Source organism: Balaenoptera physalus, assembly GCF_965194825.1.
Source record: "Balaenoptera physalus genome assembly, chromosome: 3".
NCBI lineage: Eukaryota > Metazoa > Chordata > Mammalia > Artiodactyla > Balaenopteridae > Balaenoptera > Balaenoptera physalus.
Window position 1 is genome coordinate 92,956,789 of NC_138890.1, and position 1,020,505 is coordinate 93,977,293.

Sequence of the window (1,020,505 nt, forward strand, 5' to 3'; positions counted from 1 at the left end):
CAGAAATTTTCTTTCCTAAATATGAAGGGTAACTTGTACCTTAATATTAAGCTAGATTTGTTTTGGAAAATATATGGTTGGGCAGGATTACAGAAGTGAAGTAAACTGTGTTGATAAAAATTTTGACCTAGTTTCACATTTGGGTTATTCCACTTATCATAAGCATAGAAAATTATACAAAAAAACATTTTTGCTACATAAGAATGTTGAGAAGTCTCCAAATAACCACTACTTCATCAAATAATTTCAGCATGTAAGTCACTATTGTATATAATCTAGAAAACCTGTGAGCTCCCCTCTAAAATAAAGTTTTCACAAATATGAGATTTCCTAAGGGCACCTGAAAAAATCTGGTGTGGTCCATGGATAACCCAAAATTATCAAGGCAAGTTAAGCTTGAACTTGCATGGGGAAGCTTTTCCTGTGATAACACCAAAGTGTGGATCACAGAAAAGAGATTAATAAACTAAAGCCATGCAAATTATGTTATCACTTTTCATGCTCTGCAAAAAAAGTACTGAGAGACACATAAATAAGGAAGTCATATTTTGCACACAGTAACTATATTCATAATCCTGTCCTCACCCATCCCACCCTACAATTCATGAAAACTCAGTGGAGTGCAATTCTAGATATGTAGTAGACAAGATTGAATAAATGATTAAAACTGCCATGATAGACCGGATAATTCCCTCCTGGGGGGAAAAACGGGAAAACATTTCCATCGGTGGAATAAATACAGAGATGAACTCCTTAAAGAACTAAAATTTTTACATTTGTTTTAAACTCATATATAACTAAACATTTAGCATGTCTGAATAGCACCTGATTTAACTACTTTTGTTGCTGAGAAGTAATTCATTTTTTTCTTACCTCCAGGAAAATTTTTTATTCCATAATATACGTTTTTCACCTGTAAAATTTCATTTCAAAAATAACTTGATGAATAAGAAACAAGGAAAAAATAACGATTTTTAAATGAAAGTGTTAGGTTCATTTTCTTCCAAATTTGGGGCATGATACTAATCCACTTGCTTGTCGTCAATTTGGAATATAAATAAACTTTTGTCCTCTCTCTTGTGCAAGTCTGTCATAGTAATTCAGATGCCATGCAAAAACACTTTAACCCTTTTATCACACAATGATGGTCTTCAATGTACCGTTGTTATAAACATTTATCTCCTGAAATAAATTTTTGCTATCTGGAATAAATGATTTGGTGCTGGGAGGGGTGAAGACTGTTCGAATAAAAACAAAAGTAATCATGAACTATTGATGGCAACCATAATTTAATAAGATCTTAAAGCACAGATCTTAAATCAAAAAGTGTCTCTTTTTGATTATTATAATAACCAGGATTATATTTATGGACTTTTTTGCTTTACAAACAGCTCTCAATGATATATTTATCTTCTTTCTGCTTATAGTTCAGTAGCATTATTCCCACACTCCAATGAAAAAGTCCAACAAACAGTGAAAAGAAAGGAGCTTTAAACCTATTACAATGCTGAAGACAAAGCACTGGCTGGAACAGTATATATTTGGACAGTCATAACTATGATATTAAAGGAGACAGGCCATGCCTGACCTGCTGTTGATATAACCATAGACTGGCAACACATTCCTCAAGAGCTGTACAACCTTCCATCATTCAAGATTCGTGGAGAACAGATGTTTTCCATCAGAGTGATGGTATTTTTACACTGCTTTCATTAAACTGTCATTTCTTAAACTGCTTCAATTTCAGGTCCCTTTTATCGCTTTGTTAGTTTTAATGCATCTCTCTGTACCTTGCATGACAGGCAGGTAGCCCTGACTTTAATTGTGGGTATACGTGCCAAAGATTGGGCCTTACCCACTCACAGTAGCCCTCTCTGGAATTGTACTTAATTGCGAAGTGAAAGCAATATTGGAACAAGCAGCAGCAGAAAGATCGCTAGTTATTCATGGCGTGGAGACTGAGAAGTATTATGTATGTATTAAAATGCTTTGAAGTGAAACATTTATGCAACTCACTTTGAAAGAATCAATAACTCTAATATATTAGTGCAGTTGAAAATATTGTTCATCTAACACAAAATGGATGTAAGACAAAAATAAAATGGATGTTCAAAACCCAACAGCTATCTGACAAACTCAGAAAACGCCCTCAGTACAGCTGAACTAAATGATCCTTTCTAAACGTTCCTCCTTGATGCAAAAGGTTCAAGGTGTAAATTGAATACCATTTTTATACCAAATAGCAATATTTACTTGAATTTCTTCATCTAGATAGTTATTTATTTTTGTTTTCATGACTTGCGAGGTACAACCATCAGGACCTTAGATCAAAGATAAGCTTAAAAGGGGGAATGTAGTCCTGAACTACAATTATTGGAAAATGGAGGCTGTCACCCATTATGTACAAGAGCCAACCTGTAACACATCAGCTCATCCTAATTTTGTGCTGATTCTCCTCCACACCCTTGTGAGAAAATATTAGGAATAAAAATTTTGAGAAGGCTGTTTTAGAATAAAGTGAAAAATCCCCTGAATTTGTGATCTGGATGTACATATTTTAGAGAATCACAAAAGATCAAAATTAAGAGAAGACAATGTTTAAAGTTCTGCACTTAGAATTCCTGAAATTAATATAAAGGTAATAAATTACACTCCTGATCACTGTGAAGAGTCATTATCCAGGAATTTTTTCTGCTGACGCTCCACTTTTCCTCGCAAATCACACTTTTGGGTTATTATCACAATAATGAGTGTAGTTGTTAATGTGGTCTCTGATCTTTCAGTAATAAATTTGTATTCCATTAAAAAGAACAGACAGTAAATTAGAGCTCAGTTGGATATTATCACAATATGAATCAGGCTCTTTGATGGAAATTCAATTCTAGCTTATGTTTTGGTTGCGTTGACTGTTTGTTTCTGAAAGCAAACAAAATTTCGTGATGCTTGCGTATTTGCTAAGTAGGCACTAAATAATCAAGAAATTATCTCTATGAAAAAAGAAGATGCATTGCCCTCCACACATACTAATGTACATCTCATAATATGAAATTTAATTAGCCAAACTCAATAATTCACAGAGCTGGTAAAAGAATGATAATGGACAATCACAGCCTAAGTACAGGGACACGACATACAGATATATTTCATTAATGGAATTAATTTAGAATTGTAATTAAATAGATTACTTACTAGCCCACACTATAATTTCATTAATCTAATGATAATGCTTCATCACAGAGCATCTATGAAAGAAACCTCTCAATTGTGGCATACATTGTACAGTTTCACACATTTAAAATAGATCAACAAGTTTAAAAAAATTGACCCTTGTTTTAAGTAGGCTCAGGAAGTTTTTATGCAAGACAATTAATACATCTAGAATATATAGTTTCACACAAAGATAATTATTAAAATTGCTCAAAATTTTATAAAACTATTCTACCAGTAAGTATATGAAGATTTTAAAAATTATTATCCTGTGTACTCTAAACTTAAAACCAATTTATGTGTGCATTTGAACACATATAAGACTAGAAAAGCTGATTTCTGATTTCTATATTTGCTTCATTCATTAACAGACATTTACTGAGTGCCTCTTGTGTGTCGAGTCTCACACTAGATTTAATAAAGGGGACTTAATTAGTAATTAGAAGACAGATATAATGCCTGTCCTTATAGATTTTACTATTTAGGATTCTGTAGAAATTTGTGAAGATCACCAAGATTATGTGAAATTTTATGATCATGTAATTATTTTATTTTTCCCTTATATTTAACTTTTTTGCATTTTCACTCATAATTTTATTTTAAATTTTTTATTTTATGCAATTTGCATATATACTTTATGCTCTGGTAGAGAAATTATACCATCATTTGTGTTATAAATGAACCTACTTAAACAGAATATTGTACCTGTTTAGTATCAAAAAATTTATGCAAAAACTGAGTCATTTTGATACAACATAGATTTAAAGTGTAAGTATATACTCTATGTAATATTTTCTAGTTACAAATTAATTTAATTTGGTATTGGTCATTAAGATATGAGGGCCATTTTCTTCAGACATTATTATTTAGAAGTTTTATATTTGATTTAAATAGAGAAGTGTTATATTTTACATGTAAATAGGATTACATGTATTATCCAGGATTAAATGTATTATCCATTAATAATGTAATTAAATGTAATATCCATAAAAAACTAATAATAGAAAATTTCATTTTTCCTTATTTACTTTTACTATTTAGGGATATCATACCTGACTTTTCAAATCAAAATTTAAAAATGCATAAGGATAATATAAAGAAAAAAAATGGGGACTAAAGTGTCCAACGATTAGTTAATTCTCACCCAGGTGTTCTTTTATTTTCATATCCTTTTTTTTGGACAACTATCCACAATTTCACTTTTAAAGCTGTAATATATAGCCTTAGATAAATGAAAGGCTTTCATCACTGAGTTCCCTTCTACTTCAAGTGAATTATAAGAGATTATTTTTCTTGAACAGATTATAAGAAATAAACTGATGGATAAATGCTGACTTCCTTCACATCAAAAATACACATGTGCTAATATTTTACCTTTATTATGCAATCTAATATTTTGATATTGAGTTTTGTAAGTTGTATATAAGTAATTTATCAAAGTGAAGTTTAATCCCATTTTTTCAGTTATAACAACACAGAAACTAAACATTAATTTAAATAATTTTCTTAAAAAACTGTCACTGAATGGTTTACTTTAATTTACCTAATCTTCAACTGTCATATACTGTGTATCTGGCATGATGTAGAATTTTTACTTATGTAAAGAAATTTTTGTTAAACTATTTACAAAATGGAACGTAATCATTCTTTCACTTTATACACACAAAACATGTTCTCATCTATTAATTATATTTAACCATACATTTACACCAGTGACATATAAATACAGATTTTAATGTAGATAAAAAAGTAAATCACACATATCTCATAACTGCAAATCTCTTGAAATTATTGTTAGGAAATATAAAAGAATTTCCATCATTTTTTTCACTAAAAATTAAGTATAGGAGAAGAAACATCTCAAGGCTATCTCCAATAATTTTATTCGAAGAGAGAATGTGACCCTTTTAAAAATATAAGACAAGTAGGCTATGTTAAAATTTACTTTCTGTACAGCAGAAAAATTTCTGCTGTACAGCAAAGTGATTCAGCTACATATATATAGAAAAATATATATATATATTCTTTTTTATATTCTTTTCCATTATGGTTTATCACAGGATATTGAATATAGTTCCCTGTGCTATACAATAGGACCTTGTTTATCCATTCTATATACACTAAATCCAAACTCCCAATACATCCCTCCCCACCTCCCTCCCCCAACTCCCTCCCCCTTGGCAACTACATGTCTATTCTCTATGGATAAGGACCCAATTTTTTTTTTTTTAACTTTTTTTTTTGGCTGCACCCTGGGGCATGTGGAATCTTAGTTCCCCAATCAGGGATCGAACCCGTGCCCCCTGCAGTGGGCGCACAGAGTCTTAACCACTGGACCCTAGGGAAGTCCCAAGGACCCAATTCTTAAGTGCTAAACTCTGCTCCAACCTGAAGAGCAAGTTGGAGAGGGTTGCTGCCGAGGATGGAATGGGGTGGGAAGGATGCTGTAACTCACAAGCCTTGTGCACGTAACTACCTGCCTGTTTAGATCACGTGCACAGATACTTTTAGAGCAGCACTGTCTAAAAGAAATATAATGCAAGCCACAGAGGTAATTTTAAAATTTTTAGAAGCTGCATTTAATAAAAAGGTAAACAGAAATAGGTGAAATTAATTTTAATAATACGTCTTATTTAACCCAATAAATCCATCATATTATCAATAAAAATAAATAAAATAAAATGCACCTGGCATATTTTAGGCTTTCAATAAATGTTAGACCTCTTAAATTATTTGATAAAGTTCATCAGTATGACATTGGCATATGAATTCAGCAGATATCACATAAAAAGTAAGACTTTAACAGAGAACTTCCATAGGCTACAAGTCTTTGTCTCTGTACACCATCTATTTTTGAATTTGTTTGAACAAATACAGCAAACTGAAGAGGACATAATAACAAATATCCATAAATTGATAATTACAAACATTGACATTTTGTGATCTGCCCTCATGTTTCCTAAATAAAATAATTACAATTTAATAAATAACTTTATTCTATTTCCTAGACCTTCCCTCCTTCTTTTCTGAGACATCTACATCATAATTTTGTATTTATCATTCAATATATGGTTTCACATATTCACTACATATATAAGCATCAGATAATGTATAGCATTGCTTTGTCCGTTTTGTTTTACATAAATGCTACTTAATTGTCCATATTTTTCTGTTCATTTATTTTACTGTTGCACAGTAATCATTTTGATAGACGCTAATATTTACTGAACATTTCCAGGTTTCCTAGTAATCTAGGTGTCAATCACTGTGTTAAATATTTCATATACATTAATTCATTGTACCCTCACAACAACCCTGTAGTGGAGGTTTTGTTTTTATATTATATTTTATAACTCATTTTAGATTAAATATTGTATACATTATTTTATAATACTGTTACTTTACAAATGATCTAAAAGAAACACAGAGAAGTTAGGTAACTTGCACAATGCTGCGTAGATAGTACACGGTAGAACTGGCATTTGAACTCAGGATGTCTGGATCCAGAGTCCACATATTAACCACGCTCCCCTGTGCTCAAAATCAAAGAATAGACCACATGTTTGTATTTATTTTCCTATTGATGGACGAATCAGCTATTCCACTTTTTTACCCTTGCAAACAATGTTGCAATAAATGTCCTTGAATATGCCTCCTGGTTTCTATAAAAGAGATTTTTCAGGGCAGAAACTCAGGCGGTTTATTGGGAAGTCTCAGGGTACACCTGTATCCAACAGTAACCAGTCTTGTACTTGCCTTTCTAGATCCACATATGGGGCATTAAGACCAAAAAGCTATAATTGACAATATTTCCTTCTAGTTAAAGACCTCTGGTTTTGGGGTTTTGCTTGATGTGTCTGGTATTCTTTGCTCATCTTGTGTTAATGCATACTTCTACCACAGCAAAAAATCTGTGCCTATTTAAGAGACTTCTAATATCCTAATAAGGAACTGCTAGATAAAATACAGGGTGTTCAGTTAAATTAGAATTTCTGGTAAGCAATAAATATTTACTATATTGCATGGGATATACTGTACTTTATTTTTCATCTGAAATTCAAATTTAACTCAGTGTCCTTATTTTTATTTGTTAAATTTGGCAACCCTACAAATAAGCCATCCACTCACTGGATAGCTAAATAAACAAAAGAACCATCCCTACTTAGTGGTAGGCACACTGAGGGGATGTCATTGATCCAGCACCACATAATCTAGTCCCACAATAAATGGGACCGCAGTCTGTCTTTCAGAACTCATTATGTTTTATTCAAGTGGAAGCAGACAGAAGATGTATATATTTTACCCAACTTTTTCTTATAAAAAGAGTTATCAGAAACCTTCCCACAGTTGTTGTGCATTAAGTGCTGCAGTGCCTCCCTCAACTCAGAATACCTGCCTCATTTTTTTCTTGTCTAGTGACACATTAAAGTACATTTTTACATCATATTCCTGAGAATATAACTAGAAGGATCATTACCATATGCCAACCTTGTCTCTTCTGCCTCTTCAACCCCATGCCCACATTCACTTCCTCTCTGTTCTATGCTGTAAAAATGCACTCTGGCGGTATAAAAGTGGGTAGCAGAACACAAAGGGTGATGTCAGTAAGCTAAACTGACATTACATTAAATAATGAGGAATTTGTAAGTGGGAGAACCCTATGTGATTCACCCAACACCTCATTTTATAATAAAAAAAAAAAGAAGAGGAATTTAATTCAAATTGAATCATCCTCCCTAGAAAATGAGACTCTCTGAATAAGCAGGAACAAAGGACAGCCAGTGGGTCTTAGGTATTGCAGCTGCCAAAGATGAAATTTCTGCTCCAGGGCATATTCATTTCACTAGTTAAGTGCTACTTGAACTAATAGCAATTTCTTAGGTGAAAAGAATTTTGATCCTTTTCTTATTTTTCCATTATGGAGCTTTGGCATTTCATCAATTGGCATATCCTACCACATTGTGCTGAAATGTTTCGAGGGTTTTGCTGAGAATATGGAGGGATGTTTTTGTCTATAAAATACACCATCAGTTCAGACTGGGGTTTTTTTTCCGAAAGAAGTAAAGTTGATTACTTGGCATCAGTCCTTCATCACAGATACTACTGATGAAAAAAGGAGTGTGAAAAGAACCAAAGGACATGAAGCCCGTGGGGAAATAACGAAGTATAAGTGCTGCAGAGAGCAGCCAGAAATGGAATAATATTTCTTCTGTGAGGACCTCAGTAATAACAACCCATGAGTGATGAGACTTACTGCAAACAGCAAGAGTGCTGTGGGAGAAGAATAAGAAAAACCTACACTGTGAAGGATACCGTTTCACATGCCGATCTCCTTCCCTTTCTTCACAGATCACTTGAGTTCTCTTTTTCATTACTCCACTTTCCAAACAACAATAAGTATACACAGAGGGCCAAATGTGTGCCAAGGACTAAAAAGTACAGCTATGAAAAAGACATAATGTCTGATCTTAGAAAGATCCAAATTTGATACAAAAATAAATGATAAGCAACTACAAAGCAAATATAGAAAAACCAATATTGTTGATATGTGGGGGATCCACAAAAAAAGGAGGAAGTAATTGTAACCTTGGAGTTGACTAGGGAAAGACTCACATAGAAAGGGACATTTATGTAGGTTGTAATATAGGAGTAGGGTTTTGTCAGGCTAGAAGTGGGGGAAGGAGATTTCAACTAAATGGGTCAGCCAAAGCAATAAATAACAAATAATCTGATTGTTGAAAGAATTTGCTGTTTGTAATGCTGAAACTGGAAAAATACGCTGTGGCAAGATTCTGTGTAGCCTTATAGACCTTTTAGAGGAGTATGGATGTTATACGAATATTGGGACTAGAAAGCAAATGAGGGTACATAAAAAGGAATGCAAGTGTGTATTTTTAGTGGCATTATGAAGAACGGGTAAGAGGGAAAAGAAAAGTTAGAGGTAGTTATATCAATTAAGAAATTACTATAATTAGCCAGGTGAAAGACATGATGAAAATTCAAATAAGACAGTGACAACATAGAAAATGGAAGGTAGACTCAACTTGGGAAGTAGAACTGATGGATTTGGTGACAGCTTGGGTGAGACAGGCGATGGAGACTAAGATTTTGCCCTTGTATGAATGAGTATATTCTGATTCCTTTAAAAGAGATTTTGGCAGATGGGGGAGCAGATGAATGTTAACTTTTGAATCTAGAAGTGAAGCTTCCAGAATTACATCTATTCTTTATTCAATACATGTTTACCACAAAGTTAGATCCATATCCTTCATAGAAAGAGGAAAAGGAGCTAGAAGTCAATTAATTGGACATATCATAGATATTTTTCTTAAAGTGTTCATAAGTTTAAGTCTAGATAGCCTGAAAATGTTTGAATAGTTTCAGGTCTCATAGTTACTAGACCTATGTAGCTAATTGACAGACTTTAGTGCACTAGCTTATTAGTTCGGAATATAACTCAAAAGAGTGGAACATTTAGGGCACAGAATGGATTCTGTCCTTGAATGACCTGTTGAAGTTTACAAATGACTGAGAACAACATATGCTTATAAAATTTCAAGTCAGTTTCAATTAACCAATTGTTAAGGAAATACGAATTTCATTATGCAAAAAAGAAACCCTAATTCATTTGAATACTTATCCATGCAATTTTATATTCAAATGAGAGTAATAATAATTGAGACTTTGAAATTTGTAATATAAAAAGTGCTTTTACAAACATTATTTATTTTAAAATTATTTAATCTCACATGAACCTGGCAGTACTCTTGTATAATCTCTGTTTTGTAGATAAAGAAATTGAAAATTAAAAATGTTACAGTCTCAGAAGGATGATGGTTTTATCAAAAGTCATACCGCTTTCAGTAATGCACTTAAGACACACCAAATTTTCCTACTCCAATCCACTAAATAAGTCTGTAATAGTAGCCAAAGACAATTCAGAACAACAAATATTTGCTGAATTCCCACGCTGGTTCTTGCCCTTAAAAAAGGGAATCTGATAAGATTTTATAAAAATAATAAGACTATGGAAGACATTCCCAGCAGAAAGAAATAGAATAAAAGAAATAATGATCCTGAAAAGGGAACAGGAAATATGGTTTGGATTTATGATGTACACTTCTATTAATGAGAGACTAAATATAGTCTGTGGTCATACTACAGAAAAAAATTTAATATCAGGTTAAGGTGTGACTAAATTAATAAAAGGGGCCAGAGTTCTGTTTTTTGTTAATGTTTATGAAGATAAATACCATTTTCAAACAAAATCTTATATGGAACCCTATAAAATATATTAAATTAGAGACACCTCAGTGGAAGCTGGAATGTGACTACATTAAAATAGATTTTTTATGCTACAAAAATCCCTACAAAGTACAAATGTTCTATTAAAGTAAGAATATAAAGAATATAAAATATTTGCAGCAAATATTTGTAGCAAATAGAGCTACTTATTTAAAATATAAACATATGAATTTATAAAAGAAAAATAGCAACTACCAAAAACATAAATGAATAAAAGCACACAATAGGAAGTTTTACACAAAACATACATTCATGAAAAAACACTCAACATAATTAATGAGATCAAATTAGAACCATATTAGAATAAAATCTGCCCTATCAGATTAACAACTACTAAAATTATAACGCACAATAAGGACATGAAGAAATAAGCATTGGCATACACCCCAGGTGAGAAAGTAAGTCTCTGGCTTGACAGGGTACTGGGCAATTAATTTAAAAGGCATCTGGCCTTTGACCTAGTCATTTTTCATTAAATGTTTATCACCATATATACTTTTACTCATGCAAAGATACATGTACAAGTTTAATCATTATATCATTGTTTACTATTGTAAACTCCTGGAAACAGCATACCAGGAATCATTTTTGTTTAATTATGTACCACAAAACCATGAAATGCAAGGCTGTCTTTAGAAAACTAAACTTACAAGTGCTTTGTTTTGGAAAATTCTCATTGACATATATAACTGAAAACAGAAAAAAGTAACCATTGTGTATCATATTCTCATATTTGTGTACTTAAAATTGTATAAAAAGTATAAAAAGCTGCTTATTGCGATTGTATTTTTATAATTAGCCATCAGAACACATTGAGTTTTTATCAACTTTATTATGTTGTAAAGAAATAATAACTAGTTTTAAATAAGTAAAAGCAGAGTGAATAAGGACTAAAGAATATCAGCTGTTCTAAATTAAGAAAAAACACCAATTGAAATGCAGGTGAACCTACTTTAGAGCAAAAGCAAAGAGAATGTAGATCTTTACCCAGGCCTCATGATACAGATCAGAATCTAAAGATTTCCTCTACTACAAGTTTCCAGAGCTGGAGGAAAGAGGGGTGGAGAGGAGGGAGGCAGTGCAAAGGAGACAAGCAAGAACCACAAGAAGAAAGTTGAGAGTTTTTTGGTTTCGTTGTTTTGTTTTTCGGTCCCACACAGTGTTATTCTAATAAGTCGCTGAACACGGAAAAAGGCCAGGATTGGCTTATAGGATAGTTCATCATCGTGAATAAATACATAGATTTTAGCATTGGGCCCTTGAAGTCTTCCCAGAAGGTAGAACTGAAATAGTTTCTTTGCCTGTAAATTGATACACATTGTGAAGTACCCTTCAGCCTGCCTAGAATGTTTATTAAGAATTCCGTGTCTTCCAACAATAATTTCCATTCACCAAGGACTTACTAATAACATCATACTTCAGTGAATACCTAAATGTGGCCTCAGGCTGTCTATGTTGGAAAGAAGCTATGAAATTCTTCCTCTCCCTTTAAAATGTTATTGGCCACAAGAAAGCCAGCCAAGAAATTCATTCATTCATTCATAGTCTCTCTCTCTCCCTCCTCACACCGTCCCCCATCTCCCAGTCAGGTTCTTTTTCTGAAGTAGGGGATCCCTATTACCTGCTCCCTGCTGCTGTCCCCGGCTGGTTACACCGGACTCAGTTCCACCCTTGATAGGAGTCATAAAACAATTCTGCGAATCAGGAAACTAATTCAGTTCCCCAGATCTTTTTCTGTTCTGAAGGCCAAGTGGTAAAATGCAAAGAAACAGCAAGGCTTCCTCTTGGTATAGTAAAGGTAAGAAGATCTACTCTTTGTTGCACATACCCACTCATATAAATCAATTGCTGTATGTGAAATCACTTTATAAATATTAAAGCATTGCCAATGTAATGTGGAATTATTTGGTTCAATAATAATAAGATAGGCTGCAATGCACTGAGTGAGCACAGCCTTGTCCTTAGCTTAGCTCTTTACAAACTTTTGCACTATTCTGCCCACATCAGGCCTTGGCTTTATTCCCCCATATATATGACTTTTGTCTTTAACTTTTCCAAACTTCCATCTTTTCTCCAGAAAATGCAATCTGCTCAGAGCAGCTAACTTGGGGAGATTTACGATTAACAAGGGGTGGTTAGCAAGCATCACCGATAGTAGCTGAACTCTCTTGTTTAAGGGCTAATCATTCACATTTATTTTTACAGTTTCTTTACAGTAGATTTGGTGATCTAAAATCTTGCAATGGCTTTATGTTAAGTAAAAATAGTGTTTCTGACAAGTAGTTTCCATTGACATTCTTGTAAGTCAAGGGAGAGGGAAATGTAGATATCTGACTTCAAATATTTGAAGAACCTCAATCTACTACATGTTCCAGAAAGCAGGAGTAGGGTTAATGAGTGAGACCAGCTCATTATACAGGTGCTGAGAATATCAGATAATGGTTTTCATTTAATTGTCAATTTCACCCATTCTGATGTGTTCAAAATTGATTAACACTATCAAAACTTAACCAACACTTGAAATTTCTTGCACAGGTAACATCAAGGCAATTGAATTCCATTTTTTTTAAGAACAAAAGGATAAATACAAAAACTCCCACTTTTTATAGCACCATAGGGACTTAAGCAAAACAATTTTAAGATTTAATTTCATGAAGCTGTGCTGAAGAGTTCCCATGGATTACTAGCTGAACTAATTCCCAGCATGAGATTGCCAAGCCTGGGGAACTATCAAAGATCCCCAGCTCAAAAAAGGAAGCACATTTATTTTTTAAGACAGGAGGTTTGTCTTAAGGATGGTTTTACTCCACATTGTGCTTATTTTGGAACCAGACATGTCAATTTTCATAAAATATTCAAGGAAAATATCATATGAATCCAACTGATTTTGATAAGTCGACACTCCATCTATTACCATGAAAAAAGAAGGATAAATTAGAAAAAAGAAAAAGAAATATAAAGTTCAGCTAGAAAAAGAGAAGTCCCCCCAGATGTCAAAAAAGAAATGAGAAAGCAAAATCAGAGCGCTCAGGTGAAGCTGACTTTTGGGGCCAGTAAAATCTTTGATTGAAAATTGGCATTAAAGTTTGAGTTGAATGCCTATCAGAGAACAAAAATTAGTTTTAGATCTGCATATGTTACGTACAAGCCTTCTTCATAAAGCCCTTAACACTGAAAAGTTTCCTATCTTATGGAAAATCCAGAGACACAACATTAAAGATTAGTCTCTTTGAACATTTTAGTGGAAAAAAGAGCACTCACAGCAGTGAAAAATTTCAACCTTGTGTTCAGTGTGAGGGTATGGTCCACATTCACTCTATCTGCGTGGTCCACATTCACTCTATCTGCGTGGTCCACATTCACTCTATCTGCGTGGTCCAGGAACTGAACTGTGAGATGCTAAATTCATATTAAAATGACTCAGTACCATTAACACAGGAAATTGATTGAAAAAGGATACAAACGAAAACCTAGTCAGTAAAAATAAGTTTTCTAAGATTCTTTTCTTTTCTCATAAAGCATCAAGCCCTAGAGCCATGGCCCAAGTATGTGTCCCCAAGTATTTGTACTTAATCCATCTCAAAGTTTCTTGTCTTTGGAAAGGGCTTAAAATCTCCCAGAATTTAAAATAAATAATTTTTAAAGTCTCTTATAGCCTACCTCTTTATTTGTAACTGTCTTCAGGGTACAAATAAGAGAACGCACTCTGAGTACAATTAAGTACAAAGGAAGTAATATTTTGTAAGTATATAAGAAATCTTCATGAAACTGAAGGGCAGAAATATTACTGTCCCTTAGAAAAGAATATATCTATTAATTTAGGTCTACAAGAAATTCAAGAATTACCCTCTTTGTCCATCCGGCTACTTCTCTGTATCTCTGCTCTATTTACCTTTGATTCTGTATACATTTTTTTCCCTCAAACCAGTTCACATCATAGAAAACCTAGCTATGACAGAGTTTACCAAATTTTATATTACTTCTATCCAAAAAACAAGGCTGGGAGAGTCTAGGTTCTTGGCTATACCGCCCATAACTCACTACAGTCCATAACTCATGCTAATTAAAAGTAAAACTGTGGATAAAATACAAAACTACAAACCAAAATTACTGATAAGGACTCTGAAAAGTAAATAAGACCTGTGGAGGAAAATTAAACGCTGGAGGAGTGACGCACAGGGGGGCAGAAATTCCTATTTTATTTTATTTTATTTTTATTTTATTTTTTTCCTTCCTGTGGCTTTGCCTTGAGTGGAGTCCTAGTCACGGACTATCGTGAAAAAAGAAGCTAAGGCAGATGAAACATTGATAGAAACCCCATCTGTCTGGACACAGGGGTGATGGGGGCCCTGTGGGCTGTAGAACATACACAGTCATAGAGGGGACTTAACCCAGAAAACCATTCCCCTAATTCTGCATATGAACCTTCAGGCCTTAACCACACATGCCCAGGAAAGACCGAAAACAAGGTAGCAAAAGCTGTGCTCTGAATCCTTGTCTGAACCGCTCCCACAAACCTCAGACTAACACCTGACGTATGCGTGAGAAAGACTCACACAAACATAGTAAAGACCTAGAGAATGTAACTAAGATGTGAACCAATGCCTACAGAAGATGAGCTACAACTTAGCTTAACGTTGCTGATTGGTTTCAGTTTAAATTCCTGCTCCAAATCAAAGCGCCTAGAGATCCAGAGTAATCAGACTCCTTTTAAAATAATCCACTCACAGCCCCACACTCCTAACTTCTCCTCAGTCCACACCTCCAGCACCTCCTCCCTCATCCTCACAGTCACCTTAAAGCCTTGCTGCATAAATAACAGAGAAAACCAGAAGAGAAATCCCACAAGCTTCCAGAACGGAATTGCTTCCATACCTTATTTATGTCACATGCAAAGCTCATTAACAATTCCCAGGAAATAAAAATAGAATCTGGGTAATAAAATAAAGTCTAACCTTTTTTCTTTTCCTCCGTGCTTGGTCTGGTTACACTTGCTCGTAGGACGCCACGCGCAGAGGCTTCTCACCCGTGACTTCTGACCAAAGCTCCTGGTGCAAAATGGCTGCGCGGAAGCCTCAGCTCCGAGGGGCGGGGCCGCGTGCAGACGTGCTGCACCTGGGGCTTCAATCTCGGGAGGTGAGCTGAGCAGCTGCGCCAAGATCTCCGCCCCTTCCCCGCCCTGCAGACAAGAACCCCATAGAGCAGCCCCACCTGCAGCCTTTCTGGGAGAGCACGTGCTCTAGAGCCTGAGCAGGGCCTCCCTGTCCTTTGATCAAAGAATAAATCTTTCCTTTGCTTCTGTTGGCTCTAAGGACACCAGCAGAAGGACCCTTACTGTAGACAGACTCAGGAGGGCCAGTAACACTTGCATCTAAGGCCATATACTTTCCCCTTCCCCCTGTTACCAGGAATAAACTGCCTGTTCCTTTAAGTAAAGCCATTCCCTCCCTCTGGGCACTAGGCCCCATCCTTCTCAGGAAAATAATCTAGCAATTCTCTCCTCTTGATTCTTTTATCACACACTTTTTTTCTCTCTCTGTTGGTTCTTTTCCACCCGCATACAACTAAACTTCCATTGCTTCCATCTTAAATAAACCCTTTCTGAACATTACTTTTCTCTTAATTCATTGCCTGTTTTCTATTCTTCCATTTAAAACTAAACTCTTTTTAAAAAGTTTGTTAAATCCGCTGTCTAAAATTCTCCCATTCTTTCTTGAAGCTACTTCAATCAGACTTTCTATACCATACCTTATTCACACTGTGGAAACTGTTCTTACCAAGGTCACTGCACATTTTCACATTGGTAATCAAATGGTAAATTATAGCCACTATATGAAGCATTTGACAGAGCTGAACATGTTCTCTTCCTCAAAGCATTTTCTTCATTTGGCATCCAGGATAAAAACACTTATCTGGTTTACTTCTACATTACTAGATACTTATCAATCTCCCTTTTAGATTCTTCTAAGGTTCTCCTCAACTTCTGTCCTGGGATCTCTTCTTTTGTGTGTCTACTCCATTGGTGACCTTATCCAGTCTCATGAATGCAATTTCATTGAGTACATGCTGAGGACTCCCAAATTTATTATTTCAATCTGAATCTTTCCCTGAATCTTCTCCTTGAATTCATCTCCCTAGTTAGGATATAGAGTTGAATGTCTATTAAGCATCTCAAACTTAAAAAGTCCAAATTGAACTCATGGTCTTCCTCTAAGAAGACGTATCTCCATGGTTGTCCTTATCTCCCTAAACTGTCAATCCACTGTTCTAAATATACAGGAGAAAGACCTTGGAGTCTTCCCTGACTTCTCTCTTTCTCTCAAACCCAATATCCAATCTTTTGGCAAAAATTATTTTTTCTACCTCCCTAATAGTGAATCTGATATCTTCTTTCTACCTTCACAAGTACCAAGTTGGCTCATGTCACTTACATCTCTTATTTCGATAACTTTCTATTTTTTCTCCTGCTCATGCACTTAGATTTTTCATACTAATCTCAAAAAAGCTACCAAAATTAGCCTGGTACAACATAAGTTGGATCATAATACTTCTCTGATCAGAAAACTTTAATGACTTTCTATCTCACTCATGTTAAAAGCCAAAGTCTCCCTGATGGTCCACAAAGCTATGGTAAGATTTTTGACCTTACTTCCTTCTGTTCTGCTCCTTTCTCCTTATTCACAATCATATTGACTTCCTTGATTTTTCTAATATGTGCTAGGCATATTTCTACCTCATGGACTCACCAACTTACACATGGCCCACACTCTCTGTGCATTCTTTTCTCTCCACTGTAGAATGTAAGCTTCATAAGGGAAAGGAATTTTGTTTGCTTCATTAACTGTTGTAATCTAGTATTTGGCATATTGCCTGTTTCATAGTTAGCACTAAATAAGTAAGTAGCTGAATAGGTGAGTCACCTCTTTCTCTGGTGATTTAATCAGCTATGATTATAGGGATGCATTGCAGTGTATTCAGAAGAGCACTGAACCCAGAATCAACGGACTTCAGTCCATTTGTACTCTCAATTTAAGTTACTTATTCTTCCTTAGCCTCAATGTTCTCATGTGCACAATGTTTTTTAGTTTGTTTGGTTTTGGTCTGTGAGTGTGTGTGTGTGCACGTGCAACAATTAATAAAAAATTTATAAAACATCATAAATGTATAAAGTATTATGCACAAGTAAGCTTATCAGTATTTCATCCTGGTACTATGATTCCTGATTGACATTAAACATAAAAATAAGATAATATTGCCATCATTACCTTATATCTAAAAGTCTACCTAAAAGATGTGCTAGATCAATTATTCCATCTACTAAAACATGGGAATTGAGTCTCACAATTATTAAACAACAACCCCAATGTCACAGAGTACTACTGGAGTGCTTAAAGTACTATTTATCGAATGTTATCCTTGGACAACTTGGATCAGATTTCCATTATTATAATGTATGCTCCTGAGCCCCACTCTAGACTGGTATTTGGAATCTCTGAGATTGAAGACAAAGGACACAGACTTTTGAACAAAAACCTTATGTCACTCATATATATTCATGTTTAAGAACAACTGGATTACAGAAAAACAAAACAAAAGCAACACTTTAATAGCAGTATGCCAGCACTTAGGGATGCCAATAATATTGAAAGTGTTTGCACATAGGGAAATTAGGTATTATATTTTACTTATAAATATTAAGTTTCATATGAAGCCTGGAGCAATATGTCTTTCTTTGGTCAGCCTGCTCCCAAAAAAGATACGTTTACCTGACTTGGAGTTCTACATTTTAAAATCTGTATACTTCTAATTAGTATTCTGTTTATAAACCAGCGCTCAGGGAATTTAATCAGTCACCAAAATTTATAAATTGAGGTAAGATATCTCTATTACACTATTTTAGTGATTCTTACTAGACTTTGTATTATTTCCAGGCACTGCAAAATGGCTTAAAATAATGTAAATATTTTTTGCAGGAAGACTTTGAGGACTAGGCATGAGATATGGTAATTTCCCTTTTTAATAATGTTTACAATTATTCTTTGCAAAAATACACAATTTTAGAATAAGCATTATTATATTATGTGTATTTCCCTCTTGGAAATCAAGTCAAATGTAAAATCTTATTAAATTATGTCCCTGAAGTTCAGGCATAGAAAAGAAAAATTAAGAGTTTTTAAGACTGTGTTATGTAATTACCAATAAGTGAATGAACCAGAAGACAATCCTCTCATGTCTAAAAGCAATAGCTGCAGTGTTGGCTTACTAACTTAAACATAAGTTTAGAAAACTGTTCCATGGAGGTCTAAAATTGTGAATTGGAATAGAACGTTTTGTGTTTATTTGATCTGTTACTGGCATACTTTCTACTAAGTATTTAGTTTTCAAGTTCCAATATCCATGGCTTGTATGCCTCTCAGAGATTCTGAAGGCTCTAACTTAAGGTTCATGAGACTCAGAGATTTCAGGCCTAGATCTCCATAGAATTTTCACAATAGACACTCAATTATTTTGTATTAACAATTAAAAACATACAAATAAATGAAAGTACACCTCCATGTCAGATGAACAGGTACTGTACAATAGGATCTTTGTACATCAGAAGTGACACAAATAGTCTCTAATGTTGATTCTTGTATATTGGTAGATTAACCTACTGTGTAGCAATATTGCAAAATACAGGAGCTGAACAGAATGTTTGATTTTATTCTATCATCTATTCTAAAATTCACAGTTGATGTATTCATACTTACGGTATGTTTGAATCATAATTATTTAAATCTAAAAAAAAAGGCCACCTAAAACAACAAATCAATGAAGAAGTGGATTACTCTAATACAGTGTGAAGAAGGGATTATGATGCGTCACATGATTCTGAAGTATTTTGTTCACAAGAGAACATGCAGGTACAGAGCCAGTGAAAAACATTTGGCAGAACTTCTTGTAATTCCCATGGGAGAATTAAAGTTTAAACTGTTAGGACAAAGTCTGACTCTGTGAGGAGAAAACTGAACCTATTGCAGGTTGACAGGGAATGAAGCATCTGAACCAACAGATATCTTCAGGAGATTGTGATCTTGATCCTGGGTAAAAGGGCTAATCCTGCCCTTTCCACATGAATGAAGAAGAAAATCCTTTCACCAACACAACTCGCAGCTCCAGTCATGATCTAAAAGCTGGTATCAGGCTCATTCCCTCAATATAAAGCAACTTAAAAAAAAAACACTATTTTTAAAACTGACTAAATATATAAAGGAACTCTTGGTAGACGTTGAGAAACAACCAATTTAGGGCCACAATCTATGAGAGAAGATAAACTTAGAAGTGTGGCCAACATTTCCAAAGCTTATTAGTCGATAGCAGCAGAACCGGAGATGATTCATATATTGGATGTATCAGGCAAAGATTTCTAAATATTGTGGTTAATACATTAAATAAAATGTAATAAAATATGGACAAAATGGACGGAAAGAGAAATAATTTCAAAATATATTTGGAATCAATAAAAATAAGAATCTAAGTTACATTCTATAAATGCAACATACAATACCTAAAGACTTGATGGATGTGTTCAACAGAAGCCTGTAACCAACAGAAGATAGGAGTAGTGATTTAAAAAAGAGATCAGTAGAAAATATCCAAACTGAAGCTTATAGAAAAAAATGGAAAAAGAGAAAGAACAGAAGATACATGTGAAGCAGCTCAAAATATTTGAAATATATGTAATATATATAAAATAATACAAGAAGGGACAAGAGGAGAATATTAAAAAAGTAATATTGATGAAAAAGGACTAAAAATTTTCTAAATCTGTTGAAAGATACAAAACCATAGGTTCAAGCAGTTCAGTGAACATGAAGCTGGATAACTACAAAAAAATCAAGGATAAGTGCACTATAGTAAAATTGCTAAACACAAATTCAGATAGAAAATATGTAAAAACAGTTGAAGGAATAAAAAGACAAATTACTTTAAAAAATACCATTGAAGCTGGCTTTTCATCAGAAACTACAGGAGGCAGAATACAACAGAATTACAGGTTTAAGGTGTTGAAAGATATAAATGTCAATAAAATATTATTCAAAAACAAAGGCAAAATAGAGTTTTTATAAATAAAGAAAAAGAAAAGCTGAAATAATTTGTCTCCAGCACATCTGAGCTACGAGAAATACAGTAGTTATTTATGCTGAAGGTAAAGCATCCAGATGAAACCATAAAACCACAAGAAAGACCAAAAATTTTCAAAATGATAAATACAATGAATATTTTAACATTTTTATTGAAGTACAGTTGATGTACAATGTTGTGTTTAATTTCTGCTGTACAGCAAAGTGACTCAGTTATACATATATATATATTTTTCATATTCTTTCCCATTATGATTTATCACAGGATATGAATATAGTTCCCTGTGCTGTACAGTAGGACCGTGTTGTTTTTCCATCCTATATATACTAGCTTGCATCTAATCCCAAACTCCCAATCCTTCCCTCCCCCACTCCTACTCCCCTTTGTCAACCACAAGTCTTTTCTCTATATTTGTGAGTCTGTTTTTGTTTTGTAGATATGTTAATTTGTGTCGTATTTTAGATTCCACATATGTGATATCATATGGTATTTGTCTTTTGCTTTCTGACTTACTTTGCTTAGTGTGATCATCTCTAGGTCCGTCCATGTTGCTGCAAATGGCAGTATTTCGTCCTTTTTAATGGCTGAGTAATAGTCCATTGTATATATATGCTGCATCTTCTTTATCCATTCATCTGTCCGTGGACATTTAGGTTTTTCCATGTCTTGGCTATTGTAAATAGTGCTGCTATGAACATAGGGGTGCATGTATCTTTTAGAACTATAGTTTTGTCTGGGTATATGTCCAGGAGTAAGATTGCTGGTTCATATGGCAACTCTATTTTTAGTTTTTTGAGGAACCTCCATACTGTTTTCCATAGTGGATGCACCAATTTACATTCCCACCAGCAGTGTAAGAGGGTTCCCTTTTCTCCACACCCTCTCCAGCATTTACTCATAGACTTTTTAAGGATGGCCATTTTGACTGGTGTGAGGTGGTTCCTCATTGTTGTTCTGATTTGCATTTCTCTAATAATTAGAGATGATGAGCATCTTTTCATAAGCCTGTTGCCCATCTGTATGTCTTCTTTGGAGAAATGTCTATTTAGGTTTCTACCCATTTTTCAATTGGGTTATTTGTTTTTTTGTTATTGAAGATAAATACAATGAATATTGACATTAAAATAATAAGAATTTATTGTAGAATTTATAGCATATATAAAAGTAAAACATAAGATAACAATAGAACAAATGACACATGAAGAGTAAATGGAGTCTATCTGTGGCATCATTTAGAAAGTGGCTCATGCATTGGTTTAATGCAGTTTTAATAAATGAAAAAATGAATATTATAATCTCTAGAGTAACAATTAATAAAACAATAAAAGTAGGTACAACCAAAAGCTAAAAGTTAATAAAATATTGATTTAAAATTTGATTAAATAAAAGAAAAGGATTGACATATTCAGATTGTATAAATTTTATTATATATGTAATATTATAATATAATGTATAATTATAATATGTATTATATATTGATATGTAATACTATATATATATTATATAATCCAACACACACACACACACACACACCACTCTAAAGGAGGGCACAATTTACCTGAAAGCAAATGGATGAAAAAATATTTACCACGTGTACACTGTGGAAACAAAAGTAGCTGTTGCAAATGTCAATATCAGATAAAATAATCCTTAAGGCCAGAAGTTCATGGGATATAAAGAAAATATTTATTTCATAGTGATAAATGGCTTAATTCAACACGAAGACATAAAAATACAATTTTGATATGCACCAGGACATACAGTTTCAAAACACATAAAGAAAACAGGATTTAGAGAGAAAGAAATCAATAATCCTGACTGTAGATTTTAACAAATGCGTATCTCTCAGTACCAGAGATGATGCAAATAAAAATTATCAGTAAAAAAGATTTGAACGATATAACTCACTAACTTACTCTGATGGACCCTTATAAAACATTTCACCTACATTTGTAGAAGAAAGAAAACTTTCTTTTGAAGTACATATAGAACATATACCAAAGTAGATCTTAATTTGAGCCACAAAGAAACTCTCAGCAGTTTAAAAAAAAAATTGTATAATGAAGAACCCACTAGTAGAATAACTACTGTATCTTTCAGCAGGTGTTTGGAAACTAAGGAAACTACTTTTAAGGAACCAAAAAAAGAAAGCAATAGACTTTATTAAGAAATACTTGGAGCTAAAAGATAATGAAAATTCAACATATCAAAACTTGTGTAATGTACCTAGAGCAGTGTTCATATGGACTTTTATAGCTTTAAAAGCATGTATTATAAAAGAAGAATGTTTAAAAATAAATTATCTAACCTTCCAACTCAAGCAGTTAGCAAAAGAACAGAAAATTAAAGCTAAAGTATAAAAGAGGAAAGAATAATTTTTAAAAATGAGGAAATATCAAAGAACAAAAATAGACATATAATAGACAAAATCAGTAGAGCCAAATGGTGGATCTTTGAAAAGAATAATAAAATCGCTAAACACCTAACAGAAGAGATCAAGAATATATGCGAATATACAAATTAGCAGCATCAAGAATGAAAATAGGGACACCACAATATTTATTGTAAATACCAAAAATATAATAACAGGCTATTATATACACCATTTTACCAATAACTTAGAATTTTTAATGAAACAGACAAATTTCTTACAAATTCAATTTACCAATACTGATACAAAATGAATATAAAATCTGAATAATCCTACATCTGTAAGTGAAATTTAACTCATATAAAATCCGTGTTAAAAAAAGAAAAGCACTGGGTCAGATGGCTCCACCTGATAGATTCTTTGAACTATTTAAGGAAGAAATAATATCAAATATTCCCCCCAGTCTTCCATAGATTAGAAAACCAAGCAACACTTTCTAACTCATTCTACGTAACCAGCATAAGGCTGATACTAAAACCAAACAAGGAAAATACATAAAAACGAGATGTCTAGCAAAGCCCCTAGCTTCTCCAGTCACCTGCTATTCCAGCTTTACTCACCATCTGACTGCAATTTCAAGGGAGACCTGTAGCCAGGCTAGGCTGCTAGTGCATTCCCAAATTCCTGACCCACAGATACTGTGAGAAATAATAAAATGACCGTTGTTGCTTTAAGCCCTTAAGTTTTGGAGTCAATTTTTAGTTTCAATTCTCTAGTCAATTTTCTAGTAACAATAACTAGAATAGTACTCCATTTAAAAAAACTCAAAGAAATTTTCCATGTATTTTTATCATATTCAAGCCTTATTTTTGTCTGTATGACATACTAAATGAAAAAAATCAAGAAAAATAGATATAATATAAATCCATATGTATGCAGGTGTGTGTACATGAGTGAAAACTTTCAATGAAATCTCAAACAATAATTTTGACTCTATATGTGCATACATTGATGTTGGGCTGCACCCCGCAGGCCTGCACTTGCCCAGCTTCAAGACTAAAGACAGAGCCCAGAGTAGCAACAGAGCCATCAATGGTTTAATGAATGCAGGAGCTTACACGTTTGAAGCCAGGTCCTGGAGCGACACCCCACCGTGTGCAGCAGAAGGCAGTCAGGACATGGTGGCAGCCTTTGCTCCTGGGGGGAATGGGAGATTACCAGTTATAGGGGAATTGAAGTCAGGTGGGCTCATTAGTTACCAGGGAAACCAGCGGAGGGGTATGCCCTTCACAGCCGGCCCCTTTCATAAGAACAATCACTAGCTGGGCCTGAGGCAAATATGTAGGAAGGTCAGTCAGGTGAGTAGTGTGTAGGTGAAGCAGGCACTGGTCCGGCAAGGGATGCACAGAGAGCAAGAGAACGGCCATCTTGAGTGGCCTGACCATACAACTGTTTAATTTAAAAATTTAAATATATTATTTGCATAATTTTAAATAAACTTATTTTTAATAAGAAAATATGTTGGTGCAAACTACAACATGAAGGTTAAATAGGAACATCTATAGCAATAGAGAAGGCTTTACAAGGAAAAGCTAAAATAATATTTCCATCTTAAAGATATGCTTTCTTGATTGATGGGAATAAAATAACGAATGAGATATTTTACAGTTAAACATTATGATTTTTTCTGCTTATAATCAGTATAAATTAACTAGTTCACATGATTAATTTAGGCTATCACAAATAAAATTTTTTCTCTAATTCTTTCATTGATTCTCAGTTCGTAAGGACATGAGTTAAACATTAAAATGTAAGTCTATTAGTGAAGCTCTATTTTCTTTAGAAATGATCAACAATCTTCAAACTGAAGAAATATTAAAGTATCAGTAGAAGATAAAAATACAGTATATAGTGGATTTTGAAGTGCATACCCCAAGATCCTTTTCCATAAATATTAAATGTAATAAATTATGTAATTCATTATCAGTTTCACATTTAATACATTAATATCAAAGTGCTTTAGCATTGTTTTAATAACATTTACACTTTATGAATATTCTTAAAACACACTTTATAATGTTTCAATAAAATGTCTCTGTTCAGAAACAAACAGAGGGATACTGCCTCCACACGGTGACCAAATTCTGGATATAGTCTTCATCGCCGCTTCTCGCTTTCCTGTAAGGATACAGCAGAGTGGCAGCTTTGGGGTAAGAAGGACTTCTGAGGAAATGAAGAGGTAATCCAACAACGGTTCCTCTGCTATAGAATGTCAATTTTGGGAGGAACAGGACCTGACCAATCAGAAGGAAACAATAATAAAGATAACACTGAAAATATGCAGCTTTGGAAACCTTTCAGGTATGCATCAAAAATAAACGAGATCAGCTGAATAAACTGCCAACGTTAGTCATGGTTTGATATCCTCCTCTTTGTACAGTTCCCAAACTGTACAAATCAAGATAGAAAACAACAAACTGCACTTCAAGTAATTCATGCCCACCTAAATATTTTAATTATTTTATGTCTAACGTGGAATGTCTAAGGGCCCCCCCCACCACTTACAACAGATCATAGATTTACACTCTCTAGGCACAAGTTGTCACAAACTTAAACTCACTGCTTTCCCCTCTCCTTCATTCTATTTCACTGGTGGAGCTGACTCTGAAATAGACTGGACCTTCACTGTACCTGGAAGAGAGAGAAAATTACTTACCGACTGAAGAGAAGTTATCATTAAATGGAAAAAATAATTCCTTTTATTATCCCAAAGGTATTTACATTTAAAAGCAAATAAATGAGCAGATTGTATTATTGTTTGCACATTTCCCTTCTATGAACTACATATTTGTTTTATTAATAAATATTTTATTAATTTGTCAATTAATAGACTTTAAACAAAGTTCTAGAAAAAGATTCTCTCATAATGTTCAACACAGTTCTAAAAAGAAAAGTTTTATTGACAATTAGTAGAAATATATTTTAAAATGTTAATCAGTCCAATTACCTTAAATTACCAAAATCAATTTCTATTCTACTAATAAGAAAAAAAGGAAACAAAGAAAACAGAAGCACTTTTTTACACCTTTGGCTTTATAATAGAACCTGAAAACATCTGGAAACTGAAATAAAACTGATCCCTCTTGATTTTTTTTTAAAGTGTGACTCACCTCCACCCGACTGAGACTTTTCCCTCCCTAACTCCAGTTTTAGTGCTCATGCTTATTTTCTTCTCTCTTATAAGGCATTATCCGAAGTGTCAGAGCTATTAGGACTCAGGACTAGTTTTCAAGACAGGCTTTGCTTTTAAGAAACAGCTGTCAGAAGTGACAGGGTATAATTGTTAAAATGTCTCAAATAAAGCCTAAATAAATGCCTACATATAAAGTAGTATTTTTCTACTATGTCTAAACAAAGCACTTTCTCTCCATTCTCGATGCTGGACTCAGTGTGTCACCTGTCTCATTCTCATTAAAATGAAGTAAAGTGCAATGCTGCACATCATCAGTGAAATCCTGGGGAAATTACCTATACTACTTAAGACACAGCAGAATTACTTTATGATTTTAGTATTGCTAAAGAAATACACAGTGATCATTTTACTAGCTGAACATACTGAGTTTTATCTGGGGTAGTGTACAACTGTATCTTGTCAATGAGTTTTTATTCATATTCAGCATTTAGTTCTCGTTTAGGGATTTAATATAGAAATAATAAAGTTTATATATCCCAGTTTGAAAAGTCTCAGAGGAGTGTAAAACTTAAATATAATTTGAGAAAAGTGGTTGATAAACAGAAAAATTTAAGAACTCAATGGGAACTTCTGCCATTACTGTCAAGTAAACTTGATAGGCACAGTGGTGTGGAAAACATAAAGAAATGCCAAAATAACATAAGAATGAGAAAACAGTTTTTTGTCTTAGAGCCCTAGCCTTAGCAGACTAGGTCCCTGAGAAACATCCCTGTTATTCATGCAAACAATTACAGACAGGGCATCATCACCAAAAAGTTAAATATTTAATAAGTTAAAAACATAAGGCAGATGGACAAACCTACCCATAGTTCTAGACTAGAGAAAGAGACTGTTTCTCAGGGAACACAGCTACCACAGTAGAGACTTAACACCCATGGTTTCCAAGGAGTATCTAGAGCTGGAGACAATGACCCCTTCCATTTGCAATGATGTGAGGGGACGTACCCACCGAGCAGGATCTTCTTGGGATGGAGCAATGGTTCCTTACGTATAGGAAGAAACATATGTAGAAGAAACTGGAGCAACTTCAAGGGTAAGAGGTCCTTGAGAAATTGGATGGAAAGTTCTCACTACCATCTAGTTAACAACCTCATCTTTACCTCGAATCATATCTACACTCGAAGACTGACGAAGTTTGGAGGGATATTCCTTACTAAGGAAACACAGCTACATTACAAGACTAAGTGTCTTTATTTTAAGAAAACTTCTGTCCACTAACTGAATACTGAATACTATTTTATTTTTCCTTTGAATATTACCTTTTCTCCATTCTTCTCATGTACAACTTAATAATTATGCTATAACAAAAATCTTCCATTTTGCCTATTTCAGAAATGGCTATTTTTATTTCCTAATAAGAGGTATAGACATTTGGTTCTTCTATCAATAAATTCAGATAAAAAGACTTTGGAGTACCTTAGCAGTAAAATTAGTAGGAGCTTACCTTGAAAAATGACCACATTTTGATAATGGCACATAACACACTAATTACAGGAGCATACTTTTTAAAGCTGCCCCATGGTGTACTATTCAGTAAAACTGATTTTTAAGATAACTTACACTCATTTATATTTTTTGGAAAACTTGTATTTCCACGCAGAATAGTGCATTAAATTGGAACATACCTATAGCTAAGTATATAAAAGATGGGAACAATGGAAAAAGTACAGAGAAGAGGCTCCTCTTTCTGGGAACATATGTTGGTGCTTTTGCCCCCTGCACCTTCCTACAATATTCCACCTACCATATGAATCTGTGCTTATGATGTTTGTTCTTTAAAAGCTTTCTATGAACAGCTCTTCCTTTTCGTCTTTCATGATAGGACCTTTTACAACCTTTCCAGGAACAGCTAAATAAATGAAAAGTTTTTCATTTCTTCTTTGGTCTACAAAAATAGCTTTTGTTGATGATGAAAAGTGCAACCTCCCAAATTTCTCATTTTTCCATGAAGCAAAGGTTTACTTTCTGAAGGTTTCACAAGTGCTATGAATCACTATATTTATCTTCCCTCTGGATGTAGAAAAATGGGTGTCAATTTAAGCCCAGGCCTGGCATGTTTCTCAAAATATGGAGCAATGACCATGTCCAGATTTACTTATTTTGACCAAGACTTTAATGATATTTTTATCAAAAAAAGCACTCTTAATTGTAGTTACAGCTACATATTCTTGTCAAAAGAAACAGAAGATAGAGTTTAACAAGTCATTCAAATCTAGTCTCCAGATATGAAAAACCTAATAGCTACAACTAAAAATGAGTCTATTTTTAAACATGCTAACTGTACCTCCAATGTATTGAAATACTATCTTTTATGTTTAAGACAGTTGATGTTCAATACTGTATTCTCAACTAGTGATATAATTATATATAACATTGAGGTTTTTCAAATAGATATTTCCTTTTAAAGGTTCAGGAAAATACCACAAAATAGATTTGTGTCCCAATAATTTATCGCAATCTCACTGACATACAATTTTCTGAAATGTCTTCAGAGATACGAGCCTTAAAGAGGGAAAAACAACAATATAAATGTGGCTTTTCATTTTGATATCATAAAAATAAAACTTTAAAAAGTATTTAATATTACTGTCATTTATTATTAGCTCCTAGTATATATCTTTAAAATGACGGGCTGTTGTTTAAGCTATTGAAATTGTTGCTTGTTTGTAATAAGCCCTGTACTTACGGAAAAAAGTTTATAGTTGTTATAAAGTATGCATAAATTCATAAATCCATTTATAATGGCTGTTTTATCACAAGTGCTAAACAAGTATTTTAAAAGCCCATTCTATGCACAAATATGTGTGCCTTCATAAGAATAATTAGCACATTAATTCACTACATTGTTTATACTTCAGTTATTAAGGCAAATAAAAAGCTGTTCATGTTCTGCTTGAATAGATTTGCAGCTCTATGCAAGTACTGTCTGACCTTAGTTTCCTTTTAGGAACTGAGAATATTTAAAACTAAAACATTTTGAAAGGCAATTATAAATTCAATTCATTAAGTGACTAAAGTGAAGAAATTATACATTAGGTAAATTATTTAAAAAGTTAGTGTAAACCAAAAACCTGGATATTAGACCTCCTATGTTTGCTAGTGGAAATGAGTCACAATAAGGTAAACTGTAGTTTACACACAGACAAATACATGGGTCAGTTGTATATACAAATGTGTTAAGATTCGTAATCACACAACTGTTGCTCTATATCAGGCTAAATATACCATGCTATTCATTTTTTAAAAAAATATTTTAAAATTAAAGTTACTGGATAACAAATAGGTTATTCATGAATTCATGAATTCAATAACAAGTTCCACTTTCTTTAGCATTCTACTTAAACAGTTTTGCCCTCAAGGGTCTACTTAAAGAGTGAACATCCATATTTGTTTTAATTCACCATCTTAGCAAAGGTGTCAGGCTCTAGTATTTTAAGGCACATTAAAATAGTTACTGATTTTAATATGATATCCCAATGGAATCAGGCATTATAATATCAGGCTTTCAGGCCTTTGTCGAACACACACACACACACACACACACAACACAAATTAATTTTGCATGATTTTCAGTTCTAGTTAGAGCCTTTGTCCTGAGGGCTTGTTAATCTTGTATCCCATTTCTGCCCTGTTACAATTTAAAGATTGTCACAAGAAGGATAAATTTCATGCCATTTTCTGTTCTCATTACAATCTTCAGATTGTTATGAGAATGGATTAATTTTGCTCAATTTTCTGCCCTCGTTACAGACTGTTATGAGAATGGATTAATTTTATGACATTTTCTTCTTTCATTATAATCTTTGTTATGGGAATGAGAATATGTAATGAGAATGAGAGCATATCAAGCATTAAAAGGTCTGTGAGAGCTCATGACAAAGATTGTAACAAGAAGAGAAAACGGCACCCAATCCATTCTTGTGACAATTTTAAGATTGCCAAGTGAACCCAGAGTGACACTGCATTTATCCACTCTGAAGACAAAGATTGTTGAGAAAATGGGAATGAGAGCAAAATTAATCAGTTCTCCTGACAATCTTGAGATTGTACTTAAGCTCACAGTATTTTTTTCTGTTATACAGTTCTTACATGAAAACATGTGCATTGCCATTAAATGTTATTTATTGGAAAATGTCATTTTCATATTTTATTTTTTCTATCTCTTCCTTTTGTCTTTTACTTTCAATTTCTTTCTCTCTCCTTTCTCATTCTCTCTCCTCTTTCTTCTTTTCCTTCTTCCCTCCCTCCTTCCTCTCTTTTTTAAAATCTTCAATGGATACCAAGTCCTGTATTTTTAAAATATTATTACATTTAAATGGAAATGAATATCTTCTGAAATGTCAATAAAAAGAAAACAATACCAATATAAACCCACAATAAAATTAGAGGCAGGATCTCCATCAGCCACTGTTTCTGAAATTTCAAATTATTTATTTGAATCAATTGTCTCCACATACCCAGAAAGAAATATTAACTTTGCTTTTGTAGAAGTTACCAGTCAACACAATGAAATCATTCTAGGTCTGCAGATGCATACTATTTAACAGTTTTATTTATTAATAAATACTTCACGGCTTTCTAATATGCTTCTCCTAAACTTGCTGGAAGTATAGCTATTGCTGTATATGAATAACATCAATGTTCCCATTTCATGAGGGATAATCCAGTAGTTTGAATGCACCTTTGTTTCCTCTTCATTCTATTAGAAAGCCACCAGTTAAATCTTCCTTTTTAAAAATTTGTTGTTTACAGAATATCCTTATTTGAAAATACCTGCTATTTGAAAAAAACTGCCAATATCTTGAGTATGTAGATGTATATATGTGTATACACACACATTTAAGTATGTATAAATGTATATATATTGAGCATGTATATATGTATTGGGTATGTATGTATATGTATATGTGTATATATGTTTATATAAACACATATGTGTTTGTGTGTTTGTGTGTGTGTATGTGCTGTTGTAACATCTTTTTCAATATTGTATATCAGATAAATGACACGCTGGAAAAAATTAGTTTGGTATAATCAAATCACTGCCACAATGATGCCTGTAGTATTATTGAATATTAATAATGGATAAAATAGTCAAGAATATCACATAATTCACTTTGTCACTATTCCAGGATTGTATACTTAATTTTATATATGCATTTTATGTCCTGACTTTTCTATTAAAACCAGGAGGTAAAGTTCTTACAGAATCCTGAGATCATTAATCCTGAGATCATTAAGCTATGTCTCTTATTGCAAACCACTCTGCATTGTTATATATCACAAACATCACTGGAAACTAATGCATATTGAGTGGCTGAAAAAATAAATGTTTAGCATTGATCAAACTTTGATATCATACTCATGAAAGCTTCCTGACCACATGCTAAAATGCCTTCTCTATGTGTTTTTGATAAATGAGTCTCATTTTCTGTATCAGTGCAACATTAATGATGTCCATTATCGAATCACTTCATCCTAATTCTTTTATTTTATTTTCCCTCAGGACACAAAATCCTTAGCCCCTTTCTTCTCTAGCTAGGACTTTCACTGTTTACAAATTTTATGCTTATTTATGTTTGTGTGCATGTGTAACATGGTTGTGAGCAGTGTTCTCTAGAATACTGAGCAGAGACCAGACTCGTGGGGTGAGGACAATTGGGAGGGGCTGGGGACGGAGAGCCATTAGCAGAAGGCCAACCTGGCTCAAAAGAACCATGAGGAAGGTCAACAGGAGATGGAGGACAAAAGCGCTGTGAAAAAGGCAGCCAAGGGCCCCTTACTGAACTGTAGGTGTGGCCGCTTCCCCCGCCCCCTCCCCCCTGCCCCCTCCCCCCTGCCCCGCGGAGAGCGGACCCCGCGGATGTATTTGCTGTACAAACCAAGTGAACTCGGCCGGCCGACTACGCACATCTAAATATATACAATTAGAGACACAATAAATACTATTTCCCAACCCCCACCCCCGAAAAACAAGAAAAATATGTCTCCCATCTTTCTGGTTTGAAATTCCCTCCTTAAATCAAAAAATACCTTGTTGACATTAGTTCGCATTTTAGCAGATGTTTCCAGATAGGTAACATTCCACTGATTGGCTCTGGTTTTTGCCTCTTCTACATAAACCCCGCTTTTAGCTCCCAAATCTGATTTGTAACCAACCAGCAAAAAATCAAACATTCTCATCTTCTTTTACTCTTAACATCTGCTCCCTGAAAACCAGCTGTGGCTGCAAAGGATTTGATTTCTGTGATAGAGAACACAGAGGAAACCCTCCGCCCTCCGACAGCGTAGTCGTCCTGACCAGGTGAATCAGATTTAAACAGAGCAATACCAATGCATTGAAAGAGTCTGAGAAATGTTTTTAAAAAGCTCAAATTTCTTGCAGTGGCATCACTGAAACCAGTTAATCATAGAGGTGGTTTGAGGTGAAGTAGTAGTAGCACCTGATGGGTAGGAGAGGTCACGGTAAGTGTGCTACGAAAGAAGGGTGTACCTGTACCAGCTCCCTTCAAATAATGGTCCTGGCACACTAGTTTAACCTCTTTATTTGACTCAGTTTCTTGACCTAAATCATCTGCTGCTACAAAGATTAGGGACCCAGCCTAAAAAGGTCTCAGAGACCCTTGTAAATGCATCCATTCCATTGTTGCTAGAATGATCTATTTAAAAGGCAAAGTTTGACTATATCTTATTGCTGCATACTGGCCACCTATCATCCAGAAAACAATGTCAGAACCTCTTAAAAAGGACATTCAAGGCCCTAAGTGACTAGCCTTGTGTATCTCTCCATCTCTCATTCTTTGCATTCTCTGTCTCATGCTTTTAGTTACAGCCTCCGCACTGTGCCATTTCTCACCTCTGTGCATTTGATCATGCTAATAGCCTGTCTTGAACATACTTCCAAGTCAGTGTCCCTGATCCATACACAATCCCTCATCCTCTATGACACAGCTTGTCATTATTACTTGCCTAGGAAGGGCTAGGGGCCCGGGTCAATTTGGGTGTCCTTCCTTGACGTTGCCACAATATCTAATGAAGCTCTCCATTGCTCTCTGTGTGCATCATTCTTCTTTACCCCAACCCAAACTCTTTATTTCTAACTTCTCTTAATTTAGTTTGTAATCTAAGCACCCAGCATATTGCTGACTCATAGTAGGCACCCAAGAAAACATTCATGAATGAGTGAATAAGGTTTAGTTCCTACAGTGAAGTGATATTTATAGATATTAATTCTTGTAAATTATACTTGAACAGCTAGCCTAGCAGTCACTAATATTTACTGTCCTCCTGTTATGTACCATCGGTTCAATAAAGTGATTCACATGCATTTTCTAATTATATCCTCACAACAACCCTGTGAGTTAAGTATTATTATAATCCCAAAGTGCATCAAAGTAATTGAGGATTAACAAGTTTATGTATATTTCCTAAAATCATAAAACTTGAAGGTGAAGCCAGCTACTGAAGCCATATCTGTGTGGATCAAGAATACACAAGCTTGATCACTGTATTATCCTTATTTTTAAAGCACATTATCCTTTTTGTTTTTTGAAAGGCAGTTTTCATGTAAGGAAGAATATATATTTCGATGTAATATAAATATTTTCGGAGGGGCTTACTATAAACTTGTACTTTAACATTTTTTTATTATGGAAATAATCAAAAAAGTAGCTTTAAATTTTTGGAGTTTCTGTTTCCAAAATAATGTTGAAATAATATTGAGACACACATCAAGATAATTTGGCAGCTAAAGTAAAAAATAATTTTGAGGGTCTTTTAGGGGAAAGCTGGGGGATTTTAACTAGTACAGATTAGTTACCTTTACTTATACAATTGGTCAGATATTCACTTGGTTCCACAATTCACATTATATGCATATTCATTGTGTATGTTTGCCAATTAAATTTCAATAAGTGATGACTAATTTGCAGAGGCACCTGTATTAGGGGACAATTTTGTATGAATAAAAATATCATGCATTCAGTATTATAGGTGGACTCATTTAACTTCCTTTTCAGATGTGCAAGGCCATTGAGGAGTATCTTACAGAATTTAGGAGGTTGGTAATTGTGGGAGAGAGAAATCTGCTCCGAAATGGTGGCTGGAGAAGATCTTTGCCAGTTAACTACAAACTTGCTGAGTTTTTAGTCTCATTTGGAGACTACCTAACATCAAAGATGTTTTCCTTTGTTTATAAAAATCAGTTGACTTAAATGAAGTGCTTAGAATTTCTTTGACATGCCTTGAACTATTGATAATAACACACAGGCACACACATACACAGAAAACACATTCTGTTTTGGTGAGGGGTGGCAGGCAGGCATAGTAATAACTACAAAAAAAGCATCTCAACAAGACCCTGGAAAAAAAGATAAAACTTAGTCTGTTTTCTCTTGGTCTGATGTCAGATGTAAAATGAATAGGTCTGTTCTGAGGTCAGAATGAGAAGAAAAAGATCAACGTGACCTCTGGGAAATAAAGGTTATTTGACATTTTTGGGATTATCTGCTAAAGGCATTGACCACGTATCAGAGTAAAGGCTTGACAGGCAGGGTAAGACTTCATTTTCCCTGAAGTTAAATATAAAGCCAGAAGCTAAGCTCACACTTCCCTCAGCTAGAGCAGTTGCTGAAATCAGTAGGCTTGATCGATGATGCATTTTCAAAATCAAAACAAGCATCAGTGTCTCCAATCTAATCACATCTCTAAAGCTGCTGCTTCCTGTGGGAATTTAATTGCTGCGACATTAGACTCCAGACAACAGGCACTTCTCAAGGCTACCCATCAGGGCAGGGACAAAAATCGGTAGGACAGTGTCAAAGCTGTTAGATACAAAACCTGTTAAAGACCCCATGTGTGTAATTTTCCTCCCTCACTTTCAGCAGTAAAACTTAATGGATCCTCTATAACAAGTTTTAAAATGCTCCAGTATTGTACTAACCATGAAAAAGATAAAAAATATTTTTGTCTTGTAAAAACTCAGCCTTATTTTTTCCATGCTCTAAAATGTATTCTGATGCACAAATATTATGGCTTTCTGTTTTTTATGGTGATTTTGTTTTTAATTATCATTTCTATAGGAAGACCTGGAAAGTGAGGTTAGCGTTTTTAATTAAACTTCTCATGATTCGGTATTTCTGCATATTAACCAAAGAGAACAATAAGAAAGAAATTTTCATAAACAACCTCCCACCCCCCACAAAACCAGCTGATTTCAGATCTCATGTTCATAAATACCTTTAATACACAACATTCTCTTTTCCACAATTCTCTCAAAGACCCTTCTGCTAAGGGAATCACTTTTTTCCTGTCATCACAGGAGCTAGAAGCCATGTGTTACCTTCTGAGTTATCCTCTTTACACTACCCTCATAGAGAAAATCAACAACAACAACAACAAAAAAAACCCAGGAAAACTAAGGCAAATTTAATGGTAAAAGCAAAGTAAACTTTGAATCTTTACAATAGTAAAATGAAAGATCCCTAGTGAAATGTAATGGGCAAGAGTCTCATGAGGTATAAAGTAATTATATGGGCTCTCAGTGAACATGAAACGGTATTTCTTGATATTGTGCAAAGTACTTTACTGTACGTGGCAAAGCTAGAAACAGGATTTGTTGCTTTTCTTCCCTATTGGGATAGAAGTCAATAGATTTTACTAATAAACTATCATGGAAACCAGTTGCAGCTTTCACCTCTATCTAAACTGCCCCTCTATAATAAGACTCATATTCTAAACAAGCATATTGTTATATTTAAAGTTTAATAACAGGATAGATCTGTTCATTTATGATTGATATAGTAACACTGTCATGTATTCGTGAAGTACTTTGTGTTTTAAAGATTTTTCATATGTATTATCTTATTTGACAGTTCCCCAAATTTGCAAGGTATTGTAATCTCCAGTTTATTGATAAGGAAATAAAGGTAAATGATTTGTTAAAAATCCCTCAGCTAGCAAATGAGGACCTGGAGCTTAAAATCAGCATAGCATTTGCAAGTCCAATACTTTTTCTACCATACACAGTACTTAATTTTTCAACATTTACTTCTGAGTACTTGCTGACCTTTTGTCACTCATTGTCTCAATTATCTATTGTTGCATAATAAACCGTCCTGAAACTTGGAGAATTAAAGAAACAACCAACATTAATTATCTCTCATGAATCTGTGGGTGGACAAAGCTGCTCTTTTTATTTAATGTGGTGTCATCTGGGGCACAGTAATGGCTGACATTTCCAAAATGGTCTCATTTACAAGACTGTCAATCTAGACTCGCTGCTGGAGGGGCGATCAGCTGAGGCTGTTGGCCTGAGGCCTTTGTTCTCCTCCAAGTGGGCCTCCTAATATGGCTTCTTTGGTATCCTCACACATGGTGACTAGGTCTAAGAAAGAGCGTTCCGATCAGTGAAGACAGAAGTTACGGATCTATTAAAGCCCAGCTTCAGAAGTTACAGATACTTGTGCTGTGTTCCATTGGTTAAAACTTCACAGGGATGGCTAGGGTCACCAACCATCTCTCCTTGCCTGGGACCAAGGTGTTTCCTGGAATGCAGGACTTTCACTGCCAAAACCAGAGCATTCCTGGGCCAATCTGGAAGGCAGGTCAACCTAACAGCCCAAATTCAAGGTTGGGGAAAATAAGTTACACCTTCGATAGGGAAAAAAAAAGGTCACATCATAAAAAAGCAGAGATAGTGAATACTGTTGCCTTTGGAAATACAATATTTGAAAATACAATCTACTATAATCATTGAGCTTTGGGGGAATTTCATTCCTATTAGTTACAATTAGGTCAGTAAATAAATCCATAAACCTCATCAGACTGAATTATATATTTATTGCTTTGTTGTATAAATAGCTTTAAATTTAGAGATTTGCCAGTGAGGGTATATGGTCTCACTCCTTACAAACTTCTGCCAAAAAACCTATAAGCCCCAGAGGGACTTAAGCCCTATTATTGATGGTTAATACAGTTCAATGACTATTAGAGTTATATAGGCTTTGTGGATTAGATTAAGAATCTAACCTACCTCTATAACCTTTGCTTTTGTCTTTGTATAAATTTATTCTAAATTTTCAAGCACCGGAGTAACTTCTCTTAACACATGTTGCTTTTTATTGGAAAACAACCATAAAAATATAACCTAGTTGTTTAGGAATGATCAAAGAGCTTAATACAGGAGTGCTTTCAGCTTAAATCTTTCTATGACAATATTGTCTTATAGAACTTTCTAGAGTGATGGAAATGTTCTATAGTATAGCCTCTAGCCAAATGTGGCTACTGAGCACTTGGAATTTGGCTAGTGTGACTGAGGAACTGAATTTTTAATTGCATCTAATTTTAATTAACTTAAATTTAAAAAGTCAGATGTTGTTAGGGTTTACCATATTGGGTTGTGCAGTCCTGACATCATGATTCTCTTTAGTCAAAAGTAAAAGAAGAAAATGACACATACATAATATTGTTAAATTATGTGTCAGGGTGATCTAAAGCTTGAAGACAAATTTTTTTGGACATGATAGGGTAAAGTCAGTGCTTGGACTACTAACTCAACATTTTCTTTTTGACTAGGACAACGAGGAGTGTTTTGAGGACAGGTGAACATGTATCTCTCTATATATATACCTATATATACGCATATATATATATATTTCAAAATGGAAAAAAATAGATTGCCTCTTCACTAAGTTTATCTGTAAGTATCATGTATTGGCCTCTCCCTGACTTCTTCATTCTTTTTGGTCTATGCTGTATAAAATTTTGAAGGCTCATGTGGTAAACTGAAACTGATAATAAGGAATAATTTAGCATAGCAAACTTAGATCCCCATGGACACTGCCAGAAAAAAATCATTCCCTACTTCCCCCAATAAACTGTGCATTTGTACAATTCTTTCTGTTTGACAGTGCTAAGCATGTTTTTATTCCATATCTCCTTCAGTTCAAAATCTTCACTCTCACAGTAACTAAATTCTTGGAATTGATTTCTCAACAAAATAGTCAATTATCTCCTAGCAAAACAGGTATTTATATTCCTGAACTTTTTGTTTATTTTGAGGAAAATTAAGTACATTTCTACATAATATTCAACCACCAGAAGTGGCTGAATATAAACATTTATCTTACAACTTTCATCTTTTTAAAGGAGATAGAAATCATTTATCTCAGCAAGGGATTTCTCTTGGAGAACAGTGAACAGATTTAGATGAAAATGGTGTCTATTCAAACTGATCCTACCTATTGCCAAAAGCAAGATTGGCTAGAAGGTGAAATAGCTCCCATTTAATTTTATCATAGAATAGGTATTTTTGGTTTCCTAATATATCAATGATAGTTTTAAAATTTCTGGACCACAAAATACCTTTGCCAGTATATTTTTTTGAACAGATAATATACTGAATTTTTTAATTGTCTAAATAAAAATAAGCCTATGGTTGATCAAACCTAGAAAGCCCTATAATTTTTTTTTTCTTTTTAGCCCCAGATTTAAGAGAAAATACACATATGTGCTCTCAGACTGTTTGGCCTAAATGTCAAATGAGTCCAAGGAGAGATGCTAGATAACTGTCATTTCTCACCTACTTTAATTTTTGAACAGTGTTAGCCCAATATGTTGATGAGTTCACTTCTCAACTTTGCTGTTTAGAAAGTAAAGATAAGCAAGGCTTATTTTGCACCCTGGTTACTTCCAAGAAATTAAGTTATATGCACCAGTACAGTTCTCTGTAGGTGCTTACACAGGATCATACATTTACTCTCATTAAAAAATAAATAAATAAATAAACTCACACAGTAACCTAGAGTAACAGCAATTCTTCCTCCAAATCATTGGTTCAAATACTCCTATATGCTATTTTTGACTCAGGAGGACATTTAATTTATTTCTCCACTTCCTCCTGCCTTCACTTCCTTGGCTCTCTAGTTTAGATTCCATGATCCATCTCTTCAAGCACTATTATATGAACAGCCTAAATTCCCCAGCCTCTTGGACAGCAAAATCCTCAGAAATGACTTCTCAATTAAAACAATTACTTCCCTACAAATCAGATATTCAAATCCCTAGATAAATGCTACCCTTCACATCTTGCAGATATATGTTATCATTTTAAGAAGGAAACTGATATCCCCATAGTACCCCTTATTTCTACTTGTCAACTGGACACCTTTACATGGATTTCACATAGGTATCTCAGATTCTTCAGATTCTTCACGTGTAAGCTTATTTCTCCCTAAATCACCACTTTTATCGTAATTCTCTAAGCACCTAGGAATTCTCCTTGATGCCACCATCTCCCACATTCATCACATCTAATCAATAACTAACATCTATCATGTCTCCAATCTAGCTCATAAATATACCCACATTTCTCAAAAAAACCTGCTATCTTATTAGTCTGAAGTACCATTTGATCTCAGCTAGATGACCTTTACAGTGTTTTACATCTCTTCCACCAGATTTGGCCTCTCCAAGCTGTCCTCCACTGAGCAGGCAAAGTGATTTTTCTGAAATGCAAATTGATGATGTAATTACATGAATCTTTTGTTTAGATCATTTCAACCTGTTCTAATCATCTTCACCTAGTAATGGTGAACATTTTTCCTCTATAATCTCTCACATTCAATCCTTCATATTTTCTGTTCTCTCTGTAACCTTGCACCAAAAACACTGCCAAACCTCTTTGTCTGCCAAACTCTTTCATTCATCTATCATTTATTCCATAAGTTTTTTTGACTTCCTACTATATGTCAGGTATGTAGTATACTGGGTGCCAAGACATATTAAGTGAACAAAATAAACATCATCTACTAAATCATAATGGTCATATTCTACTGTATTTTAGGTCTCAGCTGAACACCTCAAATGTCCTGTAGACTAGGTGAGTTACAGCTATGTTTTCTGATAACACTGTATACTTTTTGCCATCATAATACTTATTACCCTTTATGTGTATAGTTAACTTATTCCATGCCTTTCTTAAGAATTAGAAACCAACTCTGTGAGGGCAGAAACCAGAGCTGTATTGTTTATGACTATATACATGGCATCTGGCACAATTTTCTAGCATATAGACAGCATGAGGAAATATTTTTTTTAAATAATGAAATGAAAAGACATATGGATGAAGTTGAATAATGCCAAGATACATCTACAAGTGACCTGTTCATAACATTGCACCTGTCATTACTAACAGCCCTAGAAACACTGAAAATACATTAGAAAAACTTTGTCAAAAATAGAAGAACTTAATGGATGGACCTAGAGATTATCATACTAAGTGACGTAAGTCAGACAGAGAAAGACAAATATCATATGATATCGCTTATATGTGGAATCTTAAAAAATGATACAAATGAACTTATTTACAAAACAAAAACAGAATCACAGATGTAGAAAACAAACTTATGGTTACCAGGGAGGAAAGAGGGGTGAGGGATAAACTGGGAGATTGGGATTGACATATACACACTACTATATATAAAATAGATAACTAATAAAGACCTACTGTGTAGCATAGGGAACTCTACTCAATAGTCTGTAATGACCTATATGGGAAAAGAATCTAAGAAAGAGTGGATATATGTATAACTGATTCACTTGCTGTACAGCAGAAACCAATACAACATTGTAAATCAACCATACTCCAATAAAAATTAAAAAGAAAAACAGAACTTAATAAAATCTAAAGGAATTTGTGTGTATGTGTGTGTGTAATTGCTTAAAACCAGATTGACAACTTAAAAAACAAGCTTAGACGTTTCACATATTCACAGGATATAAAAATAGTATCTAGGATTTAAAAATAAGTCATTCATATATTTAAATACTGTGAAAATGGATAGAACAATTAAACAATTAATGGAAAAAAAATTACATTTTGGAGCTGAAATACTATGCAAATATAAGATGTTCATGTTTTGGTAAACGCAATTTTCACGGCTAAAATGGCACTAGAACATAGACTTGGTTGAGAGGAAAGAAAAACTGTGTCCTAGAAAACCATTCAAAGAGGTTCTCTATATATGTATCTTTCATTTTAAGTAAATTTACATTTTCACACCATGTGTCTCTGATTTTGCTCCATTATGGGAATGAAGTATGAGACTAGACTTACTAGAGTTAGCTTTTTACCATATACTCCCAATAATTTAGATCATACATTCTGGAAATATTTCCAAGGGAGAGACCTGGTGACGCATTCTCTCTTACATCCACCCAGAAACTCACTTAAATCTGAGAGACTATGCTCTTATAGAACAAAGTGGAAAAGCACTTTAGGGAAAGAGAGTGGAAAGAAAGAACATAGGAATCCATTCCTGGATAATGATAGAGCATCAAGGCATAGTGCCATTTTTACTGTACTGTACGTAGTGTTATGAGAAAGCATAAAGGTAATTCACCTTAGTCTATAGGTCACGTGAGTCTTTAGGTCTCACGTTAAGCTGAGACCTAAAATATGCTGGAGTATAACCACTATGATTTAATGCATAATATGTATTATTCAATTTAAAACTCAATTATCCAATTTAAAGATTGGTAAAAATAAGTTCAGTATATATTTTTTGATTTAGGGAAATAACATATTATTTTTGCTCTTAAGAAAGCTCTTTTCCTACTCAATATAATTTTACACTGTAAAAGTGATTCTCATATAATCTTATTATTATATTTTTAAAATTTTCCCACTGTCTAGTCACTATGTAGGAGTAATTTAGGGATAGTATTTTGTTGAGGTATTTAGAGTATCATTAATTTCCTAACATGTTACACTATATTACTATATATTCAGTTTCCTCAGCTTGGTATCAGGGGATAACACTTGCCATAGGAAAATAAAAATTACTATAAAAAGAACAATAGAAATTTGACCAATGAATTTGCTTTTCAAAATGTCTCAATGGATTGAACTCAAGCCTCTCTATAGGGCAATTTATCCCAGAACTAATATTTTAGTTGATTATAAAAATGAAGTTGGTTGGCCAGGTCTTTGAAAGTGTGCTTTAACTTAAACATATTAAACTAGATTGATCTTTTCAACAATTTCTTGAAAGCTTTTAAAACATAAAAATCTTATCATTTAGGTCCTTACCTGTGCTGTTTTTAGAATTCTTGATTATGAATACAGTTCAAACATGGAAATATTGTTATTCATAATAGCTCAATTCACAGATTTAAGGTAAATAAAAATGAAGCAGAGAAATTGTGGATCTATTATGTGAGATGCTAGATCAAATAGACCTTTACAACCCTGAAGACAACTTGTATTGATTGTTTATATCCCTTTTTTCCCCAATCACCTGTGACTATTAATGCAAGGTATATCAAGAACTGCTTTCCTTTCCTACTGATAAAATTTTTATATTGCAGATAAGGAATGCTTCAAGTTACCAAATTCCTATGAAAAGTTTCTTTGTCCAGAAACTATGTTTACAAGCTTTATCATGCTTCTATTAGAGAACAGAGATGCCTGATCATCAGTGTCCCAAAGGAGGTAGCAAAATAGCAATTAGTGGCCACTATTAACACTAACTCCAATGGTATAAGGATGTTCAGACTGTCTATCCCCATGGGCCCATCATTTCCACCCTAAGTGAAGTAATAAAGGAATTCAGAACAACTCCCCCCATTGGAAGTCTCTATGTTACTCATTTGTCCTAGCAATCCAAGATAAACCAAATATTTGGTAACTACTCAGACATTATTCATACATCAGTATTTCCTTAGCACTTACCTTGTACTCTTAACTATTTAAGGGACTAAAGATACACCAGTGAATGGAATAGACAAAATTGCCTGCTTTTAAGAGTTTTGAGTAGATCATGGGGACTCTATGGGCCATTATAAGGATTTTGACACTTAATCTGAGAAAAAATGTGAGGCACTATAAGGTCTTGAACAAAAAGGCATGATCTAACATGTTACAGTTCATGATCTGGATTCCGTGTGGATATTAAACAGTGGAGGAAAAAATGAGAACAGGGAGACTAGTTAAGAGGATATTTTAACAATCCCAGTGAGAGAGAAATAGGAAAATTAGCAGTAAGGAATAATAATCGTATGGGGTATATCTTGAAGACATAGCCAACAGGATTTTCTAAAAGACTACATGAAAGGTGTGTGGAGGGAAAGAGGGAGGGAGGGAGAGAGAAAGAGACAGAGAGAGACAGAGAGAGAGAGAGAGAGAGGTGACGAAAAGTAGTATGGGTAATATTTAAATGTGGCAGAGCATAGAAATAGAGAGAAAATGAAGGGACAGTCAAAATCCTCTGACTAGTCTTTCTCGGGACTTTAAAATTTTGACTTCATTTTGTTTATGAAACTCAAAGCAAGTCCTAGAGCAGAAACAAGGTTGACTCCATATTTGCTCAGTTTTAAAATAAATCATATCCATAATCACCACAGAGAACATGTTTAAATACTGAAAGAGAACTACAAGCAGCTTTTAGACAGAGTAGTCTACTGGCAGCAAAATGAAAATGATTGGGTATTTGATGACTAAGGGAGCTCTTTTGTGTTCTGGCTACCAAATTCTGATGTGGGGTGGTGGGGAGGTTTCCCTGTGCCAACAATCAATTCTCAGGACACCAACTGGGTGTCCTAGAGTTTAGCTCAATTCTAACACTATCTACTCAGAAATAGCATCAGATTCCACAAGTTAAGGTTCATTCCTACTATACTGCCCCCACCTCCCATTTCAGACACCAGTCTCAAGCCCAGGTTGTCACCTGGGCTTTTGACTGACTGGCTATAGATTGGAGGTTCCCATGACACCCTCCTTGGGTTCAATTAATTTGTTAGAGCAGCTCACAGAACTCAGAAAAACATTTTACTTACTAGATCATCAGTTTATTATAAAAAGATATAGAAGACATGCATCTCAGAAATTCCAAGAAAATTATTCTGACACTGCATTTATGTGGCATGTATACTGAATAATGTTTCCCTACTTGTGTTTAAGTATATCAGTCTCTCCATTTCCAGAATCATAAGAATGCACTATGTTACTTTTTGAAATATAGCTTAGCCCTAAAAATCTATCATTATTTCGGTGTATAATTACCCAATTAATAGTCAGTCTGGTCATTTTAACCATATTTTTAAATAAAATCTGGTTACTACTGTAAAATTGTTTACATTGATGGCTCTCATCATTTAAGTAACTCAAAGTGCTTGATACAAGAAGCCAATAAAATCCAAGTATCTTAGCTATGTAGCCTCTAAATAATTTGAGCTAAAATTTGGTTGACTCTGGAGAATGGTGGAACTGAGAGAGGGTTTAGGGAAAGTTTATAATCCTACTTCGTCATGTAATAGATAAGAAAATCAAAACCAAAAGTGGTTTTGGCATGGACCTACGGACACTGAATAGGTAATAAAATCACAATTACTTGAACTCAGATATCTTTCCGTTATGCACTCACTGCTTACTTGGAACAACATTTATAAATGTATATGACTGTCTAACAGAAAAGAAACGTATTACCCTGCACAGTTCCTGAAGATACTATGGAAAATACATGCAGGAGGACCTAGAAAACCATTTCTACTTTTCAGTTTCTCTATTTCTCCCCTCATGCCTCTCACAAACCTCTCATATACCTCTCCTTCCCCCAAGAAATGAAGGTCCTGCTCTGTATCCCTCTTGAATGTGAACAAAGAAAATATTAGTTAGAGTTAATATAATCTCTCTCTTTTGATACTCTGATTTCCTCATTCCTAATCGCTAGGGAGGTACTGTACTAAATACCAATTTGAATTTGAAGTTCTTTTCCTAGCAACTGAGCTTTGATTATGGAGGGACATGTTACCATTACTTCAATTCAATCTTTCCTCCGTTTCAGGTTGATGATAGTAACAGGAAAATCAGACCCTCAAACACACTATGATTAAAGAAGTCCTAATCCCTTTTCAAGTCTGACCACTTGAAAGAAATATTAATGTGACAGATATAAGGCACAATACATTGGCTAGTAATCAAACTGCTGATGTGCCAGGCCTATGAGAAATGAATAAATGAATTAAGAACTATGCCAGAACAGACAAGTCATAAATGTCTGGGGTGAAAGATCTATAGCACAAGCCTATATTCTTTTGAGTGCTGATAGCCACAGGCTCCTAGCTAGTGATACAAAGGCAGAGAGAAGTGGAAGAACACTCCCCATTCCATTAAGTCAGAGTGTGTGATATGCAGTCACTTCTTGGGGTTCCCTCCACTGACATCTCACCTACATGAATGGGTGGCCTTATTCTTTTTCATATTATGGCTATTTAACACCCACCAAGAACCCAGGTATTACTTAGCAAAACGATTTTTACTATCAAGGGAAATCAGAATCTTTTTACTGGTTACACCCCGTTGATACCATTTTATAGGGTACTTTCCGGTCTTAAGATTCAATTTACTTCATATGCAGAGAAATGGTTAGTTGGATTAAAAGAAAAATATGACTGTTATGCAAAACCTACATCATACAGAACCTTGGATAATATGTGACATCAAATAGACTTGAATACAGTGGCTAATAATTCTGTATGCCTGTCATTAGGTCTGTAGCTTAATACTAAAAATAAATATGAAATCTTGTAAAAACAATCCTTTCTTTTTTGGCTCTTGGGTTTAGGAGAAGTGTTTGAATAATTAGTTTTGAAGTTGCATTGGAAGAGCAAACAAAGCCATTTATCCAATATTCAAAAAGTTTCCAGTTTTTGATTTGTTCTAATCATTTTTAAATGACTTTAGAGAATACACCATTATACACAGCAAAATATTTTCTGTAACTCTGAAATATGGGCAAATAATTATTCACATGTATTAGTGTCACTACAAAGCAAATCTAATTACTTTGACCTCTTGGTCATGTGATTGAGTTAAAGAGTTAATAGCTCCATTAGTTAGCTATTTCTGCAATAATGTTGTTTAATAAACAACCCTAAACCCTCAGTGGCTTTATGACAGCAGACGGTTTCTATCCTTGCTCTTGTTTTGTCTGAGGTGCCTCAGCTTCAAGGTACAGATTGGGTTCAGGTCTTCTCTGCATGTCTCTCATTCTGAGACCTGTGACTATCTCTCAAGGTATGTAGCAGAAGCATAACAGGGGTGGTCAAAACCATAAGCTCTTAAGGAAGGAGCGACTAAAATTTCCTGGATAGTAAAAAATATTTCACAAAAGAATAGTACTGATAATATTTAATCTGAATCTTAAAGAATAAATATAATAATATTCCAGAAAGAGAGAAAAAGTATATTAAAAACTTTGAGTATCCGAACTCTCTCATATTATTTCGATAGTTTTTCCTTGATTTTTCAAATAGACATCCAGTTGAAACTTTGAATCATTCATTAATGTATTAATTTAATCAAGAATGATTTATTGACAATTAATTATGTGCCAGGCAGTGTGCTAATGATATGAATTAAATGGAGAAAAATAAATAGACATGGTCCTTTATTACAGACTAGTGAGGGAGATAATCAAATAATCACATCAAGGAATATCCAATTACAGACTCAGATAAGGGTTCTGAAGGAAATTATCACAGCTCTATGAAATCATGCAATGGAGAGTTTGGTGTAGTCTGGGGGCAGCAGGCACAACTTCCCCAAGGGAGTGATACTTCAGGCAAGAATATGAGAGTTAACTGGAGAAGAGGGAGAGTTTAAAGCTGATACAAAATGTGTGCAAAATGTGAGAAATGATTGGAAATGGCACAAGGGAGTAAAGAAAAAGGGGGTTTCTGTTTTATGGTATTTTACATGTTTTTTCCAGGTTTTTTCCCTTTCTTCTCAGTGGTATGCACATGGTCTCTCAAATGAATTGGTCAACACAAGATGAAGAGTTTAGATAAATTATATTCTGAAAAAAGCATGTATTGCCTTTATTTTATAGTTTTCATTAACAACTAATTCTGGAGGATAGCAGAATATAGACTCCTGATTTGTTTAGGGTCTTGAAACATGCAAATATTTAAATTTGTGTTTCTCCTTCTCTATAAGCATCATGATGTGCATGCAAATAATATCTGCAAAGGGGAACATTTATTCTTTTGAGCAAACAGGTGACAGCACTTTTATTTTTTCGTTTCCTGTGCACGATGCTCTTTATTATGTTTCATTTACATGTAATTTAATAAATGAATAAAGATATAGTCCTAGTCTCCTTAATAAACCTAGACCCAGAATTCTAGAATATAGGAAGTCTTATAACCCTAGATCCTTTCTGCTCTAATGAGTCCTGAGAGTTAGAATTAAAATTGCAAAGCCACCAGAAAAGCAGGATGGCACAGTGGCTTTGATATCAGAAAAACGTGAATTAGAATTCCTGCTCTCCTACCTACTATCCTTGAGCTGAGTAAATGTCTTAACTTGTCTGTGTCAATTTCACAACTTTTAAATTGAGTATTGTATTGCCCTGCATAGGAAGTTATTGCAAAGAACACAAACTCTAATGTGTAGAGCATTTAACACAGTGTCTGACATTCAATACATGTTCAATAGCAGTGGCTAATATTATAGAAATAATAAAACAGAAATTCAGGTGTGCCGTAGCGTGGAATAGTTAATCCTCAACCTTAACCCTGAGTACTTTGATTTCTCTAGGGATCTGCTGGCTACTGATGACCCACACATTAGATAAAGTTTATGTGATGGTACAAAGATATTTCAAACACAAATATTCTTACAGATTTTCCTAAGCTATTTCTGCAGTCATGGCTTAACAGCAACTGCTTGATTCTGGCAACTACAATTGTCAGCCTGGTAACTGAGGTCCTTGCCTACAGCCTTGTGGGAGTCTTCTGGCCCTCTGGCACTCCACAGTGCTTGCCTAGGCAGGAAAATACTCTTGCCAGTGGAATCCTGGGCTTTCTGTCATGGCAGATGCTCAACTACTACTCCAACAGAGGCCAAGGCTGTGGCTCCCAAAGCACCATAAACTGGGAGAGTCCTTTGCCAAGAACCCCAGTGTCTAGCAAGGGACATCTTAAAAGGGCTATGTGCTGAAGCCTGGCAGGCAGCCAATCCAAAAGGTTTTTGATACCAGATTGTTTTATTATTCCAGAATTAAAGAAGTATCCACATACTCACAGTTTGAAAATCATTTTATCAGTCATGTTCCTTTTCAAAATACACTTTGTCACATGGGTTTAATGATACAAATATCTGAGGCCTAAATATAGTTTGGTTTTTATAAAGGGAGAAAAAGAAAAGAAAAAAAACACTAACCTAGTTCTAAATTCAGCCTTCTTTGAGAAAGAAAGAAGACTAAGAATAGAGGCAAACTATAATTCCTATCTACAGAAATAGCAGAGAAATACTGACACATTATTGTAGACTGAATCAGGGTTATATACCAGATATTTGGCTTCATGTTTCTTTTAAAATTGCATTCCTGTCCATTCTTGTTAAGTTTGGATTGCTCCCAAGAGTTCCTTTGTGGCTAATTTAACACCTGTGAAGTCATGGTGATATTAAGTATAAATTCATTGTCTACTGCAGGGATAATTTTATTTTACTCCAAAGTTATTGCAATAATTAGTGAAATTTCATAAAAGTTCATATTGGTTTAAATCACATTATTCATTTTTTCCATCAATTAATTAGAGAATAATTTTATGACTTAAAAAAAAGTCTTTGATTTCAAATATTAAAAAGCTAGGTTGGAAACAGAACTGTTCAACCACATAAAAAGCACCTAAAATAATGTCTTGAAAACAATGAGGTCATATTAAAACATTGTGTGAAGTCAAGTTAAAACCTAATGCCTTCTGCCAGTCTTCCTTTTTTACCTTTCAGTTCCTTTTACCTTATCAAATGTATATTGTGAAATATTGTTGGGATGGGTATTGCAAAAATTAGTCTATTAGTTGGATCAACCTATCAGGACACATGACTAAGTGGCAATATGTTGAATTATATAAACTAGATTTTTTTTCCTGTAGGTTATTTTACATATGTAATATTTTGGACTCAGAGTAGAAATCAGCAAGATAGAACCTGGTTATAGCGTAAAAGAGTAAAATAAAGTTGGGAAAAGCTAAATGCAATAGCTGTTGAAAATGCAAGTTATTCTAGTTTATGGAATTTTAAGCACATTCAAAGGTTTTAAAAATTTGCTCTTATTAGAAGCAAACTAGAGTTAGTAACACATCTCTAATGCATATTTAATATGTTGAAGTCTTTAACTGGGAGTAATATTCATATAAATTAGAAATTGTAGTTTAAAATTAAAATATGTCAAGCATTAATCATTGTGCACTATCACATAAGCATTTTTTTGTAAATTAAGCACACATTTCTCTATGCATCTGGAATTCAAGTAGTATTATATTCTATCAAAGTTTACTTTTAAGAAAAATAAATGAAATCAAATGAATGCTATTTACTATTAATATTTCTTTTGTGCCCACTATGTATGTCAGGCCAAATATAAGTATCATCTAAACTGAAATTATTAGATTATAACAAGAATCTCAAACTCAAATACCTACAAGGACCACAGAGCTAATATAAATGAAGGAAGGAGGACTGACATTAAAAAAAAAAATAGGGACTGGTAAGAAGTTGTGAGAGTATGTGTTCATCTGAAAGCATCCAACCTTACAAAAAAAATTATAAACACTGTGTGAGTTAAGACCAACATACTTTGAGGCCGACTTTGGTTAAATAGATAGGAAAGAGCTTCTTTTTAGCATTCAAGAAGGTAAATAATACAGTCATTATTCTTCATTAAGAAAGTAAATACAGTAATTCATGAAAAAGCATTTGTAAGATATGCAGCCAAACTTAGAAATAAAGCAGGGCAAATAGATTCAATCATTCTATGTATTTATTCAAAATACCTTTGAGTTATTTCTGTGGGCTAGACATGGAACAGAAAAGACGGATTTGGTCCTTAACATTTTAAAGGTAATAGTTAATTGACATGGATGCAAAAGCGTGCACGGTATCCTTAAGTAAGGAAATAGTTCCAAATGATTCTCTGCCATTTCCGGGAGGTGGAACCATGGATCTACCATATCCACCAATGATTTCACCTGGGAGGTACCTCAGGCAAGCTTTGGAAATTTGTTAGGGTATTTAGTTATTGCAATGGAAGGATGCTTCTGGTACTTAGTGTATAGAGGCCAGGGAAAGTAAATATTCTTTAATTACACACACTGGAGAATTTTCCACCACAAAATACCGGTGGTGTCCTGTTTGAGAATCACTGTTCCAGGCCTTGTTATCCCTAATAGGAGTACCATATCCAAAATCTTTATTATAATTCTCCCACTTCTAGCCCTCAGCTTCCTCTTTTTGAGATCATTTTAGTGCCCCTATTATATCAAATCTTTGACCACGTCAGTATCTGATGACACCATAATTTTTTCTTTGTCCAGTAAAATGTTCTCATTTCCTCCTTATCGTGATTAATTTTCCTTTCAATGCTTCCTTTACATATACACTTCACTCTCTTACACCTCTCTTCCTCAGTTGCACTCTGCTAGCAAAGACAATTCTGGTTTAACCAGATTTTTCTCTGACTCCCTGCCTACACCATATAGGAGAACATGCAAATACAATGATTATTTTCACTTTATTTTATCCTTCCCAATCTCAAATTGGTCCTCAGCACTAGCTGGCAATACTAGTAGAGTTCCCCTGGAAATGTTGCATCTAACCAAAATATTTTTGAAATGTCTTTTCTTCTGTCATTAAGCTTTCAGTACCCCCTATATACTTGTTCCTCTCAAATGGTAACTTTATTTCCTAATTATCTTAGAAAATAAGGTGATTGAAAGATATCTACCTTATTTTCCTACCAATAAGTGTACATCTACATCCCCCCTTATGTTGAATTTTTCTCTGGTTAAAATTGACCAACAGTCCCCTCTCTTTCCAAGTCGAAACTCTAACTTGTATTCCAGATCTCACTCCAATTAGTCTGTGAACAGAAGATTTTTTTTTCTCCTAAAGTTTACCTTTTCTAACTACTGACAATATTCTTACTCCAATGGATCATTCCTATTAACATATACACATAATACAAGTGCTGTCCCCAGTTGCTACCTCACTTCTCTGTAGCCCTTTACAGCTAAAGCAATATTAATATGTATTACCTTCTCACTCAGTCTCTTCTCTCTTGAACACATTCCAATTAGGTATTTTTCCTCAGGACTCATAAAACCACTCTGCAAGGTCACCAATATTCAATTTGCCAAGTCCAATGATTCCTGGTCCTTGTTTTAAATTTTCAGCAACTTGTCATATTTTATTTCCCTCCTTCTTTTTTTTATTTTTTATTTTTATTTCCCTCCTTCTTAAAACATGTCTCTTATTTGTCTTTCAGCATACCATGATCTCTTGGTTTTTCTCATATTTTAAATATCTGAGTGACCCAGGACTTAGTGTTTGGTCCTCCTCTCTTGTTTGTCCGAAAACTCTGCCTCGTTAATTTTATGCAGTCCCTTTGCTTTAAATAGTATCTATATGCTGATGACTCTTAAATTAATAACTTCAGATCAGAATTCTCCTCTGAGTTCCAGACACATATATTCAATTTCCTACTCAAGGTCTCCTCTCCTATGACAGTTAGGTATCTCAAACTTAATGTCAAATAACTTGCAATCCCTACTTCAACCCCATCTCCCAAACTTGTTCCTCTTTAACTCTACTCATTTCAATTAATAGTCTTACCATTTACTCAATTGCTAGATCCCAAACCCAGGAATTAGCCTGGAGTTCTCTTGTATGTCCATCTTCAATTCATCAGAGAGCTTGGCAACTCTCCTTTAATTTTCACCTCTTCTGTCCTTCATTTAGATCATTTTAAGTATCTCACATACAAATTACTGAAATCTTTGCTCAGAAGTCATCATTTAAAATTTCCATTCATTGTTCTCCCTATCTAATATATTCCCTGCTAGAAGTATTCTCCATTTGAATTGTCTTCTAATATTTAACACTATTTGAAATTATCTTGGTCTTTTTTTTTTATTTACTTGTTTATCTTCACCTCCTCTAGCTTAAAGTTCCATGAAAAAAATAGGAAAGGTCTTATCTTCCGTGTCAATGATATATACCAAGTGTCAATAACAGCACCAGCAATAAATGAGTAAAGACCTGTAAACTATCATAATGGATTGGTTTGTAAAATGACTGTTACATGAATCAGAGATCTTAGCTATTATCAAGCTTTATGAATACTTTCAAGGACATAAGCTATCAAGAGACTCAGTCAAGCAGAGGCCTGGAATATTGATGGTGGCTCCCCAAATTCTCCATCCTTGCATGGAACATGCACTTTCTGGCCCAGTGTAGACAAGGTCACTAAATGAGTTACATAGGTTATTAACCCACATCATGGGGAGAGGTTAGTTTATGAAAAAGCTTCATTTTATACTCGAGCTTATATGACCTTTTCCAGGGAGCATGAGTCCTAAAACCATGGATTCTGAGTGTTTTAATAACTATAAGCAATGTTTAAACAAGGACATCTTTAAGAACATTTCATGGATAAAAACCCTTCTCTTTATAAATATTATTTGACTATTTACCTGGAGGTCCAGTAATCATGCTGACAAGAAGATTAGATTGGTTTGTCTGCCTTCTTTACTTTCCAGTGGCACTGTACCCCAGGGAAGTGTATCACAATCCAACTGCTTTAACTTCCTCCTGAAAATGCATGGCTAGTTCACAGGGAATGAAGATTTAATTAGAGGGTCAAGAGAGGTAAATACCAGATCATGAAGGGCATTGTATAGCAGGCTAAGGAGCTTAACTTTATCCACTAAAAGGTTTTGAATACATAGATGATTTAATCAGATTAGGATTTTTTAGAAAGATAACTCTTAGAGCCTCGCTGTCTGTTTTTTAGCCTTTGATCTCATCCCTCTGTGTAATGTTACCAAGGTCTCCAGGGCATGTTCAATGGAACTGGGGTCTAAGGGCATTCTGGTCTCAATCCTAATCTCAGGGGAAAGATCATAGAGTAAAATGCTGTAAATTTGGTGTAGGTACTCTATCACATTCACAAAATTTTCTTTTACTTCTAGGTTTCTAGGAGCTTTGTTTTATCATAAATGAGTACTGAATATTATGAAATGAATTTTCTGTATCTTAAAAGATCACATGATTTTTCACCTTGATTTTGTAAATGTGAAGAATTAATTTTTCAAATGGTAAATTAATATTGTGTTTCAGTATTACATCCAACTTCATTTGAGGCACTTTCCTTTTTCTATTTGTTGAATTCAAATGGCTATTATTTTCCAAGACTTTTTTGCATTTGTTTCTTGAAAGAGATCAGCCTGTTAGGTTCTTTCTTATATACTATTTTCAAGATTTAGGATTAAGGTTATGATGGCCTTATAAAATTAATTACTAAATGCTTCCTCTTTTTTTTTTCTAAATTAACATTACTCCTTAATTATATGTGAATCCACTGAAAAAGACATAGGGATTTAGGCTTACATGCTGGGAAAACTCCACTGAAAAGCTCATCTTTATTTATGTGAATGTTTTCTATTATGTATTCCAAAGCTTTAATAAGTATACGACTATATAAATTTCCTATTCCTGCTTTTGTCTGTTTTGGGAAGTTGTGTCTAAGAGTTTTCTATTTCATCCAAATGTTAGTTGTTATAAATTTTTTCATAATATCTGTTTTTCTTTTTGATATCTGTGAGCTCTGTACTGATATCCCCTTTGTCATTCTTAGAATTTATCAGTTTTATTAATTTTTTTTAAAAAACAGCTTTAGGCATTATAGATTTTCTACATTGTGCATTTGTTTTCTGTTTCATTCACTTTTACACTTATTTTTAATGCTTCCTTCTATTTTGGAGAAAGGTGGTTTATTATCTTTTTAAAAACTTATTAAGAAATAAACTTAGTCCACTGATTTTCAGCATTTGTTTCCAATAAATCCACTTAACAATGTAAATTTTTTTTGAAGCACGGTGTGAGTTCATTTTACTAATTTTGATGTGTTATAATATGTGAATACTAGGTTAAATATATATGTACATATATATTATTCATATTATTGTACACATTTAGTTCTCATAATTTCTACATTGACTCAGGTTATTTGTAAGTGTACTATTTAATGTCTAAATATCTGTGAATTTTCTACATATCTAGACTTTCTTATGTCTCAGTATTCAATGGTTTTTTAATTTTATTATAAGTAGCATACTGTTTTTTAGAGGGCTAACATATTTGTCTTTTTATTGGCATATTTAGTGCAATTATGTTTGTTCTAGTTACTGATTTTACTGCTATCAGTTTACTATTTGCTTTTTGTTTACCCTAGCTGTTCTGTGTTCTGTTTTCTTCTATCTTGGCTTCATTGAGGTTTTTAAAAAATCTTTTTCATCTATTAGGTTTTAGTTATACACAGTTTATTATTCTTTCAGTGGTTAGCAAAGAGATTAAAAACTATATTCTTGATATATTAACATCTTTTCTAAATTAGAACTTTTACCATTTCTAAAACATTGCAAAAACCTTAGACCTTTTTACACCTATTTACCAGTTGTCTTTTTGCAGGAAATAAATGGACTTGATTGTACATATATTTAAATTTCAAAAGATGTTATTACTACTCTTTCATTCTGCAAATATTTTTATTTAATTAATCTTCCTATTTGCCCTTTGCAAAGCTGTTTATTTCATTCTGCATTTTTGTGCTTCTTTCTAGGAATATCTTCCTTCTTCTTGAAGTGTATTCGTCTGCATCTCTTTTAGTACTAGCTGGTTGTGACAAACTCCCTCAGGTTTTGTTCATCAGAAAATGTTTCTCCTTTACCTCAATTCTGAAAGAATTTTCCACTCAACACAGAATTCTATGCTAGTGGTTATCTTCTTTTAGAACTCTGAACTATATCCCACTTCCTTCTACTTTTACTTTGTGGAAAAGTCATCTAGTCATCTTTTTTTTTCTGTTGCATCTTTAAAGTTAATCTGTGGTTTTTTTCCTTTGGCTGCTTTTATGATTTCCTCTTTACCTTCAGTTTTCAGCCACTTCATTACGATGTACGTAGTTTTTTTTTATTTTTTTTCCTCCCTTTTTTTTTACATTTACCAAGAGTGTTGCACATGTAGGTTGCATGTATGTGTGTGTGTACTTTTGTCCATGCATTCTACATCCTTCCTGTTCTTTTCTCTAGTTTCTTTTTTTCCACCTTGCCCCAGTCTGGATAAGTTTTACTGACATATGTTCCAGTCACTAATCATCTCTTTTCTTCTTTCTCTTCTGTTGTAAAACCCATGCATTACTCACTAAATTTCAGGATTTTCCCAGTTCTCCTGTAAAATATTTCATATTGTCATATATGTTCTTGAATATTTTCAACACATTTATTTCAATGCCGTTATTGTATAATGTGTATCTGTGTATTTCCTATGGATCTGTTTCAAATTTTTATTTTACCCTTTTGTTTTTTCAGTCATGTCTTTCTATCTCCTAATATGTCTGATAATTTTGTTTAAATGTTGGACATTGTGTGTAAAATATTATAGAGGCTCTGGATTATGATACCCTCTTCCAGAAAAGAATTGATCTTATACTGTAAGGAAGTTAGAAGGCAGACCCTGTGATCAATATTATCCAGTTTCTTGCCTAGTGTCATGCTTTACCAACACTTTCAAGGATACAGGCAATCAAGACGCTCAGTGAAACAGAGGTCTGGGATATTGAGGGTAACTCCCCAGACGTTTTATCCCTGCATCGGCACACATTCTCTATTTAAATCAAATTTTTAAAAATTATTGTCCTTTTTCAGAAAGGCTTCTTTTGACCTCTCAGACCTGGAAAAGGTCTTTTCATGAAAAACATAATTTTTATCACAGCACTTACTACAATTCTAATGTAATAAATATTTTTACAGCCATTTGTCTCTTCTGCCAGACCCCAAGCTTCTTTATGGCATGCAGGATTCATTCTTTCTTTAAAGGAGAATTCTACATCTTCAATTAACTTTATATGTAAAACCCATTTGTAAGTAAGATATTCAACTACATTAGCATTTAGAATATAGATATACAACTACTGGTCTGGATGTCAGCACCAATTAAGACTTTTCCCTCGACTGGAAATTACTTTGAAGAGAGAGAGGATGGACAGACATCGGCAGTAAAAATGCTCCTGAATAGAAATTTGTCTAGTGAGCAGAAGGCCAAGAATATAAAAGAGAGTATTTAAATGCATGTTGTCTTCACAAAGCTGAAATGTGGACAGACAGCTTATTGCTGTTTTAATGGCACCTTGCAGAGATGAAATTAACATTTGATTTACATGAGTGTCCTTGGGCAGAGGCAATTGTGACTACTCATATCCACTGATAGGAGCTGAATTAGTTTTAACCTCTCAAAGAAATAATCTAGAATTCATAATGAAAAGCTAAATGAAGATGTCCACTTAATACACAGTGGTACTTCAAGCAGTAAGAAAGAGATAGAAGCATAATAGTATTTTATACCTATTAAGTAGCTGTCCTTTAAGGAGTCAAATGAATTTATAACATTTTCAAAAGTGATAAACTAGTTACAGAATGTGACTTTATTATTCTGAAAGTAATCTATGACTTAGGAATCATGAGACTGTAAGTTAGAAAACTCAAGGGCTGGAAACTCATATGCCTTCAGGGGTCACCAGGTTCTAAATATGAAGCAGTCAATATGACATTTTAGAAAGGGATAAGGACTGTGATTAATTGGAGAGTAAAAATCTTGCATAAAGGAAATCAAATTCATTGTTTTAAATTATTCTGCTGGTCAAATAAGATATGTATATAGATCCAACTGACCCATAGGCTACTCGTTTTACTTTACGTATCAATCATCCAGTCTTTAGACAGGCAGGTGATTTGCCCAAGGTCACACAACAGATTACTAGCAGACTTGAGAATTGTTCTTATTCTAATGATATTATTAAGTTATTGAATATCCTTAGTCAAAATGGTTATAAATTTCTATATTGCATGATCTTATTAAGACCTACTAATATAGAAATTATTATCCTCCGTGTTTATAAATAGAAACATTGATGCTCTAAAATTAAGTGAATTAACTGGAATATCCCAGGATAGAGAATAATATATTTAATTAATTAAGCACCAAATTCCATGTGGATTATGTCATCAATAGTGAAAAAACTCTCTGACAGAAAGCCAGAGTGGGTTGAATAGTGTTCCTTCAAAACTTATGTCCATTCAGAACCTAAGAATGTGATCTTATTTGGAAATAAGATCATTGCAAAAGTAGTCAGTTAAGATGAAGTCATATTGGATTACAGCAGTCCCTAAATCCAAGGACTAGTGTTCTTGTAAGAAGAGGACTGACACGTGGAGATACAAAGAGAGGAAGGCCATGTGACAATGAAGGCAGAGGTTGGAGTGATACAAGCCAACAAACGTCAAGGACTGTCAGTAACCACCAGAAGCTAGGAGAGCATCATGGAACAGATTTTTACTCAGAGCTTCCAGAAGGCACCAACCCTGATGACATATTCATTTCAGACTTATGGTCTCCTGGACCATGATAGAAAAATTTCTGTTGTTCTAAACCACCAGTTTGTGGTACTTTTTGTTATGGTAGTCCAGAGAAACTAATACACTGTAGAGAATCATGCTTTATTTTACTAATAGAAATACTGGATAGAAAATGTTATAGCAATCCCCTTACCTAATTCAGGAATCTCAGGAATACATATCAGAATGTAAAAGCAATATGGATCCAAAGACCACTAATTTACTTTTTCACCATATTAATTTTTTTCTCTATGTTAAAAGGGATATGTTTTACATTGATTTCAAACCATATACATTAGTTTTAAGTTCGAATACTATTTTGGGAGGAATACTGTTTACTAAAATAAAAAAAAATTTTATTTTAAACATCTTAAAAATTCTCACAACCCTACAATCATGGTCTCGCTCCACTAGTGTGCAAGCATTGAAAGGTACCAAAAGCAGAACTACATTTTCCTACATTTTCAAACCCTCAGGAGTTGATCTAGTAGAATAAAAGTCTTAACGTGAATGACAGCTAATACAGTCTCCATCAAGTCAAATAACAGGACCTTTGATTTTTGAAACTCAGGAATCCAAGTTCTGGATGAGCTGGCATTCTTCCTATGTGCATTTCACCTGAAAATGGTAATGTCTGCATGTAAGAACTTAAGTGATTCAGGAAAGGACAACACGTATTTAAAAATATGTGTAAAAACATTTTCAGTGAAAGAGAAAAGGAAAATAGCTAAACTCATACGGTGGTGATTGTATATTGAAATTGAATATAAGAAGGGAGGCTTGATGAATGATCTTATTAATTCTTTCAATTAAAAGGGGAAATACTACCATTCAATATGTGATTATAACAATCTTAAAAGATATAAAGTAAATATTAAATTATTAATTATAGTTAGTAGACAAATAGGCCCATTAGGTTTTTAAATCTACAAACAACTATATAGTATTATTGGCAAAACCCACAAATATAGAAAGTATTTTGATTACCACCTATCCTATGAAATCATGCTCACTCATTTATTAAACTTCAGCCTACATATATATTTTTAAAATAATTTATTTGATTAAAAATAATCTGAATTTGAAAGATTCAGTTCAGTAATGTGGAATTCCTATTTTAGATGCAGATTATCTAGTTTTATGATAAATTTGGATTATAATTTCAGGAATTTCTTGAGAGTGGGCCAGATTTTATATATAAAATAATTGTTATTATTATTAATACTCCAAATATTGAAAGGCTCCACCCCAGGGACAGATTCAAAACACGATTTGTAACTCGCTTAGAACTATAAAGATTATTCGTAAGATCCAACTTAATCCACAATGCAGACAAAATATAGAACACATAATGGTATTAAAACTACTATAATACCACTTCCTTGGGAAAAAATCACCATATGTTTTTAGTTGACAAACTTGTCCCTTGCCCAAAACATTGGGCCATGGTAGGTATTGTCCCTGGAAGACTTCCTTTCCCATTCTCACCTGTGTTAAAGTATCCTCAAGTCTCCTGCTGTGGGCAGGTCTGAGATAAACTAGAATTACGGCAGCTATCAGAGTGGGGAATTTGGGGATTTGCTTAGTAATAATTATTATTACAATGATAATAATAACAGTGACCTTTATTAAACAGATAACTCCCCACACAGATTCTTTTTCAGTAAGTTATAATCTAATATTATCCAAGTATTAACCATCAGGGACATTTATATTTTAGCTCTGGCTTAACGCTAGTACTTTCTATAAGATAAATTTTAATTTTTACATCGTGCATCATTACTAGGTGACACTTGAATAAACATGTTGGTTTGTCTACTTTCAGACATGTCCAGTAATCCATGTACAAGTTCCCTAAATAAGCATGATTTCAATATTTCAAGTCTTAGTGCCATTAACACAGATATGGAAGTGTAAGAAGATAAGTTTAGTTTTTTATGTTCTTAGTGTATGTTAACAGGAGCATGTGAGTAGAATCTCTTGAGATACAACTGGGAATTGAAAAAGCTTAGTTGCAAACACAGAAAATCAGAGCTTAGCTTAGCTGAAAATACAGTAAAATATTAAACACTTGAGGATGGAAGAATGAGCACTATACTAGAAATGAGACAATTGCTCTGGTTGTGTTGGTCACTTTTCATTCTTGAACCACAGTTTGTTTTCAACTAAAAAATAAAATTTATAGACTGTACAATATCTGAGATCTATCCAAGCTTTAAAATTCTATGGCAATGTAGATCTCTATGGCCACGTATGAACAATATTCTATGTTTTGTAGGAATCTTTAAGCTTTTTAACTCAGAGAATTATTTTACTTGGGCTAATGGCATAAATTAGCTTTAATATAATAATAGCATAGGTGTGGTTCACTGCAATTATATCTATGAAATTACTGCTTGGGGGATCAAATATTCAAAAAATTAACCTCTTTGCCAAGAGGGTTATAGAATTCAGCTCAAATTGTTATTGTTGAACCAAAGTCTATAGAGGCATCATCAAAATTAACTTAAAGACAAGAAAAAAGATGGTTGGAACAAGGTTTGAGAAATAAATTACACTTGAATTTTAGTATTTTAAATGGAGAATTATTGATATATTATATTTTGGAAAATACTTCACTCACATTACTTTATCTTTAATGGGTCCAGAGCCTTATAAGAATGTAGTTGCTTTCAAAGAAACTACTAAGGCAAAGAAACTAACCCAAATTTCACATAATTAAAAGACAAATTTGTATCTCATCTCACTATGAAGGGGAAAATTTTTTCATATAACTTTTTCTAATTAAAAAGAAAATTATATTACTGATAGTTATGAAAGCTCAAAAATAGAAATGGGGAACAAATCACTTGAGTCTATGACAGTATTTAATACGCTATAATAATAACAATTAGATAATTCAAACAGAATGCAGATTTAAAGACATTTTATTTGATTTTCGATTTTTAAATTCATTTTGTCATTGATTCTCAAAATGATTATTAATTCATTTAATATTAGAGTTCACATACTTTGTGTAATATTTATACTAAGGTTTGGTACAGAGGTAGAGATTCATTTAAAATAAGTACAAATACTTATAAAATTAAACAATCTGTAGATAATGTTCTCAAATCATTTTAAGCAGATGGTCAGGAATAAGTTTTATTGTATCCTGGTATTGTTACATAGTTGTATAAGGCCTCACATTATTATACATTCATTCACTGACATTTTTGTGAATATAATTTAAAACTCCAGCAAGCAAATTTATATCTAAAGTATAAGCCAGAGTGTACAAAAGGCCAATAGATTTCTAAATGTATTACTGAAAGCCTTTCCTATGTGATTAGGATTATATGATTTACCAAATTGTCTAATTTTTTAATGGTTCTATGCTTTTTTTTTTTGGCTTGTTTTTGTTTTTCTAGTGCACTGCAAGTACAACTGTTAGGAATAAGGAGTCACAGCATCATTGTCACACACACACACACACACACACACACACACACACACACACAAAGGTCAAAAACTCTTCCTTTCCATTTATAATACAAAGAATGGTTTTTATTGCTGCCAGTTTAAACCTACCTTTCATATGTTCTTAAACAAAAACAAATTGATAAACACACCAAAAAAGTCAGAGCATAATTTTCCAAAAGAAACAATTCTAATGAAAAAAAAAGGTACTAACACTCTCAAATTTACATACATATACCCTTGTTTTAATATAACATTAATATATTTACTCATTCAATTCATTCTATGAATATTTACTGAGTGCTCAGGCACTGTGCTTGGCATTGGGAATATGCGATGTTGAATTACAGATGAAACCTGTCTTGTGTAAGGTAAGACAGACAAATGAATTAGAGATTATTGACCATTGTGATAAATAATATGATAAAATCAGGCAAACAATTAATTCAAGGAAGGCTTTTAGGAGAATAGCTTTAAATTCCCATAACTTATTTTGCATTTTCAATTTGGTTTAAACATTTTTACTATTTACTATTTAAGGTCATATATAAAAGCTATAAAACTCATTCATTTTTCTTATTGCAATTTCTTTCTCTTTTTTTGAGGAAACTACTCTCAGGGAAATCTTTAAAAGACTGTCATTGGAATACATTCAACATTGCTAAGTCCCCTCATGCTCATGCTGCTATAATTGTCATGCATCTGTAGGCCACCTAGTTCATCTCAGGAAAGTCACAAAAATGTTTTTAATAATAACTTGATCCCTTATCTGAGGATTATAAAGAAAGAGTTGTAGAAGCTATGAAATGTACACAGAAAAATACAAGAATAGCCACATGTACATCAATTATTTGATCTTATCCATTGTCATTCTGGATAGTCAGTGATGTGACATTGTGACCTCAAAAGCTTATTTCATATTCTTACTGAGGCAGAGTAGCAGGCTTGTTTTGTTTTGTTTTTTGCTTTCTATGACAAATGTATTTATTTTACAGTTTTTTTTTTAAGTAAAGAAGATGAATTATGTATGGCCTTAATGCTCATTTAACACATTGTCTAAAAAAAAAAGGCTGGCTATCTTTTTATTACATCAGATAAGAATATGTCCCCATTATACTTAACTGCACTGATTTAGAATTTATGGTACTTTAGGTAGAATCTGAATTGTAGTTTTATCCTTCATAACTCTTGAAGAAGTAGTAGGTTTGTATTATTTTAGTACATATTAAACAGTTATTTTAAGCACAAAACGTATTTTAATATTTTTTGCTTTCAAAAATTCGGTCAACATAAATTAAGAACTTTGAAATGAAGTCCACTTTATCAAATAATTTCATAATAACTGATATGAAGTAACATGTCCATTTAGAAGTCCTGGCAGAAAGCCTTTACTAACAAAACTTTGCTAATATATTTGATTGAACCATGTGATAGTACTGTTTTTGTAGGCTCAAGATAGTCAAAAATACTAGCTTTTTGCCTAATATATCGGCAAAACTATCTATTATTTGTACTGGATGCTAAAAAACATATATGTGTTTACTCTGTATTACTGTAATAAGGACATATGCTTTTTGATCTTCCAGTATATTCTTTATGTAATTTAAAAGACTTTAATATACTATTGACATCTTAAAAAATAACAAGGGATTAAATGTTTGGAGTCGATGGTCTTTGTTTGGTTTATTAACAGTAACTCCTGCATGTTTATTCATGGGCTATGAAATGTATAAAATCATATATCTCTGGACCAAAAAGTGATCTACCAAAAATTATTTTGACTGTATTGTGAATTACCACAACACAGCTAAACAGCTATTGCCAACAGTTCAAAGACCTCAAAATCTAAGATTAACCACTTAACTGGTCACTAATCTCCAATAGCAAGGACAGCATTTCACATTTTATGTAAGAAAACTTATTTAGAGGTCAGACTACTGAGTACCTCAGGAGCCTGCAGCTGTGCAAAATTTGTATATTCTTTTCAAAAGGACAACCCTCATGCTAACTGCTAACCTGGAGCAACTGCACCTGATGCACAGGTACTATCCATTCCCCTGGCTAAAGGAAAGAGCACATTATTTCTGTTAATAGTGGTGACTTACAGACCTGTTAACGACACAAAAGAAGAAGGTTATTTAGAGGAGTGGAAGCTACATCAAACGATTCTGCATTCTGGGAAAGAAAGCACTCATAAACCCTTAAGTAATGTTTAGGAGAATCACTAGGGGGAATCATAACAAAGTTACTGAGGAGCAGATCCCAGGTCTAAGGACAAATGCTTTAGTAGCATCCCCTTTGTATAACAAATATACAGTAGCTTGATGGCTGCTCCTCGCCATTGCACATGCATCTGCCATCAAACTACAATGATACGTACTTGTTCTTCAGACACATGTCAGACTGTGACTGCTTGATGGTATCCAATTTTGATGAAATGAAGAAATAGCATTTACATCGGATACCTCATGTATTATTGTACATTCACTCCTTTATACCAGTCTTCAACACAGGAGATAAACCCAAGATGGGATAGGTAGAAAATATTAGAATTTCTATTTTTTCCTATCTGTTTATATTTCTGTGCATGATTTATAATATAAAAGTAATTAGCAGAGTTATGCATGCATAAAAATTTCTCAAGTTTAACATACTTAAAATTGAGATGAGGGCTCAACTCTAGGTATCACATTCTTACGAAAAGAGCTTGAAATCATCTGCTGTAGTACTCTAAAATCTAACCATGGTTTAAACTAGGCAGTTGGGTACTTGATATCTGCCCATCACATTATTCTGTTAATGGAGTTTGCTTTTGGATAATATCATTTACTATTATGAAGGAAACTATATATAAGCATAGCATCCCATTTCCTAGTGTGCTAATTGTGTCTCAATTTTTTTTCAGAGTTTACCCTCCCATGATAGATGGGGAATTGGTAGGGCTGTCCTTCAAGTTTTCTTGCCCTCTCCTGGCTAAAGAGCGGGCATATGACCAGTGTTAACCAGAGTCTCTCTCCCTTGTGACTGTAAATCTTGAACAGAAAAATAACAAACCCAAAGAGAGCTGCAGCTGATCCATCCAGATAGCAACCTGTTGAAGAGCTTACCCAGTAGTTCTTTTATTCAATGGATTTGCTCTATACACATGATAAACTCATTTTATCAATATTTGATAATAAAATTATTTCTATCTGACATAAGACAGAAAATCAGAACTTAAATGGATGCCAATAATTGAGAAATATGTATCACTTCTTTCCACTTGGGCTAGGAGGGTGGTTATTTCTCTAAATGAGAAGTGTTGAATTTTCTTAGAGGATGAAAATTTCTCAGAAGTACAGAAATCCATATATTCACCCCATCACTTCTTTGTCAACTGATTAAGAAGACAAATAAAATAATCAATGGGAGTAGGTACAGGGCTCTTTCAAATGACATAAGTATGTACCATCATTTGGTTAATAACAAAACAAGCTGATGTTTATCACATTATTGCTACTTGCCAAACACAAGTTGAAGTTTTATATGTGTATTAATTCAATTGCTTCTTGTAATAAGCCTGCAAATTAGTTATAATAATATCCTTATTTATCACATAATGAAACTGAGGCAACTAGTTATGATACAGTATTTATAAAATGTCATACAGCTAGGAGAATAGTAGAGCGCCTATATAAACCTAGACACTGTATATCCAGGATCTGTCCCCTTTTTCCTTCACATTGTCTCTCATGTACTATTGAAAGTTAAACCTTTTGGATTTTGCTTATTGGTACAAACAATTCCACTAACTTTGGGTGTGATTTCCTTGTTCTTCATCCATCCCTTTCTGGCAACACATCTCAAGCAAAGCAAGATTTACATATGTGTAAGAAAGGACTAATTCAGTAAGCCTGGGTTGTCCAAAACCTGCTCAAAAGAAAGGTTTGGCCCTTGCCCTGTTCCTGGGAGATAACCTTTAGAGCTTGGAATGTCCTATGTAATAACAGTGTCTTTGTTTATCTGAGGCCTTGGGCCATGCCAGGATATTCTATACTAACAATGTGATTTATCATGGGAACCATGGGCTACAAGATATCAATTTGAAGTCTGGTGGGGCTGGGAATTAACAAAAGTCAGCCAGGTGGGTGGTCAGTTGTGTCTACTGAACAATGCCCAGTAAAGAACTTGGACACCAAGGTTTTCAGCTGACAGGTTGACAGTATTGGCTTCCCTTGTTGCCAATACTTTAGGCGTGTTGACACACCCTGTTACTGAAGGATTAAGCGCTGACCGCAAACTCCACAGAAAGATGGTGACAGGAAGCCTCACCTTTTCTCTCCTGGACTCTGCCTTATGTGCCTTTTACCTTTGCTGATCTCAATCTGACCCCTGCACTGAAATAAACCATATCCATGAGTTTAACGGCTTTTCTGAGTTTGGTGAGTCCTTCTCCTAAATCACTGAAACTGAAGGTGGTCTTGGGGACTGCCAAATACGACATGACATATTTTTTTTTGCTTTTAAAAATGACATTCAAAGATGGAAAGAAAAACAAGTACTTTTAAAGGGGATTACGAGGTACCGATAAAAACTTAAAAATGTAGAATTCTCCGAATCCTCTAGATGAGTAAATTAAACCTTGTTTAAGATAATATTTATCTTTCTTATTCTGGTAGTATAAGCTAGACAGTCATGTTGTTCTTTTGGCTGAAAAATGTAGAAAAAAACTGAAAAAAAAGTACGATGAAAACAAAAATCACCCATAATACAGAAAGCATGGAAAAGCACTATTTAAATATGGTATGTGTGCTCCTTTCTTCACCTCTCACTTTATGTACTTTATTTTAGTCTTTAATTAGTACTCATTTTCTACTGGGGATGTCACCTATTCTATCTGGTCATGTGTAATAAAGGAATGTCAAAGAATGTTAGGAGAGGTGTGGTGATGTGTTCTAGGGTGGAGAATCCCAAGGAGACAAAAAAAAATCACTGTTGCTCTTTTTCTCCTGGGACAACTCCACCAGGCAAACACACCAGAGTTTCAAGGTCTTTAAATATTCAAAAAATAGCTCCATTGGAGAAGGCAGCCTGTCGAGGTTGTAATCTACCAACCTTAAGGTTTGGGAGGGGCTGAGATGAAGAAGAGACTGCCCAGGGCAATAGGTCAGTCAGTTAGGTTTTACTGCAGCAGGTGCCTACCTTGTGCTAATGACCTTGTGAGAAGCAGGTGATCATTATCATCAGGAAAAATCAGACCTTAAAATCACTCCTGCAATCAGATGCTCTGGCCAAACTCCACCTCAGGCTTCAGACACTGTCCCCTTCTGGACACACACACATGCACACACACGCGCATACACAAACACACCAGTTCAAGGCAACATTTCGATCTGCAGAGGTTTCTCACAGATTGGTTTGGTTTAGTTTAGTACTTCAAATCAACGTGTTCTATTTCTATATTTTCTCTAACGATGATTATGAGGAAGGTAGTCAGGATTTAAAACTAACATCGGTTCTCAACATTCTCAGAAACCAGAAACAATATATAATTTGTAAACACATTTTAATGTACATATATATTTATGACTAGAACTGTGATAATTTTAGACTTTGCTTTTCCTCCAATTAACAATATGTGAGGGCTTCCCTGGTGGCGCAGTGGTTGAGAATCTGCCTGCTAATGCAGGGGACACGGGTTTGAGCCCTGGTCTGGGAGGATCCCACATGCCGTGGAGCAGCTGGGCCCGTGAGCCACAACTACTGAGCCTGCGCGTCTGGAGCCTGTGCTCCGCAACAAGAGAGGTCACGATAGCGAGAGGCCCGCGCACCGCGATGAAGAGTGGCCCCCGCTTGCCGCAACTAGAGAAAGCCCTAGCACAGAAACGAAGACCCAACATAGTAATCAATCAATCAATCAATTAAAAAATCTTAAAAAAAATGCATATAAGAATTAAAAAAAGAAAAAAATAATTAAAAAAGAAAAACCAATATGTGAAAATTTCTCTATGTCTTTAAATATTCTTTTTTTTTTACTCATTGAAAACAATGTTTATTTATTTATTTTTGTTATCAATTAATTTTTCTCCATCTAGTTTTATTGAGATATAATTCACATACAAGTTTTAAGTTTAAGGTACACAGAATAATTATTTCACTTACATACATCATGGAATTATTGCCAAAGTAAGTTTAGTGAACATCCCATCATCTAAAGTAAAAAAAAAAAAAAAAAAAGAAAAAGAAAAAATGTTTCCTTGTAATGAGAACTCTTAGGATTTACTGTCTTAACACCTTTCATATATAACATACAACAGTGTTAATTATATTACTGGTGTTGTATATTACATCCCTAGTACTTACTTATATTTAAAAAAATTTTTTTAACTTTTTTATACAGCAGGTTTTTATTAGTCATCAACTTTATGCACATCAGTGTATACATGTATATGTCAATCCCAGTTGCCCAATTCATCAAACCACCACTCCCACCCCCCTGCCGCTTTCCCCGCTTGGTGTCCATATGTTTGTGCTCTACATCTGTGTCTCAATTTCTGCCCTGCAAACCAGTTCATCTGTACCATTTTTCTAGGTTCCACATATATGCGTTAATATACGATATTTGTTTTTCTCTTTCTGACTTACTTCATTCTGTATGACAGTCTCTAGATCCATCCACGTCTCAACAAATGACCCAATTTCGTTCCTTTTTATGGCTGAGTAATATTCCATTGTATATATGTACCACATCTTCTTTATCCATTCCTCTGTCGATGGGCATTTAGGTTGCTTCCATGACCTGGCTATTGTAAATAGTGCTGCAATGAACATTGGGGTGCATGTGGCTTTTTGAATTATGGTTTTCTCTGGGTATATGCCCAGTAGTGGGATTGCTGGATCATATGGTAATTCTATTTTTAGTTTTTTGAGGAACCTCCATACTGTTCTCCATAGTGGCTGTATCAATTTACATTCCCACCAACAGTGCAAGAGGGTTCCCTTTTCTCTGCACCCTCTCCAGCATTTGTTGTTTGTAGGTTTTCTGATGATGCCCATTCTAACTGGTGTGAGGTGATACCTCATTGTAGTTTTGATTTGCATTTCTCTAATAATTAGTGATGTTGAGCAGCTTTTCATGTGCTTCTTGGCCATCTGTATTTCTTCTTTGGAGAAATGTCTATTTAGGTCTTCTGCCCATTTTTGGATTGGCTTGTTTGTTTTTTTAATATTGAGCTGCATGAGCTGTTTATATATTTTGGAGATTAATCCTTTGTCCGTTGATTCGTTTGCAAATATTTTCTCCCATTCTGAGGGTTGTCTTTTCGTCTTGTTTATGGTTTCCTTTGCTGTGCCAAAGCTTTGAAGTTTCATTAGGTCCCATTTGTTTATTTTTCTTTTTATTTCCATTACTCTAGGAGGTGGATCAAAAAAGATCTTGCTGTGATTTATGTCAAAGAGTCTTCTTCCTATGTTTTCCTCTAAGAGTTTTATAGTGTCCGGTCTTACATTTAGGTCTCGAATCCATTCTGAGTTCATTTTTGTGTATGGTGTTAGGGAGTGTTCTAATTTCATTCTTTTACATGTTGCTGTCCAGTTTTCCCAGCACCACTTATTGAGGAGACTGTCTTTTCTCCATTGTATATCCTTGCCTCCTTTGTCATAGATTAGTTGACGATAGGTGTGTGGGTCTATCTCTGGGCTTTCTAACTTGTTCCATTGATCTATGTTTCTGTTTTTCTGCCAGAACCACATTGTCTTGATTACTGTAGCTTTATAGTATAGTCTGAAGTCAGGGAGTCTGATTCCTCCAGCTCTGCTTTTTTCCCTCAAGACTGCTTTGGCTATTCGGGGTCTTTTGTGTCTCCATACACATTTTAAGATTTTTTGTTCTAGTTCCGTAAAAAATGCCATTGGTAATTTGATAGGGATTGCATTGAATCTGTAGATTGCTTTGGGTAGTACAGTCATTTTCACAATGTTGATTCTTCCAATCCAAGAACATGGTATATCTCGCCATCTGTTGGTATCATCTTCAATTCCTTTCATCAGTGTCTTACAGTTTTCTGCATACAGGTCTTTTGTCTCCCTAGGTAAGTTTATTCCTAAGTATTTTATTCTTTTTGTCTCAATGGTAAATGGGAGTGTTTCCTTAATTTCTCTTTCAGATTTTTCATCATGAGTGTACAGGAATGCAAGAGATTTCTGTGCATTAATTTTGTATCCTGCAACTTGACCAAATTCATTGATTAGCTCTAGTAGTTTTCTGGTGGCATCTTTAGGATTCTCTATGTATAGTATCATGTCATCTGCAAACAGTGACGGTTTTACTTTTTCTTTTCTGATTTGGATTCCTTTTTCTTCCCTGATTGCCGTGGCTAGGACTTCCAAAACTATGCTGAATAATAGTGAAGAGAGTGGACATCGTTGTCTTTTTCCTGAACTTAGAGGAATTGCTTTCAGTTTTTCACCATTGAGAATGATGTTTACTGTGGGTTTGTCGTATATGGCCTTTATTATGTTGAGGTAGGTTCCTTCTATGCCCACTTTCTGGAGAGTTTTTATCATAAATGGGTGTTGATTTTTGTCAAAAGCTTTTTCTGCATCTATTGAGAAGATCATATGGTTTTTATTCTTCAATTTGTTAATATGGTGTATCACATTGATTGATTTGCATATACTGAAGAATCCTTGCATCCCAGAGATAAATCCCACTTGGTCATGATGTATGATCCTTTTACCGTGTTGTTGGATTCTGTTTGCTAGTATTTTGTTGAGGATTTTTGCATGTATATTCAGCAGTGATATTGGTCTGTAATTTTCTTTTTTTTTTAGTATCTTTGTCTGGTTTTGGTATCAGGGTAATGGTGGCCTCATAGAATGAGTTTGGGAGTGTTCCTTCCTCTGCAAGTTTTTGGAAGAGTTTGAGAAGGATGGGTGTTAGCTCTTCTCTCAATGTTTGATAGAATTCACCTGTGAAGCCATCTGGTCCTGGACTTTTGTTTCTTGGAAGATGTTTAATCACAGTTTCAATTTCATTGCTTGTGATTGGTCTATTCATATTTTCTATTTCTTCCTGGTTCAGTCTTGGAAGGTTATACCTTTCTAAGAATTTGTCCATTTCTTCCAGGTTGTCCATTTTATTGGCATAGAGTTGCTTGTAGAAGTTCCTTAGGATGCTTTGTATTTCTGTGGTGTTTGTTGTAACTTCTCCTTTTTCATTTCTAATTTTATTGATTTGAGTTCTCTCCCTCTTTTCCTTGATGAGTCTGGCTAATGGTTTATCAATTTTGTTTATCTTCTCAAAGAACCAGCTTTTAGTTGTATTGATCTTTGCTATTGTTTTCTTTGTTTCTATTTCATTTATTTCTGCTCTGATCATTATGATTTCTTTCCTTCTGCTAATTTTGGCTTTTGTTTGTTCTTCTTTCTCTAGTTCCTTTAGGTGTAAGGTTAGACTGTTTATTTGAGATTTTTCTTGTTTCTTGAGGTAGGCTTGTATAGCTATAAACTTCCCTCTTAGAACTGCTTTTGCTGCATCCCATAGGTTTTGGATCATCATGTTTTCATTGTCATTTGTCTCTAGGTATTTTTTGATTTCCTCTTTGATTGCTTCAGTGATATCTTGGTTATTTAGTAACGTATTGTTTAGCCTCCATGTGTTTGTATTTTTTATGTATTTTTCCCTGTAATTCATTTCTAATCTCATAGCGTTGTGGTCAGAAAAGATGCTTGATATGATTTTAATTTTCTTAAATTTACTGAGGCTTGATTTGTGACCCAAGATGTGATCCGTGCACACTTAAAAAGAAAGTGTAATCTGCTGTTTTTGGATGGAATGTCCTATAAATATCAATTAAACCTATCTGGTCTATTGTGTCATTTAAAGCTTCTGTTTCCTTATTTATTTTCATTTTGGATTATCTGTCCATTGGTGTAAGTGAGGTGTTAAAGTCCCCCACTACTATTGTGTTACTGTCGATTTCCTCTTTTATAGATGTTAGCAGTTGCCTTATGTATTGAGGTGCTCCTATGTTGGGTGCATATATATTTATAATTGTTATATCTTCTTCTTGGATTGATCCCCTGATCATTATGTAGTGTCCTTCCTTGTCTCTTGTAACATTCTTTATTTTAAAGTCTATTTTATCTGATATGAGTATTGCTACTCCAGCTTTCTTTTGATTTCCATTTGCATGGAATATCTTTTTCCATCCCCTCACTTTCAGTCTGAATGTGTCCCTAGGTCTGAAGTGGGTCTCTTGTAGACAGCATATATATGGGTCTTGTTTTTGTATCCATTCAGCAAGCCTGTGTCTTTTGGTTGGAGCATTTAATCCATTTTCTTTTAGGGTAATTATCGATATGTGTGTTCCTATTGCCATTTTCTTAATTGTTTTGGGTTTGTTGCTGTAGGTCCTTTTCTTCTCTGTGTTTCCCACTTAGAGAAGTTCCTTTAGCATTTGTTGTAGAGTTGGCTTGGTGGTGCTGAATTCTCTTAGCTTTTGCTTGTCTGTAAAGCTTTTGATTTCTCCATAGAATCTGAATGAAATCCTTGCTGGTTAGGGTAATCTTGGTTGTAGGTTCTTCCCGTTCATCACTTTAAGTATATCATGCCACTCCCTTCTGGCTTGTAGAGTTTCTGCTGAGAAATCAGCTGTTAACCTTATGGGAGTTCCCTTGTAGGTTATTTGTCATTTTTCCCTTGCTGCTTTTAATAATTTATCTTTGTGTTTAATTTTTGCCAATTTGATTACTATGTGTCTCGGCATGTTTCTCCTTGGGTTTATCCTGTATGGGACTCTCCGCGCTTCCTGGACTTGGGTGGCTATTTCCTTTCCCATGTTAGGGAAGTTTTAGACTATAATCTCTTCAAATATTTTCTCTGGTCCTTTCTCTCTCTCTTCTCCTTCTGGGAGAATGTTGTTGTGTTTAATGTTTTCCCCAAGGTCTCTTAGGCTGTCTTCAGTTGTCTCCATTCTTTTTTCTTTATTCCGTTCCACAGCAGTGAATTCCACCATTCTGCCTTCCACGTCACTTATCCATTCTTCTGCCTCAGTTATTCTGCTATTGATTCCTTCTAGTGTAGTTTTCATTTCAGTTATTGTATTGTTCATCTCTGTTTGTTCTTTAATTCTTCTAGGTCTTTGTTAAACACTTCTTGCATCTTCTCGATCTACGCCTCCAATCTTTTTCCGAGGTCCAGAATCATCTTCTCTATCATTATTCTGAATTCTTTTTCTGGAAGTTTGCCTATCTCCACTTCATTTAGTTGTTTTTCTGGGGTTTTACCTTGTTCCTTCATCTGGTACATAGCCCTCTGCCTTTTCATCTTGTCTATCTTTCTGTGAATGGGGTTTTTGTTCCACAGGCTGCAGGACTGTAGTTCTTCTTGCTTCTGCTGTCTTCCCTCTGGTGGATCAGGCTATCTAAGAGGCTTATGTAAGTTTCCTGATGGGAGGGACTGGTGGTGGGTAGAGCTGACTGTTGCTCTGGTGGGCGGAGCTCAGTAAAACTTTAATCTGCTTGACTACTGATGGGTGGGGCTGGGTTCCCTCCCTGTTGGTTGTTTGGCCTGAGGCAACCCAACACTGGAGCCTACCTGGGCTCTTTGGTGGGGCTAATGGCGGAGTCTGGGAGGGCTCACGCCAAGGAGTACTTCCCAGAACTTCTGCTGCCAGTGTCCTTGTCCCCACGGTGAGCCACAGCTATTCCCCGCCTCTGCAGGAGACCCTCCAACACTAGCAGGTAGGTCTGGTTCAGTCTCCCCTGGGGTCACTGCTCCTTCCCCTGGGTCCCGATGTGCACACTACTTTGTGTGTGCCCTCCAAGAGTGGAGTCTCTGTTTCCCCCAGTCCTGTTGAAGTCCTGCAATCAAATCCCACTAGCCTTCAAAGTCTGATTCTCTAGGAATTCCTCCTCCCATTGCCGGAGGCCCAGGTTGGGAAGCCTGATGTGGCGCTGAGAATCCTCACTCCAGTGGGTGGACTTCTGTGGTATAAGTGTTCTCCAGTCTGTGAGTCACCCAACCAGCAGTTATGGGATTTGATTTTACTGTTATTGCGCCCCTCCTACCGTCTCATTGTGGCTTCTCCTTTGTCTTTGGATGTGGGGTATCTTTCTTGGCGAGATCCAGTGTCATCCTGTCGATGATTGTCCAGCAGCTAGTTGTGATTCTGGTGTTCTTGCAAGAGGGAGTGAGAGCACGTCCTTCTACTCCGCCATCTTGGTTCCAATCCCCTCTTTAAATATTCTTAATCAAAAATTTCTCATTGACTCCACAGTACTATATGGTATGACTAGGATGAACAATTCCCTGTTTTTGGACATTTTTATATTCCCTCTTTTTAATAGTTACAAAAATGCTCCAATGAGCATTTTTATAATTAAGTATTGATGACATTGTTTGCTTAAATATTTGGAGTAAATTCCTATAATTAGAATTATGATTCAGTGAATATGAATAGTTTGTTCTTTCATCAAATACTTTAAGAAATTCTTAGTAGCTTCAAAATAGCACATTCCACATGTGATTTAACTTCTATAAAAAACACTTTCAGAATAGCATTTTACAAAATCCTTTTGAGTGCATTCATATAACCTAATATAAACAAACTTACACTTAGTAAATTTCTAGAAGTTACATGGTATAAAACCATTTTAAGGTATATGATATATTTTTTCTACTTACTCACCAGAGATGTTGAATTTGCAATCTCACCAACAAAAATTCAATTCATTCTTAAAGTCTAATTGACATAACTCAGAGAATTTACACACTGAAGTTGATAATGATAATAATAATACTTAGTGTGTATTGAGCACTTACTTTTTGATGTCCTGTCACGTTTGATCCCCACAACAATCCTAAGAGATAAGTGCTGTATGATTCCCATTTTAGAGATAAGAAAACTGGTTTAGGGGTATTATTTAAGTGTCTCAAATTCCTAGAGCTAGAAAGTGGAATAAATATAATACGATTGCATTTTGACTTTCAGTTTCTTCTGGAGCCTTCTGAACCACTAACAAGACAATATGAGCATATTTAACAACCTAACATTAACATTGTAGAAAAATAACTTCAAGTCTAAAATTATCTTTGAAATTGTGTGTGTGTGTGTATACATCAAATCTTCCTTGGAATTCATTAAACTAATAAGAAAAGGAGATAAAAATCTATTTTAGAGGTAATATTTATATAGGAAGTTACTACAAATAAATAAGATTATAAAATAATTACAAAATATACCTTCCTATCCAAAAATAAATATAGATTTGATATTTTTTATAACTCCTAATACTATGTGTCTTAGCCTAGCAATTTTGATTAGTCCTGTATTTTTAAAAATTTACACCTTTCATATTTCCCATTTCATTTTTTACAAGAATCTATGTTTTGATGTTAATGTAATGTATTTTCTATCATAAATTATTTTTGCCTTTTGATTGATAAAAGCAGGCTGAGAAATAAAGCAAGGAGACCAAATGTAAAGTGCTTTCATGTGAAGTATTGCTAGTGGGTTCTAGCATGATGAAGTATATTTAAACACAGATATATGCCATTACAAAAACTACAATAAAAAATTGCCCAAAATATCAGATAATAACATTTATTTTATTCTTGTAATGTCACACCATCTTCCTGCTAATACAGAAGAATCTATATATACTTTCTTGAAGTAATACACTTTGAGTTTTACTATGGAAAGAATGGAAAACTAGACAACGAATTCTAGGCTTATTTCTGCTACTTATTACCTGTGTCATACTAGGCAAACAAATTAGCCTCTTTGGTCCTTGTTCCCCCGTACATAAAGCAAAGTGATGGTTACATTACATTATCTAATTCTACATGATCTTTCTAGGTTCAAAATATTATGAATATATTACTCAGCTAGTGATTTGTTTCTTTTAATTTTCACTTGATTTTTCTCACTGAGAGTCATGACAAGCTGTGACAAGCATTAGCCACTTTCACTATAATTTAAACACAAGAATGTGGGGGAATTAACAACCTTTGGAGTTTATGGACTGGAAACCATTACAGAGAATGTTTTGAATCCTCTGCAACCTGCAATTTTACTCAATAGTATATGTCTTCATTGTATCACCTCTTTGTGCCTCCCCAAATGAGCTAATTTAAGACATATTTAAAGATTTAAGCATAATTACCACAGGTTAAAAGGTGGAAGAGAGGTCATATTTTTGTTTTGGAATGTAATCATATAAATATCTATTTTAGAAAATTAGTTTTAGAGGTTACCCAGCATTATAATCCTATTCATCCTGAATGTATTAAAATAATCTCTTAGTACATATATACACTACCAAATGTAAAATAGATAGCTAGTGGGAAGCAGCCGCATAGCACAGGGAGATCAGCTCAGTGCTTTGCGACCACCTAGAGGGGTGGGATAGGGTAGGTGGGAGGGAGATGCAAGAGGGAGGAGATATGGGGGTATATGTATATGTATAGCTGATTCACTTTGTTATAAAGCAGAAACTAGCACACCATTGTAAAGCAATTATACTCCAATAAAGATGTTTAAAAAAAAAAAAGTAGATTCCCCCCCCAAAAAATAAAAAAAATAATAATAATCTTTCTCTTAGTGCCCCTCCATGTTTTGATTTTAGGCCAGATTTTTTTTATTATGATGATAGCTATTTATTAAATGCATATATGAACCAGCCACTGGCCTAAATTCTCTCCATGAAATATTTCATTGCTTTTGTATCAACCCTAAGAGGCATACAATTTTTTCATTCCTATTTCACAGAAAAGATAGCAGAGATTTAGAGATTAGAAAGTCAAAACGACTTGCCCGCAGTCACAAAACTAGTAAAGCATAGGTATCCAGACCCAAGTTAATGGGATCTAAAGCCCATGCTCTGAAACACTACATTTTATTTCTTTTTTAAAGAAGAAAAGAAAACAGGTACCTTAAGAGGCAAAAGCTGACTAATCAGTCTTCTCCAGCTTTTAATCCATGCCATGGTGTCTAGATTCACAGTCATGACCCCCTTAGAAAATAAAAAATAATGTTAAGAACAAAGCAATACTAAGGGTGAGATTTTTCTGAACATAAGCATTAGACTTGAATTACATTCAAGTTATCCTAAATGAAATTCCTGGCAAATGTGTCAGAATTGGGATTCACTGTACCTTCAGAAATGTAATAAAGTATATATAACTATTTACATAATACTTTAATGTTTCATCAGCAAAACTTATGAACATTCACATTAAGTGTGATAAACAAAGATTCTAAATAGCTTGTGTCGGTTCAGGTCTGGATTTATAATAAAATAAATTATGAAAGAGCTTTCTTTTAGAGGTCTATGCAATTTAAAGTTATGGATAAGAAATCATGAACCTATACTTATTTTCTTTCTTTAAATTAAAAAAAAAAACAAGCAATATGATCTTGAATTACTAACACTTATTCTATTTTCATTTAATTCTTTATTTAGTTTTACTTTATTTTGTATGCAGCAACATGTAGGCTCTCCTCTTGACTACATTCCATGTAAGGAGAAAAAAGAGAAGTAAAAGTCAAAAATTTCACTGAAAAAATTATACCAATAAATGTCTTACTTTATATAATTTGGGGCTTGTCTAAAAATTCTGACCTTATATTATTCTGAGTCTAAGTTGTGTCAATCCTTCCACTAATTTAGAGATTCTTCCCTTATTATGGATTCCCAAAGGCCTTAAGCTAATTTAAATTCAGGATTTGTATTTTCTTATAAAGCCTCCTAAAAAAAACCAAAAATGTCTTAAGAAAAGGAAGTATGTTCATTCTTTTATCATGAAAGTCGCCTAAGAATTTTGGGTATTTTGGGATCCCGGTGCAAAATAACTTATCAGGAATTTAAAAGTCTTTAACCTTATGATTGCTTCAGATAATACTAAACTATATATGCAATCACCTTTGTTTTGATGAACTACTTTACAATGTTAGCCAAAAAATCAATTTTTTAAACTTATATTGCTCCATTAATTTGAGTAGCTTAGAATAACTAAAAAGTGAAATCAAATTTGAAGATGTACATTGTCTTCTCCTGAAATTACCTGAATTGTATCTTATTTCTTTGAACTGTGGCCAGAGAATCACATCATTTTTTTAAAATTCCTTTCTAAATATGAACAAAAATTTGAAATTAAATTTTGCCATAAAATCATGGGCTACCACTCATTTACTTGTAGGAAAAAGTTAAGGACATATTGCTTAGCTGAAATAAGGGGGATTTTATGAAAATCCCCAAGTTTCTGGTTAATCATCAAACTCTCCCAACATAAATCATATCCACATGCTGACAAATAATACAAAGACAAATTCTGCTCCAAGAAGGAAACAGAACAAGAGAAAGAGGAAATATACCATTTCAGTGAGCTAAACCACATAATGCTGGTATTTTATGTCAATGGGTCATGCCAGCTCCTTATTAGGACATATCATACCTCAACATTACAAGATGGAAGGAGAGAATAATAGTAGCAAAGCCATATCATGCCATTTTGAGCTATTGAATAGTTTAGGATCTCATTTTTGACATCTTATAGCTAAAGACATATCCTTACTCCCCCTCTCCCAAATTTCATTTATTTCAACAGGTTTGTAATCCAAAATAGCCACTAAAATCTCAAAAAGGCACTAACATTTCTAAAAGCATCAAAGCCTCAAGGTGAAACCTGAGAAATCATTTTCTTTAATATACAAGTTAGGTAATTAAACTAGTCTTGTTTAAGACTGGCAAAGGGGTAAAAAATACCTTTCAAAGATCCAACTATTTTATGGAACTAAAAGACATCATATATTGAAGAGATGCCCCATAAATATACTTAAGGTATCTAAGTGCTACCCATAATATATGAAATATTTAAATATGCAAATAAGAAAAAATTACTTAAGTGCATAAAAACAGGTTTTGTGGGTTGTTTATTTGAAAAAGACTCTATGGAAATAGTAATAGCCACCTTAAATATTTACCATAGACAAAAGAAACAACTGTGGTTTCTCTAAAGAATAAATCTGTATTCCGCAAGGATCTGTTTAAGTATTTTTAAATGGCTTACTGTCAGAGCTCAGTTTAACTAATACAAAAGATATATTTATATATCACCTAAATGTCTCTTAAAAACCTGCAGGATGGTTTTCATAATTGGCATTAAATTTCTTGTAAATAAGAAAGCAATGGTATGAAAATTACAGAAAGAGTCATCAAGTTACATGATCATAAATAATGCTGTTTCACTTAAGAAATAAGCTTCCCATAGCATTGATCCTCTCTCAGCACAAATAACTCATCACAAAATGCTACACACTTGCCAGGCCTGTTTTCATAGCCTTTGGAAATAGAGTGCTTAATAACTAGACTCATTAATGCTAGTGGTAAATCAGTGAGATTAAATATTTCTATAAATCATTTCATTAATAAAACAGAGGGCCCATTAAAAAACTACTGAACTGTTAAGATGCAATATTTCAGAATCAGCATTTTATAAACATTTCAATTAGCATAGGTTGACAACATGCACAAAAGGTACAGCAAGCTAATGCCACCAGATAGAAAAGTGTGCACTAGCCAAGTAACTCATGAAGAATGGAATTTTCTTTAGAATATTGTAATGTAGAACAGCAACGTATATAAATATAATGGATAAGTGATCACTTAAAATATAATGAATTAAAGATATATATACACATAAAAATCTATCTATCTATCTATCTAAATGTATTCTGTATTCTGTCTCATGTAGCTTTCAATAACCCTCTGAAGGATGGTATGCTATGATATTCACTAGCACACTCTATCATTTTACTATTAGCCTTAGATGGATCATGGACAATATGAATGATATTTGAACAGTTGAACAGTTGAGACTAAAGGAGTGAATACTTAAACACAAAAAGAATAATGATAGCTTATGATAGCCCTCAGTAAGAATGTTCAACATATAAAAGAGCTGAAAAATGAGAACAGAGACTATGAATTTCAAATAGTGCCACAAAGGCACAACGTGGGAATGACCACAGACTAAATGGTACATAAAAGTAGAAAGTGTTTAGGTTTTCTAATACATGAAAACCTTACTTTTTATTTAGCTTTATTTCCTTTTAAACTGACAGCCAAATTATATATATACACACACACACACACACACACACACACTCACATACATATATTTACATCTATATATCTATATCTATATACATGTATTTTTTAAGCCTCCAACTGCACATTTTGGTGAACAGGGGAAACTACTCAGTTGTAAGAGTTAATTTTACCCTCAAGCCACAATCTCTGCTTCAGTCCAGAATGCTTCTAATTTGCCAGGAAGTGCATATTAGCTTAGGAGAGGTGGGGAGCCAAAGTGTAAGAAAAACAGCAGAACTCCTGGCAAAGGATTGAGGCAAAAAGGAGCCCAGGATTCAGAGAAGCTGGGTAAATATCTAAATTCAAATCCCTTGTTTACCATAATGTTTTCTGTGTTGGGGAAACAAGTCCATGCAGCTTAGGTTCTGTGTATCAAAGAGAGGAATTCAGGTGACTTTCTGCCAGACTAGTTTGTACCAGCATTTGAGGACTGAGCTTTTTGAAGCTTTCTCATTAGAAAGTGTATGGTGAGCCATATGTTAACCAATGCAGCACTGGTTTGAATTAGATAAAGCAAAACTGAGAAGTAAAAAAAAAATATTTCAAAACAGTCTTTTTAACAATATATATCTCAGATTAAAGACTGCAACAAATCCTTTGACTCTATTCCTTCAAAGTGATAGGGGTCTATTTTTCCCCCTCCCCTTAAATCTGTGCTGGATTCAGACTACTTTGACCAATGAAATGTGGCAGAAGGGACATAATGCCATATCCTGTTTTAGGAATTCAAAGGTACTGGCAGATTTCACCTTGGTATCTGGGGGTCTTGAGCCACACTCTAAGAAATACAAATATCCTGAAATCTCAGGCCTTGTTTGATAAGCCTAAACTATAGGAGGAGCCTTACAAGATAATTTATCTTGTGGAAAATGAGAGAAAAAAACAAAGACCATGGGGAAGCCATACTTGCAAGTTGATTCTCTAGGACCAGACGCCCCAACTGACGTACAACCATCAGAGATTAAGCACCCAGCTAAATCCTTCCCAAGTTTCTGACCCATAAAGTCATTAGCAAAATGAAATAGTTGTTTTAAGTCATGTGGTTTCAGAGTAGTTTGTTACACGGCAATAGACAGCTAAAATATGATGTTATCATGAGAATTCTCAGATTTCCAAAATCTGAACTTATAGAGAAAACTAATGTGTCAAAATGTTTTCTTTTCCTCCTGACTGATGTGTTCTTTTGTTGTTTTTAGGAAAAATCACTATTTGTAGCAAGGCATCCAAAGTCATCCAAATACTTTGGCTTCCAATAAATAAACCATGCAATATTGGCATTTATGCTAGTAAAATATTTCTGGGTGATGAATTTTACCAGCTAGGAAAATAACTTTGTATATACCTGCTCAGCCTTTAAAAAAAAAGTAAGCCTAAAAATTTTTGTCTGTATCTCAGGAAAGACTTTTAATAAAATATAGTTCTTCTTTAGCTCAATTTTTTCTCAATCTTTTACAATGAATCACATTTTTTAATGGAATGGGCTATGTTTAATTGTAACACATATTTTCTGAAGGATTATGTTATATTTCAATATAAGTATGTGTTTCTTTAAGGATGTTGTGAGCACAGTTTCATTAATTTGGAATATTTGTGCTCAATGAAATATTTATTTCAAAGGATTGCCCAATGATTAATTATCAGTTTCCCACCACACTGACTAATTGTGCATATACTGTATTTATAAATGGATTTAAACATTAGGGGAAAGAAATAAACTGTGGAATAGATCAAGAAGTGTTTTTGTTAAGGATTTGCTATCTGAAAATATTCTAGAGCTTTTTCAATTATTGAATGAAAAGAAGATAAAATGTTTTAGTTGGGTAGGGGGACGTTTGTAACATAGTTAAGTAAAATTCAGATGCCAGACGCCATAGGAAGATAAAATCTGTACATTTAATCTTATTTTCAAATCTGCATACCTAAATTAATCCATTCGATAACCACTACTGAGGTTTGCCTAAAGTGCTGCAGCATTTTTTCAACTATTCTTCATTATTCAGGTTTAATTTTATAAGTTTATGATATATACAGTCGTAAAGATAACTAGTAAACATTATTTAAATATTTAATGCAAAAATATGGGTGAACAAAGCTACATTTTCATCAAAACTTAATAATCTGGATTATTTCATTAAAAAGTAAACATATTGATCAATGTAAAGGTGTCATTATTTTAATTATATTTTGTTGGTTAAGATACAAAGTTTTGAAGCCAAGCTTCCTGGGTTCAAAGACTAATTCCACTGCTTCTTAGCTATAAGATTTTGAGGAAGTTACTTTCCTCAAGTGTGCAATAATTTTAATATTACTTCTTCATAGAGTTACTGTGGGGAATAAACAAGTACTTTCAAAGCACTTAAAACAGTTCCTGGAAAATAATAAGACTTCTGTAAATATTACGTCATCATCATCTTCATCATTACTATTATGATTATGTAAATTATAGCCAGGGCCACCCTTACCCATGGGCAGAGTTGCCACTTGTCTTAGAAGCCTACTTGAAGTAGTCCCACAAACTCCTCTGTCTTAATTTACATTCTTGCATGACATTCCTTCAGTAATAGTAATAACAAGATTTTTGAAGGTATATTTTCTGTTATCTCAGAATTTTAGCTATAGCCCCCAAAGCTGAAAACAACAGGTTCCAAGTATATCCTCACAGTTAAAAGATGAAGGGAAGAAAAACATTGCTGCAGGGTTTGGCAAGAGGTGATTCAGCTCACTGTAATGACATCAACAGACCCATCCTATGGTCTGTATCAGCAGATACTTGGAAAACATGAAAAAATGTTAGGACATTCATAGACAGTGAGTCCTTACTGAGGGTTCTCCCTTCCTCCTTTTGAGATCTATGGAAAATACTGACCTGATGGGAAGAAGCATCTACAGGGGGTAGAGTTAAGCACATCATGGGGGAAAAACCTGAGGGAAGGGGAAATCCATGGGAAGCACTTGTAGAAGTTGGGCCTACCTGGTAGGAAAGGAGGCTGGCATCATTGATCTTGTTTTATAGTTAAACTTTGCTGTTATAACCCGTGTTCATATCTGAGCAGGGGCAAGTGAATAAAAGAAAAGTAAACGAGGTTTTAGACTGAAAGAACAATCTGTAGTGGGACAGCCTGTCCTCTCCTTTGGCTCAGCAAGGCTGTCTGATTTCCTGTGGGCCTAGTGGATACTGTAGATCAGCGGTCCCTAACCTTTTCGGCACCAGGGACTGGTTTCATGGAAGACAAGTTTTCGATGGACTGGGTGGGGGGAGATGGTTTCGGGATGATTCAAGCACATTACATTTATTATGCACTTTATTTCTATTATTATTACATTGTAATATATAATGAAATAATTATACAACTCAATATAATGCAGAATCAGTGGGAGCCCTGAGCTTGTTTTCCTGTAACTAGATGGTCCCGTCTGGGGGTGAGGGGGGACAGTGACACACGAGGTGTGTTGCTTATGTCAGTCTACTCCGTAACCTTGTTTTGGTTGCTGTCACTGCAGAAAACCCTGCTTCACAAAGATAGGATGTTGGAAATGGAAGCAGGCTTTTCAATGTTCTTGTGGCAATCTCAGGATATTTCTCCTTGACTTTAATCCAGAACGTATGGAGATTTGAAGTTGTCTCAAACATGCTTTTAAGGCCACCGCCATTTGTGATCTCAAACAGTTGATCCTCTTCTAGCACGGACAAAGTCAACTCACCTGGCTTATTCACAAATGGGTCACGGATCCATTCCTTCTCGGTTCAGGGGTCTTTTGTGGTTGGGAAGTAATGCTCAAATTCTTTTGAAAGCTGAGACAGGTGATCATGCCCCAGCTAGGAGAAAGAAGGCCCTGGCTCAGTCTCTTTCAAAATCTCTGCTAATGTTTGAAACATGTCAAAAATCCCAATGTGCACTCATTGCCCCCATAATTCCAGTTTGGCTTTGAATGCAGCCACTTTATCTGCCGACTTGAACACAGTTGTCATTCTCCCCTGAAGTGACAGATTGAGTTCATTGAGCAGGTTGAATATGTCACACAAGTAAGCAAGTTTTGTGACCCATTCTGTGTCACTGAAATGTGCTGCCAGTGGTGACTGTTTCTCTAAAAGAGATCTCTGGAGCAGCTCTCGTAACTCAAAAACTCTGGCCAGTGATCTACCTTTAGAAAGCCATCTCACTTCTGTGTATAAGAGAAGACGTGTGCTCTGTGTCCATCAGCTCACAGAGCTGCACAAACAGACGTGAATTAAGGGCATGTACTTTAATGTGGTTGATAATTTTAATCACATCCTGCAAAACGTTGTTAAGTTCAGGTGACATTTTTCGGCTAGCCAGCATTTCTCTATGGATGACACTGTGTAGACTCACATTCAGAAACGACCTCTTTGACCTGAATAGTGAAACCAGAAAGCCGTCCAGTCATGGCAGCCGCTCCGTCTGCACACATACCAACACAAAATGACCAATTCAGTTTTCCTAATATGTAATCATCAAAGACTTGAATAGTTCTGCAGCTGTGGTGTTGGTTGGCAACAAAAGTGCACATAACATATCCCCATGCACATCCTCCTGAAAAATATATCTCACAAAAACAAGCATTGTTGCCTTGTCAACATCCGTGAACTCGTCAACCTGGATTGTGTACCACAGTGACTCATTAATCCTCTCAAACAGTTGTGCCTCAATATCCTCTGCTATTTCATCAATTCGTCTAGTTAGGGTGCTAGCTGAAAGAGGAACATGTGCCACCTTTTGAACTGCAGCCTCTCCTAAAAGTTCACGACAAATGTCCTTAGCTGCAGACAGGATCAACTCTTCATCAACAGTAAAGGGCTTCCTAGCTTTAGCAATGCGGTTAGCCACTAAGCATGATGCTCTCAGTGCAGACACATTTGATGAAGTTGTGTCCTTCAATAATTGCTTCTGTTCTTCATCTTTACATTTTTTTCCTTTAAAAAACTCCAAAGGCTTGTCTTTTAATGAGAGTGCTTGGTCTTCATGTGGCGAAGCAGTTTTAAAGGTTTCATGGCTTCGTTGGATAGTTGGTCACCACATATTATACAAAGCGGGCTTGGAGAATGTGAATCACCTGTTGCAATGAACCTGTAATTTAAGTAGGACTCTTGGTATTTTCTTCTAAATGCAGCTTTCTTTTTGTTGGCAGTCTTAGAGTCTTCTGCTGCCTCATCATTGGGTCTTTCCCCCTTTTCAAAGAAGCTCTCCAGCGACGTTTGTTTTTTACTCATTTTGGCTACAGTTAGCTTGTGGGCTTGCCAAAACCATGACTGAGACAAGTGCACAGTGCAGGAAAGAGTCGCAGACGGAAGTGGTTAATAAAATAATGGGCAGGCCACACATGGACTAAAATAACCGGATGCAGCTGTATAACTGAAGTACATCAACTCACTTGCCACTATAAAGCCTGCCACCAGATGCAGCTTAATTGTCACTTGCCACTCACTGATAGGGTTTTGATATGAGTCTGCAAGCAGTTGATTTATTATGGTCTCTGTGCAGTCAAACCTCTCTGCTAATGATAATCTGTATTTGCAGCTGATCCCCAGTACGAGCATCACCATCTCAGCTCCACCTCAGATCATCAGGCATTAGATTCTCCTAAGGAGCGCGCAACCTAGATCCCTCACATGCACAGTTCACGGTAAGGTTTGCGCTCGTACCAGAATCTAATGCCGCTGCTGATCTGACAGGAGGCGGAGCTCAGGCGGTAATGCGAGCGATGGGGAGCGGCTGTAAATACAGAGGAAGCTTCGCTCACTCTCCTGCTGCTCACCTCCTGCTGTGCGGCCCGGTACTGGTCCGGTGGCCCAGGGGTTGGGGACCCCTGCTGTAGATGACCACTAAGGATGGCTTGCCAGTAGCCTGACAACATGGCTACTGAGCTGGCAAGAAGACCCCAGGTGAAGAGGATTTGGGACACCAGCAGAATATGACTGAAGACTTCTAAACTACTCAAAAGTGTGGCACACAATAAAGGTTACTTTTGGATGTCTGAAACTCAAGAAATTTCCTTGATGGAGGGCACAGAAGCAATTAAATAAGGGGTTCATGTTTATTATTTTCTCCTCTATTAAGTTCAGACTGTGAAATAGTTAAATTTTACTTTTTATAAATTGACTGTATATGAAGCACTTTTACAAAGAGTCTCAGAAAATCCTCCAAACAATCTAGAGAATTTATACTCTAATTTGCACAACAAAAAGGAGGGGCTCTATATTTCTTTGAGTAATGAAGGTAATCTAATGTTACAAATGCATCTTTTCTTTAAGCCACGTTCAGTCACTGATACTTACTAGTTTAGCTAATAGTGTAGGCCATGAGGGACTCAGACTTAAGTCAAATAAGTATTGACAAGAACTGCAAAATTGTCACAGGTACAGAGAACCATTTCCTGAAGGATGTGAAACCAAGAGACAAAAGAAGAGCAATGGTCTCCTGAAACATTTATGTAAAGGTGCACTAAATAAGCATGTGATTGTACAACAAAGATAAAATTAATTTTCCTCCATTTTAATTTGCCTGGTCCCAGGGTAGTCCTTACCTGTTCCAATACATGAGATACCTTATTTTTCAATCTCAACTGTCCCACTGCTGAAATTAAGGATGCTAAAAATAATAGCAGTAATTAATGGAGAATTCAAGGAATCATCTATGTCACAAGTAGACCTCTGGTCCACAGTTCTTATTTAACAGTGTAGGAATGACTGTATAGTGCTATTTTACTATAATTACAAAAAAATACATGATAAAGAAATTACATGGTATTCTTTGAGTTCTCTTGGAAAGATGGGCAACTAAATACTCCAAGTTTTTAGTTGTTATTTGAGCAACATAAACTAGCTTTGTAACATAATCTAATATTTTGATTCTGTCTACTATCCTTTTGCATATTAATTTTTAAAGGAAAAAAATAGAATGTTACAAATGTAGCAGGGAAAAATGCAACATCAAATAGCAAACTGACATTAGAATTGATTACTATTTGCTACAAAAGGCCAATCTAAAGCAGAAAAAAAATCACAGAAAAACAAAATACTTTTCTTTAACCTATGTTACATCACGTATCATTTATGGGAGAAAGCAATAAAAGAGAAAATTGCCATAAGATATAGTAAAAATTCTTAAGGATTAGAGAGGGACTAGTGGGAAGGCTTTCAAATTCAGGATCTAGAAAAAGTTAAGTAGCAAAACTAATATAAAATCTAGTTGGTAAAATCATAGGGGTGGGACTTGCCAATATGGAGGCAAAAAATTATTCCTTTGAATTTAAATGTATAAATTCATGTGAACAGATGAAAGCAAGTATTTTCCAGTAAGGCTGCTTTCTCAGGGGAATTATATAAAAGGAAGGTTTGGGCTTCTGGCATCCAAATGACAAATGAAATTGAGAAGATGGCAGTTTCAACTTATAAAATATGTCATTAAACATTCAATATAAAACCATCAAAATGCGTGATGTTATTTAAGAGGAAGAGACTAGTCAATTGCAAGTGAGTGCTGCTATCTCATTCCAAATGTCACATCAGCTGCCACCTGGGTTTCATTCCTTCCCAGATCTGGGTAGTTGTGTATGATACAGTTTTTATCTGCAGATCCAGATCTGCTGACCCACATTTTCTATTCTATCCTTGGGCTCACTGTCTTCAGCCTTCCTTTCTAGTGATTCAATATCCATTAAAATTATCTTTCCAATGCCAACAATATATACCTGCCAACAAAGAGAATGCAGGTGAACAACTCTGAATGGTTAAATATTCATTAACTGAAATGTTCAGGAAATGGGGTACCATGATTTGTTGAATGGCATTGTTAGAATGCTATGGAAAATACTTAAATAGTACTTATCATGTATCAGACATAACTGCAAGGGCTTTACTTTTATTAACTCATTTGATCCTACCAACTACCCTATGAGTTGAGGACAATTATCTATCTCTTGCAGATGAAGAAACTAAGACACAGAGAGGTTAATGACCTATCCAAGGTCATATCCGGTAGAAGGAAGAGGCAGGATGTAAACACAGGCAATCTGGTTGCAGAGGTTGGGCTCCCAAATACACAAATTCCACTGCCTCTCAGTATCACTAAACATCTTTCTCAAGTATTTGTTTATTTACTGCTATAGTGAGTCAATGGACTGTTTAATTCTATTTAGCTACCTTGATAATCATGCAGTATTTTGGGATCATTATGCTGACAATGAATTCTCATTATATAATTCAATAAATGCTGGGAAGAAAATATAGGATATCGAACACACACTTATTCATGTTTGCAGTAAACTTTCAGTTATGTCATATAGGATGATAGGACACAAAATAATAAAAATGTAGTCACTGCCCCCAAAATACATATTTTGTGAAGACAGACATGTAAATATATCACTACAATATTGTGATACAAATGCTGATAGAGGATAAACAAAATATGAGAGAACCAAGAATAAAGCAATGAAATATTAGGGGAATGATGAGGCAAGGTTCCACAGAAAAGGCACATTTGAGCTGACTATAAAATGCTGAATATCTTCAAAAGTTGGCAGAACATACAGGATAATTTAAAATGAAATCCCCATAAGTTAATCAATCAACAGATATCCGTTAAGAGTCTGCTATTGCAAAGATGGCAAAGGATACCAATAAAGAACATAAGTACACTGAAAATATAGTTTCTTATATTACAAATCATATTGCTTATTCAAGAAAAAATTCTGAAAAGCTAAGTAATACTGTAGGTGTTACACTTGTATCTTTTTCTCCTAAAATGTTGACGGTAATTAAACAAATATATATTAAATAACTACTACGACAGCAAAGCATTACTGGTAAATTGTAGATGAAGGAGACATAAAGCCTGCTCCATAAGTGCTCACAACCTCATGAAGACAGTGGGTACATACACAACTGTGATAAAAGGCAGACTCTAATAAGTCCCTTAACAGAGCTTTGGCAAAGCACTGTGTGAGATTAGGTAAGGAAGAAATTAACTCTAAATGGAGTTAACTCCATGTGGTTAATTAGGGTAAGATAATTCTAGGCAGAGGGCATAATAATAGCTAAGATTTATCAAGTGTTGATGTTCTAAGACCTTATTTAATATCCTTAACAATGTTATCATGTCAGTAGTACTAAAGTCTCTATTTTACTGATGAGGAAACTACAACAAAGAGAAGTTTCAGTAACCAACCCAAACTCCACAGGGCATAGGGGAACACAGAAGTTTCCCTACACTGCCTCACTCCTAACTGCTGGCTTTACTACCTCACTAGTGCAATGAAAACAAGATAAGAAAATGCAGCACTTGTATTCAGCAGGAACAAAATGACTAGACTGTATTTGGTATTAATGATCAGAAAAGAAATCTATAATAGAGTACATTATTATAGTACATTAATAAGCAATGGGTACATAAAATACATTTCCTCAGAAAGTTTGCTACTGTATAATAATGTGGGTCTGTGAACTATTCATTATGCTGGTAGAAACAAAGTATGCCAAATCAGAGCATTCTACAGCATTTGGGAAGATATTGGGAGGTACGTGCATAATGAAGAGGAAGAAGCTGTTGACAGTTTTTATTCTTTTTTTTTTTTTTTTTAGGGAATTTGCCCTATCCAAATTTTTATTCTTATGATCAGAAGAATGAGGTGAGCTAAGATCTCAGTTGGAATTCAATAGCCTCATCTTCATGTTAATAAGAACTATATGGAAATGAAGTAACTACTAATTAGGAGTAAACTAGAGCTATATTCATTTCAGGTAACTCTACCTGAGTAGGAATTCTCAAGTAGAATTCCTGAAGGATTTAAGTGGAGGACATCAATAAAATCACGTGAGGAATGATTACATAGTGAATAAAAGGATGAACAGATACCAAACTCTGAGACATCTCAGGTAGTGCAAATATGTTTTAGTTCCTGAAGATATGTGAAAAGAATTTCATAAACCACTCTTTGTTATCTGCTCTACCAGGCAACATGGAAAGAAATCTTAAGAAAGAAGTTAAATTTTTATGAATGTTCGGATTACAGAAAGATTGGCAATTTGCTGTCTTCCTATTTGGCCTGATCTTTCATGCCCTCCAGGAAAACTGTCTCCACCTAAAGGAGTTAAGATATATAGACATGGAGGAATCACCTTCTGAGGCAGTGCCAGGTCTGTTAACATCACTGTGCAAACTGTCAAGAGAACATAGTCGAGGCAGTGTCGTGTGGAAGAGTTGTTTCTCACCCCAATACTGATTATCCCTTTCATTTACAATCATCGACTTTTAGCTTGATCCATGTACACTTGGAAAGAGGACTAAATTTCTAAGTTTCCTATCAGTTAGGCATGTTCTTATGTCTGAGACCTAGCTAAAGGAACAGAAGTATAAATGTCCTGTGACAGCATGTTCTCTTTTCTTCTTCTTTCCTCCTTCCCCCATATTCTACTTAGAATATAGATACCAACACTTGAGCTTCATTTTGGATTATGAGGATGAAGGCCACACTTTAGGGATGGCAAAGCACAGAGCTGGGAAGAGCTCAGGTCCCTAAGGACTTTATGTAGCAAAGCTGCTATACATCACCTGATTACTTGCCTCGAGAACTATACGTGAAAGATAAATAAAATGTAATCTTCTTGCAGTCACTGTTATTTTGTGACTCTTTTTCTTAAATAAAACCTAGCCCTAACTGATACAGTTTGTATATTATGGAAATGTTGGAAAAGTTAATCACTGCCATGTCAGAAAGAGTTTTGATTGTTAAACTTTATTTTCATATTTATGTCCTGGTGAATCATTATTACAAAAACAACCAATGAATGTTTTAGGGTTAATGGTGAGGATCAAGTAGCCAGCTAAGAGGTTATTATAATAGACCAGTGATAATATAATACGCATTTAAACTATGGAAATTAGATATAAAGAATGTTATTTTAAAAATCTCTCTACTCCATATCCACCCCTCTTGAGTCTTGATTTCAGTTTATTTACTTCAATAAATTATTTTCTTAGTCTAAATATCTAAAAATATTTTCTGAAAAGTAACATCCATTTTCTTTTTTGAAGCAGTAGAATTTTCTCCAGATTTCTCTCAGACTTTGACCCTCATCCTTTTTTATCCCCAAAACAACCCTAACTTGCCCAGGATGCTGGACTGAAGAAGAATGGCAAAGACAGCTGTGTATTCGTGTACAGAATTAGTAAATCTTGGGCAAGCTTAACGGCTTAATGTTCTATTTAAAATTCAAGGTTGGTTTGTGTAAGAATAGTTCACAAAGTATAAACAACTAGGGGTTGTTTTTTATTACAACAACATGTTCCAATAGAATTGTATTATTGTTAGTTTATGTTATTTTGAGACCTTGTAAGAGATTCCATTATTTAAGAAATACTTCTCCCTAATTTTTTTCTTTAAGTAAAATTGCTCTATAACAGGAACATTATATTGATTATATTATATTATATTGATTATATTATATTATATATTGATTATATTGATTTCCTAAATAGTTATTAACACATTGTAGATTTTTTTTTTAAATTTAGGGGACTATATAAAATATATTCTAAAAATTTTAAGTGGAAAGAAAACTGTTTTCCAGCTCATAAAGCACACATATTCTGTGATATCATATATTTTAACCAAATGATTTTTTAAATATATTGGAATATTTAATGTTTTATACAATTCTGTGAAAAGTCACATTATTCTTTTTTTATTGGAGTATAGTTATGTACATTATATAAGTTACAGGTGACAATATAGTGATTCACAGTTCTTAAAGGTTATACTCTATTTATAGTTATTATAAAATATTGGCTGTATTCCTGGGTTGTACAATAAATCCTTGTAGCTTATTTTATACATAATAGTTTGTACCTCTTAATCCCTTACCCCTATATTGCCCCTCCCCCTTCCCTCTCCCCACTGGTAACCACTAGTTTGTTCTCTGTATCTGTGAGTCTGTTTCTTTTTTGTGATATTCACAAGTTTACTGTATTTTTTAGATTCCACATATAAGTGACATCATACAGAATTTGTCTTTCTCTGTCTGACTTATTTCACTTAGCATAATACCCTCTAAGTTCATCTGTGTTGTTGCAAATGGCAAAATTTTCACTCTTTTTTATGGCTGAGTAGTATTCCATTGTGTATATATACCACATCCTCTTAATCCAATCATCTGTTGATGGGCACTTAGGTTGTTTTCATATCTTAAGTATTGTAAACAATGCCACTGTGAACATTGGGATGCATGTATCTTTTCAAATTAGTGTTTTTGTTTTTTCCGGATATACATTCAGGAGTGAAACTGCTGGGTCGTATGGCAGCTCTATTTTTAGTTTTTTGATTTTTATACTAAAACTGTTTCTTCATAGTTTTAGATGAGGAAATATCTGTCTTACACACCAAACTTAGTATTTAAATAAGGTACTTATTTGTTTTTTCAGCAAATGCTTACTATGTGCAAGGCCCTGTATTAAGAATCATAAAAAAGGATTACTAAGATGTATCTCCTTCTTTCTAAGGTTTCATAATGTAGAAAGAGATAGATCACATAATGGAAGTAGGCATACTGTGCTGTGTCAAGTCTTAAGAAGGAAGAGAGAGGGATTCTAGGAAAAATTCATAGTTGTTTGCTGGTACCTGAAGCAGAAGTTGTTTTGACAGCAGGAATAGAAAATGAGGCTCAGCATGGCAAGAGTTTTGGCCCAGAGTTTTGAATTGAAAAAGAAAGAGAGAAAGAAAACTCGCTGCAGTGTGGAGAATGAACTGATAGGGGAAGAGCTGAAAAGCAAAGGGTAGAGGCTATTCCAACTATCCATGTGAAAAATTATGATCTCCTGAACAAGGGCAGTAGAACAGTCTGTACTGAGGATGAGACACATAGGAAAGAAATGAAGAAGGTGAAATCAAAAGAACTTAAGCTCAGCTGAATGAATACATTGTACACATCAGGAATTGGAGAAGTAAACAATATTATCAAGATTTCTACCTGTGATAAAAGAATAGATGTCATATCATTAATGAAAATGTAAGGAAAGGAAGCAATTTTGAAGATTAGATGGAGGACGGAAATTAAATGAGACTTTTTTTGGACATGTTGAGTTTGAGGTAGATGCAAAACATCCACATGGACCTATCTGGCAGGCTGGTGGATATACATGGAAGTAAAACTGGAGGAAAAAAAATGTCTGTCCTGGGAATATACACATTATGATAGTCTAAAGATACTATGTTTCTCCTTCCTAGTTTTTCATAAACCCAAGCTCACTAGATTTCATTCTATAGCTTTATCTTCTCAGTTACATACGTTTTTATTCCATGATCTACTTTCTTTAAATATTGGTATGACTTAATATTCTATCCTAAGCTGGACTGGTTCTCTTACCCACGTACTTTCTCTTCAAAAACTGAACTGCATTTATCGTTTTAAAATTATTATCATAGAGATAACATCAGGTTGAACTTGCCAATATTTACTATTTTTGACCTACAAAAATGGCAAATACATATAGTTGATTCTAGTAATACATATTATAGTATTAAGCCAATTGTAAAATACATAAATTAGGCACTAGAATTATTCATATCCCACTGATTCAAGACTTCAATATTAAATGTATGGTGATATATTTCAGGCTTTTGTCGATTAATACACACATTGACAAAAGTAGGATTATACTATACATACTATAGGAACTTGCTTCTCTTACTTAATATATTGTAATCCTCTTCTCTTATTTATACTTACCTTTTAATTTTTGCAAATAACTCCAGTATTTTCTTCCTTCATTATTATAAAAATTTATCAGTGAAAGTTATTTTTTACATTTATATTTCATGCATTTGTCCAATTATTTCTCAGCATAAATTCCATTCTATTAATGAATGTTAGGCAAAGCTATCTGCCTTCAGAGTTTCAACATGCTGAAAACTTGCAGATAGGTACATCTATTCTAGGTATACCTAACACATGAACTATGCTCTAAATACTCCTTTTTTTTTTTTTTTTACTTTTTTTTTACTTGGTGTCTCAAAGTTTCTTCAGTATAAGGTGTCCTAAACAGAACTCTCTTTCCTTCCTTACCCCTCTTTTTCCTTCTCAATTTTGTTGAACACCATCCTCTTTCCAAAACAATTTCTAAACAAAAAACAACCAAAAAGAAAAAAGAAAAAAAACACCTAGGAATCATCCTAGAATACTCTTTTTCCTTTAGCCACCCCATCTCCAAATCATGCCTTTCTTTACCAGTTTCCGTATATAATATATCCTTTGGATTTTCATTAAATGATGCTCCTTATCTACAACCCTGCTGTCTTATAAGTCACTGATCAGAGCCTTCCTGCTTTCTCACTCCCTCCACAGACCTATCTTTCTCAATGCTGTCAAAGTGATTTTTGTATACTTAAAACATTTATTGACACCTCATTTGCTATAGGATAAAACACAACTCTTTCAAATTCTATGTAAGGTCTTACATTCCCTTCCTGGATCCTGCTTATCTTTCCATCCCATTTCTTGCATCATTACTCTTTCCTCTTTACTCTGGCTTATTAGACTATTAGACTTTCCCAAATGCTGGCATTTATTCTCTGTTCAATTTCATTGGAATCCCCATCTCTTCCTGGCCACCTGGCTAACACATGTAATTGCCCCTCAGTAATCAGCATATTTTTTTTAAAAAAATCTATGTATCCTAATGAGCTTATTTACAAAAAAGAAACAGACTAACAGACTTAGAGAACTAACTTATGGTTACTGGGGGGAAGGGATAGTTAGGGAGTTTGGGATTGACATGTACACAGTGCTATATTTAAAATGGATAGCCAACAAGGACCTACTGTATAGCACAGGGAACTCTGCTCAATATTACCTAACAACCTAAATGGGAAAAGAATTTGAAAAAGAATAGATACACATATAACAATCACTTTGCTGTACACCTGAAACTCAACACTGTTAATGAACAATATAAAATAAAAAGTTAAAAAAAAACCTAATTATCCTATCCTTTACCTTCCTGGTAGAATTACTTCCCTCTTAGTGCCCAGCAACCCCCATACACTATTTTATATCAAACAGCTATCATGAATATTTAATTGCCTTTACATGTATATACTTAATTTTTCCACTTCTCTAGGATATGGAAGGAACTACATCTAAATTATATCAATATTCCTAACACCTAACTAAGAGTAGGTTCTGAATGAATCTTGGATGAATGAATGGATGGATGGATGAAAAGATGGGTGGAGGAAGAAAAAATAATTCATGAGAAGTTACCTGAGGATGTAATGTAAGTGAAATATCTATATTTAAGGGTTTGTAGGCAAAAAAGGAAGAGAATTAATTAAGAGGCTTTGTCAGAATAAAAGAAAAAAAGCGCACAAGGGTGGTATATCACAGACAAAGGAAGGAGAAATTTTTCAAAGAGAAAATGGTCAGCAATTTAGATTGCTGTACAGAGGCCAACTAGGATGACAAAAAAAGACAGATTTTTTTTAAATGGTCACTAGAGACTAACGTAGTGAATTAGACATTTGTAGTGTATGTATTTCTATTATGAGTCTTAATGAATATTTTAGTCAATTGGTAAGATTAAAAGACTGTCATAGACATTGTCTCATTTGAGGGAAAAAGGTAATGAAATATTTTATTTTATAAATTTATTTTATTTTTATTTATTTTTATTTATTTCTATTTATTTTTGGCTGCAGCGGGTCTTTGCTGCTGCACATGGACTTTCTCTAGTTGCAGCGAGCGGGGTCTACTCTTCGTCGTAGTGCGCAGGCTTCTCATTGAGGTGGCTTCTCTTGTTGCAGAGCACAGGTTCTAGGCGTGCGGGCTTCAGTAGTCGTGGCACACAGGCTCAGTAGTTGTGGCTCGCAGGCTCTAGAGTGCAGGCTCAGTAGTTGTGGCGCACGGGCCTTGCTGCTCCACGGCATGTGGGATCTTCCCGGACCAGGGCTTGAACCTGTGTCCCCTGCACTAGCAGGCGGATTCTTAACTACTGTGCCACGAGGGAAGCCCGGTAACAAAATACTGATCAATATGTAAATATTTTGTAATTGTTGCTTTAAATATATGTCCACAACATTTTTAGTGTCTATTCTTTAGAAGTAAGGCAATTATTAATTTCAACAATAGAGAATTCTTCTAAATCACAGTATGTATTCTTCTGTATAAAAATAAAATTTTGGCTTTGGAAATTACTGCATTCTTAGGTATAGTAATTTAGTATTTTAAGAAATGTAGTATTTTAAGAATATATATGATATAGATAGATGTAGATATTTACCTATCCACTGGTCAATTTATCTACCTTTATATTCTGTACCCACTCAATCCTCTATTATTTTATCTACCTGTACTTTGAAAAATATTATCATTTTGTCCACATAATTACACTGCTTTTTCAGTCTTCTGGGGGATTCCCCTAAACCTCAGCACTGTGCATTATTAAATATTCTACTGATTCTCAATACCATTCAATTGAGTATGTGCTCTAGGCAAATTTGGCCTTTATATAACAGAAATTCAGGTAGACATTAATTCTCTGTTGATTCCCAACCCTATGCCAGAAAAGATTACATTATTATACAATAACATATTTAAATGATTTAATGTGAAAAATTTTCAATTTATTTAAGTATTTTGCTAAGTAGTTTAAAACTAAATTGAAGACATTATATTATAAATGAAATTCTTCTTCAGATAATTTAAAATATATATTATATATAATATATACATATATTTATATATAACCTATATAAATATATATATATATAAAATTTTGAGCACTAAGTGAAAATTCATAGGACACCATCTTCCATAATACTTTACAGAAAATTATCTGAAAAAGCCAGTACATTATGTACTTCAGAGACTGACTTAGACATTTAAAAATTCATGTTTTGCATTTTATTTTATAACTTGTGTGTGTGTGTGTGCTAAATATGAAATTAGTATCCACACTTTGCACTGGAAAGACTGATTGACAAAGGTCACAAGTATTTTTTTTCCTCTTAGCTCACTGATTTTCAAATATTTAAACTTTCACACTGAACAATTTAAGCACAATAAAATATATCTCCTTTCCTTAAGCAATTTTAGTCATCAACAGAGAGCACTAAAAAAGACATCAAAAGAGAAATCAACACATTTTTTTCATTATTTTCCTTTTTTGGCTTTTCTGGCAATAGGTAAAACTTTTCACATTGAAATTCCTTAACAGCTTCAAATTGGTGATCACGGTCATGCTGAGGGGATAAAGTAATTTTTTCTACACTACTCTCATTTCTGTTTACCCCTTGACTTGGATATCATTGTCATTCTGATCACATCATCTCAGAAAATTTACCTTTGCTGCTTCTTAGTTCCCATTTTCCCCCCTCTCTCATTCATGACATGAATCAATACTGGAAAAAAATGTAAGACTAGTGGTAAGAAAAGGATTGATGTAGGGAGGGAATAAGATCACATTCTCATATATTTTTGCCACCTCCTGGATGTGTGACCTGAGATGTGTGTGTGTATATATATATATATATATATATATATATGTATATATGTATATATATATATGTATATACAGACATACACACACACACACACACACACACACACACATATTCACAAACGTACATCTCTTGAGCTTCAGCATCCAGATCTAAAAATTTAGATGTGGGCTTCCCTGGTGGCTTGCGAGTCCGCCTGCCAGTGCAGGGGACACGGGTTCGAGCCCTGGTCGGGGGCGATCCCGCATGCTGCGGAGCAGCTGGGCGGGTGTGCCACGGCTGCTGGGCCTGCGCTCTGGAGCCCGTCCTCCAAGGCGGGAGGGGCCGCTGCGGTGAGGGGCCTGCAGCGCCGCGGCGGGGAGTGGCCACAGCTCGCAGCGGCGGGAAGGACCCCGCGCGCAGCGGCGAGGACCCAACGCAGGCAAAAATAAAATAAATAATAAAATAAATTAAAAGAAAGATCTGATTCAGATAAACCTTTAAAAAAAAATTTAGATGTAAAGCACCTAGCCATGATAGATAGCCAATAAAAGTTTCCTAAATAACTTTTAAAAATTCAATTTATAGTACTTCTTTAATAGGATTTCCAATAATTACAGACTCTTGTTTTTAGATACCAGGCTCAATAATCCTGAAGTGGAAACCTTGCTTAAATGTATGAATAATATTTAAACTTTCAAAGATACAATGAAAATAAGTTATCAGGAACCACTTTATTTTTTATTCTCTCAACATCAAACATCCTTACTTATTTCTGCTACCATATTTTGATTTAAAAAAAAGAATGTTGCAAAAATGCAAAGCTCAAAAAAATTCTATTTGTTTACAAATTACTTTGTAAACAAGTTATGTCAATCAAATCTAAAACACTGCTGCGATTTCTTAGATCTCTTGGAAACCATGATTGACTCAGGTCCAAAGGCTTGAGAGGCCACTCGTTTGTAGGGGGATGGCTTTTAGGGTTACTGCCTACATTTCTGTAGCATTTTACTACAGCTTAAAGATCTGGTGGGGTACTTTTCTTTTGATTTTAAATATTTCCAAGAGAGCGCTACTTGATGATTGTAGGTATCTTGGTGAAAAGGAAGGAATCGAAGAAAAGGAGAACAGAGGAAGGAAAGAAGAAAGAAAATTAATTTCCATCGTGTCCGTATTTTACATCTGGTAATAACTATGAGGCAAGTAACCTTTGTCTGTATAGGTAAGATTAAAGCTCCTAAAATCTCAAAATGGCAGTCTGCTATCCCATCAAAATTCACATGGCAGGAGACCAGGAACAATCAGATTTCAAACCTAGGTGATTATGAACTAGGTCTTTTAAGTAAACTAAAGAACAAACTCTTTCTTGTAGGACACTGCAGCTATTTCTACGATAAACTTTAAAACCTGCAATCCCTCCATTTTACCATACAGTATAACCCTCTCACTGACCCTGATTTCTAATCTACAAAAGACAGCAATGACTAAAATCAGCACAGAACAACAGCATTAAAGTTTTAAAACTTTTTTCTTACGTGCACTGATCACCACCTCCACTTTGTCCCAGTGTCTCTATTCTCACTTTTACCCTAATGATTTAAAATGAAAAAGGCCAAGTCCTCACCTTCAGCTTTTTGAGCCATATGCTAAGAAACACAAGGTTTCACAAGATTTATTCTTGTGTGAAAATTTTCATTATGTTGTTCTATGGAGGAAATAAGCCTATTAGTTTCTCAAAAAGAAGGTAAGTCATCTCCATTATAATAAAAGCTGCTGCAGCTTTTATTAATTTATTTTGTAAATATTACCTATTATGATAGTTTATGGGCATGTGGCATCACCTTACCCAATCACACTGCAACAGAGAGAATTCAGGAGTCCTTCAAATACTCTTGTCCTTTTGCTTTGTTATATGGAGAATAAATCTTTATAAACAATAGTTTTTCACAGCAGCTGAGTGAAGAACATCCTTTGCCCACTGTACTCTGGGGAAATAACAGAAACTTTCTATTGAACCTAATTAAACTATGCACTAATACGCTACTGACATTCAGGAAGGGGCTATATATATACAGCTCCTTTAATTTGTTTGATTTTTTTCATTTCATTATATAAATAGTTCGGGGAAAATTGTTTTATAAATAGCTATTTAAAACTTGTGTGGCAATTTTTTTAGCTTTTAGTTTCTACACATCAGGCTAATTTACAAACCTTAGGAATAAAACTATGCCATAGTTATTTGGTTTTTATTCCCATAATCCTATCTACTAGGAAAAGTAAGCTATTATTCTAGTATTTTTCTCAGTACTTAGATGTCCAGTAGCACTCTGACAAAAGAGGTAAAATAAAAACAAATAGGAACCAGTACTGAGAAGGGGTATATGTTCCCAAGAGTAACATAAGATACCTGTGGGTATGAACATTTTTATTTATGCAGAAAATATTCTTAATGAAACTCATGGACAGAGATATAGAAACAATTTAAAACTGGATTAAAAATGTATTACATTAAATATGACATTTGTCCTATATTTTTGTTTACCATACATAAAATAAATTATAATAAAGTATACAAAGAATACTTGCAGAGTTATGAAAGATATAAAGGTCATAAAATCACTAGTAAACTAATAAAACCATTAATATGCTGATACAGCTCCTTCTATTATTTATTTCAATACCCATATGTTTGTTAACAATGTTGAAAAATTGAGCTTATGTTACGTGTATTAATTATCCCAAATTATCTTTGAAATTATCCCAAATTATCCTTCAAAAATCACCATTTTAATAACTGCGTAAGAGCCTGTCACATAGATGTGTCATCATTATTTACCCATTCTATTTCTTTTTGGCCATGTATGTTTTACAACTTTCATAATTATAACTCACATAACTAGAAACATATATTTAGGTAAATCTCTGCCTGTGTTTCTCCCTTGTTCAGTTACAGAGTGCTATTTGTGTTTTCACTGTAGAAATTAATAAATTGTTCCTGAGATTTACAAGATTATGAGGTATTATTTCTAGTTTTCAGTGGCACTGAAAATCTCTCTTACATAATTTCATGAATATTTCAATAGGAACATGAGGGAGTACAAATTAGGGGCAGCTAGCCAAGACTTCCACTGGAAATCAGTCTTTGTAATATCAAACAACCTGTACTTACTGACTTTGTTGTGGTACAATATCATCTTTTTCTTGAAGCATATGCCACAAATTCCTACACAGAGAAAGACATTCTTACATATGACTTCCAAAACACTCTCCTGCAGTTTCTAACAGTTGGCAGTCTTTTGATTACAGTAACTTTGACAAATGTGACACTGACAATATTAATGCATTAATATCATTCATATCAATCACATCTAGCTTGAAGGGTCATTTTCAAAGTTAATCGCTGAAGGCAAAGTCACCAACTATTAATGCTCCTAAACAGTATTAATGCTCCTAAACATTCAGAAAATTGTGGACTTATGCTACATTTAATCATATTTCAAGTTGTTTTGGAAAATATTTAATATGACTGTTCCAAAATACTTCCCAAATGAATATTTTCATATGTACTTTATTACTATTAATTATACACATTCCAATTCTGAATGTTAATTTGATTCTTTTAAAAAATGTATTATTACTATGTCCAAATTTCCAAAAATCACCCTCTTTATATGTAATGTACTACAATTTCTGAATAATTATAAATTTTCAAATAGTAAGTAACTGGTAATTTAAACAATTTGATGTAACATATAACCTTGTAGTGCAATGAAAAGCAGTTATATGAAAGATGCATTTTAAAAGAAGAATACAAGGCACCAAAATAAAGTATTCTGTAGACACCATCTATCATTGCAACTTGCATTCTGTGGAATTAAACTAGTTTTAAGTGTTATTGATGGGATTTTATAAACCAGTTTTTACTAAAACTTTTGCATAAGAATTTAAAAGTTAGAAATGCGAATGACGGTTTAAAAAGGAAAGCATGAAAATGTGGAAACCAAATTAAATCTACTTAGAAAAATGTTGAAATCCAAGTAATTTGGATCCCCAAAATAACCAGTGGTTCATATCCTGTTCCAAATGAGAAGTCCTCCTTTCAGCCAATTGCCGCTGTAACATTCAATGAGCTCAGGGTCAGACCAGCTCTGTGTATTTTTGCCGCAACTTAAACAGGTTTAGCTTTCAAGCATAGATTGAGAGAAAAATAATATGGGGAAAAAACATATGAACAACTGCAAAGCATTACAACTCTTGTTTTATAGCATAATGGTAAAAACTGCCTGGGGTGAAATCCTGCACTGCTACTTACTCACTCTGGGATCTTGTGAAAATTACTTAAAACCTCTGGGCCTCAGGTTTTTCATATGTAAAATGGCAATAACAATAATCATTCAGGATTGTTAAGATAATTAAATGGCATAATATACAGGAAGTAAATAGAAGAATTGGTGGCAGAGAGTGAGTGCTGTATCGGTGTTGCATATGATTATTATCACGTGGATGGCTTTCCATTATGCTCCATCTACAATCTACTGCCATGTACCGATTATACCCAGCAAGACAGGAGAAGAAATATGCATACCTGAAGATTATATTATTTATAACAATAATACAATCGATATCAATGGGAGATAAAACAGTTGTGAAAAACTCAAGAGGTTACCTAGCATGGAGGAGAAATTTACCATTTTCTATTCATAATCTCTATTTTACTCCTGATTTACTCCTCTTGTCACTCAATCTTTTGCACCAAGTTCTAGCCAGATAATTGCACATGGTGCTGCTTTCAGAAATGTATATGCTGAGGTGCTCTGTTTTTATTTACTAATTACTTTGGTTTTCATTTGCTCTTTTTCTAGTTTCTTAAGGTGGAGGTTTACATTACTGTTTGGGGACCTTCCTTCTCTTCTTATAAAAGCATTTAATAATACTACAAATTTTACTCTCTGCAGTGCTTCGGCTGCCTTCCACAAATTTTGAAATGATTTCTTTTTTTACTCAGTTCAAAATATTTTTTAAAATTTCTTGAGACTTTTTATTTGACCCATGGGATATTTGCAATTATGTTGTTTAATATCCCAATACTTAGGGATTTTCTAAATATAATTCTGTCACTGGTTTCTAGTTTAATTCTGTTGTAACCTGGAAGCATAATTTGAATGATTTCTATTCCTTGAGGTTTGTTTTGTGGCCTGGAAAAAATATATATATATCTTTATGTGTATTTTAAAATACCATGTATTTATTGTTCTTGAATAGAGTGTTCTATAAACATCAGTTTGGCTTACTTGGTAGATAACATGGGCCAATTCTTCTATGACATTATTGATTTACTGTCTAATTTCTGAGAAAGCAGTATTCAAGTCTCCAACTATCACTTTAGTTTCTTCATTTTTCCTTTCAATTCCATCACATTTTTCTTCATGTATTTTGAAGCTCTGCTGTTAGGACTGGTGTGTCTTCTTGGTAAACTGACCCCTTTTTATCTTCGTGAAATGATCCTTTCTATTACTAGTATTATATTCTGAAATCTAGCTTGTCTGATATTAATATAGACACTCTAACTATGAATTTTGTAGTTGATCCAGATTCTCATTGTTAATTTTGGAGCATTATATCATTGTGAACTTCTGTTACATCTTATGTGGAAACAGAACCTCTGACACTGTTTTTATTGAAGCAAAGATCTGAAATTCCATTTTCTGGAGAATCCTCCCAGATTTGGACAACTATTTGTCTGTAAAGCTTAGTTTCTTTTGATGCTGTGAAGAGTTATCTTTTGTCCTGTGTGTTCACAGGTCTTTTAGTGGATAATGAGGATATGACTTATGAGCTAGTCCATTTTACACCAGCAGCCTGAAAACTAGCTTTAAACTCAGTCTCATTAGGACCTGATTTTGATGACATAGCTTCATTTCATGAAGTGTATTGCCATTTTACATATGGAATAAATGTGAGTCACAAAAAACTGAACATATTAGAGTGACCTTTCACTCTCAGTTGCACATGAGTACAGCCTTAAAAAAATAAAGGTGCCTGGCTTTAGATGCTTATAAATAAAATCATTTAAGAGTCTAATTAAGTCGCAGTATAGCATAAATGAAAGAGCATAGAATAGGAAATGAGAAGACTTATATTTGAGACCTGCTTTCACAACTTACTGATAACCTCAGGGAAGACATTTAGTAGCAAAAAGCCTCAGTTTCTTAGCAATAAAAATGGATACAATAAGACTACCTGACTTAACTACTAAGAGACTTACTATGAGGCACAAATCAAGTATCTAGAGTGAGAACACTATCAAGTGTTACACAATTATTTGCTTTTATTATTAAGTTGATTTAGTTTTAGTTTCTTTGACAAATGCTGTAAAGTATCAATTTCATCCAGTTAGGCACTAGAGTTTTGAAATTGCAATCACATATTGAGGTCCATAATAATATCTTAGTTTTAGTAATGAGAAGTGTTGGCAACCTCTATTTCTGAACGCATGAATTTAGAAACACATTACTTTTTCTTTTCCTTATGGAGATCGTACCAAAATCTAGCGTTGATAGAGATTTTCCCAATATCTTCATTTTAATATTTTGTAATCCCCTTGTCTCCCTTAGGATGTTATAATTTGACATTGATGAGTAGTACTAAGATCAGGAAGTAGCATGGTTAGTTTTCTGGCAGCTTCATGCTGTCAGTGCCATCAGTTAATCTCTGTTCTCACATGTCAGCTTAACACTGCACAGTCATTTGAAAGCTCTATGTAAGAGTCTCCAACCTTCTTTTCTTGTTATAAGGAAGTTCCCTGAGTTTTTTTGTCATTATACATTCTTTAATCTGTTTGAAAGTAACATGACCCGCTGCATGGTTTCCCCTTTATTAATGCAAATGTTCCAGACAGTATCCTTTAACGTCTAGAATTAAACATTTTCTGTCAATTTCAGAAGATGGAGCTCTGTTCAAAAAATGAGAATGCTACAACAATCCTCACATTAATTGCTGCATCATAATCTCCAGACCTGAAAAGCCCTGGAGACCCTGATACATAAAATGCCTTTCAGCTATGCAGGGGTGGAATTCATTACAAGTGTGTTTTAAGTTGGGAATATATCTTGAACTCACTGAAAAAATATCAATGCCCTTGGGGTACTTGATAACTTGAACTATTATTTAAAGTGTAACAATGGTGATACACTAAGAGAGAGCAAAAAATGTAATTATAACTATGAGGACACACATACATGAACACAGCCTTCTAGAGAAATAAGTATTATTATCAGATCTTCTTGCAAAGAGCAGGGAAATAAATGAAATTTCTCTGGAAGACAAAAATCATTATCAGTAAAATAACACTATTTTAACATGGTTGATTAATTGTAAGGATAAAAGTGAAATTTCTACCTAGTATAGTATTAGTAGTCCACTTCATTATACACTTACATTTTAAATAATTTTTAATAGGAAAATATAAATGCTGTCTCATGATATAATCTTGTAAGTGAAATTCCTTTATATATTGAACCTTAAGAAATTTTTACATAAAAATGTAACCTTTGTTTTGAGGTCTCTATGCATTATATTCATAGCTAAATCAACGGCAAATGAATATCCTGCATCCATCAACAGATTACAGAATAAGGTTCACACATTTCATCAATAACAATAGCACAGCAAGTGGTATGGTTTTCTCATTCCATTGAACCACGTGGAAAATAATTTCTGAGGCCAATGCACAGGCAGTCTTAGATTAGTGGATTTTTTTTTTCTCTCTCTCTCTTTTTTTTCCCCTTAGTCACATGTTAAATACTTGTCTTCTAAATCCTGCATGGGTCAGGATTAAAGAAAGAAGAGGGCGCACAATCCAGGTCAGTGAGTATATTAATTGGCCTCTGTGCATTTTTTTTTTTTTTTGATGACTTAATTTAAAACCATTTTTGCTGAGAAATCTTTTGAAAGGGAACATGTGATTTTCAAAGAAAAGTTGTGGGACAAACTGATCAAAGTGCCCATCAGCTGGAATAACATTTAAATGTGGGTGACCTGAAAATCCTCATAATGGAGCTTAATCACATAAAACAGAAAAACAAAATCAACAGCAAGCACGAACATGGTGAGATAGCCCTACGCTGCCAATCAAGCAAACACGGTTTTAATGGTTCAGAGAAAAGACACCAATCAGCGTGCTGATGTGATATCCAACTTGGTACTAGTGTTGACCTCCTTATCTCCTCCATAGAAGAGGTCTGAGAACAAAGTATGACCACTAAAATAACAGTACATACAGTAACACCAAGATTTCCTTAATGCTTACATTTATGTTGACATACAGGGGCACTAAAAATAAAAATATAACATTGAGTATGATTCATAAGTAGAAAGTCGCATAAGTACACATCACCATTTGAAATGCACAAAAATGGTTATCACATTCATTCATTTTTAATTATAGTATTTCTAAGAGTTATTATATAATATTCACAATTGCAAGATCTTATTCCAGGTGTTCTGCCTTTTGCTTTGTGTTTCTATACAGGAAGTTTAAAATTAAAGTTATTCTTTATAGAAAATTATTTTGTTTTCTTCTAAATAATGCACCCAAGTGGAAATTCCCATCACAATCATGAAAAAAAAAAAAATCCATCCACCAAGAGAAGCCCCTAAACTAAGCAAGAGAAGGGATACCCTAGTGTGCTCTCCTTGGTATGTCGCACACATACTTGGAAGGCATTAAATGGCTTCTTTGAGAAAAGTCTATTGGTATTTCTGTGTCTCAATTGCAGAATATTGATGGAAAAAACATAGACACAATACATCTTCCTGACTCAATATACTCTACATAATGGATTAGGCAGAAATTGCATGGATGCTGTCCTTACTTCTTTGCGCAATCAGAACATCTCAAGTTTTTTCATAAACCAAATATACATATGATTATACTATTTGATTTTTATATAAACAATATTACATGGGCAAGTTGGTTTCTGTCTAAAAGTTGGATTTTTTTTTTTTTTTTAATAAAGAGGTTTTTAACATTTTTCCATAGACTTGGATCCATAGGAATCAAGTGACTTGCTCAGTCTCCTGAGCAGTTGCAGATGTCCTGCCAGGTCATTGCTATGTTTTAATCAGAAGGACATGTTACCACCCTGACCCACTTGACATAGTCTAGCAGAGAATCAATTCCATCACAGATATGGAGATTCGGTGGGTATAGATTCTGATTAAATTACTGTATAACAGAACCATAACACAGTAAAGTTAGAAAAGAGAAATACTCTTTTTAATAGTGCCATGGAGATTGAGATTTTCAAATTAAATTAGATTTAGGATAACTGAGTTGTTCATATAGGCAAAATAATCCTCTCAGTATTTATTAATAAATCTTCTTAAATCAAAGAAATATTGTAGGGTAGGACTTGTCTTAATAAAGTTGAAGTAACAATTTGGGATCTCCATACATTTGCAAAATGGATTTGGTTTTGAATATAACCCAAGAAAATATGATCAATAGAAGTAATGTTTAAATGCCCACTCATCACAAGGAAATTTTACTCCTATTCTTTAAGGTAAAAAGAATAAAATCAAAGAAAAATGTATTGATTTGAGGCATCCTCTGGGGGAAAAAAGTGGCATTCTTGTATGTGGTTGAGGGATAGAAAGGTGAAGTTACTAAGCCATGGTGACTTTTTTTAAAGCTGATTTCCTCCTTTATGAAAGAGCCTGTTTCACATTTTATGCTCACAGACTAGAGAAAGCATGCTTGTGGTAAAGCCATAGCAATGTGAAGTAGTTTATGTTCTGTGCTTATGTGGGAATAACAAATCAAAACCAGACATATGTTTGGTTTCAAAAGTACAGTTTTGTTATAAAAGATTTACTTAACATTTGAAATACTGAAGTGCTATTAGCCTGGGGTTTGGATAGTAATAGAGAAAAGTTAACAGGTTATATTTTGCCAAAGTATTGATTTACATTCTGCTGAAAGCCTCTTGCTTGTTTTATATTTTTTCTATATTCATAGAAACAGAAATCTGTGCTCAGTATAAATATCAAGTTATAGTACAAATGATTAATATAGGGTATTGAAAGTCTGAATTTCTAAGAAAAGTTGAATTTACTTCAGTTCTGAGACTAAGATACTTCCAAAATATGTCATACAGGTTCATTCTAGGCATAATTAAAATTAGCAGCATCTAGCTTAAAAGTTCACCCATAACCTTTAGACTAAAATCAAAATGGTTTGGATCCACAGAGTTTCAGAACTGATGTCATTAGTGGCAAAGTAAAGCTAAACTCCAGAATAACATTAATTGCTTTAGTTTAAAAAGTAAGTAAGGCACAATCCATAGAAAGCTTTCTATTATGTCCTCATGATGTTAATACCTGCATTATACATTAGAATTAGTAAACTGCCTCTCTCTTTTGCTTGATATTTTACCTTTGTAAAAAATGATTTCCTAAACAAGTTAAGAATAGCAACATTTTTAAAATTGGTAAGACAAATCTACTACTTTTTTTCTTTCTGGTGTAAATCCTTCATTATATCCCCCATTTTTCATGTATGGTAAACATGTAAGAATCACTTCTCCCTGTATCAGTCACTGGATTGTGTAAGGTGAAATGTGTTGAATATAATATTTGTTTTATCTTGATTCAGTGAGAAATACCATAATCATGTTTTTCCCCTGTGCGAACAACTTCCTGATGTGCACCAGCTTGGTTTCATATTGTTGAATTGAAAAATCTAATTTGGAAATGGTTCTTGTCGATCTCCCATTTACTGTGTTTTTTTCCAATACACTCATCCATCAGTGCTGACTCCTTGTGGTATAACTATTTCCCTTTATATGGATTTCTACAGGGAAGTCACCAGATCTGTTCTTTAAATGTTTCATCATCTGACTTTGAATACTGATGTGACTCAAAGTCATCTAATTTGCAATGCATCTCTTACTGTCATCAGGCAATACTAATAAATTTAACCTAAAGATAATTGAAACATACTGAATTTTCATTCAACAAATCTTTAAAAGAGAAAGTTATTTTAATAATTTACTGAGAAAGGAAAAATCAATTAGATATGAAAATTTTGTGGGAATCAAAACCATTAAGAATGATTAAAATACTTGAAAATATAAGTTTTTCTTTAAAAAAATAAATAAATAAAGTCTTTCTTGTATATACAGGTATAGTATAGTACAAAGACAATTCTTACAGGCTTTTCTCATGTAAAAACCATACAGACAAAGTTACATTAAATGAGAGAAAAAATATGCTGGGTTTGTTGTGTCAATTCAAAAGAATGTTGCTATTCTGAATACTTTTAAGGAAATCATTGGCTAGCAAAATGGATTGACAGTTTATCGATTCTGAATTGGCTAATCTTAATTCAAATATTTCATCAGAATAAATGCTTTTCACTAATAGAGATTTAAATTTTATCTAATAATTTATATGTAAAATGTCCTAAAATGATCTATTGTTGGAATATAAAGTAAAGAATCTTTTATAATATTTTAGCATTTTTCATCCTTTACATTTTCTTACCTCTTTATGGCAGGTTTTATAATCTGGGTGAACCACTACTGAACTGAAAAAATAAAATTATTTCTCGTTGATCTAAAGTTTCAGCAAAAATTTGAAAATAGTGATATAAGTTAGAGTTTCAAATATTATTTATAAAAATTTTGATATGAAGCTTGATACAGCTGTTGCTCTTAACTTTCTTAAGAATTTCCTGTGAAACTTCATATAAAACATGGTTTGTCTGGGTACAGTGTTGTCTTTGAATGCATACTTATAATTTTTAAAAAATAGATGCTATGGCCTGAATGTTTGCATTCATCCCAAAATTCATAGGTTGAAAACCTAATGCCCAAGGTGATAGTGTGATAGTGTTAGGAGGTGGGGCCTATGGAAGGTGATTAGGTCTGAGGGTGTGACCCTCATAACTGAGATAAATGCTTTTATAAAAGAGGCACAAGAAAGTCCCTTGCCCCTTCTGCAATGTCAGCACGTATCAGCAGTCTGCAACCTAAAGAGTGCCTTCACCAAAACCCGATTACACTGGAATCTGGATCTTGAATTCCAGCCTCCAGAACAATGAAAAATAAATTTCTATTGTTTATAAGCTACCCAGTGTGTGTTTTTTGTTGTTGTTGTTATAGTAGCCAAAATGTACTAAGAGTATGAACTAGACATACACCATTTCAAAAGGTAAAAATGTAGTTTCATGTAACTGAAGATTAACAAGTTGACATGCAAAATGGATTTTATTTTAACTTCATAAAATATTTAGATATTTTATATTATGCACATCTCAGATGGTTACATAGTTTTTTGAATGGTTTAAACCCAGAATGTATGTCTCAAATTATTTTACTACTTCTCAAGTATTTAATAATATATGTGATTTTGAAATTCTTACATTTGTAGAGTGGATCTAATCTAAACTTTTACTTAAAGGTCACCTGTTTGTTGAATATTCTGGTTTTCTGAAGATCAGTGGTAGTCCTTTAAGACGGTTAGTTTATGTCAGTCAGATCATCTAGGTTTCTGTGAAAGCATGAATTTACAGTATTCTTTTTCAGATTTCATAGGAGATTGCACATATGGTTGGAAAAGTGGAGCTATTATCCTAAAAATATTACCTTTAGTTAATTTTTCATAGGATACTTTTTATTATCATGAATACTTGAAAAAACCTTGCTGCTTTTTACATATCTACATAGTACTATATTTCTTCGTATCTTTAAATGAGTAAAGTGCCTGTTTGGGGTTTTGTTTGTTAGTTTTACAATAAATATTAGAAAGGCAAAAGTAGCGGTAGCTTATTTTTTAATACAAAATTAATAAGTACACTTGGATATAAATGCTCAGGATAGTTTATATATTACAGTGATTGATATTGTACATATAATCAAGTTGACCTCTGGCTATAGGGGAAACATCATTCGGATTTTAATACTTATACTTGTTTTTTCTAAGCCATGAATATTAAGCAGTGCCAAGAAATATAAAATACAAAATAGATTATACACCTTATTATTATTTTAATATATTTTAAGAAAAAAAGACAAGGGTAAAAATGCTTGAGAAATTAACAGCAGAGGAGAAAGTTTACTCAGCTATAACCCAAGTTTTAATTAAAACCATGATTGATGGCAAATGCCATCTTGCAGTGTGACCTCTAGAAAGATCTACAGTTGTTGAATCAATTGAGAAGATGGTCTCCACTCTTTTCAAAGTAAAACACAAAGTAGATAAATCATATTTAGAATTATCAATCACATGAACATTATATTAATGATTTGGAAATCTGAAGACAGGCAAAAAAGTAGTCCTAAAAAATGAAGTAAAGGAGCTTTGGGGATGCCTTATTCGGGAAGCCATAATTTCCAGATTATTAACCTAATCATTTAAAAAGAACTTTTCACTGCATTAATCCCATTTAAATTTAAGATGGAAACACCGAATAGAGATGAAGCTCTATTAGTTGCACAATGTGAATCAAATGGGACTACAGACAGGACTGGAGAGAAAAAACATGACTGTAAGCAGACTTTCAAAAGACATCATCATCCAATAAATATTTAGCTAGGAGGGTATCTGAATTGGAGAACTTCCTTACCCACCAAGAGTGGTTTTATGCATACTCACATTTGATTAAATCTTTAAAAGAAAGCAAGTGATCAAATGAGACTCACGAAAAGGAAAAAAAAAAGAGAAGATATTCATAATGTTTTGACATTGTTGATGAAGACCACAGGGCAGCTATGGAATTTTTTTTAAAGGGATTTAAACAAAGGACTAGAAAAGCCAGCAAAACCAAGGTCAAACACCCTCTAGAACTCTCTGATCTGAGCCCATTAATACAAAAAAGGAAAAGAACTCTAACGCCAAGAAGAAAAATAAAAGACAACTAATGTTGTTGAAAAATGTGTTTTTAATAAACGTTAAAAACACATGAATTATATAGTTTGAAGAAGAGACATTTTCAGTGTCCATCTTTAAGTAAAGGAAATTCTGTTATTTAGACATCACTATGTGTTCTCAAGAAGCAGAGCAAAAAGCAGCAAGCTTAAATAGCACTGAGTGGGATTTATGCTATAAAAAAGGATGAGATTTCCTGCCCTAGGAGTTGTTAAATCCAGGAATAAGAGACGGAAGGAAGCTGTACTTTCTTTTGAAGGGGTAGAGAATTAAGGTAGCTCCCCATCTGTCAGGAAAGTTTAAGGCAGGGTGAATGGATTAGGTGACCTTTCAAAATTACTTCCATCCCAGGATTTATGATGTCAATATAAACCAGCAGCCCCAGATGGAAACCTGGGCAGGAACCACTGACTCCTGCACTTGTCTGTGCTTCTGCTTGAACACAGGCATAGTCAGGTAACTTGACAGAGGAACTTATAGTCAACAGTGAAAGCTTGGAGCCAGAGAGCTTGGATTCTAAGACTGTGAGTTTCAGCTTCTTCAGCCACAAAAGGTGGGTAACTATTGTACTTGTTTCACTGGATTTTTAAGAAGATTAACAGAGATGATGTACATAAAGCAGATAGTATGAAGTAGGAACACAATAAAAATCAGTGTTCTCATTAAACTCTATTCTGCCACTACATCAACCATTGTGGTACAAAATGATACTACTCCAGTGACAGCTCTACCTTTCTTTCTTGTCTATTTCCCCTCACATCTTCTGTTCCTCCCCACTTCTACTCTCAATAGAAAAGCCCTGTGTCTATCCAGAAAAAGTTTAACTACTAAATTTTATCAGGCAACAGAGACTGCTGATATATGAAAGGGAGATGAAGTGAACAGCTATACAAACATTGCAATATTCGAAAATATGCCAAATATCAGTAAACTATGGTTTCCCTTGAATGAAATTTTACCCATCTATTAAAATACTGTGTAAAAAATACTTAATGACAGGAGAAACTGCTGTAATGTAAGCAGATGAAATAGAATAAGATATAAAAGGAATATGAGACACATAAATCCACATAATAGACTTTGGAAGACAAAGTACTCCAAAATATCACAGCATATATCTTATATACCTCTTTTTTATGCCAGTGATTTGAGTTTTCTCCTATAGTTTATTTTTCCTAGATTGCAGGTTATATTATTAGAAAAAAGTAAAATTTTTGGTTTGTTTTGTTTTATAAAACATGGCTTTTATGCTTCCTCTTGTTTTTATAGTTTTTTCAAAAAGTTATCAGCTATTAGTTCTGATTGTTCTTTTAGGAAGGAACTGGCCCTTACATTTTATTTTTGACATGTAATGAGACTTGACTTGCAGTATACATATTTAATAATTTTTAAATGTTTACAAATGTATCTATTCATACATATGCAAGTATCATTTGCAGATGCTACGACAAGATGCTAGTGGTGAAATAACCATAAATCTGACCTTGATTCTCTTTTATCAGGCTTTTACTACAGCTCAGTATGAAAAATAAATCATTTTCTTCTTCATTTTTCTTTTGGATAAAATCTTAGAATTCATTCAGAATTTTGCAAATCAGTGATATTTTATTAAACTAATCAATAAAATACATGAATATAGATATAAAATCATATATGAATATTCTACAAATAATGTTTTTAAAGTGTGTATATATATGTATGTATGTATTTGGCAATTATCCTGAATAAACTCATTCAACTCGTATTTACATGTACATTGCTCCCAAAGAGTCGACATTTATTTATTTATTGCTCAGTATATAATCTCATTAAGAATACTTTCTTCTCTGTGTCCACTGTTTTTGTTTGTTTGTTTGTTTGTTTTTTTAGAGTATGACCCTTCTACCCGTCTTGTTGTTGTTCCTTCTTTATGTCTTTTGATGTAGAATCCTGGTAGGTTTCACACTTTTTTTTTTTTTTTTTTAAACTTTGGTTTTATTTTATTTATTTATTTATTTAGTTATGGCTGTGTTGGGTCTTCGTTTCTGTGCGAGGGTTTTCTCTAGTTGTGGCAAGCGGGGGCCACTCTTCATCGCGGTGCGCAGGCCTCTCACTATCGCGACCTCTCTTGTTGCGGAGCACAGGCTCCAGACGCACAGGCTCAGCAGTTGTGGCTCATGGGCCTAGTTGCTCCGCGGCATATGGGATCTTCCCAGACCAGGGCTCGAACCCGTGTCCCCTGCATTGGCAGGCAGATTCTCAACCACTGCGCCACCAGGGAAGCCCTGTGTCCACTGTTTTAAAAGTGAGTCACAGAAGTTTCTCTGCTCATTTTCCAATGATATCCAGATACCTCAGAAAAATATTATAATAATCATATTGATAAAATATGAGCTATGATAAGAAAAAGAAAGCAGCAAGCAATATCAAGGGCCTCTCTTTTTTTTTTTCCACCTTGAATACAATACTACTAAATTTATTCACTGCTTCCTTCATTCCAGGCACCATGTTGAGGACACAAAGCTAAATATGATATCTGTATTTCCACAGCACGTTGTACTTTTTTTCACCTTATATTATAGATAATTATATTTCTTCCCCAAAACTGTAAGCTACTGGATGGCAAATGCTAAAAGCACATGAATGACTTTTATCATTTATGACTTTTTATCTTTGTATTTCTAGTGCTTGACAATCATTCAGCTTTTCGAGTTACTGAGTCAATGGATGGGCATTGAACTAAAGGAGTTTATCTACAAGAGAACTGTTCTCTATTTTCATAATAGACGTCAAAAGCCTTGGATAAAAAATATTAAATTTCTTATTACGTATAGGAGTATCAGATGTCATTTTCTTTTAGTCACTGATTCTAACCTTAAAAATTAAGGTAAACATAAATGAGAGGAGCACAGTTACCACTTGCTTAATTTTCATTTACAAGTTAAATGTATCTTTTTGGTATTAAGCAACTTTGGAACAATCATCACATCATTTAAGTTGTCCCTAAATTACTTTGTCCTTTTTGGGTTTTTGTTTGTTCCTGTGTTTGTAGTAAATAAACTCCAAGGAAATACTATTCAACCATGTACCCACATCTCTATTGGTTGTTAATTTGAAAAACCATGTTCTTTAAGAGAGACAGAGACAATTCATCAAGTAAATCTTATAATGTCTGTCTTCTTGTTAATAAGTCCCCCAGTTAACCATATAATTATTGCTGTTTTCACAAGGAGACCTAGCATAGTGGAGGAAAGAAGACACACGAATACAACTAACTGATAACAGAAGAATTGATGGGGAAAAAAACCCATTGTCAGTCACCTTAAGAAATGTCACCCCCAGGAAAATAAAATTGAGCATGTAGCACGAACTGCATATATCTGCTTACATCCCTTGGGCCAAAAAAAAGTCTTATTTATGTCTTTCACAGCTCTGGCTTACTGATATTGTCTGGACCTCCTGACTGTCAATATTTTTGTTTGGGGGGAATATTTTTTCTCTTTCCAAGCTGAAAGAAAAATATGAGCTTGTTTTCTCCTTCCCTCCAGGATATAAAAGAAGAACAACAGCAGTTAAAAAGACACTCTTTTAAAAAGCAACTGCCATAAAAATAGGAAGCAGACACATGGCATGGGAAGAATTCAAATGTTTGCTTATTTCATGAAAAAGTGAATGCCTCAAAAAGTTGACTGCCTTCACCAAACTACTCTTGTTATATTTATCATAAAAATGAATCCTCTCCAATTAAAAAGGTAAGGGAAACCCCAAGATCTTAATATATTGTATTAAATAGAACCACCTCATGTATATGTACGGAACTGAGTCTGATCTTCAGAAAGAGATGGTAGTAATTTTGATGAGGGCTGCCCTAAGGACACCTGTTGACTGGCTAGGTATTATCTCTCTTCTCTCCTCTCCAATCCAAACTAATTAAGGCTGTGGAATCACCAGTATGACATCTTCAGCAACTGTAAATGCATCACCATATTACAGATTCAGATTCCACATACCAATTCACTTCTAGTTCACAAAAAAATGTTATTTTAAAATCTCTATCCATTCTAGATTAACATCTTTTTTGCCTATTGATTGCATCTTTTAACGTTTTGAGATCCTACATAATCAAAAGAATTGAGCCTGTTTACTCTGCTGCCTAAAATCCAACCAACCAACTCATGAAAATATCATTTCTGATCATGTTTTTACTTGACTCCAAATGTCAGAAAGTTGGAAAAAATTCCAAATAAATACATATGAATCTGCTGTGCAAAATAACAGGTGCATCCATGCATTTACTGTTTGAAACTGGCATGCTCTGCTAATCAACCAGAATTCCCTGTGTTACATACTCATATATATATACTTAGACACCACCAGATTCAAAATGTGTTTCTTTCTACTAGTCTCAAAATGTCACAAAGATAGAGAAAAGCTCTGTGATTTGAAACAGAAAAGCTTTTTGAGTGTGCCTCTTCCCTTCATCCACTGTATCATATGGAAGTTTACACATTTCTTACAAGTACCTAAAATGTACAGGTAAAGCCAGTGTGTTTGAGCACAATTCCATCTTATGCACATGTGTACTACTCTGAATTAAAAACAAATCACATACTTTAAATTTGAAAACGTGCTATACTAGGAAAAATTTTTTTTTAATTCTATGGGTTTTTTTAAAATCTCACAGTGTACTGGCTAACAAAAGTTAGCATCTAAATTCTCATGATAGAGAACATGTATGAAGAAGAAAACAAAGAAGGTACAGTGGCATTTTGTTGAATACTTTGGTTTTAATGAAGCAAACACAAATACCCTACATTTAGCTCTCCACATCTATTCAAATATTGATTTAGAAATTTTATGAAAAAGTTCAAATCACAGAGGAACAATTATAACTGAATAAAGTGGGCAAAAGCTGGAGCCCTGTACCTGTCGAAATTATTGTTAGGGTTTAATGGACTGGCAAGATTCATGGTAAAAAACAAACATTTTGGTCAGGAGTTTAATGAGCTCAATGAGATTCTTACTTGCCCAAAAATGCACATAGAACATCTCGCACTGGCAGTTACAATGATAATTCAAGGGTTGTTCTGAATATTATGTAAAAAAGCCAGCAACCTAGTAACATCTACTTAAAAGGATAATTCTAGGAGATATTAGAGGTGTGAAGTGAATATTGTCCCCAATTTAGAGTCCAGATAATATTCATGCTTTCATTTTCTGAAAAAACATATTTCCCCTAAATTCTCCAGTTCAGATGCTCTATTACACACACACACACACACACACACACACACACACACACACACACGGTAGACAAAGCAATCTGACATTTCTTAGCCTCTGGTAGCTTACATTTAAATAGAATAGTCATTGAAATAATCATTTATTTAAAAAATGCCTTTAAGCATGAAATTATAAAGCAAGAAAATAATGGGGAAAACAGACACCATGAACAAAATTAGTAACTATTTACTGGAAACTAGAAAACTCATTTTTAGCACAACTGTAAAATAAACCTGGAGAAGTATTCTATATTTCCAACTACTTAGTTGGAAAATTGAATAAGATAAGGAAAAGTAATGTTTCCTCTTGTCATCAGCCCTATCATTTTTGCTTCTCTGAATTGGCTGCTGGGTTTTCATCTCATGAACCTACCCACACAGAATCACTAGGATTGGAGGGTTAATAGATGCTTCTCTGTTTCACAAGACCTATTAGAGCAGTCAACACATCTTTAATGTGCTGTAACTTTCAATTAATTTTTTAAAGTCAGCCTTTTCCCATTGTAGTCAGCAGGGTTACTGTGTATCAGCTTGTGAGTATATGCCCAGAAGACCTGTGTTCTCAAGTTTGGGAGTGGGCTATAGAGGCCGTGACTATACTTTCCCTTGTTTTTCAACTTGTATTCCCTTGTATTGTACTTTACAATAATAATATATCATATACAGCACTATTATAAATATGTATCAATATAATGTATTTTTCTATCCAGTGCCTCCATTTTTATAGCTTTAAAGATTTAATAGCAACGCAGTAATACTGATTTTGTATAGTAAATTATTTCTTTAATTTTTAGAAAAAAGTAGAGGAAAAATTACTACTGTATTAGACAACTTTCTTAATAGAATGTTTGGTGTATTTTAGTTAATAAGGTTTATTGATGCGCCTTTCTATAAAAGTATGTAATTATAAGAGGCAAAATAACGATGCTGATATCTCATATGTACATGTTTGACTATTCAAGTTGAATAACTTAAAAGACACCTTTTTTAATGGCCAATCTTTGCAAATACAGTGTCAAAATAGTTCTTTCTTGAAAAATAATTATTACAAAAGTATATTTAGAAATCAATCACAATGAATGCATGACACAAAAATATAAAACAATAAACAATATTTACACAATAAAATGTTTTCAAGAAGTTTGTGGTTGTGATCACCTATACAAAAAGTAATATCAAAAGCCAAAATGTGTAATGAGATTCTGAAATACAGCTGATGATTTTATGGTGAACAGTTATTTACCTTATTTACCTGCAAAATAACTAAAATCTTCTCATTAAAACATGTCTTGTGCTAAATGAAAACATGTTTGTGATAAGCCACAGCCAAGGCATTACCTTATGTATATTTATCTATCTATTTTTCCTGTAGCAACACTCAAATTGATTAACAAAATTGGTTTTATACATGTGTGCTCATCACGTATACACTGCATATTTCCAGCAAAAGTTGGGATACTCCTTGTGGAAGTCTTATTATTTTTTGTGGAGATGGGGGTTTCTCATAGCGTTGTTTTTAAAATCTCAGCTAATGTTGTATTTAGTAGATAATGTTAAAAATAAAATGATCAAAATTTTATACAAAACTTGGAAGGTTTTATTTTTGTCCTAAATGTGCAAAAAGTGAAAGTGGTACATTGTAATATCAATAATTCTATGTTCTTTGATAGTAAGCATTTGTAAATCCAAGGATTGCACCATTGTTATTTAAACAGATTGTTATAACTAATCCCTAAAGCATTTATCAAACCTTACATCTAAATAATATTTATGTGGAACGAGCAATACTGTCTGCATAGCTTGAATGAATAGGAAAATCGAGGTGTGTTACTACGATAAATGGGAAACTAAATATTCCAGATGGACATATGTACACAACATAAACAAATTCACTTTGTATTTCACAAGTACAGACTAAGCAGTTCTTTTACTCAATGCGTGAAAATAATTCTATGTTTAAAAGGAGCCCCCTCTTAGGTCAAAATTACATTTTACATGCAAAGTAGTGATTAAAATAGTTTGAAAGTTCCAGGTTTTCTAGGCTTTGAAGAAATGATGACTAAAACAAAACAAAACAAAACCTGCTTTAACTTAAACACTGGCTCTGATTCATGATGATCTTATGTTAATACCACCCCTCACATTCAGAAAATAAAACAAAACAATATTTATAACAATTCCATGGATTGTATGTAATTCCATGGTATCCTCAGTAAACCAGAAATCACGAAGAACCCCTGAAAGATCAAGAGTAGATAGAAGTGGATTATAGAAGGAAGGCTCAGTTCAAACATAAGCAAGGGAACATTTCTGAAATATGGCAGATAATGCAAAGGAGCTCTCTTTTATGTTGATCCAAGGAGCCAAAACCCACCATGTTTAGATCAATCTACAAAAGTATTTTAATATGTATCACTAAAAAAAATCTTGTTCAAACATCCTTGATAGATAGTAGCAAGAGAAAAGGGAGGAGGAAATGGAAGTGAAATTATGCTTTATTAGGGAGGCTCAATACCTTAATTGACACTAGTCATTGACTGAAAAAGTAAATATTGAAAAATAAAATATTGAATATGCGTTCAAATATAATGATGAGATTCAACTTTCTGCAAAGTTGGAGCAGTGGATCAGTAGTTTAGAATAACCATTCCTTAAACACAAATAGAATAACTTTATATCATATATATATCTAAGTGTGTGTGTATACACATACACACATATGTAATGTATATATGTGTGTGTGTGTGTGTGTATATATATATATATATATATATATATATATGGAGGCAATAGACATAATCAAGGCTGTAAGAATTTGTTAGGCAAAGATCTATGAGAGTAAGGATGCATGCATGTGTACCCAGGGTTTGGTACTCCTTTTCCCCAACAGATATTTGGCTACTCATAGCAGGTAGCTGGCAGGTTAATAAGCTGAAAAAAAATTGTGAACAGAACACACAACATTAAGTAGAGGGGAGAACTGAACAAAGCCTTATTCATTCCATAGGTTTTGGCTGGGAAGCTGAAGTGCTAAATCCTAGGAGTAAAGTTAAACAAGAAATAAACCATTCTTCCCAAAAATAAAACTCCAGCTTCAATTTGCCTCAGTTTTTTATTGGACTAGCACGATCTGAGATTTCAGGTGGCCAATCTCAGCCATGTTCAGAGGAGGATAATTGAGAATCTCAAATAACCTTTAAAATTTCAACTTAAAATTCCAACACACAAGGAAACTAAACTGTGACTGTAAATCATAAAACGAATCAGAACATATAAAGAAACTACATGGGTATATATAATGGAGGATTCAGCCTTAAACTTTAAAATAACTATACTACAGGGACTTCCCTGGTGGTCTAGTGGTTAAAACTCTGCGCTTCCATTGTAGAGAGCATGGGTTCAATCCCTGGTCAGGGAACTAAGATCCCAAATGCAGTGAGGTGCGGCCAAAGAACTTAAAAATATATAAATAAATAAATAAATAAAATAACTACACTACATATATTTAAGAAATTAAAGAATTATATTAAGAATTTCATCAGAGTACTATAAAAATAAAAAACAACAAATGAAAAATTATATACTGTGAACATATTAACAAAAGAAAATTTGGTGCCACTACATAAATATTAGGAAAAGTAAACATTATAGCCAAATGCATTATTAGAGAAAAAAAAGGACAAGTTATTGAGAAATACTAAATTAAAAGAAGCATAATTCAAAGGAGAAGAGACAAATACATAACAATGTGGGAGATGTTAGCACGTTATTTTTAGTAATAAGACAACCAGACCAAAAAGATGCATATTCAAGTATGCACAAAATTACCACAATTACCCACATTGTGAGACAAAAAAGATATCTCTCCAAATCCCAAAGGCTTGAATCATAAAATAGCACAGAATAGTTAAGCTATAAATCAGTAGAAAAAACATTACTAGTAAACCATTTCATGCTTGGAAATCAGGAAACCACTGCTTAATTATTCATGGCTCAAAGTATAAATCAAATGAAAATAGAAAATAATTAACCAAATACTAATTGTAATATGATATATCAAAACTTATAAGATGCAGAAACTAATGTATTAAGACAGAAATTGATCCTAAATGTCTTTAATTAGACAAAAAGTTTCCATTAAATTATATAATCATCTACCTTTATGAGATAGAAAAATCGGAGGAAATATAACTCACAGAAATTAGAAGGAAGACCTAATAAATAAATAGAAGCAAAAATTAATAAAACATATTTTTAAAAACTTTTAAAAGAGAGGGTCAACAAAATTTTTTTTTCTTTTTGCTTTTGTGTCTTTGTAAAGATCAGACAAATTGCTAAAACTTTGGTGCGGCTAATTTATTACGAAAAGAATTTGCAATACCAACTTCAAAAGGAAAAAGTAGAAGGGAACATCATTACAAAATGTATGGCTACTAAAAAGAATCTAAGATGATATTATTAAATATTTTAAACCAATCCATTTGAAACTATTAGATGAAATTTTTTAAAACAGCAGAAAAGTTCAATTTCCAAATTGCACAGGAACGAATAGAAAATATAAATAATGTTTCAAAGAACTATAATTTGTAATTAAAATCTTTCCTACAAAGAAACATCTAGTCCAGATAGGCCCAGTAGCAGATTCCACCAGATGTTAAAGGAAAAGTTAAGACAGCTCTGACACAAACTCTTCCAGAGAAAGGAATACATGGAGATACATCTTTGATGGTCTCACAGAATCTCCCCCAATGAGAAATGAATATATATAAATAGATCTACACTGTCCAATAAAGTAGTGTGTAGCTGCAAGTTTAAATTTAAATGAAATTAAAACAACAATTTTTCAGTCACACTAGCCATGTTTCAAATGCTCAATAGCCACATGGAGCTATCAGGTACCATACTGGACATAAAGAATATAGAAATTTCCATCATCACAAAATGTTCTACTGGATAAGGTTGAATTAGAAAAATGAAGTTTTAAATATTTTTCCTATACTTATTATGATCATTCTAGACAAGCAGTCTATTTTTCTCATTTAAAAACACTAACAAAATTTATAAGCATAACAATTTATAGGAAGAATTTAACTCATACCTTCCTCAGAGAATGCTTTGAGGTAGGAATTATCACTGTTATTACTACTACTATTACTATTATCATAAAAATAAAGATATTGAGGATAAATCCACAGAACCAGTGAAAATTTTGGCTGCCCTAGACAGTAAGCTGCATATTGCCATTCTACTTTGCAGACTTTCATACAGTAAAGCAAAGAGATTCATCTACCAAAATTTGATCGTTTCTTTCCAAAATAAACTTCAACAACTTTGTTTTAATTCTGTTGTTCATCAAGCAATATTCTGATGTGTCCTTTGGGAAAGGACTATTCTGTGGAGATATTCACTGGCCTTAGTCAGGCTGAATACTGCTTTCATCTGCCTTCATTATCCCTCCCCTTACTACAAGCTTAAAATATATAACTTAGTTTGCTAATACAAATTTCTCTACAGCAAGGAATTCCTGTAGAGTCTGATAGTCTTTGGTAAATGGAAAAAAGGAGTTTAGATCATCGGGGGGGGGGACAGAAAATCATCGAGGAAACACAGGCCTGAAATGACGCATTAGAACAGGTGAACTAAACCGATATTTATAGAACATTCCATCCAATAGCATGAGTACACATTCTTCCCAGGTGCACATGAACATTCTCCAGGATTGATCACATGCTGGGCTAAAAAGTGAGCCTAAATTTGAGAAAATTGAAATCATATCAAGCATCTTTTCCAAACACAACGATATGAGATTAGAAATCAAATAAAAGAAAAAAAGCTGTAAAAAACACAAACGTGTGGAGGCTAAATAATATGTTACTAAACAACCAATGGATCACTGAAGAAATCAAAGAGGAAATAAAAAAATACCTAGAGAAAAATGACAATGAAAACATGACAATCCAAAACATATGGGACACAGCAAAAGCAGTTTTAAGAGGGAAGTTTATAGCAATACAATCTTACCTCAGGAAACAAGAAAAATCCCAATAAATAACCTAACCTTACATCTAAAGCAACTAGAGAATGAAGAACAAACAAAACCCAAAGTTACTAGAAGGAAAGAAATCATAAAGCTCAGAGCAGAAAAAAATTAAACAGAGACAAAGAAAATGATACAAAAAAATCAATGAAACTCAAAGCTGGTTATTTGAAAAGATAAACAAAACTGATAAAACGCAAGCCAGACTCATCAAGAAAAAAAGGAGAGGGTTGAAATGAATAAAATTAGAAATGAAAACAGAGAAGTTACAACGGACACCACAGAAATATAAAGGATCATAAGAGACTACTACAAGCAGCTATATGCCAACAAAATGGACAATCTAGAAGAAATGGACAAATTCTTAGGTATAACCATCCAAGACTGAACCTGGAAGAAATAGAAAACATGAACAGTCCAATCACAAGTAATGAAATTGAAACTGTGATTAAAAAACTTACAACAAACAAAAGTCCAGGTGAATTCTATCAAACATTTAGAGAAGAGTTAATACCTAACCTTTTAAAAGTCTTCCAAACAACTGCAGAGGAAGGAACACTCCCAAACACATTTTATGAGGCCAGCATCACTCTGATAGCAAAACCAGAAAAAGATATATATATATATTAAAAAAAAAAGAATATTACAGGCCAGTATCACATACATTTTTGCATCATGATGAACATAGATGCAAAAATCCTCAACAAAATACTAGCAAAACAAATCCAACAGCACATTAAAAGGATCATACACCATGATCAAGTGGAATTTATCCCAGGGATGCAAGGATTCTTCAATATCTACAAATCAATCAGTATGATACACCACATTAACAAACTGAAGAATAAAACCATATGATCACCTCAATAGATACATAAAAAGCCTTTGACAAAATTCAACACATACTTATGATAAAAACTCTCAAGAAAGTGGGCATAGAGGGAACCTACCTCCACATAATAAAGGCCATATAGGACAAACCTACAGCTAACATCATGCTCAGTGGTGAAAAGCTGAAAGCATTTCATCTAAGATCAGGACCAAGACAAGGATGTCCACCCTCACCAATTTTTTTCAACATAGTTTTGGAAGTCCTAGCCATGGCAATCAGAGAAGAAAAAGAAATAAAAGGAATCCAAATTGGAAAAGAAGTTGTTAAACTGCTACTGTTCGCAGATGACATGATACTACATGTAGAAAATCCTAAAGATGCTACCAGAAAACTACTAAAGATCATCAGTGAATTTGGTAAAGTTGCAGGATATAAAATGGATACACAGAAATCTCTGGCATCCCTATACACTAACAATGAAAGATCAGAAAAAGAAATTAAGGAAACAACCCCATTTACCATCTCATCCAGAAGCATAAAATGCCTAGAAATAAACCTACCTAAAGAGGTAGAAGATCTGTACTCCAAAAATGGTAAGACACTGATGAAAGAAATAAAAGATGAGACAACAAGAGGGAATGATATACCATGTTCCTGAATTGGAAGAATCAATATTGTCAAAATGACTATACTAACCAAGGCAATCTACAAATTCAATGCAATCCATATCAAATTACCAATTGCATTTTTCACAGAACTAGAACAAAAAATATTAAAATTTGTATGGAAACACAAAAGAGCCCAAATAGCCAAAGCAATTCTGAGAAAAAAAAAAAAAAAAAGAAATGGAACTGGAAGAATCAGGCGCCCTGACTTCAGACTACACTACAAAGGTACAGTAATCAAGACAGCATGGTACTGGCACAAAAACAGAAATATGGATCAATGGAACAGGATAGAAATAAACCAACACACCTATGGTCAATTAATCTATGACAAAGGAGACAAGACTATACAACAGAGAAAAAACAGCCTCTAAAATAAATTGTGCTGGGAAAACTGGAGAGCTACATGTAAAAAAACATGAAATTAGAACATTCTCAAACACCATACACAAAAATAAACTCAAAATGAATTAAAGACCTAAATATAAGGATGGACATTTAAAAACTCGTAGATGCAAACATGGGCAAAACACTCTTTGACATAAATTGCAGCAATATCTTTTTGGATCCACCTCCTACAGTAATGCAAATAAAAACAAATGGGAGCTAATTAAACTCAAAAGCTTTTGCACAGCAAAGGAAACCATAAACAAAACGAAAAGACAAGCCTCAGAATGGGAGAAAATATTTGCAAACTATGCAACCGACAAGGGACTAATCTCCAAAATTTACAAAGAGCACATGCAGCTCTATACCAAAAAAAAAAAAAAAAAAAAACCAACCAAAACATGGGCAGAAAATCTAAACAGACATTTCTCCAAAGAAGACATACAAATGTCCAAAAAAGCACATGAAAAGATGCTCAACATCTCTAATTATAAGAGAAATGCAAATCAAAACTATGAGGTATCACCTCACACCAGTCAGAATGGCCATCATCAAAAAATCTATGAACAGTAAATTCTGGAGAGAGTGTGTTGGAGGGAATATAAATTGGTACAACCACTATGGAGAACAGTTTAGAGGTCCCTTAAAAAACTAAAAATAGAACTAACACATGATCCAGCAATCCCACTCCTGGGCATATACCCAGAGAAAACTGTAATTGGAAAAGATACATATACTCCAATGTTCATTGCAGCACTATTAACAATAGCCAAGACGTGGAAGCAACCTAAATGTCCAGTGACAAAGGAATGGATAAAGAAGATGTGGTACATATATACAATGGAATATTACTCAGCCATAAAAAAAGAATGAAATAATTTCATTTGCAGCAACATGGATGGACCCAGAAATAATCATACTAAGTGAACTAAGTCAGAGAGAGAAAGACAAATATCATACGATATCACTTATATGTGGAATCTAACAAAAATGATAAAATGAACTTGTTTTACAAGACAGAAACAGACTCACAGAACTTCGAAAACAAACTTACGGTTACCAAAGGGGAAAGGGTGGGAGGAGGGATAAATTAGGAGGTTGGGATTAACATATACTCACCACTATATATAAAATAATCAACAAGGCCTACTGTATGGCACTGGGAACTCTACTCAATATTCTGTAATAATCTATATGGGAAAAGAATCTGAAAAAGAATGGATATACATATAACTGAATCACTTTGCTGTACAGCAGAAACTAATGTAACACTGTAAATCAACTATTCTCTAATAAAATTTTTACAGAATTTAAAACAAGGAAATGATATGCTATTAAAAAAAAAACAAAAAAACATGCAAATCCAAGGACTTCATCATGGATGTTGGCAACTCACTTAAAATGGATTAAGTCCCTAAGGCTATTGTGGAAAGAACTGATGATGTGTTCAAAGTCAGTGTGACCAATTCTGAAGTCAAATATTCAAAAGGCATCCAATTAAATATTCCAAGGTATTCTTTTTTTTTTTTTAACATCTTTATTGGAGTATAATTGCTTTACAATGTTGTGTTAGTTTCTGCCGCATAACAAAGTGAATCAGCTATATGTATGCATATATCTGGATAACCCCTCCCTTTTGCCTCTCCCTCCCGCCCTCCCTATCCCACCCATCTAGGTGGTCACAAAGCACTGAGCTGATCTCCCTGTGCTATGCTGCTGCTTCCCAATAGCTATCTAATTTACATTTGGTAGTGTATATATGTCAATGCTACACTCTCACTTCATCCCAGTTTACCCTTCCCCCCCCATGTCCTCAAGTCCATTCTCTACGTCTGCGTCTTCATTCCTGTCCTGCCCCTAGGTTCATCAGAACCTTTTCTTTTTTTTTTTTTTAAGATTCCATATATGTTTGTTAGCATATGGTATTTGTTTTTCACTTTCTGACTTACTTCACTCTGTATGACAGACTCTAGGTTAATCCACCTCACTACAAATAACTCAATTTCTTTTTATGGCTGAGTAATATTCCATTGTATATATGTGCCACATCTTCTTTATCCATTCATCTGTCAATAGACACTTAGGTTGCTTCCATGTCCTGGCTACTGTAAACAGTGCTGCAATTAACATTGTGGTAAATGTCTCTTTTTGAATTATGGCTTTCTCAGGGTATATGCCCAGTAGTGGGATTGCTGGGTCATATGGTAGTTCTATTTTTATTTTTTTAAGGAACCTCCATACTGTTCTCCATAGTGACTGTATCAATTCACATTCCACCAACAGTGCAAGAGGGTCCCCTTTTCTCCACACCCTCTCCAGCATTTACTGTTTGTAAATTTTTTAATGATGGCTATTCTGACCAGTGTGAGGTGGTACCTCATTGTAGTTTTGATTTGCATTTCTCTAATGATTAGTGATGTTGAGCATCCTTTCATGTGTTTGTTGGCAATCTGTATATCTTCTTTGGAGAAATGCCTGTTTAGGTCTTCTGCTCATTTTTGGATTGGGTTGTTTGTTTTTTTGATATTGAGCTGCATGAGTTGTTTGTATATTTTACAGATTAATCCTTTTTCAGTTGCTTCATTTGCAAATATTTTCTCCCATTCTGAGGGGTGTCTTTTCGTCTTCTTTATGATTTCCTTTGGTGCATAAAAGCTTTTAAGTTTCATTAGGTCCCACCTGTTTATTTTTGTTTTTATTTCCATTTCTCTAGGAAGTGGGTCAAAAAAGATCGTGCTGTGATTTATGTCATAGAGTGTTCTGCCTATGTTTTCCTCTAAGAGTTTTACAGTGTCTGGCCTTACATTTAGGTCTTTAATCCATTTGAGTTTATTTTTGTGTATGGTGTTAGGGAGTGTTCTAATTTCATTCTTTTACATGTAGCTGTCCAGTTTTCCAGCACCACTTATTGAAGAGGCTGTCTTTTCTCCACTGTATATTCTTGCCTCCTTTATCAAAGATAAGGTGACCATATGAGTGTGGGTTCATCTCTGGGCTTTCTATCCTGTTCAATTGATATATATTTCTGTTTTTCTGCCAGTACCATACTGTCTTGATTACTGTAGCTTTGTAGTATAGTCTGATGTCAGGGAGTCTGATTCCTCCAGCTCCGTTTTTCTTTCTCAAGATTGCTTTGGCTATTCGGGGTCTTTTGTGTTTCCATACAAATTGTGAAATTTTTGTTCTAGTTCAGTGAAAAATGCCATTGGTAGCTTGATAGGGATTGCATTGAATCTGTAGATTGCTTTGGATAGTATAGTCATTTTCACAATGTTGATTCTTCAAATCCAAGAACATGGTATATCTCTCTATCTGACTGTATGGTCTTTAATTTTTTCATCAGTGTCATCATTTTCTGCATACAGGTCTTTTGTCTCCTTAGGTAGATTTATTCCTGGGTATTTTATTCTTTTTGTTGCAATGGTAAATGGGTGGGTTTCCTTAATTTCTCTTTCAGATTTTTCATCATTAGTGTATAGGAATGCAAGAGATTTCTGTGAATTAATTTTGTATCCTGCTACTTTACCAAATTCATTGCTTAGCTCTACTAGTTTTCTGGTAGCATCTTTAGGATTCTCTATGTATAGTATCATGTCATCTGCAAACAGTGACAGGTTTACTTTTTCTTTTCTGATTTGGATTCCTTTTATTTCTTTTTCTTCTCTGACTTCAGTGGCTAAAACTTCCAAAACTATGTTGAATAAAAGTGGTGAGAGTGGGTAACCTTGTATTGTTCCTGATCTTAGAGAAAATGGTTTCAGTTTTCACCACTAAGAATGTTGTTGGCTGTGGGTCTCTCATATATGGCCTTTATTATGTTGAGGTAGGTTCCCTCTATGACTACTTTCTGGAGAGTTTTTATCATACGTGTGCATTGAATTTTGTCAAAAGCTTTTTCTGCATCTATTGAGATGATCATATGGCTTTTATCCTTCAATTTGTTAATATGGTGTATCACATCGATCTATATATATTGAACAATCCTTGCATTGCTGGGATAAACCCCATTTGATCATGGTGTATGATCCTTTTAATGTGCTATTGAATTCTGTTTGCTAGTATTTTCTTGAGGATTTTGCATCTATGTTCATCAGTGATATTGGCCTGTAGTTTTCTTTTTTTGGGACTTCTTTGTCTGGTTTCGGTATGTGGGTGATGGTGGCCTCATAGAATGAGTTTCGGAGTGTTCCTTCCTGTGCTATATTTTGGAAGAGTTTGAGAAGGATAGGTGTTAGCTCTTCTCTAAATGTTTGATAGAATTCACCTGTGAAGCCATCTGGTCCTGGGCTTTTGTTTGCTGGAAGATTTTTAGTCGCAGTCTCAATTTCAATGCTTGTGACTGGTCTGTTCATATTTTCTATTTCTTCCTGGTTCAGTCTCGGAAGGTATGCTTTTCTAAGAATTTGTCCATTTCTTTCAGGTTGTCCATTTTATTTGTATATAGCTGCTTGTAGTAATCTCATTAACCTTTGTATTTCTGCAGTGTCAGTTGTTACTTCTCCTTTTTCATTTCTAATTCTATTGACTTGAGTCTTCTCCCTTTTTTTCTTGATGAATCTAATGGTTTATCAATTTTGTTTATCTTCTCAAAGAACCAGCTTTTAGTTTTATTGATCTTTGCTATCCTTTCCTTCATTTCTTTTCATTTATTTCTGATCTGATCTTTATGATTTCTTTCCATCTGCTAACTTTGGGTTTTTTTTGGTCTTCTTTCTCTAATTGCTTTAGGTGTAAGGTTAGGTTGTTTATTTGAGATTTTTCTTGCTTCTTGAGGTAGGACTGTATTGCTATAAACTTCCCTCTTAGAACTGCTCTGCTGCATGCCATAGGTTTTGGGTCATTCTGTTTTTCATTGTCATTTGTTTCTAGGTATTTTTTGATTTCCTCTTTGATTTATTCAGTGATCTCTTGGTTATTTAGTAGTGTATTGTTTAGCCTCCAGGTGTTTGTATTTTTTTACAGGTTTTTCCTGCAGTTGATATCTAGTCTCATAGCGTTGTTGTCAGAAAAGATACTTGATACGATTTCAATTTTCTTAAATTTACCAAGGCTTGATTTTTGACACAAGATATGATCTATCCTGGAGAATGTTCCACAAGCACTTGAGAAGAAAATGTATTTTGTTGTTTTTGGATGGAATGTTCTATAAATATCAATTAAGTCCATCTTTTTAAATGTGTCATTTAAAGCTTGTCTTTCCTTATTTATTTTCATTTTAGATGATCTGTCCATTGGTGAATGTGGGGTGTTAAAGTCCCTACTATTATTGTGTTACTGTCGATTTCCTCTTTTATGGTTGTTAGCATTTGCCTTATGTATTGAGGTGCTCCTATGTTGGTTGCATAATTATTTACAATTGTTATATTTTCTACTTGGATTGATCCCTTGATCATTATGTAGTGTCCTTCTTTGTCTCTTGAAATAGTCTTTATTTTAAAGTCTATTTTGTCTGAATTGAGAATTGCTACTACAGCTTTTTGATTTCCATTTGCATGGAATATCTTTTTCCATCCCCTCACTTTCAGTCTCTATGTGTCCCTAGGTCTGAAGTGGGTCTCTTGTAGACAGCATATACACGGGGCTTGTTTTTGTATCCATTCAGCCAGTCTATGTCTTTTGATTGGAGCATTTAATCCATTTACATTTAAGGTAATTATCGATATGTATGTTCCTATTCCCATTTTCTTAATTGTTTTGGGTTTCTTATTGTAGGTCTTTTCTTTCTCTTCTGTTTCCTGTCCAGAGAAGTTCCTTTAGCATTTGTTGGAAAGCTGGTTTGGTGGTGCTGAATTCTCTTAACTTTTGCTTGTCTGTAAAGGTTTTAATTTTTCTGTCTAATCTGAATGAGATCCTTGCTGGGTAGAGTCACCTTGATTGTAGGTTTTTCCCTTTCATCACTTTAAATATGTCCTGTCACTCCCTTCTGGCTTGCAGAGTTTCCACTGAAAGATCAGGATCAGCTGTTAACCTTAGGGGGATTCCCTTGTATGTTATTTGTTGCTTTTCCCTTGCAGCTTTTAATATTTTTTCTTTGTATTTAATTTTTGATAGTTTAATTAATATGTGTCTTGGCATGTTTCTTCTTGGATATATCCTATATGGGACTCTCTGTACTTCCTGGACTTGACTATTTCCTTTCCCATGTTAGTGAAGTTTTCAACTATAATCTCTTCAAATATTTTCTCAGACCCTTTCTTTTTCTTTTCTTCTTCTGGGACCCCTATAATTCGAATGTTGGTGTATACAATGTTGTCCCAGAGGTCTCTGAGACTGTCCTCAATTCTTTTCATTCTTTTTTCTTTATTCTGCTCTGCGGTAGTTACTTCCACTACTTTATCTTCCAGGTCACTTATCTGTTCTGCCTCAGTTATTCTGCTATTGATTCCTTCTCAAGAATTTTTAATTTCATTTATTGTGTTGTTCATCATTGTTTGTTTGCTCTTTAGTTCTTCTAGGTCCTTGTTAAACGTTTCTTATATTTTCTCAATTCTATTTCCAAGATTTTGGACCAACTTTACTATCATTACTCTGAATTCTTTTTCAGGTAGACTGCCTATTGCCTCTTCATTTGTTTGGTCTGGTGGGTTTTTACTTTACTCCTTCATGTGCTGTGTATTTCTCTTTTTTCTCATTTTGCTTAACTTACTGCATTTGGGGTCTCCTATTCACAGGCTGCAGGTTCGTAGTTCCCATTGTTTTTGGTGTCTGCCCCCAGTGGGTGAGCTTGGTTCAGTGGCTTCTGTAGGTTTCCTGGTGGAGAGGACTGGTGCCTGTGTTCTGGTGGATGGGGCTGGATCTTGTCTTTCTGGTGGGCAGGGCTGTGTCTGGTGATGCGTTTTGGGGTGTCTGTGAACTTAGTATGATTTTAGGCAGCCTCTCTGCTAATGGGTGGGGCTGTGTTCCTGTCTTAATAGTTGATTGGCATGGGGCATCCAGCACTGGAGCTTGCTGGCTGTTGGGTTGAGGTGGGTCTTAGCTTTGAGATGGAGATTTCTGGGACAGCTCTCGCTGACTGATATTTCATGGGGTCAGGAGGTCTCTGGTGGTCCAATGTCCTGAGCTCAGCTCTCCCACCTCAGAGGCTGAGGCCTGACACCAGGCCAGAGCACCAAGATCCTGTCAGCCACATGGCTCAGAAGAAAAGGGAGAAAAAAAGAAAGAAAAAATAATAAAAAATAACAAAAAAATTATTAAAATAAAAAAATAATAACAATAGTAAAAAAAAGAGAGCAACCAAACCAATAAACAAATCCACCATTGATAACAAGTACTAAAAACTATACTAAGATAAACATAAAAATCAGAAACAAATCAGTCACACACAGCAAACCCCAAGTCTACAGTTGCTCCCAAAGTCATCTGCCTCAATTTTGGGTGATTCGTTGTCTATTCATGTATTCCACAGATGCAGGGTACATCAAGTTGATTGTGGAGATTTAATCCGTTGCTCCTGAGGCTGCTGGGAGAAATTTCCCTTTCTCTTCTTTGTTCGCACAGCTCCTGGGGTTCAGATTTGGTTGGCCCCACCTCTGCGTGTAGGTCGCCCTCAGGCATATGTTTCCACCCAGACAGGATGGGGTTAAAGCAGCGGTTGATTACGGGTCTCTGGCTGACTCATGCCAGGGGGAGGGAAGGGTACCGTAGTTATAATTGGAATGCGGGGCAAGCCTGCAGTGGCAGAGGCTGGCATCATGTTGCAACAGCCTGAGGTGCACCGTGTGTTCTCCTGGATAACTTGTCCCTGGATCATGGGACCCTGGAGGTGGTGGGCTGCACAGGCTCCCAGGGGGTGTGGATAGTGGCCTGTGCTTGCACACAGGATTCTTGGTGGCTGCAGCAGCAGCGTTAGCATTTCATGCCCGTCTCTGGGGTCCAAGCTGATAGCTGTGGCTCACACCTGTCTCTGGAGCTCGTTTAGGCAGTGCTCTGAATCCCCTCTCCTCACGCACCCAGAAACAATGGTCTCTTGCCTCTTAAGTAGTTCCAGAATTTTTCCTGGACTCCCTCCCAGCTAGCTGTGGTGTACTAGCCCCCTTCAGGCTGTGTTCACGCCGCCAACCCCAGTCCTCTCCCTGGGATCTGACCTCCTAAGCCCAAGCCTCACCTCCCAGTCCCCACCTGTCCCAGCAATGAGCAGACAAGCCTCTCAGGCTAGTGAGTGCTGGTCAGCACTGATCCTCTGTGCAGGTATCTCTCCGCTTTGCCCTCTGCACCCCTGTTGCTGTGCTCTCCTCCGTGGCTCTGAAACTTCCCCCCACCCCCCCACCTCCCCGTCTCCACCAGTGAAGTGGCTCCCTAGTGTGTGGAAACTTTTCCTCCTTCACAGTTCCCTCTCAGAGGTGCAGGTCCCATCCCTATTCTTTTGCCTCTGTTTTTTCTTTTTTCTCTTGCCTTACCCAGGTATGTGGGGAGTTTCTTGCCTTTTGGGAAGTCTGAGTTCTTCTGTCAGCATTCAGTAGGTTTTCTGTAGGAGTTGTTCCACATGTAGATGTATTTTTGATGTATTTGTGGGGAGGAAGGTGATCTCCACGTCTTACTCCTCCGCCATCTTGAAGGTCCTCCACCCAAGGTGTTCTTTTTAATGTTTATTTGAGAGGGTTTTTTTTAATGTTCAAATATTAGAAGTATTTTCATTTTCTCCAACTTAGGAGTTCAAACAAACATCTTTGTTATTTTTATTTTTATATTTGTTTATATGAAGCCTATAAATTCATTTTGAATATTCACCTGGAAGATATGTATGCACAGAGTGTGCAATATGGTTTCTGTATGTATTCCCTAGCTAGCCCTATGAGTACGGTGGTAAAAACTTGTAGCTTCATAGACGCAATGTATGTACATTAATGTGTTAGAAAGAAAATAATCTGTGGGAACTTAGTAAGATACCTCATTCTAGGGAAAAAGTATTGCTTTCAAAAATATTCTTACTCTACCAGAATATTAATATTTAAGATAATGTTTATCATGAAAAAGCAAAATTTGACTAGGATCTTCAGAAAGATAAAAGCTAACTAATCTGTATTTTCCTTCCTTTCAAAGTATTTTAGAAGTAAAGATTAAACCATTTTAAATATAAGAATATTTTTCGAACAATTTGTTTTTGAATATTTTTCCAGACATTGCTATAGGGAAAAATATCTAATTGCTTTGGACACTTGCTATGAAAATCTCAGCTTAAATATACTAAGAACCAAAATAATTTTAAATTATAATTGGTCATTACAGATGATACATTTTCACTGAATGAGTATGACAAATAGAAATATAAGAATTGGAATAATATGTTTTGATTGCAACTTACACTAAGGAAAGTCTAATAAAGCGTGATCATTTCTGAAAAAAGAATTAATAATGTTTACACATTAACTACTAGGCCCAGGATGCTGTTTTCAGATATTAATTTGTCAGTCACAAGAGGAATATTCATGTAATGTCATGAAATGAACAAGAATTCTTTCATATTTATCCCTTGGATCTTTTCCTTTTGAAAGCTAAAATAGTAAAATGCAAAAATTGTTTCAAAATAAGAGAGTACTCAATAACTCTCAGCTATGCTATTCAAAGTGTATAAATGTGTGTTGAAAATATTTTCTCTCTTTTCCTTCTTCATGTATTATTTTATTTAATGGGGGATTCACTATCTTAAAAAAAACTTCTTAAATGGAGAAAATATAAACGGTGAACTGCAAATACACAAAATGATTATTAGATATTAAGACTGTATGATCTTTCTATCATAGAAAACTCTTTTAAATAGAGATTTAAGTCATCTACAAAATAAACAAAAAAATCGAAAGACTTCTTCCTGAGGTTAGCATAAAGGCATTTTAGGTATCTAGGGATAGCAGGTTCAAAGAATAGAAGGTACTACTCTTCCACTTCCCTATCAAAACTGTTCTCCACCTCTGAGGGGAAGCAGGTCCATAAGCACTCTGCAGCTACCCTGAGTTAGTCCACGGTGCTTTTGGTTTTTCATTTTTTTCCAACCTAACGGAATTGATGTTTACTTACAAACTGTTTTTTTTTTTTCCTCCCCTAATATATCTGACTTTTGACTGACAGCAAGTTTATTCAGTATCTGAACTTGAATGGCACTGAACGCTTCAGATATTCTTTTCTCTTGCCAAGTCTCTTCTCGGAAGAAGACAAGACTCTGTTGATTCTGAGGGAAGTGCTTTCTATGCACATGTGATTTTTACTCATTGAAATGCATGACAAATGTTGAATAAATAATATCTACAGATACAATGTGTGCATTTGTTCAATGTATACAACACTCAAACTTCTAACATCGTTATGGTTCTTCAGCATGTTTGTGTACGAATGAAGCATTCTCAGTCAATCTCGGAAAACTGTTTATTTAACCTCAAAAGCTTGACTGCAGCCAATAAAAGCAAGATAATTCACAATAAATAGCGAATCTCCGTTCTGACACTTCTATTCATTCTATGGTATTAAACTTTCCTTTTTCATTTTACTTTTTAAAGTAGAGTTATAGAAAGGTTTGCACATTTAAAATTCCCCATAGACAATAGCTTTAAAATAGTCATAATACAATAAACAGCCAGGAAGTTTAAGCATACTTCCCTAAGTGCAGGTAAGTCAGCAAGTAGAAGATTAACATTTAATGTGACAGATCCATATCCGTTTACTGTGCTTTAGAGCAAAGTTACTTTAAGTTAGGGTTTATTTTTTTCAGCGCAGTTCATGAAGAATATCTCTGAAATTCACATTTTAACAAGAAGTGAAAACAGTAACCTAGGTTAATATGAAACTTTCTGCCAATTTTGTGCATTTCTTAGAGCACACAGCATTGTGAATATTCACAAAGAGCATTTTGTATGCAGCATTCACCAAACTCATGTGAATAAGGAACACCGTTTTAAAGGAGAATCAGTGGAGACTATTATTCATCTGAACATACTTTGGGAAACAGCGGACTAAGAAATAGTGTAAAAGGATTTCACGTTAGTTGTTATATTCTTTGCATGCCTCACTTCTGGATTTTACTGCTACTTCTCTAAGTTTCAACTACTTGACTAGCATCATGGGGATGTATGGGGTAAAAATGTTTCTGATATGCCATGTTTATATTCTTATTTTGTGACTTTTAAGTAGCATCTCATATTTCTGAACAGATGATTACAAAGTATAGTGTGTAAACACTAGTGTTATGGACTGAATTGTGTCCCCCAGATTCCATATGTTGAAACCTTTACCCCCAATGTACCTGTACTTGGAGACAGGGCCATTAAGGAGGTAATTAAGGTTGAATGAGGTCATAAAGGGGGGATCTAATCCAATAGGTCCTTGTACAAAAAGGAAGTTATACCAGAAGTGCACTCTCACAGAGAAAAGGCCATGTGAGGACAAAGCAAGAAGGTGACTGACTGTCTGAAAGCCAAGAAAAGAGGTCTCAAGAGAAACCAACTCTGCCAGCACCTGGATCTTAGAACCTCCAGTATCCAGACTGTGAGAAAATAAATTTCAGTTGTTTAAGCCAAGAAGTCTGTGGTACTTTGTTACGGCAGCCGTAGCTGAGGAATACAACTCCCAAACTGCAGGTAAAGTATATATAAACACTTCCGTTTTTCTGAAGCTGTTTTTAACATTTTCCTATAATTGCTCAATTTCATTTATTCTATGAGCCTAAATGCTAGAGAGTTGTGTCCAAATAATATAGAAATTAAGATGACCTTTCAAATGGGAGAAAGCGAGATAAACATTTTACCCTAGTACACTATTTCCTTTAATTTGCTAGTAATGCCCATCCCCAAATCTCAGAGGTGGTAAAACTGCTTTTTCCTACTTATAAAATAGTTGTTACTTACATAGCTATTAGAGCTTTTAAAACATCTTGAAAAGAAATAAAAATCCTTCACTCAATACCTTTTCCATTTCAGTAACATCTTTAACCTAAATCCATTCTGATAAATTTTACATAATTACTTCATTCAGTTCTTGGTAAAGATAGTGAACAATGGTTCACTAAATTACATTAAGTTAATCAGCTCTCACCAGATGAAACATTTTTACGAACACAAAGCACTATAACCCCTTCTATACACTTCTGTTGCATTTGTTAATGGCCAAGGCCTTGGAGGATGGGGAAGAGATTCCAACTCAATTTGAATTATTTCCAAAGTAGATGTAGTAGCTTTCTATTGATAATTAAGTACTGACTATACATAAAGTTTACTTAATAGTATGTCAAATAGTTATTATTTTCTTATGTTTTCAACTTTAGTTATTTAAAATTAGCATATATTTATTGAATTTCAGATGCACATAGGATATGGGTATGTATAGTGAATAAAAAGTAGTCTCTGCCATTCTGGATTTTAAATATAGTGAGAAAGATAAACAATAATTTAACAGAATATAAACAGATGACTAGCATAAATCAAGGGAGTTAGTTTCAGTGTCAGGATCAGAGATGGGGTAAGGGTGTGCCCTCCCTGATATTTAAAGAGAAATCAACAAGAAGGAGACAGACACCTGAGGAGATGTGAAAACTGAGGGAACGCTGAGGTTTTATGCTTGAAAACCTTAATGCGGGGGACAGCTGGCTCTGTGTGAAGAATAGAAAGGAGGACGTTAGACCTGAGCAGTGGTGGACAAAGGGAAGAGTGCTTAAGATAAAGTAAGAGTGATGAGAAAGGTCTCAGCGTGTGGCTCAAAGACCATAGAAAGAGTCTGGATATTAATGAGAGGACAAACAATGCAAATTCTAGGAGCCACATCATTGTTGAGGGGTGGCGGATGAGGAATCTTTTTCTCTCAGAATGTAATAGTGAGATTGTCAATAAATGAAAGGGTAATAGGGACTTCCCTGGTGGCGTAGTGGTTAAGAATCTGCCTGCCTATGCAGGGGACACGGATTTGAGCCCTGGTCTGGGAAGATCCCACATGCCACGGAGCAACTAAGCCCGTGCGCCATAACTACAGAGCCTACACTCTAGAGCCCACAAGCCACAACTACTGAGCCTGTGCTCTAGAGCTTGCAAGCCACAACTACTGAGCCCATGTGCCACAACTACTGAAGCCCATGCTTCTAGAGGCCGTGCTCCACAAGAGAAGCCACCACAATGGGAAGCCCGTGCACCGCAACGAAGAGTAGCCTCCGCTCGCCGCAACTAGAGAAAGCCCACGCACAGCAACGGAGACCCAACGCAGCCAAAAATAAATAAATAAATAAATTTTATAAAAAGGGTAATAAAGAATATCTGTTACTGTTAGATCTTCTAATATTTTTATTAACAATTGATAGATGATAGAATTATTATAATTTAGTTTCAGTTTTCCCACGTCAATTGTCCATATGATAAAAAGAGGAAGAGGACAGGAGGAGGAAGAAGAGGAGAAAGGAAAATAAATAAAACATTATTTTGTTTCTTAAGTTAACCCCTTACAGAGCATTAAAGCCAGAGATGATCCCACACTTTGTATGGATTTCATTCTAGTAAAAACAGCTTCTTGCTCTACAGCTTCTATACTGTAAAGGACCTCTCTAAAATAAATTGCAATTTTCCTAGGAGAGAAAAAGAAGTCCTAATGCATGTGCACTGTAGCTTAACATAAAGCACACCATCTGGTGCTTGCTTTTTAGTTGGCAATGATCTATAATGACAATATTATAACAGATTTTATCTGTTAATTACTAGGTAGCAAAAGTGATTCTGCTCTCAAATTCAACAGAGCAAAATAAAAGTTACAGTAATGGAAAAAGTGTTCCTTAAGAATTGAAAAATTACTTCAGAATTCATAGTAAGTCTGTTTTGTACAATATTACTATTACTCACTGGTATACAAATTTATAGCAGAGGTTTAGAACATTTCTTACTGCCTGCATTTCCATTTTCTATATCATAGATGTTTGCATGGTGGTGAAGTCCTTACTATGTGTTATGGATAAAACACTAAGATACGTATATAGTGAAAGAACTAAAAGTTGCCTTATTTTTTAAACTGATGTAAATCCAACTGCTTAATTAGGGTGCATCTCTATATTTAGAATATGGACAAAAAACTAAATTTATTTGAAAGTGTATTTTTCACATAGCAAAATGTGAAAGAATGTGAAGAATCAAATTATAAATTGATAACAGGTGATATCAAGACAGATGATCCAAATGGTCACTCCTCAGGAACATCTTTAAAGAATTATTTTGACCAGCTCAACCTCCCAGGGCCCTGGAGGTCTGCTGTTGTATTGGAAATAAAATACAGTTGGAAATATATTTTCTTCACATGAAGCTAGACGGCTAGAGGAACATTTATAGGAACACGGGTCAACATTTTCACTCTTTTAAAAGACATCAGTGACACTGATGGGTACCCTATCTGCTAGAAGTTGTCACTTGCAGGATCAAGGCAAAGTAATTTTGTCCCCTTAAACCTTTACATTTAAAGGATTGAAAGAGAAATCATAAAGTTATATAGACAAGTGGAAGGAGTTTTCAAAGATTATATGTCCAATCAAGCTTAATTTGACACTGGATCTACCTTCTATTGCAATCGTAGACTGTAGAATACAATTTTTAAATCTTCTAGAGCTGAAAGAGATAAGCACTTTCACTGGATTTTGAATCAAACAGCAAGTTTGGTGTAAGATTTTATCCCTTGTTCTGGGATTACACAGATACACTTTTAACCTAATTTAACCGTAGGCTATCAGATGGTACTTCTTTTTAATTTACTTGATCTATTAGATATTTTCTTCTTAGTCACTGAACTCCCAGTTCTCAGTTTGGCACAAAAATGCTTAGAATGAAACCAGCATTGACTATCTTCCCCTGGGAGCTAGGTGTAGCCATGACACTAAGTTCTATTCAATGCAAAGTAAGCCAGTCACCTCAGTTACAGAATAAAAGATCATTTTACTCATATTCAGAATATGTCTTATAATAATGAATATAACACTTTGAATAATTTTTTTCTACAGTGAAATCAGTTGACTAAAGTCAAGATGAAGAGTAACCATCGGGCTTCCCTGGTAGCACAGTGGTTGAGAATCTGCCTGCCAATGCAGGGGACACGGGTTCGAGCCCTGGTCTGGGAAGATCCCACATGCCGCAGAGCGGCTGGGCCTGTGAACCACAACTACTGAGCCTGTGCGTCTGGAGCCTGTGCTCTGCGACAAGAGAGGCCGCGATAGTGAGAGGCCCATGCACCGCGATGAAGAGTGGGCCCCCGCTTGCCGCAACTAGAGAAAGCCCTTGCACAGAAACGAGGACCCAACACAGTCAAAAATAAATAAATAAATAAATTAAAAAAAAAAAGAGTAACCATCATTGCTTTGACATAAACAATATCATAAATACATTTTTTAAAATCTGTTGATTTCCCCTAATCATAAGCAAGAGCAAACTGTGTCTGGAATTGGTGTACTGGTTCATTTTCATTTCACAATAAGCAATCAATTATCAAATATTTTAATCACAGGAAAATAGATATTTTATCCTGTGGAATAAAGCTATTTGGCACACATCCCAATATCAATTCTCCACATACTCCTTTTAGAAATACAACTACCCTTTCAGCTAGGTGTGACCACAACACCAGGCTCCAAGATGTAAGTAGAAATAATGCATCGACTTTCCTAAAAAGAAACTAACTGCCTTTCCATATCCACCTGCCTCTTCCTGCTGCCTGAAAAAGAGTAACAACAGAAGCAGCCATCTTGGAGCCAATATGGAAGCCGCATGTTAAACCTGGCAGAAGCACTTCACTGACCCTTGACCTTCAGCCAGTGGCCTGGCACATAAATCACATTTTTTTCAAGCCATTGCATTGCTTATACCAATTTCTCTGCATTCTTAAAAAAAGAAAAAGAAAAAAGAAAAAGAAAATAGAAAAAATAATTTGAAAAGCCAAATATCTTATTCCTGTAATTTTATAATTTCGATTTTTTTAGTAACTCTGAATAAATGCATTCAGGTTGACTTTAGAATTAATGTCCAGGACTTCTCCAAACTCCCACAGTCCATTTTTTATACCTGTTCTCCACTGCAAAATTCTTAAGCTAACCAAATAAGTAACCATCTGCTAATCTTTAACAGTAAATAATAAATATCAATCAATATTTGAATTAGAGTAATGTGTTAATCTTTTATAAAGGTGACATCTTGTTGAACTATATTTGATATTTAATGAATATATTTGGATGCGATAAAATTACTGCATATTGAAATATTCTGAATTTTTACTACATTTAACTATATACCACAGATGAAAGCAAACAAAATACAAATCTAATTTGAAAGTCATACCCGCCAAGGCATATAAATGTAAATAAAGCAAGAACAAGTAAAACAATCTGTATAGACACTCTATTCATAGTAGTTATTACTAACAATCAGTATTAATTATTCCTAACACTAATTATTAAAAGCAAGTTAAATACCAACTTTTATTTTCTATTTGATTATATGTGTCTTAGGTGTAAGACACCATATCCAGAAAATAAATAGCAATTTTAATTAGGTGCCGCTGAAGAGAAAGCATTTAAAAAATTTTAATGATATATATCACAGTAACATTTTCATTAGTCACTGACAGGATCAGACTCTTCTGATATTTTCCTTCTTTTTCAATGCTTATTTTCTCCTTTTCATTACTAATGTTGTATATTTGTGCTTTCTTGCATGTTGGACTTTATTAACTTACCACTTAGTTTATCTTTTTAACTTTTTTCAAGTAAATAATATTTGATATACAAACTTATTAAACTTTGTATCTATCATCTATCATTAATTTCTGTTTATATCTGATTTCTTAATATTGCTTTTTTCATTTAATTTTGTTTTTTTAGCTTTTTGAATTGAAAATTTATTTTCAATTTAAAAAAATTTTACTGATAAATGGTCTTAGTATTATGAATGTTCCTGTAATCATGGCTTTAAATGTATTCCACAAATTATGATATGTGGTATTTTCGTTATTATTATTTTTTAGAAATTTTTTACTTTGGTCTTGTACTTCCCTGTACACTCAAGAGTTGTTTAAAAGGAGGTATGTAATTTCTAGCTGCAAGATCTTTTGACTGTTTTTTATATTTTTCTATTGTGTTTTGATCAGTGTGTTATTTGAAATATTTCTACTCTATGGTGCTAAATAATATTTTCATTATACCTTACCATATGACCATTTTTTTCTAAATATCCCATATGCATTTGAGAAAAAATTGCTTTCTATATTATCTGCATATGAGGTATATATACACAATGAATTATATTACTACAAACTGTATCTGCTCCATTGTTTTGTTTTTCTTCTTTGTACATTCCTGTTAAAGATGTGATTTTTTTCTTTTCCTGTATTCCATTCTAAGATATTTCTCTCTGACTTTATTTATTTCTTTTACATCATTTGAATTTCCTTGTTTTTTAAATCTTGCTTTTATTCAATAGCCCTTATTTTTAAAAAGAATATTTTTGTTATATAAAAATTATTTACAAATCAATGATGAACATAAAGTTAACTCAACAATCAAACGGACAAAATAGACAATTCATAAAGGAGAAAGGAACTTGAAAACAAATAAAAGTGTCAATGGTTATATATTCTTGAAGTAGTACATCCTATGTAAGACTGCTACTTTACAACCATGTGAAAGAATATTAATTGTTAACAGAAGAGAACTTGTGACTGGTTAAAGATGGTTAAAGAATGATATTCAAGGATTAAAAGCTTTATGGTTAAAATTTTCTGTGGCTTTTACCTCCCTTGATTATGAGTTCTAAAAGACAGTATCTTATGACTTTCTTATGATATGTGTATTTGTATTTGGTAATAGTTTCACATTTCAAATAATTTGGTAATAACTTTGTACTTGGTAATAATTTCAAATTTTCAAAAGGTCACAAAAACAAAAATAGTACAAGTAACAACCATCTACCCTTTACCCATATGCACCTGTTAGTATTTCACCCTTTTCCTTTATTAGTTCCTTTCTTTCTGTTTCATTCTTTCCTTCTTCCTTTTTGTTTCCTTCTTTTCCTCCCTCCCTCCCTTCCTTCCTTCCTTCCTTCCCTCCTTCCACCTGCCTATATATGTATCTATCCACATTATGTTTTATGCTTTCGTTCAGATTTATTCTTCCTTGGTCAGCTTGTAGTTTCATATTCATTTCTGATCAGATTTTATCAGCTCTTTCATTCCTTTCCTTGGTTCAGTCAACTTTGTTTTATTTCTTCCTTTTTTTTAACATTATGTTTTCAATTTTGAAACTATGATTCAAGATGATTTTTGAAATCTACAAATGTTTGCTTTAAGATAAGTAATTCAATTTTGAGTGGCATGTTACAGTGTCCTTCTACTCACACTGTTTTTTGTCTTTTGGGGGTTTTTTGCCATGGAAAATTTTGTACTTGAATTGTATAGCATCACATTTGAATTGAATTGTATAGCATCACATTTTTCATTTAATTTTGTCACAATTTTCAAAAAGGAGTGTTTGATTCTCTGAATCTTTGTGGGCAGGGTTGGCAATCTGTAGCATTTTATAAGAATCTTTGTTCAAGAGCACCCACTTCTATCTCTATAGCAAAGTATGGTTCTTAAGGGGGTGTGAAGAAATGGAAGATATGTATGTCTTTTTTTTTAAATATCTTTTGCCTTGAAATATCCTGATTGTCATACTCATTCTTTTTCCTTTTATCATGCTTCTTCCAAAGAGTGCCTTTCCTTTTCTGCACTGTTCACAACCCCACATACCCCAGCACTCACCCCGGGGATATCTTTGCATGTAACGTGCCTTTATAAATCTCATTAGTTTAATCTCTATTTTAACATATTAAACGATCATTCATTTTTGATGATTTGGGATTAATTTTATTTTTTAATTGAAGTATAGTTGTTAATAATATATTAGTATTAGGTGTATAGCATAGTGATTCAATATTTTTATAGATTATACTCTATTTAAAGTTATTATAAAATAACAGCTATATTTCCCTTTGCTGTACAGTATATCCTTGTTGCTCATTTATTTTATAAATAGTTTAGTTTGTATCTCTTAATCCGATTATCTTACCCTTCCCCATTTCCCTCTTCCCGCTGCTAACCACTACTTTGTTCTCTTCATCAGTGGGTCTGTTTCTGTTTTGTTATATACATTCATATACATTCATGTTATTTTTCAGATTCCAAATGTAGGTGATAACAGAATATTTGTCCTTCTCTGCCTGACTTACTCCACTAAGCATAATACCTTTGAGATCCATCCTCACTGTTGCAAATGACAGAATTTCATTATTCTTTATGGCTGAGTAATATTCCATTGCATATATGTACCACATCTTCTTTATCCATTCATCTGTCTATGGACACTTGGGTTGTCTCCATACCTTGGCTATTATAAATAATGCTGCTATGAACACTGTTTCTTTTCAAAGTTAGTGTCTTCATTTTTTTTTTTGGATACATACCCAAGAGTGGAATTGCTGGATCATATGGTAGTTTTAATTCTATTTTTAGTTTTTTAAGGAATCTTCATACTGTTTTCCACAGTGGCTATACTATGTTTGGGACTACATTAATGTGGGGTTTATTTAGAATCTCTGCTAGCTTCCTTCTCTCTTCCATGCAGTTTATTTTCCTGTTTTTCCCTTGCATTTCACAAAGGTTCACACCAATGACTTTATTTGCTTATTTCTTTGCTTGATTTTTTTCAACCTGTAGGCAATCTGAAATTTGGATCATCTTTTAGGTATGATGAGGGTGTAGATTTTATGTACTTGTCTTTGTTCTTTTTAAAATATTGTGTTTTAATGAGAAGTTAAAATTATTGGGGTACTGAAATTAATAGCCATCATTGCCTCAGCTACTCCTATCATTTGCTAGATGTTGTAGCTGTGTGGGAAGAAAACTGAAAGCTGGACTTGGAAGCCAGGGAGGGTAGAGATAGATTTAATTTTTCTTCTTTGTTTAATTTTTCTTCTCAAATAGTATCTTCTTTTTGAACTCAAGCTCTTAGAGCTAAGGAGATGAATATTCTCAGATTGACACTGGATTGGCTGTACTTTGGTTCTAGATAGGGGTTTTATAATCCAAAAAAATGAAAGAATAAAATAAAAATAAAATAAAAATATCTTCATTGGTATTAAGTTACAGAAATCGAGTTTTACAAATACATATATATGTATGTGTGTATATATTAAATATATGTCAATATAGCTCTCTAAGTCCCCCCCAATAATTAATTGATTTTTTAGAATATCCTCAAAAGAACAGAAGTAATACTTTTCATAACTCATTTCTTAGATTAAATATCAAAACAGCTTACAGAATGACTGTAAGTACCCTAGTAGTGCTTCAAGTCTATAAACAACTTCATTTAGAAGCACATGTCTACTGTCCTTACTCGTATAAATCAGGTACCAGGCAAGAAATATATGGTGCGTTGAAACTGGGTATTTGGAGGAGTTTAAAGAGAGTACTATTTATTCATAGGGAGGTATTAAGGAGACCTACAAAGGATAATATGGTAATCCAGGGGATAAAAAGAACAGAAAGCTTTCACAGTATCTAGGCAAATAAGATAGTTTTACGGGGTGAACTACCTGACACAAACTATGGCTGTTTGTTAGTAGAGGGAAAGAGCAAAAACAAACAAAAAAGAAAAACAAAGAAAAAACAAGAAACAAAAATCAACTATCAGGTAGATAGTTGGTAAATCCAGTCCTCCCTATGGCCCACCTCCTGCTGGTTCTTCTGATTAGTCAAACCAAACAAAAAATTGGAGGGCAAATCAGTCCATTGATGTAGTTCATACAATCAACATCCTGGTGATAAGTAGATCTGGGGAACAAAGGGAAGAGAAACTGTACATCCACACAAGTTTGTATTATAGAAAAGCTTACTGTGAATATCATAACATCAAAGTAAAAACTCTGGTCAGAAGAAAACACTGCAATAAAGTAAGCATTATATTTTCCCATGTTGCATCAATGAATATTGCCATCAGATTTATTTTACATCCTCATTCTTTTCTGATTTGTACAACTTCTATACAATACTCCTTTACATTTACAACTGAAGACAGTGTACTCATTTGCAAGCTAATAGGGCTGCTGATAGGCAATGTATGATTAGAACTGGAAAATGAAACTCTGAAATAACGGTATTCCAAAACCAGTTCAAAATTTCCCATTTTATTTTGAAGAAAGTAACTTCCAAGGCATAAATATATTTTGAATTTTATTTTGCTAGTCACTCAGTGTAAAAAACTCTCATGGGGCTTCCCTGGTGGCGCAGTTGTTGAGAGTCCGCCTGCTAATGCAGGGGACACGGGTTCGGGCCCTGGTCTGGGAAGATCCCACATGCCACGGAGCAACTGGGCCCGTGAGCCACAACTGCTGAGCCTGCGCGTCTGGAGCCTGGGCTCCGCAGCGGGAGAGGCCGCGATAGTGAGAGGCCCGCGCGCCGCGATGAAGAGTGGCCCCCGCTTGCCGCAACTAGAGAGAGCCCTCGCACAGAAACGAAGACCCAACACAGCCAAAAATAAATAAATTAATTAATTAAAAAAAAAAAAAAAAAAAAAAAACTCTCATGATCTCTCAACAATGGAATAGTAACTAACTATATCGTAAAAAGAAAAAATTTTGTCCACTATCTTACTTTTACACTGAAGATGAAGATGAGAACAAGGCATTTTATGGCATATAATACCCATATAAATTCTATGTGATCTGTATCATATGATTTCCAATTACTTAGAGTTATTTTCAATCCATCAATGATTAAGAGAAGAAGACAGAAAAATGATATTAAGGCTAGGGAAGTTGGTGACAGAAAAAATAGTTGTTATAACATAGATTTGGGATATTGTACTTTCCTAATGCATTATCAGTCTTAACAATTAATGCATTTACTATATACTATAATTATATCTTGTTCTACTACTTTTTTTATTTAGTTTAATTTCATCTCTCTAATATTTGCATATGTAAAATTGATTTGGGCCAGACAAGTGTGGACAATTTGTGCTTTGCAAAGCATTCCAAGTTGACAGGCAGATGTTTGACATAGCAAAAATAATCTGACCAACTACGATGAGAATGTGCTAATTCAGGAGTTGATAAATAAGAGATAATGCTTTCCATGAAGGTGGAATACAGAGGATACCTAGCAATGTCTATACAGAGAAGGAAAGACAGATAGCAGGAACATAAAAAAAGAGTACTGTCCCGTCTCCAATCTTTATTGATAAGAAAAAAAAATTTCCCTCCATTACTGTGTTTTTGTGGATAATAGAGGCTGGTCAGAGAGTAATTCTGGTGTGAGCCTAGTTGCTCCTATTCTCAGTTGCTGTTCTATATTACATTCCATTCAGTAAAGAATGTGTTCCTCTTCTATATCACTAAATGAATTGTTCATCTGAAGGATAAATACAAAAGTCATGGATTATAATGAAGAAGCGGAAGTACAGGCTATTATTTATCTAGTGAAACCATTTCAACTGCATCATGTCATGAATAATTGTTACATTATATCAAACAATTGATAAAAGAATTATCCAAGGATAAAAATCTCAGATGTTACTCCATTTAAGTAGTACTTCAAATACACAAATGTTAAGAGACTTTTTTTATTAACAGCATCATACATTCTTTGTTGTTTGTGTGTGTGTGTGTGTGTGTGTGTGTGTGTGTGTGTGTGAAGTGCACTACTCATAAGGATTTATGAACACTTCAATTTTCTTTGGAGACCTTAAGATGCAAAAAAAAAAAGCAACTTACCATTTTACCTTTTGTATTTCACTGCGGATTTTTATATCCTTATTGGTTATATAGAGATGCATCTTGACATAACAAAAGTTTCTCTAAGATTTTTTCATGTTATTTGGCTACATAACCAAAGAGTAGAAAAGATATTTTTCCTATATAAAGACAATTTAAAATATATATATTTTTCTCACACATGCACACATACCCACAGAGATAAGGAGACTGAGCTAATTCATTTTCACTAGTACGAGGAAAATAAATTAAACTTAGTTTTTAGTCAAAAGTCAAAACCAACTCTAGTGACATGACGGATTTCTAAAGCATTGGTCCAATCTTATTTTTATCAAAAAGTGGAAATCTGATCTAGGTGTGGCAGACTTGGCTTGATGGTTGTGGAGGGTGTGTGAGGGGGAAATCCACATCCTTTCCTGCTGGCTATCGTCAGATTTCTAATTTGCAGTTCATTTTGGTGTCCAGCACCTTAGGGATTCTTCTGAATTTCACACACCAAGTCGAACCTTTGATGGGAGGAAAAGTTGCTCACTTCGACTAAGCTGGATGAATGAAACTTGACAGAAAGTGTAAGTGAGACTACAGATGCCCAGTGGATAATCTATGCTACTCCTGCATCCCACCACTGGATGCCTGCTGGTGGTCTCATATCAAGATTTGAATTTGGGAAAAGGAAGAGAAAGGGAAGATAGAATGAATTTCGAAAACCAAATTGGTTTGGCTTATGTTTATAGGACATACAGGGATGTCGTATAAATGAAAATTTGATCTTATCAAAAATGTTTGATGGGGCTTCCCTGGTGGCACAGTGGTTAAGAATCCACCTGCTAATGCAGGGGTCACGGGTTCGATCCCTGGTCCGGGAAGATCCCACATGCCATGAAGCCTAGAAAAAAAAAAAAAAAGCCCGCGCGCAGCAACGAAGACCCAATGCAAGCATAAATAAATAAATTAATTAAAAAAAAATGTTTGATAATTTCCTGGTTGTAAAAGGCTGGCACAGCACCCTATTAGCAGAGAAGGAAGAGTAAATGCTGTTGAGACACAGGAATTTTTGTTGTTGTTGTCGATGGAAGAGAAATGTCAAGTATAAAGAGTAAAAATGCAAGAGGGCCAAAAATGTGTGGCCTCTGGAGTAGTTGTGCTGGGAAGTAAAAGAATACACTACACATTTTGAAAGCACAGGATGAATGAATCCCCCAGGCCAGCTTTGAGGCCTCAGCCAAGGATGCCAGCCTCTGTCTTTCTTTCTCTCTGTAGGAGGGATTCAGAACTCCTTCTCTGTCAATACCTGTGCAAGGTGTTCCAATTGGCATGAAATGTGAGACATCTAAACTTCATCAAGTACCTTCAGGCTTTGAGGCAGGGAACAGAGTGAATGGAGAAGAAAAGGACTACCTCCTGACTTCTCACTGGACACCAGCCCCAGAGAGATCACTGGCCACGCTGAGTTTTTTGAGGTACCCTTAAACTTCAACATCAAGTAGTGTTAATTAGGAATATAAAGAAGTAATTACTGGGTTAGGAACTCCACTTGACCTGGGACATGATCAGTTCAGCGATGCTGACAACACTCAGGAGTCTTGGGCAGTAGAATGAACAGCAGAAAGTATCAGCAGAATTTAACAGCACCAGAGAAATCAAGAAGGACCAAAGAAGATTAAATATACAAACAAATTGAAAGGGGACTTTTTCACAACAAGAAACATTGCAATAACTGTTTGGGGACAGTCCCCAACTAATGGGTTTAGAATTGACGGGTAAAGAGAGTAAGAAAACAGAGTTTAAAATCTTCTAAAGTGGGCTTCCCTGGTGGCGCAGCGGTTGAGAATCTGCCTGCCAATGCAGGGGACACGGGTGCGAGCCCTGGTCTGGGAAGGTCCCACATGCCGCGGAGAAACTAGGCCCGTGAGCCACAATTACTGAGCCTGCGTGTCTGGAGCCTGTGCTCCGCAACAAGAGAGGCCACGATAGTGAGAGGCCCGCGCACCGCGATGAAGAGCGGCCCCCGCTTGCCGCAACTAGAGAAAGCCCTCGCACAGAAACGAAGACCCAACACAGCCATAAATAAATAAATAAATAAACTACATTCCTTAAAAAAAAAAAAAAATCTTCTAAAGTTTGGCTAGATAAAAAGAGAATGATAAAGATTTATCCTTGAGGAGAAATAATTCAAGGAAAAATTAAATGTATTATGTTGCCTTTTAATTGCACTCTGTTATATTTCACTTTAAAGAATTAGTCATGTTGAGCATTTCTGCATGAAGAAATGAAAAATTAACTGAGAGACACTACGGTAAAAGAGAGGGGAGAGATACATCTTAGATGTCAATCTTCTAAATCTTGAATTGCTCATTTAAAATACTTCTTTCTTTCTCACTTTGAGCATATATGTGGACTCAAATTGCTATAATGTTCATACATGTTGATGGTGTAATTCACGCAAAAGAAGAAAAAAGAAAGATGGTGTCAATAATGTAGTGGAATAGGAGGCCCTAGACACTCCCTTCCTCCTGGGAAGACACTGAGGAAATACAACAATACAAGGACCAAGTCCTCTTATCAGAAATCCAGATATCACTTATGAGGCTCCCCACATGAACAAGAAGCCAGTGCACCGCCTCACTGCACCGAGGCAGACAGGAAAACATGGTATATACCATGGAATTTTATTCAGCCATAAAAAGAAGGAAATCCTGTCATACTGCAATATGGTATGATATGGATTACCCTAACGGACATTGCGCTAAGTGAAGTAAGCAGTCACAGAACAAATACTGCATGATTCCACTTATGTGAGGTATGTAATATAGTCAAAATCATCAAAGCTGAAAGTCAAGTGGTGGTTGCTGGGAGATGGGTGGAGGGAAAAATAGTGAGTTGATGTTCAATGATTATAAATGTTCAGACATGAAAGATGAAAAATTTCTAGAAATCTGCTGTACAACATTGTGCTTATAGTTAATAACACCAAATTGCACACTTATAAATGTTAAGTAGGTAGGTTTCATATAACGTGCTTTTTACCACAATATAAAAAAAAAAGGAAAAAAAAACCTGTGTAAATATGGGGCACAGGGTGAGATGAGGATTATCTAGTAAATTCTGAGATTTCTAAGAGTGAGAAGTATTTATTCTGCACCAGAAAATGGAAATCAAGCCTGATATTTCTTAGTCAAGTTCTGAGTCATCAAATTGCCTTTTTACATTTTTCTTATTTCTTGCTCTCTGTGAAACTGCTAAGTTTTGATTTAAATGGTACATCTGGTATTTTACTTTTCCATGGCATTTTTGAAAAAAATGGAAGGATTCTTAGATTTCAAGGCAATGTATCTCAGTCTAAAGGATTACTTACTAATTGTATTCAAAAACACTGGAGATCCAGATGGATTAAAGAATTAAGCGTAAAAAAATGAATAGAACATCTAGATGAATATTTTTATGATCTTGGAGCATGAAATTAATTCTTATATTGGATTAAGCAGTGTCTTGCAAAAATTCATGTCCACCCAGAACCCATGCATGTGACTTTATTTGGAAATAGTATCTTTGCAAATGTACTCAATTTAAGATGAGGTCATACTGTCTTATGATAGGCCCTAAATCCAATATGATTGTTGTTCTTACAAGAAGAGGGAAATTTGGATGAAGATATACATATATACAGGGGAGAAGGCCACGTGAGAAGGAGCCAGACTGGAGTGATACCAAGGAATGCCAAGGATTGCCTGCAGTCAAAAGAAGCTAGAAGAGAAGCATGGAAACAGATTCTCTCTCAGAGCCTCCAGAAGTAACCAATCTGCCAATAACCTGTTTCGGACTTCTACTAGACACCACAATGATGAGTGATACATTTCTGTTATTTTAAGTCACTTGCTTTATGGTGATTTGTTACAGTGGCAACAGACAACTAATATATTTCCTATAAAAAAAGGAAAAGGAAAACTACAAACAAAAAGATTGGCTATTTGACTCAATAAAATATTATAATCATTTGCATATAAAAAGTCAAAAGAACTGAAGGAAATATTTGAAACATTTAGGACAGATACAGAGTTAACATCCTTATGACATAATGAGTGCCTAAAAATAAATAAGAATAAGCAAACACCCATTAGGAAATTGTACTAAGAATATGAATAGACAATTCACCAAAGAAGAAGCAAAAATATGTAATACACATATAAAAATGTGACCCATCTCTCTAAAAATTGAATAAAAGATAAAATGAGAGACTTTTTAGCTGACAGAGTTCCAAATAATAATAGAAAAAATGTGCATGGCATTGTTCTAGATACTTTACATATTACTAACTCATTTAATACAATAACCTACATGGTAATGTGATTATTGTAAGGCAATATTATTATTTTCATTTTATGAATGGGAAAACTGGGGAACAAAATTTGGCAAGAGTATATTAAAATAACCATTCATATGTATCACATATTGGAAGGTAATTTGGCAAAATGTTTCAAGAATTTTGAAAATAATCACATCTTTTGATGCAAGAATTCCACTTTGAGGAATTTATCTTTTAAAAAATGAAACTAGAAATGAAAAGCAAAGAAAAAAGGAATGAGTAATTTCAAACAGAACTACAAAGAATAGGACAGAAAATTAAACAAAATCAAGTACTAGTGACTGTTTAAGCAACAATAATTTTATGAACATATACTCACCAAAAATGGAAAAATATTAGCTGCTGCTTTAAGATGAATAAAAATTACATCTACATAATGCAACACACACACATACATGTATGCACACACACAGAAGGAAAATATCTAATAAATTAGGCTTTGAATTTATTTTTGGAAATATCTAAATCAAATGTCAAAAAGTGCCAGCCTTCTGGTGTAATACATCCCACAGTAGTTTTTTGTTTGGCAAACTTAAAGCTGGAAATGTTTGAAGATTTAAATATAATTAGACTGGGTATGCACTCTCAAATTATTCATGGGCCCTAACATTTTATTTTGTCTTAGAATATACCCAAATTAAACATTGCACCAGCAGGTCACTGCAGACGGTTTAGATACTAATATCTAAGAAAGTATATTATATTTAAAAATAAATTATTAAAAATTAAATAAAGAGTTAAATAATTAGCATAGCAATAGATTAGAAGGATATCTTGTTAATGAGATAAATATATTATTCTATTTATTTCAAAAGAAATATTAAGATATGGGTTTTATTAAGATAAAACTGAAAAGCAAGGGAAGTTAAAAGTTTTCAGAAAGTATGAGTTTGCATATTTCTTTTTCTGAAAATGAATTAGACAATATTAACAGTAGATCATGAAAAGAAACAGAAAATGAATGAATTGTGCTTACTTAAAAACAAACAACTCCACCAACAAATTCTATTATGAGAATATCACCTTCAAAAGTAAAACAAAGATTGAATTCAGCTAGGAATGACACACCTAGCCTTCAAGCAAGTTTTCCATGCCAGTTCTGGTTTAATCCAAGTCACTGCAGTAGCTAAATGTCAAGGGCATGTGACAGCTATTCCAGGATTGATGTGCCATGAGTTGGCTGCCTCACTTCACCAGCTCTTTGCAGACAGGTGTTTAACTCATGAAAACCATATCTAAAATGCCATGCCAATATCACTTAGAGGTAGTATATTCCCTTCTTACCAACCAAATAATAGTATGCATTTAAATTAAGTCAATTATGATTGATTAAGGAGTTTGTACAGCCTTTATAAATGAAGGGAAAAATCTGAACTATGTCCTGGATAAATGAAAAATAAAACCAAGAATAACACTGTAATTCTGTTCAGGGGCTTCGGCTTATCTCTCTTTTACAGATTTGTTTTCCCCAGTACTAACTCAGATTATCTAAACATGGGTCCAACTGTGACTGTCGTTAAACATATTGTCTAACTGGATGTTGGATGCCGGAGTTCAAGACTTTGCCAAGAATATATGAAATGTGTCAGTAACCAGTCCTAATGAGGAATAAAATCAGAGAAATATTAGATATTAGTCAAGAAACTGAACTCAAAATGAGATTTTCTAAAGTAGAATTTCTCTGCAATGATGGCAGATTAGTATATGATTCTGCAATGATATCAAGAAGTAAGAGAACTTTACATGGCCTGTCTAAAAAAGCACTCCCTCCAAATATGGTCCACATGTTTTCTTTGCTTATTTTCTACATTACCAGTAAAGTCACTTATTTATTTGACCTCTTTTTAGGGTTAATATGACTAGACATTTTTTTCTCCTTATCTCTTGAGAGCGTAACTGCATAAAAAAGGAATCTACCTGCAATGTATTGTCATAATGTTACTTGCAGAAGAAACAATTCACACTGAATGCATTTTACTGTAATATTGTGAATATGAACTCGAACTTAAAAATGTAGAGGGAGGATGTGAAATTCAGTGATCCCCTAGCCCAGCTTCTGGTAAGTACCATTATATTCAGGAAAGAATTCAGCACGTAAGTTAGGTTGAAGCTATTCTCTGCAACACTGGCAGTGAAATATAATAGAAAGTTGCAAGCATACTACTTTCAAGCACATGCCAGAGTGTTGAATCCAATATATGTTTGCTCTACAAGAGACACTGTTCCAATGATGCATTTACCTGTTTCAACTCATCACTGCCATGCAGACCCTCAAACCTTCTCCCAGGCTATATACCATTCTTGAAATTATACCTTCCCACCTATTTTTATCCCACCCCCCTTACATAACCTATAATCACAGATTAATGATCTACTGGATGGATTTCCTAAAACCTACACTTTAACCCTGAATCTGCTGAGGTGCTATAGATTAGGTGAAACCTAGAAAGTTCAAAGGTTCAATTATTATCAGCATGCAAAAAGTTCGAGTCACAACCTCTATTTTATTTTATTTTGTTGATTTAGACACTGTAGATGAAAATCAAAAGTATTTTTCAGAAAGAAAAACATACACACACATACAAACACACTATGAAACGAGAAAAAGAAAACCAATTTTCATCTAAACATTGTGCACTAAAAGGAGAAATCTCAAATGACTCAGGAAAACAATGAAATTCAGTCTAGTAGTGGCTGTCTTTGTATTCTGCAGTATGTTAGCAAGGTATTCATGTGACTTACATTCCACAGTCTTGGAGACAGTAAGAGCTATAAGATTTTAATTAATGGGTTTATATAAACTTGGATATTTTATTGAATATTTCAAAAAACAAAGATTTGTATATACAAAACAAAATTAAAATTTTACATTCTAATATAATTATATAATATATTTAGAAGGTACTACGATGCTTAACAAGAGAACTGTGTTTGTCCCCAACACTTATATGCGTTTTCAAATGCAATCTAGACCAAAAACTAGCATCAGAGGTCTATATTTTGGAACATCACGAAGAAATAAAACCAGAAATATATTGTTCTAGAAACTACAGCTGAAGATTTAGCTTTCCTATTTGTGCTGAAACTTGTTTTACATTAGTATTGGAGAAACAAATTAAAAAAGAAACAAACACAAAAAGACTTTGGATTATCTTTAGAGATATTTGACTCCAATTTGCCTAAGAAGTCCTCTCCTTCACTGTTTCTTTACTCTCATTCAGAATTATACCTATTAGAAAAATTCTGTCAGATATAGTAAAATTAAATTCAACCTTTATCCTTTAACTATATAAAGGTACATGTTGCTTATCCCAATTGCTTATAAATAACTATGTTGGTTTCAAGAAGCAAACTTCAGCATTTCCTTCTTTAGGACAAAAAGCTGAGAATCTTGGACCACATGCATGCTGTTTATTCAATTGCAAATACTTATTAAAAACCTACTGTTTGCCAAATACTGTAAGAGTTCTCAACAAATGAAGATTAAAATGACACTCCACCGACAAATTATCCAGATGAGTGGAAATAAAAACATAAGGAATAGTCATTATAATGTATTAAAATCCATAACAAAAGTATAGGAGAAATGACATTGCTTGGTCTGGAGGTTTTCTCCAACAGGAATGCAACTGGCATTTTGGGTGGGATGATTCGTCCTTGTACTCTTTAGACATTGTTCCTTAGACATTGTAGAATTTAGGCTCCCAGTAGCATTCTGCAATCATTATGACACTCATCATAATAACTCACAAAGCCCCCACTCATATTTCCAAATGCCTCCTCAGAGAGTGGGACCACCCTCTTTGAGAACCACTCTTACTAGATAGTGTCTACGGATGCTGTCAAACCTATCAGTATCAGTTCTATGAAAGGCAAGAACCTAGGAATCCATTTAGGTCTATCTAGATTTTCATGTATTCATATAAGGCTATACTGCTTATGAGCATCTTACTTAAAAGGCAAAAAGTATTGTTAACATATCTGTAATTCACTGTAAAATATTTCAGCACAGGCAGCATGATATTATGTATATATATAAATGATTTGCACTTAAATCCTAGGTGCAATCATGTGCATTAATCAAGAATTCATACAAAAAATATTTTTAGTTATTCTTCTTATTAGAAAGTCAGTTACCTTTAGTTCCTATCAACACAAGAGGCTTTGCTGAATTACTAGTCGCCTAAAGAAATGGGTTGTCAGTAGTGCAACTAATGGTGGTCAACATAGTGGACTGGCTGAAATATTTTAGAGACATTTCCCATCCTTGCAAAATAGGAATGATCTCTATAGCAAACTGATCTATGCTAATCAGGTCATGCCTCATGCAGACACTGGAGAACTTTGAAAAGGGCCAAGATTTAGCTATTTTACCATAACTTCCCAACTATGCTGTAATGAAAGCATGTCTCAAAGCAAATTCTGTCACACATACCAACATTTATTAAACAAATCACTCCTCAGCAAGCAGACCCAAACAATTTATATTCTGTCAGGTATATTACTTTTCAGCCTCTATCTTTTTATGTTCTCTGATCAACTCTTTTCATGAAAGATTCTCTAGAGTCAGATATGACAACATTCCAGAGGAAGAATTCTATTATGTTGTATAGGAAGCATCAGGGAGCCAGAAATTCTCCTAACCCAATAGCAGCACAGGCACATTTAGGAATCAAGCTTCAGGTACTAGAATGCTACAGGATGCTTACAACCTGGCCCTATGCGGTGTGGGAGTATCCAATGTACATATCTTGAACACCACTAATTATTCCAATATAGCATGTTAGTTAACAGTTCCACACTCAACATGATTGTTAATAGGCCACTATTTGCAAAAATGAAAATCAATTTCTGACATTCACTCTTTTATTTTAAAAAGCACAAAATGTTGATATAGTTAACAGAGGCTCTGGAAATTCCCTCTTATGAAACATAGTAGCTGATCACGCATGGAATATGGGTTAGGAAAACTGTATCTGGAGATGAAATGGAAACTAAGTAATATATATATGGATATTACACTTGTCTATGTTGAGTTAATTTAAATTATTGAGAGCATAGAAACACTTTAGAATTAATCCCTAATATTCCTGTGCCCACACACACAGGTGAACAATTTAGTTGTCTGATATGAACTTAAAAGAATGCTGATTTTAGAATATTTTTATGTATGTCTTCAATGAACCTTTCATACAAATTGTAATTTAACATCTTAAAAAGCAGAAAACTGAAAATTCAACAAAGTTACTAAAAATTCAGTTTGAATGACTTTTTTGCGTATGTTAAGCTAATAAATATTTATATGTGCAGCAGAATGTGGTCTTGGTCTTAATAACTTGAAAGTAAGATTGTAGAGAAATAGCCAGCATTTATCTACCTCTAATTACTGGCACCATCTGTTATCTAACTAAAAGAACCTAGATATGCTAACAAATTCCTTTAATATTAACCTTCCTATATTGTTGATGTATACTTTCTCTGATTTTCACATCAAAAAAAATTTTTCCCACGTTCTTGGTCTCTACCTTCCTATTGCTTCTCCTAATCCTATAAACAAGATCGAATCTTACTATTGAATAAACACTCTCTAAATCCTGTCCCTATTAAACAATTTATATTATTTATTTTATTAACTTCTAAACTTTGAAAGAGAAGTTTCCATCACTTGACCTCCATTTTTTGCCTTCCCTCACCCCCCCTTCCTATGTGTCTTAAATAAACAATTCTACTGAAATTTCTCCCCAAGTTCTCCTAATTATTAGATTTGATGACCTCCTCTGTGTCTCTATCTAGAAATCTCTCTTCACCTTCCCACACTGTTTACCACTCTAGTCTTGAAATGTTTGTCTTTTTCCCAGTCTTACCTTACACAATCTTGCTAATCTCTTCTACAATTCAGGCTAGTGCTTTTCAGTTTATTTATCTTTTAACTTTGGAATGTGAGAACTCAAACCGTCTCTTGCGTATTTACTTCTTTATGTATTTTTACTGAGGTAACATCGGTTTACAACATTACATAAGTTTCATGCATATAACATTACAGTTCTACTTCTGTAGACATTGCAGAGTGCTCTCCACCAAAAATTCAGTTTCTGTCTCTCACCTGTTTTTCAATTTTTATTTCCCAATTGCTCTTCCTTTTTTCATCTCCAAAATCTTAGCACTCCCAAGTGCTTTTAATCTCATCATGATTCTCTATACTTTATCTTCTCTTATCTTACCAACAACACATCAACTAAAATGGTTTTAACTCTCAACATTATGATAGCTTTTAAAGTATCTCCTGCTTCTTGAATTCCAGACCTGCACTATCTCCACTACCAAGCCTTTAAAACTCACCAAAAAAAAAAGAAAAAAAAGAGTGTATTATTTCTTACCTATGTCTGTTTTAAACGTCAAGCCTGCTCAGCGGTTGCCAGGAAGCCAATCTCCAATCTACAGGGGAAGTCAAATATCACTGTAAACATAACAAGATGGGTAACTGTGTTTCCAGAATTCTATATGATTGGAAGTAATAACTGCATAAAACATTTGGGGATTGAGGCAAGACTGATATTTCAGATGCATTTTCAGTAGTAACTGATATTTGTTAAGTGCCTCCTGAGGTGGATATGTCCAGCTAACTACAAAATTCATTCTATTCACTAGGATGTGCAAGCTAAGGCAGTACCAGAAGGAATCTTCCCTCTTCACTTCCCAAGGCAACACTCAAGGTCTTCTCTAATTAAAAGGTGAAAAAAATGTATTTAAAGGATATCCATCTGAAAGGCTACCACATTAGAATTTTCAGCGTTTTCAGGTCTTGCTCCGCTCTTTCCTCTGCTACAAACCTTCTCTTTAATTTTCTTTGTTAGAGAATGTCATCACCACCCATCAAATCCACCAATATAGGAAATTGCTTTGCCTTCAGCTCTCATTTTCATCATTCCAATGTAATTGTTCACCAGTTTTGTTAATTGTACTTTAAAAAAATTCTAATTCCTCTGCATTTTAATGGGTAATTTCTTAATGTAGATACTCATCATTGTAATAAGCTTACTTAATTCACTGCTCTTCCTTTATACCCCCTCCCATGTCCACTTGTCATATTTTCAGAAATGTTATCTTATTGAAAAAACATGTGGAATACTTTCACTTAAAATGTGCCAATGATTAAAAATTATCTAAAGAATTAAGTTCAAATTTCTTAGCTGTTCTCTGTAGCTCCTAACTCTTTGTGCGCAAATAACACCCTGATGTCATGTCTCAGCTTAAGAAGTACTTCCTCCACACTCTTATTTTCACTCTTATTAGGAAACAATCTCTCCCTCTTTTAAACTCCTCAGAATTTATTTTTACTTTTCTCATCATGCTTTTCACTTTCAATCTTGTATTTAACTATCTATGTGCATATCCTATGTACGTAAGTCAAAATGGTGAGCACCTTCAAGGACTGTTTTAATTTTCTTAATGTACTTAATAATTTGTTGAATGAATAAATCAATGTTTAATTCTGCATTTGGGATATATGTATAAAGGCTCAGAAACATTACAGTGAGAGCAGATTGATAGGCGTACATGATAAGCAGAAAACTGTAGACACAGAACAGTTGGGAGGCTACTAAAATATTTCTGGCAAAGGGTCATGAACAAATATATAAAAAAGTATGAATCTCATCTCATCATCCATATTTTACCGTTCAGCTGCTTAAAAAGAAATACCCTTATCATAAATTGTCTCATAAATTTAAAGAACTGAAATCATTAAGCTTGGAAAGTTGACTCTAGTAAATTACACAGGTCTTGGCTGTCATTTTAAGATAGGTTTAAGTTCTGAGGAAATACCACATTTTCTGATATTATATATCTTAGTAACCAAATGAGGACTGTAGTGGGAAATTATCATCCCTGTCTCAAACTCTGTAACTCTGTGAAGCCTGGCTCATCTTTTTTTCATTGCACAGCAGGTAAGAAAACTGGAAGGCTGGGTTGATGACTGTTATATCACAACCATAAAGAGGAAATAAGGCAAACTGTTCATCAAAGGAATGGCAACAACAAAAAAGAAATTATTGGGTTTCAGAATGTCCAAAACTGATAACCCTAGTAGCACAGTCATTTTCTAGTAGTCTTCGCTTAAAATTTCACATTATAATAAGTAGAAAGGCCAAGCAGATGGCCATTGGACTGGCAAAAAACCATCCTGTAAGTTTCATGAGTGTGACGTTTCTGAGTTGTATATATTATATATCCACATTTTTCATATGGATAGTGTATGATCAAGCCACCCAAGATGGCTGTTCTCTTGCTCTCTGTACATCCCCTGCTCAACCAGTGCCTCCTTCACCTATCTCTTACTCACCTGACTGATCTTTCTACATACTTGCCCCAGGCCCCAGCTAACGATTGGTCTAACTTTAGCAACCATGATACCTTATCAAAGGGGCGGTAAGGGGCATACCCTTCTGCTGGTTTCCCTAGTAACCGATGAGCCAACCTGACATCAATTCCTTTATAACTGGTAACCTCCCCTGGCTCCCCGCCCCCAAGCAAAGATTGCTACCATGTCCTGCCCGCCTTCTGCAGCACACAGTGGGGTGTTGCTCCAGGACCTTGCTTCAGACAGGTAAGCTCCCTCATCCATTAAACCACTGATGTCTCTGTTGTTGACTCCCAGCTCTTTTCTTCGGTCTGGAGGCTAAGCAAGTACAGGCCTTGCAGGCCTGCATGGTGCAGCCCAACAGATAGTATGTGCATTAAATACTTCTGTTATAATACTGAAGGTAGCTGGCTCTATTGAACTAGATACACCATACTTAAAATGTTATACAAGAGCATAGATGCAAATAAAAGCTATATGAGTATTCAAAACAGTAAACTATAATAATAAATTTGCATGGAAATACTTCCTACCAAATATAATGTATTACTGGTCCAGAGCCAAATTTAAAATTCCTCAAGTAGCCATTTTAAAATTATACTGTATTATATAGTAGCTAGTTCTAAGAGATATATCAATTCCCTATACCCACTCTATATTTCTATTTCACTGAAATCAGGGGAAGTGCAGAACTATGACCAGAAAAGAGTGATTTCTCTCTCCCTAATTCCTTTCACAGAAAGGCTCATATCTTCTGGTTTCATAGACAATGCCAGGCTTCCATTAATGCTAAAACAGTGCTATATCATTATCATATATCCCATTTCAGGATCTTTCTTTTCCCCTTTTCCATGATCTTAATGTTCATGGTGGTTTCAACCACCACCCCCAAGAGATATTCTACTCTGAGCCATTCCCTCACTTTGCCTATCAAAATGTAGCTGCTTATGTTTTGCTTCCTTACATACAGTAGGAATCTCTTAAATATACGTAGAAGCTGAATAATGGCTTCTCAAAGGTATCAGGTCCCAATCCCTAGGAAGTGTAAATCTTATACAGAAAAGTGTCATTGCAGATGTGATTAAATGAAAGATCTGGACATAGGGAGATTATTCTAGTTTACCTGAGTGGGCCTTAAAGACCATAGCGAGTGTCCTTATAAGAGAGAAATAGAGGGAGATTCAATGCCACACACAAATGAAGGCAGAATTTAGAGTGACTCAGCTCAGAGAAAGGAACACCAGTAGCCATCATAAGCTGGAAGAGGCAAGGAATGGATTCTCTTACACAGCCTCCAATGGATGCACCCCTGCCAACATCTTAATTTCAGACTTCTGGCCTCCAGAACTGTAAAATGATAAATTTCTGCTGTTTTACACCACCATGTTGGGATAATTTCTTAACAGCAGCCTCAGGAAACTAGTACAATAATCTAATTAATAAATCCCTGCTAAAATGGTCAGTACATAGTGTGGCTTGATATCTTACCCCTGAAAGAAATGATTCAAAATGACAGAGACTCCTAGAGAAAAAGCTTTAACTTAATGGAATATATTTCATATCATTGGGAGTTTGGCTATGTCACTCACCAGTGTAAGAGTGTTTCTGAGTAGGAAGACCTTTCCAGTTTGAAGCAAGTAGGTATCACTTAAACTTCCTAGAATCAAGTCTGGCAATAGCCAATCTCATAATAGCATCTTAAAGTATCTCTAAGCCTTCAAACAGTTTATCTTTTCTTCCCTATTATCTCTTCTTCCAAACTCAAAACAGCTAGAAAACTAAGTTAATAGGCAACTGCTGGAGAAAAGATCCTAAAGAGTTTAAGGCACAAGATCACTCCAGCTGCATTTAAACATTACCCACCAGCTAAATCCTACTAGATATTAATTCAGAGTAGAGGATGCTTTCTCCAATTAGAAGAGTAATCTATCTTGCAGAATGAAATCAAGTTTATTAGAACTATCTGGCTGTCACAAGAGTCAAGGTTTATTAAAAAAAATTAGTTCTAAGGAAGAGAAAGTAAGGAGATAGAAAATATACATTGAGGGTATTTTCTTACAGAAAGCATATTTTTTGAAGAAAGCGTAAGATACTTTCCATGTGCATATTTTTAAATAATAGAGAAACTTTTCTTTAACTCTGCTTTCTCTCCCTGCTATTCATTCTCCTAACTTCTATGCCTTGAATAGTTAGCCTTTAATTCATAATTTTGTAGACCTGTGTACTCTCTGAACAACTTTATTTCTTTTACCTATTCACTTTCAGAAAGACAATAAACCAGAGGGGCAACAGTCATTTCACATGTGCTATTACCAGATTAATAACTTAGTAAGAAGAAAATTAGAAATGTTATAAATCATAATTTTGGTTGCTATTTTATTAACACTTTTTGAAGTATATTGTTCACTCAGAAAGGTGGACCAAAATAAGAATATAGACCATTTATGACCACAAAGCACAGAAATCTGTGTAGCTACCAACTAAGTCAATCAATAAAATTTGATCAGAACCTCAGAAGCTCTCTTCTGCATCTTCCTTATTTCCTTCCTTCTCTGTAAAAGTAATTACTGACTTCTAACACCATAGAGTTGTTTTATCTATTAAAATAGACACTTTATATAAGTGAGACCAGCACAGCATGTACTACTTTGTCTCTAGCTCTTTTGGTTCAACCTTATGTTGGTTATATTAATGCATATTGTTGTAGCAGATATAGTTGTTCAATTTTGGTGTTACATTCATTCCACTGAATGAATTCACCATAATTTACATATCCATTCTATTGTAGACGGAAATTTGGTTTTGATATATTTTATAGTTTATGTCATGAACTTTCTTGTGCATGTATCTTGACATATTGCCTGAAATTTTGTTGTGTGTATGTATACCTTGATAACTTGGTATGGAATTGGTGGGTCATACATATCATTTTAGTAGATAATATCAACTACTATGCCAAAGTGGTTCTAAAATTTATACTCCCATACTAAGTCATATCTCATTTTTCTAATTTTACCTATCATGACAAGTGCTGTTCGCTTATATTGTTAATTTTCATTCTGATGAAAAAGTTGAGAAATTTCTCATGTATTTATAAGCCATTTGGGTATCTCTGTTTGTGATGGTCCTGTTCAAATTGCAAGGCAATAGCTCTCTTGGGTTATCTATATTTTCTGATTGTAGGAATTCTTTATATATTCTTTGTATAAACTCTCTTGGTGACATGTTGCAAATAACCAGTCACTGGTTAGGTATTTACTCTTTTAATAGTGTTTTTTGATAAACAGAGTTCTTATATTTAATGTTGCATAATACTAAGTTTTGCCTTTATATTTAGTGTTTTTGTATCATATTTAAGAAAAGTTTTCTTACCCAGAGATCATGAAGACATTCTTTTATATTATTTTCTAGAAGCATTCTGTTTTTTACCTTCGAAACTACACTTTGCTTGTTTTTTATTTTTATTTTCTGTAGACTATAACTGCAATCTGCATGGCACTTATTTGGGGAATGGCATAAGGAAGGCATTGTTTCTTTTTCTTATTTGCTATATGGGTATCCAATTATCATAATGCATTTGATTGAGCCAACTAAGTTTCATCCATTGCTCTGTAATGCTACCTTGTAAAAACTCAAGCATGAATTATATTTTCAACTCTCAATCGTGTTCCAGTCTTATATTTGTCTGTCCTCAGCCAACAGTACCCTGTCTTAATTATTGTAGCTTTATAATACATCATGATACATGGTAGTGTATATACACTAATTTTATTTTTCTTCTTAAAGAGAGATTTTATATCCTTGCCCTTTGCATTTCCTTCAATTTAGAGTCAGCTTGCCAGTTTATACAAAGCCTCACACTGCTGACATTCTGATTGGATTAAGTTTAATCTGCAGACCAATTCAAAGAAAACTGACCATGTAACCCATGGATATATCAGATCCTTTCATTTATTCTTCTGTATAGTTTTTGCAAACATTTCATTAGACATATTTCCAAGTATTTTATATTATAAATGCTACTGAAAATTATAAAATTTGGAAAAAGTGTATTTCCTATTACATCTGATTACAGATATAAAACTGGTTTTTGTATAATGACTGTAAAATAGCATAGCTGAATTCATATATTATAATTTATCTATAGATTCTTTTGAATTTTCATTATATACAATTATAATAATAATAACTGTGAATAAGGAGACTTGTATTCATTCCTTTTTAATTGTTATATTATTATTTTTATTGTCTTATTATACGATCTAGCTCCTCTAGTAGAATATTTAAGAGAAGCAGTGGCAATGGAAATTCGCTTATTTAGAATATGAGAGAGAGAGCTTTCAAAATTCTACAAACAAGCATAAGGTTTAGCAGCACATTGTTAATTAAGGTTGTTTCTTGATCATTAATTTTTATCAGATTAACTTCTATTTCTACTTTGGTAAATGTCTGTAAAGAGTAAATTTTGATTGTAGAAAATGCTTTATCTGGAACTAGTGATATGATTTAATCAGCTATTCTTTTTTCTGCTACTGTGGTAAAACACATTAATTGATTTTCAAATGTTAAACTAACATTGTATTCCTGAGAAGTAACAAATTGTGACATTACAGTATCTTTTTTATAAATTATTACATTTGATGAGTTAATATTTTGTTTAGGATTTTATATCTGTGTTTCTTAGTGAAATTTCCTTGTGATTTTTCTGAATTGTAATGTCCTCATCAAGCTGGTTTCAAAATTACACTGATCTCATAAAATTAGTTAGAAATTTTCCTACATCTTCTGTTCTGTGGAAGAATTTGTGTAGTATTTTCTTCATTTCTTTCTTCAATGTTTTGTAGAGTATACTTCAGAAGCCATTTTGGTCTCAAATTTTCTTTATTTTAAATCTTTGATAGTTGTAGAATGCTCATATTGTGTCTCTCTTCTTGGGTAAGTTTTGGTAGCTACATTTTTAGAGGAATTTGTCCACTTCATCTAAGTCTTAAAATGGAACATGTTTCTCTCATAAAAAAGATGAAACAGACACTTCTTTTCTCATCCCCAACATATCAATTTTTATAGTTTTGAAAATAAATTTTTGTACATTTTTTACATTTCTGCTAAGTTTGAACTTATGTTTTTATCAATTACTAGGGCTTAGTTTTAAGCTACTGGCCATGATTCTGTCCATCTGGTCTTTTAAAAAATGTAACGGCTTTCCTATTCTTAAATTATTTTCATTAATCTCTGAGAGTTCACTAATAACTTTTCAACACTTTATTTTTGGACAAGTATATGATCATTCTACTTTCTAATTTCTTTTTTTTTTTGGATTAACTTCATCCTTTATTAGGCTTTTTTTCTAATTTCCTATCTACATTGAAGGTTAAACATCTATAAAAGTTGCTCAATTATCTCCAAGGTTTAATAATTGGAATAGAAAATTTGATGCCATTCTTATTTGTGTTTCTAAACAAAAATGCTGTTTTATTTTTTAAGTTTTGCTATTGTTTTCTGGTTTCATTTTGTTTATCTGCTTGTTTGTCTGTATGATTTTGGAGATTTGAATAGCTTACACTTTCTCTTACAGTTGATTTTTGCATGGAAATGATAAAACTAATATTTCCTGTTTTTTGTCCTATTGTTTCCCCTTCCTATTATTCTGTCTCCAACACAGATGTATTACTACTTCTTATATTCACCCAGGGATGTAGAAGAAGAATTACTAATGGTGGACTGAGAACATCATAAAAGATATTATAAAGTTCTTAAGCTCTAAGATAATACAAGAAGAAGGGTATACCTGTTTAATGGTCTTGAACATTACCTGGTCTCTGGCATAGAGACAGGCATAAGAGTCAGATGGATTATGGATTATCTTTTTACTATTCTTCATCCTGACTGGTTTGACCTTACTCAAGACCTGCAAATACTGTGTAAAACCTGTGTTCCACTGTAAGTGGCAGGAAATAGGGGATTAATAGAGTAAAACATATGCTAGTGGCTCTAGTAGCCATTTTCTAGAAGTATGACCATGTAATGTTACTTAACTTCTCCTATAAACTGGGAAAAAATTATTATAAAATTATAAATTTATTATAAAATTATAATTTATAAGTTATAAAATTATTGTCATTCCTGTTATTGTTAGCATCAGCATCAGGACCACTATTTTAAATTTAGGTCCACTGTTGAAGTTAGCGAAGACTTGATCAAAAGGTTGGCTGTCAATCCCAGTTTTTGTTATGAATTATTATGAATTGTTTCCTTTTACTAGTTTGGAGGTTATTTTAGTGCTTAGGCAAGTCATAGTTTCTTAAGACAGAAAGTAGTTAATATAAAGTTTTGTTTCTCCAAATTTTGATTATGTTTTTAATCTCACAATCAGTTATTTAAACAAATTCCTGTGTCTTCTCCCAAAACCATAAAGGTGAGGCTTACCCTCTGTCTCTTCCTCTTAGATTGGATAGAGCCTCATTTTAACTTCAGGAATGATTACATTATTTCCAGAAGTGTCCTGCAATACCATGAAAACATCACTCATAGACTCAACTCTGTAATTTCAAGTGTGGCATAGGATGATTTTTACCTTTCCAATAACCTTCTTCTGGATGAGCAGTGGAAAATTGTCCAAATGATGCTTTCAGCTTCAAGTTTCCCCTCTGGTTTACAAAGCTATTCACCTATCAGCTGCCAACATTCACATCACCATAGTTACCTAATTTCTGAACTATTGTTGTAATATCCAGTCTGGTCTCCCCACTTCCAATGTCACTTTATGCAAAGCATTTTTGTAGTGATACCCCTGTACTTTTTTATAACAATCTAGATTACGACTCCCTATATTCTGCAGAGCAAACAATACCTATCAGGTATATAAAATGTTGCAGATGCCTCACATGTATAATTACCAGGCTTCATGCTAACCTAAGAAGCATTATTGCAATCCTATAGCAGAGCAAACGGAGACAAAAGTAAGTAGGTTATTCACATAGCCAGTGAGAAAAAAAAATCCAAGATGAAATCAAGTTCTAACTTCAAAGACAGCAGTTCTCTCCATGTTAAAAAGTCATCTCCTAGTTCTGTGAAAAATGCCATTGGTAATTTGATAGGGATTGCATTGAATCTGTAGATTTTCTTAGGGAGTATAGTCATTTTGACAATACTGATTATTCCAATCCAGGAACATGGTGTATCTCTCCATCTGTTTGTATCATTTTTATTTCTTTCATCAGCGTCTACAGTTTTTGGAGTACAGGTCTTTTGCCTCCTTAGATAGGTTTATTCCTAGGTATTTTATTCTTTTTGATGCAACGGTTAGTGGGATTGTTTCCTTAATTTCTCTTTCATTGTTAGTGTAGAGAAATGCAACAGATTTCTGTGTATTTGTTTTGTATCCTACAACTTTACTGAATTACAGATGAGCTCTACTAGTTTTCTGGTAGCATCTTTAGGATTTTCTATGTATAGTGTCATGTCATTTGAAAACAGTGACAGTTTTACTTCTTTTCCAATTTGGATTCCCTTTATTTCTGTTTCGTCTCTGATTGCTGTGGCTAAAACTTCTATAACTATGTTGGAACAATAGCGGTGAGAGTGGGCAACCTTGTCTTGTTCCTGATTTTAGAGGAAATGCTTTCAGCTTTTCCTCATGGAGTATGATGTTAGCTGTATGTTGGTCATATATGGCCTTTATTATGTTGAGGAAGGTTCCCTCCATGCCCACTTTCTGGAAAGTTTTTATCATAAATTGGTGTTGAATTTTGTCAAAAGCTTTTTCTGCATCTATTGAGATAATCTTATGGTTTTTATTCTTCAGTTTGTTAATGTGATGTATCACATTGACTGATTCGTGGGTATTGAAGAATCCTTGCATCCCTGGGATAAATCCCACTTGATCACTGTGTATGATCCTTTTAATGTATTGTTGGATTCAGTTTGCTAGTATTTTGTTGAGGATTTTTGCATCTATGTTCATCAGTGATATTGGCCTGTAATTTTCTTTTTTTGTGGTGTCTTTGTCTGGTTTTGGTATCAGAGTGATAGTATGGAGACACAAAAGACTCTGAATTGTCAAAGCAATCTTGAGAAAGAAAAATAGAGCTGGAGGAATCAGGCTCCCTGACTTCAGACTATACTACAGTAATCAAAACAGTATGGTACTGGAACAAAAACAGAAATATAGCTCAATGGAAGAGGATAGAAATAAACCCATGCACATATGGTCAATTCATCTATGACAAAGGGGGCAAGACTATACAATGGAGAAAAGACAGTCTCTTCAATACATGTTGCTAGGAAAACTGGACAGCTGCATGTAAAAAACTGAAATTAGAACAGTCTTTAACACCATACGCAAAAATAAACTCAAAATGGATTAAAGACCTAAATGTAGGACCAGGAAGTATAAAACCCTTAGAGGAAAACATAGCCAGAACACTCTTTGACATAAATCATAGCAATATTTTTTTGGATCCACGTCCTAGAGTAATGGAAATAAAAACAAACAAATAGTACCTAATTAAACTCAAAAGCTTTTGCACAGCAAAGGAAACCATAAACAAAACAAAAAGACAACCCACAGAATGGGAGAAAGTATTTGGAAACGATGCGACCGACCGAGGGATTAATCTCCAAAACTTACAAACAGCTCATGTGGCTCAATATCAAAAAAACAAACAACCCAATCAAAAAATTGGTGGAAGACCTAAATAGACATTTCTCCAAAGAAGACAGATAGATGGCCAAGAGGCATATGAAAAGATGATAAACATAGCTAATTATAAGAGAAATGCAAAGCAAAACTACAATGAGATATCACCTCACACCAGTCAGAATGGCCATCATCAAAAAGTCTACAAACAGTAAATTCTGGAGAGGGTGTAGAGAAAACGGGACTCTCCTACACTGTTGGTGGGAATGTAAATTAGTACAGCCACTATGAAGAACAGTATGGAGGTTTCTTAAGAAACTAAAAATAGAGCTACCATATGATCCAGCAATCCCACTCCTGGGCATGTATCCAGAGAAAAACATAGTTTGAAAGGATACATGCAACCCAAATGTTCATTGCAGCGCTGTTTACAATAGCCAAGACATGGAAGCAACCTAAATGTCCATCGACAGATGAATAGGTAAAGAAGATGTGGTACAGATATACAATGGAATATTATTCAGCTATTTAAAAAGAATGAAATAAAGCCATTTGCTGCAACATTGATGTACCTGTAGATTATCATACCAAGTGAAGTAAGTCAGAGAAAGACAAATACATGATATCGCATATATGAGGAATCTAAAAAAAATGATACAAATTAACTTATTTAGAAAACAGAAACAGACTCAGAGACTTAGAGAATGAACTTATGGTTACTGGGGGGAAGGGTTGGGATGGAAGGTATAGATTGGGAGTCTGGAATTGACATGTACATATTGCTATGTTTAAAACAGATACCAACAAGGACCTACTGCATAGGACAGGGAACTTGGCTCAGTACTCTGTAATAATCTAAATGGGAAAAGAATCTGAAAAAGAATAGATATATGTATATGTATAACTGAACCACTTTGCTATACACATGAAACTAACACAACATTTTTAATCAACTATACTCCAATATAAAATAAAACTTTTTTAAAAGTCATCTCCCACTAAAGTCTATGATAGTGAAAGCCCTGCATGAGTTGACTCCAATTTTATTTTCCAACTTTAGTTTCACTACTTTTTACTTTCTACCTTTAAGTTGAAATGTATCCTAATCTTGAGCATGCTTTGTGACTTCTTCCTCCATTACTGTATAATCATTACTTAATTCAGCTTTTATTGTCCCTCCTCATGATGCCTAACTTTTGGAATCCTTCCCACAAGGGGCATTTCAAATACTGCTTCTTCCTCGAAGGACTGACAGATTTCCTTCTACAAAGTAATGAGCAATTAGTAATTTTTATCATTTCTTAGTACATTGTTTTATAGCAACATATTAGATTCATTTATCTACAATTTCTTTTCCCTAAAACAACTTACATATTCCTCTAGAGATATAAGTTAATTGTATGTGTGTCTAACTTTGGTAAATCAAGTGACTTATACAGAACGGGTGTTCAATAGGTTAAGTTTACTTGAAGTATCCAAAGTAAATTATCACATTAGTGTTCACTGGGACTACAATTCAGGACTTCCCATGGCAGAGTTCCTTCCTTTATATGAGACCTGCCTTGAAAAATTATTACTAAATTTTTATATAAGTTCAATGTGAGCAACTTTAAAAACAATTAGTAAAATTGACAAAAGTTATGAAGTAGATACCACATCATAAAATGTACTTTCCCGCTTCATTATTTAACACAAATACTATTTTCCCTTTTATCTATTTTCAGAAGAGAGACAGTGAGCGCTTGATTATTCAAGAACTGATTATACAGTTTGTAAATTATCCAGGTCGTTGACTTCTCCTCCCTTCTGCTGAATGACTTTTACCCATTTTTCCCTTCATTAGCACAGTGAAATTCAGAGGAAGTAAAAAACATGCAATTCAAGCCATTCAATTTTGCTTCTTGCAGTGGAATAAATAATAGAGGATAAATTTCAATTATTTGTCAAAATAATGCTGGGAATTTTTAATGTTCCATCTCTGTCATTAATAGAGTTAACTGACAGTTGACTCTACATTTGGTATTAAAAAATAAATCAGCATTCTTTATTGCCCCTTCAGTGAAATATTGTTCCTTATGATGAGTGGCTATTTGCAAGACTAATCAACATGCATGTGCCAAAAGCTCTATAAATTACTGTGACATTCTTAACTAATAAAAACTATAAATATGAAAGTTGTGGCCAACCACAGTACCCATCCTCAGTTACAGGGTTTCTTTCACCTTAACAAATGAAGAGGCTATCTTCCCAGGCACATCTCCTAGTAAAATAAATATCACTTAAGGCAACATCTCATTGTATATACAAGTTTGATTAAGTATGCGATGTGAGTTATATCCTAAATATCCCAAAGAGTATGAAATGAGCACTGGTAGAGAATGAGAAAGTTAATCAGGGACAATTCAAAGGGCCCCTTAGGTAAGTATTTTAATGTTCAGCCTATACTTTCAATAATACCTAATGTCAATCCACTATTCACAAAATAAAGAATGAAAGAAAGAAAAAAAGAAAGAAGCTAAAGGATCTGATGTCTAGTATACATGGAGACAACTTCAAAGAAGCACTGCAAGTGATACCAAGTCAACTGCATAAAAAAATAAATAAAATAAATTGAATGATAGACACTTGTCCCTACTATCTCTAGGATCTTTTTCATTTTAATAAAAGTAGCTCCCCCAGAAAAAAGTGGCATTTCTAACCAATGTTAATATCAGACATAGTTAGTGATTTTACTGAAATGCAGGTGATTAATCAACATGCAAAGACCTAAGTAAGATGTGGAGAAATGAGCCATTTCCCAAAATATAAATACCAAAAAATGCAGAAAGAAAGAGCCTATCAGAAAATACGTTTAGAAATAATTTAAACCATCTATAAAAATTATGGTATAAGCTCGATGAAGGAGGGCAAAAAAAAAAAAAAAAAAAAAGGATTTTGAGAAGAAATAAATTTGGGGTAAGATTTAGAACATGCATACACCGGAATACAGCAGCTGTATTTTTCCCTGAACTTCTGCTAACAGTGTCATGTTATTATTGGGCCCTACCCCTCCCTCTGGCAAGGTTGTCGATTAAGGCTTGTCCTTTTTTGCCAAGGAGAAGTCACCTGACCCATTCTGGTAAATCAGAGTACTCAATTTGTGTGACCTAACAGAACCAATCAAAATCCTTTACTTGGAATTGAAAATGCATACATTTTTTCCTAGTTTTATTGAGATATAATTGACACACAACATCGTAGAAGTTTAAGGTGTACAACGTTGATTTAATATACATAATATACATATATCACAAAATGATTACCACCTTAACTTTAGCTGGCTCCTCCCTCACATCACATAGTTACCATTTTTTTTGTGGTGAGGATATTTAAGATCTACTACCTTAGCAACTTTCAAGTATATAATACCACATTATTAGCTATAATCACCATGCTGTACATTAGATCCCCAAAACTTATTCATCTTATAAATGGAAGTTTGTATGACCAACATATCCCCATTTCCCCCACCGCCACCACCACCACCACTGACCCTGGTAACCAGCATTCTAGTCTCTAAATTTTTAGTTTTTTAGATTCCACATATAAGTGATATCACACAGTATTTGTCTTTCTCTGTCTGACTTATTTTACTTAGCGTAATGCCCTCAAGGTCTGTGCATGTTGCCACAAATGGCAAGATTTCCTTCTTTCTCATGGCTGATTAACAGTCCATTGTACCATATCCTTTCACCTGTTGACAGACAGACACTTAGGCTGTCCCCATATCTCATATCTTGGCTATTGTGAATACTGCATCAATGAATATGGGAGTACTGATATCTCTTTGAGATCCTGTTTTCATTTCCTTTGGGTATATACCCAGAAATGGGGCTGCTGGATCACATGGTAGCTCTATTTTTAACTTTTTTATGAACCGCCATACTGTTTTCCGTAGTGGCTGTACCAATTTACATTATGATCAACAAGGAAAACGTGTTCCCTTTTCTCCATATCCTCACCAACATTTTTTTTTTCTTGTAATAGTCATCCTAACACGTGTGATGTGATATCTCATTGTGGTCTTGATTCATATTTCCCTGATGATTAGTGAGGCTGTACAACTTTTCATGTAACCTGTTGGCCATTTGAATATCTTCTTTGGAAAAATGTCTGTTCAGTACCTCTGCCAAGTTTTTAATTGGACTGTTTGCTTCTTTTTCTTGTATTGAGTTGTATGAGTTATTTATATATTTTGTATATTACCCCCTTTGCAGATATATAATTGGAAAATATTTCTCCCATTCCTTAGGTTGCCTTTTAATTTTGTTGATTGTTACTTTTGCTGTGCAGAAGCTTTTCAGTTTGATGTACTCCCACTAACTAATTTTTGCTTTTGTTGCTTTTAGTGTCATATGCAAAAAATCATTGCCAAGACCAACATCAAGGAGCTTTTCCCTATATTTTCTTCCAGCACTTTACAGTTTCAGGTCTTATGTTTCAGCCTTTAATACACTTTAAGTTAACTTTTGTGAGGGGTGTAAGATAGAGGTCCAGATTCATTCTTCTGCTTGTGGTTATCTAGTTTTCTCAACACCATTTACTGAAGAGACTATGCTTTCCCCACTGAGTTTTCTTGGCTCTCCTTTCAAGTATTAGTTGACTGTATACGTGAGAATTTATTTCTGGGCTCTCTTTTCTATTCCGTTGGTCTACTTCTGTTTTTATGCCAGTATCAGTACATACCTTGTAGTATAGCTTGAAATGAAGAATTGTGATGTCTCCAGCTTTATTTTTTCTCAGTATTGCTTTCCTATTTGGGGTCTTTTGTGGTTCCATACAAATTTTAGGATTATATTTTTTCAATTTTGTGAAAAATGCCATTGGAATTTTGATAGAGATTGCACTGAATATATAGATGGCTTTGGGTAGTATGAACATTTCAATATTAATTCTTATCTTTCCATTGTTTATGTCATCTTCAATTTTCTTCATCAAAGTCTTAATAGTTTTTAGTGCACAGATCTTTCACCTCTTTGGTTAAATTTATTCCTAATGTGGCTGTGAATGGGATTATTCTGTTTCTTTTTCAGATATCTCATCGTTAGTGTACAGAAACATAACTGACTTTTATATGTTGACTTTGGATCCTGCAGCTTCACTGAATTTGTTTATTAGTTCTTACAGCTTTTTATGGTGGAGACTAGGATTTTCTATATATAAGATCATATCATATGCAGACAAAGACAATTTTACTTTCCTTTCCTATTTGGATGACTTTTATTCTCTTTATTGGCTGATTGCTCTGGCTAGGATTTCCAGTACTATACTGAATAAGAATGGTGACAGTGGACACCCCTATCTTGTTCCCAATCTTAGAGGAAGAGCTTTCAACATTTCACCTTTGAGTATCATGTTAACTGTAGGCTTGTCATATTGGCCTTTCTTATGTTGAGACATGTTCCTACGATATCCAATTTGTTCAGTGTTTGTATCATGAAAAAATGTATTTTGTCAAATGCTTTTTCTGTATCTATTGAGATTATCATATTTTTAAATATTTCATTCTATTTATATGGTATATCGTATTTATTGATTCACAAATGTTGAACCATTTTGCAGCCATTTATGGGACAAATTCTTCTTGATCATGAGGTAAGCTCTTTGTAATGTGCTACTGAATTTGGTTTGCTAATACTTTGTTGAGAACTTTTGCATCTAATTTCATCAGGAATATTGGTCTGTAGTTTTCTTTTTGTGTAGTGTTCATATGTAGCTTTGGTATCAGGGTAATGTCGGCCTTGTAAAATTATTGTGCAAGTGTTCCCTCCCTTCAAATTCTTGGGAAGAATGTGAGAAGGACTGGTTAATTCATTTTTACATGTTTGGTAGAATTCACCAGTGAAACCATTTGGTCCTGGGTTTTTATTTGCTGGGAGGTTTTTGATTACTGATTCAATCTCCTTACTTGTTATTGGTCTGTTCAGATTTTCTATTTCTTCATAATTCAGCCTTGGTAGGTTGTATGGTTCTAGGATTTTATCCATTCATTCTAGGTTACAAAATTTACTGGCATATAATTGTTGATAGTATTTTCTTTTTTTAAATTATTAGCACCTTTAATTATTATTTATTTATTTATTTGGCTGTGTTGGGTCTTCGTTTCTGTGCGAGGGCTTCCTCTAGTTGCGGCAAGCGGGGGCCACTCTTCATCGTGGCGCGCGGGCCTCCCACTATCGCGGCCTCTCTTGTTGTGGAGCACAGGCTCCAGACGCGCAGGCTCAGTAGTTGTGGCTCACGGGCCTAGTTGCTCCGCGGCATGTGGGATCTTCCCAGACCAGGGCTCGAACCCATGTCCCCTGCATTAGCAGGCAGACTCTCAACCACTGCGCCACCAGGGAAGCCCAGTATTTTCTTATGATCCTTTGTATTTCTGTGGTATCACTTATAATGTTTCCTCCCTCATTTCTGATTTTCCTTTATTTGAACTCTCTCCCTTTTGTCTAGCTAAAGGTTTTTCAATTTTGTTTATCTTTTCAAAAAATCTACTCTTAGTTTTGTTGATCTTTTCTATTTTTTTCTATTCTCTGTTTCATTTTTTTTCTGAAAATGCACACAAGTTTAACAAAACCTCTTCTTTGGATTTTCAGGCATTAAGGCTCATGGAAACCTGAATTTTTAGTGTCATCCTTGCTAGCAAATGCAAGAGACATACCTAGAAATCAGTAGGCATAATTTTCAATGATATTAATCTAAATATACTTCAAGGGGTACAATTTCTGTGCTTAAACTTAGCAACGATGTGAGCCCATCTATTTCCTCATTGATTAACCTGCTTTCATGTGAATTTTGCAATTGTGCACATGCATGCATGAAGAGGAATAGCAAAGGAAGCTAAAGTTGGTAGAATTGTTTATACACATTAGTGGGTGAAAAATGCACAAGTCATGAGCAGAGAATCTAAGGAGAAAAAACTTGAAGAATGAATAAGAAGATTTAGAGAAAATTGTGTAGAAGTTGGTAAATAAACTGAGTAAAAGTACAACAGACTCATACTGTTATATACATTTTTAAAAACATAAACACTTTAAAAAATAAAAACCACCTATAATTTCATTACCTAATGAAACCATTGCTGTCATTCATTTATTTATATCTGTATTTATCCATTCATATAATTAACCATATTCCTATCTTGGAACATTTTTAAAAGTCTTCTGTTTTGCCCTATTAAAATTAGTATTGTAATAAAGGTACTTTAATTTCCTTGAAGTTGATTACTAAAAGATAAATTGTTAAATCAAGTGTCAAATTCTTTTAATTGACAGTTTGAAAGATGAAAATAATAGTGTTATTATGATTTTGTTTTTCTTTATTTTTTATTTTTTCCTCAATGGTAAACTGTAGTTTACTTATACTAAAAAAATATGTACATGCAGATTTATACATGAATATTCTATTATACACAATATTTCTCATTTTAGAATCAGGTAGACAATTGTAGCTTAGCTCATAATGGTACTTTAGGTTGCATTAACTAACTTTGTATTACCTCCTTGTAAAAAAGTAGTAACTTGACAGTAGATACTTCTGAATTTTTAATGATACTGTGTTTATATAGGGAATTTTTGTTCTACCTTCTGTCCTTCAGAAGAATCTCCCATGCTTATATTTGCAGAGATTATGATGAATAACCACCATTCCTATATTTCTCTCCCAGCTAACCTTCTTTTCTTTCATTCACTGATATATCTGTTCATTCAATCAGTAAATATTTCTTGGATTGCCTTAGAACTTAGCAATCATTGCCTATTAAAATAATTGAAGATTCTGAACAAGTTCTGTTTTTCTCTTACTCCTCTGTCACTGTCTTTATTATAAAGTATAAAGTATACTTGACCTTTAATTCAGGGATTCTTTAATTATTAGAAAGGTTAAATATTGTTATATATTTACTGGATTATTATTATTCCCTTTATCATCAGACCTTTTTTTTTCTTCTAGATTGTATCTTTTTTAACTTGTGTGAAAAATCTCTTAATATATTAGGGTCTCTTGGTCTATTATATTTTATATGTTGCAATATTTTCAGTAAGGATTCCTTTGCCTTTTATTTACAATTAGTTTTTACGAAGAAGAATTTTAATTTTTGACTTGTTATATTAGAGTGCATGAGTAAAACTCAGGGCTATAAAGATAAAAATGAAACAATGAACCTGAACAACTAGAAGGGGGAAAAAAAGGAAGATCCTGTAATGCTTAGAGAAGAGAAAGAGAAAAATGACCTGAAATAATGCCAAGTTAGCTTTGGGCACTGGGTATTGCCACGGGCAGTAGTGAGTAACTGAAGAGAGAGAGAAAAAAAATGAAGCAGTAGATGGGAGTCATGACTATTAGGCAGTAAATATGACTTTTTTTAATGTGGAAAGATAGTAATAAGAGAATATAATTGAATTACTCTAGCAGAAGAAAATTTTCTGTTCCTTTTCCCTCTCCCCCAGCCCTCCTTCCTTCTTTCCCTCCTCTACCTCTTCATTTCCCTGACTTCTCCCATTCCTCTCTTCTCCTCCTCCTCCTCTTGCTTCTCCTTTTCCACCTCTCCTCCCTGTTCTTCCAAAGGGCTCTGTATGGTGTATTGTGTATTGCCTTAGCTCTGAGAATAGATGCCGTATATTATGATCTTATGGATATGTTTCCTTTATGGTCTATCATCTATGTATCTTATATCTGAACTCTTTCCTAACTTATGCAATACATGAAGGGGAGAAATGAAAAAACCTGCGTTTTCTTATGCAGGTAGATCTAGGCCCTTGGCAATTTTTCTCTTAATTCACTGCTCCTATTAAAGACTTGGCTGTTCATACACAAATATTCTTACCTTCATTCTATTCCAATACTCACTCTTATTTTCTAGTTGTCCCTAATGTAAATTTTGGCACAAGCCACTCTAGTAGAAACTTTAACAATTTATATATTTATAGAAGTTCATTTTTCTAATGCCTTTTCTATAAAGAAAAACTCATTTAAAGACAATATATTTAATTTGATTCTGACATGATTTTACATGTTGCTCACAGGAGGTGAAAGCTTTGGTATGGCTCCAAAGTAAATGTACTAAATCCCTCCCTGAAAATTTACATTCCCCTCCTTTTGCATGTTTCATTTTATGTCATTTAGAAATGCTCTATGTATTTCATTAGGGATACTAATTGATTTCAACACATTATTTATAGAAGACACCTTTAGCCTACAAAGTTCCATTGTAGTTACTTATTAAGATGTTACTTAGCACCTTAGCTGGTACAAACTAAAATAGATACCTAATTTACTTTTCCCTAAATCTTTTTTAAGGCTCACTTAATTTTTAATTCCTACAAGAGTGTTTTATTCTTCCAGACAGAGATAACTTCCTAGAATATTATATATAGGACTATTATTTTTCTGTTTTTGTAAATGTTGGATTGATAGCATTTCTATCACTACTATTTAAAAATCTTTCAGAGCATAATTGATTTTACATCAAAAATGTTTTTATGGCAATTGACATAAATGTCTCAAGGGTCAAAAGAACTATATACCTTTCAAAAGTCGGAAGGATTTGGCTCTAATCATAAAGACATTTAGATGTAACTTGTCTGATTCATGATGTGACTAAAGAACTTATTTAGTTCTGAGTTTTCATGCCAGTAAAAGTGGGAGAGGTGAAGAATAAGAAGATAATCATTAGGAGGAGTAACAGCGTTAATTAATCCTAAGAATCCATACATGAAGTTTTCATACAATTCTGCCACTTAATGGTTGTATGACTGACAAATTCATTTTGTGATCTAAGCTTAAGTCTCATTTTTTATAAAATAGTAATAGTGCCTCACATGTCTTAAAGGGATATGTTGAATGCTAAGTGGATAAAATCCATAGAGAACTTAGCACAATGTCTGGCATATGGTAAATTTACAATAAATGATAACTATCACTATTATTTTTGTTCTATATCCTTTCACCTATAAAATAAATGTGAAAAAAATACAACCATATCACTGACTACTTTTGTCTGCAGCCCTTTAAAAAGGAATTTATTATTGGATAATTGTTATATAATCCAAGCTGTGAATAAATCTTCAAGAGCTGTTTAATATAACAAATTCTAAGCTGGTAAAACTAGATTATGTTCTAGTATCCCACTTTTCAAGTTCCATGTCACCAACCTAGTAAACAATTATTTTAGTTGATTATTTGCACTTTACAGAAAAGAAGAACACAAATGTTCTTCTTTATGCTGATATGATTTTATTATCCTGACCTAGAGGTAGAGTTAAGCAGCAGACAAAACTTGCTGGCTATAAGAACAATATAGTGATGCTCTGCAACATTTAAAACCAAAAATATCCAGTTATATCCTACAGGGAAGTTCATTCAAACACAGTACTCAAGAGGACATTTTAAAGTTCATTCATTTTGGTGGGGACTTCAGGTTGTACCACTCTTAAAAATCAGATATTTCTCAGCTAAGTATCAAATTTCTCTAAAACCTGTGTTGACTGCTTGTCAATGCTCATCTCTTTCAATCAGCTAGTCTCTTTTGTACTAGACAATGCAGCTTATTGGGGTCTCAACTTTCTAAGTTCAAAAGCTATTATGAAGTCACTACTGGAAGAGAATATTACACTTAACTTTGGGTGATCTTAAGGTCACCTCTTTATAAAAATAAAAAGATGATTTGTCATGGAGGAAAGATGGAAACTGGATTCCTAAACTTGCACAACAAATATTAAGTGGGCCTTTAGTTCACATACAACCTGCTTAATCAACAACAAATTGACTAATATCAGCACATCGGTGCCATTAACTGAATGTAGTCTCACAATCCTGAGCTGTCTGCTTAAAACATTTGGCTCATAGATACAGCTACAAATACGTGACCTATTTCTTCTTCCTTTTTCACTAAGCTCTTTTCCTCTGTTTATAAGATCCTCAGAGGCAATATAAGATCCTCAAAAGAAAGCAACTGAAAAATACATACCATTAAAATACTACTATTTACAAAGTGGCATTATTAATAATGAGGCAGAGAAAGGGCACAACAGTTTTTTAAGTGTCCCCTATAAGTTGTTTCTCTGTTGGGCATTGCTTTAGACTGAATGTTTGCATTCCTCCAAAATTCATATGTTGAAACCTAATCCCCAATGTGATAGTATTTGGAGGTGGGGCCTTTGGGAGGTGATTAGCTCATGAGGGTAGGACCCTTATGAATGGTATTAGTGCTCTTATTACAAAAGGGACCCTTGAGCTTGGCTTCCTCTCCCACTTCCACCCTGTGAGAACAGAGCGAAAAGATGGCCATCCATGAACCAGGAAGCAAGCCCTCATTAGACAAGTTGCTGAATTTGCCAGCACCTTAATCTTGGACTTCCCAGCTCCAGAATTATGAGAAACAAATTTGTCTTTTTATAAGCTATCCAGTCTGTGGTATTTTATTAGAGAAGTCTGAAAGGACTAAGACAGGCACCTTTTGCATAATCTCTCCCTTAGCACGACAGCATCACTATATTCATGTTTCACTGAAATCACTGAGGCAGAGATTAATAACTAGTTCAGGCTGAAGTTCTAGGAACTCAATTCTTTCTTACCCAATGCTGTGATTTTTCTAAATAATATATAATAAGTTAAGAATCCTTCAAAATAGCTCTTATGACTGTCAGTGAGATAGATGTAAATGTGTATAAATGTAGAAAATTAATTTTTCTCTAAGATTTTTTTACATATCCATATATAAGAACTTCTACAACTCTGCAAGTCTCATAGATTGATTCTATATCTCACAGGTATTACAGAGAGATTCTTTATACGAATATTGTGCGTGCCTTTACTACATTTACATACATATGTTTATGAACATTTCAAACATTTTGATCTGGGGAAATATTGTACATATATATAAAGCTTACTGTATCAAATCCAATTCCTAGCAATTAAGACTGAATTGTTTAGTAACCAATTTCTTTTTTTCATTTTTAAGGACTTTCTGTTTACCAGTACTGTTGTTCTCTCTGTTCTCTATCTTCTCCTGCACGCTCGCCATTCATAGCAATTTCTCCACAGTTTGCTTAGACTCCAAGGAATGAAATATCTCCCTTGGCTATTGTTTACTTTCTCTAGGAGGTGACACTTTATAGACTACAATCCCTAGGCCATTCATCTAACTCGGACTGGTTGTAATAGCAGCTGCTAATCAAACACAATGGAATCAACCTGGAATCAGAATGTGCTCTCCTGTGTATACTGTGCCTCTTTACACCAGCTTCTAAAATAATGGAGAAAATCAAAAGGGCTTATTACTTGATAACTATTTCAAAAGCAATTATTTTCCATTTAATCAAACAATTTTGAAAACAGCTTGAATTATATGCTTGCTGTGAATCTGAAAACTACTGCTTCTCCTCAATACATCTGCGTAGAAATCTCAAGTCTGTAAGTATATAACATCTTACTCAAATAAAAATCTCCTACCATATCCAGATAAAAGATATTTTTTAAAAGTTCCTGCATTTCATTGCTACGGGTCTACAAAAGAGCAAGAGCACTGTGATTACTTCTACAAGGAAGGAGGCTTTTTTCACCATCTAGATACACATGTTGGTAATATGTTTATAGAGCCCTTCCTTATTTTGGGTACAAAAGATCTTTCTACTTCCTACAATAGCCAGGAATAGAATGTGAAGAACAGATCCTTTTAATCTGTTAGAGAAACATATTTTCTGAAAATTAACTACAGTAAGTCCCCTACATATGAACCTTAAAGTTGCGAACTTTCAAAGATGCAAACGTGCATTCGTGTGTCCAATTACATAAGTTAGTTCAAGTGTCTGGTGTACACTGTCATGTGCATGTATCCTCTACAAGTGGTTGTGCTTTTGTGTACTTTACTGTACAGTACAATATAGAGTACAGTAGTACAGTATCTTTAGTTCAAGCCCAGGATGTCCGGAAGCAAGCATAAAAGCATAGGTGATGTAGCTCGTACTGCTAAGAAGCGCCAAGCAATAACAATGGAAACAAAAGTGAAAATAATTGAGAGAGTGGAGTGAGGCGAAAAGGTGTTAGACGCTGCTCATTCTTATAACATGAATCGTTCAACTATCGGCACGATTCTAACGAATAAGGACAAGATCACGGAACATGTGAAGTCTACTGTGCCAATGATGTAAACAATAATATCGAAGAAGTGTGGAAAAGTGATGGAGGAGATGGAGAAACTTCTCGGTGTGTGGATGCAGGATCAGCATCAGCGTCAAGTCCCGCTTAGCTTAATGCTGATTCAAGAGAAAACTAAAAGCCTTTATGAAGTCTTGAAGAAGAAATACTGTGAAAAATCAGAGGGCGCATCTTTTAATGCCAGCCATGGCTGGTTTCATCGGCTCAAGACTAGAGCCAACATTCACAACGTAAAAGTGGCGAGGTAGCGAGTGCAGATATGGTAGCTGCCCGGGAATTTCCTGAAATGCTTCGAGAAATTCTTGATGAAGGCTCGTATTTACCCAAGCAGGTTTTTAATGTGGATGAGACAGGACTCTACTGGAGGAGGATGCCAGACTGAAGTTACATCAGTAAAGAGAAAAAGTTGATGCAAGGCTATAAAGCAGCAAAGGATAGGCTAACTCTGTTGTTTGGTGGCAATGCTTCCGGCGATATGAAGCTGAAGCCTCTTAGTTTATCATTTAGAGAACCCAAGAGCCCTTAAAAACATAGCCAAGGGCCCTCTTCCTATTGTGTGGAAGAGTAACCTCAAAGCCTGTGTTACACAGGCCATTTTCCAGGACTGGTTTTTCCACCACTTTATCCCAAAGGTAGAGAAATATCGCTTGGAGAAGGACATCCCATTCAACATTCTTTTGCTGCTTGACAGTGCTCCGGGCCGCCCCCCATTCATGGACCACTTTCATCCCAACATCAAAGTAGTGCATCTGTCACCAAATACAACATTGTTCGTCCAAACTATGGACCAGGGAGTTATAGCAACTTCTAAGAAATATTATTTACATCACACTTTTCGTCAGGCAGTAAAGGCGAGTGACGAATCAGGAACAACCTTGCCACAATTTTAGGACTATAACATCTGCAAGGCCATAAAAAACATTGACTTTGCTTGGCGTGAGGTTACAGCCGTCACCATGAATGGGGTTTGGAAGAACCTTTGCCCACAATTTGTTCACGATTTTCGTGGATTTGAGAAGGTGGATGAGGAGTCCAAAGAGGTCTCCAGCAACTTAATGACCCTCAGCGAGAAGATGGATCTAGATCTGCAAGAGAATGACTTCATCGAACTCTTTGCTGTGCAACACAAGAAGCTTACTAATGAAGACCTGATGGAATTGGAGGCCCAGAGAAAGGATGAAGAGAGACAAGAGGAAGAAGAATTAACTGAAGAACCGAAGAGATTCATGATGCAGGAAATGGAAAGGGGATTTTCTTTACTTGTGGAGACACTGTTAGTTTTTGAGGCACAGGACCGGAACATAGAACGGTACATAAAGGTTGCAGCAGCTATTCAGAATGCAATCCAGTGCTACCGTGTCATCTATGATGAGAAAAAAAGAGCTACTACTCAAACATCACTGGATCATTTTTTCAAGAAGGTAGATAGAATTCAATCCAACAAGGAACCGGAACCTGTGCCATCAACGTTAGGTATGAGTGAAATTGCAGCTTTCCCTCCATCTCCTACTGCTGACGATCCTTCAGCTCTACCATCTTCCACCTCCTCTCCCTCCTCCAGTCAGTAACTCTTCTTGCTTGTTCACTCGATGCCAGCCCCTCTATGCCAGCTGTTGTACTGTACTACTGTACTTTTCAAGATACTTTACTATAAGATTTTAAATGTTTTCTTTATTTTTTGTGTTTGGTTTTTATGTATTATTTGTGTGAAAAGTATTATAAACCTATAACAGTACAGTACTGTATAGCCGATTGTATTAGTTGGGTACCTAGGCTAATTCTGTTGGACTTAGGAACAAACTGGACTTACGAACGCACTCTCAGAATGGAACTCATTCGTATGTAGGGGACTTACTGTAGTTAGGGACATTGTACTATTCAAGAGACCTTGTGGATAATAAATCCTAACATCACCTTTTCTTTGAAAGTTATTCTGGCTCATGAAGGACAGAACAGTGCATGACAATGTAATTTATCATATAGATATCTGAACTGAAAAATTTTATATAGCTTAGGAAGATAGTGCTTAAAATCTCACAGAGTTTTTCACGATAGATTTCAGTTATACAATTTGTCATTAGGTATGAGGGAGCAGAGAAGTATTAAAATTAAGAAGCGCCACCAAGATTATTGGTAGAGAAATAGGCAGAATGACTATCTATCAATAATGACTTTTCTGTCTCCCTGTTCCCAACACTCTCATACAGGTCAGGTTAAATCAAGTGATAGTTCCACTAAGGATTGAGGGGATATCATAAAAGGGCTGCAGTGTTGAGGGACTGTCCTTTTTATTTTGCCTTTATTTTGTGTGATAAATGTAGTTAGATATCCCCCAGTTTTATTGTCCTTGTTGTTAATTGTTGTTCTTCCTTCTAATTAACAAATTTGTATCGAGAGCTTACTGTGAGAAAACCACTACATTAAGTGTTCTCTATATAATGGCAAGCTAAACACATAGGGCTCTTACACTTACGGACATCAGAGGATACTAAGTTTAAAAATAATACTCAAATAATTGCAGTTTACAATAAACATAATAAAGAAGAAAAATGAGCCCAGTAATAGAGAAGGGGAAAGAGACATTAATATCAGGGAGTCTAAGACGGCCTCTCAAGGAGGGCACATTTCAGCTAAGTCCTGACAAATAAGAAGGACCCAGCAAAACCTCTACTGAGCCTCTTCACTGGGACCTGTTCCTAAGAGCAGTATGAGCAGTATGAGGCTCTCCAAGCCTGGATCCCCATTTGTTTTACTCAGTTTGGAGCAGCCAAGCTTAACTATTCAACTGACTTACAATTATCTCCAATGGGTTTCTCTTCCCTTGGAGGATTATATCATAACACCTTCCTCTAAAAGCCTAACTCCTTCTGACTCGGGACTGGGCAGATCTAGTTTCTCAAATAGTGAGAAGATTTAATAAAGACATTCAATATCTAGGTCTCTAGGGTATGTGATGAATTACTGAATGTGCCAGAGAGTCTTGCCATGAGTCTTCCTGTCTTTAGTATTTCAGATTATGTTAATTTACTTGAAACAATACATTCAACCCCACTCCCATCTTCCCTCGCCCTTCTTCCTTCCTTATATTTTATCATATACATAAAGGAATATAAAATTGCTTCCATACTGTTTTTATTTATTCAGGCTTCCTTCTGTCCATGATCATGACTATGAGGATGGTGGCTAATATTTATTGAATGTTGACTATGTCCCAGGCAGAGTTAATACTTAATAAGCATCATCTCAATGTTCCTAATATAAATCCTATGAAGTTGTTCTTATTATACCAATTTAACAGATGAAGAAGTATATTGGGCATTTATCCAGTGTCAGTGTTACCAGGCAAACAGTGTAAGAATAAGACCTGTCCATCTGATTCCAGAGGCTGCACCCAGAAAGGAGAATTATGACATTTATTCAGGAAGCATTTTCTAATGCTGATTTTGAATGGGATTGGGTAGAATTCATATCCTCCCTAAGGTCTTTTATATTACAGAGAAAAATAATATGGTATTGGGAAACTAATGAAAATACCACAACAAAGCCCTCTATGAAGGAAAAAAAAATGTGGAACGTAAGCACTTAAAACTTAATTATATATACATACATATACATATACATACATACATATATATCCTAATAGCCCTTACCAATAAATTTTTTAAAAAAGAAAAACTATCTGACCAGTGGGGCTGCCTTCTTGCAACAAATAGAGATGGCTTGGGCTTCTTAGGGAATTGATAGTTGATGAAGCAAAAAGCTCTGAAACCTTTGCCAAATCTGGCACTGAATTCTGCTTGACAACCATAGAACAGAGGAGCTGCAAGTTCTCTCTTGTTGCAACATTTTGCCAATGTCAAAATAGTTCATTCTTCAGGCCTGCCAATCTTCCACAAAGCTCTCCATTCAATTTAAGGGAAGAACAAAGATGGTAATCAACTGTCTTTGATTCAAACAGCATTATAGCTGACACATGAAAAGATTCAGAAGAAAGGAAAAATAAACTGATTTCACAACTTCCATATTCTTAAACAAGAAAGACTTATCACTTAATAGAATGAGCATTTTCTATGGCCTTGACAGCCAGAATTTTTACACAGCCTATTAATATACAAGTTCTCTTGCATGCAATTAAAAATGTGAATGTAACTTCAGTTTTCTAATATTAATTAATAAAGTGGAAAGTATACCATCATAAAAGACCTCAGCAGACATGAGAAGTCATCCAGAGAGGTTGTTTGGCATCGTGGTTAAGGATGTGGATTGTGGACTCAGAACTCCTGGATTTAAATCCCAGCTGGTTGGTCTTAATCTCCTGGCACTGCTAACTGATGGGTATATTTTTAGTATAATACATATTTTTCCTCTAATGACACCACGTTCTTGACACACAGTCTAATTGAAATGGCGCCATTCTATGACAAAATTCTCCCTTTTTTTTCCTCTGACGAATAAAGGGATCAAGTGGGTTCTGAGGGGAAAAAGTACAATTTAGATAGATAAAATATGATACAGAGGATAAGAATTTGGTGCCAATGTGGAGATATAAAAATAAAGAAACAGAAGCTATTATTAGTATAGACACAATTCTATCCTTTCCTCATGCCTTGTCTCCAGATTTATTTTTGATATATAGGTGAATTTTATGGTGAAAAAAAAAGTTGAACTTACTATGTATTAGCCAAATATATTCTTGTCAATGAACAACTCCCAATAATAAACTTGTTTATGTGTTATAAAATCCTTTTTGTGTACATCAAACCATCTGTGATATGACTTTAACAATTTTTTTAAAAAACCATCATTAAATTACTACTTAAATTTTTATCTTTTCTTATGTGAAGTCCTCAGTGTTGGCTACGGAAAGCTATTTTATCTAACATTACTTGAATAATCCCATTTTAGCTGAACTAATTTAAAATGAGGCCTTCATTTATATCAGCAGAGAAAGAACTGTGCTGAGAATCTAATGTTATTGATCTACGTGAAAATTACACGGTGAGGCTCTCCTTAATTGTATGTCAAAATCTAGTTGGCTACAGAGGATATTTGTTGTCAGCTTCCGCTACAAGATCATGTTTCATTGCCAATATTCGATTCAAGCTAAATACAGAAATACATACCTGTTCCAAAAATAGGCCAATCATATAGAGCAAATATTAAGTTATATTTGAATGAATGCAAATGTAAAAGTTACTTTGACACAGTGTTCAGTTTTGAGGATCTCAGAGACCATTATAATATATCACATCTGCCACAAAATAATGCAGTTTACTATGTAAACTACCATAATATATGAGGAGTAAATATCCCTTTTTATCACAACAAACATTACTGGCTGCTGTATCTAGAGATTCTGTAGTACTTCCTTAAATAAATCCTAACTCATCCTTAAATTATAAATATAATTTAAATATAAATTTATTTAACACATATTATAATTTATATATGGTTCAATTTAAATATAAATTTAGGAAGGTCTCTATATAACAAGTTGCTTTTCTAATTGTTATTACTCTTAATTTTTCTGTTATTGCCTCCAAGTAGGGCAAGCTTTACATCATTGTGAAAACACCCTGAGGTGTTAGCATGACATCACTAAAATGTAATATGTGTTATCTCTCTTCATATGGCACAGTAGTGAGGCTGTTTGAAGAAATGGTAATCAGATAGAGCTGTATTCCTTAAGCAATATTTTTCTTAAAAAAATCAATTACCGAATAAAGGTTTTGAAAAAAGGCATGTACTATTGTATATGTTTCCAAATGATCTTATTTGAAGAGAGCATCTCCATAATGTCAGGTAGGCAACAGATCATATTTCTAAAATAAGTCAGAGACAATCTTTGCTATGGTTTAATTCCTGATGTATGTATGACTTGAAACTCTAAATACATCATTCAGGGATTCTTTATTCTGGCTACCTATTATATGTTGATTTTAAGTCATTATTGCAACAATCATAGACATATTTTAGGGTGCTAGAGGACATGGCAGCAGTATGATACAAAAATATCTAGATTCAGACAGGTTCTCAGTTACTTCCCAAGCTTATTTATTATTGTAATTTATCAGGCATTGGGTATGATTCAGATACATTCTTAAAACTTTAAGTATATATTAGAGATCTCTGAAAGCTACCTTTTATTACAATAAATTATCATATAATTTTACTAATATTTTATTTTATGTATAGAACACAAATCCAATTAATGTTGCACCATCATTCATATTTCAATTGAATTGACATTACTTGAGTATTGATCACAACATCCTATCTGGTTTCCTAATGCACACTATAATTGGCATTTCAACCAAAACCCAACTGGAACAAAAGTTAATTCTAATTGTCTTTGATTGATTTGAGTATTTTAAGTGGGCAATAGCTCCATTATTATGTGACTTTTTCTATCTTCAATTGTTTCTAGGATGGCACTTTTCAGTTCATTAATATATACTTTTATCAATATAGAATTTTATTTGAATATTGTAGAATTAGAAGTAGTAAAATATAGTATATGTTAAAATATAATCACATGATGACAAAAATGTGAAAGTATACTTAATGGCTTTCAAGCCAGCAGCATTTGACCATTAACCTCTTCCAATTTCTCATAAAATAAGCAAGAAAACACAAAAAAGGGATTAAAAACATTAATAACATAAAATTTAATATTGACAGACAAGTCACAATCTTGGAGGAACTGAAAAAAATTTTAAGGCTGAAAAAGTTTAATTGGAGAAAAAACAGCAACAAAACTACTCAGACTTACAGTCCATGAGGCCATGATCTACTCATTTCACAGAACTAAACTAGATTATCTAGAAAAAAAAATGTTGGAAGACATGCCTTCAACCCCCTCACCCGTTCTCTGATTCAGGGAATATATAAATCAGAAATGTGGTCAGCAATTCTTTTCCCTTGGCAACTGAGCTGTATTTCCGTTCCAAGCTACCCCAGCACATGTATGTGCACATCCACACACATATACACATATCATTTTCCTCAAAAGACATTAAATTCCAAATAATAACTTGGTGAAAATAAGAGTGGTAGAGTGTTAGTCATTACATTTTACTCTCTGGGGGTGAATTTTTCATAAAAGTTCAAAGTAGTATAGGAAAAAGGTAGAAATTCTAATTTTTCATGTAACTCTATAACTCAGATCAAGGTATGGGATGAGGAACAGCTAAGAACTCATAAAAAAAAAAAAAAAAAAGTCTGTTTAAAACCTAAACCTGCCTTGGAATCGAATATATCCATTTGCTTTCCAAATATACATTGAGCCATCAACAGTAAGGCCAAAGGCAACCTACTCACTCTTAGCTTTGTCAAATGCTTAGCCTAGTATTATTATCTCCTATTGAATAATGAGTACTGGAGGGGAAAAAACAACATGGAATCAAGAAAATATTGAAGAACAAAATAATATGAAGACTATCAGAGGAACAGTGTATTTCAAAAAATGACCTATTGTGAGATGCAGAAAATACTCAGATTACATTATCCTCTAGGAATTGCAATAAATTATGACCTTCATGTATCAAGGTTTTCAATTTAATAAAGCAAAAAAGGAGGGGAAAGTATCTACATTAAATAAAAAGAATGAGATAAAGCAAAATAGAGAATACTAAAATAGGGTGAAAATTAAGAGGAAAAAAAACCCATAAAATCCTTTTTTTTTTTTTTAAGATTTTTTTTTTTATGTGGACCATTTTTTTTAAAGTCTTTATTGAATTTGTTACAATATCACTTCTGCTCTACATTTTGGTTTTTTGGCCCCGAGGCATGCGGGATCCCAGCTCCCCGACCAGGGATCAAACCCGCACCCACCCCGGCATTGGAAGGGGAAGTCCCAACCACTGGACCACCAGGGAAGTCCCCCCATAAAATCCTTTTGAAAAACTAGTAGAATTGCAAATGAAATATCTAATTCCCAAAACACTAAACAAATTTAAAATCATAAAAGAACATAATCTATGAAGCAAAAGACAGAAAGCAAGGAGATAAAGAGGGGAAATATAAATAAAAGAGAGCAAGCATAATTGAGATAATATTTTAATTTTATGTTTTATTTTCCAGTACTTGTAATTCTTTTATCTTCTTGTCCATTTACCCCTACCTAATCTAAGGAAAGAGCCCAGAGCCAAATAAAAACAAACTGGATTTCTCAGCTTTTGAAAATCAAAATATTCTTTTGAGTGAAATGATAGGAGAAAGGGTTTTATGAAAGTTAATGCCAAACTCTATAAATATTTGGAAGAATAAAAAGAAATATAATAGCCAGTTTTGAAGGGCAGGCTTTCGTGCCTCTGAATGAGAAAGTAGAACCAAAGAGAATCATAGTCTTCATGTGGGGCTTAGAGATGGGTTCCTCTACCCCTTCTACTCTCAGGGCTAGCTTCAAAAGACAAGGGTGAGATATAACTCTCCCTTGGAGAAGTCTGGCAAATCTGGAATTAAATGGAACTTTCACTGTCTGTCCAGAGTACTGGTGAAATATCCTATATCACCAACTATGGGAACAGTAGAGGAGATGGCTAAATTTGGAGCCAGGAGCAAAGAGAGCTGGTGCCATTCCACCTACTGTCTCCTGGCTCTAAACTTCTATGGGACAGCAGCATTATGGAAGAGACTGGAAAACAGATGTGTTAGCTGCAGCTGGCTGAATTGGTAAGATACTATATCAGTAATACTGATCACAAAAGAGAACTGGCCAGTTTGTAAGTGGTAGTGGAAGAGAATAACTGAGTCCTGAAAAGCAGGAGTTTACAGTTCTGAAAGAGGTAATTTCTTCTCAACCCTAACTAGTAAAAGATTAAACTGAGAAGTCCTAAGAAAGACAAAAGGCAGAGGAAAAAAAATAAATCCCAGGTTTCCATAAAGATCAAATCAAGTCTATGTTTACCTATCCCATCTGTGGCAGACAGGCTGTAAGACAGACAAATCATTTCTGCCTCTTGGTACTTATACCCTATTACCTACCTCCATTACCCTGAGTCTGGACAGGGCCTACGATTTGTATCTAAACAATGGCAAAGGTGATGAGGTGTTACTTGAAAGATTAAATTACATCTTGCTTGCAGATGCTCTGTCTCTCGCAGGCTTTAGTGAAGCAAAGTGCCATGTGTGATATGCCCATAAGGCAGGGAACTAAGGGTATCCTCCTCCAGCCAAGAGTCAGCATGGAAATGGGGCCTTCAGTCAAACAGCCCCTGAGAAATTGAATCCTTTCAAAAACCATGAAAACAAGCGTAGAAATGGATTCTTTCCCCAGTCAAGTAGTTGGATGAGACTTCAGTACTGGCTGACAATTTGATTTCAGCCTTTATAAAAGACCCTGAAAAAAGGAACCCAACTGAACCAGATTCCTGGCACACAGAAATTATGAGATAATACATGTGTTGTTTTAATCCACTAAGTTTTAGAGTAATGTGTTATGCAGCTATAGATATCTAATCCAACACCCTCTGTTAAAAATCTGAATGAATAAAGGTGTCTTGGAACATTACTAACTAAGGTTATGTTACCAAGTAAATCATTTCAATTGACAAAATAGCTCATGGAAAAGAGGCTAAAGATGAGAAGTATTAACTCGAGGTAACTGCAACTAAGTGGTAAAAGTGAAAAATGGAGGCAAGAAAGCAAGGAAAAAAGTTAGATAAATCTAAGAATGCTCATTATTACTATTCTTCATTGAACCAACTATAATTAAATGGATATGAAGCATATTATATTTTTAAGAAAGTTATACTTCTAGAGAATGAGCTTAGCCTCAAAAAGTCTGTAATTCTTTAAACACTAAATTGATCCTTGGGTCCCAAGCTTGTACAGGCAGGAATCAAGCTGAGAAAGCTGTTCAGCCCCCAGGGAGGGTCTATTTTCCAATGTGGTCCAAAAAGATAATGAAGGGAAAAATCAAAACAAAACAAAACCCCCCAGAGGTCACAGCTCAGGGACTGGAGATCCCTAGAATGGAGCAAAATTCAGACCCGCTTAAGAAACTTTCCCTTTCCTCAATGTAGGCATTCTTATAATCTCTGCCAGGCAGGATTTCATAATTGTAGGACCAGTGACTGCTGGTGTTTCCCATTCTCTCCCTTCAAAACAAGACTGTTCATTCTGGTTTACCCTGTTCTGCCACCATATTTAGATAGGTGAGGGGGAGAGAAATTGCCTTTTGAGTTCATAAGACTCCGTATCAAGTGGCTCTACATTAAATCTGATGTTGAGACTACTGCATATCACGTAAAGATACTAAATTTTGAGGTGAATGAATGGGATATTTTGGCCTCACAAAGATGAGCGTATTTGCCTATGGAAAGGTCAGCTGAATATGTGCTGACTAGAAGATGAACAGAAGTAGTCATTTATGCTTATGCCAAATAGTTTTTGCTCTCCCCTTTTCAGGAACTGGGTAGGATTGGACATTTTTACCCCCTGTGAAATTATACACGAGCTTCTTTAGTCAAGGAAATGTAAATAAATGGCATGTATTATTTCCTAGATAAAGTTCTAAGAATCAGTGAACTGTTGACCACATCTCTTCCCCCTTCTGTGATGATCATGGAAGACTGTGTAGGAAGAAAGCCTCTATTAGAATGAAGCCTTTATTAGCCTGGAACTCTTTGTAAATATAGAGAACCAAGCTTTCAGGCAACCTATGTGGGCGTATCATGAGCTAATATGTCCAGTCAGTAAGATTACTGTAATATTTATTAACACAGTATAACCTAGCCTATCCTGAAACATGCAGGCATCCTTCATTTATGGATAATAATTTGAAGAATATGATTCCAATTTCTTAACTCTAATGGGAATAGTTTAGAAGAAAGGTTTGGACTTTGTAATTGAACATATCTCAGCTTTAATTCTGGCTCAGTCATACTCTCTAATTTCTAAAAAACTGCTAAAGCTTTCTGAACGTGAATGATCTTTTAAAAAAGTGATATAAAAATATGAAACGAATAAAGTTATTTTAAGGAATAAGTGAGAGAGCTCTGAAAAGGTAGGACCATGAACCATATGTGAACATAGTATGTGCCCCTAACTTTACTTCCGTCCCTCTAATTCCTACTAAACTCACTGCTTGCTCTAAAAATTAAGACTAAATTGAGTTAAGGGACAAAATGACATACGTGTATGTTTGGAAGAAAACTTCTTCAGAGTTTAATATGTGAGCTATATGAAGAGAAGCAGAAAGTTAAATTAGTTTAATTGGATTGAATTTTATTTACCATGATTGAGCCAATTTTGATAGAATGTGGCAGGACCTGATTGATACTAACTCATCAGGATGCCTTTCATTGATTTATTTACAATAAACTTTGAGAGATTATAAATACCAAATTCTATGCACATAAAGCTCATGAACATTTTTATTTCTACTAATTTTTAAATCCTGCAAAATCCATAACTTTAATTTGGATCCTTAAAATAATGAGATCTAAACATTAACTTGAACCCATGAAAATACAAACTTTAATTTATTATATTTAATATCTTGGGTGAAAATTTTCCTATCTATGGCTTTATTAAGAAATCATCTATTTTACTGCTGTGTAGTTTTTTTTTTTTAATTCAGGGTCTAATTTGTTTATCAGATACAGTCCAAACATTACATAACAAACTGGTGAGTTCAATATCATTTAATCGTCTTACAAAAAAAAAAAGAAAAGAAAAAGATGCCCTTTTGGTGCTCTATTTTTGATGCTCTCAAGGTACAAATTAAAGTATTATTAAACTGATAGGACTTGCTGTCATTATGTGTTTTTCTTATCAATTACTACTTATGACTAAACAATTAACTTATACTACATGGGTATTATTAAAAGACAATTTTGAAAAGGCCAGAAACCATGGAACCATTGTGATGGACTAAAGGGCTTGGCCTTGAGAGTCATCATCAAACTTTTTATTTGGCTACCATTCTTTTGGTAACATTGCACAATTCCTGCCAAGTAGGCAATGAAAACCATTTGTTGTTAATGTAGATTACAAATGATTGTGTTGTAGTATAGACAATAAATTATTTCCTTGATTTGATGGATAACCAATTTTACAAAAAAATCACAAAGAAAAAATATAGCCAAATTTGAAATAATTCTAAAATTCTCCATTCAGTGAATGACTTAGGTGTAACTTGTTCCTGACATTACTTTAATTACATCCTCTCTTCAGCACACAGTGTTGACCATTTTCAGGGCTAAAACAGTATTTTAGTTTTGATCTTATTTTATTAGTTTCATCTTGCTTTTTTCCCCCAATTTCATATTATTTTTCCCTAAAGCTTTCTGCTAAGATGAGGTATAATAAGATTTTATAAAAAAGGGAAAATATCGCCAGTTGGTCAGCTTCAAATACAAAGGATGTTCTTAGAATAAAAAAATTTTTAGCTAAATTTGGAAGCAAAAATGTATATATACTTACCATAGAAAATGGATAGTCCTATCTGTATTTGTGTGTTTTCAAAATTAAAGTGTATTTGTCAAAATATTTTGAATTATTCAATACTTCACACAGATGACTTTCTGCCTTCATATTTAAACCCATTTATTTAAAGAATGAACATAGATATATTACTGATTTGTTATTTCTAAATATATATTCCTAAACAGCTAAGGGACTGTATGAATGGATATCATATAACTCCCTAGTGGAAAGATGTGCTTCCTGAGTCTTATTATGAGAGTTTTCTTAAACATGTTGAAAGATGTCCTGTAGGAATAAAGATGATTCTAAGCACTAATGGAAAAATAAACCAGGGTAATATAAATTTTAAGGTGCTGAAACTTTCAAGATGTAAAAATTCCCTAATTTCATAGAAATTATGATCCGTGTCTTTCTGCTTATTTCTTAGGAGATATGTTACATATATGATATGTTACATATAATATAGTGATATATATGACATGTCATATTCAGAATATACATCATCTAAAAGATACATATATATACATATGCATGTGCATACACATAGAAAATATTAGTGAGTTCAGAAATTATGAAAATGAATAGTTAATAAAGAGATCTCATGCTTACTATTTTTCTGTGTTTTATTCCACTGTACAACAGGAATACTCTTACAAAATCTTTGTGGACTGACATAGCATCAAGCCTATGAAACAAAGTCCAACCCAAAAAGGCATAAGTGTTTCATAGAAATCTTTGAAAATACTTTATTTAAAGAACAGCTCTAACCATGTTTTATCTTTTCCTTTCCTGCATATGGATTATATAGGCATTTATATCAAGGTAAATAATGTGATTTTTAAGATTATGCATGTGAGGTTTTTGGATCAGAGACAGATTTTTTATTAGGCTTACAGCAATATCAACATCCAACTAAACACTGCAGTGTTGGTACCCCATGCCCAGAAGCCCAACAGAGCAATGCAATGAGAACCAGATGGAAAAGATGCTCTCTATGAGTTGGAGGTTCACTCGGTAGACAACAGATGGAGAAATATGATTTCCTCCATATAGAGGGCAAAGAGACTATTTTCTCTGCTGCCCTTCTAAGAAAGTCTTCTTGGAGATTGGATGGAAGCATATTTACTATGTTAGGCTGAATAATGGCCTCTCCGAAATATACCCATGACCTAATCTCTGGAACCTGTAAATGTTAACTCATATGCTAAAACGTAATTTTGCAGATGTGATTAAATTAAGAATATTTAGATATTTAGATGGGGGGGAATTAACTGGATTATCTGGGTGGGCTCTAAATGCAATCATAAGGGTACTTATAAGAATGAAACAGAAGATTTGACACAGAGAAAAAGTCATGTGAAGGAAGCAAAGGGAAACGGGGTCATAGAAGATGCTACACCACTGGATTTGAAGATGGAGGAAGAGAACATGAGCCAAAGGATGCTCCTTTACAAGCTGGAAAAGACGAGGAAACACATTGTCCTCTAGACCTTCCAAAGGAAGCACAGCCCTAAGAAAATCTTGGTTTTGGCTCAGTGAAACATTTTGGATTTCTGGCTTCAGGAACCATAAGAGAGTAATGCACATTCTCATTTGCAGTAAAACATAGAGCAAGTCAAGCCTAGATGCACACTCAAAAAAACTGGAGGTTGTAGTTAATGGCAATTCAAAGGAGATTCAAGATATAGGTTAAATGGTAGGCCAGAAGTTTCTAAGAGAGAACTGGAGAACAAGTCAGCTAAGAGGAACCCTGCTGGGACAAAAACAAATATCAAATACTAACCTCAGACACTATTCTTTCAAAAGACCCACGATTTGATTGGAACAGTTTGCAGAGCAGTTTATACTCTAGAGCACTGTTAAAATCCACTGAGCAATAGGCAGCAATTGGTGGTGCTAGCCATATGGGTGTGGTTAGGAAATGAGAGGAAGAGAGCGCTACCAAAATCACTGTCAGCCTAGGATGACTATGAGCAAAACCAAAGCTGTGCCTCCCTAAGGCATGAAAACAGGCTTCACTAAAATAATCCAGCCAGTGACTAAACAAATGAAAAAGAAAATAACAATAACAAACAATAGACTCCATGAAGAAATTCTAAAGACAACCCATAGATTGGAAGGATATATCTGCAAGTCATGAATCTGATAAAGAATTTGTACCCAGAATGTAAACAACTCTTATAACTAACTCACTATTAAAAAGTCAACTAATCCAGTTTAAAATGGGCATGAGATTGACATTTCTTCAAAGAAATATAAATGACCAATAAGCACAAGAACAGATACTCAACACCATTAGTCATTGAGGAAATGCAAATCAAAACTACAATGAGACACAGCTTCACACTCACTAGGATGACTAGAATCAAAAAGTCACAGAATATCAAGTGTTGCTGAGGACACGGAGAAACCTGAACCCTCTTACACTACTGTCGGAATGTAAAATGGTGCAGCCACTTTGGAAAACAGTCTGTCAGTTCCTCAAATGATTAAACATAGAGCTACCATTTGATACAGCAATTCCACTCCTAGGTACATACCCAAGAAAAATGAAAACATATGCCCACACAGAAATTTGTACATGAATATTTATAACAGCATGATTCATATTAGCCAAAAGATAGAAATAACCTAAATGCCTATCAGCTGATGAATGAATAAACAAACTGTGGTATACCCAGACAATGGAATATTATTCACTGAAAGTCAATGAAGTACTGATACATTTTCCAATGTGGATGAAATTTTTAAACATTATGCTAAGGTGAAAAAAGTCAGTCACATAGACTACACAATCATGATTCCATTTATTTGACATATCCAGAAGTTGAAAATCTATAGAAACTAAATGCAGATGAGTGGTAACCTAGGGCTGGGGCTAGGGTGGTAAAATGGGGAGTGACTGTTAATTAATTCTTTTTGGAGTGATGAAAATGTTCTAAGTTTGTCTGTGGTGATAGTTGAACATATCTGTGAATGCGCTGATAACCATTGAATTGTTGACCTTAAAAGGGTGAATTGCATGTTATATGAATTATCAATATACCTATTAAAATATTATAAGAAATTCAAGAAACTGTTTATATATGAACAGGATAAGGATGAATGATGAGGAGGACACACAGGAGGCTTTAGAGTAATTGAGAATGTTATATTTCCAGCATTAGTGGTAGACACATAATTTTTTAAAAAGTATTTGTTTTTACTTTACTCTGTTTCATGTACATATATATTTTTGCATATATCACAGAAAGATAGACGTAGAGATAGATATTTTAAACAGTGACTATCAAGTAATTCAAAATTAATAAAAGAACATATAAACTGGGTATATTAACTTTAATTCCATTCTTACCAATATTTTCATCCTGGTTTCCACTGTACCAGACACTACTTCTAAAGTTGTATGTGCCTGGTTTTGGTTTAAAATCGTAGTTGATAATTCATTAATACAAATTTGACATTGGCTTCTGGTGCAAGCAACATTTCCTCTAACTCAAAATGAAACTATGGTTGATTTTAAATGAAGTTTAGTTATTTAAGTAGTACATATGGCATATTATAAATAAATTGAGCAAAAACGATGTTGTGCCTTAAAATGATTCTCATAATAGTTTTTTTTTTAAAGATTTGTTTCCCTTTTTGTTTTTAATTAATTAATTAATTTTTGGCTGCGTTGGGTCTTCATTGTTGCACGCGGGCTTTCTCTAGCTGAGGTGAGCAGGGGCTACTCTTCGTTGCAGTGCATGGGCTGCTCATTGCAGTGGCTTCTCTTGTTGCAGAGCACAGGCTCTAGGTGTGCGGGCTTCAGTAGTTGTGGCTCACAGGCTTTAGAGCACAGGCTCAGTAGTTGTGGCACATGGGCTTAGTTGCTTCGCAGCATGTGGGATCTTCCCGGACCAGGAATCGAACCCATGTCCGCTGCACTGGCAGGCAGATTCTTAACCACTGCGCCACCAGGGAAGGCTCTCTCATAATAGTTTATATCAACTATTCAAAGTTCCAAATGCAAATGCTTTTTAAAAGCAATTACTTCCCAAGGTTTACAGGCTTTTCTATAGACATCCTTGGAATCAAATCAATGTACTAAACTGTAAGTTAAACCTTCCTAGTTACATTTATTGGCTTGATGTATGCCAATACAACTATGTAACCTAATAATAGATTATATAATAGCCATTCCCTTTGCTTTAGAAATGGGATAAAGTCAGATGGAAAAAAATTAGTAATAGAGACAATCACATCAGTGATTCCATAATGTGAATCTATCTGCATATTCCAACATGGTGGTGATTCACTCTGCAGAATGATGTGAGAGCAGGGCACAGGTGCATTTGCACAACTCTTTTAGTCCCATCAAGAGCACCTTTCAGCAAGCAAAACATGTCTGTTGTCACTGTGGTTGGGGGAGTAACTAAGTAGATTTGGGAACTAGCACCCATGGGTAGTATAAAGGAGCATGGTTCACATTGTCTGAAATTGCTCATGCCCTGGTTCATCCAGCTGGTAATGAAGCAGTCAGCATCCCATCTCTGGAGTGGAATAGGCAATTATTCTAGCTTGAAACTCTGCCCTTGCAAATTGAGTGTGGCAACAATTCACAATGGCTGTTGTTATAAAGTCCCTCAAAACAGGGTAGCTATCGGTATTAGTTCACAAGGAAAAATCAGAGATGCCTAAAAAGTTTACCTTAACTCCAAATAGATTATTGTGCATGGATATTTAAACTGCTTTCTGGGAGACCTTTTTGTTCAGCTTTATTTTTCAATCTTACTCAAAATTGCTCCAAATAAATCTAAAATTCTAGTCACGCAGAATATTTCTGTAGATTCTCATTAAGCAACCTCCTATCTTGCAATTCATTTAGAGAATAAAAACATTTCTCATTCTCCTCCTAGTTACATTTTAATGCTGTTAAAAGAAATCAAAAGAACAAACTCCCCTGGAAATCTGATTCTTGGATGTACAGGTAAAATACTTTGCACTTACAGCTCTCAAATCTACCTCATGTCTGTATCTTCTGGGGAGCTTTCAAAATAATACCTGTGCCTGGGCCCCAGCCAGTACTAATTAAATCAGAATTTCTAGGGGTGGGATCTACAGGTGTTTGGCTTTAAAAGCACCTCAGATGATTCTAGCATGTTCAAGTTAAGCACCACTAAAAATTTAATAGGCATACAACTCACCTACGAAAGTATTTAAACTACAGATTCTAACTCAGGTGTTCTGTGATTGGGACTAAAAATCTAGATTTCTATACATAACGTGGATGTTCCTGGTTTATGTCCTGCATTGTTAAGTAGTCAGAATCTAGATCAGAACTTCCCTAGCTTAATCTTAGAATTTCCTACAGAGTCTTTTAAAATTCCTATGCCGATGACATACTCTGGACTTATTACATCAGAATTTCAATGGGTGTAATTTAGTCATCAGTAGTTTTTAACGTGCCCCAGTGATTTAAATGTGCAGGAAATGTTGAGAACCCCAGTGATCTAGGTGTTCTCATCATCCACTATTACCTGACCATTTCCCCTGCCTGACTTTTCTCCATGATTTAATGACACCAAAAATCTTCCATTAAACAAGTCTTGAAAACTTTGATTTCTCCCTCTGCTGCATCCACATATCAGTTGCTATGTTTTATTCATTCAGTAACTGAAATATCTGCCAACACTCATTTCTCCTTTGCAATATTCAGCACATATTTAAGGTCTTCATTACCCTTTGCCTACAATGGCATACAACATTTGTTTCCAATAATTTCTACCTAACTCAAATTATTTAAAAACCTATTGAATATATTTTACCCAATGTTGCCAAATTAGTGTCTTTAAATCAATACTCAAATAGCATCAGTCCTTTGTTTAGAAACTTCATGTTGCCCTTTGTCTATAAAATCTAAACAAAACCCCTCAATATAACATTCAATATTCTCTGTATTCAGTTCTCTACTTAATTTTCACTTAAATTTTCAGTCTACTCTCTCATTATTCATAGATATCTCATGGGGATCTTATTCACGTTTTTTCCTACCTACAGCTTGTTCCTCAAACATAGCCTTACTTTCTTGTGTATGACTCTCTCTGCTGTTTCTCTAACCCGGAATACTGAACCACATCTTTACATCTTAAAAGCTCATTCAATCTTAAAAGCTACCTCTAAATCTCCTCATAATACACCATACAAAGTAAGAAGCCCCCTGCTTGGGCTTTTGTTACATATTGCTTACAGAAAAATTATGTTAAACTTCTACTCAATGTTTGCCTAATCTCTTTCCCAAATTTCTCTAGACCTTAAGATCCTGGAATATAGAAACAGGGTCTTGAGAATATCCCAGAAAACCCTCCCCCCAATAAATGATCAATTAATATTTCCTGAATTGAAATGTATAAATATTTTTCTTTTTAGTATTATGTGCATATTAGTTTAAAACATGACTTCTCCCCATAAGTTTACAGTATGCAGAGTTTAAATATGTAAAACAAATACCACATAAGGAAATATAGTTAATTCTCCAAGTAATCAATGAGATTCATGGTGAGACTGAATATTTTGAAACTGTAGCAACTGCAACTGGTCCAAAGTACTTGACATAAAATAGGTTCAAAAAATAGATTCTCAGAATTCAAAGAGAAGGATTCTTTTGTCAATATAGGCTTTTCAAGAGAAATCTTGGTATTTGTAAGGTCTGTGAGTGAGAAAAAAAAAACAAAGTACAGTACAGAAAAACAAGTACAGTGAGAAAAGATTAAAAAAAGCATGTTAGATGAGAAAGAAAGTATAAATGCTGAGGGGAGGAAATGCAAATAGCAGGTTGGATGGAGAATGAACAGACAGGTTTGGCTAAGATGGTGTATGGTGGTTACTAAATGTTTTCAGATTGATAATGTCTAATGAACAAGTATTTAGAAAAAAATTAATTAATTAGTCTCATGTTGGAGAAAAAGATAACCAACTAAAAGTATTTAGAACACCATCTAACCAGCAGGAATGACATGGCTGAAAAACAAGTACAGTTTTACTATTTACCTAGAATAATTCAGGACTTGTCTAAAGTGAAACATAATTTGCTTACTAGTTGTAGGATTTCGTGCATGGCTGTTCTAGGGTGAAATGATACAGAAATCTTCTGGTTTTATAATTAAATAAATGTTTAATTTTAATAATAGATTTAGAATTAGTATACAGTTATTTAAAATCATGGGAATTATGCTATTGCTATTATTTCAAAACAAATATAGTGGTGATATATAGATCTCTTAACTACTACCAAAATACATTATACCAGTTTTATAGTTACAAATTTTATAAAACTTTCCAATTCTTTGAGACGTAATTCGCCATCAGTTTGACATTCCTCAATTCCTGTATTATTATGCTGGAATTTGTAAATGCAAAATTTTTCTAGTATCTCTCTTATCAAGTATTTTCTGATTGTTTACTGTGTATTAGATTCTTTGAATTCTTAAATTTTTCTCTCTCGTGGTACTTTCCTTAATCTACTTATTTTCAAATGTTTCCTTTTTATAGTTTCCTAGTGGGAGGTTACCTCAAAGACTCAGATTCTTTGGCCAGGTGTCTCTTCATATCTTTACCAATTTGTAATGAAACAACCTGCTTTACAGTTGTCCAGAAAAGTTGAAAGTAGTTCGAATAGTTTTGGATTTCCATTGCTTTATCTTTAAATTTCACACAAAAATTTAATACATATATCACAAGATATACTGATTTTTAATATAAAATACTGCTCTAAATTATTTATCCTTAGGTAAAATGTGCATTCCAATTAAATATGCCATATTTAAGCCTGATAAACAGTACCACATACTTTTGTAGGGAAAGCTTCTTCATTTAACTTTGAAAGAAATAACTTCAATCCCATCACACCTAATTATGCGTATGCATCACCCTTTTGTTTTTAAATATGTATGCCATAATTGTCCTGAAAAAGCTTGCACCATTCAATACACTGCTTTTTAAATAGAATGCAAATACAACAGACATTTCTGCCTTCAGGAAATCTGAAATTAAAGATATAAGACACAAATGATAGACGCAACATTCCAAAAGCATTTTGTACAACGAATAATATGGCATTTAAGGTGGTATGAGACAAAACTTTAAAATGAGGATAATCAGGAAGAACTTCATAAAGAGATAGCGTTTCAGCTGCACATTACAAATGAATAAGGTTTTGGCACACAGCTTGGAAACAGCAGAGTCTGGAAAGAAGAAAATATCTGAGCAAAGGAAGAAAACAGAAATGTGCAAGGCCCTTTTTGGGAATAAAATAATAGACTGATCTTAATTGTCAGAGAGAACAAATATAATAGGTGGAGCTAAGAAAGGAAAAGTAGACTACAGTCACATTAAAGAAGATCATGGGTTTTAAAAACTGTTCTTTAAAGAGAAAAACAAATACCGTATGCTAACACATATATATGGAATCTAAAAAAAAGAAAAAAAGAAAAAAAAAATGGTCAGAAGAACATAGGGGCAAGATGGGAATAAAGATGCAGACCTACTAGAGAATGGACTTGAGGATACAGGGAGGGGGAAGGGTAAGCTGGGACAAAGTGAGAGAGTGGCATGGACAAATATACACTACCAAACGTAAAATAGATAGCTAGTGGGAAGCAGCCGCATAGCACAGGGAGATCAGCTCGGTGCTTTGTGACCACCTAGAGGTGTGGGATAGGGAGGGTGGGAGGGAGGGAGATGCAAGAGGGAAGAGATGTGGGGACATATGTATATGTATAACTGATTCACTTTGTTATAAAGCAGAAGCTAACACACCATTGTAAAGCAATTATACTCCAATAAAGATGTTAAAAAAAAACAACTGTTCTTTAGAAAGTTATTCTGATGATGAAATGTGGGATGGTAGGAAAGCCACTCAAGAATGTAATAGCTATAACTGATTTATTATGCTTTTGTCAATATAGTATAGCTTAAAAAAATATTGTCCAAAAGAACTGGAAGGATGCATTAAAAAAACTCTTCAGATACATTTTTAACTATAAAATTAGTTTGACTAACACTTCCTTTCTCTAATGTGTCAGGACACACATAAATTCAAAATTAAGAAAGTACAAAGAAAACCAGCATTTCTGCTTCTAGTAATGACTAGGTAATTCCGATGAACCTTTCAACTGTGAACAACTAACAAAGCAAGAAAAAAATTTTTTTTTTAATTTTAAATATATCAACTAATTAACAAGGTAGTGAGGAATTATAGAACCCATTTCCAGAACAAGAATATCCAGCAAAATGAGTTCTGGTATTTAAGGATTCTTTTACTGAAAGATGTCTATGGATTCCATATCATGATAAAGGTGACTAAGCAGCTTAATAAGCTGAGCAGAGCTTTTCAAAGACTTATAAAAGAAAAAACATATGTAGTTTAAGTGCCAAGGACTAAGACCTTGGCAAACCTGCCATGACTTGTGCAGGTTATATCTTAGGATGAAGGGCAAAGTGGAAATAGCCCTTGAAAGAACAGTGGTCCAACTTCGAATCATCCCTGATTGCATAACATGATCCATGATATCTGGGTACTCTTGGCCTTATACAAGAAATGTGTAATCCATTTTGGAAAAAGATAACATGACCTCGTATCTCAAGTCAATTCAATAATTTTTCATGCTGTAAAATATAATTCATGAATTCACATCTGTAATTTGATCAAATATAGTCAGGCATGGGTGGTAACAAGAGCACATGATTCAAAACCATGAAAAAGAAAAGAAGAGAATATAAACAGGTGATGTGGCATTAGATAATGAAGATATCAGACAAAGATTTTACTATTACTATGCCAATAAATGTTTAATTAAAAACAAACATTAACAAATTGGAAAATAAAATAATAATAAACTGGAAAACACAAAGAGAAACATTTTGAAAAAAAATTTACCAGTAAACCTAAACATGAGACACTATAAAAGGAACAAATATGTTAATTTAAAAATAAAAAATGGAAAAATGGGAACACTGGGAAATAAAAGAATGATTTTAAAAATCCTTGGCTGAAAAGTTTCATTAGATTGAAAATGTGAGTAAAATAGATTTTTTAGAAAAACATAAAGTGCCTAAAGTGACTCAAAAAACAATTTATAAGTTTAAAAAAAATGGACTGGTAACCTCCATGATTTTATTGTAGAAATATACCCTTATGTAAACACAAGAAAAGAAAAAGACCTACAAGAACAAACCCAAAACGATTAAGAAAATGGTAATAGGAAGATACATATATATAATTACTTTAAATGTAAATGGATTAAATGCTCCAACCAAAGAAAACAGACTAGATGAATGGATACATAAATAAGACCCATGTATATGCTGTCTACAAGAGATCCACTTCAGACCTAGGGACACACATAGACTGAAAATGAGGGGATGGAAAAAGATATTTCATGAAAATGGGAATCAAAAGAAAGCTGGAGTAGCAATACTCATATCAGACAAGTTAGACTTTAAAATAAAGACTATAACAAGAGACAAGGAAGGACACTACATAAGGATCAAGAGATCAATCCAAGAAGAAGATATAACAATTGTAAATATCTATGCACCCAACACAGGAGCACCTCAATACATAAGGCAAATGCTAACAGCCATAAAAGGGGAAATCGACAGTAACACAATAATAGTGGGGGATTTTAACACCCCACTTACACCAATGGACAGATCATCCAGACAGAAAATAAATAAGGAAACACAAGCTTTAAATGATACAATAGATCAAATAGACTTAATTGGTATTTATAGGACATTCCACCTGAAAGAAGAAGAATACACTTTCTTCTCCAGTGCTCATGGAACATTCTCCAGCATAGACCGTATCTTGGGTCACAAATCAAGCCTCGGTAAATTTAAGAAAGTTGAAATCGTACCAAGCTTCTTTTCTAACCACAGTGCTGTGAGATGAGAAATCAATTACAGGAAAAAACTGTAAAGAAGACGAACATATGGAGGTTAAACAACACACTACTAAATAACCAAGAAATCACTGAAGAAATCAGAGGAAATAAAAAAATACCTAGAAACAAATGACAATGAAAACATGACGACCCAAAACATATGGGATGCAGCAAAAGCAGTTCTAAGAGGGAAGTTTATAGCAATACAATCCAACCTCAAGAAACAAAAATCTCAAATAAACAACCTAAACTTACACCTAAAGCAACAAGAGAAACAAGAACAAACCAAACCCAAAGTTAGTATAAGGAAAGATATCATAAAGATAAAGGCAGAAATAAATGAAATAGAAACGAAGAAAACAATAGCAAAGATCAATAAAACTAAAAGCTGGTTGTTTGAGAAGATAAACAAAATTGATAAACCTTTAGCCAGACTCATCAAGAAAAAAAGGAAGAGGACTCAAATCAATGAAAGTAGAAATGAAAAAGGAGAAGTTACAATTGACACCACAGAAATACAAAGGACCATAAGAGAGCATGCAAGCAACTATATGCCAATAAAATGGGCAAAGTGGAAGAAATGGACAAATTCTTAGAAAAGTACAACCTTCCAAGACTGAACCAGGAAGAAATAGAAAATATGAACAGACCAATCACAAGTAATGAAATTGAAACTGTGATTAAAAATATTACAACAAACAAAAGTCCAGGACCAGATGGCTTCACAGGTGAATTCTATCACACAAGGATAGAGAACAGTTAACACCTACCCTTCTCAAACTCTTCCAAAAAAATGCAGAGGGTGGAACACTCCCAAACTCATTCTATGAGGCCACCATCACCCTGATACCAAAACCAGACAAAGATATCACAAAAAAAGAAAATTACAGGCCGATATCACTGATTAACATAGATGCAAAAATCCTCAACAAAATACCAGCAAACAGAATCCAACAACACATTAAAAAGATCATACACCATGATCAAGTGGGATTTATACCAGGGATGCAAGGATTCTTAAATATATGCAAATCAATCAATGTGATACACCATATTAACAAACTGAAGAATAAAGACCTACCTCAACATAATAAAGGTCATGTACAACAAACCTACAGCAAACATTATTCTCAATGGTGAAAAAATGAAAACATTTCCCCTAAGATCAGGAACAAGACAAGGATGTCCACTCTCGGCACTGTCATTCAACATAGTTTTGGAAGTCCTAGCCATGGCAATCAGAGAAGACAAAGAAATAAAAGGAATCCAGATTGGAAAAGTAGAAGTAAAACTGTCACTGTTTGCAAATGACATGATACTACACATAGAAAATCCTAACCATGCCACCAAAAAACTACTAGATCATATCAATGAATTTAGTAAAGTTGCAGGATACAAAAGTAATACACAGAAATCTCTTGCATTCCTATACACTAATGATGAAAAATCTGAAAGAGAAACTATGGGAACACTCCCATTTACCACTGCAACAAAAAGAATAAAATACCTAGGAGTAAACCTACCTAGGGAGACAAAAGACCTGTATGCAGAAAACTATAAGACACTGATGAAAGAAATCAAAGATGATTCCAACAGATGGAGAGATATACCATGTTCTTGGACTGGAGGAATCAATATTGTGAAAATGACTATACTACCCAAAGCAATCTACAGATTCAATGCAATCCCTATCAAATTACCAATGGCATTTTTTACGGAACTAGAACAAATCATTTTAAAATGTGTATGGAGACACAAAAGACCCTGAATATCCAAAGCGGTCTTCAGAGAAAAAAACGGAGCTGGAGGAATCAGACTCCCTGACTTCAGACTATACTACAAAGCTACAGTAATCAAAATAATATGGTACTGGCACAAAAACAGAAACATAGATCAATGGAACAAGATAGAAAGCCCAGAGATAAACCCACGCACCTATGGTCAACTAATCTATGACAAAGGAGGCAAGGATACACAATGGAGAAAAGACAGTCTCTTCAGTAAGTGGTGCTGGGAAAACTGGACAGCTACATGTAAAAGAATGAAATTAGAACACTCCCTAACACCATACACAAAAATAAACTCAGAATGGATTCAAGACCTAAATGTAAGACCGGACACTATAAAACTCTTAGAGGAAAACATAGGAAGAACACTCTTTGACATAAATCACAGCAAGATCTTTTTTGATCCACCTCCTAGAGTAATGGAAATAAAAACAAAACTAAACAAATGGGACCTAATGAAACTTCAAAGCTATTGCACAGCAAAGGAAACCATAAACAAGATGAAAAGACAACCCTCAGAATGGGGGAAAATATTTGCAAATGAATCAATGGACAAAGGAGTAATCTCCAAAATATATAAACAGCTCATTCAGCTCAATATTAAAAAAACAAACAACCCAATCCAAAAATGGGCTCAAGACCTAAATAGATATTTCTCCAAAGACATACAGATGGCCAAGAAGCACATAAAAAGCTGCTCAACATCACTAATTATTAGAGAAATGCAAATCAAAACTACAATGAGGTATCACCTCACACCAGTTAGAATGGGCATAATCAGAAAACCTACAAACAACAAATGCTGGAGAGGGTGTGGAGAAAAGGGAACCCTCTTGCACTGTTGGTGGGAATGTAAATTGATACAGCCACTATGGAGAACTGTATGGAGGTTCCTTAAAAAACTAAAAATAGATTTACCATATGATCCAGCAATCCCACTACTGGGCATATACCCAGAGAAAACCATAATTCAAAAAGACACATGCACCCCAATGTTCATTGCAGCACTATTTACAATAGTCAGGTCATGGAAGCAACCTAAATGCCCATCGACAGACGAATGGATAAAGAAGATGTGGTACATATATACAGTGGAATATTACTGAGCCATAAGAAGTAATGAAATTGAGTCATTTGTTGACACGTGGATGGATCTAGAGACTGTCATACAGAGTGAAGTAAGTCAGAAAGAGAAAAACAAATATCGTATATTAACGCATGTATGTGGAACCCAGAAAAATGGTACAGATGAGCCGGTTTGCAGGGCAGAAGTTGAGACACAGATGTAGAGAACAGACGTATGGAAACCAAGGGGGGGAAACTGTGGTGGGGTGGGGATGGTGGTGTGCTGAACTGGGCGATTGGGATTGACATGTATACACTGATGTGTATAAAATTGATGACTGATAAGAACCTGCAGTATAAAAAAACAAACAAACAAAACAACTAATACTAAACTTTCATTGGGTTATTTGTATGGAAATATATTAATATAAATGTTTCAGACATTGCATGAAATTTCTAAAAATCTTATATGTCTGGTATAATGTTATAAGTCATAATTCTAGTTATTACTTTAAAATGTATATCTCAGAAATAACTAAATTTCCTTGTCAACTGCATTATTATGAACTTTCATCAAATCTTTAACTGTGGTTATTTTTAAGTCTTTTGTCATTTACAGACAGTTCTGGGTGTACTCTGATGCTTTTGCAAATATGTTCCTATAAAAGGGTTTCATCTTCAAGGAATTCATGGAAAAGACTCTGACAAGTACAGGTTACTGGTAACTGACTGTACTGCTGAACTGAATGAATAAGCATTTTCAGAACTCTAATGGAAAACTGATGAACTCATAAAAGTGCTAACAAAAGATCAAGATAAAAAAAAAATTAATTACATGGGACTGAGTGAACTGATGAGGATGATTATAATTTATGTGACTTTCTGTTTGAATAAAAAAAAAAAAATCTCACAAAGACTCAGAGGCAAAAAATATACAAATCAATTTTCACTGCAAAGTAAAGGAGTTGTTACAGTGGAGGATTACTGGACTGAATGTCAATATTATGACATAGTATGAGTGTGTTTCGTGTTTGGTAATTGCAATCATTGTTGCTTTTGTTGTGGTCATCCATTTACAATGCTTGGTGTCAGTCTATTTATCTCTTGTAAAAATAAAATACAGTATGTGTGTGTGGAAAAAAAAAAAAAACCAATGGCGTTTAGAACAAAACATTTTACAATTTGTATGGAAACACAGAAGACCCTGAATAGCCAAAGCAATCTTGAGAAAGAAAAACAGAGGTGGAGGAATCAGGCTGCCTAACTTCAGACTATACTACAAAGCTACAGTAATCAAGACAATATGGTACTGACATGAAAACAGAAATATACATCAATGGAACAGAATAGAAAGCACAGAAATAAACCCACACACCTATGGTCACCTAATTTTTGACAAAGGAGTCAAAAATATACAGTGGAGAAAAGACAGCCTCTTCAATAAGTGGTGCTGGGAAAACTGGACAGCTTCATGTAGAATAATGAAATTAGAACACTCCCTAACACAATACACAAAAATAAACTCAAAATGGATAAAGACCTAAATGTAAGGCCAGACACTATAAAACTCTTAGAGGAAACATTGGAAAAACACTCTTTGACATAAATCACAGCAAGATCTTTTATGACCCACCTCCTACAATAATGAAAATAAAAAGAAAAATAAACAAATGGGACCTAATTAAACTTAAAAGAGCTTGCACAGCAAAGGAAACCATAAACAAAACGAAAAGACAACCCTCAGAATGCGAGAAAATATTTGCAAACGAAGCAACAGACAAAGGATTAATCTCCTAAATATGCAAGCATCTCAAGCAGCTCAACATCAAAAAAACAAACAACCCAATCAAAAAATGAGCAGAAGACCTAAACAGACATTTCTCCAAAGAAGACATACAGATGGCCAACAAACACATGGAAAGATGCTCAACATACAGATGGCCAACAAAGAAGACATATAGATGGCCAACAAACACATGGAAAGATGCTCAACATCACTAATTACTAGAGAAATGCAAATCAAAACTACAATGAGGTATCAGCTCACACTGGTCTGAATGGCCATCATCAAAAAATCTACAAACAATAAATGCTGGAGAGGGTGTGGAGAAAAGGGAACCCTCTTACACTGTTAGTGGAAATGTAAATTGATAACAGCCACTATGGAAAACAGTATGGATGTTCCTTAAAAAACTAAAAATAAAACTACCATATGACCCTGCAATCCCACTCCTGGTCATATACCCAGAGAAAACCATAATTCAAAAAGACACATGCACCCTAATGTTCATTGCAGCACTATTTACAGTAACCAGGTGATGGAAGCAACCTTAATGGCCATCGACAGATGAATGCATAAAGGAGATGTGGTACCTAAATATAATGGAATATTAGTCAGCCATAAAAAGAAATGAAATTGGATCATTTGTAGAGACGTGGATGGACCTAGAGAGTGTCATACAGAATGAAGTAAGTCAGAAAGATAAAAACAAATATCGTATACTAACACATATATATGGAATCTAGAAAAATGGTATAGATGACCTTAATTACCAAGAAGAAATAGAGACACAGACGTAGAGAACAAATGTATGGATTCCAAGGGGGAAAGGGGTGGGGTGGAAGGAATTGGGAGATTGGGATTGACACATATACACTATTGATACTATGTATAAAATAGACAACTGATGGGAACATACTGCATAGTACAGGGAACTCTACTTAATGCACTGTAGTGTCCTAAACAGAGGGGAGATATGTATATGTATGGCTAATTCATTCTGCTGTGCATCAGAAGCTAACACAACATTGTAAAGCAACTATACTCCAATAAAAATTAATTTTAAAAAAAGGATAACATAAATTGCCTAAAGTGACTCAAAAAACAATTTATAAATTAAAAAAAAATAGACTGGCAACCTCTATGATTTTATCATAGAAATATACCCTTATGGTTTACTCAAAAGATACATGTACAAGGATGAACACTGAAACACAGTATGTAATAGTTAAGGGTCAGAATCAACATAACTATTCATCTATCAGGACTAGGTGTGTGACATTATTATGTATTCATAAAAAAGTATTTTAGTCAGTGGTTAACTATATTTATACGTGTTGAGATCTCCCAGTTACAGTACTGAATACAAAAATCCAAATAAAAAAGTATTTTTAAGGGAGATATACATCCTCTTTGTAATATATTATTTATACCTTTTATGTACTAAGTATGTATAGATTTTTACTACATAGTCCTACAATAATTATAACCATATATGTTTATTTATGTACAGAAACTTTCTGAAAAGGCACAAAATATTACTAATGGCTACTACCACTAGTCAGTAGAGTGGGACAGGCTGTTTACTAATGTAAAATTTCACTTTTCATTGCATCTCTTTCTGTAATATTTTAACTTATGTTATTTGTTTATTTTTATAATAATAAACAAAAAATAAAAAGTCATATTCTCTGCTTGAGATATCATTTAACATGAGGCAACTGAGATTCAGGAAGAAAATTCATTGTACATTTATGTTATATTTTTTTCAGATAAACAATTTCTGGGAAGACAAAAAGAGACAAAACTGAGAGTTTTATAAATTTTTAAGATAATATTTAATTTAAAATTATGTTATATATTAATACCATTAATAAGAATATTTATCTAGTTCATTATGTATGCTGAGTTTTGTGCTAGATATAAAGAGAAAAGCATTTTAAGGTGTCTGTTCTCAGGGTGATTAGGATATAGGATAATGTTTTTAAAACAATTGTACAAGGTAAACTGTAAGTGCCAAATCAATAGATGAAGACTTACCCTAAATATTATACCAGTTTAACTTTATACTCTATTACTTCAAATCCTTCAAACCTACTTCCCCTATTCACCCACCTACCACATGTGATTTTACTAATCAGTCTATTTTCATTTTATTAATTGCATTAAATATCTAGTTAATTTGCATCAAAATATTTTAAAAAATTGTTTCTCCTCAGCCCCACAAGAGAAATTACCCATAAATCCTCACATGGAGTTCCAGAAATAGGAATTGCTTCTTAGAATCTTTACATACATGGAATTATTCCCAGAATGACTTTTGTTATGACAATGAAGACTTGGGTTAGCCAAACCTGAAAATATTTAACTCAAAGATCAAATTCAAATGTTACCAAATAAGTTTTGGCACTCCAAAATGCAGATAATTTAGGCTGATACCTTTATTTCTAAAAAGTGCAAAACTTTTGCGTGGAAATACTTAACCAAAAAATAGAGTACTATTGCTGTTTGGGCTTAAGGTTTTGTGGAAAAGACAAGAGATGGGAGCTTTCACCACACGTCTAAGAGAGATGCCATAATTGAATTCTGATGCCTGGGATGAAGTAACAAACACTGCAGTACAATGAGGCAGATCTCTCACGATAGCCTTCAGTGTTTTTAGTTTTAAGAGCTAATCAGAAGCAGTGTCAAATATATATTTCTTCATCTTAGTCTTAAAAATGATAATAGAGTCAGCTTTTTTAGCTCTAGCCAGATGCTGATTTTATAACCTTAACTATATAGGCTAAGTGCTAACAGCTCAGGATCTGAGACTTTCAAAGTTATTTTTAGGACAAATCAGTTAATGAGCAGGTACAAACTTAAACATAAGTGAGCAGCAGGGCAGAGGCAGCCAAATGTCAGGGAAAGTCTCAGATGGTAGGACAAATTGTAATTATTCAATCCAGTTAGTGGACAGTGGTGAATAAAAATGAACCATTACCAACTGCTATCCAGTCAAAGGTTTAATTTTTTATGCATATAAATAGAAAAAGCACAGAAAACACAAATACACAATGCATGTCAAAGTAACTTATTCCTGCCATCTTTCATGCAAACAGAAAACAGTTTCCTTTCTTTTTCTGGAGCTTCTCTCATATTAGCTGTAATACTTGCATTATGACTGTAATGAATACTACATCTGTGTTCTATACTAGCTTATTTGTAATGACAAGCCTTCGTGTAATCCTTCAACATGTTGTAGAAAGCTCTAAGAAATCAGCACACTCATAATTCACTCCCTCTACTACCATCACACCACCAACCTCAGAGTCTGGCCTCCACCAAGAATTAGTTGTCAGTGTCAGGGAAAAGCTCAAATAAATCAGTTCATCTGCGTGGAGGAAATCACATCGGGTTACCAGCATCTAGAGAATGACTAAATCTGGGAACAGAAAAGGCAATTTCGCCAAAGACATGGCACTGTAGAGCCCTGAAACTCTTAGCAGCTACTCGTTTGGTTTTCAGTGTAGAGTGTAATAACAAGAAGAGGGCCAAAAATCAAGAGACTGGATGAGCTAATTTCATCATTTTTTTCAAGCATGACTTTTTGTACCTTATTGATTATAGATTACTGACCTAGGAAAAGTGATATTGGCCCAAAACTTCTTCCCAAAATATTTTTTCTTAAAGAGCTGTTCTTATCATTAACAAAAAAAGATGTTTATTAAAATTATGTTCCTCAAACACTTCACCTTCATATAACAGAAGCAAACTGGTTATATGCATTTTTGTTTTGGTTTGGTTTCTGGTTACCAAGCAACCACTATCACTGTTCCTAATGGTACTCTATATCTTAGGGAGGAGAAATATTTCTCTCCCATTCTGGGCAATCTGGGGGAATAGTAAACTGCAGTGCTATGCTCTGAGAAGAAAAAACCAAAAAGCAAAAAAAACCTGGAGGCTTCTTCCATCAAAACTAGATCATTCTTTCCACTTCTGAGATACAGTAAATGTGAGTAAATAATCAAACTAAGCTTAGCCAGTCAATCCTCTCTCTCAGAATTTGAATCATGAGGGGAGTGACATGGCAGGAAAAATAACTGGAATTTGTTCATGCATCCTACCAATGCAGAAATTGCCTAGCAATCAATGCCCTTGAGACTTAAAAGCTTCCTCCTTTCCCTATTGTGAGCCTATTTCCCCAGCCCTCCCTTAAATGCTGTGAGATACCTTAATTCCATTCAGTATTTTCAGTTTAGTTTAATTTAGAGTCACCTGGTAGTGCCTGCAATCAAAGGCACAGAGTGTGTGGGGGAAAAAAAGAAAAAATGATTTCTTTTATGGCACTTTCAATCAAAAAGACAGGTGAGAGTTCTGCTATACAAATACTGATTCTGGGGGAAATTTTTTCTTATTGTCTTCATATTAATTTTTTCCAGTTTTATTGAGAAATAATTGACATATGCCACTGTATAGGTTTAAGGTGTCGACCATGATGGTTTGATTTACATACATTGTGAAATGATTTCCTTAATAGGTTCAGCTAACATCTGTCATCTCATATAGATACAATAAAAAACAAAAAATTTCTCTTTGTGATAACTCTTAAGATTTACTCTCTTAACAACTTTGCTATACATCAGACAGCAGTGTTAACCATAGTCATTATGTTGTACTTTACATCCTTAGTACTTATTTATCTTGTAACTGTAAGTTTGTATCTTTCGACCACCTTCCTTTAATTCTTCCTTCCCCTTCCCTCTGCTCTGGTAACCACAAATCTGAGCTCCTTTTCTATGAGTTTAATTTCTGGTTTTGTTTTTGTTTTAGATTCTACATATAAGTGAGATCATACAGTATTTGTCTGTCTCTGTCTGACTTACTTAGCATAAAGCCTTCAAGGTCCATCCATGTTGTCACAAATGGTTAGAATTTCCTCATTTTTTATGGCTGAATAATATTCCACTGTGTGTGTGTATGTGTGTACATGTGTGTGCATGTTTGTGTGTGTAGGTATGTGTATATAGATATAAATATAGATACAGATAGGTAGATAGATGTATCTTACAACTTCTTTATCCATTCATCCCTCGATGAATACTCAGGTTCCATGTCTTGGCTATTGTAAATAATGCTGCTATGAATATGTGGCTGCAGATGTTTCTTCAAGATCCTGTTTTCATTTCCTTTGGATATATTCCCAGAAGTGGAATTGCTGGATCACATGGTGGTTCTATTTTTTATTTTTTTGAGGATCTCCCATACTGTTTTCCATGGTGGGTGTACAATTTACAATCCCATCAACAGTGCACAAGGGTTCCCTTTTCTCTGCATCCACACCAGCATATGTTATCCTATCTTTTTGATGATGGCCATTCTAACAGACATGAGGTAATATCTCATTGTGGTTTTAATTGCCATTTCCCTAACAACTGATGATGTTGAGCATCTTTTCATGTACCTGTTGGCCTTTTGCATATCTTCTTTGGAGAAATGTCTATTCAGGTCTCTTGCCCTTTTAATTGTTTTTGTATTTTTGTGTGTTGTTGTTTTTTGCTACTGAGTTGTATGAGTTCTTCATATATTTTGGATATTAGCCCCTCATCAGCTATATGGTTTGCAATTTTTTTTTCATTCTGTAGGTTGTCTTTTCACTTTGTTGATGGTTTCTTTTGCTGTACAGAAGCTTTTTAGTTTGCTATAGTCCTATTATTTATTTTTTATTTTGGTGCTTGTGCTTTAGGTGTCATATCCAAAAATATTATTACTTAAACCCATGTTAAGAAGCTTTATTCCAATGTTCTCTTCTAGAAGTGTCATGGTTTCAGGTCTTATATTCAAGTCTTTAATCTGTTTTGAGTTAGTTTTTGTGAGTGGTGTAAGAGGGAGTACAGTTTCATTCTTTTACATGTGAATATCCATTATCCCAGCACCAGCTATTGAAGAGACTGTCTTTTCTCCACTGAGTATTCTTGGCTTCCTTGTCAAATATTAGTTGACTTTATATGCATGGGTTTATTTCTGGCTCTTGCTTCTGTTCCACTGGTCTATTTGTCTATTTTTATGCCAGCGCCATACTGTTTTGATGACTATAGCTTTATAGTACAGCCTGAAATCAGGAAGTGTGATGCCTCCTGCTTTGTTCTTTTTTCTCAGGATTTCTTTAGCTATTCGGGGTCTTTTGTGGTTCTGTATAAATTTTAGGAGTGTTTTTTCTACTTCTGTAAAACATGTCTTTGGAATCTTGTTAGGAATTGCATTAATTCTATAGATGACTTTTGGTAGTATGGACATTTTAACAATATGTATTCTTCCAATCCATGAACATGGGCTATCTTTTCATTATTTGTGTCTTCTTTGATTTCTTTCATCCTTGTAGCAGTTTTTGGTTTTTAGGATTTACCATATATAAAATCAAGTTACCTGCAAATAATGTCTATGGTTAACTGACTGATGACAGGTAGGAAAAATTAATCCATTATGCTTATCAATTCAAAGTTTTTATAAACATAAGTGCAGCTGATGATAATGGTGGAGGTGGTCATGGTGATGGCAGCTGATATGTCAAAGGAAACAACTCTTGTAATAAAAATGCAAATTTTTGTCTCCCATTGGCACTTTAAAATTTATCCAGTGGGGCCACTGGATGAAAACTTTAAAAACATCTATTTTTTCCTTCTAGCAGATAATAAACAAGCCTATGTGACCTAGAGTCATAAAACAATCACAATTTAGACTTTAGGATGATCAATATAATGAATCAATCAAAATTCTGAGCATGATTTACTGCTAAGTCTTCTTTCCTTCCCTGGCTAGAGCCAACTTCCAGCAGGCTACTTATTGTTTGGAACGTTGGTATCATGAACTCTCTTTTCCCCAAGTCTGCTAATAATCTTGTTGTCTCAGTCACTAGTGTTGTTTTCCTTCCAATATAGCTTTCCACTTAAATACACATGGTAGAATAACGTTTCTTGTAACTGAGTGAAAGTGTATCTATAGTTCTGGCCAATAAGTTGCAAGTGGGAAGTGGCATGAGTTATTTACATGACAGATTATTTAATGGTTGACGCAAAACTCTCCAAGATGTCTCTTTCCTTCGGATACAATGAAAGGCTACATTTAAGACAGTCACGGTTTCTTCTGAGTAGACACTCCTTTCCCACAAATTAACAAGGAAAATGTAATGGGAGAAATAAATAAACTCTTCTAAACCATTGAGATTTTGGAGTTAATTGTTATACAAGGATAACCTAACCACTTCTGACCAGAACTGAAGTGCTGCAATAACAAAACACACACACACACACACACACACACACACACACACACAAACACACATCTAAAACACTGGTTTAGGGGCTAGGTGACAAGCAATGGAGAAACTGCTACCTACTGTACCCTGGAAAATGGCAATTGAGTTAATGATAACTAGAAAGATATTTACTTAATAAATTTGTAGCTTGAAGGGGAGAGAATGAGAAACAGAACATTATCAGTATGTGTTAGTTGCTGAAGGTTGGATTTGGCAAGTTACTATAAGAAAGATGCTTATCAGGAAAAAAATAGTTGGTTTTCCAAAACAAATGAAAGGAATTAAGAGAGTCCTGAAATTTGAGAACTTTTCATCACCTACTAGTAAAAAATTAAACTAAGAAAGCCTTTAAATAATAAATATTGATTCAAATTTAGCCATGTAGCAAGGATCAAATTGAGAGCATAGTCTACATATGTATTGCTAAAACCTCTGGATAAATTTAATCAGTCTGAGAGCAAATACCCAGTTAAAACCAAGGTGCCCAATTACTATGAACTGGATAACATGGCTCAGGGATATGAAACCAATGATGTGACTTTCCCACAGATGTAGAAAAAGCTCAAAGTACCTGCAATTAATTCTGGAGAGAGAAAGAATCAAGGGTGGGAGAAAGTATAGAAATATAGCAAATCTAAGAGATCTATTTAGAACAGAAGGAAAGATGTGCCTATTGCAACATGGAGATGACTTGAATCAAACAGACTTGAATAAAATAGATTAGATTCTCATCTCCAGAAGTTTCCTAACTTATTTAGGAAAGAACTACTGCCAAAAGAACCTGTTCTAAAAGAAACTGTGAATGTTCAAGACTTAAAATGACCGTGTCCACTTCCCCCCAACACCCTCACCCCCTGCCACCATACAATCAGTAAGAAGCATGCTGAGAAATCTGCTTAATTCCAGTAACACTTTCCAGTGCCCATTTCAGATACTGTCAAAGGTTACTGGAAAAGGAACAGAGAGAAGATCTGAGGGCCACAGCGAACAACAGAAGTACTTGATGAGGGGCAGTGGGGACAGAATCAGGGCCTAATCCGTTTCCCATCATCAGGATAGGAAACCTTTAAAACATTTGCTTTGAAATTTGCCATCGACCATATCTTTTCCAAATGAGATTATTTATTGTGGTTTTTCTATCCCTGTTTTACTTTTGTATTTTAGCTGCGTGGATAGCAAAGAACTTGGCTTTTTAGTTCATTGGTCCCCAAGACAAGAGGAAATACATCAGACCAAACACAGAGACTATCAGTCATCACCCAGGAATCCTAGACTTGGAGTTAAATGCCAAGAATGGATAAGACTTTGAAGTTGTATCTGTTGAGAAGGAGACAGTATATTTTGACTGTGAAACCGAGAACATGTACATTTTTATTTTTAGCTAGAAAGGCGAATTATGGCAGCTATTAGTGTTGTTGGTCAAATATTTCTCACTCTCAATCTTCAATATAATGTGATAGCATTGCTCTTCCTGGCATATTGTGATCAGGTAAGCCACCCAGTCTAGTTCTGCACAAGCTGTGAGTGAAAGTATTGGCACTTAATTGTTGATGTGAGATCCTCCTGAGTTTCTTTCCTGTATAATCTGCAATGTTTGTGGAAGTGCAGCTCCATCAATCTGGGTCCCTGACTGACTACAATAAACAGTGACTTCCTGCCAACTTGCAAAGCACATGTGACATAAATGAGAAATTAAACTTTTTGTTTTAAGCCAATGAGATTGGGATTTGTTTGTTATTGCAACAAACTTACCTATTCTAACTGATACACATGGTTTCTGACTACTTGGAATGGGAAGAGAGAAAGGGAAGAGGAAAAGGAATATGTGAAGTTTTTACTTGACTATTATCAAACAGGATTCTGTATCATCTGGAAATGGCTAGTATTTAAGGCTGAATTTTTCTCTTGGAAGCATTTTAGTAGATTATTAAGACATTCCCCTGATGGACTCCTCTTACCCTAATGCTATGCTTTGGCTAGCTGCTCTTGCACCCCCATAAGCTTCAAGCTTTCTCTAGGTCCATCCTTCACAGACTCTCCCTTTTAGGGATCCTGCACACTCTGGCAGAGGCTATTTTTTTTCAGCCGTGCCACACGGCATGCAGGATCTTAGTTCCCTGACCAGGGATCAAACCCATGCCCCCTGCAGAGGAAGCGCAGAGTCCCAACCACCGGACTGCCAGGGAATTCCCTGACAGAGACCATTTTTAAACAAGATTCCTTCTAACACACACCTACATTCCTACTTGGTGTTGCACAAGTGACCTTGGAGATGTTGCACCTTTATCCACCACTAGCAGGTTGGTCACTTGCTTCTGGATGCAGCAGTAACTCTCTCTACACTGTGGCTTCAGGCTGCACCCACATTTAGAAATCTCATGTGTGTGTCAGACAACCCAACCATTGTACTCCTGTATTTCCTGGGGCGCACACCAAGGTTTCAGAGTTGCCTTCTTGAAATGATTGCAAACAGGACTGAAATTAGAAGAATGCACCTCAAACTAACCCTTAAGGAGGAGTGAGTGAGACTCATAGCACCTCAGCACTATAGCCAAAAAGAATCTCTTCACAAATCTCCCTTCTCTTGGCCCTTTTATCTTGTCCTTGTGAATTTTAGAACTGTCCAAGTATTCCCTTATATACTTGGAAAATGTACATTTCAATCTTGTACTTCCTTATGGGATTTTTATCTATTATAATTTGACATCTAAGTTGAAACTTAAAATTTAACACGCTCTCACATAATAATAGCGTATATCATTTATTGATCACTTGAAATGTGTAATAACTGTACCAAATACTTTATCTTTTTTAAAAAAATAAATTTATTTACTTATTTATTTTTGGCTGCGTTGGTGTTCGTTGCTGCGCACAGGCTTTCTCTAGTTGTGGTGCACGGGCTTCTCATTGCAGTGGCTTCTCTTGCTGCAGAGCACAGGCTCTAAGGCTCTAGGGCGCCCGGGCTTCAGTAGTTGTGGCACGTGGGCTCAGTAGTTGTGGCGCACGGGCTTAGTTGCTCCATGGCATGTGGGATCTTCCTGGACCAGGATTAGAACCCAGGTCCCCTGCATTGGCAGGCGGGTTCTTAACCACTGCGCCAACAAGGAAGTCCCTCAAATACTTTATCTTTCCATTTACTCTCTCTTTTAAGTCTCACAAGATTTTTATGAAGCTGGCTTATTATTCCAATATTTAGATTGAGGCTCTGAGAGGTTTAATATTCAATTGTTGAGTGTTTTGTTTTTTTGGTTTTGTTTAAACCACTATGCTACATTAACTGTCATTAAGTGGTATGTGTATTAGTTACTGGAAAGAAATATAGGAAAATAATTTGCCTCATTTCTATACAGTTTCTTATACATTTTGGCATACTTTGGATATGACTTTATAGAGAAAAAAGATAAGCTTCACTTTAAATTCTCTAAAGTGCTATGCTTATTTTATAAAATTTTAAACATGAATGCTCTACAGGTAGTGATCTATCAGTATATTTCACTTCCCCTTTTTCTTGTAATGCTGCAAAATTGAAGGTATGACATATCCATATTGGGGAATATCTATTTTAAAAGTAAACGTGTCATCTCATTCATAATGTTCCGGCAATAGATTTTTAAGGTATATTCCAGTATTCTTCATGCTTTCTCAATTATAAGAACAGCTTGAAAGCTTCACATTTCAAGAGGGATTTCTCCTCAGTTTTCTCTCTGACACCACCACCCTTCCCTTGCCTTCTGTTGTTCTTTTCAAGCTTGTTCTGTTCCTTCTCTTGTTACAATCCTTTGCTGTTAGTCAAGAGGCTGACTTCTGGCATCTGTCACCCCAAATCACACTTGAGAGCAGCACAATTAGGGATTTCACAGGATTAAAGTTCTCTCTTGAATATCTAAATATGTGCACTTCAGTATTGTTTATTTTGCAGTTAGTATGACTGCAGGCCAGCTGGCCTCCTCGATGAGCTTCTTCATCAAGCACATGCCAACTGACACTTGAAACTGCTCTGAATTTAATAAATGTGTGGCCTTAAGACTTTAGCTGCCACTTAGCCCTGCAATGAGCAAACACACCCATTTCTTCATACATATGGCTTCAGCTGAACCAGGCTGCAGCAGCAAGCATTGCCTTTGAAGCTAAGCAGTAACTGGCAAAGACGAAGAGTAATAAATATCTTCCATGATCCTTCTTCTTAAAGCTGCTCTTTAAAATGAGTTTGGTTGGATCTATTGCCCTTAAATAGGGCTCTTTTGTTTGTTTAGTTTTTTTTAATTGATTTTAAGTGTTTTAAGAAGTGGAGACTTCTCTGTTTTTTTCCTATGTTATACTTATGATCTGTACACTCTAATAACTCACTTTAGATGAACTTAGTGCATTCAAAAAATTTGCCTATATTTACACTGGTGTAAGTAATTTTCATTATAAAAACTTGAGTTCAGTTAAATGACATTTTTTCTGAAAGATCCATGGGTATGCAGCACAAAAATCACAAATCATATTTGCATTTCATTTTTAAATTAGATGTTTCACTTTTTGAAGAGACATTCAAGGTCACAGACCTAGGAAAGGTGTTCAATATGTGATCGTGCTTACATCTGTGCCTTGGAGACCATAGAAAAAGGATCTTATCTCAGACTTCAATTTAAATAACATTCTGAGCACTCCACCCTGTCTTTCCTAAACCAGATACACCTGCCAGCGATGTTGAGGGACAAGTATTTCTCATTTAATTGTAAGTAGATTGCTTTCAAGTTAATAGATGAACTGAAAAAAAAATTAATATAAATCTTAAAAAAAACCACAAGGGTAATGTGCAGAGGGAGTATGCAAAACACATACTTGGAATTTATGGTTTTCTGGAGTGAAAGAAAGCAAGTTTTACAGGGTGTGTAGAGAGAAACAATTCAGAACTGGAGGGGGCTGATGCAGGCTAGTGTCAGGGAAAGAAGAGAAACTTAAGAAGCAAAAACATCAAAACTTCCTTCTCATTCTCAGAGAAGGGTGCCTTGCATAAAACACTGTTATGAACATTATGTTATCAAAGCAGGTTAGCCTAACTTAAGAACATGAGCATTTCATAACCCATTGACCTCATTATGTTGTTAAAAGGAAGCCACTTTTGTCCCAAAAAAGAGCTGATTTTTTTCCCTGTATGTTTATCACATTACCTAGAAGATTTTCTGGATTTCACTAAAAATTTCAAATCTCTGTAAACTTTAAGCCATCAAAAAATTTACTTGAAAGCTATAGATGGTGTTTCCTTTGTGTTTTCTAATTCAGATTCTCTTTCTGTAATAAAGAACACACACACTTGGAAAACCTAAATGTTTGCACAGACATACCGTGAAGAGACTTATAAGGATGTGCATTTTAAAGGCAGTGACTCTAAAACATGACAGTGATTTGTATTAGAATTAAAAAGACAAAAAGCCAATGAGAATACTGGGAGGAAGAAGAAATAGCTAGGATTATTAGTCACAAAATCAGTATAATAATCTGGGGTCCAAAATCCTGGGAATGTATGGGGTATTTAAAACATCAACTCCTACAGGCTTTTAGTAATAACATATTTACCTAGGATCTACTGTATCAGATCTACAAAGAGAACAGCAATAAAAACAGCATTATTTTTTCTTTATGGTTATACACGGAGTTGACAGAGCGATTTGGCGGTACTAGCTGTTTACATTTTCTTCTTCCAAAAGAAACGTGGGCTGAAATGCAATGTTTGTCCCTGACCAAATTTTTCAAAATAGTTTTAAACAAAACAGTAAATACCGTCTGCCGTCATTGCTTACATTTAAGGAACACAGTTTAGTATACATTGGAGAGGGTGGAGTGAAAAAAAACATAAACCAAAGACAAAATGGCTCTCAAACTTAAAAGAATATACAAAATTCCTTTGAAGTTGAATTGTTTATTATTGAGGAATGTTGCAGGCTTACCAGAAAGATACCATATATGGGATTTGTGCATATATTTGGAATTTAAGGATCCTGTGTTCATTATAACAAGTCATTAAGCATCAGCTACAACAAAGCAATCTGTCCCATTGAATCTCTTCATACCAGGAAATTTTGATGGTAGAAATATGTCTTTAAAAAAAAAAACTTGCAGTTACTAGAGAAGGTTAAGTTATAAGATAGAAAGACACAAATTATAAAAATATAAAACATTATCCATTTATTCAACATATATGCATTGGAGTCTACTGCCAGGCACTATTTCTAGGTACTGGGAGTTCAGCAGTGAACAAAGTAGGCAAACATCCTTTCCCTGAAGGGCTTCAGGTTATTGGAGGAGGGAGACAATAAGTAGGATAAGTAAGCAAAATATATAGATTTTAAGATAGTGATAAACACTAAGGAGAAGCGGAATAGGAAATGTATTTGGAGAATAAGGGTTTAACGTGTTGGAGTGGTCTGAGGAGATCTTACTGAGTTAAGACTTGAATAAAGAGAGAATGGAAGTCATGCAGATACCTGCAGAAGAAGCATTCCAGAGAGCAGAAGAGCCAATGTTAAGTGAGGAGGCCAGGGTGGCTGGAACAGAGTGAGCAAAGGAGGAGTACTAGGAGGTGCGGTAAGAGGCAATAGCCAGCCACAGATATATTGCCTTAGAGGTCTTTGTGAGGACTTTTTTATTAGGTATGAGGGTTGTAAGAAGAGGAGTGACACTCTGGCTGCTGTGCTGAGAGAAGGTCGTCGGAGGGGAAAAGAAGATGAAAGGGAGAACTGTATCAGCAGAACTCCTGGAAGAACATGGGAGGAGATCAGAGGGAGGAAAAAGAGTGAGGTCAGGTATGTCTTTGGCTTTATCCTGTGAGTTTGCCTATGGCTGCTTATATTACTCAGTGAAAGGTTGCTATCCTTTCAAGTTTGCAAATTTTTCTTGACTCTAAACTTCTGGGTTCTTCCCATTCTCTTCATTTGTATGAGTTTCCTAGAGCTGCCATAACAAAGTACCATAAACGAGTGGTTTAAATAACAGGCAAGTGGCTTAAATCACAGAATTTGTTATCACACATTTCTGAGGCCAGAGCCTAAAATCATGGTGCTGTGAAGGAAAATCTGTTCCACACTTCTCTCCTCATTTCTGGTACACTCAGGTGTTCCTTGGTTTACAGGTAGTATTGTCCCTGTGTCTTTGCATTGTCTTCCATCTGTACATGTTGACTCTGTGTCCAAATTACCCCTTTTTATCAATATGAGGATGCCAGTCATATTGGAGTACAGCCCACCCTAATAAGCCCATCTTAACTTATTCATCTGCAAAGATCCTATTTCCAAATAAGGTCACATGCATAGGTACCAGTATTAGGACTTCAATATCCTTTGGGGGGACACAATTCAACCCATAACATTATTCTTCCAGGCTCAGGAATGAAAATAACCTACTGTCACTAGCTCCAGTTCTGGTTTTCTTAACACTCATACTTTTGTAAGTTTTCTTTGTAAATAAATTTCTTAATTATCATATTTGAGTATGTCACCTGTTTAATGCTGGGAGCCTAATTATGTAAAAGTCTATACAGTAAGAGAAACAAGAAAACGAATGCTGGCAATAGCAGCAATGGGATGAGGTCACCAATCTGGATATAATTTTAAGAATGAGGCAAAAAGATTTGCTAAAGAATTGAATATGGGGTATGACAGAATGAAATAAGTCCATGTCTTTTGACCTGAGTAACTGGAAGAATGGTGTTCCCATTTACTTAGATGGAGAAGGCTGTGAGAAAAGCAGGTGGAAGGAAGTATGAGATCAGAAACTCAGTTCTGAATATGTGAAGTTTGAGATTCCCATTAGACAAGTAAAAGGGTCTCTTGGATATATGTGTTTGGAGTTTAGAAAGAGGTCTATCAATGTACACTTGGGAATCATTAGTATATAGACAGCAAATTTAAAGCCATCAGGATGACTGAAAATCAGGAAAGGATTAAGTGGAGACAGAAAACAGATCCAAAGGTCTAACTCTTGGAACTCTGAAGTTTAAAGAGAAATGAGTAGCAACCAAAAAAGTTGACTAAGAATGAGCAGCCATAAAAACAAAAGGAAAATCAGGCATTTGGGGATCAGAAGGGAAATGGAAAGATTTTTTAGGGAAGAGAGTATTCAACTATATCAAATACTGCTGCTTGTGGGTCAGGTAAGATGAGTTCTGAGATTGATCACTTGATTAAATTAAAATTTTGGAAAATAAGTCAGAGCTAGAGACTGGACAGCACAGGTGCAGTCTTGTGCACAGCTTGGGGCCAAGTTAGACTAGTGGACAATTCTAGAACTAATGTGAGAAGGGTTAAAACAACTGTGTCACATGCCATTTACAGAGATATGTGTTTTTGTAGAGTTCATTTTATACCATTTTAAAACTTAATTATTAACTTTAACTTAGCAGTGGTTTATCCTAGGAATGGAATTGGCAGGAAGGGAGTTTAATTTTATTACTTTACAAAGGTCTATATCATTGAGATGTTTTATAAGGAACATGTGCTATTTCTGTAATCAAAAATGAAAAGAACACATTCAAAAATAAACGTAGCAGTGATCAACTTCCAGTATGACCATATGAGAAGCTCTGCTGACTCACTCTCCAGTGGCACTGGTGAAAATTATTTTTTGAAAGCATCTAATTAAAGCCTCTGGAAATGGTCCTAAGGACAAACAGAAAATGAAGAAACATCTAATCAAGAAAATCTATGAAAATGTGGAAAGAAAGGCAAGAATCTGGTATTTGAACTAAGACATCTCCCTCCTTCTACTCTCTCAGCACAGTGAGGCAGAGACTCCACTCCAGATGACTGCAGTCAAGAACATAGAGCCTCCACTTTCCCAGCTCCCAGCCCAGGCCTTTTCCCAAGAGAAGCAAGACTTCAACTTTTCTCATCCTACCCCAGATGCCTGCTATTGAGGCTAACTCCTGGGCAACTGGGTTGGAAATAGTATGTTTAAACACATCTTTCTTATGAAAAACAACCAATTTCACTTTAGGACTATGAAAATATACATATTTTTTGGCTCATTTTCCCCAAAGATAGACTGTTGCATTCTGATAATGGAATTCACAAGTATAAAAGGCTCAGCTAGTCAGTTGACTTGAACAAGAACATGTTCTCATGTATGAATAATGTACAGTTAATGTGATTCAGAAGCATATACTTTTTATATGAAAATTTACTATGACTACTTCAGGAATAGTGTAAATGTGAAATTCATGTTTAAAAACACAAAGTACCTTCTCCTCCAGAAAATCAATCTGTATAACAGATTTAAGGCAAAATTCAAACTACATTTCTAAGTCTTTTTTCCCCGTCTCCAAAATATAACCCAGGCTCTCTCTGTAACCCCCCTATCTGTTCCTGATTAGTTTGATCAACATTACAGTATATTAGAAAGGCCTTTCTCTTGGGAATTCTCTTCAACTTTCATTCACATCTTTCCCCACTGCCTATTTCCTCTTATGCACTTTTCAACTTCACTAAAACATGTTTGCTTTTTATTTTCACATTACTCTTTAGAGACATAATTCATCATTCAAATTTTCAATACTTTATAGAAATATAGTTCGACAATCAGCTCTAACTACCCTGATTTATGTAATAAATATACTCCTTAGGGTATTTCAATGTGAAATGGAGATATCAGTATGTACAGACTATAAGACTTAATTAAATATTCCATATTACCTAGAAATATATTATGCCATGGCCTATGAGGTAGATAGAAGGTACTAACTCAACAAATACTTACTGAGCATCTACTGTGCTAGGCTATGGGCATATATATTTGAGTAAGATAGGTGTGGTTCCTACTCTCTTAAATCTTAAAATATTGAAAATATTTGTAATCACTTACACGTATTCAAATGGGAGGATCAGAGAGGATAAGTGTGTCATTTATTCAAGGTACTCCATTATGGTGGAAGAACTTACCCAGTTTAACTCACTTCAAAATTAGTTTTCAAATAATTCTTACATGTTACCCTATTTTACTGAATTATCTCCACCTGCATAGATAGATAAACCAGAACAGTTTGAAATTAAGAACTACTGTTCTTAGGGTATGTTCAAAAAATCAGTTAAGGTTAATTACTCACATGAAGAAAGCAAGGGTTTGGAGTACAAAGAAAAAAAATGTAGTTTGAGTATGTTTCCCCACCAAGAAGCTTTGTGGCACTAAGTTATTTAACCCCTCTCAACTATGTTTCCTCATCTATATAAAATAGGAGGAATAATAAACACTCAATATTAAAAACAAACCAAATGAAGCTTTAAGAAGAGTCAAGAAAGCAAAGAGGCTATGGAAAGCTTAGAGGAGCTACTCCTGGGCAAAAATAATGAGTTTTTTATCTCTTGATCAAAAATTTCTTCCAGCCACCCTCTTACTTTCATTCCACTGTACCTGGGTACAATGGGATTTCACAAATTGAAGGCTTTTATTTAGAGTAAAAGTTCATATTCAGTGATACTCTACTTTAGGCACAGTTGTAAGTGCAGTGACATAGTATATCATTTATTATTCCCAATGAGATAAGGCAGTATGAGGTAGATACCATTATCATTTGATATTTACAGAGGGAGAAATTCAAGCATGGAAGAAAACCTACCCAACATCATGCAACTAGTAAATGACACAACACAGATTCAAGCTAATAGATAACCAGACTAGCGAGATGGCCTTCTCGCACTTAACACTGCACAACTTTAATATAAATCATAACTTGGTGAGAATGAGTGTGTCTAATTGTTTTCTAGATAATAACTAGTAGAATGGGATTTTAGTAAAGGAAAAATGAACACATTTTATGTACAGAGAGTAGGTTAGCTTTGTGTTACTTATAAATTATATGGCTGAGTATACTGAGTATTTGTGAAAAAAGACATTAAGAAGCAGTTAAAAGGGAGGACCTAAAATGAAGGTAGGTATATGTTAAAAATAAACTTTCACTTTCATTTTAAAATTTCCCAAGATTGACCAGGCCCCACAAAAAGGACAGGACACTCTTCTTTTAAATCAAGTCCACCCACTTTCTGGTCTCAAAACCCAAGCCTTTATCACCATTACTGTAGATTAACCACACATTTACTTTTAGAAATTGTGATCTGGTCTAAGACCAAATGATTATTTATAACATTTTTATGAAAAAAAAAATGTATCCCAAGTTCCAAATAGCCAAGTAACAAATGAGCTTTTGAATGACCACTAGTTTAAGGGCTTCAGAGACTGTATGTGGGATAATTGGGCAAGTGGAACAGAACATAAAGCTAATCAGCTAAAAATACTAGTGACTTTGTGCACTTTGAGTTACTTTTATTTTAATTGTTATCTTCTTAGCCACAATCCTCAAATGAAGCTTAATCACTGTGTCTCTACCTTCAGTCTCAAAATTTAGCATACCACCTTGGATACACATTATTGAAATTTTCATACGATATGACTCCTTTCTAGACATTCCATGATGAATCACCTGGTGGAAATCTTTTTAAATTTTATTGAAGTATAGTTGACTTACAATGTTGTGTAAATTCCTGCTGTATAGCAGATATATATATATGTATAATTATCAGTTATACATATATATATATTCTTTTCTATTTTGGTTTATCACAGGATATTGAATATAGCTCCCTCTGCTATACAGTAGGACCTTGTTGTTTATCCATCCTATATATAATAATTTGCATCTGCTAATCCCGACCTCCCAATCCTTCCCTCCCCACCCCCACCCCCATCCCCTGCCTTGGCAACCACAAGTCTGTTCTCTAGGTCTGTGAGTTTGTTTCTGTTTCATAGATATGTTCATCTGTGTTGTATTTTAGATTCCACATATAAGTGATATCATATGGTATTTGTCTGTCTGACTTACTTCACTTAGTATGATAATCTCTAGGTCTGTCAATGTTGCAAATGGCAATATTTCATTCTTTTTAATGGCTGAGGAATATTTCTTTATATATATATATATATATATATATCAATGTATACCACATCTTCTTTATCCATTCATCTGTCGATGGACATTTAGGTTGTTTCCATGCCTTGGCTATTGCAAATAGTGCTGCTATGAACATAGGGGTGCATGTATCTTTTTGAATTATAGTTTTCTCGAGGTATATGCCCAGCAGTGGGACTGCTAGATCATATGGTAACTCTATTTTTAGTTTTTGAGGAAACTCCATACTGTTTTCCATAGTGGCTGCAACTGGTGGAAATTTTTAATTGAACTGTTTAAACTTAAGTTTTCTTTGTAGCACAACAAACGTTCATTACATCTGCTACAATATGCATTTTATAAAAGCCACTTTCTCTTTTGAATTATACCAGCTCTATCTCTAAATTTTCCAGCCAGGTATTCCAGGTTTTCTTTAAATGTCTTTTCTATATCACTGATTTGGATTTCCTTCAAACTATCTACTTAAGATAGCAAGTGATAAATTTTAATTGATAAATATAAAGCAATCATTATCTCTTAGAACTCCACCTATATCTTCAAAAGGATATTTTTACATTTGAACTACGTCCAAGACCACAAGGTAGCAAAGATGTCTGTCATACTTTAAAGTAACATGATAAGTGCACTCCTGTCATATTTCAGAGTATGTACAGCAGTGTACAATCTGGTTTCTAACAATGTCTTAGAGCCCATACTTTCCTAATTGATGCTGATTTTCTAGATTATTTGTATGTGATATCCAATTATAAGTTATTATGAGACTGCTCTCATGTTTCACAGACATTTACTTTGATTCATTTTATCTCATAATGCTGACTGAGCCCTGTTGTAAAGATTGCTAAACCAATTATATTATCAGGAATGATGATAGTTAACAATGATCTGGATCCTGTTTGTGCACGGTCCCTCCTGCTGAAAAAACAGTTTGACTCAAAACATAATTAAAATCTGTTACTGCATCATACAGCAAGAAATAAAGTTACTTTCCAAGTAAATATGTTCTTAAGAGAACTAGATGACATTAGTAAAAATGGCAGCATAAGAACCCCCAAAAATTCTCTTCTACAAATAATTATAAATCTATAAAAAATTGTCAGGGTCAACATTTTCAGAACTCTGGAAATTAGCCAAAATTTGCAGTAGTTCTAGGACTGTTTATTCAAGAAAAACAGCTGAATCTTAGCAAGAACAGTGAACTTTGTGGCATTTTTAACTTGCCCTAATCACAACCCCAACTCTCCATCTTGGTGGTAGCATTTACAGAATTAAAGAATGCAGACTTTACAGAATTAGTTCAGAAAAGTCATGGAAAAACCATCAACAATAATAAACCCTGGCAGCAAGGGGTAATTGAAGGTATAATTTCCAGAGCTGCCACATTATATTATTTAAAATGTCCACTTTTCAACTAAAAATTAAGTCTTGAATAGAAACAAAAAAGATATAGCCATTAGGCAGCAAGAAAAAAGCAATTAATAGAAATTTCCCCTGAGGAAGTCTAGACATTGCACTTACTAGGCAAAGAATTTAAAACAACTACTTTAAATACATTCAAAAAGTAAAATAAGGCATGTCTAAAAAAATAAAAGACAGTATGACAACAATGTTCCACCAAGCAGAAGATATCAGTAAAGAGAAAAAAATTAGAAAAAGGAATCATATAGAAATTCTGGGGTTTAAAAGTAAAATAACTATAATAAAATCTTCACTGGGTGGGGAGTTAAAAAGAAGACTTAAGCAGGTAGAAGAAAAAAAATCAGCAAACTTGAAGACAGGTCAATTTAGATTATCCAGACTGATGAAGAGAAAGAAAAATGAACTGACTCTAAAAGATCTATGAGATACTGTCAAGCATGCCAATATATGCATAAGGGGAGTATCAGAGGAGAGGAAGAAAGGAGAAGCAAGAATATTTGAAAAAATAATGTCACCAAAGTTTCTGAAATTTAATGAAAAACATGAAGCTACACATCCAAAAAATCCAACACATTCCTACTATGAAATCTCAGAGATCCACACCTAGACACATCAGAGACAAACCGTCAAAAGCCAAATGCAAAGAGGGAATCTTGAAAGAAGTAAGAAGAGACTTATCATGTACAAATGGATCCTCAATAAGATTAACAGCTAATTTCTCATCAGAGATGATGGAGACCAGAAGGCAGTGGGAAGACACATTGAAAGTGCTGAAAGAAAAAGAAAAAACTTTCAAACAAGAATTCTGTATCCAGCAGAATAATAATTTAAAACTGAATAGAAAAATTGAAAAATACTAAATATACAAAGATTGAGAAAAATTTTCACTATCAGACTTGCACAACAAGAAATATTAAAGAAAGTCCTTCACACTGAAAAGAAATGACACTAGAGAGTAATTCAAATGAAAATGGACTTCTACCTCCCATTATATACAAAAATTATTAAAAATGGATCAAATACCTAAATGTAATATCTAAAACTATCAAACGCTTACAAGAAAATTAGTGTAAATATTCATGGCCTTGGGTTACTCAATGGTTTCTTAGATATAATATCTAAAACACAAGCAACCAAGTAAAAAGTAAATGAACGTTATCAAAATATAAAACATTTGTGTTCCAAAGACACCATCAAGAAAGTGAAAGGATAATCACAGAAAGGGAGAAAATGTTTATAAATGACATGTATCAGTCGATGTATCTAGACATGATATATCTCAGTGTTATATCTATCTATCTATCTACCTACCTACCTATCTCTAACATCTACCATATATTTAGCAACCAGAATATTTAAAGATCACTTATAAATCAACAATAAAAGAAAAATAACCCAATCAAAATGTGGGCAAAGGATTTGAACAGATGCCCAATACATACTTAAAAAGATAATCAACATTATTGGTCATTAGGTAAATGCAAATCAAAAATGACTAGGCAGGAATACAGATGCAGATGCAGAAAATGGACGTGTGGACACGGGGGTAAAAGTGGGTGGGAAGAATTGGGAGATTAAGAGTGACATATACACACTACCATGTGTAAAACTGATAGCTAGTGTATAGCACAGGGAGCTCAGATCGGTGCTCTGTGATGACCTAGATAGGTGGGATGGGGGGAGGTGGGAGGGAGGTCCAAGAGGGAGGGGATATATGTATACATATAGCTGATTAACTTCGTTTTACAGCAGAAACTAACACAACACTGTAAAGCAACTATACTCCAATAAAAATAAAATCACTAGGCTATAATCAAATAGACAATATCAAGTATTGGCAATGATGTGGACGAATTAGAACCTTCATACATTGCTGGTGGGAATGCAAAATCGTAGAGCTTTTTTGGAAAACAGTTTGTCAGTTCCTCAAGAAGTTAAACATAGAGCTACCATAACACCCAGCCATTCTACTCCTAGGTATATACTCAAGAGAACTGAAACATCATGTTCACACAAAAATGTGTACACAAATGTTAATAGCATTATTATTCAGAGTAGCCCCAAAGTGAAAACAAACTTAATGTCCATCAACTAATGAACAGATAAAACAAAATGTGTAGATGGTTAATTTTATGTGTCAACTTGACCAAGCTAGGGGATGCTTAGATACCTGGTTAAAGAATGTTTCTGGGTGTGTCTGTGTTTCCAAAGAGCTTAGCATTTGAATCGGTGGACTGAATAAAGCAGATGGCCCTCTCCAGTGTGGGTGGGCACCATCCAATCCTGAACAGAAATGATGAAGCAAGGTTGAATTCTCACTCTGCCTGACTAATTCTTATTCTACTTTGCTGGTTGAGCTAGGACATTGATCTTCTGTTGCCCTTGGTGCTCCTGGTTCTTAGGCCTTCAGACTGTAACTGGAATCTATACCATCAGCTTTCTGGCCCTTATGCCTACAAGCTACACCACCAGCTTTACTGAGTCTCCGGCTGGTAGAAAGCAGATCATGGGACTTCTCAGCCTCCATAATCACAAGAAATACCTTACAATAAATCTCTTTTATATATATATTATTTACATATTTATACATATTACACATTATATATATATTTATATACCCATTATAGATAGATACATAGATATATGGATAAGAGATAGATACATAGATAGGTAGGTTAGATATATTGGGATACCTATTGGTTCTGTGGTTCTGGTTCTCTGGAGCACCCTGACTCATACAATGTGGTAAATCCATACAACAGAATATTATTCATCTCCCCCAAAATAAAGTACTGATACATGCTACAACATGTAACAGTAAACCTTGAAAACATTATGCTAAGTGAAACAAACGAGACATAAAAGGCCACATTTTCAGTATGATTAAATTTGATTCAAAGGCTTTATGATTCAAACAATAAAATGTCCAAAATGGGAAAATCCAGAGAGACAGAAAGTAGATTAGTGATTGCCAGGGTTTGTGGAGAGTTGCAAATGCAGAGTGACTTACGATGGCTATAGGTTTTCTTTTTGCAGTGGAAATTTATCTGGAATTAAATAGGGATAATTGTGCACAACCTTGTGGACGTATTAAAAAGTGCTGAATTGTACATTTTAAAGGAATACATTTTATGGTATGTGTATTATATAAAAAAGAGATTATAAATAAGTATTAACAATTTATTTAAAATTAAAAAGAGAGAGAACCTCCTGGATGGATTCATAGTAAACAGTATTATGAACTTAGTTTCAATTGATTCAAGAAGGTCCCTAAAATATCTATGGATTTTAATGAGAAGTAGGAATGCCACAAGCATGCTGTTTTAAATAATGTAGTAGGCCTCAGTGTCTCACAAATTTTTCCTATAAAAACTACCAAAACAGTTCCTGAGAAGCCAGGCTTAAGAAGAGTAAAGATCATTTTATTAAATCATGTCACTTGTACATAATATGTCTCCTAAGTATAAACAAACCAGCCTCTAAAAATATGTTAACAGTGGTCTTCACCTACATATACAAATTAGTAGGAAATCATGCAAATTTCTGTTTCTGTTTCTAGGCCAGGAAGCAAACGGTTGTTTCTAAGCTGCTAACTTTATATACACATACAATAAGACTGATAGCATCTAAGCTGATCTAGATATATCAATTATGACACATTAATGTATAGTTTAAGAGGATTTTTTCATCTTCAAATCCAGAGGGGGGAAACACTATTGACATACAGACTTTAATTTCTTCCTGTCCAGAGTGATTTGTGGCCTGTCATTCTTAAGGCATTTTGGAAGAGAGAAGACTGACATCCCGACAGTCTCCTTATCTCTATTTGAGAAGACACAGCTGGCTGAGGTTTTCTGAACTTATATGTCATTGAGGCTGCAATTACTGAGAAACGAGTGTTTAAAACTGCAAGTAATTATGAACAATATAGAAATAACCTTCTTTGATCAATTATTCCTTAAAGAAAATGGATTCTCCAAAGTGTATCAGATAATTCTTAGATGTTTCCATAGTTGGAACCCATGTGGAATTGATTCCTCTTTCCTTGGACTTCCGTTACATTTTCTGTGTACCTCTGGAAATCAAGTTCTCACTCAGCAAACAAAAAGGGCATCTGTGCTTTTATTTTATCTTGTGTAGAAGATATCTTTATATGTATTATATTTCTTACTAAATTGTAATTTCCTTGAGTGTAGGTAACATGCTATTTTTAACTTTTCCTGTGCATAAGATCTGAAGATAGGCACTCAATAACTATTTGTTAAAAGAATAAATGAGCAAATGGAAGTCCATTCATTGGTCATGTTGAAAGACAACCTAAGCCCCTGAGGATCCAAAAGGGCCTCATATTTTTCTGTTTAATATATATAAACCCAGATTTTTTTTAGTCTGTCATGCAGAACTTAATACAATATGTATAAATTACTTGTCTTGTGAAAATGTCATTAAAATATTACATCTTCTGAAACATGCATTTTAAGTTTTGTATAAGTGATTTCTACTACAGAATTTGATCTTCTGCCAATTTGCTTGAAGAACTTAAATCCCTGCTCAAAGGTTTATGCAATTACGCAGCAGGGCACCTTTACTAAGTTTAGGGAATTGCTGGGAGTTCCTGTGTCTGAGACAGGCAGGTCCTCTCCTCTTCTACAGTAAAAGAGTTGGAGTGGAGCACACGGCTGACCAGCTAGAGATGACATTTCCCCACCTCCCATCAAAGAGCCTGTTTCTGAAAAGCCTCCTCTGTAAACATGTTGTAAGGAGAATGACTTACAAGTTTTCAATCATCTCCAGTGCAAAACGTAGCCCACTTCTGTACTAGTGTTCTCCTTTCCTCTTCTTGTGATTTGAAACAATGATGTGTTCGCAATCAACCTCTGATTATGCAGATGAAGACAGCAACCTTGCAGATTGCCAAGCAAGAGAATGGAAAGATCCAGACCCAGAATGAGCACGCAGAGCTCCTACAGCCTGGACATCTGGTTTGCTACTGTTGGAACTGCCATCTGAGGAAAAACGTACTTGTCTCCTCTATAAGCAATTGTACTTTGGGCTATCTTTGCTATAGCAACTTAGCTCTTACAATGATGAATACATTTCCAAAACAGAAATGAAAGAACAAATTTCTTGCGTTTCATTACATGTAGAGTTCAAGCAAGGGGCCTAGCTCTGCCAATTAGACACACTTAAGTAAGACTTTGAATCAGAAGCTTGTGAAGCAAAGGGCAGAAACTGTATAACATCTTTACTGATGATAGTAATGCATATATATTAAATACTTGATAAACTGATTAACTGTGTGCATAGACAGCTATTTAGAATTAAATTCCAAAGAAATTAAAAAGTGAAACAAAAATACCAAGTCCTATTGTAAAAGCTATCAAAATATAAAGTTACAAAGTGAAAATCTGCTACCATTACATTCAAATGGACAGAGCCAACAACAGTCATTTTCTTTATTGTTATATTTTGATCTAAAGACTTTTTTGTTCCCTAATGAGCCCATTTGATAACCAGAGTAAATGTTACTCTACCCACTCTTCAGCACCTTTAAAATGAGACAGCTCTTATCAAGATATATCTTAGCATTGGTTGAAGCATGAAGAAATTTTGGAATGCAAAACACAGCTATAGTATTCCCCTCTTGAACTGGAGTTCAAGTCCCATACCTGTGAAAATGTGAGATTTCTCCATATGTCTAGATCTTATTATTCTCATATGTGAGTGGCTAGGATTTGTCTACACTGTATAGTTCTGTGATTCTAACTGTGGTTGTGTTGCTTTATAAGTAAAGTAAGAGTAAGAAAGTCAGTTGATTAATAAGACAAACATATTTACTAATCACAGAATGAAGGTATTTAAAGAATATTATAATTCTATTTTAAGTTTGAGAAAGTATAAAAAGAGTGCCAGCAACATTTATGTATTTTTTGATGATATTTAGAATGCTGTAAATAATCAGCCAATTGGCAAACCTCACATATATTTCAGCCAATTGGCAAACCTCACGTATATTTCAGCATTAAGATAACTGGGGTTTCTGTTCGTTTAATTTTACTTTCTGGGTGCTTATAGTAACTATTTATATTGGTAATCAGATTTATTATAGATTGGGAAATGAAACAGATTCAGTTTAATGAAAAATAATCAGATTTCGTTTTATTGGGGCATGTACCTGTTTTGTCAAAAAAAAAAAAAAACATAGATAAGTAGAACAAAACCAAAACTTAAAAAATGTCAAAAAGGACATTTAAAATGTGTAAGTAAATTCATGAAATGCTGAAGTATCTGATACCCCAAATCTGCCCATTGTTCAGGAGCCAAGTTACAACCCAGGCTTGAGGGACTGTGCTAAGGGAGATGCCTGTGTTCAGGAATTCCTAATTATAAAAGGTTGAATTCCATGTTTCAACTTTGAAAGCCTAATAAACTGATTACCATGTGAAGACATTGTACAAGAGACTTCTAATAGAACTGATATCTTTTAGAAAGCAAGAGAAATGCTTTGTTTTAACAAGCATTTTTCTCATATTGGAGGCAAATTTGCAACTTCCACAGGGAATGCAATTCCTTCAAATGTAATCTTTGCCACCTAGTATTATTTTTCATCTTTATAGTCTGATATTTGAAATTTGTGTTTCACTTTGTAAATAACAGGGGAAAAGCAGAATACTACACTGAGTTTTTTTAAAGTCTCTTATGCTTATGAGATGTTTTATATAAAATAAATGTATATTTAAAATTTAGAATAGCAGAGGCCCAATTACTATTGGTTAACTGAATATGCTTTTCATTTGATATATACAAATATGAATGACCAATATTCAAGAATATAGAAGAAAATACAAAATTGCTCTGAAACGTAACTTATTTTCATTATGTTCTGACAAATATGTAAATATATATTCTGAGATAGTCTACAGTCACTGTAAAAATATATTTACTTCATTTTCTTCAAGTGGGTCTTAAATAAAAATATAACCTACCATTACAGTCAGATTCTATGGATGTTACCTGAAATTTTGCTCCTCTTAAAGAAAAGCTTCAGTGACAGGAAATAATAAAAACTGCTTAATTGCTTTTGCAGTTATTGCATTTTCTAACAAAAATTGTAAATTGACTTTTTAAAAGGCAGTATGCAAATACTTAAGGGTTTTTTCTCCCATTTAATACCCACTAGAGAAAAAAATGCTCACATCTGGACTTGTATTTCTTTTGAGGCCATTCTGTGTCTCTACTCAGCTCCTTTCTATCCTCATGATGGACAGGAAAAAAATCTAAGAGGGCTGAATAATCTGGAGGAACATTTTAAAATTTATTTTTTGGTTTGTACAGAAGTGTATAGTTTCATTTGTTGCCTCAAAAAAAAAAAAAAAGGAGAAAAGCAATATTTTCTAGATCTACAGTATGTACACTGCATTAAATACTAAAAGTAACTACATCACCTAACATTTATATTGTATGCTTACCATGTGCCAGGATTGTTCTAACTGGTTTACATGTATTAACTCATTTCAACTTCACAACGACCATATAAGTGAAATATTACTGAAATATTATTTTTCCATTTTTATATCTGCACAGTTCTCTTTTGTGCTATAAAAGCATTTTTCCTCTAGTTATTTCCAAGACTTTTTCCCCAGTGACCTTGGTTTTTTGCACATGAGGTGTAGAAACTGTGGAAAAATGAGGCAGCTAAGTTTTCTGATTATCTCTCTGTCTCTGTCAGTCTCTCTCCTTCTCTCTCTTTCCTGCTTGGTAGAAGAAGCAATGCACTCAGGAATGAGTAAATCCTGAGTATGCCCTAGATCAGCGGTCCGCCATCTTTTTGGCACTGGAGACCGGTTTCATGGAAGACGATTTTTCCATGGACTTGGGGGAAGGGATGGTTTCGGGATGATTCAAGCACATTACATTTATTGTGCACTTTATTCCTATTATTATTATATTGTACTATATAATGAAATAATTATACAACTCACCATAATGCTGACAGGAGGCAGAGCTCAGGCCGTAATGCGAGCGATGGGGAGCAGCTGTAAATACAGATGAAGCTTCGCTCAAGCGCCCACCACTCACCTCCTGCTGTGTGGCCCGGTTCCTAACAGGCCACGGACCGGTACCAGTCCGTGGCCCAAAGGTTGGGGACCCCCTGCCCTAGATTACTGGCCTGTTCACGGCAAGGAAGCCTCCCAAGACAGATATTGGGATTCTTCTTAATAAAAGCAATAACATTTAATAAGTGATTATTAAGAAGTAAGAGAGATGAAGCTACATTTATGCAACAAGCTAGTGTAAATACATTGGTCATTTTAGTTACTTATAAGTGAAGAGTCAATTGAATGAGGGGCCAATCCTCCACATGAAAGATGAACGTGATAGGGACAGAGTAAAGGGACAAGGTAGGTAATTAAATAGTTAATCCCACTAGGGAATTTTAAGTAAAGAAAAAAGTATGGGAGACCCCTGTAAGTTAATGATCACTCAAGAAAGCAGGTTGGCTTAACCACAAAACCAAGCAGGCCTGCTTAGCAGCAAAACCATGCCACAGAAGCAGGAGATGTGCCCCAAAACAATAAAACAATGGTGGCATAAGACCCACATCCTGCCTAGTGAGCTCAGTAAGTTAATGACCCTTAGGACATGCTCTCTGCACACATAAAAAACAATAAATTTATGGAAAGGTGATATTTCAAAGTGAAAGATCCTCATTGTACTGAGACCTAAAATAATTTTTCCACAGTGCCATGACAGTCCTAGCTTGACCACTGTGGGGAAAGAAAACTCCCCTGCCCAACCTGGAGGAGGAGCTGATGATGGAAGCATGACGTCTACTCAAGAATGAGGAAGAAAGGGGTCTTCTCCCCCTCCCCACTTTTCCTTTGATTATAAACCGTAGCCCACTAAGTTCTCTGGGCACAGCACCCTCTCACCCACCCACTTGTAAGCCTCACAAGCGTCCTATTCTAATAAATCACTTCTTATCTACCACTTTGCCTCTCGCTGCATTCTTTCTGAGCTGAGACATAAAGGACTGGTGCTCCTCGGAGCCCCCTCAAAAGGTCACCTAGCAGGTTCAAAAGTAGTTAAAACATAGTATGGTCTTAAAGACACCACTGGAGATCTCATTTATAAAATTAGCTATGAGTAGAATACCAAAGGCTTCAGAAATTCGGTGTTAAAGAGCCATTTCTTTAGACTTAAGCATGGTTAATTAACATATAAATAGCACTTACTGACTGACAATACTACTGTAGTAATCATTTTGGCACTGCTTTCACACTAAGAGAGACCTTCAACTCATCTAACCTAAAGTAATAAATAACATGAAAAGTTTAAGAACCATGGCAGGGCTAGGAGTATGGGATAGAGGAAGTGGTGAAGGATTTTCAGCACTCAAAACTCACACAATTTATGTTCTGTGTCTATTTCCTTTAGTTATAAAGCAGGCATAGCTTTCTGAATGTTTAAACTACAAAACTACAATTTTGTTCTAATCTCTGCTTGTTGGTCCTCATGTATTCCAGCTTAGAGTCTGTAGGTAATATTCCAACTTTCTGATACCTTGTCAACTTCCAATCTCGTCTCTATTTTACTTGCAATCTCCAATAAAGTGATCGAGATCATTCCATGTATGTTTACACATATATCCCCACCCTTATTTGAAACTTACTTTCTTCCTTCCTTCCTTCTTTCCTTCCTTTCTGCTCATCTATCCCTATGATCTCAGAGACGTAAACTCCTTCTCCTCTCTAAAACTTACTCCTCTACTAGAGTGCTTTTTTACATTCTCTTCTAATTGTGAGGAATATTATTTCTACATATCTCTTCTCTAGCACCAAAGCAGCAATTCTGTCTCATCTTCTTCCAATTCTTTCTCATTTCCTTGTATTTCAGATAAGAAAAAGCTTTTTTTCTTAATATTATAAAACACCAGTTATGTCAAAACACGTACATAAACAGACACAATTCTCTGCTGTCATTACTTCATTATTATTTGTCCCTTCTTTCGCAGTTAAAATTCTTGGGTAACAGTATCTAATTATTGCCCCTGACTTTTCATTTACCTCTTCAAACTTCCATCAACCACTCCACTGACACTGTTGTAATGTCAACAAAAATCTCCTTGTCACAAAGTTCACTGATTTGTTTCAGTCCTTGCCTTTCTTTTAGCCCTCCAACAGTTATCACCCTCCTTGACCTCTGCACTATAGTTGTAATCGTTTACGACTTCCTTTTCCTGAATATTGTCTTCTTTGTCTGTCAAGATAGTATTCTTGTATTTCTCCTTTCTTTTCGCATTCCTCCTAGATGCTTTCAGTTTCTTTTACCATATTTCCTTTAAATGTGTTCATCTCTTTTAATTTAGATTAAGGACTTCTAGGGTTGTTTGCTTACAATGACTTTATAGAAATGTCCATTTCTTTATTCTAAAGAGTTAACAAGTCAAGATTTAGCCTCTAATATGAATTCTACCTCTTTATTTCTTCCAGTGACTACTTCAGGAGCCTTTGTCTCTTAAAGTCCCTCTAACTTCCTCAGCCCACAAGGTCCTTCTCTAAATCCTTTTGTATCTATATCTGTATCATATAGGGAAACACCTGATTCAACACCATTCTTTACTCTTGCCTGCTCTTTGTTTTGTTGTACTTCGTGTGGTTTTACTGTGAATTTTTTTTTTTTTGTAAGCACCAATTTTTCTATTTAGATATCCTGTAAAAATACCTAAGAAAACTTTTGAATTTTATTTCACTTAAAGCCTCATCAAAATAATGTGGTATTTTTAGTGTGTTGTATGTTAATAACTCATGAAGAGCCTACAGTAATCTAACAATTCCATTTGCTTAAGAAATCAAAAGAGCATAAAAAATTTCAAATTTGAGAAAATTATTAATTTTTCTTTCAAATCCAACTGGCACATTTAAAAAAAAAATCAGGATTCTTATCCGATTTTTCCTTGAGAAGAAAAATAAAAATCTCTTGACCAAAGCTAAATTTCATCCTAAAACAGGAAAGAGAGAAAATAATTTATTTCAATTCTTTGTGTGAAAGTAATAGTTTTTGTGCCATGAGAAGGCTACCATTTTTCCAGTAAGTAAAGATGCCCTATACCATGAAGGCTTGCCATTTAAAGAACAACCAGGAAGCAATTCAATGAAGAGAAATTGTTAAGGATAGGTTTCTTGCTGCATTCCAATCATGTTCTTTTCAAAACCTGGCTTTATGGATTTTAAAGAAATCCTGAGGGGGTACTCTTTTCCTTTTGTCCCACTGAAATATCATCATTAAACTCCTCTAAAAATGGTTTCTGATATGATTCTGCTTTCCAGCTGAGGCAACATTTTCTATAAGTAATAACAAAACAGCTGAACTGAGTAAAAGCAAACTGGGCAGATAGGAATATCAATCCTGATGGGACCAAAGGGAGCCCTGTGTTAACTTCTGAAGTACATGAACTTTTCTGAACCAGTTGGTTTTGGTTTTGACTGAAATTGGAAATGCTCTTTTACTTCTGAATCCCTGCCAGAGGGGGTTGCTATGGTAGACTTCTCTATTTTTTTTTCTTTTTCAGAGGAATTCAAGACGGGAGATGTCAATGTGTGTGCTTAAGCGTAAAAGTGATCATTTTTTAACCAGTGGTGGGAAAGTAGTTTGCCAGTGGGGAGCTAAGTGTTGAAATCCGGCATTAATCCAGCAGAGTTGGACCAATAGATCACAGATAACTATACAGTATATGACAGTAAGTTCTCTTGCTTAAAATGAAAAAAAAAAAAAGGAAAGTATTGAGAAATGAGACAGGAGATTTTTCAAAAGGTGCACTACACTGCTCTATTGACTTAAGCCAGCCACAAGGAAATTTAAAAACAATTTAGAGAATGGAGTTCAGCTACCTCTATGAAGATCACTCTTCATAACATAGGTGGATAGGGAATATCCTAGCATGAAATATTGTCTGGCATGTGTGTTTACCATAAGGCTTCAGCAGATACTAAATTGCATTCTAAAAGTTTGGTGAATTTAAGCTGAACAGGCTGTTTATGTCACCCAGAAGCAACAATAATGATACCCGCCAAAAGTGAAAATGGAAGTAAATAGCCAAGTGTCTGTCTCTTGAGGGAAAGTTAATAAAAGCAGAAATCCAGTCCTTCCACCAGGATTATGGTGAGCTGGGTTTCTGTATAAGCGTGGCTAAAAGCTCCAACTGTCATGCTCTTCATGTCAGGTCACAAATGCAAGCTGTTTGTTATTTAAAAATGATCATCAAGAAATCTGAATTTAGGAATCACTTTGAAATAAGAAATCTGAAAGGAATTCTGAAATGAAGTTTTCCTCATTTTTTAAAAACATAACAATTACCATGACTGGAAGTGGAATTTAACACCCTACCCATTTCAATTTAGAATAAACTTTCCCACAAAATATATTTAATTAAACAATCTTCAATTAAAATGGGTAAGAAACCAAAAAGTAACACCAAAACTATCCTATATAAAAGATATGTTTCCTATAGGTCTCTTCAAATCAATGGAGTCAGAATTATAATTTTTAAAGTCATATAAAGATGACAGGGACCAAATGTTTTCTCCTTCCTGTCTTCCTTAAGATGAAGTCAGAGTGTACTTATCTATAAACGTTGCTTCTCTTAAGTTTTTATCGTATTTTATTTTGAACCAGGCCCTTCTTTTCAAGTACTGATTCATTCACTCACCATTTGGTGACTATTGTGCATATTGAACCTGGTCCTGAGGCAAAAAACAGTAACTGGATTATTGGTTGTAGTTTGGTTTTCAGAAACCTCGACCATCCAACTATAGGAAATACAAGTATTGTTTAGAGAAGTTGTGGATGTTTTCCAGTCTCTTACTAAGAGTTTGAGTTGAGAATTTAAAACCCTGAGCTTATAATTTTCTTTTTCCAATTTTCCAGTGCATTTAGAAGTGATCAACCACCTCCATTACATCCCTTATTTACTCTAACATTTCTATGGCAGTTACTACTTGGTTACCTAAAACTTTCCTTCTGTAAGCATTTAATTACTATAGGTGACTACATGTGATCATTTAAATTACCACTCTGCCACGGCATGCCATGAGCTAGCAGTGCCACCCTGGCTCAGGATGCCTTTAAATCTAATGAGGTAAGAGGGCTACTTACAAATTCCCATCTTTGAGGCTCTGTTTCCATGGAACAATTTCTAGTACCAATTTCTGTTTTGATTATCTCTGCAAAAGCTACCCCCAGATATAATATCTTAAAACAACTGTTCGACCACCTCTTACCGTTTGTGGGTTGAGTGGGTTCATCTAAATAATTGTGTTGCTCTCACTTTGGGACTCCCATGTAGTTTCAGTGTGATGGCAGCTGAGATTGGAATCATCTGCGTGTTCAACTGAAATACTAGCATAGCTGGGCCCTCTTCCTGTCTATGCAGTCTCAGGGCTTCTCCTATTGGCATGGACTCTCCATGCAGTCTCTCTAGGAGGGTAATCAGCCTTTTCCCACAGTGGCCTATGAAAGTGAGCCTTCCAAGAGCAAAGAAATGGATGTGGCCCAGCCTTTTAAAGGTATGGCCCAGAGCTGGCAGACCATAATTTCTTCCATATTCTATCAGCTAATACAAATGATAGGATTCCCCAGATTCAGAAAGGGAGGGTAATACATGAAAGCATACTGGGAGATATTGTTTATTATGAACAATTTTTGAAGACTAGGTACCAGAGACAGTTTGGAATTTCTGTTTGCAGTAGTCTGGTTAAAGAATTATTATTCTCTGGGTCTATAATATAAAAGCCCATATTTTAATGATAATATTTGAATTGCAGCTGAATTATAGGCTCATTTACTGTGTCAACCTTGATAGTTTTGCCAATTATATATATTTTGTCACTTATTCTAGAAATTGGAATTGATTGAAAATTAGAGGGATAACTGAATATGGTATTTTTGGTTTAAGTAGGTCAGAGATCGAAGCTCTGTGAAGAATGTTTTTATATTGTAGGAAATAAGATAATACTTGGAACAAAGAAGATAAAGTTTGCAAATGTGATAAGTTTATTAGCTACCATAGGGTCTAAAACTTATTTTCAATAATATCTACTGTTGTCATAAGTCTTCGTATACTACTACACAATATCAGAACATACAGATATAAGAAATGCTATGGAAATAGTTTTTTTCTTAATGGACTTGTCTATTCCTGCCTAAACTTTGATAATCAAGAACATGATAGGAATTTAAAATTCTGTATTCATTTTCTTGTTATGCTCTTATAAATGTCCTGTGTAACTATATTGATTATCTTTAACTGCCTCAATTCTAAAGATCTCAAATTTTGTGATTCCTAACTAAAGAGACTGGATTTAAATTTTAGAATTACTGTGACCTTCCATTTCCATGTTTTTGAACAATAGTTCTATTTTTTGACTCACCAGATTTTTTTTTCTGAAATATAAAGTACACACCTATGTCCAAAATTCTGTTCATTCATACTTCCTTCTAATGTTTCCAACACATTCGTATCATCAGGTAAGTCTTTCATTCAAGCAAAATTAAATCCAGACATTTTAATTACTTTCTTTCCCCCTTAAAAGAAAAATGTACTAAACCAAGCAGGCAAAGTAAAGTTTTGCCAAATAAAAATTTCTGCCTTTAGCAAAATAACAGTTCTATCTGGTGATCAAATAGTTAGATGCCTGCTTCCCTCCCTCCCTCCATCTCTCTCTCTCTCTTTCTTTCAAGTTTTCCCCTAAACCTTTTTATTTTTTCTGTTTTACATAATGAAAGGAGAGAAACTGCAAAGCAAATCCACTCTAATTCTTACTGTCATTGAAAATAACCCTTACTTCTCTATGTCTATACTGCGATTAAGGTACACCAGCTATGTTAGGTATCTAAAGTAAAATATTTCCCAAACAAAGTAAATGGTACCCAGAAAAAATTAATTTACTTTACATGCATGAGGCATTAATCCCACAGTTTATTTACTCCAATTATTGGAGTTTCAACTGTTTCAACTGTCTTTCTTATTGGCAAAGAACTTTTTATAATCCTTTTTATTAGTTTTTCTTTACCACAAAATTCTCCAGTGAAAAGTTGGTTTTCCTTCTCCATGTAGATTTTCTTCTACTCTATCTCAGCAAATTCCATTTCTAAATTCATCTCATTAATGAACTGCTAATATTTAAGACCATAATAGGGCTTTGGTTTTGGTTAAATTTGGGAGGAGGAGGACAAGTGGCACAATGGGAAAACCATTTTTCCATAAAATAGACATAATTTTATTGTTGGAAAAGGAAATAAAATGAATACTCAAAATGCATACAATGGCCACAAAAACCAAAGACTCATAATTCCTACAGCCAAGACAAGGAGAAAGGATGAGGAAAATAAGTTGAGCAAGTTTTGAAGAGTATAATTTAGAGGACTGATGATATAAAATAGCTACAATCATTTTCAAAACATGCAGAGACAAACACTGCAGCCAGGGATTGTAGTTAGCGTTGCATTTTTCCAGAAACCACAGGGAGGTAATACAAGGGTGATAATGAATTCTTGTATTAAAAAAATCTATTCCCTGCTGTTTCTCTACAGGGAGAGGGCAAGAGAAACAAAGGCTGGTTTTAAAAGAAAAAGTAAAATATTTTCAATTCAGTAAAGCAATTATTTTTTTTACTTTTGGTAACCAACTGAAAATTATTTTTCAAAGTGTGCTCACCAAATTTAACTCGTTTAAGCATTACTTTTTCTTCCCTAAAGGGTGAACAGACATTCCCAACATAGGAGAAGAAAATAAAGGATTAAGAAAATAAAGTTTTTCTAGAGGACAGAATATTTATAATAAAAGATATTTATCAGCTAAACATAGTTTAGCTGTTTGCAAAAGAACCATTACCTTTCTTTATGTGGAATCCCAAAACAACCAAAATATTTTATTTTATTTAGAACATGTTTTATTGATCAGTGAATTTATTGTTTGGTTGATTTGTGCTAACTACATGTTCAGCCTAAATGCTTCTCTAAATTTGAGCCCTTTCAAGTTCCCCGCAGATATACTACAGGCACTTCAACTTTAACATGTCACAAACTGTCCTTATGATAAATCCATGTTTGTTCATCCTTCTATAGAACCATCAAACCTGCTGTAATCCTCTCTATGGATCTGGGTAAATCTGATCAGCTCCTATCTCTAATAGTGCCTGCAACTCATCGTTGTGTCCTAGTAGCTCGTCTCTTGAATATCTCTTAAATCTTCCCAATTTTTTAATTCTTTGCACCCCCTTTTTTGCCATATCTTAGATATTATTACATCTTCCATAGACTTTAGAAAATCCAAATCACCTCAAATTTCATTACCTATAAATAAACAAGCTTAATATGTTGCTGTATATTTTAAAAGTAACATGTGCATATTAAAAACTCTACAATATAGAATAATTCTGGAGGCTTGATCAGATTTAGGTTGTGTTTGTTTGCTTGCTTGTTTGACAAGAATGCTTTATAGGTGGTACTTTATATCACCTTGAATTCTGAAAGAAGCTAGATAGCAGATAGTACATGGTTCTTCCCTTGAACCAAATCCCCAGAGTGCCAATATTCTGTACAGTACTATAAATGAAGAGCAAGTCAATATCTCACTACCAAAAAGGTAAATGGCACTTTTAGGGTCTTTAGTACCAAGTGAAAACTTAACTGGATCAATAATGCCCATCCCTTTTCAAATACGTTTATGTGGGAATAAAAATGATGTGGTTATCATATTATCACAGTAAAAGCAAGGAATATCTATTGAGTGCTTATAACATGCCAGAGACTGGGCTAAGTGCTTCCAAGATTTATTTCATTTACTTCTTAAGCCAACCTTATAAGATGGGTACAACTGTCATCATCCCTTTTATGGATGAGGAACCTGAGCCCTAGATATGTTAAATTACTTTCTTAAGATGAATCATCTAGTGATATTATACTTAGAACTTAAAGTTTTGTTTTACTGTATACCCCATAGCTTTATCATTGATGGCATTGCCTCCTCCTCATCAAAAACCTGACTTTTGTATAATGCTTATAAGGACAACGTAAAACTTGGATTTTAACAACTTTATGAAGTGGGGCACTCTTTTAATATTCACTCACTCACTTGAAAAATGAAGACAAAATTCTGAATTGCCCTCACTGGGTTAACCAGAAAATAATACAACACTTAAAGCTCACTAAAAAAAAAAAAAAAAAAAAAAAAAAAAGTGATATTATAGTTGTTTCATTCCCAGGATTAATTGTTTCTCTTCTACCATGAGGAATGTATCTGCTCTTTGATGAACTGTTGACAAGTTTGCCACACTGTGGGAGAGCACATATGCTATACTGTGATATTGTAAAATGAAAATGTGAGATGGAATTCTGTTGCCTACAGCTGTTAACTTTTTAAACAGCATTAGGAAATTTTGTCAAATTAAGTCTATACATACTAGAATAAATAACAATTAACAATTTCTTTTGTTTCCATTAAAAAATAAGTACATGACGAAGGAGAGAACAAGTAGGGCACAAAACTGCCATCCTTAAAAAGACTCACGTTAGATTTTCATAGAGCACTTCACTTTGAAGTGGTTTAACAGAATGCAACAGTAAACAAACTTACAATAAATAATTAGGTCAGTAAGATCTTAAGTATCTCTAATTCCTGCTGTAAGAAAAGAATTGAACACTCATTGGACAATTTTTGTTTGCCAGGCAATGGTCCAGAAAATTCAGAAATTCTATTTTATTTAATATGTACTCTCCTAAAGGACACTTAACATCACTATTCCCATTTTATAGATGAGGAAACTAAAACTCATACTTTATGAGCCTCAGAAAATCTAAGGGCTTTTCAGTGCTATAGCAAAGATTCCAAGTCTGGTTTTATGACTCCAAAATCTGTTTTTCCTATCTTAATACACTGTGTTACCAAGTGTAAAATAAACCAAATAGATAAAAATCAAAAAAATTAAAAGAGGTGTTTGATTCACTATTACTATTGCTGTTTATAAGCACTGAAAGCTTAATTTGAAAAAAAAAAAAAAAAGCAGATAAATAAACCTGGCTAGAAGTTCTGGGCATCTGAGGAGAAGATGCAACATTCACCACTTTGAATAATTTTCAAGACAACTGAGTGGCTTTAAAGGTAGAGAGTGAGAGGTACAGTCCTTGAAAATCATCTTGTGGCTTAAAGCTGATATACCTGAAAGAGAACAAGTGGGACACAATCCTGTGGGCAATTACTGTTCAGCTTCTACCTTTACCACACCTGCCATTTGCACCCTCTAACCAACTGTCCCGACCAATGTTCCTTCATGTCAGTAAAGCACTCTCGCTCAGATATTGCAACCTAGTGTGCAGGAACTGTGCTGTCAAACCAGAATTCTTCTTTTTTGTTGTTGTTGTTTTTTGAATTTTGTCAGAATTCCTCTCTTCTGATAAAAATCTCTTCCCAGATCCAAAGCAAACGTGACCTTTTCTGATCTCTCCTTTTCTTTCTATTCATTGCCTAAAAGAACCCACTGACATATCTTGAAAGAAAAGCTCAAGGTAGGAGTTTTCACATGAATTCACTCCTTTGGAATTTCCCAAACAACATTCATAAGTCAAACATCAGTTGACCCTTTGACCCATATCCTCATAAATTCTTTATATCTGTGAAATTTCTTTCACTCACTGATGGCAGTTTGTCTTCTGCTGTTTTGTGAAACCTTTCGGTGGGGGGGCACATGGATAGGCAAATGCAACAACTCCCACTGCTTCATTCAAAACTATCAAGAAGTGTCTAGAAGCTGCATCTTGACTTTCAGAATGGATGGACACTGATCTCTATCCAAAGAGAAAGGTAACTGTAATTCTAGCTTAACCACATTCAATTGTAAGAACAAACCAGTGTCTACAGGGCTAATCATTTGAGATAATATAGCAAATATGTATCAGCCCAGACCTTACAAATTTTGTGACCTCTAAAATCATAATAATTAAGATTTTAGCAAATGTTATTCTTCTTTTGATGAAGTTGATCAAGGAACTCTAATTTATATATTTATTACCTTGGCGAGATACATCTTTTTCAAATAATAACTAGAGTGATAACTGAATTAAATCCAGTGATTAGAATACACTCTCCAGCTTTGGAATTAAATGCTTTGGCTTCCCTTCAATGTTTCTGTTCTCTGACAACACTAACAATGCTTTGGCATTGAAGCTTCTTCGAAGGACCATTCCATTTGCAGGGCTTAACTTCCACTGCTAAAGCCTATACTTTGCCAATCAGATTGTAGAATGATTAATTATGTTGGTAGAAATCTTTATAATATCAACATTTGATTTGAAATTTTAAAAAAATCTTCATGTAGAATCTAAAATATGGCACAGATGAACCTATCTATAAAACAGAAACAGATTCATAGACATAGAGAACAGACTTGTGGTTGCCAAGGCGGGGGGCAGGGAGAGAGGGATGGACTGAGAGTTTGGGGTTGATAGATGCAAACTATTACATTTAGAATGGATAAACAACAAGGAACTATACTCAATATCCTGTGATAAACCACAATGGAAAAGAATAGAAAAAAAAAAAATCTTTAAAGCATGAATCAGGATGTTTTGAGGACTGACTGGGATTATGAGCTTTTTTAAGAAAAAAAAATATTGGTTTTCGAGAATATGCATAGGTGAAAATATCACTTTAACTATCTAAATTTATTAAAAGTAATTACTTTATTAAAAGTAATAACTTAAATGTACCCATTTTTGACCATTCAGAATTTTTGGCATTTCTTAATATGAGAAATATTTACTATCTGGGAGATATTTTGCATTAAAATCTATTAATGACAAAACTGAAGGTATCTAATTGTGTTTGCTCATGTGTATTATTTCTTTTATTCATCATTTCAATCCTAGTAAGGCAGGAAGGAAAGGTATTATAGTCCGTTTTACAAGTGAATGAGTTAAGGTGCTACAAATCTAAGTGACTTTTCCAAATTCATGCAGCTTACAGAAACAGGTTACAGAAATAGGAGGTATTGGGGCCAGACTTGGGCACAGTCTCCTAATTTCAATTCTTCCACTAAACAACATGCCAGAGACCTGGATTCCTTCTCCCACACCTGTTAAAGGCTTCTGGAAAGGCCAGACCAATTACCTAATTTTCATATCTTCTGCTTCTCAACTGGAAAATTTTTAAGTAATTTTATTTATGGAGTGAGAAAGTTACAGTGAAAAGAGGATCAGAGAAAGAAAAGAAAATGTTTATGTTGAAACTGCTAATGGTTTTATGTTTGGTACAACCTTTTCAGAGCTTTGTTTTGTTTAGTTTGCTTTGATCTTTGTTGTTATTGTTCTTCACTGGAAAGTCTATAAGAGTTGAATATGCAATCATATTTAGATAAATATGTAAGTTCCTCTTGACTATAAGCAAGTCTGCATTAGAAACTCTGTTTTCTTTGCTGTGCACCTCAGAGTCCCACACAGAGACTGCAACAGACTAAGTGCTCATTAAATGTCTGTTGAACTGACCTGAACATTTTCTTCCTCTTCTGAACAAAGAATCAAAATGGTAAAAGCTTTCTCAAAAGTCTGACTCAGTCCAGCAATTCTGTCATTATGATGAAGAGGATAAAGTCAGTGAGGTCAATTTATTAACATAAAACTTTATATAAACTCTACATAAATTTGTAAAATTATCATCGTGCACAGGTACTTTGTTCATTGTCTGCTCTTTACCCTGTAAATCCATGGTATGTGTGTAGGTAATTAATTTGTTCATTTTTCATAATGGAATTTTATGGCAAAATATATTATTTCATTCACTTCGGGTATTTTCCCTTAGCTCTGAGACATACATAATTTTCCACATTTTCAAAGCAGGTCAGCACGAACGACAGTTTAAGATATTGTAATAAGTAGTAAACAACTACCCCAAAAGCCACATTTAAAAAATAAGGGTAAATCTGGTGCTGAACATTTACTTCTAAGCGGTCTACATTCTGACAGGGCGAGTTTCTCATATTTTCAAACCCTAAGGGATTCTCTAGGTTTAAAACATAAGCTATAGAGACTATATTCTGGAATCAGCACCACAGAAAAGCATTGCAGTTATCTATGACATTATTAAAACCCCATGGAAATCTTAATTTTTTAGTGTCTGGAGCTTTCAAATTCAGGTTTTTTCTTTTCCTCTCACATTACGATTATTAGTTTTACTAAGGGTAATGAGGTCCTCTGAAACGGGGAAATGAAATTTAACTTGGGAGTATTTTCACTTATTACCTATTAAGAATAGTTACATAATTCTTAAAATATTTGGCTTTGCCTCTCAAACATGAAAAATTGAGAATTGTAGTTAATGACATCTGTTTCACAGGTATCATACTTATGGGAGAAGTAGTTCATGCTTCTGGACATTGTTCTCAGAGTGCCTCTCAATCCTAAATTATAAGCACTATGGACCTTTAGAGGAATAAGAAGGCAATTTATTCTCTTTTACATGCAGCCTAGACTGGCGTTCAAAATCGAGGCTGCCAACCTAGCAACTGTGCGGTGTTTCTTTAATGAGGTTGTCGCTGGACCAGAAACAGCTGAGACATTTAGATTTATTTTATGGCAGTCCTGAGAAACAGTCTACTCCTAATCAGAATAATTTGCCCATAAATGACTTCTGACAGAGCTCCACAAAAAAGCAAATCTAAAAGTCCTAATCTTTTCAAAGCTGTGAATCTCGAGACACATTACCTTTTTCAGTAAGTTTGTAAATAGACACGACTGTTAAGTAGGTTTAAAGATAATACATTATACTAAAACTTCTTCCTAAAATGATAAATAAAACTGTAGTTGGCTTTTAATTTTGATCTCCTAGTATTAGAGATCTTAATTTTAATCAATATCCAGATGTCCAAAAGATGAACATTATTCAATCTCTCCGACTAAATTTAAACTATTTTCTCAGTGCAGAACCCAGGTTACAAAACTGTCCACATGCCATCAAACTGAAAAATAATAGCAAAGTTAATAAAAATAATTTATTTACTCTGAAAACTCCTGGCGGTCTCTTTCTGCTCTTCAAGCATCCCTTTTTATCAAATTAAAGTTAAAGTATTAACTTGTATATCTCAGGAATTCTAGTTTCACATGATTTTGCATCATAGATCAGAAAAACAGGATGGGCAGAGGGGGTCTTATGATTCCAAAATATACAAGAAAAAGAGAAAACTCTTTCCCAGAAGGTATGAATTTGGTGGAAAGTGATGACCAGTGAATTTTATTCAGTAATTTTTAACAGTAAATGTTAGGATAATAATTCTTTACTAGAGTTCTCTAATTAAGTAACTATGGAATTGTTGTTTATGACAGTCTTGTGCCATTTAATAAATTAACTGGGAGTATTCTTTTAAAAATATTCTTTTCATATATTCTATAAATGGCATCTTTTAAATTTGAAAACAAACAGTTTTAAGTGATCTTTCCTTTGCCTTTTTTTACAGTAAGAGAGGACTAATCAACAATTTTAGCACATGACTGGACAATGCGATTTTCAACAGACATCATGAACAATGCTACTTTTTTTTTTTTTTTAAAGCAAGAGTTTTTCCAAGGCAGCACTTCACAATGAACTGACATTTGGCAGTGAAGAACCTTTCTAAAGTTCAGGAACTGCATTAAAAAGAGAATTATAAAGGGCATCATTAAAAATTAGGTAGAAAACTGTTACTGAGCATTTCAATTACAGAGCTACATGACTGTCAGTAAGAAGTAATAGGCACAAATTAGTACTATCGACTGTTTCTTAACATCTATTCAGTTGGCCTGAGGTGTGACTGTCTTGGATACTGTCATAAATTCTGTAATGTTCAAATATCTTACTTATCTGATTATCATTGCTTTCTCACTGTGACCCTTCTAAAGAACTTCTGTTGGTGCAAAAATTATAGACCCAAAACATTCACCTTATTAGCCTGATGGCAGTTCTATTTAGCATTTTCTCCACCTTTCTCTCTGCTGGAGAAATATATCCTTTATTTAAATTTTACACAGTAGTTAGAGGCCAAGAAAATAAGGAATGTTCATTCCATAAAATGTGATACCTCTAATTAGTCTGCTGAGACTTTTGGAATATGCATAAAGCTGTAGATGTGGTATTAAATCACATTTTTATTACCCAGAAATTAACGTTTACCATGTATATGCAAAGGTGTTAAGGATGTGAAGTGTAAATTTAAAGATATTAAGTTATTTGTTTCTACAAAATAGTTCACATGTAAACTTTTTTTTCTTTAAAAAATCTTGTTTTCCCTACTTTCTTTATCATGATTTTTTATTTAATTTTACTCTTTGCTAGACTGTTCAAAGAAATATATACTCTGCTGGTATCTAAATATATATTCCATTTGAGTACACTCTTTCCAGTTTCTTCAGATAGTTTAAATGAGCTGGAAAAAAATAAACTCAAAGAAACAAAGAGGGTGTCATTGAGGCCAAAATTGTGTTTAGCTCACTAACAGAAATATAATTTTATAGATTTAAATAGTATTTGGCTGTCATATTTACTCATAAGAACTGACAAATCTGTAATGGCTGACAGGAATTGATTTATGAGTTTGTGAGAATGGAAGGAAACCAATGAAAATGCCCTTATTAAAATCTGCAATTTTTTACTTGGACCAGGTTGCCGTAATAAACGTGAGAACAGGCTTGATTTCATTCAGAATTAATATAGTTTGAAACTGAAATGAGCCTTACTTCCTGCCTCCAGGAGGTCTGCTGACATTTCTAGGACTGTCTCAGAGTCCACATGAGAAACAGAAAGAATGTGTATATATGTGTATCTATGTATATATTATATCCTCCAAAAGGACAATAATAAGGTCACATTTTGTTCAAAGCAAAGAATATTAATTATAGAGGTAAAAAACATAAAATTTAGAAAATGTCCATTTGGTAAGATTCTGAATAAGTTTAGAATATCAATAGCTATTAGTTCTATCTTAGCTGATGAACTTGGTTAAGAAGAAATTTTTAATAATCAAATTATCTTAGAGTTCTCTCTCTCACTTCTTCCGCACTCTAAATCTGCTTCTCTCAGCAATGATTTTGTTCCTACGTCAGAAACTGCCAATACCTCATTCACACTGCAGAGAAAATCAACTCTATTCCACAATAGGGATCACACAGTTTAACAGAATCAACTCTAGCATTACCAACAATATTATAGTAAGGTTCAAACAACTTTAACTTCACAGAGAGAATTCAAACCAAATGAAAATGTGAAGTTTAGCTTGAAATGATAACCCTCTTCAGGTGGGTTTCATGTGGAAAATAAATGTCACCATGTGATTTTGAGAACCACATCTTTGCTAAAGTGAAATTCCCAGGCATACATTCGAGAAAGCCTAAATCAATCTGAAATGTGGTACTTAAAGTCGTTAAAATCAGCTGTTGTATATAATGTGGCAGTTGAAGTTCTATGCTACTCTCTTGTTTCCCTCCCCAACAGTGTCCACAAGGCTTTTATAAAGGTCATCTGGTTTAAATTCAGTCAAATTTAAACTGATAGTCCATTCCACTGATGGATCTTTCAGCAGAAAAAAATGTAGTCACCAATTCATGTGGTGACAGATTTAATGGCTGAATTCAGGACAACAAGGGTTTATTTTTTGGCTGGCACTAGGTATATGTATGAGATGGATATGGACTGTATCTCTGTTATATCTAGAAAGGTCAAATTTTTATTGCATGAGAGCCCTTTTATTAGCACTGACTACTACGAATACAATAGAAATATGGTATATCTATTTTAATGCATGCCCCAAAATTCTGAACCACCAAAGATAGCTTAAAATAAAGCATTGACACTGTTTATCTTAATACATAAAGGTATACAACGAAATTAAGATAGAATCTGAGGAAGCATAAAATATTGTCAAAAACTAGATATTCTTAAGTTAAAATAACTCTGGTCTCAAAGTGAATTCCAAAGACAATGACATAAAACGAAAAAGAAAAGGAAAAAAGAACAAAGTCATTTTGGATTAATGATGGTGACCTATAAGTGAATGGAAGATAAAGCAGATTATTCAGACAAAATAATAACCAGAAGCAATGATTATCTTTTCATGTGACATATTAAGTAAGGGACTCTCTTGAAGTGAGGTAATTTATGTGACAATTTGGAAGGACATGAAAGAAAGCAAGTGATATTTAATTTAGTAGAACATTGGTCCGTTTCTATCAATTATTTGGCTTCATTATTCAAAACAACTATAATTCAGCAAATAATCTACTTTCAAAAACTACTTTTTTGCCGAGTAGTTTAGAAGAAAACTAATTTGGGACCTTAATTACTTGGGGAAAAAAACCCATTCACAAGCAGTAGCTACATGAGCATTTGATTGAATAACCATTAGAGAGTGTACCCGAAGGACCAGAAATCTTGGGGGCCATCTTAAAATCCTGCCTAACACAGTCTGTCTTTTGGCCCCCAAAGATTCATTTCCTTCCCAAATGCAAAACACATTCACCCCTTCCCGAACTTCCCAAAAAACTCATCCCATTAAAGCACTGGCTCAAGTCTAAAATTTCATCATCGAAATCTAAATCTCATTATCTAAATGATCTAAATAAGAGCTGATCAAATTCCTAGTAATAAGTCATTCTGAGTCACAATTACTTTCCATCTGTGAATGTGTGAAACTAAGTTACATACCCAAGTTACATTCACTCATAAACTATAATGGTGGAATTGGCATAGGATAAAAATTACAGACATTCCATTTCAAAAATGAGGAAAACGCAAGGTAAAAAGGAGTCATTTGGCTTCCAAAATTGGGCCAACACAATTTTGAAATCCAGTCATGAAAAATCGATCCAGAGTTTCTTGATTATGATTCAAGGCCTGGGAATAATTCTCCCTAGCTCTCAGCTCCATCGTCTGGGCTCTTTGTTTCACTTTCTGAGTCATCCTTCCAGCTAAGTGGTTTTTTTTTTTTTTTTGGAATGTTAATACTTGTTCAGCAACTCCTCTTTAAGAGGAGAAAGAAAAATTTTTCTAAGGATTGATTCCCAGCCTTGACTACACATTAGAATCATATGAGGAGCTTTCAAAAACATGGATACCCAAACTCCAACCCTGACTAAACCAGGATCTCTGGTGTTTGAGCCCAGGCAGAAGTTTTTTTTTTAATTTTTTTTATTGGAGTATAATTGCTTTACAATGGTGTGTTAGTTTCTGCTTTATAACAAAGTGAATCAGTTATACATATACATATGTTCCCACATCTCTTCCCTCTTGCATCTCCCTCCCTCCCACCCTCCCTATCCCACCCCTCTAGGTGGTCACAAAGCACAGAGCTGAACTCCCTGTGCTATGTGGTTGCTTCCCACTAGCTATCTATTTTACATTTGGTAGTGTATATATATGTCCATGCCACTCTCTCACTTTGTCACATCTTACCCTTCCCCCTCCCCATATCCTCAAGTCCATTCTCTAGTAAGGTCTGGTTTTATTAGCTTGCTTTCAACAGTAGAATTTGGGGTATATGACAGCCTCTTTTCATTTCATTCTCTCTCTGTCTTCTATAATCCAACCAACCTGGAAATATTCTGTTAATATAATTTTCTCAAGAAACATATTGATCTGTATAGTATTGCATCAGGTTTCACTCCAAGCCTTTTTTTTTTTTTTTTTTTTTTGCTCCTCGGTCATCTCCTGGTGAGATGACTGAGCTTCCTATAGCTACTCTGGTTTGTTTGAGAAGATCTATGAGGCACACCCTTAATCTCTTAAAAGAACCTGCTGTGTGACTAATTTTTTTTATCTTTCTAAGGTTTTAGCAAAAGGTTGTATAGCCACACCCTTGGCCTTTACTCTGTGCAATATTTTGGAAATAGTATCTTAATTTTGTAATATTTTGCCATACAGATAAGCTGATAATTTCCCAAATCAAGTCTTTCTTTTTGTTTAACCATTTTTCCCTAATTTGTCTTTCCCCTCTCACATTTTACTGTAAGCAGCAAGAAGAAATTAGGCAGAACCTTTGGTATTTTGCTTGGAACTTCCTCAGCTACACATCCAAGTTTATTGCTTAAATGTTGTACTTTCCACATAGCTGTAGAATACTATATTGCTAAGCATACTTCTACTACATAACAAGAATCCCCCTCCCTTCAATTTTCAATAACATATGCATCACTTTCTTCTGAGCCCTCACTGTAAAGTTCAGATTTCTACTGACAATCTGTCCAAGGCTAAATTGTTTAGGCTTTCTCTATCACGTTCTTCATTTTCTTCTGAGTCTTCACCATCAGTGTCTTCAACGTCCAAATTTCTCCTAACAGTCTATTCAAGGAAATCTAGGTTTCCTCTACCATACTCCTCAAAATTCTTCAATCCTCTCCCCACTGCCCAGTTCCAAGCGTGTACTCCCCACATTTGTAGGTATTTATTATAGCAGCACATCACTTCTGATGCCAAAATCTGTATTAGTTTTCTATCACCACATAACAAATTACCACAAACTCTTGTGGACTAAAGTACTAAGGCAAAACATCTATTACCTCACAGTTTCTGGGGGTCAGGAGTCTGGGTACAGTTTAGCTGGACCCTCTACTCAGGGTCTCACCAGGCCAAAATCATGGTTTCAGCTGAGGCTGTGATTCCCATATGAGGTTCAGATTCCCAGCTGAGGCTCAGGGAGCTCTTCCAAGCTAACTCACTGTGGACAGAATACATTTCTTTGTAACTATATGAATGAGTTTCACATTTCCTGCTAGTTGTCAACCAGGGGCCACTCCCAGCTACTGGAGACCACCTGCATCCCTTGCCAAATGGCACCCTTCATCATCAAACCAGCAAGGTTGCACTGAATCCTTCTCATGCTTCAAATCTCTGATTTTATCTTTCTCTGCCTCTTGATCCACATTTAACCATCTCATGTGAGTAGGTCAGGTCTATCCGGATAATATCCCTATCTTAAGGTCAACTGATTTGGATCTTAATTACATCTCTTAAATCCTTTTAGAGCAGTGTCCAGATACTACTTGACTAAATAATTGAGAGAACACGTGTAAATACCAGGAGCTGGAATCTTGGGGGTCAACTTAGAATTCTGCCTTCTACAATCCCCATGAGACTCATGAAACTATATCTGAGCACGATTTTCTTTCTTATACAGTTGACCCTTGAACAACGCAGGGGTTAGGGGCGCCAACCTTCCACACAATTGAAAATTGAAAATCTGCATATAACTTACAGTCAGCCCTCAGTACATGCAGTTCCTCTGTATCCTACCTGTGGTTCTGTATCTACAGATTCAACTAATCTCAGATCATGTAGTAACATGTAGCATGTATTCAGAGAAAGAAATATGTTTACACACTACTGTATGTAAAATAGAAAAGTAATAAGAACCTACTGTATAGTACAGGGAACTCTATTCAATACTCTGTAATGACCTATATGGGAACAGAATCCGAAAAAGAGTGGATATGTGTACCTGTATAACTGACTCACTTTGCCATACAGCAGAAACTAACACAACATTGTAAATCAACTATACTCCAATAAAAAAATTAATCAAAAGAAAAAAATACACATATAAGCAGACCCATGCAGTTCAAATCTGTGTTGTTCAAGGGTCAACTTATATTCTTCTCAATGATATCTGAATATATCTAGTTCCAATTCCTGTCTTGGTCACTAGTTAGGTGTGTGACATGGGACAATTTCATTAACATCTGTGATCATTTCCTCTTCTAGAAAGCAAAACTAACCTCATAGATTATTGTAATATTTAAATGAATATTCTGGCACATAGGGGGATATTAAGTAAACCTTTATTCTTTAATACTTTCCCTTGAAAGGCTGGTTCAAAACTACCTCCCTAAGATATCTTCCTTCGACAGAAAAGAACTCATTCTCTTACATTCTGAATGTATTTTTTATAAATGTATTGCACAGTGATTCTCAAACTGATTCACACATCGAAATTATCTTGAGGGTTTGTCAGAACAGATTTCTAGGCCCCACCCTCCACTTTGTGAATTACAGTTGACCCCTGAACAACATGGGTTTGAACTGTGTGGATCCACTTACATGTGACTATTTTTCAATAAATATATTGGAAAATGTTTTGGAAATTTGTGACAGTTTGAAAAAAACTTGCAAACTGTGTAACCTGGAAATATCGAAAAAAAAATAAGAAAAAGTTAGGTATGTCATGAATGCATAAAATATATGTAGATACTAGTCTATTTTATCATTTACTATCATAAAATATATACAAATCTACTACAAAGAGTTAGAAGTATCAAAACTTATGCATAATTACAGACTGTACGTGGAGCCATTTGCAGTTTGGAGAAATATAAAGATGCAGCATTAAATCATAACTGAATAAAATTAACTGCAGTACATACTGTATCACTATAATAATTTCATAGCCACCTCCTGTTACTATTGCAGTGAGCTCAAGTGTTACGAGTATCCGCTTAAATGCCATGTGACATGAATCATCTCTGCATGAGCAGTTCTCTCCAATAAACTGTATATTTCAGTAAAAAGTGATCTTTCATGGTTCTTGTGTATTTCTCATTGTGTTTAGTGCAATACCATAAACTGAATAACACCATGGGACCCACACAAAGTGCCACTAGTGATGCTGGAAGTACCATCAAGAAGCAAAGGCATGACATTACAGCCAAAAGGTGTACTGCTTGATGTGTACTATAGATTGAGGTTTGCAGCTGTGGTTGTCTGCCATTTCAAGATAAATAAATCCAGTATAAAGACCAATGTAAAGAAAGGAAAGTAAATTCATGAAGCTGTCACTGCAGCTGAGCCAGCAGGCAGAAAAACCTTACACTTTTTGGAAATATCTTGTATTGAAAATGCAGCTTTCATGTGAGTGCAGGACTGCCATAAGAAATGCATACCTATAGACTCTAATGTGATTTGAAAAAAAGCAAAGTCATTATGTTACAACTTAAAGCAAAAGAAGAAGGATCTAAAGCTGGAGAAATCTTATCACCAGCAAAGGATGGTTTGATAATTTTAGAAAGAAATTTGGCTTAAAAAATGTTAAGATAACTGAAGAAGCAGCTTCTGCTGACCAGGAGGCAGCAGACAAGTTCCCAGATTAAGAAAATCACTGAGGAGAAAGGGTATCTCCCTGAACAGGTTTTTAATAGAGAAGAAAATGTCCTATTCTAGATCAGGGAGTCATACGGACCTTTAAGGCTCATTACGCACAATATTCTATGAAGAGGATTGTCAATGCTATGGAAGAGAACCCTGACAGAGAGACCATCATGAGAGTTTGGAATGATTACACCATTGAAGATGCCATTGTTGTTAAAGAAGAGCCGTGAAAGCCATAAGCCCAAAATAATAAATTCCTACTGAAGAAAACTGTGTCCAGATGTTGTGCATAACTTCAAAGGTTTAGTACAGAGACAAACAAGGAAATCACAAAAGATATGACAAATAAAGGGTGGGTGGTGAAGGGTTTCAAGATATGAATCTTGGAGAAATTCAAGAGCTAACAGATACCACATTAGAGGAATTAATAAAAGATGACTTGATAGAGATGAGTGCTTCCAAACCAGTGCCAGACGATAACAAAGAAGAGAAACAGTGCCACAAAACAAACTGACATTAGAATCTGGCAGGGGGTTGGAGTCAAGGTGGCAGACTAGAAGGATGCGGAGTTCATGTCTCCGCACAACTAGGGCACCTACCTAGGGGACGGGAGGAACCCCTGAGCGACTGGGTGGGACGTGGGGGGAGAAAGGGGGAAGGAGGAGTGGAGGCGGGATGGGACTGGGGCCCCTGAGGGGCGGCTGGGGCATGGCAAGTGTTCCCACACCCGGAGGGGGAAAGGGGGGGGACCGTTGGGAGGGCAGAGGATCAGAAGGTAGCGTGGCCAGCATTTCCCCTGTCCACTTGGGCCCCAGAGAGGCTGCAGAGATCCTGGGCCTGACCCTCTGCCCACCAAGGCCCCCTCCAGCCTCGTGGGTCCTGAGGGAGAAGGAGGGAAGGAAGGGAGAGCAAAAGTAAAGGCCAGACCAATGGGACTGGTGCCCCTGAGGGGCGGCTGGGGGAGGGGATGGGTTCCCACACCCAGTGGGGCCAACCCATGCTTAGGGGATCAACAGGGACAGGGGAGACCCTCAGGATAGCAGAGGAACAGAAGGGAGCAGGGCCAGCGCTTCTCAGGCCCACTTGGGCACTGGGGAGCCTGTTGGGCTCCTGGGCCTAATCCTCCACCCTCAGAGGCTCCCTCCAGCCATGCTGAGCCTAAGCCTCGCCCCCACACCCCCAACCAGGGACTTACCTCCAAACTCCACACTTCGAGGCCCCCTCAGGCCATGCTGCCTTTCCCCACCTGCCCGAAAAGGTCCTAAGTCTAGGCCCCACCCCCAAGGCTTTTTCCAGCTGTGTCCTGAGCCTAAGACCAGCCCGGCACCCTAGACCCCGCCCCTGCCTAAGCTCCGCCCCCCAGCCAAGGCCTTTTCTGGTGTCTTTTTTTTTTTCTTTTACCTTATGGTTCTGTTTTACCTTCTTGTTGAATCCTTTATATTTTTATTTTTTCTAATAAATTTTTTATTTTTCTAATTTTATTTAATTCTTTATACTTTGTTATTGTTCTGCTCCTTTTGGCTTGTTCGCTTTTTTCTGTTGTGGTTCTGTTTTAACTTGTAGTTGTTTCACTTGTATTTCTATTTTTCCTTATATATTTTTGATCTTTCTAATTTTACTTTTATTTTGTATCCTTTGCAACTGTACTGCTCCTTTTTTTTGCTTTTCTTTTGCTGCGCCCCGTGGCTTGCCGGCTCTTGGTTCCCAGGCCAGGGGTTGGGCCTGAGCTCCTGTGGTGGGAGCGCCAAGTCCAAACCACTGGACTAACAGAGAACCTCAGACCCAAGGAAATATTAATTGGAGTGAGGTCTCCCGGAGGACCTCATCTTGGAACCAAGACCCAGCTCTATACAACTGCCTGCAAATTCCAGTGCTGGACGCCAGAGGCCAAACAACCAGTAAGACAGGAACAAAGCCCCACCCATCAAAAAAAATGAGACAAAAAAAATATGTTACAAATAAAGGAGCAAGGTAAAAAAGCTACAAGACCAAATAAATGAAGAGTAAATAGGCAACCTACCTGAAAAAGAATTCAGAGTAATGATAGTAAAGATGATCCCAAATCTTGAAAATACAATGGAGGCACGGATCAAGAAAATACAAGAAATTTTTAGCAGACAACTAGAAGAACTAAAGAACAAACAAACCATGATGAACAACACAAAAATTGAAATGAAAAATACACTAGAAGGAATCAATAGTAGAATAACTGAGGCAGAAGAGCGAATAAGTGAGCTGGAAGATAGAATGGTGGAAATAACTTCCAAGGAGCAGTTTTTCTTTATTAAAACAAAGAAAAAAGAATGGAAAGAATTGAGGACAGTCTCAGAGACATCTAGGACAACATTAAACACACCAACATTTGAATTATAGGGGTCCCAGAAGAAGAAGAGAAAGAGAAAGGGTCTGAGAAAATATCTGAAGAGATTATAGTTGAAAACTTCCCTAACACGGGAAAGGAAATAGCCACCCAAGTCCAGGAAGCTCAGAGAGTCCAAGACGGATAAACCCTAAGAGAAACACACCAAGACACATATTAATCAAACTATCAAAAATGAAATACAAAGAAAAAATATTAAAAGCAGCGAGAGAAAAGCAACAAATAACATACAACAGAAACGCCATAAGGTTATGAGCTGATTTTTCAGCAGAAACCCTGCAGGCCAGAAGGGATATATTTAAAGTGATGAAAGAGAAAAACCTACAACCAAGATCACTCTACTCAGCAAGGATCTCATTCAGATTCGACAGAGAAATTAAAACCTTTATAGACAAGCAAAAGCTAAGAGAATTCAGCACCACCAAACCAGCTTTACAACAAATGCTAAAGGAACTTCTCTAAGTGGGAAACAGAAGAAAAGACAAAGACCCACAAAAACAAACCCAAAACAATTAAGAAAATGGTAATAGGAACATCCATATCTAAAATCACCTTGAATGTAAATGGATTAAATGCTCCAACCAAAAGACACAGACTGGCTGACTGGATACAAAACCAAACCCATATATATGCTGTCTACAAGAGACCCACTTCAGACCTAGGCACACATACAGACTGAAAGTGAGGGGATGGAAAAAGATATTCCATTCAAATGGAAATCAAAAGAAAGCTGGAGTAGCAATACTCATATCAGACAAAACAGACTTTAAAATAAAGACTGTTACAAGAGATAAGGAAGGACACTACATAATGATCAAGGGATCAACCCAAGAAGAAAACATAACAATTATAAATACTTAGGCACACAACATAGGAGCACCTTAATACATAAAGCAAATGCTAACAGACATAAAAGGGGAAATCGACATTAACACAATAATAGTGGGGGACTTTAACACCCCACTTACACCAATGGACAGATCATCCAGACAGAAAATAAATAAGGAAACACAAACTTTAAATGACACAATTGACCAGATAGACTTAATTGACATTTATAGTACATTCTATCTGAAAGCAGAAGAATATGCTTTCTTCTAAAGTGCACACGGAATGTTCTCCAGAATAGATCACATCTTGGGTTAGAAATCAAGCCTGGGAAAATTTAAGAAAATTGAAATCATATCAAGCATCTTTTCTGACTACAACACTGTGAGATTAGAAATCAATTACACGGAAAAAAGAAAACTATAAAAAACACAAACACGTGGAGGCTAAACAGTGCACTGCTAAATAACCAAGGGATCACCAAAGAAATCAAAGAGGAAATCAGAAAATACCTAGAACAAGTGACAACATAAACACGACAATCGAAAACTTATGGGATGCAGCAAAAGTAGTTCTAAGAGGGAAGTTTATAGCAATTCAAGCTCACCTCAAGAAACAAGAAAAATCTCAAATAAAAAAATCTAACCTTACACTTAAAGCAACTAGAAAAAGAAGAACAAAGAAAACCCAAAGTTAGCAGAAGGAAAGATATCATAAAGATCAGAGCAGCAATAAATAAAATAGAAAGAAAGAAAACAATAGCAAAGATCAATAAAACTAAAAGCTTGTTCTTTGAGAAGATAAACAAAATTGATCAACCTTTAGCCAGACTCATCAAGAAAAAAAGGCAGAGGACTCAAATCAATAAAATTAGAAATGAAAAAGGAGAAATTACAACTGACACTGCAGAAATACAAAGGATCATAAGAGACTAGTACAAGCAACTACGTGCCAATAAAATGGACAACCTGGAAGAAATGGACAAATTCTTGGAAAGGTACAACTTTCCAAGACTGAACCAGAAAGAATTAGAACATATAAACAGACCAACCACAAGTAATGAAATTGAAACTGTAATTAAAAATCTTCCAACAAACAAAATTCCAGGACCAGATGGCTTCACAGGCGAATTCTATCAAACATTTAGAGAAGAGTGAACACCTATCCTTCCCAAACTCTTCCAAAAAGTTGCAGAGGAAAGAACACTCCCAAATTCATTCTACGAGGCCACCATCACCCTGACTCCAAAACCGGACAAAGATACTACAAAAAAAGAAAATTACAGACCAATATCACTGATGAACATAGATGTAAACATCCTCAACAAAATACTAGCAAACAGAATCCGACAACACATTAAAAAGATCATACACCATGAGCAAGTGGGATTTATCCCAGGGATTCAAGGATTCTTCAATATATGCAAAACAATCAATGTGACACACCATATTAAAAAATTAAAGAATAAAAAACCATATGATCATCTCAATTGGTGCAGAAAAAGCTTTTGACAAAATTCAATAGCCACGTATGATAAAAACTCTCCAGAAGGTGGGCATAGAGGGAACCTACCTCAACATAATAAAGGCCATATACGACAAACCCACAGCAAACATCATTCTCAATGGTGAAAAACTGAAAGCATTTCCTCGAAGATCAGGAACAAGACGAGGATGTCCATTCTCACCACTATTATTCAACATAGTATTGGAAGTCCTAGCTACAGCAATCAGAGAAGAAAAAGAAATAAACAGAATACAAATTAGAAAAGAAGAAGTGAAATTGTCACTGTTTGCAGATGACATGATACTATACATAGAAAATCCTAAAGATGCCACCAGAAAGCTACTAGAACTAATCAATGAATTTGGTAAGGTTGCAGGATACAAAATTAATGCACAGAAATCTCTGGCATTCCTATACACTAACAATGAAAAATTAGAAAGAGAAATTAAGGAAACAATCCCATTTACCACTGCAACAAAAAGAAAAAAATACCTAGGAATAAACCTACCTAAGGAGGCAAAAGACTGGTACTCAGAAAACTATAAAACACTGATGAACGAAATCAAAGATGACACAAACAGATGGAGAAATATACTATGCTCCTGGGTTAAAAGAATCAATATTATGAAAATGACTATACTACCCAAAGCAATCTATAGGTTCAATGAAACCCCTATCAAATTACCAATGGCATTCTTCACAGAATTAGAACAAAAATTATACAGTTTGTATGGAAACACAGAAGACCCTGAATAGCCAAAGCAATCTTGAGAAAGAAAAATGGAGCTGGAGGAATCAGGCTCCCTGACTTCAGACTATACTACAAAGCTACAGTAATCAAGACAGTATGGTACTGGCACAAAAACAGAAATATAGATCAATGGTATAGGATAGAAAGCCCAGAGATAAACCCACGCACATATGGGTACCTTATTTTTGATAAAGGAGGCAATAATATACAATGGAGATAAGACAGCCTCTTCAATAAATGGTGCTGGGAAAACTGGACAGCTACATGTAAAAGAATGAAATTAGAACACTCCCTAACACCATACACAAAAATAAACTCAAAATGTTTAAAGACCTAAATGTAAGGCCAGACACTATAAATCTCTTAGAGGAAAACATAGGAAAAACACTCTTTGACATAAATCACAGCAAGATCTTTTATGACCCACCTCCTAAACTAATGAAAATAAAAACAAAAATAAGCGAATGGGACCTAATGAAACTTAAAAGCTTTTGCACAGCAAAGGAAACCATAAACAAGATGAAAAGAAAACCCACAGAATGGGAGAAAATATTTGCAAACAAAGCAACGGACAAAGGATTAATCTCCAAAATATACAAACAGCTCATGTAGCTCAATATCAAAAAAACAAACAACCCAATCCAAAAGTGGGCAGAAGACCTAAATAGACATTTCAGTGAAGAAGAAATACAGATGGCCAAGAGGCACATGAAAAGATGCTCAACAGCACTAATTATAAGAAAAATGCAAATCAAAACTACAATGAGGTATCACCTCACACTGGTTAGAATGGCCATCATCAAAAAATCTACAAACAATAAATGCTGGAGAGGGTGCGGAGAAAAGGGAACCCTCTTGTACTGTTGGTGGGAATGTAAATTGATACAACCACTGTGGAGAACAGTATGGAGGTTCCTTAAAAAACTAAAAATAGAACTACGATATGACCCAGCAATACCACTAGTAGGCATATACCCTGAGGAAACCATAATTCAAAAAGACACATGTACCCCAATATCCACTGCAGCACTATTTACAATAGCCAGGACATGGAAACAACCTAAATGTCCATCAACAGATGAGTGGATAAAGAAGATGTGGTACATATATATAATGGAATATTAGTCAGCCACAAAAAGAAATGAAATTGGGTCATTTGTAGAGATGTGGATGGACCTAGAGTCTGTCATACAGAGTGAAGTAAGTCAGAAAGAGAAAAACAAACATCATATATTAATGCATATATGTGGAATCTAGAAAAATGGTACAGATGAACATATTTGCAGGGCAGGAATAGAAAGGCAGACATAGAGAACGGACGTGTGGACACGGGGGAAGAGGAAGGTGGGATGAATTGGGAGATTAGGTTTGACATAAATACATTACCATTTGTAAAATAGATAGCTAGTGGGAACATGCTGTATAGCACAAGGAACTCAGCTCGGTGCTCTGTGATGACCGAGATGGGTGGGATGGCAGGGGGGAGACAGGTTAAAGAGGGAGTGGATATATGTATACATATAGCTGATTCACTTCACTATAGAGCAGAAACTAACACAATACTGTAAAGCAATTATACTCCAATAAAAAAAAAAAGAATATACACACTGTGGGAAAAAAAAAGAATCTGGCAAAATGGTTCTGATTTTTCAAGACTGCTTTTGACTTCTTTTATGACATGGACCCTTCTATGATACAGGCACTGCAACGAAAGCAAACAGTGGAAGAATTGGTACCATACAGAAATATTTTTAGAGATATGAAAAATCAAAAACGTCAGACAGAAATTATGATGTATTTCCATAACGTTACACTGAGTGTGCCTGCCTCACCTACCGCTCCTTCTAACTCCTCAACCTCTTCCACCCCTCCCGCCCCTGAGACAGCAAGACCAATCCCTCCTCTCCCTCCTCCTCCTCAGCCCACTCAACATGAAGATGAGGATGAATACTTTTATGATGATCCATTTCTACTTAACGAATAGTAAATAATCATGCCATACAGTTAACATGCTCGTCTCTCGTGTGTGTGGTTGTCTTCATGTGAAAATCTAATAACTACAGCAAGAACTGTATGAGATATTTTCGTGTCATCATCATCATCATCATCATCATCTAAGCATTCACTGCTCAGAACATCAAGTGCAAGGTGCAAGGCTTGAACTGAAGTGGATAGTCTATCCTTACGTGGGCATAAAGTGAGTGATATTTAATATGAAATTAATAATGTATTAGTTTTCTTACTATTTTATAACTTTGCTTTCAAAGAATTACATTGCTGCATAGTATGTCTCTCTCTCATAACTGAAAAAACTGCATATCAGCCTATCATCACAGGTAAGTGCTTTTTTAAAAATGTAACAAAGTTTCAATACAGTATTATGAATATGACTATAATACTGTATGCCACAAAATTTTATAATGATTAATTCATTAGTGTATAGGCCAGGCTACTGTGAAGCAATGATATTGATTACACTAGGCTACTGTAAAGCAATCACATTGCTGCTTCTTTGTTATCAATGCATGATGCCTGTAAAAAAATATGAATTTATTTTTTACATTATCTCTTCATTTTTGATTTCCAGTGTTAGTAATATATATAACATACAGTGTTTTGTATCATAGGAGATGACATTGATACAGGTACTGACAGATGATTCATCTTGTAAACACATGATATGAACTTCTGGTATTGATAAAAATAGTACAGTACTATAAATGTTTTTTTTCTTTTCTATGACTTTCTTAATAACATTTTCTTTTCTCTAGCTTACTTTATTGTAAGAATACAGTATATAATGTATATACCATACAAAATATGTGCTAATCAACTGTTCATGTTACAGGTAAGGCTTCTGGTCGACAGTAAGCTATTAGTAGTTGAGTTTTGGGGAAGTCCAAAGCTGTATGTGGATTTTTGACTGAGTGGGGGATTGTTGCCTCTAACCCCGACATTGTTCAAGGATTTGAGGTGCAACCTAACTAAAATGTGCATTTCTAACAAGCTCACAAGTGATGCTGGTGCTGCTGACCCAAGGAATAAAATCTGAGAACCTCTGTACTATAGCACTTAAATTATTTGCCTTTAAATATGCATATCAGTATGCATATATTATTCTCCTTGACCACATTGGATTATAAATTTCTGGAGGGTAGGGTTGACTCTTACCCATCATTTAAATCTCACTATGTCTAGAAAAGGGATTTACATGTAGTAGATGCCCAAATGGTGCTAATCAGAACTGAATTATCATCACTATATTATTTTATGTGGCTCAATTCAAGGGATACAATTCTGCTTTGGCACAATAGAGTTATTTTACATACATTTTGAAATAAGTATGTTTTTGCCAACTGACTTTTCTTATTTCATGAACTTGGTGACTTTCACACAATCTATTTAGCAAAACATATTACTTATTTTTTTGAGGAATATTTGTATAGCCAAAAACTCTCTCATTAAACTTAGTAGAAAATGTGAAATAATGGGTAAGAGGCAAATAATAATAAACATACCATGATTATATAAACCAATATCCAAGGAAAATCTTACAAATCCAAGGTATGGCATAAATGCTTTGGCATCTGATATCAAAGGGCAATGGTGTACTTTGACAAAAGCATCCCCATAATGATGTCTCAGGTGCTGTGCTATGCTCTGCAGACAGCCAAGGGGAAGTTAAAATTTTGATTCACAGGCAGGAATGATTTATTCTATGTTGACTGTATTTGACAGCAGGTGCCTGGTCTGTAATTTAACCATTACACGTATTTTTCCTTGCCTCTGAACAAAGCTTGGTAGCTAAAACCTGGGCATAGCACCTGCTAAAGTAATGACATCAAGAGAATAAAGGTCCCAAATTTTGGATAGCAATAAAATAAAAGGAAGAAATCCACTTAGAATAAAGCCAAAATAGCCAGATAGGTATGATGTTAGTTTTTACAGATCTAAAGAATGAGATATACAGAATATAGTAAAGGTTAAATAGTGACTAATTAAGGAAAAATTTTTAATAAACCATATGGAGAATCCCTTTACTAAAACAAGAATGAGTTTTTAGGATCATGACAAAGTTTTTAACTCTTTACTCAATTTATGCCCTAAATCTTTCTTGTATTACTTTTTTTAAATGCATATACATGAAAATGTTCTTTTCAGAAAACTTTTCACAAACCACATTTTCCTATCTAGAGCTTTAGACTCTTAATAAGATCATTCAAGAATCATTCAGTTTGATCCTTTAAAATTAAACCTAAATAATGATTGAGTGTTAAGTTTTCAGTACACCTGTAGTCAAACTCATGGTTTCTTTTCTAGTTTGTACAATTTCCCATCAGAGGCAAGTCTCTAAGGACTTTCTGTAATTTGAAAGACAGCCTTGAGATTCAAATTTAGATTTTTTCCCGATTCTAAATCCCATCCAAGACCATTCTAATGGTTCCAGCTGTGATAGGATAGTTTTGATTCTAATCACAGACAGCTTGTGCTCATAGTCATAGACAACTGAATCCATTTATGCTGCACATGTAGTATTGCTGTTCTTTTTGATGTCCTGGATCTATGGAAGCTATAACCCTTTACGGTCCACACTCCTTTCCTCTATGCCTTGACTAGTCAAGACTTTTAACAACTTCAAGTGTTTCTACTCGTTCACCCTAGAGATACTGAAAACAGATGTGATCTCTATTATTTACATTATATCTTCCTTTCTTTTATACAATCCAATTTCTAATACCTGTCAAGATCCTATGAGTTAACACTACCTTGCTATTAGCCTTCTGAAAGAAAATCCCCAATTTACTCTATTCCATGCCAAATCTTGATGTTGCATTGATTGGATTTTTTACTCTTTATTAAACCAATATGTCGATTCCTGATATTCCCGGAAGTGTAGCTCTAATAGAGGTGCCAAACTCATGTCTCCCTCTGTGAAGGCTTTAAAAAAATTTGAGAGTTGTAAATTGATTTTGGATAAAGTCCAATCTCCCCAAAATATTTTTTTTTAACCACAGAAATAGCTAAAGCTTAAACCTACGATGAGTATGATGGCTTGTGACTTCCTACTATATCATTTCTAGCCACATGATGTATGTTGGGCTTCTCTCTGCCAATCTCTCCACACACACTCCTGCCATTAAACTTATGTACTTTAGAGTTCATAGGGTGCCACCAAATAAATGCTGCCCAGTCGAGTGATGAACAATGCTGGGAATCAAAATGAATAAATGTCCCAAGTTACGAGCATCGTTTCAACATGCATCTCTAAGCAAGACAATTGCCCTTTTGCAAAGAAGACACATGTCTTTTAGAATCACATAAAACCTAATTCCTATTCCAATAGGTAAGAGACATTTTTAACATTCAATCCAAAGTAAACTTGACTTGTTGCTCAATTTTTATTTTTTCCCATGTAATTTTGCATACCAAAAATTAATAAGTGATTTTGAAAAGCTTTTAAAAAGTATGAGTCTCTAAAAACAAGATGTCAAACTGTATCTAACTCACTGTATTTATAATCCTCTGCAAACCTCACTCACACTGCAAAGTGTGGATTTGCCTAAGATTAAATTAATCCCTGTTTACACATATCAGATAATTCTATCTCTTTCATCCCAAGGGACAACACAGAGAATTTCTGAGGCATGAGTTAGCATACTAATTTTAGACAAAATGAAGTGTAAGGGACTAAAAAATGTTCTGTTATGATAATAGTAAAATATAGAAAGAACTCACTAATTACCTCCCATTCTCAATCTGACATGCAATTCCATTGAGAAACTTGGTTTCAGATGTACAGTCTGAGGTTATTCAACAAGGACATTTTCACCTCATGAGTTCTCAGTTACAAGAAAATATGCCTAAATTTATCAGAATTCATAGCACCCTTTTAAGGAAATAATTTCACTGATGCATGCTAAGTGATAAAATAAGACCCCTTAAAGACTGCACATAAATATAAGAAACTTTTTCTCTAAATTTAAAATAATAATTAAGAAATTATTCAGGGCTTCCTTGGTGGTGCAGTGGTTGAGAGTCTGCCTGCCAATGCAGGGGACACGGGTTCGAGCCCTGGTCTGGGAAGATCCCACATGCCGCAGAGCAGCTGGGCCCGTGAGCCACAGTTACTGAGCCTGCGTGTCTGGAGCCTGCGCTCTGCAACAAGAGAGGCCATGATAGTGAGAGGCCCACGCACCGCGATGAAGAGTGGCCCCCGCTTGCCGCAACTAGAGAAAGCCCTAGCACAGAAACAAAGACCCAACATAGCAATCAATCAATCAATCAATCAATCAATCTTAAAAAAAAAAAAAAAAGAAAGAAATTATTCAGGAACAAATCAGTAAAAGATGGGTGGGTCCTGTATAAGAGGACTAGAAAGGGAAAGGGAAAGAAGAAAATTAGCAGTCTAGAAAGTATATTATATTCTTAACAAATCACATGATATTATTATGCTATCTTTATTACACAGATTAAAAAGTATACATTTATAAAGGTAGATAAATTTCATACATCAAAAAGCTAGAAAGTAATAGTGCCATGATTTAAAACCAGGTTCCTGTGAACCCAATGCTGGGTTTTCTCTTATATTTTCCTCATTGTACTAGACACTCTTGGGAAAATGCCCATGACTGTAAAGATGTCATATATTCTATTGTTTACTGTATCTAATTGTTAAATAACTATAATACCAGTATAGCTTTTCTTGTCATTAAATTAATTGTGAGTGTGAAATAAATAGCAAACTGAGAAACCATTATGTTGGTATACATTCATATAAATACAGGTGAATCTAGCTGCAGATTTTTTGTTTAAGGAAAATATCACTATATTGTCTCACAGGATAAAAGAAAGAAAAATGGTCCTGAGTTATCACTTGAAAATACAACAAAGGACACTAATAGGACTGTACTTGTAGCTTTATTGTGAATGCTTGGAAGATTCCTTCTGTGATGATTATTGATGAACTTATCTACCCTTTACATCTCTTCTCCTTAGTGGATATTTAAGGCATACCTGGAAGTTTTGGAAGGTGGGAGATGTTTGGCTCTAGACTCTCTGTCCATCATATCCCGTAAGATTAACGTTCTAATCCTTATGATGTTTTCATGCATTTCTAGGTATTTGTATAAGCTGTGAGCATTCAGGTAAATTGTCTAACCACAGCTGTTATTCAGGCAGAAAGGAAGAGCTGGCATGTGGCTATTTGATAAGATAAAGTATTTGGGAAAGGAGCTGAAGAGCATACCAAAAATACCTTTTCCTCCTTCCAACCCTATACACAAATCAATACTAGGAACAAAGAAAGAGTAAAGACAACTCGGACTTCCTAACGTGGATGATTTCTGCATGTTTAGCAAATGTGGAAATGGAAAGTTGCATATTCAGAGCAAGTCAGGTTAATGCTACTTTATTGATCAGGGGTATTTTGTACAGTTCAGAGTAATCCTGTAAAGAGTCTGAGGGGAATCAAAATTTTATTCAAAACTCTACATAGTAGAAAAATTTGGAATTCAGCAGAGTAAAACTGTACAACTCTAGCTCCAGTCCCAAGGCTGTAACAGTTAAAGCAAGAAATAAAATTATTAACCAAGGAAATTTAACATATAATTTGATTGCCTTTAGGCTTTCATTCTCATATATACCTATTCAATAGCCTCTACCCTCCTTAAATTGAAGAATTACAGAGAAGACAGAAATCACTTTAAATGCTATAATCATGATTATTTCAGATAGATAGATAGATAGATAAAACAGTTTAGGTCTATAAACCTTTCTCCCCTTTACCATTTTATTTAGCCTTTTCTGAACCATACGTATCATTTTCAAGGAAATTTTGAAGAATAATGTCTACATTTGTAAAATTCTCATTTTAGAAATTAAAAAAAATAAGGCTCAGCATTTAGGTGATTTATCCAAGGCCTATGAGTATAAAGGGACTAACTCATGATCCAGGACCTCTGATTTCTGGTGCAATAAATGTCCCACACCACAATACTGCTTTTCAATCCAAGCTCTATTTTGCATTTATTAAAATGTTTATTTAGAATCATACTTAGTAGTCCAGATTTATACACACTACATTCAGTCTACTACTATATATAATGAAATGCAGTGTCTATTGTTTTTTTGGCCACCTGATACATCTTTATTCAATCTTCTATTCCTGATTGTAAACCTATTCCCCAACCCCCTAGTTTCAGGGTACACATATTGAGACAAGTTGAACATGAATTAGCACATTTCTCCTGAACACAGAGATTGGTATGGGAGCAGGGGGCACTAATCAGAATCCAGGACTGATTTGAACAGACTGGGGAAGGGAAAGTGTCTTTTCTGAGAAAATTACTATCCTGGGAATGGCTAACAATGGTCATCTTCCCAACTATAGGGGGAAACTGCCTGCAAAATAAAGTCGAGAATAGACACATAGAAACAGGAGATGGAAGGGGAAGAGAGTCCTGGTGAGCTTGAGGTTCTAGCGTTACCTTTGATGCCAAGGTTCCTACAGACTTCCCATAGAACTTGAGTTCTTTCATAGTGTTCTTGACTTTTTGCTAAAGCTAATCAAAATTAAAATAACATTATGACAAGGCTTTCCAGGTTTCCCATGTTATTCCTGATGGTAAACGGAATATGATTGACTTTTTTGACTAAAAGAGTACATGAGACTATCTTTAGAAAACAATCTGAGCACAACATTGCAAATCAACTATACTTCAATTAAAAAAAGGAAAAAAAAAAGAAAACAATCTTAAAGAAAAACTCATTTCATTTCTTGTCTTATTAGAAAATCAAATCCACCTTGTAGGGAAAATTAATTGCTTAAAATAATTTATATATAATTATTTTCACTAAAATTAATGTAATTTTCTGTCCATTTAAAAATTTATGATATCCTTATGAAACTGATTTCAATAATTTTCCTTTCTTTTCTTTTTTTTTCCTTTCTTCAAGTTTTTTTTGGTTTATTTCAAACTTAAAGATTTCAATATACAAAGCCTGTTGCATTAGGCCTTACCTAAACATGTATAGCTGCAAAACTCTGATCAAAATCACTGATCTAAGTCACTGCTGAAACTTGCCTAGAAGCCTCCAGGATATAAGACAGATAGATAGGTAGATAGATAGATAGATAAATAATGGTAGATAGATAGATCTTCATTATGTATATATATTTGTATTAGTCGGGGTTCTCTAGAGAAATAGAACCAATAGAACCTATGATATACATTATTACAACACATACATGTATCATAAGGAGTGTAATATTTTAAGTATTTAAAATATCCTATATATTCATTACAAGGAGTTGCTCACAGGACAAGTCCCACCATCAGCCATCTGCAAACCAGAGACCCGGGAAAACACATAGTGTAATTCAAGCTCATGTGTAATTCAGTCTGAGTCCAAAGTACTGAGAACCAAGGGAGCCAATGGTGTAAATCTCAATCCAAAAGCCAAAGAAGATCCATGTTCCAGCTCATCCAATCAGGCAGAAAGGAACAAATTCCGCACCCGCCACTCACTGTTCTATTCAGGCCCTCAAAGGACTGAATGATCCCTACCTACGTTGAGGAGGGCAATCTGCTTCACTGATTCAAATGTTAATCTCATCCACCAACACCCTCATAGACACACCCAGAAATAAATAATGTTTAGTCAAATATCTGTGCACCCCATGATTCAGTCAAGTTGACATGTAAAAAACTATCACAATATTATTCACTAAAGGGGAGATATCTATATCTATAGGGATATATAGGATATATCTATATATGTAGAGGATATATAGATATCTACAGTGAATAACATAAGGTCAACAAGAATAAATTTGGATGAAAGTGAAGGTCTACATTCATGTTAAAGATAACTGCAACTAAATTAAGCAGAGCTTAGGGTATACCAGACAAAATAAGCACTTATGTGAAAAAAAGACTTGTGAAGTTCAAGGAGTTTGGCAAGACAGCAATAAGAAGAGAAGAGAATGAATAAATTTTAACTTGGATTATAAGTACATGAGTAGAATTAGTAGTATTTTATTTTTCACAACTGACATTCTTCAATTCTATATTAATCAAGGGAGTAGAACACCTGAGGGAATATAAAGGGCTGGTCACTCAAAATTGGGAACAAACCTTATATCAAATTAAGAACAAGTATAATTTATTTTTTAATCTTGTAGAGGTGTGCAATTATTCTTTTAAATGCCAAGAATTTCACACTCATTGTGGAGTACTAAAACTGAATAACTTTGTAGACATTATGAATACTAACTGCAAACATTACACGAAGGAATGTATAGATAGCTTTCACACTATTTCTTTTTATTAATATTTTCATTAACGTCCTATTTAATACTTATGAAATCATAACAGCATACATTACTGGTTTCATTTTTTGCTTTCTGTAATAAATGCAACAATCAAGACAAATATATTATTGCCTAGAAGCCTCCAGGATGTAAGATAGATAAATAGATAGATGGATAAATAGTGATTTAGGTGACTTCACCTAAGTAAAGTCACCTAAGTATTTTTTATTCTACCATCCTTGATGGCTAGATAAATCTACACTCTAAATTGACTCTCCATACCATATCCCTAATGATAATGCTTCCTAATGACGTGCTTAAACTCTATAAATATTCTTCAATGAATTTTTCAGATAAGATAAAGACAAATTTCTTAACTACTTCATTTGCTTTAACCTAGTTCTATTAGATTACTCTTTATGGTGCCATTTAAAAGCACCTTTTTTAATTGATCAAAATTACATTTTTAAAATGAGTTGGAGATAGTCTTAAAAATGTTTATGAACTAGTACCATTAACTGAAACATACTTTCCATAAGTTGGGAAATGGCATTTAATGATATGCCACTAAAATGATACCTATTAAATTTGTGGTACATTAAAACTGCACAAAATATGTTTCCATTTATGTTTATAAATTGATTCTGCCATGTGTACCTGCAAAGTAATTAAACTTTTAAATTACATACATGCGTTTATTAATGTCCTCTATCTGAAGGTTGGAAAAAACAAAGGCAGGTCTGTAATGAATGAAAAATGACTAGAAACAAAATTAAGAGTTACTGTTAAAGAAAATTTTGAATAATTGGATTGTTAAAACAATGGACTAGGCCACCCTGAAACATATTTAGCTTTCCATCCCTAAAAGTGCTCATACACAGAGTGGATGCCCTTTGTCAGGAAACTCATGAATGATTTAGGAAGAAGTAATAGATAAACTTGAATTTCCCTTTTATTATCTCAACATTAATATTCTCTGACTTTATTAAGCAAAAAAAGTGATTATGGCATAAGAAAGGATGGATGCTGAAACATCAGCAGCTAAGAAAAACAGCAAAGTTTTGAGTAATAGTGACTTTGCACCTTAATGAACAAGAAACAAGGGTCATGGGGGCTTTTCTAAGACTCTGCTGTGAAGCCCAGAAAGCTTAGCCACCCCTGCCCTTGTCCTTTCACAGCATGTTTCACATTGCATTGTATTTAACTGTTTATGTGTCAGTCTCTCTCACTAGACTATGACATTCTTCAAGTCAGGGCATATATTTACCTTATTTACTTTTGAATACCCAGTGTAGTCACCACTGTTTGAAACAGGTTTCCAATAGTAATTATTAATGCATAAAAAGGTCAAGCCAGTACAAAATGTATACCTCACCCAACCTGTTCTGAAGTCCTAAGTCCTTAATTATTGGGAAGTACTCAGACTGTAGGAAATGAATCAATTGTGCTTGCAAATCAAATTTTAGGTAAACAATATAATAAAAGCTTAAAATTTCAAACAACAAATTTAGGGACTCTCAAGTTTCCCAGATTTTATTCATTTAAAATTTGCTCTTACTCACTCTCATATATTATGCTTATTCCTCTCTTATATAGTAAGTATATTATTCATGTTTCCTACTTTACTTTTTTGATAAACTTATTATTTTAGAACAGATTTAGATATATAGAAAAGTTAGAAAGATAGTACAGATAGCTCCCATATACCCTATTCCTAGTTTCTGTTATCTTACATTAGTATGGTACATTTGTGACATTTAGTGAACCATGATTTTTCAATATTATCAAATAAAACCCATACTTTATTCAAATTTCCTTAGTTTTCACCTAATATCTTTTCTGTTCCAGGATCCTATTCAGGGCACCACAACACAGTTAGTCCTCATGTCTCCTTAGGTGGCTCTAGGCTGTTGACACTTTCTCAGACTTTTCCTTGTTTTTGATGACCTTGACAGTTTTGAAGAGTGACTCGTTGGTGATTATATAGAATGTCCCTTAATTTGGATTAGCCTGATGTTTTTTTCTCACAATTAGACTGGGGTTGTAGGTTTTGGAGAGGATGAATACAGAGGTAAAATGCCATTGTATCACATCATTTCAAGGGTACATTCTATCATCACGAGTTAACACTGTTGATGTCAACCTTGATCACCTGGCTGAAGTAGTGTTTGTCAGGTTTCTCCACTGTGAAGTCATTCTTTTCTCCCTTTCCATACTACATTCTTTGGGAGACAATCACTATGGGCAGCACATACTTAAGGAGAGGGGACTTACGCTCCACCTCTTTGAAACTATTAGAGACTCTGAAATCTAGCTCCTCCCCCTATCATTTCGATTAGCAGTAGCCTCAGATTAGAAAAATCTGATAAATAATGTAGTAGATCTTTTTTGAGTTTATAAAAGGAATCTCTGGGGAATCTCTTTAAACATCTCCCAAAGGACTACATATTAAAGGGAGTGCTCTCTGTACAGACTCTTGAATAAAACTGAACAGGACTGCTATAGGATAGAGACTACAATGACTGCTATGTAAGTCCAGAGCTCACAAGAGTATTAGGTGAGATCGAATTCATATCTGTCTTCAAATTTCCTATTCTTATTGTATTTATACAATAAATCAATCTGTCTGTATCCCATGAATGCTATTTCTAGTGTGAGTGTTTGCATGTTTGTGGTGTGTCTATATCTATAACTGCTGCTCAAATGTGAAGTCTTTCTTTTTCTTCTCTGTATATTTTTCTCCCTTTTCTGACTGGCTGACATATAGAAACAAAGTGTGTGTGTGTTTGTGTGCATCTATAAACTTCTAGACTTAATTACTAGCAATTCAAAATACTGATCTACAAATTTGTTTAAGCAATAATATATACGTACGTATATAGAGGGATACATATATGTGTGTATATATACATACATAAATAATATTTAATATTTTCCACAAAATGGATTTTGGTTTTCTTTTACTAATAAAAATATTTTCATTTACTTTGAATCAGTATATTTAATAAAATATAAGGTTCACAATTTCTGATTCACTTTAAATGTTAACTCATTCACTTAAGAAATATTTATCTAGCCCTACCATATGCTGGACACCGTGCTTGATGTTGGGGATAAAATAATGATGAAAAAAGTTTTGGGTTTTGTTCTCTCCAATACACATACATTAGGCCACTTGTAGTTCTACAGGTCTCTTTGCTCAGCTCCTTTTTTCTTCCTACTACATTTCATTTTGGATAGTTTCTACTACTATGTCTTCAAGATCACTAATATTTTTTCTTCCACATCTAATACACCATTAAACCAAACCAGTGTTTTTCACTCATGTATTTTTTAACTTGTGTCTCTACATAAAATGTCCAATCTTTCCTGTGTCTTTTTGAACATATGGGATAGTTATAACTGCTTTAGTACTTGTATGCTATTTCTAACACCTGTGTTAGTTTTGATTAATTTGCATTAATTTTTTTCCTCTTCATAATCATATATTCCTGGGGTTTTTTATCATGCTGCAAAATTTTTCATTAGATGATACATATTGTGAATTTTACCTCATTGGATTTTGGCTAAGATACATACACCCACACACACATGCCCACACACACACACACACACCCATCTACCTCTCTGCATATAGACAGACAGACAGACAGACAGATAGATAGATAGATAGATAGATAGATAGATAGATAGATAGATAGGGATATAATTTCTACAAATATTCTTAGGCTTTGTTCTAAGACACAATTACTGGGAAATTTGTTAAGTGAGACCACAGTAGTGGTCAGTCTAAGGCTAATTACTGTTAAGAGGCAAGACTGTTCTGAGTATTCTTCAATGCCCTATGAATTATGATGTTCACAGTCAGACTTAAAAACAGGCACTCTTCTTGGCCCCATGTAAGCTCTGAATATTATTCCCTCTATTCTTTTCAGGTGGTCCCTTTCCTGACTTAGCATAGTTTTATCACATGCATTTGTTGATGCATCCACTGACTACTCAACCACTGCAAATTCCACAGCTGTCTTTCTCTATTCTTTCTCCTCTTGGGTACTCTGCTCTGAGGACCTTAGCTGTCTTGTTCTTCCTAGAATGTTTGCTGTCTCCTCAAATAAAGGATTCTGCTGAACTCCATGTGAGTTTCCCCTCCTGGCACTATAGCCTGAAAATTCTTTTAAGGAAGCAAACTGGGCAATCTCAAGTTTACTTCATTAGTTTCCCATCTCTCAAATATCACTGTACATTACTGTCTGATGTCCAAAGGCTTGAGAAACATATTTTCATGTATTTGGTCCAATTGTTTACCTGTTTCAGGAAGGATCTGAAAGCATCATTAACCAGTTTAATAGTTGTAAAACAATGTACCAAACTCAACTATTTATCTATCACTGCATAACAAATTACCCCCAAAACTCACAGGCTTAAAACAGCACATCTTTATTATTTCATAGTTTTAATCTATAGATTTAATGTAATTTCTATCAAAATACCATGATACTTTTACACAGAACTAGAACAAATAATTCTAAAATTTATATGAAACCACAAAAGACCCCAAATTGCCAAAGCAATCTTGAGAAAACAAAAGCTGGAAGTTTCACGCTCCCTGACTTCAGACTATACTACGAAGCCACAGTAATCACAATAGCATGGTATTAGCAGAAAAACAGACACTGATCAATGGAACAGAATAGGGAGCCCAGAAATAAACTCATGTACGCATGGTCAATTAATCTACAACAAAGGAGGCAAGAATATATGATGGAGAAAAGACAGTATCTTCAGTAAGTGGCACTGGGAAAATTGGACAGCTACATGTAAACAAATGAGATTAGAGCATTTCCTCATATTATATTAAAAAATAAACTCAAAATGGATTAAAGACTGAAATGTAAAACCTGAAACCATAAAACTCCTAGAAGAGAACATAGGCAGAACACTTTTTGCATAAATTGTAGCGATATTTTTTAGGATCTGTCTCCCAAGGCAAAAGAAACAAAAGTAAATATAAACAATAGGATCTAATTAAACTTGAAAGCTTTTGCACAGCAAAGAAAACCACTGACAAAACAAAAATACAACCTACTGAATGGGAAAATATATTTGCAAAAGATGTAACTGATAAGGGGTTAACATCCAAAATATATAAACAGCTCATACAACATCCAAAATATATAAACAGCTCATACAACTCAATTTCAAAAAAACAAACAACCCGTTTAAAAAATGAGCAGAAGGCCTGAATAGACATTTTTCCAAAGAAGACATACAGATGGGCAACAGGCACATGAAAAGATGCTCAATATCACTAATCATCAGAGAAATGCAAATCAAAACCACAATGAGGTATCAACTCACACCTGTCAAAATGGTGATCATAAAAAAGTTTACAAATAACAAATGTTGATGAGGATGTGGAGAAAAGGGAAGCCCAGTACATTGTTGCGGGAATGTAAATTGGTGCAGCCACTGTGGAAAACAGTATGGAGGTTCCTTAAAAACTAAAAATAGAACTACCATATAATCCAACAATTCCACTCCTGAGTATATATTCAAAAGAAATGAAAACACTTATTTGAAAAGATATACGCACCCCAATGTTTATATCACATTATTTATAATAGCCAAGATATGGAAGCAACCTAAGTGTCTATCAACAGATGAATGGATAAAGAAGATACGTTACATATCTATACAATGGAATATTACTCAGCCATTAAAAAAAAGAAATTCTGCCATTTGCAACAATGTGGATGGACCTAGAGGCTATTATGCTTAGTGAAATAAGTCAGAGAAAGACAAATACTGTTATCACTTATATGTGGAATCTAAAAAATAAAACAAATGAATGTATATAACAAAATAGAAACAGACTTGCAGATATAGAGAACAAAAGAGTGGTTACCAATGGGGAGAGAGAAGGCTGGAGGGGCATGATGGAGTGGGGGACTAAGAGGTACAAATAACTATGTATATAATAAATAATCAACTAGTATATATTGTACAGCATGGGGAAATATAGCCATTATTTTGTAATAACTTTAAATGGAGTATAATCTATAAAAATATTGAATCATTATGTTGTACATCTGAAACTAGTAGAATACTGTAAATAAACTATACCTCAATTTAAAAGAAGAAAAAAAAAACAAGAGTCACAGGGAACATTTTGGACTAGAGAAAATATAATGATTCGAGTTATTATGCAAAGATACACATATCTAAAATCATTGAGCTGTACATTTAAGATTAGTGCACTTTTATGTTTTCTTATTGTATCTCAATAAAAATTTAAATTACATCAATTAAATTAATAATAAATTAAAATAAAGTTCCCAGGTGAATATTATAGTTGTTCACAAAATTGAGAACCACTACTTTAAATATATGGCTCTCAAGCACAGCTACATATTGGAATTGTCATGGGGAGGTTTTAAAAGCATTTGAGCTTCATACAAATTAATTAAATCAGAATCTCTGGGTATAGAGCCCAGGCATAGGTATTTTATAAACATTCCCATATGATTCTAAGTGAAACCAGGTTGAAAACCATTTCACTAGATATATTATACCCCCCAGTGTCCAAAATTATTCTTGGTTTGTACAGAATAGTACTCATAGGATAAAACTATTTGTTGAAAAAAAAATGGATAAATTAATAAGTCAATAATTAATTGACCTTGGTTACTTTGATTATGCAATCAATAAACAATCTCTTCTTGTATAGTCATTGTTTTGGCAGAAAGCAATATAACCTCTACTTAAATTTCAGAGGTCAGGGTAAGTGTCACAGGCTTGGCAAGATTTAATACTGAATTTGGATTCATTCTAAATAAATTCAGAATGAAACTGAACAAGAGAAACTACATGAAACAAACTGAGGAAAGTATACTACTAGATTTGAATACTGACATATATTAACATATGACTTCAGTTGAATATAAAACTTCTTTATAAAAGTTATCAGTTTTCTACACATTTCTGTCACATTCTCCCAATAAGCAAACATAAAAATAGCAGGTACCATTTATTGAACACCTACATGCCAGACACAGGGATCAGTGTTTTCTAGACATTATCTCATTTAATCTTCACATATACTCCAAAAACCTATAATGTAAAATTAGTATCGAGTTTTTTAGAAATGAGAGAATGGAAGCTTCATAGTGTTTATGACACTTAATCCAGGTAACCACATATAAGGTGTCCAAGATGGGATCATCCAGATCAATCTAACTCTGAAGCCCTGCTTAACTTGGTTAAGCAAGAGCCCTTGGTTCTACTTAAAATCAAATCTCTGCACTCCTGTGATGTTATCATTATGATGCATTTATGTCTTTTAAAAAAGCATCTCTATTAAGTGCCTTTATATTCTTCAAGTTTATCCAAGAAATAAATGAACTTGGTGTGACAGGCGTAGCAATTTTACCAACAGCTAATTTGGAAAATCTCTTTACATGTTAAAATATATAATTGCCATTCCTTATGGCTCACTCCTGTTAACACATCAACACCACTTCCTCTTATAACTTCATGCTCTTTATTTTGCAAAATACCATTTCAATTAAAAATAGTGGCTAGTTGCCAGATTCAAACAGCAGTAATTGCTTGTCTTGCAAATTGAATACACATAACAAGAATGATTTGAAGAGGAGAAACATAACCTCCTTTAATCTTTATTTTATAAGAATAACTTAGCCCCCACCAAAGTGAAATTCAGTGGCTATCATAGTAAAAAATAAATGCCTTTGAAATTCACCAAATTATATGTTGCATTATCTAATAATCAAATCAAATACATAAATTTTTCTTCATTCCATGTCTGTTTTTCCTATTTAATTTAAAAGTTCTAGATGAATATAGAAGTATTATAGTATGTTATATAATTTTTAAACTATGTACTTTTGTAATAGAGAAAACCAAATCTGACTCCATATTGGACTTGTTTTTACTTTAACCTTTGTATTCGATTGCTTTTGTTACAAGTTAATCACTAAAGGAATGTTGCCTACAGCTTATAGTGTATATAATGGCCCATCTCCAGGAACCCTGCCTCTCATGCCTGAGCATTAAGCTCAAATACCTTTATTTAAGCTCACAGGAAACATCCTGACCAGGCCCATCTATGAATGCCCGCAGGAAGGAAGAAATTAACACATCCCCTCCAGAGTCTGGCTGGACCCAGGAAATATTTGCAACAACTTATCACCTTTTTTACTTTATTTCCTCATCTCCCTCTCTTTGCTCTATGGAAGAAAATAGCATCCAAACCGAGGCAAGACGGTTCCTTGGGACACAAGTCCATCATCTTCTGGATTTGCTGGCTTTCTGAATAAAGCTGCTATTCCCTACCCCAACACCTTGTCTCTCAATTGATTGGCCTGTCGTGCGGTGAGCAGCGTGAGTTTGAACTCAGTAACACTTTCAGTACCATTTCCCAGATGAAATCAGTGAGTATATACAATCATAGCCAAACTTATGCAATAGAATAATTGCAATTTGGTAGTGAAGCATAGGAATCAGGGAAAACCGCTAGGTTTTGTTAAGATTGTTAAAAACAGAAGATATTCGGGACTTCCCTGGTGGTCCAGTGGGTAAGACTCCATGCTCCCAATGCAGGGGGAGTGGGTTTGATCCCTGGTTGGGGAACTAGATCCCAACGCATGCCGCAACTAAGAGTCTATATGCCGCAACTAAGAAGAAGTCCACATGCTGCAACTAAGAAGAAGTCTGCACACCACAACTAAGACTGGGAGCAACCTAAATAAATAAATAAATAAATATTTTTTTAAAAATATTTGAGATTGATGATTGAAGGTCTACTCCCCATATTAGGCTTATCTTTGCATCTCAGCACAAAGCTGAGAACATTAGCATGCCCTGTAATTATGATATTAGTTAATTATAATTAATTAATTATGGACAAATGCATGGAGTTACCAGGGGTCAAATCCTCAGCTATACAAGTTGAGAACATCATCAAGGTATTGTTTGCTGTTTCTTTGTTTTAATTTTGTTCTTTTTTTTCTAGTTTTTCAATTCCTAAATGATATTAAATTTCTTGGGAAATGGAACACATAAGAAATCTTTAAAAAGACTTATTTAAGCTAAATTGATAATTTGTTAATAGCTACTATACATTTGTATACAACACTTCCTCCTGGTGTGTAGGTTCATCACAAAAACCAAATTACATAAGAGAAGCTGTCCATTAATCACAGAATAATACTAAGAAATTTTGCTATTGCTTGAAAGATAGTTCCATCAGGCTAGTGTTTTCTCCTTTATATCTTCAGAGACATATATACCTAGAATATAATCAGTATTGGTCATTGGAAGCCTTAAGACGTCTTCCCCCAGCAGTGCTGGAAAAAACATAACATTCTTGGTACTAAGTGGTTCTTTTTCAGTATCTCTAAGTAGGCAACAGGATTTTTTCTCATCACAATATTCTTTTAACAATTGCCATATTATAATTATCTAGACATCAGTTTTTACAGTATTAGTTAGAATTTCAGTTAAGATTTTGGAAACAAGAGGCATACTTACAAATCTTTTCCCAGGATGAAGTACTACAATCTGTCAGTCAGTCATTAATTCAAGAAATATTCTGTAGTGGACATTTGTGATTTCTTCCACAGTAGCAATTCCTGCTTTTCTAATAGTCCTCAGTTTCCATGCTAGGAGCCATATGGTTCCAGAAAACCTTACTACAGTGGTGAAGCATACGAGCTAGGCTAAGTCAATCAGGTAGCCTATCACCTAAGCATATGACCATGTAACCCTCGCCTGACTAACTAGTGAGAATCTCTTTTGCTAGAGTGTGTATTATATGGATAAAATACCTGGAACTCCTGTAGCCATTTTGCTTTCATATAGGAAACTAGTCAGAGGATGGAACCAATACACGAAGGGAGGCAGAGTGAAAAGACAGAGAAAATTGTAGAAAAGTAAAATGAGACCCTGATATTATATACCTCTGGATCAAACAGCACCTAAACCTGAACCACTTCTGGGATTACAACTGCTTCACAGCTGTACAACTGTGCAGCCTCACAGGGTCCCATTCTCAAAAGGGAACCCCACATTTGGTTTAATGCTCTTGTGTTGCCTTCTTGAAATTCTTAATAATTTTATCTTAGGACCTGTGTTTCTAAATGTTCCTATGGAACAATGGAGTGAGTCTACGAGCAAAGAAGATATACGTGGCAACAACTAGTGCATGGGGGGCAGTCCCGGATTCTTGGGACTCTGTGAGTAAAACCCAGTCAGGCCCTGGCTACAGACTGGCAGAAGCAGCAGCCAGGGCAGCAGTGGCTCTGGCCCAGCAGAGAGGAGGGGCTCCTGGTGGGGGCACTGCATGGGGGCTGGCTTGCCTGTCTCTGCACCCATCCCACTGGCGTGTGCACAAATGTTAACTCTGGGAACTGCCAGAACTGTCGACAGTAACTACAAGTAAATAAAACAATATTCGTGGACATTGCAATAAAACATATTATGGAATTATTAAAATCCGTCAAAGAGTTTAGAAGCTCTGGTTTTGAAAAACTGCTGCAACCTACAACATTGCAAAGCAAATATCCACAGGCTTAGGGAAATAGAAATTATATTTAAAGATAATCATGTCACAGTACCGTTAAGTGTCAGGAGATAAGCTTCCACACGGTGGTGAAGAGACCAAGGCTTTTTTCCATCTTGTGCGCCACCATTTCTCCAAGTCCTCTGCTGAATGCTCTGCAACTACATAAGAGCATAGGGAAGAAAAGACTATGGACGATTCCATGAGAGATTTTAGAGGCCGTATCTGGCAGTGCGGCTCATAACTTCTGCTTGAATTTTGCTGATTAGAACTCAGTCATATGGCCCCAACAAAGGCAAGGTAATGGGAAATGTAGGACAAGAGTGTTCCAAGTTAGAAGGGAATTCAGATATTGGTGAGCACCACCACTTTTGACCCATGATGCTTATGCACAATTAAAGTTCTCCCCTTTGGGGGAAGAGTATGGACTGCGGAGCATTACCATCCCCACATTCAGATCTGGTCACTGTCTCCTATTCCCATGTCTTTATACCCTATTCTTATTCATCCCACTGTAATCTGACTTCTATCTCTACTATTTTAATGAATACCTTTTATCAAAGCCACAAACGACGTTTTCTGTTTTTTTTTTTTTTTAACCATCTCTTCTCCCACCCCCTGCCCCGAATTCTCTGGACTCCGGGCTCCTCCTAGGCCCTGGCCGGTGTCCATCCAAACAAAAGCCTCCTCCTCTCATTGCGATACTCTCGATGCCCTCGGGGCCTCCCCGCCTCTCATCTGCTAGGAAGCGCCCCTCAGCCCAAGACCACCGTCCTCCAAACGCCCTCCTGCAACCGCCCGGATGCTCCTGCCCCGGGCTCCTCAGCTCCCTGCCAGCATTTCCCCACGCCGACGCCTTTGACTCGGTTTTGGCCCCTCGGTTTTGCCCCAAGACCTCCGCGCCAAAGTACCCCCCCACGCAGCCTTCGCCCGTCTCCCCTAAACCCCGGCGTCCGGCGCCCGGTCCACTCACCCGGAGAAGCGTCGCGCAGCTGCGGCTGTCCGGCCTCCGGCGGGAGCAAGCGGATTGCCGGGCAGAGAACGAGCGCCGCCTGGTGGCCAAAGCAGCCGGGGTCGCGCTGGGGTCACGCGGCCCCGCGCCTGCGAGGCGGCGCAGCTGCGCTATCACAAATGATCTCTTAATTACAATCCTCCAGGTGCAACTTGCAGCGTTTAATTGAATAGTACATTTTAGCTGACTCTCCCAGTTAGATTCAGTTTCACCTTCATCTATGGTATTTTCATCTTGTACTCATCACCGTTATGGAACTTAACACATTGTATTTTAAATATTTTGTATATATATGTCTTATGTTGACTCCTAAACCTCAAGGACAATTTCTTTTCAATTGTGTAATTTTGATCCCTATTGCATTGTCTGGAACATATCAGCGCCTCAGTAAATACTGGTTCACAAATAGGTGAACCATTAGCCATGTTTTCTGTAAAGTATATACAGGACATCCAGTTAAGGATGTCTAATAGGTTGTTGGTTACATATAAAGGGAATTAATCTAGGAGATATGTCTTCCCTAGTTGATAGCCACAAATATCCGGAAGTTGAAATTCACGTATGTGTGTTTGGGGTTTACTTAGCTCCTAGGATTTGTGAGTTAATAATTTTCATCATATTAGGAACATTTTTGGTGATAATTTCTACAAATAAATTTTCTATTTTCACTCTCTTTTAGGAACTCCAGTTACATATATAACGGGTCACTTGAAGAGTTGTCCCACAGGTGTATATGTTTTTGTTTTTAGGGTTTTTTTCCCCCCCCCAGGTTTTTTCTGGGTTTTTTTGGAGAGTTTTTATAGCTTCAAATTTACTAATATTATCTTCTGCCATATCTAATATCATATTCATTCCTTTCAGTGATTTTCTTTCTCAGACATTGTAGTTTTTATTTCTATAAGTTCCGTTTGCATCTTGTTTATATTTTCCATTTATCTACTCAACACGATCAGTCTCTCTTCCACCTCTTACAATACATGGAATAGAGTTAACATAAGTATTTTAATGTCCCTGTTTTTTAATTCTGACATCTGTATCACTTTTGGGTTGGTTCTGATTTAATGGATTTTCTCCTCTTTATAGGTCATATTCTTCTGCTTCTTAGGATGCCTAACAATTTTTTTTATTATATGCCATACATTGTAAATTTTACCTTGTTGAGTAGTATATATTTTTGTATTACTATAATTATTCTTGAGCTTTGATCTGGGACACAGTTAACTTATTTGTAAGCTGTTAGATCCTTTCAGTCTTCCTCTTGACTTGTTAAGTGGGACCAAAGCAGCATTTACTCTTGGGATAATAATCCCCCACTACTGAGATAAGGCCCTTCTGAGAACTGTACTCAATGTCACACATATTATGAGGCTGTCAGGTCTAGCTGGGGAACAGATACTCTTCCCAGCCCTCCGTGAGCTCTAGCTACTGTTTCTTCTCATCCTTTAGGGTGAGTCTTTTTTCCTACCTCAAATAATTCCCTCAAAAAATCTGCCAATCACTACTCTGCTGAAGACTAGAGGAGCTCTGCAAATCTCCTCAGTTCTTTATGTACCTGTCCTTTCTTCTCAGCTCTATTTCCTCAACTCAGTGAGTCTGCTGAATTCTTCCTGGTTACCCACTTCACTGAACTATGACCTGGAAAATCCTTGAAGTACTCAACTGGGCCAATCAGTGCTCATTTCAGTCACTTCCTCTCTCTCATGGTTCACTGACTTTAATTGCTTGATGTCCAATGTTTAGAAAAACCACTGTTTCATAGGTTTATCCATATTTTTAGTTGTTTAGGCAGGAGGATAAATTCCATTCCTCTTACTCCATTTTAGTTAGAGTCAGGAGTCCAAAACTTACGAGTTTAGATAATTTCACCTAGAAATTGAAGGAAGAAAAGAAAGATAAAGATGATGTCCTGAATTCTGCCATATGGAAACAGAAAAAATAATGAAAAGCCTGTGAAAGGGACAAAGCAGTAGTGGTCATGGAAGGGAGAAGAAAAATCTTAAAAAGACAAAGGTAAATACCGAATGTTTATGGCGGAATCAAGAAGGCAGGGGTAACCAATGATGCCAATCACCTCGGATAAATTACACTGGATAAGAGAATAAAGTGTCTTTAGGACATCTTTGGAGTCCCCAGTTACAGTATGTTTAGAAATGAAGTGGAGGTTAGTGTTTGCTTATAAATGGGATGTGAGCACCTGTGATAGCCAATATAGAATATCCTTTCAAAAACTTTTATTGTGAACTAGAGGTAAAGTAAAATGAAATGGGAAAAATATTTTTTGTTTTCCATATTTCTACAGTGGGGGAAATTAGCAATTGTTTATATGTTAGAGGAAAAGAGACAAGCAGTAAGATACTGCTGAAGATAAAAAAAAGAAGAGACGATTAATGGAGCACATTTCCCAAAGAGAGACCAGGCAATCCTTCTGTTCATGCACAGAATCAGAATGGAGAGAAGGAGTTAGTAGAGATACACATATCTTTGTCGTTTCAAGAGGAAGGGAAAATAAATATGTGTAAATGTTCAGTTTCCAGCTTTTCTGTGAAGTAGGAAAGTAGTTTTCTGAGTCTACTTAGATAGAATCAAGTACATGACGAAAGTGACAAAAATGTGAGTGTACATCCAGGGAATGGCTGAAAAAGCTGGGTGTGGCTATAAACAATAAACGCCAGAGAACAATGAAGGTCCTGCTCAGCTGAAGACTTGTAACTTGTAACTATAAATTTAAACTCAGTCATAGTGTTAGATTTTCTTCCCCTTCATTATGCCACTTATAAGTCATAGAACCAGAGAAGGATGATTTGAATGGAATCAAAGTTGAAATTTTGCAAGTGGCTGTGATAAAAAACAGTAAGATTATGCTGACAGCCCAAGGAGTTGAGAGTGTAAAAGGAAAAAAAGGGCACACGGTAGGGCTTAGAAGCTTCAGGCAGAAAAGGCAAGGTACTGGAAATTGTAATGGGTATGTATGGAAGAGCAAATGTAGTGAAAGCAAGCTGGTGAGAAACCCAAAGAAACTGGAAGCTGTGTAAGAGTGGAACAATGGACTTTCACACCTGAAAGAGCTGTTGTGATGACTAGCTAGCGGTTGATGACAACCCACTAACCTCAGGTGTGGGTTGCTGTTGAAGTGGAATGGAGATGATGCTTTCACCCTGAAAATCAAATGGATATGGGGCTGGATTTATCATGCAAAGAGCCCTTGAGTTTCCCAGTATAACTTGAGAGACCTGAATTAATGAGGAATACCTTGAGTTAGTTGCCAAATTCTCAAAAGAATATATGGAAAGTGTTGGCTAGAGTGGGTGGGATATGACAAAACAACGTCCTGAGCACGCAAGGAGGAGGTCTTTTGGTTAAGAGTGGAAGATGCATTTCTATCCTCCCTCTCAGTGTGAAGTGTGTGGTGGATGAGAGAATAAGCAGATTTCTCTAAAGAGGAAAGTAATAGAAAGAGCACTCTTGAGATCTTTCCACCTGATTTCACATATTTTATGTGTATTCCTAATTGTTTCAATTTCGAAGAGTATTCTCTGACTTTGTCTCTGAATTCCAGGGAGCACCTTATTTAATTAAATCACGCAGAGAACCCTAATAGGCTATCTACAGAAACACGAGGAAAAACATTGTCATATTAGTCAATGAAGGCTATGGGAAAGGCAGTCAGGAAAATCTGTTGCATAATAAACATAAATCTCCCTATGGGTAGATCCCAAAAGCAGTGTTAGACTGGCTGGGAAGCCAGGTCGTTGTCAGGCCAGCATACAGCTTCAAAGAGGGTTTACTCCAAAGAATCCTCATTCAGAGGATATTGCTTGATCTTGATTCATAAATAGTTAAAAAAAAAATAAAAAAGAAGATGTTTTTTAAATTGCAATGAAATATCATCATTCCAACACTTCTTAATGCTCCTGGGAGGCACATCCTAAACACTAGGAATAATCTGCTCAGATACCCAAGAGTACAGGTTGAGCCCCCTGGACCAGTGCTGTCCTCACCAGCTTGCAAGCAGAGCAGCAGCAGAGGGCTCTGCCCGCACCCAGTCCCAGCACTTGGGATTTAACGCGACTTTGGTCGCTGCCTTGAAATTCTTAATAATTTCATCTTTGAATGTGTGATTTGCAAGAACTCATCCCAGAGACTTAGAACCTCTGCTTCTGCTGTACCTATTCTTGGCCTCTCCCTCTTCTCCCCCTCCCAGAGGCAGCTTCTGCCCTCCATCACCAGCCAGGGCCTGATCACCAGTGCCCAGAAGATAAAGGTCAGTCCTGATGAGACTTAGTGGCGATTATTCCTCTACAGACGGGCAGTGAGAGCCTCAACACATCCTGCAGGAGACAAGTAGGGGCAAGCCTCTCACCCACCCTGATCTAGGCAGCTGATGCTTCTCAAGGCAGAGGTCACAATGTCCTTTGCGGTTGTCAGTCCTCCTTGGTTTGCGCCTGCTTGACTTCCTTGCTGTTTACGAGATTCAGCGTGTTGGTCTGGTGTCTGGCAGGAGGTAAGGACCCTGCAGCTGGTGGGCCATGCGAGCACACTCAGTCACAGAGACAAGGCCCCCAGGGGCCTGTGAATGTCTGTACTAGCCCTCCAGATATCCCCACGCTCAAAGGGCAGGACATTAAATAGTAAATTTTAAAAATATATAGTTTAGGTTGTGAAAGAGGGGGAAGGACCACAGAAGAAAGGAATTTTAAGTACCTTTACTAGCACTTGTTTCCTGCTGTTTGAAGAAAGGGGTCCTATATTTTCGTTTTGCACCGAGCCTGGAAAATTAGCTAGCTGATCTCGCTCCCAGCTCTCAACAACAGGAGATGACTGGAAGAGGTAAACCCACCCACATGCATTTGGCAGATTCTGCAGAAGGTTCATAAGAACATTCTGGGTTTCTTCCATAGACTAATGCCCCTTCCCTTCCCATGGATATAGTTCTGTGTCTGTGCCTGTCTATGGCGTCATAAGTGCTGGTGACTGGAAATGACATGAGGTGAAATACTTATGAACAGAATGACTTTTCCTAAGTACCCTAACTTCATAGTTTTCGTAGTTTATTTCACAGTTTGTTTTAAAATCTTATAGAATTAGTCCCAGGAAAATAATTCTCATAGGCACATAAAATCCCCCTTCCTTTAATCTGAGTTTCAAGCCACCAATATAGCCCAATAAACACCACTGTAAATGAGGAGTTCACTACTTCCTTGAAATCTACTATTGATAAGCTAATGTTAAATAAATGTTTATTTCAGATTCTGAGTTCTGATGCATTTCCTTTAGCGATAAACCCCATCTATGGTAGGAATTATCATTGTTCCTATTTTACATATGAGAAAAGTGCCTGAAAAGGGTTATGTAATGTCACCAGCCATGCAGTGGGGTGTAGTTGGGAATTGCATCATGGCTGATACATGGCAAAATAACATATACAGATTGGCATGTTGGGCATGTCCTACGTTACAGAAGATCCTTGATTTGGGAATAATGCCGGAATTTAAAATTCCCATATGATTTTTAGTTCAGAAATGTGATTTCAAAAATAGAAAAATATTGATCTTTAGAAAAACACTTTAACTAGTTTAAATAAGAAGACTTCTCTTGCCACTGCATTATTAATTAATAGAACATATTTTAGTATACTGGAAAGCTTTTACTACTCTTCTGTTGCAATTGTCCACTAACGTTCAAAGAATTCAGATTTTTATGCAAGACATAACAGGATATTGTGACATAAATTGTATTATAAAGGGATTTTTGCTTACAGTAGACTTAAATAATTGCATTTTAGATAGCCTTTCCTCTCATACAGTATTCTGTGTTATATTGAGGAAATTTATCAAATGCAAAATATATTTTAAATAATGAATGTCTTTAAAAATATTTTATTTGAAATTCATTTATTAAATTTAACTAAAATAAATCTTTTTTCAAAACTGAAAAAACAAAGCTGGTCTTTTTATTCACAGATTATCAAAAATTATATTAATTTTTTAATGAATTTAATTTTTCATTGTTGTTGTTTTGGATCTGGGGAATTGTGTGATTGTTTTCTTGATGTTTTCATCAAGAATCCCCAATATTTTATACAGATTATAGACACAGCCATACTGTGTTATCAATAAGTATGAAACAGAAGAAAAACATAAACTTCTCTAGATATGAGGAAAAATAATTCATATATCTTTGAAAGTGTACTTTGTTTCTAGAATTACTATTGGTTCACACTAAAATGTAGGTTCCCAAGTCAATAAATGAGAAAAACTTAAGAGGTAATTGCTGATGCGGAGAGCCCATTTAGATCAAAGAAATATTGTTTAAAGGACTAAAGATAAAATATGTTTTTATTGTAGCTTTTAGCTTGCTTCAAGATCTATTGCTTTAAGGTTGAAAAAACACTCCAAAGGGGGCAATAATGATTCCAGATACAGACATTATACTCTACTGGTAATGTCCTTTCCTATCCTCCTGTAAAGTGGTTTTCTATTACTGATGTATACCAGAGCAAATGTGTACCTTTCCCTATAAATAATGAAAGCAGGCATAAGCACAAGAAATATAAGGGGACTGCTGTAAACAGATACTTCTGTTTCATTACCATTTATTTTATTAACAAATTACTGCCATTAAAGAGATTATGAGGTTGCAAAAAGCAATCCAAAATGAAATAGTCCAGGCCTAACTCTCATTGTGTAATGAATTGAAGAGATTTGCCTGCAGTTGGTTTAGTTCCTTATTGTTTCTGTGACTGCATTAGTCTATTTTGTATTTTGAATTGCGAGTGTGCTCTCCCTAGCTGGGCTTTGTGAATCACCTTTTCTAAGGGAGAAGGATGTTTCCAATAAAGTCAAGATATACACCTCTCGTCTCCTAATGTGAAGAGTAGTGTCTTATATATAATATACCTCACATTAGAACAATATACTCAAAAGCCCCATATCTCTTACTGTAGTTATTCTACAAGTCAATAGTTTCTGATAAAATTCTAAGCTTTTTAAGCCATCATGACTCCAAAACTTACTGTTAGCATATTTTTTTATCTTAAACCAGCACTTCACTTTTGAATACTGAAACTTTAACCTTGAAAATTTCTGGGGAGATCCTTAAAGTGTCCTGTTTTGAACTTTTTTAAGTGAAGGAAACCAAAGGTGGAAAATGGCTCTTGTGTTTCAGAGCCTATAGTTATTTGCGATTATTCAGGTATATACAATCTTCTCTTTAAGAAGGTGAAAAGAGATGTTACTCATATCTGTTTCATTTTTGGAGCTTGAAAAAACAAAATTGTGGCAACATTCTGCCAATACCAACATTGATTTTGAAATGGGCCTAGTCGTTGGAAACTAGAAGTCTGATCATCACAGTTGCTAAAGAAAACTAGTGCTGCAAGATAATGATACATCACTATCCTCAAGCATGCAGACTCAGAAAATAAGGCGAATTAAATTGAATTGGTTTCCTATGTAATGAGTGCTAGATATAAAATTGAATAAATTTTCATTTTATGAAACTCATTTGAGGTTAAAACATCCTCTGTCCCTCAAAATTTCCCACATTTGTACACTATTGTCTTTAAACTTTCTTTATATCATATATTTAATAGACTTCATGAACAAGTTTCTACCAGTCAGTCACATTTTACATGTGAACTTAAAAAACATAATTGAGGAGGAGGACCTCCAAGATGGCGGAGGACTAAGACATGGAGATCACCTTTCTCCCCACAAATACATCAAAAATACACGTACATGTGGAACACCTCCCACAGAACACCTACTAAATGCTGGCAGAAGACCTCAGACCTCCCAAAAGGAAAGAAACTGCCCCACGTACCTGGGAAGGGCAAAAGAAAAAAGAAAAAACAGACACAAAAGAATAGGGACGGGACCTGCACCAGTGGGAGGGAGCTGTGAAGGAGGAAAGGTTTCCACACACTAGGAAGCCCCTTCGTGGGCAGAGACAGGGGGTGGCAGAGGGGGGAAGCTTCGGAGCCATGGAGGTGAGCACAGCCACAGGGGTGCGGAGGGCAAAGCGGAGAGATTCCCGCACAGAGGATCGGTGCCGACCAGCACTCACCAGCCCGAGAGGCTTGTCTGCTCACCTGCCGGGATGGGTGGGGGCTGGGAACTGAGGCTCAGGCTTCGGAGGTCAGATCCCAGGGAGAGGACTGGGGTTGGCTGCGTGAACACAGCCTGAAGGGGGCTAGTGCACCACAGCTAGTCCAGAGGGAGTCCAGGAAAAAGTCTGGACCTGCCTAAGAAGCAAGAAACCATTGTTTTGGGGTGCACGAGGAGAGGGGATTCAGAGCACCTCCTAAACAAGCTCCGGAGATGGGCGCAAGCCATGGCTATCAGCGCAGACACCAGAGATGGGCATGAGACGCTAAGGCTGCTGCTGCAGCCACCAAGAAGCCTGTGTGCAAGCACAGGTCACTATCCACACCTCCCCTCCTGGGAGCCTGTGCAGCCTGCCACTGCCAGGGTCCCGTGATCCAGAGACAACTTCCCCAGGAGAACACATGGCGTGCCTCGGGCTGTTACAACGTCATGCCGGCCTCTGCTGCTGCGGGCTCTCCCTGCACTCCGTACCCCTCCCTCCCCCCGGCCTGAGTGAGCCAGAGCCCCCTAATCAGCTGCTACTTTAACCCCGTCCTGTCTGAGCGGAGAACAGATGCCTTCAGGCAACCTACACGCAGAGGCAGGGCCACATCCAAAGCTGAACCCCAGGAGCTGTGCGAACAAAGAAGAGAAAGGGAAATCTCTCCCAACAGGCTCAGGAGCAGTGGGTTAAATCTCCACAATTAACCTGATGTACCCTGCATCTGTGGAATACCTGAATAGCCAACGAATCATCCCAAAATTGAGGCGGTGGATTTTGGGAGCAACTGTAGACTTGGGGTTTGCTTTCTGCATCTAATTTGTTTCTGGTTTTATGTTTATCTTAGTTTAGTATTTAGAGTTTATTATCATTGGTAGATTTGTTTATTGATTTGGTTGCTGTCTTCCTTTATATATATATATATATATATATATATATATATATATATATATATATATATATATATATATATATATATATAATTTTTTTCCCTTTTTCTGAGTGTGTATGTGTATGCTTCTCTGTGTGATTTTTTCTGTATAGCTTTGCTTTTAGCATTTGTCCTAGGGTTCTGTCTGTACTTTTTTTTTTTTGTACAATTTTTAACACTTGTAATCATTGGTGGATTTGTGTATTCGTTTGTTTGCTCTCTTCTTTCTTTTCTTTTTTATTACTTTTATATTTTTAAATTTTTAATAATATTTTTTAATTTTTTATTTTAATAACTTTATTTTAGTTTAGTTTATGTTTTTTCTTTCTTTCTTTTTGCTCTCCCTTTTCTTCTGAGCCGTGTGGCTGACAGGGTCTTAGTGCACCGGCCAGGTGTCAGGCCTGAGCCTCTTAGATGGGAAAGCCAAGTTCAGCACACTGGTCCACCAGAGACCTCCCAGCCCCACATAATACCAAACGGTGAAAGTTCTCCCAGAGATCTCTATCTCAATGCTAAGACCCAGCTCCACTCAACAACCAGCAAGCTACAGTGCTGGAAACCCCATGCCAAACAACTACCAAGACAGGAACACAACCCCACCCATTAGCAGAGAGGCTGCCTAAAATCATACTAAGTTCACAGACACCCCAAAACACACCACCAGATGTGGTCCTGCCCACCAGAAAGACAGGACCCAGCCTCATCCACCAGAACATAGGCACCAGTCCCATCCACCAAGAAGCCTACACAACCAACTGAACCAACCTTACCCACTGGGGGCAGACACCAAAAACAACAGGAACTACGAACCTGCATCCTGTGAAAAGGAGACCCCAAGCACACTAAGTTGAGCAAAATGAGAAAAAAGAGAAATATACAGCAGATGAAGGAGCAAAGTAAAAACCCACCAGACCAAACAAATGAGGAGGAAATAGGCAGTCTACCTGAAAAAGAATTCAGAGTAATGGTAGTAAATATATCCAAAATCTTGGAAAAAGAATGGAGAAAATATAAGAAACGTTTAACAAGGATCTAGAAGAACTAAAGAGCAAACAAGCAATGATGAACAACACAATAAATGAAATTAAAAATTCTCTAGAAGGAATCAATAGCAGAATAACTGAGGCAGAAGAACGGATAAGTGACCTGAAAGATAAAATAGTGGAAATAACTACTGCAGAGCAGAATAAAGAACAAAGAGTGAAAAGAATTGAGGACACTCTCAGAGACCTCTGGGAAAACATTACATGCACCAACATTCAAATTATAGGGGTCCCAGAAGAAGAAAAGAAAAAGAAAGGGACTGAGAAAATATTTGAAGAGATTATAGTTGAAAACTTCCCTAAAATGGGAAAGGAAATAGTCAGTCAAGTCCAGGAAGCACAGAGAGTCCCACACAGGAAAAATCCAAGGAGAAACACGACAAGACACATATTAATCAAACTATCAAAAATTAAATACAAAGAAAAAATGTTAAAAGCAGCAAAAGAAAAGCAACAAATAACATACAAGGGAATCCCCATAAGGTTAACAGCTGATTTCTCAGCAGAAGTTCTGCAAGCCAGAAGGGTGTGGCAGGACATATTTAAAGTAATGAAAGGGAAAAACTTACAACCAAGATTACTCTACCCAGGAAGGATCTCATTCAGATTCGATGGAGAAATTAAAACCTTCACAGACAAGCAAAAGCTAAGAGATTTCAGCACCACCAAACCAGCTTTACAACAAATGCTAAAGGAACTTCCCTAGACGGGAAACACAAGAGAAGGAAAAGACCTACAATAACAAACCCAAAACAATTAAGAAAATGGTAAAAGAAACATACATATTGATAATTACCTTAAATGTAAATGGATTAAATGCTCCAACCAAAAGACATTGACTGGCTGAATGGATACAAAAACAAGACCTGTATATATACCATCTAAAAGAGACCCATTTCAGACTGAGGAACACAAACAGACTGAAAGTGAGGGGAGAGAAAAAAATATTCCATGCCAATGGAAATCAAAAGAAAGCTGGAGTAGCAATTCTCATAACACACAAAATAGACTTTAAAATAAAGACCATTACAAGAGACAAAGAAGGACACTACATAATGATCAAGGGATCAATCCAAGAAGAAGATATAACAATTGTAAATATTTATGCACCGAACACAGGAGCACCTCAATACATAAGGCAAATGCTAACAGCCATAAAAGGGGAAATCGACAGTAACACAAAAACAGTAGGGGACTTTAACACCCCACTTTCACCAATGGACAGATATTCCAAAATGAAAATAAATAAGGAAACACAAGCTTTAAATGACACATTAAACAAGATGGACTTAATTGATATTTATAGGACATTCCATCCAAAAACAACACAATACACATTCTCCTCAAGTGCTTGTGGAACATTCGCCAGGATAGATCATATCTTGGGTCACAAATCAGCCTAGGGTAAATTTAAGAAAATTGAAATTGTATCAAGTATCTTTTCCGACCACAATGCTATGAGACTAGATATCAACTGCAGGAAAAAATCTGTAAAAAATACAAACACATGGAGGCTAAACAAAACACTACTAAATAACCAAGCGATCACTGAAGAAATCAAAGAGGAAATCAAAAAATACCTAGAAAAAATGACGATGAAAACATGACAAAGGAAAATCTATGGGATGCAGCAAAAGCAGTTCTAAGAGGGAACTTTATAGCAACACAATCCTACCTCAAGAAACAAGAAATATCTCAAATAAACAACCTAACCTTACATCTAAAGCAGTTAGAGAAAGAAGAACAAAAAAAATCCCAAAGTTAGCAGATGGAAAGAAATCATAAAGATCAGATGAAAAAGAAATGAAGGAAACAATAGCAAAGATCAATAAAACTAAAAGCTGGTGCTTTGAGAAGATAAACAAAATTGATAAACCATTAGCCAGACTCCTGAAGAAAAAGAGGGAGAAGACTCAAATCTATAAAATTAGAAATGAAAAAGGAGAAGTAACAACTGACACTGCAGAAATACAAAGGATCAGGAGAGATTACTACAAGCACCTATATGCCAATAAAATGGACAACATGGAAGAAATGGACAAATTCTTAGAAAAACACAACCTTCCAAGACTGAACCAGGAAGAAATAGAAAATATAAACAGACCAATCACAAGCACTGAAATTGAGACCGTGATTAAAAATCTTCCAACAAACAAAAGCCCAGGACCAGATGGCTTCAAAGGCAAATTCTATCAAATATTTAGAGAAGAGCTAACACCTATCCTTCTCAAACTCTTCCAAAACATAGCAGAGGGAGGAACACTCACAAACTCATTCTACGAGGCCACCATCACCTTAATACTGAAATGAGATGAAAATGTCACAAAAAAAGAAAACTACAGGCCAATATCACTGATGAACATAGATGCAAAACTCCTCAACAAAATACTAGCAAACAGAATCCAACAGCACATTAAAAGGATCATACACCATGATCAAGTAGGGTTTATCCTAGGAATGCAAGGATTCTTCAATAAACGCAAATCAATCAATGTGATAAACCATAGTAACAAATTGAATGAGAAAAACCATATGATATTCTCTGTAGATGCAGAAGAATCTTTCAACAAAATTCAACACACATTTATGAAAAAAACCCTCCAGAAAGTAGGCATAGAGGGAACTTACCTCAACATAATAAACAAACATATTAACAAACCCAGAGCCAACATCATTCTCAATGGTGAAAAACTGAAACCATTTCCACTAAGATCAGGAACAACACAAGTTTGTCCACTCTCACCACTATTATTCAACATAGTTTTGGAAGTTTTATCCACAGCAATCAGAGAAGAAAAAGAAATAAAAGAAATCCAAATCGGAAAAGAAGTAGTAAAACTGTCATTGTTTGCAGATGACATGATACTATACATAGAGAAACCTAAAGATGCTACCAGAAAACTACTAGAGCTAATCAATGAATTGGTAAAGTAGCAGGATACAAAATTAATGCACAGAAATCTCTTGCATTCCTATACACTAATGATGAAAAATCTGAAAGAGAAATTAAGGAAACACTCCCATTTACCATTGCAACAAAAAGAATAAAATACCTAGGAATAAACCTACCTAAGGAGACAAAAGACCTGTATGCAGAAAACTATAAGACACTGATGAAAGAAATTAATGATGATACAAACAGATCGAGGGATATACCATGTTCTTGGATTGGAAGAATCAACATTATGAAAATGGCTATAGTACCCAAAGCAACCTACAGATTCAATGCAATCCTTATCAAACTACTAATGGCATTTTTCACAGAACTAGAACAAAAAATTTCACAGTTTGTATGGAAGCACAAAAGACCCCGAATAGCCAAAGCAATCTTGAGAAAGAGAAACGGAGCTGGAGGAATCAGGCTCCCTCACTTCAGACTATGCTACAAAGCTACAGTAATCAAGACAGTATGGTACTGGCACAAAAACAGAAATATAGATCAATGGAACAGGATAGAAAGCCCAGAGGTAAACCCACACACATATGGTCACCTTATCTTTGATAAAGGAGGCAAGAATATACAGTGGAGAAAAGACAGCCTCTTCAATAAGTGGTGCTGGGAAAACTGGACAGCTACATGAAAAAGAATGAAATTAGAACACTCCCTAACGCTATACACAAAAATAAACTCAAATGGATTAAACACCTAAATGTAAGGCCAGACACTATAAAAGTCTTAGAGGAAAACATAGGCAGAGCACTCTATGACATAAATCGCAGCAAGATCCTTTTTGACCCACTTCCTAGAGAAATGGAAATAAAAACAAAAATAAACAAATGGGACATAATGAAACTTAAAAGCTTTTGCACAGCAAAGGAAACCATAAACAAGATGAAAAGACAACCCTCAGAATGGGAGAAAATATTTGCAAATGAAGCATCTGACAAAGGATTAATCTCCAAAATATACAAGTAGCTCATGCAGCTCAATATCAAAAAAACAAATAACCCAATACAAAAATGGGCAGAAGACCTAAATAAACATTTCTGCAAAGAAGAGATACAGATTGCCAACAAACACATGAAAGGTTCCTCAACATCACTAATCATTAGAGAAATGCAAATCAAAACTACAATGAGGTATCACCTCACACTGGTCAGAATGGCCATCATCAAAAAATCTACAAACAATAAATGCTGGAGAGGGAGTGGAGAAAAGGGAACCCCTTGCATTGCTGGTGGGAATGTGAATTGATACCGCCACTATGGAGAACAGTATGGTTCCTTAAAAACCTAAAAATAGAACTACCATACGACCCAGCAATCCCACTACTGGGCATACATCCTGAGAAAACCATAATTCAAAAACAGTCATGTACCACAATGTTCATTGCAGCTCTATTTACAATAGCCAGGACATGGAAGCAACCTAAGTGTTCATCAACAGATGAATGGATAAAGAAGATGTGGCGCATATATACAATGGAATATTACTCAGCCATAAAAAGAAATGAATTTGAGTTACTTGTAGTGAGGTGGGTGGACCTACATACTCTGTCATACAGAGTGAAGTCAGAAAGAGAAAAACAAATACCATACGCTAACACATATATATGGAATCTAAAAAAGAAAAAAAGAAATGGTTCTGAAGAATCTAGGGCAGGACAGGAATAAAGACGCAAATATAGAGAATGGACTTGAGGACACGGGGAGGGGGAAGGGTAAACTGGGACGAAGTGGGAGAGTGAGATGGACATATATTCACTACCAAATATAAAATAGATAGCTAGTGGGAAGCAGCCGTGTAGCACAGGGAGATCAGCTTGGTGCTTTGTGTCCAACTAGAGGAGTGGGATAGAGAGGGTTGGAGGGAGACGCAAGAGGGAGGAGATATGGGGATATATGTATATGTATAGCTGATTCACTTTGTTATACAGCAGAAACTAACACACCATTGTAAAGCAATTATACTCCATTAAAGATGTTAAAAAAACCATAATTGAATATTGGAAAATGCAAATCATTATTTTTTATTTATATGATTGAGGATTTTTTGTGTAGTTCCAAAACAAAGCATTTTCTTTTCTTGGACAATCAAAATAGCAAATATTCAGAAGAATAAATCCGTAAAACAGAGAAAATTATAAAACTAAGAATAAAATAACCATTAAAGCCCTAACAAAAAAATTACTCATTATTTTACAATTATTTTCTAAGCATCTGTTGGTTTTATAAAATGGGAATTTTACTGTTTATATGGTTGTCTATCTTTTTTGCAGAAATGTATCATTTCAAAAGAATTCTAGATAATAAAGCAGGATTATAAAATCTAGATCCCTCAATACTAGATAGAAAGAAAAAAACAGAAATAACCAAACAGAAATCTCAACAGCTACAAGCAAACCATGTTACAAGTAAAATTTCATACCATAATCTTTAAAAAATCTTGACCAAGGAAAGAATTCTGCTACAGCAATGTTTGGGTTATAACACCTGTTAGTCATTTTGAGAAAGAATGTAAATCAAGAAAATCTCCAAAACTCACTAATATCCACCAATTGGAAGACAAATGGATAAACATGACAAGCAGGTTGTCTAGAAAAAACAGGTTCGAACCCTATAGAATAAAGGCCCCTCACCATTTTCAAGTGCTGCATCATGAACAGGAGGGAATGATTTGAGGTACACAAGTCTTCTGCCAAGGGATCATGATATTCCCTCTAGCTAAGTAGTGGGAACCCTGCTTCATACCATTTCACATAAACTAAGTATAAGATATGCCCAGGGTATCCAACAAAGGCTATATATAATTCCAGCAAAGCCCTTTCTCCAAACTGGACCAAAGTGTCATATCTCAAGTTACAAACTATACTTGGAGAGGGGAAGGAAGATAGGTTTCAGATATAGTAGTCATAGAGTCAAGGAGAAATAATTCACGTGATAAAACAACAAATAAAGGGTTTTGGCAGAGCAAGATGAAAAGAAAATACATGGCAAGTAAGCAAGCATACCACAGAAATAGATAAAAGAAATGTACATCACATTTTTTTAAATATCAAAGTGTCCAATCTAAAAGGGAACCCAGTGCAAAAAAAAAGTACAGAAAAAATGAAAACACAACTCTTTGAGAGTGCCTCACAATCAAGAAAATCCAGAAATATTATAGCTAAGGGGACCAAAATTAATTTAAAACATTGTGAAATAGACTAGCCATGCTTAAAAATCATAGTATTGATATAAAAGAGGCTTCCACTGGGAAAGAAGTAGATAATCCAACATATGAAACAAACACTGTAGTAAAAGTAGTATATATGAAGATTAAAATGGCACACTGCATTTAAAAAAATCTGGCATAGAATAAGAGACATATTATTGAAACATATTGTGATTATATCATCGAACTTGGTAAATAAAGAATTCTTCAGGATTCTTGCAGAAAATAAGTCACCAATGGGGGTTAAAGGTGGATCTAAACATATTAGCACCAAATTTTTCCATAACAAATTTTAGACACCAATGAACAAATTGTCTATAGATCAGGGGGGAATATATTGTGAGACAAGAATATTATAAACAGTCATTTTTTGTTGTTGTTTATATGCAATGGCAATAGAAAGATATTCCTGAAAGTTAATAAACTCAAGGAAGAGTTTAGAGATGTGTATAACATATACATACACAAAATATATAATACTCATTTATTTTATATAAATATTACATATATACACATATATGTATGTGTGTGAATATATATATATATATTTCAAGGGAGAGAAACACAGACTAGGAATGATATTTTCCCAAGGTGTTATTTGTGGATGGAGATATACTTTTGTTATTTTTCTTGATTCTTCTGCTTGATTCTTAAAATAATTTTGGATATTATTTTGTATAAAATAATTAAATGATTATTTTTAAAAGTTGAAAACATAATTTTAATGATTTCCTAACATCCATTTAATGTATACACTATAATTTATTGAATTGTAATATTTTATATTTCATTTATTTCTAATTTTACTACTGTCAATCATAATGCAATGGGTATCTTTATCTATAAAACTCTATCACTGATTATTTCTTGGAACTGATTTCTAAGAATTACTACTTTAAAGAACAACAACATTTTTAAGTTTCTTTAGATATTAATAAATTGCTTTTCAGGGAGATTTTGTTCACTTATCCTCCCATCAAAAGTGAATACAGTGTTTATCTGACTACACCCTTTGCTCGACTAAGCACTTACTTTTCATTTTTATTTTCTAGTCGTATTTCTTACGTTAATAATCTTTTCACATCCACTGTTCCTGGAAAGCCTTTTTGTATATTAAAGATATCAGTTTACATTTCCTTTTTTTGAATTTTATATCAAGGTCATCATATTGCATGTGGTCTTTTCACTCAATACTATCATAATGAGGTCATCTATGTTACTGCACAGAGCTATAATTCATTTATTTTTCCTGATGTATAATATTCCATTATGTGATTACAATAAAACTTATTTATCTATTTATCTCATTTAAAGGATTTATGATGTTTCAGGGCTTTTTTCTCTATTACAAAAAATGATTTTCTGAACCTTAATTGTACATGCTTTCTGATGCACTTTTGAAAAGTTTCTCTTGGATAAATACTTAGGAGTTGAACTATTGGATTAGAGGGGAAACAAAAGTTCATCTTAACAAGACAATTTCAAATTGTTTTCCATACTTATTATCCAATTTATTCTCCCGCCAGCATAGTTGACCCCAGTGATGCACAACACCTGTAAAACTCAGTATGGTCGGACTTAACTTCTGCCTAATGAAGGGGTCTAAAATAGTATCTCATAGTTATCTTGATTTGTACTTTTGTGATTACTAATGAAGTTCAGCACATCTTCACACCTTTTTCAGTCATTTGTATTACTTTTCTTGCAAAACACATGTTCATGCCTGAATACTTTTTCAATTCTGTTTACTTATTGATTGTTCTTTAAGGGTTATATATTTGAAAATTAATATTTTGTTGTTTACATATACTGCAAATATCTAATGTCAGTTTGTGTTCTGTCTTTTCACTTTCTCTAAAACACATTTTCACAAGCTAAAGTTCTTAATTTGTATACAGTAAAATTTGACAGTCTTTGACTTGTGATTGTTTCACGGTTTTTTGTTCAGGAAATTTACATTTTCCAAGACCACTTATGTAATAGTCACTCCTTTGCTCAAAACCCTGTGATACCACATCTGTCATAAAGCAAGATTTCTCATAAGTCGGTGTCTTTTTAATAACCCGCCACTCTCTTCTATTGACAATTACTTATCCCTGAATCATCCACACACAGTTGTAATATTTTCATTTAACACTAAGCTCTTCAATATGCTTCACTTTTTTATTTTCGTCTACTGGTAAGGTTTGACTATTCTTGGCCCTTTGTACTTCTATATAAATTTTAGAAACAGTTTATTCATTTAAGAAGAAGCTTTTTGGGCAACACTGAAACTAGATTTAGGTAGTATTGACACATTTAAAGTATAAAGTACTCCTACACATGAACATTAAATATCTTTTCAATTCTGTCTTCATGTAAGAGTTACTCTGCATGATAATTTTTATGAGTGCTAAAGGCTATCATTATTTAAAGTTTTTATTAGTTTACAGTCATTTTTAATGTGTTTAAAGCAAAAACATATATCTGAATTTTGGAATTTATTGATCTTTTATCTATGCCATTTTTGATGATAAGTAGACTTTTTCCTTTAAACTACATATCTATATAGATACCTGTAATATATAATACATAATTTTACATAATATACAATATGTAAATATAACACAACATATAATTAGATACATTAGGTATGAGGAGTCATATATCCAAAGACAAATTATATATAACATATATTATAATACCTATAACATATCTATATAGAGGATAACTATGGGTTGGCCAAAATGTTTGGTCAGGTTTTTCTGTAACCTCTTACGGAAAAGCCCAAATGAACTTTTTGGCCAACCCAACACATAGCTCAAAATTACTTATATTACTCAAGTAGTCAATATCCCTCTTTAATTTTAACTCATTTAATTTTCAAACATTGATAACGTTGTTTCAAAGAATCTTATCAATAGTCTTTGTCTATATTTCATTGTGTTCGTAACATCCTTATGTGTCACAAAGCTATCTTGTTTAGAGGGAAAAACTTATTCTGAACTTTACCAAATATTGTAGTCACTTTTACTGATATAAACATTTTTTGTAACACTTCCTGCTTTGAATTCTTCTTCAAGAATAGTATTGCCACTCTGATTTCCTATTTTGCTTGTGATAACTCTATATCTCTGACTAGTTTTTTATTCTAACTATTTCAGATGTATCTCAGAAAATAGCATGTACTTAGGTTGTTATTAAAGACATACTTTTAAGTTTATATCGTTATTTTCTTGGGAGGAAGAACTGGGCCTTACATGCCTTTATATATGCTCCGAGCAGTCTTCACATCCTTCTGGACATGAGAGAAGCCCTGTAGGAATCTGATCTATTAATTTTGAAATACCATCATCTAGCAATTGTCAATGTGAACAGTTGTAGTTTAAAAATCTGGGGACCCTTTGCCTTAGGTATTGTTTTGCTATCATGATGTCATTTAAGCTCTCTTAACTACTCTTTCTCTAGCTGAAAAAGAAGGGAAATTATGTTTACTCATCAGGAAAACAGAGATGCCCAGAATGAAAGGCTCTCAGAGAAAAGCTTGGTAACATTATTATGTCTTCCAGAAAAATCAGCCCAGGTGCTACTGGTTTTTCACAAAATAAATTCCCAGAGCCTAGACACTACTTATTCACCATAAAGGTCACAATTTAAGCTTCCGCTGAGATGCCATGAAAGCTTCCTATGATTCAAGTCTAGCCAGGAACCAGAGAACTGAACTAATTAGTTAAGTCTGCTCAAGGTGACAAGCTGCCGGCTGGCAGACAAAACATTTAGAAACCAGGCTGAAAATGCTACATCTAATTTCACTTAGGACGTAAGAAGAGATCCAGAAGACTGGTCTGTTTACTGGCAATGAAACATTATCCCCACACTGTTCTCAGATCATCCCAGAGGAGGTACGTGTCCTTGGAGAAAGAAGGCAGCTCATCTCCGTGGGTCTTTACCTAATTATTGTAAAATGTGTTTGTGGCATAACATAAAGTTTGACACAGAGAATGCTCGTATTTTTGTTACAGATGTAAACTGTAACTGTATTTAAAGTCTCTCTTTATCCTAATATAAAAATAAATACAATATAAAAAGAAAGCAAGCAAATTTTTAGCAATCTATAATACAGTACATTTTTAAATTCAATTTCCTAATAGATTCAGAAGGTTCAGAAGTATAATTCTTTCAAGACCCTGTGTGCTGTGGGCACTTACATACATATATTCTGTGTATGTGGGTGTGTGTAAGGAGTGTGCAACATTAGAATATGTTGCAGTTAGAGAAGGAAATAAAAAGTGCACAAGTGTTAATGACTTCCCAAGGGCCATCTAAACTCTTCCAGGAAAAATCTCTGAATTTAAAATCTTGCCATGCAGATAGTGGTAATCCTTCCACTTAGCTTTCTATTTTCTTTTATGCTTTGATTAGTAATCTATGTAATCACTCATTTATTTTTGGAGTTGTGTGGCCTCTAGTGGTGTCTGGAAAAAGCATACAATGAAAATATTGCAATACTGTACACATCTATCTCCCGAGATTGAAAACTCCACAGGATGCTGAGTATTATTCTAACTTAAAACAGTTATATACGCATTACTTTGGCTTAATACAATGCTCTTATTTGACAGTTTTAGATTTTGGTCCCACTTGCTCCAAAGCTGCTATTTCTAGACATAGAGTTATAGGAAAATAATATGGAAATAATTATTCTATTCTTCTTCATGTTGTTTCTTACATTTTCCCCAGAGGTCAGTATGAATATTTAGACTTTATAAGAAAATATTTTCCCCAAATTAATAACAATTTTTTTCAAACGAATATTATCAAATATAAAAATTTTTTGCTTAGGGGTGTTATAGCCATTTTACCTTTAACCCAAAATTAATTTTTAATTAATTTAATTTAAAATGTATATTTTCTAGATTACCTGGGTTTTTACCTAAAATTCTGAAACACACAAACCATAACACTACATCAGGCAGAATAAATAAGCTGAGGGACAGATGTCAAAATGAATGTCACTATACTTTGTTCAGTATGAAACACTGCCATTTGCATCTTGGTCTACAGTCACTGTATGTTGAAAGACCTTAAATGAAAAGAGTGATTAAGCTTATGAACCAATTTACTAATGTGTTCTTCAGGAAATATTGTACCAATTAGTTTACATTTTCAAAATGTAATACTATTTCAAATTCATTCTATATTTTAATCCATTGGATATCTTCACTATTCTGTCAAAGAAAAAACAGTATTGATTTGAAAGGGATCCCAAGAAATAAGAAGAATGTACAACTTGCTGCAACTGGCAATTTGGCATTGGTGTCTTTCTACAGATGGTACTACATGCAGAACAGGGGCTACTTCTGGGATTGCCAGAATTTCTTCTCATACGTTCCTTTTGTTATTTTAAAAACTTACAGATCATAAGCCTAAAAAACTCTGAAAGCAGAAGGTAATATACTCCAAAGTTAAAGTACTTTCAAGTTTATTACAAAGTATTTTCCTGTTGCTGGAATTATTTACTAGACTACAGATTTTAAAGACATTTCCCAATTCATCATGTTTACTAGCACAATTTCCCTCAGATTATAATGAAGGAGTTTATAACTAGAGATTAGAAGATAAAGACAAAGCTGTATGTAGTGAGAAACTGAGTGATAAGAAAATACAAACTAGGTGTCTACTGATGACCTTTGCAAGAGAAGATTACTCTGCAGCTTTAACACATTTACACTTTATAGGATAGCTGAAGAAAATGAAGCATAGGAATATATGAGCTATGTAGTGGCAGTTATTGGAAATGGGTTTTTGATTTAGTTGCTAACTGAGAATTCAGAAACAAAATAAAATCCTTTCATGGCCATCAGAAAATATGACTTTCTAAATAAGAATAATGAATATTGTCTACATAAATGATACCCATGTTAATTCATCCAAAATCTTTCAGAGCCAGAATAGCACTATTTAATAGAATTCTGATGGGGAATGTCTAACATTGAAAAGTCACTTGTATACACACCGAAAACCATATTATATAAAACTCTGTGAGAAATACCATTTCCATGATGAAACTGAAAAGGCAAAAGTGAATAACCTTTGAAAGAGCAAAAATTCTTGACAGTTGCCAATCTTCCTTAATGTTATTTCCAAGGTGTTTAGTGGTGGATGAAATTCAGCTCTGTTTGGTCGGAGTAGCTTCTGGGTCCAAGCAAGTGGTAAGAAGGGTGTGTTTCGAGGAAAGGTTTATGTTTGAGGTATATATTTGGGCTATATTTTGAAGTCAATAGAGTCAGATGGCATGTTTGAGTTTCTATTTAATTTTATTCTTCTGTCAATCAATATCTATTGACCGTGTTAATATTTTGTTTTTTAATGTTTTTTTATGGATAGTTTCAAATATGGGTAAAACATACATAAATTACTATGATACGGGCTTCCCTGGTGGCGCAGTGGTTGAGAGTCTGCCTGCCAATGCAGGGGACACGGGTTCGAGCCCTGGTCTGGGAGGATCCCACATGCCGTGGAGCGACTAGGCCCGTGAGCCACAACTGCTGAGCCTGCGCGTCTGGAGCCTGTGCTCCGCAACAAGAGAGGCCGCGACAGTGAGAGGCCCGTGCACCGCGATGAAGAGTGGCCCCCACTTGCCGCAACTAGAGAAAGCCCTCGCACAGAAACGAAGACCCAACACAGCCATAAATTAATTAATTAATTAATTAATTAAAAATTACTATGATAAATACCCATATATGCAATATCCAGCTTCAGTCATGTTAATGCTTTGTATTCTTTATTTACTAGGATCAAGATGCAAAAAGTTTGATTAAATAGAGACAATATGAGACCAGCATCAGAAATTTTTAAACCTTTTTAGGAGAGTGTTTAGCAGTCAGACTTCTCATTCTCAGCCAAATAAAATTAGATAAAATACTCAAATATTGATCCTTAGCTTTGTTCATTTGGGTGTTTTAAAACTGAAAGGCAGATTAATAATCAATTTACTAAAAATTAGATGCTAGGAACGTTATTCTGATTTGCCTGCTACTGTATGCCTTTTCTTATCCTTCTTTTTTCATATTTGAAAAATGTGTAAAACACAAGTGACATGTATATACACACACATGCTTTGATAAGCTGAATTTATACACATATAAATACCAGCATATATACGTTTATTTATATGGATACAAGTATCAGTTTACTACAGCAGTTGGTAAAATTTTTGAAAATAAAATCTTCTGAATATCAGACAATATGCATTTAAATTTCAAGCACCATTATCTCAGTTTCCAACCAGCCACTATACTCCTGAGAAATCCTGAAACTCACAACCTCTCTCACAGACCTTTAGAAAAGACCACCAATGTTAAGAGGTGAGATAAATGGTGGTTTTAATACAATAAATCGTCTAGGCCAATATCTCCTTAAAGATATTTCTGTGTTTAGTAAATTCAGATAAATTCAATTAGAATTAAAAGTGACTTGAAATGCTTACGAAGTTGGAGGTAATGTCTCTAAGAATTTAGAGATATTTTCTCCAAAATACTATTTTATAAGAGCTCTCCCATGAAGAAAGAGCTCAGGTGTCGTATGTTTCCTCCAAAGAATGAGGAATAACATAAGAAAGAGTAAAGGACAAGACTTTCATTACAAATGGCCAAATCCATCTCTCCCATGGGAAAAATTCAAAGATGAAACTTGGTGATTTTGATACTATGTAGAGCCTTGAAGTAAATTTCTTTTTTTTTTTTTTCCCAGATCTTTCTTCTTTGACAAAGGTTGGCTTGACTTTCTAAATAAGATTAATGCTTATGGTCGACACAGATTATTCTGATGTCAGTCAAGGCAGTGCTCTTTTCTCGGTTACTAAAACAATATTCGTACTGGCAGGTATAAAACACTCTCTCCAACACAGGCAGACAAGTGAGTTCAGTTTGGAATCTGAATCCAAATTAGGTCCCATATTAATTGCAAATGGTAAAAACCTTTGCATTAGTTTCCTAATTAAGATTAATGATAGTGGTTTGAAGAGCTGATACCAAGACCCTGGCATTAACAGCAATCATTTTTCAACTGTGGCAAACATGCTTTTCTTTTGAAGTACTTTCTAGTCCAAAATAAGAGTTGGCAAGAAGGTGGTGTTGAGAGAGGCAGAAGATTCAATAGCAGCATTTCTTAAGACTAAACCAAAAATATATTGAACATATAAAAACCTCAGGAAAAACTTTGTTTCAGACAGCACATACCCTGCCAAAACCTGCTCTCCAGAAAAAGAGCTCAGCTTTATGAAAAACAAGGGGCTCCATGTTCTTGAATGAGACTCTATTGAAAGTTATAAATAACTGGTAAAAATAAATGTTTCCAATTAAAGTGCTTCTGGATGTCTGTTGATTGTGAGTGAGATGATTTACACAGAGTGCACAGCCGGAGCACAGATACACCATCTGGAATTACTAACCGAGAAACGCGTAAATGTATCGATGTATTACGTGACTTACCATCAGGCCTCCGCGGAGTAGGTATCATCAGATTCCAAAGCTTCACATGTAGACCGCTTTAGAACTCGCTTAAGACAGAACATGTTCCATTCAGAAAAAGCCTCCCATTTTGGATTGTGTTGTGTATGCTCTGAAAACACATTCTTCAGAGGGAGATGAAAGAAAATCCAGGGAAATATAGCAACCAGTAAGTTTTTATCTCCCAGCTGTTTTGTCAGTTTTAGACAACCACAGAAATTATGCAGTGGATTTTGTTCCACAATCAGTAATACACGCAATGTCTGAGAATATAGACCTCTTTGGAAGGATGACTGCTTGGTGCCCTTAGGATTTTGAGGTGGGTTTTTAACTTTTTTTACAATGAGATGAACACAAGAGAGCTTTTGTGTGCCAAGACATACATGCTCTTTAAGCAAACAAAAGTGGAAAATTTTAGCACATTCCACATTAATAGAACCAGAATTGAATTTGCCCAAGTTCTGTTTATGAATGGCATTATTTATACAGCTGTGAATTGTATTGAAACATGACAGTGTGGGAAAAAAATCTACATTCAATGAATTATCCAGCTGACTTCTGTCTTTTTATGCATGCTCATCATAAAATCTAAAGCATCAATTTTTAAAAATATTGAATGCCTTTAGAATAAGTTTCAAAATTATTTCTTTTCTGGTATGACTGCTTTTTATTTTATTTATTTATTTATTTATTTATTTTTAATAAATTAATTAATTTATTTATTTTTGGCTCTGTGGGGTCTTTGTTGCTGTGCATGGGCTTTCTCTAGTTGTGGCAAGCGGGGGCTTCTCTTCTTTGTGGTGCACGTGCTTCTCATTGCGGTGACTTCCCTTGTTGCTGAGCTCAGGCTCTAGGCGCGTGGACTTCAGTAGTTGTGGTGCGCGGGCTTAGTTGCTCCGCGGCATGTGGGATCTTCCCGGACCAGGGCTCGAACTTGTGTCCCCTGCATTGGCAGGTGGATTCTTAACCAATGCACCACCAGGGAAGTCCTATAACTTCTTTTTAACTTGAGTTTTGACCCGTTAAAATGAATCACATACATAGATTTATTTTACTAACATATCTTATACTTTCCTTCAAGTTTAAAGACCTTCTTGTTCTCTATCCCTAAATGAGGGAGGCATCCCATTCTCCAACTCTATAATCTCTCCTGAAATTGATTGGCTATAGAGAACCTATGGGTCACTGTCTGAAAACCAATCCCTATAGCATATCAAGATTCTTGTAGTCACTCCTTCTGAAAGGGGCAAAACAAGGTGTCAGAACATTTTATTTCTTCTCAAAAGTAGAAGTAAGTTCATGATAATTTTTGAGAAATCAATATTGAAATGATAGGATCAAAACCAAAATAAATATTAAAACGGTGTGATCAAAATCAAACTCTCCACAATCATTGCCAATGCTAACCTCAGTTTCATTCCTGGAAATGGTATACCAAATGGGCCTGTTCGCCCCTAGCAATGGCAATTAACAAATGTAAACAGGTATGCTATGCAACAGTTAAAAAGAGCACACAGAATTGAGCAGGAGAAAGGACGTTTTGGGCAACTTCAGGTGGCAGCAGTGAGCCTTGCTTAGCTGTAAACTGTAAGTTCCTTCATCTCTTTATCTCCATCACTGTCATATCCTAAAGAAGCCAAAAAAGTGGATATTCTTGAGCGTCTGAATAATACCAAACTTTACATGCGTAAATTATTGACCTTTCATGTAGTTAGTTAATTGGCAGACTGACCATTAACCTACTGACCTCCCTTTTTACAGCTTTTTTTTTTCACCAGGATAGGGTCTTTCTTGTTAGGCATTTGCCCTTATCAACTTTGTTCCAAGGCAGCGGGGATTTTCTGTTGTTATTTTATTTCTTTATCCAAAATTTTCAAGTTTCATGATCTGTAAATACATCTTGGCATAAGTTTTCTATTGCTATTTTAACAAATTTTCACAAACTTTTAAACTTAAAACAACACAAATTTATCATCTATGTTTCCATAAGTCCAATATGGGTCTTTATCAGGTTAAAGTCAAGGTTTCGGCAGGACTGTATCTTCTTCTGCTGACTCTAGGGAAGAATCTGTTTCCTTGCCTTTTCCAACTTCTAGATGCACCCCACATTCCCTGGCTGGTGGTCCTCCTTCTCCAACATCAAAGCCAGAAACCTCACATCTCTCTGACCCTTTCTTTTTTTGTGTCTCATCCCTTCCTCAGACCATAGCCAGGAAAGATTCTCTACTCTTAGAGACCATGTGAATACATTGAGCCCACCAGATAATCCAGGTAATATCCTGATCTCAAGATTCTAAGCTTAAATCACAGCTACAAAGTCCCTTTGCCATGTAAGGTAGCATATTCACAGGTTCTGGGGATTATGGTGTGGACATCTTTGGGGATTATCATTCCTCCTACCATGTCACCTGAATAATTCTCCTGAATCTCATTTGCTATGACTTACCAATCTTGTCCTCAGATCATTACAAAAAGCGGGGATTCAGATTTGGTAGAAGAACTGGAAGATATTTGGGGGAAGATCAGCATATATACCTCTAAAACTCATTACATTTAAGGGACAGAGAAAATCATTGTTTTGATCTGCCAATAAAATTGTTGCTGTATCCTCAATACCCCCATTAGCTTAGCTTAGCTATGTGCTTCCAGTCAGCAGCTCAAATAGTTATGAATACATAAATGTTGTCCCCGTCCCTGCAGTTATTCGGGTAAATGAGGAATAAAGTTATTGTCTTTACTAGCATGTTCCTCCTTTTCATTGATGCCATGTCTGTTTTACTTCATGTTTTGTCCTGATATTTTAATTCTTATTTTCTGATAGTTTCCTAGAACTTTCAGATCTGCTTATTTTCTCTAATCTCTAACTTCTGTTCTCTAAGGAATTGTTCCTCTGCCTAGTTGAGTGTTCTTAACTTTAATATCTGAATATTGCCCTCCAGGCAATATCTGGATGTACCCTCCACTTAATACTGCACATATTGTTACAACCTCCAGCCCTATTGTCATTCTCTAAATTACTGTCCCCAAAAGGAAACAAATGTCATTCTCACATCAGGATAATTTGAAGAGAGTTTAATAAAGAGATTATTTACAAAAGTTTTAGAACACCACAAGTGACTGTGGCATAACGACAGGCTAGTAAGAGCAGAGTTGTCATAAGCCCTAGTGGGCCCAAAGGAACAAGAGAGGGAAATGGTTACCAGAATACATAAGGTGAAGGTCAGCAGAGAAGGTCGCTTGTGAACTTCTGAACAGTGAACTTGTGAGGGATATAGGCAACCCAAGGTAGTCCTGCAAAGAGAAAGTCAGGAGAAGAAATACCCTTCCCATAGGCTGAACCCTACAGGAATCCAGAAAGCCCACTGTTGTGATCCACATGGATGGGACACTGGCTTTGAAAGCAGAGTGAGAAGGAGTAGAGAGCAAACTGGGAGAAGCAAATGGAAACTATCTAACAATCCCTCCCTCCCCACAAATTTGAATTATGACCAATCTATTCTCATCCTGACTAACAACATAAAATGTAGTGACTTACATATCTTAATATATATATCTCCTTTATTTTCTGTTTCCATTAATAATGTGGTAGGCTAAAGACTAAAGGTATTCCAGCCTATGAATCAGGAATAACATATTCATATTTTTCTTATGTTTATACATTAAGATTTAAAGGTTAATATTTATTTACTTAGATCAAGTCTGATGAGAACTCCCATCATACAATTTTGAATTGAGTTGATTTTCTCATGTAAAAATGAAAGAGTAAAATTACAGTGATAATTAGGAACAACTGAGTATGATAAAAGACATTCTTACCTTGCCATCAATATGGAAACATTTAGCTTAAAATAATTAGATTCCAGAAACCTAAAGAGAAGATATGTATTAGTGTACTAATTGCTGTCATTTGCCATAGCAAGAACTACGCTTCATTCACCTTTGTACCCCTAATATCCAGGCTGGTCAGTGTCTGGCATAGAAAATGTCCTATAAATATATTTGTTTACACAATTTTTGTCTTGCTCATGTCACACGTACACATGTAGAAGTTATTTTTTCTATTAGTCATTGATATTGATTTCATATGTCTACTAATGCAGATGTACTTCCATATTTCACCAAACTGATTCATTACATGGTTACCACAATCTATGTTATCTAATTCATGAAATACACTGTCTTCTTATATTAAGTAAAGCTCTGTGATCTGCTCCTCTAACTGGTTTTACCACTCCCATCTTTTCCCATTCCAATTGCTCTAAGGTCTGATTTTACAGCTCCAAACATGGCCCCTTCTCTGCTGAAAAATGCTCTTTGATTAGTTGCACACTGACTCCTGAATTAAGAACAGATCCCTTCTAGAAACATTCAGGATCCTCTGCTGTGTGTGGCCTTAACTTATCTTTCCAGATACTACCCTAGCCTATAGGGCACATTTATACAAATTAGAAAAAGACACCCTCTCTGGGAAGATAGAAGCCTGAAGGTACAAGTTTGGGCTAGAGCTCATGACTGCCTTTGTGAAAAGAAAAGGGTCCCATTCTTTGGATGAGCACACTGTACACATCAGGGCACATGGCTCCTCTGGAAGAGCTTGTCAGGACATCACAAAGTTCAGAACCATACACTTGACATCCCTGTGCCTTCACACTATATGTTCCTGTTAAAATGGATCATTTGCTATTCTCCAGAGTAACACATATGATTCCCTACTTTGGTGCCCTGATTCATGTTCCTCCTCTCCATTTCTACATTTGGACCCTTTCTTAAATTTTCCTAAACTTCTACCGCATTCAGGTAAGCACTCAACCTCTATTTTGTGTATGCCTATGTAGCAGGTCCTGTGACTGGTGTTGGAGGTGCACAATAGATGCAGATTTCTTATTCATTAAATTTCTTCTCATCCCCACAACTCAATATGATTATTCCTTTCCCTAACCACCTCACTACCCAACACACACAATACTTTATCTGCACTTCCCTTTGGGAATTTGCATTTGCTGCTGTCTCTAGTAATGTTTTGATAAACACATCTTTTCTTTGCCATTAAACTCGATACCACAGACTTACAAATCTTGGTACCCAGAACAGTGCCTAGTTCTATAACTTGAGGGAAAGAATTAAATTTAATTGAATTGTTCATCACCTATACTGTAACCATAAATGCCACATTATGATTGTAACTCAGCCCATGTTTAATAGGTCAGTAAAGCTGAGTGCATTTTCTGTTCCATTGCACCTTGAGTTACTTAAAGATTACATCCTTTCACTAGAGTTCTTAATGAGCATTTACTGGTAGCTTTCAGACATGTGGCACTTGTACAGCTGGAGACAGAATGGTAGAATTCTGGTAGAATAGCTTTTTGAATTTTTTCTTTCTTCTTTTTTTGGGGGGGCAGCTTTTCATCTAGTGATGAAGACTATTCTTTACACACTCTAGCTTTCTTCTTCTGCTAAATTCCCCATTAACACATGACCCAGATAGATATAGCTGTCAACATCTTCAACTTCCTCTTTCTATTTATCTTGACAGATCCCTTGGTACAGTACTAATTTTATTCATTTTACCATGGAGGTGATTATTTCGATTCATTTTTATGTTATTTCTGTATATAGATGCTCCATTTAATCCCAGATATGATTGGTCTGTGGAAGTGTAAGTTATACCCATAATGAACATAAAATTGGTCTATTTAGTGGTACCTATTTAAGTAAAGAATTTTAAAATAAAATATTTTTCATACTTAACTAAAATATCTAGGAATTCCAAGAGAAAAGCATTGAACTTTCCCAGTCCAGCTGTAAAATAACTCTACCCTCCATAATTGGTTCAATAAGGACAGAAACCAGATTGGAATTGATTGAAGAGGAAATAAGAAATAAAGACACAGAGATAATAATTTCATCAGTTCTTTTGTTAAGTTTTTCTGGAAAAAAAAAGGAAAATAATGAGTTAGAATGAGATGTGGGTGTAAGATTAAAAAAGGACTTAATGGGAGTCAACAGAGTATGTTTTATGCTGATGAGGATTATTAATAATAATGTGGATAAATGCAGAACAGATTTTGCAAGAAAGTAAGTTGATCGGTGCTTTGTGACCACCTAGAGGGGTGGGATAGGGAGGGTGGGAGGGAGGGAGATGTAAGAGGGAAGAGATATGGGAACATATGTATATGTATAACTGATTTACTTTGTTATAAAGCAGAAACTAACACACCATTGTAAAGCAATTATACTCCAATAAAGATGTTATAAAGAAAAAAAAAAAGAAACAAAGTAAGTTGAGATGAAATTCAAAGAACAATTCTCTGTCCTTACTTTATCTGACCTATCAGGGCATTCCATAGGTTTGACCACTCCTTCATGCCTAAAACACTTCCCTCTTTTGATATTTCTGATACCACATGTTACAAGTTAAGTCCTCTGTTTCAATCATTACATCATTTCTGTCTTCTTTGTTTATTATAATACAACCTTGTACAGTAGAACTTCTTGTAGAAATTCAGATTATAAATCAATAAGTCTGGCAATTCTGCAATTCTAGTAAGATTCCAAATGATACTGATGCTGTAGGTCCATGGAGCGTAGTTTGAGCAACGAAGATTTATAGAATCTTTAAATGCTAGTGTATTTCAGGGCTTAAGTCCTGCATATTCCTCTCTTTTCACCTCTAGATAGTCTCACATAGTCCAGTGGCTTTAAATAAGATATATCTCTAGTACAGTTATCTATTAGGAAATCCTGACTTAATAAAAGACCAACTTGATATTTTTTGGATGTCCAATTTCAAACTTGTGGTCATAACTCCCTAATCTGTTTCTCTTCTAGTCTTTTCCCATCTTAGTAGATGATACTACCATCTATCCATTGCTTAGGGCAAGTGTCTATGGGACATCTGTAACTTTAAACATTTTTCTTAGCCAATCAGCCCACCAGTACTTCCCCAGTTCTACTGATATTCACTTCTTTACATCTCCACCTTTAATGCCACCTTCCTACTGCGGGTCACCATAATGTCACCCAGACTTCTGCAAGAACCTCATACCCTCCGCTATAGTCTTCATACATTCCACTCTTCCCGTAAGACCCAGAGCTAAACTTTATGAAAGTAAATTAGACCGTGTAAATTCACCGTTCTTCCATGGGCCATGCTTTGAGTAGCAAGGCCTAAGTAAGGTTCCTGCCTGTGTATCCAGACTCCTTTTACAGCAGTTCATTCTCTACAGCCATACTCACAATGACATTGACCCCCTTTCTCTTCCTCAAATGTACTACGCCAGCCTCTTTCCCATTTCAGGGCCTTTGCATTGGGGCTGACCCTCACCCACCACCCCACCCTCCACCCTAGGGTGTTCTTCCTCCAATTCTTAACATGTGTAATTCCTTTTTTTATCCCTTTAGATTCAATTCAAATTCTGTGTCCTTTGAGAAACCATCTCAGGCAACCAGACTGAAAAAAGCCATCCACCTCCACCTTTACCCTAGTTACTCCCTAATCCCTAATACACTATGTTATTTTCTTTGTAATGCTTATTATGATATAAAATGACTGTATTGATATTATATATTTATGTTTGTAATGTCTGGTTCTATGTGATTGAATGTAGCCTCCGTGAGGTTAGGGATCCTGACTGCCAGTGAATCTCCACTGCCTAAAACAAAGTAACCAAGAAAATATCCTTAATATTTTAGAGTAATCAAGAAACTATTGGGCTTCCCTGGTGGCGCAGTGGTTGAGAGTCTGTCTGCCAATGCAGGGGACACGGGTTCAAGCCCTGGTCTGGGAAGATCCCACATGCCGCAGAGCAACTAGGCCCGTGAGCCACAATTACTGAGCCTGCGCGTCTGGAGCCTGTGCTCCGCCACAAGAGAGGCCGTGATAGTGAGAGGCCCGCGCACTGCGATGAAGAGTGGTCCCCACTTGCCGCAACTAGAGAAAGCCCTCGCACAGAAACGAAGACCCAACACAGCCATAAATAAATAAATAAAAACAAACAATTTAAAAAAAAAAAAAAAAAGAAAAGAAACTATTTGTAGCATTTTAATAGAACCAAATGTGGTCTGCATAATTCAGTGCATCTTTATTCTTTGGTGTGCAGTAACTATACCCACTTAATCCTTTGTTTACTAGAAAAATGAGTAACTGAAATCTCCTATTTAATTTGTTCTCAGGATGACGACAAACTCCTTTAACTTAATTTTAGAGCGTGCTCTCAAGTGGTTCTCTCAAATTGTTTATACTACTCACTTGAAGCCTAGGTTCTCCACAGGTAAAAAAGCTAAGCCTTTTTACTCTCTTATTCTAAAGTTACTTTCCACAAGTGTCTTACACAGTCCACTGGCACATTACACTCTATCCTTCTGAGAGACTTAGTAAGCTTTTGAAATTGCAGGGGAACACAGTTTTCTCTCTGAACCAGTCATTGCTCCAGTCTTGAGGGTTTCCCTAGGCTCTGATTAAGAGCCACTCAAATGCAGCATTTCATTGCTTCCTTCTTCATTCATCCCATCACTCTTTCATGAAATTTTTACTAGGCACCTACTATATGCCAGACCCTGTGGTATGTACCAGAGATAGAAGTAGAGGTGGAAACTTGACAGATGGTTGCTGTTCTCATGGAGTCTATTGTGGGAGACAGATATTAAAGACATAATTATCCAAATGATTATTTAATCATGTGGAATCTGCATGTGGAGTAAACCTCGATTTAATGAGATCCTGAGAAAATCAAAACATTAAGATAGTAATAATGGTGTCTCTCTCTCTCTCTCTCTCTCTCTAATATATATATATATATATATATATATACATATATATATATATATATATATTAGAGAGAGAGAATACATCCCATATATATTTAATATATATTGTATATAGGTATAAGCACATTATATACATAATATATATTATATATATAATATATATTTTGTGCAGGGAGAGAGCAACCATAAGCAGATGTGGATAAAGATGAAGAGGAGAAAAAAAAATAAAGATGAGAGTTCTGATGTTAAAGATATCATAAATATGAATTCTCAGCCAACTCTTTCCTTAGTCCATCTACAATTTCATTACCAGAGTATAACCAGACCAACTGAACAATAATCCCTCATTAGGAATCTAATGCAATTTTCTTCCTAGTGTCTGCTCTCATTCTTTTTCTTGCAAAAATACCTTAGGGGAGAAGAGACATCCTAATTCTCCAATTGCAAGTCTTTTTGGGAAGTTACTAGGAGAGGAGCTATAAGTAAATCATAGTGACTTAATCCCTCTTTTTTTTTTCAATCACCTTCTTAGCTTAACTACTCCCACAGTGACTTTTCCATATTTAATTGGCTTAAATGAGCCCCGATTCCCTCCACCCATTTCTACTTCCCTACACATCAGTTTTGATCCTTGGTATTATTTATATGGTCTGTAGAAAAGTGCTACATATTGACTTGGGATTGGAGAAAATTATTTAACATCTGTGCTTCATTTTCTACTTCCCCATCTGTAAAACTTGATGTCATAATATTTATCTAATACCACACAGAAGTGATATAAGAATTTATTCATGTTAGTGAGGAACATTGAGATGTAGGGCACAGCAGAAGGATGAAATGCTGTTATTATTCTCTGACAGGCTGGTCAAGCTCTATAAATAATATGGTCAGGACCTGAGAAACATATTATGGTCTATAATGACTTGCAGGTGGGCCACAGTCAGGAGACTTGGAGCTCTCATTCTAAAGTGTCACGTCATTGAGGCTGTGTAAATGTCATCATGCACATTTTGTGGTGGTAGCCTTTCAACTCCATAACTCTAAAAATTAAGATTTTACTTTTCCAATGCCAATGTGAATGTACTGTGGTGAGGATACACACTCCACTTTATAGGTAAGATTTGATTAAGTGGCTTTAGAGGTTACAGTTTAAACTATTTTCTTGTGTGCTATCATTAGAAAAGGAAGACAGCAATCACATAAGAAAGTAACTTTTTAAAAGGGTGAAGTAGGACCACAGTTAGTGAAAATACTCTAGTTAAAATGTGCAAGCCTATGGAGAAAATGAAGAATCAGACTAATGGTCCTGAATAGTTTTAAAGTGAAAGAATGATGTCCAATAAATTTATGGTCACGAAGGAACCCACACTTGCCTCCCTCTCTCTGCATTCCTCTTTATCTTTCTACACATTTATGTGATGGAATACATTTAACTGCTTTCCCTATAGCCTCACGTCTCGATATATACCCCAACCACCTGTCTAGCCTCATCAAACTAAGAACAGCTAAAGCTGATTGACAAGTATAGCAATGCAAATGTTATGCAAAGTATACACCTTTATAAACATTAGGAATGACTGTGCAAATGTGTAACTTGTATTAACTACTAAATCCTTAGGTTTAATAAACTTCACTTGAGTTTAAGAATACCTAAGTCCCTAAATTTGCACAGTCTGGAGACTATTAAATTACACCATTTTCAGTGAATTGATAATTTTACCTACAAAAAATGTTTTTGTCCCATAAAACCAGACTATGCAGACAGAAGACTGGGTTTGTAGGCAGTAGCAAGAAATTTTAATTGAACCCAGAGTACATGGAAACCAGTAGGTGAATTGGAAGAACAAGGAGAAATAAAAAAGGTCATAGTGATTATTTTACATATGTTTACATTGCCTTAGAATGATACTCTGTCTTAGAATGTTGTAGCTTATTAAAATGCATTTAAAACAAAAGAAAAAAATTAGAAAATCAAATAAATAAAATTATAAGTAGCACAGGAAAATGATATCTTTTGAATGATGTTGAATGATATGGAAACTAGAGAGATCACCATAGCTACATTACTGAGAGATATATTGTATACTGGTGGCATCACCTGGGGAAGATGAACCCCTCTTACATTCTCCATTAGTGCCCAAGTTTTGATATGGGCAAGTGTCTTTTCTTCAATTATATGTCAAGATAGAGTTTCATAAAGAGATAACTTCAAGAACCCCTCCAGTGAAATCCCAGGACTCCTCTAATACACAAATGTGCAACTTCTAATGTCTAAAAAAGAAAGATTATTTCTTTGAGTTATTTGTAGTGAGGTGGATGGACCTAGAGTCTGTCATACAGAGTGAAGTAAGTCAGAAAGAGAAAAACAAATACCGTATGCTAACACATATATATGGAATTAAAAATAAAAATGGTTCTGATGAACCTAAGGGCAGGACAGGAATAAAGACACAGACATAGAGAATGTACTTGAGGACATGGGGAGGGGGAAGGGTAAGCTGGGACAAAGTGAGAGAGTAGCATTGACATATATACACTACCAAATGTAAAATAGATAGCTAGTGGGAAGCAGCCGCATAGCACAGGGAGATCAGCTGGGTGCTTTGTGACCACCTAGAGGGGTGGGATAGGGAGGGTGGGAGGGAGACGCAAGAGGGAGGGGATATGGGGATATATGTATACATATAGCTGATTCACTTTGTTATACAGCAGAAACTAATACAACATTGTAAAGCAATTATACTCCAGTAAAGATGTTTAAAAAAAAAGAAAGATTATTTCTAATAAGCACAAAATAATAGATAGAAAGAAATACAATTTCCTGCAAAATAGATGACCATGGTATATTTGGGGAATTATATATCAGAAGAAAAATAGGTAAAAATTACAAAAGATAGTCAAGGAAATCTACCCTTAAATGGTAAAGAAAATTATAATATGTTGAAGTTTAAAGAGAAGTAAATAATAAAAATGTATTAAATAATGTCTGTTTACCACATTGAGTAAAATAAAGAGATATGAGAGACCGTGAAAATTATCAAAAATATCTAGGTCTAAATATAATCACATGGGATCTTAGCCAAGTAGGGATGATTTTTTCACAAACATCTTTTCTCATTTCGCCTTGCTCTAGAAATAAATCTAAATACAGTTTCTTATTCCTTTTTCTCCTTTTCTTCTCTCCTGTTAAAAAACTCCTCTCCTGACCTTTATTTCATCCTAGTGTTTATTCTTTCTTTACCTTCATTCCCATTATGGACACAGACTCTGAGGAAACTAGCTTAAAATGCAGCGTGTGAGGGTTAAGTAAACCAAAGGGAATAATTGCTTTCCAGGTAGATCTACTAAGTATTGAAAGAATTGGGTGGAAATCCTTGAATCTCTTCTCTGGGGATCTCTTTTTCAGAGATGATTTAAAATATTGTACTTACAATGGGAAGATCATCTTTCTATTGTCTCTCTAACAAATGAACCCTCTTTATCCTCCAAATATTTTTTTATAAACTAAAACGTGGACTCTGAGTAGGGCTCTGTTTTGTCCACTGCTACATTTTTGCAATTTAAAATAGTGCACATAGGAAGCACTCAATAAATATTTCTTGAATGAATTAACAAACCTTTAGGATGATGTTTCTCCATTAAGTCCATCTTGAATTTCTTAAACCTTTATGGTATGTTCACCCTCCACTGTTCCTGCCCTGTCAGGCTGAGAGTACCCTCTTCTCCCACAAACCCACGTACACACATACCAGAAAGCAAGAAGCGACATATCAATTCTACTAATTCCACAGCATGTCAGCAACCCTGTTTGCTGATGTATTTGTTTTGGGGTTACCTGTCTGAATTTGGGTCTTGAGTGGTCAATTCCCTCTTTTGTAAGTTTACCCCCTTATGATTATGTACATTTTATAGATATTTTACCCATGCAACAAGCCACTACTGAGTTCTGGCCATGGACCAGAAATTATGCTTGTTTGGTAGACATAAATTTAAATAAATCACAATGTTATTCCAATAGTTGTTTTTATACTTGATAAGAGGAGACACTTAAAGAAATAGTGATAATTCAGTGTGTCACATTCTATAATAAGGTCAAAATGTGTATTTAATTAACTTGGCTGGTAAAGATGTATAGTTTTTAATTATGACTCTCAACATTACTAGTGTTTAATAAACATTTATCAGTCAGAGAAATATTAATAGAACAGTTATTCTAAAATTTATGGACCAATGTATAATAATACAATTCAAACGTCAAAATGAATCATCTCCTTCAAAAATGTTCATAGGTGGCATTTAATTTATATTCTAAGTGAAAAATATAACATTTATCAAATTTGAGCAAAAAGTTTCAAAACTATCAAGTTTTTGAGTTTTTACATATATATTATCTTATTTATTTCTAGTCCTTAATTCTAGGAGATAGATTTATTCTTGAAAACTTTGTTTATAAAACAAAAATATAAAGTAAGGCAAAATTTAACATTTTACTTACATCACACAGTAAGTTCATAATGAATTTATGGTGAGATCTGCATTAATTAAAATTGATTTCTTTGACTAGTTTTCTAGATTTAAAGAAAAAATCATCATTGCTACACATTTAATAACAGGGAGACTACAGAGGTAAAAGTTTTCTTTCTCTATATATTGGTACCAATGACTGCATTATAACTGTAAAGTTACAGGGGAATAATCACAAAATGGAAAGTTATAGAAAATTATGAGGAAAGAAAATTTTGATGACTCATAGAACAGGTTTTTTATTTCTTTTATAAAAAAGTCTTACACTCTTAGTAATTGTCTTGATGACTGAATACTAGTCATTGGGAAGATTTCTACAAACTGCTAAACAAAAACTACCATTAAGTCAGAGAAAATGCACAACACAAAAAAGTATTTCAAATGTGTTTGGTACCTTTCAAGGGGCTAGATTACATACCACACCTTGGGGCTAAGTGAACTAAGTAGCGTAGACCTTCAATATATTCTCAGATGTTTTGACATGTAGTTATTACATCATTTGCCTTCAAGGTGGAAGCAGAGAGGCTTAGGAGGAGCTCTGACTCATGTAATTGTAAGAGTCATGTGCCACTCTGCAGGTCAGCAAAGCAATGTGAAGTATCTCCTACTCTCTAGTAGATCAAAGGTCATTTGGTGTTTTCATAATTTTAGCTAAAAATAAAGCCCCTGCCATTAGAATCAGAGTTTACATTTTTCGATCCAGTAGCAAACAATGGGCTAAAATACGTGAGAACATTTATCAAATTGAGCATGATCCCAGAGTAACCCCTTTAAAGAAGCTTTCTTCAAAGCATTTATAACAAAGGTCATTATCAGATTACCTGTGACTCAGGGTATTATATCAATGTTCAGCTTCTGGAAAATTCTGATAACTTGGGGGCAGAGGCTGTGTCCTCCATGTGCTCATTAAACAAAGTTACAGTGACCTCTCTGATTACCCTCTTGGCACGCAACTGCACCATTTTCCCCTGCCTCTCCTTCAGTGAACTGCAACGAATGCCGTGGTGCTGGAGGGACCAGTGAGCCAAGAATGAACCATCTCACCATGGAAAAATTTAAAAAAACAAAGAAAGGTCCATTGGCTTGCCTATATCAGAATATTTTACTCCAGTGGTTAAACTGTAAAATTGCACGGGTATCTGCATCGCACTTGAGGCTTTGTCTCACAGGGTTGCAAAGCAGCAGTTAAAGAGAGAAAAATAATCTCCTCCTAACAGCTCCCAACAGCTCTCCTCCCACCGACAAACTACACACACACATAAACACACACACATTCGTATGCACACTCTTAACTCCTGCCACTCCCCTATTCTTGAGTGATCTTTTCCTTGCTCCCACTCAAGTTTCATTTCCTCAGCTCTTCCTATAAAAAAAAGGAAAAGTTCTCTGATAAACTAACTCAGAAAAAGGAGATCTTAACAATGTTTAAAGCTATTCATATTTGCATTTTAAAGAGTGTTCAAAAATAGTTAAATATTAATTTTTTTCACAGATGTTAGTTAAAAATATGAATTAGTATCTCAGGTATTGTTTGTTTCTTCAAAAAATTATATTGGATGCTCACTTTGTCCAAATACTGAAAAATACTGAGGACACAACAGTGAGCTAAAAGGCCATGCTGGTTGCCGCCACAGAGTTTACAGTCTAAAATGGGATATGGAAATTTATCACAAAACTATTCACTACAAGTGAAGCAAGAGCTACAAAAGAGAATGTTTATGGTGCTATGGGACTGAATCAGGTAGAATCTGAAAGCTTACCCTAAAATGTGAAGACTGAGATGAAATCTGAAGAAATAATAGGAGGTAAGTGGATTAAAATGCTTGTAGTTCATGGACTTGAAGAAAGCCATTTATGTTGACGTCCAGAGTAAGAAAGAGCTTTGTACATGATGAGACCAGAGATCCAATCATGCAGGACATCCACAGGCAGGGTGGCCATGTAGATTCGTCATGCAAACCAAGGCACTTTTCAAAGGGAAATGGGTTTCTACTAATAACATTAGGCATAGTTGGGTTACCAGTTACCGAGTGACTGGAGACTTATAGTCATCCTATTCATAGGGGATCCTAAAGTATTAGGCTTTATCATAAAGGCAATGAAGAGGCCCTGAAATTTTTTAGCAGAAAGGAAACAGATCTGAACTTGCAAGATACCTTGCCCCAATGTGCAGAATGGGTAAGAGGGGGACTACTGCAGTCACCACATAAGATATGGATAGCTGGTAATAACATTCATTAAATAGGATATAGAAAAGAAGCAGCTTTAGGCTGAAGTCATGGGTGGGAAGAGGGTACCTAGTTCTACTTATGGTCCTATAGAGTTCAGAATACGTTTGAAGGAAGAAATCATGTAAAATGAGTTAAAAATAAAAGTGTTTCACAGATGAGAAATCAGAGTTGGAGATATAAATCTCTGAGTCATTTGCATATCAATGGTAATGAAGGCATGCACATGGATATTGCCTAGAGGGAGTTTAAACTGAGGAAGATAGGAGAGGAAAGACGAAACCTTAAGGTACTTCAGCTTGAGGATGGATGGTTACAGGAGAATGAAACTGCAAAGAAGGCTGAAAAAGAGCTGCCCAAGTGGTACAGGAAAACTAGGAGAGGATGATGCTCTGGAAGCAGAGGGAAGAAAGCAGTTGAGAGAGGAAGTAACAGTGATGACAAATCACACCGATAAAACAAGGTGAGAACCGAAAAAATGTTATTTGATTTATCAAAATGGAGTTGAAGGGCATGGATTTGGTAGCAGATTACCCCAGTTAGAATCCCACCTCCTTCATTTACTAGCTAGGTATACTAGAGGAAGCCACCTAAACTCTTTGCCTCAGTTTTCTCATTTGTAATACAGGCTGTTTTGAACAGTGCTTATCAAAGTGTGCTCTGTGGACACGAGGGGTTTCCAGAGACACTTTGAGGAGATTTGTGAGATCAAAACTGCTTTCATAATAACGTTAAGACATTATTTGCCTTTTTGACTGAGTTGACTTGCAAAAGCCAAAGAGGTAGCACTAAAATGTATTATTACCATTGTATTCTTCTCCATAGTTCACTTGCAGGTAAAAGAAAAAAAGTCAATTTCCTATAAGAATGTTATTGATGAACCAGTAAAAATATTAATTTCAATACATTTTTATCTTTCATATTATATAATGAAATGTGTAAATATTGCCGAGACCTATGTATCTCAGTGAACCAACATTTTCCAAATGCTTAATGCATAATGTTCCAAAATTCTACATAGGTAAAAATAACCATTCGATGTTTCAAAATACTCCAGTGTTCAAATGTAGCAGACTATGAAAAATTTATTGACATGATTTTGAATCCAAAACTGAAATAACCTTTAGGTTATTAAAACAGTCCTCCCTTTTCCAACTAGATATCTCAATGAGGCTGGAATTTCTTCATACGATTCCTATAAAACATCATATCACAACAGATTGAATGCAAAAGAAGATATGAGAGTCTAGCTGCCTTTTATTAAATCAGTTATTAAAAAGATTTGAAAAATATAAAAGAATGCCACTTTTTTCACTACATTGTTTTTGTGTTGGAAAATATTTTTATTTTCATAAAAAATTAGTTATTTTACCTTACAATGGCTTTATTATTGTTGTTAAACTAATTACTAAATAAATATTTCAAGTTGTCTCAATTTTATTTTAGAATATGAAAAATGTCTACATATTAAGCCTACATAAACAATACTCTTTGAGATCTTTAGTAATTTTACGAGTAAAAAGTGATTTTGAGACACAAAGTTTGAGAATCACAGGTTTTGAGAATAAAATAAGGTAACTCTTAAAAAGTATGAGTTAATTCTCGTAAAGTACTTAGAACACTGTCTCAAAATTCTTTATAAGTGTTGATAAATAGAGATAGACAGATAGATGATAGAAAAATATATTAGATAGATAGATAGATAAGTAGACAGACAGATAGGCAGGTAGAGAGACAGATACACAATAATTGGTTAAATTAACTGAAGTGTTTTGGGTAAATACTGATGATGGAAACCGGATTGAAATATATAGGAGAGAGGGAGATATTTTGGAAATAGAAACATCACCCATAGGCAAAGGTATTTTCTGCCTCCTCTCGAATTTGATCCTGTATGAAAATACTGATGTGTTACCCCACTTACTATCCTATAGATGTGACCTGACACCTTTTATAAGGAGAAACAGGAGAAAAAAATCAATGAAAGAAAACTAAAGGCTTGATAGAGCAGTGTGATAGAGACAGAAACTTCAATGAGAATTCCATTAGGCAAGTTAGTGCTTCAGGGAAGGAAAAACACCTGAAAAACAGAACTTAGATACTTAATTTTAAAATAAAGACTCCTAATCTGATTTTCTCTGTGAGAGAAATCTGCTTCTGCTCTTTATCCTAAAAGTCTTTAAATACGCCAGCTGTTTATAGTTAAAAAGAAAGTCACATAGACAAAAAAGCCTCTTTCTCATTTCTACAAGTCAAAGGTTGATCTGAAAATCCATCAGAATATTTTAAAGAAATGTGAAACCCTGTGAAAAGAAGATGGCTCATGGTACATGATAAATGCATTTATGGAGGCAGTAGGTCATATATTAACTATATCTTTGGCAGCCTGGAACTTTAACACATGTCTTTAACATGTCTTCAAGGAGTAGGAGTGAGGAAAAGGAAAAGAACAGCGGTCCTTAATTTTTTTTTTGGAAAGGAGGTCATTTTTCCATTATGGATTCAGTGTTAGATATGGACACTCACCCCAGAGAAACATACATGGACCCAGTCTTCTAACATACAATCAAGGGACTATACACCCTGCCTAAAGACCATCCATGGACTTTCCAAAAGATGATGGATCCCAAATTAGGAAATGCTGGAATCAGGGAAAGTAATTTAGGAGTAAAAATGACACTTCCTAGCACCATTCTCCATCAAGTTGCTCTAGATTTTTAACACACCAAAACCAGTCTTCTGAGTTCCTGGCATATAGATGAGGCTTAATAAAGGAATAAAACTGCATTCATGGAAAGAAACACTCATTTAGCCCAGCTTCCTTACTTCACATAAGTGGAAATTAAAATCTAGAGACATTAAAATTTTTGCTCAGTTACAAAATCAATCAGAGAACTAGCTGAACCTTTCACATTCTAGTCGTTTTTCCCCAGCTCTCTTGGAAACAAAGAGTTACATCTGCTCAACATTATAGAAGATTAGTGTCCATACACTGTTGGATTCCAAATCTAGAGATATACATTATCAAAATTGGAAGACTACATAGTAAGGTAAGGGAGATGTTTTACTTCGGGAAACTAAGAACACAATTGTAGAATAAAAGTTGATGAGACACAATTAAACAGCATCAGTTGCATCCACAAAGTGTAGAAAACATCTTAGGAATGCATCATACATGGTAAAAGCGCATATGGGTTGAATCGGTTATGAATACAGTTCAATATATCGGTTGGGAATACAGTTATTCACAACTGTAATCATATGATTACAAAACGCCCTTGTATCTGCCAAAGTCACAGAAGGAAAGATATTATAACAAAAGGGGTAAGGGAGGAGCACCTACCTAAGGGACTATTTATAGACTCTGGATAGTGTTAAGGTAAACCAGGAAGAGATGATGCACAATGCCAGGGCTGGCAATGTGGAAAGTCATTACACTCTTTAGGACTGAAAGAGAAGCTGCTATAAAGGAAGGCAGTAGAGGGGGAGCTGTGGGAATAAATGCCCCTGCCTCACTCTCCTTTCACCCTCAAATCTCCTACCAATGACTTACTTGGCCAAATCAGAAGCCAGAGGTCAAGGGTACCCATTCATGCAGTTGAAAATGATAACCTCTCAGGCCACAGAACTAGGTGAGAATGATGGATCTGGAGGGATAAATAGAGAATATCTGGAAAATCCCTAGAACATATGGTTGGCTTCTCACAAGCTGTAGGAAACTCAGAGCTGTTCCTTGAGCACCCACAAAGTTCTGTGCATAAGACCACATATTTCTAGATCTCATATCTCTAAGGGGAGCCACTGAACAGAGGGAGCAATTGTCTCCCATATTCAATTTACACTAATGCAGCCAATATTAGAAATCACCTTAAACTAACGGGCTATGGAAGAAATACAAGGATCTCATTCTGTGTTTCAAAATCTAACTTCACTAGGCAAGGGGAAGAGATCAAAAAATGCTTCCTAAAGAGATGTTACCTGAAGGAATCATGTTCAGCAACGTAGTGCGCATGAGGAACTCTGGATGGTAAAACTAAAGTAATCAATTGATGAGGGAGGGGAAGAATCAACCCCCCAAGATTATCGTTTGCTACTTCTCAAAAGGGGTCACACAGTTATTGGCCAGTAGCCCCTTGGAATAGCTTTCTGCTAAGGATGCTGGGAGTTCAAGACTAATAAGGGAAAGCCTTTGGAAGCAGCTAACAGAGCTATAATACTCGGCTCTAACATTGAGGGAAAAGTTTGCCTAAAATGTACCCAAAGCGTAAGGCAGCCAATAATGCCTGGAATAAAAGATGTAATGCAAGGAGGCATCTGATTCTGTGCTGGGGATAAGAAAGGCTTTAAGCCCACAGGGTACTGTGCACGTTCCTATCCCTCCTACCCCTTGCCCATTCTTGGGGTACACAATAATTTGTAATAGGAATGTAACCTTTACTGTTTGAATATCTCCAGCAAGAGGACAAATGCTACCCAAAAGTCTCTTTGAACAAAGAGGAAAAATATTAGCCTCTCAGTGATTCAGAAACCCACAGGGACACTGAAGTCAATCTTCAGATTGTCAGTAGTAAGAGGTGCATGAAAGAGGTCTATATTTCACTTCACTTTATAATCCTGACCTTAGTCAAAATAAATTTTGATATTCAAACTGAAGCATAATCCCTCATTGCTATTCTTACTTTAAACTTGAATAACCTCAGTAAATTGTGCAGACAGGTGCTTAATGAAGCCTATATTTATAAAACAATATTTTTCTTCACAGGACTATGGACTCTAATACATCTCTTCTAATTGGAATCAAGTTTCCTGATCAGAGCTCCTCTGGCCTTCCTTAAACCATATGTTCAGAGTATATGGAATCAAGCCACTGTGCCAGCTGTGTTCTCATTATTTAAAATGCACTATAGTTTGGATAGCATGGTTGACACAGATTACTCCGTTTTGACAGAGTATGCCAACAAACATGTGTGCGTAAACACATGAGGTGAAACTGAAGACTGGGAAAGCAGGCCTAGAGTGGGGCTATTCAAATAAGTGAATTTTCAGAACACAGATTATTTCTCATTGTAAATACAGTTACTCCCCAAAAATGTATTGGGTTGGCCAAAAGGTTCGTTCGTTTTTTTCCATAAGATGGCTCTAGTAGCACTTAGTTGTCTTCAACTTCATTAAAAACAATTTTGTTAGATTGTATGTGACAGCTGTCATATCAGCATGCGTTTAAAAAAAGACATCAAAATTGGTGAATTTTTGTGTAGCCATTTTAATATTGAAGATGGAAGAAAAAAAGCAACATTTTAGGCATATTATGCTTTATTATTTCAAGAAAGGTAAAAATGGAACCGAAATGCAAAAAAAGATTTGTGCAGTGTATGGAGAAAGTGCTGTGACTGATCAAACGTGTCAAAAGTGGTTTGCGAAGCTTCGTGCTGGAGATTTCTCGCTGAACGATGCTCCACGGTCAAGTAGACCAGTTGAAGCTGACAGCGATCAAGTCAAGACATTCACTGAGAACAATCAACATTATACGACGTGGGAGATAGCTGACAGACACAAAATATCTAAATCAAGCGTTGAAAATCATTTGCACCAGCTTGGTTATGTTCATCGCTTTGATGTTTGGGTTCCACATAAGTTAAGCAAAAAAAACCTTCTTGACCATATTTTCCCATGCGATTTTCTACTGAAACGTAATGAAAATGTTCCGTTTTTAAAACAAATTGTGACAGGCGATGAAAAGTGGATACTGTACAATAATATGGAACGGAAGAGATCGTGGGGCAAGCAAAATGAACCACCACCAATCACACCAAAGGCCAGTCTTCATCCAAAGAAGGTAATGTTGTGTATATGGTGAGATTGGAAGGGAGTCCTCTATTATGAGCTCCTTCCGGAAAACCAAACGATTAATTCCAAAAAGTACTGCTCCCAGTTAGACCAACTGAAAGCAGCACTTGACGAAAAGCATCCCGAATTAGTCAACAGAAAACACATAATCTTCCATCAGGATACCGTAAGACCGCATGTTTCTTTGATGATCAGGCAAAAACTGTTACAGCTTGTCTGGGAAGTTCTGATTCATCCGCCGTATTCACCAGACATTGCACCTCTGGATTTCCATTTATTTCAGTCTTTACAAAATTCTCTTAATGGAAAAAATTTCAATTCCCTGGAAGATTGTAAAAGGCACCTGGAGCAGTTCTTTGCTCAAAAAGATAAAAAGTTTTGGGTAGATGGAATTATGAAGTTGCCTGGAAAATGGCAGAAGGTAGTGGAACAAAAGGGTGGATATGTTGTTCAATAAAGTTCTTGGTGAAAATGAAAAATGTGTCTTTTATTTTTACTTAAAAACTGAAGGCACTTTTTGGCCAACCCAGTAGCAGGGAATATTGTTTTTGACTGATTTGACCATCAATGGAAAGCACTGGTAATCCTGGAAAGTTATGTAAGTGTGTATGTAGCACAACACAGACTTCTTAGCTATGTTTAAGATACAGCAAAAACCAAGGGAAAATATTCTCATATTCCTTTGAGATAGAAACAATTTTTTAAAATTCTGTAAGTCAAATTTTAAAAGATAATTTAAGTATATCTTATTAATGTTTAAAATTATTCCTTCACCTCCCTTCAAAATTATTAGGCACTCCGCCCCCACTACCATCGGGTTGTGACGTGTGTCTCCTGTTTCCTTCCTTGCCTTGTTGAACTCAGGCATGGACACAGTGATTTATTTAGGTCCATGAAGTGTCATTTCTAAACAAAAGTTTTAAGAACCAGCATGTGAGTTGTCTACTCTCTTTCCTCTCTCTGGAACAATCAGTGGTAGTGTTCTACATAGAGACTGATCCACCAGCCTGTATCCTAGAGTAAATAGGTTAGAACAGAACAGTAACTGATGAGTGATGGATGTATTGCACAAGGTAGAAATAAGTTTTGTTGTAAACCACTTACATTTTTCAGGTTGTTAACTCAGCATAATCTAACCTGTCCTGACAGATGTAATAATACATTGAAAAAAAAATTCATGTTAATAACCCCAACTTTTTAATCTTTTTCCCCTTGTTGATGAGATTTTAAATAGCGTGTGTTCTTTATTGTGCTTCCAAACTGGAGGATGAATCCAATCAAAAAGTCTAAAAGAAATTACACTCTCACACTAAAGACATTTAAAATAATTCACCCAGGGAAAACTACATTATACTGGTTATGATTTTTGTTGTTTATGTTCCTTATACTTCCACGCAATTTGTTATGAAGCAGCTACAAACTGTTTACAAAATACCTAAGTGTAAGAATAAGATGCCAGTCATCCTTAGTGTCACTTAGCACCAGAATTCTAAAGATTACATAAAAGTCAAAGTCAAATAAATGCTAAGGAGCCAACAGATTTAAATTCAGCTTTGAATTTTGGCTGGTGATTAGACTCCATTTTTGAGAAGAACTGAGCTATCCAAAGTTGGGGAGGATTATTTACTCTACTGTAGTGGAACTAAAATATCCAAAGCAAATTCAGATAGAAAAAAGCAAGTTTCTAATCAATAGGAATCCATTCAGAACTGAAGATGTAATCACACTAATATGATTACAGTAGTCCCCACTTATATTCAGGGAATATGATCCAAGACACCCAGTGGATGCCTGAAGCCTCTGACAATACCAAACCCTATATATAGCATGTTGTTTTTCCTATATCTAGGCATATCATAAGTATCTATGATAAAATTTAATTTATAAATTAGGCATAATAAGAGATTAACAAGAACTAATAATAAAATAGAACAGTTATAACAATATACTGTAATAAAAGTTATACAAATGTGGTTTATCTTTCTTTCTCAAAATATCTTATTGGGCTTCCCTGGTGGCGCAGTGGTTGAGAGTCTGCCTGCCAATGCAGGGGACACGGGTTCGAGCCCTGGTCTGGGAAGATCCCACATGCCGCGGAGCGAATGGGCCCGTGAGCCACAATTGCTGAGCCTGCGCGTCTGGAGCCTGTGCTCCGCAACAAGAGAGGCCGCGATAGCGAGAGGCCGCGATAGTGAGAGGCCCGCGCACCGCGATGAAGAGTGGCCCCCACTTGCGGCAACTAGAGAAGGCCCTCACACAGAAACGAGGACCCAACACAGCCATAAATAAATAAAATAAAATAAAAATTAAAAAAAAAATCTTATTATGCTATATTCACCCTTCTTCTTGTGATGATATGACAAAATGCCTACGTGATGAGATGAAGTTAGGTAAATGATGTAGGTATTGTGATGTAGCATTAGGCTACTAGTCTCCTTCTTACATCTATTTCAGGTGGTCCTGAATCATATAGCCATAATGAGGTCAATGGTTAGATATCAGCAGCAGAAGACGTTGATGGTTGGGGATCCTGGGCAGGAAGTAATGGGACAGCACAAGATTTCATTACGCTACTTGGAATAGCACATAATTTTAAATTTATGAATTGTTTATTTCTGCAATTTTCCATTTAATATTTTCAGACTACAGTTGACTGCAGGTAACTGAAATGGCAAAAGTGAAACCTCAGAGACAGGGGGACTACTGTACATATATCATTCAAGGTCTTCTCTCAGACATGTCAAAGTCACGTGGAAAATATAAAGAATATGAACAATGAAGTCAGCTATAAAAGGGCCTAAATGCCATCCTGACCTCTTACAAACCACATGACCTGAAACAAGTTATTTAATCTATTTCCTCTTCAATGAAATGGGAATTAGGCTACTCATAGATTTGGTGTAAATATGACATAGTGTGAAATGCAGCTATGAAAAAAATGAATACAGTATTACATGAGTTCACTTTATATTGATTTATATTTTAGTTATGTACCTACAACTATATTTGTATTAATAAGAAAAAGGATATACTGTGTTAGGTGGTAAGAAATGCCATGAGAAAAGAAATAGAGCAAGGTTGGAGAATAAAGACGGGGTGTGGTACCTGTTGTGAATTTAAATAGGATGGTCAGGTAGGCCTCACTGAGAAGATGACCTTTAAGCCAAAATTTTAAAAGATAATAGGTAAACAGAGTAATAACATATCTTCTAGAACAAGGGCTCAATACAGTGCATTACTTAGCATTTGTAGGAGGCTACATATTGATTCACGGATAGAATGAAGAACATGTGTTCATCTAGTCTCAAAATTTTTCTTTCATAGGGGTAAGCTGCAAAAATACTGAGCAGCAGTCTGTAGACTTACTTCACGGCAGCCTAGAGAGAGGAAATGATATGCTCAGTTAATCTTTAATATATAATTTCCTTACTGCAGGGAGACAGCAGAATGTAGTAAATAGCCCCAGAGAAGTACACTCTGGAGCATAATGTCCTTTTTGGAAGATGCATGGTGTCAGTTTATCTGAGGTAATATACGAAAAAGAAGCAATTGTGCAACTGTGGAGGGGAAACTCCTATATTTCTAACATTATGAATCTAAAAATCCCTAAAACAACACACATATGAGGGAAAAAGTAAAAGTAAACATGGGTCTGAACTTCATTAGGCAGCTTTCCTTCATCCTTCAGTAGTCAGTCATGTTAAACCACAGTGGGTCCCAGGTTGAATTTTAAACTTTCTGTATACCAGAAGCTGATCTAGACCCAAGGGGGTAAAGTCACTAAGCGTATCCTAACGAAGGTTCCCAAACACTCCACAGCCCACCTTATACCTCACACTTCTCTTAGTGTTGAAATAGCCAACTACTTTGTTCCACCCATTTCATCCCTTTCACCACTTGAAAAAATGAAATGGCTGAAGGATTTGGTGACCCCTGGGTGAGGCAGAAATTCACAGGCTGTATATCTGCATTCTTTCATCCTGAATATCTGGCTCAACGTAAGCATGGAGAAGTCAGTTAAGGTAGTACTTCAGAGGCTAAAAGGAACAGACAGTGTAACACTCAAAATTGATTTGCCCCCTGGGGATCTAACTCTTCTGCAGTGCTCATTAAAACTTAACTTAAATTTTTAAAAGGTTTAGAAAACCCTTTTAAAAACGTTTTCCAGTGTGACCTCACTCCAACTGACTGTCCTGCTTGGTTAAGCTTACAGTAGAAGGAATGGAATTTTTCTGCTGGGTTGCAAATGATTGTATAGACAAAGGGAATAGTTAAAATGCTTTTACTTGTGATAAAATTGATTGAACTAGCATAGAGGTTCCAAATCTCCCTAATTAAGCTCTGAAATGGCTTCTGCATTCTTTTTTGAAACCAGGGGGAATTCTGTTGAAATGAACAAATATTTCATACTGTTAAGTATTCATTAAAATGAGCAATAGGGAATGAGCACAGTATCCAATACCAAGAGGAAAACTGTAAAATGGAAAAGGATAGATAAATAAATTAATAACCTAGGATTTTGGTACCCTGACCAAATCATCACCTGTTGCTCCTGTTTTTCTAATTATTCTTCCTTGAGAATTATAGCTGCGTCTATAATTATCAAGTATGTACAAAGTTAATACAAGGAGTGAAAGTTGTTAAGGTCAGGCTGTTTATTTTACTTACAACCATTTGAATAAAAGATAATACACATTTCTTTTTTATAAGAAATTTCAAAGAATAAGAGACTTAGCACTTTCTAAAAATAAAAAAGTAAATACCCATGCAACTGATTTGTACATTATGTAGGGTACCATTTAGTATTTTGCTGTCTTGTTTTTCCAGATACAAAAGTGTTGAATTCAGTATAGTAATTCAATTTAAATTCCAGGAATTATTTGCTGATATTAACTTGTAGTCTTTAAAAAAAGATGCTTAAAGCAAATTAAAACAAAGCTTTGTCTAACTGAAAGTGTTATAGACAATTTGCTCTAAATGGACATTTACTTATTATTATTCACCTAATTTACACTCAAACATAAAGTTATTTTGCAATGTAAAACTTAGATATAAATAGCCATTAAATACTGAAAAAAAATTAAATACTAAGCCATTTCCAGTATCATATCAATTGAAGTATCCTGTACACTGCATTTCCTCATCAAACACAACACACAGACACAGACACACACATACACACACATTCACACATAGACTTTGCATGGGTGTGACCATTAAAACAATAACCCTGTGGCACAGTGGTATTGCATAAGGAACAATTCAATTCAAATTTCACTGCCAGCCAGATATGGAACTTTTCAGTGTGAGCAGTAGTGTTTTAACCCAGATGCTTATATTTTGTCTTAATTTTGAGAATATATAATGATAAGTGGCAAAAATTGTCTTTAGTGATGCCCTCTTGATAAGGTAGCATCTGGAAGATCTTCCCACTCCTATCAGATAGCAAATAAATATTTCAATGGACTAAAACTTATGCCATTATGTTAAAAGATATGGACGACCTTAAATACATATTACTGAATGAAAGAAGCCAATCTGAAAAGGCTCCATACTGTATGATTCCAACTATTTTACATTCTAGAAAAGGCAAAATATGGAGATTGTCAAAAGATCAGTGATTGCAGGGAGGCTGGAGAGAGATTAATAGGTAGAGCGCAGAATGATTTTTGAGAGTGAAAATACTATGTGTGATATTTTAATGATGGATGCATGTCATTATACATTGGTCCAAACCCACAGAATGTACAACACCAAGAGTGAACCCTAAGGTAAACTATGGACATTGGGTGATGTGATGTGTCAGTGTAGGTTCATCCTTGGTAACATATGTACCATTCTGGTGAGTGATGTTGATAATGGGGGAGGCTCTCTATGCCTATGTGGGAGCAGGGGGTATATGGGAAATCTCTGTACCTCCTTCTCAAATTTGGGTTGTAAGCCTAAAACTTCCACAAAACAAAGTCTTATGGAAAGAAATGTAATTACAGAGGTAAATATAAAGGACTATATAAAAAAAAAAAATACTTATGCCAAAATGGAAAGATGTGTTACATTTTGCTGTCTCTGAAATAAGGAAGTTAAAGACACAAGTTCATACAAAAGAAAGATCATATTTAATAAGCATTGTTTACTCTCAGTGAAAATAGAGGCATCCTATTTAAATCCGATCATATGTTCCAGGACCAAAATCACCTAAACCACAAACTATAGCAACCCCTTTGGGAAGAAATGTTCTTATTTGGTATACACCATGCTCTTAGCATTCTATTTTTTTTCATAATTTTCTATATTCTATTTCACCAAGTTTGTTCTCAGGAGTCTTGGTCACACCTCACGGCAGTCATTAACTAACCAATAATTTAGAAGTCAAGAGGTTGAAGGAAAGTTTTTCCTTTAGGGGTACAACTTTCAACAAGACGGGCAGACACAGAGACTGAAACAAATTTTGAAAGTTGTATATACAACAAAGAACACATTAGTTTTGAAAATTTCTGTCATGACACCTGTTGGAAGCAAAACTACATCTAGTTCCAGTTCTCTCAGAGTATAAAGAAGATAAAGACCTATATCAAATAAAGTGGCTTGTCCAGCAGGAAGTGTTTGAACTGTGACAAAGCTATATTCTTAGCAATTTTCTCTTGGTTGTATATTTTAAAGAGACACAAAATATCACCTCTAGAAAGAAAAGACCACATTTCAATTCCTCATATAATTAAGCAAAAAAGACCTGTATAAACTGGCTTCAAAAGCATAATTGTTTTTCTAGCTTTTGTACCTCTAGAGGTACATAGAATAAGGAGCAATTTAATTTCAATTTATTTGAACTTCTTGACAAATATAGAATACTTGAACTTCAGCAGTTATTTGTTTAACCCAGATATATGATGTTGAAATGTGTTAAATCAGAAGACAAATGAATCTGGAAACCTGCAATAATCAGGAAGATTTGACCGCCAGGCAGCCCTGTAACAGTATAAATACACTTTTAGTGTCGTCTTTTGTCCCATGAGTTAGGGCACTAATTTTATATGCAGGTTATGTGGCAGAGACTATTTCTGGATAGGGACTAAGGACTACCAATATTTGCTGGGTCAGTGAGAAGAGTGTCAGCACTACTGTTGCCACTCCCAGAGAAAATTAATGTATGGAAATTAGAGAAGTTGGTTTGTCTGAGTACTGGGTTAGAATGCCAATGGATGAAAAAAAGAATGGCCTTCAAACACAGAAGGGGAGAGCTTAAACAAAGACAGCAAGGCAGTGGGAGCAGGGAAATAATTATTCACAATTATTTGCAATTCACACAAAAAAAATACTAAAATGAAATCATCTTTAGATAGAAATACAAAGAGAACTTCTATATTCAATTTTAGCTTTCCTTTTGTTGTAAGGAAACACGAATGTTGTGTTTCTCAACATATAGTTTGACAAAGACCTCAGTCAATTATATCTAAAAAAATATTACTGAAATAGCTTTGGACTCTATATTCTATTCATCTTTTTCTTATTAAGTATCATGGATGGAGTTTTAAACTTTTTAAATCAAGGTTAATGATACTCTATTATTATTTTTTCTTCTTCCTATTTTTGGGATGACTCACAAATAAGATATAAATATAATTGATAATAGAGAAATGTTAAAGACACAACATAATTATTTCCATACAATATATCAGAGAAATGTAAGTGCCACACTAGTAATTCACTTTCTGCCATGTTTTGTGTGATATTCATCCACAGTACAGAAAACATGCAACATAAGACAAGTAAAACAATAAACAAAAGCCCTTATGTAAAAGAATTGAAGTGCATCATAAAAATGCTTTGTTTCAACATAAGGCATAATTGGGTGCTAATGTGCATATTAAAATCAAATGTGTGTAAGCAATTTTCTCTCTAGTGCCCTTAGTTAAATATAGCCTTGGTTATTCTACTAGTTCTACTTTGGAAGGAGTACCTGGCAGTCACAGAATGGCTTGCCTCACCCTGCATTTCAAAAAAAGTTACAGATAGTAACTAGGGAATTGTGTTAATAAATTAAAATTTGCTACCACTAGTTGTATTTTTCTCCTTTACTTAAGAATTAAGGGATTGTGAGGGAAAGAATGAAGGCACGGATAGTTTAAAATTAGACCTGAAAAAAAGAAAATTGTACGTTACCATAGCACCCCTGATTCTCAGGCTTGATTTTCTTTACACTTGGAGAATAAATGTTCCATTATCAAATATATGTTCCTCTGCTGACATTTGTGAGTATTCTTTCTGTCCAATTCAGAAATATCATTACTAGGCATAATCCTCTCTGGGTGCCAGGGCATTCTGCTTACTTGGAATTTTTCAATTAAGCATCTTAATTGGACCTACAAGGGCACTGGAATTTAGAATATGAAAGCAATGAACCATTTGGGAATAAAAATCTCAAAGTAACATTTTACTTAATTATTATCCATATTTCATTCTGAAAGTTACATTTGGGGTACTGCTGCATCAATCTGCATGGTTTACGAAAACACACTTTAGAGGTGCCTACAAGGTTCTTTATCCTTTAAAGTGTCAGTTCAGGGTTTTCCATTTCCCTGGACATAATAGATGCCAAACCAATGTCCTTAAAAAAATGCACAGGAAACGATCCCTTTTTTACATGAGGTCATGGGTGAATCCAAATGTCATAAGCTGATTTCCCCATTGATCAATTAAGGTGTTGTACTTGACCCATTTAAAAAATATATATGCATAATGTTAACTTTACAATAGAATTTACATAATAAATACATTGTTATATTTTAATTTCTCTCTACTTTTAACATTCTGTATCAATGACATTGCTGAACAGTCTGCTTCAGAGCAAATATTTGCTGGAATATTTGTCAGGCTAATGTACTTTCATTTGTGAGTGATTCCTATCCATATGCTTATGTATCAATGTATTCTTGCTCAAATGTATATTTTACAACTCATTAAACTCTACTTTTTCACCAAAATTAATAAAAGATGAATGTTTAATGTAATAAGTTCTGATTCATATTTTTTAGTCTGATAAAAAATCGTAATTTAAAGCCCTTTAAATTTTCAGCATTTCTTATTTTATTCTTGACATTGATAGAAAAAGCACAAATTTAAAGGAGGAAAAAATTCCCCTTAACCTTCTTAGATCCCCTGGCTGTGTTCAAAAATTAAACTGACAAGGGCAAGTTGACAGAAGAAAAGCATACAAATGTATTTAATGTAAGTTTTATGTGACATGGGACCCTTCATAAGAACATGGAGACCCAAGAAACTTACCTGAGTATTTTTATGTTACATTTGATGAAGAGTAGACAGTCATGGAGAAATATGATAGGTCAAGGAGTATGACGCAAGTGTACTAAACTGGAGGAAACTAAGGAAGGCCTGTTTGTTAGGATTTTTCTCAGCGTTTTTTTGTCTTTGGACATAAGGATACTCCATTTCTCCTGGATTAGGAAGGACACCTCTCATAGGAGGGTTTTCTGACATGTTTCAGGGGAGAAGAGTAGGAGAAAGGTCAAAATGACCTTCCTGCTTCTTCCCGTTTTCTCAAACTCCTTCAGTTTAAAATACTCAATATGCCAAGGTACCATATTTTGTGGGTATGTGTCCTGAACTCCACCACAGATCACAACTCAGATTATAATTGCATAAGATTCATTTCATACAGGGTAGAATTCTAAAATCAACTAGAATTTTTGAACTAGTTATGCATACAGGTATGAACTAGACTGACCATACAATTTATTTTCTAACCCAGGCTATTTTAGAGTGAAAATGGGTGCTAATAATAGTTACACAGCTAGCAAAGTTATAAAACAGGAAGGAAATATGGTCACTCTGGGATAAGCAAATGTTGATTGTGAAGCAAAATATTTGTTTGGTATGTGCAGAAACATTTCAAGTGGGATCAGCATTTCAAGGGAACTTATGAATTGAGAAAAACTAAAAAGTGACAAATTACTGCTTTTTCCAGCTTTTAGGATTTATGACAGAGACATAAAATTAGGATGCTGCATAACATGATATAGGCAATGATACCATCTCTCATCACTTAGTCAGTGCAAAATATATTCTCATTTTGAAACTATTTTAAGGTAAGAAAGAAATCTTCACCCAATTGTTTCACTCTCTCATTTTTGCAATTGTATGGGTGACACCGAGGGATATATGAATTCATCATACACATTTTGATTCCATAATGTAACTTCTAACTGTTCATTCACAGATATTATGTACAGATAATGAAAGATGATCTTCTTGGGAATCATAATTGCCATAATATAAATTAATTAATAATTATCTTTAACTTTAAACCATCCTTTGCTCAAGGAAGAGTCATAATTAGTAGAAAAGTGTCATTGTGTCCAAAGCAAATAACAAAAGTTCATAATAATTTACCTTATCTCTTTAAGCTGAATAGACCACATAAAGCAGTGCCCAGAACATTGTAAATAAAATTATTTGCTTTAAAAAGCATACTAGGTGGGAGTCAAGAGGGCAGTGTAGGAAAGACGCAGAGTTAGTGTCTCCCCACAGCTAGGGCACCTGCCGGCCACTGGTGGGGGACTCTGACGCCCAAGGAGACGGGAGGAATCCCAAAGTGAACCGATAGGTCATAGGGGGACAGAGGTGGGAAGAGAAGTGGAGGCCAGACAGGATCGGCGCCCCTGAGGCCGGGAAGATCAGGAAAGGCAGGCGGGAGGGACTCTCTGGAAAGAGTGGGAGAGGAGCGGAAGGCGATTGCCCTGCCCACTCGGGCACAGGGGAGCCTGCTGAGCTCCCAGTCCAGTTCCCGGCCCTCCAAACACCCCTCCAGGCCATTTGGGTCCTTGGGGGCATAGAAGGGAGGCCAGAGAAATCAGGAGAGGCAGGTGGGAGGGGCCTTCCAGGAGGAGCAGGAGAGGAGTGGAGGGTGATTGCCCCGCCCACTCGGGCACTGGGAGCCTGCTGAGCTCCCAGGCCAGTTCCCTGTCCTCTAAGGCCCCCTCCAGGCCATGTGGGTCTTTGGGGGCATAGGAGGGAGGCCGGGGAGATCAGGAGAAGCAGGTGAGAGGGGTCCTCCCAGACCGGAGGAGCAGGAGAGGAGAGGAGGGTGTTTGCCCCACCCACTCGAGCCCAGGAAGCCTGCTGGGCTCCCAGGTGAGGTCTCCCGCCCTCTGAGACCAGGGGTGGAGGGCATGCCTGGGCCCCTCCTGTTCCTTGAGCCTAAGCCCCACGCCCCACAGCCCCCAGGGCCTTTTACAGACTGTGGGTCCTGAGCACTGGCCCCTCCCACTGCCCAAACCTCGCCCTTGCTTAGGCCTCACCCTCCACAGCCAAGACTTCCTTCCATCTTTTTTTTTCATTTTCCTCCTCCTCCTTTTTACTACTGTGGTACTGATGTACCTTACAGTTGTTGATTCATCTATACTTTTATTTTTATATTCTTCCTAATATATCTGTTAGTTTCCTAGTCTAATTTTATTTTTTAATTTGTTATTGTTTGTTTTTTTTTGTTTTTGAGGGTTTTTTTTTGCCACCCCAGGCAGCTTGCGGGATCTTGATTCACGAGCCTAGGGTTGGGCCAAAGCTCCTGCGGTGGGAGCTCCAAGTCCGGACCACTGGACTAACAGAGAACCTCAGATCCCAGGGAATATTCATTGGAGTGAGGTCTCACGGAGTTCCTCATCTCAGCACCAAGACCCAGCTCTACCCAATAGCCTGCAAACCCCAGTGTTGGATGCCTCAGGCCAAACAACCAGTAAGCCAGGAACACAATCCGCTCATTAAAAAAAAAAAAAAATGAGATGGCAAAAAAATATGTCACAGATGAAGGAGCAAGGTAAAAACCTACAAGACCAAATAAATGAAGAGGAAATAGGCAACCTACCTGAAAAAGAATTCAGAGTAATGATAGTAAAGATGATCCAGAATCTCAGAAATAGAATGGAGGAATGGATTGAGAAAATACAAGAAATGCTTAACAAAGATCTAGAAGAACTAAATAACAAACAAACAGAGATGAAAAACACAATAAATGAAATGAAAAATACACTAGAAGGAATCAATAACAGAATAACTGAGGCAGAAGAACGAATAAGTGAGCTGGAAGACAAAAATGGTGGAAATAACTGCCGAGGAGCAGAATAAAGAAAAAAGAATGTAAAGAATTGAAGACAATCTCAGAGACCTCTGGAACAACACTAAAAGCATCAACATTTGAATTACAGGGGTCCCAGAAGAAGAAGAGAAAAAGAAAGGGTCTAGAAAATATTTGAAGAGATTATAGTTGAAAACTTCCCTAATGTGAGAAAGGAAATATTCACCCAAGTCCAGGAAGTACAGACAGTCCCAAACAGGATAAATCCTAGGAAAAACACACCAAGACACATATTAATCAAAATAACAAAAATTAAATTCAAAGAAAAAATATTAAAAGCAGCAAGGGAAGAACAAAAAATAACATACAAAGGAATCCCCATAAGGTTATCAGCTGATTTTTCAGTGGAAGCTCTGCAGGCCAGAAGGGAGTGGCAGGATATACTTAAAGTGATGAAAGAGAAAAACCTACAGCCAAGATTACTCTACCCGGCAAGGATCTCACTCAGATTCGATGGAGAAGTCAAAAGCTTTTCAGACAAGCAAAAGCTAAGAGAATTCAGCACCAACAAACCAGCTTTACAACAAATGCTAAAGAAACTTCTCTAGGCAGGAAACACAAGAGAAGAAAAAGACCCACAAAAACAAGCCCAAAACAATTAAGAAAATGGTAATAGGGACATACATATCAATAATGACCTCAAATGTAAATGGATTAAATGCCCCAACCAAAAGACACAGACTGGCCGAATGGATATAAAAACAAGACCCATACATATGCTGTCTACAAGAGACCCAATTCAGACCTAGAGACACATACAGACTGCAAGTGAAGGGATGGAAAAAAGATATTCCATGCAAATGGAAATCAAAAGAGAGCTGGAGTAGCAATACTCGTACCAGATAAAATAGACTTTAAAATAAAAACTGTTATAAGAGATAAGGAGGGACAGTACACAATGATTAAGGGATCAATCCAAGAAGAAAACATAACAATTATAAATACTTATGCGCCCAACATAGGAGAACCTCAATACATAAGGCAAATGCTAACAACCATGAAAGGAGAAATCGACAGTAACACAATAATAGTAGGGGACTTTAACACCCCACTTACACCAATGGACAGATCATCCAAACAGAAAATAAATAAGGAAACACAAACTTTAAATGACACAATAGCAGATAGATCTATTGATATTTATAGAACATTCTACCCAAAGTGGCAGAATACACTTTCTTCTCAAGTGCACATGGAACATTCTCCAGGGTAGATGACATCTTGGGTCATAAATCAAGCCTCGGAAAATTTAACAAAATTGAAATCGAATCAAGCATCTTTTCTGACAACAACGCTATGAGATTAGATAGAAATCAATTACAGGAAAAAAACTGTAGAAAACACAAATACATGGAGGCTAAACAGTGCGCTACTAAATAACCAAGAGATCACTGAAGAACTCAAAGAAGAAATTAAAAAATACCTAGAAACAAATGACAACAAAAACATGATGACCCAAAACCTATGGGATGCAGCAAAAGCAGTTCTAAGAGGGAAGTTTAGAGCAATACAATCTCACCTCAAGAAACAAGAAAAATCTCAAATAAACAATCTAACCCTACACTTAAAACAACTAGAGAAAGAAAATCAAAGAAAACCCAAAGTCAGTAGAAGGAAAGAAATCATAAAGATCAGAGCAGAAATAAATGAAATAGAAATGAAGAAAACAATAGCAAAGATTAGTAAAACTAAAAGATGGTTCTTTGAGAAGATAAAAAAAATTGATAAACCCTTAGCCAGACTCATCAATAAAAAAGGGGAGAGGACGCAAATCAATAAAATTAGAAATGAAAGAGGAGAAATCACAATGGACACTGCAGAAATACAAAGGATTATAAGAGACTAGTACAAACAACTAAATGCCAATAAAATGGACAACCACGAAGAAATGAACAAATTCTTGGAAAGGTACAATTTTCCAAGACTGAACCAGGAAGAATTGGAAAATATAAATAGACCTATCACAAGTAATGAAATTGAAACCGTATTTAAAAATCTTCCACCAAACAGAAGTCCAGGACCAGATGGCTTCACAGGCAAATTCTATCAAACATTTAGAGAAGAGCTAACACCAATCCTTCTCAAACTCTTCCAAAAAATTGCAGAGGGAGAAACATCCCAAATTCATTCTACAAAGCCACCATCACCCTGATACTACAATCAGAAAAAGATATCATAAAAATAGAAAATTATAGACCCATATCACTGATGAACATAGATGCAAAAAACCTCAACAAAATACTAGCAAACAGAATCCAACAGCACATCAAAAGGATCATACACCATGAGCAAGTGGGATTTATCCCAGGGATGCAAGGATTCTTCAATGTATGCAAATCAATCAATGTGATACACCACATTAAGAAATTAAGGAATAAAAACCATATGATCATCTCAATAGATGCAGAAAAAGCTTTTGACAAAATTCAACACCCATTCACGACAAAAACTCTCCAGAAAACGGGCATAGAGGGAACCTATCCCAACATAATAAAGGCCAAATATGACAAATCCACAGCAAGCATCATACTCAATGGTGAAAAACTGAAAGCATTTCCTCTAAGATCAGGAACAAGACAAGGATGTCTACTCTCGCCACTCTTATTCAACATAGTTTTGGAAGTCCTAGCCACAGCAATCAGACAAGAAAAAGAAATAAAAGGAATACAAATTGGAAAAGAAGAAGTAAAACTGTCACTGTTTTCCTATGACATGATACTATACATAGAAAATCCTAAGGATGCCACCAGAAAACTACTAGAACTCATCAATGAATTTGGTAAGGTTGCAGGATACAAAATTAATGCACAGAAATCTCTGGCATTCCTATACACTAATGATGAAGTAGCTGAAAGAGAAATTAAGGAAACACTCCCATTTACCATTGCAACAAAAAGAAAAAAATACCTAGGAATAAACCTGCCTAAGGAGGCGAAAGACCTGTACTCAGAAAACTATAAAACACTGATGAAAGAAATCAAAGATGACATAAACAGATGGAGAAATATACCACGTTCTTGGATTGGAATAATCAATATTGTGAAAATGACTATACTACCCAAAGCAATCTACAGATTCAGTGCAATCCCTATCAAACTACCAATGGCATTCTTCACAGATTTAGAACAAAAAATTTTACAATTCATATGGAAACACAAAAGACCCCAAATAGCTAAAGCAATCTTGAGAAAGAAAGACAGAGCTGGAGGAATCAGGCTCCCCGACTTCAAAGTATACTACAAAGCTACAGTAATCAAGACAGTATAGTACTGACACAAAAACAGAAATATAGATCAATGGTACAAGATAGAATGCCCAGAGATAAACCCACGCATATATGGACACCTAATTTACGACAAAGGACCAAGAACATACAACAGAGAAAAGACACCCTCTTCAATAAGTGGTGTTGGGAAAACTGGACAGCTACATGTAAAAGAATGAAATTAGAACACTACCTAAACACCATACACAAAAATAAACTCCAAATGGATTAAAGACTTAAATGTAAGACCAGACACTATAAAACTCTAGAAGAAAACATAGGAAAAACACTCTTTGACATAAACCACAGCAAGATCTTTTTTGACCCACCTCATAGAGTAACAGAAATAAAAACAAAAATAAACAAATGGGACTTAATTAAACTTAAAAGTTTTTGTACAGCAAAGGAAACCATAAACAAGACAAAAATGACAACCCTCAGAATGGGAGAAGATATTTGCAAATGAAACAACAGACAAAGGATTAATCTCCAAAATATACAAACAGCTTATGGAGCTCAATATCAAAAAAACAAACAATCCAGTTAAAAAATGGGCGGAAGACCTAAATAGACATTTCACCAAGGAAGACATACAGATGGCCAAGAGGCACATGAAAAGATGCTCAACAGCACTAATTATTAGAGAAATGCAAATCAAAACTACAATGAGGTATCACCTCATGCCAGTCAGAATGGCCATTATGAAAAAATCTAGAAACAGTAAATGCTGGAAAGGGTGTGGTGAAAAGGGAACCCTCCTGCACTGTTGGTGGGAATGTAAATTGATACAACCACTATGGAAAACAGTATGGAGGCCTTAAAAAAGTAAAAATAGAACTACCATACGACCCAGCAATCCCAGTACTGGGCATATACCCTGAGAAAACCATAACTCAAAAAGAGACATGTACCACAGCGTTCATTGCAGCACTATTTACAACAGCCAGGACATGGAACCAACGACATGTCCATCGACAGATGAATGGACAAAGAAGATGTGGCACATATACACAATGGAATATTACTCAGCCATAAAAAGAAATGAAATTGAGTTATCTGTAGTGAGGTGGATGGACCTAGAGTCTGTCATACAGAGTGAAGTAAGTCAGAAAGAGAAAAACAAATACTGTATGCTAACGCATATATATGGAATCTAAAAAAAAAAAAAGGTACTGATGAACCTAGTTGCAGGGCAGGAATAAAGGGGTAGACATAGAAAATGGACTTGAGGACACGGGGTGGGAGGGCGAAGCTGCGGCGAAGTGAGAGTAGCATCGACATATATACACTACCGAATGTAAAACAGTTGGCTGGTAGGAAGCAGCAGCATGGCACAGGGAGATCGGCTTGGTGCTTTGCGATGACCTAGAGGGGTGGGATAGGGAGGATGGGAGGGATGCTCCAGAGGGAGGGGATATGGGGACATGTGTATGCATATTGCTGATTCGCTTTGTTGTGCAACAGAAACTAACACAGTATTGTGAAGCAATTATACTCCAATAAAGATCTATTAAAAAATAAAAATAAAAAGCATACTAGAAAATCCTTTACACATCAAATACAATTTGCAAACACTGAATTTCCTAAAAATTCAGTTATCTTTTGGTAAAGACTTCTGTTTCTGCCTATTCATGAACATCTAAAAACTAAGTATAATCTTTAATTTAAAATATTATAGACAACTAGGGGTCTTCAGTATTTTACTGAAAAAGGATTTCACTAAATCTTGTCATGTTATGTAAAAAACCAGCATATTATGTGTTAATGCATAAAACCTATAGAAATAACTGGCTGTGAAATAATACAATGGTATAACCTTGCAAGTCATCCCATGATTATCAGCGGCAGCAAGGCTCTGCCATGCAACGCAACAGACATTTTGTCAGGTACATGCTTTAGTCACAATCTGATTCCTCTCCCCTGCAGGCTGTTGAATGAAAATGCAAACTTGTAATTTCTATTGCAAAGAACAGAGATCAACAGGGGGATCAGGGTTTCACACCTCTCAAATTGTCCCCTCTGTTACAAGCATTGATGACTCATGGTGAAGTGAAACTAAAGGAAAACTAGCTTTAGAAGTACTCTGCTTAACTTACTCAAATGCAATAATGTAACTCTAGCAGATGAAGTAGTTCTCACAAGCACAGTGTACTGCAGATGCTACACATTTATGATTCTAACCCCATAAATTCATAATGATTTCCTCTGGCTATCTAAAGGCCAAAATATGACTTTTGACAAATTATATATTTTGGAGTTCTTACTTTGAATAGTTAATTTTAAGAGCAGTTATTTCTGAAGAAAAATACATCTAATAACCACTAGGGCATGGTTTTCCCAAAGCATATAGTTATGCTTGCTTGAAGGAAATCAGTCATGCAATACCAATAGAAGTTAGCACTCGTGTTGTGCCTGATGCTATTCCCATTTGTGGCATTTTCTAGGTTTTATGATTATACCACCTTTTTTTAAAAAAAGTCAGGGATTCCCTTTCTTGGGAAGTTTATCTTCCTTATATCTATAGGAAAAAATTCACAATGCACATGGTGCCTTTTGTTGAACTAAATCTAATCAATTTTAAAAGAAAAATACAGTGCTTCTCTGCAACAAGTTTCATGTCCTAAGCATCAATGAAAACACAGGTAAGTATTTTCCACGTTATGAAAACACAAGAGTGGTTTGTGAAAGATAAAGCAGAGAGATAGTGCAGTGTCTATATTTTCTAAATATATTCCGGTCTGTCTACTGAAGTGGGTACTTCAGGGTACATCCTGACTATAATTTAATCACTTTTGGTAAATGAGTACCACTTTCTGTAAATCTGATCATACTCTGCTCTCTCTGCTCTGAAGGATTTATGCCATCTTTTTATTTGCTGTCAGTTCCTTTTGACAATAAATTTTTGCGCTATAGTCTTACCCTTAAAGTCACAACGATGCTTTGCAGGGTTCTTTGTGAAAGAAAATATAAGCTAATTCAAATATGTGAATTGGCAGCTCATTATATCAATATAAAACCATAAGCATTTGAAACCTTTTGGCTTACTTCTATGTAGTAACTAATTTCATATGTTGTTATAATTCACACAATTTTTTCAAAAGATTGAAGAAATTGCCACTAATTATTCTTTTACTTTTTTTACTGTTAATTTTTTTAAAAATTTCAATATACACAAAGAGATAAAAAATAGAATAAACTTGCATATCTCTATGCAGGTTTGACTGCATAATAATTGACATATTGTCAATTATTTTCAATCCATGGCCAATCTGACATTTTCTATACCCTCATCCACTTGTCCCATCCAATATTATTTTGAAGGAAATCCTGTACATCATATAATTTTAAAAAATTGTTTTTCTTGTGTTAGGATCCAAATGAAATCCACACATTGTTACTGGTTGATACGTGTTTAAGTCTCTCTCTCCTTTTTTTAAAGTATATTAATGCTAATTTCTACTGGTGGCTTAACTTTACTAAACCTACTTTTTTTTTAAAACCACTTTGTTGAGGTATGATTGACTTACAAAAAGCTGTATATATTTAATGTATACAACTTGATGAGTTTGGAGATAAGTATATATCAGTGAAACCATCACTACAATCGATGTCACAAATACATCCATCACCACCAAAAGTTTCCTCCTGCCCTATTTATTTATATTTATTTATTTGTGTGTGTGTGATAACACAAGATCTCTTAGCAGATTTTAGATTTTTAGTACAATACTGTTTTAATACAATACAGTACTGTTAACTATAGGCTCTATGCTGTACAGCAGATCTCTTGGATTTATTCATTTTGTATAACTGAAACTTTGTACCCTTTTACCTTCCTGTTTCCCCCTGCTCCTAGCCCCTGGCAACAACCAATCTACTCTCTGTTTATATGAGTTTGACTACTTTAGATTCCTCAAATAAGTAGTATCATGTTGTATTTTTCCTTCTGTGTCTGGCTTATCTCACTGAGCATAATGTTCTCCAGGCTCATCTACATTGTTGCAAATAGCAGAATTTCCTGTCATACTTTAAAGGCCAAATAATATTCCACTGTATGTATATACTGCATTTACTTTATCTGTTCATCAAATGATAGACATTTAGGTAGTTTCTGCCTCTTGGCTATTGTGAACAATGCTGCAATGAACATGGGAGTGCATCTTTTAAGTCCTCTTAAATTTATAGGTTTCCACTCCTTTGGCATGCACATTCTCTCTCTCTTCCTTGCAATTTATTTGTGAAAGAAACTAGATTCCTTGTACTATCCAGTTTCCCACAGCCTGGATTTTGCTGACAGCATCTCTGTGTTTCCTTAACACTTTTCTCTACATTCTGTGTTTCGTATAAATTGGAAATTGGATCTAGAGGATTAATCAAATTCATGTTTAATATTTTTGGCAAGAATACTCCATAAGTGCTATTGTGAAGTATTCTTTAATAGTATAAATATTCACATTTTGACAGTGGAAGAGTTGTGGTTAAAAGCACGGGCTCTGGAGAACTGAATATGTGGAAACTAATCCTGGTTTTGTCTCGTTGCCATGGTGAAACCTTGGGCGAATGAATTAATCAGTACCTCACTTCCTCCACCTGTGAAATGGGAATAATAAACATACCTGACAAGATTTCTGTCAAGACTACGTAAATTAATTCAGATTAAGCACTTCAAATAATTCTTGGTACATAGGAAGTATTCAATATATTCTAGCTATTATTACCAAATACTGGACTTAATTATAAGGAGGAACATGCAGAAAATATTTGCAACAGTTTTTATCCATATAGCACCTGAACTGACAAGTCTAGTAGGGATGGCTTTTCAATACCTAATATAAAAGTTGAAATGTGAGTAGACTAAAAGATCCAAATATCACAGGGAAATAGTGATGAAAAGATGCAGCCTTTTACTGGTAGGTCAATGACTGAACACCCCACAGGTTACTAGTGATTGAAAGAAATTACTGCTCTCCAGTTCTGTTGTGTCCTTCCATATATACCATTCTTGACTCAACCTCAGAAAATCACCCACAAGCATGATCAATTCACATTTTATTCTTTCTTAAAGATACTTTGACAGCATCAAGCTAAGCAAAATAATTTTCTTAGCTAGGCAGAAGAAATGAGCTCATGTCTTGCTATCCAGAGCAATAGTTTGTGGATGAAGTTTTTACTCTTTTAGATATAGGGCATAAATGTTTCACACATTCAATCAGTAGTTTATAGAATTTCTAAGGGAGCAAAATCATTTAATATGCATTTTTAAAAAAATCACAATCTTGAGAATAGCTATTAACTAAAGATTTAGCAAACATTAAGTTATAAAATCCATTAGGTTGGAAAATTATGAAGATTTAAAGTCAGATGAGCAATGGAAAATTTAGGCTAGGTATTTAAGAAAACTGCCTATTAGCAAGAACTATTAGATAATGGAATGGTACTTTTCTTAACTTCCATAAATTCCAAAAGTAAATTGGAAAACATACTGGAAGAAAATGTTCCACCTTTCCAAGGGAATACATGAAATGGTCTTTTCATCTCATGTTTCTATAAGCTGGTCTGCAAATTAGATGTATAAAATTTACCTATCCAAACTATGAACACGACAAGTCCAATATTAGGCTTACTCCGAGTTTCACTGGGAAAAAAAGCTCCATTTCCAGATCCTCAGCCAAAAGATGAATAACACCAATATGGAAATTTGGAGCAAAATCAATTGTTAAAGTCAGATTATGAGATTTTAACTGCCATTCTAAAACTACTTATACAGCCTTTCTATGTTACTTCCACTTGCCAGATCAACACCCAAGAGTCATTCTGACATTTAAAAAAAAAACCCAATTACACATCCAACTGCTGATTTACAAAGCAAAAGGCAACCTGTGATTTTGGCTTTAAAACCCCATTTGCCTTAGGGCTAGACGGATGAAAGAAATTTTAGCCTACTGTTTAAGGGCTAATATTCCCACATTTCCATATCCCATTTAGGGCAGGCAGATTTTAGCACTTCAGCTTAAGTGGTATCACCTTATATAAGGTGCTTGAGTGGAGCAGGCAGCAAGCAGGAATGGGAAAATAAATGGCAGAGAAGCAAAGAGGCTGCTGCTGCAGGTAGCCTGCTATGCCAAATGCCCAAGGAAAACAGTTGTGAAAAGCACACATTTTCTTCCATGAGCAGGGGATGAGAATTTAATAGCAGAAGAGTAAATTGAGTGTCTGTCTTTTTACCTCTTACTAGAATTTCTTTGTTGTCCTTTGCATGGGGAAGGTTAACAGTTTACCCTAATTCTTCACTCCACGGAACTTTACTGGCTGTCATTTGGTTAAGGGCTGATGGGCCTTCTGGGACTTGATAGCTGAACACTGAGCCCACTGGAGCAGACTGCTCACAGAGGGCCTGGAAAAGAATGTTTGAGTTGGAGAGAGGGTGCTGCTCCAACTGCTTTTCCACCTGCAAAAACAGAACCTTTGGGGACAGTAGCACTGCAGTTAACAGGGGATCCCAGGAATGAGAAACGTGTTAAAAGTAGCCAGTTCTTCTGTTTTGCCAAGGATTTTCCGACTTTGCTGTTTTTGGCAAAATTTTGAAATATCCCACTTCTCTCATCCTGAGCCTTTTCCTTCCCATTTCTCAGGGATGGTTTTAAGGACTGGGATGACTAGTCCAAACAGAGAGACAGAATTTTAAGAGGATGTGAGAGTCACACTCCTGGGTTCCCCACACACCTCTAACTCTCCACTCAGCGGTGGTGAGTTGCTGCGGGCTTGGAGGGAGGGGCTGCGGGGAGCAGGCAGCAAACAGCAAGAAAAGGATCAAGTTGCCAGCCACCTCGAACTCCACCCCACACTGGAGAGGGACACTCCTAAGCCCCTTGCTGACTAAATCACATGGACAATTTCAAAACATTACAATTCAAAATGCCACGGATTTCACTCAGTGGACTCTGAAAATCAAGTTCATATTTAACCATGTTGAATTGAGTACAACATTCCTTATGAGAGCACCTTACGAATTCTTTATTTTCTAAAACTTCCAATGAAAAACCTCAATCATCTGCACTGTCCCAAACCTATCAACTCAAAAGTGTTCCCTTTGATTATAAAACATACAGTTTAATTTTTTATGTTTCCTTTTAATTTTTTTACTGTAATAAAATATGTAGGACATAAAATATCACCATTTTAACTATTTTTAAGTGTCCAAATCAGTGGCATTAATTGAACTCACAACATTGTGCAAACATCATCACTATTTCCAAAACCTTTTCATCACTCCAAAAAAACCTCTGTAAAAAAGCAATGTTTTTAAAGAATGGTTTTTGCTAGCATGACTGCCATAAGCTGTGGTCAACACAACCTCAAAATAATTAAGATTAGCAGTTATGTATGTATTTTCTAAAAGGAAATGAATGAGCTTAAAATAATTATTGGGAAAGTGTAAAACCACTGCCAACTGATCACTAAACATGTATGATCCATACTGTAGCTTTGATTAATTTCATCTAACTGATCAGGCATTTTTGTATAATACAAAATTTCAATGATCAAGATTGATGACCTAGATAATCATACTAATGATTGAAAAAATTGCTTAAATAATAAAAATAAACAAACAAGAGCAGATGTGATGTCAAAGGCTAAAAATGTGAAACCACAAAGATGAGTTAGTAAGGCCAGAAGAATCAAAGCATGATTAAAATCTAGAACTCTAATATATTATCTTAGAAAAAAACATTTCCAAATTAATAATTAGAGTTCAAGGCAAATTTAGATGAGATTTTCAGATAGCTTTAGGTAAGGATCCAGAATATAAGTTTAGCAGGCTCATATATAATGTTATCTCAGCCACTGATCAAATAAATTGTCCTGTCTTTCAAAAGGTAAAAGTAAAATATGAAATATAGATTTACCAGTTTTAGGCACAGCTTCTCATTTCAGTCAATTCTTGCTCATTGATTAGTAAATCCAATCAATGGCAATGACAATTTGAGAAGTAAATCCCTCCATCAAATTTTAAATCTTGCACATTGCATCGTTGAAGTTCACCCTTTCCTTTCATCACCATGAATTTCAATGCCAGGTGAGGTAAGTGCATCATTTATTTTAATCCTGTTGAAATGAATGGAAAAACTTAAATAGCAATGCAAGCCTTTTTTCCATACAGTGCTGTAATTCACTTTGAAGTGATAGTACTTTTAGGATTACTGTGTATACTTTTTGGTTCTTTGACTAGTTGTCCTTTCTTTGTGTACTATATTAAGAAGAATTTAAAGCAAGTCTAAGTCACATCTGCCTCCTAATACAAGTCTTAGAGTCTTAAACAAATTTCTACAAGAGCAGCCACCCAGATGAAAAACTATTTTGAAGAGAATAAAACTATCATTTTTATGGTTTTCTATTTAATCACTTGTGTTAGAGTGACTATTGATAAAAACAGTCTTGAAAATGTTTTCATCTATTACCACATTGCCAGCATTAAAATGAAAGAAGCTTGAAATACTATTACAGAAGAAATGAATAACTATTTAATTCTTAACTTGATGCTTACTGCATGAAGCAATGAATTCATCCAACATTTAAAACAATTTTATGACATGTTCAAAATAGATATTGTCAAAAATATATTTATAAGAGGAAATATGCTAGTTATTTATTTAAAAGATATGGTAAGTAACAATGTAATACAGCTTTCTGAAACTATTTCTAGAAATAGTTACACACAAAACTATATTATGCAATATTTAGATATTAACATGTTGACTTATTTTAGATAAAATTTAACTGTTAATGGTTTCTATTATAGAAATTGTTGAAAAGAAAATGTCAAAAGAAGGAAGTCTTCTAATATGTCACCACCTAAAGATAATCATCCTTAATATTTTAGAATATTTCTTCCCATATTTTCCTTCTATAATGTTATTTATTTTTCCTAATTCAAAAATAGTAAATACCAGGTTATGAAAACTTGTAACAATTCACTGACACAACTTAAAATAATAATAGTAATAATAATAAAAAAAGTTTTTAAAACTCACATATTTCAACAAATTGGCATATGTCCTTTGAGTTCATTTTTGAGTGTTTATTTTTATATTTTTTTCTCCAAACATATTTTAACATTACTAGTTTTGTTTTCCCCTAATTAAAAAATTACTAAGTGCTTAATGCAAAAAAAAAAAAAAAAAAAAAATGGCTGAGGGAGAGAAAAAAGGATGTAATAAAATCATCCATCTATAATCTTAGCCAACAGAAATGTACTGATAATTTTATACATAATACTATCAATATACTTTGAATCCTACATACTTCCATTATCCACAAGTAGATGCTAATCTTTTTATTATTCTTCTGAATATCTCAAAGCAGTATCTAAGGGTTAACTTAAGGAAGAAAAATCAGAAATATTCTCTGCTATTATCAGGGTAAGCCATGGTAAATGGTGACTCTCATTTTTAGCTATCAAGGCCCTCCAGTGTCCTAGTACCCTTTCTGACAAACCACTTCCTACCCTCCCCTTCTACCCATCTCTTAGCAAGTCTGCTCCCTTATTGTCCTTTATTTCCTCTCTGCTGGTTTCACTGATGCTATTCCCTATTCTTGTAATACTGCCTTTCTTGTTGCCATTGATGTTGTGGTTTCGCTGTTACTGTGTGTGTGTTTAACAAATCCAGTGTCTAGTCTTCCTAGAGGCCTGAGTCAAAGCTTCCCTAAGTGGTATGTCCTTTATTCCAGCTCTGAGACTATATTGCCTGAAAGATACTCAAGGCAGGGACGCAGACATAGGAAAACAAGAAAGGGACTTAGTTATTAGAATAGGCCAGGCGATGGCAAGAAACAGGGGAAAGGTACACAATTCCTGGAACCTAACTACCATACAAGATCAGAAAAGGATCCATAACATCGCTAACTTTTGCAGACAGAATGAGCTACTGCTTTTAAGCTTTGGCTGGGAACAGGACTAATTTCTAACTGGGCCTGATGTTTATCTAAGTGATGGCTAAATATCCCTAGCAGTAAAAATGAAATATGCTGGAAGACGAATCCAGGCAAGGCAATACTCTGAACGACTTGAGTGGAATAATGTGATAATAAGGGGTGGATCCAGATTTTGTGAGACATGAAGTTTGTATAATTCATGGGGTTCTCTAAGAAGAAAAAGAATACAAAATTACAAAGTCAGATATGAAAGTGATCATTGCTTTAGAATGAGAAAAGAAATGCCAACAAAACATTGAAGACATGGAGATTCATGTACGTCTATATTTTCAGATCTCTTTAGAAAATTTACAAATATGATTACATATGCTTCCTAATAGCAATCTGCCTCCATTCTCTACCTAGAACATCCTACAACTCCCAGAACTCACAGGGGCCCGTTCAAGTAGAGGGCACTGAAGCTGAAACTCTGTTAGCTTCATTCACCTCTGGTTTTAATTGTAAAACTTCAAGCAATATGAGCCAGATGGTGAGATCACTTTAGCAGGCAAGCAGTCCTTCCTAATTTCCTTGAAAGTATACCAAATAGAATTCTCACTAAGTGCTATAAAGGTATAAACAAAGTACAGTACTATGAAAGTACTATGGTTTTGCAGAGGAAGGAGCCTAAATGGAGTCTGAGTGAGAGGTATGGGGGGTTGGGGAGGTTCCTGGAGCTGGGCCCTTAACAGTGTCTTGGATTTCAACACAGAGGCAGAAAGCATTCAAGACAGGAACAAAAACAAGCATGAGAGAACAGAGCAGCCCAAGGAAAAGCAAGAGTTTCAAGTGGAGTTTGACTTATGATATGTGGGGATTTGGAGAAAGAAAAATGAGTGTAAGCATAGACTGCCTCAGGATGTCAGAGGGTCTTGAGTTCTGTGTGAAGGAGTGTGCACTGAATTCAGATGGCAATTAGAACAACACAATAAAAACGAGGTTCTTCTGTTTGTTTTTTGTAAGGAAAATCTTTAACAATATGCTTAGGTCATCCAGCACAACATCAACGGAGAAACCAGAAAGTTGCCAGAGTTTTATTATTATAACACCTTAGATCGGTAGAGAAAATTTTATATGGGTGAGGGTGGAGATGAGAATACAGGTTAAAGAAGAGGAAAATCAATAGGTTTCTTCCCATAGGGAAAAGTCCTCTAAACTCACAATGCATGTAAACTGAAGACATTTGCTGATGATTAATCTAAGGAGTTAACAGAAGAGTTCTACTCAGAGTAGTTAAGAAGGCAAGTCCGAGAGTTAGGCTTTCTGAAGTTTGAATCTTGGCTCCGTCATTTACAGTGAAATTTTAGCTATGTTGCTCCATGCTGTGCCTCAGTTTTACCGTAAATAGAATGGAGTTTATAACATCTACCTCATGTTGCTGTGTTGAGAATTTACAGGTGGTAGGTTAGGAGAGCAATTAGCAGCACCTGGTTTAGTTAATGTCGGCTATGCTGTTAGCTGCAGTTCTCATTATTCCTATTTCTGGTTCTACTGTCACTTGGAATACTGAGACAATGTCCTTTCTTCAACTCAAAATTGGATCACCTAGGTTGAATCCTGTTCTTCTCAATTCAATCTCTAAACCACAGTCAGTGAACTTCCTAAAGTTCTAATTTGGTCATATATCTGCCACAAACTCAGGTCAAAGCCCACATTTCTTATGTGGCCTGGTTTCTGTCTTTCAAGTCATTTTCTATCACTCTCCACCTAACATTTTAAGATCCAGTCCTCCTAAACTCCAGACCATTCAATTTCTGGGCTCCAGGGTTCAGTAGAAGTGGTTACCTTGTGGTTCCCCTGTAATTCCTCTACCTGGCTAATTTTTCCCCATCTTTTCGCTCTTGGTTTAGTCATCCCTCCCACTGGGATGCCTTACCCAATGTTTGTGCTGGATTTAGCTGCCCTTCCTAGGAGCTCCCAGAGTGTTCCCTTCTTGATCATAGCCTTCAGCACTCAGCATTAACATTTCCTGCTTATAGATCTAGATTTTCCACAATAAATTTCTTGGAGGCAGGGACGAGGTTGTTCACTTCTAGCAACCAGCACAGCAGCTAACACGAAAAAGTCTCACTGAATAAATAATTAAGAGTAAGAGTGGTGGTTACCTCTGGGGAGGGGTTGAGTATTGACTAGAAAGGAGCAGGAGGAAACCTTCAGGCATGATAGAAATCTATGGTTACCCAAGTATATATATGTGTAAACATTTATTGAGCTGAACTCTTAAAATTTCTGTATTTCTTTTGCTTCACTGAAAATACTTCAATCCTTAATTTTTAAAAAATGAAAAAAAAAAAACAGTGCAAAAAAAGGCAAAACTCATCTATACTATTAGAAGTCAGGATACCGGTTACCCCTGTGGTGAGCTTGTGACTGGAAGGGTACAAGAGTACGCATCTAGAAAGTAATCTTTTTTTACTTAATTTAAGTCCTAGTTACCTCGGTATTTTCTGTCTGTGAAAATCTATCAAGCTGTACACTTATGATATATGCACATTTATGTAGGCATATTATACTTGACATGTTAAAAGAGTGAGAATGAGTGAATAACAAATGTATATATACATGTATGTATGTGTGTGTGTGTGTATGACAGAAGACCTCCCTATTTGTGATGAAGAAGCAAATCAGTTCCTTCAAACTATCCTCCCTAGTCCCACATAAGAATCAGCTGAAATAAGATTGTAAACCCACTTTCTCTTTCTACAATATGGCCCATTTGTGTAGATGAATGTTTATAAGGACAGCCTTGTATTATGTATACCTGGTAATAGTACATTTAACAGTAACTTTTGCACAATAGTGAATTGCAAATCTCTGCAACACAACTCTTTCAGATGTTATTTTTAACACATGAGCTTTAAGAACAATGAGCTAGAATTGCTTTTGGTGTAAAGTGTTTTTTCAATTATTTTCTTTCATAGATTTTCTCAGAGTTACAAAAATCTTTACACATTTTTCTTCCTTCAGATGAACTATTATTTAAAACATGACTTAAATAGAAATGTAATTTAGATGCTTCTACTAAAGATGTTCTTAAAACATTCCTAGGGCTTAAGAAAACAAAAAACAGTTTCACAGACTTTGCCCAATTCCCCGGTAGAGCAGTTATGCATGATTTGGACTCTATTTGCTATACCTATGTCAACAGCAGGAATTCTTAATATAGGTGTACATTTAGCAGCTACATTGTGAACAGCATGAATAAAGGAATAAACATGACCTCAAATCAAAATATCAGCACAATGCCCTTAGCACCCAAAAGTGAGGAGGGAGCCTTCAGCTCCAGGGTCCATGGATGGTACTCAACAAAATTTCAGTTAATTAATTGCAGTCAAGTCTGTGTTGAAGAGCAAACCCACGGATAAACAGGTACCAGACCACAAGGCAGAAGCAAGAAGCTAGGACTCAATCCACCCTACCTTAGTCCACATCATTTCAATGCAGGGGTCCCCAAACCCCAGGCCACCGACCACGGGCCACACAGCAGGAGGTGAGTGGCAGGCGAGCAAGAGAAGCTTCATCTGCCACTCCCCATCGCTCTCCATCACCGGTATTACCACCTGAACCATCCCCCACCCCCATTCCCACCTCCATGGAAAAATGGTCTTCCACGAGACTGGTCCCTGGTGCCAAAAAGGTTGGGGACCGCTGTTTCAATGAACAATCTAAACTGTAGTACTTTTAAACAGAATAACATTTATCAGAAACCTTTTTATATTACTGTAGACTTCAAAGTGCCAAGAATGCATTTTATTTAACTAGAAAACCTTATCATTATATTTTTCTAAATTCTCTTTTCCATGTATAACTGATTTTCAAAATACATATTTCAACAACGCAGAAAGTACTATGTTTGGAGAGGGGTTTGGGTGCAGCTTTCCTCTTCTGCAGAAGGCAAGATCTAGAAATACATCAGTCATTCATGCCAATTTGTGGCAGTTCAAATTGCCAAAGGTATTTGTAAACTTTAGTCACTGTCACAACTCTAAAGGTTACTGAGCAGATCCAACACAGATTAATTACCGCAGCATTGCACAAATGTGAATGGGTGTGTGAGTGAATGCATGTGTGTGTGACCTTAACTGTTAAATCTTCTGGTATATCAGCCTTAGGTTCAGCTACATATAACAATAACAACAGCAATAACAATAACAGCACCAACAAAAGATGATGAACAAGATGAACATTTATTCTCATTTAGTAACAGATTTAGGCAGCCCAGGGCTGTTTTGTAGAGTCCTGATAAAGCTTCCATCTTTAGTGTGCTGCCTCATTTCACAAAATGGATGCTTGTGCTCTAGTCATCATGATCACATCCCAGGAAAAATTAGAGGGAATAAGTATGGAAATCTTATTCCCTTTGAGGATATTTCCTGAAAGTTGCACATAACACTTAGTTTTCATTGGTCAAAATTTATTTATAAGGCCACTACCAATGAGAGGAAGAATCAGTTTTGAGCTGGGCAGCAAGGTAGTCAGCTAAAATTTGGGGTTCCTATTAATAAGAAAAGGAGGAGAATTGATATTTAGAGTGTACAGAACTTTTTCTCTTATTTTAAAAACACTAACACGGACCCCTAGCCTCCTAGGAGAAAAAAAAAACCCTACTAGATGATTCAATCAAATGATTAAAATGAAAATATTCAGACTGTTATTTACCACAATGTAAAAAAAAACTTAAGTTTTAATTTTAAACTGAATATTTCACTGACTTTCAGAAATATAAGTAAAGAAATATTTCCATATATCAGCCACATACAAAACTTTTAGTATAATTATAGTTTATTAGTGGGGGAGTAGAAGAGGGGGCTGATTAATTTCTTTTAAAAGAGAAAAGTTAACTTAGAAATAATTTCATCCCACTTCTAAATCAGAATTAATGCTCTGAGTTGGGAGTTATGCTGTCATATTTGAGAACCACTGATTTGAACATACTATTTCTGGAAATGATTTAGTAATTACTAACAGTTTATGAAAAAATCTGCAATTTTATTTTTCCAAGTGTTCAAGTAATCTTAACTCATCAAAATGCTAAAATCTTTTATATCAAAGTTGTCTAAGACTTACTCATGTAAATAGCCTGCCTGTTCCCTGACAGCTGGAACCTCTTAGTACAGATCTGCTGCCTCAGCCCCACCCTAAGCACTGGGGCTCATCTGGCCTCTAAGCAGGAATCCAGAGCTCACTGTCCAACTTGCAGCTCTACTCTGACTTGGCAACCAGGCTTTGGTAGCAGAGCCTCTGCACTTTGCACACTGCCAGGCTTTTCTTATATCAGGCTCTCCAAGAATCCTTCCACAGCATACCAGACAGTGCCTGTTAAGACTGTGAATAAAACTTCCAGGAATGGGAACCCACTGCCTCATAAAGTATACCGTTTGTTTGAACACCCATTCATGTAAATATTTAGTAAACCAACACTGAAAGCTGACTACAAATCAGGCATGCTGCAAGACACTGGTAATAAAAAGAACAAAGGCAAAGTCACCTGCCCTCTAGTAGGAGAGACAGTTAAGGTTAAAATGATCTTCCTAGCAAAGAGTTAGATTTGGTCTCCTAGGAATTTTTATCCACTGTTCTTAAGTCTGAAGTATAGAGTCACATGGAATAGATTCCATTCAGACTTCCACAAATCCACCCTCCAATCTGGAACATTTCGAATAGTATTATATTCCTTTTAACTTCCATCCCTAAACCCTCATTGCACTCTCTGTGTCCTACAAATAAACTTTATTCAATATCATACACACATTCTTTTCTCCTCCAAGCTCTTAAAACCCTGTTACTGTAACTCTTTAATGAAAGGGTTTTTAGTTTCTTCACTCTCTTTTGGGATAAGTTCCAATTTGAAAATATTCTTCTTAAAATGCAGCATTGAGAAATGAATACACTACAAGAAAACACCCTAGTATGTCTTAATTCTATTTAACAAAACTTAGTTATTTCATCGAGAATAGCATGTCATAATTCGTGGCTGAAAAAAAAAGCTGCAAACAAATTTAAGGACATTTTCAGATCACTTTTGAGTTGATGGTGATCTTAAGTTCTCAAAGTTCTGGTTCTCTTATCCGTGGAGCCTTCCTTTAGTTGGTTCCCTCTATGATGCAGACTGGCATCATGGTTACTCTAGTGTCAGAACTGGGTACACATACTGTTCCTCACTTACTCGCTACATGAACTTGAGAAAATTTAAGATTCTGAACCTCAGTTATTGTAAAATCATGAAAATAAGGTTACTTTCTCCTCAAGATTTGTGAAAGTGATATCAGCCAGTATATATAAAGAACATTGACTTTAACAGATTAAGGGCTTGACGTATGTGAAAGACCAGAATTAACTGTAACTTTCCTAGTTATGAGGGATTTACATGTAGCTTAGAAATCAGTCACCAAAAATAGACTTTAAGTAATCTTAAAGTTATCTAGTACAGCCCTGTCATTCAATTTAAGTCTTTCATTAACCACCCAATATGTGTCACGTATTGTGCAAGGTTTTGGTGATCCAAAAATGAATTAAGTTGTCTTAACCTCAAGAAGCCCAATGTGGGACTTGCCTGGAGGTCCAGCAGTTAAGACTTCGCCTTCCAATGCCGGGGGTGCGGGTTCGATCCCTGGTCAGGGAGCTAAGATCCCACCTGCCTCACGGCCAAAAAATCAAAACATAAAACAGAAGCAATATTGTAACAAATTCAATAAAGACTTTAAAAATGGTCCACATAAAAAAAAAATCTCTAAAAAAAAAAAGAAGCCCAATGTTTAGTGGAAAAGCTGACATGTATAGAAAGAGTTATTCCACTACCACACAGATAGGGCTTGACAGGGCAATACTCCTGCCATCCCACTGTACCACATTCCATTCTAGAACATAATGCTCCTCAAAGCATGCAGTGAGCACTCAATAAATGTTGATTAAAGTTCTATACTCAAATATTTCAGAAGAATAGTAATGCTGACCTGTTCACAAAATTCTTTGGTTTGTATCTTTATAAATTAACTTCTTTTCATCTTGGAGTAGAGTTACACACACTGGTATTTCCTATTTCTTGGGATTTAAGGGATGGTGAAAGACACTGCTACCATCTCCCAGAAGAAATATCTAGGAGGTTGATGACATGAGGCTTAATATGTATTTATGTAATATTATGCAAACTTTTAAAAGTATCTGGGGTGGAAAAAATGCTTTGAAAGATACACACTAAAATATTAAAAAATGAATATCTCTGGGTGGTGGGACCATGAGAGATTTTGTTAATATCCTTACACTTTTAAATGTTTCAAATTCTTCTTAATGAGTGTGCATATAAAAGATATATATATATATATACACAAAGAACTCTAATAGGAGAAAGGAAACAGATGAGGGAAGGGGGCCCAGGAATATGGATGGTAAGAAATTAAGAAGCAGTATAAGGGTCCTAGGTATTTGAGGGTTACAAGTTGAAGAATAAGATCAACAGTAGAAGGGATTAGAATGATATAAAATGTAGTTTTACTACTATTATAGTATCTAGTTCCATTTATATTTTGGGCAAGTCATATCTCCCATTTTGTTACTGAGAAAGTTCACTGGCCAATGTAATGATTGAAGTATCCACATAATGATTTTAGCCTATCTGCCCAAAAATATGGGAATTAATCTTGTTGCAATTTTTTACAAAATATGGGTGGATTGTCCTTAAATGTACTAATTTCACAACAGAAAAAAGTAAATTAATCTGTGAACTATACATACACAGCCTTGATTTACTAATGAAGTAATGCATTTTCTAAATCCAAGACCTTTGTTTTTAAATATAAGAATCAGGATAAATACTTGTAGAATTAATGAACCAAATTAATCTTTTTTTATTGCAGTTGTTACCTTAAATCCTTCTCTCCAAAGAAAAATTTAGTAGATGATAGATAGATAGATAATTGGCAGAACTATATCACCTTAAAATATTCCTTGAGTTCCCCTAATGGATGCAAAGTTCCTTCCTCTGAATTCCCAAAATATCAAATCAGTATCTTAATCATGTAACTTTCACATTCTCTTCTGTAATATAGATATTTACTTAGACATTTTATTATACTTCTCAGACTGTTAGTTCTGTGAGTTCATTATTTGTGTCTTACTCATTTTATATCCCTTAAGAGCAGAATTAAATTATTTTTAAGACTGGCATTATAAAAATATAATAAGTAAAAGTGTTCCCCCAAATATTCTGAAAATATTTTGTGGACTCAATCAACATTTATTACTTCAATAAAAAAATATTTTGCACTTTGTGAAACTAGATTGTGGAAACCAGCCAAACACATTTCAAAGTTACTTCTCATATGAGTGGCTGTCAATCTTTTATCTATTCTCAATCTTTCCTTATGATTATTATGCCTTTTATCCCTGTGCAATTGATTTCTTTTATCATCCCTCTGCACATTCAGGATGGGGGCGAGGAGAAGCTTCATGGAGAGGGTCTCCTTTTTCTGAACATTCACCACACTGATAAGTTCTACACTGAAGACTCTTTCTTAGATTTTGTTGAGTTGTAGTTTTCTTTTTAATAATGATACAGCCAATCCATCAAAATAATGTTACACCAAATCTGATTTCATATATATTTTTTTCTGCTTAAGTAGAAAACTCTCAAGTTGCTTAGTGAAGTGCTAAATGCTTTATATTGACAGACTACCGCTGTTCAGCAATCTATATTTGCAGCCTGCCAAAACGAAAGCCGTGGTTGGATCTTCTTTGTTGTTCACAGTATTTTAAATTACAAATGATGTTGATTTTAATCATCTTTGCTCAATTCACTCACAAAGCTGGGTGCTGCACAAGTCAGCTCTCAGATTCAATATAAAATACTTTTTATTGGGCTTAGCACTTGCATAGCACTTTATGCCTTCAAAATACTTTGTAAACATTAACGAGTCAATCCTCACCAAGATAGAAAAAAGAAAAAAGAACTTGATGTACTGATAGGTATGTGTAAAACAGGTCTTAGGAAAAGAGCTTTCCTATAGATTAAATTTGAAGTCAAGATGTTTATCTAGCTGTTTATTTTCAGCCAATAGAGTATATAGAGTATATTTCAGGAAGTAATGCTCAGTTCTTCACTTGCCATTGTAACAAAGCACATAATTTCAATTTTAGTAATCATGTGAATTACAGAAGTATTAATATTGTTAACGACCAATAGAATTTATGCCACATGAGGAAGTCTTCACATATTGATCGCTGTTTTGCACACTATACACTGCAAATGTTCTGTTGTAAGTCGATAAGACTCAACTAGTCTCAGAGAAGTAAAATATATAAGTTACTGCTTCTCCTTCCTCTCCTATACGTAGCAGCTACTTCACTTGGTAGAGATACAGGTAAGACTAACTTGGTCCAAATATAAATGAGTCCCCAAGTTCACATTAAATATATGAAAATCTATAGTACAGCAGGAGTCAAACTAATATTTTATTTAAAGAGTACACTATAAATTTAGTTCCTTGTTTTCTAAGTAAAATATAACTTCTGTCTTCATTTGCTCTGCTTTTCTCCCATTCTTCCTTTAAGATTCTCTCATTTTAACCTATGCTTTTAAAGGGAAAAGTCTGTATATTCCTCTTGGAAAATGATACAATTACTCTGATCATAAAAAAAAACTCAATGAAGAGCCTAAGATGTTATTAATATTATATGCTGTATTGGATGTTAATTAAGGATTTTTAAATCACACCATGATACAAAGGCAAGCATTTGTCACTACTGCTTTTTATGGATTTAGAAACTGAAAACAGAAGGAAAAGGATCATATTAAGAAAAAACTTTACGGCCAAGAGTGATAGATGATTTGATATCCATTTAAGCTATGACCATAGCTCCGAAACTGAAAGTTGTACATGAAATTAGGTTAAAGAAGGCCTGCACTATATTTTCAACAATTAAACAATCAAATGCAACATACTATAGTCTCAATTAAAAGCTAAATGCCTAAAACTTTAGATTTCAATTAGGAAATACTGCAAATTTACTGATTTATTGAGAATCACATTTCTAAATTCTTTGACAATTCTTCATCCAGGACGGACAAGTTAGAGACTGAAACTTAAAATAAACTAGTGAGAATTTCAATTTAAAAGCAATGGATAAACCAAATTGATCTCATGATCTTCAATCTCCTTTCTTCTATGTAAGAACCATAAGATTTACTTGTGATAAACCGATGGAAATATGCACATCCATCAAAGTTTGACATATCTAGGACAATCTTTAAAAATGCAAAGCAAATCTCTTAATTATATGATAATGTAGCAGAATTTTTATAATGAATTTTATATCTAATTGAAACTTTCAATATCATTAGCAACATCTTAATCTTGTTCAGGTACCATTGCAAAAACATTGATTTCAAAGGTGGGGTTTTTGATCAGGCAAAGATTCAGGAGACTGATGTTCCAACTCTAAAAAGTAGATCTAAAAAAATTTCAATATTACAATTCAAGAGAAGAACATTAGCATTCTGGAAACTAATGTGTTTCGATGAATTCATTATATGACCTCTAAAGGCAAATATTTAGAAGTTCCTTTAAACAATATTTCATGTATACATTTCAATTCCTAAATAACTATTTTCATCTTTCCCTCCAGAAAGTCAACCCATATCATATGCCAACTCTTTACCATGTACTCCAGAAAGAGGTTAAACAGGTCTGGTAATAAATTTAGAAATAAGAAGAAAACAAATGACCACTTAGGATGTGGTTCCTGTAGCCCCAAGAAGGACTCTCTGCCTTAAAAAGTAGATAAATAAGATACCCTTCCCCTGTTCTCAAGTGCCTGAAATTCTATAATTTGAGATTTCTGGATTAACTATTTGATTAAGTAAACATTCTCAGGAACAAAAACAAAAAAACAAAAAATTCTTTAAGCTGTAAAATTCGTAAGCAACCAAACAGCATCATTTACTTGACAAATTTTGTCTGGTATCAGCCTAGTGATTATCTAGACTATATATAAAAATTGACCACTAATGAAGGCTGTGTACTGAGAGCCTGGCCATGTCTCATACAACTGGTTATAGTTACTGCATGACTTCTATTTTATACTTTCCACATATACCTTGATGGAAGATTGGCTTTGACATAATAAAATGTGAAACAGCAGGAAAATATAAGGCAAAGAAGTAAACTATTTTAACAACTCACTCTCAGGAAAATTTTCCTCACATTAAACCTAAATCTCTCCTTTAACAGCTAAGTACATTTAAGGCCATTCTCAGTTGTTCTAGAGTTTGACTGATTTCCTTTTTCTTAAGCTTAGGACTTTATATTTTCAAAGTGCTTTCCAACCACATTTACTAATTTTTCCTCACAAATATGCCTGAAGTTTAATACGTTTCATCCATTTTTTTAAACAGATCCTGATACTGAAGCACAGAGATATTAAGAGGCATGTTCAAGGTTACAAAGCAAATTAAAAACCCAGCAGGGGATGGGTTACAGACCACCTGAGTTTCCAGACTGCTGCTTCACCAACTGACCCATCGGGACTCTATTGGCACAATGAATTAAGCAAGAGAAAGAAAGTTAAACTAGAAAATAAAATAATGGAAAAAAAATTAAAATTGCAGTTTCTTTTTTCACAGATAGATTATAAATACCCCATGATGTAATATTTGCCATCAAGCTTCTAGGTACCTTTACAGACTGATTAATCTACTCCTGTCTGTCTTCATATTTTCACACTCATTTATATCAGGACATAAAACATTAAGAAGTAGATCCTATATCTGATGGTTGAAATGAGCATGTTCTGTTGCCTAATCTCTGAGGGCCGGAAATGTGGAATTTTTCAGACGAATGTTTGAGCTCCTATGCTCAACTTCTTTTTCCTGGCTCTGTCCTTCCCATTAATCCTTAAGATGGACATCAGGGAAAGAGAAAAAAGATTAAAGACTTGAAATTTGAGTTTTGAAGGTTAGAGCAATGAACTTGGAGATCAAGAGCTCTTGAACTTGCACCTAAATACTAATCTGGAATGGAAGTTTTGGGATAGGAAATATGATGAGATAGTAAAATAGGAAACAGAGATCTCAGTAACTCCCACATAAAGATGGAAGAGATTATAGCCGAAAACTTCCCTAACATGGGAAAGGAAACAGTCACCCAAGTCCAGGAAGCACAGAGAGTTCCATACAGGATAAAGCCAAGAAGGAACATGCTGAGACACACATTCAACAAACTGATAAAAGTTAAATGCAAAGAAAAAATATTAAAAGCACCAAGGGAAAAGCAACAAATAACATATAAGGGAATCCCCATACGGTTATCAGCTGATTTTTCAGAAGAAACTTTGCAGGCCAGAAGAGAGTGGCACGATATATTTAACATGATGAAAGGGAAGAACCTACAACCAAGAATACTCTACACAGCAAGGCTCTCATTCAGATTCCACAATGGAGAAATCAAAAGCTTTACAGACAAGCAAAAGCTAAGAGAATTCAGCACCACCAAAACCAGCCTTACAACAAATGCTAAAGGAACTTCTCTAGGCAGGAAAAAAAGAGTCCACAACTAGAAACAAGAAAATCACAAATGGAAAAGCTCACCAGTACAGGCAAACATAAAGTAAAGGTAGGAAATCATCCACACACAAATATGATATCAAAACCAGCAACCACAAGAAGAGGAGAGTACAAATGCAGGAAATGGGAACTGCATTTGAACTTAAGAGACCAGCAACTTACAACAACCTTGTACATATATAGAGTGCAATATCAAAACCACAGGCGAGCTACAAACCAAAAATCTACAATAGATACACATACAAAAAGGAAACACAATCCAAACACAACACTAAAGATAGTCATCAAACTACAAGAGAAGAGAAAAAAATAAGGGGAAAAGAAGATCGACAAAAACAAATCCAAAACAATTAAGAAAATGGCAATAGGAACATACATATCGATAATTACCTTAAATGTAAGTGGATTAAACGCTCCAACCAAAAGACATAGACTGGCTGAATGGATACAAAAAGAAGACCCATATATATGCTGTCTACAAGAGACCCACTTCAGACCTAGGGACACATAACAGACTGAAAGTGAGGGGATACAAAAAAGAAATTCCATGCAAATGTAAATCAAAAGAAAGCTGGAGTAGCAATACTCATATCAGACAAAACAGACTTTAAAATAAACTGTTACAAGAGACAAGGAAGGACACTACATAATGATCAAGGGATCAATCCAAGAAAAAGATATAACAATTGTAAATATATATGCACCCAACATAGGAGCACCTCAATACATAAGGCAACTGCTAACAGCTATAAAAGAGGAAATCGACAGTAACACAATAATAGTGGGGGACTTTAGCACCCCACTTACACCAATGGACAGATCAACCAGACAGAAAATCAATAAGGAAACACAAGCCTTAAATGACACATTAGACCAGATGGATTTAAAAGATATTTATAGGGCATTCCATCCAAAAGCAGCAGAATACACTTTCTTCTCAAGTGCACATGGAACATTCTCCAGGATAGATCACATCTTGGGCCACAAATCAAGGCTTGGTAAATTTAAGAAAATTGAAATCATACCAAGCATCTTTTCCGACCACAATGCTATAAAACTAGAAATCAATTACAGGAAAAAAAAAACTGTACAAAACACAAACACGTGGAGGCTAAACAATATGCTACTAAATAACCAAGAGATCACTGAAGAAATCAAAGAGGAAATCAAAAAATAACTAGAGACAAATGCCAATGAAAACACGATGATCCAAAACCTAAGCAATGCAACAAAAGCAGTTCTAAGAGGGAAGTTTATAGCAGTACAATCTTACCTCAGGAAAAAAGAAAAATCTCAAGTAAACAACCTAACCTTACACCTAAAGCCACTAGAGAAAGAAGAACAAACAAAACCAAAGTTAGTAGAAGGCAAGAAATCATAAAGATCAGAGCCAAAATAAATGAAATAGAGACAAAGAAAACAATAGAAAAGATCAGTGAAACTAAAACCTGTTCTTTGAAGAGATAAACAAAATTGATAAACTTTAGCTAGACTCATCAGGAAAAAAAGGGAGAGGGCTCAAATCAATAAAATTAGCAATGAAAAAGGAGAAATTACAATAGACACCACAGAAATACAAAGGATCATAAGAGACTTCTACAAGTAACTATATGCCAATAAAATGGACAACCTGGAAGAAGTGGGCAAATTCTTAGAAAGGAACAGCTTCCCAAGACTGAACCAGGAAGAAATAGAAAATATGAACAGACCAATCACAAGTAATGAAATTGAAAATGTGATTAAAAATCTTCCAACAAGGGCTTCCCGGGTGGCGCAGTGGTTGAGAATCCGCCTGCCAATGCAGGGGACATGGGTTCGATCCCTAGTCTGGGAAGTTCCCACATGCCATGAAGCAACTAAGCCCATGCGCCACAACTACTGAGCCTGTGCTCTAGGGCCCACAAGCCACAACTACTGAGCCTGCGTGCTGCAACTACTGAAGCCTACGCACCTAGAGCCAGTGCTCCACAACGAGAAGCCACCACAGTGAGAAGGCCGCACACGGCAATGAAGAGTAGCCCCCACTTGCCGCAACTAGAGAAAGTTCACGTGCAGCAATGAAGACCCAACGCAGCCAAAAATAAACAAATTTATATATATTAAAAAAAAAAATCTACCAACAAACAAAGTCCAGGACCAGATGGCTTCACAGGTGAATTCTATCAAACATTTAGAGAAGAGCTAACACCCATCCTTCTCAAACTCTTCCAAAAAATTGCAGAGGAAGGAACACTCCCAAACTCATTCTATGAGGTCAACATCACCCTGATACCAAAACCAGACAAAGATATCACAAAAAAAGAAATTACAAGCCAATATCACTGATGAACATAGATGCAAAAATCCTCAACAAAATACTAGAAAACCAAATCCAACAATACATTAAAAGGATCATACACCATGATCAAGTGGGATTTATCCCAGGGATGCAAGGATTCTTCAATACCCACGAATCAGTCAATGTGATACAGCATATTAACAAATTGAAGAATAAAAACCATATGATCATCTCAATAGATGCAGAAAAAGCTTTTGACAAAATTCAACACCAATTTATGATAAAAACTTTCCAGAAAGTGGGCATGGAGGGAACCTACCTCAACATAACAAAGGCCATATTCGACAAACCCACAGCTAACATCATTCTCAACGGTGAAAAACTGAAAGCATTTCCTCTAAGATCAGGAACAAGATAAGGATGTCCACTCTCACCACTTTTATTCAATATAGTTTTGGAATTTCTAGACATGGCAATCAGAGAAGAAAAAGAAATAAAAGGAATCCAAATTCAAGCTGAGAGTTCAAAGATGAGTAAGAGTTAGCCAGACGGAAGAGATTGGGGAGAAGAGCTTTCAGGCATGGGAAGCAGTAACACATGAAGAGCCCAAGGTAGTAAAGGGCTGGAGACACCGAAGGAACCACAACAGGTCAATAAAGGTGCAGAAGGAGACAAAGAGACACCAAGTGAAGTTTGAGATGTAGGCAGGGACCAGAGCATGCCAGGCCTTGAAGGTACAGGTGACTATTTCCCCCCCTTTATTCCAATTGCCACAAGAAGACTTAATATGTTTTAAGAGAAAAATTTGCATTTTTTAAAGATCACCCAGGCCTCTGCATGTATTTACCTGTTATCCATATTCTTTCCATGTCCACTTGCAGGTATTTTAGCTCTTTTTGTATATAAATCTTCCTTCATGAAGAAGATGTGGCTGTTGGCAAAGTCAAGTAATTGAATGATGTTAATTTCCTTGAGTTTCCATAAGTTACTGTAAGTTTAGCTTCCAACTGAAATAAACCAACTGGTATGCTTGTGAAACTCAAAATTATGCTATCATCAGCTAAACTGAATGAAAAGAAATTAGAAATGGAAGTAATAGGCAGCCATTTTAAAATGGTATCATTTATAGAAAAATCATTATATGGGACAATTAAAAAGGAGATTTATTTGAATACACATTTTTAAAACACAGTTCAACAAAAGCAAAACTCCAGCAAAAGTACAAAATAACCCTTTTAAACAGTTAAAAGACTACACTCAGAACATGAGATTAAAATCTAAATAATAAACCATGAGATAAAATTCAGAAATATAAAGCTTAGTTAGTATCCAATTGATAGTCAAACCTATTAAAATACTAAGACTAATAAAATACTACTTTAAATAACTTATCAACAAATTTATACATTATTTTATATCATGCCTTCTTAGTTATATCACAGTAATCACATCTAAGTAGGCATTAAATATTTAATTACAAGTAACTGGTAACTCCTTTCAGGCCAGTGTATGTGCCAGGTTATGTTGTTGTTATTGTTGTTGTTTATTTCAGTTTCACTTAAATTCTAAACCTTTTAAATTAATACCAAATATGTCAAACCCTTAATTTAATTTTGTGTAGATTGTATTATAACATTTACCAGGACGAAATAAAATTTCCCTACCTTGAGAAAGGTTTCTTTTAAGCAAAAATGGTGAAATAGCAATTCCCTGTGAAAAAATGATTTATGTTTACAACTCAACATTTTTTTCATAGTAATAAGTATCCAAGCAAGATGATGATAATTTATTTTAAAAGCCAGTTAACGGCAATATAACGGCCAGAATTAACTTCTGATGCTTATCTCCTAAATTTAGACCAAAATTGTATCATTATTGTAATGATTTCCTAAATGATTCTAATCAGAAATAGCCATTAATCAGAAAAGTCTAAAAAACATTAAGGTCGTTTGCAAATGATGTGACCAACAAGGGGTTAACATCCAAAACATACAAACAGCTCATACAGCTCAATATCAAAAAACCAGACAACCCAGTCAAAAAATGGGCATAAGACCTAAATAGACAGTTCTCCAAAGAAGACATACAGATGGCTAACAAGCACATGAATAAATGCTCAACATAGCTAATTATTAGAGAAATGAGATATCACTCCATACCTGTTAGAATGGCTATCATCAAAAAGTCTACAAATAACAAATGTTGGAAAGGATGTGGAGAAATGAGAACCCTCCTACACTGTTGGTGGGAATGTAAATTGGTGCAGCCACTACGGAAAAGAGTATGGAGGTTCCTTAAAAAAAACTAAAAATAGAACTACCATATGATCTAGCAATTCCACTCCTGGGTATACCACACATGCAGAAAAAATGAATACACTAATTCAAAAAGATACATGCACCCCAGTGTTCATAGCAGCATTATTTACAATAGCCGAGACATGAAAGCAAGCCAGGTGTCCATCAAAAGACAACTGGTTTAAGAAGATATGGTATATATACAGTGGAATATTACTCAGTAATAAAAAAAATGAAATATTGCCATTTGCAGCAGCGTGGATGGACCTAGAGAATACTGTGCTTAGTGAAATAAGACAGAGAAAGACAAATGCTGTATCATATCACTTATGTATGGAATCCAAAAAACAATACAAACAAATGTATATGCAAAACAGAAACACTTACAGATATGGAAAACAAACTTGTGGTTACCAAAGGGGAGAGGAGAGTGGGGAGAGACAAACTGGGGGTATGGAATTAGCAGACACAAACTACTATATATAAAATAGATCATCAGCAAGGATATACTATATAGGACAAGGAATTACACTCATTATCTTGTAATAACCTATAATGGAGTATAATCTGCAAAACTACTGAATCACTTTGCTGTACACCTGAAACTAACATAATATTGTATACCAGCTATAGCTCAATTTAAAAAAAACAGATAAAAATGTTAAGGTTTACATAGATTTTCAGGTACTAGACTTTTCTAAAATTTTGAAAAAGAAAGAACAGAGATTTTAATTCCAGACATTTGGAATGTGCTAATTTCAGCAGGTTCCAATTTTGAAGACCCTATTTTAGAAGCATGGGTAAAATAAAATGTTTCTCTATCACTTACTGCTGCTGATATGCATTTGGAATAAAAGAATATGCTTTGAAAAGTATAAAATGATATGTAAATAAAAGACATTAAAATCACATTCAATAAACTCAGTTGATCAAGAAATTATTAACTCTTCTATAACAATCAAAAATGATCTATTTTTCCATAGAATAACTCAACTTTTCTCTTTTGAACTCACACTCCTCTTTGTGGTAGAACTTAATCCTAGCCGATCACCATCATCTCTCCATTTCCCCACTCACCACCCCTGGTATGTATTCACAGATTAGAAGAACTAAGTGATGGAGTGAAGGTGCACTTTGCCTGGGTCATTAGCTGTCCCCTGACCATCCACTGAAGTACCTCTGTTCACATCTGGCCTTCAATTTTAGCTCACACAAATCACACCAAACCATTCTCTACCAAAATATTAAGTCAAGTCCAGCTTTTTCTACTATAGCAGTATCCTTTTTGAGTTCACAGGTCCATTCTTTCTCTAGAAAAGAATTCCCATTAAAGAAAGTTTTCCGTTCAACCCTGTGAAGCTAAGGTTCTGTCTATTCCCCTGTCACTTATGTATGCATCTTCTGTCCCTCCAGTGAGACTCCAGGTACCCAGAAAACCTGCCAAGTTTTTTTAAGACCTCTCCACCCAGGGCCTGTTTCCTGATGTCATGCTTGCAGTTTCCTGAGCGTTACGCTAAAAGTGAGGAAAAAATAGGTCCTAGGAGTACTTGTATACTCATCCTACTTGGGGTTTCTGGCACAGTTCCCTCAGGGTCTCTTAAAAAGTACAGAGCAGATTTTGCCTCGCCATGTTGTTAAGAAATCTGCTTTAGTCCCAGGGAATGGAAACCTTGCTCCTGTAGCAGGTAAAAACAATCTGCTAATTCTATATTATCAAAAAACATCTACTTATTAATCCCCATTCCACTCAGGAAGAGGCATATTTTGAATCAATTTAGCCTCTTCCTATTATATCCAGGGTTCTATTAGGTTTAAGGGTCTTATATTCTGCCAGGGCTGGGATAGAACCATCTAAGCAGGCACTGAATCCATACTTAGCTCCATCGGGTCTGCAAACGTCCATACATATAGGCTGTTAAACCATCCCTTTTCCCAAGTACAGAGCCTCTTTAGAAACTCCTCTTTACTCATTTACTAATGCAACTTGGCCAGAGGCATGTGAGTTCATTCAGTTACTTGGGAACATCACTGGAGAGCATGATACTTCTTGACTCAATCTGTTTCTCTCTGACTACAGAAACTTCACAGCCACTTCCTCTCTGGATTCTGATGCTATCTAAACTTTGTACAGAAAGGGAAGGGCAGATCATCTTTCCCCTCAAATTGCCCCCAAACATCAGTGCTTTACCCAGGCCCATTACTGGCAAGCAGTGATTTTGAATGCCCTTTCTTCAGGGATCCACCCTATCTATGTATCCACCTATTTATTTATTCTTTTATGACACAATTATTTCTCCTCCAATTCTGTTTTTCTTGTTGGATTATAGGATGTAAACAGGAACCATAATTCTTGGCTCTTAATTTGAATTGGCAATCTTAATACCAAAACTCAAGAATTCACGTGCTTTGTTTTCTCTGCTTTCTGTGGTCTCATCCCTTTCCCGAAGCAAAATCACTGAGGGCTTAGCTGTCTGAATAAAAAAACTTTATTAGGAGAAAGAAATTAAAAATATATAGAGAGAGAAAAATTCAAAAATATGCCATCACATCACTATTCTCCTCATCATTCCATGTGAGTTTTATGTTCCCCCATTCAAAAAAATTTATTACCTATTTGAATTGATTAGTCTTTTTATTTTCTTTATGGTTTCTAGCCTTGGAGTTTTTCATGGGAATCAATAATCTGGTTTACAGAAAACAGTATGAAATACTGTTGGGGAATACTAGAGTACATTAGATAATCTGCCTTACTTTTAGTCCTTAAATACAAACAATAAAGGCCCTACTAAGTGGATGGTGAATGAGAAAGTTTTTATAAATTTTAAGGTCTTACATAAATATTATAATCTGAGCTCCTAAAAGGAAGACACCCTCAATCATCTGAAAGGTAGTGTTATTGTCAGCTGAAAAGGGATATGAAACATTTACCAGTTTGGAGAAAATGGAAAAAAAAGTTATATATTAAAACACCACCTTTTTTCTTCATGTCAACAACGATAAGGACTTCAAAAGTGTTCTGAATCTCTACCTCTGTTACAGAATGTATCAATATAAGAAAACGTCCTATTTTTCTCAGTATTCAGCACATAACAAAAGTTATGTGTCATTATTTTTAGCTACTGCTGCTCTTTCAACTTCATGATAAAATATGTGGGACCAGCTATGGTGTACCTTTTGTATTGACACTGTTACCCTGTGCACCAGTCACACAGAATGTCATTCCAATTGTACTCTTTAACATTTGGGAAAGCACAGTGACAGTAGAATTGGAGCCCAGGGCCCTGAGCAAGCAGAGGTTTTCACCTACATCTCCAGCACTGCACCTGAATTAAGGACTTGACTCATTACTTGCTATTTCAGGCTTGAGTCTTTCTTGGTTATACTGATAAAGTTCAAAACACTGGAAGCAGACATATCAGGCTTTTGATACAAGCCTAACCCTGTAAAAAACAGCAGCTTTTTAAGTGCAAAGTGCACTTAACTTCCCATGGGTATCATTTATCTACCAGTCAATTGCTAATCCTCAGTAAATGAAGGGAAATTGGGATGGGCTTAGCATAAATTCTCCTCTTTCACAAGACCTAACTAGCAAAACTCACCAGGCAACTAACTGCTTTTTGAAGTGACAGTAGTCAAATTACACTGAGATATATGGAAATGGCAACATTTTTATGAGATATATATCTTCATCAGATTGATAAAAAAGATTAATACTGTGATCTAAGCTTCATAAAAATCTATCCATATTATGTAAGAATATATTTGAATTTCACCCCGACTCTGTGTTTTGTTCATTTTTTAGGTTACCATATTTTTTATAGAAAAATGAAGACTCAAACTTTCTCTTTTTTCTTTTTAGGAGGTTAAGACATCAAAATTTAACCCAAAGCTGTTGTTCTTATGGAAGACCAGTAAACTCATCCTTATAGCTAAAACAAGCAACCCGGCCCTCAAAGACTGTTTTAAAGCACTTAAATGAGTGCTTTTCAGCACATGTCAAAAAGAAGAGAAGATTATTTTGAGAGCTTCTAAGGTATAAATAATTTTTCAGAAACACTAGAATTATGCCGGGATGACTTCTACCTTTGGAAAAGATAATTGCAATTCGCTGTTGTGATACAGCTTAAACAAGTATTTCTCATTGTATTTAATATTTAATGTCATTTTTCATCACTATAAACCAACAGTTCTTTCTGTAGCAAAATTATCCTATTTGACACTCTCTTTTCTTCACCTCCTGGCATACCCTCACATGTGCAGGATTAGCTAAACAACTGTTTACACCAAAATGTACAAAGAGTTAGCCTGTAATGAAAACACTGAAAATATATTTTCAATAGATTTTAAAATTCCAAGCAAGCCTCAACATATTCAGTAAAATGTCAGAAACAGAAAAACTTTAAATCTTTCAATTTGTTCATTCTTATTCGCACATATAGAAAAAGAAAAAAGCTACTCTAAGCCTAACACATATGGAATATGTTTGTTTCCTGATGTTGATGGTCAGTCATGATCAGGCACTTGGTTATGTTACTGTGCTACATATCTGGCAATACTGTGCACTGTCAAATGAGCTTTAGGTCTGATGGTAATTTTATTCTCAGGTTCAGTCATATGATGCTTCCCTATAGGAATAGGTTCTATCACAGGAGCAAATTATTCAAATCTAATTTAACAGACTCAACAGTTCTCCTCAGTTCTATCTTGGGCATTTTGTATTCCTTTCCCTACACCTAGTGGCTATGTAACAATTCAATTACCAAAGTTCTTCATCCAGAAAGTGCAGTTGAATTCCGGTAATTCTTATTCTGTTTGATTTCTTTTTTTCTCCTAGTTTAACACATGCCAGTTGGTGTTGACTGAGTTAAAAATCTTGAAATAAGCCCTGGCACTGTGTCAGTATGTAGCTTAATAAATGAGAAAAAAATTTAATAAAATACACACTAGAAATGGAAAACAAGATTAGTGGTGACATGTCATGAGGGCATTTTTCGTCTACGCACACACAAAAAAACGAGCTCAATGCAGCTGAAGAAAAGAGGAATGAGAGAGATGATATAAATTGAAAGATGAAAAGGCAGAGGGTGAGTGTAAAGAAGCATGTTGAGAGCACACAGAGTCAGCTGGCAAGAAAAGGCAGCTCTAAGAACCCTAGAGGTAAAACCCCAATAAGCAGATCAAGGGGGTAAGAAGCAAGTTTTAGAATAAAAAAGCAGTAAGATAAGCAACTTCAAGGATCATTAAAAGAGCAAGGTGATAAAAGTATGCAAGAGTCATTGGAGGTTATTAAGAATTTTAGGGAATTACAATAATAAGAAAGTTGTAAGGGAAAAAAAGTCTTTACATAGTCTTTCATAAAAGAAAAATCACCTGTCAAAATCTGTCTGCCTGGACACTAGAATTAGACTCCTGTTCTTCAAAAACAACGTATGTCTTCTGATCAGATTTGGCTTCATCTTTCTTCATTTCTCTAAATAATCTTTCTCTGTTTGAAGAAATATGCAAATAGACTTATATACCTATACGTAAACAATGGAACTGAAAATTCAAAGAGAGTCAAAGAAAATAGACTTAATGTTGGAATTTCATGAAATTAAATTTGAAATGAATTTCCATAAATCTCATAAGTATATTAGTTATATCTACAAATAATAAATTCATTAGAGATCAGCAAGTATCTGATTAAATTATTAATACAAGAAGTGAATTCAATTGAATCAGATAGATAGATACTTGGAGAGGGGACCTGAGCAAACTCTCTTTGTCAGTATTGATTAAATGAATCAGAAAATGAGTTTCTACTTAATATCTGACAAGTACCCACAGACCCTCTTAAAGATTCCCTTTAGGGATCTGCAAGTTAGGTAACAGAAATACATATAATTAACATCTTGGGAACTTGTCTACCCTAGTTTGTACTCTTGTGCTCCATAAAGAGTCTTAATAGACTTCTTTAGAAAGAACACTGTAGATTCAGATACATAGTCATAGAAAGTTAATAAAAACAACTAACAACTATTCAGCCTTTACTATGAGAAATGTGCCTTACTGTCCCTATTTTGCAGATGACAGAACATGGGACTGGGAAGTTACCTCACTCTTCTGTCTTCTTTATGTTTAGATTTCAACTAGATTATACAAAGTACTTCTACGTATCAATAAGAAAGAAGCTTTATAGAAAAATGGTCAAAGCATAGGGATAGGCAATTCCCGGGGAAAAAATAAATATTTGAAAAGCTGATCATCACTATTAGTAATCAAAGAAATGGATATTAAAATAATAATGTGATAACTTATAGAAAATAATTATAATTGACTATATCTGACTTGGCACTGGTGGAGACAAATGATCACTTACATGTTGTTCATAGGGAGGCACTGTGGCAGGATGTATCAAACTCAAAGTGAGCATGACAGAGAACCATTAATTCTGTTTCTAGAAATATCTGTAAGAAATACTCACTTGTGTATGGAGGCATACAAAAAAAGAACCAAATGAGCACAATTTAACAGCAAAAATATGGACGAATTGCTCAACAATGAGGGAACTGTTAATAAATTGTATCATATTGCTATTATGCAAAACTCTGAAGTAATTAAAGAGAACAAGATGAATCATATGAAAAGAACTCCAAGACACATTTTAAGAAAAGAAAAAAATTAAGCAGTAGTAAATAGATAAGGAAATTGCATTGTTACATCAGCAGAAGGAAATAGAATCTGCTGCTGAGAATGTAAAAGTAGGCTATCCTAGTCTTGATTCCATATACTCTGGGTTTTGAAATAATTTATAAAATGTTTCTGTATTACTCATGTGATTAAAAAAACACAAATATGAAACTCTTTATGGGTTCTATATTTCTCTCAATGACTTATTGGACTCAATTTTACATATAAAATTGTCTGAATTTTTATACCCTACTTTGTAGATGTGTTTAAAAATGGCTCAATGAAATTAAAGATTCTCAAAAAATATAATAAACCCCACTATACTGGAAAGAAGTGCACATTTAGAATCATAGAACTTTGCACTTACTCTTCACACAAACTTTTATAAAAATCTCTTGAAGTCTGAACCTCAGTTTTCCTTATTCAACGTCATATCTTTCCTGCTTGACTTCTCATCTCCATAATCACATCCACCCTAATTCAACTTCCAGAGCTACTGTCAAATGCAAAAGAATTCTATAAAATTCACTTTGCAAACAGCACAGCATTTTATACATTGATAGATGCAGATGTAGATATTTAGTTAAGCTGAGACTATTAGAGAAAAATATATAACAACTATTTTTTTAATGCAACTTACTAAGCAGTTATAGTAGAATCTAGAGAGAAAACTCAAGATTCAGCTGCTTATACTTAATCTTTTACATCTCAAAAATAATATTATCATCAAAAAATGTTTATAAACTGGAAAAAAGCCATTGGAATTGTTTCAGAAGTTTTATTATAAGCCTACAATCAAAAAAGGCTTTGTAATACTAAAAAGAACATTCAAAAGTTTTTCTCAGCAAAACATTCAGAGTTTGTTAGCAGTTTGTTGTAATTATTGTATGAGTGTTCAGAAACAAATTAATTATAATAAACAGGAATACCTGTGTTACTTTGAAAAAATCTATTAGAATCATTCATAAAACTGAGTAAATATTTTAACTTAAAATTACTTAGGTTAAAAAATCTTATGTTAAATAATTAAGATAGATATATTATAGATAGAAATGTAATAGATGTATACATGCAATCAAAGAAAGATGCAAGTTCATAAATTACATTAAATTCAACAAAAATAAGCCATTTGCACTCCTTTCTCTAACATTTACCCAGAATTTTTAATAAAAAATAACCTAATAAGTAATAACTAATAAGTAACTTCATGGCTTAGAAGTTAATGTACACAAATAGTTTTGATAGTGGAATATGAAACGTTTACTTTAGAAAGTGATGGTTAGCTCACAAAGGAGAAAAAAGAAAAAGAAAAGAGAAAGGGAAGACACAGTAAGAAAATGATTTAGATTGAAGGTTATAGCAGCTGTACAAATAAAGAAAATGGTGCAATCAACAGTTCACATCCTTTTGATGGATCACTGAAAAAGCTCTATGTAAATAGTTTTGACATTTAAGCTCCTGTAGAAAATAATACAGTAAAAAACATGCAAGCAAGAAGCTATAAAGCATAAAGAATCTGGCAGTCACTTTTCCCTCAGCAGATACAGGCCACTGATCAGCTGATTTATATATTAAAAAAAAAAAACAACTCTCAGGACAAAGAACTGCAACCTTTGGTGGAAAACTTAGTAAAGTTTGTAAGGGCAATATGTTCTGTAGGCTCATGGGTACTCAACAAATGACAACATGATGGCCCAGACTTCAGTCTCAATGCTAACTCAAGTCTCCAAATGGAGAAATTTCTCTCACCTTAAGATTTTTTAATAAAATAAAGTAACAAAAGTTAATGGCCTGCCAGATGTTCACCACAGGGAGTTTGCTTCAAGGAAATTGAAGGAGGAACTTAATTTTGAATTTATGGGAACATTTCCCCCCCATTTTTCCTTGTTTGTCCCATGTTGCTTTTCAGCTTTGTTTGACCAATGCCAGAAGTGCCACACTGGGACTCTTTCAGTGCTATTCATCTCTGCATTAGAACAAGATGTGTTTAACTCCCCCCAACCTTTTTTTTTCTCACCAGGGTACAGATAGAGGTAGCAGAAAAATTATCCTAAAACTAACAATTGCTCTGACAATTTTTGATCAGCTCAACAGAAAATGAATCACATGAATCAATGAAAATATCTTAAAGCACAGTCAGATATTCAAGCTGTAGCATTCTGTGAAACAAGGCACTTTATTTTTCAGCTTCCATATTTAGGGCCTGTGAGTGTGTTTTGTTCACTTCTTAAGCATTTTTGAAAATGATATGAAATCAAAACATTACACTTGGGTGATCTCCAAGATTATATAAAGATATAACAGTGGAGGAGTCATCTTTTTCAAAGTAGTCTTAGGTTTAAAAGTTGGAAACCTACATGTGTTTGCTTTAGGAGGGGGTTGAAGCAAAAGGGAGAAAGGAGAAGCAAAGGAGGGGAGTTGAGGATGAAAGAAGAAAAGAGAAATCCACTATTCCTCAAATTATAGGCCCATATTTATTAATAATTTAAGGAGTGTGTTTTACATCCATTCACATGTGGAATTCTGCACAAACTCTTGACTCAGTCCCTACTCTCTTCTTGAGTGGCTCCCAATCTTTGAAGTACAAACAGAAATCACCTAAAAACTTGTTAAAAGTGTGGACTACCGGGCCCCACTCCTAGAGAACTTACATTTTGGAAGGTATCTCAGGAGACTTTTCTTTAGAAGGTTCAGTACCCACAACTTGAAAAATACTGCTTTAGATTCCTTTATGACAAAAAAAGCCCAAATCCAAGATAATTTTACCTAATAATTGTGGGTAACTCTCTTTTCCTTGATATTAACAAAAATCAAGCAAGCAATTTTAAAAAAATGAATATTATAATAAGTATTTTATAGTTAACTGAAAGAGATGATAGAAACCTAATAAATATTTGTTGGATGTACAACAAATGTACAAATGGAAGAATAAATGTGTAAGCAGGTTTACCCAACACATGCTCTCTGGATACTCAAAATTTCTAAACTGGAATAAGAACCCTATGTAAAACTGATTAACTTTCTTCACAATGTACAATTTAAAATCAATTCTTGTGTTACTTAAATCATAAGAAATATATTAGCAGGCAGTACATACAAAGTTGCTTATGTTTTGTCAATTGGAAGATATTAATCTAATGCACTCTCACTCTTGTTCATTGGTGGTGAAAGCAACAAAATGCTCAGTCATCACTGAAATAAGACAAACAGAATGAAAAATATATAATTCACCTAATTTTTCACTTTAAAGGCAGTGTTTCCCAAAGTTCATTTACTTGTATAATATTTTCATAATTTTGGCCATATCCTTGTAAGATATGTATGTCAATGTATCATGAAAAAGAAAGGTATTTGCTGAGACACTACCTATTTTGTTTCAAATATTTCACACTAACTCTAGTTATCTTCTGAAATCTCTGGTATATTTTGTTAGCTGTATTTCCCGACCCCACATTTAAACAGAAAACCTCAGCTACTAAAGTGAAAAAGTATTTGTTCTTCTATCACCTAAAATTAGCTCATGACCTAGCAGTGGCTTATTCACAGCATTCTGAGAAACTATGCTCAGGGTCCCAATCCCAGAAGCCCCTCAGATATTCTCACACTCACCTATGAATGAAGGACTGTTCCAAATGATTCCATGTATAGAAAAGTCTTAAAATGTTTAAAATACTTTAACCTTAAAGAATCAAACATCTTTTCCCAGTGATCTTTGACAAGGAGAAATGTTAAGTGGTGACTTTAAATGTCTTTGTTCCCACCTCTGCCACACTTACAAAATTAAGGTTAAGTTGAAGAAGGAGTCCCCAGAAAATCTCTAGGATCACTCTCCATGTTATAGAGGGGAAAAATTTAAATCTACAAGATTCAATTTGCTGAGATAACTCAGACTAAAATGAGGTGGACATTATTTCTAAATTACTGAAAAAACCATCTCTACCCACGGATTTGCATAAGGAGAATTGTCCTTAGTACAATGGGTCACATTTCCTAATTTGTTTTAAAAGTCTACCTTGTTTGTGGTTTGTTTTATTGTCTTAAGTCTTACCTAAGTTATTTATACTTCATGTCTGGTTTGGAGCTTAGAAGAAAACAGATAACTGGCTTAAGTGTCATCAAGTATATAAGAAGGCTATGTATGTTTCTATTTTATATCACAAAAAAACTCAGGAGTAAGGAAAAAAGAATTGCCCTCAACCTTCAGAGTATTTCTGAAATTTATCTTTCGATTGAAAATACTACCTGCATCTGTAGACATTTGAGGAGCAAAGTTTAATAGGGCATCATTTTTATTTCAAACTAATTTGTATCTAATCTCAAAATAATAAATCAGGTCCACTGAGGAAACTGAATAGTATTTCAATTATCAACGTTTGCCAATGAACTAATATGGTGAATTGCACCATGATCTATTTGAAATGTTTGCATTTTTTATTCACTTAAAATGGGAATTTTTAATCTCATAAGATTAAAGAGATTAAGACCTTCCATTTGTCTTTTCAGAATTACCCACTGTTCTGCTCATATACCATGAAATAGAGGTATTTGTGTAATCTAGCTCTATATTCTCAATAAAACTTATTACATTGATGTGACTAAACCTAAATATAAATAACTTTACCAAGTTAATAAAGTATTTCAGTTTTCTACCAAGATGGAAATACACAAATTAAATTAGTGATTAACAATATTTTACTCAACACTGCTAATTATTAGAGAAATGCAAATCAAAACTACAATGAGGTAACAGCTCACATCGATCAGAATAGCCACCATCAAAAAGTCTACAAATAATAAATGCTGGAGAAGGTGTGGAGAAAAAGGAATTCTCCTACACTGTTGGCGGGAATGTAAACCGGTACTGCCACCATATGATTCTGCAATCCCACTCCTGGGCATATATCCGGAGAAAACTATAATTTGAAAAAATACATGCACCTCACTGTTCATTGCAGCTCTATTTACAATAGCCAGGACATGGAAGCAACCTACATGTCCATCGACAGATGAATGGATAAAGAAGATGTGGCACATACATACTATGGAATATTACTCAGCCATAAAAAGAAACAAAATTGAGTTACTTGTAGTGAGGTGGACGGACCTAGAGACTATCATACAGAGTGAAGTAAGTCAGAAAAAGAAAAACAAATACCATATGGTAACACATATATATGGAATCTAAGAAAAAAAAAAAAAAAAGGTTCTTAAGAACCTAGGGGCAGGACAGGAATAAAGACACAGACATAGAGAATGGACTTGAGGACATGGGGAGGGGGAAGGGTAAATGTTTATTTTAATGCTAAACCTTTGGAAACTCTCCAAAAAAATCGGAGTAACAGTTTCATGCTTTCCATGAAGATGGTGACATTTATCCTCTGGCTTTATGTGCCTCTATGACACCTCCACAGTTTGAGAATGTCAGCTAAATGATATATAAGAATTACAAAACCACATATTATAAAAGAAAATAAAGTTTTCAATAAAGATGAGTAATTCAAAACAGGAAAATAAAGGTGGAAAATATCTGAAATCATGAATGAATGCACTTAGTACAGTAATGTCTTATCATCTGTGGCTTTGGCAATCGTGTTTTTATTTTTCTATAGAATGGAAAAATATATATTATTTTATATTATGCAGTTATATATATCTGCATAAAATTTTTAAACTGCATGCATATATTTCTACATAGAATATTTCCAATCCCCATGAGCAAATAGTCTACTGGAATGATTACTTCCCCACTTTTCTGGGCCACTTAAATGAGTCTAGGGGATATTGCAGGTATAAGGCATCTGTTTAAACCACATGTTCTCAATACGTAGATAGAAAAGCATAAATACATGTCCTTCAGGATCTTCATAATTTGTGAACGTGCCAAGCAGTTATACAAGCATTTGGCTGAGACTTACTAAAAAGGCAAAAAAGAATTTAAGTGTAAGATACATTAAATTTCAAGTCAGTAAGGGTTGGTTTGAAAACTTTAAAAAGAAATCACTTTGCATAATATAAAACTTCTAGGAGAATCTGCCTCATCAGATTACACCACTTCAGCAATATTTCCTGAACAACTAAAAGTGATTCCAGAGAAAAGTTACCTCTAGTGTGTGTGTATATGTGTGTGTGTTTAACTAGTGGTTTGGTTTCAATGGGATGAATAAATTTAAAGCAAATTTCTAACTCAGATTGACCTTGTTTATTGTGGAAGTGGATTTTTACTATAATTTTTATTTCCTGAGGTTTAATTTTTTAAAATATATTAAATGCAATTTTTTTCTGCGTTCTTGGTCTAGTCAACTTTAGTTTTGCCACACACTGTACTTTTCAGTAATGTAAAACCTATGGTTGGCAATGGATCACTGTGCAAAAAATAGATGCCAGGATGACGCAGTCCGCTAAGTAGATGTGGATCCCAAATCCACTTGGGATTTGGACCCAAGATTTTAGAAATGCAATTGATTACATGATTCACAGCATCCAGGAGGTAATAATAAACCAGTGACAGTCAGGACATTCTTGATTTCTCATCTCAGGCTCAAAGTTTCTGGAGTCATCTCTGACGTCTCCCTAACTTCAGGTCCCATATTTAATAATCAAGTCCCGAAGTTCCACTGTCATGGATCTTTCAAATCAATTTCTTTCTTTCTATTCTCTTTGCCAACACCATATTTCAGACTTGCATTATCACAATCTGTTCCGTCACAATACAGACTTCACGCTAATCAATCCTGAAAATGCCATCAGGTTAATCTTCATAAAACGCAATTCCGGACATGTCACTCACCTGCTCAAAAATTATCAGCAGCTCCCCAGTGCCTAGAGAATAAAGTCTCTACTTCTTAGCTTAAAATTCAAACTGTCCCCTGTATTATAATTATTGTTGGATATTTAGTTTCTTCTTAGGTGGTGGAACCAGTTTTTCCTTTTTACATAGAAAGTAACTGGCACAGAAATTTACACATGAATTCATTCTTATAGATTCTATCATGACTCACATGTCTATCTTTCTCAATTCTAACATTTAATTATCATAGGATTATGCTCTCTTATTTTTAATTTCCTCTGGACAATAATATTCATCACTCCAGAAATTTTTCTACTATGGTTTTTCAGAATTAAGTATCAGAGACAGTTTCTCAAAATAGCATTCACTATTTTTTCTATATTATTGATATGAGACAAAGAAGAAAAGACATTCCATTACTTATCTGTGGAGCATAAAATCCTTGAGGTCAGAGATTGACCCTAATCTTCAGTCCTCCTCAATCTACCTTTACTTCCTTCTTCACCTTCTCAGCAACCTTGTATGAGTCCAACAAATGTGCTCACTAACTTCTGAATGCCCAGCCATGGAGAAATCAGGTAAGAGAAGAAAGTATCAAATGATATTTTCAAAGGCCATATTTGTCTAACCACTTTATTCTGCATTAACAGTCCACCTGCTCTGGGTTGTTTATCAGTGCTGTCTCTCTCTGCACGGAGAATGATTACAGGTGAATCTCCACATGGATAATTTGGAAGGTCTAAGATCTAAGGTCTAAGATCACTTAGACCACTTGTGCTCAATTCAGAACTAAAAATACTATTGGTGCCCCATAAATGTTAAATAGCACTAAGAATAATAATAACTAACCTCTTCTTAGTAGATGTGCTCCTGGGTACACCCACTTGAACTTTTCCAATTACAATTCAAGAACATTTCAGTTCCCTTTATTCAGAACCATTATTCAGGCTCTTCTGGAAATGTTTTATTCAGTTTGTGCATCTCTTCTCCAGTCTTTGATTTAGAATTCAGCTCTCTAATAATGAGGGGAAATTGGGGTCTGAAAGAGAAAAACACCATTTTCTTAAATAATGAATGCTGCAGGCACACATTGTCTTAAATTACAATACAACTACATTTTAAAAATATCCATGATCACATCTCTGACATTACAGCATAATGACACGAGTAACATCAAAAACTGGTTTGAAAGGATTTTAGTGGTATTCTCTACACAAATGTGTGACCTGACTAGACAGGCATTGTGGGTATAAGTAAAAAATAGAAAATATCTTTTTCTTTTGGTGGTGGTGGTTGCTCTTATTGTTGTTGCCGTTGATAATAAAGAAAAAGGTCTGATCCCTCTGGAAAGCTGTGCTCAACCCTTTCCCTGGGCTGTAGTTTACTCTGTTATTCACACCAGAGGACATTGGGGCAGCATCTTAGGCACTGTAATGAGACCAGAGCAAAAACAGCTTTCAAAATACCAATAAATCAGCCCCGTTTATCCCCAGCTCAGAGAGTTGGGACAACTCATTGTGAGACTTCCCTGTTTTTAACTGCAGAGCAGGCTGTTTTTCTTTGACTCCTTCATAAACCCAAGTGTAACACATATCTACTTGGCCATTCTTGGGAAAAAAAGAAATAAAAAGAGTCAGTCCTGGAGCATCTGAGTACTATAAGTTTGGAGAGCTTTAAGGGTCCAGCTGAGGCAACAGGGAACTCACAGCTGAATGACTGCTTGCTAATGGAGGAATGAAAGGACATGATGGACACAGAAGCAATGTCGGACAAGTGTCTCGGTGGGGAAATCTGCCAACCTGACAATGCCTTGCCCAGGAAATAGGGATGCATTTAGAATCACACTATTTTTAAATGACCACCATGACAAGAGCTGTTAAGTATTAAACAGGTGTGTGCTATCCGTGATTGCATTTGGATCTCGCAACTTAGTGGTGTCAGTAGAACTAATGACTGAGACGGATAAAGTGGCATACTTCCCTCATGGATTAAGATTCTGTATGAAAGCCAAAATAAAGTGCTGCACACCTGCCACATTTGAGAAAACACAGTCATAATTCCTAAGATGCTTATCTAAACTTTCTGGTCTTAAATTCTCAAATGGATCAGCTGAAAAGATTTCAGAAATTTGTAAGTTAGAGAAAATCACAAAAACTTCTTTGGGCATATATCAGTTCCAAATCTCTTACTCAGGCTAGCTTCAAAATTACATTTACTATGACTCCTGCACGTGTGATCTAATAAAATCACTGACATATATTAATTACTATAAGATGAAACAAAACAATGATTTAGAAGAAAACAGTAGTTTAAAAAAATCCTCAGTTCCAATGCTTTACACTTGAATTTGTTAAATTTTTAAATATATACATAAACACTATTTGGCAGGTGAAATAAAAACTTGCAAAATATCTTGGAAATGTCCCCGCAGAATTTTAAGCTACTTTATAAACATTATCTTTCTTTCCTTTTTTCTTCAATATAAGTAAGACTATAATTGAGTTTTTTCTGAAAATAGCTCAGTAATTCAAAAACTCTTTGCTCTATTCAAGATGTTTTGCTATGAATTATACAGTGTAAACTAATAAATAACACATTAGTCCACATCATCAAAAAACTTATTCTGTGAGTGGAAATTACATCTTCAGAAAAGCACAAAAGTAATATATGAAGATTTAATTGCCATAATAGAGATACAAAATAATTAGAGCAATAAAAAATTTTAAATAAAAATTATGCTTTCAAAATTTGAAGATAATATTGAGACACATCTCAGACAAATGGAAGAATTTCAACAGAGATAAAAGGTAAAAGGTAAGGCCTTTTTGGGAAAAGAGAATATTTTAAGTAATATTAAAATAGATATAATAAAATTATCTTCATAGAAGATATGCAAATCAATCAATGTGATACACCACATCAACAAAAGAAAAGACAAGACCACATGATCATCTCAACAGATGCAGAAAGAGCATTTGACAAAATTCAACATCCATTCGTGATTAAAAAAAAAAAAAACTCTTACCAATGTAGGTATAGAGGGAGCGTATCTCAACTTAATAAAAGCTATTTATGACAAGACCACAACCAATATAATACTCAATGTAAAAACCTGAAAGCCTTCTTGCTAAAATCTGGAATAAAACAAGGATGCTCATTCTCATGACTTCTCTTCAACATAGTATTGGAAGTCCTAGCCACAGCAATCAGACAAGAAAAAGAAATAAAAGGTATCCAAATTGGAAGGGAAAAGGTAAAATTGTCATTATATGCACATGACATGATACTATATATAGAAAACCCTAAAGGCTCCACACAAAAACTACTAGAACTGATAAATGAATTCAGCAAAGTAGCAGGATACAAGATTAACACACAGAAAGCAGTTGCATTTCGTTACACTAACAACGAAATATTAGAAGGGGAATGTAGGGCTTCCCTGGTGGCACAGTGGTTGAGAATCTGCCTGCCAATGCAGGGGACACGGGTTCGAGCCCTGGTCTGGGAGGATCCCACATGCCGTGGAGCAACTAGGCCCGTGAGCCACAACTACTGAGCCTGCGCATCTGGAGCCTGTGCTCCGCAACAAGAGAAGCCGCAATAGTGAGAGGCCCGCGCACCTCGATGAAGAGCGGCCCCCGCTAGCCCCAACTAGAGAAAGCCCTCGCACAGAAACGAAGACCCAACACAGCCAAAAATTTAAAAAATAATAAATAAATTAATTAATTAAAAAAAGGGAATGTAAAAAAAAAATAGCTTTTAAAATCACACACAAAAAATTAATAAAATAAAATACTTACAAATAAACCTGACCAAAGAGGTGAAAGACTTATATGCTGAGAACTACAAAACATTATTGCCCAGGGGATTTTTGCAGAAACTAATGCCTGTGGCCAGCGATTTTTATTTTGGCCAGCCAGAAATTAATTCTGTTATTTCACTAACACTTTGTTGGTTATTACATTCAATAGTTACACCTGACACACCTGTAAAGTCTTCTAATTTTTGTGAAATGTTGTCTTCAATCCACTCTTCTGTAGAAGCAAAGGAGCATTCTCCAGCACTGTGAGTTTCATTTTCACTTTCCATATCAGAATCAATGACTAAAGTTTTTGTTTTTTTATTGGTCTAACAGTCACATCGTCTGAATCAGAACTATATTCTGAAGAACTATCATCTTCTGAGACACTAGTATATACGTCGCTCAGAGAATCAGAGAAAGTATTTGCATAAAATTCACTGAAAAATTCTTCTTCACTCAAAATTTCGCGATGTGTCATTTTTGAAAATTTTACGTTTATAACATACACAAGGTTGGAACAAAAACCTAATGGAGCAGAATGTGAATGATAATGACAATCATAAGTTATATAATGAACACTTGATCAACTGTAAGCTCTAACAACTTCGCACAGTGATGTCAATTGTAGCACTCTCTAAAAACGTATTGATAACATCTCCAGTCAATAACGTTTGGGTAACAAAAGATATACTAATATGTTTCCAGTCAATAATGTGTTAATAAAGGAAATTAAAGATGATTCAAAGAAATGGAAAGGTAACCCATACTCTTGGATTGGAAGACTTAATATTGTTAAAATGGCCATACTTCCCAAAGGAATATACAGATTTAATGTGACCCCTATCAAATTACCCATGACATTTTTCACAGAACTAGAATAAATAATACTAACATTTATATGGAACCATAAAAGACCCAGAACTGCCAAAGCAATTCTGAGGAAAAAGAACAAAGCAGGAGGCCTAACCCGTCCAGACTTCAGACAATACTACAAAGCTACAGTAATCAAAGCAGTGTGGTATTGGCACAAAAAACAGATATATGGATCAATGGAACAGAATAGAGAGCCCAGAAATAAACCAACATACCTATGGTCAATTAATCTTCGACAAAGGAGGCAATATAAAATGGGAAAAAGACAGTCTCTTCAGCAAGTGGTGCTGGAAAAGTTGGACAGCTGCATGTAAATCAATGAAGTTAAAACACACCCTCACACCATGTACAAAGGTAAATTCAAAATGGCTTAAAGAATTAAATATAAGACACCATAAAACTCCTAGAAGAGAACATAGGCAACACATTCTCTGATATAAATCGTATCAATGTTTTCTTAGGTCAGTCTCCCAAGGCAACAGAAATAAAAACAAAAATCAACAAATGGGACCTAATCAAACTTACAAGCTTTTGTATAGCAAAGGAAGCCAGAAACAAAATGATAAGACAACCTATGGAACAGGAGAAAATATTTGCATATGATGTGACCAACAAGGGTTTAATTTCCAAAGTATACAAACAGCTTATACAACTCAACAACAACAACAAAAAACCCAATCAAAAAATGTGCAGAGGACCTAAATAGACATTTCTCCAAAGAAGACATACAGATGACCAATAGGTACATGAAAAGGTGCTCAACATCACTAATTATTAGAGAAATGCAAATCAAAACTACAGTGAGGTACCACCTTACACAAGTCAGAATAGCCATCATTAAAAAGTCTACGAATAACAAATGCTGGAGAGGGTATGGAGAAAGGGAACCCTCCTATGCTACTGGTGGGAATGTAAGTTGGTGCAGCCATTATGGAAAACAGCATGGAGATTCCTCAGAAAACTAAAAATAAAATTACCATATGATCCAGCAATTATCTGGGCAAAACCGTAATTCAAAAATATACATGCACCCCTATGTTCATAGCAGCACTATTCACAATGGCCAAGACATGGAAACAACCTAAATGTTCATTGACAAATGAATGATAAAGAAGATGTGTACATATATACAATGGAATACTACTCAGCCATAAAAAAGAACAAAATAATGCCATTTGCAGCAATATGGATGCAACTAGAGATTATCATACTAAGTGAAGCAAGTCAGAAAGAGAAAGACAAATACCATATGATATCACTTATATGTGGAATCTAAAATATGACACATATGAACCTATCTATGAAGCAGAAACAGACTCACAGACATTGAGAACAGACTTGCAGTTGCCAAGGGGGAGGGGTGGTGAGGGAGGGATGGATTGGGAGTTTGTGGTTAGTAGATGCAAGCTATTACATATAGAATGGATGGACAACAAGGTGCTACTGTATAGCACAGGGAACTGCATTCAGTGTACTGGGATAAACCATAATGGAAAAGAATAAACAAGAATGTGTGTGTGTATATATATATGTATAACTGAGTCACTTTGCTGTACAGAAGAAATTAAACACAACATTGTAAATAAACTATACTTCAATAAAAATAAATAAATAAAAGGATTCAAATTCCAATGCAAAAAAAAACAAAAACAAAAATAACATTTTCCCCATGTGCTTCCCTGAATACTTAGGAAATCCTGTCCAGAATTGACTGACGTAAGAGAAATCTGACGCTCTCTTCTATATTATCCCTAAAAGCTGATGAGTCCAAAAACCACAATTTGGTTTCTTTTATTTCTAAACAACTTACTAATACCCATAACTTATTTCTTTTTTAATATAAATACATTGGCCAAATCTTTTAATGGACTGTAGCTAGAAAAAGAGACCGTAGCTGCTTACTGGTAAGATTTACACCTATAGTTTAAAATTCATTGTGGGTGAACACTGGGACCTAATAAACACCTCCATATACCCATTAAACAGAAATTTTAGCAGGGGTCTAGTACAGGTTCTTGAAGGAGCCATTAACAGTAGTACCCTCAGGTCTCACATTAATGGTAAGTAAAATAATTCCCGGGTGAGAAATGATGCTATTAAAACTAGGTCGGGGGGCTTCCCTGGTGGCGCAGTGGTTGAGAATCTGCCTGCCAATGCAGGGGACACGGGTTCGAGCCCTGGTCTGGGAAGATGCCACATGCCGTGGAGCAACTAGGCCCGTGAGCCACAATTACTGAGCCTGTGCATCTGGAGCCTGTGCTCCACAACAAGAGAGGCCGCGATAGTGAGAGGCCCGTGCACCACGATGAAGAGTGGCCCCCACTTGCCACAACTAGAGAAAGCCCTCGCACAGAAACAAAGACCCAACACAGCCATAAATAAATAAATAAATAATAATATTAAAAAAAAAAAACTAGGTTGGGAAAATGGAGGCACAAGTAATTGGTTAGCCATTTCCTTCTTCTCCTTTTTTTTTCGTAACATCTTAATTATAAGGTCTTCTTTTTTCCTACCCAATGTCTTGGTGTTAAGGACTTTCAAATTGTATTAAAACTCGTAGCTGATTTAGGAAGAGCTAGAATTTCTATGCTTAAATTACTGATTCTAATCCAGAAGTCATATTGCAGCAGGGGAACATAACACAGTTACCTGGGAACTTTTCAAACTAAATACAGTCCCCAACACATACCTCATGCAATGGAAATCTTCCTATATCTCCCATTTGCCATTAAAACCACTACAAAGTAAGCCATTGCTTCTGATGGTAGTGGATCAAATTTCTAAGGTGTGAGAATAACTTATGTATTAACTAAGAGATTGAGATACACCTTTGCATCAACTAAGAGTTTAATTATGCAGTAATTCAATAAACATTTTTTGAGCAACTACTACCTGCCCAGCACCTAGCCTCTAGGAATACAACAGTGTGGAAAATAGACACAGTATTAAATAAGACAAGTTCAGCATGGAGAGAACTATGATAGGTATAAAACAGAGCATTATGGGGCTATGCAGAAAGAATACTAACCCAGTCTTCGTGAGTCAAGGGAAAATGTCCAGTAGAATTGGAATCTGTGTTGAAACATAAATGATGAAATGACTTAGGCAAAAAGGAAGAGAATAAAGTCCCCAAAAGAGGCAACAGTCCATATTAATGCCCAGTGGTGGGAAATTATATCATGTTTCAAGAACTAAAGAAATCCAGAATGACCACAGTATAGAATTAAAGTGGAAGAAAGGGAAAGGAGATTGAGCAGTACAGAGATAAAAGATGAGGCTAGAGAAGTAAAGAGGGGTCAGATCAAGGGTGCATTAAGCCATGTAAACATGTTTGAATTCTACCAAGAGAACACAGAAGAACAGATGAATATTTTAAGCAGGAGAGAGACCTAAGTTTTTCCTTGAGAAAGAAAACTGACTGCAATGTGCAGAACATAAGAGGGGGGGGAGGGTCTAGAATCATGGAAATAGGTTAATATTCAAACTTGTTTTGTGTTTACTTCTGAATAAAAGTTCAACTAAGTATTAAACAATCATAACTCTCTGGCTAACCACTGATTACTCTGAATTATCTAGTTAAAACACAGTGTCTTAACGATTATACTTAATAATTGCACTGTTTATAGTCTAAGTTGTTTACTATCTGAGGTTTAACACTCAGAGAGTCGATTAAATTGGGTAACTCCTCTCTTGGATGGAAGCAGTAACCTTCAGTGGAATGCTAACTACCTCTGAGAATTATGCTTAACTCAGAATTTCTTTGCCATAGGAGTAATTGATTTTAGGCTGGGTGAACTGTTTCTTAATATATATGCCCACAGGGAGAATGTCATTTTAATAAGATGCTTCTATAAGCCACACCCTACTTAAAACAGAAGGTTTCCCCTTTGTCTTCAAAAGCAAAAACTGAAGGAACCCTGTTTGTCCTTAAGTAAACAACTGGGAGGTAATGTAATACTGAGTCGGTGGTCTGCAAAGTATCTCTTTGCCAATTCAGCTATCCATGTTTTGCTTTTGTTTTTAACTATAGCTTTCCTAGAAAATACATCTATGTTTAACCTTACTGAATACCACTAATTTGACCTAAATCTGCTTGTACTGGTCTTTCAGCTGTTCTCTTGATTTCACGATCCACTGTTTTGCTCTGCTACCACTATGACACAACTAAAATAAAAGTATCCAAATAATTGGAAATTGTGGAGGGGAGGTAATAAAATAAACAATGTCATCTCAAAGATCAAGGTAAAAGATGGAGTCTTTAAAAAATATAAAATCATTGATTCATCTAAGCAGTCAAATTCTGATGCTGAGTCACAGACTTGACCCAATGGAGTATAAGCACTAAGGATTGCTCAAGACTATCAACTGAATTGTGGGGAAAACTGCTTATAAATCTATTTCTATTCATGTTTATAAAACCGTCCTTTAAAAATTTTAATTTTAGTGTATGTTTGCTAACTCAGAAAATTATATTAATATCATATATTATGTTAAATTTATTTATAAATACATAAGTGTTCATCTATTTGGGACTAAACTGCCTATATAATACTGTTAATGTTATATAATCAAATTTACCATTCATTGTTCTTACTATGTGGCATCTACTTTACAAAACCCCACAGACAGTCTATTTTAGGGGAATTTACATTCAATTCAAAAATAGTTGCTTTAAACTTATCTAGTCGTGGCTGGTATTATGGTCCTTTAAAGCTAACTTCCAGAAACTTTAATCTCTCTCAAACTGCTGATGATAACCTGGCTTACTTTATATGGTACAAAAATAAACATTTTGTGCATTTATTTTAATGGAAGCTGGAAATATAGAGCTAGCACACAAACTAGCACACAAATCAATGGACAATCACATGCTGGGCACAAGGACTTGGCTGCCATCCCCCTGGACAAGGCCATCTTGGACATCGGGCGGCCTAACCTCACAATCTACAAGCCCCACTTTACCTTCCCTCATGGAACACGTGGAACTGCCCAGAAGCCAGGAGCTCACTGTCACTCAAATCTACACCCCCCTACCATCTCCATCACCCTGGAGGTGTGGGCAGAGAGCTGGTCTCCTGGAACCATCTCTCAGATTTTAGCCCCAAGAACCAGCCTCTACCATTTCCATCATCCCAAGACCACCTGCCCAGATTCCAACACCTACAAGAAGTTACTCATCTACAAACAGAGAGAGTTCATGGGAGGCAGTCCTCAGAGCAAGCCTTTCATTGAGGAACTCATCACTGAGTCACCCAAGTCCCCTGTATCCCAGCCTCCTGACTCCAACCAGATGGCCAAGATCGAAACTGACTACTGGTCTGCCTCCCATGACTCTTCATTGTGGAGACAGAATGGAGGAAGCAGAAGGCATCTCAGGGACTTCCCTAGTGGCGCAGTGGTTAAGAATCCGCCTGCCAATGCAGGGGACGCGGGTTCTATCCCTGGTCCGGGAAGATCCCACATGCCGTGGAGCAACTAAGCCTGTGCGCCACAATTACTGATACTGCACTCTAGAGCCTGTGAGCCACAACTACTGAAGCCCACGTGCCTAGAGCCTGTGCTCCACAAGAGAAGCCACTGCAAAGAGAAGCACGCACACCACAACGAAGAGTAGCGCCCACACACCCCAACTAGAGAAAGTCTGTGCAGCAACAAAGACCCAATGCAGCCAAAAATAAATAAATTTTTAAAAATTAATAAATAAATAAAAAGTGTTGTTTTTTTTTTTAAAAAAAGGCATCTCACAGGGAGGCAGACGAAGAGAAGGAAGAGGAGGGCGATGGTGACTCTGGAGAAGAAATGGCACTCAAGGAAGTGTCAGAGAGAGAAACTCAGTGAGGTGATGTCCAACTTGGGAAAGATGGTCTTGAAAGAAGAGATGGAAAAGTCATTGCCTATCCAGAGAGAACCAGTCCCTACTGGACTGGACACCCTTTCATACCTCCTTACACCATGGACAGTCTAATTGTTCTCTTTCTGCCTATGGCAGGACCACCCTGAGCTTACTATACTTCTCAGACTTCAGCCCATGGGGAGTGAGAATGGAAGCCCACACCTTGCTGATCTGTCCCTATGAAATGCTGGTGGTGACCAGTAAGGGGCAAACGAAGTTGCCTCCAGGCTTGACAGGCATTTGTCAGCCAAGGACTTCTCAAGGGTATTTTCCATGTCTTCTGCAGCCCTGGGGTTGTGGGACATGGACTTCCTTCCCCACAATGAGGGAGCAGTCCTCTTTTTCTCATCCCTGGTCCTCACTGGATGGGGCAAACCCAGTCTGGACTCAAGCACACACAGGGTTAATGTTTGTGACCTCTCCCTGCCTCCATCCCCACATGAAGGTTCCCAGAAGAAATTAAAGAAAAATAAATATGGCACTTAAGAGGTAAGACCTGTCAGCTGTCTTGACCAATGGGTGGGTAGAACCCCCAGCCCTGGAAGGAGGAGGGTGAGAGTGGGAAGCAGCCAGGGAGGCAGGGAAAGCTCCAGGATCCCGTGTGTACCCAAGCACTCCTCCTCACTTCACCTTTTACAGCTCCCCCATCACCCTGACCTCCAGCCTCTTTGACTCTAGCAAAAGCAGGCTGCAGCTCAGGGAGATCTCAAACAGGGAGGCCGCCCTGCCCTCTGTCTAGTTCACCTTGTCCTCTACTTGTGACCCCCAAGCTTCAAAGACTCTTGCTCCAAACCTGTGGCTTCCCCTAAAACCTTGGCTTAGAGTGGAGATGTCACCAAAACAAAATCCTTGCCCACCATCAGCCTCCAGGCAAAGTCAGCTAGAACTCTACCTTCTAGTACCAGCCCAAATCCTGGGCAGAACCCAGGCCTTCAAACTCCCTTGGATGGAATCAAGAGGCCAGGCTACAGGAGCATTTCTGAATGTCCTGGCTACCAGGTCCTGCTCATACCCATACCTAAAGAATGTAATTTATTGGAGCATCACCCCCTCACACTGCATTTCTCACCTAACTCTCTGCCCTACCTTAATCGTACTCCCAGCTTTTCCTCTTTACAAATACATATTTGTATATAATTTTTATATATAGATGTAAATAGGTATAGATATATCTATCTCTGGGTCTGGGTTTTATTGCCCAGAGCCTGGGCACGATGCATGTGATAATGCTGGGGAGGGGGGACTCTACTTGGAATTAAAGGTTCCATTGGGTCCCCCCCCAAAAAAAGATACATGTATATAAATATCATTATGTGAACATTCTATTATTGCCAGTATTTAAGTGAAAGTAAAATAAGACACATTGAGAAAGGGTGGATTTGAAATGTGTGTGTGTGTGTGTGTGTGTGTGTGTGTGTGCGCGTGGGTGTGTGTGTGTAAAGAGAGAGAGACAGAGACAGAGATAGGGAATCCAAGTATAAGTGATACACAGAAAAGGCAAAAATATGAAGGTAGTTTTTTTCCTGCCTTCAGACTTTAACTGAAACATCAACTTGTCCTAAGTCTTGAGCCTGCTGGCCTTTGGACTGGAACTATATATTCTCAGCTCTCCTGGGTCTCCAGCTTGCCGAATCACACTGCAGATCTTGGGACTCGCTAGCCTCCATAATCGTGAGCCCATTCCTCAATTCTTTATAATAAACATCTTTCTAGAAAGATAGATAAACAAAAATGTCAGAAACAGATGTTGTATTGTGTCATTATGCATGAATGCACATGCGAGCGTGCACACACACACACACACACACACATTCTGTTTCTCTACAGTACCCCAAATGAGACACTGTTATATAAGAGGTCTGAGGACAATATCTCCATTCTAACATGAGGACCAAGAGATCAGTTCATGCTTCATGTTATCCAGTGATGGAAACAACATAAAAAGAATAGTTATCTCCCAGCATAACGATGCATTTGATAACACCTGCACATTTTTATAAAATGCTTACCTGAAAAAAAATATTATTATTAAGGTTAGCCAAAAGTTAAGTGAGTCTCATTAATAATTGTATTTTTAATTTTCTCCTCACCAAATGATTTATTTTCATGTGCTTCTAATCGTGAGAGTGCACTTTGTAAAGCTATAGAGTGTAGCCCTGAAGAGATGGCCCATTTACCATTGTGCAGTAATATAAAATCAATGGCAGCTAGTCATACAGGTGTTTTCAATTTCCATCGTACATGGTATACAGCCCTTGGCTCAGTGGATAATCCAACTGTAAACAGTGACTCATTGTTAACAACTCTGGGAAATAGGATTAACAATTTCTAATTTCAAAGTAAACCTATTTCATTTTTGTCCTGCAAATAAAAACAATGTGTTCAGAGATTTAGCTTTTTAGATTTCAGAGCTTCCCAGAAACAAAAATGTTGGAAACAAATTTTTTACTGTACCGATGCCATTATTGGAAACCACTGAGTATATGTTCTTAATAGCTTTTTAACAGTTTGGTACCAAAATGATGATGATGATGACGATGATGATGATGATGACGACGACAACGACAACGACGATAGTAATAATAATAAAAATAAATTGAAGTTCAATCAGATGAAACTTAAAATTTGAATTGAAAGAAATTTAATTGAATCTCTGAAAACTAAAAATCTTGTAAGTATCTACTACTCAATGTAATCAGGAGAAAAATAAAAAGCTTACTTAATATTAGAAAGCTTTGTTTCCAAGATGAAAGTTTTAGGTGAAATTTTAGGAATCCGGTGTGCCTTAGAACACAGTTAAATGGAATCAATAATCTTGTAATTTTTGTGACTTGTTTATTATACCACTCTAAAACCTATTTTCCTCTACCTTATCTTTGAATTCCTTTAGTAGAATATTGCCTCAATTGAAATCTATTCCTCTACACTGAGTTATAGACTCTTCTCAACTCCCTATTCCAAAGAATAGAGGATGGTGGCTTTATTTTGCTTTTAGAATACAAAAGTGTCACTGTGTAAGGCCATAGGGTCTCTGTCAATAACACTCATGCCTGGCTTTTAAAAAATGTTCATGCTTGAACCCTACACTCAGGGATTTCTCTAATTGGTTTGAAACTGCTAATCTGTGTTTCTTAAACTCTCCAGATATTTACATATTATACAGCTATAGTGGGAAACACTAACCTGGATTAACCAAGGAAGGGTTACTCCAAAAGGAAGCATGAGGCTTTGTAACTGGGAATTAGACCCACAATATTTATTGTCTAAATTTGTAGCAAGAAAATTGTACTGAATCCAAAGGGCGAATAAGATCAATCAAGAGATAGAATAAAGTTAGTGGACAGGAAAGTCAATATTGCAGACTGGAGGAGTTTTGTGGAACAGTTTTTATGACTTGTGATCATTAGCAGAAAGTAGGTTCAGGAGATATCTTGAATAACCCGTTCCAAGCTGAAAAAACTAAGACTAAATATCTTCCTAGCTCCTTCTGTGTGAAACTTGACTACCTGTCTAGCCAAAGAAATTATACTACCCTAACAGTGCAAGTTACAGTTTTTCCATTGAAGTCATTAATCATCGACCAACTTGTTCACATCATTCTGAGATGGGTAAATAACTCTCTAATGTGAGATTAGAGAAGGTCTGTGTCATTTATAAGTTTATGGTAGAGAGAAGTTAAAAATCAGAGCTCCATGTCCATGACTGACTAATTCTACTCACCTTTAAAATCCCACTCACCTTACAAATTTGTAAAGTATTTTTATAGATCTGTACTCTCGATGGATTTTGGAAGCCACTAGAATTCATTCATTTATCAGTCTTTTATTCTGTATTAGCTATATTTGGTAGGTACTACGCAAGGCACTCGACACTCAGAAAAAGATATAATCCTTGTCCTCAGAGATCTGACATTCTCATAGACTAGATAAAAGTTCTGCAGCTATTAAAATATATTTACAATACTGCATAATTAGTGATATGTTGGAAGATAAGACCAAGGTGCGCAGAGGACAGGCACAAAAGAATTTAACAACTGTGGTTGAGAGTGGATTCCTGAAGACCATCAAAATGCTTTTGAAAGGAGATTATATTTATAGTAATTCTTGAAGCAAAGAAGAAGAGGGTTAAGTCCCTATAATGCAAAGCCACAGAAAACTCAAAGAACATCATTATGGTATGGTCCAAACACGAGCTGCGTGTAGGGAATGACGTGGGGAAAATAGGACAAGACTAAAAGATGGCCTTTTCTTTTATACCCAAAATAGTTTGAATTCTATCTGGAAGGTAATGGAAAACAATTTGAAGATATCACACAAGAGTGTGAACAATCAGATATTTAAGAATTAAAAGAAGCTAAATGAGAGGCAGAAACATTAGCTATAAGACTATTAAAATAATAACAGGTGAAAATTATGCTGGACAGAACTAAGATAGCTAAGATAGAGTCTGTAAGTGCAGAAAGAACAGAATTCATTGAAGAGGTATTTAGGAATTGACAGGATTTAGTGAACAGTAGGAAAGAGGAGGGCTGGAACAATATAGAATGACTCCCAATTTTTAGCTTATGAAACCAAGTCAAACTGAAGTGCCACTTATTAATGGGATAAAATGAAACAACTGATTTAGGACACAGAAAGCTGAGGTGCCACTGGGCAGCCAACAGGAGCTGTCTTAGAACTGTTGGAGATATGCCATGATGCCTGCAAGTGAGTTGTGCTTCAAATCAGGATTGTGGAGTTATCAATTTAAACTATTTCTTTGTTATAGCCATAGGTCTTCTCAGAAACACAGTTCCCAGTTTCTCCTTTCTGATACAGGGGAGACCATAGAAGCAGCTGATGTCAATATTGAGGTGACAGAAAATCTGGCAGAATTCACACATTTGTCACCCAATATGTTTTTAAGATAGTAGGGCTTTGGATAAAACCATGAAAAACACTGAAACATGGAGTATGGTGGAGGATATAGGTACAAAAAGGAGGCTAAGAAAGCTCAGAAAAATAGAAGGAAAACAAAGAAGCCAAGAAAGGAAAGCATTTCAATGAGAAGAAAAATTAAATAGTCAATCCTACTATCTAATACCACTCAGAAATTAATTATATGAGAACCATAAATAACTCATTCAATTTTGCAATTCGAAGTTTTGGGCAACTTTGGCAAAAGTAGTTTTGTTGATTTCCAGGCGTGGTGTTCTAATTACAGTAAGCTACATATAAGAGGCATGCATATGAAGTAGAGATATTCTTTCTCTACTTCTTTGGTTGTTACTGGACAGAACGATATGATGTAATGCCTGCAATAATATACGAGACTGAGTTCTGGATTTATTAACTGTTTGGTTGCAGAGATGAAAGTTTGCTGAAAGGAGTCAGTATAGTAAGAAACATTCAAGTTATGAGATTCAATCATGAGACTTGGTGAAGTGCCTAAGGAAATGGGGATGATGTGGGACCCATGGCAAAGTAGGAAGGATATTTTTTAAGAAAAAAATGACTGCTTCTTATGAGAAGAGAGGAAAAAAGGCTGGAGTATATACAGATATTTTGCAGGTGAAAGGCTGAGAAACTAGAAGAATCCTCCTAGTCTAATCTACTCTGTTTTCACCATTAATTCCAAGGCACAGTCTACTTCTGGGAGTCAAAGAATAGGAGTAGCTTAGGGAATTTGAGAAGGGTTGTGGGAGCTTAGAATAATAATGCATGGAAGAGAGACTGATGAAAAGCTTAAAAGATTTCCAGGAAGATTTAAGTACCCAATTGAAGCTAGAAGCTGTAAATCTGCTTTCTCCAATACCCCCATAGTTATGTGATTTCCTGTACCAGTGCTCAGTTGCCTGGACATAGTAAACAGATAATCCAGGTTGACAACTGTGCCTCAAAGTGCAGCTAGAGAGAAAGACGTGGAGACAAAGCTGTTGAAGTTATCGGAGGAAGAAGGACTAAGAGAAAGTTTCAAGATTAAATGAAGAGGAAAATGAAATCAGGATGGAGAAATAGAAAGCTGAAGAATCAAGGAACTAAAAGTTATCTTAAATTTAATGCACGGATATAATGAAGAAAAGGGATTGAAAGTTGGACAGGTATATTCAGTAAGTAGACTGTTGTAACTTACTGTTGCATAATACAGCAATTATTTTGTTTTGTACCTTCATCTTCTACTACATCTACTACCATGCCTGGCACTCAGTAAATGTTTGTCAAATTAAACTTATTCTGAGAAAAATAGAAAAAAAAACATAAAAAAAAAATTGAGATAAACCATACTGTGTTCTATGTTGTAAAATACTTTCCTCATATAGACAGAACATAAAGGTCCTATATCCAAGTTAGTAAACTACTCAAAAGCAGTAGCAAGCACTAAGCCTTCAATTTCAAGTTAAAACTCGGAGGATGTGACTCAAATACCCTGACCTTAGATTAGTAAGTTCTAATTTTAAAACTAGATGAGTCATCCTGTTTATAGGATATTTTAAGTAAAGACTGCATCCCATGGAGAAGAGAACCTCTATTAGAGCCTAAAACTAACACAGAGCAAATACAGCAAATTATACACAATTTTTGTTGTTGGCTTTTTTCCACAGAAAAGTAAATCAGTTACCGGAATTTGACTTCACTCTGCTGAAGAAACTGATCCTAGGGATATATATATTGACAATCACTTGTAAGAATTTCTACTATTCTCATTTTAGAGGAAAAAAGTCCTTAGATATCGCTAACCCAAGCGCTTCATTATACAGCACAAAGAGCAAGTCCTGTAAAGGTTATGTGTTTTCAACAGCATATGGAGGGTAAGCAGCTGCCCCGTAACCAGGATCAAACTCTTCCACTATAGTGAAAACCACTGGAATAGTAAAGACTCTCCCTAGCTCATCTATGTAAGTATGTATATCAGGGAAACTGAGTAAAAGGGCTGATTTCAAAAAAAGGGATTTCTTTCCGTCTACCCTTTACAAAAGTACTGTGGGCTACAAATCCTTCTCGTACATTCTTTGTGTGTGTGGCAAATGAGCAACAGAAAAGTTCAAATAGGCCATAATACACACACACGTGTATGCACACATATACAAACAGATACAGAGACAGCGAGACAAAACAGAGAAGAGTGACAAAGAGAGGAAGAAGATATGATGATAATGTATCACTCAGAAATGGAAGTTTCTCTCCTTGGATAATTACAGACAGGCCATATTCACCTACTTTTTTTTAAAAATCCCTTATGTGTTTTACTAAAATGGTAATTAGCTGTATTTTCCATTTTGGTTGAGACATATTGTATATTAGTTGCAGTGTAGTTCTGGTCTCAAGAGGGAAATAGATAATCAGGAGAATATGTTTCAATGTCTCCTCTCTGTAAAGATTTACTGAGTTGTCTCTAATATACACTGCATTAAAATTAGAGGAAAGTAGACATCGATATTGTCAAGTTAAAAAAAAAAAAAAAAACTCTCTCCTTTCATTTTCATTCTACTAAAATAAATCAGGTCCATATCTTTTAATATTTTATTAGAATTGTTCATTTCTGAAGGTCAAGAGCAAAAAGACTTTTCAAAGTTTAAAAGAGATTCAAAACCGGTGGCTGCTAATTGATAGTCTCCAGACACCAACAGAAGGCTGGGCTCGCAGCTTAAAAGCCATATTAATTTCCTTGCTGAAGCTGCTGCTGTTACTTACCAATGTAACTTAACTTCGGTATATCCTATATTAGAGTTATTTGTTTGCAAACAACAGAAACCTACTCTAGACAACTTAAATAAAAAGAAATTTATTAGAAGGATATCAGGGTGTTACTAAATGCATGGAGTTCTAATCCTGGAAAAACCAGGATTAGAAACAAAGTAAGAACCCACTGGAATTGCTCTGCTGAAAGGGAAAAACTGCTGAAATAATTGAGCTCTAGCTATTTCTTCCAGCCTGTTTCATTCCACTGGAGATTTAAAATTCTAGAAGAGAGAATCTATTTGGATAAATTTAGGTTTCACACGTACCCCTTGATTGTACCTGAGTAGTGAGATGCGGGGACCCCTTCAGCTTCAGCAAGTCAGAAAGACTACATACAACAGAAGAGAGATCAGTTTTCATGAGAAAATCAGGGTATTGATAAGAAATAGAAATTGATGCTGGGCAGTCAAAATATAAAAACTGCCCACCTCAAGCCAACGTTCTTAGTGTTGATTTTGAAGTTAACAAAAAATAATTATTACTATTATTGTTGTTGTAGTTGTTATTGTTACTATTATAATTCTAAGTGCTACATTTCACAAATATGCCTGTTAACATATAAGAAAATGTCCCAGTATCTAGACAGCATAGGATACACTGAAAATCTGGGACAAGTGCCCCCCTCAAGTGATAGTGTTTATGAATATCTTTGTTTACCAGCAGCAGTCTGAGTGCCTGTGGGACCAACAGTCTGTTTATTTTTTCTAGAGTCACAAACTAAGCTTTATTTTTATAGTCACCGTAAGTATAAAGTGGAGAGAGCCATTCGGTCTTGCCCCAAGGAAGAGAAAAGGAATCACCTCAGAAATTATTTAATTCATGCTTCAAACTAGGATATATACCCTGAAAATCATTTCTGACTGCATGAACACATGAGAGAAATTTGCATCAGATAGTTCTGATCTGACAATCATAAACACTAAACCCTAATAACACGTAATGCTGCAGAAGTTTCACATATCTGCATTCATAAAGCACTATCTGTTCGGAGCAAAAATAAGCCACCAAAAGAAGATTCAAATGGCTTCAATTTAATGTGATGACTAATAAAACAATGCTTAACACTAAGTAAAACTCTAACTTCTGTATCAGTGGTTCCAACAACTTCTATATTTCCTGAATTAATAATTACCTAAATGCAAAGAAATCTTATATGAGCATTTTCTTTTATGTGTATTGTGTGTTGTTTAAGAAATATATTCTTATACAGTGAAAAATCAATGAACAAGTTTAAATAATTCCAAAAAATTTTTAGTCATTTTATGTATGAACTGAGATGATATTTTAATACAATATCTAAAGCATGTTACATAGTTATGAGACATACGTCTTAGAAGGTAATTGAGAAGCATTTTAGTCCAAACTTTATTTCATGAGATTATCAATGCTCTAATAATGCATATTGCATAATTAAGACAACTCAACACAGTAAACAGGATTGGGTCTGGACAATATCTAGCACGCTCCTGAATATCAGAAATATATGGCTCAAAAAAATGATATGAAAGCTAATACACTGTCTACCTTTGACATTTAACTTCTTCGGGGCCAGAAAAAAAAAATTTGTCACCTTGAACATTAACTCTTGCCCTTATTTTCCATAGTCTCTAATTTTCAAACCTTTAATGGAAAACGTACTGCTGTATATTGGGTCTCAAATACCTTACTGACAGTCCTCTTCTTCCTTCCTCAGTATTACCAGAGGTCTTCATGGAGAGCAAACAAGTGGCTCAGCACTAGAATATATCAAATGGTTTCCCAAAGAAATTATGGCAACATATTCTCACAAACTGGCGTTGCTGTATGAGAGGTTTTCATAAAGCATTATCTTAAAATAGATAAATTTATATAGAGCAAATCATGTTTATATTCTATTTTCTTGACAAAACACACCCCCTCCACACACACACACAGAATCAGACTTTCAGGATTAGAAGAAAGTGAGCAGATAAAATAGAATGTTGTTTCCTAAATACAGAAAGATTATTTTATGTAGGGGAATATTAATTTTTAATGCACATATTATTTATGTATCAAAAAAGTATTACTGGAACATCAACTGCCTTATTTCCCAGATATGTGCATTACAAAGAAGTTAAAGGTTTATTGTTGTTTGGTTTGGTTTGGTTTGGTTTGAATTTTGGTTTTGGTTTTGGTTTTGGTTTGTTTTGTTTTTTCAAAAGCCTATTTTAGAATGCTAATAATTTTTGAATATAGGTGAAGGTAACATATGTATTCATTATACTACTCCTGGAATATTTCTATGTATGAGAAAACTTATAGCATTAGTTACTTCATGCCTCTACGCATTTTGCATGCATTGTCCTTCCCTACCTGCTCCACCCATCTAATTCTAATCAGCTTCAAGCTCAAACATCACTTCCTCAGCCAGGTGACCTGTCCACACAAAGCCAGGCACTCTCCCAACTGTAATTGCACTATATATGGTACCCAGACAATGATATTTGTTGTATTCTTCTATACTTGTTGTCAAGGCCAAATCTTCCACTTTTCAAGGGTACCAACTGCAAATATGCATTAAAATAACATGGAGAAAATTATTTTAAGGTGCTGATGTAATCCCCTGCCAAGACTTACTGAGGGAAAAGAATCTGTATTTTTTAAAAGTCCTTGAGCCCAGTGTTCATCTATAGTTAAGAGTAACTGCACTAAACTGGAAACTCCTCAATGTCAAAGAGCTTTTCTTACTTATTTGCTTACAACTTGTGGTTGATTCAAACACATGGTGGACACAGAGCAATGTTTAGGGAAGCATATAATGTACTCATAAATATCAATCAATGATGATGATGAAGACAGAAATATATAGAGAAGTACAGGTTGAGCTGGAAGATCAGTCAGGATTCAATCAGCAATGCATGGAGGCCTGTATTCACCTGATCTTCACATAAGGCTTGGCTGAAGAGACAAGAATAATGGGAGGATCATCAGTTCTAGCAGCACAGACTGCTTCCTGTATTCAGGCATAAATCTATATTAACAAAGAGGAAATACTTCCTGCAGAGGGGATCACAGCATCTAGTTAAGTCATTCCTATTAGAGCAAAAGCTTCTAATGCTCCAACGTAACTGTAAACTTTCTATTAATAAAGAACTCGGTTGCATTTAAATATTTTCAGGTGCTTGTGAGAATATTTTCATGAGATTTTTTAAACTGAACTAATTTTATTACATGTCATTTTATTATTATTATTAAGTCCCATATCCCTTTCCTCTGTAAAACCATATAATTCTGTCTCCTTTAAAGTAGTTTCTTCAACCATAAACAAGACGAAAAGACAACCCTCAGAATGGGAGAAAATACTTGCAAATGAAGCAACTGACAAAGGATTAATCTCCAAAATATACAAGCAGCTCATGCAGCTCAATATCAAAAAAAAAAATAACCCAATACAAAAATGGGGAGAAGACCTAAATAGACATTTCTCCAAAGATATACAGATTGCCAACAAACACATGAAAGGATGCTCAATATCACTAATCATTAGAGAAATGCAAATCAAAACTACAATGAGGTATCACCTCATACCAGTCAGAATGGCCATCATCAAAAAATCTACAAACAATAAATGCTGGAGAGGGTGTGGAGACAAGGGAACTCTCTTGCACTGTTGGTGGGAATGTAAGTTGATACAGCCACTATGGAGAACAGTATGGAGGTTCCTTAAAAAAAAAAAAATAGAACTACCATACAACTCAGCAATCCCACTACTGGGCATATACCCTGAGAAAACCATAATTCAAAAAGAGTCATGTACCACAATGTTCATTGCAGCTCTATTTACAATAGCCAGGACATGGAAGCAACCTAAGGGTCCATCGACAGATGAATGGATAAAGAAGATATGGCACATATATAGAATGGAATATTACTCAGCTATAAAAAGATATGAAATTGAGTTATTTGTAGTGAGGTGGATGGACCTAGAGTCTTACAGAGTGAAGTAAGTCAGAAAGAGAAAGACAAATACCATATGCTAACACATATATATGGAATCTAAAAAAATAAAAAATAAAAAATAAAATGGTTCTGAAAAGCCTTGGGCAGGACAGGAATAAAGACACAGACACAGAGAATGGACTTGAGGACACGGGGAGCGGGAGGGGTAAGCTGGGACGAAGTGAGAGTGGCATGGACATATATACACTACCAAATGTAAAACAGATAGCTAGTGGGAAGCAGCCGCATAGCACAGGGACATCAGCTCGGTGCTTTGTGACCACCTAGAGGGGTGGGATAGGGAGGGTGGGAGGGAGATGCAAGAGGGAGGGGATATGGGGATATACGTATACGTATAGCTGATTCACTTTGTTATACAGCAGAAACTAACACAACATTGTAAAGCAATTATACTCCAATAAAGATGTTAAAAAAAATAAAATAGTTTCTTCAAACCAAGCATTCTGAATACTATAAAGAAATGGTTTACTCCACAGAATTCAGAGAAATATATCAGGTATGCGGGAAGCCTTTGGTTTACTGAGTAATGAGTCACTATCTGAACTAAAATATAAGAAAAGTGTCCCTGCACCCAGGACAGCCCATTCATGATGAATGAAGCGTGATTGAGTGCCTCAGCATCACTGCCTCCTGAGGACATTCTCCCTTCCTTTCATCTACCATTATTCATACATAAAACTACTCCTTCTCTCCTAACATTCCCTTGCTTTTATGAGTAAGAAATTGTACGATTTCACCAGGTAAGAGAAACTCAAGTGTTCAGAGTCTATTTCAATATATAATACTAATAACATATTAAATTGGTATTAAAAAGTTAGCACTATAAAGTCATGGACATTGTTGTCATCACGTCTGTATCCCCAACTTCTGGAACAATGTCTGGTCTAGAACAATAGGCACATGACAAATATTTGTTAAATAAATCAATGAATTAATAATATTAGATCTACTCTTCTTTAGAATAAACAAATAGAGTGAGGTAAAGCAAATGTAGGTTAGTCTTCCTGTGTTATAAAACACATATTTTTTCACTCAAAAACTTAGACTTCAGAGAATCCAGAGTAGCATATCTCTGCAAGCTCAAAAGTTGCAGTCAACCACAGTGGTAAGACTATCAGTTGACACTCTTCCTATCTCACTAAATCCTGAGTTAGAGTGCCCTTGAACAATATTCCAGAGTGAAAGAGGATGCAGAAGCATGTGAAGTTTCTATCCAGTAAGCCATGAACAGTTTTGGAAATAAGGAAAATCACAAGACCACCCAGAAATGGAAATAGTACATTTTAGTAGGTAGAAGAAAATGCATTCTCTTCTACTATTGATACATTTATAAAATGTGGGATTCGGTTTCCTACCAACAAAGACCCAGACAACTGAAAATTTATCTCCCAACTTAATCATAGTTTAGAAAAAAATCTCATGTCTGATATTGTAGAATCTCTAATCTGGTGCCTTTTAAAAAATTTTGTTGGGTACAAGATTATTAACAGAGAAATACACCTAGACTAACATGTCATACAGAGGTCTCTCTGCTTTTAATGTTGCTATTAATAGCCAGGGAAATTCAGAGCCTCTTACTTATTCTCTCATTGTTTGCACCTGATGTCAACTTAGAATGATTTGCTTAAACTACGTAATTCAGTAGGCACCTCAAGAAGTAATATGGAATGTATAAACCTGGCCTGCCCAATTTCAAGTGAAATACAAGACAGAAATGCATATTAATGTAAAATGACTATAAATGAAAAGCTATTTCATTTTCTAAGGTAGTGTAAAAGCCAAACCTGTTTGAAACCATAACTCATCTGTCATAATCTCTTAGATATACCATTGACCTTCCTTAGAAGCTTCTGTCACATAGAAGTGAATAGATCAGGAGGAGCAACATTAAATCATATGGCATTACTGAGAGCCGGGTATTTGAAAGTAATTTAGCCCACTTGAGCAAGTCCTTAACCACAAGTCCCACTTTCCTAGATACCGATTCCTTGTGCTGCACATGTACATACACTGACATAAAATGCATTCACTGTGTAGACTCTACAATGAGATTCATTGTGTATTCCATGCCAGTGCTTACAGATTTTTTTCAATCAATATTGAACTTGATGATCCAGTGTTTTCAAGAAACAACTGAAAGATTTTGTGTTGTAATTCCTGAAGCCACATTGTCTGATTAACTTAAGAATGTATATTTTCTCTTGGTATTTTATATTTATTATTAATAAATAGCAGTAGCTAACATGATTGCTTGGCTGCCTACCTCCCTAAAATGAATTATTCTATTAAAATTGTGACTTTCAATGTTAAGCCTGAGGTAGGAAATGGGCTTGAATCTAAAATCATGTTATTCACCAATGTAGGGACTGGTGCTAGGGATTTTTAAAAAAAGCTTTTTGAAATAAGGGTTAAAGAACAATCTGCCTTTGGAACTTATGGGACTTTTAAACTGGAAGGAAATAAACGATGTTTCTTAGGCTCCACTTGCAATTTGTTACTGGACTTCCAGTGCAAAGCTGGTGTTGTTTCTATGCACAATAATTACTTTATCATTACCTCCCCCCAAAGGTATGAGAAGATAAAATTGTTTCTTTAAAAGCTTTTTAACTCTGTCAGAATTTCTTATGATTGTGGATGGAATGAAGGGTAAGATGTGGAGTATAGAGACCCCTGCTCAGAGCTTCAAACAATTATTAGGAACTGTACTACAAGTTCTTGTCTTGTGGATCCATGTTCCACCCACAAGACTTTCTCTTAATGAGTATCTGCTGATCTCTAAGAGTTTTTAAGAGATAAGGAGAACTCTGGAGAAATAAAAAAAAAGAAAAAAAGAGAGAGATAAGCAGAAGAAAACAGTTCATCTTACAGTTGAGGAATAATTGATTCTGTAAAGGTAAGCTTTCTCTATCCACAAGAAAACATTTTAATAATCATTTCTACTATCTAATGCAAAGACTGAGAGTATGAAGTGCTTGGTTCTATTTAAAACTCAACTGATAATTTTCTGGGTGACTTACTCTGTACCTCAATTTTTTACTTATAAAATGTGCAAGTTAAATAATTAAAAACTAAAAATGAATACCTGGCATACAGTAAGTGCTGAGTTTCTACCAAAAAAAAAACATACATTAAAGCATGATTTCAAATTATTTGTGTAATTACTAAATGAATGATCAACATATATTTTTTATGTGTACAGGGCACTGTGATACATGAATAGTATGAATAGTATTTTTTAAAAGAATGCATAGTCCCTGACTTCACAAGTGTTACAATTTATATGGTAAAGCCAAGTTTTCAATGGTTTCATTCATGTTTCCAGAGTCATTTACAGATTGACCACAAACAATTTTCTAACAGCCTTATAGCCATCCCTCACACCAGGTGAACAGAAGCCTGCCACAAGAGGCCGGGTCACTTTTAAGGAATCTCAGCCTAACTTGACATAGTTTCTTGAGAAAAATAATACTAGGCAGATAGTTTCCTAATCACATCCCTAACCCTCAAGCTCTTTTAAGATCTTACATAGAAATAGGTTTCAGTTAACTCAAAGTTATAAGAAAACAATTACTCTGTCATTTAAAATCTGGAAATATTTCTTCTGGTAACAAAAATCAGTCAATTTAGTATCCCCACCTCATGTTCCTGTCCTGAGCCTCCTAAGACCGCCGTAGTGCACCTTGTTGCCCGGGATGAAAATAACACACTAGTGATCCCTGGCCCCCACCAGTTCCTCAGACACATGCCCTGCTTTTATGAGCATCATCACTTCTCACACATCTGAGAACTCCTCTCATATTTACTCTAAAGAAGAAAAAAAATTAAGCCATCCCCAAAACAACTACTGCAGAGAGTTGGCACTAAACTCTACCTTATAGGACTCATTCACAAAATTTGGCTCTGTCTCTGACTGGTGGGCAGATGTTTGACTTCCCTATGATTACAAATGATGGCAAATTAGAGGCCAGCTACACAGCAAAAGAGAAAAAAAAAAAAAAGCAAACATTTATCTGGCATCTTAAACTCTTTCTCCTGAGAAAAACATTTAGGTGTATGTGTAGGTCATTTAAAAATGTAAAGAAGAATAATTAGAAAGAATGAAAATGGGAGGTGTTAGGAAAATACTTAGATGAGTATAACTTTTTTCAAGAGCATTTATATAAGACTGCAAAGAATGTACGATAAGTATCCTTTACTTCTGGGAACTACTTAATTATCAATCACCAAATCTTGTAAGGTTCCAGAGGTACCTAAGTAACCTAAGCCATGAGATTGAAGATGATTTGTAAGTTATGAAATAAAATATAAGAATTGTTACATCTCAATGAAGGGACTGCATTCCTGGTGAGGAAAAGATTGAAGGAGTGAAGTGCAGGGAAGGTGACTACAAAGACAAATATTTCATGTTCTCATTGATGAATAAAGGAAATTTATATCAGGAGCAACAGTAGCTGCAGAGAAGAATGATAGGGTATTTTCTTTAATCAAGAACTGAATTACAGGATGAACATCTCATTCACTCTCATTGTTTCAAAGACTACTTATATTTTGTAGACCTCCCAAAGTTCTATTGGGTTGGCCAAATAGCTCGTTTGGGTTTTTTTCTGTAAGATATTATGGAAAAACCTGAATGAACTTTTTGGCCAACCCCATATTTCTATATCAGAGACTTCACCTGAACTCGGTATCTTTATCTCTAAAGTGTAATGGACATCCCAAAGGAATACAAAAAGGCAACTCACACTAGGCCGGTCCAAACACTGACCTTATTTATTTTACTACTGGCCCATTCTTACTCATTTAGGCAGTCAATCAGTCAGTCACTCAATTATTTAACCAATATTTACTCAGTAGCCACTATGTGCTTGGCATTGTTCTAGAAGTTGGGGATACAATAGAGAAAAAACTTTCACAAATGTCTTACACAAGAAGTTTATATTCTAGTGGGTATGTACAAACTAGGAAAAAATAAAATGTAACAGATAATGATAAATTCTAAAAACAAAGAAAGCAGGAAATGGGGAGGAGTTTTAGAGAGTGGAGTCACCTCATAGAATTTGATCCTCTTCCTGTGTTTTTTATCTCAGAATGTCACCAAAACACACTCAATTGACAATCCAAAGACAACTGTTGATTTTCGATGCTGCAATTATTCTATATCCATAATGACTCTCCAATTCAATTATTTCCTTCCCACTGCTATGACATTAGGTCAACCTGACGTTATCTTCTGCCAAAATAATTACAACAGACCTCTAAAAGGTCTCCCTACTCTAGTCTTGCACAGCTTGAATCCATTTTTCATACTGTAGCCAGAGAGATCTTACTAACGCATAATCATTAGGGCTGCTTAGGTTCCCCCTGGATAAAGTCCAAATGAGCTATTTTCCTCTCTCACTCCTTCTCCATCACATCACTCTCTATTTCACATTGTACTTTCAAGCCATATACTGACCTACTGACAATCCCCTTACCTCCTCATACTTTTCTTGTTTCTACACGTGCTATTTCCTTTCTCTAGAGTACTTCTCATTCTCTCCCTTCCTCCCTCTTCTCTCCCCCCATCTTTTATTTTCAACTGGATAAATTCTACTAATTTTTCAGTTTAGACACCAACTTTTTCAGGGACTCCTGAGACTCCCTGGAACTTATTCCTAGGGCTTCCCAGAGCGTACTGTGCCTACACATATGAGAAACCTTACAACATTATATTGAAAACCCAATCACTTATATGATAGAATGATACTTTATGATATTAACTTGTATTTTCTTCTCCCTCTCTTTTATTCATACAGGTAGTTAGTGATGTAAATGTTGCTTCAGGAAGTGATGCATGAGAGTAGAAAGGAAAAACATCCCATGAATCCTCCTGCTTCCAAAGGGTGGAGAGGATTTCTAGGTGTAGGCAAAATGACTAGGTTTGCATCATGAAGGAAGACGGATATCCCTGCTATTAGAAAGAAACTGTTCTGTCATGGGGGCAGGGAGGGGGTAGAGAACAGAGATCTGTGGGTCCAAGGGCAAAGAGGACCTGGGCTTGGCTCCCAGAGCAGAGTCCAGGGGGGAGAATAACTCTGTGGTACATTACTGCAGTTTTCAAAGACAACCTTACCCCAAAAAGTAACACGTAAGAAGTAGAGTGCCAACAGACCTGAAACAGCCATGTGGAGCAGGGTGGCAGGTGACTCAGTGATATTCTGGCCACTGGGGACTGAGGACTTTGTGCCTTGGCAGCGCACGTGAGTCCAGATTTTTTGGTACAAATGAGGTGATGAGATCCGCAAAAGGACCAAGGGTCAGTGTGGAAGATGTGTCTGGCTGCCTACTCAGTATTGATCTACTCTTCACCTTATTAACAAGAACCAATTTTTTTCAGGGTGTCAATGTACCCAACAAAAAAACCCTATGATTTCCAGCCTTCCTAATAGCTCAGAGAGCCCAACAAGATGTAAGCCCAACAAGATGTAAGCCCAAGTCCTTGGAGGGACTTCTTAGAAAGCTCTTGAAATGTGCAAACCCAATTGGCATGTAGACTTTACCCTTTGCCTTTCTCAATTTCTTGCCTCTATGTTAAGTGGTGACATTGAAGACTGCCTTTGTCATTGTAACATTCCCAACAAAGTACTGCATAGTGATCATTTAATAACTATTATTCAAAGAGTTAATAAATACATAGGGGAACGTTGCTTTCTGTAAATACAAATGATAATAAAATAATAGAAGAGCATTTAGGTCACATTCCTCGAGAGTAAGGACCTATGTATTATCCATATTTGACACATTAGTTACACAGAGCCTGATGTCATTTTTTAAAATAATTACCTCTAAAGCATCAAAAAATAATAAATGACATTTTTAAAAAAACTACTCTGAATCACCTTTTATTCTAACAGTATGAGGACTTTCCTTTAGCCCTCAGGCTAATAATCCCCTAAAATTGTCTGCCCGTGCTGGTTTTCCCATGAAAAGTCAGGTACAAGCCAGGATAGGCTAGTTTAAGCACTAGTATTAAATAGCCTTCAAGTCTCAGGGATTTATCACTGACAACATTTTTCTCCAGCTCATGCTAGATCTACTGCCACTGCAGGTGGTTCTCCAGAGGGGCTCTCCTCCCAGAGCTGGCCCAGTATCCCAGTCTGCTTTAATCTTTGGCACCTTTATGTCAACATGTGCTTCCATGGTCACAATAGCAGGAAAGCAGAGTTCTTAAGAATCTCTTATCAGCCATCAAATGTTCTGACAGACAGTGACACGTGTCATTGCCACCCACAACACATTGCTAGAACCAACAACATAGGTTTGCTCTATCATAGACCTACGAGGATGTATACTCCTCCCATGCTTCCAAAAGGAGAAGAGAAATGGGCATGATGATCGTTTACAGTCTCTGTCATACACAGACAATTTTTAGAAGAAACATTCTCATATCCCTAAAGACAGAGGTTCTCAAACTTTTCAGTTTCAGGATCTCTCTATACGCTTATAAATTATAGAGGGCCCTAAGATCTATTTTTGATGTTGATTTTGTCTATTAACGTTTTAAATTAAACCTGAGAATTTAAAAATGTATTTATTAATTCATTTTAAGAGAAAAGTAATAAACCCATCATATGTTAACATAAATAATGGTTTTTAGTGAAAAATAACTATATTTCCAAATAAAACAAAAAAATAGAAGAGTGGCATTATTTTATATTTTTGGAAATCTCTTTAGTATCTTTATTAAACAGAAGACAGCTACATTCACATATCTACTTCTGCATTCAATTGGTTATGATATCACAATTTAAGTAGCATCTGGAAATGTTTTATTGTGTACCCATGAGAGAACTTTTAGTAGTAAAAGAAAATAACACCTTAGTATTATTACAAAAAAGTTTGACCCCACAGAACCCCTAAAAGGACACTTTGAGAGGCACCGCCTTAAGATGGCTAATGTGATTGCTCACTGACACTGCCAACTGTACAAAGGTAAAATGCCTACTGCCTATAATGTCTCCCATTTTTCTTTACTTTTGCTCTGAAAAGTTTTATTAGGTCAACTCATTGTGCTTTGATTGAAACGTATTCAGTGCCTCAATCAGGGGATAAACATGCCTGCTGGTTTTTCCAGAAACGATCTGTGAAGAATGTCCCCAGTATCTTAAATAATAGTATTGTTTTCTTCTTCTGGTGTGCCTTTTCAGCTTCCTCAGTGAATCCATCTGTCATTTTCTGATCAGCAGCTGAATAGCCACATTTGCTTTCATATCCCCTTAAATCCACTTTCTCCATCTGTCAGGACCCTAAATCTCATAGTCTGAGGGGCCTTATCCTTAACTCTTTCTTCCTAACTGTGGGGTTTATTATCTGACCCTGTTTTTTGGATAGCCCTTCAGTTTAAATCCTTTTATCAAGAGAACTCATGGATTCCCTAAAATAGTATGAAGATACTTCTCCCCATTTTCTTTCTAATTAAAATATCCACATCGACAAATATTCATTGAATACCTACTATATACAAAAGACTCCTAGTACATATAAAAGATTCTACATTTGCTCAAATAAATGTAGTTTAAACTATAGACTCTCGGTGGTGATTTTAAGGTTATCAAAACAAACAATATATCGGAGTAGAAAATAAGATATAAAAAGTCAAAGGACAAAAATAAAATTGTTTTGAGTCCCTTCCCCGCTTTTGAAACTCACTTTCCGAATCTGTAAAATAGGACTAAACAGAGAGGTATGAGGCGTTTGAGAATTCTTTTCTCAGTCGGCCAGGAAGTGTACCCACTCCTCTTGCTTCTTTGGACCTCAAGAAAGCTGCAATGTCACAGGTGTCCTGGGGTCAATCTCTTGGAGCTAGGGGGACAATGCAGGATGCATGCCCAGCCCCAGGCTGCTGACCAAGGACTTCAGGGTCCACTTCTCTTGCCCATGACAGGACATTCTCAATACTGTAGGGACCAGAGTCCAAAGGGCACAAATGGAGACCCACCAGGAGTAGAGGCCCCGGGCGGGCCTGCAAAGTCTACCCTCTTCCATACCCTCTGCAGGCTGTGGTCTTCAGCCACTTCGCCCCTGCCATGGGGTTCCCTGTCCTCCTTGTCCTCGTACCCACTGTCACAACATCTAGCTGTCATAGGGGGCCAGTGCCCTGATGTTGTACATGATGTCAGCTGGCAGCCAGTGGCCGGTTTTGGTATTGGATGGCTGAGCTGTGCCATAGGAGTGTGCTTGGCTTGGAGCTCATGTTGGTTTTGATGCAACTGAAACTGTAGGTAAGGATGCCACCCTCCAAACACAGATGCCCTCCAGGAAGGCCTCCAAGCGGCCAATGTCTTCCCAGTTGAAGGGCCTCCATATTTATCAACTTCCCCTCCCACAGAAGGATCTCCCTCTCTAGAGATCTGAATTCAAATCCCTGCTTTTCCACTCCTGGCTGTGTGGCCCTGTGTAAGTCCCTTAATTCTCTGAACATGAGAGAACATGACATATTACTGTGCACAGAGTAAGTGCCCAATAAATGTTAGCTTATGATTACTATTACTGTTTTTATATTTCCATTTATTAACTGTGTCACCTTCATCTAATAACTTCTCTAAGCCCCATTCTCCTCACCTATAAACTTGATTAATTGCACCTGTTCTCCCAATAGGGCTGTGAGAATTAAACAGCAAGGTGCTTGGCGTACACTAAATGTGCCGTAAATGTTAGTTCTTTTTACTTCCATCCCTATTTACTAGCCATGTGACTTCCACGTTTCTTCACTTCTCTGAGCCTCAATTTCCTCATCTGCAAATAGCATCAACCTCCTAGAACTATGAGCATTCGATGATGCTTAGTGCACTGTAACTGACAAAATGTGTTAGTAGATTAGTATTATTATTCCTGTTGTTATTATTATTATACCAGCTATGTGACCTTGAACAAGGCTCAGCTTTCTCATGAGGTAAGATGGTAAAAAATCAATCCCTTTCCTAGCTTTGCTGTGAAGAAGAAATGGCTACATCAGTATTCTGTTCTTATCAGCTCTGTTTCCTGGCTCTGTGACTGCAAGCAAGTCCCTTCCCTTCTCTGTACCTCAGTCTCCTCATATTCCCCATGAATCTCACAATCTCTCACGTGAACCCGTAGAATAGGAGGAAACACTCTGAGCCATGCGCCTGACTAGGAATGGCATGGACCATGTAGGGGCCTTGGCCGACCCCTAGGAGAAGAAAGGGACCCACCAAGGAGGAGAAACTTGCACCTGTCTGCATAGAGCTTCAGCAAGCAGGCACAATGGTCCTGAGCCGGCAGTCCCAGGCAGTAATTCCACAGAAGCAGCACAAACTACTGGATAGGGTTGGAGAGGGGGGCTGTATGTGCCAAGGCTGCTTACTCTACAACTATGGGGGACACCATGCAAGTTCAGTCCCAGGGGGTAACTCTTACCCAAGCTCTGCCTAAAAGACCCAGAGCCCTCTGGAAGGACATGTATGAACTAGGCCTCCTCCTCTGTGGCCTACTTGGGAGACATCCAGAACCCTTGGACTGCATGACAGGATAGGATACAGAATCAAACAGCCTGAGTTCAAATCATGGCCCCTTCCCTGATCAGCTCTGTGAAGAAACAGGTTTTTGACTGGGCTCTGCTATCAATTAATTATTCCTTTAGACTTCATTCTCCTCAACCAAAAGAAGAATATTTTACTGTTCATACTCATTGACCTCTAACATTCTATGAGATGAGTCAGTGTCTGAACAATCCATCTATATATTAGCAAATATCTTGACATATGTTCCTTTTCCACCATCTTTACTATATATCTTGTGGAAACTCTACAAATATTAATTATTATTTCATTGTCAATCATTATCTGAAATTCAGAACAAACTCTAGCCAGTATCATAACATGGCTCCCTGAGAAAAAAAGTGAAGTAACCAGGACATCCCACAAGATAGCTGTTCATAGTTACTCCTTACAAGTGGTAGAAGTAAACCGAACAGTTAAATAGTTAGTAAAATATTTAAAATATTAATAACCATGTAAAATATGTCTGTAACTTGAGAACCCGAGGTTCTCTAATTGCTCTCTCCAAATACAATGGCCTGTTAAGAGATAGTTTCATGGATAAAAAACAAGGTCTTTACGTATAGCACAGGGAACTATATTCAATATCCTGGGATAAACCATAATGGAAAAGAATATAAAAAAAGAATGTATATATGTGTATAACTGAGTCACTTTGCTATACAGCAGAAGTTAACACAGCACTGTAAATCAACTATACCTCAATAAAAAAAAAAAAAAGAGAGATAGTTTCTTGTGATGGGGGCAATGCTTGAATTTTGAAATTCATGAATGTTGAGTCTCTTATCTTAAATTTTCAGTTTCAACTAAACTATTTCTCTCATTAAATCATTTAAAAATGCAGTTGAAGAGAAAAGAAACCCTATCCAAGAATCTGAAAGAACCTCTTTTTTTAGCATTATAGGTAAGAAAAGCAAACATGAAAGAAACTAATCCAATAATGCAGTGGATCACCATCTTTGGAACCAGAAAGACTCAGATTTGCCGCCCACTCTGTCATTTTTAGAGGCGTAACACTAGGCAAGTTATTCAACCTTGCTGAGCATCAATGTCCTCATGTGTATGGAGTCCTCCACATCTGTATGATTGAAATGACATAGTGCTTGTACCTGGCATATTTTAGGAATTCAAAATAATTGCTGGACAACATCATCCTTTTGATTAAATTATAAGGTTCATATGAATTTGAGGTCTAAATTATATGAATAGGCAATTTAAAAATACCCAAACTTTCTCAAACATACACTTACCTCGGCATATTCATTTTCAAGTGATTCACGGTGATCACTATAGGGAAAGGTGGATCACTCAAATAAGAAGAAATCTAAAAAAGAGAGTCAAAGCTCTGACTTTTACTTTGCTGATTGAACTGGTTTCATATAAAGGAAAAGGGACCTTGAAACATCCTTTCACTAAAGTATTAACCACAAGATTTAGAAACATGATTTTTAAAGGATAAAGCTAATGTAAACTAAATATAATTTTTAAACAGCTTTACCAATTAAGTTGTTAAGAAAAAAATCACAACTAAATGTCTGTAATATTAATATCAATAGTAATAATAATATCTTTGCATATAAAGATATTTACTGATAGTCTCAACAAAACAATACTCTTTTACAGTCTTAAGTTCATGTTATAGAGCAAAGTGTACTGTTAATAATAATTCAAGACTGAAAGGAAGGATTGGGTATGCAAATGAGAATGCAGTGCCTTTTGAGCCTTTTAGAAAGATAAAAATGAATAAGGAACTGACAGCTTTCATCAAAATGACTGAAAATGATTTCAGAGGAATTGAAGTAAAAGGTACAACTATCTACAGCTTACTAAAATGGTTCATATGGGCAGGGGGTAAGTGTGTATAAGGCCAGCATGACCAGAAGGAACGTCTTCAGCTGAGTTGTCAAAATGCTCAAGGTGTAGCTTTACACTGGAAACAATCTCATCTTTGAATGGAAAATAAATCCAAAGGAATAAACTTACTAAGTGGTTCAAAAAACAAACCTAATCTTTCAAATGTGTGAAAACTTAGAGAAGTCTGCACAAAAAGAACAACAGGAAGTTTTCATATAAAAATATATTTGAATATTCCCCTGCACATAATTAATTCTACCTAATAAAATTCAATAACCAGTAAGTCTTACTTTACCCACCCCACCCCACACATACAGTTACAATAAAATCCTCACGGTGATAATTTCCCTGATTAAATATTTCTGTAATCACAACTATAACATTTCTCTAAGTCTTCATTTATGGATATACAGCTATAGAATTATTCTGGTAATATCTCTATTTGGTAATATGTATATGCTATTTTCAAACTGTCACATAGGACTTGTGTCTAAACACTTCCACATTCACATTTATGGGAGTAGAAATTACTATCTGTATTTGGTAAATATTCCTATGTCATTTTCCAGGTTTAAATATATCTTGCAAATGAAACAATCCCCAGGAAAGCTTTTCTGAACTTACTGCATTATGTCCATGAAGGGGGCCCCTCCCTGAAAAAAGTCATTTGGGAAGTGGTGACAAGGTGTGACTGTGTTCGTTGTTTGACTTAAATCAAATCATTTCCGACACAGTTCAAATCCTTAGGAACCTATCTATGGCCAATTCAAACAAATAAACACTCGAATAAGAAAAGTAGAATGAAGTCCTGCTGTCATACATTTCACTTAATAGTTGCTTTCCTGATGTATCCAAGAGGGGTGTTTGATAGGACAGTATGCATTTTCCTGTGATGTCAAAATGTCAGTTCAAAATCCATCTGTTTTAGCAGAAAAATAATACTTTGTCATAAATATGAACTAACAGCCAGTATTTCTACCTGGCACCCAGAGGAGATTGAGAAAATCCTCTATTGCCCTAGCACAGTATTAGTTATTATTTATAAGGCCTTATGGAAAAAATAGTTGTCTGACATTCATATAGTTTTCTTAGGAGAAATATTCTCTTTCCTCAAACAATGTTTAAAACATACCTGGGCAGTCAGAGCTATGGTTATTTACCTTGATATTGAATTATTTTTCTAAAGCTTGTCATTTTAAAGAAGAGATGCTAAATATTGATAAGGTTTCGTTGGTTCCACTGCTTCCACACTAAGAAGCATAGAGAAAACCAGGAATAAAATAATACTTTTCTCCCACTGTGCTGTAAATACGTTTCATTCAAACCTGGTGTGAGTGCCCCTCAAGTCTACAGTCTGTAGAATTTTAAGACTCAAAGCATATCAAAGACAAGATTGCCAGATCAGTACCAATTTAGTGCAATTTAAAATTGTGTAATCTTGTATAAGAGAATACAAGCTGGGACTCATTTATCTAGTGACATTTTTGGCTGCCTCATTGTTCTTTACTGCTTCACTCTTCCAGGTATAGCAAATATCTTTTCAAAATATCATATGGCTTTCTGGTTAACATGGGGGAAAAACACCTATGGAGGCCAATCGTTGGTCTGGTGGGTATTCATCTTTTAAAAAAGCCACAAAACTTAATAAGCGAGCCAAAGAGACCAATTTTCTTTTAATAAATAAAACAGTGTGACATTCTAACCATAACATTTTATCTGAAATACAATAAAAGTACAACCAATGATTCTTTTAAGAGCAGGTTTCACAAATAAACATAATACATAACAAAAAAGATTGGAACAGTAGGGGATGGGGTAATTAATGATTTCTTAAACTAAACAATATTCTTAATTGTGTTTTTAGTATCTTTGAATTTTTCTCCCATCCTCTCCCCAAGGTATAATAAAACAACTTTGATTACAGTTAAGCAACTAGAAAACTCAGTCTCATCAGACCCTATATCTTCTTTTTTCTTTTTAATTGGGGTATAGTTGTTTTACAATGTTGTGTTAGTTTCTACTGTACAGCAAAGTGGAGTTCCCTGTGCTATACAGCAGGTGCTCATTAGTTATCTATTTTATACATATTAGTTAGTGTATATATGTCAACCCCAGTCTCCCAGTTCATCCCACCCCCCCGTCCCCCCTTGGTGTCCATACATTTGTTCTCTACGTCTGTGTCTCTATTTCTGCCTTGCAAACAGGTTTATCTGTACCATTTTTCTAGATTCCACATGTATGTGTTAATATATGATATTTCTTTCTCTCTTTCTGACTTACTTCACTCTGTATGATAGTCTCTAGATGCATCCACGTCTCTACAAGTGACCCAATTTCATTCCTTTTTATGGCTGAGTAATATTCCGTTGTATATATGTACTACATCAGATACTATATCTTCTTAAGTAAAATGAGAGTATCAGATCAAACCATTCATTCACTCATTTTGCGTGTTCCCCAAATATTAATGACTATAACACGTCAGGCCTGTGCTATACACTGGGGCTACATCAGCAAATAAGACAGACATGGTCTCTGCACTACTGAAGCCTAGAGCCTATGAGAAAGACTGACATTCTCCACAACAACAACAAAAATCTATTTCAATTGTGATAAATACTATAAAGAAGCAGTACAGAGTGATATGGAAGCATTTGACAAGGAAACTTGACCTACGGTTGTAAAGGAAACTCTTTCAAGCAGAGAGAATAACATCTGAAAATGCCTTGAGGTGGGAAAAGTGTAGGTCAAGTTTAAGAAACCAAAATCAATGTCTGGTTGGAACAGAAAGACAGTGAGGGGCAAACAGAACGAGGTGGGGCCGCAGAGCTGGCAAGCAGCAAGACATAGTGGGTCTCTAAGGCCATGTGAAGGGTTTAGGACTTTATTCTGAGAACAAGGAGAAGTGTTCAAAGATTATGAGAAAGGGGATGACATGACTTAGTTATCCTAAAGTTAATACCTACTCTAAAAATTCTATAGGAATTTTTTTCCCCATTTAAAATTGAAGTAAGCAGGGCTGGCATTATTAGTATCATCATCTTACTATGGAGATTACGAATAGACATAGGCACAGAACTCAGACTGATAAATTGTAACTTTATTATTACATTTGAGAACTAAAATATTGTCTGCCATATCAGTAAACAAAGGCTGTTGCAGCCATCAAGCCACCACATTACAGCTGCCCCAACAGTGAGCCCTGAGGGAACTCAGGATGGAAACAAAGAATGCCTGCCATCTAGCAGTCAACTGCTGCAGTCACCCCTACGGTGTACCTTGCGAAGACTCAGGATGAGAAAACACAGGATGCTGGCCCCAGATAGCTGAGGTGCATATCAAAGTAATGATTTCAGTGAGCCCAGACTCTTGCATATTCCCATACATAGAAAAGCACTAAATTCCTTACCTTGAGATATCTGGTTTTCTTTTAGAAATAGTCATCTTTTCATGTTACAACCACCTGGTTTTGTTGCAAAAACTCCTATATATCCTAGCTCTCCCCCACCTCCTCTTTGGAGAAGTCTCTCAGAATTATCTGAGATGCTGTGTCCTTGGCTTAAGTCCTCAGATTTGTCCACCGAATAAAACATAACTTTCACCTTTTAAGTTGTGCACTTCTTTTCAGCCAACACACTGTTAAACTGAATTTACCTCATGAGCTTCAATTCCTCTATTCCCAACAATGAAAGGATAACTCAGTCTTTGCAATTCAAGTTAACCAGCGTCATTTCTACATTAAACCTTGATCTCTGTTTAATACAACTCAGTCAATTGCAGTCACTCCTTAGGATTCTTCCACCACGCCCATCCCCATCTGACTTCCCTTTCCTTTCTTACTGGAGGTAATCTATGTTCTGAAGGGCTGTTTGTATTGTTGGACATCTTGCCCAGGACTCTTAACTCTCCACGTTGTATGTAACTCATCTCATCTAGTCTCCTTCATAAGATATTGATATTTTCTGCTGATGGCCTCAATAGTACTTTTACCCAGTCCAAGCATGTATCTATTCCTCACCCTGACCCAGGCTGTAAGATCTCCTTCCCCAACTTAATAGGACAGCACTTTGAGAGAGTCCACCGGGCCAAGTGTCCAAGGCATTCCTCTCAGCCTCTGCTGCTCTGTTCTTCCAACAACACACTAGATACCAGTGTTCCAGAGAGGTCTGTAGCCTCACCAACTATACTTGGTAAGGGAGGGCATGTGACTCTTCTACTCCCACATTCCCCTAAACATACCTGTGTTTTATATAGTCTTCAGCCCCACTATCTACCGCTACACCCAGACCATGATTCCAGGCAGCCTCTGAGTTTTAGTCACAGTCCCTCTGATCTTCTTCTCTCAACCACTGATCAAAACAAAGCTGGCTCCATTTGAGTGGGCACAATGCTTTCATGTCATTCATATAGTCTTCCCTAGTCTGTGGTTTATTGTGTAAACCCTGTGCCCTGAGTCCTCCAGGTTTTGCTCTTGATATTCAGAGCCCATCTTTTGGAATTCAAACAAAACAAAACAAAACTGTTCTCTCTGAATAAATTCTACCCATTCCAACTCAAAAGAGCTTTGACTTTCAGACTATTGACTTGGCAGTAGATTTTTAAAAGTCTACCTGGGAGCTCAAAAAAAGCCAAGAATTTGACTCTTCATTCCCTTTAGATTATTTCTGCGCTTCTTTCAATGGGCAATATGCCTCGGCTTCTCAAACTAGTTCTATTGGGAGAAATGTTTCAGGATGCAAAGAAAAAAGAAATATATAAAAGGTAAACTATATCTGATACTCTTTTAAAATTTTAACCCAATACATAATAAATGAAGCACTAAAATAAGACAATAGGTTGTAAGATCCAAGATTGAAAACACAGTCTTCTATGTTAAATTGCAAAGGAATAGAAATAAACATTTCAGATTTTGTTTACAGAATGTGGCTTCCTTTCCGATAAGCTATCCTCATAAATTTACAACAAAAACAAAAATGTGGCTTCACTATTGACATAGGTTAGGAAATCTGAAAGAACTCTTACATAAAACAAGGAGTATCCTGGAATATAAAATTTGCTGTCACAGGTTCATAGAAGATGATTAGAATGTCTTTCCTCATAGTTCTGGAACTCAAAGCAACCAAATTCCAATAATAACCAAGGCACATTTTCCCCTAGATTTCAGGTATTTCCATTTAAAATGAAGTTATGTGAGCCAATGTGTTAGCTCAGGCTTTGCTACTGAAAACGTGGTGCGTGAACTACATGCAAAAGCATCAACAGGAAGTTTTTAGAAATGCAAATTTTTCAGGTTCCTCCCCAAACCTAATGAATCTGCATTTTAACAGAATGAATCCCTGCGACTGCGTCTACAAAATCTGCGGAGCCCCCTGGTCTAGGGTATTTCTCTGCTAGTTTCTCTTCTACAAAAGAAAAAATGAGACATTTTGTTAAAGATAGATGTAACCATATAGTAATTAAGAGCTCCTTCCTGAAAATAAAAGATAATTTTAATGTCATTTGCATAGCATTCAATGCTGAAATATATAGTTACTTAACAAGGTACACTAATGTTGTTAATGAGCCAAACACAATATATGAGTGAGCCCACACTTTCCATTCTTAATCCGTTCTTGCCAGGCTAACATGAATTATATCAAGTCCACTGGCAAGATAGAGTTTAGAGTCTTGGTGCAAATGGATAACTCATTAGTTCTCACTCTATCTGCTCTAAAGCATCCTGCTGTAGCTTAAAATAAAGTTTGAATCTTTAAACATTTTTCTGTGAGAAGTCCCTTTGTGTGTGGTTTCACTCTGTGTGTGTGTGTGTGTGTGTGTGTGTGTGTACGACTGGTTGTAAAGCTCTCACAAAACTGAATAGTATAAAATGATAAAAGAAAAAGCATCAAAGACAGTGTTGTTTACAAGGCTTTTAAAAATTTCACTGGGGCCTTCCCTGGTGGCGCAGTGCTAAAAAATCTGCCTGCCAATACAGGGGACACGGGTTCGAGCCCTGGTCCGGGAAGATCCCACATGCCGCGGAGCAACTAAGCCCGTGCACCACAACCACTGATCCTGTGCTCTAGAGCCCGTGCTCCATCACAAGAGAAGCCACCACAATGAGAAGCCCGCACACTGCAACCAAGAGTAGCCCCTGCTTGCCGCAACGAGAGAAAGCCCGCGCGCAGCAACGAAGACCCAAAGCAGGCAAAAATAAAATAAATTTATAAAAAAAAAATTTCATTGGAACAACTTATACATTAAATAAAGTCTTATTGATGAATATGACATATTTGAACATATCGTATTTTTAGTTGCTTCACCAAAAATTGGAAACCATGTGTGGCATGCTTTTCAGTAGTCATGATAAAATCTTACTGTGATCATTTCCCATCATGAACACTCCCTTATGCATCAATGCATGACCATGTCTCCAGAACCAAAAGGAAACTTGGAGTTAAGCAATCATTCAGTAATTTCTAGTGCCAGGTATGGTCTTGGTCCTGGTGGATGCTTATAAATGTTTATTGATGATGATGTCTTATAAAGTTGCCACTATTTGCTATGAATTACCCAGATTGCCTTCTGGAATGGTGAATGTTCTCTAAATAACTCTATGCCTCATTTTTATTCTTCAATCCTGGCACGTATGTCTATCTTGAATAAATTCTTCCAAACTGCCCTGGAATAACAAATTTTGAAAGCTTAATGTGCCGTTCCTCTTTAGGCCTTCTAATTCTGTCTATTAAATGGTAGAGTATTGATGAACTGTGAAGACTAAACCTCAAAATTCATTTTAAATTATTTCTCAGGCAGAGGGAATGGTTTGTTCCAGGCCATCTATAATCTCTTTGCTCTTTTGGCCCACGGCACATAATGGTGAGGCAGTTGGTTGGGTTGGAAATATAATAGAAGGCAGTTCTACCACCATCACCACCCCTTTCATGAAGTTCACTGACCTAGAAAGAATGACAATAATGTCTGCTGGTTATTCATGGTTCAGTGCATTTCAAGTAACATATAGGTGCTTTTCACTCTTTATCTCATTTAATTTTAAAAATATCCTATGAGGTAGGTGTTATTATCATCATTATTCACATTTTACAAGTAAAGAAACTAGGGACTAAAGCCAAATAGCGAGCAAGTACTGTAAGCAGGATTCAAAGCCAAGCTGTCTTGCTCCAAAGCCCTACTCTCCTCTGTCTTTCATTACTATGGCATTCACCAAATATAGTTCTCTGACCTAGGCTATCCCACACAATATCCCACTTGAATAACACTGTTCAGGTGAATAGAATTAAACTTTATATTCTTAAAATAGAAACCTACAAACACATATATACTCAGAAATACAGGCTTAAAATGGAGTTGTTTCTGAGTCATAAGTGCTACACATGAAGTGACACACACCTGGTACAAAACTATAAAATGTAAATGAAATAAGAATTACTATGCCATTCCTATTGGATAATATCTAATCTCACAGACATCAAAGCAAATAACTAAATGTACATGAAAGTGACAATTTGTATTCTCTAGATAGACCATACATGTGAATTCCAATCTCCACATACAAATGGACCTACACATATAGACCTCCACTGTTAAGACACACAAACAAAGGAGCATTTTTATGTAAGAAAAACCCGGAGGACCCATTGAATTCAGAAGTCCACTTCAGAAATTTGTTCATTCCATGTGCACTGACATCATTACAGGCTGAAAGCTTATTAACTGTAATCAAGAAGGTCCTTTTGGAATTATTATCTTCCTTACTCTACTTCCAAGGGAAATCATTCACAGGTTTCTTCAGAGCAATGGTTATCAACCAAGTGCTCAGGCTCATCTTCAAATGTTCCAGACCAAATTTACTGTAATAATGATAACTGCTCTTTCAGTATCCTGATCTTTTTAACTGCTGTGCATCTTTTCAACTATTTCCATTTCCCTTAGGTAGAGTGCAGACTAAGAAATCATCAGACCCATTTTTCAATACTATACATCATCAGAAACAATTTTGATAATCATATTATTAGTGTGCGTAACCCCATCCTTCAGAACTCTGCTAAAAGAGTTGCCTAAATATCCTGCTCTTATTCACATGCTCTATTTATATCTACAAATGTCAAAAATTCTAAATGAAGTGTATGAGCCTTGATTGACAAAGAGAGATGGCTCCCTTTTGTGGCAAGTAAAAAAATAGTTAATAAAATCCTAGCACCTGCTTAAAATTGATCTTTAAGTTTCTTTAAAATTGTACTTTAGTTAATTCAGATGATGCACATTTGTACCCTGGTTCTGGAATAGTTTTTTAATGCATGATTATTTGGGAGAGAATATTAGATTTATTACTTTTGCTAATGAACACTTAGAAAAAAGTGGTATTCTCAAGATAAGTATTCTCAAGAGGTGAACTCCGATTACCATATATTAATTTTCATTTGAGTTCAGAATTACATAAAGAGTGAACCCAGTAGCTTTACATATAGAAAATGGGACCTCTCCAAAGTACACTCTGCCATAATTCTCAAACATCCCTTGTCACTTTTCTAATGTCACATATCAGTAGAACCAGAATTCATCGTCATGGAAGTAATTTCAGAGGTTTAAAAAAGCAGTGGATTGGGACTTCCCTGGTAGCCCAGTGGTTAAGAATCCGCCTGCCAATGCAGGGGACACGGGTTCGAGCCCTGGTCCGGGAAGATCCCATGTGCTGCGGAGCAACTAAGCCCGTGCACCACAACTACTGAGCCTGCGCACGACAGCTGGTTCATCTGTACCATTTTTCTAGGTTCCACATACATGCGTTAATATACCATATTTGTTTTTCTCTTTCTGACTTACTTCATTCTGTATGACAGTCTCTAGATCCATCCACATCTCAACAAATGACCCAATTCTGTTCCTTTTTATGTCTGAGTAATATTCCATTGTATATATGTACCACATCTTCTTTATCCATTCCTCTGTCGATGGGCATTTAGGTTGCTTCCATAACCTGGCTATTGTAAATAGTGCTGCAATGAACATTGGGGTGCATGTGGCTTATGGAATTATGGTTTTCTCTGGGTATATGACCAGCAGTGGGATTGCTGGGTCATATGGTAATTCTATTTTTAGTTTTTTAAGGAACCTCCATATTGTTCTCCATAGTGGCTGTATCAATTTACATTCCCACCAACAGTGCAAGAGGGTTCCCTTTTCTCCACACCCTCTCCAGCATTTGTTGTTTGTAGATTTTCTGATGATGCCCATTCTCACTGGTGTGAGGTGATACCTCATTGAAGTTTTGATTTGCATTTCTCTGATAATTAGTGATGTTGAGCAGCTTTTCATGTGCCTCTTGGCCATCTGTATGTCTTCTTTGGAGAAATGTCTATTTAGGTCTTCTGCCCATTTTTGGACTGGGTTGTTTGTTTTCTTAATATTGAGTGCATGAGCTGTTTATACATTTTGGAGATTAATCCTTTGTCCGTTGATTCGTCTGCCTATATTTTCTCCCATTCTGAGGGTTGTCTTTTCGTCTTGTTTATGGTTTCCTTTGCTGTGCAAAAGCTTTGACGTTTCATTAGGTCCCATTTGTTTATTTTTGTTTTTATTTCCATTACTCTAGGAGGTGGATCAAAAAAGATCTTGCTGTGATTTATGTCAAAGAGTGTTCTGAGTTTTATAGTGTCTGGTCTTACATTTAGGTCTCCAATCCATTTTGAGTTTATTTTTGTGTATGGTGTTAGGGAGTGTTCTAATTTCATTCTTTTACGTGTACCTGTCCAGTTTTCCCATCACCACTTATTGAGGAGACTGTCTTTTCTCCATTGTATATCCTTGCCTCCTTTGTCATAGATTAGTTGACCATAGGTGTGTGGGTTTATCTCGGGGCTTTCTATCTTGTTCCATTGATCTACGTTTCTGTTTTTGTGCCAGTACCATATTGTCTTGATTACTGTAGCTTTGTAGTATAGTCTGAACTCAGGGAGTCTGATTCCTCCAGCTCCATTTTTTCCCCTCAAGACTGCTTTGGCTATTTGGGGGCTTTTGTGTCTCCATACAAATTTTAAGATTTTTTGTTCTAGTTCCGTAAAATGCCATTGGTAATTTGATAGGAATTGCACTGAATCTTTAGATTGCTTTGGGTAGCATAGTCATTTTCACAATATTGATTCTTCCAATCCAAGAACATGGTATATCTCTCCATCTGTTGGTATCATCTTTAATTTCTTTCATCAGTGTCTTATAGTTTTCTACATACAGGTCTTTTGTCTCCCTAGGTAGGTTTATTCCTAGGTATTTTATTATTCTTGTTGCAATGGTAAATGGGATTGTTTCCTTACTTTCTCTTTCTGATTTTTCATCATTAGTGTATAGGATTGCAAGAGATTTCTCTGCATTTATTTTGTATCATGCAACTTTACCAAATTCATTGCTTAGCTCTAGTAGTTTTCTGGTGGCATCTTTAGGATTCTCGATGTATAGTATCATGCCAACTGCAAACAGTGACAGTTTTACTTCTTCTTTTCCAATTTGTATTCCTTTTATTTCTTTTTCTTCTCTGATTGCCATGGCTAGGACTTCCAAAACTATGTTGAATAATAGTGGTGAGAGTGGACATCCTTGTCTCGTTCCTGATCTTAGAGGAAATGCTTTCAGTTTTTCACGATTGAGAATGATGTTTGCTGTGGGTTTGTCATATATGGCCTTTATTATGTTGAGGTAGGTTCCCTCTATGCCCACTTTCTGGAGAGTTTTTATCATAAATGGGTGTTGAATTTTGTCAAAAGCTTTTTCTGCATCTATTGAGATGATCATATGGTTTTTATTCTTCAATTTGTTAATAAGGTGTATCACACTGATTTGCGTATATTGAAGAATCCTTGCATCCCTGGGCTAAATCCCACTTGACCATGGTGCATGATCCTTTTAATGTGTTGTTGGATTCTGTTTGCTAGTATTTTGTTGAGGATTTCTGCATCTATATTCATCAGTGATATTGGTCTGTAATTTTCTTTTTTTGTAGTATCTTTTTCTGGCATTGCTATCAGGGTGATGGTGGCCTCATAGAATGAGTTTGGGAGTGTTCCTTCCTCTGCAATTTTTTGGAAGAGTTTGAGAAGGATGGGTGTTAGCTTTTCTCTAAATGTTTCATAGAATTCACCTGTGAAGCCATCTGGTCCTGGGCTTTTGTTTGTTGGAAGATTTTTAATCACAGTTTCAATTTCATTACTTGTGATTGGTCTGGACATATTTTCTATTTCTTCCTGGTTCAGTCTTGGAAGGTTATAACTTTCTAAGAATTTGTCCATTTCTTCCAGGTTGTCCATTTTATTGGCATAGAGTTGCTTGTAGTAGTCTCTTAGGATGCTTTGTATTTCTGCGGTGTCTGTTGTAACTTCTCCTTTTTCATTTCTAATTTTATTGATTTGAGTCCTCTCCCTCTTTTTCTTGATGAGTCTGGCTAATGGTTTATCAATTTTGTTTATCTTCCCAAAGAAACAGCTGTTAGTTTTATTGATCTTTGCTATTGTTTTCTTTGTTTCTACTTCATTTATTTCTGCTCTGATCTTTATGATCTCTTTCCTTCTGCTAACGTTGGGTTTTGTTTGTTCTTCTTTCTCTAGCTCCTTTAGGTGTAAGGTTAGATTGTTTATTTGAGATTTTTCTTGTTTCTTGAGGTACGCTTGTATAGCTATAAACTTCCCTCAGAACTGCTTTTGCTGCATCCCATAGGTTTTGGATCGTCGTGTTTTCATTGTCGTTTGTCTCTAGGTATATTTTGATTTCCTCTTTGATTTCTTCAGTGATCTCTTGGTTATTTAGTAACGTAGTGTTTAGCCTCCATGTGTTTGTGTTTTTTACGTTTTTTTCCCTGTAATTCATTTCTAATCTCATAGCGTTGTAGTCAGAAAAGATGCTTGATATGATTTCAATTTTCTTAAATTTACTGAGGCTTGATTTGTGACCCAAGATATGATCTATCCTGGAGAATGTTCTGTGCGCACTTGAGAAGAAAGTGTAATTTGCTGTTTTTGGATGGAATGTCCTTAAATGTCAAATAAATCTATCTGGTCTATTGTGTCATTTAAAGCTTGTGTTTCCTTATTAATTTTCATTTTGGATGATCTGTCCATTGGTGTAAGTGAGGTTTTTAAAGTCCCCCACTATTACTGTGTTACTGTCGATTTTGTCTTTTATAGCTGTTAGCAGTTGCCTTATGTATTGAGGTGCTCCTATGTTGGCTGCATATATACTTATAATTGTTATACCTTATTCTTGGATTGATCCCTTAATCATTATGTAGTGTCCTTCCTTGCCTCTTGTAACATTCTTTATTTTAAAGTCTATTTTGTCTGATATGAGTATTGCTACTTCAGCTTTCTTTTGATTTCCATTTGCATGGAATATCTTTTTCCATCCCCTCACTTTCAGTCTGTATGTGTCCCTAGGTCTGAAGTGGGTCTCTTTTAGACAGCATATAGATAGGTCTTGTTTTTGTATCCATTCAGGAAGCCTGTGTCTTTTGGTTGGAGCATTAAATCCATTCACGTTTAAGGTAATTATTGATATGTATGTTCCTATGACCATTTTCTTAATTGTTTTGGGTTTGTTTTTGTAGGTCCTTTTCTTCTCTTGTGTTTCCCACTTAGAGAAGTTCCTTTAGCATTTGTTGTAGAGATGGTTTGGTGGTGCTGAATTCTCTTAGCTTTTGCTTGTCTGTAAAGCTTTTGATTTCTCCATCGAATCTGAATGAGATCCTTGCTGGGTAGAGTAATCTTGGTTGTAGGTTCTTCCCTTTCATCACTTTAAGTATATCATGCCACCCCCTTCTGGTTTTTAGAGTTTCTGCTGAGAAATCAGTTGTTAACCTTATGGGAGTTCTCTTGTATATTATTTGTCGTTTTTCCCTTGCTGCTTTCAATAATTTTTCTTTGTCTTTAATTTTTGCCAATTTGATTACTATGTGTCTCGGCGTGTTTCTCCTTGGGTTTATCCTGTATGGGACTCGCTGCGCTTCCTGGACTTGGGTGGCTATTTCCTTTCCCATGTTAGGGAAGTTTTCGACTATAATCTCTTCAAATATTTTCTCTGGTCCTTTCTCTCTCTCTTCTCCTTCTGGGACCCCTATAATGCAAATGTTGTTGCATTTAATGTTGTCCCAGAGGTCTCTCAGGCTGTCTTCATTTCTTTTCATTCTTTTTTCTTTATTTTGTTCTGCAGCAGTGAATTCCACCATTCTGTCTTCCAGGTCACTTATCCGTTCTTCTGCCTCAGTGTTTCTGCTATTGATTCCTTCTAGTGTAGTTTCCATTTCAGTTATTGTATTGTTCATCTCTGTTTGTTTGTTCTTTAATTCTTCTAGGTCTTTGTTAAACATTTCTTGCATATTCTCAATCTTTGCCTCCATTCTTTTTCTGAGGTCCTGGATCATCTTCACTATCATTATTCTGAATTCTTTTCCTCGAAGGCTGCCTATCTCCACTTCATTTAGTTGTTTTTCTGGGGTTTTATCTTGTTCCCTCATCTGGTACATAGCCCTCTGCCTTTTCAGCTTGTCTATCTTTCTGTGAATGTGGTTTTTGTTTCACAGGCTGCAGGAGTGTAGTTCTTCTTGCTTCTTCTGTCTCCCCTCCAGTGGATGAGGCTATCTAAGAGGCTTGTGCAAGTTTTCTCTCTTCCCATATATTCTACACCCAAGAGAGTCTCTTACTTATCTGCTCATTTTTCATAGCAGCATTTAACACAGAGACAAATGTAATGGAAAATGCAACTCTTTAGTAAATCCAAGGTGCATCTGCATCTCCAATATTTGAGACAATGCCACAACCACTTAGTACCAAATAGTGTCTCTAGGGCCACAGAACTCATATTCTCTGCAGGATCTGTGCTTGTCCTGACGCATCTTGGGCAAACATATATCATGAATCCAGCATAACTACAATTTTAAGGAGAATTATTTAATCTTCTAACTAACTGGAATTGAGCAAGAAAAAAATTTACTGCCTTCATGAATTCTAAGAACTAGAGGTGCCCTGAACCATCATATATTGTGATAATTTATGCTAGGATATTTGGTGTTCTGGTGGACCTAGGAAATATCAACTTATTGTGCAATATTTGCTTCAACAGAGAAATGGCACATCTACATGATTAATTAGCCTGTTTACACTTAACAATATATTTTTTATCCTGTGTATCTTTTTTAAAGTATCTCTTCAAATGGCTAACTGTTTTAGTGAAAGATGATCAAAATTAGCACTAAGCATTTTAACTCTTTTATAGTAATATAACACACATACAGAAAATTCACAAAAGTGTAGAGCACAGGGAATTTTCACAAAGGAAACACACCAATGTAAGCAATAGTCAATCAAGAAATAGAGTATCTTCCAAGTCCCTCAAGTCTCTCATTCTATGTTCCCTCCCAGTAACTACCTCCTCCCTTCTCTCCAAAGGTATTACAGATTTAAAATATGTCTGTGAATTCTTTGATCATCCTACCTTCAAAAGGTAGAGCCCAATTCCCTTCACCTTAAGAGTGGACTGAACTAAAATGCTTAATGCTTTTAATAAATTTGTAATCATTCTAAAAGATTAAGTGTTCCCAAAATAATAAGAAAGAAAAATATGACATAAAACTTTTTTCCTAAATCCTGTATTAATTTGTTTATATAATAAGATAATTTCATAGCACCAGGCTTGAAAGAGATAATGTCATGTTTTAACCATGCTTTGGAATCTATATAGTTAATGGCATACATGCAAGTTCTTATTCTAATGGTAGATGAAAGAATCCCCAAATCTGGACTTTGCCTGCAGTTAATTATCCTTTATCAAGTTTCGACAGATGAGGCCCAATAAAGTACTGGTATATTATAACATAACAAATAAATGATGTATAATAAGGCCTTTTAAAAATGCTTTCCCACACATGCATTTCTGTCTCAAAGGCACATTACAAAGTCCCACAGAAGAGAACATGTTTAACATTATAGCAAATAGGAAAGGTGAAATAGCTGAAGTACAAAATGCATTAGCCCACTATTTCTTACATAAAAACATAGGTATCCAGCAAAAATAATGTATTAACATGATTGTGAACTCCAGGACTTCAACACCTACAACTTGAGCAGACTCTATCTCTGCTCAGTAAATATTAAATACTTCACCAAAAGAAAAAAAGTATTCATCTTTAACAGAAGAATGGATGATTAATTAATCATTACAAATAGTCTCCCAAATACATAATTTCTTATTTTCTTCTACTCATTGGTGGTTCTTATGGACCCACTAAAGAAAAAGAGCTAAAGGCAAGCCACACACACACACACACACACACACACACATACACACGTACACACACACAAAGAAAAGAATAGAAAAAAGGAAGAATGAATAGCAGCACCCAGAATGGGTAACAAACCTTTTAGTTATCATACCAGGAAAATAAATGTTAGAAAATAATTTTAAGGCACTGCTATTTCAAATTGCAGCCCATACTAGAATTTAGTTTGAAAACTGCCATTATAGACTTTTATTCACTATATATTATATATATATTGAGCATTCATTATATTCCAACCAGTGTTCTATGTACTGTGGATACAGAAGTGAATGAAACAAAGTTCCTGCATTCATGGAGGTTGCATGCAAGTGTGATAAATGATGATAGGATAGGATAGGATGGGATGGGATAGGATATAGGATATATATGCATACATATAACATTAGGTAGCACTTTGAAAAAAAATTGAAAAATTATTTTTAAAAATAAAGCAGGGTAAGGGGATAGTTAAAAATGATGAGAGGGAGGCAATTTTAGGTGGCAATGGGGGTGTCAGAAAAGTTTTCTTTGAAAAAGTAGAATCTGAGTTGTGACATGGGAAAAAAAAATGAGGAATTAAGCTGAATTATGACAAGACCTTAGGGAAGAGCATTTCAGGCAGAGGGAAGAGCAAGTGAAGAAGCTTAGAACAGTAAAAGTACTTATTGCTCTTGAGGAACTGCCAGAAAGGCATGTGACCGGAGCAGAGATTATAAATGGGGAAACAATGAAGGTGGTGAGACATCCAAGGGTCAGATTATGAAGGACCTTTTATGTCATATTAAGAAATTTGGAAATTATTCTCAGTGTGATGGAATGACACTAGGCTTTCTCACAAAATCTGACTAATGTTTTTAAGACATAATTGTTTATAGATAATAGAATAGAATAGGATAGAATAGAATAGAATGAGGGGGTGAGAGCTGAAGCCCCAAGAAGAGTCATGAGCTTATTATAGAAATGAGATGATGGTAGCTTTATGAGAGCAGTAGTGGCAGTGGAGGGCGGGTGGGTGGAGTCAGGATACATAATGAATATGGAGCCAAACAGATCTGAAGTGGGAGGAAAAAGTATCAAGAATGACTCCAAAATGTTTGTACTGAGCAGCTGGGTAAATTTTTACTGATAGGAAAGAACAGAAGAGGAAAGTAGTGCACAGGGTATGGAAATCAAGAGTTTGATATCAGACATGCTAAATTGTAGGGGCCTATTAGATGTCAAAGTAGAAGTGTTGAGTAGGAGGCTGGATGCAGAAAAAAAATGGAAGAGGAGTGTCCCACACTGGAGAGATATATATATACACATATATGCATACATACATATACATACACACAATGGAAATACATGTACGAATATATATACACATATACACACACATATATATATATATATATGTATATATATAACTGACTGCTTATTACGTATTATGTAACATATTTGTAAAATATAATTACTAGCGTTTTATTAAATTTAAAGTCCCAGGACTAAGTGAAATCCCCCAGAGACTGAGTGTAGCAGGCAGATTCCTTTTAGTGAATCACATCTCCTTCATCTTAGGCCATGCATTTGGGGTGGTATTGAGCCCAAACTGAAATACCTTGGCTTAAGCAAATCAGAAATTTCATTTGCTTGGCTAACAATGACTTCAGATTTGGGCCAGGTTCAATTATGGCTATGAAAAAAGATGAGTTTCGGGGCAAAAGTTTTTCCTGATTTCCCATGAAAGCTATCAAAAAAAAGAAGTAATCTTTAAAGGGAAGTCTGAATTACAAAGTTGACCCTGCAGAAGGTACGTACAGAAGTGGAAAGAAACCAGGTACTCAGGGTGTCTTTGATCAACTATCAGCTGAAGCCAGAATACCTCTGAACTTTCAATTTAAGAAAACCGATAAGCATCTTAACTCAAGCAGATGTTTTGGTAGTTTTTGTGGATTTTAATAAGCATCTGAGACCAAAAATAGAAATAAAGGTAAAAAAGAAGCAAGGGAGAGAGGGAGTAAAGTGAAACAAAAGGAGGAGAATAAGGAACAACATGGAAGGAGGAAGAAAGAAGAAAGGGAGGGAGGGAAAAAAGGAGAACATACTTCAGTTTGAGCAGTAAAAAAGAAAAATGAACCAGAGAAATTTATTCTTTCATTCCCTAAAGGAGCTTTTCCAACTATTTTCTTGAAAAATCTACAAATATCACCAAATTTAGAGGAGGACCAGTCCTCTCAAGTAGTTAAGATACCTGCCAGAAAGGACCTTAAAACCTCTCTGTTTTACAAATGGAAATTGATGCCAGTGAAAGTTGGGTGAAATGTTACATTACCATTCTGCTATCAGGTACCACAATGTTAAAAAGATATTACTCTTGCTCCTGAAATTTGCTTCCTCAGTGCACTCTCAAAAGAGTGACCAAGGAATCCTGATGCTTCATCATCACTGGGTTCTAAAATTTCAACGGATAAGATGAGGGTTTCATTGTATTTGTTTTTTAGGGCAGTGTACTCAGCTGTTATTTACAAGAGATCAATAACAACATCATTTAAAATATTTTAAAAATCCATTTCAACTAAAACATAACAACAGACATTGTTTTTAACATCTTTATTGGAGTATAATTGCTTTACAATGGTGTGTTAGTTTCTGCTGTATAACAAAGTGAATCAGCTATACATATACATATATCCCCATATCTCCTCCCTCTTGCATCTCCCTCCCACCCACCCCTCTAGGTGGACACAAAGCACCGAGCTGATCTTCCTGTGCTATGCAGCTGCTTCCCACTAGCTATCTATTTTATATTTGGTAGTGTGTATATGTCCATGCCACTCTCTCACTTCGTCCCTGCTTATCCTTCCCCTTCCCCATGCAGACATTTCTTAGTGCCTGAATTTTCAAGAAATAGTCTGAACAAAATGAAACCATTTCAATTAACATGGCATTAATCGTGCTTTCAAGGAATGGTGAAGGGATTACAGGCTTTCTTTCCCCTCAACTCTCTGTGCTATTCACCTGAACTTGGCCTGGGTGCTTGGCAAATGCAAGGAGAGTAATTAAGGATTATATTTATCCTTTCTGTTGACATCTGGAAAAAACCCCAAGCAAAAGTCAGCAGCTGTTAATTCAAGTAAGTATAGTTCCTTTAACAATGCAATTGAACATCTTTCTCTTTTAAAGATGTAAAGTCTCTTTCTAATCCATCATATTTTTACCACATCTAAGCTTTGCCACATAACTTACATGTTGGGAAGTTGTTCAAACAACATTGTAAGTACTTCCTGAATTTCTAATAAAGATGTAGTTATAAAAGAATAATATTTTCCAACAGCCCGATTTTGGGTAACTTCACACATACCAGAAACACCTGCCAGCTGCCTCTACAGAGACCTTCTTTCCTAACACTGTATACCTTAAATACTCATATGTATTATTCATAATGTACTCCTAATTGATATTTGTTATTCAGATGAAATGCAAAGCTGTGGATCTTACGTTCCTTAAAAAGCATATAATCTGGTTTATATGAGATTAGAATCAAATTCAAATATTTTTCTTTTTCTCTTTTTCTTTTTCTTTCTTTCTTAATTAGTTAGTTAGTTAGTTTTGGCAAGTAAGTTCATTTGTATTTGTCACTGGCAACTTACAGCTTCTGTCGCCTAAAAGGGTTCCTTTCCCCCTTAACTCTGTGTTATTCACCTGTCTCCTAAAAAAGCCAAAAAAATTCTGGCCACCAAGGTTGTCAGAATCATATTCAAAGTTCTTTTGACAAAGTTCTTGCAACTCAGCTGCCAGCTGTGTGAAAGAGCAGAGTACTAACAGCACATGAGGCAGGAGGTGAGTAAAATACAGGTAAAAGAATTACCACAGCAGCCACGTAACTGCATTTGAGTAGTTACATTTTTCCAGAACTATGCAAAACACTATTTCAAGTCATAATTCCTTTGTCTTCAGACTTTATATTCCAGTCATTTTTAATAAAAATATCGTGTTTTTCATCTTCTACCTTTTTTTTTTTTTTTTTTTTGGTAAAACACACACTGCTTCCATGGTATGGCTATTGCTGAGAAACGTGATCATCCATCTTCATGGCAACATTTCAATGTACAGCAAAATGGCTGCATGCTCCTAGCACACTGGTGAAGTCTCAGATGGCATAATTAAATGCCTTGACCAAGATTCCTTGAGAAGCTCCAAGTTGGTAAACCCAGTCCCACAGAAAAATATTTCCTACAGCTCCATCACTAAATCCCAAATCACAATTGAGAAGACTATTCTCAGCTTTCTCGATTGCTTCATTCACTGCTCTAAGTGTAAATATTGATATTTACTCATTGTATGCTTTATATATAGATAGATAGATATATGACTTATTCCTAATTACTGAATTTTAAAAAGTTATCTTGAAATGTTCCTATATAGATACATACACAAGGGACTAAATCAACCTGCTTTCTCATTTTCTCTTCATTGTTGTTTTTTCATAGCTGGGTACCTTTCTATTTTAAAGTAGGTTTTTTTAAAAAGACGTCAATACCCAGTAGTCTATCCCATCACATCAAAGTCATTTTTTCATAAATAGAGAGGAAAATGCCTTGAAGGGGTAAAAACAGCGCCATATTATAATCATGGTTTGACAGTGATTCTGTTGAATTTATATAATCACCGAACCTTATTGTTAGGAGTCCTCGGTTACCTAAAGCGGCCTCATTAACCTGCATGATCAGATAGGCAAACATAGTAGCAAACAATATAATTTAGCCTTTTGCCATGTTCTTCTTGTCATTGCTAAAGGAACTACATCCTGACACGGAATAAAAGAAAACAAAATGGAATCTGACTTTCAAGTGAAGACAAATAATAAAATATTATGATAATAAGGCTTCACTTACAAAGTTCACATGAACAAAACTAATCGCCCTGTATTAATTTAAAAGGAAATTCATATTAGGAGGGATGATATTTAATTTTAGGCTACACACTGAAGTGATAAAAGACATTTTTTTCAGAAGAGTTGTTATGAAAAAATGTACTTAAAGGACATTGATGCTCAAGCACTATGGAGAATTTAGCAAATTGGCCCGATTTATTTTTGTCTTATTCCTTCAAAAATGTTGACATTATATTTTATGCTGTATTTAAAATACAGTTAATACCTATTTTTTTAAATGATACATCTTTGATTTCTCTGTCCCATGAAGGTTATTATTTTTCTAGAAGATTCGGACAACATAGCTATAGATTTAGATTTGCCAGATATAAAGGATGTTGTATTTACTTCCTAGAGGGAACTGCCTTGTGATGAACAGGACAGGGAATATTAAACCTACTCCCAGATCCAACTTTGGTGCTGGCAAGACCTGTATGGAATAACGTATTTTCCTTTAGTGGTTTCCTCTGTCTCAGGTAAAACCAGAATAACCATTTACTTTACAGCTGAACTTAATGCTTTGTTATTTTTTAAATGGGGAAATAATTTAAAAGAAAAGGTGTATTACACACACAAACACACAAATGTGGCAAACAAGTGAATCTATATTTAGGGCTAATTTTTACATCACTCACTGTCATCCACAAAAAAACTTGAGAATGCTTATAATATTAACATATACAAAACCAGATGCATATACAAATTTCTCACACTGCCTAAGTTCAAATCCCATCTCTGACAATTATTGTATAGTGACCTTGGGCAAATTACTTAACTTTTCTTCACCTTCACTTCCTTAAATGAGAAAAATCTATCTGCCTTATAACTTGTTTTGATGATAAGTATTGTCATAATATATTTGAAAGTACTTAGAACAGTGTCCAGCTTGTAGTAAACACTAGGCAGAAATTCCATCTATGATTATCATTGTACAAATGCATATGGAACAAGTTGGTTACACCACTAGAATATAAACCCACACAATCAGCCAATCAAAATGAAAAATGGAAATTTAAAAAGTGAAAAAATATGATTTTATGTTTACCTTTACTCAGTAGAAGAAACCAGTATGCAAATTTCTATTTATTATTTTTATTAGACTTAAATATTCTATAAATGCTCTAAAACATCAAATTGTACCACTCCGTGCATTCCTAACAATTTTGCTGCAAACAAGATCCTTCCCCTCAATAAAAAAATAATAAGGAAGGCCACTTCGCCATTTTCTTGGTCACCCTCCTGGGCCTGGAAATTTCTTGAAGTCCAAAATCCCGAAGTTTCCAGATTTCTCAACAACTCTTAAGATCCCAGTTTCCCACCTTCCCAGAAGCAGAGGTTTAAGAACACAGAATTGGTCTGGTAAATGGAGAAGAAGGGGAGAAGATCACTCCTCTTTTAGCTTTGTTGCTTTTTGTTGTCATTGTTGGGTATACTTTGCGGGTCCTTTCTATCCTTCTCTTATATCTTCACAAGTCTCTATATCTTTCAAAGAAACCAGAAAATGAATAAATCCCAGCCGAGTAGCTGACAGGGTCTTGGTGCTCCAGCCGGCTGTCAGGCCTGTGCCTCTGAGGTGGGAGAGCTGAATGCAGGACATTGGTCCACTAGAGACCTCATGGCTCCACGTAATATCAAACAGCGAAAGCTCTCCCAGAGATCTCCATCTCAATGCAAAGACCCAACTCCACTCAACAACCAGCAAGCTACAGTGCTGGACACCCTATGCCAAACAACTAGCAAGACAGGAACACAACCCCATCCATTAGCACAGAGGCTGCCTAAAATCATAATAAGGTCACAGACACCCCAAAACACACCACCAGACCAGGTCCTGCCCCCCAGAAAGACAAGATCCAGCCTCATCCACCAGAACACAGGCACCAGTACCCTCCACCAACAAGCCTACACAACCCACTGAACCAACCATAGCCACTGGGGGCAGACACCAAAAACAACAGGAACTACGAACCTGCAGCCTGCAAAAAGGAGACCCCAAAAACAGTAAGTGAAGCAAAATGAGAAGAGAGAGAAACACACAGCAGATGAAGGAGCAAGCTAAAAACCCACCAGACCAAACAAATGAAGAGGGAATAGGCAGTCTACATGAAAAAGAATTCAGAGTAATGATACTAAACATGATCCAAAATCTTGAAAATAGAATGGAGAAAATACTAGAAACGTTTAACAAGGACCTAGAAGAACTAAAGAGCAAACAAACAATGATGAACAACACAATAAATGAAATTAAAAATTCTCAAGAAGGAATCAATAGCAGAATAACTGAGGCAGAAGAACGGATAAGTGACCGGGAAGATAAAATAGTGGAACTAACTACTGCAGAGCAGAATAAAGAAAAAAGAATGAAAAGAATTGAGGACAGTATTAGAGACCTCTGGGACAACATTAAACACACCAACATTTGAATTATAGCGGTCCCCGAAGAAAAAGAGAAAAAGAAAGGGACTGAGAAAATATTTCAAGAGATAATAGTTGAACACTTCCCTAATATGGGAAAGGAAATAGTCAGTCAAGTCCAGAAAGCAGAGAGAGTCCCATACAGGATAAATCCAAGGAGAAACACACAAAGACACATAATAAACAAACTATCAAAAATTAAATACAAAGAAAAAATATTAAAAGCAGCAAGGGAAACACAACAAATAACATACAAGGGAATCCCCATAAGATTAACAGCCGATCTTTCAACATAAACTCTGCAAGCCAGGAGGGAGTGGCAGGACATATTTAAAGTGATGAAAGGGGAAAACCTACAACCAAGATTACTCTACCCAGCAAGGATCTCATTCAGATTCGATGGAGAAATTAAAACCTTTACAGACAAGCAAAAGCTAAGATTACTCAGCACCACCAAACCAGCTTTACAACAAATGCTAAAGGAATGTCTCTAGGCAGGAAACACAAGAGAAGGAAAAGGCCTACAATAACAAACCCAAAACAATTAAGAAAATGCTAATGGGAACATACATATCCTTAATTACCTTAAATGTAAATGGATTAAAGGCTCCAACCAAAAGACATAGACTGGCTGAATGGATCCAAAAACAAGACCCGTATATATGCTGTCTACAAGAGACCCACTTCAGACCTAGGGACACATACAGACTGAAAGTGAGGGGATGGAAAAAGTTATTCCATGCAAATGGAAATCAAAAGAAAGCTGGAGTAGCAATTCTCATATCAGACAAAATAGACTTTAAAATAAAGGTTATTACAAGAGACAAAGAAAGACACTACATAATGATCATGGGATCAATCCAAGAAGAAGATATAACAATTTTAACATTTATGCACCCAACATAGGAGCAACTCAATACATAAGGTAAATGCTAAAAGCCATAAAAGGGGAAATCGAAGGTAACACAATCATAGTAGGGGACTTTAACACCCCACTTTCACCAATGGACAGATCATCCAAAATGAAAATAAATAAGGAAACAAAAGCTTGAAATGATAGTTTAAAAAGATGGACTTAATTGATATTTATAGGACATTCCATCCAAAAGCAACAGAATAACTTTCTTCTCAAGTGCTCAGGGAACATTCTCCAGGATAGATCATATCTTGGGTCACAAATCAAGCCTCAGTAAATTTAAGAAAATTGAAATCGTATCAAGTATCTTTTCGGAAAACAATGCTGTGAGACTAGATATCAATTTCAGGAAAAAATCTGTAAAAAATACAAACACATGGAGGCTAAACAATACATTACTTAATAACCAAGCGATCACTGAAGAAATCAAAGAGGAAATCAAGAAATACCTAGAAACAAATGACAATGAAAACATGACGATCCAAAACCTATGGGATGCAGCAAAAGCAGTTCTAAAAGGGAAGTTTATAGCAATACAATCCTACCTCAAGAAACAAGAAACGTCTCAAATAAACGACCTAACCTTACACCTAAAGCAGTAAGAGAAAGAAGAACAAAAAACCCCCGAAGTTAGCAGAAGGAAAGAAATAATAAAGATCAGCTCAGAAATAAATGAAAAGGAAATGAAGGAAACAATAGCAAAGATCAATAAAACTAAAAGCTGGTTCTTTGAGAAGATACACAAAATTGATAAACCATTAGCCAGACTCATCAAGGAAAAAAGGGAGAAGACTCAAATCAATAGAATTAGAAATGAAAAAGGAGAAGTAACAACTGACACTGCAGAAATACAAAGGATCATGAGAGATTACTACAAGTAACTCTATGCCAATAAAATGGACAACATGGAAGAAATGGACAAATTCTTAGAAAAACACAACCTTCTGAGACTGAACCAGGAAAAAATAGAAAATATAAACAGACCAATCACAAGCACTGAAATTGAGACCACAATTAAAAATCTTCCAACAAACAAAAGCCCACGACCAGATGGCTTCCCAGGCGAATTCTATCAAACATTTAGAGAAGAGCTAACACCTATCCTTCTCAAACTCTTCTAAAATATAGCAGAGTGAGGAACACTCCCCAACTCATTCTATGAGGCCACCATCACCCTGATACCAAAACCAGACAGAGATGTCACAAAGAAAGAAAACTAGAGGCCAATATCACTGATGAACATAGATGCAAAATCCTCAACACAATACTAGCAAAAACAATCCAACAGCATATTAAAAGGATCGTACACCATGATCAAGTGGGGTTTATCCCAGGAATGCAAGGATTCTTCAATATACGCAAATCAATCAATGTGATAAACCATATTAACAAATTGAAGGAGAAAAACCATATGATCATTTCAATAGATGCAGAAATAAACTTTTGACAAAATTCAACACCCATTTATGATAAAAACCTTCTGGAAAGTAGGCATAGAGGGAACTTACCTCAATATAATAAAGGCCACATATGACAAACCCACAGCCAACATCATTCTCAATGGTGAAAAACTGAAACCATTTCCTCTAAGATCAGGAACAAGACAAGGTTGTCCACTCTCACCACTATTATTCAACATAGTTTTGGAAGTTTTATCCACAGCAATCAGAGAAGAAAAAGGAATAAAAGGAATCCAAATCAGAAAAGAAGAAGTAAAGCTGTCACTGTTTGCAGTTGAAATGATACTATACATAGAGAATCCTAAAGATGCTACCTGAAAACTACTAGACCTAATCAATGAATCTGGTAAAGTAGCCAGATACAAAGTTAATGCACAGAAATCTCTGGCATTCCTATACACTAATGATGAAAAATCTGAAAGAGAAATTAAAGAAACACTCCCATTTACCATTGCAACAAAAAGAATAAAATACCTAGGAATAAACCTACCTAAGGAGACGACAGACCTCTATGCAGAAAACTATAAGACACTGATGAAAGAAATTAAGGATGATACAAACAGATCGAGGGATATACCATGTTCTTGGATTGGAAGAATCAACATTGTGAAAATGACTAAACTACCCAAAGCAATCTACAGATTCAGTGCAATCCCTGTCAAACTACCAATGGCATTTTTCACAGAACTAGAACAAAAAATTTCACAATTTGTGTGGAGACACAAAGGACCCTGAATACCCAAAGCAATCTTGAGAAAGAAAAACGGAGCTGGAGGAATCAGGCTCCCTCAGTTCAGACTATACTACAAAGCTACAGTAACCAAGACAGTATGGTACTGGCACAAAAACAGAAATACAGATCAATGGAACAGGATAGAAAGCCCAGAGATAAACCCATGCACATATGGTCACCTTATTTTTATAAAGGAGGCAAGAATATACAGTGGAGAAAAGACAGCCTCTTCAATAAGTGGTGCTGGGAAAACTGGACGGCTACATGTAAAAGAATGAAATTAGAACACTCCCTAACACCACACACAAAAACAAACTCAAAATGGATTAATGACCTAAATGTAAGGCCGGACACTATAAAACTCTTAGAGGAAAACATAGGCAGAACACTCTATGACATAAATCACAGCAAGATCCTTTTTGACCCACCTTCTAGAGAAAGGGAAATAAAAACAAAAATAAACAAATAGGACCTCATGAAACTTAAAAGCTTTTGAACATGGAAGAAAACCATAAACAATACAAAAAGACAACCCTTGGAATGGGAGAAAATATTTGCAAATGAAGCAACTGACAAAGCATTAATATCCAAAATTTACAAGCAGCTCATGCAGCTCAATATCAAAAAAAAAACCCAATCCAAAAATGGGCAGAAGACCTAAATAGACATTTCTCCAAAGAAGATATACAGATTGCCAACAAACACATGAAAGAATGCTCAGCATCACTAATCATTAGAGAAATGCAAATCAAAACTACAATGAGATATCACCTCACACCAGTCAAAATGGCCATCATCAAAAAATCTACAAACAATAAATGCTGGAGAGGCTGTGGAGAAAAGGGGACCCTCTTGCACTGTTGGTGGGAATGTAAATTGATACAGCCACTATGGAGAACAGTATGGAGTTTCCTTAAAAAACTAAAAATAGAAGTACCATATGACCCAGCAATCCCACTACTGCGCATATACCCTGAGAAAACCATAATTCAAAGAGTCATGTACCACAATGTTCATTGCAGCTCTATTTACAATAGTCAGGACATGGAAGCAACCTAAGTGTCCATCGACAGATGAATGGATAAAGAAGATGTGGCGCATATATACAATGAAATATTACTCAGCCATAAAAAGAAGCAAAATTGAGTTATTTATATTGAGGTGGATGAACATAGAGTCTGTCATACAGAGTGAAGTAAGTCAGAAAGAGAAAAAAAATGTTGTACACTAATACGTATATATGGAATCTAAAAGAAAAAAAATGGTTCTGAAGAACCTAGGGGCAGGACAGGAGTAAAGACGCACACATAGAGAATGGACTTGAGGACACGGGGAGGGGGAAGGATAAGCTGGGAGGAAGTGAGAGAGTAGCACTGACATATATACAATACCAAATGTAAAATAGATAGCTAGTGGGAAGCAGCTGCATAGCAAGGGGAGATCAGCTTGGTGTTTTGTGATTACCTGGAGGGTTGGGTTAGGGAGGGTGGGAGGGAGACGCAAGAGGGAGGAGATATAGGGATATATGTATATGTATAGCTGATTCACTTTATTATAAAGCAGAAAGTAACACACCATTGTAAAGCAATTATACTCCAATAAAGATGTTAAAAATAATAACAATAATAATAAATTTTTTTAGAAAGTTAAAAAAATATTATGGAAAATGAATTGCTAAGAAGCTTAATCATTATTATCTAAATGGTTTCTTTGTCTGAGAACAGTTGACAAGGGGAGACCAAGGACAATTAAACCATCTCATGCTTAGCACTACAAAATTTAGAGTAAATTCACCTGCTTTAAATCCAGTCCCATAAAAAGCATATTTAGATCTTTCAAATTTGACTTCGAGTGCCTTTGAGAGTTTTACTTTATATTCTAATCACAGTGCTATACATGTGCTTATTGGTTTATTAGGACTTCTCCAGGAAGCTCTTCTCAGCATGCTTATGAATTTTATTATTTGGGACCAAAGCCTAGATCTGCAAGCAGCATGAAAAGGTAAGACCAATATTTTTTTTTCCTAAATGAAGTTAAGAAAACTTATTTCAGAGATTTTCCAAGCATCGTAGCATTTAGCTTTAAATTCAAATTGGATTCATACTGGAATTAGAACATTCAGTTATTTATTTACTTGACTTTAAAAGTCAGAAATTTATTAGCCCATTTATTATTTCCTTAGTTATATAAATTGTCTTTTTAACCTTTTCTAACAAAGATGTTTGCCACATCTAAAAAGAGTACAGCTGTTTATTTTTCTTAATAAATTTTATTTACATTCATCACTACCATGTATATTTTCACTAATCACTCAGTACCAAGAAAATATATATCCACAGCTTTCTACTCCCATTTAATTTGCTCCAAAGGGATGTATCGTATGTTGAAAATTCACCTGGTATTGTGGAGACCAAATTTCCCTAAAAGACACAATGCCAAATGTACAGCAATATGATCTCTACAATATAAGCTATCAATGAATGTCAAATTCAAATGCTCTGGAATCATAAACAGAAGCTTGACTTTACTGACAAAATTATACTTTTTAATTATACTAGCTATCCCCTCCATGATAGAATTCAACTCCAACATCATTTTCCAGTCCAGAGTCACAATAATAAATACCAAAAAACTTAGATTAATATCCAGCCTTTAATTAAGTAGCTCAAAAAATGCCTACATTTATAACTATTTCATGTCTTTATAAATTTTATTCTGGAGAAACTATTTTCCTTAAAGACAATGTAGTAAACAGGATACTCTTAAACTTAAATGTATACTGCTTATAACTTTTCCTTGTCTTTGTCATACTTTTTAATCTGTATATTCACCATAAGCTAGTCAGATATTTTTTAAAATTCTCATATAAAAAGGTAATTATGAAAATAAAAACATATTTACACACAAAAAGTTGGAAAGGAATGTTCATAGCAGTATTATTCATAATAGCCAAACAGTAGAAACAACCCAAACATGCATCAACTGATGAATGAACAAATGTGGCATATCTGTACAAAAAGGAAAAAGTACTGATACATGCTACAGCATGGATGAACATTGAAAACATTTTGCTAGGTGAAAGAAGCCAGTCACAAAAGACCATATGTTGTAGGATTCCATTTATACGAAATGTCCAAAATAAGCAAAACAATAAAAAGTTAATGGTGGTTACCGAGGGATGGCATTAAAGGGGAGGACTGCTGGAAAATGGGGGGTGTTCTAAAACTGATCGTGGGGATGGTTGCATAAGTCTGTGACCATACTAAAAAACATCAAATTATAAAATTTAAGTTGGTAAATTATATGACATATGGATTATATTTTAACAAAGCTGTATTTAAAAAAGTAATAGCAAACTTCAGCAGTACTTCTGCTATGTTTACAAACTGCCTTCCCTCTATTTGGAGGACATTCTTTCAGTACGAAGCTTTCTAACCAAATATTTGAAGTTAATGATCCTCCTGCTCTTCCCCCTTAGAGATGACTCAAAGGGATGAAGGGACTTGCTCATCATTATACAGCTAGGTGGTAACAACTAGAAAACAAATATTCTCTACTCTTATCAGGCCTTTGTCAATACCAGGAAAGTTTCTTATTTGCTTCTTGTGAAATGGATTTGCACCTACTGTAAGAATTCTCTGACAATCCTTTTGTTATACTGTGACGAGCTTCTTTCTAAAATATGTATTACTTATTTTTAAAATACTTTATCTCAATATGTAAATTGACTATCTTCTTCCTTGACCTTTTTCTTTTTAAATGGAATAGCCTCACTCTCTATGTGGTAGTTAGGTCTTGCACATTTGAATTCCAACCATTTTTAAATTTAGATAACTTTAAAATGTTTAATATCTCTATAACAAAGGATGTCTAGAAATGATTTAATTTATAAATATATGTAATATTTTATCTTTCTTTCTTTGTTTGCTTAAAAGTAGTCCTTTAGATAATTGCTGCTTTAAAATTTTTTTCCAGGTATCAGTTTGAAAGTAATAATTCATGTCACTTTGACTAAAGCTATGGTTTTTACATTTGGTATCTGAATCACTGAAAACTCCAGGGTCATCCTCTTGACTTTATGATCAAGGCTGTAAAACATAATACCCATGTGGGAATTGCAGATATTTTATTGGTGATATCCTGATCGACTGTCCATTGAAAGATGGGATCTGTCCTCCACCCCTAAGAAACTCTAAGTTTTCACTTTCCTCTTTAATTCTTCTGAGAACAGCTTTTTTTCTGCCCTCTTCCTCTGTCTATTCTACCCCTTTGTTTTAATCATCTTACTTCTCTTATTTCCCTCCCACCCATTTCCTGAACAATCTCCCCAGGTAGGCTTTCTTCCCATGTGAACAATTCATATTAGCTTTTACCTAGAAGGTGTCACAATTTTCTCTCTGAGATATTGAGGAATAACTGTATCCCACAATTAGAAATAAAATAACTGAGACACAAAGATCATTAACAACATTATCATGATAAGTTAACGATAAGTCTAAACATAGAGACCAGTTCTTACTTGAGATCTACTATGGACATTCAAGTTACATTGATTAATACAAATTTAAGAAACCAGGCTCAGATTTCACCAAATCAGACAGAAACACTGAAAAGCAACTGAATACAGCTGCCAGTCTTTAAAACCTATTACAATAGTGTGTGCTATATACAATATTTTTTCTCATTAAGCTACTTGTAATTAGGATGCATGCATTTTAAATATTTATTGAAGGGTTGTCCACTAACCCTGCTATATTCTGCAAAACCGTCTCAGGTAGAAAATATGTCTTCTTCCTTTGACACCGAAGTATGTTACCTATCACAGAACCTAGCATTTTTTCTGCCTCACATTCTATGTATGTTTTGTCTCTTCTACTAAAAAAAAATTTCTTGAGAGTAGAATCCACATCTGAGTCATATTTCTCCAACCAATGATACTAGGCAATTCATTTTCACCCAATAAATCTCAGTATTTGCTGCAGGAGGATATGTTCCTATCCTCTTCATAGCCCATGGAGTTGTTGCAGAGCTATGAAAATATGTTTCAAAGCTGTCATTATTTTTTGAACTATGAGAACCTGAATTATTTTCCCTCTTAACTAAACAAGAATAACTGTTATTGTCAGAATTAGGGGAAAAACCCTCTCTTTGCAATCTTTAGAGAAAACCCAAGTATTACAGAGGGTACATTTTAAAAATCCATAAATATTACTACATCCAAACATTTTTCAATGCTTTCCATATCAAACTTGTCCTTTAGAGACCACATTGAACAAAATGGATCCATGCATTTCCCCAAAATGATAGACAGCAAGCATCACAAGTGAAAGGTGGACAATCTGTCTGATAGAAGCTCTACCACTCATTTAAATGAAATTCAAACCCCTGAGGAACTTAGAAATCCAAAGAGAAAAAATAATTTTGCCAACATAATACTAACCTTTCTTTAAACACAGATTTTTGCTTTAGGAACTTCATAGACATTTCATATCAAGTAGTTCCAATGAAAATGTATGAGAGGAGACTTATGTAAGAGCCTGACCCAACATGGAAAGAATAAATATATATTTAAAGCAAATAATTCAACAAAGCTCATTTTTCATAGAAATATATTTAAATAAAGGGTTATTAGCTATTCTAATTCTTCCAAACAAATTTGATCAATAAAGTAGAATAAGGGGTATATATTACATTAATAGACTGAACTCTGATATCAAACCTGCATTTGAATTCATGCCCCACTACTTAACAACCATGAGACACTGGGCAAGTTAGGCAACCTCTCTCTGCTGTATTTTCTCATCTGAAAAATGAAGTAAATAATCGTTCACACCTAATAAGGTTATGTGGCTTAAAAGAGATACTGCTTATAAAGGGTTTAGTAGAGTACAGGTACATAATTAAAAGTACAGGTACATTTTAAATGAGAAGTATCATACAATAGTATGGATAATTGAAGTTTTGAAGTTATCTTTATTTCAATTTCTTTTTGAAGTTTCAAAAACAAAAATACATTATTAACTGAAATAATCTCAGAATGTTACTATTTTAGAAAAAATATCTCATTATAAGCAACACACTAAAGTTTTAATTTTTAGGAAACATGACTCACTCAAATAAGATTCAAAATTTTAATGTTATCCTAAGAAAGGGGGCTACTTCTATAACCTTGGGCAAAGAACAATCCCCTATATCTAGGAACATTATCTTCATCTATTTTTTCTGTTAAATAGGTTGGTGGAGGGAATGGGGTAAGGAATCGTTACAGAAAAAAAAGGACACCCTCCCAGGTAGCCAGATTAACACATGAAACGCTTGTATTGGTTTGGACACCAAAGTGAAGCCATATTGCCCTTCCATCTGTACTAACTTTGAATATGTGCATAGAACATGTATTTTAACCACCAGGAGATTCAGATGATTATCAGCAAGTGGAAGGCAGAGCAATTTCTCAAAAGGTGGCAGGTTGTCAAAATCAAGTTGAGAAGTTGTCAAAATCAAGTTGAGAAGTAAAATTCTAGTTTTTCGGGGGTAAAGGAAAAGGGGAGAATGAAAACTGCCAAGAATCCAACTCTTCAGGGGCACTGCATGAGGTCCAAGGCAGAAATGCAGGCATGGAGGAAACAAAGAATTAGGGTAAGGACTAGGTCTTAGGATAATACCCTAAAAGATCATTTGATGGCCTCGAAAACTGAACCTTCTCAAATTTCTCCTGCCCAAGATAAGAAATAGTCTGAAGATAGCAACCAAGCTATTCCTAGGGGTGGAAACCAAGTACCTCCAGTTTGAGAAGACAGACTTCAATGTCTGATGGCTCTCACCCTGCGAGGGAAGACTTCTTTGCAGAATACTGAGCAATAAAAAGAATACTAGCAGCATCTAATGGCCTACCGAAGTAAGTGCCCCTAGACCTAGGTCCTAAGATAGAAAAAGTGAGATCCTAAATAAACATGCCGAACTACTGATGGACTTTAATGGATTTCTTATTTCTGGGAGAATAACAATGGAAAGAGGGCAACTGTCTAGACTACCACCTTCAAAGCATCGTGGGGAACATAAAGAAGCATAAGATGTCCAAAGAGTTTAGTATAACAGTATTCTTCCTGCACAGTTTACCCAGTTAGATTAAAATCAGTAAAGCATGGTTGAATATATTGATCTTTTCATATTCTTGATCAATCAATATATAGAGTATTAAAGTAATGAAGAATTAATTTCGAGAGAGTAACATATGACACATTTTCTGCTCTCAAACTAGATACAGTTATAGAGCCTACTTAGATTCTATTTCTATATCTACACCTGGCATTTTTAACCATGTTCTTACAGGAACAGTTCAATAGTGTAACATTAAATGGAAGGAGAATTTTTCCCTGTTTGCTATTTACCCACCCGTCTAAATCATTTACCCTATGTCTATGGTGCTCAACCTTAGTTTATTCTAAATAGTTCTAAAGAGCAGTTGAAATAAATCATTTGGAAGAATTATTATATCACAGAGACAAGTCTATTAGCAATATTGCCAAATATTTGTGCATAAAAGGGCATCAGTATATTTTTTAAAGGAATTTTTTTGAATTGTCAAAATGACCTTAAAGGGATAGAAGACGCTTCTAGAAAAAGCAGTGTCTGATAACTGGGGGAAAAAAATTAATTAAGCTCCCCTTTAAAGGTAGAAAAGAAATGGACATTACCTGAATTCTCATTCACTTGGCTGCTTTTAAAATATTAAGGAGTTAGTTCAATCTTGCCTCTAACTGCTATATTAGAATTTAGCTTTGATAACTAAGAATCATTCCTTTTCTGAACGCAGCATAGTTGCAAGTTTCCCTTTAAAGCCTTTTTAGAAGGCATTTCTTTTTATTCACAACTCACTTCTCTTCTTTTCTTAATTAGTAGCTTGAATGTGATTTTCCTTTTTTTTTAATTGAGCAGGCTGTGTAGCTAAATGGTGTTTTTGACATTCCTGCACTGGGGACAGATTCAAAACCAAGGCACAAGACAATAGAGATTGACTACATACTTCAAGGCCCCAAATGGAGGGAAATGCTGGTAATTATAGGAATTCGGCAACACTTTGTCTCTTGGCATCTGTACTTGGGAAAACAATGAAATAATCATGCACAAATATGATGTGAGATGTGTTTATGGAGCAGCATGTTTTATTAACACTGAGCACAGCAGAGATAAGCACCACTTGCTAATTTTAAAATTTCTAAGAACTGTGGCAATTAAGCCTAATAACTATTTAAAGACTATAACAAAAATGAGTCCATTTTGTAGTGCATTTTAGAGAAAAAAATAAATAGGATGCTAAAGTTCAGTTTGGATGATGTACCACCAGCACAATTTTGTACTTTTCCTACCTGGTGTGATTTGAAACTAGAAACATCTCCTAACATATTAGTCTCAAACTTAGGGATTTCCTCAATTCATATTTTGCTTCTTTGCTAATTTTTTCTTGTTTTTGTTGTTGTGGAAACTATTTCTTGGGGGTCTTTGTGCCTTAGATGTTAGTTTTATACAGTGTTACTACATACCATGGGTGGCCGTCAGGAAACAGTAGGTCTAATTGAATAAAGTACTGAATATATTAATTGTTCCTTCGAGAATAGTCATTTTTCCCATTACAGATTCTTCTCAATAACAACAAAACAGCCACTGATTTTCTTTAGTCCTTTGATGGAAAACTAGCGAAGGGAGGTTTGTCAGAGTCCCGGGCAGAGCAAAACCACCGCCTTAGCCCAATGAAAACAGGCTCAGACTGGATACCAAAACCACCAGAAATTGCACTGAGGATTAAAAACACGAACAGACAAGACATTGAATTATTGACCATTAATAAAGGTGTATGTCAAGGAAAAATTTAATATATTTTATTTAGCTTGTTCCCTATGGTGGAAATAAGACATTTCAATTAATTAATAGAAAATAGTGTATCCTCTATTTTCTCTCCTCCATGTTCTTGAGCTATCTTTTGCAATTCATTGTCAATTCTTGAGTAATTTTAAAAGATAAACACGTATTTTACTTTGTAGGGAGAGGATGAAAACACAATGAATAGCTCTGAGTATAAACCAGGGAACGCCAAGCTTTATTCATCTTTGTTCTTTCCTCACAGAACAAGTTTATTATGGCATTTATACGGAAAAAAAAAATTCATTGTATTTGATATAGAAAAGGGAGGTTGTCAATAATTATTTCTGAGCCAGAGTCCTGTCAGCAGGAATGGAACACAATTGCCTCCCCAACCCACAACAAAAAACTCAGATTAGTTGACTTGCAACACTCTGTCCATTGCTTGTATTCTTCCTGCATTCTCAGCAAGATTATTCCAAAATGTTGGTACATATTCCACAGTTGCAGAGACAATTTCTCATTAGACCTGTAACTTGACAGAGGACCATATTACAAAGGAATATGGAAAAGCAGATTGTGCCAACAGCATATTTTCAATGCCTCTCTTTTTTATTTGCATCCACATAGTTGAAGAGGAACAAAGCTGGCCCTGGGCAAAAAGATGAAGTGGGAAATCTAAGCTGAGCTTCTTTCTGTGGTCTCTAATCCTCCTGAGTTATGAATTCTCCCCAGCTTCCAAAACCCCACCCAAAGCTCACACATACATATACACATACCTCAAACTCTCTTTCCTCTTGGTTTCAGGTCAAAGGCTGACAGCAATTTTTGATTCCCAGCATAAATGATTCTAAGCCAAAAAACTGACTTTCTCTGAGATATCTGCATTTTAATCTAAACTTCTGTTTGTGAGATAAAAATACCTTCTCCAGTTAGACAGGGGTAAAGGTAAAAGACAGTGTTCAAGGAAAAAAGGTAAAACTGAGAGGGGGAACGAGACAAATTTTTGGAAGAAGGTCAAGTGGGTCCTTTTGTTTTGCCAAAAAATTGTACCAGTCACCTCTCAGAATCAGTTTTGAAGGCAAGCGTGTTCAGTTGTATCAGAAAAATGAAAGGAAACTGTGTATAGAAGTAATCAACATGAGGAAGGTCCACACACTTATTCTCACAATTCTACAAGCCTTATTCAACTGCTTCCATTTAAAAAGAAAAGAGGAGAGACCTTCAAGATGGCAGAGTAGTGAGATGTGGAGATTGCCTTCCTCCCCACAAATACATCAGAACTACATCTATGCATGGAACAACTCCTACAGAACACCTACTGAACGCTGGCAGAAGACCTCAGACTTCCCAAAAGGCAAGAAACTCCTCACATACCTAGATAGAGCAAAAGAAAAAAGAAAAAACAGAGACAAAGGAATAGGGATGGGACCTGCACCTCTGGGAGGGAGCTGTGAAGGAGGAAAAGTTTCCACACACTAGGAAGCCCCTTCACTGGTGGAGACAGGGGGTGATGGGGGGAAGCTTCAGAGCCACGGAGGAGAGTGCAGCAACAGGGGTGCAGAGGGCAAAGCAGAGAGATTCCCGCAAGGGGGATAAGTGCCGACCAGCACTCACCAGCCCGAGAGGTTTGTCTGCTCACCTGCCAGGGTGGGCTGCGGTTGGGAGCTGAAGCTGCAGCTTTGGAGGTCAGATCCCAGGGAGAGGACTGGGGTTGGCTGCGTGAACACAGCCTGAAGGGGGCTAGTGCACCATAGCTAGCCGGGAGGGAGTCTGGGAAAGAGTCTGGACCTGCCTAAGAGGCAAGAGACCATTGTTTCGGGGTGCACGAGGACAGGGGATTCAGAGCATCGCCTAAACGAGCTCCAGAGACAGACGTGAGCCGCAGCTATCAGCGCAGACACCAGAGACGGGTATGAAACGCTAAGGCTGCTGCTGCAGCCACCAAGAAGCCTGTGTGCAAGCACAAGTCACTATCCACACCTCCCCTCCCGGGAGCCTGTGCAGCCTGCCACTACCAGGGTCCTGTAATCCAGGGACAACTTCCCCAGGAGAACACACGGCACGCCTCAAGCTGTTGCAACATCACACTGGCCTCTGCCGCCGTGGGCTGGCCCCCCATTCTGTACCCCACCCTCCCCCAGGCCTGAGTGAGCCAGAGCCCCCTAATCACCTGCTCCTTTAACTGTGTCCTGTCTGAGCAAAGAACAGATGCCCTCAGGCAACCTACTCGCAAAGGAGGGGCCAAATCCAAAGCTGAACCCCAGGAGCTGTGCGAACAAAGAAGAGAAAGGGAAATCTCTCCCAGCATCCTCAGGAGAAGCGGATTAAATCTCCACAATCAACTTATGCACCCTGCATCAATGGAATACCTGAATAGACAATGAATCATCCCAAAATTGAGGCAGTGGACTTTGGGAGCAACAATATATATATTTTTTTCCTTTTTCTCTTTTTGTGAGTGTGTTTGTATATGCTGCTTGGTGTGATTTTGTCTGTATAACTTTGCTTTTACCATTTGTCCTAGGGTTTTGTCTGCCCATTTTTTTTTTTTTTCTGTATAGTTTTTAGCACTTGTTATCATTGGTGGATTTGTTTTTTGGTTGGGTTGCTCTCTTCTTTCTTTATTTTTTTCTTTTTCCTTTTTTTATTACTTTTTAGTTTTTTAATTTATTATTTTTTATTTTAATAACTCTATTTTATTTTATTTATTTATTTTCTTTCTTTCTTTCTCTCGCCCTTTTCTTCTGAGCCGTGTAGCTGACAGGGTCTTGGTGCTCCAGCTGGGTGTCAGGCCTGTGCCTATGAGGTGGGAGAGCCGAGTTCAGGACATCGGAGCACCAGAAACCTCCTGGCTCCACGTAATATTAAACAGTGAAAGCTCTCCCAGAGATCTCCATCTCAACGTAAGACCCAGCTCCACTCAACGACCAGCAAGCTACAGTGTTGTACACCCTATGCCAAACAACTAGCAAGACAGGACCACGACCCCAACCATTAGCAGAGAGGCTGCCTGAAATCATAATAAGGTCACAGACACCCCAAAACACACCACCAGACCAGGTCCTGCCCACCAGAAAGACAAGATCCAGCCTCATCCACCAGAACACAGGCACCAGTCCCCTCCACCAAGAAGCCTACACAACCCACTGAACCAACCATAGCCACTGGGGGCAGACACGAAAAACAACAGGAACTATGAACCTGCAGCCTGTGAAAAGGAGACCCCAAAAACAGTAAGTGAAGCAAAATGAGAAGAGAGAGAAACACACAGCAGATGAAGGAGCAAGCTAAAAACCCACCAGACCAAACAAATGAAGAGGAAATAGGTAGTCTACCTGAAAAAGAATTCAGAGTAATGATACTAAACATAATCCAAAATCTTGAAAATAGAATGGAGAAAATACAAGAAACGTTTAACAAGGACCTAAAAGAACTAAAGAACAAACAAATAATGATGAACAACACAAAAAATGAAATTAAAAATTCTCGAGAAGGAATCAACAGCAGCATAACTGAGGCAGACGAACAGATAAGTGACCTGGAAGATAAAATAGTGGAACTAACTACTGCAGAGCAGAATAAAGAAAAAAGAATGAAAAGAATTGAGGACAGTATGAGAGACCTCTGGGACAACATTAAACACACCAACATTTGAATTATAGCGGTCCCAGAAGAAGAAGAGAAAAAGAAAGCGACTGAGAAAATATTTCAAGAGATTAGAGTTGAAAACTTCCCTAATATGGCAAAGGAAATAGTTAATCAACTGCAGGAAGCGCAGAGAATCCCATACAGGATAAATCCAAGGAGAAACACGCCAAGACACCTCATTAATTAAACTATCAAAAATTAAATACAAAGAAAAAATATTAAAAGCAGCAAGGGAAAAACAACAAATAACATACAAGGGAATCCCCATAAGGTTAACAGCAGATCTTTCAGCAGAAACTCTGCAAGTGAGAAGGGAGTGGCAGGACATATTTAAAGTGATGAAAGGGAAAAACGTACAACCAAGATTACTCTACGCAGCAAGGATCTCATTCAGATTCAACGAAGAAATGAAAACCTTTACAGACAAGCAAAAGCTAAGAGAATTCAGCACCACCAAACCAACTTTACAACAAATGCTAATGGAACTTCTCTGGCAGGAAACACAAGAGAAGGAAAAGACCTACAATAACAAACCCAAAACAGTTAAGGAAATGGTAATAGGAACATACATGTCCATAATTACCTTAAATATAAATGGATTAAATGCTCCAACCAAAACATATAGACTGGCTGAATGGATACAAAAACAAGGCCTGTATATATGCTGTGTACAAGAGACCCACTTCAGACCTAGGGACACATACAAACTGAAAGTGAAAGGATGGAAAAAGATATTCCATGCAAATGGAAATCAAAAAAAAAGCTGGAGTAGCAATTCTCATATCAGACAAAATAGACTTTAAAATAAAGGCTATTACAAGGGACAAAGAAGGACAGTACATAATGATCAAGGGATCAAACCAAGAAGAAGACATAACAATTGTAAATATTTATGCACCCAATATAGGAGCACCTCAATACATAAGGCAAATGCTAACTAACAGCCATAAAAGGGGAAATCGACAGTAACACAATCATAGTAGGAGACTTTAACACCCCACTTTCACCAATGGACAGATCATCCAAAATGAAGATAAATAAGGAAACACAAGCTTGAAATGACACATTAGACCAGATGGACTTAATTAATATTTATAGGACATTTCGTCCAAAAACAACAGAATACACTTTCTTCTCAAGTGGTCATGGAACATCCTCCAGGATAGATCATATCTTGGGTCACAAATCAAGCCTTGGTAAATTTAAGAAAATTGAAATCGTATCAAGTATCATTTCCAACCACAACGCTATGAGACTACATATCACTTACAGAACAAATCTGTAAAAATTACAAACACATGAGGCTTAACAATACACTACTTAATAACCAAGAGATCACTGAAGAAATCAAAGAGGAAATCAAAAATACCTAGAAACAAATGACAATGAAAACACGACAACCCAAAACCTATGGGATGCAGCAAAAGCACTTCTAAGAGGGAAGTTGAGAGCAATAAAATCCTACCTCAAGAAACAAGAAACATCTCAAATAAACAACCTAACCTTACACCCAAAGCAATTATAGAAAGAAGAACAAAAAAACCCCCAAAGTTAGCAGAAGGAAAGAAATCATAAAGATCAGGTCAGAAAAAATGGAAAAGAAATGAAGGAAACAATAGCAAAGATCAATAAAACTAAAAGCTGGTGCTTTGAGAAGGTAAAGAAAATTGATAAACCATTAGCCAGACTCCTCAAGAAAAAAAGGGAGAAGACTCAAATCAATAGAATTAGAAATGAAAAAGGAGAAGTAACAACTGACACTGCAGAAATACAAAGGATCATGAGAGATTACTACAAGCAATTATATGCCAATAAAATGGACAACCTGGAAGAAATGGACACATTCTTAGAAAAACACAACCTTCCAAGATTGAACTAGGAAGAAACAGAAAATATAAACTGACCAATCACAAGCACTGAAATTCAGACTGTGTTTAAAAATCTTCCAATAAACAAAAGCCCAGGACCAGATGGCTTCACAGGCGAATTCTACCAAACATTTAGGGAAGAGCTAACACCTATCCTTCTCAAACTCTTCCAAAATATAGCAGAGGGAGGAACACTCCCCAACTCATTCTATGAGGCCACCATCACCCTGATACCAAAACCAGACAAAGATGTCACAAAGAAAGAAAACTACAGGCCAATATCACTGATGAACATAGATGCAAAAATCCTCAACAAAATACTAGCAAACAGGATCCAACAGCACATTAAAAGGATTATACACCATGATCACGTGGGGTTTATTCCAGGAATGCAAGGATTCTTCAATATACGCAAATCAATCAACGTGATACACCATATTAACAAATTGAAGGAGAAAAACCATATGATCATCTCAATAGATGCAGAGAAAGCTTTCGACAAAATTCAACACCCATTTATGATAAAAGCCCTGCAGAAAGTAGGCATAGAGGGAACTTTCCTCAACATAATAAAGGCCATATATGACAAACCCACAGCCAACATTGTCCTCAATGGTGAAAAATTGAAACCATTTCCACTAAGATCAGGAACAAGACAAAGTTGCCCACTCTCACCACTATTATTCAACATAGTTTTGGAAGTGTTAGCCACGGCAATCAGAGAAGAAAAAGAAATAAAAGGAATCCAAATTGGAAAAGAGGGAGTAAAGCTGTCACTGTTTGCAGATGACATGATACTATACATATAGAATCCTAAAGATGCTACCTGAAAACTACTAGAGCTAAGCAATGAATCTGGTAAAGTAGCAGGATACAAAATTAATGCACAGAAATCTCTTGCATTCCTATACACTAATGATGAAAAATCTGAAAGAGAAATTAAGGAAACACTCCTATTTACCACTGCAACAAAAAGAATAAAATACCTAGGAATAAACCTACCTAAGGAGACAAAAGACCTGTATGCAGAAAACTATAAGACACTGATGAAAGAAATTAAAGATGATACAAACAGATCGAGAGATATACCATGTTCTTGGATTGGAAGAATCAAACTGTGAAAATAACTATACTACCCAAAGCAATCTACAGATTCAATGCAATCCCTATCAAACTACCAATGGCATTTTTCACAGAACTAGAACAAAAAATCTTCAAATGTGTATGGAGACACAAAAGACCCCAAATAGCCAAAGCAACCTTGAGAAAGAAAAATGGAGCTGGAGGAATCAGGCTCCCTCACTTCAGACTATACTACAAATCTACAGTAATCAAGACAGTATGGTACTGGCACAAAAACAGAAATACAGATCAATGGAACAGAATAGAAAGCCCAGAGATAAACCCACGCACGTATGGCCATCTTATTTTTGATAAAGGAGGCAAGAATATACAGTGGAGAAGAGACAGCCTCTTCAATAAGTGTTGCTGGGAAAACTGGACAGCTACAGGTAAAAGAATGAAATTAGAACACTCCTTAACACCATACACAACAATAAACTCAAAATGGATTAAAGACCTAAATGTAAGGCCAGACACTCTAAAACTCTTAGAGGAAAACATGGGCAGAACATGACGTAAATCACAGCAAGATCCTCTTTGAACCATCTCCTAGAGAAATGGAAATAAAAGCAAAAATAAACAAATGGGACTTAATGAAATTTAAAGCTTTGGCACAGCAAAGGAAACCATAAACAGGACGAAAAGACAACCCTCAGAATGGGAGAAAATATTTGCAAATGAAGCAACTGACAAAGGATTAATATCCAAAATATACAGGCAGCTCATGCAGCTCAATATCAGAAAAACAAACAACAAATCTAAAAATGGGCAGAAGACCTAAATAGATATTTTTCCAAAGAGGATACACAGATAGCCAACAAACACATGAAAGAATGCTCAGCATCACTAATCAATAGAGAAATGCATATCAAAACTACAATGAGGTATCACCTGACACCAATCAGAATGGCCATCATCAAAAAATCTACAAACAATAAATGCTGGAGAGGGTGTGAAGAAAATGGAACTTTCTTGCACTGTTGGTGGGAAAGTAAGTTGATACAGCCACTATGGAGAACAGTATGGAGGTTCCTTAAAAAACTAAAAATAGAACTACCATACAACCTAGCAATCCCACTACTGGGCATATACCCTGAGAAAACCATAATTCAAAGAGTCATGTACCACAATGTTCATTGCAGCTCTATTTACAATAGCCAGGACATGGAAGCAACCTAAGTGTCCATCGACAGATGAATGGATAAAGAAGATGTGGCACATATATAAAATGGAACATTACTCAGCCACAAAAAGCATCGAAATTGAGTTATTTGTAGTGAGGTGGATGGACCTAGAGTTTTTCATACAGAGTGAAGTAAGCCAGAAAGAGTAAAACAAATACTGTATGCTAACACATATATATGGAACCTAAAAAAAAAAAGAAATGGTTCTGATGAACCTAGGGGTAGGACAGGAATAAAGACGCAGACATAGAGAATGGAGTTGAGGACATGGGGAGGGGGAAGGGTAAGCTGGGAGGAAGTGAGAGAGTGGCATGGACATATATACACTACCAAATGTAAAATAGATAGCTAGTGGGAAGCAGCCGCATAGGACAGGGAGATCAGCTCGGTGCTTTGTGACCACCTAGAGGGGTGGGATAGGGAGGGTGGGAGGGAGGGAGATGCAAGAGGGAGGAGATATGGGGACATATGTATATGTATAGCTGATTCAGTTTGTTATAAAGCAGAAACTAACACACTATTGTAAAGCAATTATACTCCAATAAAGATGTTTTAAAAAAATAGAAGAAAAAGAAAAGAAAAGGAAGGAAGGAATAGCGAGAGGGAAGGAGGGAAGGAGAGAAAAAGTATTCCCCACAAGGGCCTTTGGCCCTAAGGAAGCAACATACAAGCATAATTTGTTTCTTCTAATCCTAGTGGACTCTAATTCCCACGTCTTACTTAGAATTTGGGTTCTGAAGTCTGTTTATATGGTGAAAATCACATACAATCAACCATCAAGAATTTTGCTCAGTGATATCATTTCACTGAGTTCAACACTGACCCAGGGTTTTCTTGTTCCCTGCAGTTGTGGAGGCAGGTTACTGCCCACTGTGTGAGGCATGCAGCAACTGATTCTGAGAGAAAGTAGAATTCCGTCTCAGATTATGCTGTGTGCAACATTACTGGGTGGAGTAACTGGTACAATTGTTCACTTTTATGGCCAAGGAACCTGGAAGCTTCCCGGCTAAGAATTGGTTTGTGAGCCCCAAACTAGCATGATGATTTAACTATTACCCTAACAGGAGCACCCATCGGTTCTTGACTCAGAGACTGCTTCTTAAGTCAGCTCCAAATCTCAGTCCTTAAGACTGGAACTTCTGGGAAAGGAGCCCCTGGTTATGATCTTAAAGAACCTCTGAAGTGAAAAGCAGCATGGCAGGGAATAAATGAAATGGCAGGAAGAGAGGGGCATAAAGCTCTGGCATTAGGTTTCAGCTAAAGCACTGAAGACGGATCTGGAGTACAGCGATGGCCAAATGTAGAATTTTTTCTTTTAAAATGTGTTCACATCTCTGAGTGTGAATATATGATCATTAGATAGTGAGTGGTAATAGGAGGAACTGTAAACATTAACATAGTTTTAAGACACCAGTGAAGTGATAGAGAAAAGAAGAAACTACAAATTTGATTTCACAATGAAAAAGAAATGCTAGTTACAGAAATTCCCATAAATTTCATAGCATTGATGGCCGTTGCTGTGTAGAATAAAAGGTATTATACTTATTAAAAGTATGCTAAATTACTGCTGCTTTGTTTGATTTCATGCGTTCTTGCATACTTAGTATATGCTCTTTTGCATGCTCTGCTCACTGTTGTTTTTAGTCCAAATGACTTGAAATGTAATTTGTTTTGTTCACCATCACAAAATATTATTTAGGAGGAATGCAAATTTATATTTCAGCATTACTGACAGTATTAATATGAGTGCTTTATCAAATAATATCATATAATTATAAGAAGCCTCTTCAAAATAAATATTTATGCCAAGGTGAATTTTCTTTTTTATAAGAAAATATCTATGCACATATATATTATGGTTCAGAGATTGACAGTTCATTACATTTATTGTGAAAAATAGTGCAAATATCATTTGGAATCATACTAGCATACCCCCAAATGCCATTAGCTTATGATGATGGAAATTTCTCATTCACTTTGCAATTCAATGCTGATATTCCTGTGCAAAGAATTGCTTTCTTCCATGTAGTGATTCAGGGACCCAGGATCCACCTACTTTGTAGGTCTTCTACCCCCCAGGGCTTCATGGTCCTCTGCGCCCAGCCAGTAGAAAAAGAAAGAATATGGAAAGAGCATATCTATTTTTTAAAAGGTTTGCCTTAGAAGTGACACATTATTTCCACCATTTTCCCACTGCATTTTGCTTGACTACTACCACCTAAGGATTTGCTGCCATCACTCTTTCTCCCAGGTCTCCTAGTTCATAAAAGTTATTCTTTTGTCCCACTTCCCATTAGGAAATTAAGAACACAGGCACTGAGGACTGAGCAGGACAGTGAGGAAAAGGTAAGTGGAGGTCACTTATTGATCCTAGGAATCAGGTCATTGATGATCTAACATCAGTACAATTGCAGGGAAAAGGTTGAGCTGGGAGCCACTGGTCCTACATCATTATCCCATTGGCATCTCTTCCCTTAACTTGCTGGGTAAACTTGGAAAAACAGTTGTGCTCTTTGAGCCAGTATTTTTGTAGTTACAAAATAAGGGAACTGTACTAGGGACAACCTCATAAACCATAATTTGAGATTAAATTACTACTTAAGGTTGCATTAAGTAATAACCTCATGGTCCTGCCAATGGTAAATAAATGTATGCTTTCACTTATTGTTCTCGAAATATTAAAAACAACTCAGAGACTTTATTATTAGTGGTACTACTACCACTACAACTATTACTGCAATTTGAATTAAAATGGCTCTATTGAGCACTTACTATATTCCATACATTCAGCTAAGTGAAATGTATATCAAGCTCAATCAGCATAAGTAGCACAACTGAGAGACATCCCGAGCCAACTCTGAAACCGTAACTCCTCATGGCTGGATTATACTAGACTCACAGACCACTGTAGGGAACCAATGGATAAGAAGAATTATCATTAGGTGGTTCTACCATATCTGTGTATCTGTGAACTCAGACCAAAGAGTAAAAAATCACTCTGGCCCATGATTCCACCTGCTTCAGTTTGAATACTTAGTCTCAGTTTCCTCATTTAAAAAATAAAATTTATATAACTTACCCTACCTCCTTCAAATGCCTTAAGTACCAATTAAGCCACTGCTCCAAAGCAGTAAGAGCCCAACTTTTGAGAATTAACTGTATGAACATAAGGTAATGCAGCCAACTCAGTTATCCATGGTAAGAGATGACAAGGAACAGTAAGGCTAAATTAAATATACAGGTGTCTCCAAACCACATTTTTGCCATTCACCTAAGCTCTTAACCAGTGCTAATAAGCTGCAAAATAAATAGATTTGAATTTTGTCATTTTACCTCTCCACCGCCTACTCTTGTCTGTTTTAAGTGCTAATGGGCAGTCAGCCACCCTTTAAAAGGCAGGAAAAGCAGAGGCTGGACTGTGCAATCAATAGACTGGATAATTAGCCCCTGAGTAATTGAGAGTTAACTGTCTTATATTAACTTCACCCCATTACTCTCAGAATATGAACAAGCCAGAGCAAGCTGAACTTGAATATGAGAGAGCAAAAGAAAAAAGAAGGGTAGTAAAGGAACACAGTCCTTTACCTTGGGGTTATCATATGATGTGAACTCTAATGACACAAAAGCAAATGACAACAGCAGCCTTGCAAGGTAACTCCAAACATGACAAGATGGCCCACGAGAACTGTAAGGGAGTTGTTTCCCCTCAGCACCAAATTATTTTTCTCTTTTCTTCCTACAACAAAAGACTCACTCCAGGCTTTGGCTGTGTTCCCAAAAGACTGGGTAATTAAGCAGGTAAGATTCCCAAGGAGAAATAAATATTTTCCAGTTACTAGACACTGTCATTGGGCTTTGATTCAAATGTGTATAATTTCCGAACAGAAAACATAATGAAAGGAATGTTTCACAAATTAATATAAAGCCCAAAGGCATACCTGGCAGTCTTTTACATGAAATCATTGTCTTTCATAAGCCAGGAATGTTGACGGAGTACCCATCTTGGAAAATGTTTTTCTCCTTGTAGTATTAGCACTGGTTTTACAGAAGGAAAACTCAACTTGAAGAAAAATACTTATAAAATACAACCTAAGCCTATTTTTTCTAGGTGTGAAGGCATTTTAAAAAATAATATTGGTTTCAGCATTATCAGTGAAAATGGTGGCTCTTATTCGGAGATTGAGAAGATAAAGAGAAGGCTTAAATGAAATGCATAATTTCATAGAGTGACTAATTCAAATTAGAGGTTTGGATATAGATGCTGGGCTCTAGGACCAGAACTCCAAACTACTATTCTCTAAAAATAACGTGAAACTCTGAAAAGTAAACTGGCCTAAGAAGCTGAGGAAATTCCCCCAAGATACAATTTTAACTATGCAATGACAATGAGTCAAGCCCAGGTTGAACGAACAATTGTAGGATGTTGGAAAGTGACTGAGTCATCACTGGGAAGAATGAACAAACTTTTTCCCTTACAGTGGAGACAGGTTTAGGGTGATCATCCTACACTCTCTTGTCTGTTCTCGCTATAGCAAAAAAGAAGATAATGGTTTAACCAGGCAATGGGGATATACTTAGTGTGATTACAGTTTATATGAACTTGACTTAGGAAATTTGAAATAATGTGATAAAAAATATATTTATAAATCTCATTTCATGCAAAATAGAAAATAACATGAATATCAAAGAATTAAACACATCAAGAATTGCTTAATTTCTAAGACAGTGGTGAGCCGGCTGAATTTTAAATTCATCTGAATCAGTAAATACTCTTATTATGTGAGCAACACATTTTTATGTTTTGCATATAATTCAGGGTGCATATTATGTCATCATTTTAATGTTCACCGTCAGCCTGATTTAAAATCTTTTTATAGTCTTTATTTTGCAAATGATTAAGTGGCCATAATGGTGCTTAGTGCCAGAGGAAAAAAAATCCTGAAATCAATAATTTGGTAGTAAAATTTTGAGGCAATAAAATATTGAGATAAAGGCTGTGCCTGTTATCAACTTACTGTCTGTTGGATTCAAATACATCCTTCATTGCCTGCTCAATGAAAAACAGAAGGACCCTTTAAGTATTTTTTCCTTTGCTAGTTGGCATGATGTTAAGCTTTGTCAAGAGGGTGCAGGAAGGACACTGCATGAGAAAAGGGCTTTCCTTCTGGGTTCTGGTGTGCTCCTAGGCAGGCCCCTGCAACGCAGGCAGCTTCTCCTGTAGCACATACTTACACTGGCAGCACAGAAGCTTCCCTAGCACCTGGCTCCTGTCATGTATATGTGTGGTAGTAGCTGCACCCAGAGGCCAGAAGTTTCCCCAGTCATCTGCCTCAGGCAGTTTTGTAACCGTGGACATCGTGGTGAGCACCTTCCCCGGCACTGTCAGAGGCAGATTTCTGACAAGTTCTAAAGAGCAGATTTCTAGCAGATTCTACCAGAGCAGCAACACAATGATTTATCTGCCATCCAGCAAGCTACATCGGTGCCATCTCTTTCAAGTTCTGCATCTCAGGCTTGGACAGGCAATTCTTCCTTGGGTCCTTTATCTTATCCCTAGGGATAGGGGTTATTCTTTGTATCAACTGATTCTACATTCTTCAGAATTTGCTATTATTAGCCAACTCTAGAAACTATAATCCCCTTTATAGCTAATAATTCTTTATTATAACTTGTTCAAATCACTTCGTGGATTCTGTCTTCCAAATGGACTCTGACTGATACAAACTATGACAGAACCACTGTGATTCTGCGTAATGTTAATATTAAAGAGATCACTGTAAATATCAGAGAAAATTCTGAGAAAAGAAAAACAGTTTTTAAATTATGCTAGAAATGTGAATATTTGTGCATTTGAAGTAGGCATCCACTGTTTATATTTATTCTTCTAAGAAATTCTCTTGAATTAGGATAATTTTAAATTATGCTAGGTCTTCAGGAACCCATCCCTTATATGTGACTGTTCCATACACGCACAAAAGCTTTCTAAAATGTTGATGTCTTACGCAAGACACGATCTCACTAAGTGTTGAGTCTACAATTTATGCATAAATATAATGTTTTATAACTGCAAATATGAAACCACACACGGACCAAAATTACAGAATGTTTAAAAATATTTTGAAATTGCAATGAGGTATGACTTTGTTCTCAAAGCAACATTCTTTTATGCATCTCTTACCAGAACCTGCATCATGCTGACCCTGTCTGTTCAGTCACGTATCTTTTTCCTTGCACTGAAAAGGAGTCACGGGGGGAAAAAACTACTAGGCAGAATGGATTAGCATCCAGCTTGCAGACCACTGTGAATATTTATAGAGCATTTGAGTAGCATTAGCTGAGTCTTTTTCTCAAAGCACTGTTTTTTTTTAATATGTGATCAGAATAATACCTGAGAAAAGAAAAGTCTGTGTGTGTACACGGACATATATGTACATGTGCTCACATCTGTGTAACTTGCCCACTGGCATTTTTCCTATGGTATTCTCAGTCTCCTTCTTAGGCCCAGTTCTGTCTTTCATCTCTCATTTTAGGTATCTTACAAAGTCTAGAACTAGACCTTTTTCTTGAGACCTGAGAAATGGAAGCAGAGTTCACTTTATGAAAACAAGACAGGCTCCTTCAAGAGAAATCAAGAAATACAGATAAGCAGTGCTTGCTTCGGCAGCACCTATACTAAAATTGGAGCGATACAAAGATTAGCATGGCCCCTGTGCAAAGAAATACAGATAAGCAGAAGTTTATAACTAATACCCATAATTCCTCTAACTTATCCAGAGCCAATTTCTGTTACCACCTTGTATACACATACACATGTATGCACATTCACATATGTAAATCACATTCTCCAGGATATTTTTCTTAATATGAAATATTTGCATTTACTGTTTTGGAACAGATTTTTCCAATTAGTCCACTTGTATTATATTTTATATTCAGTACCACAACACTTCAGTATCGAAAAGAGTACAAGGTAATATTAAATAACTAAAAGAGGAATATGAAATACAAAAGAATTATTATTTTTTAAGTCTGAAAAAACCCTCGAACTAGGAATATTTATTTTCTAACAAAGCATTGTGTTGACCAAACAAATTGCTTTTGGCTAAGTCCCCTTCTTTTGGAGGAAAACAGCACTGTTTTTAATAATTAGAATTATTGAAATGCAACTAAAAGTGCATGAAGTATGTCCAGATACATCAGAAATAGTGGTCAGATCAAAAGTTTAAGGTTCAAAAGACTGAGATCTAGAATAGGAAACATCGAAGCAGATCAGGCCAGTTGGTTCTCACTAAATTTTATATTTTATTTCCATGCTCAAAAAGAAAAAGTTGATAAGCTGTCTCAAAGTCAGTTATAAAAAATCACTCTCTCTTTCACACAGGTTGGTCAAAACGAACTTCACAAATCAAGTAACTTAGTGAATTAAAAGTTTGCCACAGGATCAACACATACTTTCCCAGGCAGTGTGTGTGTGCACACGTGTCTGTATCTTAATTGTAGGAAAAGAGCACTGTCTAAAATACCTCAAATAGGGACTTCCCTGGTGGTGCAGTGGTTAAGAATCTGCCTGCCAATGTAGGGGACAAGGGTTCAGTCCCTGGTCTGGCATAAAATATCTCAAGTAAAGGCTGTTCTTTGTTATACAATCATATCTCAGAAAAGTAACTTCACTAAAGTGTAAATTCCAGAATAGATTTTTTTCCTCTGCCAAGAAAACTAAAAGGATCAGATTTGTGTCACCATTATCTAAGAATAAGATGACATCCTACGTTATTTCAACCTGAGGGGATAAAGAATTTCCTAATATGTAATGATTTATTTTTGATGTTGAACAAGCCACTTGTGGAAATATGTAAGTCCATTTAATATATGTTTCAAAACATTATGTTGCTATTAGTAAACAGAATCCCCTATCAAAATTAAAGACTTAACAGCAGTAAATAAACTTACTTTATTGAAACATTAGACAGAAATAGAAAACACAACATTTTTCATACTTTTCACTTAAAAGAAATTACAATATGATTCCTAAAGGATTTCAATATAAAAGAATTTTCGTCCTATTTTTTAGTATTAATATACTGCTAATTTCCAACACAAGAAGATAACCCACAGAATCACATATTGGGACGTTCAATTCTTTCAAGACGAATCTGGAAAACTTCCTGGATAATATATCTTCATAATAAATTACAGACAACTCAGAGGTTTAGACTGATCAAAGAAGCAAAGAAGGATCAGTAATTACATTTATACTCGATGGACAGATTGTTCACCTAGGGAAATCTCTACACAGGGTTACCACCATCTGGCTGCTTTAGAAGGCATGACGTCATTACAATTAAACTCATAATATCCTGACATTTAAACTCTGCAATTCCAAATACCCTACCCAAATACCCGTATCATGATTTAGTAAGCCTTCAGAATCACTAGAGAAGTGGCGATTCACTTTGGCAATTGAATGCCTACTACATTAAAAATCCCTGTTTTAAGAGGTATTGAAACATGCACAAAATAAGATCTCTACCCTCTAGGAATTAAAATATAATTAGGAGAGGACATAAATGTGAAAATCACAAATATTAGCTTGTTTTAAGAGACAGCATTCAAACAGTAAACCTTTACCCATGTATATTAAGTAAACTATGGTTTCAACCCTAGCCATAAATGTATTCCTAAATTACAGTACCCAAAATTCTTCATAATTTTTGAAACTTATGGGTATTCAAGTAAAATATTTTGCTGGCTTAAGTAGAAAAAGATCATCAGTAATTTCAGACTGCTTTCCTCTTATAAAATGCTGACTGTGAGAAAACCAAAACCTCAGCGACAATATCGCCTCAAACTACATTATAAACTATTGTTGGGATGAAAGTATTAAACGGTAGGAAGACTATGGATCATCAAACACTTAATTAAGAATAAATGAAATCCTGAATCCTGTAAACAAATGTGAAAACTTGGGCAATGAGGTTGTCAGGGCAGGAGAAATTTCCCTCTACCACCTTGAGCTCTTGTGGCTGGAGTAATAATAAAACTGATACAAGACAGATTAACAGGAGATAAAGAAACAAATTTTAATTCATACACACAAAGATCTCATAGAAACAGAATATAAGATGTGGCCAGAGCAGGCAGCTTTTATACTTTTTAGACAAAGAAACAATAAATTTATGAGCAACTGACATGACAAAAAAAACTTAGGTTTTAGGTGAAATTCATTAATTAATTAATAATTAGTGAAGAATCTAAACAGAGTTTGGGCTTTGGGTAGTAAATTAAAGAAGTAACAAGGTTTGTTTATACAGACTTCACAGTCCGAATTCCCACTCTCTGGCCATAAGGGCATCCTTCTACCACGTGCAGGGAGGGCACCTTTCATATAAGGGATTTATTTCCTGCTTTCAGGGAAACAGAGAGGAGGATCGAAAGTGTTCCTCTTGCACCAACTGTTTCTTAAGTAATTTTAATTCAAAATAATCAATATCCCACTGAGAAATACTTTGGGTTTGCCTGCCCTGGACCCCAACAAGGTTAAATCTCTGATGTATATAAACTCGAGAGGAGAGTCTCAGTAAATAATTACCGAGTATATTCAGAATTATTAAGTGTATAAAGAATAGAGGACTTATATATTATTATAAAACCCCTCATCAAATTCTCTGGGGTTGGGACACATAATTTTTCGAGGCAGAAGCCCGGTGTGTCCCCCTTTGCCTGGCAAAGCAATAAAGCTATTCTTTTCTACTTCAAAAAAAAAAAAGGAATAGAGGACTTATAAATCTTCCAGAGATATTTTGGATGGTGGGGAGATAGATAACCTCATTTTTATATTTCACAAAAACACACACACAAATAACCATAAGAGTCACAATGATCTCAAAAGGCCCACTGATGATAAAAAATCACAGCTGATTTAGGGTTAAATATTGTTTTCTCCAACATGCAATAACAATCGTTTTTCTGGGTAGACAACTACTGATGAAAAGAAGTTACACACTAACATTCACTCTAAAAGGTGGAGACAACAGTTTAGAAGTATCCTCAAATTTTGTTTTATAATTATAAAAAGTTGGATTCCAAACTTTCCTGATTTGGGGGAAATTGCTATTTGATTCTTAAGTGTCCTGAGAGTGTACCTTCACTGCTTCTCAAAGAAAAGTACCAGAATTATCCCCCTTCAGAAGTCTGACTTCCCCATGATACATTTTGAATTGAACCATGGTTGACAGTTTTATTACAAATATGTTGCACTTGTAATTGTTACACCAAGGAAAGTGATTGAAAAAATTTGCAAAGTTATAAAATTGGACTTTAGTTTTATGGAGAATGAAGAAATAAATGTTAGCTTTAAAAATAGTATCCTCAGAGATGTATATATCAAGACAAAAAGATTCAAATTTGATTTATTATTCACTTTAGGTAGAGCACTTTCTGATCTGGAAAAAAAAAAAACTGTCTAAAATTATTCCACTTTACATAAGTGGTGACAAATCACTACTTATAGATTTCTTTCCAAAAGTCTCACTGTCGGTGACATAAAAATTGCTTGAAAGGGTTCTGTGTGTTGCTATTTTAACATCTCTCACCACACTATACAAATGCCAGTCTGACCATTCTGCCTTTAGGGCTTTCACAAAGCAGCTTTCTTTAAAGGTTACAGGTGAAGTTATGTCTTCTAAGAATGTCAGCTCTCTTGACAGTTCTTCATGATGTCAACATGGTTGATACTAAAATTTAAGTAAGCATTTAATTTGGGAGAGGATTCTATTCACATTTGTTAATTGTTTAATATATTAGTTTTATTTTTAACAAAAGCCATCCTGCTTCATTTGCATAGCTTTTAGCTTTAATTCTTTTATACTTTTCATCAGTTAAAATGACACCTTTAGACCTTTGGACCATTAGGCACTAGAGGGCAGATGTTTTATTTAGAAATAGTATTCAGTCCAACCTGGGTAAAGGAGACTTAGTCACACTCTTCATTAGAAATCCTCATCAACAAAAGAGCAAACTGTAAAATTTTGATAACTCACTTGTGGTTAGAAGGGATTGAATCTTGTAACGTTTAGAAAACTATTTTTGTATTATTTCACTTTTAAAAAGCTGAAAAATAAATTATAAGCTTTTTTGTATTTTTACACAACTCAAAAATGGAGTCACATAAGAAAAATAAGTGTGGCAAGCATTACATCATCAGCTGGGCAAATTATTATGCATTTTTGAATTAAAAGAAAAGTTGCACAGAAATTCAGTTTGTAATAAAATGAATTCTAATGCAAATATGCAACATTTTATTCTATCCTGGTGTTTGGAAAGGTTTACTTTCAATACCTGAGTAACAGCCCACAGACTAAGCTAATTAGTGTTCTAAATTGTATTAAAATATTCAATTACAAATTAGGTATTTTTAAACGTTTTCTATTAAAAAAACTGACTTGTTACTGCCTTGGGTGTTTTTGTTTTTTGCTGGGTTTTTTTTTAGTAACAATTGGGTTGGCAGTTTGGTAATGCTTTTGACAATGATTTAATGTCAACCAAAATATACCTTAAAAACTTAAAATGTATCTGACAAAGATGCAGAGAAAATATATAATTTAAAATGTAGCCAGTCACAGCAAAGGGGATAAAGAACACAGCCTCACAACTAGCTGCTGGACAATCATCAACAGGAAGACACTGGAACTCACCAAAAAAGATACCGCACATCCAAAGACAAAGGAGAAGGCACAGTGAGACGGTAGGAGGGGCACAATCACAGTAAAATCAAATCCCATAACTCCTGGGTGGGTGACTCACAGATTGGAGAACACTTATACCACAGAAGTCCACCCACTGGAGTGAAGGTTCTGAGCCCCACGTCAGGCTTCCCAACCTGGGGGTCTGGCAACGGGAGGAGGAATTCCCAGAGAATCAGACTTTGAAGGCTACAGGGATTTGATTGGAGGACTTTGACAGGACTGGGGGAAACAGAGACTCCACACTTGGAGGGCACACACAAAGTAGTGTGTGCATCGGGACCCAGGAGAAGGAGCAGTGACCCCAGGGTAGACTGAACCAGACCTACCTGCTTGTGTTAGAGGGTCTCCTGCAGAGGTGGGGGGGGTGGCTGTGGCTCACCATGGGGACAAGGACACTGGCAGCAGAAGTTCTGGGAAGTACTCCTTGGGGTGAGCCCTCCCAAAATCTGCCATTAGCCCCACCAAAGAGCCCAGGTAGGCTGCAGGGTTGGGTTGCCTCAGGCCAAACAACCAAAAGGGAGGGAACCCAGCCCCATCCATCAGCAGTCAAGTGGATTAAAGTTTTACTGAGCTCTGCCCACCAGAGCAACAGTCAGCTGTACCCACCACCAGTCCCTCCCATCAGGAAACTTGCACAAGCCTCTTAGATAGCCTCATCCACCAGAGGGCAGACAGCAGAAGCAAGAAGAACTACAATCCTACAGCCTGTGGAACAAACACCACATTCACAGAAAGATAGACAAGCTGAAAAGGCAGAGGGCTATGTACCAGATGAAGGAACAAGATAAAACCCCAGAAAAACAACTAAATGAAGTGGAGATAGGCAACCTTCCAGAAAAACAATTCAGAATAATGATAGTGAAGATGATCCAGGACCTCGGAAAAAGAATGGAGGCAAAGATCGAGAAGATGCAAGAAATGTTTAACAACGACTTAAAAGAAGTAAAGAACAAACAGAGATGAACAATACAATAACTGAAATGAAACTACACTAGAAGGAATCAATAGCAGAATAAATGAGGCAGAAGAACGGATAAGTGATCTGGAAGACAGAATGGTGGAATTCACTGCTGCGGAACATAATAAAGAAAAAAGAATGAAAAGAAATGAAGACAGCCTAAGAGACCTCTGGAACAACATTAAACGCAACAACATTCTCATTATAGGGGTCCCAGAAGGTGAAGAGAGAGAGAAAGGACCAGAGAAAATATTTGAAGAGATTATATTCGAAAACTTCTCTAACATGGGAAAGGAAATAGCCACCTAAGTCAAGGAAGCGCAGCGAGCCCATACAGGATAAACCCAAGGAGAAACACGCCGAGACACATAGTAATCAAATTGGCAAAAATTAAAGACAAAGAAAAATTATTGAAAGCAGCAAGGGAAAAACGACAAATAACATAAAAGGAAACTCCCATAAGGTTAACAGCTGACTTCTCAGCAGAAACTCTACAAGCCAGAAGGGAGTGGCATGATATACTTAAAGTGATGAAGGAAAGAACCTACAACCAAGATTACTCTACCCCGCAAGGATCTCATTCAGATTTGATGGAAAAATCAAAAGCTTTACAGACAAGCAAAAGGTAAGAGAATTCAGCACCACCGAACCAGCTCTACAACAAATGCTAAAGGAACTTCTCTACGTGGGAAACACAAAGAAGAAAAGGACGTACAAAAACAAACCCAAAACAATTAAGAGTATTGTCATAGGAACATACATATCAACAATTACCTTAAACGTGAATGGATTAAATGCTCCAACCAAAAGACACAGGCTCGCTGAATGGATACAAAAACAAGACTCATATATATGCTGTCTACAAGAGACCCACTTTAGACCTAGGGACACATACAGACTGAAAGTGAGGGGATGGAAAAAGATATTCCATGCAAATGAAAATGAAAAGAAAGCTGGAGTAGCAACACTCATATAAGATAAGATAGACTTTAAAATAAAGACTGTTACAAGAGACAAGGAAGGACACTACATAATGATCAATTCAAGAAGAAGATATAACAATTATAAATATATATGCATCCAACATAGGAGCACCACAATACGTAAGGCAACCACTAACAGCTAAAAAAGAGGAAATCGACAGTAACACAGTAATAGTGGGGGACTTTAACACCTCATGTACACCAATGGACAGATCATCCAAAATGAAAATAAACAAGAAAACAGAGGCTTTAAATGACACAATAGACCAGAGAGATTTAATTGATATTTATAGGACATTTCATAGAAAAACAGCAGATTACACTTTCTTCTCAAGTGCGCATGGAACATTCTCCAGGATAGATCACATCTTGGGTCACAAATCAAGCCACAGTAAATTTAAGAAAATTGAAATCATATGAAGCATCTTTTCTGACCACAACGCTATGAGATTAGAAATGAATTACAGGGAAAAAAATGTAAAACACACAAACACATGGAGGCTAAACAATACATTACTAAATAACCAAGAGATCACTGAGGAAAGGAAAGAGGAAATCAAAAAATACCTAAAGACAAATGACAATGAAAACACGACAATCCAAAATATATGGGATGCAGCAAAAGCAGTTCTAAGAGGGAAGTTTACAGCTATACAAGCCTATCTCAAGAAACAAGAAACATCTCAAATTAACAATCTAACCTTTCACCTAAAGGAACTAGAGAAAGAAGAACAAACAAAACCCAAAGTTAGTAGAAGGAAAGAAATCATAAAGGTCAGAGCAGAAATAAATGAATTAGAAACAAAGAAAACAATAGCAAATATCAATAAAACTAAAAGCTGGTTCTTTGAGAAGATAAACAAAATTGATAAACCATTAGCTAGACTCATCAAGAAAAAGAGGGAGAGGACTCAAATCAATAAAATTAGAAATGAAAAAGAAGTTACAACAGACCCCGCAGAAATACAAAGCATCCTAAGAGACTACTACAAGCAACTCTATGCCAATAAAATGGACAACCTGGAAGAAACGAACAAATTCTTAGAAAGTTATAACCTTCCAAGACTGAACCAGGAAGAAATAGAAAATATGAACAGACCAATCACAAGTAATGAAATTGAAACTGTGATTAAAAATCTTCCAACAAACAAAAGTCCAGGACCAGATGGCTTCACAGGTGAATTCTATGAAACATTTAGAGAAGAGTTAACACCCATCCTTCGCAAACTCTTCCAAAAAATTGTGGAGGAAGGAACACTCCCAAACTCATTCTACGAGGCCACCATCACCCTGATAGCAAAACCAGACAAAGATACTACAAAAAAAGAAAATTACAGACCAATATCACTGATGAATATAGATGCAAAAAACCTCAACAAAATACTGGCAAACAGAATCCAACAACACATTAAAAGGATCATACAGAATGATCAAGTGGGATTTAGCCCAGGGATGCAAGGATTCTTCAATATACACAAATCAATCAATGTGATACACTATATTAACAAATTGAAGAATAAAAACCATATGATCATCTCAGTAGATGCGGAAAAAGCTTTTGACAAAATTCAACACCCATTTATGATAAAAACTCTCCAGAAAGTGGGCATAGAGGGAACCTACCTCAACATAATAAAGGCCATATATGACAAACCCACAGCAAACATCATTCTCAATGGTGAAAAACTGAAAGCATTTCCTCTAAGATCAGGAACGAGACAAGGATGTCCACTCTCACCACTATTATTCAACATAGTTTTGGAAGTCCTAGCCATGGTAATCAGAGAAGAAAAAGAAATAAAAGGAATACAAATTGGAAAAGAAGTAAAACTGTCACTGTTGGCAGATGACATGATATTATACATAGAGAATCCTAAAGATGCCACCAGAAAACTACTAGAGCTAATCAATGAATTTGGTAAAGTTGCAGGACACAAAATTAATGCACACAAATCTCTTGCATTCCTATACACTAATGATGAAAAATCTGAAAGAGAAATTAAGGAAACAATCCCATTTACCATTGCAACAAAAAGAATAAAATACCTAGGAATAAACCTACCTAGGGAGACAAAAGACCTGTATGCAGAAAACTATAAGACACTGATGAAAGAAATTAAAGATGGTACCAACAGATGGAGAGATATACCATGTTCTTGGATTGGAAGAAACAATATTGTGAAATGACTATACGACCCAAAGCAATCTACAGATCCAATGCAATCCCTATCAAATTACCAATGGCATTTTTTACGGAACCAGAACAAAAAATCTTCAAATGTGTATGGAGACACAAAAGATCCCGAATAGCCAAAGCAGTCTTGAGGGAAAAGCTGGAGGAATCAGACTCCCTGACTTCAAACTATACTACAAAGCTACAGTAATCAAGACAATATAGTACTGGCACAAAAACAGAAACATAGATCAATGGAACAGGATAGAAAGCCCAGAGATAAACCATGCACCTATGGTCAACTAATCTATGACAAAGGAGGCAAGGATATACAATGGAGAAAAGACAGTCTCTTCAATAAGTGGTGATGGGGAAAACTGGACAGCTACGGTAAAAGAATGAAATTAGAACACTCCTTAACACCATACACAAAAATAAACTCAAAATGGATTAGAGGCCTAAATGTAAGGCCAGACACTATAAAACTCTTAGAGGAAAACGTAGGAAGAACACTCTTTGACAAAAATCACAGCAAGATCTTTTTTGATCCACCTCCTAGAGTAATGGAAATAAAAAGAAAAATAAACAAATGAGACCTAATGAAACTTAAAGCTTTTGCACAGCAAAGGAAACCATAAACAAGATGAAAAGACAACCCTCAGAATGGGAGAAAATATTTGCAGATGAATCAACAGACAAAGGTGTAATCTCCAAAATATATAAACAGCTCATGCAGCTCAATATTAAAAAAACAAACAACCCAATCCAAAAATGGGCAGAAGACCTAAATAGACATTTCTCCAAAGAAGACATACAGATGGCCAAGAAGCACATGAAAAGCTGCTCAACATCACTAATTATTAGAGAAATGCAAATCAAAACTACAATGAGGTATCACCTCACACCAGTGAGAATGGGCATCATCAGAAAATCTACAAACAACAAATGCTGGAGAGGGTGTGGAGAAAAGGGAACCCTCTTGCACTGTTGGTGGGAATGTAAATTGATACAGCCACTATGGAGAACAGTATGGAGGGTCCTTAAAAAAGTAAAAGTAGAATTACCATATGATCCAGCAATCCCACTACTGGGCATATACCCAGAGAAAACCATAATTCCATAAGATACATGCACCCCAATGTTCATTGCAGCACTATTTACAATAGCCAGGTCATGGAAGCAACCTAAATGCCCATCGACAGACGAATGGATAAAGAAGATGTGGTACATATATACAATGGAATATTACTCAGCCATAAAAAGGAACAAAATTGGGTCATTTGTAGAGACATGGGTGGATCTATAGACTGTCATACAGAGTGAAGTAAGTCAGAAAGAGAAAAACAAATATTGTATATGAATGCATATATGTGGAACCTAGAAAAATTGTACAGATGAACTGTTTTGCAGGGCAGAAGTTGAGACACAGATGTAGAGAACAAACATATCAACACCAAGGGGGGAAAGCCGTGGCGGGGTGCGGATGGTGGTGTGATGAACTAGGTGATTGGGATTGACATGTATACACTGATGTGTATAAAATTGATGACTAATAAGAACCTACTGTATAAAAAAATAAATAAAATAAAATTCAAAAAATAAATAAACAAAATAAATAAAATAAAAGTTAACAATGTTGTGCAAAATATATATCTAAGCATAAGTAGTATTAACATTACAAAAGAAAAAAGAAAAATCAATTGATCCTATGCCAATGTTCACCCAGGGAAAATTGCAGGCAAAGCAATAATATATCAAGGTTTTGAAGATTCATAAGGCCACAACTGAAATAAAAGCATCATTTAGGTTTATTACACCATCACATGAACTCCATGCCCAATCACCCATCTGGTTCATAAGAATCAGGAAATAAAGTCTGATTCCTCCTGTCCGACACTGACTGTAGGACAGTTACTTCACTGCCTACCCTACATTGTGGGATTACCACTCTCCCTCATGCTGGAGAATTCTTAAAACATTTTTGAAGCATTCCAGGAAATCATTCATCTCTACTATTGGGCAAAGTTTAAGAACTAGCCTGGGTTCTCAGAGTTGCTTTTTACATAATAGCTTATGTTAGTATAGGACTGTCATCAAACCACTTCCCCAGTAGTTATGACCTTCCATCTTTAAATTGGTGCAGACAGCTCTGCTAACCTCCCTCAGATGTGAGGTATGATAACCATGGCACACTGCCATCTCACATGTTACCATCAACTCTAAGTTTATCATCAATATATAAGAGTCTCTAAATTGTGCATTTCCAATTAGGGATTTGTTCTGTCTTCCACTCCTGAGTACCAGGATTCCATCTTCGTTTATGTGGAACCCATCTTTATTGTAGGTGTATATCTAGTTCGCAGCCATATAGTGACTTTTTCCACCCTCAGATCCCCACCTCCAGCTGTCTATGACCAAGCGCCTAATCATGTTGCTATTTTTATTGGTTCACCAAACCTGTAGCAGCTTCAATAAGAGTTTATAAACTTAGGTGTTTAAATTTTAATGTTAAAGGTAGTGTATATCCGTGTTGCAGATATATACCATCCCAACAGTCCTACATGCTGAAAGAAACAAAGGAAGACAGAAGGGAGGGAAAATGATAAGGAGGAAGGAAAACAGGGAAGGAAGGAGGGAGGCAGGGAGAGAGAAAGGGAAGGCAGGAATGAAGAAAGGAGGGAAGGAGGGAAGGCAGGAAGTAAGGAAGGAAAATTTCTGCCTTTAACTAGCTGGTTGATTATGGGGAGAAAACTTGCCTGCCTGGGTGTCAATTTTTTTTCAGTTTTAACATGTAAATCCTTGTTTTGTACAATTTTATTTTTGCAACCACACATTTAATTGAATCTGAGGCCAAGTCCAATATATTAAACAAAGGCTTGGCTGTTCAGTTCTCTGATCTCTGGCTCCCTCAGAATACAGCATGACAATCCCTGGGATAAGAAAATAATAACTACATTTAATGAGACCTTACCATATGTCAGGCATTCTGCTATGACAGTCACATACATTGTTCATTTTTCTAGCAAAACTAGCTATTAATATGTACAGGGAGCAGTATGGAGTGCTGGTTTAGTAGTTAAGATGCAGAGTCAGTCTGCCGGGGTAGGAATGTCAAGGCTAATCCTTGCTTAACTATATCATTTGAACAAGTTACTTAATTTGTCTGTGACTCGGTTTCTTCATCTGTAAGAAAGAAATAATATTACTTTCCTTATGGGCATAGTGGTGTGGGGTTTAAATCAGAAAAAGTAATCCAAGCACATAATAAATACTCAATGCACATGAACCATTCTTATTAGATCCAATTTATAGGTTAGAAAAGTGGGGCTCAGAGAATTTAAGTAAAAGTCCTAAATCACATAGCAATGAAAGGTCATAGCTAAAGATCAACCCTGCCTGCAATCCCTAAGTCATGCTCCTATCCACTATATTAGATGATTTCTTAGATCCTCACCTTGAGATCACCCATAATTTTGTGATATATTCACCCAAACTTATGTCATCAAAATGTTCTTATCTTTTTAATTGGCTTATGTTTCTGACAAACTGATTCTTAATAATTTTAAAATACAGAATCTAGCTACTTTGGTATTGCTGTTTGTAAACTATTGTCATGCACATATGAAAATAAAAACCTTTTAAACAGGTTCATAGTATTATATCATATGATATCCCATAATCACTTTCACTGATTCTTGGTCATTATATTTTTTTTCCAGATTTTAGGGAGAAGGATTTTTTGTTTTATTTTGTTACTAAAACCATATTGAAATAAATATTCACTTATAAAAATCTCTGTGCACTGGCATGACTCTATAGGAATATCTAACATTGATGACATTAATACCACTGTTAAAAAGGTATGTGCTTCTTATACCATGCTACATACTGCCATATCTCCCTTCAAAAAGTTACACCAATTCACATGCTCATGTGAGTCTATTTCCCCTCTCTCTTGACATTTTTTAAAATAACAACATAATTTAAGAAAAGAAAATTCTTTTTTTTCTGAATTTTTGAATTTTATTTTATTTATTTTTTTATACAGCAGGTTCTTATTAGATATCCATTTTATACATATTAGTGTATATTCTGTCAATCCCAGTCTCCCAATTCATCACACCACCACCCCCTCCCCCACCACTTTCTCCCCTTGGTGTCCATACGTTTGTTCTCTACATCTGTGTCTCTATTTCTGCCCTGCAAACCAGTTCATCTGTACCATTTTTCTAGGTTCCACATACATGCGTTAATGTACGATATTTGTTTTTCTCTTTCTGACTTACTTCACTCTGTATGACAGTCTCTAGATCCATCCATGTCTCTACAAATGACCCAATTTTGTTCCTTTTTATGGCTGAGTAATATTCCATTGTACTTATGTACCAAATCTTCTTATCTGCAAGTACATTATGCTGGTTGGCTTTTTATTTATTATTTGTTGATATTCTACTATATTTTTTAAAAGACTTGAGGTAGTTGATAACTTCAACATACATATAAATGTGACTGTTCAATTTAAAATATAAACAGTAATACATACCAATAAAAAGAAGGGCAAATACATCAGAAAATTCAGAAGGATTTACTCCTGAATGCCTGGCACTTCTAGGCAACAGAGATATGGTAAAAAGTAAGACAGATAAGTCCCTGGTCCCATATAGCTTATATTTTAGTAGAATAAATATATTAAAATATGAATAAATGTTATTTCAGTTAGCGAAGAAGGCTATCAATAAAGTAAAACAGTGTAACAATGGGCAGAGTTATTTTAAATAGATTAATTTAAACAGAGAGATAATATGACTACATTTCTATACTAAAGAACAATTCAAGTGGAAGCAATCAGTAAGGTTTTAATCACCAGTAGGAAGACAGAAAAGCTCTACTGTAAGAGAGATGAGCTGCTTGGTGGATCCATGCCTTAGATAATAAGGGAAAACAGGCAGCTTATGGCAAATCAAACGTTAAACAAAATGTTCTCACTTCCAGATGATATGTTTGTCCTCTCATTTTCAACAATTCATGGAAATCACTGATTCCTAATCATTTACCGTATGCAGTGGGGAGACAGAGGGAATTAAATCTCATATCCAATAACGGTCAATATAAAGAAAGCCAAAAGAGTAGAAAACAACCAGACATGCTTCACTTCCATAACTGGCTAATACAAAGAATCCCCCCATCTTTCTATGAAACTGTTTTCATGCTCCTCAGAAGACCTCCAAGTTTTCATTCCAAAGTAAAGATATGAAAGTTAAGTATGATTTCCTGAAACTCAGGGATGAGGTGAGACAACCAGAGTATTTATGAGTCTCTTATACTGTCATTCCAGAAACTGTAGAATGTTAAGCAGACTACTGATTCACTAGAGAAATCCTCCTAGTCATCTCAGGTTTGTTTATAACAACAGACAAAGGAGAGACCTAGCTCATAGATCAGCATGTCATAAAATGGAGACAGCTCACTGCCAAGGGCAAATTTAGAACTCTGAATGAAGAAAAGATATGTGCCCACACTGCACCCAGACAAAGAAATCCAAGTGAGATGATAAGGGTGTCAAAATTATAACTGCCATATATAGCACAAGAAAGTTCATAAAAAGAACTTAATTCTAATGTTGTAATTAGAAATTAATGGAAAAATCTCAACAAAACCTTCAGAGTGAAAACACAGCCCAGGGGGATCCATCTGAAATGATTTGCCAAATTAATGATTAACTGTCAAAGGACCTATACAAGCAAAAACAGAGAAGATTTTTTAATTATGTATGTACAATTCTATGATGATAAATTTGAAAGCATCAGTGAGATGTACTCCTTTCTGGGGAAATAGTTATGTTTAGTTCAAATAGAAGGACAAAACCTTCTAGGAAAAAAAAAAAAAAAGAACTGTGGAAAAATAAATCACAAAATATCTAGTAGGAGAGGGGAATTTCCCCCTCTTTTCCCTCTTAGCTCTTTTGGCTGGCAATTAAAATGACATAAAGCAGATTAACAAGAGAAAAACAAATTTATTTTGTGCATATGGAGAATCTATATAAGCATGAAGAATCTCAAAGAGAATAAGGCAAGATGAGGTATATATATTGTTCTGGACTAAGAAGAAGAAGGTAGGGGTCTGGGACTTCAAAGGAAAGTAAAGTAATTCACAGGAAGATGAAAATAACTAATTTTTGGTAAACAAATGTTTGCTGCGCCACCTAGAGACAACAGGACAGAGAGGACTTTGATCAAATGAGCCTTGCTAGGTGCCTTCCTGTTTACAACACTTAGTTCAATACTTTACTATAGTTATCTATGGTGATAACTCCTTCCTGGAACAAGCTTTCTATCTTAAATTTTTTAGGCAGTAAGCGTGAAGTTCAAAGGTTCTTCCTGAGTCTTTTGGGTCTTGCTTCTTTTCAGCTCTAAATAATCCACATGCCAGAGTGGCACATCTTGGAGCGGCTTGCCCTGAACCGCCCCCATCAGTCTCAAAAGAAAGTTTTACCAGAAACTTCTTACACATTCTCAAGGAAGAGATAATTGGTATAAACACCATTAAAGAATACAGGAAAGAGCAACTTTGGATGGAAGACTCTTAATAGAGTTTATTGTTGGCCTGATGTAACTTCCTCATAAAAATCAGTGTCCTCATCCAAACCCATTTGTGAAGGAACACCTTTCCTTAAGACTTTGTTAGCAGCAATATTGCCTTTTTCCTGGTTCCCTCTTGAAACCAAGCAGGACCTTGTGGGTCTCCTGGACACAGAGCCTCTCTGTGTCCCCTGTTTCTTGTTTGTAGGAAATAGGGAAAGTCATGGAGGCTGAAACCTAAGTTCCAAAGGGCAGGTTCAAACAGTTGTTGATCAGGGAAAGGAAGTGATGCAGAGACAAGGGAGGAGCAGTCAAAAAATTATAGTGCAGCCTTGGGGCAGGGTCCTGGTTCTGTCTCAAGGGATACACATAATAATATCTTTGAGCTCTCCTACAAAACTAAAACCCCCAACAAATGGAAGATGTTAACTACTTGATGAAGCAATCTTCATTCCAGAGAAGGTCACAGTTTGATAACCTCTGAGAACCAGAGAAGCTCATCAGGAGACCACCTTAGGCCAGATTAAAGGAGTGTAGGCCCTGCACACACCCTGATCCTTATCAGCAACACCGCCCTTGAACCATTGCTATAAAACTCCTCACCAAACCCCTGGGTTGGGACACACAGTTTTTGAGGGCACAAGCCCACTATGTCCCCCTTTGCCTGGCAAAGCAATAAAGATATTCTTTTCTACTTCACCCAAAACTCATCTCCAAGATTCAATTTGGCACTGGTGCACAGAGGCCAAGTTTTTGGCATCACTCTCAATTCCTTTCTAATCAGAATAGACATTAACCAAAGGGGTGGTGGGAAGAAAAGTTTCTGATGTTGTGTTTCTTAGGAGTCTTTGGTCTTGTTCTTTGATGTTCCAGCATGTATACCAATAGTATCAAGTCCCTGATTCTAACTTTGAAGAGCCTTATTTACCTTAATGTTACCAGTGGGAGGAATTTGGGAAGAAAACTTTCTAAAGCAATTAGTTTGATACAATTCAAAGAACAAAGGAACAACAGGAAAGACATTATGCAAATGTGTGGCTTTTCAAAACTATACTGTCTTGAGAAAAGCATGGTCAGATGCCTAGCAGAAAATGGCACAAGGAGAAGATTGAAATGTTCTGCTGTTCTACACTAACTTACAGCTCTGTTTTAATATTTAGCTTCAATTTGATTAATATTATACATTCGACACATAAAAATAGGCTTAGAGGAAATTCACATATGAATAAAGATATGAATATTTCTAAATAAGATATAAGCAAATTAAACTCAACAGTACATCTACCATGACCAAGTTGGTTTTAATTTAGGAATACAAAGATTTTATAATCATAGGAAATCTCTTTTAACAGAAATGTGTTCAGGTAAGAGAACACTTTTGACAATCTCAATAGACTCCAAAAGGACATGTGATAATATTCAATACTTAATCCTGACACATATTTTAAGAAATGAGCAATTCACCATTATGTATCTTTTTTTTTTTTTTAAAGGAATTCCTTTATTTTTATTATTTATTTATTTTTAGCTGTGTTGGGTCTTTGTTTCTGTGCAAGGGCTTTCTCTAGTTGCGGCAAGCGGGGGCCGCTCTTCATCGCGGTGCGCGGGCCTCTCTCTATCGCGGTCTCTGTTGTTGCGGAGCACAGGCTCCAGACGCGCAGAGCTCAGTAGTTGTGGCTCACGGATCTAGTTGCTCCGTGGCATGTGGGATCTTCCCAGAGCAGGGCCCGAACCCGCATCCTCTGCATTGGCAAGCTGACGCTCAACCACTGCGCCACCAGGGAAGCCCACCATTATGTATCTTAAAACAGTATTTTGGACAATTAAATTCTAAAGGTTTTAGTAAGGAGACTAGAATACTACTTTCCCAATATTATTTAATATTGATAACACCCCCAAAAATGTAGTGTAAAATTAACTATAATTAATAATTAAGTAGGGTAGCCTTATAAGAAAAAAGTAATAAAAGCAAATGACTAAAATTAGGTACCATTGTCAGGGAGAAAACAATCTTCCTCTGCTCTTCTAGCTTCTCCTGGTTGGTCTAAGAATTAAACTGATGTGAGACAAATTAACAAGAGAAAATCAAACAAAAATTTAATAACAAGTATACATGGGAAAGATCCAGGAAAACTGAGTAACTCACCAAAATGACCAAAGCCCTCAACTTAAATACCATCCTCAGCTAAAGACAAAAGAGGATGTTGAGGGTGGAGAGATTCAGTTATGGGAGGTTACCAGGAAAAGTACAGTAAACAAGGGTGACTGTGAGTTACACAGATTTAAGTCACTGCCATCTCCACTGATGTTTCTAGAGATTTGGTCATCCTCCTCTTCTAGGTAAAGAGAAGGAAACGCCCTTACAAATGGAAATCTCCCATACCAATGTAAGCGTTTCTTACAAAAGGGCAACTCCTAGTTGTTTTTAGAGCCCTTCCATGTCTGCTGTTTCTCAGAAAATTACCAGCTTAAAACAATATGCCAAAGTGACATATTTCAGGGTGGCAAATTCTTCTCCCCTAAACTATAAGCTACAATTAAAAAATTCCAGTCATATAGCAAGCACAATCTAAGTATTTCATATATTTATGAGAAACATCTAAAATATTAAGATTTGAGTAAATCATGAGCCAGTCCATTTTTATAAATCAGAAAACTGATTTATGTAAAAGTATAGATTCTTCCAAACTAATATCTAGAGTTAATGCCACTGCCAACAAGATTCAGATGAATTGTTTCTGAAGTTAGCAGAATGACTCTCAAGCTTATACACAGGAGTTAACACATCTAACAGGTAATACATTTTTGACAAAGAAAAATAATAGAGGAAAATTTTTTGTGCTAAATACTAAAAAATATTATGTCGAGGAGGAAGAAATGTTCCTCTATCCTTCGAAGTTCATCTGGTTAGTCTAAGGGTTAACTTGATGTGAGACAAATTAACAGGAGAAAAACAAAAATCTAATAATACATATACATGGGCGACACCAAGGAAAACTGAGTAACTCGCTCAAATGACAGAAGCCCTCACCTTAAATATCGTCCTCAGCTAAATACAAAAGGGGAAAGTCAGTTATGGTGGGTTACCAGGAAAAGCACAGTGAATAAGGGTAAGATTGTTATGCATATTTAAGTCACTGTCTTCTCCAGTGATAAGAGTAACTAGAGATTTGGTCATCCTCCTCTTCCTAGTTCAAAGAAGGAGACACCTTAACAAATGGAAATTTCCCTTATAAATGTAAATACCTCTTACAAAAGGGTAACTTCTACTTGGTTTTCAGAGTTTCCCCCAGCCTGCTGTTTCTTAGAAAATAATCAGCTTAAAATAATTAATATGCCAGTGACATATTTTAGGGGGGCAAATCATCCTCCCTTTCAATTACAAATCTACAATTATAATACAATGTGATATTGGCAGGAAATTTAAAGATATAAAAAAATCATAAGGATATTCCTGAAATAGACCTTCATATAAAAAGAATTTAATATGTGATATAAAGGACAATGGAGACCAATAACAAAGGGATGAATTATTCAAGAGAAGGTGGGAAAAAATTAATTATTAAAAAAAATCTTATTTACACTATATAGCATACTGCAATACAAATCTCAGATGAATTTGAGTTAAAGGAAAAAAAAGCATATCAGAAAAATAAAGACTTATATAATCGATTTCAGAAAGTGCAAAACTTAAAGATTAAGTAGTAAATAACTCAGAAAGGAAAAGAAATACATTTATGTGTATGTATTTGTGCAGTTGTACAAAATTTTTAACAGCATGCATATCAAAAAATAAAAGGAAATTAAAAAGCAAAATAAAATTTGGAAAAATTTGTCACACCTAGTAACCTTGAATGATTTAGAGACATCAAACCTGTGTCATTGTAACAGGGCTCTTTATGTCCAAGGAAGAGAACAAAATCACAAGTGAGTTTTTTTTGCCATTGTGAGCAGATAGGGTAAGGGGTCCCCAATGAAAGAGAACCAGACATAACTTTCTTAACATAAGAGGAGCCATTTTAGGCCTAAGACCTTCTGTGATCTAAACCTGGCCACAATGCTTGCCCTTGCAGAAGAATAGGTACCAGTGTTTAATGATTTGAAGGAAACAAAAGAAGGTAGAAGGAAACAAAAGAAGGTAAAAACAAACATCTATTAGCAGGCCAGGAAGATAACTTAATAATAGCAAAGATAATAAATTACTTATAAAGACTTTCAGTTCTGTTTCAGTGGTAAACCTTTAGGCTGAAGGACATTCTTGAGCTATTTCACAGAATTCAAACTCCCTGGAGCACTCAACCACCAAATTAACTGGAACCTAGGAATCATAATGTTGACCTTTTCTGATTCTTGTGACTTTAACTAGAGCCTGAACTCTGTCAACCTTTGCCCCAATTCTACCACTGAATTCTCCTCTGCTCAAGCCCCTTAATGAATATTCATGTACCCTTAGCTTAAAACTTCCCCAATTTTGCTGTTTGGGGAGACACTGCTTGAGGAAAGACCCATGGTGTTCTCCTTACTTGCTGCAAGTAATAAACTGTTCCTTCTCCTGTTCTTTGACTTCGTTGTGTCTTTTGGCTCCAAACCCACCAAGAGGCAAACCCAGTTTTAGGGTAACACGATTATGCTTAGAAGCATAAGAAACAAGCCAGAAATAAGAAACACATGATCATTAGGCTGAACTATGAGACTCCTTTTGTGACCCATTTCATATTTACATGCCTCCTGTGCACAAACCATTTTTCAGAGGAGCACTTAAAGAGGCAATAAATAAGCAAAATGAAGGGCAGTAAAAAATGAAAACAGGGCTTCCCTGGTGGCGCAGTGGTTAAGAATCTGCCTGCCAATGCAGGGGACATGGGTTCGAGCCCTGGTCTGGGAAGATCCCACATACCACGGAGCAACTAAGCCCGTGAGCCGCAACTACTGAGCCTGCGCGTCTGGAGCCTGTGCTGCGCAACGGGAGAGGCCGAGACAGTGAGAGGCCCGCGCACCGCGATGAAGAGTGGCCCCCACTCGCCGCAACTGGAGAAAGCCCTCGCACAGAAACGAAGACCAAACACAGCCAAAAATAAATAAATTAAAAAAAAAAAAAGGAAAACAAAAGGGATTATTTTTATTGATGATGTTATTTTGGTTATTATTGTGTTTTCAAGCTAAGTAAGGAAAGCAAGGCAATGAGGTGATGAAAGGAAGGAAGGAAGGGAAGGAGAGAGGATGGGATGGAGGAAGGGAAGGACAGATAACCTGTGAATTTTGAATGCAGTGAATGAAAAATATATTCATGAAGAGGGAAAATTATTTTTCCTCTACCCTTCGAGATTCTCGGTTGAAAACCCCTTGTAATAGAAGATTAACAGGAGAAAAACAAATGGACATTTAATAACATGTATACCTCCTATACACATGGGAGATATCCAGGAAAACTGAGTAACTCCTCCAAATGGCCCAAGCCACCATCTTAAATACCATCTAAAGCTAAAGACAAAAGTGATGTTGTGAGGTGGGGGAGTCTGTTATAGGAAGCTATAAAGAAAAGCACAGTAGACCAGAGGGCAGACAGCAAAAGCAAGAACTACAATTCTGCAGCCTGTGGAAGGAAAACCACATTCACAGAAAGATAGACAAAATGAAAAGGCAAAGGACTTTGTACCAGATAAAGGAACAAGATAAAACCACAGAAAAACAACTGAATGAAGTGGAAATGGGCAAACTTCCAGAAAAAAAATTCAGAATAATGATAGCGAAGATGATCCAGGACCTCGGAAAAAGGATGGCGGCAAAGATCGAGAAGATGCAAGAAATGTTTAACAAAGACCTAGAAGAATTAAAGAACAAACAAACAGAGATGAACAATAGAATAACTGAAATGAAAAACACACTAGAAGGAATCAATAGCAGAATAACTGAGGCAGAAGAACGGATAAGTGACCTGGAAGACAGAATGGTGGAATTCACTGCCATAGAACAGAATAAAGCAAAAAAAAAGAAAAGAAATGAAGACAACCTAAGAGACCTCTGGGACAACATTAAACAAAACAACATTGGCATTATAGGGGTCCCAGAAGGAGAAGAAAGAGAGAAAGGACCCAAGAAAATATTTGAAGAGATTATAGTTGAAAACTTCCCTAACATGGGAAAGGAAATAGCCACCCAAGTCCAGGAAGCACAGAGAGTCCCAAGCAGGAGAAACTCAAGGAGAAACATGCCAAGACACACAGCAAACAAACTGACAAAAATTAAAGACAAAGAAAAATTATTAAAAGCAACATGGGAAGAACGACAAATAACATACAAGGGAACCCTCATAAAGTTAACAGCTGATTTCTCAGCAGAAACTCCACAAGCCAGAAGGGAGTGGTACAATATATTTAAAGTGATGAAAGGGAAGAACCTACAACCAAGATTACTCTACCCAGCAAGGATCTCATTCAGATTCGACGGAGAAATCAAAAGCTTTACAGACAAGCAAAAGCTAAGAGAATTCAGCACCACCAAACCAGCTCTACAACAAATGCTAAAGGAACTTCTCTAAGTGGGAAACACAAGAGAAGAAAAGGCCCTACAAAAACAAACCTATAACAATTAAGAAAATGGTAATAGGAACATACATATCAATAATTACCTTAAACGTGAATGGATTAACTGCTCCAACAAAAAGACACAGGCTCACTCAATGGATACAAAAGCAAAACCCACAAATATGCTGTCTACAACACACCCACTTCAGACCTAGGGACACATATGGAAAAAGATATTCCATGCAAATGGAAATGTAAAGAAAGCTGGAGTAGCAATACTCATATCAGATAAAACAGACTTTAAAATAAAGAATGCTACAAGAGACAAGGAAGGACACTATATAATGATCAAGGGATCAAACCAAGAGAAGATATAACAATTATAAGTATATATGCACCCAATATAGGGGCACCTCAATACATGAGGAAACTGCTAACAGCTATAAAAGAGGAAATCGACAGTAACACAATAATAGTGGGGAACTTTAACACCACATTTACACCAATGGACAGATCATCCAGATAGAAAATGAATAAGGAAACACAAGCTTTAAATGACACAATAGACCAGATAGATTTAATTGATATTTATGGGACATTCCATCCAAAAACAGCAGATTACACTTTCATCTCAAGTGCACATGGAACATTCTCCAGGATAGATCACATCTTGGGTCACAAATAAAGCCACAGTAAATTTAAGAAAATTGAAATCATATCATGCATCTTTTCCAACCACCATGCTATGAGATTAGAAATCAATTACAGGGGAAAAAACGTAAAAAACACAAACACATGGAGGTTAAACAACATGTTACTGAATAACCAAGAGATCACTGAAGCAAGGAAAGAGGAAATCAAAAAATACCTAAAGACAAATGACAAATGACAAATGAAGAGTGGCCCCCACTTGCTGCAACTATTGAAAGCCCTCGTGCAGAAACGAAGACCCAAAACAGCCATAAATATAAATAAATAAATAATAATAAATAAAAAATAATTTAAAAATTAAAAAAAAATAAGAGAATTAAAAAACAAAACAACCTAGAGACAAATTACAATGAAAACACGACAATCCAAAACCTATGCGATGCAGCAAAAGCAATTCTAAGAGGGAAGTTTATAGCAATACAAGCCTACCTCAAGAAACAAGAAACATCTCAAATAAACAATCTAACCTTACACCTAAAGGAACTAGAGAAAGAAGAACAAACAAAACCCAAAGTTAGTAGAAGGAAAGAAATCATAAAGATCAGAGCAGAAATAAATGAAATAGAGACAAAGAAAACAATAGCAAAGATCAATAAAACTAAAAGCTGGTTCATTGAGAAGATAAACAAAATTGATAAACCTTTAGCCAGACTCATCAAGAAAACGAGGGAGAGGACTCAAATCAATAAAATTAGAAATGAAAAAGGAGAAGTTACAATGGACACTGCAGAAATACAAAGCATCCTAAGAGACTACTACAAGCAACTCTATGCCAATAAAATGGACAACCTGGAAGAAATGGCCAAATTCTTAGAAAGGTATAACCTTCCAAGACTGGACCAGGAAGAAATAGAAAATATGAACAGACCAATCACAAGTAATGAAATTGAAACTGTGAATAAAAATCTTCCAACAAACAAAACTCCAGGAGCAGATGCCTTCACAGGTGAATTCTCTCAAACGTTTGTAGAAGAGCTAACACCCATCCTTCTCAAACTCTTCCAAAGACTTGCAGAGGAAGGATCACTCCCAAACTCATTATATGAGGCCACCATCACCCTGATACCAAAAACCAGACAAAGATACTACAAAAAAAGAAAATTACAGACCAATACCACTGATGAATATAGACGCAAAAATCCTCAACAAAACACTAGCAAACAGAATCCAACAACACATTAAAAGGATCATACACCATGATCAAGTGGGATTTATCCCAGGGTTGCAAGGATTCTTCAATATACGCAAACCAATCAATGTGATACACTATATTAACAAAGTGAAGAATAAAAACCATATGATCATCACAATAGATGCAGAAAAAGCTTCTGACAAAATTCAACACCGATTTATGACAGAAACTCTGCAGAAAGTGGGCATAGAGGGAACCTACCTCAACATAATAAAGGCCATATATGACAAACCCACAGCAAACATCATTCTCAATGGTGAAAAACTGAAAGCATTTCCTCTAAGACTGAGAACAAGACAAGGATGTCGACTGTCGCCACTATTATTCAACATAATTTTGGAAGTCCTAGCCATGGCAATCAGGGAAGAAAAAGAAATAAAAGGAATACAAATTGGAAAAGAAGAAGTAAAGCTGTCACTGTTTGCATATGACATGATACTATACATAGAGAATCCTAAAGATGCCACCAGAAAACTACTAGAGCCAATCAATGAATTTGGTAAAGTTACAGGATACAAAATTAATTCACAAAAATCTCTTGCGTTCCTATACACTAACAATGAAAGATCAGAAAGAGAAATTAAGGAAACACTCCCATTTACCACTGCAACAAGAATAATAAAATACCTAGGAATAAACCTACCTAGGGAGACAAAAGACCTGTATGCAGAAAACTATAAGATACTGATGAAAGAAATTAAAGATGATACCAACAGATGGAGAGATACACAATGTTCTCGGATTGGAAGAATCAATATTGTGAAAATGACTATATGACCCAAAGCAATCTACAGATTCAATGCAATCCCTATCAAATTACCAATGGCATTTTTTATGGAACTAGAACAAAAAAATCTTAAAATGTGTATGGAGACACAAAAGACCCCAAATAGCCAAAGGAGTCTTGAGGGAAAAAAAACGGAGCTGGAGGAATCAGACTCCCTGACTTCAGACTATACTACAAAGCTACAGTAATCAAGACAATATGGTACTGGCACAAAAACAGAAATATAGATCAATGGAACAGGATAGAACGCCCAGAGATAAACCCATGCACCTACGGTCAACTAATCTATCACAAAGGAAGCAAGGATATACAGTGGAGGAAAGACAGTCTCTTCAATAAGTGGTGTAGGGAAAACTGGACAGCTACATGTAAAAGAATGAAATTAGGGGACTTCCCTGGTGGTGCAGTGGTTAAGAATCCACCTGCCAATGCAGGGGACACAGGTTCGATCCCTGGTCCGGGAAGATCCCACATGCCGCGGAGCAACTAAGCCCGTGTGCCACAACTACTGAGCCTGTGCTCTAGAGCCCGTAAGCCACAACTACTGAGCCCACGTGCCACAACTACTGAAGCCCACGTGCCTAGAGCCCGTGCTCTGCAACAAGAGAAGCCACCGCAGTGAGAAGCCTGCGCACTGCAAGGAAGAGTAGCCCCCGCTCGCTGTAACTAGAGAAAGCCCGCGCGCAGCAATGAAGACCCAACGCAGCAAAAAATAAATAAATTAAAAAAAAAATGAATGAAATTAGAACATTCCCTAACACCATACACAAAAATAAAGTCAAAATGGATTAGAGACCTAAATGTAAGACCAGACACTATAAAACTCTTAGAGGAAAACATAGGAAGAACATTCTTTGACATAAATCACAGAAAGATCTTTTTTGATCCACCTCCTAGAGTAATGGAAATAAAAACAAAAATAAACAAATGGGACCTAATGAAACTTCAAAGTTTTGCACAGCAAAGGAAACCATAAAGAAGACGAAAAGACAGCCCTCAGAATGGGAGAAAATATTCGCAAATGAATCAACGGACAAAGGAGTAATCTCCAAAATATATAAACAGCTCATGCAGCTCAATATTAAAAAAACAAACAACCCATTCAAAAAATCCGCAGAAGATCTAAATAGACATTTCTCCAAAGAAGACATACAGATGGCCAAGAAGCATATGAAAAGCTGCTCAACATCACTAATTATTAGAGAAATGCAAATCAAAGCTACAGTGAGGTATCACCTCAAACCAGTTAGAATGGGCATCATCAGAAAATCTACAAAAAACAAATGCTGGAGAGGGTGTGGAGAAAAGGGAACCCTCTTGCACTGTTGGTGGGAATGTAAATTGATACAGCCACTATGGAGAACAGTATGGAGGTTCCTTAAAAAACTAAAAGTAGAATTATCATATGAGCCAGCAATCCCACTACTGGGCATATACCCTGAGAAAACCATAATTCCATAAGACACATGCACCCCAATGTTCATTGCAGCACCATTTACAATAGCCAGGTCATGGAAGCAACCTAAATGCCCATCGACAGATGAATGGATAAAGAAGATGTGGTACATATATACAATGGAATATTGCTTAGCCATAAAAAGGAACGAAATTGGGTCATTTGTAGAGCCATGGATGGATCTAGAGACTGTCATACAGAGTGAAGTAAGTCAGAAAGAGAAAAACATATATTGTATATTATCACATATATGTGGAACCTAGAAAAATGGTACAGATGAACCAGTTTGCAGGGCAGAAATTGAGACACAGATGTAGAGAACAAATGTATGGATACCAAGGGGGAAAGCATCAGGGGATGGGGGTGGTGGTGTGATGAATTGGGAGATTGGGATTGACATGTATACACTGATGTGTATAAAATGGATGACTAATAAGAACCTGCTGTATAAAAAAATAAATTAAATTAAATTTTAAAATTCAATAAAAGAAACAAAAACTTAACAACAAAAAACCAAACAACCTGATTGAAAATGAGCAAAAGACTTGAATAGATATTTCTCCAAAGAAGAGACACAAATGCCCAATAAGCACATGAAAAGATGTTCAACATCACCAATTATTAGGGAAATGCAAATCAAAACTGCAACAAGATAGCACCTTACACCCATTAGGATGGCTACTATCAAAAAAATAGAATATGAGTGTTTGCAAGGACATGGAGAAATTGGGACCCTGCTGTACTACTGGTGGAAATTGGTACAGTCACTACAGAAAACAGTATGGTGTTTCCTCAAGTAATTAAAGATAGAATTACTATATGAACCAGCATACTATATACTTCTGCACATATACCCCAAAGAAATCAAAGTAGGATTTCAAAGAGATATTTGTACACCCAAGTTCATAGCAGCATTATTCGTAATAACTAAACCATGGAAGCCACTCAAGTGTCCATCAGTGGATGAATGGCTAAGCAAAATGTGGATATACATGCAATGGAATATTGTTCAGTCTTAAAAAGGAAGGAAATTCTGCAGTATGTTTACAACATGGATGAACCTTGGGGACATTATGCTAAATGAAATTAGCCAGTCAGGAAAGGATACATACTGTATGATCCCACTTATATGAGGTACTCAGAATAGTCAAAATCATAAAGACAGAAAGTAGACTGGTGGTTACCAGGGGCTGGAGGCAAGGAGTAACAGGGAGTTATTGTTTAATGGGTATAGAGCTTCAGTTTCACAAGATGAAAACAGTTATGAGGATGGACAGAGGTGATTTTTGCACAACGATGTGAACGTATTTGATATCGCTGAACTGTACACTTAAACCCAGGCACTAATCTAATCAACTAATCTATGACAAAGGAGGCAAGGATATACAATGGAGAAAAGACAGTCTCTTCAATAAGTGGTGTGGGGAAAACTGGACAGCTACATGTAAAAGAATGAAATTAGAACACTCCCTAACACCATACACAAAAATAAACTCAAAATGGATTAGAGACCTAAATGTAAGACCAGACACTATAAAACTCTTAGAGGAAAACATAGGAAGAACACTTTGACATAAATCACAGAAAGATCTTTTTTGATCCACCTCCTAGAGTAATGGAAATAAAAACAAAAATAAACAAATGGGACCTAATTAAACTTAAAAGCTTTTGCAAAGCAAAGGAAACTACAATCAAGAAGAAAAGACAGCCCTCAGAATGGGAGAAAATATTTTTATTAGAAAATAACTAATAAGAACCTGCTGTATAAAAAATAAGTAAAATAAATTTCAAAAAAAGGAAAAAAGAAAAGCACAGTAAAAAGGGTATGGTTGTTATGCAGATTTAAGTTAGTTGCCTTCTCCATTAATAAGAGTTTCTAGAGGTTTGCCTATCCTCCTCTTCCCAGGACAGCAAGAGAGACACCCTTACAAATAGACATTCCTCATAAATGTAAATTTCTCTTACAAAAGGGTAACTTCCACTCAGCTTTCAGAACTTCCCCTGTGTCTGCAGTTTCTTAAAAATAACGAGCTCAAGATTATCTTTATTACAAAGAGACCTATTTTGGGACAGCAAATTCTGCTCCCCTTCAATATGAAAGATATATGATGTAGATGACCTGTGTGAGTCTACTTACACACAGATTTTTTTCAATAAACACATACTAAAGTACTACACAACCAACAATTGATTGAATTCTCAGATGCGGAACTATGAATATGGGGGATGAACTGTAAATTTAAATGGGGATTTTTTACTTTTCAGAGGGTCAGTGCCCCTAAACCCTGTGTTGTTCAAGGGTAAACTATACTCAGTTTTTCTGGGTCTCTCCCATGTAAACATGTTATAAACATGTTTGATTTTCCCCTGTTAATCTGTCTCATGTCAATATAATTCTTAGACCAGCCAGAAGAACCTAGGAGGGCAGAGGAAAATTTCTTCCTCCCTGACAATGCCTAACAACAGAAGAGATTATTTAAGTCTACATATAAGTTTTAAGAGTTGAGTTTCCTGAATTCCATTCCCACCTCCCATGATGTCATCTCTCAGGTCATAAAAGCACTACCCCCAAGCTAAGATGCACTCCAGTTACCATTCTCTTCTCTTCTTTCTTTTATCAATGCATTGTCTCCTGCCTCTTACACAAGTACTTGCTCATAACTGGCTACCTTATATAATAAACTAATTTCCCCCTAAAGTGCAATTAGGCACAATAGGGCTCCCTACCCCACTTCAGAGAATAAAACCTAACAGTGACTTTACCACCTGCATACCCTGAAAATGTGGTCACCAAAATTACCTTCAAAAATAAACATTCTCTTAAACATATGTGTGTGGATGTGTGTGGCTGTGGACATGCGCATTTTAAGTTGTTTCTGGACACATATGAAAGGGAGCAGAATTTATCACCCCACAATATGCCTCTTTGGCATAAGGATCATTTTAGGGCTGATTATTTTTAAGAAACAGCAGACACAGAAGAAGTTCTGAAAATGGAGTAGAAGTAGAACCAAGCAGGACCCTGTGAGGCGCTCCCAGGTACAAATCCTTTCCAGGTCCCCCATTTCTTGTTTGTAGGAAATCAACTTCATTCAGCTTCCTTGACCTTCCCTGAGTTCCAAAGGGCAGATTCAAACAGGGAAGGGAGGGAAATGCAGAAACAAAGGAGGAGCAATCAAGATACAATAGTCCTGGTTACTCCTTGAGGGATATACATAACAATATCTTTGAGTTCTTCTGCAAGAACTAAGGCCCCCACCCAGGTGAAGGATGGTAACTTCAGGCTGAGCACAAGATTCCTGGAACACCACTCTGTTACCTCACCACCAACCAATCAGAAGAAAGTTTGCACACAGTGTAAGATAATGAAGACTCTGACCCCTTCCCCAAATGATTAACTTCCCTTTCTCCAAAACATTCATGGTCGAGCAGAACCTTTGGAGTTGGTTTTTGGACATGAGTCCACCTTCTTCCCAGGCTGCCAGCCACCTGAATAAAGCAACATTTTCTTTCCAACCAATACTTGTCTCTTGAGTATTTGCTTTCCAGCAGTGAGCAGCAGAACCTGAGCTGGGTAACATTTCCACTTCCATTGGTTTTTCCTTTTATGATCCACCCAAAAATATCCATTTGGACCCATTTACTGTGACTTGTGTCTTTCTACTTAGAATGTACTAGCAAGCTCCTCATTCTTTATCACATGCTCAAGGACATCATCAATATTTCTCTTTTTACTACATCATCCCTATCAGCCAAACCTGAGTTTGGTAACAGAAGATACCCTTTGGTAAAAGAAATTTGCATTTACAAGGAAAATCTCCATTTGTAAGGGTTTTTACCTCTCTATACCAGGAAGAGGAGGATGAATAAATTTCTAGAAACTCTTCAGTGGAGAAGGCGACAACTTAAATCTTCATAATAACCCCATACCTTGTTTACTGTGCTTTTCCCAGTTAATCTTCCATTAACTGGCTTCCAGCCCCCAGCACCCACTCTCTGAGTCCCACATCTTCTTTTGTCTTTAGCTGGAGATAGTATTTAAGCTGGTGCCTTGGGCCATTTTGGGGAGTTACTCAGTTTTCCTGGGTATCTCCCAAGTATACAGGAGATATGCATGTTATTAAACATTTCTTTATTTTTCTCCTATTAATCTGTCTTTTATTATGGGGGTTGGGGGGGTCAGGGTGGCTCTCAGCCAAGAACCTAAAAGGGTATAGAGAAAATTATTTTTCCCCTCCAACACATAATGTGAAATAATTCATTTTGGATAATGTATACCACAGTCATAGACAACTTTAAATTTCTGTGGTTGAATGAAGTTTCAAAAACTCTGTCCAAGTCTGATCTAAAGGGCTTACTGATCTAGGTCCTTTGAGAAGTAAAACTTTTCAAAAATACAAAGTAGGAAATTGTGATCACTAAGCCACCGTTACCACTGTGATGTTCCCTGTGTATGGCTTATTCAGAGCCTTACAAAAAAAGAACACAAAGTAAGCTGGGGTCCTCTGAAGCTTCAACCCCATGCTTCTTCAAGGTTGCAATCCTGTGAGCTATTCTTGCAATGGCCTTTGATGTAAAGTAGTGAAAACATTGGATTATCCTAAGAATATCATTTTAAAAGGAGGAATTTCTGGGATTTCTCTTTTTCTACTGCTGACACAGAAAGACCTACCAATCCATGGGCCAGCAAACTGAGAGTGTGACAAGACCATCAGAGATTGCTCAGTTACAGTGAAGGACCTAGAGCCACCATGTTCCACAGCAGGGATAAATCACAGTTCCTATTTCCATAAAGCAGTGATCCATCAGGAAAGGGGAGTTGGACATGGGAAAAATTCTAGAGTCAATTCACTATTCCAACACTCCTGGGTTACTTTTTCACTAATGAACAAGGAAAGAATTCTTTCTACCACCAATATCTGATAAGCACCCATAAAAGATGTAATTGTCCATAAATACCATTTTTGAAATATAGATGTTCTGATCAAAGATGTTTTGGCCTACATTTGCTCAATTAATTTACACTTGTGCTCTCTTCTAGCACTGTGGGCAATGTAAAGCCTTAGTCACTGCCCCTGAAAATTTTCCAATTTAATCTCACTCAGTTACAATCACTGCCTTGGTTACTCATTCTATTGTACTTTGCATTCAGTCCATAATGCTCCCAGTCACCTGGTCCCCACTCACTCATAATATGCCAGTTTCACTACTCCAACAATCATCTCCTAGACTTTTCTTTATTAGTCACTGCAAGCAATGTGGGAACTGAGTTTTGCATTCTGTCTGCCCTTGGGATGTGACCGCAGAATGCTCCTCCACATCTCTAAGAGACAACCAACTAGCCAGAACTGATTTTTTAAGTCAGCCCTTTGCCCCATGTGGTCTCTTTTGATTCTATCAGCTCATGCCGAGGACGTAGTATACATGCCCTTGAGTGAACACCCAATGCCAATTTGAGTCCATTCTTCTCCCCTGTTTTAGCCAAGTGTGGCTCCTGCCTCTAAACTCTTATTGCCTTTCCTTCTGCCACCACAGCTGGCTGCTGTCCTAGAGTTTTATCTTCCCCACTGACTAAAGTACAGGATTGATTTCTGCACCGGGAGGAAAGAATTTAATTGGTGAACAACAGTCACTTTTGTTCCCTTGCATTCAGTGAATTTACACGCTATCTCAGTATTTAAAAAAATGGGGCCTTCAGGCAGGAGTAGCATTTGAATCTGAGCATCAGCCATCTATCCACTGCAAGCACTCAGTGCCCAGTGAAGTTAGGTTGTTACTTAGAAAGCCATAATAGGCACCATGGGACCCTAACACATTCTATGTCACACACACATAGACAGTCTGTCAACTTCCTAAAGAACAAAGACCCTAAACAGTAGCTCTCCTGCTCACTTAATTTTTGTGAATCCCAAATTAAATTATTTAAGGTATTTTCCCTACTAAAATTACAACTTAACTAATATTACAGAAAACAGAAATATTTGTCAATCTTTCTCAGAAATAGAGTTAAATTAAATATCAATACTTTTATAAGAATAACTGCTGTGTGGCAAGATTCAAATAGCAAGCCCAGCGCCTACACTAAGGGGAAGAGAGTGCACCCCTAAAGGACTTGCCTCCCTGCAAGAATACCCACAAGTTGTGTACCAGGTCATTCTAAGTGTCTGCCTCAGCCACAGGGCCACTTCAGTTCTATGCTAGAGAGCCAACCTATATCTAACTACCCTGCATCCTGGTATTGAACAACGCCAGTAACATATGGAAATAAATATAATGTCGTAGGACAAGGATCCATTGAATAAAGTAACAGAAGGATTTATTTTGTTTGTAGGTAGAGGGAGAAAACCCACACTGAAAATCTAACAGGAGAGAAAGTGAGTAGTATGACTGTGAGATAAACTAAATGGACATCTGTGAATCCATGACTGGAAATCAGGGAGAAGTTAGTATTTTTAGAAACCTAAAAGATCTCATTCCCAACCCTCACTTCTACCCTCATTCGCATACATATGTAATTCACCAATAATTATAAATTTGGTATGAAGAATTATCTAGAGATGGATTTTTTCCCATAATGGCTACTTTTACTATTTTTCAAAGTTTCAATTAATAATTTTTCTCTAAAATATTCTTCTGCTGGTGTGTGCAAAGTACATGCTAAAAATGCCAATAAGCTATTTGCTATTTCCACACCAATAGAAACATAATTAAATGAGTATGTGAGCATAAGAAGGAAGTCACACAGAACTGGCAATGTGTATTTAGGTTCATCAGCACTTTTTCTTTTTGAAATGTTGTTAAGGATCAAGCAGTAAGCGAGTCATCCCCCCTACCCCCAACCTTTGGAGGATACTAGGGCTATTCTTAAAAGACAGATAAGAGATTTTTGTAAATAACTAATAATTAAACAACTGTAACTTACAAGTGTGCTTTAAGAGCCAGGCAAAGTGTTACAGGAGAACAGAAATAGATTGTTGCTGCATTTGGGGAAGGAGGAAAAGTATTAGGGAAACTTTGGAAACAAGGCTGTGTTTGAACTAGGTCTTCAGTGTTGAGTGGGATTTTGACAATTGAATGGTGAGAGTGGGAGGACAGGGCCAGTGTAAATGCAAACAGGATTAGTAAAGGCAGAGGGTGGAGAAAGCAGGAAACACATAGGCTACACCTGTTTGCTATCAATGTTAAAGCAATAATTAAATTCCCTTTTTTTTTTTTGCTATGTCATAAACTTCTGAGCAGTAATTTATTCTTCTGAAAGGACTTTTTCAGTATAGACTAGCCAGTGAGGCAAAGACGTAGATGATTGTTTCTAATAGAGACGACAAAACTGAACCAAATGAAAACCATAATAGCACTGAGCAACTTCAAACATCCTGACACAAGCTCAAGCCTTTTTCTACTTACAATGGAACTTCTTAAAATTTGGCCAGACTTACATATAATTTAAATTAAAATTACATATAATTTTATCTCTTGTTAAGCAGAAGCCACAACAAAAATTATAGTTCTAAATTTCATGACTTAATTCTGACCAACAGAACTGACAGAACAGTATGGAAAAAACAGACTTTTTATGAAGAAGATGTGGTTTGGAGTCTTCCAGTTAAAAAACACTTTGTGAAGCAAAGTTTTACTATACATATAATAAAACAAAAATGATCTATTTTTCATATATATAGCAGTATTTCAGGTTCAGAGTAGATATTTAATATATTGTTGACATTATTATTACTATTGAATATAAAAAGTTATTAAGCCACCTAAAGTTCATAATAAACAACTAAAGGTTTGATATAGCCTACACTTCAGAAAAACATTTCAAAACATTCAGAGAAAAGATGCCTATGTCTTCAGAGCCATAGATTCTGAAAGGAAATAAACATTAAGAGAAACAGAAGCTTGCAAAAAAAATTAAAATTCAACTCTACAATATTGACTCAGTTTGGTCCATATGCCCATGCTATTTCCTTCAGGTGAAATTTCCTTTTCCACATACCCAAATTACATTATTTAACAAGTCAGACAGGAATTGCTTCCGTATGTCTCATCTAATTTTTGCTCTCTTGCCTCACATGTGACTGTATTTCTTTTATTCACTCTTGCATTATCCCTCTTTCTTTTTTTTCCCCCTTTTTATTACTAGGAACACTCATGGTTAGCTGAATCATTAGAGAAAGCACAGAATGCTGGCAACTAATATGGTACCCTGTCCCTTATTACACCTCATTACAGATGTCACTGGGCCACAGAAAGATGGATGAGGGTAAGAAGAATGCATCATAAATGACCTCATTTGAGTTTCTCCACTCCAACTAATGCCAACACCAAGACCTACAATTCACGAAGCTACATCATCAGCACTCTCATCTTGCTGAGAACAAGGACCAAAATATCCATTTGCACTTTAGCTCTCTTAACCTATCTAAAGAGAAATACATAAAGAGTTATACAGGTACTCTGCTTTTCTGAACAGCACCTTATGCATGAATTATCTCAGAGCAAAAATATAGTAAGTTAAATCAAAATCAAAAAAACAACTATAGTGGATAATAAAACGGCACCTAAAGTATAAGCTTAAGCTATCAATCTATCAGTAAAGTCTATTAAAAATGTGGTGTATCATTATGTCCTAAAGGTTAGATTATGACATATTCTAGAAGCATGACTACTCTAGAAACGTAAAGTTGCACAGCAAAGTATGTATTCTCTGCTTTCATTTCTGTAAAGTATAAATTTAGAGTGGGTTAACAGAAATATACCAACTGATTGCAATATTCATAATGATACAAAAGAATCATTTTCTAAAAGAGGGTCCATACCATAAAGATTATTCTTTCTTAAAATTAATGTGTGTGTGAGTGTGCATGTGTGCATGTGTGTGTGTTTAAGGGGTATTACTGTGAAAGAGAAAATGAATATGCAGAGGGGAATAAAGCAGAACAACAATAAGCAAATGTTGAGGTTTGTAGAACAGATCTGTATTTGAAAAGAGGAAAAGGTTCTGTTCTTAGAAAACCATTGACCCCTTTACCCTCCCACATATGCTCTGATTAGCTCAATAGCAGTCTTTATCTCATCCAAAGCCTTCAACCTTGAAAAAGCATTCATCTCTATGCAAAGCAATTAGGAAAAAAATGTGCCCTGCACAAAGGAGGTTCTCAATAATGATGCTTTGGCCATCCAGAACAACATGGAAAGGGGACAGGCATTAATGAGTCAGGTCTGTTGGAAGTAGAACACATTTTAGAAATAAAAAGCTTTGCTAAAAAGGGCATAATTCCATCTCTGAAGGTCATGAAGTCCTCCATGTTCACATCATTTCTGGATATTGTATGCTGAAATTAGAATAGTCCTCCTAAGCTTGGTTAGCATCTGCTGAAGCAGGTCAGCGAAATGAAACCAATTTACACAATTCGAAATTCTAATTATTTCAAAATGGTCATTACTTCTCCGGAAACTACTGCAGGAGCATATACTTGTTTAAATATGTCCATTTAATTTTGTTTTTGCTTTCAAGTCTATTTGATGGGACAACTTACCAAGAAAAACTAAAAAATCCCAGTTCCTTCAAAAAATAACAATAAAGCTAGAACAGGAGTATCTGAAATAGACTTAGACTCTCAACCCTAGACTTAGTACTGTAATTTATGTTAAGTTTTATAATCCTAAAACAGAGTTTAAGTTGAAATTTCAAGACATGCACTGCAGTATTTTCCAAAAATAGCCATGCTAAGATTTCTGGTCCCACATACTTTCCCAGATCCTTGCCTCTCTCCCACCAAAAGGTGTGGTCTATTACCCTCCTACTGAAATTGAGTAGGACACTGTGATTACCTCGACAAACAATACAAGAAGAGATGCTGTGTGACTTCTGAGACTAGGTCAAAAGAGGTAATTCAGCTTTCACTGGCTTTCCCTCTCTTTTTCTGGGCATGAGCCTTGGGAGCACTCTGCCAATTTGTAATACATCCAGCCTCCCTGAAGTCTTGCCACAAATCTGGCAAGTTCACACAGGGAGACTACAGAGACAGAGAGAGATGCCCAAAGAAAGAGTCAAATAATTCCAGCCACAGACTTCAAATCTTCTAGCTGAGGCCATAGATATTGTGAAGCAGGGACAAGCCCACAGAATCTGTGAATATAATAAATGATGTTTTGTGCTACTAAGTTTGGGGATGTTTTATTCAATATTATACAACTATAGTAACTGAAACACTCACATTCAACAAGTACAGACTGAACTTATAGAAAATGTTCCATTTAGTGAATCTGACTCTTCCCTTCCTTTTTATCGTCTTTTAGCAATGGTGTAACACTTCCATATTAGATTAGATTCTTTAATGAAATAAAAGAACTTCATGTCCCACCAAATACATAAACGATATAATGGCTATTAAATACTTTGAACTGTCAGTAAGATCAAACGAAGTGGACTTCCCTGGTGGAGCAGTGGTTAAGAATCCACCATCCAATGCAGAGGACACAGGTTCGATCCCTGGTCTGGGAAGATCCCACATTCCACAGAGCAACTAAGCCCGTGGACCACAACTACTGAGCCCGTGCACTCTAGGGCCCACATGCTGCAACTACTGATCCTGCGTGCTGCAACTACTGAAGCCTGTGCATCTAGAGCCCGTGCTCCACAACAAGAGAAGTCACCACAGTGAGAAGCCCGCACACTGCAACAAAGAGTAGGCCCCGCTCGCCACAACTAGAGAAAGTGTGTGTGCAGCAACGAACACCCAACGTAGCCAAAAATAAATTAAGAAAAAAAACCAATCAAATGAAGTGTAACATTTTCCCAAATGAGTTCTAAAGATCTGTCCTTTGCCCACTTTTCCTGGGACACCCTCATTCCCACCCCCCGCAAACACATACACGTTCTCTCTAATACGGCCAAGGGATAAAACAAATAACAAGCTAGATATGTTTCTCTCTTAGTCTTCATCTCTTACTTCCAACATTCCAGCATCTTGTTCCTGAGAGTCAAAGTCCAAGCAAGAGAAATCACTAACTTGAGGGGATTGTCAGAGGAAATTGATAACCTTCAATGAAAAATCTCTACACAGAGAGAAAGAGTAGTTTTTAATGAAATATTTGCTTAGTATCTAACTGTCAATAAAAAATGAAGGTTGACATCTAATTAAACGTGCACATTTCTGCTATTTGTACATACTTGCCACCATCATCATAGTAACAGTTTTTTTTTTTTAAGATCTATTAAGCACAAAAACTTCTTAAAAGGAATTCAGGGAATAAAAAAAAAAAATTCTCTTTCAAAAAGAGAAATTAAGAAAACAATCCCATCTACTATAGCATCAAAAAGAGTAAAATACTTAGGAATAAATTTAACCAAGGAAGTGAAAGATCTATACACTGAAAAGTAAAAGACATTGATGAAAGAAATTGAAGAAGACATAAATAAATGGACAGACATTTCATGCTCATGGATTAAAATAATCAATATTGTTAAAATGTTCATATTATCCAAAGTAATCTACAGATTCAATGAAATCCCTATCAAAATCCTAATGACATTTTTCACAGAAATAGACAAAACAATCCTAAAATTTGTAAGGAACCAAAAAGGACCCTAAGAGCCAAAGCAACCTTGAGACAGAAGAACAAAGCTGGAGACATCACACTGCTTGACTTCAAACTATATTACAAAGCTATAGTAATCAAAACTATGGTACTGGCATAAAAACAGACATGTAGACCAATGGAACAGAATACAAGCCCAGAAACAAACCCACATATTTATGGTCAATTAATTTACGACAAAGCCAAGAATATACAGTGTGGAAAGGATAGTCTTTTAAATAAATGATGATGGGAAAATTGGATTGCCACGTACAAAAGAATGAAACTGAACCACTATCTTACACTATACACAAAAATCAAGTCAAAATAGATTAAAAACTTGAATGTAAGACCTGAAACCATAAAACTCCTAGAAGAAAACTTAGGGGTTAGCTCCTTGGGCATTGGTCTTGGCAATGATTTTTTGTTGTTGTTTGACACCAAAAACAAAGGGAACAAAAGCAAAAATAAGCAAGTTGGACTAAATCAAAATTTAAAAGCTTCTTCTCAGCAAAGGAAACCATTGACAAAATGAAAAGGCTACCTATGAAATGGGAGAATTTTTTGCAAACCACGTATCTGATAAGAGGTTAATACACAAGACACACAAGAAACTCATACAACTCAACAGCAAAGAAGCAAATAACCCAATTAATACATGGGCAAAGGACCTGAATAGACATTTTTCCAAAGAAGACATACAAATGGCAACATGTATATGAAAAGGTGTTCAGCATCACTAATCATCAGGGAAACACAAGTTAAAACCACAGTAAGATATCACCTCATACCTGTTGGGATAGCTATTATAAAAATATAAGAGATAAATGTTGGCAAGGATGTAGAGAAAAGGGAACCCTGGTACACTGTTGGTGGGAATGCAAACTAGTACAGTCACTATGGAAAATAGTACAGAGATTCCTCAAAAAATTAAAAATAGAACTACCACAAGATCCAGCAATCCCACTTCTGGGTATATACCCAAAGGGAATTGAAAAATTATTTTGCACAGATATCTGTATTTCCATGTTCACTGCAGCATTACTCAAATAGCCAAGGTACGGAAACCAACTAAGTTTCTGTCAAAAGCTGAATAGATCAAGAAAATGTTCATACACACACACACACACAATGCACACTGGAATATTATTCAGCCTTTTAAAAAAAGGAAATCCTATCATTTATGACAATATAGATAAAAATGGAGGGCATTATGCTAAATGAAATAAGCCAGACAGAGAAAGACAAATACTGCATGGTATCACTTGTATGTAGAATCTTAAAAAAAAAAAGTCAAACTCATAGAAACAGAGTAGAAGAGTAATTGCCAGGGGTTGGGGATGGGGGAAATAGGGGAAGGTTGCTAGAAGGGTACTGCTACAGGGGTACAAACTTCCAGTTAAAGATGACAGGGCCAGGGGTTGAGGATGGGGGGAACAGGGGGATGTTGCTAGAGAGGTACAAACTTTCAGTTATAACATAAGGTCTAAGGATCTAATGTATAACATGGTGACTATAGTTGATAGCACTGTATTATACAACCGAAATTTGATAAGATAATAGAACTTAAAATTTCTCTCACACATTAAAAAAGGGTAAATATGTGATGTGATGGATGTGTTAATGAACTCAATGGGGGGAATCTTCACAAAGTAAATGTATATGCACATCAAATCATCATATTGTACACATTAAATATCTTACAATTTTCTTTGTCAATTATACCTCAGTGAAGCTGAAAAAAGATTTTTTAAAAGAAAAACAATAGGCTTTTTAAAAAATAGTTATTCAAGTATTTATAGAGCAGATAGAATGTGCAATGAGAAGTTCTAGGCATTTGGAGATATGAAGAATCCCTTCAGGAATGTATAGTACAGGAAATAAGGCCTGCCCATAAATAAGGTAGAAAGTGATGAAATAAAGAAAAACAGATATCGTTTTTCAGATATAAGAGAGATTGCTTCCATATGTAGAAGAATGATGTCATGAAAGAGCTCATGAATGAACAGTAATTTGAATATTTGGGGAAAGAAATTCTACGTAGAGGAATTAATGTGTAAAAGCTTAGAATTTGGAAAACATCATTGGAATCAAGAGAGCATGAGAGAGAGAGGAGGGAAATAGGATCAGAAAGGTAAGTAAGGACTATATTAAGGTGGGAGGTTAGAGTCCTTGAATTATAGGAAAAGTTTGAATTGATTATTTAAGTAATAGGGAATCACTGAAGATTTTTTTGAGTAAGGGAATGACATAATATGGGCTGTCCTTCAGGAATAATGCTGCCTTTTATATATACTTATATAGCACTTTATCATTAAAAAGCACCTCACTGTATCTTATCTCATGCCCCCATTACAAAACACTGTGAGGCATGTAGAGGAGAGATTATTAGCAAAATAATTCACCCAAAATCATAATGTTATTTGGTGGCATAAACCAGACAGAGAGCCAAGCCTTTACCAAAGTGCAGCAGGCTTTCTACTGAAATGCACAGTGAGCTAGGTGGTGGTGTATGAGAACGAAGATGAAGAGACAAGTCAGGGAGGTTCTGAATTAATCCCAGAGAAAAATGATGAGAGTGGAAACAAGATGAGACATGTCTTATCGATACAGAAAGCAAAATTATCCAGGTGGAGATGGATGTTAAACCATATTTCTCACTGAGAAGTAGAGATTATTAAACCTTTAGATGTTGTTCCACATGTATTGTCCTCAGTAAATCAACCTATAATTTTCCATTTTATAAAAGGAGAATTTATGGGCCTCTTAGTAACTAAATTATCAGCATAGAAAATTAAGTGGAAAATACATACATTCCTTCTAAAACAACATAAAATTTTAACCTTTTTCTTATTTCATCAAGTTTATTTTAACACTGGATAACGAAAAGGTCATGATCTAACAGAGTGGAATGGCATCAAAGCCCAGTATTACAAAGAGGTTTAAAAATACTCAAAATATCTTCGCAATAAACATTCCCCTTGTATTCACCTCAATCTCCATAAAGAAAATAACTACCAAATAAAAGGATAAAGTGCTTCTTCCTTTTTCTTTCTCCTAAATCTTAAAACAAGTCATAAAAGTTCCATCAACACTTTAGACTTGTATATACAGACCTAATTTAAAAAGCCCAGAAGTGCATGCTAAGCTAAGCCTCAAGCATTTTAAATTGCTAAAAATCAATAAGAAATTAACATGGTAAATTATAATTGGTCTCTTTTCTTTTTTTTAACTATAGTTGGTCTTGAAGATCTTTGCAAATTCACAAAATGCTTCCAAATTATGGCAGTTTGTCCCAGTGCTCCAAGGAAACAAGATAGTTTACTCATATTTCTGTTTCCCCTTCTTATTCTCCCTTCTTCCCTAGTAACTGGTCCTGTGCCTTACTACAAAGGGAAAAAAACAGTAACTTATAAACATAAAATCACAGCAAAGAGAAACAGGGTCAAATGAATATAACAGAGGCCCAAGAACTCCCAGGGCAGAATAAATGCCCAAGATTTCTACACAGAAGACTCATGGGCAAAGTTTCAAGAGCTCCATGAGTGGGAAATAAACTAAAACAATGAAAATATTGCTGCATTTTAAATGACACAGAATCACCTTCTCTCCTTCTTAACAACTCCACCAAAGCTACCAGCATAAGCAAGTGTCAGGAGGCACATTTCATAGTTAAGTCGACAATCAAACAAGAACAGCTGCATGTGTCTGGCACACTGGAGAGTCTAAGATCATTTACCAAACAGACAACCTAGAAACAGGGTTTGAGAAGTAAGGACAGAACCCACGTAGATGTTCATGAGAAGATATTCTATCAAAGTCCAGGGAGAAAGGGAAAAGACTGTTTACTCCCAGGAATAAACGTGTTCACACTGGTACTAATATCTAATACTGGAGATGCTGAGTGGGTGCTTCTGCCTGTAACAAGACCACCAACTGTATTGAAGGAAGTGCTGCAAATAATGAGGGAGAGAAGTGCCATCAGCTTTTCTTCCCGTATTGCAACAGGAGCATAGTCACTTCATCATTCAGATATCATTTTTTTAAAAAAACCTCATTGAACACTGCTGAAAATACTCTTCTGCCTACAGAAAAGTTTGCTGATTGGAACTCAAGTGGCTTAATCTTTTTAGTGTTTTGATCTTAAGGGTCTTTATTCATCTCAGCCTTTCCCATCAGGAAAGATACTGTATGATCTTTCATCAGCTAATTTGCTTGACTTGAAAGTCACTAAATCTCTGTGAAAGTTCTTCTATTTTCAAGATGTTAAAGGGATTATAAAATCTATGATACAGACTGCTGAAAAAAATGTTTTAAAAACTTCATTTTTAAGATTGTGGGTCATATACATTTTATTTTTTTAATTCCCGTTAACTTTCAATGTATTCATCACATTCTTCCCAAAGTGCATATCAAATATCGATCTAAGCTCCGTGTGCTCACACTCAAGAAAGAACTACCACTTTCCTCCTGAATCTCCTGTGCGGGATGTTGGGTGTTTTCACTGATAACTTGGCCTTGATATACTGTCTTGACACCCTAATAATAAACATGATCTTTTCAAAAAGAAATGAATTTGAGGGCAACATGCCGACAACTTTGAATAGCAAGGCACCTGTAGTGTTTATATCCCACTTAGCTGTCCCATGTTGGCAGGACACAGACATCTGTCAATATTGATGTTGTATCACATTCCCCAGTGCTCTGAAGGAGTGTTTCCATATAGTAGTGAATGGTATAGCTTCAACCCCAGATTTCCTAACCACACCCCTCTCCTGTCTCCCTTCACCTATTTTCATAGTTAGAAGGTTGATGGTAGCTGGCCTCAGAAGCAATTCCTAATTATGAATATCAAACATTAGGAAGAAAAAATCAAGGTGGTATAGGTAAGTCAGATCTTATGACTTCCAGCTGAAAATACTCTAGTGGATTTCCGTAGATTGTAGAGTAAAATCTCAGATCCCTCTAATGGCTCACAAGCCTTGAGTGGTCTGACTCCAATGCCCCTCTTTGACCTCACCTTTATCTATACAGTAGTCCCCCCTTATCCACAGGGGATATGTTCTAAGACCCCCAGTGGATGCCTGAAACCACAGATAGTGGCAAACCCTATATATATACACATACACACACATATACACGATATACATATACATATATATATACACACACAAATATATATATACATACACTATGTTTTTTCTTATAATAACAGGCAGGTGGCATATAGTGTGGACACACTGAACAAAGGGATGATTCCCAGTCCGGGTGGGACAGAATGGGACAATGTGAGATTTCATCACACCACTCAGAACCTCTCCAAATTTAAAACTTATGAATCATATATTTCTGGGATTTTCCATTTAATATTTTCAGACCAAGGTTGACTGTGGGTAACTGAAACCCCAGAAAACAAAACTGAGCATAAAGGGGGATGACTGTACTCCTAGTTTCTCATGATGCTTTGGCCACACCAGCCTTTCCTCCTGCACCTCCAGCAGCCAGCAGCATGTAGTGCATTAAACATAGACTGTTTTGCGTATATTGAAGAATCCTTGTATCCCTGGGATAAATCCCACTTGATCATGGTGTATGATCTTTGTAATGTGTTGTTGGAGTTTGTTTGCTAGTATTTTGTTGAGGATTTTTGCGTCTATGTTCATCAGTGATATTGGTCTGTAGTTTTCTTTTTTTGTGACATCTTTATCTGGTTTTGGGATCAGGGTGATGGTAGCCTCATAGACAAAGTTTGGCAGTGTTCCTCCTTCAGCAATTTTTTGGAAAAGTTTGAGAAGGATAGGTGTTAACTCTCCTCTAAATGTTTGATAGAATTCGCCCGTGAAGCCATCTGGTCCTGGATTTTTGTTTGTTGGAAGATTTTTAATTACAGTTTCAATTTCATTACCTGTGATTGGTCTGTTTCATTTTCTAATTCTTCCAGAAAGTCCATAGTTTACTTTAGGGTTCACTCTTGGTATTGTACATTTTACTAGTTGGGACAAATGTATAATGACATATATCTGTTATTATAGTATCATACACAGTAGTTTCACTGTCCTAAAAATTCTCTGTGCTCTGCCTGTTCATCCTTCCTTCCTCCATGCCACACCCCCTGCCCAAACCCCTGGCAACCTGGGTTTACTGTCTCCACAGTTTTGCCTTTTCCAGAATACCATATAATTGGAATCATACAGTATGTACCCTTTTCAAATTGGCTTCTTTCACTTAAGAGTATTCATTTAAGATTTTTCCAAATCTTTTCATGGCCTGATAGCTCACTTCTTTTTAGTGCTGAATAATTTTCCATTGTCTGAATGTACCATAGTTTGTTTATCCACTCACCTACTGAAGGACTCATGGTTGCTTGCATATTTTGGCAATTATGAATAAAGCTGCTAAAAACATTTGTGTGCATGTTTTAGTGTGAACGTAAGTTTTCAGCTCTTTTGGTGAAATACCAAGGAGTGCAATTGCTGAATCACATGGAAAGTGTATGATTAGTTTTGTAAGAACTGCCAAACTGTCTTCCAAAGTGGCTGAACCATTCAGAATTCCCGTCAGCAATGAATGAGAGTTCCTGTTGCCCCACATCCTCTCCAGCATTTGGTGTTATCAATGTTCTGAATTTTGGGCATTCTAATAGGTGTGTAGTGGTACCGTTGTTGTTTTAATTTGCATTTTCTGATGACATATGATGTGAAGCATCTTTTCATATGCTTCTTTGCCATCTGTCCTTTTCTCTTTACCTTCTCATATCTTCTCTTTTCTGTGTAAACTACATTTGAAAAGACCATTACCTTCAAGTTTCTCCCTGTAATTGATGTTCACATGTAAATAATTTGATGACAGTGATTGCTTACCTAATTTGGACAATCTTTATAACACTTGGCATTGTGGTGATTTAACACAATTCACTTTAGGGCCTCAGTCTCTGCTTCTGTGAAATGAGTAGAATCAGACAATCCTTTTCAAACCCTGTTATTTGCTGAATCTAAAATGATTTTCATCAAAGAGAAAATTAAAAAACACCTAGAGACAAATGAAAATGAAAACACAACAATCCAAAACCTCTGGGATGCAGCAAAAGCATTTCTAAGAGGAAACTTTATAGCAATACAAGCTTACCTCAGGAAACAAGAAAAATCTCAAATAAACAACCTAACCTTACACCTAAAGCAACTAGAGAAAGAAGAACAAACAAAACCCAAAGTTAGTAGAAGGAAAGAACTCATAATGATCAGAGCCGAAATAAATGAAATAGAGACAAAAACAAAAAAAAAAACAATAGAAAAGATCAATGAAAGAAAAAGCTGGTTCTTTGAAAAGATAAACCTTTAACCAGACTGATCAAGAAAAAAGGGAAAGGGCTCAAATCAATATAATCAGAAATGAAGGAGAAGGTACAACCAACACCACAGAAATACAAAGGATCATAAGAGACTACTGCAAGCAACAATACAGCAACAAAATGAACAACCTAGAATAAATAGACAAATTCTTAGAAAGGTACAATCTCCCAAGACTGAACCAGGAAGAAATAGAAAATATGAACAGACCAATTACCAGTACTGAAATTGAAAGAGTAATTTCAAAAACTGTTTTAAAACAGTTTTTAAAACTGTTTTAAAAACTCCCAACAAACAAAAAAAGTCCAGGACCAGATGGCTTCACAGGTGAATTCTACCAAACATTTACAGAAGAGTTAACATCTATCCTTCTGAAACTACTCCAAAATACCACAAAGGAAAGAACACTCCTGAACTCATTCTATGAGGCTACCATCATCCTGATACCAAAATCAGACAAAGATGTCACAAAAAAAGAAAATTACAGGCCAATATCACTGATGAACACATATGCAAAAATCATCAACAAAATACTAGTAAACCAAATCCAACAATGCATTAAATGGATCATATGCCATGATTAAGTGGGATTTATCCCAGTGATTCAAGGATTTTTCAATATCTGTAAATCAATCAATATAATACACCACGTTAACAAATTGAAGAATAAAAACCATATGATCATCTCAATAGATGCAGAAAAAGCTTTTGACAGAATTCAACATCCATTTATAATAATAAAAAAAAATTCTCCAGCAACTGGGCATAGAGGGAACACCTCAACATAATAAAGGCCATATATGACAAACCCACAGCCAACATCATCAACAGTGAAAAGCTGAAAGCATTCCCTATAAGATCAGGAACAAGACGAGGATGCCCAGTTTTTTATATATATATACAGAAAAGTGATTCAGTTATATATATATATAAATATGTATACATATATGTATATAACTGAATCACTTTTCTGTATACCTGAAACTAATACAACATTGTAAATCAACCATACTTCAATTAAAAAAACTCATGTAAGAAAAAATAAAAAAAAATGCTTTTCAGAGGCTTTCTTTATATCTTAATACTGCATCTACAATCCTTTTGGATGTTTAAGGGAATATATCCCTCTATCCAGAATATGCAATATAATTGTGCCACATAATTTTTAAAAGTTTGAAATGCATAGGTTTTTATAATTTTCCTTCCATCATCACTACTGTACTGACACTATATTTACCAACAACTTACTTAAACCTCTGTGGGATAAATTCAGCTCTGAATGACACATGGCGAAACCAATTTTAGATACCCAATGTCAAAATTAAATCAACATTTATTTAGCAGGAAATTACAACACTGCTTTAAATTTCCAAAGATTATTTTAGTTTTGTTGCTCTTCTTAGAAGTTATCAGTCCTATGAAAATAGTATATTAGTGAGGAAATTTTTCCTGGGTACATTTACATTTATTTATCTCATACCTTTGCCTGTGGGTCTCCCTAGTTCCTGAACTTTTGTGCTCAGAATATCTCTAAATTCAGAACTGCTAAAGCATCTGCTTTCAGTAGATACATTTGGAATTTCCAGACACAGAGATACTCATACAAATCAAACCAGAGGTGAGTATCACAGTAAATCAGATTTATATTTCACTCAATGACTGATTTTCATTTGATCAACTGCCTCATTTCTTTATCATCCTCTTGTAGGTGGGTCACTGTTAAGCATCATGGTTGCTTTATGTCAAAACAAAGTGAAAATTTGATATCATCCCTCTATAGACATAAATTCAAATTTAGTAAGAATTTGCTTGCGAATCTATGATAAAATCATCTTTGCTTTTCAAATAACTAATCAGTGCAGTTGGAACACAATGAACGCCCTCCATGTTTCATTTGGTTTTCCATTTTGCTACCATTTGATAGTGGCTGTCTTGGCAGCAGATGAGTACACCAGAAAGTTATCTTTTAGAAACAAAAATTCTGGGTTAAGCTTTCTTCAAATCAATGTAATATAAGAATTTTAAAGGAACAAAGAGTTCCAAAAGAAGCAAACACTTGATGCTGAACCACAGTAGAAAATAACATTTAAAGAGTCTCAAAATGACTCAATTCCTTTTTTTTCTAAATAATTCTAACTGATGTTTTAGATTACAAGGATATTTTCCAAAATATCCTAATAATTACCTATGCTTATTCATTATGATTCAGCAAAGAAGTTTAGCATTTATTGAACACATATATTGTCTCATTTATTCCTCACAAGGGAAGAGTTATTTCCATTTTATAAATAAGAAAACTAAAGATTGGAGTGCCTAAGTAGAATTTATCCAAGGACATATAACAGAAAAGTTAGAGCCAGATTAGAAATTAGTTCTGTTTAAATCAAATCCTATACTTTTTTCCTCATACTACACTGCCTCTGGCATTAAAAGAATGTTCAGGAAAAGAGAAGCAATGTTAAAAAGAAAACAGCCAATCTTGATGATACATGTGCTCTGTCCTTCAGTCCCTGCAAAATAGGAGGACTAAAGTAAAAAGCATAGGTTTGATTTAGACCCTTTGCTGTAGTGTTTCATTAGACAGGGGACCTATGAAGCAGTACATTACATGGTTTCTCAGAAAAACGATTTGAGGACTTGATAATGGAAGTAATTTTGCTCTAAAACATTTTGCAATGGATTAAAGATAGTGAGAAATAGTGAGAAATCAAACATCTCCATGCAAACATAATGGGTAGCACATATTCCTGGCATAATTTTTTCTTAGAGATTTGCAAAGCTATAACTAGAATTCAAGGCTAGAGATAATTCTTCAATTACATATGGCATACAAATTTCTTTCTGGCCACATTTATGAAATGTAATTGTCACTTTGTCCATACCCTTAGAAGAAAGACCTTCTGTATTACTGGGTTGCTTTTCTTAAAGCAATGTTCTAAGTTTATTGCTCCCAAGTTCAATGACCTTAAAGAGAAATTCTGCCTGAAATTAGTGAAAATTGGAATATGATGTTGTTACCTTAGGTCTCTTTCCGTATTTCAGGACTCACTTCCTACAGCTCTATCACATGGACTCTGGTCCAGCAAATGGAGGTTAATAGCTATCCTCTAAACCCAGCCCATCCTTGAATTTGTTCATGCTGTTCTCCCTGCCTGAAATGTTCATTTCTAACTCCAACACTGCTACCAGTACCACCTAAGGAATCCCAAAATTATCTTTTATTGCTTGCAAGTAACAGAAAATCCACCTAACAGTGAGCTAAACAATTAAGACCTTAAATATTCCAAAATTCTATAAATGCAGAGGAACCCAGTTTCATGTTTTGGTTAATTTTCTGTCACAAAAATTTTCAAGGAGCTAGTGTTCTCCTTCTTTCAATTGTATCATCACCAATTTGTTGGGGTTCATTACATAGCATAATAGTCAAGACTATATCTACTGGAATTAGACTGAGTTCAAAATCTACTTCTGTTTTATGACCTTCAGAATGTACATAAGTTCTCTGAGCTTTAGTTTTTTCATCTATAACATAGAGATAAAAATAGTATCTAGGATTTAATGACAATATATATAAAGTGGAGATTTAATATTCCAATATGAAAAACTGTAAAAATCTTAACACAGTACCTGGCAAATAGCATTACATAAATATTTTCTATTATTTTTGTGCTCATGGGGAAAACTAGTTTCTTTCTCTCTCCCTCCCTCCCTCCTTCTCCTTCCTCTCTGATAATCAGGAAGGAAAGATCTCCTAGAAGCCACCCTACAGCTCATTGGCCAGGATTATATCACATGTCTATGCCCAGCTGCAAGGAAAGTTGGGGAAGCGAGCTCCTGGTCTGGAGTCAGGTTTCTGACTCCTAGAAGTGGGGAAGGGTTAGAGTGGGGAGAGGAGTGACTGTTCAACAAAAGGTGGCTACCAAAATCACTCTCTGTATCCATCAAGGAATCACTAGTTCTTCAAGGGTCCCCCACTAGTTCTTCAAGTTCTTCAAACACTCCCTCTTCCATGAGGTCTTTCCTGACTTCCAAACCAGGAGTTATTTTTTCCTTTTTCAGAATATTCTATACAGGTGTGGAAATAGATTGTCAAAATAGATCATGTGTTATAAATTAAAAATGTTCAAGATCAGAGAATTTAAGGCTGAATGGGGCTATAAACATCACCTTGCCAACCAGCCTTGTGATGATTATTGATACTTCTACAACAAAAAATTAATTAAAATAACAAAAAATAGTTAGCATCTGAGTGTTTATCCTGTGTCAGGTGTGATAATAGGTGATTCACCTAAGTATTTATTTACCCTGCACAACAGTCCTATAACACTGAAGTTGCAATTCAACTTGCTTCAGAACATATTCCCCACAAACCTCCTCTCCCTCAACCCCTTAAAAAAAAATGTAGCTATTCCAATATTCACTTAATTCTCACAATAAATGCAAATCTATAAGCACAAACATATAATTAAAAAGACTTAATATGAAGAAAATCCTTGAAGCAACCAGAACCTTTAATAATTCTCTACCTAAGCAGCCGCATAGCACAGGGAGATCAGCTCGATGCTTTGTGACCACCTAGAGGGGTGGGATAGGGAGGGTGGGAGGGAGAAGCAAGAGGGAGGAGATATGGGGATATATGTATATGTATAGCTGATTCACTTTGCTATAAAGCAGAAAGTAACACACTATTGTAAAGCAATTATACTCCAATAAAGATGTTAAAAAAAAAATTCTCTACCTAACTTCCTATTTTTTACTGGGGATTGATAGTCATCTAAAAAAATCAAATGGTTGAATGCCCAGACATTTGCTTACAGACTTTCTTTTAATTCTTTCATTTAGTCCAGTTTAGTGACTGTTAAATTTTAGTGTGTAAGAGGTACTGTGTATATATATACACACACACACACAAAATTGTGGGTGCAGTATTTCATAAGTGATGGGATATTTTTATGCATAATATTGATTACATGGGATTACCACCCCACCTTTTACTTTAGAAAGTAACTCAGTGTAACATGCAGATCCATGGTATTATTACCATTTTACAGATCAGAAAATGGTCTCAAAGAGAACAAGTTACTTGCCCAAGTACATAAAGCTAGTAATTAGTTTAAGTGGGGAATTGTAACCCCTATTGGTCTGACCTAAAAGTCAAAGTGGCAAATAGCTACACTGCCTGCTTTTTCACCTCCCACCTAAGGTGTTAATTCCTTCAGTGCAGAAATTATCTCTTTATGTTGCCCTGAGCACTTACTTAGCCCAGTGTTTTATGAATAGGTGATGATCAATGCATATTTGTTGTAATGAGAGCTCTGAAAAAAACTCTGAGAATCATCATTCTCATTTTCTGATTCTCAGAAAAAAGAACCAAAGTTGACTAGAATTAGCAATAAGAGAGACCTCCACACACCCTTATTCTGTCAGCACAAATAATAGAGATATTACCTGTGCCTTTGTAGGTGGGTATTTTCTCATAAAATTAAAACCTAACTTGTAAACCAGTCTTACCATCTTTGGCATTCTGCATCATGTTTAACACTTAGTCCACAAACTTGAGTATGGAAAATGAATCACATTTCCTTATTTTCTTTGAATCAACTTAAAGCAAACTCTAAGCCTTCATCTTTCCAGGCAGCTGATAAATGTAATCTTGGTTTTTATCTCCAAGGCTCTATCCATACCCTCAAGAAGGGTTATGACAAGACTTGTGCAGCCGCAAGGTCAAGGCGTGTTCCTCTGATCATTATCATCTGTCTCCACCTATTACTGCTGAGATTCTTATGCATGGCATACATGGTCTCTTCAAGGCTGTGTTATGTATCAATAGAATTCAACTTCCCTAAGTATGATGCTTAATTTTATGTGTCAGCTTGGCTAGGCCAGCGTACACAGATACTTGGTCAAATACATCTGGATGGTTCTGTGAAGGTATTTTTTTAAAGGAGATCAGCATTTAAATCAGTAGACTTTGAGTAAAGCAGATTATCCTTTTTAATGTGCATGGGCCTCATCCAATCAGTTGAAGGCCATGAAACAAAGACTGACCTTTCCTGAGTAAGAGGGAATTCTGCCTGCGGTTTACCTTTAGACTTAAAGCTACAACAACCATTCTTCCCTGAGTTTCCAGCCTGGAGCCTGCTTAGCCTGCAGATTTGAACCTGCCAGTCTCCACAACTGTGTAAACCAATTTTTTAAAATAAATCAATCTCTTTCTCTCCATATCTCTCTATATATGAATATGACTGAATATGAATATGAATATGAATATAAATATAAATATATATCCTATTGACTCTGCTTCTCTAGAGAACCCTGACTAGTAGGTATACTACACACTACACACCACACTACTCTGCGAGCAATCCTTGATACTTGATGATAGCACAAAAACCTTCCTCTCCTTTTGATTTCCCAGGAGACTCAGCCCTCAACTGGTCAAATGACTATAAGCTAAGACTCCATTACTTATGTTCTTGTTCCTACAGAGGGCTTTTGAAATAAGTAACCACTTCCAATGTTTACTTTCAATACTCTATCCTTCCCTTCCTTTATTCACTTAACATGCACTTTTAATTAATTCAATTTGAAGAGATATGGGTAGACTTCATCATTTCTTCCCCAAATTATTACAAGAGTGACTTTACTAATTTCTTTGCTTTAAATTTTCCATTTTCCATAAAGCAGTCAACATGATCTTTTAAAAACATAAATCAGTTCATGTTTTTCCTCTGCTTAAAATCTTCCAATGTTTTTTCTGCATTTATGGTAAAATCTAAACGCACTGTCATCATGGCCTATGAGGCCCCATCTAACCTGGCCTCTGAGACCTCTTCAAATTCATCTCATACACCAGCCACACTAGCCACATTTCTGTTGTTCAGTCAAGCTAAACTTTATAAGCAAACTTTATAAGCAAAGTTTATAAACTTTATAAGCAAACAGCAACTTACACCTTTGGTAATTGCTAGAAAAAAAGGCTTGGGATGCTCTTCCCCCAGATTTTCTCTTACTTTCCCATAGGGGGCACAGTGAAGCAGTCCCTTCCACAGACAGAACATCTCTGCCTGCCTAGTCTAAGTCCAACCACCATACTACCCCTCGCTATCTTCTCACACTGCTTTATTTTCTTCACAACACTTTTTATTATCTGAAATTATCTTATTTGTTTACTTATATGTTGCCTATTTCTTCCCATAGAATCTAAGTTATAAGAGAGTTAAAACTGTCTGCCTTGATGATCCTGAATTTCTAGGGCATGGCATAATAATCATTTAATAAATATTTGTTGAATGAAAAGAAATCCTAAACAAGGTACTGTCCATTATTTATGGACACAGAAATTAGAATTTCCTATAATTTTTAAAACATTTTGAGATAATTGTAGATTCACTTAAGTTGTAAGCAATAAGAGAGGTCCAACAGACTCTTTACCCTATTTCCCCTATGGTTATACCTTATGAAACTCTAGCCTAGCATAATACAACAACCAGGATATTGATATTGATATAGTCAAGATACAGAACATTTCCATCACTACAGAGAACGCCCTGTTGTCCTTTTATAGCCACACCCACTTTTCACATATACCCCCATTCTTAACTCCTAGCAACCACTAATTTATTCTCCATTTCTATAATTTTATCATTTCAAGAATGTTATATAAATGAAATCATACAACTTTGGGTATTAGCTCTCTTTATTCAGCATAATTTTCTGCATATTCATCCAAGTTTTGCATGTATCACATTTGTTCCTTTTTATTGCTCAGTGGTATTCCATGGTATAGACATTATTCTATAGTTTTCTTTCTTTTCTTCTTTTTAACTGCCTTTGATTTTGGTATCCAGGTACTACTAGCTTCATAAATTGAGTTAGGAAATGTTCCTCCTCTTCTATTTTCTGAAAGAGACTGCATTAAAATGGCATTAATTTTTTTAACTTTTAGTAGAATTCTCCAGTGAAAATATCTGGGCCTGGATATTTTATTTCAGAGGTTTTTAAGTCAAAAATTTAATTTCCTTAATATTTATAGAGCTATTCAAATGTTCTATTTCATACCAGGTGAATTGACAAAATTGTGCTTTTTGAGGAATTTAAATCATCTAAGTTGTCAAATTCCTGTGTAGACACAAGACTGTAGTATTCCTTCATTATCTTTTTGACATCTGAAGTGTCTATAGTGATAGCCCCTATTTTATTCCTGATAGTGGTAATGTTTTGTCTTCTCTCTTTTTCTTTTGTCAGTCTTGCTAGAGGTATGTCAATTTTATTGATCTTCTCAAAGGGCTAGCTTTTTGTTTCATCTATGCTCTCTACTGTTTTTCTGTTTTCAATTTTCTTGATTTCTGTGCTTACCTTTATTATTTCCTGTCTTCATGCTTTGGGTTTAGTTTGGTCTTTTTATTCTAGGTGCTTGACAAGAGATCTTAGATTATTGATTTGAGACTTTTCTGCTTATCTAATGTAAGCATTAGTGTTATAAATGTCTTTCTCAGAGCTGCTGTGTGTCCCACAAATTTGTTAGTTGTGTTTTAATATTCATTTAATTCAATGTTTTATTTCTTAATTTCCCTTGAGACTTTCTCCTTGACCTATAAATTATCTAGAAGTATGTTGTTTAGAACTGTGTATGTTTCCAAGTGTTTAAAGATTTTCCTGTTATCTTTCTGTTACTGATATCTAGTTTCATTCTATTGTGGTAAAAGAACAAATTCTATATGATTTCAATCCTTCTAAATTTGTTGGGGCTTGCTTTATACCTAGAAGGTGGTCTATCTTGGTACATGTTCTGTGGACATTTGAAAGGAATGTGTATTCTGCTGTTGTTTGGTGTAATGCTCTATATATGTTGATTATACCTTGTCGGTTGATGGTGTTGTTGAGTTATTTCATCCTTGCCAATTTTCTATTTGCTCTGTCAGTTGCTGTTACAAGAGTTGTAATGGGTTAAATGGCAGCCTCAAAAAAGATATCTTCACCCTAGAAGTGGTAAATGTGACCTTATTTTTAAAAAAGAAGGCTGCAGGGGGTGGGGGTGGGGCTATGAAGATGCAATTAAGTTAAGGATCTTGAGATGAGATCATCCTGAATTTAGGATGGATCCTAAAATCAATGATAGGGGTCCTTATTAGAGAAAGGCACAGAGAGATATTTGACACACAGAGACACAGAGCAGAAGGCTATGTAAAAATGGGAACAGAGACTGCAGTGTCTGTAAGTCAAGGAATGCCAAGAATTCATGGCAACCACCAGAAGCTAGATGAGAAGCATGGAACAGATTCCTCCTTAGAGTCTCCAGAAGAAAACAATTCTGCCATCAACTTGATTTCAGACTTCTGGATTCCAAAACTGAGAGAGAATAGATTTCTTTTGTTTTAAGCTGCCAAGTTTGCGACTTTTTTTATGGAATCCTTAGGAAACTAATACAAGGGTGTTGAAATCTCCAATTATAATCATGGATATGTCTATTTCTTCTTTAAGTTCAATCACTTTTTGCTTCACATAGTTTGTAGCTCTATTGTTTGGTTCATACCACTTAGGACTGTAACATATCTGATATTAATATACTAATGTTTGCATAATCTATAAAGATTAACCTAACTTTTTTGTTATATTTGAAGTGAGTTTTTGTGGACAACATAAAAGCAGGCCCACGTTTTTGGTTTTTGTTTTTGTTTTTTTTAATTCACTGTACAAGTCTCTGTCTTTTAATTGGTATATTTAGACCATGTACATTAGTGTAATTATTGCTATGTTACAGCTTAAGTCTGACATTTTATTTTTTGGTTTCTGTTTGTTCATCCTTTTTCCTGTCTTACTAAGGGTTACTTGAACATTCTTTTAAAATTCCATTTTGATTTTCCTACAGTGTTTTTCAGTATGCTCATTGTATTGGTTTTTTTTTTTTATCTTAAGTAATAGTTCTATGTATTACATTATATATAAATAACTCCTCACAGTCTACTGGTGTTAACATTTTACCAGTCTGAGTAAAATGTAGGAACTTTATCTCCCTTTCATCTCTCTACTTTCCCTCATTTATAATATAATTACCTTAAATATTTCCTATACATACCTATAGAAACATGCAATACTATAATCTTAGCTTTAACCGTCAAACATAATTTAGAAACCTCAAAAGGAGAAGGAAAATTTACAGTATTCACCCATAATTCTGTTCTTGTCACACATGTTGTTTATTCCTTCTTCTTTTTTTTTCTTTCCCTTTGGCTGAGCTCTGCAGCTTGCAGTATCTTAGTACCTCGACCAGGGATTAAATCTGGGCCACAGCAGTGAAAAAGCTGAGTCACTGGACTGCCAGGGAAGTCCCATGGTTATTCCTTCTTAATGTTTCAATATTTCCTTCTTTTATCATTTATTTTCTATTTAGAGAGTTTTCTTTAGCCATTCTTTCAGAGTAGGTCTGTTATGACAAATTATTCTCATTATCTTTCATCTGAGAATATCTTGATTTCCCTTTCATTTCTGAAGAATATTTTCACCAGATATAGAATTCTAGTTTGATAGTCCTTTTCTTTTAGGATTTGAAAAATATGCACTATTTTGTTCTGGCCTCCATGGTTTCTGATAAGAAATATACTGTTATTTGAATTGTTTGTTCCTATTATTAAGGAGTCACTTTGCTCTCATTGTTTTCAAGATTTTTCTTTTTCTTTAATTTTCAGAGGTTTGACTATAATGTGTCAGCATGGATTTTGGGGGGGTTTGGGGTTAGAACAACTTCTTGACTGACTTTTAACATATTTAAAATAGGAAGCTTTCAGTCATTATCTCTTTGACTGCTTTTCTAGGCCCACCATCTTTCTCCTCTCCTTCTGAAGGGACTCCAATGACATAAATGTTAGATCTTTGGTTGTCCCCCCATGTCCTTGAGGCTCTGTTTATTTATTCTTTTCAGTCAATTTTACCTCTATTTTTCAGACTGGGTAATTTTTATTGTTCTATCTTCAAGTTCCCTGATACTTTCCTCTGACCCTTCTATTCTGTTAGAGTCCTCCCATTGAGTTATTTATGTCAGTTATTCTGTTTTTTCAGTCCTAACATTTGCATTTGGTTCTTCTTTATATCTTCTATTTCTTTGCTGAATATTTATGTTTCATTTTAGACTTTCTATATTTTCATTTGTTTCAACTGTGTTTGTAATTGCTGAAAGCATTTTTATGATGACTCCTTTAAAGTCTTTGTCAGATAATTCTAAAATTTTTGTCATCTTGATGTTGATATCTATTGATTGCCTTTTTTTAATTCAAATTTTGGAAACTAGACATTTTCAGTATTACATTATGAGATACTGGATATTATTTTAACCTTCTATTTTTAGTTAGATTTTTCCTGACACAACTCCAGCAAAGGAAGTGGGGTACACCACCTCATTACTGTGAGGTGAGGGTAGAAGTACAGGTTCTCCACTTGAAGACCACTAACACTTGACGGCAGGAGGGGCTCCTTGATACTGCTGGCAGGGGTGGGAGTTCTGGCTCTCCACTAGGCCTCCACTAATACTACCTTGGCTGGGAGGAGTAGGAGTGCATGGGACACCATGAGATGGTGAGGGGTGGCCTCATTACACCTGGGTACTGGTGAAAGTCCCAAATATCCACTAAGCCTCCTCTGACATCAGCCCAGTGGGGAGGAGGGCTGCCTTATTACTACTGAATAAGGGTCCAGGATTCCCATATGGTTGCCAAAGATGGTCGGGGGATGGAAGTGGGGACCCACTACCTTCAAGCAGGGATGAAAGTCCTAGCTCCCTACTCAGCCTTCTCTGACATCACCCAAGCCGGAAAGTTGGGGTGCCTTATTACAGCCTCTAAGAGTTCCCTACTTGGCCTTTGCTGGCAGGATTGGAAGTTGGACTACAGTTTTTTCTGTGATGTTTGGCTACAGTACACTAGTTATTGTCTAAAACTTTTCTTTCCTGCTAGGCTGCCCCTGTCCTGGCTAGAGAGATCAGGCTTTTGTTGCTGTTGTTGTTGCTGATGTTGTCATTGTCACCTAACCATTGACATTTCCAGGCTTCTGGCTTCTTCACCTCTGAGTGTAGGCTATATGAGGCAAAAAGAAAATTGAAGGAACTCATGACAGTGTTATTTCTTGGGTACGAAGGACTTTAGTCTGCCTTTTTCACTCTAATTTTCAGGGTCTTTTTGTTTGTTTTTTACGTAATGTTTTTAGATATACTTAGTAGAAGGAATACCCAAAAGTTCATCTACTCCCTCATCCTGGAAGTAAAAGACTCCAAATTCTGTATAATTTTTATGTCATGAAATATTACTCATCTTTTCATTTTTTTCTATCATTAAAAAGTATAAAACTGTTCTTACTAGTCAGGCCAAAGAAAAACAGGTGTGAACTGGATTTGGCTCATGACCATCATTTGCCAATCCCTGAAATAGATCAAGATTTCAGAACTATGATTCCTTTTGCTGCCTAGACACAACAGCCATCCCAAAAAAGGGAGATAGGCAAGACAGACATTGGAAAGGTAAAAATAGCTTTTCTCTTTTTTAATATCTGGGAATTTGGGAAGAAGAGGAAATACTGCTTGGGAGAATGCATGAGCAGGATCAGATTAAAATTATAAAAGATCCTAACTGTCACAAGAGACTTCATGGTACCCTTCAGATATAATTCCGAATAAAAACAACACTAAGTCATAAAATAAGTATAAGAAATGCCAACAAAATTTTGAGTTTTCTAACCATGACTACTTTTTGGTTTAACTGTGAAACATTTATGACTTCAAATAAAATTTTGAATGATTTCCCTTCTTTGTTTTTTCTCTAAGCATATCTCTCATCTGCTTGTGGAATAATCCGACTTGACAAATTAATACATAAACACAGTAAGTTCCCCTTATATGCAGATATTAGTTGTATTAAAGAGGTAGCAGAACACATTCAAGCAATCACAGTCCAAATAGTAAAACATATAAAAGAAAGTCATAAATAGGAGAGATAGCTTGAAAGTAGCTAATAATAACTGTTAAGACAAAATGAAAAAAATACTAAATACCTAGGAAGCTAAAAAATATCAGGGAAAATAACTGTTTCAAGAACCCAAGATTAAAAAAAAAAAAAAAAGAACCCAAGATAAAACTGACAGAGGAGAAATTCAGACACAGTCTGACAATGGAAAAGTCACACAGCTGCAAAGCATTTTCAGTGTAGGCTGGGCAGGGGGTGGGGTGGAGGAAGACAATGTTGAACTCATATGGCAAATGAATGCACTGCCACATCCTATTGTTTAGCTGAGCCAGCCTGAAAATTCATGCAATGTGCAGAGTTAGTATACATAATTTTACTCTAAAGCTTTCTTCCTTGAATTGCTATTAAATTTTAAATAAACTGAAACATGAGCATTTACTAAAGTCATTATGATTCCATTACCCATGGCATGCAGATCTGTACCCATCAAGCCAGACACTCTTTGCACTGAATTCTGTTCACAGTTTCTCTTCTGACTTTTTATTTATTTAGTTTGCAGATCTTCAGTAAGAAACCTTCAGTGTCATCTGAAAGGACATATACTGAAAAAAACTAATTTCCTCCCTTACTGGAAGTACGTGATGTGTGACTTCCCATTGACAACTGCCAACAAGGCACAGGCGTGCACCGCATGAGGAGGTGAAATTGTGATTATAGGAAGAGAAATGTTGTGATTCTTTCCATATATCCATAATGTAATCAACCCCAAAAGAGTTCCTGCTTTTCTTTCTCATAGTAAACACCAAGCCTGGGAAGCAAGAAAACCAAAAACTTTGCCATATCCAGATTCATAACTATTGTAACTGGATTTAGAACTAAGAAGAAAAGCTTTTTTCCCCCCCTTCATTGATTCTTTGGTTTACTATAGAAAATTGTCCTGGAAATCTCTTGTGTTCTAATTTTTTTCATACTATACTAGTTTAAGTGGTAAAATCCAACATCAAATGGGTTTTCCTTATTCTTTTTTTTTTTTAATTAATTTATTTTATTTAGTTATTTTTGGCTGTGTTGGGTCTCCATTGCTGCACACCGGGTTTCTCTAGTTGCAGTGAGCAGGGGCTACTCTTTGTTGTGGTGCACGGGCTTCTCATTGCGGTGGCTTCTCTTGTTGCGGAGCACAGGCTCTAGGTGCGTGGGCTTCAAAAGTTGTGGCACTCAGGCTCAGTAGTTGTGTCTCATGGGCTCTAGAGCGCAGGCTCAGTAGTTGTGGCTCAAGGTCTTAGTTGCGCCGCGGCATGTGGGATCTTCCCAGACCAGGGATCGAACCCGTGTCCCCTGCATTGGTAGGCAGATTCTCAACCACTGCACCACCAGGGAAGCCCCTCCTTATTCTTAAATTTAACTAAATCAACCATTTAACACTTCATTCTTTAAAAGGTAGTTCAGAAAACGTATAACTTCCTTTTTTTTTAGTGACAAAAAAAATTGTTTTAACTGGAAATGCTTACAAATTTGACTCAGTAAAAAGAAAATCAAACTTATCTAAACTAAATAAGGCAAGACATCAAATAAAATATTATTCATATTCATTCAACAGCTACTTATTTCAACTCAGATGGGTGAAAACAACTTACATACATGGTTATTCAACATAGGGTTATTTGCACTAGCATGTTTAGAAAAACCCTTAATACCCATCAATAGGGGATTAGTTAAATAAACTGTGGTATATTTATACATTACATCCATAGTAAAAGGATAACCAAGATCTTTTTTGTACTAATATGAAATAGTGATCTCTGATACATATGACTCTAATATTCTACACTTTGTTTTTAAAAGATAAACAAGGATGTGTGTGTATTTATGTGCTTGTCTATATATGCATATAATATTTCTGTAAGGATACGAACAAAGGGACAACTTTGGTTGCCTATATGGAGAAAAATTAGATGGCTGAGAAACATTGGCTTAAAGGAAACTTTCACTGCTCTCATTTTACAGTTTTTGAATGTTTGAGCCATATAAATGATTTCCTATTCAAAATGCATTAAATTTTAAATTTTAAAATTTTAGAAATAGTTATTGAGTTTCTAGTATGTTAAAACATGATAAATGCAATCAATAACTATATTGTACTCCATAGACAGATTATCACTAATTTTGGATTGAATGCATAATGCATCCTACTTATATCAAACCAATTAAAATCTCATGAGATAAACATGATCAGGTTCAGTTAACCCAGATGAGCCCCTAACACTGAAGTCTGCTCAACAGAACTGATTTTACTTGTGAGAAAAATAGGCAGATATAGATGGGTTATGATGTGGGAGACATGATATATAACAGTATGACCAAATTTACCTCTTCTACCACTAAGTCATGCCTTCTGAAATTCTCCCTATTGGTAAGATAGAGGAAGAACTCTTTGGAGTGAAATTTACAATATCTTGGCTAGCTTACACATTAACATAAATTAGATCACATAATTTAACACAATCTACTATAACTAGGTTCAAGGAACCAAAGGAATATAACACAGGCAAGTTTTACTCTTGCAGAAAGGAAAATTTTGGAACCATGTAGAGTCTTTGCCAGATCTACTGGATACAAGAGATGAACACTCCTAGTACCTGGTTACTAAGCTGATAAACATCCAAAAGGAATGATTTAAATAGAGGCTAGAAGCCTTAAAGAAAACTTGGTTTAATTTTAAATTTTGAATAAGACTAGCTCTCAGCAATGGAAATATAAGTTTTATTAAATATAGGCAAGTACCCATTTACAGCAAGGAATTAAGAAATTAAAAGAAATCTCTGACTATAAGTCTCTGATTGAATAGTTGTTTGTACAATTAAAAATCACAAGATCCTAAAAGTGCTTTACTTCTTAGAAAACATTTCCTTAAATTGGTACCAAAAGAAGCCAAATGAAAAAAATAATCAATAACGGCAAGGGCAAAGAGTAATTAAAATCCACCACACAGTAATTAAAATAATAAACATAAAGTAAGATTAGGGCTACTGACTAGCTTTATATTTAAATCTTTCTTGGGTATGCCCTCTTTCAAATGTTTTCCTTTCCATTAGAGCTTGCTGGTACAGAAAGCAGATCCCCAAGTACTTTAAGTTGGGATTTTACAATTAATCTTAAGTATATACATTAAGTCTGAGGGAAGGATGCCCGTTTCAGATGGCAATATTTTTTTTAAGTACCAAGTAAGAAAGTAATAAAAAGGGGCTTGCTTTAGGCAAAATTATTCCAAACTTTTGGCCCAAAAAAGGTGACTACAGGTGCAACTAAAATTTTAATGCTGGAAATATTTTTTAATTTATCTGGTCATTAGGTATTCTGAAAATGCATCTTCTTCCTAAAGAAAAAAAAAAATGGCCCAGAGAGAAAAATTAGGTCATGGGATCAATAATAAACACAAATTTGTTTATATGAATATGAGAAAAGTTTAGAAATAAGTGTTATGGTCAACGTTAGAAAAAGTTCAGTAATTAGAAACACTGTTTCTAAATTAACCAAGGTTATTTTAGGGTCCCAAAAGTATAGGGCTTTCTCTCTTATACTAAAGTAGTTAATATAAAAGTCAACCAAGTAAATTTTTCTCAAGAAACATGGTATTAAACATATTGCTGAAAACTGAAATAAAGCTAGGCTAATCCTATCCATACTTTCTAGTGTACAAAACTTTTCAATTCTGGAGTGATCAAATGAAAAGAGAAAACAATGAAAGATATTAAAACATAATTAAAAAGACAAAGCAACATTGGTCCATAATAAGAGAAAAATGCAATTCCTTCACATTTTAATTTTATTTAAAAAAAACAGTGAGGGAAGTATCACAGACAGCACATTCCGATTCTGGTAACATTTTATTTGTGTATCATGAAATTTTATTCAAAAATTAATTTAAATTGGCCTCCATTAAAATATAATATATAGTAAAAACCATTCTGAGGGCTACTAAAAAAAGGAAATAATAATGAAAATAGAGACCACTGAGGAAGCAATTAAAGGACTGAAAATGAATATATCTCATTTAACACCATCAGTAATGGTTTGGAAGAAAAATTTCATGGTTTATGAAATTTTCAGTTCATGATAAATCTGATGGTGTTGCAAATTCTAGTAAAGACAGAGAAGCTAGACAAATGGACCTAAGTGAAAAGAAATATGGGGTAGAAATAAAATTAGATTCAGTTTAGAAAAATTAAATTTAACATTGTACATTATCAGAAATGTAAATCATCAGTGAGAAATGTAAGAAAGAAATGTCAAGTTGAACCACAAGAATTAGATAAAAATTTGAGATGATAGCATGATGTGCCCAATAAGAACCAAGTACAGTTTCAAACTCACAATCCTGAGTTTCTGCAGAATATACTTTTTCAATCAAAATAATTTATGTGCATACTGACTGCTGTTTGTTAAACTAAAGGAAGGAATGAAGTGATGAAATACCATTTTTTTGGTCTGAGATATCATAAAATTGAATTACACTTGTATACTTATAGCCCCTTTATAAACTACTATATTAAAGTCTTTTTAAAAGAAAATATTATTTATTTATTTGGCTGCGCTGGGTCTTAGTTGCGACATACGGGACCTTTATTGCCACGTGCAGGATCTTCGTTGCCCCGTGTGGGATCTTTAGCTGCGGCATGCGAACTCTTAGTCGCAGCATGTGGGATCTAGTTCCCTGACCAGGGATCGAACCCGGGCCCCCTGCGTCAGGAGCGTGGAGTCTTAACTGCTGGACCACCAGGGAAGTCCCTATATTAAAGTCTTTAAATGCTTTTTACCTCTGGATTATAAGTGTTATGCTTTTTGAAAGGCAGGCAAGAAAGAATGAAGGAAAGAAGGAAGAAAGAGAAGGGAGAGGGAAAGAAAAATTAGGAAACTGGAAAGAAAAACATTTAATATCCCCTAATTGACCATTTATTTGACTACAGGTTTCTTTTTATCTTCCACTTTCTCAAACACCTCCAGAAAGCACTTACTGATCAGACAGAAAATTCTCATTTAGAATCTCCATACAAGTTTACATAACGCAAACAAATAATTAGGGTCATCTCAAAGTCAAATGAGTAAAATAACGATGCGAAGAAGAGACAGTACATGGTTGAGTACATTCTATATGACAGGTGGCATACATTATCAAGTTTAATTTTCACAATGACACTAAAAGGTATATCATTTTAAAGAGGTCACTGAAAAATAAAGAGAAGAAACTAGCCAAAGGTCAAAGAACTAGTAGGTGGCAGAAAATTAATTAAAAGCCAAGTCTGTCTGACTCCAAACCTTTCAGCTGTACCATATGTTTCTCAAACTGTATTAAGCACCTTAAAATAGAAAACATATTGAACTCTATCACTGGATCAGCAGTCAAATGAAATAGAAGAAGAATAAAAAGAAAGAAAAAGAGAAGAAGGAAGCATAAATCAACTATACTTCAATTTAAAAATTAAAATAAAATAAAAAAGAGGAGAAGGAAGAGAAGACAAAAAAGGAGGAAGAAAAGGCGCTCCCTAATTACTTAAAATCCTATTGAGCAATGAGATAACTACCGTTTAGAGGTCTGATATGTAAATAAGTCTCCCAGATTTTATAGAAGAGATTTCTCAGTATAAATTCTGACACAGAAGATTTCCTGGAGAAGAAAACCCCCAGTATGGGTAGATTTGAATAAGAAAATCAAGGAGGGAAGAATTCCAAGCAGAGGAAACAACACAATTTCTAGAAGGAAATGATGAGCAGCATAGAGGAAGGAAGAATCAAGTCCAGATATTTTCTGGAATGTCACATCTGCTCGTATCCTGAAGTGAACTTTCATTTTTTAACATCTTTTTATATTCTAACCAGCTTAGTTTTCCTTTTTTTTTTTTTCTTTTTTTTTGGTTTATTTACTAGACTTTAAAATTCACAGGGGTTTGCAATATTTAACTTTTGAGATGAAATCATGTCTCATAATCTAAAATCGTTCAAGTGAGGCTGAATGTTCCATTTGACCAATTATTCCTAAACAGCTGACGTTATTTGTTGCATTTTAAATTCCCATCCTTAAATTCACCCTGATTGAGCAATGATCTCCCTTTCGTGGTGATAGTTCTTTCTGATAAGTGATCATGTTATTTATTTCCAACAGAAAGACTGCACGGGGCCCACCAACAGGAGTTAGTTTCTACTGGGACTTATGGTGAAAAAACTGCTAAGTTTTCCAAATATTACATTATCAAGGACTTAAGCCATTGATATGTTGTGCTTAAACAATATTTGCACTGTTGGGCAAGAGAAGTGAATAGCTTAGTTCAGCACCAGGAATAAGGCAAAGCTATTACTCCTACTCACTTATGTTACATAACATTACTCTCCAAAAGGACAACATCTTTCTCCTTAGAAACAAGTTTTCATCTTCCACTTTTTCTTGTTTCTTTGGAAGACAGACAGTATCTATTTATACAGAGCTAAATTATCAGAATGGGAGAATGGGTACAAACATGAAACTGTTCAGCTAAAATAATTATAAGATAAAATTTTTATAAATCTCAAGAATGCAGTTTGGTCTCCCATTTTTATATCTGCCTCAAAGACCTATGAATCACAGTTGAGGGAAAACTCACTGTCAATGAATATTCCTAAGAGCAGAGATGAGACTGTGATGAGGCTCGTAACCCTCAAAGCTCTGCCCTTTATGCATTTAGTCAGTCACTCAACTAGTATTTATTTAGCACTCATATCAGGTCATGTTCTAAGCACAAAAGAAACTGCAGTAAACAAAATCTCTTCTCTAAAGGAGCTCAGGTGGAAGGAAACCAACATAAACAAATATACAGTTAGATATATAGTATGTCAGGTGAGAAGTGCTATGGAGGAAATCAAAGCATTGTAACACACTAGGGAATGCTGGAGGCAGTGGACAGAGAGGTTGCCAATCTATATAGGATGATCATCGTGGTAGTATTGTGGACACCCCAGAGGAAAGTGAGGCTCATTCTGAGTGTAAAGAAATAGTATGGATACAGAGGCAAGATGTAAACACTAAGACCATGCCTGGATAGTAAGGTCACTAGCGTGGCATCAAGGAACTCTAAGCTGGTAGCCATCCAAACCCAGAGTGCCAAGGGATTAACTAAATTGTGAAGAAGTTGCTGAAGAAGACCTAGAACTAAATGTGGTACTGGAAGTGTAAACAGTAGCTATATTACATGATGCCTAAAAGGAAAGCGAATTCAGGGCTTGTGATTGACCTTATGGTCCTGACCCTTTATCACAGGAGCTTTGGTGACTTGGCCCCTATTTCTCAGAGGAAATGGAGATTACATGATCTTTCTACCAATAACAAACCCTCAATGCCTAAAATTGTATAATGGAGAGGCCTGGTAGATATGGAGTTATAAGACAGCTGAATGAAAGCCTTGGATCCCCCAAATTTTATCATAACCTGGGCCCTAGATTTCTCAGAGAAAGATCTGATACATATACCAAGTGCTCACGTATCATCAGATAAATTAAGGTGGAAATTATGAGATAGATTATAAAGTATAAATATAGGTTAAATCATGGAATAATAATATACAGACAGGAAGAGAACAACAAGGCACTTGTAATCTTTCTTTCCAATGGTCAAGAATGACTTATAATATGTAACTTTTGGGAAAATGTTAATATGTCCACATCATACCTCTTCCTACCCTCCTATGATCATCTAATCTAGAACTTCCATTAATGTCCTTTTTCTTTTAACATCTTTACTGAGGTATAATTGCTTTACATTGTTGTGTTAGTTGCTGCTATATAATAAAGTGAATCAGCTATACGTATATATATATCTCCATATCCCCTTCCTCTTGCGTCTCCCTCCCACCCTCTCCATTAACATCCTTTTAAGGTAACTGTCTATATACTTTCTCTATGATTAAAAAAAAAAAAAGCAAAAAACAAAAGGAAAAAATTTCCCTTAAATTGAACTCTAATCTCTTGCATCAGTAGTCCATAGATTGCTACACAAAATATCCACAGTCTGATTAATATACAGTGTTTAATAAAGATTCCTTAAACTATTTGTCATCATAACATAAAACTTTGGACATATTTAAGTTTCAGTCATAGGCACAAAATTGGGGGTTTTGGTTGGCTAAATTCTAGACATTGAAGAAGTCATCCAAGTATATTCTTCAGGTCGAGTTCCACCAGGAAAAGCGAGCCACTGAGAGTCCATGGCAATGCTCCAAACCATGATGAACCCAGGCAATTTCATTTTTGTTGACCACTGCTTCAGGTCCTTGTAGTTTAATGAGTAGTAATCTTATTTAAAAATATGTTGCAGGCAGCAAGGTGCCTGTTGGGAGAAAGTGGCTATGCATGAACAGATCAATATGCATTGTGTGCTTACAACCATTCAATAATCAATTCACCCTTGTTATAAGAAAATAAATGTCAAAGTCCCCAAAGTTAATTTCTGAAGAAAGCATTTACAAGGCTATCACATTATTAAAAGTGTCCATGGGTTATCTTCTGTTTGTTTATTTGTTATTGAAATCTCTGTGCTATGTTTCACAATATCCCATTCAAAAACTATATGGGAATCCTACAAGTAAATTCCAGCAAGAAGATTGGCTGCATTTCTTTACCAACACCAAAGTGTTAAAGGCTTATTTGGACTAAAACATTTTACAGACTCATCTCTTTCTTTCCCCCTCTAGTAATACTTTTAAATATACCAGCTGCATTTAACAAACTATCAAATAAGGCTTTCAGCAGGCTTAACTATAAGATGTCAGATCTGCTTCACGTGTTATTCAGTAATTTTCAATTTCTAAAAATTTGTGCATTAAAAGAAGATAACATATTCTTTAGACTAGTCAGAATTTTCAAAAGTCTTAGTTATATGCTATGGGCTTTCAACATTTCCCTGTTGCCATAGAAATGGGTTTATGAAATACTGAATCTGTGCAGCATAATCACAAACATTAAATTGGCATATAAAAGCATTCCAACCTAGCATCTCTGCTGTCTATACTAGTGGTTTTGCTGCTTTTATAGCAGTATCTTACCCAGCTGTAATTCATTCAGGAAGCCTTAAACACTATCTTTCATTGAACTGGATTTCAGAGGAGTGTCTTACACATTGTGTATCATTTTTCTCTTAGCTAGCTGAACTCTCAGCACATCATATTGCCACATCAATGAGTTCTCTGGATAAAAAATCAAACTAGAGAACTATACACACCAGAGCACCAAAAGCAGTGCATGAGTCTTACTCATTTGACTTCAATTAGTAGGATGAGTGGTAAACGAGATTCATTTCCTTGGATTCCAATCTCACTGTATTTTTTAAAAAATTGATTAAAAGTTCACTTCAGTGAGTAAATATACTTGGTTATCTAAGTTACTAAACTTGGTTTCCTCATATCTTTTTCTCTCTAAGAAGTTTACTCATAATTTTAAATGACACAGCATTTATACATAAAGCTGAACATGTTTAGGGTTTTACTAACAAACCCACTCTGCCATTAAACCAGTCTAAAAAAACTCAAGCAAGTCATCTATGTAGCTTTGGAAAAGTAATAGTCTTGCACTTGTTCATCTGCTATAAAGTTCAGTCAGGATTCCCAACCCTTCTATTTTAATGGCTCAAACCTTTGATTTTAATTCCCTGTAGAACAAGAAAGCAGATGTTCTCTTCTGCCATCTACCTAAACTGAAGTCAATTAAATTCTTTCTTGTAACTAAAACAAGAAAGAATCTGAAATTAACAGCTACTTTAATTCTTCTGTGTGTCATCTTTCAATGTAATCTGCTTTTGGAATGGGCACTGTTCAGCAACTTCTCACTTGATTATAGAGAACTAGTTTCATTTGAGCTGATGTCAGTAGTGTTACTTTTATTTTTACAAAGGTCAAGTCACTTCAATAATCCTCTAAGGAAACACTAAACTCAACTTACCCTAACCATGCAAAGAGAGTGCTCGGTGCCATTTGCCAAAATAATAAAGTGTGACCATCTTCCTCACACTTTGGTTGTAAAGCAAGTTCAAGAAAAATAAGACCTAGTATTATTTGTTGGCTTTGTAGCCTAGTATCTATCCCTACTTCTTGTGATAATGATGTCCCCTTTCTTACTCTATTTGGATCTAGTGAGGCTGAATCTATACCCACAAATGAAATGCACAACGTATACTTAAGATTTTCCACTGTTCAACAACAGGATTGGTTTGGGGAGGGCGCAAGATCCACATTAAACCAGTTATGGCAACAGATCTCAAACCTAGAAAGCAGGCTCTTTCTCCCGAAACTGATTTTGTGATGTTATCAATTTGATGTTCTTGGAGGAATAAACACCAACACAGTAGGAAGCAGAACTAAAAGATGGGAGAAACTCGAATTCTGATAATGGTTTCAGACTATGAATTCAGCTGTACACTAGGACTTTTCAGTAAGGTGAGTCAGTTTGCTTCAAGCCAGATTGGGTCAGATTCTCTGTTATTGAAAGGAAAGAGACATTTTGGGCTTCACAACTGGAAAACAAAGATTCTTGAAATCTACTCTATAGCAAGATAGATCTACTCTATCTAAAGATAGAGACATCACCTATCAAATGCAAAACATCACTTTTAATACAAGAAAGAAAGAAAATATCACAATATTCAATTAAAAGAAAAGAAAGAGGACAAATAGATGTCTATCAGGGCAAGTTGACTGCCTTTTTTAGTTTTCAATCAATTCTCTTTTTTCCCCAGAATCTAAATACTTTCTAAAGTACCAGTTATAAGTAACTCAAACTTTACCTGATCACTGCCATAAAAAAATTGACAGAAACCGTAATTAAATGGAGTCAGGAGACCAGAAGGAGAGCTCTCATGCTCTGCAACAATAGCAGAGCCCACAAGAAGCCCTCCCAACTTCCTCTTCCCCTTTATTAAAGTATTCTCCTTCCTTTGCCATGGTTGCAGACCTTGAATTGCAATTTTCCACTGATCCTGAATAAATGCATCTTTGCTGGAGAAATAATCTGGTCGTCTATTCGGTTTGGGTCAACACTGCATACACTTATTTGTCATAAATTGTGGGTCCACTATGTTCTCTGTCTGGAAATAAAGAGTTGATGAGACATGTCCCCAGTACTCAAGGGGATTATACTCAAATAGGAGATCAGGCAAAGAATAAAATAGAAGACATTCTATTCATGGTTTCTGATTGTTTTAAAATAAACTTGAATGGAATAACACAAAGTAAAAAAACAGTATCAGAGACTTTTAGAATTAACTAGTAGAGCAGATTCTACCACATTTTTTGTTCCATTAGAAAGCCCTGGTAATATAGTTAAGGTTGGGCAAATGTAAGTTTTATTTCATTTGGGACAATATGATGGCTACTCCTATGAACTACTTAAAGCATTCATCAATTTCTGTTCTAGCAATATTTCATCCAGGGTCATGTTCGTGACTCATATTTTTAACAGGATGAAAAGTACAATCAACATAAGTTAAGGTCACAACTTGAATTAACATCAAATTTTCCTTTTAAATGTATAACAAAATGCCAACATTAGCATGAAGCAAGAAAAGTCACAACTTTGAACCTATGTAAAATATCTCTCTTTTAGCTCTAGCATACCAGAAAACATGTAAAATACCTCTTTTAAAACACCTACCCAGGTTATAATGTTATAAATGATACAAGCAAACTTTTCTTAACCCAGAGTTCTCCCTTTATCTTCTTTAACCTGCCTACCCTTGAGAACAGTTTATCCCTCCCCCCTAAAAAGCATACTTACTTGTTTTAACTATGTGCATATCACATGTCAGCTATTTGCACTAATGAAAATAAAGTATAATATGATACTTAAGAACTTTTAAATTCAGGTAGATCTATTTCACTTTTCAAAGATAGGCAAATTGATTCATTTCTCTGAGGCTCAGTCTCTTTATCCATGAAGAGAGTATAGTAATAACTGATCAAATTGGTTGGGGAAGAAATAGAGTGAAATACGTAAAGCACTTACTAGCACTCACATGTAGTAAGCCCCAACAAAATGGTGGCTAAAAGGTAAAATACCAAGCCAACACACTATCTTAGAAGAGAGAAACTTTAGCCTAAGAATTGAAAATCTTTTGTGTTACATGAATTATATGTCTGCATTGGTATCCTATTATTGCTATAGAAATTTACAGAAACATAGTGGTTTAAAACAACACACATTTATTATCTTTAAGTTCTGAGCGTTAGAAGTCCAAAAAGGGTCTCACTGGGCTAAAATCAAGATACTGACAGGGCTGCATTCCTTCAGGAGGCTCTAGGGGAGAACCATCTCTTTTCGTTTTCTAGCTTTTATAGGCTGCCTTCATTCCTTGACTACAGCCTAGCAGAAGCATAGCATCTTTAAATCTGACTCTGACTCCTCTTCTGCTTCCTTCTTATATCTAAAGGACTTCTGTGATTACACTGGATCCACTGGATAATCCAAGGTAATCTCTAAGGTTAACTGATGATCAACCTTAATTCCATCTGTATTCTTAATCCCCGCTTGCCATGTAGCATAATATATATTCATAGGTTCCATGTATTAGGACATAGGCATCACTGGGGAGCCATTATTCTGTCTACCACAACAACTATCTTTAAACTTATCTTTGAACTGCAAAATGACAATTCCTAGAATTCACCTCAAGCCACTATACTATTCATACTTCTCATTAACCCAGAAAACACCCTCACCCTGGACTCCTACAGTAATTAAGTTCAAAGATCTAAATTATTCATTATTCATAACTTTACCTTCATAGATAGTTTGAGAATATAAAATCATGCTGTAGAACACCAGGACTGCCAAATAATCTAATCACTTATGAAGTACAATTTGATTCAATGGTCTAAGATGCCATGGATCACAGATAATAGATTTGGAAGGAACCTTAAACTTCTTATACTTGAAATGTATTGTATGGTTAACTTCTTTAATTTTGACTAGATTTTTGTAAGCTTTGGTTTCATGTATTAGTTCCCTGATTCCCTGCATAAAGCAGACTTAAAAAATATTTGGAATATAAAACTGGAAAGTCTAACAACAGACTTGTAGGTAATAATAGCCTGTACGTGTGGGGATGTGAGGGGTAAGGGTGAGAGAAGAGATATTCTCAAAGAGAATGTGAATTTATGACCCCTGCTAGTATTTTAGAAACTTGACTCAAATTATAGTTTTAAATGATTTGAATAGTTTTGGTAATTTTGGTGAACTAAATCATGCCTTTTTCTTTTAAATCATCTGGTTAGGTAAACTTAATACATGATGAATGGTTTTGGTCTTCTGCAGTAAATTTAATTTAGGAGTCCAGGGTTGAGGCATTGTTGGGTCAGAGAGCAAAAATCCCTATTTATGTTTCATATAATGGATACTTTGGTCTTACCCAAGTTACTCAGGTGTGGACAATGGTGAGAACCTTCACACCAGAGAAGAGTAGGGCTGCTAAATACAACATATCATACCAGTTAAATTTGAATTTCAGATAAATCAAAAACTTTTAGTATACATATGTTCAAAATATAATGAAAAGTATTTATTGTTTTTGACTGTCATAAGAAATTTGAATTTAGCTGAGCTTTCTGTATTTTTTAAATTAATTAATTTATTTTTATTGAAGTATAGTTGATTAACAATGTTGTATTAGTTTCAGGTGTACAGCAAAGTAATTCAGTTATACATACATATATATCTATTTTTTTTCAGATTCTTTTCCATTATAGGTTATTACAAAATACTGAGTATAGTTCCCTGTGCTATACAGTAGGTCATTGTTGGATATATATTTTATATAGTGTGTATATGTTAATCCCCAAATCCCAATTTATTCCTTCCCCACCCTTTCCCTTTGGTAATCACAAGTTTGTTTTCTACGTCTGTGGATCTGTTTCTGTTTTGTATATAAATTCATTTGTATCATTTTTAATAGATTCCACATATAAGTGATATCATTTTTGTCATTCTCTGTCTTGCTCACTTCACTTAGAGGATAATCTCTAGATCCATCCATGTTGCCACAAATGACATTATTTCATTCTTTTTTATGGCTGAATAATATTCTACTGTACAAATATACCACATCTTCTTTATCCATTCATCTGTTGATGAACATTTAAGGTTGCTTCCATGTCTTGGCTATTGTAAACAGTGCTGCTATGAATACTGGGGTGCATGTATGAATACTGGGGTGCATGTATCTTTTTGAATTACGGTTTTCTCCAGATATATGCCCAGGATTAGGATTGCAGGATCATATGGTAGCAGGATCATATTTTTAGTTTTTTATCTCTTGTAAAAATAAAATACAGTGTGTGTGTGTGAAAAAAAAAAAAAAAAAAAAAAAAGAAAGCACATACAGGCATAATCACAATCTGTGGCTGCAGTATGTGAGACGTGCCATAGGTGCCTTTAAGGTGCTCTAGAAGTTCACAGAGAGATGAATTCTTCCTGAGAAGTGCTTGTCTGAAATGTAGTGATGTTTCCTTGGTGATAACCTTGTTGTAACACACGTGGTATAAAATATTCATTAGAAAGTAGAGATAGGTTCAGGGAACCTTTGATGTGCTCTCCAGCTTTATAGTTCTTTATTGCTTTCACAATGTACTTGGCCCTTCCAAGATCTAAGAATTGCCAGAAACGCCCCAATTTCAGTTTAGGAAACTGAAAAGTAACATTTACCAAAAAAAGCATGAAGAATGGAAGTATTTGGTAATATGTGAACCATGTAGGAATTAAAAAGAGTAGTACCTCTGTTTAAATATTTCCATTCAGCCAGTATAAATCTACATTCCCTCCTTGTCTCTTTCATACAGTGATATAGCCATTTTGCTTCCATTCTGAGAACCCCCAAAGCCCCATCCCTCCTTGTGGAACCAAAGAATTGTGACGTGGTCTTAAGTCATTGCCACGTGTGTAGTCTTCAGTAGAAAGGTAGTTGATGATGAAGATACTTTCTATAAAGTTCAGAACAGGAAATACTCTTAGGAGCACAATTAAAATATCTTGAGTTTAAGTCTTACTCAGAAGTCACAGTAAGCCAAATATTTATTATATTGATCTTCCTTATCTGTGCAGCAGTTGGCATTCTGTTCTGAGTCATCAGAATTGATATATATTTAAGAGTTTTGAAAGCCTAGTCATTATGCGGTTGGAATTTGGGGTCGAACCGAAGTATAAGAATGAAATAGATTTTTTGTGTTTGGTTCCTGGATTTCTATTGAAGATAGCTGCAGAAGATGATTTCTGGAACAGTTTGAACTACTTATAACAGGAATAATTAGATTAAGTGTATAGCTCCCCAAAGCGGACACTGTAGGAAGTGTTTATTTGAATGTCTAAATTTGACTTGGAACTTTCATTCATGTGAGATATACAGTAGTCCCCCCTTATCCGTGGGGCGTGTGTTCCCAGACCCCTGTAGACGCCTGAAACCTTGGATAGTGCCAAATCCTATATAGACTCTGTTTTTTCATACACATACATACCTGTGAAAAAGTTTAATTTATGAATTAGGCACAGTAAGGGATTAACAACAACAATGATAAAATGGAACAGTTATAACTATACTGTAATAAAAGTTATGTGAATGTGAAAAAAAAAAAAAAAAAAAAAAGAAACCTCCATTCTGTTCTCCATAGTGGCTGTACCAACTTACCTTCCCACCAAGAGTGCGGGAAGGTTCCTTTTTCTCCACACCCTCTTCAGTATTTATTATTTGCAGACTTTTTGATGATGGCCATTCTGACCAGTGTGAGGTGATAACTCATTGTAGTTTTGATTTGCATTTCTCTAATATTAGCAGTGTTGAGCATCTTTTCTTGTGCTTCTTGGCCATCTGTATGTCTTCTTTGGAGAAATGTCTATTTAGATCTTCTGCCCATTTTTTGAGTAGTTTTTTTTTTTTATATTGAGCTGTTTGAGCTGTTTATATATTTTGGAGATTAATCCCTTGTCAGTCACATCATTTGCAAATATTTTCTCCCATTCTGTAGGTTGACTTTTCATTTTGTTTGAGATTTCCTTTGCTGTGCAAAATTTTAAGTTTAATCAGGTCTCATTTGGTTTTGTTGTTGTTGTTTTTCTGTTTTTTTGCTTTTATATCCATTACTCTAGGAGATGGATCCAAAAAGATACTGCTGAGATTTATGTCGAACGTTCTACCTATGTTTTCCTCTAGCAGTTTTATCGTACCCAGTCTTACATTTAAGTCTTTATCCATTTTGAGTTTATTTTTGTGTGTGGTGTTAGAGAATGTTCTAATTTCATTCATTTACATGTAGCTGTCCAGTTTCTCCCAGCACCACTTACTGAAGAGACTGTCTTTTCTCCATTGTATGTTCTTACCTCCTTTGTCATAGATTAATTGACCATAACTGTGTGGCTCTATTTCTGGGCTTTCTATCCTGTTCCATTGATCTATATTTCTGTTTTCGAGCCGGTACCATACTGTTTTGATGACTGTAGCTTTGAAATATAGTCTGAAGTCAGGGAGTGTGTTTCCTCTACCTCCATTTTTCTTTCTCAAGATTGCTTTGGCTACTTAGGATCTTTTGTGTTTCCATACAAATTTTAATTTTTTTGTTCTAGTTCTGTGAAAAATGCCATTGGTAATTTGATAGGGATTGTGTAGAACCTGTAGGTTGCCTTGGGTAGTATAGTCATTTTGACAATATTGATTCTTCCAATCCACGAACATGGTATATCTTTCCATCTGTTTGTGTCATCTTCAATTTCTTTCATCAGTGTCTTACAGTTTTTGGAGTACAGGTCTTTTGCCTCCTTAGGTAGGTTTATTCCTAGGTATTTTATTCTTTTTGCTGCGATAGTAAATGGGATTGTTTCCTTAATATCTCTTTCTGATATTTCATTGTTACTGTATAGAAATGCAAGAGATTTCTGTGTATTAATTTTGTATCCTGTGACTTTACCAAATTCACTGATGAGCTCTAGTAGTTTCGTGGTAGCATCTTTAACCTTTCCGTATTTTTATTTGCTAAATCTGACAACACAGGAGAGGAATAAAACTCTCTCCAACTATTTCTTCTTTCCAAGGATGCTTCCCTAGATCTAGGTATGGTACACAAGCTATCACATATAGCTGCTCTTAATTTAGAATTCTCAGAGGGTATGACCTTACCATAACCCTCGTGCAAAACTGAGGGAAATGGATGTATTTCCTAGACTATCATTCATAGATACACCTTTTAAAAAAAAAATCAAATTCTGCATAAGACGGAGAATGAGATAAATGTATTGAGTCTGAAAGCCAAGGGCCAGAGGAAGAGCCAAGACAAGTGCCAAAAATATTAGAATTGGGGGAGCAGATAGATTAAAGCCCCATCTCTTGCTCTCCTGAGTATGTGTGTACATATTTTAGCACAGATTACAATTAATTTGGGGGGCCATGCACCCATTTTTCAGACTGATAAAACTCTATATGATATCTGTAAACACAATGTTGCACTTTTGCAATTTTCAAGGGATTCAAGGACCCACTAAAATCCATAAAATTTTGGTTGCAATCTTTTGTCAAATGTTAAAAAAAATTCTCTGAATATCAACATTTTGAAATAGATATACTTAGCAAAATTTCCCCTTATGTTTGTTTTTTAAATTAATTAATCAATTATTTATTTATTTTTGGCTGCGCCGGGTCTTAGTTGCAGCACAAAGGACCTTTGTTGTGGCATGAGGGCTTCTTCTTAGTTGCAGCATGTGGACTCTTAGTTGCAGCATGCGTGTGGGATCTAGTTCCCCAACCAGGGATCGAACCCAGGCTCCCTGCATTAGGAGCGTGGAGTCTTACTCACTGGACCATGAGGGAAGTCCCATGTTTGATGTTTTTAATGTTTTATTTAAGAAATATTTTCCTACAAAAGAGTATAAAAAGATCCTCCCATAATCTAATTGCTTTAAATTTTATGTTTTACATTAGTTCTATAACTTACATTATTTATTTTTGTATAGGGTAGTAATGTTTCTTTTTCACATGAAAGGCAATTGTATTAACAATATTTATTGGATAATCTGCCTTTCCTCCTCTACTACACATCAAGTACATCAAGTTTCCATTTAAGAATGAATTTGCTTCTGAGTTCCTAGTCTGTTAAATCAACCAATTTTCATATTATTACATTTTCTTACTGAACTATTATTGGACCATTACCCTTCCACATGAATTTTAAAATCAGTTGGTAAATTTCTACCAAAAAACAATTATTTGGGGATTGTAATTGGAACTGCATTGAAAGTATAGAGTGATTTGAAGGAAAAATGTCACCTTCATAAAATTCACAGTCTCATCAATAAACATAATAAATTTCTCCATTTTTCAAGTTTTCTTTTATGCCTTTTTATAAGTTTCTTCCACTTTTTTCAAATGTCAGTAATATACCCAGCAACTTTGTGGAACTCTCTTAAAGCTTCTGACACTTTACATACTTTTCTTGATTTGGCATTTAGATAATTATATTATCTGAAAATAAGAAATGACCTTTGTCACTTTTTTCAGTTCCTTAAACTAAACTTCATTTATTTTTGATGACTTAGTGCACTGTCCAGGTTCTCCAATACAATACTGAATAGTGGGTGTAACGTGGGAATAACAGTCTTATTCCTGGCTTCAGTAAAAAGTACTAAGAGATAACTTTATCTCTCACTCCTCACATTTCCAGAGACTTCAAGTTTACAACACTATGTGACTACTGTCACTACTTTATCAAACTGATAAGTTTAGAAGGAACTGAGCATGCTCTAATCACCCCCTTTTGGGCCACTCTTCCTCAAAACCACTTTCTTTTTGCAATACTGGGTTCGATGGTCATCTATGTAGTACTTCCATTGAGACAGGGAGAGGAAGGCCCCCAATTAGGCAGCAAGTTCAATACAGGAGGAAAAAATTAGAAAGCCAATGTGGCTGCACATACAAATCATGTCCTCTAAGAATCTTTGTCAGTAATAAAGCTACTATATTTTATTTCTATCTTTTGGCTTCTTGTGCCAACTTATCGTTTGTTTTCAAAACTAGGAAGAAATAAAAGGGCTGCTTTCAGGTCCCCAAGTAACACTGTACTACTCACCATTAGTTATTATTTTAAATGTTTTTTTTAATTGAGATTCTTTAAATTCTATACAAATCTCTACAATTTTCAAAAGTTTCACATGCAAGATTTCATACAATCCCATATTAACACCCCTTTCCCCCCCACCCCCTTCTTGCCCCTCTCCCCACTGGGAACCACTAGTTTGTTTCTCTCTATCTGTGAGTCTGCTTCTTTTTTGTTTTATTCACTAATTTGTTGTATTTTATATGTCTTTAATGCATGCCTTTATCAGATTAAGAATGTTCCCTTCTATCCCTAATCTGTTAAATTTTTATTATGAACAAACGTTGAATTTTATCAAATGATTTCCTACACTGATTGAAGTGTCCATTTGTTTGTTATATCTTACTCTGTGTAGGAAATAACATTGATATATTTAATTATTCTTGCATTCCTGGTATTAAATCCTGCATAAAAGCACATGGTCAACTGCAGGAATAATTTTTCTAAAATAAGATTTATTGTTCTTCAAGTTTCTGATTAAAATTATCTGTAAAACTGTTTGGGCCTGGTATCCTTTCCAGATGGTTGATTCTTACTACTAATTTAGTATAAACTGGAGCCATTGATTATACAGTTATATCTAGGAAACCTTACATTTCATGTCAATTTTTGATATACAAAGCTTTGTTGTATTTCTTTTTAAACATGCCATCTTTACTTATATCTATGTTTTATTTAAAACGTATATAAAATTTTTTCTTTGTCTTGCCAAAATTGCAGCTATTTTACTAGTCTTTCAAGGAACACACTCTGGTTGTGTTGGCTCATTTTTTTATTTGCTTGACTGTCTTCTGTATTATTAAATCTTGAAAACTCATAATTCTTCAGCCAGAGGAAGACTTTACATTTATACTAGATATACAGAAGTTTAAAGAATAAAATTTCCTTCAAATCACTCATTATATTCAATGCAATTTCAATTCCAATTCCAAAAGGATTTTTCTGTAGAACAAAATCTAAAGTTTATAACAGAATAATAAAATGACATGAATACTAACAAGGCTCATGTTAGAAGTGATTAAGAATCAGTCAAGTGATGATCTAGACAATAGTCTGTCCCTCAATTAAGATAAGAAGTAAAGGGATTAAAATTAACACTGCATATTCAAAATGAATAAATAAAATAGGAAATAATCAATCATTTAGAATAACATACATATAGAACTTAACTTGAAGCCAATCTTTCCCTACCCACATCTCCATCAAAAAGATATGTGGCCCTTTTGGTTCCCAAGTCTGGGTGGTGACATGAAAAGCTCCCACTCCCAGCCGAGCGCCTGGAGGCGGTGTTCGACTGTGAGTGCGGGGCAGGGCTGGGCAAGTGGGGGCGTCCAAGGAGGGAGCTGGGGATGCAGGCGCTGCCACCGCGCACCCCAGCCTGTCCCGCAGCCTGCAACGAGCATCTGGCCGACGGGGTATCGGGCACACTGGGACCACCCGGAAATACTGCTGCCACTGCCATCGCCACTTCTGTAGGGAGCGCCTGAGCCTGCTGCGGAGAGAGGCTGAACAAATCTCAGGCTCAGTTGTGCTTCCTGCTTATCAGCCTCTTGCCTCCCAAATGCATACCATTTCCACTTGGTGTCATCACGCAGAAGGGGGTAAAAGGAACTCGGTGACAGATTCAGACATGTGGCTGACAAGGTCTTGGTGCTCTGGCCGGGTGTCAGGCCTGTGCCTCTGAGGTGGGAGAGCTGAGTTCAGGACATTGGTCCACGAGAGACCTCCCGCCTCCACGTAATATCAAACGGCAAGAGCTCTCCCAGAAATCTCCATCTCAATGCTAAGACCCAGCTCCACTCAACGACCAGCAAGCCACAGTGCTGGACACCCTATGCCAAACAACTAGAAAGACAGGAACACAACCCCACCCATTAGCAGAGAAGCTGCCTAAAATCATAACAAGGTCACAGACAAAACAAAACACACCACCGGACATGGTCCTGCCCACCAGAAAGACAAGATCCATACTTATCCACCAGAACACAGGCACTAGTCCCCTGCACCAGGAAGCTTACACAACCCACTGAACCAACCTTACCCACTGGGGGCAGACACCAAAAGCAACGGGAACTACGAACCTGCAGCCTGCGAAAAGGAGACCCCAGAAACAGTAAGTTAAGCAAAATGTAAAGACAGAGAAACACACAGCAGATGAAGGAGCAAGGTAAAAAACCCACCAGACCAAACAAATGAAGAGTAAATAGGCAGTCTACCTGAAAAACAATTAAGAGTAATGAGAGTAAAGATGATCCAAAATCTTGACAATGGAATGGAGAAAATACAAGAACTTTTAACAAGGACGTAGAAGAACTAAAGGGCAAACAAACAATGATAAACAACACAATAAATGAAATTAAAAATTCTCTAGAAGGAATCAATAGCAGAATAACTGAGGCAGAAGAACGGATAAGTGACCTGGAAGATAAAATAGTGGAAATAACTACTGCAGAGCAGAATAAAGAAAAAAGAATGAAAAGAATTAAGGACAGTCTTAGAGACCTCTGGGGCAACATTAAATGCACCAACATATGAATTATAGGGGTCCCAGAAGAAGAAGAGATAAAGAAAGGAACTGAGAAAATGTTTGAAGAGATTATAGTTGAAAACTTCCCTAATATGGGAAAGGAAATAGTTGATCAAGTCCAGGAAGTGCAGAGAGTCCCATACAGGATAAATCCAAGGAGAAACATGCCAAGACACTTAATAATCAAACTATCAAAAATTCAATACAAAGAAAAAATATTAAAAGCAGCAAGGAAAAAACAACAAATAACATACAAGGGAATCCCAATAAGGTTAACAGCTGATCTTTCAGCAGAAACTCTGCAAGCCAGGAGGGAGTGGCAGGACATATTTAAAGTGATGAAAGGGAAAAACCTACAACCAAGATTACTCTACACAGCAAGAATCTCATTCAGATTTGACGGAGAAATTAAAACCTTTAAAAACAAGCAAAAGCAAAGAGAATTCAGCACCACAAAACCAGCTTTACAACAAATGCTAAAGGAACTTGTCTAGGCAGGAAAAACGAGAGAAGAAAAAGACCTACAACAACAAACCCAAAACAATTAAGAAAATGGTAATAGGAACATACATATCAATAATTACCTTAAATGTAAATGGATTAAATGCTCCAACCAAATGACACAGACTGGCTGAATGGATACAAAAACAACACCGTATATATGCTGTCTGTAAGAGACCCACTTCAGACCTAGGGACATGTACAGACTGAAAGTGAGGGGATGGAAAAAGATATTCCATGCAAATGGAAATCAAAAGAAAGCTGGAGTAGCAATTCTCATATCAGACAAAATAGACTAAAATAAAGACTATTACAAGAGACAAGGAAGGACACTACATAATGATCAAGGGATCAATCCAAGAAGAAGATATAACAATTATAAATATTTATGCACCCAACATAGGAGCACCTCAATACATAAGGCAAATGCTAACAGCCATAAAAGGGGAAATCGACAGTAACACAATCATAGTAGGGGACTTTAACACCCCACTTTCACCAAGGGACAGATCATCCAAAATGAAACTAAATAAGGAAACACAAGCTTTAAATGATACATTAAACAAGACGGCCTTAATTGATATTTATAGGACATTCCATCCAAAACAACAGAAAAAACTTTCTTCTCAAGTGCTCATGGAACATTCTCCAGGATAGATCGTATCTTGGGTCACAAATCAAGCCTCAGTAAATTTAAGAAAATTGAAATTGTATCAAATATCATTTCTGACCACACTATGAGACTAGATATCAGTTACAGGAAAAAATCTGTAAAAAATACAAGCACATGGAGGCTAAACAATACACGACTTGATAACCAAGAGATCTTTGAAGAAACCAAAGAGGAAATCAAAAAAAACCTAGAAACAAATGACAATGAAAACACAAGGACCCAAAAACTTATGGGATGCATCAAAAGCAGTTCTAAGAGGGAACTTTAGAGCAATACAAGCCTACCTCAAGAAACAAGAAACACCTCAAATAAACGACCTAACCTTAAACCTGAAGCAATTTGAGAAAGAAGAACAAAACCCCTCTAAAGTTAGCAGAAGGAAAGAAATTATAAAGATCAGATCAGAAAAAAATGAAAAAGAAATGAAGAAAACAATAGCAAAGATCAATAAAACTAAAAGCTGGTTCTGTGAGAAGATAAACAAAATTGATAAACCATTAGCCAGATGCATCAACAAAAAAAGGCAGAAGACTCAAATCAATAGAATCAGAAATGAAAAAGGAGAAGTAACAACTGACACTGCAGAAATACAAAGGACCATAATAGATTACTACAAGCATCTATATGCCAATAAAATGGACAACCTGGAAGAAATGGATAAATTCTTAGAAAAGCACAACCTTCTGAGAGTGAACCAGGAAGAAATAGAAAGTATAAACTGACCAGTCACAAGCACTGAAATTGAGACTGTGATTAAAAATCTTCCAACAAACAAAAGCCCAGGACCCGCTGGCTTCCCAGGTGAATTCTATCAAACATTTAGAGAAGAGCTAACACCTATCCTTCTCAAACTCTTCCAAAATATAGCAGAGGGAGGAACACACCCCAACTCATTCTATGAGGCCACCATCACTCTGATACCAACCCCAGACAAACATGTCCCAGAAAAGAAAACTACAGGCCAATATCACTGATGAAGATAGATGCAAAAATCTTCAACAAAATACTAGCAAACAGATTCCAACAGCACATAAAAAGGATCATACACCATGATCAAGTGGGGTTTATCTCAGGATGCAGGGATTCTTCAATGTACGCAAATCAATCAATGTGATAAACCACATTAACAAATTGAAGGAGAAAATCCATATGATCATCTCAATAGATGCAGAAAAAGCTTTTGACAAAATTCAACAACAATTTATGATAAAAACCCTTCAGAAAATAGGCATAGAGGGAAGTTACCTCAACATAATAAAGGCCATATATGGCAAACCCACAGCCAACATCATTCTCAATGGTGAAAAACTGAAACCATTTCCTCTAAGATCAGGAACAAGACAAGGTTGTCCACTTTAACCACTATTATTCAACATAGTTTTGGAAGTTTTAGCCACAGCAATTAGAGAAGAAAATGAAATAAAAGGAATCCAAATTGGAAAAGAAGTACTAAAACTGTCAATGTTTGCAGATGACATGATACAATACATAGAGAATCCTAAAGATGCTACCAGAAAACTACTACAGCTAATCAATGAATTTGGTAAAGTAGCAGGATATGAAATTAATGCACAGAAATCGCTTGCATTCCTATACACTAATGATGAAAAATCTGAAAGAGAAATTAAGGAAACACTCCCATTTACCACTGCAACAAAAAGAATCAAATACCTAGGATTAAACCTACCTAAGGAGACAAAAGACCTCTATGCAGAAAACTATAAGACACTGATGAAAGAAATTAAAGATGATACAAACAGATGGAGAGATATACCATGTTCTTGGACTGGAAGAATCAACATTGTGAAAATGACTGTACTACCCAAAGCAATCTACAGATTCAATGCAATCCCTATCAAACTACCAATGGCATTTTTCACAGAACTAGAACAAAAAATTTCACAATTCGTTTGGAGACACAAAAGACCCCAAATACCCAAAGCAATTTTGAGAAAGAAAAACGGAGCTGGAGGAATCAGGCTCCCGGACTTCAGATTATACTACAAAGCTACGGTAACCAAGACAGTATGGTACTGGCACAAAAACAGAAATGTAGATCACTGGAACAGGATAGAAAGCCCACAGATAACCCCACGCACATATGGTCACCTTATTTTTGATAAAGGAGGCAAGAATATACAGTGGAGAAAAGACAGCCTCTTCAGTAAGTGGTGCTGGGAAAACTGGACAGCTACATGTAAAAGAATGAAATTAGAACACTTCCTAACACCATACACAAAAATAAACTCCAAATGGATTAAACACCTAAATGTAAGGCCAGACACTATAAAACTCTTAGAGGAAAACATAGGCAGAACACTCTATGACATAAATCACAGCAAGATCCTTTTTGACCCACCTCCTCGAGAAATGGAAATAAAAGCAAAAATAATCAATTGGGACCTCATGAAACTTAAAAGCTTTTGCATAGCAAAGGAAACCATAAACAAGACGAAAAGACAACCCTCAGAATGGGAGAAAATATTTGCAAATGGAGCAACCGACAAAGGATTAATCTCCAAAATTTACAAGCAGCTCATGCAGCTCAATATCAAAAAAACAAACAACCCAATCCAAAAATGGGCAGAAGACCTAAATAGACATTTCTCCAAAGAAGATGTATAGATCGCCAACAAACACATGAACGAATGCTCAACATCACTAATCATTAGAGAAATGCAAATCAAACCTGCAATGAGGTATCATCTCACAACAGTGAGAATGGCCGTCATCAAAAAATCTACAAACAATAAATGCTGGAGAGAGTGTGGAGAAAAGGGAACCCTCTTGCACTGTTGGTGGGAATGTAAATTGATACAGCCACTATGGAGAAGAGTATGGAGTTTCCTTAAAAAACTAAAAACAGAAGTACCATATGACCCAGCAATCCCACTACTGGGCATATACCCTGAGAAAAACCATAATTCAAAAAGAGTCATGTACCACAATGTTCATTGAAGCTCTATTTACAATAGCCAGGACATGGAAGCAACCTAAGTGTCCATCGACAGATGAATGGATAAAGAAGATGTGGCACATATAAACAATGGAACATTACTCAGCCACAAAAATAATCGAAATTGAGTTATTAGTAGTGAGGTGGATGGACCTAGAGTCTGTCATACAGAGTGAAGTAAGTCAGAAAGAGAAAAACAGATACCGTATGCTAACACATATACATGGAATCTTAAAAAAAATGGGTCTGAAGAACCTAGGGGCAGGACAGGAATAAAGACGCAGACGTAGAGAATGGACTTCAGGACGTAGGGAGGGGGAAGGGTAAGCTGGGACGAAGTGAGAGAGTGGTATGGACATATATACCCTACCAAATGTAAAATAAATAGCTAGTGGGAAGCAGCCGCATAGCACAGGGAGCTCAGCTCGGTGCTCTGTGACCACCTAGAGGGGTGGGATAGGGAGGGTGGGAGGGAGACGCAAGAAGGAGGAGATATGTGGATATATTTATATGTATAGCTTATTCAATTTGTTATAAAGCAGAAACTAACACACCATTGTAGAGCAATTATACTCCAATAAAGATGTAAAAAAAAACAAGAGATGTGGTCTACCAATATGATTGAAGGATGCATCAGACTTGATTATTGTGTTCATAGATTGACATTCGTGTTTGAAAGACAAGGGTTTGGAAATAAAAGACGAGGACTGTTAATTGGCCTTGGAATTTTAACTTAAATTTTAAGTTAAATTTTTTTTCCTACTATATACATAGCATTTCTCTATTGATTGGATTAACCACAATGAACATGGGACTACTTTATCATCAAAAGCAATAATACATTTCATCTATGAGCTATTACCCCTTGTTTTTTGTTTGTTTTTGACCTTCTCCCCCAGACTTAAAATAATGTTCTTTCAATCCAAATTACATATGTGTGCAATATTTTCAGTCCATGTTGCAAGCAGAATATTGCCTCCCCCAATGATATCCATATCCTAATCCCCGAAAACTGGCACTATGTTACCTTACATTATGACAGGGATTTTCAAAATGTGATCAAGTTAAGGTCTTGAATTAGGGAGATTATTCTGGATTGTCCAGATATAACCAATGTAATCACAAGAGTTCTTATCAGGGAAAGAGGGAGACAAGAAAGTCAGAAAAGGGGATATGACAACAGAAGATCAGAGAAAAGAGACAGAAAGAGAAAGGTGTGGGGCACTAAGATGGAAAGAAATTTCAAGATACTACCCTTCTGGCTTTGAAGATGAAGAAAGAGACTAAGAAGTGAGGAATGCAGGCCACCTCTATAAGCTAAAAAGACAAGGAAACAGATTCTCCCCTAGAGCCTCCAGAAGGAGCGCAACCCTGCTGACACCTTGATTTTAGGATTTCTGACCTCATAACTATAAGATAATAGGTTTGTGTTGTTTTAAGCACCAAGTTTCTCGTAGTTTTTTACAGCAATAACAGGACACTAACACAGTTCACAATATAGATGCATAAAGATTATCTAATTTCTTCACATTCTTTAAATCAAATTAATTTTGACTATGCGTCTATCACTGAGCTAGGTCGTCATGAAAGTCAACATCTGTCATTCTTGTTCTCTCTGGCATCCCTCCACACAATGGTTCATGGTGCCCTATTAGAACACTGACAACACCAAATGCTAGTGGGGATATGGAGAAACAGAAATTATCATACATTGCTGGTGAGAATGCAAAATGGTAAAGCCACTTTGGAAGAGAGTTTGGCAGTTTCTTACAAAACTAATCATACACTTACCATATAATCCATCAGTCACACTCCTTAATATTTCACCAAAGAAGTTGGAAACTTATGTCCACACAAAATGTGTACACAGATGTTTATAGCAGCTTTATTCACAATTACCAAAACTTAGAAGCAGCTAAGACGTCCTTCATTAGGTGACTGAATAGATAAACTCCATACATCCAGACAATGGAAAATTATTCAGTGCTAAAAAGAAATGAGCTATCAAGCCATGGAAAGACATGGAGGAACCTCAAATGCATATTACTAAGTGAAAAAAAACTAATCTATATGATTCCAATTGTATGATATAGAAAAGGAGACAGTAAAAAGATCAATAGTTGCCAAGAGTTTGGATGGGAAGGGATGAATAGAAGGAGCACAGAGGATTTTTAGGGCAGTTAAAATACTCCGTATATAAACAAATAGATATTTTCAATAGGGTAATTTCTTTGATACATTACATTCTATTAGAGAATTTCCTGTTCAAAATGGCAGATTTTACATATATTTATGTTTACCTCCTTACAAAAATGATGATAACAAGATAACAAAGAGTTTTAAACCACAAGGAAAATCAAATGAGGCAACAAAAGTGGGCAATATATGTCAACAAATGTTAGGATATGGAAAGGAAGTGAATGAGTTGTAACATATTTAAATGTGTGGGAAAACTAAAATGTCAGCATATGCAGTGGGGCATATAGCTAGCTATCCCACGAGTGAGATAAAGCTAGCTTTTGCTGAAGAATTCTGGATAGCCTCAGGAAAGCCTCTGCAAGTGGAGAATCTGGTGAGTGGTAGGCTAAAAGCAGAAGTACTATCAGAACAACCCTCCCCTCAGACAAACCTTCTCCTCAGGCCCAGGCACCCTACTCCAGACAACCAAGCAACTACTCCCTTTGGAAAAAGATGGAGAGCTTTAGTCTTTAAAGAAATTGACTACAGAGGATAAAAACACAGGGCAGGCAGGGTTGAGGAGAATAAAGTTAAATTCTATGCATTGAACAATGAGTTTCCAGCCCTCTCTCCCACCTAAACTCTCATTATGCTAGCAGTCAGATACTCTAGCAATAGAGTGAATTAATCTCTGGAGAAAAGGATCAGAGAAAAGGCCAACAAGACATTGAAGGGCCCCAGAATGAATCTTCTGAATCTCTGTTAGACCCACTCTGTATAAAAAAAACCTACTCCACACACACCATAAATTTCCCCATCAGTTTTTTAGTCCTCACTCCTAAACTTGAATGGTTGCCAAGAACCAAAAGAGACTTGAAAAAAGCCTTCAACATGAAAAAGAGGCAGCAGATTAAAGGAACTTGGCAAAATAGAGAAAAACATTATCTGAGATATAAAAGAAGTTATTTCATCTTCAAAACAAAAAAAGGGTGCAGTTTTTTTAATGGGGTATACAGAGTAGGAAGAGAACATGAAAATGTTAGAATAGCTGAAATATAAGTTTTAACAGAAAGTTTGGAAAGAGTCTACCTTGTAGAAAGAGAAATTTTTTAAAAAATCAAGAAAAGAGAGTGGGAAAATAGGAAGAAAAGATAAGAAAACTAGAAAATCAGAGCAAGAAGTCAAATATTTACTTAGCAAGTGTTCTAAGTTTAAAGAAAAATAGGAAATACTATTAAAGAAATAATATTTCCCACAACTGAAGGTTAGTTAACACATTGAAAGGGACTACTGAATACCAAGCACAATGAATTGAAAAAGACCCACACTAAGGCACATTACCAAAAAGTTCTAAAACACTGGGGATAAAAAGCTTCTACAGAAAAAATTAAAAGAATATACACAAAGGATCAGGATACAATATGACATAGCAATTTTCAGCAACAGGGAGAAATGCCATAAAAGTGTGAGGAAAACATTTCAGATTATAATTTTATAACCAACCAAACTATCAAGCAAGTCTGAAAGTAGAATAAAAATATTGTTAAACATGCAAGCGTTACATTCTTTGTGTGCTTTCCTAAAATGTCCACTAAAATGAGGCAGATAACCAAGAAGGAGGAAAGCCTAAAATTCAGGAAACAGGAAACCAACAGAGATAAAGGGAATATTCACAATAATGGTAAAGAGAAGACCCAGGACAAGTTGTGCATCAGGCCTGAAGAACAACTAGTGAAATCTGGAACAAGTAATAAGGTATACAAGGGGGTTGAGGGTTACTGAATTGTCCAACCTGGTTGGAGTGGAGGTAGGGGCTACCATTTACATCATAGTCTGTGTAAACGCACACCTGGAGGTATGTAGCACAAGTCACCTTGTGCATACAGTAAGCCTGGGAGGGCTCCAAGTAAGATGTCTCCTGGTTAAAAAAAGAAAGAAAAAGAACCTGATAAGATTATCTGGTATGTTTTACCATGTAGAAAAAGAGTACCCAGAGGTGTTTCACAGTTCCATGGAAGAGTCTGTAAGGAATTAGTGATACTTAGAGAGAAGGTTTTCAAAGTGAGGCAATTTTCAACTCTAGGAAAACTAAAAAAATCTACATTAATAGAAAGGTGAGCTACTTGACGTATCGGTTAACAGTATTTATATAATCATTAATACAAAGACTGAATATTAGTTTAATCAAATATTATGATATAACCTTGTTGGGACAATATTAAAAGAAAAAGAACATACATGTACAAACCCATTTAATTTAGAAATATGGGGGGACTATTAGGAATAAAAAAGCTGAAAGAATTGAATGTAGTTTCTCTAAAAACAAGATCTGGCATGTGGTACAGGAGAAAGCTCATTCTAAACTTTATTCTATAAACCCATTTAACTTTTTTTAGCAAGTAGATATTATTATTACTTAGATTTTAAAAATACACTTGGAAAACATGAGTGTCAGACATTAAATGCCAACTGTTCCTGTTTTGATTGCAGATTGTGCGAGTATTATTTTAATCTGTTTATATTGCTTTCATGATGTGATCTGTGACATGGTACAAATTTGATCTAGTAGAGATTCATGATGAGGAAGCTATTTTTCTCAAATTCTAAATGTCTCTTTTATTTTGTCTTTGTCAGTTTCTTTTAGAAAAAAAATCAAAAATAAGTAGGGCTGATTACAGTTTATTAAGAACAGATGGATAATGTTCCCATTAGGAAGTGGATCAAATGGACATAATTTTTTTCTCCCTTTTTATGTCCATCATCTGGAATAGACACTATAACAGGCAAATATGTATATTCATAATACATAGATTGAAAAAGCAAACATTCCTAGACTACAGGTTCAAAATTGTTAAGAAGGAATTTTATTTTCCTTCCAGGGACAATAGACAAATGACAAAGTAATCTTCATAGTTCTTAATGAGATCCCAAGGTAATCATGGTGTCAAAAGTGAAATAGTTGAATATATGAATTTACACTAAATGTTTTTCCTAGAACCTTCTAGTTGTTTTTAACAAAGAGTGTTGCATACAGAATACTGGACAACAGAGGAATAATGCATTTTTGCATTCTTGGGAACATTAAGATTTATTATCAAGAGTTCAGCACTGATTAATGATATCACAGTGAATACCAAAAGGAAGCAAGGAGAGATTTGTCACTAATTATAAAGTGTAGTCACATTTGTTTTAGTTTCTTGCTCAGTGTCCAAGGAACCAAAGTCATTACTTTATGAATGAAATATTGTATGCCATATATTAATAATAGGGCATCTGGAGCTCCCCAGTTCCCCTGGATTATCATCTATGCATACAATTTTGGAAGAGAATTGAGTGAATTGTTTAGGGCCTTGGAATACTTGAGAGTGATAGCATTGCCCAGGGCAAGACACTGGCCCTTCCAGGCCACAAGGTAATTGTGTAACTGGCAAATTCCCTCAGCTCTAACTTGAATTCCTCTCAATCCCAGAATTATTTTGCTCCCTGCCATCAATGAGCCAAGGGATAATTTCATTATGAATATGTATTAATTTCTGTCTTCCATGTGACTCATTTTTTGGTGCATTAAATCATATACCTAAATACCATCAATTAATTTTATCTACCAGAGTGTTTCACTCTCTAATTCAAGGACATTGAATCACTCACAGCTAACTGCAGGTTACAGACATTGCTAAACTTGAGAAGGATGGTTACATGCCTTCATCCAACAGCTGGTGCTAACGTCAGTTTTCGTTTTAAGTGTCTGATATATGTATCTTTGTTAGACAAGAACTTGAAATGAAATGCAATTTTGTGGGGTTAAAAGATATAACTGTGCTTCTAGCTCACATACCCTCAACTGGGTTTTTTATAAAGTTTTGAAAGTGTTCCTGTTTCACTTTATAGATGGTTGATCTACTACATTTTGTTTCTTTTTATACCTCTCTCACACACACACACACACACACACACATACACACTCACACACAATTTGTGATGACAGCATTATACAGATTTCCAGGAAGCTACTTCAAAATGTGTATTTTCAGGCTTCCCTGGTGGTGCAGTGGTTGAGAATCCACCTGCCAATGCAGGGGACACGGGTTCGAGCCCTGGTCTGGGAAGATCCCACATGCCGCGGAGCAACTGGGCCCGTGAGCCACAACTACTGAGCCTGCGTGTCTGGAGCCTGTGCTCCGCAACAGGAGAGGCGTGATAGTGAGAGGCCTGTGCACCGCGATGAAGAGTGGCGTCCGCTCGCCGCAACTAGAGAAAGCCCTCGCACAGAAACAAAGACCCAACACAGCCAAAAATAATAAATAAATTAATTAATTTTTAAAAAATGTGTATTTTCTAGCCCCACGAAGGGTAAAATTTCAGAGCCCTGCATAAACTAATTTAGTAACTTTGTTTCTGTAAATATAACAGAAAGGCATATGGGTAAATTACCACTTTTTGTGCTAAAATCTTAAACCAAATCTCTCCCAATGAAATAGCTTTAGAGAAATAAACTTATTAGCCACATATAATCACACAAAAAACAAGATTTCGGAGTTTTAAACCACGTGCGGTATAATATAATTATATGGCATGTCCTTAGGAAATAATCAGCAAAGAAATGAAATGATCACCCACTGACCAGAACTAGCAGAATTCTCTATAGGGTATCGTGACATTGAGTATTGGTTGTTATAAATATTGGGACCTAGGTAATTTCCATGATCTCAGTAGTCCTACTGGGGACACCAATAAAAAAAAAGCTGCTACTCTTTGCTAGTAAGGAAATCTCTGAGTTTGTGACAGTACTTGTGACAGAAATTGACATTCACCTTGAGTTCTTAATATTCTGCTGTCCCCATCCCCACCTAGTCCTAGAGAACTGCTCACCCTATGTCAAATCTGTTGCTGCCAACTTTTGTGCTCAGGCACAACTGGGATAGATGCATTGGATCGTCTTCACCCCAGTCCATCTGAATACATTTGACAGTAGGATGTGACCCAGTACTTGAATCTGTCTCTACTTTCTCCCTGCTACTTCCTTTATACATAGAGAAGTACACTGCCCTTTCTGTTTCAACTAGATTATGGCTGCAGAGGAGGAAACACACGCACACACACAGTTTTATCATTCTGCTAATCTCAGACAGTAGAGAGTACTATGTGCAAATATATAAGCAAGCCCTGCCATCTGCCCAGCCAACTTCCCATTCTGCAGAGTCCATCCCATTGGCTGTGGATTTAAGAGGTAGGTAGAATGGTAAGTGGGCACTTAACCCACTTGCTCTTGTTTATCACTAATGAGATGATGAAAGAGAGGCTCCATAAGAGAGTCATGGTTACCGAGTAGAATAGATGACAGCCCATATGGCGGAATGTGAAGGGCACCATAATTTGTGAGGGAACTAATACCTGCTGAAAGATAACTCACAGAATATCAGGGCAAGAGGGAACCTTAAATTTAATCCAGTCAAACCCACCATCTGATAGTTTAATTCCTTCTGGAATTCCCTGTCAGTAGTTGTTTACAATTTTCTTAAAAATCTCCCATAAATTTGTAGGGGCTGAAATTGAAATACAGCATGTTTAAGATTAATGAGAGGTATAGAAGTTGAGACGATAAATTCTATGGTAAAAGGAAAAAGAGAAAAGGTAATTTAAGGTAGAAAGACCAAGGAGTTCACTAGCTTCTGAGGGAAGCCTTATTCTCTGAAGATTCTAGTTGTTAGTTCAATTTGATACAAATTCGATCTCTTTGTTACTTCATTCTACACACATTACCAAATACCTAGTATTTGCTTGGATTTGGGGATACAGAAACAATCAATACATGGTTTCTTTCCCCTTTAAGGAGCTTAGACTCTGGCTGAGACAAATGCTGCATAAAAAATCATCTTGCAGTGTGAGTGATAAGTGCTAAAACAAAGTACTTTCTTTTACAGGACTAAAACTAAGGGAGTTCCCGGCAGGGATGATTACACAGAGGAGGTGAATATATGAGCTGGAATATTTGAAAAGAACTTTGCTAGTGGACAAAGCAGATGGATCAGGTGGGTGACAGCCTGATGGAATCCCAAACAGTGTGATCAGAGGCAAAAAGTCTACGACATGATTAGTAAATAGTCAGCAGTCAGATGTGGCTGTAGCTTCAGATGTATGGGGAAAAGGTGGGGGAAGATGCTGGGAAGGTAGCAGAAGCTCCATTCAGAAGGAAGCTCCATTACACTAAGGAAATTCAACTTGATCAAGCGAAAAATCTGCTTCCCACTGTGGGGATCTGGGGATTCCAATGTTAAATAAGCAGTAAAACACAGTTACCTGGACCAAAGCATTTACAGTAGATAGGGTCTTATGTTAGTTACCTAGAACAGTGATTGGTCAGATAATTGAAAAAGTAGGAAATCAAGGAAAATACACATAATATCTTAAATATTTCACTTTATGTGACAAATAAAACACAATAATTATCTAATACTTTTGATGTAGGACAAGGTCTTTTCTTAAGAAAGTATGGATCTGATTGTAATTCCCCATCTTCCTTCTTTCACTAGCCATACATATAAATCATAATATATAATTTCTTAGTGTCTTTCAAGCAAGAATTTTTAAATGCTATCAAAAAACTCTACATTTAATAACTTTCACTCCAATTGTTTATATTTGGCTTGCTCACACCTAATTTGACAGCAGACACAGTATTTTTAGCAATTCACCTTTATCAACCCTTTCCAGAGCATTCTAATTAGTTATCATGGAAACAACTTTTTTCACACTCACACTACATTAATTCATAGATTATCAAGTAGATTACATAATTATAATAATAATCAACACAATTGGTTTGGGAATACACTGTGGTAAGCATATAAGCCAACTGGTAGTAGAACTGTACAAACATACCAGGCAAGTAGAGCAGGTTAGCAGCCGGTTAGCCCTCCACGTTCAGCAGGTCCTGGGCAGAGGATGGCATGTTCTGTGAACAGAATGGTGAGTGTTAGCTATTTTTATGAACTGGTTAAGTGCACAAGGAAGAAAACAGAATCTTCCTTGAAAATCATTTTCTTATCCCCCCTCCATATATATTTAGATATTTCAAAGACTGGACCAGCCTTTTTAATCATGTATTCACATTATGTTCCTGTCAGGAGAAATAATAATTTCAAAGATGTTATACTCTAGGAATTTTTCAGACATACTAGAAACGCCTCATTAGATCCCTAAACATACAAGAAATGGCATCAGGGTTTAGGTCAGAGGACTTGTTGTCCAAAGGAGTTCAAGGGAAAGTGACTGTCAGTTAAAACTTTTAAAAAAGTATTTATGTAGGATGCAAGGCAGGCAATCAGATTTCTAGTGAGGCAGAGACACCTACATAAAGACTTTGCCTCACTCCTGTGCCAAGCTATCTTTGAAATCAAATTTACACCCCAAAGGACCACAGACTCCTAAGGGAGGCTTAAGTATTGAAACCTTACACTTGATAAAGGCTAAAAAGTTTGCATGTGTTCCAAATCCAACCCCAACCACAATGAAAACTCTTCAAAATCTTAAAATGAACATAGTGGAAGATTTCTGTGGCAGATATGACTTCATTATCCCCACAAATATTCTCACTAGGTAGGGCATAACGAGTCCCAACTATGAAGAAGCTCTGTGACTTGTACGTTGGCGCACATCACTCTCAAAATAGTATGAAATAAGAAGAAGCCATATTTCAGATTCTTTAGGATCCATAATGTAACTCTTCAAGCTTTGTTTATTTCTGAGTTATTATGGAAAGTGTTTCAATAGAGTGTTATAAAATAATGAAGGTTTTTAAGCTCTTCTATGGGAAGACATAGTTCATTTAAAACTAACCTCGACAATTTTTAAAGAGTAATATAAGAGAAAGCAAATTATATACACATATATACTTAAATATATAATATATAAAAGAGGTATTTTCACACCCCCATGCAAAGAATGCATGAAAATTTAGGACAGCTAGTTTGTTGTATATAAAATACGATTTTATCAAAAATAGCATTTTAAATCATTTGAAGCTATCAGATAAATTAATAATAATTCTTCACAAAGAAGTGTAGCTGAATTACAAGGGGAAAAAATTAGATTTGTCTCACTATTCACTGTAGTTCTTTTAGTGATGGTTGTAAACTATACAATATATGGAGAACTCATAAATAACAGTGCATACACATTTTAAACTGAGGTATACAAGCCCTGGCATTTACAACAAATGTTCAGTGCCTGGTGCACACAGAGTGAGTGTTCCTGTTCTCCAGGAATATGATGCCCTGATGTAATATTACATATTTAACCTACCATAACACCTGAAACCAACAATAATCTATTAAAGATATAGAAATAGTATAACTGTGTATTTGGGTAAACATGCTTCATTTGAAGGATCCTATATTTGTTTGTATTTTCATCAGGCAATAGAGTAATATGTAACTAACATATTTTCTTTACAGCATACATGATTCTTTTATTGAAAACCTTCAAATAGGAATGGATATGATTTTGATTAAGTTAGTAAGTCATAAAGTAATTATAAACTCACTAACGTGGATTTTTCCATATTCTAGAATTGGATAAGGGGCAATACATCATGGAAAATAAATTTCACATGCTGAGCCAAAAGGGTCACTGATTTTGGTTAAGCTTGCCATGATTTTAAGAATACTAATAAAACATCTACTTAGCTTCCATGAGTAGGAGTATTTTAATTTAAAAAAAAAAATATTCAAACTAGTTAACAGTTTTCAGATATGAGCTGAACCTAGGCTTAATGCCCTAATGCATAGGCTAGCTGTGAGATCCTTTTGAGCAGAGACTGTTTTTTCATTAAGGCAATGCTTAAGCCTAGCTCAGTTCTGACACACTTTAGATATTCAATAGCACAGACCAATATGTTGGTTATATCTCATCTAGAAGTTAATGAATATCACCTTTCCCCCTTCAAAGGCAGGAAATCTTTCAAAGCAAGAAGGAGTGAGTTAATATTTCTATTTATCACAGATGCTTGGAAATTTTAGCAAAAGCTTTGTGGTAGCTTCTAAGAGTATCTTTTCCCAGTCATAGAAATTTTAGATAATGAAAAGGAATTCTAACCATGGAACTATTTTAGCAAAGTGAGCAAATTAGTTGGAGGGAGCACAGGATCCCTGTCAGCGAATTAAGGAAAGGGTTTCAGTGGACTCAAGATAGCGAAGCTAAATAAACAGTGGCTTAGAGTACATAATTATGAAGAGACAATGGTTGTTAATTCTGAATCCAAAATTTTGGCAATGGTGAAAGGGAGGTGAGACCTTTGTACATTTGCAGTTATAGGGAAAAGTTTGGAGGTGGAAAGACTGAAGATGCTATAGATGAAGAGTGAGCAGGGTGTTCGAGGAGCAAATGGATTGTCGTTAGCCCTAAAAAGAAGACAGCGCACATCTTCCTCAAACAGAAAAGGAAGCAAGGAAGAAAGATGAATATCAATAAAGGGTACTTGTGAGTAGTAAAGACAGTAGATGGGCCAAGTTGTGACTAAAGTGGTGACCTTTATCCTTTTCGTGAAACGGTGGGTAAGACTATCTGACAGGACTGAGGCTGGTGAGATGAGATTAAAGGATTGAAGCAATAGAAACTGATAAAAACTATTACTAGGAAACTGATACATGAATAAAAAGTCTTGGTATTCACAATGAGTTAAAAAGTAAATTAGAGGTCACAGCAAGTCAAATCAACACATCTATTTGATAGCCTGTGAGCATAAAAAATGATAAATTGGCCAGGGGTTGATCCAGACACAGCAGATCTGGCTATAGGTTTAAGGTACAAGGTAAGCTAGGGTATTAGGACTATATAAAGGTGACTGATGAAAATTCTAACCTGAGTCAAGATTCAAGTGCAGGCAGAATGAATAGTGACTGAGGGAAATGAGAAGCTGGGCCATTAGAGGTCTACATAGGACAGAACCCAGTCAATGAGCGTGGGAGAGTATCTGAAATACAGATTGCAGCAATATTACAATGTAAAGGTATGGCCGCCTTTTCTTAATAATCTCCTCAGAGTCTCATAAACTTTAAAAAATGAATGAAATAATACAGGAACTTGTACTGAAAGATAAACAATTGCTTACCACCATTTGGAGTCTCACTGTTTAGCTCTTAGTGCATTTGTTGGGAGACCTAACCTCACTAAAAAGAGAGACATGTCTGCTACTACCTTCCAAACAGCAGTGAGTAATTAACAGGTATCAAAATTAACTATATGTTGAAGGTAAGATTATTAACTCACTTCTCTCCTTGTCTAATCTGCTTTCTTCTGCACATAAATCAGGCAGCTTTGAAGCAGCAATAATCTTCTTAGAACTCTACAATGCTATATTAATAAGGTAAGTTTATATTAATTCAGTAACATTTATTGAATGCGTACTGTGTGCTAAGACACGATACCAGGAAATTCAAAGATATCTAGTCCACAAAACTCCTTTCATACATGTATGTCCTGAAGATGCTTTAAGATTGGTGGAGGGAAAAAGAAAAGGGAGGAAGAGGATCAGCAAAGGAGCAGCTGGGACAAAGGGGTGAGTTAAGGGTTAGTAGTGAGGGACATAGTAGCTATGAGAAAGGAAAGGGAGCTATAAGTCAAAAAACACATCAAAAACATAAACCCAGTTGTAGAAACAGAGAGAGAATATAGAATAGAATATTCAAGCCACAGTTACAACATGAATTAAGAGGAGAAACATAAAGTGAGCACAAAAGAACAGTGTCAGCTTCAATGATAAAGAGGTTACAGGTAAACAGGATAATAAGTTAACTACACTGGTTTAAGAGGACATGATTGTTAATATCCAATCTGAAGAACGTAATTGTTTGTACTCCGAGTATAATTTATATTATGGTTATTGAATATGTAATCAGTATTCATGGTGCTAGGGAGTTTGTGGTAAGAGAGGTAACGAGCTGGAGGAAAATTATATTGCATTTTATATACATATGACAGATAAGTAAAGAATTAATTAGTGGAATGTGCATATTCCCACAAGTCATTTCTGTATTAGGATGTTTTTGCTTGCAATGGAAAGAAAGCCAACTCAATTCACTAAAGCAAAGAAAAAAAGTGGGGAGGCATTAATTTGCAATTTTCTATGACTGAAAATTTCAGAGTAAATGTTAGCTTCAGGCATGGTTGGACCCAGGGGCTCAAATGATATGATCAGTAGTTCATCATTTGCCTCTCTTGGCTCAGCTTTGCTTTGAACCAGCTATAATTTAAGCATGACCTCTCTATACTGTGAGTACTGACACTTCCAGCCTTGCATTATCCTAACAGAAAGCAATCCCACAAAAACAAACAAATAAATGAAAAGAGCTTCTTCATTCTAGTTCATGCCAAAGTTCTTCCTGGAATTGAATCTTGTACACCTACTTTCTTCATGTACCAGTCTCTGAACTGAAACTAGGAATAAAAAAATCCATATGAGCCACTCCCAACTCCCTAGGTTAGATTCGAATCAGCTCAACTAAACTGCATGAACTAAAAGAAGGGAAGGTGGTTCCCAAAAGAAAAAATGAGTCACTGTTTTCAGAGTCACATTTTAAATTAGTATTTCACAAGATAGGTTGCAGAAGTGCAGCAGAATCTGGAGGATCAGAGGAAGAATTATATTATTATAAATAGGGAACATGGACAAAAAGGGGAAGCATGGATTGAATGAAATTGAGGACTACAACTCTAAATATATTATTGTCTATGATAAGGATATAATCCATATTATTTCTAAATCCACATGTGCAATGTGTATGTTCTAAATCCAACATATATATGTTGCTTTCAGATCTAACTTTACCAAAAATAATAGGAACCTTTTGATGCACCATCAACATACTTCCTCCTAAAAATTCCTCCAAAAAAAAAAAAAAGAAACTGTCCCCCTAATTATTCCCTATTCTATCTAGCTTTTATTAGCGCTGCACATGATAAACACGCCCAGTACAAATAAATCATCTGTCATAAAATAAGTAGCATGAGACAGTGGGATCTGTGTACCAGTGTGTGTGTAAATATTTTGTTTTATGACTTCAACAACTCCCAAACTTCAAGTACCTGTTTTCAAACTCTGGATACTATTTGGGATATCATTAAGTATGTCTAAATTTCTCTCAAAAATAATATCTCAAGTCCATTTACCACAAAATAAATTCCAGGCTTAAGACATTTAGAACCAAACTAAATTTAGATTTTAATAAATCTTTATTGCATTGTTTTACACAAAAGACTCTATAGCACACAAGAATCACTGTTTATGCATTAATTTACTTAAGATATAACTATATAATGTCATATGTTATTTAGAAAATGTATTAAATCGTGCCTTTATGACTTTGGCCTATTTATGAACATAAATCACCACAATTCAACCTGAGAACATTAAAAAAACAATAGTCTCTACAACAACATAGCATATAAAGTGAAAGTACATTGCAAAGCAGTGAGGAAAAGGTGTAAAATATGAAAGAAAGGTTGTAAATTAATCCTACAACATGTTAAAAAAAAATGGAACATGCAATTACCTTGAATAGCTGACTTTAAGTTTTCTATATTCCATTCTGGAGCACTAACTCATTTTTAAAAATCATTTAAATTACGGTCATGAAAAAGATGCATAGTAAACTTTTTAAAAATGTTTGAGGAAGTGTGACTACTTGGGAATTTAACACAGTTCTTTAACACAGTTCTTTTGTGTGTTCTAATTCAGCTACTATTTTGATATTTATTTGAATATTTGAGTGGGGACTTTTTTCAATTCTGGTTTAACTTCATCAATGAAACCATCAGAAATAGAACTAAATTAACTTTTAATAATGGCTGTTATAAATTCATGTATGTATTTAAGGTTTAGGTTTGGGATTCTTATTTCTCTTTACAGTCCTCTGTCAGGTAATCTCCAGCCACATTTCTTCCAAGCCAGGCTTTTTCCAATCATATACACATTGTTAATTTTTGGTCATTAATATATTTGCAAGTAGCCACTTCCCATTGACTTAATTTTAGCTTTTGTTGGCTATCTTTCTAATTTTTTATGATCTGTTCAATTTAACACATTTGTCATCCGAGTTAACAGTCGTGTGCTTCTTGATTCACTAGCACCAAGTTTCATCTAATAAATCACTGATTATTTTTTTAAACTGATAAAAATCAATTATGTCAAAGATCAGCCCTACTTTTGAGGTTGAGATAGCATGACTTGTTTATGTGGTTTTTCTCGTCATAAGCAGACCCACCCACACTATGGAGACTGACACTTGATAAGGCACATTGACTAATTTTTTCTTTAATTACCTAAGACAGTACTCACTCATAGGAGAAAAAAATGGTGTCATTGTCTGTACCCAGAGGTAGGGTACTTTGTTCAAGTACCTTTGATTTTTACTCTAATTCATCTATGCTTACAAGATTGTTTTTCCTTTTACAAACAAACTTTGCCTTGGACAGTTTTGAAAGACTTCACTATCCTCAAATAAATCCTCAATATCAGCCCCTAATGGCTTTGTAGTAATATCTACCCTGTCTCAGGCTTCCCAAATGTCATTCATCAGACCCCTCTGATTTGACTAAAGCCTGTAATGAATGCACATTTCCCATTTCCTCCTTATCCTCAAGAAGTTTGTCGCTGGGCCTTGTTTAGTTGTCTCTCACATACACTTGCATTTATATAAAAGAGAATAAGTTTTCTTCTAGAAAACTGACACTTATCCCTCTAATCAAGCTACAGTTCTCTCCATCTTCTTAACCAAAAATGCTGAACACAATTTAACATTTTCTTGATGACTCAGAGTCATCAAATGCAAGTTATTCAGTAGAGCATAACATATCTGTAGGAGTGCATATTCTGCTTCTCCCTCATTTAACTGTGTGACCTTATGCAAATGACTTAACTTCTCTGTGCCTCTGTTACATCATTTATAAAATGGGGGCAACAGTAATACATATTCCATAGGTTTATCATAAAGATCAGGTATGAAAGTTCACATAAAGCAAATCCTGACTCATAGAAACTACTCAGGAAATTAAAGCCATTACAATGACTACCATTTTCATCATTGCCATGATTATTTTATCATCACCATGATTATTTTATCATCATCACCATTTTTATTGTTATCAGCACCATCATTATTCTGAATTGTGCAGTGCTACCCTCAGGGATCACAGAGGTTTATCAGCCTGTATCCTCCCTCACCTGCAGACTGTCAGTGTCCTTTCAGCTGACCTGCATGTAGCTATCTGCCCTTCCCCTTCTTTTAAAATATTTTTGAAATAGTAGAAGTGGAAATCAGAAAAGAACCTATTGGATTTTTAATAATCCAATAATAGAAACTTAAACAATTGCTATAAAAGAATCTAAGAACCTTTCCCACAAATACCATTCATGAGCTTTAGTACATATAGAACATGTATGTTGGCAATGCACAAGCCTTATTTTTTCACCTCTTGGCTCTCAATTGTGATCCACATAGAGGAGGTGCAAAGATCATTTACCTCCTTGATAAATGAGGGAATAATTGCTTGTCTGCTTTGGTCCCCACTATGCTCCAAATATTGTACATCAAACCTTCTCTGTAGTTCTAACTGAATTCCATCCATGCATAAAAAGTCATTACTAAATAGAAAAACTTCGAAAAAAAGTGAAATCTAGCTCTTCCCATACTGGGATTGTCTTAAGCAGAACTGTTGCTCTAGTTAACTCATATCAATCCATTTGTATCAACAAAGAAGTATTTTGTTCCCTTGAACCAGGTAGATGTAGGATAAAGCCATGGAGAACCAAACTTAGAGAGTGATTATTTTTCTGTGTAGATATACTGACTCAGAAGTCTAAAATGCTGAAAGTAATTCTTGAAAAACATCAGTATCAGGAGTTTTCAGGCTATTTTAACATCAATTCATGAAAGTTTTTTCCTTTTATGTCTTTGAACAGTCTCTAATCTCTCAAGTATCACTAATTCCCACATACACATTGCACACAAAAACTAGCTATTTAATAAGAGCAGCCATAACAGAGAAACATCTTGCAAACAAAACAGAAAATGTTTTGTTTTAACCACTCACAAGTTTCCCTCCAAAGTAACCAAACAGACAATAACTTTAGGCAGCATTTTATAATGTTTTACATGCATTTAGTGATAACAAGAAGAATGCCTTTTTTGAACAATTTAATACTTTAAAGGTGTGTGTACATTTCTTTTTTTTTCCTTTTAAATACTCAGTGCAATTCTACTTAGTGTACATCATAATTTATAACATTGGCAGCTGTTCTAATGCCTGCAAAATCTTTTTAAAGCCACAAATTAAGAAGAAAAAAATATTTATTCAAATGGATGAAACATCTTTCAATGAAATATAGGGATTAAATTCTTGTTGACATTCATTAAATAAAATCTCATTTCAAAAATAATATGTTATTACTGATTTGTGTATACTATGGGTGTTATTTATGCCAGGATGTTTAAGATCTAAACTATTTTTTTCCTCTTGAGTTGTTGGCAATTGTCACTTCAGCATACTTGTTTCTCTATGCTAGAAGAATTATGCTAGATTTCTTAGCATTGTCAGAGCTGTCTTGAAACCAACTCACCTTGCCTTTTAATGATACTCCAAACAATACAGTAGATCAAAACATGTAAAACAAATATATCCAGGGGGCTTCCCTGGTGGCGCAGTGGTTGAGAATCTGCCTGCCAATGCAGGGGACACGGGTTCGAGCCCTGGTCTGGGAAGATTCCACATGCCGTGGAGCAACTAGGCCTGTGAGCCACAACTATTGAGCCTGCACGTCTGGAGCCTGTGCTCCGCGACAAGAGAGGCTGCGACAGTGAGAGGCCCGCGCACCGGGATGAAGAGTGGCCCCCGCTCGCCACAACTAGAGAAAGCCCTCGCACAGAAACGAAGACCCAGCACAGCCAAAAATAAAAATTAATTAATTAATTAATTAATTTAAAAATATATATATATATCCAGAGTAAAGTTTGAGGTTAGGTGAATATCGCATAACCAGAGTTATATAAAGGGCAGCTGCATTTGTAAATGTTGTGAGTTTTTTTCCCCTTATTGTCCAGTGTGAGAGGGAATGTTTACATTAATATTCTGGGAACAATATATCAAATACAGGAAAAATTGAGAGAATACCCAAATTTATACCATAATATTTTGGGAGCATGGATGAATGGAAACGTGTATGTGTAGTAGGTGAAAGAGAACTAAATCCTTACCTTTACTAATGAAAATTCATTAAATAATGTCTTAACATGAAGTATAATATACAGATGTTCTTTAAAGATATGGAGGCAGATACTAAAGGAATCAGCTTGAGTCATTTCAAACTGAACGAGAACTTTGTGAGAATGTGAATTAATGGTCAGTGTTGGTCTGACAGGGAAAAAATCTAGTTAGATGATCTAAGTTTTTTCCTGTACCTATTAATAAACAAACAAACAAAAGCCACTTTACAATAGGTTAGCAATCCAAATCACCAATATAAATAAGTGTTTTGCAGGCAAACTTGACTTTTCCACTGGGTTCATAACACTCACCATTAGAAGTTCTTTGCAAGTGAAATGTAGCACTTCTTGCTTAATTTGGCTAAATAAAAGACATTTTTTTGTCAAATTCAAAGTAGCAATTCATACCACTCAGTAATTTTGTTGCATTTCACACCACAGGCATAATTTCACAAAGGGTTAAGCTCTCATTTGCCACTTAGATACTGGACAGGTGAGCCAGTAGTCATAGATGGGTCAAAAGTGTATGATCATATGTGAGTCACATGAGAAATAATCTATGCATCATGTGATATTCACCCTGGGCACACTAAGGACAGCATTAATGTAGGTACAAGACCAGTAAGTACTGACTGAACATTCCTTTTCTTCTTTCCTTCATTTCAAATGCTTCACCAATATCCTCAGAGTATATTTTCTTCCAGGGTTCACCAATATTATTTCTCATCTTCCATAAGGCCTACTCTCCACCTCCCCCTAGCTTTCTGTTCCCACTTAAGTGTTATCTTCCACTACCTCCAACACTTCATGCTCATTCATAACCTAGAATCACATCTTTCATGAGACTTCCTCTACACATCTATAACCAGTCTATTTTTACTTCTCTGAAACCCTTTAGACTTTTTCACTTTTTCAGTCCCTTTTCTAAAAACCAAGCCACCTCCTTTGAGCTCCACAGCCTGCTAGAGGTTAGGGTCTACAGACCATTGAGGCTTTAGGGCATGGGAGGGCTAAGTGAGAGCCTTGTAAATGGAGAAAGCCCATTCAGAATCTAGATGAAGTCTTTAAGAAACTAGGAGGAAAGAGGGGAAGGTGAGAGAAAGAAGGTCTAAGTCATAACTGTGATAATAGAGAGAGAAAAGTTGGAATATTTACTGATGTTCTCTACATTGATTTCAGAATGGACTTTTATATCCATCTAAAAATGGCTATATTTTCCTCACATTTTTTACTTTTATTAAGAATGTTAAGTGTGTGACCTACATATTCATTGGTAGTCATGTGATTTCTATTTGTGAGGAAAGTTTCTGACCTTGCAAGAATTAGAACTTTATAATCTGAGTTTATTTTGTCCTCTAGCAGGAAAAGGAACACATTACCACAACAGACCTCTTGAGTCTCATTTTCAAACTAATGCATTCAATTTCTAACAAAGAGCAAAGGATAAACAATTAAACATTACATGTAACAGAACTCTTATCCACCTGCCAACAATTAAACCCAGTAATTAAAAATTGTAGGAGAATACACATAAGCATATCCTCAGCAGCAGTCACACCACAGTCAAAGAGGGGGAAAAAAATCTTTCCTAATATGTTCCTTTCCTATATCCGAGGCTGCTTTTCTTGACATTAAACAGACAGCAGACTCTGTCAACTGTTTCACTTTTTTTAAAAAGAGGGAAACCCCATTCTGTATCCCCTGGGAGGACTATTATATACAGATGAATGTATTTTGTTATTTAGTTTAATAAATGCAGTGTTCAGAACAGATGTTAAAGCTTGAAATTGTCCAGAAAAAGGAACAGCTCAGGTGGCAATAATGCAGCCTTCCTGCCTGCTGTGCTTTCTTCTTTGTCTTTGGAACAGCTACTTTCACAGGTGAAAAAGTATTACAGTATTTATAACCACTCAAGTCCTTACCACTGGACTGAAGCTGACAAACAGGGTGCTAATTAGTACCAGGAGTGGAGGTGGTGATGGTGGTTTTATGACACAGTCATCTGACCAGTAAATTGGACAAAGAGAAACAGCACATTTACAGAAGCACTGCAAATCCAGCCATGCAACGCGTGAGGGGTGACTGTGAGGACCTGTTTTAAAAAAAAAAAAAAAAGGATGGATTTTTCTCAAAACCAGCCTATTTGGCTTTTCCATGGCTATGCTCTTTTCCATGGCTATGTGAATTTTCTGATGCACTAGCTACTTATATCACGATAATCCAAAAGGATTTCTTTAGAGTACAACTGTGAATAATAGTATGCACGGGATAGAGGAAAGATATTATTTGGTCAGAGTGAATATTTGTCCTCTGAGTAGTATAGTTTATAAAACAACAAATCTCAGTGCAAACAATAGTCAAGCTATTGTTCTGCAAACTAAGGAGCAGTAAGACAGTAAAATCTTATCAAATAATTATTTTTAGTATCATTAATAAAATTCATTATACAAGGCATTATTGTATAAATTTTATAATGCTTTATTTATTTTAACTAAAACAAAGCTACAATTTATAAATGTGGCCAGTACATCTATATTGTCTTCATTGATTTGGGGTCTATAGTGGCTGTGATAAAAAGAAAGTATGATATGATGGGGAAAATTAATTCATTATTAGGAAAGTTGCATTCAAGCTCCAGAGCATGTTAGTGTGCTTAAGAACAAGAACTTTCAACTCCAATGGACTTGAAGCCAATCTCATACACTTATTGTGACACTTGGTCTTCAATTAATTACTAAGGTACCTGCTCTGAGCCTCAGTTCCCCCATTCATAATACCTACTTTAAGGGGTTGCTGTGAGATGAAATGAGATATTATTTAAAGCAATCAGCAGAGCTCCTGAGGCATTACCATTTTTTATTAAATGATAGAAATTATTAAAACTATGAACTGCTGTAAGAAAGTTGCAATGCTTTCTCCACTGTTTAATCTTTCAAATGTAAAGTTTTAAGTTTATCCCTGGTTATTTGAAGATTAAATATATTAAACATGATAGAATATGCAAAATCACTTAAAAATTATAAAAAGCTACATATATTCTACTGCTAAAGTTTTCTGTTGAAAAACTAGTTTTTAAAGGCAAGCTTTCCAAAAATAATTTTTATTGTCACTCTCATTCACTGCACACACATTTAATTCTCCCAAGCCATCTTTCACAAAAGGTAAAATGTTCTTCCAGAGTAACACATATGCATTCTGGCACCCGAAAATGTAAGTGCAAAATGACTCACTGTGTTGTGAGGAGCAGGATGGTGATGATTTTAAGGAATTTGTCCAGTTCATGAATATAAACCAATTAACATATCAAGTTCAATGCTTAAAACTACTTCTCTGAGAGGTGTTGTCATGTGCGGTAGCAAAGGGAACAGAGTAAGGGACTCATTTCTCAGTGGGTACGTCTCTTCATGCTCCAAAAAGTACTGATGGTCACAGCAGGTATTAAAAGAAAAAAAACCTGCTATAATAAAACATGTCATGCATTTCTATCAGGCCAAAAGAAGTAGAGTAACAGAGTAAAAACTGGGTAGATCTGGGGGTTTAATCATTCAATGGATATTAACATCCAAACATGTGCCAAACACTGTGCTGATGCTGGAGGTAAAGACAAATAGGGAGCTAACTAAACATAACTAGAGTCAGAGTTGTGAGCAGAACATAGCAACTATCCTCAAGGACTACAGCTGAAAGTAAGATTAATGTAACAGATTATTCATTCTGAGATTTTAAACCTTGAAATTACCAAATACCCTATGCAAGATTATAAAATCCAATAGATTCTAAACAGAAAGTTCAAATTATCACAAGAATGCAATCATTTACAACCTTATTTTGAATCATGAAGTCTATGAAATCGAACATGAGGAAAAAAACAATGAAATGTTAATCAGTTTGTCAAAATTAGAATTGAAATGCAGCTCAGAATTGATTTACTAGATTTCCTGTAAGAGCAGAGCTTTTCCAAGGAATTACTCTAACCCAAGCTATGGAAACAGAGAGGTTCCCTGTTACGACTTCCTTATTTCCTTCAGCCTGGCTTTGAAGCTCTGTTCAAAATTCCTACCCATGACAGAGCTTGTTTACTGTATACTAGATACTACATTAATTCCTAGTCTATGCTTTAGGTAAAAAGAAAACTGCCAAGTGACTACTGCTATTTTTCCCAACAAAACTTCAGCATATATGATTACTGTTAAACCTAAGAGTACATTAAAATGAACAATGGAGATTTTTAACTTTACATATCTCTGTTCCCTACCTCTAGGTTTTCTAACTTATTAAGTCTAGGATGGAACCTTGGCATCTGGATTTTTTAAAGCCCAATAGATAATTCTGATGCACATCCGGAATTAAGAATCTCTATAAAACAACCAAAGGAAAAATTTTTTTAAAGTTTTCTTCCCTCCCACTACTTTCCCTGGAAAAACAGCCTGTATGTAAAAAGTTGCACAGCCTACCTTGGACAGTAATACCCATTTATATACTAAAGAGATATGTAGTTTTAAGCACTGAACTGGGCTGACAGAGGTAAACTGAAGCCAAATTACCTGACAGAATCTTCTGTGGACTGTCACATCCATCATATCCTGCCTTCACAGATAGCTGGATGATTCATTACTTTCCATAAAACAGAATATTCCAATGTTATCATTAAATAGTAATGTTCATAATAAGAAAGAATAGCACACACACATATATGAATTCAGATAATTCAATTATTTACTTTTCCTGAGAGTCAATCCAAGAATCACAGTCTTTAAAAGTCTAAGAACTGAATACTTTGAATAATTCCTGAATTTATAAAAGAGAATCAATTCCATGTCTTGGTACATTCCACTTCTCAGCATAGAAACTTGCATATTGCTTTGCTTATCATATACAATGAAAACAGCTATAGAACTGTATCATGAAGGAAAGTACATGATTTTCTGAGCATATTATTGGCCATATAGAGTAAGTGCTGCCACAGTGATTGATAACACAATCATCTGAGATCCACTTAATGGAGAACAAGGCTGAAAAGAGAAAACAAAAGGCAAATTCTCAGTAAAACTGGAGTGAGCTGGGAAGTTTGACCTGTGACTCTACCACAATTAAGTGTTTTACTGTCATTAAGCAACTGACCTTAAAGGGGAATATCGAAGTCAGACAAGTCATTTGGCCTGACCCTACGGGAATATGGATAAATTCTTTGAAAATCAGGTGCTTGAAAGCCAGGTGTTTGATAAATGATTGGTTTAAAGCTTAATTCATAAAAAGGGGGCACTTTTTAAATACTGTAACACCCATAAGAAAGAGGTTGGTGGTCTCATATCATCTGTTAGTCAAATATTTTTAAAAAAACAATGTCAGTGTATCTTTTGGCAGATACTATACCAGTTCTGTTATGAGATAATTAGAAAAACAACAACAGGGGTGGGGGGAGGGATAAATTAGGAATTTGGGATTAACATGTATACACTACTGTATGTAAAATAGATAAACAACAAGGACCTACTGTATAGCACAGAGAACTATATTCAATATCTTGTAATAACCTATAATGTAAAAGAATCTGAAAAAGAATATATATACATACACATACACACATATATGTATAACTGAATCACTCTGCTTTATACCTGAAACTAACACAACACTGTAAATCAACTATACTTCAATTTAAAAAAAAACAAATAAACTACATTGAACACTTATGTATCAAGCACTGTGCTAAACAATTTACATGAAATTACATCACTTAATCATCACAACCATATGACACGTGCACTATTATTAGCCCCATTTTACAGAGGAGGAAATTGAGACTTAGACTATCAATGTGTCCAAGGTCACAAAACCAAGTGGTGAGGTTGGGATTTGAACACAGGTGTGCAGAGCTGGAGTCTGTAAACTGCATTTTACCTAGGAATGTAACTCAAGGATGATGAATGTACCACAGAGACTGACTTCTATATAGCAAGGGAAAAATGGAAAACATATCAAAAATAGCCACAAACAAAGGCACAGAAAATTGTCATTTTTATAAATTAAAAATTAGCTTTCAAAGTACAGTGAAGTAAACATCAAAGCTATGATTGTTTGATACCCATAATTCTAGCACAAGGTGTAGGCAGATTCAATTCTTCCTAATAAGGACTTGGATGTGTTTCTTTATAAGGAGAATATTTTTTCACACATATGTGTAAAGAGCAAGTTAAAAGTCAAATTGGACTCAATTATAACATTCATGAACATGGAATGCCCTTGTGGTGATTTTAAAATATGCCTACACATCAACACACCTCCCCTTAAAAGGTGGAGACTTATATTCAATATCCTGTAATAACCTATAATGGAAAATAATCTGAAATATAATATATATATAAAAAACCAAATCACATTGCTGTACATCTGAAACTGACACAATATTATAAATCAACTATACTTCAATTAATAAAAATGGTAGAGACTAATTGCTCTGCCCTTGAATATGAGCTGGACTTAGTGACTGACTTCTAACAAGCGAAATGAAATAACATATTAACAAAGAAATATGACAGAAGTGACAGAGTATGACTTCCAAGTCTAGGATATAAAAGGTCTTTCTCTCTCCTTCTCCCTCTCCTGCTCCCTCTCCCTCTCCCCTTCCAATCATTCTCTCTGGAAGCCAACTACCATGTAAGGAGGAAACAACTCAGGCAGCTCTGTGGAAAGGTCCATATGGCAAAGAACTGAGGCCTCTTGCCAGGAGCCAGAACAACCTTGCCAGGCATGTGAGTAATCCACCTAGGATGCAAATTCATCACTCCCAGTCAAGCCTTCAGGTGACTGTAGACCAAGCCTACACCATAACTGCAGACCAAGCCTACACCATAACTGCAATTTGATGCAAAACCCTTAGCCAGAACCCCCTAGCTAAGTTGCTCCCAAATCTCTGACCAACAGAAACTGTGTAAGATTTTTACTGATTTTAGCTGCTTTGTTATGAAGTAACATATAACCAGTACAATAATATTGTCTACATAATCAGTGTAGTATAGTATTATAGCAGGAGGAAGTTACTGTCTCTCTCTCTGTACATCAGTGTTTCACATTGCACCTCAGTTCCCTGAACTGTAAAATGAAGAAAATATATATACCCCCTGGTGTTGTTGTGACTATTCAATGAGATAGTTCATAAATACTTATTAGAGAACTTTCCAACAGAGTTAGCCATAAATAAAACTTAGTCATTATTACTATTGTTTTGGGTTTTTAAAAATTTTATCTGCACTTAATATGTTTTTTTTGAATTTCTGAACTTTATTTATTTTTTTATACAGCAGGTTCTTATTAGTTATCCATTTTATACATATTAGTGTAGATATGTCAAACCCAATCTCCCAATTCATCACACCACCACCACCGACCCCCCGGCACCTTCCCCACTCAGTGTCCATACATTTGTTCTCTACATCTGTGTCTCTATTTCTGCAAACTGGTTCATCTGTACCATTATTTTTATTGTTTTTTTGGTGTTTTTTTTAATAACATCTTTATTGGAGTATAATTGCTTTACAATGGTGTGTTAGTTTCTGCTTTATAACGTGAATCAGCTATACATATACATATATCCCCATATCTCCTCCCTCTTGCGTCTTCCTCCCACCCTCCCTATCCCACCACTCTAGGTGGTCAAAAAGCACCGAGCTGATCTCCCTGTGCTATGCGGCTGCTTCCCACTAGCTATCTATTTTACATTTGGTAGTGTACATATGTCCATGCCACTCTCTCATGTCGTCCCAGCTTACCCTTCCTCCTCCCCGTGTCCTCAAGTTCATTCTCTACATCTGCCTCTTTATTCCTGTTTTGCCCCTAGGTTCTTCAGAACCATTTGTTTGTTTGTTTTTTATTTTAGATTCCATATATATGTGTTAGCATACAGTATTTGTTTTTCTCTTTCTGACTTACTTCACTCTGTATGACAGACTCCAGGTCCATCCACCTCACTACAAATAACTCAATTTCACTTCTTTTTATGGCTGAGTAATACTCCATTGTATATATGTGCCACATCCTCTTTATCCATTCATCTGTCGATGGACACTTAGGTTGCTTCCATATCCTGGCTATTGTAAATAGAGCTGCAATGAACATTGTGGTACATGACTCTTTTTGAATTATGGTTTTCTCAGGGTATACACCCAGTAGTGGGATTGCTGGGTCGTATGGTAGTTCTATTTTTAGTTTTTTAAGGAACCTCCATACTGTTCTCCATAGTGGCTGTATCAACTTACATTCCCACCAACAGTGCAAGAGGGTTCCCTTTTCTCCACACTCTCTCCAGCATTTACTGTTTGCAGATTTCTTGATGATGGCCATTCTGACTGGTGTGAGATGATACCTCATTGCAGGTTTGATTTGCATTTCTCTAATGATTAGTGATGTTGAGCATTCTTTCATGTGTTTGTTGGCAATCTGTATATCTTCTTTGGAGAAATGTCTGTTTAGGTCTTCTGCCCATTTTTGGATTGGATTGTTTGTTTTCTTGATATTGAGCTGCATGAGCTGCTTGTAAATATTGGAGATTAATCCTTTGTCGGTTGCTTCATTTGCAAATATATTCTCCCATTCTGAGGGTTGTTTTTTCGTCTTGTTTATGGTTTCCTTTGCTGTGCAAAAGATTTTAAGTTTCATGAGGTCCCATTTGTTTATTTTTGTTTTTATTTCCATTTCTCTAGGAGGTGGGTCAAAAAGGATCTTGCTGTGATTTATGTCATAGAGTGTTCTGCCTATTTTTTCCTCTAAGAGTTTTATAGTGTCTGGCCTTACATTTAGGTGTTTAATCCATTTTGAGTTTATTTTTGTGTATGGTGTTAGGGAGTGTTCTAATTTCATTCTTTTACATGTAGCTGTCCAGTTTTCCCAGCACCATTTATTGAAGAGGCTGTCTTTTCCCCATTGTATATTCTTGCCTCCTTTATCAAAAATAAGGTGACCATATGTGCGTGGGTTTATCTCTGGGCTTTCTATCCTGTTCCATTGACCTATATTTCTGTTTTTGTGCCAGTACTGTACTGTCTTGATTACTGTAGCTTTGTAGTATAGTCTGAAGTGAGGGAGCCTGATTCCTCCAGCTCTGTTTTTCTTTCTCAAGATTGTTTTGGTTATTCGGGGTCTTTTGTGTTTCCATACAAATTGTGAATTTTTTTGTTCTAGTTCTGTGAAAAATGCCAGTGGTAGTTTGATAGGGATTGCATTGAATCTGTAGATTGCTTTGGGTAGTACAGTCATTTTCACAATGTTGATTCTTCCAATCTAAGAACATGGTGTACCTTTCCATCTGTTTGCATCATCTTTAATTTCTTTCACCAGTGTCTTATAGTTTTCTGCATACAGGTCTTTTGTCTCCTTAGATAGGTTTATTCCTAGGTATTTGATTCTTTTTGTTGCAGTGGTAAATGGGAGTGTTTCCTTAATTTCTCTTTCAGATTTTTCATCATTAGTGTATAGGTATACACGAGATTTCTGTGCATTAATTTCATATCCTGCTACTTTACCAAATTCATTGATTAGCTATAGTAGTTTTCTACTAGAAAACGTCTTTAAGATCCTCTATGTATAGTATCATGTCATCTGCAAACAGTGACAGCTTTACTTCTTCTTTTCCGATTTGGACTCCATTTATTTCTTTTCCTTCTCTGATTGCTGTGGATAAAACTTCCAAAACTATGTTGAATAACAGTGGTGAGAGTGGGCAACCTTGTCTTGATCCTGATCTTCATGGAAATGGTTTCAGTTTTTCACCATTGAGAACGATGTTGGCTGTGGGTTTGTCATATGTGGCTTTTATTATGTTGAGGTAAATTCCCTCTATGCCTACTTTCTGGAGGGTTTTTATCATAAATGGGGATTGAATTTTGTCAAAAGCTTTTTCTGCACCTATTGAGATGATCATATGGTCTTTATAATTCAGTTTGTTAATATGTTGTATCAAATTGATTGATTTACATATATTGAAGAATACTTGCATTCCTGGGATAAAACCCCACTTGATCATGGTGTATGATCCTTTTAATTTGCTGTTGGATTCTGTTTGCTAGAATTTTCTTGAGGATATTTGCATCTATGTTCATCAGTGAAATTGGCCTGTAGTTTTATTTGTGACATCTGTGTCTGGTTTAAGTATCAGGGAGATGGTGGCCTCGTAGAATGAGTAGGGGAGTGTTCCTTCCTCTGCTATATTGTGTAAGGTTTTGAGAAGGACAGGTGTTACCTCTTCTCTAAATGTTTGATAGAATTCGCCTGTGAAGCCATCGGGTCCTGGGCTTTTGTTTGTTGGAAGATGTTTAATCACAGTCTCAATTTCAGTACTTGTGATTGGTCGGTTTATATTTTCTATTTCTTCCTGGTTCAATCTCGGAAGAGACTGTGCTTTTCTAACAATTTGTCCATTTCTTCCAGGTTGTCCATTTTATTGGGATATAGTTGCTTGTAGTAATCTCTCACGATCCTTTGTATTTCTGCAGTGTCAGTAGTTACTTCTCCTTTTTCATTTCTAATTCTATTGATTTGAGTCTTCTCAGTTTTTTTTCTTGATGAGTCTAGCTAATGGTTTATCAATTTTGTTTATCTTCTCAAAGAACCAGCTTTTAGGTTTATTGATCTTTGCTATTGTTTCATTCATTTCTTTTTCATTTATTTCTGATCTGATCTTTATGATTTCTTTCCTTCTGCTAACTTTGGGGTGTTTTTGTTCTTCTTTCTCTAATTGCTTTAGGTGTAAGGTTAGGTTGTTTGAGTTGTTTTCTGTTTCTTGAGGTAGCATTGTATTGCTAAAAACTTCCCTCTTACTACTGCTTTTGCTGCATCCCATAGGTTTTGGGTCGTCGTGTTTTCATTGTCATTTGTTTCTAGGTATTTTTTGATTTCCTCTTTGATTTCTTCAGTGATCTCCTGGTTATTAAGTAGTGTATTGTTTAGCCTCCATGTGTTTGCATTTTTTACAGATTTTTTTCCTGTAATTGATATCTAGTCTCATAGCTTTGTGGTTGGAAACAATACTTGATACGATTTCAATTTTCTTAAATTTACTAAGGCTTGATTTGTGACCCAAGATATGATCTATCCTGGAGAACGTTCCATGAGCACTTGAGAAGAAAGTGCATTCTGATGTTTTTGGATGGAATTTCCTATAAATATCAATTAATTCCATCTTGTTTAATGTATCATTTAAAGCTTGTGTTTCCTTATTTAGTTTCATTTTGGATGGTCTGTCCATTGGTGAAAGTGTGGTATTAAAGTCCCCTGCTATGGTTGTGTTACTGTCAATTTCCCCTTTTCTGGCTCTTAGCATTTGCCTTATGTATTGAGGTGCTCCTATGTTGGGTGCATAAATATTTACAATTGTTATATCTTCTTCTTGGATTGATCCCTTGATCATTATGTAGTGTCCTTCCTTGTCTCTTGTAATAGTCTTTATTTTAGTCTATTTTGTCTGATATGAGAATTGCTACTCCAGCTTTCTTTTGATTTCCATTTGCATGGAATACCATTTTCCATCCCCTCACTTTCAGTCTGTATGTGTCCCTAGGTCTGAAGTGGGTCTCTCATAGACAGCATATATACAGGTTTTGTTTTTGTATCCATTCATACAGGTCTTGTTTTTGTATCCATGTCTTTTGGCTGGAGTATTGAATCCCTTTACATTTAAGGTAATTATGGATATTTATGTTCCTATTATGATTTTCTTAATTGTTTTGGGTTTGTTATTGTAGGCCTTTTCCTTCTCTTGTGTGTCCTGCCTAGAGAAGTTCCTTTAGCATTTGTTGTAAAGCTGGTTTGGTGGTGCTGAATTCTCTTAGCTTTTGCTTCTCTGTAAAGGTTTTCATTTCTCCGTCGAATCTGAATGAGATCCTTGCTGGGTAATCATGGTTGTAGGTTTTTCCCTTCGTCACTTTAAATATGTCCTGCCACTCCCTTCTGGGTTGCAGAGTTTCTGCTGAAAGATCAGCTGTTAACCTTATGGGGATTCCCTGGTATGTTATTTGTTGTTTTCCCCTTGCTGCCTTTAATATTTTTTCTTTGTATTGAAGTTTTGATAGTTTGATTAATATGTGTCTTGGCGTGTTTCTCCTTGGATTTATCCTGTATGGGACTCTCTGCACTTCCTGGACTTGATTAACTATTTCCTTTCCCATATAAGGGAAGTTTTCAACTATAATCTCTTCAAACATTTTCTCAGTCCCTTTCTTTTTCTCTTCCTCTTCTGGGACCCCTATAATTCAAATGTTGGTGTGTTTAGTGTTATCCCAGAGGTCTCTGAGACTGTCCTCAATTCTTTTCATTCTTTTTTCTTTATTCTGGTCTGCAGTAGTTATTTCCACTATTTTATCTTCCAGGTCACTTATCCGCTCTTCTGCCTCAGTTATTCTGCTATTGATTCCTTCTATAGAATTTTAAATTTCATTTATTGTGTTGTTCATCATTGTTTGCTCTTAGTTCTTCTAGGTCCTTGTTAAACGTTTCTCGTATTTTCTCCATTCTATTTCCAAGATTTTGGATCATCTTCACTATCATTACTCTGAATTCTTTTTCAGGTAGACTGCCTATTTCCTGTTCATTTGTTTGGTATGGTGGGTTTTTACCTTGCTCCTTCATCTGCTGGGTGTTTCTCTGTCTTCGCATTTTGCTTAACTTACTGTGTTTGGGGTCTCCTTCTCACAGGCTGTAGGTTCGCAGTTCCCGTTGTTTTTGGTGTGTTCCCTCAGAGGCTAAGGTTGGTTCAGTGGGTTGTGTAGGTTTCCTGGTGCAGGGGACTGGTGCCTGTGTTCTGGAGGATGAGGTTGGATCTTGCCTTTCTGGTGGGCAGGACTGCGTCTAGTGGTGTGTTTTGGGGTGTCTGTCACCTTATTATGATTTTAGGCAGCCTCTCTGCTAATGGGTGGGGTTGTGTTCCTGTCTTGCTAGTTGTTTGGCATAGGGTGTCCAGCACTGTAGCTTGCTGGTTGTTGAGTGGAGCTGGGTCTTAGCATTGAGATGGAGATTTCTGGGAGAGCTTTTGCCATTTGATATTATGTGGAGGTGGGAGATTTCTCTGGGACCAATATTCTGAACTCGGCTCTCCCACCTAAGAGGCTCAGGCCTGACACCTGGCCGGAGCACCATGACTCTGTCAGCCACATGGCGCAGAAGAAAAGGGAGAAAAGAAAGAAAGGAAAGAAAGGAAGGAAAGAGAGGAAGGAAGGCCGGAAGGAAGGAAGGAAGGAAGAAAGAAAGAAAAAGATAAAATAAAGTTACTAAAGTAAAAAATAATTATTAAAAATTATTTAAAAATTAAAAAGTAATAAAAAAAAGAAAACAGTGAGCAACCAAACCAAAAAACAAATCCACCAATGATAACAAGCACTAAAAATTATACTAAAAAAAAAAAAATGGACGGGCAGACAGAACCCTAGGACAAATGGTAAAAGCAAAGCTATAGACAAAATCACACAAAGAAGAATACACATACACACTCACAAAAAGAGAAAAAGGAAAAACATATATATATATTGTTGCTCCCAAAGTCCACCGCCTCAATTTTGGGATGATTCGTTGTCTATTCAGGTATTTCACAGATGCAGGGTACATCAAGTTGATTCTGGAGATTTAATCTGCTGCTCCTGAGGCTGCTGGGAGAGATTTCCATTTCTCGTCTTTGTTCGCACATCTCCTGGGGTTCAGCTTTGGATGTGGCCCCGCCTCTGCGTGTAGGACGCCTGAGAGCATCTATTCTTCGCTCAGACAGGACGGGGTTAAAGTAGCAGCTGATTCGGGGGCTCTGGCTCACTCAGGCTGGGTGGAGGGAGGGGTACGGAATGCAGGACGAGCCTGCGGCGACAGAGGCCAGCATGACGTTGCAACAGCCTGAGGTGCACCGTGTGTTCTCCCGGGGAAGTTGTCCCTGGATCATGGGACGCAGGCAGTGGCAGGCTGCACAGGCTCCCAGGAGGGGAGGTGTGGATAGTGCTCTGTGCTTGCACACAGGCTTCTTGGTGGCTGCAGCAGCAGCCTTAGCATCTCATGCCCATCTCTGGTGTATGCGCTGATAGCCATGGCTTGCGCCCATCTCTGGAGCTTGTTTAGGTGGTGCTCTCAATCCCCTCTCCTCACGCACCCGAAACAATGGTCTCTTGCCTCTTAGGTAGGTCCAGACTTTCTCCCGGACTTCCTCCCAGCTAACTGTGGCGCACAAGTCCCCTTCAGGCTGTGTTCATGCAGCCAACCCCAGTCCTCTCCCTGGGATCTGACCTCCGAAGCCCAAGCCTCAGCTCCCAGCCCCCACCCGCCCTGGCGGGTGAGCAGACAAGACTCTCGGGCTGGTGAGTGCTGGTCAGCACCGATCCTCTGTGTGGGAATCTCTCCACTTTGCCCTCTGCACCCCTGTTGCTGCCTTCTCCTCTGTGGTTCTGAAGCTTCCCCCCCCCACCCCCATCTCCACCAGTGAAGGGGCTTCCTAGTGTGTGGAAACTTTTCCTCCTTCACAGATCCCTCCCAGAAAGAGGGAAGAATAGGTTCCCGTCCTATTCTTTTGTCTCTGTTTTTTCTTTTTTCTTTTGCCCTACCCAGGTTTGTGGGGAGTTTCTTGCCTTTTGGGAAGTCTGAGGTCTTCTGCCAGCATTCAGTAGGTGTTCTGTAGGAGTTGTTCCACATGCACATGTATTTCTGATGTATTTGTGGGGAGGAAGGTGATCTCCATGCCTTACTCTTCCGCCATCTTGAAGGTCTTCTCTACTATTGTTGATATAACATTTCTCTCCTGTCCTGGGAGTCTGAATGGGACAATGGCATCATGGAAGAAGGGAAAGCTGAACTCTCTACCTACTGGTCTTGGCTTTACTTCCTTTTTTAAAATAAATTTATTTATTTTTGGTTGCGTTGGGTCTTCATTGCTGTGCGCAGGCTTTCTCTAGTTGTGGCGAGCGGGGGCTAATCTTTACTGTGGTGCGCAGGCTTCTCATTGCAGTGGCTTCTCTTGTTGCAGGGCATGGGCTCTAGGCGCACGGGCTTCAGTAGTTGTGGCACCTGGGCTTAGTAGTTGTGGCTCGTGGGCTCTAGAGCACAGGCATCGTAGTTGTGGCGCACAGACTTAGTTGCTCCACGGCATGTGGGATCTTCCCGGACCAGGGCTCGAACCCGTGTCCCCTGCATTGGCAGGTGGATTCTTAACCACTGCACCACCGGGGAAGCCCCTTGGCTCTGCTTCTTGACTTCACTCCCTTCTCTCATCTCCACAGCTCTCATTTCTCATCTTTACTTGAGAGGTGGTAAAAGAATACTAAGTGATTGACATTTCTTCTATTTCATGTTACTTTTTAAAACTCTTCCCACTTGGGCAGCTAAACACTTGGCATATATGCAAAGTTTGGGAGAGCAGAAGAACATACAATCAGGTTTGAAGTGTCAAAAATATAAGGTGTAGGAGGCTTCAAGGATATAAAGAATATAGAAGGTAAAAGTAAACCTTTCTATTTTCATTAAGAGGAGAAGCAAAGATAGCTTAGACATTGATGTGTCCCTAAGAAAGTTGCCTGTGCACTAACCATGCCCTTTAATTTGGACCAGATAGATAGAATGGGAAAAAAAACAATTCCAAAGAGTTGTGAGGAAGTCCAGATTACAGAGAAACTACGTCACTTCCCAGTAGAGCCCAGAGAGGTGGAAAGACCTCAGAATTTCCCTGCATACTAGACATGACACAAGAGCAGAGGCTGCACTGTGGGTTTAGGACAATCGACCTCAGACAATCTTGTAGTTTCTGCTGCTCACCAGAATGATTCAGGAAGAGAAAAAACATAGAATGGGGACTCAGCAGACCCCAAGAGGCCTATAATCTAAAATCAAGACATGGCACAGGCACAGCAATGATCTGGGGAAAAAAATGCAAAGATCAAGGACCCAATGAGATGATGTACAGCTCAGCAGATGTCAAGCACTAAAGTGTGCTCCAATCTCAATACATTGCCTGGACTCTTCAGACGTCCCCTAGCACTCAGACTCACTTCAGGGAGGAGATGAAAACTGTGCATTGCCTTAGATTTTCTATTACCCAGTAAAAAAGGAGGCTTGGAGTAGGTTAAAATAAGTAATAAAAAGCAAAGTTACATTTCCAGCACACCTGATTTCATAGACTGAGATTTACATCTCTACAGAGTAGATGGCATAAAATGATTTCTAATCTCCATTTAAACACTTCTATCATCTCACACATCTCAGAATATACGTGAAGTTGGCCACTCTTTTGTTAGTCTTTATCCTAACTACTTAAAGTTCAAATTCCCTCAAATTCCCTGAAATTACACAATATACTCAGTCTTCTCTCCAGTTAAACCTCCTCCTCAACAAGACTTTTTTTACATACTGATTTAAATAGCCTTTCTGCTACTACTGCTGCAACATAATACTCACGTTTCTTTTTAGTAAAAGTCTGGTGTGTTATTGGCAGGGACCGGGAACACCATTTGTATGGAGCATAGAGGATTATTACAGGAAAAGAGACTAGGTTTTATATTTCCACTTGTCCCCAAGGGACCTAGCATGGTGCCAGGCTCTACCACTTACTAACTGTGTAATTTAAGGCAAATTAGTAACCTCTCTGAGCTTCAGTTATTTCCTCTGTAAAATGAGGGCAATGAATTGGTTCTTGTGACAGTCCAATGAGATGATGTATGTAAAATTATTGTATGCTGTCCAATTTAGTTATTTAATAAATGAAAACTATTTTTGAACTGACCCAACTTGATTAGTTGTCAAATCAAGACTCGCACAAATCAGAGATCTCACCCAGAATCAACAGGCAAAGGCAAAGCAGGGAGAGCTCTGGGATATACCATGTGGTTCTATAAGCCCTTCCTTTCTATATCCCACGAACTTTCTGGCTCACAGTAACACTTGAGATCCCAGAGAGGTTGTCCCATAAATCCACAGAGTCTATATTTGTTTGCCTTCAGTAATCCTAAAACAAGGCTATTGAACTACTAGCATTCCACAGATAAGGATTCTCCTGCTAAGCAATACCATGAGGATGGTTAGCAGCATGTTTACAGGGATGTTGAAGTTGGTCACCTGTTGCCTTTCACTGGAAGGGAATCAACTGGTCTGGTACTCTGGTAATTATTTATCAGAAGAGAAATGGGTTACAGGCCACTTGTTTTAATCCTTCCTGTTTTGTACTATCTTGTCCAAACATTACTGAATCAATATTGAATTAATGTTTAAACTTTATGAAATCATAAACTGATCTGTGACTAGAGCCCATGACTATTCGCTCCAAATGAATCCTTCTTCATATCTGGAGTCCTTCTCTCCTTCCTTTTCTGTAAATTATTACACAGGTTTGGGATTTTTTTCTCTGAAAATACGTTTAGGAAAATATTTATAGCAATCACACACACACACACACACACACAATGATTTTCCATCTGAGCAGTTAATGATATATGTTCATGTATATTAATCAATATCCACTCTTTATTGTGTCATATCTAAATCTGGTTTTGCAGAATAAATACAGAAAACTACTAATTTATGAAAGTATAGAGTTACTACTTACTTAGGGTGAAAGAATGAAAGTGGAGTGGGGGGAAACCATGTAAAGAAACTCAGGGGAGACACAAACTTTGAAATTCTGTTTTATGCTAATAAAGCATAAAAATATCTGATTTTTAACAAAATTGTCCTTAGAGAGACTTGTTCACTTTATTCAGCTCAAGTCTGTTCCCCTTGGTGGTTTGAGTGGCTCTGATGGTCCTTTAGTGTTCATATAATGATGCCAGAGAGGCGCCTATGTCTGAAAATGTGCACATTTCCACCCAAGGACTTTTAAAGTACCTTTTTTAAAAAATACTTTTTAAAGTACTTTTTTAAAAGTTTCAATGAATTTTCATTAAAGATTTGTTTGCCCTTGGAATAGTCTTTTTTTTTAAAGTGTGCTAATTTCTCTTCCCTAAATGAAGTCACCCAATTATGTAGTTAAGTATTTGTCCAAAAAAAAAAAAAAAAATCCTGGGTAAACAAAAATAAGAATTAACCCAAAGAAAAATTTAATGCCTCCAAATTTAGCATTTATTTTAATTCTCTGTACTCCCCCCCATTTCATCTCTCCCTGCTTCCACTTTAAATTATTTCTTTCTAAGAAGCTGAGGACACACTTCTGGATTGCCTTTTTTTTTTTTTTTTTTTTTAAAGAATTGATTCTCAATTATCCAGCGAGGCTGGAACACTTTCTCCACATCTGTACAAATTTTTGTGTTCCAGCACAGTGTGTGCTTCTCTTGTCTTTTATCAAGGTGTATATTTCCCCTAACTTTTTAGGCTCTGAAACCAGTTAGGTAGATAGAAAGACACAACATGAAAACAATTACAGGTAAATGCATCCCAAGCGTTCTTTATCAGTCTTAGCTCTATGTCATCTACTAAAAGAATAAAAGCAATGTATAATAAATCTATGTTGCTTATCCAGATTATCTTTGACTATAACAGCTAACATAAATTACAATTTTTAAAACATTTGTTTAAAACTCTGTGCTTGTACAATTTGAGGGTACAGAAGTATAAGGAATGAAATCTAGCTACAGTATGAGAATAATGAACGGGAAAACAAGAAGGTCTGTAGAAAAATCTAGAGGAAAATAATAGAAGTATATAGAAGTAAAGGAAAAAATAATTTTCCAGGGTATTTAAACAAATTTAAAATAGTTTATGTGTTATCTTCACAAAAACTTCAAAAAATCTAACTGTTGACAAGATACCTTATTTGGTCCAACAGTTTTTTTGTGTTTTTTTTTTAACAGTCCTTCTCAACAATTGGTGAGCTCAGAACACCTTTTTTTTCTTATTGGAGTACAATTCCTTTACAATATTGTGTTAGTTTCTGCTGTACAATGAAATGAATCAGCTATATGTACACCTACATCCCCTCCCTCTTGGACCTCCCTCCCATCCCCACCCCCCATCCCACCCATCTAGGTTGTCACAGAGCACTGAACCAACCTTCCTGTGCTTTATAGCATGTTCCCACTAGCTATCTATTTTAGGCATGGTAGTGTATATATGTCAATCCTAATCTCCCAGTTCGTCCCACCCTCCCCTTCCCCCCACATCCACATGTCCATTCTCTACGTCTACATCTCTATTGCTGCCCTGCAAATAGGTTCATCTGTACCATTTTTCTAAACAACAGTTTTTATTAGACTTTCTTATTCTCCCTAGTATAATAGTAGTGTGCCTAATGGTAATCATATTAGTAGGACAAAATACAGCTTCAATAGTGATGGGCTAACTTTTGATTTTTAGTAAAGTTATTTATTTATTTTTCCATGTATTGTTTAATTTTAGGTCAGAAAAATTTTCTTCCTAAATCTAGATTTCTGGGTCCCTTTTAGTCAGGAAAAATTTATTAAATAAATGAATGCATTAAATGTATCATATATTTCACATTTAATGGGTAACTTAAATTAGAGATAAGGCACTATTTTTATTATATGTTTGTGTGTGTATTTTTTTCTTCCTTTGATACTCAACTGTTAATCTTGAGAAATGCACTTCTTATGGTAATGTACTGAAAACATTTCCCAAAAGTGAATTTTGACAAGAGATTTGGAAAAGAACAGGTGGCCTTCTTGCCAGACTGCAGATGCAAGGAAGAAGAAGGGACAAAGTCAGAGTCAAGGGAACTAGGAGGCAGGTGTGAGAGAGAGAAGAGCAGCAAAAAGTTCACTAGAAGGAAATGGATAGATACGGGAATGAAGAAAAGAAGCAGGTGATAAGAGAAAGCAGTCAGTAAAAGAGAGTCCCTGCTAGGAGACATCTGCAGAAAACATCTGTAGACACTTCTCTGTGACTGCCAGGAAGGAGGATACCTGCCACAGAGACATACAAAAAGGCTTAACTACCTGTGGTATTTGGTTGAAGGGTATACACAATGCTCAGTGCACCAGCCTCTAATTACTCCATGACAGCCCCAGTTCCACCCTCCCAGGGGAAAACATATGTTAAAGCACTTAGTATTGATTGAAACATAAGGAAATTCTTTGATTCATCTCTTCCCCCACAAGCCTGCCTTATTTCATCCTCATTTGTCTGAGAAAAAAAGAAAAAAATTTCCTTCCAAAGGGAGATAGGAAATTGTTCTGATCCATTTATCACAAACTGTTTGCTTTGCTTTCGTACCTGAGGTTAGAAAAATTCTGCCAACACTGCCCTGTCAGACTGGCACTGAATGCAACACTAGGTATGACAAAGGTACTAGCAGCTGGAATGGTACTGTCTAAAGTGTTAGAATTGATCACTGTGCCAGCCATCTGGAAGACTGAACAGTCATTAGACGATCAACTGTGAAAAAGATACCCCTCCCTGCCTTGTCCCCCCTTGAACATCATGTCCTTCCTGTGCTCTACATTATCCCATTTACAGTTCATTCAGGGCTGATGTAGCAGAGAGGAAATGTGGAGAAGTCAGAGACAGAAAGAGAAACCTTGCAAATGAAAAAAATACTCTTTATCCTGACAAGTGGAGCTCACATTTTTGAAAAAGAAAAATATGCCATAGATTTCTGTATACACATTAGTACCCCTGGCCCATTCAAGTCATTCAATAAGATAAAAATTGCCCCTCACAGAGTGAGTGCATTTTGTGAGTCAATCACAGGCATGTCTATGTGGAGGGGCTACTATATAGAGCCAGGGTCTCCAGGTCAATGATGAGCCAGATGCTGCCAATGGTGCCACTACCAGGTTACTGCTTCTGAGAGCTGGTGCTTTTGAAGTGAGGTCAGCTGAAAGAAACAAGCAACCACAGAAAATAAAATGGAGCCCGTAAGAGGCCCCGGCAAAAAAAAATGCACATACACAATTGCCTGACTGTTAGGCTTTACATCCAACTTTCGTTAGTCTGCATTATCTTGATAGTGACTTGCTGGGCTGTGCTGGAAAGTCACTAAACTTTCTATGCTTCTCAGTCTTTCAATCTATAAAATAAGCCAATAAAAGCAATTTGATATAGAATAGTGTTCCCTATAAGCAGGTGTCCTTGAAATCATTCACTTTATTTAAGCGATCAAATAGATTAGCTTCCTATTGACAGCCTCACATGCTATCACAGAAAGTATCTATGAAGGACAACAGTCAAATGCCTAGGGCATTCATAAAACCAAAATTTAAAATCAGTTGAAATTTGAGGAGGCCTCTTCTTTTCCCTCGCTCAGGCCCTCAGATTACAAAAAATCAAGGATTCTAAGCCCTTAGATTAGCAAAAGAATCAAATTCCCCTTTCCACACACAGGCACAAAGGTGGATGGATACACTGTGACTAAGAATTGAGTCAAGAATGGGGACCAACAGAAAAGAAAAAACTAAAATGCTGACCCATAAGCAATTCAACCATATACTTCCTCCACTCAAACCACTTTGGTCTCAATATCTGGGAAATATAAGAAAAGAAGAAAGATTTTTTTAAAAAAGAAAGGAGAAACAAGCCCAAGAAGAAAGGGTAGAAAAAGGAATGAAGAATAGTTTATGGAACACAAATATTCACTCTCACTTCTTCCCCCTCCCCACCCCCAGTCATATCCATCAAACTACTACACTCATAAGGACAAAAACCATTATTATTTCTTATGAACATCCCCCCATCCAAACCACCATCTTCTCACTCCCACTTAACTTTTATGAAGTATTGTGCACTCACTATAGATGGTTCATAAATGTTATCTGACCAATAAGTCCAGTCATATGAATGCAATAATTACTCTTGGAAACAAATACCACTTTTCCATACTTTAGTTTTATATAATTTGGCAGAAGAAGAGATTGAGAGAAGTATAGCTCCCGGAACATAGAGAAGCATAGCAATTTACAACTGCGTTTGTATCTATTCATGGATGAGATTTTAAAAAATCTTTTTCAAAACTTGTTTCATACTTCTGTACAAATAATTTTATAGGGTGAAATTTCATTTGCACATAGATTTATACAACTAATGTAAACTCTATCACCTTTATCAGTAGGTAAATTTCTTCAAAGTAAAGACTTATATTGTATTTTACCTCCAATTCCCAATAAATGCTGACTGATAAAGAGATAGATATTTCAGAGCCAGTCTGTTAAAGTAGTTCATCTCTTGCCATCGCTGATTTTATAGTCCTGTTTTTAGTCTTTTGTTTACTTGCTTTTGTTAATATGAACCATCTGTGCCTCTCATCCTGTGTTTTTAAATAAGCTGCCTAATGGTAGGATTTAAAATTTTTATATTTTACCCTCAAGCCTGCTGTTGATCACTTTTGTCAAAATTGAATGTCTGCCCTTTAAAAGGTCATTTCTGAGATTTAAACCTGTTGGTTTATGTTATTACAGCAAATCTCACCCCAGAATGTTTGGTGTTGTACAATAACAACCTGTCCACTGCTGCGTGGTATGAATAACTAAGTCAAAAGCCACTATTTCCTCTTACTTGTAAAGATCAACTTTTAAACACATACACATTTGGTGGTTTGCCTTTTCACATCTTTCAAGCATCTAGCAAGTAATATTCCAAAGAAAGTTTACCAAGGCAATCCCTTTTAGGCAACTTTTTGAAAGGGAGCATTGCTACATGGTAAGACAATGATAAATTTCACCAATACACTCAATAAATTTTTTCTCTAGTCATACTTTTCTTTGGCCTCATAGATTCAACAACTAAATTATCCTTTATTTTTATTTAACACAATATAGTTCTATATTATTCAGTGGAAAGAGAATATATATGCTTTCTAAAGAGAACTGGAGAGGGTCTAAATTACAAACATATTACCAAAAAATGTACAGGTGAGTACAAAACAATAAAAATAGATTTCAGAAGAGATATAATAAGACTTTTAAAGATGAAAAAGCACTTTTTTTTCCCAAGAATAGGGATTAGTTGTAAGAAATGTTTACTAAATTTGATCATAGGTTTCTAGAAAGCCAGTGGTAAAGGGCTGTCAGGGGGAACTACTGTGTTTTCTAATTCCCACTTAATCATTTATGAGACACATACCATCATCTTTTTCTTGATAACTGCAGAGTTAACAGGGATCCCAAAAATGAATATTGGAATTGTCTTTTGATGTTGATAACCACGACCTAATGGGATCAAATGCTTTAGCATTCAAGAAATGAAGGAAGGAGTCCAATAGCCCTATTTACTGGTCCAAAAATGTCTCTAATTTTGGAAACTAGTAGAAATATTAATACTATTAATGTTAGAAATAACAAGTAACTAGTATGTTGGTCTATATATTGTAAGAACATTGAATACATAATTAAGGATCCTGAAAAACAACCATCTCAAGATGACAGTCAGGTACTTCAGTCACCATAACTATTTTTAGTATATACTCTAAAGAGTGCAACTAAAAAATAAATATTTGTTTCATTTTTGATACTCTAGAAACTACAAGTATATAAGTGTGCTGTTGTTCTCTTAAATTAGTTATCTTACACAGTTTAAAATGTGGACAGTGCTCCAAATATTAATAGAGCATTAATAGGAATTGCCTTTAGAACTAGTTTACAAGAACACAGGCCTTATATTTTACTAAATGTACGGTATTCCATAGTCATCTTTCTGATTTTTATTAAAGAGATGTAACAGCAGCAGTATGAATTTGGAAGCCACACAAATCTGGTTTTTGAAACCTAAGTCCACTACACATTGCCTGACTCAGGTCACATTACTTAACCACTTGTCACCTCTGGTTCGTAGTCTGCACAACGAAGGTAATAACACAGACCTTGAAGACTTTTGTGAGGGTAAAATTTATGTATAAAGCGCTATTCACAGTCTCTTACACAGAGTTGCTGCTTAAGAAATATTTGTCCATAAACAAACTCTACACAATTATATAAAATGCAACAGCTGAATCATTTCTGAGTTTAATTCTGGAGATTATTTTACTAATATTGCTAGTGATAAAGGCAATACTAGTGGCAAGAGGAAGTTTTTTTTTTTATTACCACTATCAATGAAATTCTATTTTATTTTATAATTTCCTTGGTTCCTCTCTACTTCACTTTTAGCTTCCTCCAATTACACATAATCTCCATGCTTTTGCCACAGCACAATTATTAATGAGGGGAGGTAGAAAGAAAGGTAAACTAGTATGTCTCTTGGTATCAACAAAAGCATGCACTCCTAAAAGAAAATTCAGCCACAAGTTAAACCAAATACTTTCAGCAAATCAATATATTTTGAAGCTGTGGCATTTGATGACACCTCAAAAAGTAACCTTTTAACTTTCTAATCATATTATTAAATAACTCCCAACAAACACTATAAACATAACCTTTACCTTCTAAGACATGGTGAAAGTAAAACATAAAGTGAATGTAAGAAATATCTTTGTATTCAGTTTTAAATATCTTTGTATTCTACCTTTACACATCAAAACAAGCCTCATCAATTTATCCTGCTTTATTCAGCAAAAACATACAGCTCCCCTTCTAAAAGTATCTGATTTAAAAAAAAAACTTTTGCTGTTAGGATGCTAGCAGATAAAAGACCACTCTGTGAACAACATAAATAGGGTTAATAGCATGTAATAATGGTGTCAGTTAATGGTTCTTATGGACATTTTTTATATTAGAGGAATACAAAGCATTATGCATTACCAGTAATAACTTCAATTGTGTTTATGGTAATTTAAATATTTAAAACATAAATATAAATTCCTTACCTAAATATAAAAGCAAAAACATACAAATTAAATATGATCAAAGCTATAAAAGCAATAAGTTAAAATTAATATTCATTTAATGTAATGTCTGATGATGCTTTGCCTTAGTCAAATTACCAGATCCAACATTACTGGCTGCTAGAACATAGTTTCACTTGCGTTCAGTTTAACTACACAACTGCTTTGTGTAATGACTTCATTTTCCCACTACTTTCTGAGATGCCTATTAGCCACACAAAGGGCATGATTGGTAGGCAACTGGACAGAGGAGTCCAGAGTTCAAGGAAGCGATTTAGGCTGAAGATGCCAAGCTTATAGTTGAACACAAATTTTGTGATATTTTGTGAGATCATGGGAGGAATGAAAGTAGTTTGAGAAGAAGAGGTCTCATAGCAAAAGAATCATGATAGGAATAATAAAATAATTATATTTATCATGATAAAATAATGATTCAAACTCAAGAGAAATAAATGCCTCTGTGTGTCTAGGTCCCCATGCTCCTTTCACCACTTGTTTATGGGTTTACCTGTATCTTTACTTCAAATTAGTGAAGTTTAAACTACAGGAAGAGGTAATTAGAATCTGCAGGTGACAGTGCAGAATTGGGAGAACTAAGGGAAGAGTGACAGGCACTTTAGCTCACTACCATTGCCTCAAGTATACAGGACTTCATTTGCTTTAAAATATAAGGAAGCTAAAAAATATTTCACTTAAAGAATTGGTTCTGCTGTTAGAAAAAAAATAATTCTCATTGTATGTCAAGAAAGAGAGACAAACTTGAGTTACATAACAGGAAGTGTGCTGTGAGGATACACGGACATGGCTACAGAAACCCAGGACAAGCTGGTGCCCAGAGAATAAAAACCCTGTAACATGGCAGAATCTTTACACCGGTGTTCTGGCTTTACCTTAACTAGGCTACCTATCTCCATTCATACAACTAGAGACAGATTTGCTATCCTTTCTCTTCTTGGTAACTTCTGTTTACTCACAGTTCTGCCTCCTCAGAACTTTGGCTTGTGATCACTTAGGGTTCTAATTTTATCCCATGACATCTTTCAATTTTTGCTCCCCTTATTAACCACTAATTATTTCCCTATTTCCCAATCAGTCAAATCAAGGGGGCAGAATTCCATCATCTTCACAAGTCAGATTCTTCAGCAATGGCTGTGGAAAGGTAAGATTGACCTAGGAAGGACCATAGTTTGTCATGAACCAAGATTGACATCTATAACATAACAATAAGCATAATTTACTCAACATATACCTTCAATGAGAATGAAGGCAAAAGTTTATATTTTAAATAATTTACCAAAGGACAACTACTCATGGCACAGTAAGAGAATAGCTGTGACAATAACTACTAGCAAAATGTATTAATTTTATCCAAACATAACCTGATCTCAGTGAAGTTTGTATGTGTCATGCTGCCCACTATAATTTGAGAAGCAATTTATAAAAATCAATATAGTATACAGGCGACTTCTTAATGAGGCCTGGTATATTTCCTACCTCAGCTGGAAGGTATTTAAGGACCTCAGATCATGATCATATGGGATCACTAAGTCATATCCAAATAACCAGAGAAATCACAGCTGCCAAAAAAATAAAGTGAATGCACTATACGAATTTATCACAATAACACGTCATATTCATTCCTTTTCATAAGAACGGTTGAGTACGAACAAAAATAAATCAACTTTTGGCCATGGTAAAAATCAATTTTTAACAAACATAAATGCTCTAATTTAGAAATGCCAGCTGAGGAATCAAGTGTGGAAGGTTTTTTTTTGGAGGGGGGGTGGCTGCATTGGGTCTTCTTTGCTGCATGCGGGCTTTCTCTAGCTGCAGTGAGTGAGGGCTACTCTTCGCTGCAGTGCGAAGGCTTCTCATTGCAGTGGCTTCTCTTGTTGCGGAGCACAGGCTCTAGGCGTGCGGGCTTCAGTACTTGCAGCATGGGGGCTCTAGAATGCAGGCTCAGCAGTTGTGGTGCACGGGCTCAGTTGCTCCACGGCATGTGGGATCTTCCCAGACTAGGGATCAAACCCGCGTCCCCTGTACTGGCAGGCAGATTCTTAACCACTCCGCTGCCACCAGGGAAGTCCCAAGTGTGGGAGCTTTTAACTTAGATATAATAAACACAAAAACTTCCATCCTTACTGCTTCCAGGAACTCTAAAAATCTCCTAATCCTGTATATAGCAAAAAAAGTAACTCCAGAAAAGGATACAATTTTTAAATATTTCAATCTCAAAATAAACCAATTTGGGGCAGTGTTTTCCTTAAAATTCTATTTTACATGAGTGGTCATTAAACACGTAGAATGTACAGTAGAGGGCATCAAAGTCTCTACATAATAAAAAATCTTCTCAAGCAGGTGAGAACTCTATCTTTTGAAAATGAGATTATTTCAATTTATTGTGAACACTGAGGCTCAGTGTTGGAAGTATTTCGATCTCATTCTCCTTCCCTAAGAAGTTAGGTCATATTTGTTAGTCATTGAATTCTGTGTATACATTCAATAAGAAACTTCTATTTAACATATATTTGGGAGTAGGGGCAAGATGGCGGAAGAGTAAGACGCGGAGATCACCTTCCTTCCCACAGATACAGTAGAAATATATCTACACGTGGAACTGCTCCTACAGAACACCCACTGAACGCTGGCAGAAGACGTCAGACCTCCCAAAAGCTTTATTTTATTTTATTTTATCCTCTTTCTTTCTTTCTTTCTATTTTTTTCTCCCTTATATTCTGAGCTGTGTGGATGAAAGGCTCTTGGTGCTCCAGCCAGGCATCAGGGCTGTGCCTCTGAGGTGGGAGAGCCAACTTCAGGACACTGGTCCGCAAGAGACCTCCCAGCTCCACGTAATACCAAATGGCGAAAACCTCTCAGAGATCTCCATCTCAACATCAAGACCCAGCTTCACTCAACGACCAGCAAGCTACAGTGCTGGACACCCTATGCCAAACAACTAGCAAGACAGGAACACAGCCCCATCCATTAGCAGAGAGGCTGCCTAAAATCATAATAAGGCCACAGACACCCCAAAACACACCACCAGACGTGGACGTGCCCACCAGAAAGACAAGATCCAACCTCATCCACCAGAACACAGGCACTAGTCCTCTCCACCAGGAAGCCTACACAACCCACTGAACCAACCTTAGCCACTGGGGACAGATACCAAAAACAACGGGAACTACGAACCTGCAGCCTGTGAAAAGGAGACCCCAAACACAGTAAGATAAGCAAAATGAGAAGACAAAAAAACACTCAGCAGGTGAAGGAGCAGGGTCAAAACACACCAGACCTAATAAATGAAGAGGAAATAGGCAGTCTACCTGAAAAAGAATTCAGAATAATGATAGTAAAGATGATCCAAAATCTTGGAAATAGAATAGACAAAATGCAAGAAACATTTAACAAGGATGTAGAAGAACTAAAGAGGAACCAAGCAATGATGAAAAACACAATAAATGAAATTAAAAATACTCTAGATGGGATCAATAACAGAATAACTGAGGCAGAAGAACGGATAAGTGACCTGGAAGATAAAATGGTGGAAATAACTACTGCAGAGCAGGATAAAGAAAAAAGAATGAAAAGAACTGAGGACAGTCTCAGAGACCTCTGGGACAACATTAAACGCACCAACATTCGAATTATAGGGGTCCCAGAAGAAGAAGAGAAAAAGAAAGGGACTGAGAAAATATTTGAAGAGATTATAGCTGAAAACTTCCCTAATATGGGAAAGGAAATAGGTAATCAAGTCCTGGAAGCACAGAGAGTCCCATACAGGATAAATCCAAGGAGAAACACGCCAAGACACATATTAATCAAACTGTCAAAAATTAAATATAAAGAAAACATATTAAAAGCAGCAAGGGAAAAACAACACATAACGCACAAGGGAATCCCCATAAGGTTAACAGCTGATCTATCAGCAGAAACTCTGCAAGCCAGAAGGGAGTGGCAGGATATACTTAAAGTCATGAAGGAGAAAAACCTACAACCAAGGTTACTCTACCCAGCAAGGATCTCATTCAGATTTGATGGAGAAATTAAAACCTTTACAGACAAGCAAAAGCTGAGAGAGTTCAGCACCACCAAACCAGCTATACAGCAAATGCTAAAGGAACTTCTCCAGGCAAGAAACACAAGAGAAGGAAAACACCTACAATAACAAACCCAAAACATTTAAGAAAATGGGAATAGGAACATACATATCAATAATTACCTTAAATGTAAATGGATTAAATGCTCCCACCAAAAGACACAGACTGGCTGAATGGATACAAAAACAAGACCCATATATATGCTGTCTACAAGAGACCCACTTCAGACCTGGAGACACATACAGACTGAAAGTGAGGGGATGGAAAAAGATAGTCCATGCAAATGGAAATCAAAAGAAAGCTGGAGTAGCAATTCTCATATCAGACAAAATAGACTAAAATAAAGACTATTACAAGAGACAAAGAAGGACACTATATAATTATCAAGGGATCGATCCAAGAGGAAGGTATAACAATTGTAAATATTTATGCACCCAACATAGGAGCACCTCAATACATAAGGCAAATACTAACAGCCATAAAAGGGGAAATCGACAGTAACACAATGATAGTAGGGGACTTTAACACCCCACTTTCACCAATGGACAGATCATCCAAAATGAAAATAAATAAGGAAACACAAGCTTTAAATGATACATTAAACAAGATGGACTTAATTGATATTTATAGGACATTCCACCCAAAAACAACAGAATACACATTGTTCTCAAGTGCTCATGGAACATTCTCCAGGATAGATCATATCTTGGGTCACAAATCAAGCCTTGGTAAATTTAAGAAAATTGAAATCATATCAAGTATCTTTTCCGACCACAACGCTATGAGACTAGATATCAATTACAGGAAAATATCTGTAAAAAATACAAACACATGGAAGCTACACAATACACTACTTAATAACGAAGTGATCACTGAAGAAATCAAAGGGGAAATCAAAAAATACCTAGAAACAAATGACAATGGAGACACGACGACCCAAAACCGATGGGATGCAGCAAAAGCAGTGCTAAGAGGGAAGTTTATAGCAATACAAGCCTACATCAAGAAACAGGAAACATCTCGAATAAACAACCTAACCTTGCACCTAAAGCAATTAGAGAAAGAAGAGCAAAAAACCCCCAAAGCTAGCAGAAGGAAAGAAATCATAAAGATCAGATCAGAAATAAATGAAAAAGAAATGAAGGAAACAATAGCAAAAATCAATGAAACTAAAAGCTGGTTCTTCGAGAAGATAAACAAAATTGATAAACCATTAGCCAGACTCATCAAGAGAAAAAGGGAGAAGACTCAAATCAATAGAATTAGAAATGAAAAAGGAGAAGTAACCACTGACACTGCAGAAATACAAACGATCATGAGAGATTACTACAAGCAACTCTATGCCAATAAAATGGACAACTTGGAAGAAATGGACAGAATCGTAGAAATGCACAACCTACCGAGACTGAACCAGGAAGAAATAGAAAATATGAACAGACCAATCACAAGCACTGAAATTGAAACTGTGATTAAAAATCTTCCAACAAACAAAAGCCCAGGACCAGATGGCTTCACTGGCGAATTCTATCAAACATTTAGAGAAGAGCTAACACCTATCCTTCTCAAACTCTTCCGAAATATTGCAGAGGGAGGAAAACTCCCCAACTCATTCTACGAGGCCACCATCACCCTGATACCAAAACCAGACAAAGATGTCACAAAGAAAGAAAACTACAGGCCAATATCACTGATGAACATAGATGCAAAAATCCTCAACAAAATACTAGCAAACAGGATCCAACAGCACATTAAAAGGATTATACACCATGATCACGTGGGGTTTATTCCAGGAATGCAAGGATTCTTCAATATACGCAAATCAATCAACGTGATACACCATATTAACAAATTGAAGGAGAAAAACCATATGATCATCTCAATAGATGCAGAGAAAGCTTTCGACAAAATTCAACACCCATTTATGATAAAAGCCCTGCAGAAAGTAGGCATAGAAGGAACTTTCCTCAACATAATAAAGGCCATATATGACAAACCCACAGCCAACATTGTCCTCAATGGTGAAAAATTGAAACCATTTCCACTAAGATCAGGAACAAGACAAGGTTGCCCACTCTCACCACTATTATTCAACATAGTTTTGGAAGTGTTAGCCACAGCAATCAGAGAAGAAAAAGAAATAAAAGGAATCCAAATTGGAAAAGAAGAAGTAAAGCTGTCACTGTTTGCAGATGACATGATACTATACATAGAGAATCCTAAAACTGCCACCAGAAAACTACTAGAGCTAATCAATGAATTTGGTAAAGTAGCAGGATACAAAATTAATACACAGAAATCTCTTGCATTCCTATATGCTAATGATGAAAAATCTGAAAGTGAAATTAAGAAAACACTCCCGTTTACCATTGCAACAAAAAGAATAAAATACCTAGGAATAAACCTACCTAAGGAGACAAAAGACCTCTATGCAGAAAATTATAAGACACTGATGAAAGAAATTAAAGATGATACAAATAGATGGAGAGATATACCATGTTCTTGGATTGGAAGAATCAACATTGTGAAAATGACTCTACTACCCAAAGCAATCTACAGATTCAATGCAATCCCTATCAAACTACCACAGGCATTTTTCACAGAACTAGAACAAAAAATTTCACAATTTGTATGGAGACACAAAAGACCCTGAATAGCCAAAGCAATCTTGAGAATGAAAAATGGAGCTGGAGGAATCAGGCTCCCTGACTTCAGACTATATTATAAAGCTACAGTAATCAAGACAGTTTGGTACTGGCACAAAAACAGAAATATAGATCAATGGAACAGGATAGAAAGCCCAGAGATAAACCCACGCACATATGGTCACTTTATCTTTGATAAAGGAGGCAAGCATATACAGTGGAGAAAAGACAGTCTCTTCAATAAGTGGTGCTGGGAAAATTGGACAGGTACATGTAAAAGTATGAAATTAGAACACTCTCTGACACCATACACAAAAATAAACTCAAAATGGATTAAAGACCTAAGTGTAAAGCCAGACACTATCAAACTCTTAGAGGAAAACATAGGCAGAATACTCTATGACATAAATCACAGCAAGATCCTTTTTGACCCAGCTCCTAGAGAAATGGAAATAAACACACAAATAAACAAATGGGACCTAATGAAACTTAAAAGCTTTTGCACAGCAAAGGAAACCATAAACAAGACCAAAAGACAACCCTCAGAATGGGAGAAAATATTTGCAAATGAAGCAACTGACAAAGGATTAATCTCGAAGATTTACAAGCAGCTCATGCAGCTCAATAACAAAAAAACAAACAACCCAATCCAAAAATGGGCAGAAGACCTAAATAGACATTTCTCCAAAGAAGATATACAGATGGCCAACAGACACATGAAAGAATGCTCAACATCCTTAATCATTAGAGAAATGCAAATCAAAACTACAATGAGGTATCATCTCACACCAGTCAGAATGGCCATCATCAAGAAATCTACAAACAATAAATGCTGGAGAGGGTGTGGAGAAAAGGGAACACTCTTGCACTGTTGGTGGGAATGTAAATTGATACAGCCACTATGGAGAACAGTATGGAGCTTCCTTAAAAAACTAAAAATAGAACTACCATACGACCCAGCAATCCCACTACTGGGCATATACCCTGAGAAAACCATAATTCAAACACAGTCATGTACCAAAATGTTCATTGCAGCTCTATTTACAATAGCCAGGACATGGAAGCAACCAAAGTGTCCATCATTGGATGAATGGATAAAGAAGATGTGGCACATATATACAATGGAATATTACTCAGCCACAAAAAGAAATGAAATGGAGGTATTTGTAATGAGGTGGATGGAGTTAGAGTCTGTCATACAGAGTGAAGTAAGTCAGAAAGAGAAAAACAAATACAGTATGCTAACACATATATATGGAATCTAAGGAAAAAAAAAAAAAAAGGTCATGAAGAACCTAGTGGCAAGATGGGAATAAAGACACAGACCTTCTAAAGAATGGACTTGAGGATATGGGGAGGGGAAGGGGTGAGATGTGACAGGGTGAGAGAGTGTCATGGACATATATACACTACCAAATGTAAAATAGATAGCTAGTGAGAAGCAGCCGCATAGCACAGGGAGATCAGCTCGGTGCTTTGTGACCACCTAGAGGGGTGGGATAGGGAGGGTGGGAGGGAGATGCAAGAGGGAAGAGATATGGGAACATATGTATATGTATAACTGATTCACTTTGTTTTAAAGCAGAAACTAACACACCATTTTAAAGCAATTATACTTCAATAAAGATGTTAAAAAAAAAACAAAAACAAAACAAAACAAAAAAAACATATATTTGTTCTGTTCACATAGAAGATTGGTATATAACATTTGGCATAATTAGCCAAGAGCCTGAAAAGAGAAACAAGCAAATCAAAAGGAAAAATCAGAATGCCTTTGGAGTGTGCTTGAGGAACTTGTTACCTTGAGAAAGCACAGCTCATTTTTTTGATAAATACCATCACGCTGGTGTGATGTTATTGCTGCTATTTTTTCATTACTGCAGTGTATAACAGCAATATCACTACCTCCATTTCACTTAACCTTTATATGTTTAATGAGTTTTTTTTAATTATGCAAAGAAATTATGAATGGGTGTCATAGTCCCACCCATGAGTTATGTAAATATTTTTATGTTTGTGGTTCATTTTTAAAATCCATATTTGGGAACAAATAAAAGAAGTACTTCATCACCTGTTGATAACTGAACACATGGAACTCATTATCCTCAAAACGTTATTCAACTTGGAACTCTGAAAAAGTTTGAGTTTAGGTGGATTCACAGATTGACTCCATTACAAGTTATTTAAAAGATAATATTCTTGGCACAGTGTTCAAGATGGCAGAGTAGAAGGACGTACACTCACTCCCTCTTGCGAGAGCACTGGAATCACAACTAACTGCTGAACAATCATCAACAGGGAGACATTGGAACTCACCAAAATAGATACCCCAAATCCAAAGACAAAGGGGAAGCCGCAATGAGATGGCAGGAGGGGCGCAATCACAATAAAACCAAAGTCCATAACTGCTGGGTGACTCACAAACTGAAGAACACATACCACAGGAGTCCACCACTGGAGTGAACATTCTGAGCCCCACATGAGGCTTCCCAACCTGGGGGTATGGCAACGGGAGGAGGAATTCCCAGAGAATCAGACTTTGAAGGCTACCAGGATTTGATTGCAGGACTTCAACAGGACTGAGGGAAACAGAGACTCCACTGTGGGAGGGCGCACACAAAGTAGTGTGTGCATCAGGACCCAGGGGGAAGGAGCAGTGACCCCATAGGAGACTGAACCAGACCTACTTGCTAGTGTTGGAGGCTCTCCTGCAGGGGCGTGGGGGGGGAGGTGGCTGCGGCTCACCGCAGGGACAAAGACACTGGCAGCAGAAGTTCTGGGAAGTACTCCTTGGCATAAGCCCTCCCGTAGTCTGCCATTAGCCCCACCAAAGAGCCTATAGCCTCTAGTGTTGGGTAGCCTCAGGCCAAACAACCAACAGGAAGGGAACTCAGTCCCATCCATCAGCAGACAAGAGGATTAAACTTATACTGAGCTCTGCCCACCAGAGCAACACTCAGCTCTACTCATGACCGGTCCCTCCCATCAGGAAGCTGGCACAAGCCTCTTAGATAGCCTCATCCACCAGAGGGCACACAGCAGAAGCAAGAAGACCTACAATCCTGCAGCCTGTGGAATGAAAACCAGATTCACAGAAAGATAAACAAAATGAAAACGCAGAGGACTATGTACCAGTTGAAGGAACAATATAAAACCCCAGGAAAACAATTAAATGAAGTGGAGATAGACAACCTTCCAGAAAAAGAATTCAGAATAATGATAGTGAAGATGATGCAGGACCTCTGAAAAAGAATGGAGGCAAAGACAAAGAAGATGCAAGAAATGTTTAACAAAGACCTAAAAGAACTGAAGAACAAACAAACAGAGATGAACAAACAGACAGAGATGAACAATACAATGACTGAAATGAAAAATACACCAGAAGGAATCAATAGCAGAAACACTGAGGCAGAAGAACGGATAAGTCACCTGGAAGACAGAATGGTGGGATGCACTGCCACGGAACTGAAAAAAGAAAAAAGAATGAAAAGAAATGAACACAGCCTGAGACCTCTGGGACAACACTAAGCACACCAACATTTGCATTATAGGGGTCCCAGAAGGAGAAGAAAGAGAGAAAGGACCTGAGAAAATATGTGAAGAGATTATAGTCAAAAACTTCCCTAACATGGGAAAGGAAATAGCCACCCAAGTCCAGGAAGCACAGAGCGTCCCAGGAAGCAAAAACTCAAGGAGAAACATGACGAGGCATATAGCAAACAAAGTGAAAAAAATTAAAGACAAAGAAAAATTATTAAACGCAAGAAGAGAAGAACAACAAATAACATACAAGGGAACTCTCATAAGGTTAACAGCTGATTTCTCAGCAGAAACTCTACAGGCCATAAGGGAGTGGCACGATATATTGAAAGTGATGAAAGGGAAGAACCTACAACCAAGACTACTCTATCCAGCAAGGATCTCATTCAGATTCGACAGAGAAATCAGAAGTTTTACAGACATGCAAAAGCTAAGAGAATTCAGCACCACCAAACCAGCTCTAAAATAAACGCTAAAGGAAATTTTCTGAGTGGGAAACACAAGAGAAGGAAAGGACCTACAAAAACAAACACAAAACAATTACGAAAATGGTAATCGAAAAATACATATCAATAATTCCCTTAAATATGAATGGATTAAATGCTGCAACCAAAAGACACAAGCTTGCTGAATGGATACAGAAACAAGACCCATCTATATGCTGTCTACAAAAGACCCATTGCAGACCTAAGGACACATACAGACTGAAAGTGAGGGGATGGAAAAAGATCTTCCATGCAAATGGAAATCAAAAGAAATTTGCAGTGGCAGTACTCATATCAGACAAAATAGACTTTAAAATAAAGAATGTTACAAGAGACAAGGAAGGACACTACATAATGATCAAGGGATCAATCCAAGAAGAAGAAAAAAAAATTATACATATATATGCACCCAACATAGGGGAACCTCAGTATATAAGGCAAATGCTAACATCTATAAAAGAGGAAATCAACAGTAACACAAAAACAGTGGGGGACTTTAACACCTCACTTACACCAATGGACAGATCATCCAGACAGAAAATTAATAAGTAAACACAAGCTTTAAATGACAAAATAAACCAAACAGATTTAATTGATATTGATCGGACATTCCATCTGAAAACACCAGATTACACTTTCTTCTCAAATGCACACAGAACATTCTCCATGATAGATCATATCTTGGGTCAAAAATCAAGCCTCTGCAAATTTAAGACAATTGAAATCATATCAAGCACCTTTTCTGACCACAACGCTATGAGATTAGAAATCAATTACAGGGAAAAAAATGTAAAAAACACAAACACATGGAAGCTAAACAATATGCTACTAAATAACAGAGAGATCACTGAAGAAATCAATGAGGAAATCAAAAAATACCTAGAGACAAATGACAACAAAAACATGATGATTAAAAACCTAGGAGATGCAGCAAAAGCAGTTCTAAGAGGGAAGTTCATAGCAATACAATCCTACCACAAGAAACAAGAAAAACCTCAAATAAACAATCTAACCTTACACCTAAAGGAACTAGAGAGAGAAGAGCAAACAAAACCCAAAATTAGTAGAAGGAAATAAATCATAAAGATCAGAGCAGAAATAAATGAAATAGAAACAAAGAAAACAATAGCAAAGATCAATAAAACTAAAATAAGATTAAAAAAACCTGATAAACCTCTAGTCAGACTCATGAAGAAAAAGAGGGAGAGGATTCAAATCAAAAAAATTAGAAATGAAAAGGGAGAATTTACAATGGACAGTGCAGAAATACAAAGCATCAGAAGAGACTACTACAAGCAATGCCAATAAAATGGACAACCTGGAAAAAATGGACAAATTCGTAGAAAGGTATAACCTTCCAAGACTGAACCAGGAAGAAATAGAAAATATGAACAGACAAAACATAAGCACTGAGATTAAAACTGTGATTAAAAATCTTCCAACAAACAGAAGTCCAGGACCAGATGGCTTCATAGGTCAATTCTATCAAACATTTAGAGAAGAGCTAACACCCATCCTTCTCAAACTCTTCCAAAAACTTGCAGAGGGAAAAACAAACAACCCAATCCAAAAATGGGCAGAAGACCTAAATAGACATTTCTCCAAAGAAGATATACAGATTGCCAACAAACACATGAAAGAATGTTCAACATCATTAATCATTAGAGAAATGCAAATCAAAACTACAATGAGGTATCACCTCACACCAGTCAGAATGGCCATCATCAAGAAATCTACAAACAATAAATGCTGGAGAGGGTGTGGAGAAAAGGGAACACTCTTGCACTGTTGGTGGGAATGTAAATTGATGCAGCCACTATGGAGAACAGTATGGAGGTTCCTTAAAAAACTAAAAATAGAACTACCATACGACCCAGCAATCCCACTACTGGGCATATACCCTGAGAAAACCATAATTCAAACACAGTCATGTAAAATGTTCATTGCAGCTCTATTTACAATAGCCAGGACATGGAAGCAACCTAAATGTCCATCATCGGATGAATGGATAAAGAAGATGTGGCACATATATACAATGGAATATTACTCAGCCGTAAAAAGAAACGAAATGGAGGTATTTGTAGTGAGGTGAATGGAGTTAGAGTCTGTCATACAGAGCGAAGTAAGTCAGAAAGAGAAAAACAAATACAGTATGCTAACACATATATATGGAATCTAAGGGAAAAAAAAAAGGTCATGAAGAACCTAGTGACAAGATGGGAATAAAGACACAGACCTACTAGAGAATGGACTTGAGGATATGGGGAGGGGGAAGGTTAATATGTGACAAAGTGAGAGAGTGGCATGGACATATATACACTACCAAATGTAAAATAGATAGCTAGTGGGAAGCAGCCACATAGCACAGGGAGATCAGCTCGGTGCTTTGTGACCACCTAGAGGGGTGGGATAGGGAGGGTGGGAGGGAGGGAGATGCAAGAGGGAAGAGATATGGGAACATATGTATACGTATAACTGATTCACTTTGTTATAAAGCAGAAATTAACACACCACTGTAAAGCAATTATACTCCAATAAAAAAAAAAAAAACTTGCAGAGGAAGGAACACTCCCAAACTCATTCTGTGAGGCCACCATCACCCTGATACCAAAATCAGACAAAGATACTACAAGAAAAGAAAATTACAGACCAATATCACTGATGAATATAGATGCAAAAATCGTCAACAAAATACTACCAAACAGAATCCAACAACACATTAAAAGGATCATACACCATGATCAAATGGGATTTATCCCAGGGATGCAAGGATTCTTCAATATATGCAAATCAATCAATGTGATACACCATATTAACAAACTGAAGAATAAAAACCATATGATCATCTCAACAGAGGCAGAAAAAGCGTCTGAGAAAATTCAAAACCCATTTATGATGAAAACTCTCCAGAAAGTGGGCATAGAGGGAACTGACCTCAACGTAATAAAGGTCAGATACGACAACCCCACAGCAAACATCATTCTCAATGGTGAAAAAATGAAAGCATATCCTCTAAGATCAGGAACAAGGATGTCCACTCTCGCCACTATTATTCAACATAGGTTTGGAAGTCCTACCCATGGCAATCAGAGATGTACAAGAAATAAAAGGAATACAAATTGGAAAAGAAAAAGTAAAACTGTCACTGTTGGCAGATGACATGATACTATACATAGAAAATCCTAAAGATACCACCAGGAAACTATGAGAATTAATCAATGAACTTGGTGAAGTTGCAGGATATAGAATTAATGCACAGAAATCTCTTGCATTCTTATATACTAACAAGGAAAGATCACAAAGAGAAATTAAGGAAACAATCACATTCACCATTGTAACAAAAAGAATAAAATACCTAGGAATAAACCTACCTAAGGAGGTAAAAGACCTGTACTCAGAAAACTGTAAGACACTGATGAAAGAAATCAAAGATGACACAAACAGATGAAGAAATATACCATGTTCTTGGATTGGAAGAATCAATATTGTGAAAATGGCTATACTACCCAAAGCAATGGACAGATTCAATGCAATACCTATCAAATTACCAATGGCATTTTTTACAGAACTAGAACAAAAAATCTTAAAATTTGTATGGAGACACAAAAGACCCCAAATAGCCAAAGCAATCTTGAGGGAAAAAAACGGAGCTGGAAGAATCAGACACCCTGACTTCAGACTATATAAATCAATGGAACAGGATAGAAACCCAGAGATAAACTCACACACCTATGGTCAACTAATTTAGGACAAAGGAGGCAACGATATAGAGTAGAGAAAAGAAAGTCTCTTCAGTAAGCGGTGATGGGAAAACTGGACAGCTTTATATAAAAGAATACTCCCTAATATCATACACAAAAATAAACTCAAAATGGATTAAAGACCTAAATGTAAGACCAGACACTATAAAACTCTTAGAGGAAAACATAGGAAGAACACTCTTTCACATAACTCACAGCAAGATCTTTTTTGATCCACCTCTTAGACTAATGGAAATAAAACCAAAAATAAACAAATGAGACCTAATGAAACTTAAAAGCTTTTGCACAGCAAAGGAAACCATAAACAAGATGAAAAGATAACCCTCAGAACTGGAGAAAATATTTGCAAATGAAGCAACTAACAAAGGATTAATATCCAAAATGTATAAACAGCTCATGGAGATCAATATTAAAAAAACAAACAACCCAATCCAAAAATGGGGAGAAGACCTAAATAGACATTTCTCCAAAGAAGTCATAAAGATGGCCAAGAGGCACATGAAAAGCTGCTCAACATCACTAATTATTAGAGCAATGCAAATCAAAACTACAATGAGGTATCATCTCACGCAAGTTAGAATGGGCATCATCAGAAAATCTACAAACAACAAATGCTGGAGAGGGTGGGGAGAAAAGGGAATCCTCTTGCACTGTTGGTGGGAATATAAACTGATACAGCCACTATGGAGAACAATATGGAGGTTCCTTAAAAAACTAAAAATAGAATTACCATATGACTCAGCAATCCCACTACTGGGTATATACCCTGAGAAAACCATAATTCAAAAAGACACATGCACCCCAATGTTCACTGCAGCACTATTTACAATAGCTAGGTCATGGAAGCAACCTAAGTGCCCATGGATTGATGAATAGATAAAGAAATGTGGTGCATATATACAATGGAATATTACTCGGCATAAATAGGAATGAAATTGGGTCATTTGCAGAGACGTGGATGGACCTAGAGACTGTCATGCAGAGTGAAGTAAGTCAGAAGGAGAAAAACAAGTATCGTATATTAACGCACACATATGGAATCTAGAAAAATGGTACAGATGAACCTGTTGGCAAGGCTGAAATAGAGACACGGACGCAGAGAACAAAGGTATGGACATTAAGCAGGGAAACCAGGCTGGGGGATGTTGAGTGAATTGGGAGATTGGGATTGACATATACACACTAATATGTATAAAATACAAAACTAATAAGAACTTGCTGTATAAAAAAATAAATAAAATAAAATTGAAAAAACTAATAAAAGATAACATTCTTGAGCTACAGAAAAATGTTACAAAGACAGTACAGTATCATCAGCTCTTCCCAAAATGTAGTTTGTGTGCTATTGCTATAAACCAAGAATCATTATATGCTAATGTTGAAAAGAATGTTACTGATTTTCATTCTTAATTTTCTTTTTTTTTTAACATCTTTATTGGAGTATAATTGCTTTACAATGTTGTGTTAGTTTCTGCTGTATAACAAAGTGAATCAGGTATATGTATACATATATCTCCAACACCCTTCCCTCTTGCATCTCCCTCCCACCCTCCCTAACCCACCCCTCTAGGTGGTCACAAAGCACCAAGCTGATCTCCCTGTGCTATGCAGCTGCTTCCCACTAGCTATCTGTTTTACATTTGTTAGTGTATGTTATGTCGATGCTACTCTCTCACTTCATCCCAGCTTAACTTTCCTCCTCCCTGTGTCAAGTTCATTATGAACCTCTGCATCTTTATTCCTGTCCTGCCTCTAGGTTCATCAGAACCACTTTTTTTTTAAGATTCCATATATATCTGTTAGCATACAGTATTTGTTTTTCTCTTTCAGACTTACTTCACTCTGTATGACAGTCTCTAGCTCCATCCACCTCACTACAGATTGCCGAGTAATATTCCATTGTGTATATGTGTGCAACATCTTCTTTATCCATTCATCTGTTAATGGACATTTAAGTTGATTCCATGTCCTGGCTATTGTAAATAGTGCTGCAATGAACATTGCGGTACATGTCTCTTTTTGAATTATGGTTTTTTCAGGGTATATACCCAGTAGTGGGATTGCTGAGTCATATGGTAGTTCTATTTTTAGTTTTTTAAGGAACTTCCATACTGTTCTCCATAGTAGCTATATCAGTTTACATTCCCATCAACAGTGCAAGAGGGTTTCCTTTTCTCCCCACCCTCTCCAGCATTTATTGTTTGTAGATTTTCTGATGATGCCCATTCTCACCAGTGTGAGGTGATACCTCATTGTGCTTTTGATTTGCATTTCTCTAATGATTAGTGACGTTGAGCAACCTTCCATGTGTTTATTGGCAATCTGTATATCTTCTTTGGAGAAATGTCTGTTTAGGTCTTCTCCCAATTTTTGGATTGGGTTATTTGTTTTTTTGATATTGAGTTGTTTATATATTTTTGAGATTAATCCTTTGTCAGTTGCTTCGTTTGCAAATATTTTCTCCCATTCTGAAGGTTGTTTTTTCATCTTGTTTATGGTTTCCTTTGCTCTGCAAAAGCTTTTAAGTTTCATTAGGTCCCATTTGTTTATTTTTGTTTTTATTTCCATTTCTCTAGGAGGTCTGTCAAAAAGGATCTTGCTGTTATTTATGTCATAGAGTGTTCTGCCTATATTTTCCTCTAAGAGTTTGATAGTGTCTGGCCTTACATTTAGGTCTTTAATGCATTTGGAGTTTATTTTTGTGTATGGTGTTATGGAGTGTTCTAACTGCATTCTTTTACATGTAGCTGTCCAGTTTTCACAGCACCACTTATTGAAGAGGCTGTCTTTTCTCCATTGTATATTCTTGCCTCCTTTCTCAAAAATAAGGTGACCATGTGTGCGTGGGATTATCTCTGGGCTTTCTATCCTGTTCCATTGATCTACATTTCTGTTTCATGCCAGTACCATACTGTCTTAATTACTGTAGCTTTGTAGTATAGCCTGAAGTCAGGGAGCCTGATTCCTCCAGCTCCATTTTTCTTCCTCAAGATTGCTTTGGCTACTCAGGGTCTTTTGTGTTTCCCTACAAACTGTAAAATTTTTTGTTGCGATTCTGTGAAAAATCCTATTGGTAGCTTGATAGGGATTGCATTGAATCTGTAGATTGCTGTGGGTAGTACAGTTATTTTTACAATGTTGAAAATGGTATATCGCTCCATCTGTTTGTATCGTCTTTAATTTTTTCACCAGTGTCTTATAGTTTTCTGCATATAGGTCTTTTGTCTCCTTAGGAAGGTTTAGTCCAAGGTATTTTATTCTTTTTGTTGCAATGGTAAAAGGGATTATTTCCTTAATTTCTCTTTCTGATCTTTCGTTGTAAGTGTATAGGAATGCAAGAGATCTCTGTGCATTAATTTTGTATCCTGCTACTTTACCAAATTCATCGGTTAGCTGTAGTAGTTTTCTGGTAGCATCTTTAGGATTCTCTACGTATAGTATCATGTCATCTGCAAGCAGTGACAGTTTTACTTCTTTTCTGATTTGGATTGCTTTTATTTCCTTTTCTTCTCTGATTGCTGTGGTTAAAACTTCCTAAGCTATGTTGAATAACAGCGGTGAGAGTGGGCAACCTTGTGTTGTTGCTGATCTTAGAGTAAATGCTTTCATTTTTTCACCATTGAGAACTAGGTTGGCTGTGGGTTTGTCATATATGGCCTTTATTATGTTGAGGTAGGTTCCCTCTATGCCCATTATCTGGAGAATTTTTATTGTAAATGGGTGTTGAACTTTGTCAAAAGCTTTTTCTGCACCTATTGAGATCATCATATGGTTTTTATTCTTCAGTTTGTTAACATGGTGTATCAAATTGACTGATTTACATATATTGAAGAATCCTTGCATTCCTGGGATAAACCCCACTTGATCATGGTGTATGATCCTTTTAATGTGCTGTTGGATTCTGTTTGCTAGTATTTTGTTGAGGATTTTTGCATTTATGTTCATCAGTGATATTGGTCTGTAATTTTCATTTTTTGTGACATCTTTGTTTGGTTTTGGTATCAGGGTGATGGTGGTCTCGCAGAATGAGTTTGGCAGTGTTCCTCCCTCTGCTATATTTTGGAGGAGTTTGAGAAGATAGGTATTAGCTCTTCTCTAAATGTTTGATAGAATTCACCTGGGAAGCCATCTGGTCCTGGGCTTTTCTTTGTGGGAAGATTTTTAATCACAGTCTCAATTTCAGTGCTTGTGACTGGTCTGTTCATATTTTGTATTTCTTCCTGGTTCAGTCTCAGAAGGTTGTGCTTTTCTAAGAATTTGTCCATTTCTTCCAGGTTGTCCATTTTATTGGCATAGAGTTGCTTGTATTGTAGTAATCTCTCATGATCCTTTGTCTTTCTGCAGTGTCAGTTGTTACTTCTCCTTTTTCATTTCTAATTCTATTGATTTGAGTCTTCTCCCTTTTTTTCTTGATGAATCTGGCTAATGGTTTATCAACTTTATCTTCTCGAAGAACCAGCTTTAGTTTTATTGATCTTTGCTATTGTTTCCTTCATTTCTTTTTCATTTTTTTCTGATCTGATCTTTATGATTTCTTTCCTTCTGCTAACTTTGGGGCTTTTTTGTTCTTCTTTCTCTAATTGCTTTAGGTGCAAGGTTAGGTCATTTATTTGAGATGTTTCTTGTTTCTTGAGGTAGGATTGTATTGCTCTAAACTTCCCTCTTAGAACTGCTTTTGCTGCATTCCATAGGTTTTGGGTCATCGTGTGTTCATTGTCAATTGTTTCTAGGTATTTTTTGATTTCCTCTTTGATTTCTTCAGTGATCTCTTGGTTATTTAGTAGTATACTGTTTAGCCTCCATGTGTTCGCACTTTTTACAGTTTTTTTCTCTAATTGATATCTAGTCTCATAGTGTTGTGATTGGAAATGATACTTGATATGATTTCAATTTTCTTAAATTTACCAAGGCTTGATTTGTGACCCAAGATATGATCTATCCTGGAGAATGTTCCATGAGCACTTGAGAAGAAAGTGTATTCTGTTGTTTTTGGATGGAATGTCCTATAAATATCAATTAAGTCCATCTTGCTTAATGTATCATTTAAAGCTTGTGTTTCCTTATTTATTTTCATTTTGGATGATCTGTCCATTGGTGAAAGAGGGGTGTTAAAGTACCCTATTATTATTGTGTTACTGCCAATTTCCTCTTTTATGGCTGTTAGCATTTGCCTTATGTATTGAGGTGCTCCTATGTTGTGTGCATAAATATTTACAATTGTTGTATCTTCTTCTTGGATTGATCCCTTGATCATTATGTAGTTTCCTTCTTTGTCTCTTGTAATAGCTTTTATTTTAAAGTCTATTTTGTCTGATATGAGAATTGCTACTCCAGCTTTCTTTTGATTTCCACTTGCATGGAATATCTTTTTCCATCACCTCACTTTCAGTCTGCATATGTCCCTAGGTCAAGTGGGTCTCTTGTAGACAGCACATATATGGGTCTTGTTTTTGTATCCATTCAGCCACTCTGTGTCTTTTGGTTGGAGCAGTTAATCCATTTATACTTAAGGTAATTATTGATATGTATGTTCCTATTACCATTTTCGTAATTGTTTTGGTTTGTTGTTGTAGGTCTTTTCCTCTCTTGTGTTTCCTGCCTAGAGAAGTTCCTTGAGCATTTGTTGTAAAACTGATTTGGTGGTGCTGAATTCTCTTAACTTTTGCTTTTCTGTAAAGGTTTTAATTTCTGTTGAATCTGAATGAGATCCTTGCTGGGCAGAGTAATCTTGGTTGTAGGTTTTTCTCTTTCATCACTTTAAATATGTCTTACCATCCCTTCTGCCTTGCAGAGTTTCTGCTGAAAGATCAGCTGTTAACCTTATGAGGTTTCCTTGTATGTTATTTGTTGCTTTTCCCTTGCTGCTTTTAAGTTTTTTTCTTTGAATTTAATTTTTGATAGTTTGATTAATATGTGTCTTGGCGTGTTTCTCCTTGGATTTATCCTGTATGGGACTCTCTGTGCTTCCTGTACTTGACTGCCTATTTCCTTTCCCATGTTAAGGAAGTTTTCAGCTATAATCTCTTCAAATATTTTCTAAGCCTCTTTCTTTTTCTCTTCTTCTTTTGGGACCCCTATAATTCAAATGTTGGTGCATTTAATGTTGTCCCAGAGGTCTCTGAGACTGTCCTCAATTCTTTTCATTCTTTTTCCCTTATTCTGCTCTTCAGTAGTTATTTCCACTCTTTTATCTTCCAGATCTCTTATCAGTTCTTCTGCCTCAGTTATTCTGCTATTGATTCCTTGTAGAGAATTTTTAATTTCATTTATTGTGTTGTCCATCATTGTTTGTTTGCTCTTTAGTTCTTCTAGGTACTTGTTCAACGTTTCTTGTATTTTCTCCATTCTATTTCCAAGATTTTGGATCATCTTTACTATCATTACTCTGAATTCTTTTTCAGGTAGGCTGCCTATTTCCTCTTCATTTGTTTGGTCTGGTGGGTTTTTACCTTGCTCCTTCATCTGCTGTGTATTTCTCTGTCTTCTCATTTTGTTTAACTTTCTGTGTTTGGGGTCTCCTTTTCACAGGCTGCAGGTTCGTAGTTCCCATTTTTTTTTGGTGTCTGCCCCCAGTGGGTGAGGTTGGTTCAGTGGCTTGTGTAGGCTTCCTAATGGAGGGGACTGGTGCCTGTGTTCTGGTGTGTGGGGTTGGATCTTGTCCTTTGGTGGGCAGGGCCACATCCAGTGGTGTGTTCTGGCATGTCTGTGAACTTAGTATGACTTTAGGCAGCCTCTCCGCTAATGGGTGGTGTTGTGTTTCTGTCTTGCTAGTTGTTTGGTATGGGACGTCCAGCACTGGAGCTTGCTGGCCATTGGGTGGAGCTGGGTCTTAGTGCTGAGACAGAGATCTCTGGGAGAGCTCTCGTTGATTGATATTATGTGGGGCCAAGAGGTTTCTGGTAGTCCAATATTCTGGAGTCGGCCCTCCCACCTCAGAGGCTCAGGTACGACACCCGGCCGGAGCACCAAGACCCTGCCAGGCACATGGCTCAGAAGAAAAAGAAGAGAGAAAAGAAACAAGAACAAAAAAAAAAAAAAAAAAATGAACAGACAAAACCCTAGGTCAAATGGTAAAAGCAAACCTATACAGACAAAATCACACAAAGAAGCATACTTACACACACTCAAAAAAAGAGAAAAAGGAAAAAATATATATAATATTAAAAAAAAATGAAGACTGCAACCAAACCAATAAACGAATCCACCAATGATAATAAGCAGTAAATCGTATACTACGATAAACATAAAACCAGAAACAAATTAGATGCAGAAAGCAAACCCCAAATCTACAGTTGCTCCCAAAGACCACCACCTCAATTTTGTGAACATTCATTGTCTATTCAGGTATTCTTCAGATGCAGGGTTTATCAAGTTGATTGTGGGGATTTAATCTGATGCTCCTGAGGCTGCACAGAGTAATTTCCCTTTCTCTTCTTTGTTCACACAGCTCCTGAGGTTCAGCTTTGGTTTTGGCCCCGCTTCTGCGTGGGCCGCCCTCCGGAGTCTGTTCCCCATCCAGACAGGAGGAGGTTAAAGCAGCAGCTGTTTAGGGCTCTCTTGCTCATTCCGGCCAGGGGGAGGGAGGGTTATGGTAGTCATAATTGGAATGCAGGGCGAGCCTGAGGCAGCCAAGGCTGGTGTGACATTGCAACAGCCTGAGGTGTGCCGTGTGTTCTCTTGGGGAACTTGTCCCTGAATTTCAGAACTGTGTCAGTGGCATGCTGCACAGGCTCCCCAGGGGTGTGTACAGTGACCTGCGCTGGCACATAGGATTCTTGGTGGCAGCAGCAGCAGCCTTAGTGGTTCATGCCCGTCTCTGGGGTCAGAGCTGATAGCTGCGTCTTATGACCATCTCTGGAGCTCGCTTAGGTGGTGCTCTGCCTTCTGTGGGCACACTGGGAAGGAATCCCCTCTCCTCATGCACCCTGAAACAAAGGTCTCTTGCCTCTATGGCAGGTCCAGACTTTTTCCCAGACTCCGTCCTGGCTAGCTGTGCGCAATAGCCTTCTTCAGGCTGTCTTCACGCAGCCAACCCCAGTCCTCTCCCTGGAGTCTGACCTCCTAAGCCCGAGCCTCAGCTCCCAGCCCCCACCTGCCCTGGCAGATGAGCAGACAAGCCTCTCAGGCTGGTGAGTGCTGGTCGGCACTGATCCCTTGTGCAGGAATCTCTCTGCTTTGCCCTCTGCACCCCTGTTGCTGTGCTTTTCTTCATGGCTCCAAAGCTTTCCCCCCATCCACTACCAGTCCCTGCCAGTGAAGGGGCTCCCTAGTGTGTGGAAACTTTTCCTCCTTCACAGCTCCCTCACAGAGGTACAGGTCCCGTCCCTATTCTTTTGACTCTGTTTTTTCTTTTTTTTTTTTTGGCCCTACCCAGGTACGTGGGGATTTCCTTGCCTTTTGAGAAGTCTGAGGTCTTCTGCCAGCGTTCAATAGGTGTTCTGTAGGGGTTGTTCCACATGTAGATGTATTTTTGATGTAGTTATGGGAAGGAAGGTGATCTCCACGTCTTACTCCTCTGCCATCTTGAATGTCTCCCCGTCTTAATTTTCATACTTCACTGATGGGAAAAAATAGCTTTTAAAAGCTTAAATAATTTTCCCAGTGTCAAATAAGTGGTGGTGGAGTCTGCCCAGGAATTCTTGAGTATCCATCTGATTAGAATTTAAAATCTAGATGGACTAATTCAGCAAGCATGTTTCAAAACAAAATGAAAATAAGAAATCCTAGATAATTTCTGTAGAGGAAATGGTGTCTTGATGAGTGGATATCAATTTAAGTGACGGTAAAAAAAAAAAGGGTTCTACATTCCTTCTGCCTTTTAAACTTTATATCATAACTGTTTCATAATGCTTTATATTAAAGCAAATGGGAAGATAAGCATTCTTCTGTACTCAAGTAATGTGGTGTTATTATCACTATCCAGAAACTGCCTTAAGAGATCATTAGTCCTGCTACTTATGTAGTACAAGGAAAAAGAGGTAATAAATACTTAACATAACATAAAATGAAACAAGAAATTATATTTGGCATAAATTCACCACGTTTTATGTCAGAAATTGCAAACTAGAACCTTTCAAGTGGACTCTGGCCTTCAACCTTGATTGTCTGACCCACTCGTGTTTTACTTCTTATAAACAATTAATTATAAACATTCAAAAATTGGAAGGTTTTAAAGAAAAATACAGATTTTTTCCAATTCCAATTCAAAAAAAACTGACAGTACTTAGATTGCATTTTCATGGTAACAATTCGTAGGAGCTGAGTAGCTGCCCTGTAAGGGCAGCTCTTCAGGTACCCCACAGGTACCCCACAGTCCCCACTACACCTTATTGTTCACTCAAATATATTAACTGTCTGGACCTTGTATTCTTATGAGGTTGTAACTGATTTGGTAATCAGTATCTAATAATTACACATGTCAGGTCACTTTGTTCAACTCCCCAGAGACATATGCAATGGTTAACAACATCCATTAGTATATTTTCACCAGCAAGTAAAATTAATACCCAATTAGAATTGATTAAACAATATAGATATTTATTATCTTGCATGTAAAGGAGTTTTAAACTCAGGGTTCTTATGTTGGCTAATTCAGCAGCTCAACAGTATCTCAAGCAACTAGAATGTCTCAGTTTCCTGCTTTGCCATCCTGAGTATATAGCCTTGGTTTCTGTGGCTATCTCCTCCCCTCATTCCAAGTTAACCAGCACTGGTCCTGGTGTCACACCAGCCAATGAAGTCCAGAGTGATAAAAGAAAGGATCTCCTGTCTTGTATCTCCTTTTACAATTGAGGAAACATTTCTCAAAATGTTCCCAGTAGAATTCCTCTAACATTTCCTTTTCACCTCTTGACTAAAAGGAAGACCAACCTCCCCTGAAGCACATGGATACTGTATTAGTCAGGGTTCTCCAGAGAAACAGTACCATTAAAACAGATTTACTTTAAGGAATTGGATCACATGATTATGGAGGCTGGCAATTCCAAAATCTGCAGAGTGGTCTGGAAAGCCAGAGATCTAGGAAGAGCTGGTGCTGAAGTTCAAGTCAAAAGCTGTCTGCTAGCAGAATTCTTTCTCGATGGAGTGAGGTAAAATTTTTGTGCTTTTCAGGAACAATGTTAATCTCATCCAAAAAACCCTTACAGGAATACAGAATAATGTTTGATCACATATCTGGTCACCATAGCCCAGCCAAGATGACACATAAAATTAACCATCACACTATACAAAACTTCAACAATCAAGAAGGAAAGGTGGAGATGGATGATGGCTACAGGAGGCCAAAGGTGATTCATCCTGAAAGGCTGATGCATCAGTTGGTTGTGTTGCTTAAACTAGAAGTTTCAAGGAGAATAATCAAAGTGGAAAAAAATGCAAAGGCTACCTTTTAAAATAAAATTCAGATTAATCAAAATTGGTGCCGAAATGAGCTTCCTGATGAGGAGATGATATGGGCTACTTCCCCAAATCGAAAGCTGAAGGTGGCTTCAAAAACAACTCTGTGAATCTCCTTTTATTATATGGAGGCTGATTCACAGCTACTTCATAAATGCATTCTTAACACAATTAAAATTAAATACTTAGCACATTTCATCCTCTGCAGTACCACCAGGAAACTTAGACTCAGCTTTACATACAATTGCATCCATTCTAATAGTTGTCTTCTCCTACTAACAGCATTTAAGAGGCAGGATAGCACAGTAGTTAAAAGTACAGATTCTGAAACCAGAATACTTGGAATTGGATTCCAGTTTGCACTTTAAATGTGTGTCCTTGAGAAAGTTATTTAACCTCTCTGTTTCAATTTTTTTCTGAAAAAGTTTTTATTAATGTAAAATAAGTTAACATGTAAGCACTTAGAATAGAGCCTGATACATAATAAATATAATCTGTGTTTTCTATTTTATCTCCTTTATAAAATTTTTTGTAATACTTATACTTTGTAAATTGTGCTATGCTTATTTTTTAAAGCAGCATCAAAATCTTTCAGAAAGAGAAAAACAATCTGTAGTCTCTCCAGAGATTGAATGCTCACTTTTCTTTGGGTGTAGAGAAGAGAACCATCTTAAGAGGGAAAATGGGACTTCCCTGGTGTCACAGTTGTTAAGAATCCACCTGCCAATGCAGGGGACACGGGTTCGATCCCTGGTCCAGGAAGATCCCACATGCCGCGGAGCAACTAAACCCATGCACCACAACTACTAAGCCTGCACTCTAGAGCCTATGAGCCACAATTACCAAGCCTGCGTGCCACAAATAGTGAAGCCTGTGCGCCTAGAGCCCGTGCTCCACAACACGAGAAGCCACTGTGAGAAGCCTGTGCACCACAACAAGAGTGGCCCCTGCTCGCTGCAACTAGACAAAGCCTGCACGCAGCAACAAAAACCCAATGCAGCCAAAAATAAATAAATAAGTTTATTTAAAAAAAAAAAAAGAGAGGGAAAAGGGAGAAGACATAGGGATATGTAATAACTGTCTTTGAAACCAAAGGAAACATATTTATAAGAGGAGGTGGAGATGCAGGCAATTTGATGTGGAGAAAAAAATTCTTGGGTCCCAAAGATAAATTAAAAATAAAGAACACTTTTAGGACCCAAACAGCAGAGGAACTGAAAAAGAGTTCTTCTTATATTTACCCATTAGTTATCTATTGCTGCACAACAATATTACTACAAATTTAGTGCTTTTAACAGGACACATTTATTGTCTCACAATTTCAGTGGGTCAGGAGTCCAGGAACGATTTATCTAGCTCTTCTGTTTCAGGGTCTCATAGAGCTTCAATACAGGTGTCAGCCATGGCTGCAGTCTTAACTGAGGCTCAAGTGGGAAATGATCCACTCATGTCCTTGTTGGCAGCATTCAATTCCTTGTGCTGCTAGATTCGGAAGCTTAGTTTCTTGCTGGCAGTTTGCTGGAGGCTACTTTCCCCCTCCACTGGCTTTCTCCTTATGGCAGCTCACAGTATGGCATCTTGCTTCTTCAAAGCCAGCAAAGGAGAGAATTTGAGAGCCCTAGCAAGAGGGGTGGTATAATCTTCTGTACGGTAATCACTTACTCACTGATAATCATGCATGTCCTGTCACCTTTGTCATACTCTTCTTAGTCAGAAGTTATAGATCCTGACCATACTCAAGGGGAAGAGTCTGCACTAGGAACATGAATACCAGGAGGCAGGAATCATGAGGGCCACCACAGAGTCTGTCTGCCTCAAATTACTAATACTTTCTTCTTTCCAACAATTCTAATCACATAAGAATCATATTGCTCTTTCTTTTTGGCCACTAGAAGACCCAAAGCCAAAATTTTGACTCAGCTTTAGTAACTCTGTAAGGCTAAATAGTCTATGTATCTGCAGTGTAAATATCTATCCCCCTTATATTGATCTTCCCTATAAAGAAATGTTTACTGCTGCCATTAATTTATACTTCTTTCATCCCTTTATTTTTTTAACACGTTCCTATAATTTCTGCAAATCCTCTGTAGAATGAGACATGGAATCAATAATTACACCATAAGGACATTGTTAAAAAGAGTAGCTCAGCTTTGAAAAGTTGTGAAGTCACAATGCTACATCAGCTTCTCTAGTTTTCTCCATTGGTACTGCAAACATCCCATAGGCAAAAAACATGTTCTACACCTCTCTTGATGCCACTTCTGATCTCCCTAATTATAGCATAAGTCATTCAATTCAGTTGCTATACTCAGTACAACTTTCACTTAATTAACAGAAATGTCCTTTTCCATTTGACTTGTGTAAGCTCTCTCCTAAAACCTACACTAAGAAAAATAATGCAAGAAACATAATCACATCAAGGATTAGAATTAGCAAGGAAAGTGCTTCAGTTTATAATATGCCTTCTATAAATACGTGTACAAGTGAGAGCAGCAGGGGCGGGGGCGAGGGTTGACATTGTTTTAGAAAAGCATTACTTTGAATTGACTTCCATGATACATGAAACATTTTAGAAGACTTTCCCTTAATTTTGATTAATATGAGTATACGATTTTTAAAAGCATTTTTGTGTTAACTTTATTAAGCATATTTTTATCTCATGTTCTTCATGTTTCTTATTCAAATGATAGGGCTAAAATATCATAAGAATTAGCATATTTTTATCTCATGTTCTTCATGTTTTTTATTCAAATGATAGGGCTAAAATATCATAAGAATTAGTATCTTTGAAATCACCTATATTTAATGCCAGCTCCTTTCAGCAGTTTTTGTTTCCTAATGAATAATAATTTCATGCAATGAGAAAATGAGAAAAATTTTAAAGTATGCTTTCATCTTGTATTTTTCTCACTTTTCTAAAAAAATAAGTGCACTAATTCTTTTCTGGTTATAACTTTACTCACTCACAGAATTAAATGATACTCCTATATCAAATAGCTATGTTTGATAATGGTGATTACAATCTTCTCTGAGGAGATTATTCAGTTGTAGAAGCTGTTTCACCTCACTTTACACAGAGGCAGATTACAAAGGATTTAAACTTTCTTCTTTTTGGTAAACTACAGTTTCTTAATCACCAACAGCTAAGTTCCTATCACCATAGCTTCCCAATGTGATGTAAGCATCCTGAGTTATAATAAGGTAAGTCTGGTCCAGCACTCAGCAAAACTCACAGAATGTTCTTTAGAGTGTCCCTATGATTTTAAGAGGTAAGAGTTATGTGCATGCTAAATCTAGATGTCTTATTTTTTATTTTTATTTTTCTTTGGCTGCGTCAGGTCTTAGTTGCAGCACGCAGGATCTTCGTTGAGGCACGCGAGCTGTTCATTGTGGTGCACGGGCTTCTCTCTAGATGTGGCATGCAGGTTTTTCTCTCTCTAGTTGTGGCGTGCAGGCTCCAGAACACGTGGGCTCTGTAGTTTGCGGCACACGTACTCTAGTTGAGGCGCACAAGCTCAGTAGTTGTGGCGCTTGGGCTTAGTTGCCCTGCGGCATGTGGGATCTTAGTTGCCTGACCAGGGATCGAACCCGCATACCCTGCATTGAAAGGCAGATTCTTTACCACTGGACTACCAGGGAAGTCCCATAAATCTAGATGTCTTTTAAAGAGGAAAAAGCACACCACAAACTGCCTCAGATGGCCAGGGTAGTGTGGAGGGAAGGAAAGGTGATCTACTATAAACCCAGACATGCCTGCTTTGGAAAGTTAATCTTGCTGCCTGTACTTCACATGGGACTATTTGTCAGTAGCTTGCTCTCTGTTCATTATAACTCTCATATTCAAGAAGAAGGAGAACTGGCCAAACCAGTAATATAAATGCATTGTATGCTCTACCCTCCCTCTTTATGATTAATTCTACCAGTGGTACAAATTTGCATGAATGAATGTCAGTGTGTTTTCTGCCCTGAACATTTCCTGCTGGCTTCAGTTCAGCCCTGCTGACATTTATTACAAATAATAGCTAAATATTCCTGATTTAATGGCTGCAGTGGCCCCACATCTGAAGGTGATGTCTATAATAAAAGCAGACAAGATGAGCTTATAACAAATAGTAATCAGATTGTGTTTGCCCACATAATGGATAAGCCTCACAGATACACTCAAAAAATGTAATCGTTGTTTTTTAAATGCAGCTGCTAGAAGTCACAGTTCAAGAACATATCGTTCGTTTTCTTTTTTCATTTCTCTTCTTCCTCCATCTCCTTAAAGTACCAAAGGCCTCTGTGCACAATCAAGATTGAATATTATCCCCTTTTTTATCTGGAAAAATGGGACACTGAACACAGAAGACTGGCTGTGTCCTTTTGTTCATCTTTTGTTACTCCTTCTAAACAAAGGGCATTGTCCCCTGATAAATTCCATTTTCTGCCTCTTATTCAAAGGTAGTTTACACACTAGCTAGGGCGATTCTCACACAATGCAGTGACTGGCAAAGATACAAATAACTTTCAAAGTTCTTTCAACCTGTTGACCCAGGTGTCCCTTCTGAAAGATACAAACTAGCATTCCACACCTCTCACAATTGATAAAGGAGACTATAAAACCTGAGATTACAAAGAGAAGACACAGAGTGCCTACTAAAGGCAGGTTTTAAAAACCTTTGGGAATAAAAGGTACTTTTCTCTTTATCCTACCCAAACTTCACAAGCTTCCATATGAAAACTGAAGAAGGTCAAGTTAGTATTGTCTTTTACTTAGCATTTAAACACTTAGGAATTTTACTCACTTGGCATTAATTGTGAATAATTTTCTGAAAATACATCTTTTTTTCTATTTTTGTAGCATTCTTTCCAGAGTAGACGTTGTAGAAAATTGTAATGAGAGGTAATTACAGCCACCAGAATTTTAAAATATATCCCATTGAGATATACTACTTGATTGGCAGACATTCCGTGCAGTGCATAAACTATGTGACACTTGGAAGCCAAAGTCTTAAACGATCTTCCACAATGATGAACACCAAAAATATACAACCTGAAGTTTAAGCATCATGGACCCAGGCACAAGCTAGCAGTAGAGCATTTTTGTTGAAGGCCCAACATCATGTCCTATTCTACAAAGCTACCTGCGGATGTCCCCAGTCATAACTTCTAACTCCCACCCTCCTCTGACTCCTCCAGCAGTCCAGTGGTCAAAAAGGCAGTGAACATGGTCTTGGGTCCACTGGTGCTGCTTCTCAAACTCTGCACCTCTACCACTACTGCCTGAGTGTCCAGCAATGGTTCCATTTGCATCAACATGTAGAATGTAGATTCAACAAAATTTTTACTATCTTGATATTCAGAAAGAAATTTAAATTTCCCACCTCACCATATTGGTTGGCACAGTCTCCCAAACTGAAATTTGTTTGTTCACTGTGATCCTCAAAAGACCTAGAAAATTAGGCAAAATGTATCCACATTGGCCAGGAATACAGACTGTCCTCATTTTACAGACGAGGACACTGAAGCCCAGAAAGCTATAGTGACTTGCCAAGAGTCACACAGTGAATTAGGAGAGAATTGTATCGTTGTCCCTGTCTTTAAGCCCTGAGTCAGTGCTTCCTCCATTATACTAGTCTCCATTCTCACCTCCATTCATTACACTAGTCTCCTATCTCACCTGTTCTCTCCTGGTTAATGAGAATCAATCACTTTACTTGTTTCATCTGTCCTGAGCTGCAAAGTTTGATCAGTGGGTTTTCTGGATTCTCAATTTATTAGATCCATTTGGCCAAACATATGACCAATGTATTATTTTGTCTATGAGCTATGTGGCTGCTGACAATCACTTGATGGTGCCACTGATTTCTAATACACATATCCTTTTCCCCTCTGGATGAGAAATCTTGCTTAGACTGACAAAGATGACTTCATGTGCATTCCTTTACTGCTAAGTGTGACCTTTTCATGGCCAGCCTTCAGCAGGCAGGCATTCAGGCACAAAGTTGCCTTTCTCCCTACAGCACTTCTCCCTACAGCACTATTTTTCTCCCATTTCTGTCACTAACAATTGTGCTCCTTCCAGAAATCCAGTTCACATGCTTAGCACATTGTGATCAGATTCCTCTGTCTCCCACCACTTGCCTTCACACATATTCAGCTTCACCTGAATGTCCATTATAATTCTGGGTACATCTTAAATAAATCTGTTTTAGCATCTGTGCCCTTGCTATGTTCTGGGCTGGGAATACTATTTCCCTATCCCATTTAGGTTCTGTTCAGATACTGCCTCTTCTTTGAGCCTTTTCCTGAATATCAGCCAGATGTGACTTCTCTCTACTCTGAGCACTTAATGCCCTTGTCACTTCTATTTTCATAGCACTTATACACTGGCCTACCTGTATTACAGTTATATGCACTAGGTGCTCTAAACCATGTAGTTTATAATTCATCCTTATACTGCACAGCACACAGCATAGGTACTTACTCTTCATTGGAAATAAATTTACATATATATACATATATACAAAATATTTATTCCAAAAGCCAGGGACTTCACGCTCCCAATGCAGGGGGCCCAGGTTCGATCCCTGGTCAGGGAACTAGATCCCACATGCTGCAGCTAAGAGTTTGCATGCTGCAGCTAAGAGTTCGCATACCGCAACTAAAAGATCCTGCATGCCGCAACTAAAAAAGATCCCGTGTGCCGCAACTAAGACCCGGCACAGCCAAATAAACAAATAAATATTTTTTTTAAAACATCATAGCCATATATTTTAACCCTAGCATAAAAAAAAAGATCTCTTCTATCATACAAACAATACATCTTTGCAACTCTATGTCAAAACTAAAATGAAGCATATGCTACTTCAATGTTCTGAAAGCTATATGAAAACTGAAGAGAAAGCAAAATGAATTTTATAGTTTAGCATCCTGTACCTGGCAGAAGCTGTGTGCTGAGACCTGAAGCAGGAATTACAGGCAGGTAATCAAAGAACTGACGCACCTGGGGTGGGAGGGAAGAGGATGGTTCTAAGAGTATAAAACCCAATCTGAATCCAAAAGCCCAGGAACCAGAAGCTGACGTCTAATGTCCAAGGGTAGGAAAGGATGGATGTCTCAGCTCAAAAAGAGAAAGCTAATTCACCCTTCCTCTGCCTTTCTGTTTTATTGGGGCCCTCAACAGATGGGACGATGCCTGCCCACACTGGGGAGGGCCATCTGCTTTACTCAATATTCTGATTCAAATGCTAATCTCTTCCAGAAGTACACCCTCAGACACACCCAGAAATAATACTTTACCAGCTATCTGAGCAACCCTTAGTTCAGTCCAGTTGACACATAAAATTAACCATCACAAAATGGCAAGTATTCAGATGTTTCAGTCCAGTATCTATAGCCAAGGTCAGAATTCTAGGAAAAATTCTAAAGAGCTGAGAATATGCCAACAAAGAAAGAAACAAACACACAAACAAAATTCCACAGAGGTGATTTCTAATGTCTAGTAAAGAAAACTGTAATCTGGAACCAGAGATCAAATTTTCATAGGCAAACAGCAAAGAAAGAGGAAAGAACACTGCCATTAGACAAAGAGAAAAGTTGTATCAACAGGGCCTAGATGCAAGTGTTGGGCATGGAGTCTGGCTCCACTCTCAGCATTTAATTCCCTTAGTTGCTACATTGCGAGAAGTCAGGAGCTCTGAAATAACCTAGGCAGAGTCTGTTGTTATCCTTATATTTGGCCCAGGAAACACTACTGATTTGGGCCTAAAAAAATGAGCATGAATTTTTAAGAGACAACACACCTTAGTAGGACAATCACCCAAAGCCTGTCCTCAAATTTTGATGTGCATATAAATCACATGGGGATCTCATTAAATTGCAGATTGTGATTCTGTGGGTCAGGAATGGATCTGAAATTCTGCATTTCTAACAAGCATTCATGCTGCATACTGCCTCCAAGCTCAAACTTTCTGTAAGAAAAACTTAAACAACAGCTAAATCAGAGCCCAAAATATAGTATAGGCATATTTTAAAATCGCAACCTAATGCTTAAATTAAGTAATGTACATACATAACTTACACACAGACTGTATAATTTGTTATATTATCTGTAATAACATGTTACATTATTTCAGACCTCAGAATACATGTTGTTACATTCCCTTGCCAACACATAACAAAAATTTTGAAGCACTTGTTTTCCATATTTATCTCTCGCCTCTGTCTGCTTACATTCTTTTTAATAGGTTCCAAATGAGAAATGTTCACTTCACAGGTTTTAATTACCTGAAATCCTTTTTTCTTTATTGATTACCAAGAGCAAAGCAGCTTTTTGTGTTAACCTTTCAAAATGTCCAATTTAACTTATGAATACAATATTTTTTCAGCTCAGCGTGTATAGATGATGCATACTGTTTCATACTGCCGTTATAAAAAGACTGTTTTAATTACCCACGAAAATGTTCTTGGGATGCAGAATTGTGAGAGTTCATGAACAGAACGGCCCAACAATTTATTGGAAGAGCACCCAGTATCAACCAAGCAACTGTATCTGTGGTAGATAAAGCATTCTCTCAACTACTGAGGAAATTTGTTTTGACACCACATTAGGATTAAATCAGTTATGCAATATACCATAATGGCTGCCTTTATTTTGTATTTTCAAAAACAAAAGCCTGATTTTCTGGATTCCTGCTAACGGACTAAACATTGGCATAAAGCCTGGAGACATATCAGGAGGAGGAAGGGGGCTGCTGGTGATGAGGTCATCCTGAGGCATTTGAATTCAGGGCTTCCATTATTCCAAGTGTTGTAGCTATTCTGGGAAGCTTCAAGGTCACAAAACCAACACTGCTTGATTGCAGTCACTTCTCTGATTCCTTGAGCAAGTGTTTGCTCCTTTTTACATTGTCTGAGCTTTGAAATTCACATAGCAACTTTATTCCCCCAACCCAATCAGAAGGCTTTCATGCAAGCCATTCTGCGAAACACAAAATCAGGGGGGAAAGAAGCTAAATCAAAACTCAAATAAAAAGCAGTGATAGAAGGCTTCAACAAAGTCCACACAGGGAATCAAACCTGCTTTTAAACAAAAATATTGACATAGCAATTTAAAATAAATACCAGCCTCATATGCTGAACACTTTATTATTGGCTCACAGGACTGCAAATGTAAGAAACACATTCTTCTCTGAAACACTGCCAAAGGCAAACCTCTTAAAAACCAAACATTGTGACATGTTCTTAAGTAGCTTGCCATCATGTCGATTGTTGCATTTGGTATAACATAACGGCTGCATGTTCATTAAGCCCACATTTTGCAATTAAGGTACATATGTTTTGCTTCTCCAAATGTCTGAAAGCCAGGTGGAACAAGTCAATCGCTCTGGTGACATTGAGCATTTTTACAATGCTGAATTCTAGCTCAGTATTTTGCATAGTATGCCTATTATATAGAAAACGGAATTGCCAATATGTCCTTTTGTGTAAAGCTGTAAAAGCTCAGAACATCTTAGCAAATACTGGCTATGCTGCTGCTAAGGTAACATGGAGCAGATGTCTGCAATTATCCTGTTAAAAAGTTTCATTGTAAAAGACCCTCCAAATAAAGCACTGATGCCAGTAATTGTACATTAATTGGCTTCGTTCCTCTGTGAAGGTATACCACAGCACTGACCACCCTCTGATTTGCTGCCTTCCAAAGCACACTGTATGCTAAAAATATTGAGAGGTCCTTGTTCTTTCATTGCCTTTTAATCTTTAAGTAATGTGCCCATAAAAATAAACCCAGTGATTCTGTCCTGACATTCAACATTTCTTCAAATTTTTAAAAAGCAAAATAAAAATGATTTCATTATGACTTGAGACTCGTAATACCTAAAGATAAGAGGCAGAAACAGAGTAAAGAGGCTGACCTAAAGTTAAAATGGTTAAGTTGCAGTTCATTGGAACCTTGAAATTGTGAGCACTTGGGCAACTGAAATGTTAGGTGTCAAATAGCTAAACAAAATATGGTTTTTACAAATAAATCCCAGCAAGGCTAGAGTTGTGTGACCTTCCCCAATCTACCGCTCTAGGTAGAGCACAGTATAACTCTCATTGAAATGTCAGGAAGACCTAATTAGCTGAAAGCCTCAACAGGGGTGAAAGGGCAATGGGAAGGCAAACCAAGGATTGCTTCAAAATTGCTCTCACTGTGCATCTACCGGAGAGGAGTTTGGGAAGATTGCATAAAGTGCAAAAGCTCTTTCTGGTATTTTTGACAGTTAAAGTACCCTAAATTGAAATGCATTCCTATATAACAGAAAAAGGAAGAAAACAATTTCTAGGGAGTGTTGATGGTTATGAGATGGTTAGTCTGCTGTAAAAGCCCATGCAACTTGGTGAAGTTTTTTAAAAACTGCAAATATTAGATAAATGTGATGTATGAAATCTTCCATGTTTAATCACTCACCACTCACCCTTACCCAGTCTCCCACACCCAGCTCAGCAGCATCTTTCAGTGTTTCTCTTTTCATTGTTTCAGGGAAAGGTTTAGAGAGATCTGGTCACTTCTGATTTACCCTAGACAAAAGAAAGAGCAGGAATAGAGATGGAAAGGTGTGAAAATCTGAGCAACTTATGATTTACCTCCCAGGACAGTTAAGTTGAAACAGCACTGGAATAGGAGTCTGAGGATCCTTCAGTCACTAACCAGTGTGCATCTTGGACAACTCAGTCTTTCTTTGATATCATTTCCTCATATGTAAAACAAAGAGACATGTCTACATCCAGTTTTGAATCCCTTTGGTGTTACAAGATTCCCACTTCTGCATTTTCTTCAATGTTCTTTTTTTTTTTTTCTGTGAATGTAAAATTAGACTTTTTTTTTCTAATTGGGGTATAGTTGTTTTACAATGTTGTGTTACTTTCTACTGTACAGCGAAGTGGAGTTCCCTGTGCTACACAGCAGGTTCTTATTAGTTATCTATTTTATACATATTAGTGCATATATGTCAATCCCAATCTCCCAGTTCATCCCACCACCACCACCCACCCCCCTCCTTCTATGTTCTTAAATACAGAATTCTCTTCCCTTTATTCAAAAATTTTCATCTATAAGCTTATGAGTAATACTCAATGAAAAAACAACTTTGGAGTTTCAGTAAATCTAGAAAATGAAAAGGAAATGAATAGGGTATTTGTAACTATTGAAAGCATCTCAGATTCCAGAAGGAGATCCCATAACAAGGTCTTCAAAGATGGTCAAAGTTTGGGAAGACTTTGAAAGAGCTGAGAAGATCCAAAGTTGTTCAGATAAGATTCCAGAGGAATTCATATCAGAATCACATAGGTGAGGTCCTAATTCATGGTAAAACCTCTTAACCTATATCTCAAGTAAAAGAATACCTAGAGATTTAAAAAACAAATATTGAGAGCCTGCTGGGTAGAAAGCACTGTCCAAGTGCTCAAAGAAGAAACGAACACAACGTGGACCGTGCCAGCAGGACGTGACTGCTTTGTAAATAAAAATAACAAAAAAACAAAAACCTCGAGCCCTTGAGCTGCTTGCACACCACAGACACCTTGAGGCCATTAGTTAGAGATTACATCGATGCAGGCAAAATAAACACAGTTAATCAAATCAGCTTACTAAAAGGACAAAATCGGATTGTCTGAGTGGAAAACCATCAACCCAGTCCAGACTAAAATCAGACAATTTGGTCAGGGTGTGAAAGCAAACCACTGTTCGCTTAATTTAACAGACATTTCACTTTGAACCAGGTGTTCGGCTGACCCTAAGCTTCCTCTAGAAAGTGGAATCTGACTTATTTCATTGTATTTGTTCTAAAATAATAAGACCAGACCAAACAAATGGGAAAACAAAAATAAAAGCACATGACCAAGATGAACATAGAAATCACAAAAAATATAAAGTAAAAGAAAGGAAAGGAAAATGAGAGGATTGAGTTAGATGATTTCTAAATGCCCTTTTCAGTTCTTAAAAAAAACCCTTTGATTATATCGAAGATCAGAAATTAGAGAAAATGAGTTCAGATAATCCAAACACCACAAATAACTCCAGGATTATATATGAAATAATGCATTTCAAAGTACATTTATCCAAAGTACTATTTAAATTATTTCTATTCAAAAAATTGACACTTAAGAACTTAAGTGTCAAATTCAGTGCCAGGTGTGAAGATGAGTAAGACATATTTAACAGTTACATGAAGAACACATGCTTACTTCCACAAACTGACATTTCTTTCTTGTGATCACTTAGGTTATTGCACTAAAAATACCCCAAACATAATGATGTTTTTCAGCCAGTTACATAATTGTATCATATTTTGATACTTTCTTGAAAAATAGATGAAATTATATCAGATCCATATACTCGACCTAAAATTTCCAATTTCTTTTATATGGCATGTTACAGGTGGTGGGCAAGGAAGAACTGCTCTAAGAAATAAAAACTGGAGCAGACTACGTCTGCATCATAATTAAGGTTCCACGTTTAAAGTTGAATTATCTCTAAAGATCTCTAGATATTCTCCCTTACATCTCACCCTTATATTTATTTTAACTAAGACAGCATCACTCAATTCTAGAAGTTTCTATAGTAATTTGGAAAGATTGCAGTTGAAATGCTTCATTTCCTGGACGCCAAAATAGCACCTCCTATAGGCTTATCATAAGACAACACCAGTGGGTAAAACTGCAAGATTGTTTTAAATTAAACTAAAACTTGATTTAGGTGAATTATATTAATTGATGCTGACTTGAGTTTTCTATGGCAAAATATCACTACTATTTCAATATGCTGCTTGTATACACTTATCATGTTGCACTTCACACACAGTGTAAAAATATTCTGAGTAATATATAAATCCCAGAACCTTTAGAAGAAAATGTTACGAAAGATATTCAGATTTTCCAAAAGCATACACTAAAACGAATGTTTTATTATCTTACATATAAAATCTTATCATTGCCTTTACTGCAAAAACTGTATATAACATACTAGGCACTCCAATCATTGAATTTTAGAACTGAAAAATATCTTAGAGACTGTAAAGTCCAGGAAAGCAAAGAAACAACACACACACGCTGCCATTCATCTTTCCTAAACCCAAGGCAGACAGCACCAATCAATTTCAGGTTTCATTTTTGCTAAGCCTAGGTGTGGTCTCCAGTGCCTATCCACACAGCACTCTAGGGTGCCCTTACCAATCATTCACAGCTGGCACAGAAGATGAAATACATTTGCTAACTCAACTCCAGTCCAGAATCCTCAATGTACAAATAAAGAAACTGAAGAAATCCCCCATTTTGCTATTCCATTAGTTTTGTAATAGAGCTAAGATTTAAACAGATTTCAAGCTTTTATAGCTATATCTTGTTGCCTTGGAGAACTTTTTTAATAGTAAGAGACAGGAGGTTTGAAATTAGAATATTTTTAACTTAAAAATCTCATTGTCTTATTTTCATTGCATTGCAGCTGCTGACTTTCATATACATAATGTGTTATTTTTTATGCTGCCTCTCTTTGTAAGCCAAAAATGCTTCTTAAGAAAAGAATATTAGGGAGTTCTCTGGTGGCGCAATGGTTAAGAATCCGCCTGCCAGTGCAGGGGACACAGGTTTGAGCCCTGGTCTGGGAAGATCCCACATGCCGCGGAGCAACTAAGCCTGTGTGTCACAACTACTGAGCCTGTGCTCTAGAGCCCGCATGCCACAACTACTGAAGCCCACGTGCCTAGAGCCCGTGATCCGCAACAAGAGAAGCCACCGCAATGAGAAACCCAAGCACCGCAACGAAGAGTGGCCCCTGCTCGCCTCAACTAGAGAAAGACCACGAGCAGCAACGAAGACCCAATGCAGCCAAAAATAAAATAAATAAATTAAAAAAGAAAAAAAAGAAAAGAATATTAGTCCTTATCTTAAAAATATATACGTATTATTAAAGAAGTTACAGTTTGTGACAAATTGACTTCAAGAATTCATGGGGCCAGTCAGTCCTGGAAATAGTTTCTCCTACTTAGCATATCTCAGGTTTGCTTTACTAATGACCAAATAATTCTGGAGTTGTCCAACTTCACATGAGGATATCTTAATTGGTTACTCTGATGCCTAACAAAGTCTATCAACCATCTTTATGCTATATGAATCACTACATCATCACTCAGAGGCAGAATCCCCTTCCAAGGATTTTGATTTGGTGCCAAACAGGTGATACTTGGGCTCTGGCCCCATTCTCTTCCCACACATATATCCTTTTCTCCCTTCCCACTGTGCCATCCAAACATGACACAAATTCAGCCCTTAGAACTTTAAAACAAATAAGAAACGCTTGTTTCCCTTACCATCCAGTTATCGATGCACTGAATAAACATTTACTCTGTATCCATTATGGGACAGGTGTTGTTCTAGGTGCTAGGACTCAGCAGTCAACAAAGTAAAAATCCTGACTCAGTGAGTTTACATTCTCATTTAAATTTTAATAAGTAAATATACAGCATGTCAGTTGCTGATGAGGGCTGAGGAAAAAAAATAAAGGGAGAACGGGGGTATAGAGAGTGATGGGGGAGGCTCTTTTATATAAGCTGGTCAGGGAAGACTTCACAGAAAACCCATTTAGCCACATAAAAGTCAGGTATACTTCATGAGAGCTGTTTCAAGGTCATCAAGTGGGCTCAAAGACAAATAGGGACAAAGGATATACAGTATGTATTAGAACAGCCCTTTCTAGGAGTTTTACTCTAAGAAGAGCAAAAAATGGAATAAAAAAATTTTTTGGAGTTTTGCTATTGTTGTTATCTGTTTTTAAGACAGGAAAAAGCTTATGTGTTTGTTCATTGGAATGATTTGACAAAAAGCAAAAAATCATGAAGCAAGAGAAAAAAGATTTGCTAGAGCAATGTCCTTGATTAGGACAGAGGAGATAGGGTCTTAAGAGCAAATGGCAGGAATATCGGGTGGGGGAGGAGAGGTGGAGGGTGTTGCCATAGCAAGAAACACATTTCATCCATAGTGAAGGATGAAAGGTAGAATGCATATGTATAGATAAGATGTAGGGGGTTGCATAGGGTGAGGAGAGAAAGATAGAGGAATTTCTCTTCTGATTACTTCTGTGAAATAATACTTCTCTTCTGTGAGATAAGAAACAAACTTATAGCTTAAAATAAGAAGGAAGGAAGAAATGTTGAAGGTTTGAGGAGAAAGGAGACTCTCTCTTTCTCCTCTACCTGCTAAACAACCTGAACCAACCACTCCCTTGCCCATGTTAATAGAAAAGCATAGGAAACTATCTACTCTTTGCTAATCATCCACACCACTGTCTCCGTACATAATCAAGAGTTGACTGTTCCAGAAAGACTGGCAAATGGTTGGCTTATTACTTTCACCTTGAAAATAGTTTTCAAAAATCACTTAGCCCACATATATGTTATATACGCTCCCCCTCCCCATCCCCAACCATTTCCTAATTATAACCACATCATTTTAGTGTCTTCTCTGACTTCACTCAGGACATAAGCATCTTTCTAAAACAAAGTTCTTCAGAAATGCATTCACTGGGGAATCAAAAGAGAGGAAAATTACTCACTGTCCTTTAGTCCTTCCAACCAATTTTCTTTAAACCTCATCTTTATCTCTTTAGTCCCTTAATCCTTACGCACTTTAAGTTGCAGTCTGATAAATATGCCATAGAGCTTTTTTTTTTTTTTTTTTTTTTTTATTTATCTATGGCTGTGTTGGGTCTTAGCCTCTGTGCGAGGGCCCTCCCCAGGCGCGGCAAGTGGGGGCCACCCCTCATCGCGGTGCGCGGGCCTCCCACCACCGTGGCCTCTCTTGCTGCGGAGCACAGGCTCCAGACGCGCAGGCTCAGCAATTGTGGCTCACGGGCCCAGTCGCTCCGCGGCATGCGGGATCCTCCCAGACCAGGGCTCGAACTCGCGTCCCCTGCACCGGCAGGCAGACTCTCAACCACTGCGCCACCAGGGAAGCCCTGCCATAGAGCTTTAAAGACTGGAAATACATTAGAAAATGTAAATGATACCATAACATAAAATCTGCTCTACTGAAATGAGTAACTGTTATTCTCATGGTATCATACTGAGACATAAACGTAAAGCAGTTCGCATCTGTGATTATTTCTAACACACAAACTAAGCACGTTTCTGTTTATCTGGAGAAGAGGAGTGGAAAAACAAGGAGGATTGAGGGAGCTGTACTGGGATGTTTCTGGAACCTTTAAACTTACCTTTTCCAACAGATAAAATATTTGGCCTAAATATTATGGAAAACCTCTTCTGACCAGTGTATCCCCGGGATAGAAATCTGTTGTAGTAGCAAGTCACACTTTGCTTAGGGCAAGACAGTCCCCATATAGGGAAGAATATAAAAGTAATCCTGCTGACTTCAGCTGCAGACTGAAAGCTAGGGCTGGAAAGATCTTAGACAATCAGAGGGTTCTCTTTCCCTAGGCTTTCTTAGGAAGAGCCTAAAATATCTTTGATTTATTTGGCATTCATTACTGTGAATGACAACTTGATTTCCTAAAATCTAGCTGACTGTTACGCAAAGGGTGGAAGAGAGCATTCAGAGGATGCAGAGTGGAAAGCAAAGGACACCGTAGGGCAGAGTTGGCAGGGTTTGTGATCTCTGGTGGCAGAATTTGAGGGAATATAAAGGTGCAAAGAAGAAAAGTCAAAAACAAGTAGAAAGAAACATAAAGAAAAAGGATAAGGGAAGCTACAAGAAGAGAAAATGAGGGCTTCCCTAGTGGCGCAGTGGTTGAGAATCTGCCTGCCAATGCAGGGGACACGGGTTCGAGCCCTGGTCTGGGAAGATCCCACATGCCGCAGAGCAATTGGGCCCGTGAGCCACAGTTACTGAGCCTGCGCGTCTGGAGCCTGTTCTCTGCAACAAGAGAGGCCGCGACAGTGAGAGGCCCGCGCACCGCAATGAAGAGTGGCCCCCGCTTGCTGCAACTAGAGAAAGCCGTCGCACAGAAACGAAGACCCAACACAGCCAAAAATAAATAAGTAAAATAAAATTTAAAAAAGATAGCATCATGTAATGGCAATTCTATAAAAAAAAAAAGAGAGAAAATGAGAAAAGTTAAAAAAGGAAGGTGGTATTGTAATAACAGAAAAAAATTAGCTTAGATCTCTTCCCCTCACATTAAAAGGCAAAATGTCTGATAGATAATTAAATGCCAAAAAACTTAGAAAAAAATAGTATATTTTTAATATCTCTATGGGGCACCACATTTTAAATGTAAAAGGATAAGAAATCACCCCAAAAGACTGACCGGTTTACTTAAAGAAAATGTAAAGTTTCTAACATCAGAACACACCATGAAATAAAAAGACAAATAGTTTCTCTTCTATATCCTTCTCTCCTTCCCTTCCTTTCCTGCAAAATTCTGTCCCAAACTGACAGATAAGGCCAAGCAAGGTAGTGTCAGAATGGGGTTATAGGTATTCTGTTGAGCCAGTGAGAAGCCAGAACATTTGTGGGTGAGAAGGGCTTGGTCTAGGAAGCAGGAAGGGAATGGGAGCAGATGGGCAGCCTAGCAAAGCTGCCTGAGCTCAAGCGGGAAGAGAAGGTCATGTCCAAGTAAGGGAGCAGCCTGGCACACGTTACTGAAGGCTCAGTAGAGTTAAGAAGACATCTAGAGGGGTGGGAGGGGAAGGTGGTAAGATGGGAGACAGGTTATGGAGAGACTGATCAAATAAGTAAATACATGGTTGATAAAAGGAGTCAGGTTTCTCACTGTGGAGAAAGGGCTAACAAATATAGGAAAAAAGACAAGTGGAATGAACCTTGATGTGGGACTGGAATTAAATATAACAGGGTGAACTTACTGATTTCATAATATACAGACACTTGTAGAAATAAATGTAGATGTACATTTATTTATTTATCAGGCGTCCCTGAGGACGCCTGAGGGCAGTGACACCACCAATACCCATGAGTACAGTACACTGAGCACCCAGGTCTTGTTTTCTGACGTGACTAGAAGATGCAAGCTAAGATATCTACAGTGACTGTTCAGGATGTTAAAATGATGGACACTTTTTTGTACTTTGCTCTTGTTCTTTGCTGTCTTTCTTCAACAAGTCTCTAATACTTTTATAATGACAAATGAAATGTGTAAGAGAAAAGGGAGGGAGATGAAGGCTCTGTGGTCTATTCTGCAGACTACACCCCTTTCACAGGCCTCCTTGTTCTTGCCTTCCTTACTGTCACAGCTAAAAAACAAAACAGTCCCATTTTCCAGCTTACTTTGGAGCCAGGTGTGGACATATATCAGAGTTCAGGCCATAAGAAATAGGCAGAAATCCCCAGAGATTTTGTACATGAATTAAAGCCTGTTAGCCTACTAGTTCTTTTGCTCTCTTGCTTCCTCCTGCCTGGAAGACATATCCTCTCCCAGTAGGTTCAGCAGCCATCTTGTGACCCTGAGTCGATAAGCATGAGGACAAAGGCCTACACACTAAAGAGAACAGAGTTGGAAGATGGAAAGCAACCAGGTCCCCAATGACCTCCTTGAGCTTCTGTGCCAGCCCTAGACTCCTCACCCATGAATTTCTTGTTTCACTAAATCACTAAGCCTCACGTGTTTAAACTGCTATTTATAGTAGAATGCATCCCTAACTGATACATATATTTAAATAAAGAGTGAAGAAGAAAAACAGAAAAAGTACTTAGACTGTATACAAAGAGAAGGCTTCAGCTAAGGTATCACATGACCTTCATGGCTGGGCTCTGCATAACAATATTGATGTTGTCATTCCAGAATTACAAACATGTCATGTGCCTACAAACAAAAAGGGCACAGTTTTCTAAAAACCCCTTCTTCCTTTGAGTGAGAACTACCTGTCTCCTAAAATATGGCATTTAATTCAATTATACATGCCACTCATCTCTTACAAACACTAATCAGTTTTCTGATATCTATTAGATGTAACTCTTTATCCTAAATTCTATAACATTCCTGAGACTACGAAGTGCATTAGCAAACATTAAGGATCTAGCCTTGTTCATTGCTTCTTGAATCTTCCTGGTTTTAACTTCAAGGATAGGGCACTTGAGACCAGGACAGGGCTGGGGAATATGGCACCTGTATCCTTAAGTGATAGTGGAGCAAATACATAAGTAAACTTTCATCCTTTGGGGCACAGCCCAAAGTGACCTCTTGTGAGCAAAACTGAATTCAAGTCTTATGCTTATGTATTAGCTAAAAATGTGTATATTCAATACAAGGTGTAAGAGAAGATATTTGCAATACAGATATTTGGCAAAAGGCTAGTACCCAAAATATACAGTGAACTTCTACAAATCAATAAGAAAAAAATGAAACCAGAAAACCCAGTAAAAAGGTGGACAAAAAATGAACACTTAACCAAAGAGAGTATCTAAATTACAAGAAAAATATTTAAAAATATGAAAATATTTCATTTAGGAAATGCAATTAAAATTAAAATCAAGTATCACTGCATACCCACTAGAATGACTAAAATTAAAAAAATGGAAAATTCTGTCAAGAACCTGAAGCAACTAAAACTCTAATACACTGCTAGTATGAGTATAAATTGTACAACTACTTTGAAAAACTGTATCTTTTAAAGCTAAACATATATAAACCTATGACCCAGCAACTTAGCTCTTAGAAATGCATACATATTTTTATGTCATATGAAAGCCATCTGTAATAGTCAAAATCTATAAATTGCCCAAATGCCCCTCAAGAGCAGAATGTATAAACAAAATGTAGTATATTCACACAATGAACATGATACAAGGAGAATGAACAGTCTACAGCTACACACAGAAAATATTGTTGACTCTCCCAAACACAATGTTGAGGGAAAGAAGCCAGCCACAAAAGAGTACTGCTCTATGGTTCCATGTCTATAAAGTTCAGAAACAGGTGGAACTAATCTGTGCTGTTAGAAGTCAGGAAAGTGCTCACTCTTGGTGGAAAGAGGTAGAGACTGGAAAAGTGCACAGTGGGGTTTGAGGGTGCTGCTAATGTTCTATTTCTTGATACACTATTAGCTGTCATCAGTGAAAATTTACCACCTCTACACTTATGTTCACTTTTCTCTATGTATATTTCAATAAATAGATATAAAAGTTTAAAAATGCACATACACTCTGCATGCTTCTTTGTAATTTATCTATGTTTAGTATTTTTAATTTATTTATTTGTTTTTATTTTTGGCTGTATTGGGTCTTCATTGCTGTGCGCAGGCTTTCTCTAGTTGTGGCGAGCGGGGGCTACTCTTCATTGCGGTGCGCGGGCTTCTCATTGTCGTGGCTTCTCTTGTTGTAGAGCACGGGCTCTAGGTGCGAGGGCTTCAGTAGTTGTGGCTCGTGGGCTCTAGAGTACAGGCTCAGCAGTTGTGGCTCACGGCCTTAGTTGCTCTGTGGCATGTGGGATCTTCCTGGACCAGGGCTCGAACACGTGTCCTCTACATTGGCAGGCGGATTCTTAACAACTGCGCCACTAGGAAAGCCCCTATGCTTAGTATTTTTAAATTTAGGGTTTTTTTTCTTCCGGGTAGTCAATAAAAAGTTGATATTATAGAGAGGATAGATTTATATATCAGCCTCTGTACCACTTAAAAACAACCACATATTCCCTAAGATATCTATCTGTTCTCCAGTTTGAAGGACATGGAAAGAAGTTCCCATTCTTTGCCATGAGATCAAAAGCCATTTGGCAAAGCACACATTCTATTCTCTTCAGCCTGATTTTCAGATACACTTACAGTTAATATTCTATCCATATCAAACATGTGCTATTTGCTATGCTGCCCCATTGTGTCATTCCCCCAAATCTTTACTTATCTCCATTATCTAGAGCCTAAGACATAATGAATGCTCAATATTTATTAAAATAATAAAAAGTTGGCATTCAAGTTGATTTTCAGCATTGATAGCTACTCTGTATAATGATCCCTCACTCATCACAGAAGTTTCTGGTGGCCACTCCCCTTGGGGATCTGGCATACCACAAACTCCAGACATTTTTCTGTAACAAACAGAAAGTATGAACCATGCCCTATGGTATTACATGCTCAGATGTCAGCAGTTAGTGTGATATTTTAAAAAAAACTAAGACAAACACAGCTTAGTGTGTTACTCTCTAGTCATTACCCACACATTCTGCACAACCCCAAACCTTCAATCCCCACCACCACACACACACCAAATGTACTGGTTTATGTTAAAAAAGTGACTCAGCAGATAAGAAACGGCAGAATAGCTTACTTATAAAGTGTGCACTTTGGGGTCAGACAAATCTGAGATCACCTACTGATTCTGCTTTTCTACTCTCAGAATATAAGTTCTTTGACTTAGCAGTTTTTGTCTTCTGATTCACTGTTGTATTGTCAGCACCTAGGCTAAATTATGGCACATGACTGGCACTTAATGATTATTTGTTGAGTGAATATATAAGATTGGCAGCATCAAAAACAGACCGTCACACTTCTTTTCCACACACAGAGCATCTGACATCCCCAGACCAGTAATGCTAAAGTTGCTATGCAATTCAGACTCCTTATGAAGAGAGAACATGTGACAAAAAATATAGCTCTGTGTCACAACAAAATAGAATGCAAATAGTGACTACAAGCTTTTATACACTGTACAACTTCCAGATTAAAAAATGAAGAAATATGCAATAAATTATGTGATCTGGTTTTCAGAATAACCATTCCAAATTTACTAAAACTAAAAACAACAAGGATTACATTTTTCTTTACCAGAAACCTTCTCACTTTGGAGAGAATAACAAATAAAGTGAAATTAATTAAAATATTTATCTAGTAATACACATGCAGAGAGGTGACAAGAGTGTTGGGCTTGGAGTCAGATGGACCTAAATTTTAATTCAGCTCCGGCACTTATTAATAGTATGAATGACCATGGAAAAGTTTCACCTGCAAAAAGAAGATAATTATATACCTCATGCGGTATGTAATTTATGAGGAGTAAAAAAGATAATACATTAAGGTTTTAGTACATAATCTGGCAAAAACCAAGTTCTTAATAAATGTTAGATCTTGTTATTAGAGTGTCTTCTTGATAAATATTATGTTGGATATTTCACTTGGTTTTAATTTCTAAAAATATTTTTAGAGGAAATTCAGCAGCATCCACACTTTCAGGAGTTTCTGAACCCGCTGATATAAAAAAAATCAGAAGCTTATTTCACTCATGGGGTCAAACTTGCATATGAGATCATCAACCAATCTTCCTCTATTATGTTGAGCAAAATTATTTTCCCAAAGTGATCCACCTTTAATCCAGTCATAAAGAGTTGCGGTTCCCAATTTTAATTGACAAATCTAATTACTGTAATGAATTTATTTATAGTCACTATTCAATATCTATTGATAGTTTCTTGACCTTGAAGAATATCATCCAATTAACATGGCAATATGTGTTAATGGATTTTTAAATTACTTCACACTGGATAAACGGTAAAAGGAAAAAAGAGAAATTCATTTTCAGAAAGAAGAATCACAATTGATGAAAACGAGCCTTATACATGGCACTGAATCTGGAACACTAAGGGTTTCCTTCCATTCATTTGATATTATGATGTGAGGGGGCCAGTTATTTTACAGACGGGGTGGTACATGTTTGGGGAATTCTTTCAGAGACTCAGGGCCTAAATTCAGGCAACAAAATGTCTGCTCAACTCCAAGAACAAGATAGCTTTTTTGTTTTAAGAATTTGTTAAATTTTAGTTAATTTTTCAGAATATAAAAAGTTGATGAGTGACTGATTAATAAAAACCACCAACTCCCTGAAATAATGAGAGACAAGAAACCTTTCTTAGAAAATTAAAGGGGAATGACTACATTCATACCAGTGACCCCTAGAGAAGGAGCAGTGACCCTTCAGTTGGTACTTTCCTCACTGCCTGGTCATGTCCCTTCCCATTCTCCATATTTATTTCACCCTGTATTTCAGGCCTAATTTTAGACACAGAGTTGGAATCACAGATCATCAGAGCTGTAAGGAATCCTAGAAATTATTTACCCAATCCATCATTTACAGGAAAAATGCTAAGAAGTTGAGAGGTGAAGTGACTCATCCTTGATCAAGTGATTAATACTTTTGTTTCCTTCTTAATCTCTTATTATACCATAATCCTCTCCAAAAGAGGGATCTTACATTAGGGTGTGAGACGGACTGAATTTTGGTCCCCCCCAAATTCATATGTTGAAGTCCTAACCCCCAGTACCTTAAGATATGACTGTATGGAGACAGAGCCTTTAAGAGGTAGTTAAGATTAAATGATGGGAAAAGAATTTGAAAAAGAATAGATGCATGTATGTGTATAACTGAATCACTTTGCTGTACACCTGAAACTAACACAACACAGTTAACCAACTATGCTTCAATATAAAATTTTAAAAATTTTTATTTACTTCAGAAAAAAAAAGATTATATGAGGTGGTAAGTTTGGGGACCTAATTAATTATGAATGATGTCCTTGTAGGAAGAGGAAGAGACACCAGGGACAAATTCCACAGAGGAAGACCAAGTGAGGACACAGTAAAAAGACAGCCAAGGAGAAAAGCTTCAGTAGAAACCAAACTGGCCAACACCTTGATATTGGACTCTAACCTCCAGAACTATGAGAAAATAAATTTTTGTTGTTAAAATAACCCAGTCTGTGATATTTTGTTATGACAGCCCTAGCAGGCTAATACAGGGAGTTGTGTTCCAGCACCTGGTACAGTAACTAGCACAGAGTAAGTGTTCATTTTATAAAGAAAGGAAGGGATAGATGAAGTAAGGAAGGAAACAGGTAGGAGGAAAAAAGGGAGTCCTTACAGATGGAAATTAGTGTCCACAGGACCCAAACCCAAAATGTCTAGGCCTTTTCCACTACAGCAAATGCTGTGACACGTTTCAATTCTAAAGCCTGGTAGGCACTTGGTTCGTATGTGCCTTGCATAAACTTTCAACCTTTTATGTTTATTTACCATTATGCACCTGCAGGACAGTAATTTCATCATTCATGGGTCCCAAATCTACATGTTTGAAATCAGTAGTTGTATCTAAAGAGAGAAAAATAGACTTAATAACTGTGAAATTCCTATTTTGCTTCAAGCAGTTTATTAAGAAATATTTTATGTATTGAACGGAAGTGGGTTAGCCAGGCTACATCTTAAGAATTTTCACAGTTACCACAAATTATTTTACCCTGATATCTAATCTTTTAAAGATAGGGATGGGGTAGAGTGAGGGGGAGATTTAAATATTTGCTTTTTGTTTCGAAGTGACATTTTCTTTCAAGACAGAGTACATAAAGAAAGGAAATTGTGCCTCTGGAGTTCAGGAAATACTCGTTTTCTTGGCGTAAGATAAATTGGAATGGAATATTACAGTGAGAACTATCGCTAGTACAGTGAAGTGTAGCGAACTGATGCTCAGTGAGGCTCACGTTACATGAAGACGTTTCAGTCAAATGCACTCAAGTACCGTTTTAGAATGGTTCTTTACTATTCTGAAAGAAGCGGGTAATAACCTATTTAAAACCATATCTATCTTTTAATACTTTATTTTTTCCATCTGCAACAAGGGTTGGAGGAGGCAGCACAACTAATGTAGATAAGATGACAACAGACCTTCCCAGTTAATTTGGAAAGCCAGGCCTTGACTGGCTGGCAATCACATGGACATGGTCATCTGTTGATTTTATTTGTAAGGCATCCATGGTTCATGGCTTAGTCCCTACCGATTCTGTGACCCTGTGGATTCCATAAGAGCCTGCCTGAAGGAAAATAATATCTCTAATTCTGTTACCTGAATCTTTTGACAATTATGGCCTAGTAATTCATTTACTTTGGCAGTTTTATCAACATTATTTCTCATCCTATTGTCTAAAGTCACTGAACAATTCAAAGGGACAAACAGTAATATATACACGTGTATGTATGTATGTGTATGCATGTATGTATGCATATTTGTGTAGGAGTGTGTGTGTATATATCTGAGTATATGTGTGTGCATGTGACTGTCTGTCTTAGAGACAAGAGGCAAAGAGAAAGAGAAGGCATGACTGATACTTCCATTGAAACATTCTCAGATTTGTTTATGCATTCCATTCATTTCAGCCTCAGAAGTCACCAAACCCGTCACAAATTACACTAGTCAAAAAGTGAGTAAAGCTTGTTTTGCTACTGAATCTATTTTTTATACAAATTGCATTTTAATGTTTACACACTTAACCTTCCTACCTTCCCTAACATACTTGGATCTACCTACAAAAATCCTAAACACTCTTTAGACCTAAGTAAAATCCTTTTTTATTTTTATCAGAGTTTACCTATCCAAGTGAGCCCTGTGTTACAGTCTACATAACTTACAATCTCAAGTATACAAACTTGTCAGGTAACATGAGTGAGTAAATAAGTGTAAATATTTGGTATCTGTGTATGTTTCTCATTTTGCTCACCTAATATAGACACAAGTACAAGAAATAATTTTCCTCCTAATTCCACCACAAGGATAAAAATCTGGAAGCAGAATGATATATGGCAGCTGACACGTAACATTTATGTGGGAAATAAAAGGGAGTAGTGGGGACTATGGCAAATTGAAGAGTGATGCCACTTCTAAAGTGAGCAGCGGCTACTCAGCTACAGACAATGCTTCCTCGTAAGAATGTAGGCAGAGGATATCCAAATCTTCTGAATTATCAAGAGAAGCCAAAATCTGAATATTTATGTAAAATCTCTCAGTTTTTAAGTACTGGCAATTAATTTAAAATTCTTTTAAATACACAAAAAATTTTCTAAACAATATGCAGGCGAAAGAATGTGGTCCAAACACCTAAGAGACAAGTTTAGCCCAAGCCAAGGTGTATATTTGCCCCCTCTGGAATATACATTCATTAACACATACTGCCTTAAGTCATCTCTTTTACTGTCTAAAACAGTAGGATTGTGTAGCATACACACTCTGAAGCCTAGCTGTCTGGGTTTGAATTCTGTTCCACCATTAACTTGCTGTGTTGCCTTGGGCAAAGTCCCTAACCTCTCTGTGCCTCAGTTTCCTTCTTTGTAAAATGCAGATAATAATAGGGTTTTTATAAAGATTAAATGAAGTCCTATTAGTACAGAGATTAGGATAGTTTAAGGCACAGGGTAATTATTTACTATAAGATGGTTGTTATTAAATCTCATATTGAATTTTAATTTGCTGTATTTCTTTGACACCTTCTCCCCCACTAAACTGTAAATGCCTTGAAGGTATCCTTTTATACAACATGACGTTTAACATAGTTTCTTTTTAGAGAAGGATCTCAGTATTCTTTAAGCCCAAAATATAGTAGAAATCTTAAAAAGACGTTTAAAGAAATTGACTGGAAATCAAGGTCATGCTACTACTTGCCCTCGCCTTTGTTCTATATATTTAAATCTACTGTAAGGCCAGCACATTGCACTAGTCCATGTCAATTTGTTCTATGATCAGTTATAATGATTGTTTTCCAAGTCCCAGACATATAATTTCCTCTTTGATATATTCTATCCAGTCCACAGTACAACAGACAGGAACTATTCATGTCCTTTTCTTTTCTCCTTTTGAAAAGACTAGGAGAGAGTTAAGGTTAGATAGAACAGTAGGTACATGTAGGGCAGCCTTGTGTGACTGGAGCCCCTGGGTCTTTCTCACCTGCCTTTACTTAAATTGACAGAGGTTACATCACAAAAACCTGACAGGGGGCTTGTAAAAATGGAGCCATTATTATCCTCATTCTTTTCTTCCACTATAATCCTTGTTCTCTTTGAAAATAAAGAGTAGGTTCTAGAAAGGGAGTGTTACAAAACGGAACCCCCATATTTCGCAGCATGAAATTCCGAATTCTCAGACAGGTAACACAAATAGAGTTTTACACTACAGACTAGGATAATGACTGTACCTCAGAACTTTGGGAGATAGGCTCTAAGCATATAAAGTTAAAGGCACGTCTAAGTCCAATCTAAACTTCTCTCTTCCCCAAATTATATTTTAAAATGTTGAATACAACCAACACAAATCATGTGTCACTAAGCAATCAAAAACCTTCTCCTAAGTCTTAGTGGATTGAAAGTAACACAATGGAATGGGGCCAGAGAAAGTAAAAATACAAGGTGGTTTAAAATGTGCTGATATTAATACTAAGGTTTTTCAGAGGAGATGTTTAATGTTAAAGCAATAGTCATGAATCTTGGACCACCTTGCTGTGTAGTGCACATACGTTACATGTGGGTTTATGTGGAAGGGGTGCGTAGAGAGAGAGAATGTGGAAAGGATGGAGTTAAAAAGGAAATGGGAGTTTTGGAAGAAACCAAATAAATCATGAAAGCTTAATGAAGAATTACATAAATCATGTAGAGAAACTTCTCTTGAAAAGTTGACTTAAGCAAAGGTAAAATGTGAGGGAAATTAACCATACCAGAATTTACCGTACTCATTAGTTTCTTCAAATATTCACTGATTGCTTACTCTGTTCCAGGCACTGGGCTTGATTGTGTACAGAACAATGCAAATGAGACACGGCATCTGCCCTTGAGGAACCACTGATTCTAATATGTGTGTACCTGTGTATTGGGAGTAAGCTTACAAAAAATGGAGGGAGCATGGGGGGGAGGGGGAGAGGGAGGAGAAGGGGAAGGAGGAGGAGGAAAGAAGAAAGAGAGAAGGGAAGGAGGAAGGAAGGGAGGAATGGAGGAAGGAAGGAAGGAAGGGAGGAAGGGAGGGAGGGAGGGAGGAAGGAAGGGAGGGAGGGAAGGGAAAGGGAGAGAGAGGTAAAATAAATTAATAAAGAAGAATGTAAAGTCAAGTCAAAGGAGAGATTGGTCAGTTAGGAAACGGAGAAGGAGTGGAGAGAGTAGAAAGGCTTCATGTGACTTAACTCTCTAACTGATCAGGTATTGCTAGGCAGATGGCAGCTGAAGGGTATCACTTCACAAAATTAATCTCTTGAAATGCTTATTTTGCTTCTTTTCGTAAGTTCCAAAGCCCATGCCTGTTAAGTTATGGGAAAACTCATTTATGCTCTTGCACACTGCCAGGTACGTTACAGCAAACATATCCTTTATATCCTAAAACTCACACTTAGTTTGTAAGGAAACAATGGACAGTACTTTGAAAAACATATCCAAAAGTAATACTATCCAGCTCTCTGATAAACCGTATAGACCCCAAACCCAGAAAACAGAAATCAAACACAGAAGAAAACAGGCCTAAAATGATTCAAAAGGCTGTAGATTGGAACCTACAAGAAAAGAACCAACCCTAGATGATCTAAATAGAAAGAGATTTATTAAAAGAATATTAGATTGATCTCAGACTCACTGGAAAAGTTGGGGAAGCAGAGGTGTGGATATGCAGCCAAGAATAATGCCCAGAATTAGCCCACTGAACTTGATGAACTGGAACACCATGGCTGCCATTTCATGGCCACTGAATTTTGCTGCTTGCACTACTGGCATTGCTGGTCCTTAGCAATGGACACAGGCACGGGCAGCACTGTTCAGGCTACCACTGAGATTCAACCCAGCAATGCAACTTCCACTGCTGACGAGAGAGAACTCCTCAAAGTGCCCCCCTACTCTGGGATGGGCACATCTGACTTTATGGTGCTTAGGTCACATGTCTTTGTCTTGGCTGCAAGGGGGGCTAGGAAAGTATCTAATATTTACACTTTCTATAATGGGAGGTGGATATTCCCTTCTGAGACTCATAAGAAAAGGCAACTCCCATATTTGGGAATACGTTTCAATGCTGGACAACCAAGAGGAATGGCAAGCTAAGAGGTACTTTTCTCTAGCAGAAAGAATAAAGAATTTGAAGTTAGCCAAATCTCAACTTGAATAACTCCTCTGCCTTTTATTAGGTATGCAACAACTTCTCCGAGACTCAGTTTCCACATCAGTAAAGCCAGGAAAACAATGTCTGCATTTCTGATTTGTGGGAAGGAAAACACACACACACACACACACACACACACATATATATAGTTTGGAACTGATTAGCCTAGGCATTTTCTCTCTTGGCATCTTTTATAATAGGAGAGACATTTCATTTAGCATGAAATATTCATATGTTATTTTGCCTAATTAAAAAGAATGAATAAAAACAACTTGTAAAAATCATTCCTAAAAGATTCAGATCCACTCAAGGATTGTTATAAGGATGTGAAGTAGAGGAGTCTCTCTGCTGATTACCTGGCATTAGGAGTTTTCAATGGAACAAAAATTTTGCCAAAAAAAAGAAAGAAAAAAGGGCTTCCCTGGTGGTGCAGTGGTTAAGAATCCGCCTACCAATGCAGGGAACACGGGTTCGAGCCCCAGTCTGGGAAGATCCCACATGCCGCAGAGCAACTAAGCCCGTGCACCACAACTACTGAGCCAGCACTCTAGAGCCCACGAACCACAACTACTGAAGCCCGCGTGCCTAGAGCCCGTGCTCCGCAACAAGAGAAGCCACCGCAAAGAGAAGCCCGCGCACCGCAACGAAGAGTAGCCCCCGCTCGCCACAACAGGAGAAAGCCCGCGAGCAGCAACGAAGACCCAACACAGCCAAAAATAAATAAATAAATATTTTAAATTTTACCAAAAAAAAAAAAAAAAAAAAGCCTAGTTGGAGAAGAGAAGGGCATTCATGGAGAAAAAAATAGAAGGGGAGAATTTGTAGAGTGCTGGCACTTTCTCCTTTCCCTTCTCTCCTTTGTGTGAGTAAGCGGATATCTCAAAGAAGCTCATTATATAGCTGACTGTTTGCTGATCACCAGGACCTGCAAACATTTGGGAATAAGGCAAAGATTGCTCTTTTCAATTTCTCCCTTAGCTAAGGATGCATGGCAGGGGCTCTGAGGCTTTGTAAGGGCCTAGAGAAGCCTGCAGAAATAATCTCAGGCAAGGCTAGGTGGTCACTGCGGGAACCCACCCAGAGGGGTTTTGAGGAAAAAGAGGTGTCACTGTTCTCCACAGAATCTCTGAAGTTAGGGGGCTGCACAGAGAATGCCCCCGAGGTACCAAAACCCATCTCAAGTGTCACACCAGAGACCCAGCATTAGAGACCAGCTGTACCAAATGTTACCACGCAGCCGATGTTAGATGGAGAGAAGGCAATGGCTAATCACAGAGGTGCCACAAATTCCTCACAAAGAGCATTCTGTCCCTCACATGAGCAGTAGGTCCTTACCTATACCCCAGGCTTCAGCAAACACAGGTGAAAGAGAATGCAGAACACTACCCCTCCACTTAAAGACACTGATCATAATAAATACTGAATGTGACCTGAAAAAAGTATCTGCATGTACTCAGATACTTCTACTGTAAAGATCAAGCTTCACTCCCCAGCCTTATCAGTGGGTAGTGGAAGAGAAAATAATGCTAACAAGATACTGGAAAAAACTGAACACTACATGTTTGTATGTTTCTGACTTCAGTGTACGGCTTTTATAATTATATATAATTATTTCATTGTCCTGTGTGAAGGAGCCTAGGAGAGAGGGTGTATGAAGGGAGCAGAATAAAAAACTGAAGCCAGTCAGCCATCACTGAACTGAGTAAATTTCATCTAACAGAACAGATTCTATCTGGTACTTAGGCACCTTCCAACAACAACAACAAAAAAAAACCCAAGAAAATGTTTCTATGGATCCTAATTCAATATATTGTTCAATGCTTTTTCTAGAAAAATATTTATTATACCTGAGCCCTGTATCTATTCCAGTAGAACCCTTGTAATATTTAAGCTGAACTCGGTTGATTTTCAGCTAAAGGCTACTCAAATCTTGACTGTCAGTGTTGTTTATCCTAATGTACTGCTAATAATTACTTTAATGATAGCAATAACTTCCAGTACACATGTCTTTTCCTCTGAGAAACTCAAAACAACTTCACATTTACTATGTTCCTTGTTCACAGGCATCCCTCGAAGGGTATCAATTGTGCTATATAGAAAAAGACCCACTGAGGTTAAGTATTAGACCAAGGTCTGTGGCAGACCCATGATAGATATCACTAAAGGTAACTACATAAACCAGAGATGAGCTAAACCCAGTTGTAACAGATTTGACTAAGGCCCACATCTCTGCAACAGATGAACTGGACCTCCTCACTGGAGTCACGAAGTCTCTACCCTGGGTGGACCTCAATCCCTCTTTCTAAAGAGAGATTTAAATCAGCCCATCAGCCCCCATGTCCTTTTACTTTCTTCAAGTTGTTAGGGTTGTGGTGCCTTTCTGGTCTGCATTAGGCTAGATATTTTGGCCAAGACAATGGGCAATTTTGCTCCCCAGGAGTCTGACTGCAAGGAGTTGCCTGACAACGAAGTATTTCTTCAATTGAAGGAAATTCCTTCTTACCACAACATTTGAAGATCACAAAGTTCCCCTAATGTGTGATCACTGTAAAATTACTGTTAATACTATTTTAATAAAAAAGATACTATCAAGTTGACATCTGATTGGCTAATATTTTTGCCTTTTTTATTTGACCCTACTTGCCCTCATAACTCTATGCACACTTCCTACTTCGACATTTGTCTTAGGCTAATGTTGCTGGTGACTTGGTGCTATTACCAAGATCTCCTTCAATATGTCTTTGATTCTAGTTTTTGTCCATTATTTACCAAAATCTATACTTTCAACTCAATCATTCTGCCACTGCCTCATTCTTATTTTATCATTAAATATGGAAAATTTTGGCCAAGAGCTAAATTTTCTAAAACACAGAACAGATGATTTGAATACAGATTTTAGCAAGAATTTGAGTATGTTGACAAGCCAGTGGAATGGATTTTTGTCCTAATTACAATGGATTTTTGAAAAAATTATCTTAGCTCTACTAAAAGAACAAATTCTTTTAAATCCTTGCCAAGACACTCAAAGGATTTCCTCTATTAAAAAAATGAAGTAGTTTCCCAAGTTTTCCTGAGAGTTTATAAAGCCACTCTCTACTAACATCTGTCCTCCCTCCGTGGTGGCATCAGTGTAGATTAAGGGGAGAACTGAAGTCCATGAAGCACCCCCATCTCACATGGACTCAAAAGTAGGGGCCAGCAAAAAAGCCATGTGCTATATTTATGAGTTGCAATAATCAGGAATTTCATTATCTGTAGTGAGCTTATCAACCAAGTCATATTTGGTAATGTTAAGAAATCAAGGGACAGTGTCACATTCTAGTTTATCTCCTTATATATTATTCCTTATGAAATTTCCTCAACCTATTCTTCTTCCGAATTGTATGCAGAGAAGCAGCATATAGGGAAGATTACAGAGTTCCATGTTCTAGTTCTGGTTCAACCATCACTCACTGAGAATTGGATTCCTTATTCATACACTGGAGGCATTTAATACCCACCCTATCTCTCTAGGAAAGCTTTAAGAATAAAATAAAATAATGCAAAAGTGCTTGGTATACCATAAAGAACCACTGAAACAATCGCACATATAACATTGATTTTTTTCAACAAACTAGGAGTAGATGTACTGCCTTTTCTCAAAGAGTGAACAGCACTTTTCAAACCCTAATAAATGTCAAGGTTATAAAGGTACAATACCATTTGTAAAGTTCAGCTTAAAGGTAAACAGGGTAGCTTATTAGCATCCACAAGAACTGCAAGTTAATTTTAACCTAATAAATATTCCTGAAAATACCCATAAGAAGACAGTCCATCACGCCAAAAAAAAATCCTTTAAATTAATGTCATACTCTACTGGTTTCTTGGGCATGCTGCTAGCTTGCTCTTTTTGCAGAGTTTTATGATGCCCCTATCTTCAGCGATAGAGTCTTATCTGGTACACAAGTGAGCTTGGAAGTCAGACAGCCTACATTCAAATCCCTTCTCCCCATATAGTTGTTCTGTGACTTTGGGCAAAGTACATAACCTCTCCATGCCTCAATTTCTTTAACTGTAAGATAGAGAAAACGTCAAGGCCTGCTTCATAAAAGTGTTATGAAGATTAAATGAAATAATGAACATGAAACACTTGGCACAGTATCTGATACACAGTAACATGATGCAAATGCTAGCTATTAATATTGTTAATAATGATCATTATAGTGGCTAATAATTATGATATATCATTAGAACATATTTGTACATTAGGAATCTTCATAATCACTTTAATATTGAATGACCTAATATATAAGCATCAGCTGTTCTGGAAGGGAGCAAGATGTTTCAGGGCAGGGAAATGTAAACAGGACAATTTCTTACCACCAGTTTGCTTTGAATAGACATAAGTTAGTTATAATCATTTCCTACGTGTCCTTTTTTTTTCTCTCAGTTGTCAATTAAATTGTCCAGTGTGGCAGAATTCTCAGAAACTTCCATGCTTTAAAGTAGGATTTTGAGGTGCTCTACATAAATAATAAAGGTATAAGGTATATACAATAAAGTTTAAGAGAGCCAGGAGTTGGAAACACATTAACAATCATATATGACAAGTCACACAAGGCTTTTGAGCATAATGCCTGCGTTCTAAGCTACAAGTGACAACAGTCACAATGCAGGCAAAAGAAGACATCCATTTTTCATGATTTACAGATTCATGTGAAAACATGGTATCTCCTCCTAGGGGCAATACTCCCACACATATTAACATACATGGGGTGGAGATAAGAAACAAACAAACAAACCAGTATGTATGGAGATTAGTATCCTGCCCCTTCTTCAAAAAACAAAAAGGAACAAAACTTGTTTCATAAATGTCCAAGTCCAGAAAAAGTACTTATTTGAGAAAAATAACTTTGTATGTTTATCACTGGAATAACCACAGAAAAGTTCGTAGGAGGCATACTTCAACAACTCGGAACTTCTCTCAGTCCCTGAAAAATTATTTCCTCTTTTAATTTGGAGCCTTCCCACTTGCTGCTCCCTCTACCTGCAACATTTGTCCATCCTCACCCAACTCCTATTTTTACTGGGTTAACTTCTCTTCTCTCTTGACTTCTCAGTTTAAATGTCACTTCTACTGGCAAAACTTCTCAGAAAACCCATGTCTAGATAAGTAAAGATGCCTTTGCTAAGTACTCACATGCCTTGTATTTCACCTCAGATGCTCATTTTCGCACTATATCTTACTTACCCACTTACTTATCTATATCCCCCACTAGACAGTAAGCTCAATGAAGGCAGGAGTCATGTGCACACTATTATTGCAGCCTAAGCACTTAATACGTGTCTGACACTTGGTAGGTTCCTGTTTAATATTTGTTGAAAAAACTTTTAAATGCTCTCAATTTTAACATCACTTCCAAATTGCATCTAAGCAAATACAGTTATAATGTGCTTTGTAAATAACTTCATTGTTTGCTTTTTCAAATAAATATATAATATGCCATGTTGTGTGGTATGGTCTTCATTATGGTTTTATATTTTTCAGTGCCAACAACCGAGAATCCATTTGGTAAATACTTAAAAATAAGCAATGAGACTTAGCTTCATTTTTCTCTTTGCCAGGGAAATAAGCTCAAACGACTTCCAAGAGCACTTCAGCCATTTTTGCATTCTCAGATACCAAGGGAGCCACTTACTCTAGGTTTTAGTCAGAAAATGCATGATGTAAAGGAAGGATAAATGGACCAAGAGGCAGACAAAAGTCCTGACCTGGCTTTCCAGTCTTAGCAAACTAGGTAAACAGCAAGTTGCCTAACTTCTCCAGCTGTCTCATGTGTAGAATGATAAGCCTCAGTCAGGCAGTTTCCAAAAGGGAAAAGTTTATATGTCATTAAAACAGAAAGAATACAGTCAACTACTCAAAAAGTTTTTCAAAAACCTGGTTGTTGGAATCTGGATAAAAACAGGGAAACTGAGGACAAAACAATATACTGAGGAGGAAGAGGTCTGACCAGTGGGATCTCAAGCATAACAGGATGTGGAAGTTCACTTTGGTCCTCACCAGAGTGATGCACTAACTGAGGGACAGGAGACCCCAATGGTGAGATCTGCCTACAGAGGTACTTACAACCCTGGGTGGTCATTCTCATTCCCTATTTATCTGATACTGTCGAAGTCCTCTTCCATTCACTCGGGTCAAGTGTTAAAAGATTATGTTTGATTTGTTAAATTTAATCAAGGTTTAATAGATAAAAATTTGGACTCTAGAAAATACACACACACACACACACACACTAATTAATAAGTTAGTTAACTGTACTATTGTTAATAACTGCTTCAGGTCCCTACGGTTCTCCTGGACCGATTATTTCTTTCAGTGCACAAAGATGAATTCTGCAACAAACCAGTAGATCTCAGCTTATAATGTTAGTATGCCAAGATTCTTTCCTCACTTTAGTTTGATTTTTTTGACGGGTTATTATGTTGCAAAACAAAAAGGAACACAAAGAGCAGATCTTTCTTGTTGATTGCTTTGGACCAGCTTTCCCAGCAACCATTAACATTGATCTTTTCCTGTTCCGTGATATTCCATGATAAATGTGAGGATTGTCATGTGTAGATGGGGGTAGTGAAGTGAGTTAGGAGACAAAAATGAAGCATCTGGTCCTCTCCTCAGAGAGCCATCAGCTCTCTTGGAGTACTCTAAGAGCCCAAAGCAATTTACTTATTTGGAGGCAATTTTGGAAGGAATGAAACTATAGGAAGTTAGGGAATGTGATTTGGGAGGACACCTGAAAAATGCCCCCTCATCAAAAATCTGATCTGCAAGCCTGCCACAGGGACTAAAATCTCACCATAATAGAGCAGATCTTTGAGTTCAAGGACTTAATTTCTAGTGAAATTTCACAGTCTGATAACATTTAAATAGTAGTGGAACATATTTTAGCCATTTCTAGCCATTAATATAACAATATAAACAAGTATATCAGATAAAGAGTCATTCATTTAGCAAGATTCTATTGATTAGGGCACTAAAAAATTAAATTTAGAATGATAGGGAGATGGAAAGAGGGGAAAAAATAGCTCCAGGATAGAGCTGCCTACTGAGAAGACAAAATCAAGGTAGGAATATCTGAAAGGTGTTAAGAGTTAATGCAGATAATGAGTACTGAAAAGGGGAAATGTCTACTTCCTAATTTGGGTAATGTTTGAAGAAACAGTCCTGGCCTTAAAGTAACGTTCAGGGCATTCATTCACTTAACAATTTATTAAGTACCGAATATGCACCAGGCACTGTTTTAGGCACTTAGAATACCCAGCACTCACAAGAAACTCTTAATATGGAAGCAGTCTACAACTGCGAGAACAGAAGCACATGCAAAATATCCAGAGGAGATTATGGCCAAACTTATATAGAGCTTGAGTGAGATGGCAGGGAAAGTCTTTTTGAAAGAAGTGACATCTTATCTGAGTAATTAGAAACAAGACAAAACCAAGCCCATGTATAAGAGCCCTCCAGAACTTTCTCTCAATTAAGATTGGATTGGAATTGATCGTCTACTGACCTCCACATGTGTTTTTAGAAGCCTACTGTCTACAGAGATGAGAGTGAGTGTGTATGGGCAGGAAAGACACTAGAATCTTGAAAGGATATGAGTTCTCTGAGCCTTTAAAAGAGAAAGAAAATAAATTAAAAACAAAATCCAATGAAGTTTTATGAATCCAAGTTACTGGAGTCCTAATGTTATCTTTGACGATAATATTCTTTGGTTTTATGGGCTTTTGGTTGTGTAAAGATTGAGCAAAATTATATTCTGGTATGTCCAATTTAATAAGAATAAAGAGACATATAATAGGATGATAATGAAGTAAGTTCTTCCTGAGAGTATTTGGTAGTGTTCCCTGAAAAATGTACCTTTGACTCCAAAGTCTCCAAACATTTACCTATTTTTCTTTTTTTCAAGACACTTTCCTCTAAATCAGTTGATGACTGTAGACCCTAATTTATAAAAAAGATAAAGCAACATTTCAATAATATAGTAGCCTGAATTTAAGCACAAATGCTTTTTGATTATTTATTATGGTATGATTTGGCTAGTGATTTGATTTGAGATTATTAGTTTATTTTGTACCTGAATCTCCTAGCCCTTGAAAAATGAGCCCTAGTCTCTCTCAAAAAGAGCCCTAATTATGTCCAGTTAGAATCACAAAACGATACCTGCTCTGGTCCTCTCTCCAGGGCAGCATGAGATAACAAAATATGGACTCACTTCTATTCTGTGGATGTTGTTCCTGGTGAAACCTAATGATGGAACTGCTTCCTTCCCAACGACCGCACTACTCTCTTGCCAGGGCAATGGCTTCTTCCCTCCTATCACCTGCATGTGGAGTGATGAAAGTTTTGCCCTTCCTAGTCCCTATTCTCCCTTTTTAGGTCTAAGGGTATATGTGGTGAGGAAGGGAAGGAGAAAAAAAAATTTCTTTTACTTTACTAGTTCTCTCTGAATGACCCAGTCATAAAAAGAGAATGTGCTCTTGATTTTACTTTTGAAACTAATAAATTTTTTTTGCCCAAAATAAACTTTTGAGAAAAAAATAATAATAGTGTTACATCAACTGATTTTTTGTTTGTCTCCTTTGTCTTAGCTGTCAACCTCACTTGGAGGCCCTGGAACATGGTGGGGCAACTGGGCAGGGGCATATGAAACAGCTAAATCCATCTGATGCAACACAGCAGCAGAACAGGCTGAAATGAGATGACCAATGGGCAACCCTCTGAAGGCAGTAGTTAATGGATCCGATACAGTCCTATCTCATACTAAGTTATAAGTTAGGACCTAGTGTCACCTATATAATAAGGTGAGAATGTTTTCTCCCTACTCCTTACATTTTCTTCTGTGATGTGGGAGATCAAATGGCATGACACTTCTGGCCTTTTGCTGTGTCTCTACTCATAGACACACATAAAGTAACTTCTCTGAAATCATTAAATTTGCACAGAATAAACCAGAATGCTTAGCGTCGCTCCTCCTTCTCCACTGACAAACTTCTTCAGGACCAAAGTTTGACGTGGTCAAGCTCCTATGGGGGTGGGGGACCAGGCCTGATTTAATTTTATCTGTGACTAGGTGGGACATTCTGGTTAACTCTAGGGTTCTGTTAACAGGCCCATGTCCTCCACCTTAACCTTTATTATTGCTTCCATCTGAGACTCCTTTGTCTCATCTCTCAGTTTGTTTAGAACTTGAGTAGGGAATAAGGTACTATTTCTTGGGCCCCCTCAAAGACCCAAGTCTCCAGTGAAGTCTGCCAAATACAACAGTCTTGAGTAAACTGTGCCTTAGGAAGGAAATGTCTCTGTTTTGGAAGAGAAGCGGTCCAGAGAAAGCTGTAGAAACACAGACAACGGATATAAAATTACCTAAGGTGATCTCTGTAGAGAACCAAAGCAACAGTTCAGTAGACTAGTAACAGGGAAAATAATAAACTCTCCAAAGGAATTGTCTGAAGTACCTGGGGAGGAAACTGGAGTTTTAAAATAGAAGCCTATTGTTTTTTTTTTTTTTAATTTTATTTATTATTTTTGGCTGTGTTGGGTCTTCGTTTCTGTGCGAGGGCTCCCTCTAGTTGCGGCAAGTAGGGGCCACTCTTCATCGCGGTGCGCGGCCTCTCACTATCGCGGCCTCTCTTGTTGCGGAGCACAGGCTCCAGACGCGCAGGCTCAGGAGTTGTGGCTCACGGGCCCAGCTGCTCCGTGGCATGTGGTATCCTCCCAGACCAGGGCTTGAACCCGTGTCCCCTGCATTGGCAGGCAGATTCTCAACCACTGCGCCACCAGGGAAGCCCGAAACTGGAGTTTTAAAACATGGGTTCGGATATTATAAGGAAGGTGAACCTATAAAACTGTAGAATTTGGGATTGACCTGGGTTAAAGGTGTGGGGGACAAATGAGTGTGTGCCAATTATTAATCTATCGCCTCTTAGCTCCAAACCCACCCTTCCTTCTCTACTTTAAGGTACTGAATCCAGGACTTTACAATGGTTCTCTTTTGCCAGCTGGTCAAAAAGGGGTGCTTAGAGGCCTGCAACTCTGTAATAAGAAGCAGCAACTGACTGTTCTGCATTTTTGTTTTCTGTTTACAACTGGCAGAGAGAAGATTGAGGTAACATGGAGCCACAGTGTTCCCCACGGCCTTCTCTGAAGCATTTACCACCTCCAGGCCAGTCTCAGGGTTCTGTGAGGAGGCCCCAGAGTTCTTCACCCCAGTAGCGTACAGTGTATTGTTGTGGACAGTCATGCTCTCCAGTCTGAGGTCATAATCTCAGCCTTATGGAGGTCTTTCTCTAAATTCCTAAATTCCTTCCTGATTCACTTACTTACAATCATAGAGATGGTAGCTATCTTCTGCAGTTGCTACCTCTATTACACCTTCAAATTTTCTTTTATCCATTTTACCTACTTAATAATCATTATATTTTCCCTGTTCAAAATATTAATGTGGATTTTGCCTTCTCTTTTTTTTCATTTTTTTCAAAATCGATTTTATTGCAGCCAAAACAGTGGAATTAACTGTAATAAACTATTATATATATATAAGTTATAGGGAAGTTATAGGGAATAAAGTTTATTTTGGCAGAGAATGTTAAAAAAAATTAAAGTTGCATACATTAGTAACACAACTCAACATCCTTAATTTGGTGTAAGTGTGACACATTTTCTTGCTTTCCTGTGTTCTGTTAAATCACCATAACCTAAACTGCTTTATAAAATTGATACGCTGAAATTTAATCTTACTGTTTTCGCTTATGCTCTGATTCCTTGTGTCTTGACTGATACAAGGTCACATTTATAGTAAGAGTCCCAATTTCCTAGTAGCTTTTCTCCATCTATTAATTCAGAGTGTCCAATTCCTACAATGTCCAACATCAACACCACAGCTAGGTATTTCTGAGATCCCACGAAGTGTCTTATACAGACTTAACGAAAAAGTATACTCATAGTTACATCTTTTTGGCATCAACAGATGCAGAGAGTATCAAACCACAGGGAACCACAATTCCCTAGGGGCCACCACTGGACCTTCATATAATCAAAGCTTTAGGGAATTCTATGGCAAATCACAGTAGGAGTTCTGTTTTGTTCCATTCAGGGAAAAGACTGACAAAGCAATGATCCTGGAGTCCTAATGTTTTACACAGATTTTAGGGAAACTGTGCTTTATGATGTTTTTTTACATCTCTCTCCTACTCAGTCTCCACAGGATTTAGACATGTGCCCAACAGGAAGCTGAACAAGTGATGGACAACATGTTGAACCTGAGGTTGGCTTTGTCCTTCTGTGGCCAAGGTGCACTTTTTACAGCATACTCATCCTTCTTTTTCCCTCAGAATGAGTTCTTCTAAAAGTTCTCTCAATGCACAGGAAAAGTGCCCACCCCAACAGTTTTCCAGACAAATTACATTATGTTTTCATCTTACTTAGAACCCTTCCGTACTTGTAAAAATGTACAGAGATGTAGAATAGTACGGCTTAACAGTTCAGTATAATTAGAATATAATATGATAGAGGATAGAGAAGGGAGGAAGAGGCAGGATATAAAGTCATTTAACTAAAAAGGATTTGTTTATGAGTTATACAACTCACACTCACATTGAAGACAACAAGAAGCAATTTATATAATTTATAAACAGATTTGAATTCAGAGGATAGACTGGGATGGGGCAAAAGGGGAGATTAAAGGAAGAGAACCCCTTATCTCCTACCTGTCTTTCTAAAGGACAGAGACTATCAACAGAATTTGGGCAAATATTGATAAAATACATTAAATTCCTCTTAGAAAAAATGTCCTCTAACACAAAATAAGATAGAGAAAGCCGTCCTTTTCATTTAATCTGATTTTTAAAATATAACACTGAACATAATCCCTGTTCTGGCAAAGAACAATGAGTCTGATTTTCAATGGATACAATTCATGACTTTCTCATCAATTTTTAAGAAAAATGACTATACCTTCCAAAGATGAAATATGAGAATTCAATATACAAAAACATCAAAATAGGAAGCTATTGTTAAATATAAATAGTTGAATTACTTTCTGGGATGAAACTGAAATAATCTTTCTATGTATGTTAGTTCAGTATATTTCCTAAGGTGCATTTACATGACTGATACCTTTTTTCTAACAGTCACATAACTTTAATTCTTAAGTTTAGATCACTGCCCCTATTTAATGAAAAAAAAAACTCATTCATCTATTAGTTTATGAGTATTTACATCTTATGTATATTTACATTAAAACTTTTGTACAACTAAAGAAGCAAAAACATATTCTAGTTAGTTTGCTTAAGTGAATATTTTTTAAAAATATGTTGTTAAAGAACAACAACAACAAAAAGATCTTTATGTACTCAGGTAAATGGTAGTGTTAATAGATTGCACCCAGGACAAATAAGAAAATTCACAATCTCCTATTGTAATGATACACTTTTAAGCCCGTATGTAAGAAAAATATGGATTTTAGGTGATTATTCATATGGCAAAAACATAGTTTACCTTCTGGTGGAGCTGAAGAGTTTCAAAAGATTTTAACTACCTCTTCTTAATTTCTCACGTGACTTTGGTACCAGAACTGCCATTGTGATCCTTGCCTATTTTCTAATCCACAACCAAAGGGTTAATAAACTCTATCCTTTAACCATCCCCCCAAACAGATAGAAAATGATAAATGGCAATACCAGAAAGAATGCTACAGGAAGAGGGAAAAAACATGTGCCTGAATTGTCTATTTCATGAATACAGTCCACCCTCCATTACCCTTGGATTCCGCATCCTTGGATTCCAACAACTGCAGATTCAACCAACTGCAGATGAAAAATATTAACGAAAAAAATTCAGAAAGCAAGACTTGAATTAGCATTTACACTGTATTTACAACTATTTACATTGTATTAAGTTATCTAGAGGTGATTTAAAGTATCATCTCTAGATAGCTTAAGTTAAAAAAAGTATCACCATTTTATATAAGGAACTTGAGCATCGGCAGATTTTGGTATCCGCGGAGGTCATAGAACTAATCCCTCTTGAATGCTGAGAGACAACTGCATAAATTTCTGATTTTGCTTTGTCTTCCATTTTTTTTTTCAGTTTCTCCCTCTTAGCCCCCACTGCCACCTCTTTCCCCTAATTTCTGGTCATTTGTTTTTGCTACTATAGAATGTGCATTGCTGATAACATAAGAAAAGTTTGTGATAAAATGAGAGTGTATTAGTTTTCTGCTTGCTGCTGTGACAAATGACCACAAACTGGATAACTTTAAACACCACAAGTGTATTCTCTCACAGTTCTGGGGGCTAAAAGTCCAGAATCAAAGTGTCAGCATCGCCACTCTCTTTCTGAAGGCTCTAGGGAAGACTCTATTCTTTGCCTCTTCCAACTTTTGGTGGCTACTGGCATTCCCTGACATGTGTACCTATCATTCCTCCTCCATGGTCTGTCCCCCACAGTCTGCCTCCAAGGTCACATGGCCTCCTTTGCTTTTGTCAGTCTTCTCTGTGTGTCCCTTGTCATTGGATTTAGGGCCTACCTGGAAAACTGAGGATGACCTCCTTACCTCAAGATTCTCAATTTCATTATAGTTGTAAAAACCCATTTTCCAAATAAGATTCGGAAACTTCACAAGTTTCAGGATGTGTGGACTTATCTTTTTGGAGGTCATCATTCAACCCAGGACAAATGGCAGGATAAGTAAGTGAAAATAACTGACAGAAATGATGTATTTGCGTGAGACAAATATTAGTAGATAAAGTCATTATTACTTATATAGTCAATGGGAATTTAATGGATCTAGAGGAGAATAAAATAAACATGTACTAAATAGCTGCTATGTACCAGGCAGAGGGTGAATCCAGGTTTTGTATAGCCTGAGGACCTGTTTTTTTAGAAAGTAATATAAAATTCTGCATACAAAAGTAGATTTGAAAGTGAGTATATATTTAGAATAAGGAAAGGATTCATAACAAATTAAAAAGTTTTAAAAAGCTGACAAATACCATGAACATAATAAAATCTAGGAAAACAACCCAGCACTTTTACCATTATTATTAATTACCACTTTTATAATACCTCTGTAATACTTTTTCCCTATATTTTTAGGTTCATTCTCTCTGAGGGAGAGAATAGCATTTGTTCAGATTTTCTTCTTAGGAGTCACAGGTAGGATCCACATGAACAATGAGATCTACCAGGGTCAGGTTTTCACCAGGGACGTGGGTAGACATGCAGATGCTGATGACCCAGAACCACCCACAGTCCCAGGACCACCACCTACAACATGATCTGTGCTTCTTCTCCACATCCTGAAAGTAGAACACGCTGAGATTGAAAGTGACCTATGCAAGCGAGGGCCCTGACACTTAAGCTTTGTGGGTTTCATCTTAAATTCACTTTTGGAATCAGGTCTTACATATATTTTATTTTAAGAATTACTTTAAAAGTTTAAAATGGTTGTTTAGTTTGAGACGTAGGATTATAAACTCCAATAAGATATTATAAATATTACTTCCAAGTTAGAGCTTTGTAAAATTTGAATCACACATGTTGAGTCTAAGAAGATATGATTAGATTTGGCATTAACCTGTGAAACTTACCAGAGAAATAATTAAGATCACTTCCCTTACTAATAAATAATCAAGGACAATGTTTATACCTCAACATATATGTATATGCATATATGCTTTAAATATAGCACTAGTTTTATTTAACACTGAATAAATATCAATCAGAATGCTTGAGTACCAAATAGGGAAATGCCCATTTTCATAAAATCTTTTCACTTTTTCAAAAAAAAAATTACCTATGTATCATAAATGTGATCACACAGTAAGAAAATAAGGACTGAGAATAACAAAACAGCATTTAAAGTACTGTCTTACAATAGTTCACTTAAGCATGTAAGGTGCACAATGCAGCTCCTAAGAATAAACTAGGAGAGTAATCTGCTTTATGCAAAAAAAAAAAAAAAAAGAGGAAATGGCATTCTAAGATACAGCTGCATAGACTATATGATGAATATTCAACATATGAGAAACTGAACAAATTTATCTTCACTCCATCATTAAGCATTTTTGTGACAAGCTGGGTATTCATCCCATTAGGGGTATTTTTTGTGTGAATTCTTTCTGTTTAATGCTTGCTCATGCCCTTTCCTGACATCCTGCAAGACTAGCCTTTTCTTTTCTTTTCCAAATTTCTGATTACTCACATTTTTAGAAACTCATACTCAGAGAACTCTTTTCAATGATAGGAAGACAAAACCTTGGTCAAAACTCTTTACTCCATCACCAAAAGCTTGATCTAATAGTTTTTCCCCTCAGCCAACCTAAAAAAAGGGTGTCAGAAAAAAATGTAAGTTTTTCATTGGCAAATATATATTCTTAATTATTTTTGCTCACTAGAATATCACTTCCCTTATACTTTCACATTACCCCTAGTTCAAAGAAAGATGACTCCTTATTTTATACCAAAGCCTACCACTTCAAAGATTTCAACTTCTCAAAGTATATTATTCTTTTCATACATCTTTTACTCTGTATACAAGACAGAGCATTTGACTGGGGAGGGGGGGAGGGTACCTCATCCAGTTTTAGATCAATCATTTTAAATCAATCATTTAAATCAATCATTTTAAATGACATTCATCTAATAGTTCATTGAAATCAATGTCCAAAATGGATTCCTAGTGTTAAGTTGGGAAACAACACAGGTAACAGGACTAAACTTTGATCTCTAGAATCCCTAGTATGCCACACTCACTGAGAAGCTTGCTATGAGACTTTTCTGTAAACTGTTGAAGTTTAACAAAGCTGTGCACTAGAAGATTTCACAGTTCCTTTCCAAAATCTAACAAAAAAGAACATTGTCCATGTAAAAAGAAAATCTATATGAAACTACATCATCAGTGTAACATCAGAGTTGTGGCTCCTTCACTTATTATGTATTCAGTGCCTTCTTTATGTATTTCACTGCCCCTGAGTTCACAACCAAACATCAATACATGTTAACACATTTTCAATATTTATAAGCTAAGAGATTAGATCCAAGTGTTACCAATAACAGTCCTGCTACTCCCTTCATACTCCCCAGCATCTCAATTATACCACCTACCAAGAGGTATCCTTAGGAATTTATGCAGGCTAACAGTTTTTAAAAATCTAATTTAAGTCTGCTTTAGGGTTAGGATCGCCAAAGGTCTCACTCCCTTGAAATACTTTTTCTAGAAAAGGTTTTCTTGGACACATGACAGAATGTGTAAACAGGGGGCCAAGCTCAAAACTATATTTGCATAGTGTTCATACCAAAGTTAAATAGGAAATTGCACTGTCTACCAATATAAATAGCACTGACCAGTAAATAAAATAGATAAATGTCAGAAATGCATGTTTGTCTAAACAAAGATGAGTGTGAAATGGCACATATTTATAATAAATATCCAGCAACAGAACAGCCTGTTTCACTGAACACCAAATAGAATCTACTTACTTTGTTAAAACAAATGTGATGGTCTAAGTAAAATGGTTTTTCAAGTGACATTGATTTCCCATTAATAATGTACAAGCATGAAAGAAGAATCATATAAAAATCCTTCTATTTATATAAAAAATGCATATCAGACACATTTTTGTAAGTATGTCTAATCAGAATTTGATTTGTAAGAATTTAATGGATACACACTGGCCTACTGTCCTGAAGGAGGAAAGATTTCTCCCTTAATATTACTGTTACAATAAACATTCAATTAATAATACTCGGGCTTCCCTGGTGGCGCAGGGATTGAGAATTCGCCTGCCAATGCAGGGGACACGGGTTCGATCCCTGGTCCGGGAAGATCCCACGTGCCACGGAGCAACAGAGCCCATGCGCCACAACTACTGAGCCTGTACTCTAGAGCCCGCGCGCCACAACTACCGAGCTTGTGTGCTGCAACTAGTGAAGCCCGTGTGCCTAGAGCCCGTGCTCTGCAACAAGAGAAGCCACCACAGTGAGAAGCCCATGCACAGCAACGAAGAGTGGCCCCCGCTCGCCGCAAGTAGAGAAAGCTCACAAGAGCAGCAATGAAGACCCAAAGCAGCCAAAAATAAATAAATAAAATAAATAAATTTATATAAAAAAAAAAAAACAACAATACTCTACCAGAAATGGAAGGATAAACCCTGGCTACCTGAGACTTTCCTAGAAAGCATTTTTTTAAAAAATATTGACTTGTTATCAAACAATATTTTTTACATATTAGGCTATTTTATTTTATCATTATAGAGTAAAAATTATTTTACTATTGAAATCTATCTGATTTATGTTCCTAATGTACTGACTTCTAATTAATTAAAGTTTTACTGACTGAAGTCTAAAACGGGCACTTGAATTGCAGTATGTGTTTATGCCCCAATTGGAAGAGCTACTCTACTTGAAAGTGTGGTTTTAACTATTCAATAATAAGATATTGCCATGATAACAGGTTATCATCAGCAAGCATCTGCCAAATAATTTTTTTAGTGTTCTAGAAATTTAATTGAATACTGGAATCAGAAGAATCACAGCTCCAACTAGATGTTTTTATGCTTTATTTCACCTTACCTTCATCCACATATACACAACCTAGTACCTCTTCCAAACTAAATATATTCTCTAAATAAAAGAAAGGTAGGGAATGTGCCCTAAACAAAACAAAGATGAAGGTGAGATTGCTGTTTGCCTGACAATAGTGCTGAAAATTGTGATTCAGGTTAGTGAAATGTGCTAGAAATGGGTACCAATCAAGTTTTAAGCCACCTCTTTTGGCCAATTCTTTCCTAGGAAGATGGTTTCTTTCTCTCTCTCTCTCACACACACACACACACACACACACACTCTGTGACTATCATGTATCAAATGCTTGAATATAGGATGCATTCAATCCTCAATATTTTGATAGTTGACCTACTATTAATATGGGCATTGCTTAGAAATAGTCAAATACGTCAACATCGCACTTCCCCAACAACTTCAAATCTCTGTAATCCTAGTAAGAATCAGGAAATGAAGTGTTTTATTAAAGAGCTCAAGGAAGCAAAACTAGAGGTCAAAAGCTGTGTACAAACTCTGTGTTTTTAAATATCACCCAGTAACTACTTATTCCAACTTCAGATAGAATTCTGTTAAGTATAGATATGATTTTTCTAGTCCACAGTAGATTAAAAGCACAAATTTAGAAAAGAAAAGCACATGTTTAAGACACAGAAAAGTCAGCTGATTAAAGACAAATATATATATATAATGTGATATCAAAAATCACTATATGTGTAAGTCAAATGAAATAACACAGAATCTCAGTGGTCATTTAGTCTAAGGAGATAATGACCCAATGGTCCCCAAAACTAGTAACAGTACCTATTATACAGTATATACGGATGATGTTCCATCTCCTACAAGTGATTTAATTTGGTTCATTATACTTGCTGTAGGTAGATAAATGCGTGCTTTTTAATGAAAATTTTCTGTAGAAAATGGTTTAAAAATATACTCTGATAATAAAGTCAAATTTTTGTTGTTATAAAATTTATTTATGAAGAATATTGTACTCGTTGATAATAAGTACTCATTAATTGCTGTATCAACTTAATGTTTTTAACATCACATACTTTAATACACAAGCATATACAATCTCATGTACCTACTTTGCTTCACGGACTATTCTCTGAAAACTAAGAAAACAAAGGGATATATTAATACCTTTGGGCCTATCTAGAATAACAGGAAATGAATTCATGTCAAGCAAATAACCAGTCTGATTAATGAGCCCCAAACCAATGAGGTTGCATTGTTTCTGAAGTAAAAATTAGAGCATAAAGGAAAAACAAATGAAAAAAGGAGGAAAAAAAGGATGGAATAACTTGCCTCAAAGTGTGGCCAAAAAAAGGCAATAACATATTACAGAAAAACAAGATCCATATTACATGAAATTCGTATTACATAAAAGAAGATAACAGAAGGAAGAGTGGGAAGAAGGGAGTAAGGTCCAATACCTTAGGATGGAAGGAAACAATCCAGAATCAGGCCCTTCTTAAATGGAAGGCTCCAGGGCTCTAGGAAATCTGACCTATGAAGAAAGGACTGTTAGCACTGTGACCAAAGGTATTAATATATCCTTTTGTCAGCCTTCAGACCTCCTCTGAGAAATAGAAAATTACTACCAATGAATACTCTAGCAAAAAAACCAAAAAAAAACAAAAAAACACTTTCTGCATTTCTATTGCAAAGTACACAACAATAAGTCTTGCTACTTTGGCTTTAGGAACAATAAAAAAAAATTCAGCTATTGAATTGAATTGATGAACTCATAAAAAACCTTGTCCTAAGTATTAGAAATCGCCCTGTAAAACTGGAAGATGATTAAAGTATCCTCCTTAATCTTTTTCCCAGCTCTAATAATTTCTTTCCTTTCCTTTTGCCGTTTGTGTGGAGGACAAAGCCTGTCAAGATTCATGCCTGCAACACAAACACAACCATCTTCCCTCCAGCTCCCAACCGAACTGTAAATCCATCATTTCAAATGACAATTCCATAGGAAATCAATATCTTGAAAGGAAGATTGCTTCAACTACTGCAGCGTGGACCGTGGGTACACGCAGTGAATTCAAGAAGGCAGACCCATTTGCAGCTGCTGCTCGTTCTAGCAGGATTGATTGCAGGTAACTTCCTCAAAGAGGAGGTAGAGGAGCTATTCATTTCTTCTTCTTTTTTCAACTTGTTCCTCTATTTTGGATCTAATAACAGTCCTAAATTATAAACAGCAGCAGGAGATAAACAAAGACCCTGGCCCACTCAAAATGTTAAATAATAACTCCACCTGTTGTTTAAAGGTAGATGTGTTTCCATTCAATGTCTCATTTTTTCATATTGCACATTACTAACAGTGACTGTGAGTCACTGATGTTACATCTCAGGATACTCCATCCAAAAAACTGCTAACATCCCAACTCATGAAGCTTCTTTGAACACTGTAATCAAACACAACCTAAAAACCTTAAAAGCTTAAAACCTGAGATTTTTCCTGCTTCCAATATTTTAAAATGATATTACATATTTGTGAAATATTTTACTTTTAAATTTTTTATTTTTTCTGAGTATGTATAATACATGATAATTGAAGACTCAGAAGGGAAAAAGAAAAATGGTTAAATGTAAGCCATGTCCGAGAGATAATCATTATTATATCTTGATTTATTTCCTTCTAATCTTTTTCTATACAATTGTTTTTAGTTAATCTCATACTGAGGATGCAATCTTATGTCTTTTATAAAACCTTTCAAAACACAAACATTCTCCATAATCATGGACACATCATCAATATATTTCAGGATTGTATAAGCATGTATTCTGCACAGTATTTTATATAATAACTTTTTATTTTAAAATGTATTCATTACTATACTTAATCATCTCACTGCTGATATTTAAGTTGTATCTAATATAGAATTTTGTTATTAGACATAACCTCTGAGATAAACACTGGAACGTATTTCAAAGATCTTTGACACATATTGATAAATCACTTTCTAAAAGGGTTGCCGGTATGTTTTTAGGTCCATATTTTTTTAAATACCTCTTTTTGCTGATCCCTGATGTAGATCATCAGAACTGCCCAGATATCTTTAGGTCAGTGTATGAAATATGTTTTCTCTAAGAAGAGTTGAAACGGAGGATGGTTCTATATTACTGACTAAAGCCAAAGAGCAAAGTGACAATCAGTTTAATCCTCCAAAATTTGTCTTACGCTCACTAATACCACAGCTTAATAGTGACCCCATGAAAGTATAGGCAGTATTCTCCACTCTTCCCTCAAGAGCACCCTCAGTATGAAGGAAAAGAAAGAAGAGAGAGAGAATATAGAAAATTAGGAACCGCATCAGACACAATGAATACTTAACCTCAGACTCACGAAGGTCAGGAAGAGAAAAAAGAACTAACAATCATTAAGTACATGGTGAGAATGAGTTCCCACTCCGTGTTAGTATTTCATATGTACTTTCATTTGATCAATTTTCTAACTTTAAGAAGAGGCTGAATAGTGTTCAATGGAAAGAATGGTGACATGACAGCCAAGCTAGGGGTTTGAGAGTTGGCTCTAACAAGCTCTGTGGCTATAGACAAGCCAGATGATCCTCCTGATTATTAGTGTCTTTTAGAACTGCTCGGTTGGGAAAATTAATGTCTCTTAAGTTTCTGCAGCGTTTCAAAATTCTGTGGTTCTCTGTTCTAATTTATACGTATCAGGATAAAACCTGTAGATTTTTTTCTCTCATTTTTCATACTGTTCTCTGCTCATATACTCAAAGATATTCATTGCCAAAGGTGGCGAATGGGATATAGACCAAAACAAATAATTCAAATGGATTTTTTAAGCACATTGCGTAGATGTAGGTCTGAAGGTCAAAGCTCTTTCCGTTTGTGAGACTCAGCCACTTGAAAAGGGATGATGTCTACTAGAATTTTAAAACTCTGGCTTGGCTTTGCTTATCAGGAGCAAAGAGTGACTCAGAGTAAAGTTTTATAGCATTGCTTTTCAAACTGCTGGTCAAGGCCCACAAGAAGGTCATGAAATCATTTTCCTGAGTCTACACTAGTATTATCTTTTTTTTGTTCATTTTTGTTTTTGTCTTTTTTCCCCCTAATGAAATGGAATAGATACATTGCAATTCACAAGAGTAAGGTTAAGTGTGTGATATCTGGGGTTGATAAGAAAATGTATTTCTCACAAAGAGTTTCTATCAAAAAATTTTGAAAAATACAAATTTAAATTATAAACTACATTGGGATGGGAGGAGCAACATGTTTATGTATTGTCCAGAACCTTTGTATGTGCCTGTGTGGAATGGGAAAGAGAGTTTGGAGAAGCTTGGGGAACAACAGCTACATGCAATTGTTAAACTGCTGTCCATGGCTCTTCCTTTTCTCAATGAAGGCTTGAAACCCAGAGAAATGGAGTCTATAGAGACCACCAAACTTTTATGAGAATATGAAGGCAGAAAAAGATCCACGTCTTGTCTGGATTTTGGAGAGAGGCAGCCTAGCAGTGTGATGCTTAACATGGAGCTGCTGCTTTTGAGTATAAATTACAGCAGGGCATGTCCAGACAGAGGAATATCTTGAAATTCATGCCCACTCCATCACCCTTTCTTGAATTCTGTGGGATATGGAGAGAATCCAAGAAGACTCTCCTGCCCAAGTAAGGCACAGAAATAAGGTAAAAATTAAGATATGGCATCCCTGAAAGTTAAGAGGATGATGATTGGGTTGGGGCGGGAAGAGGGAGGACTTACAGCACAGAATAAGCTTTCCAGAATAATCACTGCATTTTGCAGACACTGACAGAACAGATGGCAAGTTATTACAGCAGTGAACACAACAGATAGGAACCTCAGACCACATTCTCTCCCTCCAATGTCAGGAAGATATATGGAAGCACCCAAGAACCTAGATCATCCTAGGGAAGAGGAGTAGGAAAGGAGCCTTGAAGTTGCCTGCATTGATCCAGAAGATACTATTTAAACTGGAAGCTACCTTGATTTGGCAAGAATGTTTTCCATCATAATGGAAATGAGGGCTTGGAATACATGTTAAGATCATTTAAACAGAAATAACAAATCTGAGTTTGTAACATTTTTTTTTTTTGTTACATATCCCTCTTATGTTAGATTTTAAACACTTTTAAAAGCATAAAATGTCTGGTTGTTTGTTTTTAAATCACTTTTAGTTCTTAGGCCAATATCTTCCATGTAATTGCTGCTCAATAAATGCTGCTTTCTGGGTTTCCCAACCATTTTATTGGCATGGCATACATAAAAATTGGTATTTATATTGTATGCTCAGTAAAGGGGAAGAGGCTGACCTGCCCAAAGTCTGGGTCCACCACATGCCCCACTGATGTATCTGAAGATTGAGGGAATCAACCAATGATTGCACAGCTGTGACAAAGCATGTGGTCTACTGCATTACTAAATACAATTTGCATAGTGGATTAAACTTGTGTGATACTTAACATGGTACCACATATATATAATACCACATTTACTAAAGCACACACAAATATTGCTAATAAATGTCTGTGGTGTCTTAAGGCAATCAAATCTTTCAATATCTTATAAACATTTAGAAAACTTCTGTTCACATGTTTCTATAGTGATCCGTGTGTATCAGCACATCAGGCTGATAATGCTGTATAGCATGCAAGTACTTAAGAGATTAATTCAGAATTTATGCCAAGTATGAACCATTATTTTTCTTGAATGTTTCATAAATAATCATCAACATTCCCTGCTTAGCAACAGCTTCATGAACAAGCCCCTGAACAAGTACATAGAAATGTCAGAGGTCCTGTTGTAATCAATTACAAATAGGTTATATATTATTTTTTCTATTGCTTCTAAATGCCATGATGATTTTTCCTGTTTTGAAGTGTGCTTTTGTTACTCTAAAAAGCCATTTGAGTTATTTTTAAATTTAAAAGTATATTTTACTGAGTAACCACATTGATTCTTTTGCTCTCTGGTGAATAAACAATGTTCATTTTTAATGATCTATTACTTTTCCAGGAGATAATGAAAATATTAAAATAACTGTCTTGCTGGAACTCAGGTCAATCAACTATAAAGATACAATACAGAATTTTGGCTAAACATAATAATAATATTCCATAATGAATTAGATAATAGAAAAATTTTCTTCTAGAAGTTGCCTTTTCCAAGTGCAACGGCAGGAGATGGGATCAAAGAGGGCATGATTTTCTTATAATAATTAGTCAAGAATCCAGCCATATGGATTTACTGATTTCAACTAAATGTTCAAAACACTGTGAAAAAGAAATTTAATTACTTTTTTGAAGGTGAATCTTTTACCTGAACCATAGTTTAGTACCTTACAAGCATATTACTTTAATAAAGGTATTCCTGTTAGTGTCAATGGTCTCTGGAAACAAATAACTTACAAGGCCCCATTCCAGTACCACCTTCTCCGCAAAGCCTTCCCTGATTCTCCAACTCAGAAACTGACCTGTCCCTCTTCTCAACTCCAGCAGCGCATAGCATCTGGACCACTCATATAGCACCTATGATATGTGTCTTTACAAAATGATTCAAGAAAAGAGAGCATTAATCCCAAAATGGAAGGATATCAGAATATCTTAAATTATTCAACAAAGGTCATGGCCCATATTTAGAGATTCTTTAGATCATTTGTATTTTAAACATCTGTTCCAAAGGAAACCAGAAAGCTGAATATTGTTAGATCTAACAGAAATAACAAAGTGCTTTAGCCATCATGGTTTTAAGTTTCTCATTTTAAGGCTTCAGTTCATGAATATTTTATATATTAATATATACACCAAAGAAGTAATCTACATATGCATGTGTGAATTCATAGCAATGTGGCTTGTTCTTTTGTGCAAAGTAGACTTGTACTTTACTTGCCAACATTAAAATGCCTGTACTAAATAATAAAGTCATTTGTAATGAAAAGTGTATTTCTCCAAAACAAAAAATGCATTAGCAATGCTTGACAGCATGTTTATGACCCTTTAGTAAACACATTAATTCCACATAAGGTTTCTTATTTTCACTTCCTCTCTCTTTTTTCATAACAACGAGTTAAATTTTCATTGCAACCAATGTATAAGGCTGGATAATCCCAGTGAATACATTATAAAATGCATGTTAAGGGTTTAGCACAGTGGTTAGCTCCCCCTAAGTGCTCAGTAAAGGGTTGCTCTAATACAAGTCTTACTTTGGCTGCACATGTCAGAAATCTACTTAGAACTGCCTAAAGGGACAAAAATAGATCTTCCAAATGACATTAGTTTGTTTTATGAAATCCAAAGAATAATTGGACAACCAAGTTATGGGAAAAACAAAGAAGCATCTGGATCTTAGGGAAAAAAATGAGACTAAGAACTTAACACCATTAGATTACTCAGTTCTTCCTCTCTCCTCACACCAGTTTCATTCCTTCTGGTTACACATGCCTTTCTCAACATACACTACCATATCAACCAGCAATTCCACTCCTGCATATTTACTCAAGTGAAATAAAAACTTAGATTACACAAAAACCTCATACACAAATTATTATAGCAAGTTTATACATAATTACCTAAAACCAGAAACAACACAAATGTCTTCAACCAAAGAATGAAGAAGCAAACTATGGTACTGGTACATCCACATGCTGGAACATTACTCAGCAATTAGCAATAAAAGAACAAACTATGATAAATGCAACAACATGTATGCATCTTAAATGTATTTCATTAAGTGAAAGAACTCAGACTCAAAAGACATACTATATGACTCCATTTATATGACATTTTTGTAAATACAAAACTATAGAGACAGAAGATAAATCAGTGGTTGCCAGGGATTGGTGTGGGGGAAATTTTCAACTACAAAGGAGTACAGAGGAATTTGGGGGATGGGAGTGCTAGAACTATTTCCATATCTTGATTGTGGTGACATTTACAAGATATATGCATTGCTGAAAATCCACAGGACTGTACACTAAAATGGGTAAATTTTACTTTATGTAAATTACACCTTAGAAATTTTTGAAAAAGAAAAGATAAGAATGGCTTAGAAAAAAGGAAAGATAAAAAAAAAAAAAAAAAGGAAAGATAAATATTGAAGAGAGAAAATACTGAAGATGTTGTCCTGGAAAGCCAATCCAAGATACAGACCACAGGAATCCCTAAAATAAAAAATCGAAGCAAGAGAACAGAACAAATACTAAAACTAATATTCAAGAAAACTTTCCTGAAATACAGATTTGAAACTGCATATTAAAAGAGCACACGTGTACTTAACAATTTAGACTGAGAACTACTATATCAAAGGTACACTCTAGTAAAATTACCAAACTTTAAACGGAAAAAAATCTTGGGCTTTTTTTTTAAAAAAGGAAAACATTTAAAAAAAAAAAAAAAAAAAGGAAAACATTTATTTTACAAGGAAAATAAAATTAGATTATCACCAGACTTTGATGGCAATGCTTTATGCCAGAAGAAAATGGAATAATATATTTGAGAATCTCCATGACAGAATCCATTTCATATCCAGCAAAACTGTCTTTCAAATATAAAGGGCATAAGACAAACTATTATCAACATTCAAGAATTCAGGAATGTTCTCATGAGCACTTCCTTAGGAATCTACCAGGGAAAGAATTCTGACAACCAAAATGAGAAATATCAACATAAGCACTGATAGTGAGCATTATGTTTATAATTACATTTATAACCAAAAGTAAATGAATTAAGTTTAAAGGAAAAAATATAGTATGTAATTGTTATATACTCAGACCTTACAGGTATAGTTCAACTACTAAAAAATGAGCAAGGAATGAGGATAGCATATGTAAAAATCACATATAACTGTGTTCCATAATCATATTGATAGTCATCATATTAGTACTGTCATTCTAAGACTGTTGTATGTATAATTTAGGATAAAGAAAATTAGAAGTTATAGCACAATTCTAATGCTATCATCCCCTATGTCCTTGAGGAAAGGTTAAGTAAAAACCCTGTAGTACTTAAATTAATTTGAAAATATCAAGATAAACCCATGAGATATATTATCTTTGGATAGGTATATAATATATTTCTGGGTGTTTCTCATCTCTGCCTACATAATTAACTTTATTAAAATGCCTAGAAACAATGACCAGCCCAAGATAAATAAGCATCCCTAACATCCAGACTTCAATCTTGAAATTCAACTTTCCACTAAACAATCCAGTTTGATTTCTCAGAAAAAGTCTGATTCTAGGACTTAGATAGGAAATATATAAGATAAGCCCAGAAAATCTTGTCAAGCCAGATAGTACAATAGAAAGTAAGCAATCAAAAACTAGTAGAGTCCTGTCAGAAAATGCCAAATGGAAGAGGCTCCCACTGGTCAAAAATGAGACAACTGAGCTTCAAGAAGATGATAATGCCAGGCTTCCCTGGTGGCCAGTGGTTAAGAATCCGCCTGCCAATGCAGGGGACACGGGCTCGAGCCCTGGTCCAGGAAGATCCCACATGTCGCGGAGCAACTAAGCCCATGCACCACAACTACTGAGCCTGCGCTCTAGAGCCCGCAAGCCACAACTACTGAGCCTGCGTGCCACAACTACTGAGCCCACGTGCCACAACTACTGAAGCCCACACACCTAGAGCCCGTGCTCCACAATGAGAGAAGCCACCGCAATGAGAAGACCGCACACCACAACGAAGAGTTGCCCCTGCTCACTGCAACTAGAGAAAGCCTGTGCACAGCAACGAAGACCCAATGTAGCCAAAAATAAATTAAATAAATAAATTTATAAAAAAAAAAAAAGAAGATGATAATGCCAACAGACTGAAACACATCAAAATACATTTAAAACTATGAGTCTATAAAGATGGAGGAAAAAAGACAGTGGGTCTCTAGAAGATGATTGGAAATCAATTCACTATCCTGGAAACTGGTAAATTAAGAAAAGTAAGTAAGCATCTATACTGCCTTCCTTATATGAATTGTACCATTGGGTAATTACCTTAACAGATGAGGAACAGCAACTCTTCATAAAATTATTCCATCTGATAAATGAAAATAAAACACTAACATTAGAATATCACCATGTCCCAGGGCATTAGCATGAATGGTTGCTAGCATTATAACACAAGAGTTACAGAGAGGGAGAAAGTCTGGCAGTGGGGGGAGGTGGGGGGGGGGGAGGTGGGGGGGGAGGCGGGGGAGGTGGCGGGGACTGAGAGAAAACCAGACATTATGTGTCTCCTAATAAAAAACCACCGCCACCAATAGGTTTGCGAAGGGATCCAACCCATCAAGGCTTCGGAACCATCTGCCAATATGCAAGAAGTCAGAGGGCAGAGGAATGTGATGAATAGCAAAGTACTAAGTATGAAATTACCAATCCAGACTGGGAAATTCTGTAGGTTAAAATGAACTAAGTTCTTCAACAAATGAATTCCAAAGAAGAAATAGATATAGAGAGAAACTATGTGCTAAAAGACATAAAAGGCACAGACAATATGCAAACGAGGTGTAAGACTATAGTTTAGGGATGCACACTTGGGTAATAAATTGATAAAGAAACTCAAGGGAGTGATTAATATAAAAATCAAGGTAGTGAAATTGATCCTATATTATTCTTCTTTTCCAAACTTATCTTTGCTGATTTTTTCAAGCTAGATTTTGGATTTCTTTAAGTACTGCTGGTACAGTATGAATTAGATATTATCCTGTTTGTTGCTGTACTTAATAAATATTCATTAATTAGGTGAATGAATACGTTCAGCCTCTGGATCCCTGTTACTATGCTCTAATTTTTTCCTCATAGTAATTTTCACCTCCAAGCATACTATGTAATATACTCATTTATTATATTTATTGTTTAATGTCCATCTTCCTCTGATAAAACAAGCTCCTTGGGCTTCCCTGGTGGCGCAGTGGTTGAGAATCTGCCTGCCAATGCAGGGGACACGGGTTTGAGCCCTGGTCTGGGAAGATCCCACGTGCCGCGGAGCAACTGGGCCCATGAGGCACAACTGCTGAGCCTGCGCGTCTGGAGCCCATGCTCCGCAATAGGAAAGGCCGCGATAGTGAGAGGCCCGCGCACCGCCATGAAGAGTGGCCCCCGCTCGCCGCAACTAGAGGGAGCCCTCGCACAGAAACGAAGACCCAACACAGCCAAAAATAAATTAAAAAAAAAACAAAAAACAAAAAACAAGCTCCTCAGGAGCTGGAATCTCTATTTTGTTCATTGATATTTCCTAGTGCCTAGAACATTGGTACTTAATAGGCACTCAGTACATAATTGTGAAATGAATGAATGAATGACCATAAGAAATATTCACTGAATATAATAGTTAGAACTTTAAAATACTTTTTCCTCAAAAAATATTTTGCAAAGTATTTATTATAAAAATATATATGCTTCCTCTGACAGATATTATTAATTCCTACAATCATGTATACATCCAAGCTGACTAAACAACAGCCTACTACAAAGAGGAAACCAACACAAGATTCCTTCTTGAAATATGTTCAGGAAGTCTAAGATCAGTGGAAACAAGAGAATATGTGCTCATCTATAATTGGCTTTTGAGTAAGGACACTGTCTTAAAGAAAGGCTCCAACTTAGTCATAATCAGTTTATCAAGCATATTAGTTGTTCTGGAAGAAAGAACAAAATAACATTAACTTGGATAAATTAAATATCATTTGTCATTTTAATACACCAAATAACAAACAATATAATTTTAAATGAACTTGACTTAATATATACTAATAAGACAGTCTCCTACTTTTATGATGGTCTTAAAAACAGTACCTCCATACAGCACTTTGTAGTTTTCATTGGAGCCTTACCACAACCCTAAGAGCTACGTAGAATAAATATGACACTCATTTCAAGGATCAGGAAAACTGAATTCTAGAAAATTTAAGTGACTAACAGTACTTGAATACATGGTTTTGAACTCATTTCTTTCTGAAGAAGCAAGAAATTAAACAAAAAGCAAATATTCGGAGTCAGAAGTAGATTTCTACCCTGACCCTGTAATTACTTACTGTGGAAACATCAGCCAATGAAATATCTACTCTAGGCCTCAATTCAACATCTTTTTATTTGTCACTATGCAGAAAAGGATAAAGAAACAGCCATGCATCAAAGGAAATCTATTATCCAATTATCTATATATTGAAAATATACTATGGTTTGTTATTTATATTGATTCATGGGGGTTTCTCTGGAACTTGACATTGTTCTCTATTTTTCCTTCTGTTAGCAAGATGCCTCTAGATCTAAGAATTCACTAGTGTATAATTTATCCCTCTGCTGCCACCCAACTGGACTGCTGAAGCTGGGCCAGTCACTTGACACTGTGCTGTGAAACTGCTAAGATAGTAAGGCTCTATTGTTCTACCTCTCTTATCTTTCCTCTCTTCAGATGCATCTGTGGCCAATGATAGAACTTTCATGTCAATCCTATTCCACCCATATGCCCCACCTCCAGTGCCTAAGCCCTCAATTTTTTGGAGTTGTATAAAAATTAACCTTGGTAAAGAACCAGCTAGGTCACAAAGTTCCTGTCTTCCTATTTTTCCTCTCTTGTGCCCTTTTTGGCTAGTAGCCTCCTTAACATTCTGTCATTCCCTAAGGAACACTGGCTCTGATCAATTTAACAAACATTTCTTGAGTGGCTTCTGCACTGGCAATACTAATGTGCTAGGAATACAAAGATATGTAGAGCACAATCTGTATCCTTAAGGAAATTTTGTTTATTAGGGGAGAAAGATAATTAAAGGGATCATATTGCTATAATTCAATACATACAGTGGTTAAAAGTAAGCTCAAGGTTTTATGAAAACAGAGAGGAGAAATAATTAACCACTGTAAGGGTAGGAATCACATTAATAAAGGCTACAGGAGAAATGAAATCTACTCTTGCAGCACAAGTAGGAATTAGCAGGTGAAGAAGAGTATTACAGGTGTGAAAGTTACATGAGTAACTGCATAGATGCATGATGCCAAAGGTTTTGTTCAGGTTATAAGCAGTTGGGTATTTCTGGAGCATAAAATGTGCTTGAGTTTTGGACATGTGCATTCAAGGTGCCTTTGGGATGATTAAATAGAAATGTTTATTGGAAAGTTTACAAGAAAAGTCAAGATTAAATATTTGGTAGCCACCAATAGTATAGCAAGATGAAAATAAGCGCAATGAAGAAAAATCAAATAAGGTAAGGAGGAGACCGAGCATTGTTATTTTATATAGCATAGTCAAGAAGTGCCTCACTTTTCAGGTGATTTTTGAGCAGAGATCTAAAGTAAGAAGGTGAGTTACATGAATGTCTCAGGATAGAGCTTTCCAGGATTAAGAAACAGTAAATGCAAAGGCCTTGAGTTAAGAGTGTGCTTGGATTATTTGAAGAACAATGGGTTAGATCAAATAGAATCTTAATGGCCAATATACAGACTTCGCTACATGGAATCTTACTCTGAATAATACTGAAATCCAGTAGAAGTTTAGATTGGAAAAGTAATATGATTTATGTTTTAACAAATTTACTCTGGCTATTGCCTATGGAATCTACTATGGGGCAAGGGGCAAAAGCAGAGGGTTTTTTTTGTTTTGTTTTTGTTTTAGGAAGCTATACCATTAATTCATGAAAGAATGATGGTAGTTTAGAATGGTAATAAGAAATGGTAGGATTCTGGGTACCTTCTGAAAGTAGAGCTGCCAGGATCTTCTGAGTTTGAGTATGTGAGAAAGGATAAAATTAAGGTTCAAAACATAATGAAAAGTCTCAAATAACAAAGACCAGTCAGTGAAAAAGGAAAACAAGGTAAGAATGATGACACAGCAGTTCTAAGAGGAAAGATTATAGTGATACTGGATTTAGTCCCTGATATTGAGAAACTAATGAATAAAATAATTTAATAATATTTCCCATTTTTTCTAGTACTTTAAAGTTTTCAAACATTTTCACATAAAAGATTTCACTGTATAGCACCTCACATTGACCAAGTGACCTGTTCAAGTTGAATCTTAATAATTATAAAACTGAGGGTCAGAGAATGAGTGAATTCAGAGATTGTCCAAGGCCAAACTATTTGACTGCAGGTCTCTTTACAGTGTTCTTTACGTTTTCATACATGAATATATTTGTAAACACATATGTATATATATAGAACAATGTGAATACTGAACAGTTGAGGGGAAAACACTACAGAGTATAGGGATTAGTCAATGACATAAAAACATACAGTAAGTACCTAGTGAAGTTTAAAACCAAGGAAGGAACAGAAATATAAGGAAAGAATGAAGAAGAAGCTTGCATTCAGGAGTCAAATTGGCTCTCCGTACCACATGAAGTATTTAAACAATACCATCCTCAAACAACACAGGGCAAAATAAACTTTAGCACATGATTATAGGCATTTTTCTCTCAGACTTAGGTGCTGGGAAGATCTTTCACTAAGGAAAAAGGACTATAAGCCCTAGGAGAGATGCAGAGGTAAATACATATAGTCAGTATCTTTATATCAGAGCTAATTCTGGTAAAGCCTGGAAGATTTTCTAAACCTGTAGAATATTCCCATTCATGTTACTTTCCTTTTCTTCTCTGTTGCATCTATGAATTAAAGTAAAACTTTAAACCAAAGTTTAAAAAAAAAAAAAAAAAGAATGATGACACAGAGCAAAGGAAGTATACTTGTTTAAGGAAAGTTTATAGAAGGAGAATATAACAATATTACCTAAAACAGTAGAAGAAAAAAAAGGATAAAAATATCTGTTGGACTTAACAATTTTGAAGTTGCTATCCTTTGCCAAAGCAGTTTCATTGAAGTGGCAAGGGAGAAATCAGATTGCAATGGGTTGGAGGGTGAATGGAGCCCAAGGAATGAGAGATAGCATTCCAAGGAATGAGAGATAGCATAAATGTTACCATTTCAAAACTCAACAAAGAGGAAAGAAGAGGGTTTTAGTTGTTGAATATTTGGAGTAAAAAGATTTAATCAGTCATGTGATGCGATTTAGAACCAGAAAAGATCCAGGGTAATCTCTTTTAATCCAGAGTTTCAACGATGCCCCAGTGAAATGCGTCATTTCCTTTTCCAGTCATCAAGATTTAAATGTCAGTGTTCCCTGGAACCTGAGTCAAGGAGAGAACTCCAGAAGAACAACTCAACTATTCAGCAATTATCCAAACAGAAGCATAATGGATCCAAAGAGTCACCAAAGCATTACCTAAACTGTCTTTTGGGAAAATGATACATCCATTAAATTTGTATGACATGGGTCCAGTGGTTGGGACTTCGCCTTCCAATGCAGGGGGCGCGGGTTCAATCCCTGGTTGGGGAGCTGGGATCCCACATGCTTTGTGGCCAAAAGACCAAAAAAACACAAAACAGAAGCAATGCTGTAACAAATTCAATAAGACTTTTTAAAAAATGGTTCACATGAAAAAAATCTTTAAAAAAAAAAATTTGTATGACATTATGTTCTGTTGTACTAATACCTACTTTAGTAGCTTCGCCTGATAAATCATCTGTTCAGCTTCAGCTTTTGCTAAGCAGATAAAAACGTTAAATTCCATAAAATAAGCATGCATCTTACTTTCATTTATTTAAATGAGATTTACACAGATATTTAATTATAGTGGTCTCAATAAGACCTTAATATTTTTCAACTTTTAATCAAGTACAATCTAACATAGATAGATTATGCAATACCCCCCTAAATGTTCATATATTAACTTGTGTTTTTACATTATCCTCCCATTAAGAACAAACAGAATAAGTCATAAAAATTTTTAAATGCAAGGAATTTTAGAGACATCATATCCAAACACGGTGGATTCTTAACCACTGTGCCACCAGGGAAGTCCTCAAGGCATTTTCTTTTAATGCCCATGGTGCAGAGGTTAAAAAGCATGCAGTAAATAAATCAGCTGTGCAAAATCTCTCTTAATATATCAAAGAATCTTTACAGAAAGTTATTAGAGTCCTCAAAGTCTCCATAAAATAATCCATTTACATTCACTGTCCACTTAAGTGGCAACCTCTAGATTTATGAGTTAGCTGCTTGCTGAAATATCATATAATTTGCTGAGTGTTAATTTCTTAGATGACCCTGGTCCTCTAAGAAAAGTGCAAGCAAGAGTCAAAGAAACTAATACATCCCATTTCTGGACTCTTAGATACCAACCCAGACCACTCAAGAATCACTGCGTCCTCAATGGTGTTTTTTGACAAATGTTTATACTATGATATATTGAAGATTAGAGAACACACCTATAATTATTCTTTACGACCCTATATTTTAGCTATATTTTTCTTCAACTAATTGTTACCAAATATGTTTTATTTATTTATTTATTTATTTATTTTTGGTAGTTCGTTTTTAAGTATTTTTCATTGAAGCATAATTGACATATAAATTTATATTAGTTTCAGGTATACAATATAATGATCCAATATCTGCATATGTTATAAAATGATCACTGCAGTTAACTTCTGTCACCATACCTAGTTAGAAATTTTCTTTCTTGTAATTAGAACTTTAAAGACCTACTCTCTCAGCAGCTTTCAAAATATGTAATACAGTATTATTAATTACAGACATTTACCATGCTGTACATTACAGCCCCATGACTTACTTGTTTTTGTTTTTTTTTTTAAGATTTTTAGATATTTCATGTATTGTCTGAAACATTTATATTAACATATTACCATACATATTTCCATACAAATACAAATATAAGATTTTTAGAAATTTCATGTAATATCTGAAACATTTATATTAACATATTTCCATACAAATAACCCAATGAAAGTTTAGTATTAGTTGTTTTGTTTGTTTTTTTATACTGCAGGTTCTTATTAGGCATCAATTTTATACACATCAGTGTATACATGTCAATCCCAATCACCCAAGTCAGCACACCACCATCCCCACCTCACTGCAGTTTTCCCCCCTTGGTGTCCATATGTCTATTCTCTACATCTGTGTCTCAACTTCTGACCTGCAAACTGGCTCATCTGTACCATTTTTCTAGGTTCCACATACATGCATTAATATACGATATTTGTTTTTCTCTTTCTGACTTACTTCACTCTGTATGACAGTCTCTAGATCCATCCACGTCTCAACAAATGACTCAATTTCGTTCCTTTTTATGGCTGAGTAATATTCCATTGTATATATGTACCACAACTTCTTTATCCATTCGTCTGTTGATGGGCATTTAGGTTGCTTCCATGACCTGGCTATTGTAAATAGTGCTGCAATGAACATTCGGGTGCATGTGTCTTTTTGAATTACAGTTTTCTCTGGGTATATGCCCAGTAGTGGGATTGCTGGGTCATACAGTAATTCTATTTTTAGTTTTTTAAGAAACCTCCATATTGTTCTCCATAGTGGCTGTTATCAATTTACATTCCCACCAACAGTGCAAGAGGTTTCCCTTTTCTCCACAACCTCTCCAGCATTTGTTGTTTGTAGATTTTCTGATGATGCCCATTCTAACAGGAGTGAGGTGATACCTCATTGTAGTTTTGATTTGCATTTCTCTAATAATTAGTGATGTTGAGCATCTTTTCATGTGCTTCGTGGCCGTCTGTATGTCTTCTTTGGAGAAATGTCTATTTAGGTCTTCTGCCCATTTTTGGATTGGGGTGTTTGTTTCTTTGATATTGAGCTGAATGAGCTGTTTATATATTTTGGAGATTAATCCTTAGTCCGTTGATTCATTTGCAAATATTTTCTCCCATTCTGAGGGTTGTCTTTTCGTCTTGTTTATGGTTTCCTTTGCTGTGCAAAAGCTTTGAAGTTTCATTAGGTCCCACTTGTTTATTTTTGTTTTTATTTCCATTACTCTAGGAGGTGGATCAAAAAAGATCTTGCTGTGATTTATGTCAAAGAGTGTTCTTCCTATGTTTTCCTCTAAGAGTTTTATAGTGTCCAGTCTTATATTTAGGTCTCTAATCCACTTTGAGTTTATTTTTCTGTATGGTGTTAGGGAGTATTCTAATTTCATTCTTTTACATGTAGCTGTCCAGTTTTCCCAGCACCACTTATTGAAGACACTGTCTTTTCTCCATTGTATATCTTTGCCTCCTTTGTCATAGATTAGTTGACCATAGGTGCGTGGGTTAACCTCTGGGCTTTCTATCTTGTTCCATTGATCTATGTTTCTGTTTTTGCGCCAGTACCATATTGTCTTGATTACTGTAGCTTTGTAGTATAGTCTGAGGTCAGGGAGTCTGATTCCTCCAGCTCCATTTTTTTGCCTCAAGACTGCTTTGGCTATTCGGGGTCTTTTGTGTCTCCATACAAATTTTAAGATGATTTGTTCTAGCTCCGTAAAAAATGCCATTGGTAATTTGATAGGGATTGCATTGAATCTGTAGATTGCTTTGGGTAGTATACTCATTTTCACAATGTTGATTCTTCCAATCCAAGAACATGGTATATCTCTCCATCTGTTGGTATCATCTTTAATTTCTTTCATCAGTGTCTTATAGTTTTCTGCATACAGGTCCTTTGTCTCCCTAGGTAGGTTTATTCCTAGGTATTTTATTCTTTTTGTTGCAATGGTAAATGGGAGTGTTTCCTTCATTTCTCTTTCAGATTTTTCATCATTAGTGTATAGGAATGCAAGAGATTTCTGTGCATTAATTTTGTATCCTGCAACTTTACCATATTCATTAATTAGCTCTACCAGTTTTCTGGTGGCAGTTTTAGGATTCTCTATGTATAGTATCATGTCATCCGCAAACAGTGACAGTTTTACTTCTTCTTTTCCAATTTGTATTCCTTTTATTTCTTTTTCTTCTCTGATTGCCGTGGCTAGGACTTCCAGAACTATGTTGAATAATAGTGGTGAGAGTGGACATCCTTGTCTCGTTCCTGATCTTAGAGGAAATGCTTTCAGGTTTTCACCATTGAGAATGATGTTTGCTGTGGGTTTGTCATATATGGCCTTTATTATATTGAGGTAGGTTCCCTCTATGCCCACTTTCTGGAGAGTTTTTATCATAAATGGGTGTTGAATTTTGTCAAAATCTTTTTCTGCATCTATTGAGATGATCATATGGTTTTTCTTCTTCAATTTGTTAATATGGTGTATCACATTGATTGATTTGCGTATATTGAAGAATCCTTGCATCCCTGGGATAAATCCCACTTGATCGTGGTGTATGATCCTTTTAATGTGTTGTTGGATTCTGTTTGCTAGTATTTTGTTGAGGATTTCTGCATCTATATTCATCAGTGATATTGGTCTGTAATTTTCTTTTTTTGTAGTGTCTTTGTCTGGTTTTGGTATCAGGGTGAGGGTGGCCTCATAGAATGAGTTTGGGAGTGTTCCTTCCTCTGCAATTTTTTGGAAGAGTTTGAGAAGGATGAGTGTTAGTTCTTCTCTAAATGTTTGATAGAATTCACCTGTGAAGCCATCTGGTCCTGGACTTTTGTTTGTTGGAAGATTTTTAATCACAGTTTCAATTTCATTACTTGTGATTGGTCTGTTCATATTTTCTGTTTCTTCCTGATTCAGTCTTGGAAGGTTATACCTTTCTAAGAATTTGTCCATTTCTTCCAGGTTGTCCATTTTATTGGCATAAAGTTGCTTGTAGTAGTCTCTTAGGATGCTTTGTATTTCTGCGGTGTCTGTTGTAACTTCTCCTTTTTCATTTCTGATTTTATTGATTTGAGTCCTCTCCCTCTTTTTCTTGATGAGTCTGGCTAATGGTTTATCAATTTTGTTTATCTTCTCAAAGAACCAGCTTTTAGTTGTATTGATCTTTGCTATTGTTTTCTTTGTTTCTATTTCATTTATTTCTGCTCTGATCTTTATGATTTCTTTCCTTCTGCTAACTTTGGGTTTTGTTTGTTCTTCTTTCTCTAGTTTCTTTAGGTGTAAGGTTAGATTGTTTACTTGAGATTTTTCTTGTTTCTTTAGGTAGGCTTGTATAGCTATAAACTTCCCTCTTAGAACCGCTTTTGCTGCATCCCATAGGTTTTGGGTCATCGTGTTTTCATTATCATTTGTCTCTAGGTATTTTTTGATTTCCTCTTTGATTTCTTCAGTGATCTCTTGGTTATTTAGTAACGTATTGTTTAGCCTCCATGTGTTTGTCTTTTTTACGTTTTTTTCCCTGTAATTCATTTCTAATCTCATAGCGTTGTGGTCAGAAAAGATGCTTGATATGATTTCAATTTTCTTAAATTTACTGAGGCTTGATTTGTGACCCAAGATGTGATCTATCCTGGAGAATGTTCCGTGCACACTTGAGAAGAACGTGTAATCTGCTGTTTTTGGATGGAATGTCCTATATATATCAATTAAATCTATCTGGTCTATTGTGTCATTTAAAGCTTCTGTTTCCTTATTTATTTTCATTTTGGATGATCTGTCCATTGGTGTAAGTGAGGTGTTAAAGTCCCCCACTATTATTGTGTTACTGTCGATTTCCTCTTTTATAGCTGTTAGCAGTTGCCTTATGTATTGAGGTGCTCCTATGTTGGGTGCATATATATTTATAATTGTTATATCTTCTTCTTGGATTGATCCCTGGATCATTATGTAGTGTCCTTCCTTGTCTCTTGTAACATTCTTTGTTTTAAAGTCTATTTTATCTGATATGAGTATAGCTACTCCAGCTTTCTTTTGATTTCCATTTGCATGGAATATCTTTTTCCATCCCCTCACTTTCAGCCTGTATGTGTCCCTAGGTCTAATGTGGGTCTCTTGTAGACAGCATATAGATGGGTCTTGTTTTTGTATCCATTCAGCCAGTCTATGTCTTTTGGTTGGGGCATTTAATCCATTCACGTTTAAGGTAATTATTGATATGTATGTTCCTATGACCATTTTCTTAATTGTTTTGGGTTTGTTTTTGTAGGTCCTTTTCTTCTCTTGTGTTTCCCACTTAGAGAAGTTCCTTTAGCATTTGTTGTAGAGCTGGTTTGGTGGTGCTGAATTCTCTTAGCTTTTGCTTGTCTGTAAAGCTTTTGATTTCTCCATCAAATCTAAATGAGATCCTTGCCGGGTAGAGTAATCTTGGTTGTAGGTTCTTCCCTTTCATCACTTTAAGTATATCATGCCACTCCCTTCTGGCTTGCAGAGTTTCTGCTGAGAAATCAGCTGTTAACCTTATGGGAGTTCCCTTGTATGTTATTTGTCGTTTTTCCCTTGCTGCTTTCAATAATTTTTCTTTGTCTTTAATTTTTGCCACTTTGATTACTATGTGTCTCGGCGTGTTTCTCCTTGGGTTTATTCTGTATGGGACTCTCTGCGCTTCCTGGACTTGGGTGGCTATTTCCTTTCCCATGTTAGGGAAGTTTTCGACTATAATCTCTTCAAATATTTTCTCTGGTCCTTTCTCTCTCTTTTCTCCTTCTGGGACCCCTATAATGCGAATGTTGTTGCGTTTAATGTTGTCCCAGAGGTCTCTTAGGCTGTCTTCATTTCTTTTCATTCTTTTTTCTTTAGTCTGTTCCGCAGCAGTGAATTCCACCATTCTGTCTTCCAGGTCACTTATCCGTTCTTCTGCCTCAGTTATTCTGCTATTGATTCCTTCTAGTGTAGTTTTCATTTCAGTTATTGTATTGGTCATCTCTGTTTGTTTGTTCTTTAATTCTTCTAGGTCTTTGTTAATCATTTCTTGCATCTTCTCAATCTTTGCCTCCATTCTTATTCCGAGGTCCTGGATCATCTTCACTATCATTATTCTGAATTCTTTTTCTGGAAGGTTGCCTATCTCCACTTCATTTAGTTGTTTTTCTGGGGTTTTTTCTTGTTCCTTCATCTGGTACATAGCCCTCTGCCTTTTCATCTTCTCTATCTTTCTGTAACTGTGGTTTTTGGTCCACAGGCTGCAGGATTGTAGTTTTTCTTGCTTCTGTTGTCTGCCCTCTGGTGGTTGAGGCTATCTAACCAAATATGTTTTATTTTTAAATACCAACTTGCAAAATAAACTACATACGTTAAAAAAAAAGTCAATAGAAAAGCCATTGTTTTCTCCATTTTCTTACTATAAACATTACTGTTGCAAGCAAATTCATACTAAGTATGAGTGTGTGGAGGTGAAAATAGTATTGTTTCCTTTTTATTTCAAGAGTGGTCTATCCAAGCCTCCACTTCAACTATTTGATTGTTTTCCCCAGCGTTGAACAAGGGGAGCTCTGCATCCCTTCCCAGTGTACAGAGTTCTGACCCCTAAGAAGGTGGAAGTACAAGGGAAAGCTTTAGCATATGCTGCTTGGCCAAACATCTCCAGAGTCTCTCATAAATAAGAGAGGGCTTGAAGCATCTCTCTACACCAATGTTGGCCAAACTACCCTCATTTGCATACTGAGGTCCTGACTTGTATCTTATCTCTGTAACACCTAGACTCATATACTTAGTATTTTAATTTAAATGGTATCATTAATTTTACTTAAATAAATTCACTTTAAAAAACTTTCTACCATTATTGTAAATGAAAAATCAATATCATGTGTCATTAAAAATGTCATAAACATCTTGCTAGATGCAGCTGCTTGCCAAGGCCTGCTTCCCAATTACTAAATAGGGAGATAGCAAGTGTTAGTGAACTATTTAAGACACATTAAACCACATTGAGGTCTGGACACACACCACATTGAGGTCTGGTTGTTTTTTGTTTTTGTTTTTTTTCTCATTCTAATTAGGAAGAATATTGCAAAGAAAGTGCTTCTCTTTCTAAAATCTGGCTCAGTGTTTTTAAATGTTGTGCCCATGTACCTTCTAAAATCATCTCAAGTTCCTCCAGGCATCCAGGTAGCACTCTGAGAACACTGCTGTAAATTATTCAGATTTTCATAAGCCCAAACCCTGCCACTTCTAATTCATCCATAATTCAGTAGCACTGGTGTCATCTACAGTCTTATCTGAGCTCTCCCTTCTGTCTCCCCACCCACTCTGTCTTTACTGTGCTCTTCTCAAAGCAGGATTAGTCTTGTTGTTTGGACACTCCTTCCCACCGCGTTCCACGGGCAGGTAGCAGTCACCATTACCTAGCAAATTTCTAGCTCAATCCCAATTTCAAAAAAATAATGGTGGGTCCCATATCTATCTGCTCATACTGCCTCTAGATTTACTTTTTCATTTCAATGTTCTACTTTCAAAGGTTTAGACGTTTCTCATAAATGATGAGATGCCTAAAAAGCCTGTCTTCCTTAACATGAACTATTTTCCTTCATTCTACTTGTTAATAACTCTATGTTCCACTTGGAAGCAAAGTTCATATTCTCAGCTCTGGAATAACTATATTGCTCATTCTCATTTTTACAAACTCTAACTTTGGATATGAGATTTTTCTTATCCATAATATTCTTAAAATATAAATTTCCACATGGTATATTTTCTACTAGAAAATAGTCAAATAATGCCAGCACAATACATATTTTCTTTTTGAAACTACAGGTAGAGCTGTGTGACCTGATAAAGAAATGTTGGCAGTCAAATGAAGATGTTGTGTACTATCTTTATTGTAATCTCCTTCCCAATTATCCTAGTTTTTAAAAAAATCAAATTTAACATTGTTGAAAACTCAGCATCGATAAAAAATAATGAGTCAGTGGCCAGGATTAGTTGTAGTATATGCACTTGTCATTTTTTCACACAACCAAACTTCTGCCAGGGTATTTCCTAAACATTACATGTGATCAAATGGCTTTTCACTCATTTTATGGGCTTTTAAAGGCTCACCACAATTTCATTTACAGCTATTATTTCTAATACAGTTGGGCATTGACCTGATGCCCCATCAGATCATCCAGAATACAAAATAAAGGACACATACTGGTCAACTGCTAGCTGGCAAATCCCTCAGTGACCAGGTCATGAGTGACCTAAACGCGCTCAGCAAGTATACAGGAAAAGATTAATGGAAGAGGAAGAAAATCTTCAGCTAATGCCACAGTAAAACTAGCTATTCTACAGAGACATTAAACTCAAAATTCAGCCACATTGGCACAGAGCTCTATACTGGGGCATTAACCACTTTCAGACAACTTAAATATTCCTTCTCTAATTAATAAACGGTGCCTACATTTAACAGTCAATGATTTGAGCTGAAAATAAAATACATATTGTATTGAGATGACCCGAATATCAATAATTCATTAAAATGATCTCAAAATGAGGGGTTTTTTTTCACTAGGGGAAAAATTGCAAGAAAGAGGCAATTAGATGATAGATATGGTATTCCTGTGGTGAGCTATTGCAGCAGCTCATCATATTTACCCAGGTATCTCTTTAAGGTCTTATTTGTGAAAGGTTGTGATAAAACGGAATAGAACTTTAAATTCATTTGTCTTTTGAGATTATCACTCTATTTAACCTTGAAAGCTTTTTTCATTTTCTCATGCCTTTGTTTGCTTTCAGGAATTTATCTTCATTTTAACTTTAATCTGTCTTATATCTCCTGCCTCATCTTTGATCCACAAAGTTCAACCTTTTTTTTTTTTTTTAATCTGCAGTGTCTACAGTGTAGGTGGGGGTAGGGAGGGCTTCTATCTCCTTTTTATAAAGTTATATAATATGGTCATGTTAAAAAGTTACACATTCATGAGTTTGTGTGTGCGCCTGTGAAGTTAACCAAGGATCATTTTATTCATTATGTTGAAAAACTGGCATCCAAGTAAAACTTATTCCATATTAAGTAGCAGTTTCACCTGGGATTTACAACACTGATTCTGTCAGTTACACTATCCTCAAGGTAACAGCATTTTGTCTCAAGAAGCCCAAGCATTTCAACATTCTTCTTACAAAAGTGGAAGCAAACACTTATCAAAGTTGCCATAAGAACCGTGAAACTAGCTTTGCAATGGGTATCCTAGACCTCTGTGCAGAATTGCAATAGTTTAGACCAGATTTTCACAAACCAGGACATTTTTTACATCAGCTGTTGCAAACACAAAACCTAAGATCTGTTAGTTTTCCAAGCCTCCCCCACAAATTATATACACTGGCTCCAAAAATTTTAAATATATATATATTCAAATAATGTCCACAAAAGAAATACTTTATTCTTTTAAAATAAAATTATCTTAAAATCTTAAATTAAAAATATCAGTTTAATGTGATGCATTCAAATGAGTGCATTAGAACTAGAATTTGATATAATAAGGAATGGGGTCTGCCAAAGTAAGCATGCCTAGGACATATTCTGTGATCACTATAGATCTTCATTCATATGTCAGCAAGGCAGTAATTACAGATTGTGAAACACTGAGAATTTCATAAGGCAATGAAAAATCTGTATTAGAATTGTCTAGAAAGTACTTTCTCATAGACATTAAATCAGATAAAATGGGATTTCCCTAAAATCTTACCCAGTGAAAAGAAAATCCCGGGAGACTTCAGTCTTCTTATTATAATTGGTCTTATTCTTATCTCATTTCTGAAAACAATATGAGTAGAACAGCTATATTCCAAGATAATTACAGTTTATAGTGTCCCAAAGTTATCATGATTATCAATGCATCTATGATAGTTTTCTTTCTTTTTTTACCAACAATTTAAACATGCCAAAGATATACCATAGCAGAGATGCTCAGGAAATGTTCCCCTACAGTAGTAATTGTTTCATATTTATTTTATTTAACAACTCAGAATATCTAACAATGACCCTCATACATTTCTTACCTGAGAAAAATCAGAGAAGAGAATTCTCAGTAGAATGTCATGGTTTTTTAAGGATCAGACTTATAAACTACCTTATATCAAACCACCACATCCTATTAGAGTTCCACACCTTGGTGAAGGCCCAATATAAACCTGGACTTGAAATCAAGCACCCCAGTGTTACAAAAGCTAGCCTGTTTTTTTCACAATACCAATTCCATGGAGAGAAACTGCTCTCACTTTCTAACAGGTCTGAGACTCTGAAATGTGACTTCTTCTCTTCAGTAATTTTCCAATACATGTACAAGATATATCTTGACAATGAAATAATGTTTCTTATTTACCTCTTCAAGACTGAAAATATTCCTTCTATATAACAGGCATTCATTTTTACTTAAATAAAACCAGGATTGATCTCTGTGGCTTCGTTTCTTTTTCCAAATATTTCCTCATAAAAAAACATTGACTCATAGGACTTGATGGGGAAATTTCTTTTTAACATGCTACCTGTATCTGAAAGTGAAATACGGACCTACCATTGTTACAACATGCTGTTTGAGTTATATCAAGGCAGTCACATTTAGTGGCTAGCTTACTTGGTGACCATTGATCTAGTTGCTGAGAATACAAGTTGCAATAATGGACACAGTTTAAAGCCATGAACTGAGAATATGGATTAGCAAGTCCATGCATATGACGCCTGCTGGGGACTGAAAGTTTTTAAGTAAAGTAAAACATTTCCAGTAGTAGAAATGGAAATGAATAATTTTGAAAATTTATATCATAGTGATGAATTATCACAAAGTTTCAGAACTGTGGCTACCAACATCCCCACCAGAGGATTTACTATGTTGCATTATGAATGGGAAGCCCAACCCACTTATAAATCAATCAAAAGCAGTATTAAGGATGAAGTTCAAACTGAACTGCAAGTCCTTGTATAGGAATTTATCTCTGTCAAACAACCAGTGGTTCTATTCTCCCCAGCTGCACTACCATAGTGGGTTGGATGATAAATAATAAGTAAGGCATTTAATCTTTAAGGCTTCCACATAATAAACTTCAGTTAACTATAAATGACACTAATGGCCTGAAATCTTCCAAAATTTCCTGGGAAAAGGGTAAAAAAGAATATATAAGGTTTATCAAGGTTTATGTACAAAAAAGAAGAATCTAGATTTTACCATGCACAGGATAAATTTCACTACTTAGAGCCAGGTAAAAAGAAGTATCATCTGAAAGACTGAAAGATCATAATTATTCTGTTTATATATAAAGAAATGTTAATACTTTCAAACTACAAAGGTCCTGGACGTGAGAGTAACATGACAGGCTGGCACTTAGGAACCATGAGATCCCAGCTCTCTCGCTTATGTCAGTTACTTAAACTTGCTGTACCTCAGGTTCCTTGTCTATAAAATGGGACAGATTAAAGGAGAAAACAGTTATAAAGAATTTTGCACAGTGCATTCTGAAACATTGTGAGTGCTCATAAACATTAACTTTACATCCCATAATAATTATACAAGATTAACAAAATATTGCCAATAACTATCTGGCAATTCTGCTTCAATAACATAAAGCATAATGTTATATAACATAAACTTGTTTTGCTTTGGTGGTGTCAGGTCTATGTGACTAAACACTTCCAGAGGTCTAGAAAATTGCTTGCTGTCTAAGTAGGTTAAGTAGATTTTTCTCTCTGGTAACTGATTTAAACTTTTCATCTAGTTAGCAGAACCACAAACAAAACAAATAAATGAAAGTCTTCATTTTTATCAAAATTTTCAAATTCAGCATGGCATAGTAAAAAAGAATGGGCTTTGGAGTTAGAAATAGCTGTGTTTAAATCCTAGTTTTACACTATAAACATGTTTATGTCACTTAAGAGGTCTGAGCTTCAGTTTTCTCATCTGTCTGGAGTAATACTGCTTTGCAAAGTGGAAAGAACTAAATAAAAATCATGTCTGTGTGTATATGTGTGCGTGTATAATTATACATATTTAAGTTAAAAATATACATATAAATCTGGCAAGGTGTCTCACATATAATAACTCAAGCTTATTTTTTAAATTAAGAATTTGTGATTAATGATGACTGGATTAATAAATATTTCTATATTGCACTTTAATTCCTGGTCAGTACCAGTGCTGTAATTCATCTATATAAACCACAATACCTACATCTGGACTTTTGTACCTTAAAAGCTTCTCATCTATAAGGGTATGTTCAGAACTTACGTGGGACAAGATGATATTTCTGCTCCTCACCTAACTGCCAAAGAGTGCAAAGGAAAAACTGTAAATCTGACAACTGCTACTAGGATTATTAATTTTCAGGATGACTACTAGAAAGTACCAAGTGGTCTTTATTCTTCCTTGGGTTATTATGTAGTCTAGAGCTTTAGAAGATTTTCTAAGCAGTGCCCTCACTTGTCACTGAATTTTTTTCTTCTAGCAAATAAAAAGGGCATAAATGTAAGAACAATATTAATCATTTATTTGTCTTTTTACAATTGAGAAATTGTCTCTGTTTTCAGAATTAAGGGACACATTTTAGAAAGATAGCTGTAGGGCCATCAAGTAAGACTCGTTTAATGGCTCATGAACCTTTGTTAAAGATGGCTTACATGGACATCTCTACAGAGTCAACATGGGGAAATGGCCAACAGGTTTCTTTCTGTGCATAGCCTTGTTCCTTCTACCCAGTTGTGGATTTGCTAAGTTTGGTTCTCTGTGCTTGGAACATTCAGACCCCCAGATTTTCACATGCCACTGTCCTTGTCATTCAGTTTTTAAATGTCCCCTCCTCAGAGAGGCTTTCCCTGACCAATCCACCTAAGTTACCACCTGACTCTGACCAACCACATCACTTTTTATCCCATCACTTTGTCTTGTTTTCTTTTAGCAATTATCATTATCTTATTCATGTACTGAATTACTTGTTTAATAAACTTGTTAAGCTTGGAATCCTGGCAGCTTCTTCACCACTGTACTGCTAACACCTAAACTACTACCTGGCCTATAACTATAACAAAGACTCACTAATTATGAACTGAAAGGATGAATCCTGGTGTCCATTACATATAGTGGAAAAGATAAGCTCTTTCAAAAGCAAACTGCCTATCTAGACTTTCTTTATCAAGGTATAATGCCACCTTCTTTATAAAATGTACTTGCCCCTAAAGAACACAAGTCTAATGTGGTACTATCTTTGGCCCAATCCACCTCAGGCCATAAGTGAAAGTAAAGGGAGCCACTTATCCAGAAAGATAATAACAAAAGTGGGTTCCTGTTAGGACTGAAAATACATGGAGCCTCATAAAGTGAAAGCCTGAAAGAAAAATGCCAGACAGTAGATCTATGTTTTAGCAAAGCTGACAGAGATTTCTTCACTAGGAAAAAAAAAACCAAAAAAACTGCATGACAAGCCTCTGTTAGATGATACAAGCAGACAATATCATCATGTAGTTCTTAGTGATCCACCATGATGTATAGCTGTACAGTATCTACCCCCTCCTGAATTAATTACTAAAAAAGAGACAGAAAGAATTTTGACACTGAAGTACAGTTTGCACTTCAGGAATTGCTTTCTTTATGTAGATAAATAACTTTTTATTCATTATGTATCCAAATATCCATAACATCTCCCAATATTTGTTTAGTTATTTCTGAGTTGTCCATCTGTCACAGCCTCTTTATATGCACCTAGAATATCGCCTGTGAATATTTCCTGGAGGTACACAGAAACCTGGGCAAGGCCATACAATTCTGATATCCAGAATTAACCTCCAGTTTTCTCCCCTTTTCTACCATCTTGTTTTTCTAGTTTTCTAACTCCTAGTTGGCTACTTAAACTTGCTTCAGGCCCTCCCTTCACTTGCAATCTGTACTTTCTTTGGAAACCATTTTAATTTCCCATATTTAGTGTGTCTGGTTCCCTCCCACAAAAGACAGACTCTCCTGGTTTCTAACACACCGGAAGAGAAGGAGAGTTCATACTTCTTCAATAGGCATCAAAAGAATATTGTAAATCACACAGTGGGGTTTGGGTATCAGGTCTGTTATAGTGCATTCTTTATTCTTTGGCCATTGATAGCCTTTTCATGGGGACTGTAATAATTCTCAGTTAACTTGAAATTTTCCTTTTGTGATGGTATTCTGCTTTGTTTTGTCCCACTTCCCACATTACCAGTTCTTTGAGGACAAGGACCATGTTTTCACTCAGTGTGAAAGCCTCTGCAACACTTAACACGTAGTACTTCTAAAAGGTTGTCAAATTAACCGAATGGAATTAAATTCTAGACAAATGGGCATTTTTTTGTAAAACTTTAATGTCAAGTTTTAATTTTAACACTCCTATTTTATAGATGCTTTGTTTTGATTATACATGATGATATTGTCTGCTTTTTACCATCTAACAGAGGCTTGTCATGCAGTTTTTTTTTATAATTCATTTTATAATTGCTGCCTACCCAGGAAAACCAAACTTGGACACAAATATATGCAAAACAGCATATAAAATGTTTCAGACAAGTTGATCCTGGTGGTGCATGTTAGAATCAGGAAGATTAGAAAAGGAGATAGGGCTTAATCTCAGACCTACTTCCTGAATTAGTATCCCGACTGTCTCGGACATATATCCCTATAAAGAACTACTGATAGAAGTACAGGCAATTACAAAGGAGTTCAGGAAATGAAGATACTTTATAGAGACACTGTGAAAGTCAAATGAACTTTGTTTTCAGAAAGAGCATCACAGGCTGGAAAGTGCTAATATGTTAATGACCAGTCTCATCAGCATCATCACTTCCGCTGGGAATTTCCTGGTAGCTACTTGGGGAGAAAGTTTCTGAGCTCAGCTTTCAGAGATGCACTGTATCTGAGACAGACCATGTTTTAAAAAAAATATCCCATGAATCTTCACTTCCTCACTCTAATCTATTTTCAATTGTTTACCAATTTTTTTCAACTCAATTCAACTTTTAAAAATCACCACTCAAACTGATTTATGAAATTTTCATCTTTAAATCTTACTCCAATTTTAGATACATCCAATTATTTCTACCTTGGTGAATTATTCTTGTTAGTTCTTAAAAATTCATAAAAAGGGGACGTATTTGTCTATTAGAATATCCAAACTGTACACTACTATGTGGTCTTGGTGTGATCCAAACCCTTGGAGTGTATTAAACAGTATCACTCACAACTTGATCTGAAAATATGAAAATGTTTATTATATTCAAAATATTTTGATAATTGGTTGTTTTGTTCCAATATGAAACTTCACCAGATTCTATCTGGCCTTATGCCATACTTCTTAATTAATACTCTTAGGTTCCACAACATGGTTCAAAAACAATGGTAAATCATTCCGTTACAGACAGTGATTTCTGAATTAATTTCTAAGCACCAGCAGCAATTCTACTATTACGAGCTGCATTTAGATCATAAATTATTCTGTGGGCCCTGCTGCCGATGCCAAACAAATATGATGTTGCTAATGTGTGTGAAGACGGCAATGTGGCAAAATAACATTTAGAGCACAAAGAGCAAAATTATTACCTCCTCTTGGTCAGGACCCTCTTGTAGCTAAAATGATGAAAAACTAGCCAAAGAGTCCCTGAAACACATTTGTTGAAAATCTGCTTCATCTTCAGCAAACACCTGAGAAGAAACTAGTCAGCAGCTTGACAGATTCAAGACAGAGAGAAGCAACATCTTTCCCTGGCACTATTTTAAATTGCTACATGGGAGGGTGAATCAGTGAAACCGGGGTCAGTGGAAAAGAAAAAAAAAAGGAATAACTGCTTGTTAGAAAAGAAGAGGAGGGCAATAGAGAATGCTGAAGGAAATGTTATACTTCCAAAATATATATTAACAACAAACCTGTAATAACTTCATGTACTTAAGGAAATAACTTCAATTAGGAAAAAATTGCATCTAAGAAATAAAATATGTGCCTAGAAATCAAAATAAAGCATGATTTTTAAAAGTGCTGTTAAGCCTCAGGAGTACGTTCAAGACTTAGCTTAATCCACAACTCAAGATACTACAAGAGTTTTAATAGGGTCACAGGAAACAGGAAAATATTTTCTGACTATCAGCTTGATGTAAAATAGCCATACCTAAAGTAGATATTGTGACAGCAACTCTGCAGTACAGAGGTCAGCAAACACTTTTTGTAAAGGGCCAGATAGCAAATATTTTAAGACTTGTGGGCCATAAAGTCTATCACAACCACTTAATTCTGCCACTGGTAGTGCAAAAGCAGCCATAGACAATATGTGAACAAATGGACGTGGCTGTATTCCAATTAAATTTATTTATAAAAAACAAGGAGCCTATTAGAATTGTGGCCAATATCCACAACACTGACCAAATGCTGGTAAGGATGTGGAACAACAGGAACTCTCATTCATTGCTGATGGGAATGTAAAATGATAAAGCCATTATGGAAGACAGTTTGGCAGGTTCTTACAAAACTAACCATATTCTTACCATACACTCCAGCAATCATGCTCCTTGCTATTTACCCAAAGGAGTTGAAAACTTATGTCTACACAGAAACTTGCACATAGATGTTTACAGCAGATTTATTCATAATTGTCAGAATTTGGAAGCAATAAGATGTTCCTCAGTAGTGAATGGATAAATAAACTGTGGTACATCCCAACAATGGAATAGTATCCAGTGCTAAAAAGAGTTAGGCTGTCAAACCATGAAAAGACACGGAAGCATCTTAAATGCATACTACTAAGTAAAAGAAACCAATTTCAAAAAGCTACATACTGTATGATTCCAACTATATCACATTCTGGAAAAGGCAAAACTATGGAGACAGTAAAATGATCAGTGGTTGCCAGGGGTTATGGGATGGAGGGATGAACAGGAAGAGCACAAAAGATTTTTAGGCCATTGTATGACACTACAATGGTGGCTGTATGTCATTACGCATTTGACAAAACCTGCGGAATGTACAACACCAAGAATGAACCCTAATGTAAACTACGGGCTCTGGCTGATGATATGTCAGTGTAGGCTAATCGACTGTAACAAATATAGGTCTCCGGTGGGGGATGCTGATAAAGGAAGAGACATGAGTGTGTGGGGGCAGGTATATGGGAAGTCTCTGTACCTTATGTTCAATGTTGTTATGGACCCAAAACTGCTCTAAAAAATAAAGTCTATTACAAAACAAAAACAGGCAGTCCACAAGGTCTGAGAGAATTGAAGGAGTTCCCATCTATCAAGTGTTTAGTAAAGTCTCTCACACACAGAAGATATTTAATAAATTTAAGCTATTATTTTTATATTTATGCTGTTCCATAAACCTTCTCTGAGCAAAGGAAGCATCTACTCTTTTACCTGCACTAAAGAAAAATGAAAAAAAAATACTGAACACAAGAAGAGAAATATATTAAAAAACTCAAAAGATTATCCTGTCACACAGAGTTGACCCAATATGGCACTGACTGGGATAGTAACTAGAATGTGATCTCCTTAAGATACTTGCTTTGACTCGTAACATAAGGTCAAAAACACACCAAAGCAATTCATCAAAACTCTCACATGTGCCTATGGACTGAGAGAGGGCAATATGGAGACAGTACATAGAAACTTGATAATAAAGAAGTAATACCAGCCACAACATCTTTAGGGAGCAGGCTGAGTATCAACACAAATTTCCAGGTCACCACCCGGAGAACACAGCTGGATACAACAAAGCAAAGGCAAGTGAATATAACTCTATCACCCACTCCAGCTAATAAAGAGCCAATACAGCTGGGCACTGAATCCCACCCAAAGAGGCTGTGGGTAATGAGTCCTTCTTGAAACAAATGTCTATTCCAATACAAAATTAGCAGGTATTTAATCCTGACTTTTCCTATTTGATCAAATGAGAAGCAAATCCTTATTTCCTAAGCTAGGAAATCAAGTATATGGGGTTTCATATTAAAATTCTTGTCTTCTGCATTTTGAAGAAACTCATCATGTGGATTTTGAAAATATTGACACTCGGGTCACCTTATGCACACTCAGTGTTGGCAGGTCTGGGCACAAATGGATAGTACATATTATGTCTCTTAAACAAACACTATCTTGACTTTTTAAAATTTGTTTAAGTTACTATTAATTACATGACTTGAATTACAACTAACATACCAATAAAATACTTACTTTGTATCCCAAGATGTCTTTAAGTGTATAGTTCATATCCAAAAAGTGGCCCTTTATAAACTTAAGAGCAAGTAGAAATTATGAAAATAAAATTCATGTTCAGCTTATTACCAAGATATAACCAAATATATTTTAGCACCCTAAATAACTTAAGATTGTTTTAGTTAATCATCTTTTAAATACCCAAATTAAACCTTTCTACCTATTCATTCATGTGTTTTATTAACAAAGCATTTTGGGGGTACTTACTGGGTAACAATGGTGAAAATATTTGCTCTCTCCCTTCCCAGCATCACTCAAATTTTCAGTATTTGGAACACTAAATTTTCAACTATAAGTTGTCTTACATCAGATGCCTGAACCAATTTTGTACCATAAACTCATAAGCCCAAAGTTTATCATCAAATCAGCCTACAGATGGCTGTTCATAGTAGCACCTACACTCTTTTCTTATTACCTCAATATCTACAGTAATTGGTTTCTTGAATCCCAAATATAATAATTGGTTCTTTATCTTTGGCTCAGACACCTAAAGGGTCTTGATTCCCTTCCAGGAATCTTTTTCTCCTATCCTGTCCACCTCACTATCTAAGATTTCTGTTTTTTCTGGAACTCAGCTTCATGCCTGCCACTAAGATCTTTTTCACCTGTTCAGGACTGCAGAGGTTTCTCTTCTCCTGGCCCTACCATATTTGACATATTCTGCTCCCCTCTAAGCCGCAGTTCTAACAAGCTGCAAGATACAAGTCAGACGTTAGCGTAAGTCACAGCTATGCAAATTTCCACAGCCAGGATAACAAGGCTTGTATTAATTAGGGGTTTGTTTTAAACTTACATTGTCAGGAATAAATGTTGAAGTAAATATTGAAAGAATGAAAATACCTTCGACTTTTCTCAAATTTGCGAGTTAAGATATAAACTTTCACATAAACCAGCCCAAATTATAGTCAATTCTCAATGACCCTGAATGCATATGATCTTTAATTCATCTAAGGAAACTGTCAAAAACGCTGATGACACCTACAGTATCCATATTATTTTATTTGTTGATATTTCCTTCTGTTAATAGCCATCACTTACTCCACTCAGTTTCAAGTGATATGCACTGATCCATTTATGTTCCCAGCGTGATATTCAAAATGTTCTAAAATAACACATGCACTAACAAATTAGAACAAAGGTTGCACATAACTTTGAGATACAACAGAAATTTCCTTCCTTCTCACACATAATCTGAGTGTTCTAAGGACATCCTTCTACACTATGATACAGAAAGCACCTTCCTTTTAGTGGAGCTAAAGCTCCACTAAAGGAGCTTTAGGAGCTAAATCTCCTTCCTTTCTCTTGATCACCTGTATCCATCTAGGAGATCAAGAAAGAAAGCAAAAACATGAGAAAGGAATGCCTGCTCTTAACCACCTTGCTCTGGAGGTGATACACATTACTTGCACACACATTTCATTAGCAAGAATAAGTTATATATCCCACCAAAATTCGAGAAGCCTAAGAGGTATAGCCTAAAAGTATACTCGGTGAGTACAAACCACTGTCTCATCACATATAAAATATATTAGAAGGTAAAAGAAAAAAGCAATGGGCATTTGGAGTGCTGGGAGATGGGTCACAAATTTAAACAACTTACTCCAGAGTAGGCTTCGCTGAAGAGGTAACAACTGAGCAAAGGCTTGCAGGGAAATACGGGTAGATCCATACATATATCTGGGAGAACAGCATTTCAGGAAGAGTGAACAGTCAGTGCAAAGGGCATGATGTGTATGGTGCCTGGTAAGCTCAAGAAAAAGTAAGAAGGCTATTGTGGTTAGAGCAGAGTATTGCAGGGGAGGTCTGAGAGCTAAAAGGGGCCAGTACTTTTTATAAGCTATTACAGACTGAATGTTTGTGTCCCCTCAAAATTCATATGTTAAAGCCATAACCCCCAATCTGATGATACTTGGAGGTGGGGCCTTTGGGAGGTGACTAGGTTTAGATGAGGTCATGAAGGTAGAGCCCCCATGACAGAACTAGTGCCCTTATAAGAGGAAAAGACACCGGAGCTGCTTCTCTCTGCCATGAGAGGATACAGCAAAAAGGTAGCTGTCTGCAACTAGGAAGAGGGCCCTCATCAAGAAGTGAATCTGCCAGCACCTTAATCTTAGACTTCTGGGCCTTCAGAACTGTGAGAAATAAATCTGTTGTTTAAAGACATTGGTATTTTGTTATAGTAGCCGAACTAATACACATTACGTTGTAAGGCCTTTTGCTTTGACTCTGAAAAGAACAGAAGGCCCTTGGTAGGTTTTGAGTTGAAGGGTGATATGATCTGGGTTACATGTTAACAAGACCATTCAGACTCTTATTTGAGAACACACTGAAGTGGGGCAGATACATAATATTAGAGGCAGTTAGGAAACTATTACATACAACAATCCCAATGAGGGATGTTGGTAGGTTGGACCCAGTTAGTAGCAAAGGAGATTGTGAGCTGTGGCAAAATTCTGGATTTATTTTTAAGGTAGAGTCAATACATGTGCTGACAGATTGGCTATATTCCATGAGTGAATGAAAAGAGTCAAAAATGACTCAAAGGTTTTGGGGCTGAGCAATTAGAAAGTGGGAGTTGTCAATAATTGATATGAGGGAGACTGTGAGTGAAGCAAATCTGGGGGAGGACAAGAGTAGGAATCCTTTTTTAGACATGCTAATTTTGAAATATCTATTCGACATCTGAATGGAGCTGTCAAGTAGTCAGCTGGATATATGATTCTGGAATCAGGGACCGATCTGGGCCAAAGATATAAATCTGTCAACACATGGATGAGATTTAAGCCATGAGGCAGATGACATCACCAACTTAACAAGGAGAGAAAGAGAACAGGTCCAAGGTCTGAGCCCTGAGCCAAAGTAACACTAAAAGGTCAAGATAAACAAGACACAGCAAACAGGAGATAGAAAAGACATAGTAGTATTGTAGAAAGTAATCCAGGAGAGTGTGGTATATTGGGAGCTAAGTGAAGAAAGACTTTTCAGGAAAAAAAGGAATTATCAACAACTGTGTAAAATGCTGCTAATAGGTCAAGTTAGATGAGTACTGAGAATTAAATTTAGTAGCCTGAGAGTCTTTGTTGACTTTGGTGAGAGCAATTTTGGTGGGATGTAAAGTGTCAAAAGCCTGAGAGAAGTGAGTGTAAGAGAGATATGAAGAGAGGAATCAGGGACTGGAGGTGCAGGTAACTCTTAAGGACTTTTTCTGCAAAGAGAAAGAAACGAGGTTGGAGAGGAGTTTTGTTAAGAGAGAGATTTCTGTTTTAAGATGAACTAATACCACGTTGTTTCCAATACATATCAATGGTAAGATGCTTGAAATTCAAATATAATAACAGACATAGTCCACTTTTCACATTTCTTTAGATGCTAGTGAAAGTGTCACAATTTTCAGTTCTATTTTTGGTCAAAATATAATTATTTTGGTTTCTCCTCAATGATTAACATAGAAATATGCTTATTTGGCCCTGCTCACAATTTATTACTTTTTAAACATATTCTATCAACTAACACCTTCTCCCAATTCAACTTAAAGTTAGCATAATTACCATGTTGGGAAAAATGTGGATGGTGTATACTTATTCTTCTTTCCCTTCCTGCCAAAATATGATACACACTAGTGCCTTTCTCTTTTTAGTCTGAGTCATCAAATTGTTTCTCTCCTCTAGTCTCTTTGCTTAAAAGCAAGAAAAGATGTACCTTCCAAAATCAGAAGAAATATACACAATGTATGTCTACAGGAGATGAATCTAAATCTAAAATCTCAGATCCCCCTTCACACATGATATCACTCTCACCATCAGCATCTCTACCTGCAGACTTAACGCAACAGAGGACCAGTTGCTTTTTTAGGAGCAAGGTGCTCCTCAAAAAAGTCTGGCTGTTCCACAGTCTTCCACCCTTAACAAAAGTCCATGTGGCAATACCGCAGTGTACCACTGACAAGTTTCCACTGAACAGCATACGGCTGAAGCGTTTAAGAACTGATATTAGAAGGACCAGGGGAAGCAACCTAAGTGTCCATCATCGGATGAATGGATAAAGAAGATGTGGCACATATCTACAATGGAATATTACTCAGCCATAAAAAGAAATGAAATGGAGGTATTTGTAGTGAGGTGGATGGAGTTAGAGTCTGTCATACAGAGTGAAGTAAGTCAGAAAGAGAAAAACAAATACAGTATGCTAACACATATATATGGAATCTAAGGGAAAAAAAAAGGTCATGAAGAACCTAGTGGCAAGACGGGAATAAAGACACAGACCTACTAGAGAATGGACTTGAGGATATGGGGAGGGGGAGGGGTGAGATGTGACAGGGTGAGAGAGTGGCATGGACATACATACACTACCAAATGTAAAATAGATAGCTAGTGGGAAGCAGCCGCATAGCACAGGGAGATCAGCTCGGTGCTTTGTGACCACCTAGAGGGGTGGGATAGGGAGGGTGGGAGGGAGGGAGATGCAAGAGGGAAGAGATATGGGAACATATGTATATGTATAACTGATTCACTTTGTTATAAAGCAGAAACTAACACACCATTGTAAAGCAATTATACTCCAATAAAGATGTTTAAAAAAAAAAAAAAAAAAAGAAGGACCAGGGGAAAAGGCTAAAGTCCATTAATATTACCTGTTTCCCCACAGTAAGCAAAGTTTAACTTTCTGAGTCATCTTTCAGATCTAATTGAGCAAAAATATTTAGAGACTGGAAGTATACAAAGTAAATTTTTAAAAATCCCTTTAAATAAACATTAAACACATAAAATAACTGTTCTAGTAAGAAAAAGCAGTGAGGTGCTACTCAATACTATTTTTTATTATTTCAGTAAGTGGTTACAAGTAAAATCAATTGAAACAAAACAAGAGGTAATTCAGTGCTTTCAACTGATCAAACATTTAATTAGAGCCTATAATGTGCCAGGCTCTGTGCTAGGAATAGGAGGATGAAAAAAGACATTTTTCTTGCCTTTGAAGAGCTCACATTCCACAGGAAAGAGAAGAATTTAAACAATGAAAATATAATGTGGAAAGTGCTCTAATAAAATATTAGAGATAGGTACAGAAAGAAATAGAAGCACAGAGTAATTAATTCCACTATTTTCAGTGGGGAAAATTAGAGAGGAGTTAGTATTTGAAGGATGAAACTGTCATTCTAGAGTTTGGAAAGGGTTGGGGGAGGCCAGAAAGACAGGTCAAACAATTTAAAGCTGGGGTATCTTAGTCTACTCAAGACCTCTATAACAAAAATACCATAGACTGAGTGACTCAACAACAAATATTTACTTCTCACACTTCTGGAGGCTGAGAAGTCCAAGATCAAGGTGCCAACAGATTTTGTGTCTGGTGAGAGCATGCTCCCTGGTTCATAGATGACCATCTAAATTGTTGTGTCCTCAAATGGCAGGAGGGTCCAGGGAGCTCTCTGAGCTCTCTTTTATAAGGGCACCAATCCCATTCATGAGGGTGCAGGCTTCATGACCTAATCACATCTCAAAGGTCTCATCTCCAAATACTATCATATTGGGTGTTAGGATTTAACATACAAATTTTGGGTAGACACTTTCAATCACACAGGGGTAACAGCAAGAACAAAGGCAGGTAAATATAACATTGTTTCCAAAATGGAAACATAAAGTCATTAAAATTCTGGTAGGCCTGCTTCTCATAAACAAGGCAGTCAGAGCAAAAGATGGACTTTTCTTTCCAGAGAGTGTCTCTGAAGAAAGTACCTGAAGGGGGTTCCATTACTAAACATGACAGAAGGCAGACATGGAAGAAGAAAAGGAAAACTACCACCTTATAAGGAGACTGCTTAAAAAAGGAAATTTATCATCCTTGATTCCTCTCTTTTCCTCACTACAACCTTCCCTAGCATTATTTCAATTATCAGCAAGTCCTGCAGTTGCATTTTCAAAATATACCTTATTTATACTACTTCTCACCATCTCCAATAGCCCATTAATTCAAGCCACCATGATCTTTCTCCTGGATTACTACAATAGTTAACCTGTCTCCCTGCCTCTTTTCTTGCTCCTTGAGTCTTATGTCCCAAAAATCCAGAGTGACTATTTTAAATCATGAATCAGATTATATTGTTCTCTTACTTAAAATTCTCCATCAGAATACTATTGCAATCGGAATAAAATTCAAAGTGTCGGATTATTATCTATAAGGCCATATATGATTAGGCTCCTACATACCCTCCACCTTTATTTATTTATTTATTTATTTATTTATTTATTTAGCCTGGAATTCTCTTTCCCATGACGTTTACATAGCCAACTCTCTCACCATTCAGTTTTTAGCTCAAATGCCACCCATGGAGGCCTTTTCTGATCACACTATCTGAAGTGGTTCCTTCTTTCCACTCTCTATTCATTACCCTATTATGTTTTCTGCATAGCACTTAGCACTGTTTTCAATCATCTTATTTATCTTGTTTACTTGTGTACTGTCTGTTCTCTCCCTCAATTCTAATAAACTCCAAATACTCAATAAATTTTTCTGTTTTGTTTAATACTGTTTCCTAGCACCTAGCATTGTGTCTGGAACTGAATGACTACTTAATAAATAATAGTTAAGTGTATGAGAAAGTTTAGGTGGAGAGATGTATTCAGAGAACTTTTGGAAGTTTTCTCAGTGATACACTATGTAAAATTTCTCCGTATCTCCTTCAGAAACTTATTATAAAACCTATATTCTTCAAAACTTGCAGAGACAAATGGAAGTCTTGATATCTAATACCATGCAGACTTGGGCTTCAAGGCAAGTGAAAACAGGTCCCACTATAAATGGGATAGAAGTACAAGCCTATCTGAAGACACACCACCCCCAAATAGTTAATTCCTGTGCAATGAAAACGTTTATATACTCATTTGTCTTTATGAGGTAATATATGTTTACATGTAATAGTCAAAGGCAGTAAGAGCTACATGGAAACTATAAGTCAAGGAGGGTTCTGATGAGGACCTTCCAAGAAAAACTAAAAAATAGGAGAAATTAAATTTTATTTTGAAAAAGTTATGATAAATAATAGAACTGGAAATGTGGAGGTTTCGGAGGTAAAACTGGCTCTATGATGTGTCCAGCACATTCCACGGGAAAGAGAACTACATTTAAGGGACATGAACAGTTACCAGAGAGATGTCCTCCACTGTACAAGATATTCCTATGGCTTTATCAGGGGCTGAATAAAGTCTCTCCTTCCCCATGTTCTCATTCCTTGTTTCCCACACGACCTTCTAAGTACAATACAGTTTCCTTGGTACCTTGATGCTAGGAAAACAGCTGAGCCAGAACAAGCATTCCAGTCACCAGAAAGGGTTGGATTGTCTGAAGTCCTTGTTGAGACTGAATCACAGCCCAGTTTCTCCCTCTGCCCAGTCAGCTTCCTTCACAGTTCTTCCCCAGGTGTTGATCCCAATATACTTTACTTCTCATATGTTAATCTCTAGCTCACAGTTTTCATCCCTGGAAACCCAACCTCCAACCTATCTTTAAGCACAGTAAAATCCAGGTGTTCAAATGATGCCAGCAATCTGTCTCTATCTCTCAGCTCTGCATTAAAATCCTTTTTAACAAGTTACTCCTCTGTGGTATAAAGAGAATTTTATGTCATTTCACCAAAATTTTTTTCCAAAATCAGTTCTATAAGGATAAACTTATCTAATGACAATTGTGTAAAAAAATTGTAAGAAGTAAAGTAAGCTATTTGTCATCTACGGAGTTGGTACAAGAAAGCTGAAAATGCCTAAAAAGTAGAGAGAATGTGACCTAAATAATCATCCAAAAGAAATGAAAAGTTACTCTGGTTTCTCACAATAAACTATTAGATATATGAACTTAGAAAAAATTTGCTAAGAGATTTGACTTAGAAAAATAAAATTATTCAAAGCAATTATAGCAAAATTAGGATGAACAGAGGCAATTACTATTATTACTGTAATATACTATATGATTACTATGTCATATTTGTCATAAATGAGACAAAAATAGAAAAATTTGAAGAATCAGAATAGAAATTGGATATCAAAAAAACCAAACAACCTAATCAAAAAATGGGCAGAAGGTCTAGACATTTCTCCAAAGAAGACATATACAGATGGCCAAAAGGCACATGAAAAGATGCTCAACATTGCTAATTATTAGAAAAATGCAAATCAAAACTACAGTGAGGTATCACCTCACACCGGTCAGAATGGCCATCATCAAACAGTCTACAAATAATAAATGCTGGAGAGGGTGTGGAGAAAAAGGAACCCTCCTACACTGTTGGTGGGAATGTAAATTGGTATAGCCACTATGGAGAACAGTATGGAGGTTCCTTAAAAAACTAAAAATACAGCTACCCTGCAATCCCACTCCTTGGCATATATCTGAAGAAAACCATAATTTGAACCAATGTTCATAACAGCACCACTTACAATAGCCAAGACATGGAGGCAACCTAAATGTCCATTGACAGGTGAATGGATAAAGGAGATGTGATACACACACACACACACACACACACACACACACTGAAATATTACTCAGCCATAAAAAAGAATGAAATAATGCCATTTACAGCAACATGGATGGACCTAGAGATTATCATACTAAGTGAACTAAGCCAGACAAAGACAAATATATGATATCGCTTACACATGGAATCTAAAAAAAAATATATGATACTAATGAACTTATTTACAAAACAGAAATGGACTCACAGACATAGTAAACAAACTTATGGTTACCAAAGGGGAAGGCGGGTAGGGATAAACTAGGAGTTTGTGATTAAAATATACACACTACTATATATAAAATGGATAACTGACAAGGACCTACTGTATAGCACAGGGAACTATATTCAATATCTTGTAATAACCTATAATGGAAGAGAATGTAAAAAAAGAATATATATATATGTATAACTGAATCACTGTGCTGTACAGCTGAAACTAACGCAACATTGTGAAATCAACTATATTTCAATAAATTTTTTTAAAAAATAGAAATTGGCTAAAAATCCTAAAAATGATACAATTAAAGTATAAAATTAACTAGAAAGCAAGAGGAAAATCACACCAAATATTATTTTACTATCATTTTTTAGAAATAAGCTAAGGTTTAAATGCCACATGGAAAATTGGCAGAAAAATCTTAACAGTGCTAAAATGTTGATACAAAAAGTAACATTAAAAACATGTTAAAAAAAAAAAAATGTTAAGTAAACAGAAATTGAAAAAATTCACATGAAATGCTATTGGGTTTTGATGATAAAATATTGTTTTCTAAATATGAATATATATATATATTTTACAAAAAACGAATCACCCTATGATCCTCAGAATTCACCAACTATAACATTTAAAATGTTCATATAAAGAAAAATAAAAACGAAGAATCTTCAAAAGCTTTTAAAAGCATTCCCAAGTATAAATCGTAGTAATCTTTGTAAGTAGTTAAAAGATATAAGATTTTGATAAATTGGTAGATTTGTCATACAGTGAATTTTCATTTGGGAAATTTAATTTCAGAAAATTAGTTTTTGTAGAATTGATTTTCATTGAGTTAACCTGCCTCTAGCAAGAAAGCCACTCGCAGCCACAGCTTTATATTCTACCAAGCCGATCAACCCCAGCTAAAATGCATACTTTGTTCCAAGAGTTCCAACTGAAGTCCTAGCATTAATACTGACCAAGTCAGCTTGGGTTATGAGCTCATCCCTGAACCAGTGACTGTAGCCAGGGATATGAAATATACCAATCATTCAAGCTCGATGCTTGTGACACCTTCTGAAGCTGGAAGAGCAATCAGGCCCTTCTGAATCACATGGACTGCAAGTAGGAGAGGGAAAACTCTTGAAAGAAAAACCTGAGTCTATTATCAGGAAAGAGGGATAGAGATATGTGTTACACAGCTTCAAATAAACTTTTTTTCTTATTTAGCAGCATTTCTCTAACCATTGCTAATGGAACCAAGTTTCATCATGGCTTTCCTATCATGCTTTAACTTTTTCGATCCACTTGAACTCAGAATGCAAATGAAAATTTTTTTCAAACAAAAATTTGTTTGTTCCCCAGTAACATGCTGTAAAGAAGAAATGTTACCCTTTTCTCTATTTTATGATTTCTTTAACCATTCTGCTTTTTTGCTTGGGTTCCAAATTTCTACTGTACACTTCTGATTGACAAGAAGGAAAAATGTTCCCAAGTAGATACAATTTGATACCTGTTTGATGTATATGATAGATGTAAGTTATTACATGCTTCCATTGAAAATAGACTCTTTCTGATAAACGGAAGTTTTTTTGCTATATGCCAGAATTTTTAATTATTTTAATTTTTTAACATATGAACTATTATTACTTTTTACCATGTTTAATCTCCAAGTCAATTAACTCTACCCTGGATAACTGAGAGTTGGCATATTTGTAATAAAGCAAAATAAAATTACAAGTGTCTAAACTGAATCTTCATATGATACTTAAAATGTTCTTACATCCTTTCCTTTAATAATCATTCAATAAAAATACACTGTGAGCCAAGCACTGCTGTTCCCAGCACTGGGAACATAGCTTAAACAAATGGCTTACCGTCATTTAGAAGACGAAACAGAGAGCAAATAAATAAATACATTATATCAGGCATTGGTAATGATTATGAAGAAAACAAAGCAGGGCAAAGAAACAGAGTGAAAGGGGGCTACTTTTGGTATGATGGTCAGAGTTTGGGGGCACTCAGTAAATAATACGCTCAAGTTCTACTTCACTTGAGAAAAAAGATAAGGAAAAGGCAAATAAGAAACCAAATGTCACCCTTTTCTTGTTGATAACACTGAATTTGGAAAATGTGTCTGATATCTGTGGGAAAGAGGACTACCTAATATCAAAATCTACAGTTAGGTAGACCTGCCAGGCCAGTTATAGTCAGTGTTGGGAAACTGCAGGATCCCCCACAGCGTCAGACCCCTCTCACGGCAGCATAGCACAGAGCACAGGGAACTCATACTTCCTGCAGGCAGCCAGAGGACAAGGTATATGCTCCCAATTTGCCTTTTCAATCACCCAAGTAAAGTCACATCTCCTTTAGCTCAGAGTGAATGAGAGGATAGAGACAGGACAGGTATGTTATTAAAGCCCCTCTACGTGGAAGGAAACAGAAGGATAGGAATAAGAAAGATCTTCCTGAACATTTGTTTTTCTCCAGTCACATTCTGCTGCTCAGGTGCAGTTGCAAAGTAGGTAGGCAGAGAGTTGGTTGGGTTTAACCAGGGACAGAGCCTGATGAATACTACAGAGAGCAGGGGTGGGGAAGGAGGATGGGAGGAGAAGTGTTGAGAGTGTCTGGAAGGGATTAATAGTAAAAAAAAAAAAAAAAAAAAAAAGGATCATAGAATATAAATTGGATAAGGAGAAAACTGAGTCCATTGAGACAGTTATAGGCAATGAATAAGTAGTACAGTAAATGGATTAGATCCAAATGTAATCAAATAATGTTTGAGACAGGGAATCAGTAAGTGACTTAGAAATATAAGATAGTTGACTTAGTAGAGAACAATGGCCCATTAAAGATGTCCACATCCTAATCCCCTGAACCTGTGAATATGTTATCTCATATGGCAAAAGGGACTTTGTAGATGTGATTAAGTTAAAGATCTTAAAGTGGGGATCACAAGGGCCCTTATAAGGGGAAGGCAGAAGAATCAGAGACAGAGAAAGGAGACGTGATGATAGAAACAGACGGTCAAAGTCAGAAAGAGATATGAAGATGCTATGTTTCTGGCTCTGAAGAGGAAGGAAGGAAAGTAGGTGGCCTCTAGAAGCTGAAAGAGATGAGAAAACATATTCTCCCCTAGAGCCTCCATAAGGAATACTGTTCTGCTGATACCTTGGTTTTAGCCTGTAAGACCCACTTTAGACCTCTTATCTCCAGAACTATAAGATAAAATAAATGTGTTGTTTAAACCACTAAGATCATTATGGCAGCAAAAGAAAACTGATACAGCTGTTCAAAGAGTGGAACGCATGAAGTCATTGGTAATGACAAAGACTAGAATAGGACATGGATTATAGTGTGGTCAGGGAAAGTGAGGTCAAGGAGCTCAGAGGTGTTGCGTGTGATCACCCACATGGATGCTGAAGTCACCAAGAACGAAGAAGATGATCTGGATGCTCATATCCTCAATGAATGAGGGGGGAGGTTTGTACATTACCAAGAAGGGATGTATTTCAGAGGGTCTCGTACTTTGGAGGAAAGAAGGAGATAGAGCAGTCTAGAAGGGACAATGAAACAGAATGAGGACACCTATCTCATCCCCAAGCTCCATTACATGTGGAATATGAGATATAAAAATAGCCACCAGTAGAGAGAACTAGAAGAGAATCAATATCCTCATAGATGACCAGGATTCAGTTAAAGAAAAAGAGTGAAGTGAAGGTAATGATGAGGAGAGAGTTGAAGATACCAAGGATTTTATATTTTGATTATAAACTGTAAGGGCACAATGAAAGAGTGTAGAATATGGGGTGGGAGCAAATGATGTGGTCAAATTAGGCGATTTTTCAGGCTATGGAGCACAAGCCTGATGATAACCTATGAACTGAGATTCTGGGGCTTCTGAAGGTGACTTTGATAAACAGGAGTGTAAAGCATAATGTAACTTGTCCTGATGCTTTTTTCCAGAAGGGTAAGCAGTTCTAAATATAGCATTTTAGGGAGATTACTGTCTTGGGTAGTTGAAGTGATGAGGTGCATCGAAGAGTAATTGTCTTACCAGCAAGGAACCTGAGCTCCCTGGGCTTCCTTCTCTTAAGCCTGTCTGGGGGGATTGACTCATCAGCAACACACAGAACTAGGAGGCTATGCCAAAATCCATAAGTCCATGGAGCCCTCAGGCCTCCTTTGCAAATTCCAGAAAGTGGACCATAGCTATGGGAGGGGCAGTGGAACTGTAGACCTCTCACCAATCTGCTGTGGAGCTAGGTGGGGTCATGGTGAGGAGAGAGGCAAGCAAGAGAAGAAATTAGCATTATCACAGAAGGGTTTTCTTAGGTCCACAGTCCTATTATTTCCATGAATTCAGGTATCTAAGTAGTAAATATTATTCTTTTTAGAAACATAATCTCATATTCAGAGAAGAAATAATTTATAAGAAAAACTGAAAAGGTTAAAGGAATTAGAACAGTGAGACTGAAAAAGATTTAAAAAACTGTAAATGAGAAACAGCACAGATTGAAATGGCTTTCACAAACACAGAATGAGAACTACTTTTTACAACCTATGAGCGTTTGGGCAATCTTAAAATCTCAAACCTCTAGTAGAAAAATCCCAATACATTAGAGAAAAAACACATTCATCAAATTTGTTCTAAAAGTGAATTCTGTTTTTTGCAACCATTTTCCCCAGACAGGAGGATGGTATAAATTTTTAGGTTTTGCACAAATTTTAGTTAATATTGAAAGAAATGTAGTTAGTACTTTTTTCCATGTGGTACAAACAACTACACAGAAATTGTTCTCTCTTTAGGACAGCAGTCCTTAGCATAGCTTCAGAGTGCCCATAAACCAGTGAAATTTTATTTATGTGACAGGGTAGATGGCAGTGAATATAAGGTGAGAGTCCTTAGTTTTCTTCAAATCCTCAAAATGGTTTCATCTTTTAAAAAAAGAAAAAAACACCAACTCTCTAGGAGTTTATAATAAAAACAAATTAATTCTGATATTAATAGTATAAATTATAAAACACTGTGTTAAAATATTAGACTTTCATTCTCAGATTAGTATAGGGAAGGATGTGAGATCAGTGGTTGCCAGAGGGTAAGGGAAGAGAGGGATAAATCAGCATAGTAGAGAGGATTTTTAGGGCAGTGAAACTATTCTGTATGATACACTAATGGTGGATACATGTCTTTGTACATTGGTAAAAACCAATGAAAGTACAAAACAAAGAGTGAACCCTAATATGAACTATGGATTTTAGTTAACAATAATGTATCAATTATGGCTCATCGATTATAACAAGTATAGCACAAGAAAGCAGGATGTCAATAATAGGGGAAACTGTTGGGGCCAGCAAACTGTATGGGAACTCTCTGTAATTTCCACTCAATTTTTTTATAAACCTAAAAGTGCTTTAAAAAATAAACCCATCAATTAAAAAAAAAAAAAAGATGCTGCTGACCACTGTGAATTAAATGGAGTAGAGCTAGAGTGGAAGTAGGGATCCAGTTAGGAGAATTCTGCAATCATCAAGTCAAGAGACAGTGGCAGATTGGACTAGGGTAGATATGAATTAAAAGGTCAGAATCAATATATATTTAAAAATTGGTATGAGAATTGGTGATGATTTGAATATGTGTAAAAAGGGAGGGGGATTTGCCAATAAATGACTTATAAATTTTGGGCTGTGTAATGGAAAATAGGCAAAATTCCAAAGTACAAATTTTGAGGGATGGATACTTTTTGAAGCTAACAGGATGGGTCCAAAGCAGGAAGAGATTTATTAAACATAGCTAGAAGGTTCAACAGTTCATTGCATAAAGAAGGTAATGGAGTCATATTTTACATCTTAGAATCATTTTGATATTCCCATCCTGTCTTAGTCAACTCAGGTTACTATAACAAAATACCATAAATTGGGTGGCTTAAATAACAGACATTTATTTCTTAAAGTTCTGGAGGCTGAGAAGTCAAAAATCAAGTTTCTGACAAATTTGATTCCTGGTGAGAGCTCTCTTTCTGGCTTGTAGAAGGCTGCCTTCTCACTGAGTTCTCACATGGCAAAGACAGAGAAAGAGCTCTGGTCTCTCTTCCTCTTATAGGACACTAATGCCATCATGAGGACCCCACCCTCATGACCTCATCTAAACATAATTACTTCCCAAAGGCCCCACCTCCAAATACAGTCATATTCAGAGCTAGGGCATCAACACATGAATTTTGAGGGGACACAAACATTTAATCTATAACACACCTCTAGCGCTAAGCCAGAATTGTATTATTTTATAACATAAAATTAACTTAAGTGTACATGTAAGATTTGTACATTTGTACGTTTATAAGATTATACATGCAAAACAATATTTGGGATTTAAAAGCAATCGGTTATTTTAAATAATTTAAATATTTAAGATTTTGAAATAAAACTTCCTTTCTCAAGGGAAGTCCAATATCAATAGATGTTGTTTACAGTATTTTTAAGTTCACCCTGTCCCTTCCTCCACCAAAAAAGATAATTTCCAAAGCAAGGATTCATGCATCTAAAACAAGTTTTATTCTCCAATTCTCATCAATGTAGTCTGAAAACCTTCAGCAAGAATGCCCAGAAGTCTAAATTATTATGTATCACATTAGGGGAGAATAAAGTAACCAAGATCCAAGTAATTTTGGACTTTATAGTCTGTAGTCAACATCTTAAATTTCATCTGGAATTGGACCAGATCACAGAACACTGATGCAATATCCAATGGAAACATTATCACAGCTTGATTATGTAGTAATATGACGCATTTCTCATGCTACTTTCATTAAAATAGCATCACATCCACAAAACTTTTGAATAGACCATCTCTGGAGAGAACAGTCCAAAATTATCATCTTATTAAAATATAACTTCTGCTTTGGTTACTTCTTCTTGTTTTCTTTAAAGTTCTAAACTATGGTGTGTGGCCAGGGGAACATAGACTATCCCTGAGATCAAACAGAACTGGCCCTTAATGTTACACACAGGGCCAGGAGTATATTTTCTATGCTTCTTCTTCAAAATAGAAACTCTTCACCCACTACTTGTCCATCCTGACACCAGGGCATCAGCTTCCAAGTTAGGGTTGAGATAAACACTTCAGATTTTAGGCCTATGCAGCCTCATTCACTTTGTCAGCTTTTTTTTTTTATTAATCTTCTCCTGTCTGTCACAGAGTCTCAGAGAGTTCTGCACCCGAATGTCATGACTTGTCATGACCTAAGCTTGTGTTCATGGACAGGAGCTTGTGAGAAAATGAGCTGGGAGAAACAGATGTAACCAGAGGAAAGTCAAAATGAAAGCTATGAATTTTTTTAAAAAAAAGTGGAAGAAGTAGAGAATATTCAGGAGTTTCCCTCAACCTCTCGTTTTCCCAAAATTACACACACTGCCTGACAGCTATTCTTGATCTCCTTTCATTCAACATTCACAGGATCAAGATGATTTCAGAACACAGAGCAAAGTTAAGGCTGTGAGAGGTCACTCATCTTCTCCATAAGAAAAGAAATGTGCACTCCCCTCATTCTCAGAGTAACCCACTGTAAATGATGAATTTTATGTCAAACTGGAATTTTCTTCATCCTTTCTTGTACAAATGTACGAATGTTTCTACACACTAAGATGCATCATCAAGGTAGCATATAGATTTTCCTTCCCTTGAGACCTTTAAAGAAGATAAATATTAAACTGTCTTTGAAGGATGGCATAGAGTCCTTACCTAACGTTGAGGAATGAATTAAAAAACCTTTGCTGTCCCTAGTGCATTATGAGTGAGGAATAAAAACAAAACAAAAAAACATTAGCTATACTAATAATATATTGATAAAACAATTCCTTTTAAACACTCTTTATTTCCAATGTGGTAATTTCTCTTTTTTAAACATAACTCTCTGCCACCCTGACATTAAATGTCAAAGTAGCACCAATTCTGTCCAGTTGAGCTACAAAATTAATTGACTACTATGAAGAATAGCAATTTAGCATAATGAAGCACAGAAGACCCAATATCAACAATAAATTAGAAGACATAACTGCCTTTCATAACTGAGTTATACCCAAGCCTGTAGTGTCCAGAAATTACTGCAAGGTGATTAGAATGTTTATTAAAAGTACTAGGATATCTGATGTCTTCTGAGTAAACAAAGAATCTAAGGGAAAGATACGTTCTCTTTAGAATTCCAGGTACTAAGAACCGATAGGTCTTAAAATAGCAACAAGATAACCAACGCCTGGTACATAGTAACTGGATGTTGAATAAATGCACTACAGCTAAAATCTTGTTTCCTCTACACTTTTGGTCTTTTTGAAATGACTAGTTACTGCCCCTTACAGTATGCTCAGACCTCTCTCTCCTTCAGGTATGAAATCTGGATTAACATATCTTTGTTTTCTTTTTTATTCATGGTATAATTGCCTGTGTCTATAATCCTCCTGGCTTATTTTATTTATACAGTTGAGGTTTATTTATCTTTTGTTAATTCTTTTTTTTTTTTTTTAATTAATTAATTTATTTATTTTTGGCTGTGTTGGGTCTTCGTTTCTGTGCGACGGCTTTCTCTAGTTGCGGCAAGCGGGGGCCACTCTTCATCGCGGTGCGCGGGCCTCTCACTATCGTGGCCTCTCTTGTTGCCGAGCACAGGCTCCAGACGCGCAGGCTCAGTAGTTGTGGCTCACAGGCTTAGTTGCTCCGCGGCATGTGGGATCTTCCCAGACCAGGGCTCGAACCCGCGTCCCCTGCATTGGCAGGCGGATTCTCAACCACTGCGCCACCAGGGAAGCCCTGTTAATTCTTGAGATTGGTATAAATCTTAATAGATCTTCCCAATCACTGTTGAAATGCAGTTTTTAGAGTTCAGCAAGAGTATTAATTTTCTTCTTTTAAATTACCACCTTCCCCATCTCAACTAGAAACTAGAAGGCTGGAGTATGAGCTGGATTATGCCCAGAATCTCAATGATAATTTCTAAACATTCATACATAAATCTATGATATTCAGTGATTGTTACTTTATCACCCCAAGAATTCTTTATAACAATTTGCCTGTAATAAAAATTTTCAGAGGTATAAACAGAAATATTGCTTCTATTAGATATGTAGGGCTATAATCTAGATACCTACTTAGATGAGCAAATTCCAAGAACCTGTTTCCTAAATACACAGCAATGTAAAGAACCATATTACTAGACTTTCCCTTAATTCAGCTCTTGTGGAAGATGGTCACTGAAAAGACAGGAAAAGGGCAAATTTTAGGGGCTTCCTGTGGCTCTAAGCTTCTTATGCTGAAAAAATGAGGAATTCTGTGAGCTTTGGGGCATCTGTTAGTAAATGACATCCTACAACAAAAAATATTTCCACTGACTCAACATCTCCTCTGAGATTTCATTTCAAAAGTTGATTTTATTTTGAAAAGCTAACATGAAATCACCAAAGAGATTACTTCTAAAGCAGTTCTTTCAGATATAGCCTTAAAACTAAATGTCCAAATCATTTATTTTTATTTCTTCTCACTTACAATTAATAGGGAATACAGTTCTCAATTTCTTCTAAGGCTGTCACAAAATAAAAGACTATTTTGAAAAAATTTTGATCTCATCTAAATGTCCAACTAAGACCATGCAAGGAAACTTTATGAAAACAACTGCTCTGTAAGAGGCACCTTCCTTGTTCCTCTGTCAATTAATCTATTAATATTTAAAGTTACTTTTAGGTAAGTTGTTTTGTTTCATTGAGTTTATTTCTTAAAATGTGCAAAGGACCAGGGACTTCCCTGGTGGTCCAGTGGTAAAGAATCCACCTTCGAATGCAGGGGACGCAGGTTCGATCCCTGGTCGGGGAACTAAGATCCCACATGCTGCAGGGCAACTAAACCCACACGCCACTACTGAGCTCACGCGCCTCAACTAAAGGGCCCACGTGCTGCAAACTACAGAGCCCACATGCTCTGGGGTCTGCACGCCACAACCAGAGAAGAGAAAACTCACACGCCACAACTAGAGAGAAGCCCCAATACCGCAACAAAAAGATCCCACATGGCTCAACAAAGATCCCGCATGCCACAACTAAGACCCGACGCAGCCATAAAAATAAATAAATAAGTAAATAAATAAATACATAATATTAAAAGAAAAAAGTATGCAAAAGACCAAATGATTCATTAGAGTCTGCCTACAGATGTTTCCTGAAATTACATCATCTAAAACAAAATAATTCTAAGACCCAAATTAATAAACAGAAACTTTGTGTTTTGTATTTAGAAGACATTTAATGGCATTTTTGTCTTTCTTTCTCAAATTTTTCCAAAGCCTCTTATTCTACCAATTAATTTCCTCTCTCCAATCAGAAGTCCATCTTTACAGATAAAGTATAAAACTTAGGATCTAGATTTGTCTAAAATGGTAATTTATGACTTAAAAAACCCTAGATTCAGTTTAAACAGCAGCAACTGTAATTACATCCCACTTTTAACACTGCTTTACTGATTTGATCCTATTTAAGTTTTTCAAGAACCAACATAGTGACAACTTGTTCATTCAGAAGAAATCAAGAAAAGATTATATTCAAATGAACATAAACTCATGTCATGTTCATTGAAATGCTCTCGAAGCTTTGGATGTTTTCTGAAACGTTACATATTTTGTGGTCACAAAGATACACTTCTCTCAGTGGCTTCTCATTCTAGGAACTGGGTTTGTTCATTTCTACAATGCCTTTGCACCCTCTTATGGTCATTTGGGGATTTACTTTATTGGGAGCAATTTATTCAAGGCTATTCAATGGTTTCTTTATCTTGTAAATTTGAATTTTTATTAGAATAATGACATTTACACACTTTCCACCTTTAAATCTGTAATTTCGTAATCCCAAATATTAATTGAAGCTCACATTTCTTCACACTGTTGAGAAAACAGAAGTATATAGAGTTGAGGTTACTAGGATAATAATTAGAAACACTCCATACTTTCCAATTATGTCTGACATAGTAGCAAGCTAATAAGAATTTAAGATTCTGCCTCCTAGGCACAAAACAATTCAATAGTAATGCCATCATTAGGTATCACAGTTCTTATTTTCTGATACTGACATGATGAACTCAACTTAGAATCTGTTTGGGCCTGTTTATATAAAGCATGGATATGACTTCTAACTTAGTACAATATCCTAAAAGTAACAGCATAAATGTGGCTGTCCTTCATTAAGGAGTTGCAATAGCAAGATAAACACACGTAACACACACATACACACACACATAAACACACAACACACACGCACACACATACACTTTATAACTCAATTGGCTCGTGTTGTCTTGGAAACATTAAATTCCTTTAACCTAGAGATCTTTAAAAAATACCTAAGGATCAAATGTTACCATTCTATTATATTTAATTTAATAACCATAATAAAAACAAAGACTGCTTGTTCCTTTCCTGACTTAAAATCTCCTTCCTTCTGTTAGTTATAGTTTCATGTTTAGAAAACATTTAGGAAAAATGTGTAAAGCTTTAATGGCAAGCTTTATTTCTGAATTCATGCTGCTGCCAATGATAAAGATACCTGCTTTATGGTTAAAAAAAAGAAACAACTGTTCAAACTGTACATATGGCAGAGGAACTACTCTTTAAAGTGTTTATGAGAAGAACTGTTGCATTACCATATATTTTTTTCTTTCCAGGGTGACAGCTACACATTTTAAGATACTTTCAACTTGAATTATAACTTGAGTACTATAGGTTTTAAATTCCTAACTTATAATATATTCATATTTTTGGCAGAAAAATACATCAGAACCTATACATGTATCTATAAATCAATAATTTTGGTTTCAAAATACAACTACTGTCATTAAGGGCACAGAAGATTACTAACCCAAAGTGCAAGAAATCCCATAACTGAATAACAGTTGAGGGGACAGAAAATACAATTTCACTAAGCTAAAGTCAGATATCATATAGGATGATGCTCCAAATATTTAAAGCTTCTATCAATTCCCAAATTACAAATGAAGTTTAAAAATAAAATTTTGGGTGGTCCATCTGAAAAATGCACTTATCTTTCACAGTAAATAATAGCACTTACAAAGATCACCAGTGCCTGCAAGATATCAATCTGTAGGTTTCCTATGTAATTCAATCACTGTATCAGATGTGCTGACAGCAAATATATACTTCAGAACATTAAAGTTATTGCCAGCTGTAAAAATATTCTTTATCTACAAATATACTTTCAACGAATCTAAAAACCCACATCATCTCTCTGACAATGAAACCATGTATGTTGTCTAAAATATACTGTCCATATTTCATAAACATTGCAAAATATGAAATTGCCAAGTGAACACTACCAACACCTCCTCTTGTATGCACTCTTTCATAATGACAGTCATTGACAATTGGAATCTACTTTACAGGTATGTCTATCTTTTTAAAAAAACAGTATGCTTTGTTGGACTTCGCTGGTGGCACAGTGGTTAAGAATCCGCCTGCCAGTGCAGGGGACAGGGGTTTGAGCCCTGCTCCGGGAAGATCCCACATGCCGCGGAGCAACTAAGCCCGTGTGCCACAACTACTGAGCCTGCGCTCTAGACCCCGAGAGCCACAACTACTGAGCCTGAGTGCCACAACTACTGAAGCCCGCACACCTAGAGCCCGTGCTCCGCAACAAGAGAAGCCACTGCAATGAGAAGCCCGCACACCGCAACGAAGAGTAGCCCCTGCTCGCCGCAACAAGAGAAAGCCCGTGCGCAGCAATGAAAACCCAATGCAGCCAAAAATAAATAAATAGATTTTTTTTTTAATTTTTAAAAATAAAAAAATTAAAAAACAATATGCTTTGTTAATGGGTATTGCAAATACTTGTGTTCAAATGTATCCTGTCCTACAAAAGTCTGATAATTTAATTGTATATTCAAAGATATAAAACAATTAAATCCACTAGCATCAACAACCATTTAGGAAACCAATAATAAGGGCTGTTTGAAAGCAGAGTAACCCAGATGTCCTAAACTACTTAACATAAAATTCCAGGTCCTTCAAAATCAGCCACAGGACACTACTCTTCTTCAGCCTTATACCTTTTCACATTTCAGTGATTACACATTTAGCTCCCTTTATCAGAAATAATTCCCTCTCTTAAAATTCTAATTCGAAAAGATACACACACCCTAATGTTCATAGCAGCAATATTTACAACAGCCAAGACATGAAAGCAACCTAAATGTGCATCAACAGATGAATGAATAAAGAAGATGTGGTACATATATACAATGGAATATATCAGCCTCAAAAAAAGAATGAAACAATGCCACTTACAGCAAAATGGATGGGCCTAGAGATTAGCACACCAAGTGAAGTTAAGTCAGAGACAGAATGACAAATATCATATGGTATCGCTTATATGTGGAATCTAAATATGATACTAATGAACTTATTTACAAAACAGAAATAGACGCACAGACATAGAAAACAAACTTATGGTTATCAAACGGCAAAAGGAGGGGAGGGATAAATTAGGAGTTTGGAATTTGCAGATAAAAACTACTATATACAAAATAGATAAACAACAAGGTCCTACTGTATAGCACAGGGAACTATATTCAATATCTTGTAATAGCCTATAATGGAAAAGAATATGAAAAAGAATATACATATGTAACTGAATCACTTTGCCGTACACCTGAAACTAATAACATTGTAAGTCAACTATATTTCAATAAAATAAATAAGAAATAATTCCCTCTCTTACTGTAGAACATCATTATACATTGGGATATATCATATGGTAATATAAAATATTTGTTTGAATGGCTCTCTCTCTCAACTGACCACCATATGAATTCCTTGAAGGCAGGAACTGACTTGATTCATTTTTTTTTCTTTTTTTTTTGGCCACACCTTGCAGCCTGTGGGATCCTAGTTCCCCGACCAGGGACTGAACCCAGGCCCTTGGCAGGGAAAGCACAGAGTCCCAACTGGACCACCAGGCAATTCCCTTCATTCATTTTTACATCCCCAGTACCTGAAAAATAGTAGGTGCTGAAGCAACATGATGCTTTTGGAGTCCAAAACATCATTATGGAAAACTGTATTTTAATCATAGGCTCAATCACTTAACTTTGCAGTTTCCTTTTATGTAAATGAGGGATAAACACCTTGCAGGATTGTTGGGAAACTGAAAGATACCCATAAAGTGACTAACCCAGTGCCTGGCACATAGAAGGCACTATATAATATGTGCTCAGTAAATGTTAGCTGAATTGATCTTTCCCTACAGCTCTTTCCACTTATATATTTACTCAAAATATTTCCAGACTTCTCAAAATTTAAACCACTACCTTGTTCCTTTTTACTCTTTCCTATATACCAGAATTTAAATATAACCATAGCTATAAAAATAAAGGATTTTACTGTGTATTCAGGCAATTAATGCATTTGAGGGCAGTAAGTTCAATTTTTTTTCCAGAAATAAAATATCCTAAGGAATGGAACTGAAGTACAGGGCATTCAGCTTTATTGTCTCTTCTATTTCTCACCAAAAGACAAAAATAAAAAAGCTTCAATATTTATAAGACTAAGAGGGGATGTGCATAATTTTGCCTTAAAATACATTTCTGCGGGCCGCGAGGCTGGCCGGGCGGCGAGGCTGGGCGAGCGCGCAGTTGGCACCCGGGCTCGCCGCCCCCGCCTCGCCGCACCTCCGGCTTGCTGCCGCGCGGGGGCCTGCGCCGCCCCTGTCTCCCGTTCCGGGCCAGGGTGCAACCCCAGGGCGCGTCCGTCCCCCACTCCATGGCCGCCTCGGCACCGCCCCCACCGGACAAGCTGGAGGGAGGTGGCGGCCCCGCACCGCCCCCTGAGCCACCCAGCGCCGGGAGGAAGCAGAGCAAGGCCGGCCTGCAAATAAATAGCCCAGAAAAGAAGCGAAGGAAGGCAAATACTCAGGGCCCCGCATACTCACATCTGACGGTTTTCGGTTTTCGCCACCCCCGACTCCCATGGTGGATCACCTGGTTGCATCCGACCCTTTTGAGGATGACTTCGGAGCTCCTAAGGTGGGGGGCACAGCCCCTCTATTCCTGGGCAGTCCTGTCCCCTTTGGGGGCTTCCGTGTACCAGGGTGCATGGCAGGCCAGGTACCCCCAGGCTGTGGCACTGGGGGTGGAGGAGGCCCCCAGCTTCTTCGTCAACAGTGCCCCCTCCCTTTCCCTCCCAACTCCATGGGCCCTGCTTTCAACATGCCCCCCCCAGGCAACCCTCCCTCAGGCAACATGAACTTTCCCAGCCAACCCTTCAACCAGCCTCTGGGTCAAAACTTCAGCCCACCTGGTGGGCAGATGATGCCAGGCCCCATGGGGGGATGTGGCCCCACAATCTCACCCACCATGGGACAGCCTCCCAGAGGGAAGCTGGGCCCCCCTTCTCTCCCCCAACGCTTTGCCCAGCCAGGGGCACCTTTTGGCCCTTCTCCTCTCCAGAGACCTGGTCAGGGGCTCCCCAGCTTGCCCCCCAACACAGGTCCCTTCCCTGGTCCGGACCCTGGCTTTCCTGGCCCTGGCGGTGAGGATGGGGGGAAGCCCTTAAATGCACCTGCTCCCACTGCTTTTCCCCAGGAGCCCCATTCAGGCTCCCCAGCTGCTGCTGTTAATGGAAATCAGCCCAGTTTTCCCCCAAACAGCAGTGGGCGGGGTGGGGGCACCCCGGATGCCAATAGCCTGGCACCCCCTGGCAAGACAAGTGCGGGCTCAGGGCCCCAGCCTCCCCCAGGCCTGGTATATCCACGTGGTGCCTGTCGGAGTGAGGTGAACGACGACCAAGATGCCGTTCTGTGTGAGGCTTCCTGCCAGAAGTGGTTCCAGCGCGAGTGCACGGGCATGACTGAGAGCGCCTATGGGCTGCTGACCACTGAGGCCCCTGCTGTCTGGGCCTGCGATCTCTGCCTCAAGACCAAGGAGATCCAGCCTGTCTACATGCGCGAGGGCATGGGGCAGCTGGTGGCTGCTAACGATGGGTGATGCTGGCAAGGTGCCCAGGAAGTGCCTACGTTCCTCCCTGCTCTTCCAGGGTGTTTTCCTGTCTGGCTCTTGGTCCTTGTTTCCACTGGCTTCCCATCCCCATGGGGCAGAAACACAATGGCTCCTGGGGGCAGAAAAGGAACTGAGACGGGCGGGCAGAAGAGCCTGGATTGCTCACTTTTCTGGAAACTTACATGCTGAGATCTACAGAGGTCCAGGAAACCAAAGCCCTGCCAAGCAGAGCCATTTTTGGTGGCTGTCTCTGGAGGCCTAGGGGTGTGGCTGCAAGAGAAAAGAGGCTGGAGGAAGATCTGAAGGGCAGGGGTGCCCCTCTACAGATGATGGATGCCCCCAACACCTGTGCCTAACACTCCTATCTAGCCCCCCAGCCCCAGCCTTAGTTTTTGGAGTCCAGTATTAAAGGTTTCTGGCCAGAGGAGTTGGGGGTCTCTTCCCATCTCTGCAGTAGCCCTTTCATGGGTGCTGGGAGACAGCTTTAGGGAATAAATGGAGATTTTCCCCTTTTCTTACCTTCCCCTTGCCTCCTCCAAGACCTACCCAACTCCTCCCCCCTCGGAGAACCAAATAGCTTGAAGAAGCAGGAGAGTGTGTGGCTATGGCCACGTGGCTTGGTGATTCGGGGCTTCAAGACAGTAGGTAAGAGATGCTGTCAGGACGTATCTCCCTCATACCAAAGTCACTGGTCCTTTCTCAGACTCTCTTGTGCTTTTTCCCTAATGACAATATTTTTGCTAAAAATTGGGATATGTGGTCTGACAGAGCAGAATATTTGATGTTTGGACTGTCCTGGAAGCCTGGACTCTGGCTGTGCACGCCCCCCCATCTGTTGCACATTAGTCGCAGCGCTGGTCTTCAACTTTTGGCGCCCTTACTCCCCTGCTTCCCTGGCTTTATTGAAGGAAAGCTTGAAGAGGCACAGAGCCCTTATACCTCATTTTTTCTCCTGATGAAAGGATCCCTGTCTCAGCCTGTGGGTGGGGAGGCGGCAGGACCCTTATTGCCATGGTACCAAAATGCAATCCAGAGCCTGGATGTTTTTTGTTTCTCTCTTTCCCTGCTATTCTTTATATCTTCTCCGGCCTGGTGATCTAGCTGTTCTCATTCCTCTCAGCCAGGGTCCTGCACTGGGCTTTGTTTCTATTTTATTTTGTAAGCACTGCCTGCCAGAGATGGGTCAGCGGCCTGATCAGGAGCCCCTCACAGCTGCTGTCTCTTCCTTACAGCTTGTGCACACATTCCTCAGTGGGGTGGGGAAGGCAGGCTTGGGGTGTGGCCCTGAGAGGAGCTGGTGGTCTGCCCCCACTTCTCCTGGGACCCTAGCGTGTGAAGAGAAGACAAAGGTATACTGCAGAACTCTTTCGCCTGCCCAGGTGCACCATGCAGCCTTTGAGGCTGTGAGAAAGAAGGGAGCGGCCTCTGGGCCCCTCTCCTCCAGTGTTCCCTGCCGTGGAACAGCAGAGATGGCAGCCTCCCCCCCGCACCCCGCCTGCTGAGCTCTGTGTTGTGTTTGTGGTTCTGTGTGCCCCTCTCTTATCTGTTGCTATTTCTGTGGTCTCCCCCATCTCTGCATTTGGTAAGATGGCTCTTGCAGGGGGGCGTGTCTGCTCAGTCCCTCTCTCTCTCTCGCTCCACTGCTTTTTGGAAGGAAGTGGGGGTGGCAGAGATGTGGTGGGGAAAGTTTTGTACGGTTGGATTAATAAAATTACTTGGAAAATCAAAAAAAAAAAAAACCCATACATTTCTGCCTTTTAAGCCCAGTTTAAACTTGATGAAAGGCCTAGAACACAGACTATTCATTAAAAAAAAAAAAGATGCTTTAACTGCAGTACACATTCAGTAGATAAAATCCAAAGAAAGCAGTCCTGCCTGAAACATTTACAAATCAATTCATTATACTGATTTGGAATGAGATGTGCTGTAATTTAAAACATAGATTACCACAGGCCAAACTTGATAAAGTTCCATTTTTAAGGCACTTTCCCTTGGCTATGTACTTGACCGCAGATTTTACAAGAAACAACAATTTGCCTAACCTTAAAAAAAAAGCCATTGCACTATTTACAGCAGCCAGGACATGGAAGCAACCTAAGTGTCCACTGACAGATGAATGGATAAAGAAGATGTGGCACATATATACAATGGAATATTACTCAGCCATAAAAAGAAACGAAATTGAGTTATTTGTAGTGAGGTGGATGGACCTAGAGTCTGTCATACAGAGTGAAGTAAGTCAGAAAGAGAAAAACAAATACCGTATGCTAACACATATATATAGAATCTTAAAAAAAAAAAAAAAAAGGTTCTGATGAACCTAGGGGCAAAACAGGAATAAAGACACACACATAGAGAATGGACTTGAGGACACGGGGAGGGGGAAGCGTAAGCTGGGACGAAGTGAGAGAGTGGCATGGACATATATACACTACCAAATGTAAAACAGATAGCTAGTGGGAAGCAGCCGCATAGCACAGGGAGATCAGCTCGGTGCTTTGTGATCACCTAGAGGGGTGGGATAGGGAGGGCGGGAGGGAGACGCAAGAGGGAGGGGATATGGGGATATATGTATACATATAGCTGATTCACTTTGTTATACAGCAGGAATTAACACAAGACTGTAAAGCAATTATACTCCAATAAAGATGTTAAAAAAAGAAAAGCTACTGTATGTAAATACTAGTTTTTAAAGGGGTAATGCTTAAGAATTTAATCATAATGAAATTTCAAAAGTACAAAAAATTATGTTTGAATTAACTAATAACTTCAATAAATCATTAATATTTTATTGAGAACAGGCAATGTGTTTCCATTTCAAAATGATTTATCCCATATATAATGTCTTGAATGTTTCCATCTCATCTCCTAGTTCTAATGTAATGCTGGAAGAAAAATTTTAAGTTTGGTTCTTTTTTTTTTTTCATAGAAAAAGCTGCTCCTTGGGAAACCAGTGATTATGCTTAAGAGTCTTTTTGTCCTACTCAAATCTCCTGAAGACTTACTCTTTATCTTAATGCAACTTAAATATTTTGTTTTTTTTTTTTTCTCCTTACCTGTCTTAAAATGCAGTGATAATAACAGTTGTCACTATACAGGGTGTAACTCAAAAAGCACTGAAACTAAGTTTCAGAAAGACTCATCTAATTACACTCGTCTAATTATACATTACACTCATCTAATTACACATCAAGCAAATGGGGGCATGAAGTCGACTATTCAGTTAATTAAGGGGCTAAAATAAGTGCTTCTTGGAGGGAATAGAATATTTGTTAAAATCATTTTCTTCACAATAAAATATAGGACCTAGTGAATCTCTCTCTCTCATACACACACACACACACACACACACACACACACACACACACACACGCCCCTGCAAAAAAAAAAAAAACTACAGGAATCTGGAGGACATATTCCGGAGTCTGCCTAAGAAGCAAAAACCAATGTAACAAAGTCTTTGCATACCCTTAAGCCTCCTTCAATGAATCTCTCTTGGGCCTCAGTTTCTTCATCTGAGCAATGATTCCATTCAACCACATGATTTCTCAATTCTATTCTAATTTTAAGTGTTCTAAGTTCTTACTAAGTTAGATTAACAGAAATCAACGAAATTGCTGTTAGCTAATGTCTAGATGACACACGTACATATAAAGACATGAACGTTTAAATAAGCAACATGTAAGTTATTCAAACACATGTTACAGATCTTTTAAAATCCAAGAAACAGTAAACAGTTTTTGATATATCATCCTCAAAAGTCTTCTTTGTTTCTAGTATTATAACACAAAAACTGTGAAAAACCAAACAGGATACTTCAGTGAAAACAAATTATTTTCTTTTCCAGGTTCCTTTTCTTTAAAATGAAAGAAGAGAAATGAAACAAAATTATGGTCTATGAAAAAAACCACAACTAAAGAGGATATTTTAAATTATTTCCACAGGACTTCCCTGGTGGCACAGTGGTTAAGAATCTGCCTGCCAAAGGAGGGGACACGGGTTCGAGCTCTGGTCCGGGAAGATCCCACATTCTGCGGAGCAACTAAGCCCGTGCGCCACAACTACTGAGCCTGCGCTCTAGAACCAACAAGCCACAACTACTGAGCCCACATGCCTCAAATACTGAAGCCCGGGCGCCTAGAGCCCGTGCTCTGCACCAAGAGAAGCCACTGCAATGAGAAGACTGCACACCACAATGAAGAGTAGCCCACACTCGCCGCAACTAGAGAAAGCCTGAGCGCAGCAATGAAGACCCAATGCAGCCAAAAATTAATTAATTAAATAATTTAAAAATAAATAAATTATTTCCACAAATGCCCAAAGCAATTTGGTCCTTCTAAAATTTGTTACCCTGTTGAACCAGAGTACTTTAGCTTTATAAAAAGCTTTCTTGAAGTTTGCCACAAAATTTCAAAATAACTACCTTTTCTTCAACAGAAATAAGTGATGTTGCTGTGACATTTTTCCTGAAAACTTTAACAGGATTCAGACTACCTAATCTTTCTATTGTAACTATTTTGTTTTGTTTTTTTTTCTTGTTTCTATAAGCAAAAAATCAAGGAAAAAATAAGCTAGATTTTCTGACTTATTTGGTCCCACGATTAAAACAAAATGTAGTTTCTAAACCATTCTTTTTAAACATATTCATCTTACAATTTTTAACTGATGCCTAAAATAATTCTTGAAATAAAATTAATTGGCAATAAATTTAAGTCTCTATTTAAAGTTTCCTTACTAACTGTATTACTCATGTAGATTTGAAAGATACATTCCTTTCCAAGCTGATCATATACCAAAAAGTCACAACCTTTGCTAGTACTGCCACCTGCTGTTGACTCTAAATCATTTTCCAACATATATAAATTGAAATAAAAATAAATAGAATAGCATGGACAAATTGGTCTGGAAAACAAGCATCGAAACAGATTTTAAGGACAATTTGTGTGCAATCCACCGATAAAGTTTTTTCTGACAATAAAGTTATATCTACACTGTAATAAGCCTCTTACTATGAAAGAGGAACATAGTATATGACTGAAAAGACCCTTGAGCCTTTTTAGTCACATTTGATTGAGGTATATTTTTAAATCTTTTTATTGAAGTATACTTGTCATACAATATAATGTTAGTTTCAGGTGTACAACATCGTGATTCGACATTTATATACACTACAAACTGATCACCATGGTAAGTCTAGTAATCATCTGTCAGACAGAAGTATATTTTTTACAAGAGCATTAATTATGTGACAAAAAAGAGGGGATGCAGTACCAAAAAATGTGAAAGTATTAAAGTTTTTCCAGGAAGAATTAAGTGATTTTTTAATTGAGTAGATATGTCTAATAAATGAAGAAATAAGCATACATGTACAAAGATATAAGCAAAAATTGGTGAATCCAGTTGAAGGATATATGGGATATCATTTTTCTATCCTTTCTACCTTTCTTAGGTTTACAAACTTTCTAAATAAAAAGTTGGAGAAAAAAATATAATGCATTGATATTCTTAATCTGCCTTACCAGTGCAGCTAAATTTCATGGAATTTAAGAGAACACTGAACTTATATTAGACAAATTTAATACATATTTTAAAGTCTGAGAAAGGCGGATACTTTTTTTTAAAGAATATTGAGGCTTTCTTTTTTTTCCCTCATTCTAGAGAAACATGATTTAGAGCAACCTTGGTCTTGTGGGAGATGGCTAGTCATACAGCTGGAGCAGTGACCTAACACAGCCTCTTGGGTAAAACAGGAACAAAGTGTGTAAAACATAAGTATACCCAATACTTTTTTCTTTCACAATTTAACAGCTTCAAAACTGTTACTTTAAAGCTTTATCAGTGTGCTTCCATTTTCCCTATTAAACATTAAAAAAACCAAAACTGAGAACTTCTTTAAAACATATGCATGAGGATTTTATTATTAAAACTAAAGAAAATTCATTTAAAGTTGCTTATTTTTTACCAAGAAATCTAACATTTGCATAATAGACAGCTTTTGGGTTGTCTGTTGAACTCTCTTTCTCTGAATTTCCCCACTCAATTCCCTCATCCATAGAATTTTTAAATCCATGATCCTAGACGGTCATAGCCTATAGGAGAGTGCTTTTCTCTTCTTGAAGTTCAGAAGTGGGATTCAGAAAGGATAGTTCAGTCTCTGATGTTTTGTAACGTGGCAACATGTAAATTTAACAGCTATGAGGCTGCCATTGAGTACAAAATGCATGGAAAAGCAGAGAGAAATGCCCATGTGCAAAGAGAAAATAAGAAAAGGCAAGTGCAGATTTTTAAAAGGGGGGGGGGGAAGAAAACACAGAAAGAGAGAAAGGGAGTAATGCCTGACAGCTTTCTAGTCCCACATGAGCCCAGCAGTGCTTCCTGCCTATAGGTTCCGTGACCTCTCCTGTACCCATATAACCCCCTTCCCCCACTGAACTCACACTAGTTTGCTATGGGATTCTGTTTCTTGAAGCCAAAAGCCTTGACTCCAACAAGTCGTTAATACAGAAGATTCTTGGATATTTTTGATACAACAACAACAAAAATTAGAACCCAGCCAAAAATTTTAAAAACTGAAAGATGTAGATGCTGCCCATGAAATACAATTTTAGAGGTAAGCACTCTCTATAGCAAACTGTAATATTGATATTTACCTTGAGCAGAGTCCACACATAGGAATTACAATGCTTCCTGTGGTCCACTGTATTATTTATTCAAAATATTCACTCCTCCTTATAAGTTCCCTCTCTTATGACTCTACTTAGGTAAGAAATATAATTCCTGCCACCACAATCTCAGGCTTGGCCATGGAACTTGCTTTGGCCAATCCAAAGTAAGCCCAAGGAACTTATGCCATTGCCAAGCAGAAACTTGAATGCCATCTTGCAGTTTCAAGCTTTCCTTTCTCTCTGACCAAACAGGAAAAAACAACAATGTGAGGCTGTATTACAATAATGTGAGGATGTGCTACATGTCAACCTGCAATAGACATGTAACACAAACAAGAAATAAACCTATACTGTTGCTAGCCACTGAAATTTAGGAGTTGATTGGTACCACAATATAACCTGGCAAAAGCTGCTGGTGCACGTCTCAAACAGATTCTCATTATAAATAAAGCCAATGGGTAAGAAGGTAAATATTTAATTCTGAAGTTCATTTAAATATTGCTAAAAGATCGTATTTAAAATAAGTCCTTTTAGTTTTCAAGCTATCAAAGTGTTGATGATTTTAAGGCTCTTTATACATAATACTTACCAAAGAATAGATTTATTACTTTATCCATGTTTCTAAGAATTGCCAACAGCTTTATCAAAAAGATATATTTCTTCTTAAAATATATTTCAGAGATATTCTAATTTTAGCATATATACTTTACTAAAAACTGTGAATATCCTAAGACTTTTCAAAACAATGTATCATTTGAGAAAAAGTTTTAACAAAATTTTATATTCTCCTTCTATAATTATGAAACCTTGATTCCAAGGATTCTGATTCTTCCAAAGAGTACAAACCAAAAGCATTGTTAATACCACTCTTATTTTATTGGTCATTTTATAATACCTTAAGTCTTATATGATCCAGGTATTAATTCTGCTTTAAGTATCTTTTTCTGAAAAAAAGTATACCTTATTCAATATAGTTTTGATAACTGGAAATAGTTATCAAATAAATATAAAATTAAATATGAAGCTAATTCTATACATTCTGCCACTAAGATTAGCTGTGTGACCTTAGGGAAGTCATTCAACCCCTCTAAGCCAGTAGAAAGGCTTAGAAAAACAAGGAGAATAATCTATGCAAACTGCATAGAGTAGGAACCAAATGATGCTGTAACTCTTTGCTTAAACTAAAAGAAAGGCCACATGGTCACAATAAAAGAAGCAGAATAGTTACATGTAGTTTCCATAAACCTTAGTATGAAGATTAAATTGTTGAAGAATCAAGTAGTGTTGGAGACTCCTTCTACTTCTCCACTAACCCCACCATTTAACCACAATAAGCTGTATTAATGAGAGAGGTTTCTCATACAATTCACTTTTTTATTCTAGGTGATCATTTGATAAACACTCTCCATTCCAAATACAAAAATACTGTAATGTCTTAACAAAAAAGAGATTAAGGAATAACTCCAATGTGTTTTAAGTTACATATGCCAATATTTCTTAAGCTTTTTCACATTTACTCATTTAATCCTTATAACAATTTTATGAGGAAGTTACTATTAATCAATCCATTATTCAGATCAGGTAACTGAGGCACAGATTAAGCAACTGGCCCAAAGTCACAGCTCAAAGTAAAAGAGTCAGGTTTTGAACCTAGGCAGGTAGTATTAAATTAACCTCCACTTCAACCAAGTATTATCATACTTTTACAAGTGAAGTAAAAAGAATTTGGGAAAGAAATGAACTGTAGTAGTGCCAAGAAAATAATAAACTATTATTTCATTAGTACACATTAGGAATGTCATTTAAATAATCCCATTCACTTGAATTATTGAAGCTTTGTACTGGCAGAAATCATGTGATTCATCAACTAATATAAATGTGTTCATCTAAATCCATTACTTCCATTGCTACAATTTATTTCTTCCATCATTACTAATGAATCAACTTGGAAAAATCCACTTTTGTTTCATTAATGGGGCTGAGAAATTTTAACCTGTGAACTAGATTGTGTCCTTGGTAATGGAAAGGTAAACTGGAAAAGTTAAGATCAAGAACAAATAAATGTATGGTAGCTGTAACACTAAAAATAATAGCTATTGCATCTAGAACAGATCTTTGATACAGCACAGTAGTCCACAAGAATACACCCCAAATTGTATATATAGCATACATTTATTGTATCTTTTTGAGAATGAATCTGTAAAGATGACAATGTAAAAGAAAAAGTCCCATGGAATGACCTGTGTAAATGTATACCAACTCTGTAAATACCAGTGAAAGAAACACACCATAGATTGAGATTCGAATGCTAATGACAATTTCTTGCAAGCTATTACTTGTATAAAGGAGATATGGCATTTAAACAGAGAAATTTGAACTCGTGATTTGAGAAATCATTCACTAGCTGCAAGAAACTGTTTTTCCAAATTTTAAATTATATTCGAAACCTTCAAGTAAGAATCATAAGATTCAGTTTAATTTAAATAACTCAGATTTGACATATTCAAATAACTCAGAGCCTTTAAATTTAAAGAATTTAAAAACATAACCCTGTCCCCAATATCAGAGAAAGGTGACAAAAATCCATTACTTTCAGGAGAAAAGAGTCAACCATTTCCAAGGAGACTATTTGACTCTTTAGAAGAACTAATTTGCCTAAAATGAGACAGAATTTTTATGCTTGGTCCATTATGAAAAAGATCTTATGCATTTTATTCCAATTTTTCAAATGAGAAAATTCAGACAGATTAAATATAAAAGAAGAACCCCTATATTTTTACATCTAAATTTGCTCAAAGACAAGTTATCAACAGAATAGAAATTTGGTTTTATCAATATGTCACAGAAAAATGATTACTCAAAACAACTTTCCTTGGTACTGTAAACTTCATAAAACATACACCAACTGGGAAATTACTACATTTTAGCTTTCAAGAAGGCTGCTCAGGATCATATACCTTCTTTTTCCAGAATATATCTGTTGCTTTTCTAACAATATCAATAAGCCCAAGAGGGCATCTACACACATTTCCAAGTTTCAATAATAGTCAAAGTATTAAATAACTAATCCAGTATAACGCACTATCCCAAATAGTCTTTGGCCAATATACCTCTTCAAAGAGATATTGTAACTGCTTCACTCTGCTTTCAATGAACCATCTATAATGAAAGTTGCTTTTTAGGCTTAACCTAGAGCTGTGCCCTGTAGGAAATGATGGGTCTTTGTAAAATGTGTTACAGTTTACTAATAAGGATGCTGAAGAAGCACAACTGATGAACCAGCAAATCTGCTCTGACTTATTTGGTCTTTGCTGAATGAATTTGAATATCATCAAAATACATTATCCTTATCCATAACCTGTTTCCTATGATCCGCTCTATCCCCACACTCATTTCAAAAGGAGCTTTAAGCACTTCAATATTTTACATACCTGAGCTAGTCCTATGGCATTATATAAAACAGGACATTTTTTTTAAAGGATAAAAACGAAGCTTTCAGTAGAAAAAAGTTACCAGGTGACTATTTTGGACCTAGAGAAAAGTGAGAGCATTTACATAGCAATATTTAAATATAATAAACAGAATTTCTCACCTTAAGTAATGCAAAATTACCTTCCCTAAATATTTACCAATGACCATCAGGAAACAATGAAGAAATCGGTTAAAATTCTCCTTTTACCAGTAACAGATTGCTTTATCTCGAACACACCTGTTAATTCTTCCCTCCCTCCCTCCTGCCCTCTCTCTCTCTCTCTCTGTCTCTTCGTTCCTTTCTTCTTTCCTTCCTTCCTGGTTCATTCATGAATTCATTTAACTTCGTGCCAGGCATTACGGGTATAACACGTGCCAGACATTACGGTTGCCTCTAAGGATGAAAAGATGGACAAGACAGTTGTTCCCCAAAGGAGCCCCTAATCTTCTGAATGTTAGAATATTATGAAAAAGGTTTATTCAGAGTGCTCTGGAACCAGACAAGGGGATATAATTTGGTTGCCATCAGATAGTGACACATGAACTTAGTTCTGAAAATCAAGTAGTAACTTCTCAAGAACAGGCTGTATGAGTGAGGAGGTAGAGTGAGGCAGGTGTTTCTAACAGAAGAAATAGAAGGAGGTGACATGCCACAGCTCCTGTAATTATTTACTTATGGATCTAGGGTAGGTAGAAAGTAAGGGAGTAGTGGAGTTCTCCAAAGTTGGGTACACAAGACAAATACAAGAGTACAAGAAGAAAAAATGAGAACTTCTTTTACAATTATTCTTATCACCTCCTTTTTCCAAAATTCTGTTTCTGTACATATTATATACTGTATACAATATTTTAGAATGTTAAACCTTGTACATGTGTATAATTTATAAACATATTCTAGATATATGTCCTCCAAAAAATGTAATTGATGGTATTGCAATTAAATAAAAAGAAAGAACCTCATAATCTATATTGTCCTGAAGGTGATGCATAGTAATAAAGTACTTTAAGCAAATGAACAACCGCATTTAAAAGATCACTATTTTCGCTGTATTCTAGGAGATAAATTAGAAGAAGAGATATGAGACAAGAAAAGTAGTTGTGAAGCCTCTGTAGTAATCCCAGTGAGAAGATCTTACACAATGATGGTGGCACAGTGGGAATACCAAGGAGGAGGCAGAGGCTGCTTACAAGAAAAAAGATTGTAAAGTATAAATCAGATTGACTTACATCATTCATTACATTTTGGTGCTACACAATTCCATAAAGACAATTTATACATTCTTCTAAAAGCAGGCTTACAAATCAAGGTATAATGTACTATTATCCTATTTGAGGTCATTAAAACTCAAAGATGAAATTATATTCTGATTTCAGGACTAGGACCAATATTTGAAAAGCAATATAATCACTGTCCTAGTTATTTCACTACAGTTTTTTCTCATGTATGCTAAATTAAAATCTTGATTACAGAAGATGGGAGAGAGGGGAGGAAGGAGGGGGTGGCAAAGGTGAGGGTGAAAGATACTGCCCTATATTAAACTAAGATGTTAAGATCAGTATCTGATTATCCCATGCCATCCCATAGTGATGGAACAAAGATAGTATTGTGTTTCCGTTTTCCCTTTCAGCTTTACCAGATTCCATAGGCCAGGGACTTTTAAATAAATCTGCATCCAAATATATCACAGATTTCGTTTGCTAAGAAATCCAGAAACCATGCAAAAGAGAATGAATGATGAGATACAACTTAAATAAGTTAAGCTTTATCCATTGGGGGTTTAAAGTTGGATTTAACAAAATTAGCTACATTTTGCATAATTGATCTTCATTAAGTACTATTCTCCATCAACATTTTAAGAACTCCTTATTTTTGAACGAATGAGTTAATGTTCAAATTTTATTTCAGATCAAAGTGCCTGGTCTTACCTAAGATGTATCTCATTGATGGTCCTGTCACCAGTAAAGTTCCCTGTGATTTAAATTGGAGATATTTTCACCCATAGCAGATAACTTTTTAACTAGGACAAAAATGGGATATTATAAGAGCTATCCCTAGTGGCATTTTGTAATAGTTTCTTATCCTGCTTTCTAAGTATTTCACATGGCCTTCAGTGGCATAGCTTCTCTCTTAAATTACTGTAGCTTTCCCACAATTCTGTTGGTCATATTTATATTGGAACTGGTTAGACTGTATAGTGGCAATAAGTGGATTCTCAAGGATTTTTCACAAGAACTTAAAATACAGAATGTATTTTTTTTTTTAATAAATTTATTTATTTATTTATTTTTGGCTGTGTTGGGTCCTCGCCTCTGTGCGAAGGCTTCCTCCAGCTGCGGCAAGCGGGGGCCACTCTTCATCGCGGTGCGCGGGCCTCCTACTATCACGGCCTCTCTTGTTGCGGAGCACAGCCTCCAGACGCTCAGGCTCAGCAGTTGTGGCTCACGGGCCTAGTTGCTCTGCGGCATGTGGGATCTTCCCAGATCAGGGATCGAACCCGCGTCCCCTGCATTAGCAGGCAGACTCTCAACCACTGCGCCACCAGGGAAGCCCCAGAATGTATTTTTAACATTAATGTGTTAAGCATTAATGTTAAAATTACCAATATTGAAAATCAGTTTTCTATCCTAAAAATGTATAAACTCTGGAAATTTACTGGATTAAGGCTGACAGTTCAGTTCAGAGAATAAAAACAAAATGCCATCCCACAGATTCAAAAAGTATTCATTAATCATTTTAAATTTCATTCCTCTTTTTAACGTATTCCGAGAATATTGAAGCAATCAGCATTGTATTATTGTTGTAATGATAGCTTAGGAGGCAACAGAAATCCTCTTTGAGAGATTGAAATCAGACACAGAGACAGCGGACAGAGCACTGCTGGGCACTTTGTTTAGCAATAACGGGATAGGTGCCCTCTAATCATAGTAAAATTATCCCAGTTTTTCATTCCAAAACTCCAGATTTACTTCTGAACTAACCCTATATGGGGCTCAAAAAAAAAAAGAATATATTCACCTCCAGCAATAAATTAACTGACATGTGAGCACATAACACGTGGCTTTAAATATAGCACTAAATTACCCATCTTCCATAAAGATAGAATGGACTCTGATTCATAGAGCAGGTAACAAGCCTAAGGCTCTCAATCATGGCTGAAGGAATTTACGTGCACTGCAGACATTCACTCTCCGTAGAAGGTCATCGTTTCACAGCCTGGGAAATAATCCCTGCCAGCCGATTTGCAAAGTGCCTGAGGCATCGCTCCTTAGAGGCATAACTCCTCTTCTTTCAAGGCTAGAGGTCAGAGCCATGATCACAACTCAGTCAAATTTAAAGGGAAAAGTATCTGGGGTCAAAAATATCCTAAGGAAAAATAGAAGACTAAAACGAAAAAAATATATTGTGTTCCTCTGGGCTTTAGTATGATGATGGAAAAAATCTGTTGCAGAATATTAAATTTAGATTTATTTTCATCTGATAGCTTCAAAATAGCTAAACTAAAACTGAATACAGAATCTGATGAATGTCATGCTGCAATCAGTTTTGAGGACATTTTTAAATGCTACAAATCCATTTAAATCCTCATCAGCCTAGACATTCTAAAAAAATAAAATAAAATCAAGTGTAAGTAACTTAAACATGAAATGTGAGCAGTGGCTCAATGATTAAATTACTGTATCAATTAACTTGAGTACACAGAAAAGAAGGCTGCTCTTTCAAGTAATGTTAATTCTGCCTCTGATCAGACAAGACTCTTTCTCACATCATGGTTGTTGCTTCATAAAACACAACTCATACAGCAAAAAGGGAGAGACCATTTGTAAATAAGAACAAACTGCTGTTTAAGAATTCTTTATAAAATACATAAACTAAATTGATGTTTGTGTAAAAAATAGTCATTTCCATATACTTCTAACAGTGAAAAACTCTGAAAATTGTTTTTGAAAATCGTTAAGACAGATGAAATTACCATTAAACTCAACAAGAGTGACTTGGTACCCATAAAAATCATAAATGAGCACATTTAAAGATTAAAAGCATTTCTTTGCGATGTACACATTACAAAGGGTAAAGTGTTTTATTTTGGTCATCTCTGTCAACTGCTATTACATGCTGTCATTCTCAGTAAGAAGAAATGCATTTGCAAAAGCAGAGTGAACACAACAGGCCTTAAATCGGACAAGTTGGGGACTGCTGACAGGGCGCTGTCCACAATCTGCCTACCAAGGCCCTAGAATATCAGGATTTTATGGTGTGTTTTTCTGACATATCTGACACTTAGTGGACTCTAATACTTCCTTAAAATCTGGACTACTAACCAACTTTTATCTCTAAGTTTGCTCCTACTCTTTTAAGAGTTCAGGTTCTACCCAGGCAAGGAGGAAAGGAAGAATCCCTGACATACAGATTCTGTTCTTTCATTTCCTGGCCCTTCAAAACTCAGTTCAGAGGTTACCTCCTCACTGTTTTCTGTATTACTCAGAATAGACTTGTTATAGCCAGGTAGCAACTTAACCCTGAAATTTCAGAGGCTCACACCACAAAAATTTATTTCTTACTTATGCAAAGTCCACTGCAAGTCTGGCAGCTCTCCAAAGTAGCTCCCTCCCTAGGGTAAATGCCAGTCCTATCTCCTTGTGACTTGGTCATCTTAACATGCCACACCCAGATTACCATAATAGGGTAAAAAAGATCTGGAGCACAATGTACCGTTTCGTAACTACTTTGGCCCAGAAGAGCACCACTTCTATCCACAGTGCATTGGCTATAACTAATCACAAGGCCATGACTAGCTTTAAGGAACACGGGCCATGTCCTCTTCCCAGAAGATCTGGAAGAAGAGAAGAATAAGACATGGGTAAGAACTTTAGGTCTCCAGTGTACCTTTTCTAACCCTGCCATGTAAGTGTAGATTGGGTACCCATAAGGTGCTCTCTACTTTGTCTTCACTTTATCATAGAATATATAATAGTTTATCATCTGTTTTACTTCATTAGGCAATGAGCTCCTTGTAAGGAACAACCAGATATTATTTTCCTGACTAAATTCCATAAACACACAAACATAACCACAGAAAGTCAGATGCATGCCATTTGAGAAGTTCTAATTTCCAAGGTATGGTAGCAACATCAAAAATACATTTGACTTAATAAGAGAGCAACCATTTATTTAACATCAACAAATATTAACTGAGTGTTTCCTATATGCCAATCAAAATTACAGGTCCTGGGAAAACAGAAGTAAATGAGATAAATGAGGACCTTCTCATGTAGTAGTTTACATTCTTAGAGGGACAAACAATAAATAAAGAACAGAAACAAGAAATATCAAAAACAAGAATACCAGAAACAAGAAAATATCAGTGGGAGAGCTACTGTAAACTAGGTCATCAGGGAAGCCCTCTACAAAGGTGACATTTGAACAACCCATGAATAGCAAAAAGGAGCCTACAATTAGAAAATCTAAGAGAGGAGTATTTTTAAAAGAGGGACCAGCTATCCCAAAGTCCAGAGCAAACTTGGTGTATTCAAGAATGTAGAATATGTGTATGATGTATGTAAATTAGATCCCTATCTGTAATTACATGTGACATTATTTTATATCAAAGACCTTATGTAGAGTTCAAGGTACCTTCACTTTTTTTGAATTCACCTCTAAATTGTGTAGAGTTAAAAGCACAGTTCCCAGCATATCTCATTATCAACCACCAACTTTTATTAAGTGGCCTTATACGTGAAAGAAAAGCAGCTATCACTGTAGAAAATATTTTAAAAATCAGACTCTTTTCACTTAAAAAATAAAATCTATTAGAGAAAAAGGCAAAAATATATGAAGTATTAATACAAAAATTTAAAAGCAATATGTGGCAAGAATGAGACATATCTGCAGGTAATATAAGATTAATCACCAAGTAAAATTACCTACATAAACATTTATTTATATGTTGTCCATAAAATAAAGTTTCTATCTAGTTGAAGGAAAATTGACTAGACAGATTTTCACTAAATTTGCAGGAAACGGCTGGCATATTTCTGTCTTAAGAAATAGTCTATGGGGCTTCCCTGGTGGTGCAGTGGTTGAGAGTCTGCCTTCCAATGCAGAGGACTCGGGTTCGAGCCCTGGTCTGGGAAGATCCCACATGCCGCGGAGCAGCTCGGCCCGTGAGCCACAGTTGCTGAGCCTGCGCGTCTGGAGCCTGTGCGCGGCAGCGAGAGGCCGCGATGGTGAGAGGCCCACGCACCGCGATGAGGAGTGGCCCCCGCTTGCCACAACTAGGGAAAGCCCTCGCACAGAAACGAAGACCCAACACAACCATACATACATACATACGTACATACATACATAAAAAGAATGTAAGCAGACAAGAATATCATTAAAAAAAAAAAATTAAAAAAAAAAAAAAAAAAAAAAAGAAATAGTCTATGTATTACACACAACATTCACTAGCAGGGTACCAAAACTAAACTAAAAAGTTTAAGCAGCTAAAAGCAGCTAAAACTAAAAAGTGCAACAAAGGGTCCATGAGGTCTTAGAGGTCTGGTAATAGGGAGGGATAAACCATTTTGGAAATTGATGCAATGGATGAGCAGAGAGAAAACAGTGATTTCAAATTTGAACTCCAAACTATTTGACTCAAAGGCAATCAATCCAAATTCCATGCATTGATTTGCAATAACACTGACTCTAATATACAAAACAAAAAAGAATGTGTTCCAGGATGAGTGGTAATAGTGATTTGTTTATTTAATGATGGTCAATCATTCTCTCAAGTTATGCAGAGGAAGCTAACTACTATATAATAGAGGTTATGAATTCAAAGAAGGAAAAATCCTTGTCTTAGTTTAGTTTTGCCCAGAATCAAATCCTGAGACAAGGATTCACATGCAATTGATTAACTAGGAGGAAACAATAGTAAGGGAGGGAGGAAGTGAGACAGGGAAGGGAAAGCGAGCAATAAAGGGTTGGTTATTAATCAAGTGTCCACTGTAGATAAAAAGAATCTAATCCCACTGGGGGAATCTGGTAGCCAGTCTAGAACCAATAAAGGGTTGGTTATTAATCAAGTGTCCACTGTAGATAAAACGAACCTAATCCCACTGGGGGAATCTGGTAGCCAGTCTAGAACAGCGCAGCCAGTGCAGTGAAAGAGTGAGAAAGGCTGAGGAATATATATACTCACTCACGTCAGTCATCAGCTTAGGGCTGCTCCCAGGCAGTATTACTTATCTGGCATTGCTGATCTACTGAGCAGGAAGACAAAGTGGGCTTTGGTGACAAGAAAAGGCCCTCAGGCCAAAAAATAATAATAATACCGTTGCTGGCAGCTGGAAGAAAGGCTAGCATACACTGAAGTGGCAAGAGAAAGGGAATGCTGGTAGTAAACTGATAATCATATGGTCAGGAATGATCTAGAAGAACAAAGAGAAGAGGGACTTGAGATGGGCTTTGAGAAATGGGTTGGATTTAGTTAAGGGAAAACATTTAAGTTAGGAAAAGTGGCCTGAGCAAAAGTATTGAGGAAAGGAAGAATAAGACGTATCCTAGGTCAGTTATAAGCCAGTTTGGCAGGATCAGAGGGACAATTTATACAGAATATTCTTGGGAAAATATAGCTAAAAATATATACTGGGTCCATATTAAGGAAGGTACCTAGTGCTAAGCTAAAGAATTTCAACTTTTTATCCTAGGTACTGAGGAACCTTTAAGTTTCTAAATGGGAAAGTAATAAAATGAAAACATTATGGCATTAATATCTATGTTGGTAGCATTACTGCCCCTGGAATATAAACTCCTACTGGATAGGATCTGTATCTATTCAACTTCCCTAAAAGAGGATTACATGCAGAGAAGTATTTAGTACCCCATTAGCAATGAGCACCCCAAGTACAAAGGCTGTGGTATCTAAATACCATTTCTTACTAAAAGGAACCAATGCTCCTTGGAGAAAGGGCTGAATCCAGGGATGTGCAGAATATTTACAAAATCAGTCTAAAACATTTTGTTATGCCAGAAAGGAAGTAAACTATCAAACACTACAGTGGCCTGGTCAAAAGAATTCAGGAGCCCACTTGAGGGAGTTCCCACTGGCCAAAGAAGAAACAATTTGAGCATTAAAGTAATAAATATTATAGAAATATATTAAAATTTTTAACATCCATGAGTTCATAAATATACTTAAAAACCTGAAGATGACAAGGGAACTAACTCATGCTGAAAACTAGGAAATAAAGGAGAAAAATCACACATTTATCTTACTCTTCCTATAAAAACTGTACAAATACTTAAAAATGTAAAGTTCTTTATTATAAAAGAATTTCTGTTAGTAAAGGTAGAATTAATGATCAAATAAGAATATTGCCATTTTGCACCTCCTAATGAAATCATGGACATAGCAATCATCAATGGCTGCTAAAACTATTAGCTAAAAAGGCGAAGGAGAATTTATGCTGTTTATCATAAAACTTTATCAGGTTGACAACATCTGAACCCAATAACCAACCATAACATGACACAAAGATAACCAGATAGCATATGTCTCTTAAAGTAATGCAATAAGAAGTAAACAGTAACACCTATGCAGTCTTTTCAGGGGAAAAACAAAAAACCCTCAATCTGAATAATCCTGTAGATTTAACTACCAGTTTAAAAAAAGACAGGAAAAAGGACATCATAGGTATCCATACAATTTGCAAAATTCAGAATGGGCGAAATTCTACAGGATCATTATTTTTTAACAAATAGATTGCAATAAAAAAATTAAACGGGAACCTATAGATTGAAATACATCAAAAGTAATGTGGAGACTCTGTTAGGTCTTGATTTCAGTAAATCAATTGTAAAATATGGAATAAAATTTAAGACAATTAAATTTGACATTGAATGTCTCTTTTATGATATTACAGTACTGTTAAAATTTTAAGTGTACTAATCATATTGCAGTTATGTTCTTTTTAAAAGCCCTTTTATATTTTAGATATATATTCATAATCCAGAAAGCTTAATCTTATATACTTATCAATAAAATAATATGATGTCTGGAATTTACTTCAAAAGAATCCAAAGGACTGGGAAGAGGGCTATATATTAATCATTGTTTAGCTGATTTATATAGGTGCGTTCGTCAACCAACTTATTTAAGATATGTTTGAATACAGAGATTGGGTATTTCAAGTGAGTTAACTGAAAGTATTTCTGACCTCCTGCCTCATTACTGAAATCATTAAAGACTGAAGCCAACTACTCACAGAAAGAAACATAGAACAAAGTTAGAAAAAAGTAGTTATGGAAGTACAATGTCGGCGAGCATGTAAAAACTTCACTGAGAAAAGAAAGAACTTCCAATGCCTAAAATCGGGGTAGGAAGCAATGGTCAACCTTGAGACTCCTTAACTGTTACTGAATGCCAAGGGGGCAATTTAGTAAAGGAAAAATACCTGATCTGGGAGTTAGACGACTAACAACGCCGAGCTTTGTAATTTCGAACTCACTTAACTCGTGTAGGTTTTGCGAGTACGAAAACACGGGAAATTAAATAAAAAATAACAGTAACAATAATAATTGCGTTGTGTGTACATATGTTATTCTATTTAAACTTCACAACAACCCAAGGAGGTGTTGTGGACGATTGACATAAACTTTTTAGAGGACTACTGAATGAGGTAGGCCTCAACACATGGTCCCATTTCTCATATGAGGTGATTGAGGTTCGAGGCCAATAACCTGTTTAAGGTCATATACTGGAACGACTTGGTCCAACCAATAATTCCAGGTTTATCTAACAAGAAAGAATGCTTTGAACACTCCAACGCACTGAACTGTATCCGAGAGAAGCTTGTGGGGGCTAGATGTGAAATTCTGGAGAACTTAAAACCTTTTCCACAGACCTACAATTTTTCATCGCTCTACACATCTCGGTCTCACCGGGAAAAAAACCAAACCAAACCAAACAGCCCTTCACTCACCGTTAGGAAGCCGGTCCTCTCAGCTGGGACCTCCTGCCCCAGCTCCCCAAAGCCTCTACGCGCCAAGCCCCGGGCCTTCTCGAATCTCTCAGTCCGTGACCTTCAAACTACATCTCCCATAAAGCCGTGCGAGGACACCGGCCCTTCGCCGGAAGTTTGAGAGGCTCCATCCGGCGCCGGGAAGAGCGAGCGTGGGGATTTCCTGGTTCTTCGACTACAACCTGCTTTCTTCTATCCTGGTCACCTGTGGGTTAGTAGCAGCAGCGGCGAGTTAGTCGGCCCAGTGCCGCTTCTGGAGCTGGTAACCAGTTCTCTGTGCTCTCGGGTCTGCGCGCTGTCGGGCCCTGCCCTGCTGGGTGGTGTGGCGCAGCCTCGCGCTTGGACTTGCAGCCCGGGCGCCGGGGACGGGGCTGGGGACTCAGCCGATCCAGCGCAGTCTTTGAGGTGGGGAAAAGGAAGTGCTGCTTCATGTGTGCTTTCACGTTTTTAAATAAAAGTAACCTCACAGTACTGCCAAGGGAATAAACTCTCAAGGTATTTGACTGTTTGGAGACACTGGAGAGACCGTGCAATGGGTGGCGCTTGGTCGGTTAGATGGCCCTCTTGAACGCCCAAGAAGTAATGGTCGGTGACTTAAGTGACAAAGCTGTATTTGAGGTCTGCCCTGTGACTTAAGTGACAAAGCTGTATTTGAGGTCTGCCCTGTCTCTTGAGCCATGTGACCTTGGACCAGTCAGGGGCACCGGGGTACACATCCGTAAAAGTGGATGTTGGTTTGACTAAATCTAAGACTCTTTAAACTCAAGATTCTTTAAAATGACTTCTCAGGATAGTCCGTGTTCTTGGACAGCAAGGGCAGCATTTAGCTAACTGAATCACCTCATCCTGCCTTCAAATCCTTACCTTCAGGAGAACCTGACAATGAGAAATGAAAAAGTAAATCAAACAGTAGAGGTGGACTTTAGACTTTGTGTGCTCTTCTGGAATGAGTAATGGTTCTATTTCTAGATGACTTTTCTGCTGAGAAAGCTAAGGGAGAAAGTGTGCATTTTCCACTTCTTTTTACCTGAGAATACTGTATGCATAAGCATTCGCTGGGGGTAGTGAATGGTACTATATTTTTGGAGGCCAGTTTTGCAGTCAACCTGCAGTGAGTGGGCTGTGGAGAAGGTAAGGAAGTGACCATGACTTAAATATTGCCTGAAGTAAACCTAACTGAAGAACCTGTATGATATGATTTTAAGGAAAAGGCAACTTTAAAGGGGGACCATACATGAGTCAGTATACAGCAGTGCAAAATAAAGTCCTGAAAAGTTGTAGCTTTCGTTATTCATAATATTTTAAAAGCATTGAGGAATCTTAATATGAAGAGAATGGTGAAGTAAATTCTAGAGTAAATCAAAAGAAATAAAAAATTGTTTTCTAATCTAGAAGTCACTCCTACTTTAAGTTGTATAAAGAATTTCAGTATTTTGCTTCTATTCCTGTGAGTAGTTTTGACCTATTTATAGGTAGCAGAAATATATAAACAGGTAAGGTGAATAGTCACAACGCCCACTTTTTTCTTTTAATATTGTCATGCTATTCCTACTACACAACTGATCAACAAAATTGCAGTGTCAGAACCCTAGAGACAACTGCTGTCAAAAATTATGGATTATAACCTTTATTTCTCTTCAGCCTCAATATCTTATGCTCAGAATGGTAGAAACCTAGTTAGAATCCCAAATCTTTTCTTAATAGAATTTCATAGAAAAAAAAAAAATCATACCTTAAAAAAAGTACTTTGAGACGTTTATAGACAACTGAAATATGAACCATTTCCACACACACACACACAAAAGCTCAGTTTGTGCCCTACCACATTCAGTCCACGATTAGGCAACATTTATTAAAAGGTATGGAACAATTATTTTCTTTCTTACTGAAATAACAGAGTAACAAAGCAGACAAAGTTAATAGTTTTAAAAGCTTCTGTGATTCAAGGATAGACAAAGTGACCAATAGAACAGTGTCCAATAATAGATCCAAAATATATGGTCGTCTCATTTGTGACAAGGATAATACTGCAATGTAATGGGACAAAGATAGTGAATTCAAGAATGATGCTGAGTCAAATGGATTATCTATTGGGATAAGATGTATCATGACCCCTACCTCACACCATGAGCAAAAATCCTTCCCTGATGGATTAGCAGAATTAACTATGCAAGGTAAAGCAATAAATTTTTTTCATGTGAAACGTAGCTTTTTGAATAGGATCATAATTTCCCTGAGAGGACAGATCTGTTTCTAGTACCACAGAATCTAAGAATACTACTTGGCATCTGCTGAAAACATCTGTCTTTATTTCTGTCTGCTTGCTTTAACTCCCCTCATGCCCTGATCCATATTGAAGTCCCTCTGGTTTGCCTGAAATACACTTTCCTCTTTGTAATGTCTGTTACCTTATTCCCCCTCCCAATGATGTCACCCCCTTCAACTGTATTCCACCAAAGTTCTTTATACATTATTTTATACATCCCCCATGCTGAATTATATTTAAAATTCTCAACTGATAACAGTTTTGAAATGTATGCTGTGATGACAGTTGATTACCAGTTACCTTTTTAAGAGTATATTGTTTTAGAAACCGTAACTACTATTATAATTATATCAGCACCCTGATAATGTTCAATCATTGATACAAGAAAGCAGTTGCAAATGAGTTTTTTTTCCTATTTTCCTATTTTAAGGAAGAAATGTCTTCTGTAAAAAGAAGTCCAAACCAAGAAATTATATCCCAATTTCACTATTCAGCTGCAGAAGGAGATATTGCCAGGTTAACAGTAATGCTCAGTCATTCTCCATCTCTTCTCAATGAAACTTCTGAAAATGGCTGGACTGCTTTAATGTATGCTGCAAGGAATGGGCACCCAGATGTTGTCCAGTTTCTACTTGAGAAAGGGTAAACATTTTAGGCTGTACCACCTGAAGGAGTGTCTGGTTTAATTTCTGGATTACGCATTTTCTTTTAAATTTTTCTTACAGCCATATTTATAACATTGGGCTTGTAAATAACTCATTGAACAGTCTTGTTATATAATAGCATAATTTCTAATTAAAAACTTTTAACTTTTTTTAATTGGGAAATTAACTCTTCATACTTAACAGCAAAGAAATTGAGTTAAATTAATTTTTTTCTCCCAAATAGAATGTGTAAATCTACCCACTATGACTACAGAAAACTCCTTGTAAAAATTTAATATCTAATTATAGCACATAAAACGTATGCTTTTTTTTTTTAATTTATTTATTTTATTTTTGGCTGCATTGGGTCTTCATTGCTGCGTGCAGGCTTTCTTTAGTTGCAGCGAGCGGGAGCTGCTCTTTGTTGCGGTACGCGGGCTTCTAACTGCGGTGGCTTCTCTTGTTGCGGAGTACGGGCTCTAGGCATGCGGGCTTCAGTAGTTGTGGCTCACGGACTCTAGAGCGCAGGCTCAGTAGTCGTGGCGCACAGGCTTAGCTGCTCCACGGCATGTGGGATCTTCCCGGACCAGGGCTAGAACCCGTGTCACCTGCCTTGGTAGGCGGATTCTTAACCACTGCGCCACCAGGGAAGCCCTGCTTTTTTTATTTTATAAATAATCTTCCAGAAATTTTAAATATCTGTTGTCTCTAACTTTTAATCATTTATGATTATTTCTTTTACCTTTCCATTAGTATATTATGTGCTAAAACAAAAAGAAATATATGCAATTATTAAATAGAGGGACTATCACGTACATCTGGAAATATTTTATTGTAATAAATACTGAAGAAAATGTTTCTTTACTATTTTATTTTTTGCTTCCATCCATAGGTGCGACAGATCCATTATCAATAAATCAAGGCAGACTGCACTGGATATTGCTGAATTTTGGGGTTATAAGCATATAGCTAACTTACTAGCTAATGCTAAAGGTGGGAAGAAGCCTTGGTTCCTAACCAGTGAAATAGAAGAATGTGAAAATTATTTTAGCAAGACACTACTGGACCGGAAAAGTGAAAAAAGAAATAATTCTGACTGGCTGTTAGCAAAAGAAAGCCATCCAGCCACGGTTTATATCCTTTTCTCAGATTTAAATCCCTTGGTTACTCTAGGTGGCAATAAAGAAAGTTTCCAACAGCCGGAAGTCAGGCTTTGTCAGCTGAACTACACAGATATAAAGGATTATTTGGCTCAGCCTGAGAAGATCACCTTGATTTTCCTTGGAGTAGAACTTGAAATGAAAAAAGAGTTATTTAATTATGCTGGGGAAGTCTCACAAGAAAAAGATGCGTTGGTTGCCTGGTTTGCTTTAGGTATAGATCCTGTTGCTGCTGAAGAATTTAAGCAAAGACATGAAAATTGCTATTTTCTTCATCCTCCAATGCCAGCTCTTCTGCAATTGAAAGAAAAAGAAGCTGGTAAGAAGTGAACACTGTTTACTTGTATTGGTAATAATCTGATTTTTGGTACTGGATTGAAATTGCATGTATCCACAATTTCTAGGAAGCACACTCTTTCCAGGAAGCAATGAAATTAGGCTGTCTTCATTAGAAACTTCCTAAAGTTCTCACCATAGAGGACTACTCTCCTGGGTGGTTACAGCAGTTTTAATCAGCCAGGCTTAGTTTCCCCAGAATTAACCCTAATGCATACTGGTTTCACTTGATTTTTTAGTGAATGATTATTGAGTGCCTGCTGTACAGTGAGCATAATGGCAAAGACCTTGACTGTTTTGCTTTGCTGTCTGTTGCTTGCTGTGCCAGTTCATGTGGGGTCATATATATCATGGTAAGAATGAGGGATTTTATTCTAAATTCCATTTAAATGTTATAACCTGGCCTAGGTTTAAAAAAAAAAAAAAACCTCACTCTGGCTGCTTTGTAGATCATGAACTGTAGATAATTAAGTGTGGAAGTCAGGAGTCCTATTAAGAGGGGACTGGAGATTACAGTAGCCCAGGTAAGAGATTGCAGTTGCTTGGATTAGTGGAGTAGAGAGAAAAGGGGAGTTTGCGATATTCAGGAGGTAGAACTGATAGGGCTTGAACAGTAGGTTGAGACTTATAAGTGAGAAGGAGATGCTGGTAACCTAGACTACGTCTGAGTTGTTAAGATGATAATAGGGGAGATGGTGGAATAGTGGTACATTCAAGATATGTTTTGGAGAGCAAATCAGCAGTACTTGCTAATGGAGTGAGTATGGGGTATATAATAATGAAAGAAGATCAAGAATGACTGCTAAGTTTGAGACTTTAGTAATTTGATAGATAGTAATACTCTTTCTTGATAAAATAATATGGAATGATGGGTAGAGCGAGGGAAGCAGGACAGACTTGAAGTAAATCAAGATTTTCGCTTTGGGCATGTTAACTTTCAGAGAAGGGAAATAGAATCTGGAACTAAGGAGAGGAACTGGAATATACCTGTATGGCAGTCATCAACACAAAGGTGGTATTTAAATCCCAGGAAATTTCTGAGATTGCTTAGAGAGTTGAGAGCAAGCAAAAAAAAGAACCTGAATCCCCCTAAATTTAGAGGTCAGATAGAAGGAGAGGAGCCATCAAAGATGATGTTGACAGTGCGGACATAAGGTAAGAAGAAAACAGGAGAATGTGCTCATGGAAACCAAGAGAGCAAAGTATTTCTTGGCGTTAGTAGTCAAATATATTGAATGCTGCTGAGAATTTGAGTAAGATGACAAAGATTTTTTTTTTAAAGAATCTTTGGTTTGATAATATGAAGCTGTTGATGAATTTGACGAGAGGAGTGTCAGTGGAATAGAAAGTATATTACAGTAGACTGAAGAGTTAATGGGAGGTGAGGAAGGGGTCACTTCTCAATGTCCACATTCTCTTAGGCGATCTGGTAGGCTCTTCCAGAGACTTCTTAGCACTCATCCCAAAATCTGGGGTGGTACGTTTTATTCCCCACATCTGTGGAAAAAACACAACACTTTTAAAAAGAAAATATCCTTTCTTTGAAGCTTTATATATAATTTTAAGATCAAAAGGATCTTTAAAAAAAAAAACTAGCAAGGAAACTGAGGCTGTTTTACTCAGCTGCTGTGTAACCTTACATAGATACTTAACCTCTGTCTGCCTCAGTTTCCTCCTCCCAAAAATGAGGATAATAATAGTACCTACATTATAGTGTTGCTCTAAACATTAAATAAGATAATGTATGTAAAGATCTTTGCCAGGTGCTTGACACATAGTAAGTACTCAATAAATGTTAGCTTTTGGTATTGTGATGATACTGAAATAATGGCGATACCTTGAGATAAATTACATAATACACAGTAACAGAGCAGGCAGGTATTTAATGTGGTCTATGGTTCACTGAATTTCATTGTTACATTTGTTTTTATTTATGGTTTATTAGTTTCATTTTTCCTAGTTTAAAATGTTGTTATTGCTGTTTCTGATTATTTTGTTTTTTCCAAAATCCTTAGACCGAATAATCTATTTTAGGAGAGAGAGGTTTTGTCAGGCATTTGGAATGTAGCATTTCTACTCTTATTGCCCCAATTCTAGTATTTTTGGTCAGGCCACATTATTTCTTTTTTGAAGTATCAGGGTAAAGGCTGTAGACAAAGTGTACATATTCTAAGATTTATTCTATTAGGCATTTTTGTCATAAACAAAGTTAATCACAAAAGTTGTAAACACAATATTTTTAAAAATTATTCTATGTAGTTTCTAGTTGTAAACAGAATATGTTCCACAGTGACGCAGACCAGTATTGTCTTAGTCCCAAGGAAAGTAGAGATGGGTTCCTACAGTTTCCTAGTAATATTGTCTTTATGGCCCAAATCTAAGTTAAGAACTGTCTTTGTAGTGTATTTTTATAAAAGTCACTATTATAAAGTCACTATTTGTAAAGTCACTATACACTATAGAGTCATGCATATCCAAAATTTACAAATCACCTATAGTAAATGCCGAAACTAATACAGTGTATACAGATGTTAGTACATCTATCTTTTTTTTAAAATAAATTTATTTATTTTATTTACTTATTTTTGGCTGCATTGGGTCTTCGTTGCAGCGCTCGGGCTTTCTCTAGTTGCGGCAAGCGGGGGCTACTGTTCATTGCGGTGCACGTGATTCTTACTGCAGTGGCTTTTCTTGTTGCAGAGCATGGGCTCTAGGTGCGCGAGTTGCAGTAGTTGTGGCATGCGGGCTCAGTAGTTGTGGCTTGCGGGCTCTAGAGCGCAGGCTTAGTAGTTGTGGTGCACAGGCTTAGTTGCTCTGCGGCATGTGGGATCTTCCTGGACCAGGGATCGAACCCATGTCCCCTGCATTGGCAGGCGGATTCTTAACAACTGAGCCACCAGGGAAGTCCCAGTATATCTATCTTATATGAGAGTTATATGAGAGACAATATTTTATTAGTCCAAATTAAAGGTAAATCTAATTTTCATTTGTCATCTGTAGAATTAAATCTTTTACTTTAAAAGAAAGATACAGATCATAAAAATAGGAATAATAAAACCCTTGATCACACAGCTATTCAGAAAATACAGTGTACATCTTTATTATGACCTAAGAACATTTTACTTCTATATTAATTTGTTTACAGTTTGTCACAGAAGTAAAACTTCTTTTGCTTCTCTCGTAGGGGTTGTAGCTCAAGCAAGATCTGTCCTCGCCTGGCACAGTCGATATAAGTTCTGCCCAACCTGTGGAAGTGCAACTAAAATTGAAGAAGGTGGCTATAAAAGAGTATGCTTAAAAGAAGACTGTCCTAGCCTCCATGGTGTTCACAATACATCATACCCAAGAGTTGGTAAGCCTTTTCTTTTACAGTGAAACCTCAGCCATCTGGAAATCTTAGGGAATAAGGCATTCTGGAAAGACAAGATTTTGAGTTGCTGAGGGGCTTACCTTTTTATTGAAAGCATGTTTAGTTTAACTATTAAGACTATAAGTATTAAAGTATTACGTACTTTGATGACTTTTACTACCCTTCTTAACCCTGGGTTAATCAGCATGAATTTGATGTGTTGAGATACATGATTTCAAAAACCCACCATCTGGGTCCACTTAGTGTAGAGGAAAAAAAAGCCCTAATAGTCAAGTACCTGCTTATGGCATCACCAAAGCGGTAGAGCCTGGAGCTAGCTTCTCATTACTGCTGGTGTCTGCCTGTACTTTCTCTCCTAATTGGTGCTTTGAGTTGGCTGTAGATTTAGAAATCTGATAACCCAGCGCTTTAAAGTTGTGTGAAAAAAGGATAGACTCAGCAACACCTGAGGAGGTCTCCTGGGAGTAAAGTGCATGGCTTAGTGACATATGTGTTTGCTGCTCAGGAGCCTTTTACATTTGATTACCGGTTCTCAGTTGTGATCTAGTGAGGCGAATTTACTGAATTAGTGACTTCTGGAGAGATGAACTATTATTTAAAATAATTTTTTTTAATGGATTAAACTCAATCATAGAGCCACATTAGCTTTTAAAAACATTTTGTTAAGGACCGCAATGGAAAGAATAGGGAAATGCACTACATTTGCTATGGTAAAATTTGAATTTTTTCCATGCCATGTATTACCTACTCAAACTTCTTTCTAATTAAAAAATAAAAATAAGCCTAGCATACCATAAATACACAATGAATGTTGCTATTAAGATGAGAAAGAAGACAAAAATGATCTTTCTTTAGCTTACTGACAATATTCTATGCAATTTTCCTGAAATACTCTGTCTCCCGGCAGAAAGAAATAGTCTCTTGTAACTAGACAAAAGTCTTGTTCTTACAGGAGATACATGTTTTTATTATCCTACTAGACAGTGACTTTACACAATGAGTCTAAATTATTTTTTCCTGTCATTCATACATCTGATTTTTTTTTTTTTTTTTTAAAACAGATCCAGTAGTAATCATGCAAGTTATTCATCCAGATGGGACCAAATGTCTTTTAGGCAGGCAGAAAAGATTTCCTCCAGGCATGTTTACCTGCCTTGCTGGATTTATTGAACCTGGTAAGCCTTTTCTTAATAATTTTTATAGTAATTTTCATTTAACTTATAATTTCTAAATGAAAAGTTTGGACGGCATTTGAGAAATAATCTTTGATAAATTATCATGTTATAAAACTGGGATATTTTAAAATATTTTCTGTGTATTTTAGATGATATAATTTTTATTTTTACCAGTGGAATAGTTTTGTGTTTTAAAAATTCATTATTTGCTCTTTCATATATCTTTCATATATTGCCCTTACCCAAGGTATCTGCATGATTCACACCTCACTTCCTTCTGTACTAGGCTCAATTGTCACCGTTTCAGAGAGGCCTTCCCTGATAGCCCTAAATACATTAGTTAGCCCTATACCCTGCATTTACAATCCCTGTCATCCAGTCTGGTTTTTCCCTACAGCACTCATCAGCACCTAACATGGTATATATGTATGTATTTATCTACCTATTTATTTGTTTATTATTTGCTAGTACCAGAATGTAAGTTCCATAAAGGCAAGGACTTTGGTTTATTTATTGCTCTATCCTAAACCCTTAGAGCATATGCCTGATATGTTATAGGAGTTCAGTAAATATTTATGGAATAAATGAATTAATATATCTAATTAACACGTTTAATCTCAACTTCCAATATTAATCTACATTGATAGATAATAATAGTACTAAACATATGTAGTGCCACACTTTCCCGGAGGCTTTGTTTGTATTAAATCATGTGATCCTCATACAAGCTTATAAAGTAGGTGGTATTTCAGCAGTTTTACAGATGGGGCACTAAGGCACAGGGGCTGAATAACTTGCCCAGGATCAAACAGCTAGTAAGTGACAGGGCGGGGATTCAAGCCTGGGCAGTTTGGCTCTGAGTCCATGCTGTTAATTTCTGTGCTGCCTCTAAGTAGCTCTAGGTCATTTTTTTTTAACTGCTGTGTAGCCTTCCATTTATGAATATTCTGCAATTCATTTATCCATTCTGCTGTTGGACATTTAGTTTATTTCAAAGCTTTTACTATTACAAACAACACTGCAGTGAATATTCTTGAACCACTCCTTGTACACATTTGTAAGGAGTGGTACAAGCCTCCATAGGGTGTATATCTGAGAGTAGAATTGCTAGCTCATAGAATATGAGCATCTTAATCTTTTCCACATATTGCCAAGTTGTTTTCTGAAGTGTTCCTACCAACTTACACTCCCTCTGGAAGTACATGAAATGTCTATTATTCCTCATCTTCACCAAGTTAGGAATATCAAGATTTTTATTTGCCATTCTGATGGTTATGAAATGGTGTGTCATTGTCGTTTTAATTTTTATTTCCCTGCTGATGGAGCATCTTTTTCAGATATGTATTAGGCATCCAGTTTCTTTTTCCCTGAATTTTACATTTTTATATTCTTTGCCTATTTTTGTTTTGGTTGTTGATCTTTTTTTCTTATTGATTTTAGGGATTTTTAAATATGTATTGTATGCTAATCTTTATTTAGTTTGGTCTTACAAATATCTTATGCTAGTCTATGAGTTATCTTTTCACTATTTTTATGAATATAAATTAATTTTAATATAGGAAATTTACCAATCTATTTGAAATAGAAAGCTGTATTTAAATAGCAAAATAGTTATAAACTTTCAGATAAATTTAACTTAGAAACTATTCCCTTTATTCTAATTCTCAGTTTCAACAAATCAGAAATATAAATTACATTTATAGGCATTACTTTATTATAGCTGGGTCAACAATTATATAGAGAAAAATAATCATTTGGTAAGAGAAAAATAATGAGTTTCATTGTATGCTGTTTTTAAAATTTTAGTTTTTAACTCTTTGGAAAAGAGTTATCTGCAATAATTGTTTGACAACATAAGAAAAAAATGTTTCGAGATTTTAGTGAGGAAGAGGTTAGATACATAAACAAGATAATATATAAAGTGTTTGCATAGTGTTTAGCCAACAGTAAGTAGGTGCTGGATAGTCGTAAATGTTATAATTTTTAAAATATAACAAATTTAGACCTTTAAGAAATGAAAAGTTTTTTGGCATTTTGATTCTGTAGGTAGTCATATACTTTAAGAAATAATGTTTCTTGAATTCCAATCTCATTTTAGGCTTCTGCTTTCTGATTCTTTGAATTCTTTGGACTTTCTGTCCAAAGTGTTTTCCAAATGTTTGAACTATTTGGAGCACAAAATGTCCAGGGTATGTTAATCAGCTGCTTGTTCTTTTGCCCCATTTGATTAGGGGAGACAATAGAAGATGCTGTTCGGAGAGAAGTAGAAGAAGAGAGTGGAGTCAGAGTTGGCCATGTTCAGTATGTCTCTTGTCAACCATGGCCTATGCCCTCCTCCTTAATGATTGGTTGCTTAGCTGTGGCAGTGTCTACAGAAATTAAAGTTGACAAGAATGAAATAGAGGATGCCCGCTGGTTCACTAGAGAACAGGTGAAGTTCAATTTAATTTCCTTCTATTGATTCTCTGACTGTATTGGTTTGGGCATGTAGCAAGGATACATGTTTTCAACAAGTTGAATGAATGGCTATGGCCCCCTCATCATTCATGGATTACAATGTAATTGATGTGTCCACTGTTAACTCATTCTGTGAGATTCTTCTAGTAATGATGATTCTGTGCCATTTTCTCATTTCACATGCCGTTCCTTGAGAGTAATGATACCTTTCAGTGGCCTTAAAATGGGTGAACATTATTTCAGAGATGAGAAGCAGGAATATTATTATTAAACATATTTTAGTTTGTAGCATTAAAGCAAGTAACTCAAAAAATATCAGTAAAAATGCATATAAGTTTTGAAAAGTTCTTGTTCATTTTAAATGTACTTGACAAGACTGACGAAACTGTGTAACAAAGATACACTCACAGAACTTTTTAAAACTCATCCTTAAGTAATACAATGAAAGATAAATTACTTGTCTGTGTTTTGTATAACCCAATGTCTTTGTATAGAAAACAGATGGATACTCTACAGTAGTGAAGACCTGAAATCCTTGGTGACTTTGCTTACACAAAATTAATTTTATTTTATGCTCAACCTCAAAAAAAGTAGAAATTAGATTTTTTTTTCAGAATTTTATAAAAGGATAAAAGGGAATTTTTTCCAAAAGTTGATTTTCACTTTGAAAATAAATGTGTAGCATATACTTTTTCATAACCTTACTTTCATCAGGAAAAATGTCTTTCTGGAATATTTTAAAAATTGAATCACTGACTCAATGAAGCAACTAAAAATAGTGTACTAAATTTTGCATGTTGAATATGGATGTTATTACTTTCTCCTGTTGTTATTCACTGTAAAAGTCATTACATTTTAGTTGAATTGTATAAGCATAGAAATAGTATTTAAGTATGACAGTTTTAAAATCCTAATACATTTTATTGTGGTGTATTTTAGGTTGTGGATGTTCTGACCAAAGGGAAGCAGCAGGCATTCTTTGTGCCACCAAGCCGAGCTATTGCACATCAACTAATCAAACACTGGATTGGAATGAACCCCAATCTCTAAATCAAATAACTAAACTTTGACTATGTCTAATTGATTTCTTTTTTTTTTTTTAAAGTCAGAATTAAATTTTATTTCACACTGATAGAAACCGTGAAAAAGATTTACATTTTCCCACATTACAGCACAACATTTCAACGGAATATTTCTTGCCATAAATTAGATCTTGCTGATATGTGTGAAACAACAGTTTATATTCTTCAAGATAAAAGCAAAATGACTTAATAAATGATTGTTTAAAAACTGTAAATCCAGACATAAACATATGGCTTCATTATTAACATCCTATACTGTCCATACGAAATTGTTTCCATCATCAAGTAGCACCCATTTATAAAGCATTCCTAACGGTGTTCTAGTCAGTTGGGATACAGCAGAAAAATTAACAATGGTTCAGAAATATCAAGTGTACATTTTTGCTACATATTAACCTGGGTGGTGACTACACCATAAAAATCTATTTAAAATCATTTTATGTTTGCACAAAAACTAACTTAAAAAGATCCTCTCTGACTACAGTGAAAATTTCAAGTAAGTCCATTGGCAGATAAAAGTAAAGCAGATTCTTTGAATGGATTGTTCATTTCCTACAGCAGTCGGTTTCAAACCTATGTGCAAAATAAGTAAACTAAAACTCTATGCTACGAGGAGAATCATCTTAGAGCAGATAATCTTAGAAATTACAGTTTGTAAGATCAGTCTTAAATATTACAGAACATACTAGAATATGACCTAATTATTCTTCCAGATAATTACAGAAAAATACAACCACAGATTTATTCTCGTTACCTGGACTGAAGAGTCTAGTAACTCTGCAGGCCTAAACTGCAGACAAAGGTCCAGTTTAAGTAGTAGTGCAGAAACTTTGAAGGGATGTCTGGTTTCTTTCTACAAGTATAAATACATTTTCAATGCCATCATGTCTGTGATTCAGAATGTCAAATTTACAGCATGTAGTGACAGCAGATGTTTATGGCAAGTAGGCAATATTTGGTCTGTTACGAAGGATAAAGAAGAAAGAACGTATTTCATTTCTAGAGAGGAAAAAGAATATTAAATAGAAATTATATTCAGGAAAGAAAAACATGGTCCCCAAAATAAAAGGGCCATTAATTGAAGACAGCAATATTACTCTTTACTGACACTTAGAAGCGTTATCCCTATAATTAGGAATAATGTAATAACACATTCTTACTATGTATTGTAATCATTAAGCACATATGAACACATATATAAAAATGCAGATATTGCATGGTGACTAATTTGGGAATAAGTCCAGAGTCTTAAGTCACAGCATGCATTAAGCATGCTGAGTCTAATAAGCAGAGTCTTAACTGCTCATTTATACCTGAATAAGTTTTCATTAAGCATACTAATAATTTTCAAGTGATGTAATAAAAAATCTGGTTGCAGTATTTTATTATTTTGCTGAATTACATTTGGGAGAAATAAGCTAGCTGCTTCACCTATTTTAATGCTAGTATATTCTGGATCATATTATACATAGAAACTTAACAGATCATAAATTTCCCATGAGATTCATTTAGTCTGTGTCATTGGTGTGTATCTGCAAAACATTTTAACACCGCGAACATCAGGTTTCAAGATCGGGCACAGGAAAAAGTTTATACTCTACGACGATGATGCTGGTGTGCACTTCTCCACAAGCCCTCTTAGTGACGTCAATCAATGGGAGGTAGGAGTTTATCAATGAACTGCTTGATATCCATCGTTTCCTGTTGACATGAACTGTGCATCATGCCTCCAGAGGTTCTGAAGGTTACATTGGCTGGATTTAGCAAGGTTTTCAGCCTTTCAGCAGTGGAGAACCAAACACTAGGGGAACTAAAGGATCCAAATCTCCATGGCACTGAAGAACTGAAATGTCTCTATTCACGCCACTGATAGGACCCTGTGGAAAGGAAGCTCGCAGCGGCAGCCAGCAGCTGAGAGCGGTGACGCAGGCCAGCTTCTGCTGTGTGGTCAGTGCCCTGTACAGAGATAAAGCTCCTCCTTGAGAAAATCCTCCCAAAATAATTGTTAGGAGGAATGCCATTCTTCACCTCTTGCTCTATCAAAGATTTTACACTTTCTGCTGCTTAATTCCAGTTTCATCTTCCTCTGAATCTGGTGAAAGCCCAATAATGTCAAACTAAGTAGGCATGGCCATGTTCATATTTAATGTTACAGGCATAACCGGTCCTGTCTCTCCCAGTCCATGAAGGAAAATCACCGCAGCGGTGGCCTTCCGGACGGCGGGCACGATGGCTGGCAGCGGGGCCGACGTGTTATTGCCGCACGTACACCAGCTGGACCCACCGTGCGTCCGAAGCGGAAGGCGGTGCGAGCGCCGAGTCCCGCCCGCGCACGGGCGCGCGCTCAGGCGCGTGCGCGCCCACGCGGCGCCGCACCGCCCTCCGACCCCGCCCTAATTGATTTCTAATCCCATTTATTCCTGAAGTGAGATTAGAAATGTTTAATGCGCTTTAGAACGTCACAACACAAATATCATACTGGGTTTTGGAAATATTTTCGAAATGTACCTTCCATCTTAACGCTAAAATTCATATTTTTAAAAATTGTAACATCGCCTCAGATTTTGTTAAATCTGAGTCAGCGTTCTCTGAACTTTCTCGGGGGGGGGGGCGGGGGGGGAGTTGTGCTCCACAGTTTTATCTCACAAAACCGTATTTCTAATAAGAGAAATGTTGTAAAGAAGTATGTTATGAAAATGTAAATAAACCTAAATTTCAGCACCTCTTGTAAGCATTAGACCATTCACTAAAGTTCTTTTTTGAGAAATGAGACAAAATATTTTTAATGAATTTTGAGCTTGATTTTTAATACTTTCGTTATCATGAAGGTCCTTTTGGTTGTCAGTAGCTGATTTTTGCTCATCTTCCCATTATAGTCCACTTTTTCTCCTGGTTCCATTGTTCTAACAGTGGCACTGTTAACAGTGTTACTACTAGTCTGTTTTGATCAGTGTTAAGAATTTTCTATTTTAACAACTCTATTAGTGAGCACTATACCACGCCCTCAGGGAAGGAGAACTTAAGTGAGAGAATACCATTGTGTCTGGGACCCCCTTCTTAAACATAAAATTAATTAACATATCTATTTGTTAGCTCTACTCAAAGTTGTTCTTAAGACAAATCAGGAGTCTCTGCTTTTTCAGTGAAATCAAACATATCTGCAAGGAATTCTTTTCAAGGTCAAATATTAAATAAAATCCCAGATAAATTTACATATTTAATAAAAACACTGGCTTATGTCATTTTGTGATAAGGGAATGTATCTTCATTAGGGGAAAATTATATAATCATTACTAATAATGTTTATTAAACTCAAATACATCTTGGTTTTGGCCTTATTTCAACACATTCTAAGAAACGTTTATTTAATAAGCATATCTTAGAACTGAATCAGTAAGATTTTAGAGAAAGTAAACTAGCATTTCACAATTTTGCAACATAAAACTCATATTTTATAAGGATGTTTTGAAATTGTTTTAAAAGGTACTTTATAAATGTATAAATTTATATAATTTGGCTCTTTACTATTCTATGTTGGAACTGGAAGAGAACTTAAAGACAATATTTGTAGTTCACTGCCCTTTTTTTATAGGTAAGGAAAAGGAAATCCTGAAAGGTGAATTTAATTAATTTATCCATTAAAGGTGAATCGATTAATTAATTGGTGAAAGTCACACAATTACAACCACTTACAATTGTTAATACAATTAATTATCATTATAATTAACTTAATTACAACAGTCTGTACTGTATAACCCAGTGCAGGATTCTCCCTCTAATAGGAAGTAAAAACTATTACTCAAAGCATATGTGGGGTGATAAGAATAAATTTAATTGACCAAATCCTGTTAATTAAAATTTAGGTATTAAAATTCATTTAAATAATACCTTTCTTAAACAAAACTTTATTTTACTAATGAACAATGATTTTCTTAGTAATTGATGAAAATATTGATATCAGGACTTTAGACAAAATTAAGACTTACATAAGACATTTAGATACATAATAAAATTTGACTGCGGAGTAACTAAGCCTGTGCGCCACAACTACTGAGCCTGCACTCTAGAGCCCGCGAGCCACAACTATTGAGCCCACATGCCACAACTACTGAAGCCCACGTGCCTAGAGCCCATGCTCTGCAACAAGAGAAGCCACCACAATGAGAAGCCTGCGCAGCGCAACAGAGTAGCCCCCGCTCGCCACAACTAGAGAAAGCCCATGCACAACAATGAAGACCCAACGCAGCCAAAAATTAAAAAAAAAAAAAGATCTGAATGGACAAAAGGCCTTAAGGAGGAAAACAGAAAGGCTTCTGGGAGAAACATGACTGAAGTTCAGATCATTAGGTATGTAAACCAGAAAAACATACATATCAGACAGTAAATAGGATTGCTGCAAATAGAAGAATTTTTGGCATTCCAATTTAGATCTAGAATTTCGCCATATTCATCTTTTGGTTGTATTATTTAAATATCTTCTGAGTGCACTTTTGAGACTAAAGTATTGAAATACCAGAAAATATTTAGCATGAAGAATATAAAGTCTTAGTTTTAATTCAGGAAGCATTATCCCAGATATAGGTAATCTGAAAGTTCCTTACATTGAAATTTTAGGGAAGAGTTAATACACATTTCTTGGATATATGGAACCATTAACGGAAAGGAAATAGTCTAATGCCCTTCAAAGGTTTCTGAACTACAACTGGTGGTTATACTGAACGAGGTCTGATCTTTTATAGCTCAAAGACAGCCTGTGATAGGAACAATCTTAGACATATGGTATATTAACATGTGATAGCTAAATTTCTTTGCACCTGAATTTTCTATGTAATTTGTACTTTGACACAGGGACCTACTGCATAGCACAGGGAACTCTGCTCAATATCATGTAACAACCTAAATGGGAAAAGAATTTGAAAAATAGATACATGTATATGTATAACTGAATCACTTTGCTGTACACCTGAAACTATACAACATTGTTAATCAACTATACTCCTATATAAAAAAAGTTAAAAAAATAAAGTAATTATTCAACAGTTAAAAAAAAAAAATTGAACTACATAAGTATACAGAAAATGATGTCCCTTGATTATTACAAAGTATAATGACTCGAGGTTCAGTTTTACACCAAATGTACTTTTAATACTTACAGATTCTAAGATTACATCATAAAATTCCAGGTTTTCATAGTGTTAGGATAGCCAAGTAAAACATAAAGTATCAACAGAATGTGATTATAAATTTAGTTTTGGATATTTAATCCTGTACTCAGGGAAAATCAGCATCTAAGTAAATTATTGTTTTAATAATTATTAAACTGCTAACCTCTGAGAGGTGGATAACCACTCGCAGATAGAAGGAATAGCCAAGAAATGTTAGAGGTTCAAGTGCAATGATTGTATTCTAGTGAAAATGAAGGTAACAATACATTAAAATATTTATTTGTTTATTTTCTGCTTTGTGTGTTATGTGTGGTTTTTTAATATGTTTTGATAAATGTTTTCTGAAAAATGGAAAAAGCCAAATTTCAGTCATCCTCCTGTTTAGAATTAAGGATGTGGAAACAAAAAATACAAAAACCTATTTAAAAGTTGCCATATTTGGAAGCCTTAAATTTTTTATTTAAATCTTTTTAATCTTTCTAATCTTATAGTTTGGGGTCACATATATTTGTGTACATACATACACACACATATATGTTTTATATATATACACACACACAGACTTAATATATACACAAACATATATAATATAGTTCAATAATTTTTTATCTTCAGATTTAAAGTTATATATCTAGCCTAACATCTATTTTTATTACTTGTCTAATATTACCAGTCTTTGCATTTTTAATTTTTCATTTTGTTGGAAAAATGATTAAGTAACTTTTTCAAAGATAAGGTTAGGGACATAGATGAAGACAGAAAAGAATGGAGCAACAGAGGGTGAGACCATGAGATAGAAGGAGAAAAGATGTTTGTTAATAAGCCAAATAAACTTGATTAAATCTCGTAAACAACAGTAGACATCTAGTCCTAGAACTGTGTTACTAATGTGAATATAGCAAAATACTAGGTGAGACTGTTCTATAAAACAAATCTATTAATTATTTACAATAAAATGTCTACAATGCAAATTTTATTAGGGGTGAGAACCAGTTACTAGGTTCTGAGTGTGTGTGTGTGTGTGTGTGTGCACGCACGTGCGAGCTCGTGAACTGGGAGTGATGGGTGATGAGTAAAATTTATGTGCTGCACTTAAAAGGGCCAATTTTCTCTTAGCAGAAAAATGTCTAGGACAAAGTAATCCAAAGTGCAAAATTAGGAATGTCTGTCTACAAATGTAAAAGATCTGGGTCTTGAGGCAAACCAGAAGCACTTGCAAAGGGGTTAGAAAGGGAAGGCAGAAGATGTTGACTTCAGTGCAGATGAGAGGGGTGCTTGATAAGGGGGCCAAATGCTTGGGAGCTCTGACACCACAGGGATGGAGGAGAGGCACAGAGACGTGGTGTATTTTGAGGAGACAGGAATAATACTGTTGCCAAGAGCCTGCATCTTCAAAAAGAATCTCATCGGTCAGGAGAGAACTGGAAAGGACTTGCTTGTGAAAATAAACTTAGTACTGAAAATGATTTTTTTTCCTACGCTATACCTTGTCCTTTTTCTCCCCAGGACACTTAGTTAGAATTCAAAACAGCTTCTGAAAGGGGGTGTGCAGTTTATCGTTATATACAATAGATTTTTCAAATAATTCCATTTATTTGCCCAAAGTAGAAATGGTCAAAAGGAAAGTTATTTGAGTAATAAGATGGCATGAGAAAAATGGGTAATCAGCAGCCTGAATTCTTTTATATGGGAAAATCTTTTCAACTGTAAAATAAACACTTGGTAATGTTGATTGGGCTAACAGGCAAATACTATTTTCACTGAAGGATATCCACATATAATTGTACTAATTGGTGGAAGTAGCACTTTTAACTTACCTTTATTCCTTCAAGGATACATTTCTTTTATTGCTAAGCAGACAGCATCATACACTGGACAACAGATAATTTCTCCTTTTCACAATTCCCATTATAATGATGCTCTACAGAATAGTGGGGTGGCTTTGGAATTTTAAAACAGACCTTAAGTTTTTCCTAATGGATACATTTTTCTTCCTAACTAGAAGTCTGATAAGAGACAAACTGCAGTATAAAGAATGAAAAAATATCCTGGCTTTCCATTCCTGGGCTCTTGGGAACTATACCAGACCAATTCCTTGTCTCACCCCTGATGGATTAAGAACATTCTTCTAACCACTTAACTTGTGAGGTAGTTTCATTTTTAGTAATGTGGAAGTTTCACCCAGCAGTAGAAATTGAAAATGGTACTCATATCTATTTTAGAACAGAGTAAGTGGACAAGTGATCTAGTCTGAAGTTTATTTTTGTTTACTTTTTATCCTGCCCATTTTACTCTAGCCCAAAACTGTACTGTTTGGAGGAGTGTGATATTTTGAACACCTCAGTACAAGTACCTTATAAATATTTATTACTGCTTTCAGACAGCAGTGAGCTGAAGTCATCTCCATCAGTGGGGGTAAAAATGTTTTAAAATGCCGTTTATCCAACAGCTTTGCTGCTAAGAGTTACTTTGCTTTTTTGCTGGGTTTACTTGTGTTTATGAAACAAGTTTGAATACTCTAGTGCCAAATAGTTTGGAGGATTTGGAACTCCAAAGAAAAGATGCCCCAGCAATGTGTGCAAATTCAAATCTCCGGGGCTGTGTTGGTGCTGACCATCATCTGCTCTGCATTGTTATAGTGAGGGCTTCAGTGGGAATCTAGCCATGAGCGGGAAGCCAGTAGGAACTCCGTGTGTTCTGGGATGACAGGAGAAAATACAGACATATCTGTGTGAATCTCAAAGTTTTCATGGCCGTAGAGCTATCTAATAATGATTATTTTTGGAAAATACTCATATTATACAAATTACTGAGTTTGTCATACTGACCTTTTTCTTTATTTCCCAGCCATTTTACACATCTTCATGAGTAATAAGCATATTTTTTCATTCTATTATGATGATATATTTATCACATAAATGCTTTGTTTTGTTTTACACCATGAAAAGGGCACATGATTCTCCTTGTTCAGTATATCTAACACCAATACTAACAAATTATAAATTCAATTTAAATTAAGTTTTCTGGACTTTGTAAAAGTTATTTTTTGCCTGTTCTTTCCAATGTATTTCTAATAACTATGGATCCCTATTTACAACAAGTTCCTAAGAAAACAACTCTAGTTAGCTTATTCTCATAATACTAATAATGTTTACACAGGACTTTATATATAGAATATTAGCAATTATTATTTCATTTTATCCTTAACCCTATGAAATGCATATTAATATCATTATCCCCATTTTACAGTTGGCTAAAAGGGATTAAATTTCTCAAAGTCACATTGTGAATAATTAGAGGAGCCCAAGTAGAAGAGCCCAAGTTTGAATCCAAGTATTTCACTCCAAACCTTTCATTTTTCCACTTACTATAGCTATCTTACAGAATTTTCTTAATAATGCTGCATTGACAAAAGCACATCTAGTCTTAGTTTCTTCCTTCAATCCTTTAAAATTCGGTCAAATTCAGGTTGGGTCTTCTACTCTTGTTACTTTGCACATTTCTGCAGGATCTTCACTACTTACTTGGTTCCCAAATTGTATCTCCAACTGTCTATCAGACATGCCTACCTGGATATCTCAGAGCCTCCCAAATACTACATGTATAAAATTATCTTTTCTTCCAAGCATATCCCTGCTTCTGTATCCCTATTTTAATAGTCTTGCAATTACTCAGCATGGAACTTTGGGTATTGTTATGCTTAATTTGTCTAATTTATCTCTCACCCTACCCTACCCCACAGCCAAACAATCTCCAAACCCTATCCCTTTTTCTTCTCTTCCTCCTTCAGATTTTATTCCCAATCTACTCTTCACACTATAGCCAAAGGAAATCTTAAGGGGCAATCTTTTCTAGTCTTTCCTCACTTAAAATTCTTGAAAAAAGACTCCTTTTTGGACAAAGGATAAAGTCTTATTTTCTTAGCAGAGCAATTTACCTCTGCAGTTTCAACTCTCATCACTTCCCTTTCTTCCAGCCCCTTATGTACCATAATTGATATTCTTGCAAAGAGCCACAAGACAAACATTCTAAATTTTTATTAGGCATTAATAACATTCATTAAGGATCACCTGAATAATTATGATCAATACCATGTGCTACTAGTTTAAATAGAAATGTTTCATTTATTTAAAGATTCTAAACTATGTTTTCATTGATATATTCATAGGACTTCAAAAATTCTAAATCAGGGCCTGTATTATTTATCCCAGTTTTACAAAAGAGTACGGTTTTACAAATGAGTCTAGGAGAAGTCAGATGACTTCCCCAAGGTCAACATAGGATATGAAAATGGGACTCACATTTAAATCTTCTTAATCAAAGTCTACAACCTCTACCATACCGTACACCATACTGCTTCTGCCCCTGAATCTACCATACAAAGATAAATGAATGACTTTATAATTAATCCCATCCATGTAAAGAGCCCAACTAGAGCATTTAAGTTTTCATTTTTGTCTGGGTTTCTTCCACTTCATTTGCACCACGTGAACATCATAGCTGTGTTTCTTGTATGCCCCATCCAAGCACTTAAGCCACAAAAGCACACAGTGCAGCACTGTTCACTAAAAGTGTATCTGAAAATAAGCAGACTGTTAGGAATGGTTAAGACAGATAATAATAGAATGATTAAAGGATGGTAGCTCATTCCTGACACTGCATAAGATTAAGTATGCTAATCAGATTTTGGATTTAGAAAACCCGATAAATCCCAAGTAGAACAGGACAAGGTACTCAAACCTTTACTTCATTTGCTTGCCTTTCAAAATACATATTTGCATTTTATCCATGTCTTCTTTAGAGCTGAAGAACTTATGAAGGCTTTACCCAGGTGAGCTGATTATATGTTCCTTGTACTTTTTACTTTTTTTTTTTTTTTTTGCCATTTTGAATGAAATATTCCCTGTGTTAATTCTTGCTATCCTAAATTAGTTGCTTAGCAAAGGATAAAAGCAAAGGGAAAATTATTTGAATGTTATATATGAAGATAATTTAACAACATATTTCTTTCCAGTCATAAAAAATCTAACAGCTGTTTGTAACTTGCTTTGTTACCAAATAGGATGGATACACCCGCCCCCCCCAAAAAAATTCTAAATAGTCAGTATGCTTAAGCCTCTTTGATTTATGCTAAAAAAGACATCATATGCACATTTGAATAGCCACCATCCATATCCTAGTTTGGTTATTTGAGATAAATTGTACATTTGGAAAGCAAGGAAAATGTAATTGAGAAGCTAGGCTGCTAAACATAATTGAAATTCATTCTGAATTCACTGAGGGTCAGTTTCACTTCAAAGTAGCAGTCCTTGTTTTGAATTCCTATATTCTGCTTTGTTTCATCTACAGCATTAAATTTACTAATCACCAAAATGATTTTCTCTTCTGGTTTGGTTAGAAGAATTTTTCTTAATTTTATACTTAAATTTTCTATTGTATAAATGTTTATTTAATTGTTTTAAAATATATTAATTACCCAAAACATTGTGATCTGATCTCAAGAAAGGAGACATTAAGGATTAAAATTTGTTCTGTAACAACAACTGCATCTACTCTTAGATTTTGACCAATTTCATAGGCAAAATATTCTGGCTGATATCTTTTGTGTAAATAATCCCAAATCAAACTTTGCAAAATAATGTATTTGCAACTTCACTGTCAGTTGATCTTTAAATAATATGTTCCAAGATTTTGATGGCAATGTATATTTACAATCAAAGATTCCTCTGTGGATCAAGAATTCAGCCAGTCCTTCTTACCTTCCTTACTCTCACTCAGAATTTAAGTATTAGTTTTTCATCTCTTTTTCTTCTCCCAGAATTTAAACATTAGTTCTTTCATTCTAGTGTCAGATTACCATAATGTTGACTAAGTATCCTAAAACTATTTATTTGGAAAGTAAACTAAAAAATAAATCTCTGTTGTCTACTTTTTAAAAAAAGATACTGGATTCCCTGAGTTGCTAGCAATTCATGTTTTTTCTTAAATGTTATGTGAAGCCATTTAACTTTTCAAAGAAATCTGTAGTAACCATGTGATAAAATTACAGTCAGGATGTTCATAGAATAGTCTTGGTGTCTTCTCTTCAGGGGGAAAATCATCCAATAACCAAGTTTTCAAATAAGTCATTAAAATGACACACCAGGAATTTTAACTGTGATGGGTCAAATTCTCAACTGTCTCATCACCTATGATGCCTCTTTCATAGACTGTTACTGATTATTTTTGCAAAAAGCAGAATAAAAATTCTGAATGTGACCAGACTTGTGAAGATAAAAACTTACTACACAAAATGCACTGATATGTTACTCTTACCTCATGAGACTGCCCAGACCTCAGTGAATTTGAGAGATGGGATGGAATGTTAGCACTGATTATCTGCCCAATATGAACCCAATCATAAAGTGATTAAATTAACTTGGCAGGTTAATTCTAAACATAATTTCTCATTCCTTCATCATTGGCCAGACTGCAATTTAAACACATTTTAATGACAGTGGACAAAACTACAGCTTAGTCAGTAGATCAAACTATGTAAAAGGAAGGTCAGCAAAAAAATATCAAGCATAGAACATTTTAAATAAATGCCGTGGGACTTCCCTGGTGGCGCAGTGGTTGAGAATCCGCCTGCCAATACCGGGGACACGGGTTAGAGCCCTGGTCCGGGAAGGAGCAACTAAGCCCGTGCGCCACAACTACCGAGCCTGCACTCTAGAGGCCACGAGCCACAACTACTGAAGCTCGCGGGACCAGAGCCTGTGCTCTGCAACAAGAGAAGCCACCGTAATGAGAAGCCCGCGCACCGCAACGAAGAGTAGCTCCTGCTCGCCACAACTAGAGAAAGTCCGCACACAGCAACGAAGACCCAATGCAGCCAAAAATAAATTAATTAATTTAAAAAAATAGGGACTTCCCTGGTGGCGCAGTGGTTAAGAATCCGCCTGCCAGTGCAGGGGACACGGGTTCAAGCCCTGGTCAGGGAAGATCCCACATGCCACGGAGCAGCAAGGCCCAGGCGCCACAACTACTGAGCCTGTGCTCTAGAGCCCGTGAGCCACAACTACTGAGCCTGCGTGCATGCCACAACTACTGAAGCCCGCGCGCCTAGAGCCTGTGCTCCGCAACAAGAGAAGCCACCGCAACGAGAAGCCCGTGCACCACAACGAAGAGTAGCCCCCGCTCGCCACAACTAGAGAAAGCCCGCGCACAGCAACAAAGACCCAGTGCAGACAAAATAAGTAAATAACATAAATAAATTTTAAAAAATAAATAAAAAATAAAATAATATAAAATAAATGCTTTTTTACTGCTTTCAAAAACTTGCACTAGTTTGGATTAAGCTACAGAAATGTATTTACTTTAGTGAATAAATAAAGTGAGCATAGAAAATATTTTTAAATGTTGATTCTAAAATTATTGGAGAAGGTATAGCCTCTATATATTTTGAATAAAACCTCTTTGAAGTCCTTATATCTTATTTAGAGTGATATTCTTATCAAATTATTTTTTTAGAGGTAACACAAGTAATTCCAAGGTAATTCAAGTTATCTTGAATTATAAATTCTAAACCGATAATGAGGTTTACCATTGCCCAATGTACCCTAAATATTGCTAAAAATAAAAAGTTGGCTCTTCATAAGTAGCTGATAATAACATTTCCAATGAAACATTTGAAGAACATTGTTCATTATTTTCTTCTGAGTGACTTGAAGTAGAATTAACCTGCAGCCATTTTTAATTTAAATATTTACTTGAAATTATTCTTACTCTTTAGAATTTAACAGTGTGGTTATATATGGGTTTTCCTTGGTTCTAGGCTGGAAAGGAATGAAGATGTTACACATTTTCTACTTTGAGCAATCAAAAACTCCAGTGTCACAGACTTGATGAGACTTGCCCCTGAGGAGTAAGACACAACCCTCATTGAAAGAATCACAGGGATTTCATGTTTGGGAGGAACTACATACTGAGGTTTCTGTATGGAGACCAAGACACAGTATATTCAAACGCTACTTCAAACAGAGTTTTAAGGATGAATGCTTCAAAATTAAGAGGGTGTCACTTAAACCCATCAAGAGTTGGTAATTCAGCAATTATTAAGTCTTCAGAGAAGCATAGCTCTTTTGGAACATAGTTATTGAAGTAGTGTGGCTCCACTTCAATAAGTGAAAAAGGAGACAGCATTCCTCTTTAGAAAACTCAGAGGCATTCTTCATTAAATTAATAGGTGCGGGAAAGTCTTCAGCAGAAAAAAAGTAGTCCCTGAGATTTATTCAATTAGCCTTTGGTGCCTATTCTTTTGCTAACTATTACCAAGTATCTAATGACATATTTAAGTGCACATATGTGCTTTATTTTTCCTTTTTCTTCATCTTAATGGAAACACACCTGTTTAGTAAACTTTTTATTGTTTGAAATATGTAAGTGTTGAAATGAAATTGTCACCTCTGGTCTAGTTGCAGACAGTATAATTAGCCAAAAAGGAATAATGTGAAGTGTCACATAGGACTGAGTATATGGAAATGGATAGATTCTTAAGATAGATTCTGAAAAGTCCCTGTGCTGGTCAAGGTCAGAGTAGGAGAAAACCATAATTACAGATTTCCCAGATCTAGCAATTGAAAAAAAATTTAGAGTAGGTAGGGTTCTAATTGTAGTTGAATAGGATGATTCCTCTTTGTGCAGTGGTATTTAATTCATGCATCACTCTGCATGTGGGATTAGCTAAACTTGCACTCTAATAGTCATTCCAAAGCCAAAGAGGAAATGAAGAAAAGCAAAATAACTTCCAGGGATTTCTAGTTTAATATTGTCATGATAAGAGCACACAGAATATGACTACACCGTCTAAAGTGAGAGACACATACCATTGCTGATATGCAAAATGGCTTCAGGTGGTACAAGATGAAAATATTTTCTTTTTATTGGTTATTTGTTTTTGTTTTAATGTGTATTAGTTACAACCCAGAATTTCACATATATTGTTGTCTTACATGAAGCTAAAATTAAAAATTTAGTGAATCAAAAATTATTAAGCAAATAACAGCACAAATGTCATGGCAGTAGTAAAAATCATAAAGGTAATACACAAATTACTGAAGTTGGGAAACAGTAGAGCAAGTTGTACTCATTCATTCATCCAACAAGATTTACTAACTATGATGTTTTTCCACACATATGGAATAGGAGCACATTAAAGTATAAGATGGATAAGATCACTGCTCTTGTGGAGCCTACATTTTGGCCCACATCTCTAGTGATTCCTCAGGAGACTGGGGTAATCTAAGGCTGTCTACACTGGGGTGTTTTATCTACCTTTGCTGGGCCCAAAAGTAAATTTCCTCTGAAGCTCTGTTGGCTCAAGTCAGGTTAAATATGGAGCAGCCAGGGGTCTGGTTCAGTCCTAGGAAGATATTCTCACTAGTGGTGCTTCATGAAGAACCATGCCCTACAAATACTGAGCTCTGAGAAAGATGAACTTCTGGGTGCACCCTCATAAATAGGAAAATCAAGGTTTAGGTGCCTCATTCACCCTGCCAAGTACCCTCCTTCTGAATACTTCCACTTTACCATAATCCCCCATGTACTTGCCAATCATTTCAGTTCTTACAAGCAAAGTCAAACCCAAAATATGGAAACCTTTGACTCTGAGAAACCAAATGTGAACACAGGGGAGACAAGTAAGTAAAAGCACAACATGGTATCTTCTTACACTGGTAGCCCTGGCCTGCTAAGCTGACTTGCTAGATTTTTATCACAAGTCATGGTTAGCACAAGATGAAAGAAGGATATTGGGGAGTTAACACCTAGGATTGATCTAGGGCACAATTTGGGCAGAGACTCTTTACACTGGGCTGAGAAAAATTAAAAAGTGATCTCTCAAGGAGTTTTCTTCCTAGAAGCTTGCTGATATAGAAAGAAAGAAAAAGAACCTGCGCTTAAACCAAAACAAAAGAAATTAAAAATTAAGTCTTAGTGTGTACCAATTGGGAAAGGAGGAAAATGAGGTGAAATGAAATGAAACTGAATTCATTGCAAGCTTCCTCAGGACTGCCTTAGTTTAAAATCTTAAGGTTGTTAAAGATTTTCTGAATCAGGTTCCATTCTACCTATCCAATTGTATCTGCTTCAGTGGGGTTTCTGAATCAGAATCACTTGGTGTGTTTGTGAGGGGGTAGGAGGTTTGGTGAGTGCTTATTAAAAATGCATATTCCCAGGCCCCACCTCAGAATCCAAATCTCTAAAGAGGCCCCAAATCAACATTTTTAGCAAGTTGCTCAGTGATTCTTCCGCACTGTTAAGTTTGAGAATTCTTGTGCTAAACCATAAACTCCTTGAAGTTTACATTATATTTACATTTTTACATTAAGTCCAGCTCAGAACCTTGAGCTCATAGCACAGAGTGCCAAATTCTTCAGTCTACCTCTGTGGGAAGTACACTAAGTTTTCCCACTTGTAATCCATCTCCTTTTGCCAGAATCATTCTGTAAGGAAGTGAGAGAGGGAGGAGAGAGTTCCTGAAGCATGTCAAGAAGAGCCTCTGCATTTAACATAGTACGGCAATAAAAATCTTTCAAAAATCTCAAGTAAAAAAAATTCTTCACTTTCAGAGTCTTGCCCTGGTGAAAAAGAAGAGAAGCAGCATCTCAACACTATGTTTCCTTGGGCAATTCACTGCATCTCTCCGTTTCCTCTAGGGAGAAACAAGGAAGTTGAGAAGATGATCTCACACCTACTTAACCTCAGTCAAAGGGTAGACACTTTTGAAAGTGTAAGGGATTTTCATTTTTAGTTCATCCTTCCTTTCCTTTACTGCCATTACTTAATGTAGCAACCTTTATTAAATACTGAGCTTAATTTCCTTTTGGTTCACTAATATAAATTTTTCTTTACCCAGTTTTTAAAACATTAATAATAATAATAACAATAACAATAATAAATTACACACTTGACAATGAATGCTCTTTTCTATCTGCAGTTCATTTCTGCAGAGATTCTGATTTAACTTGTATAGAGTAAGCTTCTCGTTCTCCAAGGATTACCCTCATCCACTAAGTTATGTTTGATCAATTATGGGTCAAATAGGGTGATGGCATTCCAACAAACTTATGTTTAAAGATAATTATTTTAATATTGAGGTTTTTTAATATCTATTCTTCTGAATTCAAGACCTTAACAGCTTTATGCTCCAATGATCACCAAGAGTCTCTTTTGCAGATAGAGCTTCAACAACCTACTCAATGTATGGTGCTTGGGGAAAGGAAAAGTCGGTTTCATTGGATGTGAGATTTGGATGTTTCTATTTAAAAAATTTAACCTAATAGGTTCTAATATTTTATCCATATTAATATATATAAATATAGATATGAATACATTTACTCATCAATGCTTTTGGCAGTGAGAAGGAAGTAAATGTGTGAAGAGCAACTATTACTCAGTAATAGCACTGAGACACACCCTTAAATGATTTTAACTAAAGCTGTTTAGTTTCAGGATACTAGGAAACTTACATTATTTATTAAGAATAACTGCCCAGCAACCAAGTTTGTAAAGTTTCATTCTTACAGACCCATAGAAGTTGAGGGCAAGTCTGAATTGATATATGGGCATTACTGAAACAGCTGCTTTCCAGTATAACTCTTCTTATGCTCATACATAATTTTTAAAAATTTAAGGACAAAAGAATAAAGTTTAAAATTCAGGCTATTCAAAATCAGAAATGACAGTAGAAGACAAGTTTGCGTACTTTCAACATACTTTCAAACGTAAATGGAAATTTAAAAACTTTTTTTCTTTAAATATTTTAACTTGAACTTTTCATAATTTGTTTTACATATATAAATTTCCTTTAAACTTTTCGTACAGAGAACATAGGCTTTGTGTTAAAACCAAGAAAATGAAGTTATACGAAATACACTAAGATTTCTTTCAAATTCTACAGGAAACGGGAGCCAATGGGCATTAAAAAGAGGACTTGATAGTATGCTACACTGGAAGTTAAGCATTTAACCTTCTGAATTTATTTCATAGTCTCCTTCTAGAATTTTAATACCTATCATTATATACCTTTTTATGAATCGTTCTCTTATTATTGGCAATAGAACATTCCTTTTGAATGTTACAAGGAAAACGTTTCAGCTTTAGCAACACAATAGAGAATTTTTAAGTAATTTGTCCAAAAAGTGGCACCAGTAAAACTTTCTAACAATACCTTTTAAAAAAATCTTTACCATCTAGCAATATTCTGAGAATAATGGTGTTACTTTGTAATTCTGCAGTAGAAAGATATTGTTTGTATTTCCTGTTTACATTTTTCCTCATTCTTCTGTGAATTATAGTAATGAGTCAAAGCTCAGTTTAAAAAAAAATCTATAAAACCCAATATAAAGGCCTCAAATATGATAGGGTTTGGCTGATATATAAAAGCAATCATGGTAACTTTCCTGAGCTTTATTGCCAATTTTGCACAGAAGAAATAAACATTTATGAAAAATATAAATCCAGGAAATCTGTAGTGGAGTGGATACCTTAATGTAAATATCAAGGTCTAGTGGTGATATATTTTACTTGTGGATAAAATTATACTTCATGCATATGTGTAAAAAAAACTAAAGTACTTAGAATTTTTTCAAAGTCCAATAAGAGGCCATTAGAGTGTATTAAACAGGGGAGATGACATGATTTAATTTATATATTTTAAAATCTGGCTACTATGTAAATTCAAAGAACATAAATACAGAAGTAAGAAAATCAGTTAGAAAGCTATTGCAATTGTCCAGATTTTTAAAATATATATTTTATATATATTCATAATATATATTATAAACACTTTAAATCTGGACTATATACACACACACATATATATATAATAGAATATATAGATAATAGAAACCTTATTAACTATCAACAAATTAATACAGAGTAAAAGGAAAGAATACATTTAGAAATAAAGGAGGGTACATTATTAAAAACATAATTAGATACAGATTGGGGCTGTCCATCTAATTCATTTCTTCTTGCATATTTATTAGGTACCCATTATGTGTCAGGTACTGTGCTAGATAGTAGGCACATATCCAACAGTTTTTTCACTTTCCTTAAACAAAGTTGTATTATTTCGGAGCTAAAATGCAAACTGATTATAATATGTGCTCTACATATATATACAATGGAATATTACAATGGAATATTACAAAGAAACGAAATTGAGTTATTTGTAGTGAGGTGGATGGACCTAGAGTCTGTCATACAGAGTGAAGTAAGTCAGAAAGAGAAAAACAAATACAGTACGCTAACACATATATATATGGAATCTAAAAAAAAAAGGTTCTGAAGAACCTGGGGCAGGACAGGAATAAAGACGCAGACGTAAAGAATGGACTTGAGGACACAGGGAAGGGGAAGGGTAAGCTGGGACGAAGTGAGAGAGTGGCATGGACATATATACACTACCAAATGTAAAATAGATAGCTAGTGGGAAGCAGCCGCAGAGCACAGGGAGATCAGTTCCGTGCTGTGTGACCACCTAGAGGGGTGGGATAGGGAGGGTGGGAGGGAGATGCAAGAGGGAGGAGATATGGGGATATATGTATATGTATAGCTGATTCACTTTGTTATAAAGCAGAAACTAACACAGCATTGTAAAGCAATTATACTCTAATAAAGATGTTTTTTAAAACTAAATAAATAAAATATGCTCTATAGATCAGAAATAATTTCAGGGCATCTATACTGTGTGTTGCTCAAAGAGTTGCCAAATTCCTAACAGCCTGGGTTCTAGTCCTGAATTTGCCACTATTATTGCAATGCAGGAAGCAAGGACTCTCTGGGTATGTTTTCTCCTATAAAATTAGAACTTAGTAAGATAATCTTGAAAACTTCTAGATCTTCTAGCTCTAAAAGAGTTTATGGTTTGATCAGCTTTGTCTAAGCACTCACTTACAGCTCTGGTGTGATGGATCGTCTCCCAATGTCAGGCACTGTTCAACTCTAATTATGTGTGTATCCTAATAGTTGTGTATTTATATTCGAATACAAGGTTAAGAATAATAGATGCCATTTACTGGAAACATTTATAACATATTTTCAGTTGTGTTTCTTCAAAACAACTCTGCAAGGTGAAATTTGTTATCATTTTCAACTTAGGGGTGAAGGAAACTCGGCCTCACGGAGATTACATGACCTGCTGAGTAAGTGGCAGAGTCAGACCACAGCCCAGATCTTCCACTAAACAGAATGCAGCAGACTACATTTTGCTGTTCAAACTAATGGGATCCTAGAGAAATAATCAATAACCTAGTCAATGCTTTTGAAGCATTTTTTTAAATTAGAAAATCCAATATGTGTAAGACAGGGGTTAAAAAAAGATTTTAATTATGTGTTTGTAATCCTCTCCCCAACCCCACCCCATATTGGCCTTCTAAGAAGAAAGGATTATTGCTTGCTTAGTCAGCCATAGGAACTTAATTGTGTCTATTGGGGAGAGAATAGAAAGGATAATTGGAAGACACCAAATGAGTGTTCATTGCTCTATATAAGAAAGGCAGCCTAAGGAAAATCAATTATCATAAAGTTATGAAACTTTGAGATTTTATGGAAGAAAAATGATTTGAAATCAACACATACTATGACGTAAGGGATTTTGAGGAGAGAAATTATTTAAGAAGAATTTAAATAAATTTTTGCCAAAACTGGCCACAAAACAGCCCCATTTAATTTGAGTTACAGGTAAAACAAATAAAAGATAAGCTTCTCAGCTGAGATGTCCAAAGGCACAGCCCTCCCAAATACACTCATAACAAACTGCTTCAGTGGGAAGCTATTTCTCTTTGCATCTTTTCAGACAGTTTAATCCTCTAAAAGTAAAGCAATTGAAATGGGTTTAGCTCTAAGCACAGGCAGGTATTTACCTGGTTAGTTAGCAGGCTGCCTTCCCCCAGATATCTCCCCAATACTTTCTATTATTTAAGATATCAACAGGGAAAATAATCCTTTATTTCACAATAAAGGTAAAGAATTAATTTGATCTTCTACAAACAGTTGATCCTTCTACAAAGAATATATAGTATATACTAAATCTTATAATATTTACATATAGTGTATGTGATGATAATGTAATGAAGGCAAACCACCTCTCTACCCCACTTAATTTAGCACGGCTAGAAATTTGATGATATTCAATTAAGGCCAACTTCACAAAAAAAATTAGATATTTCTATTAGGCTAAGAAAATTGGAATATAAAAATGATCAATTAAACAGAATATGACTTTATAACTTGCATCCTAAATGTCTACACATATGAAAAGAATATATGTTAGAGTGTTCACATAGTATATAGTAATGTACTAAGTAGTTGGGGTGGAATTAAACAGGAAAGGAGAATATAATTATGATAATAAAATGATTCAAAGAATGATATTATGCTATCCAGTTGGCAAATGAGTTGAGTTAGTAATTTTACTAAACCTATATTCTGAGTGGAAAATAATTTCAAATTTGATGCTTTCAAAGGACAGTGAAAGCTGAAGATCCTCAGCTCCCCAACATGAGGAAGAAAAGAAGAAAAGCCTATAAAAAATGGAAAATCTTGAATCCCACAGTATGTAAGTCCAAGTCATTGGTTTTATAAGTACATATAAAATGAACTACCTGGCTTATGTATTTTGTTCTTTGTCACAGGAATATCTATAAAAGTAGGAAGATAAATGCATATAGATATTATAAAATGATTTAGAAATCTGGTCAATTGTCATTATGTATATACTTCTGCATTAATAATTATATGAATTACAAGTGATAAAAACTTAAATATAAATATTTACATATTCAAACAAAGGCTATTAAAACCCCTATTCTTAGAATCTGTTATCAGTGTATTATTATGTAACTGTCTCAAATCTATCTTCCTACTTGTAGAAATTGTAGTATATAGTCCATTGAAGGAGGCTATAAGCTGTAAAATTATAAAATTGAAAGTGGCTGTAAACTGAACTGTTCTTGGCAAGAGGGTGTTATTTTAAGAATAAATTGTAATCTACAATTCTGGAAGGCAGGCTATCAGTCTATAAACCACTGTAAATGGGCTTTAGAGAGCCATGTCTCCATGTCTTTTCTCCCACAACTTCCACATGACAGTTCTCAGACTGTCACCAGGCCCACTGGAAACCGTTTCAGGACTTGTAAGAAAAGCCATTCCCTCAGACTAGAAGAGAGACAAATGGGAATGGTTAGACGCTCCAAGGCACTTCAGTATGCTTGAGAACCTATAGGTCAAATCAGAAGTCTGCATATCTCTCCTCAATTGGAAAGTAATAATTCCTAAACGTATGATTCTTTATTTGGTTCTGAAACAGCAATTATTTTTCTGCACCACTTACTTCCATGCCACCTCTAGCTAAATTTTGATAGGATGTTTTCCTTTTTCTGATTGAAGAGAATTTATTTATTTACTCTTTATATAAGTATTTATGTAAGTATTTTTATTAAAAATATGTTATATAAAAATCATATTTAAATTAAGGATATTTTAAATAATTGTAAGTAATACTTTTCCAATTTTTAGCTTAATCAACTTATTAAAAGTATCCTTGTGGACCCCTGGTTGATAGATTTCCATGACATCATTATTTATTTGTTGCTCATTCTTCTTTCTTTTCCTTTCAAAATATTCTCTTTCAGATGTTGTTTAAAACATAATTTGAAATCTTCGTATTTTGTCCACTGTTTTTTACACAAGATCTAGTACCTCATGGTCAGGTTCACAAATTTCTCAAGCAAAATATTCTAACATTATAAAGCAGAGGAGTAAAAGTCACAAGGTGGCAGTTCTTGGGCCAAATACCTGACCATGGCAACTTGCTCTTTATCAAGAAGTCTCTTAAAATTTATTTGCATAAATAATTTGCTCTGAAATTTTTATTTCACCTGTTTCAGAAGTCTCTGTTTTAGAGACTTAATTAGATTCTTACCTCCTAAAACAATGAAGTGATATTCTTCATTCTAAGATTATTGATTTAAAATGAGATATTAGAAATGAATTTTTATAGAAAATACCTTGACATACTAGAAATGAATGAAAAATGTTACTCAAAAAACTTACAAAGGGTATGCATTGAATTTCATCCTAGAATTTGGAACATCTGCTCTCTAAATGGACACAGAAAACTTTTTCTTTTTTTTTTTTTTGCTTCTTCTTTAGGTGAACCTCAGCCTGCTAATCAAGCATGCCAAAAAAATATAAAAGATCTTGAAAAGGAAGTCAAAGGAGACACCTCGGAAGCTTTGCTTCATCAGACTGGGACATTAGGGAAATCTAAGGAAAATGGAGATGTGCATATATCCGCTTCTATGAATAGAAAGCAGAAGTCCCCTTTTCTCCCTAAAGATAAGAAACAACCTCCATCTGACAGCAGAATAATTAGAGAGAAGGAAAATGATGGTCCTCCTTCATGCATTTCTTATCAACTAGAGAAAGTCTTACCAGTGGTCATGTTTGATGACTGTGAAGAATCATTATCAGGAAAAATTACACTGCAGAATTTCCCAAACACATTAGAAGCCTTTAAACCAGCAAAAGGCAAAATTATTACAGAATTGAAATGTGGGGCTATCAATGTACAAGTAGAAATCAAGAATAGATTTTTCTGTAAAACAGGAATACGGTTTCCAACAAAAAAGAGACGTTCGAAATGTCACCAGCATTATTCTGTCAGATACTTTCAGAGATGCTACACTTCTAGAAGCTGCTGTTCTAAATTCAAGAATATATCAATAGAACTAAAACCTGAGGCACCATCTAAATCTGAAGGAAAAATTGCCAGAACTGAGAGCCCCGCACTGAAAGTCAGCATTGTAGGAAAAGGAATTAAAGTTAAATACATGAGTAAGAAACAGAATATATTAATAAATATAACTCATCCTAAAAGAAGTAGAAAAAGAGCTAAATACAGAAACATTTCCTCCAATCACACAACTAAAGAATGTTCCAAGTCTCCTGCACAGTCTAATATTAGGCACCCTGAAAAGTGGCAGCTTGAAAACAAGCATCAGAGTTCAGATTGTTTTCATGTCTCTCCTCCTGTTGTGTTTGCTGTCCAGAAGGAGGAGAATTTTGGTACAGTTGTGGTTTCTCTGTGCTCAAGCCCTGAGAAGAAGAATAAGCCTGACACACCATCTTCAGTCTTAGATGACTGTGAGGTAGATTCTGCCATCTTTCAGCAGAAGAACTTTATAATTAGTAAGAATACCCCCAAAAAGAAACATTTTTCCGAGGCTGAGACTCTTCTCAAAAACATTCTTCCTACTTCACGTGATACCCTAAAGACCACAAGTTTAAGTAATACAGGCTTAAGTGAAATGCATTTTGAGGACCCCAAAGATGTGAATAGAGAGAGAAAAATCATCTTTGATAAACCAGAAAATATCACATCAGACTCATATATACAGTGCAGCACAGAAGGAATAAATTATTTGCCAAGTACCATTACTGACATCTTTCCAGTTCAAGACGGCATAGACTCTGACTTTTGTTCTTCATCTTCTCTGAGTGTGCAGCTTGTAGGAGAAAAGGCATCCAACATTTATTGCAAAGGCAGCAAAATTCCACCTGCAGATTGCTATGAGAACTCAAATTCTTTATCTTTCCCTTCTATTCAAAATGCTCTGAAGTCTTCCACTTCTTTCAGGCCATCACACTGGGCCACCGGACACTCAGAACCTAAAGAAACCCCTGGGGATACATTTTCCTTTAATCACTGTGCTGAATTTTTGAAAGACTATGAGGAAGGGCTTACTGATATAACTGACAGAGACTTTAACAAAACCACTTTACATAGTGACTCTCATACAAAAGTACAGCAACTACTGGAAACGAAGAGTACACAGTGTGCAACTCTCAGCCCTTCATTCTCTGGCAGCCTCTCTGCTGGCAGCCCACTCAACAGTAATAGCCACAGCACTGCAGAATGGGGTCAGACAGAATCCCAGGCAAGTCATCCAGACACAGAAGTCCTCAGCAAAACAAAAGCACCAGTTATGACCTTAATAACTGATGAGTTAGACCAGAGATTAATTATTCAAAGTGATAAGGAAGACACAGTTTATTCTAATTATCCCATGGGAATGAAAAAGCCTAAAGAGTCACCCAGCTCTCTGGGAAACGTTGAAAAAGACAAATTCCAGATAATTATGCCTGTGGTAAACAATGCATGCTACAGAGATTTTGAAGACCTACCAAACAAGACTCATGATGAAGTTTGTTTTCAAAAGAATTTTCCAGACAGTGCTGAGTTCAACTGTGAAGTGTGTGCTACAGATAATCTGTTTCTTATTGAGAAAAGACTGACCAGTGATGCAGACCAATATGGTAACCAAGATGAAAAAAGCCTTGAACTAACCAGTTTTAAACAGGAGGCAGCAGAGGGCCAAAGGATTGCATCGACAAAGCCAAATTCTGAAGAAAATAAAAATGACCCAAAGGAAACTTACTATCACCAAATAGACATGTTGTTCTCCCCTCAGAAGCAGAAAGCTTTGCAAGGTACAATGGACTATATAGAATCTTTAACTTTCATTATTTTTACATGTTTGAGCTTTGGGAAGTCTTTTTTATTGCTTGGGGTTTTTTCTTTATTGCTGAAGATATATTGAGTATTTTAGAGTTAGATGAATACGGGCAAGCATATATCAGCCTGCTTCTTTCCATTATCACCTACCCAACCCATAAATAGTGCATAACAAAATCACCAAGGCTGCAGTGTAATATAAAGTAAAAAAAAAAAAAAATCAATTTCTCTTTAAAAGGTTGATGTATTGCCAAACCAATTTTGTAGGAAACGTTAGCCTTTTGCCACTCTTAAATAATCTGCCATTTCTTTCCTTCTTGCAAGCTAAGCATGTTCAGAAGAATAGGAAGAATATGTCTGCGATAAAATGTGTTTTTAAACCTTGCTGTGTTGTTGCAGGAGCACGGCATACATGTTTCAGGAGGCCATGTGGAATAGTAATTAAAGCAAAGGACAAAAAACAGAAACAGCCATGGCTAATCCTGATTGATCCGTCCATGGGGACGCCGACCTCAAGCAGACCTCTGACCTCCCTTGTGGATTGGTTGGCCCTTCTCAAACCATTGATAGAACCCAGAAGCTCTCCAGACCTGCAGAGGGCTAGGATAGAAGCTCCTTCCTAAGTACATAATACTGCCTGTCTGCTTTCAATCTAGGATCCACATTATATCATTTGGGGCATTTCATAGAAGTCCCTTCTTGTTTTTCTTCAATAAGCCCCAAATATTTTATATTTAAGGTTAGCATTATTCTACATTGTATATTAAAATACACCTTGAACAAGTAAAAACTTCCTTCCAAACTGCCAGTAACATTCCTAATGGGTCCACAGATGATATTTGGAATGATGAAATTTAGTCAAGAAGCTACCTTTTCTTTGTTGTCATTCTATCCCTAATTTTTTAATAGAATAAAATTTAGAAGTAGAAATAAAACACAGAAGCACAGAAGTATTGGCATGAAATATGAAATTTACTTCATAGAGAATTAAATACCCTAAAACAACACAAAAGCTATGCAGTCACCTGCTTAATATGAACATCCTAAGGCAAAGATCCATCAGTCATAGTGACTGCTTCCCAGTGCCAACGTACCCCTAGATACCAGGATCGATGGCATTAATCCTTACGTTTGCTTCAGCCCACAATTATTTAAGTCTGCAAGAGGCAGACCTGCAATAAGAGCGCTGTGTCTTCCAGAGCAGATGCGTGCTCTCCTGGATGAATATCCCTCCCAGGCTGACTCTTCCCCCGGGGATATGCTCCTCCCTGGACTGCCTCTCCCAGCAAGGCATATTTCCTTAAGAAAATCAATAATTCAAGTCAGAATCTTCCCAAAGCTGATACTGTACTTCATTCGACTTTGAAACTGTCCCATTTGGTGAACAGTTCCAGTTACCGATTCCCTGTGTTACTGTGTTTCATCAAAAGGCTGTTCCTACAACTCTCCCCCTTGCCCCTTCAGTCCTCTTCCCCCAGATCACTCTGTTGCTACCACATTGACTTCCTTGAGTTGCTGGAACCTGCCAAGCAAGTGCCCACATCAGTCCTTTGCTTGGGCTACTCCCACTACCTGGACTGCTCTTCCCACAAATGTCCACATGGTTCACATTCCTCCTTCAAATTTCTGCTCATGTGGTACCATCTCAGTGAGACCTTCTCGGGCCACTCAATTTAAAATTGCAAACTGAGCTCTGTCCATTCCAGCCTAGGCATACTATATTCCTTTTCCATGAATTACTGTTATACATAACATCTTCACCTGCTAATGTGCTGTATATTTTACTAGTTTATTTATTCTGTCTTCTCCCACTAGAATGTAGTCGTGAGGGCATGTATTTTTCTGTTTTGATCATTGCTGTATCCAGAGCACCTGAAGAGTGCCTGCCTGTACAGTAGGCACTCAATGAATATTTGTTGAAGGAAAGAATGAGTTCAGGGAAGTTATATCAGGTTTCTTCGTGGAAAACTCTATGTTCACAAACAAAAACAAAAAAACAGGAAAACAGTTCAGAAATCAAAATGTTTATATTAGAAGATATTTGAATCTATAAATGTTTGCATGGATTTTACTCTCCTAGAGCTATGAGTTTTTTTATACTTTATTCAATACCATTGTTATTATACTATTGATACCTCAGGCCAGGATTTTGTCATTTTTCAGGGTACAGATTGCTTTGAAGGGCTTGGGCATCTTTGTACTGTTTCTCCAGAAAATTTTATATTTAATATAGGCACAAAAGTATGCCTCTATTTGCAGAGGGAGCCTCCAAATTCTCAAAGTCTGTCCACGTACCTCAGATTAAGAATCCCTGACATGAGTGCTGTACTTATGTAGTTCCTTCCACTTAGGAATTAATTAGATTAGAGGTCACAATCTCGAGGGGCCAGGCAGGTAATATAAATGAGTAAAGCAGGCTGCATGTGAGAAATAATGGAGTGTTGGTGGGCTAGAGGGAACGCTGTCCTGAGGGAATGAGAATTCAGGCCCTGCCTATATAGACAGGCCTTCTAGTTTTTCAAGGAGCTAGAGGTGTGGCGGTTTTATCTGTATGAATCTCTAGATTACATGACATTTAAAGACACAGTACAGGCTAAACAATCGACCACCTCTGAACTAGATAAACCAGAGGTGGTAGGGATTGGCATATGACAAGAGTTAAAGAGACAGTGCTATAAAGGAAAGCATACCAGTCTGAACCTCTTAAGACTAAATTCTGGGTTTTGGTCTGCACATTCTTAGGTAAAGAGGTTTATCAGGGCCTCAGTTCTTCCGCTGTAAATTGCCTGAAATGTATCTTTAAGATCTCTGCCAAAGGACCAGAAATTCTCTGTCGTAAAACATTTTAATGAGGAAATCAAACCTAGGCTACTCTGAGAGAATGACAGATAATGAGAAGGATTAAATGATACTTTACATGGCATAGAAATATTTATAATTAAAGAGCCCTATATATGTAACATGGTACAAAACTTACATGTAATGTGTGAGATATTTTATTTCCCTGTGCCCCTAAGGAAGGAGTGATTCTGAAAGCCCGCACCAAGGCAAAAGGTGTACAGGATTGTAGCTCTGACAAAGTTTGTAGTCCTAAGATCTACACCAAGCACTAGGGATAAAAAGATACATAAAACAGTTATTCTTTTTCTTATAGAAGAATACAACTCTTGGGATAATTTCCAACAAGCTGACTTCTTACGAAATTGGGCACTTTCCACACTTACAGCCATTTCAGTGTTTCTCAGTAGATGAGCAAGTCCAGGGTCCAGGGTCCAGCTGCAGTGCCCAGCTTTCTTCCAGCAGGGCTCCACCCAGATCTGCATCTTCCTCTCCTTGGTCTATAACTCATTTCCCAGGCCCCTCCTTCTGGCTTTCATGGTGGTAGCTTTCTACTTTCACACTCACGTTTGATAAAACATTAGTGTGTTTTTTGATGTATTAACATACTGTCCCTACAAAAGGACAGTATGTATTTTAACAGAGTCCTTCAAGATCCTTGAGTGTCTTCATTTCAGCACCAAGCAAATTGTCTGATTCCTAGAAAGGCTCAATAAACCTCTATTGGGTAGTCATGGAATGAGGGAGAGGCTTACATGTGAACAAAGGTTACCGAGACATAGGTTAAATTCACCATGTAAAAACTCTCTATCACCTTGAAGTATTCAAGGATTATGCTGATTCAGGTAGTAAATTTGAGTCTGGGAAGTGTTTGAGCTTAGATTGAATGACTCCTTGGTAGAAATCCTGTAGAATTGCTTTAAGCATATAGAGGGTGGTTGGACAAAATCACCTTGTATATTTTTGCAAATCTGAGAGTCTACAAATACCAGGCAGGACAATGGGAGTGATGCTTTGCTCTCAGTGCACATTACAGTGGTTCTCAAATCACACTTCAAAACATACTGTAGGGCACATATTCTCCTCATTTCAGTATTTAAGATTCTAAAGGAAAACTTTTCTCACAATGTCACAGAGTCATATTTCCATTACACACACTTTCCTAGATTCATAAGACTTCTTTTTTTTCCGAGCAATTTCAGAAAAGAATTGCTTTAAATGTAAAATATTTGACATTAGAAAATTCTCCTTCTTGTGGATGCCTTCAGAGTCAGCCTGGACTCCCAATTTCAACAAATAGTGGAACTAGAGTGAACATTGAAGAAAATGGTTAGAGGCCAGCTCTGTAGCATTTTTAAAAGCTTCACCACTCTGTAAAATTCCAGAGGGCAAAAAAAGTCATCTTGTTCATAGCTGTAGTCCTAGTAACCAGCACAGTAGAAATTAGTTTTTATATATATATATATATACACACACACATACATACCTATATATTAGTATAGAAAGGAACAGTAATATTATAGAATGAATGTCATTTTTCTGTCACCCTCTTAAGCCCTAGAGAGGAGGTAGGAGTCAACATCAGAATTATGGAAAATAAGAGGAATTGAATAATGACTCCTCCCTTCCCATGTCTTTGGCCCTGCCAAGTGAAGTTTAAATTGTTATGTAAATGGATTAGTAATAACTATCTATAAAAATAAAGAAGATAATTTATTCATGGATATACCCCATTTATTATTTAAATAGTTCTGAGAACAAATTTTGACACTGATAAATTCGTTTTTAATTTACAAAGATGAAATTTTAAAAATTCATTTGCTCCTGGGAATAGAATAAAAATAAAGGTTAAAATTTGGTTTCTTTTTAATTGATGTTGCTTGCCTTTTGTATAGTATCAAACAGTGAAAGCAAGAAAAATCCTAACCAATTCTAGCCTATCAAATTATTTTCTAGGTATTACATACTCTGCTATTTGAGGTTTTATTTTTTTCACTTTGACAATTATTTTCTTAAAGTTTGCTTGTATTGCGATTAGTTTATCTGAAATTTTCTTACTTCTAACTGACATACAGCCTTATAGCTTGTGATGACAGAAAGCAGCAGTTTGGAAGTATATAAAGTATTTCAAGTTGTTATTTATTCAAATATAAAGTTATCAAAGCCTTCATGTAATTTGGCTTTTTTTTTTTCCTTTTCTTCATTTTGAACCAACACATGCAGCAAGAAAAGTATCATGAAATTTGTAGTCTTGTGATGAATAGAGGTCAAACCATAAAGGACTTGAGTTCAATAGTAAACTTGTTTTCAAAGACTGTAATTTAACTAATTCAGGTAATCATATCTTGTCTTATTGAAATTTCAGTGGACATAACTAACAATTTATTTGCACTGTGATCCTCCAAAACAACTAATAGACTAGTACAATGTATCAGGCATACTGCTGGTGCCCAAGGAATATCTACTGAATTGAATCCAACTGAGGAAATGCATGGTGATTCCCTCTTTTCCAATATGTCTATTTTCAATCTATACAGCTCTTTCTTCTTCTCCTTCTTCTTCTCCTTCTCCTCCTCCTCCTCCTTTTCCTCCTCCCCTTCCCCCTCCCCCTCCTCCTCCTTCTTCTTCTTCTTTTTGAGTAATACAAATTTAGAAAGTGAATCATGAAGGAGTTGAATGAAATCATTCTAGTTCTAGTCTTCTGTGATTCTGTTTCAAAGACTGGAATATTTGAAATTCTACCTTGAAATGCTGTCTCACTTTCATACTTAATGTGGTTTAATCTAGATTGGAATTTGGAAATAAACAGCCACCAAAATTTATCCCAGGAAATGGCACCAAAAGATACGAGGGCCAGTGATGGTTCACAGGAAGAAGCAGTAGACCAGTGGGCCAGGAGGAGGGAGCAATTCAGAGATGGTAAAAGATGCAGCTCAGCTGGAAGAAGTTCGTTTGCCAGCAACATCACTGAAGGATCCAGTGAGTAGACTAATGCCTTCTTTTCCAAAACCAGAGCAAAGGCAACAACCTACTGAAGCTTAACCAGATCTCCTCCCTCTTATCTTCAGAATATAAACCCTGTTGCTTGACCATGGCAATGTGGTAATTATGTGCTTTCATATGAAAGATATTTTTAGAATAATCAACTCTTTATTACACACTGAGGAATCCGAACTTGGTAAATTACCTCCTTCAAAACACACAACTGCCTACTAAGACTACTGTTCTCTTCAGAAACTGAAATAACTAACTATAGGGTTCTTTGCTGAATGAAATGTGTGTCCTATTTCAAAGAATTTGAGTTGGCTTACAAAAGTACCTGTAGTGCAAAAAGATAAGATTAATATGTTTGATTATAAGAAACAATTATTTTTTCTTTTAACGTTTTAACATTTCTGAAATGAGAAAGTGTCTTTAAGTAGATGTGTACTTTAGTGAGATAATGCTTTTTCTCTTGCTATTGAAAAGATGTTATTAAATCAGCATCATACTACTGTCAAGGAGGAAAAAGACCTTCCTCAATCCTTCTATGTTCTTTTGGCTGGCGTAAGAATTAAATTGACATGAGACAAATTAACAGGAGAAAATCAAACTTAATTTCATAGGTGTGGGAACCCCACATACATGAGAGGGTCAGAGACCACACATACCTGGGGGTCAGAGATGTCTTTGAATCTCTTTGAGAGATTCAAAGACAGAAATGTAAGGGACTTCCCTGGTGGTCCAGTGGTTAAGACTCCACCCTTCCACTGTAGGGGGTGTGGGTTTGATCCCCCGTCAGGTAACTAAGAATCGCATGCCTCTCAGTGCGGCCAAAAAACTTTAAAAAAAAGGTGGAAATGTAAAATGAGGTATATATGCCATCCTGAGCTAAGAAATGGGATAGGTGCCTGGGGCTTTCAAGGACAGGAGGGTCATTCATGGGATGATAAGAAGAGCAGAGGTTTGATAATTAGATGTTTGCCCTGCCATAAAGAGGGGGCCACTTAGATAAAACTTATCTCTGGCAATAGCTTTTTCTCTGGGAAAAATCCCCAATTTAAGTTCTTCTAGGTAGTTAAGGGAGGGGCAGTATTCTCTTGAGCTCAGAGGGTTCCACTGCCTTTAGCTGAAAGAAATCCACATGCCAAAGTGGTGCATCTTGGGGAGGACTCTTCTGAATCCCTACATCTCAGTCCCACAATCAATGGCAAACTGAGAAAGGAAAGTAAATAAGTCATCAATGAGGAAATTTAACTGAAGGAAATACGGGTTTAAAAAATGGAGGGGGGGCACTAATGAATACCACATTAAAAAAAATTTCTTTTTAATTTATTTTTGGCCACACTGCATGGCATGTGGGATCTTAGTTCCCCGACCAGGGATCGAACCTGTGGCCCCTGCAGTGGAAGCACAGAGTCTTAACCACTGAACCACCAGGGAAATCCCATATACCACATTTAGTATGTCAACTGCAATTTTTAAAATGCACAAAGTTAGAGCTGTGAGTTTCAGTTTTATTTGGGGACCTTACTGAGGACTATAGCCTTGAAGACAGCCTCTTAGATAGCTCTGAGGAACTGCTTCAAAGAGGTAGGGGAGGAGCCAGTATATATATGAATTTTTTTGGCTGGGAAACACATGTAGTCAAGCATACATCTTGGTAATCACAAAAAAACCCAGATATCTCAAGTTAATGATTTTAGTGCTTATCTATATGAAGACTCAAGAATCTGGGATCATTGAAATTATTCCTTAGATGTGCATCTTAACTATCTAGGGGTCCATATATCCAAAACACAGAATGCTTCATCCTGTTTTTCATCCTGAATTCCTTTCAGAGTATAACTAAAAGTCAGCTACTGCAGTGGCCAATAACTTGTTCCTTATAGAACTAGATGGTGGGCAACATGTTTTATTTTACAGCTACCTACCACCATTAATCTGGCCCTAAACTTCTAACAACTAAAATTGTTACCCAATTACTAGAGATTTTGTCATTTGCATATTACTTAAAACAACAAAGTGTTGATTCACGAAAAACACTGATACTGAAACCTGGTCAAACTTCATTAAAAAAGAAAATGACAGTATTGTCAAGATATAGTGATAAGAAATATATGTTCGGTCATTCAGAAGATCAAAATACATTTCTCATATATATTTGGTCATCTTCACTGGTTCCTGGCTTACAGCTCCTAAAACCCTTGGAATTTCCTGTGACATGAACGAAAAAGGTGTCTTTTGTTATATTAATTAGGTGACTTTTAGAAGGTCTCTAGGTAACCCAGGGTGGGGCTGATTGCCAAGGGAACCAACCACATGATTAGAGGGTTGGAATTTTTAGCCTCACCAGCATCCTCAAAGCCCCAATCTGGAGAGGGAGAGGGGCTGGAGGTTGAAACAATTGCCAACGGCTAAAGATTTAATCAATCATGCCTATGTAATGAAGCCTCTGTAAAAATCTTGAAAGGATGGGGTTCAGAGAGCTTCTGGGTTGGTAAATATGTGGGGATTTTGGGGGAGTGGCACAACCGGAGAGGGCATGGAACTCCATACCATTTCCCATACCTTGCCCTATGCATGTCATCCATCTGGCTCTTCCTGAGTTGTATCCTTTAATAATAAACTGGTGATCTAGTAAGTAAAATGCCTCTCTGAGTTATGTGAGCTGCTCTAAAATATTAATTCACATGGAGGTCGTTGGAACCTAGCTGGTGGGTCAGAAGTACAGGCAACAACCTGGACTTGCGATTGGCAGCTAAAGTGGGGGGTGGGGGGGTGGGGGAGGCAGTCTTTTAAGACTGAACGCTTAACCTTTGTATTTGGTAGGTAGTGTCAGAATTGAGTTGAACTGTAGTACACCCATGCGGTTTCTAAGAATTGCTTCTTGTTGATGTGGGGAAACCACCGCCACCCCCCCCCCACACACACACATACGTTGGAATTAGGTCCAGGAACCCAAAAGAGTTGTGACACAGAGAACGGTGTCTCTATGATAGAGACAATAGTGAGCGTGTGAGTGTCCTAGGTTATGTCCTATGGACAAGCTCCCGGAATGACCCAAGTACAGTTCAGGAAGACAGTGGTATAACTTATCCAGAGTGAGTTAGAGAGCTGGCACAGGTTAGAGATTGAATGTAGCTATAAATGTGTGGCAAAATTATAAGTAATTTAAATAATTAAACACTGTACTGTATTATCCCACCACAGTGTTCTTACATTCATGTGAACAGTGAAGAATACAATGTAAATGTTCCATTTTGTCCTGAGAATTTTGTTCTTGTCTCTTGATCAGTGTCTAATCCCTCTAGTTGCTTCTTCCTATTTGGCAGCAAGGACTCAAGATCTGGAATCTTTTTTTTTTTTTAATTGAAATTTTAAGGTAATTCTATATTCACATGCAGTTGTAAGAAAGAATAGAGAGAGCCCAGTTTCCCCCAATGGTATTTTTGTTTGTTTTTTTGTTGAAATGTAGTTGACATACTATATTATGTTAGTTTCATGTGTACTACATAATTATCTGACATTTGCATACATTATGAAAGGATCACCATGATAAGTCTAGTAACCATCTGTCTCCATATAAAGTTATTACAATATTATTGACCATATTCCTTATGCTGTATATTGCATCCCTCTGACTTATGTATTTTATAACTAAAGTTTTGTACTTCTTAATCCCCTTCACCTATTTCTTAAATTTTTATTCTTACGTATACTACTGTACAGGGTTGTTTTATTATCACTCTATTATTCACGGACTCTTGAAATACCTCCCTGGAGAATACTTTTCTTATATCAGATTTCCAATAATATATTTCCACTGCTACACATTTTGTTGTAATGTTCATTTTATTCCACTCTCACTTCCCCTTATCAATTTCTGGATTGATATATTCTAGAATTTGATTTAGATTTTTTTTTTAATTGTTACTTTTAATAATCAATACTTAATATAGTTCATTAATGTTTCTTCATCACTGCTTTTTGTACCAATTACTTCCAACAGGATTTTCTTTCTTTCTCTTCTTACTATAGTTATCCTCTAATAATTTTTTCAGAGAGACTCTTTGGGAGGTAAACTCAGACCTTATATATCTGAAAATGTATTCACTTCCTTCTTAATTCTGAATGACAGTTTGGTAGACAATTCTAGGTTCAGATTATTTAAGAAACTGGTTCACTGTCTTCCAGTAACCAGCAGTGCTGATGAGAAGTCTGAATCCAATCTCATTCTCACAGCTTCGGTCATTAATCCAATTTTTGTCTCTTTTACCTCTTAGGGTTTTCTCTTTATTCTTGGTATTCTAAAATTTTTCTGGTATGTATTTCAGTATGTGTATTTTAAATATATTTTCATGTTTGGCATCACATAAGCTATTACATGCTGATGATTCATATCTTTCTTCAAGTCTCATAAATTCGCAGATACGAGTTCTCTCCATTTTCTCCTGCTGTCACCCCTTTTAGAGAGACATCTAAACTTTTAGATCTATCCTCCAGATAGCTTAACCTTCCTTCTGTACTTTGCATCTCTTCATCAATTTGTGCTACATTCTGAGAGAATTCCTTAGCCCTATCTTTCAGCTTAACAACTCACCTTGCATCCAAATCCTTCCTTCTCTTTAGCCTTTTTTTTAAACGTTTTTATTTCAACAACTCTTTCTTAATTTCAAAGGATCTTTAGATGTTTCTTTTTATTGATCTATTTTTATTTTTTAATATATTTTTACCTCTGAGAACATTAAATGAGTTATATGAAGTTTTAATCTAATTGCTCTGTCAACTATTTCCTCAGTACATATTTCACATTTGCTGAGTTATCTTTATTTCATAGTGCTGGCTTTTCCCAAACGGCTTTGTGATTTTTACTGGATGCTTACTTTTTGGTTCAAATTTCCTATTTATGTAATGTCTCCTACTGAGCACCTGGGCAGGTAGCGAATGCTCCACTATGATTTTTGCTGTACTCTGTGTAAGTAAGAATGCTTCAGGTTACAATAAATGACTTACCCCTGCACAGGATATTCTGTATCCCATCTGGGTGTCCTCTGTCCTCAATCTTTAACTTTTTTAAACATTCATTTTTTCTCGGCTAGAGGCAGATACAATCACTGCTGCTACTTGACTCATGGTGGAGTTTCTAAGTGAGGGATGCACAGACATCAAACTACCTGCTGTTTCTGTCATGATGCTCCAGTTGATTGCCCTGTTGTTTGTACCTGGGGCCTCTCTAGCTCCTGGGTTCTCACTCTTGTCATACTCCCACCATTCTGCATCAAAACTTCCTCACAGATAAGTCAGACAGAGAAAGACAAGTACTGTATGATATCACTTATATGTGGAATCTTAAAAAGCCAAACTCGTAAAAACAGAGAGTAAAATGGTGGTTACCAGGGGATGGGGGTGGGGGGATAGGATAGATGTTGTTTAAGGGTACAAACTTGCAAAGAGTAGTAAATAAATCTTAGAGGTAAAATGCGCAGTATAGTGAATATAGATAATAATACTGTATTATAATCATCAAATTTGCTCGGAGACTAGAACTTAATTATTCCAACCACTAAAAAGAAAGGATAATTATGTTAATGTGATAGAGGTGCTAATTGTCACTACAATGGCAATCATATTATAATGTATAAATGTATCAAATTAATATGTGTACACCTGAAATTTACACAGTGTTATATGTCAAATATATTTCAACAGGAAAACAAAAAAAAAAACACAAAAAAACACACCTCTCACATATATCCTCTGCTGTGATTTCATTCCATGGCTTATAGTTTGATTCTGGATTTCAGGTTTTTCCCAGTTATTAGGTAGTACTGAGAATTCCCTTCTTTCTTCCAAACATATCTATAGATCTTAAAACAGTTACCATACTATAGGCACACACACATTCTCTATTTCCTTCCTAATTTTCCTGTGGACTTTGAAATACCTCGCTCCTTCATTATGCAGAAAAATTCAGCTGCAACCCCTGTTTCTACATAAGTGCAATTGAATTTATCACAGTGTTCATAAAATAAAAGACCTTGCGGGAATTAGGACCTATCCAAAAACATGTTTTCTAGCATTCCTATCAAAATGGGATACTGGGTCTGTGCTTACTCCACAATCTTGAATCCATGTCTGCGAATAGCTTCCATTTGCCCCTCTAGCTTCCTTTTGCACCCTTCTCCACCTTACTGTCTGCCCCAGGAGTCTCACCACTAGGGACTATATCAAGGAGTGTATTTGCCCCCTGGCTTCCTATGGGTCTGGCCAGTAGGGAAGATCAGCAGAAGCCTGGAGGGAGAGTGAGATTCTGGTATTATTGCCCCAGATCTCTCCCTGTGGTGTACCAAAGGCTGCTTGTGTCCTTAAAGTCATGCTCCTATAAAGCAGTCCTCTCCACACTGCCTTCTATGGCTCTGGGGTCTGGTAACGAGTACCTGCTTCCCCCCTCACTGTTTTAGTCTTAGATGGACTGGTCTATCACACCCAATTTCCTTAAGTTCTGTCCACAGTTTGTAAATAGTGTTTTTATTAAACTTTCCTCAAATTACTCATTTGAGTGTGTTACCTATTTCATGCCACAACCTTATGACATACCAGTGCTCTGTTCTCATATTATAGCAATGATCAAATATCACCTACATTACATATTGACAAGAGAGAGCTGTCCATTGCTTACAGAGATAAAGGAGGATACCCCCTTGACAGAGGTTTGGTAGTGCCTCAGAGGGGGAAAGGCAAAGTCCGATTTTATAGAGAATTAGAAATTTGATGTAAGGCAGGTCTTTCAATGTGAGAGCTTGATTGGAACTGGGTAAGGATTGTGATTTAAAAGATTAGGACTTAGGGAAATGGCAAGGTGAGGATTCTGAGTGTTTCAAAGAGACTAAGGAAATAAACTATCTATTGGTGCATTCTGTTGAAGAGTTGATGGTGCGGACAGAAGTTCCTGTAATGAATGATAAAGGTATTTGCCTGGTCAAGAGTCTTCTGGAGTGTAAAATGTGTTGATAATGTGAAATAAGGTCATGTAATTCAGACAGTAAGATGTGTGGGAGTAGGTGGTTTTGGTCCTCAGTATCCAAGCTGTAAAAAAGAATAGAGGTTTTGTTCTCAGTGTACTCGAATCTTCCCTAGTCTTAAGGTAAATAAACAGACAAAATTTCACTAAGGTGGATTCCCCCAAACTGGATTTCCTAGACAGCATTATTCTTGAACTGTCATTCATGTTTTCCTTGGCCTTTTGTTTGATTAACTTGCAGTCTTTGAAAATTTTCTTCCTTTTCACCTAAGAATATAAATCTTGTGTTATGCATGTAAAGCAGATACAATTGCCATTGGCCCTACTCTTCCAGGTCCCCCAAAGAATATACCCACACAAAAGCAATATAATTGGCCCTCTGAATCCATAAGGGATTGTTTCCAGGACCCCATCCCTGTGGATAACAAATCCCTGGATGCTCAAGTCCCTTACACAAAAGGGCTTCTATTACACACTCCACAGCAAACAACTTGAAATCCTTTGTTTTATGGACAAATTCTCTACTACCAATGCTCTTTCATGTTCATGTCTGCTCTGCAGAAAAAGGAACAACTATAGGTGTGTTGGAATCAACTCACAGTGGTTCACCATAGCCAACTGTGCACTTTTTTCCCCTTAACACTGCAATTCAGTAACATCAGTTTGGTAGCTTGAAATTGGCCATGATGGGAGTATCTATTCAATGGAAACTGGCAAACACTACAAATCAGGGTTTGTTTTTTATCCCTTTTGGAGAGTCACTTGTTAAACATTTACCAGTACTCACTTGAAACAACAGGGGAATCAGCTGTATAACTTATACAAATTCAAATTCAAGCCAAAGTAACATAGTCATTTTAATTAAAACAATGATTGTTTCCTTTGGGGTGAATTCTGTTTTGAATGAAAACTTATACTAACAATTTGTTTCAGATTAGACATGAGGGAATTGAACTGCCATTTTATTTTTCAGTTTATCCAAGGCAAAGACACTCAGAAGGCATATTGTATTTCCTCAGAAACTTTTCAGTAGAGACTGCAATTCACTAAGAGCTGCTGGAACTAGTATTGTTTAATGTATGGTTTAAATTTTATCTCATTTATAGAGTCAGGATATGCTACTAATCCATGAATTCAAATCTGACAGCTTTATCGAGCATCATTACAGCTGGTGTTTCTCAGTCTGTTAATCTCACTCATCTCTGACTTCCTACATAATAACTGGAAAAGACATTAGGAATGACATATTTATGTCTGTGGACACAGTTGATCAATCCATCTAGGCTGTGGGGAATGCTGACTAAGGCACACCAGGTAAATAACTTGAAGGCTGTAAACGGAAGTCAGAAGGGTCCGCAAAATGGAGCTCTGATATTTATAATCTCGAATGGTTCCTGTATTACAAACAGATGTGGCAAGAATTTGGGTCTAATTGTGTGAGGATACTTGATAGCATTTCCCTTATTTCATTCAGCAATAAGAATTTTTATGGAACTGTATTTACACAATAAAAGAACTTCCATTTCTAATAATAAGAGCTAACAATTACATTGTGCTTGCTATGTCAGTCTTTACAATATAAATTAGTTAAGTGCTGTATTTTCATCCTGACTTTACCAAGTGGGGAATCTGCATCATGGAGAGAATAAGTGACTTGCCCAATGTCACTTTGCTATAATTAGTGGTGAGGCTGGGTTTCAAACCAGACCTTCTGACCAGGAGTCCACCCTCTTGAACAAAACAACTCACTGCCTCTGGTTGGATCATTCATAACTGACCCGGTCTCTCTCTGGAAATGTCCAAATAGGGTCTCACTTCATTAGATACCACTTTTTTCTTACCGTCAAGTAATACAGTAGAATGAAAGAGATATGAGAATGCCTAAAGACACCTGGAAGTGAGCTGAGTATTTTATCTTTTTGATTCTCAAGTCCCAAAAAGGAAGTATTTAAATTTTTCAAGAGCAAAGAAGTGCACATGCAATTTCTGTCATACTGAGCATATTTAAGAGCTCATTCTGTGTACATGTCATGTACACACTGCTATATTTAAAAGAGATAACCAACAAGGACCTACTGTAAAAAAAAATTTAAAAATTTAAAAAAAGAGGGACTTCCCTGGTGGTCCAGTGGTTGGGAATCCGCCTTCCAATGCACGGGACGTGGGTTCCATCCCTGGTCGGGGAACTGGGATCCCACATGCTGTGGGGCAGCTAAGCCCATGCGCTCTGGAGTCCACACGCTACAATTGTAGAGAGGCCCGCGCACCGCAATGAAGATCCCGCATGCTGCGACTAAGACCTGATGCAGCCAAATAAATAAATATATATATATTAAAAAAATTAAAAACTTAAAAAAAAGAGCTCATTCTGTTTTAAAGTTTCATTTATTAAAAGGCTCATCTAGCAAGCCAAATTTAGATGACCAAATTTTGGTGACAGAAACATTTGGATTTGTTTTCTCTTTGGCTCAAAGTTCCAAAAGGTCAGTTGAGAAATCCAGCAGCTCAAAGCTGCAGCAGGTGTGTGGCGTGCTGCTTCATTGGATTTTAACACGCATGTTATGTTTCAGTTTATGTAAGAATATGTTGATTAGCTCTGTCCTGGTAACTGAAGGAACAGAGAACTGCTCATCCACGTAATCAGATCTGTTTATAAGTAAGGGAGCTGTTTTTACAGTCTCATGCAGGCTGACAAAAACAAAGATGACTATAATTGAAAGGCCCACCCTCAGACCTTCACATGATAGGGGGATGATTACCTGTCCAACGTGGACAGCTCCTGCTCAGAAAAAAAAAATAAAGATAAATCCTTTCCCAGGAATCTACATATGTTATATTCATAAATATTAAAATATAACTGAATATTTAAGGCCAAGGATATAGGAAATAAATCAAATAATGGATGACACTTTAAAAGCCTTTAGGGCTTCTGTAACTTTAGCAAGTATGTGGGAAGCAGCTTTGATTTAGGCTTAAAGCTCAGAAAGATAGGTCAATGAATTATTACAACTTTTTGGTTTACTCTTCCTACCATTTAAAGTCAAATTCACACTCAGATTTATTCAAAACATGAGTGCAAACATACTTAAGGGATTTTGAAATATGATATGTGGAAGGTGTTCTATATCCTGAGTTAAAGTATTCTATTTGAAAGTTATCACTTTTATTTCAATAAACAAGATGTCTCATAACATTCTCATATCATTTACATTTCAACTTTATCATTACATTATATTACTATATAACATCCCCTTTATTTTCACACACCAAAATTCTATTTATTCAATCAACATGGTCTATCTTTCCAGTACCTACTGCCCTACTGTGGGTCACCTGTCCATATCATGTTTACCTACCAATCCATAACCCCATCATCCTGTAGAAATTTTGCCCACTCCTTCCTTTAATCCTTCCCTTCCCTACAGCCACAATTACTCTCCTTCCTCTGAACTCTCTTACTGCATCCTGAGTCCTATATCTTACTCATCTTTCTATCCCCATTATGCCTAAAATTGTACCTTGCTCATGATAGAGGAACAATTATTTTAAATTAATTCAACTCAATACATGAGTAATAAATGAATAAATATATCTAAAACCATTTAAACCATTGTGAATTAATATCAAGTGATTAATGAAATTGTATTTGGTATATAAAATAAAAACTATAAGAATAAGCATTAAAAACATTTGGGATTTATTTGTTTGTTTTTTAAATTTTATTTATTTATTTACTTATTTTTGGCTGTGTTGGGTCTTTGTTGTTGCATGCGGGCTTTCTCTAGTCGCGGCGAATGGGGGTACTCTTTGTTGTGGTGCGTGGGCTTCTCATTATGGTGGCTTCTCTTGTTGCGGAGCACAGGCTCTAGGAGCACAGGCTTCAGTAGTTGTGGCTCGTGGGCTCTAGAGCGCAGGCTCAGTAGTTGTGGCTCACGGGCTTAGTTGCTCCGCGGCATGTGGGATCTTCCCAGGCCAGGGATCGAACCCATGTCCCCTGCATTGGCAGGTGGATTCTTAACCACTGCGCCACCAGGGAAGTCCTGGGGTTTGTTCTTGACTGTCTGCAAGAGACTATGCTGTAGCATGCTTTGTCAGTATACCACCCCTGACCATTTCCACACAAGTTAAACAAATATTTGAGCTAGAAACTTATTGTTGCATTTATCTATGTATCAGGACAACTAACATTTACACCCTTCAGTCCAGTACTAGGAGAGCAGAGGTGGAAATGTTGGGCCAAGGGCAAGAACCATTAGTAATGAGTCTCCAGAGAAAATCAGTGACAGCAAAAGAACCTTTCTGGGGTTTATATAACTGACCTTCAGCAAAAGTCCAGCTGATTACTGCTGGACACCTTGAGGGGAGTAAGTAAAAGGTTTTACCTATAATTTTTAAGATAAACACATGGGAGCAACTATAGTATGTGAGAAGACATTAAAAGAGAAGTGTTTTGTTGTTGTTGTTTAAGAATCATTCTGTGATCTACAAACCCTACTCTCTTCATGATCATTAAGAAATGTAAGTAAAGGACCTGTGTTTTTCTTGAAAGTATGTTTTGGTTATAAAATAGTGCTTCTCAATTTTGTATCCCTGAAAGACTGAAAGGCTTGGGGCATGACTTTATTCAGGTTTCAATTACCTAAACAGGACCACAAAGAAATACTTGGAAGATAAAATAGAAATGCACTCTCGTTTCCTTAACTGGCATAGCCTTCTATACAATCCAAGAAACTCCCAAATACACGGAAAACTGTAAACTGCTATGACTGAAACTGTCAGATGAAACTTTACTTGCCTCCCTATATGCTTCATTCTACATGTAAGAGCACAGAGTTTTCTAGGAATGTATGTTTTTGCAGCACCTTCTTTGAAGCACAGAGAAGCAATAGTGATTTTTTTTCCCCTGTGCCTGGAATTTTGAAAGGGATTCTAAAGCTAATTCTCAGTCTTATGTGGCTTCCTCTTGACCCCTAGATACTAATATATAAGTCTCAAAAGCACACTTCTCCTCAGCAAAAGGATTTGTAGTGCTGTCTTTAGTACACTGACTCCCACACAATAGGCCCTCAAGCAATGCCTATTTTATTTATGCTATTTTAGGACTATACAAGTTCTTCCCAAGAGAATTGTCTAAAAAACTTAGTTACTTGTTTTCCAGGATGACACTGCCTTTAGTATAGACTTCGCCCCTGCACACATTCGGGAGCTTTCTTACCTTGGCCATCAGTGCGTGCACATCTTTCTTCCCAGACCATAATTCATGTTATCACCTTTTCTGCTCCTCAGTCACCTCAGAAGATGGCTGTTCTGTGGATCCTGGCTTTCGAGTTGGTATTGAAGCAAAAGGATTCTACACAGAGAATTTCCATTCAGCAGCATGGGTTTTCCGAGGGGATGATGGGAATCCTGATGACAGCCCCAGATGTCTTAGTAAAAAACCTCGACCAATAGCTGGTAAGGAGCCTACAATTATGGTAAAATGAATATGTCCTAGAGAACCTGTAACCAGGCAAGTCTCTAAAGTCGGCAAACTTGCACACTGGGTGGAGCATTTGGAGAGAAGTGTGGGTATGTGTGTATGTATATGTGTATGTGTGTGTGTGTATATATATAGAACTTCTTAATATTGTGAAAGAATCTGAAGCTATTAAAATACAAACTGTCTTAAGCACTCACTCAAAAATAGAATAATAATTCCAAAGTTGGAGTTAAAGATTAATGTAAGAAGAGTCAAGAGTCTTTTTCATTCTATGAGTAAAAATTGCTTACTATTTTTATTTTTTTTTTACCATGATTTAAGATTTATTTATTTTTTTAAACATCTTTATTGGAGTATAATTGCTTTACAATGGTGTGTTAGTTTCTGCTGTATAACAAAGTGAATCAGCTATACATAGACATATATCCTCATATCCCCTCCTTCTTGCGTCTCCCTCCCAGCCCTCCCTACCCCACCCCTCTAGGTGGTCACAAAGCACCGAGCTGATCTCCCTGTGCTATGCGGCTGCTTCCCACTAGCTATCTATTTTACATTTGGTAGTGTATATATGTCCATGACACTCTCTCACTTCGTCTCAGCTTACCCTTCCTCCTCCCTGTGTCAAGTCCATTCTCTACATCTGCGTCTTTATTCCTGTCCTGTCCCTAGTTTCTTCAGAACCATTAAAAAAATGCTTACTATTTTAAAAAAATGTACTGGAAAGTATAAACAAGTAACAAATCATTTATTGTTCCAGCACTGGAATATGACCATTTTATTGTTTCTGCATTCTTTTTATTATACATAGGTCTAGTCCTGTTTTTAAATGCATATGAAATATGCATTTCATATTATCATGTATATAGTTTGATATATAAGAAAAAACCCCTACCAGTAGCTGGTAAGGACCCTACAATTATTAAATTATTAAATTAAATTATATAGCCTGATTTATATTTAATAATATAATTATATAATAATTATACCTTCACTTAATAAAATATTTTCATGTGTTTTTGCAGATGTCATTATATTCTAATAGTTTCATGATGTTTTTTAAGAGATTAAAATTTAGTTTACTAAAACTATTGATATTTCCCTAATGCAATAACAGCATAATGATTTTTTTTAAAACTTATACCTGAATAACAACTTTCAGCATGTGAAATTATTACTTCAGTCCAATCTTTGCTGCAAAATTTAAGCTGTAGAGCTTTTATAAACTTCTGTTTTATTGGTATAAATAAATGACTTTGATAAATAGTAAACAATTTAACTCAAGCAAGCAAAGATTCAGATTAAAAATAATGTTTTAAATTAATTATACAATCATTGGCATTCAACAAATACCATGCCTACTATGGTCCAGGCACTGGGGGAAGTTGCTAAAAATACACAGAAGTGACAGGTATGAGTATGATAGATTCTATTGCATAAAGAGGTACTTAAATTTTCAGTACAGGCATCAAAATGTGCTTAGTTTTATCTTAATCCCATTTATGGAGACAAGATTAATTGTTGTTACATATAAGATCATCATTTGTTTTATGTGTAGAGTAAAATAGAGCCTTTCTTAATTTTTTCTTATGAATATGAAATTCAGCATTGGAGGATTTTAATGAGGAAAAGTTGTAACTCTGAGTTCCTATGCACATGCATAAGACAATGCAAGATTTGTATATTGCATATTTAGAATATTTATTTATACTCATTTCATAATACGAATTAATTGAGATTAACCATTCATTGAAAAGCAAGCATGAGACTTTGATTCTAAAACTTAAGGAATTTAGAGTGGAATTTTTGAAAATTAAATTAGAAGCTCATGAACTGCATGTAAATCAATGAAGTTAGGACACTTCCTCATATCATACACAAAAATAAACTCAAAATGGCTAAAGACTTGACTATAAGACATGACACCATAAAACTCCTAGAAGAGAACATCAGCAAAACATTCTCTGGCATAAATTGTAGCCGTGTTTTCTTAGGTCAGTCAGTCTCCAAAGGCAAAAAAAATAAAAGCAAAAACAAATAAATGGGACCTAATCAAACTTATAAGCTTTTGCACAACAAAGGAAACCATAAATAAAATGAAAAGACAACTTACAGACTTGGAGACAATATTTGTGAACGATGCAACTGGCAAGGGATTAATTTCCAAAATATACAAACAGCTTATACAGCTCAATAACAACAACAACAACAAAACAAGCCAATCAAAAAATAGGCAGAAGACCTAAATAGACATTTCTCCAAAGAAGACATGCAGATGGCCAACAGCCACATGAAAAGATGCTCAACATCGCTAATTATTAGAGATATGCAAATCAAAACTACAATGAGGCATTATATCACACCAGTCAGAATGGCCATCATCAAAAAGACTACAAATAATGGATGCTGCAGAGGGTATGGAGAAAAGGGAATCCTCCCAACTGTTGGTGGGAATGTAAATTGGTACAGCCACTATGGAGAACAGTATGGAGGTTCCTTAAAAAACTAAAAATAGAGTTGTCATATGATCCAGCAATCCCACTCCTAGGCATATACCCAGAGAAAACTCTAATTTGAAAAAATACATGCACCCCAATGTTCATTGTAGCACTGTTTACAATAGCCAAGACATGGACACAAGGTAAATGTCCATTGACAGATGAATGGATAAAGGAGATGTGGTACATGAATACAATGGACTATTACTCAGCCATTAAAAAAGAATGAAATAATGCCATTTGCAGCAACATGGATGGACCTAGAGATTATCATCACACTAAGTGAAGTTAGCCAGACAGAGAAAGACAAGTATCATGTGATATTGCTTATATGTGGAATCTAAAAAAATAATACAAATGAACTTATTTACAAAACAGAAACATACTCACAGACATAGAAAACAAACTTATGGTTAACAAAGGGGAAGTGGTGGGAGAGATAAATTAGGAGTTTGGGATTATCAGACAAAAATTACTATATATAAAATAGATGAACAACAAGATCCTACTGGGAATTATATTCAATATCTTGTAATGAACTGTAATGGAAAAGAATCTGAAAAAGAATATATATTGTATATATAGGTATGTATTTATATATATGTGTGTATATATATATCTGTGTTTGTGTGTGTGTGGTGTGTGTGTATAACTGAATCACTTTGCTGTATGCTAGAAACTAACACAACATTGTAAATCAACTATAAAAAAAATAGATGCTGAGAATTAGGAATAAACTTTTTAAAAAAGAAACAAAATTTTCTATAGCTAACTTTTATTTGAGTATTGGATGGCATAGGAAAAAACCACCAGGCCAAAAATAGGATTTTCAGGGTTAGGATCTCTATTTGTTCATTGATGTATTCTAAGCACCAAGGACTGTGTCTGCTTCATTATAGGAAGCCAATATATATTTGTTGAATGAATGAATAAAAAGTAATTTACCAGCTATGTGACCTTAGAAAAGTCACTTATTTACTGTTATTATCTCTCTGCCTATCATACAGTGTTATAAAAATATAAAGTGAGACTATATATGTGAAAATTATAATGCACTATTTTTATCTATCTTGACTATTTCTATCTGCTATCCTTATTTTTCTTAATTTTTATGAGAGTTTTAACTAAATATTAAATACATATACATGTCTGTGTACATATATATATATTTTATATAAATTGTAAACAATTGCTATTTCATAATATACTAACTAAATTGACCAATATGTATTGACTGTTTGTGGCAGGGAGCTGAAAAAATAAGTTGGGTAAAATACAATTCCTCCCTCACAGTATCTTGGCTAACACCTGATGTAAGAAAGTACAATTATCACCATTTCTACAACTGTTTGTGGTCACCAATGAACAAGCATTTGGTTGATTCACTGTTATTTGCTTTAGCGAAAAAAGAAAAGAAAATCTGTTTAATTTTGCCAAAAAATTCATGTGTGTGTGTGTATACACACACACACATATGCACACACACACATACACACAACTAAAGAAAATGTTTAAATGTGGTGAGTTTTATACTATTCATTGGACTGAACCTCAGTTCAAGAATGTGCTAGTTTTTCTTTCTTACTGTTACTAAGACATATACCAGATACATGTTTTTAACTATGTGATTTTGAGACATCAATAGAAGAAGATGGAGATTGGGAGGAAACGTGAGTTGGAGGCAAATGAATAGCTTTAAGACTGAAAGATATCTTTATTAGCCTAATGGCATTTTAAAAATATTGTAATACTAATTTATATCTACCAGTATGTATTCTGTGAAAATAAATTTTACACTTAAAAAAATTCAATCCTGAATCTTCTAGAAAGTGTCCTTCTATAATTTGGAGAAATAGATAAAGGTTTGCATCATTACAAAAGTATATTGCTGGAGCTAAAAGAAAATTTAGGGTATTTTCAATATATGAGTCGTATTGTATTTATGGAAATATGTACCCTTCATTTGAACTTTTACATCTAACAAGATGATTCCAAGGAAGTGTTATTTGGGGGGATAAATTACTTGATGATGTGCCCACACAGTCTCTGAAAAGACAATGACATTCATCTGTGGCTTTTCAGCAGCTGTGCACTCATAGATTATTCACCAGACAGTAGCAAGGGAATCCAGGACTATAAATCTTAAAATATGAGAAAATTGTCTTCAGAGTGGGAGGGGAACATGTCGCAAAACATCTTGATTGTATCTTCTCCCACAGGAGAGCACTACAGTTGAGCTTACCATTTAAAGACTTTATTGAATTGTTTATACTGTCACACATTGTTGACATTCGATTTGCCTGATTGAAAAAAACCACCACCACCACTACAACCTTGAAAGCAATAGCTATCTTACAGTCTCATGTAATACGAAAACAAACAAAAAAACATGATTTGATTTGAATCAACACAGTAAAAATACTCCATTAAACAAATATCTATTGGGTAATCAATTTGTCAAAAGCAGAAGATAGTATCAAGACGTTAACCTATAGGGAGCAAGAAGTTTTGACAAGTAGGGTTGTTAGAAATGATTTCTACCAAGGTCAGAAATAGGATTTCTGATTTTCTTTTTGCCTTGATTAGCTACCAGCTTGTTGCAGACTGCTAAAATATTCATTTCTGTGTCCCTGAATTTCCCAGTTCTGTCCCTTAAATTATGCTGAGATCCAGTAAGTGGCAGTCCAAACAGTCATGTAAAATAATTGCCAAAAGGGAATTATATTAACAAATGATAAGAGATCTTCCCAGGAGCATAGAATAGAGCAGAGCACAGCATTTTAGGGCTGGAATACACTAATACCTGCACAGCAGCTTTGGTTTCCTTTTCCAGTAGAAAAACAGTGTATTTTGTTCAAACATTTTGTAATAACAAACCTTCCTTCAGGAATCCATATGAAGGGAATTTATTCTTTCTCTCTTTGAATGTTTGCCAATTTTGGTAGCCAGTGTCTAGGATGTAAACTCCGTGAGAAAAAGTCTCTTCTCTGTCTTCACCACTACAGTCCTAATACATAGGAAAACAACTGGGCAACAACTAAGTAGATACTTAGTAAATGTTTGTGAACGAATTACTTCTGATATTAGGCTACAGTGGATTATTAGAGACAAAGATGCTTGTTTCCTTGTTTTTATCAGATATTTTTGTTCCTGAGCTGACCAAGGAGATGATCACATCTAAGAACATTTGGAGAGATTACCTAACCTTTTACTATCTTTGTCACTTTTTAATAAGAAACTTAATTTTTAAAAAAAGATTTACCTCAGAATATCTGGAAGGAAATTTAATAAAATAATGGCAAATCTTTTTACAAACTCTGCAAAATATAAGGTACATTTATAATAATAATATCTCTCCAAAGATCAGGGACTCGCCCACCCAGACCATCTGTCAGTGATGGCAAAGAAAGAGATTCCTCATCAAAGGGGAAGTTGGACTAAGGTCCTTTCCCACTCAAAATGCAGTTGTTAAGAGTTCCTTTGAACTCTTGATTGTTTCTAATTTTATCTAAATTTTGCCTGCACTAGACATTTTTTTTAGTATGAACCTTTGAATATGAATCTAGAGGATGCAACCCTTCAAAGAAGAAATGTCCTTGATCTCCAACCTGGAGGAATATCTAAATATTTCTGAGAAATGAGAAGTGAAATGAGGAAATATAAAAATACAAAAGAATGGTTGAAAAGAAGCTACAAAATATATTACCCATACATTTTAATGTATTCCCATTTTTTAATGGAAGGGAATTCTATTAAATTACAATTTTAAGGTGTGAATTTGCCTTGCCCTTATTAATAGATGAGCATTCTTATTTTATAATTAATTACCTTTTTCCCAGAGACCTAATAATACCTTTTTCCCAGAGGCCTATTACTAATAATTCACTTCTGCAGCTCAGGAAGTTTATCATTATACTTTATTATGATTTATTCTTTATCATTTTAAGATATTCATTAACAAATAGGAAAAACTCAACTAATCAAGTACGCCAGTCTAATCGTTGGGGGCAGATTAATTCTCCCACTATTGCATTAATACTTCTCTCTGATGAAGTTGTCCTTAAATACAACCAAATACTCAATATTTTGAAGACTTTTGTTGTAATTCTTCATTGGATAACATTGTCAGCATTTAAAATAGAATTCTTCTGAGATCACTTAAGCCCTTCAAATGTTTTATTTCAGTTTTGTACTCCAGCATGATTCAGGCATGATTTTTTTTTTTCTAAATAAAAAACAAGGTGTAAATATACTGTAAAAGACAAAACACCTCCCATGGCCACATCTCCCTTTATGGAAATTGCCCTTGCACAAAAGGAACAGTCTTGCAGAGACATGTTTTCTGCCGTGGAATCCTGCTCTTTCCTCATCTCTGAAGAGCAATAGCTCAAGAGTTATGAGTTTCATCCTGTGAGATTCCCTCTTTCAGGAATTCAGCCTGGGAAAATGCTCTTGGAAAGTCTTGAGGTAGAGAAAAGTCAAGAGGGCCCAGGAGTTAGTCGAAGTTATGAACTTGTCAGCAAGCAGAAGCCTTGAGGAAGAAATACACATACACACACACACACACACACACACACACACACACACCCCCGTACATACACATACAGAAAAGACGGTATAAAGGTAGCAGAAGGAAAAGGGAGAAGACACATGGAAAAGCAGACTGAGAAACAGCTGGGCCACATTAATTAAAGATTATTAGACTAACGTAAAAATTCTTGAATTTTTACTGTGAAGTCTCTGGAACTCTCCACTTTCAATGCAGCATAACCTTACAGTTACAATTTCGGCCAAGGCCCAGCTCTTCCCATTGTTTCTGAGAAGCTCAGTTGTTCAGGATTTCCTGGGTTCCTGTAAGAGCTAAATGTACGGCTGAGTATTCTGTTTTCTTTTTTAAAAATTATTTGTTTATTTATTTATTTATTTTTGGCTGTGTTGGGTCTTCGTTTCTGTGCGAGGGCTTTCTCCAGTTGCGGCGAGCGGGGGCCACTCTTCATCGCGGTGCGCGGGCCTCTCACTATCGCGGCCTCTCTTGTTGTGGAGCACAGGCTCCAGACGCGCAGGCTCAGTAGTTGTGGCACACGGGCCTAGTTGCTCCGCGGCATGTGGGATCTTCCCGGACCAGGGCTCGAACCCGTGTTCCCTGCATTGGCAGGCAGACTCTCAACCACTGCGCCACCAGGGAAGCCCCTGAGCATTCTGTTTTCTTGTTTCCATGTGTATTATAACTTTGTAATGAATGTTCCACTGTTTATGGATCTGAGTGCCTCAGACCTGTAAGGCTCAGCTGCCTTTTGGGAGTTGTGCTGCCTCGGAGAAGGAAGCACTGCCCCTTACTCATTATGTGACTCAGATGAGCTGTTAACCTCTTTGTGCCTCAGTTTCCTCCTCTCCAAAAAAGGAATATTAATTACAGGCCGATGTTAAGATTAAATTAGATGATACTTGTAAAGTACTCAGAATGTTTTTATTACCCCTGGCATGTAATAAATAAGCAATAAATACTAGCTGCATTTATAATCATATCTGTAGTATCTAAAGAATAACTCAAAAGAATGCCCTTTTTGTTTCCTCTTTAGTTCGTGAGCGAACCGTGAAACTAGTCAAAGGAACTGGCGATTATCCCTGGGGATTCCGAATTCAATTCTCCAAACCAATTGTGGTAACTGAAGTGGATGCTAGTAAGTTATCTCACTATAGCAACTTTAATTCAGACAGGAACAACTATCTCAAGCCTCGCGCAATATATTATACTAAAGAGCCTCCAATATTATAGTCTTGTAAAACACATATATGCAATAGAAGCAATTTCTAAATCTCAGTCTATAAAAACTCATGATGATTGGCAAGTGCCCACATCATGATCAATTATTTTTTAAAAGACCATGTTTTCCTGATGGAATGGACACCTCTGGTATACACAGGGCCACCCCACTAAAGAAGAGTCCTACCTGCACCTACGGAAACAGGGCTCAAGCTCTGGAGATGGAAGGGTCTTATGAGTAGGCAGCTGCCTATTTATTAGTATTTAATAGTTTCCAGGAGCAGCTCCATTCCCCCTAAATTATTTCCCTTATGGCTTCTCAGATTTATTTCCTAACAAGCAAATTAGGAATTAGTAGATGCCTAATGAAAGATAGATCCTTTGCTCCCTGATCTGTTAGATATGAAGATAAGATAAATATACCCATACCCAGCATGGTGCATTAGGGGAGGCCCAATGAGGTTATCACAGAGGGATGCCCAAGGCCACTAGGGGTTTCACAGTCCCCATCTGGACTGAGTTTTCCAAGGTCAGAAACTGTATCCTATCCATTATTTTAATCCTCAATACTTTGTGCAGTGTCCCAAAGGCAGCAAAGCAGATGCCCCCAGCAATACTTGTGGAGTGACTACGAGAGCCCTAGGTACCTGAAGGCTGGGGCAGTGTGGATAGAGGGGAAGGGAGGCATACCGTCCAGGAAGATTACAACACTTCTGGCTTGCCCTGGTACCCAGGTGCCCTTATCACCCAGGGTCACATTTTGTTTTTCTTTGCTTATCAGCATTCGTATGTTTCCTCTGCGTACTCTCTGTGATTCCTTTGGGAATATGTTCTCCTATCTGTAAAGAAGTAGATGACTACTCAGCTCTGGGAAAGGCCAGAGGGGTGACAGCTGCATTAGATGAAATTGTTGCCTTCAAGCCCAGCCTTTCACAGTCATAGGTGACATCAGTGGGTAGGAAACACTGTGCACAGAGAACCACCTATTTTTTATATGAATGGAGTATCTAGATAGAATGTGAGATATTCCTGGTGCAGCATGGAAGTTAAGTTTTACAGTTTTAGGACCCATCTTAAGGAAACAACTTCTCACAGGTTATCACTTATGCCAGGTGATCAATGGCACAGATTTTGTATAATGTAGAGGCTTAGTCTCCTTTAAATGAAGCATAGGGGGAATGCCTAAGTACTTAGTAACCTAGATATCTATGTCACACTCACTGATATTTGTAAGGAAAGAAATTTACTTACTTATTTATAATATCAAAGTAGAAATTAAATTTACTTTAAATATAAAAGCCATGTGATGTTGCAGAGAGGAAAGACGCTCACATTCACTGGACACCTAGTATGAGCAGGGCATTTTATATATGTACTTCCATATAATCTATACAACAGAACTTGAAACTTGGTATTATTACTTCCATTTAACAGATGAATATATTAAGGCTCAAACTGGTTGAACAACTCACCTTATGTTATATAGCTTTATCATGGCAACTCCAGGATTCATATCTCAGAATTTCTACCTCTAGAACCAGAGTTTTTGCCCTATGACTTATATCAGTTAGGACTCTCTGTCTCAACTAGTAAGAAATTTGACTCAAAATAGAAGGGGATTGATTGACTCAAAAAACTTGAAGGTTCTGAGATAGCACAGGTGTTAGATTTGTTTCATGGCTCAGTTATTTAATCAAAGGCATAACTTCTTTCAGCCCCTTGATCCAGACTTCCTTAGTGTTACAAGCCTCTCATCTGGATTCAAAACAATCTTAGCAGTTCTAGTTTTCCCATCGCACATCAGAGTCATAAAGAGAGAGGGGACTCAGCTTGGTGCTCTGTGGTGACCTAGATGGATGGGATGGAGGGGGCAAGGGAGGTCCAAGGGAAGGAGATGTATGTATACATATAGCTGATTCATTTCATTGTACAACAGAAACTAACACAACATTGTAAAGCAACTATACCCCAATTTTTAAAAAAGAGATAGAGAGAGAGGGGACTGGCTTCAGTCCTCAAATGTCCTCTTATTTCCATGTCCCTGGGAACCACTGTGAGCTGTTTCACTTAAGCCAAATGCAAGGGGAATGTCGTTGTCCTGGTTGAGTTTCTAGAAAACCAGGGTCCACCCTGGATCTACAGGTGGAATAATGCTTCTTCACATTCCCAAAAGTACCAATAATAATGGAAAAGAGATGGAGAAGATATGAGAAGACCTCAAGGAACTCTACCACCTCTCAGCCTCAAATCATACTGACACAGTGACTGACACTCTGCACCCAATGAGTGATAAACAACAGTCACACGAACAAAGGAAACATCACCTAGTGTACACAAAAGTGGTGTTTTGTCTCTTCTTGATGTAATATTACTTCCATCTTATCCCACTTTTTAAAAATCCTATTATTCTTATCAAAGAATTGCCTTTGAATTTTTCATGACTTGAGTTAACCTACTTTATTCTCAGCTGTTAAGAAAAATATTCAATACATTAAAAAATCACACTAACTCTTCTTAGCTATACAGTTGAACTGACATTGTCCCAAATGTCTGACCATTTATGAGCAGGATTCAGTCAGTGCACTACATAAAATAACTTTTTCATAATACTCTCCATTAAGCTTACCTTGCAGACCTATTCATTCCTGCTCTGGGTGAGTTCTGGGGTGGATTCTAATTTTTTGTAGTCTCAGACAATAAGAACTTAATTGTTTTGTAATTAAACGTTCAGTGTAGTCTAATAATCATAGAACTACAGGTAAGTCTAATGTAATAATCAAAATTTCTGAATTCTTTTCTAATCTTAAGTTTCTCTCCTCTCCCAGCTTCAGCCTCAGGCTTGCAAGAATGGATTATCTTCTTTACTAGTTCTCACCTCTATTTTCTGTTCATTAGAAATCCCACCTCTATACCTTCAAATGCACTTGAATTTTTACCTTTTTCTCCTTTTCTCCTTCTCCAATTGAAAGCCAATACTTCTACCTTCTCGTGACTTACAAAAATATTAGTAAATTAGGAACAGATGTAAATTTCTTTAAGGTAATAAAAGAAATTCCTTTTTCTCCATTTCTGTAGTCTGAGAAATAGACACCAATGCAAAAGCAGATGTGCAAAAGATTGGAGGAAATCACTATGCCAGACAAAAGAGAGCATAAGTAGGCAGAAGAGCCTTTAGACAACAATGCAGGTCTGGCCCCTGTGAAAGGAGAGGGAGAAGGAAGCAGGATTGTGTAGGAAGAACCTCAAACTGCACTGTAGCTCTGAGAAATTCTGAGACAGCCCCAGAGTAAAAAGTGCCCATGAGACAAGTCCCACATTGGCCAGAAACAGCCTTGCTCCAGTACCCCCTCCAAACTCAGTCACTGGCTGGAAGTAGTGACTTAGTGGGAGGAATGTAGCCTTAGTGTGAGGCAGGATGACCAGAAAGTGTAGCAGTTGAAGGCTTTCACTCAATCATAATCCTCACAGTAGTTTCTCTTGAACGGATATCTAGGCAGTGTAGACCTAAGAACTCTATGTAGAGTATGGGATATAAAGCCTTCAGGAAGGGAAAAAAAAAAAAGGCAAATTGAAAGAAATAATTCTCATAAAGGTGTGCCAAATATTACTTTGAAAATAAAAAAATACAGAAAGAAATTAAAGAACACTTAAATTAACGGCAGGAAAAGTGTGTATGGTTTGGAAATCTTAATGTTTAAAGATGTCAGTTCTTCCTTAAATTGACCTATAGATATAATCCCAATTAAAATTCTAGTAGAGTGGCTGTTTTTGTCTTCGCTTTTGTTTTTCTTGGTAAAACATTTTCAATTAGATTCTAAAATATTTATAGAAAAGCAAAGGGCCAAGTTATTAACTTTGATGTGAATGAATTTCAATTAAAGTTTAATCAGCTAATCAAATATACAAGTGACTATTAAGCAGATAATTCTCTTAATGATTGGGGAAGGGGGGGAGTTTACCCAAATGTTGGTGGGACTTGGGGGTGGTAAGGGTGAACCCCAGACGAATGAGGAGAGAGTAGAAGAGGAACACGGCAATAGAACTCAGGCAACAAAACATAAACATTACAAATTTTGTCCAGGGTCAACCTTACTCTGCCTCTTCGTGCCCTTCAAATTAACAAGAACAAAAACCAATTATGGCTTTAATTATTTCTATATAGACAAAAACGGTCAACTGTTTATCATCAAGTGGCTTCTGATTTCTTACAATGTTTTAAAGGACATCTGGCTTTAAGAAAATAAATGTTCATTCATGGGGAATGTGCTCAGACGTTCCTCATCTTCCCACTCCACTTAACTCCTCCCCCCCTTCCTCCTCACTCCATTTTCTCTCTCTTCTGTCCTCTTTCCCTTCTCCCTACTCTCCTCTTTACACCTCTGACTTTGCAAGATTAGCCTTAAACAGAGAAATAAAATAATTCTTAAGGAAAATAAAAATGACTACCCTTTCAAATTCAAACATAAGTTTAGCAAATTTTTGCAAAATATCAGAACCCTTGACATACTTTTCATGCCTGCCTTCTAGATAAAATAACTAAATGCAGTTTAATAAAATGTTATGATTTCTTTAATGTTTGATACCTGTCCAACTGAGACAGTTAACTGTATCTCATTCATTCAGATGTGAAACAAATCAAAATATTTGCATTGTAAATGATGTTGTATTTAGGAGGCACTGAGGTTTTGTAATAGGAGAAGCTGAAGCATCTCTACTGTAGCAAAAATGGTACAATACACAGTTAACCTAGGATTTTATTCAACATCAGAAAGTGCTGCCATGGCAGGGATTTATGTATGCTGAGTCTACTTCTCTTTTTTTAAATGTATTCCTCAATGCTGAAAAGCAACCCCTGAAATCCATTGTCTAGTCAAATCTACTAAATGAAGGGTTGAGGGACTTTAAAATTACATGTATATTAGCATTTCTGAGAATCTCATTCACACCACAGAACACTGTTCTGGATGCACCAGAGAGGCTTAATTACACACTGACGATAAAAAGATAAAGCAGGAAGACCTGTAGGTGCGATAGAAATTATTATCCTTAAGTATACAGAGAGGGAGCTTGCTCGTAGCTTACATAACTAATTGCCCACACCCAGCTGGCATTTGCATGAACATTTTCTATGAAAGCCTAAATGCTTGTGAGATCTGTTGGCATAAACAAAAGAAACAGATGTTCCAACTTTGATACAAAGCAAACTTGAAAAGAAAACTATACATTTAGGGATGGGCAGACCATAGAGGAAATTATGGACAGGGCCATCTTTCTGGAAGCTCTAGAATTTAAAATGCTACTGTTATAGTAAAATTTTTTTAAATGAAAAGGACAAGCCTGCTTTTTAATTTTAAGGTTTTCAGATTCTGCACTATATGTAAATATGCATGAAAGGATGAAGTAGCTCGGCATTTAACTCTTTATAATAAATACAGAAATATGTAGTCAGGTATCCTATTGGGGAAACAAACTTAGAAAAGCATGGTTTTGTTTTCTTACCACCTTGATCATTCCTTTGCAATGTAGGATGTATACTTCCATCTGCTCCCAAGAGTAGACTCAAGTAGGGCAACCGTCTATGTGGCATATTACAGAGTCACCTTGAAATACCTCCCTCCCCTAAGAAATCCTAATGCCACAAACTGTCACCATAATTAGTAGATAAAGGGAACATTTGTAAGTTGCATTCAGATTAGAGGAACACAGTCAATACCCTCTATAATTAAAGCTAAAAGCAATCAAATAAACTATCAAGAAGCATTACACCACAGATGTAATTCCTTGACAAACAAGAATAATTTTCACTCATAACTCAATAATACAAAGATAAATAACACAGTTTTTAAATGAGCAAAGGATTTGAATAGACATTTCTCCAAAGAAGATAAACAAATAGCCAATAAGCACATAAAAAAATATTCCACATCAGTAGTCATCAAGGAAAGCAAATGAAAACCACTCCATACCCACTAGGATGGCTATAATCAAAAAGTCAAAAATAAGAAATATTGGCAAGAAAGTGGAGAAATTCAGAACACTTATACAATGGTGATGAGAATGTAAAATGGTATAGCCACTTTGGAAAACAGTCTGACCATTCCTCAAAACGTTAAATAAACATAGAGTTACCATTTGACCCAACAATTTCACTCCTAGGTATATACCTAAGACAAATGAAAACATAAGTCCACAAAAAAATTTGTACACAAATTTTCATAGCAGTATTATTCATCAAAAATAATGGAAAACAACACAAATTATCATCCACTGATGAATGAATAAACAAAATGTGCTGTACCTTTACAATAAAATATTCATTCAGCAATTGAAAAGAATGCAGTGCATACTACAACGTGGATGACTCTTGAAAATATTTTGCTGAGTGAATGACACTGAACACAAAAGACCACATATTATATTATTTCACTTATACAAAATGTCCACAATAGGCAAGTCCATAGAGACATAAAATAGATTAGTGGTTGCCTAGGGCTGAGAGGTTGGGGGAAAGAGAGAGTGACTACTCTTGGTTATTTAGTTTTTTTCTGGGGTAACAGAAATGTTCTAAAATTATATTGTGATGATGGTTGCAGAACTCTGTGAATATATTTAAAAACATTTAATTATATACTTTAAATGGGTGAAATTATATGGTATGTTAGTTTTGACTCAATAAAGGTGTTAAAAAAATTATTTCCATATTGCTGGATCCTTTAAGTCATAAATTGTTGTTTAAAGCAAAGTTTACTTGGGAGAGAAGATCTGTTATCAAACACTCGTACCTTTGATTATATAGTAGTTTATGACTTCATCTATTCAGTCATTTAGCATATACTGATCAGCACAAATAGCTCAAAAGTTTGTCTTTCACTTCCATCATACTCCTTAAAATTCTTTAGTTATCATTTACTTTTCTTACTCCAGATTTAATCACTTTTCCTCCATCTTTGTTCTTCTTGACTTTGTGAATAGAAAAGGATTTAGAATACCATTATTATGGTTACTTCTGTGGTATCACTGTAGAACTGTTGACCATTTTCTCCATCTTGAAATTCTTCCTTTGCCTTCACTGATGTTATACTCTTGCTTCCATGCTCTCTAGGACCTATCTGCTCCTTTATGTTCCTCTTTGGCTACCCATTTCCTCTCTGTCCTTAAAGGGAATTATGATTATTCTTCAAGATTTTGTCCTCAGTGCTCTGTACTTCTCTCCTTACGTTTGTCCCTTTGGTTATAAATTCTGAATCCATTTCTCAGGCCAACATCATGTCCTAGGTTTCAAAGATATTTTTATACCTGGCCCAATGAACATTTTCAGTTTTTCTCTTCCGTGGTTATCTCAGTATATTTAGCCAACCTTTTTAATACCCCTACCATGTTCCAGAGATTATACTTGCCACGAGAAATACCTAAAGAAATAAATAAGAAATTTTACTTGCTCATGAGATGCTTATATTCTATTAGGGGTAGAAAGGCATCTGCCCCTACTCGTGCAAATGAGTGCAATGAGGTATTTTAGGTCCTATGACAGCATTTTATACCTTCTATTCATTTCCAGTTCCTGTTTCCAGAGCCTGTATTGCAGGCCTGTATTGATTCTGATAATAATATCTTTGCTGAGATGCTTAACTTAATCTCTCCCTATTCTAAATTAATCTTCTGAAAACCACTGTATATCTATTTTCTGCTCACTAACTTTTAATGGCTCTCTATTATTGAAGGATCAAGTACAAATTCATCATCTTCACATCCAAGACCCTTTACACACTGGCTGTCTTTCAAACCTTATCCTCCAGGCTCACTGTATCCACCCACAACCTCTGCTCCAATTGATCTGAGTCACTAACTTTTGGCATGTCTTTAAAACATTCTGCTTGTGCACCTTTGCTCAGAAGATTTTCTTTCTTGGCTTGCTTGCTGATTGTTTGAGGTTATGCTAACTTTGGTAATAAAGTATACATTAATGGTTTAAGACAATAAAAGCTCATTAGTCACTCATGATGATAGTCCCATGTGGATGTTCTTGGTTGGAAGATGGCTGCTTCCCACATAATGGTTTGAGATCCAGGTTTATTTTTTCTTTAGTGTATCATGCCATAGGATCTTGAAGTCATCTGCATCTGGCAGACAGATGGGTAAAGAATAGGAAGAGTGGTCCATGGGACGCTTTTATGCACCAGGCCTGAATGTGGTATACATCACTTCTATCCCATTCCAATGGCTAGAACTCAATCATATTGCCAAACTGCAAGAGAGTCGGAGAAAAGCTGTCCAAATGTGAGCCCAGATAGAAGAGAAATTTGGCTTGTGAACACCCAGCAGTCTTTCTCACCCTGCCTTCCTCATTACTCCCCACTATGGAGAGTCTACTTATTCATCAAGGTCAAACCAAATTCCACTTCTCTGGAAAGCATTTCTTAGCCACTCCAAATGGGAGTGAGAATTCCCTTTTCTGAAGTTTCACAATACCTATTATCTTTGTGTTTTTACACTTGCTGCTCAGAGTATCGCACTATTTCTTTTTGATTATGCATGTCTTTTCTTCTCCAATAGAATTCTAATCTCCTTGAAGGTATAGTTTTTAGGTCATTCATTCGTTCAACATGTATTCTTTGGAAGACTACTGTATAAAGACATAATATGTAGTAGCATATGGAATACAAAAATTGATAAGTTGTGTTTGGATCTATATCATCATTTTGGAATTTGATTCAGAAAGCATTGCCATAATCAAGGTCTTTAAAGCAATGGAGGAAATTTTTTCAAATGATCAGCCATACCATGAGACTTTCATTCACCACAAGGATGATATTATGCAAATGAATGGATATATCAAATATTACTCTTCACTTAACCTTCCTACATTGATTGACCATTTCCTATCCAAGCAGAGATCTTCCCTACTATTATAAACAGACTTAGACAAACTACAGTCATTACTAAAAATATTCAAAGTCATGTTACCTCACCAAAAGTGTCATGCTTTAAGATTAAAAGTATTTGAGGAGGTTTATGACATTCTAGATAATGACAGCCTAATATGGCTGCATAATTACTCTGCAAGTCCATAAACACTCACCCAGCACTAAGATCTAAGAAGAGGAAATGGGTTTAAACTGAAGTGAAAAAGAAAAAATAGATTTAAACTGTTGCAGAAAGAATCTTGTTCAAATATATGGGAGACCTTATTTAAAATGAATTAACCTTGAAATGATTTATTATATCCTTTTTTACCCCTAGAGAATATTAGGTATGTTACAGTAAATGCAGATGCCCAAAAACCCAGGGATAAAATAAATAGCCTCTGGAGAGGTCCTCCCCACCTTCCAAAACTTAAATCTTAAGGCCTAAGGCTATTTTGGGTTGCCTTTCTGAGATGGCTTAGAAAGGAGCCTATATACAATGAAAAGTAAAAGCAGCTCTGTATTTCTTTTTTCTCTGACTACTCCAAGGTCTGTTTTTGCCAAAACTTCTTAAGTATTTCAATTACTTGTTCCCTCAACAATACTGCTGAGAAGCTCTGCCCCCCACCTCCCTTTTTATAGATGAAGATATTGAGGTTAAGTGATTTTCTCAGGGTTACAAAGAGACCTAGCAGCAATGAAGGAATGAGAACTAGCAGCTCAACCTTCTGGTAGATGAATAGATAGAGTTTCTGAGCAGCCTTGCTATTATATTGCAAAGAGGCCATGCAGATGCCTGGATGAATGTGTAAAGAAACCATGTCCTGGGAATGAAAGGAGGCTGCAAGGACAGTATTTTCCTTCTTATTAACGACATCGGCAATTGTCTACAGTTGGAAAGAAAGGCCCTTTACAGAAAGAGCCTTTTAAAAAGGGGACAAACAGCAGGGCAATCAATTTGGGACCCCTCCTCAATGAGACCCTTGTTGTCTGTCTACTTACAGACAGTGCTGCGGAGGAAGCTGGGCTCCAGATCGGAGATGTGGTGCTGGCTGTCAACGGCACTGAGGTCACCAGCGTGGAGCATGCAGAAGCTGTGCACCTTGCAAGGAAAGGTAGGTGGTCTACAGAGTCCAGCGTTGATCTGAAGAAGCAGAGAGCTGAAACACAGCAGGGAATGAGAACATGAGGAGGAGGCAGCCACAGAATGGGTATAACTTCACTTCTCTCCCGAGGCTACCATTAATGCCTTGTCATCAACATGATTTCTCATAGGAATTAAATCACATTTCTGCCCCTTGTTCCTTCTGTATTGATGGCCAGCCACAAAAGTGAAACCAGAAAGTGGCAGTAAGCAAAATGTGCTCTATTTATTACCAATATATTTCCTTAAACACCTTGCCATGAAAGTATCATTACAAGAATTCATTTAGTATGTCTCTTTTCCCCTTCCTCCCTTCCTTTGCCTCTCCCTCTCATTCTTGCATCCTCCTTCCTTCCTCCCTTCCTTTCTTCCTTCCTTTATTCTTTTCTTTCTTTCCATCAGTTTTTAGAATTAAGAGCCTCAGGGTTTTAAATGTTATAAAAGAGAGAGAAGGACATAAAGAAATCACAAACCTAAAGCTTCTACGGCTTCTCCTAGGGCCACTTGAGGCCTGCCCTTATAGCAATCTGACACAGATGGGACCACCAAGACAACAACGATAACACATGCCCTGTACCCTTGTATCCACTCACATTAAAATATTGGAAGGGTTAATCCCACCTTCCTTCCTCTCTGCAAAACAAAGTTACTTTCTTTGGCATCATGTTACAAATCCTCATCTCCCCACAGACCTAAAAATAAACAGCTGGTAATTGCTGTGTTCCATCATGGGACTATTTGGTGAGGTGTCCTATTTCTGGCTTCCCAAAGGCTGCATGCATACATCTGTGGCCCTGAAATATATTATCAGGCAATGAGGGATTAAAATGTGTGCATTTGGGATAGGCCACATGTGCCATAAGTATAACCTGCTGAACAGTATGTATCGCTCACTATTTCTCAGGATGCCATCATGCTTGTGGGTTAGCAACAGCAAGAGACTTCTCTAGTGCAGACCAGCACAAGAAAATCATTAACAAATGTTGTGTCCTGATAAGCATTCTGGAGCTTTTGAGGTAGAATTTAGCTTAGTATTTGGCTGCTTGTCATGTACTTGGTGCACCAGGAATCCAGGGACACTGTCGACAGGTGCAGCAACTACTTCTAAGTCCTACATAAATATTTATCCTTATGCAGTACAGATTAAAAATTGAGATAATATGGTAATGATTATACTAATGAATTGGTAGTATCACATTCAATGAGGGAATACTACCCCTTGCTACTGGATCTAGCTGTTCCTAGGTTCTTTCTCACAAATTAATTTTCCAATTTTTGAGTTAAATAAAATCTAATTTTAGTAATATTTCCCCTCTTAGTACTTCTTTTATTTTTCCCCAAGAAGCTTAATGTTCTTTATAGCACTGAAGCATTCAGCCTCAGTTAATGGAAGATAAAACTTGAATGGAGGGTTTTCGGATTTCTAAAAGCTGATGAACTAACACTGATACTGGGAGAAGAGCTAAATTCAGCAGCCAGCTTGTGCTGTCCCTGGCAGTTATCTGTAGGATGGTTTTATATGCTGCTATTATCTGAGTTCCACCACTCCTTGTTTGCCAGCGTGGACTTCCTATCCCAAGACCCTGACCCTCAGGGAACCTCCCCGTGTCTTTGTCAGTCCTTCTCAAACCCAACAGTAGAGACGCCTCAGAAGCAGGAAGGTGAATTATAGATCTGAGATGTTAAAGTAAGGACAGTAAGAGACTTTTAGGGAAACAAGGCCATTTGGTACCTGTGTATGTTTGGAGGGGTGGGAACTACAGCCAATAGCTAAAGAGAGCTGAACATCTCATATAGGGAATGGCTGAGGGACTGTTTCTTAGTGTTTTTCTCCCCATTATAGCCCTGGTGGCCAATTCCCCACCACACTCCACTGAAAGCCGGACAGATGGCACCACCTGTTATGGACAGTCAGTGAGAAACATCAGAGTAGCCCTTGAAACACAGCTGGATTAGGGAGCTGATCATTCCTTCCTCAGGCTTAATCTTCTGCACATTTCTAAGGCTACCAGCTTTTAACTGAGAAATAATAAAAATTTAAAAGATGCAAATAAAATGGAGAGTAAAAAGAGGAAATAATAAAAAAGGAAAAACAAAGTTTTAAAAATAATAAAATACTATTTGAACACTGCATAACAATAAATTTGAAAATTAGATAAATAAGAACATTTTCCACAAGCGTTTAAGGAGCCAAAATTAGTGCAAGAATAGTTAGAAAATTTGTATAGACTATAATAAAATATTTATAGAATAAACAAAGAGACCACCTTGCCTCTCCTGCATTTCCATTCCCCCACCCCATTCCTCACTCAAAAGCCCAGGATACCAGTCACTTTTATAGATGAAACTTATCCAACTTTCATAGAACAAATAATCCCTATTCCATAGAGTTTTTTCAGAAAATAACAAAGAGTGAATACTTCTCAGCTCATTTTATAAATCTACTATAACTTTGATTTCAGAACCAGGTTAGTGTAGTATGAAAAACTAAATCATATGTTAATTTTACTTATGAGTGTATAGATGCACAGATCCTAAGAAAAAATAGTAAATACCTGAAGCAAACGGTTTATTAAAATTACACATAATACATCATAATCAAGTAGGGTTTATTCCTAAATAAAGACAGCTTATAAGAAAATATTGTAACACAATTCATCACATTAATGAATTGAAGAAAAAGATCACATGACTATATAAAGAAGAAAAAATCATGTATCAAGTTATATATATATATATATATATATATATACATATATGTATAATATATATACATATAATTCTCTAAATAGTAGGAATAGAAGTTTCTTTTCATAACTTGATAAAGTCTATCTACCAAAATTCTAACCATGAAAAGAGAAAAATAAATAAAAGTGTATACACAACAACAATAAAACATTTAATAGAGAAACTTTTGGACACATTCTTTTGAGATTGAGAAGAATAATGCCAATTTTAACAACCTCTGTTTATATAACATCAAAGGTCCTGACTTGTCCAATACACAAGAAAGACAAATAAAGGTATATGGTCTGGAAGAAAAGAGATAAAACCATTATTATTTGTAGATTATATGATTATTACAAAATCAATAGACTGATGCTTAGAAGTAGTTAGAGAAAGATTGACCAAACTAAGATCTCCTTATAAAAATCAGGAGTGTTCTCCTTCACCTGGAATAACCAAAAAGAGAATAAAAGGAGACTAATATATGATTAACAATAGCAACAAAACTACAAGGTAGAAAAGAATTAATCTAACAAAGAATGCACAAGGACTTCATGAAAAAATGTTTACAACTTGACCAAAGTACATAAAAGGAGACCTAAATATAACTGGAGATACATAGAATCTTTATGGGTAGAAAAGCTTTGTAAAGATCTTAATTCTCCCAAAATTAATCTAAAAATTCAATAAATTTTCAATAAAATTGTATTTTAAATGTTTGAGTAGCTTGTCAAACTTATGCTCAAATATATGTAGAAGAATAAATGTCTACAAATAGCTACATCATTTATGAATAGGGCAAACAATGGCAGAGGAACTTTTTATATCAGATATTAATATATATTATGAAACCATAATAATAATAAATAAAAAATGTAGTACTGTCACAGAAATAGACCAGTGGAATGGAATGGGTTAGAAAGTTCATAAATGGACTGAAGAAATGATTAAAGCTTGACATACGATAAACACCCCACAAAACAATGGGAAAAGGACAAACATTTTAGTACATTATTTTTATGGAGAATTATAATTTGGATGGATTCATACCTTCATGTATTATGCCTTATTCTTTATACCATATACCAAGGTTGACCTCAGATGTATTAATGACCTCAACTTTTAAGTTAACAGCATAATGTCAATAAAAGAAATTATAGTAGAATAACTTTGTTAGTGATCAGAGAAATGCAAATTAATAAGGTGACATTTTAGATCCACCAGGTTAGGGGAAAAAAGTGGAAATTAGATTATAGCCAGCTTTGGTAAGGATATGAGGAAGTGAGAATCTTCATGCAGTCTTGCTGGGCTCTAGGCATCTCAGAGAGCACAGGCAACATCTAGTGGAGTACCTATAGATCCTTTGTCCTACCAATTGCACTTCTGGGCATTTAAGCCCAAAGAAGCTGCTGAGAAGACATATACAAGGACGTTCATTGCAGTGTTCTGTGTGGTGGGGAGTAGTTAGAGGCAGTCTGGGTGACTATCACTAGAGGAATGGATAAGCAGACCAATAATGGGTGCATACTCTGAACTTCTATGCCTTCTTTGAAACAATATACGAAATGCACATTTAGCTAGCACCATGGATAGATCCTTGAAAACATGGTTTTGAGTTAAGAAAAAGACAGAAATAGAATGAGATGTTAGCAAAATACCATTTATGTAAAATAAAAAGACATGCACAAAAGAGTGTATTCACAGTCCTATATCAAACATGTTTTGTGAGTGCCTATTGTGGGGAGCAGAATGTTTGAGGAGAATCAGGAATGGAAGGAAAAAATAAAGTAAAACAAAAAACAAAAGGGGTCTGTACTCTAAACACAATTGCGTGCAATGACCTGAGTGTTATGATGGGCTCAGTTGTCTATAGTTGAGTTCAAGAGCAACAGACAAATGCCTCCTGAATGGGGACCCACTCATACACAATTTTAGCTCTATCCAAGTTCTAAAATGTATAGGTGGTAGTCGTGAAGGAAGGCAAAACAAAAAACAAACAAACAAACAAAAAGCACAGCATTACTGAGAGGCTTGGGTCTATGAGAAGAATATACATGACTGTGAAACTAAAAAAAGAAGAGGAGAAAGAGGAAGAAATAATAGGAATAATTTGATTTTTATGTAATGCTTTACATGTTCCATTTTGTTAGCAAGCCTATACATTGGTCAAGGTATTTCTGGAGTATATAGAATTTGAAACAAGCTTTTGGAGGTTCTCTTTGGGAGAGGAAGTCACCAACTTGAAGAAAGTAAAAATTGTGAAACAAATGATAGAGCTTTTTGTTAAATTCATATGAAACATAGAATTCTTGAAATATATCTTTACCAGGTACCTATTAAGAGTGTGTTTAAAAATCTGAATGTTCGTTTCCACCTGACTCTTGTGTCTGTTTGCATAAACTTCTTAAAAGTCCATCGGGGGAAAAAAAAAAAAAAAAAAGTCCATCGGATATCTTTTTGACTGCTATATATCTCTGCACAATTTCACTCCCATGCATGTGAAACTTTGGTAAAATCCTATTATATTACTGATTGCTACACTGCTGATTTAGATATAGAAACGTCAAGTAACTTTTCTCAAAACATTAAATCTTAAATCGAACTGTATGCCAGAATCACCTGAGAAACTCTTCAATACAGAATTCATGGTGGGTGGTGGCCTGCACATTTGTAATTTTCATCAAGTCTCCCTGGTGGTTCTTTCACAGCCTGCCCAGAATCAGTACACAGCCCAGCATCTCGGAGGCATGGCCGAAAGGTTACAGGCATAAGATTAAAAATCAATTTTGCTAGCTTCCAGTGCAGGTGTTATCATATCTTCCTAGACCAGCATTAGAAAGGGGATCCACTGTATGTTACAAGGTCAAGTTTTCAATAATTCTATTGAAATAATAATTCCATTCAATAATAATAGAATAACATGTTAGTATGTGTTATATATTATATAATAGAAAATAATATAAAATAAAACATAATCAAATAACAATTCTATTCAAAAATACTAATCACACACACCTAAACAAATTACCTCAATTTTGCTGATGGAAATACCAAAACAGATTTAAGAAAGCGTTCAGTATCACACTGGGAATGACAAGAGCTCCATGTGAATTTTTATTTAATTAGGTCCCTCATACTTTCTGGTGTGAGCTTTTATAGGGCTTGGTTACTTGCAGAGTCAAATAGAAGATTTAATCATTAAGGAAAAGTGCTGAAAAGAAAGAGAGGAAAGGGAAACAATGAAGCTTAATCAACCTGGAAGTCCTTTGGATTCATTAGGGCTCCTTTGTTTCCCTAACATCAGGCTGTACTAAAAACAAGCACAGAAGTGCCTCTGGAGCCTAGGACCTTGCAGCTGAACGCAGTACCAGCCCACTGCGCCAGCCCTCAGGGACAGCACTCATCTTGCACGTTGCTCATCCACGCCTGCGAGGGTGGTGGAGTTTGTCTGACAGCAGAGGTGCGACTCTGACACAGTTTAAGATTGGTGGCATAATAAAAGACAGTGATCCAAGGAGAAAGTGTGAATTAGAAAAAGAAATCATTTTTCTCTCTCCTGTAGCTGTAAATAACCTCACCCACAACTCCTTACTTCCAAAACTACAGGCCAAAGCGCTAGGGAAGAAGAGTTTGCTGGAGAGCTTTTCTTTTTAAGGACGTCGTCACCAAAGAGCTGTATTTGCTAAAGAAATGGATTTTCAAACTCTTTCATCTCATGAAACAAACAGTTCTCTTAACTCTTTCACATCAGGCCATTCATCCTACCGCATCCTTCCTCCCACTCACACCCAAAAAGCAGGAAAGATTTCTGGGGTGTCCAGTAGAGGAAGGCAATGATTATGTGTTTCATTTCTCCAGGGTGGGGAGATATCTAGAGAAAGAAGTAATGGTGGCACTGGGATAGGGCATGGAACTAATGATTTTGTTGTTGCAAAATATTGGGGATGAATATGAAAGCATACAGGGGAGACTAAATCAGAGCCAAGGAAAGAAAGAAGTATGGTGGTTGGTGACAAAGACTGTGCTGGTGAGCAGAGCCTCTCAGCAACTGACAGTTGCCTGGGGACTTGCCACTTAAATTGTGGTCCAACATTACCTGAAAGCTCCTTACAAATAAGAAATCTCAGGCCTCATCCCAGACCTACGGAATGAGGATTTGCATTTAACAAACCCACTGGGTGATTTGCATCTACATTTAGTTTGAGAAGCACTGAGCTAGGATATTGGCATATTTTTAGGCTCCCAGTAAATTAACAGATAAATAATAACAGAACCAGAAGGGTTTAATTGTTTGTACTTAACATTTAGTTCTTTTAAAACACACACACACACATACTACAATGACTATATAAATAATCTAATGTGGAGATAACATCAAAAGTCTAAAGGCTCTGTAAATGTCAGGCCCAGGTCCTCCTGGCCCCGGATAGGACCTGCAAAGAATATAAAACCACCACCCAACAGCTGTTTGGAACTCAGCAACTCCCCATGCATCAGGATCATGTCCTAACTGTGAACATGAAGAACTTTCCTTTCAATATGAATGCACCAACTTTCCTTTCAATATGAATATAGGACCATCCATATCCCTGTCCCAGAGAGAATTTTTTGGTGTACCAAGTTATGTTTATGGCCGGCTGAAACTCAAGTTTAGCTTGATCAGTATCAGAGAAACCCATATGCAGTCTTTGTAAGCAAGAGAAAAATGACCTCCAGGGGCAGCCCACTGCAGCAGTACATAAATAAGTTGACAGATGTGTCAACTATGCATATTAGTCCAGGAGTGCAGTTCTTTGGGGACTGAAGTCCAAAGACAAAGACATTTGTGGGTTGCCGGTCAATCTGGAGCATTTCTTCTAATTATTCTGGATGTGTTTTTGACAGGAGCTTAAGGGCAGTTCAATAAATTAAAATGTATTTACATGGCAATGAAGAATCATCTCAACACGCAGAGTTATTTAATTACCAAGGTGCTTTGCGTGCTGCTAAAGTTAAGACTGTGTCAGCCTTTCTGGGACAAATCTTTATTTTCAGGGCCATGTGGCTCAGCCAGAAATGAGCCCCTGGGTTGGAACTTGTCACTTATATAAGAGGAGTCTCCTCACTGACCCCCATTTCCATGGACAGCTCTAAACAGATTGGTAATCTCAATGTCAGACATCATGATGAAGTCAGTGTTGCCAAGGCCAAATGTCCCCCTTCAGGAATGTGGCCTCCATCTCAGAGGAATTGTAAATGAAGTCACACCCCATTTGCAGTTTTCAACGCATGTCAGGGTTGCTGTCTGTCTGAGTGACATTCAGAGAATTTTCTTGAGGCATCAAGAGGTAGGTATATGATGAAAGTCTATGTTCATGCTGGCAGCATCAAAGCACAGCTGGTAAAACAGTGACCTCATATTATCAGGGACAGGGACAATTTTTCTCAAGCTCTTCACCATACTGATTCTACAGGAAAGGGGGCACCACTGAAGTCCAGGCACTCCAGAAGGAGAAGACAGGCACTTGGAAGCTCAGGGTCAGATCCTCAGCAATGAGTTGGGTAGGCAAGAAAAAAGGATAAAAAACATTTGTACCTCAAGTCTCCTAAAATTTCTGTCTACTTCGAGTTCAAAGGTTAGTAATTGATTTTGATCAGAGATAATATTGGCAACATATACTAGCAGTGGTTTAGATCCTCCCTTTAGCTAACACAGGTCAAGGAAGCTAATTATCTTGAATAAAAGTGAGATAGAAGAGTCAAACATCACCTATGTTCCTTCTTTGGATGTAAATCAAAATATGTTAAATATTTAGCTTGCTGTTACTATAGACAGAATGAGCAGACCTGAGTCGTCCATAATCAGACCCAACTAGTCCATGTGGTTGAATAGAAAGAGTTCTGTCTTACATCAGGAAACCTGGGTCTCACATTTGATTCAACCCCTTATGAGCTATGGGTCCTCTAAGAAGTCCCTTTACCTCCCCAGTTTTCATTTTCCTCTTCAACATGAGGGGTTGAATTACTAAAGAACTCTCTGATTCATTCCAGTTGTAGAATTCTATTTCACTGATTCCATTTATGGTAACTATACCTCTTTTTCATCCATTCCTTCTGAAAAGCAACAATCCTTCCAGTTGATTGTAAGAGTTTCAGCCACTGAACTATCTCACATTCATCCCTCTAGGTCCAGACATCCTGACTCTGGTGGTGGCATCTGACATCAGCTGCTGTCCCAATACGCCTTGGCCCACCTGCCGCGGCTACCTATATAAGAGGACTCACTCCGGGTTCATGAAGGGTTGGAGGAAACGGTGGTTCGTGCTGAAGCATGATGGCTGCATCCACTATTACAGACATAAGAAGGTAAACTGAGGGGAAGGGAAAGGGTTGGAGTGAGCAAGAACAAGAAACGCTGGGAAGTACAGGAAGTCTATTACCAAAGTATTATCTTGCAAGGTACCATGTATGTGGTAGGATTCTAGAAACAGTGTTCTCTCCAGTGACTTTTAAAGAACTTTTCCTTCTTCAGAAGTTCAGAGAACTGTAATTTATTTTCTCTGCTGCTGCATAAATCAAGGCTGGCATACATTTCTATCTGATTTATTCCTACTTTCAGATCCTCTGTGAAAACTTTCTTATCAAAGCCAATAAAATAAGAACCAAACTATACACCTAGCACCCTAGAGAAATCAAGGTGGGCTAAGGCAAAGCACAGCTAACATCTCACTAGACCGCTGCGCCTGGGCACTGTTCCTTAGGCTACAGGGACTGATGTTAGCAAGGCTTCTGAAGCAGAGCACCTACTGAGCCACCTGAAATACTTTGTTTCATTTCCCAGATTTCCTTAGAGCAGTGATTTCTAACCATAGGTGAGGGTTGAAATCTTCTAGGGAATGTTCTCAAAATATGAGATCCAGTCCTCAACCCAGTTGTTTCTCACTCAGCAAGTCTGGGATGAGGCCTGGGCTTGTGGGTGTGGGGAAAGCACTTCAGGTGATGCTGGCCTGCAGTTCAAACAACCAACCGGCAGGTCAGGTCTTGTCAGCAGAATTGTTTTCTTTGCCCTATGCAATACGATGTTTAATTTTTTTAATCAAAAGCAAGCATCATAAATTTTAGAGGTTTCACACAGAAATTCCAATTTCCAATTTCTCTTGAAAAATTCTCTAGTCACAGCTGGTGGGAACTGTGTAGTGACTCCCTCCTCTAGGGAGGGTGAGAGGTGCCCAGTTCAATAGAGGGCTCACTGCTTCCTATGTCCGCTGCCTGGCTGGCTTCACTCTGAACCACCTGTGTGACCCACTGCTAATAAGCGTGAAAAACAGGAGCTTGGGTTATTTACCTTATCCATGACACAATTTTATTTTTTCTGCCTTTATTTCATATTGCCCTAGTTTCTTAATTTTAAGCTTTTTTTGGTATTTTATATATTTTTTAAATGACCTTAATTCCTTTCTGGAACAAGGAGTATCTATCTGTCTGTCTATCTATCTGTCTATCTGTCTATGTATCTATCTATCTATAAAGAAATCAGTACATTTAAAAAAAATGAGTAGTAGCTTTGCATATTGAATCATTGCGAAGACTCCTCGTTCCTAGACTGTGAATCATTTACTTGTGCCATGGAGCAGGAGGTGTCTGCCTTTCGGGGTAATGCGAGCCGTACAGCTACTTTGCAAAAACTTTGTCTCCCTCCAGTGCAGGCAAACGGGATTCTCTGTAAGCAGGATGAGAAATGATGGTCTAGCCTTGTTTTCTGTATTCTGAGTATTAAAGTGGAACAGACCAGAAGGTTCCAACCTGGGTATGCTTCAGAAGCCCCTGAAGAGTTTTCCAAAGTACACATGCAAACTATCTCCTTCCCCCTTCCCTCCTGAGTGGGGCCCTGGAAACTGTATGTTCTTTTGTAAGCTTTCAAGGCCATTCTGAGAGAACTGATTTGTAGCCTGGATAAGTCCCACAGCGAAGTTTATTCCCATCTATAGTCAGAAGACAAAAATAAAACCATAATGCAAGCTTGCTAATTTTTCTTTCATGGAATAGATGGTTCTTCTTCCTGAGATTGTGTCCCTCCTACCTCTCGGTGATGATAATTTTTGTTTCTTCTTGTGAAACAGTGACAATAGTAGATGCTAGCTTTTCTTTAATGGCTTCTTCAGCAAAACAAATACATAAAGCAACCCTATGTCAAGCATCCCATAGTTTAAGATTCCTGGTTCTTGAGATAAAGAATGATTCCTGGAGCAGTGTCTGGGCTTGCCAGGGGGCAATCATGGGGCCAGTGGTGCCTGCAGATGTTATATTTGGCTTGCACAAAGTTTTCATAAATTTTTTAATGAAATGCATTCAGGTGAAGCATGTACTATCCAGTTTGCCATAATCCCTACTACTCCTCATTTCCTTACACTGAGCCCAGTCATTTAAATTACTCACTAGGCCCTGCAGGAATTTGAGTGTATGAGTGAGTCCTGAGGTAGAATTTATGTGAAAAATTAAAAGTGTGGTGGTAGACAGGTTAGAATTAAAATAGATTTTTTTAAAAACTGCTTCTGGGGGCTTCCCTGGTGGCACAGTGGTTAAGAATCCGCCTGCCAGTGCAGGGGACATAAGTTCAAGCCCTGGTCCGGGAAGATCCCACATGCCGCGGAGCAACTAAGCCCGTGCGCCACAACTACTGAGCCTGCACTCTAGAGCCTGAGAGCCGCAACTACTGAGCCTGTGTGCCACAACTACTGAAGCCCGTGTGCCTAGAGCCCATGTTCCGAAACACGAGAAGCCACCGCAAGGAGAAGCACGTGCACCGCAACAAAGACCCAACACAGCCGAAGATTAAATAAATAAATAAATTTATTTAAAAAAAAACAAAACTGCTTCTAGCCCTGTTTGGAAAAGACGTGTACATCTTATAGTAAGTTTGGACACAGCTAAGAAAAAAACATCTTGATTAACTGCCGCTGTGAGCATCCCCACCACAATAGGTCTAACATGGAGATGGCAGAATATAAAAATACAGCTTTATTTTGTTTATAAAGAGCCAAAATCAGATCCCTTGTAATGCTACAAATTCCAGAATACATTATGTCTAATCTTTAGAGTAGATAGCAATGACTGAGAAGAGTTAAGGGGGGCATAATAAGAACACAACAGATTAAATTAGCAGAAAATGAACTCAGCTATACAGTATTCATTCATGCAACAAATATTTATTGAGTGCTTTTTAAGAGCCAGGCATTATGCTAAGCACTGGGAATACCAAAAAAAAAAAAACCAAAACCAAAAACAAAACAAAACAAAACAAACAAACAAAAAAACAGACATGGTGCCTGCCCTGGTTGTACTTATAGTTCCATAGAAGAGACTGATATTGAGAAATAGACTTACAAATAAATATGCAATTGTGATTGGTACAATAAGAAAAATTATGGGATGGGAGAAGAGAATTGTAGCAGTCTGAATCCAAATAAGAGATACAATCACACAGTGATTTAAACAAGTTTAATATAAATAATTATTAAACTATGATAAAAGAATTACTATAGGCTATAAGAAAAATCTATATGCTACCAAGGGAAAGTACCCAAGGAAGAACACACTTAGAAAGGGTACCCCTCTCCAAGGCTGGGGATTCACATCTCCTTGGGAAATGTATTTGAATCCACTGGATATCAGAGCAGCTCACTAGTTCGCTGAGACAGAGGTAGTTATTCTGCAGTCAAAGGGCAAACAGGAAGCAACCCTTTGGAGCACAGATGGGGCAGGTAAACTGAAGCTGGTAGCTGGTGCATGGGAGCATAAGAGGAGTTGGGGATGCCACTGTGGCAGGAAGCCTGGAGCATGGGATATCCCTGTTGGGAAGGATGTCTGGAGTGTGGTAGTGCAGGGAGGACTGCAGGAGACAAACCTATAGGAGAGGGGAAGTGAGCAGAGGGAATCAGGGCACCAGGGTAGGCAGGAGATGTCCATATGGAGAGGGTCACAGGAAGGTTATCACTAGGTCACACTAGGGCTGCAAGGTTTCCAGGGACAGTGTGTTCTGGGTGAATAGCTAAGATAGAGCGCCCCCAGATGTCCACACACTCACACTGCAGACCCACCCTAAGCCGCTGAAAAGAGCGGGAGGGCCCCTTCCTCTTGCAATGTTCCTCTAGCGCCCTCTACTGAGAAAACAATGCGCTTACTGTTAAAAAAAAACAAAAAACAAAAAACTATGGAAAGGAATTCCATCCATTATTGCAGAGCATAGATTGAGGAGTGAATTTGGAGCTGAGAAGCAATAAGTTGTAACTGGCACAAGAGTGAAATGGAGGGTTTAGTATAGATTAGAAGACATGGGAGTATGTAACGAATTCCTTCTTGAGGATGTAATATTTTAGCTTAGGCCTGAGGACTGAAATAAAGCTAGCCGGACAGATGGTTGGGATGAGGGTTCTCTAGGTAGGAAAAACAACACGTATGAAGTCCCTGAGCTGGAAAAAAGCTTCGCAAGTTTGAGGAACTCTGAGAAAGCCCAGTGCGGTTACACCAGCGTGCAAGGAAGAGGGCAGGGAAGGCAGGAGGTCAGGCTAAAGAGGTAGGCAGGAGGCTGTCAACTCAGGGTCCTGAGTCAATGATAAGGATTTTTGGATGTTCTTCTAACTACAATAGAAAGCCACCAAAATTCTCTTGGGCAAGGAAATTTCAAAAGATCATTTTGACTGTTATGTGGAGAATACATTGGAGGGGGATAAGAGTGGAATGGAAATAACAGTTAGAACGCTAGTACCATAGTCTAGGCAAGAGGAGAGCCTAGGTAAGCAGTCTTGATCAGAGTGGAAATAAGGAAGCTAAGTGGACAGATCTCTAGAAATATTTAAAAGCCAAAATCAAAAGGATTTGGTGATGGATTAAATGTGGTAGAGAAAGGGGAAATAAAGGACAGCCAAGGATGACTTTGAAGTTTCTGATCAAAGTAACTGGTTGGATAAGATATCACTTACTGAAAAAGGAGCAGGTTACAAGGGTATAGGGTAAGCTGAGATCAATAGTTCAATTTGAACTAAATTTAGAATATTATACATACTGTATAGTTATAGTATAGCAAATATATATATATATGTAGTATTTAAAGCCATGGAAATTGATGAGATTGCTAAGGGAGAGAATATAAAGTGAGATGAAAAGAGAACTCTCAAACCCTGAGAGTGGACAAAGTAGGAGGAAATAGGAAGGGTGATTGAGAGGGGTGGCCAGAGAGATAGAAACAAAACCCAGGAAAACATGTGTCATGGAGCCAAGATAAAAAAAAAAAAAGTTTCGAGAAGGAAGGTAATAGTGTTTCCTGGCATTGCTGAAAGGTCATACTGTGATGAGTATTAGGAAGCATCTGCTGGGTTTGGCATTATGCAAAGTCCTTGGAAACTTTGGCAAGAAAAGTCTGGGTTATATAGATTGAGTTGAGAAAGAAACAATTTATTACACGAATTGGAAAAGTATAAACAGCATTTGCAGAGCAGTCTTTTGAAAATCTTGCCTATGAAAGAGACTAGAGAAATAGTGTGAGAACTGAAGAGTATTTAGTCCATTTACAGTTAATTTAATTACTGATATAATTGGGTTTACATCTACTATTGTTATTTTTGCTTTCAATTTGTCTTTCTATTCTGTTTCTATTCCTCACCTTTCTTGCCTCCTTTCAATTAAGTTAATAGTTTTATGATCCCATTTAACTTGTAGTTATTAAGTCTTTTACTGTTCTTTTAGTGATTACCAAAAATATTACACCATGCATTTAGATTACTAGAGTCAAACATAAATTAGTACTTATACTATTTTATGGACATCACAGCATCTAATTTAGCCATGCCTTAAATAATATGTTTGTGTTGTCATATATTTAAATTCTATACAGATTGCAAATCCTCTGAGAAATTATTATTTTATACAATCAATATTCGTTTGTATTTACCCATATCTACCTTTTGCATTGGTATTCATCTGTTCCTGCATCTTTAAACAGTTAACCTGCAACATTTTCCATCTTCCAAAAGAATGGTATTTAGTTGGAGGTCTGCTGAGGGTGAATTTTTCAGCTATCTTGGGCAAATATCTTTATTCCCCCCTTAATACTTTAAGAATACTTTTACTGGATATAGAATTCTAGATTGGGTAGTTGTTTTCTTTCAGATCATTGAATATGTCTTTTCACTTTCTTTTGGCTTTCACTGTAACAATAAGACTATTAGATAACTTCTCAGTATAAGTTGTTTCTTTGTGCTTTATTCTGCCTATATTCTTCTGAAATTCTTCTGTCTAGTTTAATAGCAGATAAACTCCAGTAAGTTCTTATTTCAGCAATTATATTTTCAGTTCCAGAGTCCATTTGATTATTTGTTTATATTTTCCTGTTTATGCTGAAATGCTTGAACTTGTCTTTTATTTTTTTGATCATATTAATCATAGTCATGCTAAAGTCCATCCTTTATCAGGATCCTCTATAGGTGCGTTTCTTTCATCTGCCATTTCTGCAATTTTGTCTGTGTTAGAAAGATAAAGGCACTAATCCTAGGTCATCTTAATCTATTCAGTACTAAAATAATTGTAAGACAACCTTCAGTCATTGTGAAGGTTGGTCTTTTTGTCATTCATTCTAATTCCCAAGGTTATTCTTCAAGATTCTAACTCAGAGCATGATTTATAAGGACCTCCTCCTTGATGGGGTCTGAACTCCATGAGTATGTTGAAATCTCTGCTCAACTTCTTAGCCCCTTCAGGTGGAAGTGACCCCAATGTTGGGCTCATCTTCTGCTGGATTTTAGCCCCATTATTCTTCACTGTCTTATAGGCTCTCTGATGTATTCAAAGAGGCATTTATATATACTTCAGCTCTTCTAGTTTTCTCAGTAATAGAGTTGATACTAATGAACTAGTCTGCCATTACCAAAAGGACAATTCCAAGCTGTCAAGCTTCCTTGACAGCTGAAAAGGAAGGATATATGAGGGCAGAGTTGTTTTTGTTATTATTTTTAAGGTGTAATAAGATACCAGTTTAAGTGTGAATGCTGCTGAGAGTAGAGTCAAGCAAGGAGAAAAAAGCTGAAGATACAGAAAAAGAGGAATTACTGGTGGATACATTTACCTTACAATCCACCTATCCTAAAATTGGGTATATCTAGCTCATAGGCACCAGCAGAGAAACTGAACTTTATGAAGGATAAGACTGAATGTTCAACCAGGTTTTTCAGAAAAAGGAAGCATTCTCTGTACATTGCAGCAGAACAAGCCAGTTTTTGTTCTGTTCTGGGAATCTATGTATGCAAGAACCCAAACGTGGGTGTACGTGGGGGAAAAAGGACTGGGAGACACTTCACAGACTGGGCTTTACAGATCTCAAAGAAGAAAGCAGTGTTATGCTTTAAATACTTGTCTCTATTTCAGGAATTGTGATTGTCACAGCGTATTTACTTTGCTATGTTGGAGGAGGAGTGCAAGGGACTGAGTAGCACATAATAGTGTGAAAGACTTCATTATGAACAAAGAGTAAAATTTGGGGCATGAAATAAGATTAAATAGTTTTGTCATGTGTCTTGAATTTCTTTTGTAAATGAGACCTGTTAATCTTTGATTTCCTTTTACGAAAGGAAAGTGAATGATATTCCCTTCCAAAACTGCCACGATGTTAACAATGCACTTTTAAAGGCAGTTAAGCTCTAAAACTAGAGGCGGGGTGACGTAGAATAGAGTACGGGCCTTGAAGGTCAGTCTAGCTCTACAGCCCACAATCTCGGAATAATTTTATACTATGACTTTTCGTAAAGTAAGAGTTATCGGAAAAGGGATTTGCCCTAGAATTGACCTAAGAAGCAGAGGAAAACCAGGCCCACAGAACGGGCTTGAACAGACAGTAGAAGGAAACAATACAGTTGATTCCTGATGGCACCTTATGGTCCTGCTTATTACCAAAATGGTTCTTTGCCTGCAGCTATCCAGGAGACCTTATGGAAGAGACGGAATGGTGGAGCTCTGAGGAGAGATCTGTCAAGAGATTCAGCTATGTTATAAAATCATTTGCATATGGAGTTGGCACTACATGTCATGAGGTTGCATAGGAAGAATGTAGATGACAAGAGAAGAGAGCTGAGGTCAAAGACATTGGGACGAGGACAGAGCCAGTCAGAAGTCTGGCATGGGCAGGAGGATCCAGCATTAGAGGCTGAATAGGAACAGCCAACGAGGCAAAAAGAAAACCAAAAGGAGTTTTATGTTTCCAGAGCCCAGACATGAATGCGTTTCAAAAGGGTAGGAGCAGTCAGTGGAGTTAAATGCTGCTGTGAAGTAACTGCCTGCCAGATACAAGCCTCTTAAGTGGGAGAGTGGACCTCCTTTGCTATGACTGGCCTTCTCTGGCCTTGCCTTGCCTCTATCTTTGAATTCACTTTTTCCCAATCTAAAGGCCTATTTGTTTATTATATCCTGAGGGAGGGGAGAGAAAACCCTCTTGAAGACACATTTATTGTGACTAACTTTCTATCTCTCATCTCCTTTTCTAAGGCAAATTCTTGGGAAGAGTTGTCTAACCCTACCTTCCTTCATTTTCTTTCCTAACCCACTGCAATCAGGTGTCTGTTTCTGCTATACATGTGGACATTGAAATTATGATCATATCTAGATTATCCAGGAAGAGAGTATAGGATGAGAAAAGCAGTGGGCCACCAACATTTAATGGGACATGATAATGTCTACCTGATAAAGCTCTTATGTGGATTAAATTAAGTATCATATATAAATCAATAATTACAGGGCCTGGCACATAGTTTCAACTACTACATTCCATCCCCTCGACCCATTTTACCTTAATCTAAGTAATTTGTCTGTGGTCATGTAGCTCATATGTGAGTACAGATTCAAACTCGTGTCTTCTTGGCTAAAAAGCATATTTCTATCTTTCCACTACTCCAAACTTCCTTCCCAGGGCTTCAGTCCCCAGTTTTGTGCCTAACTGCAAACTACCTGCCCCCTGGAAACCACAGTCCCTGATGCATTTCCCAGGTTCACACCTCAAACCTCATCCAGCTAATCTAAAAGAGAGGTGAACATAAGAACTATTAAGTAAGATTCGTGAGCGTCGTTTGCTGATTTCACAGGAATGGAACAAATAAATACCTCATCAATGGAAGAATGCTTGTGGCATTCAGAAAGCAGGGAATGAGTCCATATATGTGGTCAATATAACAGAGGATTTCCAAGTTTCCAATAAAGTCTTGAGTAAGTTCAGCTCCAAATTACAGTACCTCATTGGAACCTTACTTTGTAATTTAAGTGATTCCCAGTAGGTGGCGTAGCTTACTCACAAATGGTTTCTCAGAGCCCACCTGGGAGAGCAATTTGAATCATAAAATTCTTGTTAATGCAGGAAGAGACAAATAATTTAGACCAACTTCCTCCTTTTCCAAAATATGAAAATGAGGATTAAAGATTATATAATTTATAAGAGAAGACCCAGCATTTAAACCAGGTCGTTGATATTCACCTGGAATCCTCCTATTTATACTAGTTACCAGTCTCAAACTTTGGGTAACGTCCCCTAGGAAGGCCATGCAATGGCAGTAAGCAGCTAGCTCTGGGTTAGGAAAGTATAAGGCTACATAGAGAAAGTTGTCTGCCATGATATGACCACAGTCTTAGGATGATATCCTGTTGGGCCCATTTATCCAGTATTAAGAAATCTCAATACAAAAGGACATTTAAAATGGGAAGAAATCCACCCCTTCCCTTTCACCTTCCTGATCTTCTCCTACCACTTTCTGCTCTTTCTCCTACAGCAAAATCCCACTTGCCAGGTATATGTTCAGATTATAAATTAGAAGAAAGCCAGCTTCCCAAAGCGGCTTCCTTCCCAGGCTGCCCCAGTATCTGGAATTCCCAGGGACAAAGACAAGGCCATCATGCCATGTCCACTTCTAAAAGATATTCCTGGGGGAAGTTCATATCCATTCTGTTATTGGCAAAACAGTTATTGAAAACTTACTATATGTCAGAGACAGAGCTGTAAAAATAATAGACCAGGCCAACAGCTCTCATGGAGTTTCGCTTTACTGTGGGAAGAGACAGAAAATAAACAAGATAATTTCAGATACTAATAAGTACCTGGATTTGAGAGTGGCTGGGAGGAGGGGTAGGGTTGGGAGGCTATTTTTAAGTAATCGTCAAGGAAGCTTGTCTGGGAAGATGACATTTAAGATAAAACAAAGATCTGGAGGAATGATTTCAGTAGAGGAAACAGCTAGTACAAAGGACCTGAGGAGGGAGCACCAAGCTGTTTTCAATCATTATAATCTCAATAAGCATTAGGTAGTTTATCCCGTTGGTTCTTAAGTGCTTGCTACCTGGTATAAAGAAAAACACTGAAGGCACTGAGGTTTAATTGAGGGAAAGGAGAGGGATCATCCTGGAACATGTCAGGCGTGCCTCCTTTCCCTAGTGTGGAGGTCGTGGGGACAGTTGAGTCCAGCAGTGTGGCCCTGGTCTGGGGGGAAGTGCCAGGACAGGAGGCGGGCATCACAAGGAGCAGAAGGGACTCACTAAAGGGATAAACGGAGGGCACCAAATCCGAACTGCAAGTACTTAGAAGAGATTTTAAAATAGCCTGCTTATCTCCACCTCAGGGTTTCCCGAAATGTGGTCTGGGAACCACAAATTAGAATCACCCACGCACTTATCAGATACCCCTGGGCATCATATCTGGTCTTCCAAATCTGAATTTATGGGATAGGGCTCAGGAATATGGCTTATAATAAGTACACACACACACACACACACACACACACACACACACACACACACACACACACACACACACACACACACACACACACACAGTAAATGTTATATACACTAAAGTTGAGAACTGATCCTCTAGAGAATTTGCATTTTCCCAGTGCTTCAGCACTTCAAATAGTATGGCCTTCAACTTTCTCCTAGCACAGGCTCAGTTCTTCAAAGTAGGAAGAGGCTAAAACACCTCTGAGAGAAAAAGGGAAGATTAATGCATGACCCAAAACCCTGTGAAACATTAGGGAGTTTCAAAGAGATCTTGAATAGTCCCCTTTATTAACAAGACATAGGTCTTTGATAATTTGTGTTTTTTAAATCTATAATATATAAAGGAGCACTTTTCTTTATGGATTTGAGTAAACAAAAGCTTTCTTCAAGGGTTTAGTATTAGTTTTCCTGTGGATGGTATAATTTTGTGGGTAATAATGTGCTCTCTCTAAATCTCAGGAGCATTGAACTCTCACCTCATCCTGTTCTCAGGGACACAGTGGGAAGAAAGTTCCTTTAGTGAAACTGTGGGCTGGAAGGATGTGATTTCAACTCCTGCAGCACACAACAATGAGGACACAGCAAGTGCATTTGGAATGGTGAAGAAATGGATATGTTCCTCATGTCCACTGGTATCTTTGTATTCGATTTACAAAACTATGGCCAAAAAAGCAAGAGTAAATTTGGACTTCTTACCCACCCACCTCCCATCTGCCATTAGGTATTGAGGTTTTTTGTTTGTTTGTTCATTTGTTTGTTTTTACTAATCCTTCCACCGACCTAACCCCAATAAACCGCAAAAAGCAGGATTATCTGGTTGCCTGATTCAGCCCAATACATTTAATGCTTGATTTCTTTTTTATTTTTCATCATCAAAAATTTGAAGAGAAAGCACATGACTTCTCTCTTCCACAGATTTTTCTAGCAGGCCATAATGCCTAACAGTAGCAGCAGCAGCAGTAGTTGTAGCAGCGGGGCCTTTGGGAAGATCTTTCAGAAGCCCAACAACCCTTGCTTAAAGACAGTTCAACCACTATTCACACTCTTCAAATGTTTTAACCAAAATGTCAGAGGCTTCATCAGGGTGGAAATTATTTGATGGCTCCATAATACATTATTTTCCCTTGACATACACTTATCTCCTTATTCCAGTAAAATGTGCTAAATTGGCAAAAGGAGAATCAGTCAAAGTTGGTGTTTTTGTTCTTCACAAGGAATTTTGGGGGTATAAGAATAGACAAGACAAATTATTCATGAAGTACATATGCCATTTGCATTTCTCCCTTTGGCATACATTCGTCAGCGTCATTTACATGGAAGGCATTTGCTTACAGATCTGCCCTTTCACCTCAGAACTAAGGTAATGTTTCCATTTAAACTGAGTCATCCTTGTCCTAAATATTGCACAGTGGCACAGACCTGCCATCTCCTGTCTCCTTGGGCCAAACACGATGACAAAGCAAACTAGACTATGGTCCCCAAATCTCTTTGTCCTCACTGCCATTTTGTGTGGTGGTCAGAAGTATTTGTTACATTGCAAGGAATTGTAACAGTGAATGAGTTGCACAAAATTCTACCCAAGGAATTCTAAAATAAAAAGCTTGCAAATGAATGCCTGCTCTAGCTATGAAAAATGTGTTCTGAAAGCACAGAAGGAACATTTGCAACTTGAAACTTTTCATCAGAAATTGAGAGAACTCAAGGTCAGTTTAATATTAATACTCTCCCAGCTCTTTCATCTAACAGATATCAAGTTGCATTTGAATCTGGTAAAGAGATATGAATTTAGGTCAGTTTAGCCTTCAAAGGACAAATTTCTTGAGAAATATTCTGTATCCATCTATTTAGTTTTGAGTATCATTATGTTATTTTAAGGTGAAAATGACCAAAACTTGCCTTTTTTATAGAATGGGAAATTCATTTCTGGTAAGCTGAAATTGCTTTTGAATAATTTATAGGGAACAGAGAATTCATCAGATCTGATATCAGCAGCCATGAGATTGCCTTGTTCTGTAATGGGTGCTAGGGGAGCTGGAAAGCTGGAGTTGGTTAGCATGAGAATTCCCATCCAGAATCTCATACAGGTTGAAGGCAGGCAACATTTAAGAAATGGAAAGCTGCGGTCAAAACTATGTAAGAAGGAACCTTTAAAAAAATACCCTGTAAAGGATACTCTCTAGACCTCCCACCCCGATGCTGATATTCATTCCACCATAGTTGCCAGTCAATAAGCAGGACCTCATCTCATAGCACCATCCTCTCCTCTTTTTCATTGGTGGGGAGATGATGATAACAGAAACAAGATAAAGTACTAAAGCCAAATAAAATGAAAACAGATTAATCCAAATAACGTGAGATAAAACCTTCAATTGATAACTGATCAATTCCCTATTTCTTACACTCAGATATTAGAATTTTTTCTCCCACTCTTTTAGACCGGCTCCTGAATCACTTTACTTTGAATCCCATCTGAAATTTTAAAATCTATAATCTTGGACTTCCCCAGTGTCCCATGTTTAGTCTCCTGTCCTTTAATTTTAAATGCTCTTATGAATCATCTTTTTGTGTGCAAGGGATATAGCTAATCATTAGTCTAGAAACCAAGTTGAATAAGACAAAGTTCCTACTCTTATAGTGGGTGGTGATTGAACTTAAGCTTTTAGCATGGGTAATAGTTCTGCACATATAATGTGGGAAAGAAAATTCGAGGTGGAAGCAACAGCCTGAGGAAAAGCTGTATAGGAATATGTTGAGATCCAACTAAGGAACCATAGTGGATCAATTTGATTGCATCATGGGGTATATGGACAAGACTAATGGAGACTTAGACTGTAAAGATAGACCAAAGCCAAATACTAACAAACCTTAAATTCACAGTAGAGAGCTGTCCCCTATGCAGGTGGCAATGAAGAACCACTGAGTGATTCTGAACCCCAGAAGCATAACTGAAAGATAAATGAAGCTATTCCTTAGGACTGTGGGGAGGTGCTGGGAGGTTGGGTTGTAAGGTGAGCTAGGAAGCCTTGCTTTAATTAAGGCAAGAGATAGGAGGCTGAATTTGGCTGATGGCACTAAGAATCAGGGAAAGAAAATGGATTTCAAAAATATCTTAGATATTTGACTAGTATTCCAAATTTTTCCTGTTACCCTACACTGTTTTCACCAGTCTTATATCCTCTATCCTACTATACACCTTCCTTTACTGTTCCTTGACCAACCTCCCCAGCCCCTAGCTATGGAAGTTCTTAACATGGAGTTCAAGGACTCCCAAGAATATAATATTAAAAGGTTCTTGGACTTGGATGGGAAAATAGTTACATCTTTATTTTCACTAACCTCTAACTGAAACTTAAAATTTTCCTCAATTATAAAATAGGGAAGAAACCACCATAAAATTGACAGTTCTGTCAATTTTTTTAATGACAGAAGTTATAGATATTTTGTGTCATATTATAGCTATTGTTCATATATTAAAATATAGTTTGTATTCATCACTATTTCAAAATTAAGGTAGCAATTAGTCCCATTACCAGATTCTATTGTTTAACATGTTATTTAAAAAGCAGGTGCTATCATATCACACATTTTTCTTTAATATTTTGATAATGGTATTTCAGTATACTTGGTTTTCTTTGTAATCCTAAGTATTTTGATTTATGCATGTAAAAATGTTATTCTAAAAAAAAGATACACAAGCTTCTCCGGACTGCCAAACATCAAGAAGCTTTGTAGAGATCTGGGTCATCATTTGAGGTCGTGGCCTGACACAATTTTCTGACCATCTCCAAGGTCTAGCTCTATACCCTTGAGAGGAAATATTCCATCTCTCACTCTTTCTAAAGGCAGCCTTGCCTTTGCTCATCACCTACAGACAAGGGAAGGAAAGATGTCCCCTCACTTGTCACCTCATTGCTGGTTTCACCTCTTCCCCCCCATTTTGTTTTCACTTTTTCTTCTATTTTATGAGCCTTCTTTGTACACCTTCAGAATGCCAGTGCTTTTGTAACCAAGTGTAATTTCAATCTCCATTTTGTCCTTTTTTTTCCTGGAGAATTCTTTCTATACTAAATAAAAATGCTGTTCTCTGCTGGATCTAGTCAGTTTGTTGTTGCTGCATACCAGAAGCCAACAACTTTTAAAGGTGAATGCCAAGTCTCCATTGATTCACTTCTTTATAAGAGAGAGCAGGAGGTGAGAGACGAATTTCCTGCTGGGAAATTAATGCTGTGTGTGAGGCACCTCAACAAGCCTGTGGACCATACAGTGATGTGGGGAGAGAGGACAGGAAGGGAACTGTTGACTAACGAATGGAGAGAGGGTATTTTTAAGGGACACGGAGTGCACCAAACATGAATTTCATCCAGGGTTGACCCTGACTGCTCCCACTGAATGACCTTGTGTGTTGAGAGTCTTGGCACATGTGAGTAAGTTGATAACCTCTGTTATGTAACATCTCAAAGGGCACATGCTTAGGCCACACACTAAAAATGAAAGCATGATAAATATTTTCTTTGTTGACATCGTGACTAATCTAGAATAATTTTAACAGATTTTGTTTTCATGAAACTTTCTTTCAATTTACCTCATTTCCTATGACTAAGAGATGGCACTGGTGATAGAAAATACTATGCGTTTTGTAGAACTTTGTGGATATTTTAGTATGATTTTGTTTTGTTGGGTCTTTTTTTCTTTTAACATACACATCAAATGACTAATGAAAAAATAATTAGTTGGAAAATTATACACAGAATTTTCATTTAATATTCTCTCCCAGTATTGGAAGTAAATAATGAGGTTTCAGGGGTTGTTTCTGAAAATCTGTAACTTGACATTTTCAATAAAAATCAAGAAAAGAGGAACAGAAAGTCTGATCAATGAAATTGGAGCCACAGATACAAGGATGTCTAGTATCACAAAACGTAAGCTTAGAATTCAAATGAGTTTTATAATTTGAAGAAGTAGTTGGTGGGTAGGGACAAATATATACTGAGGGAAGAGGAGCCAAATGTATGTTTCTGTGAAACTAAAAATGTCACAGGGTTAGAGCGGGCTATAATCATCCAGAAATCAAAACTAGAATGGAAAATGAAAAAATGCTCACTCCCTGGCCACTGTGAAGTCATTGTTTTAGTAAGGACAGCACAAGGGGTGACAGGAAGACATGAAGAAGGAGGATAACTGTCACAGGAAAGGTCAAAATTCATAGAGTATGAAAAAAAGGAATTTAGAAAAAGTACAAGGTACATGACGTATTACATTTGGAGAAAAGAAAATTGTGAGAATTAGGGTGTTTGGGTGTGTAGACCAGTACTGCTCCATGGTGGTATTCAGAGCCCACAGGAAAAAACAAAAAAAATTTTTTTTTTGGTTGCATCAGGCCGCTTGTGGGATCTCAGTTCCCCAGCCAGGACTGAACCCAGGCCATGGCAGTGAGAGCCCGGAATCCTAACCACTAGGCCACCAGGGAACTCCCTTAAAGGACAATGTATTAAGTTGTTCATAAGTAAATTTTTTTCCAATTTAATGGTCTATCCTTTCTTCTGCAAGTACATACCTCCTAATTTTCTAGTATCAAATTGTCTTTTATTTTTTTTTAATACAAATAATAGATGTTAGATTTTTCTTAAACACTCCTCTTTGGGAAAAATTTTTTTTTAAAAAAGAAGTGAGGGCTTCCCTGGTGGTGCAGTGGCTGGGAGTCTGCCTGCCAATGCAGGGGACACGGGTTCGGGCCCTGGTCTGGGAAGATCCCACATGCCGTGGAGCGGCTGGGCCCGTGAGCCACAACTGCTGAGCCTGCGCGTCTGGAGCCTGTGCTCCGCAACGGGAGAGGCCGCGACGGTGAGAGGCCCACGCACCGCGATGAAGAGTGGCCCCCGCTTGCCGCAGCTGGGGAGGGCCCTCGCACAGAAACGAAGACCCAGTGCAGCCAAAAATACATCAATTAATTAATTAAAAAAAAAAAAGAAGTGAAAAGTATATCCAATCTCTCTAATTTATTTTCATTTTCTACTCTTTGAATAGTTAGTTCAGACTAGTGATCCTGAACTTGTCTATTACATAAATCTTTCAGAAAAATTTTAACACACATCCTTAGTGTATGGGATTATTTTATAAATCACATTCATATGCTGCTCTGATAATATACTGATATCATTAAATTTACACAAAATATAAATTTAAAAGGGTGAGATGAAAAATAAACATTAAAATTTATTTTACTTGTTAAAGATTCAAATGACCCATTATGTTTTCTCTCATCTTAAAATGTTATTGAGACCACCTTATTTTAATATACCTCATTTTTTTAAAATCTTGGTTTAACATTTTATGAGACAGGAATTTGAAGGCCTAGCTCAGAATTCTGTTTATTTTCATTCATAGTTTTAGTGACTGTCATAACTTAAATGTACACTTTACAAAGATAGAAGAGATCTAAATGGAAGAAGTGCCTTATTGGCTGTACTACCTAAATCATGGGGCTCATTTTTCAATCCCACCCACCAATTATGCAAAAATTTTTCCTTTAAATTTGGCCAGTAAATTTCCATCTTCCCTGATATCAGTGACTCATCCATGCAAACTAACTGGGTAGTGTTGCTGTTTACTATTTTTAACAAATGGACTCAGAAGATCTTACTTGGAAGATTTTAAAATTCCAAGTTCCTTAAATGTGGAGATATGAGTTTTTACAGGTGAAACACACTGTTTATGGCAACTAAATCATTAATGAGAGAAACATTCCTGAAATGCTTTTTTCATAACATGAGTTTCTTTCCAAAGCATTTCCTTTCTCATCCATTATTAAAAAGTGACCTTTACCTTGAAGGAGCAAATCAAGTTTGCTTATTTTTTCAAATATCTGCTAGATCACACACTACTGGTAGCTACTTGTCATCACAAAAAAAGGTCAGCAAACCTGGCAAGTGAGGAGTTTTGGGGTTTTTTCTTTTAATAAAGAAAACAATGTACAATTAATCTTAAATTTGACATGTTAACTTTCTGTAACACAACCAGCAAACCTCTGTGTTGTGCAAAAGGTTTTCAAGTTCACTGCTCCACATCATTAGAAAGTATTGTAAGAATTTTTAAAATAGAAGGTAATATAATTTCTGAATCCCCTTCCTCACATACTAACTTAACACTGCAGCATGCTGGAAGTGAACACACAGCTGCGGTGTGCAGCCAGTTCCTCTGAGTGTGGAACTCACACTCTTGCCCTGGGGAGGTAGAGCCTTGGGTAGAGGTTCCTAACCTGTAACCACCTGAAATACAGTCTATGTGATGATGCCAGGGACAAGCTATGTATTCAACATTCATAAAGCTTAATTTATTATATTTTTAGCTAAAAGTCTACAAATAGAAGTTCTAGTATTTTCTTCTTGCATCTCCGTCTCTGAGCTGTACATACCATGGATACTAAAGTCTTAATTGATTTGAATAATGTGTTTTTTATTTTTCTAATTGACTGTGAAAGGCCAATAGTTTAAATGGCAAAGTTTATTACTTAACATTTCGATTGTCTTTATGAACATAGTGGGCTATTATATAGAGCGTGGTGTCCACAAATTCTTTACATTTTCCAAGAACAATTAAAAGTAAAAGAACATAAACCCTAGAAAATAACTAAGGATAAATTAAAATAAAAAATTTATCTTCAAGGAACATTGTTAAAATAAAAACAAATTCTGAAAACAAAAAAAACTTTTCTCTACAGACCTTTTCTAAAATATTAAACTATCTGAGATGAAAGGCAATCTATATTACAACATGGTATTGGAGCCAGACTTCCTGCTGATCTATGAACACACAGCCCTTGGACTTTCATGTCTGAGTTTTCACAAGAAGAACCTAGGCACAGCCTTTCCTGGTTCACTAAGAATGTCATTCTCCCTACAGTTAAAAGATGCATTTGATTTCTATTAATACCACAGTGATCATGTTATCTTGTGATCATTACTCAAAAAGCTCAACCAATTGAAATTAAATACAAACAAAAATGTAATTGAAGACTACTGAGACTTATAAATAGTCTGAAATGAGCATCCAAGAAATAAAATACTGAAAACACTAGTTTTTGACATTTTGTTTTAGTTGATTTTTCACAAAATTGATATATAAAATTAGAAGACTATAACAAAGGGCTATAAAAGCAAAAGCAAATGAAATTATTACAATTGGGCCATATGAAACTACCAAGAACTAACAAGTTGCCAGAAATTTTAAACAATATTTATATATTTGCAAGGATACATATTCTTATAGTTTGTGCTTACTGAGTAAACAACTAATACCACCTATTATATTCATTGTTATAAGGACAAATTTCAAAAATACTGTCAATTCTTATTAGTCTCAGTAGTTATGTTCTATGAATTCACTGCAAACATTGAATTAGTGAATACTGAACCGTTGCTCCTAGGGAAACACAGGGTTAGGTTCCTGCAGGCCTCTGGTCACAACATTTTCATCACTCATTCAATACATAACCTTGTTTTATGTGGGTTTCTGTTTAAATATATCTCATTTAACATATATATAGGTGATTCATTAACATTGAATTCACGGCCTACAGCCCTACAACTTATGCTTGAAAGAAACTTAACTGACACAGATACAGGCATGCCTCACAGATACTGAGGATTCAGTTCCAAACTACTGCAATAAAGTGAATATCCCAATAAAGAGAGTCACATGAATTTTTTGGTTTCCCAGGGCCTATAAAAGTTATGTTTACACTATCCTGTAGTCTATTAGGTGCACAATAGCATTATGTCTAAAAATATGTACATACTTTAATTTAAAAATACTTTACTGCTAAAAATTGCTAAACATCATCTGAGCCTTTAGTGAGTCATAATCTGTTTGCTGGTGAAGGGTTTTGCCTATACGTTGACGGCTGCTGACTGATCAGGGTGGTGGTTGCTGAGGTTGAGTGGCTGTGGCAGTTTCCTAAAATAAGACAACAATGAAATTTGCTGCATCAATTGACTGTTTCTTTAATGAACGATTTCTCTGTAGCATGCAGTGCTGTTTGATAGCATTCTACCCACAGTAGAACTTCTTTCAAAATTGGAATCAGGGGCTTCCCTGATGGCGCAGTGGTTGAGAATCTGCCTGCCAATGCAGGGGACATGGGTTCGAGCCCTGGTCTGGGAGGATCCCACATGCCGCGGAGCGGCTGGGCCCGTGAGCCACAACTACTGAGCCTGCGCGTCTGGAGCCTGTGCTCCGCAACAAGAGAGGCCGCGATAGTGAGAGGCCCACACACCGCGATGAAGAGTGGCCCCCGCTTGCCGCAACTAGAGAAAGCCCTCGCACAGAAACGAAGACCCAACACAGCTAAAAATAAATAATTTTAAAAAAAAAAGAATGAAATAAAAATATACCTTTAAAAAAAAAATTGGAATCAATCATCTCAAACTCCACCACTATTTTATCAACGAAGTTTATGTAATATTCTAAATCCTCTGCTACGTCAACAATCTTCACAGCATCTTCACCAGGAGTAGATTCCACTTCAAGAAACCACTTTCTTAGCTCATTCATAAGAAGCAACCCCTCATCAGTGAAAATTTTATCGTGAGATTGCAGCAATTCAGTCACATCTTCAAGTTCCACTTCTAATTCTAGTGTTCTTGCTGTTTCCACCACATCTGCAGTTACTTCCTCTACTAAAGTCTTGAACCCCTCAGGTCATCTGTGGGGGTTGGAATCAACTTTTTTCCAAACTCCTGTTAATGTTGATATTTTGACCTTTTCCCGTGAATCGCAAAAGTTTTTAATGGTATTTAGAATGGAGAATCCTTTCCAGAAGGTTTTCAATGTACTTTGCCCAGATCCATCAGAGAAATTACTATCTATGCTAGTTATAGCCTTATGAAATGTATTTCTTAAAAAATAAGACTTGAAAGTCTAAATTACTCTTTGATTCATGGACTGCAGAATGGATGTTGTGTTAGCAGGCATGAAAACAACATCAGTCTCATTGTACATCTCCATCAGCACTCTTGGGTAACCAGGTGCATTGTCAATGAGCAGTAAATATTTTGAAAGGAATCTTTCTTTCTGAGCAGTAGGTCTCAACAGTGGGCTTAAAATATTCAGTAAACCATGTTGTCAACAGATATGCTGTCATCCAGGCTTTGTTATTCCATTTATAGAGCACAGGCTGAGTAGATTTAGCATAATTCTTAAGGGCCCTAGAATTTTCAGAATGGTAAATGAGCATTGACTTCAAGTCACCAGCTTTACTAGCCCCTAACAAGAGAGTCAGCTTGTCCTTTGAAGCTGGAAGCCAGACATTGAGTTCTCCTCTCTAGCTATGAAAGCCCTAGATGACATCTTCTTCCAAAAGATGGCTGTTTCATCTACACTGAAAATCTACTGTTTAATGTAGCCACCATCATTAATGATCTTAGGTAGATCTTCTGGATAACTTGTTGCAACTTCTACAACAGCACTTGCTACTTCACCTTGCACTTTTATGTTATGGAGATGGCTTCTTTCCTTAAACCTCATGAACCCAATCTCATGAACTGACCTCTGCTAGCTCCAGACTTTTCTTCTGTAGCTTCTTCACTTCTCTCAGCCTTCACAGAATTAAGGGAAGGTAGGGCCTTGCTCTGGATTAGGCTTTGGCTTAAGGGAATGTTGTGTCTGGTTTGATCTTCTATTCAGACCACTAAAACTTTCTCCCTATCAGCATAAGGCTGTTTCATTTTCTTTTCATTCATGTATTCACTGCAGTAGCGCTTTTGATTTCCTTCAAGAACTTTTCCTTTGCATTCACAACTTGGCTAACTTTTTGGCGCAAGAGGCCTCGCTTTTGGCCTATCTTGGCTTTCAACATGCCTTCCTCATTAAGCTTAATCATTTCTAGCTTTTGATTTAAAGCGAGAGATGTGTGACTCTTCCTTTCACTTGAACACTTAGAAGCCATTGTAGGATTGTTAATTGGCCTAATTTCAATATTATTGTGTCTCAGGGAATAGGGAGGCCCAAGGAGAGGGAGAGAGACGGGGGAATGGGGAGAACAGCTGATGGTGAAGCAGTCAGAACACACATAATATTTATCCATTAAGTTTGCCGTCTTATATGGACACAGTTCACGGAGTCCCAAAATAATTACAGTAGTAATAGCAAAGATCCCTGATCACAGATCACCACAACAAACATGGTAATAATGAAAAAGTTTGAAATATCATGAGAATTAACAAAATGTGACACAGAGACAGGAAGTGAGCAAATGCTGTTGGAAAATGGCGCTGACAGACTTGGCAACTCAATGCAGGGTTGCCACAAATCTTCAACTTGTAAGAAATGCAGTATCTGCAAGACATAATAAAGTGAAATGCAATAAAACGAGATATGCAAATATTTTCTCCATGGGGCACATCACCCCCATCACCTCCATGGGGCACATCTTAAATGCCTTCCTACATTTAAGAATACTAGCCAGAAATTCAACACTGCCATTGGAGGCCATTTAAAGAACAAAATCACCAACCAAAAAACCCATAAAAATGTAAAAACACAGCACTAAACAGACCATGAAAAGTATACTTGTTTACAGAATAAGAGCTGAAACAAGAAGATAGAGCATTGCTTTGTTCAGCCTCAGCTGGGGACATGGGCTAGACAACTCAAATATTTTGCAACTTTAAGCACATCCATGAATGATCGTGAAAGTGCTATGAGTATTGATTTGGGTTTTATGAATCAATTTTAGCAAGTAGGTGAATTTGCAAATATGGAATTTATGAACAATGAGAATCAGCTATTGCTTGTAAAACTTAAAATACTAAATTAAGAGAATAGGAAAGTGAAATGTGAAAGATGATTCTTTTTTTGTTGTCAAGTTTTATTAAAAATGGGAAGAAAGTATTACAGTAAAAATGGCAGATATTTATTAAGAATTTATTATGAACAAAATGGGATTCTGTTAAGCACTTAGCAGGGTTTTAATTTCAATAACTCACTGAGGTGGTTTATATTATTATGCCCATTTAAAGATGAGAAAACTGAGGTTTAGAAGAGAAATCATATTTTCCAAGCTCATTCAGCTGCTAATTGGCTGAGCTAGAACTCAGTGTACACTCAAAAGATCAGAGCGCTCCTGCAACTCCATGAAATATGACCTTCCTAAATTTAATCCTGGTCACTAATTTTGAAATAGATTGATAAATTTACCATAATGTCACTTTTTTGGCCAGAACGCAGCTGCATTTTTCAAACAGTTTTTCCTTTGTTCAGGTTCTTGTAAACTTTTCATCTAAATTATTAATCTTAACCATGCACAAATATTCTGCTGACATTCTTGTAAACTCTGGAATATAAAAGAACAACATGTAGCCCTTCAGATAACACAGTCCTTTTTTCTTATGTTTGTGCAGGAACACACTCTTTTGAGTTTACAGTAATTTCTCAAAAAGAAATTGGGAAATGTGTTCTTCCAGGAACACAGATGGTATATAAACACTTTTTGCACCTTAAACATGCAGCTAACTCTTCTTTATATTTTATTATAAGTAATGGGAGATTTTGTCACTTCTCTGTTCAAAAAAGTCTCAGCAATTCCTTATTATCCATAGAGCAAGGTCAAACTCCTCAGCCTGGTATTAAGAGTCTCTACAATAGGAGTCCAACTTCCAGACTTACCCCCCATAGACCATAGTATTCCTTAATGCTTACTCGGCACCATTCAGCCCCTTCCACTTGCTGCTACCCCAGAACACCCTTTCCCTTCAACTCCTAGACCACTTCTCACACCATTTCTTCTGCTTGCCTCTCTTACCCTCCAGTGTCTACAGATGTCAAAATATAGCCTCCTTCCAAAGACCCTCTCAGTATCTCCAGGTCATAATTAATTTATTCCATCTCGATACTCCTATATGTCCTTGTCTTTAAGAAACTGCCTACACATTGTAAGTGCCCTACAAATGTTAGTTAACTGAAATGAAAGGAAAGAGTCATAAATATCTGGGACTTAGGCATATCTCTTAGGACATCTTCTAAACAGGAAAGCTGAGATATCATTGCTGACTCTTGTTGAAAAATGACTGAACTCTTCTTGGAGATAGACTAGCTATTTGGTAATCAATCAGTAACTTGATACTTTAAATACAGGTTTTGAAGCTCTTTGTTTTTGCTGGCACTCTCTACACAATCCTAGCTGCCTGTAAAGATATTTACTACCCATAGATTTGGTAAATCTAAATCTTGGGCTGATGAGATCTAAACCACATTAGGAACTATCTTCTGATCTGTAAAGCATGCAGATTTCATTTATGGTGCTCTTATGAACAAAAACATGCCTATGTCCTTGCACTTAACTCCCAGTATGAGAGTGAAGGGTGACTAACAGCACCTTCTCCATGAACTGGAGGGTGTATTGAGGCAGTAGTAAATGGAATGGGGAATAGTGCCAAGAAATGGAGCTTTCAAAGGTAGGTTGGGATGAGATGGTAGAGAGACTTATTGAACAGTGAAAGATGTTTGGGCTTCATTCCGAAAGGACTCATTGGAGGCTTTAAGCAAGGATATGACATACTCATATTAACATTTTTTTAAAAACAGATTTGTCTTTTAAACATGGCAACATGAAGCACTGCCTGGAAAAGAAATTGTTAGCAGGAGAGCTTAAGTTATATACTTTATTAACCCTCCTGGTGCGATAGGAAAAGCGTAGCTTTCCAAAAATATTCCACTAGGGAGGCAATCTTAGGAGGAAGGAAAGCTGCTGGGTCTCAGGACATTTTCTCTAACCCACTTGGAAGATTGTTTCATTCTTCAGCTTCCAATGTCCTAAATGAGCTATTGCCCCAAAGAACAGCATTTCACCACTGATAAATTTTTACTCTTTCCTGAAGATTTTGAGTGAGTTACAAAATATTCATTATTGATGGGGAAACCTGTTTTGGTGAATTTGAGCTTGAGGACATTTGTGAGAGGAAGAAGTGATGATGAAAATATAGCTATTGACCAGGAGCATTTCTTTCACGTTTCTTACTCAAGCTTCTTTTAAACTAGAGGGAAACAAAGAAGCAAAACTGCTTCTAAGAAGAATTTAGAGTCGAAGATTTCTAATAATACTATTTTAGATCTCCCATGTGTTAAGCATTTACTTTCCTTATAGGTATTGGTGCTAGATACTTGGCATATCTTATTTCATTTACTCTTATAACAATGATATGAGATACTAATGCAATGCCTATACAGTTTCTGCATGGAAAATGGTTTGGAGAGGAGCAAGGGTAGGACTGGGAGGCCAGTTGAGGTGCTATTACAGCAATCCAGACAAAGTAGATCTGTACAAAAGTAATGGAGGCTGCATAGACCTGAGATAAGGAAACATACTAGAGGTAAATTTTGAAGGTAGGGCTGATAGGACTTGCCAAATGCCCTCAGCTCCTAAACCATTCTTTGTTTTGGCAGGAGCTGGAACCCCTGGGTACTACTGGCACACTAGAGCCATCAGTCTTAGAAAGCAAGTGCTGCTTTCCTGGGTGACTGATTTGACAAATAAATAATTTACTTACTAACCAGAAACATCTAGCCAATGGAAGAAGAAACAACTCAGAGTCCAGACTGAACAAGTCAAAAACCACACTCTGGTTCTATACTGTCATAAAGAATGGAAAAGCAAGGTCAAAGATAGGAGCAGGCACCAAAGTGGATGCCTTTGAGGGGATGAGTGTACCTGTGGTCTAATTTCAGGCTCCACAGAATTTCCTCCTTCCAGGAAGTAAGAAGAATGATTTTCTCCATAGTGGAAAAGAGAAGGAAAGAAATAGCTTTTTCACCCCAGCACCATTTGTCAGACCTGTCTGAGTACCATCCTCCACTCCTTCATACAGCCTGCAGGCCAGGGCCCCACTTGGCTGGTTACAGTGAGGCATTCCTATACAGTAGACAAGACTTCAGGCTGTGGCCTCTGCCCACAGCCCTCTCACTGCAGAGTTGTCTAAAATGCCAACTTGGGGACTGAAGACCCAGAGAAGGGGAAAATCCCACAGGAGACCAACAGTGCTGCCCTGTCACACAAGAGGTATTTCCTTCCCACGGAGAAGACTAAAATAAGCCTTCGCTCCACCAAGCCTTCCAGGACCTTGCCTGCAGGATTTCCCTAAAATCACCTCCCCAACCCCAGCTCCACCACCCCACACAGTTACACCTTTCTCCATCAGTACCAAGAGCCAATCTCAGCTTCCTCAGGAGGGATCTGACCCCAGCAGGCAGGTCTTGGGGCTACAGTATGATTCCCATTTATCCCACAGTTTGCATAGTTATGTTTTTCTTTGTGTGCCACACACTACCCCTCCCCTCTAAGAAACCCTCTGTGAGTTCCTAATTCTCCCCAGGAATGAAACGACGTGTCCTCTCGTCACAGAAGCTCCCCATCACAGGGGTTCTGCACAATTGAGGGAGGCCATCCTCATTTTTACCATTAGCAGTGGGAGTGCCCGTGGGGAGCTCTGAGGCTCAGCATTTACCAGCGAGAATCTCTTCTGAGGGCTAAGGGAAGAGGAAGTTGTATAAATGAGTTTTAGAACATTGCACATCCTCTCTTTCTGCCTGGCCTCTAAATCCCTTGGCCTTGTGCATAACTGCTCTGTTTTCCAGTGCCCGGTGGTCTTTTGCAGCTCCAGACTTTTCTCACAGAGCTTAAGAAGCCTCATCTCAACCTAGCTGAGCTGGTCAGCAGGCCTCATGTTCTCCTTGCCCAGAACAATCAGAACAGATCACTCTTCTGCTTTTTTATGTACACCATTTTGATTTAATGGTCCCATTTCTGCCCCAAACCTGTCACTCTCTAGATTAATGCTGCATCTTACCTTCTTCACACCCCCTGGATCCCACAAATAATTTGTGGTGAGCACCTCCATTTTTATTGACAATGGAAAACAAAGTCCTTTGCTAAAAGAATAGCACAGAGTCCTGATGCTGGTAAAGAAGGTGCCCTCTAGCTCTGAGTCCCTCCCATCAGAGCTAGACCTCACCCCTGGTCTCTATTTTGGGAAGCTTTTCATCCCATAGGCCACAGAGGCAACCAATTGCCTGAAGAGAATGGCACTATGATGAACATAGAGGTCACTCTGGGTACTGTGTGCTGTTAGCTGATTACACACTTTCCCAAGGCTGTCCTTGGTACATATGCAGTGAATGCTAAATGGCATGTACTCCTCGTTCCAGCAATTAGTTTTGATCGCTCTGGCTTAATGCTGTGTCCAGTTGTTCCGTAAGAGAAAAGACACGCTCTGCCTCTGCACCATTTATTTTTATATAAGCATTCAATGAAGACTTACTGAAGCCTAGGTCTCTCCTAGGCATTGTGAGGGATAAGAATGAATCATTCCCTACCCTCAAGAAGCTAACAGCATAGAAGAGGAGAGAAAACATGTAAACAAAATACAATGTACAATATGTTCCAGTGTTTGGAAGAGGGAGAAGAACCCTTCCTTCATTCAACAAATATATGCTAAGCAAGGTTTAAGGCATGAAGATGCAGAGTGAAAAAGGCAAAAGAGGTACCCACTCTTGTGGGGAGAGATGATCATTACACTAGTAAAAAATTAAGTATACAAAGTTAATTTTAAAAGTGGTCAATGCAATTAACAGAACAGGAATAGGATGGGGTGAAGGTTAACTTAGAGCAGGTATTCAGGTAGACCCCTCTAGAGAGGTGACCTCTCTGAATGACGAGATGGCTGTAACTGTACAAGACCTAGAGGAAGAACAATATGGGCAGAGGAGACAAGTGCAAAGGCTGTGAGGTAGACACAGGGTGGGAGCTTTAGGAGACAAGTGATAGTTCAACTTCAAAGACTGAGGAAAATGACATTTCTGAAAAATAAAATGGCATAAGAAAAGGCACTGAACTGGGAAAGCATGAACTGCATTGAGTTGGAAGCAAGCATGAATTTGAGTCAAGGTCTAGTAAAACCTGAAATTCAAAAGATAAGATGAGGTAGAATATTTACGGAGAGCCCAGGACCGGGCTATGGCTGTGGATTGTATCCTACGAGCACGGAGCACTGCAGGGTTTAGAGCAGTCTCTGACTTGATAAGAGTGTGCTTTAGGAAGATTTCTCTGGCATTAGCGGGAACCATTTTTGCCTTTGACAAGCAAATAGTCCTCTGTGCTTCAGTCAAAGCTTCCTATTTCCTGATACATATTCATGCCTTGGTTTTTCGTAAGAGGCTGGGCTATAAAATACTTTTAAGTAGGGCTAGCCATATAATTTGTGGGGCCCGGTGCAAAATGAAAATGTCAGGCCCTTTGTTCAAAATGCAGTTTAAAAGCTTTTTCCTTTCTTCAGCTGTCTCTGTCGTGACTTGTCATGGTGCTTTGTATTTGTTATTTAGTACAAAATAACTCCTAAAGCACCAGGATACTTGCCAGACAAGTACAGACCCTCACAGGTACCAGATGTCTTCCCCCGACCCGACACCCCAGCACCCACGCCCAGCACCCCGCGGTGGGGAAGGCAGCGGTGGTCTCTGGGTGGGAGCAGGGGAGGAGGATGCCAGAACCCCATCCCACAGAGACCGGGAGGTGGACTGACACATGAGCCGAGGCTCCCAGCCCCTGGTGCACGCTCCGTGGCTTCTTCAACTTCACTTACAAAACATAAATTCAAAGATACAATCATTAAGGATTTCAAGATGCTGATTGCATCCTTCTGCTGTGGGGCTTTGTGCAAAGGCACAGGTGGAACGCCCATGAAACCTGCTCTGGCTGAGACCTGAGGAGAAGGCCTCAATATAGAGTTTTTCCTCGGAACTTAAACTCAGTGAGTTACTGTCCTTCAAAACCACATGTGCTACTACTGTTTTATAAGACGACACCATTGGGGGGAACTGAGGGAAGGGTACATAGGGCCTGTCTTTATTATTTTTTTTCAACTTCCTATGAATCTACAATTATTTGAAAATAAAAGGTTATATACCAGAAGCCCTCACGCATATGCTATTTTTCTGAAGAAAGGAAGGGGTGGAGGGTGCCGGGAAGGAAACCAAGAGCAAGATTGGGAGGATGAAATTAAAGTCACTTAGTGGTATTCAGCTGGACATCACAAGTTGTCTTGCAACCTCAGCTGGAAATGCAAAAGGAGAGTGGTCAGGCTCGCATTCCAAAGGTGAAGGGCTGATCTGCTTGTTTCTGACCACACTCCCCTGTTCAAATCCACTAAATGATCATTTTCTGATTGCTCCCTATATACAAGGAATGCACTGCACTGCCCTATGCTCTCTGAGATTACAATACAAGTGCATTTTATGCAAGGAATGCATTCCCAAGAGTTGATGAAACCCAAGACTAATCTTGACAAAGAACTTCTAGTTGCCAGCTAAAGAAGTACTACCTCATGGCAATAGAGTGAACAGGGTTTTCTTGGCCCATGTGTGTTGAAAGTCTCCATTTTTAATGTAATTTGAGAGTATTCACCTTATTTCTGACTTTGTGCCTGATGTTTACATAATACTATTCCAAATTTGCACAGTTCAGATTGGCATAAAAAGATCTACACAGATTTTACAGGGATATTGCTGGAAGTAAATAAACTAACATATATAAACCATCTAGCATAATCCTTGGAACAAAACAGGCAGAAAATTAATGGTAGGCATTCTTATTGCTATTATATTCAGTAATATTTCCAATAGATCACAGTCTTCGATCCCAAAGAAAAGGATCTCCAAACTACAAAGCTGGGAGAGTTCCATTTTTCTAAAAAAAAAAATCTGTGTGAACAGAATAAAAATAGAGCTCATAGAGTTAAAAACAGTTTCTACAAAAATACCATTTAGCATTGAAGTTCTAAGTGTTTTTCCAATGAAGGGAAAATTAATACCCAGTCAATTCTACTGCTTCTGTGCAAATGTGGAACAGAGTAACAAATTAAAACTACACACCATCCCAAAGCTTTGTTCTAGTCAGTGATTAGAATACCTCTTCTCTTATGTTATTTTTCTTTGCTCACATCATGGGGGAAGGACTAGGAATCAGTGAGATTTCTGAATTAAAAGCAAACACTGTAGAGGCACTCTGCATGGTCATTCCCTGAATGGATATAAGTAGCTTATCATGTTCTTCCACTCCTGGGTAATAGCTCGTGAATGAAGGACGTTTAAGCAACAGAGCAGGACCAGGGCACCAGGGTTCAGAGCACCCAGCACCATCTTCATACAGTCTAAAGACAAGCTTCCCTTTGGATCTGGCCATTGTCATCATCGTCATCTGTCCTGAATAGCATGTCCTCCAGAGCCAGGCTTATACTGTGGTGGGGCCTCAAGAACTGAAAGAAGGCCAAAGCTGCCTGACAAGTGCACACATTCCAGGGAGAGGGAAATTTTTCTGAAAACAGAAGTAGGGAGACTTGTCTCTGGAGAGGTTATGTCATAGCTGTGAAGAAACAACAGAACACCAGAAACTTACTGCAGAAGAAACTATAGTGCTGGATACCAGGACCACAGGCTCCTTAACAGTTGTCCACCGGATCATTTGGTGTTTAGTTGAGAACTTCCTCTGGATCCAGCACTATCTTACCTACTATCTGTGAAAAACACACACTGTCTGCTCACATGGAGCTGGTATCTACCTTGGTCCATAACACCCAAGTGAAATAGTTCATCTCACGACAGACGAAGAGCACCAGCTTCAGATTCAGGCCTCAATGCTGCTAACTTTCTGCCTAAGTGGAACTGGGCAATTCGGTGAGCTTTCCCAAGCCTTAGTCCTGAACTATAAAATGGGGATAATAACATCCCCGTTCTCCCAAGGTGAATGTGAACACGGCAGGTAGGAAATCTGGCCTTTATGAAGTACATCTCGTTTCACGGAGACAGTCCCATGTTGTGGTTATGTAAACCATGGTTCACGTCCTGGCTTTACTACCTATTAGCTGCATTTCCTTGGTCAAATTACTTAACCTCACTTGCCCCCATTTCCTTGTTTGTAGAATGCAGATAATATAGCCATCATAGTGAGATGGTTTTACAACCTTGCCCAACTCAACAAAGAGTGTTAAGGCAAATCTTTCTAGATGTGAAGAGTCAGGGTCAGTTTACCACCATTTAATTTTCACTCCAGGCAAGACCAAATGGCATTCAGAAATCACGTACACTATTTTTTCAGCAATATGCTCGAAATTTCTTTTCCCTTTATCAAAGGTCTAAGCCATCCAGAAGATTTCTTGAGGTTGAACAGAAAGGGGTTTGCTAGAAACTCTCAGTCAACTCTGTGGACATAACAAAGCAACTATTGCAAAGAGCAGGTGGTATTCTGACCCTTTTTATTACCTCCCTGGGGTTTCACAGTGGGTCATAGGATAGGTTATCTCACTGGAGGTAGGTTCAACGGGAAGGCTCCTGTCTATTATTTACTAGATATACTAATCTAGTATAATCTAGGCCACCATAATTTCCAGATGCACAGAGAGAATTCTCACAGGAATGTGGCACATGTTACATGTTCTCTCCCCCTGTTTATAAACTTGTTGTTTATCTTCTGAAAAGGGGGACCTTATTCTGACCTTATTCTGACCTGACATCTTACTTAAGAACAATAGACCATAGTCCTAATTTGCTAATTTCATTTGGTTCCCCAGAGAAAGAAGAAAAATTTTAAATTATATCGTGACTCTTAGGGGAGCACATCGGCCCATACATAGAGTATCTGATGGAGAATCTTCAAGATGAGATGATCAAATGACTAAAAGTGCACAGCACAGTTCCTGGTGTGTGAAAAGAACTCAATCTCAATAAATATTCGCCACAAACAAAAGAACCACAAGAGGCACTATATAATTCATCACTCAATTATATGGCACAAGCATGCTTTGTAAGAAGAGAAAGAATGGTGATGGCTATAAGAAGAAAAACATGACTTCACAAAGGAAGAGGAATTTGAACTGGACCTTGAAGGATGGCTAGGATATGAATGAGAGGAAAAGAGATGGGAGGGCATGAATGGTGAGGGAAAGTTGAGTGCAGACAGAGAAAGAATGAGTGGTATGTTCCTGGGACACTGAGGACTACTAACAAAATTGGGTAGAATTGCTGGGGTCTGTTTATAGAGGGGATTGGGAATCAGCAGGAGAACCCTGATTGGATATTTTGGTGGGTTCATGAGTCTATCAACCTGGGTCCATTCAGGAGATGGAAATCCCACAGTCAGGGTACTGCTCCCTGGTGTCTGCACTGGAATATCCACAGAAACACATGTCCATACTGTTGGTGAGCTGAAGCTGACGCTTGGGCACACAGAGGGACCTGGGTACACAGATAGTGCTGGGGTGCTACCGTGTGTGCTGCTGGAACTGGGGTCTGGAGAGGCCTTCCTGTGTAAGGACCTAAGGTACTTTTGGGTACCTCAGGCCAAGGGGTCCAGAGTTCCCTACATGTCCAGCCTCATAGGGCTGAGGCGAAGGTGTGCAGGCAGAAACGTGGGCTAAAGCACAGGTTTCATTGTCTGGGGCTCCCCACTATGCCACTGCTGTCCAAACTGGGAGCGGAGGACCCCTGGGGAGGTTGCATCCTGCAAGCTCTTAGCACCGGCAGAAACCTCGAGGGCTGAGTAGTGGAGAAAAATAAAGCACTCTCTAGTTCCTGTGGAACTATCCACAGGAACCAGGAAGAAGAACCCTTCTTCCTGTGATATCTCTCCAGTGCTCTATACTGGCGGAGTTGAACTTCATGCCAGCTGGCAGAGGAAAATATTTAAAGGTTCAAGATCCATTTTCAGGAATCAGGCAGTGAAGGATACGTTAGGAGCTAAGAGGCAATAAATTGGCAACTGTCACCATGGGCAGCGCAATGGAAGCAGATCTTCGGGGGTGATATCGGGCAGTTTGGATTACATTGTCAAGATTGTACTGACGACAGAGAAACTCAGCCAGGAGGCTGCTATAGTGACATAGGCATGAGATACCAAGGCCTTGGACCGAAGTGATGTCAGTAGGAAGGAAATAGAGGGGTTGGGTAAGATACTTTGAAGGCAAAGGATCATGAGTAATAATGGACACGCTGGGTTTGGAAAATTCCAGAGTCTAAGAACATGGCCAGAAAGGGGCTAAGGAATTGTCAAGAATGAGAGAGGCTGAAGACTAGGAAATCCACCTAAGGTTAAAGCCCATGTAGGTCCTTAGTGCCTAGCACAACGTCCAGCAGAAGGTACAGACACACTCAGTAAACTGGTGGAAGGGAGGGAGGGAGCTTAGGTGGTAAAGAGAGAGAAATCCTTTAAAAGGTAAAATCTTAATCCAGGAGGGGCAGGGGTTGGCAAAGGTCCCCAAAGCAGGCTCTCAGGATGTGATCCCAGAGGGAGGGAGGGCCAGGAGTAAGGGCCTGGCTCTTGGCAGCAGTCAGCCTCTACCTGTGGGCTATGGGAGATTCCCAGTCCAAGTGTAACCAGAAGCAGGGACTGAGTCCTCCAAATCCCTGAGTAAGGGGCAGAGAACATTCAATGAACTTTGTCACCTAAATGACAAGAATCCAGGCACAGGAGCCAACCACTCAGATCATCACAACTCTCTTCCAAGATAGGACAGTGAAGTCACCCAGGCTCTCTCCCTCTCTGCCCGCTCCCTCCTCCCAGTAATACCACCAGTGGTTCTGGAGCGGGGGCTTTTCTTGCACAGCTTCCCTGAGCCCTAGGGATATAACAGTGATGCTTCATTTGTACTTAAACTGAAAGTGGATCCCAGATGTGGGAAAGAACGAACCTTCATTGAACAGCTGTTATGCACCTCACAGAGAAAGGTACTCTTACCCCCATTTTACAGACGAGGACACAGATTCTCACAGATTCTGAGAGAGTAAGTCTTTCCCCTTGTTCATGCAGTATGTAATTCTTGGAGGAAAGAAAAGACATATATAGGAACTTACTTTAAATAAAGTTACCCTGTCATCCGTATTAAAGCTTCTTGGTTGACTAATTTTTTAGGTTCTTACTCTTCACTTTCATCAAATTCTACATAATAATGAAAGCTAACATGTACAGATCACTTACAAAGTGCCTCAACACTACATATATATTAACACAATCCTTATAACTACTCTATTTTACAGATGAGGAAACTGAAGCCCAGAGAGGTTAAGTAACTTGACCAAGGTCACATAAGTGACCTAATAAGTGGTACAGTGAGGATTCAAACCCAGCTGGTCTGGCTCTAGAATCCATCCACAAAACGGCACACTGAGTTCAGAGAGAAACCTCGTAGGACAAACAACCAATTGCAGAGCGTAAGATGTAGAATGTCTTGATTTTACAGTTAACCTGGTGGTAACTTTTTGACAATTTTGAACAGGGTCATGACTACTCAGATTCACTACTTCATAGTTTTTCTGTTGTAGTAAAACTATAGAGCTGTAGTTGTTATATTCTAAGGGATAGTTTAGGAGCCAAGTAAAATGTTGACAAATGAGACATGTGATTGAGGCCAGAAGTGTATTCAAGTCTGTCAAGCCCAGGCAGCCAGGACCCCAACATCATTAGCATCCCTCCACTTGGCTAGCTTTCCAGCAGGAAGGCTGTCTGTCTGGGTGCAGCATAATGTGTTGGTGGAGATGAACTCCCTCAGCCCCCAAAGCCGCCCATGTTTTCTGGAGCCCAGTCTCCCTAGTGCCAGGAAACAACATGGTGTTGCCAGCATGTATTTATCACTCCGAAAAAAATGGTTCACCACTCCAGGCAAACTGAAAAGAAAAGCACAAAATTCTGTGTTTGGAGCCAGTTACCTCTGCTGATGTCACAAATAAGCTAGGCTGCATTATAAAAGCAGGGAAAGAACAGTAACCATACTTTTATCCAGTCTAGAGAGTTGCTGCAACTGTGGGGTGCAATGAAATTGTCATCACCTCAAGTTCTTGATAAAAGCAAAAAGAGAAATAGTAAATTCACAAAGCTTTGACAAGGCACCCAGTACCACCTACAAACAAGGGCCTGACCTACATGCTTGCTTTACTTTCTGCTCTGTTCTTCATCCATCCTTCCTTGCCTGCCCGGAGGGAAAGAGGAAAACATAAATAAATAAACAAATACACACATGCATATATGTATGTATATAATAATCTTGAGTTGTGTAGTGAGGGGCTTGAGCCTTTAAATAGAGTCAAGACTTCTATTTAATCCCAGGACAAAGATAGCAAAGATCGCTACAGTGAAAGCACTCTTACGTCTTTCCTTCTTGCCTTTGCAGGGTTTGCTGCTCTCCTGATCCTATCAGGTCACACGTGAACAGAGGCCATCATCTCATAGCTATCAAGGAGTGATGGTTTTCAGTCACCAGTGGGCAGGGCATGCCTCCCAACTGCTGCCTAGAGATAAAGGGTTCTCAGAATCATTAATAAGACTCCGAGAGACTCTCCATCTTCAATTTTGCTTCAATCTGCTAGCTTTAAATACAGCACTTGAGATGTGTATTTCATGCACCCTTTCATGTGGTGCATTGCTTTAGGACATGCTTTCTTTCCCTCTAAATTTATCTTGGCTCTGTTTTCCCGACCAAGAATCAGCTCTTTCTCATGGCTAAAGATGCCTTTTTCCTCCTCCTTAGTCTGTGGATTTTCATGGCTGTGCCTTCAGATAAAATGAACCATGTTGGTATAATGTCCCAACCTTTTCCCTTCTCTTAGACAAAGAGGCCTAGCAACAACAATAAAAAATTTCTAACATGTTCAAACCAAAATTCTGACCAACACAAATAACCCAGAAATATCTGTAGGTAATTTTATTTTACCAGAGAGCCCAAGTTGCAGACAGACACAAATGCCCTTGTCTGTATTTTTCTTTATAGAAATAATTGAATTTAGAAGTGAATTCACTCTGGGTTGGGTTTTTGTCATTATTATTATTTACTATTTCCCTCTTCTGAGCACTCTGACCTTTGGGATTATTGCTGTAGAAATCTTATTTCCATGATTGACAATGTCAACATTATCTAAGGCCATATGGCATAAACAGCCCAAGTTCTTTTATTCTCAATCGATAGCTTCTGGACCTCACTAAACAATTCCTTGGTAAATCCCTTCAGCATCCCTGCTATTTTAATCAATCCTGCACACATGAAGCAGCTGGATCTCTGCTTCATGATTTGTCTCAGGAATAGAAAAATGGAGCTAGAGACTTTCCATGCCTTGGAAAGAAGAATATAAAGTTGCGGGGAAGCCAAAGTCTTAAAGAAATCTTCATTGTTTCTAGTCCTGACTTAAGTGAGACTTCTGACAGAGCTAGAGGGAAGGAATCAGACAGAACCTATTTAAGAATTATTGCCAAACTGAAGGATTGAGTTTTGCTTAAGGGGTGAGTTAAAGACCCCAGGGCATGGCAATAAGATAGAAAAGAGATTTCAGTTGTCCTTTATCTCTAGAAAACATTTGATTGGGGAATATAGAACGACAGTCCAAGCAGCATTAGGATTAGACTGAATGGAGAACCTTTTCCAACCCTTGTATCTCCATGAGGGTGGAGCTTAAAGGTGCTTGGGCTGGTGAAACCAAGAGAAAAAGAGTAAGATGAGTAAGCACAGCTGCAAGAGCACCTGCACCTGCTACACAGGCTCTGTGTCCATGGTTTTACTGCAGCTGCTCCTAGGGCCACAGTGGGCTCGTAATCACGGGCAATGAGGCAACAGCTTAGATTAGTAAAAATGGAATCTGGGCCATGATGGAGACCACGTAAGAAAATAGTAGCCCTCATTTTTGATCTACTCCATTCACCATTCATTCTCCTCACACAGATGAAACTTGAGCAGAGGCAAAGAGACTCATATGTGACTTCAGATACTATTCTTGGTTGTGTGTCATATGTCATAGGAGTGTATTCCTTTGCACTGTCCCACAGCAAAGGATGAGGGAGAATACTGGTAGTTTCAGAATTACCTAATAGTGCTGATACAGAGAGACAAACATATTATAGCATCTTCTCTGCCTAATGGGTCCAAAGGAAAGCAGATCCACTGAGTACTTGCTCTTAGCAAATGAGCACATCTGTCACTTATTAATAGAATAAAATCTCCAGGCTTTATTTATGTTTCCCCATTTCTTTTTGCAGTTTAAGATGCTCCTGAAAGATAATATAAATAATTAGCTACTCTTTATAGGCATGCAAATTCTTTATCCTTATTAAAGCAAATGAAAATATATTCTTCTGGTTTCTAATGTCATTATTATTGGCCATTTACAATTATTATAAGATGTGCCACCTTCTTTATATTTACTAAAACAGAGCAAAATTTTAGATCTCTGTCTATATTCCAGGAAAGCTCATGGCTTCAGGAAATATTCTGTCTCCTAAAACGTAAATACTACAGCTTTCAACTGCTGACTCTAACAGCCATGGCCCAAGAAGCCAGACATGTGAGAGATGTAGTGTGGAAGACAGAGCCAGAAAACCAGTGCTTAAGTTCTGTTGCTGTCTGTGTAACCTTGGGTCATCTTATTGAAACTCAGTTTCTTCTTCTAGAAAATGGGGATAACATTAGCTTCCTGCTTTACAGAGTAGTTGTGAAGAGTAAAAAAGACAGGGTCCACGAAAATGTTTTATAAAGTGCCATACAACTATAAGATATTACTTTTAGTGGAGCATGTATTTGTATATATCCACCTGTGAGTTGCAAGAAATTTTTTTATATGTGTATAAATTCACACATACACATTTATGTTTTTTGGTGGGGGGGGGGGCGTCCATAAGTTTTCATCAGCATCTCAAAGGAAGTCATCACCTAAAATTGATTAAGAACCTCTGGGCTAGTTGGTGTTCCACATCAACAGTCATTAGAAATATGCAACTTAAAACCACTAGGAGATACCACTATACACCCAGTAGGATGGCTATTATCAAAAAGACAAGCAATACAGAGTATTGGTGAGGGTGTGGAAAATCTGGAACATTCATACACTGCTGGTGGAAATGTAAAATGGTACAGCCACTTTGGAAAACAGTTTGGCAGTTTCTTACAAAGTTAAACTTACCATACGGCCCAGCAATTTCACTCTTAGTAATCTACCAAATAGAATGAAAACATATGTCCACACAAAGACCTGTACACAAATTTTCATAGCAGCATTATTTGAAATAGCCCAAAACTGGAAAGAAAACTCTCCATCAACTTGTGAATGGATAAACTAAATAAGGCATATGTATATAGTAGAATATAGCTCAGCAATGAAAAGGAATGACATACTAATAAGAACTACAACATGGAGGAAACTTGAGAACATTACACTAAATGAAAGAAGACCCTATAGTGTATGATTCTACTTATACAAAATGTCTAGAAATGGCAACTTTATAGGGACAGAAAATAGATTTGTGATTGCCTGTAATTGGAGGGGCAAGGGTGGCAATTGATTGCAAATAGACTCAAAGGAAATTTGGAGGTTGATGGAAGAGTTCTAAAACTAGATCGTAGCAATGGTTTCACAACTCTGTAAATGCACTAAAAGTCACTAAGTTGTACACGTACAATAAGTGACTTTATGGTATGTAAATTTTACCTCATTACAGCTGTTTTTAGAAAAGACATGAATAATGGACAGGATATTTTGACATATAATTGTAAAATAAATACAAATAGCAAAAATTTACCTATAAACTGATTTTAGTTTTACATACATGTTTCAAACTACTGTCATTTATAGAAAAGTGTTCTTTATTCTCTCTATGCTGCAGTTTCCTGACTTGTAAAAAAAAAAAAAAAAGATAATAAAAGTAACTACCTCATAAGCATTTGTGAAGATAAATCAATTAATAGATGTAAAGAAATTAGAAGAGGGCCTGACACACAATAAGTATGGAATCATGTTAATTATAGCCACTAACTAGAGATCTCATGCCACTACCAAACACATATATTTTGTACATCAGTTTCTTTTGATGTTCTTTTCTCTGATGGGAAAAATGGGCATGAATGATTAATGATACTCTCCCAAGTTGACAGAAATAAATGCATATTAATAGAGGCTATTCAAAAGGGATGTGGAAAATTTGGAGTTTGATGTACTGTATCATAGAGAGCATAATCTACAAAAACTCATTTTGGCTTTATTTTCATTTCAGAACAAAACAAACAATCAATTCAGAAAAATAACTTTAGTCCTCCTTTCCTCCCTCATTTTCTCCCTTATCTGCTTAGTTGCAGTGCCCATTCTGAACCTCTTCTTATCAATTACAGGATGAAGGAAAATGCCCACCTCTAGAGGTAATAAAATTAGAAGGTGCAGAAATTGGCATTGATAGCAGCTTGGGAAAACCATTTGTGTTTAACTGTGTGCCTCAGTCTGGAAATAGAACTTTCTACCTCTGCGCAACCTCAAACCAAGAAATGAAAAGGTAATTGATTTTTTTTTATCTTACTAGTTTCACTTTGGGTGGGGGAATGCTTCTTCAATAGCAATCTGACAGATTCTTGGGACTGCAAGTAGGGAAGGGAACAGCAAATTCACAGCATGAGTCAATAAACTGTCTTTTTCTTATGTATGAGAAGTTTGGTTTTTCATGTTTCTGCCAAGTGTTTTCCTAACAGAATTTCCAAAGAACAGAAGCATCTTCTCCTAACTCATTTACCTTAGATCTCTATATTTTCTAAAAAAGCTCACTACTGCCACAGTTCACATCTAGCTTCCCCAAAAGTTGCCAGATTCATCTATTTTAAGCTAATTGGACGGATAGCCAGAGGAATAAAAATAGTGTAGCTGGGTTACAATTTAACACACTACAGTGAAATGAGCAAAATTAATAATAATAATATAGCTTCGTGGGGAATTAATGCAGTTGACAGTCTGTAAGCGTACAACCCAGTCTGAGGGTAGAAGTGTGAAGGCATTCTAAGAGGGTAGCCTACAAACTCTAAGCATTCAGCAACTTATGATCATTATTCAGTGTGTCACCCTGAGGGAATGGAGATCATTGGTCAATCCAGTGAGTCAAGTCAGAACTGCTGTGTAAGTACTGCTACTTTAGGGTGATGGGTGGGATAGAATGGGGGAGAGGGAGACAATGACAAAAAAATGGGTCAGCAGTGTTTAGAAGAATGCCATATCTCTTTAAGAGAATTTGGACTCCAATTTTAAAGAGAGCCCTAGGTCTGAAACCTCTTAGGCAAACAATATACTGTCTCTATTTGTGGAACATTGTGTATTCAAATGCATGTTTCTTTATAGGACAAACAGGGAAACATGCTGATAGCAACTTAATTGTATTTCAATTCACGGACAAAATATTTATTGGATAGCTAATATGTCCAAGACACTGTTTGAAAATCTCTGAGGACTATTAGTGTGATTAGGCACCAATCCTTGCCTTCAAAAAAGCTCTGAACCAAGAAGGTAGGATTTTTAATGCAAAATAGAAATCGAGACGTGCTATAGGAAAAGACAAAGTGGCGTAGGAATTGAGGGTGGGGAGAGAAGGTCTCTGGACTTGTGGGTGAGGGAGGAGTTTACGAAGGGTGTGGTATAGCATCAGATATGCATACAAAAGAAGAAATGGAACACAGAAGTGCAGAGGGATTAAATCAAGCTTTGGGGAGAAAAGCATGCAGGATGGTTTGATTGGAAGTTATGGGGTTTAAAAGAAACTTGGAAAAGATTGGCAAGATGGGGTGGGGTAGATAGGCTAGTACCTGGCTAAGGAGACAAGACTAACAAAGTTCAGTCCTCAAGTAGGGACACTAACAGTGCACTAAAGGTGGCCACCTTGTGCAAGGAACACTTGGGGAGGGGGCTTAGAACAGTGGTTATTTACCAGTCTTTCCATATATTAATAGCCAGAGCCTCACAGTTATCCGCCCTGCTGGTGTTAAATTCACATACCTCAGTAAAATAATGAATAAATTTTCCCTTAGGCACTAATTAAACTATAGTAAAGGAGAAGAATAAAACTAAATTTATTTTAAATACCCCTGGTGGGTGTGGGATTTTGCCACCTAGTAACACCAATTTTATAAGAATGTGTTGCTCTTCAACCATAAATTTAGAGCCATGAGATATACCTGAGGCTCAGGACTCTTCTGTCTGAACAATGGGAGAAAAACAAGGCTCTCTGAATGACACTTATCAAGCCTCGCAAGGAAAGCACCTCTCGTCTTTCTGTCTTTCAGGTGGCTTGAAGCAATGGACAAAGCGGCCTATCCTGTCCACCAGGTAAGGTGTCCTTGATGTTTTTCTGTGCCTTCATTCTGCTTTTCTTCTCCGAGGGGGAAAGGGTCAAGTTAGATGTCATGCAATCCACCCTGGGTCTTCTCAGATCTGCTCTAAAAGCTGGGATTTGCAGTCAACAGGGTTTTCCACTCAGATTTTATGGAGGTGCTTGCATTCCTGCTGTTCTCTTTGTTTTCAGCGGTTTGTGTGACATTCCTCTTGGTGAGCTCAATGGGTAGTTCCAACTGGGGTGGAATTTCTCCTTGACACAGAACAGCCCAGTGGTTCCCCATGAGGTTAAACAACTGCTACTGTTTTTTTCTCACTCCCTAAGAACGAGGGCTCAGGGATATCTTGGGATAGTGCTGTTGGCCAAGCAGCTTATTAGAAAATGATTCCTAGCCTTGAAGTAATATAATTTTTAATTTAGATTTGACCTATAAACCGATAGATAACTTTGTAACATCAACAGGTGAATCATCACGTCAGCCCCTAAGTCATTTGATACCCTTCTTTCTGAGCTATGACCTGGTCAAGAGGGAAGAAACTGCTTCAATATTCAATTGTTTCATGTTTATGCTGTAGATATGATTTCTAATAAGGTTATAGAGTTCCTTTAAATATGCTCATTTCCTCACAAAATGGCATACAAGAAAAAGGTATTTACTGTCAATTATCTTCTCTACATATTTTGGCTCTTGTACATTCAGGAAAATTTGGGTTGCTTGAGCTTAAATGTACCACCCCCGTGCCCTGTAACTGTACTTTCAGAATAATCACCAGCATTATCATATGATAAACAGCAGGACTTGTGTTTCACTTTGCCTGGAACACGATGCTCAATACACTCATCCGTGTCTCCAGTGCATCATCGTAATGAGCCTCGATAATTTTAAGAGGGATCTATTCTGCTCATGCACTCAGGGTGTCTGCAGCAGAGTGAAAAATGAATACCCAAACTCCCAGCAGGCTCCCACTACACAGCAAAGAATTCAGCCAGCTCTGCATTCTGAAATCTTTTGCACTGCTGTGTTAAAACTAAAGAGCAAAAATGAAACCAAATAAAGAAGAGAAACTGGCCAGTGCCCGACAAGGCATTCTGATAAAGGGATGAAGCACCATGTCCCCTGCCTCAGGTCAAGTTCCCAGGAAAAGCCTGCCACTCTCTCAGGACTATGGACCGAGGGCTGACCTCCAAGGTAGAGGATCTTGATTTATCATGGGCCTTTCACATCACGGACCATATGAGCCTAAGGCCTGATCTGGCCTGGGGCATTTAACTTGTTCCTTTGCACAAAAGGGAGTGCTAGATAAAGTAACTCATGAACCAGGGGCTGCAATTAGTCACAGTGGACACACCAGGAACAGGGCTAGAAGGACAATCCCAATGGTGAGTAAAATAACACATTGGGGCCAGCACTTATAGACAGGGCCTTTAAACAATAGCCTTTGCTGAGCTGCCCATTTCCATTTCCTTTCTATACATCACTGATAATCCTTTTGATTTCCTCACAATAGAAAAGAAGCCAAAGAGAAGGGATGTCAATGGACATGAAAAGGGAGAAATTCTCTATGGCCAATGGATAAATTCAGATCGTCTGGCTTGTTGCTCAAGTATTCAGATTTCCTTAGCAATAGAATCACTTAGGACAGAAGCTTCTCTGAAGTCAGTCTTGGTACTGACGTCATTGGCTCTGGGAGTCAATGACCATTGGCGCAGGATGGCCACTCAGCTGATCCCTTTGTGTCACATCTGCAGAAGCATGTCTGGGAAGACGTTACTCTGCACAACAGGAGCCTCCCGCCCCTGGCTATCAGGGACCCAGAGTGCCTGGGCCTTCTGCACCAACTTGACAGAAGCACAGACATGTGGATCCAGCACTATTGCATTCTGAAGGATGGCTGCTTGTACTTCTACGCTAGCATTCGCTCCACCCAGGCCTCAGGTATGGACTCAACTTTCACCTGAAATAATAGTAATTACCTTCATAATAGTAATGACATCTTAGCTTTACAGAGACTTTACCAAACTTTATGCTGTGTAAATTAGTTCAGTTATCATCTGGAGAAGGGATACTATTATTATTCACATTTTACAGATAGGAAAACTGACTGGAAAGTCTACACAACTTGACAAGATCTCATGCAGTAAGCAATGAAGCTGAGATCTAAATGCAGCCAACCTAACTCCAGAGCCTGCACCTCTAACCCCATGATTTTACTGCCTGGAAAAACAAAAACTAAACCCCTTCATTTTTTTAATCACTGATGACATTCAGAGTCAATGCCAGTAGTTTTCTTGGCTAATGACTCTACCCTTTTCTGATAGTATCCCTAATCTTGGACAAGTGAGTAATGAAAAGAACATTAATTGTCAATTTTCCTTAGGCAAGTTACTTAACCTCCTAAAACTTAGTTTCCTCATTTATAAAATGGAAACAGCTATCTATTTCACAGGACTATTGCGAAGATTGAATGAAGTGATTGCCATTTAGAGTTACTTAAGTTCTACATACAAAGTACTCGACACAAAAAGCTTTCTCTCTATAAAATGTAGATATATTTATTAAATTATATATAAATATTATACATAATATATATTTTAATATGCTAAAAGCTATATATATAAGATAAGTATGTAAACAATATAATATAGTAATAAAATAATTGTGCATGATTTCTACAAGAAAGATTATTTACCTTCTTGTAATTTTTGACAAAATAGATTACAGATGTTTTATTTGCAGTTGAACTTTTTCCCAAACGAATAAGCCTTAAATAAATTTCAGTAATGAAGATCCTGGAATCTTAGTCATTTAATTTCCTTTTTTAGCATAAATGCCTTTCTTTAATTAAGCTAGATAGCCATGCCAAATGGGAAGGAGGTATCTGGTGACCATTTTGACCTTCTTGGAAGGGTATGAAAGAGGTACAAACTGATCATCACACTGTGGTCCTTTTCTCATCACTCAGGATGAGCAATACAATGATTCTCTTTTACTTACTCATCCTTCCACTTTGAGAGTATTAAAACATGACCCAGAATATTATTCAACTATTAGGAAATAGCCAGCATCTCTAAGCACTTACAGAACAGACTGTTCCTATGCAATCCAAATCCACAGCTTTAAGCACCTGACTCCAGGATGAGAATGAAGATAAACAAAACAAACCTCTAAAGTAGTCACTGACTGGGGCTTTTATTATAAAATATCACTGCAAAAGTCTGAACCATTATAACTAACAAATCAATGAAGTTCATTTTCAAGAGAATGTTTCCATAGGTAGAAAGTGAATGTTTAGGATTGAATACTCAGATTACTCCAAACTTAAATATTAACCAAGTGCTTCCAAACCCCTGAGGCCCAGGGACTGCTACTGATTCCAAGAGTTTAAAATGGTAATGACAGCCACTAAGTGGCTTCCCTTATTCTGAAAGGTCCGAGGAGGCCCTATTTAGAAAAGTCCTAGTTGGAGAGCTGGGAAACAGCTACTAATAAATGGCCTAAAAATAATAACAGTAAAAGCAGATAACAAAGTTATCTTTTAGTGGGTAAAGATTTTGTACTGGTCACTCTAGTAAGTGTTTTTACTTATTATTTCATTTAATTTCTACAACAATCCTATAAATAGGTTATTAGCCCACCTACAAGTTTGGAAACTGATGCTTAGCAAGGTTAAATCATTTGCCCAAGTTCCCTTAACTAGTAAATGGTGAAGATAGAATTTGAACCTAGGCAGCCTAAGTTACACTAACCAAAAGGACAAATAGACAAGGGGTAAAATGTGAAAGCTTTCTTTATATTCAGTTCTTATTATTTCACACATCTTTCCAGAAACTTCCATGGTCCTTTGTTGCATCCAGAGCACTCTAGGGCCTTCTACTTTGTCCCCAAACCCTTCTTTCTGGCTTTCTCTTCCACTCCTGTGTTAAAGCACCCTGTACTCTACATGCACACATGGTCACATTCTATTTGCTTAGCACACCCCACCTCTTGGACTTTCCTCTGACCCCATGTCTTTGCTTATGTTAATTCCTTCCCCTGAAACATTCTCTACCTACTGATTCCCCAACACAAGTTGTCCAGATTCTACCTGCCCTTCAAATGCTTATTCAAATGCTGGCCATCTCTGCTAGAAAGCAATCCCAGATGGTCCTAGGTAAACAAAGCATCTCACTTTTCCGAACTTCCACACTCACCCATCTTGCGACACTTATCACCCTCTACTTTGTATTTTATCTCTAGTTGGCCATTTATCTCTTCTAAGGGATTATGTCCTCAGAGATGACTCTATATTATATATGTTTAATAAATGAATGAATGAACAACCAAATTGACTCAGTTGGCCACTATTCCCATGAAGTGTGGGTACTGTAGTTTGTCATACCCTCATTTAACAGTGGAGAAAGATTAGAAGATTGCAAAGCCAATTCAAAGGCAAAACCAGAACTCAGGCCACCAGATACCTGGGCTTTTGGCCATATTACACTCTTTCCATCTGTAAGAAGTTATCTAATTTCTATCTATTTTAAAATTTTTCTCTTGAAAATATATTATTTTGTGGCTAATAAAAATAAATGCAAAGCCATTCATTCTTTCCCAGCCTTACTTCTTTTTTTTTTTTTTTTTTTAGTTTATTTAATTTATTTATTTATTTTTGGCTGTATTGGGTCTTTGTTGCTGTGCACGAGCTTTCTCTAGATGCAGTGAGCGGGGGCTACTCTTCGTTGCGGTGCGCAGGCTTCTCATTGCAGTGGCTTCTCTTGTTGCAGAGCATGGGCTCTAGCAGCGCAGGCTTCAGTAGTTGTGGCACACAGGCTCAGCAGTTGTGGTGCACGGGCTTAATTGCTCCGCGGCATGTGGGATCTTCCCAGACCAGGGCTCGAACTCGTGTCCCCTGCGTTGCGGATTCTTAATCACTGCACCACCAAGGAAGCCCCCAGCCTTACTTCTTGAATATCCTGTCTTCATAGGTCCTTAATTTCTAGCCCAAATTATTTCAAATATGAATTAAAAGAACATGTTCCTTACTGAAATTCCAACAGAATTTTTATATCTAGGCCAGGTTCTAAAATAGAGGCCTGTGATTTCTGTTTTTACATGACTCTACTCTTCCTTGAATAAAAGATGCCTGAGCATGCACCTTGTTCCAGAAGGTGTACTTTATTGCCACCGCCTCCCCACCCACTGCCACCCTGACAGCTGCTGGGTCCAGCAGGAAGCTCTCCCAGGGTTAATCCGCTGCTAACCCTTCTTTAGCACTAAGGTGGCCGTGCAGGGATTCTTCTGAAGTTCTTTACCCTTCCCTAGACTTGAATTTTAAATTGAGGTTTACATCCTTTTTCTAAGAGTCCTTTTCAATCTTCTTATACATCTTAACTCGGATCATGACCTGAGCTCACAGCCAGTGGTCCTGCATAATGAAACTCAAGATAGGATCGAGGCAAATCCAAATTCCCTGTGGAAAATTCCCCAAATAAATATGCCCCTCTCCACTGTCCACAAAAAGTCACTGCCCTGGTGAAGCACATTTTTTTTTTCCAGAGGACTGTATCATACTGCTCAAGTGTACTGGAATGGGAAAGTTAGCATGTGCTATTGAATGCTTCCTGTGTGTCCAGGACTTGGATAAGCACTTCATGTTCTTTATCTAAAACTAATATTTGCAAAACATCCACAGTTAGTGTCCCATTATAAGTGAGAAACTAAAGCTTGGAGAAGTAAACTAGCACACCACTGGTCAACCAGCTATTAAGTGACAGAGACAAACTCTGAACAAATGCTATCGAAATCCTATGCCCAAACTCTTAGTCACCATGCTCTGTGTAGCACTCCCTGACAGAAATTAGTCTTCTAAAAGCAGTACTCGGTCAGTAATGTTGTGTGTCTGGTCTCTGCACTCTGGACATCAGCACACTGACTGCAATAGCCAGGGTCCACTCAGTCCAGCAACCACAGGAGTTGTGAGGACAGCAAAGAAATTTAGTGAGAATGGCTGAAACCACACTGTCCCATGAACACTACACGCACTAATATGTTTAGTTTAACTTAATCATTTTATATGCATGGAATATGAATCATTATTATATTAATAAAGATTATACAGGGTTCTGATGCTCATTTTCTTCTAGTTGACACTAAGTAAATGACCTTTGTGCTGGTTTGATCTATAGTTCATTCTTTACTTATATTGTTCAAGCTCTGCTTGGCTCTCGCACATCCCACCTTGGTTTGGTTCCTAGTTCTCCGGCCCTGTGAAGGTCATAACCTTGAAGCAGGCCTTGATTACCATTTATAGCAGTATTTATCAGACTGCAGGTTTTGACCCTGCTACTGTGTCACACAAGCAATGTAGTCAATTGTGACCAGTATTTAAAAAACAATAGCATAGGATTTAGTTGAATAAAAAATATCATGATACATCACAATATTTCACAAAACTTTTAGTTTAATTGTATTAAAACATGTAGAGGTCTGTATTTATTACATCTTTATATCACAGCCAAAAAAGGTGGAAAAATACTAAAGTACAAAAACCCCATCTCTGCATATATCCTGGTTCACACAGTTTTCTTTCAGAATATTTAAAGAAGGTTCTTTCCTTTCTATTATCTTTGTAATATGCCTGTCATATTATTTGCTTTGTTATTAAGACTCAGCCTTCTACGTTCACCACTTCAGAGACATGGTCCCCTGGCTGCAGCATCCCGATTACTTTACTGTTTTATTTTCATTTATTTTATTTTATTATTCATTTTACTACATTGATTTATGTTCTTTATTAGAGACCTGGGACACATCATATGATATTTCTTATTTCTGAAGGTATCTGTAGTATTTGGGGCATGACTTAGTGCTTGTGACAGTCACAAGAACTGAGTCAATTTGGTTGTTCACTCATTCATTTATTAAACATATATAATATAGAGTCATCTCTGACTCTGTGATGCTGAGAGAATAGTGAGGAAAACAAAGAGGAGGCAGGGAAAGATAACAGTGAAAGGAGGCGGAAGAGCAAAAGCCATGAGAAGCAACACAGCCCTGATTTCCTGTAAAAACCCTATGAGATGCTAGTCCCACATTTTACTTTCCACTAAATATGCCTCAAATATATATTTTGGGAGTCGGAGAAATAGCCCCAGTCAGTTAGGTCCCTGAAGTCTTTTCTCACCATTACGGAAGGTGCTAGTACTTTAACAATATGTATTACTGGCTGGCCTATGCCTGCTAATATTAAAAAGCCACTGTGATTATTCCAGAAGCCTTTCAAGTGCCTCTTCATAGGCCTGAAGCCCCTTGTCATTCACAGTATACTTGAAATTTTTTTCCTTTTATCTCTCTCCAGCAAGAGCTGGAAGTAACAAATCGTGATTGTTAACTATTATTCTTAAACAAATCACATCAAGGTCTGTACGTGCTTCTCAGATATATTTTACATTATTGCAACAAATGGATAGTTCTTGTGAGAAATCTCTGTCCAAACACTGTGCCAGCTTGCTGTTTATTGCTGCCACCTAATGACAGACAGAGACCAGCCCAATGAGGTCACTTGAAATGAGGTAATGGGGTTATAATTGGATGACTTTACTGCTAATCATTTCTACCCTATAATTGGTTAGGAGAGGTGTCAGAAACTTTCCGGTTTGTAGCAGACACTTTTTGGACATAACTTTCTATCTATTCTCAAAATGGGTAGGAATGGAGGAAGGTATTCTTATCTGTTCAGACATATGAGAAAAGGAAATTCGCAAGGAGGAAGAAGTCAAAAACCAGTACATAATATAAATGGTGTATACTGTTGTTTGGAGCAGAGAATTATGACAGCAAAATAACCCTCAGATAAGTCCTTAGGTATCCTTTAGTCCTGAAACATCTAACACGTTGCTTATTCTACATCTAGTATATGCCCCCCAAACATACACCTATGCAAAAACTTGCACACGAATATCGCAACGTTATTCATGATAGCCAAAAAATTGAAGAAAACTCAAATGTCCAAACTAACGAATGGATAAATCAAATATGCTATATCCATACAATGAAATTTCAGCAATAAAAATAAATGAAGTACTAGTACATGATACAACATGAATGAACCCTGAAAACTTTATGCTAAGTGAAACAAGCCAGTCACAAAAGATCACATATTGTATAATTCCACTTATATTAAGTGTCCCAGGAAAAACAAATCTATAGAGACAGAAATTTGGTTAGGATTGCCTAGGCTTAGGATGGGGAAGCAGATGGGCAGTGGCTGCTAATGGGTATGGAGTTTCTTTCTGAGACGATGAAAATGTTCCAAAGGTAGATGATGGTGGTGGTTGCACAACTTTATAAACAAACTAAGAATCAGTGATTGTACACTTTAAATGGATGAATATTATGCTGCGTAAATATTATCTGAAAAAAAGTTGTTTTATATCTGTCTAGCTCAAAGAAAGAAGTCACTCTCTGATTTTGGTAAACACCATTTTACTGGAGCCTACCAAAAGAAAAAATTCTAACCATTTCTAAAATGAATGCTTTCCTAGAAGTTAGTTCTAAAATGGACTCTTTTTAAATGAAAATTTTTAAAGAATTTAATAGTGCAACTAAACCCCCTCTATAGAGTAAAGAATTTTTAAAGTCCAAAAGCCACTCATTCTGTCTAAAAAGAAAAATTTATGACTTCCTGACAGTGTATATTGTTATCAAGTGTAGCCAAAGAAAAACAAAAATGAGCCAAATTTTCCTTTCACAGTCCCTTATTACCATACCAGTATAGGATATTTATCCCATAGAGTAGCAAAAATCCCAGTCGTATTTTGGCATTTTCTTTGTTAGTATAGTGCAGCAAAGTGGCTCCTGGGGTGGGGACAGTGGGAGGTTGGGGAGGGAGAATAATAAGAGTTAGCAAGCACAAGAAACAGATCTAAAAATCTAATCATCACTATTGATGATGTTACCTAGAGTATCTGCATGAGATTCAGGTTACCTGAGAGCACCAAGACACCATAAGGAACAAACAAGTGTTTTGATTTTTCGGCACCTTCTCCTAGACTGACGTCTTCTCCCCGCACCCCAACCCCTAAACAATGTAAACAGAATTCTGGCCAAGCAATATATAACCACTAACATAGATTCAAAGGGCCATGGGGAAGAAATTATCTTTTAAAACCAGTCATTTATTCTCATTTTAATTCAAGTCGGCTCCCTCATATCATCCTGTGGGTTCATATTTTAAATGTGCTTTGCATATGCACAAAGAAGGTGAGAATCTATGTTGGTTGTAGAAACCTCTGGCCATCTTCATAACTCCTCAGGATGTCTTAATGGTTCTGCCCAAACAAATACTATTTAATTTTTCCTCTAATGTAATATTGTAGGTGTCAATATTTGATACCGAAAAATGTATTTCAAAATGTGTCCTCCAGGAACACACTAAAAGAAGTAGCCTAAAGAAGCTACTTTAGGCCCACAGTAATAAAAAGCTAAATATTGAACATGTCATGAGAACACTGTAGAAATGAAAAACAGGAAATCCAAACTTTGTTACCAGTCTTGCCATTAATTATTAGTGGATGACCTTAAGTTATCAATATATAGTCTTTTGGAGCCTCATTTCTTCATCTGTAAAACAAGACACCTGGACTACAGGTTCCTTCAGATACAAAATTTTCTTGACACCTTTTCAGACTTTTTCTCCATCTTACTCTTTCCCTATTCTCCTCACTTGCTTTTTTCCTTTCACCCTCTGTAGGTGGCCTTTATCTACAAGGTTATACGGTGAATGAGCAGACCCTTAGCTTCACGCAATCAGTAATTGAACTCAAACCTCCATCTGAAGAATTCAAGACTTTCTATTTCTGTGCAGAAAATAAGACAGAAAACCAACGGTAAGTCAAGGTCTACGTATTTCTTCTTCTTTATCAGTCCTGACAGGAGCCTTCTAAGCAAACACTTATCCTTATTTTCCAACTTCAGCTCCACACCTTCAATTAAATATCTCCCTTTCTTTGCATAGTCCCTATAGTTAATATTCCCCAGGATTTTTTTTTTCTTCCAATGCATAGAAGATGACTCTTCTAGAAGTTTTTTTTTTCAAATGAAAAAGGAGTCCATAGTTCTTCCCAAGGTAGTGGCTGACTCAGGTTTCAACATAAAAAATCCACTAACACTATAACCCGTAAATATTGTAATTTATTAATTCACAGGTTTGTTGTTTCACCACCTTTCACATAACTCTTATTGATATGTCCATCTGGTCAGTTGTTTGGTTTTGTTATAAGCCATCGAAGGGCATAGGACTTATCCATCTAAATTGTATGTTTAGTATCCAACTTAGCATGTACAAATGGGTACTGGTTTCATAAAGATTCTGAAAAAAACCCAGCAGTAAAGTTAACAGAGACAAAACCATGAAACAGAGGAAGTACCTAGAGTATCCTCCTTTATCTCTCAAGTCTCCCTGACCTAAATCCAATCCCCAGGACATTCAGTGTCCTACATCTCCCATTCCTACCCTCAACTGCTTGGTGATCATCCAGACATTTTCTTCCAACTATCTGGATAAAAAGGATCTAATAAAGAAATTTACAGTGATTTATTAAAACAAAGGACATGGTAAAACTTCCAGGGCCATTTGCAAGAATCAAATTCACTGTTTCAACCCAAAGAAATAGAACTCCAAAAGTAGAATTTCAGTAATCTCCAGCAAGTGACCATTTGCAGAAGGGAAAAGGATTTCCTAGGCCTTCCCTCATTATGTAACCTTCCTTGCTCCACTCACTCCTAAGCATGGGCTAGAGTGGGAGGATAATGAATATAGAATTGCTAGATACTTGCCAAGATCTTCCTCAGACTGTGCTGTATAATCTGGTGGCAGATAAAGATGGTCCCTTGAAGGTAAGGCTCCAGCTGGCATATTATTGTAGAAAAGGGGTCACTGAAAGAAAGTTAACTCCTATTTGATCAAATTTACTGGCTTCTCTAAGAGAGGAAGCTGAATAGTTGGATCTCACTGCCAAATCCATGAGTGGATACTATCAAGAGGAAACAATATTAAGTCATTAGAGAAATATTTAAAAGAGCAAGAGTTTCACAAATTGTGGTTTATGGAACTCTGGTTCCACAAGATAGCCCACTCCCCAAAAGTAGTGAAATAAGTTTAGGAAATGATACAAATCATATTCCCCTCTCAGAGAATCACAAAGTATATTAACTCAATGTTTCTGAGACACACTGCTGGAAGGAATCCTGGTTAACTCCCCTTAACTCCCACTACCTAAGCTTATCTGACCTAAACTACTTTAAAAAAATAACACCTATTAACCACCCTTAGAATAAACATTATATGGGCACATTTTATAAAACATCATCCAAGAAAACAAGAGGAACAGAGAGGAACAGAGAGGAGAGTTAACTGGAGTGTTTGCTGTGGTTTCAAGAATGTGACAAAGAAGTATTTGGCCCTAATGGCAATATTTGATTACTATACATTTGATCAACTAAACTTTAAATAGAAACAGAAAAATACTAGTAATAATTTTAAAATCCCATAACTGCGTTAATCACTATTTACTAACATTGTTCCCTCTTCTGGCCCTATTATTTACATTAACATCGTTTTACATCATAGCTACCATTGCATATTTCTCTTTTGGTGTTTTACCTTTTTGTTCAATCCAAAACCTAAGGATCATGGTTTACTACATTAATTTTGAACTAAATAACAAAGAGAAACATTTACAAGATAAATTAAAAGATCTTGTAACATTTCTTCTCCCTAGAGTCCAACAAATTTTTAATGACCTGTCCTGTGCTGTTATTTCTGCAGCTGGATTACAGCTCTGAAAATATCTATCAAAAAATGGCTTCCTTTGCATCAGGCTATTCAAGACTTCATGAATCAACCTCTAGAGGAGACCAGAATGTGACGGAAATCCTAATCTTAAGAGAAAGGATCCACAAAATCACCACCAGCTAGTTGTGGGAAGAAACAAAAACATTTATCACTATATAGCTTTTCAAATGAATGTTCCTCCAATATATTAAAATTTTGTGATAAGATTATAATTTTGATTCTGAACCAAAACACCAAAATCTCATGTGACACTCAAAAAACTTATATCAACATCATTAAGACCTCTATATTTTTTCCCCCATGGGCTGTACATGTTAGTATCAAAATACAGTATGCCCCATATCCCTGGCTTTTTGAAAGGATATATACAAGAAAAGTTAATTTATTTTATTCTTTCTTTTATATTCTTTGCTAAATGTTCCACTCTGTTCTTTGGCTGTAGGCTTCCTAGAATGTCTCTAGGTCATGATGTGGGAAGCTGATATTTGGGAAATTTAAGATCATGGAAATTAAGTGGCTTAAATGATGAGTAATAATTCAGCTAAACAAAGGTCATCTTAAAATCAACTGGCCCAAGTGCCTCCCAAAACTTCCCAGATGAAAGAAAGTAATAACAATTATTGTTATAAAAATAAAATGAGGAAATAATTAGACTGAATTTAGGGGAGAAAACTCAGAGGCATGGGTCTTATTATTAACTGAATTATTGTCTGAATACCTATCACACTGAAAAGGGAAAACAAAATAAATCAAGAATGTTCTGTTCTTAATCCTGAAAGTAAAATTCAGAGAAATTCAAAAGTGAATTCCAAGCATTGACTTCATTTCTCAGTGGAACGATCCCAATGTGCATCCAAGACGTTGTGATGCACTCAGAAGTCCCATGCCCTCACTAACGGAACATGGAACACAACTTTCAGAGCACAGACTCAAGTGCTCTGGAGCAACTTATGACAATAATAAAAACTTGAAAATTTGTCTTTTCATAAAATATTTTGGAACTCACAAGGACCTTACAGCTTAACCTCTCTTCTTTGTGGCTGAGGCTCAGAGAGGTAATTGCCTCTTGAAGATCACAAAGGTTGAACTGGAGCTGAAGCCTGGAGCTGAATTCAGATCTTCATCCCTCTATCCAGCATTGTTTCCACTCATCCTACAGCCCCTCATTGTGCCCAAGGACGTGGTGGGGTTTAACAGAGATAATGCAGCTACTCACTCCCCAAACTTGTTGAATACTTCTAGTCTTTCGCTGAGAACTGAAAAACATTGATTCCAGCAGTAAATCATGTTTATATTTCTACAGTCTCATGGAAGGCCTTCATGTTAATTCAAATCATAGCCTTTTCCAGAGAATCTTAAATATAAAAAAGATATAAAAATTCATGCCAGGGCTTCCCTGGTGGCGCAGTGGTTGAGAGTCTGCCTGCCAATGCAGGGGACACGGGTTCGAGCCCTGGTCTGGGAAGATCCCACATGCCGTGGAGCAACTAGGCCCGTGAGCCACAATTACTGAGCCTGCGCGTCTGGAGCCTGTGCTCCCAACAAGAGAGGCCGCGATAGTGAGAGGCCCGCGCACCGCGATGAAGAGTGGCCCCCACTTGCCGCAACTGGAGAAAGCCCTCACACAGAAACGAAGACCCAACACAGCCATAAATAAATAAATAAATTAATTAATTAATTAAAAAAAAAAAAAAGACTGACTTAATTCCATAAAAAAAAAAAAAAATTCATGCCATTTTTCCTACACTCTTCACCTCCATCCCCCACCCAAAAGACTGACCTCTTTAACTAGAAGGTTACACTTTGCAGCTGTCCTTCACCACAACTCAGATAAAGGAGGCTTGTGAGTGTGTAAGCATGTGCAACTTAGTTCCCATATTAAGAGAAGCTGCCTAAATGAACTCATGCCCTAAAAGGCATGCTGTAGTACTCTGACCAACTTAATACCATAATCAAAAATATTCAATTAACAATAACAGATAGCCCTCTGTTCTGACAATGGTCCCTTTGTTCTCCAGTATTTGTCATGATAATAATGAGGACTTTCAGCAGGGGCATTACTGATAGTAATGTTCATGTCAGAAACCTGGAGCTCACACATCTGCTCCCCAGCGGAGCACTCCGCCTTTCTGGAGCCCCATCAAAGAATGTGCAAACTGCGCTGTTACCAGGCAGCCAGCTAGTGACCACAGCCAACTGTAACACTGGCATGGAGCTTTCCCCTGATGGAGAAAAACAAAAGTGACTACCTCAGTAAAAGGTGAATACAGTTTTTCCTGAATTAAGCACTCATGTAACTCACTTGAAAGTGAAAGGTATCAACATTCCAAGTTCAGAGCCACTCCTCAAAAACTACTGTAGTTATTCCTGGAAGGTTCTAGAGATCTAAACAATCCCAGACATATTAAATAAAAAATTTCGTGTGAGCATTTTCATGTGGAGAGGATTCTGAGCTTTTATATGATTTTTAAGGGATATATGACCCCAAAAGAACTTTTTAGTTCTAAGATTAAAAACATCTCCCAAGATCCACAAGATTTCCATCCCCAGTAGGAATACTAGGGAGGGAAAAGTACAGGGCCAGCCTTCTACATAAACACTATCTGACTGCACATTTTAGGGTTAGCCCACCTTTTGGCAAATCAAGGAGAGCTCCCCAGGAGCCCAACAGTCAGTTAGTCAGTCAGTCAATAAGTGTTCATTGAGCACCTACTATGGGTGAAGCGCTAGTTGTCAGCAGTGTGCTACCATTCAGGAGAGGCAGAAAACATTGTTCAAAGCATGCATTCTGTAGCCAGATGGCCTGAGTTCAAATTCTTACCCTGTCACTTCCTGGCTGTGACCTTGGGCATGTTACTTTAACCCTCCCTGCTTTAGTTTCCTCATCTATAAATGGAGATAATTACAGTGTGTGTCACATGTCTATGAGAATTAAATGAACAATGTATGAAAAGCACTGTAACAGTGAGCAGCCCAGTGAACTCTCAACATGATCATCAATATCATTAGCAAGCATTGCCAGCTAGTTATATACAGACTTCCCATCTCTGTGGACAGCTTCAGAAGAAATATATCTTGTCTCCTTCACCTCACTACCTGAAGGTGGAGAGGATGGAGGAGAGCTCCATCAAGGTTTCCTTCTTATGTGGCTTTAAAAGAGAGGACCAAATATAGTTTCAGGCGTTCTGGGTTATATGCAGCATAATATTGCCTATTTAGAACCCCAAAGACTGGCCTGCAGTTGTCAAAACTCTCTTAGCCCAACTTCTTAGTAAACTTGGACGATTTCCCATCAGCATTCCTAGAAGCCCTAAGCTAGGCCCAAATTATTCTCAGAAGGTCCCTGCAGGGCCTAAGTCGGGCTGATCTAACTCCAATTCTTATTCAGCCTCATCTGTTGACTTAATGTGCATACTCTAAGGAAAACCCCTAGAACTGTTCTGTACTTGGGAATTACATTTAGTGAAGTTAAATTAATAAATATCAAAGAACACAATGATTATTCCCTTAAGAAGGGAACACTAGAAGCAATCATTCTATTTCCTTTATTTGCCTCACCCACTCAGCCTAAGAAAATAATCTCAGTGATCCCTTGCCTCCAAATAATCTCTCAAGCTTCTTCCTGGGTTTGGAATAATCTTCCCACACACATACACTTTTGAGAGAAAAATAATTTTTCCATAGAGGTTTTGCTAACAAAGTAGAATTCTGTTTTCCATTCTAGTCCACCCAACAATCATGCAAAACCCATTGCAAAGGCATGTTCATAGCAGGATATAAAAGATAATGAAATTATAAAGCATACTTTTAAAAAAATAACCACTCTCTTCTAATAGTACCTTACATCTTATACTATTACCTATGTATATTTTGGGTTTAAAAAATATCCCTTCACATGTTTCCAAATCTGTCTTTTAAGAATGGAACCCATTCTTAAGCAGAGAATTTTCATATCAGTGCCTCTTCACATGCTATGAATACCTAGAATGCGTAAACAGTGTTCTGAATATACTACTAGATTATTTGATCAATCATCTGAGGCAGAATGGGGAGGATCTCACATCTGTAATTATTGGTTTGATGACTTCAGGGAGGTAGGAATATGTCTGTCTTACTTACCATCTTCCCTGAAGCTAGCACAATGTCCAACATACTTTAAACATTCAATATTCATATAGTAAAAGCATAAATAAATGAATTCCCATTTATTGATCTGATCACAGATGAAAATTAAATCTGCAAATTTTGAGTTTAGATTCTGAGTTGCATTAGGACTTTACAGAAAGATTTTGGAGAGAACTTAAGCATAAAGATATTATAATTATGAAGAAATTGTGGCATCTTATAGAATCTAAAGGCAAAAATGCACCTCAGAGTCAGTCTCAATGGGGATTGAAGCATAAGAAGAAACCCAAGGTATCTTCTCTCTCCGCTCTACTGCTCGTTATGCCACTTCATTCTTCTTTCTACCTGCAAGTTGACTTTAATTGATATAGAGAATGAATGTGTGAATTTTAAGTCAAAATCCCAATGACAGTCCTAGCCTCTTAACAGGATCCACATATGGAGATTACCTCACCTTTGTATTCATAAAGTCTGTGGCCAGAGGATGGGGTAGAAAAGCCTTTGAAACAATCAGAGCTAGTGTCAACATGTTAGGGTGAGGTACCCTGCATGTCACCAGTAATAGCAAGGGCCTAAACAGCAACACTTACAGAAGAACCAAACTCAAAAAGGGAACCTCCTTCTTATCTAAGATGAAATATAGGAAGGAGCCTTCCTAGTTTAAAGCCACTTGCTCCCACGCAGAGGTAAATGCTGTGCCTTCACTCTCTGAATGCTTTAAAGTTGTGTCTCTCACCTTGAATGATGGGACCCAGAATGATATCTAGGCATTTGCTGTTCAAGTTAAATGTCTATCTTTGCCATCAGAGTCTTGAGCGATTAGGGTGACCATACAATTTAGCTTCCAAATCAGGACATTTTGAGAGAAGATACTATCAATAATTATCCTGAGCAACAGATGTAAGCAGGGAATGTCTCAGGCAAAGTGAGACATGTCATCTTATGAATAATGTACAAACTGGTATTCTCTGCTTCCTCACCCACATGGAGGAATGTGATTTTAGCTGACAGCTTCAAGTTTGTATGTTCTCAGTCCAGTTCCTCTGAGAGAATAATTCCTATCTTTCGATACCAGTTCCAACAAATTGAAAGGAACCAATTACTCATGACCAAGGAGGTGGGGTCACATTATAAGAGAGCAGATTCTGGTAGCTCTGCAGTCCTAACTCTGTGTTTGTATGGAATGGGGTAAAGAGAGGAAGCATTGCATTTCCAGAAAAATGGAGACTCGAGGAAGCCAAGTGTTGGGATTTTATCCTACTTAAAAGGTTTAATGGTGTGCACGAGTCCTGGAAACCAAAGAATTCCCATCAAAATGACTATACAATGAGTTTGCCTGCCACAGTGCCATGGATGCTTGCAAAAGACATGCGATTCCTGTGTCAGAGACAAAGGACTTTATTACTCATGGCAAAAGTAGCCACTGCCCACCACTGTTAAGCTGTGGCCTATGACACTGATTCCTGCATCACCAACCGGCCATACTGCCTACAATAAGTCATTTGGCTTTTCAGATATTTAGTCTCCTCACCTTTATTTTTGTGCTGTGCAGACCCTAAAATAGGTTTTAAACTAGTTTACTTAAGTGACAGTTGAGAAATTATTGTTTTTCCTGAGCTCATAAGAGAATAGTGGAATCAATTACCCCATACTTTTAGAAGGTTACTATGTTATACAATAAATCACTCTATAGCTTGAGATTATGAGGAAGGTATAGTTATCTGTAATTAAAATTATAAATATAGAACAAGAGACTCCTTTTGGAGGACTGTTCAAATAACACTGGAATCAAACTTGACCATTTATAGAGCTCCACTACTGTGTTGATTTAGCAGCAAGCAATGAAGTGTTAGGTTGTGAATGTGAGTTTGAAACAGGAACTCTCTTGGGTGAATGCCTTTGAACCACACCAAATCCTTTATTTGGCTAAACCCCCCCTCAGACTTTCCAACTGATTATACATATTTGTCCTTTATGCTTCATCAGTTTCTCAACTTGTAGATTAAAATAAAATGTTTTGCTCAGTGAATCTGTTCAATTGTAGTCCCTGTAATTATGACTTTATTTTTAAATGATCCATGCTGTATTTTTTATGCTGTAAAATAAATTAGAATGTTGTTTTTGGGAATTTCAATCTATTCTTTGTGGCAACATAAGGTAATAATTTTGCTCTACTTTCAAATCAGACTTTTCATTGCAGCTTCTCTCGCTGTCCTCTGGAGTGTTAACTACATGTGAAATCTGATACTAATTAGACGAATAGTTATACATAGCCCTACTTCTTTCAATTATTATATTTACTATGAATTATTTAATTATAGATTTCCACAAAAATATACTGATGATGGTGTTTTCAGGGTTTTCTCCCCCTTATTCTCATCAGAACATCTTCCTGATCTTTTGAAAGGAATTTGTGTGTGTTTATCATCGTTTTTTTAAAAATCGTTTTTAGGAATTTCTAAGCCATGAAGTAATACAGACTTTTTAATTTTGTGACAGGGTTTTTAATTGAACAAAATGTCCCCTGAAATGCAGTAGCGAAAAAGGAGGTTGTCCTTCCGCTACAGTCATGGAAAGAGAAGTATTAAAAACTGGAGGTTTTTCTTTTCTCCTACGGCATCCATTTTTCTGTTCATAACTGTGATGATTTTACTTCAGAAACAGCTTATAGCTGGTTCCAAATGCAGGTGTAGCTTAGAATTGTGTGCACATCAGTTTTAGCTAAAGAAATTTTAGGTGCTTATCCGTGCATTACTAGAGAGGTAAAATTTCCAGATTTTTACTAAGAATGTACAAACAAACCATGTCAAATCATTGCTCCATCATGTCCTGCTACAAAATCTTAATGCTTCAGAAACCAAGTAAATTAAATGTGGCCACCTAACAAACCTGTATGGAATCTGTTTATTTTCTCAGGCACATTTGTAAAAGCAGCAATAAGCCATGATCCAATTGATAAATACTCAATTTACCAGGTAAAAAATTATGACCATAACATCAATATATTTAGTCAAAAGATAAAATTAATTTTTTAAGTGTATTCAAATTTTTAGCCTCTGTGATGATTCATTTATTGTGAATGAATGATAATATTCATTCATTCATTCTCAATATTTTCCAGACCCTGAAGAATATTTGGCTGGTGGACAAAGTCTCTGCCCTAATTGAAGAGCTGACCTTCTAGTGCAGGAGTCTAGCAGTAAACTAGCAATAAAATAAATCAAGGAATTAAATAAGTATAAAAGGTGATGAGTGCAAGGAAGAAAATAACCAGCTTATTCTGAGAGAGAATAAAAATGATGATGTCAGACAGATAAGATGGGCAGGAAATGTCTCTCTATTAAACTGAGACCCAGAAGATGAGAAATAGTTGTAGTTCTTGTAATTCTGCTAGAGCAAGGAAAACAAGTGAACTATCAGAAAAGAGGTTGTTGATTAAGAGAGTTTGCTGATCATGGAACAGAAGATCTGGGACAAAAGTGGCCAAGGAAGAGTGAGTCAGATAGGCAAATATACAGAGCCCAGTATGGAGAGGAGGTAATAACAGATAGCTGGGGGCTTGGGCTTCATATCATCACTGAGGTGAACCGGGAAGAGAGGCATAATTGAATTAATTGTAATAAATTCTTAGTTAAAAGTAAGCATTATTCCAGCATTGAGGTCTCAGATATCAATATTTTGCTAGGTGGTGTGGCATCCTAAACCAAGTGACTAGCTATTAAAGCATGACTGCTCAAATTTGTGATGACATAAATTTTTCATCATTATTTTCAACTAATTATAACAGTTTAAAAATAAAACATGATAAATTTGCATGACGTATTTTTGACACTACCTAATCCCTATACTTCTTAGTAGGCTGACATTCAGTGAGAGTAGAACTAGGTACTAATGGATTTTGACTCCCTACCACTCCTGGAACTTTTACCTCGATAAACACACTGTCATATGATGGTTTTAGGATAACGAAGTATTGTGTGCTAAATCACTTTTTCTTTACTATGAAAAGCTGGTTATTGCAAAGTTGGCTCAGTTGATTATTGCCAATGCTTATGGTTAATAACTGAGTTAGCTTTGCTCTCTTCCAAGTCCTCATGTTGCACCACTAAAACAACCAGTTTTCACAAAAGATCGTATTTGTTGTTGTCGTTGTTAAATTACCTGCCATTACAAAAATAACTCAAAGCACAATTTCTAAAATCACAGGTAAATGTGTCATATTTAAAGGATGTTCAGTACATTCTTTCGTCATATGGTAAAATTCTTGCTTCATACTGAAGTAGAGATATAAAAAATGTATGTGACTTGCTGAAATCATAAAGAAAAACTATGGTGGAAAAGAGAAGTGAATACCCAGCCTTGACAGAAAGAATAATAAGACTCCAATTACCTTAAGAATAACCCCTATTATATGATCACTAACATGACCCAGAAAGAACTGCCTAGCCATATACAGGCAAATGTGGTAGAACAGGAGGAGAAAGTTTCAGGTTAACCAATCACTTGAAGTTTCCATTTCCTTAAAAAATAAGAGTGAAAAGAATGGGTTTTTTAATCCTCATTGTCAAGATAGAGAAACAGAAGTCTGTTAGAAGCTGAAAAATCTGGTTGTCTGGAGGTTACCTAAGAATAATGGAATTAGAAACACCAGCTCCTATAAACATAGAAGTCATAGTCTGAGAGGCAGAGAGTTACTTAGAGCAGTGGTCCCCAACCTTTTTGGCACCAGGGACAGGTTTCGTGGAAGACAATTTTTCCATGGACCTGAGAGTGGTGGGGGAAGGTTCAGGCGGTAATGCGAGCGATGGGGATTGACAGGGAGTAGCAGATGAAGCTTTGCTTGCTCACCTCCTGCTGTGCGGCCTGGGGGTTGGGGACCCCTGACTTAGAGAACCCAATGACATAGCAAGGAACTCCAGTAAAATGTAGAAAAGATTTTAAAAATGGTGACCTCCAGAGAAATACATTAGATTATCTTTTCTTCTCTCCTAAAGAATTGAAGTCAGTTCATTGACATAGAACCACAGGGTGAACCTTGGCAAACTGAGAGCACAGTCATAACATGGTGAGTTCTTCATGTGTCTAAACGACACGTATCCCGAAGGGCATTATGACTTGGCCACCAGAAGCAATGGCTATATTACTTCATATGACAAGGTATCCAAATGTTTTCCCCCAAATCCAAAGGCCACTGACCTTTGAGAGCTTTCCATAATGACACCAAGAAGTGAGAGCAAGAAAACACTCTGAATTTGGTGTAGAATAGACTCTCCTGGCCCCAAATGACAAGCTCATTTTGCTTGCATAAGACATGACTGACAGGAAATGTTACACGTTCAGGCAGCAGAGCTGAAAAATGTGATAAGTAGTAAATGTGTAGTTCTAGAGAACACTGACCTTCTGGTCCATGAAGGAAAAGCAAAAGATTGTGAATTACTATTTTGGTTAGGAAGAAAGAGCAAATCCAGGCTGACTGCATCAAGGATGCAGTCTCTCCATTTCACTACAAGAGTAATAGGAAAGAAGTACTTTCCATGTTACAGTTTCCGTGTCAAAATCCAATCCAACTAAGGATGTCTTCAAACGAAATAAGGTCCCCAGGGTGGTTGGTACTAAGAAATCTAGACTAAACCCTATCAGTCACAAAGTTATCTTCAACTAGAACTTTTCAGCCATACATGGTTAAAGAGGCTAAAGATACTTAGGTCAGAAGGCATAATGGTGCCACCAGCTTCCTGCTACATGTTCATATCACTGAAAGAAGTGATGTTAACAGATTAATTCCCCTTCATGTGTCTCTGAGTTACAGTGATACAAAAGAATGAGTACCAAAATACATGAGGGGGGCGGAGTCAAGATGGCAGCGTGGGAAGTTACAGAGTTTGCATCTCCCCACAACTAGGGTGCCTGCTGGACGCTGGTGGGGGACCAATGCCCAAGGAGATGGGAGGAACCCCTGAGCGACTGGGTAGGATGTGGGGGAATGAGGGGGGAGGAGAAGTGGAGGCCAGACAGGAACAGTGCCCCTGAGGGCTAGCTGGGAGGGGGGAGGGGTTCCCATACCTGGAGGGACCCTCGGGGGCTCAGAGGAACAGGGGGGAGTGGGTCTAGTGTTTCCCCTGCCCAGTCAGGCCCGGGAAGACTGAGGGGCTCCTGGGCTGGGTCCTCTGCCCTCTGAGGCCTCCTCCGAGCTGCATTGGTCCTAGGGGTATAAGAGAGAGGGGGGTGGGGGAGAAGAGGAGAGGCAGGTGGGAGGGGCACTCTGGGATCAGAGGATCAGGGGAGGCATGGAGGGCGTTTCTCTAATCCACTCAGCCCTGGGAGCCTGTTGGGCTTCTGGGTCTGGTCCCCTGCCTTCTGGGGCCCCCTCCAGCCATGTGGCTCCTAGGGGCATAGGAGGGAGGGAGGTGGGGGAAGAAGAAGAGAGGCCAACGGAGAGGGGCCCTCCAGGATCAGAGGATGGGGGGAACTTGCCTAGCGTTTCTCCCGCTCACTTGGGCCCAGTGAGCCTGTCGGGGCTCTGGACCTGGTCCTCTGACCTCCAAGGCCAGAGGCACTCCTGGGGCCCTCCTCCCTTGAGCCTAAGCCACGCCCCCCACAGCCAAGTCCTTTTCTGTTGTTTTTTTTTCTTTCTCCTCTTTTTTTACTACTGTGGTCTGTTTTACCTTCCGGTTGTTTTTTCATCAATATATATTCTACAATCTGTTAGTTTTCTAATCTTATTTTATTTTTTATGCTTTGTATTGTTCTGCTCCTTTTTTCTTTCTTCCTTTTTTTTTTTTTTTGTCGCCGCCCTGTGCGGGTTGTAGTATCTTGATTCACAAGCCAGGGGTTGGGCCAGAGCTCCTGTGGTGGGAGCTCTGAGTCTGAAACACTGGACTAACAGAGAACCTCAGTCCCCAAGGAATATTCTTCGGAGTGAGGTCTCCCAGAGGTCCTCATCTTGGCACCAAGACCCAGATCTACCCAACAGCCTACAAACTCCAGTGCTGGAAGCCTCAGGCCAAACAATCAGTAAGACAGGAACACAATCCCACCCATCAAAAAAAAAAAAAAAATGAGATGACAAAAAATATGTCACAGATGAAGGAGCAAGGTAAAAATCTACAAGACCAAATAAATGAAGAGGAAATAGGCAACCTACCTGAAAAAGAATGCAGAGTAATGATAGTAAAGATGATTCAGAATCTTGGAAATAGAATGGAGGCACACATTGAGAAAATACAAGAAATGTTTAACAAATATCTAGAAGAACTAAAGAACAAACAAACAGAGAGGAACAACACAATAACTGAAATGAAAAATATACTAGAAGGATTCAATAACAGAATAACTGAGGCAGAAGAACGAATAAGTGAGCTGGAAGACAGAATGGTGGAAATAACTGATGAGGGACAGAATAAAGATGAAAGAATGAAAAGAATTGAAGACAGTCTCAGAGACCTCTGGGACAACACTAAATGCACCAACATTCAAATTATAGGGGTCCCAGAAAAAGAAGAGAAAAAGAAAGTGTTTGAGAAAATATTCAAAGAGATTATAGTGGAAAACTTCCCTAACATGGGGAAGGAAATAGTCAATCAAGTCCAGGAAATGCAGAGAGTCCCACACAGGATAAACCCTAGGAGAAACACACCAAGACACATATTAATCAAACTAACAAAAATTAAACTCAAAGAAAAAATATTAAAAGCAGCAAGGGAAAAGCAAAAAATAAATACAAAGAAATCCCCATAAGATTATCAGCTGATTTTTCAGCAGAAACTCTGCAGGCCTGATTTTTCAGCAGAAACTCTGTGAAGGGAGTGGCAGGATATACTTAAAGTGATGAAAGAGAAAAACCTACAACCAAGATTACTCTACCAGCAAGAATCTCATTCAGATTCAGTGGAGAAATCAAAAGCTTTACAGACAAGCCAAAGCTAAGAGAATTCAGCACCACCAAACCAGTTTTACAACAAATGCTAAAGGAACTTCCCTAGACAGGAAACACAAGAGAAGGAAAAGACCTACAATAACAAACCCAAAACAATTAAGAAAACGGTAAAAGAAACATACATATTGATAATTACCTTAAATGTAAATGGATTAAATGCTCCAACCAAAAGACACAGATTGGCTGAATGGACACAAAAATAAGACCCATATATATGCTGTCTACAAGAGACCCACTTCAGGCCTAGGGACACATACAGACTGAAAGTGAGGGGATGGAAAAAGATATTCCATGTACATGGAAATCAAAATAAAGCTGGAGTAGCAATACTTGTATCAGATAAAATAGACCTTAAAATAAAGACTGTTACAAGAAATAAGGAAGGACACTACATAATGAACAAGGGCTCAATCCAAGAAGAAGATATAACAATTATAAATATTTATGCACCCAACATAGGAGCACCTCAATACATAAGGCAAATGCTAACAACCATAAAAAGGGAAATTGACAGTAACTCAATAATAGTAGGTGACTTTAACAGCCCCCTTACACCAATGGACAGATCATCTAAACAGAAAATAAATAAGGAAACACAAGCTTTAAATGACACAATAAACCAGATAGAATCAATTGATATTTATAGGACATTCTACCCGAAAGTGGCAGAATACACTTTCTTTTCAAGTGCACATGGAATATTCTCCAGTATAGATCACATCTTGGGTCACAAATAAAGCCTCAGAAAATTTAAGAAAACTGAAATCATATCAAGCACATTTTCTGACCACAACACTATGAGATTGGAAATCAATTACAGGAAAAAAACTGTAAAAAACACACATACATGGAGGCTAAACAGTGTGCTACTAAATAACCAAGAGATCACTGAAGAAATCAAAGAAGAAATTAAAAAATACATAGAAACAAATGACAATGAAAACACAATGACCCAAAACCCATGGGATGCAGCAAAAGCAGTTCTAAGAAGGAAGTTTATAGCAATTCAATCTCACCTCAAGAAACAAGAAAAATCTCGAATAAACAATATAACCTTACACCTAAAGCAACTAGAGAAATAAGAACAATGAAAACCCAAAGTCAGTAGAAGGAAAGAAATCATAAAGATCAGAGCAGAAATAAGTGAAATAGAAATGAAGAAAACAATAGCAAAGATCAATAAAACTAACAGATGGTTCTTTGAGAAGATAAACAAAATTGATAAACCTTTAGCCAGACTCATCGAGAAGAAAAAGGGAGAGGATGCAAAGCAATAAAATTAGAAATGAAAAAGAAGAAACCACAACTGACACCACAGAAATACAAAGGATTATAAGAGACTGCTACAAACAACTATATGCCAAAAAAATGGACAACCACAAAGAAATGGACAAACTCTGGGAAAGATACAATTTTCCTGAACCAGGAAGAATTAGAAAATATAAACAGACCTATCACAAGTAATGAAATTGAAACTGTAATAAAAATCTTCCAACAAACAAAAGTCCAGGACCAGATGGCTTCACAGGTGAATTCTATCAAACATTTAGACAAGAGCTAAAACCTATCCTTCTCAAACTCTTCCAAAAAATTGCAGAGCGAGGAACACTCCCAACTTCATTCTATGAAGCCACCACCACCCTGATACCAAAACCAGACAAAGATATCAAAAAAAAAAAAATTATAGGCCAATATCACTGAAGAACATAGATGCAAAAATCCTGAACAAAATACTAGCAAACAGAATCCAACAACATATTAAAAGGATCATACACCATGATCTAGTGGGATTTATCCCAGGAATGCAAGGATTCTTCAATATATGCAAATCAATCAATATGATACACCATATTAACAAATTACAGAATAAAAACCATATAATCATCTCAATAGATGCAGAAAAAGCTTCTGACAAAATCCAACACCCATTTATGATAAAAACTCTCCAGAAAATGGGCATAGAGGGAACCTACCTCAACATAATAAAGGCCATATATGACAAACCCGCAGAAAACATCATACTCAATGGTGAAAAACTGAAAGCATTTCCACAAAGATCAGGAACAAGACAAGGATGTCCACTCTCGCCACTCTTATTCGAAATAGTTTTGGAAGTCCTAGCCATGGCAATCAGAGAAGAAAAAGAAATAAAAGGAATACAAATTGGAAAAGAAGAAGAAAACTGTCACTGTTTACAGATGACATGATACTACACATAGAAAATCCTAAAGATGCCACTAGAAAACCACTAGAACTCATCAATGAATTTGCTAAGGTTGCAGGATACAAAATTACTGCACAGAAATCTCTGGCATTCCTATACACTAACAACAAAATATCATAAATAGATATTAAGGAAACAATCCCATTTATCATCGTAATAAAAGGAATAAAATACCCAGGAATAAACCTACCTAAGGAGGCGAAAGACTTGTACTCAGAAAACTATAAAACACTGATGAAAGAAATCAAAGATGACATAAACAGATGGAGAAATATACCATGTTCTTGGATTGGAAGAATCAATATTGTGAAAATGATTACAATCTACAGATTCAATTCAATCCCTATCAAACTACCAATGGCATTCTTCACAGAATTAGAACAAAAAATTTTACAATTTGTATGGAAATACAAAATACTCTGAATAGCCAAAACAATCTTAAGAAAGAAAAACAGAGCTGGGGGAATCAGGCTTCCTGACTTCAAACTATACTACAAAGCTATAGTGATCAAGACAGTATGGTACTGGCACAAAAACAGAAATATAGATCAATGGTACAGGACAGAAAGCCCACGCACCTATGGTCAACTAATCTATGACAAAGGAGGCAAGAATATACAATGGCAACAAGACAGAATCTTCAATAACTGCTGCTGGGAAAATTGGACAGCTACATGTAAAAGAATGAAATTAGAACACTACATAACATCATACACAAAAGTAAACTCCAAATAGATTAAAGACCTAAATGTAAGACCAGATACTATAAAACTCTTAGAGGAAAACATAGGAAAAACACTCTTTGACATAAACCACAGCAAGATCTTTTTTGACCCACCTCCTAGAGTAATGGAAATAAAAACAAAAATAAACAAATGGGACCTAATGAAACTTAAAAGCTTTTGCACAGCAAAGGAAACCATAAACAAGATGAAAAGACAACCCTCAGAATGGGAGAAAATATTTGTAATTGAAGCAATGGACAAAGGATTAATCTCCAAAACATACAAACAGCTCATGGAGCTCAATATAAAAAAAATCAACCCAACTAAAAAATGGGCAGAAGACCTAAATTGACATTTCACCAAAGAAGACATACAGACGGCCAAGAGACACATGAAAAGATGCTCAACAGCACTAATTATTAGAGAAATGTAAATCAAAACTACAATGAGGTATCACCTCACACTAGTCAGAATGGCCATCATTAAAAAATCTACAAATGAAAAATGCTGGAGAGGGTGTGTGGAGAAAAGAGAACCCTTTTGCACTGTTGGTGGGAATGTAAATTGATACAGCCACTATGGAGAACAGTGGAGGTTCCTCCACTATGCAGGTTCCTTAAAAAACTAAAAATAGAACTACCATATGACCCAGCAATCCCACTACTGGGCATATACCCTGAGAAAACCATAATTCAAAAGAACACATGTACCCCAGTGTTCATTGCGGCACTATTTACAATTGCCGGGACATGGAAACAACCTAAATGTCCAATGATAGATGAATGGATAAAGAAGATGTGGCACATATATACAATGGAATATTACTCAGCCATAAAAAGGAATGAAATTGGGTCATTTGTAGACGTGTGGATGGACTTAGAGTCTGTCATACAGAGTGAAGTAAGCCAGAAAGAGAAAAACAAATATCGTATATTAACGCATATATGTGGAATCTAGAAAAATAGTACAGATGAACCTATTTGTAGGGCAAAAATAGAGATGTAAATGTAGAGAACGGACATGTGGACACAGGGGGGGAAGGGAAGGGTGGGACGAATTGGGAGATTAGGTTTGCGATAAATACACTACCATGTGTAAAATAGATAGCTAGTGGGAACCTGCTGTATTGCACAGGGAGCTCAGCTCAGTGCTCTGTGACAACCTAGATGGGTGGGATGGGGGGAGTTGGAAGGAGGTCCAGGAGGGAGGGGATATAGGAATACATAAAGTTGATTCACTTCATTGTACAGCAGAAACTAACACAACATTTTAAAGCAATTTTATTCCAGTCAAAAAAAAAAGACATAAGACCATCACATTGTGAACCAAAGTAAGCAGTTCTCTCTCTAGTCGTAATAGCATTATCCAGTAGGTAGCCTCAGCTGCAAGTGGCTATTGAATACTTGAAATGTGGCTGGTGATGTGTTGTTAGTACAAAATATGAACTAGATTTAGAAGACCTAGTACCAAAAAATGTAAAATAGTTTATTAATAATCTTTACATTTACTACATGTCAAAATTATAGTCTATTAGAGATATTGGGTTAAATAAAATATATTATTAAAATAATTTTACCTGTTTCTTTTTAATTTTAATGTAACTACTAGAAAATTTTAAATTGCCTATGTGTCTCACAATATATTTCTATTAGACAGTGCTGAGTTACACTTGCCATCTGGTCCTGATTAAAAAAACAAAACAAAACAAAACAAAACAAAAAACAGCAGTGGAGACAGGAGTTTCCTCTTCCAGGAAGTCTTGGCTGGAAACTAAGCCCTACCACACAGTCTTTGTATCACTAAGAAGCTGATAAGAAAGGCTGTACTTTTCCAAGGTGACTAAGAATCTAGGAAATCTGTGATTCTACAAAAATTAAGCCAGAGAGCTATGCAATAAACTGTTGGAAACTGTAAGGGCCTTTAAAAGAACAAGAGAAAAGGGGCTCAAAGAATCATGGGAATAGACCTCACTCAGACAGATGTACTAAAGATAATCAATGTGAGAATTGTGTGAATTCAGATGTAGAAATTAAAGTGGGACATACTCCAGAATGTATATGTAATCTTGCTGTAGGCATACTTCCAAATAAACCAATCCCAACAGTGAGGCTTTCGTTGTGACATACTGAGAATTTGCTTGTTCTACATCTAACCTGATGCCCTTCTTGTATTCCCTCCTATGCTACAAAGCTAGAAAGCTGAAGAGTACATATCCTAGACTCCATAACAGCTTGGCTTCTAGATGTGAGTTTGGTTATATCAATCAGATTCAAAACACAAGACTTGAGTTTGGAACTGAGTACATGGTAAAGAGCAGAGCAGGAGCATTGATGTTGCAAGCTTGATTCTCAAACTGATAGCTGGAAGGGTAAAGCTTCATTTGGATAGGCAGCTCCCTGACAGTGGCCAGGAGCAGCTCCTTGGCAGCCCAGTTTTTCCATGAAGATTTGGGAGTTACTCCTAGAAGCTCAGTCTAATATCTGTCTCTTCAGCTATAAAATGTACACAAAAAGGGTACCTATCTTATAGGCTTTTTGTGAGGAGTAATGAACAAATGCATAAAAATGATTAGCACAATGATTGGCACCTAGAAAGCAATTAATAACTATTAGCTATTATTAGAATTTTAACGTTAGCTATTAGGATTTTTTTTCTGTTCAGTAGGGAATCACAAATGTCAGTATCCATTAAAACTGCAATAGGGATAATTAATTTTTTAATTCGGAGACCCGTTAGTTTTCACCATTACTGTTGTAGTTTACCTATGGCTGTTGATCATCTATAAATATTACCACTGAAACAACAACAGCATAATATGCAACTTCAAGGTTTTAGTTTGATTTTTTTCTCCCTTAGATAAGAAGCATAGAACCACAAATTCACTGACATTTTCTTGCTTATTTTTCTTTTTTTTTAAACTTTTAATTTTATATTGGAGTATAGTTGGTTAACAATGTGTTTGTTTCAGGTGTACAGCAAAGTGATTCAGTTATATATATACATGCATCTATTCTTTTCAAATTCTTTTCCCATTTAGGTTGTTATATAATATTGAGCAGAGTTCCCTGTGCTATACAGTAGGTCCTTGTTGGTTATCCGTGATGAGGGGAAAGGACAGTTAGGGAGTTTGGGATTGACATGTACACACTGCTATTAGAATTTGAATTCAGGGCTGATCGTGGAGGAGGTTTGCATAGCAAGTGAGATTTTGGCCAGAGGTAAAACTGATTAAGCTTTCTTCCCATGAAGAACCAAGATAAATTCCTTAATCTGGAGATGAAGAGGAGTTGGAGAAGTAACTCTCTTAAGCAGGTAAGAATAAGAGATCTGAACGACAAGAACTTGCCACACAGCAATATTCCAGGAAGTTAATTACCTGGGACTGTTCAGGAAAATGTGTACAGACAGAGGGGCCATAAATAGAAACCCTCATTCAAAATTATAACAAAAAATTATTTAATGCTTAGTTCTCATACTAATGGAGAACGTTAAATGAAGGTTGGATTATTTTCTAAGACTCTATTGCTGACTTCATTTCCAGAGGGCACCATTAATTCATTCTTTAAATGCATATTGGGCCTCCCAGGTGCCAGGCACTGGGAATAAAATGTCAGAAAGCAAGTCCATGGCCGGTAGTTGAAATGGTGAGGGTTGACAGGAGCCAAAATGAGAAAGGAATGGAGTTTGAATGGAAAGTAATCAATCTTGGGAGATAGTTCTCAGGCTGGGTAGGAGTCAATGGCATAATATTCCCCATAAATGTTTTTTTCCTTCACTTTGCACTCTACATCAGCCTTCTTCCATATCCCCTTTGCCCAAGATAGGATCAGCAATGAATATAGAAGCAATGCTATGAGCTGCTTGGCCAAAAACAGGGGAGCAACTTTAATGTTTTTAAACAATCTCAAATATACAAAGAAGTTATGAGTATTGTGCAAAGAGATTTATTCTTGAATCACCTGAGAATAAGTCGCTGACATGATATACCATCACACTCACGCAGCTGATGTGCATTTCCTACAAACAGGACATTCTTTTTTTTTTTTTTTTAAACATCTTTATTGGAGTATAATTGCTTTACAATGGTGTGTTAGTTTCTGCTTTATAACAAAGTGAATCAGTTATACATATACAATATGTTCCCATATCTCTTCCCTCTTGCATCTCCCTCCCTCCCACCCTCCCCATCCCACCCCTCTAGGTGGTCACAAAGCACCGAGCTGATCTCCCTGTGCTATGCGGCTGCTTCCCACTAGCTATCTATTTTACATTTGGTAGTGTATATATGTCCATGACACTCTCTCACCCTGTCACATCTCACCCCTCCGCCTCCCCATATCCTCAAGTCCATTCTCTAGTAGGTCTGTGTCTTTATTCCCGTCTTGCCACTAGGTTCTTCATGACCTTTTTTTTTTTTTTTTCCTTAGATTCCATATATATGTGTTAGCAAACAGGACATTCTGCTATGCATCCACAACACAATCATGAAAAAAAGTTAACACTGATATATTACCACCAGCTAGTCCTCAGACCTTACTGGAGTTTCACTGATTGTTACAATAATGTCCTTTATAGAATCCACTTCAGAGTCGTGCATTGCATCTAGTTGTCACATCTCTTTAGTCTCCTCCCTCTGGAACAGTTCCCTGACTTTCATGAAGTGGGCATTTTTGAGGTTTATAGGTCATTTATTTTGTAGCATTATCCTCAATTTTGGTTACTCCGATATTTTCTCATGATCAGATTAAAAATGACACAGATGAGAAGCTATATTCTTCTCATTTCATCCTATCAAGTGGCAAGCAATCTATTCCCACCATCACTACTAATTTCACTTTGATCACTTGATTAAAGTGGTTTTGCCAGGTTTCTCCACTGAAACCTTATTCTTTAACACTCTGTACTTAATAAGTAGTTGTGGAGATGCATTTTTAAACTATGTAAATATCCCTTCCCTCATCAAATTTTTAATGTATTCACTTATCTATTTATATCAGTATGGATTCATGGTGTCTGATTTTATTCAATAGGTTATAATCCATTATTCTCATTACTTTTTTTGATGTTTGAATTGCCTCAGATTTGGTCAGTGGGAGCTCCTTCAAACTGGCTCTGTGTCAGGTTGATATTGTCCACATCATTCTTAGATCACTTTCTTACTTTCTAGCACAAAAAGATGTTCCAGATTTATACTGTACTTTCCCTGCCTCAGCCTGGAATTAGCCATTTCTCCAGGAGACTCTGATTCCTTTTGGTTGAAAGTAAGAGTACTGTCAGCTGTCACCCACTTCAGGGAGTGCCTTAGCTACAGATAGCCACCTTGCCCAAAATCACACTCTTCCCTGGGAAGCCAAGTGAGGCAGGTATGAAAGTCTGGAAAACCCAAACTGCAGCTGCAACCCAGATCTAGTCACTAGCTGTATTCACTGACATTGGGATGTTGCTTTCCCCAGGCCCTCTCAGTGGGCAGAGGTATTGTGTGTGTGTGAACATGAACACATTTACAAGAGTATTTATTTATTCATATATCTGTGGTGGGCTTAGCTATGGCCCCCCAAAAGATATCTACATCCTAATCCTGGAAGCTGTGAATGTTTCCTTCTACAGCTGGGGGGGAATAAAAGAAGAAGGAGAGCCTTTGTAGATATAATTAAATTAAAAATCTTGAGATGAGGAAGTTATCCTGGATAACTGGGAATGCAATCGAATGGGTCCTTATAAGAGAACAGCAGGAGCATCAGAATCAAAGAGATACGATGATGGAAGCAAAGGCCAGGGTGATACAGGGCCACAAGGTCACAAGCCAAGGACTGCTGGCAGCTTGTAGAAGCTAGAAAAAGCAAGAAAATGGGTTCTCCCCTATAGCTTCCAGAAGGAATATAGCCCTGACAAAACCTTGATTTCAGCCCAGTAAAACTGATTCTGCATTTCTAGCCTCCAGAACTGTGAGAAAATAAATTTCTGTTGTAAGCAACCAAGTTTTTGGCAATTTGTTATAGTAGCCATAGGAAATTAATCCAAAATCTATCACCACATGGAAGCCTTCCTCACCCAGCTCAGACCCTGATACCCCACATTAGGCCACCACCCTCCTCCCCATGCTGGGCTCCATCCTGTGGCAAAAAGCCTACTGAGAGAATGACCTTCTCACCCTGCTCAAACTGGGAGACCTCATTCATGCTGGGCCACACTCTGTACAGATGCTCTCCACATCCTCCCAAGGTTATAACTCTGCAGGCCCCACACCGGGCTGCCTTTCTGTGCATATGTCCTCCTCCCTTTCTTACACCCTTATAAGCATTCCAATCTGCCCCTCCATGGGTACATCTTTTTCCCACTGTTTGCAACGAAGTAAGCATCTTCTCTCTTCCCATCATAGGAGGCCAGACATTTGTTCTCCAAGAAATTAAACCAGGGAGTCTCCAGACTGGAGAATACCAGGCACCTGGGGGATTAAAGGAGTTTCTTCTGCCTTTCTCCAAGAAGGCTGTCGATCAACCCTGCACTCAACCAGAGAGGAGATTAAGGGAATCTTCTCTGGAGAAAGTGAGTAGCCTTAAAGAGGAGACCTATAGATACTGGTATTTGGAGGCACTCTCCCAACAAACAGGCTATTCCACTGTTTATAAGTCAACAAGTTCCACTCAGGCACACAGGTTCTGATAAGGGTCTTCATACATAACACTTGATTTATTGGACAGCAAAGTATCACCTGATTATTCAGGGAAATCCAAAATGAGAGGTCTTTTAAAAAATCAAGAAGACAAAAGAACTAAGAAAAAAATAGTGCAGGGAATAGCAGAACAAATTTTAAAAGACATATCCTCAGAAAGATAAAAGAAAAATAGAATTATATAAAAGACAAATAGACAGCAAGAAAGAGCTCTTAGAAATTAAAATAAAATTGATTAAATTGTTAAACTCAGGAAAAAATGGTAACTATGCAAAATTATGGATGTGTTAATTGACCTGATTGTGGTAATCATTTCACAAAGTAAAGATATATCAAATCAACATGTACATTTTAAGTATATATAATTTTGTCAATTATACCTCAATAAAGCTGGAGAAAACATTTTAAATAAATAAAAATTCAGTAGAAGAGTTGAACTTTAAAATTGAGGCTTCCTTCCACAAAGTAGAACAGAAAGACAAAGGAAATATAAAATCAGAAAGAAAAAGTGAGGAAAGACCCACCTCCTAGAGTAATGGAAATAAAAACAAAAATAAACAGATAGGACCTAATGAAACTTAAAACCTTTTGCACAGCAAAGGAAGCTATAAACAAGACGAAAAGACAACCCTCAGAATGGGAGAAAATATTTACAAACGAATCCAAGGACAAAGGATTAATCTCCAAAATATATAAATAGCTCATGCAGCTCAATATTAAAAAAACAAACAACCCAATCAAAAAATGGGCAGATGATCTAAATAGATATCTCTCCAAAGAAGATATACAGATGGCCAAGAGGCACATGAAAAGCTACTCAACATCATTAATTATTAGAGAAACGCAAGTCAAAACTACCATGAGTTATCACCTCACACCGGTTAGAATGGGCATCATCAGAAAATCTACAAACAATAAATGCTGGAGAGGGTGTGGAGAAAAGGGAACCCTCTTACACTGTTGGTGGGAATGTAAATTGATACAGCCACTATGGAGGACAGTATGGAGGTTCCTTAAAAATCTAAAAATAGAATTACTGTATGACCCAGCAATCCCACTACTGGGCATATACCCACAGAAAACCATAATTCAAAAAGACACATGCACCCCAATGTTCATTGCAGCACTATTTACAATAGCCAGGTCATGGAAGCAACCTAAATGCCCATCGACAGACAAATGGATAAAGAAGTTGTGGTACACATATACAATGGAATATTACTCAGCCATAAAAAGGAACGATATTGGGTCATTTGTAGAGATGTGGATGGACCTAGAGACTGTCATACAGAGTGAAGTAAGCCAGAAAGAGAAAAACAAATATCGTATATTAACACATATATATGGAATCTAGAAACATGGTACAGATGAACCAGTTTGCAAGGCAGAAATAGAGACAGATGTAGAGAACAAACATATGGACACCAAGGGGGGAAAGCAGGGGGTGGAGGGCGGGTGGTGGGATGAATTGGGAGATTGAGATTGACCTATATACACTAATATGTATAAAATAGGTAGCTAATAAGAACCTGCCGTATAAAAAAAATAAATTAATTAAATTTTTTGTAAAAGTGAGGAAAAAGAATATCATTCCAGGCTATATAGCATCCAACTAATAGGAATTATAGAAAGAAAAATAGGGAAAACTATCAAAGATGTAATGCAAAATTTATCAGAGACGAATGGCATAAACCTCAAGATTGACCCTCAATAAATAAAAGTAAAAAAAGACTCACATCAAGACACATCATAATGAAATCTCTAAACACCAGGGATAAGTAGAAGACCCTAAAAGCTTCCAGGGAAAAGTTAGGTTGCATACAAACAGATAGGATTAGAATATAAAAAAATTTTTCTATAATCTAGAATTCTATATTCAGCTACCCTATTAATCAAATGGGAGGGTGGAATAACAATGTTTTCAGATCAGAATGGCTCAAAGATATATTTCCCATGAACCCTTTTGTATCAGTCAGGAGAGGCCAGATTACAAGCAATGCCAAAATCTCAGTTGCTTAATACAGCAAAGGTTTCTTTATTGGTGTACTTGGAATTTATGTGAGTACAGGAGATTCTCCAGGTCAACCATCTTCCATGGCAATTTAGCAATCCAGGCTTAGTTTTGGTCTTATGACCATCTCTATACAAGGCGTGGTATCTTCTCCCATGGGTAAAGAGTATGCTTTTGCACGAACTGGTATGTGTCACTTCTACTCACAGACCACTGGCCAGAACAAGATAATGACCTATGTAGCTGCAAGGAGGCAATGAAGTGTCACCCTCCCATTTGTCCAGGAAGAGAGGAAAACTGATCATAGAGAAGTATTATAAGTGTCTACCAAATTTATTTTAAGAGGCCACTGTTGGATGTGTTAGACCCAAGCAAAGAAGTTATCCAAGAAAAGGGAAAATATGAGATCCAGAAAATAAGGATTCCACATCATCAGGCCTGGAAAGCAATCAGTCCAGATTAAAGCAGGAGAATCCAGGGCTCTGGGAAAGAGGTCATGAAAGGAGGGGAAAAAAATGGAATTGACGGACTGTCTTACATGTGTGAGGATTTAGAAAAAATGATTATAGTTAGTTATAATGGAAAATATTAGAAAAGTTCTTAGAAAACAATGGAAGTAAAAACTTGTGGTAATTAGGGAAAATGAAAGTTGTATAAGAAAGAAAATGTAATTATATTCACTACTTGGCTTAGCAATAACATAATTTAACACAATAATGCAAACATTGACTATTACCTTCAAACAAAAACTATTATATAACTATATTGGAGTGGGAATGAAAGAAAGGGGGTGTAAGAGAGAGTTAAATACTCATCAGCCCATATTAAGAAGTCAATATTTAATGTCTAAAATTGGTATATCAAGGAATAAACATAGTCTATGTATTATACAACCACTCACATTGCCCCTACTGTCTCCTTTCTGAAGGTGCTGTATTCCACGTGCTCAGCCTGGCCTGTATTCCAGGCTGAGCCACCACCCCACCTCCATCACTTTTGCCAAGCTTCCCAGCTGGCTGGAGTTAAGGTGAAGTCCAGCACCTGGATGGCCCTTACACCCTGCATGCTGAGACTGTCCATGCCAAGTCACCCTTCCACTCCTGGACTTCAATGGAATGCAACACCACAGGGTGTGGGAGAAGCTTCTAGGAGGCCACCAAGGGCCAGATGGCATGATCCTGAACTACAGAAGACTTAGCTCCCCATGGAGTGAACTCTGACCAAGGGGAAAAGGGAGATCAAAGCAAGCCAAGCAGATGAATTTCCATCCACGCAGTATTTGGGGATGGGGTTACTCATCACAATCCATGGGGACAAATCCATATGCTGAGTTGACATGCCTGCTAAGTACCCATCATGTAATGTATTACATGGCACTGCTTTGTAGCTTTCCTTGCCTCACTTCCCTTTTTTCTTACCTTCATCTACCTGGGCTTATACCACCCAAAGTATCAAAACATTAAACCCTTAGTTAATCTGTTTTTAGAGAATCTAGGCTAAGACAGCATATTATTTTTATTTTTTATTTTTATTTACTTATCTTTTTAAACATCTTTATTGGAGTATAATGGCTTTACAATGGTGTGTTAGTTCCTGCTTTATAACAAAGTGAATCATCTATACATATACATATATCCCCATATCTCCTCCCTCTTGCATCTCTCTCCCACCCTCCCTATCCCACCCCTCTAGGTGGTCAAAAAGCACCGAGCTGATCTCCCTGTGCTATGTGCTATGAGGCTGCTTCCCACTAGCTATCTATTTTACATTTGATAGTGTATATATGTCCATGCTGCTCTCTCACTTCGTCTCAGCTTACCCTTCCCCCTCCCCGTGTCCTCAAGTCCATTCTCTACATCTGCATCTTTATTCCTGTCCTGCCCCTAGATTCTTCAGAACCTTTCTTTTTTTTTTTTAGATTCCATATGTATGTGTTAGCATACAGTATTTTTTTTCTCTTTCTGACTTACTTGACTCTGTATGACAGACTCTAGGTCCATCCACCTCACTACAAATAACTCAATTTCGTTTCTTTTTATGGCTAAGTAATATTATTTTTAAATACAGAGATATATACTGTCTCTGGGGAGTATGATTACAGTATCGGGAGGGTGAGATGAAAGATTATTAATTTCTTTTATATATTTTCTGATATTACTGATTTTAAAAACTATCTCCATATATTACTTTCATAAATAAAAATTAATTTAGAAAGAAAATGTATGATGATTACCATTCCATGAATTTAAAATTGCTCACATACTTCTTATAAGTTTTCCCCGTAGACCAGAGAAACAAGCTAACAATTATTTTAGTAGTAGTATAATAATGTTGTGACTTAAATCTCTGTAGTCATACACATATTATAGATTTTTCTAAAAAAAAAAGCCTTTTATGAAAAGTGAAGGAAGATGTCACCTTAAGATCAATACTTCCTTGTATCCTGCTTAAAGTACTATATTCTTGAAATGGCGGCAAGTGCTTTATGGCAGAGTAGCAATAAGTCAATCTATAAACTCATCCTAATGAATTATAGAGGAAAGAGGAGCAGCTAAAAAAAGAAACCGTTTTATTTTTACATTGACTGTCTTTTGAAAAATGGAACTGAGGGTGGAATTAATGATTTAATTAAACCACTTAATGTATTTTTAAAGTCAATATGGCCTAGTGTTTCTGTGTAACTGTCAGCTTATCAATAAAACCTCATATTTGTTTTTGCCAAAGGATTCATAATTTTTATTAGATGTGCCTGTATTACAGAGCCTCTAATTGTTTTCAGGAAGTCATATATACCCTTATTTTATAAAACCTTTCCATTAGAGGATCACAAAATTCTACTGAAAAAAAAAATCAGGTCAGGTTCTGAAGGCATGATTTATTCAGCTTTGTTTACTACTCAACATGAGGAGCTCTATTTCTGCTCTATTCAGCAGAATATCTGTTCAGCTTTTACAGCAAAGGAGGGACTCAAGGTCACCAGAGCAAAACCCACCTGAGGCTGATGTACTCAGCAAGAAGCACTGAAGCACCAAAGATAATTTTCTCACTAGAACCTGTTAGTTCTTCCCCTTTCTTTGGAGTATGTCTCTACTCAACCCAAACTCCCCCATTTCTATAGCCAACATAAATTACTGAAAGTAAATGGCCAGTTAAGGAAAGAGGAAAATGGGCAAGAGAGGCCTCCAAGATAATTTACAAATGCGAACCCATTTATTTCATTTGAAGCATGGAAATTAGATGGGAACAATTCTGGCAGAGAGGAAAAGCGTGGAAATGCAAATCCAAAGAATAAAATGTGACACAACATGTATGCATTCCCTGCCACCCTGACTTTCCACTTACGCGGCTTCACTTACACATCTTCACTTATAAGACCTAGGACACTGTGAGACTGTAGATCAATAATCAGACAGAGGCCATGTCCTCATGCCCACACCATCCTATTAGTATTTTTGCTTTGGTCTATGTATTGCTAGAGGGGAACTTTCCAGACAAAAGCTGCCTTTTAACTAGAAGTGGGTATCTGTCCCTGCAATGCTGACTTCTATGTTCACAGATCAAAGCCTCTGTGGGCGGGTCATGTTCCCACACTCTCTTAGGACAAGTGTCTTCTCAGGCCCCTCATTTAACAGAAAACACAGACATACAGAAGAACACTTCAGGTCCACTCAATGTCACAGACTCATTTTCTCCACATTTTAGCCTAATGGATTTTTATGACACTTATGGCTCAAATTAAAAATTTTTTAAAATTCACATGTTTCACATTTTTTGTTTCACAAGATATTGACCAACTGGCATGACTGACTCTATAATGTAATGGACTTGCTTTGTAATGTATATATATATTTTGGGCTGTACCACAATACTCTGTTTATATTCTTGTCCACTCCATCTCCTCCACCATTTGTCCCTTATATGTTTTCACTCACCTTCAATCCTCTGCCTTAAGTGTTTCCATCTTCTTATTCTTGTCCTGATTATGGAATATGAAATAGGAATTGGATTCTTTTTCTCATTCTTTTCTTCTCCTGGTTGCTGCTGAGGAATACCTGATAGGGAAAAAGAAGGTCAGTGTTAATACTGGCATTTTAATACACTGAAATGACATAGATATCTTCAGTAAATGTTCTTTTTTCCCCCTACAACACAGAATAAAACAACAACACATATTCCTACCATCCATTTACAAAATAATCAACTTTCAATATTGAATTGCTCCAATATTTTTTCTGTGTAGATAATTTTAAATAAAACTGCACAAGCAATTCACACTTGCATTCTTTTAGGGAAAGAAGGGATGGAGGGAAGGAGGGAGGGGAAGGAGGGACTAAAGTTCTCTTTGACAACCATCAAACTCCTTTCTCACTTCTCCTCTTTATTCTCTGCCCCAGAGACAACTCTCCCACACCAGGCAACCAGTAGCACAATATACATAATTAAAAAAATTTTTTTTCATGCTTATATATATATCCAGAAATAACACACTGTACATATCTTCTGTCACTTGCTTTTTCACTCAACATTAAGTTTTTGAGCTCTATCCCTGATGATTTATATAGATCTAGGGCACTGTCATTTATAGCTTTGTCAAAAGTCCCCTCACTACTTGCTAAGGAAGTAGCATTATTTGCTAAGTATATAGGGACAAGCTCAGCCCTTACTCACATTAAGTCCTCTCATAAATGCAATATATTCACCATCACTGAAAAGTGGCGGTTATTTTGGCAAATTCATAGAAGGACAAATTTACAGTAAAGTCCAGATTTAAAACCAAAATGAAAACTTTCCTTTGGAAAGTTTAATTTTATACTTGAAAAAAGCATTTCTCCAGCTGTCTAAATTAAGGCACTACTAAAGTTCAATCCAAGAATACTCCTTGGCTTTGAATCAGTTGCCTTTTCTTGTGGTTGGAAAGCAGATACATTTTTTTTCCCCAAAGCTCTTGCCAACATATTCTTTCCTCTAAAAGAGTTAAATAAATGTCAATAGGCAAGCCAGCTCCCTTATTATTTCCTTCACTCAGATGATCTATTTTGGTTGAAGTTTTGCATATAGAGATGCACTCACTCTTCTTGACACATTTCCAGAAAATATGCAAATAAAGCTCATAATCTTCCAAAGCCTTTTGCTCCCCTGATGTTCAATATGTAACATTCCTTCCCTTCACTGCCCTGAAGCCTTACTGGCTCTTTATTTTGATGCTCTCAGAAAAGGGAAGATGCTTTTAAGAAGTTCTTCCTTTTCATCCCTTGGCCTCATCCTACTAGTGACTGCTTTAGGAACTGTTTTCAGATAGTATCTACCTGGTTTTCCATTTATTTTGCTTCTGTAAACTCTTTCTGGACCCCATGGGTCCTTACCCTTTAGAATTTTGATGAAAGTGCCCAAGAAAGGCACACGTATGCACAACGACTCCAACATTATGCACATGTGTATCAAAAGGATGGGGGCTCTCTAGATAGCCACCTAGACCCCAGCCTTTGCCAATGAACACTTCCCTATCTGCTGCCATTTCTGAGACTTTTCCACTGGTACAGGCGTCACTGTCCCTTCTCTTTTTCCTCCCACTTTCCCAAGCTCTTGCAGTCTCAGTCTATACACACAAGGTTGCTTGGCGATGTCATTTTAGGAACCATAAAACCTGTCTTGTATGCCCGAATGGAAATTAATGCTGCCTTTAGCTATCCATAGGATTAAAATTAGCATTTGTTGATGAGAAAAAGAAGCACAGTGAATGAAAACAGGGCAAATGCACCAAATATTGAAAAGTACACCATTTCTATACAGTTAGACACGCTGGTTGATCCATTTCCCCCCAAATATTTCCTGTCCTTCTGCTATTCATTCTCTACTCCAAAATATTTCTTTCTGTCTATTCTCCACTATGAACTTGAGTGACCTAAAGGTTAAGGTCTGCAGGTGTGAAAAGAAGAATTGCTGGACCAGCTCACTCCAGATACTCTGGAGAATTCAATACTGAAAACAAAGAAACATGAGCTTTTGGTTTGGGGATATCTCTTCTCCTGTGTGTTTTTTCCAGTTTTGCCAGGAATTCATTGGTGAAAGCAGGTGACGACTGAGGTAATACCCAGACAGACTCACCTTAAGCCCATCAATGACTCATCTTTGTTTCTACCATCTGTACAATAGGAATAAAAATATAGTGATTTCTTAATCATCTCCATGTATGTTATTCTTCTGCAAAATTGATATTTAAGCTGATTTCCCTTCAACATGTTTCTGAAGGAAATTCCCCAGTCTCCAACTGACTCATACTGAGATAATACAAACCTATTTTAATATCAGCCTGAGTAAAACACACTGTAGAAGATACATATATCACCTAGAATTCTAGATGTATGCTTTTGTCAAAGGTACATAATTTAGAACTTAAAAATTTATTTTGGATGATCTGCACTTACATTACAACATATCTGGGTAGGTAATAACCCTATCTTATTGCTTGTCTCACAGAGTTTCTAGAATGAGCGTTTTTAGTACCAGAAGTGAAAACAGATGTATACTCTAGAGTCCTGCTCCATGTAATCCTGCCTCTGTGTCAGAGACAGTAAGCTGTGGTAAGTCTTTGATGGCCCCAATTATGCAGCTTCACACTAGGGTGAGAACACTAAACCCAACCTGCTCACAATGAACTCATCACCTTTCAAACACAATATCTCATGTAACCCACTACCTTCTCTTGTACCCCATAAATCTGCCAGCAAATCTGATCAGATTCTCCTAAACTCTTTAATTGATGTCCACATCTTTCCTGTTCTTATTATCATTGCCCTCATCTAGAACCTTATAGTTTTATTTTCTGTTAGATTAGCGTCCTCCTTCACTGTCTCCCCGGCCCTATCCATTCTCTACCTGACTGCTGAGAAATCTTCCTAAAATGCCACTTTTATCATGTCAGGACCCTTTCCTGAAACCTCTGCTCCCCAGCAGTGGTAGGCAGTACAGTGTCTCCCAAAGCTGTCCATATCAGATATCCCTGACATGTCATGTTATATGAGAAAAGAGACTTTGCATACATAATTAAGGCTACTGGTCTTAAAATAAGGAGATTATCCTGGTAGGCCCAATTTAATTACATGAGCCCTTAAAAACAGAAATGTCTTGGGCTGGAAGCAGAAGATATGTAGCAGAAGGGAAAGTCAGAGAGATTCAAAACATGAGGACTCAACTCATCATTGCTGGTTCAAAGATGAAGGGAAGGATAACAAGGAATGTAAGTGGCCTGAAGGAGCTAAGGGAGGATTCCAGCTGACAGCCAGCAAGGATGTGTCCTCAGCACTATGACCACAAGAACCTGAATTCTGCCATCAACCTGAATGAGCATGGGAACAGATTCTCCCCCAGGGTCTCTGGCTAACAGCCCAGCCCATCCAACACCTTAATTTCAGCTCTGGGAGACCCAGAACAGAGGAACCAGATTTCTGATCTACAGAACCATGAGATAGTAAATTTGTGCTGTTTTAAGCCACAAAGTGTGCGGTCATTTATTATGACAGCAAGAGAAAACTGTTGCGTCAGATAATTAATCTAAACTCTCCTTCTACTCCAAGACCCATCAAAGTCTAGGCCTACTTGACTAAGCCCGACTAATTTCCCCCTGCTCACAAACACTGGCTTTTGATTTCCACCAGGCCAGTCTCAGCTTTGTCCACAGAGCTTTTATTTTTTGGAGTAGAAAAAAAATCAGTAGAGAAATGACTGAACAGTATGAATTCAGAGAGTGTGTGGTAGATGCAGAGCTGTGCTGTCCCAATCTCCCTCAAGGAAGGACTTTCTGTCCAGCTGCAGCAGTATAGTCAGCAGGCAGCCCCAGCTGTCAACTCTTTGAGGATCCACTTGAGCTGTAGAAAGTCACCTTTCTCAAAGCCATACTCTTCCCAAGGAAGTTTGCATCTGCAACTAACTGGGGTTGTGGGGATAGAGAGGTTCAGCCGTTTGGGCTCAACATGGGCCACTCTGACAGGCTCTACATGAGGCGGGCTGAGGCTCTATCAGGCCCACGTTGCAGTTTGACTTCATCCTGTGCCCAATCCTGCTCCTCACTTTCTTCACAGGTTAATTCCTAATAAACAACTTGAACCCCAAACCTCATCGCAGCATCTGCTTCTGTGACAGAATAATAAGTACTAATAAGAAAATAAGGCTGGTTAAAAAAGATGGTATCTGAGATAACAACCCAGAGGAATGAGCATAAAAATCATCATGCTACAAAGACTCAGAAAAGTCATACAAAAAAAAAAAACTTAAAAAATTTATGTATGACTTTATATGAAAGTAAGAGATATCCCAAAATGCAAGAAACAAAGGCTAAACTGAAAATCAGAATAGTGAAAGTGCAAGCTGACATGGAATGCTGTACAGGAAGTAACTGGACCTGGAAATAGGACTTGATGGCCAGAAGCTTTTTTTTTTTTAATTTAAGTATGGTTGATTTACAATATTGTGTTAGTTCCAGGTGTACAGAATAGTGATTTTTTTTCCTGATTATATTCCATTATAGGTTATTATAAGATACTGGGTATAATTCCCTGTGCTATACAGTAAATCCTTGTTGCTTATCTATTTTACATGGAATATAAAAAATAATACAAATGAATCTATATACAAAGCAAAAACAGACTCACAGACATAGAAAACAAACTTATGGTTAACAAAGAGGGGGACGGGAGGGACAAATCAGGGGTATGTGATTAACAGATACAAACTACTATACAGAATTTTTGGTTTTAATTCACACAGGAGCAGGAAAATAGAATTTAGGCCCATGTGAAACAGAAATTGGAGCTGAGACTCTGCATAAACATGGGACGTGAAAAGAGCTGCATCCTCAGTAGAAGAAAGAGTGGAAAAACTCAACCCATCTGCCAATGAAAAGTATAAGGAAGCTTGTTCTGCCATGGCTCTGCCATGAGTAGGAAAAAGAAATATCCCATAAGAAACCAAATGGCCAAGATTGTACCACACATGTGTTTGGAGCTCTACTTGGGTGGAATAAGAATTCCCAAGCTGATAATTAAGGTAAGTATAACATGGGCCCAAAATATCTCTAAAACCAGGCAGCAGCAAATCAGTCTACCCTATATTCCCTCAGAAAAGAACAAAACCAGCAGAAGATGAACTCATAAGTTAGGACACATATCAGGGAACTAACCAGGATGAGTGAGAGGCAGGCAGAATAGATTACAAAATAAGCATAAATAAAATAATATAAGAGATAAAAAGGTATAGAAACTATAGGAAAAGAGTAAGACACTAAAAAGAAAAAAGAAAACTAGACAGATTGAGAAAAAACAAATAGAACCCTTAAAAGTAAAAATTTTTTATCAGTTGAAAGTAAAAATTCAGTAGTTAGGTTAAACAGCAGATCAAATAGAACTGAAGAGAGAATTAGCAAAGTAGAAAATGAATCTGGGAACATTTGTCCAAGGCTGTGGAGGCCATAGAGGTATGCCATTTAGATCTCTCTTTAACATATTCTGTTGAAGAGAGCATAGTTGACCAATAGCCCCAGCTACTGAAACTTTGGATTCACCGCTTTGTTCACTTTGAGGCCTAGTCTCAGGGGTCCTAGAGCCAAGCATTCCTGCTCAACATGAAATTCTTCTGATGGGTACTTTTTTGTTGTTTTTTCATGTCCTTTTTTTTTTTCCAGAAACTTCCCATCACCCTGACATAAACTTCTCCAGAACTACACTGCAGTCTAAGGTTCTACTTACCAAATCCTCCTTTCCATCTCTCCTTTCACAGTTGTCAACCATGCATGATGGTCTGCAGGCTCTCCCTGTCTATTCCTGCTCCTTCCCTCTCTATCTTTAATGTCTTTCAAAAACTTTCTTGCATATGTAATCCTGCATTGGCTTCTGTTTCTTAGAGAATCCAAACTTAAACAAAAATAGAACTAAAATAGTCAAGAAACATTAGCATTGAATATAGGTGTGTGTAATCAACATTAGGACATTAAACAGTCCATTTATTTTATGAAGCCAAAGAGTTTGCCAGAGAGTTTGATTAGATTTATATTTTTTAAGAATGAATGTTTAAAATGTGGGGACAAACTTTTAAAGATTGCAAATAGAGTGCATTATTGCAAATGCAGAAGAGAGGAGTTAAGAAAACTTTATTAATCTAATAAAAGTATAAAAGAAGAAAAGCAAAGCAAGAAAAAGGTGAGATAACTAAAAAGTACAATTCATGATGGCAGAAAAATCCAAGTAACCACAATAAATTTTTCATTTAAACTGAAAATATTATATGAGCTTATTAAAAATCAAGCTGCATATAATAACAAGAGAAACACCTAACCTCAATGATCCCCCAAAATAGAAACTAAAATTATGAAGAAAGATGTTCTAAGAAAAGAATTTCTAAAAGTGGGATTGCATTTTTAACATCAGAAAAAGGTGATTTTAAGATTTAAAAAAAATTATAGGGAAAAGAGGGAATATTTTATAATGATAAATTCACTGGAAATATAATAATCTTAAAACTGTAAGCACTTAATAACATAGCTTGAAAATACATAAACAAATATATGAGGGAAAAATTTTCAAGAGATATGAAAGGATACATAATCATAATGAGAGAATTTGATACACCTCTCTCAGGCACTTAGAAGTCAAGTGGAAAAAATTATTAAGAATATAGAAGATTTGAATATCACAATTAACAAGAGCAACCTAATAAATATATATATGAAATCCAACATTATTTGAGAATATATATTCTTTTTAACTATACCATAATGCAATAAAACTAGAAATCAGCAACAAAGTAAACCCAAAATTCCATACATTTGAAAATCTTTTTTAAAAATGTTATACAAACAATGTGGCCAATAAGGGCTTAATTTCCAAAATATACAAAGAGCTCATATGACTCAATAGCAAAAAAAAAAAAAACACAACCCAATCGAAAAATGGGCAGAAGATCTAAGTAAGCTTTTCTCTGAAGAAGACATCCAAATGGCCAACAGACACATGAAAGGATGCTCAATGTCTCTAATTATTAGAGAAATGCAAGTTAAAACTATAATGAGGTATCACCTCACACTGGTCAGAATGGCCATGATCAAAAAGTCTACAAATAATAAATGCTGGAGAGAGTATGGAGAAAAGGGAACCCTCCTACACTGTTGGTGGGAATGTAAATTGGTAAAGCTACTGTGGAGAATAGTATGGAGGTTCCTTTAAAAACTAAAAATAAAGTTATCATATGATCCTGCAACCCCACTCCTGGGCATATATCTGGAGAAAACTCGAATTTGAAAAGATACATGCACCACAATGTTCATAGCAGCACTATTTACAATAGCCAAGTCATGGAAGCAACTCAAATATCCATGGACAGATGAGTGGATAAAGAAGATGTGGTACATATATACAATGGAATATTACTCAGCCATAAAAAAAGAATGAAATAATGCCGTTTGTAGCAACATGGATGGACCTAGAGATTATAAATGGAGTAAGTCAGACAGAGAAAGAAAAATATCATATGATATTACTTATAAGTGGAATCTAAAATATGATACAAATGAACTTATTTACAAAACAGAGACTTACAGACATAGAAAACAAACTTATGGTTACCAAAGGGGAAAGGGGGATGGGAGGGATAAATTAGGATTTTGATATTAGCAGATATAAACTACTATATATAAATAGATAAACAACAAGGTCCTACTGTATAGCATAGGGAACTATATTCAATATCTTGTAATAAACTGTAATGGAAAAGAATAAAAAATGTTAAATAATCTGTAGTTCAAAAATTAAATCATCATGAAAATTTGAAAAAAATTAGAATTGAACAGTAATTCAAAAAAAGTAAAAACTATGTATCAGAACTAATGGTATATAGCTGTTATCATACTTGAGAGTAATTCACAACCTTAAATTCATGTATCAGAGGAAAACTGAAAAATAATGAGTTAAGCATCCAACTCAAAAAGTCAGTGTAAAATATAAAGTGTAATCCTGAATAAACCAAAAGTAAATAATTGAGAAACGGTATTAAATGGGTACAAAGGAATTAGGTATTTATTTTAGACAAGATGGTAAGAAATGGTCTCTCTAAAGTGATAAATTTGGGCAGAAATATGCAAAAGGAAGATTTAAAATATTAATAACATATTGTTTGAAAATAACAATATGCACATTTTGCTTTCTCCTCGGCCATGAATAAAGACAGAAAATTGGCTTTCCCAGTCTGCAGTTCGTAGCAGGTGTATATATAGAGTGGAAAAATCAAGCATCTCTTGGCTCATGAATCCTTCCTCAGGGATAAAGCCATAGATGCAGCAAGTGCTATGAGAATAGATCCCTTAGGGTCAGGATGATGACAGAATATGTTAAGGGAATTGATACACCTGAAAATTGGAAAGTCTCTCAGTCCTGTCATCCAGTTGCCCCAGTGAAAGTCAGCATTTTAACCTTGTGTCCCAGCCACACAACACTGCACCTCTTATGGGAAGAGGTTCACCCTGGCCTCTTACCAGTAATTGAGTCTCAGCTTGTAACACCACAGGACTGCGGTGTCACTCAGAGGCTTGTGCTCCCAATCCTAAAATACCTTTCGCTTATCCTCATTTCCCTTCATAGCCTGTTGATCACCCCATCCAGATTAAGTTGATTACTCATGTTCTCCCAGGAGATGATTCCCTCATCATAGTCACATCGCTGTCACCAATGCAGGTCATCTATCATCACTGACGCTTTCATCCCCCACTCTTCTGTAACTCCACTAGTTGGATCCAAATTCCACACCTGCCAGCCTTCAGAAAATCCACCAAAGAACTCCCTATCATATCATCCTACTTTACTCCTCTAGAGAGCACGTATCATCTGATCATGTTCTTGCTTATTTATTTGATTGTTTCTTTTATGTCTCCCCTGCCCCAACCACCATGAGAATGTAATCTGCATGAAACAGGGACCTTCACTACCACATACTAGCTCCCGGCAGTGCCTAGCACATTGTGGGAACTTAATAAATATTTTTGAAAAGATGAATTAAGTACTGAATGAATTTCTCCACATATATCCAGGGAATCTCCTCTCCATATGAAGGCAAGAGGGAAGAACATTAGCACGAACATCCATTCTTTAGTATAATGCTGCCATTTTAGAGTTTGCAAGCAACTCTAGAGATAATGTTTTACAGCCCCCTCATGTCCATCTTTCTCTGCCGCATGAGAATTATGCTCCTGCTATGGTGGCCCCATGCCCAGATTCAAAGGACTATACTACATCGATTTTAGCTGGGGCAAGATGCCAGCCAAGGACCATTTGGGAAGAATTTCCCACAGTAGGCAGAAAGTGACACCTCAGCTGCAAGCTTAAACTGCTCTCAGCAGCAAGTGATGCTAAACAGGCTTCATTTGAGACTGCGCTGTGGGAGAGCACACCTGGGCATTCTGGAACATGATATCAGCAGCCAAAACTGCTTCATGTTTAAACTCCAACCCCGGCAACCCTAGGAAATCCACTCACAAAGCAAGAAACATATTGAACCTTGTTAATGGCGAACAGTTTGCAACCCATAATTAATCCCTGCCTCCTTAAAGGGTTTTCTCTTTGGCATTTGCTTACTGCAAAGTTGCCTAAAAGTTCAACAATTAGCAACACTCAGGTCATATTCACATTATTTTTTTTCAGCAAAGGTGTGTGTAGAGCCAAAAATAAAATGTCAGTTGGGAAAAAGATGGCCATAGAATGGGAATGTTATCTTAATCAACCAACAATTTCCCTGCCAAATATTCATACCATGGCAGAGAACTAATTCTAACACTTAACAAGTAGATTTGGTAGAAATTGCTAAAGACTAAATTTTAACAGGTAAAATTGTCAGAATTGCAACCAATTCAGCTAATTTTTATTGAGTACCACAACACCAATCATAGTAAGGTATAACTGGCTACACTCCAGGCTTTCCAAACCACCTTAAATTTTGCTTCTTCCATTAAGAAGAATCTTCTCTGACCCTTCCAAAACTAAGTGTCCATGCTATTTGTTCTTATGGAATCTTTTATTGACTCCTGCTAGTTTTCATGAACTCTTGTTTCCTCAATAAAATATAAGCTCCTTAGAGATGAGGATCATGTCTTGCATTCCCATTGTGTCTCTAGCGTTTAGCACATGACCTGGGATAGAATGGGTGCCAATTAAGTGCATTTGGTTGAATAGATGGATGACTAGATGGATGGACAAATGGACCAGAATGAGCATTTTAGCAGACTATTTAAGTACCCTGTATCACAGTCCCCTCTGATTCTAGGACAGCTGCAGTGGACAGTACATGAAAGCTCAGACTAAACCATCTCACTGCTTTCCATTTCAAATGTAATCTGCATGTCTTTCTGCTTTCTGCTCAGGGTCTTTTCTGACACTGCAGGTACCTATTCAGCCCACGCACAGGCACAGTCTGGTCCACAAGCACAGGGGAGTTAACACTCTCAGGGAAATCCTTACCAGTGAGGTGCAAGGGCCAGTGGATGGATGTCCCAGTCTCTAACCCTTCAGGCAGACAAGTCTCAGAGGCATTCTGTACATGTCTCATCGAGTCTCAGCAGAATCAAGCCCCTATTGCCTACAGCAATGCCCTAAACACTACATCCTTATCCTGGCTTTCACTCTGTTAACTCCTTCACGTCTGCTTCCTGGGATCATCCCCCAGATAAAATGCCTGCACCCAAGTCCCTGTCTCAGGCTTTACTTTCATGGAAACCCAAAGAAATGTGTCATAATGAATTTAATGTGAGACACTCAACCTGAGAAAAATGTCCACGGACCTAAATAATCTAAGACAGGACAGCCTCAGAAAACATATGTGAGAAAATATCACATCACATATGGCCCACCATTAACAAAATAATGAAAGACAAAGCAATTACACAGTCCCTAAAAATAGCAAAAGTGTGGTAAATTGTTCCTTCTTCTTTCCTGGTTACTTCCCATCCTTTGTGCATTGCTTCTTCTGCAGGCTATGTGGGAACCCCATCAAAGACATCAACATCTAAGGTACTCCCACCACCATCAGCCAGACATTAGCCTCTATTGGCCTCTGGCTTTCCATATGCCTCTTCAGTTCCCTGTTATTAATAAACCTATATGGGATGATACATATTGCCACTTAAAAACAACAGAATTTTTCTTTAAATTATCAGCAGCTTCACTTCAGAATGCCTTTGTGGAATAATAATAAAGTAGTAATAAAGGCTCTAAGCCTTTGTGAAGGTTGATATAAAATGGCTATATGCAACCACCTTCACAGAAACTATAATAAACCTACCTAAGCCATTGAGACTCAAACCCTCACGAATTTGAATTTTGAACAGAAATGCACAGAGGTAAAGGAAGTCATAGCTGAACCATTTGGATGGCCATACCAGACCTAAAGAGACTGCACGTGTACTCCCTCTACCAACATTCTGTGAGTTGCCCTGGTTTCTGCACATCCCAATGCCTGAGTGCTCATCCTCTCCAGTTCCATGAGTCATCTATCCAGAATTCATTTTTTAAATTTCTCCCTTCTATTGGCTTAAGCTACTGAGTCAGTTTTCATTTTCTTATAAATACAAATTGCTAACTGATAAAATTTCATTACTAGAAATCGTGTCCTCATTCCAGTAAAAGTGTGGAGAACTTCCTAGAGTAGCATCCCTGGTCACTCTCTATCTCCTGCTAGATCGTCCTCCTAGAGTAACTCACTTGACTGGTGAGTCTTTGAGAAGGAATTAGCATGCCCAGTTCAGACCTTCTTTGCCCCTCTTTCCTTCAGCCAGATAATCTAGAGTAAGCCCTATCTAAAAGAAAATGGATTTGTCCCACTCTACCACTGACTGTTTCTTAATCTCTCTAATTCAGCATCAGCAAGCACATGTGGTATCGGCAAACAAATCTGATTCTTTGATCTTCATCTCTCTGTCTGTCTGTCTGTCTGTATGATTTCTCTGTCTCTCTCTGTCTGTCTCTGTCTCTGTGCCTCTCTGTGTCTCTCTCTCCCTTGGTTTGGACTTAGATGGAAGAAGCAGCATTGTTTATTAGGTCTCATCAAACCCAAACAGAGAGCACTGACCATTTTTAACATCTAAAAGAATTTGGGGAATGAGTAGAAAACGTCAGAAATGAATAATGATGGATTGGGAAGTATACTTAATATGTTCACATACTGATCCTAAATTCGGTGGTTAGGGATCCGGGCAGGAAAAATATGAGAAGTGGAGGATCATCTCCAACTGTAAGTTAATATATTTGTTTTGTGGCTGTGAGCATGTTATGGTGGTAATATTTCATTTCTTCCTCTGTTCTCTGCTTACCATAAGGAAGAGTAGGTATAAGAACTCAGAAGACTTGATAGAATGTGTTCTTAGAAGAATTATAACTGTGACAGCTAAAAGGACCAACTAGTTACTAAGTTGCTTATGAGACCTGCTAATAGATTTTGATGAATTCTAAATTGTGATACCCTTTTGTATAAATGTCTCAGAAGGTTTCTTATTCTGAAATCTGAGGCTCTTGGTGAGTAACTATTTTAACACAGAAATCAAAAGAAGTAGTGACCAATAAAAGTTGTAAGAGTTGATGTTTAGTGTAAAAAATACAAATTATACTCTAGGGTTGGTATTTAGATCTTCCACTTTTACAGAAAGTATTTATTGATTAATTAATACTATTGGTTGACTAAATGAACAAAATCAATAACAATGTTACAAGTACTGGAGTATAGCCTGTGCTTTCAGTCATCCTTGCCTATACAAAGCTTAGTCGCTTATTCCATAAAGTTAAATGTAGATGTAGTTCCCAGGAGAGGCACATATAGACACGCCTTATAAATTGGAATTTGCAAAATGAGTGTAGACATAGCAACTTCTCCCAGATTACATTTTCATTTTAGTGATTTTACCCAAAGATGTGAGACATCTTAGAGTTTCAATCACTAAGGGTAAACAGATGAAGAGGTTTGAAAGACAAAGTGACCTCAAGACAAATCACACAGGTATTCCACCTAAATGCAGGATCTAACCTTATTCCCTGACCCTTGGAAATGCCAACAGTGCCTTTCATTAAAAAAACAAACAAACAAAAAAACCACTATAATATTACTGTCTCTTCAACACCCTTGGATTACTCAAGCATCCAAACTTAAAGTGAGCAAACGTCACAGATCCTGCAAACATACTGTATCTTAGGAAAGAAATCACAGCACGTGCATAACTCTGATATCACATTTGCAATTCTCAACCACTTTTTCAAACACCTTGTTTCTGCAAAGAGAAAAATCATTCCAAGTCTAGGAATTAGTGGTGAGTGAAGTTGGCAACATTTGAATTCTTCACATGTCTAATCTTCACACTATATTTTAAACAAATTCAACTTAAAACAGAAACCCTAAATATATCTTGGACAGAATTTATCTAAGTCGTGGCTAAAATGAATTACAGTCCCACCTCTGTCTCTATCAATACACTCAAAGCCCCCAGTAAACACACTGGTTAAGTAATAAAATTGGCCTTGCTATACAAAAGCAGCTTTAAGAGGGGCCCTGTATTTTCATGAGCTTCAAAGTCATCCCCAATAAGTATGCAATCTGGGTGAAAACAGTGGGCTGGCTATGCAAACATAACATCAAAAGGAACTCTAGTTTTTCCTTCCAACCTGATTGTTATCCTAAGCCGGCTTACATAGACACTCTGGGCCCATTATTTATCACTTAATTTTCTAAATTTTATAAGTGATCTGAGAAGAATAATAACAATACTTAGCCAATGATATATTTAGTGATATTACTTTTGGTACTTTATTTTCTATTATCATTACATGAAAGTCTCCAAGAAGCTCTTTGACCCTTTACAGAACATTTGTTTTAATTCAAACATGGAAAGAATTCTGTTGTCAAAACTAACAATTTAATACCATCAAATTTGATGAGAGATTCAAAACAATTTTGTCAAATGGACTTTCCAGTCTGTTAAATATATGCTCTGATCAATTTCAGGATGCATATTTTTACAGCTTCAGTGTTGGTTTTCCTACTCCATCAAGGACATAAAAAAGAAAGTAAAATGAAGATTTTCATCTGTGTTGGGTTCTCTGCTAGCCCAACACCCATTGAGGACTAAACCTGTTTCTGTCTTCCAATTTACAAACGAGGAGCCTTAGGGTCAGAGTTGTTTAATAGCATGCTCAAGATCACAGTGACAAAGGCAAAACACAGACAAGAGAGGTTGAAAATCACTTGCTAATACTTGCTACTGCTGTTACAGAAGAGAGTGAATTGGATCAAACTATATGTCTCAGTCTCTGTCTCTCTGTCTCTCTCATCTCATTGGAATTCTAGGAAGAAGATGCTAGGACTCTGTGTCTAGTGTGTACTACTTCTTGTTAGAAGGTGCTCTGGGGGTTCAATAGAAAACTTTGAAACCAGGAGCTAGAAATTATTAAAACTACTAAGAAATCAGATCGTTGCCCAAACAAGGAATAACAAGATCTAGGCGTGGAAACAGACATGCAGAATTTGTATTACTATAACCTTTGGCAGAAAATAGTAAAGCGTTCAGCTAAAAGCAGGAACAGAGGGTCTGTGTGTGGATAACGGTAAAGTGGGAGTTCAGAAGCTATGTCTTGCCAGATGATTGTTCAGCTCAAGCCTGTCAGTGAGTTTCAAACAATAAACTAGGGAAGAAGAGAAGTGAAAACTATCTTCCCTGTAAATTCTTACATAATGCACATTTAGCACAAATCATAATGCAGAGGCTAAAATGAAGTCTGGGTTTGAAAAGTAGAAATAAGCTTAGTTACTCTGATAGTTGTTTCAAGGAACAGCTACTCCAAGAAGCAAACTTCCATTAACAATCAAGGGCAACAACTGCAACCAGTGGTCACTTCTCTTCAAGGTCAAAAGAAACATGAAGGGCGCTATGAGGAGTATTCATGAGCAAGAGTCGGAAGTCTTCTCAGGTGACACACCTTCATGGACTCATGGCAAAATCAATGCCAAGAGAGAGCAAAGGAATGGCACCAGGAAAGGGATGTTTATGTCCTGTTTCTGTTGGCTTTGTGAGTCTTGCCACTTGAGAAAAATTAATTATCTGGAAAAACCAAAGTACTTAAGTAGCCTGAGGACAAGGTTAAATGAAACCGAGTTTCTTCCTGGGGTTGCAGGGAATGGGGAGTGGATAAGATGCAAAATCCTTCTTCCTCAAGGCTGAAATATTAACAACAAAAAGCAACCCAAAACACAGGCACACACCCACTGAAATGAAGAGGAATGAAATCCTACATTTGTTGTAAACAAGCTGCATCTTAGAGATTAATATTCCTCAGCCTCTTCAGCCTGCCAGTCTCTTTCACCCAGGAGTTTAATTTTAGCTCTGCATTAATTATACATTACAGTTACACATAGACATGGGCACACACACACACACACACACACTGTAATGATTATGCTGCCATCGTGGACTCGCTCTGGAACTTATTCAGGTCACCTCAGTCCCTATGGGATACAATGTTGTTTACCATCTAGTACCTCACACTCGATTTTCCCTGGAGATGGCTGCCTGGAAATAAGATTCCTCAAAAATGGAAACTCTTTGCCAAGGCTTTTCAGAGGGAAGAGATAATAGATCTCTGTATCAGATGCCATGCAATGACAGAATGTATACATGGTGACAAAATCAAAATTTTCCAACCATACATCTCAGGCAAGAGTGGCTTGATATGCTTGGAGGGCCACACATGTGGCAATGCCTCACACAGGCAATCCGATTCAGAAATGTGGTTTTTGGGTTGCACGGGAAATGGATGTTGAAGGGTTTTCCTGTCGTCGCTGCAGTTCTGGTGATTGCAAGATGGGCTGGGGAGCAAAGGCTCAGCAGAAATATCTCTGCACTTCCCCCAAGCCCAGCTGCTTGCCCTTGACATCTTGAAACTGGCACTTCAATGAGCTCTTAGCCTCTGAGAGCGATGCATGAAATGTAAGACCAGAAGCATCTATTTATTAAGCTTGGTCACTAAATTAATCTTTCCCCATGGCCAACTATAAAGTGGAATTAATGAGGATGAAGCAGAAGCTGAGCTAGGACATATTTAGCCAAGGGCTGTAGCTCAAGGCTTCACTCCCTGGCAAAAGAATCAGGACAGCTCCCTCCTGACATCAAAAGGGCATGAAGCGGACATACGGGCAGAGAATTCAGGCAACTTTCACTCCTCACACCCTCCCTTATCTATTACTGAAAGCCTAGCTGTGTGGTTTGTCCAATACAACGTTTGCCTGACAGGACTGCAGCCTTCTCACAAGAGTTAGAGATCTTCATTTGCAGATGGGTCACACGTGTGTTGTGACCCTCCCGCGTGTGAGCACTGTGCTATGTGCTGAAGATACAGCTGTGAACACAGCAAAGTCCCCTCTCATGGGCACCTCACGGTGCAGTGGGAGTAACCAGCAATGACTCGGACAAATACACCCATGTTTCATGGTTGTGACAATGCCTTCATGGCAGCTGTGGCGTGGTTGAATAACAGTCTCAGATAGTGTGGTCAGGGAAAGCTGCTCTCAGGAAGCGTCATGTCAGCTGAGCCCTGCCAAGCCCCAGGGTGGATGCCCAAGCACACCCTCCAAAGAACATGAAGGAGGCGAGATGCCCAGAGAGTTAAATACATCTCTGCTTCGATAAATGCTCTTGCATTTTATCTCCCCAATAACCTAATGCAAAGTATTTATTATTGGGGACATGGCTGTGTAATGGATTCAACGGTTTGGGCACTGAAACCCCAAGGAGGCCACATGATATACAAAGAGACATATACAGGTCCAAATCCCCAGCACCCTGAGGACTGTGTAACATTGAGCATGCTATTTAACTTCTATGACCCTCAGTTTTCTCATTGGGAAGGATGGGTTGATAAAGGGATTAAATTACAGAACACGCCAAAGTTCTCTGGCATTTCTTGGCACACAGTAGGTGCTCAAGGAGTGTTCATCAGAGTCAGTAATTGTATGTGTGCCAGGCATGAAGTTAAGCTCTTTGCAGACTTTTAAATATGTAATTCTCCCAGTAAAACAGATACTATTGTTATCACCATTTTAAACATGAAGAAACAGGAGTCCAGAGGACCTAAGTAAATTGCTCCATTTGTAAAGCTGGTCAGTGGGAGAACCGGTACTCAACCCTGGTTTAGCTCCAGGGCCAAACGATTAACTCACTTCCCTAGCACATCACAGGCATTCGGGGAGTTTTAACTCTATGCCAAGTTGCACTCCTCAGGTGGAATCAGAAATCACCCACCTTAACAGTCCACTGCCATCTCATCTTCCTTTGAGAGGATCAAAAAGGAAAAAGGGTTCCATTCCATTTTGACCTTCTCTTTCTGGTTTCTTCTCAGCTAAAATGGCACAAAGCTGAAAGCTCTTTTGCTTAACTCTATTTATTAAGAAAATAGGCTGGAGTGGGCCTAGCTGGGGTGAGATTCCTGCTCTGTGCAGTGAATGGTTTATCACACACAAACACACTGTGACAGATTAGGTCCGGTGATAGAAATGGCCTGTGAGCAGCATACCACTTCGCCACTATCGCCAAAGAAAAGCTGTCTCTGTAAGGATGATAAAAACTTTGTCTGACAAATCAACAAAGTACAAAACAGCAAAAGTTCAATGAGACTGTCCGTGAAAAAAATCCTTCCATTATCCTATATTCCTTTGAGAATTTACAAGGAATTAGACAGTCGGCTACATACAAACAAAAGGGGGGGATAAACCAAGAATTCGTTATTTTAATAATAATGACGATGATGTCTATATTCTAGGAGAGTAGTAAGAATATAAAAAAAGTATATGAAAAAGTATTTTGAAAATTATAAGATTTTTCACTCATTTGGTCCACAAAATCTATTAAGAGCATATTAATAAATATACTCAGCACTGTTCTAAACACTGGGGATACAGCAGTAAACAAAGCAAACAGAAAGACATACCACCAAAGCAATATTAACAATAAATACCTATCATCATGGAACTTACTCTATTTGTGTAAATACTGATCACACAAATATTAATCATTTTTGTTTCCTTAGCTGTGAGGTTGACTCCTATTTAAATATAAATGTCTGACAATACACTCCCTCAATTAGTTATCTGTCAAGTGAGCCTTACCCCTTCACCAGTTTCCAAATAGTTCACTTTGATAAGAGAAGGAGTAAATAAAAAGGAACACGTGATATGAAGGCGGGAAGAGTCTGTGCCAGTGGAGGTTGAGGGGCAGAGGAAGAAAGAGAATGGTACCTCTCACAGCTTTGCCTACCCCAGACACAGGCGATACAAGAGCAATTTCACTATCATTCTAAGTAAACCACCTACTGCTTTCAAAAGGAAAAAAAATATCACACAACACATTTCAAAGTCAGAAACAATGTGTATGGTCTGAATTACTATTCCCTCCATTAGCATGGATAATCAAGAGCTTATTGTGTGTGTTCAATCCCAGCTAGCCCCAAGCAAGTCCTAAAATATAACAAGTACATGGTTTCCTCCCACTCCTGCCCTGCATAATGGATCCTGAAGGAGAAAGGGTGTTCAAACAGGCTGAAGCATAATTCTTAGTATGTGGGTAAATCTGTAAAAAGTGCAGCATTTAAAAATAGGTAGGAGAAAGGAGCATGGGTGTGTCCTTCCCTGAAACACCAAGAACAGTCCCATTTTGGAGGAAAGAAGATAAGGCCAGAGTGACAAAATGAGATCTGATTGGTTGGTTACTCTTTACTTCTAAAAGAAGATTCCAGGAGACTGAGACCAGAGGCCAATCCAAAACAGCAGTTAGCTAAAAGAGAACAAGTGAGTGAGAGAGAGAGAGTTGAGCAGGCTCTGTGGATTGTCAGATCTGTGATAAGGAACGGCACCATTATGCTTGCATGTTCAGAAGTGTCCCTCCTCTTATCCTGGTTTCAAAAGAAGCCCCTCTATTCACCTTCTCATTAAAACAGCCTCTCCAGAAAAAAATGCTGAGACCACACAAAGCAGGACATTCATCACTAGGGCAACCCGTGTACTCAATGAAAGCTGGCAAGCACAAAAGGGCTTGCTTAAGGCTTTGCAGAGAAGCTGGTTCTCTTTGCCTCAGACCATATTTCAGATTTAACACTGGATTCAAACAGGAAACAAATTCTATTTTTTGGTTTTTGCACTAGGAGTACTTATGAAGAATGAAATCATCCTTTTAATTTAATTTTTTTAAAGCAGGGAAGTTCTTGGCTGCTATTAAGCACCAAATTTTCATTTATCATGACATTAACACCAGCTACATTCCATCCCTTTTTATACTATCCCATTTATACCATTTAAAGTCAGTGTGGCTAATTGTCTCCCAGGATGTCCTGGACACCTAATGTGCAAGGACCATTCAGATACACTTCTTCCCAGCTTTGTCCCTTCCTGCTCCCCATCCCCAACTGCCTTTCACTCATCTTCCCTGTCAAAGACCACACACGCACACGCACACGCACACACACACACTCACATGTCTAGGGCCGGGAGAAGCTCACCCAGCTATAGCCCAAATATAATGTGTAAAATGATGCAAGAATCTGGCTACAACACTATCCACACATATAACAGAATTTACTGCAAGTCATTTTTTGTCTTATAAATTCTTTTAAGGGCTTTGAGATATTATAGTTACAAAAAATGCAAAACAAACAAAAAAATCTCCATTCAGTGGAGGCAAGGGGGACAAAGTATCTTATAGCAAAACTATGTTTACCTTTCAGTTAGTGGGCTTACCTGATCAACCATACTTAATTCCTGGGCATCTTTATATGCCACTTTCTTTTCCTGAAGATGGAATAAAACCACTACATTTGGCTAGAATAATAGTATTTTATCTTAGCTTTATTTTAATCTGCTATTGACAAAGCTTTTTCTCAGTCACTTTTCAGAGAAATAACATCTCCTGAGAAATCATCTTTAGCATATTAGAATCTCAAGCAGAAGATCCATTGTGGACACCTGGGGCAGTTTTCTCAGATATAGGACAGACTTCAGCTGGAGTGTGAAATTGGATCTTTGTTTTCCTGTTTTGTCTTTTTCGTGTATTCCAAGGAGTGGGGTGAATTGGTTTAGTACTCCTGTTTCATAAACTATTGTTGCATTTTGTTTAAAATCTATACAAAGCACCTAAAAAAAAGAAGGAACTTAAAAAGAAATGCAGCTGAAATACTTGCTGACTCTTTCACACTTACCAACAAAGAATAAGTGAGATCAGAGACATAAGACAGAGTTAATAATAACCAAAAAGAGTACCAAGTTCTGAGTCAGTCACCAGGATTCCAAGATTAAGTGGACATAAATTCTGCTCTTGTGATATTTACTCTAGGTAAAAATAAAGAGGACAGAGTATTTATCCATCTAAAAAGAACAGTTAAGCATCTAAGAATAGGTAATACCTTGCAGCCAGCCACCTAAACAAGAGCTGTTTGTGTTCTTCTCAATAATTCAATCATTTTCAAGAGTGCTGAGATCAAAATGTTTGAAAATTGCTATTCTAGCAGAGTGAGTAGGAAGTGAGGAGACAGAGACAGAGAGTAGAAACAATGCTTTCAGGAAGTTTGGCTATGAGAAAGAAAGATATAACATTATTTAGAAGGGAACTTTGGGGTCAAAGGTGGGGTGTACGTGTGTGTGTTTTAAGATAGATAATATTTAAACTTGAGCATGTTTAAATACTAAGGATAAGGGTCTGTTAAAGAGAGGGATGTTGTATAGGTGGGAGATGGGGTAAAGAGAATAAAATCCCTAAGAAGAAATAGAGGATTAGTCTTAGATTGGAGAAGGGACAGCTTAGTCCTTTCAACAAGAGAAAATTAGGAAAGGATTGATTCTGATGTTGAGAAAACTTTAGTGTTTGTAGCAGGAAGTTGAGGGAGCTCTCATCTTATGGCTGCTATATGCCCTGTGAATTAGGAGGTAAGGTTATGTGCTGAAGAAGAGGAGAAAGGTTGGGAGCAGGAGAAGAGTAGGAGACTGGAGAGACGAGAATGTTTGAAAGCATTTCTATGGAGAATGTGAGGGACATGACTATGGAAACCACAGGATTGCAAGGAAGCATTGAAATATTGTTGACTAAAGTTGAAGACCATAAACTTATAGTGGACCAAATTTTGGATTAATTTTTTTTAACTTTACTGTAAAATATAACATACATACAGAAAAGTACATTCAAAATTTATTTTTAAACCACACAAATATTTCTAAAGTTAATCAATACCTTTCCCCTACCAGATAAAAAGACTATCAAATGCTTTCACTGAATTTACTCACCCACCATGTGTTATTATTACCATGTATTTTAATACTGTGTTTTGACTTTATAATACATTATTATCATTTTATATAGTAAGTGTCCATTTATATTTACCTGTGTATTTATCATTTTCTTTACTCTCCATTCCTTCTTTCAATTTAGGCCTTTCATTTGGGCTTACCTTCCATTAGAATTTCCTTTAGTGATGGTATACTGGCACAAACACTCCTTATTTTTGTTTGTTTGAGAATGATCTTATTTCACCTTTATTTTTATATATTTATTTTTTATAAATTTATTTATTTATTTTTGGCTGTGTTGGGTCTTCGTTTCTGTGCGAGGGCTCTCTCTAATTGCGGTGAGCAGGGGCCACTGTTCATCGTGGTGCGCGGGCCTCTCACTGTCGCGGCCTCTTCTTGTTGCGGAGCACAGGCTCCAGACGCGCAGGCTCAGTCGCTGTGGCTCACAGACCTAGTTGCTCTGCGGCACGTGGGATCTTCCCAGACCAGGGCTCGAACCCGTGTCCCCTGCATTGGCAGGAAGATTCTCTACCACTGTGCCACCAGGGAAGCCCCTCACCTTTATTTTTTAAAGATTTTTCTCAGGGTATAGAACTCTAACTTAGCATGTATTTTCTTTCAGCAGTTTGGAGATATCATTCCACTGACGTCTGGGATTTCACTGCTAGGATTGAGAAGTCAACAGTCAGCCTAACACTTCCTCCTTTTAAAGTATTCTAACATTTTTCTCTGGCTGCTTTGAATATTTTCTTTTTTTTTCTTTTTTTTTTTTTGGTGTTATGCAGTTTCATTGTAAAATATCTAGATATGAAGTCATATTTACTCTGCTTAAGATTTTATTAGTTTTTGAATCTTTGGATTGGTATATTTCATCAGTTCTGCAAAATTCTCAGTCATCATTTCTTCAACTATGGCCTCTGCTCCTATTCTCTATCTCCTCAAATTAAATGCATACTTCCCTCTATGACTGTTAACCCTATTTTTATACTCTTGTCTCTTTATAATTTATTCTGTATATTTTTTCTCATCTATATTTCTATTCACCTTCCCATTAGTTCTGTGGGTAATTTTCTATTAAATCCAGACATTGAGTTTAATTGGGGTTACATTTTGTTTTTCATTTCTAGAAGTCTTACTTGGCTCTTTTTCATCTGTTAGGTCAAATTCTAGAATTTCCTGGGTTTGCCACTTATTTCTTTATAGAGTAGGCAAAAACATTTACAATTTATGTCCAGTGAATCCAAATTGTGAAGTCTCTGTAGACCTGTTTCTTCAATCTGCTATTCCTAATTTTCCCTCTTCATGATATTCTGTTGCATTGTGTGATTGATTTTATTTTTGATTATATAATTTTCATTTTCCCTGAAAATTATTTGTGGGGATTCCTTGAAGCTTAGCATCAAGTTATCTACCTCCAAAGGGATCTGAATTTACTTCTGCCTGGAAACCAAGGGCACTACCAGTCTAGAACCAACTTAAAACAATTTTTGTCTTGAGGTTTCCTTGGATCCCTTCAGGATATGTGAACTTAGTCTGCAAATCTGCACACAGTTTGGCCTGTGGCCACAACTTTTCAAAAAGCAGTTTTTCTTTCCTTTTTCCCTCTTCTGTGCATAGTTCCCAAATAACCTTTCCAGAAGTTTCTTTCTCATTCACCCTGAGAGCCTATCCCTTTGTGATTATGGCTTACCTTGAGGAGAATCTCTTATTAGATCGCCCATCTACATTGGCCCTAGGCCTTAAATTATGATTCCTTACCCTATGAGGCTACCAAAAACAAGCGCAATTTTTCCAGTGTTAGATAATGCTTCTGGGCCAACTGGCTTCAATGTTCAGGTTACTTCTTTGAGTCTCCAGTTTTTCTTAAATTTCAGTCTGGTAATTCCTTAATATCTTAAAAATTCTTCAATGTTTTAAAAAAGACATTTTAAATATTATATTAGCATTTCAAAATATTTTCAGCAGGAGAAATTAGTCCAAATAATCTAGTCAATCATTACCAAAGTGAAAATTATGATATTTCTTCAAGAATACTCATCAGCTCAGGTATGGCATAGAGAAAATGGACATTTTGTTTCATCCAGGACAGGAATTTTACCAAGTAAGAATAGGAAGAGTATATGGCAAGTCAGCTAAGGGAATTAGTAAAGCAGTATTTGAAGTCTTGAATTATAAAATATGATCTGTATGAGAAAAAATAGGAAATATTTGAAACACTGAAAGTAGATGATAAACAGAGTAGATGTCTCATTGAGGTCAAAGAATTGATATATTAGGAACAACTTAATAAAGTGTAGATTTCATGAACAAGGTGAAATAGGAGATGGTATACCAAATGTCATTTGCTCTAGAGAGCAGGGTAATTTTCACGGAAGTAGAGTTAATGACAGGCAGGTTTGAAAAACAACCAAACAGGACTTCAAGATATGAAATGGTTCTTAGTTTGTATCATATCACTGTGGATCCCAGTGAGAAATTAAGATTCACTTTACTCTCTTCAAGGATCAAATCAAAAGCAAGAAGAGAGTCCAGGAAATGGTAGGCAATTTAACATCAAAGAATTACCTTTATTAATGGTCCAGGCAAGTGCTTAACAACCTGCAACATTTGGAAATCTCTGGTATAGCTGGTATGGATAAAATGGCTTAGAAAACCTCTCCGGCAGGATGGTATGTTATATATTCTGAACAACAAATAAGAATGCTTGAAGAATTTCCACAGAAAAGATCCAAGAAACCTGAGCTCAACATTAGAAACAATCACAAAACTCACAAGTAAACAACAGCTTGCAAGCCAGTGAGAATAAAACAGCAGGGACTTCCCTGGTGGTGCAGTGGTTAAGAATTCGCCTGCCAATGCAGGGGACATGGGTTCGAACCCTGGTCCTGGAAGATCCCACATGCCGCAGAGCAACTAAGCCCGTGTGCCACAACTACTGAACCTGCGCTCTAGAGCCCACGAGCTACAACTACTGAGCCCACGTGCCACAACTACTGAAGCCCGCGTGCCTAGAGCCCATGCTCCGCAACAAGAGAAGCCACTGCAATGAGAAGCCTGCGCACCGCAATGAAGAGTAGACCCTGCTCACCGCAACTAGAGGAAGCCCGCATTCAGCAATGAAGACCCAACTCAGCCAAAAATAAATTAAAAACAAAAAAAAAACAAAAAACCCAGCAGAATCAGACCTACAGTATCTTCATACACTAGAATTAGCAGCAGAGAATTTAAACTAAGTATGCTTGATATATTTAAAGAAATAAAAGAGGAGATATAAAATATGAATAAGATGTCTGGGCATATTTGAAAAAGAAGTAAATGAGACTTTTAAATCTTAAAAAAAAAAATGAAATTAAAAACCCAATGATAGGTTTAACAGCTGATTAGACACAACTGCCGAATTAATGAATCAGAGATCTGGAGAATTATCCAGAATACAGCATGAAGATCTAAGAGGTGGAAAATATGAGAGTTAAAATAAATGAAGAAAAGAATGAGAAATTCTAACATAAATTTAATCAGATTTTCAAGGGCAGAGAAGAGATGGGGAGGGACAATTTCCAAAGAGTTTACGGCTAAGAATTGGTTAAAGTACCACAAATCTAAAGCAGGAAAAATAATTCACACCTAAACTCATTTTAGCAACTACACAACACCAAAGAGCAGATAACCTGCAAAGAATATAGCAGAATTAAGCAAATATTTTTTCTGTATCAGACCAAATAGCAAATATCTTAGGCTTCACAGGTCTCACAGTCTCTGCTTCAATTATTCAACTCTGCTGTTTTCGTGCAAAAACATCCACAGACAACGTGTAAATAAATGACCATGGCTGTGTTCCAGTAAACTTTATTTATAAAAACAGGCAGCAGGACATATTTTGTTCATGAGTCATAGTTCTCCAGTCCTGGAACTACAGAATGTCCCCCTGACTTCTCAACAGTAACAAAAGCATCCAAAGAAAAAGGCTTAAACTGATATCAAGTAGGTGTCTCCCACTCCCTCCCCAAGGCTCTCATTGCCCACCCAACCTAATTAACCCCCTTCAGCCTGAGAAACTGGAACTAAGAGTGGCCCTACTTAGTTGATTGAATTCTGCCAATCAGAAAACTACTCCCCACATCCCCAATAATATTCCCCAAAGCCATCCAATATGACCAATGTAAACAAAGGGAGCTCACAGGAGGTTATCTAGAATTTGCTTTTAATATCCCCCAGTCCTTACACTCCTCCCATCCCCAGGCCAAAGAGGGCAAGGCCCATAGACACAAAGGTATTGGCCCATCATTTTCACAGTGGGTACCAATATTACATCCAAGAAGCTAAACAACAGACCAGTTTATGGAAGAATGATTATGGCCACATTTTCTGTGACTATCCAAAAACAGTAATGACAGAAGGGTGAATATACCTTTGGAAGTACTACTGTGGATAGTGTGTGAGATGACCAAGTGGTGAAAAAATTGTTTCTAAGGATGTCCTTTTATATCAGTGCTCAAAAACAGGGCCAATAGAGACTGACAAGGACCTTGACCAAAACTGCATCAGGCTGCAGCAGCAAAACAAAAAGCAAAGTTGCAACCACCAACCCACCCTGAAGAGTACATTTCAGCAGCATTCCCAGAAGTTTAGGTTAGCATTCATCATTGCTCCTAATTGCTGTCAGTTAACTCTCCTGAGCCCTTCCAGGCCAAGCCATCATGCCATGAAACACGTTGTCTTTCCTTATAATGCATTTTCTGTCTTGCCAGTAACAGAATCTGTGGCTTTGGTGTTCCTTTACAAGAACACTGATCGAATTACCCTAAGACCTTTTTGTGTGTTCTGAGTTACTGGGCAGAATTCCAGAAACAAATGCTTACGTTATCCTCAAATAGAATACCTAACTTTCCAAGACTGCACAGAAGTAGATGTTTCTCAGTCATTTCCGGCTTGGCCACTGATAAAGGCACAGTGTACTTGACATCCTACTCTCTGTCCACTAGGTTACACAGGCCACACGTAATCTCATAAACTCTAAAACAGTTCCAGTGAAGGCCCTTTATTGCCACAGCATCCTATGTTTTCCACTGAAAATGCAAACAGGCCAAGTTTCTTTTAGTCTAGTCCCTGAACATTTCAGGCTCGTTTCCCAGCCTTATAAGTCTCATTGTGATTTCCATTCCATTAAATCCATCACTTAGGAAACTGCTGCCTATTCTATTATTTAAGTGCTCAGGAAAAAAACAAACAAACAAACAAACAAAAAAACCTCACATCCTTTTCCCCCAGTATGTTTCAATATTTTGCAACATTTTGGACGTTCTTTCTAATGGTATCCAGAAAACGTATCACTTAAAATAGGAATAAGAGTAAAGACTATGACAGTTATGTAGTTCATTCTCCTGACAGTTGGGGAAACTGACACCTACAGTTTAAATGACTTGTCCAAGATCAACAGTGTCAGAATCAAGTACAATATTCATTCGAGTGATTCATTTCCTACCATGTGATGCATATCTTAAAATTTGAACTTTTTATTTGCCCTATGATTCCAGGATTCCTAACTTCCTTTTCCCAAAAACATTGCTGAGTATATTTATATATGTCTATATATATATATGTATATATATATATATATGTATATATATATATATATATATACACATATATATATATATATAAAAATGCATAGGACTAACAGAAGTTGATAACTGAATATTCAGCATGTCAATTTGACTTTCATTTGACCTTCAAGTGTCAGTGTTACTTAAAGTGAAGATATCAAGACGATAGCACAGCAGATGCTGCCAAATGAAAATTTTGCTGCCATGAGCTTTTTATGAAATATTGAGGCTAAGCAGAGAACCAGTTCCTCTGACAAAAATACTCATTCTCCTCGCTAAATCGCAGTGTGGAGGCTGCAGGCACTCTGGGTTTTCTACTGCCATCCTGAATGTGCTGAGCTGGGAAACATCCAAGATCAAGAGATGACCTTTTTATTGCAGATTGTGAGATCATCTTTATTCCCATAGCTTTCCATTCAAAACAAAGGTTTTGTTTTTGTGGGTTTTTAAAATTCCATATAAATTCTCATTTGGATGAAGGTAAAAAATATCTCACACTGAGCAGGAAAGGAAATGGCAAACCCTCCACCTGCAGCAGCATGAGAGGCAGTCAGATCTGGGAAGCACACTGAGTTCTCTTACGTCTATGGCAGTGCTACTGACCCTCATCCTCCCCTCATGTGGAAAACCTAACATCACACACTTAAACAGGAACACAGCTTATTATTTAGTTGACACCTTTGACCTACCACTCAGTGACGTCAGCCTCAGTTTAGAGGAAGAAAAGGAAGTCATAATTGGAAGTGGGACAAGGAGGGTGTGCTGTGCATAAGGGGCATGATGGTGAAGACCAGCTGAGGTGTTTTCAGATTTCGTTGTGTCACCTGGCTGGGGCACTCCATATCAGATGACGTTTACTGAGCACCCAGGAGGGGCTGAGATCACATTCACTGTTCTGCTTGACACTGTTACTCAAGGCTAAGTAACTTTCTCAGGGATAGGTTTAGGAGATAAGGGGTATGCTGCATTCCTCTGTGGATACAGAGAGCCCTCAGCTTCTCCATTCAGTGACACAGAGCAGTGGCCAGGGTGGAATGAGGCATATGGTCCAGCTACAGTTCAAGAACACTCCCTGACGACACCATGGTAACCTTTAGTTTCACTGAGTGCAATGGCCCCACTGTTCTATTCCTGGCACAATGCTTGGTGCTGGCCAGGATTCATTTCTCTCTATTCAGCTCAAGTTGTAGTCACATAATAAAATGCACAGTGACAAGATTTCCTGAGGCTTTCAGGTGCATCCAGCCTAGCAGGATGTGGGTTGCTACATTTCTAAGTTCAGCGATGAAATGAAGGCCCCTATTGCTTCCAGACTCCAGTCAGAATCCAACAGATACTATCTAGAATTAGTTATTCAGGAGGCAGTTAAGGGTCATTTGAGTCATTTATGCAACTAACTATTTTTACGGTACCAACTATGTCCTAGGCATATGCTCTGCCCTGGTTGATACAGATATAAATAAGACACAGCAAGGAGGAGCTCACAGGTAAGTAATAGAGAGAATTACACATGCAGTACAATATGGTGAGTACAAGTTAGAGATAAGTGCAGGGTCCTCAGAAGAACAGAATCTAACCCACTTCAAAATGGATGAGAAGACTTTCTTAAGAAAGTCTGACAAAAAAAAAGGAGGGGAGGTGAACTAAAGGGTGGGTATTACAAGCAAAAAATATAAGTATAAGCAAAGGTAAAGGAGCTGGAAGCAGAACGCTGCGTGCATGCAGTTTGCTATTGCCAGAATATATAATGTGTGTGCATCACAGGGATGGTGGCTTGTCAGTAGTTAGGAACCCAGGTAGACGTCAGGTTAAGGAAACATTTATGTCCCATGTAAGGAACTTTATTCTACAGGAACTGGGCTTTGAGCAGGGGAGGGACACAGTCAGTCTGCATTCCTGAAACATCACTCTGGCAACATTGTAGAGGAGAGAGCTCAGGGGATGAGAATGAAGAAAAGAAGAACAGTAAGGAATTTATTTCAAAAGCTGGGATAAGTACTAGTGAGGTCCTGTCTCCTATAGTTGACCACCAATTCTGGAAACCCCAAGCATCCCCATTTATGCACAGTGCAAAACCAACATTGAACTCACTGCAACAAACCTACTGTGTGAAGTGTACCAGACATAAAATTGGAATTCCTCCTAAAGCAGATAGAAACCAGGGGAGAAAAGGTTGAGAAATTCCATTCATATCCCATACCCCGCCCATCTCTCCCCCAGCTGCCAGGCAGAGCCACGCTGGGCCAGAGAAGCAAGCCAGGTACAGCCAGGTATGGGTTGGTCTGGGCCCCCATGCTTCTGACCCTGTTCCATGAGGGCCCAGACCAACTCATACCTGGTTGTACCTGGCTTGCTTCTCTGGCCCAGAGTATGACCACCGCTCATTTTCCTTGCCTCTGCTAACTTCTGAGGACTTGCTTCTCATCTGTTCTATAATCATTGTCATTTCTGTCTCCTTCTAAATAAACCTACAGAGTTGGCCCCTCCTTGACAGCTCAATACTGTGGTTGCTCAAATTCAATGCAATATAATGCTTGATGGGGGTAAAGAGTAAATCCCAGTTCATTACATAGGGAAGTGCACTGTTTCCTTCCTCCTAGTGAGATAACATCAGGCATTGCAGCCCCACAGGGAGACTGTCTTCCAGTCTTGAGCATTAACAGGCCAATCTAGTCTCCTTTGTAGTCCTCCAAGACAAGGAATCATCCTCTCTTCACACCTTAAGGGGTTCTGTCATTCAAACTTCTCAGACAGCGAAAGCTACTCAGTCTTCAGTCACCCCTGTGCTGCCGAGCAGAGCCTGTGCCAAGGCTCTCGGCTCCCTGCCTGGACTGGCCGAGCAGAAGGTCTTCCTGGGCTGCAAACTCCCCCTTGCTAGGTGACAGTCATTGTCCTGCTGTGAGCCCCAGTGCTTCCCCTGGTGATGATAAAAACCTTTCTTCTCCTTTTCTGCTTTCATTGAAAAAGCCAAGAGAAAGCAAGTGTGCCTGGGCACCTTCTTGTACACTTTTCAGTTCTCTTCTCCCTTCTCAACTTTAAAGAAAGCCAAGAAAACAAGGATCTATACATAACCTCCTTCCCATTCCCCACTAGGGAGCCTCAGCGTTGCTTTTTGGATGCCAGCATGAGGGAGCAGAGGCCGAAACAGGCAACCTGTGCTTTCCCTCCCTGTCACAGTGTCATATGACATTGTAATTGTTGCTTTCTTTTTGTTTCTTCCCCTAGACGATAAACTCCTTGTAGAAACTATGACTATTTCCCCACTGTCCTCGGTCCCAGCAGAGTGTCTGGGGGTCTCTGGTTGTGCAATGTATGTTGGCTGAATAAATACACAGGGGCTACCTCCAATCACATGAGCAAATGACCATTCAGTCAGGCCTACAACACACCCCAAGGCATTCTGAGGGTCGTACCTCTGGGAGACTCATGTCTTACAGGCTGTTCTTTGCATGATTTTGAGGTCAATATTCTTTCCAGGATAGTCATGATCCTAGGCAGGCATTCTTGAATAGCAGGTTAAAAAACTAATCAAAAGAAGAGAAAATTCTGCACAGCTACTGGAAAGTAAGAGCAAGGAAACAGGCACCTTGAATAAGAAGTCAGTGCACACGCTGGAGAGGTGGCATCCATGGTAATTTTAAGTGACAAGACTTGGACTGATGCTGTACCAAATCGTAAATGGCAGTTTACTCTCATGCCCTCTCTTCTCCCTGCTGGCATCATTTCCCATCATAGTTGCTGCTATGGGGCTCGTGACATTGGAAAACAGTCATAGCTACATGGAACTTGTGGTGAAGTCAGGACTGTCAGGTAATGTCAGGCCTGGCATGAGGCTCAGCATCTGGACCCAGAACTTGGGGGACTCTCCCAGACAGACCCAGATAGACCCCAAGGTATCCAAGTGCACAATTAACTTTAAGCAGGATTTAAGACAATAATTGTTATCAACTCAAATCTAGTGTTGGGGAGATCAACTTCTGGCATAGCAGAGTGAGGAGCTCTGCTAACCCACTTCCCAGTGAAACTGGTGAAACTTATTTTTAAAAAATACTTTAAAGTCTCTGGAAATTGTCCTAAGAACAAACAGCAAATGAAATATCTACTCAAGAAAATCTGTGAAGATTTGGTAAGAAAGGTGAGAATCTGTGGAAATTGAACAAAGCCCTCTCCCTCCCTCCTAACTCTCAGCTCAATAAGGTGGAGATTCCACTCCAGATGGCTACAGCCTACAGCACAGGGCTCCCTTTCCCCCCAGCTCCCGGTCAGAGGGCTTTCATCCCTGGAGGAATAGGACTTCAGCATTTCTCATCTTGCCCCAGCCACTTGTCGCTGAGGCTATGTCCCAGATGAATGTGGTCGAGAGATGGAGGTTCCCTTCTTCCACCGGTCCCTACTTGTGGAACAGAGGCTGTACCTTGGGTGCTGCAGGCCAAGATTAAGGGAGTCCTGGTTGCTCTTGCCTTGGCTCAAGAGACAGTGGTTCCATGCCAGAAAAGGCAAGCCCAGAGGACATCAGACTGCTGCCTCTATCCTCCACTGAGCACTGAACTCCTAGAACAGGGTGTCACACAGAAAGAAGCTTGCTATTACACCCACCCCCAGCTCTAGAGCCCGAGTTCAGAGATTTTTTGCCTGGAAGGAGAAGCAGACTGTAAAACAGATAGCTCCTAATCTCTTCCCAAAGGAATTGACTTCATTTGCAATGGAGTATGGAGAAATTCAACTCTGACGGCTCTCTCAAGAATAGTGGAGGTTTTGGTGAAAGGCAATTGAGAGGAGATTTGTGGATTTAATGAAGATACATCCTAGACTGAAGGCCAGCTAGTTTACAGGCAAAAACCAGGGGAATAAGACCACAGGGGGTCAGAATATGTACCTCAGAAACTATTCCACCAAAGGAGTCACAATTTGATTAGTTTGTAGAACAATTTAGATCCCCAGGTTACTGCTGAAAACAATAGCACAATCAGCAGGCAATTAGTGGAGTTAAACAGCTGGGTGAGATCGAGTCTCTTTCCAGAGACCCCTACCAATACCACTGTCATCCCAGAGTGATACCCAAAGCTATACCTTCCTGAGAAGCAACATAAGAGACTTAATACTGTGGGGAGGAAATACACTTCACTAAAATAATAGGAGCCAGCCACTAAAAAAATAAACAAGTAAATGAGAATAACAAGCCCTGGGGTGGAAGCAGTACCCAGAGTTGCTTCAATATATTATCTAAAATGTCCAGTTGCCTCCCTCAACAAAAAATTATCAGACATGCAAATAAATAGGAGAGAATGGTCCATACACAGGCGAAAAAAAAGCAGACAACACAAACTGCCCGCGAGAGCAACTAGAGGACAGGTTTAGCAGAAAAAGATCTCAAAATGGCCATTATAAATATGTTCACAAAACTAAAGGAAAGTATGATGAAAGAAGTAAAGGAAGGTTGCAATGATAGAGAATATCAGTAGAGATAGAAATTATAAAAAAGAACCAAATGGAAATTCTGGAGTTGAAAAGTAAAATCACTGAAATAAAAATTTCACTATAGATACAATAGATTTGAACTGGCAGAAGAATGAATTAGTAAACTTCAAGATCAATAGAGACTATGCAAGTCAAAGAACGGAGAGAAAAAAAAGAATGAAGAAAAATGAACAGAGCCTCAAGAAATGTTGCATATCATCAAAAGTACTAATATATGCATAATGGGAATACCAGAAAGAGAAGAGGGAGAGAAAGGAACAGAAAAAATATTCAAAGAAAAATGGCTGAAAGATTCCCAAATTTATTGAAAATCAATAACCTACACATCCAAGAAGCTCAATGAATTCCAAGGAGAATAAATGCAAAGAGATCCATAAATAGACACAGGATAGTAAAATGCTAACAGCCAAAGACAAGGAGAAAATATTAAAAGCAGCAAGAATAAAATGGCTGGCTATCCTTTACAAGGGAACCTCAATAACATTAGCAGCTGACTTCAGAAGAAATAATGTAAACTAGAAAGCAGTGGGACAATATATTCAAAGTGCTTAAAGAAAAATAAAAAACAGTCAACCAAGAACTCTATATCCAGCAAAGGTATTTTTCAAAACTGAAGGCAAAATAAAGACTTCCCCAGAAAAACAAAAACAGAAAATGTATTGTTAGCAGACCCATTTTGCAAGAAATACTAAACAAAGTTCTTCAAGCTGAAAGCTAGTAACCTAGGACAGTAATTCAAATCCACACAGACAAAAAAACAAAAAAAAAGAAAGAAAACCACAGTTAAAGGTAATAACAGAATAAACTGTATAAATGCACATTTTTCTCATTTCTGATTTTAAAAATCAATTGTATAAAATAACATGTATATAGTGTAATGTTGGGCCTACACATATAGAAGTGTAATGTATGTGTAATATATTTGCTGATAACAGCAAAAGGAGGTGGATATGAACAAAGTTGTATACCTTAGGAAGTGACCACAGATGGTAAAGTATCACTGAGTCTGTGACATTAATAAATATGTCTAATAACAATACCACAAAAGGGGGAGAAGGGAAGAGTTATACAGAGTAATGTTCCTATTTGTCACTGGAATTAAGCTAATATAAATCCAAAGCTGACTCTTAAGATGTATATGGCAAACTCTAGAACAACCACTAAAGAAAGAAAAAAAACCTAAAAAAATATTATAGTGAAAAATAATCATTAGAGAAATAAAAATGCTACAAATCTAGTGTAGGCTCATAGAGATAAGCGTTATTCTCAGAACCAGGTGGGCCACTGGGCATCACCCCTAAGGAATCTTGCCAAAAGTGTTCCCACGGAGTCCAGTGATCTCTAGGGAAATAAAAAGAAATGCAGGCCTAGGGCAGTACGGAATAGGCAGGGAGGAAACAGAACACACAGGTCCACGCGCTTACAAGACTTGCTTGCCTGAGGATGAACAGAGTGCTTGCCAAGACTTACCCCTCTCGTTTGACCAGTATAGTCCTAAAACAGTGTATAACAAAGACGTACCCAGAGACACAGCTCCAAGCTGAAGTTCCACACTCTAGCACAAATCAGAATCCCCTGGAGGGCGTGTTCAACCACAGATTGCTGGCCCCACCCCCAGAGTTTCTGATTTGGTAGATCTGAAGTGGGGCCCAAGAATTTGCAACCCTAACAAGTTCCCAGGTGATATTGATGATGTTAGTCCAGGCTTACAATCTGTGAACCATAGCCTGCCCTAAAGTGTGAAGCCCATAATGGATAAACAAAATAAAATAGGTGGAGACTGTAGGCCATAGCCTAAAATGTAAGGACCTACTTCGAGATGAATTGGTGTGGTGAGCACAATAGGAGAATAAGATGCAAGTATAGTGAACATCTAATCATTTTGCTACCCCAAATCAATTCACTCTCCTTCTGGTAACTGTACCCCAGTTTTCCTCTGGGAAATACTTTTCTCTCTCACTTTTAGTCCATGTGGTTTGGAAGGACTTAATGATCTACCTCTGCCTCAGGGAAAGGAATTTGACCCAGGCCAAACCAATCAGGGCTTCACATTTTCCCATCTCCAGTGGTTACTTCAGAGATGGATAATCAAATTATTAAGATTTAAGGAGACATTCTGAGACACTTGAGAGAGAGAGAGGCTCTTTTTCTGTTAGATTTGAACCTGGAAAAGCTTAGGTCTGGAGTTGCCACTGACCACCATGTGGAGCTTAAAAGTGAAGCCAGTTTTGAGGTGAAGCAAGAGTTGGAGAACAAGCAGATCTTGCTGTTATCATTTGAGCCCTGGATCAAACACACCTGAAACTTGTATTGTCCTGTGAACCAATGAAATTCCTGTTTCCTTTGAGCCAGCGATTGGGTTTCATCATTTGCAATTTAAACAAGGAAGGGAGATACTAGGACAATTTAGTAACCAAGTGAATAGACAAAGCAGACAAGCTATATGGCATATTATGGGAGACAATGGGCATTTCTGTGGAGAGTTATGAAGGGAGACACTCTACCTGCTAACAGGGCAGGCTTCTGAAAGGTATTAGACCAAGATTGTCAGGACCTAGAGAGTGTGACCACATAAGTACACAGACAGAAATACAGGTATGAAGATTCTGCCAAATCTGATGTTCAGAGGAGTGTGGGAGATGAATAAGAGGGCAGGGACTTGGAACCAACAAGGGACCCAGGGATAGCCTAGGAGGGTCCTGGGGCCCAGCCTGATGGACATCAAGGTGACTCACAGGTCAACTTATACATCTGCCCTCTGCCTTCCCCCTTTGTTAACTCTCTGACCTCTGGTCCCACCGTTCTCTTCTTGCCAACTCCATTCCGGCCATAGTAGCATCGTCATGTCTCTTCCAAGTACACCAAGTATGCTCCCATCTTGGGACCCCTGCACTTGTTTCATGTTCCTGGGAGGCTCTTTCCCCAGGTATCTGCATAGCTGTTTTCTTCATTTCCTTCAGGCCTCTGCTCAAATGTCAACTTATTAGACAGGTCCTTCTGGATCAGTCTATATGAAATAGCAAAACTCCACCACCAACCTCGCTCATCCTAAGCCCCTTTCCTACTTTCTCTTTCTCCACAGTGCTTAACACTATCTGACCCACTGTATACGTACTATTTACTTGTTAATTGCCTTTCTTTAATAGAATGTAAGCACTGTGAAGGAACAGGCTTGTGTTTTTTGCTGCTATATCCCTGATACCTAGAACAGTCTAGATCACAGTATGTACTCAATAAAATATTGTGGAAGAAAGGAAGGAAGGAAGCAAGATTCAGCAGCCATAATTGGGACACTGAATCCTAAATCTGTGTGAGGGTCTCTATTATTATCACCACTTAATGAGACTGAAGTGGAAGCTTGTCTCCCTCAGGGTGCCATGCTCTGCTTCCTCCTACCTACCCCATTACCACCCTCTGACTACCATTGAACCCCTGCTAAAATAATAAAGTTGTTCATTGATAGGTTTAAGGTATAATTTATTTTAGATGTCTGTGCAATTTTTATTCTGTTCAGTAAGGATTTTCTTAGTGCCTAGGATATGTATTAACTATACTATTGTGCTAGGAGCTGCTGGAGCTACAGATATTAGAATAATGTGGACAATGCCTGATGAAGTTATAATCTCATTTACAACAATCCAGAAAGGATTGTTGGAGATCTAAAAGCCTTCAAAACTCAAAGAAATGCAGTTATGGTCACATCAAAAGTGTGAAGTTTATATCTGGGAATAAGAGGTCTTATCCCCACCCTCAGTGGTAGGCTAGAGCTGGTTTATAGCAGCTCATGAAAGCCATCGGTTTTTCAGGAATTTTGCAGGCCAGTTGTTAAATACAACCACTATTTAAAATTAAATTACCTAAACTGCAATCAAATAGATATTAAAAACAAAGGTAGTAAAAATAAGTAAAATCATCACTTTCTTATGATTTTATTACACCTTACTGTTATTTATGCTCTCAAGGTTGTTTACGTCTATGATTATCATGGGAACACTATATAATGGTGAGCTACTGAGCGTCCCTTCCCAACTCCACATTCGATGATATCACATTGGAGGCCTGGAATCTGCCATGGTGATAGTATTTACAGCATGGAAATCAGCAAATTGCTACAAATCAGGGCTTAATTTATTGTTTTGATGATTGTCAAGACTTAAGAAAGTGACGGAGGAGCTGTCAGTAGTGTTGATTAGAATTAAAAGTGTGTCATGTCTGTAGCTGTCACATTGTGAAAACTCAAAATGTTCTTCTAGTATTTGAAAACTGTTACCTGAGTCAGCAAAAATGTAACTTACATCACTGAGAAATAAATGAAGTTTCAAAATACATTTTTGTTTTTTCACTATATTCATGTTGTAACATGACATTCATGTCATAACTGTACCTGCTCATCAACTGCAATCATAGTTGACTAGGGACAAAAATGTGTGGCAGAAATCAATGAAAGCATTCTGAATAATGAAGAGGATTTTATACTTTATTTTATTGCTTATAAAGAGAGTGCTACCCAACCTTTATATCAGAAAAATTGATAATAAGCTAATGTATATACACATTGGCATACCTTTTTTCAGCAAGCTGGGTGTTAAATATTTCCAGCACACTACTGCCCACCCTCCTCCCCTTACCTATATTATACCATGTATATTAAGTCACTTTGTATGACTTAATAAGAAATGTAAATTCAGTCTCTATGCTGACTTCCTAGCACAGAGCTCCTAAAACCTTTGTAATTTCCTGAATGATAGGGGGAATAGAAGCATCATTTGTTTTATAATATTTTTTCTACATTCCAGGTTCCAGACACATTTACATTTCCCAGCCTTTCTTTCAGTTAACTTGGGCTGTGTGAATGGTGCTACCCAATGAAATATGCGCAGATGTGACATGTGACCTTACAGACCAAGACAATTAAGAGCTGATATGTCTCCTTCCTTTCTCTTCCCCTGCCTGCTCAACCCTGGAGGACACCTGTTCCAGCTGGCATAGTTACGAGATGAAAGCAGCCCAGGTCACTGAGTCATCTTTTGGATGAGAGCCACACAGGAATGTCATCTAAGCCACATTAAACTTTGAGTATGAAGTATACTTTTATTGGGTCAAGCCACTGATATTTTACATGTTTGTACACGGCATATGGTACACCTATTAAACTCCAATTTATACCAATATGAAATAATGTTAAAAACAATAAGCAATTGAAATATAATGATAAATTTATGTACATAATGTAACATAACAAGGCTTTGGAACCAGGCTACCTAATTCAAATACCAATTCCACTAGGGTTAGAGCTTAGACACGTGACTAACTTGGGTAAATTACTTAACCACTCTGTGTTTCTCATGTGCAAAATAGGGGTTATTAAAATGGGGCAATTGTGATGATCAAATGAGTAAATGTAACTAAATCTCTATGTTGGCATATATTGAGTTTATACAAGATGGGCTACGTATGTGAATAATAAATTACATTTGCCAACATAAAAAAAGTTTTTACTGTCTTTCACTCAAGTTTATTAAACAAACAACAAACATATTTAATGAAACCAAATGGCTAACACTAAACTAGATTCTGAGCATACAAAGATGAATGAAACATGGCTCTATTTTCATAGAGCTCACAACTTAGAGGAGCCAGCCATACTAATGTGATTAATGACAACCATCGAGAACCATGTTCTGGGTTTCACAACTATATCTTGTTCCAAAAATATTTAATTTCCAGCGCCTTCTGGGATGCAACTTGAGAATTTTGGCATAAATAACCTAGCATATATTGCTGATGTGGTAGAAAGAACATCAGTCTCCCAATTGACTTCCTGGTCTCAGTTTCTCCTCTCTCCAAATTTTCTAGGCTGCCTCTTAGAACACAGATCTGATTAAGTTATTCTAATACTTAAAAATCTTTAATATATCTCCATTGCCTATAGAATAAAATATTGTAGAGTAGAAAGACTTACCTGCAGCCCCAAACCATGTGCATCTAGCATCCTTTCATGTAGGAGAATCGGTGAGATATAGTCTAAATAGATATAGTCTGGACTAGAAACCCTTAATATAGATCTAAATTCTGCCTCTTATTGTCTTTGTAACCTTGGGTGAGAAACTTAACTTCTCTAGATCTCAGTTTTCTCATCAATACAAAGGAGATGTTACTTATTCTTGTTCTTTATATCTAACAAGGTTTCTATGAGTAGGATGACAGCATGTGTCACGATTTATGATGCATAAAATATAAAGATACACACACACAAATAGGCAATGCTTCTGAAACTTTAGTGTAGGGGAAAAAAATTCCTCTGGTGATGTTGTTAAATACATATTCATCCAAGCACCTTCCCCAGGAATCATGATTCAGTAAGTCCAGTGTAGAGATTGGTAACCTGACTTTTTGCTAAGCACTCCAAGTGATTCTGATGCGGGTGGTCCATGGAAGCACACTTTGAAAAACACTGATGGAAAGTATCATAAATTCCAGAAGGAAGAGTCCTGACTATTGTAAATATTACTTGACCCAATAAAAATATATCTTCATCAATATCTTTCTTATTTTTATCATTATTCCAAAAACGGAAACTGTTGTCAGACTTCTAGCAAACTGGAAATAGACATATTTATTGAGAGACCCAGAAACATTTACTGAGAGACCCAGAAAGTTTCATCTCATTTTAGTCTTTTCACTTCATTTTAGTCCTTGGAAAAAATTTAAAAATATACATTTACTCCCAATTTAATGATAAGGAGACTGAGGCTCAGATGTTGCAGAAACAAATTTCAAATCTCTGGTGCCATCTGGAATGGAATTTGAGAACTTTTAGAGCCTGAGTATAAACACATGGCCTTTCTATTTCTCATGGCTGCCTCCTAGATGGAGCCAGAATTGGCCAGAAGCCAGACTTTGTAGAGCTCTTGAGGTGTAAAGGCGGCTATTATCAGTCCTGATGAACTTCAGCTCATCACAAATCAATATTTTTCCATTACCGGCTCTGCCTCCAGACATTTTTGTATGTGAAACATTGAAAATATTACCTCTCTTGTAGTTATTTCTCTTCTCTATATTGACCACGTGACCCAAGGCAGCTCATGTGTGGGGGGATGGGGGCTGCAGCTGTCCCTAAGAAGGCAGCCCTGTTAAGAGATTCAGAGGAGACTGTTGGTGATAATTCTTGAAGTCACTTCTTCCAGTAGAAATTCCAAATAAAGGGCCTTCCTATCTTGATAGTGAGAAATGTAAATAAGGAGCTATGTATGAATACATACATAGGTTTACTAAAAGCCCTTCGGCAAAGACAAAATTAAGCTATCTAAAGGTCTTACACTTTTGCCACCCAATTGTTCTTTGTTTTGTTTTTAAACTACTAATAAAATAAATGAGAAAGTATCATTAAATTTTCTGACCAAAGTACACAGACGTCTTAATAAAAAGAGAGAACTTACCTGTCAAACCTAGTTTACCTTAATATTGCAATTAATAGCTATAATTAAGCACTCTAAGATGCAGAGGTGCATGATAATATAGAAAAAATCATTTTCATATATAAAAATAATAATGCCAAGATATTCTGAAATCCAAGTGAATCTTTATTTTAATAGACGGAAGCATTCATATTTTTATTTACTCCTAGGTGTCTGCTTGAAGCTAAGTGGTTACCATGCATTAACAGAAAAACTTCCAGGAAATGAGGCAAAGTAATAAAAAAAGAAAATACAGAAAAATATTTTAAATATAGGGAAAAAATCCCATACACCATCCTATAACCCACTATCCACACGCACACACAAAAAAAACCATGACAGATGTGCAGCAGAAACTGAGGGACATTTTCACTTGGGCTAATCTGAGCTAACAGCTGTTACTAGGGCTGACTCTGTAACACTTCTGTCATCACTTCTAAAAACCAGCTTTTCAAATGTGGAAAGGGGAGTTTGCAAATAGAGAGGAAAACTTTAGGAATATAAATTTGTCTGTTATCAATACTGAAGTTCATCACCTTTTAAACTCACAATCAATATTTTTCCATTACCAGCTCTGCCTCCAGACATTTTTATATGGAAGCATTGAAAATATCACTTCTATTGTGGTTATTATGCTTTACTATATTGACCACATTTTTGAAGGAGCTCATATAGAATTTTGAAATTGTTGTATTGCAGATAGGCTTCAAATGAATATATCTCAACATATAAATGTTCTGGTGACTATTTATGTAGTGATAAATAAATAGCACAGGCTTTACAGTCAGATGGTCCAGATTTAAATACCACTCTTACGATTTTGTGACACTGGACAAATTGTTTAAGCTCTTTGAGCCTCTATTTCCTTCTTTGCAAAAGGGGATAATAATAGCATCTACCAATATCAAGGATGTCTTGAGGATGAAATAGTATACATATGTATATGTATGTGTATATATATACACATATGTATATATGAGGTATATGTATGTGTGTGCACGTATGACTTTAAGCCGTGCCTACTACATCATACACATTTTTTTAGGGGTTAGATGCTGTCGCTGTTATTTATTATTAGTGTCATTACAAAACTACCATACAACGTAGCCTACAGATCAGACTGGGGCACTGATTAATTTAAAATTTGTGTCTCTGTAAAACTTAACTCATGAGAAAACTCCAGATAAACATATTTCTTTCTTTTTTTTTCACTGAGCATTGTTTTGAGAAAGTTAAATTTACTGCATGGACTGACTGTTTGGTGTTGTGTACATGCATGGAGAATATGATCATGACTCATCTCAAAGCTGTTTTATCAAATTCAGCTCTCCGTCATGAATGAGAGGACATCAGAGATTTCTACAATCTTATATTCAGTTTGTGGCAACCAGGGGGATTTGGTTGGATAATTACTTTAATGACTTATTTCAATTTGTGCTTATCCAGTATTTAAGCAGAAGGTAGCATTCTTTTCTGCATTCTTTCTTGAGGGTTATACTGGGGCTGGGACTAAGTTCCTTAAGTCTCTAAGTTGAGTTGATTGTTAGCATGGGGGGAGTGAGATGTGGTTTTCCAAAGGAGATAAAGATATTATGTTTTCAACCAATTTTTCTAGAAACTAAAGGGCCATATTCTTTTACCATTACTAATGCAATTTCATTTTTGTCTTCACTAAGAAAAATACATAGTTTGTATAGGAAGTAAACATAGCTACAGGATTATTATTCTTCCTTTTGCTAAATAAAAATAATCTTAACTCTTCTTTTTCTGACATACTATTCTTTTCCAAATAGCTCTTCTAACTCTGACCTTTTTCATCTATCAGATATTGGGTTTTTTTTCAGCATTTAATGGAATGAAAATTAAGTGGCTCACATTGTATAAAATAAAGTAAAATCACCTTGGCTCCTTATTTGGATAAAATATGTTTTCAGATACCAACATATCCAAGTGGGTCAGCTCTAGCTTGGGAAGAAATATGGTTTTTCATTACCTCTTTCTAAGTCCACAGGGGAAGGACTAAGTGTGAGCTTTAACAGAGACAATCAAACATGTGGATTCTTGTATTGCTTTTTGCATTTCTCACAAGCCCAGTGGTAAATTTTTCCATATCTTTAAATTCAGCATGGTCCTGAGGCTAAAATCTGAACCCTGGCTCTTTATCTGCCTTGTCATTTGACATATCTTAACAATGCATTAATTTTAGGTGATTAACAAAAAGCAACTGAAATGTACAGGATAATAGAATAATAAGGTAACTGATAGCATTCTTCCTGCCAGATAAACATGCCTCACAGAAGGCTTAACTGTCAGATACCTACAGTTTCAGCTGTTTGAAAGAGTTTTGATAATAGCCTGAAATGTCAAAATTCAGCTGCCAACACTAAGCTGCCAGCTTTCAAAATGCTCTATGGAGTGCTTGTCCCTTAGGGCATAAATTCCAAGGAGCAACTGAGCTGCCATACAACTTGACAGCTTATCCTAGTTCTGGGAGAGCCTTGCATCTGTGCAAATCTAGTACTGCAGCTCTAAAATGAGGAGCTGTGATTGGAGCACAACCTCTCACAAAATAGCACAGAGGCTAGAGAGTCAAAAGCCTTTTCAGGTCTCAGGAAATGAAGCTAACTTCAGCTACACTAGTTTGATCGCAGCTGTGCAGAAAGCACTCAGGCACTACTTCGGCCAAGATTCTCAAGGCGGAAAATGATATCCTGGGACCGCTGCTTCCTCACTGGTGACCCTGCTAAGTAGAAGCAATTTTCCTAATTACAACTGCAATTTCTCATCAAGCATTACATAACCCATATCATTTCATCTTCCTAAAATAAATTATTCACATTGTTTGGGAATTCGTCTGGGAGCTGCAGATCAAATGCCCCATTTGCTACTAAATTACTGTTAACATTTTTCTTTTTCTTTTTTTTTCTGATTTATTAACTGTTTACACAAAATATTGCTTGGATATAATACATTTTCCTCAGTGTAGTTTTTCTGTAAAAAAAATTACATCTTTATTTTCTTTTGAATCCTCAAGGACAAGTTAAAGATTCTCTTTGGCCCTGAAAAAAGGAGAGTACCACCCTCAAAAACTTTCCGTTATATTCAAAAAATTTCTCAACTGATACTATCCCATCAAAGTCTTGAATGCATAGGATGCTATTCTGTGAAGGCAGAGTAGTGTGATGGAAAGTAGTCTGACTGTGGGGTTTGTATCCCAGCTCCTCTACTTCCTAGCTATGTGACAAGAGGCAAATTATTTTCTTCTCTTGGTCTAACTGGCTTCATCTCTAACATGAACATATTGGGTTTATTTATTTATTTATTTGAATTTTATTTATTTTTTTATACAGCAGGTTCCTATTAGTTATCCATTTTATACATATTAGTGTATATATGTAAATCCCAATCTCCCAATTCATCACACCACCACCCACTCCCCGCCACTTTCCCCCCTTGGTGTCCATACGTTTGTTCTCTACATGTGTCTCTCCATTTCTGCCCTGCAAACTGGTTCATCTGTATCATTTTTCTACGTTCCACATATATGCGTTAATATACGATATTTGTTTTTCTCTTTCTGACTTACTTCACTCTGTAGGACAGTCTCTAGGTCCATCCACATCTCTACAAATGACCCAATTTCGTTCCTTTTTATGGCTGAGTAATATTCCATTGTATATATGTACCACATCTTCTTTATCCATTCGTCTGTTGATGGGCATTTAGGTTGCTTCCATGACCTGGCTATTGTAAATAGCTGCAATGTAAAGTGCTGCAATGAACATTGGGGTGCATGTGTCTTTTTGAATTATGGTTTTCTGTCGGTATATGCCCAGTAGTGGGATTGCTGGGTCATACAGTAATTCTATTTTTAGTTTTTTAAGGAACCTCCATACTGTCCTCCATAGTGGCTGTATCAATTTACATTCCCACCAACAGTGCAAGAGGGTTCCCTTTTCTCCACACCCTCTCCAGCGTTTGTTGTTTGTAGATTTTCTGATGATGCCCATTCTAACCGGTGTGAGGTGATACCTCATGGTAGTTTTGACTTGCATTTCTCTAATAATTAATGATGTTGAGTAGCTTTTCATGTGCCTCTTGGCCATCTGTATATCTTCTTTGGAGAGATATCTATTTAGGTCTTCTGCCCATTTTTTGACTGGGTTGTTTGTTTTTTTAATATTGAGCTGCATGAGCTGTTTATATACTTTGGAGATTAATCCTTTATCCGTTGATTTGTTTGCAAATATTTTCTCCCATTCTGAGGGTTGCCTTTTCGTCATGTTTGTAGTTTCCTTTACTTTGCAAAAGCTTTTAAGTTTCATTAGGTGCCATCTGTTTATTTTTGTTTTTATTTCCATTACTCTAGGAGGTGGATCAAAAAAGATCTTGCTGTGATTTATGTCAAAGAGTGTTCTTTCTATGTTTTCCTCTAAGAGTTTTATAGTGTCCGGTCTTACATTTAGGTTTCTAATCCATTTTGAGTTTATTTTTGTGTATGGTGTTAGGGAGTGTTCTAATTTCATTCTTTTACATGTAGTTGTCCAGTTTTTCCAGCACCACTTATTGAAGAGACTGTCTTTTCTCCATTGTATATCCTTGCCTCCTTGGTCATAGATTAGTTAACCATAGGCGCATAGGTTTATCTCTGGGCTTTCTATCCTGTTCCATTGATCTATATTTCTGTTTTTGTGCCAGTACCATATTGTCTTGATTATTGTAGCTTTGTAGTATAGTCTGAAGTCAGGGAGTCTGATTCCTCCAGCTCCGTTTTTTTCCCTCAAGATTGCTTTGGCTATTTGGGGTCTTTTGTGTCTCCATACACATTTTAAGATTTTTTGTTCTAGTTCAGTAAAAAATGCCATTGGTAATTTGATAGGGATTGCATTGAATCTGTAGATTGCTTTGGGTAGTATAGTCATTTTCACAATGTTGATTCTTCCAATCCAAGAACATGGTATATCTCTCCACCTGTTGGTATCATCTTTAATTTCTTTCATCAGTGTCTTACAGTTTTCTGCATACAGGTCTTTTGTCTCCCTAGGTAGGTTTATTCCTAGGTATTTAATTCTTTTTGTTGCAATGGTAAATGGGAGTGTTTCCTTCATTTCTCTTTCAGATTTTTCATCATTAGTGTATAGGAATGCAAGAGATTTCTGTGCATTAATTTTGTATCCTGCAACTTTACTAAATTCATTGATTAGCTCTAGTAGTTTTCTGGTGACATCTTTAGGATGCTCTATGTATAGCATCATGCCATCTGCAAACAGTGACAGTTTTACTTCTTCTTTTCCAATTTGTATTCCTTCTATTTTTTTTTTCTTCTCTGATTGCCATGGCTAGGACTTCCAAAACTATGTTGAATAATAGTGGCAAGAGTGGACATCCTTGTCTTGTTCCTGATCTTAGAGGAAATGCTTTCAGTTTTTCACCATTGAGAATGACGTTTGCTGTGGGTTTGTCGTATATGGCCTTTATTATGTTGAGGTAGGTTCTGTCTATGCCCACTTTCTGGAGAGTTTTTATCATAAATGGGTGTTGAATTTTGTCAAAAGCTTTTTCTGCATCTTTTGAGATGATCATATGGTTTTCATTCTTCAGTTTGTTTATATTTGGTGTATCACATTGATTGATTTGTGTATACTGAAGAATCCTTGCATCCCTGGGATAAATCCCACTTGATCATGGTGTATGATCCTTTCAATGTGTTGTTGGATTCTGTTTGCTAGTATTTTGTTGAGGATTTTTGCATCTATATTCATCAGTGATATTGGTCTGGAATTTTCTTTTTTTTTAACATGAACAACATTGGTGTTAGCACCAATTTTGGTAACCACTATAAAAATGAAATTAATACATAGAGTGTTTACTCCACTGCTAGACATTTAGTAAATGCTTATAAATACTAACTATTCTTTTTTACTTATTTAAAGTAATTATCACATTATGCTGATTTGATTTTTTCAGGAATTCATTATTTTAAACAAAATAACAGAGTCTGCAAACCATGCAATTATGTTACTTTTGGAATGTGTGTTACTAATATCGCCATGAAAACTAACCATTAATCTGTCAAGGATTGGTAAATTTTTGAAGCCCATGCGTGTGTCTAGGAAAGGAAGAATTTGCCAGTTTACTAGGGAAGCATCAGTAGAAACCACAGAGTTCCAGTTCTTACCTGTACAACTGAATATCCTCTGAGGGCCTGCCCCAACCATCCTATCACAAGAAACTGTCATTCTGTTATACCACCTAATTTATTTCCTTTCTAGATATACAAGTATCTGAAATTGCCGCTTTTATTTATTTTTTCTAATTGAAGTATATTTGATTTAGAATATTATATGTTTCAGGTGTACAGCATAGTGCTTCAGTATTTTCACAGATTATATTCCATTAAAAGCAGTTTCAAGATAATGGCTATAATTCTCTGTGCTATACAATATATCCCAGTTGCTTATCAATTTTATACACAGTAGTTTGTATCTCTTAATCCCATACCCTTAACTTGTTCCTCCCCCCTTCCCTCTCCCCACTGGTAACCACTGGTTTGTTTTCTATATCTGTGAGTCTGTTTCTGTTTTGCTATGTACATTCATTTGTATTATTTTTTAGATTCCACATATAAGTGATATCATACAGTAATTTATCTTTCTCTGTCTGAGTTATTTCACTATGTGTAATATTCTCCAGGTCTATCCACATTGTTGCAAAGGGCAGAATTTTATTCTTTTTTGTGGCTAGCATTCCCTTGTATTATAGAGTGTTCCACCCTCTTCAATTTTTTGGAATAGTTTGAGAAGGATAAATATCAATTCTTTATATGTTTGGTAGAATTGCCCTGTGAAGCGTCTGGTCCTAGGCTTTTGTTTGCTGGGAGTTTTTTGTTGTTGTTGTTACAAAATCAATTTTACTACTAGTGATTGATCTGTTCAAATTATCTGTTTCTTCTTTATTCAGTCTTGGCAAGTTGTATATTTCTAGAAATTTGTCAATTTCTTCTAGGCTGTCCAATTTGGGAGCACATAACTGTTCATAGTAATCTCTTGTGATTTTTTTGTGTTTCTGTGATATTGACTGTTATTTCTCCTTTCATTTCTTGTTATTTTGTTTATTTGGGTCCTCTCTCTTTTCTTCTTGGTGAGCCTGGCTAAATGTTTATCAATTTCGTTTATCTTTTCAGAAAAACCACCCCTTGGTTTCATCAATCTTTTCTATTTTTAATCTCTATTTTATTTATTTTCTCTTGGATCTTTTTATTTCCTTCCTTCTGTTGCCTTTGGGCTTTGTTTGTTCTTTTTCTAATTCTTTTATGTGGTAGATTAGGCTGTTTATTTGAGATTTTTCTTGTTTCTTGAGAAAGCCCTGTATTACTGTAAACTTCCCTCTTAGAGCTGCTTTTGCTGCATCCCATCAATCTTAGAGTGTTGTGTTTCCATTTTCATTTATCTGGAGGTATTTTCTGATTCCGTCTTTGATTTCTTTATTGACCCATTGGTTTTTTAGTAGCATGTTGTTTAGCTCCACATGTTTGTTCTTTTTCCATTTTTCTTTCTGTAATTCATTTCTAGTTTCATACTGTTGTGGCTGGAAAAAATGCTTGATATAATTTCTATCCTCTTAATTTTGTTGAGGTTTGTTTTATGGCCTAGCATGTGATCTATCCTGGAGAACATTCCATGTGCACCTGAAAAGAATTTATATTCTGCTATTTGGGGATACAATGTCCTGTAGATATCTATTAAGTCCTGCTGTCTATTGTGTCATTTAAGATCACTGTTGCCTTATTGATTTCCTGTCTGGATGATCTGTTCATTGATGTAAAGGTGTGTTAAAGTCCCCTACTATTATTGTATTATTGTCAGTTTCTCCTTTTATGTCTCTTAGTATTTGCTTTACATATTTAGGTGTTCCTGTATTGGGTGCATATATGTCAATGAGCATACTATCCTCTTCTTGTATTGATCCCTTTATTATTATGTAATGCCTTTCTTTGTCTTTTGTTATAGTTTTTGTTTTAAAGCCTATTTTTTCTGATATGAGTATTGCTACCCTTTTTTCTTGTTGTTTCCATTTGCATTAAATATCTTTTTCTACCCCCTCACTTTCAGTCTGTTTGTCTTTTGCCCTGAAGTGAGTCTCTTTTAGGCAGCATATAGAAGGGTCTTGGGGTTTTTTTGTTTATTTGTTTTTTTAATCCAATTAGCCATTTACTGTCTTTAGATTGAAGCATTTAGTCCATTGTCTTTGTTTTTTAATAAATTTATTTATTTATTTTATTTTTGGCTGCATTGGGTCTTCATTGCTGCATGCGGGCTTTCTCTAGTTGCGGAGAGCAGGGGTACTCTTTGTTGTGGTGTGAGAGCTTGTTATTGCAGTGGCATCTCCTGTTGCAGAGCACAAGCTCTAGGTGTGTGGGCTTCAGTAGTTGTGGCACGCGGGATCTAGAGCACAGGCTCAGTAGTTGTGGCACATGGGATCTTCCTGGACCAGGGCTCGAACCCGTGTCCCCTGCATTGGCAGGCAGATTCCTAACCACTGTGTCACCAGGGAGGTCCCTCCATTGACATTTAAAGTAATTATTGATATGTATGTACTTATTGCCATTTTACTTCTTGTTTTCCCATTGACTTTGTAGTTCTTCTCTGTTCATTTCTTCTTTTTGTTTCTTCTTTTGTGCTTTGATAATTTTCTTTAGTAGTATGCTTGTGTTCCTTTCTTTTTAGTTTTTGTGAACCTATTGTAGGTTTTTGACTTGTGGTTACCATGCGGTTCATACATGTTGACCTATAACTATATTACTTATTTTAAACTGGTGGTCATTGAAGTTCAAACTCTAAAAGATCTACATTTTTTTACTCCCCTCCCCACATTTTGTGTCTTTGATGTTATATTTTACATCTTCATTTTAAACCTTTAACTGTTTATTGTAGTTATAGTTGATTTACAATTTTTTGTCTTTTAATCTTCAGACTGGCTTATTTAAGTGATTGATCCTCAACCCTTACCACATATATGCACTTCCTAGTGGGATTTTCCCTTTCCTATAGATTCTTCTTTTCCACTTAGAGAAAAACCTTCATATTTCTTTTAGTGTAGGTTTAGTATTGATGAACTCTTTTAGTTTTTGCTTGTTGGAGAAGTTCTTTATCTCTCCTATTCTAAATGATAATCTTGCTGGGTAGAGTATTTTAGGTTGCAGGTTTTTCCCTTTCAGAACTTTGAATATATCATGCCACTCCCTTCTGGCCTGCAAAGTTTCTGCAGAGAAATCAGCTGATAGCCTTATGGGGATTCCCTCGTATATGACTCTGTTTTTCTCTTGCTACCTTTAGAATTCTCTTTGTAACTTTCACCATTTTACTTATGATGTGTCTTGGTATGGGTCTGTTTGAGTTCTTCTTGTTTGGGAACCTGTGTGCTTCCTGTACCTGGATATCTGTTTCCGTCTTCAGGTTTGGGAATTTTTCAGCCATAATTTCCTCAAATACATTTTTGATCCCCTTCTCTTTCTCTCTTCTCCTTCTGGGACCCTTATAATGCAAAGGTTGGTATGCTTAATGTTAACCTAGAGATCTCTTAAATTGCTTTCAATTTTTAAAATTGGTTTTTCTTTTTGCTGTTCTAATTGGGTGATTTCCATCATTCTATCTCCCAGAGCACTTATGCATTCTTCTGTATCACTTAGTCTGCTATTTACTCCTTCTAGTGTGTTTTTTTAAAAAATAAATTTATCCATTTATTTATTTTTGGCAGTGTTGGGTCTTCATTGCTGCATGCGGACTTTCTCTAGTTGCAGCAAGTGGGGGCCACTCTTCATCGTGGTGCATGGGCTTCTCACTGCGGTGGTCTCTCCCGTTGCGGAGCACAGGCTCTAGGCATGCAGGCCTCAGAAGCTGTGGCACTCGTGCTCAGTAGTTGTGGCTCACAGGCTCCAGAGTGCAGGATCAGTAGTTGTGGCACACAGCCCTAGTTGCTCCGCGGCATGTGGGATCTTCCTGGACCAGGGCTCGAACCCATGTCCCCTGCATTTGCAGGAGGATTCTTAACCACTGTGCCACGAGGGAAGTCCCCTAGTGTGCTTTTTATTTAACTATTGAATTCATCATTTCTGATTAGGTCTTTTTTTATATTTTCTAGTTCCTTGTTTAAGTGTTTACATTAATTCTTTTCCCTAACTCGGTTAAAATTTTTATTACCTATGGGAAAGACTCAACTGTTGGACACAGAGGCAACCTGGTCCTGGGATAGAGCCTGGGTGGGGTGATGGTGGCCATTGTTGGCACTTACTCAAGCAGTGAACCAGAAGCAGCCCAGATATCTGATGATGGCAGCTCCAACATAGCTCACCTCCCAAAACACGCTGAAAGTCCATGTGGGCACTGCCAGCCCTGCAGAGTAGTTCCACAACAGAGCAACAGTGGCGGAGGCTGTGGGCAGTGATCAGCTATGAAGGACAAAGGGAACTTACACTCGAGGCTGTGTCTGAGCAGAGTTATAGATGCCTGCACAGGCAGCACATCAGACCTCTATATGTGCATGGGCCCCACTTGCTTTAGCACTCTCCCCTCTGGAGCAAGGGTCCCAGTGCAAAGAAAGGGAAAAACATACCCTTAAAGGGAACGGTCAGGTTGGGCCCAACCCTCAAGGCTTCTGCTTCAGCAACTAGGGATTCAGACCCCACCCTCAGTAGGGCAGTGATGGCCACCGAACAGGGAGAAGTCTCACCTCACATCTGGCGCCAGTTCTAGCCCCTCTGTCTCCAGCCCCACCCCCTACCAAAGTGATAGCTGCCAGCACACCCTGAGGAAAGATGTGACTTGTGTCCACATCAAATTTAGCTCTCCCACCAAAGGCACTGGGCACACGCAGTCTGTATAGGGATGCTCCCACATAAGAACACCCCTTCAAGACTAGAATAGGTAACTGTTTCACTTAAGTTCATAAAGGCAGAGAAAGTTAAGCAAAATGAAGAGGCAGAGGAACTACTCTTAATTGAAAGAGCAAGAGAAAAATCCCCCAAAATAAATAATGAAACAGAAATAAACAATTTACCAAAGAACTGAAATCACCACTTTTAAATTTTAATTTGTTTACACCTTTATTTATTGTCACCCCCACACATTTTTCATGCATTTCTATTTCTACTTCTCTTTTCCATCCACAAAATTCGTGGCAAAACATTCCTACTGCCAATTTGTTCCTCACCACCTTACTCAAAGGAAGCAAAGCATGTGATCTACCCTTGCAGCATTCTCCTGCTGCCCACGTGAAGCATCAATACTAATATGTGTGCGGCACCAAGAAAAGGCACAAGCTCTAATCATAGGAATCATAACTATAACAGCTGGTAACTCTATCACTGTCGAATTCCAAGTTTATGTACCACCATTGGATAGGTGGAAAGATGGTTGTAAAAATGGTTATTGCAGTTCTTGTTGCTCGTTCTCAGACTGTTATTTTAGGAATAAAAATGTACACTCTAAAATGAAACTACATTATTCTGATATTCAATTGGGTCATTTGTCTTTAATTAATTAATTAATTAAGAGGCGTTAAAGACAAGTGAGTAAATTGGCTGTTAAATGTGAGGCTCTCTAAACACCAATTTAAGACATTTGGTGACTCCTCTGCATCCACGGGTGCCTTGTATTTTCTATCTGCCATAGGCTCACTTTCTTTTTTCTGATACTAGGGTATAGAATGACAAAGTATAAAAGGGAATCTTTGGCCTTGGATTCAGACTCACAACTATTCCATGACAACTATGACAACCAAGGTGAGATCTAGTTTATTGGTCTGCACAGAGCATTTTCATATTTGAACTTAGATACACTCCCAGCCAACTCTATATATTGAAATTACTGGTACACTGATATATTTGGTTAGCTTTCATTTGCAAGAGACCAAATTTAGAAAATATTTCTGCAAGCATCACCTACCATATGGGGTCACTTAGTAGTGTTCAGTTGGCCAGTGGAAAATCTCAGATGAGTTCACTCACATATCTATGCTTTGACAAGGATGCCTGAAGGAAGACTGTTGACCAGATCACCTTTACATGGCCTCTCCAGCATGGCAGTCTCAGGGCAGTGGACTTCTGACATGACAGCCCAGGTCTCCTAAAGGGAGGATACCAAGAGACCTGAGTAGAAGCTGCCAGTATCTTAACGGTGACACCTCAGAAAGCATCACTTATGTCATTTTATACCGGTCAAAGCAGACAGAGAGCCCTCACAAATTCAAAGGAAGGGGACATTGACTTGAGACCCCTACCTCTCAATGGAAAGAGTGTCAAAGAATTTGTGACTGTCTTTACTCTCCCATACAATCATTCCATGGTTTAAAAAACAACTATATAGCATCCACTAGTGAATTAGTGAAATGTGCTTTTACCATACATGATTACATACTTTATTTACAATAAAAAATATGCCTATGATAAAATATACACATTCTAAAACTTAAAATTAAATACAAAACATGATATAAGAAAAGGCTTTTTTCTGTCAATAAATAGAAATTAAAATTTTGAAGCAGATTGGTTTTTGTGATTGCTATGGGCTGAATTCTGTCCTCCCAAAATTCATATGTTGAAGTCCTAACTCTCAGTACCTCAGAATGTGGCTGTATTTGGAGATAGGGTATTTCAAGAGTTAACTAAGTTAAAGTGAGGTCATTAGGGTTAGCCCCAATCCAATATGACTGGTATTCTTCTAAAAGGGAGATTAGGACACAGACGTGTACAGAAGGAAGACCATGTGAAGACATAGGGAAAAAATGGTGATCTACAAGCCAAGGAAAGAGGCTCAGAAGTCAACTCTGCTGATATTAACCTTGGACTTCTAGCCTCCAGAGTTGTGAGAAAATAAATTTATATTGTTTAAGCCACCCAGTCTGTAGTATTTTGTTATGGCAGCCTTAACAAGCTAATAAGTGATGCTTGGCTTTAGTAAATGCATTGGTAAATTTCACAATTGCTCTTTCTTCCCACTACAGAAGCAGATATGCTGGATAGTGCTAAAGCTAAAATTTGTTGTCCCCATAGAATACTTTAAATAGTTTTCCATTAATTTTAATTTCCGATGCAACAATGGAAATTGTCAAAAACAAGATTAATAAGACATTTACTTCAGAAATATTTGAACTCATATCCTAATATTTACAAAAACATTATCTGAACACATTTGCGGATGGTTTACACATTTGCTTTACTTTAAAAAAATTTTTTATTGGAGTATAGTTGATTTACAATGTTGTGTTAGTTTCTGTTGTAAAGCAAAGTGAATCAATTATTCATAAACATATATCCACTCTTTTTTAGATCCTTTTCCCATATAGGCCATTACAGAGTATTGAGTAGAGTTCCCTGTGCTATACAGTAGGTCCTTATTAATTATCTGTTTTATATTGGGTTGGCCAAAAAATTCGTTCGGGATTTTCCCCTTACAGAAACCCCGAACGAACTTTTTGGCCATATATATATATATATATATATATATATATATATATATATATATATATATATATATATATGTATGTATGTATGTATATAGTAGTGTGTGTATGTTAATCTCAGTCTCCCAATTTATCCCTCCCCCCACTTCTGCTTCACTTTATAACCATTAAATAAAACTAATTGCTTTGCTAATTATTTTCATAGGTCACTTTCAAACTTCTTTGGCATTTGCTATGCTTCTTTTCATAATGGATTTTTCATCTATTCTAATTGGATTGGAATTAAAAAAATCTAAATAAGTCAGCACCTCTATTTAGCCCTTGAAATCTTAGTTCTAGCTGAAATTTCTCTTTCTCTCTCTCTCAATTCATTCTTCCATTTGCTCCCAAATTCCACCTTCCCTTAGTTTTCTTCTTGCTCTTCTAGTTGCTTGTTTTCAGAAAAGTGTTTTACGCACTCCTCTTCAAATGACCATCCTTTAACAGTCAGTGTGCCCCACAAATCTGTAATTGGTACTCTTCTCTTTTCCCTTTACAAACACTCCTTGGATCATCTCATTCATTCTCAAGGTTTTAGCTATCCTTTATGTGCCAAGGACCCAAAATATTTATTTCCAGCCCAGCTTTTCCATGTTCTCTAGACCCATATATCCAAATGCTAACTAGAATCTCTATGTGACTGTTCCACTGGCCCCACAAAGTCAACAAGTCCAAAGATTCATTAATCATCAGTCTCCTAAGGGATGTTCCTCCATCTTGTTCATTAATATTGTGAATGATCAATTACACAACCAATTACCCAAGCAGAAAATTTGAAATCATCCTTGACTCCTTCCTTTTTTCACCCCATACATACAACTAGTCCTCAGAACATAAATCCTCTTCCTTATTAATATCTTTTGAGTCTACCTCATATATATATGTATGTGTGTGTGTGTATATATATATATATATATATATATATATATATATATATATATATATATATGTATATAACTCAGGCACTATATATTCTTACTTCTAGTGCCTGAGTTCTGACTCTTATAATTTATTATCTAAGTTATTTTAACTGCCTCCTAAGACATATCTTTTTCCCCTGGCTTTACCATGCTCCTAATTCATCCTCCACACTATCACAAAAGTGCTCATTCTAAAAGGGAAATCAGGCTTCCCTGGTGGCGCAGTGGTTGAGAATCTGCCTGCCAATGCAGGGGACACGGGTTCGAGCCCTGGTCTGGGACGATCCCACATGCCGCGGAGCAACTAGGCCATTGAGCCACAATTACTGAGCCTGCGTGCTGGAGCCTGTGCTCCGCAACAAGAGAGGCCGCGATAATGAGAGGCCCGCGCACTGCGATGAAGAGTGGCTCCCACTTGCCGTAACTGGAGAAAGCCCTCGCACAGAAACGAAGACCCAACACAGCCATAAATAAATAAATAAATAAAATAAAATAAATTAAAAGGGAAATCAGATCAAGCCCCCTTCTTGGTTAGAATTCTTTACTGGTGCCACATGGAACCACACTCAGTTCTGGGTAAAGTCCAGATTTCCTAATATGGCATTCAAGGTTTTGGTCCTTGTTTATTCTCTTAAATAATTCCAACTCCTTACTTCAAAACATACTTTGGATATTACACCAGCAAAATGCTTCTTGACCTCCTTTATACTCTGACTTCGCACCCACCCACCAATTTTTGTCCTTTGCTGCCTTGTGCCTACTTTCACCATAGCACTTTCATGTCCCTTTATAATCATGCATATATTCATCTCTCACCCAGAAGGTTGTTAGCTCCCAGAGAGCAGCTATTGGATCTTATATGGCATCCTGAGCACATAGTTGCTATTCAACATATATTTTTTAAATAAATGAGTGAATACAGTTGTCATATTGATAGAATTTCCATTGGAACTCTCAACTAAGGTTTAAGAATGAACAACAATGTGTCTTGATGCTCTGAAATAAAAACCTGGAATTCCCAGTGGAAACTCGGTCCATGTAAAGTAGAAGATCCACTTATTTGGAGAGCAGTCCTTGAAGGTCCTGTTCATTTGCTGACTCTTGAAGAAAACCTGTTTGGAAGATGACTGGATGGTGGTAATTTAAAGAGCCATTACTTGTGCATAGAGCTGGAAACGTTTCTGGCTGGTGTGAAGGAGAAACATAAGGATGCTCTTAAAACAAAGACCCATCTGGCAGCAAATGACCAAACACATGTGAAGGCAATTAACTCTAGGGATCACGATTCTAATATTCAGTGTAATAATCAAGTGCAGAATCACAGGATGTATTTTGTAAACAGTGTTAAGGAACAAAAATCACACAATACCTTGAAAACACAAACTAACTGTACTTAATGGAATATATTTTTTCTTTCCTAAAATAAGTGTATTTCTTTCACAATATAATGGACATGGATCTCAGTCCACAATTCTAGGTGTATTAATAATAAAAACCTCTAATGTGGAAAAACAGGAATCTACCTACACTGTTGGTGGGAATGTAAATTGGTGCAGCCACTATGGAGAACAATATGGAGATTCCTCAAAAAACTAACAACAGAGTTGCCATATGATCCAGCAATCCCACTCCTGGGCATATATCCAGAAAAAACTATAATTCAAAAAGATACATGCACCACAATGTTCATTGCAGCACTATTTACAATAGCCAAGACATGGAAGCAACCTAAATGTCCATCGACAGATGAATGGATAAAGAAGATGTGGCATACATATACAATGGAATATTACTCAGCCATAAAAAAGAATGAGATAATGCCATTTGCAGCTACATGGATGGACCTAGAGATTATCATACTAAGGGAAGTAAGTAAGTCAGGGGGCAGGGGAGGGTTGGATTGGGAGTTTGAGACTAGCAGATGCAAAGTATTATATATAAGATGGATAAAAAAGAAGGTCCTATTGTGTAGAACAGGGAACTAGATTCAATATTCTGTAATAAACCATAATGGAAAAGAATATATATATATATTTATATCCGAATCACTTTGCTGTACAACAGAAACTAACACAACGTTTTAAATCACTATACTTCAATTGAATAAATAAATAGGGCTTCCCTGGTGGCGCAGTGGTTGAGAATCTGCCTGCCAATGCAGGGGACACAGGTTCGAGCCCTGGTCTGGGAAGATCCCACATGCAGCGGAGCAACTGGGCCCGTGAGCCACAACTACTGAGCCTGTGCGTCTGGAGCCTGTGCTCCGCAACAACAGAGGCCACGATAGTGAGAGGCCCGCGCACCGCGATGAAGAGTGGCCCCCACTCGCCGCAACTAGAGAAAGCCCTCGCACAGAAACGAAGACCCAACACAGCAAAAATAAATAAATTTTTAAAAATAATAATAATAAATAAATAAATAAATAAATCCTCTATTTTCTATAGTAATTTCTGACTCAAAGCACCATTCCACTGAGATTGTGGGAAACTTAATATGAGCTCTCTTCGGGTTCCCCGATCCTTTTAAATGCATTCTGTCAAAGTTCTAGGATCTTCTACCAAGCCAAGGCATTGGGGAAAAGGTGGAGAGTGGAGTATCCTGTCCTCAAACACCATTCACTCAGGTTGCTTGTGAGGTACATGATATCATTTCAACAGGTCCCTCTAAGTCTGTAGGTCTTTGGTGCTTCTGAGGGGGAGCTGTCTATGGTTCTCTCTGCCCAGACTCAGCCTTTTTTCCCCAGGAGATACCAAAAATAAAACATAGGTCCTCTTTCAATCCAAGTAACTCTGGACTTTCCTCTCTTCCTCTCATCAGAGTGGGAGCAAGTCTTTATCAGCTGTGAAGCATTCCCTAAAACATTTTACCTAAACCTATGAATGCTCTGCCTGAACTGGGGTTTTGTTAGTAGTGGAAATGACTTAAAATGGATATTTCATATGTAAATGACTTTTTATGATCATTTTCCACTTGTGGGAAATCAAACCACTTACTGCTGTTTAAATAGTCAGTAAGTCCAGATTACCAGGATGCTTGCCCCTTTGAAATGAGTCTATAAATGCTGGCACTTGCCTATAGCAACCAGACGGATAAGGTAATCAGTGTAGCCTGCTGGCTGGAGAATATGGGATCTGTCTGAAGTGTGTGCTATCCCTCAATTTAGACCTGTGGTTAGAGTATCCAATTTTCAAGAAATGCTGAAAGTATGGATTTTTGTGTGAAAGCTCTTGGATTTTTAAAAGCCATCTCAGTTTTTGTAACACACTATGTTTATACATAATGCAGGCTAAACAAAATACACCCAAAGGTAGATAGACTTGGCCCATGAGCTACCAATTTGTATAATCTAGATATGTAGATTATGTATGACAATGTATCACTTGGTCAAAGAGCCAGTATTACTGTACCCAGTACTATGCAAAAAGGATTTCTTTTAATCAGTGATTTGTGAAAACCTATCAGATCTCTTTTTCCATTTTGTAACAAAACTCAAATTTCTGCTGCTACAAATTTTAAAGGCAGGATGTGATATTTCCTCTCTATGGTTAGAAGGAAATGAGGTATCTCTGGCTCTTTGGACATGATAGACTCAAGCAAAGTCCAAAAATAAGGAATCTATTTTCTTGGGCTTCTCCTCCCCTTTCCGATCATTGCCACCTTCTGAAACTTTTGGAGCACCACGAGCACAACATAGTCCCTACTCAGCCAACAGAGCTCCATTCCATCAAGCCTTTTCAGTAAATGTTAGTAACTGCTATGATCCACAAAATCATTTAGAATTAGACCAGAGTACAAAATTGCATCATCTTTTCAATCATATCCTGACAGTCACTAAAGTGACTTCTTTTAAGTTACTTCTTTTCCTAGAAGCCAAGAATTCATACACATATAAATTGCTCTCTGTAGTTACATGGACTATTTAAGATACTATCTGCCCTTTTATTTATTTCACTGAGGTGTAATTTTCATAAGCTTACTTTCTAGCATGGAACGGCAACTCCTCCTTTGTGTTTTCTTCATTGGTTAAATACAGAAAAGGAACTCTCCAAAGCTCACCATGAAACCTTATTAGTATTTGCAAATTTTATTAACACATCATTTAATTTAGTCATCTATTTAGCTGAAGCATAAAAATGCTTCCAAAGGCTTTTAGTATTTTCTTTATGTTATATTAGGTATCTGTTGCCGCATAACAAACCACCCAAAGCTTAATGTCTTAAAACAACAATAATTTAGTTATTTCTCATGATTCTGTGGCTTGGCTGAGCAGTCCTATCTGCCTTTGCCTGGATTCACTCATGTGAGTTTGTTGAGCTCTAAAGGTGGCCAGGCTGGAGGATCCACATGGCCTTACTCACGTTTGGGAGTGGTTGCTAGCCATCAGCTAGGGTGTCTTGATTTTCTCCCCCACATTGCCTTTCCTTCTCCAGTAGAAAACACTGGCTAGACTCCTTCCATGCTGGTCTCAGTGGAGAGGGTGAAAGCAGAAGCTTCAAGACCAGAATCTGCAAAATTTCACTTTCACTTCATTTTATGGGTCAAAGGGAGTCACAAGACCACCTCTAGTAGTATAGCTCCTCTTGATCTAGAGACTTTATAAACTAAAAGAAGAAAGTTACCTGCCAGTCTGGATTCAAGAGGGTGGAGAAATAGACTCCAACTCTGAATTGGAAGGAATATACATACTAGGGTGAAAAGAATTTGCAGCCACATTTTCCAACCCATCCCACATGTTGACTCACTCATAAAACATTTGCAAATGTTATTCTGTATGTAATAGAGGAATATAGATTCTAAAAATCTTCTGTAAAAAAACTTTTCTGAAGAAGCACCTAACCAAGGATATCAGTTACCTCCTAAATGACACTGTAAGTCCTCTCGTCCTTACTTTTGTTTCAGCTGCAGCCACTGCCGTCAGCTTGCATGATTCCAACCTGCTTCACAGAGGCAGGGCTCCCCCTAGGGTGTGTGGAGTCCTGGGCAAATGTTTGTAGCAGAGCCCCCGGCTATATAAACAATGCGAGCCACTCAAAATAAGCATGTCAGCACCATTCTGGAAGGCTAATCTCACACTATCCTACAAAAGAAATACTCTTCTGACCATCTGCCCTAATGCTTCCCTGTTCCCTAAGGCAACTAATAATCCATGGCACATCTCTTTGGCTCAACTCTGTGGTGGGCAGTTGTACTCAAGATCAAACTCACACTGACTGTGCAAGTCTCTGCTTTTTTAAGCTAGGAGACTTTTCCAAAGTCCCAGAAGTACTCTCAGTCCACATGTAAGCACTGCCCAGAAAGGGAAGAGAGTTACAGCCCCAAGGGGGCAACTCTCAATAAATGGGAGTTAGAAGACAGTGAGTAAATGGTCCAGCTTCCCATCTTATGGATGGATAATTCTGAGAGGCATTCTGTACATTTCTCAAAATTCCTGGTAGGCTGGAGCTCCTATTGCTTACAGCAGGGACTGCAATAATGCACTCCCATATTGTCTTTTTCTCCTCTCTTTCTCCCAACTTCCTCACCCCTGCTTTCTGAGATCACTGTCCAAATAAATTACATAAACCCTAAGCCCTTATCTAGGCTCTGCTTTCAGAGGAACGCAAACTAAGATACCATGGGACCTCTTTTTTTTTTTTTTTTGCCAACACATGTACAACCCAAAAGTGTGGAGGAAAGGAGTTAAACCATGGAGTAAAACTGAGATGAATGGGAGAATCGGCCAGCAGATGAATATTTACTCCCACCTCTACCCCATAGACTCTTCTGAAAAGTAATTCTTTAAATGGCCTCTTCAAGAGCCCCTTGAAATTGGACAGTCAGTTAGGCTCAATACCAGGCAGTGGCCAGTTTGATAACACATCTTCATATTGGTTCTCCTTCCTTCCTCATTCCCTTTTGCCCTCCCTCTTGCTCCCTGTGATTGAACTCCTTACTAAAATAATAGCACATTAGCCTTTAACCCAGCTTAGCCCAAGCTAAGATACTATACACAGAGAATTCAAGTCAACCAGTAGTTAGTGGGAAAACATGGTGCCTGGTGGTTATTAAGAGTTCAGGCAGACTTCTAGTTTCTGTCCCAGCATGTATGAAGCTTAGAAGTCACAAGTCCATCTTAGTAAGTAAAAAACTAAACAAACTGAAAAATCAACAACTCTTCTTAGATCCCTCAGAGATATGAGGTCACAGGACAAACTGTTGCCCCCTAAATTAGAGGGACAGACAGGTAAATACAGAGAATTACAACTTACCAGAGCAGAAACCTCTGAGGAAACCAGTGCTGGGTTAGGAAAACTTGAACTATAATTGACAAATTGCTGGAGGCTCAGTGTGGAAAACTCCAAGAGTTAGAAAAAAGAAATCCATGGGAACCCAGTCATAGAGGGGTACCCACACTTTTGTAAGTTTTACCTCCAAGAACTCTACCAGGTCCTCACAGAGAAAATCAGAGAATATCAGCAAATTCCAGCAGAGGGAGGGGAGAAGGAACCATCCTGAAACACATCAGAGCATACTGTTCTTACTACAAGGCTTGCCCTCAGGAGAAACAATTTTACCACAGGTTAACCTGATGGGGTTTCATCAGAGCCTATCCACCCTGGGGGAAGAGAAATCCTCAACTCCAGCCCCCTCTAGCCATCCAGTTGGAGCCAAGGCAGGGGAGATGGGGAGGGATTGAGAAGCACTGGTGAAGTTCACAGCTCAGGAGCACAGACTCACCAAGACTGAGCCCTATTCATAGGACGATAGTATGCTTCCCCTCCCCCTACACCTTACCAATACATTACTAAAGGCCTATTTACTACAGTTCCTTTTACCCAGCACACCATATTCACCTTTCAACAAAAAATTACAAGGCATACTAAAAAGCAAAAATACAGTTTAAAGAAATGAAACAAACATCAGAATGAGAGTCAGATATGGCAAAAATGTTGGAATTACCAGACCAGGGATTTTTAAATCTATGACTAGTATGCTACGGGCTTTAATGGGAAAAGTAGACAACATGCAAGAACAGATAGATAATGTAAACAGAGAGGTGGAAATTCTAAGAAAAATCAGAAGGAAATGGTAGAGATCAAAAACACTGTAATAGAAATGAAGAGTGCTTGTGATAGGCTCATTAGTAGATTGCACTCAGTTGAGGAAAGAATCACTGAGCTTGAGGATATGACAATAGAACTTCTAAAACTGAAAGACGAAGAGAAAAAAGACTGAAAAAAAACCCCAGAATGGAATATCTAAGAACTGTGGGACAACTACAAAAGTTTTAACATACATATAATGGCAATACCAGAAGGAGACGAAAGAGAGAAAGAAAGAGAAGCAATGTTTGAGGCAATAATGACTAAGAATTTCCCCCAAATTAATGTCATACACCAAACCACAGATGCAGGAAGCTTAGAGAATGTCAGGCAAGACAAATGCCAAAAAAACTACACCTAGGCATATCACATTCAAATATCAAAAGATAAAAAAAAAAAAAACCTTGAAAGAAGTCAGAGGAAAAAAACACCTTACCTATAGAGAATCAAAAATAAGAATTACTTCTGACTTCTCCTCAAAGAAAGAAGAGTAGAGTGAAATATTTAAAGTGTTGAGAGAAAAAGCCTACCAACAGAATAGTATCCTGTGAAATTATTCTTCAAAAATGAAAAAGAAACAAAAACTTTTTCAGACAAACAAAAATTGAAGAAATTTGCTGTCAGTAGACCTATTAAAAGAAGTTCTTTAGAGAGAAGGAAAATAACATAGGTCAGAAACTTGGATCTACATAAAGAAAGGAAGAGCATATTGGAGAAGGAATAAATAGAGGTAAAATTAAAACTTTTATTTTTCTTATTCTTAATTGATCTAACAGTTAACTATTTGTTCAAAATAATAGCAACAAGGTATTCTATTATGTATACATATGTATGCGTGTGTGTGTGTGTGTGTGTGTGTGTGTGTGTGTATATATGCTTATGTATGCTTATGTATAAGTGAAATGAATGACAGCAGTGATACGAGGGACAAGATGGAGGAATTAGGAATGTTTTGTTATTATAAGGTATTCATACTAACTATGAAATGTTATTTGACAGTGGGATTAGTTGTAAATGTATATTGCAAACTCTAGGCAACCACTAATAAAGAAAAAGAAGTGTAGTTGGTATGCTAAGAAAGGCAAGAAGATGAAGTTATATAACATGTTCAATTAAAACCATGAAAGGCAGAAAAAGTGTGGAAGACAAAATAGGAGCAAAGAACAAGAGCAACAAATAGAGCACAGTAAGAAATATGGTAAATATTAATCCAACCATATGAATAATCACTTTAAATATCAATGGTCTAAATGTGCCACTTAAAAGACAGAGATTGTCAGAGTGGATCAAAAAACAAGATGCAACTGTATGTTGTCTAAAACAAACCCAGTTTAAATACAAACACACATACAGATTAAAACTAAAGGGATAGAGAAATATATACCATGTTAACACTAATCAAAAGAAAAGATGGGTTTCCCTGGTGATGCAGTGGTTAGGAATCCGCCTGCCAATGAAGGGGACACAGGTTCGAGCCTTGGTCCGGTAAGATCCCACATGCCACGGAGCAACTAAGCCCGTGCACCACAACTACTGAGCCTGTGCTCTAGAGCCTGTGAGCCACAACTACTGAGCCCGCATGCTACAACTACTGAAGCCCACGTGCCTAGAGCCTGTGCTCCACAACAAGAAGCCACCGCAATGAGAAGCCTGGCCACCACAATGGAAAGTAGCCCCCACTCGCCACAACTAAAGAAAGCCCGCGTGCAGCAACGAAGACCCAACAAAGCCAAAAAAATAAATAAACAAAATAAATAAATTTTTTAAAAAAGAAAAAAGGAGTAGCTATATTAATTTCAGACTATACGACTTCAGAACAGGAAATTTATCATGAATAAAGAGGAGCAATACATAATGATAAGGGGTTAATACTCTAAGAATACAAAACAATCCTTAATGTGTATGTGCCTAACAACAGAACATCAAAATACATTAGACAAAAAATGGTAGAACTTCAAGGAGAAATAGATGAATCCACTATTATAATTGCAACATTAATATCTCTCTATCAGAAATGGAGAGATCCAAGCAGCCAGAAAATCATTAAGGACAAGGTTGAACTCAACCACACTATCAATCAACTGGATATATTGACATCTATAGACTACTTCATCCAACAACAGCAGAATACACATTTTTCTCAAGCTCATATGGAACATTCACCATGACAAACCACATTCTGGACCATAAAACACACCTTAACAAATTTAAAAGAATAGAATACATTATACAATGCATACTTTCAGACCACAGTGGAATTAAACTGGAAATCGATAAAAGGGAGATGGCTGGAAAACTACAAAATAAATAAATAAATAGAGAGAAAGAGATTGCGATTCTAAATAACACATGGGCAAAAGAAGAAATCTCAAGAGAAATTATAAAACATTTTAAACTGAATGAAAATAAAAATACAATTTATCAAAACGTATGGGATGTAGTAAAAGCAGTGCTTAGACAGACGTTTATAGCACTGAATACACATATTAGAAAAAAAAAAAGAACAGAAATCAATAGAGAAAATTTTTTAAAAAGTCATCCTTTGCAAAGGTTAATTGATAAGACTCTAGCCATGTTAACTAAAAAAAAAAAGGAGAGAAAACACAAATTACTAATATCAGAAATGAAATATGGAACATCACTATTCTATGAACATTAAAAGGATAATAAAGGAATACTGTTAATAACTCTATGACCACAAATTTGATAAACTAGATGAAACAAACCAATTCCTTGAAAGACACAACTTGTCAAAACTCAAGAAGAAATAGACAACTTGAATAGGCCTATATCTATTAAAGAAATAAAAAATTAATAACCTTTCAAAACAGAAAGCACCAGGCCCAGATGTTTCTACCCATGATTTCTACCAAACATTTAAGGAAGAAATTATGACAACTCTCTGCAATCCCTTCCAGAAGATAAAAGAAGAGGGAGCACTTCCTAACTCATGCTACAAGGCCAGCATTACTCTAATACCAAAACCAGAAAAAGATATTATAAGAAAAGAGAACTACACGCCAGTATCTCTCATGAACAATGGTGTAAAAAATCCTCAACAAATCCTCATATTAATGAATTGAATCAAATAGTGTATAAAAGAATTATACACGATGACCAAGTGGGATTTATCCCAGGCAATTCAAAGCAGGTTCAACATTCAAAAATCAATTAATATAATCCAGCACATCAACAGGCTAAAAAAAGAAAATCACATGACATATTAACAGATGAGAAAAGCATTTGACAAAATCCAACACCCATTCATGATAAAACTCTTAGTAAACCAGGAATAGAGTAGAATTTCTTCAACTTGGTAAAGAACATCCACAAAAAACCTAGAGCTAGCATCATACTTAATGATAAAAAACCCAAAGCTTCCCAGCTAAGAAAAAGGCAAGGATTTTCCTTCACTACTGCTTTTCAATATCATACTGGAAGTTCTAGCTAATGCAATAAGAAGAACAACATCGTACAATATTGTAAGACTGACACCACCTGACTTCAAGACAACTTACTATAAAAGCTACAGTAATTAAGATAGTATGGTAATGAAACGTAAAATAGATAGCTAGTGGGAAGTAGCTGCATAGCACAGGGAGATCAGCTCGGTGCTTTGTGACCACCTAGAGGGGTGGGATAGGGAGGGTGGGAGGGAGACGCAAGAGGGAGGGGATATGGGGATATATGTATATGTATAGCTGATTCACTTTGTTATACAGCAGAAACTAACACAACATTGTAAAGCAATTATACTCCAATAAAGATGTTAAAAAAAAAAGATAGTATGGTAATGGTAAAAGAATAGACAAATAGATCAATGAAACAAAATATAGAGTCCCAAAATACATGCTCATAATTGTAGTAAACTGATATTTGACAAAGGCACAAAAACAATACAATGAAGCAAAGAGAGTCTTTTCAATAAATAGTGTTGGAACAACTTGAGTGAATCTAGACACAGACCTTACATCCTTTCACAAAAACTAACTCAAAATGAATCACAGATCTAAATGTAAAATGTGAAATTATAAAACTTCTAGAACCCAAGAGAAAACCTAGATGACCTTGAATGTGTTGATGACCTTTTAGAGACAACACCAAAGGCACAATTCATAAAAGAAATAATTGATAAACTGGACATCATTAAAATTAAAAACTTCTGCTCTGCAAAAGACAATGTCAAAAGAATACAAATGTAAAAGAATACAAAGCCACAGACTGGGAGAAAATATTTGCAAAAGACATATATAATAAAGAATTGTAATCCAAAATATACAATGAACTCTTAAAACTCAATAAGAATTATACTTCAATTTCAAAAAATTCAACAGTGAGATAACAAACAACCATATTTTAAAGTGTGCCACAGACCTGAACAGACACCTCACTAGAAAAGATATACAGATGGCAAACAAGCATGTGAAAAGATGTTCAGCATCATACGTCATTAGGGAACTAGAAATTAAAACAACGAGATACCACTACATACCTATTAGAACGGCCCAAATCTGAAACACTGATGACACCAAATGCTGGTGAGGATGTAAAGCAACAAGAACTCACATCCATTGCTGGTGGGATGAAAAATGACACATCCTATTTGGAAGGCAGTTTGGTGGTTTCTTACAAAAGTAAACATACTCTTACCATACAATCTAGTAATAGTATTCTTTGGTATTTACCCAAAGGGGTTGAAAACTTATATCCACACAAAAACCTGCACATGAATGTTTATAGCATCTTAGTTCATAATTGCCAAATCTTGGAAGCAAGCAAAATGGCTTTCAGTAGGTAAATGGATAAACTGCGGTACATCCAGACAATGGAATATTATTCGGCACTAGAAAAAAATGAACTATCTAGCCATGAAAAGACATGGAGGAATCTTAAACACATATTACTAAGTGAAAGAAGTCAATCCGAAAGGCTACATACTATATGATTCCAACTATAAGACATCTTGGAAGAGTTCAGTCAAACAGACGAATTTTGGCTCTAATATTTAACTAGCTGTTTGCCTCTAGTCAAGTGACTTAACTTCTCCTTCCCTTAAGTTAGTCATCCATGAACTAGAACTAAAGAGTGCCTCCCTCATGGGGTTGTTCTGAGAATCAAAGAAAAAAATGCATCTAAATTGATTAGCACAGTGCCAGGCAGAAAACTAGCTCTTGCCAAATATCTCATGTATGAGAAGCATCCTCTAGTACACTCTGGAGGATATAAAGAAGATAAAGCATAATGAATACTCCCTAGCAGTTCATAATCTTGTAGAAAGTATGGAAATACATTGACATTTGTTCATAATAAATTTTATCATAATGAGATATGTGATTTAATCAGAAGTTAAGGGACTTAAATGGGAATTCCATCATGATCTATGGTAAAAATAGAAATCTCCGGGCACAATTACAAGTACAAAGACTGTCTCAGATATTTTGTGACCATGTAGTCTTCTGCAGAACTCAAATCCTGGTTTTAGTCAGCTTTATAGCTTTGATGAACTTCACAAACAGGAAGCCACTAAATGTTTCATCAATGCTATATTTGGTACTGGTTTAGCCCTTACTTAGAGAACCTTATTTTGTATTGATCCTCTTACCTCAGAAATGATATAACTACCCTTGGGGAAGTGAAACTATACAGAGCTATTCGAGCTAGGCTTAGCTCTGGGATTTATGTCTGCAAGATATGAAATGCTATATAGGCAAGGAAGCTCAAGAACACACTTTCATCAAAAAGGCATAGAGACTTGTAGTCCCTGCTATACAAATAACTCCCTAGCAACCATACTGGAAATATGATTACAAAAAAGAGGCAATGTATTACAGTTGTTAATATAATTAAAAATATACACACAATTGACCCAAAGCGCATTGAAACCTCCTACAAGCTTCCCTGGACATAACAGAAATCAGTACATAAGAGATTATTAACGTTAAGACATTCCCTTCGTCCCAAACCAGCTAACATAATTACACTTTTAACAATAATGAAGTCTTTTTGGTGTGACTCTAAGAATGATTTACAGTGAGGTTCTGACTTAGTTACACAGAATAATTTTAAGCATCACATGATAGGAACACATTAAAGATAGAATTTTACTGAATTCACTGAGTAAACCAGTATATCAAAGAGTGGCTATCCAGACTTCTAAAGCAGTACAATTTAACGCAGTGTCTAATCAGACCTTTTGAACCCAACCAGAAATTCTAACTTTATAAAAATTAACACAGTTTTAAAAAAATTATTTAAATGATATTCATGGCACACTTTCTGGCATTTTATTTATGCTAAGTCATTTTTAAAGGCAAAGTAGAGAATAAGGGGATATTTACCTCCCCTCATAATTCAAATAAATGTAATTTCTAATTCAAAATTGCCTAAGTGGCAAATTTCCAATTTCCATTTTTTCAGAAAATCCATTTGTACAGAATATCTGGGGTCCCCAAACATTCTTTAAAACATTACTTTATTGGTTTTCAACAGTAGAATCAAGGTCTGGACAAGCAGAGATGACACATTTGTGGTTGCAGAATGGAAGGTAAATGTTAACCTTGACCATGTAAAAGCAAAACAGTAGCTGATAGGAAGATGTAGAAATAGGAAAGGAAAAGTTAGAAAAAAGCAGGGGCCCTACTACTTAGACGTACTCATTTTACAAAACAAGGAATCAAAAAATTCTGCCAAAAGATGTCTTATGATATTATTTAAAAATTACAAAGGTTTAGAAAAATGAAAAATAATATTAATATCAAATTTTAGCATGGGAGATAGGGATGGGAGAGTAATGTAAGTGAGTTATTACCTCAAGTTTCCTAATAGGAAGTCTATGAATGTGGTTTATTGATTTACGGAAGAGTACAGGAATAAGCACATTCTCTAACGTTGTCAAGCTAATCTTCAAAAGAAATATGAAAAGTAACAGCATGATTTTGCCTTTGTGGAGAATAATTGGAAATGGAGAATTTTGATTGAGAAACTGTTACTTTCCATCATAAATGCATCTGTATAATTTTATTATTTACCATATCATGTTATTTTGAAAAAACAAATTTTAAATAAAATATTACTATATATGCATATTGGTATCAATTAATAAACATTTAGAGAAATACTTAAATGCAATAATAGATAACTATAAAAGAAAACACTTACAGAATATTTTCATGATAAATCACCATAAAACAATTTTAAAAAACTTCATTCTGAAAAGCTTAGTATTTTCCAACTTATTAACATTTTCCCAATGAAATAGGTCCATGAAAGAAAACCTATTCCTATTTAATAGCTGACAACTGACTCAGTAGTGTAAAAGGAAGAGGAACAAAGAGGAGACTACACTTCCAGGCATTGCCAGGAGTATCACTGTGACATTGGGAAAGTCATCTCACAATCTACTGGGGCCTCAGTTTCCTCTTCCACTAAATGAGAGTTAAGCAAAAAGGCCTTGAAAGATGCTTCAGGCTCAATGTTATATGATCTTCACAAAGCAGTTTATTTCATGTAATTAGAATCAAAGATTTCAAAATCGAATAATATCTTAAGAGTCAGTTAGTTTTACTCCTTCATTCTGCAAAGAGGAAACTGAGGTCTTATGAAACTTCTAGAGCCACAAGAACTAAGGGTAGTAGAATCAGAACTAGAACCCAGAACCACAGACTTTCATGCTGTCAAGTGTGTCTTCTGTATTAACTCAGGCTGCCATAACAAAATACCACAGACTGGGTGGCTTAAACCACAGAAATGTATTTTCTCATAGATCTGGAAGCTACAAGTTTGAAATCAGGGTGTCAGCATGGCTGGATTCTAATGAGAGTTTGTTTCCTGGATTGCAGCCTTCTCACTGCGTACTCACATGGCCTCTCCTCAGTGCATATGCATGGAGAAAATCTTTTTCTTTTCCTCTTCTTATAAGGCCACCAATTCTATCATATTAGGACCCCCACACACACCCCGCTTTGTGACCTCATTTAACCTTAATTACTTCCGAAAAGCCGTTTCTCCAAATACAGTCACACTGGGGGTTAGAGCTTCAACATACGAATTTAGGGAAACACAATTCAGTCCATAGGAACTTCTTTCAAAAAATGATTGCCACAACTTTTCCACATCCCTCCTCCTTGCCAATAAAACACAACTCTTGTATCCATACTTCAACATTTCAATATGAAGGAAATAATACTTGGATATAAAAAAAGGAAAATATCCTACAGCTTGATATTGTTTCTCATTTCTCAGTAATGACTTGTTTGAGACTAACTGCATAAAGATTTGCTTGCGATACATTCCTTTCTCTCTCCACATCAAAGTGTAAATTCATAAACACAAATGTAATGATGCTAAGTTATCCTGTGATAACCTTCACAAGACAATAGCCCTGGGACTTCCCTGGTGGGGCAGGGGTTAAGAATCCGCCTGCCAATGCAGGGGACACGGGTTCGAGCCCTTGTCCGGGAAGATATCTCACATGCCTCTAAGCAGCTAAGCCCGTGCACCACAACTACCGAGCCTGCGCTCTAGAGCCCGCAAGCCACAACTACTGAAGCCCGCGCACCTAGAGCTCGTGCTCCGCAACAAGAGAAGCCACTGCAGTGAGAAGCCTGCACACCACAACGAAGAGTAACCCCCGCTCGCCGCAACTAGAGAAAGCCGGCGTGCAGCCATGAAGACCCAACACAGCCAAAAATAAATAAATAGAATAAATAAATAAATAAATAAATAAATAAATAAATAAATAAAAATTCCGTTTACATCGTTTTAAAAAAAAAAACAACAATAGCCCACACCTTCCTTTTAAACTGATAGAAGCAAACAGTACATTCAATGTCTGTGTAAGGTAAGGGTTATGTTTTCAGTTTGGGGTTAAGGAAAAGAGCTTGTTTGCTAAAGGCAAAAAAAAAAAGCATATGCAGTAAGTGAAATTCAGAAATAAGTAGCTGAGAATGGGAAACTCAGGTCTGGAGGAAACTGCTACTTAAATTATAACATGTCTAGAAATGGAAAAAGACACATGAAACCCATGAAGTTGCAGACGGTGTAACATGTTTAGTTAAAAGAAAACATAAAAACATATATAAGAGAAAAGGGTATGCACTATAAATCAAGTAGAAAATACTTTAGGAGAGGTTTTAGAGACAAAGAGCCAAAGACAAGGAGATTTATTTGATTCACAGATCTCACAGGTCATGTGAAAGGACATAGTGTAGCAATCCAATAAAACCTCCTTCCCTCGGCCTCTCTACCCTCAACTTCCCTTGGCGGAGTCAGTCAGCTCCTCCTTGGCTCCCAGAGCATCCAGGATAAATACCTTTATTGTAACACTTATACTATTGTCTAGCAGTGTTTTTCCAAGTGTGATTCTCAAACCATCTGTATCAGACTCACCTCCACCATTCCCCAGACAACCCACTCCTACACACTTATTAAAAATGCAGATTCTTTGGCAGGTCTACAGAAAAAAATCTCCCTTATCTAGGCTTTCAATTGATTATTCTGTACACTACATTTGGAGAGTTGCTGCTATATATTAACTACTAGCCTGTCTCTGACCAAACTTTGAGTGCCTCTGATGACAGGTACTGTGATTTATCCACCTTTTTATCACCAGTGACAAGCTCGAGTAGGTTCTTGATAAATATGTGTTGACTGGGACCCTGAGGAGCACTTCTGAGTAAGCAGAAGGCAGGGAACTGGAATTTATGAAATGAATGACCTCAACTGAAGATCTATATGGCATTAAATTTTCAAAATCAAGATGAAATAAGAAATTACTTTGAGTTTAGATTCAGAATTGACTCAGTATTTCACAAACTGTTTCTGAAACATTTACTAATCTTACTCTGTGGGAAACCAGACTTAATTGAGACTCCAAAGAGTTTGGTCACTTGAGTGCAGTGACTCAGGAAAGATGCAGCACTGGTACTTAAGGATGCCACCAGGAGCAGCCGGGGAGATGGCCACTGAAGAAGCTAGGAAGTTCCTCACGTCCTGAGAAGGATTTGCAGCTGAAATTGAGGTTGAGATGAAAACCACTTGAGAGGCAAGGTGTCAAAATGAAGCCTCTAGGATTCACACAGGAAGCCACACACCAGAGGATGACCCCACCGCTGAGTTGATTTCTACCCTGCAACCATATCTGAGAAAGCAGAGATTAGGATTGGAGGTAATTTTTCCAGAAAGAAGAACACTGGGTTGCTAGTTAGTCCATGGAAAACTAAAATGTGAATAGTGAGATCTTGATTTAAAGCTATGAAATCTTGCCTACTACCTGAATATGTAAGATCTAGGGAACAGGGTTAGACTTGGCACCTTCTGTCTTGCCATAAAAGAACATTCAGGCTTGCAGTAGCAGAATATGCTGCCTTCCCAAGAAGACAAGTTATAAAATATAAGATAAATACTAAGCCATGTCCAGCTTTCATGGTCATGTTGGTATGTGGGTCAATCTAATTATGATTCCAACATTATTAAAAAGAATGATATTTCATATTAGGTTTTGGGGGAAAACACGTTTAATCTCATTTTTTGTTGTTTATTTGTTGTAAGTTGTACAGGTAGATGATGTTTAGCCCTTTACAAAAGAGACGGTATTATCTGCAGATACACTCTGTGATGAGGTTTAAAACCAAAGCAGAGGGGTTTGCCTGGTGGCGCAGTGGTTGAGAATCCGCCTGCCAATGCAGGGGACATGAGTTTGATCCCTGGTCCGGGAAGATCCTACATGCTGAGGAGCAACTAGGCCCGTGAGCCACAACTACTGAGCCTGCGCGTCTGGAGCCTGTGCTCCGCAACAAGAGAGGCCGCAATAGTGAGAGGCCCGCGCACCGCGATGAAGAGTGGCCCCCACTTGCCACAACTAGAGAAAGCCCTCGCACAGAAACGAAGACCCAACACAGCCATAAATAAATAAATAAACAATTTTAAAAAATAAAAATAAAAAACCAAAGCAGAAGGCAGCTGAGGGCTGATGAGCAGTTCAGAGAGACGCTTCTTACACCTAATTAGCTAAGAGCCCCTGGAGAAAACTACCAAAGCTTGCCTTCTGATGGCCTGGCATTGCTTTCCATGTCTCTATTCTGATCCTGCTCACAATTCCGTAATAGTTATTCCAAACCATCTTCATAAGTACTGACCCACCACTCTCCCTATCAATGCCAGTAACTAGAGCTTCTTCACCTTCCTGCTTGCCCTCGTCCCCTACCCAGAAAAGGAATTTATCCACACCCACCATCGCCTCCTTTCCCTCATCTCAGTGGAAGGACAGGGAGGTCTCCCTACCCGCACCCTGGTCTAGACTCTCCGCCTGGCCTCTGGGTTCATTCCCCTCACAGCCAGTCAGTCACTTGGCCTCAATTACTACCAATTCCTCTTCTGTTTGTTTAATCTATTTCCAAGGATTTTCCCCCTTAGACATAATGAGTCGTGATATTATCTGTTTGTAAATTATCTCAACCTATCATAGCCAGACTTCTTTAAAGAACAATCTACACTTGCTGAATCCAAATTCTAACCTCCTTAACTCTTTATTGTGCTATAATCCAGCTTCTGAATCCACCTCTTCACTGGAACTGCTCTCACCATGGTTTCTAATCATTTAGAACCACCATACCCAGTAGTTTACTCCTTAGCCTTGACCTCAGGCAATCACTTGACATTGTTAGCCATTCCTTCCTCGTGATTTGCTCTTTCCTCTCAGATCTGTGTATTCTCATTCTCTCTCTCTGTCTCCCCCTCCCCACCCCTTCTCCCCTCTCCTCTCTCCTCTACCTCTTCCCTCCCCCCCATGCTCTCTCTTTCTCCTGCATTTTCCTCCTACCTATCTGTATATGCCTTCCAAGTCTCCTGGGAAAATTCAACTTCTCTGTCCCTTCGAATGTTCCTCAGAATTCTAATCTTGGTCGTCTTTTCTTATACTCTACCCACCCTCCCAGGATCTTATCTACGTGACCATCTGGCTATATTCCTCCCCTCCAGCACAGAACTTTCCTCTGAGTTCCAAAACCATTATGTCCAGCTGTCAGCGACACCTCAGATTCAGTATTTCCAAACCTAAAATAATCCTCTCTGCCTGTGCCCCCTTACCCCAAATCCACTCGTTTCCCCAGATTCTCTACCTTGCTTATGGGAACAATCATTGCCCTTGTCACACAATGAATCAGGAAGTTCTTTGTTTGTTTGTGTGCTTGGTTTTCAAAACTACTTTATTCCCCTCGGGAATTCCCTGGTGGTCCAGTGGGTAAGACTCCGTGCTCCCAATGCAGAGGGTCTGGGTTCAATCACTGGTTGGGGAACTAGGTCCTGCATGTGTGCCTCAGCTGAGTCCGCGTGCCGCAACTTAAAAAGATCCTGCTGCAACGAAGATCCTGCGTGCCACAATTAAGACCCAGGGCAGCCTAAATAAATAAATATTTTTAAAAATATACTTTATTCCCCTCATTTCACACACAGTACCCAAAGTCAATTACACTAGTTTCTAAGTGGAATAACATATTCTGGGGTAAACAATATTTTATAATGTTATCTATTGATATCTAGAGCAATGCATGATTTTTCTGGCTATTTGCCTGCCACTGTACTAGCTATTGGGGTGCGGGGGAATATATGGCTCACACATACACACACAAAAAACAGACTGAAGTAAAATATCCATTAGCTTATTAATATGGCCATAGTGTAGAAATGCTATATATTATAGAAGTAGTGTATGTGATGGGGCTTTCAGTTATTGGGTATGGTCTTGGCAACTTGAATTATATTGCGTTTTTCTTACATAGTAAAGCATATTATAACTTTTCTACACTGTATAAAGTAACTTAGGAGCAACATTTTTTCCCCCTATATTTTATTCTGAAAATTATGTCTTCTAGAAAAAATTGAAAGAACTATACTGTGAATACTTACAAACCTAGATTCTACTCTACCTGTGCTATAGTTGCTTTATCACATATCAATCCATCTAGCCTTCCATCAGTCCATCTTATTTCAAAGTAGCTTACAGACATCAGACACTTCACCCCTAAACACTTGAGCATGCCTATTATTAAGAACTTAAGTAACTTTGAGGAACTTCATATACTGAAATGCACAAATCTTCAGGGTATCACTCAAAGAGTTATTCATTCTTGACTCTTCCTTCTTCCTCCCCACTCCTCTCCTATTCAATCACCTTCTTTTTTGCTCAACTTCCTCCCCTCTCTTCCAGCCCCACAGCTTTAGCTCACACCTTTGTTATTTCTCACCTGAATTACTGGAAAGTCATCCAGTTTCTTCCATTTTAATCCATTCCCACAACTCTGTCAAGGTGATTTTTCTAAACCACAAACTTGATGTCATTTCTGTTCAAATTCCTTCTCTGGTTCTACCGCAAACATTTAAGGGAGGCTTAATTTTTTGGGCATGGTGCACAAGGATCTGACCCTGTCTATATCTCTGGCCTCATTTCTTGCCACTTTCCCACCTTCTCTAACTTCTTCTCAACCCCTTCTCACACAAACACGAGTCACCAAAGATATAAAATTCCTTGCAGCATTTCATGTGCCTGCATGTTCCTCACCTTCTTAGATGTCATTCCTCTCTCTGCAATGCCCTGCTCTCCATTCTTCATCGAGCTCCCCTCTACCCACTCTTCCTGACTCGGTTCAGACTTTGCCTCCTCTGGTAAGCCTTGCATGCCACCCTCTACCCCCACTGCAGATGCGGCTGGATTCCCCTCCAGGAGTTCCTAAACATCATATACAACACACATGTCTTCAAATTTTTGTCTTTGCTTGTCAGTCATCTTAAGCAATCTGCAGCTCCTTGAGGGCAGAGAGCAAATCCTGCTTCTCATCCCTTTCATTCCAGATACATGAATGTTCAATAAATGTTCATGGAAGGAAAGCAGACAGGAGGAATGCAGGGGTATTTATGAGATGTCTGAAAGTATTTAACATTCAAGGTAAATGGCTGGATAGTGTTAATTCAAGAAAACATTTAATATAAATTTAAAACCAAAGGGACCATTTTAGCCTATGTAGGCACTTGCCTGTGGCCTCTGGAAAACCATAAATAAGATCACAAACCACTTTTTAATTTTTCTTAATTTTAGTTGTGGTAAGCATAAAATAAAATTTACCATCTTAACCATTTTTAAATGTACAGTTCAGTAGTGTTAATCATATTCACATTGTTGTGTATACCCCACTTTTAATTATATAAACACAAGGTTATAATTTCCTTTTGTAAAAAGGACAAATAAAGGCATTAAGGAGGCTAGATTCTTGGCTAAAGTACATGTAGCAGCTACGCAGGGGCTGCCCTAAGGATGTACCACTAATTACCTGGCAGCAGCTTCTAGAGCTGAAGGCAAAACTACCAAATCACAGTAATCTCAGAGAGTGTTTTCTTCCAAAGGACAAGTGCATCAGACTACATTTCTGGTGTTAAAAATCCAGTGGGCTTTACACTTGACAGCAATAGCCAGTATACTTTAGGCCTGTTCCTGATTATCCAACTTACTATATACCTGGTGATTTTAGAGAAGCACAAGAGATCCAAACTATACCATTAATTAAACAGCACATCATCCCACATCTTACCCAAGAAAATGAATCTTCATCTAGTCTTAAATTTCTCTGGACTGGATTATTTGTCAATCCTCCACAGCAGATAAAAGATAAGAAATTTGAAATATATTGACAGTATCTAAATTCAGGCAGTTGATAGATTTGTTGCACCAATTCTAACATAGTCATTTCACAGCACAGAGCAGGTCAATACCCACCTAGAAGCCAGGGCAGATTGTATTATTACCCAATAACACAAAGCTTTGAGCCATATGAAGGACTTAGAAAAGAAGTCAAAATGAACCAGTCCACAGGTATTTATTGAGGCTCTAATATGGACCATCAGTGTGTTGAATACCACAGCATTAAAATTAGCATACTTGGCTTGCAGTTTTATTTCAGAAATAAAACTTTTAAACTATAAAAAATCTGATCATAAGTAATAGAAACCAGGGGGTAAAAATGATCATATTTGCTTCTTGAAAAATTGGAGGGAGTATAAACTGAAAGAAAAAACCACAATTGACTACAAAGGCAAAGTCATAGAAAGAAAGAAACTGAAAGATTTAGGATGGTTATTCAGAATTGGTTGATGATGATTTTCACAATTAATTGCTGTTTTTCTTTATCTGGGATATAGAAAGATAAATGGATATTTCATTGAACCCAAAGGGCAGAAAATACACCTGATCCACGCCGGGAAAGGAAACAAGGAATAGGGAGTTAGGAACTGTGGTTACATTCACCATTGCCCTGGAAGTGAGATACTCCCATTCCTCTTCTCTTGGTTTGCCTCCTTTTATCTTCTCCTTCTTAGCAGACAGGCTTTCTCTGCCTTGGGATGCACATGACCCAAATATGTCACCCTTGAAAACCCTGTTTTTCTATCCCCTGACATCCAATAGGGATGAACTAAAGCCTCTGAGACCCAATTCCAAATTTTTAAGTGGAGAAACTAATGAGAATAGCTTAGGTCAAGTATCCCAGATGTCTGTTACCTTTGACTTTTCCAAAAGACTCTAATTTCTAGGTCTCCAGATATGATACCATATTTTGATGTTCTACCCATAGGGCTGCAAAAGTGCCTCAGTACCTACGCAGCATTTTGATTCATCCAGTAACCAAGTGAAGTTATAGAAATATGAAGTGAGAACATTCAGTGCCAAATTCTTAAATTACCAGATCAATATTGTTGGTTTTCATCCCACCCAACAAAAAGCACATGTACTTCTTTTTTAAGTGAAGAGTTTCAAGCACATCCTTAGGATATTCAATTTCTACTCTGCTTTTTCTTTCCGCAGGAGGTAAACTCATCTATACTTACTGGAAAAATCAGTCTGTGCAACTGTTCTCATCATCAATGTGGGAGTCTTTATCTGGAAAGCTAAGCGTTTATTTACTTCTAAGACTGTGGCAACACGCAGACAGAGAGCATAAACCACCATTTCTCACCACAGATACTTTGTTTTAGAGAATAGCAGCTGCACTTGGTAACAAATGCCGGAAGGCACTGAAGTACTGATTACTAACTGTTTAAGGGCAATGCCATCTCCAGAATGGAATAAAGCTTACAATCATGAAAAAGTTAATTCTGTTGCAGGAGTCAAGTATTTCCACACTCTCTCTAGCAAGCCTTTATAATCTGTATTAATCACAAGTTTCTTTGGGGATTCTAGTCTAGGAATAAGCTTAAACCATTAATTAAGTCACTGTATATGTGGTGCTGGAGTTGTTCACTCCTTGTTTATAATACATACTTGTCTACTAGTCTGAATGTGGAAAATGGGATGCAGATGCCCCAGCTGCCTGCCTCTGCAGAACCCAGACTGTGGGGTGCTGCTTTGTTATGGGCGAATTGTGTCCCCTCAAAATTTCTAAATTGAAGTCCTGACCCCCAGTACCTCCGAGTGTGACAGTATTTGAAGATAGGGCCTTTAAAGAGGTGATTAAGTTAAAATGAGATCACTAGGATTGGCCCTAATCCAACCTGACTGGTATCCTTATAAGAAGAAGAAATTTGAACACACAAATGGAAGTTAGAGCTCTAGGGATGCTTGAGCACAGAGAAAAGGTCATGTCAGGACACAGTGAGAAGTTGGCCATCTGCAAGCTAAGGAGAGACGCCTCAGAAGCAACCAAACTGCAAACACCTTGATCTTGGACTTCCAGTCTTCAGACTGCAAAAAAAATTAACCTCTGCAGGTTAAGCTACCCAGTCTGTGGTAGTTTGTTATGACAGCCCTAGGAAACTAATTTGGTCCTCCTTGAGAGATGTTAATATCAGAAGATCCCCTAATCCTTTTCTTCAGGGTGACCCATTCAGGTTTACCTGTATGTGACCCCAATTTAGTCTGTTTCTTATACAGATATGGAGAGAAACTGTAAGAGATGTCCGCACATCACAGAGGTCTCATTCCCTCAGGGCAACAACTGACTGGGACAGGCAGCAGCTGCCTCCTGTGTATGAGGTGCACTCCCCGGTTTCACGCAGCCCCCCATATTCCCTATTGCTGTATATCTAAGTGCTCCACCCATTTATAGTATCTGTCTGGCCTCTGTAAGCATTTGAGCCCCTGAGATGGTCTGCTCAGAACCAGGCTACTGAAGTCACAGTGCTATCACTGGTGCAGAGACATTGACGAAGCATCCCGGGGAAACTTGGCAGCAGCAGGCCCATTAAGAACATTACCTCTAAAGCCAGTTGACATTGATTTTTTGGGGATACACCTCTGAGGACAAAACACAGTTATAGAATCAAAGAAGCAATAATTCTTCTCTGGCTATTGCAATTACTGAAGCAGAGTCACCTTGCATACATACCAGATAACAAAAAGTAGGGCTATCCTCCCCATTTCCACTTGCTTGTATAAAAAAATAATCTAAGGAAGGAAGATTATTATGTGTCCAAAGGGGGATATTGTGGTTTAGTATGAATTAGGGGTTTGAGTTTTGCAGGGCTTTTTAGTCAATGGTTGAAAAGTTTAATTTTGTCTCCAATGAGGTTCGTTAAAAGGTTGTTCTTTGAAAGTTTGTGACGCCACCCAGCACCACATCAGTTAGTCCTAGGCTAATTTATAGAAGTTGCAAATAATCCAAGAGGTGCCTCCAGGGATATTCTGTTAGCCCTGGAACCCAGACTACTCCCATGGTCAAGGAGAATCCCCACAGGGAAAAAGTCAAGATTGTCCTAGGAATGTCAGAGCCACACAAATCTCAATAGTAGTGGAGACAGCTCTCTTGTTCTCTGTCTCTCCCTAACTCTCTCTTCTCTCCCTCTCACTTTCTCTCCCTCTTACTCCATTCTCATTCATTCACTGTCTCCTCCTAAAGCAGACTAAAATGATTTTCAATTGGCGGATGAGGGTGGAAAGCTCCCTAACAATCAGAGCTCAAGGGGGGGCTTTTGAAGGAGGCTCAGGACTTCCTCAGCACCTGCTATAGAATCTCACTGGCGCGGGCACTGGTTAGCAATAAAGACTTGAACAAAGAGCCAGCATCTCAGCATTGAACTCTGCTTCCCCATAAACTAAGGATGCCAAAGTTTCATTTGTTCAAATGGCCAAATATTAATTCAGTGGCCTGCCTGGCCAAAGGCTAAACCCATCCTTCCCACCAAACATACACACAACAACAACAACAACAACTCCCACACAGGCACACTAATCACCATTCTCACACGCAACAAGCATACACACTATCAACATCCACACACGCACATGTCATCAACCACTACGCATACACACACATAGCGACAACAAACACCACCCACACACAACACTACCCCCCCACACACACTTTACAATAGACACATTACAAAAATGCAGCTCTTACAAATAAGTTGAAAGGAATGTGAAGAAAAAGAAAATCAACAAAATCATCTCTATTCTCTATGATTCTCTTTGTTTCAGAATCTCCACCTCTGATTTTCACTAACTCAGATTTTAACATTGACTTTTGTAGAGAAATGTTTAGTACATTTGATAGCAACCTTTTCTTCTATCTTCTCCCTATTTGTTTGGCCTGGTGTCTCCTAAGTATAAGTCAGTTTAGGAAAGAGGGTCTGTTGTAGTATTCTTTGCTCAGTGTGTACTCAAGGCACAGCTGCATTTTATAAGTACCAGCCGACATTCTCTCATCATGTCTGCCTTTGTGCCCAAAAGCAACGAAAGCTTCTTTACCAAGGGAACAATTCAGTGTAAGGTAATCAGGCCGCTTTGGAAGGGCATGTATTATGCGAATTATGGGGAGTGAGGAAGGTGTTCAGTTTTTTCAGAAATAAAAATTGGACACATTGCCCTCATCTAATTTGGAAAGAGATTACCCAAAAGAAGTCAACTCATGATTATACTAAACCTAATGTACAAGCAGATGACCTTGAACCCTTTTTTTCCCTTCTGCTGCCTACTCTTTCTGTTTCACTGCTCATAATCTTGCTCATCAATGTGTAGAGAGAAAGGTCATAGTGATATATGTCAATCCCTTTTGTTTTACCTTTGTAACTTTGCAAAAATTTGGAAGAGGAATAAGCCAAAACATATATGAGACCTAAGGATCACCTGAGAATTTTAATTAACTCTGTGCTCTTTGCCCCCAATTTGTACAGTTAATTTAGAGTTGGCTATATAAACCTTTGCATGAGATAAATGTGTGTTTATTTCTCCGTCCTTGGGTCAGTACAAGAAATGCTCCAACAAGCAACTTGGCAAATGAAAGTGATCAACAAGAGCCACTACAAAGGGCTTGTTAAGCCAAACATGATCTGTACCATATACTTATGCCAAGTTCTAGGTCATCCTACACCAAAATTCTCAAAACTCAATGTCTCTGGTAAGATTTGACATAAAAGAGAATTGTATTTGAATTGGATGTATGACTCTGTGATGCCATAATTTCACAGAAATCTGTTGTCATCTCTGGCCACTGATAAACTCTATTTGACTTTAAAGAAAGTCACCTAAATTTTATGAACTTCAGTAAAAGCATCTACAATAGATTCATTGCCCAATTTCAGAGTGACATGATTGTGAGTTGTACTTATGGGCTTTTCAAACTGTTCAAGGAGAATATTAAAATTCTATTGTTTGAGAGTGATTAATGATTAATTAATGACTGATGCAATCAGTACAATTTATTAATGATTAATACAATATTACACATTGTACATAGTGAAAATAGATAGGCGGAAAGGGTATTAATGTTAATAAAGGATACTGTGCATTTATGCAATTAGACATTTTGTTGTTGGGTGCATAATCAGTTGGGCTGTACTGCATAGAATGTATTGACTGCCAATTAACTTCAATGATACTTATTCCATTGTTCAAATATAAAGCATTTAAATTAATCACTGCAGAATTTTCTGAGGCTGTGTTCTTTGTTTCAATCAATATTTGCCTTCTCTATACTGCAATACTTTGGAAATTATCTCAAGCTTGACCAAGAATATTGATCCTAATTCACCTACTGTTAAAAAAAAATAGTTATCATTTCCTTAATTTTGTAAGGCCACTACGTTGTCACTCATTTATGAGTAATTGTTTTTGCTTGTGGTGTAATGACTTCATTCTAAACAGCATGGGAAAAACAGCTAATTTTTTTTGCTGTCTTCAGAGATCATCAGAGTCAAAATGCATAATGGCTGGAAAGTTCAGGGTTTAGAGATATGTGGAAGGTAGCTTGCTATTCCGTGCTTTTTCTAAGAATATGTTCCGATTCTGATGATTCTAGCTAAAAATTTGGTCAGGAAAGTTTGACAACTTTAAATGAATAGATTTACTTCACGCACTAGGTCAATGTCTGAAGTCATATTTTTACCCACTCACAATAATGATTAAATGTGTATTAGCAGCCAATGGTTAGATTTATTGAGAATTATGCTGATGAACCAGTGAACAGTTTTATGCAACTAAAAAAGTTGACATACATATTTTGCAGTATAGAATAACACTGGTAATACCTCATTAATGAGAAAGAATCATAAAAACAATAAACATTAGTTGAAATTTTCAAAGTTCCAGACACTATTCCAAGTGTTTTATATAAATTATCTCATTGAATCCTCAAACAACTCCATGTTGCAAAATTGAGGCATAAAAAGGTTGAGTAGCAAGTTCAAGGTCACACAGTTTTTTAGGGGCAGAGACTGTATCTCTGAAGTGAGAGACTGAAGTGACTGAACTGCTCTTACTTCAGATCACCTATTTTAAACTAGTATGTTATATAGCCTCTAAACTGAATTATAAATCACATCTCTACATAGCCATGCCTGAAACTGTTTTGGATTAGCTCCAAAAGAACAAATTCTTATGATGCCATTAAACAGTTTTCTTTCCCTCCACTCTTTAACATTCAAAAAGCACAGATGATATGCAATCATCTTCTGAATTTCCTAACTCTTCTCACATCTAGAGGTTTCTTTATTTTCCAATGTTAATCAGAAAACAATAGCATATACGAGAGTTCATAGGATCATGGTGCAAAAGAACCACATCATAGAAGCCAAAACAACTTGGGAATTAAAGTTAACTAATAATGTCTCAGCCAAGGAAATGAAAAGGAAAATGGAGTCAGGGAGTTTATAGTCTTATTTTTTTTCCCACTCAGATGACTCATGTCACCTCAACCTTATCTCAGACATATCTGTACACACTGTAATCTATTCATCATTCAATAGCACCACTAAACCTCTTTCAATGAAATACCAAGGACCTATAACAAACTTCTCTCTTAAAACCACTAAGCCATTCTTTGCCATTAATCTCAAATCTCTTACAGGGTCATTCCTCTCATAAATCCATTCAAAATTGATCATTGGAAAGCTATGGCTCAGCTATTCTTCACACTGGACATTGGAGTTCAATAGCTACTTTCCCCAACTTCTAACCAACTTGTGCCTACCTACATATACACCCATTAAGTGCCATATATCCTCAAATTTGTGATTGTTATAAATTATTTAAATTTTCTATTAGATTTATATACAGTCCAATATCATTCAAAATTACCTTCTTGCATAATAGCTACTAAACCATATTACTATGAGAGTGGGGATCTTCAAATTTCTGCCAGTATAAAGAGTTCCTCATAATAAAAATATTTAACACCTTTAATTGAGAGGCACATAGGCTGATGAGCTAAATTTGTTGAATATTTCAAAATACACTTATTTGTTGGAAATTGGTTAACTATATCACAATATTGATTTTGTTTGAGTGTGAAATTAACAACACACACACTCACCCACGCCTTTTCTTTGCACTTGACTGCTCATTTTCAGTGTACAACAGTCTGCTTTGCAGAGTAGCTAACTGAATGGCAATGTGAGAGTTTTAATAATAACACCAAGTAAAAACACCATTGACAGGCATTGAATTTCTTTGCTACTCAGCTAGATAGTTTATTGCTACTAAATAAGAAAAATTATATAGACATCAAGCGCCTCTGCCCCTAAACTTGATTTTATTTGCTCTACCCTTTAAAAATCTTAAACAGGCAGCATGTATCACTTATATGAAATATAATTTGGAAAGTGGCATGTTTCCTCTTAATGCAACTAATATTCTTTGAGTGTATGATAAGGCAATAAGAAGCTTATAGTCGTACAGGTTAAAAAAAACCTGATGATACATGAAATACAGACTAGTAAGACAAGATGTCATATGAACAAAAGGAAATGTGAATCCTGGGGCCAGCAAGTGGGATCAGAAGAAGATGCCATCAGTATAGACATGTTGCAAGCATTAGGAAACCATTTCAAAATGGATGAACAGATAAAGGGAACTTATTGATTCACAGGCCTCAAAGGCCCAGAGACTGACCAGGCTTCCAGCATGATAGTTCATGATGGCATTGAGACTAGGTGCAATTCTCAACAGTGCTCCCAGTTCCTCAGTTCTACTTACCAGTCCTCAGGATGACTTCCTTGTGTAAACAAAAATGGCTGCAGTAGTTTGAGGCTGTTCCCCCACACACCAGACAAGAGCATTTTTCCCAGCATCCCCAGGAAAAGTCCTAAATTCATTCTGATTGGACAAGATCAGGTCACCTGTGAACCAGTTACTGCATCCAGGAAAAACAGTTTCCTGATTGGATTAGATCAAGCATGATTTATACTCCCCAGCTGTGGTATCACCTCCCCACATCCACATGGCTCCATATGGCAATCAGGGCTATTAGTTGGTGCAAAGGGGAGAAACTGCCAGGCAACCAATAGGTAACTACTGGGACTTGTTTTCCTCTTGGCTTATTTTGACTGTAAAATTAATTACATTCAGCTAAATTTATATGTCATTTCTCTGTTCTCATATACAATGTAAATCCAGTGTGATGCCCATCTAAGGGAGCCACTGATAACTAAAAGATGGTGACAGATTGGTCAAAAAAGGTCCTAAATCTTCATGTAATGATGGCCAGTATTTCAAAGTCAAATAAAACAAGTTTCATTCTCAGTTCTGCCACTGCATAACCCCAAAGTAGTCATAGCCCACTGTACACCTCAGTTTCTTCATTGGTAAACTGGATATAAATGCCTTACCTTAGAATACTGTTGCAGAAATTTAGGGTGACAAAGGGAACGTACCTGGCCAGTGGAGATGCTCAAAGAAGTTATTATTATTACAGTTGTTGCTGTTATTATTCTCATCATCAAATTCCACACACATCATCATCCCAAACCTGAACAGACAATGGAAACAGAGTCATAGGTGGCCAGAGTTTTAGGGTAAGAAGTCTGCCTTAGAAATCAAATAATCAGCAGAGGCCTGTAGTAGAAGTTGATTGCCTTTGGCATTTTCAGTATAGAACCAAGGTTCTCCCTTTTAAACCCCTCTTTGAAAGGGATTTCATGGTTTGACCATTAACCAGCTGTGCAATCTAAGGCAATTTATTTAATCTCTCTAAAAATTAGTTTCCTCATCTGAGAGTGGAGATACTTAAAATATCTACTTCACAGGGTTAACTGAATTAATGTATGTATAGGACACATTCCATAAAAAAATACCAAGTATTTTGCAACTATCATTATAATTATTACAAAGATATCCCACTAGATATCCAGGGGAAACATTACTTTCCAAACTGAAAGTGAGTCCCTGATACTGTTTTGGGAACCTGTTGTTGCTTTAAGATTTTGCTCATCCTCGACTTGTTCCATTCTCATTGAGACATGGTTGAGAAAGAAGAGTCAGGAAAGTTGAGTTTTCACCTGCAATGTTTGGGAAACTGAGTATGTGAGCTGCACTATCACTCATCTATTGTATCTTTGTGCCTCACCATGAAATAAACTTGCTCCAAGGTTTCTTCCTACTTATTAAGCAAAGGGTACGAAAAAGAGCCAGTTTTATGAGAAAGCATGAAGGCAAGAACATCATGTTCTTTACAATGAAGTGAAGAATTCTATTCAAAAAGCAAAGCCTTCATTCCAAAAATTTGAATGGGAAAATATTTAGCAAATAATTGTAGCTAGTTGAATTTAAAGAAATGAGAGTCCCATAAAATAATATGTTCTTGGACATTTATTTTATTTGTATCTGTTAAATTTTCATTCACTGTTAGCCACTGCCTCCAAGTTTTCAATTCTAAGATAGTTGATATAAAAATGAATGCATTTGGCTCACAGATATAGAGAACAAACTAGTGGTTATCAGTGGGGAGAGGGAAGGGGGGAGGGGCATGAAGGGGTAGAGGAGTAAGAGGTACAAACTATAAATAAGGTGTAAAATAAGCTACAAGGAGGGACTTCCCTGGTGACGCAGTGGTTAAGAATCCGCCTGCCAATGCAGGGGACACGGGTTTGAGCCCTGGTTTGGGAAGATCCCACATGCCACGGAGCAACTAAGTCCATGCACCACAACTACTGAGCCTGCGCTCTAGAGCCTGCAAGCCACAACTATTGAGCCCGCATGCCACAACTACTGAAGCCCGCATGCCTAGAGCCCGTGTTCCACAACAACAGAAGCCACTGCAGTGAGAGGCCCGCGCACTACAATGAAGAATAGCAGCCAAAAATAAATTAATTAATTAATTTAAAAATAATAATAATAAGCTATAAGGATATATTGTACAACACAGGGAAAATAGCCAATATTTTATAATAACTATAAATGGAGTATAACCTTTAAAAATTGTTAATCACAATATTGTACACCTATAATGTATAATATTATACAGAAACTATACTTCAATTAAAAAATTATAAGGAAGAGAAAATTTTTAATGAATGCATTTATGATTCAAAGGACACTATCAAGAAAGTGAAAAGACAATCCACAGAATGGGAGATATCAATAATATTTGTAAATCATATCTGGTAAGGGACTAGTATACAGAATATATGAATAACTCATACAACTCAACAATAAAAAGACATATAACCCAAATTCAAAGTGGGCAAAGAACCTAAATAGACATTTCTCCAAAGAAGATAAACATATAGCCAATAAGCACAGGTAAAAATGCTCAACATCATTAGCCATTAGGGAAATGCAAATCAAAACCACAATAAGATAACATTTCTTACCCACTAGGATGGCTAGAATCAAAGAGATAGACAACAAAAAATGTTTGCATGGATATGGAAAAATTGGGACCCTCTTACACTGTTAGTGTGAATGCAAAATGGTACAGCCACTTTGGAAAGCACTTTAGCAGTTTGTCAAAAATTTAAACATAGAGTTACCATTTGATCCAGAAATTCCATTTCTAGGTATATACCCAAGAGAACTGAAACATGACTACACAAAAACTTATACAGGAATGTTTATAGCAACATTATTCATAACTGTCAAAAAATATAAATGATCCAAATGTCCATCAGCTGATGAAGGATAAATAAAATGTGGTGTATCCATACAATGGAATATTATTCAGCCATAAAGAGGAATGAACTATTAATACATGCTATAACATGGATGAATCTTGAAAACATTATGCTAAGTGAAAGAAGCCAGACACATAAGGGCACGTATTACATGATTCTATTTCTATGAAATGTCCAGAATAGGCAAATCCATAGAAAGAGAAAGACTAATGGTTTCCAGAGTCCGGGAGCAGAGGGAATTTGGAGTGACTGCAAATGGGCATAAGGATTCTTCTGGGGGTGAGGGAAATGCCTGGAATCAGATTTTAGTTATAGTTACATAACTTTGTTAATATACTAAAAACCACTGAATGATACACTTTAGAAGTATATATTTTATGTCATGTAAGATTTTTTAAAAGCCAATTTAAAAATGTACCTCTATAATTCTCTCCATTTTACTTAAATAAGGTAAATACCCACAAGACTCTTTGTTTGGATGGCCTATTCTTCACTGAAACATTTTATTAAATGATTGTTAAAGAAATGTTGGAATTTAGCAATCTCATTTTGCATATTCATACATCAACCTACCCTTCTGATATATTGTCCCTTCCATTTTAAATAACTACATTTTTAAGAGGCCTTTTAGAATCAATGCTTTGACCAGCCACAAAAATCTAATGACTGTAATTTTTTAGTTGCTTTAGGAGATGATCTTCATTAGTTGAAGCCTTAGGTCATCCCCATAGGTGGCCATTTTAACTGTGACTCTTCTGTTTGCTGTGATAGTGGATGCTTTAATGTTGCCTTACCATCCTTTCCAAATTTCTCCAAGGCTGCTTGCTGTGCTCCAGTGTACCCACCCTGGAAGGCCTTGATAGATTATTGAGGAAAAGGGTAGGCAAGTTCAATAAGCATTTATGATGGTTTCTCCATACAATTGCATGCCTGTAAATAAATCCCTGAAGTTTGTTCCTGCTCTATCATCAAAACAATTTAATCCTTTAAAATATATAGTAAATTTGACTAGGTTAAGTAAAGTTTTAAAATGTAATTCACTTCTGGACGTATGATAGGTTTTTATATGCTCATGTGAGGTGTGCATGTCCAAGGGGGAATATATCATACAACATTAATAGAACATCTATTAACTTTTGTTGGAACACAGTTTGGGAAATGCTGCTCTAAGGTTATGCCATTAATTAAGAATCTCACCAGACCAAAAACACAAGAGTAGAGAAGGCATTCAGTTTTGCTTTGAATATGGGGACTAAGATTTTACATTTTATCAGGAAAGGTTTAGATTCCCTGTTTAGCAAGTTGCACACCCTCACCAGGAAACGGTGGGGGAAAGAAGCTAGAATTTTTTTTTTCTAACATCTTTATTGGAGTATAAATGCTTTACAATGGTGTATTAGTTTCTGCTTTATAACAGATTGAACCAACTATACATATATCCCCATATCTCTTCCCTCTTGCGTCTCCCTCCCTCCCACCCTCCCTATCCCACCCTTCTAGGTGGTCACCAAGCAGTGAGCTTATCTCCCTGTGCTATGCGGCTGCTTCCCACTAGCTATCTATTTTACATTTGGTAGTGTATATATGTCCATGCCACTCTCTCACTTTCTCCAAGCTTACCCTTCCCCCTCCCCGTTTCCTCAAGTCCATTCTCTAGTAGGTCTGCGCCTTTATTCGCGTCCTGCCCCTAGGTTCTTCATGACCATTTTTTTCTTGCTTTTTAGATTCCATATATATGTGTTAGCATACGGTATTTGTTTTTCTCTTTCTGACTTACTTCACTCTGTATGACAGACTCTAGGTCCATCCACCTCACTACAAATAACTCAATTTCGTTTCTTTTTATGGCTGAGTAATATTCCATTGCATATATGTGTCACATCTTCTTTACCCATTCATCTCTTAATGGACACTTAGGTTGCTTCCAAGTCCTGGTTATTGTAAATAGAGCTGCAGTGAACATTTTGGTACATGACTATTTTGGAATTATGGTTTTCTCAGGGTATATGCCCAGTAGTGGGATTGCTGGGTCATATGGGAGTTCTATTTTTAGGTTTTTAAGGAACCTCCATACTGTTCTCCATAGTGGCTGTATCAATTTACATTCCCACCAACAGTGCAAGAGGGTTCCCTTTTCTCCACACCCTCTCCAGCATTTCTCGTTTGTAGATTTTTTGATGATGGCCATTCTGACCAGTGTGAGATGATATCTCATTGTAGTTTTGATTTGCATTTCTCTAATGATTAATGATGTTGAGCATTCTTTCATGTGTTTGTTGGCAATCTGTATATCTTCTTTGGAGAAATGTCTATTTAGGTCTTCTGCCCAGTTTTGGATTGGGTTGTTTGTTTTTTTGATATTGAGCTGCATGAGCTGCTTATAAATTTTGGAGATTAATCCTTTGTCAGTTGCTTCATTTGCAAATATTTTCTCCCATTCTGAGGGTTGTCTTTTCGTCTTGTTTATGGTTTCCTTTGCTGTGCAAAAGCTTTTAAGTCTCATTAGGTCCCTTTTTTTTTTTTTTTTTTTTTTCCATTTCTCTAGGAGGTGGGTCAAAAAGGATCTTGCTGTGATTTATGTCATAGAGTGTTCTGCCTATGTTTTCCTCTAAGAGTTTTAGAGTGCCTGGCCTTACGTTTAGGTCTTTAATCCATTTTGAGTTTATTTTTGTGTATGGCGTTATGGAGTGTTATAATTTCATTCTTTTACATGTAGCTGTCCAGTTTTCCCAGCACCACTTATTGAAGAGGCTGTCTTTTCTCCATTGTATATTCTTGCCTCCTTTATCAAAAATAAGGTGACCATATGTGCGTGGGTTTATCTCTGGGTTTTCTGTCCTGTACCATTGATCTATATTTCTGTTTTTGTGCCAGTACCATACTGTCTTGATTATTGTAGCTTTGTAGTACAGTCTGATGTCAGGGAGCCTGATTCCTCTGGCTCCGTTTTTCTTTCTCAAGATTGCTTTGACTATTTGGGGTCTTTTGTGTTTCCATACAAATTGTGAAATTTTTTGTTCTAGTTCTGTGAAAAATGCCAGTGGTAGTTTGATAGGGATTGCACTGCATCTGTAGATGGCTTTGGGTAGTATAGTCATTTTCACAATGTTGATTCTTCCAATCCAAGAACATGGTATATCTCTCGATCTGTTTGTATCATCTTTAATTTCTTTCATCAGTGTCTTATAATTTTCTGCATACAGGTCTTTTGTCTCCTTAGGTAGGTTTATTCCTAGGTATTTTATTCTTTTTGTTGCAATGGTAAATGGGAGTGTTTCCTTCATTTCACTTTCAGATTTTTCATCATTAGCATATAGGAATGCAAGATTTCTGTGCATTAATTTTGTATCCTGCTACTTTACCAAATTCATTGATTACCTCTAGTAGTTTTCTGGTAGTATCTTTAGGATTCTCTATGTATAGTATCATGTCATCTGCAAACAGTGACAGCTTTACTTCTTTTTTCTCGATTTGTATTCCTTTTATTTCTTTTTCTTCTCTGATTGCTGTGGCTAACACTTCCAAAACTATGTTGAATAATAGTGGTGAGAGTGGGCAACTGTGTCTTGTTCCTGATCTTAGTGGAAATAGTTCCAGTTTTTCACTATTGAGGACGATGTTGGCTGTGGGTTTGTCATATATGGCCCTTATTATGTTGAAGTAAGCTCCCTCTATGCCTACTTTCTGGAGGATTTTTATCATAAATGGGTGTTGAATTTTGTCAAAAGCTTTTCCTGCATCTATTGAGATGATTATATGGTTTTTCTCCTTCAATTTCTTAATATGGTGTATCACATTGATTGATTTGCGTATATTGAAGAATCCTTGCGTTCCTGGGATAAACCCCACTTGATCATGGTGTATGATCCTTTTAATGTGCTGTTGGATTCTGTTTGCTAGTATTTTGTTGAGGATTTTTGCATCTATGTTCATCAGTGACATTGGCCTGTAGTTTTCTTTCTTTGTAACATCTTTGTCTGGTTTTGGTATCAGGGTGATGGTGACCTTGTACAATGAGTTTGGGAGTGTTCCTCCCCCTGCTATATTTTGGAAGAGTTTGAGAAAGATAGGTGTTAGCTCTTCCCTAAATGATTGATAAAATTCGCCTGTGAAGCCATCTGTTCCTGGGCTTTTGTTTGTTGGAAGATTTTTTTTTTTTTTTTTTTTAATTTATGGCTGTGTTGGGTCTTCGTTGCTGCGCTCGGGCTTTCTCTAGTTGCGGCAAGTGGGGGACACTCTTCATGGCGGTGTGCGGCCCTCTCACTATCGCGGCCTCTCTTGTTGCGGAGCACAGGCTCCAGACACGCAGACTCAGTAATTGTGGCTCACGGGCTTAGTCGCTCTGCGGCATGTGGGATCTTCCCAGACCAGGGCTCGAACCCGTGTCCCCTGCATTGGCAGGCAGATTCTCAACCACTGTGCCACCAGGGAAGCCCCTGTTGGAAGATTTTTAATCACAGTTTCAATTTCAGTGCTTGTGATTGGCCTGTTTATATTTTCTATTTCTTCCTGATTCAGTCTCAGAAGGTTGTGCTTTTCTAAGAATTTGTCCATTTCTTCCAGGTTGTCCCTTTTATTGGCATAGAGTTGCTTGTAGTAATCTCTCATGATCCTTTGTATTTCTGCAGTGTCAGCTGTTACTTCTCCTTTTTCATTTCTAATTCTATTGATTTGAGTCCTCTCCCTTTTTTCTTGATGGGTCTAGCTAATGGTTTATCAATTTTGTTTACCTTCTCAAAGAACCAGCTTGTAGTTTTAATGATCTTTGCTATCATTTCCTTCATTTCTTTTTCATTTATTTCTGATCTGATCTTTATGATTTCTTTCCTTCTGCTAACTTTGGGGGTTTTTTGTTCTCTCTCTAATTGCTTTAGGTGTAAGGTTAGGTTGTTTATTTGAGATGTTTCTTGTTTCTTAAGGTAGGATTGTACTGCTATAAACTTCCCTCATAGAACTGCTTTTGCGGCATCCCATAGGTTTTGGGTCATTGTGTTTTCATTGTCATTTGCTTCTAGGTATTTTTTGATTTCCTCTTAATTTCTTCAGTGATCTCTTGGTTATTAAGTAGTGTATTGTTTAGCCTGCATGTGTTTGTATTTTTTACAGACTTTTCCCTGTAATTGATATCTAGTCTCATAGCGTTGTGGTCAGTAAAGATACTTGATACGATTTCAATTTTCTTAAATTTACCAAGGCTTGATTTGTGACCCACGATATGATCTATCCTGGAGAATGCTCCATGAGCACTTGAGAAGAATGTGTATTCTGTTGTTTTTGGATGGAATGTCCTATAAATATCAATTACGTCCATCTTGTTTAATGTATCATTTAAAGCTTGTGTTTCCTTATTTATTTTCATTTTGGATGATCTGTCCATTGGTGAAAGTGGAGTGTTAAAGTCCCCTACAATGCTTGCGTTACTGTTGATTTCCCCTTTTATGGCTGTTAGTATTTGACTTATGTATTGAGGTGCTCCTATGTTGGGTGCATAAATATTTACAATTGTTATATCTTCTTCTTGGATTGATCCCTTGATCATTATGTAGTGTCCTTCTTTGTCTCTTGTAATAGTCTTTGTTTTAAAGCCTATTTTATCTGATATGAGAATTGCTACTCCAGCTTTCTTTTGATTTCCATTTGCATGGAATACCTTTTTCCATCCCCTCACTTTCAGTCTGTATGTGTCCCTAGTTCTGAAGTGGGTCTCTTGTAGACAGCATATATACAGGTCTTGTTTTTGTATCCATGCAGCCAGTCTATGTCTTTTGGTTGGAGCACTTAATCCATTTACATTTAAGGTAATTATCGATATGTATGTTCCTATTACCATTTTCTTAATTGTTTTGGGTTTCTTATTGTAGATATTTTCCTTCTCTTGTGTTTCCTGCATAGAGAAGTTCCTTTAGCATTTGTTGTAAAGCTGGTTTGGTGGTGCTGAATTCTCTTAGCTTTTGTTTGTCTGTAAAGGTTTTAATTTCTCTGTCAAATCTGAATGAGATCCTTGCTGGGTAGAATAATCTTGGTTGTAGGTTTTTCTCCTTTCATCACTTTAAATATGTCCTGCCACTCGCTTCTGGCTTGCAGAGTTTCTGCTGAAAGATTAGCTGTTTACCTTATGGGGATTCCCTTGTGTGTTATTTGTTGTTTTTCCCTTGCTGCTTTTAATATTTTTTCTTTGTATTTAATTTTGATAGTTTGATTAATATGTGTCTTGGTGTGTTTCTCCTTGGATTTATCCTGTATGAGACTCTCTGTGCTTCCTGGACTTGATTGACTATTTCCTTTCCCATATTAAGGAAGTTTTCAACTATAATCTCTTCAAATATTTTCTCAGTCCCTTTCTTTTTCTCTTCTTCTTCTGGGACCCCTATAATTCGAATGTTGGTGTGTTTAATGTTGTCCTAGAGGTCTCTGAGACTGTCCTCTATTCTTTGCATTCTTTTTTCTTTATTCTGCTCTGCAGTAGTTATTACCACTATTTTATCTTCCAGGTCACTTATCCGTTCTTTTGCCTGCGTTATTCTGCTATTGATCCCTTCTAGAGAATTTTTAATTTCATTTATTGTGTTGTTCATCACTGTTTGTTTGCTCTTTAATTCTTCTAGGTCCTTGTTAAACATTTCTTGTATTTTCTCCATTTTATTTCCAAGATTTTGGATCATCTTTACTATCATTTTTCTGAATTCTTTTTCAGGTAGACTGCCTATTTCCTCTTCATTTGTTAGGTCTGGTGCGTTTTTGCCTTGCTCCTTCATCTGCTGTGTGTTTCTCTGTCTTCTAACTTTGCTTAACTTACTGTGTTCAGGGTCTCCTTTTTGCAGGCTGCAGGTTCATAGTTCCCATTGTTTTTGGTGTCTGTCCCCAGTGGCTAAGGTTGGTTCAGTGGGTTGTGTAGACTTCCTGGTGGAGGGGACTAGTGCCTGTGTTCTGGTGGATGAGGCTGGATCTTGTCTTTCTGGTGGGCAGGTCCACTTCTGGTGGTGTGTTTTGGGGTGTCTGTGGCCTTATTATGATTTTAGGCAGCCTCTCTGCTTATGGATGGGTTTGTGCTCCTGTCTTGCTAGTTGTTTGGCATAGGGTGTCCAGCACTGTAGCTTGCTGGTCTTTGAGTGGAGCTGGGTTTGGTGTTGAGATGGAGATCTCTGGGAGATTTTCGCCGTTTGATATTATGGGAAGCTGGGAGGTCTCTTGTGGACCAGTGTCCTGAACTTGGCTCTCCCACCTCAGAGGCACAGCCCTGACCCCTGGCTGAAGCACCAAGAGTCTTTCATCCACACGGCTCAGAATAAAAGGGAGAAAAAAAAAGGAAAGAAAGAAAGAAGAAGATAAAATAAAGTAAAATAAAATAAAAGTTATTAAAATAAAAAATAATTATTAAAAAATTTTTTAAAGTAATAAAAAAAAAAGGACAGACAGACCCCTAGGACAAATGGTGAAAGCAAAGCTATACAGACAAAATCACACACAGAAGCATACACATACACACTCACAAAAAGATAAAAAGGGAAAAAAATATTTATATCGTTGCTCCCAAAGTCCACCTCCTCAATTTGGGATGATTCGTTGTCTATTCAGGTATTCAACAGATGCAGGTACATCAAGTTGATTGTGGAGATTTAATCCGCTGCTCCTGAGGCTGCTGGGAGAAATTTCCCTTTCTCTTCTTTGTTCGCACAGCTCCTGGGCTTCAGCTTTGGATTTGGACCCGCCTCTGCATGTAGGTCGCCTGAGGGCGTCTGTTCTTCACTCAGACAGGACAGAGTTAAAGCAGCAGCTGCTTCGGGGGCTCTGGCTCACTCAGGCCGGGGGAGGGAGGGGTACGGATGCCGGGCGAGCCTGCGGCGGCAGAGGCCAGCGTGACGTTGCACCAGCCTGAGGCGCGCAGTGCGTTCTCCCGGGGAAGTTGTCCCTGGATCACGGGAGCCTGGCAGCGGCGGGCTGCACAGGCTCCCGGGAGGGGAGGTGTGGAGCGTGACCTGTGCTCGTACACAGGCTTCTTGGTGGTGGCAGCAGCAGCCTGAGCATCTCATGCCCGTCTCTGGAGTCTGCGCTGATAGCTGCGGCTCGAGCGCGTCTCTGGGGCTCCTTTAAGCGGCGCCCTGAATCCCCTCTCCTCGCGCACCAGGAAACAAAGAGGCAAGAAAAAGTCTCTTGCCTCTTCCGCAGCTCCAGAATTTTTCCCAGACTCCCCTCCAGCTAAATGTGGCGCACTAGCCCCTTCAGGCTGTGTTCACGCCGCCAACCCCAGTCCTCTCCCTGCGATCCGACCGAAGCCCGAGCCTCAGCTCCCAGCCCCGCCCGCCCCGGCGGGTGAGCAGACAAGCCTCTCGGGCTGGTGAGTGCTGCTCGGCGCCGAGCCTCCGTGCGGGAATCTCTCCGCTTTGCCCTCCGCACCCCTGTGGCTGCGCTCTCCTCCGTGGCTCCGAAGCTTCCCCCCTCTGCCACCCACAGTCTCCGCCCGCGAAGGGGCTTCCTAGTGCGTGGAAACCTTTCCTGCTTCACAGCTCCCTCCCACTGGTGCAGGTCCCGTCCCTATTCTTTTGTCTCTGTTATTTCTTTTTTCTTTTGCCCTACCCAAGTACGTGGGGATTTTCTTGCCTTTTGGGAGGTCTGAGGTCTTCTGCCAGCGTTCAGTAGGTGTTCTGTAGGAGTTGTTCCACATGTAGATGTATTTCTGATGTATCTGTGGAGAGGAAGGGGATCTCCGCGTCTTACTCTTCCGCCATCTTGAAGCTCCTCCTAAGCTGGAATATTGATTCAATCATTCTTTAAATCTCAGTTTCTCCATGTGAAAATAAATTTGCTGGACTAGATGATCTCTAAGTCCCTACTAGAAGTAAGATTCAGTTTGAAACTCTGATTCTAATACTAATATATCACATATATGGTATAACTTGATGCTAAGAAATTTCCTCCATTTGAATATTATCCTCAAAAATATTTTGAAAACTATAATGCACCTCCTTTTTTCCCCTAACTATGCCAACAAGAACAGATCATGTCCTTTTTTCTTTCAGAGGCAGCCACTGTGAGCCAGGCTGGGAGAACAGCTCCTTGTTCCTAAGCTGACAAAACACTCAGGCTGGAAGTGGGTTCCTAGAGACAGCTGTCCTGGGGAATGGGATATAAAATCTCGAATGGATTTCAGAAACTGAGAAGATGTTTACTGTTGGTTTAATTCCACTTAAACTTTTTAATCACCCAAGATTTTTTATTCACTATTTACTCCTTTTTCTCTAGACTTCCTTTCTTTCTTTTAGCAGTTTAAAATATTGACTGCAATTAAAAGAAAAATGAGGATGTCTTTTGTTTCACACCTATTTTGTGATTACCAAAGTACGACATACCTATTATAGAGACAGAAGAGACCTTCACACCGATAGAAAAGTATAGAAAAGACTTTCTTGTCACCTATAACTACTTCTTATCTAAAGTCACTTATTCAAGAATTCCATTTTTTGACAAAAACTTCTACATTTGGAGCTTGCTTATTCAACTACTCCAAATTACGGTCAATCTTCAACCTTTTTGGAAACACATGTCCACTGAACCCTCTGTTTAGTGTCAATACATCAGGAGCACGTTAGGAGCCTCCCCTTTTCTTCATGTATCCAGCTTAGGTTACTTGGTCCATCATTACAGGAAAATTCCTGTCAGTATTCTAAACTCTCTTGCTCCTCTGTCTTTATATCTCAATGGTGTGGCAAAATCCCACCTCTGCATGTTTTCTTTCTCCATTCCTGCCCTGAGTGGCTGAGCGCTGCTGGAGAAAGTCCACCATCAGGGCAGACGAACATCACTATGAATTCATAGTATCAACTCCAAATGAGCTCTACCTGACCGCCTTCTACCTGCCTGCCTATGGTATTCCTCAGAACCTCATGCTCACTTTCTAAAATGACTACATAAAGTGCCCTCATTTTTCTCAAGCCTCCAACATTCCCCCTCTAAATTATCCTCTTTACATGAAGGACATGATGTGTCCTTCTATTTCACAGAGGAAACAAAGATCATCTTGCTCAGTATGTCAGCTTACTTCTAAACCCTTCCCATGACACCTGTAAGAAAAAAGATACTGCCCATCTCCCCTCTGAGAACTAACTCTTCCTCGGCTTTTATTTATTATCCTCAAAAATATTCATTCAGGACCATGGTAGTATAGATAGATAGTTTCATCTAGTAGTTTCATCTCCACTGACCTTCACAAAAACTTTATATAATAGATTATTTCTTATCTTTCTTATATTTTCAAATCACACACATGCACACACAGACACATACACACACACACACAGTCTGAATTCATCTTTCCCAGTGGGACTTAACCAAAGTCAAATCCCTGGCAATCAATCAATCAATCACCTCCCTTTATCCCCACATCACCCTTTATATACCATCCTTATCCCCTTACTTCCCACTCACTCTTTATCAAAATAGCTCTTGCTAAGTTAACCAAAGGCATTCACTATTTAAACACAAAGGGCATTTTTGTCCTCACCATACACAACTTAGCAGCAGTTTTGACATGGTTGACCTCTCCCTCCTGGTTTTCAAGACAGCATCTCATAGTTTTCTTTCAATCTCTCTATTTCTCTGTGTTCTTCCCCTTCTTCAGAGTCATTAAATGGAGGATTTTCTATGGGTTTTTTCTATGTCATCTTTTCTCCTCATTCTATATTCTGCTTTTAGGAATTTTATCCAGTAGGATTCAGTTATCAATCATAAGCCAATGACTCCAGTGAATTTATTTCTCCAGCCCATTCATTCATTCATTCTATAAATATTTATTAAATGCATACAATAGTCTAGTCACTAGAGATAAGAGAGTGAATGAATTCAGACTTTTCTGAGTTTAAACCCATATATCAACTGCCTGCTAGTATATCCACTTGGATGTTTCAAAGGCAATTAACATGTCTTAAACCAAACACATAATCTCCCTCTCAAGTCTAATTCCCTTCCCAAATACTTACCTTAATAACTGACACCACCTTCCAAACAGTTGCTCAAACTAGAAACCTAGGAGTCCTCTTCAGTTTTCCCTGATCCTTCACCTCCATATATAATCCATCATCAAGTCCATTTCATTGTTACCTCCTAAATATGTTTTGAGTCAATCCATTTGATGCTGTGTTTCCACCTTCATCTCTTTAATCCAATGTACCATCATCACTTAGCTATACTGCTGCTATAATCCCCCAGTTAGGTTCCCTGATTCTGCTTCTCCTCCTTCTAATCTATTTTCTATACTGCACAAGAGAATGAAATTTTAAAAACACAAATCTTATATTATGCTCCCTAACCCCTATGCACTACCATACTCGGCCCCCTTTCACTTCTTTAAATGCTCCATCCTACTACAGGGATTCTACAATGCTGTTCCTCTGTGAAAGAATGCTCTCCTAATCCTCCTACCCCATGCACCTGCTAAAATCTCCTACCCACAAGTCAGGTGTTCATACATTTGTCAGTTCTTCAGTGAACTAAACCCCAAATTATGCTAGGTTCCCTATTGTATGCTCTCACGGTGCCCTTCTTAGCACTTACCACAGTTGTAATTTTACATTTATTTGTGTGACTTTTTAAAATTAATGTCCAAACATTTCTCTGGATAAATTAATCGAGGTCCAGTGTCCTGGGATAGGGTAAGAGGTTAAATAAAACATTAAGGGCTGGGCTTCCCTGGTGGCGCAGTGGTTGAGAGTCTGCCTGCCAATGCAGGGGACACGGGTTCGAGCCCTGGTCTGGGAAGATCCCACATGCCGCGGAGCAACTAGGCCCGTGAGCCACAATTACTGAGCCTGCGCGTCTGGAGCCTGTGCTCCACTACAAGAGAGGCCGCGATAATGAGAGGCCCGCGCACCGCGATGAAGAGTGGCCCCCGCTTGCCGCAACTAGAGAAAACCCTCGCACAGATACGAAGACCCAACACAGCCATAAATAAATAAATAAATAAATAAATAAACCCAAAGTTTAAAAAAAAAAAAAAAAAAAAACATTAAGGGCTAAGGCTTCAGGAAGGTGAAAATATCTGGAATGCTGTATACTCTCTCCCTGCCTTCTCCAATTATAGGATTTCCCTTTGGGAGGTTTCCACACAAGAGTCTCAATTAGAAGAGTCTATTAACAAAAACAAAGCCTTCTAGACAAGTGTTTTTTGCAAGAATATTACATTCAAAACAATTGCAGCAACACTTTCAATAATATGTTTATAATATTTCCGATGCTTGCTATAAAAGTCACAATCAGCCATTTTTCATTCTGAGAAGATTCAATTCTCAGTCTACTATGTAAGCACACATCAAGCTAGGAAAAGAAATCTATGCACAGCATGACCTACTTTTGATGTACTGAATTTCTTCTCAAAAAGAATTAAAAACTGTCATTAAAAAAATCTAGCCAGAACTGCATTAATACTATGGATATAAAAGCATATTTCACCATAGTAAGAATGAGTTGTATTTTTCATGAGGTTGTACAACAATAACTTTTAGGTGTATTTTGCTGTTATATACACTAATATAAATCCTCTCAGTTCTCAGAATATATTTAAATTCATAGTCATATCCTCAGTTGCCTATTCTGATACACAATTCTTTTTGTAAAGGAAAGAACAGCCTTTATTAAGGTAGGTTAAATTTTGGTACTATGACTATTCATATTTTTGTCATACTATTACCATGTTTTTCATTTAGACATGCTCAGAGATACCCTTGCTTTTATAGCAGAATTTTATTTTTATTACCTAATTCTTCTGCTTTTGTTGTTATAAAATGCATTATAGGTTTTTACAATTTTTTTCTAACATTCACAACTCCATGACATATGCATATATACCCATTTTACAGATGAGGATATTGAAGTTCATAAATATTAAATAATCTGCCTAGAGGTCAGTAACTAGAAAAGAATAAAAGCAGGATTTGAACCAAGTTCTTTTGGGCTCTACACCTCTGCTCTTTCTACTACATCAGGTAACAAATCACACGACTGTGCTACCTGTAGTTGTGAGCATTACTGATGATGTAATTTTTGGCCTGTTTTTGGCATTCAGTAAATGACAGCTACATATCGTCATCATCATCATTTCTATCGTGTCATCTAGATATGAGCATGACTTCACCAGAAAAATATCCTATCAACAAGTCCTTTTCAATCCTAGCATATTCTTTTCCTTGCCTATGCCTCCTCTCTCTTACCCTGAACAACCTACTACATGAATGATGTATCATTCCATATTTTCTCCTCCACGTACACAAGTTAAGGACAGTAGTAGTAGAGCAGAAAGAACACAGGCTTTTGAGTCAGGTAGATCTGCACTTGACTCCCAACATCACCACTTACAGCTAAATAACTATGGACATTACTTAACTTCTCTGAGATGAAGATCTTTTCATCTGTTAAGGGAATAACGATGCCTGTCTTAGAGCGTTTGTATATTAGAAACAATGCATGCATATAGTAGGTACTCTGTCAATAACTTCTCTTAATACCCTATGTTTCAGTTAAATCAGACCACATACCATTCCCCGCCAACCCTACTGTCTGTGCTTTGCCACACCACTGGTCTGTAATTCTCTCCCCAGCCCACTGTCATCCAATTCATTATTCAACCTTAGTTCAAAAGTCACTTCCATTAAGCTTTCCCAAGTCCTACTAACCAGAAAACAGCTCTCTTTTATCTGAACTGCTGTAGCACTTGGAACTTGCTTATTTTTTTAGACCCACTGTATCTTATTTCAAAATGTTTATTTTTATCTAACTATGTCATTAAACTGTAAGAACTGTGATTACATGGACAACAATTTAATCTTCTGTTTTCTCCAAAGCACCTAGGTAGTACCTGGCACTCAATAAATGGGTGAATATATTAAATATATAAAGTTTTTATGAAATCTGTATTCTTTCTTTAATAGTCTCAAAATCACTTAATTTAAAATGAGCAGGAACTCTTGAGTTAACAGTTTTAAAGGTATGACCCATTTTTAAAGTGACTAAATAAAAAATTCTACTCCTTGACCCTTCTCTAGAGAACATCTCTATGAGGATAGATATGAATAAACTGGAATTTCCAGAAGAGCCTTAAAAGCACTGAGGTTCACTGTGGAAATGTAGCCTGAAACAAAAGGGTTGGGAAGATTGCAACGTTGTGGTCTAAAAAGGAGAAGTGATGTGGAAAATCAGACGGAAAAAAAAGTGATTCTAATGAGAATGAACATCTTTTGGTCAAGAAATCTTCTTACTGTATTTGTGAGAAATCAAACAATTTTATTCGTTATTGACTCTGTATTAGTGAGGGTTCTCCAGAGAAACAGAACCAGTAAGTGTGTGTGTGTGTGTGTGTGTGTGTGTGTGTGTGTGTGTGTGTAAAAAATAAGGAATTGACTGACGTGATTATGGAGGCTGAGAAGTCCCATGATCTGCCATCTGCAAGCTGGAATCACAGGAGAGCCTGGGGGGTAGTTCCAGTCTAAGTCTAAAGGACTGAGAACCAGGATCTCCAACGGTGTCAGTCCCAGCCTGAGAGCAGGAGAAGGTCAATGTCCCAGCTCAAGTAGTTAGGAAGAGAGGGAGGCAAAGAGGGAGGGAGGGTGAGAGGGAAGGAGAGAGAGAGAAAGAGAGAGAGAGAGGGAAATTGAGATTGAGAGAATTCTCCCTTCCTCCATCTTTTTGTTCTAATCAGGCCCTCTAGGGATTGGATAATGCCCAGCTGCATCTGGGGAGGAAAATCTGCTTTATTCTGTCTACTGATTCAAATGCTAATCTCATCTAGAAACACCATCACAAACACACCTAAAAATAATGCTTAGCCAAATACCTGGGCACCCCATGATCCAGTCAAGCTAACAAATAAAATTAACCATCACAACCCTCAAGTTTAAGAGGATGTAATTTTGGCAAAAATAGGAAATTCAGCAACCCAAACCACAGGAGCTAATAGCTCCTTAGCCTGTTGCTAAACACAGCCATAAGTCTGCAGGTGAATCACTGAAGAAAGGCCCTGGGCCGAGGCACAAAGTAGGCACTGAAACTCAGCAGGTACTCAGCCTGCCAAGCCCTACCAAGCTGGCCTGGGGCTGCCCACACCCGGAGGAAAGGTGCCTTTTTAAAATTTGCTGAGTAGCTAAAACCTGAAGGGTTGTAACAGGAGACCTGGAAAGCTGTTCCAAATTGTCTCCTATGGTCGACAATAGCCTGTCGATAAACACTTCTGGCATTCTGATAAAAGGTTGCCTCTTCTTTTCCCTAGTAGATATGATTCCCTTAAAACTGCCTGCTTGTAAACTGGGGCTGTAAATGCTAAAAGAGTTCAAAAATATTCAGTGTGGCAAGACCTCACCTGTGCTTTCACTATATATAAATTATTTTAGGGAAAGAAAAACATCTAAAAGTATTAAATATAGATAGTTCTTTGATGAATCTTTGAGAATAGACATGCTTTCAATCTATTGTTTTACTTAAGAATAAAAGAGTCTTAAGTGGGAATCCCACTATTTATGCATAAGGCATCAGATAAAGACTTGTCACATGTGCTCCTGAGAAGGAAACTTTCCCCCTACTCCTCCCACTTCTAAAGAGGCACTCTCTCAAGCTTGTTTCTTTGAAAGCTTTAGAAAGTAGGGGGAAGAAAAAAGGATGACAATGTCATTCCATGTGACAGGCATAGCGTACAATGAAAACTCCTCTGCCACTCACCTAAGTGTATTACATTCCACTGAGAAAAATTCTGATTCTCTGCAATCTTGACCTCAAACCACTAATAAAGTTATCATAATTGTGAACTGGCATCCTGGCTTGCTTAGAGCCTCCCTCCCACACAAGCCATAAAAGCAGCAGTATCAGGAAGCCTGAGGGTAGGATCACTTTGTGTGGGACAGCGAGAGAACAGAGGGCAAGAGCGCAGAATGTAGGGTCTGTGCTCTAGGGCGTCACAGAACCTTAGGGAGGTGATGGGAGGAGGCTTCCCTCCCTCAAAGGCTGGAACAATGTGGAAACAATTACACAGGTGAGAACACTGAACAAAATAGGCCAGGAGAAGCACCACGTAGTTCTGCTCCCTGGGGTGCCCTGCTCTTCACCCTACCCTGGTGGGAATTCCACCCACCCTTAAGGACCAGATAAATGCCCCTCCAGGAAGCCTTTCCTAATCTTCCTCTTCTCTCTTTCCCCTCCTTCTTCCTCTTCTCTCTTTCCCCTCCTTCTTCCTCTCCTCCACTAGTACATGCTGAGAATTCAGCTTGACTTCCTCAGTAATATCAACCTATATTGCATTTACCCCTCTTTAGCAGTATTTAAGCTTGTCTTGTTCATTGTGGTGGTATCCTTCTGTATTTATCTCCCATATAAACCACAGATGACTTGGGGGTGGGACCCAACCCTGTTCATTCCTATACACACCCAGCACTAGGCACATACAGTGCAAGGCATGCATAGGCCCTCCCACGGGCTGCTCCACCTGCCCAGAAAACACCTCCCTATTCTTGACCCACCCACCAACCCTTTAACCTAGTTTACTACTACTTCTTAAGAGGGAACCATTTATCACCCCACTCCTCATACATCTGTTTGTGAGGAACTCCCATCGTGACATTTATGGCCTTTGGTCCCGCTCTGACTCATTCCTCCATCCTAGGACAAGGACTGCCACCTGCAGTGTTTGTGAGAAGGGAATAAGTACACCCAGCCCTGCCCTTATCTTACTCCCTATTCCAGGTTTCATGAGGTTGTACTCTGGTCTGCAATCTCGCCCTCAGTCTTCAAGAACAAACTCAGTTCAGAGGTGCATCAGCAGGCTTACCTGATTACATATGTAAGCCATATCCTAAACTGTATCAGTAATAAGTTGACATTTTGATTTCCATCTGTCTGACTCCTTTGTCTTTCTCTCAATTGTTTTCAAACTCAAGCAGGAGGGGGTGTTATGTACTGTCCATCTAATACCTCAATACTAACTAGTCATACTTCAGATTGTAACAAACATTTCACTTCCTTGGAAATGCTTTCCTGACCATTGACACTTGGTTGGGTCTTCCTTTACTATATATATATATATATATTTTTTTTCCTTCATGGAACTTATTTAATAGCATATTTGTCTGTAGGACTGCTTTCTTAAACTTTTTATTACAGAACATTTCAAACATACCCAGAAGTAGAGATCCCCACACACCCATCAACGAGCTTCATCAATTAGCTACTCAATTTCATTTCATCTACAACCCCAACCTCCCCCACAAACCCAGACAACTTTGAAGAAAATATGCCAGACATCACATCATTTTATCTGTAAATATTTTATCTGTAAATATTCTAGCACATACCTCTAATAGATAAGCACTAACCTCTGTTAGTTTTTTTTTTACCTAACCTATTTGTGGGATCATTTATTTTGATGATTGCTTCTACACACACCCAATCACTCCCTAAGATTAAAAACTTCATATGTCAGAGATATTGTCCATTTTGTCCCAGCTATATACCTGGTACATGGTAGGTGCTTGATAAATTAAATGTAAAGAAGAAATTTTAAAAGGGAATACAGAAAACCACTTGCAACTTGGGGGCCAGCCAGCATCTATTCCCCTTCTTTTGGTAACAGTACCCCAAATTTTCCCCAACTCTCAGTTCCTATGATTCAAAAAGTACTGGCTACCACCCCCAGCTCCAGGGGTATGGCACATGGATCAGGTCTGACAAAACAGAACAATGCAACCTCCTGGTCAACAAAATTGGTTTAGTGATGAGCACAGGACCCAATCAAAAACAATGCAATGCTGGGAACTTGCTGGGAAGCCAGGAGAGAGGCAAGTACTTTCTCCTACTGGACCTGAACCTGGAGAATGAGAGGCTAATGTCACTGCAAGGACAGAGCGTATTTGAAAATGGGTCTGACACAGAGGAAATAGAACAAGAGATGGAGGGAAAAATCAGGTCCTGGAGAAAGCACTTAAGTACCTGAGTCAGACCTCATGGGAGTCAAACCTACCTGTGGATTTTTAAAGTCTCATTACTCAATAAACACACTGTTGGCTTAAACAAGCTTCAGTTACGTTTTCCTGTAACTCAACTTAAAGTTCCTGTCAGATTACAAGGGAAGAGGGAAAAGATAAAAAGCAAAGAGAAACCCCAAAGCCGCTTGAACGATAAAGTATATCCTTTTTCAGTCTAGTACTGTGTCTAGTACTCACATATCCTGAGTCCTCACGGCAGATCAAGCCTCTAGGTCTCAGATCCCTCATTTATAAGATAAGGGGAACTAAGTGGTCTTTAAATCCCCTTTGAGAGATTCTGTGAGTTTAGTGGGGAAAGCCTGGGAAAGCACAGGAGGGATCTGGACTTCCTTGCTGGAATAGCATCTGCTTACTGGCATGTCTATTTTTTTTGGTTTAATTAATTTTTTTTGGGGGGGGGGTGTTTATTTATTTATTTATTTTATGGCTGTGTTGGGTCTTCGTTTCTGTGCGAGGGCTTCCTCTAGTTGCGGCAAGTGCGGGCCACTCTTCGTCGCCGTGTGCGGGCCTCTCACTATCGTGGCCTCTCTTGTTGCGGAGCACAGGCTCCAGACGCGCACACTCAGTAGCTGTGGCTCACGGGCCCAGTTGCTCCGCGGCATGTGGGATCTTCCCAGACCCAGGGCTCGAACCCGTGTCCCCTGCATCGGCAGGCAGACTCTCAACCACTGTGCCACCAGGGAAGCCCGGTTTAATTAATTTTTAAAGCATTTTTTATCTTCCAGGAAAAAAAAAAATCCTTCCAAAATGAGAAAGACCCCTGCTCATCATTTCTCTGATAGGCAGTACGTACTCTGTAGGAAAAATAAGTTTTTCCTCGCTCGCTGTGGCCCAAGATTGTAAGGTCAGCATCATGAAAACACATTCAGATATTAGACATGATCAACAGGGAGTCAGAGGTATGCATTTTAAAATTTTCCCCAGCAGAGACTTTGCCTTCTGCAAAGAACAAGCTCGCCTTAGCTGCCATGGAAATCACTTGTTTTCTCTTAAACACATGTGTCTTTATTTCAAACACCTCTTTTTGGAACAGTATGAAAATGTGCACCTGGTTGAGAGACAAATCTCAGAATACTTAAAGGAAACAAAAAAATTCAGCTATATTTAGGATTCTCTCGGCTTTAAAGTCGGACATGATTCTTAAATTCTGTTAGGTGAAAATACATTTATGGAATTGCATCTGGAATTTACTTTTATTGAAGGGGGTCAGAATAAAGTGTGGTGGAAAAAAATGACCTCAAGAAGCACAGAGATAGGTCCTTGGCTATAGGCCTCCTATCTGCTACCTGGTCTCCCACTGTGTCAGAAGGAAAGATACCTAGACAATTAAAGAACCCACTTCCCCTTTATATTCTCCTCCACAAGAAGATACATGAGCTGAAAATATTGGTCATTTGAAAGACACCTCCCTTGATCTCGCTGAGTCTGTAGTTATCCAAATTTCTAGTTGTAAAGATTCATACAATCTTTCTAGAGGGCAGTTTGACAATATAGATATCAAAGCCTTAAAAGTAGGCATACCCTTTGTGGCATCTAAAATGGCTCCAAATAGTCCTCGCTGCCTGTATTCAACCCTTCGTGTAGTTCCCTGCCGCCAGGAAGTATGGGTATGAGCCTGCATTAGCATCCTATGGCTGCCGTAATACATTATTACAAACTGAGTGGCTTAAAACAACACAAAGTTTATTATCTTAGACTTCTGGGGGTCAGAAGTTCAAAATGGGTCACAATGGGCTAATATCAAGGTGCTGACAGGGGTGCATGTCTCTGGAGGCTCTAAAGGAGAATCTGTTTCCTTGCTTTTTTCATCTTCTAGAGGCTGCCTGCATTTCTTGGCTCGTGGCCTCCTTCCAGATAGCAATCATTATCACTCCAACATCTGCTTCTCTAGTCACATCTCCTCCTCTGCCTATATTTCTCCTGACTCCCTGTTTTACTTATAGGGACCCTTGTGGTTACATTGGACCCACCTGGATAATCCAGGATAATCTACCTGTCTCAAAATCCTAATTTAGTGATATTTGCAAATTCCCTTTGGTGATAAAAGATAATATATTCACAAGTTCCATTGTTTTAGGACAGCTTTGAGGGGCCATTGTTCTGCTTACCACAGTGACCAATAGAAAATGGCAGAACTAACAGTATGTGATTTCCTTTATGAGGTCATG

The 1,020,505-nt window shown here is 36.4% G+C and overlaps 4 protein-coding genes, 4 long non-coding RNA genes and 1 pseudogene across 14 annotated transcripts; 7 read left to right on the top strand and 2 right to left on the bottom strand.

Annotated features, from left to right (window-relative positions):
- Nucleotides 1-47,412: 47,412 nt before the first annotated feature.
- Nucleotides 47,413-750,622, bottom strand: LOC309658989 (uncharacterized protein). 3 transcript variants are annotated; one of them, XM_082458306.1, is made up of 9 exons: nt 750,527-750,622; nt 673,297-673,370; nt 635,844-635,940; nt 566,384-566,456; nt 423,533-423,606; nt 315,939-315,989; nt 286,464-287,460; nt 76,149-76,229; nt 47,413-58,391 (listed from the first exon to the last, which is right to left on the bottom strand). In XM_082458306.1, the coding sequence occupies exons 5-7, from the start codon at nt 423,544-423,546 to the stop codon at nt 287,004-287,006; spliced, it is 522 nt and encodes a 173-aa protein (XP_082314432.1). In that variant the 5' UTR covers nt 423,547-423,606; nt 566,384-566,456; nt 635,844-635,940; nt 673,297-673,370; nt 750,527-750,622; the 3' UTR covers nt 47,413-58,391; nt 76,149-76,229; nt 286,464-287,003. The 3 variants fall into 3 exon arrangements, 1 of the variants encoding a protein (XP_082314432.1); XR_014262472.1 differs by lacking the exons at nt 47,413-58,391; nt 76,149-76,229; nt 286,464-287,460; ... (2 more) ...; nt 635,844-635,940; nt 673,297-673,370 and adding an exon at nt 385,660-390,498 and having other exon boundaries at nt 750,527-750,615; XR_014262473.1 differs by lacking the exons at nt 47,413-58,391; nt 76,149-76,229; nt 286,464-287,460; ... (2 more) ...; nt 673,297-673,370; nt 750,527-750,622 and adding an exon at nt 385,660-390,498 and having other exon boundaries at nt 635,844-643,271.
- LOC309659033 lies at nt 97,180-124,021 on the top strand. The gene is made up of 2 exons (XR_014262526.1): nt 97,180-111,339; nt 114,314-124,021. It is a non-coding gene; the product is annotated as an uncharacterized lncRNA (long non-coding RNA).
- LOC309659068 lies at nt 320,940-335,866 on the top strand. The gene is made up of 2 exons (XR_014262563.1): nt 320,940-328,103; nt 332,403-335,866. It is a non-coding gene; the product is annotated as an uncharacterized lncRNA (long non-coding RNA).
- Nucleotides 352,551-390,325, bottom strand: LOC309659041. The gene is made up of 3 exons (XR_014262536.1): nt 390,309-390,325; nt 375,371-375,416; nt 352,551-374,637 (listed from the first exon to the last, which is right to left on the bottom strand). It is a non-coding gene; the product is annotated as an uncharacterized lncRNA (long non-coding RNA).
- LOC309658988 (dematin pseudogene) lies at nt 398,991-399,607 on the top strand (annotated as a pseudogene). Its single transcript has one exon. The product of its transcript is annotated as a dematin pseudogene (transcript).
- Nucleotides 399,672-402,264, top strand: LOC309659049. The gene is made up of 2 exons (XR_014262544.1): nt 399,672-401,437; nt 401,470-402,264. It is a non-coding gene; the product is annotated as an uncharacterized lncRNA (long non-coding RNA).
- Nucleotides 729,009-732,166, top strand: PYGO2 (pygopus family PHD finger 2). Its single transcript, XM_082458197.1, is given in 2 exon segments — nt 729,009-729,369; nt 729,372-732,166. Coding segments are annotated over 2 exon segments (1,221 nt in total). The 5' UTR covers nt 729,009-729,192; the 3' UTR covers nt 730,416-732,166.
- Nucleotides 750,623-750,676: 54 nt separating the features above from the next.
- NUDT12 (nudix hydrolase 12) lies at nt 750,677-763,053 on the top strand. Of its 4 annotated transcripts, none has more exons than XM_082458176.1 (7): nt 750,677-750,776; nt 753,262-753,473; nt 754,368-754,954; nt 758,156-758,323; nt 759,403-759,516; nt 761,748-761,947; nt 762,913-763,053. In XM_082458176.1, the coding sequence occupies exons 2-7, from the start codon at nt 753,268-753,270 to the stop codon at nt 763,021-763,023; spliced, it is 1,386 nt and encodes a 461-aa protein (XP_082314302.1). In that variant the 5' UTR covers nt 750,677-750,776; nt 753,262-753,267; the 3' UTR covers nt 763,024-763,053. The 4 variants fall into 4 exon arrangements, with proteins under 4 accessions (XP_082314302.1, XP_082314300.1, XP_082314301.1 ...); XM_082458174.1 differs by having other exon boundaries at nt 750,690-750,970; XM_082458175.1 differs by having other exon boundaries at nt 750,705-750,827.
- Nucleotides 763,054-781,522: 18,469 nt separating this feature from the next.
- On the top strand, nt 781,523-886,113 carry LOC309657711 (uncharacterized protein). The gene is made up of 11 exons (XM_082455533.1): nt 781,523-787,864; nt 793,377-793,601; nt 805,912-806,079; nt 814,179-814,280; nt 824,271-824,381; nt 833,304-833,482; nt 872,092-872,249; nt 874,018-874,060; nt 875,817-876,003; nt 883,799-883,934; nt 885,875-886,113. Exons 1-11 carry the CDS (start codon nt 785,254-785,256, stop codon nt 885,972-885,974), a joined length of 4,020 nt encoding a protein of 1,339 aa, XP_082311659.1. The 5' UTR covers nt 781,523-785,253; the 3' UTR covers nt 885,975-886,113.
- Nucleotides 886,114-1,020,505: the final 134,392 nt, after the last annotated feature.

What these genes read in the sequence shown, in the direction of transcription:
- LOC309658989 (XM_082458306.1), bottom strand. An exon ending in GTTTCCATATTGATGGCAAG is followed by an intron (nt 287,461 to 315,938) that starts GTAAGAATGTCT and finishes TTTGGCCACCAG; the next exon opens with GCGGCGCTCGTTCTCTGCCC.
- NUDT12 (XM_082458176.1), top strand. Translation starts at nt 753,268, where the DNA reads ATGTCTTCTGTAAAAAGAAGTCCAAACCAAGAAATTATATCCCAATTT. An exon ending in TGCTGGATTTATTGAACCTG is followed by an intron (nt 759,517 to 761,747) that starts GTAAGCCTTTTC and finishes CCATTTGATTAG; the next exon opens with GGGAGACAATAGAAGATGCT. An exon ending in GCTGGTTCACTAGAGAACAG is followed by an intron (nt 761,948 to 762,912) that starts GTGAAGTTCAAT and finishes GGTGTATTTTAG; the next exon opens with GTTGTGGATGTTCTGACCAA.
- LOC309657711 (XM_082455533.1), top strand. Translation starts at nt 785,254, where the DNA reads ATGAATTTTTATAGAAAATACCTTGACATACTAGAAATGAATGAAAAA. An exon ending in TCAAACCAAGAAATGAAAAG is followed by an intron (nt 872,250 to 874,017) that starts GTAATTGATTTT and finishes TCTGTCTTTCAG; the next exon opens with GTGGCTTGAAGCAATGGACA. An exon ending in TCGCTCCACCCAGGCCTCAG is followed by an intron (nt 876,004 to 883,798) that starts GTATGGACTCAA and finishes CACCCTCTGTAG; the next exon opens with GTGGCCTTTATCTACAAGGT.